The 1,075,377-nt window shown below is 42.1% G+C and overlaps 3 protein-coding genes, 1 long non-coding RNA gene and 1 other non-coding gene across 22 annotated transcripts; 3 read left to right on the top strand and 2 right to left on the bottom strand.

Moving 5' to 3' along the window:
* Window positions 1–11,327: 11,327 nt before the first annotated feature.
* On the top strand, window positions 11,328–64,546 carry INO80D (INO80 complex subunit D). Of its 5 annotated transcripts, XM_073306542.1 has the most exons (13): window positions 11,328–11,666; window positions 13,249–13,375; window positions 21,789–21,979; window positions 24,825–24,919; window positions 25,018–25,264; window positions 31,970–32,718; window positions 36,036–36,144; window positions 45,733–46,005; window positions 48,067–48,176; window positions 50,839–50,972; window positions 52,416–52,633; window positions 53,209–53,366; window positions 54,862–64,546. In XM_073306542.1, exons 5-13 carry the CDS (start codon window positions 25,047–25,049, stop codon window positions 56,028–56,030), a joined length of 3,138 nt encoding a protein of 1,045 aa, XP_073162643.1. In that variant the 5' UTR covers window positions 11,328–11,666; window positions 13,249–13,375; window positions 21,789–21,979; window positions 24,825–24,919; window positions 25,018–25,046; the 3' UTR covers window positions 56,031–64,546. The 5 variants fall into 5 exon arrangements, with proteins under 5 accessions (XP_073162643.1, XP_073162642.1, XP_073162644.1 ...); XM_073306541.1 differs by lacking the exon at window positions 13,249–13,375; XM_073306543.1 differs by lacking the exon at window positions 21,789–21,979.
* On the top strand, window positions 46,819–46,940 carry LOC140896007 (small nucleolar RNA SNORA57). The gene has a single exon (XR_012154421.1). It is a non-coding gene; the product is annotated as a small nucleolar RNA SNORA57 (small nucleolar RNA).
* A 103,867-nt stretch (window positions 64,547–168,413) lies between the features above and the next one.
* NRP2 (neuropilin 2) lies at window positions 168,414–290,826 on the bottom strand. 8 transcript variants are annotated; one of them, XM_073306531.2, is made up of 18 exons: window positions 290,196–290,825; window positions 268,441–268,618; window positions 258,732–258,773; window positions 249,412–249,593; window positions 243,337–243,567; window positions 242,494–242,649; window positions 240,047–240,216; window positions 236,524–236,679; window positions 227,533–227,677; window positions 226,604–226,953; window positions 224,842–224,986; window positions 220,017–220,133; window positions 217,490–217,642; window positions 205,872–206,134; window positions 204,063–204,159; window positions 199,807–199,848; window positions 174,377–174,445; window positions 168,414–171,943 (listed from the first exon to the last, which is right to left on the bottom strand). In XM_073306531.2, the coding sequence occupies exons 1-18, from the start codon at window positions 290,266–290,268 to the stop codon at window positions 171,639–171,641; spliced, it is 2,874 nt and encodes a 957-aa protein (XP_073162632.1). In that variant the 5' UTR covers window positions 290,269–290,825; the 3' UTR covers window positions 168,414–171,638. The 8 variants fall into 8 exon arrangements, with proteins under 8 accessions (XP_073162632.1, XP_073162633.1, XP_073162634.1 ...); XM_073306532.2 differs by having other exon boundaries at window positions 199,828–199,848; XM_073306533.2 differs by lacking the exon at window positions 258,732–258,773.
* Window positions 290,827–334,155: 43,329 nt separating this feature from the next.
* On the bottom strand, window positions 334,156–936,664 carry PARD3B (par-3 family cell polarity regulator beta). 7 transcript variants are annotated; one of them, XM_073306519.2, is made up of 23 exons: window positions 936,012–936,664; window positions 899,267–899,368; window positions 727,525–727,696; window positions 697,305–697,414; window positions 657,972–658,063; window positions 645,318–645,404; window positions 641,103–641,228; window positions 631,474–631,832; window positions 627,033–627,172; window positions 625,813–625,941; window positions 608,927–609,112; window positions 600,150–600,320; window positions 594,041–594,170; window positions 588,503–588,608; window positions 586,908–587,023; window positions 565,561–565,605; window positions 516,639–516,845; window positions 515,342–515,579; window positions 461,979–462,089; window positions 443,918–444,226; window positions 406,188–406,323; window positions 371,735–371,814; window positions 334,156–338,641 (listed from the first exon to the last, which is right to left on the bottom strand). In XM_073306519.2, the coding sequence occupies exons 1-23, from the start codon at window positions 936,129–936,131 to the stop codon at window positions 338,281–338,283; spliced, it is 3,633 nt and encodes a 1,210-aa protein (XP_073162620.1). In that variant the 5' UTR covers window positions 936,132–936,664; the 3' UTR covers window positions 334,156–338,280. The 7 variants fall into 7 exon arrangements, with proteins under 7 accessions (XP_073162620.1, XP_073162631.1, XP_073162623.1 ...); XM_073306522.2 differs by lacking the exons at window positions 334,156–338,641; window positions 371,735–371,814 and adding an exon at window positions 383,228–384,536 and having other exon boundaries at window positions 936,012–936,663; XM_073306529.2 differs by lacking the exons at window positions 334,156–338,641; window positions 371,735–371,814 and adding an exon at window positions 384,547–388,169 and having other exon boundaries at window positions 936,012–936,663.
* Window positions 543,080–569,112, top strand: LOC140895832 (uncharacterized). The gene is made up of 3 exons (XR_012154362.2): window positions 543,080–543,303; window positions 547,006–547,243; window positions 568,321–569,112. It is a non-coding gene; the product is annotated as an uncharacterized LOC140895832 (long non-coding RNA).
* Window positions 936,665–1,075,377: the final 138,713 nt, after the last annotated feature.

The raw sequence follows: 1,075,377 nt of genomic DNA, 5'->3' as shown, positions 1-1,075,377 counted from the left end.
AATTATATCTCACTCTCCTGAGGATAACACAGAGAGATAAAGAACGGATGTTGTTTGAATGCCAGCAAACATACACTGCAATGCTTTGTTGTACAATGATTCCCGAGTACGTGTTACTGGCCTGGAGTGGTAAAGTGTCCTACCATGAAGGACGCAATAAGGCTGCCCTCCCCAGAAACCTTTTGCAAAGGCTTTAGGACTACATCTAGGAGAACCGCAAATGCCAGGGCAAAGTAATCCTTTCACATGCTTGCTTTTAAACCATGTATAGCATTTTAAAAGGTACACTCACCAGAGGTCCCTTCTCCGCCTGCTGGGTCCAGGAGGCAGCCTTGGGTGGGTTCGGGGGGTACTGGCTCCAGGTCTAGGGTGAGAAACAGTTTCTGGCTGTCGGGAAAACCGGTTTCTCCGCTTGCTTGCTGTGAGCTATCTACAACCTCCTCCTCATCATCATCTTCTTCGTCCCCAAAACCTGCTTCCGTATTTCCTCCATCTCCATTGAAGGAGTCAAACAACACGGCTGGGGTAGTGGTGGCTGAACCCCCTAAAATGGCATGCAGCTCATCATAGAAGCGGCATGTTTGGGGCTCTGACCCAGAGCAGCTGTTCGCCTCTCTGGTTTTCTGGTAGGCTTGCCTCAGCTCCTTCAGTTTCATGCGGCACTGCTTTGGGTCCCTATTATGGCCTCTGTCCTTCATGCCCTGGGAGATTTTGACAAAGGTTTTGGCATTTCAAAAACTGGAACGGAGTTCTGATAGCACGGATTCCTCTCCCCAAACAGCGATCAGATCCCGTACCTCCCGTTCGGTCCATGCTGGAGCTCTTTTGCGATTCTGGGATTCCATCATGGTCACCTGTGCTGATGAGCTCTGCATGGTCACCTGCAGCTTGCCACGCTGGCCAAACAGGAAATGAGATTCAAAAGTTTGCGGTTCTTTTCCTGTCTACCTGGCCAGTGCATCTGAGTTGAGAGTGCTGTCCAGAGCGGTCATAATGGAGCACTCTGGGATAGCTCCCGGAGGCCAATACCATCGAATTGTGTCCACAGTACCCCAAATTCGAGCCGGCAACGTCGATTTAAGCGCTAATCCACTTGTCAGGGGTGGAGTAAGGAAATTGATTTTAAGAGCCCTTTAAGTCGAAATAAAGGGCTTCATTGTGTGGACGGGTGCAGGTTTACATCGATTTAACGCTGCTAAATTCGACCTAAAGTCCTAGTGTAGACCAGGGCTAAGAGACACAGTGCAAACTCCCCGTAGGTCAAGGGGGAGAGGCAGCAAAATCCCACCTCAAACCTTGACTCCAGACACATGCCCCACACAATATTTGCAAGAGAGGGCCAAGCTAACCCCCAGCAAAAACATATTCTCCTGAGAGAGAAAACATTTTCTTAACATTAATTCCTAGTGTTGGCTTCTGAATCTATGTAAGCAGATGAAGTCACGTAGGATGGAAAGGAGGGGACTGAAGACTGAGCCCTAAGGGCCACAGATGCAAAGAGGGGGAGGGCAGGAAGAATAACCATCAAAGGATATGCTGAAATAGTGGGCAGATTGATAGGAGAGGAAGCAAGAGAGGCCAGGGGCATAAAAGCCAAAGAAAGACAGTGTCAAGGAGCAGGTAAGGAGTATCAACAGTACATGAGACTCAAGGCCTTCACTTATTAATAGCCTTAAGGTATTAATACACCAGGACACATTTTTAATCCAAGTGTCCTTTGAATGATAATTTCTGAACAAGTTGTCATGTCATTCAGGGCAGTTACTATTGGCATAAAACAATCTTTTACATATGTAGATTACTCTCACCTCCAACAATCTGCACACAACACCAATGAAATGCAGGGGTGGAGGGATATAGGCTGCTATTGCACAGCACTGCAGTGGGGAGGAAGGCAATATTTTGTTCAAGGACAAGCCTCCTGCTCTTTCAAAACGTGTCTTTTTAAGAGCTATGCAGTGCAGAGTGGATGTTCAAAATTTTGTCCAAAGACACTACATGGTATATTACATGGTGCAACAATCTGTGTCCTTTGAAATGATGGAGTTCAGTAAAACTTGTAGTTTCAAGGAATCCAGATATTTAAAAGTAGATGCTTATACTTCCTAAAAATTTAGTGTTAAATATTTTCATGCCTGGATTAGTAGTTTACGAGTCTATGTGGAAAGCTTGATATTTATGTGCGTACTTTGTGCATGCATCCATAACCAGTAATGCTAAATAAATCTGCTACTAAATAATATACTTTCTTCTGGCAGCTCACTCATCCATTCTGCTACAGTGCAACAGTGTCTAAAGCTGAGAAAGCTGTGGAGACTCTGAGGCCTTTCCCTGCTCAAACCTGCTTCCATTAAAACAGTCATTATGAGGCATATAGTAGTTACGTAAACGGAGAACGCTTTGGGGAAGCGTAATCTACATTTAAGATCAAGAGAGATTCCAAATTTTATTTTAGTATTATAATACAGTTTTGAGCATGCTTAAATACAATTTCAAAGGAAATTAATACTCGATTCAAATTACTTTCTTCTTGTCACCCTTCCCTACACCTGTTGGCCTGTCTGAATTAGCATATATATGAAAAACAAGTGCATCCAGGGGACAAATCCAGCTAAGAACAGAAAACTTTGACCCAGATCCTCAAAGGTATTTAAGCTCCTAGCTTCCATTAATTTCATTCCAAGTTAGGAGCCTAAATACCTTTGAGGATCTGGGCCTTTACATTTAACAAATAACCCACAAAAGAGACCATTAAGGCCTTGCCTCCTAGAACCTGGCTACTCCTCATGCTTTAGGACATACGCCAATCTCTTAACAGTTTATGAAGAAACTTCCCCTGTAGGCAGTTTGCTATAAAATGGTCTGTTATGGAGCATTTTATACCGTCCCCTGAAGCATGTGGTACTGGTCTCTGTCAGTGACAGAATATTGGACTAAATGGGCCAGGGGTTTTACCCAATATGGCATTCTGATGTTCCTAATTTGCAGTAATGACAGAGACACCCACTGTGAATGACTGAAATTTATGATTTAATGCATAGTTGAACTAGTAGAATAAAAAAACCACAAAGGATAATAAGGCAAAGAATGTAGTTTATTAATTTCAGTGATTTTAATTTAGGAAATATCAATAAATGTATACAAATGTTCTAGTAAATATATTAGTATATTTGAATTACAAAATGGAAGTTTTACTAACATAAGACCTCATTACAGTGTTCTCTTATGATTTTATTACCTTGTTTACTTTCAATTTACAAAAGTCTCAATAGATGCCCACCCCATGATCTGGAAGACATTAAAACATAGTAGTATTCACACTATTACATCTTTGCTGAGATTTAGGGGGACAGTGCTAATATTTTTTTTAATGTGCATTGATTAATGAAGTGCAGATTAGCGAGGTTCTACTTAATGTTTTTAATAACTATTCAATTATCAACTAATTCAGTTATGTGGAAATTAGAATGTAGGCCTACTCCCAAGCGGTTAAACGGTTAAGTTCTAAGAGCTTGATCCTCCCATTAAAATCAATATCAAAATACACATTGATTTCAATGGAATAGGATCAAGACTTAACAGCCGATGGACATGCAGTTCACCAATTCTTTTCTTTGTGTCAGTTTGCCACTACATATGGGTCCTAATACAAAGCCCAACAAAGTTAATGGAAATAATCCCTTTGTATGGGTCTTGGATCCCGTTCACACACTTGATCAACAAGTCATCAGTCAGAATAGTTATCTAGCATGAAGAATTCTACTGGATTAAAAGGAAGAATATATTTGCAATAAAAATAACTATAAGGCTCTGGATATATTTGATAGCACATAACTACTTATTCATTTACATATTGCAGCTTTTCAAACTGGTTTAACTCAGGTGAGTTGGGGCTCCTCTCTTCTTTGACAGTGTCACAATTCCTAGCAGGCCAGATGGACCAGACTCTAGTGACAGCTATAAACTACTTTGCTGGTCTGCCATGTCTCTTGTCAGGTTCTTGTAAGAGAAAATTACCTTTCAAATGTTGTGTTTGATATCCTTAATAGTCACAAATTTGTCCAGTCCTTTGACAGCCAAGTCTGTTAGAAAAGCATGTATCTTAGAAAAACAGATAGGCCAAAGATACTTGTTATTTGTATGAATGTTTGGTAGGAAGTTAGAAGGCTTTGCTTAAAAATAAAAGGCAATTCCCCAAAACAAAAACACATTCCTGTACAGAGGGCCCACCCAAGACCGTGGACTACAAGTATATAAGCCCTCACACTGAAATTTAACTGATGTCCATAGGGTCAAGGCACATAAAGTCAATGTCTTTGAGGCCCTAAAACCTCAATAATGTAGCTTTGTGCTACAGAGGTGAAATCCATTTATGCCCAAAATCTGGCACCAGGGAAAAGGTTGCAGAACAGCCTCACCACAGCCACTGCTTGAGCCTCTGGGCTGATGTAACAGCTGTAACCTTAGCCTACCATGCTACTTCCATCATGTGAGTACCATGGCTTTTCTCTTGGCTATCCCATGCCTGCCCTGTTTGGGGCCAGTGTGGAATCTCCTTCTGCAAGCTGCAGAAGTTACCCACTCTCTAATTCCTGCTGCACAGCCCCACGCAGGCTTACATCGCTGGCCTTCCATCCCTGACAAACTTTACACTGACTGCAGAGTTTGTCAGTAAAGAGGATAACTACAATGATAATGGCATTCCATAGCTAAACATACTCAAAAGAAACTATATCTCATCTGTTTAAACCATTGAGAGCTGTATCCCAGTGCACAAGTCTGCTATAAGGCACAAATTAGCAATCTCTTCTGAAATCTTTGCAACATCTTCCTGCTTGCTGGGCTTAATTTTCATAACTAGGGAGATCACAGTGTTTGTTTAAAACAAAGCAAAAGAAAAACGCTCTGCTGTTTAATCTGTGCACTGCAATGCAACAATTTCAGTTAAAAGAACAGTTAAAAGTTAATGCCCTTGACCCCAGAAAATATTTACTTTTTGCAATATGTGAACTGTAGTTGTAAAAGTATTTTATTTCAGAAATGAAGATTATAAAAAAAAACGGAAGAAGAATGTGGTTTAGTGTGTCCAAGAGGCCTCTGGATAATCACCTCCCAGGCAAGCTTCCATCACAAAGCGGATACGCTTGGTTCTAGAGATATTCAACAACATTATGCTTGGTGTTCTTTGCTCAGTGTCAGTTCTTGGAATACCATTGTCTAGCCTTGTGGAGGCATCTTTCCTCTGCCACAGGTCAAGTACTACTGCAATGGCAGTTACAGCTAGGTGTGAAGTAGCCCAACCTGACTGAGGCCCACTCAAGGCCTTGCCTATATTTAGGATTGCCAGGTGTGCAGTTTTCGACCGGAACACCCAGTTGAAAAGGGACCCTGGTGGCTCCGCTCTGCACCACCAACCAGGCTCTTAAAAGTCTGGTTGGCGGTGCTGCAGGGTTAAGGCAGGCTAGTCCCTACCTGTCCTGGCACTGTGCTGCGCCCCGGAAGCGGCCAGCACGTCCGGCTCCTAGACAGGGGGGCCATGGGGCTCTGCGCTCAGCACTGGCTCTGCACTCCCACTGGCTGGGAACCGTGGCCAATGGGAGGTGGTGTCTGCGGGTAAGAGCAGCACGCAGAGCCTACTGGCCCTGCCCCCTACCCAGGAGCCAGACCTGCTGGATGCTTCCAGGGCGCATCGCAGAGCTAGAACAGGCAGGGAGCCTGCCTTAGCCCCGCTGACTGGGAGCCACCTGAGGTAAGCCCGCATCCCAAGCACAGCCCTGAGACCCCCCACAACCCAGAGCCCTCCTCCCACAGCCCAACTCCCTGCCTCAATCCACAGCCCCATCCTGCACTCCGAATCCCTCGGCCCCTCCCCAAACCCCTCTCCTGCACCCCAAACCCCTCATCCCTGGCCCCAGCCCAGACCAGACCCTGCCCCCCAACCCAGAGCCCATACCCCCTCCCACAACCCAATCCCCTGCCTCAACCTGCAGCCCCCTCCCATGCTCCAAATCCCTTGGCCCCGTCCCCCAGCCTGGAGCCCCGTCCTGTATCCCAAACCCCTCAGCCCCAGCCCAGAGCCTGCACCCCAACTCCCTGACCCCACACCCCAACTCCCTGACCCAGCCTGGAGTCCCCTCCTTCACCCTGAATTCATTTCTGGCCGCACCCCAGAACCTGCACCCCCAGTTAGAGCCTTCACCCCCTCTCACAGCCCAACCCCCTTGCTCCAGCCCAGTGAAAGTGAGTGAGGGTGGGGGAGAGTGAGCCACCGAGGGAGAGGAAATGTAGTGACTCAGGGGCGGAGCCTCAGGGTAGGGGCAGGGCTAGGATGTTCGGTTTTGTGTGATTAGAACAGTGGTGGGCAAACTGCGGGCTGCATACGGCCTGTCAGGATAAATCCGCTGGCGGGCCACAAGACAGTGTTTACATTGGCTATACACAGGCACGGCCACCTGCAGCTCCCAGTGGTCGCAGTTTGCCATTCCTGGCCAATAGGAGCTGCGGGAAGTGGTGGCCAGCATGTCCCTGCGGCCCATGCCACTTCCCGCAGCTCCCATTGGCCAGGAACGGCGAACTGTGACCACTGGGAGCTGCAGGCGGCCATGCCTGCAGATGGCCAATATAAACATGGTCTTGGGGACAGGCAGCGGATTACCCTGATGGGCCATAGGTTGCCTACCACTGGATTAGAAAGTTGGCAACCCTATATATCCCCAACTGTGCCAGCTGCCTCATTGGATACCACCAGCAACACATGATTGTGGGGGTTTAGTGTCTGCATAAAAAGAGTTAACGTGAACACTTGTGCTATAACTCTAGTGAGTTTGTTACTGAAGACAAGCCCTTAGATGGTAAACTCTCCAGGGCAGGGTTTTTTCAGGTAGATGTTTTTACAGTGACTAGCACAATGGAGCTCTGATCCCTGATTAGGGCCTCAAGATACTAATGCAATATATAAAATAAATAATAATATGCAGAAGTTTCAAGAGCAACCTTTGCAAAACAAATAAAGTCTATGCATTAACTGAGGAAATATTTTAATTAATAATTTTTTTAGCAATAATATATAAAAGTTTGAATTTCTAGTTAAAGTTTTAATAAAAACTTGTACTGCCTTTGAAAATACAAACAAACCACATTATGGAACTCAAAAGCTGAAAGCAGCATCATAAGAGAGTGCAATATCTTATTAGAATTTAGATGTAGAAAAGACCTAAACATTCACCTAGATCACCTCACTGGGGGCCAGTTCATTGAGTCATAGAGTTTTAGGCCAGAAGGGAACACCAGATCATCTAGTCAGATTTCCTTTATATCTCAGGCCACCAACATCACCCGCACCCACACACTGAATCAGTTCAAAATTGTTCCTTACAATATATTCTCCATTGCTCTATCCAGTCTTGTTTCTGGTTTGGGAAACCCTTTTACAATTTACTAAAACTCACCATAAGGAAATATGTTCTGATATTTGACCTAAACTTCTCTCTCTTTTGGCCTAAACTGTTTATTTTTGCCCTGTTACTCCTAGCTGCCCTCTAGAGCATCATAAACAATTCTTCTCTCTCCTCCGGGTTTAATCCTTTCAAAAACATGACCTTTAGTTCAAGTTTGGCTTTGTGCAAGAAGATTTCTGAATTAGAGCTACTGTCTATTTAGGGCTTTTCCCCTAATATTCACCTGGATTTCTAAAGAAGAGAGGCTCTCACCAAGGTTAAAAAGCATTTGAAGACTTTGGAATTGAGGATGTTCATTCAGGTTGAGTGTGTATATAATTTTATGGAACTATATTGGGATACCCACATTTTGTCCAATTGAGGTCACAATAGCTATGTACCAGGTCACCCTTGATAAGCTCCAAGCAGCACGTACAGACCACACCTCCATGACTACAGAGAGAGAAAAGGACTTAGGGTGCACAAGGTGGGTGCACATACATTCCGTGGCACAGAGCCCAGCTCTACAGTAGTCCAAATGGGGCACAATCAAAGTACACCTCTCTCTGCAGCAGCTAGTCCTCTCCACTGCTTGTGCCCACTTGCAGAGGCTATTTCCATAGCTGAAACCAAAAGATTATTTTCTCTTGCCATCCCAGAGAGATGCCCAGGTGTACAGCACACTTCTTTGGGTGGGTCTATGGATTTGGATCTACTCTCATCTTTAATGAGGAGGTAGGCAGAGACTACAAGCTCCAGAATTAAATCTTTATTTTGCATCTTAAACTGGAACATTGCAATATGTTTTCCTTTGGATTTATACTTCTGTTCTTTATCTTCTAGAGGGTCAAGAAACCTGGTACTTATTCTCCAGCAGGAAGAATGGCAGCACTGCAAATCAAACCACCAGAATAACTCGGTCTTACTTCCAGTTTTAGAGTGAAATCCTGCTTATCTTACCCCTATGAATATGGCAATATTCCAATTTACTTTGGTCCCTACAATTTAATATTCTGTTGTGATAAAAAGTGATTTAGTTATAGTAATCACTTGTTTCATGTTATACAAAATATTATTGAAAAATGGACATTTGTCTTAATCTTCTTGACTAGTTAAAACAACTTCCCTGCTATTAGTTTACTCCACTGTTTTACATTTGTCAGCAACAGATTGAAAGATAACTATTTATAGTATGAAAATCTAGTGAAATTTTCTTCATCATCATTTTATTCCTATTCAAAGAAAAGTCAAACTACTCAAACAGCATCCCTTTCAGTTTTATACTTTATCGGATATGAAGTGAGCTGTAGCTCACGAAAGCTCATGCTCAAATAAATTGGTTAGTCTCTAAGGTGCCACAAGTACTCCTTTTCTAATAGCAACAAACAAGATGTGAAATTTACAAAAACTAGAATTGGCCTGGAGAAAAAAAGAGTTAGATGGGACTTGACTGAGTATTCCATAGTGACAGTATAAAGGTATAGTGAAAACTAATCATTCCCTTGTTCTAGTATTATGTTAAAGAGTAAAAACAACAGATCACTTGATAGGGAAATCCTGAATTCTGTACTTAGGCAAACTCCCATTGACCTGAAGGGAGATTTATACAAGTAAGTACTGAGTTGATCTTTCAACATTTATACATTGCTTAACTTTACTCCTGTGAGTAGCCCCATTGATTTTATAGGACAAATTCATATGAATAAAGTTAAATATCTGTATATTTGTAGGATTGGTGACTAAGAATAGAAGAATTTGTCCCTTTATTAATTTAGAATAAAATGAAAGGAAATACTAGTTCATAACTTGTGAATTCTGCCACAGAAGGTCATTGAGTCAAACACGGTCACTGAATTTTTTTAAAAGGTTGTATAATAACATAACAATGATCAATCACATTTGTAACTGTTGTACATTTGTAGGTATAATATTCAAAAATATCTGTTATAAACATACTCTGATAAAGATAATCAGATTTCATACTTCAAGGCATAAGATGATCACTGACACACTGGAAGGGTCAGAAGGAAGCTCTTGATTATCCCATCATCACCCTATATGCAATTTTGCACAAAGAGTTAGGTGCATTATGGTTTTGTTTTTAAACTTCTACTGCCAGAGCAAGATACTGGATTTAATGGATCAATATTTTGAATCAGTAAAGCACTTCTTTTGTAACTACTCCATGCATTCTATCAGGGTGCAACCTTCTAGTCTACCATAATGAGTTAACAGTATTTTTTAAATAGCCAAAACAAAATATTCTTCTTAATGCAAGGGCCAGGAGGTTCTTTATTATGTTTTAACTCTAAAACTCAGACCTCCAAATGGAAGACCCACTGTATATGCACAAAATGAGACTCATCATTACTTATGCTAGCTCAGAAAATCCATATCTAAGTAAGTTTTCAAAAAGCAACTTCTTTTAAATTCAGGAATCAGAATGCTACAAAAATTGGAGATATTGCAACACCTGATTTGAGACAGTCTGAAATATGAAACCACTATAAATGTGGAGGACTCAGAGACCTCTTGATTTATTTCAGAGTTCATTAAAGAGAGAGACAGTGGGCTATGCCAATTTAATTTCAGCATTGATGTTACTTCAAACTGCAGTTTAGCCAACCTAGAACCCACATCATATAAATAACATTTACAAAGCTGCAAAATTTGCAGTTCTTCACTATATATCTCCTTAGTTTTCTATTTACGTCCTCCTCCATGCAGACAAAACAGAACGATGTATTTGCAGTTGTTCATCCCTACATAGGACTCTGATGAATCTCACTGCATGCAATGTTATCACTCATCTGCTGAACTGAGTGAGAATGTTTTCACTTACAGATACCTAGTGGCATCTCACATTACTTTAACAGCATTTCATACATTTTGTTCAGTCTAACCAAAGCACCTTAAAAAAACCCTTTCAATAATAGAGGTATTTTTAAAAGATCTTATAGAATAAATGAATATTGTCTCTCGACTTTGCAAGATTAAGTCAGGGATACCATTACTCATAAATATCAGGAACAAAGCACCCAAATCAAAGCAATCTCTGAAAAAGAATCAAAACAGATTTTAAAAGGCTGCAAAATGCTTTGATTTAAAAAAATAACAAAACTCAACTACTGTATTAAAATTTGTTGCTTTAAGTTTTATTTTTCATTTCCCATCTTTTATGGACAGACAATGCCAAAATTATGATGGACCAACACAAAATTACGATGGACCAACATAGATATGTGACAGGTTCCACTTACTTGTATTAAAACCCTCTCTACATATCTCTTTGCACTGTGAAAAAACTAAATAGCTGCATCTACCTACCTGTACATTCAATCTGCTTTATTTACAGTGTCTTGAGAGAGACAGAGAGGACACCATGATACATAACTGCCAGACTATCCCACATCAGTTTCAGCTTTTACTCTGAATAAAAGAGTACCATAATAACACAAGTCATACCAATGAGTTTCTTTCCAGACATCAATTTTTAAAAAAAACTGCCACCCAGAGACAGAAAAAAAAGTTATCCACTTTGTACTTTATGGACTACAAAATAAAATAATTTAAAAAACCCAACCTCTCACTCTTAATTAAAAATACATCAAACAAATAAACTTACTAAGAAGAGATTTTCTTTTTGACCATCCTTCTTTTTAAATTTTTTTTTCAGACAAATGATCTTCACTGATTATAAAGGAAAATATTTCCTAAGCCACCTGCCTTTTTTTTTAAGTCACACAAATAGATAACGTCCTTTTTTATTATTATTTTTAAACTGACACTTTCTATAAAAACCCTCTGTACTTTTCCCCCCTCTCTACTACCTCCAAGATGGTAGGAAAGTTGTTGTTTTGGAGGGCAGAGGAGCTGCTCTCTGATGTTATGTCCTCTCAGTGCCTGTAGTGGTGCTGTAGGAGGCTGCTGGCTCTCTTCTTGAGCAGCCCCAGCAGCCCTGCCTTCTTTGCTGGAGAATATATTCAGGGATTCCCCTTAATAATCACCTACCCTCTGAGCACTTTGTACTTTTAAAATAATAAAAAGCTCCCCAAAGCTTTCTCCCCCCCAAACGCAGGATCTCCTCAGAGCCAGGGGGGCAGCAGCTGCTCAGCACAGAGCCCGAGCCTGTTCCCGGTCCCTCTGCTGGGGAGGAAACTCTGATCTGTCAGCCCAGCAGAGGGAAAGGGGGGAGAGGCGAGAGAGGAGAAAAAAAAAGCAGCTGGAAAGGTAAGCCAGGCCCGGCCTGCATCCTCGGGCTCGCGTAGCGCGGCAGGCGGCGCGCAGGGGGCAGGGCGGGCGGCCAGGCGGACTACGCGAGCCCGGGGATTCGACGGAGTGCTGTAGGCCGCAGTAGAGGTGAGGGGTGTCGGAGGGGTTGTTAAGACTTTCGGGCGCTAGGGAGGCAGGAAACGGGGGGTGAAGCGGCCGCTGGATCCCGGGGGACGGGAAGCGGGGCCTCAGTGTGTTTGAATGTAAGGTTAAGGGCGGCGAAGGGGGCGGGTAGGCCTCAGCCCGGCGGGGCCTAGCCGCTCCCCGCCCCCGCCGGTCCCCCCGCTGCGGCCCCCCACTCACGAAGGCGGGCGGGCTGCTCCTGCCCTGCATGCTGCACTGGGCTCCACGGGTTTGGGGGGGTCGCCGAGGCCGCAGCAGGGGCTGGAGCCTCCCCCCGCCCGCCGGACGGGGATGTGGGGGCAGCGGAGCGGAGCCCCCCGGGGGCGGAATTTCATGGGATCATATAATTACTGAAGTTTATTTTAATTATAATTACGGCTGGAGAATGACAGCCCCCCCTCCCCCATCGCAGCCTGGGAGGCGGGTCCCGCCGTCGGTCGGTGGGGGGGAGGGGTAGATTTAACAGCAGCCGGCGGCCTTTAAAGTTTAATTTAAGGTTCACTTTCTCTCCCCTCCTCCCAATAACCTGCCCATTTTATACCTGCTGCTTATAAGTAAAATCGTGGGGAGAATATTGTCTTCTTTACTAAATGAGGTGGGGGGTTAAATCCTTCCCTTCCCCGCCCCCCCAACCAACCCCTGTCTCCCTCCTTTCTGTTTCCTTATAGCCTCCTCCACCATGTGCATGTCAATTTTGCTTTGAGTTATTTTGTTTGAATTATAACTTTTTAGGCCCCCCACCCGCCTGTGGTGGGGACTAAAGGTTTGGGGACCTGGGGAGTTGTTAGATGGACATAGGTTGGTCTCATGAGAAGCAGCCTTGCATCATTTGACTCCAACTCCTTCTGTAATTTTGAGTGTGAATAAATCTTCCCCCCTCCTTTAGTGCTCCTCTGAATTATTTACTCTTGCAGTGTCATTATATCTTTCCAGCTAACTTCTGTGTCTTCTTGAGAGTTTTGCAGGTGCTGTCATTGATAGTCCAAGCACACTGACACGTGCAGCATTCTTGGTCTGACTCTAGATTTGTGAATGGGGTGTGTAAACTCCTCCTTATTTGAGGTCTGATCCTGCAGACTATTATCTTGTGTACTGTTTACTACCAGGAGTACTTTAAGTAAGCCCTATGCTTGGTACTGATGTGTTTGCTGGTTGGGGCTGTTGGTCAGTTTTGTATAAGAAGTCTAGGGAAAGATGTTTCCACAGATCACTCTTTGATAACAAGGAAGGAGAAACTTTTGCATCCAAAGGTGTTTTCAAACTTGGATCTTGATCCTATAGTCTAAATCTGATAATCTGTCTGCAGATTATTATGTCTGTATGGAATCTCACCCCCTAATTGCAGGATCAGGGCCTGATTTATCAGTCATTTATAGTGGCAAGTAATTAATTTGATGTGAATATAATTCTTATCCAGGAACCGTCTTTACAATCCTAGTACATAAAACTGAAAATGAAAGCAGTTTTCCTGGGGAAAGTCAAGTGCGTTACCTATAGTTGAGAAGAGGGTCTACTGTTGGAGACATGCATCTTTCACAGCATAGGTAAAATAGCTCTGATTTTTAATAGCTATAGATACCAGTGATTTGTTCCAGTGCATTTTAAAAATATTTATTAATTGCTTTGTACAAATAACATTGAAGCATTTTTAAAAGCAAAAAAAAGCTTGACTTGACACCTGCTATTCCACTTTCTGATTTCAGAATAACCAAGTTATAGTTAGCCCTAATTTTGTTACCTAGCAATCTGCAGTAAATGTCTATGTTCTCCATTGTGAGCACTTCTTGAGAGTTGATTTGCCATTCTTTGTTTGTTTGTAAATTTAGAGCAATATGTCCTGTTCATATATTGCCCTCCACTGTATCAACATTAGCTCATGCTTGGACTTTGCTGGCAAAGTATTACGCTGACTGACAATCCAACCTCCAGAGTGCTATTCTGTTGTAAGAAACTGGCACTTGGAAACCAATGGGACAGCTATAACTTTGTCAGAGCTGACTTATGGACTTCTGAGTGAAAGATCCCAATAATATTTTTATTTATACAAAGTTTCTACTTTTTATTTTTATTCTTGTTTTTGGAAAAATTATAGAAACTAACAATATAAAGAAAACATCCCAAATTATCTATATCTATATTTTCTTTTAATGTGTGTGATTCACGTTTTCATGAAAATTTAGGCTCTGATTCTGCAAATGTTTATGCATGTGCTTACTTTTACACATTGTTTGGTGTAAATTACCAAAGCTTCGTTGTGAAGCTATGACAGTTACAGCAGCTGAGAGTCTGCTCTGTGAGTATCCCCAGTGACTTATTTTACACACTGTGAGTGGTCCTACTGAAATCAGTGGTGCTATTCAGTGTGTAAAGATAAGTTTATGTGCAAGTCTTTGCAGCATTGGGAATAAAAGTGCATATTTGATTTTTGTTAAACCTTATACGCAAGTGCATAATTGGAATTATTTAAAATAAGTACTTCATAATGTCATGGCCCTCTCCCTGCAGCTGTAGAGTAGCTGCTAGATGTATTGCAGAATTTTTCTAAAGACAATTAGTTCACTTTCAAACCATGCAAGTTAAAGTTATAAAGGAGGCTTTCAAGAGAGCATTTCTAGGTTATCAAGGTTTTCACGGTATGTCCTTAGCCTCTAAATTTTCTCACTGGATTCTGGTTTGTTTTGACATTTATAGTGTACCTGTACAATAACTTTGTTTTGTTTTTTAATGTTATGATGGCTAAAAGATCCCATTTATTCCTTTTTCTGAAAACCTGTCTCCTGCAAAGACAGCCTGCTCTGGCAGAGCACCATATGTGCATAGAAGTTGGTGTAGGTCTGGGTGGGCACATGGCTCTGCCTTTGTGGGTCTGACTGCAGGATTGGGGCTTCAGCATTTAAAGATAAATGCTAAAGTCTGTGTTAATGATAATTCAGAAGACCTAGATCCTGATCTTGCAACCCTCACTGACATGAATAATCCCATTGAAGTCAATGGGAATACTTCCTTGAGTAAGGTTTGGAGCATCAGGCTATTTTGCTGTACATATCTCCCCTTCTTTAAATATCCTTTGCAGTTTAACTCCCTGCTTCCCCATCTTAAATGGTAGCGGATATTTAAAGTTTGTGTATCTTTGTACTACTTATTCCATGTGCTGACTATTGGGTAAAATGGTTTGGCTAGAATTAAAACCTCTACTTCTGTGCACTTTCCAAAGGAGAATAAATAGACGAATCAGTTCAGTTTTGTATCTGTACAAGTTAGTTTCTAAGTAGGTTCATTTGCTGCTGCCAGTTGTAATCCAAGCATTGTCTGACCATTATTAATCAGAGTAACACAATTATTGGATTACATTTTAGTATATTTTAAAATGTAATTCTGTTGATTAGTACTGAGCCTAAAGGTACCACATTCTCACGTTGTATATATTGGTTCCATTCAACCGCTTTTTGCAGACTTGGAGCCCTAACCGTTCTGAGAAGACAGAATGAGGACAGTGTTGTCACTTCTGGCTTCCTAGGTAGATTTGAATATATGAAAAAATAGTCAAATATAGAATTACAGATAATTAAAGAAAAATGCTGTTATGATTAAATTAACATGTTTCTAAAATCTGAGCGCCAACATGGAAACCAAGACTATGCAGCTGCCATGTAGAGCCTGAATCACTTTGTTTCCTAAAATGACATTTAGCATCAAATGTTAAATATTTTTTGCTTAAATCATGGCAACATTTTTTAGCCAATACATTTTATATCAGCAGTGATAATTCAGTAACACAAGCTAGGGAGTGTGTGTTTGTGTATATGTACATGTTTGGTCAGTCACTGTTGTATCCCAGTGAGCCTTGATCCTTCAAATGGATCTTGAGTGAACACTGGCACTCATGTGGAGCACCGCTGCTCTTGGTAGGGCTCTTCAAAGGCCTCACAGATGAGGGCCAGGGATGTTCGAATTATGTTTTGTTAACTCTTGTAGCTGACTCTCATTCCCTCCATGCTACTGGAAGTCTCTTCTGTCAGAAGATGGAAGATAGTTCTATCTGGCTAATGGAGTCTTTTAATTTTGTTCTGTGGTTGTTTCCAGAATTATAGCAGATTTGGTTTTGTGACTAACTGTAGTAGTGACCTGAGCTGTTAAATGGAATTAAACTAAAGTAATGATTAGATCATAGTATGGGAATAAAGGGTTGTAGCTTTATGGCACTAATGAAGATCAAAATGAGGTGTGGTGTGACTTTTCTCTGTAGAATAGAAAACTCTTTAAGGAAAGACTAGGTGGTGCAAGATTAGTAATATGAAATGGAACATTTCAGCTCTGTCAGTAACAACTGGAAGTTATTCCTGTATGGTGGGCTGTGTGATGAGTTCGGTGGGGTCAGTCCAGTTCTGAGTAGATCAGAGCCGTGTCACACAAGCCACCAAAATTGCTATGCTTATTGGCAGTCTCAGCAGGGAAGCTAAAGATTTAACAGGTGTGAAAGCCGAACCTCTGGTAACTAGAGGTGGGCTTTCCAGGTCAGGGTTGAGGAGCAGCGTAGGAGCTTACACAACTTCCATGCACGCTGTATTGTTCTGTGAGTAAACAGAGGACTTCGGTCTCTCTGGCCATCAAATTGGCACATTTTAGAAACTCTGATATGGAAAATGCATTTGTCTTATGTCATGCATACACATGGACTAGTATCATAACACTAAATGCACACTACACATTTAAAAATACAAAACAACCAAATTGAAGTGACATCTTTAATGATGGCATGGAAGCTACAATGTGAATCTTTAAACTTAGTCCTCATAATTATACATCTTTTAGCCCCAGACAGATAATTGCAATCCAATTTACAATGCACTTGAGGATTCCATTCCCTAAATGTGCCTCACGCACGTAGAAATGTCTAACTCCAAGCATACATTTTAAAATGTAACTAATCTATGTGCATTAAAGTATTATTATAATATTTGCAGTACAAGTGTCTTCTCAAAATTAAGAGTATCCTTGGTGTGCTAGAATCCCATGGGCTCTCCCTCTGTGACTGGGCCACCAATTTCCATCCTAGAGTAGAGCACATATCACGTTTCTGCATAAGATAATACAGACATTCAGTGTATGATTTTACAAGGGGAAATCTCCGCCAGTTTGCTCATGCCACAGAGAGTGGCTTTGCCTTGTGTTCAGCCCAGTCTCACAACATATTCCCTCATAATGCTGAGTTAGCTCTCACATACACAGACAGAATATTTACCAGAGGAACAGGTTTTCTCTTTTATTCATCCTCTCAGTAGCAAAGCATAGAGAGAATGATATGGTCCTGGATTTGAAATGTTGCTGTATTTTGCTGAGACAAAATGGGTGAGGTAGTACCATTTATTGGACCAACTTCTGTTGGAGAAAGAGACAAGCTTTTGAGCTACACAGAGCTGCTCTTCAGGTCACACTGCAAACAACTAACTGTATTTTGCTATCATCTGTTTTCTGAGTCCTCTTGTGTATTTCTCCTTGTTGCCGCTGACTAATATTAAACGTCACTTCTTTAAAATTGTCTATTAATATATAGCCCATGCTTCTAAAAAAGTGACTTCTGGTTTTTAAGTAGCAGTTTCTGTGCATACATGGGAAACTGCAGGCACAAATTTGGAAAGTGAGTTGAAGCGGTCTGAAGACTCGGTCTCTAGCATAGGCACAAAAGATACAAATCAAGTTTCAGAAGGTTTTATGCTCTGATATTTTTGGTGCAAAGCACTTGGCTTTCCAGAGGAAGTCCACATTTCAGAGTCTTTATCTGTTACTGAGTTTTGTGGGACAAAAAAAATTTCTCGTCCACCCACTATTTAACAAACATGGTTTCAGTTCTTTTCAGATAAGCTACTTGTGCTTATTGCAATGTATTGCTCTACTTGCTTATTTAGTGGCAAGAAATATTCTGTAAAAAAGAGCTATATTTCATTCACTGTAAAATACAAGTTCGGATCAAAATGAAAAAATATAAAGTTCTTACAATATGTGTATGCTATGGTAGTAAAAAGAAAAAGCTTCTTTAGATCCAGGGTTACATTTTATTTATTATAGGCCCTGATCCTGCAATCAGACCCATGTGGGCAGATTCCACAGTTCCTCTTACTTCAGTGGAGTTCTGTATGGGCACTGGGGTCTGCCCCTGAAGATCAAATTGCAAGATTAAGACTATAGGCAACTGCTACAGTTTTATGTAATGGATAGATTTGCTTTTGTTACCGTTGTATATTATTAAATATATTGCTATATGATTACAGTGATGCAGGTGATCGCTTTCTGTCAGACAGAATGTTTCACAAGGTACTGTTCACATGAGTTTGTCTTGGTGCATATGCACAGAATCCAGTAATTCGAACTCAGTGATTGTTATGGACTGGGATGTATGTGATCTGGCTTAGAAGTCAGAGCAGGAGTCAGGTCTAGTGGGCAAGCAGGTATCCAGTTTGGGGAACAAAGCCAAGTGTCAGCACCAGAGTCAACTGTCAATTACCAGAGCCAGGGATCAAGTCAGAGTCAGAACCAGGAATTGAAGCTGAGTGTCAGAGCTGAGGTTAGATGCTAAATGCCAGAGCCAGGGTCAGAAGCTAGGGTCAGACCCAGGACTGGTAACTGATGTTTGGAGGCAAGGTATAAGGGCAGCAACTGGAGGAGAGGCAAGGGTCAAGCACAGAGCAGAAGCACAGTGGGAAGAGGAGCAAAGGCAGGGGTGAAGCAGGAGCCAGGAACAGAGCAGGCAGGTTAGGTGAAAGAGACAGGCACAAGCAGAGTCCAGTGCAGCCATTCCAGGACCAATCGGTGGAGCCAACCAGTCCTCCAATCAGAGCTCCTGTGCGGGGTGCCTTTGCTAACACTGTAGTGCAGTGGTCTCCAAACTGGGGTACGCGAGATGATCCCAGGGGGTGTGCAGCAGCAGGAGCACCGCCGGACGGCACTCCGCCATTTTTTTTCTTCAGCGGCAGCTCTGCACGTCCATGGCTGGTGTTCCCCTCCGGCGGCGCGTCTGCGGCAGGTCTTCCGGTCTTCACCCTGAGGGTGCGCGAGCCAAAAAGTTTGGAGACTGCTGCTGTAGAGCAGTGGTTCTCAAACTTTTGTGCTGGTTACCCTTTTCACATAACAAGCCTCTGAGTGCAACCCACCTTATAAATGAAAAACACTTTTTTTATATATTGAATACCATTATAAATGCTGGAAGCAAAGCGGGGTTTGGGGTAGAGGCTGACAGTTCGCGACCCCCCATGTAATAACCTTGTGACCTCCTGAGGGGTCCTGACCCCCAGTTTGAGAACCCCTGCTGAAGTGCTACTAGCTTGTCAGTCTACCAGATTTCAGCAGACATTGGGTGGAGGGCGAGGATCCAGCAGCTGTCTGGGGACGCCTAGTCCTGGGTTCAAGACCTGGGATTTTACGGTGATTCCCATCCCCCCAAAGATCCATTGCTTTCTGATATTAATTGTTTATACTTTATATGACATCATAGTTCTGCATGGTGCCTTACACGTACATAAAAAGGAAAATACTGTGCCTGTCTTGAGGAGCTTACATTTTAAGTTAATTCTAGAAACACAGCGAGAACGATAACAGACCTCAGTGGAAAAGTGATAGGGAAGTATCTTGATGGAGAAGGGAATTCAATTCATGGAAATTGGCTGTGGGCAAACTACAACAATGAAACTGGCTGTTTAGGGTATTCTTGTTAGTTATGTTGGAATAGTTTTAAATAACTTTGATTTTCTTTGGTGTATCAACTTGGAAAATCTTCACAAAATAAATTTGTGAGGCGAGATTTGAATGAGAAGACGATTATGCCTTGACTAATCTTTCACTGGTCAAAGGGGACAGCTTGAAAAGAAGGCATGAAGAAATGAATAGGAGAAGAAAACAATGGGTGTGGTTAGGTGGGTGACTTCTGTGGCTGAGCAGGAAGGGGATGAGATGGGGCAATAGGTAGTAATGAAGCCAGCAGTGTCGGCAGCAGTGAAATTTCTGTGACAGTCGTATGTATGTGTGTTTCCCTCTCAGGAGGGAAGAAAAAGTTGACCTATTGGGCTGAATTCATCTCTCTGTTATACACCTGAAACCTTATTGACTCCACTGGCTTTGTATGATGTTACTGAGGGCAGAATTTGGCATACAGTTTTCTACTAATGGTTATAGAAGGAATAACTAAAGAACAGAAATCTGGCTTGTTGTGGACACACAAACCTTATTCTGAGCTCACTTACACTCGGGACTTGATCGACTTGAAATCTTGTCAGTAAAATGAGTTAAACTTATGTTGGGAGGGTACTATGCTAATTTTTGTGGTTTTACAGTCACATTTTCCTATTTTAAAAAAAAACTTTTCCATTGTGCATATGAAAGACTGTCACAATTTCCCCCCTCCCCTTGCAGCTCCCAGCTGCTTTCTGTTCTAGTAACCTTGGGTTTTCCTTGTGACAATAGTAGGAATAAGCTTTTTGGACAAAAGTCTGATTTTTTTTTAAGTTGATTGTGTCTATTTGACATCAGTAAGAGTTATCCTGGGGTAAAACAGGTGTATGAACAAGACTTCCTAATCTGTACCAAAACACTCTTGTTCCTACCAAGATGTTTGAGATCTCCATAAAGCTTTACTTTCTTTAAAATGTATTTATTTTTTGAATACATTTAAATCACTTTTATCACCTCTATTTCTGTTCCACAAATGCTTATCAGAGAGAGAGAACATAGCCAGCCAATGAATAAAATACTTTATATGACAAATGCGTTATCTGGATTGCTGATTTTATGATGAAAGATTATTTTTATTTTATAAAAATTGTCTTAAATTAGTTCCTCGAATTGAAGTCTTGAGAATGGCTAACAGGTTTTTGGGTGACACAGAGAATGATTCTCATGTTGATACCATGTCAGTCGTATGTATATGAACACTGTATAGTTAGTGTGATTCAGTCCAAAGCTTTTGAAACAGTTTGAAAATGTGATAACTTTCCAAACCATAGTTTCAAAAGGGAATCCTATTGTCTTAATAGTTGGTAAGGGCTTCCTCATAAGGCTACTTAAGCGTGTTTTATAGAAACGTCTTTCCCTTGATTAATCCACTTTCGTGAGATCATTTTGCTGAAATACTGTTTCTCCCTACAGTGGACTTGATTCTTCACTGCCTTGCTCGGTCACGTATGCCAATGAAAAGCAGGCATAAAATGCTGCTGATTTCATAGCATTTTACACTGATTGTACAAAGGTAAATGACTGTCCAAGATGCAGGGCAGTGGAGAGTAAGTCCCAGTGTCTGCAGTCTTTGCATCTTAGCATCGGCAATGGAACTGTTTCTTTAATAGAACTAATTTTGGGGGGGACAGGAGGTGTAAGTTGATAGTTTTAAAAACTGTTCAAATTTCAAATAGAAATAAATATTTTTCTCTACGTTTTTTGTTACAGGAAATGGTATAAAAATATAGTTTAAATAATTTCTTTGTGAGTCATCCAGTTTTCAGAGGTGGCTGTGGTTGCTACAGGTGCTCTATACCTCTGAAACTCAGGCTACTTATTTAGGTGCCTAAATGTGGATTTATTTGCTTAACATTAGGCATCCCAAGTTTTCAAGGATTTGCCTAAATGGATTACCAAATTTGTGTTAAATAATCTTAATTAACCCACATCCTCCTCTGCAAAAGCCCAGGAGAACAGTTGGAACTTGCAGCTTGTCCTGAATGTCACCAAATCCAAGCTCTGATTAACCAAGGAGGGAAATAAATTCCAGAGCAAAGGACTCCCCCCCCCCCCGTTCTATTTTTACCAGGCAGTTAACTAGAGCACCTCAGATTATCTCAACTGCCGTAGTAATAGATGAAGCAATCTTTCAAATAGCTGGGATCCAAACCATTTATGGTTTTAAAGAGCAAATCCAGTGCCTTAACAGTCTTTGCTTTATTATTATCATTATTGTTATTTGTACTACTGTAGTGCCTAGGAGCTCTATTCATGGACCAGGACGCCATTGTGCTAGGCGCTGTAGAAACACAGAACAGAAAGATGGTCCCTGCCCCAAAAAGCTTACTATCTAACTATGACAAGAGACAACAGATGGATACAGACAGACTGAGAAGTACAAGGAAACAATAGATCTCCAATCCATTCTGATGGGATATATTCTGGTGACTGGTTTTGAATTTCTGTAGTACTCATTCCTCGGTACATTCAGAGAAATTGGTTAAAGTGATTGATGTTGGCTTGAATAGTATAAATAATTATTGGACTTAATTTGGGGTATGATAAGATGTTGATTTATATTTGTGCTTCATTGTTCTGGTGAAAATGAAGTACTAACGTTGCGTGTGTGTGCGCGCAGAGAGTGATCTGGTGTAAAAGTTTTATTGCATGTATTTGGAATGGCCCTCGTTATTCACAAATGAGTTATGTAACTCCCCCCAAACTTATCAGTAAACACTTTACGCCATATTACCCCATTGTGTATTCAGTAGCGTATGTCACATATGTTAGATGTAAAACTATGTCAGAAGTGTTTTGTAGTATTTGTTTAGTTTATTGAAATTGTTTCTTGTATCCCTTTCCTTGTAAATCTAGTTCTTTTGTTACCCTAAGTACCACTGTGCAATGCTTGGTGTGAGAGACATTTTAACTAACACTCTCAAAAATGACTTAAAACAGCTTTTCTAGACCTAAAAATGTCACAACACTAAAGTAGTTTTCTCAGGGAGCTATCAGGCTGGAAGTGATCACTAGACCATAGTGGGAAGCTCCCATTTCCAATATATAAAGCTCCCTTTCTAGTCCTTTTGGGGCCACTGGATAATTAACTTTTAAGTTATGACATTTTCATTTATAGAAAAGCTGTTCTGGCCCGGGACTGAACTGGGCTTCAGATAGGAGTGCAGTTTTTTGGGTGGGGTGGAGGAAACCTTTCTCTGGCAGACTTTGTAGCTCCACGGTGGTTTGCAATATTAAAATGTTTACCAGGAAGAAGGATTATTGGGAGAAGAGGGTAAGTCAGCTGGTCCTGGGTATGTGTTAAATTACACAAGCATATGACAAATCAACTTATCACATGAATAGCACCTCTATGTACATGGTGTACAAAACTTAATTGAAAAAATGGAGCACACCAAGTTCGGGACTGCATTTCAATTCTTCAGAGTTGCCTGTTTAGTTAATATTTGAACGTGATCATTACAAACAGATTTTTCACAATGTAAGTTGGGCATTAGCAAAGCAGCTGCATCATGTATGTAGAGCTGAACCTAATTGAAAACTGCTCTGGAATAGAAGGAAGTGATTGCTAAAAACTCCAGAGTGGTGGGGAATCCAGAATTGAAAGGGGTGGCATGTGAGATCACAAATTTCTTTCCATATACCTTAGTAACTTCTGCATTTAAAAAATGACTCCCTGCTACAGCTAATGGGTGAAATCCTGGCTTTCCTGAAACCAATGGGAGTTTTGCTATTGACTTCAGTAGAGCCAGGCTTTCACCCAATAAGTATGACAAGTAAGAAAAATCTGTTTGGCCTTGGAAAAGGCTGATTACAGATTTATGCAGTCTGTGCGGACTACAAATTCTGAAAACCGTACACCAGATGTGGGCCATGCAGCTACAGCAAAAACTTTCTGAGCTGCATGAGTGCTAAAATTAAATTCTAACATATCAGGGCTACTATCTTCAAAAGGTTGTTCTGAGCAATTTCAGAGTAACAGCCGTGTTAGTCTGTATTCGCAAAAAGAAAAGGAGTACTTGTGGCACTTTAGAGACTAACCAATTTATTTGAGCATAAGCTTTTGTGAGCTACAGCTCACTTCATCGGATGCATACTGTGGAAAGTGTAGAAGATCTTTTTATACGCACAAAGCATGAAAAAATACCTTCCCCCACCCCACTCTCCTGCTGGTAATAGCTTATCTAAAGTGATCACTCTCCTTACAATGTGTATGATAATCAAAGTGGGCCATTTCCAGCACAAATCCAGGGTTTAACAAGAATGTCTGTGGGGTGGGGGGTAGGAAAAAACAAGGGGAAATAGGTTATCTTGCATAATGACTTAGCCACTCCCAGTCTCTATTCAAGCCTAAATTAGTTGTATCCAATTTGCAAATAGAAAACATGGCTGTTATTCTGAAACCTGTCAATTTGCAAATGAATTCCAATTCAACAGTCTCTCACTGGAGTCTGGTTTTGAAGTTTTTTTGTTGTAATATCGCAACTTTCATGTCTGTAATCGCGTGACCAGAGAGATTGAAGTGTTCTCCGACTGGTTTATGAATGTTATAATTCTTGACATCCGATTTGTGTCCATTTATTCTTTTACGTAGAGACTGTCCGGTTTGACCAATGTACATGGCAGAGGGGCATTGCTGGCACATGATAGCATATATCACATTGGTGGATGTGCAGGTGAAAGAGCCTCTGATAGTGTGGCTGATGTTATTAGGCCCTGTGATGGTGTCCCCTGAATAGATATGTTACCAACAGCAGAGTGGGTTTGTGTGTGTGTGGGGCGGGGGGGAGAAAGAGAACCTGGATTTGTGCTGGAAATGGCCCAACTTGATTATCAGACACATTGTAAGGAGAGTGATCACTTTAGATAAGCTATTACCAGCAGGAGAGTGGGGTGGGGGGAGGTATTTTTTTCATGCTTTGTGTGTATAAAAAGATCTTCTACACTTTCCACAGTATGCATCCGATGAAGTGAGCTGTAGCTCACGAAAGCTTATGCTCAAATAAATTGGTTAGTCTCTAAGGTGCCACAAGTACTCCTTGTCATTCTGAGCAATGTATTCCACTGAATACCAGCATGCAAAAATTTGGGTTAGTGATATGTCTACATTCCAGTTAATAATTGAATGTGGATTATCTAATTAATCCAATTTGTTGGGTGTTGGCTGAGCCACATGCTGAGAAGCAACATCCAACACCTTGCTTACTATGCAAAACGGTCCTGTCTGATTTAATCTTGACTGACTTGGACCCTTTTTGATATTTTTCTTAGACAATCTGCTTCATCTGACTCGTCATCATTCCAGGATAGTGGTCTCCTTGGGGCTCTCTCCTAACATTGATATGGTACAGAAGATTTAAAATCAGGTACTGTCATGTGCCCTTCCCCTAAACAAAAACAAAACGCAAAACTTAATGCATCTTTTTTTCCATGTGATTTATCTTAATATTTTTGGTTCTTTCAGCTGATGTTCACAAGGAATAGAGTCACGTGATGTATGAAGGCAAACACATACACTTCTCTGAGGTTGACAATAAGCCCTTGTGCTCATATAGCCCCAAACTGTGCAAGCAGAGGCGACTTAACGGCTACGCCTTCTGTATCAGACACGTTCTGGAGGACAAGACTGCCCCCTTCAAGCAATGTGAATATGTGGCCAAGTATAACAGCCAACGCTGCACCAACCCTATCCCCAAATCTGAGGACCGTAGGTGAGTGATGGTGGCCCCCAATGAATTAGAAATAGTTTCAGTCAGCTTGGCTACAAATTTGGTATTTCTGATTGGGAACTGTCTTCATGGTTAGGGAGAAAGGAGTCAAATAGATTGAATATCAGTATGTTTCTGTAAGCCTTTTTTTTTTTTTATGACCAATATTTTTTTTTGTTATTTGTGGGGAATCAGGGGAAAAGGAAGAATTCCAAGGATATAGACAAGCAAGATTACTGCTTTTCCTCAAATTTCACTTCAAACTCTATTGATCAAACCTTTTACATAATATTTACTTTTTCTACTTCATTTGTTTAGCTACTGAGGATATCTGGGAATTGATGCTCTTAAAAGGTGCTTGAATTGCTTGAGGAAGATTGTGGCTGGACATCTGGGTTGGGGGGTTTGGCAAAACATATAGCAGGGGAGTTGCAACAGTGCATAGGCTCCTGGTGAAAGTTTGGGGAGCTCAGGGCAGAGTCCAAGTTCAGGTACTCACATGGCCCCAATAACCATATTCTTTGAGCACCTCACACTTGTTAATAAGTATATGTTCACAGTATACCTGTGTGGAAGGGAAGTATTATCCATATCTCATAGTAGGAGGATTGAGGCACAGAAATTAAATGACTTGCCCAAGGTTACATAGGAAGTCTGTGGCAGAGCCAGGAATTGGAACCAGACTTCCAAAATCCCAGTCTGGTTCATTAGCCACAAGACCATTCTTGCTCGCCATTTAAGACTGGCTTGAACATTGACATCATTCGAGTTGCATGGGGTGTAAGTAAGGGCAGAATTTGTTTTTAATTTCCTTATGTTGTGTCTGACTTGCATACACGTTGTGGTCAGAAATGTGTCTGACTTCTAATTTTGGCTGCATGGTGCCCACGACATTTTATTTCTGAAGAGCCACTATCACACTTCTCACCACTAGCATGGTATTTCATCCTTTGAAATAAAGTGTTTATTAGCTATCTGAGATTGGGATTTGTTCCATGGACATCATTATTTTTAACCGAAAAAGTAAACAGAATATGACAAAAAAGAAATGGACAGCTATCTGCTGACTTTTCATGTTGTTAGCTGCCATTTGCTAACCTTTCACATTATTAATAGTGTTCCCACTGTACTCTACATATAACTTCCTTTTCGGTTCACAGCTCCCTCTTTTGTCTGAAACAACGGTTGGATTGTGCTCTAAATTAACTTGCATTTCACCTGCCATTTCAGTTGAGGAGACTGATGAAGTGAGAAGAATGTTTGTTAAAAGCTCTAGGGCAAATGCTCAGATGGCACAGTATGAATAATTTCAAGCCATGATTTGATAAACATTGACCATTCCTCTGCTAGTATCCAATAGAGACTGGAGATAAGTTAAAAAAAATCATAACGGAAATTGTCAGATCAAATGATACATTGTCATTTCAGATGCAAGAACTAAATGTGCCAAAATCCCTGTTCACCTTCTAATCAGACTTTCTATAAAACCTCCAAAATTTAGTGAAAGTTCCTAGGTCCCATGTGTCCCCATGTAATTTGATATTAATCTTTCAAGTGTGAAACCAATTCATTGTGTAAAATAAAATGTATCAAAATGTGCACAGTACACTATGATAACTTCTGGAGTGTGTTGTACTAGAATAATTAAACTGCATGACAAGCGTCGCATTACAGCCTTTGAAAGTTGAGGACAGCTGGAGCGTGAAGAAGGGAATAAAACTTTAATCTCAAATGAGAGATGTTGGAATGAATATTTTCAAAGACTGCATCTCAGAATAGAGTTTGCAGTTTAACAATAGGGTTTCATGAGTTTCCAATAATAAGTTTAGAGCACAGGCACAAAATGACAGTTCTTGGCTGATGTTGATATATCTGTATCCTAGGAGATTTACTTTTCACACTCAGTTCAGTATGGAGATATTTGCCATTTCTTCATCCTTTGCTTGCCACCTTTAATTTTCTGTGCCAAGACTTTTTATTTCATCTGACGTCAGACAACTCATTTTCATTACACAGTTTGTTACATAATTGCGTAGGATCAGAAGTGAGCCACAGAACACTTTGATAACTCATCTCCATCCTATATAATTTGGAAGCTTATAAAAAACAAAACAAAAAAACTTACAACAAAGGAGGGCAAAAGCACGCGCAAAAGGCAAAAAAAGCAAAAGCCTCAGATCTGATCAGGAGACAATAAACTAAATTATTTCCCGACCCCCAAGCAGAAAAATAGTTAATATTCCTTTAAATTATTAAATTAATTATTAAGCATTCAAGTTCTTCAAATTAAATCTGTTAGTACACGACTTCATCATCTCAATTAGAAGTCTATTCTGCCTATTCAAGCCTCTCTGTAAAATTACATGTGCCCTCTTAACTTTGAATTTGTCCCCTAATTCTGACCTGTCCAAGTACTGCAAATAGACAATGAAGCTCAATTTTATTATTTTAATTATGTTGCTATTACACTTTACATAGATTAAACACTCATCATTTCATCTCTTAATCATCTTCTTTCAAAATGAAGTAAATCCACATCTGTCAGTCTCTTCTGATCTGTAAGTCCCTCCTTTCCATTTTGTCATCTTTTTTAACATACATGATACTCTTCAACTTAACTAGATCTTTCTTTAAATAAAATAATTGGAACTCAGCACTACTCCAAGGTCTTGAAAACACCAGAAAGCAGAATGTGTTAGACATCAGGTGTAAACATGGCTCCCCTAATCCCTTCACCCTTGAAGTGATTGTTCTGCTGGAAGCCAGTGGAGCTTAATATCCTTTGTATACTCCATGTTTGACTCTTAGTTCTCATAGAGATCAACTGCATTCCCTTACAGTGTGTGTTGATCACCGTTCACCCTGCCTACGCCAGAGTGACAGATGTGTTTATCACTGATTTTGAGGCGGGGAGGGGGAAATGATCATATTTGACATTCAGTATAAAATACTTAGGGCTTCTGATATTCAGTTTTAATTGATAAACATCAATAAAACACTACCCATCAATAGAAATTAGTGTTTATCCAATAAACATAGGAAATGGCCCCTTGTATATAAGGGCTAATCTACAACAAGCAGTAATGTGGACTACAGGGGTATGATTTTAACTGCACTAATGTGTTGTACATTAACTGATCCATGTAGACCCTGCTGGTGTGCACTAAAGATTCCTTAGTGTACTTTAATGTAGTGCTGTGTTTGAAACAGTACTATGTTAAAGCGCACAAGGGAACATTACCGAGATTACTCATTACAATATATTCAAAGAGAGCCCTGAACTACCTCTCCCTCCCCCCAATTTTGGACAAAAAATTTTGGATAAAACTCACAAATTGCTAAAAATAAACCCCCACAAATTAATAAACTTAGAAAAACAGAAGCCCTAACAATACACACAGCTTAAAGAACAGACTCACCCTTTGTTTGTAGCATAGGAATGGCCTGCACGTGGTGGTCTAACCAGTGTTTCATGAAATGATAGCCTGATATCTTTGGATTTGTATCCAGAGAGATTACCTGTATAAGTAAATGTTCTATTAACCTTGAATCCTGAAGCACTATCTGTTTAAAGATTTAAAAGATCCAAAGCCTTTCCCATATTAAAGAGAGAATGTCAGATTAAAAATTATTTATATAAAAACAAATAGCCTGAAACTGATAATTTTTTGCAATCAAACTCCCTGTCCTTTCTTACTTATTTTTTGTATTTCCTTTGATTTGGGCAATAAAAATAGAGTAGTCAGTTTCATCTTCTGGCTCATGCCCAAGTACAGGGCTACCTTGTTTGGGATACAAACACTACAGGGAAATGTTTAAACCAAACAAAACTATTTTCATTGGAATAACAAACAAAACAAAAAAACACCATGGAAACATTTCCATTGTGCTTATTTTGTACTTCTTTCTTTTTTTTCCTTAAATCATTCTGACAGTGTGTCTTGCTAGACTGACACCTATATTAGTTAAAAATACTTAATTTCTTAATATTAAGCATGTGAGTACTCCCATTGACTTTAATGGAAGCAGTATTACGTCCTGAATGACTTTTATCTATTACAGCAGTCAATAAAAAAAAAAAAAATACTTCTCAGTATGCTTCTGCAGGAATCTCCTTCTCGCAGCTTTCCACAAAGATTGCACACATTTAGTATCAGCCCTCTGCTTTCCACCTATTAATTCATTACCTTTTGTAATTATTAACTAACTTACATTTAAACAATAAGCTACAGCAGGGGTTATGAAACTTCATTGCACCATGACCCCCTTCTGACAACAAAAATTACTACACGACCCCAGGAGGGGGGACCAAAACCTGAGTCTGCCTAATTCCCACTATCCCAGGTGGGTGAGCCAAAGCCTGAGCCCCACTGCTCTGGGCGGAGTAGAAGTCAAAGCTGAAGCCAAAGGGTTTCAGCCCCAGCCAGAGAGTCTGTAACCTGAGCCCCGCTGCCCAGGACTGGATCCCTCAGGCTTCAGCTTCAGCCCCGAGCCTCAGCAAGTCTAAGACAGTCCTGGTGACCCTATTAAAATGGTCCTAACCCACAGTTTGAGAACCGCTGATCTATAGTGCTAAATTTTGTCATGAGGTTTTGAAAATATTGAATAAATTGGTTACTTTCCACATAGACCAAAAATAATTTCATTTAAAAACGCATACTGACTCATAGCTGTTAAATAGTACCTCCCCAAACATGTCCGTAAGCTATCAATAAATATCTCCAGGTTTTAATATAGATGTTAAACTTTCAAGCCCATAATTTTCAGCCTCCTTCCTTGAATCTTTCTTTTTAAATATAAGAATTATGGTTCCCAATCCTGCAACTTAAAATAGGCAGACCTCCATTGACATCAGAGACTCTACACAGGTACAGAGAAATCATAGTCGCTATTTCCCAAATACCTGATGGTTCGAGAGTATCTAGGCAGCCTAGAATTAATTGTTTATCTGTTAGATCCCCTAATTTAGTATGTCATCTGTCACTATAGATCATCATTACCCCTAGTCCTTTAGTGTTAATATATCTGAGAGAGACTTTCAGTGGTTTTAAAGTAAAATTAACTAGAAAAGAGTTCATTTCGTAGCAGCTTGAAATACACATTTTCATTATAATGTGTGTGTACATTTTCATTGCATTATATAAGCAATGCACAGTGATGACAGGATAGAAATTTTTTGCCTATATTAATATAGTTTTTGCTTGGATTTACTCGGTTGCTCTTTATGATATGTACTTAACCATGGAAAATAGCATACAGCTAAAACCATTTATTTAGTTGCTTAATCATCAGACACAACTAGTGGCCCTTCTCAGCAAAGATCTCCAATTCAAGACTGTCCATGGAAAAAGTGTCTTGTAATTTGTCTCTCAATTACAGGAGCGAATTAACTCTATCTTTACAACGTACACCACACTAAAACCATGCAAATTCACTCATAGTGAAAGAACAGCCTGATAGCAGGGGTAGTAGTCTCTATTATACTTTTAAATGTGGGATGCCTTAAAATGGTTCCATTTGTCTGACCCTTAATAACTTTCTTCTTATCAGGGCCCTTTAGTTTATATTTTAATGCAGTGGTTCTCAAACTTTTTTTTTTTCCCACGGACCACTTGAAAATTCCTGAGGATCTCGGTAGACCACTTAATGATCTTTCCAAATGTTGCTTGTACCATTAGCTAACTATTGTAAAGCACTCTGAATAAAACCTCTATATTAAAAAACCCAATAATTAATGATTTTTTGTTCTAAAAATAAAAAGCACACAACTCATATTTTAATATCAGTATTCTGATCTTTCTAATGCAATGGATGTGCCCTCTCTCCCCCGCTGTGGCAGTCCCCGAGCTGGGAAGAACTGGGGGGGGTCTCTCCCTGTCTCCCCCACCGCAGCAGCTGCTGAGCAGGGGCTGGGAAGGAGGGGGATCTCTCCCCTGCCGTGGCAGCCTCCAAGCTGGGGCTGGGAAGGAGGGGGGGGTCTCTCCAGCCACAGCCCTGGGGCTGTGGAAAGTTGCCTCTTTCTCTGGCCACCGCAGCCCTGCACGTGCCAAATTCCCCCCACCCCCTCTTCTCACCCCACTGCCCTCTCCCACCTACTCACTATTCCCCCCCAAGGCCACCACCTCACCTTATATGTGCATCTTCTCCAGGATCCAGGCACTTAATTAGTGGAGCCATGCCTACGCGGCTCCACTAATTAGGTGAATGGCTCTTCGTTCTCTTGTATGCGGCCGCCCAGGCGCGCACCTTAGAGGGAACTATCTGCGGACCACCTGAATGGAGCTTGCGGACCACTAGTGGTCCACGGACCACAGTTTGAGAACCTCTATTCTAATGTATCATACAGTCCATTTGTCTTGTTCATCTTGCTATGTGTCCATTAGGGATATGAGGGATAGATATTTTTTTTTTTTTTTTTTTTGAAAGGATAGGTATTTGGCTCTCAGACTTTTTTAAAAATCCAGAAATGATAAATTCCCTCATGTGGAAGTTTTTATTTTATATCATGGGCCTGGAACATGGGATGTGATTGTAGAAACTCATTAATGCACAAACATGAGTTAATAATCTAATTTTTTCAGTGGCAGGTCAGATGGTTTTTGTTGTTGTTGTTGGGGTTTCCTGTCTGTGGTTTCATCTTTTTTGCTTTCTTAAGTGTGTTTGTTTAAAAGAAGAGAAAAAAGGAACTTACTGTTTTCACTTTTGAAGGTACTGCAACAGCCACCTACAGGTACTTGGCTTTATACCTAAAAAGGAGAGGAAGAAAAAGAATGATCCAATAGAGGAAGTGAAGGTCAGGCACCAGATGGATGCTATGGCCTTCAGTCTGACAGTGCCCACACTGGCCTTGAAGATGTCCAATGGACTGGATGGGATGTCCCTGTCTCCACCGGGGGCTAGGCTTCCTCTCCACTACCTGGAAGCAGAGTTAGATGATCCCTTTGCTTTCAACGAAGAGGATGATGACTTAAAGAAAGGGGCAACGGTGAGGAAAAAGTTGCAGAGCAAGTTGGCCCAAAACCGGCAGCGCCAGAGAGAAACAGAGATTTTAAAAGTTCACCAAGAGCACTTTAGCCCCCTTCCTGCACCTTTGCAGCAGCAGCCACTGCAGCAGCAGCACTCCCATCTGCCACCTTTATCAACTTCTTTAAAGCCTATAGGGCTACCGCAGGGCTTCGTCTGCAAGTCACCTCAACCTCAGAACACCAGCCTACCAATGCAGGGAGTGGCACCCACCACACACACTATAGCACAAGCAAGGCAGATGTCTAACAAGAGACCCCTGCCTCTCCTGCCACCCACCAGGGCTCCTGTCGTGGACCCACCAAGGACTGATCGGGTCCTCATGAAAGCCACAGCCTTCTCTCCACACTCATCCTGCATGAGCCGGCTACAGAGACTGGTGAAACTGTGCACTCGAAAACAGCAGCTGGAAACTGATCTGTTTCCACATTTAGGTAGGTAGATAATTACATACATCGCTGTACTGTTTTTTCAGGTTGCTATGAGATTATATGCCTTTAAATTCATCAGGACATGTACTTATACCTTTCTAAAAGGGGGAAATATGTCAATAGATGTATAGGCAGGTCACGTCTGTTTTACAACTTTTTTTTATTCTTTATAACTTTTTAAAAAAAAAAATGCTAGTTAATGATTTTGAGAGGCCAAACTGAGGTATAACTCACTCTCAGGGGTGTGTGTGTGTGTGTGTGTGTTTTTGTTTTTTTAAATCACAGCATTTTCAGGTGAAGCAGTAACAATGGTCCTGTTTGTTCCTAGACTGAGTATATAGACCATGTTAGACCTAGAGCCTGTGTTGTAAAACCCAAATATGAAACTAATGAAAAAAGGAGATTGTCGAATGAAAGCGCAGATACAACTTTGAGGCTTTGATTGTGCATTCTGTGCACACCCAAAACAGCAGTTGACTTCATTGGGAATTTTGAGTGCAAACTGCTAAGATATGGGATCTGATTCAGTAAAAGAAAGTCTAGCGTTGTATTCCACTAGAGAATGAGGATTCAGAAGCTGATTCTGGAGGTGCGGTTTTTCCGCGATTTAGTGCAGAAGTTGTCCATTTTACCCATTACTAATATATACTATTATTAACGTCTTATCCCGACACTACAGTAATAAGTCTTAATCATTGTGTTAACTGCCTATATGTTAAGTTTGTTTTTAATTTAAATTATGTTACGGACTTCTGCGTGTGGAAATAGAGCTTTTTGCAATTTTAAGAGGCACTTGAATATGGATAAGGTGTTGGCTCGTTGCCTCCATTGTAAATGGAGGTTGAGATATATACACCATTAGTGTTACTTTGCTTTTTAATTTAGCTTTAGATTATTGTTTAGTTTTACAGGGGTAAGGAAGTGGGCAGTAAATAGGAGAAACAAGAACCAGAAATGCAAAACAATAGAAACAGAAACAGCAAACCATTTGTGTCTTTTAAAAAAAAAATTACTTCTAGTATGTCTGGGCAATTATTTAACTAGTGGCACACATCACAAACATCTGTAATTTATGCTATTTCAATTAATCTTTTTAAATTTGCTGTTAAGATTTGCCTTTTGGCACCTTTGGGACAATTTGGCTGTTTGTTGGGAAGCTAATGAGTATCCTACAGCATGTCTCTGAAGGAGGATGTTCTGAAAGAACTGTTTCATGATTCTCTGGATAATGCAGTTAATTTGAGGAATGAGGATACCAGGAACATCCCAAGTGTCAAGATTCCCAAATAGGTTAGAAAGTCACCTGTTGTCATGAGCCTGCGTAAGAGTAGCATTCTATGTGTGATGCGTGTCACATTCTACAATAACACTTCCTATAAAAATAACTTTTCCTATTGTACCTGGTTTTAGGAAAATGTTTTATCAGATGTATAAATATAAAATTGTGGAAATGGTATGCTGTAATAAATGTGAAAATGAAGATAAGATTATAGCATTTTATAACTGATAATTAACATAATGAACTTAATTATACATTAGCTGTGTGGGAGTAGATAAGTATGTACTTGAAAGCTCACATTATGGACTATTTTTAGAGACTTTTTTATCCTGGTGGCAAAACTTCTGGGATTTCTATTTAAGAAAATACCTAGTACTAGAGTTCACAGGCACAAGATATGAATCTTACTTTCAGAATCTTTAAAAAGATACCCTTAATTTTTAGTAAAACTATGCAAACTGATGTTTGTATAAACAAAGTAGAAAAAAGATCCAATGCTCCCCATTCCCTTTTCAGGAGTTAAAAGGTTTAACAGCCATATTTATGATTTTTTTTTTAATTTGTGCCAAAAAATTGATTACACTGCATCCATTGTGCATGTGGCTTTATGGAACGTCAGTTTAGCTAGTTTATTTTTGAAGTAAAATAAATTTAAGTGTAAGAAATTTTTCAAGTTTCTTAGTGTTTACACTTGGGCCAAACTTGAATGTCTAAAAACAGGCACAAAGGTAACATTTTCAAAAGTCAAAGTCCTGTGTCCTAAATCACATAGGTGCTTTTGAAATTTTTACCTCAAATCTGTATTTAGGCTCCTAAATTAACACAAAGGAGCCTGAATTCTGATTAGAGTGCCAGCCTCTAGACACCTGGTTTGGAAACGTGGCCCAAAATCTTCTTGGATAAAATACAGTAATAAGCTTTAAAAAAATTAAATGGCCCTTAACACTCTGCCCCCTTCTCCTGCTCTGTATTTAGGGCCATATGTAAAAACACATGAGAGAAGAACAAAAAAAAACAGCTGGTTTGGAAGGGAGACTGCGTTTTCCCATCCTGCTCTAAGGGATTAGCAAGGATAGGGTAGGGCCATGAAAAGATGCAGAAGATGAGAATCTATAGGAACCCTGGCTTGATCTTGCCCAGACATCTGGAGGGACTTTCCTCCATGGTCCTTCCTGGTCGCCCTTTTCAGCAAAGTCCTGCAGTGCTATGTAGGACGCTGTCCTGGGCTCTTTGGTAATGAGGGACACAAAAATCACAGAATGAAGTGGTCCTGCTCCAAAAATCATTAATTAATCTGGTATTCTTATGTGTACTTAAGCTGTATAGGAAGGTGAACATGCTGCTTAAGAGTGACTGACCCCAGCTCTTGTCTCTTCCCCCTGGAGCGGAAGGAGCCCCTTTCTTACTGATATCTGGTGGAGATGGCAGGTGATTTACACAGAAAAGAACAGAGGAACACATACTGTGTAGCTGTGTAGCTCTGTCCCTGTAGCTTTCTCCCATGGTTTTGCTATTCTCCATGCTTTTCAGCTGGGGGAACAGAGGGTCTATACTCTATAATGTACAGAAATAAGAAACTGGGTTATGTAACTTATTTAGACCATAGACTATTAATTATTGGACTGTCAGCTCTTCATGGTAGGGTCTTCCTCTTTATCATTTGTAAAAAATCTAACATTGAGCACAACAGAGAAAATATTTGTCTTTACATAAGACTGATGGTAGTTTTGGTTTTTATTTAATATATTTATGGACAAAGAAGGCCAATAAAGCTATTAAAGGGGTAACAAACCGGTCATTGAAAAATGCTGTTAAATGCTGTTTGTACATTTGTAATGAAGCTGCTGTCATAACTGTCCGTAGGTTATTGAGAAAATTACACGATGAATCTAATATAATGTATCCTCATTACTGTGCTATGTACGACCTAGAATAGGCAGAGGCCGTTGATAGTGGTTATTGCCACAGGTTATTCACAGATATTTGAGGATTACAGTCTCTCTTCATCCAGCCTTCACGTTTCCAATTCTCCCCTATTCAGGGCTGGACTGGTCTGAAGACAGTGGAGAAGAGTTGGAGGATTCAGAGCAAACTTCCCCATACCAGGTTGCATGGTCTATCCGGGAAACTCTCAGATATGAAAGACATGAGTAAGTATCCTTCTTTTATTGTTTGTATTGGCCTCCAATTCAGCAAAGCACTTAAACATGGGCTTTACTTTAAGCAAAGTTAGTGGGGCTTAAGTGCTTTGCTGAATCAAGACCTTTTATTATACAGCAGAAGCAGGTCAACATGTTGTTAGTTGTTGAGCTCTATCCAGAAGCTGTGTCCCAGATATCAGAAATGAGATCGGGAATCACAGTAACAGACTGTGAGTAGACTTCTAAATTCCATTTTACATTTGATAAGGACGTAAACCTGATCTCTTATCTGGAAGAAGAGAATAATTAAAAAAAACTAATGTACCAAGAGAGTAGAGTAACGCTTAGTAGATAAAATGGGAGCATGAATTTTAAACCTTATCATAGCAGCCCTGCATAGTATTTTTCAAAATCTTTTGTTGTTTCTGACTTTTGAAAATTGTACTAATCAATAATTTTGTCACTGAATTGTTCTTTTGCTTCTGGAGACATTGGGTTCACTTTTGGTCTTGAGTTTGGTCTTACCATAATCCTGCTAAAAAGATCAAATGTCATTTTCAGGCGATGCCCAGGACAGAATGGAAGTTATTTTAGCGGGGGCTAAGATTCTGCAAAGGTTTTCACACACACACACACACACGCACCCCTTCTCCATGAGGATTGTTTCGGTTCATTTATTTGTAAGAGCTACAGTTCTGACTCAGTCCCACAGAACCACTGGAGGAGTGCCATTTTTGCAGTCTGCTGCTGAAGCAGGGCAGGGATAAAGGCCTAGATTCAGAAAAGCACCTAAGCACGTGCTTCAATCCCACTTAATGGGATTTAAGCACACACTGAAATGCTTTGTTGAATAAGGATGACTTTGTGTATTGGGGCCAAAATCAGAACTTATCTTTTCTGTTTTTACTACCTTTTAGTAGTATTTTTGTTTGTTTGTGATACAATAGAGAGGAATATGGGATTGATAGTTTGTATAACTGTTCTTTTCATTGGTAATTGAGAAGTGGTATTATGCCTCCATCAACTAACCAGTAACATCATGTTCTAGATTTTGGTTATAAACTGGCAGTACATTCGTATTGCTGGTGCAGAATGGCTTAAAATGTTGTGCAAACATTGTTAATCCATGACTGTGCAGTCTCGCAACAGGATATGGTCATATATGTCTCTGTTAATGTCATTTTAGCACACAGAGAGTAAAGTCAGAGTACTGTAGTTAAATTGAGATAATCTAGAAGAAAGGAGCTTGAGCCATATTAATCACAAAATGAAATCACAGCCTTGATAAGTTTTGTTATAGCTTCTATATTATGATTCAGTTTCAGTACACAACCAGATATTTTTCTTGTGTCTAAAAGCATTGCACCTTCTTCCAAAAGACATGGATGGATGTGGTGGTAATACTTCAGTGCCCCTGCAAATGTGTTATTTAAAACTGCAAAACTGAACGGCTAGGACACCAGCTTGCAGAAAACCATACCAATTTGTAAAGGCATCTTCATGGTGAACGGCAAAGCTGCGATCAAAATTGAGAGAATGGTGAATGCCCTCACCAAGCCAAACTTTGGTGACAATCAGCAGACCAAAAACATCCCTTTAACATTCCTTTTCCCCAAATAAAAAAATACTTTTTTTTAGCTGGCATGAAAGTCGGTTGCCCTTTTGGGATCACTAGGCAGAAAAACAGCGAGCTTTCATAGAAGTTACAAATATTTTTAAAATATAGCTATGGTATAGCTTTTTTTCAGGTGATTATTCCTCACAGCCTGGCTATTAGGGAACATTACATGAGGGATCAAATAGACATACTTCCATTCTGACTATAGTTTTCCAGTTAATCTTTTAAACTGAATATAACTTTCAAAAAAGGTGAAGTGTCCAATCAAAGAACTCTTCCCCCTCCTTGACATTGGATTGGAACGTTACTTACATCTCATTTTCTTTTTCACCTTTTAAGGGGGTTGCGCATTAGCTTCTGAGTCTTGGCTTGTTTTTGGGTTGGTTGGTTGGTTTTCTTTCGCTGAATCCTCCATGTTCTTTTCACATGTTGATCAAAAGTATGAACTTTAATTGACATTTTCTATTTCATTTAACGTTTTGTGCACTTCACCTAAAACGCCCTCTTCATTGACCATAACTGATCAATTCTTTTACAGCACTTGCAACTCTTACTTTTCTATTTAATCTGCCGAGTTCTACTCTTCAGCACCTTTTCTAATTTTGTTTATGAATAAACATTGACACATTTTCTTGTTTACAATCTTTCAAAATTGTATTTCTATTTGTCAAGCTTCAGTAAAGATTGTTATTAAGTAAACATCTATTCCTTGTTCTACTTTGACATTCTGCACTATGTTCTCTGTTTCTGAGTATATATTAATTTAAACTTTTCCATGGATGAGTTTGTTTTGTTAAAGTGACTCTGCCTTACTAATTTAAATAGCTACTCAAATTGATAGCAAGCTAACCAAAGAAATCTGATGGTTCAACAAGGACATGTGCAGAGTCCTGCACTTAGGATGGAAGAATCCCATACACTGCTACAAACTAGGGACTGAGTGACTAGGCAGTAGTTCTGCAGAAAAGGACCTATCGGTTACAGTAGACGAGACGCTGGAAATGAGTCAACAGTGTGCCCTTGTTGCCAAGAAGGGCTAACAGCATTTTGGGCTGTATAAATAGGAGCATTGCCAGCAGATCCAGGGACGTGATCATTCCCCTCTATTCGGCATTGGTGACGTCTCATCTGGAGTACTGTGTCCGGTTTTGGGCCCCACACTACAAGGAGGATTTGGAAAGAGTCCAGCGGAGGGCAACAAAAATTAATAGGGGGCTGGAGCACATGACTTATGAGGAGAGGTGAGGGATTATTTAGTCTGCAGAAGAGAAGAATGAGGGGGGATTTGATAGCTGCTTTCAACTACCTGAAAGGGGGTTCCAAAGAGGATGGATCTAGACTGTTCTCAATGGTGGCTGATGCAGGACAGGAAGCAATGGTCTCAAGTCACAGTGGGGGAGGTTTAGGTTGAATATTAGGAAAAACTATTTCACTAGGAGGGTGGTGAAGTACTGGAATGCGTTACCTAGGGAGTTGGTGGAATCTCCTTCCTTAGGAGTTTTTACGGTCAGGCTTCAAAAAGCCCTGGCTGAGATGATTTAGCTGGGGATTGGTCCTGCTTTGAGCAGGGGGTTGGACTAGATGACCTCCTGAGGTCCCTTCCAACCCTGTGTAGACGTACCCATAGAAGCAAGTGATTAACTTTGAGTGCAATTCTGCATTCACTGGGTTGGCTTGTTTTCAATACTTCTCCTTGAGGGAAAAATTTCCTCTATAATGTTCAATTAGAGTTTTCAGTGATGGTATGGCTCAGCATTCAGAAATCATGATATTGGCTTAAAATTCATGAGATTTTGAAAATAAAACAGTTGGAGTTTGTTTGCCTTCTATTTTTTTAATCTGCAGGGTCACATTCTGAAGCTTGTGTGTAAAACATGGGGGCCATACACTTACTTTATTATTATTAAAGTGAAAATTGAGATTCTGGTGTATTCACAGGACTTCAGGTCTAGGGCCTTGAAGAAAAACACCAAATATTGCAAGACTCTCTGATAAAATTCTGAGTTAGCAACACTAGAGTTAAGATCAAGAGTAACTGACTTGCTGGGAAACCTGTTTCAGCCGGGGAAAATTCTTCATCGGAACACTGGTTCCTGGGGGAGGTGAGACATGAACAGTCTTTATCTTCATCTACAACTACTAACACCAGAGTGGTCCCTGCTTGCAACTCCATTGCCCTCCCTGAAGCTACACCATGGATGATTTGACCTTGGCCCTCATCTGCTTGTAAAGGAAAAACAAGCTTATTTAAAATAAAATCCAGATTTGAACAACTTTGTTGGCAATGTATATATTGAAGTTTGTCTAAAATGGTCAGAATAGACTGTTTTTGCCACTGAAAGCAATGGGAAGTAAATTTTCTCCATCATAGCTATCAGTTCACAAGAAAGATAGTAGCCTTCAAAAGTGAGCCTACAGCCATCAGCGCTGCAGAAGTGTTGAAACTACCAAAGCATGTACAGTTGCAACCACTGCCATAGTGCCCACTAGTGTCAGGATGTGATGCTGCAAGGGACTTTGCCTCTAGAACCCCTATTGACGGCTTCCTCAGCCCTGCAGTGGTCACTCTCTGTTGCTGGATCTTCCATGGCCTGGTCTTCCAGTCAGGACACTTCTTAGGAGAAGCCGCCTTCTGGTGTAACAAAAATCCAACTGTGAATCCAAATAAATCCAAATTAATCATTCTCCCACCCTCTTTGGCTACATTGACGTTCTCTGCTCTTTACCTGTATGTGTGGGCCTTGCAGAGTTTCTCCTATGCTGCTGCTTTCCAGCAAGTTTCCCCCATTGCTTTTCATCCCCAGGGACTCTGGCAGCTTACCTTAGGGATCTTCCTGCTCCTTTTAGGTCCTGACTCAGGCCCCCAAGGGCCTGTCCTGTTCACCAGTGGGTCTTCTCCAGCCTGACTTTATCAGGCCCTTCCCAGAGTGAGGGAACTTCTCTTGCTCCTCTCCTGGGTCTCCTGACTGAGTTCACGGCTCTGTTTCAGTAGTCCTCCCTCTGATCCCACCACAGCAGGGATCAGGAATTATAATTAAGTCTCCATCATACCCATCAGCGGGGTAACTGTCTGGTCACAGGCAAGGCAGAGTCTGCAGAATGGGATTTAATTATATTTTTATATAATTATATGGGATTTAATTATTTAAGGGCCAGCCAGCCTCTGACACCAAGGTACTTCCTTGGAATTTAAAAAACAGAACAAACAAATGAGATGATTAGTGTTCGTCCTCACACCGTCCCTCTGGCATACTGCATGGCAATAACATATAATAAAACCCACCAAATAAATACAGCCTCTACACTTTAAAAGAAGAGGTACTAGAAATGGCAGAAGGAAGAGTGGAAAGATTCTAAAGATTCTTTCCTATAATGTTCAAAAGAATTACACTGGAGTGATTTTATTTATATATTTATTTAACAGCTGTGTTTTGCTAGCCTGTACCATAGTCCAGATCTCCTCTTGAGGGAAGAGCAGGGTTCTTGGTTACTCTGTAGTAAAGAACAACAGTACAAAGGGTGGTTCCTTTGTTTTTTACTTCCGATAGGAGGACGACTTTTTCCAATTAAAAAATACTTGTATATTTTCACCTTCCATTGTAGTGTGGTGCCTTTGCAAATAATTCACAAGAGGTCACTACACTAAGCTAGTTAATGGCAAACCCTGTAGAGAAAGTCACCTTTGTCCTGTCTGTTTCTTCATGCTACTTGGCATGCCCTGTTCTCTCCCCTGCCAGATTTTACCCCCACATAAGAGTCTTCATTAAAACCCTCCTCAGAAGCTGCAATAGCAACCATCATAGAGCTTCAGTTGGCAAAGTATGGCTGCATATGGAGAGAATGCAGTTAGGCCTATGTCGTCTTTTGCAGATTCTACAGTGGTAATGCTGAGATTATTAGTTTTTCCAGCTCATTTTATTCTGAATGCTGCCTCATGAAAGAGAACTATCTTAAGGACTCCTCCCAACTCCACATTTCTTGTTTCTCAGCAATAAAGGGTCCACAGTTTGAGAACCACTGGGTTATGGCATATGCATCAATTTTACTTCTAATCTCAAGTCAGGAACTTTTCATTGGCTTGAAGAGAAGCTGTTTATCACAGTACTTTAAAAACAGAGGACATTCTGTATGTTGGATTACTGAGTATTGGCTCTCCTAAAATCAGATACCTCCCTCTAAACTAGTTTGGATACCTTTTCCAGCAGTCTGACATTTTTTACACTATGGACTCTCCGAGGCTCCCTTTGTTGACTTTAGCAGTACTGGATTGGTGGACACCACCTGTTTGCTCTTCCTTTCTAAAGGGTAGTGCCGTTTTCATTTTTCATGGTAGACAGTCAACATTTATTCCTTCAGAGTTAAACGCTTCTGAGTTGTACGTGCCGTTGAACATGCCTGTAATGGCGTGGCACCCATCTCTGTGAGCACCCCCTTCTGGTCAGGTGTGGCCATGGTCTTTAAATCAGTCTCGGCCCTGGTATCGGGCCATACCCCCAGGGCTTCCTCCCTGGAGGCAATGGTTCCAGCTAGGCCTTCTGACAGTTCGGTCCTCTTCTATGGGTTTACTACTGTCCAATTGTAGGCCCTTCCCCAGTAGCCTATGCGGGGTCCTGGGCCCACCCACTACTCCAAGTCCCAGACCAGGGACCCTAAGAATAGCAGCCACACACCACTGTGTCTCTTTAGCAAAACTGCCTTCAGTTCCTTGGGCCACTTCCCTGCAGCCCCAGCCTTCGCTGACGCCTTACCCTAGCTCAGGGCTCTTCTGTGTTCAGGCCCAGCAGCCAGCCAGGAGCGCTTCCTTGCTCCCCTAGTCCCTACTAGCACTGAGCTGTCCTCTGTGCTACAGTTCCCTCTGGCCAGCCAGGGACACTGTCTTCATTCCTCTAGCTCCAGCAAGGAACTGCCTGTCTCTGGTGGTGCAGCACCTTTTTATAAGGCCCTCCTAGGCCCTGATTGGCTGCTCCCTGCAGCCTCTCTGATTGGCTGCTTCCCTTGCAACCACTCTAACCTACTTGGAGGACCTCTCCACTGCTCCTTTCTTGGGACGAGTATGGCAGGGGCCTCCGGGCCTAGTCTACGCCGTCACAATTTCACTTATTTAAGAAAGACGGCATGTTTGGTTGTTCATTGAAAGACTTCCATGCAGTTTCAGCAATACTGTAAAAGTGAAATGGCAGACTTTAAATCCTGGTTCATAGTACTCTGTTACACATGCTTAATGAGAATAAATCAAATGTAATTTGGTTAAACAGCTCATCATAGAAGGGTGAAAATAAAATGTGTTTTTGAATTTTGACACAAAAAACGGTGGAAGTGACTGCAGTTTTAAAGTCTGTTGGGATGTATAAATATGTTTTGGCTAGTCTTGCTTGAAAGTGAAAGTCCTAAGTAGTATTTAAAACTTGGTTGTCTCCCAGCAAGTACAAGAGCCACTCCTGCAGTGCTTTCTGGGCCTCTGTGTGCCTCTTAACTTGTGATTTTCAGAATCATCTCATCAGTCAAAAGGAGTTATACATATTTTGACCTTTCTACGTTCAGCTGCATGGGAGGTGAGTCAAAGGTTTATTATAATTGTAAAGACGTTCTCTGAAAGAAAGCCACTCACATCAGAAAGCAAAATGTTTCCAAAACCACTTTCACTTTCTAACGTGGACTGTTTCCTTTCTCTAAGGCTAATGGTCGGTTGCGAATAATATTATTTTAAGTAATATAAATATTAGGAGCTTATAAGTATATGTGTGTATTACATACTTTTGTGTTGACTGCCTTATATAAGGAGAAGGTACTCACTTCCACCCATCTTCCTCCCCCATGCTTGTTGTTTAAAATAGAAAGAAAGAAAGAAAATAATTAAAAAGCCATGCAATTCTGCATATAGATCAAATTGATATTTTAACCCATTCATTGAATTCTTATTTTTGTTATAATCATTATCTAAATATTTTAAGGGATACTGTTAAATTGAAAATATTATCAGTTAATACAATTATTAATTAGCAGTGGATATATTTGGTTAAGTTCTTGTAATGGCTGTTTCTTGGGAATAATATGCATTGCATTTAATAGGGAAAGTTATAACCTGGTCAGTTTTTCTCATAAAAATAGATAGGTGGATTTATTTTTCTGTTATGATCGTGCGTCCTCCCTGGAAGTTTTTACGGGCTTTTCTGATGGGTATTAAGTAGGCTTTCCCAAACAGAGAGGAACTTTTACATGTAAACTGAGAATGTTTGGTACAAGTGTTTCCATAAAAGAAATTTAAATTTGAACTCCCTTCTCTAAGGGGGCACCTACCACTCTGACATTTCTGGATCTTATTTTATTTAATAAATATTGCAGTTGATGGTCAGCATCTACGCTGTCCTTAACTAGTTTTGCAATACGCTTTGTTGTTCAGAGATTTGGATTTCAATGTATTTGATCTTGCTGATCAAGCTCTGCACTTTGTACCTCAGTTTTTAACTCCTTTGCTTTAGGTTTGGTAAATTTAGCAAAAATTGCCAAGTTTTATTTGCTCCAGAGAAGACTGAAGAGAGAATATCTTATTTGAAGTAAATTCACTCCAGTGCTCCTTGGTCATAAACCTTGTTTTGCTGAGTGTTATCAGGGTGAAGCTGACTGCTTGGTACCATGAGAGATCCTAGATTTAAAAAAGTCCCAGTGATGATTTTTATTACTTCTACTGAGCATGTTTGGCAGGTTTGGGTATTTTTATGGTGTGTGTCCTTTGCCATTTAGAAAAAAAAACTAAAAAAGAAGCAAAACCTTTCTGAGTAAATGGGGATTGACTGATTGCGTGCTTCCCATTCATGCTTCTACTCAGTTTCTTGCATAGGCCTACCCAGATCACTCTCTCACTACCCTGTATATTAACGCTGTAGTAAACTCTACTTTCTAACTAAATACCTAATGCATAGCTGTGTGTTTTGTGTGTGATTTTTACTGTATCTCATAATTACAGCACATAACAGGGAAGTCATCAATGGTCTTTAATATCAGCTTTGTAGTTTTACTACTTAAAAAATTTCCCAATGTACTAAAGACAAAGGGAAAAAAATCATCTCAGGTACAGGTGGGTGCCTCTACATGGACTTTGGCGTTATTCTCATTCACTGGGGTGAAATGCTGGCCCGACTGAAGTCAATGGGAATTTTGCCCCTGCAGTCAGTGAGGCCAGGATTTCATTCCAGAGCTATATAAGACCATAAGCTCGAAAGATTGTCTCTTTCACCAACAGAAGTTGGTCCAATAAAAGAAAATACCTCATCCCCTTGTCTCTCTAATATTCTGGAACCAACACAACTACAGTAACACTGCTAACAACATATGTGCCTGTCAATTTGGGTAGTAAATATCAGAGGCCAGACTCTAATCATATTTGTAGCAATGTAAAGCTGAAATAACTTCATTAAAGTCACTGGAATTTCATTGATGTAAACCCAGGGCAGGTTAGAGCAGAACTTGGAGCCAGCTTTTTGGGGAAATGGGAGAAAAAAGTTTACCCAGTAAAATCATCCATGAAGAGAGGTCAGCTGTCTGGTACTGTGTTCTTAGAATTCAACCATATTTCTCTGGCATGACCTTTCTTCTATCAATTTCCACTGAGTGTTTTCTCTTTTCCATAATTGCAGCTTAAATCAAGCTGTAACTTCTTTTGCTGAGACATTTACAGTAAATAAAGGTTAACAATATTCTTTTTAACAGCAAGTTCCAGACATTTAGATGTCTCAGACTCAAAGATAAATCGATGTAATCTCTAATATTGACATACCAAGAAGATTAAATACCTTTTAAAATTTAAAAGGATTCCCACAGTTTGAATTGGTTGAGTTTCTCTTAGGGAACATATCCCTGGCTATTTTTAGCTTTTAGCTATGTGTGGAATTAGAAGAAAGATGTTTGTTGAATAATTCTGAGAGAGTTATAAATTTATTTCTCTTTGAAAAAGACCATCTGTTTTTGTGTTTTCTTCACAGGTCAGATGACGATGATGCAGATAGCAGGAGTTCCAGGGTGACCCAACTTTGCACTTACTTTCAGCAGAAATATAAGCACCTCTGCCGCCTGGAGCGGGCAGAATCTCGTCAGAAGAAATGCCGGCATACGCTCCGGAAAGCTTTGCTGCATGCGGCCAGCAGAGAGCCGGAATGTGCTGGGCAGCTGATACAGGAACTCCGAAGAGCTACATGCACTTGGACCAGGTTAGGGCCCATACACGCCAACCTGCCTGCAGTAGTAGGCAAGGCCGGGTGAGAATCAGCAGTGAAACAAGCAGGCTAAGTCGAAATGTTGAACTTTCAACCTAATATCCACATGGACCCTGTATGTGGAAGGCAAAATATGCCTGACATTAAAAGGCCTATCAGTAGAGTACAGTAAATTAAAGCAAGGTTTATTTCTTAAAAGGTTAGGCATTTTTCAGCTGTGCAGTGTAGAAGATGGATCATAGAATCATAGACTATCAGGGTTGGAAGGACCCTCAGGAGGTCATCTAGTCCAACCCCCTGCTCAAAGCAGGACCAATCCCCAATTTTTGCCCCAGATCCCTAAATGGCCCCCTCAAGGATTGAACTCACAACCCTGGGTTTAGCAGGCCAATGCTCAAACCACTGAGCTATCCTTCCCCCCCCATCATTTGTTCAGTAACACACGCCCACGATTTTAATTCCTTAGGACAAAATCATGGTCCCAGTGAAGTCAACAGCAAAATTCTAATTAACTTCATTAGGGTCAGGATTTCACCCGGAGTATTTTAGCTTCTGGTTTTTGTTACTGATTCTGTCATTGTAACTGATCACCCACCCACGTGTCTTGGGTTTTTTTTAGTTAAATGCTTTACAGAAACATACGCTCCTCTCTGCAAATTCCCTCAGTAATTCAGACTTTTTTTTAAAAAAGTCTGTGTTCCCTTTACCTCTTTCTAGCATATCATCAGACACTCTCATAATTTATTAGATTTGACTCAATCTAACATTAAATGAGATTCAACAGTGAAACAAATATCCTCTAACAACTCTGAAGGTTATTTTCTGTGGGATTTCCTTTTCGTTAATGTCAACATCCCTCCAGTTCTTGTAATTCATGGAGTTGCTTTGTATAGAATATTTTTGCAAATCCTGGTGTTATGTCTTGGGCACCAGAAGCTTCCCTCTGCTTGGTTCTATCCTCACTCACCAAGGCATGTGGCTCTGGAGGACTCTCAAGAGAATTATGGGTGCGGGGGCAGGTGGCCGGAGTAGGCTTAAAGCAGCTTCTACCCTCCTCACACAGAGCACTCTGCATGGGGGTGCTCTAAGCTCCTTTGGAGGGGTAATGAAGGACTAAGGGCTCTGCTTTTTGGTGGGGGATACATTGAGGCTGGAAGAAAAGGCTCCCATTTTGTAAGGATACCTCAGAACCTCAGTTTTATTAAATGGTTTCTAATTGAACTTTTAAAAATAAATACACAAATAAATGTCTTCCAACTTAAGCTACGTGATAAACCTTGCCAGAATTATTAGGCTAATTCAGTGCAACTTGGTCAGATTATTTGGTAACCTAAGTAAAATCTAATCTGTAGCAAATAGATTAGTTGTGTAATTAGAAGTGAATGAAAAATCAGGGGTAGTCTAGCAAAATAATAGAGCTCTATAGTCACTGCTCCAATTTCATGAAGTGTAGGAAATGAATTGATTTTGTGACTCCAAATATTGCATGTTGGCCTTAGGGGATGATAATATTTACTAAAATTATTTTGCTTAGTTTTGTGATCTAGCTTAAAACAGCTGATGAAGCCGTAAGGGTAGTAGCTGGAATGTCTGCAAAGAACTTTCAATCAGCGTTGAGAATAATATGCATACAAGGTGAAATTCACCCCATGCAAAGGGCCAATCCTATTTTGAGGTCTTACATAGGACCTTTCTGCATTGCATAGGCCTTGTGCAAGCCTTCTGCATGTGAGGTGGATTTCAGTGAGAATGCAGCTCTGGGTTCTGTCATCTAATATTTGCATTGAATGCCTGGAGTCTCTGATCAGGTTCAGGGCCTGGTTGTGTCAGATGCTATGAACAAACAACAGTTGTGAGGAAGTCTTGCTTGCCTCATTCTGTAATGCTGTTACACCAATGTTACCCTTGCCCCTTGTGTACATTTTCCTGTATCCAGCTCTAGAGAGTAAATAACTACACAAATGTGAACTGTAAACCACACAGATGTATCCAGAGTGTCCTGGTTCACTTTGTCATGTTTAATGTTACAGTTATCCCAGGATATCTGCTGGCAGTGGGTTGTTTTTTTTTAAACTCCATCCTGTGATGTGTTTTTTGTTTCAGCACAAACCAAGCCAAGCAGAGAGATGCAGAACCAACAACGTGTAGTGGAACTGTGAAGGGTGAACAGTGCACTAACAAGGCCCTTCCATTCACCAGGCATTGTTTTCAACGTATCCTCTTACTCCTCTCTATGCTCGTTGAGCAAGGAAACACCCTTGATAAAGTTTCATTCTTTAGCTTGACAGATAATGCTGTATCAGAAATACTTATTTGCGAATGTCTCCAGAACCGTTTTGGCTTTGTGTCTGTCTCCTTACAGGTAGTGGGACGTGATCTATTCACAATAGGCAGAGCAGACCCAGAGTTCAAAGTACTGGTATTTGTCAAAGTTATACTGTTACACACCCCCGGAGCTCAGCGTGGTGCCTGTCAGCAACTTTACCGATGATCTCATTCTTCAATGGGAGGGTGTGCTCTGCACTGCTCTTGTGCAGGGTGGTAGCTTTCCATAGAATGTCTGGATGGTCTTACAGGATTCAGCTGTGTCTGCAGAAACTAGGAATACTGTGGAGTAAAGTGGTAGCCTAGAGTGCATGAATGGTGAAGGTTCTAATGGCCTGCATTGCTAAATGAGACTGTGCAGGGGAAGAATGAGAAGTCTGTAGGACATAGCTCTGGGTGAGGAAGAACCTGTACGTGAATGCGTGGGATTTCAGGAAAACCTTAAAGAAATGTGATCTGCGGAGGCGTAGCATTCTCCTCAAAAAGTGTGTATGTGTGGGGGAACCTAGTAAGAGTCAAAACCAGCTTCCATATCTGAACCTGAAGGTTAGAGAGGCTGATTATTATCATGATTTTTTTTATGATTATTTTAAGTATTCTTTCTTACCGGAAACACCCACTTGCATCTTTTCGAAGCTTTCTTCCCTCTCCTCCTCCCCTCAGAACTATAGGTGTGAATTCACAGCCCCCTTTGGAACTGAAGGAGTGCTGCAAAATGATAAGGGTGTGGGAATGAACACAAAGAGTAGAAAAGATCTAAATGGACAGGACAAAAGCAAAGTCTCTTAAAATGCTGGGTGTAAAACTGAGTTACCATAAAAAGCTTTTAAAACCAGCCCCTCTGAGAGGGGGAAATCACAGACTATTCCTGGTCCATTTAGGCTCTTATTATTATACATTTTTAAGATACATTAATGTCCGTTGAAATCAAAAGCTATCAGTGGCCACTGACAGTCTTATCCAATGTGGGCATCATGGTCCAGTGGAAGGCACACTGGGCAGATCTGGGTTCAGCTTCCAGGTCTCCAAGGGCCCTCAGTCAGGCCTAGGGGGCTGCTGTTTGGCTTTAAGCAGATTGCTTTGCTTCTCTATGCCTTATCTTCTCTGTTTGTAAAATGAGGGTACCAATACATTGTAAAGGGCTTTGAGGCTTGTGCATGATGAGCTAATTGGCTTTTGTAACTTACTATGCTGCGTCTTTGTCTGTATCTGAAAGGAGCTGACAGTTTTGTGTGGCCTTGCGAAGTTCAGGTAATAAGGCAGATGGGGGTGGGTATTAGATGGTGCACTTTGGCCCCGACAGACGTAGTGCAGCTCTGCAGGACATGTTACTTGTCCCTGCAATGGCTGCAAAATACAATGCTGATTTCTAATTTTATATCTTAAAAATACAGATTTCTGTGAACAAGAGCCTAAATGTGGGGCAGTTACAAGGCTTAGATACATGGGGTCAGATTTTCAAAAGAGCTCTGCACCCAAAGGATCTAGGGTGTGTGTGTGTATTATATATGTATACATATATACAAATACAACCACTCCCCCAGTCCCACAAAAATATTATTCTGCAATGTGTCAAGTCCAGTTCAGAGAAATGGAGAATGTTTTGATTTTGCTTTTCTCTCCCCTTCACTCCTCTCCCCCACAATGAAAATAGTCTTTCCATGATTTTCAGATACTTGTTTCCTGCCTTATCCAATCTTAGGTTTTCCCTTTTTCCTTTGTTGTTCTATATTATATTTTTTTATTCTATCGGGGTAGTTAAGTTCTGGAATAAGCTTCCAAGGGAAGTTGTGGAATCTCGATCGTTGGAGGTTTTTAAGAACACCTGTCAGGGTTTATTTGGTCCTCCTTCAGCTCAGGGGGCTGGACTTGATGATTTCTCAAGATCCCTTCCAGCCCTGTGCTTTTATGATGCTAGCAGCAGTTTGACTATGAACTACTGTGGGCAGAAGGAAAGATGCTAACGTTATTTGAAAAAGAAAGAAAAAAACCACTGTGAAATACGTATTTGACTTTCAGTAACGTCTGAAAACACAAGTTTCAGTTTAGATTTAATTGACCTTTTCAGTCTGATTACATATCTGCTTTCAGAGGAGCAGGAAGGATCTTAAAACTTTTTGTGTTCTCGAGAAAGAAAGGTAAATACCAAAATTATGTTAAAGGATGAAATTAAGAAATTCTTTTTTATGTTTTAATAGGGACAGTCAGCAGGAAATAGTCCTGTTGACTACAATGCTCCAAACTGATACTATTGATTGAGTCTCCAAGACAAATACCTTTTTTTTCCCTAAGAACTCATTAGCAAAATAGCTGCATCAATGAACCCTTCATAACAAATGATAAAATCCTTAGCAATGCTGCATTAATGCAATTTTTTACTTGAAAAGTTGGGTTTGAGCCGTACCTAGCTTTCAACTTAAATAACAAAGTTAAGATATTCATTAAAAATAACATCTTGATGGACTGGTAGAATGCAAGGCTTTGATTTTTATCATACTGGCATTTCTCCATCACCATCTGGTGTGTTGTTCCTGACCCAGAAACGCATAGATATCCTATTGAACCGTTCTCAGCAGCTCTTCTCAAGTTGCACAGCCAAGTTTGCAGATGGACAGCAGTGCTCGGTGCCAGTTTTTGACATTACACACCAGACACCTCTGTGTGAAGAACATGCCAAAAAAATGGTAAGTATAAACCACAGCTGTAACTGTTCCAACAAATTGGGGTCACCAGGAGTTCTGTATTTCTGGCCTGGGTTTATCAACTGCTATGCTATTTTACACCCACTCCCTCCCCAGAATTCTATCCCAAAGGGTATAAAATAGCTTTAAATATACATTTTTTTTGCAGGGGAAGGGGATATCCTAAAAAATAGAAATTGACCTGACCTTTCCATAAAATCATAGTATGGTAAAACCTAGTGAGAGAGTGTCAGGCTGCAATATGTAAGGTTGCCTATGACTGTGGTATCGCAGTAGCTATGACCCTGCAGCATGGTGTATTCTGGAGCATAACAACAGACTGGGAACCAGTGGAACGTGAGACAATATCCTTGATTTTTCTGATCTTCACCTACCTCCCCCAAAAGCAGCACTTTTAGGATAATTTATGTGCCCGCTGCCTCTTAGCCCCTGTCATTTCATTTTTTTCAAAAATATTTTTGGGTCACCTTTAACTCTGAGGTTCCCTTTGTGTTTTACTGGTGTAACACAGACCCTTAAAGTTTTAATCCATTTTTTTTTTCTCTCTCTCTCCAGGTAAATCCTCAGTGTCCCTATCAGAGGCCTGAAGATTGTCCCCCCTTTTTTCCTTTGCTTGGCACATCAAAGCCCTGTGTCACAACCATCATAATCAAAATGGAAGACTGAATCCAACTTGCTTCAGAGCCTGTAAAATGGCGCTCATTTTGTAATTGGCCAGTGGGTTGCTCTTCAGGAGTACAAGGCCCTGCAGCTGTGCACCTGCGTCCCCTGCCAATTCTCAGTCCTACAGCACTTACTATGTCTCTTCAGTGCTCTCAGCCATTTACAGCAGTGGGAACGTGACTAGAACTCTGGTTTACACCTAGCTGCACAAATCCTTGCCACCAGGTCACCCCAATATTGTTCATTCTTTTAATACTTACCTGGGGTGTTCCAAATCTTTTACTTTGGAGTTTATGTGCATTAAACTGTGGTTCTACTCTGACACAGTCATTAAAAATGACACTGTGGGCTTCCATATTTGCTGTACCTCGGTGATGCAAATAGTGTGGGATTTTTTTCTGACTGCCAGCTCTGCAAACCCGATCGGAGAATTAAGCTGGGTTCGTTCTTTCTCACTCATTATTACCAGTAATAAACATCTCAGATTGTGCCCTCGATTAAACCTGTGCAACCCCATTTGCCTCCAGAGAGGTTGCATAGGTGTAACTAAGGATGTAACGTACGTGCTCGTTGTTCTCCGTGATGATGCAGGAGGAGGAGAGGAAGCAACTTGGCTTTCATATCCATGCTTGGATTTGCAGGCTGGCGGTTAGAAAGATCCTCTCTTCACTCACCTTATGTCTCAATGTTTGGGAATGGCAAGAAAAGAAAGTTGCATTGGATCCTAATGTGTCCTTTCTTCCTTCATTCTTTCTCCAAAAGGATAATTTCTTGAGAGGGGACAGCTCCCGTAAAGTTCAGCACCAGCAGCAGAGGAAACCCAGGAAAAAAACGAAGCCACCTGCACTTACCAAAAAACACAAGAAGAAGAGAAGGAGGGGACCACGAAGGCCCCAGAAACCTATTCCTCCTGCAGTGCCCCAAGGGAACCTCAGCATGCCCACCAGCATTTCACTGCCAGTGGAGATCTCCCACATACGGTCAGTGCCAGTGACGCCGCATTCTATTTATTTTAACTTTTTAATTAAAAAATGAAATATAGGAAAAGGCAGCAGAGTCAGTGCGCTGTACGGAGTATGGATCAATGAAAGCTGGACACACCTCAGCTCCAATTTTATGGGCTTAATTAGGTCTGCTAAATATAGATGAGGAAGGGCGAACTTTCCTTTTTCTTTTCTCCACCACTTAATATTTTGACCTTCCAGATTTGTTAGGTGTTTGAACTGAAATGAACATCTTCAAGTGTCTTGTATCTCTGTCATTGCTGAAAGGAAAAATTCAAAAATGTTAATTTCAGATCTCAACAAAGGTTTGGTTAAATGGATAAAATGTTTTGTTGCTGATGCACAACTTATAAGTGTCATTAGTAGAACAAATTGAACAGTTTTTTAATGAAACTTGTCTAAAAGGCATTCTTTCCACTTGTTGATTTAAAACATAAAAAGGGTAGGGGGACGAGGAGGGAGAGAGCAGACATTGAAACAGACCCTCCGTAAAGTATGCTGCAGTAGTGAGAAATCAGGATTTAAGAGTGTGACTAACACTGTCTCTCCAGGAGCCCCTCCACACCGGAGCTGAGTACAGATGAGCTGCCCGATGACATCGCCAATGAAATCACAGACATTCCACATGACTTGGAATTGAATCAGGAGGACTTCTCTGATGTCCTACCACGGCTGCCTGATGACTTGCAAGATTTTGATTTCTTTGAAGGTACATTTTTGTTTTAATTTATGTGAAAGTTAATACAAATAGTAAGGTGAGGAAGTGAACAGTCTAAATTGTGCATGTGAGGGTTCACCTGCTTTCTTGCAGGGAAGAGAACTATTTAGACAAAGAGCGCACATTCAACCCACTGCTTATACATGACCTCTAAGAAGAGCATGTTTTAGAAGACATGCATGTGTGATTATTTGTTTGTTTGTATACTTAGTGCTACGGAAGTCCTGATGGATTTAACATTTTAATAATTGATTTTGTGCTCGTCTGCATGTCGCTGACCGTTGCGATTTAATCAACCAAATTCTCAGTAAGAGAACATTCTGTGACTGGGATTACAACCCTATTTTATCAATGTCTGTCTTTTTATCAAAGGAAAACAGAAATTAAAAAAATACCTGTGAAACTTGCTCGTGAGCTGAAATATATCTGAATTTCTGTGTGTTTGACTTCAGCACCCACTAAGGGTGGGAAAAGGCTTGGAAGAGAACAACCAGGAGTCTTGGAAACCTCTTGCTGCACTTTTTGTCACTTTTCTGAGCTGGCGTGATATCAGAATTTGGCATTTTAATCCTGTTAATAAAATTTAGGTTATTCATAGAGTCCAAGGCCAGAAGGGACCATTATGTTCATATAGTCTGGCCTCCTGTATGACAAAGGCCTCAGAACTTCCCTGAATTAATTTGTAGAACATGTCTTTTAGAAAACCATCCACATTTTTAAGTAGTTATTATAACATAATAAGCAAAATGTACTTTGTAGACTGATCGTAGTACTATGTGGCATTACACTTTTTGAAAAGATATTTAAGCTTTTGTAGCAGGGGTGGCCAAACTTACTGATCCTCTGAGCCACATACAGTAATCTTCAGAAGTTTGAGAGCTGAGTGTGCTTGCTTGGGGCTTCTGCCCCACGGCAGGGTAGTGAGACTCATGGCTTCAGCCCTGTGAGAGGCGCCTGCCAGTTCTCGGGGCTTCAGCAAGAGTGGGGCTGAAAGCCTCGAGCCCTGGCAGGTGCCTCCCACAGGCTGAAACCCCTGGATTCCCTCCCCACTGGGCAGAAGCCCCTAGCCCCACCAACCCACCGCATGGCAGAAGCCCCAAGCTCCCCCATTCCAGTCTGGTAGGTGGAGAATGAGAGGGTGCGGGGGGCTCTGCAAGCCACACTTCAACTGCAAAAGAGCCTCATGTGGCTCGCAAGCTGCAGTTTGGCCACCCCTGTTTTATAGGCTAATGTAAATCCAGCAAATGTTTAAGGCTTATTATTTTGCATTTACACTGAAAAAAAATGCAGTTGGAAAAATTTTTCCAACTAAGACAGGAAGCGTGAATTTCTTTTTTTCAGTTATATCATGAACCATTCTGGAAGTTTGTTATAATTTTCCAGTAGAAATCCTATTTGAACTTTTTGGATAGCTGTATTCCTAGGGCCACAGAATGAGTCGTATCTCTGAAAAGCAAACTGACTTCTGTTGTTCTTGTTTCTGTAGGTAAAAATGGAGACCTCCTTCCTACTACAGAAGAGGCAGAGGAACTGGAACGGGCTCTGCAGGCTGTAACTTCTCTTGAGTGCCTGAGTACCATTGGAGTACTTACACAGACAGACGGTGTGCCGGTTCAGGAGCTATCAGATAGAGGGATAGGGGTGTTCACCACAGGTGCTGGAGCTCCAGGAATGCAGTCCTTGAGCAGAGAGGTTAACACGGACCTGGGGGAGCTGTTGAATGGGCGTATAGTACATGATAATTTCTCCAGTCTGGAGCTGGATGAGAACTTGCTCCGTTCTGCTACCTTGTCTAACCCACCTACGCCCCTGGCAGGGCAGATCCAGGGGCAATTCTCTGCCCCAGCCAACGTTGGCCTTACTTCTGCCACTCTGATAAGCCAGAGTGGACTTGGGGAGAGAGCCTTCCCAGGACAGTTTCATGGACTTCATGATGGCAGCCATGCCTCCCAGAGGCCACACTCTGCCCAGCTGCTGAGCAAGGCAGATGACCTAATCACCTCACGACAGCAATACAGCAGTGACCATTCGCACTCCTCACCCCATGGAAGCCATTACGATAGTGAGCATGTGCCGTCTCCCTACAGCGACCATATCACATCCCCCCATGCCACATCCTATTCTGGTGATAACTTGGCAGCTACCTTCTCAGCAGAGATGCCCATGATGGCACAGCACTTGCTCCCACCGCAGCTGGAGGTGCCACTTAGTGGGGTGGCGAACCCCAGAACTCACTGGGGAAATCTCCCTGTCAATCTTGGTGACCCCTCTCCGTTTAGCAACCTTCTTGGTGCCGATGGACACCTTCTTTCCACCTCCCTGTCCACACCACCTACCACCTCGCACTCAGAGACCACACAGCCTGCCTTCGCCACTGTGACCCCCAACAGCTCCAGCGTGCTTCCGGGGTTACCACGGACCAGTTTTAGTGGCATGGGTCCTGCCTCTGCTGAACTAATGGCCTCCACTTCCCCCAAACAGCAACTCCCTCAGTTCAGCGCAGCCTTTGGCCATCAGCTGAGCTCACACAGTGGCATTCCTAAGGACCTGCAGCCTAGCCACAGCTCCATAGCTCCTCCCACAGGCTTCACAGTAACAGGTGCCACGGCTACTAGTACCAATAATGCATCTGCTCCCTTCACCACCTCTAACTGAGCTGATCTGTCTGTATATCTGCAGGCAGATGGGGACCCTGTGTTTTCTATCTTCTTTTTCCTCTTTATTGTCCTCCCCTCCCTTTGAGGAGGATTTTGTTTTTGTTTTTGTTTTTTAAAAAAGAGGGGGTTAAAAATAAACCTCCTGCTTCCGTACAGACCAGGGTGGCCCCTTAGTGAACCTCGCTCTAGTGTTCACATGTGCTAGTTATGCACTGGTGCTCATTTATTACTGGCAGGTTCACCGTACCCCACGAATTTCCTGAAGGATACAGCACAGTTACTGGATGTAATTGACCTTAGCAGTAAGACCTAGAAATGGGACGATACCTCAAATTACCAATGCACATTACTGTTTCCTAGGGTTCAGATCAGTGCTTTCCATCCCATTAGCATGTCATGTAGGAAGTTTTTATAGTGGGGGAAAGTCTCTTGGTTTTAAAAAAATTAAAAAGGTAGCATCTGGGCATGGAAAGTTGGCTCCACACTCGGGTTTGGTAATGGTGCTCCGAAGCACTCAAGACCATGGTTCAATTATTCATCTGACATCTCCTTAAAAATAGTCTTTTGACCTCCTCTGTGGGCGTGTGTGTGTTTGGGAGAGCAGCAGTTCCTTGTCTGCTGCTGAGACAATAGTAGCTGTGTCCCCTTCCGAAATTGGTCAGTGTTCCTACTGAATGTTGATTTATTTTCTTTATTTTACGTTCATTGAGCAGAGAGGGGATTGACTGACTAGGGCAAATAGGTTTTACCTGTTTGCCAGGGCACTGAGCGATCTTGCTGTTTCAAAGGTTAGCCCAGGGAGAAAAGACAAGAAAATGGAAAGACTGGAATAAATAATGGTCTAGTCAAGACTCCTGCAGAAATTCCCACCAGTGCTGAATTATTGTGGCATTGTAGTGTTGATGGTTTGCCTTTTCAAATGTGGCTGTGTCCAGAACTCTGCACAGCAGGAGTTTCCTAGCTGAAACTGGAAGAATTCTATTGGTATGTATCCGTATGCTACCCATTTGAACAAATCTACGTCAGGCCCTTTTGGTAAATTTAAAATAACGGAATTTCTCAAACTATCTGTTGCTGCTGAGACTCTTTCTATAATAGTAGTGATTTTGTACCGGAGCCATACCGTTTTTGAGACACTTGTGAGACTGATGCTCTGTATGTGAAGCTGAATATATGTGGGAACCGGCGGGTACATATTTGTGGTTACCACTAACCAAAACCAAACTTACTGAAGCAAAATAGGGAAATTCCTTCTCTCCACAACACCTTGTTGCTTTTATTGCCTGTTTTCTGAAAATGGTTATAAGTCTCCTTGGTCATAATGTCAGCTCCTTATAAAGGCAGTGGATTCCTCTTATATCTGTTTCTTCCCTAAAGAATAACAACAAAATCACAAGGAGTTTGCTTGAATCATTTAATCTCCCTCTTCTCCCTTCCCTCCTCCCCCCCTAAAAAAAAAAAGGGGGGGGGCGGGGAATGTGCTTGAGAAAATTGTGACTTTATAAGGCTCTAACTAGCCACTATGTGAAAGTAATTCCTACCTGATGACTATAAAAAGTCTCTACTGTTTGGTTTGCTTCTAAGATGCATATGAGAGAAGATGAAAAAGCAAAGCAAATCTTTCTCTCCGCATGTTGAAGGCAGTTTCATTATAGGAGGGTTAATAATTTCTTTGAGCAAGGGATTATTCAACTGAGTTCAGTTATTCCCTACTATGTGGCGAGTAATGTATCTTCCCTCAATTTTTGTTTTCTGTTTATGTGAGTGATGATGGGGCCCAAACCTCTGCTCCCAGATTTCCTGAGGGTAGGGATTGAGATCTGGATCCAAACTTCCCGGGTGCAGCCCATCTTGGGTTTATATCCCACTAGTTATAGCCATTTCCTTCTTTTCAAAAGCTTTGTCCTTTTTTTAATTATAAAGGAATGAGCCCTATGGGTACATTCCTTGCTAAAATTGCAAGCATATGTGCGTGGAGGGAGAAACATTTATTTTCAGGTTTTTGATATTGAGAAATCCTTATTCCCATACTTCGTAAAACAGGGCTTAATATTATAATAAATCCCAGTGTTCTTGAGTGGTCTAGGTTTGTCTGTAACTGATGTAAATGTTTTCAAATCATGTCATAAATTGAAATGAAGCTTAACAATACCCCACTATATTGTCCCGCTGATTGAGGAATGCCCACTGATAATTGTGAAATGAGGAAAAGCTGATAGGACATTTGTTTTTTTATTCTGTCCTCTTCCCTCCCCCCATGCTTGTGAGGAGACAAATGTTTGATTTGCATTATTTTCCATTGTGTTAATATACCTTCTTTAGTGTATTGAGATGATTGATTGAAAAAGAAGGGTGAACCTAGTTTACCAAATGGGTAAATGATCAATTGTTAAATCTGCCAGTATTAAATGTCGTGTGACAGGATGTTCTACTGATTAGTTTAAAGATTTTGATTTATGGAATATTTCTCGTGCTCATCAAAATGTGTAATGGAACAGCAGCCTGTTCTCTTCTTCCCACCCGTTCATCACTTCCCCTTACCTACCAGTAGAGAAAACACTTGGGCCCAATTTCTGTTCTCAGTTACATCTGCGTAAATCATGGAGTAATTCTTTTAGCCAGATGAGTTACTATGGATTTACCCCCATTTAACTCGGAATAGAATCTGGCTCTTAATCTGATCATTTATTTAGGCTGGGATTTTCCAAGATGCCCAAGAGCATGTAGGTGCATAATTCCCATTTGAAATCAGATTCCCAGACTCCGTAAGTCTCACCCTTTAGATCTCAGCTTTATGGATCTGTGGGGGATTTTTCCTAAACATTGTCTGCATAACATTTTTCATGAGCAGATTGAGTTTGCAAAAAAGCTGCACTACTTTAAAAAGTTCGTTCCATTTGACATGTGTTAGAAAAGGAATATCTGTTTTCCAGTACGGAGCTTTGAAATGGTCAAGATTGTTGCCAGTTGCAGCTTCACCACATCTAATTGAAGTGTAACTTCATTAAATTAGTTATATCCTAGTAAGGAAGCAGTTCTGATTTTAGGTCCTAAATCTGCAATGAGCACCACACAGATGGATCCCTATACCCACACAAAGCCCACTGACTTCACCAGGAGTCTGCCTGCATAGCGTTCACTGCAGGATCAGCACCATAGTGTTGTGGGATGAGTAGTGGACCCAAGAACACAGGTTTATGCAGCCAGACACTTCACTTCTCTCCCACCAGGAAATACATTTGCTCCATGTGGGATTTGTCTTGGTTCTTAGGGCTGCCATTGATATGGTTCTCATTCATGCTGTCTTGAACAGGTTGCATCTCCTATAATACAGCAATTAGCAGTAAATACCCTTTCACCAAAGAGTCAGTGTAGCGATTCCAATCCATTTGTTGAAATGATCAGTATCTGTTGTGCCACTAATACGTGAAATGAATAGAATAAACCTAGTTTAGTAACTAAAAATTATGTTCTTTATGTAAATGTGGGGTTTTAAAGAATTAGAAGGCATTTGACAGAGAAGTTTAGAAGCAATAATGTCCTTTTGGGTAGTAATGTAATGTCAGGTGATCTTAGCACAGAGGCATAAGAATTGGTGGAGATTACACTCTTGACAAAGATTAACTTTGCTTGGACAGTTTATGGAGGCCAGTGAGGGACAGCATGATGCTGACCTGGTTTATAAAGCAGCTACGCTTAATGTATATATTCCATATGTGAGAATTTCCCTTGACCATTCAGTTTATTAGTCAAATTTAGAACTGGCGTTAAGTGGACTCCGCTCCCATTGGCTATTTAATGGGAAAGAGGGGGTGAAATTAAAGTCTGGTCCAGTGGCTTTACTAGTTGCTGTATTATGAGAAGCACCTTTGAATATCATCCACCTTTCCTTTGGTCAAGACATTGGTTTGTTTCCTTGCCTCTGTTGATTGCCTTATGCATTTGTACATCTTAACAATGAATATCTGTTCAAAAATAACTTACTGCAGTTCTGCTTACCCTACTGAGTGCCAGACTCTGCCGTAGGAGGACTTTCCAGTTTCATGTCATAGGTTAATGAAACAAAGGCCTGTTTTCTTAAGCAATTTAAGGTTCTCATTTGATAAGCATTTCTAGGTTCCCTCCTTGAGAAGCTTGTAGTCTGCCAGCCAACATTGGAGATGAGAGTGCAAGTGCAAGAGAAATATTTTTGCTGTCAAGAATATGTTTGTTCTTCAGTGGGAGGGGGCATTGGAAGCTAACTTTTTAAAAAATAGTAGCTTCATTGAAAGCTATATTACTGGCTTCATGAATTGCTTTCTTTGGAGATCATGATCCTAATATTTAGACATCGAGAGGTCAGATTCTCGGCTGGTGTAAATAAACATGGCTGTATCAGCTTCATTGAAGCTGTGCTAATTTACCAGAGCTAAGGCTCTGGCTGCAAGAGTCTAACCAGGAACACAGAACAGAATTGAGTTTGTTAAAGCTTTTTCTGACCGCTGAATTACCCAGCTGGAAAACTAAGTTCACCAAGGAAGAGGAAAATTAGTCCTTTGAGAGTATGCCTTCACTTCAAAATTAGCCCAGGCATCCTAGTCTGGGCACCTGTGCTAGTGTAGACTGGGTGTGAGCAACCACCCTGCACTCCCCTGCATGTGTCGCTAGAACGGCTGGGGGCATAGCAGGTGTTGCTGCAGTAAGCTGAGCTGCTCTGATTCTTTCCCAGGGAATTGTGGGAGAGCTTGTCTGTCGTTGTGAGCGAGGTAAGGGGAACATGGGAGTGTTCTGGAGAACTGACAGGCTCTAACCCACATCCCCAGCTGTGCATGAAGGTTTTTGTGTGTGCCCAGGAGGGGAGTTGGGGCAACACCTGAATAAGAACACTGGCTAACTCTGTAGTGAAGACGTACACTGAGATGGGTGGGTGTGTCTTTAGCCTAATTTTCCTCTTCAGCAGTTGCTTTTATCAACGGGCTGGTTTCTTTGCTTGCCAGCGAAGGAGCCTTTAACGCAGCCCCCAGGCAAACTGAAGTAGCCCAGATCAGATGTGAATCCAGAATTCCTAGCCCCATCTTGGTGGCAGCGTATTTAACTGAAAGAATAGATTCAAGCTGCTGTGCCCTCAGAACCTCCTCACAAGGCCCTTTAACTTAGGCTGAGAGCGGACGAGTGTTCTGGGCTGCGCCGCTTGCCTCCTTAAATTTCATCCCTTCTTTCCCACTCTCCTTACCATCTTTTTTCACTCTTCTCTGCCACCACCCCGACACTAAAATTGCCAATCATTTAAAATCCTGTATGATTGATAATGAGCAAATATTCTGATTGTTTAAAAAAAGGATTTGGAGAGGTTCCTGTGAGTCATAATAGAAGTTTAGAAGCCAGAGCTACAGTGCAATAGGATATTGTATAAGAATTCACAGAATATGGAGTAAAATGAAAATACCATGTGATCTCACATGGCATTAGCAGTAAGGTGTGAGCTAGCTGCTGAGAATATCACTGTGGTCGTCACTGAGAGAGAGCTCTGTATGCTCAGGAGCATTACAGGGAATCATTTTCTTCCCATAAATTCCTTTTGTTTTAAAGGTAGTTGCCAGTAGAAAATTACCTGGAAAAACTGGTGGAATTAGCCTGATTTTAAAAAACAGTTGATAAAATACCCTCAAGAAGAACCCCACTAAAGTACGATGATAATGATAATGGGAAAACAAAATTCAGATTCATTAGGATTTAACCCAGGTCTTTCAGAATTGGTTCATGAAGGACTTTGGCTCTATCAAAAGGTAAAAAATACTCTTAAAATATAATGTTTGTGTGAACTAACAGAGGTTGGGGTAGAAAAAGTTACCCATTGACAGAAGAAAGCAAACTGCAACCACATATCAAAAGGCAATTCTGTGATCACTGGTGGCTGGGTCTATATGGGGAAAATGACTGGATTCTCAGGAGTGTTTCGTAAGCAAGTCTATAACATCTGTAACTCTGTTGGCTGTGTCATGATTCAGTTATTTCTCTTGTTCCCCCCACACACACCTTATTGCGGTTTTTCATGCTCTAGTTTTCCAATTCTCATGGAACAAGGATATGTAGTGGAAGCATGAAAGAAGGAAACAGACTTTGAATTGAAGTTTGGAGGTGGCATTTGGAAGTTTTCCTTTTTTTTTCCTAGATATCCTGAAGTCTTGAGTTGGCACAATTTTTTTTTTTTTTTTTTTTTGGTTTTCCCTAGCTCATACAATTCAATTTGAAAACAAATAGGATAAAAAACCAGGCTTTTGATTTTTTTAAGCCTGTATATACTCAGTGTAGAAAAGTGCATTCTTCATTTCCCCCGCCTCTCCCTGGTCCCCAAAACACACACACGACCACACACACACAAATTGTATGTGTATGAATTGGATACAGATGTTGAACTTGGTCTAGTAAAACTAACGTGTTTCCCACCTTCAGTCCCCACTGAAGTAAACTCTGGGTAGGTAATGCTCCCAAATCTCTCCTGGAAAACTTTAACTGTGATGCAGATGGCTCTAATGCAGCTGACTGCTACACCATTGTTTATACTTCGGAGTAGACTGATTTACCCTGAAATGACTCTCTAACCTACGTCTTAAAAAGTACAATTTGGTTCCAGTGGAAATAGATCCATTCTGAAGTGATGGACAGTTTGGTTCTCATACAAAGTATCTACATCTATTTAGAAGGGGTTGAACCAGTTTCTCTGAACAGTGATTATTTTCACTGTACAATTTTGGGTATGTCTCAGGGATTCCTTGTGGAAATAAGGGCAGTTAACATAAAAAGTAAATAGTTTTAAAAGTAAATAATAATTTAAGGTAGAGCTTCATCTAAATGAGAGCGCAAGAAAGAGAAATCTTGTTCAGTTTTGTAGTCCACGGTGTCCGGCTTAGGGACTTCTTCTCTTCTCGGGGTGCTCATCTCAAATTCAACATACAGAATCTTTTTCCATCACGCTCAGCTTTAAACTTTTATTTAAAGATACCCTTCCCCGATGAGCTTTCAGAATACTTATTGTAGATTTTAAGAGAAAAGGTATATTAATTTATGCTATTAACATCACCTCATAAATTATAAGTTTTATACTAAAGCTGTATTGAGTGTAATGAATTATGTTGCATATGTGTTTTTAATAGCTATAAAATTATATACAAGCTTTTTTGGAAAAACAAAAACTAGTAAAGCACCTTTTTACACTGGATCTTTGCCGTGTCAAGGTGTACAGCTATTCTTTGCTACCTTGCAGATATATACAAATAAAATGGTATCCTGTATCAACAAAACATAGATCTCTTGTTAACCCGTATAGTACTGCTCCTATAACTCTCTTTTTTGTTTTTGTTTTTGTTTTTCTTTTTCTTTTTCTTTTTTTTTTGTTTTTTGTTACATTCTGCAATAATTTATCTGTGGTTTGTAATGGTTAGATGTTTAGTTACAGGGTAAATAGATCAAATTAAAAATCCAACTACTGTAGCTGGAAGTTGTGAACCAAGTTTGTAAGAATTTTTTTTTTTTTTTTTGTTAAATGTATTTGTTTCCAGTTATGCAAGTTGGAATTTGACAAGACAGAACATTAAATCTCGGAATCCACAGTGTCTTATTGAGGAACTTTCCCCCCTCCTTTCCTTACAGAGGAATTCCCACTGTGACTTATAAATAGAATTAGACTGGTTGTGTGCATGTATGTATTATATACACACACACAAATATGCATTTTGGGGGGGTTGTCTGTGTGATATGAATGTGTATACTGTACGTAGGTCATAGTTTTTGTAAAGAGAAAAGTAGTTGAGAGGTGATGGAATGTACTTGTAGAAATGTGATTATTTAGTAGGGGGTTACTCTGTCCTCATTGTAAAAATAACCAAACTCTCTCTGCTACATAGTCTTCTGTTATAAGGCTAACTCTGATATCATGTTGATTTTATTCTTTTTAATTGAATTGCATTGAGCCCTGTTAAAATGTCATGAAAATCCCAGGCTCCCAAAACAGCCTTAAAAAGTGTGTGGGGGGGGTTTATTCTTAAAAAGAATTTGAAATGAGAAGATTTATATTTAGGGTGGTGAGATGTAGGAATTAATGTCCATTTTCAAGTTAATACCATAATCTCTCATACTCTGACTTAGAATATGTTGTCAATGAGTCATCCTTGCGTTTTCAGGTTAAAAAGTATTGACATGGGTGATATTTTTTTTAATTTTTTTTTTTTAACTGGTCTCCATTCTCTTTAGAGAGTTTCATTTTTAAAGTTATCTGATTTGTTTTCCTAAAGGGGTCTATGTAACTTACAAATTTATACAAAACAAAAGCCTGAGAGTTTCATTTGTGCTGTGAATTCTAAACTGAATTATGGGCATTTAAATTTATTCATAATTTGAGAGGGAGATGATCTATCTGTATGGGAGTTCTTACCTAAGAGACCTAGGAAACCCAAAACATTCCTACTTATTCTCCTTCTTATCCTGATATTCATCATTACACCATCCAGGCTGGAGAGAATAAAATCCTAAATGATGCATGCTCTGTTGCTGTTAGTTTGAATCATGAAAATTCTGAAACTTTAAAAATCTGTTTATTAGAACAGAGCTTCCAATATTACAGATATTTCTAATTTGTTTTGGCGACTTTTTTCCTTAAAAAATAGTTGCAAATCCAGACCTTTTTTATGCTGTTGAACTAGGGTTTTTTTTCATCCCCAGCCTTTCAAATATGTTTATATGTTTTTTTAAATGATATTTCTTGTACATATGCCTACAAGTGAAGGGCAGGGAGGTGGAAGTTGTCTGAGGCCTTTTCCTCCCATTAGTTGAGCATAATGGGAGTTACCAGCATAAACAATTTTATGCATTTATGGGGAAGAATAGAGCCCTCTTGTGTATACATGTATAGAGAGATGTATATGAGATCTGGGTAGCACTTTGCTGAATGTGGAATTGCCCTTACGATGTACAGTACATACATATGAATGCAGCAGATCTAAATCTATATATAAATACATGAAATGTACATACAATCTCATACACACAATATGTTGTGTGTGTGAGAGAGAGAGAGATGCAGATATGTATAATATCCACAAAATGCGTGTTTAACAATTAAGCAACTGTGACAAATGAAGTTGTTATAGTTCCAGTGAGGAATTTGGATGGCATAAATTGCTATGACTTCAGTGTTGTAACTATTGATCTTGTTACCTGAACCCTCAAAATGGAATTTCCTGGTACAATTTTGCTTATGTTTATACTATATTAATGTTTTGTGAGGCCTCTTCCAATACCCACCTCTTATGCTGCTCTACACCATTACCTTCATCCTAACTAATCTCCACCCCAGCATTTCAAAATCTAACTTCCATCAGCAGTCCGCTTTAGAGCCTGATCCAGCTCTCATTGTACTCAGTAGAAAGATTTTGATTGACTGCAGTGACAGCTGAATCTGGCCCTGTGCACGCACACACTGTTCTCCTGATTTCAGTGTGACTGTGGTCATTTTGTTTTGCAGTGTGAACTGAAATACTTTTTGAAAACGATATTCAAAGCTGTTCAGTGTCCCAGAATGTTGAGTCAGATGCATGTTGAGTTAAAAATTCAGAGTTGTACAACAAAATAGTGAAAAATCAAGGCTTCCTTTTACTTTCCTGACAAAAGGAGAGTTCCATGTTCTGAATCCACAGATGCTTAAAGCAATGCTGAGGATGCAGCTTTGTGCTCTGTTCTAGGTATTGGTGATTTCATCAAATGTCTCGAGAAACGCAGATCTCTAAATTCAACCTTAAAAAGACTTTAAAAAATAAATCAGAGTTACCCTTCAGGATATTTGAATTGAAATCTTCTGTCTACTCTTGTATTAAATGATTTGGCTTTTTCAAAGTTTTTTGTATTTCTTGTTTTAAAACAGTGTTTTAGTTCACCTTTTTAAGCGAAATCTGGATTCAATAACCTTTTAACAGAAAGTGACAGTTAAAACTCTGCTCCTGGCTAACGAGTATTTTAGTTTTTCCAATTCTGTTTTCAAGTCTTATTGCTTTCAATATTTTTAATATTTATGGTGTCACCATTCAGCTATGGAATTTTGTCTTCCAGGCAATTCTGTAGGAAAATGTAACCTTATGGTAATGTTCCATCTGTGCTTTCACATGAAGACTTCTGTAATGCATATGTTGGGTCGTGTGTATGGGTATATCTGTGTGCTGAGTGTGTGTGTGTGTGTGTGTGTGTGTGTGTGTGTATATTTGTATACGTACACATATTACACACCGTATTTCAATTTACATAAACGTGGAGAACACATTCATAGGTTCCTGATATATACTCATGCATATGTGTATTAAACATGTATATAGAGTGTAGATATACTACATATACACATGTGTATATGTGTGAATTTTGGTTGGCAATTTTTTACATTTAGCAAAATGCTGTCCCTTTATGGAATAATTTCACTGAAACTGCATTTATATAAGATGAACGGAAAATAATCATCAAAATTTTATTTGAAAAGGAGACTCTCTTAATTATCCAAAGCCATTTGAATAGTCTTTTAACTAGAAGGAGGTTGTTATAAAAAACTGCCGTTCATCATAAAGGATCAGAAAGAAATTAAGACACTAGTTTCTATGGTTTTTGTTCTTTTTGGTTTTTCTGAAGCTGAGGCATATGGGAATCAGGGTTTTTTCCTTTCTGTTCAACTAAACTGCTAAAGACTCACATTTTCCTTAAACTGTTCCTCCTCCAGACTTTCTCTACACAAATATTTTTGCATTGTTTGCCTCATACATTCAATAATATTGATTTCACTAAGGAGGCTTTAATATTCTCCCACCTTTGCAGGAAAAATGTCAATTCATTATTATATCCAGTGTCATAGCCATATTGGTCCCAGGATATTAGAGAGACGAGATAGGTGAGGTAATATCCTTTATTGGATCAACTTCTGTTGGTGAGAGAAACAACTTTTGAGTTTATGCAGATCTCTTCTTCAGATCTAGGACACTTACTCGGAGTGTCACAGTGTATCCGATGAAGTGAGCTGTAGCTCACGAAAGCTTATGCTCAAATAAATTTGTTTAGTCTCTAAGGTGCCACAAGTACTCCTTTTCTTTTTACAGCTGAATATAAGGTGGAACAGATTGTGAGGCATAAGTAGTTACATATTTCAAGGGACCATTCACGGTGAAGTGGCCTATTTAAACCCCTCCGGTCATGGGGGGAAGGAGTGGGAGGTTAGTGGTTTATATATTGTTGTAATGAGCCACAAATCTAATGCTCTGTTCAGTCCATGATTTTTATTGTCTAGCAAAGTTATGTATTTAAGCTCCCAGGCTCGTCATTTGAAGGTGTTGTACAGGTTTAATTGGAGGTTGAAGACTGAGAGATCAGATATAGAGTGAGTGCTTTGTGAAAAGTGTTCGCCCACAAGTGATACAGTGTTTGTCTTTTATCAGTTTTGTGTGTGAGTTCATTCAAGAGCGGAGTGATTGTCTTGTTTCATTTAATGCCCCAATAACATCTATGTAGGTGAAATGAGACAATCACTATGCTCTTGGATGAACTCACACAGAAAAATAAAGACAAAAACATTGTGTTACCTGTGGGTGAAAACTTTTCACAAAGTGATCACTGCATATCTGACCTCTCAGTACTCATCCTCAAACGAAACCTGCACAAGATGAGCCTGGGAGTTTAAATTCATAACTGTGCTAGACACTAAAAATCATGGACTGAATAGAGACATTGGAGTTATGGCATTTATGGATTTACAATAACCTATAATCAACTAACAGCGCCCCACAGCTTTCTCCCTCTCCATGATTGGAGAGGTGTTAACAGGCGACTTCACCTTGAATGGTCCCTTAGAATATGTGTTATCTACTTATGCTAAACAACCCGTTCCACCTTTTATTTAGCTGTGATACTCTGAGTAAATTTCCCAGACCTGAAGAAGAACTGTATGTAAGCTCAAAAGCTTGTCCTCTCTCACCAACAGAAGTTGGTCACCTCACCCACCTTGTCAGTTCATTATTATTCTGTTACTCTTTTCATTCCATGTAGAGGGTGAATTTCTCATAAAGATGCCTGGAGTCAAGCTTTTAATTTATTTAATATGAAAGGCCTTCAGAAGGAAGGAATTACGTTTTTCAAAGAATTTCTGCAACTGTTCACCATCATGTAATTTTTCCCCCCCATCTCCAAACAGTATGTCTGTGTACAGGTAGGGGAGAAATGAAGGACACAAGTAAAATACTGTTTGTTTGGACAATTATCAGTAAATATCTTTATCTAGATTTACTGGAAAAGAAGACAGCAAATGAACAATACGAAATGTTGAAATGCTTCTGACTGTCCTAAAGAAGTTGGTGTTTGGGTCATTTTAAAAGGTCGCTTGATTGCAGCTTGATATCAGAAACAGCCTTGTGACAAAGAGCCTCATAGCAATTGTTTGGTCACTAAAGTTTAAAATGTAAACAAGTTGCAGTGGGAAGGCAAAGATGAGGCAGTGCATTTTGAAGCCAGTGAATCACAGCTTGTAAACATAACTGATTTTGAAATAACTGCATGGTAGCAAGGACTAGCAGTCTCTACACCCCTCTGATTGTTCATGCCCCCAACACGCAAATGTGTTTAACATGCCATACATTGGGGGGGGGGAAAAATAACCTACAAATAAATACATTAACTGCTTAAAGGGAACATACAAACTTGCACTGCTGTATCCTCTATCGTATTAGCTAGAAGACTAGCTAATATGCAAAAAAAGCCCAGTCCCATTTGCTTCTGCAGATACATTGCTTTTAAAGAATGTGGTGGATGGGGATGCTTGAGAAGAATAGTCATTTCACATACAGTCCCCAGCATCAATAGAAACTTACACTAATGCTTTTAAGTGCTGGAGCACTTGAGGACAGCATTCCAGGGGTGGGTAGCCACATTGGTGTTTGTACTTTCCCTTTAAATAGGAAGAGTTAGCTCACATGTTCCTCATTCTTCTCAATGAATGTACTGTATTACCATTTTAAAAAAAATCAATGAAATGATAATAGATTGGTCTCCTTTTGTTATCTGGTCCTTGTTTAATTTGTTTAAGGGTTTTTGTATACAAAAGTTTACATTTTTATGTATATTTTTCTTGTGTAAAAATGATGTAATATGTGTATAAAACACTGTATGTATTATCTGTATATAGTGTGACAAAATGATTTTCTTTCTTTCTTTTGGATGTATTAATAAATCTTGCTGTGAAGTAGCCTTGTTTACTATAGCAAAATCGCCTCCCAAGGTATTACTGGTGAATTCATGGAGACTATTCATACTATTTTATTTTGCAGAATACAAGGTGTATGAATATTGCCCGGGCCATAAAAATCTTAAGTATAGATCAGTTTCCTATAGATGAATGACTGTATTTCTATGTATCCTGTGTAGGTAGAGATCTGTTGATTGTGCTCTCACTAGTTTTATGCTGATTTGTAATTCCATTGGCTTCAGTGGAGTTACTCTGAGTTCAAAAATGAGAATTGGGACTTTAGGATTTACTCCAGATTCCAGTTTCAGGATTGTCCAACTGAGCAGTGATCCCAGAAAATGGATTTTTTTTTTTTAAGATTCTTCTAAGTGAACCATAATTTGAAGTAGAATCTGAGGATGGATAGAATAGAGCTAGCAAACGACAGGGCCTTCCATTATATATAATTTTAAACTTTGTATTACAGTAGGCTTAACCACACAAACTGGTTACTCATGATCTGAGGTAATTCTTCAGAAGTGCCACTCATGAGAAGGCCACTCATGATAGGGTTACTTTTGATTTCTATGAATAGGCGCTCGACAAGGCCATGCAAAGGGGTTCGTATTGTAATTACTTGAATCACTAATATACACTAATTGTCATTTTCTGCCACACTTGATGTGGAGAGCTCTGCAGTAGGATGAGGGCTACTGGGTCCCACATTGTTTCAGAGAGAGGTTGTTGAGCAGCCATCAGATGGTGTGAAACATAGTGGTGGACTACAAACAGAAGCTGCCCCCTCCTTTGTGACTGCCTGGCCCCCACTAACTCCCTAGAGCAGAATTAGGCCTCCTGTGAGAGCTTTTGTCCCAGCATGCCCTTCTGGGATTGATCCTGAAATTTGGCAGAGCGGAGCTGCTGCAGCTATACAGTGGCTACTTCACTGCTAGTTGCTGTATCTCCCTCTCTGCTATCTGGTAAGTATTTTTATTCCTGTACTGTCTTTTCCTAGTCTTCCCTTTCTTATTCCTGAGCATATAGTACATTCTTCCTGCTGATATCGGTTATTGCTGACTGACTGGACTTGAATTTGTGACTTGCAGGTGAAAAGCACTAATGCCCTAAACACTCTCATCTCCCATCTTCCATAAACTTTTTTATAGTAATATAGCACTGATGATCAGAATAATAACAGTAGAAATTCATGTCAGTGCTTTGACTTTTTTTAGTACACTGTGCCTGAAGCATTCTACAAAGCATAATTACAGCTGCTGTTTTGGGTGTCTGATTGTAATGCAATCCAGGAGTTAGCTTGATAAGTGATGCGTGATACAGCTGGTATGTTACCTCTTGTGCACTGTATTGTCATATTGCATAGCTGAGGAGGATACTGGTTCACACTTCAACATCTTGCCTTCCTGGAAGAAGGAGTAAACTACATATTAGTGTGGTGTGCAAATACCAGTCAAGATAGTGGTACAAAGGGATCTAGAAAGATCAGGCATGAAGGTAAAAAAAGGAGATTTAATTTGAAAAAAATGCTAACTAATACAGCTGGGCAAAATCCAAAACCGCTCATGTTGAGGAACCTGCTCAGATGTAAATTATGAGAGACCTAATGAGGGTGAAGGTGACAGTGGGGAGTTTTGCTATGTGCCAAGGCCAGTGGAGTTCTGGGCTGCACACACAGACATGACCTTTTGGAGCTAGGCGGAATGGCTCTGGAATATCATGTGCCAATGTGGACACCACACTGCTAGAAAGATGAGACTCGCGAGTCCCTTCAGAGAAGAACAACAAAAACGGTGAGGGGTTGAATGGATTGATTTATAAGGAAAGAAATATGGCTAGCTATGCCATAAACAGTGCCAGTATTTGAAGGGTGTAAAAGACCAAGAAAACCAAGGAGATGTTCAATATGGGATTTGGTTAGGAGTGAGAAGGTGGGAAATAAAACAAAGACTTAGACTGCATATCAGGTACATGCTGCTGGTAAGATTGGGCTGGGAAATGGGGGAAGATTTGGATTTCTAAAATGATGACAAAACGCTAGAAAACAGAGGGAACTCTATGTTGACCCAGGGGGGTGGAGTGAATGATCTAGTACAGTGGTTCTCAACCAGGTGTACATGTACCCCCTGCAAGACCTCTGTGTACCCCAGGGGTACATCAGCTCATCTAGATATTTGCTTAGTTTTACAACAGGCTACATAAAAAGCACTAGTGAAGTCAGGACAACCTAAAATTTCATACGACTTGTTTATATTGCTCTACTATACACTGAAATCTAAGTACAATATATTCCAATTGATTTATTTTATAATTGTATGGTAAAAATGAGACAGCCATTTTCCAGTACTAGCGGGCTGTGGCACTTTCATATTTTTTATGTCTGATTTTGTAAGCAAAGAGTTTTTAAGTGAAGTGAAACCTGGGGTACGCAAGACAAATCAGACCCCTGAAAGGGGGAAAGGTTGAGAGCCGCTGATCTAGTAGGCTTCTTCCATCTCTAACTTCTGTGACCATCAAAGCTGTTACACTGCTTTTTAAAATCAATGACACATTTTGAGTCTTCAAAACAACCTGCTTTGAACCTACCGTCTCTCTAGCTCTGTGTTTCAAAGACCAAACAGAGGGATCTTGTTGTAACTTCTTAGCAAGGCAGCAGCCCCAGCAGACTGTGTTGCCTACTTGCATGTATTGTGATGCTCCTCAAGGAGCTTCACATCTTTTTAATAGCTGGCAATGGTTTTTATAGAAAAGCTGATTTAATTCTTTACCTGAAAAGCAGACTCCCCCCTTTATTACTGTAGGGATACAATGACTGATGTGTATATGCCGAAGCATAAGGAAGCAATGGAATGGATGGAGTTTAGCTGTCTTTATAAACCATTGAGTTACCCAGTTGTGCAGGCTCGAGTCAGCTGTTCTTTCAGCTAGATTACCACGTTCCATTAGGAATCCTATACCCCAGCAATAACTCGAAAAGTATGGCCTTGCAGTGAGGAATTTATAATGAAATTATCTTCACTATACAGCAGACCCTGCCACACATGGGGAGACAGCACTTTGCAAATGTCCCATCTGAATTAAATGTTGTGTGATGGTTGTTCCTTTTAGAAAAATATTAACTTGTAACCATCCCATTTCCTGGCATGAGGGCCACCCTGGAGATGTCTGGCTTGTTTTTAATTATTGGTGAGCTTGTGGAAGGTGCCAGCCAGAAAGCCAGGAGGGGGGGTGTGGGGTTTCTGAATTCCTCGGTTTGCTACCCTCCCCTCTGTAGACAATGCAAGCTTCCCACCAGTATGCCTGACATCTCTCTGAGCAGTCAGAGGGCTGTGTGGACTCTGCACCCATTCATTCTTTGCTTCTTGTTTGAGACTGCCAAGGTGCTGGTTGACGTGGCAATGGTTTTCATTGTGCAGACTGGTGCTATTATGCTCACGACTACTGGAGCCCTCTCAATTCATTTATTATTTGCAGGGCTGTCAAGCAATTAAAAAAATTAATCATGATTAATTGTGCTGTTAATAATAGAATACCATTTATTTAAATATTTTGGATGTTTTTTACATTTTCAAATATATTGCTTTCAATTACAACCCAGAACACAAAATGTAGAATACTCACTTTACATTTATTTTTATTACAAATATTTGCACTGTACAAAACAAAAGAAATAGTAGAGTAAAAGGATGGGATTCTGCTGAAGACTCCTCGGATGACCTTGGCTTTGAAGTTCATAGTATTCCTTTATTTTTGGACTTTAATACCCCGGAAGGGGCGGGACTCAGCCGGAGGGCTAAAGCAATGTGGCACCAGACCCTGTGAGAGGCAGTAAGCGATTGTCAGAGACCCCATGGCTGGGTGAGTAGTGCCTGGTTGGGCCACAAGGGGGCACCACCAACCTGGGCCCTATCACCATAGCTCACTGGTGAAGCTGGGTGTAAAACTCACCTCTCCTGGCTCCTACTCCATTTCACATGGTTTTGGCTATTCCTGCTACAGATGTTTTTCTCTCGCATGCTGGAAATATTTGTCCGTGTTTTTGACTTAAAAACTTGAGTGAGTTTGAATAAATCCTGGTTTGCCAACGACGTACGTTTTTCTGTTGGTACTCCCCTCCAATTCTTGTTTGGCCTGCTGGAGCCAGCTCTCAGCTGCTGTCTTAACAAAATGTGGAAAGTTACATTCCCGTGAAATAGTCAGTGCTGTAGGAGTTATCTGACGTGTGTTTTCCTGTTCACTGTCCTTACTTGGTGTTTTTCCTTCTTTACACTTGGACTGCATTGGAGCATTTTCAGGCTGCATATTTCTTCCATGTGTGGCTTTGTCAGCATAGATGTACCTCAGAAAGCGGTGGTATGTATTAATGTATGTTTGGAGACAAATCCCAGCTAATGCAGGGGAAGTGATGTAACCCTCCCAAAGATCTGAACTGCTGTGGCCCCAGCTGGTTTAAATATGTCGATTCCCACCCGCTGAGGATCTGGCTCATACTCTGCAGAGGTTTAGTCTTAGGTCAATGAGTCTGATTCGCCTCTCCTTTATACTGTTGTCACTTCAGTAGACTTAATCCTGATTTACACCAGTGATCAGGGGATCAGAATCGGGCCCAATATGTGCCTCTATTTGGCCTGAAATCAGCCCTGTATGTCCCCTCATGTGTGCCTTCTTACTAAATATTTGAATAATTTGTACAAACATACCATTGGTTGGTCCACACAACTACATATTGACACGCAGACCATGACAATCTTCCAACCTCTGTCACACTGGTCAGCTGGATATGCTAGAATCCAGGTAGCCAGTTTCTCCTGTAGGCTACTGGGCTGTTCTAAGCAATTTTGGGCAGGCCTAATAATAATAATACCAAGTTCTTATATAGCACTTCTCATCAGTAGGTTCTTTATAGAGGTCAGGATCTTTAGCCCCATATGAACATAAGAACGGCCATACTGGGTCAGACCAAAGGTCCATCCAGCCCTGTATCTTGTCTACCAACAGTGGCCAATGCCAGGTGCCCCAGAGGGAATGAACCTAACAGGTAATGATCAAGTGATCTCTCTCCTGCCATCCATCTCCACCCTCTGACAAACAGAGGCTAGGGACACCGTTCCTTACCCATCCTGGCTAATAGCCATTAATGGACTTAGCCTACATGAATGTATCCAGTTCTCTTTTAAACCCTGTTATAGTTCTAGCCTTCACAACCTCCTCAGGCAAGGAGTTCCACAGGTTGACTGTGCTCTGTGTGAAGAACAACTTCCTTTTATTTGTTTTAAACCTGGTGCCCATTAATTTCATTTGGTGGTCCTTAGTTCTTATGTTATGGGAACAAGTAAATAACTTTTTCTTATTCACTTTCTCCATACCACTCATGATTTTATATACCTCTATCATATCCCCCCTTAGTCACCTCTTTTCCAAGATGAAAAGTCCTAGTCTCTTTAATCTCTCCTCATATGGGACCTGTTCCAAACCCCTAATCATTTTAGTTGCCCTTTTCTAATGCCAATATATCTTTTTTGAGATGAGGGGACCACATCTGTATGCAGTATTCAAGGTGTGGGGGTACCATGGATTTATATAAGGGAAATAAGATATTCTCCGTCTTATTCTCTATTCCTTTTTTAATGATTCCTAACATCCCGTTCGCCCTTTTTTTTTTTTAATGGGGAAAGTGAGTCACAGAGAGGTTAAAATGACTTTCCCGAAGTCACCCAGAAAGCCAGTAGCAGAGCTGGGACTAGGCCATCTGGGTTTCTCCCCCTCCAGTCTCTTGCTGCAGAAGTTCAGATCAGCTGTTTGAGTCAATAGAATAACACATATTAACATTAGCCGAGTATCTCTTCCCAAATGCTTAGTCTCCTATAATTTTTCTACTAGCAATTTGCATATATTTGACACGGCTGCTTTAGCAAAGAGCATTTTCTGTCTGGCTGACTGCTTGGAGTCAGGAAAGCCAGTTGACTTAAATCTGTGAGAGCACTTGCTTCTTCCAATTTCTTGTTTCTTGATGTAATTAAACTGCTTAGGTGCAATCGATTTTCCTGTAGAAACCACTAATGACTAAGGCTTTGTCTACACTAACGCTTTGACCAACACAAGTTTTGCTGACAAGGGGTGTGAAAAAAATGCCCCCCTGCCTCAGAGTTTCACCGACCAAAGCGCTGGTGTGGACAGTGCTATGTTGGTGGGAGAAGCTCTCCCGCTGCTCGTTGAGGGTAGTTTAATTAGGCCGGCGGGAGAGCTCTCTCCCATGGGCCTAGAGTGGCTACAGGGGAGAGTTTACAGCGTCGCAGCTGCAGCGGTAGAGCTGGGTCACTGTAAGGTCCGTAGTGTAGATGTGGCCTAACGTTCTCTTAATGGAGTCAACCATTTAGCTTCTTTATTGCTCTTGTGTTCTCCTGCCCTCCCCCTTTAAAATCCCCTCTCTCCCCCCCACCCCCATTGTAGCATTCTTCTTTCTTTTCATGGTTGTCATTAACATCACACGGGGGCTGACAGGCAAAATTAGAAGTGAAGAGACAAAATAGTTTTCCTTCTCCTCTCCTTAAATGTCTTGGGTTTTAACTCCATCAAGCCTGATTCTTCTCTTGCTCACACCAGTATTTACGTGGGCGTGCCATTTACTTCTGAGTGGAGTGACTTCTGAGTTACACAAGTGTGCAAACACACCTAGGCCAGGGCTACACTACACGGTTACTTCAGTATCACTTCGTCACTCGGGGGTGTGAAAAATCCACGCCCCTCAGCGACATAGTTCTACCAACCTTAACCCGCCGTGTAGACAGCACTATGTCAGCGGGAGAGCTTCTCCTGCCAGCAGAGCTACCCCTCTCATGGAGGTGGAGTTATTAAGCCAGTGGGCGAGCTCTCTCCCGTCCGCTCAGAAGGAGCGGTGCAGCTGCACCAGAGCAAATAGATCTGCCGCAAGTCTCGCATGCCAAGTTACATTTTGCCCAGGGATTCTGACAGATTCCTTAGACCAGGGGTGACCAATCTGAGCCTGAGAAGAAGTCAGAATTTACCAATGTACATTGCCAGAGAGCCACAGTAATACGTCAGCAACCCCCCATCAACTCCCACCCGCCCCGCTCCCAGCACCTCCCACCCACCTGCAGCCCCGCCGATCAGTGCCTCCCGCGCCTCTCCCTCCCTCCCCACACCGCCCAATCAGCTGGTTCGTGGCATGCAGGAGGCTGGGGGGCAGGGGAGGAGGGGAGGAGTGAGGGCATGGCAGGCTCGGGGAGGGGGCGGGAAGGGGTGGAGCGGGGGCAGGGCCTGTGGCAGAGCCAGGGGTTGAGCAGTGAGCACCCCCCGGCACGTTGGAAAGTTGGCGCCTGTAGCTCCAGCCCCAGCGTTGATGCCCAGACAAGGCGCGTATTAACTTCTGAAGAGCCGCACGTGGCTCCGGAGCCCCAGGCTGGCCACCCCTGCAATAGAAAGCAAGGGAAATGTTTGTGCACTGCAAGCCGTGAGCCAAATTCTGCTCTCAGATATAAATCCAGCCTTCGCTGGTGGTCAGTGGGATTCCTCCTGATTTACACTGGCGTAACTGAGAGAAGAATTTGTCTTTAGAGCTGCAGAATTATTCCATGAAGCAGCTGTTTTATATATCAAAAAGGGAGAGCCAGAATGTATATTAAAGCAGATCACTTTGGATCAGTTAGAGGGGAAAAAATGTTTATCAACATTATTTTCAATCTCTTCCGGACCTCCAGAGTGAAACCTAAGCAAATCTTCTACAGCATTATGCATGCCTTGCAAATCTGGCTACTAGTAGCAATCATCTATCATATAGTCGTAATCTTTTTAGCACTCTATCAGATACTGCTTCCCATAAGATATTTTAAAAAGACAGCAGTCTTGTTAGTTCCTATTGTTCTGTTGTCTTCTATTATGTTGGTAATTGTCCTTTAGGCCCTGGACTGAGATGAGCAACTTATCTCATGTGGCCCAAGGTTTCACTTTGTTGCTATCAGTGATCCAAACGACTATTCTTAAATGGTACTATCTGGTTCATCCTCCAGCCATTCAGCCAACCCCATCAGCCTTCAATTTGCCCTGCTCTTGCTGTGAAGCTGCTGACCCTCCAGTTATATCTATCCCCCCAGGTCTAGATTTTATGTTCTAAAGGAACACAGTCATGCTCTTTCAATGCCATTTCACATTAATATTACTTTATGGTCCTGCAATTAGAATATGACGTGTGTTGCATAATTCTTAAATCAAGCAAAACCCATAAAAAAAAACCCATCCTCTATTTTTTGCATATGCTTACCTCTGTTTATAAATCCTTCAGTGCCATAAAAATAAATGTATTCTTTCACATCATTCATAATTCAGTCTAGTTTCCCCTCTGCTTCTTGCTTTTCCCATCAGCTATTCATGGCGTGATTTGCAGTGGAATGTATTATTTGATGTAAGGACTATACACACCAAAACAAGCTACATCGATCTTCTGTACTTGGAATATTATGTTTTATGTCTCGTCCAGGTCTAGAAAACCAACACATCCGATTTTATTTTTAGTTTTGGACATTTTTCTTGGATTATTTTTCTTGTCATCTTTATACAGAGAAAAATGTTTTCACAGGCTTCAGTTTACTATGGGGAAATTACTTAAAAGAGATATTATTGTGTGATGCTTGCATTGTAAATTTATGGTTTTATGCCTGCAATTTCTTGTGAAAGGTGTCAGTTTGCCAATAGCGGAGAATGAGGTTCTCTCTTTTATTCCCAGAATGGGTTATCCATAATCTAAGGATCACATGGTCCTCAAGCCCATAGTCTCTGAGAACCTCGCACTCATTAATGGATCTGATCCTCACAACTGCTATGTGAGGTAGGGAAGTATTGTCCCCATTTTACAGATGGGGAACTAAAGTAGATCTGGTGGCTTGTCCAAGGTCACACAGCCAGGCTGTTATAGAGCTGGGAAATGAATCTATGTTCCCTGGGGCTCAGTACAATGCCCTTTCCACTAGACCAGTGGTTCTCAACGAAGGGTACATGTACCCCTGGCGGTACGCAGTGGTCTTCCAGGGGGTACATCAACTCATCTAGATATTTGCCTAGTTTTACAACAGGCTACATAAAAAGCATTAGCAAAGTCAGTACAACTAAAATTTCATACAGACAATGACTTGTTTATACTGCTTTATATACTATACATTGAAATGTAAGTACAATACTTATATTCCAATTGATTTATTTTATAATTATTTGGCAAAAATGAGACAGGCAGCAATTTTTCAGTACTAATGCGCTGTGACACTTTTGTATTTCTGTCTGATTTTGGAAGCAAGTAGTTTTAAATGAGGTGAAACTTGGGGGTACGCAAGACAAATCAGACTCCTGAAAAAGGGTTAGAGTAGTCTAGAAAGGTTGAGAGCCTCTGCACTAGACCAAGTTTCTCCGTAATGGATGTGTAACCTATACACACACTTGAGGGACCACTCTTGGGCATGCCCCTTCAACTGTTGGCCTTTCTGGTGAGTCGGCCAGTGGTGCATTAGGAACTGGACTGCCAACTCATTTCACGGACACTACCAAATGGAAATTATTTTCACCACAGACCTGGCGTGGATTTGAACCAACAATTGAGAGGTGAAATAATCCGTATCCCTTCACTAGTCCCCTGAGCCAACAAGTCCCTCCAGAACATATTTTCACCTTTTAATTGCTTTGTTTGGACTTACGTTTCTCATTTATTCGTTTCCCAATCAACTTCCTTCTTAAAGATGATAAAGGAAATGTCAGTAATAATAGTCATTAATAATCCTACAGGAGACAAATGCATCCCTAAGCCACCTACTCCACACAAGAAATCTGGTGTAAATTGATGTTGTGCTATTGACTTCAATGGAGTTGTGGTGATTTGCATCAGCTGAGGATCTGGCCTCAGCCAATTCATGAAGCGTACTTTCAGGGGCGCAACCTAAAACTAAAAAGGTATGTGCATAGTGTGTGTGATCCTGGTGGCAGGAGACAGCCCTAGATGTAGATTCAAAAGCGGCAAGGGTCTACCAATGTCATACCTTCTTGCCTTAGGCATACGCCATTTGCTGCAAACCTGAACCAGGATCTAAGCAATATTTTTGAATCATTTTAACTTTCCAACTCTTATTTGACTTGAGGATTTCAGAGAGCACCTTGGTGTGACGGCCACCTATCAAACTCTCTATCTGTCAGGGCTGTCTGTCTGGATCTGAAAGCTTCAAATTAAATGACTCAGACTTTTTTTTGACTCCACTGAAGCTTTCTGGAAGAGTAACAAGCCTCTTGTATGCTGCCTTGTTTGTTTGTTCTTGTTTGAATTAAAAATGAGTCCAAGCTCTGAAATTCAGACCCACATCTGAATTCCCCCACAAGTCCATGTGCTGTGGCCCAGGACATATGAAAGAACCTCCGTCAGAAGCACAGTCATCAGCAAGCAAGTGTAAAGTGCTGAATGTGGCATCAGTCCATATATGAAGAACTGACCTTTTGGATGGAAAGAACAAAGGGCACAGAGCCAGGTTGTCATGCAGCTTTCTTGACTACAATGGAGCTGCACCGACTTCTACCTGCAGGATATATAGACAGAGCTGTGAACATCTATCAGCTTTGATTTTACATATCTCCTTGACTTGCCACCCTAGTCCCATTGCAAACACGAGCAGGTGTAACCCTTCTGCCCGACAGAGTTGGCAGCAACAAGGGCCGGGTTCAATATCTAGGGGTTCCATTCCAATAACACAATGCAAACCGGCTCGAGCCCCCACCCAGTGACCTGGGACAAATATATACCACCCCCGCTGGGCGCCTCCAAGAGGCAATACTTCCCCTCTCGCAAGCACATAGTCTGAGTGTAGCAAAAGTCTTTTAATAACAGAGAGAAACAATGTGGCATTATGTTGGGGAAACACCACCAACAGGATTCATAACACCACCCATGAGCAAAAACAACCCCACCCCAGGCAAATTGGGGCATGCCCTTTTCCCTTTGGTTCTTGAGTCCAGCAACCCCAAATCACCCAAAGTCCCAAAAGTCCAATGCCCCAAAAGTCTCTGTCCCTGGTCAGGGCAGCCCCAGAGTTCGAAAGTTTATCGGCGGAGCTTTACCTCCCAACCTGGGTGGAAATGGGACGGGGGTAAGAGGCACCTTACGTGATCTGAAGCTGACCGCCCCATAGCTCCATAGCGGCGCTCCGCTCCGCCAGCCGCCCCACGAACTCCTTCGCTCAGCTCCACGGCCCACAAGCAGCTCCTGCCATCCACACACTGCTCCGCGTCGAACTGCTTCACCAGCCGTCCCGCAAACTGCTCCACAATGTATCTTCAGGCTCCCCCACTACTTAACACAACACTCAGTGATTTCAGCTCTTAGGTGAATTCAGCTTATAGTAGGGGAGCCCCAGTGCTGGTGCACTGTCAGCCCAAAGTGAGCTCAGCAGCCTCTAACTAGACTTCTAATGAAATCAAAATTAGCTCTGATATTCCACAGTGGAGAGAGGAGGAAGTGCAATCAGCATGTAAGGCCCTCACCAAGGGGCCCATGCCACCAAGTATTAATACTTGTCCCCAGCCTCTCTCCATTCACACAGTTTTGGAACCCATGACCCTTGCCTAGCGAGTGCTACTTAGTTGATGGTGAATCCCTCCATCATAACAAAAGGCCACGTACAGTTCCAAGCACAGTTCCCATAATCAGGGTAATAACAATTTATTCTTCCTGCCCCAATAACAGAGACACTGGGGATCCCACAGCAGCCAAAGTGACCATTTGGGCAGCTATGGCCTCATTCTAGGCGTGGTGGGTGTGCCTATGCAAATGAGATTGGCCCCTGAAGTTCTTTTCCACAACTTGCCACACCTCACCACCAGATGTCAGGGTGGAGCTCATCCTGACACTGCTTACACAGGTGTTTTAGAATACAGAGTGATAAAACTCTACCAGTAAAATTTTCTGTTGGCCTGAAATCTCTCACTTGCACCAGCTTTACCCTAGTGTAATTCCACTGCTCCACGGGAGTTACTCCTGATTTACACCTGCATTAACTGGGTCCAGATCCTCAGCTGGTGATTTAAACAGAGCTATGCTGCTTTCCACCAGCAGAGGAGCTGGCCCATACATTTAGTTCTCATGATCCTTTGGCCTTTTCAGAAATAAAAATAACTTTGTGCATATATTCTAATTCATACAGAACTGGTGGTGGCCAGACAGATGAGATAAGGGAAGAGAAGCAGGGAAGTGGGATATCTTTATTACTTTTTAAAGGGAAGATTCTTGTTCACTTCTCATTTCCTTTTGTGTTTCCTTTTCTATATTTGTGTTTTTATGTTGGGTTGATTCTTTCTCGATACTATTCAAGTGAAGGCTTACATATTTCGTCAGAGTTGTCTGTTATGTTTTCTGGGCTGCAAGTCCCAAATAATACTAAGCATTCACATGCACACACCTTTCATCCTCCCTTTCATCATTCCCCTTTATTCTTATTCACCATCATCACTTCATATCCTAAGGAGGATGCAATGCCTGAGTGACGTACGTCAAAATGTCTCAGTAGGACTCCTCGCTATGTGATAATTCCATATATCCTGTTTCCAGAGCTGAGGAAATACATTTCCGTCTCTTTGGCTCATTACTCTTTAGGAAATTGCTTTTCTTCAATTATCCTGACAACTCAGATTTTTGACAGCTCCAGACTCGCTGCGTAAAGCTTCTTCTAGCATCCCTGCAAACGTTTTTCTCAAGACTTCTGCCATCAGTCTTCCATATGTTTGGATCCGTTTCCAAACCTTATGGTTTTGTTTTTACTTACGTCAATGAAGTTTTGCTATCAATGGGGCATAATGTGACACTTGAACTCCAGTTGATCAAAAATGCCATTTGACTGGCCTATCTCAGAACAACATACCATTTATTTTTGAGGCACAAAGATCATTGTGATTATTTTGTCTTAAGGTCTGCTTTTGAGTATAATTTTTATGGACAACTTTTATAGAAGCTGTCACTGGAGTTGTTTAAGACAGGAAACTAGACAGAGTCTTAGAAAGATATACTACAGGGCAGTGTTTCTCAATCTTTCTGATACCAGGGACCGGCTTGCTGCCTTGCTAAACTGTGCCAGGGAGATCTCAAGGACTGGCGCCAGTCCACAGACCAGTTGTTGAGAAGCACTGCTATAGGGAACAAGCCTGCATTGGAAGGGGATGGACTGTATAACTGATGGGTGTATTTTCAGCCAGGCCCTCAACTATATTTACTTGATGGTGCTATGCTGATTTACACTCATTCAGGAATTGGCCCTTCTTCTGTCATTTATACGATGCTCTGGAGTTGTCTTTAGAAGCTTCAAGTTCTGAGGCAGGATGGTCTAGTGGATTGGGAGCAAGCCCTGAGCTTGGGATCAATTCCCTGCTCTGCCAAAGACTCCCTTAGGCCAAGTCACCCAGTATCTTCGTCCCTCGATTCCCCAATTGCACTTCCCTACCTCACAGGGTGTTGCGAGGAGGAAGATTGTGAGGTGCTCAGATTTCATGGTAATGTGGGTGACAGAAGTACCACAGATAAGATCATATAAATCTTTCGCCCTTATTTTATTCTATGTGACTTTCAGCCCCAGAGGACTGAAGTCACCTCTGCACATGTATGCGGTAGCCCCACCTATCTAAAAGGCTGTCTTGTCATTCAAGTCATCTAATCGCTCTAGAAATCTCATGTTTCAAGCATAATGAGCCTTTCTCCGCTCTGCTCTTCTCATTTTTGGTTTTGAGCAACTTTTAAATGGCAGCATGAAACTAAGCCCCATGCTCGCTTTTATAATACAAAGCCTCAGTTCCATTCAGTTTTTCTTTCATCACGCCTCTCTAAAAGTTCTTACATGTTTTGTGGCAAAGTTAAAAAGACCCTTATTAGATACCAGCCCCATCAGGGGAGACTTGGCAATGCCCATTTGTATGCTTGAGCCCTCCAAACATCTGTTGATGGTACTACCTTGCTATCTTGTGTTCTGATCATATATCTCATTTTCAGGTGTAATGAACCTCTCTAAGCTTCCTCTCATCTCATTTTCAGCTTTGAACATTTTTTGGCATTTCAAATGACAGTCTGATGGAAAAGGAAGCATTGTTAGATGAGTGTACTGTTTTCAGGGTTTTTTTTTTCCCTTTTGTCATCAGAAACTCTTATTCTGTATTCAACACCAGAGCTTACATTTGGGGGGGGGGGGAAATTTTGTGGAGGAAAGTGGTAGGATTTTCAGCATAAAAGGTTCTTGCACGAGAGTGTCTGATTCTCCTTTTGCACCATTTTTATACCTGCAACTCTACAATTCCAGTGGAACTGAACCTGATTTAAACAAGCATTTGTGAGCTCAGAATCAAGCCCATTGTGTCTGTCACTTGGAGCTTTTGTATATTTCATTAGTTACCTTATTTTGGTCCTGATTTTTAGCTGGGTCTCAAACCAGCCCCCAGAACTGCAGGTGTTCTTTTATGTCAGCAAATGTTTTGCCTGAAGCTAAATGCAGGCACCAAATTGAGGGAACAATTAATTGCACCTCTGAATTTCGCACATTTCAGTATCTAGCTACTTCATTTGCAAGTTGAGTCAGGTAGTTTGGAATCTAAGGGATTCCAATCCTGCAAACCTTTATGCATGTACATAACTTTAAGCATGTAAATATTCCCAGTGAGTTTAATTGGGTTGCTCATGTGCTTAGGCACATGCGTAAGTATGCCCACCATAAGGGCCAAACAGGGTCCACTTGTGGGCACAAAATTATACCTCCACTATTGGAAGCTATTTTTGAAAATTTTGATCTTTGTATGTTCCTCTCCTGTGAATATGATAGAGATGTTTTATTATCATAGACGTGGGAAGTAGGGGTGAAGAGGGAGCTGCGGCATCCCCAGGTTTTATTTGGGACCACTGGCCCCACTCCTCAGCTGCTGACTCCGAGCAAAAACCTGGGGGTGCTTCTCGCGCCTATGCCCGTGCTCCGCTCCCCAACCCCTCACCTCACCTGAGGCTCAGGTTCCGGCCGCCGGCCCTGCTCCCCAGCTGCTAACCCCGTGCCTGGCCCCACACCCTGCTCCCAGGCCTCCACTCCCAGGGCCTGCCCCACGCCCCGTGCCTCAGACTCTGCTCCTGGGGCCCCAGCTGCTGGCCCTGCTCCCCAGCAGTGCACCCGGGCACCCGCTCCCAGGCTCCACTTCTGGGGTCCCGCACCTGGCCCCAAGGCCGGGGCTCTGCTCTTGGGCCTGCACATGGCATCCTGGCTGCCGCCCCTTGCCTGGGGCTCCGCTTCTGGCCCCATCCATGCGCGCCCGCAGCTGTGGCCTTGGTCCGCTTACCCCTGTCTGGTTCCCCCCATCCTGGAGACACAGCCCTGCTCCCAGCTTCAGGGGTGTGTGTGTGGACAGGCATAAGGGGGCTGGCTTTCAGCACCCTGTGGCGTTATTGACATAATCTGGGGCCGTATAGATCATTGTTGCAACCAAGGTCCTGTAGTGGCACCAAATCTTGTATAAAAGAAGGTGTCTAAGACAAGGTTATGGTCTGCTGGTTATGATTATGCTGTTTATATGTGTGTATCATTTTTGTAGTTAAAGTTATGAATATTAGCTCTATATTGTCTGTATTTCAAACTTATGCTATGCTTCTGGGTGACACCCCAGACAAGCTGGTGTCAGCTCTGCCTAGCCTGCTTGATGGCCCATTAAGGACCATCAGCTATACAACTGACCCACTGAGAGAAGGTAGATACGCCTTGTGACTCAGCAAAGTATGCAGGGACTTGCCCATGTGACTCCAAACTCCATTTTGCTGTAATTTTCCACAGTAAGAACAAAGAGGTGTTCTTACACCTGGAAAAGACTATAAAAGGCTGATGCCTCATCTCCATCTGGTCTTCAATCCTGGTTCATACCTCTGGAGGAACTTTGCCACACTGAAGCTTTGAACCAAGGACTGAAAGACCCATCCTAGCTGTGGATGTACTCTAGAGACTTGATTTGAACCTGTAATTTATTCCATCACTGCTACAAGCCTGAACCAAGAACTTTGTCATTACTGTATACAATTGATTCCATTTAACCAATTCTTGCTCTCATCTATATCTTTTTCCTTTTATGAATAAACCTTTAGATTTTAGATTCTAAAGGACTGGCAACAGTGTGATTTGTGGGTAAGATCTGGTTTGTATATTGACCTGGGTCTGGGGCTTGGTCCTTTGGGATCGAGAGAACCTTTTTTCTTTTACTGGGGTACCGGTTTTCATAATCATCTGTCCCCATAACGAGTGGCACTGGTGGGGATACTGGGAAACTGGCGTGTCTAAGGGAATTGCTTGTCTGACTTGTGGTTAGCCAGTGGGGTAACACCAAAGTCTTCTCGGTCTGGCTGGTTTGGTTTGCCTTGGTGTGCATAGAAACCCTAGCCTTGGGCTGCCCTGCTTTAAGCAATTTGTCCTGAATTGGTGCTCTCAGTTGGGTCCCACCAGAACCAGCCTCGTTACACACCCCTACTACTAAAAATGTTCCAGCACCACTGTTTGCTATATACTCCTTGGACATGCTTTATTATCAATAAATAAGCAGCATGTTTTAGTGCTTGGGGCTTGATTCTGATTTCACTCCAGGTTTATGCTAATATAACTCAGTTGACTTCAGTGGAGTTACACCTGGTGTGAATGAGGTCAGAATCAAATCCTTTAATTTACCGTGGTGCATAGCTGAGCCTAGCACAGCCTCAACTGGCCTCAGTAGGAACTACACCCACTTACACAAGGGCTGTGTTTGGTCCTTCTTGTCTAGAAGAGATCATGACAACAATCTGTGCTACCTAGACTTTCCAAGAGAGAAAAGTTCTTCAATAGAATAATAATCTCATAAAATGTCCTCCATCTGGGAATGGTGAGGATTGTCCTGGAGGCAATAATAGAATTGGAGCAGTCATAATTTAAACTAACAAAGAACATTCAACAACTCAGATTTTCATATCAAGGACCAGCATTCCAAGTGTACATATGAAATCAGCCACCAGTATTTATAGGGCAGGAGACTGGACAGAATACTGCTAATCCAAAAGTCTCAACAGAAATTAGACAGACTGGATCTGACCAATATCCAGTCTCAAAAGAAAGTAGCACCAGCTGCTTCAGAGGAAGGCAGAAATAAAAAGAGGTAAGCAGGTTTGGGGTAATTTGCCCATCGGGAAGTTTTTCTTCATGGCTGACTTATGCCTTCAAGCAGGAGGGTTTGTGCCCCTTCTTAAAAATAAATCAATCCTTACCGTTGTAACTCTGAATGTTCTGGTTCTCCATATAAATGTGTGATTCTTCCTGGAATTCTGCTCAGCCCTTGGCTTCAGTCTCGTATGGCAATGAGTTCCACAGGCTCACTGTGCTTTTTGTGAAAAAGAATTCCCTTTGTTCAATCTTAAATGTGCTTAGTTTAAAAACAAAAACAAAACTGGCCGAGACAAGAAAAACTTGCTACTGGCCTAACTGTAGTCTTTCCCCAGCTGGATTCCATACAGAGAACCAAGAGCTACCTGCTGAGGACTTTTGGCAGAGACTATTTACTCTCCGTCTTAGTCACCACTCAATTTTCCCCCCAAATATTTTATGGAATAGGAAATAAGTCAATTTGCACCATCATCAGAAAACTGATTGTCAGCATAAGGCACCGTGAAAAGTGCTCTTGGGAGTAAGGGGTCATTGCACAGCTAAAAAACAGCTGACTCAAGAAACGCAGGATTGAGCTCGAGCTCTGAGCGTTGGCTAGACTGTGAGGAAGGATGTAAAGCTGGTCTTTCTCTGTACTGCACCTCTCAGCGTGTGTTAAGCCACCTAGAGTGACTCTGGGAGACTCTTCCCCCATTGGTTAGTCCAAGATGGAGGATCTAGAGAGAGACTCTGTTTCCTCTCTGATGTCAGGATTTGATGTTTGTTCTTTGGAGACAAAGAAAGGCCTGATGGTTCAGGATCTGGAATGGGACTTAAGAGGTTGTGGGTTCTACATAAAAGAATAAATGGACACAACTCAGAGGTCAAGAATTATAACATTCAAAAACCAGTCGGAGAACACTTCAATCTTTCTGGTCACGCGATTAGAGACCTAAAAGTGGCAATTCTTCAATTAAAAAAAACTTCAAAAACAGACTCCAACGAGAGACTGCTGAATTGGAATTAATTTGCAAACTGGACATCATTTAAATTAGGCTTGAATAAAGACAGGGAATGGATGTGTCATTCCACAAAGTAAAACTATTTCCCCATGTTTATTTTCCCCCAGTACTGTTCCTCACACGTTCTTGTCAACTGCTGGAAATGGCCCACCTTGATTATCATTACAATAGGGTTTTTTTTCCTCTCCTGCTAGTAATAGCTCACCTTACCTGATCACTCTTGTTATGTATGGCAACACCCCTTGTTTCATGTTCTCTGTATATAAAATCTCCCCACTGTATTTTCCACTGCATGCATCTGATGAAGTGAGCTGTAGCTCTCAAAAACTTATGCTCAAATAAATTTATTAGTCTCTAAGGTGCCACAAGCCCTCCTTTTCTTTTTGCGGCTACAGACTAACAGGGCTGCTACTCTGAAAGCTGTCAAAATTACTCAAGATAGTTAAGTCCAAAGCAGACGGCGAGGAGTCACAAAGGGACCTCACAAAACTGGGTGACTGGGCAACACAATGGCAGAAGAAATTCAGTGCTGATAAATGCAAAGTAATGCACTTAGCTAAATATATTCTCAACTATACATACAAAATGATGGGGTCTAAATTAGCTGAACCCGTCAATAAAGAGATCTTGGAGTCATTTGTGGACAGTCCTCTGAAAACATCTGCTCAATGTGAAGTGGCAATTAAAAAAGCTAACAGAATGTTGGGAATCATTAGAACAGGGATAGATAATAAGAGAAATATCTCATATTGCTTCTATATACATCCACGGTACACCAACATATTGAATACTGCCTGCAGATTTGGTTGCCCCATCTCAAAAAAGATATATTGGATTTGGAAAAGGTACAGAGAAGGGCAACAGAAATCATCAGGGGTATAGAACTCCTGTGTGAGGAGACATTAAAAATTCTGGGACTTTTCAGCTTAGAAAAGAGATGACTAAGGGGGGGATATGTTAGAGGTCTATAAAACCATGAATGGTGTGGAAAAATTGAATAAGGAAATGTTTTTTATTCCTTCACATATAACACAAGAACTAGGGGGTCACCAAATGAAATTAATAGGCAGCAGATTTCAAACAAACAAACAAAAAAGTATTTCTTCACAGTCAACATGCGGAACTCTTTTTGCCAGGGGAGGGTGTGAAGGCCAAAACTGTAACAGGTTCCAATAGATAAGTTCATGGAGGATAGGTCCAGCAATGGCCATTAGCCAGTGTGGGCAGGGATCCAACATCATGTTCTGCATGTCCCTCTCCTCTGTTTGCCAGAAGCTGGGAGTGGGCAACAGGGCAACTTAATGATGACCTGTTCTGTTCATTCCCCCTGGGGCACCTGGCATTGGCCACTGTCGGAAGACAGGATACTGGGCTAGATGGACCATTGGTCTTACCCAGTATGGCCATTCTGATGTCCTTATATAAAACCCAGATGTATCTGCTCCCCACTGTAACCCACTAGACCCCGTTCTCCTCCCAGAGCTGGGATAGAACCAAGGAGTCCTAATGGTCTCTCTTTCTCTCCACAGAGTTAGTAATAAAGTAAGAATATACATTAAACCTAACTAGTGTCCCTTAAGTGACTTGCCACAAAATGTCAGAACATGTTGTTGTTAGAGCTGAATGTGTCTAATATTTATTTAATTTTCTTTCTTTTATAAAGGAATTAGATACAGGGCTCCTGTCAGCTAATTGCTAGGTTATCTGCCAAAGCTCATGAAATTCACCTCTCCCTCAATGTGGAGAGGAATATACACAGCGTTCTGCCCCAAGTTATGACTCCCTCACACGCTGGTTTTAGACAAAGCAAAAACAAGTTTATTAACTACAAAAGATAGATTTTAAATGATTATAAGGGCTAGCAAACAGATCAAATCAGATTACCTCGCCAAAAAAAACCCCACACAAACTAAGCTTAATATACTAAAGAGATTGGATGTGTGTAGGAAGCTCTCACCCTAACTGATGCTTCAAGCAGGCTGCAGAGAATCTTAAGGGGCCAGCTGCACTTGTTTACCATTTAAAAACCCCAGGTATTCCTTTCACAGGCTCAAAATCCCTTCAGCCTGGGTCTAGCACTTCCCTGAAGTTCAGTCTCTGTTCCTCAGGGGTTTCCAGGAATCTCTTTGGTTGGGGGGTCAGTGAAGAGCCATGATGATGTCACTCCCTTGCATTAAATAGCTTTTGCATATGGCAGGAACCCTTTGTCTCAAAGCTGGGTTCCCACGCCCCGGTCAGTGGAAAAACACTGGTATTCCAAGATGGAGTCCAGTACCAGGTGACCTGGTAGTGTCATAGCAGTCATGAGTCGGTGGTTGTTTGTAGTGTCCTCAGGAACCACCCTCTCCCTCCCAGGTCCTCAATAAGCTTCTTCCAAGGCCTTTTGTTCTCCCTAATGGTTCATTAACTTGAATGAGCCCTTCCCAACAAGCCATCTATACTGACAGTCTTTTGCCTAGTGGGCATTCCCCAGGTGTAAACACTTTTGTAATAAAGATCTATAGTCAACATTCCTAACTTCAGATACAAAGATAATACATGTGCACAAATAAGATAATCATATTCAGTAAATCATAACCTTTCCAATGCCATCTCACATGACCTAGCTTGCATAAGCTACATTATGATTGTCCTATTCATATAATAATATCTCTATGAAGAATATGGGGTGCAGTGTCACATGGGTGTCACAAGCACCAATAATAGCTGGCACCCCACTTGGGAGACAAGACTGAATCGGCCTGATTCTGAAGACTCAGATACCCTCACAGCTACAGGTGATCTGTCCAGGTTTGATTGGTGTCCTTAGAGAGCCATGGTGGTCAGTGCTAGAAATGCTTACGATAGATCTGTATTGTGTCCAACCTACTAGCCTGCCTCAGTTTCCCCATATGTAAAATGGAGGCACTGGGCTTGATTTTTGCAGGTGTTGGGTATCCACCACTCCAACTGACTTCACTGGGAGCCCTGCACAGGGGTGTGGTGGGGATTGAGTCACTGTTGTTTGCTCAGTATTTTGAACATGTAAAGCAATATGTGCCCGAGTCCTAAATATCACTAACAACAGTAACAATTACTTTCTTAACAAGTATACGATGGTGCCGTAGGTAGCGCCACTAGCCTTTCATCCCTGGAGACTTGAATTGAAATCGTGCCTGTGGTTTGTAGTGAAACCGGTTGGAGGTCTCATCCTAGCTCCTTTAGAGAGGCAGTATGGCCTAGGAGTTCATGGACTGGGACTCAGGAGACTGGTTACTATGCCTGGCTTTGCTACTGCTTTGCTGGCTGACCATGTGCAAGTCACTTCCCCTGTCTGGGCCTCAGTTGCCCCATCTGTTTAATGGTGATGATACTGACCTCCTTTGTAAAGCTCTTTGAGAGCTACTGAGGAAAATTCTATCCAAGAGGTAGGCATTATTATTAATTTATGTGCACATCACCAAATTATTGCATGGGCAGGCCCACTTGGTAACTATTAGTTGTGAAAGCTCAAGACAGGACTAGCCAGGATATTTGTGTTTGCAAAGCTGTGGAAAGAAACTTGCATGTTGTCCGCCAGTGCTGCTACTCAGATCCTCAGAAATACAAAGTTGGAGCCCTTTGATTGGTTCCACTGGGGACTGAAGAGGGCCCTCCAGATGGGATTCTGATCTGACTTACATTGATTTTAGTCCAATGTAACTTCAGTGGACTTGGTAAATGGGATGATGTGGGACCTAGACTGGTATGTCTGTGTTAGGAATCTGTCCCACTGCACCATTCAGGAGGCTGTTACAGCCGAAGATCAGGGTCGGTGAAAGTAGCAGTTATGGAAACACTCTTAGAAATGACTAGACAGAGAGATACTTGGGATGCACAATTAATTAAGCCTTTCCCAGCTTCTGAATTCATTCTTTTTTCCATTCTCTCCAGTGGCAGAAAGTATCTCTGGCTAAATTGCTGACAGGAGACTAGGCCAGGCATCTGGGAGTCCTTAGTCAAATTGGTGCTGTGAAATCTGGTTGGCTAGCTAAATAAATAGATAATTTGAAATCATTAGACACCTGAGTGAGCCCTGATCAAACAGAGAGGAATTACCTGTAACAGAAAAATCAAAGAGTCTTGGGGAAAGCGGGAACACAAAGGAGATAAAGAGCTCAACATTAGCCTTCTCTGGGGAAGAAGCGCTAAGATATTAATAACTGGCTTGAGCTTTTGATTTTTTTGTGACTGTCTGTGAAATGAATGATTTGTTCACTGCTGGAGGAATATTTTGTTGCTGGTGTGGGGAAGGGGACAAGGGCACCAGTCCTAGTTCATCAGCTCACCCCAGATAAGCAACTGTTTGATATTGTGCCATTTCTGCCGCTAGAACAGGGATCTATTGACAGGGATATTCTGGAGGTACTTTTCATTGATTTAGCTGTGTACAGGTTTTATTTGAGAGGAAAGAGCTACTTCAGACTCTCCAGAGAGACCAGAACCCTAATTCCTGCCAAGTTTAGCTGAATTTCACACAGTGACCAAGCCGGTAAATAGGCACATTTACTCTCAGCCTTTGGATCCCAGGCATCTGGAATGTAAACGTTTTAAAGTATGAAGCAGAAGAAATGAAAGTGAAGATTCCATGCAGTGACAATTTGCACTGAACTAGCAGGCAGCAGGGAATGGCTAATCAAGAAAAACACTTGAGAGCGCATCTGGGACATAGTCAGAATAGCTATGCTTTCCGTGCCTTTCATCCATTCACAGCTTTGGCAGCACGAGTTATGATAACAAAGGGGGTGGGAGGTGTAATTCTATCTGAAAGAGCAATGGCTTCTAATAACTACATGTAATGCCATACCCCTGGGTGGGTCATCTACCAACATGAGCCTCTGTTACCTAAGCTAAAAGACCCAAGTTCATCACCCTCTGTATCCCAGCTACCACTAGAGGGCAACAGAGCACCACAGTGAAGTTGGCGTGGGTTACCTAGACAAGACATACACACACTCAGATGCTCAGTTACATAGTGGTGCCCATGTTGACTTCAGAGGGACTGCTCAAATGTAACTGAGCAAATTGTACTCTAGTGGGCATATGTAATGTTTAAATTTGATAACATAGATGTGAAAGCCGATGGTGTTACACCAGGGATGAATTCGGTTAGGTGTGTGCACAGGCGTGTCGATGTAAATCTGCAGCATCTGGGAAGGTAGTATGACAATACTAGTAATAAACAACTGCCACTTCTCAAAAAGCAGCCTGTCACAGAAATGTTTCCTCCTCCTCCTCTCAAATATGGACTTTCCTTTCTAGATTGCATCTACCCAGGGCCAGAATGGGCAAAATTCAGTCCAAGGACAATGCTAGATTTTTCTTCACATAACAATGGTGTGACTTTAAAGTACAAAATCTTGTGACCCCACAGGGGTAGAAAGGGCAATTTTATGTTCTTGGAAAGGGGAGTTTCAGATTCCCAATAGAACCCACCACTTGCCTCTAACATTGAAAGATCTGAGATAAAGGCATGGCCGGCCCTAGAGCAAATGGTGCCCTAGGCGAGGAGCATCTTCGGCACCCCCACTCCATTTGTTAAGCTTTTGAATACATTATATTTTATTGCATTTGTAGCCCATTTCACAACTTTGATGCATGATTTGCATGCATGATTTATCCCTGTCACATAAGATAATAAATTTGCACGCTAGGATCTGTAAGTCTGTATTTATTCATGCCATATATAAGCAAATAAAATAAATGTGTTTCCTCTAAGCTTATGCCTTCACAAACTGAAGCACAGTGTCAGAGATATCCAAAGCTTTGAGCAGGGGGTTGGACTAGATGACCTCCTGAGGTCCCTTCCAACCCTGATATTCTATGATTCTATGAAAGGCTGGCCAATGGCATTTTCAAAATAGCGATGTCAGTCTCTCATCGGCCATCATTGATTGAAGATACGTTTTAATGAGCCTGAGCTTTGAAAAGCTGCACTCACCACTCGAGGCTGTGACCGGCAGTGTGAGCAGAATCCTCAAAGCTATCCACACATTAGGAAAAGTGTCCTTCAGCTCTGCATCATGAATGAACTCGAGAACTTGAAGTGGAGAATGCTTCCCATGTTGCAAAATGTGATGGATATTGTCCAGTTAAACACAGAAGACTTTATCATTGACATCTGAACATTCCACATGTGTCAGTGTCTGGCGAATTGTTCAAGAGTGTTTTCCTGTCCACCAGCAGCTTACTAAGCTCATGCAATCCCCCCCTAGGTCTTTTTGTGATGCCTCATTTGTCCAAACCTTATTTCAACGGACACTCGAGCAGTGTCAATGAACGAGCAAAAAAGCTCAGTCTTGAATTTTTCTTCTGAACATCCCATCACCTCATCTTTGTCCTCTTGACCAAACTGTCTCTTCTTTCAATGAATACAAGTTTCCTTGAAGACAGACTCAACTCCTAAGTTTTCCGCCATTTCTTTGGCAGCAGTGAAGGCATCTTCAAATCCGTTGTCTCTGTCGGCCACAACAAAATCAAGTCAGCTTCTTATCAAAGTAGGAGTGGTTGTGATGTCCACTGACTGAATTTATAATGCTTTGCTTACAATGTTTACTTAAGAACATAAGAACGACCATACTGGGTCAGACTGAAGGTCCATCTAGCCCAGGATCCTGTCTTCCGACAGTGGCCAATGCCAGGTGCCCCAGAGGGAATGAACAGGAAATCATCAAATCCATTCCCAGCTTCTGGCAAATAGAGGTTAGGGACACCATCCCTGCCCATCCTGGCTAATAGCCATTTATGGATCTATCGTCCATGAATTTATCTAGTTCTTTTTTGAGCCCTGTTATAGTCTTGGCCCTCACAGCATCCTTTAGCAAAGAGTTCCACAGGTTGACTGTGCATTGTGTGAAGAAATACTTCCTTTTGTTTGTTTTAACAACTGCTGTCTATTAATTTCATTTGGTGACCCCTAGTTCTCGTGTTATGAGGAGTAAATAACACTTCCTTATTTACTTTCTCTACGCCAGTCATGATTTTATAGACCTCAAGCATATCCTCCCTTAGTCGTCTCTTTTCCAAGCTGAAAAGAATCAGTCTTACTAATCTCTCTTCATACAGAAGCCGTTCCATACCCCTAATAATTTTTCTTGCCCTTTTAGGAACCTTTTCCAATTCCAATATATCTTTTTTGAGATGGCGTGACCACATCTGCATGCAGTATTCAATATGTGGGCATACCATGGATTTATATAGGGGCAATATGATATTTTCTGTATTATTATCTATCTCTTTCTTAATGATTCCCAACATTCTGTTCGCTTTGTTGAATGTCATTGCACATTGAGTGGATGTTCTCAGAGAACTATCCACAGTGACTCCAAGATCTCTTTCTTGAGTGGTAACAGCTAATTTAGACTCCATCATTTTATATGTGTGGTTGGGATTATGTTTTCCAATGTGCATTACTTTGCATTTATCAACATTGAATTTCATCTGCCATTTTGTTGCCCAGTTTTGAGAGATCCTTTTGTAGCTCTTCGCAGTCTACCTGGGACTTAATTATCTTGAGTAATTTTGTATCATCTGCAAATTTTGCCACCCCACTGTTAACCACTTTTTCCAGATCATTTATGAACATGTTAAATAGGACTGGTCCCAGTACAGACCCTAGGGGACACCACTATTTACCTCTCTCCTTTCTGAAAACTGGCCATTTATTCCTACCCTTTGTTTCCTATCTTTTAACCAGTTACCGATCCATGAGAGGACCTTCCCTCTTATCCCATGAGAGCTTACTTTGCTTAAGAGCCTTTGGTGAGGGACTTTGCCAAAGGATTTCTGAAAATCTAAGTACACTATATCCACTGGCTCCCCCTTGTCCACATGCTTTTTGATCTCAAAGAATTCTAGCAGCTTGGTGAGGTATGATTTCCCTTTACAAAAACCGTGTTGAGTCTTCCCTAATAAATTATGTTCATCTATGTGTCTGACAGTTTTGTTCTTGACTATAGTTTCAACCAGTTTGCCCAGTACTGAAGTCAGGCTTACTGACCTGTAATTGCCGGGATCACCTCTGAGGCCCTTTTTAAAAATTGGTGTCACATTAGCTATCCTCCAGTCATTTGGTACAGAAGCTGATTTAAATGATAGGTTACAGATGACAGTTAGTAGTTCTGCAATTTCACATTTGAGTACCTTCAGAACTCTTGGGTGAATACCATCAGGTCCTGGTGACTTATTACCGTTTAGTATATCAATTTGCTCCAAAACCTCCTCTAATGTCACCTCAATCTGGGACAATTCCTCAGATTCCTTTTTGTCACCTAAAAAAACTGGCTCAGGTTTGGGAATCTCCCTCACATCCTCAGCCGTGAAGACCGATGCAAAGAATTCATTTAGTTTCTCCGCAATGGCCTTATCGTCCTTGAATGCTCCTTGAGCATCTGGATCGTCCAGTGGCCCCATTGGTTGTTTAGCAAGCTTCCTGCTTCTGATGTATTTAAAAATTTTTTTTATATTACTTTTTGAGTCTTTGGCTAGGTGTTCTTCAAATTCTGTTTTGGCCTTCCTAATTATATTTTTGCACTTAATTTGCCAGAGTTTATGCTCCTTTCTATTTTCCTCACTAGGATTTAACTTCCACTTTTTAAAGAATGCCTTTTTGCCTCTCACTGCTTCTTTTACTTTGTTGTTTAGCCACGGTGGCTTTTTTTGGATCTCTTACTATGTTTTTTAATTTGGGGTATACATTTATGTTGGAACTTGATATCGTGCCAAACCACAATTGAGACCAGAAATTTTAAGTCAGTGATCTGGTTTGCCAGGCTTTGTGCCTCATGTTTGAGTCCAGCCTCATGTCTGACTCCGCCGGTTTCATCAGGGCATTGTAAACCTCAGTCACTTGGCACCTCACTGGCCTTATGCTGTCAATGCAGCTCTCCCAGCGAGTGTCACTTAGTGGTTTCATGATCAGATTTATAACATTGTCCATGAGGATCTTCCACCTGATAGCTGATGCCGAAAACAGGATGTGTATCCTTTGCAGTACTCCGAAGAGAGATATTGAATCTAAAGAAGATGACACTGCATCTGACACAACCAGGTTGAGTGAATGGCAGCCACAAGGCACAAAGAAAGCTGTTGGTTTCAGTGCAAGGATCCTTGACCCAGATGCCATTGTTTCTTCCCTTCATGTTCATGCCGTTGTCGGAGCCATGGCCGCAGCACTCCTGACGCTTTATTTTCTTCTCATTCAAAACGTTCATGAACAGTTCTGCTCGGCCTTTTCCAGTAGAGTCCTCCACAGATCGGAAACAGAGAAAGTGTTCCTCTGTTTGGATACAGCCATCCTTGTCGTCAACAAACCTTACTGTAAATGGCATCTTTTCACTGTGACTAATGTTGGGAGTACAGTCCATTATTACAGTGTAGTACTTCGATTTGCCAAGTCGCGTCAATATGTTATCAAGCACCTTCCTTGCCATAAGGTCAATCAATTAGTTTTGAATTGTTTTGCTGCAGTAATGGTCCATAGCTTCTTTCAGAACTACTCGATATAGGTACTCATGCATGACACCGCTGTATTTCCCAAGCAGCTCTACCAAACTGAGGAAATTACCTTTATGTTCAGTGAACAATTTATCCAATGAGCCCTGGAAAACCAAATTATTCTTTGCAAGGAAAAGGGTAATTGAGATCAGACGTTCGATCCCGTTCCTTCAATGCTGGGTTTCTATGTTAATAATGCCCCAATTCTGTTTCTCACCATTATCGAGCACTCATCTGCAGTTTGAGAAGTGTCCCTTCTGCTCGTTTACTGGAAACGTCATATCCTTGATTTTGCCTGGCCCGATCAATATCGGCAGAGTTTAGGATCGCCAGCCATAAAGCAGGATCTGATGTATCAATTTGTGGTGTGCAATTTTTCTCACTGCTCTTTCTGCCATCATGCAAGGCTGATTCTTCTTTACCATTTCTCTCCTTTTCATGTGAGCCCTATTCTTCTTTATCATCACTCTCCTCTATGCCACCAGGAAAACTGGATGATTCTACATCACTTTTCTCACATTTCCATTCCTTATCTTCAGCTAAATCTGCTAATTCCTTGGTGTTAGGACTTTCATCATTTACGCTTTGCTCCTCAATTTCTTCTGCACTGGGACAATCACTACAGCCTGAAGTCCAGGCTGTGTTGTTCTGTTTCAGATATTTTCCCATCAAATTTGCCCTTGCTGCAAATTAGATTGCAACTGCGCTTTTCACTTCCTATATTGAGCACCTGAAGGCTTCTTCGGGGCTATCTTTTATTGTCTACAGGGGAAAACAGACCACATTAGGGAGAGCAAAAGTATGTTCCGCAATCTTAGAAAGTCATCAAACATTATGTATTAAACATGGCAGAAGAAGTCACTATTTCCTTTATATTGTTGCATATTCAGGGGTTTGATAGATATATCTGGCGTCTCACCAAACATGTCCTTTATTGGTCACTGCTTACTCTCTTCAAGTCTTAAAACACAAATATACTTTCACAATTACACAATAAAACAAGGTTCACAGTATCGCAGCTTGGCTCTTACTTCAATTCACTACATTCTTATAACTCACTGACTGACTGGTGACACCCTGTCCCTTATATATCCGTAAGGGCATGGCTGATAACATTCTAGGAGGTTTGAGGAAAATGTAGTTCTCAGAAAGTCTGGAAGGTTCCATGAGGTTCTACAAAGGTCCAGAACATTCTAGGAGGTTAGTGAAAAATGAATCCGCATACGGAACTCCTGAAACATATTACTTCAAACATTGTATTTTCCCTTTTGTTGCTAACAACAAAAACGGCACCCGGAACCCAGCGGCCCCTGGGCCCAGCACCCCAGGTGGTTGCCTGGGTCACCTGCCCCTAAATATGACCCTGGATAAAGGACTTCAAAGTTGTGACATATTTAGGTCTAGAGTAGCTGTTGTAGGTCATTTGGCTTCCTCAGAACCCTACTCAGTTGGATTCAGGAGCTAGGATTTTCAAAGGAGCTTAAAGAAGTTAGGTAGCCAAATCCCACTGAAATTCACTGGGAGTTAGAGACCTGATTCCCTTCAGCCCCTTTAGAAACCCTATCCATGGTAACTAATTTTCGGATCTAGCATCCATGAAAAACAATGGAAAGTTTCCTGTTGACTTCAGCAAAACTGGATCAAGCTCAAAATACCTGGGCACTATAGATGGAAGGATACATAATATAGCACCAATAAAAAACGTACACTCACTAAAATATTATTAAAAGAGTTTGTGGATATACCGAGTGGTAGTGTGGCAAAAGGTTTTACAGATACTCATTGGGATAGCAGCATTACTCCTGGCATATACATATATGCTAGGTAAATATATGTAATCTGTCAGAAATAGCAAGAGGCAATTTAAACTGGTTTCACAAGTGGGAGGAGCAGGTGGGAGTTGGCTAGAATCCTGAAATGCGTGTGTGAAGATGCGGTGTTGGGAAACCGAAATAGCAATTCCCTCCAGTTAGCTGAAATGTCAGCTACATTTGTTTCAGTTTCAGGGACAGACAGTGAGTTAGCCAATCAGCTCTAAAATACAAGTCACGTTGTAGCTGTACAGCCGTCGGGAATTGCTGGACAACGTAGACAACATTTTGAAATCAGTGCTCCCTCCCCGCAGAATCTGCTAACGTTTAGTTCCTTACAAATGGCTTTTTATCAGGCCTATTGGAGAAGAGCCAGTGATGGCAGATTTCATCATTATTTTATTATTTGTAGTATTGTCACACCTAGGAGTCCTAGTCATGGACCGGGACCATTGGTGCTGGACAAACACAGAACAGAAAGACAGGCCCTGCCCCAAAAGCTTAACAATCTAAGCATAAGACAACAGACAACAGGTGGATACAGACAGACGGGGGAGCACAAGGAAACAATGAGACAATATTGGTCAGTATGACAGGTTATGCTCTCAACACACCACAGACTAATCATTGACAAGTTTTTTGTAGACATCAGGGTAAAGGACCCTGGGCTCTTGAATGCAAACCTTGGACTCCAGCCCCTACTCCTGAATTGGGTTTATCTCTCAAAAAAACACAGCAACACTGTGTTCCTCAGGCAATGGACATTCCCCTAGGTAATTATTACCCCGGTTAATCACTCGATTCTGGTGGTAGGGACATGCCTTTGTAATTCCACACAGGGATTCAACTGCAGAACAAGAGCTGTGCACTTTCCAGGGATGAGCACTGTTCAAGGAACTGTACCTGCATGGGCAGCAGATCATAAGTAACCTATAAACACATGAAAAGCAACCACCAAATAGTCCATCCATGTTTTATTGAGAGAAAATGTTGAGGGAGGTGGCATTAGGGGTAGGTGGAGGGGAAGAGGCAAAGTTCAATTTACAAGAGCCATAGTATAAATCCAACAACAATGACACCTGCTAAAAGCATTGGGATTTAGAAAGGAGGGGAAATCCATTCATTTGTCACCCCTTGGTAGCTGCCCCAGCCCCGAGCTCTTACCTCATTCACCTAATGGGACTTACACATCTCTGACTGCACGAACCATCTTGGCTTGAGTGCTTTTCTGCACAATGTTCTTTTCCAGGGTGCATGCATTCTCATTTCAGCACTTGCTTCAGTTCTGTTCTATAAGGCCTCTTTGGGACACTTGGCACGAAAGATGCTGTGGAAGATACTGTTTTGTTTGTTGTCATCTCTGGTACATTTCAGAAGTGATTAAATTTGATGTGTAGGAACATTCCATCATTGCCAACTCAAGTGAATCTCCCCAATCAAGCTTTTTTTCATTTCACTTTGTGCTAGTCCATACTGCGAGATCTATTTTTATGGTGTCTTTTTAAAGAGGAAAACACAAACTCTTGGCCTGATTCTGATCTCATTCTGATTCGCTTCATACCACTCTAACTCATTGACTCCATGCCATTTCTATGATTTACACCTGTGTCAGGAAGATCTGGATCAGGTCCAGTTGCTTCTATTGCCAGAACCTTCTGGCATTACTACATGAGATGCTCATGCACATGCCTGGAGCAGATGGGAATTGTGGAGCTGAACTCCTTTCTAGCTTTGATTGTGTTTTCTGCAGACTGCTGATATACGGTATATCAGGACCCATTTGTCATGGCATCTCCAGCTTTGAGCAGAAATGTTTAGGGGTTGGCATTTGTAATAATCTGCAACACATGCTCTGTCACATCCATTTTCTTGCTAGAAATTCACAAAATATGTCAGTCTCGTTGAACAGGGTAGGAACCATGCCCCTGGAAAGTCACTGAGTTTGGCTGCACATTTTAGGAAGAGTTTTGCCGGGACTCAGAAGCATCTCGCAAAAGAGAACGCATCCGAACGCAGCAACTTTAATCCAGCGCCTAACACTTAAGAATGAAAAAAATTAATATTCTTGTTGTTCTTCAAACACTCCACTAGATGGAGCTCTGAGTTCATGAACATGTGAAGGCTGAGTCCACTGGCCGGCTGCTTCTCTTGTTTCCTTTGCCATTGAACTGAAGGGAAGCACAGCCTCCAAAGAGCAGGTGATGGTGCTTCCATCCCCTGACTGACTACTCCCCCAGTCATGCTCATGCCTTTTGATACACGCCGGGTGAGGGGGAACTGGTCGTCATTGTTTTTCACTATCAGCTAGTCCTGAGAGCCTGGAGTGAATGAGCACTGGCGGAAGCTGGAGTGAAGCGTTGCAGCAGGTGTTGGGGACCTGGAGAAATGCTGTGTGTGACTCGAAAGCTGGTCTCTTCTCTCACCCACAGAAGTTGGTCCAGTAAAAGATATTGCTTCCCCCACCGTGTCTCTTTAACAGGTATTAGTGTTCATTCCAAATCCCAGAGAAGCAGTGATCTCCTGATCACTTCATTAGGCAGGAGGTTTAACAGTGAACAAAGAACATTTCCCAGCAGCTTATTACGGCAGCTAATCTGCATCCAGAGGCCAGATCTCCCAATTGTCCCGCTTTCCACCCCCAAGACTCCTGTCCCACTTGAAGCAAAACATTTCCCACGTTCACGGCTGCCCAGAGGAGGGGAAAGGAAAAAGGGTAATTTCCCAGGGCATATGATAGGGACCCCAAATTGAGGGGCATTGCGACCTGGTGCACAGGGTTGCATAGCCACTCAGGTTTGGCCCATTTGCCCCATCTCCATTTACAGATGGGCAATCAGGCCAAATTTGATTAGCATTTGAGTGTGCGTTAGGTCATGATGCCAGTCAAACTTGGCCTGTCCCAGCTTCTGTCTACCGAGGGGTAGACAAGCCAAACTGGAGTGGGGCTGCTTCCCGCTTAGCCACTTGAAGTGTTGGGAAGTATGCAGAGATGATCATGTACCTAAAAGCCATAGGGCTTGTCTTTCCTGCAGTGTTAGCTCACGCATCAGAAATCTCTAGCTTGAGTTAAATAGTGATTTAAACGAAAGTTAGATGGCCTATCAGAGGTGTGCATGGGGCTGTGTGTGTAACTCGTCTGCTGCTGCTGCTGCTTGAGCTAGCAATGGAGTGGGGATGCAGCAGCTTGAATTACTACAACAACTCATGCACGTGCTCATCCAGTCACGCTGTGCTGCTAATCGCTCTGTGCGGAGCCTTGTCTCGCAGAGAGGTCGCTCTCGCTCCAGCTAGCGGAGTTGGTACTAATTTGAGCCAACTCTTTCAGTGAAGAGAAGCCACAGTAAAGCTGTGACTAGCTGCAAAGGCAGGGCCTAACCGTTCCTCCCAGGTGGTTTGGCCAGGGTGAAAGAACTGTGCCACTGACCTCACTAGGCCTGCCTGCAGCAGGTAGGTTTTCACACAACATTCTCTCCTTCACCTTTTGGAGAAACGTCACGAGTTTAAAGAGAAAAGGTGGGTGAGATAATAGATAATATTTTTTATTGAACCAACTGCATTTGGTGAAAGAGACTCTACCCCACCCCACGGGGTCCCAGAACTCGGGCTCCAGCCCAAACCTGAACGTCTACACTGCAATTTTACAGCTCTGCGAGCCTGCGTTAGCTGACATGGCCAGCCGCAGATGTTTAATTGCTGTGTAGCGTCACAACTAAATACAAGGTGGAACAGATTATTTAGCATAAGTAGTTCAAACATACTCTAAGGGAGTCATTCAAGGTGCAATTGTCCAGAAACTCTCCCTCAAGTTGGCCCATGAAGAGGTTGGTCTATTGAGGAGCCATCCTAGTACCCATGGCTATACCCATGGCTTGGACAAAGTGTTTGTTGTTGAATGTAAAAATGCTATGGGTGAGGATGAAATGGATGAGTTTGGCGCTGTGTTTGGGGTGGATATTTGAGGACTGTCCATTATCTTGTAAATATTTGAGGCAGGCAGCAATGCCGTCATTGTGAGGGATGTTGGTGTACAGGGAAGTGACATCCATGGTGGCAAGGATGGTGTTCCGAGGGAGGTTGTTAATGTTGCGGAGTTTATGGAGGAAGTCAGTTGTGTCCTGGAGGAAACAGGTCCTTTGTGTGGTGAGTGGTTTGAGGATGGTTTCTATGAGTCCTGATATTCCTTCAGTCAGAGTGTTGTGGCCAGATATGATGGGTCTCTGCCTGGGTTCCCTTGTTTGTGTATCTTGGGAAGCATGCAGAAGGTCCCTGGAGTGGGTTTGGTGAGGGATCAGGTTGTAGAGTTTCTCTTGGAGTTTTTTGGGAAAGGATTTGATGATATCCTTAAATTCCTGCATAAATTATTCCTGCGAGGTCTTCTTTGAATTCTTTAAAGCAGGTGGTATAGGAGAATTGTTGGTTGGCCTCATTGACATAGTCATCACAGGGTTGTTTTGGTCATATGATTGCAGAGGTGTTAACAGGCAACTTCACCTTGAATGGTCCCTTAGAATAAGTGTTATCGATGTAAGCAGAGTCAGGATGAGCTCAACCCTGGCATCTGGTGGTGAGTTGTGGCAAGTTGTGGAAAAGAACTTCAGGCGCTGATCTCATTTGCATAGGCACACCCACCCCGCCTAGCATGAGCCCATAGCTGCCCAAATGGTCACTTTGGCTGCTGTGGGATCCCCAGTTTTTCTGTTATTGGGGCAGGAAGAATAAATTGTAATTATCCTGATTATGTGATTCAAGGACAGTGGAACTGTACTTGGTCTTTTGTTATGATGGAGGGACTCGCCATCAACTAAGTAGCACTCGCTAGGCAAGGGACATGGGTTCCAAATCTCAGTGAATTGAGAGAGGCTGGGGATAGGTATTGATACCTGGTGGTGTGGGGCCCCTTGTGTGGGCCTTCCATGCTAAATGCACTTCCTCCTCTTTCTACTGTGGAATATCAGAGCTAATTTTGAGTCTATTAGGAGTCTAGTTACAGTCTGCTGAGATGAATTCATTTTGGGCCCATGGTGTACCAGCACTGAGGCTCCCCTACTACAGGCTGAAATCATAAAAGAGCTAAATGTACTAAGAGTTGAAATCACTGAGTGTTGTGTTAAGTAGTGTGGGAGCCTGAAGATATGTTGTGGAGCAGTTTGCGGGACAGCTGGCAGAGCAGAGTGGCTCATGGGACGGCTGGAGCGGCTCGTGGGATGGCTGGAGCGGCTGGTGGAGCGGAGCAGTTTGTGGGATGGCTGGAGCAGCTCATGGGGCGCGGCTGGCAGAGAGGAGCGATTTGTGGGATGGCTGGTGGAGTGGAGCGGAGCCCCCTGGAGAGGTGGGGCAATCGGCTTTGGACCACGTAAGATTCCCCTTAACCCCCATCTCCACCCAGGTTGGGAGGTAAAACTCTGCAGATAAACTTTCGAGCTCTGGTGCTGCACTGACTAGGGACAGGACTTTTGGGTCGTTGAACTTTTGGGACTTTGGGTGATTTTGGGTTGCTGGACTCAAGAACCAAAGGGAAAGGACACGCCCCAATTTGGCTGGGGTGAGTTTTTTGCTCATGGGTTGTGTTATGAATCCTGTTGGTGGTGTTTCCCCAACATAATGCCACATTGTTTCTCTCTGTTATTAAAAGGCTTTTGGCTACACTCAGACTCTCTGCTTGCGAGAGGGGAAGTATTGCCTCTTGGAGGCACCCAGCGGGGGTGGTATAGATTTGTCCCAGGTCACTGGGTGGGGGCTCGAGCCGGTTTTGCATCATGTATTGGAATGGAACCCCTAGATACTGAACCCGGCCCTTGTTGCTGCCAACTCTGACGGGCAGAAGGGTTACATCTACTCATGCTAAACAATCTGTTCCACTTAGTATTTCACGGTGACGCTCTGTTCCCAGCCCGGAAGAAGAGCTCTGTATAGCTTGAGAGCTTGTCTCTCACCAGCAGAAGCTGGTCCAATAAAAGATGTTACCTCACCCACCTTGTCTCGCTAATATCCCGGGCCTGACATGGCTATGACAACACTACAAATGAGTTTAAAGGCTAAGATTATCTTCCTTGCCACCTTCCCCAGTTTCTGCAGACTGACTTGCCCATGGGGCATATTGACCAGCTTGTGTCAGCAGCCATGGAGCAGGATATGGTGATGCTGATAAAAAAAATGCATTATCTGGTGCAAACTGTTGTCATGATGACATTTTTCCGAGGAGGAGATATAAAAATATAGGAACCTCTGGCTAAATGGGAGAAACTTTATTGTAAGTGACGTTTTCTGTCTACTTCTGCCTTCCTTATTTTGCCTTGTTCACAGTATCTAATATATGTATTACAGTAGGGCCAACAGGCAACACCCATTGTGCTAGGCACTGTACACACAAAAAGACAGTCTCCTTGCCCTGAAGAGCCCACAATCTAATAGACAACAGGTAGCTGCGAGAGATGACGCAGCATAAGGAAACCACGAGATGATATTAGTCAATATGAAAAACAATGCGTCAGCTGCCTGACCAATGCTGCGTGCTTTGTAGTCACCGCAGAGGAGAGTGTGAAGGAGGACGGTGAGGTGCTTTGTGAATATTTATGGGAGCTCCTTCCATGCATAAGCGGAGGCATAGGAGAAAGCACAAAGATTTTTGCTGGAACCTTTTCTTCAAAGCAAGGATAAAGGGACTCTTATCTACTTTCTTTGGCCCCAAAAGTATTATCTAGTTGGCAACAGGAGATTTTTATTGAAATCCATCAGTTGGTTGCCAAGGAAGCAGTGAACAAACAAAACCGACATTCTGAATTTTGGTGAACCACATATAAAAACCGTCCATGAGCTCTCCCTGCTATTAACTAACCGATATTAGTACTTGAGCTGTCAACCTGCTGTCAGGCATCCTTAGGGAGACGAGGGTGCTCAGGCAGAGAATAAGACCAAGATCAGCTGCTCATGCTGGTGCCTCCAGCATTAGAAATGCAATGTTTGTTAAGTAGAGAACGAATGACATTTCCTTTCCATTGCCCCTCTTTCAGATGGATCGCTTAGTACATCCAGGTTGGAAGCCAATATATTCTTGTAAATAGCTTTGGGGAAAGCCTTGGGAACAGGATAAGAACATGTCCTTACTTGCCTACCAGATAATTATAGTCTCAACTTCCTGTTTAATCTCAACATCTTTGATACCATTATTACCACTTTATGGCATTAGTGAGACCATTACTGCAACGCTGGGTCCAGTTCCCAGGCCCACACTGTTCAAAGGATATTGACAAATTGAAAAGGGCTCAGAAAAGAGCTGGGTGAATGTTTTGAGGTTTTGAAAACCTGCCTTATGGCGAGGAAGCTAAAGTTAATTTTAGCAGAAGAAAGAGAAGCTGAAAAAGTGGCTTGATCACCTTCTCTGGGTATGTCTACACTGCAATAAAAAGCCCATGGCACTGAGTCTGAGACCCTGAGCCAGCTGACTTGGGCTTGGGCTACAGGGCTAGATATTGCAGTGTAGATCATAGAATCATAGAATATCAAGGTTGGAAGGGACCTCAGGAGGTCATCTAGTCCAACCCCCTGCTCAAAAGCAGGACCCATCCCCAATTAAATCATCCCAGCCAGGGCTTTGTCAAGCCTGACCTTAAAAACTTCTAAGGAAGGAGATTCCACCACCTCCCTAGGCAACGCATTCCAGTGTTTCACCACCCTCCTAGTGAAAAAGTTTTTCCTAATATCCAACCTAAACCTCCCCCACTGCAACTTGAGACCATTACTCCTTGTCCTGTCCTCTTCCACTACTGAGAATAGTCTAGAACCATCCTCTCTGGAACCACCTCTCAGGTAGTTGAAAGCAGCTATCAAATCCCCCCTCATTCTTCTCTTTCGCAGACTAAACAATCCCAGTTCCCTCAGCCTCTCCTCATAACTCATGTGTTCCAGACCCCTAATCATTTTTGTTGCCCTTCGCTGGACTCTTTCCAATTTATCCACATCCTTCTTGTAGTGTGGGGCCCAAAACTGGACACAGTACTCCAGATGAGGCCTCACCAATGCCGAATAGAGGGGGACGATCACGTCCCTCGATCTGCTCGCTATGCCCCTACTTATACATCCCAAAATGCCATTGGCCTTCTTGGCAACAAGGGCACACTGCTGACTCATATCCAGCTTCTCATCCACTATCACCCCTAGGTCCTTTTCCGCAGAACTGCTGCCTAGCCATTCGGTCCCTAGTCTGTAGCTGTGCAGATGTTTGGGTCCAGGCTCTGAGGCCCTCCCCACTTCACGGGGTCTCGAAGCCTGGGCTCCAGGCAGAGCCTGAACATCTGCACTGCAATTGTATAGTCCCGCAGCCCGACCCCTGTGAACCCAAGTCAGCTGACTCAGGCTGTGCTGTGGGTCTCTTATCTCAGTGTAGCTCGACCAGGGGTGGGCAAACTTTTTGGCCTGAGGCCACATCTCGGTATGGAAATTGTATGGAGGGCCAGCTGGGGGAGGGGATTGGGGCACATGGGGGGGGATGAGGGCTGCAGCTGGGGTGCAGACTCTGGGGTGGGGCTGGGGATGAGGGGTTTGGGGTGCAGGAGGGTGCTTCGGGCTAGGATCAAAGGGTTTGGAGGGCGATCAGGGCTGGGGCAGGGGGTTGAGGCGCGGGGGGTGGGGGGCTTAGGGGTGAAGGATCTGGGAGGCACTTACCTGAAGTGGCTACTGGAAACAGCGGCCTGTCCAGAGGCAGGGCCACTGCAGGCACCGCCCCCGCAGCTCCCATTGGCCATAGTTCCTGGCCAATGGGAGCTGCAGAGATGGCGCTTGGGGCAGGGGCTGCGTGCGGAGCCCCCTGGCTGCTCCTGTTTCCGGGAGCCTTGCAGAGCTGAGCAAGGCAAGCCCCTGACCTTGCTCCCCGGCTAGAGCACCAGAGCAGGGAAAGCTCCCAACCCTGCTCCCCAGCAGAAGCTCAAGGGCCAGATTAAAAGGTCTGAGGGGCTGGATGCGGCCCGCAGGCTGTAGTTTGCCCACCCCTGAGCTAGACCCTAAAAGTAACTACCTGGCATGGGCAGTGGGTATAATAGGCCAGGGGAGGCTAAGCCTCTCTTAAGCCAAGCCTTGGCTCCACCTATTCTCTGCCCTCTCCCTCAGTCCGGTGCCCAAGCTGGCAGGAGCTCAGCTCCACTGCTGGCCAGAGACTAGCGGGCTGGCACTGGGGACCACCTAGTGCTGATACCGGCCGGTGGCCTGGTGCTGGAGGCCGGTGCTGAGGCCAGCCTGGCACTGGAGGCTGGTGCAATGGCAGTCCGCACTGAGGGCCGGTGCTGGGACAGCCCAATGGCCCAGTGCTGGTGCTGGCTGGGGGCACTGGACAGTTTGGCCGGGGCTCCTCTGGCCTTGGATGGGGGTTGCTCAGGGCTTTGGTGAACGGTGGGGGGAGGGCGCTAGGGGCTCCAGCAGACGGGGGGGTAGGGTTGGGGCCTTGGGTGCAAGGAGCGGGGCCACTCTGAAGGTGCAGCTCACACGCCACCCATGATACCTGGGGAAGATATTTCTGATAGCAGAGGGCTCTTTAATCTAGCTGATAAAGGCATAACATGATCCAGTGGTTGGAAGCTGAAGCTAGACAAATTCAGACTAGAACTAAGGTACAAATTTTTAATCGTGAACAATAGAACAATTTATCTAGGAACACAATGGATTCTCCATTCCCTGAAGACTTGAAATCAAGATTGGACGTTTTCTGAAAAGACATGCTCTGGGCTTGAGATGCTGTGGCCTGTTACACAGGCAGTCAGTGTAATAGTCCCTTCTGGACGTGACATCTATGCATCTACTCTTGATTTATTCTTGGTAGTGAACTGTAGCTGCCGAACTGCTCAATTTGGCTGGCAGTTTCTGATGACGATAATCCCAGATTCTGTTTTTTCTCCCACAATTCTTTCTTTCTCTGGAAACCAATCCTGTATGTCATGTCATTTGTTACACTGTACACGGGTAGTTTCCATTCGAACCCTCATTTTTCAGTGGCTCATACTTTCACGGACAGATTCCTTTGTAGAAGAAATTCTCCATGTTTGGTTTTTACCCAGAGATGAATTTTTTGTATGTGAAAAGTTTGAGTCATGGAGCTTGAACAGACCACATAGGTCATGAGGGATGCAGCTGTCATGGGTCAGGACTGTTAATTAAATGTGTGCCAGAAGCTAAACAGGTCCTACAGTATGGCTTGAGTTAATGGTGCATTTAGGGCTGGTCAAAATTTTCCTTTCAAAACTTTTTTGTTAGAAAATTGGGGTTTAGATTAAATGACAATTTTCATGGCAAGTGTCTGCATTCCTAGAAAATGTTCAATCTTTGTGTCAGAAAGACAAAAAGATGCAGTTTTCCACTGAATTTTTTGGGGTGCGGGGGAGGGGGGAGGAATTTGGTTGATGAAGTACAAATTTGACTTTTGTTTCTCAGACTCAAAGTCCAAGTTTACGTGGCAAAATCTCCCCATTTTTGGATCTCCCCTAGGTGCACTGGAAACCCTCAACTTGCTGAGTCCTTGATTTCACAACCTTAATGGTGTATTAACACTCACTTTTGCATTTGAGATGCCTTCCTTGGATAACTCTGCTCAGTTATTTATGCTCGGGGCTAACTCCTCAGCTGCTGTAAATGGGGGTAGCTCATTGACGTTGTTTTCCATACAGACACAAAAGTCACCTTTGGACAGACGCCAAGCATGGACAATGTCTGCCACCAAAGGCATCTGTCTGGGTGAGAGAAATTTGGAAATGGATGTCAACGGAGCGCTGTTGGTTTACTCCAACTGAGATCTTGCCCTGTATGTTTAGCCTTTGCTTTCACTAGCTCTCCGGGGTTCCATTTGTCACATTCTGGAGTCCTAACTCCTGCACATTATAATGAGCTACATCCAGGAAGACAAATTCCCTGCCCCCAACGTGTTTTACGGCCCACAGGCCAGATGGTGATACCCTTACTCATCCTGAATAACGCCTTCCTGTGCAGGTGACCCAACTGACGTCAGTGGGACTGCTCAGGGCGAAAGATGCCATTTGGTGTTAGTAACTGTACCACATTGTGTCCCTAAGAAGACAAGCATAATACATGACCATCCAGCACACAGACTGCCAGCCAAATATAGGGTGAGGGAAGCCATCCATTTTTGTGGCGGGTTTGGGAGCTTTCATACTAAATAAATACACATCAGCTATACCCGCCTGCCCCTCACCCTGTCCACTAGCAGTGATCAAGATGTAGGCATCACACAAGAAAGGAGAGAGAGCTACATAACCCGTCTTAACCGACACACCATATGCCAGATCTACAACTGGGCCTGGCAGGGGAACGTCCTGCTGTGGGAGGTGCAAAATGGTGCAAGCTGCCCCAAGCCTTGCTCCACTGCAACTGGCCCGTGGTACCCATCAAGTGGCTGGTAAGAAGTGTTGATTCAGTCCGTCTCCTGCACACTGTCCAGGGCCCCAGCTCCAGTTTGAGGATAATACTCAGTTCCTGAAGTCGTGATCCAGCTTTCAGTGAAATCACTGAGCGTTGGATCAGGCCCATGTAGCACTCTTTGTCCATAGATCTCAATGTGCTTGACAAAGGAAGATCAATATCAGTGTCCCTGTTTTACGGATGGCAAAACTGGGGAACAGAGGTGAAGTGACTTGCCCGCGGTTGCCCAGCAGGGCAGTGGTAGAGTGGGAACAGAACCCAATTTAAAGTTATCCTCTGTGTACCACCGCCGACCCCCCTCCCTGGAGGTGAATCCTTGCTTGGGTTCACTCACTGTCCCTGGTAGGAGTAGGGAGTGCAAAATTGCACCCCCATCCAGCCTGCAGCCCTGGGGTGAATCAAAATGAACGTATTACGATAGAGCTTTTGCAGTTTTTTAGTGATTTCTACAGCCTGCACCGGTGTTTGTTTTACAAGGGTGACATCAGTTTTTCTATCTAATAGCTTGGCTTTATACCATATTCGGTGACTCTGTCTATTATTAACTCTTAGTACGCTGGCCGTTTTTAGCCTACCAGTGAAATTGGATATACATAGGCCAACAATTTCCAAATGATGAGAAACTTTCTCAAATGATTTTTGACATTCTAAGTTGTAACCACATCCACGGATGCCTTTAGCTCTAAAAGTAAGTGAAATGACCCTGGAGGCCATGGTGCACTTTCTAAATGGAACTCTGCTCCTGTACATCACACAGCTCCTAAAGGCAGAGATCAGTCACTAATGGGACTAGAGCTGAAATTTCTAGCACTAGTGCTCTGCTATTGAGCAAGAAGAGCAGTCTAAAAGCTACCAGACCGTTATCCTAAATCAACTGTGGGTTCTTTTTTACACATCTTCCAGCTGTGCTGATACATTATCAGGCTGACCTGTTAAGTAGATCTATAGTCCTGGTAAGTGTTTTTACTTACACACTACTCTTTTTCTATTAGTGCTTCCTAGGCTGCAATATCAATCCATCACTATTGCCCATCACAGTTTGCAATGAGAGAAGTAAGAAATTTCTACGGAGAAAGAAAACAAAGGGGAAGAACACAGCTGGAACCTTCTTCTGTGCTTCTCTTATGAGATCAAGGGCCAGATTCTCAGCTGTAAATTGGCAGAATGCCATTGACTTAAATGAGGTTACACTAATTTACACCAGCTGAGGATCACACCCCGTCATGTCTAGGAAAACCTGATTAGGTCCAGTGGATTGCTGACTTTCTCTTATGAAGAAGCTGTACAAAGTTCATTTTTTCTGCTAGTGTGTCTCTCCAGGGACTTGTTGGGAGAGAGAGTGGAATCTCTCAGCAATAATACATATGAAAGTTATGATGCCGGAAGAAAAGAAACACAAGGATTTGCACTCAGTAATTTTTTTTATGACAGGCCAGAACACTAAAAATAAAAATAACTGAACTTGTGCAAATCTCAAGGCACAATGAGTTTTCCGAGCCTGCTGAAATTTGGATGGCTGCAAATGGAGTCAACTGCTTGTTTTTTATCATGTGATGAATGATACTCTTTGATATCTAGAGATTAGGCTATAGTAGACAGACAAAAACCCTCTCCTCAATATAGCTATATATTTTACAATTTGCATTGGGAGGCAGTGTGGTCCAGAGCTAGAGACCTGACCTAGACATTCGTTCTAGTCCCATTTGTGCTACAGAGCTGGGCAAATAAATCACTCTCTTGTCGATTTAGACTCTTTGGGACAGGGATTATCTTTCAGTCTTTGCATGGTGCCTAGGCTAATGGGGCCCTGATCTTGGTGTGTGTTACTGTAATAAACATAATAATACTAATAGTCTGATGCTGGAAATGGCTAAATTGCCATTTATACTGGTTTAATCCTCCAAACAAATGATTTGCTGCATTATGGGATATGCAGAGTGCTGCAATATTGGTGGATAATGTGGTCCAAAGCAAAGGCACAGGAAGTGATAAAGATTTACTCAGGCTAACGTGCAAGGGATTGATGCAGTCTTTATCAGGCCAGTAGATTACACTCTGTTGATGGGCAGAAGGGTTTGCCATGGTGTGGCAGCCTCACCTAAGGGAAGAAATATTTACAAACAGTTTTTTAATGAAGGACTCACTGTATTTCCAATTACGGAAGAAAAGATTCTTTACTGGTGCGGCACTTCTTTGAAATCTGTGAGGTTCAAGGGGCTGGTTTTATTGAACACCGCATCAGCCCTTGTTGAGTGCTTAATCAGTGTGGCAAAGCCTGGGACAGGCTGTGGGAATGTTCACTGCTATGAAAAAGCCTGTTAACCCCAAATCACCAGTAAAGGAAAGTTGAGCATATTAGTTTGCGATGCACCCTCAGGAGATGAGTGGAGATAGGTGGGATTAGCTGGCTGTTCTGGCTTAGCAAGACTTTCTTGGTGGCTTTTTGGTTTCGCAAAGGGTAGTCTGGATCCAAAATTGGTGAGGAGCTGGTGATCCATTGGTACTGATTGAGATCCCAACTTAAATGGTAATAGATGCTGGTTCTGTTATTGTATGGTACAACTGAGCTGGTCACAACTAGTTGAGAATGAAGTCACTTATAAATAAAGTGGTCTGGGAGGAAAATGTGGAGGGAGAAATTACATGAGAGAACGCTACATCTGGCTGATTACTGCTTTGCTGCTTGAGATGGGATTTCATTTAGTCACATTGCCAGTGACATTATGTACTGAATTCTGTCCATTGCATCTTCTTTTGCGCTAAGAGAGTTATTTCGATCTAATGAATAAACACAAGACGTTTCAACCACTTCCCATGAAGGTAAGTGCATGCTTATCAATTGTACTGCCAAATGAATTTAAATGAGTGAGATTTCTCTTTGTCTAACAATGACCATGGAATGTAGCTATAATTCTTTGTGTCTTTACATCAGGGTAGTTTTCTTTCCAAATCAGACCCTGTATCTGCTCCAAATTTTGAATTTTTCCTTACGGCAGAGGTCTGTGCCTCGCTCTGATATCTACCTACTTTGCTTTTGACTGCAAACCTTGCTGAAATACCCTAATCTGCCTTATTTCACACGGAATACACTTGCAGACCATTAAAATCAAGTTAAGAGGTTGGTCACTGGCTTAGTCATAGCATTCAACAGTGCCATACAGAAGACCCGGGTTCTCTACTGCTCATTACTCCAGTCCTCAACTGGTGAAACTCCATTGATTTTAATGAAACAACAGCAGCATAGAACTGTCATAATGCAGTAGAGCATCTGACTTCTCCATCTCCAGCATCTTACTCCCCAGACAGAGGATAGGGGTAGGGGGCTCTGTGACTGCAACACTGTGACATTCTGTACCTTGGGAAAATGTGCTGTGACCCTCATATTCCTCATTTTCACATAATCGTGATCTTACATATAAAGCATGCCTTGTAAGGTATCCGGGGAAAGATTATGATCTGCTGAAAGTCAGATTGTGTGTTATGGTTGCCACTAAAACATGCTGTAAGTTGGGGAAATCAGCCAGATATTAGCTCCCCAGAGGCAATGGCAAGAAAAGTAACCAACACCCGGGCAAGGTGTCAAGCAATGCATCAACAGCCATTGTCCAGCAAGGGAGCTACAGTGCAAGGACTCACCTGCATGAGGCCACAGTAGGGGAATTGCTCAACCTTGCTTGGAGAGACTCAGTAGTGCTCACCTGACTCTGAAGTGGGGGGGGGGGGGAAGCCAAGAGGAAGGAAAGGACATGATAAAAGGAAGAGACATTTGCCATGCTCGTCCTCTCTCTTCCACCTACACTTACAGACACCATGCCAAGCGACTGAAGTGCTGATCAAAGGGGAGAGCCTGGACACTGCAAGACGGCGGTTCCTTGGGTTGTGTCTGGAACCGGAGATTTTGGCTAGTGTCATTCGGTTGCAAGTAGCTGGGAGCAGCTTACATGCCAGAGGCTGTGCGTGAACAGCCCAGGAATGGGGGTTCTCACAGCAGAGCAGGGTAAGGCTGGCTCCCAGAGTCAAGATCGGAGTGACCTAGCAGATCGCTGGTCCGGACAACACCAGAGGGGAATGTCACAAACACCTACAGCAGTTAGCAAGCCAGCCACTCCCACAGCTGATTAAGAAGCAGGAGTGATGCCAAGGATATTAAGAAGACACTGTGCAACCATGCAAACACCAGCTTTCATCCAGTCGGAAGTAAACATGCCTGATGAGCCAAAGTCCATAAAACTGCAGACTCCACAAGCCACTGGCAGAAGATCAACACCCACTCCTTCCCACTGCACTCACCCAACTTATAAATCCAGGATAAGGAACACTTGGAAGGGGAGCATTTCAGCAGGTAGTGGGTTTATAGCTCTCCTGGTTTTATGAGCTCTCTGTTCTATGGGCACATGTCCTTTCTGGGCTGCCAGGCAAATGAAAATCGACATTTCCAAATGGCCTAGCACTGCACAGTTGGTCTCCAAAGGGACCCTTGTCCACTTGTCCTCTGTTAGGAGGAAGGAAGCCACAGTGTTGGCTGGGCCTTGGTAGAGAGACTTTTAAAGTGGGGAAAATGGGATGATGAGTGATTTAGAGGGACCCTGGGGCAAACATACAGAAGCAATTAAAGGTCAAATGAACCCCAGTAATGGGTAAGAATGCCACTATGTCTTCCACTTACTCCATTTGCCCATGTACTGCAGATCTTGGAATACATCTTGTATGATCCCATCTCTAGGCACTAGTGCTAATTAAGAAAAAACTAAATTTGAAGAGCCAGATCCTCAGCTGATGTAAATTGGAGTGTCTCCTTTACACCATCTGACACTCTGGCCCCAAGAACAAAGGATCATTTCTTCCTTCTGTTGAAGTCTGTGACCAAAACTTCCCTTGATGTTGTTGGGATCTGGAGTTGGTCCACAGGGATCGATGCCGAAATGGCATTTGCTCTATGTAATATCAGACCATGCTGGGAAGAAGGAGGTGCCAAGGGGCTGGGAATGGATACTGTGTTACTGGAGGGTGATATTCCCAGCTGCTTAGAAAATGTTCCTAAGTGATAAAAGACAATATGAAGGGCCAGATCCTGAGCTGGTGGAAACTGGCATAACTCCATTGAGGTAAATGGAGGTACTCCATTTTACCCTGACAGAAAATCCACTCCACCATACCAAAGTGGCAAAGGTGAGGTGATGGCCGCAGTCCAAAATGGCAGAAGGTAAATGACCAGGAAAGTGCTGACTCCGGAAGAGGGTAGAATTCTCACAGCATATATGGCTTAATTTAGTGTTGTGTGCAAACTGACTCCCTCAACTGCTCGCACGCAGACTGTGCCTCGCCATGACATGCAAATTAGATCAGCATGATACAAAATATTTACTATCATGAGCAAATGTTTTCGGATGGGGAGTTGGTGCTTTGCTTTCTCAGGCTGGAGAGGTTTGTAAGAATGATGGTTTTTGAAAGAAAAGTAGATTATCTTCCAAATAAACTGTGAAACTTCAACTTCAGATGACAGTCACCTTTAAATTAAATTGCTGATGAAGTGTAAGAAGTGCTGCTGAGAAAAAGTGGAAAAGCCTTTAACAGATCTGTTTGCTTAAAGGGATGCTTTTTTGAAAATCAGGGTTTTTTTCCCTAGTTAATTCCTTAGTCAATAGGAAAAGCAGTTAAATTAGCAAAACCAGGCTTCTGCTTTGTTTTCTCTGAGCAGTGTTGTTTTATGAACAGCTATATATAATTGCATGGATATCTATAAATGGGAAAAATTGCAAAGATCAGAAATTACAAGTGTCTTACTCTGAAAATGTAACAAAGTATTAATTAAATAGAACAGAAACTGGGCACATACACTCAGACATCAAAACCTGCGAGGAGAAATCCTGGCCCCATTGAAGGCAATGGCAAATTGAAGTCAATGGCAAAATCCCCATGGACTTTAAAGGGGCCAGGAGTTTGTCCTAGGTCTCTACCATTTGAGCTACAAAGATGTAGCAAGCTGTTACAATGATTTGAACCGGCTACTAGAGGGACACATGACCATACACGCTAAGCCCATGTATTACAGAAACATCTCTGTGAAATAAGAACTGAGGGATTGCCATAGGGGACCTGGCCAGTGATCCATCTTCTCTTCCAAACCAAAATGCTTTATGGTCCCAGTTTGGCGTAGAATTAAGCATGTGCTTAAATTCCACTGCAGTCAGTGGGATGTAAGTGGGTGCTTAACGGGGTGTTGAGTGATCCCACAGTGCTTAAGGGGTTTGCAAGTGACCTCCTTTATTTTGTGTCTGATTCCAGCTGCCTGTGCGGAGCAACAAGAGTTTCACAGTGCCCCACTCAGAGTCTCAGTCTGGGAAGTTTAGCCCTTAAATGCAGAGTCCCCAATACCACACTTACGTGCTTTGATGAATTAGGGCTCAGAGGAGCCATATAACATACCACCTAATGTTAAATGCCCACATCCACTATAACCAAACTGCAATTAGTGTTACTGCACATATTCTGTTATAATCAAACGCATGCGCCAACCGAGGATTCGATAATGAAACAGAAGCCGAAAATCAACCTCTATAACTGTTAACATTAGTACTGATATTATTATGCATAATATGGCCCAAATTCTCCCCAGACTAAGGCTACTTTCTACCAGGATACAGGGATAAAATGCCCCTAAAGCTGGTATAGCTGACCATGGGAGACCTACCCCAGGGAAGGGGCACCGTCTCGTGGTGTAGAGCTGGTGTAATGGCTCCTATGCTATCCTTCCTCCCCGCAGCTACCGTAGGGGGTGTGGCCAGGTCTTCCCTGTACCCCAGTAATTCCTGAATGTCCTTTGAGGCCATTGGCAGCCAGTACAATCTAGGGCAGCCTTCAGGCTGCTCTAAATGACATTGAGGGACTGGTTTGATGCACAGAAGACCCAGGTTTCAGGATAGCATCCCTCCTCCTGAACTTCTGCATCATGGTGCTTGTTATTTATTTATTTACTATTTGCACTGTGGCCGCATCTAGAAGCCCCAAACACGGACCAGGACCCCATTGTTCTGTGTGCTGGACAAACACAGAACAAAAAGACAAGTCCTTGCCCCAAAGAGCTTACAATAGTTTTCCTTCTGAGGTGCTTTGGAGCCTCTTTGGCTGCAGCTCGGGCTCCGGACCAGCAAGTTCCTAGACGTTCACAGCACTACTGTGATTTCTCTCACAGCCCATGTGCAGAATGGGCTAGCCAACTGCTTCAAAACGACCAGTTTGAAAAGTTTGATCTCTTAGCTTGGCCTGCAGGCAGGTTCTCAGTGAGGCTTTGAGCCCATCAGGGTCACTTCAGCTGGTTTTGAGTTATGCGTGAACACCAACAAAAAAATCGTAACCCTTTCCCAGCCCAAAAGAGCCCATATTATTCACTTCCCCACAACTCGGAAATAGATTTTCTCAAACATTAAAAAAACAACCACCATGTTTGGACTTGGAGCCAAGCAGGGAACATTTGTGCCAGAAGCAATTTTCAGCAAGTTACGACCATGTGAAAAGAGGAAGTAATTGAAGTCTCACCGAGCCTTAACTATAGGTTTAGCTGCAAGGGAAAGTCCTAATAAACTTGGTTAACAACTCTGCTGCCCAATTTATTGCTAACACAACATAAAATAGATTGGAATGTGGATGGGATTACCAGGCAAAACGATCTGTACGTGAGCATCTTGCAGGAGAGAATTTCCACACTGTTGCTATGTTCTGTAATTCAGTGCAGAGAAAAGGCTTGTAAGGCCGAGTTAAACTCCTTGGACATCGCAGGCGATGGATATTCAGCATCAGCATGGATGATGAACAATAGTTGTTTCTCTCTGCCGCAAAATAACCTGGTTGTGGTGTGGGTCTAAGGGTACCTAGGTGGTTATGAAGAAAAGGAGTACTTGTGGCACCTTAGAGACTAACCAATTTATTTGAGCATGAGCTTTCGTGAGCTACAGCTCACTTCATCGGATGCATACCGTGGAAACTGCAGCAGACTTTATATATACACAGAGAATATGAAACAATACCTCCTCCCACCCCACTGTCCTGCTGGTAATAGCTTATCTAAAGTGATCATCAGGTTGGGCCATTTCCAGCACAAATCCAGGTTTTCTCACCCTCCACCCCCCACACAAATTCACTCTCCTGCTGGTGATAGCCCATCCAAAGTGACAACTCTTTACACAATGTGCATGATAATCAAGTTGGGCCATTTCCTGCACAAATCCAGGTTTTCTCACATCCCCCCCCACCCCCATACACACACAAACTCACTCTCCTGCTGGTAATAGCTCATCCAAACTGACCACTCTCCAAGTTTAAATCCAAGTTAAACCAGAACATCTGGGGGGAGGGTAGGAAAAAACAAGAGGAAATAGGCTACCTTGCATAATGACTTAGCCACTCCCAGTCTCTATTTAAGCCTAAATTAATAGTATCCAATTTGCAAATGAATTCCAATTCAGCAGTTTCTCGCTGGAGTCTGGATTTGAAGTTTTTTTGTTTTAAGATAGCGACCTTCATGTCTGTGATTGCGTGACCAGAGAGATTGAAGTGTTCTCCGACTGGTTTATGAATGTTATAATTCTTGACATCTGATTTGTGTCCATTTATTCTTTTACGTAGAGACTGTCCAGTTTGACCAATGTACATGGCAGAGGGGCATTGCTGGCACATGATGGCATATATCACATTGGTGGATGTGCAGGTGAACGTGCCTCTGATAGTGTGGCTGATGTTATTAGGCCCTGTGATGGTGTCCCCTGAATAGATATGTGGGCACAATTGGCAACGGGCTTTGTTGCAAGGATAAGTTCCTGGGTTAGTGGTTCTGTTGTGTGGTATGTGGTTGTTGGTGAGTATTTGCTTCAGGTTGGGGGGCTGTCTGTAGGCAAGGACTGGCCTGTCTCCCAAGATTTCTGAGAGTGTTGGGTCATCCTTTAGAATAGGTTGTAGATCCTTAATAATGCATTGGAGGGGTTTTAGTTGGGGGCTGATAACTATTTCACATTTGGGGACAATGTATACCTTCAGATCAGCGGCACTGCTATGGGTACCCGCATGGCCCCACAGTACGCCAACATTTTTATGGCTGACTTAGAACAACGCTTCCTCAGCTCTCGTCCCCTAAAGCCCCTACTCTACTTGCGCTATATTGATGACATCTTCATCATCTGGACCCATGGAAAAGAAGCCCTTGAGGAATTCCACCATGATTTCAACAATTTCCATCCCACCACCAACCTCAGCCTGGTCCAGTCCACACAAGAGATCCACTTCCTGGACACTACAGTGCTAATAAACAATGGTCACATAAACACCACCCTATACCGGAAACCTACTGACCGCTATTCCTACCTGCATGCCTCCAGCTTTCACCCTGACCACACCACACGATCCATCGTCTACAGCCAAGCTCTGCGATACAACCGCATTTGCTCCAACCCCTCAGACAGAGACAAACACCTACAAGATCTCTGTCAAGCTTTCTTACAACTACAGTACCCACCTGCAGAAGTAAAGAAACAGATTGATAGAGCCAGAAGAGTTCCCAGAAGTTACCTACTACAGGACAGGCCTAACAAAGAAAATAACAGAAGTGCTTGGATGCCCTAGTTGGGATCGGAGGCCCATTGTGCTGGGTGCTAAACAAAAGACAGTCCCTGCCTCGGAGAACTTGCGAGACCAGAGACAACAGGTGGGTGTAACAAACAACTGGGGGCAATGGGGGCGGGAAAGTGCGGGAAACAGTAATCAGAACATGTGTGTATGTAGGTCAGCTATGGGCTCACCCTGCTTGCCCACACACGGGAGTAAGGATTCCCTTATCCCCCTGTACGAGCTACTTCCATCCTCCAGCCCCTGCACAAGGAGAGGGTAGCTTCCATTCCCACTGGCTCCGCCCAGACCCTCACCCGCTGGTCCAGTGCAGAGGGGGAAGTAACTTGTGCCAGCAATAGAAATGACTCTGCTTACTCCCCTCAAGGAGCAAGGGGGATGCAGAGGCTGAATCTGGAGTCTGGGGGTATGTCTACATTGCAGTTAGATACCCGCAGTTGGCCTGTGCCAGCTGACTCAGCTCGCAGGGTTTGGACTAAGGGGCTGTTTAACTGGGGCTTGGGGCTGTTTAACTGGGGCTTGGGCGGGAGCCTGAGCTCTGGGTCCCTCCCACCTCACAGGGTCTTAGAGCCCGGGCTCCAGACCAAGCCTGAGCATCTGCACTGCACTGCAATAATCCCTTAGCCCGAGTCCTGCCGACCCAAGTCAGCTGGTCCGGGCCGGCTGCAGGTTTTTAATTGCAGCATAGACATACCCTAGGCAACGTTCCCTCTAATTTTTGACAGGCCGTGTGTGCAAAAAATCTCTTCTGTACAAACTGTTGTGCTTCTGTGCAAATGTTTGTGCACGCGGTGTTTCGCCGTGTGTGCCGGGTTTAGGGTCTGTGTGCACACGCACCCAGCTTAGAGGGAACAGTGACCCTAAGGGTCAGTCTGCGCTGCCGTCAGGGGTACGATGGTGGCACACGTAGACTTACTGGAGCTGGCTTTGATCTAGCAATAGCAATGAAGGTGCAGCAGCTGCTTGAGTGCACACCCAGGGTCCTGGGTAGGCCTGAGCTGCCATCCGTGCGGCCAAGGCTTCACTGAGCTAGCCAGCTCCAAGCTAGCGTGGCGTGGCTACGTGTGTTGCAGCCACCCCTCTGCTTGCAGAGCAGACACCCCCTAAATCACAATCTGGTCCTTGCCAGGCTCCTTCGCCAGGACAGTGCCAGGCAGCCCCGTGCTCAGGCTGGAGTGCAAAGTGCCAAACACACCTCTGGGATTGTCCACATGGGTTTGAAGCCGTTACATTTTACTTTAAAAAAAAAAACAACCCAATTTTTTTTCTTTATCAACGATGAGCTATAAGTAAACACATCCGAGAAACAGCAGAAGTGCTGCCTAGCCGCCTACCTTGTCATTACTTTTAGTTGGTGGCAGGGGTGGGTGCTGCAGAGGGATTTGATAGGGCAGTGAGAGAAATTCAATAGCCATTTAACCATTTGTAAACAAACCATAAAATCATATTGACAAAAGGCCTATGAAGCACTCTTCGGTTTGGAGCAACTGCTGGAAAATATATTTCCCAAGTGGAGGCTTCAGCTTTAAAGAATCTCTTATTGAAGTCATCAAAGAGCATGGCAAACATCCTATCCGTAAACATGATATGTCAGACTGGATCTAGTTAATATGCTTATTTAACCTCTTTTGACACCAGCAGCCAGAAGCTTCTGCAACTAAGCACTCAGGCATTTAACGTCGGGGCTTACTGTCCTGAAATCCCAAATCCCAACAGCAAGGGGGTAAATGGTAGTTCCTCTGAGAACGGTGACCCTCAACTGCTTGGAAAACAATATTTAGAGGCCCGGGAATAGGGTGAGAGACTGTCAGTTCCTGTGCTCTGCAGAAAGTGAATTCCTAGCCGAAGATGTATAGGAGTGTGCTGGAAGCAGCGTGTGGGAAATGTGGCTCCAGTTGAGCTATAAGAAAAGGAGGATTTTTTCCTGTATCTGAAGTGGAGGGTACTAGCCACTGCTAAAGGACAGGCTGGAGCGGTCCGGTGCGATAACTCTGTTCAGGGGACCCAGACCTATTGTACTATGAGTAGAAGCAGACCTGGCTTCATTCAATAGATACCGATTCAGATTCATCACTGATGCAACACCATGAACTTCAGTAAGGGATGACGTTGGCCCTGGCTGGGAGTTTCGACAGAGCCTAAAGTGCATTGAAATTCTGGGGGAGGTGGGCGCCTACCTACCTCTGGCCCTTTGGAAAGCGCCAGTCCCAGTGTTCTGACCTTGGCCTCGTTGCCAGAGAGCATTTTTTCTGGGATATTAAACGTGTTCTCTATGAATGCAACTTTTATACTGAGACGAATTTAAGACCAAATGAAGTTTTAAAAATGTAAATAGCATCAAAGCCCATCTTTTTTTTAAAAAAGCTCACCTTACTAACCCCACCCCCCGCTCCAGATCGTCACAATCATCAAGCTGCTGAGACTGTTATCTGTATATGTAGGAGATGCTGAGAACTTCATTCAATGAGGAATTTCAAAAGGTTAAAAAGGGAAGCAAGCAAAGGCTGCTATATTCAGAAAATCCTAGCACCAGAGGATAAAAGGCAGAAATGTACAACTTGGTAAAGTGCTTGGATCGGGTGAATAGATGTAAGGGCTGAGTGGAAATGACACTGGTATAAGGGCTTTACATGATAAACAATAAGTTGAAACCTATAAGATCCCTATCCATCATGTAGGAAAAATACATTCACAGTGCCCTTCCAGTGCTGTACTGTATCATTCCGGCTTTGCACTGCCAAAGTACATTCCCTGAAATGCATTACGAGACATGCAGCGGGTGCTAATGACAAATGCAAATACCGCCCATCTGCATAGAGCAGCGCAAGTATTACAAGTTATTGTCTTGAGTGGCTAATACTTGAGAAACCCCAACTCTGAATTGAGCATGGTGCAAGGCTACTGTTACTGTCGCCAGAACCAGTAGTAAGAGTTTACAGCCAGGAAAGGGGACTGGGATGGATACATGGGTTGAGGGCAATGTTCCCTCTAATTTTTGGCAGGCCGTGTGTGCAAAAAATTTCTTCTGTGCAAATTTTTGAAGCAGAGTTCAAATTTGTGAACCATGAAGCAAATGCCCCTAAGAGAGTAAAATGCTTATATATTTAAAAAGTTTTAATTTGCAATTTTGTGTCAATTTATATGGGTTTTCATATAGAGACATCATAAGTAAAAAAAGAAAAACAAAAGTTTGTGTTTTAAATTTAAAATTTTCCTAAAAAATATGAATAAATGATTATCCGCCAAGAATAAGATATGTAATTACAAATGCATTTTAATTTCCTTATTGTCGAAATGTCAAAGACTGCTAAACTAACCCTACTGCTTTTCCCTGCGATCTTTTTCATTTGCCCATTCAATATAACCTCTGTCCAGATCTATGAGTCCTCCATCCAGCTGGTAACTCTTAACACACATCAGCATGTCCAAATGATCTACTTGTAAACAATTCAGTAGTCTGTTTTTTAGAGTGTTCATTAAGCTAACGCCATGCTCACAGTCTGCACTTGATGCTAGGAATGTTCCTCCAATATCCATCAACTCTGCAAGATCCTGAAACTGTTCGTTCTGGTGAGCAAATGTCACCATATCCGGGAAACTTAAAAGCAATTGGCTTTTGATTCTTTCGGCTACTGCAAACTTGAAGTCATTGTACTGACTGACTATAACAATCTCTTCAGCAAGAAAGTCTTTGTATTTTGAACATAGGGATTTGACCTGATGAATTCCAAAATTGAAGTCACACTTAACTATTGCTGCACAATCAAAAGCGGACCACTCCTGGACTTCATCCTCTGGAAACCTGTCTGCCAAATGTGCACACAAGATATTTATGAAAGTTATTATGGAAATGGTATCAATTTCATTATTTTCTTGAGAGCTCATATCTAAGAGAGCCTTAACTTTGTCACTCCATAAGACTGAATCGCCAAGGTACTGTCTTCTGATCTTGTTCAGTTTATCTCGGGCAAGGTGAAATGCTTCAAGAGGTGTAAGGCCCCATTTCTGGAGCAGCGTGGATAGTGAAGCCAGCTCCGACAAAACATCATTCAAAACTTCTAATGTTATTCGGTATCCCATGGTATTCAGCTTTTTGTGGCAGTATTTAGAAACTGGATCAGTATCTTTGTCTTGCTCAAAATATTCCAGAAGAGGATTATAGATGCGAATAATTGCTCTAACTGCAAAGTGCCTAGATAACCAGCGCACTTTATTGTGTGGCCTGAAAGCCGCTGACTCACATTCAGAAGCATCCACTATTTCCTGAAATTTGCATTTTCTCCTGGATGACCGAAAGAACACCATGTAGACAGTTCTCATTAAGGTTTTGATGTCTCTTATCAGCTTGACCTCTTTCCATGCATCTGAAATCCCCAAGTCTTCCCAGTGTGCAACGCAATGTTGCTGGACTAAGTGTGGAATATCACATTTTAGCTGAGCCACCGTGCCATTGAGTTTGCCCAACATCATGGAAGCACCATCAGATGTGAACATCACCATTTTCATTAGATCAAGTTGGTGGTTTTTTATAAAACTCTTTGATTGCAGACACTATTGAAACAGCATTACATTCTTGCAATCGTAATAGTCCACCAAATGAAGTTTTATAGTCTGCAGAATTTATGGATCTATATTTAAAGTAGAGTATCAAGTATCTGTTAATGGATATGTCAGTGCTTTCATCAACAGCTAGAGTATGAAACGTTGCTGATGCTATTTCACGCATGAGGTCATTTTGGACAATGCAGTTGATAATTTCAAGAAATTCAAAAGCATAATTTTTATTTCTCCAGCTTGCTGGTATGCGCACATACTTTTCCATATGGCCATTAATATCCTGAACAGAAAGCATTGAGCTGTTCATTTTAATAGCCAACAACACATTGTCAATAAGTACCTTGATTTCTTCTGGGTTTGAGCGCTTGCGTTCAAGATTAATTTGCCTACTCTGCTTTTCAGCTGCAATTTCAAGTATCATGCTAAGCAATCCGCTCCGTAAGGAAGGGTTTTTGTTTCTAAGTCTTCTTACACCATCTATATGAGACTTATTTGACAGATGACGCTTTAAGAAATCCAACTTCCATACATCGTTCCACATTCTTCCTGTTGAAAATTCTCCTGGAACTCTGGCATCTCGACAATATACACAAGCCACTCCTTTGTCTTCATCATATGTGAATATGTGAATATTTCACAAAGTTTAACAGGTATTACACTATCTGACTTGGGTGTAACCTTCTCTATTGTCTCATCCAGCCATCCAGATTTAAATGAAGTCACTGTTCTTTTATGCTTTAGACTTCTAGACAGTGACAGTGGGATTGATTTTTTACCAGATTGGTTTATTTAAAATTAATACTTTTATTATATGGCTACTATTTCAATGTGCTTAGCAGCGTGACTCAACAAAAGGGCAAACAGGAGATCACTCAGATCAGGATACCGGAAGTTTGTGCATAGCTCCAATCATGTCCATGTATCTGAGGCAAAAAAACATGGGAAAATGGTAAAACATCAAGAGTAAATGTATGAAGTCCAAAGCCTTTGAAAGATTTCAATCACGAAAACAACACTTACCTTTGTTCATTTCTGAGAAATCTTTGCAGTTCCTTAGCAACTACGGCCAGGTATTTTGACTTATTCACACGTACTTGAGTTTGTACACAGGCAAATGAACAGACTACAAGGAGATGTGTGGGTCCCCCGCTCCCGACTGTCCCGATGTGATCAATGTTCCACGTTTGAAATGCTGGCGGGGAGGGGTATGATTAATTGCCCTCCTTTCCCTTTCCCCCTCTTTCCAGCTAGTAGAATCTGGCTGTGTTGATAGATGGCGGGTGAACAATGTCAAAAGTCACCCGTAAATAGGGTGACCAGATTGCAAGAGTGAAATATCAGGACACATTGGGCGAGTCGGGGGTGGGGTGGGCGGGAGAAGAGAGCCACAAAGCTCCCCTGGCCTGCAACCCCTGAACCCACTATGCCCAGAGCCCCCCCACGACTCCCTACATTTGAAACAAATGCACAGTGCTGTGCACACCGCCAACCCTGCCCAGCGCCCCCCCACCCACAGCCCCACCACAGCTGCCCAGCACCCCAAACAGAACCCCCGACTCGCTAGTTTCCCAATATGCACAGATTTCTCCTCCCTCCCTCCCAGTGCCCTTCCCCACAGCCCCACCGCCACAACTAAACAATGCCCCACACAGATCCCCACTGCCCAGCACCCCCCCACACCTCCCAGACACTTACTCCACCACACCTTGCCCCATTCTCTGGCTGCACTCACCAGCCCTTCTGGGAGGTCTCTGGCCCCTAGGGTCAGAGCGGCGAGGGGGGGGCACTTTCCATGTGCTGAGCCCACCACAAGCGCGAGCTCCGTGGCTCCCAGTGGCTGGGAAAAGCGCCAATGGGAGCTGCCGGAGCCGCGGAGTGGGGCTTGCAGGCTTGGGTGGCAGGCAGAGACCCTAAGAGCCAGCAGGTCCCTCTGGCTCTTAGGGTAGGATCTGGTTGGGTCAGGGGGAAGGGCGGGGGGCACCTGCAAGCCCCGGCCCTGCAGCTCTGATTGGGCAGGAGGGAGCCGCCCGCACTACAGTCTCCTGCCGGCGGGCGGGCACGCCACCGGGAGCTGCCCCAGGATGGGCTGCCACACCAGCCCCAGGACTTTGGCGGTGATGGTGAGCGGGTATCCTGACAGATGTGCAGTCAGGACGCGAGACAAATGTGTGTGTGGTGTTTCCCCATGTGCGCCGGGTTTAGAATCTGTGTGCGTGCGCACACGTGCACAGCTTAGAGGGAACAGTGGTTGCGGGGACCTAGGAGAGAGGATCAGGAGGTCTGGGCAGGAGCAGGGGCCAGGAACAAGTGCTGGGAGGGGAAGGAGTGCAGGAGAAGGATGACTACACAGTTACAGAGGGAAAGAAATGTGTTGTCCATTGCTGCTGATCCCAAGTGTTCAAACATCAAGAGTCAGGTCTCCAAAAGTCATGAAATTGGCTTAAAAATCATGAGATTTTTAAAAAAATAATAAATTTTGGGTGTTTTTGTTTGTCTTCTAGTTTCTGAGCCCTGGGGGAGGGGGGGGTCCCATCTTTGAAGTTTTCTCTGCAGCCAGGAGGGCTAGAGACTTCCTTTAAAAAAATATATGAAAGCTGAGATTCTTACATAATCACCAGACTCCAGGAGCTGGGGCTTTAAGAAAAAACTCCAAATATCACAAGACTCTCAGTGAGATCGCAAGAGACAGCAACACTGATTGTGTCTCCTCCACTCCCCCATTTCCATTTTCTTGTTGGCTCTCTCTCCCCACAACCTACGGTTACTCTCGTGAATCTCTCTCTCTTTCCATTGGTCCCATTTCTCTCTCACTCATACACACACACACAGTACCCTTGCTCCCTCCTACCCCCCTTTTTCTATCCTGTCTCTCTGCATGGGTAAGAACCACCTCTGCATCCAGGGCACCACTTAAATCCTATTTTAAGGGTTTAAATGGGATTTAATTGGTGGCCCCTTGAGCAGGTTCTTGCAGAGAAGAGAATTTCACCACAGTTTAGCAGCAATGTCAGTGAAATTGAATATAATCTCCTTTTTTCAAGTGTTCTGCTCTACCACTGACATGCTGCTGTTAGGGCCTGGTCCAGAGCCCATTGAAGTCTAGGGAAAGACTCCTCTTGATTTCAGTAGGGTTTGGATCAGGCCTAGCGCACGCAAGGTCGAGAAAGGAAATAGAAGAGAAGGATGATGCAGGGACACACATTTCATACATTTTCTGTCACGGAGCTGTCCCTGGATCACTCTTTACTTATGCGATTCACATGAATCGAAAGCCCAGACTGACTCTCGGGGGGTTGGGAATCTTAACCCAGTACTCCCAACACTAGATGTTTTTCTAAAATGTTGACCCCTGTGTTCTGAGGCCTGAAGTCACTCAAGATGGAGAGATGTAACAGCTTCTTCCAAAAATCTTTAACAGAATTTTAAAGAGCGAAAACAGCCACACTCCCACAATGACGACGTCCAGATCGCCAGCACATTGTGACATGGCCAGACATTCGTGCTGACGTCTCATTTCCAGGAGACTGGTGTAGAAGGGATTTTTCATTAATCACAAAGTCAATGTGGGCCAGCTCCTGTTCCTACTGAAGTCAACGGGAGTACTGCAATACCTCCGAGGCCCATTGAAGTCAGTGGAAAGATTCCCATTGACTTCTTTGTGATTTGTATCAGTCCTTGGTTGGGAACAGGCCCTTAAAAGTGCTTTTTCTGCCAGTAAACACAGGAAGGTCAGAGAAGATTAGCTCGGCATAACCTATCCTTGACCTCAGAAATGATCAAGTCAAAAGGTAAGGAAGGAACACCATTGTGGCTGTCAGCCTGTCAACAGTCCAAGCATTGACAACGATTGCAGGACATGGTAAAACTGTAAAATGTTGCTGGGCCCTGTGATATGGTCTCATGTGGTGATATCATGTAGCAATGAGGTGGCGACAATATATGCCTCATGATGTGGTGATGTATCGCATGATGTCATAGTGCAAACAGCTAGTCATGACAGGAAGGTTTTGTCTCAGAGAAACGGGCTTTAAACGTTCTCTCTCCTAGTTGCAACTGGGAAAAGAAAAAGATATACATATAAAAAAGCTTAGGTGCCTAAAGTAGTCTCTTGTTTGAGGTCATGCAACTACCTCTCCCCATTGCCAAGATGCCAGAAGGAGCCCCGAGGAAGTCCAGAAAAAGTGGGCTGTGGAAGTAGAAAAACCTGATGATATTCATAATCTACGATCGTCCAGGAGCCTGAGCTTCAACATTCTGAAGCTTTGTGACTGCCAGCGAGTGACGCTCGAAAAATATGGCACCAGGGATCTTCGTCACTTTTGTAGCCTTGGAAAATGCATCTGCTTTGGGAATCAAGCCCAAGACAGTTATTCTCCCCTGTGCAGAATGAAACTTATGCTGGGAGCTTTTATGAAGGCAATCATTCTTCACAAATACCGGTCTTTTTATCACCTGGCTATAATGACTGTTCTTGGGAACATACCAAGATATCATAGGAATGAAAATGAGAGCAAGCAACCCGTGTAGGTCTGGCCCCTTTGGAAAAACAGTGTTTATAATTTTCTGCCAAAGTTGTTGTTACCATTGTCAGGATGGTCACTGCCCACATAATAAAAAAAATTGCCAGTGGAATGTGACCTCCGGGAGGTTTCTTTCAATTGTTGCTTAGCAGAACAGCATAGTTCCCAACTGAAATGTTTGCCAAGTGACCATTTATAATGCACCATTTGTCATTTCTGTAATTGATTCTCATGCAGGACAGATACCCAGTGGGTATTCGCAAGGGACTCAACGAACTCTCCCAACAAGAACGACATCATTGCATGTGAAATGGGCCTGCTGCAGCCCAATTCCTGATAGATGGCTGTCTGTAAAAATGCAAAATGCAAAACACAGCTACCCCGCACTGACAATGGGATTACAGTGAGGAAACACAGCCACCGTGTTCCCAGCTCTGCATTTCCCACATGCATTAGAAAGCTGTGCCCATGTGATAATTCAGAATTAAACTATATTGAAATCCATATCACTTGTGCCAGTGGGAAGACTGTTACAGTGCACATATATTAACTTTCAGTTTTGGTCAGCGTCAAGATTTATTGTCTCTCCAGATACATATTGAGCAAGGTGAAACCTCAGTCGATTAAGTTTGTCTCAGTCAATAAATCTAGGTGTTGACTCCAGCAGAATTCAGTGTCTGTTTATTATTCTGTGACCAGCATTCATTGACACTAGAAGTGGGGTGTTTGGATGAGCTGACACCATTTACAACTACAAAGAATATGTCAAGCTGTGTCAAATGGAGATCATACATCCCTACACCACAGAGGTGTTGGGAGGGTAAAGTCACTTCAGGATTTTGAGGTACTTAGATTCTGTGGTGATGGGGGACATAAAAGGACCTAGAGAGATTGTGAACTTCATCTGAAACTGTTCGAAAGCCTGCTGAAAACTGCGGATTTGTATTTGGATCCTCAGGGTCCTAATGCTATGACTACATGGTTTTGGCAAAATGTTGATCATGATTTCAAAAAGGGTGTCTTAAAAATGTCAGGACAAATGGGTCCATTTCAGACATGTAAACAACTAGGACATGCTGAAATGTTCATGAACTTTGTTTTCCGGTTTTATGGGCTGTTCTAGAGGTACATGAGGTGTCCATAGCTATGAAACTGTGATGTCTTGTGGGGGTTTTTCTGTGTGTACTCTAAGTGTCTAAAAACTTTCCTGGTGGTCAGAGTTCAGCAGCCATTTTATCTTCACAGTTAGTGCAGCCTGTCAGAGAGGAGATGCTATGCTGCCTCACTGAGCCTTGACCTCCTTGTTGTTTAATGTAATCAAAACGAAACGTTATTTCGATGGAAAGTACCTATGTCCCCATTCACCTCCTCAGTCACAAGATCGTCTCTGTGTAAATTTTAGTGGGTGGAGTATCTTCCTGATGATCGCTATCTGAACCTAAAGATTAAAGCATATGGGCCAGACCCTCAAAAACCAGCACAACTCCTTCGACTTCCATGGGCCTAGGCCAATTAACACCAGCTGCGGATCTGTCCCAAAGTGAAGGGCAGACGCGATGATAGAAAACCCAGGTGTTCCTGATTATCTGGCAGGAGACTCTCAAGAAGAGGAAACCAGGGAACAGTGGGCAGTTTAAGGACCAAATGTGACGAAGAAGAGCATGTGCAAACTGATCTGCAGTGCTTAGCCGAAGTCCAACACTAAAATGGTTTAGCAGAGGGTTTTCAACACAGCATTTTGAGTGAGATTGATTTAATTAAATGCTTCCCTCACAATCCTGACTCTTGGCTTTCCTGATTAACCAGGCATCACTTCTCTGAAACCCCTCTGTTCTCTGACCCAGGGTTCCGGCCTAAAGCTAAAGACTGACCCTGATGTGAGTAGCAGGGCGGGGTTCTGATAAGTGAGGTGCAGAGAAACAGGGCTATACAACACTGAAGATGGACCATAAGGTTAATCTTGATGCCGGGTATTTTCCTAAGTCGGGTGCAGACTCTTCAGCTCTTGCCAACTCTTGCTTCATAGAATGACCCTGTTCCGTTGCTCAGGGGGCGAGGGTCTGTGCATTGGCTGGGGGTACTGTGGATTGTTTGCACATTTCATCTGGAGCATAGTGCTTGCTGGAGTGCACTCAGGTTACTATGGCGACAGAGGGACGATGCTCCTCAGTATTTGCTACATCATACTTCAGAAGGAGGATTTAGAGAGGCAGAACAAAGCGTCGTAGGGAAGCATCAAACCTAATAAGTCCCTGGACTGAAAGAAAGCCTGACTTCTGTTTAGACACCACGGTGTTCATTCGTTTTGGGTCTGGGAACTGTTCCAGGTCTGAGCTAGGCATGTTCGTTATACCTCCTGTGCGGCGTTCAAAGAGGCCTCTACATTCAAATGACACTGTTTTCTCACCTGGCTGGAAAGGGAACCCACTGAGTGGAGAACAAGGAGAGAAAGCAGAGGATTTTTCTCATTCAAACAACATTCCTTTGTACTTGGTTTATAAAACATGAAGAAAACAGCATGAATATTGAGCAAGTTGCCAAAATGAACCACACACTATCCCGTGGCGTTTCTATGGAGCTGTGTGAATAGCAGCCTTAGATATGGTCTTGTTCAGCAAAGCAACAAGTGTTCAAAGGGCTCTTAGTCAAAAGATGCTGTTCAAGGTGTTTTTCATAATATTTAAATAATGATTTACGCCCTGTCGCTGTCGTTTTAATCCTCCCCCCCGGATGTTGGAAGCTGACATCTGTTTCTTTTCCTTTTTTTAAAGCAGCGTTTTCAAAAAGGAGGTCACGAAACATGTTTGCTGCCCAACAACAAAGAGCAAACCAGCCTCTGACACGGAGCCCAGCAAAACCTGGAACTGATCAATCTCCAAGAAGTGATTTGAACTGCCACCTTGGCAATATGCTCACCTCTCATGGCAAAGAGGTTAGGAAAGGGTGGGGAAATTCAGTAGCATTGCTCTCTGTACTACAGAAGAGCCCCATGGGTTGCTCTGTACCCTGCTACTCTGACACCACCCCGTGTGTGTGTGTGGGGGGACTCTTGCTGTCACCACAGTCATGGCCCTGATGGGGTGGTGCTGGCACTTGTCAGGGTGAGGGTGAGTTTTCCCTCCTTGGGAAAGGAGCCTTGAAGATGGAGAGTAGGGTTGGAGGAGTGTCGAGGCGCCAGCCTGCCCGAAGAGGAGTGCTGATAAATTGCTCTTGTGTGAGTGGCCCCTGCGTTGCCTCCCCAACCAGGGGCAGGGCCATGACACACAGCGGGGGGGCTTCGGGGCCTGCTGGGGTGCATGACCTCGCCCTGCGCGATGGAGCTGATTGCTAAGAATCCCTGGCATGGTTATTCAGGCAGGCGTGCGACAGGCTGTGTGGTAGGCGACGTGGCGATAACACCAGCTGTATTTTTTTCCTTCAGACTGTCTCTATAATTGTTACCTTAGACTCTGCTATCTAAAGGGAATGCCAGACTTTACATTATCCCTGTGAAGTGCTCTGACAGGCTGACAAGGAGCTTTTGGGTTTTTTCCCCTCGCTCTTCTCTGTTAACTCTTTCAGTGCGCTGTGCAATGGCACTTCCAGGAGAGAAGCGCGTTCGGACCAGACGATGGGGAATATTTGATTTTGAATGACAGACTTTGTGCCTGTCTGGAAGCGAATCTACGGGGCCCCCTTGTCCTAGTCAGGGAACATGGCTGTGAGTTGCTTTTTGGCGCCCACGCAGCTTTGGGTGTTCGTCGTGGCTTCTGCGGAGGGGGTAATAGATTGTCGGGGTGGAAAGGTAGAGGTGGGGGGTGGGGTGGGGACATGCCCACGAGGAAGATGATGCTTCTGCCAGAGGGCAATAGTGCTCAGAACTGCTCTCCAGTATAAACATCAAAGACGTGATTACGGAGATTGTAAGCTCTTTGGGACAGGCACCGGCTCCTTGCTCTGCGTGTGCACGGTGCCTGGCACAATGGGCTCCTGGTCCCGCCCTGAGGCTCCTGGACACTATGGTAATCCAGATAATATTATGAGAATGGAAGCTGCCGGGCTACACACAGTGTCTCAGTGTCCCAGTAGCTGGAATGATTAGCTCAGTCCTGAGATGATGCTCCTCACCTCCCTTTCTTAGCATTGTCTCTGCCCTTCCCATCTAGGTATCAACCCACCTCTCGCCGTGGTTTTATTTACACCATGAAAACAGGTGATGTTTGACTGGCTGAACTGGAGTATAACATGGTTTGGTCCAGCTGCGTGGTGTATGGTTGGCTTTGTTCACACTAGATTTTGGGGGGGAATCTCCCACGAGTGCAGCTCCACCAGTAACAACAGTGAAGGTGCTCATGTAGACAAGGCTCAGTAGGCCACTTGTGTTGTGACTATTGTGTCATCTACAGCTGCTCCAAGAAGGGTTAGAGGACAAGGGGGTGAAGGTAGCAGTACCTGTCTCCCCTAGCACTACATTGCCGTCGCTGGTGGGTCTGCACTGATGGGAGACTGCCCAAAAAAGACGAGTGTAGACGCAGCCAAAGTAGCCAAGCCAGGGAGACAGCCTGGTAGGGATTTAGGCTTGCCCCATTCACACTGACTGGGCAAACTGGTTTATAACCCAATTCAGCCACAATCCGGCTAAATAGGCATTGTCGAACTTGGTTGGTTTGGTGTGTGGAGGAGGAGCAGGCAGTGCTGGCTCTCATCTCCAGTTCTCCTAGCTGGAGCCTCTTCATTTTCTCATACCCTCTGCATCACCGGCCCACCTGCAGTCAGCAGGGGTGACAGGCTGCAGAATGCTTTGAGTGCCGTTCCCAGTTGCCCTGTACATGAACGGAAGCAAAGTGTCTGCAGGGTGTTAACACTATGGCTGGTAACCTGCCAGAGGGCGGGACACAACCAGGTTCAGGGCGTGTAGGGACAACAGTGGTACTGCAAGCTGGAAGGTGGCACTCGAAAACAGAGACTGTGGAATTGCAGGAATAATGAGCCAGGTCCTCAGCTGGTCTGAACTGGTGTCACTCCATTGGCTTCAATAGAGATTTGCCAATTCACAAAAGCTAATGGTAACAGCCAGCTCTTATACACTGCCTTTCATCAGTAGATCTTGCAATGCTTTACAAAGGAGATCAGTATCATAATCCCCATGCCACAGATGGGGAAATCAAGGCACAAATTGGGGAAGTGATTAACCTATGGTCAACCAACAGGCCAGCTGTAGTTCCAGGAATAGAACGCAGGTCCCCCAAGTCTGAGTCCAATGTTCTATCTACTAGGCCAGTGGTCACCAACCGGTAGATCGTGATCAGCTGGTCGATTGTGGCACCTCTGCCAGTTGATTGCAGTCTCCAGCCGCTAAAAGTCAGGCGATGCAGTGAGGCTAAGGCAGGCTCCCTACTGCCCTGGCTCTGAGCTGCTCCTGGAAGCGGCCAGCAGCACGTCCCTACGGCCCTTGGGTGGGGAGGGTGGTAGGGGGTTTCCGTACCCTGCTCCTGCCTGCAGGTACCACCCCTGCAGCTCCCATTGGCCGGCAATGGGGAACTGTGGCCAATGGGAGCTGCAGGGGTGGTGCCTGCAGGGAGGGGTAGCACGTGGAACCATAGTTATGTGCTGCTGGCTGCTTCTGGGAGCAGTGTGGGGCTGGGGCAGGCAGGGAACCTGCCTAAGCCCTGCTGTGCTGCTGACCAAGGTAAGTGCTGCCCAGCGGGAGCCTGCACCCCTCACCCCCACCCCACACCCCAACCCCTGCCCCAGCCCTGAGCCCCCCCCCCAGAGCCAGCACCCTGATCCCCCTCCTGCACCCCGATCCCCCTCTTGCACCCCAACCCCCTGCCCCAGCCCATTGCCCCCTCCTGGAGCCAGCACCCCATGCCCCCTTCTGCACCCCAATCCCCCTCCTTCACCCCAACCCCCTGCCCCAGCCCTGAGCCCCTTCCTGGAGCCAGCACCCCGATCCCCCTCCTGCACCCTGAACACCCTCCTGCACCCCAACCCCCTGCTCCACCCCATACCCCCTCCTGGACTCTGAACACTCTCCTGGACCCAAACTCCCTGCCAGAGCTTGCACCCTTAGCCCCCTCCCACACCCCAACCCCCTGCCCCAGCCTGGTGAAAGTGAGTGAGCGTGGGGGAGAGTGAGCGTTGGAGGGAGGGGGGATAGAGGGAGTAGGGTGGGGCCTTAGGGTGGGGGCAGGGCCTCAGGGAAGGAGTGGAGTAGATCCTGGGTTGCACTTAAATTCAAAAAGTTATCTTGTGCTTAAAAAGTTATCACTGTGCTAGGCCATACTGCTGAGGCTCTGGCCCACTGTATTTAAGTGGTGCAATCTAGGCACAACACAAACTCTGAGTAGAGCCATCTGCTCTCTTTGCTACGCTACCAATGATGCCACTGGTGGTGAGGGAGATGTGAGTTGTCTCTCGTAGTCCATTGGAAAGCTGATTGGAGTTGTAGCCGAGCTATTGATTTTAATGGATTGTGGTAGAATTGTGAATGGGTGTTCTTGCTGTGTTTTGTGCTCTCAGTGAAGAGGTAGCCTGGGGAAATACGAACTGGAAAGAAAATAACCCCAGCTGGGTGACATATGCATGATCTTTTCAAGACTGCAGGGCTGTTTTGAGAAGGAACAACAAGGCAACAGTTAAAGGAAAATAGTAGGTAGAGCTGGTTGGAACCCAGAATTCTTGTTCTATAGGAAATTCTGATACTTTAATTTTCCCCCCCATTCTGACTCTAAATGAAAATTCAAAATTTCTTGCAGAATGAAAATTCCAAAATTGTTTCAGAAACATCAAAATGACATTTGGTTTTGACTCTACTTTTACATGATAATATCATTTATGATTTAAAAGTTGAAATATTTTGACTGTTCTACGATAAAATATAATGTGACATAAAAGTCAAAAAGACACTGTGGAAATGCAACGTTTCGATAGTCAAAATGAAATAGCTTTATTTAAACTCATCCTTTGGATCATTTTCTGTTGAAAAGGTTGAGAAAGTCAATACATTTCCATAGCTCTAATGGTAACCAAAGAATGCAAAGTAAAGATAGTAACCTGGTGGGCCCCCAGTGCTCGGTATCTCTTGGTACTAGGAGAGAAATTAATACACCACAGTTATACTATACCCCTATTCCTCCAATCATTGCTACTAGCGGAGAGGCTGGGACCCTACTGTTGCTCCTTCTGACCAGTTGGTCTATGAAATATATCTGCGCCCGCTGCCCCAAAATGGCTGCTGCTACAATTGCCCGTTAATTAATAATTCTGCCACGTTTGCATTGTTACACAGCTCCTGAGAATGAAAGCTCACTTGCTCACGCAGCACGCAACACTCACAAATGCCGTCGTGTGGCCCCTGATACCTCCAGCCATCGAAGGTGGTGGGGATAAATATTCGGGGATGGTTGTTCAGTCTTGCGTGTAAAATTTGTTCCGCTGTATGGGAGCTTTCTCCTGGGTAATCTGAGGCTGGTACAACAGCTGTGTGGAGGCAAATCCAAAATTCAGCAAATAAGCGGAAAAAAGAATATATCAGCGTCTGGCCTCCTGCTCTGTCTTGAAACCCGTCACAGATACCTTGTAACCTCTGCTGCTAAATTTTAATAGCCATCTGTGGTGACTTCCAAATGAGCAGGCCTCGAGGCAGACTCTCTTCCTGACTCATTAACATGCCTGACAGTGTTCATTAGACACAGGAGCCAAAACACAACAAATAAGTCTGTATGGACCTTTTGGGGTCAGAAGCTGCACCCTGTGACTTTCTGAGTAAAATCGATAGATGACATGGTGGCTTGCTTCTGGCTCTGTCCTTAGGGGCTGGGGAAGAAAACAACCATGGCTAGGTGGTGTCACTTACTCTGTAGCTGATAGTTGGACCAGAACCAGTGCAAATCATGAACACACTCTCCTCCTCTGGAAGACTTTTAGCAGCTCAGAGCATGATACTAACAGCTGGGATGGCAGAGTGGCCAAGAGACACCGGCACTCAAAAGCGAGGAAGATGTGGAACATATATTTATGTTATCTCTGGGATGGGATGTGAACCTGCATCCAGCTCATGGAGTGGGGGTGTGGATGAGTGTTTTAGAACAAGGCTATCCCATCAGTAGGGCTGCTGTGCATGACAGTTTGTTACTTGCCATCCAAATAGCCCGGGCCGTGGTTCTCAACTTTTTCCATACCACAGTTCCATAATGCAAAGGAAGAAAGCTTTCGGGCCTGCCTCCCCGCTAACCATAAAGGATCGAGGGTCATTGCCCTCCCATTCCTCAAAACCTGTTTGCAAGCCCCAGATTGAGAATCCCTGCAATGAAGTGAAGCGGGGGTGAGGCGAGTGGGTGCTGCAGAATGATGAAGATGAACTGGCGTCTGAGGAGGACACTGGGTGTACACCCAGCATGCACTGGGAAGCACTGAGCAGTTGGTGGTGAGAAACAAGGCTTTGTGGCCACAGGTCCTGGTATGTCTTGGGACAATGAACCTGGCTGCTGCACCTGCCGTTTGCACTTGTGGCCCTGTGCCCAGGATAGCCCTGTCCACACCTTGTCTCCTACCCCACATTTCTCACCCTCCATCCCAGCAAGCCACCCTCCTCTCTGCTAACTGGTGCATATGGAGCTGGAGCGTTGCGATGCACGCTGCACGTCTCAAAGCCATGTGTTCAGGGCTAGTGCTCTGCCTTACCACCCCGCCTTCATCAGCCCTTGGCATCCCATGGGATCAAGCCCTGGGAGGGGACAGTGTATGATTTTAAACCTTGCCAGCTCAGGTCCCCAGGATCTGAATGTGCATGGGGAAGAGGAAGAGGTTGACACAGCAGTGTAGGCCAGCGTTTGCTGGTTGGCTGGAGGGGTTTGAAAGCGGCTACTCTCTGGAGCTCGGCAAGCTGTCCTGCTGCTTTTGCTATTTAAGGTTAACCCTGGCCATATTGCAAACAGACCAAACAATAGGGCCGAGCCGCCCAGTCCTTTATTCCCCGTCAAGAGAATTACCTTCTACTGGAATCCTGAACTTTCCCAACCACTCGGCACCACATCACATTGTCACATGCTTCCGTATGAAATAAAAGGCATCGTTCCTCCCTCGGCCCTAGAAGAGAAGGCGAACTTGCTGGCGGTTCAGAAGATGCCCTATTGGGCTGCAAATTACCGATGTTGAGACAAAAGGACTGTGATCCTGAAACAAGGACCTGAAGGCGAGGAAAAGGATGGATGACTCGGGGAGGACAGCCCACAGGACGGATCCCCCACAAAAGAACAACAAGAAAGACAGGACAAAATGTGATGCCTATAGTTAAGTTCCTATAACCACATTAAGGGAGGATTTTCAGAAGTGCTCAGTGTTGATCTAACTCTGCTCCCCAGGGACATTTTATCACTGCATTCAGTGGGAACAATTTGTAACGCTTACTAGTCAAAAAGGTCGCTTCTGAGCCCTCTTGAAAATTGGTCAGGGTGCCAAGATGCTATTCCTGGCTCTAACACTGACTTGCAGGGTGACTTCGGTCAAGTCACATCACGTCAACTGTGTCTCAGTTCCCCCATCTATAAAATGGGCATAAGGATACTGACCTTCCTTTGGCACGTGCTTTGAGATCTTTGGATGAAAGTGCTATGTAAGAACAAAATATTACATATTTATTTATTACTATTCATGATTTATTACATAAAATAGCCTGGTTTTCACAAGTATTTGTCACCTATAGCTCTCATTGGCTTCAACAGAATTTGTCTGTGCTCAGCACTTCTAAAAATGAGGCCACCGATATTTAGATACTAAATATGGATACAGGAGCCTAACTCTATGTACACAGGTTTGAAAATGTGGCGTGAGCTTCTGTGATGCAGGATCTGCAGCTCAGGGGAGAGGGTGGAGAAGGTGTCTTTTTAAGTCACCTTTGCACCCTCCCAATCCTGGGCTGCTTCAGAGGCTGGGAAGGCTCTGGGCATAACATAGACATCCCTAGGAGCCTAAATCACTGCAGCATCCCTGGCGCTGCCCTATGTCCACAACACCGTCCGCAATCTTCAGTAGCTATGTGCCATGACCCTGTCCTGACACACCCCCTCCCCCCCCCGCCCCCCATGCCAGGAGATCAGTGGAAGACAGCGTATGGTTGTCTCTGCAGTGTCTGACCCAGGGAATCCTCCCCTGGCTGGAGGATGGGCTTTGACGCCATGCCGGCCCTTTTATGTGACCGTAAAGGGCTGGAGTAATGTTGAGGATCTCACTGTTGGGTCTTGGTTCCCATAATCTAGCTAGAGTCTATATCCTGTATTGGACAGTTCGAGCTCCGGAAATAGGCAATTAACAGTGAGTTTCTCTGTGTAGAGGATAATAGTCAAAACATCTTGAAAATGATTCGTAATGAGAGGTTTGAGAGCCGCCGTTGCTACACACACACAGACAGTGAATACTGTCATTAAGAACTCTTTGAATGACAGTCTCAGCTGTTCATTATCCTGGATCGCTGCTGCTGGCGGAAAAAAAGAGGTGTGTGGGATTTTTTAATAATACTCTTTCAAAAGTCATTTTAATGGTAAAGCGGAACAAAATAAGGGCAAGGTCCTACCTCCCCTAGTGCCAGCCAAGGACTGAGCGTGTGACTCTCCCGTAAAGCAAGCACCCACTCACAGATAAAGGAGCCTAATGTGTCATGACACAGGAACCAGCAATGCAGACCAGACCTAGGCCCCATTCTCGGCCTTGATACCACCAGTTTTGCGGTAAGGTTCCTCTGGGAGCAGAAATTCTCGGATGCTGGAGATCTGACACAGCTGGCCTCTCTGTACTGTGGGGTAAGGGGTGTGCCAGGGATCGGAGCAGCTGGGAAAGAGCACATGGCATTTGACCCATTCCCCAGCTGGTACAGCACTCCACTGCAATAGGTGCAATTTCAAGCAGCCCTCAAATGCTTTAAATCTCCCTGAGGCTATTCTGGTCACCTGTCGGCGTAGGATCAGGGGAGCAGAAAGGTGGTTTAGAGTCACCATCCTCCTTCTCTCACCTCAGCTGCACTGAGTGTAAATTTGGCCCAGCTCAGGTTCTAGTCTATAAAAGCCACCAGTTGGGACCAATGCAATTCCAGAAAAGGTGGGAGTGAGATGCCTACATACCTTGGAAGATCTGGGCTCGCCCGCCAAGTGTTTAAAAGCTGGTCTCCATCTGTGCCAGCAAACTGGTTGCATGGAATTGTCCCAAAACCTGGTTTGCAAGTGCAGTCAAGTCCGCAGAAGTCCAAGGGATGGTAGCTGCCCGCAGAGAATTGTGATGTGAGTGGAAGACTGCACCCACAGTTACTTGTACCTCTCCATTGTGTGGGAGCAGAAAGGAAGGCCTAATTTGGTGCTAAAAGGGTAACGACAGGCTGGGGCAGTGGCAAATGTGTGTGGCTGCAATGCAAACATGGAAGGGCTCTCCAAGGAAGTTGCACAAAAGCCCCTGGCTCCCCCAAAACAAGAACGTGATGGTGGAGTGAGAATGAGTTATATCTTTCGGGACACACTCACACAGCTAGTGTGAGGGGATGTGTAGGGCCACACTGCACTTGCCTTCTGCTTTGGGAATGGTTAGGTCTGTTTTCTGGAGAAATTCTTCTATTTGAATGTTTTGCCTTAAAACAATGTGGCACACAGGCCCTTCCAGTCCACTAGCTCTGCTGCCTGCCAGGCCACAGAGGCTTGTGTGCTCCCGCTGGTCTCGTGGGGGTCACACACTCGGTGTTCTCGTGTGCGTGGTGCGTGGCGCGTGGTAGATACGCAGTGTGTGAGCGGGGGGATGAATATGAAACTGAAATCTGCTCCCTTGCAAACAAAGCACCATGTGCCACATGGGTGGCTGCGTGCCCCTGCGGCTTCCCCGTCCACACACTGTTAGCTGCTGTTAGCAGGTGATCGTTCTTGCTGTAACCGCTGAGCACTGCTCAGGATGCACTTACTTTTTCTCCCTCTTAGCTGAGTGCTTTTAAAGGGCTGCGGTTTCGAACCCTATTGTGGCACATGCCCTGCCCTGCTCCACTCAGGCAGCACAAAGGGAGCGGAGGTGGAGATTCTCCAGGCGCTGGGGAATGCATGCATCGGGGGCTGGAGTGCAATGTGCTCTGACAATCTCCAGCCAGTGGCTGGTCCTTTACAAGTCATTGCCAACTGGTGCAGCTCCCATGGCTGCTCTAAACTGCACTCAGGACCAGGGGCCAGGCAGCAAACGAGGGCTGTAACTGGCCCCGTGACAGCCCCCCCTCTCCACCCAGCATAAATTAGATGCACAGAGAATCTGGTCCTGCTTATCTAATCCAAGGTGTCCTGCTCCACCTATAACCCACAGCCTCCCTCTTTCTCCCGCTTCCTGCCTGCCTCAGACCATCCTCCCAACTTCTCTTCACCATTGCTTACGTCATGCTGGGTCTGCAGTTGCACTCTACGAAGGGATCTATTCTCTCTTCTCATGGGCAATGACCCCCATTAATTACTTTTGTGACATTCTGAGAATGCACCTGAGAAGTAAGGAAGGGGTTAATGCAGGCACTAGGAATTAAGACGTACCCCAGCTGTGCTGCTTATAGCTTCTTTAAAGGCTGGTCCTGTAAAAGAGAGAGTAGACAAATGGGTTTGGGATGATTTTTCAAAGCCACCCAGGGCCAGATTTTTCAAGGTATTGAGGTGCTGAACTCCCATTGAAATCAGTGAGAGTTAGGTTCCTAAATATCTTTAAAAATCTGGCCCTCAACTCCTATTGAAAGTCTGCTTTGTGCCTTCAAAACTCTCCCCTTAGTGCGTCTGAAAATGGGGCCTCTTTAATTTAGGGCCTCTTTAGGTTCCTAGTTTTGGGAACCCAGCTTTGAAAATATCAGCCCAAACCCAACAGACCTTGACTTCAAAGGAAGTTGAGTTGAGGAAGGATTGACGAAACCGTGAGTGTGGACCTCCAGATTTGGCCCCTTATAGCAGCATGGTTTCTGACCATCAGAGGAGTGAAGTTCTGGAACAGTCTTCCAAGGGGAGCAGTGGGGGGCAAACACCTGACTGGCTTGAAGTCTGAGCTTGCTAAGTTTATGGAGGGGATGGTCTGATGAGATTGCCTACCATGGTATATACCTGATCTGCGACTGCTAGCAGCTAATATCTCCAACGGCTGGTGATGGGACACTACATGGGGAGGGCGCTGAGTTACTACAGAGAATTCTTTCCCAGATAGGGTGACCAGACGTCTCGATTTTATAGGGACAGTCCCAATATTTGGAGCTTTTTCTTACATAGATGCCAATTACCTCCCCACCCCCACCCTGATTTTTCACACTTATTATCTGGTCACCCTATTCCCAGATTTCTGGCTGGTGGGTCTTGCTCACATGCTCAGGGTCTAACTGATCAACACATTTGGGGTCAGGAAGATATTTTCCCCTGGGTCAGACTGGCAGAGACCCTGGGGTTTTTCACTTTCCTCTGCAGCATGGGGCCTGGGTCATTCACAGATTTAAATGAGTGTAAATGGTGGATTCTCTGTAACTTGAAGTCTTTAAATCATAATTTGAGGACTTCAGTAACTCAGCCAGAGGTTAGTAGGGTGACCAGATGTCCCAACATTATAGGGACAGTCCCGATTTTTGGGTCTTTTTCTTACATAGGCTCCTATTACCCCCTACCCCCGTCTCAATTTTTCACACTTGCTGTCTGGTCACCCTAGAGGTTAGGGGTCTATTTCAGGAATGGGTGGGCGAGGTTCTGTGGCCTGCAATGTGCAGGAGGTGAGACTAGATGATCATGATGGTCCTTTCTGGCCTTAAAGTCTATGGTGTTAGTGCTGAGATTATTTGGGAAAGGTAACCGATGAGAATAGGACAAGAAGATTGTTGTCCTGTATTGCTGTCCAGCAGCGGGTTTTCAGTTTGGTAGCAGATGGGGTAGCAAAGTGAGCGTGACAAACCAAAAAGCACATTCCATGACAAGTTTAAAAAAAAAGAACAAGAACAAGCAAAACCGCCAAATTCTGGATTGTGAATCCAGGATATTTTAAAAACGTGTCATGGACCGTGCCTCACGATTTGTCATGCCCCTTTGATTGACTGGCACAGCCTGCTGGCAGAGTGCAAGATACTCACCAAATGCAGCCCCTTGATTCATTATTCACTGGCACATCCCAGTTGGCTTGCACGGAACTCTGGCAGAGCTCAGAAATGTCACATCTGCGTCACAATTAGTCATGTTCGCCGTGCCTGGTATGCGTGGGGCACTGGCAGCGTCCAGCCTTTCATACCCCGTCACAGAATGTGTTTCAGGATTTGTCCTGCACGCTGCCACTGGTTGACGTGTTAACATGGTGGAGGGGCCCAGAGGTTTGCTCAGATCACGGGATGTGTTTTCCTGATGGGTTATGCATGTTCTGATTGGCTGGCGCTGCACAACCAGCAGGGTCCCGAATCCTTTTCAACACTTGCTGATGTTTAAAAAAGGGAAGAATCTTTAAATCTTAATCTTAAATCATAATCATTAAATAATCATAATCTTTATAAATCTTTATAAATAAATCATAATCTTTAAATCATAATCTTTAAAAAAGGGAAGAAGGAGGATCCTGGGAACTACAGGCCAGTCAGCCTCACCTCAGTCCCTGGAAAAATCATGGAGCAGGTCCTCAAAGAATCAATCCTGAAGCACTTGCATGAGAGGAAAGTGATCAGGAACAGCCAGCATGGATTCACCAAGGGAAGGTCATGCCTGACTAATCTAATCGCCTTTTATGATGAGATTACTGGTTCTGTGGATGAAGGGAAAGCAGTGGATGTATTGTTTCTTGACTTTAGCAAAGCTTTTGACACGGTCTCCCATAGTATTCTTGTCAGCAAGTTAAGGAAGTATGGGCTGGATGAATGCACTATAAGGTGGGTAGAAAGCTGGCTAGATTGTCGGGCTCAACGGGTAGTGATCAATGGCTCCATGTCTAGTTGGCAGCCGGTATCAAGTGGAGTGCCCCAAGGGTCGGTCCTGGGGCTGGTTTTGTTCAATATCTTCATAAATGATCTGGAGGATGGTGTGGATTGCACTCTCAGCAAATTTGCGGATGATACTAAACTGGGAGGAGTGGTAGATACGCTGGAGGGCAGGGATAGGATACAGAAGGACCTAGACAAATTGGAGGATTGGGCCAAAAGGAATCTGATGAGGTTCAATAAGGATAAGTGCAGGGTCCTGCACTTAGGACGGAAGAACCCAATGCACAGCTACAGACTAGGGACCGAATGGCTAGGCAGCAGTTCTGCGGAAAAGGACCTAGGGGTGACAGTGGACGAGAAGCTGGATATGAGTCAGCAGTGTGCCCTTGTTGCCAAGAAGGCCAATGGCATTTTGGGATGTATAAGTAGGGGCATAGCGAGCAGATCGAGGGACGTGATCGTTCCCCTCTATTCGACATTGGTGAGGCCTCATCTGGAGTACTGTGTCCAGTTTTGGGCCCCACACTTCAAGAAGGATGTGGATAAATTGGAGAGAGTCCAGCGAAGGGCAACAAAAATGATTAGGGGACTGGAACACATGAGTTATGAGGAGAGGCTGAGGGAGCTGGGATTGTTTAGCCTGCAGAAGAGAAGAATGAGGGGGGATTTGATAGCCGCTTTCAACTACCTGAAAGGGGGTTCCAAAGAGGATGGCTCTAGACTGTTCTCAATGGTAGCAGATGACAGAACGAGGAGTAATGGTCTCAAGTTGCAGTGGGGGAGGTTTAGATTGGATATTAGGAAAAACTTTTTCACTAGGAGGGTGGTGAAACACTGGAATGCATTACCTAGGGAGGTGGTAGAATCTCCTTCCTTAGAGGTTTTTAAGGTCAGGCTTGACAAAGCGCTGGCTGGGATGATTTAACTGGGAATTGGTCCTGCTTTGAGCAGGGGGTTGGACTAGATGACCTTCTGGGGTCCCTTCCAACCTTGATATTCTATGATTCTATGTGTTTTCATGATTCCCGAATGCGCATTCCAATTGGTTTGTGCAACAAACTGGCAGAGTCCTGGATTTTGCATAATGTGGCTGCGATGGCTCACACCCACTTTGATCGCTTTGCACAGGGTGCTGGCAGAGTCCTGGATTTTGTACAGTGTCACAGACTGTACATAACCGCTTGACATATGGCACCTGGGAAGAGGCCAGATTTTTTTGTTCAGGTCACAGAATGTGTTTTCATTATTAATTATGCAAAACCTCCCTGGTTAGAAAGAAGGCACAGCTGGCAGAATGCCACATGTTGCTTTACATACTGTACAAAGGGAGAGACTTTGGCATGGGTCTGTGGCTCACAACTCTTCTTGTACGAATGCTTTTCCTCTCAATGTCACCAAAAATGTCATCTCTTGATTATGCTAACAAATCCCTACGCAAAACTCTAGCTTAGTCTCCACTACAGAGTTCGGCTGGCATAGTCGCCAAGGAGTGTGAAGAAACCACGCCCACTAGCAGACATAGCTAGGCTGGCAACACCCCCTCTGTAGCTGGAACTTTTAGCTAGTGTCATTCGAGCAGGTGGTTTTTAACTATGCCATTGGAGCTCTCCCTCCTGTCAGCTCCCGCTGCGTGTCTGCTAGAGGGCTCTGGCAGTGCAGCCATACGAGCAAAGCATTTCTAGCGCAGACAAGCCTTCCCATAGACTTCAATGGCAAGTTTGCCTGTGACGATGGCTCTTGTATAAAGCTTTTCACCTGCAGATCGCAAAGCATTTCGCAAAGGAAGGTAAATATCTCAATCTCCATTATGCTGTCATCAGGATGTGTCCCAATGGTAGTAAAGGCAACTTGTCTCAGAAGAGCATCAGCATCATGACTCATCCAGTTCCTATCCACTCTTGTATTGAATTTCATTAATTAATATATTTGTTTCCATGTATTTTTTATTCGTGGGTGTGTTTTCTTCTTCTAAGAAACATAAACAGGGATTTTGCTTTTAAAAGCTTTTAATAATTCTTATTATTTTGTTAAGCCTCCACATTGACTTCAATGGACATTGGATCAAGGCCCAGAAGCCATCTCCTCCCATTAAGGAAAGCAAGCGGTCAAGCCCTGTGCACGTTGCTCAGAAATAGAGCCGATGACGAATTTTTTGACAAACTGTATTTTTTTTTTTTTGGCTGAAAAATGCCAACTTGTTGAAACGGAACCTGTTTGCAAAGCAGCGTTGGTTTCGATGACTCTCCGAATTCAAAAACACTTTTTTGGGGGTGGGGGGTGGGAGGGGAGTGTTGAAATTTGTTCGAACATTGAGGTTTGACATTTTTCTAAATGAGCGCTTTTGGATTTTCGAGTTGAAATGACTTTTTGTTTTGAAATTTTAGTAAATCTCTAGACCAACCCCCCGCCCCCTCCAAACCCCTGAAAAGGAAAGCTAGAAATGAAATGCTTTGATGGAGTGGGACCACTTTTTTTTTCAGTTGTCACTTCATGAAAATTTTTAGAATTTCAGCTTTCCATCCTGATTTGGGCAGGATTTCTTCCCCCCCCCCAATTTATGAGATTTTTGTGAGATGGGAAAACTGCAGTTTCCTGCCCAGCCCTAGTCACAAAGCCGTGCGGAACAGAGTGCCGGGTGGTGTTGGAAACCCGGCCTATCCACTGGGGACAATGAGCCCGTTCGAGGCGGTTCAGTTCTCGAGACGTACGTAACTAGATTTTGGTGGCCATTGTTTCCACGCTTCCACCCCTACGTTAGTGCCTTCAGGAACATTTTCTTAGTCACTGAAAGCGCAGACAAGAATTGCTTGCTGACTTCGAGCCAGACTGGTCTTGTTCTCTCTCCTGGTGTGTGAGCGGGGAGAGGGTAGAAGGAGACTAACCTTTGGGCTCCCTCCTTCTCCCCAGGAATTGAGTAGCCCTCGTGCCCCGCACCTTGCTGCCCTAGAAGCCTCACTTTTGTGCCTTCACTCTCATCCCCCTGCTCCCCAGCAGCCTAATACTTGTGTGTGCCCTTCCCCACCCGGGAGCACAGCTTCAGTCCTTGAGCTCAGAACTACATCTCTGGCAGCACTAGCTTCTCCGTCACCCCTCCTCCAGTGGCGCGGACTCTCCGTGCGCAGAGGATCTTGTGTCGCACTCCCCTCGAGGGTGGTCCAACAGGAGTGCTCCCCGGGGCCTCCTGCAAACTCTGTGCCTCCTGCCGGGCTGCCTCTTGGGGCTCTGGGGTGGGGCATACAAACCCCACACTGGAGGCTGTGGGGTTAATGAGGCGCTCTGGCCCCACCCAGGTGGTCCCGTCCAGCAGTGTCTGCGTACGCTGGAGCGGGAGCTGACCAAGGGAAGCAGATGCAGCTCAGAGGCAGACAGCCAGTGGAAGGGAGCAGATCTGTGCGCTTGGGAAGGAGGCGCGGTTGTTGCCTGAGACCTGGCAATACTGAAGCAAGCCTGTGAAGGAGGGACTGGTGATGACTTTTGAAGGTCAGAAACTTCATTTCATGTTCCGTGCTCTAATTTTCCCCATGGGAAAAAGGGGACTCTGCTAGGAAGTGATCCAGGAGGGCAGCTGCTTAGTGCCCCAAGGTGCAGGACTTAGTTGCCCACCATAGGGCCCTAGCTTGGCACCCGGTGGAGAAGGTGGGCCCAGGCTCCCCTACCAAACCTGAAAGAGGGGACAATGATAGGAGCCAGTTTCCTAAGCAGGGAACCCAGCTGGGGAAGGCTCTGAATACGCAAAGGTCCAGGCTCCAAGTCCCTGACCTAAGGAAGAAGCCCTTGCAGGCAGCTGAAGACTTTCCCATTATTGGACTTTTGCGTGTGTGTGTGTGTAGGTACCCCAAAAGGGGTGGACTGGAACATTTGACCTGGCCAGAGGGCTGAGTCACAAACAAGAGGACAGACCACCACAGGGCGGAGCTATAGTGAGGGATGCCCAGGAGGAAGGCCATCTGCAGCACCCCTAGGCAGGCTCCCACAAGGATGGTGTCTGGCTACACTCACTCCAGTGCTGGATTGTGGTGCCCTTTGTCTGGTTCCCAATATGCCTGGAAGCAAACCTGTCTGCAAATGGTCAGTATATGCTCCTGCATGGTGGGCCAGATCCTCCCTCAGCTGGTGGACATCAGCTTAGCTCCACTGAAATCAGCCAATTTACACCAGCTGAAGATCTGCTCCAATGTATCTTATTCTAGTTAGGGGTCCAGTTTATTCCTTTTTGGGGTATTGGTTAGTATAGTTTGGTGCTGGCTAGCACATCACTACCGCCGTGTAGAAAACTTCTGATTCACAGCTGTCAAATGAGTCCTTCTCTCTGGCGCTAAATTCAGTTGAAAAGGCTTGAAGAGTTCAGTCTAAACAGCCGAGGGCTATTCTCGACTATGCTTTAAAGAAGCTTAAAATGGAAGCTAAAAAACCCTGCCGCCCTTTTGCACAGAGCTTTCCTCTCACAGATGTTGCTGTTAGTCTCTTTCTTCTGAGCTGGCTCTAGATCTTTTCAAGGATCAAACTCTGTTGCAGGCAACCTCTCCCAGCAGATCAGTCAGCCAGACTTGTGTGGGGCTCACGTTTAGAGACGAGCGAACAATTCACAGTGAATAATTTATCAAATGAATTTAGCATCTTTTCCTGCCCGCAGAATATCCATGACCAGATTGCAGTTCCCTCAGAGGTAGTTTGCATTGGAAATTAAGGCTCAGCCCACTTTAGACAAAGTGGTTGCACTGATGTAACGATAATGGTGCAGTGAAAACCCCTCACATAGATGTGCCCACATCAATGCCCGGCAGGGTTTATTCTGTGTGGTTTACTCCAGAAAGTTACTGGATTAAGCTGCATCAGTATAAACCCCATTTTAGCACCAGTCCAGCACATCAGCATTAGGGGTTTGCACTGGTGAAAGTATGTCAGTGCACTGGTTCCAATATTTCTGATTCGGAAAGGCCCCAATTGTCACATATTTTAAGCTGTCTAGTTTGACCTTGAATTTATTTTGAGCTGTATTGGCTAGTTGTGATTGGCCAGGTCTGTTACATGGTATTGTTACTGTTTCCTGACTAACTGAGTGCACAAGCACTCCTGAGTGTGAATGCTAATTATTATACAAAACAACAAAGACAAAAATAAAGAAGAAGTAAATTAAACAAAGATAAAATATGAAGGTTTAGGTTTAACAATTTTGGCACTGATTCAGCAAAGCACCTACCTAAATGCTATGCTGAATTGGGGAGGGGGTCCTTAATTTCCACTTGCACTAATTAGAATTTACTATCCTTGAAGGGGATACAGACTATTTAAGAATCAGGAAGACAGGGTAAGTATTTATGAAATAATTAACCCATTACATGCCAAGTTCCATACTCACACCTAGTGGGATATTTGAGACTGAGGGCCACATTTTAAAAGATATTTAGGTGCCAAATTCACACTGTGAATTAGTCTACCGTAGCTCTGGAGAGTTTGTCCCAACTTGGGATAGTTTTCATATTCACATGTACAGTAAAGCGTGGGAGAAACCTGGCTCTGAGTACTGATCTAGCCAAAGCTTGCATATTCTGAATAAGTGAAGCATATGCCAGCATATTTGCTGTGTTGCCCTTGTAGATAGTATGTATGCTTAAGATAATTAATTATTTCAGATTTCCAGTTGTCAAACACGGGTTTTGCTTTAGACATCTGCAGTTGAGATCAGCTATCAGTGAAAACGTGTTGATAACATCAGTTTCACACTCACGGACATTGTCCTTGGTGCTGACACCCAACAAGTGCAGAGCTGGAGTACAGTGAAGGTGTCTCCTCTATGTCTGTTGCACGAAATACCAGTAATGAGCTGGATCCGCTTGGTTATACAGTCCCTTAATTGCACAGACATGGGAACTTGTTTGTTTCTATAGTGGGCTGAAGAAGGTCAGAATATATTCTGGCAGGGTGGAGGTGCAGGGAAGTCATTAATTTAGCGTGACAATAGTGCTTGGAATGTTGTTTTCATCTCCAGGCTGATAAGTCTTATAATAAGTGTGGTAGTCATCAAATGGTATTTTATATTTAGGAGCCTCTTCACTTTTTTTTTTTTTTTTTTTTTGGGCCAGGATACAATTCTAATAAGATTGTGTTTTAGCTGTATTAGGTCATTCTGATTTTCGAAAGGAGGCTAAAGAACTCATTCTAACAGAAGAAATCGTATCCTGTTGAATCATTTGATGCTAGATTTGAAGTGTTGCCAGTAGTCATGATGCATAGTTACAGGGGTTTCCAGTTCAGAAGGGTGAGAACCCCCTATTTCCTTGGATAATGGTCACTGACTAATGCTAATCCTTTGCTTCTATTTGATAGCTTGATCCAAGGGTGGTTATTATAACTGGATTTAGAGTACACAAAGTAGAAACTGTAAGGGTTAAAGGAGGCTCAGTGATTATGTTCATTAATTAAATGATCACGGGCCCATAATGGAAGCAGGACGTCACTTTGTCAGGTCAGCCTGTGTTTTGTGAGTCAAAGGTGGAATGTTTGCTTTAAAGAGACTGGGCCAGGTACGCAGCTGATGTAGTCAATGGAGTAACAACACTTTACAGTGGAGTGTTCCCAGTCACAGCAGCTGAAGGTCTGGCCCAATCCCTTGAGTTAATTTAAAAGCAACTGGCTTCCAAAAGTAAGGAGTGTACTTCATACCTGAGGTCCAAGGTGTGGGGAGACGTTAAATAGAGTGGGTCAGATCCTCAGTTGGTGTAAATCAGTGTCACTCCATTGCAGTCATTTATGCTGATTTTGTACCAGCTGAGGATCTAGCTCATTAGTAGGGAAAGCTGGAACACAGAAGTGAGGCCTGCATTGGGATCTGATAGGTCAATGGTCAGATCAGCCTCCCAAGATAGCTTCACGACTGCACGCCAATCTCTGAGAAACCGCTCAGTTTCCAGCTCTCACAAGCCTGGTTCCCGGAGAATGCAGCTGTCATGGAAGGAACTAGGGCCATGCAGGTAACTTGCTTGCAGGCTATGCAGAGTGTTGGTGATTAGTCTGTCCTGCTCAATAATGTTAATTTCAAAGCCTAATTGGAAATGCTAGCACCTACCTGAAGTGAACAGGAAGGGAGAAGTAATTCACAGCTGTGCTGCTCTTTGTCCGGACCTAGTTTCGGGGCAGGCCTGGGTTTGACAGGGGGCAGGAGTGTCGTGGTTTACAGCATGAACTGTGTTGGTTATCTCTGGAAAGTGCTAGAAATGATAGTATTTATTACATGTATTACAGCCGGGCCTAGGGAACTTGGGCCCCACCGAGGCAGGTGTTGTACAGACACATAGTAAGGGATAAGATTATGATTAGCCCTTTCTACAGGGAGGGAACTGAGGCACAGAGATTAAATGACTCGGTGAAAATCGCACAGGGGGACAGTGGCAGAGCGAGCACTGAACCCACGTCTCCTGAGGCCCCATCCAGTGCCTTAACCTCGGATCACCCTCTGTCTCTATGAAAGATTGAATGCTGCAAAAAACTATCAAAGTCCCGAACAGGCCTTACAGTCAGGGAAACCCCAGTTTTCTCTTGTTCCTGTCCAGGTCAGAGCAGCCCTCACAGGGGTATCCTGTAGGCATCAGGAAAACATGGATGGAGGCTCGTTTAAGTGGGTTAAAATATTTTATAGGCTGCCAAGTGGCAGAGGCAGCTGCAGTTGAGTTACTGTTTTCACACTGCTCACTCCACGCCATGCATTTTATCAGCATTATCTCCACTTCGCCCTGAGTATCTGGGGGAATCATCAGAACTTATTCCAGAGTCAGAATACTGAATCTGCTCAATTTCGGCAACATCAGTTTCTCCTTGTCATTATCCAGGAGATGATAACCTGAGGCAGAGTTGTTCATTTCTTAAGTCATTGAGCAATGTCCTGTTTATCGTACTGTGTACCTCCAAAAATACCCCACACACATTCCAAGCTTTTTCTCCCTTAGAACCATCCGCAGAACTCTCTGCCATTTGGGCAGCATTATTATCATATCTGTTGCTTTATATCCTTTCCACCACATGCTCCAGCATATGTAGAAGGCAGCATCCTTCATGCATTAGGGCTCGCTGTTTTAATGTTGTTAACACGGCACCCAAAAGCTTTAAGGCAGATCTTTGCTGGGTATGACATTGGCATGTTTTAATGAGCTTTGTAGATTAGATCAATGATGTGGAATTGGTTTTTTTTAAAGCGGTCAGTGAGGCTAATTAATCTGTTGTGTGTACAGAGTGTGTTGGCTGTTTGGTGCCCCTGCTGGATTATCACTGATAGCACTTTTTGGCTAGAGCCAAGATTTGAAATGATGTTAGAGAAGCGGGACTCTTTCCCTGAAATGTGGCTCCTTCTATAATGGTGCTGCGGCAGCTTGAGATCTCAAAGTCCACACGGCCTAGCTTTTAAAAAGCTTGTTTATGAAACTATGTTAGAGGGGAGGGAACCCATAGCGAGGGTCTGTAAAAATCCATTTTAGAACACAGGTAGCCCTTGGATGCACAGAGATGGGCAACAGTGTTTAAACATGGTTCTTTAGCTATGTGCTAACACAGTTTCAAATCTCAGGGTTTAATGGGCCTAAGATGGCAACTAATGCAACAAATGGTCTTAATTTCATTTTTCTTTCTCCGTATCTCTTGTTCCCTTTTGTATCCATCTAGGTGTTTCTTTCTGCAAAGCACGACAAATTAATACTCGAACTATGCCTGGCTGTGGTATAAATGGCGGAAAGTATGTGGCGTTATTAGCAGCCGTAACATGGTGGGGTCAGATCCTCAAAGGCATTTAGGCACCTAAAATGGGAATTTGGCAAGTCTGAATACCTGTGAAGAAGCTGAGCCGTACTGCCTTTCGGTCTCAGCTGAGATCAGGGCCCCTTGTGCGGCAGCGAGGTCTCGTGTGTGGCTCAGATAGATATTTGTCATGGCTTCTGAGCAAGCAGGAAAGCTGTGGATTCCAGGAGAGGGAAAAACATGGATGAAAGCTTATGCCCGGTCTACACTGGAATTAGATTGCCCTAGCCACGCCGTTCAGGGCTGTGAAAAATTTAGTGCCCCGAGTGCTGTAATTCCATACCCCTGGTGTTAATGCAGCTAGGTCAACAGAAGACTTCGCCTGTCGACCTGGTTACCGCCTCTTGGAGAGATGGATTAACTACGTTGATGGGAAAACCCCTTCCACTAATGTAGGAAGTGTCCACAACGGCATAGCTGCAGCATGGTAGCTGTGTTGCGGACGCAGCTGTGGTGGAGACATACCCTTCGATCTCTATTTGCAGTGGGGACAGCACGAGGAACAGAAAGCTGGCAGCTTGCACCTTGCGTGCTCTGGGTTGCAGGGAGCTCGTTCAGCCTCTGCAACAGACTAGGGCAAGCCCCCCCCCCCGGTTCCTCCACTGTCCTGGCCCAGGACTGGCCCATCTTGCTGTGCAGTGGCCCCTGCTCTGGGGTTCCATAGCCTGATCGATACACAATGTTGTAATCATTTAACAATTGCTGTAGGGTTTTTTTTTGTAATGATTTAGGGCTGGTCTAAACACTAGGGGTTGTTTTTGTGCCAGTTATATTACAACTGTTTAGAAATGGCTATAGCTGACTCATTGTAACTCTTTGTGTGGGGTCAAAGTGATTTACATTTAAACCGGTCGTTTTCTCATCTAGACAAGCCCCTTGTGTCTGTGCCCACTCCGGCTCCTGCAGAAGGTCTCGGGCATCAGGGATATTCCCCCCCGGGTGTCGTAACTGCAGCCCCTTTGAGCTGGACAGCACAGGGCTGGATTCTCCTGAACGGAGTCACTCCAGATTGATATTGGCGTGACTTGTAGGCGGTTCATTCCATTTTTAGTTCTTCAGCAAATCTGTCGCCGTGTCATTCTGCTCTTGCTGTTTTTATCATTCCAGTTCTCTTTACAACCCTGTTCTTGGAGACTCCAGATGAGTGGCTGAATACATCTCCCCTACCTAGGCACTTCTAAATAAAGATCCTGCCACTGCTAAGTGACTTACTCAAAGTCACACAGGCAGCCTGTGGGAGAGCCAGACTTCCCGGGTCCCAGTGCCTTAACCCCAAGACCTTCCCTCCTGTTGGGTAAAGGGTGCATAAAATAGTCTCCTTCTGATGGAGGTAAAAGGAATCACTGGCTGGCCTTCAGTGACAGAATGATCCCCTTTACTGCCTAACAATAATGATATAAAACCACAATATTTATTAAGTTCCTCACCCTCCTATGAAGATCCCAAGGTACATTAACATACAGACTGGTGCCATTTGCAGTTCGAGAAGGGTTAATAGAATAGTAGACCTTTTCCTCTCCTTCTCCTTTCTCTTTGGACTTTTAATCATTTTCTCCTTGGCTTGTTTACTCAGCTCTTTTTAGCATGTGTTGCTATGCAAAGTTGGAAGGAGCTGTTTGGACAGAGGAGGTGTTTGTATATTTGAAGTTCAGAAAAATCAAGGTTTGACTTGCCAGCATTTCCTTTGCAGGAGGCTCAGCTGTCAAGGGTTGGTTTCTTTAAAAGAATGTTTTCACTGTCAATCCCTGCTAGGGAATCAGAAATAAAGGTCGGAAAACCCGTTATGGTATAGAGTGACCTGGACAAGTGGCTTAAAAATGGCTGTGTTATTCTGAAAGTGATGAGCCTGTTGTATTACTTTAGAAGAGGTGTCGAATCCAGTGGTTTATTTCTGTGATAATGATTTTTATTCGTATGATAGTAGCACCTAAGAGATCCCAGTGCAAGGTGCTGTACAGACACATAGTAGGAGACAGTTCCTACCCTAACTTTCTCAGTAGAGAAGACAGAAAAAGGGTGTGGGATGGACAGAGGTGAAGTGATTTGCTCCAAGTCACACTGCAGCTCAGTGGCAGATTAAGGAATGGACCCCTAGGTCCTTGGGTGCCAGCTGATTGCCCTATCCCCCAGACCGTGCTGCTACAGACTCTGTAGCTATCGTGCTTTTTCATCTGGTGGTTTCCAATGATGGGTGAGTTTCATGAAGCACATTTTACAGATGAGGAAACTGAGGCACAGGGCAGTCAGGTGACTTGCTCAACCTCACGCAATGAGTCTGTGGCAGAATCAGGACGAGTCCAGTTCTCCTTGTCTCTTAGTCCCCTACATGTGCTGCTTCCCTGCCTGAATGAAATCCCCGCCAGATGAATGTCTACTGCCATTAGCCATGGACCAGTTTGGCAGAAGCAGTTGCCCTGGAAATGGTGCTTCCTTGGGAGGAGAAAAGCGGGAGAGGAGGCAGAGATTTCAAGGCCAGAAGGGGACCATCATGATCATCTAGTCTGATCTCCTGTATAACACAGGCCATAGGTGAAGATATGCGAACAAGTGATTCCTCATCCCCTCTTCAGAAACTGCTAAGATTGCTGATAGGAAACCGCCCTAAAGTATTTCTGCATGTTGTAGGTCATTTAATCTCCCAACAACAACAAAAGTCACAGGGTGAAATGTCATGGCAAGGAACCAACTTCCACCGAGCAAATTCATTTACAGTTCTCGTTAATTTGGGCTGACCTTTATTCAAATGTCTACCATAAATGTATTCACAACAATTCAGACATTTGACTTTGTTTTGGTCGACGCTACTCTAATGTGGCTTTTTCTGCATAGCTCTCTCTTTTATGGTAATCAGATGTACTGCCAACTCTTCCCTTGCTATGTACACCAGTGAAGGGAACCAGATGCTTCTTGTTTTCCTCTGAAATATATCTGAATGTTGTTTTTGTTTAGTGTTTCAGAGGGTTTGGCTAAAAGACAATGTTTCATAAATCTGGCCTGCCCTGCACCCTGTTTCCCAACTTACTAATAGTTTTGGCTGCAGTTCCCATCTTGATTTGAAATCTCTCCTCATCCTCATGTAAATGAGCCCCCTGCAAAAGCAGGCCCATTTAATTCCGCTCATGTGTTCAACTTTAGTTTTCATTCCGAATCAGTCATTCCATGTGAAAGGGTAAGGGCAGCAAGACAGAGCTGGCTTGACAGCTTCGTTCTCAGGCACTTCGGCCAGGCGTTGGCCAATGAGGAAACTTCCTTGAAAGTCATTAATTTTGTGTCTAGCACTGACAATGAGGGGAGAAAGCCATAAAATTACAGCAGGAGTTGGCGTGCACATTGAGCCTGGACTGCTGCAAAATCCTTGTATCCAGCAGAGCTAATAAGCTGTGCAATTAGCCGAATGGCCTTGTGAAATCTTTTGTAATGTACTAAGGGCCAATTTATTTTCAAAGCCTAATACAAAGATGAGGCAAAAGGCATGCATGCCCCTAGCATCTGAGTACCCACATTAAGTATTGCACTTTTGAGCACCATTTTGCACATTCAGTTACTAGATTTGCACGTGGGTGCTAGTTTGCACAATACAGGTTTTGCCTTAGGCTCAGTGGAAGTTGAGGGTGCTCAGCGTGGTGCAGGATTCAGTTCAATTTTCCCATCAGTCCAATGGGGGTAGTTTTTACCTATCTTTGTGAAGCACTTTGGGCTGGACTCTGACTCTAGGCATAGCCTTGAGCAAGGGGTTGTGTGTTAGTACAGTTACCCCAGGAACAGCCCCAGGAGGCATTCAGCCTACAGACATCCACATCCTTGTCACAATCCCTCCCCTTCTTTTGCCTTGTCCCCAGGAGGTGGTGTTTTACTGCTGGCCATCCCAGTAGATTGTTGTCTTCCTTGCTCTGGCTCACCCTGGCCTGTGAGCAGAAGGAGGGAACCAAGACTCTGGTTTCAGGGAGGGAGTAAGTGGGTAAGCTGCCCCACTTAACCCTATGTGTGCAGAACCAAGAGCCAGGTAGTTCATGGAAGGATATAAAGGGAGTTCTTATCCCTTCTTACTTGGGTGCATAGTCAGAGTCTAGCCCTTGGGATTTATCAATGGAAAGCACTATCTATGAATTATGTATTAGTGTATTTCCATGTGTCGGAATGCTGCTTCCCAAGGTGAAAACCCCAGTAAACTTTGAGTATTCGGTGATTAACAAGGAATACTAGGTAGGTTTATTCTCTCTGTATTCGCTCCCTGCTGATTCTATTTGATTCTGGGTCTCTCTAAGACGTACAGTAGCCTCAGGTTTTGTTTTGTTTTCTCCCATCCCAGTAGCAAATTCAAGTTGTCCTCCTGCCACGTGATGGTCCTGTGGTTAAGCACAAGAGGAAAACGAAGTTCAATTCCCAGATCTGCCACAGTCGCTCTGTGTGACCTTGAACAAGTCACTTAATTTCTCATGCCTCGTTTCCTCATCTGTAAAATGGAGTTAATATTTTAACTGACTGTCTGGTCTATTTAAATTGCAACCTCTTTGTGGCAGGGACTGTGTCTATCCAGTGCCTAATTCATTTGGGGCCTCTAGGCACTAGTGTAACAAAAATAATAAATAAGACATGTTGGGAAAATTTGTGAAAAGTGCCTATGTAATAGGAGCCTAATTCTCATTGATTTCTAATGCGATTTAGGTGCTGAAAACATTTAGGCACTCTTGACAATTTTACACACACGCCTTCCATAGCTGCTCCTATTTTTATCTCATCTCTGCTTTCACCTCTCTAGCTTCTTTTGCTCTCTCTCATTTTCCCTCTTATTTCCCCCCCAATGCCTTAAATTCTTTTTATCACCCCCCTTCTGATTTGGGGTCTGATTGGGCTGTATTTCTTCTCCTGTGCCAGATTTATGAGTTGTCAAGATCTCCTGCCATATGTGTCTGACTGCTGACAGATCCCCCACCCCCCCACAATCAGAGTCATTGCTGTTCTTCGGGTCCTTTAACATTGTCATGCTGAGATTATAGCTTTTATTTCCTTTCAGCTTTGGTCCTTCTGTAGAACTTTCAGGTATTTGATAATATTTCCCCCCAGCCCCAACATACACTGAGGTCTGCAGCTGTTCTCATAAACTGTTTTGCAGTGGATTTGTTCATTGCATATGACTGGGAGAGAAAGAGAGAGTGGGGGCGAGGCGGGGGGAAGCAAAGCATTACTGATGAATTTAGTTTTCCATAGGTTCAGACAATTCTTCAAAACTTGACAGGGATTGACGTTTTCCCCTTCAAAGCCATGATTTGCTGTGGAATTGTTGTGTTTTTTATTAACATACTAGCAGTGAGTGCTTAAAATGGTTGGCTTTGCAGATCCCTAACTTCTTTCTTTAATAAATGCATTTTAGGCTTTCATTTCCACCCCCCCACCCCCGCCCCCTCTGATGTGTTAGCAGCAGGGGAACTCTTTTTCCACCTCCGATATACATCTGCTTAAATCATCCTGATTTCTCTCTGAGGTAGCAAGACTTTGGCTTTTAGAAACTTGCCACACCAGAAGTTAATAAAGCTTCCCCATTGAAAAGGATAGAAGTGACATTGTGCTTGGGATTTCGTGGAACCATGCTGGATTATTGCCAAGGTATAAAGGGCTCCCCAGCTCCGTTAAGACATTGGATGTCTTCCTAAAACATGGTTTTGAAATTCATTTGGCAATTGCTGTCCTTGAAGGGTGCTAAAGGGCTCAACACCTCTGTCCCTTATTGCTCAACGATTGCGGTGGGCCATCTCCTGAATGCTTTCCCGGAGTCTAGGGGAACAAGGAGATGGGACTGAAGTCAGAATAATGAGCCCCAGCATGGGTTGTCAGCCGGAACTGAACCTGGGTCCTGGAGTGCTGGCTGTTACCACTAGAGTTAAAGGAGTATCTCCAGCCATTGGGACAGTGGACAAAAGCACAGGCCACTGGCTCTAAACAAAGACCCCCCACTAACCGATCGTAGTAGTAGTAAGCTCTTATTCTTTATTTGCTAGACTCGAGGTGGGCAGGGGAGATGACAAACATAGCCAGCACGTGACGTATTCCATGTGCTCTTGCAAGAACAGGACAAGTGTAACTTTTCTCAATCATCTATAGGACGGTTCCAAACCACTGTAACATCACTACTGTAATGTAGTAATAAAGTTTCTTCCCTCAGTTACACTATTATAACACCACTGAAGTCTGTAAGCAGAATCTGTAAGTAAGAGTGCATGGTACAATGTACTTAAGTGGCACTCTTCATCTGTAGACACCACAGTGCTGTATAAAGTAGGTCTCTACCGATGGGGGACCTTAGGCACAGAGAAATCACGTGACTTGTTCCAAGTCACCCTTCGGGTAAGTGGTAGCACCAGGAATAGAACGCTTGTGTCCTAACCTATGAACATTTAACTGTTGTTTTCACTGGGAACAGGAGAGTGCTTGGAGGCTGACACGGGATGACCTATCGGCAGAATGTAGTTCTCTGGCCCAAAGCCAACTCTACACTACAAACCTTTGCCAGCCTGCGGTGTGAAGAGATGTGATCTGTGACTGACACAGCTGTGCCCACAAAAGCCCCAAGTATAGATGCAGTTATACTGGCCAACGTGCACTTTTACCAGCCCAGTTTATTTCACTTTGGGGTGGGGGTGGAGAGGCGGAGGAGGCTGGCTGTAATAAGCTATACCAGCAAAAAACACAAGTTTGGGCCAGTATAAGCTGCATCCACACTAGGTGCACTTCGCTGGCAGAGTATCCCAGTAGAGTTATACCAGCAAAGCCTTCCAAGTGTAGGCCTGGCCTGAGTGTCCTTAAGTGACAGCGGGGGAAATTCACCTTGGTGAAGAGGGACACTAGGCCTATGCACCACTTATATCCCACTTACACATCAAAATAGGGCTTAAGATGGACGGACGTGATGCACAGATCTCCTGCTGGCCCTCTGCACAGGGGTGAATTTCATCTCTGTGCCTATGCGGCGTTACCTAATGGGCTCAGTTCACCTCTGGAGGAAATGGTTGAGACCTGACCCCTTTTGCTGGTGGTGAATTTGGCCTGGCCAATTTACTGTCTGCATCATGATACCTACCTACAACCGGGTAAGTTAATAATGAAGCAACAGCTCAGAGTTTTCAGCAAAGCACTGTCAAGGTCAGACGCTCAGTATTTTTTATGATCTAGTTCCTTGGTATTTTTATGACATTATTAAAAATGAAATTGAGCTTCCCATGGAAGACCTACTGCTGTTTGAAATGCCCATACATCTGTGCACGCTACTGAACATTTAGTGAACGGTAGCAGGGGCTGCATGGCCACTTAGTGCGTGGCCGGCTAGCATGCTGCACTCACCCCAGCGCTAAGTCTCTGGGTAGACAAGCCCTGACAAGAGCTTGATGTGAACAGCTTGTGTCTTGCGATGGGTGGTCACCTTTTCCAGGTGCCTTTCACTTGCCGCAGGTTCCGTAGGAAAGAAAACAGAGGACAATATTTGTGTCTCAGCACATTAAGGCCGAAATGATGTAGGTGCCCAAATGTTAAGCACCTATGTAAGTGGCTTGTTTGTTTGGTTTGTTTTTTAAAGGCGAGGCATCACAACCACCAGTGAAATCAATGGGAACGGTTTGTTGCAGCACCCATGACGGGTTATTTAGGGGCTTAAATGTGGCTTTCAGTGGCAGTTTTAGGCAGCTAAATGTGAACCTTTTGGCTAAAATTCATTCTGCAGTGATGTTTAGATTGGGCCTAAGAAAACATATCTCCTGTATATCTCGTCCCCTTTGAATGTCTGCTTCCTTTTTCGTTGCCGCTGCTGCTTGGCTGTACTAATGTAGGGGCTAAAATGGTTATTACAGAGATCAAGGAAAATAGAAACAAAAAACCTGGCAGATCAAGGGATGGCTGCACCCAAATGGGCAGCCTATAAAGAAGCCAGAACATTGTGGGGGAGAGGAGTATCAATTACAGTGAGGAGTGATAGGATGAGAGGCTGCTGGGGGTAAAGGAGGCTGCATTGTTCTTGGATGTTGTACAAGGCTTGTTTTCTTACACAGCCTGTTAAGCAATCAACAAGATCAGAGACTTATCCCAACCAGGCAGCATAAAGAAGAAATCCCACTTCTTGACGCATATGGGAGTGATTAGCCAGGTGGTAAAAGAAAACGCCAAAGATAGACCTGAAAGCTTCAGCAAACCCAGGGATTCATGCCTGCTTAAAAAAAAAGTTAAAAAAAAAAAGTGGTTGAAATTCCTATTAAATATCATAGCTAGTCACTTGGTTTTGCTATGCCCTAAGGCCTGGTCTACAGGGTGGGAACAGTAAAACTTCCCTGGTAGCTACAACTGCTGCAGGGCAACTATGTTGGGTGTGCTAGTGTGAACAGGAGTCCCAGTCATCAACAGTAGTTATTAATCTCGTGGTAGCCGCTAAAGACCTTGCCCTCAGCAGGTCCTACTGGATCCGCTACCTATGGTTCTTCCCCTTGGAAGCTGTAACCAGTAATGAATTCAGAGACCAAAACAGCCTTCTTAAAACAAAGTATTCCTTATTCTTAACAATAGGAACAAGGCAAAGCATAAGTGAAGAGCTTTGTTTAAAAAAAAAAAAAAAAATCTGCATGTCTATCTTACTACCCGACCTTGGGGTCTGGGTGCTGCTAGTCTGCTTCTCAACCGTCTCTGCCTCAGTCTTCCCTCCTGTCCCTCAGGGACGCCCTTTTTAAACCAGCCAATGGTCTTGGTTCTCTCGAGATACACTCCAAAGCTGAGGGCTCTGTATTGTGTCTTATCTCTTGAAAAGTTTGCCAGGAAGGGATGTGACTATCAGGACCCATCCTCACTTTCTGGGCGCAGATCCTGGCACATCAGCTAGTGAATCAACACACACTATGCATACAGAGATCACAATAATCCGTTCAAGATACTGTAGTTCTAAATTGTTACAGACACGGTAACAGCAGAGCCAGGTGAAGGCATAAATTAGCAGTTACAGTGGTCCGAGTCACCATTTTGAGAAGGTTTCAGAGTAACAGCCGTGTTAGTCTGTATTCGCAAAAAGAAAAGGAGTACTAGTGGCACCTTAGAGACTAACCAATTTATTTGAGCATGAGCTTTCGTGAGCTACAGCTCACTTCAAGGAGTCCTTCCCAAACACAGGGATGGCGTGAGAGCACAAGCTGTGAGTGTGTGGGATAGCTGGGAATCGTGGGCAGCAGAGTGAACAGGGTATTACTGTGGCTATAAGACCCGGATCTCAAAGGTAGGCCATGGCTAATTGGTGAAGAGCCTTGGAGGTCTTCCAAGCCCTCTGTGACATTCTAACCCCCTTCTTACAAGAGTCTGTCTACATTTGAGTTTAACTCCAATTAATGGAGTGCCAGTTAACTCAAGCTCCACGTTTGTGGTTTACTAGAGCACAATGTAGGCAGCTAGCGGCTATTATCCGGGGCTTTGTCTAGGGTCAGCCACAGATGTATGTGCCCAAGAATAAACATTTGTGGGCTGTCCAGACTAACCCACATATTAGCTAACTCAGTTCATCAGCAATCACTTAACTGGAGTTAAGGAACTTGATTGCAGACAAACCCTTAGATTATAGTGGGGTAAAAAAAAGCTCCACCCACCTCCTCTGGTGTTCCTGTTGTTGGTCTCATAGGCAGGATTGTGACTTCACCGGTGGTGTTAATGGTAGGTATTTTCTGGCATAAAAGCCAGTATAGCCATAATGTATTTGTTTAATTCATTTGAATATTTGATAGACGAAGTGCCTGGGTGACAAGAAACTAATTAAAAATCAGAAAGACAAGATCTTAGGGGAGAGAAAGTGAATAAGCAGGGGAGAGCCACAGGCTGTGCGACCTGCTCCTGCCAGTAATTAATTAATTCTCCATTCATTCGTTCAGACCTGGAGTTGGGTCCCCGTCTGCTCACTGTCCCCCTCATTCCTTGGAGAACGTCTTTTATTTAACAATTCCTCACTGAAACAAAACTCCATGCGTTTTTGTTTTTTAAAAAAGAAAAATGCTTGTTAGATTGCAATCAGCTCTTGCATACGTTCTGGAGTGGCTGGAGCCCAGTCTCTGAGCAATCTGAAAATGGGGAAATCTATTGCATTAGCTTGTTAGGCCTGTGATAACTCTTGTATCACAATAAAAGCCGCCCCCCCCCCCTGCCCTTTCCTGTTATTTGCAGCTGGTGTCAGGATCAGGCAGTGGCATATCATCTTTGTTCTCCGGAGCGCAAATGCAACAGAAAAGGGGCATCACCCGGTTTCAGATCTCCATGGGAAAAAACAAAACCGTAACAACAACTACAAAAGGCTGAGCCTAGCTCCTGGTGAAAATGAGAGGATTTTGGTTTTATGGAGTTGATGTTTAATGCTCCCTGGAGGTTTGGCAGAGCTGTATCCCCAGCTATTATACTTTACATGCACCTGCTTTGCCTTCCATTTTTCTCTTACCTGTTTTTTGCTCTCCACTTTAGCAGCGGAGCCTCTTGAACAGCAGTGATTTACAGGCTGTGTTATGGCAGGACAGGTCTGACACTGATGGAGTTGCTTATCTCCCGTCTGTGTCCCGCTAGATGACAGCCTCTCCCTCAGGTATCAATCAGCACATCAGTTCTTTATGCCAAGGTGAGGGAAGAGCTGTCAGGGTTGCATTCTGACTGTCATCTTCATCTAAACTGCCAGCTGCCCTTCATTGCTTAAAGAGTGTCTTTTTACACCCAAAGGGCCAATGCTTTGAACATGGCAAAAGTCGAAACTTCTGCAAAATTTCATTTGCTTTGGAGGTGGCTGGGCCTGATTGGCTTTAATTTGTGAGGCCATCCATAAGTAAACAGGAATTTTCCTCCCCCGCTCAGCCCTGCTTTTCCCTGTCATCGTAATAGGGCTTAGATTGCAGCCAACTCGGTCATTGACAGGCTGATGCAGCTGAAACAATTGTAATGTCGTTACTGCCGTGAGATGCTGAAGATAGGCTAGACATGCAAATGTCTTGGAACAAACAGAGCCAGCAAGACGATTTAAAATGCCAGTAGGCAGCGGCCAGGACGTTCTCCCACGGTAAAGGGAGGGGAAGGAAGAATCTGCTCTCTACATGAGCCTGGCTTTCAGCTCAGTCCCAACTGCAATGACATTTTCCTTTCACTGTACTGATAAATGAACAAGCTGACACTAACCCTGGATGGGCTCTAGACAATCTGCATATTGAAGGAGCTTCCATAGCACTGAAAAGGCAGTGCAAGGCTCTGGGGCGTTATCCTTCAAGAGCTACAATCGCCTTCCCACCAAGGAAAATTGCATGATGGAATGCTCAGGTCCAGCACGGGCATTTTGCTAGGTGGTTTGATAGCACATCACTGGACTGTGTGTAAGAGCCAGTCTGGGCTGCAGTGTTTAGTTTTAGGGACCAGTGTAGTGACCAAACAAGAATATGATGTAGTATTATCCACACAGGTTAGACCAAGCCACGTCCTATCACATGCGGGCCCCTCCTGTATTATGTGGGTGTGATTAAAGCCCAAGATTGGGACACAGTCACTTTGGGATTCAATTTCTTGAGCTGCCACAGACTCTGGGGAAGCCAGGATCTCAGGGTCCACTCTAAAATGGGAAAGGAATAATTCCTTTGTCACTCCTGTCTATTTAGACTGTAAGTTCCTTGTGGCATGGGAATGCGTTTTGCCCAGCATCTGGTGAAAAAGGGACCTGGATCCCTCGCTGTTAGTTGGACTTTGGTCATACTATAAGGCAAGTAGTTCTAGTAACCACTTCTGTTCAGCCCCACCTTAGGCTGAAGTCTGGAACAGGAAGACTCTAGGGGCTGCTTTGCAAAGGCGAGAGACAGCATGGCGGTTAGCAGGATCAGCGACAAGTACCAAGAGTCTTGGAGAATGTACCAGTAAAAGTTCATCTGTCTCATGCTCTGACAAAACAAAGGTTGCCTTTGCGTTTGACTTTGACACCAGGTTTAGCTGTCAGCCCATGTACACACGAATGACATTTAGGGAAGCAGAGAAGGGGAGAAATCCCTTTTAAGGAATGACTCTTGCTCTATCCAGCTGCGGATTGTTGACTGACTCTTTGGTGACCTTCCACATAAGGCAAATGAGCCTTTAATATGGGAAGCAATAGTCAGTGGGGAATATTAATGAGTGGAATCTAATATTTGTACTATTAACATAATGGGAGCTTTGACATTAAAAACTATGGCATAAACTTGCCAGATCTAGGCAGGTGCTCTGATAGGGTGTAAGCATGGGAGTAATGTGTTACATTGAGAGCTGGCGTAAACAGGTAACTCAAGATGTTCTGCCAGGTGTCACCAGATGGTGCTGTTGTAGTCTTAGCATGCCAGCAAATTCTTAGTCTTGTAAAGAAGTGTTGTCTTGTTGTGGTGTTAAACAGAAATCCTTGAGAGATGCTGTGGCAGATAGTTTAATCTCCTTCTTAGAATCCTAGAATATCAGGGTTGGAAGGGACCTCAGGAGGTCATCTAGTCCAACCCCCTGCTTAAAGCAGGGCCAATCCCCAATTTTTGCCCCAGATATGTAAATGGCCCCCTCAAGGATTGAACTCACAACCCTGGGTTTAGCAGGCCAATGCTCAAACCACTGAGCTATCCCTTGGCAGCACGTTGGGGACAGGGAATGTCCTCAGAAGAGGTATTGGCGTGTGGGCTGGTATTCCTGGAAGAGGGGACTGCCTGTGTCTGTGACGGCCTCTGCTTCAGAACTGGGGTGCATGTAAGTTGCTTTGAATGTATGCAACGTTTACGTCACTAATTTCTCTGCTGCTGGGAAGCCAACCTGCAAGGGACCTAGTGCTTGCTACCACTTGGCAAAGGTACATGAGTGTCAGAAGAAGGGGCAACAATTGATATTTTTAACCATAGCATGGTTGATTAGGTAGCTAAAAATCCTTCACTGCGCTACATTGACACTCCCCTCACCCCATCTATCCCAGGTGCAAATGTAGTCCAGACATCCATCTGACCAGTTTTTGCTTACACAGCAGTCTGCCCCATTGTGTAAGGAGGAGGGGCAGAAGCCTGGCCAGTCTTGGTCAGTTTGGGGGCAGGGCTGGGGGCTTGGCTGGGCCCCTCCAGGCAAGTGGGTCCTCAGGGAGCCTGGCTGGGACAGGCCCTGGGCTCGCTGATCGCGCCACTCCCGAGGGGCTGGAGCTGTTCCCCACCCCGGGACGAGCCCTGGCTGCATTGCCAGCTCAGCCTGGCAGACACAGTTGCCTCCCAGCAGGGCCGGTGAGTGTGGCTGGACGGCAGGGCATGGGGGCTTGGCAGGGGGTGCTGGGCTGTGAGGGGGCGGGGAAGAACTGTGTGTGTTGGGGTACCAGGGAGCAGCGGTTCTGTGTGGGGTTCTGGGCAGTTGTGGTGGGGCTCTGGGCAGGGGGGCGCTGGGCAGGGCGCTGTGCATTTGTGGCAGGGTCTTGTTGGGGGTGCTGGGCACAGCGGGTCTGGGAGGGCTCTGGCCATAGAGAATTGGGGAGAGGGGTGTTCCAGTATTGAGCAAGGGAGGGCTGTGTGGCGTGGCATGGACCCACCCCCCGAGGGGAAGGGGCATGCTGGTAGCACAGGGCCAGGCGGGCCACTATGCGTCTGGCAACTGCCAGTTTGTAAATAGTGTCCTCGCACTGGGCTGGGCGGAGCAGGGCCTCCCATGCCATGCCATGCCATGCCATGCCCCTGACCGACACCCCCCGTGCCATGATCCATTGCCCCCAGGGGGGCCCACAAATGTTTGGGGCCGGGTCCACAAAAGGTTAATCCGGCCCTGATCCCAATCCAAACCACAAAAAACGGGCTCAGGGAATAATTGCTCTTGAGCAGAGGTGAGCATGGAGGAAGACTTGAGCTTACCCCCTTCAAGAGTGTTCTTCCTTCTGTGCTGATAAACAGAGTTTGTCTACCCTCTTTTGGGAGAGGGGGGAGGGGGGGGGCGGCAGCTGTAAAATGGTCCTACAGTTTTTGTTTTGATCCATCTTTCAGCCACATCAAAGACCCACAGTGTATGTGGTTGGGGGAGGCGGAAGAGGATTTCGAATGAAAGGGGGGAGGGGGATTAGTGTAGGCCTCCCTGGCAAGGGGCTGGTTGTAACAACCTCTGTCAAACACACAGATGGGAACAGCATAGCTGAGCATTCCACCCCAAGAACTAGGCATTATTTCTGGCACCAGCTGAGATAACTGCATGAAATATGTGGGAATGGAAAGGCAAAGTGTCACTTTGATCACTTCATCACCATCCCCGCCACCAGTGCCCAGACTGGCCCCAGAATCCAGCTGGACCATGTTTTGGCCTAATCATGTCTGCACTGGGTCCAGTTTCAGACCTCTGCCATTCCTGAAGCTGGCTCAGCCTTCCACGCTCCGCCTGTGTCAACATCTTCAGCAGGACGCAGATAAGAAGGAAATGTTCTCTGTAAACAATGGAGTGCTGCATGCCAGCAGGCATTCTTAAAATTCAGTGGAAATGTCAAAGATCCTGCCCCAAGGACACCGAGCTGCAAAGAAAAATGCAAGAATTGTAACGTGTTTTCTTCCTCTGAACCTTATTTTTGTCCTCAAGATTAGCAATTAGGCCAACGGTCAAACAGCTTCCAGGCATGTGGAATTGTGTAAAAGGTGACTGCAGGCTCACAGTGGCACAGGGCTTGTGTCTATAACAGGATCGCTAAGGAAATCAGGCTTCGCAGGTCTATCCATGGAATGGGCAGTTATGGCAACTGCATTGGATGCTGTCCTACAATGCCTCCCCACCATCCCTCCTCCCTGAGCTAGAGGGCCGAGAAGGCAGTCAAACCCTCCTGGCCGTTCAGGACTGGGTGTGACAATTAGAGTGGGATTAGTGCCAGCTGTGAAGATCATTGGTGCCATCTACAGCTGTTAACTGAGCTCAACAGCTCACTTCACCAACAACAAATCACACCATACTAGGAAGTTTTGGTTACTACTGACCTGGGGCAAATTAAACTAGCAATATCGAGGCAGAAGAGCCAATTTCCAGTCTCCCTTTAGACAAGCGATTTACCACTCCAGCATGAGTCCTGCAGCTTTGCCTTTGTTTCCCTGCTGCTGACAGTTTGCCCCAGGCATGTAGGTCAATGGGAAACTTTGGACCCTCTGTTGAAGACCCAAGAAGTTCCACTCCCACCCCCCCGCCTCTTTCCAGAGTTTAAAGGAGAGTCCAATGGAAACACAAGCTGGATGTTCAGCCCACCTCAGCCTGAGGAATGCTTCACTCTGGTGAACCGTCTCAGCCTTACAGAGCAGCTTCACCCTCCCCAGAGCACATTAGTAATGATCTGACTTCTGTGAACTCAATCAATAGTTGTTTGTCCTTACCAGGCCTAAAAGATTCCTGCAGGGCTGGATTTGAGAGGGCAGGAAAGCAGGATGTTCTTCCTCCTTGGGAAGCCTCCTGCCTGTAAATGAATGCTAGTTCCATCAGTGGGCCTCTAGCCCAGCTGTACTGTACTGCCTCAGGACTTTTCCTTCGACCCCCTCCTTAAAAGTCTTTCTCCTTCCTGCTCTAAGGACCCTCCCAAGCCCCATGCCTCAGGCCAGCTATCTGGCCCTGATGGAGATCTTGGTCTTACTGCTACCCAGACTTCACTGGAGTGATCCATAGCCTTGCCTTGTATACATTCCTGAAAGCATGTGATTTCCATCTGGGGTTACATCACCCCTCAGCCCTGCCTCAAAACTACATTTCTCTGGGTTCCTTTGCCTTAACAGGCCAAGCCACCAACAACTGGGGCCTCACAACACACCCACATAAAGGCCTCAGCACTCTCCCCACCCCTTACTTTTAAATTTTCCTTTTACAAAACAAAGTGGAACAGCCTCTCTACTGTAATGTTTATTAAATAGGCATTTTTAAAGGGTTTTTATACAAATCATATAAACACAGTTTGATTTGTCTTTTTACACTGAAGAATCACAGTAAAAGAGCTGAAGCTCCTATGTCCTGGCTCAGCCAGTGAATGGTTGACTACCTTGCACTGCAAACCTTGGCAAAGTTCAGCTTCTGCATACAGTTTCTTAAGGTTAATTCCCATGCTCACCTCCCTGCAAAATGAAATCAGCAACATGACAAACACGCCTGTTAGTAATGATTACTTGACACTGGGAGGGTGTGGAGGTAACACACTTCAGCAAAGGTATTATTAACACTGTGTTAGTAGTATAGTTTGGAAAGGGCATTGCTTGAGAACATGGATTAACGAATAGTTCGTATTTGTAGATTAGACTGCACCAATTTTATTTTCCCTGTTAAAGTTACAAGCAAACACAGTTATCTGTATTAGAACAGTAAAGCACACAGCAGCAGTAAGTGAGGTATCAGCTATGCAGCATTATTGGCCTGTTTCTGCTCAGCAAGTGTGCACATTCAGGTCCCTGTACCAACCCACATGGACTAGAAATGCAGGCCTCTTATGGGGGTGTGCTTTTCCATTACGCACAGCTTGGCTAGGGCCAACCCAAATTAGTGCCACAATCAGCAGTACTCTCCTGCCCCAGACCAGAGCTACAGTAACACTATTCAGTCCCACGTAATCATTCACGTACACAATACATACAGAGAATTCATGTGTGCGGAAACACACATCGAGCTGACTCTATGTATCTACGATCTCTCCCCCTCTAGCTGCCTACTAGACACTGTAACATTACCATTACTATATATTAGTGACTATTGTTTCTATAAGTTGACTTTTATAGGTAGGTGGCTATGGTCATTTCCCATTCACTCTTCCCCTTTTGTGTGATTTAGAAGAGGGATAAAGTTGATGAGTAGCAGCAATCCATCTCTGAAATGGTCTGATACATTTTACTATCACTGTGTGAATAGTTGGTTTTTGTTTGTTTTTTTGGTAGAGTAACAGGTAGTTTGTGTGTGGAGAACGACTAAGTTAAGTTAAGTTAAGGTGACCAATTTTTCAAAATCAAAAAACCGGGATGGTTTTGTGCCAATGTATTTTTTTGTTTGTTTGTTTTTTAAGGGACATGAAATAGTCACATACTAGATAAGACTGCACTTTTCAAAGTGTGTGTGTTAAGTGTCACGCCTGCCAGCTTCCAACTCAACAAGGGTCCATGCTTATTTTTCAGGAGGATTTTTCCAAGTGAGCTCTTCATGAAACTCTCAACAAGAGCCATTAACATTCATGCATGCTACTTCTTTTCTCTTCACTCCAAATGCTGCTCATCACACTGAGCACTTGTCCTAGTGGCTGGCTTGTTCCTAGTACACAGAGCAAATGCTACTCAATGTAGCGTTATGCCCAGAAAACTTTGAGATATTATATATATAAAATTTTGATATCTGAAATGAAAAGCGAAGCCATGTCAGGTGTCTCACAGGAAGATCCTGGAAGACTATATGAAAACAACAGGGTATATGGGCACTTTAAAATTGCTGGCGTGGTTATTGGGTTCTTGCTTTCACATGGATAATCCATGTGCAATACTATGGAAACATTCATATAGATATCCCGGCTGTATTAAAACTGAAATAACATCATTGATGTGAAACCAGGGATTTTAAACCTTTTCATTCACTACATTACGGTCATAACACATCTCTTGTGTGGCATGATCACACAGACACAGAGAGAAAATATAGCCAGACCACTTGCAAGTACAAAGTCAAGACTCTTCCACTAGGCTCTACCCAGTAGAGTGCCAATGAAGAATATATTACAGAGAGGAAGAAGAGGGGAAGGATGAATGCCTTATCTGTAGTTTGATACATCACTGATCTCTAGACATAGAAACAATATGTTTTTCTAAGGCACTTGATTAAAACAAAACAAAACACCACATAATTTTGTTGTTGGTGTTGGCAACAGGTGAGAAGCAGAGCAGCTTCGCTCTGAAGGGATGAGAAGATGACCGCATTTTGGTTTAAACTGTTTACTTGATATCCAAACTGGAGTCTTGCAGCTCATACCTGACTCCAGGGAAAGCAGAAGGAATTACCATAACCCCAAGGAGAAAGAATGGTTACTGCCTTAGTAGGGCAGTCAGTTAATCTAAGCGTGTTGGGTCTCACCCCACACTGCATCCCACTCCACGGGATGGTGCATGATAATAGTTAATTTTTTCCTTCTTATTCTGAGTGGCCGTCATAGTAGCAAAGAATTTAAATATATAGCTATATATATAGCAAGCCATTCTCTCAAAAAAGCCATCTCCAGAATCTTGGGAACCTTACAATTGTGTGTCTTTTGTTTGCTGCAATTTTCTATATAGATATACTTTAAAAAAGGATAAAAGAAATAAAAAGAGCCCTTCTGAGGAAGGTCACTGCTGTTTCAATCCAAGTTCTGGATTTAATAAATGGCTCTTATTCATAAATCACTTTAAGGCTCTTCAGCTTCTCTCTGAGGGGTGCGTCTACATGTAAGGTTTCTTTTCTATTTTGCTTCTTAATCTCTTAAGAAAGCACGGCTGTTTCCCTTGGACCCTAAAATTGGTGTAATTCTTTCCACCCCCTACGCCACCTGGATATGGAAAGTTAAAGGCAACAACCTGCTTTCATTTTAGGCGTAGAAACTGTAGCTCGCCAGGTTTGTATAATGTGCACCAAGAACAAATTCCTTAACTCAAAAGAATATCTGAATGGGGAGAGAAGCGGGATGGGCTTTTGTGTGTGTGTTATTTCTAAAGACAGAATGGCTGAGGAATTTTCAGCCACGTATTCGAGAAAGGAAGTGGGAAATAATGATCAACATTTTATTTCTCACATCCAAAAGGTAAACCATCATTTCCTTGGACACGTCTCAATCATTCACATAAAGGGGCAAGGGAGCATCTGAGCTCCTTTCCTTGTTCCAGCACAGTTCTCATAATTACAATAATTATTCAGATACTGTAGTCCTTGCAGATTGTGATCCATTTACTGGAGTCTACAACTGTGGTTTACGACAGAGACCTCATGCCCATGCCCCCTTCTGTATTCCAGATTGGTTTGAGATTATGGCAATCCATTCCCATAGAAAACAAGTAATCTTCACCAGCTACTCTCGCTGGAATGAACTGTCACATGTGATTCCGGTGCAATCAGTCATGCCTCAGAACAGCACTTCTGGTGGTTCATTTTGACTTTGTGCTTGATGCCATCATACAGCTCAAAGTTGTAGTTCTCCAGAGTAGTGGAGCTTCGAGAGGACAGACCAGTATAGGAGCATGTACAGTAGAGCAATAACCCAGCACAAATGGCCCCTAGGAGAACTCCAAGCGAACTCATGGCTATGATGGTAACTAGGATTGGATCCAGAGTGTAGAGCCAGCTCTTGTCTTTGTCCAGCTTTGGGGTTACTGGAGAGTTAGTAGAGAACAGTGTGGTGTTGTTATCCAGACCAAAATAATCTGCAATATAATTGACAGTTATTAGCCGAAGATCTTTATTCACCTTAAACTTATTTGTAAATAACAACATTTGTGATGGTCAGAGTTAGATCCTCAGCTGGCGTAAATCAGCAGAGCTTTAAGTCAATGGAGCTATAACAATTTACACCAGCTGAGAATCTGACTTTTCAAGTGCAGTTGTAGTCAGAAATCAGGTTCTCTGGGAATCACCTCTCAGGGTCTCTGTGGCCTGTCAAAGCTCCCATACCTAATTTGCACCATTTACAAGTCAAGATGCAATGTGAGCACCAATTAATGTTTGAACGTTCAGTTCTGTTGACGCCACCACAAAAACAGTGTGTTGACTTTGCCATGCTGATAGCAGTAAAAAAAAAAAAAAAAAAAAAAATTGTATTTTTTTAGGAACTTAGATGCAACTTGAATGGCACATATACAGTAATAGGACAGCATACATTTAGTTACAAGGGGCCTGTTTTTATATAACCACTTTTTTTTTAACCATACCACATATTAAGTCCTTGAGAAATAAACAGAGACGGCGTTAAGCAGCATCACTATAAACTTTCCCATACTAAGTACACCTGACTTGACTGAAAGGACTCTTCATCTATAGAAAGCACTCTTCCCACAGGGCCTTACCCTGCACTGCTGGGCTCAACAGGAGCTTTATTATGTATGTCAATGGGCACAGGATCAGGCCCATACGTCCTATGCAATGTCACTGTTGGGGTTCACTGGAGGCAAGACTGTCCCTTGTAACGACAATTGCAGAACATTTCTATCAGTGACTGAGACAATAATACCCACAGAGCACTCTGTGTTCAAAACCCTGTATGGACACACATTTGTTAATTCACACAACATTCCCTGTGATGCCGGGGGATAGGTATAATTATCCCAAGGCTGCCCAGTCAGGCCTTCCAGACTTCAAACCCTATGCTCAGGTGAACTTTAGTCATAGGCTCCACAAAGCCATAAGGGGCAGATTCTCAGGGGCCGTGAGCTGGCTTCAGTGGAACTACGCTGATTCACCGGTTGAAGATCTGGCCCGTTATTTTGATAATCTTCCATACATTATAAACTCTGGAAACAGGGGAGGGTGGACTGGTTTGGGGGGAAAATGGCCAAACCTCATCCCAAATCCTGAAATGAATCCCTAATAATTTTTGAAGATTTGTAAAGTTCAATTATATTTAAGACCGAGCTCTCCCTGCCTGAAGGGGCGCCTCCTTCCTTTGCTGAAATCCACCAACAACCTCTCAGCAATTCCGCCAGTGTCTCTTAAACTGGGCTGGCTGCTGTCTTAATTGTAATACTCTGCAGATCTCAAAGTATTTTACTAAGGAGAGAAGAATATTATTACCCCCTACTTTGGAGAGGGGGAAACCGAAACACAGAAAGATTGATGACTGGCCCAAGGCCACACAAAGAGCCAGTAGCAGAGTTGAACTAAAACTCAGCTCTCCTAATGCCCAGTCCTTTGCTGTGACCACTACACCACACCACTTCTTCAAATTTTGTAAGCAATGTACACTGCTCCTAGTTCAGAGCAGAGGTAATGCATTCTAAACAAGCTGTGATCTGGGGGAAGAGCTGGAGCATGTGAGATTTTAACAGACCAGCCATTCAGAACCCACCGATATACCAGTGGCTCTCAATCTTTCCAGATGACTGTATCCCTTTCAGGAGTCTGATTTGTCTTGTGTACCCCCAAGTTTCACAAAAGCACACTATTACTGAAAAATTGCTTACTTTCTCATTTTTAACCGTATAATTATAAAATAAATCAATTGGAATATAAATATTATACTTACATTTCAGTGTATAGTATATAGAGCAGTAAAAACAAATCATTGTAATAAATTTTAGTTTGTACTGACTTCATTAATGCTTTTTATGTAGCCTGTTGTAAAACTAGGCAAATATCTAGATGAGTTGATGTACCCCCTGAAAGACCTCTGTGTACCCCCAGGGGTACATGCACCTTTGGTTGAGAATCACTGTGAGAGACAGTGTCACACCTGACAGTCTATCCTCCCAATGATGGTTTATTACCAAATATAGAGAGTCGGTTTGGGATTGGGGGAAGGGAGTTGAGGGGTAAGATGTTTTCTTAAGGGCTGTTAGGATCAGGAAGGGGGAGCTGAGATGAATGGGTCCCTTGGGGATTGGAAGACATAATAATTAGAGATAGGCATGAACTGGAATCCCAGATTCCAAACATTCCCTATCTCTGGGATCTTTAATTGAGTTTTGCAGCTTGCCCTTATCTCTGTAGAGGTCCAAAGTATTGGATTCAAATATTCGTGTACTTGAGGAAAGTTCAGCTCCACATGCAAAAATTGTGGATTGTACCCTTCTCTAGTAATAGTAAACTGTGATAATACAACATAAGCTTCCCCCTAAATTGTCTGCATGACATTTTATACTCACCGTCTTCATTGTCATCTCCAATGTCTTGCCCGGGGATTGCAAAGCCATCCTCTAACCTTGGGAAGTCCACTAGAATGACAAGACACGGTTTTGGAGTATTGAAAACAGTCACTTTGTTATGAGACCTGCCAGGTTTGAACTATTGCAAAATTTTCCACAGCTATGGCCAAAGCCAGTGAATAATCTTGCGTATACAACAGAACAGGTGCTTCATGGTACATCACATCACATTTTTTCCCCACTAAATGACCAGCTTTTAAGAAAACGAAACAGAGGAAAAAGAAAGAAGCCAGATAATCTGAATACCATTGAAATATTGTCATTACTGTCTTCATAATGGCCATAACTCATTATTAACATGGTCATGGGTATTCTACTTATAATTTTCAATAATATCTTAGTGCCCATCATTAGTTGCCATTAATAGTAGATCCATTTAACACACTCTACATTTCATCATCCCACATACATCTTAGTGGACACAAAGCCCCAATGACCCACTTTCTCTTTGGTTTCAAATAAATTCGCAGTAATTTAAGGAAGTCATGTATCATCATTACAAGTTTTAATGTAAAAGCTGGTTGAGACAGAGTGAGACAGGGAGATTTGTAACTGGGTGTCCATATTCAGGCATTTATGTTAACATATTTCTGATCCAAACGCCTTTTAGTGGTGATATTTCTTTTTATTGTTCAGCATAGATCAAACCCTACTAACCAAATGTGCTTGCCGCAGTCGGAGTAGAGTTAAGTTACTTTGCCGTGCAATCTTTCCAGTATTAGCTCTATTCCAGGATAAATGCCTTTGCATTTAAACTTGCCTACATTTTTCAAAACTAGCTCTGATTTTTGGATGCCCACCTGGAGACACTTAAAGAAGATCAAGCTTGCTGAGGGCCCAGCTTTCTGAAAATCAGACTCCTACAAAGTGTCTCAAGTTGCACACTCCAAAAAGAGACACTTTTGAGAATATAAGCTACTGTTGTGTATCTCACACGAGTTGCAAAAGAAGAACGATATCAATGTAATTTAAAAAAATCACCTAAAATGACAAGGCCAAAGAAGTGTAGTGTGCCTAAAAAGCAATGTCTCACAGTTCTAAGGGCCTTTCCAAAAATTGCAAGCTACTGATTAAACCTAAATTAATGTGTTTGTTATGAGACTGTTACACAGGTGCCTCTGTTCAGAAATTTGTATCGGGGTCTACTGTTTTCAAGAACTCCAGCTTAATACTATTCATTTAGTGAGTTAGGGCAATTTATATCACAGCATGGCTAAGCTTGACAAGAAGGGGAAAAAGACATACACACATCCATTGAGTAGTTTGAACTGTTACCCCATCAACACTTATCAAGAGGGAAAGAACTTCGGTGCCTTAGAAAACACAATCAATAGTCTATCCATCACTGCCTCCATGTGCATTAGCCTAGAAGCCTGGGTGTATATCAGCAGCACTGTCCCCCTCAAGAGCTCCTCCTCTCTGTCCCAAACCGACCCCTAGATTCCCACCACGCCATCAAAGCCCCACCATCGTTCTGGTTAAGGAGAGACTGGGTGCAGTTCTCCTTCCGAACACATCAATGTTGCTCCTACAGGGCCAAATGAGTCAGTGTTGAGATGCTCAAGGTTGGGGTGCCTTAAAGAAGCCAGAATTACTGAGCACTCACCCTATGCAAAACAGGCTTCTTTAAAGGCAATATGAGAAAACGGAGCTCATTGGGCCATTAAACAGCATGAGGCATGCCTTCCTTCAAGGGCCTGGTGGGCCAAATTCACTGGGGGTGTAAGTAGTTTGTTCCACTGTCTCGCCTCATAGTTCCTGGCCTCTTCAGGAGACATGAATCCAGAACTGGGAACTTAACAGTGGGTGTTTACATAGGAAAGCACCACCACCACTAGGCCACGGTGGCAATCCTGCCAAGAATGTTCAGTACTACCATCATTATCGTCAGTGCAATGAGCTCCACATCGAAATGGTATCATTTATTGGGCACCATGGCTTTAAATAGAAAGCTCCTGCCTGGAGAGGTCACAGAATGCAGAGAGAAGGAGGACTTGTGGCACCTTAGAGACTAACCAATTTATTTGAGCATGCCACAAGTACGCCTTCTCTTTTTGCGAATACAGACTAACACGGCTGTTACTCTGAAACCTGTCCGAATGCAGAGAGGCACTTCTAGACGGTAATTCAGCCGCTCTGTTTGAACTGGGCATAAAGGGAGGTTGAGAGACCTGGATGGAACAGAAGTATCTATGTCCCCCAGCCTTTGGGCCTGATCCCAGAACCTACTAAAGTCAATGGGAGTTTTTCATTGACTTCACCGGGCTTTGGATCAGGCACCTTATTAGCAGCAAACAATAACACAGACACTTTGAAAAGCCTGTGCGTTTGGGATTTAAATTTCATAGCATAAGGATGTAGAATGGAATGGTTCACCTATTTACAGGTCTCTCACTCCAGACCTAGAGATAAGCCCAATATAAAACCTCAGGTCCAAATCACCTAAACTTTGGAGGAGATCAGATCTAATGTTTTGCAGCTGGAGTTGATGCAGGTTTGAGCTCTATATGCTCAGACTAGGCTGAACTTAGATCTTTGAGGTGGTGGCTCAGCAGTACTTCAGCTCCCAAGGACAGATTGGAGACTGATTGCAGTGTCATTAATGCTGTTATTTTCCCACATAGTCATTAGCACAGCATTTCCCTTCACCCTCATTATTCAAGTAGTTAAAAATGTTTCTTTTAATTTTCAAGTGAAGATGGGAATACGAACACAGAAGGGACCGCTTGTGTCCCTCATAATGATCAGTGATGAATGTAGAGAGAGAGAGAGACCCAATTAATTGAGCTGAGGCCCTGCTATCAGTAGCTTTTCAAAAAAGAAGGAGCAAGTTCACCTGATTTCTGAGCACTTCTGGGACTTGACCCACCCATATGGAAACCTTTTAGGATCTGAAGAACTGCCTGAGGGCCTCGTGCAAGTATTTGGAATTGTTCATGTACAAAAATCACTCAGAAAGTACTTAAAGGTAATCATCAAGCAGGAGACAAGAGGTCAAATTCTGCTGTCAGTTTCACCCATGCAACCATTTTGAAAACATAGATAGCATGAGCATAAATTAAGCTAGCATTTGGCCCACGGCCTGGAAGGGGAATCGCTGGACTCCGCTGAGGCAGCAGAGTAGATGCCTGTCTCAGGCTCTTCCAAAGGCTATTCATTTTGTCCAAAAACGCATTAGGAACTCAACTCTGTTTTAGTTTCTTCTCAACTAGTTTTGGTGAGCAGGACGGAACTAAAAGTGTATCGGGTAATCAACACTTTTGAAAGAACATCAATTTTCCAAGCCTTAAAGGGAGAACTGAGCACTGGGGAAAACTTGAATAAAGAGAACGTTTATACAAAAAGCTATTTACTCTGCTAGCAATTGTCTCTATTCCCTTTGCTAATATTGCTGATATTTGTGTTTGAAGAGCTTTCTCCCACACAATCCATTTCCTCTTTCAGCATAGTCCTGTAGCAGAGCCAGGATCCTTTATTTATCACACAGCATTCTATTGCCATCAACTTGTTTGTGATGTCATGTATCTGCTCCAATGCACTGTCTATGGACGAAACCAAAAAAACCCTTCTTTTTTCCATACCAAGTAATTAGCAAAATCAGCCTTGGCTGTTTGGTGGCCCGTGGCAGCTGAGACCACTAGACTCACATCCAGTTCCTACTAGCTATGTGCTCCCATCGCAGAAAACAGCCCTGCATTTGGCATTAATTAGCACCTTTGTTGACAAGTCTCAGCACAGATGTGAAGACCTGGGTGGGCCATAAAAACTGACCCCTTGGACATACTCCCTCTGTCAGGTTCAAGGCACGTTGTCAGAACCATGACCTGCCCAAGTGTTGTGCCACGCCCGTCATGTGCATGAACAGGATTTAATTCACCTCTCCTATGCATAAACAGAAGGCTTTCATTCTTCAAGGGCTATCCATCTGCTAGCTTTCACATGTACTCAATTTACTTGAAAATTTTAAATGAAAAAATCATTAAGGAAAGTTATGCAAGAAAGTTAAGTGAAACTCTATTTAAATATGATGCATTTGAAAGCTTTGCCCGGTGTGAAAGGCCCTTTTTAAGAAAAATGTGTTAAATTATGGCTACGAACCTCCAGCTATTCACGCTGAAAAGCAGTAAAGATGAAGCCAACGTAAGTGATGGCTTTCGAAATGGCCGGATGCCTAGCAGAGACGGTTATCTATTGTATCTGAGATCACTGCCAGCAAGCTAAAAGGCTAATTTATGAATCCTGAAAAAGGAAGATGAGGAAGTTTTAATCAATGTGGTTGAAACATCTTAAATAGAATGAACATACCAGCTCAAGACGTGGGGCTAGCAGGACAGAGGTTGGTATTTTCAGAGACATTAGGAGGCTAAATGTACATTGCTTTAAAAAAGTGACTGACCATAATGATTGCAGGGGATGTGACATAGGAGGTAATGTGCTGACCTTTTTTGCTGCTTTTGCTCAGATTGGGCTTACGTTGTAAGTGAAAACAGTATAGAGATGTCAGTGTAGTCTGGAGCCGATATGCATGTGTATGTCTCAGTCAGTGTGCTGGGTAAATGGCTTTAAGCCCACCCAACCAGCCCCGCTTTGGTCTATGAAGTTCGGTTTCAGTGCAGTGGCATTGTTGAGGGAATGACACTTGTTCACAACACCTGACATCTCAAAACCAGCATGCCTACCTACAACATAGGCCACAAGAGAACCACGCTCAGTAAATTTTGCATCACACCCATACATTTCTCTCTAGGGGGCCTGTTTCTATGTTTAGAAGGCCAGTTTTCCAGACCTCAGATCATTCTTGTAGCTATTTTCTGAACTCTTTCCAATTTGTCAACGTCCTTTTTGAAGTGTGGACGCCAGAACTGGACACAGTGTTCCAGTAATGGTCTCACTAATGCCCTATACAGAGTTAATATTACCTATCTCCTCCCATTTGATATCCCTCTGCTCATGGATCCAATGTTTGCATTTGCTTTCTTAGCTACAACATTGCCTTGGGAGCTCACAATCAGTTAGACCTCAACTTGACAGGCTGCTTTCCCTGTGGAACCCTACTGGTGCTCTGAGGATGGGTTCCCAGAACATGGGCTCACAATGTAGCAGTGTCATGATGCAAACACTACTATTTCGCAAGGCAGGAAAGCTTCCAGGTTCACTGACCTTTGCATGTCGTCAGAACCTGAGCTGCTTTGGGTTTGTCTGCTCCCAAATACTACAGCTGCCATGTACATGACACACTTTACTTAGAAGAACCTTGTAGGGATTTTGTAGCCATCAGACTGAGGTGAGCTGCCAGAGCTCTGTGACGGTGATTCATATATAACTCCAGTTTTTCATTGCATTTCACTCATCAGTGATGTATGCAAAGGTCTATTTCTTTTCTTTTTTTTTTTTAGAAAGTATCTGAATTACTCTAGTTTATTTTGCATTCTTGGTGTACTTTGAAATCTGATCGAATCCCAAAGTGATCGCCTAAAATAACAGCACGTGATTTGCTGACAGTGCACTGGGAATTTCCGCAAAGAAAGAAATCCACCTACATACGCATCACGTCCACTTACACACTTATCACTACCCCATCCACTGGAGAGACAACATGTTGAGTGGGCAGCAGAGCATGAGAGCAATTGTAAATGAGTGATTATAATGCAGTGTTGGTGACCTGAGAGACTGAGTACCACCATGTGACCAAACAATAATGCACAGTACAGCTTGATATATTAAACTCGTACATGCATGGACACTCAGGGTTAAAGTTGTCCTGCCCACCTGGGAACTTTTATTGCCTCAGCCATTTAAAACAGAGCCATTTCTTTTAAAAATATTTAGAGGAATGATCTGAAGCCCTACAGTTTACAAGTGTTTTGGGCCAATACTCTCTTGCCTTAGTAGGAGTGTGGATCATGCCAGTATTTTAAAAAAGGGAGAACTGGGCAATATAATGTGGGGACCAGCCTTGTGCTAGCAGAAAAATGGACTATCATAGGCTACTGTAATATTTTCATAAAGGAAAGGCTGGAAATGTACTGCAGAGAATAATTCTTGCATTGGCAGGAAATGCACTAACTGACCTACAACAACTATCTTTGGAATGTCAGTTGCCTTTGTGTTTTTGGTGTTTGCTAGGTCTGCGTTACGTTTACTAAGGAGGTAGTGTTGCCTAGTGTTTAGAGTAGTGGCCTGGAACTCAGGAGACCTCTGTCTTAGTCCCAGCTCTGCCACCATCCTATGAGGGATGCAAGTCACCTCCCTCCCTGGAAATGGAGATAATGATACTGACTTCCTTTGTAAGCACCTTGGGGTCTATGGATGCCCAGTGCTATGTATAAGCTAGGCATTAATAGTAGTGGTATCGATTAAGGGCCTGATTCAGGAAAAGCAGCCCAGGTCAGCAAAGCTTAAAGTTAAATACACCCTTACGTGTTTTGCTGACTAGAGTTGGGGTAGAATGTGTGCTTAAGTATCTTCCTGACTCAGAACCAGCAGGAGGGAAGCTAACATAGAAGCTTTTAAAGGTCATCACTATCAGCACTCTTCTATCTGTCATTTCCATGAACCCATAAGCTCAGCTCCACTGTATCTACGCATTGCAACGCCCTTGGTCCTCTGCTATGAATGTCGCACATTACTGGGTGATATCATATAATCTCTATGGTTCTTTACACATAGAGTGCAATACTAGTACAAGGTACACAAGGAGACCACACTGCAGAAATATGTCCCCCAACGGCCTGTAACATTGTGTAATGTTGGGTGGTCTAGATTCCATATAAAGCAGGGCACCAGTATTTGCATGCCATATCAAAAATGCTGTCGAGAAAACTAGAACTTCTCTGTCCATGAGGAATAAGAGCTCAACTTTTAACATCCTTTTAATGAGCCTTTTACTTCTTTCAGTTGTTTATTTCTAGCTCTTTTTTTTAAATAGCGGAATAACAACTCAAATGTACGTCGTTTTGTTTTGTCGTCGTGAAGCAGCCTACCTTGTCATTACTTCATTTCGCTTCCCCACGGCAGTGTTGTCTCTATAGATGTGATCACCAGATGGTTGTGAGGTGGATAGGTCCCAATGTGAGCGAATGGAAAAACACTTCACAAACACATGCACCGCATGAAGGGTTACTATCTTATATGCTTAGTAGGTGTTTTTCGAAATGATATATCCTCATCATTTCCAAACAATTTTCCCCCCAAACACTAAACACACTTAATTTACACACAGACTAAATCCCTGCCCAATTTTAAAGGAGAGCTGTGTTTTGGATAGAGCTTAACATAAAAGGAAAAAAGCCCCTAGTATCAGCTTGACCATCTTGCTTGGTATTGTAACTCCTGTACTTTGTATTTAAACCACCTCCCAGGAAGCCCTGGTTTGGGACTAAGCTCAGAGCTCAGAAAGGGATCATAGAATCATAGAATAACAGAGTTGGAAGGGACCTCTGGAGGCCATCTGGTCCAACCCCCTGCCCAGAGCAGGACCAATCCCAACTAAATCATCCCAGTCAGGGCTTTGTCAAGCCTGACCTTAAAAACTTCTAAGGAAGCAGATTCTACCACCTCCATAGGTAACGCCTTCCAGTGTTTCACCACCCTCCTAGTGAAAAAGTTTTTCCTAATATCCAACCTAAACCTCCCCCACTGCAACTTGAGACCATTACTCCTTGTCCTGTCATCTGCTATCACTGAGAATAGTCTAGATCCATCCTCTTTGGATCCACCTTTCAGGTAATTAAAAGCAGCTATCAAATCCTCCCTCATTCTTCTCTTCCGTAGACTAAACAATCCCAGTTCCCACGGCCTCTCCTCATAACTCATGTGTTCCAGTCCCCTAATCATTTTTGTTGCCCTTCGCTGGACTCTCTCCAATTTCTCCACATCCTTCTTGTAGTGTGGGGCCCAAAACTGGACACAGTACTCCAGGTGAGGCCTCACCAATGTCGAATAGAGGGGAGCGATCACATTCCTCGGTCTGCTGGCAACGCCCCTACCTCTACAGCCCAAAATGCCATTGGCCTTCTTGGCAACAAGGGCACACTGCTGACTCCTATCCAGCTTCTCGTCCACTGTCACCCCTAGGTCCTTCTCTGCAGAACTGCTGCCGAGCCATTCGGTCCCTAGTCTGTAGCGGTGCATTGGGTTCTTCCGCCCTAAGTGCAGGACTCTGCACTTGTCCTTGTTGGATGGGGTGCATGACAGTGCATGTCACTATGGACACACCTATACAGCAGCTGGAGGAGTATTTCCCGGCTTGGCTAGACATGCATGCACTAGCTCTGCTCCAGTTAGCATGTTAAAAATAGCCATGTGGCCACGGTGGCACAGGGGGGAGCTTGGGCTAGCTGCCCAAGTATGTACATAGGATGTCAGATGGGGTGGTACTTGGCCGGCTAGCCCTCCCCATCACCTGTGCTGCTGCAGCTACGCTGCTGTTGTTTGCACGGTAGCTCAAGCAGAGCTCGCTTCGGTATGTCACCCAAGCTGGGAATTACACCCATCAGCTGCTGTGCAGATGGATCAAGAGGGACATTCTCCTGCTCTTGCTGTGTGCTACATTCTGAATCCGTGTGAACCTCAGGGTCAGTTTGCGTTTTCAGTTAAATGTAGAAAGAGGGATTTTCGCTAAAAAAGAAAAACTAAAGAATGGTGATTCAGAAAGAAAGGTGCAAGGATAAACAGGAGGGGACAAGAGCATGGGGGAAGTAGAGTCATATCCCTCTTTCTTCAGAAAGCTTCCTCCCCTATGGCCTCAGCCTGCTCCCATTGAAGTTAATCTCAAGAGTCCCGACCATTTCAATGGTATGGGATCAGGCCTCTAGACAGGGGGTTGGTCATACATTTTCCCTAACAGATGGGCATGGGAAGCAATAAGAACAAAGTGGATGTGAGAGATTCAGCAATGATGTCATGCCAGGGCTGACTTTAGCAGGTATGTGGCAAACGAAGGGCCCCCCCTCCCCATCATTAGAGTCTTAAGTGGTTCCACATAGGCTCCTGGAAGGCTTCTGATTTTTGCATATCACTAATGAAAGCTGCGGTGAAATGATGCAGATTGCAGATGTGTCTAATGATGAGCAGACGTACCAACATCTGTGCTATGCTACCCAGTGTTGGAATATCGCTTGACTGTCTCCTGCCCTCGTGTGCACACGTACAAATAGTATAATCAGAAACTGTCTGGTCTCCTGAGGCGACACGACCAGATGGCTAACAGATATTTTGCTCTCACTCCTTCTAATGTACAGAGTAAGCAACAGACTATGCTGCTTTTGTGCCCCTGGTTCCGCTTTGCTTAGCTATCTAGGCAGCTGGCTGAGCGAAGTGATTCCTAATGGAGCCCTTCACGTGCAGGTCACTGGTTCAAAGCCATCCCAGGGCGGTGATCGGGAAAATTGTTTCCAATCTGATGTCCGTTGTGCAGTTAGTTGCCCACGTGACAAAACACAACTCTTTAAGTTGGTGCTGCCGGTTGGCATTTCCAACCGAGAGGCCAAATGTGGAATGTGCGTGGAGACTGACCTATCATCTCACACTGACAGGTGCTCCCTGCAGAACAGGGCTGAGCCGCATTGGCAGGCCAGTCTGAAGATAGCTCGGCCACGTTTGGTGGCTAGAGCTGCCAAGCCACCACCTTTCATGAACACTAAAAAGGGTGAGGAGAAAAGAAACGAGCTGCTCTGCTTCCTCTTGATCTTTTTATCTCCCTCCTTGTTGCCGTTGTTTTGGATAATGGGTATTGACGCTATCCCTCAAACTGGCAGTCACTTCTGGGATTGCTATCAGCGTCACCGAAGCCACTGACGGAAATGCTGTGGCCAAGAGCCAGGATGCTGTCTAGCTTCTGGTCCCTGCCTGGAGTCTTTGAGCCTGATTCTGCTGCCACTTACTCTGGTGTAAATCAGGAAAAGCTGTGCTGAAGTCTTGTAAGTCTGGCAGTGCAAAACCAGTGTCAAGGAGAGCTCAGGAAAAGCACATGTATCCTATCACATGAGAAACAAAATCCAATTATTGATGCTATCTGCTATATGCACTCCTGGGGGAGCTGCCCAGAAATCAGTGGTGTTCTCCCAGCAAGACATTTGGCCCAGTGTGTGTCCAGTCATGTTGCTGACTGACTAATTATTGCACCTTCTGGATCTTGTGCAAGTCTTCATCTAAGTCACACCCTCAATGTGAAGGGGTAGCCCAAGAAGGAAGAGCCCAGAACTTTCAACAGCACAGCCCACGATTTTTTTCTTCTTTAATGCTGTGATTTGTTGCTGCTTCTTTTGTCCTGTCCTACAATGAGTGGAATATTCAGGCAGATGCACACTTACTATGCATGGTGTCTGTGCCTATTGTCCTTAGCACAATGGAGCTTCAGCCTACAGGTGCATCCATAATACAAATACAATCCTCAAATGCCTTGGCTTCACTTTGGTGTCCAGAGTCACCCGTAAAGGCTGATTACTGTGAACATACTTTTCTGGCATAAATATGATCCTTCACAATTAATCACAGAGCAATCAAAAGCTATTGTCAGAATTGCCATACAATGGCACTCTCAGCAAAGAGGCCAAGCACAGAAAACACCTGTGCAGTGATTCATTGGTGGCTAAACAGGCCATTTCAGCCTCCAAGATAGTTAATCTGGTCTATTTCACAGGCAACAAATGCACCAAAGAAACTCACCCACCTTGTCCCTACAAATGGAACTATTTTAAATTAGAGGAAAAACTAAGTAAGTACTTACATATTGTATACACAGAAAGAGTCCCACCAGTATACTAGCATTTAAATGAACCTTTCTGGCCATATTTTTGAGTGACGTGTACAGACACTGGTTCTGCTTCTGATCCACTTACACTTGTCAACTCCACTTAGCTTAGATTTAGACCAACATGGAAGCCTAGCACTTCAAAATTCTAATTGTCCTGCAGGGTGAATTCCATTGAATAACCTTGAGTTCCTGTAAAAGCAAGCAAACCAAAAAAACCTCCCTCCTGTCCTGAAGGACCAGAGGGATTTTAAGGACCAGATCTTCAGCTGGTATAAATTGGCTGAGCCAACAACCAATCAGACCCTGGTCCCTAAGTTAACTACCTAGTTGTTTTGTAGATAAGATAGCTTTATGTATTGGAACTTAACCACTTGCCTTAAATCACCTGTGTTCTTCGGTGCTACAGAAGAGTGAGTTGCTTTTCCTCAAGCATATGTATGGTGCCTTGTGTGACCATCTGCTATACGACACATACTCCAGGACTGATACTGACGCTGAGAACTGAACTCCATGAACCTATTGCAGTTATTCTCCTAAGGCCAGGTCTACACTAGAGAACTAGGTTGGTTTAACTATGCTGGTTGGAGTTTAAAAAAATCCACCCCCTTGAGTGGCGTATTTAAGTGGACAGCGCTAGGTTGATGGAAGAATTAGTCTGGTGACCTAGCTACCTCCTCTGGGGGAGGTGGATTATCTGCGCTGATGGGAGTCGCCCCTTGGCATAGGTAGTGTCTACAGTGAAGCACTACTGTAGTGTTTAAAGGGTAGGCAAAGCCCTGCGTCACTAACACAAGCCCCTCAAGTCTTCCTTCAATCATGCAATGACTGATTGTATTTCGTTATCTGTCAGCACGCTCAGGGTATGTCTCCAGGAGTACAGCTCCAGGTTACATCCACAAAGGTGTGGTTATGATGACAAAGATACTCACAATCACTTTGTGTATATAACTGCGGAGGCTGCCTCTGGGCCTTCTGCACAATAGACATGAGCTGCTTCCATTCTTTGCTCTAAAAGAAGGGAATGCTGCATATTGGAACACTGATCCTTCACTGTTCAGCTGGCCCTTCCCAGGAAAGCTCTACCGCAGAGGTAGTCAATTATTTTTTGTCAAGGGCCAAATTTCTTGGTCAAGGTATGGGCAATGTCTAGATTCCAGAGAAAATAATTAAAAAACCCTCCAACAATAACGATAAGTAAATAAAAAGATTGCAGAGTCCATTCAAAAGCGTCTGGTGGTCTGGATTTGGCCCGCAGTTTGCCTATTGACCACCCCTGCACTACTCTTTTGAGATTGCTTTTTAGGGATGAACTCAGTGCTTCATATTTACTGCTGAAGAGAGTTTACTGGAATTGCACGTATGCTTTGTTTTTTGCAATCGTGCTAATTTTGGCTGTTTGTGCATGACACGCTCCCCATCCAGCCTGTATGTGCTCCTGTTTCAAGCTTGGTCAACTTGTGTGTGAAGTATATAAGGCGTAATTAACCCCCAAACTACCCCTCCCTTTTCATTTGCTTACTTAAAGATTTTTGCTCATAGTGAGACCATCAACATTTTCTCTCCCGCTCTCTTTTTTGTGCATGTTTGTTTTGCATTTTGCTTGGATGGTCACTGAAGTGTAAGAAATGCAAATTATGAGTGTTGGCGTGCCAGTGATCTGCACAATTAAAGCAAAAAAAAAAAAAAAAAGGTCTACAGCTCTTCAGCTATGCTTATATTTGTACAGCCACAGCAAGAGGACAAAATTTGAACTCTGAATTCTTTGATTTTGGCCTGAAATCCAAGTAAATCCAGGAAGTGCCATTGCAAAGCTACATGAATGTCAGACTGAAGCTTAATGCCGAAGGAAAATAAATATATACATAAATGTTCTCTTTAGAAAAAAATAGAGCTGGCTTCAAAATAGATTTTAAATCAGAGGCCTAGCTGCTGGCTCTTCTGAGACAGTGTAAGATGCACAGGCCAACATAAAGGCCAGGGAAAGGCGAAATACTACACCAGAGTCATCTGTATTAATCCTCGGGCTTTCTACAGTGCAGCTGGGTCCCTGCTTCCCAACGTGGGTAGACAGACACGCGGTCGCTCTGCTGGAGCCAGAGCGCTAACAACAGCAGAGTGGCTGCAGTGGCTCAGGCTAGTCACCCACATACGTACCAAGGGTCTCCAGGCTTGGGTAGCTAGCCCAAGCTGCCCTGGTCTCGCTGCTATTTTTTAGCTGCTAGCTTAATCAGAGCGAGAGTATCTACGTCTACCTGAGCTGGAAATTCCGCTTCCCAGCTGCGGCATGGATGTACCCTAAACCCAAGGGCTGCTGAGCGCCTCTTCTTTTGTACTGGGGTGGCTCTCCTGAGCCATCACCCTACTACGCCGGCAACATTGCTATTTTTAGCAAGCTAGCTCGAGCAGAGGTACATCTCTGAGAGCTGAGAATCACCCCCCACCTTCCTGGGGCTCCAGTCAGCTGCACTGAAGGCAACTGCGCTGTGTTGACTGACACTAGCTGACGCTCTGGCCCTCACTACCTATTTTAGCTTTGGTTTAAAACCGTTACATGATGGAGTCCTTTAACTACAAAACATTACCCCTCAGGACCAGAGCAATCTCTACCGTAGCCATCGGCCTCTTTGGGTGCTTTTGAGCACAAAATGCAGAGGGGGGTGGGGGGTGGTCAAGGTCCTCGGCTGGTGTAAACCGGCGCAATTCAACGGGTGTTAATGAAGTGGTGCCCACAGACCCCAGCAAGGGTCTGGCCCACGCTGCCTTGACCATTTAATTCTAAACACTGTGCCAGTCCACGTAACAAACTCCTGGCAATGGTGAACAAACCGCTGCCACTTTTCTGTACAGCTGACATTCAGAGGAGCAGAAAGGTTTTTTAAAAACCTGTTGTGATTTTCTTTTAATGGTATAGTGTGTGTATCTTGTGTAGGGACTAAGTGCACAATTTAGCCAGCTTCCCCTGGGGCACTATGAAATTATAGGTCCCAGGCTTATTTAGCACTTAAGTAACTTTAGCAAAATCCCCAAACAATCATGTGTTGGCTCAGCTGCCCCAAACTCCTAACTAGGAATGGTACAAGAGAGTCTAAAAGCCACTGTTAAGGACCTGATCCTGAGCATGGGGGGGGTCATATAATTCTCAGCCGATTATAATCTTGGCACACCTACACTGACTTCATGTACACCAGCTGGGGAGCTTGCCATGAGGTTTTTGTTAGTGACTTGAATGGAAGCATAATCAAGCTTTTAGTTGCTAAAGGAAAGAGCCCTACCACTCGGAAGGGAACGTGTAATGACACGTCAGTTTACCCAATGTCGTTTTCATAAACAAACAAAGAAACCCTCCCCAGATGTTTGTATAAAAATATCATCCTTTTATTACATTCCACACAATACATCTTTAAAGAGTTTCAAATTTCCACAAGATATTTTCACACATAGGCAACTGCGCAATGCTGGGGATGTCACAGTTCTAGGAAGGGGAGAATTGGGAGTAAAAATCTTTAAGTGATTTTTGTCGTCATCATCTTTGGTGATTTTTATTTTTAACACTGGCCCTCAAATGCTCCTCTCAGATACACCAAAGCACCCTCCCTCATGGCAGGCTTGCCTTGGTGTAGCCAAGAGGAGAATTTTACACAGGGATGTCGTACCAACTTCAGAAATATTACTAGAGGCTTCCCTACCCTATTGAAAATTGTAGGTTTGATCTGAAAACGCAGCAACAGTCTTTCAATATTTTATGTCCATTGTTCTCTATGATAACTTAGCGTTGGGGATATCATAGCAGAAGTGATATGTTCGATCCTGCCAGTGCTACATAATGAAGATGCTCACTAATAAATGGCTTCCATGCTGGAAGAAGCTCTCCTAGGGCTCACGTGGTACTGAACGCATCCTGAGAGGTGATGGATGCCCGTGAGTGCCTCCTGACTGCAATGGGAGTTGAAGGCACTTAGTCCCCTGGCCCCCAGGCTTGCAATCCCAGATGTGTGTTAACTCTGCACATCTCTCTCTTTCTAGATGCATCCACTACCACACATGCTCAATGCGGAGAATCAGTTTTAGATGTTGTGCACTTTAAAAACTATCTCCCTACCAAAGCAGCACTGTGTGATGTTACCAACTACGCGGGCATCTCCAAAATCGACAGAGTAAACTGCCGCATGCACTGAAGCATGCTACTGACTAAGGCTGGGAAAGAGAGAACAAGAGTGACAATCCCAAGAACGTGCGCCATTGGGGATTGGCTAAGACTCAAGCAGCCCTGGTCTCTGTCATGATATGTGCCAACCCTGCGTGCGTAGGACACACTTTCATGATCTGACAGAATGAGCAAGACTGCAGACAGTTAGCAGAACTGTTATCTTTGTTTCTGGGGGCAGAGAGCAGAAAGGGTGGCTGGATGTCTTAATGGGGGGAATCTGATCACTTGCCACAACTGAACATGAAAAACCCTGAACTGTGTTCCATGGAGGCGCATTCTGCACAAATAGAGCAGACTTAATGATTCAAACCACCTTTGCGTGTCGTCTCTTGGTAATTTATATAAGGCATTTTCACTGCATTACTTCAGAGCCAATCAATAGGTGGAGGCGTATCTTGGTTTCCATTATTTCTCCTAAGTTAAAGATGCAGCAATATCTGGATTTCACCAGGCCTGTCTGCTAGTGTTTTGTTTGCTAGATGTTACTGATGCTCTAAGAAGCAGAACATTAGCAAATGCAAAACTAATTGACATTCTAGAAAGTCAATTAGCCATTTTATGATCCAGCAGCTACGAACTTGGGCAGAGAAAACAGAAGGTAAAATAGACTCGTCTTTTGTAAATTTCTAGTAAAATGACAAGGAAGAGGATTCCCACTTCCCCTGCAAAAAGATAAACATAAAAATATCAGCATCTGGAGTGAGGTTCCTTAAAAAATAAACAAACCTCAGATTCAAGAAACTACAGTATTTAACATCCACCTTAGATCTGCTTTAAGTCTACACATTACTCCAAGGCTGGGTTTAACAGATATAAACTAAACATTCTTTATGAGCTTCTCTGTTATAAGGCAACTTGAAATAGATTCACTTCTGGACAGGGGTGGGGTGGGAGGTGGTTTCTGCTACCAAACAATGGCTGTGTTATGCTGGCTGAAGAAATAATAAGACAGGTCTTAATTTTGAATGGCGATGAACCTCTCTGGATCCTTCCCACCATCCAAGGGGGTCTTTTGGACTGTCCAGCATGGCCTGTTCTTTTCATTATGCACCCGCTGACGTTATGATATGAAATATAAACCCAGCCAAAGCTAGATAAGGCAACAAAAAGCATTGTTCTCTTCCCCAAGTAAACAAATCAGTATATTTATCGCAAATGGTATCCCAGGCCTTCCACAGGGGATAACACATTCCCTGTGTAAGCAGAAGCAATACAAGCAAGTTAAAAAGGGGCCTCTTTTAAATATACATTCAGTCAGTCAGCCTCACACACTCCCATGCATACTTACATACATATATTTATATAGACACACACATATGCACGCACGCACACCAGCTTCTTGACTTGCCATCAAGTTTCCTTGCAGGTTGCCTACTGGGAGAATCAGTCTTTGAAAATAATAAAGAGGAGCATTCCCTTTCAAAGTGACATGGGCGGGCTCTCTCTTCTGGCGATCCAAGCTGCAGCATTAGTTTAGAGGTTGTAAAAGAACAGGAAAGGCTGGGAAAGGTAGGGGACAGGGACAGAGATGTCTAGAGTTCACAACAGACGCTAGGTGAGGAGAAAAGTGCAAAAATCGAGGCAACGTATATGAAGTCTTAAATTTTGTTTTTGTTTGTTTTGTTCTTGCTCCTGTTCGGCTCTCAGCAGTGCGAGCTGTGGTCTTGCTCTAGTTTAATTGTTAAGGTGGGCTCCACTGCCAAAGGGGCCCCGTTGGTATAGTGGGAGGTTTTGTAGGTGATGGCGTGATCACTCTTCTTGGCCGCATAGCGGAACCGGTGGTAGTGGAGCACAAGGGCCAGCGCGACGGAGACCAGCACCAGAACAGCACCTCCGGCGGCCATAACGTAATACCAGTAGGCTGGGATGGGCTGCACTGACACCGTGTCCACTGTGGGCTCGCTCCCTGGCAGAAGGGTGCCCCCTGGTGGAGAGACATAGAAGAGTGTTGCTAGGTGGGATGCATGCAGACTAATAAAAAGAAACACACATGCTTTCAAGAGTACAGCGCAGCATTAAGTGAGGTTATGCGACCCAGCTCCAGATACGAAACTTCCTCTTCGGGAGAAACACAATTTGGGTGTCTGAGGAGCAGACATATTAAAGCGGCTTATTAATTAGCCAACCTGGATTTAAACACAAATTCCAGCTTTTTTTGATATCCAGGGGGTTTTTTTTGGTTTTTTTGGAGGGCGGCCTTCCCCAAATCAGCTAGGTCTGGTCTCCACATGACAATTTCTGTCAGGCGAAGACAAAACGTTACAGTTTTAACTGGAGGTAGAGTTTCATAGCAAAGCAATAAGGAAGTTGCAATAGAATGCTAGGAAAGAAATCAGAGGGAGAAATATTCTTCATTCTTAAGGGAAAAACAGTGAAAAAGATCTCTCACCCAGGGTGCCCTAGACATCTATACAGAGATGGGACCATTACAATCATCTAGTTCGACTTCCTGCATAGTACAGGCTGTGGACTGTCACCCAGCCATTCCTGCACCAAGACCACGATCTTCAAACTTTTAGCAAGCCAGGGATGCACAATCCATGCTGCTGAAAACTAAACTACTGTCAGCCACCTGTGTTGCTGAATTCAGTCTGGGGCACTCACTGTTCCTCCATATTTAAGCCTTTTGGTGCCTGCACATCTCTCACACAAAAAAAGGAAGGGGTGGGGGAGGCATGTATCGTTTTGCGGCCGAGCTATTTGTTTTAAAGGTCATGTCTGGATAATACAGCATACATATTAATTCTGTTTTATTGCCAGCCCACGCACACATGCACACATACGTCCTCCAAGAGACTCAGAAGATGCTAAGTGGTATGTTTAGGCTAAAACCCACATATCTCACTAAAGCAGGGCGGCACTAATGCTCACGCAACTCTTACTCAGACCGCTCAAATGTTGCTTTTGGAGACAAGTCATATCTAACTGGGGATGCACTTTTGGAATTTATTGATTGTCTGGTCCATGGGCGAGAGTCTCTGAGGAAACTTTCCAGCTCACTTGTTCTGTTGTTGAACAAAGACATTTTAGTATTTCTCTGGAGGCAGCCTGACGCTCGTCTCTTTTTGCTATCGTTTCTGCAATAGAGGGACTCTTCCCACACAGACGGAGCTGCCAGGAGCATCTTAAAGTGGATAGTTTGTGGGCTTCTGTGAATTGGTGTCAACTTATTATTCAGCTCACTGATAATAACTGCTGCTTGGCAACCAACTCTGTGTCTGTTTTCAGTGCATGCGCAGAAGATTCCAAGGGGAAAACGAAATACTGAAGGATGAGTCCTGCTATGCAGCAAGGATGTTTCCCATAACAGTCCCCCCTCCCCCCAGGTGTCCTACGAGACGGAGGTGGTGATCTATGTGGTAGGTCTGCAGAATTTTGTTCTGCTCTAGCCTACATAGGAGATCAGTTGCTGCTTAGTCACAAAAAGTGATGGGAGTGAAAAACAGGGATCAAAACTACATCCAGAGCACTTGGTAAAGACTGATAGGGAACATCCTGCTTCTTTGGTGCAGGAGATTGGAAACTACCCACACGTTTGTAATTCCAGGCAAGAAAGAGTCTCCTTTCTCAGAAGAAATGTACGTTCCCCTCCTGATACACACACACTGTCACAAACATCATTAACTGAGCCTCTGTCTCAGCAGAGAGGCCATTTACTGTATGGTAAAACTCTCCTTTCACCCTCCCCTAGAGGCAGTCGCTCCAGAACAGAGTGGAGGGACATGGGTGGGGCAGCATGGGCGAAGCCTGTACTGTGGCTGCCCGTGGTGCACCTGTTCTGGGCATAAGCAGAGATGCCAAGAAGGTCTGACCTACGTGAAGTTGGGCAAGTCATTGAGTCTCTCTGTGCCTCAGTTCCCCATCTGTACAATGGGGATAACAGCACGGACCTAGCTCCCAGGTGAGAATAAATATATCACAGATTGTGAGGTGCTCAGAGGCTATGGTAGTGGGGCCATGAAAGACAAGGAAAGAAAAGCACAACACGGCTAGGAGCTACAATAATACTCATGCTAAATAATAAACACCATTTGACTATCATCCTCCTGTCCACTCTCCCTGAGCCAGTTCCTGCGGGGCGAGGGGTGGTATTGGTACCAGTCTTGACGCTCCAAGACTCTTGGATGGGGTTGGCCAATCTGCCCCTCCTCCCCACATACCTGGACCTAAGGGGCCCTGGGCACTGTTGTCACCTCACACCACTGCAGTGGCTCCTTGCTCCTCCCCATAGTTGCTACCATGGGGAGCCCGGTTTGCTCCCTATCAAATATTTGGAGGAGGGGTCCTAAAATCCCCCCCCCGTTTTTTTTCTTTAAATAGACCCATATTGGGATATTCCTGACACAAAAAGGTAGGGGCACAGATGCTCTGCACACAACGGTAGTTAGCACAGTTCTGCGCCCCATGCGGGCACATGTGGCTATCCGATGGCAACGGGCTGTCGTTGGTAGGCAGTGTGCGAAGTGTGAGGGGCAGGGTAGGGGGAGATTACTGACTACACGGAGCTAAAAGGAAGTGCACACTCGTGCTTATGGAAAAAAATTCCAAATGAGAATGTTTATTTAATGTTCTTGTGGAAAAACTGCCTCATTTCAAGCTGGCTGGTGCACTGAGAAAGAGAGTTTACAAAGTGGTCATAAAACAATACCCAAGTAATAAACTGCTGATCTCTTTGGGGTGGGTGTAAAAGTACAAACTGTCCTGCAAAATGACAAATGATGCAAATATCTCCACAAGATCTCTGCTTGCCACCCAGGCAGCACAGAAATGGAAACATACAGAAGTTTTAATTATGGCTGTTTAGCGCTAACTGGCACTTTGAGGCCCAGATTCTCAGCTGGTGTATACCAGCATAGCACTATCGAAGTGGGAGGAGTGAGGCCTAAGGATCTGGCCCCAAATACCTTAAATTCATGCTGGAAAAGAGAGTAGTGGTCTCTTCTCCGTTCCCAAAGCCTTGCTGCTTCCTTCTCCTTAAAATCAAGGATTGCACTTTCTTTAGGTGAAGGATGCAGAAGCATGTGAAAGAAACTTGCCTTCCCTCTGGCAAATGGACCCGAGCAGTTGTTTAATTTTAAATGATGGGGGCTTTGCCAGAGCTCTGTGAGGGTGTATAATATACCAGCGAGTCTCACAGATAACCAGTCACTGTTTCCAAAAGCAAATCCACTTAGCTGAGTCCTAACAAATTTACATATGTCTAATCACCATCTTTGCTTGCTCAGAAACACCTACTCTTAATCTGACAGCTAGATGGGTCTTGAGAAGTAGCAACGTAGCAGCTGCCTCTCAGACACTGAAGGCTCAATTCTGGGTGCAAAGGCCAGTAGTACATATCCTGGATAACAATATGGTGTGCTTACATAACATTTTCCATTGAAGAGAGTGTTACAAACAATTAACTTCACCTCACATAGCTACTCTGAGCTATGACCCTAGATAATGGAATTTAACACCGAATTTGCTCCTGGCCTCAGAAATCATGCCCAGAATCTCAACGTTCATTCAAAAAAAGGTTTTGTCCCTTTATGCTTGCAGACATAATCTTAAAATGCGAATAGTGTAAACCAAGACGGCAATGCCTGCCTGAGTCTGCAGAGAGTCTGAAACAACAGTGTTGAGAGGTGTGAACTGAACCATTCACCTCAGTCAGGGCCCAGTGGACTCTGCAATTCAGTATCTGTGGAATCTGGCATTTTCCTAAGATCCCTTGAAGTTCAGCATTTTTGCTGGAGAATTTGTCATTTTGTTGCAGCCAAGCACCTGATTTTGAGTCTCTCTCCCCACCCTTCTGGAACCTGCCTCTTTCTCTCCAGATTTCTCCACAAGAGGGCATTGATTGGAATTCATGCTCTGCACTGTACCATGTAACTGGGCAGCAGGTGGGAAGCCAGAGCTGGAGGCCAGCTTACAGCCAGGCAAAGGGGAACCAGAGGTGTAGGCTGGCAAGCCAGGCGGCCTGGAGAACAAACAGTACAGCCACCAGGACCTTGGGAGCCAGGGTAATGAGCTGCTGAAGATAGGTATAAGCTCCCCCTTCCCTGGCACGCATGAGGGGAAAAGGAGGTTCTGAGCCCGGCTGCCTGAAGAACACCGTGGGAGCTAAACCTCTCAGGAAAGTACAGAGAAAGAACCTATCCTTGAAAACTACTGCCCATGAATTTCACATCCTTGAGCACCTTCAGGTCTGGGCCATCGCACGTGTGGGGATTGAGGAGAGGGGAACAGAAGGGTGATCAGTTAATGTCACAGTGGATTTTAGGGGTTGTGGCTACAGAGTTTGGTCTCTTTGTGCCATGGAGTCCAGGAGGCCCTGACCACCAGACATGAATTCATTAGAGAAGCACACTGAGGCAGAGAGGTTAACACCCAGGGCTGTACATCAGGTGGGGCCAGAAATGTGAAGAGAAACTAGAAGTCCTAACCCCAGAAGATGGTATAGGGCCTGTGCAGTCAACTCTATACCACCCCTTCCCAGCCCCACTGGTGCAGTTGGCATGGCTGGGGGGAGAGAGAGTGGGACTAGAGCACTGTTGGACTCCAAAGATACCCAGCTCCTTTGAGGCTAAGCCCCAGTGCAACTTAGACCAACCCTTACGCTACTCTAACTTGCTCCAGAAACTGAGCCAGGCCATGGCCAGCTCAGAACTGGGAGGGCATAAAGATGGCTTCAAGCCACCTCTGCTCCATCCCACTCAGGTCCAGTACTGAGTGCAGCTCAGCCCAGAACCAAGGATCTAGACCCAGATCTCTTGCTTTAATTACTACATCACACTGGCCCAAAGTAGACTGAGGAGATAGCAAAGGCCTGGGAAGTCAATTTAGGAACCCAACTAGTTAAGGAATCCCACTCATTTGTCTCCAAGCGTTAACAAAACCAACTTGTAGCATTAACAGTAGTTCTTCCTTATGCTGTCGACTGCTAAAAATAGCTGCAAGTCATTCAGTACATGCATAGAGTACACTGATGTTATCAGCTCTGTTTTTATTGGCCCTTTGTTTTCTGAATGTTTATTTTATATATAGATAAATGCTCTGCTAAGATGAAAAAAAACCATCCTCTTAACAACATCATTTTTCTGGTCTCCCTTATGTTCTCCCACACATCCCACGCTCTCTCCTTTCTTTCATTCATTAGAGCCCTAGATCTAAAAAACCCCTGCATTTCTGTTTCCGTCAGGTTTGTGTGCACTTTCTTTTATGCATGACTTGGGATGCATATCATTGTAAGTCTGATTCAGACCACAGGCTCTGGGACGTTTTGTGTGTGTGCAGCATGTGCTGATGTTCACCCTTGTGCTGTCTACCCACTACCACCCCACCCTCCCAGCCACACAGCAATTACAGCATTTAACATTAAACCAAAGATTTAGTTAGGTAAGAATAAAAATCATAAAGGACAAAAGTAGAAAATAATATGCCTAGAACCCCTAAAATGTGGTCTGTGGCCCTGTGCCACAACCATGTCACAGATACACGGTCCACTTAGAAATCTCTGAAAAATATGCCAATATGGACTATTAACATGGCAGGGTTTTTTGTAGATTCCAAGGCCAGAAAGGGCCATTATGACTCTCTAGTCTGAATTCCTGTATAACACAGGCCATAGTATTTCAACCAAATGACTCCTGCACCAAGCCCATACCTGCTGGTTGAACTAGAACTAGACAGACATCCATTTTTAATGATGTAGAATAACTACACCATCTAACACCATCAGGTGACGGAGAATCTACCACGTCCCCAGGAAAGTTGTGGTAATGGTTAAAAACTTGCTCCTGAATTTCTCTAGCTTCATTCAGCTTCTAGACACTGGATCTTGTAATGCCTTTTTTGTCAGGGTCAGATGTTCCATACCTCAAATGGGGTCATAGTTTATGCACACTTGACTGGTCTTATCAAAGCCTGACCCACTTGCTGAGTTGTACATTAGACCTACCACAGCCCACGCACACACACCAGGTCATTGTTAAAGCATCTGGGTTTTTTAATCTGCCCCTTGAGCAAGCAATTTTGCTGGATATTAAAAGGACATTAATCTAGGGGAGCATGAACTTTGTCCTGCCAGGAGCCAAAGGGATGCACCTAATTAGCATAAGGACAGGTTGATTCCAGCCATCCTCCTCCTTGAAATAGAGATGAGAGCCGTGGAGACCACAGGTCCTACCATGTAACACTCCATCTTGATCGGTGTGCCCAGTCTCTGCATTGAGATGGAGCAGTGCATGATGGGACCTGTAGCAGTACCTCAGCAGTAAAGGAGATGGTGGCCCAGAGCACGTATGGAGTAATAACAATCGTAGCAATAGAACTCTCTTGGCAGCCTTCAGATTAGAAAGTGCTCTTTAGACACCTCTGCTTTAGCCTGAGACTCAGCCTTCCTTGACCACTTTCGCCATCTAGAAACCAAACACTGGGATTTGCTGTTAAGTCACAGTGAACAAACCAGTGCACGTGAACACAGGGTGGTGGGAGGGGAGAACTGCTGGTATTTCTATCACCTCTGGGACACAACAATCAGCCAGAAAACAGCTACTCTCCTCCCTGCAACACAGAAAGCTCTTGTTCCCACTCCCTCCTACTGCCGGCCTGGCCCATCTGCCTCTCCTTTCCCCCTCACCAGCCAGGCCCTGGGAGAGCTCACAGGTGGGAGGTATTTAGCTGGTGATAACCTCCTCCCTGAGTTTCGGCTACTGGGAAGGCTGTTCGTGGATGAGGATCTCCAGCCAGTGCCACCCGCCTCCTACTTGTGCCTGCACATGGGCTGGGGGTTGTGTGTGTTGAATGAAATCGCAGCACTATTGAAGTCAATGGAAGTTTGGCCACTGATTTCAACAGGGCCAGGATTTCACTCATTATTTTTAGTTCATGTCCCAGTCTCTCTCTGAATGCTCTGCAGAGGTTCTCCGCAAAGGCAACAGAGAGCCCAGTGGTGCCTGGGTGCCCTGAGACGCTATGCCAGTATGACACAGTCTCAAAGGCAGTTTGTAATAGGAAAGAGCCCAAGAGCACAGGCTGGTTAGCGCCTTTAGGAAAAGAAAGTACATTATATAGCAGCATATAGGAATGGTCTGTGTAATGGTTACAAGGCTTTAGATCATCGGGCTAAAAGACTGTACCAGCTTCTCACCAAGGCTGTGGGTCTCAGTGGAAGGATATATAAACAAGCCAAATACCTAGAACGCTTACATTAAGAATATTACCATAACTATAACATTAGCTCACTGTTAACTCTGAGTGTGCCTCTTCTAATGCTAATAACTTACAGGCTGGTCCAAACCCCACTGAAGTCAATGGGAGATTCTCTGGCAACGTCAGTGGGCTTTGGATAATTTTCATCTGGAACCATAGATCCCAAAGCACTTTGCAAACTATTGACAAAGGAACGGCTTCACCAATCACTGAAAAGCAGCTACTTCTGGAGTGAAACCCAACACTTTTTAACAGTTCAACGCAACAGTTTAGGAGAGATGGTCAGGAGGGATATTATAACCTGCTGAAAATAAAGGGGCCATTTCTAAATAGGCAGAACTTTTTAAAACTAAGGATTCCTGCTTTTCCTTTCTTGGAGTTTGACAACCTACGCATTCGTTCCCGGAGAGGTAGCCAGCATCAGACACTGGGAAAGAGATGAAAAACCTTCCCGAGAAGAGGACAGCTCACATTTTTTCAGGGTAGAAAACAGCATCCCCGCTGAACCAGAAACGTGTTTAATGAGCAGGCACTCTCTCTGAATTCCTCTTCCGTTTGTTTTACTCTGTAGGTTTTATCAAAGAGAAGAATCCCATTTGCTATTCTTTAGACTAGCATTACGCTATTAAATGCACCATTTCACCTTGTTTCCCTTTTATTGAATGTCAACTTCCAAACTCCTGGTGGCAGTTGTTCTTCCAATTCTACCTCCTAATTTCCTTCTCCTTGCAGGCAGGTCCGCAGCCTCTGTACCTCACTAATAGTTTTGGCATCTGTCCGCTGGAAAGCACCCATCTTCATGCTTCAAATAAATCTCTGCCACCCCTTTTACTCTTAACTCACTACCAATCTTTCTGGTTAAATCTGTCGGTGGTTTCTCTTTGCTCCTGGGTCCTACATTTAAGCTTTATTGCGCCTCACTGGGCATTGCAAAGCAGAGCATTTTATCTGGTCTTATTTGTCTCCATTATGGGTTTCCGAACTTTAATTCGACATGAGGTAGCAAAGCCTGCTCTGCTACCCCCGCCCCTGCTTCCAGGAAGAGTGCATAGGCTAGTGCCATGTGCTGTTGGGAAGGCATATTGCACATTTACCGTTTCTCTTGTCTCGTAACAGTGCACATTATTTTCATATGCACGCACACTGATTAAAAAAATAAAAACCAAAAATGAAATCATGCCATCAGAGAAGTTATTCTAATAAGTGCCGTTTTACCTGGAATGTAGAAGTTCTCACCTGGGAAAGCTGTGATGGGTTCTGCAAAGGGAAAAAAATGTTCTGGTTTTAGAGAGGAGAATATTTAAAACAAACAGAAGATCACGTCGGATGTGTCCCTAGTTACTTATCAGTGACATCTCCTCAGGCCCGACATCAGCATCAGTGACCCCTAGGACTAAATGGGGAGCCTTAATCCAGTGGTTCCCAAACTTTTTAGTAAGGCGACCCACCTATTGTATATAAGTTTCTGGGTGGGGCCCAAAATCATACACCAGCGTCCTTCTCCTCCTCCACTGCATTCTCCTGGCCTTGTGAGGAGGCACTCACCACCTGCAACAACACCTTCTGCCCTGGCACTGCAATCCTAATCCTGGCCTGGGGTCGAGGAGAGGTTCAGGGTGGGGTGGAGGAGGAAGGTTTGGAGAGCAAGCCCGCCCTGCACCCACTGGCAGTAGCAGCTCTTGTCTCCCAGGGTCGGGCCCAGCTCCCCATACTGGATGTTGTGACCTGGCCTGTTGGGCCGCAGTGCCACTCAGTTTTGGCCTGGCTGCTGGAGCAGGACAGGAGCTGATGCTGTGGGGTGAGTGCGGGGTGGGCTTGTTCTCCAAACCTGCTCACCGAGGCCCCCTCCACACTGGGCCCACAAGCCACTGTCTGGGAACAGGGTTACCACCTGGCCAGAATTTAATCGGACTGGACAGTTTTTTTTATGGATTTGCCAGTTGCCAGAAAAATAATGTAATCTGCCGGGGTTTCTTTAGTGTGGGTCTAAAGATTTGCATGATATCACAATACACTGCGATAGCTGATGTTAAAAGTTTCTGTGTCCAGCTAAAGATGCTGCAGTGTTCCCACTTCTGCAGTTTAAGCGATAACAGATCAAACTTGTTGAAAATACAGCAACTGTCTGCCCGTGTATACGAGTGGGGGTTTGAGTCACGCGAAAGTCAGGACATGTGCGAGGCATGAAATAATAGATGATCAGGGAAATGGTGCGAGTGATCGTACTACATGCCCGGAAAAAAAAAAGTTTGAATCAGAAACTGCACATTCAGTGACAATGGGCTAAACGAAACAGACTACAAAGACTGGCTTGCAAAATATGCTGATAAAACAAATGCCCATTTGTTATCAATGAAGTTATTAATCATTACCTCTCTAGATACTATAAGTGGCTGTTGAAGGGGCTGTTGTGGAGTTACCTTGTTGATGGGGTTGTGGTAGGCTTGCCTGGGGGGCCCGGGAGGGTGCTGTTTTTTTTGTTTGTTTTTTTAATTTAAAAGGTGGTAACCATATCTAGAAAACACTGCTCACAGGAGCCCCTCAGTGGAAGCAGGGGTGTGGATTTCACAATATTGCAGAAGCCCCTCTTTCATAGACTTACAGACTTTAAGGTCAGAAGGGACTATCGTGATCATCTAGTCTGACCTCCTTCATGTTGCTGGCCACAGAACCTCAGCCACTCACTCCTGTAATGACCCCTCCCTTCTGGCTGAGTTACTGAAGTCCTCAAATCATGGTTTAAAGACTTCAAGTTACAGAGAATTCACCATTTACACTAGTTTAAACCAGCAAATGTCTCGTGCCTCATGCTGCAGAGGAAAGCAAAAAAACCCCCCAGGGTCTCTGACAATCTGACTTCGAGGAAAATTCCTTCCCAACCCCAAATATGGTGATCAATTAGACCCTGAGCATGTGGGCAAGACCTACAAGGCTGATACCTGGGAGAGAATTATCTGTAGTAACTCTCCATCTAGTGCCCCATCTCCAGCCGTTGGTAATATTTGCTACTGGCAGTTACCAATGGGCCACATGCCATCATAGGCAGTCTGAGATTGGTCAGAACTAAAAAGTTGGATTTAGATCCAGACTTCAGGGTACAATATGCCCCAAGTTCAGAAGTGTTTGAATTCAGGGATTCAGTCATCATAGAAATAGGAGCCTGCTACCAAATTCCAATCTGAATCAGTGTTCAGATTCCAAAACACCGTAAAAGGTGGTGTTTGGATCTGGGGTCTGGGTTCCAGCCCATCTCTAGTTTCAATTTTCACAGGTCATGTCACTTCTGGCTAGCCATGCACCCCTCTGTCTTACAGTTCCAATAAACAAAGGAGCGTGATTTTTCAAGTTACTTTGAAGAAGTGATCTGTTACAAATTACTGGATCTGAAAAGCAATAATCAGTGCTTATTAGTGATTATTTGTTCTCAAAAGTAATAGACTTCTGAGTATTTTTAGATTACTTCTGCAGTTCGCCTGTGAATCATACAACCAGGCTGTGGCTGTAATGAGCATTGTGAAATCATCGCTCAAGTTCAGAACACGAGTGACAGGTTTTCCAAAGGAAAAAATTATTGAGAGTTATTAGAGTTCTTTTCAGGCTGAAAAGGAATCAGATTATTTCCCAGGATTACATTTTAAAAACAGTAGCCTGTTACCCTTGTCAGTTACTTTTATGGTGCTGACAAAGAGGGAATGTGGTATGCGCATATTGTTTCATATTGCTATGGTGGCTTTGGAAGTGACCTTACAGCCGAGATAGCATTACATTTTTCAGTTAAAACCATTTAAAAATCCCTTTGTCAGGCATGATCAAAACCAAAATATCACCATTTACTATGAGGTTCATAGGTCCAGATTTAAGTTCCTGAAAAGATACAAGTAAATCTATGTAGCAGTTTGAAGCAATTTTTAGAGGTAGTCTAACATTTTTTGGACCTTTATGACTTACAGAGGGCTTTGTTTTAACACTTAAAGTTTTACTTACATGTATATAAAAACAAAATATTGGCTAATCAAGCAAGTTTGAGTATTTTATAAAAGATAGAAAAGAAAAAAGTTACTAACATTATTCATCATTCGTGTTTCTTTTTTATGCTATGGACGCCATGCCATGTTTGTCAAATGCCAACACAGAATTTTTCACATGCAAAATTAGCTCTTTGGGCACAAGGGCAAACGGTCAGTAGAGTTAAAAGCTTCAAAGAAACTGGGACTCAAGGAGCTCAGAACCACTCCAGGACAAGCCGTTGACCTCTATTCTATTCTATTCTATTCAGGTTCTTGTACTGCCCTTATTACCGCAGTATCTGAGCCTTCCTGTGGTGCATTAAGCAAGGTGACTAACAACTGTCATGTGTGGTTCATTTTCTCGCTCACCCTAGTGACCTATCTTGCTGAATTTAGGAGGCCCCTGGCAACCTGTGCAGAGACGTCTTGCTGATGTGAACCTTTTTAAGTCCACCTTGGGCCATGGCCAGCTCCAATGGAAAGACTCTGATTTCAGGCCGGTTGGGTATGGCCCCTTAGGAGGTGTGTAACAGCCACGCACTTCTCCTGCCGCTGTACAGAATGGGAGGCCCATGGACATCTACTAATTAGATATTTTACGTAGTCCAACTCCACCCACCACTCCTCTAGGGCCAGACCCTGCGTGACATTGAAATCAATGGAAATGAACATCATGTCAGACTCTATCCCATGTTCATTATCTGGGGACTGCCATTATCTAAATACAAAAGAGGGATGGGTAGGCTAGATGGATGAACGGTTAAATTACCATTCCAGTGGTAAACCCCTAATAAACATTTTTAAAGCTTATGTAGCTTTCATGTTTAATGAACCTGTCTACCTGACTTTTGCCCTGGATTGGGAAATGATGAATTCTAGCACAACCTTCTCTTTCGTTATTGTGTTAACACTGCTGTAAAACCCCTCTGCTATTTATCTCTCATTAGAAAAGGCTCCTATTGAACCCATCAGCCCCTCCAAGCATGTAATGCTGACTGGCAGCTGGTTTCCTGTGTCTAGCACTTTCCTTTTAAATTTTGTGCATGTCCTTTTTATACAGCGTATTCTTTAATAACCCCACCTATTGTTTCAGCCTTCCTCTGTAGACATATATATTCCCCTTGATGCCTTTGACACCAGTACCTATGTTCCCTAGGGACTTATTTTTCCTGATTTCCTTCAGACGCAGAGTAGCTTTATTGAAATCCAGAAAATCACTATAGCTCAGGCAGGAGAAGAGTTACGGTCCCTTGGCAGAATCCTAGAAACAAAGGCCCTCATGAACTGGACTACTTTTGCTGCATGCAACAGTGATTCCTTGTCTAATTTTGTGCAGCCGAGAGGATACCAGAATCACCGGGTGTAATTCCATGAGCTGCGTTATGCTGGAGGTCAGACTAAATGTCACGAAGATCCATTCTAGCCCTAAAAATCTATAAGTCCGCGAGACAGATGTTTACGTACCCATGCAATTCTCTAGGGAGATATCGGAGCCAATCCGGATGTCATCGATGGCAATTTCTCCCGAATGTCCTTTGCGTATAACACCCTCAAACACAATCTACAAGCAAATCAGAACAGAAATGTCACCGTTAGGCTTCCACTCACAAGCAGTGCAAGCAGTCCTTGTTCCCCTGGGGGAAAAAGCCGAAAATGTGCTCCCCACTTTTCAGTCACACTTGAGAAGCTAATGGCAAGGGGCCAAATGCTGGTGTCCTTACCCAGTTTTACCAGTCCTCACTGTGGAAAAACTTCCACTGGCAGTGAGAGTTCTGTCTGAGTAGGGACTCAGTAAAAACTCAGGGAGTTCATCATTTGGCCCATCAATTGACAGCTGGATTCCCAACTCGCAGTTTGTTTGAATAAAATGCATTTTTCAGGGACTACAAATCAGGACAACTGACGTGGGGTTTCACTGGTTATCATGGGCTCAGCAGGAGTTAATCGGCATAGTTCCAGTGAAGTCAACGGAGCAACATGGATTTATACCAGCTGAGGAGCTGCCCCATTGAGTGAATACTGGACACAGGACATGATAAAAAAGAGGTTTACTACCTGGAGTAAGTTTAAAGTGATAATAGTTAGCTGTGAAAAATGCTGAGTGAAAATACCTGCATTATTTAAGTAATATTCAGTTAGTTAGTTAATGGCTGTACATCACTTTTAACATGCAAAGTACTACCTAAACGCCAAGTACCCTTATCTGTAAGCACATTGTGTGCACTGGTATTTTATTAAAAAGCCAAACGAACGCACACATACCAGCAATACCTCTCCAGGAATACTGGTACAAAGACCTTTGCTTCATGTTTGTAGCCATCGCTTCCTTTCCACTGATAACTTGAAGCCCAATCCCGCAGTCCTCACACAAGGAAACCTCTCCCTGACCTCAACTGGGAGTTTTGCAGTAGTCGAGACTGCAGGGTCAGACCCTAAGTTCCACGGGGTGGGAACCATGTTTTCCATTCTGTTTTGGACAGTGCTGAGCACAGTGACTCACTAATAAGTAAGAATAGGCAGCACATGTTCCCTGGCTAGCTGGCTGAGTTTTGGCTTGCCTTACCAGCCAGCCGTAGCTGCTCTTTGGTTGGAGAAGAGATTGATACACTGTTCTGCAAACCCTTTCATTAACTTCACAATGGGGTGCTGGCGGCGTTGGAAAGTTTTGCAGGACTGGGCACGTGGGTCGTGTCTATGTGGGCCCAATCCTCTTCCCACTGACACAATGGAGGCAGGATCGGGCCCTTAAGTCCATATTATCTGCTTGCCTTGAATGCCTTCTGGTCTCAAGGTGTCACACAGACCTGATTTCACCCTCCCACATCCCCAACATCCAGACTTGGAGCCAAGGTAAGGAAAGTGGTGTTTGCTTTTTTTTCATTCTCTCCTTCAAAGTGGGCTCCCTCTCTCCTACCTCCCCACCTTTCTGCTGGCAGGATTTGTTTGTGTTTGCTCCTTAGGGCTTTGTGTCTCTTAGATTACCTGATAATCATCCAAAAGAAAAGGGAGGAAAATATTTGTAAAAGGGGAGATTTCAGAAATATAAAAGGCAACAGGATGAACAAAGACCTAAGTCTGTTTATAAAGACAGCCACATTCTGAATAACAAATAGAGTGTTATTTAGTTACTATAGCAACATAAGAAATACATTGAAAACAGCTCTGCTCGAGGAGGTTCCCTAATGATGAATGGGCACAGCCCTTTGAAATATTGACATATGTATCACTAAAATCCACTCGAAGCTCAGAACAAATGGCCCTTTATCATCTTACTTGATAGTCCATATCGTAGCTTGGCAGAATGATCCGTCCCTCTTTCCACTCATCCCCTTGGTCTTCCGAGATGATCCACAACAGCTTATTCTCCTGGCTTGCTTCCCGCCACACCTGCAGCATTATCCCATTCCTGCCAGATGCGTGGTACTGGAACACCATGCAGACAGCACTCCTGGGCAAGTAGATCACAGGGCTGATGAGCCGGGTGCGCTGGTCCGCTCTCCTCCCACTGCTCTGCAGCCGCAAGTAGCTTTTACTCTCTGTTCAAGGAGAAAAGAAGTAGAACCTGATCCAGTCACCTGTTAGCATTTGTAATGAATGTTACACCTTCCAGTTCTCAGCAGGAGATGCTAGCAAGCACAGCTGATAACACTTCATAGTTCTCATCCAAAGGAGAAGTTCTCCCATAGGAACCCAAAGTTGTCCCACAGGGTTGATTACATTTCCACCTGTTAATTGGACCAATTTTCAAACCCAGGTAGTTAAGTTAGAGCACTTGGATCTATACCTGGATGCTCAAATGGGAACAAGAGCCCTAAATGGGCCTTTGGGTGCCCATGTTGATTTGAGTACCCACGGGCAAAGTTGGGTGCTCTAACTTAGGTTTGAAAATGAAGCCCACAATATATTCTGTGTGTGATGCTTCATCTCTTGGTTCTTCTAAAGGACGTCAGCTCATATTTTGCTTCATGGGGTATGCTGGTCCTTAGAACTTACACTGTGGACATTAAGGGGCACCCTTTTTGAGTATCATAAGTGGTTGAAACTTACACACAATTGTTTAGTGAGTCGTTTGCTGTATACAGCCAGGTGAACTTCATGTTCAGCTTCGAATAGATCCCCAAACTGGGATTTCCTTTCTATTCGGAACATGAATACTGGGCTTAATTTCTACTGATACTGAATCAAAAAATGGGAAGAAAGAATGAGTGAGTCAGTTCTTGCTGTACATCCAGCATGAACGAGCCCAGAACATAGTCTCAGAGGATTCACAACGCGGATTCCACCAAAATACCACGAGTAGCGCAATCCTGAGGTGTTTCTCATTTTAAAAACAAACAAAAACACTACTGCACATTCATTCAGCACCATCTGATGGCGGGGAGATACACAGGGTGGTAGCTGTTGGGAGGGAGAGATTGGAATAACAAATAAACTGAAAACTTTGTTCCTGCTGTTGGGAAAACTGAGACATATGTCTGTGAAGTGAAAACCAATAGTGACAGAAAAATTCTAGAGAAAAGAATTCTGTGAAAAGATCAGGATTTTACAGGGACTGATACAAAACTAGCCCTGCCAAGAATGTCCACATCGCAAACAATGCAGATAAATCAAGAGCTACTACTGGGAGTTAGAAACGCTGTGCTGTATCAAGCGTAAACTCTGTACTTCTGTGGAGTTTAGTGTCTGGAAGAGAAATACCCACTGTATAAATACAAAGCCTGAGCAGTAAGGGAGATGTCTTTTTCACCAGCAGCCATAGTGTGGTAGGATACCTATAATGTCACTGGAAAGCATAAGCCAAAGATTGACATAATTAGGACACGTTTCAGTGCAGTTATAGTCCGAAAAAATGACTCTACAAGAATGACATTGTGGGGAGGGGAAGGGGGGTTATATTTATTCTGCCTGAAATTTGCTTAGTTTACAAGCTTGAAGTTGATTTTTCTAACCGCCAGCATTGCAAACACATCCTACTATCTGGATATCAAGCTTATCAAGCTGTGTTCTTTGTGATTCTTTTCATCACCAGTGGTAAGTACTTTGCTATCAAAACTGAGCTGACAATTTTGTTGATGATACATGAGGCAGAATAAACCCAGCTCTCAGTTTTTCCATGCTGTAGCTGGATTGGCCCTGAAGTGCAAATAAGGGATCAAACTTGTTTTTGTAAGAAAATAAGCAAATATGACTCAGACAGTATTAAACTCCAGGAGCAGGTGTGTTGAATACAGTAATGCTTTTTTAAAACGCACAAGTCACTTTTCAGACTATAACCATATATCAGTCCCTAGGGAGGGGGAACAGATAGCGGAACGTATAAAGGCCAACCACATCTGATCACACAGGCGAAGTCCACAGATGTAACTGGACTCGGAAATGCATGTAGCAGCAAAAGGCCTTCAGCACAGCACTTGGCTGGGTTTATCTAGACTACTCGATATCTTTATCTAACCCATGGCATTAAAATAAATTCCACTCTAAGCGCTTCTCCTGTAATAGAATATGTGGAAGCCCTGGAATTCTGAAATACATTGAATTTAGAAGGAAAGTGCTACTGCTGATATTTACTGTACTTTACGTGCCAGTTCTTCTGCCTGTCCAATACAAAAATGAACACAGCTACTCTATGGCTGGTATGTGTCATTAGCATACCATGTGACAGCCCTTTTCTCTTTTCCTTCACTCTGACACAGATACCACGACTTAGAGATGTGTAGTTTCCTCTCCCTACTGCACTCCTGCTGTCTTAGCTCCTTTGACCTTGAGGGGTGGGATTTTGAAAAGCTCTTAATTGGCCTAAGTCTGCTCCCATTGAAGTTTTACCACCAACATCAACAAAAGAATTAGCTCAACACTGAGCAATTTGAAAATCACGCCAAATGCATCTCCAGAACTTCAAACAGAGACCTGTAGATTGACTGACTCAGGTTTCAAAACACCAGAAGGCAGATCCCTTCCCTCCTCCCCTGCAAAAAAAAAACAACCCATACAATCAATTTTGTGCTGCTGCTGCATCAGCTAAATGAAGTTAAAGTCAAATTTTGTCTGAACAAAATACTAAACTTTTGTGTACTCCCTGTACATATGATCAAAAAGTAACAGAGACACGTTCATTCCTTGAGAAATTCCACTGACTTCACATGAATTTGTCCACTTTGTCCACTTTAATGCAAACATCAGCAGAGAAAAGTTCAAAGAGTGTTTGCCAAATCCCAGCTGAATGAATATCATTTGAAAAAGTACCATGCTGTTTTCTAGTGGAGGAGGGGTCTAGTGATTCACTACAGAGTGGTAGTGGAGGAGGAGAAGATGCAAGAGATAAACAAGTGGAGGAAGCAAAAAGAACAAGCTGTACTTCACGCATAAGCAGTGATAAGATATAATCAGTGGCCAAGGTCTCCTGAATTCAAATTCTCTTTCTATAATTCACCACCAGCCTTTTCAAAGGAAAAACAAAAACAATCAACCCCAAAAAAAAATACCCTCAAAAGAAAAAAACAAACAGCAAAGTATAATTATCTTGAAGCTAAAACTGCTTCCAAGGCAAGTCACCCAGTCATGAATAAAAACACCACTTGGATTTATGAGTTTTTAGCACTTTCTGAAAATGGAGTATATTTGACTGTATCCTCATCCTCCATGTGTTGCTTGTCTTCTTAGATTTTGTCCTGCCATGAGATCCTTGTGTCCCTGGAGAGACCCATTCAAGTCAACGGGGCTCTGTCTGGTACCAGGGGGCTGTCTGAGTGGATCCAATTGCAGAACTGGTGCCTTGAACTGTAAGCTGTTCGGGGTAGGGATGTCTTCCAGTGTGTTTGTACAGCATCTAGCACAATGGGGCCTTAATCCTAAATGTGGCCTCTGCATACCAAGCTTCCCAAAGCTAGAGTCAACCCTCATTTAGACATCTAAATAAAAGTGGCCTCATCGAGTGAGGTGCTGAGCAACCCTAGCTCCCACTGAAGGTCTTGAAGATGGTCAAAGGCTCTGAAAAACCAGGAGGTTGCACAAATTACATAGTTGCACCTTGATTTGTGCACATGCACACATTGATCTGGCTCTGCATCACGCCACCGCTGGGCCAGGAAAACAGCCTGAGCTAAACAGCCTGGTGAGAATATGTTGACTTCAGTGGAGTTGTGTCTACTTATATAGCAGGGCTGATTTGACCTGTTAAGTCTTCCCATTTCCATCAGTTTGTGTAATCAAAGAATCTTCTGAAATGCTGCCAAAAACAATCCAATATCACTTCAACACAACCTCTTTCAGAGGCGTAGTAGCTTGCTGAAACTCTATGTTCCCTGTGTTTATAAGGACTTTCAGCTGGTCTCTTTTTGGAGTGATAAAGTGCTGTCTTGACCTATTTGAACAATACCAAGTAGTATGAGCCACAGGTGTGCTCATTCTTTGGGCAATTCCACCAACTGCTTCCCTGCAGCTGACAGCGGGTTTTGTTGGGATGTGGTTTTGTGCTTTATAAGGCAGTTTAGAGAGAGACTAGTTGAGCAAAGGCAGACATTACTTGCTATGCCATTTGAACATGAAGCTAGTGGGTCATTCTAATGGCTGGAGGGACCTTAATGAAAAGCCTTGTGAACATGCTGAGACCAACTAAACAAGGCCACCGCCGAGCTAATTGCTGACTCAGCATGTCTGAGCCTCGCTGTTCCAGTCGTTGATATTTCTGACAGTTAATGGAAGTCTTGCAGCGCAGAGAAGACACCTGAAAGAAAATCTCTTGTGTGGCTAAAACATGTGAAGAAAGACTGTACAGGAGATCTGATCAATCCTTTCAGGATCAAAAAATGCATTTCAGCCACTTCCCTAGATCTTTGCTTCAAAGCATCTGTTCTTGCTAATGACACAGTCGATAAGGCTCCCACAGAACTGGCATCGGAGGTTCAAGAGGCCAGCTCACAGGACAAATACGTTCAGGCATCTTAGCCTGCTGCTGTTTCTGCAAATGGTGCTTCTGTCATTTTCCATGGAGATTTATGGATGCATCTGGATTTAGTAGAGCAAGAGCAGCGTGAACATGCAACCATCACCGACCAGACCACAGCATAATCAATTATATGTGTACCTTAGTGAGCCCCAGATCAATCACAAGACTGATCCTCCAAACAAACCATCTGGAAATCCAAACAAACCATCTGCCCAACACGCACTTCTTTTGGTTAGCACCTTTCCCTCCTACTAGCCAGCCATCTGAGAGAGTATTAGGTGCAGCAGGGGATGAAGTCTCACAGTCCAGGTCATGCTTAAATCATGAGTTGGTACAGCAGCTTATCTCACAAGGTCAATCTATCTGTACTTGGTTCCTGAATACACAACAATTGGCTCCCAAGAAAAACAGATACAATGACAGGTCACAGCAGCACATCTGGAGGTGTTCCAACAGAACACGTTGGGTCAGATATAGACAGTCAATTACCACAATTCTCAGTCAAAGGCCATAGAGTTTCCTCTTCACTGGACATTGTTGACTTACAGTTGCTACTCTTATGCAGGTTTCAGAGGAACAGCCGTGTTAGTCTGTATTCGCAAAAAGAAAAGGAGTACTTGTGGCACCTTAGAGACTAACCAATTTATTTGAGCATGAGCTTTCGTGAGCTACAGCTCACTTAAGTGAGCTGTAGCTCACGAAAGCTCATGCTCAAATAAATTGGTTAGTCTCTAAGGTGCCACAAGTACTCCTTTTCTTTTTACTCTTATGCAGGATCTTTGCATTCACCTAGACCTCTTTCACAAGTCACTGCACTGACCATTATTGCAAAGCCAATTCCTCTGGGACTTTCAGTGAAAGCACAACACCACACCACACCAACACCTGCCTCCTATTGGCTAAAGTGAATACATTCTCCCGCTCTTTCAGGTCATCATGTCCTGCTGCTACCTGCACAGCTTTGCTGTCTGTGATTTCCATCACTACGTCATATTCACAACTACCACTTCCATCTGTATCTACGCATCTATATCTAGCTCCTGCTCTTCCAAGCTTGCGGTAAATGGTCCAGTGGAGGGGGCACTGATCTGAGGTTTAATTCCCAGCTAGGCTACTGACCTGCTGCGTGACCCTGTACCTACCTCTTAATTCTGCAGGGGTGTTGGTAAGCTAAAAATACATACTGACTGTGGGGTTCTCCAATATGGTGATGAGGGCCATACGAATTCTGGTTGTGGATGCTCAGTGCTTCAGATGCTCAAGTAGTAGTTAGAGCCAGATGTTTATGATAAATGTTCTGCTCAATATTTGCATGAGGACCACTTACAAACCAATGGAAATGGCGCACTTTTGTATGAATCGGATGTGTGTGTACCCAGGCTCCCACACACTGATCTGTGTGTCTCCACACTTTTATGCATGCACAACGAAAGACATCAGCCCACAAATAAAGGTGTTACATGCACAATCTGGGCATCAGTTTTTGTTTACACATGTTGGGCACACACACTTTTCAAAACCTGCCCCTGGGAGTCACCAGCCAGTGAGCCATTTTCATGAATCCATGGGACGAGCCAGTCCACTACCTAACATTTTAAAAAATCCGCTTTGCTTTCCAAAGAATACTCCCGCCCAGTTTTACAGGCAACATGTGGGCGTTTGTACGTGGCGCCAATCACCAGCAAAGGAATGCAAACATCCATGTATAAGCCACGAAAGGAAGACTGGCCTCTGTGTATAAGGCTAGGGCCAAGTACTGCTTTCACTGAAGTTAATGGGAGTTTTGCCAGTCCTTCAGGGTCAAATTGTGACCCTGGCTGTGCTGCAGTGCAGGAGGGTAAGAGACATAAGAACTCCCTTTCTCCCCAGCTCAGGCTACCGGCATTGCAGAGGGAAGGGAGGGGACGAAGAACACCCACTGCAAGGCTGCTGCTCTCCCTCTTGTGTATGGGCATGGGGAGTGGCTTGAGCAGCTTAGCTGGTGCACCAGGTGAAGGGATCAGCACCAGGCATAGCGCTGGGAGCAAGGGAAGAATCAGCAATCACACTGTAATTCACTATGTGGTTCAGGGTCTGTTCTTGGGGCGGTGCAGCTACTCGCCTCCCCCTTAGTTGGGGTGTTGGCAAAGCTCGCAAGGATCAGGGTCTATTCACGCAAGTTAGGACTGGACGACTAACTTGGCTCCAACTCAATCAATGGCAAAACTGCCACTGACTTCAAAATGATTGGGCTTGGCCTCAAAGGGTCAAACTGTGTCACCCTTACGAACACTGAGCAGGACATAACACTGCAAATACTCCCCCAAACCTCATTGGGACGCGTCAAGGTATCAGGCTCTATTCAGCACAAATAAGGGTATTACAGTCTGGCCCTATTTGCAGGATTGGCCCAATCCTACTCCATGGAAATTAACAGCAAAGCTTTCATTGATTCAGTGGAGCAGGACTGAGGTCAGAGTGCCTAAATTCTCATGGACTGCAATAAAAATTTAGCCCTTAAAAACCCCAGGGAAATAACACAAGGAGGGTAAAAGGATCACTGGCAGCTTAACTATAGCCCAGTATTTGTGGGGTTTTTTTTTACAAAATGAGCTCTTGCAAAACCTCAGAGCAATGCAAACGTTTCCCCATTGGAAACATTTTTAAACAAATAAACCTTCCCCTGCTGGGTCTGCAACCAAAATATGGCAGCACTTCTGCCCCCCCAAAGTGAAGCAGGCTACAGACCAAAAACCACAGTGAAATTCTCTCCATTGATTTTCATGGCTCAATCTCAGAGAAAGTACAACAATGGGGAAAAGATACATAATAAAAATCCTACCCATTAGTTTTGTAGAGTCACAGGTGTGGTTAGCAATGGTTGATTCATACAGGTGCTTATTTCCCATACATAGGTCTGAACAGCCTTTGCTCACTTGGATAGATAGGAGTGCACATATAAGGGAGGGACGATGGAGCCCTAGGATTTCTAAACTGACAGTGTTCTTGTAATATCTTCTAATCATTTCCTTAACAACCGTAAAAATGTCCAAACATCCGTGGTCCAGATTCTCAGCTGGTGTATTCCGCTGATGGCAATTGAACAAGACCGATTTATACGAGCTGGAAATATGATGCCGGTATCTTTTAGACTCCTGGCAGTCAATGATGATGATGACTTTGGCAGGGCTCGTCAGCACCTACCCGTCTCAAGACACCCAGCTTAACAACTGGAATAAGTGGGTTTATCTTCAGGTCCCTCAAGGCCTGGATCCTACCCCACTGACAACAATGGGAGTTTTGCCATTGACTTCCGGGGGAGCAGGATCAGAACCTCATTGAAACCTGATCATGTTGCAAATTGTGGTAAATTCCATCAAGGCAGCTAACAGGGGAAATCTGGGAAGCATGTGAAAATCCATAGAGAAAAAACTGCAATCCCTTTTCGGGGCACGACAGTGGAAGAAACTGGGTTCCTTTGCCCCACAAAAGGGCAAATAGCAGCTGGAGTAAGAACGGGCTTCTGCTGAGTTGAGCAGCTTGGCTCCACTTTCGCCAATAGGGGTAGCTGAATTTGTCACGGGAGGTTTTAAGGGATGACACGGAGACCATCCATGTCGCTAAAAGCACTAGGAACATGGTGCTGATAAAAGAAACGCCAAGGTGCCTGCGAGAGTATCTTGGAAATAAAACTAGTGGAATGAAAGCAGAGGGTGTCTTGGCAGTCTCAAGGAGCCATTACCCATGCCAAAGAAGAGAAATAATTGTGAGCACACACACAAAATGCAATGGGAAGATATCTAAGGAATCTGAGCTCGTCTTTCGACAGACTTTTCTAATCAAATGCCTTTCAGATGATATTTCGGCACAGCCACTTCCTCCTTCCCATGCTCACTCAGCCAAGGCCCCTCCTTTTAATTTAATTTTTTTGTTTTGCCATCTGATGAAGAAATAGAAACACATTCCACATACCTCTTAAAGGCACAGTGCATTTCTTTCTCTCAAGAGTTCTAGGTTAGCACGTTAAAAATTTAAGGATCTCCAACAACTTTGAACCCCCCATTAGCATGTGCCCTGCTCCTAAACTAAGCACAGCTGCTCTCCTTCACCCAACTGCTCACCCTTTGTAGGAGCAGGGGTTCATAAGGAAAGACCACCCTGAACAGAAAGGACTTTTTATCCTTTCTTGCCTGGTGTCTGACGATGAGTTTTATAAGTAGAAGCAAAATGCCGGAGGGGGTGACTAGAAAACCATCAGAGGAATGAAGGAGTGTGAATTAACAATATAGGTATTCTGCTCCCAGTCAGCAGGCTACAAGAGGCTCTTTTTAACATTACAGGTCTCTTTTTAAAGCTGGAAAAAGCAAATAGTTGTTTCCCTTTGTGTTGTGTTTTCCTTCCTAATTTTTTAAAGCGGGAACAAAGTTAGACCCAATGGTCCTTTTTTGTATAAATCCCTTTATATTTCTTCAATGCAGTGAAAAGCCAGACATGCTCACAGCCAGGTGGCTCATATATGATCGTGTCTGACATTCTTCTCAAAACAACAGGGTGTAACTGATCAACGTGGCAGGGCCAGCTGTGATTCTAAAGCCACTAGCTCTTCTCACGGTCTCAGCGCTTCAGGTGAGAGTGTGGGCAGAGGGAGAAGAAGGGGCCAGCACCACTTTAGGGAGCCAGCTCGCCTTTCAGTAGCCTTTGTTGTCATGAAGCATTCCAGGCTCAAAAAGAGACCTAGGCTCTATTCACAGTTCTGCCACTGATCTTCTGTGTGATCTTGGGCAAATCACTTCCTCCCTCGATGCCTCTGTTTCCTCTCTGTCTGTCCTGTCTGTTCAGACTGTAAGCTCTTCAGGACACGGACTCTCGTCCTATGTGTCTGTATAGGATCTAGTACAATGGGGCTCCAAACTCCATGGGGGACTCTAGGCACTACTAAAGAGACATCGTCCACCTTGTCTCTCTAATATCCTGGGACCAACAGGGCTACAGCTACACTCTAGCTGCCATTGTAATGCAAACAACAACTACTTAGAGAAATCGGTCTGTGGTGGCCAGCTGCAAAGCTCACTAAATCAAGGGAAAGACTCCCACCGGCTCCAATGGGCTGGGGAACAGGCGCTAAGGGCTAAAGGGACCTGCAATTCAGAAGTAGCAGAGAGAAAGAGAGGCAGGGTAAGAAACTGAAGGACAGAGGAAGAAAACTCCACTAATGTTGCAGACACACAGGGAAGGCCGTATCCTCTGCAGGAGCATCACTCATCCCAGATTGTCCCTGAACAAACACACACGAGTCTTTTAAGAAAAAAAGGTCAATTAATTGTAGGAAGACTCGTGGGAGAGGAAATGAAATGAAAAATTGAGTCTGAGTTATAAAAATAAGTAATTTTTTTTCCTACTTGCAGGAGGCTTATTACATTAATTAAACATTATTACAGCGAATGAGATGGGGAGGGTTATTAAGCTTGGGACTGGCAGTAAGTGTTCTCTCCTGTTGCCTGAGGCCCCAGTGATCTTCAGATATTAATCTTCTCAAGCACTCAAAAGCTGAAGAGATAAACACTCAAAATATGAAAATATGTTTCTCCGTTTTTCACACTGTGACCTGTGTCAAGCCAAAGAATCTGTCAGATGTCCAGAGAGCCTATGCTTAATACAGCACTGACGGGGGTTGCAAGAGATCTGGATGCCTCATCGGTCAATGGGAAAAAGTGTGTGTGTGTATAAGTAAGAGTGTGTGTGTACGCATATGTGTGTTTAAGAGGGAGGTGTGTGTAGAGATGTAGAGGACTCTCATCATTCAATGTATTTCATATATATATGCATTCCTCTTTGGCTTTGCCTGCCAGGTGCTCCCTATGCTGCCTTCCAATTGGCTGTTAGAACTGTCAGTCTGGCCAGTGCCTCTGTTATGTGGCTGACAGGTTGAATGCTTTGGTTTCAACACTCAAATCTATTGGTAAGAGCCAATGGGAGAGGTCAACCTGATCCATCAAATCCTCATGCTCTTTAAATACAGGCATTAAAGTCCTTGTGCCTCCATGTGGCATCTGGAACGGAGATAATGCTGGGTGAAATATTCATCTGTACCTCAAGTTGACTCAATGGGACCCTTGATTTTCCTGCACAAAACTCAGTCCATGTTCATCAAAATTAAGTGAACATAGGTTGAAGTTATTTGGAAGCTGGTGAACCTGCTTTGTACCCCCAACAACACTCCTCCAACGTCATCTCAGGTAAGAAGATGGCACAGGGCCCAGGGCTGGTTCCAAGGTACAGGGATAAGGAACTTCTGCCTCCAAGAAAACTTGCAGGGGTTGTCTCACTTCCTATCTCTGCAAACAAATCTTAGCAAAACCCTTCTTCAGCTAAGCCCTGCAAGGCGCACTCAGCCCTAGTTAGAACACCAAATCCTCTGTTCCCACAACACAGGCCTATGCTGGAACAGATAAAGAGTAAAACTTAAGCAGAATTTTTTGTATCCTTAGGTCCTGGTGAGTTCTATTCCAACAAATGATTTAAGTCTAACCCATGCAACCACAGGGTGCAGAATAGCTGAAGTCAAGCTCTGTCCAGCCATGGAATTATTACGATGTGTGTGCACATAGCAAGAGGGGATGCACACTGTGGGGAGTATTGATGGGCCCACGCGAGGAAATCTGGATCAGGATTTTGATGCAAGTCCAAACATCCCTATATTGGGCGGGCAGGGGGGGCGAGATTCAGCACCAGGCTGCTTGGTTCAAGCCCATCTCTAGTGGAGAGTTAGTGCAATTCAGTGACATGGTTATCGGACCTGTAAATAAGAAAAGAGCCAACAAAGCAGAATATCCAAAGAATTAACAAAGGAAAACATCCACTTCTGCAGAATCTCTGCCACTGTTAAGTAGCGTTGCAATAACCTTTTCCATGGAGAAAATGCCATAGCCGTTCCCCCCTTCCCCTTATAATGTATGAATTGGCTTACCAGGTAAGGACCCAGTGCTTGGTCCTGAATTGCTGAACCAGGTGCTTCTAGAATGGAAAGACCACATATAATCTGTTGCAGGGTCATTAGACCAACCACATAGGTCTTCAGGGAGGTCAAAGTTGCAATTGAATCCTACAGGAAGCTGGGCATCTTATAAAAGGAACATAACAAAATAAAACTTGATTAGAGAACAACCTGCAATAGAGGGATGCTATTTAAAAACTAAAATAGCTGGCAAGTCATAAATACTGAAGAAAGCATGAAATCTCTCTCTCACGGATGCTTTCAACCTATCTCATGTTTCGTCAGCTCTGAGGATCAGCCTTAAGTTCTGCATCATCAAAATGCTCACATCAAGTCCTTCAGCTAATCCACCAAACTAAGCAAATATAAATGCAGGCACCAAATGCTTCCAGGCTCTAATCAGCACCTTCTCTTCATCCCCTGGAGTGGCCAAATATTAAATTCCTTCTTAAATGTCAGAGACGAATGTTTCCCAAGTGCCCTTGTGGTGCAGTGTAGTTCCACCCTGGCTCCAAAAAAAGAAGAATCTCAAGTGCCTCAAAAGCCCAGCTATCGAGTGACAGATCTAAGCATTTGTGCCAGAAGAGAACAGGATGTCTGGAATTATGAATGGTCACCCCTGGGTCAGCATCCACTAATGAAAATGTTACTTATGCAGCTATGGGGCAGCAGTGGTCTAGTGGAATAATCCAAGGGATGAGAGTCAAGAGAGCTAGGTTCTATTCCCAGCTCCACCACTGACTCACTCTGTGACCTTGAGCAAGTCACTTAACCTCTCTGTATCTCAGTTTTCCCATCTATAAAATGAGGACAATGCTTGCCTACCTTTGCACAGTGCTTTGAAATCTCTGGACAGATTTCATTCTCAGCTCAAAGCATCATTATATGAAGTGAACAGAGCCTCGGTAGCAGAACTTTGGACAGGGATAGTTCTTGGGCCACAGGAGGCTTGAAGCTCAGGCCATGTCTACGCTGTGAGTTACTGCGCGGCAAGCTAGTGTGTGAGTCTACCGCATGCCAGCTTGCTGTGCAGTAACATCCGTATGGACACTGCTACAGGGCAAATAAAGTCCCGGAGGAGGCTTAGTCTCAGCAAGAGGAGGCTGCAATGCCATCTGAGCAGGGAAGTCACTGCATGAAGGCTAGAGAAGGGACCTACTCTGAGGGTCTGGTTCTAAAGCAGCACTCTGAGAATGTCAGAGGATACACTCCTGACTGGGAAGCACTGGGGGAGGGGCCAAATATAACAAAGGCTTGTTTGTAGCTTTCCTGAACAAAGAGAAAGTTTTACATCACCACACCCCCAAAGTTAATGACAGTCAGCAAGAGCTCCATGACCCACGCAATAGCCATCAGGTGAGCACTACTGTACAGTGGAAAGAGCCCTTCCCTACCGAGTCCCAGCTCGGAATAAAGCAGTGTGGACATGGCTCCTTTTATTACAACCTAATCTAGCTCCCCAGGAAGAAGGACTCTTTCTGTTAAAGCTCCTGAATCTGATGGTCCAGAGAAATATGCCTCATTGCTTGTGAAGTCGAAGAATGAAAATCACAGCTAAATATGAAGGGAACATCCTGGATACTGGCTCTACACATTAAAATGTATCACCAGGTAGAAAGTACGTCTCACGCTGCACTGCACGGCACTCCTGATTTCTGTGCCTTTAATGAAAAATGGCATCCTGAATTCCAAAGTTACTCCACTGACGTCAGGGGAGTTCAACAGGTGTAACACAGGTGCACCAAGGATCAGGCCCTTTGTGCTGTGTCTGTGACTCACATTTCTAGAACTGAAACATTATGAACGGTGTGAAAGAGTTAACTTGTTTTCAAGATCTCATTAGGTTCCCCTTTTATGTTTCCATCCAGGCCTTAAAGCTGATGGGCCAAAACACTGACAGAAATCTCACCTGGAAGCCTCTTCTAATGCAATTTCTAGTCAAAGTTTACTAATTCATGAGGTCTGAATAAATGTCCATGCTGTTGGGTACTTATCCAAACCCTCAACTCTGAGGGTCAAACTCTGCTTCCAATTACAATGGAGTAAACCCACTGAATTCAGAGGAGTCAGTCCCCTACATATTTATGGTACTTATGTGGTCCCTTTAACGTAGTATATGAGCATCCCACAACCTTTAATGCTTTTATCCTCTCAACACGTGTTTGAGGTAGGACAGGGCTACTATCTCCATGTTACAGATGGGAAACTGAGACATGGAGAGACCACAGGGAATCTGTGGTAGAGCAGGGAATTGAACCCAGGTCTCCCAAGTCCCAGGCTAGTTTTCTTACCACTGTATTGTCCTTCCTTTCTCCCTCACTGTACTATCCTTTCCTGGTATAACAGATCAGACTTTGACCCTGATTCTTACTAATACTATCATTCTACAGGTTTCCAGGACTCAGTCCCACTGAGTAGGAGCCAATGGAAAGACAAGAGTGTTCACTTAACTGTTAACCTATCATTTACTGTGCTAAGGGTGCCTGCGTCTGGTACGTACCATCACCTTCTCCACAGCCATCACCACACTCTGTCGTCTCCTCATCAGTAGGGTATGGAGAGGTGGTCTCCTCACTCTTCAAGGTGGGCTTCAGTGTCTCTGAAGTGGGCTTTACAGCTGCATAAAGAAAATGAAGGAGAACAGGTGATAATGAGCCTCATTCTCAGAGAGCCCAGCAGAGGAAACCACACAGAACTCTTTCTTTCTGAATCTTATAACGAGAGGGCAAGAAAGCAGTAATAATTTTCAGCATGCAACGAATGTCAGCATGGCTTGAATCACTTGTGAGCCTTCTTTTCCTCCAAAAGTGGAAATAGGGAGTTCTCTGAGCTGTGGACCCTGCAGGATAAGGATCTCCTTTAAATCGACAGGCTGTTTTTTATGTATGCATATACTAGCTAGCAGGTTTGTTTTTACGCTGGATAACAGAGATCCCAGACAGCACATTATTTTCTTTCATAAAAACATAAAAACATATTCCCACCAGTTGTGCCAGTCTTATAAAAACAAGTCACTCAACACCACAAATGATGTAACCACAAACGGACCCAGAGAATCCCTAGCACGCTCTGGCTCAAAGCAGAAAGTGTCTGGTTTCATGCTCCACCTTCCTGACAATTTAAAGTGGCTCTGTACCATTTCCTTCTCTTCCATATAGGCTCTGGGAACCTAGCTAAAAGCAGGTGGCAAGGAAATTTAAGCAAGAAGATATTAAGATCAACAGTACATGACATTAAGCTCCATCTTCCTCTCCATTTACATGGGGAACAGAGCAGTCAGCAGAGTCCACTGTTCTTCCCAGTTTTAAAAAGGTTTCTTTGCTCTATTACCTGTGATTAGGATTCTTTATCAGCACCCTTCAGGATATTACTTAATAAAGCCAGAAGCTGAAGGAAATGGCTAAATACATTGAATATTTTCCATACACTGCTTCCCAGCTTCTGTGATTGAACATATTGCATATAAACTCTTGGGTTCCTTTTTTGCTTTCAGCTGCCTTTTATTCACAGTAAAATACTGAACAACCTCAAAGCCTCCTAATATTAAAGTCCAAATTTGTTACTACCCCATAAAACTCCAAATGTTACCGAGAAGCAAATTGCAAGCAGCAAGGCCCAAAAACAGTCATTAAAAAAAACCCTTAAAAAACATCAGCTGAAGGCAACACGTCAAAAGCCGCAAGTTACTTCCACTCGGTATGTGTTTTTGTTGTTGCTGTTCCTGGGCTTTGAGATTTATAGTAGAAATGTGACAACGGGAAAGGACCTTGAAAGGCAAAGTACCATATGCAGTCCAGATGCTCGGCTGGTGTAAATTCGTATCGTTCCACTGCCCAGCACAGCACGTAGCAATGACTATGCAAGCATGACAAGATGGTGAGATGAGATAACGAAAATCGCAGGGCCAAAGTGGGGTGTGACTGGAAAGTGAGAAGGAGAAGGTCTCTCTTCCACCCGGCAGTGTCCGTGCAGCGAGAGGTACCTGCTGATCATGCTGCAGAGTTGTTGGGCAATTGAAACCAGATGTGTGGAACTTCAAAGGAGAGAAGAAAAGTCACAAGCTAATGTTCATCAATCTTCAATCTTCAGAGGAAAAATGTTAGCAGGTCTTTGATATGAGCCAGCTGTTGACCGGTCACTTCAACTTTTTTCTAGCTACCTGCCAACAACCCGTTTTTGAGCCTAGTTGCTATTAGTTACCTGTTTGAATTGATAGTCACTGGCCATTGATAGAAACAGTGGCAGTTGGGCAGGGTCCACGCTACAACTTGTAACCCTATTTGAAAACATTTTAAATCGTCGTGTTTTAACCACGCTCCTGACCTTGTTCCCAAGTAAGTGCTACAGCCTTGGGCTTCACAGACAGCCTTAAGCACAGTTTGGTAATATGTTTGGGTCTCGCCTACAGAACAGAGCCATGTCTTAAGCCTTGGCTACACAAATGAGTAGATTGCAGCACGCTGGGGGGTGAATCTACCCCACGCTACCTTGTTGCAGACTAACTATGTGCACCCTGCTGACAGCTGTTAGAGCCCTTTGATCTAGTCCTCTTTGAAACAGGACTAGCTCCAAGGATCAGCGGCATGCACATGGATAGCCAGACCGAGGCAGGGTAGCACAGGGTGGAGTCACACCCCAGCTTCTCACACTGTAATTGTTTGTGTAGATAAGCCTTTATTTACACCAAGGGATTGCTACATTGTAACCCATTGGGTTTTGTAGTTTACATGAAACCACAGGTACTGTCCGCTCCCCAGATTGCTTGTTAACACAGTTGTAACAAGATTTGCCCCCACACTTCCAGAATTACAAACCATGCTACCATTACAGGGATGAATTCTTGTAAATAAATTAAGTTAAGCTCATTTATGGCCAGCAGGTTTTCCTTTTAAAAGTTGCAAACTACAAATGACTAGACAGTCATGTTGGGAAATGATGGTCAAGGACACTACTTGGAAAAACTGTGCTTGACGATCCCTTTTTAACATGGTTGTTGCTAGCACAAGTTCAAAGCTCGCTGTGGACAGAGCCATACAGGTGAACTTACACAAAAAGCATAAAGGATTGAGACAGCTGCACTGTAGAGTATGGCCTGGATTCTTTGCTGCAACAGAGTAAGCTGTGGTGGGAGGCGGGAGAGACATCATGGAGTCAATTCTCTGCCTGGCTTAGCACAAGTAAGAGTAGCCTGGGGGCTGCTCTAAGCTACACCAGCTGGCAATGGTCCCCAAGGGACTGTCTGTCATCTGGGGATAGCAGATAGCTGCAGAGGGAAGGAGGCATAGGAGCTTGCTCTACTGACTCTACACCCGTTGGTGACTCCTCCATGCCAGAGAAGGTCTCAAGGGGGATAGCACCAGTTCCTGTTCCCTTGGCATGGTCAGAGCAGCATACAAGTGATGGAGCAGAGGAGAAAATCTGGCCCAGAATGAGTAAATCTTCAGCTAGTCTAAGGCCTGTTCTCTCTTTTCTAGGTGTAAATTGTGGCTGTCTGAGCCTGCTATCTTGGCAGACACACTAGGGATTGTAGCAGGGATCTCCCTAGTTAAAAGCAAGAGTCTCTACAGCTTGCCTCAAAGAGCCAGGCTCTAGCTGGGTGCTATAACAGACTCACATCTACTGTGGATCAGGCAAAGAGGGGGACATGCAACACATGCTGACCTGGGGGGTACACCTAAAAAATTTGCACACACAAAATGCATCACCAGAGCACATCTGAGTATGTGGATGTCTAACTACATAACAGACAAAGACAAAAGTACTCAGATCTGCCTCCAAAATTCAACTGAGGGTGCAATTTACACCTGCCAAAAGGGAGGGCACTCTGCTGAAAACCTGCCCCAGGCTGTGAATCAATGTTTTCAAAATATCATAGTTCTTAAGGCCAGAAGAGACCATTATGATCATGTGGTTTGACCACTGCATATCACAGGCCATAAAACTTCAGCATGAGGTGTCTGCATCAAGCCTGGAATTTCAGTTTGTCATAATGTAGGGTGAGATCCTGGTCCCGCTGAACTCAATGGGAACTTTTGCCACTGATTTCTATGGAGGCAAGATTTCACCCTTACTATTTTTTGTTTTATAATTTGCTGGTAAATGATTGTAACATATTTTGCATACATAATAGAAGAAAGGAGTAGTAAAAACCCAGTGAAAGGCTAGCAGTGGGCTATACATAATTTAAGCTTCTTGGAGCAGGAATTCTTACAAGAAAATGCCTTATACAGATGTTGTTTTACATAGAAACCATACCTCTTTATCACTGACATCTGGAGACCAGATCCAGATTTAAATAGATCATTGTACTATTTAGAAAAACCCAAAAAACACAGGAATATTCCTCTAGGCCAAAGGGACAGCATCAAGCTGAATTCGTTTTTGTTTGTTTGTTTTGGGTTTTTTGCTTTGTTTTTTGTATATTCAGATACAAACCAAGATGGACCATTTCACACTGCGACTCAGAGGACCAAATTTAGCTCTGGTGTAAATGGGCACAACTCCCCATGACCTCAGTGAATTTGTTCTGCAGTTTTCATGGGTCATACCTCTGTATTCAAGGCAAGAGCAGCTGTTCCAGTTATGAAAACAAGGTGGACAAACTTTTGGTTCCCTGGTCCTAGAAGTTCTAGTACTGTCTCAAGACACATCAGCATCAGGATTTCTGTGGTACTCCACGGCAGAGAAAATATTCCTTAGCAGAGATCTAGCAGACAGGACGCTGGGCTGGGAATCAAGTCACCATGGTTCTATTCCTGCCTCTGGCAATGATCTGCTCTGTGACTTGTATAGTCACTTCTGCACCTTGCTGTGCCTCTAATTCCCCCTCCTACCCTTTATCTTGTCTCTTCAGGAGAGAGACTGTTTCTTTCTACATGTTTGTACAATGACTAGCACAAAGTCTTGATCTTGGTTAGGGCCTTTAAACACCTGTGAAGTATAATTAGTAACATTAAAAATGGGAAATGGTCCCCCTTTAGATAGTAAATGAGAATCAGAGATGGACCTGCCCCTAAACCCCACATTCGAATCCTGCAGAACTTTGGGAAAGCTTGGATCTGAGTCCAAACTTTGCAGCGAGATCTGGTCTCAAGCAGAGCACCAAATCTGACCACATTTTAGTATGGAAAAGTTTGGATTTGGCTCATGCTCTAAACTGTAGCTTCATAGCTCAGGTTTACCTCTGCTGAGGTTGCAGAATTAGAACACCACCTCCTGTGGGAATGTAGGGAGAGAGAAATAACTATATCCCACCTACTTTACCATTTCAAGAAATATCACCATGTCTTACTGACCAAGTATAGAAATGAAAGCAAGGTTCATACCTGTCCAATCACAGCCCAACACCTCCAAACGCATCCCAATCCCTGCTGGAGACCACCGTTCTGGGTGAACCCGGATGTACTGTGCAGGAACAGGGTCAAACCTTCGGACTTCAGGGATGTCATAATGCATGTTGCCTTCAAAAAGCTGCAAAGAGAGAGAGGCTAATCTATGCATCATGTATATTATCCATCAACAAACCTGGAACATGAAGCATTCTGACAAACCAATTACTCGTTCATGTTCATTAGAACCTTGTGTTCCACAGTCCAAAATCACTGTCTATTGTCATAAAGCAAAAGAACTTGAAGTACAGTAGATACAACAACGTATCTTTAGCAGTAAGATACAGAAGCATGAGGAGGATTTCCAGACTTGGCACCATCCTACAGTCCATGCATGTACAACAGATAAGGGACAAAAGTGTGAAAATGGGGAAGGAAGTGCAGGAAAACAAGAGGCTACGCTGAAGCAAACTCGTATTGGAAGGCAGCTCAGGTGCAGCCTAGATAGCGCAGATCTGGCAATCTCCTGTAGTACCTGAAACAGACAGTTTTGCTGTACTACACTTGGTCTTATTTCTGATTTGCAGCTCTGTGAGTGAACATATGCTGTCCCCAACTCGGTCTCATGAGCACCACAGAGTCTGTTTCTAACGAAACCATACAACATGCCTCGGCCCAAACTTTATATTGCCCATGCCAGATTCCCATCCAAGCTACACACTGGTGCAAGGCTGGCGTTACTCCACTGGCTTCCAGCACGTATGACATCACATTTTGTCCCTGGCTTTATAGAGAGGCTATTGTCTGGGATCATTTGAATTCTCATTTTTCCCCAGTGTCTAAGCAGTGGTTACTGGCCAAGCATTGCAGACATCTCCCCTTTCGGTTGTCTGTGTACTGGGAACAAATTTAAGTCTATTGTCGTAGCTAGTCCCTCAAAACTCATTTGTGGGATTGGGATTGTTACCATGTTGCAAAAAGTTCAACTCTTTCAAGCCTTCAGGAGGAGAAACATCCACACACATGTGCACAAAGTTCATTAGAATCCAATGACTTAATTCCTTAGAGCGGGGGGGGAGGGGGTCACAATCATCCTGCCTGTCCTGTATGTGCTACATATGGGGGCAGTGGGTGTCCCACATAGATGGGAAAGGGAGGTTCCAGGATTGTCCCCATAGGCAAAAAGAGGTTTGTGGTACAGAAAAGGTGGAGAACATCATGTGTCCTACATCACCCTCTTGTCTCAGGGAGTAAGTAACACTTAGAAGGCATCTTTCTTTAAAAGGTGTATTTAGCCTCTCTGCAGGGATACCATGCCCTTTCCGATGGGTTCCTTCATCCTCCAACTTGTAGGAGCTGGGAGGATTGCTGGGGTAATGGTCACGCCTCCTGGAGGGGAAGGTTCCTCCTGATGTACCAGCAACTCTGCCTGCTTCTACCAGGCACTGGATGGGAGCTCCAGTAAGAGCTCTCCAGTCTCAGGGGCTGGTGCAGGAAATGAAGGGAATCAGACCTCCCCCAGGCAGGGCAGGTATGGCGTGGAACAAGATGGGGATAAAGTCATGAAAGCCTGGGGCTGATGGCCCAATCCGCACACCACCACAGCCCCTACATGCTGTGCTCTCTCTGAGGACTAACCAACCCCACTGTGAAGAAAGACAGGCAAGCGGGGACAGTGAGTGGGGCACAGGCTGGATGTGGAGCTATCCAACCCAATATCATTGTCCTCAAAGGTCCTATTCCGATAGACAGGCCCTACCTTGGGTTGCATAGTTTTGGTGTCCTGTATATACTCCCAGTCCTTTCCATTCATGCTGTAGGCCACTTTAAACTTCTTCACAAAGGATCGAGCCTCTACCATGGTGATGCTGTCTCCTCCTCGGGCCCCTTGGATGACCACTCCTTTCACATTCTTAGGGACTCCTAGGTCCACCTGCAGCCACTCTTCCCCTGGCTGGGCTTGGGGGATTCGTGGGAACCATCCAGAGCGGCTGCTGACCAGGCGGGCCATGCTAGGGGACCAGTCGTACCCTCTGATTGAGGAGGCAGAGATCTGGGAGTCTAAGATAAGGCCGGAAAGCATCCCCAGCATGTTGGAGCAGGGTGAATCTGCATGGAGAGAAAAGGAGCAGGGGAGAGAGGGAAACCATACAATAACATGTTGAAGCGTGTCAGCGTTATGCTAACAGGGCAATGTCGCACTGCACTTAACTGCTAGGTACTGAAATGTCAAAACACTTACACCAGCTGTAATTCCCTTTATTGCAGCCCTCAAAGGCTGCAGGAACCTCTCAACCCGACGTTCAGAACATCTTCGTTCTGTGCAAATCATCCCCTAACTCCAGTGCTGGTTTCTCACCCACATCCACTTCTGAGTCTGTTAAAAACATCTCTTTCATAGCAGAGTCCTGGCTGCTGATCATACGGTCACACCTTCCTTTACAAAAAGTATGTCCTGTCAAAAAGCCTGGATGTGTCCTCCCTCTGCAGGGTCACGCCATCTGCACTGCCAGCTGCTGAGGAGGCTAAGGCAGGCAGAATTAGGGGCAGGGTGTGTATGTGTGACCTGATCTTAAGGAGGACTTCAGAATTAATGTCCTTTGCTCCGCTGTACATAGGAAAGGCTCACACAGACCAAGAGGAACAGGAGTGGGGAGGAAGAAGGGAAAGAACTGGAAATCTCCTAACCTGTGATGCGGCAGCCATAGAGCTCAAGTCTGAGAGCAATCCCATTGTGCCAGACTTGGGGACGGATCCGGACAAACCGAGTCAGCACTGGGGTGTGGATCTTGTTCAGGACCACTTCGGTGACATCAGTGTTAGCTTGAAATACCTGCAATGGGGAGAAAATATCAGGATGTCCTTGGCTAAGCAAAATAATCACCCAAAGCAAAAGGACAGGCAGGGGCTTTCTAAGATGGGCTAGTGCCCTAGCAGCAGGAAGCACTGAGGAGCAGTGCACAGGGAGTTGGACTGGCTAGAGTGGGCAGGGTGCGTGGCCACTGATTCATTGTGTGACCGTGGGGAAGTCGCTTAGGCCAAAAATGGCCTCTGATTTTGGGTGCCCAGTTGAGCCTCATTTCCCACTGGCTTCATCTGGAACAGTGGATGTTTGGCCCTAAAAATCTGAATCAATAAAATAAAAGGCCAATTTTGACCTTAACTTTTCTGTGCCTGAGTTTCCTCATTTATAAAGTGGGGATAATAGCCCTTTCCCATCTTTGTGACGTGTATGGAGATCTACAGAGAACATCGGTGTGCAAGTTTGAAGCATCATTATTTAGGACCACCTTGTGGCTGCCTCTTTATAATCAATGACCGCCCATGCCTCTCACATAAAAGAAAGCTTTCAGGGGCAGTTTGTGATCCAGCATGGTACAAACAAGCATCTGTCTTACCAGATGGCCATAATCAATAACTACCATGTGGAGTTTTTTCTCTTTTGCTTGCTCTTCTATTATACGGTATACTTGTGGTTCTTATCTTAGTTTTCAGTGCCATCAGGGGGGAACAAGTGAAAAAGGAAACATCCAACTTGAGTGGAGTTTTAAATGGTTCTCTGTGCCGTACAACTGCCCACCCTGGGGCGCTGAAGTCATTACTGGATGCTCTCTCTCTCCTCTCAGGCTTTCAGGGTTAGTGCATCACCTGTTGCAAGCCAGGAACTGCATAGACACTGCAACGTTGGCTATGCTTTATGCTCTCTCCTACCCTGCATATGCTTTGCTAAGCACAAGAGCTTCCATGAAGTTTATCTGAGAGTAAAACAGGAGGGTAGAGAAAGAAAATGCCTGGCACTGGCTCACCTCTGTCAGAGGCAAGAGTTAAATAATTCAACCATAGATTCCTGAGATTTGGAGAAAAGCAAGTGAGGCTGTAACCTGGCCCATTGCCTTGAACAGGAGCAAGGCTCCCACTGAGATTTTTTTTTAAAGCCTGCAGACAGGACACATTAATGCAGCTCTCCTGGAACCCAGCACATTGGGGCATGGAGATTGTTACAGCAGGGTGAGAGTAATTCAGCACCAAACCCGTGACGGCTGCTGTCAGTGTTCACAGCGCCACAACCTGAACTGTGCTCTCCAGGCAAAGTGCTGGGATTCTGCCCCTCGGACATTACGGGATTAGTTATGGGGTGGTGAGGAGAGGGGGGGCTGTGCAAGGCTCTGTCTGCAAATCTGGTTGATAATTGGGATTTGGAGTAGATTTAATCAGAAATGCTAATCCAGAGACTATAGATCATGCTGGTACTGTTTAGCAACACAGCATGGTTTATGGGTTTTTAATATCCTATTTTATTCCTGTCTGACCCCCACTTCCCATCCTTGCCTTGCTCAGCAGTCACCAAACACCCTTTTTCCAGCGGGAGGGCTAGACAAATGGTGGCTGCTGTGAGTGAGTGTGTGACAGAGGGAGAGAGGGAGAAGGCCCACACTCTGGGTGAGAGGATATATTTCCACCCTAGACCAAAGGCTCCAGCTTTATGTCACCTGAAAAGCTGATGTGCAGCAAATCACCTAAGAACATAAGATAGGAGAACAGGAAATGTTTATCTGGTTCTAATGTAACCACCTTTTATTTGGTTTAATATAATCCCAGTTTCCTGCTTTTTCACCCTGTGCATCAATCCCTTCCTTCTCCAAACACATGTCTACATCTCTCTTTTAGATGTATATATCCTCCTCGTTTCAAGCACCTTTCCTGATAATTTATTCCATATGAGGATTACCCCCATTCTGACCCGTTTGCTGATTACTCCCATTCTGGCTTGTTTCCTAGTTTATGTTACCTAATTTTTGAACTCCCTTTGCAGTATGAAAAATGTGGGCCTAATTCTGAATTGACTTCGGTATAGGGTGCCATTGACTTCAGCCGAGTGACTCTGGATTTACACCCGTGAAATAAATTCCAGGGTTGGGCCTTACAACTTTATCCATCTCTTTTGTATGGAATCTCTTTTGTAATGCTGAAAACATTTCTTAGGTTGCCTGAAATCCTCCTCCTGTTTCTAAGGAGATGAGTCCTTTGACCTTACATTTTGCTTCAGAACTTAGGACCACGTTCCTTCCCCAGACAGAACCTGATTCAGTAAAGCACTTCAGAATGTGCTTCCAGTTAGGCACGCACGTCAGAACTGTGCTGGATCTGGGCCTTGGTTATGAGTTATGTGCAACTCCCATCAATAGGCGCGGCTGGTAAGGATGCATAGGCCTGAAATGACCCCAATTTTTTAAGGCCAGCTGGCATCTTTGTTGCCTTTGCTGCATCCTCCCTTTGGTACTGCTCAGAGATTAATACTAAACAGAGCAGACAGGAGGAATCACTTGTGGTATGTCTTTTAAGTGCTTTAATCAATAACAATACCACCTCTGATACACTATAGGACCGAGGCCTGGTCTACACTTAACATCGAGGTCAACATAGCTATGGCTCTCGGGGGTGACCTACCCCTGGGTGTAGAGGCAGCTTGGTTAACCTCCCTCTCATTGCTTAGGGAGGTGGTGTCTCTACAATGATGGAAAAATCCCTTCTATCGGTGTAGGCTGAGTCTGTGTTAAGGGGTTATGCCGGCACAGCGACCGCACCAGAGCTATGCTGCTATAGTCTCTGTAGTGTAGACCTGGCCCAAGCAATTCCTGCGCCTTTATTCCTGCACCTCTGCTCTGCGTTGACAGGTTTAATGGTTTTTCTACAATAAGTCCCAAATCCTTGCCCTGATCAGATCCTTTAACTTTGGCTACTTGCTCCAAGATTACTTACTTTGCATTACTCCAGTAGATGTTTTTTGCCAGTCCCCTAAACACTCAACCCCTTTTGAAGCTCGTTGTATTGCTGCACATTACTTCTAATCTTCCTGTCATTGGCATTGACAGGATCAGCCTCAGACCTGCGCATGGCCTGCGCATGAAAAGCAATGACTGATTTGGGGTGGTTTGGCGTCCAGCATGGCACACCTTTAAGGGGCCAGATTTTCTGAGCACTTTAAGAAAATCAGGCCCCTTAAGTTGTCTCAGGTTGAATGCCTCCCTCCCCAAAGTGAGACACCCACCATCCCTGATCACTTCTGGAAACCTTGGCCCCCTTCCTTCTTTAGAGATGCTGGACGCTGACCTGTTGGTGAGAGAAACCTATTGTTGGTCGAATTTGTTTTAACTAAAAGTCTGATCCAAAGCCCCTTGAGATCCAGGGAAAGATTCTCATTGATTTCGGGAGGCTTGGAATCATGCCCTGAGTTTCATAGCACAGCAAGAACCAGCAGGAGCACTTGTGAAACCCAGAGCCCCAACGAAGCAGTAATGTTTTGTTACACAATGAGAACATCACATTGTCTCCCTACCTCTGTACATTGCAAGCCACTCAACACACATGATGCACCAGATCCATAGCTGGTGTATATCAAGGTAGATCCATTGACTTATATGGATCTGCAATGATTTACACAATCTGAGGATCTGGCTGTGATAGATGAAAATACACACACAAGGGTGGCAGAGTTGGAAGACAAATGTAAAAACCATTAACAAATTAAAAGCATCTTCTAAGCAGCGGCCAAGGCAACCCACTTTCACTGCAGCATCAAAGACCTGTCTGTCCCCTCCCTACACTTTTATTTTTACTTCCATTTTAGTCCAGCCAACAGGTCCACACATAAAATTAAATTGATAATCAATGAGAGTTGACTCGCTTAATTAATTTGCTGCAGAAACACAGGGAAGGGGGAGGATGCCGGGGCTGGAGGATGCCAGGGTGGGTTTTTCCACCTCCTGCCTCCACTTGTAAATCATACCCAGGACACTCTTCACTTTAAAACTTCCCCTTGTCGGCTAGGGGATTTTTTAAAGCTGCATTAGTTCCACCGGGTGTGGGAATCCTATCAGCTGCCAAGTCAGAAGTGAAGCAAAGGCGAGAAAAGCACCATTAAATCCAAAAAGCAGTTTATGGTTGGGGACAGTCTCTTGCCTTATTTATTTTTAGTGCTGTTTTTGTCATCATGCAATTTCTTGGGACATTCCAGGGAGAGGTTTTGTGTTTTCTAGGGTGGGGGCGGGGATAGCAGCCGCTCCTCCCCCAGCTGTGTGTGTGTCTGTCTTTGCATGGACTAGATTTACTGCAGGATTAGGTTACCCCATGGAGACAGAGGCCTGGAACAGAGCGCGTTAACAGGATTAGGGTTTCAGGATTTGAGACAGAGAAGCATGAAGGAGAAAAGTCAGGGAGATTATTTTTCTTGCCAGACTTGAAATGGGGAGCAGGGCAGCTTGGTGGCGTGAGGATCCTGGAGAAGAGGAGATGGATAGTTCTGCATTTATTAAATCCAGGAATAGCAGACTGGGGGTGTAAAAGAGAAATGATCCTGCAGCCAGACAGAAAGCAGTGCACCTCAGCCTCTACCCCTCACTCCCATTGCCTGCCCTGGGAGTATTTCCTGAGGAATGCATGCAAGACTGGGCCCTGTGTACACTGGGCAGAGAACCATCACTGGAGCGGAATCTCTGCATCTGAGAGTGCCCTTTACCGGATCAAAAGTTATTCCCATTAAAGATATAATATAGGATCCTATATACCTAGACAAATCCTAGATCAGGGAGTCAGCTGGTATCCAAGAGCAATGGGATCTACTGGTATGCTACAAGGGATGAATTGGGCCCCATAAACATAGGATTGCAACTATGCTAGGAAAACTGGGACCTGTAGTTCTCCACAGGTGCAGCTCCAGGGGTGAATTTTAGGAACTAATTTTCCAAATATGGACAAATCTGAAGTGATCCTCGTTTCATCTACACAAACAGTGAAAGCAAGTCAGAATTTGGGAGATGGGTTAAACATCTGCAGTGCGGTACCTTAGTGCAGAGGAGAGTGTGGGCTGAGGGCTAGATCTTCCCTGCAGCTCTTTAGATAAAGAAGCCACAGGACTGAGCTTTCACCCAGAGCATTGAACATAGATGTCCAAAGCGAGAGTTCAAGTACTTTTTGTTACAGCTTACAAAAATGCCTGACAAGGGACTGATATAAATGGGCACTATACTGTGCTTGGAAATATGACCCATTGGGTCCACTGATTCTCTGGTTTGTGGTGTAGTTATAAACAGTGTGTGTGCATGGCAGAGAGGAAGTCCCCAACTCTGCTCCTTATCTCTGTTACAGAGATAAACCATGTATTTGGGAGCGTTGGAAATTTGCATCCATATTTTGCCCATGTCTCATACGTGTGTTTGTGTACGAGAGAGAGAGACTAATGGACTAATGTATAACAGGCACGTCTGTTCAACATTCATGTAAATGAATGTGGATGTATTGCCTATGTGTACAATTTTCTAGGCTAAATCTGGAGAGAAGCATGCCTGCAATGCTCCAGACGAAGCTATAATCACTTTCCTCAGCACAGCATAGCCTCCCTCACCTGTTGACTGGGAGCAGCTGGGCTGAGGAGGCAGGTTGGTGGACAGGAGTGGAAACAGAAAGACTCTGATTAGTCCTGATCTCATTCAGGCAGCATGTTTGCAATTTGGCTACCCTCCCTTCCCTCTCCCCCAAATATATTAGCACTCTGCAAGACAACAACAGTCGTCCTCCACTGCCTTGAGCTCTCATTAATCTTGTTTTCCTCCACTTTATTCTCCTTTTTCCTGTTCCCTTGCCTTTGGTACACTGTATCAACGCTGAGAGCAGCCAGGGAACTGAAGTCTAGCCTTCAAATTCTGCAGTAAACACCACATCTACCCACCCTTTCCTCTTCCTTGGCACCATAAGCACTGGAGGGGAGGTCATACCTGCCCTCCACTTTCTGGAGAGAATATTATCTGCCATCCACCCCTCCTATGCTCAGTCCTTCTCCTCTTTTGTATCTCTCTCTCTCTCTCTGATGAAGATGTAGATGTTAGCCGACTCGCGGGAAGCGCCAGTTAAGCTTGGCTCCCTGCCCACCTTACACAGGCAAGAGGGAGATGGGCTGATCCATCTATACGTGTATACGCAGGAATACGGAGTCCTCCGCCCCTCCCCACTCCTCGTGGCATCAAATCAAACTGCGGCAGACTTGACAAATCTGTTTGGCACGGTTCACTCAACTATTTCACTGTGAACCGTGCGGAGAGCTGCACTGACGCACCAGGAATAGTGTGGAATCTGCACATTAAATACAGACATCTGGGAGGTTTCCTAATGAAAGAACAGCAGTGATTAACGTTAAACGGGAAGCGCGGCCAGCTCGCTGGTGCTCCATGCGCTGAGCCGCGCTCCGGGGCTGAGGGATGTACAGTCGAATCAGAAGGTTCTGCACTCATTCTGCTGCTGCTCAGCTGCTGAAGGCTGAACATTTAAAGGGGAGGGGAACAAACCAGTCACCCTGATTTCAGGCTAGGCAGGTCACCAAAAAGCAATTACTTCTCCACCAGCCTCAGGAGGTGTCTGCTAAATTGAGTCCAGCAAAAGGGAGAGGGAGAGAGACTGGGATGAACATAAAGGAGTAAAGAGGGAGAGATTTATATTGAAGGAGGTTGTGTAGCTGAGCTGTCTTTCTACATACAAAGGGGCCAGATCCTCAGCTGGTGTCAAGGAGCACAGCTCCACTGACTGCTGAGCAGCTACGCTGAGTGACACCAGCTGAGGATCTGGGCCGAAGGGTCTCATGCTTTGTGGACTAGATCTCCAGCTGGTGTAGAACAACTTATCTCCATTGAAGTCAACCCAGCTGCCCTGACTAATACCAGCCAAGGATCTGGTTTCATGTCTACAGAGTCCCCTGGCAGGTAAGGATAAAGTCAGAGGTGACAAAAATCTGCATCACACTGAAACTGACACTGACTTGCAAATTTCCTGCAAAGGGCAATTTAAACACCAGCCTGACCAACTTGGTTTTTCAGAGCACATCTTTCTAACCCCAGTTTTGCCCATTCCCTGTATGCTTTGCAAAAATGGTCCTAATGAAACTTCAAACTCCCCTGATTATATGTTTTGTTGCAGCCTAGAAACTCAGCCAATGTTCATCAAGAGGTCTGCTAAGGCCTAGGAGCTTTCTGAGACAACCTGGGCCCAGCTGGGAGGCAGCCACAGACTCCAGATAGTTTTGTACTGGAATGATGTGACATTTTAGAGATGGGCCCTACCTGCCACATGCAGCTCCAGATCCAATCTGCCCAAAGGTGTTTGGATTTGGGAGTTTGGGTCAGGCCAATCTTCAGGAAATGTGGAGTTTCATGATTTGAGTGTGAATCCAAGGGGTGCTAGTTGATTTGCAGTAAGCTTTGATATGAAGCGTGGGTCAATGGTTAGGGCATTATCATAGGACTCAGGAGCCCTGCATTCAGTTGCCTGCTCTGCCACAGACTTTGTGTGTGACCTGGGCAAGTCACTTAGCCTCTCTCTGCCTCAGTTCCCCCTCCGTACCTCACCAGGGGTGTTCTGGGGATAAATAGGTCAGTGTGAGATGCTCTAATACAATGGTAATGGGGACCAAATAGGCACCTTAGTTAGTCTGAACCTGAGACACACGCTGAAAGACACTTGTGGGGTAGGTGAAACCATGCGGACACAGAGGAAAGAAAACGTTTGGATGAATGGCTGTGAAGTTGAGCCAGAGGGTTTCATGCCCTTTGCCAGTGGAGGGCTGAGAGCCTCACTCAGGAAAATGACAAATAAATAAATAAAGTCATAGCAAAATCACTTCACCTTCATCTCCGTTTTGTGCCCCAACCCTCAGCAGTTAATGTACAGAACAGATTGTGCGGATGAAATTCTTGTTTGGGGGACAGCTGCTGCTGTTCCCCACACTGTACAGTGCCTATGTACACGATCCACTAGGGGACGTCAACACCGCAGCCAACCACAACAGAGCTCTCAGGGGCATTTCAGAAGATCCTTTAATTAAAGGGCACCTGTACAGCCCAGGCGAATTACAGTGCCGCACCTACCTGAAACCACTTCTGTTTTATATACATCGGCACTCTGTGCAGCCAGCTGTTCCCCTACCCACCCTCAAAACCACAGCGCCTCATGAGCGTTCCCTTCATTGTGCATTTAGGGTGCATCGGAGGCTCAAAGATCTCCAAGGGTCAAACATCCATATTACACACAACCCACCTCCCCACCCCACTACACACCTCCAGGAGCTGCGGCTACAGCAGACACAAGCAGCACTGCCAACTGTGATTGCTACTGCAGATCCCGTATGCCTGACAAACTGAATTGCTCCTCATTATTTATTGTTTGTTTTATTCTCCGGGACACAGCGATCCCCTCTTAGGATTTGTGCCCTTTCATTTCCAGGCCTCAATAACTCCTGAATTGCAGTTTCATGTGGTTTTGTGATTGTTAACCCAGCATGGGGATGGGGCTCCAGCCATAAATGCTCAATGAATCTTGTATGGCAAAATACGGGCTGTGAAAAGCATTTTCTCCTTCATTTGCAGTCAAAGAACATACTGCAGGCTCTCTCCACTGAGCAAGACGCAACAGCAGCCAGGTTTTCTAAGGAACAGTGATCGCTCTATCGATGAGAAAGATCATTTCTGGGGAAGGCCTCCCCACGCAGCCTGTCAGCCCTGAGCAGCAGCGTCAGCAAAACAGGCCTTACAAAATAAATCCCTAAATCCATAAAATGTATTCTCGCCTTTCCCCTCCCACTCCTCCACCGCTGGCAAGGCTCCCACGGGTGCAGCTGTTAAGGGACAATGCATTTACCTTATGGTTTTTACCATGCCGGTACATCATCCAGTCCTCACCGTTGGTGCTGACTTCCAGCTTGTAGGAGCGGACATAGTAGCCATTCTGCGTTTCTTTGGAGATGGCACCCTGGGTAGCAATGGCGGTCAACATGGTCAGGAAACGAAGGTCCACCTGATCGGGGGGTGGGGGGCAGTGAGGAGAGAAGGGAAAGGAGGATGAGGAAGAAAATGGTGATTACCATCAGTCCCACTGTGGACTGGACCATCCCCTCATTTTTAAAAACTAAAAGTCAACTGCTCACAGGGTGCAAACCAGCATGGCTCCAGCTGATGCAGTGCGACTGGAGCTTTGTGGATTTATACCAGCGGAGGATCTAATATCCCATTTGCTTTCATCAGAGCATGTAGACACAGCTGTGGCTTTTACCACTGCCATTGCTTGAGTGTTCTGTGCAACAAGGGTCACACTGGTTTGGAAACTCAGCAGTACTGTTCCAGGGCTGATTTTCAGACCACTTAACTGAACATGCCACAGAGAACAAATGTTTTATGCTCTGCCGTTTTCATGCAATTTTATACTTTCAGGGGAAAGAGAGGGGAAAGTACGTTGCAGGTGTCTCTGTCTCTGTTTAAGTATGAAGCAGGCTAAGTGACTGTGTACGAAAGTGTGATTGATCACAAGGGGCAAAATCTTGATGCCCTTTCTCAGTTTGTACTCAGTCTTTAAGGAAACTCCCATTGATTTCAATGGGAAAAAAGCAGGGTTTGACCTCAGCAGGAATTCAGCTAGTGTGAGGACTGGGTGAAACTGATTAAGGACTTTGAAGTTTGGCTGTAAATGAAAGTACAAAGTCTCCCCTCAGACCAAACAGGATTGTCACTAAAATTAAACACTTGCTTCCTTTTAAATGGGACAGAAGCCACGGGACAGAGCTTTTCCATGTAAAATAAAGTCATGATGGCCAATTAGCAAGAGCAGCAGTTTTCAATGTTTTTAATGTTTATTTTAGTTATGTGGGTTAAAAAAGGTCACACGATCTGGCTTGGTAGCACTGCCACGAATGAAGATTTAGGGCTTGTCTACACTACCCACCGGATCGACAGGCAGTGATCGATCCAGCGGGGGTCGATTTATCGCGTCTAGATAGATGTTGTGAGCACTCTCCCGTCAACTCCGGTACTCCACCAGAACGAGGAGCGCAAGTGGAGTCGACAGGAGAACGTCAGCTGCCAACTTACTGCAGTGAAGACACTGCAGTAAGTAGATCTCAGTACGTCGACTTCAGCTATGCTATTCCCGTAGCTGAAGTTGCGTATCTTAGATCGACCCCACGCGGTAGTGTAGACAAGCCCTTGGACATCTGCTTCAGGCAATGACATTTCAGTACCTTCAGTTCTTAATGCCCATTAGCACGCACCATCTCACAGCAATAGAGCCACTCAGAAACACTTTGTGGAGAAAGAAAAGGAGTACTTGTGGCACCTTAGAGACTAACCAATTTATTTGAGCATGAGCTTTCGTGAGCTACAGCTCACTTCATCAGATGTTTACCGTTAGATAATGTGTTTCTAACGAAGGGCTTAAAGAAAGACTTTGCTCTGAAATCCCGACCTGAATTTCACACTGACCATGCTCACTACATCTCCAGCACAGTCAGTATTATTCTAGCTGCACATTCCCAACATTTAGTTAAGACTCTGGCCATCAGGGTGGCTGCAGAGTCAATGGTCCTTGTAAGTAGCCAGAGACTGCTCTCTCTCTCTCAGCTCTCTAGAAAGTCCATGGAGGTTCAGGGGGCATAAGGTCAAGTCAGGACTTGTGCAGGAATGTTAATGGGCCAGCAGCAGGGCTGGCTCCTTTCACAAAGGCAGAGTCGTCCTGACTTCCCTAAACGGTAGCTCACCCACCGTGGACTCTCTGCATGTCACAAAGGCAATAAAATATTCCACAAGCCTTATTATGTTCAAGGGTCAGTTTAACAGCAGGACAGTCAATGTGGCTCAAAGCGGGGGAGGGAGGAAAGCTGAAGTTTTGGAGTGCAATGGTGAGGCTTTGCCAACGCTGGCTTTGCGTCCAGCAGAGATGCTTTCTCACAGTGTTGCTCTGCCAGTGCTGGCTACCAGGCCTGCACAGCAGTGCCTGCCAATGCCAGCGTGCCCTTTCAGCACTTGCTCAGAGGCCAATGCTGGTTTGGCCTCTAGTGGACCATGCTTTTGACAAAAGTGATCTAGAGGTCAGTTCAATATTGCACACTGCAGCAGCTGCCTGGCAACACAAAACTGTTGCTAAGCCCAGTATTATAGCCACAATTCCCCATCTCTACAGCACATTAATCATAGAATCATAGACATGTAGGGCTGAAAGGGACCTTGAGAAGTCATCTAGTCCAGCCCCAACCATGACGCAGCAGGACCAGGTAAAACCAAGTAAACCTAGACCATCCCAGCAAGATGTTTGTCTAACCTGTTCTTAAAAACCTCCAAGGGTGGAGATTTTACAACCTCGTTTGGTAACCTATTCTGGTTCTTAATGATCCTTAGAGGTAAAATGTTTTTCCTAATATCTAACCTAAATCTCACTTACTGCAGATTAAGCTGATTACTTCTTGTCCTACCTTCTGCAGACATGGAAAACTATTGATGACAATCCTCTTTATAGCAGCCTTTAACATATTTGAAGACTCTTATCAGGGTCTCCTCTCAGTCTTCTTTTCTGAAGACTAAACAAATCCATTTTTTTAAACCTTTCCTCATAGGTCGGGTTTTCTAAACCTTTTATCGTTTTTGTTGCTCTCCTCTGGACTCTCTCCAGTTTGTTCACATCTTTCTTAAAGTGTGGAGCCCAAAACTGGACACAGTACTGCAGCTGAGTCCTCACCAGTGCTGAGTGGAGCAGGACTATTACCTCCCATATCCTCCATACAACACTCCAGTTAATATGCCACAGAAAGATGATAGACTTTTTCACAGCCGTATCACATTGTTGGCTCATATTCAATTTATGATCCACTATAAACCCCAGATCCTTTTAAGCAATACCACTGCCTATCTAGTTATTCCCCATTTTGTAGTTGTGCATTTGATTTTGCCTTCCTAAGTGTAGTACTTTGCACTTGTCTTTATCGAGTTTCAGATTTCAGACCAATTCTCCAATTTATCAGGTAGTTTTAAATTCTAATCCTGTCCTCCAAAACACTTGCTATCCCTCCCAGAAAATTTTATAAGCATACTCTCCACTCCATGATCCAAGCCATTAATGAAAATGTTGACTAGTTCCGGACGCAGGACAGACCCTTGTGCATCCCCAGTAGATACATCCTCCCAGTTGGAGAGCAAACCATTGATAATTACTCTTTGAATACAATTCTTCAAGCACTTGTGCCCACCTTATGGTATTTTCATTTAGTCCACATTTCCCTAGTTTGCTTAGTTTGTCATGTGGGACTGTGTCAAATGCCTTAATAAAATCAAGATTTAATATTCATCCTCGATAATTTAGCACTCTATTTCCTCTTCCTGTCACGGGGACCTGTACGAACCTGGAGGAACTCCTTGTTGGAATCCAGGTTGGGGGTCCATCCGTTGTCATCACTGTTGAGCCGGCTCTGCTGTGGGGTCCACCTTCTGTCCGAGTAGGTGGAGGAGGCACTGATCTGTTCATTGGAGATTCTGCCAGATTCCATCCCCAAAGGAATGTTGCACTGGAAGTCTGGAGCAGACATGCGCGCGCAGACACACACAGAGACAAGTTTACAAATTCTGTATCTTCCACTCCCAACTGGAAGTAAGCCATGAACTACTCCCCAGCATCCTAGATCAAACCCATATGTCTGTCACAATGATCGGATTTACACAGAAATATCTGCATACACATGCAATGCAAAAAACTATTCAGCATTAAGCACAGGACTGGCCTTAGGTTTGCAAGACCCTCTGTAAATTAACACATGTGGGGGGCTCAGTCCAGATCCTTTCCCCTCTATAATAAGGTTCTTCCACCTTTGCGCACCCACAACCCTCCCCCTGGCCATACCCTGTTTACAACTCCCCCAATCCCTTTTCAAGATGTGCCAAGCCCTCACACCTGATTGTGAAGCTCCTTGGCAACTTATAACCTCTTGAAGCCAAGAGGTGAATTCTAGCCAAAGCTGGGAAAGGCAGGAAAGGAATCACTGAGGAATGCACTCTCTGCCATATCCCACAGTTGCCAGAAACAGATGGGAACATACATGAGTGATCAAGAATGGCACTCAGATTTGAAAGATGTCTATGTGTGGGTATGCATTGCCCTTTGGAAAAGTGTGGGTCCATAGGTGGCTGCATGGGGTAGACTGGCTTAAAAGGTCACTACCATTAACACTGAGAAATCTAGAACTCAACTTTTTGAATTTCCTCACTTTTAAGGCTTTTAAATCCACATTAACTCAGCCATGTGTCACATCATGTATATTTTACGGCATATGTTTCCTAACAAACAGTGAGATACATTTCACAAAGAAAACATCAGTAGCAAATACTACATGGGCCAGACCCTAAGCTGGTGTAAACTGATATAGCTCTACTAACGTCCCATATGTTGAACACGGCTGAGTTAACACTGCACTAGAAACTGGGCCAAATTATGCTCTAAGCGGTGCCATTAAAGTCTCAGTTTACACCAGTGTGAGTGAGAGCAGGATTTGATGCAAACATTTTTCATTTTCTGACTTTAGTCCCCTTGATTTTTCAAACTTGACCATTAGTGTGTACATTTAATGTCCTTGTTTTTTAAAGAAGAGAATAAAAAGGGGACAAAAATGGGGGGGGGGATAAATTTGAAAAACTGAAGTGCCTTTAACTGAGGCATCCTTAACTCATGCAACCCTAGCTGAGGCATTCCCAACTGAGACATAGCGAATGCAAGACTACTGCACAGAGGCAGCCATAATGCAAATATCCTTAGTACAGCAGCCCCTGACTATGCATGTCCAATATTCTAAACTGCTCTAGGCCATGCGTTTTCAACTTGGGGACAATAGCCACCCTCCCTTTCTTTCTTTCTTGGGAGGGGAAGGGGGGAAAGCTTGAAACTTCTGAGAGAGGTGTCCTAAAACTATCTTCTGTTGTAACATGGCATCACAGTACAGAAAGGTTTTGACCATCATCTTAGGTGAAGGATGTCACAAAGAAAAATAAAATAAAAATTTCTAACATGTATGTGTTAACTTGCTGAGTTTAAATGTTCATAATTTTGAAAGAACAGAACTTATTTTTATCAAACCAAATACTTTCGCCTTCCTTAGCAGGGGCTATCAAAACAAGATTAAGTTTGAACTTTCTAGCTTCAGGCATTTTTGAATTAGACAAGTGCAAAATTCCAATTGGCAATTTGGGAAAGTATATTTTGGGAAAACTGTAGTTTTTCCCACTCTATCAATAATATGGCTGCACCAATTTTGCCCAAATTTTCCAAAAATCCTTTGGATCAAGACCAGACATGGAGAGTTTCAGTACAGAAGGAATATGAGAACATTAGGAACAAGTGAAAAGGTGAGACTAAGATGGAAACTGCAATTCATGTGACGTTTCACTCCATATTCTTTATGAAAATATGCAGAGCTGACTTCAGTCTGTGTCTACAGTGTGGTGTGGCCCTACCTTTGTGTGTGTGCTGCAAGAGGCCGGAGAACCTAATTCAGCAAAGCAGGGAGAGGGAACTGATTGAGCAGGGAAGGCTCAGTGAAATCCCAGTACATCAGGTGGCATCCCAGAAGGAAGGGTCCAACTCATCACAATCAGTAACTATAGTTTCCACGCAGAAGCTAAAATATACATAGTTTCATTTCTCTCTGTACAGTTGTCTGAAACACTCATCCTGGCTCACTCACCCAAATGCTTGCATATACAGACATACTGAATGACGGAAACACTCCCAGAAATTCAATAAAAAGCCCATATGACTGCATGAGTCCCACAAACAGGCCTGATGGTAAAATTTCCAACTTACTTTCCGGGATCTCCTGCTCGACCAAGTAGTAGCGGGCAGAGAAGCCATCTTTAGCCACTGCCAGATCAGTATGGAAGGTAAGCGAGAGAATACCAGTAGCTGAGCGGATCTCAGAAGGTGTCTTAGTGCCGCAGTACCTGCCTATCAAAGGGCCAACTGCAAAAGAAAGAGCAGCAAAGTAGCTCCAGCCTTTTGGTTGGACTCTTTAGTCTTTATCTAACCTGACAAGTCAGCACTACTTTGCAAGAATACACTGGTAGTGGATAGCGAGTAATAATCCACCCTACAGAACCAATCAGGATGAAATGAAGGCATTTTTGATTGTTTCGTTTCTATCACTTATATTTTTTACAAGAACAGAGGTAGATCAAGTGTAGTATCAGTTTGTCCACCTCTCCGCATTTCTAGTGCACATCTGTGTGTCCATCTACCTGCATTTCTGATGCATGTACTATAGAACACATCTGATACAGCCTCTGTGGGACAGACATTATTCTGTACTTGCAAGGAGATGGACTCAGTGATCAATAGATCTTTTTCATCTCTAACGCAAATGATCCAGTGATACAATTAGAAAATTAAAGGTGTAGGTTCATCAGTAATATGAAGTCTACGCTGACACTCCATGCGGACAAACCCAGTATTGGGAACAGATAGAATTTGCAACATCACCATATTTAACAGCTGAGAAAAGGCCAACAATATTTTGCATTTGTTAGTGCTGCAGAATACCAACGAGTCATGCCCTCTATGGAATTTTTCAGACTCCCTATTACTGCTGGTTAATGGGAGAATAGCCAGGCATAGAGAAAAGCCTTGATGATACGTCACCCCGGTGCTTACCTTGAGGAATGCCATCCCAGATGTCCAGCCAATCATACTTGCAATCTCCCTCTCCACCCTGCAAGGGGTCATGCTCTAGGTCAAAGGTCAGAAACTGAAGGATGATTTCCATCTTTGGCTTGGCCATGATGGTGAAAGTGCAGTCCAAGTTGTGGGGGTACTTATCAGGGAATCCGGGGGACTCAATAGTGCCATTGGGGCTGGTGAAGTTTCTAGAACAGTCTTCAGAGCCTGCAGGGGTAGAACAAGCGGACGTAACTAACAACAACAACAACATGGCTGACATTGACAGCTCTCGCCTCCTTGCGTGCTTGGCAGTGTTCGCTCCGTATCCAGAGCGTTGTCAGGATTTTTGCTGGAAACTTCTTGGGGCACAAGAGCTTTGCAAATTTCATAAAGACAGAGGGTGAGATTGTGAAATAATTCTGACAGGCTTTGGACTGAACATCTCACGGTCACTGTAGACGTGTGTCTAGACTGCTTTGAAAACCTCACCGAGAATCGATAGCTAATCCCGCTGCAAATACTCTGAAAATGGTATTAAGGGAATGGGAAAGCCCAAAAGGTTAGAAGCCCAAGCTGCACTGCAAAGCAACGTGCCAGCACCTATCACAACACAATGTCATAATGTCAGCATGCCAGCAGTACAGAGGTTATGCTCTGGAGCATGGCCAGCAGTAGTGAGTCAGGCATGAGGAAGAGTTTGCTGTTCTTTTTCACCCCATTCCTACAGTCTACAGATGGGCTCTTGGCACACAGGGTCTTCTTAGCTGGCATTGTGACATGAAGAGTCCAAGATGCACCCATTCTTGTGACATACCATCACCAACAACGGACCTGGACTCACCATGTTCAGGGTCAGCTCAGCAGACTGCAACTGGGCTAATGTAAATAATATACCGGTTCCCCCAACATATTGTGGGGAGGCGGGGGGAGAAATGGGCCTAAGGGGTAAAACACATATATGGCCAGACTAAAGACCTAGCTCTCTTGGGCTACATTTGGGGAACTAATTGAGGGAATCATGACCCACAGTCAGGGAGGGTGACTGACCTAGGTGGGGCAGAAAAAGGTATGGAATCTGGCAGGGTCAAGGAATTGTCTAATTTTTAAAAGAGATCTCCCTGACCTACTGATTTTGTGTCTGTCTGCCTGTCTATCTTAGAACTTAACACTAACACCCATCACTGCAGTATCTGAACTAAAATTTCTTCTTGAGAGTCATGAGATCTGGGTTATTTTCCCAGCTGTGGCACAGACTTCCTGCAAGGTCTTGGGCAAGTCACATAACCTTTCTGTGCCTCAGTTTCCCCATCAGCAAAATAGGGATACTAATGCTTACCTAGAAACAATGCTGTTGTGAGGCTTACTTCAGTCCTGCATGTAAAGCATTTCAAAACCCTCCCATGGGCAATTGCTAGCAAAGTGTAAATTATCAATGATTCATTATTGCTATTATGTATTTTATTTTCCATCGGAGCGGCAATTAGTAGAGCAACCTCTCTGCAGCATCATCCAAAGCCTAACACCTTAGCTGTAGAGTGTGCAAATGGCTGGTCCAGCCTACGTCTCCAGACTGTGGCTGTTGAAAGATTTCGAGGACAGGGAGGACTGGTGTGTGTGTGAGAGATTCTGTTGACAGGAGGAACAGAGTGCTCTTTCTCTCTTATTCAGCTGTCTGCACCAGAAATGTTAGTTATTTCTATTCTCGAGGAAGATTTTCTGATTGCCAACAGGGCAGACAATGTTGCCACTTATTTATTCCTGACCTTGACGCTGGCCTCCCTTGTACCACAGCCAGCTCAAGGTGCCTCAGGGTGGTGGGGGAGAAGAGGAGGTTGTGTCCTATTCATACCATGGCTGCTTTAAAATCACTGCTTTTTAGAGGCTGGACAATTGACAATAGAAATCTCCAGCCTGTGGGCCATCGGAGGGGCAAAGAGGGTGTTACAGAGGCCTTTATCACCATGACTGTAACACAGGATTAACATTCACTAAGGGTTTGACTTTTGTTTTCTAGGGATGTTGCGCTTCTCCTCTATAAACTCACTGCTCTCACTCACCCAGTTCATGCAAGTCTTCTTGGGACTAATTGGAGCCTTGTTATTAAGATCTGCACTAGCCTACGCAAGTTAGGAGAGCAACTTGAGACAACAGCTGGACCACTGTTACTGTAGTACCCCTAGGTGGAGGAACATTGAGAGGAACTTCTTAACGGACTATAGGAGAGCGGCCAGCTTCTCTGGTGTGATAATACAGAGGGAAATACAAGAGGCCAAGCACAAATTGCAAGACAACACAAAGAACAAGAATAAGAATGTATTTACTCCTGATCAAATAAAAAGGCAGCCAGATTTATGAAGAGACTAATACACACTCCAAGCCAAGGAGGAAAGCACAGAAATATTCAATAAACCAGATGTTGACTGTCAGGAAATGTCCTCTAGGGACTGTACAGAAATGTAACTGTGATACTGTTAGATAGCAACGATTTCCTCATTTAGGTTGCTTGCAGCGGTTAGTATCTTTGTCAATAGCTTGACTATAACCAGCAAACAATGACTGGCTTTAAAGATAACCTGCAAATAATAAATGGAAATCATGTTTACTTCAGCAATATGTGCTAAATGCTCCCACTCACCAGGCTGAGAGAACAATTCAGCACATAAACAACAAAAAGGCAACCACTTAGGGCTTGTCTACACTGGCACTTTGCAGCGCTGCAACTTTCTCGGTCTGGGGTGTGAAAAAACACATCCTGGAGCGACAAAAGTTTTAGTGCTGAAAAGCATCAGTATAGACAGCGCTTTATCGGCAGGAGCCGCGCTCCCGGTAATAAAGCTACCACCCCTCCTTTGGGGTGGTTGTTTTTTCAGAGCAGTGTGGACATACCCTTAAAAACAGTTTGAGTCAAACTGCTCTCACTGTCACGCCCCAGAGGCAGGGATGGCCGGGGCCATAAAGTTCAGATCTCTCTCTCCCAAAGTATTTGGTGAGAGGGTGTTGGTTTGGACCCATCTCTCCTGGAAGGCATCAATATCATGGCTATACATGAACTCCTGCATAAAGGGGAGTGGGTCGTTTTTTTTTTCTTGGAATGGTTTTCAAAGTGTGCTTAATTTATTCTTCTTCCATTTTTAATAATAAAAAGGAGCTTTGAAAACTCTACCAGGTAGTAAACATGAGATGTACCTGGCAGCAGAGTTTCCTTGGTATGAGGGGGTGTCATGGGGCCAAACTTTTCAAAAGCGTAATGATTCTGGGGGCCAACCTTGAGACACCCTTAATGAGGCCTGATTTTCACAGGACAGGTCTGCTCAGTATTTTCTGAAATGCAGGCCCTGTTAAGCTGCATCGCTTGCGTTGCGTGCTCAAACTCATTAGGCATGTTTGAAAATTGTGACCTGGATGTCATCTTTTGGGGTGCCGCAGCAAAACTGACCAATACAACACCAGGGGACTTAACCATTAGGAAGCAGCTGTTTATATGCCCAGTGCGTCTCTTAATTGTGTGTGTGTGTGTGTGTGTGTGTGTGTGTGACTGACATGGAGTATCTCAATTGGATGCCCTTTAAAGCCAGTGACACTTCACCAGATAAGCACCAGTTCTGACTGAACCGTAGCTCTGATCCATGCCCTATCTGTTTGTCTACAAACAAAAGGCAGGATTTGTTTACCCCGCAGATCTGAGGCCAGAGACCCTCCTACCCCTGAAGATGGTTTCAGGGGACACTGTTCTCTCTAGGTGGGCTGTGTGCACTCTGAGATTGTGTAAACAACTGGCTTCAGTGCCTCCCACTCTCCAGGAACTGAAACCTTGCTTATGTTTTGAATTTCGTCTAGAGTGGTTTCAAGCCAAGAGCCCTCTTCAGGGAGGACAGTGAGCATTTTAACAGCACTCAGTACCAACAAGGAGGCCTGTACTTGATGAAGTCCCAGCCCGAGGCCTTCTACCTGAAGGGAAGTATATTTGTCTAGGGAATCCAAGCTGAGGGACAGGAATGAGAAGACTCAGCTCCTGCCTTCCTCTTGCTCCTTCTGCCTCTCTGACGCAGCCCCTACTTCCTCTCCCTCGAATGGTCTTTTCCCATGATGTTAGCCCTTTCCTGGTTCGTACTCAATGGACAGAGCGCTTCTCACTCCCTGCCAGCAGCCTCTCGGCACAGCACCACTGCCTGGTTCCGTCAGCTCAGCCTCATCCTGGCCACTGCTGCATACTGGACTACTCCCGGTCCTACTGCTTCATGACATAAAAGTCAGGGCATGGGACTGACAGCAAGGGCAAGTGGGACAAGGCACACAGGAAGGACTGGGATAGGACCAAGGGTTACGAGTAGGAAGAGGCAAGACAGCCCCGTTTGAGTCAACTATCTTCCCTCCTGAACAAAGACTCATCCTGATCCCTGCCTCAGCGTCCACTATTCCCTCAGCAAATCCCACGAAAACAGCCAGTCCTGATGGGTTAACTAACCCCTTCAGGATTAGTCAATGTTCTAACCATTACGTGAAACAATAATGTCATGACCTGGCTGGTGTGTATGTGCACCACTGCCCTCCACTGGATGGAAAAAGAACTGCTCAACTGTGTGCCAGAGGCTTTACATGGCCACCACCTCATAACGATTCTCCATTTTAACAAGTCACCCCAGGAACAGATAGATACACTGACGGGTTTTTTTAATCCACCCCCCCCTTCTAAATTAAAGTTAGGAAGTCCTGTTTCATTTGTATTCCCATCCCCAGTCAGCCAGTCATCAGCACCCGAGTCTGTATGTCTCTGTGTATTTACAAGCATCTGTCTCTAAATAATATATAACTGTGCTCAAAACCACTAAATACTTATGTGGTGGTATGAAGATTCTGGAAAAGACACAAACAAAGCTGCGCCTATTTTTGATTCTCCAGTATATTCATGTATTTGTTTCATATTCTGCCGATGACGTGACAGTTGTGTGTTTTCTTCCAGTACTCTAGCAATGGAATGTGGGCACAGGGCCTGGTCCTATGACAGATAGCTTCGGGTACCCTTGTGCAAAACATACTTATGCCCCTCATGTGCACACAAGCTCTCTCGCTCTCTCTCAAGGCTACTGTACACTAGAAGCGCTACAGCGGTGCAGCTGCACCAACGCTTTACGCCGATGGGAGAGCGCTCTCCCGTCGACGTAATAAAGCCATCTCCGTGAGAGGCGGTAGCTATGTCCATGGGAGAAGCTCTCCCACCGACTTAGTGCTGTCCACACAGGCGCTTAGGTCAGTGTAACTTACGTCGCTCAGGGGAAGGTGGGGGGGAGATGTTATTCACACTCCTGAGCGACATATGTTATACCGACAGAAGAGGAAGTATGTACAACCCCTCAATCTCTCCTCTCTCTCACACACACACGCGTGCACACACACAAACACAGAGTTTCATATTTTCTTGAGACAACGTGTTCTCATGCATACAGTTCTGACAAATATTTAGACAGAGATGATATAAAAAGGCCTTTTGAGTAGCTTTTACTTTCTTCCAGAATAGTTTTGTATAAAGCAGAATTATGAATAGTTCCTGTTATACTGAACTCAACAGCCGCCTGTCTGACTCCCTTGCTGACACTGCAGGCAGCAGCCCCTTTAAACGAGCAGTCCACCCGTTACAAAAACCCTTGCCTTCCAGAAAGAGAAAACAGAGCCATTGATCAGTGCTTAAGTTGTATATCCACAGGAACTTTAGAGAGTTCTAAAGGAGGGACAATCTTCACCTTAGCCTTGACTTAACAAGCGCTTACATGCCATGAAGAAAAGATAGAGTGTTTGTAGTTCTGGAATGCAAGAGAATTTAATGAGGAAACCTGCTTTTCATGCCAAGATACGAATCAAAAAGCACTATAACGCACCACTAAAATCTTTACCTTCTTGGAAATATGATGAAACAGACTTGCCAAAAAAATAAAACCCTTTGTACTGAGCACATGCTAAAAACCCTACTGAAAATGTGGCCCACAGGATTTGCTCTGTGATGATCCCAATGTCAACTGCTGGGAAGATAGGTGCTGTAAGACTGCCAGTCCAAAGTCTGCCTTTGACACTGACCTGTCTTGTAGATCTCATAGCGCAAAGAAAAGCCAGCGCCTTGCCGTGCATAATCAGAGGTGAACTTAATGTAGAGAGAGGAGCCTGAGGAGATGATGGTTGGAGGAGCGATGTTCCCACAGTGTTTGCCCAGCAGGTCTGCCGACTCGCTGTCGCCGTCCCGTATCTCGATAAAGTCATATCTGTCCGAGGGAGTGGGAAGGGAGACAGAAGAGACACATGACAAACAGGTTGATGTTACAGAATGTATGGCACAAACACAATGAGTCCTTCTTCCCACCTTATACGTGCCTACATTCTTCACAGAAGCATCTGCCTGGCTGTTTGCTTTGACCATGTCACACCTTGTTTGCATCTCTCCATTTCCACTGCAGTAAGCTCAAGCTACTTGTCTTCACCTTTCAGACCCTTTATGGCTTACACCTGTCCTACCTAGGATCTCTAATCCACTAGACAGATGTAAACTCTCACCTCCACTCTGCCTACGTCACCCTTGATTGCCCATTTGCCAAATTTTCAGACAAGCGATCATCATGCAGTCTCCCATGCTACCACCTATGCAAAGGAGAAGCTCCCTATAAAAATCTTCCAGGACACTATCCTCCTTTACATCTCTTCTTAAAAGGCACTGTCCCACGATGCCTAAAAAACATTTGACAGTTCTTAGACAGCTGGTGTGCTGTGATCACTGCTTATTCCACTGTTCATAATGGCCTCACTGCTTCCTTGTGCTCTCCCATCAGTTTGTGGTATCCACCTGTTGTCTTTCATCTTAAATGTTGGGGCATGGGTCATCTCTTTGTTATAGTCTGTACAGCCCCTGGCACAATGGGGCTGGGGCCTCTAGGTGCTACACACAATACAAATATTAAACAATATTAATTGTAACAAACACCTCCCTCTACTGAAACTTTGCTCCTAGACCTATCTCCCATTCCATAACTAGCTTGTGTGTTTCCTTTCCCTCAGTTCCTTCCCTTGATCTCTCTGGTAAGTTGTATTATTTGTTATTTATATTCAGCTCTCAGATATTGCTCTCTGTCCAAAGGATCATTCACTCTCCAAGCACTCCTGCACAATAGGTACGATACTATCATTATCCCCATTTCACACTTGCCAAAGAGGTAAAGATTGGATTTTCAAATGCACCTAAGTGATTTAGAAGCACAAATCCCGAGGGATTTAACAATCCCTCCCTAGATGACTTGCCCAAGGGCACACAGGAGGGCAGTGGCAGAGACGGGAATAAAACACTCTTAACCCCCCAGACCCATGCTCATTCCTCTAGACTACTTGGTAAGAGTTTCCATTCTAACACTCTCTATACACAGTTTTCCATACCTCTCACTTCGATTGACTTAAGTGGATTATCTCATTATCCATATGATCATCAAGTAGGGGTGGAGGTATCATATCTTGTGCCTAACCCTGAAGTCTTAACACACATCCCCTATTGGCTTCCAAGGAAGTTCATGTAACAATTTAAGGATTAGTTAACACACACACACCCCACCAGCTCAGTCCATGGAAGGCAGAGATGGACCCAAGACAAAACTCCAGATCCAAACACCCTCAGAACTTGGGCAATTCGGGTCCATATCCGGAAGCAGATCCTCAACTGAAGTCAACAGATCTATGTCCGTTTACACCAGCTTAGGATCTGACCCCCTAAATTTAGTAGTCGAAGGCCATCTATAACAACATAGATAACAATGGCTGAACAACACATCTTGTCATTGTGTTCATCTTGTATCATCAGAAGGGACTTCCTGGTGCTCTCTCTTTGATTTCATTCAGAATGTTTACCTCCCTGTATTAATTAAACAGAATGTCCCAAGGCCACTGATTGAATAATATGCTACCTCTTTAAATTGATCCAAATAAAGGGTGGAATTTGGGTTATTTTTACCACAGATTATTTCTTTCTTTAGGTTTTGATCAAATTAAATAGAAGCTCTAATTAACCAGTGATTGATTGAAGTAACTGGAAGGAAATATATTATATATATATATATATATATGTTGATTTATTACACACCCATCAAATAGCATGTGGCTGTGCATGTAGAAAAGGTAGACAAGCAGTAAATGCTCAAACAACATGGCCGTGTAACCAGTTAGTTCAACATATATTTCATACCAAATGTGACATTATAACAAATAGAGGCAGGGTGGCCTAGTGAACAGAGCTCTGCCCTAGAACTCGGGTTCTATTCATGGCTCTGCCTCTGGCCTGCCAGGTGATGTCACTGCCCTTTGCCTCAGTTTCCCCATCTGTAAATCCAGGATAATTATCTATCTTTGTAAAGCGCTTTGAGAACTATGGATGAAAAGTGCTAGATAAGGGCTGGGTATTTTTATTATTACTCTACCAACTCCTCCTAAAGCACTGGGTGAAACCCAAAATGCAAATACTGGGGAACCAATTGCAATTTTATGCCTAAATTAAGCACCTGCAGCCTATATTTTGGTGCTGTTTGGCTACAGATGCCCAAATTCCATTTGACATGCCTAACTGGACATTTGTAATCCCAGATGAGGCATTTGGACGCTCACTGTGGGTGCCAAAGTTTGGAAACCGCACTCTGTAATTCACATAATCATTATCAGGAGCACACACTGCTGAGAGAAGTGACATAAAAGTGACTGCTGATAACAAGGTCTAATTAATCACATACAGAACCTTGCTGTGATCAGCACTTGGGCAGACACCATGCAAAGTATCTCTCTCTATATATATATATAGAGAGAGAGAAATGAAACCCCCAAAGCTATTAGAGATGGGCCCAAGTCACAGAATTCAGATCTACCGACACATTTCAAATCATCCGAAGCTTAATGGTGTTGGATCCTTACCAGTGTGCCAAGACCACTCTGTCTATTATGCTGACCAATATAATCTTATTGTTTCTTTGCATTCCCCTATCTGTATCCACCTGTCTTTCCTGTCTTACACTTACACTGTAAGCTTTTGGGGGCAAGGACTGTATCTCTGTTCAGTGTTTGTACAGAGCCTGGCACAATGGAGTCCTAGTCCATGACTAGGGCTCTTAGGCACTACAAATAAATAATAATTCTGGTTTTAGTTTGGCCCATTAGAGAGATAAAAGCCCACTGTGAAATTCCGATCTGAATCTAAAACTCCCAGTGAACCCTTTGGCGTGTTCATCTTGCCGCATGTCTAGTGGCAGGATAGTACTGGTATCTCTGTGTGGCAGATAAATAGTTTTTACACGAACATCGTGCAATCTTTACACACTTTCTCTCTCCTTTCTGTGTTAAGTCTCTGACCAGCCTACCATTATTTACAGAAAACTACCCATCTTTCTTTCTCTGTTTATTTGCTTAGCATCAACCTGTTAAAACAACATGCTAGGCATCTCCTCCTCCAAGGGGACAGGAAAGTGCAGAAATGTTACACACTGCCACGCTTCTTACTTTCCACTTCATCACAAGATCCTCTATTTGGAAACTGAGAGTTGAAAGAAGAAGTAGCTTGTTGGACACAGAAGGATTCTCATGTGACTCATTCCTGTCCTGCAAGACACACATACATCATTAAGCCACAACCCCAGAACTAAATGTGCTGCTCAGAAAGGAAGGCAGTCCGAATAGGCCAGGTCTCACTCCTTTCAAGGAGTTAATCAGGCTGGACTCCAACTGAAAAATGCCTGAAGCTAAAGTGCTATCTATACTGGGCCAGGCACTGAGTTAGCAGTAACTAGCCAGCCTATAATTTGGTGACAAACACAATTTGGCTGCCCAGCATGAAAGAAACCAAATCACATTTAAAGCCTCCTTTTAAAAGAGTGATCTACCAAAGGAAGAGCATTCATGGGGCTAGATCCTCAGCTGGTGTATGGAGCTACGCTAATTTACACCAGCTGAGTATCTGGCCTCACATGGGATATCTAAAGCAGCCTCCATTAGTGCATTAAGCAACATGATTAAAATCTGTCACATGCGGTTTGTTCTCTCTCTCATCCTCTCCTCAGGGGAAAAATTGTGTGGGCAGAGCAGTGCTTTGTTTTGGTAGGGTTTTGTTTCTCTGTTTGTTTCACCCAGAGTTCAGCAAACAGAGGAGACCTTTTTTTTTTCTAGTGAATATCTACTCGAATTCAAAAGACTTTTTTTTCTCTAAAAAGAAAAGGAGTACTTGTGGCTCCTTAGAGACTAACCAATTTATTTGAGCATAAGCTTTCGTGAGCTACAGCTCACTTCATCGTCTTAAGGTGCCACAAGTACTCCTTTTCTTTTTGCGAATACAGACTAACACGGCTGTTACTCTGAAACCTTTTTTTTCTAACCACCTTTGCAGCCCTTTCACATTCAGTGAACATCCGTGTGCTCCCGAGTTAACGAGCATGAATTCTTGAATATTCATAAAAAGTGGATTTCAAATTGTACATTTGATTGTAAAATTTGCCATTGGTGCTGAATAGTTTAGTTTACATACCCAAAAGTCAAATCGCATTGTTTCCGTTCTCTTGTTTACATAACTCAACAGCACAGCAGGGATTTTGAGTTCATGCTGTCTCCATGACATAAATCAACCAATCAGTATCCAGAAGAAAAGATACATGACTTACAAAATCAACCAACACATTATGAAATGACAAGATCTATAACATCCTGTAGCCCAAGAATTAGTGAATAATTTCAAAAAACAAATAAAACTTGTGAATTTTGCAATCTGCTCAAAGACAATTTGCAAATAGGAAAAAAAGGCTAAATTCATCTAATGTGTTATTCATTGGTAAATAATTGCTCCTCTCTACATTAAAACATTTGGCCTCATCCAAGCACCTAAAGAGGAGTTTTCTCCTCATGAAACTAATCCTTAATAAATCAAATCTTACAACCAACTAAATAAGTCTGCAGGAGGTCGAGAGATCGTTTTTGCCAAATGTGGAATTAATATAAACACATAAGGGATTTTTGTTGTTGTTGTTAAAAATCTTGGCCCAAACCCTGCAGTCCTTACTCAGGCAAAATTCTCATTATGTTTTTACAGTACTGATAAACAGATCTGCAAAGTGGGACAGTATTCACACCAGGATATTACTTCTGCCAGAATGCACTATAAGAGCATTTGCTTTCTTTACTAGTTAAACTTCATGCTTGATTCCTTAAAAGTAAAAGAGCAAATATGTTCATTCCAAGAATTCACATCCGAAACTGAGACTCCAGGCTAACTTCCGCAGTGGAGACTGCTCATTTTCTTTCACACTTAGGTTCTGCCCACTCACTCGCCCAAGCTCAAGCTTGTTGTTAAATGTAGTTCTGTTATGGTGGGGTCACTGGCCAAACCATGTTAAAATCTGGTTTTGCTAGAACTTTGTTTATGTTGAGTTTAAACACAATTTCCAGACTTGGTTCCTTTTCCAGTGTGTTGGGGGCGGGGGGAACCCTTTGGATGTTTTCTGCACTTACAGTTTCATTTCCAGACGGTTATGGAACAGCTCATTGTTGGGTGGAGCAGCGAAATGGCATGATGGCATCTGAACTATCTCAGCCAATCACAAGTCAGCTGGTTTTCATTCATAGGCAATACTATAATTCCATTGGTTAAGTAAGCATAGCCCAACACAAGGCACAGTTTTACTGGTTAGCTGAACTCCTAAGTCATATCTGAACAGAGGACACTACTGTCAAATACCATAGCCAATTCCTATTCCAAGCCCCAACAAGACAGCGATGCAAACGGTTGGCCCAGCAGTCAACACCCATTACAATAAAACGTGGTCAAGGGATTACATATGTTTTCTTACATGGATGCAGACCACAGTCTACACCAATGGAACAAATACTGGCAACAGCAGTTTCAGGAGGAAGGGGGGTTATTGGACTTGAAACAGTTTCAAACACAGGGTTGTGTTTATTCTCAGCATTGTACACACATCACTGGGTGTTTTGTGAAGCAGGGAGTGAAAGTCGAAGTGCTTCTGCCTACGTAGGCAATGGTGGGAGAGAGCAGAGAGAGGGGGGAATACACGCTTAGCTACTCTTCTTGAAATTGTTTAACAAAGTGAGCCAGAAAACATCTATCACTTATGGTGCTGCAATTTATTAAAGATTCTTTCTTAACAGAAAGTGACCTTGCTTTACCAGTGTTAAGAGAGTTTTTATAATTCAGTATAAGGCCTTTTAATGTCTCTACTACTCACTCTCCTTCTTTCTTTTTTCCTATTGCCAGCCCTGTCTATTGCTCAGTATCTTGCTACTCTGTGTTTTCTCCAGTTTGCAAGCAGCTTTGGTGTTAGCCCTTAGAATGCTGAAGGCCAGGTTTGGTTTTGCAGGCATTAGTATTGTAGTATTGTAAGGTTACACTGGCAACCTTATACATCATACGTTGGAGTGAATCCAGCTTGCCTCGCTCACAAGAGTAGTCTCAGTGGAATCAGTGTGTGACTATCACAAACCAACCAAAGTCCTGCTGCCGCAGTTTGCACCTCAGTTCTTTCTTGCAGCTTGGCCCCCAAATGGCAGCCAGACAGGCGAAGAGCTATGCTTCTCCTCGGGACGTAGCTACACCAGTGCTTCCTCCTCACAGTCGATCTGAGCCAACATATACCTCCACCCTTGCCTGGTCCCAGGAAGATACAAAGTCCAGAAACATCAATATACACCTAGCAAGAATGTAACTGGATACCTCTGGGCTCTCCAGCAGACTCACTCTGCAGCTACCCTGCTGAGCAACACACCCAAAAGTGCAGAGCCCAAATTCATGTTGCTCAGTGCAAGATCAGGGATCAACAAACCTACTGTTAACCACATCCTCCTAGCTGCGGAGGCCAGCCGTCATCCAAACCGTGATAAAATAACACTGCAGGGACATGTAAGCAAGTGGTAGCAGGAGGAGGAGGAGGGGATGCAGTCGGTGGGAATGGAAGGCAAAGCTTAAAGCAGGACAGAGAAAAACCTTCACGACTTTCCAGCATAACCCCAGTGCCTACCATGAAAACCTGAAAATTAGCTAGTTTCCCAACTGCAATGGTCACATGCAAAACTTTAGCTTGGATGGTATTTTCCCTACATTTTTTCCTTTCACCTTTTTAAAAAGGAGAGATATTAGATAAAACCGACCCTATTTGCAGTTTATCTCATGAAGCCACGTTTGTGATCTAGAGATGGGAACTAGCTGTGCAGTTATAATCTCAACTTTCCTCACATTTTATTATTAGTTTTATTTATAGTAGAAGCATTTCCATGGTGCTCGTGACTGCAATATCTCAACACCTGGCAAACATTAATGAATGTATCCTCAGAAGACCCTGGGAGGTAGGAAAGTTGAGAGGATTGGTGACTTGCCCAAGGTCACACAGGAAGTTTGCAGTGGAGCCAGGAATAGGATCCAGACTTGATTAAACAGATTATATTATATTAGACTAGTCTAGGATACACAGACAGACCAACAGAAAGACAGACAAATAGATACTTAGATTAAATCCAAACATTCCCAAATTTGGGAATGGTCAATGCTGATTTGGGCCTCCCAACCCAGCACTCACTCCTTTGTCCTGTTTAGCACAGCATGTCCTACTGTAACTGCTCATAATAGGAAGAAATTGGAGGGTGTGTGTGTGTGAATCACTATTATATTGCAAATTCTCACCTGAAAGGGCTAATATACTGCCAGCTAGTGCAGGTATATTGGAAGACTGTTTAGCCAGAACTTTTGCCAACCAATCTAATTGGCTCTTTCACAATATCCCTTTTATAAAATCCTCCGAAAGTTGTGGGCGGTTTTTAAAGGTGCTTTAAGAATATCCTATTTCATGGTGATAATGTCACAGCTGAGAATCAATAGTTTTATTAAAGATGATTACGGAACAGCTCAGCATTAGGTGGGGAAAGAGGTAAGTGAACCACCAACTCAGTCTAACACTGATGTTTTGTGGCAGACACAATTAATGTCAACTGCATGCTCTGTCAGTTGCTCTGATTGTACTTTTCCATAAACCTCCTTCAAATCAAACAGAGCATTTTGGAAGCGTGAGCAAAGTCCCCAGTGACTTTTATAGAATCTTAAGCAATAGTAGCATACAAATAACACAAGTCAAACTGTTGCAAAAGGTGCAGGAGATTTTTAAATGGCATATTTTATGGTCATAATGTCAGAGGCATGAAAGCAATCTTTCTGATGGCATCATAGCAAAGAACTTATATTTGCTGCCGGTGGGATTTTATCTGTAGCCATTAATTATAAATAGGGCAGATGGATTTGGCTTACATTGGTTTTACACAGGTGTAATTCATCAATTTATGTGGAGTCACTCCTAATTTACATGGGTCTGAGAGCAGAACCAGGCCTGATGTGTATTGGTATTTGTATCTATAAATGGGTGTGTAGACATAAAAGGTGTAATTCTAGTCTGCGGCTTGTATACTCATTCATGCAGTGCAAAATGGGCACAGAATGCTACTAATTCAGAATGGTAGTGTTTTGTGCCCACTTTGCTCTCATTGCAGGGCAGCAGAGTAGCAAAGCCCAAAGGGCCAGATCCTCATCTCATGTGCAAATCAGAAGTGACTTCACTGGAGTCAGTGAAGTTACAGTGGTTTAACACTGGTGTAAGTAAGAGGAGAATCAGGCCTCGCGTTGTGTGGCATGTATGTGGTCTTATGGGGCTTTATGAACAAACAATTCTTCCACTCTGTTTTGGGTTATTCTTTCAGCTCTTCCTAACCTACATGACCAGAACTTCTGAGAAGAGAGAAAAACTAGCCATCCAGTTCAGGCAGTAGGAAGAGAAAGAATAACCCAAAACAGATTGGAAGACTGCTTCCAAAATCCCTCAAAGACATAAATAAATAAATAAATAAATAAATAAATAAATGGAAGCCACAAATAACATCTATTTATCATCTTTGTCTTTTTCGCTGCCATGATAGCAGTGCCAATGTAGAGATTCTTCCAGCAGTTACTGTACATTACGTGAAAAACCACCAAATATATCTTGCAGAAAGGAGAATCAAAGATTTTTAAAACTGCTTCTTTGGCAAGTTTAGCCTCAGATGAGAATTTAGTTCCTGCCTCCCATTCACTGCCCCTCGCCAAAATGAACTCTGACTACTTCCCCCACATTTGTTACCATCCCTTCTTCAGGCTACATTCCTGTGGCAGATCTCAGCCGAGAGAAGTATTGGAGGAGAGAAGAGCTCGCATCTGGGACATATCTGGAAAACTGTTCATTATAGAAGAAAATAAGATGTGCTAATGTGCACGTTAGGGGTTTTCTGCAGGCTGTTATTCAGGAGTTACACGTGGTTGTTTAATTTTATTTCTGTCTCTAAAGCCATCTCTATAAATTCCTCACCTTGCTATCTTTAGCTTCGGGGCTCTTTTTGTTGCAAGAAGTCTTTAGTATTCCAAAAAAAAAAAAGAAAATCAGAATGAAAACAGGAATAAAACAGATTAAATACTTCAAGGATCACCCCCAGCTTCCACACTGTTCTACTTTGTTAATACTGTAATAGAATTGAAACAACTCAAAGCCCATCCTGTCACACAGACACTTGAGAAACTCCATTTGCACCTCCCTGCTTCTGCTATAATCCATTTGTGGAGAAAATTGGACTTTGTTTTCTATTTCATTTTACTGTCACCACTCACTGGCGCTTGCTCACTAGCAGAAGAAATATAATAAATAAGAGATAATAATAAGTAGCAGAAGGTTCACCGAAGAAAAGTACAAGGCAGAAACTCAGTGACAGACCAAGTTGGCGTCATATCACATCCACAGACCTGGGCCGGATTCCTCACCTAGGACCGATGGAATCGTTCACAGTCAGAGTCAGGTGGGAAGTTTGTAGCTCAGGCCCACTACTACCTAGAACCCATTCACACTTTGCTGCTTACTCTGCATGGGCTTTTGTTTGTTTCACTCTTGGAATAAATATAGCACCAGCCACATTAACCTAAAACTATGGGAACCCAAAAATGATCAGCCCACCCTAATCCTCCTAGCAGTTTGTTTCCCACCTTCCCCGTAATAGTCCTGTCCTTAATGATGGTATGGGAAGGTCTTCCAAAGGCTGATCTGCTAACCCAACTTCTTTTGCTTAGCAGTTTCTCACTCTTCTCTAGTTTACATTCTGGCTCCTTTTCTGTCAGATGAATTATGAAGACATTGCTCAGTTTAAAGGCAACCCTGTCACAGTAAGATCTATTCTTTCTTCCTCCTTCTTAGGGGCTGGACCGGTTGTGCAATTGACCATGTCTATACATTAGGAAAGCCACTTACTGTATTCCACCATACCCTAAAGCACCATCATGTATTTGATAATTTGCATATAAACCTGAACATCCCAGCCACTTAGGTACAGTGCAATGCAGGGACGGATCAAGCCAGGGTGACTCGGATGCTAAAAGCATCCTGACTTGTCTGGTAAATAGCCTGCAGTTTGGCCTGGCTAGAATACAATTTTCAAATGTTAATTCTGCACCCCAGCTAGAAATACAGGCCATTCACCCGAAAGCAGGTAAGAACACTGGGGATCTGTATCACTAGAGAAGAGGTTGGATGTGGATAGGATCTGCAGTGGGGAGAAAGCGTGTCCCTTCTCAAAAGTCCTACAGTAGAAAGTACATCTCCTGTGCCTGTTGAAATCCATCCTTAGCCGAGTGGCCGAAACTGCAGCTTCCTCAAAGGTTGTGTCTGCACTGGAAATGTTCTTGCCCATTCTTCCCAATGGTTAGTGCTCCACAGACACTAGCACCAGGCCAAGAATGATGCAGACTAGAGAAAAGCATTTTTACTGCCGGGTCACATACCACATGAGTACAGCATCTGCGGCTAGCATCGTGAAGCACGATGAGTGATAAAACAGTCTAATGGAAGCAAGGCCCGAGACTTGGGGAAAAGCAGAAGGAGCAGTGGGCGAGAATGTGAAGTGGATCGATATATTTCCTCTTACTGAGGGATGATTTGGAGGTAGGGTGATTATAATCTATCAATCCAGGCAACCGAAATCTCCCTGTTCCCCACACAAACAATGCCCTGCTACTTCTTTGTTCAGAGATATTTATTTCCTTTACTATTAAAACAATCCTTTGTTTCACTCTCTCACTCAGTCTCCCCCAGCATGTCTGTTTTGCCCTGACAACTCAGCCAGGGAGAGTTACACGCCTTTCTCACCCTCCAAGGCTTTCGTTCAGCTCCATTGACACTAAAGGCAAGAGAATTCTCTCTGTGTGTGTGAGGAATCAATTACTTCCTCTGACACTCTATTATGATAGCGCTCACATCTACAGATTCCAGATGAAAAGGGAGAAGAAGGAGGGGGCATAGGAGGTCCCGGGTATCCCAAGCTGCCATACTTAAGAGACAGAAAGATGTCTCACTCCTTGACTACCTGCCCGAAACCAGAAGGCGCATGGCAGGAAAATCAGAGAAAACAATGTTCACAAAGGAAATCTTAAGAAATCAAATGGAGCAAAATAACTTAAAGCAAGCTACAGCAAACACAGGATACTGGTGGGTTCTTGTCCCTGTAATAATCATGTGACACAGAGGCGTGCTGATAAGGGACCAGTATTTATTTCCTGCTGATAGCCACCTGCCACAGGTCAAGATTACCAAAGATTAACACCCTTGTCAAATCTCAGGGCCAGTATCCCAACTCCTGGGGCTACTGTTATATCTTCCCCTTTTATTTTACTAAAAATGGAAATAAAACATTGCATTAGCATGCACAAATCAAACAGCAGTCTTAGGAAAGAAGTCAGGGCAGATGCCCTGAACTCCCTGACATTTTAGCTCTCATTGGATGTCTGTCAATAACTACTTGCTCTGAATCCCACTGAATTTCTGGTGCATTGGCCACTTCTTGTTCTCATGGAAGTTCCTTCTACAATGTCCTGTGTGAGCACTAAGGACGGTCTGTGAACGATCATCTGTGTTTGCTGCGGGTGGTGTTTCTCACTATCAATGCCTGTGCTCCTTGTGTTAGCAAAGGAGAATTCTGAATGTCCTCAAGAAAGAGTCACTCTCTTCCTTGGTTTTATTTTGGGATCTTCTGTTCCTCCTGTAGGACTGACCCTCAGTGGCAACTGTAGCATGTAATCCTGTCCCACTTGCAAGAGGGGTCACTCTCTGACATCCTTGATACAGGATCTTGTTCTGACACTACTTCAGGATTAATTGGCTTTGGCTCAAGAAGCTTATTAGATACTGGCAACCTTCATCTCTGAATTGTTTTTTCTATTAAAAAATAAAAGACCCGAGTTGCAATAGTCTAACAAAGCTCTGTGTGGATCCCATGAACCTCCCAGGGCTTCTCTCTTTAAAGAAAAAAAAGTCAAGTTCTTTGCTATTTGTAATAATTTTTCTCCTAACCAGCATAGTGAGGGTCTGACACAGTGTGCTCGCACTGATATGTCAGTGTGGCTAAAATGAGCTAGTCATGAACTGTAGGCCATACCTGTTATTAGCCCATCTGAAATTGCATAGCAAACAAGCTGATTTACACTCAATGTGTTATTACATTGCTACTTGATGTGTTGTGCAACAGCTGCATTTCAAATAAATTTTGAGTGCTAGTCTCCTAGTAAAAGATAATCTCTCTCATTTAATTCAAATAGATCAGTGCCAACCTTGGAGAATAAAAAAATCTCCTGTGGTTCCAGTGACGCTTTTGCATTCTGCTGCCTCTGTTTATTGCAGATTTCACACTTGATGGTGAAACTCCTGTCTGGTCAGAAGAGGACTTCTTGTCCTCTGTTCTTAGATGAGCAGTGTGCCTGGTGCTTAGCATTCTGACCTGATGCTGTGTGTTATTATGACATGGTATCCTTTGTACAGAATTCCCTCATCTGCAGGAATTCCACCTCTCCTTATGCTTGGAGCAGGCTATGAGTTAAATATTGTCTCCTATTTTACAGGTGAGGAAACTGAAGCACCCTACATAATTTGCCCCAGGTCACACAGTAAGCCAAAGATGGAGGCAGCAGGCAGGAATAGAATCCAGATCTCCTAACTCCCAGTTCTGGATGTTAACTGCAGGCCCCTCCTTTCTCCCATACATAAATAAATGTCTGAATAACATGAATTAAGAAACTACATGCAGCAAAGGTAGTTGGAATCTCATTAAAGGACAGATCCAATGCCCCTAAAAGTCAGTGGAAAGGCTTATACTGATAGCTGGAGGCTTTGTATCAGGCCCTTAAAGAATAAATTTTTAAACAAATGGTACCTTTCATACAGCCTCAAAGTTCTCTACAAGTAATAATTCACTAATCCTCATAACAATCCTCTGACACGTGTAAGCATTATTATCCCCATTTTGTAAAAGGAGAAACTGATACAAAAAGAAGAGACAAGTGATATTCTCAAGGCTACACGGCAAGTCTGGAGCATTGCCATCAACAGAACCCAGGCACGCTGACTCACAGTCACTAGTATTTCACTTCTTGTGGTTATTGTCCATTTGTTTTAATGAGATTGCTTCATTACTTTTACATTGGATTTTCATTAAGTGTGGTCAATACAGGATACAAGAGGAAATACAGAAGAAATACCGTCGGGCTAGAGCTAGTGTGACTTGAAGCACATGCCTGGGTCGGGCAGCAGGAATCCCCCTTATCGCTCCATTGGGCTGTCTGGATCTTGGGTCCAGGTGCACAGGAGTAAGCAGGGCTATTCATTTGCCTACTCCCTCTCTGCAATAAGTGAACAGGGCCTTGGCTCTGTCCCCTTCCTCTGAGCCAGTGCAGGGTGAGTAGTAATTTATTGAGGAGATAGGCTAGCAGTAAATCACTACCCCCAGGTGCCAGGATGACACAGGAGAAGAGTGGTGACTCAGAAGTTTGGCTGTGAGGCCCATAGGGGCAGTGTCCAAAGCCACAATCTGGCCCTTAATTTCTAACAATTCCAACAGGGATACAACATACAGAACCAAATCCTGACCTTTCTGTGCCCAGCAGGCTGGGTAAAACAGTGTGGTGGGATAAACCATAGCAACACTTCTTCTGCCTCATCAGTGTCTGAAGAATTCAAACTACCCTTTAAGAACACAAGCACAAACAGATTCAGAGCTGGCTGCATGCTTCTGTAGACAGTCAACAGGCCACAATAACTCAAAGGTCAGGTTCCATTCAATTCAGTGGGTGTTAACTCTGAAGACTAATGGAATGTTTAGATGTCAACATGGTTGACTCATTTGCTGTTGATTGTTCTGGCAAATGCACCCACCTATCCAAGGATTATGACTGGGGATTGGGATGGTGACAGAGTTAGGTTACAGTATGCCCCAGTTTAACCACAGATTCCATTGCAGACAGTGCTGATGTCTGAACAGCTCCAGCTCAAAACACTGTTTCTGCCTGTCCAGCCCATAAACCTACAAGCAACCAAATGCCTTCACGAATGTTTCCTCTATGATTTCCCTTCCCTTCATGGTTAAAGTTGAACCCTTCTCATTGTTTCATTCACAGAAGATCCAGTGTGGTCGCTTACTACGTCCCTCAAAACACATCTCTCTCTAACATTATTCATATATTTCTATTTTCTAGGATTTTCCCAATTCAGAAAGAAATGGCATTGTTTCTAAAATGTTTACTAATGAGATAATTTTGCTTATTTTTCAAAACATTTACTAATTAGTCACCTATAATTGCTGTCTTGTCTGCTCTTTAACCCCTGCTGATGGAAGGAAGCCTTCCTGCAGTGTTATGTTCTTGTGTGAAGGGATCTGGTCAAGGGTGCTGAGCCTAAAATTATAGTTGCCAGCTGTGGTTTGGTATGTGGGCACTTACACCCACTTTGCACTGACTCTCTGCCCTGCTCTCTTCTTGTTAGTGTGCAGGATATTAAAATCTACAGGACTCAGACTACTTGCTAAGAAAGCAGAATATTTGTGTTTGCTTATTTCAGTGCCCAGCTTGAGAGAGGCTCATGCAACCACAACAAGACCTTGCAGGCTAACTAGACTCTGGCTTGATGTGTCTAATGGGATCCCATCCCACATCATAACACCCATGGCTTCCATGGAACACACGGCAGCATGGTTGTTATCCCTAGTGTCTAGTAGCAAGGGAGATGTGTTTTGGTTGATCTAGGAGTCGTGAGCCCTGGGTTGTACTCTTGGCTCCCTGACTGACGAACTATATGACCCTGGGCAAGACACTTCACCCCTCTTTCCCCTCCCACCCTTTGTGTGTCTTGTCTATTTACAGCATCCACTCTTTGGGGGTGGGACTGTTTCCCCTTCTGTGTTGGCACAGTCTAGCACAATCGTGTCCCGATCTTGGTTGGGAACACTAGGTGCTACTGTAACACAAATAATTAATCAGCAGCAGAGAATTTGGCAATCAGTCAATGCTGCTTACCCTCCTTTGGGGAAACTGATATTTTCCAAGACCAGCAGAGCCGCTTTAAAACAAAATATGAGACGTGTAAGGTGACTTAAATTATGGGCAGGTCAGCTCCAGACTGGGAGCACTGTCCCTTTAAGTTCTGTTCTCATATCAGGGTAAATGTGCATGAATTCCCCATAGTACTTTCTACCGTACCCTTCTTCTAAAACCAGTTTTCATTTGAGATGAGGCCACTCCTTTGGATCCAAATTCTGGGGAAGGTCCAAACTCGGTGGCTCAGGCTCATCTTTGCTTTTCATTCTGCCAGCTCTCTGAACAGCCACCTCTCTCACAAGGACCAAACTCTCTTGTCTTGTTTGTCATGATACCACCAGAGGGGGCTACAAGTACTCTTGTTGAAGCCAATACTGTATGTGAAATCATCACAGTCAGAGACAGCATGTCCACTGGGTTATTCATAATTCAACTGCATTTCATGTTCAGAAAAAGTCGACAGAAAAAACACGCCGGGCTATTTTTTATGTATGTATATTTTTAGATAATGCTTTCCTGGTTAAGCCATCATGACTCAAATGAGAGGTTCTTTTGTCTGTCTTGGGAGCAAGACTGTTCCACTAGGATGTGAAATGAGTCTGCTTCCACCCTGTTTATACAGAAAAGACTTGGAATTCAAAGGCAGCTCTGCCCAGTCTAATCCTTCAGCACCATTAGTTCAGCAGAGCAGCTGATGGTAGATTTCAGGAGAGAATCTCTGGAAGGGGCTTTTAACAGTCCAGAGAGAAACGTAGCTGGGGAAGGGACTCGTGACTGGAAAAGGTGGCTATAGAATGCAGTGATTCACGCAACACTGAAGCTTCTGAGTTGGATTTTCCAAGCAAACAGCACAGACTGAACAGAGAAATGGCAATTACGAAGGATTGGGTAGAACAGCCATGTGACTGGGAATAATCTTCATTTCTCATCTACAGGAGGCTGGTTCAAGTCTCTCCTGAGATCAAAAATAAAACTTGGCATGTGCACGCAATGCAATGTGACAGAATGGCAACCTTTCACCAAAGCAGCCTGCTCTTTTCAAACTGGACACCGCTTCCCGGTTCAGATAGCAGATACCCAATCCCACTGCATGGGACTGAAACAGGAGGAAAACGGCAGCTGCACTCGCAGTGCTGAGAGGAAGAAATGGGGAGCAGACGGGCTATTACAATTATTTCCGAATAGTTTGGCCGGTCTTAACCAGAGCTTCTCTCTTTCTCTTTCTCCTTTTGCTCCCGGCTTTACTGCTGCATTATTGCGTCGGAAGGGCAGCACAGACAATGGCCTGTTTTTCCCAGGCTTTATTTTAGAAAGCGCCCACCCCACAAGCATTAAGATCCTGGCTGTGACTAACACACAGGAGAAGAAAATAACAGAAGACGGCCAATTTTCCTTGTTTTGAAGTGCTTTCCAAACTAAGGAGCTTCTTTGGAGCAGGGATGAAGCAGAGAAAGAGAAAGGCCTTCGAGGGCTTCAATTACACCAAATTATTCCTTTCATGATGGGGGAGGGAGAAGGCCCAGTTACTTCCTAATGTGGCTGGACACAGCTTAAAAAAAGAAAAAGAAATATGGGACTGAACAGATGTTGCCTCCAAAAAAAAAAAAGGGGGCAAAAGAGAAAACAATTAAAATAATCAGCACTGTGGGAGAAACTTCTTTGCAGTGATCTCAGAAAGCTCACTGACTGAGCCTTACCCAGGAATTAACATGTATTTAGTGCCCATTCTGACACCAGCCTTGCACTCCTGTGGAGCAGGAGCAGGCATCCAGGCCCTTGCAGCTCAGAGAAGGAGGAGGAGGAATCAGTGGCGTGGATATATTCCAAAAGTGTAATTTACATTATTTACACGCATGCACCAGTCCTAAAACAGAGATGCAGGCAATCCCCAACTTCAGCACTCTCAGCCCAGCACTGATACCTAGTTCCTAGGGAGCAACTCTGCCTCAAGAATTGTTTCTAACTAGAGACCACTGCAGACAGCGAATTCTCGTGCTGCTCACAGAGCTCCCTCCACCTAGAGCCTTATGCAACCAAAAGTACCAACACCAACCTTTCTTCTAAGACTACAAAATTGCTCACACACTAAGAAAAAGAACTTGGAAAACTAGCTGTAATAGTGACAGCTGGTGGCGCTTGCCACAACTGCATTCTTATCCCCATTTTATAGATGGGAAAACAGGCAAAATGTGGGGCAACGGTTTCGGGGTCAGATTTTCAAGTGCTTAACACCTGCAGCTGGGGACAGCTTTTCAAAAAGAACTCAGCTCCCACATATACTGCTAAAGGGTCAGATCTCCAAAAGCATTCAGCTTCCAACATGCTCAGTTCTTCTGAAAGCTGGGGCTGCCTGTGGGTGTTAAGCACTTTAGAAATGCTGACCCTGACTTGGCTAAGGCAACAGAACGAGTCAGTGTCAGGACCAGGACTCTTAACTCCTACTGCCATATCACACTCCCCTCTATATATTAAAAGCTAATATTACCAAGCTCTTAATAGGGTTTTCATCAGTAGATCTCAAAGTGCTTTGCAAGGGAGATCAGTACCCATTTTACAAAAGGGCAAACTGTCACCCAGAGAGGGGAAATGACTTGCCCAAGGTCACCCAATAGGCCAGTTGCTGAGGCAGAAATAGAATCCGAGTCTCCTGGGTCACAGTCCAGTGGAACTGTAACATTTTTATTACCATGGGTTTTGAGTGACTGCATTTAGCCACTAGTAAGTTATGCAGCTCTGCCGAAACGCACAACAATAAAACCATGATCACGTCCCTCACTATTTTGCTTAGATCACCTGTGTTCATTTATGTCCATGGTCAGAGTTCCTGCTCCCCCCTGCCTGCTACGGTACATGGCACTGATCCTGCAAACTACTGAACTCCTTCAACACTCACCGACTTCAGCACTGGTTGGATCAGGGCCTATGTGATTAGAATGGGCCACATCCTCAACTGTGTAAAGCAATGTGCTTCCATTGAAACCAATGAAGCTATGCTGATTTACACCTGCTGAGGATCTGGCACCATAATTTTCAATCTTCAAAAAATTCACCTAAGATTGTGCTGATTGTTTTGTGTCAGTGGGCCTGATCCTAGAGTCTGATATGTGGATGCTATCATAAATCAAAGGGAACACTGTGTGTGGAAAGACTGCAGAATCAGCCCCATTTTAGGAGACTCTAAACTTTTCCACATTTCAGACATCCCAATAGTTGGTCACAGACTCCGGAGGGTACATACTGGATTATAAATCCACAGAGACCACATCATTAATTCAGCCTTTAATGGTGCCTATTGATGCTGTTAATTATTTACTAGCTGCTAATTGATTTTCCTGGGTAACCCGCTTCCTGGTCTCCCCTTCAAAATCAGAATTCACCAAGTGTAGCAGAATCAGCACCAGTGCAGGGAACAGAACCAACACCTCCTACGTGCCAAGGATCACTACCCAAGGCTGGGATTCAGACCCTTTCCCTTTGAGTGCGATGGAGTCACACGACAGCCTGCTACAAGGTAAGCCAGACTCTGAAGGAGGGTGACATAGCGAGGGATGCTCTGGAGACTGGGGCCACCACCCAGTTTCCTGTTTCTGGGAGTGCTTGGTCCTCGCCTTTCTAGTTAAGAGTGGAAGAGGAGGAGGAGCAGATTATCTCGTAAAGAAGAAGAGGAAGGCTCTTACTTGCAGTCATGTTTCTCAATTTCAAAATGAGGGTTGAAGTTGAGGATAATCTTCTGATTTGCTTCCGGGGCGTAAATGAGCCACTCGCAGTTCTGGTGGGAAGGGTAGTCCTGTGGGTATCCAGGTGAAGTGATGTAACCAGCATCCTTTGAATTCAAACGACCCCCGCATGACTGAACTGCAAAAATAACCAAGAGAACAAGTGGCTGAAACTGGCTTATGAACTTCAAAACATTAACATTTATGCCTTTGGTTGTCTGATAAAGAATGTTTAACGGGCCTTTATGGCAGCGCGGTCTACAACTATCAAGCTAATCACTGGATGCTTACAGTGAAGGTGATTATTATATACCGCAATCCCCCGCTCCCTTCTACACACACACATATCACATTTTAGGCAGACCAGAAAAGGCCATAAACGCTCCTGCCTATGCAATTACAGATGTATTAAAGAAGAGGCAGTGAGATATCAGATCATTTGGAGCTGCCTTTATTTTCTCTCCTGTACTGGCTCTTTTACAAGCTTTCTATGGCACTCTTCCATAGAAACCACAAAGGTCCTGTACAAACATTCCTGGATGAAAATGCACAATATATCCCTGCAACTTAGGGAAGTAGCATCATCCTCATGTTGCAGGTAAGGAAACTGAGGCACAGAGGGTTAAGTGACTTGTCCAAGTTCATACAGAAAGTATGTGACAGAGCCAGGAACAGATCCCCACTTGCCTGGTTCCCTGTCCCGTGCTTTAAACCACAAGACAGTCTTTCCACTCCCTTCTTCCTGACCCTCTTCTAAGTACCTCTCCTCTCAGTTTTGTCTCTCTCCTCTTGAAACACTTCAAGCCAGCAGAGCAGTTAGAATTACAGACTCTGAGAATCAACAGTGGTGGTTTTGTGGCCCAGAAATGGCCTGGTAACAATTACACGTTGAGCAAAGGAAGCACTTTCAGCTTTGGGTTATAACAGGCCCTAGAGGGCGATTTCATCTTCAAAAAAACATTTAATCTTATGAACACCACAAATCTGATTTATTATTTCATTACTCGCTGGGAGGAAAATCTGCATCATAGAGTCAATTGATAACATACTAAGATTCCGAACAAGGTCTCTTTCTCCAATAGGCATCTATATTTTACGTTCCTTGATTCCCCCAATCCCAACAGAGCAGCCATCCCTGCCACCACTGCGTGTCACAGCTGGCTCCATTCAGGCAATGGTGCTGCTCCACAGCAATCCAATGGGGGCTGCCAACCAGATGATGCTAAGCCAACAGGTCTCCCATGTTTAAGAAGGATGAATTCAAATTGGAACAGGTACAGAGAAGGGCTACTAGGATGATCCGAGGAATGGAAAACTTGTCTTATGAAAGGAGACTCAAGGAGCTTGGCTTGTTTAGCCTAACTAAAAGACGGTTGAGGAGAGATATGATTGCTCTCTCTAAATATATCAGAGGGATAAATACCGGAGAGGGAGAGGAATTATTTAAGCTCAGTACTAATGTGGACACAAGAACAAATGGATATAAACTGGTCATTGGGAAGTTTAGACTTGAAATTAGACGAAGGTTTCTAACCATCAGAGGAGTGAAGTTTTGGAATAGCCTTCCAAGGGAAGCAGTGGGGGCAAAAGATCTATCTGGCTTTAAGATTAAACTCGGTAAGTTTATGGAGGAGATGGTATGATGGGATAACATGATTTTGGCAATTAATTGATCTTTAAATATTCATGGTAAATAGGCCCAATGGCCTGTGATGGGATGTTAAATGGGGTGGGATCTGAGTTACTACAGAGAATTGTTTCCTGGGTATCTGGCTGATGAATCTTGCCCATATGCTCAGGGTTTAGCTGATCGCCATATTTGGGGTCGGGAAGGAATTTTCCTCCAGGGCAGATTGGAAGAGGCCCTGGAGGTTTTTCGCCTTCCTCTGTAGCATGGGGCACGGGTCACTTGCTGGAGGATTCTCTGCTCCTTGAAGTCTTTAAACCACGATTTGAGGACTTCAATAGAGCAGACATAGGTGAGAAGTTTTTCGCAGGAGTGGTGGGTGAAATTCTGTGGCCTGCGTTGTGCAGGAGGTCAGACTAGATGATCATAATGGTCCCTTCTGACCTAAATAGCTATAAGCTATGAAACAGCATCAAGTGGCTACGGAAAGTGCTTGTGTCACCTTCCCAGATGCGGACACTATTCAGACAACAAAGAGTTAAGTCACTCCTGTAGCCTGACCCCTGGTTCAAAGACAGGCTTCCTCCTCCCTACCACACCCAGCCCAGACTAGAACAATGAAATAGACACAGTGGAAGCAAGTGCATGTGTGTATCCACTCATTCCCAAGCTATAAACCAGCCCAAGTCCACTCTTGTTAAGGGACTGAGTGACCTCAATTGTCACTGAAGCCATATTTGGGAAGTGTACCACCCGCCACTGAAAATGTGGGATGTTTGTGAGTAAAGGCTGAAATTCCTCAGCACCAGGAGCACTTAGCCTTGGGAAGGTTTTAATTTAAGAGCCACAGCAAACCAGGAGGAAAGAATAAGACGGGGGGGCGGGAGGGGGGAGGAAATGCCTCTGAGATTTTGCACTGCTGGCATCAGTCATGCTTCAATATCACCATCTGCATGAAGCAGCAAGGCCTTGTGAATTATAGATTACCTCTCAGCAGCCACCCAACAGGACTGGATCTTCTTCACTACAGGTGCAGTTCAGCCATTCCCCAGCCTGGCAATATTATTGTCTGCGCCATTTCCACCTTAGACAAACGAACAGCTTGTCAAGAGTGCAAATGCAGAGGGGAAAGAAAGGGCACGCGTGTAGCACTGCAATAAAGCCGGACAGTGAGGCTTTAAAGCCAGGCTGCCTCCACTTGTTCCAGCTCTGATGTGCTAATCTGCATTAGATCACAAAACAGAGCCAGGCCGTTTCCTTTAAGGGGGATGCACAATCTTGTACTCACTGACAAAGCACAGGAGGGAGCGTGATCTCTAGCACAGATGAACAATTACACCAGGTCTGACACAAAGGCAGAGATAATTAGCCCATCACAAATGAGCCCACTTCTGAAAGTTACTCCTGTGCCTTTTTAAGCACACTAAATGACATTCCCTCCGGGTGCTCTGTGTACTGCATACACCACAGGACAGCACTCAGACAGGGTTTGTAACAGCTTGCGACTGGAAATTTAGGCTTATCCTCTGGGAAGATTTAAGGCCAAGATCCTTAGCTGGTGCCAACCAGCCTAACTCCACTGATGCCAGGGAGTTAGATTGAGGGAGGGATAGCTTAGTGGGTTGAGCATTGGCCTGCTAAACCCAGGGTTTTGAGTTCAATCCTTGAGGGGGCCATTCTGTGTGACAGTTGTTTTTGGGGGGAGGGATAGCTCAGTGGTTTGAGCTTTGGCCTGCTAAACCCAGGGTTGTGAGTTCAATCCTTGAGGGGGCCATTTAGGGATATGGGGCAAAAATTGGATATTGGTCCTGCTTTGAGCAGGGGGTTGGACTAGATGACCTCCTGAGGTCCCTTCCAACCCTGAGATTCTATGATTCTATGAACTACTCTGACATCGCTGAGGATCTGGCCTTAAAGGTGTCTGAATGTAGAGCAGCAGCTGCCCTATAGGCTGCAAAGGGTGTAATTTTCCAGTTTTTTTCCAGCTCTTGGCAGGAAAACCACAGCCCGGCAATCAACTTGCCCCGTGCCAGTCTTTCTGCAATGAGAACCGTGCACCCAGGTGGGACGGTTCTTAAGACATCACTTCAACTTAACCTGCTGCTTCCTCCCTGCAAATTCTCTGGAAAAAGAAAGGGCACGTGCTGCGTACGGACCCAGCGGTGAACAATAGCGAGAGGAAGTCTCCTCAAAGGAGGAGGGGTGCTCTGTCCTCCCCACAAGGGAGTAATCTCTTCCTTTGCCACAAAACAGGACTATTTTTATCCCCTCCTACTTGTTGATGTTCTAAACCATATTCCTCCTTAAAAATAGCTTTCTCCTCGCACCTCCAAGGGCATTGCTGCGACTTTCCCTTTCCCCAAATAAAATAAAATCCTAAAAAAAGCACGAGAAAACAGATAAGAGCTGAGGACTCATAAAAACATCTGGTTTTGTTCCACTGAGAGCTTGCTCAACACAAAAATATTTACAAACGCACATTCTTGCGCAGATCTCTTTCCCTCTCTTCTGAAGCACATGCACCTACATGTGGCTATGTGGATTTTAGACAGATAGGCAGACACATCGGCGCGCGTGCACATGACTGAGAGAATTCACCTATCTGTTGACACCGAGATATTTATGTGTGATTCACACTTCACTCATGTACACACTTCCACACCCTCCCATAAAAATCCGCACATCATTTGCACACACGTACACCCTTCTAACAAAGATAAATATTCAAGCTGCAGACTGTTTTTCTTGGAAAGGGTGAAGTCTTGAAGCAATGACAACAAATTCAATCCTTCCACTCCTCATCATCCTCTCTCCAGCTTTTTCAACATGCTTAGCCACTAGACTGGTGCCACCAACTAGTCACAGGATTCTAGCACCCTTACTCACGCTGAATAACAGAATGAATATTCCAGAGGAAGTCCCAATAAAGTCAATAAGACGACTCATGCATTAAGGAGATCCACCATGTGAACATGGGTATCAGAATCTGACCTTTCGTCTTTCATTCTTGGCTGATAAAATGAGGTGCAGAAATCTCCTACTTTCACCCCAAATCTTGGGTTCACACATTGCTGTGTAAACCCATACCACGTAGACAGGGCAGGACTGACCGATCCCATGGGCTTGCTTCTTATCTTCCACAAGTTTAAACCCTGAGTATTTTCACTGACTTCAGTGGAGATACTCCTGATTTATACCGGGTAGGTGAGATCAGAATCAGGCCCGACTGTTTTACACCCAAATTCCATTTATGAATACAGTCTAAAAGACAAAATGTAATTGAACTGAATGAAACAAACAAACAGATGGGTGGGGGGGGGCTGCATTTCTCACCTACATAGATACTAGGGAGATCGACAACTGTGTTTCTCTTTGTTCCTGTTAGAACACCACACCTGCAGGAACATGGCACCTGCTACTCTAACAGGGCCAGAGGCTGCTGTGGCATTCCTCCCTTAGCAGCCCCGTTGAAATAAACAGGGTTGCAAAGGGTATCCACCACAGCAGCAGCTGGTCCGTAATCAGCACTTAGATACTATGACGGTGGATATTACATCAGCTAGATGAGGCCTCATAAAGCAACCCTGCCTGACCAAATGATCTAATGGCTCCTTGGGGGCGGCTAGACAACTTGGCACTGGTGCCAGTCCAGTTTCCAGTGGACAAATGCCCTCACTACAAAAATGCACCATCAGAATGGTCACCCCTTGTTGGCAGCCCCAGCGGAGAGGCCAAGCATGGATGTGTGTGAAAACTGAAGGCTAGTTTACATACTGCATTGAAACAATGGTGTCATTTTAAGCCAGTTCAGCTTAACTGGTGCAAAAGGCTGTGTGGGTGTTCGCATTTCAGCAAAAATCAAGCTTGTTTCAATTTAGCTTAAGTCAGTTAAGTTGCCTGATCTTTAGATTATGTATTAATTATATTGATTACTTAAGAATCCCCAGCTATCACTTTGAGGGTTGACAGGTTCTTGCCCCAAGATCAGGCCCAGTATTATTCAAATGATTTTATAGTTGGGAACCCTGATGTGCACAGTTGCAACACTCACAGTATAGGAACTCTTTTATATTTACAAATATAGTTTATTAATACATTTAGCACAGTCACAAACACCCCAGCTCAGTAAGGTAGATAGAGATACTACACAATGTACATCTGCACACCCATATACTCACATCATCCCTTGTAGAACAACCTGAAGTGTTAGCCATCATCTTCCTCATCACCATCACCTTCCCCCTCATCACCAACGGCCATCATTCTGGCACCTCCCAAGGACTACATCTCCTTCTTCTACTGCCCCTAGGCTGCGATGCCACTTTTATAGTATGTTACACTGCCGTTATGTTTGATGCATATTCAGTAGGGGATTTTTCCCCTTTTCCTTATTTGTGTTTCCTCACCTCACTAATGGTGCAGTGTCTTTTTCCTAGAAGTTAGCATAGCAATGATCTCAACTTATTACCATACATGTCAATTCATTACCATGGCCCTTTTGTGAGTAGGTATCACATTTGTTATTTCTGTCCTAACTGTTTTTTTCGGTTCTTTCCAAGCTCCAAGCTGTGATGCACCATGAACTTAGGAAGCCCCCTATGCATAGGCACCAACTCCATGGGTGCTCCAGGGCTGGGGCACCCACAGAGAAAAATTAGCCGGTGCATAGCACCCATTGGCAGCCAGCTCCCCTCTCTCCCTCCCACTCTCACCCACCAGTGGCCCCTGCCGATCAACTCCTCTCCCTCTCTCCCAGCGCCTCCTGAACGCTGCAGATCAGCCGTTTTGCAGCATGCAAGAGGCACTGGGAGGGAAGGGGAGGAGCAGGGATGGGGTGCGCTCTGGGGAGGATACAGAAAGAGGCGGTGAAGAGGTGGGGCGGGGCTGGAGCGGGGGTGGGAAGAAGCAGAATATAATATAAACCTATAATAAAACAAACAATCAAACCCATAAGAAAATAAGAAACTTATAAGAAAAGATATATAGGCAAGCAAGCAGGCTAACCTTAGATGTATCTCTCTCATGTACCTGTTATATACATCAGTTCATTGCCAGGAAACTTCTGTGGTTGACCTGGGGTCAGAACTTCCCCTTAAACCCTATTTTCAGCTCCCCAAATATTTTGGGTTTTCTGTTGGGCCGTTTATGTGTGCAAAATTTATCTGTTCAATGTTCAGAGGCCTCAAGACTTATGCTAACTTGCTGAAGCTAATGTCTTACAGGATACAGGCTTGTAGGTTTCTTATATTACTGCTGAATATAATGCAAAGCAATGAATATAATAAAGGCAAGCTAGCCCACTGGGCTAGACAGGCTTAAGCTAAACAGAAATAAGACACGCTTAAACCGAAATCACAGAATCCACTCAAGCTGGTTTAACTAAACGGGTGCAAGTTTGTGTGTGGACAAGACCTGAGCCACCCTTCCAGCCCAGGTCAGGACTTGAGGCACGTAGGCTGGGCAGGGTGAAGGAAGCGGGCACTGCTGCCATGCAAGCTGTGTGTGTTGTGTGGATTAAACAGAAGACGTCAGTCTTCAGCGTGCCCTGGCAGCTTTCACCAGCCTTAAATTCACTTAATAAAATTAAAATGAAATGTTAAATATTAGCCAGGTCTGCTAAGGGCCCAGTATGTTCCGCCACTCAATAGCTAAATGCGCTGTTTGGAAACCGCTCTCCCCTGCTCCCTCCCAGGCTTGCTGGAGGAGGGGAGCTAGATCTAGGGTTGTGGGTAAGCAGTGGAAGCAGCAGATCTCTGGCTTGCTCCTCCCCTGCCCTCAATCACAGGAAAACTTCTCTAAACCAACTCTACAGTGCTGCCATGGCTCTGGTAGGGGCAGGGACAGCTGCTCTCTTGGGCATCATCCTCCCTCAGATCATTCCCCATGACCTTACACTGCTTCCCCTGCCACACTGGGAATGACCCCGTTGATGGGAAGGCCATGGTAATACAGCTCCCTGAGTACTGTGCAATGTAATGGTGGGGAACCAAAGGCCTGAGCCATCACATAAAGACATTGGAGACAGCACAAAGGCTCCAGCCCTCCAAAGGTGTCCTGAGAACTGCAAGGTTTCCCCAGACAGCTGGGTTTGGAGAGCTGAGATCCTTGCCCACTCCATGGTGCAGAACATATTTCCCCTCATCTACCCATGGGAAAATTAGGAGAAGCCTCTCCTTGCTGAAATTCACTGGCCAAAATCAGCCCCTCACATGGACATGCACACCACTCCCTTTGAAGTTGGCATGGCAAGCATTACACATGTGGATCAAAGCAGATGGTTGGGCCCAGGGATCTGCCTAAGAGATTATATGAGAGTGCCCTGACGCCTTCGAATGCTATGAAATCTTGAGCGAGAGGGTGTTCTCCCACTGAGTGAGTTTTCTGCCAATTAATTCCCACCAGAGTTTGCTGACATCAGAAGAGCAGGGTTCAGTGCATCCTCTGATCTTGGATGCAAAAAGCAAAGGCCAACTCCATGTGTAACTTAAACTTACCCTAGCCAAAGAGGTGCATTTCAAAATAAACACATATGCTGCAGCCACTCAGAGTTGGTGGCTTCCAACAAGAAACCACCAATAAATCTTTTTGATTCACTAGGGTCATATTTGGTTACGATGCTGTTATAAATATAAAGGGAAGGGGTTAAGAAGCTTTGATACAGTACTATACAATCATAAAAGCTGTTTAGGGCAAATTATGGCTTCTAACATCACTCTTGTTAAAGCAGATCTAGTCAAAGAGGAAGATTACTTCCCAAATCAGAGTGTGAATGTTGTAGTCCTCTATGAGTTTACTGTAAGAGTGCCTTTAGCCAGAATTCACCTCGAATGGAATGGTACTGAGCATGAAGTTATAGCTGGTATAAGGAAGTTATTGCCTGAGGGTCTAAGGATTGGGGAAGATGTTAAAGCTTTGTTCAGTCCAGGTAACCAGTCACAGGAAAGAAATGATCTTAAACCTGTGTCTATTATGGGCAATGATTTGCCTGTGGAGGGTTTCTCCAAATGTTTGTCTGTGCAAAAAAGCAGTTTGTCTGTGAATCAAGTTTCTGAATGTCTGTCTAATGTCTCAGAAGTGAATCTGGAATTAGATAAAGAGCAAAAAGAACTCATTGGTCAGGACAATGTTTCTCAGGAGCAGATCAAAGTGGCTGATGCACTCTCCTGTGAAAGTTTCCCAAAATCAACTGGTTAAAATTGTCCTTGAAATATAAAAAATATTGTTAGTCTTTATACAGTTAGTAGTATATCTACAGATGCATGTGTCTTAGTAATTCTGTTTTTTCCTAGAGCTCCAGGAAGAAATCAAGCCAGTGTTTCACACTATCTGTGATTTGGGGGGCATGTCATAAATATAAAGGGAAGAGGTTAAGAAGCTCTGATACAGTACTATTAAATCCTCTTACCTGTAAAGGGTTAAGAAGCTCAAGTAACCTGGCTGGCACCTGACCAAAATGACCAATAAGGGGACAAGATACTTTAAAATCTGGGGTGGGGGGAAGGCTTTGTCTGTCTGATGCCTCTGCCCAGGGACAGATCAAGAAAGCAAGCAATCTAATTCCTATAGAGTTAGTAAGTAGTCTAGCAAGAAAATGCTTAAGATTTTCTTTCGTTTCTGGCTTGTGAAATTCGTTGTGCTGGAATGTGTATTCCTGTTTTTGTGTTTTTTTGTAACTTAAGGTTTTGCCTAGAGGGATTCTCTATGTTTTGAATCTGACTGCCTGTGAGATTATCTTCCATTCTAATTTCACAGAGGTGCTTTTTTTTACCTTTTTTCTTTCTAATAAAGTTCTGTTTCTTTTAAAAGCCTGACTGATTTCTCTATGATGCTAAGACCCAGGGGTTTGGGTCTGTGATCACTTTGTAACCAATTGGTTAGGATATTATTCTCAAGCCTCCCCAGGAAAGGGGGTGTAAGGCTTGGGGGAATAGGAACTCCAAGTGGTCCTTTCCCTGATTCCTTGTTAAATCACTTGGTGGTGGTAGCATACCCTCCAAGGGCAAAAAGTTTGTGCCTTGGGGAAGTTTTACCCTAAACTGGTAGAAATAAGCTTAGGGGGTCTTTCATGCGGGTCCCCACATCTGTACCCTAGAGTTCAGAGTGGGGAAGGAAGCCTGACAGATGCATTCATACAAAAATAGCACATGACATAGGAGCAGCTCCTGCTCTTATACCCATTCAAGGAAGGTGACAGAGCTGAGACATTCCAGCACCAGGTAGTCAGGGGAGTTCTGCCTGCACGAAGAGTGAGGATCAGGCTAGGTAACATTTTGTGGAGAGTCACAACCAGGACTTTAGAACCACCAAAGAGGAGGCTTCTGCCCAGAGAAGCCTTTGGCTGAGCCCAGTGCATGCTGGGACAGGACTTTGGGGGCATAACCAGAGCCATGTGAACACACACACTGAGCAGACATGAATGATCTATGAAGTTTATGTACTTCCCTACCAAGTCCCAGTGCCTTGATTTAAGGAGCTCCCAATAGCTGGGCGACATGCAGGCCCTTTGAGTCTGTTTGTTGTATGCCAGAGTCCTAGGAGAGTGAGAGTCAAAGCTCCTTGCTGCCAAACTGGGAGCATCTGCAAAACAGCAGGGTTACCCAGGCACGGAGCCGTAGGCTCAGTTTCCATGCTGCCCGCCCCTACAAACTGTGCCTGTCATCTGGCCCACAGAAAACAAATAAGCTTTATCTGGGTCAGGACTATCGCTCAAGTACATCAGAGTTAGGAATAAATGAGACCAAAGAGCCAGTGTTCCCCGAAACCACAGCCAGGGAGAAAGAAGGATGCAAGAAGTGAGCTGTGAGATCTCTGTCTGAGGGCAAAGAAACAGGAGGGGAGGACGAGCGGTTGTTGCTTATTGGCGGTCAGGGCTCCATCCCCTCAAGCTGCATTCTTTATGTACTTTTTTTTAAATGCCATAAACACTGCCCGTGCTCCACTCCCTCCTCCCTCACAGGCCCAAAGATCTCTGCTCCTCGGAATTCAGCACAAAGGAGAGATGCCCTAAAGCAGTGTTTCTCAAATGCGTCCACCCTACAGCCATGACAGCCTCCTGGGTGGTGACCGGGGACCCGTCCCTCCCTTCCTATTGCTCCTGGATGCACTGCCCTGCACCACCTCTGGAGACATGTGGGGCACAACGCTGCTGGAGCAAGGTAAATTCTCGACCCACCTTGGTGGTGCTCAGTGGTTAAGCGGCAGGCTCCAGCTGTGGGACTTTGGGAGCCTGGCTGCAGGGCTTTTCTGGCCATGTGGCCTCAGCTTTGGGCTCCAGCCCCTGGCTCTGGACGCTGGCCCCTGGCTCAGGTCCCAGGCTCCAGCCGTGTGGCAGCAGGAGTCAGCCCTGGGTGCTGACCCCTCTCTCCAGCCACGAGGCAGCAGGCTCCAACCCCCTGCTTCAACTGTGTGGACCCTGGCTCTGACCATGCAGCGGCAAGTGCTGACCCCAGCTCCAGCTATGCAGGCTCCCCACTATTGCCCCAGGCCCTCGCTGCCTCCCCAGCCCCCCCATCCATCCCCCATTACCGTGGACCTCCGCTGCCTTCCTGGCCCCACAGCCATTCCCCCATCGCCCCTGGTCCCTGCTGCCTCCCCCTCAAACCCCCAATTTAGGGCTTAATTTGTCCTGGGGCTTGTTGAGAAAAAGTGTGCTGTGAAAAGTGACATTAATGAACATACAAATAACACTTCACAGAATTATTTTTATTATTGAGCCTACAACAAACCCCATATAAATAAATTACAATGATTTAGATGTGTGTCCGTGTATATTTATTTGTTTTTCCTAAAGTTAATTATGTATTTTAGGAAAAAATGTCAGTGTGGCAACAAAAAACTTTGTTGTGAGAACCCCTGCCCTAAAGACTCCTTTTCATGCCAGCACGTATCCACTTATAGCTCAGTAACAAAGGGATCCTGCAACTGAGCGCCCTCAGCTCCCAGTGACGTGAATGAGAGTTGAGGGTGCTCAGTGCCTCCCAGGATCAGACTCTGAGCACCAATTCAGCAAACCACCCCCATTCAGTAAAGCACTTAAGCACGTGCTTAAGTCCTTTGCCTAGGTAGGAAAAACTAGTGTTCTAACACCTTGGTGGATTCGTTATTATTAACACCATCCACAGTGCTTTAGAAGTATCTGTACAGGTTTGTATGGGGTTCCACATCACAGTGCTATCAGAGCCCCTACCATATGATAAGATCCTTGTCCCAGGGAGCTTCCAATCTAGGAACACGAACAGGGATCAAACACCACAAATGTGATATCTCTGATTTAAACATTGCTTAATGATCTGTCAAGGAAAGACACGCAGCACAGGGGAAAGCTAATAAGGTTAGCTATTTTAGCCCAAAAGTGGAGGTCATATTTAACTGAGGTGTCACATTGGTTGATTTCTGTTGTGGGATAAAGTTTCAAAGGCTTCCTGAACAACTTAATAGATACAGATATACACACACATGGAAATGCACTTATTTAGCTATACAGCGCCTTCTGTAAGATGATCACAAAGTAATTAAGCACACACACAAACTGTTCAGGACTTTATAAAATGGGAAGTTCCCCAGATGCCACCCCATCTCATCTGGGTCCCTACAAGCTGCACTCAGAGTTTAACTAAATTTCATGCTAGAGCCATAGCTAAGCCGATTGTAAGGGCACATCCGTGATCTGAACTAGGATTTTGTTTTATTCAGAGTGACTTCAGCCTGTCACGAGACAGTCTCATAAAAACTCTGTCTGGGCTTAAGCAAAAAAGAAACGAGCCAATCCATCAGGCTAGGAATGCAGCCGTTTGACCACTTCCTAAGGCAACTGGGAAGGGATACAAAATATTTACTTCCCAGCACTGGATAGCAGTGAACGGTGACCATCTGGTAACGGATCAAATGGAACTGTTCCCTGTGAACTTTTACAAGGAAAAATCATAGTAATTTTTTTAAAAAGTGACAAATTAAAAGATTTCCAATCTTTGTACCCTTCTTTGCTACCTTAATCCAGGGAGGAACTTGAAGTAGAAACCTAATGCTGGGACAACTAGAAACTCTTCCCTGAAAATCACAGGGCCAGAACCTCAGCTGGTGTAAATCAATGCAGCTAGATTGATTTACAGTAGCTGAGGATCTGACCCCTAGCCTTTAAAAACTCTCATTTCATTTTAAAAAAATGTTACTTTGATGAGATTTCACATCATAGCCATTTCACATAATGCCACCTGCACTAACCTCATTATTTGTCATCTGATATCATAAACAAATGCAATTCCAATAGGGCAACTGATCTAATAGTGTTAGTTTATATTTATGTCCACTCTTCTGCAGGCCTTACTGCAAATGCAATTCTGGAACCATTGGTGATAGGTCTGGAATTACAATTCATGGCTACTCCAATAGTCATTGGAGTGGAGGAACAAACAACATTAAAACTTTCAGGTCAACAAGGAACAGCATCTGTTTCCACTTGCTTTTGTATTATAATTCCGAGCAACTGAAATTGCATAAAAAACTACTACTGTTTCATAGCGATATCTAGGGCCTGCAGAGTGCTTTTCATCTGTAGATCTCAAAGCACTTTGCACACGAGGTATCATAACCTCTGTTTTACAGATGGGGAAACTGAGGCACAGAGTAGTGAAATGACTTGCCCATGGTCACACCGCAGCACTGGGAGTAGAACTGGGCCACAGAACATAATAAGCAAAATACTGTGATCATCTTCCCCCTGCAAAAAGGCTGGTGTGGGTATGGTGGAAGAAGATTAAGAGGCAATTGACTTCCATGAATTAAAGAAGGGACCATGCATTCACCTAGGATACACGTGTAAAGAGCTTTGATCTCTTCTGATGACAGGTGTTATATAAAGCTGAAATTAATATTACTGTTATTACTACAATGCCAAGAAGGAGATTCTGCACCTTATCCCTCCACCACCACCCCCACCTCCATAACACCTTCCAGGATCATGTCTTATTTCTTTCTGTATCCAACGCCTATTGTTGCAATCCCCATCCAGTCAACTACCATTCCCTTCCTCCCCTTCACGGGGCCAGGCTCTCCAAGGAGAAGGATCCTTATCAGAGGTCCTGTTGAAACTACTGAGCAAGTTAAATGGCTTTACACTGAGCATTCGGCACTATGCTGTCCAACATGTGTGTCAGTGGCATGCTAATATGCACTGGACACAATCCCCCCGCTGTCACCTTCCCCCATTCTTCTGGATTAGATAATAGTTCTTTTATGGAGACACAGGAGGAGATGGTATTATTTAAGAGCCTTGCTGGGCAAAAGCTATTTTGTCTTTTTGATGGCTCTCTCAAATGCAGCTACTGCTAAACCTTAATACCAGAGCAGAAGTTATTACACATTCTGGGAAATGCCTTAAATACATTGTTTCCTGCTGAGCAAACATTCAGTGGTCACGGAGGAAAGGAAGGGTGGGTGTGGCTTGCAAATGAACATGTTTCTTTACAGCTCTCTCTCCCTCTCCCCACTCTGGAAGAGAGAATTCCAGGGCAGGGCTAGGTTCTGAGGGATCCCTCTAAGAAACACAAGCGAAGTGAAAATGAATGTTATTGGCATGGAAGCCTATTGGCTTATTAGCCCTATCATTTGGAGGTGCCCAGAGAAGGCCAGGTTTTCAAAACCCAAACCAAGTGTGGTTCAGAGCCAGGTTCTGAATCACCAGAGCTCAGAGTGTCTGTATACAAGCTAAAAGAAAAGGAGGACTTGTGGCACCTTAGAGACTAACCAATTTATTTGAGCATAAGCTTTCGTGAGCTACAGCTCACTTCATCAGAGCTGTAGCTCACAAAAGCTTATGCTCAAATAAATTGGTTAGTCTCTAAGGTGCCACAAGTCCTCCTTTTCTTTCTGCGGATACAGACTAACACGGCTGCTACTCTGAAACCTGTATACAAGCTATCACTTTTGTCTTACCTACATAATGGGCAAATCAGAAAAGACCCAAAACAGGGGTGGTTCAAGCTTTGGGTCCTATTTTTCTTGAATCATCAAGTCCGGAGGGAAAAGGGGTAATTCAGATAAAAGGTTCCAGTGCTGTCCACCCTCTTCTATTAATATGTGAGTTCACTTTGCATGCCAGCTAATGCAATCTTCATCATGATCCCTCCTCACAACACTTGGATCACTTCCTCTACATTCCTCTAAGGAAAAGGAACCACTCTAAGAGACCTTTTAAAAAAAACCTAAAGGCACAAAAGAAAATCCTTTCCCCCAAACAAAATTTGTAGATGAAGTCAAAATGACAGCAGGTCACCTGCAAATTTTTTTTTAAACACCAAGTCTTTGTTTAACAACCAGGATTGGGGCTCAGTCCTACAAGCCCTTAAGTAAGCAGTCCCATTGAATTCAGCTGGACTACTTGTGTGAATAAAGGCTTACTGGGATGAGTCCTTGTTCTGAGGGGAGACGAACAGGCTGAACAATCTGGACCAATTCCTGAAGTCCTCCTTCAGACAAATCTCCCACTGAAGTCAGTTCTTGTGTCTATCACTGCACAGGCATAAAGTATGGAGAACAACTTGGCCCTTTGAGACTTTGATGTGACCTTGACTTCTGGGAGATGACCCTTTGATTCTGACTGTGATTAAAACCATGCCACTGTAGCCCAAACCACTGCAAAACTGTGCTAGCAACAACCCTGATCTGTGTGGATGCCGCTACCACAGTTTCAGCAGAGTGTGTGAAGAAGGATTTTGAAAATAACCTAGTTATCCCTTTGTTACAATTAGAAATGGGTCAAAGGGCTCTTGTATGATGAGAGTAAAACTAGAGCTGTTCACACCTCCCTCTCACTCCCCAGTGTGTACATTCTGTCATCTTTCCCTGCTTTCTGGATTAGAGACCCCAAGCGGGAGATCCCAAGATGTGAGACTTGCCTCTGCGACTTCACATCACAATGGAAGAGAGTTTAGCAGCTTGCAGTTTTCTCTCACGCTGCTGCAAATGGCCCCCACCATCCCTGCTAAATGCTTGCTCCAATATTTCAACTTCAGATTGGATCACGGTGTTCAGATATATACGATGTATTTATACAGCACAGCTGGTCTGTCAGAGGTCACATAATTTGGCAGCCATCCCAGCGCTTAAAAATTAATTTTTCCTTATTAATACAACTGGGGGTCCCACAGGATAGGATCCCAGCCTTATCTGAACCTGACAGCTTCCTAAACCCTGTGAAGGATGCTTTCTCCTCTAAGGCTATCCGTGATACAAGGCCACTGTGTCCTGGAACCCAACTGCACTAGATCCGGTTAGGAAGCCAATCCAATGGCCCGTGCAAAGTGACATATTGTTGAAGTGGGGGAAAGCCACCTTCTTCAGCACAGCTTCCCAGAACGGAACTAGTTTGCTTTCTGATCTCAGCCCCTTTAGCCTGGCACAATGTACCTAAAGCATAGAGTAAATAATCGGAGGAGGGAAAGCCGGGAGATGGAGATGGAAAGTGTCTTCTAGAGCCCTCTGGGGAAAAGCATGTCTGCCTGCTACAGCAGACGCCACCAGCAATGATAATTCTGTGCCAGAAAAAAGTTAGAAAAACAAATACTCCCTTGACATGGGTTATAGTCTCTCACTGAGCACATACTCATATGTTTTAATGAAGCTCCTGGCAATTGCCGGATTCCTAGTCTAAAAATCCTTTCTCTCCCAGTAAGTTTTCTGTTAACAGCATAACAGGATTTTAAAAGGCAAAGCAATGAGTGTTTGTGTGCCGCCCACGTATGTGTGCATGCAAGTGGGTTGTTGGTTCTGCTAGATTACAGAAGTCATTTCTAAAAATACCAGCTTTTAGGAAAATATTTGAAAGTCTTTACAAGTAAGCATTGCTCAGAGTTGCATAAACATCATCTGAATCACTCTGTTCTTGGGTCACTCAAAACCTTTACTTTCTTATTAGATTGCTTTTGTAACTAGCTGAGGGGAGATGAAAAACACACAGACATCCAACCATTAGATTTATCTTTCCAGGGTCTCCAACCCACTCCCTACATAGTTATCTTAGTCTTTGCTTTACTACAAACAAATTGGCAGCTGCACTGTTTATCTCTTACAGTAAAAATGACTGCAAGAGGTTTTTTTCTGTGTGGATTATCATATTATTGTCTATTAAAAAATCTCTCCCCTCTCTATTTACATCCCTTGGGGGAGCTTAAAGAGGGACTTTCATAATGGGGGTAAGCTTTCAAATACACCAGACTTCCAATATAAATCCATCCACCTCTGACATGTTTTTCTTACCATGTTTGCTAATTACTAAAACTACTTGTATATAATTCAGCGTGTGTGCCCTGTCACAGTTTATTTTCTCTTATTGGATTACACAATGATGTCATATTCCAGTATTTGTGATATCACAACCATTTCCTTGACAACAAAAAGTCTGATGTCAAACAGGATGAAAACTTCATTGCAAATGCAAACAGCACCGGAGGCTGGATTGCGGGGAGGAGGAAGGCACTCACCCAAATATTTTTATTGAACTGCATGGCACTAGGGAATGGTAATGGGATACAGAGCCCTTCACCTCTCGGAACCTGATTCTGTATCTACTCAAGGACATGAGGGCACACAGCACCTAACAGAATCAGAGTTGTGTGTGTTGCCAATTCAGCTGTTTTCCAACGTCCCTGTAAATTCAAACACCCCTCTGATTTCAATTGTTTCATCGAACAAAGGCGTCCCCCACAACGTCCCCTTTCAGACTTTGACAAAACTCTTTCCCACAGGTGCCTGCGCTGGCATGGGAGAGTAAAGTAGGTGTAGTTCCAGTAACATCGACTGAATCTCCCAGAGAGCAAAGCCTTCCCATTTTGTAATTTGAAGTGCAAGGCTTGTGGGGCAGAGAGTGGGGTGAAGCAGGAGAACTTACAGGCTTGTATCTATGTGTCTCTGTGGCACAATGGGTCAGGGCGTTCAACTGATAAGCTCCCAGGGTGGGAGGGATAGCTCAGTGGTTTGAGTATTGGCCTGCTAAATCCAGGATTGTGAGTTCAATACTTGAGGGGGGCCCTTTAGGGATCTGGGGCAAAAATTGGGGATTGGTCCTGCTTTGAGCAGGGGGTTGGACTAGATGACCTCCTGAGGTCCCTTCCAACTCTGGTATTCTATGATCCTAACTTGCAGGAGAGGCCTGTGGATTTCTTCACAAGACCTTTTTTAAGAAAAACAACTGTCTTTTAGTGCCATCTGGTCCATAACAAAGGCAATAAATGTCTTCTTTAGGAGCATTGTTATGAAACTCCAGGGATAAATCTGCTCTGACAGAGATGTCCAGGAAAGGGATGAACTCAGTCAGGGGCAGACCTCTAAAATCCCCACCAGGGCATCATTTGAGCTTCTTTGTGGCATATATGGTATGAGATAAATTGAGATTCTCAAACTGTGGGCTGGGACCCAAAAGTAGGTTGTGACCCTATTTTAATGGGGTCACCAGGGTTGCCTTAGACTTGCTGGGGCCAGGAGCTAAAGCCCAAGCCCAAACACCTGGGACCGAAGCCCAAGTCCTGGGCCGTGGGGCTCAGGCTGCAGGCCCTCTGCTTGAGGCTGAAGCCTTCTGGCTTTGGCTTTGACCCCACCACCACCACCAGGGAAAGTGGGGCTCAAGCTTTGGCTTTGGACCCCCCTCCCCACCTGGGGTGGTGGGTTTGGGTGGGCTCAGGCTTCAGTCCCCTCCCCTGCACCCCCCTCGCCCCCGGGGTCATGTAGTAATTTTTGTTGTCAGAAGGGGGTCGCGATGCAATGAAGTTTGAGAACCCCGAGTGAGTTAGATGGTCCTATAGTTGGAGGAAGGGGGGCCCTCTAATAGGGAGGGTGTAAGTGTACATTTGCCCTCTAGTAGAGGCTGGGTGTGGTTTTTCCCTCTAACGGCTTGTCCTGAGACGGGGGGAAAAGAACCCACTACTTATAATCAGCTACGGCTTCCTTTCAGCGGACAAGCCTGTCGTTTTGGAGCTGAAGGGCAGTTTTCCGGCGCCACCGCTGCAAGTGTGCGTGTCAGTACTTGTGCCCGCTCCCTGCGCCACATACACTCCTGACACTCAGCCTAGTTCCTCAGTGAACAGCTGCCCACATCATCGCCCCGGCTAAGGGGCAGGCCCTTCAGAAAGGCTGAGGGCTGTGAACTCCCACACACCAGTGTTCCATCTGGCTCAGGCCAGGGCTGTGAAGGCCCGTGCCTACCTTTCAGGAGCACTAAATTCAGGGGGAAAAAAAAAGATTCTTAAATAATAGCAAAACAAACCCCAACGGGACTGTTCCCGTCCAATCCCTTGGGGATAAATGATCTGGTTTCCTCTACCACGGGGCACTTCCCCTTAAGGGAGCAAGGCCTAGTGCACCCGCAGACCAGCCACGGCTCTGCTGCCCCCAAACCAGGCTCTGGCTCTTTGGTGCCGATGCAGAACCGCAGTTCAGCCCAGCTCCGGCCAACGGGGGCTTTACTCACAGCTCTGATGTCCCCTATTACCTGACGCTGGTTTTAGGGAGGAATCCGGCCTGTGAAATGAAGCATTAGCCAGAATTTCCTCCTCACCTGGGAAAAGCAACAACCTCCCCAGGCTCATTTGCAACTAAAATCACCTGTGGCGGAGCGAATACTCACTCTCTGACACCGGGAGGGGGGGAGACATATGCAACCCCCCCCCCCCCGGTGCAGGCAGCCCCTCCAGAGAGCCCGGACCAGAACCGGCCGGTGGCAGGGCGCGGCGGCAGCCGGCAGAGGCTCCCTCCAGTCAATGGGCGTCTCTGGCTGCGCGGTCTCGCCTCCGGCTTGGGCAGGGGAACGGCTCCGCGGCCAGGACTGGCACGGCCGGCCCCGCCTTTCTCTCTGCTCCCCTGGCCCAGGCAGATCGGTGCCGAGGCTGCCCGTGCACACGAGAGCAGCGGCGGCAGCGGCAGGGGGAGGGAGACGCTAGCACCGGGGACCAGAAAGTCCTGCCCCGCTGGAGGAATGGGGACGGGGGGTGCTGCTCCATTGCTAAGCCGTCCCCCCTCCACTCCAACACTTGTCAGTCCCTATAGCCCCCCCCCCGCGCTCTGCACAACCGAGGCGGCATTGGAGAGGCTGGGGGGGGGGACACGCTTTAGCCGGATCCCCCACCCCTCGGAGCTGGTTTGAGTGTAAACCCCATTACAAGGGTTTCACGTGAAAGTTTCTCCCCTGCTGCCGAGCGCGCTGGGTCTGTTCCTGCCACGCCGCTGGGCCCGGAGCCGGCAGGGAGGGGTGAAGGAGGAACATGGCAGCAGGCGGACCCTGGGCGCAGGAGGTGTCACCACCAACAGGTCGACAGGAGGCAGGCGCCCTCCGCTGCGGCCCCGATCCTGCTTCGCGGTGGATTGGCTGGCAGCAGGATCCGGCCCCAGCCGAGGGAGAGGCCCCCGGGCCCGCCCGGCTTTCGGTGCGCGGCCCCCCGGCCGGGGGAAGGCGCAGAAGGGTCTCCGAGCTGCCCTCGGTGCGTTTGTGTGACGTGCACCGCCCAGGGCACATTGCACGCTGCATTTCTGCCCGGCTGAGCTCCGTGCCAGCCCAGGGGCAGGGCGGAGCGCTTCGGGGCACCCCGCCGCCCCGCAGCATGCAGCCCGAGCCCGGCTGCAATTCCACATCCAAAACCCTGGCACCATTTTTACCTTAGCCGGACTTTGGCACCCCCACAGAAGGTGCCAGGGTGTTTCCGGGCTTCCCAACGCCAGGCACTTGTTCTGAATGACAATCCCCCGGGGGGATCCGCAGTGACAGGACCCGCAGACTGGGGTGGCACGAATGAAATAATGATGTTCACTGACATATAGCGGGGAGGGGGGGGTGATGCTAGCTGAGCCTCGGCTCACCCCGCCTCCCGGCTGTTAGCTAGTGGCTTCCAGGAGTTGCACATATTTTAATAACCACGATAAACAGTAGGCCATGTGAGGTTTGTATATTTATTTTTGCGGTGCTCCCTCCCCGCCTGATCTGTCTTATCAGGGTTTCACTCCCAGCCCAGCGGTTAATGAGCTGGAAAGGGCTCTGTCAGATCTCCGGCGGAGTCATGAAGCCGAGCGGGTTTCGTGTGCCCTTCACCAGGGAGGAGGGATTTCGCCAGCCACACTCCAGTCTCTCCAAGGCTGTTTTGCGCAACCCAAAATGTATTTACCGATTGTCAGAATTAAACAGTGGCTTGGAATTTGATCGGAGTCTCTTCGTTTCCCTTATCTCAACACAGTTTGTCCTCATCCCTCCACTCCTCTTCACCCCACCCCACCCCGCAATTGTTTTTCTCTTTTGGCAACTGCTTAGGACCGAATTCCATCAAGAAAAGTTTCTGACCACTTCAGAGGGCTCCTTAGACCCCTGAGGTCTGCACTGTTGGTTTTCTTAATAAAAATGTATATGGACTAGCTCCTCTTTCCCTGGAAACACAGACACTGAAAGGGGGTGGGGGGAGAGAAACATCCCCAGTTGCTCCAGAGCGGGACATTTTATTAGACAGTAGGCACCAAATGACCTGCTAACAGCCATGTGGGTGGGGTGGTGGGTTGTTGTTGTTTTTTTGAAACCGCCACCCCGGCTTAAGAACACACAAACTTGGCTTTCCTGCCTTGCCCATTCAAACCTTATTTAATTAGACTTGGTAAATGTATCTCCAACCGAGTGGCTATAAATTATTTATGCCTTTCTAGCCGGGCTGGGGCGGGGGGGGGGGGGGAGAGGGAACAAAAACCACCAGGGAGATATGTTCTGCTTCAAACCATTTTTTTTTTTAAAAAAAATATCTCTCCCGAAAACTGTAATGCAACGGCTTTGCCGTGTGTGTTTTTTTTTTTAAAAAAAAACCTTTTGATTTATTCCATATGTGACATCTGAACACAGCCAAAGCCTGTCTCCGTGTGAGTGTGTTTCAAAACATAGACACCCAGACCTCACCACACTGCACCCCGGGAGGGGAAAGTTGGGTTTCCCGCAAGGGGGGGAGAGTCCTGGCTCTCGCGAAGCAAACCTGCCGTTGAATCGTGAACCAACGGGAAGACCTCGCCGGCAGAGGCTTTCCAAGGCAAATGAGACACGCGCGCAGCTGAGGAAATGAACTTTCGCGTGTCTTACCTGCTTCGCCCAGCACTCCGGATCCAGCCACGCACAGAGCTAAAAATCCCCAAACGAGAGGCAAGGTATCCATTTTTAGCGGGGTGGGGGGTGTTTCTCCCCCGCTGGCTTTGCTAGGGGGCTTTCCTCGGGAACTGGAAGTCCCGCTGGTCTTCACCCCGCACCTTAGAATTCCCCCGGCAAATGTCTCGGGTTGTCTTTCGCTTCTCCTCCTCCTCCTCCTCCTCCGCGCCTTGGCGTCCCGCCTTGCCCCCGCTCCGCTGCCGTGCACGGCCCCACTCGCAGGAGCAGAAGCCCGGGAACTCCTTCAGGGCCGGCGCGAGGGAAGCCGGCCGCTGCTTCCCCCCCAAAATCCAGTCTGCAAACCGCGCGTGCGGGTGGGCGCGCGTGTTTGCTCTCCCCAGCCCCTCAGCGTGTCACTCCCGTGAAGGCACCATCACCCCCCCCCCACGCCTCCCGAGAGCCGGCGGCAGGAACGACTCGCCCGGGGCATCGCACCGCCCCGGGGCTGGCGGCTCCCCGCCGCGGCGTGGCGGTGGCCGGGCGGGGGCAGAGGCTGGCGGGCACGCCGGACCGGATGGTTCACGCGCGGGCTGGCCGGGCCGCCGCGAGTCGTGGGCGCGCGTGTCCCCCCCGTGCACACACACGCGCGCGCGGACACACACACGCGCGCGCCCCCCCCCCCCTTCCCCTCCGCGTCTCTCCCTGGCGAGGTTCCGGCGCGCGGCGCGGGGAGCCCGCCTGTGCCTCCCGCCCGGCTCCTCGCAGCCTTTTCAGGCCGCCGCGCCCGCATGTCAGAGCGGGGAGGCAGAGCTACCCGATCACACGCTCGCCCAGGGCCCGCCCCTTCTGGGTGCCCCCCCCCCCCGCCCCCGGGAAAGCGGCCACCCGGCTGGCACCCAGCTCCCAGCCCGGCTCCAGCCGCCCCGCCCCAGGGCCACACCAGCCGGCTCCCCCTCTCGGCCCCCACGCCCCACTCAAGCAGGGGGCGCGCGTGTGTTGCCGACAGCTAACCAGGACCTGGCCCCTAGTGGGCACCACAGCTTCCTCCAAACACCTAATCCAAGCCCCTGGGCTCCCCGGGCGCCCCTCCCGCCCACTGGCAGCACCGGGCTGGGGCCATACTCGCTAGAAGATAGGAGCCCTGGGTCAGACCAAAGGTCCATCCAGCCCAGCATCCTGGCTCCCGCCAGTGGCCAGTGCCAGGTGCTTCAGAGGGAAGGACTCCAACAGGGCAGTTATCAAGCGATCCACCCCTGCCCTCCGGTCCCAGCCCCTGGCCCGCAGAGGCTTCGGGACAGCCAGAGCATGGGGTTGCATCCCTGACCATCAGGGCTAATAGCCATGGATGGACCTGTCCGCCACTCTTCAACCTTGCCAGCAAAATCAATACCTACAGAACCTCCAGGCTGAGACCGAGCTTGGCACATTTTAGCCCCCCCAAAGGAGAATTCTTCACAAAGATGTGGGCAGATGTAGAGGCTGCTTTGATGTAACCTCAGCTATACCCAAGGTTAACAGGCACCAATACATCCTGCCGCAGATGACCAGGTCAACGTCCAAAGAAAGGAACTGTCAGCAGCCTTGAATTCATCGGACATTCTGATTCAAATCAAGCCAAAACCCTCAGAAGTTCATTATACTTTTCCTTATGCCATGAAAGAAAGAAAAAAACGTTGCGTTGGCTGCTAAATAATCACAAAATTAAAATACTTATTTTTCATAATGATCAGGAAAGCATTAATTGAGGGTTAGATTTTTTTTAATAACTATGCATGCTGATGTGCAAATGTTATTTTGGAATTAAACATTTTTGTGGGAGTTTAGCTAGGTATAAAATGGTACTGTTCCTGCAAGGGGAAACAAAAACAAAAAACCAGAAAGAAGCCAGTTGGAAAAGAGGACAAACGAAGACCTGAAGAAACTTTTATCCTGATGATAGCAGAGTCACACATGTTCTAAGAAGCAGACAATTTATGCCAACTAACTATTTTTAAAGCAAGATGCAAAAAAAAAAAAAAAGTGTTTAAACAGAGCCCCCAGCTAACGGTTTTTGAAACACTTCAGCTGCACCTTTGTATTTTAGGATGAGCTTGTGGGTTCCAAGTTGTCTTACTTCAATAAACATTCATTATTGCATTATCACAAAGGCTGTAAATAGCCAAAATGAATAAAATAATGACACAACACCGGGGATAGCCTTGCTTTTGGTGTGACTCCATGCAAAAGTAGGACACAGAAAAAATGTCAGATGGGGAAGCATCAGGACAAGAATTTCTTATGCCCCTGGGCAATTCTGAGGGCAAATTGCTTCCTCTCTACATCTGCTGCTGGAGGGGGAAATCCAGTGCTTCCATAACATAAGAAACCAAGTGACTGCTTCCTTTGCCTATGCTTAAGGCCAGCCATACATAATACAAATTAAATAACACTGAGAAAATACAAACTCTCTTCCTCATCCCATAAACATTATATCACATAGGTGGCAATGATAGCTACATGAAGAATCCCATTCATTCTACAGGTTTCAGAGCAGCAGCCACGATAGTCTGTATTCTACAGTCGTTCAATTGCTGTTATTTCACACCTTTGAGTGCTTCACCTGCATTCTGCTCCCTGATCTCCAGCAGGACCTTAATATTCCAAACTTCAGAGCAACTTTTAAAGTCATCTTTAGAAAAGAAAAGAAAAAAAAAGGATGCCACAAAAGTCAATTTCACTACTGCCTCTTGAGGAGGTGGGGTACCTCTGCCTACAGAAGCAGCTCTGCTGTTGGCATAGGTAGTGTCTTCATTAAGTGCTACAGTGGCGCAGCTGTACGGGTGCCCTTGCAGTGCTGAAAGTGTAGACAAGCCCTGAGAGCTGGAATTTCAGGCTAAGAGTACAAAGTTAGAGTGAACCCAAAAGTCATGACCCCCTGATATGCAGAAAAGCTATTTGTAGAGTCGTTTAAACAGTCTAGGCTATATTTGCTAACACTCAGAGGTTTGTATATGGTAATTTAAGGTAACCTCAGTTTACCTGAGGCAGATGGACTGAAAAATAGCAAAACGCTCCAATTATAAAAAAAGTTGGTCACTAAAAGGCAATAGAAACAAATACACAATGGAGGGGGCGGGGGTATAAAAGTTTCATCGGAATTTGTTTGGGGTGATGGGCATAATTTACTTGAATTCCACCACTTAAAATTTATGTGTAATTTTATCAATTCATGCCAATAGAATCTTTACAACACAATGTGCACGCACATACACAAATAGGGACTGGTTCCATTATCATGGAAATCAATGAGGCCCTGATCCTTAACGCCAGGTGCATAACTCTCAGGTTTAGGCACCAAAATCCCACTTATAGGCTCCATTGCCATGCACAAGACTCCTGCCAAACCCTATACATACCTAAACTGACCCAGTGCCTATGTTCCTGCAGTGAAAGTTCTCTCAGAGCCCAAGTTTCTGTTTCTGGGTTTGTGCACTACTGCCTCTCGCTAGATGTTTGGACACCTATCTGCCACCTAAGCCCCAGAGCGATTCACAAACCCAGGGAAGACAGGTGTTCACTCACCTATCTTGTGGGGCCCAATCTGGGAGACATGCTCAAAGACCACCCACTCAGGGCTGGTCTACACTACTGCTTAAGTTGATGCAACTTTTGGCGCTCAGGGGTGTGAAAAAGACCCCCTGAGCGACGTAAGTTACGTTGGCTTAAGTGCTGTCCACACCGGCACTATGTTGGCAGGAGATGCTCTCCCACAGCGGTGCAGTTGCACCAATGTAGCACTGTAGTGTAGACTTGCCCTCCGTCGGGTCCTCTTGGAAATCCAGCCAGAGGAGGAGCTGCTGTCACCACCCAGTGGGATGTAGGAGACTCACGTTCAATGCCCCCCCTCTGCCTGTTCGGGAGAAGCAATTTGAATAGGGGCTCTCCCACCTCTCAGGAGGCTGCTCTAACCAATGAGCTAGAGGATAGTCTGATATGGGGCTCCCTCAATTGCTGCTGTTGAAGCTGTTCCACTGTGGATAAATAATGGAAGAGTGATTGAAGCAGGGGGACTAGACTCACAGTCTCCTACCTCCTGGGGGGTGCCCTAACCACAGGCCTATATTGCCATTCTCTTGCTTTCTCTCTGGCCCAATGACTGCTCCTCTTTGGATAAATACTTAAATAGTTATTGGGCCTGAGAGAGATACCTAAGTCCCTTTGTGGGTCTAGGCATGAGAGTCTTTCCATTGACACCAATGGGCGCTGGACTGGGTCCACTTGGTACAGCATCTCTAATGAGTGTTATTCAGTGCTTGTTTCTTCTGTGTGTTTTGATGCCTCATTTTGAGTCTTCATCTGAGGCCTGATCAAATTCCCATTGAAGCCAATGAAAAGATTCCCATTTACTTTAGCGGGAGCAGAACTAGTTCCCATCCTTTTTGTATTTCCAGTTTGAAAATATGTGACTATTATTTACTACTTGCTAATGGTTAGATGACTAGCAAACTAGCAAAGTGTGATTTTAGTATATAAATAGTTCTCACAAACCACAACAAAGATATCAGAGTGTTACAAATATCCACAGAATGAATCATTCCTCTCTTGAGATGTGTATCAAAAGAGCATAGAAAAAGGAAAGGTTACCAAGCCTTCATCAGAGAGAAAGCTGACTTTGCTTTGGCCCTGATCTTGCAGAGTTACAGTATGTGAGCAAAATTCCCATTGATTTCATTGGGTGTTTTATCTGGCTAGGGTTTGTTGTCTGATTGGGTTCTTTACAGTCTAAGGGAAAGCTACATTTGTAAATGAGTTTTCGCTGTAGTAGCACTCTTCTGCCACTGAGTAAGAGAAGATGATAAACGTAAGTAAGAAAACATCAATCATCAAATCTGAAGTTACCTGCTGCTCCTTAGAGATTTCTCCCAACCACTTTTCAGTACCTCTACATGGACACTACACACCAGTGAGGGCTGTCAAGGGTTTAATATCATCCCTGGAAGTATCCTCTCCAGAATGTGCTATTTCCACTAAAGGCAGAATTAGAATACCAATCAGCATTGTCCAATGTAGTAATTCCTTTAAACTCCACTTTCCGCTATGTGGCATACTGCGTGCAGATGTGGTTGCCCCATCTCAAAAAATTGGAATTGGAAAAGGTTCAGAAAAAGACAACAAAAATTATTAGGGGTAAGGAACGGCTTCCAGATGAGGAGAGATGAATAAGATGGGGGCTTTTCAGCTTGGAAAAAAGATGACTATGCTAAAGGTCTATAAAATCATGACTGGTGTGGAGAAAGTAAATAAGGAAGTGTTGTTTACTCCTTCTCATAACACAAGAACTAGGGGGTCACCAAATGAAATTAATAGGTAGCAGGTTTAAAACAAACAAAAGGAAGTATTTTTTCACTCAATGCACAGTCAACCTGTGGAACTCCTTGCCAGAGGATGTTGTGAAGGCCAAGACTATAACAAGGTTCAAAAAAGAACTAGATAAATTCATGGAGGATAGGTCTATCAATGGCTATTAGCCAGGTTGGGCAGGGATGGTGTCCCCAGCCTCTGTTTGCCAGAAGCTGGGAATGGGCAACAGGGGATGGATCACTTGATGATTACCTGTTCTGTTCATTCCCTCTGAGGCACCTGGCATTGGCCACTGTCTGAAGACAGGATACTGGGCTGGATGGACCTTTTGTCTGACCCAGTGTGGCCATTCTTATGTTCTTATGTGACTTCAGGAGATGAAGACAACCAAGTTGGTGGCATCTACCAGTTTGGAGTTAGGGCAGGGGTGGGTCAAATATTAGCTTTGGATCAAAATCACTGGGAGCTTTGCCATTGATTCCTGCACAATACGGGACCAGGCCCTTTGAAGGTACCTACTTTGAGATGAAGCTGTATAGTCCTAACATGGATTTAAAGATTAGAAGGGACCACAGACCATCTAGTCTGCCCTCCTGTGTATCACTTGCCAATAGTTATTCACAACAATGAGCATGACTCCGTGGAAGATTTAGGGCTGGATTTTGCAAGCTCTCCAACATGTAGAACCCCCTTTACTTCAACGGCAGCTCTGCTCATAGAAGGCTCTTAGCATCAGGCTCATTATGCCATTTCCCTGGAGTTTTAAGGCTCAGCAAGTATTCACCAGACGAGTGGGCATAGCAACATTTTTCCCATATTTGTCTATAAGAAACATCCACAAAACCTCACTGAAAATGAGACAATATGTAATTTAATTGAACTTTAATATATCATTTATTGTACCATCTGCATTAGATTTGGTTGAAAGAATTTCACAGATGAAGTGTTGGTTACAGTTTAGATGTAATGGAATTCTCTCCCTCCCACTCCTCTGCAGCTGAGAACATTGGCTTCCTCAAATATTCACTCTTCCTCATTTTTTCTGCTCCTGGCCTACGGGCTAATATAGGCAGGATTTCCCTGGCACTCGTTAGCTTTGCCCTTTCCCCTAATTAGCCCATCTTTTCAAAGCAGCCATCCAATCACTTTTTTCTTTTTTTTTGATTGGTGCCGCAGCTTTCTCCTTGACTGATGCCATGTCACTCCATGAACCGGCCAACAGGAGGTGCTAGTAAGATAGGAAATCTTCAGCCTTACCTTAACACTTCTCTTCACATTTATTAAAAAAATTAGTCAAAGGTGTGTCATGTATTTTTATACCACTCTCAGGGCCTCAGAGCAGTGGGACAAAACAGATTCTTTCCACTGTTCTACCAGGACGTATTTCCATCAGACACTTGACAATATTGCAACGCAAACAAACAAAATGGCAGGGCTGAAACACTGTTAGAATTGAGAATAAAGACTGATACCAGGGCCTGCATGAGAATATAAACAGAGATTGCGCCAATAGCAAGGGAGAGACGATTCAAAGGTTCTGGGGCCACATAGCCTAGCAGTTAGAGCACATGACGAGGTCAGGAGGCCTGCGTTCTCTTGCTGACTCACTGTGACGTTAGGCCTGGAACTTAAGCTGTCTGTGCCTCAATTCTCTCTCTCGAAAATAACGCTTCCCTACCTTTGTAAAGCACTTTGAGGTCCACAGATGAAAAGCGCTATACAAGTGCAAAATATTAAGTACTACTGTTAGTCTATCCGATCTATGACTATGTCTCAATTTATGGCCACAAATAATAATTAACCAAGTGACCTATGAGTATGAACTTAAATAGGGTCAAAATCTCATTTGGGACGTTGTACTCCTAGATATATAGAGACCAACTCCAATACAATTTGGGAACTAGTTTTTCTAAGTTAGCAATCTGGTTATTGTTTCATTGCCAGCGCAATTCGCTGCTAATTTGAGTCTGAAAATAGTGATTGAAAGGGTAGGGCTGGGGACATTGACCTTTTGCTACTGAAGATGCTTCAGGGGGGGTCAACTCGCATGCACTTTAGTCATTAGTTCTCAGTCTTCCTTCCAATATTTACTCCTACACAGTTTACTAAGATGCCAGTCAAACTTCAGACTGTGTGGCTGGGGTTGAGTCTCCTCCTCCCCTGCTTACTTTGTAATTAACAAAGTTACTTGTCTGGAGAGGATAGTCTTACTTTTTGCTTCCCTGCCTTTATTGTGTTTAAACTAAAATCGAATGCATGCATTTCCCACCCCTATTCACATTCATCATCATTACCCATATTAGGCATTGCTCTGTTTTTCCTTCTAGCATTGAGCTGTAACGTACCTGGGAACCATCAGGGGGCAGCTGTGACCAAAAAAGAACACAGCCAGAGAAAACAAAGGGGAAAGGAAAAGAAGAGACTAAGGAGGAAATTAAGGAAATACTGAGGCAAATCAGGAAAGACATGAAAGAGGAAAATAAGGAAAGAAAATATAAGGAGAGCAAAAAATGAAGAAAGCAGAAAAGGGAGCTGAAAAAAAAGAGAAACCCCAACAAGGGAATGGGAAAATGAACCAATAAAAAGAAATATGAAAGAGAATAAAGAAAACGCACTAATAGAGTTAAAATACATAATCAGATTAGCAGAGGAAATGATTCATCCTTGCTCTAGGAGATGTATCTCTCTCTCTGAGAGAACTTTAAACCCCGAGGTTCTACTCTGAGCCCGGCTGTTCAAAGCCTGCTCTGAACTGGTGTGCATGGCAAGGGTTTGTGATACTAGAGGAAAAAAGCTGCATCTTCAGAGTTAATAAAAAAGCTTTCAGACTTCGGCAAGCTGACTACATTAGGCTGTGAATAGAAAGGTGCCATATTATTTCTCAATACGGCAGCACTGTGAAAGGAGGGAATGGATTTCTTTTGAAGCAGCTGCAGTATAATCCAGGGCTTTCGGGTGTACTTCAGCCAAATGCACTCTCCTGGTTTCAGCAGGTTAACTTCATTAAAGGCTCCATCCACTGCTTTCTTGTTTGATGGGGTCCCCACTGGGTGGGTGCATTAGGCAGCAACAACCCCCAGTGGGATGATTGTAAGTTGATGGTTTGCAGGGGAAGTGGAATGAAGAGGGAACGCAGATGTAGGGGCTGGCTCCTCCGCTACCGTAATAGCGAGCAAGGACCTGGCGCTACACTGATGGTTAGAGCGGTCACGGAACCAAAACCCCAAAGGGAAGTTTGGGGCTGGATCTGAACTTTCCTGCTGCCCCCAATCTCTTTGTGATGAACAGTCAAAGTGGTTACAGCCTTTCTTTAGTTCCCCTTTCTCTGTATAGCAGCTGGTGCCAGGAAGCGATGTTTATCCCCCGGTGACTTTTTTCTGCAGATAATGGGACTGGGGTTTCCCTTCTGGATTCTGAATTCCCCAATTCCCTTAAAGAGGGGACATCTGAGTTTGCCCAACCAAGGGCTGCAGAGGCATCTTGCCAGGAGCCCAAGGACCACATTAAGGGCCTAATCCAAAGCCTACTGAGGTCAATGGCAAGGCTCCCAATAATGTCACCAGACTTTGGATTGGGCCCTTATTTGCAGGAAATGATGTATGTAGCAGAGATTTTCCTCAGTAATGGGGAAGGGTGACTTGCAGAGACTCGACTACTGATTCGACTCTGACTCACACCCAATTAGTTCCATTGCCCAGTGTTGGTGGCCTTGACTTTCTTCCACCACTGTAACTCAGGTGTAGCTAACTAACTCCCTTGAAATCAGAATTACCCCAGCATGACAGAGGAGAATTGGGACCCACATATCCAGCCTTTAAGTGGATCCAAGATGGCGCATTGCCTGCATCTCCACAGACAGCACCTCTGTTTTAACAATGAGTAAGGTCACGACATACAACCTGCCTCAGAAAAATCCACCGTATGTTTTGGCCCAGAACAATCTCAAACCAAGATCTATTGACAGTGCATCCAAGAGGATCTGAACACCGTCATTACCAGGAGGTGCTGGAGATGGATCGGTCATGTGCTTTGGATGGAAATTGATTCCATCACCAGAATAGCAATAAGATGGACACCTGAAGGCAAGGGAAAATGAGGCCGCCCGAAAACAACCTGGCGAAGAGATGTGGAAGCCGAGCTGAAAAACCTGGAGCACAGCAGGGGAAAATACTGAAAGACTTGCCAGAAACAGACAGGAGTGGAGGAGCTTTGTCACTGCCCTAAACACCAGAGGCGTCATGGGAACATGATGATGAAGTTCACTAGCCATGTTGCAGTGTTTGATGGGCCTCACCTTATCCCCTCCTGCCTCTGAACAACCAGAGACTGACTCTGCTCCTAGTAGTGTCAATGGCAAAACTTCCACGTAGTGAATTGAACAGGAGCCAGATTGGGCACTCAGTCAGCTACAGTCACAAACTAAGGGCCTGATCCAAAGCCCATTGAAGTCAAGGGGGGTGGGGGTGCCATCCATTGATGTCATTGAGATTTGGGTCAGACTCAAAGGGGTCAGACCTGCAAACACTACGAAGCATAGAGCTGATCACTGTAAGCAAAGCTACCTCTTTAATCACCTCCAAATCCCTCCTCAAAACTCTCCCTTGCTCTGATGCCTACTCAAAACTTGATAATAGTTCAGCTGCTGGTGTGCCGAGCCCAGTGCTATCATGCTGACCAATATTGTCTCATTGTTCCTTGTGTTCCCTCATCTGCCTGGCTCCATCTGTCATCTCTTGTCTTGTACTTAGACTGTAAATCCCTTGGGGCTGGGACTGTCTTTTTGTTCCTTGTTTGTATAGAGCCTAGCACAATGGGGTCTGGGTCCATGACTGGGGCCTCTAGGTGCTACAATAATAGAAATAATAAATAAATCCTAATTATAAGCCACGCCATTGCCTTCAGCGGGGCTGTTCACGGGTATAAGCACCATACATGGATAGTAAGTACTGGTGCAGAACTGGTCCCTAACTGCACAGTGTTACAGGGGGGCTTGCTAGCAATCCCATTCTCACACCTCTTTAAAACACATGCATTCCTAAACCACATTATCACAGGGTCACTTCAACTCCCTCCTGCCTGAAACTTGGCAAACAAATTCTCAGCCAGAAGCAATTTCTTCTTTCTTATAAACAAAATGTCATTACCATTATTTTGGCACTTGGTTTGATAGATCCTGGCAAGAAAATGCATGTGTATATTTAAAGATGTTTTTTTCTTCTTATCATGTTTTAGCTTTTGACCTCTCCTCTCCTCTAATATTCATGCCCATTCTGCAGTGTATTCTCTTTGAGATGCAGTCACATAGCTCTCACAGCCACAAATGGGATTATATACACCCCTCTAGAAGATAATGCCCTCTTCTGGACCATTAGGATAAGGGATCTTTTAGCTTTGGGTTTCTTTATATGATTTTTGAAAAAATATTTCATTTGCTCCCTATATTATTATTTGTATGACAGTAGCGCCTCAATAAAGGTTGGGATTGTGCTAGGCACTGTACCAACACCAAATAAAAGACAATCCCAAAGAGTTTACCATCTAAATAGACCAGATAGAAACTAATAGCCAGCCAAAACATACGTGACACGTGCATCAATTATACTTGCAACGTTTACGTAGATTGCAAACTCCTGGGGCAGGGGCTGTCTTTCTGTTATGTGTGTGCAGTGCCGAGCACATATGGGGCCTTAATCTCAGTTGAGGCCACAATACAAACAACAAGAACAACAGGGGAAATGTATAGAATTTTATTTATTTATTGTGTCACAGGGTACGGCTACACAGGGATAAAAAACCTGGGGCTGGCCTGGGTCAGCTGACTCGGGCTCGCAGAGGTCAGGCTCCAGGGCTGAAAAAAATTGCTGTGTAGAGAAATCTGAGCCTGAACCTCTACACAGAAATTTTTCCACGCCGGAACCTGAGCCCTGCAGGGCGAGTCAGCTGATCCGGGCCCAATGCATCTATGCTGTGGGTCTTTTATCCCTGTGTAGACGTACTAGGCACTTTCCAGCTACTCAAGGAGGGATGGCCCATGCCCTGAGAACCTCACAATCTAAGAACCGGTTAGTTTAGAGTCACAGGATGATCAGATTACCTAATCTGACCTCCTGTATATTCCAGGCCACTAAACACTCCCCAGCCACCCCCAGAGCAAACCCAACAACCAGAGTCAGAGCCAAGCATTACTGCCCTCAGTAGAGTCAGCTACTGTGTGCCACAGGCAGAGAACAGGAGGCCCCAAGGTGCAAACGGATTTGCTTTCCTTCCAGCCATGTTTTTTAATTTCTCTAAACTAACCCTTTCCCCTCTGTCTACATGCCGCATCCAGCCTGCAAATATCAGATTTAAGAGCTTTCCATCCACTGGACTGAATGCTGTGCTGTTTGGAGACAAGTTTTCATCCTTAGTGCTGCCACAGGTGGAAAAGGTACAAGGAAAGCAGTGACTCCCAAAGGAAGCTGTCCATATGCCAGCTGACATAAACCAGCAAACCAAAGCCCTGGTCTACACTAGGACTTTAGGTCGAATTTAGCAGCATTAAATCGATGTAAACCTGCACCCGTCCACACGATGAAGCCCTTTATTTCGACTTAAAGGGCTCTTAAAATCGATTTCCTTACTCCACCCCTGACAAGTGGATTAGCGCTTAAATCGGCCTTGCCGGCTCGAATTTGGGGTACTGTGGACACAATTCGATGGTATTGGCCTCCGGGAGCTATCCCAGAGTGCTCCATTGTGACCGCTCTGGACAGCACTCTCAACTCAGATGCACGATTGTTTGCCGTTGCTCTGACGCAGGGAGGGGCGACTGAGGACACGGCTTACAGGGTTGGCTTCAGGGAGCTAAAATCAACAAAGGGGGTGGCTTTACATCAAGGAGTATTTCAGGCAGGACTTCATGGAGGGTTCCAATAAGAAATGGTGCACCTAAGTTATTGTTCTTATTGGAACAAGCAGGTTGGTCTGGCCTCTGATTGATACATGGCTAGATTTACCTCGCTGCACCTTCTCTGTGAGTGACTGCAGTGTGACCTAGAGGAATGAGTCCCCTAGACAGGGGAGGGGGGAAAGCAAATGAGTACAAAACAAGTCTGGTCTATTTCTTGTTTTGATCCACTCCATCTATCTTTTACATCTTTGGCTGGCAGCAGACGGTGCAGAAGGACTGCATGCCATCCACATCTCATGGCTGCTCGGCAGAAGATGGTACAGTACGACTGCTAGCAATCCGTATCACCTGCCTGCTCACCATAAGACGGTTCAATAGGACTGACTGCAGGACTAAAGAGAATGACCTGGTCAAGTCACTCCAAATTTAGTCCCTGCGCCCATGTCTGCCCAGGCGCTCCCAGCCGACGTGGCCAGGAGCACCTCGGACACGACGAGGATGGCTACCAGTCGTACTGCATCGTCTGCTGCCAGAAGGCAATGGGTTGCTGCTACTGTGTAGCAATGCCGTACCGCGTCTGCCAGCTCCCAGGAGACATACGGTGACGGTTACCTGAGCAGGCTCCATGCTTGCCGTGGTATGGCGTCTGCACAGGTAATTCAGGAAAAAAGGCACAAAATGATTGTCTGCCCTTGCTTTCACGGAGAGATGGAGGGAGGGAAGGGGGGCCTGACGATATGTACCCAGAACCACCCGCGACAATGTTTTAGCCCCATCAGGCATTGGGATCTCAACCCAGAATTCCAATGGGCAGCGGAGACTGCGGGAACTGTGGGATAGCTACCCACAGTGCAACACTCCAGAAGTCGACTCTAGCCTCGGTACTGTGGAAGCGCTCCGCCGAGTTAATGCACTTAATGCACTTAGAGCATTTTCTGTGGGGACACACACACTCGAATATATAAAACCGATTTCTAAAAAAACGACTTCTATAAATTCGACCTTATTCCGTAGTGTAGACATACCCAAAGAAAGGCCCTTCACACCATTGGTAAAGGAGGGGTGGTGATGGGGAAGAGGGCAAATCAGCCAGGTTTCAAGTTATAGCTAGCATGGGCCTGAGCCAAAACCTGAGCTCCAACCTTCTTCCTTCCCCCCAGCAGGTGTTGGGAAAGTTTGGTCCTACATTTGGGGCTGACCTCAGCAGCCTGAACCTGCATATTACACCGGTAATTGCATGTTACATCAACTCCATGCTGTGGTCTGACATGAGACAGCTCTGATGTATCAGAGTAAAGGTTGCCCTCGTAAGAGTTTCTCTGACAAGTGCAAGCCCCTTCAATCAGGCCCCAAATATTATGCCCCACCCACACAAAGAGACTTCATCCCTGACCAGCCCCACATTTTGCCTGCTTTCCTGCTCCCCATCTCGGAGGCCCTGAGACCTCACCCCCCTTTGGTCAAGGTGGACGTTATGTGGCTCCCAGTCACTGCTGCTCTTTAATCACTGCTGAGTGGTTCCTTCACCCCCAGAAGTGAATGTGCACCGTCTCTTAACATGCCGAACCCTGGCCCGTGTTATGCCATTGATTTTTCAGCAGAACTTCTCATTGAGGTTAATGGTGAAGCCTGCTTAACTCTCAATGGTGTGATATGGCTCCCAGGCACCAAGAGCTATGTCATATTGGACTTAATGCACAGTTCCCTGGGGCACTGGGATTGGGAACCACACCTGTCTATCTTTATAGCACAGAACAAGCAGGCTGCCCCTTGAATGTTATTTTATCATAGGTCCAATATTTTCCAACCCAAGTGCCTAAAGCTGACTCCAATGGGAACTGCAGGCATTCGGCCCATCTGAAATTCAGGCCACTTAAATAAGTGTCTTAATGTGGATTTAGGGGCCCAGTTTTTGGTACCTATGCTTTAAAATGTTGCCCGTAAGTGCTTGGAACTTGTAAACAAAAATAAAATAAAATTACAACTAAGGGAGAAAGGGCACATTGAGAGGAAGGAAGCTAAAGCACTGGGCTGGGAACCAGGAGAGCTGTGTTTAATGGCCAAGACTCCATGAGTGACTTGGGCATGTCACCGGGGGCCCAGCCCAATTGAAATCAATCAGCTTTGGATTGGTCTCTTAGTCTCTCAGTTCCCCATCTGTACACTAGGGGTAATAATACTTCCTCTCTCACCTGTTGTCTGTCTTTATTAGACGGGCAGCTCCTAATGTCAGGGACTGTCTCTTATTCTATTGCCTGTACAGCGCCTAGCTCGGGTGCTACCATAAGACAGATAATAGCAATTGTAGTGTCTTCTTCGTGCCTCATCTCTCCCTCTGAGATGTTCCATGCGTCAGCCACAGCTGTAATGCATTCAGAACTCGGTCGCTCTGACCGCATCTGGAGGGGGCGGTTCTGTGAACCTCGCTATCAAGGAGATACCGAGCAAAGTTAGTATGAAACTCAGTGTCTTGTGAGTGTGTGCAAGTTTGATGGTAACCGTGGGGATCATTATCATTAGAGAGACTGAGGAATGGCAGCTTTTAGTTAAACAAATGAAAAGCGGTATTTGGTCTCTTTTGCCACATTGCAATAGCAGTGAATAAAGGCTTTTAAATGTTTTTTACAACGGCCATTTCATAGGTTTTCTGCCTCACAATAGTCTCTGCAGTTCTGACTGGGAAGTTGTTGCAAAAGCTCTTTGTTTTTAACTCTCCTATTGAAATAATGCACTTTAATTGCCTCATTCCTGAGGTTTTTGTTGTGGTGGAAAATTTAGGAAGTGTGTTGAGGGGTGGATTGTAAAGCAGCAGCAGCTGGGAGGGACACCAGGGAGGGGGGTGTAGCGAGAGAAGAGCAGGGTGTCGTGGGTGAATAATGAAAGAGGGGACTTAGATGACACATTAGTTAGCCAGCCAGGCGCAAGGGGAAGGAGGTATAGCAGGGAGCTGCAGCACAAGGGTTACGGCCGGAGTGGGCAGCCTGAGTAGCAGGGCAGAGGTTGGGAGGCCGGAGCAGGAAGAGCAAGGAGAGGAAGGCGGGGAGGGGGCGGGACGAAGGAGCTCCAGTGGAAAGGAGCTGACTGGGAGTACTGGCTCTGAGGAGGAAAAGTGGCTAAGGGTGGGGGAGGGGGACCTTCACCCTGGGGCAAACAAAAACCAATAACAGTACAAGGACATTAATTAATGATAGTGAGAAGGTCCATTGCACCTTTCATCTGCAGGGCTCAGAGTGGTTTAGGAGGGTGGGCCAGTCATAGTAATACTGCCATTTTAGAGATGGGGAAACTGAGGCACGGAATCCTTATATGCACCACGCAGACAGTTATTAGCACTGTCTGGTCAGAACATAGGTCTCCTGACCTCCCTTTAGTAGACCACACTAATCCCTTTTCAAGTTAAAAGCATTTTTTTTCATGTGGTCCCTTTGAGTTTGAACGAGGGGCTTTCTCCCTTCAGAGGTCTTTGGCATTCTCAGGAGGAAGGCATCGCGTAAAGATGCCACGTTCTTATTTATTCTCCTCTGCTTGGTTCCACTATGCAGCCCCCGTTCCTCATCTGTGATACAATGGTGCCGTCACACCTATAGCCCGATAGCTGCACTGTGGAGTTAAACAGGAGGGGAGCGGTGAGAAGCCCCATATTGTAAGCACATGAAAGGTGAACAGACTGGAGTTCAAGCCTAGGACTGAAATATATCTGTAGACTGAATGTTTCCCACAGCAACAAAGTTCCAGTTTAAAATAAGTCCAAAAAATGACTTAAAACCCCAGCCTGCTTCCACTGAAGTCAATGGCAAAATCCCCAATGGCTTCAGCGGGAGCAGAACCAGCCCCTTGTGGATTGATTTATGACTAGCACATGCTGTACCACTTGAAAGCGTATGTGTTTCTTTTTATTTCCATGGATGTTTTAACAATAAAGCAAATGCCTATAGATTTGTGCCTATGAATTATTGTGCTCCTAATGAGAGGAAGAATTACCTGAGCAATGTTTAGATGGTCCTCTGTTGCCAGCACAAATGCAATTGCTTGGTCATTGACTGGCTGAATATTACTGTTTACCCCATTGGTATTTCCATTAAAAATATTGCTAAATGTAACTCAGCTTCTTTGGGGAAGGGGAACACAATCTGTTTCTGCAATTACAGTTGCTAAGGAATGGGAATTGAAGTCATCGTCATATTACTGTAACTCATTACAGCTACTAATTGGACACTCATCTGACAAGCACCTTATTGCTTAACTGGGGGAAAAAAGACAATTAGGGACAAAGGAAAATTAAACAACTCTTTATGGCTACAGGTACCAGTGCATAATGTTTTGCATTGTTACCTACTTGGATATTATGAGGCATCAGCTAAGCCTAGCCTTGGGCATTAGCATCTACAGCTCGACTGTATGAGGGAGCTTGCAGAACAAACCCAGGATGAATTTTCAGAGGTCCTGTGGATTCCCAGCAATCACTGACTTCGTTGGGAGCCACTGGATCTCAGCCCCTCTGCAAGACAGGTCCCAGATTGTTTGTGGCTATTGAAAATGCTGTTACCCCTGCCCTCCCTGCCCCCGTAGGGGAAAAACAAACAATCTGCTGTTTTTCTGTAATTGATCAAGCACGAATATCCAACTCTACAGTTTTACAACTAATCACTCTACTTCTAGGGCACGTGTTCTGAGCTGTGCGAGGCACAAGCAGCTGTCATTCCAATGGATATTAATTTATATTGTCTCTCATTCTAGTTCTCTGTACACCGATACACAAAGGGAATGGAATGCCAGCGGGAGCTTTGCATGAAGACATCTGGTTGAAAGGCAGACAGTATCCACACTGGAGAGATTGCACCTGGACTTTCACTTTAAAATCAGTGTAACCAGTTGCTTCCTGTATCTCTGCTTTGTTACATGTATATTTTAGATGCCTCCTCTATCAGTCATTTTGAAATGAGATTCCAGGAAGGAGGAACTTCTGTGCAACATGTAAATAGAAGTCAGAATTTCAGGGTATTGTGTATTTGATCCAAATCGGGGTACAGGGAGTGAGAGGGGGAAGGTGGGGGGAGTGGAGCTAGGAGAGGAGACAGAGGAGTCTGTTATTTGGAATCCAGTAGGGTCCAGAAAAGAAAAATGGCTCCTCAAAGGCATAGAAATGCTTCAGTATGCCTAGCTGCTGACTCATGACTCCAGAGAACTTCTGAGATAATAGAATCTTTTAAATGTAGGGCTGGAAGAGACTGCAAAAGATCATCTACAGAAAGGATGTGGACAAGTTGGCGAGAGTCCAGCGGAGGGCAATGAAAATGATCAGGGGGTTGGGGCACGTGACTTATGAGGGGAGGCTGAGGGAACTGGGCTTGTTTAGTCTGCAGAAGAGAAGAGTGAGGGGGGATTTGATAGCAGCCTTCAATTACCTGAAGGGGGGTTCCAAAGAGGATGGAGCTCGGCTGTTCTCAGTGGTGGCAGATGACAGAACAAGGAGCAATGGTCTCAAGTTGCAGTGGGAGAGGTCTATGTTGGATATTAGGAAACACTTTCACCAGGAGTGTGGCGAAGCACTGGAATGGGTTACCTAGGAAGGTGGTGGAATGTCCATTCTTATAGGTTTTTAACGCCTGGCTTGACAAAGCCCTGGCTGGGATGATTTAGTTGGTGTTGGTCCTGCTTTGAGCAGGGGGTTGGACTAGATGACCTTATGAGGTCTCTTCAAATCCTAATCATCTATGAGTCTATGATTCTATGATCTAGTCCAGTGGTTCTCAGACTTTTTTTTCCGTGGACCCTTTGAAAATTGCTAAGGGTCTTGGCGGACCACTTAATGACCTTTCCAAATGTTTTTTGTACTGTTAGCTAACTATTGTAAAGCACTTTGGATAAAAGGGCTATATAAAAAAAACTAAATAATAATCAATATGTTTTTGCTCTACAAATAAAAGCACACAACTCATATTTTAATATCAGTAGTCTCTCCCCCACCATGGCAGCCACCGAGCTGGGCTGGGAAGGAGTGGGTTCTCTCCCCAGCAGCCACAGCCCTGGAGAAAGTCGCCTCTTTCTCTGGCCGCCGCAGCCCTGGAGGAAGTTGCCTCTTTCTCTGGCCGCCGCAGCCCTGGAGAAAGTTGCCTCTTTCTCTGGCCGCCGCAGCCCTGGAGAAAGTTGCCTCTTTCTCTGGCCGCCGCAGCCCTGGAGAAAGTTGCCTCTTTCTCTGGCTGCCACAGCCCTGGAGAAAGTTGCCTCTTTCTCTGGCTGCCGCAGCCCTGGAGAAAGTTGCCTCTTTCTCTGGCTGCCGCAGCCCTGGAGAAAGTTGCCTCTTTCTCTGGCTGCCGCAGCCCTGAATGTCCCAAATTCCCCCTACCCCCTCTTATCACCCCACTGCCCCCCCACCTACTTCCTATTTCCCCCACCTCACTGCCCCCTCCCACCTTTCCCCTATTCCCCATAGACCACCACCTCACCTTACATGTGCATCTTCTCCAGGGTCCAGGCACCTAATTAGTGGAGCCATGCCTGTGCAGCGTAAAAGGAACTATCTACGGACCACCTGAATGGAGCTCGTGGACCACTGGTGGTCTGCGGACCACAGTTTGAGAACCTCTGATCTAGTCCATCCGCCCATGCTGAGGCAGGACCAAATAAACCTAGGCCATCCCTATTTGTCTAACTTGTATGTAAACACCTCCAAGGATGGAGTTTCTACAACCTCCCTTGGTAACCTCTTCTGGTACTTAACTATCCTTAGACATAAAATGTTTTTCCTAATATCTAACCTAAATCTCACTTACTGCAGATTAAGCTGATTACTTCTTGTCCTACCTTCTGCAGACATGGAAAACTATTGATGACGATCCTCTTTATAGCAGCCCTTAACATATTTGAAGACTCCGATCAGGTCCCCCCTCAGTCTTCTTTTCTCAAAACTAAACATGCCCAGTTTTTTAACCTCTTCTCGTAGGTCGGGTTTTCTAAACCTTTTATCATTCTTGTTGCTCTCCTCTGGACTCTCTGCAGTTTGTCATCTGTTGTAAAGTAGGGCACCCAGAACTGACACAATACTTCAGCTGAGGCCTCCCCAGTGTTTAGTAGCTCAGGTCAATTACCTTCTGCAATTTAGGTACCACACCCCTGTTAAACACATCCTAGGATGATATTAGCCTTTTTAGCAACTACAGCACATCATTGACTCATGTTCAATTTGTGATCCACTATAACCTTCAGCTCCTTTTCGACAATACTAGAACCTAGCCAGTTATTTCCCATTTTATAGTTGTATTTGATTTTTCTTCCTAAGTGTAGTATTTTGCACTTGTCTTTATTGAATTTCATCTTGTTGATTTCAGACCAACTCTCCAGTTTGTCCAGGTTGTTTTGAATTCTAGTCCTCCTAAATGCTTGTCACCCCTCACAGCAAATTTTATAAACATGTTCTCCACTCCATGACCCAAGTCATTAACGAAAATGGTGGTTAGTATTGGACTCGGGACTGCTGCTGACTGACTGCTGAGGGACCCCACTAGGTATACCCTCACATTTTGACAGCAAACCATTGATAACTACTCTTTGAGTATGGTCTTTTAACCAGTTGTGCATCCACCTTTTAGTAATTTCATCTAGACTCCATTTCCCTAGTTTGCTCATGAGAATGCCATGTGGAACTCTGTCAAAAGTCTTAATAAAATCAAGATATATCACGTCTATTGCTTCCCCCCATCCACTAGGCCAGTAACCCTGCTAAAGAAAGAAATTAGGTTGGTCTGGTATGATTTGTTCTTGACAAATCCATATTGGCTATTACTTATCACCCTATTATCCTCTAGGTGCTTTCAGATTGATTATTATTATTTGTGTCTTTCCAGGTATTGAAGTTAGGCTGACAGGTCTATAATTCCACAGGTACTCTTTGTTCCCCTTTTTAAAGGCAAAGTACTACATATGCCCTTCTCCAGTCCTCTGGGACCTCACCCATCCTCCATGAGTTCTCAAAGATAATCACTAATGGTTCTGAGATTGCTTCAGCTAGTTCCTTAAGTACCCTAGGGTGAGTTTTGTCAGGCCCTGCCAACTTGAATACATCAACTTATCTAAATATTATTTAACCTGTTCCTTCCCTACTCTAGCTTGTGTTCCTTTCCCCTTGTTGTTTATATTAATTGTGTTAAGCATTTAGTCACAGTTTCTCTTTTCAGTGAAGACTGAAGCAAAATTTGCATTAAAAACCACTTCTGTTATTATCATAGAATCATAGAATATCAGGGTTGGAAGGGACCTCAGGAGGTCATCTAGTCCAACCCCCTGCTCAAAGCAGGACCAATCCCCAATTAAATCATCCCAGCCAGGGCTTTGTCAAGCCTGACCTTAAAAACTTCTAAGGAAGGAGATTCCACCACCTCCCTAGGTAACGCATTCCAGTGTTTCACCACCCTCCTAGTGAAAAAGTTTCTCCTAATATCCAACCTAAACCTCCCGCACTGCAACTTGAGACCATTACTCCTTGTCCTGTCCTCTTCTACCACTGAGAATAGTCTAGAACCATCCTCTCTGGAACCACCTCTCAGGTAGTTGAAAGCAGCTATCAAATCCCCTCTCATTCTTCTCTTCTGCAGACTAAACAATCCCAGTTCCCTCAGCCTCTCCTCATAAGTCATGTGTTCCAGACCCCTAATCATTTTTGTTGCCCTTCGCTGGACTCTCTCCAATTTATCCACATCCCTCTTGTAGTGTGGGGCCCAAAACTGGACACAGTACTCCAGATGAGGCCTCACCAATGTCGAATAGAGGGGGACAATCACGTCCCTCAATCTGCTAGCTATGCCCCTACTTATACATCCCAAAATGCCATTGGCCGCCTTGGCAACAAGGGTACACTGCTGACTCATATCCAGCTTCTCGTCCACTGTCACCCCTAGGTCCTTTTCCGCAGAACTGCTGCCTAGCCATTCGGTCCCTAGTCTGTAGCTATGCATTGGGTTCTTCCGTCCTGAGTGCAGGATCCTGCACTTATCTTTATTGAACCTCATCAGATTTCTTTTGGCCCAATCCTCCAATTTGTCTAGGTCCCTCTGTATCCTATCCCTGCCCTCCAGCGTATCTACCACTCCTCCTAGTTTAGTATCATCCGCAAATTTGCTGAGAGTGCAATCCACACCATCCTCCAGATCATTTATGAAGATATTGAACAAAACCAGCCCCAGGACCGACCCCTGGGGCACTCCACTTGACACCGGCTGCCAACTAGACATGGAGCCATTGATCACTACCCGTTGAGCCCGACAATCTAGCCAACTTCTACCCACCTTATAGTGCATTCATCCAGCCCATACTTCTTTAACTTGCTGACAAGAATACTGTGGGAGACCGTGTCAAAAGCTTTGCTAAAGTCAAGAAACAATACATCCACTGCTTTCCCTTCATCCACAGAACCAGTAATCTCATCATAGAAGGCGATTAGATTAGTCTCTTCTTCCCCACCAAGTAGTTAACAGACACACTTTCCATCATCTTTCTTTAGCTCCTAATGTATTTATACAACCCCTTCTTACTGCCTTTTAACTAATTCGGTGCCTTATTCTTTCTTATTTTGTCCTATATGCTTGTGCTTGTCTTTTGTACTCCTCCATATTTCCCCTTTTTGTAGGATTCTTTTTTGGTTTTCAGATCATTAAAGAACTCCTGATACATCCATACTGGCCTTTACTATTCTTCCTCTCTTTCCTTCACATCTGAATAATTTACAGATGTGCCTTAAATATTGTCTCCGTGAGAAACTGCCAGCTCTCCTGAGCTCCATTATCCCTTAGATGTTCTTCCCATGGGATCCTACCTACCACTTTTCTGAGTTGGTTCAAGTCTTTGCTTTTTTTTGAAGTCCTTATTCTGCTCCTCTCATGCCTTCCTCTCTATAGAATCGTGAGTCCTGGAACTAACTGCATACAAATCCATCCATTGCAATTTCCAGAGAGAAAAAGGAGAAGGAAAGACTCGTCCGTTGTCACTCTGTGAATTCCATGTCCACATCCCCCTACTCTGAGGAAAGGAACAGCCAAAGGCACAAGCTTGTGAGTCACTGATGTCTTTTGCTTGTTATTCAACAAAAACAACATGAAGACCCAACACAGAAACAGCAGGTTCCCAAATAACCATGTTTACAAAATATGTACAAACATACAAGGCCTACCTACATACAGCTGGGACCAGTTTCTGGTGGCTTCTAAAACCTAGAACACAATGAGTGCCACTAGATGGCTCACAAATTATTTAAAGAGACGTTAACTTTGTCCCATACTCTGTGGCCAGATTGCCTCTGTGTGACTTTAAGCAAGCCTCTCAGCTTTCCTTAGCTGGAAAAAAGGGGATAATGCTTATGCCCCTCACGGGGTGTTGTACTGAATGAATGCATTATGTTAGGGAGCTCTTGCTACTGAAAGTGTCATCTGTCCAATGAGACACACAATTAAGCTCCTGACTATCTGTGGTTCTAGTGTGTTCCCAGGGCACTTTTCATAAGAGCAGAGATGTTAGTTCCAGTGTGCTAGCCATATTCCAGCTTGGGTCATGTTACGTTCTGTCTACCAGTTTTAAGTGGACTCTTTGCTTTTTCACTTCTTGTCATGAACTGTTGTATTGCGTTGCTGTGCACTGTTAAATATCTGCCATGTTTCATCCCAGAGGCCGCTGCACCTTATTATCATTTATTATCTGTACTGTGGAAGTACCTGGGTGTTCCGATCCAGGCTCAGAGCCCTAGTGTGCTAGGCACTGTATAAACATCTAACAAAGAGACAGTCCATGCCCCCGAAGATCTTACAATTTAAGTAAAGCAATGGAGTAAGCAATCCTTCGGTAGAGTTTTGTTAGTGTTGTTAAGTACTTTGAGATGAAATGCACTGACTGTATAAATGTAAGATGCTGCTATTCTGATTTTGCTGCCACAATTTTTCAGGACTCAAATTGGGGATACATTTTGCTGCTTTGAGGCACAAACTTCTTACAATATCTGAGCTATCAGAGTTTCCTTTGCCAAATCTAAATCCCCTTCCTGCTTCCACATTATTTGCCTGGCTCCCCACTGCCTTGTATCGAGCAAAATCAGTTGGACTGTGCCAAGTGGATGTAAAGTGCTACTGCTGGGGGGAGTGGAGAATTTGGATGTGGTGGGTGTTTTTTTTGCCTGCTTTGCACTCATAGAAATGATAGCAGAGATGCAGGGCAGATGGGAGTTGGGCCCTCTACTCCTGGGGATCAACAACCATTCATTCTGTATTTCCTCTTTTCAGAGCTTACAGTTGCTTAGGAGGTGACACAACACTCTCGTTCTTTTTAACTCCCTCTTCAATTTTTTTCTGGTTCTTGGAGAATTCAGAGTGCAGATTTCCCAGGGCTGGTTGTTGGAGTTACACTATTATAAACAGTAAACAACCAAAACAGGCCGCACAAGGGCCACGTGAAGTGGAAGCAATTCCCCCCCGATCTATTAGAAATATTGTAATTGGGGCAGAAACCATGGTCTTAGTGCCTGGTCTGCCTCTGTGCAGCAGTCACTGCTGAGAATGGTTAAGGATTAACGGCTTCTGATGTTGCTGTTGCTAGACAATTCTGACTGACTAACCCTACTGAAAGTATATAATTCCTTGCATGTAACCTAGGAAAGCAATGCAGTGGGCTGGTCTAGGCCAAATGGGCATTGCTCTAGGCTTCCCCCACCACTTTTTTATGTACAGAGATGACGTTGAGCAGGGACAGGCTGTACCTAGAAGTCTTCTCTCTCTTTTTCCTTTTTGTGGCTAGACGCAGCTCCCCAGCTGGGAGTTCCTCCGGGATTGTCCAAGGTTCAGAGTATCCTCTAACTAGGATCAGGCTAGAGAAATGATTTTCAGTCACACTATTAACCACAGACCTTTAGATCTCTGTCTGATTTAACAGCTCAAAGCCTAGACAGGAGAGCACCAAATCCCTCTGTTCCCCTATCATTAGGACCCTACCAGATTCACAGCCATGAAGAATGCATCACGGACCGTGAAATCTGGTGTCCCACCATGAAATCTGGTCTTTTGTGTGCTTTTACCCTATACTATAATAAATTTCATGGGGGAGACCAGTGTTTCTCAAATTGGGGGTCCTGACCCAAAAGAGAGTTGCAGGGGGGTCACAAGGTTACTTTAGGGGGGTTACAGTATTGACACCCTTACTTTTGCTCTGCCTTCAGAGCTGTGTGGCTGGAGAGTGGTGGCTGTTGGCCGGCAGCACCCTGCCAGCAGCAGCGCAGACGTAAAGGATGGCAATACCGTACCATGCTGTCCTTGCTTCTGCATTGCTGCTGGCGACGGCTCTGCCTTCAGAGCTGGGCTCCCGGCCAGCAGCCGCCGCTCTCCAGCTGCCCAGCTCTGAAGGCAGAGCCGCCGCCCAGCAGCAGTGCAGATGTAAGGGAGCAGCACCGCAACCCCCCCTACAATATCCTTGTGAACTCCCTTCAACTCCTTTTTTGGGGTCAGGACCCCTACGATTACCCCACTGTGACATTTCAGATTTAAATAGATGAAATCATGAAATTTGCAATTTTTCAAATCCTATGACCGTGAAATTGACCAAAATGGACCATGAATTTGGTAGGGCCCTACCTATCATTCAATCTTTACCCAGGAAACCTGTTTTCACCAGATCCCCTGTTCCATCCTGGGGTACCCTCTCCCTCGGTTAAGAAATATCTTGAAAAGTCACGAGACCAAAGAGAATTTTAGGGTGTGAAGTCCTTGGGGCAGGGACACTCTTTATGCACTGCACAGTGCCAAGTACCATATGAGTTATGAGCACCAGAGTTACAAACTGAGCAGTAAACCACAGACCACATCTGGAACCGGCAGTACGTAACCAGACAGCAGCAAACACAACAACAACAAACAAATACAGCACAGGACTGTGTTAAACGTAAACTACTAGAAAAATAAAGGGAAAGCAGCATTTTTCTTCTGCACAGTAAAGTTTCAAAGCTGCATTACGTCAATGCTCAGTTGTAAACATTTGAAAGAACCACCATAATGTCTTGTTCAGAGTTACGAACATTTCAGAGTTATGAACAATCTCCATTCCTGAGGTGCGCGTAATTGAGGGTCTGCTGTACTCTGAAAACGGCCGCTAGGGCTTGGTCTACACTAGAAAATTAGGTCAGCTTAACTATGTCACTCAGGGGCATGAAAAATTCACCTCCCTGAATGACATAGTTAAGCCAACCTAAGTCTCTGTGTAGACAGTGCTAGGTTGATGGAAGTTTTCTTCCACTGACCTTGCTACCACCTCTTGGGGAGGTGGATTACCTACCTACCTGATGTGAGGCTCTGTTGTCCATTTGTCAGCACATGCAGCATCATCATTCCCCAGCACCTGAACGGTTCAGATTATTTCTGGCAGCCGGACAGGAGACCGAATACATCTACCTGTTCTCTTCCCTGCATGTGCGTCAGCAGGATAGCGCAAGTAGCAATGGCTGCAAATATTTACCGGCTCCTGTGCTCCTACCAGAGACCGGGAAATGAAACTGACAAAAAAACAATTGCAAACAAAAATGACATTGTAATGACTTATTCTGCATCTCATCCAAGCCAAGAGCAAAAAGCTGCATTTTGGTTAACTTGTAGCTACTGCATCTGTTCTGCAATTTATCCTAGCTGAGAAAGCAAACACCCAGAATAAGAAGTGAAGACTGGAGTTGATTTTTAATGTATGTTTTCAGATTTAGTTATCTGAACTGTTAGACATAACCTAGACAAGACCTTCAGGTTTGTCTACATGGGAAAATTTACTGGCATTCCTAGCTCAGTATAATTATACCACTATAACGCCCCATGTGAACCCTCTTATTCAGAAGAACAGTGACTTTTTTTTGGTTTAGCTGACTTTGCCTTGGAGTGTCAGTGCATTTTTCCATGTCGTTTGCCCACTTGTATTCCACTTGCACTAATGTTTACTTCTCGTACAAGACTGTGAGAGGTTTAATTCATTAATTTACATTTGTAAAGTGCTTTGAGATCCTCAGATGAGCAGCACTTTAAGTGTCAAGCATTGTTATTACCTTCATATACTATGATGCCATGGGCCAAATACAGTTACATGAAGGGTCGCCTTTGCAGTTTATTGTAGTGCAGTCCAATGGAATAGATATGTGAGCCCTAATCCTGCAAACCTTGACGCACACGAGTAATCCCTTGGCACAAGATGGGACTACTCCCATGTGTAAAGTTACTCATGCATAGGTGTTTACAGCAGGAAGGCTTTGGTTGTTAGCTGCTGCAGACCATTGAAAGATGCAAAATGCTATCAACAACAGCCAAATGATATCCTTTCCCAGTGAAGTGCTCACGCATGATAATTATTACCCTTCTATAAATGGAGAGGAGGGTGATACTAATCCATCAAAATGCAGACACTGCAGCAGAGGCCTCTCCATAACTATTGGCAAGTCCGCCATGTGAGGTGAAGGAGCCGTTCAAAATGTCCCACTAAATAAACGATTCTCACCAGACTGAGCCGATATTATAGCACCGCGGGGACCCCTTCTCTGGGACTCTTGTTTTTCTAATAGACACAATAACAGAGAGATCCAAAAAAGAAGGAAAACACCAGACTGCCTGTCACTGTGAACAGACGACTGAAGCGCCACAAGAGGTGGAATTGGAAGATGCTCTCATTACTTGCCCTTTGCCGCCTTTGCTCATCCGCAATCTGTTACCAAATTAGAATCAAACTTCGCCAGGCACTATGAAGTCTCTCTGTTTGACGGTCTGGTCTAAGGATAATGAGCGGATGAAAGGGCCTCTTTTGCTCGGGCTTGTTTGCAGGGAGACCCAGATGAGTACACTTCAGAAAAACAAGGCACTCTGTGATGCCTTGTGCGTGCGGGGGGTGGGGGGGGGAGAGGCAAAGAACAGAGTCCCACCCTGATGGCGTTTGCCTGCAGCAGCAGATTAGAAGGGAGACTGGCAAGGGGGCTGGAAGGAAGGAACTTCGCAGGGAAGCTGAATGGCCAGCTGCTGGAACCCCATGCCGGTGGCAGTGAGGGATTTCAAAGAAGCAGAGCGGAGAGGCTGGTAGGTGGGAGAGAGACACATTCCAACTCTCCCCAGTGGGACTCTTGTTGTTGCCATCAGTTTTCGGAGCCTGCATAATTAAGAGTGGCTGATCAAAGTTTCTAAGAGACAGTGCACTTCTCTTTCCTGCTCCGTCACAGCGGCCACTTCCCATTCAGAGGGCGCAGGAGCGAGTCTCCCTTTGTGTGCAAGGCCCTGCTCAAAGACCATGTTTTCCTGGTAATCAGATGTGTTTATTGTTGTGGAAATCTTGCTCTCCCTGAACTGGCTGAGTGGAATCAGCTTCCTGGCTTTGTCTGGGTTCAGCTGACTGGAACCCACCACTCCTTCAGCTGTACCTCCCATACATACCGGACCTCCCCACCACCACACTGGCTTTTTGTACCTCTAGACAAGATCGGGGAACCTGGCATCAGTCATTCTTGATCAGCAGACATGCTTTGCTTTAGCACATGCAGGGAGGATTTCACTGGGGATCAAGACTGGTTGAAAGAAGGCTCATCAGTAGCAAGGTCCATATATCACCATCTTCCATGAGAAGGACAAACTGCAGAGTCCAAGCAGTGTTTAGTATTAGGTGGAGGTGATGTGCCTCTGGAATTGATACCAGATGAAGGAAAAGGACAAACTCACTCAAAAGAGTCCCTAGCATTGTCAGTTCTCCAGCAACTCCCATTCAACAGAAGCCCGACTGATGATCCACAAACCTGTCCAGCGACAGACTGGTGGTGGCTGCAGCTCAGGTGTTTGGTAATAAGCCAAGGGTTTGGGGGCATGATTCCCCAAAGTGCCACACTGGTGAGACTCCAATGCAACCCAGCAGGGAGGAATCAGACACTTGTGGTTTATCCAGAGCTCACTCATACTACCTTAGCCTCTTTGCAAAATCAATACTGGGCTGGAACCTCCCTGGGAACTGAGTCCCAGGGCTCCTTCCTTCCAACCAGGACAGAAATACCATGAGTTTGGCTTCTCTCCCCCTCTGCCAGCACGGCCTCTCTGTAGGTCCATTCAGTATTCATAACCCAGTGGCAGGGTGCGAGGCTCTTCCTGCCACCACTTGCTCATCTCCCTCTGGAGGGCAGGATGTTTGTTGAGTTCCAGTCCTCAGAACCCACCACTCCTTCAGCTGTGTCTCCCATACATACCTGGACCTCCCCCACTACACTGGCTTTTTGTACCTCTTGTACCTTGCCAGAACAAGGAAGGCATGGTTTCCCATTGCCAGCTACTGGCTCTGATTTTAATAAACACCCTTTCTGCAAACCCTTCCTTGTTTTCCCTAATCCTACCTGCTGGGATTTAACAGGTCACTGGAGTGAGGGATGGGATAGTTTTTTCTTTTGGGCTGGGACAATCTGAGATTACGGACAAGGACCCACTCTACACTGGCAAACTTGCAGAAGTCTCCCACCATCACCTGGTGCAGCTCTGCGAGGGATAGCAATGGTGAGAGCGCTGGCCAGGCTGTTGACATACTCACTGTGTCAGCTAACATGGTGCGGTAAGAACCCATCACCACAAATAGCTGTGCACAATCAGTGCTGCCCCATAGTGGCTCTGAGTGCCAACAGCCTGGGCGAGGATGGGAGATTGTCAGAAACCTTAGACATGCATCGCTGTTTAGCCCCAGAAATGTTTACTTATCTGGGTTGGGTCAGCCACAGACCTACAGCTGCAAGGATCTGATGCCTCATGGTCTAGTTTCATTTCTCGGAACTCCAGTTTTCTGGAGTTTTATTTTCCAGCTAACCTTTCAAAAAAAAAAAAAAATCACAGAACAAGCACATATATTTTCTTGAGATCCCGTATCCTGCTTGGAAGAGAAATATCCTGGCTGCACAACACCAGCCTGAAATTTTGTGGGTGTCTTTTTGTCTTGTTCTTTTCCTGTGTTTACACTCTCGCCGTGCAACATTAGTAATCCGATGATGAGGACAAGCTGAAACATCTTCCTTGGCGAGCGCTCCCTGAAGGGGTAGATGTGAACAGAGCTCACACCCGGCATGGCCATCAGATAGCACCATCCTCTCAAATCCAGTCACAAACGTGCATGACACAAAACATGTGCAAGACTCACGTGCACTGAGACAAAGGCACACCCACTTTACATATGCTTGACTCACTCCATACGTACCCCCCCAGGATCAGAATCGCCAGCCAGGAAAATGCAGGAGGGCCTTAGCGCACAGACGGTTTTACACTCAGTAGAGGATTTAACATTTGGTAGCCTGTAGCTTAATTAACGTGTCAGGAATCTGTCTGCCTCCAAACGGATCCTAAAAATGTGACCGTCTGTGCTTGGCTTGTACTGGGGCTATGTCACGTTTTCACCCGGCAATGCTTTCCATTTTGTGAGCCCAGACCTTGTAGCACTTGGCAACGGGAGATGCAGGGGAAGGGTGAGCTATAGGTCAAGCAAAGCACTGCTCGTGCGTGAGGTTGCTTTGGATGTATTTTTAAACAAAAGGGTTAAGAAATTAACGTGGCCAAGTAGGTTCCTTGGCAGCGAGAGGATTAACCTGAATGTCCTGGTTACACAAAGTGTTTCCAACTGTGGAATAATATCCAGCAGGACTTGGAGAGTCCCCTACTCACATCCTCAGCCCCTGCCTCCCTCCCCCATCTCTCTGCAAAGCCCACATCCGTCCCTGTCAAAGCAGTGTCATTACAAGTCAGGGATAAACACCCCAGCCAAATACAGCAGGATTTCCCATTCTCTCCCTGCCGCCGTCTCAGCGCAGGGCACATTGTTGGCACGAAATGAATACTAACAATTAAAGGTCCGCAACGCTGCTGCATGACATAGGTTGGTCTCCTTTAAATAGACGTGCTTGATTTTTAATAGACGTGGCTCTGTTCTGAGGCAGAAGCCGGGATCCTCGTGGCCTCACACCAAAGGGATCCTCAGCTCTATTGTTGGCTTTGCCACTGACCAGGCTTGGTGCCGACGGGCAAGTCCCTCCAGCTTTCAAAGGGAGTCTCTGATGCTGAGTGCTCAGCCTGAGACACTCCAGGCCTGGTTTTGCAGCAGTGCTGAGTACCCACAACTCTGGCTGAAGTCTGCAGGGGCTCAGCACCTCTGATAAAACAGGCCCAAGTTGTTTCAGAGTAGGGCCCCCAGAACGGAGGCACTCCATATCAGAGTCCACTTTGGGAAATCTTGGTATTAATCTCTCAGCACCATCAATTTCCCTGTCTGTAAACTGGACACGGCATTTCCCTTCTCAAAGGGGTGTTCTGAGGCTTAAAAGCTTGATCCCCATTGAGGTGATGGCTGTCATTTTGGCGGACACCAGGAATTTCTAGAGCTAAACACGAGTTTCTACGGAAGCTGGGGCATCCCTGGGGACCGGGCACAGAGTGGGGCCATCGTGTAACACACTGGCCAGCGAGTCACACAAAGCCCACTGGAGTCAGTGGAAAGACTCCTATTGTCTTCCATGGGCTTTGGATCAGGGCCTAATTCATCAGCGCTGTAAAGCCACTCAGATCCCAGAACTAAAGGTGCAGTGAAAACGCAAATCCTTCATTTTCTATTTGGACTTAGCAGGTCTGATTTACAAACAACAACAGAGAAGTACAGGAGCACTGTGAACAAAAGGCAGGTTTATTAACCAAGGAGCTTGGCACCTTGCAATCATTCCTCCTTGGAAGGCATAGGGCTGGATACTCCATTGCCCTGCACCTTGCATTGTCATTTATTCCAGTGCCGCTGGGTGTAAAATGGTACCAAATCAGAGTGGTGGAATTTCACACCCACTGCGCATGGACGTCAGTGACAGCATGAGATGCACAGCAAGGGGGATTGTGGCCCATGAGTTACGGTTATAGACAGGAGTCAACCTGAAAAGCACACAGGTTAACTGGCCTGTAGGATCTGGCTCCATGTCAAGCTGTCCATTATTCAGAGGCCTTCCTAATTATACTAATTAAAAATACAGCATGTCTATCAAGCCGGCCAGCTCAAAGCAGTAACAGTTTGGGGGCCCTATTACCCAGCCAAATGCCAGGTCTTCATTGAACAAGAAAATTGCGGCATCACTAGGCTACCATGGGTTAATTAAAAAAAAATCACGTCACCACAGAAATTTACACAAATCCTTTAGCAAAGCCTACTCTATGAGTCTGGGATAGAACTAGAGATAAAATCAGTTCTTTTCCCTTGCCAATGTCACCCATTGCAAATACTCCAGCTCTTACTCCAAACTGCAAACCAGAGAGCTTCAAAAATTGGGAGAGCCATGCAATACACACAGTTGGCCAGCTATTCTCAAAAGAAACTTTTCTAGCTGACTTTAACTGGCCCACTCTCCCCTGGTACAAGTACATTCAAGTTAGACATTATGTTTCTCGACTTTCTAGAAAACCTGTTTTATACAGAAACCTAACTGAATAGAAGCAACAGCGTTTGGTCAATTAGAAAAAAAAAACAATTATAACTAATTTCTATCAATCTTTGCAGACAGCTTTTCTACCAAAAAAATGACCATCTATGACACGCTGGATAAACAATTTACCTCAGAGGAATGGGATTTGATCTGGAAAAGAGGACCAGCAACCTCAGTTTGTAGCACAATAAAAAAAAAATTTCTTTTAGATACTGTTTAATGGTACCTCACAACTGTCAGGTTGAAAAATATAGAGCGATTGAATGGGTATAAACGTTGCAAAAATCGTGTGAAAGAAACGTGCACGTATGGTGGACATGTCCAGTCATTCAAGAGTTTAGGGATAGAATTTGTAACCAAATATCACAAATTGTTGGATCTTTATTACCAAATGAGCCTTTAGTAATCGTCCTGGCACTTCCTAGTGGAAATGATCACACAAAAGGGAATGAAGAATTCATCTCTCATCTGCTAGTAGCCACTTGACTTTTGGTAGCCTCCCAGTGGAAAAAAGAAAAATAGCCCAACCATTGAGGAATGGTTCACAGAAATAGGGGAGGTTGTGGTTATGGAAAAATTAACACACCCATTATATACCCAGCAAAACTGATAGAGGACAGATAAATACTTAGATATTTGGTTACCTTTTATTCAGTACTCACACAAAGTATATTCACCTGCAAGAAAGCCAGCCCACCTGTCCAATTGTTTTGAATATTAATATTTGATAGACATACCTGGTCTGTTAAGCATGTGCCTACAGAGATTTCAGTCAATTTAATAAAATCACTAGAAACGACATATTATAGGTGTTGTAATGATGCTCACTCTGTAATATGGTGACACCCTGTTAAGCAGGAAGATCCGCTGACTGTATTCTTATGTAATGTCTCTTTAAACAAAAGCTCACTGTTGTAATGATTGTTTTGTTTCTGATATTTACGTGGGAAGGATTTGTAAACTTGCTAAAACTTCCTAAATAACTAGTTTAAAAAAATGCAGCAGGTGACTGACTTCCCCCTCATCATCTTGTGTAATCAAATCGGCTGTGATCTCAGCGATTACGGCTTCATCTTCAGATCTAGCAGTGACCGCAGAGCGAGAGCGCACAAGCGCACAGCAACCGACAGAACGAGAGGGCGCAAGCTCACAGCGACCCATTCTCTAATATTCTGCACCTTAGATACAAAACGGCAGCTGGATTAGCACGGAGTGAGGTCATGGTGATCTGTGCTTCCATTTAAAGGCCTGACACAGGTATAAAGCACCTTTATATGTCCTATCCAGGGCAGGCAGGGAACTGTTTAGCCCCCCCTGCTGTATAGTAGAGCAGCCTCAGGGCTGCACTGACTATAATAGCCCCACAGGGGCTATCTGCCAGGTGAGACTAGCTGGAGTGCACTGCCGTCCAGCCTTGCTCTCCTCCTCCTCATCCACGCTGCGCCTGGCAAGAGAGGCAAGCACAGAGCCATACTGGCAGTTGCCCTATGCTACCTGGGCAAGGTCCCCGAGCAGGGATGGTGATGAGATCTGTTGCCTGTGAGGCCCATTGACGTGACTCAAGCAGTGTACACAAGCCACCCCACAAGAGAGAATCAGGCCCTTCTTATGGGACGTGCGTGTCCCTTACCTCCATTTGGTGCTCAGTGGAAGTGCAGGGGACCGCACAGCACGGGAAAAGTCTGCTTCACCTTTACATCTTCCGGTTGGCTTTTGCTGCTAACCCCCCCCCCACCATGCACTGGGTGTGTAATCACACTCATTTGCACACCGCTCGATACCAAATCTGTGCACCGTGCACCATTTTGCCAGATCCCCAGACATGCATCTTACATCCCTGAACTGGGGTCATTGTGTCTTGGAGAAAATCGCTGGGACAAGAAACTAGATTTGCGGGCAAATATGCAGAAAAACATATTTCCCCTTTTATTTTCAAGCCACCTTTTCAAACCTGCTGTTCTTTTGTCTGCACAGAAAAACACGGGCATACCCAGTCTCTTAAAACATGACCTTGCTGGTTTTAAAATATAGGCTGCAATTTAGAGCAGTGTTTTGAGGGGTATTTTGTGTGTTTTGTTTTACCCTGGATGCAAGGATGTGATGCATGAAAACCTTCAATTTAGCAGAGCCTCTCTTAGATTAAATCACACAACGTAGGTAAGGTTTGGCAGACTAGAAGACAGCTCATACTAATAGGACCAAGACTTCAGAGAAGAATGGGGTAGATTTTAATGTAAGTTTACGTTTCTTCTAATGAATTTTAATGGCAGCTTTCACTACTGCTTCTATTATTCATAAGAGAAAATTAAAATCCTACCTTGAAACTTATATGACAATGCAGTTAACATCTTGCAGTTTCTGGCATTATCTCTGAGAACCTTTCAGTCCCATTTCTATGGCGCATTGTTTTCCTCACAAAACATATTTTAAATATAAAACATTGACTGTTCATTGCTTCTTTAGAGCATTTTTATTCATTACCTGCTGGAGGCAAAGGGCATGGGTTTTATATAGAATTCTCAATTGAATGTCTTATTTTGCAGTTTTACTCCACTGTACATGGTTCCCAAGATATTATTTTATTTTCCCAAGACGCAGATGTTCTTCTGGAAAAGTGATGCAAGGCAGTTTCCACTTAGAGCCCCTCTGGGCTAGGTTTTCTGCTGTGAGCACTGCCAGCATTAGCTTTTTGGGTGAATGGCTTGTCAAGCACCTTTTCAGGCCCATTCAAAAGTTGTTTCCCTCTTAAACACTGTGATCACATCATTGTTCCCAGGAGCTGCTTGGGGATATTTAGACAGGTGGGAGATGATGAAGCTTTGTCTCACCTTAAATCATACGGACTCATCTGTAAGAGAGAAGGATCAGCCGCTTGGTTCCAATTTGACCCACAACCAGCTGATACAAGTTATAATCAGCATTGTCTCTGTCTACAGTGACTACTAAAAAGAAAAGAAGGACTTGTGGCACCTTAGAGATGAACAAATTTATTTGAGCATAAGCTTTCGTGAGCTACAGCCCACTTCACAAAAGCTTAAGCTCAAATAAATTTGTTCGTCTCTAAGGTGCCACAAATCCTCCTTTTCTTTTTGCGGATACAGACTAACACGGCTCCTACTCTGAAAAGTGACTACTAAGAGACTGTCCAGGTTGTGTGTGTTAATACCATTCCTCGAGCGTATCCTGACTCAGCATAATTATGTGGTGAAGAGAAGCACTTAGTTTTGGTAGGAGGAACTATCCCTCCCAGCCAAATTCCTTTATGACCAATTGCTTAGCGCTAACTGGTAGTTAGCTTGGCTCTGCCACTCCATTTTATTCCCCCCTCCACCTTTTAAAGTGCCAATGGTTATTTTCAAAAAGAAAAGGAGGACTTGTGGCACCATAGAGACTAACAAATTTATCTGAGTATAAGCTTTCGTGAGCTACAGCTCACTTCATCGGATGCATTCAGTGGAAAATACAGTGGGGGGATTTTTTATATACAGAGAACATGAAACAATGGGTGTTACCATACACACTGTAACGAGAGTGATCAGGTAAGGTGAGCAATTACCAGCAGGAGAGGAAAAAAAACCCCTTTTGTAGTGATAATCAAGGTGGGCCATTTCCAGCAGTTGACAAGAACGTGTGAGGAACAGTAGGGGGGAAAAATAAACATGCGGAAATAGTTTTACTTCGTGTAATGACACATCCACTCCCAATCTTTATTCAAGCCTAATTTAATGGTGTCCAGTTTGCAAATTAATTCCAATTCAGCAATCTCTCGTTGGAGTCTGTTTTTGAAGTTTTTTTGTTGTAATATTGCCACTTTTAGGTCTGTAATCAAGTGACCAGAGAGATTGACATGTTCTCCAAGTGGTTTTTGAATGTTATAATTCTTGACGTCTGATTTCGTCCATTTATTCTTTTACTAGAGACTGTCCGGTTTGGCCAATGTACATGGCAGAGGGGCATTGCTGGCACATGATGGCATATATCACATTGGTAGATGTGCAGGTGAACGAGCCTCTGATAGTGTGGCTGATGTGATGAGGCCCTATGATGGTGTCCCCTGAATAGATATGTGGACACAGTTGGCGACGGGCTTTGTTGCAAGTGTTATTTTGTACTTTAAAAAGGTACCTAACCTGAATGGCTCCAGGGGGCACTAGGCAACTTCTGAGGCAAAAGCAACAATTACCTGGGCAGCGCCATCAGATTACCCAGGAGCCCCCACCTTACTTCTTGTCTTTCCACAAGCAATTTGTGTTCAGATAAATCCATTCCACCACATTTGCCCTCTCTAGCAACTTTCCCCTCCCCCCAGCACTGTCCAATACATTCTTCCTGCCGCAGAATTCTCTCTTCTGTTATATCACAGCATTGCAAAGGAGCGTAAAGCACGTGCAACCTCAGTGCGAGGGCTCTGGAGCTGCTGCCTGTTGGATGAGACAGAAAGGAGAACTCCTGGCCATTTGTAATCATTCATGGTATCAACCCCAGGGTCTCTCGGTAAATTCCAGCTTAGCCCTGATCTACACTAGGACTTTAGGTTGAATTTAGCAGCGTTAAATCGATGTAAACCTGCACCCGTCCACATGATGAAGCCCTTTATTTCGACTTAAAGGGCTCTTAAAATCGATTTCCTTACTCCACCCCTGACAAGTGGATTAGCGCTTAAATCGGCCTTGCCGGCTCGAATTTGGGGTACTGTGGACACAGTTCGATGGTATTGGCCTCCGGGAGCTATCCCAGAGTGCTCCATTATGACTGCTCTGGACAGCACTCTCAACTCAGATGCACTGGCCAGGTAGACAGGAAAAGAACCGCAAACTTTTGAATCTCATTTCCTGTTTGGCCAGCGTGGCAAGCTGCAGGTGACCATGCAGAGCTCATCAGCACAGGTGACCAGGATGGAGCCCCAGAATCGCAAAAGAGCTCCAGCATGGACCGAACGGGAGGTACGGGATCTGATCGCTGTTTGGGGAGAGGAATCCGTGCTATCAGAACTCCGTTCCAGTTTTCGAAATGCCAAAACCTTTGTGAAAATCTCCCAGGGCATGAAGGACAGAGGCCATAACAGGGACCCAAAGCAGTGCCGCGTGAAACTGAAGGAGCTGAGGCAAGCCTACCAGAAAACCAGAGAGGCGAACAGCCGCTCTGGGTCAGAGCCCCAAACATGCAGCTTCTATGATGAGCTGCATGCCATTTTAGGGGGTTCAGCCACCACTACCCCAGCCGTGTTGTTTGACTCCTTCAATGGAGATGGAGGCAATACGGAAGCAGGTTTTGGGGACGAAGAAGATGATGATGAGGAGGAGGTTGTAGATAGCTCACAGCAAGCAAGCGGAGAAACCGGTTTTCCCGACAGCCAGGAACTGTTTCTCACCCTAGACCTGGAGCCAGTACCCCCCGAACCCACCCAAGGCTGCCTCCTGGACCCAGCAGGCGGAGAAGGGACCTCTGGTGAGTGTACCTTTTAAAATACTATACATGGTTTAAAAGCAAGCATGTGAAAGGATTACTTTGCCCTGGCATTTGCGGTTCTCCTAGATGTAGTCCTAAAGCCTTTGCAAAAGGTTTCTGGGGAGGGCAGCCTTATTGCGTCCTTCATGGTAGGACACTTTACCACTCCAGGCCAGTAACACGTACTCGGGAATCATTGTAGAACAAAGCATTGCAGTGCATGTTTGCTGGCATTCAAACAACATCCATTCTTTATCTCTCTGTGTTATCCTCAGGAGAGTGAGATATAATTCATGGTCACCTGGTTGAAATAGAGTGCTTTTCTTCAGGGGACACTCAGAGGAGCCCATTCCTGCTGGGCTGTTTGCCTGTGGCTAAACAGAAATGTTCCCCGCTGTTAGCCACAGGGAGGGGGGAAGGTTGAGGGGGTAGTCACGCGGTGGGAGGAGGCAAAATGCGACCTTGTAACGAAAGCACATGTGCTATGTATGTAATGTTAACAGCAAGGTTTACCCTGAAAGAGAGTGTAGCCACTGTTTTATAAAATGTGTCTTTTTAAATACCGCTGTCCCTTTTTTTTTCCTCCACCAGCTGCATGTGTTTCAATGATCACAGGATCTTCTACTTCCCAGAGGCTAGTGAAGCTTAGAAAGAAAAAAAAACGCACTCGCGATGAAATGTTCTCTGAGCTCATGCTGTCCTCCCACACTGACAGAGCACAGACGAATGCGTGGAGGCAAATAATGTCAGAGTGCAGGAAAGCACAAAATGACCGGGAGGAGAGGTGGCAGGCTGAAGAGAGTAATTGGCAGGCTGAAGACAGGGCTGAAGCTCAAATGTGGCGGCAGCATGATGAGAGGAGGCAGGATTCAATGCTGAGGCTGCTGCAGGACCAAACCAGTATGCTCCAGTGTATGGTTGAGCTGCAGCAAAGGCAGCTGGAGCACAGACTGCCACTGCAGCCCCTCTGTAACCAACCTCCTTCCTCCCCAAGTTCCATAGCCTCCACACCCAGACGCCCAAGAACGCGGTGGGGGGGCCTCCGGCCAACCAGCCGCTCCACCACAGAGGAGTGCCCAAAAAAAAGAAGGCTGTCATTCAATAAATTTTAAAGTTGTAAACTTTTAAAGTGCTGTGCTTAAAGTGCTGTGTGGCATTTTCCTTCCCTCCTCCACCACCCCTCCTGGGCTACCTTGGTAGTCATCCCCCTATTTGTGTGATGAATGAATAAAGAATGCATGAATGTGAAGCAACAATGACTTTATTGCCTCTGCAAGCGGTGATTGAAGGGAGGAGGGGCGGGTGGTTAGCTTACAGGGAAGTAGAGTGAACCAAGGGGCGGGGGGTTTCATCAAGGAGAAACAAACAGAACTTTCACACCGTAGCCTGGCCAGTCATGAAACTGGTTTTCAAAGCTTCTCTGATGCGTACCGCGCCCTCCTGTGCTCTTCTAACCACCCTGGTGTCTGGCTGTGCGTAACCAGCAGCCAGGCGATTTGCCTCAACCTCCCACCCCGCCATAAACATCTCCCCCTTACTCTCACAGATATTGTGGAGCATACAGCAAGCAGTAATAACAGTGGGAATATTGGTTTCGCTGAGGTCTAAGCGAGTCAGTAAACTGCGCTAGCGCGCCTTTAAACGTCCAAATGCACATTCTACCACCAGTCTGCACTTGCTCAGCCTGTAGTTGAACAGCTCCTGACTACTGTCCAGGCTGCCTGTGTACGGCTTCATGAGCCATGGCATTAAGGGGTAGGCTGGGTCCCCAAGGATACATATAGGCATTTCAACATCCCCAACAGTTATTTTCTGGTCTGGGAATAAAGTCCCTTCCTGCAGCTTTTGAAACAGACCAGAGTTCCTGAAGATGCGAGCATCATGCACCTTTCCCGGCCATCCCACGTTGATGTTGGTGAAACGTCCCTTGTGATCCACCAGAGCTTGCAGCACTATCGAAAAGTACCCCTTGCGGTTTATGTACTCGGCGGCTTGGTGCTCCGGTGCCAAGATAGGGATATGGGTTCCGTCTATAGCCCCACCACAGTTAGGGAATCCCATTGCAGCAAAGCCATCCACTATGACCTGCACATTTCCCAGGGTCACTCCCCTTGATATCAGCAGATCTTTGATTGCGTGGGCTACTTGCATCACAGCAGCCCCCACAGTAGATTTGCCCACTCCAAATTGATTCCCAACTGACCGGTAGCTGTCTGGCGTTGCAAGCTTCCACAGGGCTATCGCCACTCGCTTCTCAACTGCGAGGGCTGCTCTCATCTTGGTATTCATGCGCCTCAGGGCAGGGGAAAGCAAGTCACAAAGTTTCATGAAAGTGCCCTTATGCATGCGAAAGTTTCGCAGCCACTGGGAATCGTCCCAGACCTGCAACACTATGCGGTCCCACCAGTCTGTGCTTGTTTCCCGAGCCCAGAATCGGTGTTCCACAGCATGAACCTGCCCCATTAGCACCATGATGCATGCATTGGCAGGGCCCATGCTTTCAGAGAAATCTGTGTCCATGTCCTGATTACTCACGTGACCGCGCTGACGTCGCCTCCTCGCCCGGTATCGCTTTGCCAGGTTCTGGTGCTGCATATACTGCTGGATAATGCGTGTGGTGTTTAATGTGCTCCTAATTGCCAAAGTGAGCTGAGCGGCCTCCATGCTTGCCTTGGTATGGCGTCCGCACAGAAAAAAGGCGCGGAACGATTGTCTGCCGTTGTTCTGACGGAGGGAGGGGCGACTGACGACACGGCTTACAGGGTTGGCTTCAGGGAGCTAAAATCAACAAAGGGGGTGGCTTTACATCAAGGAGTATTTCAGGCAGGACTTCACGGAGGGTTCCAATAAGAAATGGTGCACCTAAGTTATCGTTCTTATTGGAACAAGGAGGTTAGCCTGGCCTCTGATTGATACATGGCTAGATTTACCTCGCTGCACCTTCTCTGTGAGTGACTGCAGTGTGACCTAGAGGAATGAGTCCCCTAGACAGGGGAGGAGGCAAATGAGTACAAAACAAATCTGGTCTATTTCTTGTTTTGACCCACTCCATCTATCTTTTACATCTTTGGCTGGCAGCAGACGGTGCAGAAGGACTGCATGCCATCCACATCTCATGGCTGCTCGGCAGAAGATGGTACAACACGACTGCTAGCAGTCCATATCGCCTGCCCGCTCACCATAAGACGGTTCAATAGGACTGACTGCAGGACTAAAGAGAATGACCTGGTCAAGTCACTCCAAATTTAGTCCCTGCGCCCATGTCTGCCCAGGCGCTCCCAGCCGACGTGGCCAGGAGCACCTCGGACATGACGATGACGGCTACCAGTTGTACTGTACCGTCTGCTGCCACAAGGCAAGGGGTTGCTGCTACTGTGTAGCAATGCCGTACCGCGTCTGCCAGCACCCAGGAGACATAGGGTGACGGTTACCTGAGCGGGCTCCATGCTTGCAGTGGTATGGCGTCTGCACAGGTAACTCAGGAAAAAAGGCGCGAAATGATTGTCTGCCCTTGCTTTCACGGAGGGAGGGAGGGAACGGGGGCCTGACAATATGTACCCAGAACCACCCGCGACAATGTTTTAGCCCCATCAGGCATTGGGATCTCAACCCAGAATTCCAATGGGCAGCGGAGACTGCGGGAACTGTGGGATAGCTACCCACAGTGCAACGCTCTGGAAGTCGACGCTAGCCTCGGTACTGTGGAAGCACTCTGCCGAGTTAATGCACTTAGAGCATTTTCTGTGGGGACACACACACTCGAATATATAAAACCGATTTCTGAAAAACCGACTTCTATAAATTCGACCTTATTCCGTAGTGTAGACATACCCTTAGCCAATTACACTTTTCTTCCTGAAAGTCTCCCAAGTTTCAGCTGAAATTGTCCTTCCTATGCTGAACTATGTAATGCAGTGTTGCACCACACTGTTAGCCTGTTGTCACATTCCACCCTGGAGGTGACTGCATTTCAGTGCTGTGTGAGTAGTCCCCATGTCATTTTACACACACACACACACACACACACCACCTTGAGATCCTCTACACTGAAAGGCATGACAGAAAATAATGTTATTAGGATTAGAATAAAGATCTGTGCTAGGTTCTAGCTGCATGGCTTATTAAAATGGATGGGACTCACCTGGCTAAAACACCACCTAGCTCTTAATGCAAAGGGCAGCAGTGACTGGAAGACAGACACTCGGCTTGACACACCCTGGGAGCACAGTTCCCAGGTGATGAGAGTGCTGCAGTTGGGAAGCCTTGGAAAACAATTAGCCAGGGAAGCCAGATAACTATTTTGAAATCATGATTCCTGAGTTTTCGGCTCTTACTATGCCTTCTAACTATCTCTAGCTAGCTCTCTGGTTATCATCAGCAAAGGAGGAATTAAGACATCAAAACTTTATCTCCCCGTCCAGCTTTAGTGAAAGGTCCTGCTTCTTTGGCCGGATCCCTTTCAAAACTGGTGTCTGCATGGATTAGAATTGAACATGTGCTAAAACTGACTCAGTGTGACTTGACGACTATGCTGGTGTAAAGGGGTTCAGTCACCACAGGAACGTCTCCTTGTGCCCAGGTGAGGCATAACAGCTCTCTCCCCCTGCTGATGGTCACTCTGGTGCTGTGGTGGTCTGTGTCTCTTCCTGAAACTCGGCCCTCTCGCCAGCTCACAATTTAGTCAGTCACTTCCAGGATAACAGAAAGTCCAATATAAAACAGTCCAATGTCTTTACAAGAGGGTCTTTGGCTCCAAATCCAGGCCCCTGGTCCTCAAATTCCGGCCTCAGGGCTTTCCAATGTCCTTGTTCCCTTATCCGGACTCACGCCATCTTGCCACAGAGGAAGAGGAACCCAGGCCCTCCCACTATACTGGGTTCAAACCCAGGGATCCTATAACCAGCAGCCAAGGTCTGTGTACTCCCATTCCTTGCTGCTGTTTCCCTGGGCTCCTTCCTACTCAGCCTTGTCAGATCCCCTTATTCTGTCCCTCCACAGAACACCTCCCAGGACTCTCTCTCCCAAGCAGTCCAAATTCTGCCCTTCTTTCAGGGCTCACCACCAGAGCCTGCTCCATCCCAGGGGCTTCTTTACACCTTCTCAGCTGTTTGTGAGTTAGGCTAGGATCCCAGGGCTTATTCTCCCCCTGCGCTTCCCTCTCACCACATCTATATCACCAGAGGGTGACTGCAGACACTGTCCTTGCAGCACCCGTCCTGCTACAAGCCTCCTCACTTTTCACTAGCCTGCTCCTGCCCAGCTGGGCTTCAGGATGGCTAAGCCTGACGCTCTCTCCAGGTGCAGCCAGATGACATAACTGGCCCCTCTGGCCTGTATTAACCCATTCAGGGCCTGAGTAGGGTGTTTACTCCATCCACTTGGATATACATGACAACATCTGCATTTATTTGTACTGAATTTTTCTTGAGCTTAGCACGTTTTTAATAAACAGTCACGACTTTTGATATACCCCATTTTGTAAGCCCTTCATTTCCCTTCTGTCTCATTGTCCTCTTTCTCTATTTACTATGCTTCTTAGAAGCAACACAGAGAACATTATTCATAGAAGTGCTACATCTTTAGTGGCTCCATGGCCTAGTGACTTTCTTCCAAACACTGAACAGCTTTATATTCGGTTTTGAGAATTTCATCATTACATCTGAACAGGTGCCAATGTACTATACGAATTATGGCCCTGATGCTGCCACGTTTGCGTAAGTCTGAGCATGTAAGTAGTTTGCCATTGACTTTAATCGGACGACTCTCATACTTCAAGTTAAGTACCTGCATCAGAGTTTCAAGGATTCTGAAATGCACGTAAAGGAAGCACTGCACCCATCTCATTGAAATGCAACCTCAGCTGGGGTGGAATGGGGTGGCTGTTACATAACACACAGCAACACTACGCTTCAGGTGAGAACAGGAAATGATGAATTCTGCTTTGAATTGAAATTGGGGAGGGAATTTAGGTTGGCCAAATTTTGCTGCTGGAATTTGGTCACAGCTATTACAGAGTTGACCATCTCTTATGAGCCCCCTTGTGGCCAGGGGACCCTGTAGACCCCTGCCTCAGTTTTCCTTCTTCAGGGCCCTTAAGAACTCCACACAGACTTTTTTATGGCTGACATCATCCCTGCTTGGAGCTGGCTGCCTAACAGGAACAGTTCAAAAACAAGACTCAAGGTTCCAAAACACAGTCTGTCTCCACATCTGTAAAGTTCATTCTCTGCTCTGGAGTCTTCTACCACATCCAGAGCTCTTGTCCTGTCCCAGCCATGTTCATGAAGCCACTCCTAGCCTTTCCTAGCTGGAGCTCAGCTTTCTAGGTCTGGCTTCCAGCCTCAAAACCCTTCCTCCAGTCAAGGGTCTCCTGCAGGCACCTCCTGGTTGCTGCAATTCTTCCACAGCCTCTGCTACAGCTTCCTTTACAAGGCTCAGGTGCCTTCTCTTAAGCCCAACCAGGCAGCAGGTAATCAGTCACGGGTGCACTGGACGCTGTTCCCTCTGAAAGGGGTCAGTCAGCAGGTGACAGAAGCTAACATCTCTCTGAAAAGTGCCATGGTTTTACAACTCATCTGGAACATGGAACGCCCAATAGCAGAGCATCCCCTACCACAATGCTGGGGCACTGATTCAAAGCTGGCTCTGAGGGACTCAAAGTTAAGTGTAATGAGTTATTATCACCATTTTCTGCAGCAATGCCGGGTTTCCCTTGAAGTTCTCCCACTAATTCTGACCACGCCAGATCACAACCCAAGAAGATGATGCCTTCAGAAGTGCAAAGAAGTGATAGAATCAATATACAAATAGATGGTAGTCTGTAGTCTTAAAGCCTTTATTTTAATGCAAAATAAAACAGGTAAAATGTATATAGTTATATATAACAAAAAAATGCAAAATCATTTGTGGTACCAAAATTTTTTCTCAAATTTGGTGTTGAATCCTCCCCCCATGATGATTTCACTGTATTTTTTATTCAACACACACAACCATAGTCAGGTATCATAAAAAAGCCAAGAAATAATAGAAAAGTGACTTATAAACAAAACATCCTGGTTTATTATATATTGATAGCAACCGGCACTCTCCAGGGTGTGCACGTAAGGTTAGAATACTCTCGCAAACAACGGCAATCAAGACTGCCGGGTAGCGCCTCATCCTGGGAGGAGGCGAACAACTTCAATTCAGTGGGCAGCCTCAGGATCAGGCCCCAGAAGAGTAATGAGATGGGATTCGCTCAGAACTCTCTCTCTGAAAATCAAATCTTTGATGATGCTTAGGAGGAGGAGGAAGAGGAGGAGGAGGTAGCACTTTCACTCTGTACAAAAATTAGGCAGCATATGAAGCTATTTCTAGTTTAGGACATTTGTGTGAGCTGGTGTCCACGGCTACAGGCATTATTTAGGGATGGGTTTGCTTTTATTCTTGGGTCCCCTCCCTTTGTCACAAAAACATCTTTGCAGGAGTGCCCACAGAGCCTCCTTAGAATAGTAGTTATCACAGTGGTAATGTTTCCTCACAGGACAATGTCAGTGGATCACGAGTGCTTGGTCACTCAGCAAGTCACCGGTTTCTATTTGTGTCTCTAAATCCTTCACAGTCCAACTGCCCCTTTACATGAAACAGAAACCAGTGCTGCAACTCAGTGGCTTGGGGAGTCACAGCAGCCCTCCTGGCATGCAAGCAGGTTGCTCTTGTTTAATCTTGACTCATGCCACTGTGCAAACGTACAGTGTTCTGGCTCCTGCAGCAACCTGGGCTATCGTTGCAAACCCAGATCACGGCAGGAAGGTTTTTGCTGGATTGGCACATTTTTGATGAAGGAGTGTGAGGCAACTATGTGTCAAGAGCATTTCAGACACGTAACACTCCAAAACATATGGACATATGGGGAAAAGAGCAACCTGTTACTGAACGGCTCTTTTGGATTTTGCAAGTGGTGTATTTTCAACTGTCAGTTGTAGCACCTCGTGAAATTTGCACGGTACATATTTTCCACAATATGGTGCTAAAATCATACATTGCACAGAAGCAGACTATATATACAGTAGTTATATACCATGCTTTGCAAATACCGTACCTCTACAAGATATTCAACCAGCAAAATGCTGTTTTCTCCTGGACCAGCACCACAGATTACCGAGATGGTCTGTGATACCTTTTGCTCCTGTCCCCCAGCAAGGTCAGAAGTTTTCTCCTTCATAGCTTCCAGTCGTGTACGATGTGTCCATAGATTATACTAGTATTGCCTACGTTTTTTTTTTTTAAAGTCTCCTCTGTGTAACCTGTTGGGTAAGATTAACAACTCCGAAGGTGCTCGTTTGATCTGTCTGCCCTAACCAAGAGGTGCCATTGCAGTCAATGTGAGCTTTCACAGGAGGTTTCAGGTTATAGAGAGACAATTGAGCAAGCCCTTCAAAAGCCATAAATAACCCAGAAGCTGTTTCCATCCTGTTTTTATTTGGCCCTGGCTCATGAAACACTGGAAATGAGTTCTGTAAGCTGTGCTGCAGAGCATTTGAAGGGTTAGTAGGTAATGAATGATAAGGCAGTAGCTTATATTCAGAGCTGTTCTTAATTGTGGTCTGGCTTGATCAAGCCACTGTCACAAACATATTAGTTTCTTTACAGCTGGATCAAATGTATCTGGGGCTGTATTTCAAAAAAGGAAAGGAAAGTATTTTAATTTGTTTTCACTTCGCTTTAGGTGGATGTTCACGTCACTAGCAGCTACCCTGTGGCTACCAAATCTTTATTAACCGAGTATACCACCCAGTACAGAAAGCTCGTTCAAAGAAGTACAGGCTGTGTGTGGCATGTACCCTACACAGTGTTTACAGTGGAATGGGAATGCATCTAATGGTTGGAAGAGCCCCTTGGAATGCAGCTGTGCAAACCTGTGTGAGACTCAGATACACCGTGCCCCAGTCTCTAGAGATTGAATGAATCCTTACCAGTCCTGATAAAGGGATACGCACCAGATGAATGGACCCTTCGTGTGATCTATAACTGGGAGGTGACCTGTGCAATGAATCCTGATGCATTTGTTGAGGAAAGGGGCCCAAACTCCTTACAGGAGAGGGGCCCAAACTAGCTTCTGTTACTTCCAAAGGCAGAGCTTGAAGAATTACGGACACTCAGAAGCTACTTAAAATGTGTTCCTAGTTACAGGCTCTGTGGTTCCCTAAGCAATGCTTAGCATGACAAATCATTGAGCAAAGCATCCAAGCATCTGAAGCCTGGTTAGATTGCGTAGCAAATGTCTGTGGAGTTGAGAAGTCGCATGGCTGGGAGGCACATTTCAAACTGCCGCAGAGCATCTTTTACCTCCTTAAGGCCACCCCCCAGTCCTGGAGACTGCAGAGCAGCCCTGAGCTAATGTCTGCAGCGAGCTCGGGGAATGAAGCTAGGTCCTTCTCCTACCTTCTCTCCCTCCCTCCCCACGTCCTTCCCCTCGTCTTCTCTTTCTCCATCAACCTCAGCTTCTCTCCTCTCCTCACCTAATTGTTTTAAAAAGCCTTAATCGTTTAAGCCATTCTCCTGGTTCTTTTTCTCTTTGCCCCCAACGTTTCTAAAGCAATCTCTCCTCTGTTATCCTCATTCTCTTCCCCATCCCCTGTTGCTTTTAAAAGCCTCAAGCCTCCTTCCCCCTCCCCTTTTCCAGTTGCCTTGTGGAGCACTGCTGGGCGAATTGGCATTGTTTGGCACTTCACACAGAACTGGCACTGCCAGAGCCTGACCTTCCTTGCAATGATCAGCAGCGGGCCCTGCATTAACAGGTGACAATTTGAACGGCAGGAGCCATGCACAGTGACAGCAGAAGGATAGGATAGAAGCTTACAACTGCAGGCTCAGAATTCATTAACTGATATGCCAGCAGATGCCTTTATGCAAACCTGACTAGCGTGGGGGCAAGTACGGGTTCTGCCCTCCCTGATCCATCTGAATACCTGATGAAGTAACAACTTTAATAGCACTTACTGTACTTCACGCCTAGGGCCAGATCCTCAGCAGGTATAAATAGGATTAGCTCCACTGAAGTCAAGGAAGCTACACTCATTGACAGCTGATGAGCATCTGACCCCCATGCGTTACATTTAAGAGCTGTGCTCTGCATAATATACATACACATGGGGATAGACAGACAGACATTCTTCAGATGGTTGCCTTGTCCCCTAATGATCCTGTAGGACAGTTCTGTGAATACTGTCCAAACTGCCCAAGTATGGCTGAGGAAGTTTAGTTCATTTTAGTCCAACTGTATTATTTGCAATATGAAAAGAGGATAAACTTGATGCAGAACTACAAAAAAAGGGGGGCTACCGGATGCATGCTCCAGCAAAGAAGCAGAAAGAGGAAGATATAGGCAAGATTAAAAATCAATGACTACGGCATTCTCAAAATATAAAACTGCTGGTTCGAGTGGGAGTGGAACAGGACGGAAGTCATTTGTGAACTCACCAGTGCACGTGCCACTAGATTACACAAGACTCTCTGCTCCCACGAAGAGCCTTGTAGCAAGGGAGCACTGCACTGAATACATGTGTCAGGTCACTAGAAGGCTTCTGTGATATAATACTCCTGTGGTGTGGATCCAAAATGGACTCTTGTGATGCACTGTGTGTCTGTGTGTGTGTGTAACCAGATGTGGTAAATAGCCCTGAGCTGTACTAACAGTTACACTTACTTTTCAGCCATCACTTTCTATTTTTAACTAGCGTTAAAAACATTTGAATGCCTGGTAACGCACGTACCTAAAAGACACTATCTTAATTTGATATGGCCCAAGATTCCTAGGAAAACGAACCAATCCTGAGGCAGGCTCAGTAAGAATGATTCCAGTTAAGGTGCCATTCCTACATGCAGTTAAGCTTGTTAGGACCAACTGTAAAAAAGGGAATGTCAGGAATCCTTCATCCCAGCCCATGTTGACAAAGTCCAGTTTCAGGCTATACAGCTGCAGTCATGGGATTCTTCTGCCTGGAATCCTGATGTCTATATTGGTATTGATCCGGGCTGCTCCCACGCTGTCCTGTTCGGCTCATTTCATTATAAGCTGGCACTCTGTGTGGTTGGGGAGGTGAAGGCGGGACATCCTGGCGGAGGGGTCCCTTGTGCTGGGTGGTTAGCTGTTGGGCTGGGTAATACTGGGGGTACTGCAATTCTGCTGCCCTCACGTCTTGTGCACGAGAGTAGTTTCCTTTAGAGGAGTGGACAGCAGGCTGCCCTCCTTGGTAGTATGGAAGATCTCTCTCTTTGTATAGTACTCGTGGCCCTGTTAAATACTCCATTGGTTCTGCTGGTCCACACCTGGGAAGGAAGAAAATACATCTAGATAAATAAAGCAGTATTCCAAGCCAGCAACACACTGTAGTTAAAGTTCTACATGTAATGTGGGACAGGAAATGCCATCTCAGCAGTAACTCGACCTGGTGAGTCATAACAGAACTTGGTGCAATATTTCTAATACGCAGGACACTGGGCACAAGGGTCCTGCGCACGTCACAGCCCACTGACAAAGGAAGAAGAGCTCTGCAGCACACAAAGCCAGCCTCCCTTGATCCATTTGCCATAATGGAAACAAAGATCCTTCAAACAATGGGTGTTTGACTGTGTCTTATCTAGCCTGAGGATAAACAGATGAGTTTGGGCTACAGCTTTGCAAATCCCATAAGCCTTATGTGCACAAATAATCACACCTCCCAGCCTTGGCCCACTTTTTTCTTCTAACATGTCAGACTGTAAAACTCCCAAAACACCATAGTTGGAAATCTTGGAACTCCTGGAAGAAACAAAAGGGATGTTAGGATACAGTGTCTGTGATTAATGGGCTAGCCGCCAGCGAGGTTTCCATCCACCCCCCACCCCCCTGGTGAGCTGGAGAGCCTGATGTTAGGTCTGTTCTGTAACTTGTTTGTATCCATAAGGGCTTGGCAAGCTCTGGTGCATGTGAAAAGCAACATGTGAACATGTAATCCCAGAGGATGGGCTATAAAGTCCCCTCTGTACCTTTCTGTGTCTTAAATTCCACGATTTACACTAATGAGGGATTGATATTTCTCCCTAGAATAGTTTAACATGTGATACTTCTAAATGGCAAAAATAATTGCTCTGCATAGATCCGCCACTGCAGCACCCACAACAGTTCAGCACGTTTCAGAGTTTTCTACTTCACTCGGGCAAAACCTCCCCTTGACTTCAGAGGAGTTTTTTGCCTGAAGACAAGCTGAAGGAACTGCAGGATTTTGACCCAAAGACGACGGAAAATGTAAATTAGATATACCTGCCCTAGGGGCACAGGACTAAACTCATCAGTTGTTGAAATAAATGTTTGTGGATTTATTAAAAAAATCTCTATTGTAAAAGGTATCAGGTGTCAAATTTGCTGATGACTTTCACTTCCTCCACCAAACTCTCTCTTTTGTTCACACAGGGATTTTATAAGCATGCTTCTCATTTCTTAACCCGGGCTCCCCTCCCAGATGCCATCGAAAATTGTTTTGCATGAAGTGAAACACAACATGTGGTTTTCTGCTGCACTCGTTTAAGCCCATGGGGTAAATCACAGACATAGGCAATGAACAAACATTATCTGCCTTGAAATGAACCTACAACACTCCCCCTGGAATCGCTTAGTGCAAATGTTTCCTGTTTAAAATGGAAAGAGAGAAAGGAAGAATTCCAGGCCTTGGACTTTTAGGACCCTACGGTCCCCAGAGACGTTTTGCTTTAAAAACAGAACATTATAAAAGACAGGCCCTCCTGTTTTTTTCATGAGACAGTCCAGGCAAAGTGCTGAAGGGGTTGAAGCCACCCTCTGAGACACTAAAAGGACTCTTAACCCCCCATGTGTTCAGACAACTGGTATCTCTACCCTCACACGTAGGCCTTGCAACAAAGTCTAACTTCCGCAGCAAACCAAAGGGTTGCTCCGTGTGTTTCTACCAGAGGTGGTAGGAATGATGACAAGACTGGTTGATGAGCCATCCACACCATATCTTGCAACTGGAAGCTTGTGTTTATGTGCAAGAGAAATTAAAAGCGGAAGAAGTTGTGTGTCAAGGAATAAAAAAAAGGGAACAAATGTTAGTGTGTCATACTTGGCATTAGTTTCCTTTTTCAAGACTCAAGAGACAGACGAGCAATGCTTAAAAAGATCTTTGTCAAGATAATGGTCATATGTTTTCATGTAATTTTTCTTAGCTGTTATCATTAGACAGAACTTTTGCTAATCGTGTTTTTAAAAAAATCAAAATAATGCAAACATGCTTAGGACAGATGCAAAGCCCAGTGGGAGTCTGGGCAGCTTTGAATTGGGCCCTTAATGCAAAGCTGAACTTATGGTTTTAAAGTATTTCAAATGTAATTGGTGGAAAACAGATTCTGTTAAAGCTGCAATTAGAGTTGCTGTTGGAACAAGCTGCCATGCATCACCAGTTGCACTCTCAACACACCTTCACTCTTCAAGGGTCTGGGTATGGCAAAGAAGGAGCATTATGTGTCCACACAGCTTGGAGGAGGGGCAGCTGTAGAGCATGGGTGCTGACTTCCTCTGTTTCCAGGGGGTGCTCTGCCCCCACTCCACCCCTTCCCCCAAGCCCCTGCCTCTGCTCAACCCCGGCCTCGTTCCACCCTTGCCCCTACTCCTCCTCCCCCCGCCCAGTGCCTCCTGCACCCCGCTGAATAGCTGATCAAGGCGGGCAGGAGGCACTGGGAGGGAGGGGTAGCAGCTGATTAGCAGGGCTGCTGGTGGGTGCTCCAGTTCCGGAGCACCCACGGAGTCGGCGCCTATGCTGTAGCGTACAGGGAATGGCTTCTTTTCAGGAGAGTTGAGTGTGCCGGGGGCGTAGAACCCTCCAGAGCAGAGGTGGGCAAACTACAGCCTGCGGGACCGTCCTGCCCAGCCCCTGAGCTCCCAGCCGGGGAGGCTCACCCCCGGCCCCTCCTCGGCAGCCATGCTGCCACACAAGCAGCGTGGCTTGCACCTGCCCACCTCCCAGGCTTTCCAACAAGCCTGTCCTGCCGCTCAGAGCAGCATGATAAGGGGGTGGGGGGAGGGAGGGGCAGGAGGTCCCAGGGGGCAGTCAGGGGACAGGGGGAGGTCGGATGGGGCGGAGGTTTGGGGAGGGGGGTGGTCAGGAGACAGGGAGCAGGGGGGTGGGAAGGTGGACAGGGGTCAGGGCAGCCAGAGGACGGGGGAGTAGGATAGGGGGTTGGGTCCCGGGGGAGCGGTTAAGGGTGCAGGGTCTATGGAGGGGGCAGTCAGGGGACAAGGCGCAGGGGGGCTTAGATAGGGGGTGGAGTCCCTGGGTGGTCGGGAACAAGGAGCAGGGGGGGTTGGATGGGTCGTGGGGGCAGTCAGGGGACAGGAGGGTTGGATAGGCATGGGAGTCCTGGGGGACCTGTTGGGGGTCGGGGAGGTGGATAGGGGTTGGGGTAGTCAAGGGACGGGGGGGGAGGGGGAGGATGGGGGTGGGGTCCCGGGGGAGTGGTTAAGGGTGCGGGGTCCAGGGATGGGGCAGTCAGGGGACAAGGAGTGGGTGTGTTGGATGGGGGGGAGTTCTGAGGGGGGCAGTCAGGGGGTGGGAAGTGGGAGGGGGTGGCTAGGGGGTAGGGGCCAGGCTGTTTGGGGAGGCACAGCCTTTTCTACCCGGCCCTCAATACTATTTCGCAACCCCGATGTGGCCCTCGGGCCAAAAAGCTTGCTCACCCCCGGTCCAGAGTAACATTGGGAAAGGAAGAAACCAGATTCCACAGTCAGAGTATTGGAATTAGGTTTGATGGCCAATTTTACCCATGCAGGGTGTTCCCTCTCCAGGCCCCTCTTCTGGGGGTGGAATACAAATGGCTCAGCTATGCCTGTGGGGTCAGGCTTGGCAGCTGGAGGATGGTCAGGCTGGGGAAGGCGTGGGTAGAGCCAGGCACATGGGTCCACTTCACACAGACGCTTCGGAAAAGCCAGTGTGTTAATACTTCTGCACCCTTCGGATAAAAAGCCATGATCCGAACACTTCAAGGGAGTCTCTGTGGGCAGGGAAGGCTGGGGGAGCCCTGGCAATTCTGCTCCGGCGACCCCAGGAGGGGAACGATCTGAGGACAACTCAACAAAGGGTCCTTGTGTATGTGTCAACCCCCTTTACCCAGCTCACTTCCCCAGGGTATTTCTGAAAGGAGGGAAGGGAATGACCCAGGCCATTGTTCCTATTTATAATAAGCCCTGAATGTTGAAACTGAACTATTCCCTGGTGATTCATTCTAGATCATCTCATGATCCCTTCTGGCCTTAAGCTCTGTGTTTCTATTACTCGCTCCCCTCCCCTCCCCCGCCTTTATGCTTGTTGGTTTAGTATGGGTGATTTCCTCCCAGCTCCAGGCCTGCTGGCATTAGTGACTTTAAAAGGGAGTCAGAGAGCGGCTCGAAGCACTTTTTGGAGCCCCCACTCCCTACATCACATTAACCAGCAGCTAAGAATTTGTAAGACTAAGAAAAGGAGAGAGAGCTGGCGCCTGACCAACCCTGAACGTCCATTTTATTATTTTTTAAAGTGGACAGAAAGTCAGTATTTTTAAGGCATTCCCCCCCCCCCACAGATGCCAACCTGCAGCAGCAGAAATGTCGTCCCCAGGAAAAGCTGCACTCACACGAATAAAGGGAGATTCGGGGGCAATTTCTAATAATGGTGATTCCAGAGAGCTACTTTGAAGCACCTTCATTTTCATCTGACCTCATGCAGCCTGCTTGTGTATGTTATTACTTTCCTTTAAAAAACAAACTAACCCATAAGCCAAACCAAACACCTTTTCAATTGCAGCCCCTTGGACACAGTGTTCACTTCTGAGTAGAAGAAAACAACTCTGCATTTTCTCTCGGCAGAGGCCCTAATGAAATTCTCTCCCCCCTCCCGCTCTGTTTTTGTTAGCTCCTGGTGGGTTCAGAGTTCAGAAGGCTGGTTCACACCTCCCCAGTGACCCACAGTTTGTGGGTCAGACCAACAACTAGAAGTGGAAAATCACTGACCCCTGGGACCCATCCAAACCCCACAAATTGGGTCAAACAGGTCCAGCCACTCCAAAGGGCTTGATAGGAGTGTGCCCTTTAAGAGGACTTGCTGAGCATGAGCTGCTCTGACCCTCAGCTGTTTGCTTTCTGGTCAGTTGTTTGACCTAGAGGGCCAGTGGGCTTAATGGCTGGCTGCAGATGGGGAACTTACACACAGGGATGTGCTGATCTTGTAGCTCAGCCTTTTACTGACTGGCTCACTTGGGCCTTTTCCCAGTGAAGGAGTTGGGAGCAGAAGATGCAGGACCAGCTACGTTAATACACTTCTTGTTAAGGAAGGTCTGGGAAGAGAGAAGGCAGGAGCACTGACTTCAGGGAAGGAATCAAAGCCATTAGAGCCGCATGAAAACTCTCTCCCCTAACAGTGACATGATGTAGGCAAAGTGCCTTTCAAAAGCCTGTTTATTGAATTGTGATGATGGGATATACGATTCCCCACCCCCACAGAGAAGGTATGGCACAGACAGAAGTAATGCAAACTTCCCCACGCTTCCTGCCAACTTGTTTCAACCTTAACCTACTGGTTCAGAGCTGTGCTGGTTGATCTTCAAACCACTGATCAGTTAGGAACTCTGATCCATTTCTGTAATTAGGAGCCCAATATAACCCTTGTTTTAAAGGTGACCTGCAAAGGAGGATTAAAATATTGTGCTTGTGCCCTTTTTTAGTTCTTGCTGATGGATAAAGAAGGCTTGAAAATTTTTTCTTTTCCTGCTTGTTTTTACCTTAGAAATATCAAGAATGTCAAGTCTGATATTCCCTGGTTTTGCTATGAATCTCAGAGAGCTTTCAGGGTTGTTTACAACCTAACTGAAAGGAGCAGATTCTTTAAGGAAGATCTTCCTCTTTCCAAAATGTTAATTAGTGATTGACGTTAAATGGCTGTCAATAAAAAAAGTTTCAAATGGACTACAAATCATTTCCCCTCCCGCTTGCTCAACTTCTGCTCTCTTGGGTCTTGTGATGTCCCCATTTCAGTAATTCTCATTTCAGTAATGAGAATTACTGAAAAAAAATTCTCCTACTCTGGCGGGAAGTACTAATTGAGATATACCTCAAGAAGTCACGTACTTTGTACCCAACGGAAACCCATACTTGGCTGCAGCCTCTTTTGCATCTTCTTCCATGACTGTTTAGTCCGTGCAAGACTTAGAGAGATCCTGGGTGATGGCATGAGGCACCAAAGGTGGTGATTAGAGTGCCAAAGAGAACAGAGTCCTGTCTGTGTCCCAGGATGTCAGCAAAGCACTCTCTATATATGCATCACAATGGAATGCTGCCTGTTCTCTGTGATAAGGGCCCCAACTACATATAAAGGCTTAAAGAAGAAGACAAAAACCAAGAACAGATCTAGGAACTAAATGAGGCAAACAAACAATCTTACAACAAACATATGAAGTGTTTCTTCTGAGAGCGGACCTTATAAAACTGTTTCTGACTTATATTTTTAAAAATCCTGGCTCAGTGGCTATGTAGTTTCGCTCTCTGATATTTAAAGTCATGGCACATAACAGAGAAAGCAGTGCTGGTTCAATCTGAGCACCAAGAACTTCAGTAGCTTAATAGTCAGTGTGCAATACCTAAAAAGTCAATGCAGGTTTTAAAAAAAGTCACTGAAGTCTCTCATTTGCAGGCTGGTTACTCCTAAAACAAATTTTCTGTGTCATTTCAAACCAACATTTATCAATTAAGATCTTGTTTTTTGCATTTAAATGAATGAAACCAAATTTTGTATCCTAGCACGAGGAGGAAATTGCAGCACAAGGCATTGCTCTGTTGCTGCTGACAGTGAGATGGCTGTACCTCTCAGCAGAAGGCAGATGTCTAGCAATGTCATACCAACCTCAAACACACCACACACAGATTATTTATGGGCTGAGCTCGTGGAGGTGCTTACTCCTCCTGTCCTTTTATCAACAGTGCACGACTAAAAAACCAGATAATGTAAACGAATACAATCCTAGCGTCTCATGTAGCACATGCCATGCAGAGAGAGCTGTTTTTAGTTGGAGGACTGTTGTTTGGAATTCCTTCAGTGTCAGGTTTCCAGTTACCAGACCCCTCATCGCTGGTGAAGGCACGAATGCGGTTGGACAGGATTAGCAGAACACTTTGCAATGCATAGCTTTGATTGATGCATATTACATAGCTTTGATTTCTATAGGCTTTGCAGACCCATAAAAGTAATGATCATTTCATGACCTATATTAATGGGGGGGGGGATGGAAAAACATCGACTTTTGCTACTTGCGTTTGCTTTGGATTGCAAGGAGGAGAGGTCCCTCACAGTTTGCTGGGAATTCAGGCAGGGATAAATTGCAGACACAAAGCAGATACCTAGGGCCTGATCCTCCGTTCACAGCAGTTTTACACTGTTGAAACTCCTCTAACTTCAACAGGTACCCCGACTGACCCTAGTGTAAGAGCTTGTCTGCACCGGTTTTGTGCTGCTGTAACAACAGAGCTAAAGTTTTGAATATAGTTTAGAAACCAGTATAAAGTAGTAAATTCCCACATATGTGTGCAGTTAGACCATATAAGGGTGCTTATATTGGTATAGTTATAGCAGGACAAAAACTGTGTGTAGACCAGCCTTAAGTGATTGGAAAATCAGGCCTTTTTCTATTTGAAAGCATATCATGGATAGCCTCTAACCAATAAAAAGTATTGGAGATGACTGGAACTCCAACAAATGCTAGTCAGAGATCTTATGAAAATATAGCTTATGTTTGCAGGGCACATTTTAAGGGGTTCAGCGGGTGATGCTTGTTTATGGGAACTGGAAAGGAAACTTGATGGCAGAAGAACATAAGGCAGAAAAATAAGGTCTTGGATGGACAATGTGGTATCCTGGGTGGATTAAAAGGAGTATTCGTCCATAAAGAGATGAGCAGAGGACCATAGGGAATGCACTGCCCTGGTTGCAAACTTTCTGTAATGGTGACGCCACAGAAGCAGCAGCATCGGGACTCATTTCGAGAGGTGCTGGGCACCCAGAGCTCCCACTGAACTTATTAGGGGTTGAAGATATTTATCAGGTTCTCAGTGCCTCTCAAAAGTGGGACCAAAACAGAGAATTTAGCTACTGATGACAATTCTCCACATAGGCCAAAAGAGGTACAGGAATAATAATTAAAAAAAAAAAAAAGCAATTTAGTAACCTGAAAGAATGTTTTAAACTTCTACCACGAGATTACAACAACACATGATCTGAGGCTTTCCCTAGGGAGCTTTATGATTCCTTTTGTACCTATGAGCACCACCGTAACGGCAACTTACCGAGCCTCTTCTAGAAAATAGAAATAAACTGTGCTCTACTCTGGCCAGCATCAGAATTTAGGGAGGGATTTTCACCAAACACTCAGCACTGACTAAACTCTGCTCCTACTGAAAGTAAGTGTGAAACTCCAATTTATTTCAGTGGAAGGAATTGGGCCAACTTTTGAAAATCCCACCCTCTGTGCAAAATCCCACCCATAAAACCCAGCCTACAAATACCAGGAGCCATGATAATTAAGTAATTAGGTTAAAAACTAAAAAAAACCTCCAAGCACAGTGGTTGGTATTTTATAAGTACCTGATACGGATACAAGACAACTGCTCTGGTAATCTTCCCTAGCTCACTCCCTCTCATTTTGTTCATCTGCTCTCAAGCGTGGTACATCTCCTCTGGTGGGGTATATGGAATAAACAATTGGCTATTGAGCAAGACATTTCTGTTCTGTGATCTTTTCAAGCTCACAGGGGTCTTAAAGAGATCGGTAACTTAAGTGGTGAGCCGTTACCACATATGTCATTTCGAATGTTACTCATTATTAGACACTGCATAATGCCTTGTGAGTCATTAACCTCTTGGCATCAGCAACCCAGACTCAATACTAGGCAGTCATGTCTCTTGCACTAAGAACCTCCATGTGCTATCATGTGAAAGGCCTGGATTAGATTTTCACGTCCCCTTGGCCTTTTGTTTCCTAGATCAGCAAGCACTGAAAGCTCACTATAGAGACAAAAGTTCTCAGCCTTTTGCAAGACTGTCTTGCATCATACTGCAATAACTTCTCTGACCAATCAAGGGAGTTATACACTAATGGGAATCCTATCCCACTTGTCTTGACTATTGTAACTCGGGGGTCTTACGACCTGTGGGCAGGTGTGAACCAAGGGAGATTTTGTGCCTGGCGTGGGGGTGAGGGGGAATCAAGTTACATTCTGAGTGTAGAAAAATCTATTAAATCAATGTTTACATGGGGAATCTTGTATTTTCAAACCTTAAACAAATGAAGCCTATGTAAGAGGGTTATTTTCAGTATTATCAGCTCAATTCACTAAAAGTCACTCAGTATTTAGAAGAAAAAATATCAAGCTCACACATCTGAAGCTGGCAAAAGAAAAGAAAGCTCAGGACCCCACTGAATACTCCATTTAGATTTAGACTCATACCCAAGGATGACAAATACTGAAGAGGTGCAACAGTGCCACTACTGTGAGCCAGGTTACACTGAAGTCTCTCTGGATGTTATTTGTATTACATGAGCCCCTAAAGGCTTCCAGTTAATATTGGGACCCCATTGTACTAGACACTGTAAGAGAGAGTCCCTGCCCCCAAAAGATTACAGTCTAACTAGACAAATCAGGCAAAGAGTAACAGGGAAAGAGAAGCACTGAGGGGGTAAGGTGACTTGACCAAGGTCACCCAGCAAGTCAGTGGAAGAACGAAGAGTAGAACGCAGGTTAGTCCAGTGTCCTACCTAGTACTGCTGCTTTTCTGGGTGCTGCCAAGGTGGAAATTAAAGGTCCCATGGAGTTTTTAAAAAGGTAATCCCAGTGCCCCATCCAAAATTTCTTCTCTTAAAAAAAGCACAGGTTGTATGTAATGTCCAGGGCCGCATGAGAGCTATTGCTGAACATATAATAGTTCCTCCTTTTGCCTGTACACTCGCTGAACTACCAGTATCCAACTCATTTCGCACAGCGCTTTGAAAGACACTAAAACCAAATCCAATTCCATTCGTCACATGAAATGAATTTAAAGCACAGTGATTATTTAGCTGTGTTGTTAAAATGATTTTCAACAAATAATCAAAGTCATTAAAAGAGTCTTTTGAAGTAACAACCCCCCAAGCTGAGGTCTTCACTATTCAGCCATTGGGATCTGAACAAACTGTCTGATCTTCAGCAGGCTAGTAAAAACCTGTACGAATGGGTTATTAATGTTATTACCAAGCTTTTTTTATTTTTTTAAATCATCCTTCATCTAAATTAAAGCATTTCTAGCAGTTTTCCCCCCACTGCCATGATGGAGCACGGCTGTCAGCTATACCTCCTATGGTACAAACTGGGTGGTAAAATCATGCTTCAATACATAAAGGAGATATACAGCTAGAATTAATGGTAGCTGGTTATTTTCCCCTTCATTTCTTTTTGTTTCTGGATTCAGTTAAACTCACTGAGACGTCCTGTTTTGTTTTTTCTTCCTCGCAGTAAAACCAAAGCTAAAAGTCCTAAGGAAGCTGACAGTTGCTTTTGCATAAAAGCTTTTGTTGTCTTTCTTTAGATGCTATTTCAACCCACATTGTTGATTTATTGATTTGTTCCTAAACAACTCAAAGAAACTGTAAATTCATCCTTTATTCCCTATTTGTATTTTGTTTGAATCTAGACATTTACTTCTACCAGCATATGTAAATGTGTATAGATAAGCGGTTCTCAATCTTCCTTGCGTCATGACCCTCTTCTGATAACAAAAATTTCTACACGACCCCAGAAGGGAGGACCAAAGCCTGCGCCCACTTGAGCCCGACTGCCCTGGGTGGCATGGCCAAAGCCGAAGCCCAAGGGCTTCAGCTCCAGGCAGGGATCCTGTAGCCTGAGCCCCGCCATCCGGGCTGAAGCCCTTGGGTTTCGGACCCGGGCAGTGGAGCTCAGGCTTTAGCCTTGGACCCCAGCAAGTGTAACGCCAGCCCTGGTGACCCCAATATAACAAGGTAGCCACCCACTTTGGGGTCCTGACCCACAGTTTGAGAACTGCTGGTGTAGACTATAGATTTCTCAACATACTGCGCTCCATTAACACTTGACTAACTACCCCCTCTTCAGCCAGTCAGGAAACATCAGCTGCAATAATTTAAATCTAAAGGTTTATAACAGGATAAGTGACTGAACATATAATTTTACAGCTGCAGTTAAGGAACTTACAAGGTGTGTAAATCTCCATATTTTTGAAGGCAAATCAGGTAATTATACCTGACAACTACTCAATTTGCAGCCACAAGCAAGGTTACAAACTTTGTGAGGCTCCTCAAGTTTGGCCCTAAATAACAGGGGCCAAATCCTGGAACCAGTGCACACCTGTGAACTGGGAATCTCCCAGGCAAAGAGGACAGGAATCCTCCGCACAATGCATACAGTAGCTGTAGTGTTTATGCCGGCTTTATTCTTAAGATCTCCCACTGTTACACTAGCATAAGTGCAGCTGAATCTGGGGAACAACTGTAGATTAGACACACTATTTAAAGGTTTTACACTGCCTACAGAATTACCATTTTTTATATTGCTGCCCAACACTGTAGTATCTGAGCATCTTCCACGTAAAGTCAATAGCAAAGTCCCCAGCGGACCTCAGGGAGTCTCTGCCATTTGTTCCTTTTCTGGCTCAAAACTGAGGCATGGGGGTTTTACCACCATTTTGCCTAATACAGATCAGACCAGGTGTAGCCCACTTTTTACACTAGAGACAGTGCAGTATGCAGATGAGTTAAAGAAAAATTACAGTGTAAACACCACCACATTCTGTGGAAGGGAAATGGTCAGTGGATCTGCCTCGTCATGGATCAATCCAAGCTCTTCCACATCTCAACCCTTCCCCATGCCTTTAGGGAAACAGGAAGCCTCCACAGAGCAGAGCTAGGAAGATCACTGAGGATGTAGACTACTTGAGCAGTCTCCCCAGTCCTGCCCCATTCCTTTCCACAGCACGACTGCAGTTGAAAGAACAGGAGTACTTGTGGCACCTTAGAGACTAACAAATTTAGTAGAGCATAACCTTTTGTGGGCTACAGCCCACTTCATCGGATGCATAGAATGGAACATATAGCAAGAAGATATATATCTACATACAGAGAAGCTGGAAGTTGCCATACAAACTCTAAGAGGCTAATTAATTAAGATGAGCTATTATCAGCAGGGGAAAAAAAATCTTTTGTAGTGATAATCAAGATGGCCCATTTAGACAGTTGACAAGAATGTGTGAGGATACTTAACATTGGGAAACAGATTCAATATGTGTAATGGCTGACTGAGAACAACTCTTCCTTAGCTCTCATCCCCTAACGCCCCTACTCTACTTGCGCTACATTGATGACACCATCATCTGGACCTATGGAAAAGAAGCCCTTGAGGAATTCCACCATGATTTCAACAATTTCCATCCCACCATCAACCTCAGTCTAGACCAATCCACACAAGCGGTCCATTTCCTGGACACTACTGTGCTAATAAGCGATGGTCACATAAACACCACCCTATACCGGAAACCTATGGACAGCTATACTCACCTACATGCCTCCAGCTTCCATCCAGGACACACCACATGATCCATTGTCTACAGCCAAGCTCTAAGATACAACCGCATTTGCTCCAATCCCTCAGACAGAGACAAACACCTACAAGATCTCTATCAAGCATTCCTAAAACTACAATACCCACCTGCTGAAGTGAAAAAACAGATTGACAGAGCCAGAAGAGAAGTCACTACTTCAGGACAGGCCCAACAATGAAAATAACAGAACGCCACTAGCTGTCACCTTCAGCCCCCAACTAAAACCTCTCCAGTGCATCATCAAAGATTTACAACCTATCCTGAAAAATGATCCCTCACTCTCACAGATCTTGGGAGATAGACCAGTCCTCACTTACAGACAGCCCCCCAACCTGAAGCAAATACTCTCCAGCAACCACACACCACGCAACAAAAACACTAACCCAGGAACCTATCCTTGCAACAAAGCCCAATGCCAACTCTGTCCACATATTTATTCAAGTGACACCATCATAGGACCTAATCACATTAGCCACTCCATCAGGGGCTTGTTCACCTGCACATCTACCAATGTGATATGCCATCATGTGCCAGCAATGCCCCTCTGCCATGTACATTGGCCAAACCGGACCGTCTCTATGCAAAAGAATAAATGGACACAAATCTGACATCAAGGAATCATAACATTCAAAAACCGGTAGGAGAACACTTCGACCTCTCTGGCCACTCAGTAAAAGATTTAAGGGTGGCAATTTTGCAACAGAAAAGCTTCAAAAACAGACTCCAACGAGAAACTGCTGAGCTTGAATTAATATGTAAACTAGATACCATTAACTTGGGTTTGAATAGAGACTGGGAGTGGCTGGGTCATTACACATATTGAATCTATTTCCACATGTTAAGTAGCCTCACACCTTCTTGTCAACTGTCTAAATGGGCCATCTTGATTATCACTACAAACGTTTTTTTCTCCTGCTAATAGCAGCTCATCTTAATTAATTAGCCTCTTACAGTTTGTATGGCAACTTCCAGCTTCTCTGTATGTATATCTATCTTCTTACTATATGTTCCATTCTATGCATCCGATGAAGTGGGCTGTAGCCCACGAAAGCTTTTGCTCTAATAAATTTGTTAGTCTCTAAGGTGCCACAAGTATTCCTGTTCTTTTCGCGGATACAGACTAACATGGCTGCTACTCTGAAAACTGCAGTTTTCAGATATGGCCGCAGGCATTGTAAAATGTTAGCTAAGAGTAAATGTGTAATATGGACAGGATTCAGAACGAGAAGGCTGTAATCCTGTTTTAGTGATTATATGGCTACTAAGAGGTTAACCCGTGGATCTGTGCAATGAGTGTTTGTGTCCCATCTCTGACTGAATTCTGGTCTTTTGCATGCATTTTATAGATACTGTATGTAATTAACTGTTATCAGGTTGTTATGCAGTGTGATGAAGTGTGAACTTACCATTCAATTGTTTTCCTTGTTTTCATTGTTTACAAAGTCCTTGCTATTCTCCAAAATGGCAGCCTGGGATGGTCTGCTTATTTGATTAGATTAAGAACGTTTAATGAACCTAATTCTAGTACCAGAAAGCATACTGTAGTGAAAAGTGAGAAATAGCTGTGAATCCATTTAATTCTTCAAATGCCACTTCAACACATACAATGTAATAGGGTGTGTGGGTGTGTGTGTGTGAGAGAGAGAAAGAGAGAGAGAAACATCAATGCAATGTTAGAGACTTTAACTGCACAAAATTCAGAAAATGCAAGATATAGTTCCCACAAGCAACTGTAACTCAGCCCTTTGTGCATATGTAGCATTTTTATTACTATACATGGCATTAACTTTAATACTTTTAGATATATATGAGCAATGTGGCCTGTTCACAGATGTGGAAACCATAATTGCTGACTTTTATGTGCTTAAAAATCTCCACATTAATGTTCTGGAAGTATTTTTTTTCATTTTGTTGCATTTAATTTCCTTGTTTAAAAGAGTCAGATGCACACAAACAATTTAGTGCATGTTCCTAGGTATTAGGCTGCGTGCGGGGGATTTTCACAGGGTGGGTGTGTATGTGTGTGTGTCGGGGAATCTTCCCCTACAGAATGCAGAGCACCATGTCCACATAGTGCAATAGCCAGTGAATATGTGTAGAAGTGAATGCCCTGGTCCCAGACACATCCTCCAGTCCTTGCCCACCTTGGATAGCCTCACAGATCTATATTTCATGTATAAGATGTGCACCCCCTGAACCACTGCATAAGGGAACCTCCATGCCAAGAGGAGTGGTAGGATTTGCCCAGAAGTGAGGGAAATAGGAGAAACAGCACCTCCTTAGTGCAGCCTGTTAAGAATCTGGAAGATATTTCAGAGTGGTTTAAAGAAGGAATCTCTCAATTTGGCCAACTGCTATGTAAAGAATTAAATTCTAACACTGAAACAAATATTTTACATAATGAATCAATCAAAGAATTATCCTTTCTCCAGTGTATTTAAATCAAGGAAATCATCACTGACAATAAAGACCTATTAAAATAGCTCATTGAAAGCCACAGTTCCCCAGGCTGCTGATTCACTAATGAATAACAAAGGTCACTTCAATACAACACAGTGCAATGTATTTTTAGACCATATAGTGCAATGTATCTTTGTGCAGGATGTTCGTAAAAAGCATCAGGATGCTTCCCAGAGGGAGGTAGAGTAGAAAGAATGCTTTGCCATGGCTGAATACAACAGAGGCCGGAAGGAGAATAATGCAATGAAATGTGGAACATGGTGGCATAAAGTAATTGCGGTTTGATCCAAAGACTTCAATACATTTTGGATTAGGGCTTTATAAAGGGAAATTATATTAAGAATAGAAGAACCAAATAAATCCATGAAATAGCTGTATCCAGGAAGTCCCCAGCAAGTACTGTAGTTAAGGTTCAAAATCAACGACCTAATGGAGAAAGTGAATCCCCTGAAGTACTAGATTTGGATTGCTAAGAAAACCCCTTCTACACATTGAGAAGTTCTGTTACATTATTTTCTTTTAAGAAAAGAAAGACTGGAGTAAAATGATTTTCATACTTTCAAATAAATGTTCATTGTCCAGAGAGAACTCTGAATTCTGCATGGACTCATGAAGGAACAGGATATTGTACTGAATGGATCTTAACAATTACATTTTGTGGATGTTATCATCAGACCAGTGGGCTATCTATTTCAATATGTTATCTCTGACAGTGGCCAGAATCAAATCTTTCTGAGAAAGTTTCACAAAATTCCATTGTGGACAATTATGGCATAACCCACCAAATAAGGAAGCTTCTTCCCAGCCTCATCAGTTAGTTGTTGGCTTATGCCCCAAAGCATAAAGGAAATATTTTTAAAAACCCAAACAATTGTAAAAAATGAAACCACAGGTTCCAGGACACAATTCTGCAGTAAGAAGTAGCTCCAAAGCTGCAGAACAACAGAACACTTGGTGCCACGCCTCAACGGCAGAGTTTGTGCTATTGGAAGTTATCAAAACCCAGATTTTAAAGATTTTAAATGTAAGATCTTGAGATGAGCCAACAAGATAAAATTCAGATCTCGAATTGAGCATCCATCCCCGAAGTTCAAAGGTCTGAGTTTTGGGAACTGGCAAAGCTCATCACAGAAGTAAGTGCCAGCTGTGATGTTTACACCCAGGTCTGTACTTTTCCAAAGTTCAGGACTTTCTGATCTGCGGTTTTGGCTCACACCCATCTATAGTACAAACATAGTAAGTGCTATTTCCAGTAGAAAAGTTTAAATGTTTGATGGTCCCTCTTTTTTTTTTTTTTGAATTAAGCAAAGGATGAACACGTGGAGCATTCATCATAATATGAAACACTTGATAAACGCTTAAAAAGGATCTTCTTGCTGTTTTCTACATGGGAATGGTACAAGACAGCATTCCTTTTCTAAGGATGCAAAATGGCTCTCTGCGTACCGAAGTAGTCGTCCTTTTAAACTTTTAACACTTCTGGTGCAAGCTGATGCAACTCAAAATGAAATGTCTAAGAAGAAAAGATCAGGGTTAAGGACTTTTTATTGATTCTCCCCCTCCTACCTCCACTTTGGGATTAAAGTGATTTCCATTGTGACCCAACACTAGATGTAATTATAATTTCCATTTATATTTGTAGACTGTGTACAAAGAAGTGTAATAACGGACAGTCGAACATTTTCCATTGTCCATTAAAAAAGAAGAAACATTTCTGATGAAATCTCTGTAAGACCAAGGAACCACTGGAGTAATCTCTCACTAACAGAGCTTTCCTTAGATGTTCGATAACAAAAGAGAAGGGAGAGCAGCCAGCTCGTCACACAAAAGAATTACGTTAAAATGACATTAGGGTTGATACTCACTCCAATAATATCAAAGAAATTCTGCATTAAGAGTGCTAACAAGTGGCTGCAAAAAACAGTCATAGAATTCAGCAAATAATTTGTTTCATTAGTATTTACAATGTTAAGTGGAAAATACTGCATTCATGCAATGTTAAGGACGCACAGTTCAAATTGTAAAAAAAACTAGGAGATGCAAAAAATTAAGTTTCTGCAAGTAACATTGATTCAGCCACTTTGCACCTCCTGTGTGTTTTATAGTATGGACACAGGCCCTCCTTTTTTCAGTTTTTATTTTAACATTTCCTGGGAATGTATCAGTGTTTCTTACAAAAATTAAAAAATGGGCCAAAAAAAAAGGCAAAAAATTAACATCACAGTTTACTGTGTTAATATTGGGGGGGCGGGGTAGAAAAAAAAGCAACAAATAAAAAAAATAAGAGTATTGAAAGTAAAAGAAGTTCGGTACTGTGGTTTATTTCATAAACAGTACATTAACAAAACATACAAATATGCATGTGTACACGTGTCTTCCTCTACATTGCCTTACTTTAACAGATAGCCTCACATTTGCACTTAGACTAACTTATTATTAACATGAACACATCTACCTAATGTAATGTCTTGGATTTTCTTAACAAAATTAATATTTTCATGTATTTGAGTGTTCCAAATTTTGGGTGAAAATCAGTAAAAAGCAAATAATAGCGTTACAGAACCCAGGAATTTTTCAGTAAAAATTGAAAACGAAGGGCCTTAAGCGTGCATTTAGGCTGGGATTTTCAAAGGAGCCTAAGAGAGGTACGCACTCAGTTCCTACCAAATATCAAAGTTAAGCACATGCTTAATTACTTTGCTGGGCCTAAAAATCCTGGTTATTAGCCCTTGCTTAATTCCAATTGTAATTACATTCTACCTACTCAAAATTCCCTGTAGTTTCAATTGGATAAGCTCCACTGTTCTTCAGTTTCTGCCACAAACTGTTGGGTAGAATTAGTATGTACTGTTAAACTTTCACATTCCACTCCATAGGTGACTGCATTATAGCCACAGGTAAAGTGATCTCTGGATACAATTTTCAGAAATGCCTTAGTAATACAAGTGATGATGAAGAGGGAAGGTGCGTTAAGTAATATCTTCTATTGGACCAACTTCTGTTGATGAAAGAGACAAGCTTTCGAGCTTACACAGAGCTCTTCTTCAGGTCTTGTCTCGCTAATATCTCGGACCAACACGGCTACCACAATACCACAAAGAAGCCATGCTGAACATTTTATTCTCTTTACATGCAGTTGTAAAGCGTGTTGACTGTTTTGGGATCGTTAGGTGAAAGGCACTGTGTAAATGTCAATTTTTCTTACATTAGAACGTTCTGGTGTTACTTTTGTACAGTTTTATTTTGGTTTTGCTGTATCTGCAGTATGAATTATTACTTGCTGTTGGTTGTACAGCGTAACAGTACATTCGCTCCTGTGGGTTTTGTTTTTTTAACTGAGCCTCAGACCTGTAAAAGTGAGTGCACACACACCATTCTTTTTGTATATATTGCTTCTCTGTTTTTCAATACATGGAGTCAAAATTCATAATGAAAATGCCAAATCCATCTCAACAAAAGGGGTGAAATACTGTCATATGAACACAGTCTGCTGGTACCTTGATCCATGCAAAAAGTCATTCTCATGCATTTTTAGATGTGAAATCCCGCTGAGATTGTTTTTGCTTGCCAGATTTTGTTGCGTCCTACAGTAGATTGCACTGCAAAGTACCTTTTTTGACCTCAAAACAAAGGCTATTTTTTTTCTTTAAATGAAAAAAAGCTTCTACTATTAAATATGTGAGGACCTCCCACTTTTTCACGGGGGCTTTTTACTCAGGCTTGCGACTGCTAGTTCTTCTCTCTTCCACCAGGCATGGCTGCCAATTTCCAGAGCTCAGTTTGACAGAATCTAACACACAGTTCACATTCTCTTTGTCGAATTACTTCTGAAGTGGAACCAAAATGGTTGGTAATTCACTTTCTATTAAAGTGTAACACCCGCCTTTCTCACTCCCTATGGCTGTTATGTAGTGGACATGTTTCCATGTTCTGCTTTGTTTTTTCAGCTGTTGCAAGAGTATGGGATATCAATTACTTTGTGCTCAGAGGATGCTGACCAGAGGAACAGCTCCTAGCTCACGTTACTTCTCACCTCTCTATCAATTGCTGTAACATCTAAATGAATGCCTATTGGAGTCTTCTTGAAGCAGAGCTCTCTCTCCCTTTTTCCATTAAATGGCTCATCAGAGTGGATCAACCCTTTAAAAAGTAATATTTACTAAAATGGGATACTTCCTGCTCAGCTTTTAAAAAACCAAAAAGGAGCACTAAGCTAGCAAAGTGAGGCCCACATTAATATAGATTAAAATCAGCAGCAAGTATGAATTTTGTTAACACCTACTTAATCAGATACAGTTGTATTTTAAACCTTGCTCTGTGGCACATAAAGATGTTAAGTGCAACAAGATACTAACGCTGCTTAAAGACTCAGTTAAGCTTTTAATATCTTTACTGTTTCCAAAATGCAAAGTTATTTAAAATTCCAGTCTAATGGTATACGTATTATATATGCTCATATATATGCTCACATGGACACATGAATAAAGTTTTTATTGGCCTGGCCACATAACTTATTAATATTACTTGTGGTGCAGCCAGAAATGAGTTATGCAAATCCTCCCAAATTAGGGTCAATAAAACCTTTATGCCATTTTACACCATCTTGAATTTTATTTATCCCACATTTTGAAGAAAACCTACAGTAGAACATTTTGTACAGGCATCAAATGATAGAAGAATTAATCTGAATATATATATTGTTTCTTGAGTTTTTAAAATATATATATATTTTAAAAACTAAAGAAACAAACAAATTTTTTCCAGGGCTAGAAATGAATGTTGCATGTTATAGGTAATCAGGGATGTCAATTTTTCTAATGGTATAATGGGACACAACAGGTGTTACTAGCCCCTAGCTGCCAGGAGAGACGGGACCTTAATGTTAACCTTAACCAATACTGTTACTGCTCTGAACATTACCAATCCTGGATAGGAGCTTGGACCACAATAATTTTCCAGTCCAGGTTTTACTTGATTCATATTTGGGGAGAAGATAGATAGAATGCTATGGAAGGTTCTTTTGTTTAAAAAAACAAAACAAAACAGTTGCTATCTGAAAGGTTGGAATACTAGCAGTAATCCTGGGTTGGTGGGCAGAGAACAGATGACAAAACCAAATGTGTAAATCCTGTGTGTTACATGGCTCCAGAGTTTATCACATTGTTCTGGAATTTACCAGGTGGTTGAAGAAATGAAGGAATTTATTCCATGAGTTCCATGATTGCATTTAGGTCTGACCCAACACCTCCTGAAGTCAATGAGAATATTTCCAGTGATTCCAGCTGCCATTGGTTCATGCCCACGTTGACTTGAATGTCACTTCTTGCTATTACTCAATGTGTGACAGAATCAGGTCCTTAGAAAATACCACACTTGGATACTACATTGATGGGTGCAATAAAAGACCCTTGGGTGGATAAATGGAAGAAGAGAAAGATGGATGAAAAATTAAATTTAGAAAACTGTCTTGACATGTTTTTAGTAGGCCGATATCTAAACTGTTCAGAGAAATACACCCCTCACTCACGCAATGGAAGCAGTCTGGCTGCCACCTTTGCATGAGGTGTGTGGTAACAGCTGCACTACCAACTGCTTTTACTATTAACTTCTTTAGTGATCTCTCTCAATCCCAAATTAGGTACCTTTTAATCACTAATATTGTTAAACTCTCGCCCCACAAGGTGGCCAGGGCTTCACTGAGAACACTAGTGACCACTGACTTCAGTTTTGTTAAGAAGTCTGGCCCTTCTGCTTCTGTTTGGCTCAGTCTATCCCTCCTGGCATCCATTTTATTTTGCTTTCTTAGTGCATGGTATCATTTGTGCTTGTGGTATGCGTGCTGCATATTTGCTCATGAACCAGAACGATACTTCAGTTGCTGAGGTTCACATGGCCTGTAATTTTCGTAAGATGTCCAGTTAAGATGGCCCACAAAAAAAGTACCTTTCTATTTTCTCATCATATTTTCTTCTTTCCTGTTCCATAATAGCATAGTTCCTAAGGGCGCTTTCTATGTTTGTTATGAGAGGCAGCATCTTGCTACTATGACAGCACAACTCTCTGATAACACCTTCTTTGCTGTAATTAAACCACCACATCTGTCCTGTAAAGATTGGATAAAGGGTAGGTGACGGGCTGAGGTTATAAAAACCAACAGCAGCCAGCCTTACTAGTGGACACCAATAGTACAATGGTTGAACAGCTATTCGTTTATTGGAGTCTAGCTGAATCTTGATAGACTGGGTGAGACTTTAATGGATTATGCTGTTAGAAGCTTGCTGAAGAATATTGATGGAGCAAGCTACGAAGTTGGACCTACTACGTTCTGTGTGTCCAAGGTATGTATTGATGGACTCTTTCCTTCCTCCTTTGCTGGTGGGATCTATCGGGTATTACTGTCACTTTTAATTGGCAAAGGCCTGTCTCTCAACCTCACCTCCAGGTCTATTTATCTAGAGAAAGTGAATCTCAAGAGCTTGGGCTGGAAGAGTTGTCTTTTCCTCAACTTATTTTAAGTGAACCTCAAGACAAAATAAAGTGCCATTTCCTCACTTTAAAAATCCAAGGTCTACACTTTTTCAGATTTAATTTATAATACATCTTAAGCAGCTATGTTTTCACCCTATATATAAAGATCTTCTATTTAGAAACCAGCCAGTTGAGTTTCCCGATCTGTTGGTCTCCTGGGCGATTTCAACATCAATGTTGATAATGCAGAGGATACATTTGCATTTCGTAGCACATCTCATTCCCCAGGTTTCACTCAGTATGTCACTCTGTTGATGTATTCTGTGGGACATACTCTTTGTTTTTTAATTTGAGCTCACTCTTTTTAATTTGCATTCACTTATCTTTTTTCCACAGATCCTTCATCTCAACCTAAAACGTTTTTACTGACACTTGTTTCTTTCATTAATGTTTTGTTGATGAAAATTTGTTTTGTTCTTGTACTCATTGGAGGGCTGGCTAATACTGCTTCTTTTTCTGTTAATGAGGCCACGTCTCCATAATTTCACAATGTGTAATGTAATATTAACTCAAATGCTTCTCTTTGGAGACAGCCTTTTCCTAGATCTCTAGTTTTATTTTTAAGCAGAATTTAGTACCTTTATATTTAGTGGCTTATGCCTTGACATACACTAAATTCTCTACAAGACTCATGCTTTTTGTACATGTGACACTTTCAAGAATATTTATTTATCCCAACTAATATCTACTTACAACCTAGGCCAGCTGTTTAGTTTCAAAAAATTAATTGACTTTTAAACCATTCCATATTGCATCAACTGGCTCTTCGCTGTGAGGAGTTGAGAGGCTTTATTAGAAAAACTGACAAAATCCACCTCTGTCAGCCCCCCTGTCCACTTCCAAAGTATTCTTCTGGGAGATCTGTTTTTTAGTTTTTGTTTTTTTGTAAGAAATATCCCTGCTGCTGTAGATATTTTCTTTGCTAAATTTTCTTTAGTTACTCCCATGGAAATTGCAGAGGTGGCCTGACAGCTGCACTTCGTGACTTGATGTCTTGACCCTTGACCTTCTTGACTTCTTAAAGAATGCCTTTCAGCATTAAAGACCTAATTTGGTTTAGATAGGAAGCATCTTGTTAATTTCAACTCATGTTCCACTCTATTTTTAAGGAAGCTGAAATTACTCCTAAAAACAAACCCTCTTCACTTTCAAATTCTACGATAAGATTTTTGTAACTATGATCCTGTTTGCAATCTTTAAAGCCTCCTTTTACACAAGAGTTTTGGAGAAGTCATGTTTGCTTAGCTGCAAGCCCATTTTGTGAGATATGTTTAAAATAAACACCAACCTTCCCACTTTGCTGCCTGCTTTTCTATGCCTGATTTGAAGACACTCATTATTTAAGACAATAAATACACTTGTTTATGATCTCTATGCACTTTTTGGGGATTGGAGTTTGACTCTGTGTTTCAAAATAAGACTGAAGCCATCAGTGTGATACTGGGTCACGATTTCACCATAAAATGCTGCATGTACCAATATGCAGAAATAAGAGAATCTCTTCTTTTCTGCTTTGTATGGTTGGCCTGTATGGAACTATCACTGGTATGAAAAATTCCATTCAAGATTTAGACTCTGTCCTCCTTGAAGCATAATGACCTTCTTGATAGCTTGGCTTTTAGGCAGTTTTTGTAATAATCAGTTTTATTACTGGCAGTGGTAAGTACAGTAAGTTAGATAGTTAGACTCCACTGTGATTTTGGATTTAAGCTAATCTTTAAATGAGCACATCAGCTCAGTTCCTAAGCTAGTGCTCTATCAGGGAGGACCAATCTCTTTTTTCTCTGCATGTATTCCCTCTTGGCTGTTTTATTGCAACTTTTTTCCTGGAGGTCCTTGAGTAGTCCAATATTCCCATTAAAACTGATTCAGAACGCACCTGTCAGGACTTTAAAACCAACCAAAACCCTACACATATTTCACTTATAATGAGATCATTGCATGGGAAGATATCAGATTTTAGGATTTTGCTGTATTTTCAATAGAAGGGCCACTGTTGAGATAAAAATCATATTTAAAATTATTACTCAAGTTACTAACATTACTTTAGATTATTAAAACTGAAAATAAACAAAATCAAATGGTCCATTATAAATGCTCCTTGTTTATTTCTGATATTTGATTTTGGTTGATTGATATTGGACAATTAAGTTAGGCTATTCACTTTTGTTTTTAGTCACCGTTACATTCAATTTCCGATGTTACACACTCTTGTGCTTGGGTTTGCAACACTGAAATTAAAACACGTAAAATAAAATTTCTATTCATAAGAAGTTTTGGAATCTCCTCCTCTCCATTCACCCCTTTTACACTTTATTTTTTTTAACAAGATCTAAATTCTGGGCCTAAATTAAGTTAACAGCGGGTCAGCATTGCACCTTACAGTCCTTGTTGCAGCCTTTGTTCTGCGGATGCTGGTTTGTTTTCTTTTCCTGGCTTTTCAAGACAATGGGTGGCTAAGTTTTGTAATTACCATGAACCACTAATCATTGGGCACTTTTTTTTTACTAAAGGCAGATTGACATTTTAAAATCTAAAATTAAGTGTTATTTTTGTAAACTCACATTTAATTAGCACAGTTAAGTATCCTTTCCTTGACTTGGAAAGCTTTTTAATTCTTACAAGAAGTTCCATCATCATCAGAATCTTTTTTTCCCTTTTGTATTGTAAAACAGCTATTTGATGCAGCAGAAAAGAAAAGTAACAGAGAAGGAGGTAGGCAGAATGGAGATCAGATAAGTATCACATTAGGATGACTTCATGAGCCCACCAAATAGAATACAAGCTCCCTGATTGAGAAACAATGGTGCCAAGATGAGGACAGAAGAGAGAAGTATGCAGAATGAGAGTGGCACATTGAGCAAAACATTTCAGCACAGTCAAGAAACTTAGCAGAACAATGATTCCCCCATCAAAAAGCAATAGGAGGCAGATGGAAGAGTGACAATAAAAAAGAAAAACATTGAGAGCTTGGAGAATAATATAAGAAATAAGAGAGATCTGCGGGACCAGTATAGGTTAATGTGGAGAGGGGACCAAGAAAGGGGACAGAAGATCAAGGTTTACATGGTTTCAGTAGCTAGATTGCACACGTGGCATGGAGGAGCTGCAGCCCCACATCCTGGCCCCAACTGAGAATATTGGACTTGACCTTCTCAGACTGATTTCTCTGCATGATTGTAGCATATACATCCCACACCTTTGCCCAGTTATACCATTATTAGATCCCAGTGCACACTACAAACTTTAACCAAGTGTTGGACAATCATGTTGTAACCAGTCCTCTGACATTTCATAGAATATCAGGATTGGAAGGGACTCAGGAGGTCATCTAGTCCAACCCCCTGCTCAAAGCAGGACCAATTGCCAATTTTTGCCCCATATACCTAAATGGCCCCCTCACAGATTGAATTCACAACCCTGGGTTTAGTGGGCCAATGCTCAAACCACTGAGCTATCCCTTCCCCCAAAAGTCAGTGATATTCTCCCACACTGTTCTTTAGTAGATGGGAGTTACCCTATTGTAGAACAGGCTATGGGATTGTCCCACCATCTTAGAATCATAGCACATCAGAGTTGGAAGGGACCTCAGGAGGTCAGCTAGTCCAACCCCCTGCTCAAAGCAGGACCAATCCCCAATTATTTGGCTCAGATCCCTAAATGGCCCCCTCAAGGATTGAACTCACAGCCCTGGGTTTAGCAGGCCAATGCACAAACCACTGAGCTATAGATGTTTCTGTAATGTAGGTAGTCCTTAGGAGTGAGGTGGAGTCAGCGATGTCATTCAGATAGGCAGGAGACACAATAGGGAGAGGCGCTTGGGACTATATTTTCTATCTGGGAAAACTGATTTAAAGGATGAGGGAGTTTAATCCTCCACTGTTCATGAACTTCATTGATTTTTCAAGATTTGTCATGTGTGGAAGAAGAAGTTAAGATCTGAGGCAAGTTAACTAGTTTAGATACGTGTGTGACCACATAATCTGTGTGACAGTCAACAGTTTACAGTGCAGTGACTTAAGGACAAGAATGGACATCAAAATACATTAGTACTATATCACTAAGCTAGATAAAGGATAGAGTGGTCAGTAATGGAAGAGGGAGTGGAAGAGGGAGGGATACAGATTAATTGTTGCTTATCCCAAGATGAGAAAGTTGCCTACCTCTCTACAGAATTTTGAGGGAAAAAATAAATGCAGCTAAAAAGGAGCTGTTTCAGCCTCCAGGTGAACATTTCAAATTCTATGATGACTGCAACAGGCAAGTATATTCTACTGAACATCAGAAGTTGACAGATTAGCTTTGTACAAATGCATAAGATATACTCAGTAACACAGCCTCCATGACGGAACAGACCTTTGATAATTCTCAAGATCTGTCTGGACTTGGATTAATAAATTATTTCATTGCTAGTAAAAGTTTGGCGAGAGTGACACATTTATAAACATACAACATGTGGGTTATTCTGTGCACTCTCCTTTGTCCCAGGTTATTGCTACTAAAGTTGCAGTGGGGCCCATGATCAGTACTGGCATTACTGGGAATACACATCTGTTGAATGTAATATCATTGCCATCCTCTTGCACGTGCTAAAAACAATGCTGCAGTAAGCAAATGGAAATTCCAAGGCAGTGCATAATGCAGATATTAATTGAAGAGACAAACAAAGGAAAACAGAAGAGCAGATAAGTTTTAAGTGCTAGGAAAGGTGTCAGAAGATAACTAGGTAGAACATCACAGGAATGATATCATAGGAGACAGTGATGTTTTTTTGGTTAGCTGTATACCAAAGGAGAGCAGTTTACAGTTTAAATGGGACATACAAATCAAACAAACAATGCACTGGATGAGCCACATGGCCGTTCTAACCAAGAAGATAGCCATTTTTAATTAGCAGGTGACCTTTTTACTGAAGCAGCTTAATACTGATGCAAGTTTCAAAAAAGGAATTTTAAGGAATTATTCGCATGGAAAGAGGGTCGTTGCCTTGTACAATGGGAGTGAGAGGCAATTCCAGAAGACGAAGGCAGCCCGGAAGTGCAGATGAGATGAGAGTTGAAGGTTATGAAGGGAAAAGCGAGGTGGGGAGTTATTTGCAGTACCCAAGAGAAAAGCAATGGAGCTGTAAAATGAGAGCAGACTTGTCAGCAAAAACAGACTTCACCATCTTGAAATAATGGCAACTAGTGTGAACTTGATGAGGAAGCCAGTAGAGCTTGGTGAGGAACCTACGCTTCTTGTCTGTCTCTATGAGGGCCTCCTTTATGAGGGCAGCTGTTACGGAAATTCTTCTTTTGCCCAGAATGGTGGGAAATGACTTTTGCCTACATGACTGTCAATGCTGCCTCACAAACTGTCCTGCAGGGAAGGCTCCAACCCCTTTGGCGATGCTGTCTTCATGCCTTTAGTGAGAAACGGAAGCTGCTCAGCCTCTTTAACTTATCCACGAGAAGGTTAAAAGATGAGGTGATCACAGTGTACAAGCACCTACCTGAGCAGAGATTTCTGACAATAGGCAGCTCTTTAATCTAACCAAAAAAGGCACAAGATCCAATGACTGGAAGCTGAAGCTAGATAAATTTGGACTAGAAACAAGGTACAATTTTTTAATCCTGAGGGTGAATAACCTGTGTAACAACTTACCTAGAGAAGCGGTGGATTCTCCATCTTAAAATCAAGACTAAATATCTTTGTATAAGACATTCCATAGCTCAGAGGTGGCCAAACTTACTGACCCTCTGAGCTGCATACGACAATCTTCAGAAGTTCCAGAGCTGGGGCACACCTGCCGGAGCTTGGGGGTTTAGCACCACTCCTGCTGAAGCCCCAAGGCCTGGCTGGTGCGCTGTGGGGCTCAAGCCCCAAGGCCCCCCTCCCCACTGGACAGAAGTGCCTACCCTACCACCCCACTGCAAGGCTGAGGTTCTGAGCTCCCCCCACCCCAAGTCTGGTGGGTGGACAATGGGGTGGCTCAGCGAGCCGTACCATAACGGTAAAGAGCCGCACATGACTCATGATCCACAGTTTGGCCACCCATGCACAGCTCAAACAGAAGTTATGAGCTTGATGCAGAAACTACTGGGTAAGGCTCTAGGGGCCTGTGTTATTAAGCAGCTCAGACTAGATGATCACAATGGTCCTGTTTGCCCTTGGAATCTATGATACCCTTTTTATTTACTGACCTAGGAAATGCGAGTTGCATAGCGGATCCTGAACATGAGTCTCCTGGCAAAGGCAATGCATTGTGCTGCCACTTCTTTAATTAATACATCAATAGATTTCCCATCTTTGGGGTACATATTATATTGAACATAAACACACTTGTGAAAGTGCCGTTCTGCTCAGCCCTCTTCTCCTTGGCCACGGAAATGATCGATACAATCTGAATTTATTTTTTAGTCTTTACGGTTATTTTTTAATGTTCTTTTTGCCTCAGATGCTTGTTCTTGAATCATATGAAGAACCTTGAGGAACTGAAACATTGACTTTTTGTGACATCAGCATTTCTTACTAGCAAGGGGGCTGAGATTTGTGGTATATATCACAGCATCACCAATCCCTGGGTCTGTTTTAGTGACTGACAGCTTAGTTACTAGTCAGAGCCTACTTCCGAATCCATTAGGAGAAAGGAATAACTCTTCATGCTTAGGACATAATATTTCGCCAATTGGGGCTGCCATGAGCAAAATTATAGCTTACGTTATGACAGACCGCAATGAAATTGAAGTGCAAAAAAAACCCTGTGAGCAATTAAACCAGCTTCAAGTGCATATTTGTCCACTGGTTTAACCAAACAAATACTTCAAATGTGAAAGAGAGAGAGGTGGGTTACTGAAGACAAACAAACAAAAATATTTTTCTAGCTCCTCATACTATAACCATGCTCCTATTTCCCAAATAGTCCCCCGCGGAGCCGAAGAATCAAGTCCTTGAAGATTTAACATTGCTTAATAATACCATTCAGCACTACTCAGCCTTAGCCCTGGGGCATCGCATAGCTGCTGAGTGCCAAGAACTGTATCTTTCTTGCAAAGCTTTATGTTCTGCCTTTACCATTTTGCTTCCATCCGGAGATGATATAGCACAGTGCAGTATGAGATGGGGACCTGCCACTAGCCTGCCATAGTAACACACCAATAACTCAGTAGATAACATTTGCGTCTCTCTAGATGTTTTCAAATAAAGCCTATAATCTGATACTAGCTTCGATAAAAACTTGACCACATAACTCAGTTGGCTACTGATTAAGCTAGCCACATATTAAAGCTTCTTTTAAGGCTGTTGCCTACTTTTCTTAACAGACAGAAGTATTTCAACTTTTAATTAAAAAATAACCTTACATACAACAGATCCTGCTCCCATCAAAGTCAGCAGGGTTTTTGTCACTGAGCTCAACAGGAAGAGGATTACCTCCATATATTTTAAATTCTTTGCTTCTTTTGTTGATAAGGCAAACACACTTACAGAACCGCATTTTCTCTAATTCTGCTCTAAAATAGAGGTCATGAGCCAGTGAAGCTACATTGATTTACACCAGCTAAGAATCTGATCCATTGTGCTTTGGTTAAACTTCTCAGCACCCAGAGGGAAGGGAGATGAAAACATAAGGCCACAGGGCAAAGTGCCACGGGTGTTTTAAAACTGGGATTTGAACTTTAATGAAAGATATAGCAGGAGAGCTTGGGTATGCTACCAATGACAATCATGCCTTCTTTGTAGGTAGCCTCGCACACCTTCAGAGTTGAATGGGTGCCCTGGGAACATACGGCATATTTTTCAAAATAATGTGATGGTAACCCTAGTTCTCTCGTGTCCATTTCAGAGGGATGCCAAAGCTCTCTATTCATTCGTTCATTCCAATCTCTCATGCCCTCCAACATGGCTCCTGCTTGTTGCCAGGTAGCAGTAACAGTTTTATTGCAAGGGCATCTAATTATTCCAGCTATTGTGCTGATTTTTTTCCCAAGAGAAATCAGCCACAGCCCAAGCCCGGATACTTTCCTTCCTCTTGCAGAAGTGTTCTCCCCTCTTCCCTGGAACTTTTGAAGCTTTACTTGTCTGCTTGGTGAATTTAGGTAAGTCCCACATGCTGGTGACAGAGACTTACTTTTATAAAACGATGTAAGATTAGAAATGTGCTTAATTTGTTAGGAAATGGTCTCTGCAACCCCATTCCGCCACCCCTTTCTAGCCCTAAAAGCCAGCTGTTTACACGCAATTACACCTTTTTTACACTGATTGGCTGATAAAAGGAAGGTGAGAAGGATTTTGATAATTTACCGTTAGATCAGACTGCCCACATTTTTTACAAATTTCCCAGAATGTTCAAGATGCCCAGTTTGATCACACTGCCCATGACAGGTTTCAAAGTAGCAGCCATGTTAGTCTATATCCACAAAAGAAAAGGAGGACTTGTGGCACCTTAGAGACTAACCAATTTATTTGAGCATAAGCTTTCGTGAGCTACAGCTCACTTCATCGGATGCATTTTCCCATGACGAGCTTTGGGAAAACTCAAGACGATTGCATAATGCTAGGGACAGGCCAATCAGGCTGCAGTCAGTGATGGGCAGCTGAGCGAGAGCTCTAATAGAGAATAAGAACAGCACAGAATAAAATGCCAGCAGTGTGCAGATGACATTCAGCTATACATCACATCCAGATCAGACGGAAACAGCACCCTCCCACAGGTGTCCAATGGCTTGACTGAATTCAACACCTGGATGAGCAGCAGGTGAATAAAGCTGAGCCCTGGAAAAAAGGAGGGGATACTGGTGGGGAGAGGGAAATACATTGAAGAACATGCCACCTCGATAAGGACATCGATCTATCTTAAGGTTTTGTACTGCTGCCCATTCCTCCTCGTAGCTGAGTGCTTTCCATGTAAAATAGGTTATTAACGATCTGAAGGCAGATTTCCAGAGTTCTCGGCCCTGGTTTTCACCTGGACTCCTCTGTACTTCCGGATATTCAAACGGCCAGCTCTGCAAAATAATCCTCATTTCCATTAGTGGCTGCCAGGAAGAGTGCAGCCTCTTCTGCTGGATTCAGACTTTGCCCAGTGACCCACTCATTTATGATCTCTGGCCTTGATTACTATGGTGCTTTCAGAGAAGTAAACTTACAAGAGCTCTTTGCAATTGGTTCAGAACACAGCAGCCCGTCTGTTGAACAACACATGCAGTCGAGAGCACATCACTCCAATGCTCTGCTCTCTCCATGATGGAAGCATTATGGAGGCAAACTACTGATATTGCATGAACCCTGGCAGTGTGGGTGCTAAGACCATGAGGTACTGACACCCCTACTAAAGTACAGTGTGACTCATGGTATAGCCTAATCTTCTTAGACAGGCACTGAGCAGAAGTGACCCCCTCTTTACACTGATCCCCAAAGGCCATAGAAAGTCTTGATAACTTCCTAAATTCCCCGTCCTATCCAGCTAAACCCTCAAACCCCTGTCGAGATTTAGGGTATGGAGTCCAGTTTCCACTAGCTAAAATTGAGGTTTTGAGAAGAACATGGGGAGATTAATGGGTTGAGTCAGATGGAAGTACTCAGGAAAAAACAATTGGGTGTCATTGTGAATAGCTCACAGGAATTGCCTACTAAGGATGTTGCTGCCCTCACAAAAGCAAACAAGACACAGGATGCAAAAAGAACAGGATGGAAAATAGCAGTGAAAACAGTTAATGTCATATAAAAGAATGGTTTGCTCATATCTGGAACACTGTGATCAGTTCTGGTCATTCTAGCTCAAAAAAAGATAGAGCTGAAATAAGAGGGAATTCAGAGACAGGTAATTAAAGTGATTAGAGGCATAGGAAGACTACCATATTTACAGAGATTGAAAAGAATAGGATTGTTTAGTTTGGAGAGCAGATGAATAAGAGAGGACATGAAAGAGGAAGGCAAAACAATGAATGGGGCAGAGAAGGTATATTGGGCATTGCTGTTCAAGTTTTTCTTGTGATTCAAGAACAAGTGGCTGATCAATAAAATGAAAGGCAGTAAGATTTAAAACTGATAAAAAGGTTAATTTTTTTTAATACTCTACATATACTTAACCTGTGGAACTTGCTGCTAAAAGGTATAACTGAGGACAAGAACTTAGTAGGATTCAGAAAAAAGGGTTGGACATATATATGGATGAGAACAGAAAAAATTATAAAAACCATTGCTAAGAATCAAACAGCAGGCTATTAAGCAGTGTTGCTGCCACGGTGTTGGTCCCAGTATATGAGAGATAAGTGGGTGAGACTTCTAATAGAGCAGCTTCTGTTGACGAAAGAGAGACACTTTCAAGCTTCAGAGAACTTTTCTTCAGGTCCTTTGAGGCTTTGTGGAACTTGAAAGCATGTTCCTCCACCAACAGAAGTTGGTCCAATAAAAGATATTACCTCACCCACCTTATCTCACTAATATCCCGGGACCAATGTCACTAGACCACCACTGCAAACAACCACCAACACAAATCAATAATAGACAGTCATTGAACCACAGGTCCATTCTGTGGTTTAAACAACACAACACACATTAAAAAGTACTTACTTAAGTCCAACAATGCTGAAGTTTGTGAAACAGCTTTTCGAAAAGAGATCTAATTATTTTCAAGCATTGAGATATTCTCTATATTCTAGAGACTAACAAATTTACTTGAGCAAAAGCTTTCGTGAGCTACAGCTCACTTCATCGGATGCATTCGACGAAGTGAGCTGTAGCTCACAAAAGCTCATGCTCAAATAAATTGGTTAGTCTCTAAGGTGCCACAAGCACTCCTCTTCTTTTTGCGAATACAGACTAACACGGCTGCTACTCTGAAACCTCTATATTCTAGTTCATAGTGGTATGTCATATTACATTAAGCCTTTGCAACAACAGATTTAGAAACAAACAGTCAAATGGAAAAAATAGAAGAAAAGATGTAGCTACAATGCACGCTCATTTATTTCCCACAGATACCAGCACTGATGTGCCATGCCCTTTGGGGTCCTCAGGAAACGTGGCACCAGTTGATTGTCTCACCCTCATTTAGGAAAACTTGCTCCTCCACATCTCCACCTAAGATCCACTTTCTTGCTTAGCATGCTTGGAGGGTAAATATTCTCTATTTTCATTTTCTCCCCACTGCTCTAACCTTTCTTCATTTCTTTTTCTAGCTTGCTAATTCTCACACTCTGCTATTAGAACTCTCACAGAACCTGGATTGTAATCTTTGAAAGGTTTCCTCTTTGCCACGCCCTGCTGATTCCAGACTAAAGTTATTCATAAAAAAAACCCCAAAACCTCCAAGAATTCTCTCTCATTTCCAGTGGAGTTGAGTTACAGTATATAGTTACCATATTGGAACAGGATTGTTAGTCAAATTTTCCTTCCAGCAATGGTGGTGCTGTAGGAGCTGTCACGGCTGCAGTGCAGATGCCTCACAGCAATGCTCTGTCATTGCCAGTTATGATTTTAGCACTATAAACTTTGTCACAGTTATGCCCTGCTAAGACCTGCTATAACTCTAGCACACTAAGCTTCCTCATTGTCATGTTCTTTCCCTGTGGATCATGACTCTTGCTGACATGTTCAATGAGAACGACTTTATTTTTTTAAAAATCAACTGTCTAAATTATTAATACAGTTATAAAGATGGCACTAAATCATCAGCAGAAGGCAGCGAGACAAAACTGCAACATAATCTCTCATTTCAGAGCCAGACGGCTGTTCTATGCAGATAGAATCAGTGCTCGAGGAAGCCTCAGTGATGTACCTGGGTAAGGATGCATATTGCCTTTCCATCCCTTCAAAGCGGAGATTGTGTGAACTCCCATCTGGACCTTTTCCAGACACCTGTGGAGAGAAGAGTAATTAGAGATGAAGATCAATTATACACACCAGTTACTGACAATGAATCTCAAAATGATAATCAGAGAACAAATGATGCTGCAGGGTGCCAAAATCAACAAAAGAAAGGCAAGGGCTCAGAGAATCCACAAATCCCATACTTAATCTTATCACTACTAACAAGAAAGGGTTCCATATCAAAGGACTGTTTAGAACAGGTCCTCAGTGCAGTTCCCTTGGCAGTAGGCCAGCAGGGATACTGTAAACTTTTTAGGTTAGTCTCCCACCTGTAATTCAGCAAAATCAGGAGATAAACCTGATTAAATAAAAGCATTTTAATATTGCCGAGTAATGCACACATTATTCAAAGGAAAGAATGAGTTTACATACTAGTTCCAGATCTGTTTATCATCTGTTGTCAATTTTTCTACAGTAAAAAATGTCATATAAACAACCTTTGCTTTCATTCATAACACAAATCCAGAAGCTTTCCCTAACACTGTTGTAAAGCTGAATATCCAACAGGAAGGTCAGTGCATTTATCATGTTCTAGTGTCGTTTCAGAAGTGAAGCATTAATGTGCTCAGGGAAAACATCAGCTCGCTACTTGGTTTGTTTTCAAGATGGCAGCTGTGGTTGGCTGGATGTGAAATCCTATCAGGAAGACTCAAACTGAGGTAAGAATGCTGAACTTAGACGCTTTTAGCTTATAGGAGTTGTCTCAATTTCTCTCTCTCAATGCCTGCTGATGGCCCAAGTGTTAAGAGCCTTGTTAAAATGGAGCTATTAGTCTTTTCCTCCATAAATGCAGAAGGCTCACTGACTGCACTCAGTGTTTCCTACATTAGTATGTAGTCCTATTCTGGCACTGCTAGAATCAGCAGTTTTATAAAGCAATATACCGTGAGGCCATTAAAAATCCCCTTCCCCCTTTACAGATTAATGGCAGAAGGGAAGATTTAATGCCTTTTCAAACGCTTCTTAACAATTCATTAAGAAGAAAAGAATAAATCACACTCGGCTTTCTGTAAATGTCTGATTATAAAAAGAGGAAACACAAACTAAAAGTAACATGTTTTTCACATTCTACAGGTTAAAGAGCACCCTTCTGTCAATCTTATCATTTATGCACAATACGTCAGTTTCACTAAAGAGATTTAAAACCTGTCGTGATGGAAAGTTTGTGCAGTGAGTTGTAATTAGGCTTATTCCCCTGTATATAATGTTTTCATGTACAATATCTCTTAGAGAGATCCATAACAAAAAACAAGTCCAGTGTAAACAGATGTATTATCAGATTAAGTTGCTAGGCAGAGAGAGTTTCAGGAATTATTCTAGACTAGTAGCATTATGCCAAGTCTGCCTCCTAATATTCTGGAGCTAATATTAGTAATAATCCAGTATTTTGCTAAGTGAACAACCTATTCTGGAGGGGCCCGTGGCTAATGCCTCTTGCTTTGAATCAAAATGGTAAGGGGACCTTAAGGGGTTGATGAGTACCAGAAAATAATCATCTCTGATTTGAAATAAACCTACTTTAATAGTGCCTCACTTAGGGAAAAAAATATCACTGTCCTAGATTTCATAAGGAGAGTAGAAGGCCAAACAGATTATTTTGTTCATTTTTCCACCAGTAAAAGTGACACACGCTTTACACAGAAAGTAAGTACAAAAATTCACAGTCACTTCAGCTGTTCTCACACTTCTAATTTGAGCGGTTTGGTAATTTTCCTTAAATAGATGGGTACTCAGGTGATAGACAATCCCAGAACTTTTTGCTATTTTTTGCGGAAAAGCAAAGAAAAGAAAACAGATTTAAGCTTTTGTTTACTGAGCACAAAAATCATGTAAAACACGGTCTACCTGCGTGATGCATGATAGAGGATACAGGATAAATGATACACACAGGTAGTTAATTGCAAATTCTAAGCCAGAATGCAAATTTCCTGGTGATTACTTTTAAGCCTACTAAGGCCTGATCTACACTACGAGTTTATGTCAGATTTAGCAGTGTTAAATCGAATTAACCCTGCACCCGTCTACACAACGGAGCCATTTTTTCCGACATAAAGGGCTCTAAAAACTGATTTCTGTACTCCTCCGCAACGAGGGGATTAGCGCTGATATCAACATCGCCGTTTCGAATTAGGGTTAATGTGGACACAATTCGAAGGTATTGGCCTCCGGGAGCTATCCCACAGTGCACCACTGTGACCGCTCTGGACAGCGCTCTGAACTCGGATGCACTGGCCAGGTATACAGGAAAAGCCCTGGGAACTTTTGAATCACATTGCCTGTTTGGCCAGCCGAGCTCATCAGCAGGTGACCATGGAGTCCCAGAATCGAAAAAGAGCTCCAACATGGACCGAACTGGAGGTACAGGATCTGACTGTTGTATGGGGAGAGGAATCCATGCTATCGGAACTACGTTCCAAAAGATGAAATGCCAAAACATTTCAAAAAATCTCCAAAGCCATGAGGGACAGAGGCTACATCAGGGACGCAACACAGTGCCGCATGAAACTTAAGGAGCTCAGACAAGCATACCAGAAAACCAAAGAATCAAACCGACGCTCCGGGACAGATCCCCAGACATGCTGCTTCTACGCTGAGCTGCATGCAATTCTAGGGGGGGCTGCCACCACTACCACACTCCTGTCCGTGGACTCCGAAGATGGGGTACTCTCCGCCGTGCCTGAGGATTTTGCGGACGGGGAAGATGAGGAGGAAGAGGACGAGCTTGAGAGCACACAGCACACCATTCTCCCCGACAGCCAGGATCGTTTTATCACCCTGACTGAAATACCCTCCCAATCCAATGAAGCCGCAGAAAGGACCCTTGGTGAGTGTACCTTTTTAAATACAATACATGTTATAAAAGCAAGCGTATTTTAATGATTAAGTAGCCCTGAGCACTTGGGATGCATTCATGGCCAGTACAGCTACTGGAAAAGTCTGTAGCGGAAATCCTCCAGGGACATCTCCATGAAGCTCTCCTGGAGGTACTCAAAAAGCCTTTGCAGAAGGTTTCTGGGGAGAAAGCCTTATTCCGTCCTCCATGGTAGGACACTTTACCATGTCATGCTAGCAGCAAGTAATCTGGTATCATTGCATGACAAAACCTGGCAGCGTATGGTTCTGGTGTTTGCTGGCATTCAAGCAACATTCGTTCTTTATCTCTCTGTGTTATCCTCAGGAGAGTGATATCGTTCGTGGTAACCTGGTTGAAATAGGGGAATTTAATTAAGGGGACATTCAGAGGTGGCCGTTCCTACTGGGCTGTTTGCCTGTGGCTGAAAAGAAATTCTCCCCGCAGTTAGCCACGCGGTGGGGTGTAGGGCGGGCAATGGCGCTGAGCTGTTCACATTTGGCTAGCAGGGATCTTCCCTGATACCAGCCATGTGGTGGGGGGAGGGGTAAAGTGATCATCCCAGAGAATTGAATGCGGGGGTGGTTAGTTTGGTTTCTGCTGCGGCACGTTAACAGGAAAACTGCAGCACTAAATGGCCAACTCAACGTGCTTTGCTTGGTATGGAAGAGAACAGCGCTGCTGTTATGAAGGTTGCAGAAGCTGAAAGACTATGGCAGAAGTGTCACACAGTACCCTGGCCAGTCATGAAACTGGTTTTCAAAGCTTCTCTAATGTGCAGTGCTTCCTGCTGTGCTCTTCTAACAGCCCTGGTGTCTGGCTGCACGTATTCAGCGGCCAGGCAATTTGCTTCATCCTCCCACCCCGCCATAAACATCCCCTCACAGAGACTGTGGAGCAAACAGCAAGCAGCAATAACAATGGGAATATTGGTTTCGCTGATGTCTGAGCGAGTCAGTAAAGTGCACCAGCGACCCTTTAAAGGTCCAAATACACACTCTACCACCATTCTGCACTTGCTCAGCCTATAGTTGAACAGCTCCTTACTACTGTCCAGGGTGCTTGTGTAGGGCTTCATGAGCCAGGGCATTAAGGGGCAGGCTGGGTCCCCAAGGATAACTATAGGCATTTCAACATCCCCAAGTTATTTTCTGATCTGGGAAGTAAATCCCTTCCTGCAGCCGTTTAAACACACCAGAGTTCCTGAAGACGTGAGCATCATGAACCTTTCCCAGCCATCCCACGTTGTTGTTGGTGAAACGTCCCTTGTGATCCACCAGTGCTTGCACCACCATTGAAAAGTACCCCTTGCAGTTTTAGAGAAATCTGTGTTCATGTCCTCATCACCGCACTTCCGTCGCCTCCTTGCCTGGTTTTTCAGGTGCTGGTTCTGCATAAACTGCATGATAATGCGCGAGGGGTTTACAATGGTCATAACTGCTGCGGTGAGCTGAATGGGCTCCAAGCTTGCTGTGCTATGGCGTCTGCTCAGGCAATCCAGGGAAAAGGGTGCAAAATGATTGTCTGCCATTGCTCTGATGGAGGGAGGGGCGACTGACAACACGGCTTACAGGGATTTTAAATCAACAAAGGGGGTGGCTTTGCATCAAGGAGAAAGAGAATGGCCCCCTCAAGGATAGAACTCAGAACCCTGGGTTTAGCATGCTGTTGATTTCACACAGGGAGGGAAGAAGGGAGGAGAAAATGAATACAAAACTAATGTGGTCTACTTCTTGTTTTGATCCACTTCATCTATCTTTATACATCTTGCTGGCCGCAGACGATGCAGTATGACTGCTGGCCATCATCATCTCCTGGGTGCTCGGCAGAAGACGGTGCAGTTGGATTGCCGGCAGGACTGAATCGCCATGAGACGAAACTTAAAAGGGAAATAACCTGGCTGAGTCACTCCCATGTTTGCTCAGGTGCCCCTGACCGACGTCACCGAGGTCGGCTAAAAGAGCACCCTGGAGTACGGCGACGACGGCTACCAGTCATACTGCACTGTCTGCTGCCAAAAGGCAATGAGCTGATGCTGTGTAGCAATGCAGTACCGCGTCTGCCAGCAACCACGAGACATACAGTGACGGTGAACTGAGCGGGCTCCATGCTCGCCATGGTATGGCATCTGCACGAGTAACCCAGGAAAAAAGGAATGAAACGATTGTCTGCCGTTGCTTTCATGGAGCGAGGGAGAGAAGGGGGGGGCCTGATGATATGTACCCAGAACCACCCACGACAATGTTTTTGCCCCATCAGGCATTGGGATTTCTACCCAGAATTCAAATGGGCGGGCGGAGACTGCGGGAACTGTGGGATAGCTACCCACAGTGCAATGCTCCAGAAGTTGACGGTTGCACTGTGAGCATTTGTGTGGCGACACACAATCGACTGTATAAAAACGCTTTCTACAAAACCGACTTCTATAAATTCGATCTAATTTCGTAGTGTCGACATGGCCTTAGAGTGTAACAGCAGTCAATGTACAGCAAGAAGAAATGATGAAATTTACTGGGTGTTTACCAAGAACTTATGAAGTCACTATCTAAGTAAGAAGTACTTACATAAGATGTGTGCATTGGAACAGCCTGAAACATCAATCTTCTGATTGTTTCTGAACAGAGAAAATGAAATCAGGTGCCTCCTGCCAGTTCTGTTTGTGTTTGTGCTCTGAGATACAGTTACCATAGAAACTAATTGTGGATATAATTTCACAAATTTGGCCCCACGTAGCGTATGAGTAGACCCCTGTGAAACCCTTTTTCATTTTATAGTTTTTCATTTCATTTGGGGGGAATTTTGTTTGACTTCGTTTTATCATGGGAGGCCCAGGTGGGGTGATCGGGAGGCCCTGCAGTTGCAGAATGAGCCTGCCTGACACTCACTGTGCAGTGGTGGCTCCTGTGCAGTGGTGCTGGGCCTGCCTCCCCGCTCTGGACGGTGTGACCTGGTGCATGGGATCACTGTATTGTGCTCAGGTTTGGCCTGGCAACGCTTCCATCCTGGTGGGTGGCTGGCGCAACCCAGAGTGGCAGTGTGACCCCGTGTACCAGGTCACAACACCTGGAGCAGAGCCCAGCCCCACCACACAGGAGCTGCTGCTGTGAGGTTAGTTTTTTGTTTTATTTCATGTTCTTTCACATTTGTGAAAAACCTGGGGGGTCTATGATGATTCTCTGCACCCCATGTAGAACTGTCCAATAAGCTCAAAGAGCAAACTCCGTGTCTTTAATTAAAGACTCAACCATCCCTTCTCATTTCCTTTTTCCCATTTGTCTACACATCAGTAAAGATGATATATTACTGAATCAAAAGTAAAATGGTTTCTGAAAGAAGATATTGACGTGATGAAAAGACAAAGGAAAAAGTTATTGCACTGGAAATGTCTGCCTCTTTAAATTGTTAGCTATGTTCTGGGAACAGTAACCATGGTTCTGTATCAGTCTCTATGCTCTTTGGGATTAGTTAGGCTAAAAATTTGTTTTAGAAGGACTAATTTATCAGATCAAGCACCAACTAGTAAGAACAAAGTTGATCTTCAAGTCCAAGCATTGGTACACTATAAGTTTTAAACACAGTATTTGTTTGCCTTAGTATTAACTATAAATAATTAACTGTATTAACTCAGAAAAAAGACCTAGCCATCACTGTGGAGAATTCACTATAGACCTCTGCTCAATTTATAGAAATGGTCAAAAAAAGCAACCAAAATATTAGAATGCAAAAGGAATAGGATAGAGAATTATGCAGAAACTTTTATAGTACAATTAAATAAATCAACGCTTGGCTTTAGCTGGAATACTGTGCTCACTTTCAATTATCCTATAGAATATAGTAGAAATGGTGAAAAATTACTGGAAGCATAGAATCATAGAAGATTAGGGTTGGAAGAGACCTCAGGAGGTCATCTAGTCCAACCCCCTGCTCAAAGCAGGACCAACACCAACTAAATCTTCCCAGTCAGGGCTTTGTCAAGCTGGGTCTTAAAAACCTCTAAGGATGGAGATTCCACCACATCCCTAGGTAACCCGTTCCAGTGCTTCACCACCCTCCTAGTGAAATAGTGTTTTCTAATATCCAACCTAGACCTCCCCCACTGCAACTTGAGACCATTGCTTCTTGTTCTGTCATCTGCCACCACGGAGAACAGCTGAGCTCCATCCTCTTTGGAACCCCCCTTCAGGTAGTTGAAGGTTGCTATCAAATCCCCCCTCACTCTTCTCTTCTGCAGACTAAACAAGCCCAGTTCCCTCAGCCTCTCCTCGTAAGTCATTTGCCCCAGCCGCCTAATCATTTTCGTTGCCCTCCACTGGACTCTCTCCAATTTGTCCACATCCCTCCTGTATTGGGGGGACCAAAACTGGACACAGTACTCCAGGTGTGGCCTCGCCAGTGCTGAACAGAGGGGAATAATCGCTTTCCCTCAATCTGCTGGCAATGCTCCTATTAATACAGCCCAATATGTTGTTGGCCTTCTTGGCAACAAGGGAACACTGTTGACTCATATCCAGCTTCTTGGCCACTGTAATCCCCAGGTCCCTTTCTGCAGAACTGCTGCTTAGCCAGTCGGTCCCCAGCCTGTAGCAGTGCATGGGATTCTTCTGTCCTAAGTCCAGGACTCTGCACTTGTCCTTGTTGATCCTCATCAGATTTCTTTTGGCCCAATCCTCCAATTTGTCTAGGTCACTCGGGACTCTATCCCTACCCTCCAGTGTATCTACTCCTCCCTGCAGTTTAGTGTCACCTGCGAACTTGCTGAGGGTGCAATCCATCCCATCATCCAGATCATTAATGAAGATGTTGGAAAAAAAAGGCCCCAGGACCAACCCCTGATTGCCACGAGTTTTCACAGATAATGGCCAGTGGCTCTGCAATCACATCAGCCAATTCCCTCAGCACCCTCGGATGCATTAGATCTGGACCTATGGATTTGTGCATGTCCAGCTTTTTTAAATAGTCCTTAACCTGTTCTTTCACCACTGAGGGCTGCTCACCTCCTCCCCATACTGTGCTGCCCAGGACAGCAGCGTGGGAGCTGACCTTGTCTGTGAAGACTGAGGCAAAAAAAAGCATTGAGTACTTTAGCTTTTTACACATCATCTGTCACTAGGTTGCCTCCCCCATTCATTCAGGGTCCCACACTTTCCCTGACCACCTTCTTGTTGCTAACATACCTGTAGAAACCCTTCTTGTTACCCTTCACATCCCTTGCTAGCTGCAACTCCAATTGTGCTTTGGCCTTCCTGATTACACCCCTGCATGCTCGAGCAATATTTTTATACTCCTCCCTAGTCATCTGACCAAATTTCCACTGCTTGGAAGCTTCCTTTCTGTGTTTAAGCTCACTGAAGATTTCACTGTTAAGCCAAGCTGGTTGCCTGCCATATTTGCTATTCTTTCTGCACATTGGGATGGTCTGTTCCTGCGCCCTCAATAAGGCTTCTTTAAAATACAGCCTATGAAGAAGCCTATGAAGAAGAATTGAAAAGATCAAGACTGTTTAAATTTAGAGAGAAGATGAACATTTGAGAGGACAGGATAAACAATTAATTGTATATAGGGCTGTCAAGTGATTAAAAAATTAATCATGATTAATCACACTGTTAATAATAGAATACCATTTATTTAAATATTTTTGGATGTTTTCTACATTTTCAAATATATTGATTTCAATTACAACACAGAATACAAAGTGTACAGTGCTCACTTTATATTTATTTTTTATTACAAGTATTTGCATTGTAAAAAAAACCAAAAGAAATTGTATTTTTCAATTCACCTAATACAAGTACTGTAGTGCAATCTCTTTATCATGAAAGTTGAACTTACAAATGTAGAATTATGTACAAAAAACTACATTAAAAATAAAACAATGTAAAATTTTAGCGCCTGCATGTCCACTCAGTCCTATTTCTTATTCAGCCAATCACTCAGACAAACAAGTTTGTTTACATTTGAAGGCGATAATGCTGCCCGCTTCTTGTTTACAATGTCATCTGAAAGTGAGATCAGGCATTTGCATGGCATTGTTGTAGCTGGTGTTGCAAGATATTCACATGCCAGATGCACTAAAGATTCATATGTCCCTTCATGCTTCAGCCACTATTCCAGGGGACGGGTGTCCATGCTGATGACGGGTTCTGCTCGATAACAATCCAAAGCAGTGTGGACCAACACACGTTCATTTTCATTATCTGAGTCAGATGCCACCAGCAGAAGGTTGATTTTCTTTTTTGGTGGTTCGGGTTCTGTAGTTTCTGCATCTGAGTGTCGCTCTTTTAAGACTTCTGAAAGCATGCTCCACACCTCGTCCCTCTCAGATTTTGGAAGGCACTTCAGATTCTTAAATCTTGGGTCAAGTGCTGTAGCTATCTTTAGAAATCTCACATTGGTACCTTCTTTGCGTTTGTCAAATCTGCGGTGAAAGTGTTGTTAAAATGAACAACATGTGCTGGGTCATCATCAAGACTGCTATAACATGAACTATATGGCAGAATGAGGGTAAAACAGAGCAGGGGCATACAATTCTCCTCCAAAGGAGTTCAGTCACAAATTTAATGAATGCATTTTTTTTTTTTTTAACACGAGCATCATCAGCATGGAAGCATATCCTCTGGAATGGTGGCTGAAGCATGAAGGGGCATATGAATGTTTAGCATATCTGGCACGTAAATACCTTGCAATGCCTGCTACAAAAGTGCCATGCAAATGCCCGTTCTCACTTTCTGGTGACATTCTAAATAAGAAGAGGGCAGCGTTATCTCCTGTAAATGTAAACAAACTTGTTTGTCTTAGTGATTGGCTGAACAAAAAGTAGGACTGAGTGGACTTGTAGGCTCTGAAGTTTTACATTGTTTTGTTTTTGACCACAGTTATGTAACAAAAACATTTCTACATTTGTAAGTTATACTTTCACTACAAAGAGGTTGCACTACAGTACTTGTATGAAGTGAACTGAAAAAAACTACTTATTTTATCATTGTTACTGTGCAAATATTTATAATGAAAAATAATATACACTTTGATTTCAATTACAACACAGAATACAATATATATGAAAATGTAGAAAAACATCCAAAATATTTAATACATTTCAATTGGTATTCTATTGTTTAACAGTGTAATTAAAACTGTGATTAATCGCTATTAATGTTTTTAATCACGATTAATATTTGAGTTAATTGCATAAGTTAACTGCGATTAATCGACAGCCCTAATTGTATACAATAGACAGATTAAGCATTTATTTATTCTCTCAAAATCCAAGAAGGGGCACTCAAGCACACTGACAGAGTAGCACATTTAAAACTGATATAAGGAAATACTTTTTTAAAACAATGAGCAATTAACTGGAGGTACTCATTGCCACAAAGATTTAATTGAGGCCAATAATTTAGTAGATTTTTTTAAAAAAAGGATTGGAATTTGTATGGATAATGAAAACATCTAGAGTTACAACAGTAAAGATAATAAAATCTCTAAAAGTCGGGAAAGGATATAAACCTTCATGCTTCCGGGCATCAGTCAATCTCTGAAGGGATTAGGAAGAAACCTCCCATATTAGTAGATTATACCATAATTTCTCACTTCAGAATTTCTTATACTTGTTTTTCTTAAGCATATGATAATTGCCACTGTTGGAGACAAGAAAACAGATTATATAGACCACTCCTCCGATCCTGTATAGCATCTCTATGTGTCTCTGCCATGTGCCAGGTAGACTTCTTTGCTGCATAATTAGTATTAATCTTGCTGTTCAAGCATTATTTCCCTCCATTAATAATTTCCAGTAGCAAACAGGGGTTTTGCTGTAAAAACAACTCAATTGCAGAAAAGGCATAGTGATTCCTCTGTACCTTTTAATATAAAAAAAAAATGCCAACATACTAGAGGAAAAGATTAAAACACAAGATGGAGATACTTAGACTTTTCACGGTTTTAAATTCACAAACTTTAGCATGAGATGAATACAGATAGAATAAGATACTGCTTTAGTAGAGCACAGAATTTTCCTAATTTCCATGGGCAGGTGGAATCTGAATTTGATCTGATGAAGAAAACTGAAGAGATCCATATTACATGTGCTATAATTCAATCCACAATGAGGAAGTAAGTGTAATGAAAGAAAAAGATGTGTAAATGTAAGTGTGACCGAGGTCCTAGTGGGCAGCCAGCTGTGGTCACTCAATTAGGGTAAACTGTAAACAATGGGGCAGCCAAACCCCAAAAAGCTGGTGGCTATTCCAACACTTAGATTCACCAAGCCAGCATAAAACAGCTTCTTTATTACCTTGCTGGTTACTCAGAAGTCCAAACAACACAGTTCCCTTAAAGTGATCCTGCCTCAGGCCTCAATCCAGGTACCCACATCGAATATGATGAAAATTTCTGTAAATCTTATTTCATCATATAAAAGAAAAGGTTCTACCAATCCCAAAGGATCAGACACATTAACTCCCAGGTTAACGAATGGTTCAGATCTTACCCAAATACACGCAACAGCCAATTCTTATTAACTAAAATCTAAAGGTTTATTTATAGAAAGAAAAAGAAAAGTTAAAATTGGTTAAAGGAATCAATTACATATAGTAATGGCAAAGTTCTTGGCTCAGGCTTGTAGCAGTGATGGAATACTCTGGAGTACATCCACAGCTTGGATGGGTCATTCAGTCCATTGTTCACAGCTTCAGTATGTAGTAAAATTCCTCCAGAGGTAAGAAGCAGGACTGAAGACAAAATGGAAAAGATGCAGCTGCCTTTTATAGTCTCTTGCCATGCGGCCTGTGCTTCCTTTGTTTCAAACACAAACTGCCCAGCACATGGCTTGGAAGCCTTAGAGTTCTCTTCAGAGGCATTTCCCTGCATGCCTTGCTGAGTCATAAGGTGTATCTGCCTTCTCTCAATGGGTCAGTTGTGTAGCTGATGGTCCTTAATAGGCCATCAAACAGGTTAGGCTGTGCTGATGCCAAACTGTCTAGAGGTGTCACCCAGAAGCATGGCACAAGTTTGAAATATGGACATACATACATATCTATAACTCATAACACAAGGGTGATACAAACATATAAACAGATTATCATATCTGGCAAATTATGACATCTTTGCAGATATCTTACATGACATATCTGGTTCATTACTTCATGGGCGTTACCCCAGAAGCAAACATTTGAAATCCAGATATAAAGCCAATACGTATAACTTTAAATACAAAAATGATACATGCATACAGATAGCATAATCATAACCAGCAAATCATAATCTTTTCATAGACATCTTACTCTACAACCTTTGAACAATGTTTGCTGCAAATATATAACAGTGGTTGCAACAATGATCTATATGGTCATATTTTAATCAGATAAGTCACACCCCCAACGCAAAATTGGTGCAGGAAGTGGTGGTTCAGACACTGCTGAATGCATCACAGGAATTTCCCACTCTTGGTTCTGTATTGCTACAGCTTCTAACCCAATATTAGAAGTATCAGTATATAACCAAAATGGTGTATTAAAATCATGTTTAACTATATTGTTGAATCCCTTTACAAACCCAAGGTAAAACTTGGTTAGACCGATAGTGGATTGGATCTACTCATGAAGCATAATTCTTGTATGTTTCATGTGATCTTGCCAAGAGCTAAAGAAAACAGCTAATTTTTTTATACAAGCTTTGGCAAATGTTTGGAACCCAATTAGCAACAACTCAATGGAGGTATTAACATTCTTCATAGTGCAGGAATCTTGGTATTTAGCCATGAAAGCAATATGGTAGTGTGCCTCAGTTTCCCTTCTCATACAGCACATTAGGTTTGCAACATCTTTTCTTCTGCGTACAATTCCAGATTAGTTACAGGCACTAACTGTAAAATATTAGTATCACAAGGTCTTTTAACATAAAGTGTGCTTTTATGTATTACTCTCAACATGTTCAAGGGTTTTTCCAAAAGATTAGGCACATTGTACATTTTTACAGTTCTTGGTATTAGCAACATATTAGTCAAAAAAGTTAATATTAGCATTAATATTAACATTAAATTAATTGCAGGGGTACATTTACATTTATTTTTGTCACGCCATGCCTTTGGCTCAATACCATTGTGGTTCTGGCATTTTAGGGTTAACCTGTGGCTTTCATTAGCGTGATAAACTTTTTCCCTTTCTTCCTGTTCTGCAGCATCAAAATCTGAGCTCTTTTGCTTAACAGAATTCATTGGCCAGCTGGGTGTGTCCTTTTTGCTAACAGCTACAGGCAGGTCTTTCTCCCCTCAGTCAGTCAGGTCATTTGCATCAACACAGACACTAGTTTGGTTACTAGTTTTCAGATCCTTATCTGTTACCAATTCCAAGGCTGGACTCTGTCTTAAAGAGATACCATCCATTTTCACTAGCATGTTAGGCTCAAGGCTCTTTTGTCCTTCTATGACCAACCTCTGCTTCCACATGGAATCAGATGTCAAGTTCACAAAGAGACTACAAGACATATCCCAAGTGTCTAGAGATGAGAGTTTACTTGCTATCCTCTGTATTCTTGAGAGATTAACTGCACAACTGTCCTCCTGCTCTGCAGAGTCAGCTGTCCAGTCTTCCCTCTGAACCTGAGATACAGACTGTTTACTCAAGAATCAACATGGAGACAGTCCTGTTCCAACACCACTGTCTTCCCAACAAGCTGGTTAAGCTTACAGGGCTGTTTAAACTCCCTAACAATTTTTATTCCATCTGAAATCTCCTCAAAGCTATCCACACTGGGGGCTAGTCTACACTGGCAACGCTAAAGCGCTGCCGGGGCTTGTGTGGTCGCCGCGCAACAGAAGGAGAGAACTCTCCCAGCACTCTAAAAAAACCCACCGCCACAAGGGGCGTAGCTACCAGCGCTGGGACACTGTCTACATTGGCGCTTTACAGCGCTGAAACTTGCTGCGCTCAGGGGTGTGTTTTTTCACACCCCTGAGTGAGAAAGTTGTAGTGCTGTAAATTGCCAGTGTAGACAAGCCCTGGGTCTTTCCAAAGCAAAGTCAGTGGATCTATACACCTCAGAAAGAGTCTGGCAGTTAGGAACTGAAACAAGCCTCTCAAACAAACTGTTGCTTTCTAAAACAAGAAAAGGAGGACTTGTGGCACCTTAGAGACTAACAAATTTGTTTGAGCATAAGCTTTCGTGAGCCACAGCCCACTTCACTGGATGCATTCTAGTTTCTTTATACAGTACAGTGATTCACCCTGAGTTAATCAAATCACTTCCACACCCATCAGTTGCAGCAAACTGCTTGCAAAAACTACCCTGAAGATTTTTCTTTTCAGGAATCTTTCTAAGCAACAACCCATTTTTCACAGAAATTCAGCCCTTACCCTTTTCACCTAGGGCCTGCTCGAAAGGAACATTTTCCTGAGCAACAACAGACACTTTCTGGGTTTTGCTTAAATCCAGAATCACCTCTGGCCCATCATGAGGCAAGCTGATAGACTCACTGCACAAAAAGTCAGAAGCACTTTCTTTCCCTCTGCCACACACAAGCATAGGAATCGTTCCCTCCTTGTTACAAGTCTACACCGTTAGTAAATCACCTTCATGCTCTCCTTGTGCCCTGGCTATGATATCAACCTGGTTAAACACAGTTGTCATACCTTTACCCAGCAACACACTAGCAACAGGCAAAATAGAAGCACCAGAATTGCTTGGTCTCTGGGAGCTATTTATGACCTTAACTGGACGCAACCTAGTTACAATGTCACCATCCCTAGCAGACACAAATTTAGGAACACTTCCTTTCTGGGCTTAAGTTGTATCCAGGACTAGCTTTGGGTCAGCTGATAAATTTTCAACCATCATAGGCTGACAGGCTTCTTCTGTCTGCTCTGCAAACAGAAAAGAGCTGGAGAAACATTCCCCTTTAACAGACAAACAGCTTGGGATATCCTTTCCTTTTTCTCAGGACACAGGGCTGTTCACGGACAATTGCTTGGAGATTGGGTAGCTCCCCCCCTCCTTTTGTTTTTAAAGACTAAATAACTTTATTGCCTGGTCAAGCCTCCCTCACCTTACAGTCATTGTTAAACAGGGACAACGTGGGACCCGGGGGGCACACCCCAGCCAGAGCCACCCCTGGGAACAGGGGCTGCAGAGCCCCCTAGCTCTTCCCTCTCTCTTGTCCCTGATCCAGTATTAATAATAACTTAAAATAAATTACAGTGAGCAGCAGATGCATGCAAGTCATTACCCCTAACAGACATAGGAACATTTCCTTCACTGTCACAATTCTCCACACTGGTAACAGGTAAGGTATAGGGATACTCATGTTCCACTAACCTTGCCTTCCCAAACTGCTGATTAGACAAAGCCATCAGCTCAGAAGGCAGCCTAGGCTCATCTAAATGTTCTTTGCCTTCCCCTCCCTTACCAGATAAACTGCTGTTTTCCACAAATACTGTCTTATTACAAAAAGAAAAGGAGTACTTGTGGCACCTTAGAGACTAACCAATTTATTTGAGCATAAGCTTTCGTGAGCTACAGCTCACTTCATCGGATGCATCCCAGGTTAACGAATGGTTCAGATTTTACTCAAATACACGCTACAGCCAATTCTTATTAACTAAAATCTAAAGGTTTATTTATAAAAAGAAAAGAAAAGAAAAGAAAAGAAAAGAAGGAAAGGTGAGAGTTAAAATTGGCTAAAGGACTCCATTACATACAGAAATGGCAAAGTTCTTGGATTAGTGATGGAATAAACTGCTGGCTTAGGTCAAGTCTCTAGAGTACATCCACAGCTTGGATGGGTCATTCAATCCATTGTTCACAGCTTCAGTTTGTAGCAAAGTTCCTCCAGAGGTAAGAAGCAGGATTGAATACAAAATGGAGAAGATGCAGCTGCCGTTTATAGTCTCTTGCCATGTGGCCTGTGCTTCCTTTGTTTCAAACACAAACTGCCCAGCATATGGCTTGGAAGCCTTAGAGTTCTCTTCAGAGGCATTTCCCTGCATGCCTTGCTGAGTCATAAGGTGCATCTGCCTTCTCTCAATGGGTCAGTTGTATAGCTGATGGTCCTTAATGGGCCAGCAAACAGGGTAGGCAGTGCTGATGCCAAACTGTCTAGAGGTGTCACCCAGAAGCATGGCACAAGTTTGAAATACAGACATACATACATATCTATAACTCATAATACAAGGGTGATACAAACATATAAACAGATTATCATATCTGGAAATTATGACATCTTTGCAGATATCTTACATGGCATATCTTGTTCATTATAAGGTGGATAGAAAGCTGGCTAGATTGTCGGGCTCAACGGGTAGTGATCAATGGCTCCATGTCCAGTTGGCAGCCAGTATCCAGTGGAGTGCCCCAAGGGTCGGTCCTGGGGCCGATTTTGTTCAATATCTTCATAAATGATCTGGAGGATGGTGTGGATTGCACCCTCAGCAAGTTTGCAGATGACACTAAACTGGGAGGAGAGGTAGATACGCTGGAGGGTAGGGATAGGCTACAGAGGGCCCTAGACAAATTGGAGGATTGGGTCAAAAGAAATCTGATGAGGTTCAACAAGGACAAGTGCAGAGTCCTGCACTTAGGATGGAAGAATCCAATGCACCGCTAGAGACTAGGGACCGAATGGCTCGGCAGCAGTTCTGCAGAAAAGGACCTAGGGGTTACAGTGGACGAGAAACTGGATATGAGTCAACAGTGTGCCCTTGTTGCCAAGGCGGCCAATGGCATTTTGGGATGTATATGTAGGGGCATAGCGAGCAGATCGAGGGACGTGATTGTTCCCCTCTATTCGACACTGGTGAGGCCTCATCTGGAGTACTGTGTCCAGTTTTGGGTCCCACACTACAAGGAGGATGTAGAAAAATTGGAAAGGGCAACAAAAATGATTAGGGGACTGGAACACATGAGTTATGAGGAGAGGCTGAGGGAACTGGGGATGTTTAGTCTGTGGAAGAGAAGAATGAGGGGGGATTTGATAGCTGCTTTCAACTACCTGAAAGGGGGTTCCAAAGAGGATGGCTCTAGACTGTTCTCAGTGGTAGCAGATGACAGAACAAGGAGTAATGGTCTCAAGTTGCAGTGGGGGAGATTTAGGTTGGATATTAGGAAAAACTTTTTCACTAGGAGGGTGGTGAAACACTGGAATGCGTTACCTAGAGAGGTGGTGGAATCTCCTTCCTTAGAAGTTTTTAAGGTCAGGCTTGACAAAGCCCTGGCTGGGATGATTTAATTGGGGATTGGTCCTGCTTTGAGCAGGGGGTTGGACTAGATGACTTCCAACCCTGGTATTCTAGGATTCTATGATTACTTCATGGGCGTTACCCCAGGAGCCAACATTTGAAATGCAGGTATAGAGCCAATACGTATAACTTTAAATACAAAGGTTTCAGAGTAGCAGCTGTGTTAGTCTGTATTCGCAGAAAGAAAAGGAGTACTTGTGGCACCTTAGAGACTAACCAATTTATTTGAGCATAAGCTTTCGTGAGCTACATGCATCCGATGAAGTGAGCTGTAGCTCACGAAAGCTTATGTTCAAATAAATTGGTTAGTCTCTAAGGTGCCACTAGTACTCCTTTTCTTTTTACATACAAAAATGATACATGCATACAGATAGCATAATCATAACTAGCAAAGCATAATCTTTTCATAGACATCTTACTCTACACCTTTGTACAATATTTGCTGCAAATATATAACAGTGGTTGCAACAATGATCTACATGGTCATATTTTAATCAGATAAAATCACAGTAAGCTATGGCTCTGTCAACTATGATAGCTGTATGGTACTTTACTGGAGACGTCTAAGAAGAAAAAATGATAGGCTGGTTGCAAATAAATTTCCCAAACCTGCCAATTCTTCTGAAGAAAACTGCCCCCAAACCAAAAATTATGTGAATATGCACACATAGATTAAACCTGGTGAACAAATATCTTAGAACAGCAGAGGGTCTTGTGCTGGAATGACAAGGCCTGAGCTGTCATGTGCCAGCGAGTGTTGTCATGAACTGACTGTTAATTGGGTATTTGGAAATACTTTCTCGGATTTACCTACAAATAAGTGGTGGTACTAAAAAAGAGTATGGCCACAAGTAGACAAGTGGTTTCTTTCATGCTGAGAATGAGACTACTTTGCAAACGGTAGTCTCACTTCTTTTGCTCAGGAAGGGTTTCGTTTCATTCCTCCTTGTCCGCACTTGACTTGACTTACGGTCTGTTCTCTGAATCCAACATAAGTTTAGGGCTAAGAAATCTACTTAACCAGGAACTATTTGGGCTATGCCGTTCAATGTGGGGGGCAGCGAGCACTTCTGGCATTGGTTGGGTATTTTTTGTACACAAACAAACCTCTAAAAATCTATATATTGACATAGGGAATCCATTAAACTTCTCGGTGCAGGGACTGTCTATGTGTTTGTACGTGGCCAAACGTGAAGGGGTCCTGGGCTATGATTGGGGTCCCAAGGCCCTACCACAATATAAATAATAATAATTCTCTTCCCATAACTCCCATGCTCCTTTTTTGGGGAGATCGTACTCTGGATGGCATTCTACTTCTCTGTTGGGTTCTACCTTGCCTATTTGATAGGTCATGAATTCCCTGGTGAGCTACTGGAGCTCCCTGCTATGTCCTTTCAGCTTGTGGTTTGTTAGAATGGAGGTATAATCTAGCGTAACATAGCTTTGATGACGGAAAACTGCAGCTTCCACTGAACTACACCAGGGAGGGCAATGATACAAAGCCACTACCTGGGGTGGGGTAGGACAGGCACATGTAGGACACACAGGACAATAATAATAATTATACTCACCTCGCTCACAAGGGTGATGTGAGACTTAATGGGTGGGACCCAGTGCATGAGTCCTTAGACTTTCAATGAGACTTGTGATCCTAAGTCAGCTGGTGTTTTTTTGAAAAGCCCACCCAATATCTACTCAGCACCCTGAGATCTTTGGACAGAAGGCTGAAAATAAGCATAGTGTGCTATATGCTTTGCTGCTTAGTACATTTCTTGTGATTATCTATTTAAGAGCTTGCTCCAGATGCTTGTCTGAGCTCCCTTCTCAAAGCTCTGCTTTTGTTTGTGAGCACTTCTAATCACATAGGGTTGCCATTCAGCATGCCAAAAGGAGCCAGGGTAAGAGGAATTTGCTCTTTGACCTGCAGGTCTCCCCTCTGCTGAGACACACTTGGTTTTTGTTTTCTATTAGATGAAAATTGAGAAAAACTGAAGGAGGTAAAAATGAATTTGTCCCCATCTCTCTCTTGATGTTTTGTGCACAGGTCAAAATTCAAAACTCACCACTTTTACCACTTCAGCATTTTAACCATTCACACAGCTCTAGTGACTGGACATTTTGAAAAACAGCCATTTGACTTGATACATTTTTCTTTTCTAGTCAAAGTGGAAGAAAGGGTGTTATACAGGGAGATGGCCTGGATGGTCTAACAGGTCTTTTCCACCCCTGAATTCAATGATACCCTCATTACTATGTCTTTCAAGACCTTCATCCAGCTCTGTTTAATTTTTAAATCAAAAGGCAAACATTTAAATTTAAAAATTCTAACTGTGTCCCTAGTTCAAAAGAATATTTCTGATGTTTTCCTTACATACAGAAAAAGGGATGTATTTTGGTTTCCTGGTTTTGCAATGAAAGTTGAAACAGTGATTTTGCGTTATTATAACACTCATCATTTCTCCCTCTAATTTGGATGGTTTTTAATAAAGCTCCATTGATTTCACTGAAAGAAATCCCTCCTGGCAAAAGCAGAACACACACGCTGATTGCTAAATATGCGGCAATTATCATATTCAGCAGCACACTTTAATATCTTATTTATAGATGTATCTATCTATAATTTGCTTTAATTAAGTTGCATTGATTTTAATGACAGAAGCAGTCCTCAAAGAAGGGGTGAATGTTATATGATCCTATCAATACGGCTCTGCCATTGTTTGGACATAGGATAGCACCTTCAACACTTCTCCGTTGTATACTCTTTTCTTTTTCAAGTGGCTGTGATGACAAACCCAAATGACGTTCAATGGAAGACCTCAGAATTGCCTCGGAATTGTTTGACTGAGATCACTTTGACTTCCCTAGTATGTGCTAAACCTACATACAGGATCGATATGGAGAATGAAAAAGGAATCAATGTTTTCCATGTGCTCATGGAACCACACTATGGTTTCTGAAGAATTTCTTGCATTTGTTTCTATTTTAGATTAAATTTGGGGGGTGTAATTTTATATTTGTGTCTTAAATTATTATATGATGCCCTGAATATCTTATGTTGCGTGGGGAGGCAACTAATTCTTACCCTTAGCATCTCCTTGAGAGCTCAGAATAATGAGCAAATATTTTAGGGACCTGATCCAACAAATGGCCGCGTGTGCGCTGACCTCTGTGTCTGCACAGAGCCCCAGGTGCAGGGTCAAGGCCTCACTTATTTTTAAATTAATGCTCTGTGGATTCATGCTTATAAGGTGCTGAACATTCTGGACCTGATCCAGCAAAGTACTTAAGCACATGCTTAACTTTAAGCACATTTGTAGTCCCATTGATTTCAAGGGGACTACTCACATTCTTAAAGAATTAGGTGTGTGTTTACATGCCGAATCCAGGCCAGAGTACTTAGCACTTTGCAGGATCAAAGACTACGAGCGCCTACTAAAAGCACAGTAATACCTTCTTTGCCTATTATTTTTTGACAATGTTTGTCATAATTTTAATAGCATCAAATTCCCCTTGGCATAATCCTGAGAACTGAGATACACCTGCAGCTCTCCTCAGGCTCACTTCCTTTTTTCAGTGAAAATATATAATTAAAGCAGGAACCATAGATGTTTTCGCACACACTTAACCACCGTTCTAACAGTGGAGAACCCTGTGTCCCTATGTCCAAATTAATCCACAGGGGCTATGCGGATTACCCCTGTTGATGATCTGTCTCAGACATTTTTAGGACAGCCAGTAATATACTGGAATGTCTTTAAAACATTACCTCTCATGATCTTAATCTATCACCCACTCTTAGCGTGCATACATTTTTCACACAGAGTGAAAAATAAGCGCTAGTTTTCTAAATCACTGCATTTCAGAATACATCAACATTAAGTTTGTGAGCATGATCCATGGTAAAGAATTATCCATGTTAAAACGCAAGGGCATGATCTCAAAGGAAGAACTTCAAGGCAGCAACGCTAGCGCATTTTCAGTTTCTGGTCATCGTTTTTCATTCACTGATTACCGCTATAAGCGTTGATTAATAGTTGTGTTCATGCTGCTAGAATGCATTTCCCTTGGGTGAAGAAAACATTCTTGTATAAAGAAGAAAAGATAATAATCACACCATCCTTCCTCTTTCCCACAAAAAAAAAAATGCACAGAGACAGGCACATCAGAGTTACTGATGATCTTGGTTTCCCTGGTTAGTGGTTTCGAACAGTTTTGCTTAAAAGATCAGCCAAAGTAGTCAGAATATTAATTTGACAATCAGCTTGCTAGACAATTAAGTGTTTCTTAATCTCATGAGCCTTCTTCTTTTGTAAAAACAAACAAACAAAAAGAGATAGAAACAAAAGGGCTTAGATAGTAGTGTTGCTGATATACTATAATTTTGTTTGTCACTATCCCTCTTCCTTATCCCAAAACCATCAATGACAACTGTGCATCAAACTTGAAACTAGTAGGGCTGATTAACTTAGTATTTGTTTTTTCTCCTCAATAAGGCCCTAGCTCTTACTCATTGAGGTGAACTTGTGATTTAGATACAGAGAAAAATTCTTTATAAAGACAATAGACTGAGGGACTACAAATGCAGAGTGAACTTTAAAAGGGAAACAGGCTGATCCTATACGGTGGTTGTGTTTAAAAACATGGCAACTGCCGTAGCTAACTAGAAAACCTGATCTCATCATTTGCCATATCCCCTATAACTAAGTACAGAGAATTCAGCAAAAGGGGAGATGAAGTTATCTAAGGCAAAACTAAAAAAGGTTTTGAGCGTAGCCACTCTGAGTGGATATTCTGTTTTCCAAACCTCTGCTCAACGATCACCTGGTCCCAGATCCTTAAGAGCTATCAGTTTCCTCTGCCCATGCTAAATTAGATCATTTCCTGGCCCGTGACTTTCTCCCTGGGTGGCTTTTCTTTCCATTAATCCTATAATGTGTTTTTGATAATTCCACCTCTTAATTGTCTTTAATGAACACCAGATTGGTGGCATCCTCACTCACAATACTTACTACTCACGGTTAAAACAGAGAAGCAGAGACCCTTCAACTAGTAACAGAAGAACTTTAACCCTTCCCTCCCCACCCCCAACCTCAGTAGAGAGGCGGATATCATATTCACATTGTTTCATCCCAAACCTCTGAGAAGGAGCAGCGATTTAACTTATGATTAACTTTTTTGTAGGGAGGATTGGGGGGAAGCAGCACAGGCCATCTCCCTTTTAAGTATGTTACAAAATGCTGTGAGCCAGTTCTTCCCATCTTTTCAAAAATCTACCTTAAATCCAACTCTTTGTGTTAGCCTAGGATTGAGTGGAAGCCCCTTTTGGCTCCTCCCCAGTCTCGCATTCTTTGCTTTTCCCCTCACTGTAATTAGTTTACAAGACTACTTATCCACATGATTACCGCTTTTAAATTACAGTCTTCTTTTCTTTTACTCCAGTTCATCATCTTACATCATTTTGACTGGCTATCTGTGTACCCAGTTCTATCAGGCATTTTCTCATTATGTTATCTCTTCATATAAAGCATTTTGAAATACAGTACTTTATATGAGACACACTGTATGGAGTAAATTGAATTGAATTTTTTTTTCTCAAAGTCAGGGGCTTGCAGCATCTTTCTTCAGCTAAGTCAGCAGAGTTCTCAGCACCCAATACCCGTATGCAACGGCTACTCTTTGCAGCACATGCTTTATGAGGGAAAATGGTACTGTAATGTCAGAACCTGGGGAGCAAACAGGAGAGCATCTCAAGATTTATATTCATTATGGTGATGGCAGGCTAAAGTCTCCAGTCCAGCTTTTGTAGTATTTAACGATCAGAATCTGACTCTGATATACTGCCATATCTGCCTGCGTCTGGTGTTGATGCTGGATGCGGGGGAGGTTTATGTGTGTTGGAGAGGGAGGGAAATAGCAGGGCATGGAACGAAATTGCAGAGCAAGTGGTGGAAATAGACAGCGAAAAGCTTCCTACAGTTAGGCAGACTCACAGGGGAGAGAAAGCCTTTCATTGTCTATAAAATCTTGCCTTGCTGGAGGTCCTCAAGAGTAGAAGGCGTAGCCTAGAGGCAGTAAATCTCTCACTTGCATTATTACATTCTAAACACTTAGCTACTACACCAACCAGTGCACTACCTCAGGGAAGAAAAAGGAGGTAGAGGGGGAAAAACAGAACAAAGAAAAAAAGCAAGCAAGCTAGCAGATAAAAGTGGAAAACAAACCCCCTCCACAATCCCGCCCCCCAAACAGCTCATGTTAAAGAAAACAGCAAACAGTTATCATCAAGTTGTTAAAATTTAACCCCAATTCCTTCTATTGTGATTTAACAGCACACTGGAACAACCTTCTTAGAATTTCAATGGTTAGTCTGCATCACCGGGTATTAAATCCACCTTAATCCTGTTAAACACCGATATGACTAAAGAGTCTCTCTCTCTTGCAATGGCATTATGACAAAAGCTCTCCACACTGCCAGTTCAATCTGTCTAAAAAAAAAAATCCCTGGATTAATACTGAGCAAACTGCATCAGCATGAGCAGGTTTCAAGAGCAGTTGCTTTCCATATGCTCTGGCATCAGGTTCTTTTGGATCCTGTGGTACCAGTCTGCAAATGCTACAGACATTGTTTCTCATGCTTGCAACTGCTGTTGGGTGGCGACCTTCCTTGCGTGCTGATACCAGTTGAGCAGTTGGTATAGTTTCTCTGTGATCTGGTACTGTCTGTTGTTTGCTGGTACCAGATGGATACCAGATGGGGTATTGTGGGCAATGCCTTCCCTGTGTTCCAGTCCCAAAATCACTGCCGAGAGGGTCAGTCTTGTCAGTTAGTGGACTCCTAAATGCCACTTCAAAGCAGAACTCTGAAAAATCTCAACATCTGTTCCTTACTCCTAATGACCTTAAAAAAATGTTATAGTCATACTTCCCTTTACCCAAGCAGTTACAATACATCTGCAGGAAAATACAACCTTCCAGCAGCTTGCAGACATCAAACTCGCTCCTGGCTAATGGCAGCTCCAGAAGCTACCACCTCAAGTGCTACGGTGAGGACTGAATGTGAAGTATAATCAACATATTCTTTTCCTGTGACAGTGCCACAACACAGAAGTTCAGAGATACAGCAGGGCAGCTTTCAAACAGTATTTTTAGTGGCAAAATGGAACAACAAGAAAACAACAACTTTTAAGTGCCTCTGAACAGTATCAGGGATACCTTAATACTGAGCACAAAGCACGGAGAGAGAAGAAAAAAAGAGAGAAAGCAGTGGAGGAGATCTGTTATAAGTATTAATTTTTGATTTGGGTCTTTCAAGATGTTGACCTGATTATCAAACTGGAGACAGAAGTAAAAAGGTCAGCTAGTGGTTCTGAATGCTGCATACCACAGTTACTTCCAATGCCATTTTGTAAGATTTTTTTCTAAGTTTACTTAAGAAAACACAGGCGCGCTTAGTTAAATTATCTATACACTCAGCACTAGAATGATGTCTGATGGAAAATATAGCATATCAGAAAATATAGAAAATCAGCACATCAAAGCATATTCCCCACCCCCCAATTTGCTTCATAGAGAAGTTATGATAAACAGGTTATGTGTTCCCTAAGGTTACCATGGAAACTCTTTCTTTTCAGGCCATCATTTACAAAGGTAAAATTTGCATTAAAATATGATGGAATTTGATTTTTTTTTTTGTTAGACTCAAGTGGGGTCATGCTCCCATACAGTATAGCTATTATTTCAAACTTGGGAACATATGTTGAAGGGAGAGATCTATTAATCCCTGCAAGCACCTGGGTGACCAATTACAGTTTAATTGCTAACTTGACAGGTATCTCCCTGGCAAATTAACGGAAAATACTTTGAAAATTAGCTTCTAATGCAAATAGAAATGTTAATATGGAGCTGCTAGTTGGTAGCCACCAAAAAGTACTTTATTAATTCCTGTGAAATCATTCCTCAGGAAAGGCGGAATTTAGATTGTCAAAATTTCTGTTTTGCTGACAGCAGGACAGAGACGTAGGGCACGGTCATGTACTTTGGATGATACATGTGTACGACTTTTTTTGGAAAATATGTTGTAAAATTACTGTGCATTAGTCTCTAAGGTGCCACAAGTCCTCCTTTTCTTTTTGCGAATACAGACTAACACGGCTGTTACTCTGAAACCTGTGCATTAAATGTAATTCAAGTAGAGGTATCCACATTGAATAGAAGCAATAGTGTCTGCAGGGGTCAGGCTCTGCTTAGCTTGTTTTGAATGACCTTGGGTGACATGGGACTTCTGACATTGACTTCACTGGGGTCAAGATTTCATCCTGATCTTCATCCGCTGCTGCTGTGATTTGTTCCTGGGAATAGCTTAATGTGTAAAACTTACTCACTCTGTTCTCAGATACCAAAGGCCTCCATGTCCCAAAGTAACTACGCTCACATTGATTACAGATACTTTCAATAACTTACAAGGGGGCACATCTAATAGCCTGCTGAATATATGATTATATTGTTCACAATAATACGATGTATAATAATTATGACAATCACTACTTTTGGCACAGCAAATATAATGCTGAAACGTTTAAGAGTAGAACAACATTCTCATGATCAAAACTGAACTAAACAGAATGTCAGCAGAAATCCTGGAATATCCTCTCTTTTACACAGTCACACACACAACTAGCAGATACTGGTGGTATTAATACAGAATTTAATATGCTATTGGTAACACATTTGTGGTGACCTAGCACTTCAGGGTTAACAGATTCTACACCACGATCACCTGGGCCTTAATGGAGGAGGTTATAGAACCCATAACCTTCTGCCCCAAAAAGCATTCAATCCTCTACCACTTGAGTTAAAGGAGAATTTCATTAGCTATTGCCAGTGTGGGACATAGAACATGAAATTCAGCAGCAATGTAGTGGCTGTGACACATATACACATTAGTTAGACCATTATTTACATCACAACAATAGAAAAAGGTAACAAAACATAAACTGCGGCATTTGCCACACTAATTGCCCAATAAATAAATGGCTGATCAGCAAGTACCATAAACACACAAAAACCAGCTTAACATCAAAGTTGATCCCTCAGATCAGGTTACTTTGAACAAGTGTCTGTTATCATGACTCAGACAGAGTCCTTCTTTGTACTGGTAAATTCCTAAGCACAGAGACTTTACAAAAAAAAATCCAATTTACTAAAGTATACATGCACATAAAAAAAAAGATTTTAAAATTAGAAATGCAAACACAAAAAGAATTAACTAAGACTCTTTGCAGAACTCCTTAACGCAGCACATTCACTAGATGAGGGAATGATTTTTAATTAGATGTTTGCAGTGTTGTGGTTGTTATGCTGGACTCAGGCTAGGAGAGACAAAGTGGGTCAGGTAATACCTTTTATTGGACTAACTTCTGCTGGTGAAAGAGACAAACTTTTCAGCTTCACAGAGCTCTGTGGAGCTTGAAAGTTTGTCCCTTTCATCAACAGAAGCTGGTCCAATAAAAGATCTTACTTCACCCACCTTCTCACTCTTTTCATTACATCACATTTTTAGCATTAAGGGGTCAGTGCTCCTTTTTCCAAGCTCCCATTGACAACTAGAGTTGGTCACAAACATGTGGACTGAAAATTGAAAAAGAGAATAGGTCTTGGACAAAAGAACCAAAGTCATGAAATGCATCAGCCTGACCTGGTAAATGGAGTTTTCTTCTCCAATTTTTTGTACTGTATTTCAATGCTGTCTTGTTATTAGATTAGCATCTGCACTTCAGACCTTACACTAGGAACTAATAAAGTTATCCACCCAATCTCTCGGTGTCTGAGTCACTGACTTTATTTTTCATTCTAAATAATTATAACAATGTCGCCTGTTTGTTGAGAAAAATCAAGCCTCTATATATTCATAGATAATTGCTTTTACACAACATCCAGCGATACATTCTAATTACTTTTCACATCTTTGCTGTGAAGAAATCTTGAACTGTCTAGTGTTCTCAACTGCCTGACAACAACATACCCACGCTACTTTCAAAGCTCAGTGCTACTGGACTTGTGGCCATGATGTAATTTAACAAGCAGTTCTGCTAATGCATTTTGCAGTGAGCATTTCCTTCAGAGAAACTTTAAGGAAATACATCTTATAGCTTACACTGTAACATAACCCCCCCCCCCAAATCCCAAACCACACCACAAAAAACAAAACAAAAAAACCCCACAACCTCCCAACTATATAGATATATCATAAAAAGGTCAGTCCAAAAAATTAATGTTTTGAAAATATATTTTAAAATATCTTCAGTAGTCACATATTTAACTATAGCTATGTTATTTTACAAATGAGAGAGCTGTACTTTGGCACACTCTCAATGAAACTGTTGCTTTGCATGACCCATCTCATTTTTGGCCTCTGCTTTATTCCATGAGCTAGGCATAAACCACTGTGGGCTGCTGCACTTAAGTTATTCTGAAAACTGCCTTCAATTACCTTAAATGGACAAAGTTTTGAAAGTCCTTACTCAAAACGCCTATTGATTTCAGGAAGTTTTCCTACGTAAGGACTGCAGGGATATGGAACAACATTTACCCTCTCATTCAAAGTAGCTAGGTAATTTTCTGGACCTTCTGTAAGATATTTTAGGGAACTTGACAGATCAGTATCACATAAAAATGAAGACATACAATATAGAGAGATTTGTATACAACACTGCAAGAGTTAGAAGCCAAAAATGTCAATTTATTTTTAAAATATAATAGATATTTAATATTAAAAGTGAAACCTTTTGCAACTCCCGACCATATGGGGATCTGACTGAGCCTTGATTTAGGTCTTTCAGACCCCAACCCAACAAAGTACCTGCACAGTCCCACTGATTTCAGGTGCTTAAAGTTAAGTGCTCTGCTGACCAAGTCCCCATTCCAGAAGTAAGAAAAAGTCCCTTAATAGTGGCCTGAGGAAGAGGGAGATCAGTTTTAAAAGGAAGTCTACTTTTTGTCCCCACTGTAGTCAGAGTTGTGAGCAGCTATATTTGATCCTATGGTATATGGGGCATTGACTTGCTGGAGGTCAGGAATTGAGCTGTCATCCAGGAATACATTTCTGCAAGGGAAAGGGAAGGTTCAAAGAGAGAAATACTAGCTCTGACAACTTCTCATGAATGCTCAGTGTTAAAACCCTAATCCTCGTTCACTTTCCCTATGATTCACGCTCTCTCACATATGAGGCCAGCCTGAGAGCTGGCATATTTATGAGTGTGTGCACACACGTTCATGTGTGGAGTGATTCTTAGAAAAGCCAGCAGGTGGCTAGAAAATTGGAAAAACTGGACTAGAGATGGTTTGCCAAAATAAAGGAAATAATTCTCAAAGAGCCAGCTACCTTACCACTCAGGTAAACCACATTGCCCCACTAGCAAATACAAACCCACAAATAAATACACGTAGGTTCAAGCTTTTAAAGGGCCTTTTTTGTATGCAGAAAACTATGCACCAAATTACATGCAAATGCCTGTTTGAGCACACAACTGGCAGTAATTGCTCACACATCCCATGGCATAATCACTTATTCAGTAACTCCACTGATCATCTAAATCACCAATTAGATGTTTGTTTCTGATGTCCCTTAAACATTTCAGCTAAGTGGGTTAGTTTGTACTTAAAAATTATAAAATAAAACCTCTGGGTTTCTTTATAATACATCAACACATGCGGCAGCAGCTGTCATGTTTTTTGTGATACTGTGCTCAAATTCTCAGTTTGAGAGAGACGAGATGATCATTCACTAACTGCAAGAGACGTGACCACTGCAGCATGTGTTAATATATAAAGTTCTCCTGAGTGTGCTGGGAGCTCTTTAAAGATGACTTCATCCATATATACGAGAGGCACTGCTGATGTATCAAAGTAATAGTCTTTTACAGCAGTAAGCAGAGGAAAGAAACAGGATATTATTTGCTTCTATTTAAATCATTTACTTGGCGACGTAACAGAGAAGCTTTAATATTTGCTCCCCTCAGACGCCAACTTCTACATTTAAATACTGTGAAAAGCAACATCTTGATTTTCAGAATAAGCGACACTACATATTATTGGAACTCAACATAATTTTTAAGGCATGTCGGCTACCCAGTGGAGTTGATTAAGATGCTATGTAAAAGTATTGCTTCCCTTGGTAAAGAGAACTTTGACAACGTTAGCTCAGAGACATCAGTATTTCAGATTCAGCTCTGGTTTAGATATTTTATGCCTAATTCAACCTTGGCATAACTAGGAGTGACTCCAAAGAAGTTTATGGAATCACTCATGCTTACCACTAATAACGGGTAGATTTGGGTCTCTTTGTGTGTCCTTTCAGGGGAACAGTTTATTTTTCACATGAGGTTTGGTTAAGATTTCACCACAACAATCCTCCCGCGTCCCCAAAAAATCAGAATCTCATTGCTTAGTCAGAGCAGATGACATTGTTTCAGAATTATCCCAATCCAAACTCTTCACAGGTCCGACAGAATAGAAGCATTGGCCAAAGGAGAGTTCTTGATTGGTAAAAACACATTTTAATAGGAGGTTTTAATCTTCATTAGTCATATGATGCTTTCGTAACAGCACAAATGTTTCTGAATGTTAGTTTTCAAAGTTGCTCTAGTCTAAATGAGTTTTCTTTTCCCTAAAAAGAATTAAATGTATTCAACTGAGTAGTAGTCAGCAACCTTTCAGAAAATCTGGAATTCATAGGAGATCTCCTATGGTTTCCCATAGTACATAAAATTGTCATTTCTCCCATTGCACTAGAAGACAAGAATGTTATTATTCTAGAAGCTGGAATTTTGGTTTTTAACCATGATCCAACACAAACGTTTGTGGTTTTTGGGAACCTAACCTGCTCTAAACTCAACATCCTGAAGCTGGAATTAATTGCTCATTAAAACACAAAGAGCTCCCTTTTCATTCCAAAGTAAGTATAGAACCTTTTGACACATTATGGAAAAATAATGCAGTTCTCAACCTTCCTTCTCTGTTTGGTTTTTAGGTTTGGACCTTTGCCAGATGCACAATAAACTGCTTGGCCTTTAACACAAAAGGGTATGATTCTTCTTTTTGTTACCTTAATTGGGAACTGACAAAACTCACTACATTACAAATTTGCTTCAATCAAAACCTGTTGACAGATAATATATTAAGGCCTAGTGCACAGATCTGAGTGGAGATCAGATAGCTGAAGAAAGGATTTTTTTCCTTTCATTTTTGTCAACGTACAAATCTAATTTGCAAATGAGGAATAAAAAATTGTAAGATCTGCTGTATATAAGGTATCGTATAGGATATTGTCAGGCTGCTGCAGTTACCTACAGATGAAGAACCACGCTCAATTTGTAATGAATTATACGCAGTCCCTGGAAGAACATGAACAAAATAAGGCTGCAGGAAGAATTTAATGTCACAGTGAAGACAGGACTGAGGTTTTAAATAACAGGATTGGTATGAAATCTGTGAAACAATCCAAGTAAATCCACAAATAGGTTTTTTATTCTGAGTTTTTTAAACTCTCTCTCTCTCTCTCTCTCCCCCCCCCACACACTTCATTGCTTTGATTGAACATTCATTTCCCCCTCTCACATTTTTGTTTTTGTTTTCTTGTTTCAGTGAAGCAATGGGAAGGACAGCACCCATAAAACCTGCCTGCTGTAACTCCCTCCAATTCCTAAAGTGACTGTCATAAGTTCCTATGGCCCATCTCTATCAAAGTTTTCTTAGGATTTGATCAATAGCTCACTTTAAGTTAATGGGACTCTCTAATGGGCTTTGATCAGGCTCTTAAAGCAATATTTTCATGAAAACGTGCATTATTTAACTGGTGGGCTATTAAGACTTATACATACGTGCATGCACGCACTCACTGACAGGAGAGCCAGTACATTCCAATTGTACATCCACACTGTTTCCAGTGGATTTCAGTTCTTTCAATGAAAATAAAACAGCCTCCATTTTTTTCTTGGAAAATATTTATACTTTATAGTCAACATCTCTCTTTCTTTAACTGGGCCTAGAGAAGCAAAGATGTTTCACTTTAAGCCATCTACCCCTTGTGAATCTGGCTTATCATTTTCCCCCAGAATTATGAAGCTGGAGAGAGAGAGAGACACTAAAGAGTGCAAAACCAAACAACAACCCCAAAAAACAGAGTAACTGGAAATAATTTTGAAGTTTTATGCTAGATAGAACAAACCGTGCCATCCAAATGTATCTCTTAGACATACTAAACTGAATTATTCAGCTGTTCCTTAGAAAAAGAAAAACCAGTCTGAGAAAGAGGGAGAGCAGAAAAAAGAGCGAGGGAGCGACAGAGCAAAAATATATACAACAACAAATGAGAAGAACAGAGGAGAATTGAAAAAAACCTGGAGGTTGGGGGAGGAATGAAGAGAGACTAGCAAGCTTATTTAAAATGAATTTTTGACCTTATTTTTAAAACATTTATGGATCCCAATTGCCTGTCATGAGATTATGTTCCCTTACAATGCTGGCTTTTCAGCTGGCTCTGCACTTTAACTTGATTTATCCCATTTTTTAAAAAGTAGATTGTTAGAAATACCCTTTCCACCAGAAATTCTGTCCCATTATAGTGTCAGCTAAAGGCCACTTGTCAATGTCAGCTTTATAAGATAGAAATGTGTGGCGTGAGCTCTCAGACTTATTTTTTGGAGAACAAGCCCTGACGTCCATCTCTGAACCTCCTGCTTGGCTGTGGATAGTGTCTTCTTAAATTATCTTATGTTATTTTTCAATTTATCTGAATGTTTCATTAGATGGTGTACAGTGATTACAGCAGCTGCTGTACATTAGCAAGACATCTTAAAGGAAAGCTAGCTTAGGTATCATGCTGACTGACAAAAGCATAGTATTAAACTTATCTAGTATTAAAAATACATCAGGAGGCCTCTCCTCTTCTCCAGCTGTGAGAAGAAAAGCCCATAAAACCCATAACAGCAGGATTTCCTCCTGCTCAGCTGCTTGCTACCTCTTTAGGGGAGAGATCTGACAAAGTGGAGACTAAAGTAAGTTTTTATTTATTTAAAGTGATGGAATTAGTCATCAGATTTCCTCAACCTCTGTTCACCAGTAAAGAGACAATCAGTTGTTGCTCAATCTGTGTTACCATAATGCTGCCAGGGGTCAGTGTTAAAACCAGCAGTGTAAGGGCCCTAAATCAGAGGGCTGCTCTTGAACTACCAACAAGTGTGAGGAGAAATGGCCACCATTTTTCCTGGACCAGAATATGGTGCAATACCAAACTGGGGATGGAGAGATTGTAGCAGGCAGGAGATTTCGCTCTCGTATCCTCCCAGTTGTTGGTACCTTTTAGAGAAGGTCAGGCACTCAAGGCCTTTGAAACTTTACAAGCGACTTCAACTGGTGGAACTATTTAGGTATTGCAACAAACTTCAGCCATGAAGGTAAAGTTAGAGTTTAGAGCAGACACTATATAGCAGGTCTTCCTCGCAACAAAAACAGTTAAAAATTCATGACTTAGAGAGAGGAACAGAAACTATCTTGATGCCTCTAATATTAATCAATCTAAGACCGAGAGCTTTAAAGCTCTCTCGGGTGCTTTGATTAAGGACATCTTGCCTCACAGGAAAAACGAAGCTTTGGAAAATCGGTAATCTTTGGGCATTACATTTAATAGAAAAGGCTTAAAAGGGATTACCTACAAGGGACCTTCGTGAATCTTTGGAAATTATATTGAACCATAAATCTGAACCTCTTCCGAGGGGTAATAAAGCCTTATCAGTTTCAGATAAGAAGTGGAAATCCTCAGTCTGCTTTAGGCGCATCATTGGCCAGGTCTGGAGTATCTGCCAAGACGCTGATTATTTCTTTAGCCTCTGTCTTGGATAGATAGATATATTTTATTTAGATTATAAATTTGTAAAAAGATTTTTTTAAAACCAAGAATGGAAATTTAACAGATTCCCAAATTTGGTTCACAACCTTCAAGCCCACAGAATAAAGTTCATTGCTCTAAGGGATCTTGCTGGGGATGATATTTCTGAAATTAACTTAGAAAAATGATGGCTCTGTATAATTTCACGCATGCGTAATACACAATTGTGATTGCGATACAGCCATGTTTTGTTTTTTAGGAACACAAAGCACAGTAACTGAAGATTTCAATTTTTCATTCAAACTGATAGTCTGGCAAGTCTGGGGAATACTGGAGACATTGATGATGCTAGTACTTATAAAAATTCAGTTATACTTGGGTTTTAACAATTTTTAAATTGTTACGTTTGTTTTTTAAAATTAAGTTTGAGTTTAGTTTAAATTGCACCACGTAGTGCAGCATGCCAGAGATCTGCATGCCTGAACATTGATTGGCCTTATTTATTTTTAGAGACCGAGTGCAACCCTAAAATTCTTCTCCAGGCAGAACTCGGAGAGCTGCAGGACCCCATAACGGTCTCCTATGATATTAAGACATTCTATATATTTAAGGCATCAGAGGAGTCAGGAGCACTGGAGTCTATTGCTGTCTCTGTCCCACACTGGCACGGTATGCCCTTGGGACAGTCACAGCACTTTGTTTCCCAGCATCCCTAGCTGTAATATGGGGACAACGGAATTTTCCTACTAGACAGTTGTGTTATAGACTGAATTCAATCCTATTGGTAAAGCACTTAGAGATCCGCTGAGTGAAGGCTCTATAAAAGGGCAAGATATTAATTTTTTCACTTAAAACATGAAACTAGGGGCGGCAGGGGAAGCGTTTGGCCCGGATTGTTAATGGCCCTGGCACGGGTGTGCAAGTGGAGGGTGTATGTAACCTTGCCCCCCCACACTTGCGTGTCCTCATTCCCATGCAGCAACCAGGCACAATTTGAGTCTGTGTTCTCCTAATCCCCTCGTCACCCCCAAAGAGAAACAGCAGGATGAGCAGAGGGACCATACTACATCCTGCTAAGAGACCTAGTGACACCTTGTGTGCCTGAATGTTTTGGGAGGAATCATGCTGGCTGGGACCACGTGCAGCGAGTTGCCCCGGGGATGGTGCAAATCTGGGCCGGTGCTTACGTCTAACAGTGGGTGGACATGACAGCATTGGAAATGACTCACTTTAGTAGAGTTTAAATTATATAAATGATTTGTTTGATGGGCTGGAAGTTACCCAAATATTCATGTTAAACTGATACAGAGACAAAGTATCTGGAAAACGAAAACAAAAACAAACCAGCCGGTGTCTTCTGCAAGCTTTTCCTTTGCTGGCTAGTATTTTGCTATGAACCTACCCAGTGCTGATCATAATCAGATGGCCATGTTCTCATCTCATCATCCTCGTAGAAAGGTAAACTGTCTCGCCTGGCTTGATGGTATTCCTTTCGTAACTTCTGGATACGGTCTGCATTCCCACCAGCTGGACAGCCACTGGAAAATAAAATTATAAATTACATATGTACAATCCCCACCCTCCGCATAATGCTGATACCAATGTGATAAACGTACCATACAACTCTGACCCTCTGCACATTCACTCCTGTGAACAATGACAAATGGCTCCCATATTTAAACAAACAATAATAATAATAATAATAATAATCTGCCACAGAAATATTTACTTTTTACTCTAAATATGGAATTTCCCCTGAAATAGCATTTGGCTGAGGTAAGTAGCATTCAGACCTGGAGCAGTATAAGCTTTCTGGTCTGATATTTCATGAGCTATCAGGGCTAGGAACAAAAAAGTTCTATATCATAAAAAAGACAGGAATCCCACTCTCAATTACAAAAAGAACTAAGGTTCCAGCCTTGAGAAATGGGGGGTACGGGGGGAAACGAGAGAGAGTCCAACTATAAAATGGTGATATTATTACATACAGAAGAGTAGCATCTGGTACTTTTAAATGTTTGTCAAATGTATTCGACCCTAATCCTGCAAAGACTTATACATGTGCTGAACTTTATGTACTGAGAGTAGTCGCAATCAAGTCAATGGAGCGCCTGACAACGCGTGAGTTCAGCACATGCACAAGTATTTGTAGGATTAGGGCTGAATACATTTGACAAACATTTAAAATGATCCGCTACTACTTTCCCATATATAATAATGTCACTATTTTATAGCTTGACTCCCCCCCCCCCCTCTACTTCCCAGGGTTGGTACACGAGAAGCACTGTCTACATACCTATTTTTAGAGCACTAGCACGAGCCCCACTAGTCCGAGTCTATTGAACTCTTCTAAAATAGTTTTTCTGTAACATTTTGTATATGGAAAATGCAGAATAAAGGGTTTATTGGCATTTATTTGAGACATATGCCTAATGGCTCTGCAGTATGGTGGACACCCCAAACTCCAGCTCATAGGAACAAAACCTTAATATTGAGGCACATAATCATACATTCTCTTATCCTGCAACCTTAACTCTTCCATTTTGTGTGTATGCAAAACAATACAGATGCTAATCACATAAGCACATGAACCAGGCATAGGTGTGCCAGGGCACAGTGCAGGGAATCTTCACCCCGATATATGTTAAGGACTGTATTTGGCCCCTTCTCTTTAGCAAACCAAAGAGTCAACCCAAATTCACCTGCAGTTTGCAGCGATAAGATTCAACAGGCAAATATAAGCTAAAGATGCTTTAGAAAGAAAAGTTTCAGAGTAACAGCCGTGTTAGTCTGTATTCGCAAAAAGAAAAGGAGTACTTGTGGCACCTTAGAGACTAACCAATTTATCTGAGCATAAGGCTCATGCTCAAATAAATTGGTTAGTCTCTAAGGTGCCACAAGTCCTCCTTTTTTAGAAAGAAAAGTTACTCATTTAATAAAGGCAGACCTCAGCAATGTGCCCTATTTTATCCATAACATATGAACAATAAGCACAGCTTTTGAGGGGAAAAAAATCCTGATTTTTCTATCAATACATTTAAAAAGATTCTTGCTTTTTAAGGCCCAAGTCCCCCCCTTTATATTGGGAGCGAACTTAGAGCTGTGCTAGTGTAACATAAAACAGTCTCACTGACTCTGGAGTAATGTGAGATGAATATGATGCCTTCTCCAGTGCTCATGCAACAGTTCCGAATTTCAACTTGGCTCCTGACAATTATGTGAATATATGAACCACATTCAAACTCACCAGATGAATTCAATCAGTGCTGTGCAAATATCGCATACATAATCTATTAGTTTACCCCAAAGAAACTGAAGCATTGAATTCAGACAGAATGAAGTCATCAGTAATAAAAAAAAGAAACTGATAAGGCAATATTAAAAAAAATCCACAATTTTCCGACATTTGCGGGGAAGATCATATGTTGCCTGTAAACTATTCTCCCATCTGCCTATAAATACATAATTAAAAAATATGGGTTTGATCAGATAGCAGTTCTCAAGTAGGAGAACAGTGGAAGAATACCAATTCAAATGCTTAGGATGCATGTCTGCTTATGCTGAAAAGAAGCCTGACCTTACAGAAAAAATATAAAAACAATATCCCCATCAAAGTCAATTTATATTAAATAAACCCACTGGAACTGCTCATTTAGGTTTGTGAGTGAAGGAGACTGAACTATTGCAGGAGCCCAATCTACATTTTGATGGTCACCTCCTGAAAGAGCTAGAAATGACCACAGACTTCACCGCTTACATAATTTAGTGCATAGTTAATTTCATGACTTAGCTTCTCACCGAATAAGCTCTTCACACTTAGAGTTATACAACACACCTGATCACACACATTCACACAAAAAATTTAAGAAGGCTGTGGAGTTGTCACCTGTCAAGAAAAGATTTCAAGTGAACTGCCTACTCCATACAAAGCCAGAAGACTTTGTAGCAGATTTCAGAATGATTTTCATTAATTTAGTGCAACTGAATCAGAAGTGGCTGAGGTTGGCGTGAATCACAGAATCACTGAAATGTAGGTCTAGAAGGAGTCCCCTACACTGAGGCAGAACCAACTAAGCTTAGGCCACCCCTGACAGGTGTTTGTCCAGCCTCTTCTTAAATACCTCCATTGATGGGGTTTCCACAACCTCTCTTGGAAGCTTATTCCAGACTTAACTGGTCCCATAGTTTGAAAGTTTTTCCTAATATCTAACCTAGATCTCCCTTGCCACAGATTAAGCCCATTACTTCTTGTCCTACTTTCAGTGGAAATGGAGAACAATTGATCTCCGTCCTCTTTATAACAGTTCTTAAAATTTTGAAGACTCCTATTAGCTCCCCCCCATAGTCTTCTGTTCTTAAGACTAAACATTCCCAGTTTAAACCTTTCCTCGTAGGTTAGGTTTTCTAAATCTTTGAACATTTGTACTGGTCTCCTCTGGACTCTCTCCAATTTGCCCACATCTTTTGTAAAGTATGATGCCCAAAATTGAACACGGTACTCCAGATGAAGCCTTCCCAGTGTTGAGGAGAGCAGGACAATCACCTCCAGTGTCTTACACACACATCCCAGGATGATATTAGCCTTTTTCACAACTGCATCACATTGCTGCCTCTCATTCAATTTCTGATCCACTCTAACCCCCAGATCCTTGTCCGCAGTACTACCACCTAGCCCGTTATTCCCCATGTTGTAGTTGTGCATTTGACTTTCCTCTCCTAGTACTTGGGTAACTTGGACTTTTGTTCCCCTGGAAGAGGACTGTGACAGTCACACAGCTGGAGGGTTGAGCCACATGACCCCCTGGGAGAGTCAGTAAACCCTGGCTGAAGCTCTTAAGGGAGGGTGCTAGACAGAGAATCTGCACCTCAAGAGTGTGTCTAGGGCACTTAAGAGATGGACAGTGCATGGACTCTGTTCAGATTCCAGAGGCCTAAGACACCTGGGGATTTAGTGGCTGGATCCCCTCACAGACGTCTGAGCGGCCAAGAGGGGGTGCTCCACTAGATTTGTGTCTCTGCACTTCTTTAAACACACTGCAAAATTACAAACAAATGTAGCATGTAAGGACTCCGCTGAATCATTTAAAGACATATCCATATATTTCTGAAAGGCAATGAACATTTTGTTTCCAGTGGGTTTCCTAAATGCATTAATATTGCAAAGCTTTTCTTTTCAGCCACTTACCTCAGGATGTAATTTTACCCAGTTGACTGGCAGCTTATAAGCAACTTGTGGTTACATTTAAATTTTTTTTCAACAATTATGAAAAATGAATACTTGCTGAAGCTTTCATTCACAAATGAATAAAATACAAAACTAATCTCATGTTGATTCAAAAGAATGGGCTGAATCTTCCATTCACTACCTATTATAACACAAAACTAATTATATCATAGCTACTGAAAAGAATTTACTGCCTTGAGCATACATATAGAATACAAAGAAACACAATACACCACACTGTAGATTAGTACTGTTCATCTATGGTACCTCTCATTTAAGAAGTCAAGATGAAAACATTTCAAAGGATACAATATGGTGCCAGCATTTATTTCCCTACGCTGAAATGTTAAGTTGTTTATCAAGGTGTTTTAGCAACCTCAATAAGAGGAGGGAAGAGAAAAAATGGTTAAAAAATGACAAAAAGAAAATCCATAGTCAGAACATAATTCTACAATATTTCAATATGTCCATCTTTGTCAGCCAAGAGAAAGAGAGTTTAGGAAGCAACGAGCTTTTGTTATCAACATCTGCACTTGAGTAAATGAATGATATTCCAATAAAAAGCTTGTCAGAAAAATTCTCATTGACAATTCCAGAACCTGCAAGATAATAGAATATCTTCAAGGTTCATAGGGAGACAACTCAAGTTTTAGGAATATACGTCAGGCACTGACAACCAAATCAGGGAAATATAAATCTTTATGGAAATTCCATGAGCTTGATGGACTCGGCAGCACTTACTTTTCTGGTCTGAGCAGGAAGGTACCTTGTGTGTATGTACTTACAGACTTCACCAGTGGAAAAGCGGCCACGCAGGATGCTTCATTTGGCAACTGTGAAATGCTTGTCAGATCCTGGGAACAAAGTCTGTGATTCTGCCTAACCATTTGAATGGGGATATGTTAAGAGGTCTGTGTATAGACAGGTTGATAGACAAATAGCAGATAGATACAGGGAAGTACATATATCTCTCTATACCTAGAAACGTCCACAAATACATCTCAAGCTGCATGCATACACAGATAATTAGAGAAAAACCAAATTAGAGAGAACTTCATTTATAAAAAGAAAAGGAGGACTTGTAGCATCTTAGAGACTAACCAATTTATTTGAGCATAAGCTTTCGTGAGCTCACTGGAGTGAGCTGTAGCTCACGAAAGCTTATGCTCAAATAAATTGGTTAGTCTCTAAGGTGCCACAAGTCCTCCTTTTCTTTTTGCGAATACAGACTAACACGGCTGCTACTCTGAAACCTTCATTTATAAGTTTAAGTCTACATACTAAAATTTCTGACTAGCATCCTTGAGTCATAATTTGCTCTACAATACCGAAAGAAAAAGTCATAAAAGTTCCTCAGCTGCACATACGTGGTCACCTTTCAACTCGGCAGGGTAACATAAAAGCACTACAACCACTTCTGTCCAAAAGGTCAAAGACTCCTCAAGCAGCACATGACCATCATTTGTCAGGATGTAAATTGAGCCCTGCCGACCTTATAACATTATTGCTGACCCTTTGACATTAGAAGCTTAGTGGATAGAAGGCAGATAATATTCTTAGGCTCCTGTGGATTAAAGTTCTCTTTCTCTCCTATTCTTACCAGGGCAATTAGCTGTAGAATTAAGCTTTTCCTGCTCAAACCAGCTGACAATGTGTTCACAGGAACCTCGCAGAATTATTTGAAGACTAAGACTGATAGATAAGTTCTATCAAAACTGTTTATAAAATCTCTCTCTGTGACTGGACATGAAGCATCTATTTATTGTCCCCTCCTTTCTCGTGACATTCAGCACCTCTTCCTATTTGTGGTGGCTGATGGCCCAGCCACTCAGGCGAGGACCATCTCTTCATTCAGGGCCACATTTTGTCTCCATTCCTGTTCCTTTTACAACCTGTAGCTGGCTCTCACCGTGTCACATGAGAATGGGAAGTCAGCCTCCTTTTGCCTTAGAAAAACAAAGCTGGCATACCGTAGGGTTAACCTCATCATGGGCAGGTATAAATGAGAGAGACATATGTAATTCCAATTAAAACAGGTTATTTGTGATCAAATGGGAGGGAAAGACAATTTTTCAACATTTCTTGTGCATAACAAGCATGTATTCTTTGTGATGGAAAGTGATTGTTTTGTTCTGCTCAGCTGAATATGCCTGTTAGGGGAAAGCAATCACCAGATTTTAATTAATTAAAAAAAAAAAGGTGGCTTATAGCTCAGTCTAGCTAACGGTAATGCCTGAGTTTCTGGCATGTGAACAGTTTACTTCTGTCTTGTTGGTCTGAGATGTGAATGCGTCTCAGAAGGGTTAGGAAGAGCAGAAAGATTAGGGACTCGGGTGCTGACAACAACTGAACTCTCCATAAACAATACACAATGAAAATAATGAAAACCAGACTTTCCTGGTATTGTCAGTAGCCTCTAGACAATGCAAAAGTTTCTGGTTTCTTCAGTAAAGATGATATCAATTATGCGTTTTATCCATCATGATAAAGTCATGTGCTAGGCATAATTGAGGGCCTTCTCTCTGAGGTAATTTCTTTTGGATTTATAAGGCAAAGAACTTAAATTGCCTTTTTTGGCACTTTGTATTACAAGCTGGTTTTATTCTTTTATTTTACTGAAGAAAAGCAGCTGGCATATTTGCAATGTATAGGTCACACCAACACAGAGTGCACATTTTCAACCCTCCCACCCCATTTACAGCAGCTTTAACAATTCAACAAAGCAAATGCTGAATATTAAATCATTGCAAGGAAATACAGTTACATTTCTTAATGGTTATCACACCTGTATGGAACTGGAAACTAGTTTTTTTTGTTTGTTTGCACACTACTGCTTTTCTGCACTCGAGTTTATTAACCTTTTTTTAAAAAGGCAGAAAAATTCAATAAAACACCTTGAAGACTTCTAGGAAGAGGCCCCCTCGGAGGCCACTTACTACAAAAAACAAAAGCAGGAGGGACACTGGGTGACAATACACTGAAGCATTAATTTCTGAGCTCCCATGTGAAGTAAGAGATTGAGGATCAGAGAGCTCAAGCATAGTGAGCAATGCAATCCACACCCTAAAATATATTTTGATGAAAACAGCAAACTCAGGGCTGACTTTATCTATTATGTCAAAGAAAGCACCTCTCCAAGTTATTCACAAGGGACTACATTCTGCTCTGTTACACACATGCAAACCCATACTACTTGCAGAGTAGCAGGAACTGAGTCACTGTGTGGATTCTTTCTACAATACCTGGCCTAAGTAGAAAATATTGTACATTTAAAACGTCACCAGTGAAGTTCCCTAAATTTAAAATTACAATTCACTGAGTTTGTAACCCCGTCAAAGAAATAAGGTACTCCTCTCTTCTTTAAAAAAAAAAAAAGTATTTATACCCTGCCCAAAATGTCGGGGGGCGGGGAGGGCGGAAGATAGATCATATGGTCAAAATGCATCATTATTATAAAGTGGGTTTTTTAATGGATGATCACTACTGGGATAACATTAATCTAGTATTAGGACTTTTACGGGAAAAAAAAATAGAAATGTAATTCATCTCTTTAACTGTCAGCTGCATTTCTAGAGCTTTAAAGTCTGTAGCTTCCAGGGGCCTTTTGTCTTTCTGCCATAGCAGGAATATCTTGGACAGCTGTAAGAGCTTCGTAAGCTATCTTTCTCAAAATCCATTAGCTAATTCAAGGAACCTAATTAGAGCTGCCATTTTGATGGAGCATACTGAATGCTTAGTACAAACTAGTAACACCATCAATGTTTATTAAAAATCACAAGACCCAAAGCTCTCAGTTCCATATAAATATTATTAATGGACAAATACACAGTACTTATTAAAACACATATGGTGTTAAATATCTATACAAATATACCTACACTAAGACTACACACATGACCAGATGGAAAAAATATATTTATAAACACTGAAAAATGGAAGTAAAACCCAAGGACTATTTTATATAAAAACTGTTGAAAACTAAAGTTGCCTCCTTTGGTGACATCTGTATGTGCATTAAAGAAAGCAAAGCAGGCTAAGAATTATCTAGTTCTCATGTTTTTACTGAGCGGCATGCTGACAATTTGGAAGGAATTTTATGCTTCCCTCAAGAATGTTCCCCAGCTGGAGCCATTTTCTAGCTTCTCTTACATCAGCCACTCCAATTGCCATACTGTGCAGACATTTACACATATTCCAACACTGAACTGGTTAGGGCATCCAAAGATTTACAGGGAATTTGCACTGTTGAGCTGTAACTGAATTTTGCTGCTGACAGCAACAAAAATGGTCAAGGGAGCCAACAAATAAAGACATCTGCAGTAATGCTCTCCTACGCTTCACTGTATAACAAGCCCAATATAATGAAAGAACAAATCTGGACTATTGAGACAGTAGTGGATATACAGCCCATTCCTAAGAACTTCAGAGATCTAACTAGGTTACGATGTACTCGAATGTGTAAATAAAGATGTTATTTGGAGAATTCATGGCCTTTGTTTTCAATTCAGAACCCTGACAATCTGAAATACAGAAGAGCTGATATTACTTGTTACTCTTTCCAATTTGATGTGCATCTTCACATACATCTAATTTTGTCTAGATTCTACTTTTCTGTACAACCAAACACATGTGAAAAGAGAAAATCACATTTTCTATAGAAAGACAATAAGCCACCAGCATGTGTAAGATGAAAAGTGTAAACCTTACAAGGAAGAATATAATATTCTAAGTACAAAACAAAGAGGAATAGTGTAAATAGCAAATGAAATAGCTTTTAATGTATTTCATTAGCTGTCAGTGCAATGTGTGGCAAGATAAAACCATACTATGTAGTATCCAAGCATGCTAGAACAGCCCTTACGAAACATGGGGCTTCTTATTGGAGATGCATATCATTTACGGGAAATTTATGGAACATCCCAGGTCTAATATAATGATCCAAAATTCACTCATATTAAATAAATCACTGAAATGATACAAGAGGGTTTTAATATAGATGCAACATGGATGTTCAAAATTACACTTAATACATAAGGTGGGCTTAAAAGAGTTACTTCCCTGGGGAAGCAGCAGTTCAAGGGACTAAAATCTCTATCGCACTACATTAGCTCTGCCATGGATGGTGCAGCAAGACAAATTCATTTTAGCTGTCAAAATGATACGGTCACATTTTCAAGCTATGGATCACATGTATGCATTTTCACAGGTGTGCACATGATAGACAAAGGGCTATGTCTGCAACTGAGGCACAAATAGATTTAAAACATGTAAGATCTAAACATTGTCTCTTGTGTGCCCAAAAGCTAGTGTGTAAAGTTGCACATGCATGTTTTCTAGAAGCATCTTAGTTCACATCAACAAGACTGACATATCTCAAGGTATAAAATGCACTTTATGGTAAATTTTGAAATTTAAAAAAAAGTTTGACTGGAACTGCATTTTGGCCAAATATTTCAAACCTGGAGGCCCTAATGTTTGACGTGCAAATCCATTATTAGGCAGCAAAATAAACAGCCTGACCTTCATGGGCACTGAAGGTTTGCAAATTTGGCTTCTACCCTTCCCCCTCATTTATGTAGAGGGCATGAACAAGGCTCTGCCATTCCTGGGCATTCCTGTCTGGGCTACTCTTTCCATTTCCTTTATGTTGTTAAGTCCCAAAAGTTTTCCCTCTCTAAGTACTGTTTGATGGAAGGAATCTTCCGGTTGGCCCCTTTTATGTGTTCCTCTACCTGCCCAATGGCACATCTGCCCTGGCATATGTTCTGGCTTCATTCTTATATATAGTTATTATGACAATGTTAAATTAAACCAGGCAGTCAAAAATGTGTAAACTACAACTGGACCCAAACACAGAGTTTGGCTCTGGATTCAGACCCCATTCCAAATTTCCCCAAAGTTAAAGGTGTTTGCATTGGTATAACCCACTGTAGAGAAAGGAACAAGCCAAACCTTTTGGCTTTGAGTTGGAACTTACTCCAAAGCAGTGGTGGGCAATCTGCGGCCCATTGGCTGCATGTGGCCCATCAGGGTAATCTGAATGCAGGCTGCGAGAAATTTTGTTTACATTGACCATCCGCAGGCATGGCCCCCTGCAGCTCCCAGTGGCTGTGGTTCGCCTTTTCCAGCCAATGGGAGCTGTGGGAAGCGGCAGCCAGCACGTCCCTGTGGCCCGCTGCTTCCCGCAGCTCCCACTGGCTGAGAACGGCAAACCGCGGCCACGCCTGTAGTCAGTCAACATCAGTAAAATGTCTTGCAGCCCGCAATCAGATTACCCTGATAGGCTGCATGCGGCCTGTGGGCTGCAGGTTGCCCACCACTGCTCCAAAGGGTTGGATCCAGTGTTCTGCTTCAGGGCTATCTCTAATGAGTATCTTTCAATGGGTCTTCTTCCCCGCACCCACAGAGCTTTGTCCTTAACCCTCTCTCTTCTCCAGTTACATCTGATCACACTGTTTCAGCGACCATCCTTAGGGATATGACTTACAAATCTATCTTACCATACCTGACTTGTCTTTCTCCACTCCTTCTTGCACCTCTGCCTGTCTTTCTGACATCTCCTCCTGGATGCCTTGCAGGCTACGATGCCAGCCTCATCCACCCATTTTTTAGCTTCTCCCACCAACTCTTCCCCTTCCCCTAGGCTGGCCTTACGCATAAAGCCTTTTCTAGTGTGTGAAGTGACTACCTCTCTGCCTTCAAATCCACCCAGGAGACCCATCTCTCCAGAGATACTCATAAAGCAGTCAGTTGGTTAATAATGGCTAGATTGTGGGGCAGATGGGGATAGTAGACACATCCTTTATCTTTCTCAACAATTTTAAAATGCTAATGGCTATAGTGCATAGTTCAGTAACAACAACTTCATTAAAATATTAATACTGTCAAGTCAAACACTTAAAAGTTAGAAAAAGTTCTTCAAGATCTGAAGACGAGCTCTGTGTAAAGTTTCTCTCTTTCACCAACAAAAATTGGTCCAATAAAAGAGAAATTCTCCCCCTTCACCCTTGTCTCTCTATCGAGTATGAGAGAACTGCAAACTTTCTAAGGTTTATAATTTGCCAAACTGGGGTGGATTTTCCTGGGCAAAAGGCACATTACTGAGACTAGACTGACTTCTCTTCCAAATTCCAAGCCCCTATTCCAAAGCACAGAGGCACTACAGTTTACTCAATGAAACAAGATTTTTTTTTTTTTAATATGGGAAAAACAATATATTTTCCCCTAATCTCCTTGTCAAAATAGCGACAAAAAGCTCAATCTGTTTAGTTTAACAAAGAGAAGGTTAAGGGGTGACTTGATTATAGTCTATAAGTATCTACATGGGAAACAAATATTTAATAATGGACTCTTCAATCTGGCAGATTCAATAGCTGGAAGTTGAAGCTAGACAAATTTAAACCGGAAATGAAATAGAAATTTTTGGTAGTAAGGGTGATTAACCATTGGAACAATTTACCAAGGATCGTGGTGGATTCTCCATCACTGACCATTTTTAAATCAAGATTGGATGCTTTTCTAAAAAGATACATTTTAGGAATTATTTTGGGGAACTTCTACGGCCTGTGTTATAGAGGAGGTCAGATTATATTATGATCACGATGATTCCTTTTGGCCTTGGAATCAGCGAAAACAGATAAACTATTTTAGCTTTCCAAAAACATTCAGCCTGAGGCAGACACCCAACAGGGGAAAGTTTAATCTGAATGGTTCAAGTTCAGCGAAGTCATAAGCAAGTGAGAATAGGGTCTGATAATGGAAAGGGCCACTACCAGCACTGCTTATAATAATAATAGTGGTGGTATATATTTGACTGATACTTCTTCCACTCTTCACATGTGAGCGGTCTTTGGAGACTGTAAGGTTCTTGGACCAGAAACAGCACCATCATACGTTTTTGTACAACATCTGGCACCGTGGAGACCCGATTCTGACCTGTGAGCACAACCACAATTTAAATATTACACAACAACAACAAACTGGAGGGCTGGCTAGGTGAGTAGACAGCACTGCTGCATGTGTTCCATTTGAAGCTGCAGTCAGCTTAATGAGATAGCTAATTGACGAGTGCTACTTCCTTCACGTGTCCATTAGGATAAGTACAGCACATGGATATCTCACCCATCAAAGACAAGAAAATGCATTAATTTTGGACTTCTTAGAGCTGCTAATAAATCTGACACTGTCTGGCAGTTTTCTTCATTTCCTACCATTTGACAGATACTGTGATCACAAGTTACAGAGAATGTATTTTCCTCAGTGAAATTATCGTTCCAGTAAAACTAGCCAGAAGGAAACATTATCAAGGTACAGAAGCAGGGTATCATTTTATTTTATTTTTAACTTTAGGAAGCTACTCTGCAAATGTCTGTTGGTGGGAGCACAATATAAATTCATAACCCTGCACTATGCTGTATATATGAATTTATTAGAACAAACAAACATACCAGGTGCTTGTTTCTGCAGCAAAGTTAGTATTCCTCTCACAAAGAGTCAGCCTGGGTTTAGACAGACCCCTTACTGTAAATCCCTGTGACTTTTTTTCTCTCTCTCTTAAACTGACATTTGTGTGGAATCAAGCAAAATCTTCCTCATAATTTTTCATTACTAATGGCTTCTTTTTGGTATGTGCATTTGAGAGGAGGGAAGGCAAAGGGCAGGAAAATCAGTTTTAAGTGCTCTGCAAATGATCTTCCTGAATCTGGGCCTCATAAATCCTATCAAATGTTATATTTCATCAATAGGCTGGAAAAGCTTTTTTCTCTGCAATGATGAAGCCCAGCTTTAAAATTTATGGTTTCATTTTAGAAATGGACTATAAAAAGAGGCTGAGTTAGCTGTCTATCAACTGAACGTGAGACTAGCAAGTAAGGTGTGGGCTTTCAAAGTGTTTATATATATAATTGTGTGTATATCTACTTATGTGTGTGTATGCATATATACACACCTTTTTAACAGAAACAGTTCTTAAAAATGCAAAAAGGTTTGATGGTGATGATGACAGATTGATGTTGTGTTGTCATAAGAATATCCATACTTGAGTTTAACATTCCTTTTTTCATTAACTGATAAGAGTATTATTCCTCCTAAAATCCTTCCATTCATAATACCGATAATACTGCTAAAGGAAATATCACATTAACAGTTTAACAAGCGATGGGTCACTGTGATTTGCTTTATGAATTTACATTTGGAGGGGTTCTCGCTATCTACATCCCAGCGTTGCTTGGTCAATCAGATACCACGATGATGGGGATGATATAAGAATCCAAGTGGAATAGAGAAAAAAAAAAGTCTAGATTAATTCTTATGCAGGATTATCATCACACATTACCATGATCTTTGATGCTCAGCTCAACCTGAAATGTAAGTGTTGGTGGCAACACAAAGCCTATGAGTCTCATTGTTTATTATACCATGATGGAAATGTTAGCCTTTGGGAGCATAGCTGAAGCTGAATAGTGAATGTTAAAGAGGAGTTACACAGTGTTGAAGTAACATTTATTCCAGGCAAAGAATCGGAAAACAAAGAAATCTCTTCTTCTCTTGTTGCTGAGCTGACATACATAAAATTAAATACTGATAACTAAATTTGGATAATGTTAAAGGTTATTGGGGACACGCACTCCAAGGTAATTTCTGAAATAAGCACTTAAAACAAAGCTGATATTATTCATTTATGAAAAAGCGGCAGAGAGTCCTATGGCACCTTATAGACTAACAGGCATATTGGCGCATAAGCTTTCGTGGGTGAATACCCTCTTCGTCGGAGGCATGTAGAGGAAATTTCCAGAAGCAGGTATAGTTATGCAAGCATTTATGGTCAGTAATGGGATATGCCACCAATGGCGCTGGGCAATCACTTCTCCAGTGTTAGCAGGCAATGTAGCCTATACAGAGCCATATCATCCCCCAGCATTGTGAAGTCCCCTTATAGAGCCCTACCAAGTTCATGGTCCATTTTAGTCAATTTAACAGTCACAGGATTTTTAAAATTGTAAATTTCATGATTTCAGCTATTTAAATCTGAAATTTCACAGTGTTGTAATTGTAAGGGGTCCTGACCCCAAAAAAGAGTTGTGTGTGGGGGGAAAGGGGGTGGTTATTGTAGGAGGGTTTGTGGTGCTGCTGGGCGGTGGTGCTGCCTTCAGAGCTGAGCATCTGGAGAGCGGTGGCTGCTGCCCCGGAGCCCAGCTCTGAAGGCAGCGCCGCCGTCAGCAGCAGCGCAGGTAAGGACGGCCTGGTACGGTATCGCCACCCTTCCTTCTGCGCTGCTGCCGGCAGAGCTGGGCCCTCAGTCAGCAGCCACCATTCTCTGACCACCCAGCTCTGAAGGCAGTGCAGAAGTAAGGGCGGCAATTCCACGACCTTCCTAAAATAACCTTGCAACTCCCCCAGCAACTCCCTTTTGGGTCAGGACCCCCAGTTTGAGAAATGCTGGTCTCCCCCATGAAATCGGTATAGTATAGGGTAAAAGCACACCCGGGGGCAGAGTGGGGAAGACCAGATTTCACGGTCCGTGACATGTTTTTCATGGCCGTGAATTTGGTAGAGTCCTACTTATAGAGCTTAATAAAGGGTTAAGGGCCAAATTGTGCCTCCATTTTATTGTGATGCAATTGACTGCAGTGGGGTTGCACGGAGTGTAGATCAGGGCAGAATGTAGTCCTTATACATTTAGACACACTTTGGGTTGGGTTAAGGATGCCATGCTGCCTTATTGTTGGGAATGTCCTTTATTTTATCATCGTATATGGACCTCAGCATGAAGTTTTGTATTTACATTTATATTTGTTTCAGTACTAAGTTTCTAGTGAAAGTAACTTGATATTGGGGAAAGGACTGTCTTTTCATTCTGTTTGTACAGCATCCAGCACAATGGGGTTCAGGTCTATGACTAGGGCTCCTGGGGTTACAGTGATACAAACAATAAATAATAATAATATGAAACACAGTATATTGAAATGCAATAGATGACACCATAACACAGGGGCAGGCAAACTTTTTGGCCTGAGGGCCGCATCAGGTTTCGGAAATTGTGTGGAGGGCCTGTTAGGGGAGACTGTGCCTCCCTAAACAGCCAGGCATGGCCCAGCTCCCGCCCCCTCCCCCGCTTCTCGCCTCCTGACGCCGCCCCTCCCCGACTCCTGCCCCATCCAACCTGTTCCCTGATGGCCCTCCCGGGAACCCTGCCCCGTCCATCCCCCCTCGCTCCCTGTCCCCCGACTGCCCCCCGCTGCCCCATCCAACCCCTCTGCTCATTCCTGACTGCTCCCCCGGGACCCCTGCCCCATGCAACTACCCCTTCTCCCTGACCGCCCCTGGAACCCCTGCCCCTGACTGCCCCCCAGCGTACCATCCAGCCCCCCCTGCTTCCTGACTGCCCCCCCCGGGATCCCTGCCTCATCCAACCACCCCTTCTACCTGTCCTTCCCCAGAACCCCTGCTCCATTCAAACCCCCTGCCGCCCCATCCAACCCCCCCTCCTTCCCGACTGCCCTCACTGGGCCCCTACCCCCATTCAACCCCCCTGTTCCCCGCCTTGTGACCATCCCGACCCCTGTCCACTCCCCGCCCCACCACGAACTTCCCTGCTCTCTAGCCAACCCCCTCCCCCGCTCCCTGCCTCCTTACCGCGCTGCCTGGAGCACCAGTGGCTGGAGCCCAGCTGGAGCCAGCCACGCACCGCGCAGCACAGAGCACTGGGCCAGGCCGGGCTCTGCAGCTGCCCCAGGAGCTCGCAGCCCAGCCGCCGAGAGCGTTGCACTGGCGGTGCAGTGAGCTGAGGCTGCGGGGAAGGGGGGACAGCAGGGGAGGGGCTGGGGGCTAGCCTCCCCGGTCGGGAGCTCAAGGGCCGGGCAGGAGGGTCCTGTGGGCCAGATGTGGCCCACGGGCCATAGTTTGCCCACCTCTGCCCTAACATGTAGAAATGAATGATGCTGCAGCCGCTTCCATTTGAATGGGAGTTCTTGTTACTGGAAGACACCTTTAACAGGTGTTAACCAGAGGATTCTCACGGCATGTCTACTGAATGGTACATTTCTTACTGCAGTGATGGATGTTGGCACTGTTCGATAAGCACAGAAGTTGCTGTGAAAATGCAGAGGCTGAAATATAATTATAACTTAAAAAATATTTTCAGATGCCAACAGAGTGATCCAATTTAACATTAATATCCATGAACGTTTAAAAAACAATATTTAACCGTGTCTGAGGTAGCTACAATGTTATTAAAGGGCTCTGACAGGGAGGAGTAATAATTTTGGAAGTGCACGAGATATACACCCACTTTTTCCCCTCTTTCTCTCATAGTATTTTACCTTTGTTTCTGTTCCAAGATTTCACTTTAATCATGTAATTCAGGTCTCCCAGACTGCTCCTGCAATTTTCAATACCTGAATTAACTTTTCTTTAGGCTAAACTCCCTGTCTGTCAATGACAAGAAGTGCACCACACATATTTTCTCAATCATTTCATTCCTCTTTCTTCTCAATTTTTCTCCTGTTTTCTATCTTTGCTCCTGTTTTTCTACAATTTCTCTCAAACTTCACTGCCCCCTTCCATTCTCTTCCTCCCTTCCTTCACACCCATTCTCTCCAGCCCTAGCTTCTCTTTTCTCGTCCGGTTCTATTTGGTTTGATCAACTAAAACTAGCCCTTGTTTATGTTGGGAAATGTATAGTTCAAGGATAATAAGATATACATAACCTTTCCCCTCTTGGACACAAATCTGAATCTGGCTTTGATCAATTGTGACCAAAATTCATTACCATCAGATGGTTTTTCAGTGTCATTTATGTGAAATGCATTGCTGGTCTTACTCCAGTTTCTAATGGATAGCATACTTGCCTAACCACAGGCTTTTGGAAATTTCTCCGGCCCATGAAGCCGCTTACAAAATCTTAGGATTTTCAGTAGTACAAAACATAAAAGAGACTATTATTATTTGTATTGCAGTTGCGCCTAAGAGCACGAGTCATGGACAAAGCCCCATTGCGGCATGTGCCGTACAAACACAGAACAAAAAAGGCCATCCCTGCCCCAAAGAGTTTACAATCTAAGTATGACACAAGAAGCCTACAACAGCAGATGCGGTTGCAGACGGATACAACAGGCAGATGGGCGGGGTTGGGGCACAAGGTAGCAATGAATACTGGTGAGCAATGTGTGTGACAGTGATGCTGAATATATTAGAAGAGAAAGAGAGATGAGTCTTGCCTAGGCAGGGCGTAAAGAAGACAGTTCATGAGCCTGAGACCCACTGTTGTCTGGATTCTCTTTAAAGTCTACCATATATTATTTTCCTGATTTTTTTTTTTAAAAATAACTTGATATATTTTCTTGGCAAACTGGAAAAATCAACTTGGTGGAAGGGAAGTGTGTAAGGGTCAGCCAACAGTAAAGTCTCAGGCATTTCAGTTTCCCAGGGTAGGTAGTAATGATGGACAGATGCCCATATCACAATTGGCAATTGCAGCAGAAAAATCAAGGACCAAATAAGCATACAAATAGATCAGAGCTTCCAACGCCAGAGAATCACCTATCAAGGATGTTCCTGCAGGATGCACTTTGGCAGATTGGATTGAGGGAATTTGCACTGCTGACCGGACTCTATCTATTCAGTGGACAGAGAATGTCATTATTTAGTACTGTCTATCCAGCATCCTTCACAAGCACTAATTGTAGGGAAGAAATAAAGCTGGGTCATAAAAAACTGTACATCCAGACTGAAAAAAAAACCTGGATATCAAGTTTCCATCTGATGCATTTTGTAATGACCAGTGGTTTTAAGACCCAAAGGAGGTAGATTATTACTGTCTAAAGCACAATCACCTTAAAATTTCTCTTTTCCCTTGAAACCCATTTTTCGATAATCAAATGGATTTCTGATCTTATTAATATGCAAAATTACCCTTCCTTCTCTTTCCATCTGATACACTGCTCCCTATGGAATAGTCATTAAGGCTGTTCCATGAATTAGCTCCATTTACAGGCAAAAGCAAGAACAGAGATACATCCTTACCATCTTACCCCTCTCCAATGGAGAGCCTGTGACATATTGAATATATGCTTCTTGAATATGCCCTGAATCTTCAGGCACTCAGTTTGGAAATCAATCTGATTTTGGTCCTGGATTTCCTGTTTAGCTGCAAAATGTGCTCTCCCTAATCCCTCAGGCTGCTTTGCACTGTCATTTTTGTTTTCTATTTCCAGATTTCTGCTGTATCTTTTTTATGGATATAGGAAACAAAACAAAACAACTGACATGAAGGAGACAGCCACAGAATTCACACCCATGAAGAAAACACAGGACCATATGTCCACATTTGCATTGCAATATTGTGACCACCTGTAAAATATTGACCTGATCCTGTGCCCACTAAAGACAATGGCAAAGGTTCCATTGACATCAGGCCCTATGAGAATTGTGCCAATTACAAGTTTACCACTCTGAACAGAACATTATGAATAGTACTGCCTATGGTAGTCATGGAGACAATGATGAAGTGCCTATGGCTCACTCATCATGCTAACTAAATCCTCATCCCTAAATCCTAGGGCAGAATCAGCCAATTCTTTGTCCTGCAGAGAAAAATAAAGTAAAAGGTGCTATATTACTGCAGTTCAGCTGAGCATTCCAACAGCATATACTCATGTGGGTGCAATCTGGACCCGTGGGCAAATTTCCTTTAAGAAAACAGATCATATTCCAGTGCTTTGCAAGTGGTATAAAAATAGAATCCTCGCAGAATGGTATTTCAACTTTTCATTTAATTAAAAGGGAAATAATATCCCAAAGAATGTATTAGCTTACTCAGGTATTTCATAGCTGTGATGTTCCAGAGGATGGTGGTCTGCATCAGAATAGCAGTTTTGAAACTAGCTTCCTCGAGTTCTTATCTGCATCTCTTCATTGCTTCTTGGCTGGAATATATGCTTGGATGGTAGATTTTATAATTCAGATATGCGCTCAATGTGCTTTCTTAGGAATTCTTAAAAATCTGTAACAAGATTACTGGTCCTGTGGAAGTCAATGACAATGACAGAGTAGCTGAGCTCTAACAGCATTTCTAGCTTGAGCATCAGCAGCCCTTGAGCTTCAACCCCGACTCCCTGAAGGGTCAGCTAGCTCGAGTTTAAAGCAACACTTGTGCGAGAGATTTTCATGCGTGTACAGGAGTCAGGTTAGGGGCAACACTTGAGATATACTTCAAGCTAACACTGCAGTGAAGACAAGCCCTAAGATTCACAATGAACTGTGTGTCTGGAATAGAACAAACCCAGTTCAACTCTTCCCTTGTTTCTTATGCTGTAGGTCATTTTCCAAAAGATCAGCAACAAGTTCTTGACTTGCAGGGAAGCTTACATAAAGAGATGAATTTCATAGCATGCTTAATATGCAGACTCATCCTGATCTCCAGTTGTGGGTACTTCCATAGCCAAGGAGGGCCTTTCGTCTAGAATGTTCTACTACCTGATTGGATAACTTGCTTGGAGACTGTCAGCTGCATAGTCTTGTTTAACCATAGCTGCCATGATGGGGCACACAGAGGGACAGAGGCAGACGGAAAGAGACACGCACACAGGTGGTCTCTGAGCAACATGGACCTAGCCCCTCAAAAGATTTAAAGATCAGGACTGACACTTTGAAAAAGATCCAGAAATGTATGGATAGCCAGTGTACGATACAGTGCATCAGTCAGATGTGCTTCCTTCACTTGGCTGTTGTCTAAAGCCCGTGATACACCATCACAATCCCTCAAATTCAGATTAATGCTGTGCACAGAATACACTCTTACTCCTATGAAACTGAGCATTTTCACCTAGAATATGAATTGCCTCAGAGATCAGTTTAGAGAAGGCAAAGCCCATGAATGATGGATTGGACCAGAAATCAGGAGACAGAAACATTATATTTACCTACCTCAAAAGCGAGTTGAGAGACTACTGTAACATTTGTTAATTGTGTTCAGATCCTAAAATGGCAGACTCTCTTTACAGAAGCACAAAGCACTATTCATTATTATTACATCTAATGAAAAGAAAACAATTGACAAAGAGGGATGCATACGAAATCAAACATACTCTGCTCAAGGAGGGTTTTGTTTGACTTTCTTATTTTTGATTAGTGCATTCCTCAAGCTGACATCCTCCAATGCATACGATACAATGTTCATACTGTAAATCACTGCCAAGGAAAAATATTTTAATGAATAAAGACCTACTAATCTATTCACACTTAACTAGATTTTCCTACTCTCCATCACTTTTGTAAAACACTTTGAAAAGCATTTGTCCCTAAAGAGTCGATGCGTGCGAGACTGGAGGAAACTAGCATCTACAACAGTGAAGGAGAATCCAATACACACAGGTTTTTGTTTCACAGGACTGTGCAATCATTTCCCCTCTTACATGTAACTGTGCATATCAGTGTGTTAGTGATGCTTTTGCAAAGAGGGTTTGACAACAATAGAGAGTCCCCTGCCTGCTAAACAAGAAGTGACAACTCCATTTGAAAGCTGTCCCTGGATGTGTTTTATGTGCAGAAATTATCTGTGACAGTTCAGATCAAAATAGAGTTTTCATTTCACATAGGAGGTAAATGGACGATAGAACAGGTTACTTTAAATTCTGTAGTCTAGTCCAATTAATGTTGCAGACAATTTCTTATGAATTTTCTCTGCATTACTAGTTCTAAACTTTGAAAACAATGTAAAACTCATTTTCCCCCAATAGCATGACTTTAAAAGAACAGGTCAAAAGGTAAAAAAATACAGTTAACAAAAAACAGCCCTGCAGGAATATGGCAAAAAATGCTCAGGTTACAGTAATCTGGCTGTGAAACTAATGAGTATAAAATGGAAAAGAAAACATCACTTCATCATTCTTTACAGGGAGATCCCAGGGACTAGGGGTGAAAGCCTGATTCTTCCATCGTAATCAACAGGAGTTTTGTCATTTACTTCAATGAGGTCAGGATTATATTTTAGGATTCAGCCTTCATAACAGACAATATGAGTCCATAGGCAACAATTATTTTCATTTCAGGTTGCACAAAGGAAACCTACAACATCTGGACTAGATAAAAGTAACAAGGACATAATTTGCAATTTTTTCAAATGTCAGATCTAATGGATCATTTTTGCCTCTGATATTGGATACACATTTCTGTGTATTCTGGAAAATCATACCTGCTGATTTTCAAAGATACATATCCTTAAGCACCAGCATGCTATATTAGCCGAAATAAGAGAACAGAGAATGAAATCAATAATGATTTCACATGTTAGTGTATGCGGTTATGTAGTGTGGTAATTCCTTTTACCATACCTTATACCGCTTGTGATTACATGTTTACTGTCTACAGTATTTATTAACTAAATTTATAAAGATGCCTACCTGCATTTTGACACTGGATTATCACTTTTCTTCCCAGTACACATGTATTCATACATATTAAATTTAAATCAACAGGTTGATTTTCTGTCCATTTAAAAAAACTATTCTATTAAAGCAAATTATACCAGTCCAGATTCACAACTGCATTACTCCAGTTTTACACCACTGCATATTGCTGAATCAGGCTCAATATTGTATTCTCACTTACCAGGCAGAGTTGGTGTGGGAATTAATGTTTTGTACATTGCTTTCAAGATGTGAAGTGCTACATAAACACTAAGTATTATTATCAAACAAGTGGTAAAACAATAAGTGAGTTAGGTCATCCCAAACAAGTGCCAAGAACCCTTATGTTATGTATTTTATGTCATGTCACACTTTACCGAAAATGTATTTGGAAATATTTTGAATAGAAGCATTTTTTCTTGGCATTATTTACATAATTTTGTATGTATAGCTGGGATTTTGTTTTCCAGTATTCTTTAGTTTGCATTTATCAATACTGAATTTCATCTGCCATTTTGTTGCCCACTCACCCAGTTTTGTGAGACCTCTGCAATTTTTTGCAGTCTGCTTTGGACTTAACTATCTTGACTAATTTTGTATTGTCTTCAAATTTTGCCACCTCACTGTTGATCCCTTTTTCGAGATCATTTATGAACATTATGAATGGCACTGGTCCCAGGACGGACCCCTAGGGGACACCACTATTTACCTCTTTCCACTCTGAAAACTGACCATTTATTCCTACCCTTTGTTTCCTATCTTTTAACCAGTCATTGATTCATGACCGCACCTTCCCTCTTATTTTGCTTAAGAGCCTTCCGTGAGGGATCTTGTCAAGAGCTCTCTGAAAGTCTAACACTATATCCTCTGGATCACCCTTATATACATGTTTGTTGACCTCCTCAAAGAATTCTAATAAATTGGTGAGGCATGGTTTCCCTTTACAAAAACCATGTTGACTGTTCCCCAACAAATCATGTTCATCTATGTGGGCACACCACAGATTTGTATAGTGCCATTATGATATTTTCTGTCTTATTTTCTATCCCTTTCCTAATAGCTGCTAATATTCGGTTAACCTTTTTGACTGCTGCTGTGCGCTGAGCAGAATTTTTCAGAGAACTTAGTGATTCCCAGATCTCTTTCTTGGGTACTAACAAGCTTATTTAGAACCTATCATTGTATCTGGATAGTCAGGATTATTTTTTCCAGCGTGCATTACTTTGCACGTATCAATGTCGCATTTCATCTGCCATTTTGCTGCCTACTCACCCAAAAGCTAATTCAGTGATAGGTTATATACTACAGGTTGCAGCTTTGCAATTTCATATTTGAGTTTCATCTGAACTCTTGGGTGAATACCATCTGCTTCTGGTGACTGATAACTGTTTAATTTATCAATTTGTTCGAAAACTTCTTCTACTGACACATCAATTTGGGACAGAACTTCAGATTTGTCACCCAAAAAGAATAGCTCTGATGGGGATATCTTCCCCACATCCTCTGCAGCGAAGACTAATGCAAAACAATTCATTTAGCTTCTCTACAATGACCATGTCTTCCTTGAGTGCTCCTTTAACACCTTTGTCGTCTAGTGGCCCCACTGTCTGATTGGCAGACTTCCTGCTTCTGATGTACTTAAAAAAAGTTATTGTTAGTTTTTGAGGCTTTGGCAAGTTGCTTCTCTGGGGGCTAATCTACACTGGCAACGCGGCAGTGCTTTAATGTGCCTTGTGTGGTCGCGGCTCTAAAAAACCCACCTCCACGAGGGGAACGGCTCCCAGCGCTGGGAGCTACAGCGCTGAAACTTGCTTGCGCAGAGGGGGGTGTTTTTTCACATCCCTGAGCCAGAAAGTTGCAGCGCTGTGAATTGCCAGTGTAGACAAGCCCTAACTCTTTCTTTTCAATTTACTTGCCAGGTTTGCGCTCCTTCCTATTTTCCTCAGTATTATCTGATTTCCAAATTTTAAAGGCTGCTTTTTTGCTTCTAATGACCTCCATTACTGTGCTGTTTAGCCACGGTGGTATTCGTTTGCTCCTCCTACTGTCTTTTTGATTTGGGGTATATATTTACTCTGAGCCTCTATATTATAACTGAGACAATTTGTAGCAAGCAGCATGACATAATAAATCTTTAGTACACAGGTGTGCAGAGGTTCAGAGTAGAAACATCAGTGGCAGGGTGTTCACCGGGGTAATGGCATCAGCATGGAATGGCATCATTCCCTTGAACTACCCAGGCACGCATAAAGGGGCTGCCTAGAAACCCTCTCTGTTTTCTCTTTATTGGTGCATGCACACTGGAATCCTTCCAGATTACACATCTATGTAAGCGCAGTAGTGAACATCTTCTTAAATGCCGTTCTCAATTTGGGTGCCCCAAAGATTTAGTAGGTGACATGCACTATGTAGGGGAAAACTCAACAGACTGAGACAATTTTTTCCTGCATAACATCAATAATTTGATCCCTAGCTCTGAGAAAAAAAACCCCAAAAACCCAACTCCAAATATTCTGAAAAATGGCTGTTTTTTCCATGGCATATATCTTTGCAACCTATACCTCAAATGACCCAAAATTTGGGTCACAAATCCTACTCTGCACTCTCCTGAGGTACACCAAATTTCAGAGTAATCCAACTAAGCATGTTGATTTGAGAGGACTTAGAAAGGTCAACCTTTAAACAGAACTTGACACAACTTTAACTACAGTGGTATTGCCATGTGCTATAATACATTATGGGAAAAAACAGGACTAGATTAAAATGCGTTGTCACTGCAAACACTCTCAAGTGGGAGAAAGAATTCAGAAGATATCCTCAATCCTTTCACTAGCCAAGAATTGAATACTGTTAGTCTGGATCCATGGGAGGGGATAGATTTTCACATCTAGGGAGAAAGGAAAATACATGTTTGTGAGAAGTTATTTTTTACAAAAATACAGCTGTTAGAAGCTGTACAGAGGTTTGCCATATAAGAAGTAGTCCTAGCAGAGATGAATTAGTGGGCGGAGTGCAGGTTAGATGATCAAAGACACAAAATAAATATTGCTTGTCACATGGACATGTGGGATAAATGGGAATATTTAGTCTCGATGAACTGGGTTTGGTGGCGATAGGTTGAGATACTGGGCGTCACTGGTAAAGAGCGGGCAAGGTGGCAGTGGGGCTCCGGAATGATCATTAGATGTCTGCCTGTTTAGCGGTGGAGTCAGAATGTGCCGGTAAGGCGCACAAGCCTTTTCAAGCTATGCAGCAAGGAGGTCAGAGCATCAGCATGGATATAGACAGTGGCATTTACAGAGAAAAGAAGGAAAAGATCAACCCACCCCCTTTATTCTCCCTTTTCTGAAGCAGCTGCATAAACACTGTATATAACATAAAGCAACTGTCTCTTGTATTTTTTCAAACCAGGGATAGCAGTAACTGAAAATTTCAAAGAAAGAAAACAACACTTTCTTCAGGTGAGGGACTGCAGACCATCTGCCTGTAATTTGTGTACTTAACAATCAATAACAATTAGGAACAGGCGCTTTGCTGATTTAATGCTGTTCCCCAAGCCTTCCTACACTAACCCATACCCCTGTCGTATTATTAAGGAAGTAGCTGCTGATTTGTAAAGCAAGGACTTGCATTGCAACAAGCTTCCTCTATCATTACCTGAGAACAGAGCAGAAGCACTTCAGGTTCCCTGGTTAGCAGCACACTTACTGCATACAAGTGCTCAATTAAAGCAGCCCTTTCAGACCATTATTGAGCATTACAGCAACTCAGACATAGAAAATAGCCCTCAAAAATAGAATGTGCTTTCACCCCTCCATCAAAGCAGTACATTTTCTAGCTGGGCAATAACAAAGCTGCACGAGAATCACCAGGTTATTCTGTTTTCAAAATTTTCTTTAAACCCCTAAAGTTTATTTACACACTCACACTATACTTGTGTTCTAGACTAGTAAATTTCTAGACTGTCCTCAGACTCATTATTTGTTTTCCATGGATTTTATGTAGATACCATAATGATTATCCAAGGCTGATTCCCATTTATGAGGCAATAATGGGCTGAATACAACTCTAAGGCCCAAGGCAGACGTGTTTACGGTAGATAAACTCTGAGGCTGAAGGATGTACTTTAGTTAATACCACATTGATAGGAAACACCCTCAAGTTATGACGACACTGAACTTTTTAATTTAAAATTGAAATTTTAAATGAATAAAGAACATCAACCATAAAAATGGGCTGTCAAATGAGTGTTTAAAAAGTTAAAACATTTGTTTGGCCCTTCCTTGCTTCCTTAGTCCTCCTCTCCTCATTATTCTCTTGCTCCCACTCCACACCTTCCCTACAAGTCAAGAAGAGACGTGCACCCTCCACACTGAACTGGGAGGGAAGAGCATGGATTCTTCCAGTGCAAACAAACAAACATGAACACAACGTCTGACTGCTATTCTGTGGAGAAGAGCCTTGCCGGCCTGCGAGAAAAAGAAGAGATGATCAGGGAAGAGATGGGAGGTAAGAAGGAAATGAGCCAAAGACTGGATAAGCTTGTTTTTTCACAGTTGCATTCAAACCACTCTAGAAGTTTCTAAAGTTGGTTCGCTTTGCTTTTTTAAAAAAAAATATTTTTTTTCATATTAATTTGAGAGTTTTTCTCCTTTAGCTTGAAGGAGTGACAAACAGAGGCAGCCACCTGTTTTGTAGGTAACTGGACAGCACAAAATGTTTCATGTAAGTGTTCTCTGTTGGTCTCTAAAAATGGACTCCAGACATCTAGGATGTGTAGTGATACAAAGATACTTGCCACTGGGTAGCTGAAGGAATAGGACTTTCCCGTGTCCCTGGGTCCTCACAAGGGACCTTGCTTTCTTTGGGATACAATACAGAATATGGTTACAAACAAGTTATTTTTCTTTCTGTAGGAGTCCCAGTGTCAGTTTCTGTACAATGGTCAACATTCTATTGGACTACCAATGTCAACAACAAATCTGCTGCAGAATGTCACACCTGGTAGAGAATCTGTTAGTGAGTCGAGCCCCTCAGCAGCACTTACATTGGTTGCCATATGGTGCCAGGCTTCCCTTTGTAGATGTAAGCAGTCAAACAGTTCAGTCTTTACCAGAGTAGCTGCTCATTTATCACTTCTAACAACAGTAGTGTGCCTAAGCTGATGAAGAAATAAGAGAATGATACCACACTGCCTCTCAAAGTTTGCTGTGACCCTTTGGACCACTGGCTGTATAAATGACATCATGATCACTGGTAGAAAAATAACGTTTCTGAGTCGATCGTCAACTGCATGCACTGCACAACTGCCAGGCAGTATCACAGTTTCTCTCTTTTTATAGTGAATCTTTCCTCTAACCAGTTCTTCCATATCTCTCCACTCATCCAAATATTTTTCTTAGTAACATATAGTAATGACTCCATTTTTAAATCAAGATAGATTCTTGTTTTTTGTAATGACTACAGGATCCAATTTTTTGTTGCTGTCTGTATTTGCCATCAATACTACTGCAGTGTTACTCCGTCTTTGCTTGTCTTTCCATCAATGACATCTTGACACTATCAGGGTCCTGGACTCTGCTTAGGAATAATAAGGCTTTTCCATTGATCTCTCCTAATGTCACACACTTGACCCTGCATAAAGATGCAGTGTTATTTTTGTTGACTCACTCTGAGTTCTGATCAAGTGGATCCTATTAGTTCTAGCCCAGGATATAAAAGTATTTGACTGATTCTCTGAGACAGAGGAAACTCATGGGTCCTGCAGGGAAAATCCTAGAGAACAGCCAAGCTGGGGAAAAAACTTAGGCTGAAGTTTATGTTTTGCTATTATTTAAGTTAACAATAAATGCAAGCCCCAAGAAGGGGATAAGTTTGTACTACTGTAAATCCAGTATCTGTCTATTCTGCTCAGAATAGAGCAAGAACTCTACCTACTTATAGACACCTAGGGATATGCCTCCACTTCAGAGTTAACTCAGGTGATTGGCATCCAGGTCTGCGCACCCAGGTTAGCGGCCACACTGATGCTTTGCTCACTTGAATGTAGATTCCTTGGTTCTTCGTGCTGCAGTAAGGTGAGCTGCTCAATAATTCTTTCCCAATGAATCGTGGGAGAACTTGTCTGTTATTCTGGGCACATAGGGGGGAACTGTGGGAAAACATTGGAGCACTATCAACACTCGAGTTATTTAGCATGTGTCCTCACTACAAAGTTGGTGTCCTCACTCAAGCTTAAGCCTATACCCCCAGTCAAGCTAGCTAGCTCAGAATGAAAGCACCACTAAACATGGGTCAGAGATTTTGTGTGTGGACAGGAGAAGAGTTAGGAGTGAGACCCAAGTAAGAGTCTGAGTCAACTCTGAAAGTGAAAATATTATTGGCAGTCAATGTCCCATCCAGAACTGCATGGAGGTAAAACTTTTTTTTGTTTTGCTTTCAAGATGTAGTTTGATTATTGTATTCTCTTTTCCTGGTACCTCAACTTTCTCTCATTCAAATCCATTCAATCCATGTCCACTGATGTCACTCTTCCTTGCCAAGTCTAGGAACCAGTTCTTCCTATTTATTGGCCTTGATCTTTGTGCTGTCTTAAACACAGCTAGAATTTTGGGGTGGGCCAGCAAAACAATTTTGTGTCTACTTCCCTTCTCCTCCACACCACCGAAAAAACGCATCAGGTAGCGAGAGTAACAATTGTGGGCCCAGCCTTTAGAGGGAGCAGAGAGCCAGAGCTGCTTAGGCACATAACTGACTGGAGGGACAGATGTGGAAATTTTGAGTAAGGCATTCTCTACTGTGGTCAGGGAAACAGGACTTTGTGAGCAGTCTTTGTAAACAAACAGGATTGTACCAAAGAATATACATAACTTGTATCATCCATTTCTCTCCCTATTGGAAACAATCCTGTAAGTCCTGCAAATTGGCTAGCCCGCTGGGCCAATGAGGCAACAATTCCCATTGACTCCAAGAGGAGAAAAGGGGTGAGAATCCTTCCCAGTATTAGTTGAGAATAGAGATGACTGTGAATTTTCAGTTCACTAAAATCAACATTTTTGCAGGAGTGCCTAAGTTTTGATTAAACTTTCATCAGAAAAGGTTTCTTAGGTTAAGGATGCAATTTCTGGACAAAACAAGAGTGAGAGAAAGAGGGGGACACACCCCTCCTCCCCAGAACAGCTAACAGTCCAGTGGTTCAGGAACTCATATAATGTGGAAGAGCCAGGCTCAGCTCCCGACTCTGCCTGATTCAGACCAAGGATTTGAATCTTGATCTCCCACATCCCAAGAGAGCACCCTACCCATCAGACTACTGGCTGTTCTGGGTGGATAACGTTCCTGTTGGAGGTTTTTAAAAAATAAATAATTAAATATACATTGGAACAGGGACTTAAATCTCAGTCTCCAACATCCCAGGTGAGTACGCAGACCACTGGGCTATAGAATCAGCCCCACTCTCTTTCTCTGGCCCAATGAATATTCAATTTTTTATACAAAGTGGAACAGCTCCAGCAAGAGAGAAACTGAAAGAGACCCATACTAGACAAGCCAATAGCCTGGTGGATAAGGCACTCCCCTGGGCTGTAGGAAACCCCATTAAAGTTCTTGCTCCAAATCAGCCTGGAGCTGAACCTTGGTCTTAAACATCCCAAGTGAGTGCCTGAACTACCGAGCTTGTATGGGGTGTATCTCATTTTCTCTTATTTTTCACAAAAAACTTCAAAAGGTCTCGATTTTGTCCTGATGTGGAACAGGAACATTTCTGAAATCTCAAACTGTCTTGTGGGACAGGAAAACCATTTTCCGCCCAGCTCTAGCTGAGAGCTACAGACCACTGGAAACTAGCGGGAAAATAAAATTACATGAGAGTTTTAATCATTTTCTCCACTTTTTAATTAGAATTAGATTTGGTATTTTTATTTAGGTTTACCAATATCCCAGAGATTATGCAGTTCTCTGTTCATGTTCCCATTGTGCAGCTATTAATTATGAAAAAAAATGTAGAAAAAAACCTGTACTTCCTTGCTGCACATCTACTAAGGTAGATTTTCCTGTTCAAGAAGAACTGTTTAGTTAAATAGCTAGCCTGCTAAATGGAAATACCACAGGCTATTAGAGGCTTGCACTTTCAATATGCAAGTGACTGGCCTATAAACAAGATTTTAACAGCTTCTCTTTTGAACAGCTCTGACTGTTTAATTAATCTTCAGCCATTAACCATTCATTTAAAATGCCACTTACGAAATCTTAATTTTGCACATTATCAGCTGGTTCACAAATAGCTATCCATAAGCAGTAGCGTAATGATCTCCCTCTCTCTTTCTTAGAGCTTACCAACCTTATAGTCAATTTTGGCTTCTTAATTAACCACATACATATTAGCATTTAAAATTAAATGGCAGTTTTTTTAAAGAGACTTAATGTGCAGAGAAAAGTTAATACTCAGATTATTCTGCTGCTTGTTAAAGGTACAAAAAACAGCTTTTGGTCAAACAACCTCCTGTACAACACAGAAATTGGGGCCTTTTGCCCACAGCCAGAAAAATCAGCAATGGAAGAGAGACATGCAGGGCCATATAATACCATTCAAGCTGTATGGAAGTTCTCAAGTTTTGTTTTTATTTATACATTTAAGAAGCTGGAAACACCATCCTCCAATATAAGCGAGGGCAGATGCTCAGACACATATATGTGTTTTGCATGCGTGTCCAATGACTGCAACAAAAGGGCGTGGGGTTAACCGTAAATAGGCAGAGTTATCACAGAATGATACCAGGCAGTATTATCACATAAGAAAGGGTAGATCTGGAGGAAAAAAATCTGATATACATGAATGCTCATCACATCTGCAATAATTGAGGCTCATCAGCATCTACAGCAGGGCAGTTCCTAGGGAGTTGCTGGATTACAGTATATAAGATTTTAAACATCTGTCAATAAGTAAGATGATCCAAATGCAAACCTAGCACTCAGGATATCCCTGGCCGGATTTGTGACCAGTCCCAGGAGATATTAGGTCTGCTAACCAGTAGGATAGCTTACAGTAAGAATTTATGTATTATTGTAAGCTCTTCCAGGCAGTGACCATCTTAGTACCTACCACAGAGGAACACTGGTTCTGACTATGGCTTTAGACTTTACTGCTATATAAATAAAATAGTTAATTTTAATCTGCAGCAGATGCAGCTTCAAAGTTATTCATGTTATGTAAAGGAAAACTGTACTCATTTTCCTCAGACTAGCACTTTGAAATTTCCAAAGATAAGTAGCATAAATAAAGAACTATATTTGGCAATGAATTTGGCATACTTTAAAATGCATACTGCTGGGCTGAGCAAACACACTGAGCGATTTGTTCTTCTTTAGCACCACTCCTGAGATACATCAAGTGTTTCATAAATCTTTTACATCACTATGTTTTAAAGGAAAAAGAGGAAATTGCTTTTTTAAAGTGTGAAATGGGGTTGCAGCATGCACCATGCATGTCATGTAAGGGATAGGAATGTCGTATATATCACTTTTTGACTATGGTGTGACACCTGATTAAAGTATGACCATGTATATCATTGTTGCTACCACTGTTATACAGTTGGAACAAAACTTATACAAAGCGTGTTGTAAGGTGTCAATGGAAAAGTTATGGTTTGATGACTATTGTATGTGTATATCATTTTTGTATTTAAAGTTATGAATATTGATGATATACCTGTGTCTCAAATGTGTTTGTGCCTGTGGTAACACCTACAAGGTAGTTAGTTTACATCTAGTCTAGCCAGCACATTGTGATGGCCCATCAACAAACACAATGGGCCAAGGAAGAAGCTTATTCCCACTCGATGAGCCTTCCTGAATATGGGAATACTTCAGACAGAACATGGGTAATGGCTGCTCCCGACTCCTTGAAGCATGCAAGGACAGGTGACTTGCTCATGTGACCGTGAACTCCATCTTGTGCATGTACTTTTCCACAAACTAAGACTGAGAGTTTTCCCTCCACATGGGAGAAAGTACAGAAGGCCCTAGAAGCAACTCCATTTTGCCTCTTTCCAGCTCAGATCTCTGGATTATGGATTTACACTAACAGGAGTATTACAACCAATGGACTGAGGACCCGTCTAATCTTTTGGATGTTACCTGAGACATTATAAGCCAGCAGTTTATTCCATCACTGCTACAAACCTGATCCAAGAACTTTGCCATGATTGTACGTATTTGATTCCTTTGACCATTTTAACTCTCTCCTCCTCCTTTTCTCTTTGGATATTAGATACTAAAGGATTGGCAACAGCGTGATTATTGAGTAAAATCTAAATTATATATTGACCTGGGTATGTGGATGATCCTTTGGGATCAGAAGAACCCTTTGGTTGATGAAATTGGTTTTAAATAACCACTCATCATTAAGTGTAGTGTCTGGACAGTGAAACAAAGGCTAGGATACCTAAGGATACTGCATATCTGACTTCTTGTTACCCAGTGTGGTGAGACAGAAGTTTACTTTTGTTACTGGTTTGGTATATCTTATGGAAGAATAACCACCAATTTACGGTGAGTCTACCCTATTTCTCAGCAGTTTGTCCTGAATCTGGAATCCTCACTGAGGCACAGTGACACCTAGGTTGTGCTGTGGCAGAAGTTAGCAATATTATGACATAGCCTAGATGACTAAGCACTGTAAAGAGATGTGTGACCCACTATTCCTTTCAGTAACATATGTACCACAAAATACTACAGCCACTATTGTATAGTGAGACAATACGCATTTCTCTCAGGCACAGCCCCTCCTGAGTTCCCCAGCTGCACACGGTGGTGGAACAGGCTGCATCACCCTTTGCTATGATATAGCTTTCTCTTGGTAGGCTGAGGGTATTCCACAGGCTGGTAGGGTGATATGAGTGGCATGTGGACACAGTAAATGAGAAGACCTTGTGCTCCTCCCAATGCAATAAACATAACTGTGGCTGGTCCTTATATAGGGCATACCAGAGGGACTGAGGGAAGTTCTCTGCTCACTCTCCATGCCAACCTATACATGGTCCATACAAGCTATCCTATGGTATTGACAGGAAAGAGGCTTCCTTTCATTTTTGTATATACTGTTGACCCACATCTGTGATAAGTGGCATTTTTATCAGTACTGTCAGGGATAATCTATTGTTGACCTCTCTCTCTCAGAGTAGGTGTTGGGAACTTGGTCTATCAGAAGAAACATTTTGTTTTGTTATGGTGAAGACATGGATTTGAAGCGAAGAGAGTTTCTTCCTTTTCTTCATAGAACTGCAGATCAGCTACATCACACATCATCAAACTTGGTTTAGGAGGAGGGGAACATGCGATGCTAGTTGCCTAGCTGTAGTGTACTTCTAAAAGTACAATGGGCAAAATTTTCTAAAATGCTTAAGTGACTTGGTCTTGACAGCCTAAGTCTCACTGAAAATCAGTGAGCGAGAGTGACCTGAGGCATCTCTGTACTCACACCCTATACACTACTGCAATGATATTTGTACAAAATATGCCTTGTGAGGTACATCTGAAAACTACCACCACAATGGTCAATAATATCATTGTGAAATGTGTGTGACAATGTTGTGTGTGGATTTACGGATACTCACTGATATTATGCTTCACAGTCTGTGACTAAAAATGTTTAAATTCCCCCTACTAGGTCAAGGGGTGTTGATAAACAGGCTCTCTCCAGACAAAGGAAAGAGGCTAACTCCTCTGAATTTAGCCATACCTGGTTAATGGGCTATTCATTTGTATCAGAAGTTGCAGGAAGAGATAATTTGTATTGTAAAAATTACCAACAGCAGAAAAGACAGCATGGAGTCTGTACCAGTGTGATGGGGTGTTCACCCCACACTTGCCTGGAAAGGGTTGATGTAAGCTAAGAAGGAGGCAATTAACCAGACAGGCCACAGCTGATAGGAATCAGGTGGCTTGAGTAATCCCTTGACTGAAGGAGGGAGCCCAGCTTAGGAGGAATGAGCTGTGCTGGATTTATAAAGCCAGGAAATTGGTTGCTGAAAGGGGCAGTAGGGAAGTATGCTGCAGTCACTCCCTGGCAGAAGAGAGGAGTGTTTGGAGGCTGCAGAGACATATAGCCTACAGCTACTCCCTGGGAGGAGGGAGTGGTGAATCCAGCAAACCCAGAGATGGCAGAGTGCCAGACGGTAAGGAAAGGGGCTCAGGGAAAGGACTAAAAGGAAATAGACCTTGACTTCTGTCTAGAGGCTGCCTGAGCTGGAACCCAGAGTAGAAGGTAGGCCTGGGTTCCCCTGCCAGCCACTGAGGGAATGGCACTGAGGCACTGAATGGGACAACTTCCTAGGACTGCTGAAGGGAGATTTTGATATCCCAGAAGAGGAAAACATGTATAGGGACCTGGCCGGAGGGCTGAGTCATGAAGAGGGAGCAGCCGTTCTCGCTCCATGAGCGGCTGCTCCCTCTTCATGACTCAGCCCTCCGGCCAGGTCCCTATACATGTTTTCCTCTTCTGGGATATCAAAATCTCCTTTCAGCAGTGCGTGCCACTTCAGCGAGACAGCATGCCACTGCGGAAAGGAGCATCGACCTCATGAGCTATTTTCCAGAGTGACCAGGAGGAGGTGCCAGCCTAGTGGTGAGTTGAGCACCCCATCACAACCAGACAGCATGGCATCCACACCCAGCAGGGAAAAGGAGCTTTATGTGGGGATACATTTCAGAAGAGTACATTGCAAAGGTTTACTGGACTATAAGGAGGAGTGAACTTTCTAATGGCTAAAACATTTTCTCATCACGTAAAGGATAACTTAAGGGTTTGCCTCCTGGTCTCTGGTGATTTTTCCTATGGAGACAAACCCTTCAACACTTCTGAAAATTTTACACTACATGGTTGTGAATGGACTGTGTCCTCTGAAGAGACAACTATATGGCTTTTTGATACTGAGGTCCTACCCTCCTCTACCTTCTCAAAGAAAGTTTGCACTATTAAAAGGCATAGCCCCGGATACATACAAGAGGTTGCATTACCGAAAATTGAGGGTGATTAGAAATAAACAGAAAAATGTTGATTGACAAAGAAATAAGTGTGATTTTTTTCAAGTTAATGTGTTCCTATTTTTAACTTATATCAGTTCTTAGGATTCACACAGTACACTGATCATACTAATGCTTTGGCTACATTCATGAAGAAGAACCACTTAAATTTCTATAGCACCTCGTGTCCCAAAGATCTTGGCAAGATATGCATAGGATTACTTCACCTTCACTGCAATGCAGCCATCACTGAGAAGAAATGCACCAACTGTTTAACAGTGCACAGGAATGCTACCTCGCAGTTTAAAACAAGAAGAAAAGAAAACGATGCAAAACTGAAGTTACAGATGGAGTTTGAGGTAGAAGGGATGTAAGTATGCATGCTGGAATTTGGCCAGGACACGAGTGTTAACTTTTCAGTAAGTACAAGAGGAACCTGCCCTGGATGTGTGCATTTACATAGCAGGGGTTAATCATGTACTTCCTAATCACCGGAGTAATAATTTCAGCACATGTGTAGGGCACTGCTGGCTGCACTGTGCACTTTAGAGCAGTGGTTCCCAAACTTGGGAGGCTGCTTCTTCAGGGAAAGCCCCTGGCGGGCCGGGCCGGTTTGTTTACCTGCTGTGTCCGCAGGTTTGTCCCTTGGCCTACGCCGCTTCCCGCAGCCCCCATTGGCCTGCAGCAGCGAACCGAGGCCAGTGGGAGCCGCGATCGGCCGAACCTGCGGACGTGCCAGGTAAACAAACTGGCCCAGCCCGGCCCACCAGGGGCTTTCCCTGCACAAGCGGCGTCTCAAGTTTGGGAAACACTGCTGTAGAGGGTTCCCAGGTTGGTATGGGACAACCCATGAGTGGGCCACTACAGTAAAAGAATAAATTGAGATCATTATGTGTTTTTTAGTGAGTGAAGGGAAAGGCGGTTAATTATATATCAGCTATTAGTAGCACTTATCTGGCCACAGAGATTCTCTCATTATAAGTGGCCTTATAATTTTATAAAAGTCATAAAAATGATAACACTTTTTTTTAAAAATCTGATTGCTTGATTCAACTGATGAGTTTTAATTCTCTCTGGCAATGACACATAACTGGAATTCCCAGACTAAAATGAGATCATCTATGCTCTGTTGAAACCAAAAAAGAAAGATTTTTTTTTAAACTCATTTACTTTAGTCACTACTCAAGCCCCCCCACACTATATCATTAGCTGTGATTCAGAGGTGGGAGGGAAAAAAACCCACAGTATTCTGGAGAAAAATTAACAGCAAAAAATCATGACACACACACAGAGGGAAACCTAGCAAAACATGAACTATTCCATGACCAACCTGCTGATAAATGTTCACCCTCATAAAAGCAAAATAACTTTTGTTTGGCTAATAAGCATCCATTTTCCACTTCCCTATTGTTCTGAGGCAGACAAGGTTGTTTTCACACCTGACCTAAGATAGATTTGTTTGGTAATTAATGGAGATGTAGAAAGAAAAACTACATCTACTCTCAATAGCCCACACTGGCAGGATTTCCTTGCCTGCAGTTGTCAGAATTTTCAATAACTGTTGGTTTAGATGTCATAAGCCATTCTACAAATTCATATCCGTTTATTCACGTTTGGCACAACTCTAATGGTGAATACAAACTTTTGTCTTTGAGAGAGAGGAAAGATAGATTTAATACTGGCAAAGGCAGCCTAACAGGAATTCCAATTTCTCCAATATAGTCAAGCAGGCTCTACAAACCCCAGAAATTCAACTAAGATTTTCCTGCTAGTAGGTTGGTAATGGACCAGCCCAGGGAGAACAGGCTCACCCAGAGCTACCTCTGCCTCATGCCTCATCTTATCATCAACTTCTTTTTTTTTTATGTTGGGGTTTTCCTGTTTAAGTTTTGGTTTTAGTTTTCCAGTAAATGTTGCTTGCGTGGCTCAGAATTAGACATGAGTTCATGCTAAAATCCCAGCTCCAAACACTGCAACCAGACCTGGATTTGGATCAGAGTTTGCAGCTCAATCTTATCACAATAGCAAACAAAGTCTCATTTAGTGGCAAGACACTCTCTCTCCAGCCAAATCCTAGATGTTCATGGGAGAGACCTGTACATTCCTTTTCACCTTCACAAAAAAGCAATACATACCACAATGTTCGTTTCAATGTGAATGGTACAAAATGGTCCTGTTAAAATGGAACTCTGTAACAGAACCTAAGAATCTAAGTATGTTTCAATGTGAGAAATTTCAGATTTGGATCTGGATTTCGAATCCTCTACATTTAGCACAGAGTTGAAATAACTGGCTCCTATGCATGGGGTGTTGATGGTATGGAAGGGAAGATGTCAATTAGCTCTCTCTCCTTTGTATGGCAGCTATCTTCTTCTTGACTATCTGATTGAGAGCTTTCTCCAATACTGTATTCAGATGAATGAGAAAGAGAATTTGGCATATTCCCTGCTAAACACTTACATTTCTGTTCATGTCACAAGCTTCTGATGAGCTGTATCTCAATGACCTAAGACATATCCAAAGTATTGTATCTCTACAAACTCAAAACTCTCCCATGTCTGCGCTCACACAGCCTCTCACACACATCCAGCATAGAATGAGGCAATGAGGAACCACATTACAAGCCCCAGTACAAGATTCATTCACTAATATTTAAACTGCTTCCCCACCTCATATTCCCAATTCCTCTAATGGCCATTCACCCATCTTCCTTGCACAGTCACATACTGGACAGAAAAATCCCATGTACATTTATTAACACCATGACCACTAATGAAATCATATAGTTCTTATACCCCTGAACTCCAGAAGTAACCAGCTTTAGAAACCTCACAGTGGTGGCTGCATCACAGGGTTTTCTTTTTAATTCAAAGAAAAACTTCACCATCTTTCTTTAATGCTATCAACCCGTAAGCTTGACAGTAAGGATTAAAGATTGCTCCTTCTTTCTCACTTGGTTATTGGAAAGGCTGTGAAAGGTAATCAGTCTTGTGAAGCTACACTTTACAGTCTGCATAAAATGCCACGATTCCCAGTTCTCTCCCCAACCTAATTGAAAGTGCATAATATTGCACAGCTGGGGAAATGTAAACTGTAAACATATGCAATATATCACACTATCACACAAAACCCTGTTACGAATGGGCACTGGGTGATCATCAGGACCAAAAGGGATCGAAAAACAGAGTTTTGCTGAAAAATAAGAACTTTTCCCATCTAAAAGAGAAAAACACACTTTCTCAGCAGCATAGGAATTGGATTGGAGGCGGTTCATTCATTCTGTTTGTGAAATATGGACCTTTCTATAATGATTTCTATTTGACTGCTGCTTTATCTAGACCCTTCAGGGGTACTGTTGGGGCAAAGGCTGTTCTTGGTTAAAATGATGGAAATCAAGAGTAAAACCATTTTTTTCTACTCAGTAAATACAAGTGCATGTGAAATTGAAAAATCAGGTGATCTGCAGCCATTGGGTAGTATTACCTGTCACCAGAAGTCTGTGGATGGTGCTGCTTGTTTATCTTTGCATACAGTCCTTCCAAACGCTCCCTCTCTCCTGGTATTGAAGGGATATCCCGTGGGTATCCAAAGGTTTCTGCTACAGGTGGAGACGATGGCCTGTAGACATTTGCTGCTGGGTAAGCCTCTCTGAAGTGATTCACTCTGGCATAATTTGGGTCCATCTCATCGTCATCATCATCATCATCAGGTGGTGGACCTACAGGGCTAGTGGAGTAATCAGCAAGCCCTCTTGCCTGCTTTTGCCGTAACTCCTGATGTTTTGCACCGATCCTAATCGTTAGGAAGAAACAAAGAAACAAACAACATGTTTGGATTTACTCCGGCAATGACAGCAAACCAGTGATGCATCAAGCAAAATTTTAAAAACATCTCTCAGCTGTTATAAATGTAAACTAGCTGTATAATTCAGGACAGTAGAACTCCAATGCAAGCAGAAATCTCTAGGTTCTATTCCTTTGGCATGCAGCTTTGTAAACAAGGCACGTTGTCATTCTGCACTCTGACAGCAGATTATTGCAGAGTAGGGTGCAATTTTTCACAAGTATTCCTGATAAGTGTTGTTTGTGTATGCGTGCACAAACACCGCTTTAATCATACACAGATCTAATATTTTAGAAATACATCTCTACCAAAGGTCTGTGTTAAACCACAACGCAGGCTTAAATATCTAACCTAATCTTCAAACTTTTCATCTAAATTAGCCAAGAAAAATATTATTGCCTCTTTGGCCTCTTGACCCACACATATTCTTCTAAATAAATTAACTTGCGAAAAGCGGATTAAATGTGAAATAAATGTGAAGATGGCACAGTTGTTTGAAAAGCAGTAGCAAAAGTAATTTGCTTGAGATTTAAATAAATATATATGTATATATTTGTTCCATAAATGGAAAACCTCATGCCTCATTATATAGGGGCTAGGGACAGAGTAAAACAGGGAAGAAATTAATAGAAACCTGACAGAGATGAATTGGTACATATAAGTGAATTAAAGACTATTACTGGCAGTGCTCCACTGTGATAAAGCCTTAAGTGGTATTACAAAACGCTTCTGCTAATCAGTGCCATTATGTAATCTGTGGGGAATCAGAATGGTAAAACAGATTCAGGTAAATTTCAAACCCAAACTTCAATGATTCAACATTTACTCCTGAATCAAAAAATACAATAAAATTCCATGAATGTGCAACTTCTGTTAAATGTTCAGTTCCTCTTTAAGATGGCATAATTAAACACAAAGAGAAGAATGATAGCAGCATGCTGACCACAGTATGAAGAATACCATGGAGTAAATGGTACTGTACTTATGGAAGTGTGTGATGTAGGAAAAGATGCAAGGCAAAAGCATGCATCACACCTGCACTGGCTGCCATTAAAAAGTCAACATTTGCCCACTGTCACTGTATCTGAAGTATAGTAGCATTTCCCCCTACTTGATAAATACAGTGACTCAGTCTATAGAAAGAACAGGAGGTAGGAAAATACTCAATGTGGTTAAACATTGGTGATGACTGTGGCCAAAAACACACAAACAGCGTGTGCAGGACAAATAGTCTAAAGCCTGGAGATGAGAAAAGAAGAGGTTTTGGAGAAAATTTGGAAAGGCCCTGAAAGATACGGAGCCCCGGAAATAAGTCGACTAAACCAAATTGGGATATTAATGCATTGCTGTACATCCAGGTGATCCATTCTTTCCAGATATGTGCCACCAACTGGAATATGTACCTGAGGATTTTTATTTCGAGTCATTAGAAAATATATCTCAATAGGAAAAACCAAGATGCATCTTGTCATGGGGTGGGATGATGCAGCAGACAGCTCTGATGGGTGTCAATGAGATACTGCGGTTTTGGCAGCTGGCAGGAGGGAGGGATGGAAAAGAGGAAAGTGTGTTCAATTTTTTCTCTCCCCCTTCCTTAGTCATGTAACACTCCTCTCCTAGGTCACCCTCCCTCTTTCAGAGTAAAACCTAACATGTACAGTCAGCAACAGGTGGATGAAAGAACAGTAGTTTTCTGTGTCCTCTCTACTGTTTTCTCCAAGTCCTCTAGCCCTGATCCATTTACTGCATTTTCTGTAATTTATCTGCAGATAAGTCTACATTTATTTATTTATTTTTTCTGACTCTTACCATATTTCATGTTTCCTTTTTTATTTCTTTGATCCTACTATGTTCCTCAAACCACTTGGGCTTTCTGTTCTGATACCTTCTATGGTTTGTTTTCTCTTTTGGCCTTCTCCTGTTTCTCTCCTCTATCCAGTCCTGTTCTCTCTGTACCCTTCAGCCTTCTCTGCTTTTCTACCCCCCTCATTCTCTCATTACACCACACACATTCTTTGCCTCTCATTCACATGGTGGCCCAGCCAGGTCAGTAGCCTTGTGTAGATGGTGGAGGTTGACCAGCCTGTAGGCTCACCACTCATAGCACTGCCAGGATTCAGAGTGAGTCTTTGATTCCCCACGGATCTGCTACTATGTGAATGGGAGATTTCACTGGGGGGGTCTCATGGAGGGTATATCATGGTGTTGACATATAACAGAGCTGGTCAGTGAGGCACACATGCTCCCACCTAGTCTGTTGTCCATTTCATTGGCTCAGCTGGCTTATGGCTCCTTCAGAGGGTCAGAGTTTGATGGAGTTTACATAAAGTGGGGGAGAAGACTGTTTTTGTAAAACAGACAGGGACACTGGGACAGATATTGAGGAAAAGGAACATTGCTTTATTCAGGGACACATGGGTACTCTGGGGTGGAGAAAAAGGCAAGCATGGATATACAACTAAAGTCTGAAATTACTACAGATGAAAACAAACAATAATAAGCAGTGATTGGTGTTCCTTTCTATACTGTAGCGTCAAACCTCAGAACAGCCCTAGCACGAAGAATTAGTGAGTAGATGAAAATATGCAAAAGGCTTCATCCTCTGCGGGTTCCCGAATAACGATAAAAGAAAGACTGCACAGCAGGAGGGACCCAGCTTGCCCATGTCAGTGTCGCCAGAACAAACTCACCAAATTTTATGTTAAGTAATTTTGGAAAAAGTTCTACCCTGATCAATTCTTGCAACAAAACAATCTTTGCAGGGTGAGTGCAGTATGCATCCTATTGTCAGGGAGTGCTTACTGTACTATGATGACAGGGATGGATTTCCATTTGCAATACAGCTATGGACATCAATACAGCAGGGAGTTTGTATCACTGGTTTCTGTCTTTTATCCATAAAGTGCCTTCACAAGAAATCATCTTGTAGAAAGATTAATATTTTACATGCCCCACATGGCGTTACGTTTAGAAATGTAAAGGTGAAAGGACTCTATTTGTTTACCCCCCGCCCCCAAAATACCTTATAGCTATTGGACCCAATACATTTATCAGTTCTATAGTCCCTGTCTCTGAAAGTTCTGCCTTTTGACCATTAAATGCTTTTATAGCAATTTAAGACTATTTCTGCTATTGGGCCAAACCTGAGAGATGCTGAGCATTTGCAAATATATCCAGGAAACTGAAGACAGTAGACCAGATCCTCAACTGGTCGAAAATGACATAACTCCATTGACTTCAGTGGGGGTGCGCCTATTGACACCAGCTGAACATCTAGCCCAATACCTTTATGTTGCACATCAGGGAATTTCTACAGGTGGGATAACATACAGGTTTTCTACTAGCCTTAAGGATGGGATGTTGTATCTCCTTGGATGAGGGAGGGAGGGCAAAAGCAGCAGCACATAACATTCTCCAGAGGAGAAGACTTGGAGCAACTCATCGGAATTGAAATGGTGAACTGAAATGGACTCTGAACTGATACACACCATACCCCTTAGAGATCGCAGACTTGAAGGTAACAGAGTAGCATGACACAGTGGCATCATGTGTAACTTGCTTTCATGTTGGACAGTGAAAGTAATTTGTTCTGCCATCAATACTGGTACCTTCTGCACAACAAAAGCTGGAATTAGGTTAGCACAATTTTCTTTTGTTACTGTGAATAAGCCCAGCTTCTTCAAATTTTCCTTATGAATGCAGCCTACAATCACTTTCACTGCTATGATCTGTACCTGCTCAAGAACAATTACTCCCTTTCTATATTATGCTGACCAGTCAATGCCAGTTTATGTGAATTTCTTGCTGATCAATGTCTCATCTTTTCAAGAGGGCTATTATAATTGTATTAATATTTCTTGTTTCTTTCTCACTCTTCCATGGAAATCTATAACTTCTGCTCAACGATCTCTCTTTTACTCTTTCTGTTTTTCATTTCAATCCAAGCTCTACCCGATGTGAGCACTGAACTACACGGCTGTACAATTTCAGTTTTGTATCTACCTATTTTATTAAACCTTCCTTTATTCCTCTTACCCTTGTCTTTTCTATTTTCTAAAGTTTTTCCATTTTCCATTTTCTAAAGTTTTAAATATCCTGATTGCATAACATCACCATGTTCTGACCCAATCCTTAAGAACATTTGTTTTCTACAAAACATACCAAATGAGTGCCTAATAATCTTTTATCCTGCTTCACCCTATTACCTTCCTCTCCCATATCACATTCTGTCTTGCCTTCCAAACCTGCTGGCTGTTGCACATTTGTAGTGTTTCACCCTGTTCCCTTTCTCTTTGTTGCTTTTTCTTATAATTTAGACCAGTTCCATCTCTTACCCTCATCAAAAAAATCTGCCCGATCAACAGAATTGTCACAGCAAACAGCCTTGAAACTACAATGAGAGTACTACAATTACAGAAGAGCCCAACATGTAACACAGGATGGGTCTGGTTAAACAAGTGGAAGCAAGAGATTACATGTCACTCACCACCCTGACACCAGCAGTGAAACTAAAGAGGAGAGGCACAGGTCACAATCTGAACAGTTTAGCCTAATACTAAGTTTATATAAACTTCCTGATGAGGGAATGGGAAATAAACCACATAGGATGGAAGGAAGCCAGTGACATTTCCCTTCTGTATCCCATATCAATTCTGCTCACTCTGTTCTGCCACCTGAAACCAAGCATCCAGTTAAATCACTGCCTGACAAATACATCAACTTCCGTTAGCTGTGCATCTGTGCAAACACAGCCCTCTCACCTAGGTAGCTAGAGCACAGGCATCTTAGAAATGCTGTAGCATGTCCTGCCCTCTTAACTTCCTGTGATCCCTCTCTCTTTTAATTGTCATCCAAAGCCAAACATGTAGTTCCTGCCTAAAGATTTTCCGTAGCGTCCCATGGCCCAGAATCTATCATGCGTAACTTTTCCTAGCCACAAATAAGCCAATAATTTTGGGCTGCAAAGGCCAAACGCTCACATTGCAGACCAAGGAAAAGAGAGTCCTTTTTTATATAACCCTGACAAGAATATGGGTAAAGTTTTCAAAATAACTTAAGTACCATTTTCAAAAGTTGCTTAAGACACTGAAGGAGTCTAAATCTCATTGAAAGTCAATGGGCCTTAGGCTTCTAAATGCCTAGGTCAGTTCTGAAAAATGGAACCTACGTGCTTTTGAAACTTTTACCCCATATCTAAAGTACCGTGGGGCTGCTCAGCACAAGAATAATAATTTATGGTATACAAGTTCATTTATTCCTCAGACCTCCTTCCAACATGAGGAGGGCCCTACCACATTCATGGTCCATTTTGGTCAATTTCATGGTCATAGGATTTTAAGAATCATAAATGTCAGTGATTTCAACTATTTAAATCTGAAATTTCAAAGCGTTGTAATTGTAGGGGTCCTGATCCAAAAGGGAGTTGCCAGAGGGGGCAAGGCTACCGTAGGGGGGTTGCAATACTGCTACCCTTACTTCTGCGCTGCCTTCAGAGCTGGGCAGCCGGAGAGCGGCAGCTGCTAGCTGGGCATACAGCTCTGAAGGTAGCACCCTGCCAGGAGCAGCAGCGCAGAAGTAAGGGTGGCAATATCATACCATGACATCCTTACTTCTGTGCTGCTGCCTTCAGATCTGGGCAGCTGGAGAGCGGCGGCTGCTGGCCAGGAGCCCACTTCTGAAGGCAGAGCCGCCGCCAGCAGCAGCGCATAAGTGAGGATGGCCTGGTATGGTATTGCCACTCTTACTTCTAGGCTGCTGCCTGCAGAGCTGGGCCCTCAGTCAGCAGCCACTACTCTCTAGCCACCCAGCTCTGAAGGCAGCGCAGAAGTAAGGGTGGCAATATCGCGACACCCCTAAAATAACCTTGCAACCCCTCCACCAACTCCCTTTTGGATCAGGACCCCCAATTTGAGAAATGCTGGTCTCCCCCATGTAATCGGTTATAGTAGAGGGTAAAGGCACACAAAAGACTAGATTTCTCAGTGGGAGACCAGATTTCACTGTCTGTGACATGTTTTTAATGGCTGTGAATTTGGTAGGGCCCTAAATATGATCCATTAACACAAATTCCATAGCTGGCCCCTTTTTTGTGTACCACCAGTATGAACTCTCTAAGGAACCTCTATTCAATAACCACATCTTTTCTTAGTGGGAAGGAACAGAACATTCCAGCCTTCAAGATTTTCTCTGCTCAAGGGAGATGAAGAACTGGTTAGCACAATGTGCAGCATGCAAACCAAATGTTGCCCGTTACCATCTGTAATGAAAACACGAACTAAAATTGCTAGCTACTGCAGAAAGGCTACAGTTAAAATTGTGGTTATGTAAACACAGCTCAAAGGCTCCTACTGACAGCACAGAAATTGCTTGAGGGATCCCAAAAGGCAGATAATGTACTATTTTCTTCTAGCCAGCATGAACAAACTCTCTGCTGAAAACGTACCACAAGTAGTACGACAATCTGGTTTATTATATGTCAAGTACAGATTGTGTGCCCAATGCTGTGTAAGGCACATGGAATGCCATGATCTACGCTCCAACGTGCCACGCTAAGGAGACAATACAGTCAAACAGAAAATACAGCCGGTGACCAAACAATGGTGGTGGGGAGGGGCTGTTTCATCTTTAATAGAGTACAGCAAAACATTTTGATACAAAGGATTAAAAATTGATAGGCTTTGCAGAAAATGTGTGTTTTAAGCAGCGATTTGACCAAGCATCAGTGCATAAGTGAAGGAAATTCCCAAAGGCAGAATAGGAGAAGGAACAATAACTAGCAAAGGTGAAGTATACAATAGGAATAGATAGGCAGGAGGCATAGGTCATTTACGATAATTAGTATTCGATTTGCAATTAATATAGTGAAAAGGGAGTGGCTGTGAAAGCGGCTTGAGATGTAGCTCCAATTTCACAAAAAGGCCCAATCCTGTGAGTCTTTTAATCAGGTTAATTGGTGTAAAACACATTCTTCCATTCATTCGGTCTTTCCTTGTGTGCAGCCGAATAAAAGCCACTGCATTTTTTCACTCACGTGATGCTGCCTGAGATCTCCAAACTGCAATGATTACTTAATTTACATCTGATTTAGAGTCTTAATATCTCAGCTGTGATTTTACATAACATTTCTGCCTTTGTCTCTCATTTCCCTAATTCACACATAGATTGAGAAAAGTGTTGTCTAGGAGAAAGTACCCTATTGCCCCAGGAGGTCAATCGGATTTCAGTTGGGTTTAAGATTTTAATACTTTTTTCTATCTGGTAGCACAATATATTTCAGTGGTTAAAACATCATATTTTCATTCATCTACATAAAAGCGGACCAAAGAAATTCTGCCTTTAGACCTTCATATGCAACACTCACTAAAGTGAATTGAGTATTTCATGTGACTATCTGAGGGCAGCATCTGGCGAAATGCTTTAAACTTTTTATTTTATCATTATTAACATGCATGAACTTTTCATACAAGTATTAACAAATCTTATTCATAACTTGAATGTGTTACCCTTAAAAGTCTCATCTGCGTTTTGCCAATCTTTAATTCTCTGGTCAGGCCCAATATTTTAAAGTGGAAAGTTAAGTATTTCTCATAATTCAGTACTTTAGTCTTCAACCCACCAAAAAGATGGGTAACTGAAGGTAACATCTGAAGGCAACTGGGTTGGACCAGTGTAAGTGTTCCTGCAGTATTGTTATTACTAGATATCAAGCATAAAAAGGAAAGAAACCAGCTTGATTACTAGGGCTTCTTTTCAATTGCCTTGCACAAGTGTAAAAGTCTACTATTCTAAGCTGGTAGAGTATAGTGCACCCAGGAGAAATTTAGGTAGGCAAAACATACTTACTAGAACATTTGCTACTTTTTGAACAGCAGTGTGAAGGCTATATAAGGTTTTCCATTAACGTAATTTCAGTTTTTTTCAGTGAATTTGTTTTGATCATGGTTTTATCCCATGCGTGTTTGTGTGTTTCTGTCAATTTAAAAGTGATCAACTTTTACTGGAGCAAACAGCCATAGAAAGAGAATTGCAAAAGGCAAGTATTTGCAGATGCAAATATTCTCTCCAAAGTCCTTGCAATTTAACCAATCAAGAAAAAGAAACAGAACAATCACAGCTCTACAACACAGCTCAAGGTTTGAATATCTATGATCTTTCCATAAAGTAAACATTTCATAAGTAAACAACCAGATAAGTTGAATGATGACTCAATGTGAGGAAACTGTAATATACTTGCACATTATTTGCTCAGCTCTAGTGAGTATCAGAGTTAGAATCTGGCAAAAACACTGAGGTTAATACCACTGTTCTAAAGAAAAATACTACGTGATCAGTACTGATCCCAGGATACAAAGATTTTGATTTTACACTGCATTCAAAAGACAGAGCCTGAAAATTCATGCTGCAACATTGGTTCAGGACCAACTCAGAGGGAAGACTGACATTTACTCAATCACCAATACCATTTCCTGTAGCGCTAGGTGTTCTGGGAAAGTCTCCTGCCCAAACACTAACCTGTCGCAACTTTTCTTAGGCTAGTGAGATCTTATGAGCTCACAGCACAAAGTACTGGAGTGCATATATTAGGTTATTTTTCTCCATCTGAAAGAAATTCTAAGAGTGGAAGATTCAAAACGATATTCCTGTGATATGATTTTCCCCTAAAAATGTCTTCATTATACATTATATTCAATTCATGTTTACAGACACATCTACAGAGTCTACCTACAAGAAAAAGAGACAAATTCACCTGAGTTTGGCAATGGAAGGTTGACTTTTTAATTAATAGTCCCTAATTTAAAACTAAGCTGAACACAGGACTTTTTAGTTTTCCAGTACTAAATCTGTTGTGGAGAACTAAATGTGTGCACTGCACACACAAACAAAAATTGCAACCATCTAGAAGATAATAAGGTGATAAGTAACAGTCAGCATGGATTTGTCAGGAACAAATCATGTTAAACCAACCTAATAGCTTCCTCTGACAGAGTAACATGCCTTGTGGATGGGGAGGAAGTGGCAGATGTGGTACAGCTTGACTTTAGTAAAGCTTTTGATACTGTCTCGCATGAACTTCTCAGAAATAAACTTGGGAAATACAACCTAGATGGAGCTACTGTAAGGTGGGTGCAAAACTGGTTGAAAAGCCGTTCCCAGAGAGTAGTTATCACTGGTTAACAGTCAAGCTGGAAAAGCATATCAACTAGAGTCTCGCAGGTATCATTTCTGGATCTGGTTTTGTTCAGTATCTTCATCAATGATTTAGATAATGGCATAGAGGGTAAACTTATAAAGTTTGTGGATGATAACCAAGCTAGGAGAAGTCGCAAATGCTTTGGAAGATAGGATTAAAATTCAAAATGATCTGGACAAACCGGAGAAATGGTCTGAAGTAAATAGTTGAAATTTAACAAGGACAAATGCAAAGTACTCCACTTAGGAAGGAACTATCAGCTAGACACATACTCCCTAGGAAGGAGTACTGCAGAAAGGGATCTGGGAATCATAGTGGATCACAAGACTCAACAGTGTAACACTGTTGCAAAAAAAGCAAACATCATTCTGCGATGTATTAGCAGAAGCATTGTAAGCAAGACACAAGAAGTAATTCTTCCACTCTACTCTGTGCTAATTCAGCCTCAGCTGGAGTATTGTGTCTAGTTCTGGGTGCCACATTTCAGGAAAGATGTGGACATACTGGAGAAAGTCCAGAGAACAACAACAAAAATGATGAAAGGTCTAGAAAACATGACCTATGAGGGAAGATTGAAAAAATTGGGTTTGTTTAGTCTGGAGAAGAGAAGACTGAGAGGGGACATAACAGTTTTCAAATACATAAAAGGTTGTTACAAGGAGGAGGGAGAAAAATTGTTCTCTTTATTCTCTGAGGATAGGACAAGAAGCAATGGGCTTAAATTGCAGCAAGGGCAGTTTAGGTTGGACATTACGAAAAACTTCCTGTCACGTTAAGCACTGGAATAAATTGCCCAGGGTGGTTGTGGAATCTGCTTCATTGGAGCTTTTTAAGAGCAGGTTAGACAGATACCTGTCAGGGATGGTCTAGAGAATACTGAGTCCTGCCGTGAATGCAGGGGACTGGACCAGACGACCACTCGAGTTCAACGATCCTATGAAAAACTCCCTTGCTAACTGCCCATGCCTACAAACATGTGCCTTAGACTCTCTGGCAGAGAGGGGGAGAGAGACGAGGCAGTCTGTAGTTATGCCCCAAGCACATGCTCACGCAAAGTGCTGATGTCATACAGATTTCTATCTACTGAAGGGGAAAGCAAGAGTGGGCTTTCCGAGCCATTTTTCTGCCTCCTCTGATCCTGGCATTGGCAAGAAGCCGAACGAGCTCTAATGGTAAATTAGAGCAGCCAGCAGACTCCTCTAGCTTATGCCAGATGAAACAGTCTCCTAGGAACCATTCTGTGAGTCCAGAATCACTAGAAGAGTGAATGTGTGAGACCCATCTTTGAATGTCCCCTGTGTGCAGCAGAATGTGTAGATCCAGCTTTACAGCACTTTACAGCTCTACATCAAGACAGCTTGAAGTGCCCTTTGCATTGCTTGAGCAGTACCAAAGAGAATTACCCTTAGTGAAGGATCTCTCCCAATCTCTGTCTCTGCAACTAAGCTTTCCAGCAGCAATAACAAAACAACTTGATAGCTCTTAATAAATGTTACTTTTCCAAGTTCCATTTTAATTCCATGTTTCCTATGAAGTATTCCTTTGGCTTGTAAACAGTCAGTAATGCAATCAGTTATAATTCTCTTTTACAGCACCACTTTAAAGATGTATCTTCAATAAAAAAAAAAAAAAGTGTCACAGCTTGGCATATTACTCCAGAGAGAGCCAGGCCATTACCAACAAAATGTTCTGACTCTTTAGGTGGCCAGAGAGCATAGTCCTTGAAGAAGAGCATCCGGATCATAGTGAAATTATTGTCTCAATGAAGGGGAAGCCAGTGAGACTATGCTACGGGAATGAAACACTGGGGTTCTTTAGAGGGCCAGGCTATGACATATTGGAAAGTACCGACTGGACTGCGACATCTGGGAAAGAAACCAGGTGATTGGACAAAAGGATCATCTGTCAAATAATCCACACCATGCATTAGTCTGGCTCCCACGTCCAGTACAGTACTCAGCTCTAAGCCAGAACATTCTGGGTTCAAGCCACAGACCAGTACTGTACTGGAGGTGTCCTTCTTTGTGGACTAGCAGTATGTAGCTTGCTGAGTCTGTCAGAGCAAATTCTGTTTTAGCAACAACATAAATTGTAAACAGAAGCTTAAAAACCACCACTTGGTTTAAATGCAATGTCATGCCCTACGAAAGGTGGGAGAGGATTCCTGACATCAATCAGTCATAGTCACATATCAGACCCTCACTGCTCAATGGTAGGCTTTTATTACACTTTCTGGTATGTATAGCAGCAGCAGATCTAAAATGAGAATCACTTAGAATCAATGGGATGGGATTCGTCTGTCCTCCTGTCCAGTGCAAGTGCTGCCACTGTAATAAACAGAAATCTGATAACTTCATACTGTCAGCACAAAATGAAGCGCTGACCTTGACCTGTGTAACTTCATCCAGTAATTTTTTCATAACTCCTACATACCATGCTACACTGCTATGATCTAATAAGAATCTACAAGTAATTAACTGGAATTTTTTTAAAACCGAAGCCTTAATCAAATATATATTCTTATCAGGGTTCCAAGGCAGCAATAAATTGGGACATTTAAAAAACTGGGATCTAATCCAATCTGTGATCTGATCAGGGTTCAATGGTTATAATAAATTGGGACTATTAAAACTGGGATCCCATCCAACACCTTATTTTGTCTAAACCACAGGACCTAGCTGTGCTGCAAAGTCAGGAATATTCAATGAACAGTAATGCAGGTTGGATTAACCCTTAATAAATAGTGATGCAAAAAACACAGGAGTCCCAAACAGGTATGGTCTTCCCAGAATTGAGCTGTGATGGAAATAAAGTACCAAGATTTTATCAGAGAATCAATATGACCATCTCCAGGTTTTTATTTTTATAATAATAATAATAATACTCCAAGACTTAGCAGACTACAGCACAAAAGCCACATGGGTTTGTTAGCTATCTGTGTGTGTAGGTTTTAAAATATACTGGTTTTGAACACCACAAGCATGCACTTCTCATTCCAAACAATAGCTGGCCGTTTTATCAGATTGCAGCTCATGCGGCTATTCCGGTTTTCATTTTCATTTCCAGTAACACACAAATCCTCTGTAATTAAATAAAATGAAATAAATGCTGATAGAACAGGAATAGATTTTCACTCACTAGTATTCTCTCAAAATGTTTTCTCTCTGAATGTTTTTATTTCTGTAAGATGCATTTAGTTTCTAAAGGGATCGCGCAGCTGCAAAATTAAATTTCAGTTTGCCAAATATCAAAAACACATGTATTGATTTAAACTATGAGAATGGGCAACAAATGCAGCAGCCGATAAGACAAGGGAGAAGGTTGCACAGCTTTTGGAAGGAAAATTTAGAATCCTGAATGTAGAGATTGAATCCAATTAACTTTCTCCAAATTTGAGATTTGCTCTTACCTACCTTCAGTTCAGGCCAGTTTTTGAAAATAAGGGCCATTCCCTTTGCTTTTCTTCCTTTCTGCACAAAAACTTAAATGATACTTTTTTAAATCTCCTCAATTAATTCCAGTGAGAAACACAAAACTAAGGTTTAATTAACAAAATAAAGTAGTGCCTCCCATAAGGAACCCAGTGCAGAGCATTGGTCTGTACCCAGTGTGTCTTTATACTCACTAAGTCATATGTTATTTATTAAAATCACCCCAGTGTCAATGAGGAGCTTCATTTAGGGAAATTTTATTCTAACTTCTGTAAGATGTTCGACTGCTGGAAAGGAGACTTTGGTCTCAGCAGGGATGCTCCAGTAAAATCATCCTAAACAAACAGGGAAAAATAGCTCTCTTTCAACTGATACTCACTTTATTTGCATTTGAAAAGAGAATAAATTACTACACGTAAAACTCAAGTACCTAATATATTTTTCTCGTTTGTTTTACAATAGTTTTCAAATGTTAAAAAATTAAAAGGCATCCAAACATGAGTTAGACAGGAAGGGAAGGGGAAAAGCTTGGGTTGAAAAAATTAAATAAATAAAATGACCACCTCTTCTGGTACTTGATAATTTACTAAAACAACAGCTTGTTTTTAAAATGTAAAAAATGACAATTTGGTAGTAACTGACTCTGAACACACTAAAAATATAAATTTGACTCAGATTAAAAAATAAATAAATCAGCCTTAGACATAGTATTTGCTTTTATTCCTTTTATGGACAAAGCCTCCGAAGCACGAACAAAATGAGGAGTTTATTTAAAATAGGGCCTCAGTCCAATAAACCATTGACTTGCATTAGAAAGGCCAAACTACCAGTTCAGAGAATCAAATAGCGGGGCAAGGAAAACCTCCTAATACAATACAGCCATGAAGTTCTGACATTCTTCGGTGAGGCTTTAGTCATATGTGCTACTATGAGCAATGAAAGACTGAAGGAGAGTGGAAAAAAGGAATAAACTGTGAAATTTACAGGAGGTGCTGACTTCATATGCAATTAGATACAGATATGGCTATTACTGAGAAAGTAAGACTCACATCCTAAATTCCCATGAACCATTTCAAGCCCATAGTAGCATCAATCATTGAATGTAATCCAGGTTTCAGAAAGAAAGGGTAGTAGTGGTTTTGGTTGGCGATAGATGGTGAATCAGGAAATGTGGGCGCAGATCCCAGCTCTGATAGAAACTTCCTTTTGTGAACCGGGACAAATTACTGAACTGGCGTCTGTAAAATGAGAATAATGATGCTATTTTCTTTCTCGCACCCTTTGTCTTTTATATCTACCCTGTAAGCTCTTGGGGCAAGGTCTGAGACTTGGTATGTGTTTTTACAGCATCTAACACAACGAAGACCTGATCTTGGCTGGAACCTCTAATGACTACTTCTAATATAAACAATAAATAATTAGAGCGGGTCGAGTTTTTTTTCAACGGAACATGCCAATTTATCGAAACAAACTTCTTGCAGAAATTTATCATCTTCGTTGGGAAGGTTTTTCAGGTCCAGGAAGCAATTTCTAGCCAAAGCACAGAGAAACCCATCCCAAAATAGCCAATAGCCTGGTGGTTAGGGCTGGGCTACGGAAGATCCAGGTTTTAAGTCCCCGCTCAGCCTGAATTGGAGCAGGGACTTGAACCTGGTTCCCCTACATTGCTGGTAAATGCCCCAAGGACTAGGCTATGGAGTCAGCCTCTCTCTAGCCCAGTGAACATTTCATTAGTTCTCTCTCATGTTTTTTCATGAACAATTTTGAAAGCTCTTATTTTTGTTCTGATGTGGAATGAAAACAAATTTCAAAACCTCAGATTCTTTTTGCGGAATGGAATTCTTCCTTTCCAGCCAGCACTATAAATAATAACTATGTTTTACCTTCACATTTTAGCGTAGGTTGTGTTGGTGGTACAAAACTGGTACAGAGAAGCAAGGAAAGGAAACACAGAAAAGAAAGGACTAAAAAAGAAAGATGTGGAATGGAAATAAGATCTACATGAGTACAGCAACAACATTTCACCTTGTAAGTAAGGGTCATATGTGCAGCCTGATGCCCACTGGGTTTTATGAAATACCATGTTATTGGGTGGGGGGGAATATTTGCACTTTGCAAAACTCCAAAAGAAATCCTACTCTTCCAAGTTGCAAATGCACTTCCTACTGGAAAACACACCCCACAGAGATCTTGTGCCTTTGGAGGCATGCCAAACGTGCAGTGCATGCAAAACCAACCTCCCAACATCATGCAAGGTCCACACAGCTGCTAGGATGCTGAAATGCCCTTGATCATTAATCCTACCCCACCCACCCCAAAAATCAACAACTCGGACGTCTGCCACTAACACCTGATATAGATAGCTCAGGGTCTTAAAAAAATGTGTCAGATCGATGTATACACACATGTGGTGAAGGGGTATTGGTTAGTGTGGCAGACCTTTGAAAAACCCAGGCAGTCAGCATTTAACTGACATACAACCTCAAGCAGCCAAACTAAGTTTGTTATTCTAGGGGATAGAATTGAGACTTCAGAATAAAAATTACTATGTAACTATTCATGGAAAGGTAAAATTAGATAGGTAATTAATATCACTTATGAAAGTCAAAATTAGAAAAGTAATTAATACTTTGCTCAAGGTTAGTTAGGAGATTGTTTTGTTTACAGTTCTGTAGTCTATCACGCTACAGTCAAGTACTTGTTAGTTTTGTCATAAATACATTTCACTCCAAACAAGAGTGCAGTTGAAAAGATGATGCCTACATTCTAGTAAATCTTTAGTGAAGCTTGGTTTGTTAAAGATGAGACAACGTATGCAGAATTGCAGTTAGTGAAGTCATAGTAGCAGTGAGATCTATGGTGTAGGCTCTCCGCATGGTTTTCTTTGCCAATATGTGCATTAAAATCTTAGGCTTGAATTACATTATACATTATAGGATTACTGAATCTTGGGACACAGTTATAAAACTCATCTATACTGTCTTCATAAGCATCATCATTCGGTGAATAGTCAACAATATAAAGTACTCAATTTCATTTAAACTGGGTTACTTATCTTGAGGCTGATCTTAATCAACCCCTCATATCATTCTTGCACAGAAATGTGTTGTGAGAAAACCAGCTACAGTATGCACTTTTCCTTTATCATTGCTAAAATCTTTGCCACCCTGTGACTAGCAATACAAGACAGGGGTCAAGTCAACTAGTAGATAGTCTTGAACTACCAAACATAGAGAACTATGTTCTTGTTTTAGTTAGAGAAGCGTCATGACCTGCTTGTATATACAATATATGTTATACCATTTTTGGGATAATACGAGGAATTTTTTTATGTAAGCAGAATTACCTGAAGGAGAGAGGGTGATATTTCTATTCATTTGCAATGTGGAAGAAGAATCAAATAAGTGAGTTAAAAATATCAGCTAAGTTCATCAACTTCTCAACACACCTGCTGTTCTCCATTTCAGTCAAACACTTCCAGGGCAGAAAGTTAAATCATTATTAGAGAAGAGAAAACAGAATGATGAAGACATTAGGCTGCTTGTTTCTAATACATCCTTACCAATTTACCATCAGTCAGTGACTATGGATTTTTAAAAAGCAGTTAACACTTAAGAAATGTTAAGAACAATTATCTCATGTCCAATTGGAACATTAGCCCTTTAGACAGAAGGGCTCATTCCTTTCAGTCTGCCAACATTTTAGTAAATGACACTGGCCCTTTAACAGATGGGATACATACTTCTTTGCTTGCCAGTATCCTAATAAAAGACACTGGCTTCTTTAAAATGAAGGACAAATACCTCTCAAATTGCCAGCATCCAAATTGGGAATCAGCAGTTTAAAATAAAGGCGGCACTCCACTGCCTGGCAAAACCAGGGACATGCTACAGAAATTTTAAAGCAAATGGTATAAATCCTACTCTGATATTATTTAATTTAGATAAACTACCTATTAAAACATTGGGTAACTATATCCAATATCAGTACTGCAGTAACTGGATAACCTTAGCAGACTCATTAACCTCTTACATGCACCATCTACTGGAGGGGAACAAAGACCCACCATGTGGGACTATGGTTGCACCCAGAAAGCTAGTCTTTACTGGGGAGGAGGAGGAGAAGAATTTGCTCACCTTCAGGGCAGCACTGCAAGGATTACCTATTTTTCCAGGCTTTTTAGGAGGGTGGGAGGCAGGAGAAGTAAAAGCTATTAGTCCTATTGGGCTGGAAAGGCAGCGAGGTTGTTGAGATTATGGATGGGACAGGCATATTTTATGAGAGAGGAAAAAAACCAACAGAAGTAAAATAAAACCCCCTTGGTTTACAATGGTTCTTCAGTCTCTCAGGACATTCCCTAACCTTTGGGTACTACTTTATTCCCATTGTCCTTAGGCATATTCAGCATTTGTGTACTTTATATTATTACAACATGAATCTAAGAGGTTAATTTCTTCTATAACCTTGAGTGAACAAAACACAAAAAAGGAGGAAACAACATAAAGTTTAATATACCAAAGCTGCACTTAAAGCAGAAAACCTGTGGATTGGCACCATAGTCAGCAGAGGCCTGGAGTGCTGGAAACCACTATGAGGGTTGCAGGAAGAAAGGGAGCCTGGAGACCCATAAGAAGCTGCTCCTACTGCCTTATGGAGGAGAGGGGAAGCCCAGTGCACAGAGCTCCAGAAGTAGCAGCTGACGTAGCATTGGGAGGGAGGGAGGGGAGGAGAAATGAGGCGAGGCCTCAGGAGAAGGTCCTCTTACTGACATTGGGTAGTGTGGGCCCTGAAGAGGAGCTGCTGCACCAGGCTGTGCAGAGAATGCATTAAGCACTATCGTAGAAGTAAAGGAAGCAGAGTAGATGTTGTTATGCAGTAGCCCAGCATGGCAGCAGCCTCATGAAGGGAAAGCCAGAAGACTGGCCTAACAATGTTGCAGTGCAGAGACCGATAGGCGGAGGGCTGGGATGGCATATCACCGGTCCAGGCCTGGAACAACTGTCCTGGCTTTCCTTCCTACATAGGAGGTCCTTGCCTTCTGTTCTTCTAATCAACATAGATGTTTACATGATTTACTCACCTTTCACGCTCATCTTTCATCTTTTCTAGTTCTTCTTCTCTCAGTGTGCCGTGTTTTGGATCTCCCTTCTGGTCAGCTTTCCCACCTTTCTCCTCTTTCCTCTTTCCAAATCTGATTAAGACATTAGGGAAGAGTCAGGGGAAGGGGAGAGAATTAGTAGAGGAAAAATGCAATATTTACTGAGTACACAACAAAGCTGGAGATTTACACAATCACAACGTAATGAGCGATTGCCTAGAGTAAGTGACCTATTGCAATAATAAAATAAATTACCAATAATTCTGACTAAGAACCATTTACACAGTATTTGATCACAATTGTATTTGAACCTTGAGTGCATTGTAGAAATTACCACCTCGCAAGACCTGAAACAAAAGCAGCTGCGATGCTAAGCTATTATTAGCATACATTTCGAAGTAGCTGAAGGTTCTTCTTACCAGAGAATAGGCTCTCTGAAAACAATCTTCAGAACAATCTTATGTGCCAACATACAGAGTTGGCCATATGTTCTACTCCTATTGGTAAAAATTGTCACTTGTTTGCATATGGCTTTAATTTAAAGGTATAGAGTTGATTTTTGTTTAAAATCACAGGAAGGTGCAATCAGGATGAAAAATAAATCTTGCCTTATTGCAAGATGAGAGAGAGAGCTACTTCACAAAAGTTCCCTCTTAAATGCTTTACTTTCTATCTAATAATATATTATTATTTAATATTTATATTATGAGAATGCTCCAGAGATCCATTGTATTAGGCACTGTACAAAGACATGCAAAATTATATTCCTTTCTTCACAGCACTTGCAAGAGGTTATTAAGTGGCAGAGCTAGATTTCATTTCTCATTGAGTTAGATCTTGAGGTTGGATACACAAAGCATTATGGGCTAACCCCTCCCCCCACCCCCCAAATTTGAAATCCTGAATTTTATAGGTCACAAATGATCAGTCATTTTTATCATATTGCAACCTTTCAAGTGCCTTTACATGCAAATTAATTAGAAAAATTATTTCTTCACGGAGCTTGCTGTATTTTAACTTCATTAATATGCCTCACAACTTTTTGAATAGTTCTATGGAAGTCAGTAACATTTCCTTGGAGCTCTTTCCTTTTTTATTCTTTTTTATTTTTCATTTCAGTCCAAACTGCCTTCAGTACGATAGCTGAAGTACACTACACAGACTTCAGTTGTAAATCACATAACTCCTTTGATCAAAGCGGAATTATTGTGTCTGTTCAGTCGGACGACGTCCACACTTGGAGCTAGAGGTGTGAGGCCCAGCTCAAGCAGACATGCTCACACTAGCTCTCATCGAGCTAGTGGACTAAAAACAGTAGCGTAGCCCTGGTGTCAGAGGCAGTGGGGAGTGGCGGCACAGACTAGCTACCCACAAGGTCCAGGGGGTTTGTACTTGGAGTGACTAGGATGTGCTGCTGCAGCTACATTGCTATTTTTGCCGCGCTCACTTGATGAGAGTTAGTGAGAGTATGTCCGTGTGAGCTGGGAATCACACCCCTGGCTCCAAGTGTAAACGTACCTTCTGACTCCCAAAGTAATGATCCAGATTGCTCGTGAATTTAATCAATGGGCCTGAGCCTACAGAAAAATGAAGTCACTAGAAACTAAAGGACAAATCTTGCAGATAAAGACGGCATTTCCGTTATGACAGCAGCCATATTTACACAGGCTCGGGAAGTACGGGTGTGGGGGGTGATGCAGCACCCCCAGGTTTTATGTGGGACTGCTGGCCCTGTGCCCAGGACTCAACTCCCCAGGCTCAGGTCTTGGGGGCCGGCCCTGTGCCCCACTCCCCATCTGTTGGCTCCATGGCCAGGACTCTGCTCCCTGGCCTTATGCCTGGATTTCCACGCCGAGCCGAGCCCCGCCCCCCCCCCCGCTCCCAGGCCTCCATGCCTGGCCCCTTGCTCCCAGGGCTCCACTCCTGGCCCCATGGCTGGGGCTCTGCTCCTGGCCCCTCACGTGGGGTTCTGGCTGCCGGACCCTGCCTGGGGTTCCGCTCCTGGCCCTACGCCTGCTCCCAGCTATGGCCACAGCCTCAGCCCCCTCTCCAGGTCCCCCCTCACAGCGACACAGCCCTGCTCCCAGCCTCAGCTCGGGGGAGGGGCATGGACAGGGGTCAGGGGGCTGGCTTTCAGCACCCCCCACTACTAAAAATGCTCCAGCACCACTGCATGTTGGTGGGTGAGTGAATGAGAGAAAAAGACACGGTGAGGGTGGAGGAGGAGGGGGGAAGAAGCAGAGGTGCCAGGCAAGAGGACTGGATCCTCCCTTGCACAGGGTACAGAAGAGCTCCAGGGTGGCTCTTTGCAATGGAATGAGGAGGGAGACTGGACATACTGGTGGTATGGTGGGTGTGTCTGTACAAACCTCATCTTACTCTTCCCCACATCTCTGCAGTAGCAGCCACAGCCCCAAGTCCTATTTAAAACAGTAATAGCCTGCTACTCCAGAAAATACATACCAGCCATACTTGGTTCTCCTTCTGGAGTCCTATCTCACTACGGGGCAGCGGAATCGTTACATTTCATAACTGCGCTCTTCAGGAGTGGAAAGTCTACACTCTGGCTCCATTATCAACTGTGGTCTCCAGAGACTGTGGAGCCGCACACATGTGATGGGGAGTTTTCCGCAATCTGAGGGGAGAACGTAGCAGCTAGGAAGAGACGGTTAAGGGTAGGCATGTGGGTGTGTATATGTACAGGTGAGAGAGTGACTGAGAGAGCATGCGTGTGAGAAAGAGAAAGAGGGATGGACACAGAGACTGGTGAAAAGAAGAGCTAGATGGGACCTTGCAGATGTTTTTTCATATAGTAATGCAAGGAAAAACCAAACTAAACCCACGCACACACCTTAGTCCAACACCTGCAGGATGGATGGGAAAATAATCTGTTTTCCAGCACCTGCATATTCACTGAAGATCTCGCTTGGCAGTATCCTCAAGAGAGAATGTATTAGCTCTTGAGTCCTGGCCCTGATCTGACTCTGGCAGTTTGTTTATATTCTTCCTGCCTACAGTTCCCCCATAGTATCAATTACGGCTTTGTGGAGTCTAGTATTTGTCTTGAGTATTTATAGATGTTGAAAACATTATTCTTGGGCATTTTGTGTTGCTGTAGGGAGGTAAAGTTAGATATGTAGCATACAAAAAATGTTTTTTTAAAAAAATTGAACCCCTTTGAGTTTCAAGTCTGGGTATTATTTGTTGCTTACAAAAGGAAGTATTTTTTAAATAAAATGACAATTTTGTTTGTAATAAGTGCCAGTTTTAAATCTCTGCACAAACAGTGCTGTTTGCTAGTATAGCGGCTGTTGCCACAAATTGGTAAGGTCAAATATAATTATAAACTAGCAATGGTGGATTGGTCTTGATGAAAACAAGTTTTTCTGCTATTTTTGACTTCACCCTAGAGCTGTGTGGGCTTACAATATTTACCTTCACACTAAATACACAGTATGTTGCCTAAGGCTGGGAAAATGTTCTGATTTTGGCCTCTTCCGTTCATTACTAAACTCTTAAAAATCTATTCCTTATTACTGTTTATTATTATCATGATGTTTTGCAGAACAGCAAAAATCCAGCATGGACATTAAGGGACAGAGAGAGAGAGACAGAGTGTGTGTGTGTGTGTAAAATATATATTTGCAAAAATCCAACACCAATTAAAAAAAACATATGTACTACATAAAACCACAAAATATCCAGCATCTTCTCTGACAGCATGAATACACCATGCCCTGAAATTTATGGTATTTGCAAAGGTCTGCGTTCTCTGATGTGTTCTAAATTACCACAGACATATGCTGATGAAATTAACTTCTACTTATTGTAATTTTGCATAATTTTGTGCATTCCAGGCTTAATATTTCTCTAACGTTTAGGGGACAAAATTCTTTCCTTGCTAACCTCACATTGGGCCTGATTCTAAGCTCCCACTGAGCTTAAATGTATGGGAACAAGGCTGTTGGAACAACTGAGTTATGGTATTAATCAAGTTAAGATGAAAATTTTGTGAAAAGTGAATGGCTTTTGGCCTCAAGGCTTACAAAATCTGCAGACAACAAATAACTGGATTACAGTAAAACCTGCCTTTTATATTAAAATGATTGATATAAGACTAAAACCATTAGTGAATAAATTTATTGCACACCAATCTTTAAAAGCTCTTTCTACTACACTGTATGTAGGGAAATTCTCTTAAGGTACTATCTGACACAATTGTTATTTATTCAAAAACTTACATAGCAAAGGGAGGAATATAATTAGAAGACCTGAAAAATGAACAGAGTGTGTGCATCTGCTTAGATTGTTTTGTGTGGAATGAAACCACTTAAAATAATAATAGAGGGGAAAAAAACATGTAGCAAAGTTATGCGTTTATGTGTCCTATGCAATATAGTGATTACCTGGTGTAATGCCTGTGAAGGAAGTTGTAGCCATAGAATCATTAGTATGCTTTTCACTATACAAGGACAATATTCCAAATGCTCTGAGCACACTACTCCTGCATGCAGAAGTAGAGAGGGATTTTCTTTATGTGATCTGCCCTCAGAACGATGAAAATGAGTGAGTCATCCTCATGTGAAAACCCATGTACTATTCTTGAAAACACGTTGTACTACTCAGATGGATTTCCCTTTGCTAGTATTAGCTTTACCCATTGAAAGAAATCACCACGTCCTGAGAATAATTAAGGTATTTTCCATTAGAAACACTGAGTGAATCAACTCCTTGAATACCAAATGTGTGATTTCTTACTGGAATATTTATGACTATATTATTGGTTCTGGTATATAAAGAGGGAATGTTTATATTTCTACAGTGAATGTCAAGAGATAGAGAAAAAAGGCTCCCGGACTGTTCATTCTGTCAATGTCTTCATCCCTTTTTACATTTCAAGATTTCAAGGACAAAAGCAAACCTCCTGTTCTACGGTCCTGCTCTGTTGTTCCGGGAAAAATGTCTTAAATGCAAGACCTAAAACTGTGGTCATGGCAACATTTCATTTCTGTGTTAAACAGTGAATTTCCAGATCTCAAATGTGTTGATATTTGCTTCATGGATTAACAAGCAGGGAAGTCTATAAAGTCCCCACACTTCTAAGCAGGAGAAACATCTGCTGGGTAGAGTCCCAAGCAGCTTGCTAGCTAAATTCAGCAATTGGGAATTCTTTAGTTAATTAGGTTCCCCCTATCGGTAGGTGTCACTGCAGCTAATAAAGAATGGAATTGCAAACATCTGTGGTGAAAGAAAAATAATTCAACTAGTCCAAGACATGAAAAAAACAAACATGCACATATCCCAATAATGCCATGGTATCTCCAGAAACGATTTGGGAAAAAACCTAGAGTGATTTGTAAAGTGTATATAACAGAAACACCCATTTCACAGCCAAAAACCCATGCTGAGATTATTAAAGCAGCTCCACTGTGAAAGACTAGAAATATAAAAATAACCCTCAAAATTAAATCTGAATGCAAGTAAGATGGGTGAGCAAGAAAGATAAAGATACTAATAAGGTATGATTTTCAGGTCCACAGAGGGACTATAAAAGCTTATTAACTGCCGCTACTGCCATGAGTTTTAAGTTATTTTATCACTCAGCTTTACAGCAGAAGAAATACTCTCTAGAAGCAATGCTGTGCTTTGATTAATTACTTTCATACATACACTTTTACAGGATATTAGACATTGCTGTAAAGATCTTTAGTGAGTCAGATTAACTGCTTGTGATTACTGCTCCAGACTCATTTTATGTTTATATTTTTTTTAACAGCAATGTTAATTAAATATTTGTTTTATATTTTTAGTGTTTTTCTAAATATTTAAAAGCAAGCCGTATAGTATTATTGGGAGAAAAGGTTTTACGGAAGCTCCTGTACTACAGAGAATATGTAGCAGGTCTCAGTAGAAGCAGCCCATGATTGGAGAACAAGTGCACACGACAACTATACAGTGCAAGTCAGTCACAGTTTATAATAAAGCACTATAGAGAATAATTTCCCCTGTTCAGCAAACGCAGGTACCCGCCTTCCTTTTCTTTCATGACTGGCACCACCATTTCCACAAACTAAGAAAAGGTTGCTATGAGGGAGCAATAGGATCTGTAAGAAGATTTGGTTTCTTTTGCCAGAAGGGAGTGGTTACATAGACATCTTGGGATTCTCACACCCATTTAACCTGCTTTGGATCACTTCAAAAGCTGCACTGAGCATAGAATTATTTGCAGATGGAAGTACTGTACTGTAGTTCTAAGCAATAAACACAATCGAACTCTGCATTCATAGGGCTGCTGAGACTATCTGTGGAAAGAGAAAACTGATCTGGCCACAGGCTAATGAATTTAGTCATGTGCGGTCCAGGTCAATTTATTAGATTTTCTGTAACTATAAATCTGAGGTGAATTTTTTAAATTAAGCTCTAAATTCAGCTACATTTTGGTACATCAAAGTATGCTCATGCTAACCATCTTCAAATCCATTTTGGAGAGAGTTCAATTGCAGCAATAAAACAATGGGGTTTAGCTGATAACAGGCAACAGGAAAAGGAAAGGTTTAGCAGAAAAAGTTGATATTCAGAAGATTTCTTTCTTTATTAAGGATGAAGCAGTCTCATTAAAGAAGCCTACATTATTAACACGAATATTGGTTGCTGCTTGTTTTTTATGCCAATTTTGAGAGAAACAAGGACATATTTTTTATTATATTCAACTGTTGGGAACAAGACTAAAATGACTTTCAGCTTTCAGATTCAGTCTAATGGGAGTAAAACTTATCGTTTTAACAACTCTAATTAAAAACAAAAAACAAAAAAAACCCCACCCTCTACTTCTTTGATGCCCAAATTAGCATCTTTTCTCCAGCATGCTGAATTAATTAGTAGAGTGACAAAGGAATTAGTCCTGATAGGATCAAAGCTGAAACCACATTTACTGGAATTTAAAATTAAGAACATAGAGCATTAACCCTCCATATTCCATGTAACTTTCTACATCCCACATGACCCGCCTTCTGAATTCCCTGACAAAATAAACCGATAGTGAAATATTTTTCCTACTGAAGTTCTTCTAGAAAGAAAAAGACTCTTGCCTCAAAAGTTGCCACAGCAGAGAACTTTTCCATTAGAACATGCAAACCTTGAAGTGTTTATTTTTACATACTGCTCATTACGTAAATTCAGAGGCATCAACAGAATGAAGCAAACAGAGTTCAAAGAGGATATTTAATAGCATTTATATAAATGCTTGGCTCCCAAAATTGTTACTACCTTTAAGGGTCAGTCAAGAAACTCCTAGTATCAAATCTTCTAAGAAGTCTCTTTGCTGTTGTACTTGACAAATAAATATCTATATTAAACGCAGAGGATCAAATTCAGAAGCTAAATGCCAAATGCAAGACCTACATTACACAGTGAAGCTTAATACTGTAGCATCCATGTGAAAAACAATAAAAAATGGTCTTCTAGGATTAAATGTCTCCTGATTTTGGTGTTTTGGACACAATACAAGCTCCAATATCAGATAAACAAATATACCCCATCTAGTCTTCTGAGAGTCAGCTCTTTTCCATGGATGTTGCAGACTAAAGGTGGTCTAGACAGGTCCCTACAATTTTCTCTCCAGAATCATCATTATCCTTACCTCTATATGCCTCAAATCCCTCCTTTTAAATTTGAATTTGCCCTCAACTTAGACAGCAGCGAGCCCCATACCACATTCTGTGAATTGGCTGTAGGAAATGCGCATCTAGTAGGGCAGCTCTATCCCCCATCACCGAAAGCCGAGCAACACCTCTGCAATACAGTAGTTCCACCAGAGCCAGAAAGGAAGAGACATCTGAAAGCGCTCTCATACTCAGGTCTTCTGTGTTAGAAGAGGCCATCTGCAAAAGCACTGTGCCAATCTACTGAATCAGTTGCATGGACTAACTCTCATTAGCATCTCTAGCTATGTAATACTAGGGACAAAGGTTTCAGAGTAACAGCCGTGTTAGTCTGTATTCGCAAAAAGAAAAGGAGTACTTGTGGCACCTTAGAGACTAACCAATTTATTTGAGCATCTTTGCTTATGCTCAAATAAATTGGTTAGTCTCTAAGGTGCCACAAGTACTCCTTTTCTTTTTAGGGACAAAGGGTGGTTATTAAGGATAACAACAGTTTAAGATATTTATTTTTCGAGCAACTGGCAAGTGATAATGAATTCACATTGTAGGGGGGGGGGGCGGAGAGTGGGAATTGTGCCTTTACTAAGTGGTGTTTTCCTGTGATATTAACTAACTATAGGAAATCTGTGACATCAAATGGTGGCCTTGCTTCTATTTCCATGTTCAGAATACGCTAGTGCTCAGATCTCCGAATTCAAGTTTTTTTCTCTTTCTTGCAAGGGGCACCTATTCCAAGCAGTGTATACCCCCACATCAAGCATATCAACAAGTAAAAGCCTACAGTACTGTGGCACAGCTATGATTTACAGCTTGACCAGAGGAATCAGAAATTGATTTATAGTCTGTCCAATCCACCAAGTTCTATTTGCTTGTCCACTAGACTGTGTAACTACCATTCTCCCATATATTCTTATATTTTCTTCCTTTTCCATACCAGTGCCTGATTTTTTCCCCCTTGGTTCAATAACACAGGCAAGTAAATACATCGAAAGTGAAAGCAAATACTGTTCTAGATATTAGCCTACATGGAGTTCGCAAATGTAATCCCTGTGGTAGCCCAGGAATACCATTTTCAAAGGCACCTAAGTCCCATAGTAAAAAATGACTTAGGCACTTAGAAGCCTAAGTTCCACTGACTTTCAATAACTCTTGGGCTCTTAAATGCCTAAAAGTCATTTTTGAAAAGGGATTTAGGCTCCTCAGTCACTTATATTACTTTGAAAATGCTCCTTATTGTTTTTAAACTGTTTTGGTATTAAATTTAAGTGTCAATTCCTAATAAGCATCATATAAAGAATCTGAAATCTGTGGTCAGAAAAACATCAGCTGTGATACCTAGTACATTTTAACAAGACTGTGGGCATGTTCATGGGCGTAGGCAGAGTCAGAATAGATACAGCTGACAACTAGGTTGCATAACAGGCATCATTAAAGCCCTCTACTTATTCGCATCAGAAGGCCAATAGCAAGAGCTTCCTGAGAGATTTTGGTGCCAGGCCACTACAAAGCTAGGCAGATTTCACAGGAAGCCCTCCCTAATATTTTGGCACTCTAGGAGCGCTTACCTTGCTGATGCCTAATATTGGGTCAGTGGCTGAGTGACAAAGTGAGTTAATATGCTGTTGCGTTTATTCCCCCCAGTCCCCCTTTTTGGACACCTAGGGTAAATTTGGATTAAGTCACAAACAGGAATGACGTTGGAGGTTTTAAATCTCACTGAACATTTACTTATACATCAACATTAACATAATCTGATACATTTAAACGCCACTGGTGACCTCTCCTCAGAACACTCAGAGATGGAATCACAAACTTCTTGTGGGTCAAGACTGAAACATGCCAGCAGAGTAAGGGGCATAAGGCTTGCAAAGCATCTGCTCATATGTACTTGGCCTCATTCAGTGCTGTCATTCCCTTATTTTTATGTGCACTAACATCCATCCCCCATAACAACTGTATTTATTTCTACTAAAATATTTATATCTAATTTTGTAGTAAAGTAATAGAACTTGAATTAATTTATTCTTAGTCAGTGGGATGGTCCAGTAAATGATGCTGCATATCAGTGGTGGGCATCGAAGACCGGTGGAGGCTGTGCCTCCTCAAACAGCCCTGTGTGATCCTGCCCACACTCCACCCTCGAGGGCCTCTCCTGCTTCCCACTGGTGCTCTGCTGCTCTTCCGCCGTGGCCGGAGCCCAGGCTGGGGATGGGGTGGGCCTGTGGCCAGGGATTACAGGTGGCAGGAACCGGTGCTTGCTAGGGTGACCAGCTGTCCAGTTTTCGACCGGAACACCCATTCGAAAAGGGACCCTGGTGGCTCCAGTCAGCACTGCCCACTGGGCTGTTAGAAGTCCAGTTGGGGGTGCTGCAGGGCTAAAGCAGGCTAGTCCCTACCTGTCCTGGCACCTAACAGATCTAGCTTCTGGGGCTGGGAGAGGGGGTGAAAAGGGGCCATGGGGCTCTGCGTGCTGCCCCTGCCCCGAGCACCAGCTCTGCACTCCCATTGGCCGGGAACCCCACCCCAGAGCCCTCATCCCCTCCTGCACCCCAACCCCCTGCCTCAACCCACAGACCCTCTCCCACATTCCAAATCCCTCAGCCCCACCCCCCCACCTGGAGTCCCCTTCTGTACCCCAAACCCCTCATCCCCAGCCCCACCCCAGAGCCCAGACCCTAACCCAACTTCCTGCCCCAGCCTGGAGCCCCCTTCTATACCCTGAACCCCTCATTTCTGGCCCCACCCTGGAGCCTGCACCCCCAGTTAGGGCCCTCACCCCTTCCTGCATTCAACCTCCTGCCCAGTGAAAGTGAGTGAGGGTGGGGGAGAGAAAGCCACAGAGGAAGGGGGAAGGCTCTTTCAAAGTACAGATGGTTAAGTTAGTTCTGATCAAAACAGAATAATAGCATTATAGAAATGTAGGGCTGGAAAGGACCTTGAGAGGTCATAAGTCCAGCTCCCTGCACTGGGGCAGGACAAAGTAAACCTAACCATCCCTGACAGGTGTTTGTCCAACCTCTTCTTAAAAATTCTAATAATGGGGATTCCACAACCTCCACTGGAAGACAATTGCAGAACTTAACTATCCTTCTAGTTGGAAAGTTTTTCCTAAAATCTAAGCAAAATCTCCCCTGCTGCAGATTAAGTCCATTACTTCTTGTCCTATCTTCGTTGGACAAGGAAAATAACTGATCACCGTCCTCTTTATAAGAGCCCTTCACATATGTGAAGACTGTTATCAGGTCCCATAAAGAAAACGGTCTTTGGGTGAGCTCGAACCACTAATCTTTCAGTTAACAGCTAAATACACTAATGCACTGTGTCATAGAGGCAACTGCAAAACAGTAATAGCTCAGTTCACAAATTAAACAAGTTTTGGATTGAGTCCAATTTTAAACAGATCTTAGGAGTGGGGCCCAGCCCTTCCATTCTATTTGTACTGCACCCAGCACAATGGATTCCCAATCCTGACAGGACGAGCTGATAGCCATGATGGCCTCCTACATTTCTCCCTTCTGTGGAGTCTGGGGCCCTGTTTCATGAGCGGGCGGGGGAAAAAAATGAAGGTTCTGACTGGAGCCTGTCCTTCCTAGTGTTAGCTTTTGAGGGAGGCAAGGCTGAACCTAGAGGGTGAAGAGAGAGACTCACAGAGCAACCAATTGGTGCTTCAAGTTGAGGTGTCTCTCTGTCACTCCCCGCTAAATCTGCTGCTCCCTCTGGGTGGGGCTGGGGATTCTGCTGAGTTGGCGTAACGCTTTGTAATCTTTATGTTGAAATGTTCCCAGTTAATATTAAGTTGTTAAAGATAAGGGTGCAATAAAACCCAACTTATTTTTCAGGTTCAAGCGTCTGGGTCAGTTACAGAAAATGTATTTAGTAGACGACCACTGGGTGACACTTTGAATGATAATACCAAACTTTACTCAGAAGAAAAATGATTAGTTAAGCAAACAGGTATGCAATCACCACTTACACAATAGTCCAATTACACTTACACTCAAAGATGAAATAGCTTATCAGTGGGAGATCAGTCCACTGACAACGGAGTGAAGCACAGCCTCAGAGCCCTGGAACCTAACAGTACCATTCTGAGGTTAATGGGCACTCTCCCCAAATTAACAAAAACTACCCCTTTTATAATCCATTATAACACTAATTAACACTAAACCTCCCCATTACCATATTCACATTTCTGCTACCTCCTTACTGGCTCTTTAAATAACACGTTCTTTAAATTAACACCTGCACCAATGCCCTTCCAATACTATCAATATAGATACCATTTCAATACATTTCACAATTCTCCAAAGCACGCATTAAAAACCTTGCTCAAACCAGTTGTAACTGAAACTTTGCAGCAACATAACCTTGCTAACTTCCATTTTCCCCATTTTACTGTCTCCAACTTATCTCTAACTTCTACTCACACTAGAACTCAATTTCCCATACTTCTCTACTCTTAGGTTAATTTAGGACAAAGCCTAATTTCTACTTTACATAGGCTACACCAGGACACTGTTCCTTGATGTGCTCTGCTTCACGCCTCCACCCCCTAACAGTACAGGTCAGAGAAGTTTGGAGGGTGTGGAAAGGAAAAGAATCAGTTGTCATATGAAGGCTGCAATAAGACAGCCATTAGAGATCCAAACTATAAAACAATTAAAAAATCTACCACGTCTCCCTTGTTCCCCCCCCCTTCATTCCACTTCACTTTCTTTCTACTATTAGTAATGCTGCTCCTACTTAACATATGGGCTGACCAGAATTTCTAAGTAGAAAGCAGGGATACAGGTCACAGCAGGTACACTGTGGATAGTTTTGGTGGGAATCAGCGAGATGTACACAGGAGGGGATTTGCAGCTAAGGGAGACATTTCCTCTCTCAGTGTTGACAAGTCTCATGGTATTTCTTAAAGCTCCAGCTGCTAGAATCAAGAGACTGCACAAGAATCGCCACTCTGATTTGAAAGGAAAGTTAGTTTCTAGCCTTCATGATTGTGGAGAACAGCCTGAAAATGTGAAGTGGGTGTACCTTAAAGGTTCAGAAACCAGAAGACAAATTAAAAGACCTCAACATTTATTTTAAAAAATCTTAGTTTTAAAGCTAATCTCATCATTTTTTGAGGTTCCAGATTCACGATTTTTCCAATTCTTGGGGTTGGCAATACTGCCCTCCTCAGCCAAGCCATACGCTTCTCTCTCCTTCTCTGCCACCTTGTGGATTTGACTCGGGATGAGCCGGCTTGCGGGATTCTGTAGAATGGGGCTGCTCACTGGAAGCCCCCAGGGCCTGCTCACTGGAAGCCCCCAGGGCCTGCAGGGTTATAACAAAAACAGGACAAAACGGTGATTTTTTTTTTGTAAAACTGACACGGACACTAAGGACATTCCCCTGTGTTCTCAGGGAGACACGTTCACCCTAATGTCCATAGCACTTCAAACCTTTCATAAAGCTTCAGAAACAATCAATCCTCACAACATCCATTAGGGAGATTTTATTATACCCATTTTACAAATGAAGAAATTGAGATGGAGAGGTTAAGTGTCTTGGCTAAGGTCACACAGAGATTTAATTGTATAGCCAGGAAAAGAATTGAAGAGATACTGGCCTCCCACTCCATGTTCCATCCAATAGATACGGCTATGTTTAGTTTGCATCGCTGCCTTCCTCATTTCTATCAGTTTAAGTGCCTCTTTCCCCTACTATTATTTTTTCCATTTTCTAAATCTCTTCTGCCTTTCATTTCCCCTTTCCCTCCTCTCTCTCTCTCCCCATGTTCCACTTCCTCCATTCCCCTTTCATGGTTAATTCTACAGTGCCCTGAAATGTGGCTGTGAAGGATGCTATTGAAATACAAGTTCTTGACATTTGGAAATTTCTGCTGGAGACACCACATAAAGGGATCATTCTTGGAAAGCAGGAAAAACAGAGCTCCTGGGTCTCCTTCCAGTGATTGGTCTGTAAGAGAGGGAAAGATAGATAGGAAGAGCAGGAAAGGGAGGGAGTATAGGCAAAGAGAAGACGTTAAAAGATTCACAGTAGGATCCACAGTGAACTTTTATGGTTTAGCCATTACGAATTCCAACCCCACAGTCTCTTGTATATGTGACTTTTTAGTTGTAATGCAGAACAAAGCAAAAAACAACAACAAAAAAAGATTTGTTGTGTTATCATTTGAAAGATGTGTTTCAGTATAATAAATAATAGATGTTTTTGCATTTTTAACTGTCAAAATCAGGCTGCATGGTAAAAAAAAAATACCTTCCCTCCGTGGCCATAACCATGGAGCTATTGTACGTTTCTAATTAGACATAGCAGAATGTGGTTAACATCATTTCCTAGAGATTTATTGTTCGTTTGTAGACTCTCTTCAGGAGAATTCTGTTAATGTTAAGGTCCACTGGAGGCCAATCACAAGAAGCCACTTGGAGGAGAAATCTATCTGCCTGTCAAAACAGTGCTATCAATTATAACTATAAATACAATTCCTTTAAATATCTTGGTGGTAGTAGAGATTTCAAGTGATGCATGGGTCTGAGTGATTTTCTATTGAGCTAGAGGGGCCGTGGGAGAAACATCTGCCCACATGACACAAATGCACTATGATTTTTCAACCTAGAGTCCAGGAGAATCAGCGTCTAGCCTTCTCAAACTCCCTTTGAGATATTTTCCCCAGAAAGCCTTACACACAGCTTCCTGTTTTAAGGAGTTTAAATGGGACAACTTGACAAATATGGCTCTGGCTCATTTCTGTAGCTGACTTCTTAGCAAAACATTTAGACAGTTACAGTGTTACTAAATAGGAGAGGAAATAATGGAATGGTTGAAAAATATAATACATAAAAAACAGCTAGCTGAAGGCTGCAATTACACTGTTCACTAGAAGAACCTAATTTAGGACAGAACTCTGGAGCAGAGTTAGCTATTTGCCCTTTGATCCAAGCATGTACATCTCATTAGTATTACTAAGAGTTATACAAACATATTGAGGAGAACATGCTCCCATGTACTGTATATTGCAGGAGATTAACTGCACCTCATTTTGGGGACTGAGGGAGGTACAGTCTGTCATTCTCAGGCAGCATCTCTGCTAGTTAATTAAACAAGAACCTCTATTGTCAATCTCAAGAGGGAGCTCTTGCCATGGTTGACACAAAGCCAATTGTCAAATGTCAAAAATGGTGAGAGCTCCCTGTTGAGAGGATGACATTAAGGGAAAAGCACAGCAGATAAATTTCAACGTCTCTTTGCCCTAACCCTTTGCTACTGAATTTATGTGGACTTTGAAAATAGTTATTAGAAATCAAATTAGTTAGTTACAGCTGTTTAAGTTTTGGAAAGAATGACAAGGTGCCTTCAACGGAGCGACTCAGTTCATGGTAGCTTTGGATACTAGTTATTTCCTCTTGTGGATAATCTAAAACTGTGTGTATAAAAACAAGTCAGTACAACTTATAACCCTTTGGTCACTCTGCTGCTAATTTCATGACAGTAGAGTGACCAATCAATAAAGGTAAAAGCTGAGGACTATACCATAATCACAAGACGTCTCTGGCATCTAAGTGATAGAGCTCAAGACACAGGAGGACTTGTCCATCTGTGATACACAATACATTCTCTCATCAAACTCTGAAGAAAGTAGGCCACACATACTAAACACTTTTCTTAGTGCCTGCTTTATGTACAAAAATAAATCTCAGAACAATGGGAAGCTGCAGTCACAGCTGAAAAGTTTATGACCACTATTATATGAACTACCCAGTACTGCTATACAGTAGACACAATAATTTCACTATTATATTTCAGGTATTGCTTACCAAATACATATGGTTTCAATAAAAACTTGATCATTTCTATTGCTTTAATATCAAAGAAGCCCTGCTTTTTGAGCTAACAGTCAGATACATTCATTTTGATAGACAAGGGCATGGAGAATTTGTAGAACAGATCTTAAAAACATTAAGTACTTATGTATTGCCAACTACATACTAACAAGGTAGCTTAAAACAATATGAACATTCTAATTTTGGGTAGGCTTTGCTGGCTCCCAGAATCTCTTCTCTCCCTGCACTATCTTGTCCATCATGCTTTGGTTACTTGACACAGATCTGTTTTAACTCACTTTATTGCATTTATTAGCAAGTTTACAGTGACATCCTGCCATTATTTTCCATGAAACAATATACTAAAAACTCTAATTTCTCTCTGCTACTTTCTTATTTACGTATAGTGACATCATGCTTGCTACCAGGGTTTCCTTTTCATTTCTGTTCACAACTTTCCCCCTTGCATTATCTGAGATTTTATTCATTCATTCCATTTTACTTTCTGTGATACTCAAACAGCGGTCGTGTTTGAGTATCACGTGAAGTGAGCTGTAGCTCACGAAAGCTTATGCTCTAATAAATTTGTTAGTCTCTAAGGTGCCACAAGTACTCCTTTTCTTCATACAGTGGTGTTAATCTTTATTTAGAGACCAGCCAGTATGAGCACATAAAAACCTCCCAATTATGCACACAATTACCCTCCACAAAAAAGTGGTGAGACCTCTAAAAACAGAGATTGCAACACACAGGACAGAGGAGTTCAGACAAATTTTTTACTGAGTTACATGGTATGTCAAAAACCATTATTACTGTAAGAATGACAAGGAAATTGTATTGATAACTACCAAAGCTGTGCAAACTATTTGTAAATAATGTAGTCAATTCATTTAACAATTTTTTTTGTCCCAAACTGTCCCAAATCAATCATGGTTCTCCTAAATTTGTTAGTTATCAGTGTTTGTTCATCAAATCATTTGTGTGAACACATTTTAGTTAACGGATTATCCATGAATTGCACATTAAGATTATTCTTCATACTGAACATTTTGGATGTTTGTTGTCTGTGATTGGTCACATAGTATTCTGCTCCCTGATTGGGTGATCTAATATTTAGAAACTATTTCCCTAAACACTTCATTTCTTGATTGAATATATTTTGGTTATAGGCCCAAAATTTGCTGCATGAGAACAACTGTACGAACAAAGGTTCAACCATGCAAATGTTTGTGAACAGGCTTTTACACTATTTGACCAGCTGTAATGCATCCATTCACAGTTGATTAATTATATCTCACTGAAACTATCTGGGCTGGAGAATAAACTAGAGCCCTGATCCTGAAAAGACTTAAACACTTGCTTTCATTTTCGCTGGATGTCTCCTTGATTTTGTACTATGAAAAGGGTAAAAGCAGTTCCTGATTAACCTTCTCTATATCATTCATTCATTATTTGATCTCTCTCTATAATGTCCCCTCCTCTTTTTCTACTCTAAACTTAACAGTTCAGCCTTTTCAAACTTTCCTCATCTGGAAGTTTTCCCATTACTAATAATTTCCTTCATCCTATTGACCCCCTATATTTTTGCTATATCCTTTGAGTTAGTCTGTCCAGACATGAATTCCAGATGAGGGGGTACTATTGATTTATACAATGGCATTATATAACTAAAGCGCTCTGGTCTCAATCTCCCCCTCCCTCCACCCCCCTTGATTGGGTCCAGGGGTTGGGAATGAAGTCACTGCTATTCTTTTCTCTCCAGTCACACAATTTCCTGTCACTTTCTGCTCCACTCTTTCAAAAGTAGCTGCTGAAGTGTACCACTGTGTCTCTTTCCCAGCTGCTTCTGGATGGGAGATTATCCTTAGAAACACATAGCCTAACAGTCTTTGGAGGAGAAGAGTAACAGCACACAGGAGTGTGAAGCAAAAAATCATGGTCAAATCCAAGGCCCTGAACTACAGTATCCGGAAAGTTGTATACCTGGAAAATAAAATCTGCTGAGTTCAGTTACAACAGCTGAATTCAACAAATGCCTCTTTTGTGCTGCCAGATATTCTTACAATAACAGATATCTTGCCTATTTCTCTAAAATAAAGATAATATTAAAATTGAATAACTTCTCCATCATTATTAGGGTTATTTCCAATCTTCAGCCCATTTCTAGAAATCTTTAGCCAAAGCCAATAACGAACACTTTATTTACCAGGTCAGTTGGAGCCTCTGTGAATTTTATGGAAAGACAGACTCACAGACTTTATGGCCAGAAGAGACCATCATAATCATCTAGTCTGACCTTTGGCTCATTGCAGGCCACAGAACCTTGCCCACCTACTAATAGACTCCAAAGCTCTGGCTGAGTTACTGAAGTCCTCAAATCTTGATTTAAAGACTTCAAGTTACAGAGAATCCACCATTTATTCTCGTTCAAAGTAGCAAGTGGCCCATGCTCCATGCTGCAGAGGAATGCAAAAAACCTCAGGATCTCTGCCAATCTGACCTGGGTGGAAATTCCTACCAGACCCCAAATATGGAGATCAGTTAGACCCTGAGCATGTGGGTGAGACCCACCAGTCAGGCACTTGGGAAAGAATTCTCTAGTAACTCAGAGTCCTACTCATCTAGTGTCCCATTTCTGGTCATTGGAGATATTTGCTAATAGCAGCTGTAGATGAACTATGTCCCAATGTAGGCAACCTCATCATACCATCCCCTCCATAAACTTATCAAGCCCAGTCTTGAAACAAGTTCGGTTTTTTGCCCCCACTGTTCTCCTGGGAAGGCTGTTCCACAACTCCACTCTTCTGATCATTAGAAACTTTAATCTAATTTCAAGCCTAAACCTGCTGATGACCACTTTATATCCATTTGTTCTTGTCCCAACATTGGCCCTTATCTTAAATAACTCCTCTCCTCCTTTGTTGTTTATCTCTGTGATCTATCTATCAATCTATCTACAGAGCAGTCATGTCTCCCCTCACAGCCTTCATTTTGGTAGGCTAAAACAGTCCAACTCCTTAAGTTTCCTCCTTTAAGGTAGGTTCTCCATTTCTCTGATCATCCTAGTAGTCCTCCTCTGCACCTGTTCCAGTTTGAGTTTATCTTTCTTAAACAAAATTGCACACAGTATTCCAGAAGAGGTCTCACCAGTGTACAATGGTAATCACACTTCACTCTCTCTACTGGCAATACCTCACCTGATGCATTTTAGGATTGCATTAGCCTTTTTCACAGCCGCATCACATTGGTGACTCATAGTCATCCCGTCATCAATCAATACACCCCGGTCTTTCTCTTCATCTGTCATTTTCAACTGGTAAGTCCTCAGCTTATATCAAAAATTCTTGCTGTTAGTCCCTAAGTGCATGACCTTTCACTCTTCATTATTAAATTTTATCCCATTTCTATTACTCCAGTTCTCAAGGTTGTACAAATACTCTTGTATGGTATTCCAGTCCTCCTTCATGTGTGTCATCCACAAATCCACCCACTTTTGGTGCCAAGGTCACTAATGAAAATGTTAAATAAGATCGGTCCCAAGACCCTGAGGAACTCCACTAGTAACCGCCCTCCCGCTGGACAGTTCACCTTTCAGCACGACCTGTTGTAGCCTCTTCTTTAACCGGTTCTTTATCCACCTTTCAATTCTTGTATTAATCCCCATCTTCTCCATTTGCTAATAATTTCCCACGTGGAACTGTATCAAATGCTTTTCTGAAATCCAGGTAGACTAGATCTACTGCATTTCTTTTGTCTCAAAGAAAGAAATCAGGTTGGTATGGCAAGATCTACCTTTTGTAAAACCAGATTTTACTTTATCCCCATTATTGTTTACCTCTATATGTCCTTAACTACTCTCTCTTTCAAAATTTGTTCTAAGAACTTGCATACAACTGAGGTCAAACTAACGGGTCTGTACTTTCCCGGATCACTTCTTTCCCCTTTCTTAAATATAGGTACTGATTTTGCAATTCTCTAGTCAGAGGGTACCATCCCTGAGTTTAGGATTCATAAAAAATCCTTGCTATTGGGCTTGCAATTTCATGTACCAGTTCCTTTAATATTCTTGGGTGGAAATTATCTGGGCCGCCTGGTTTGGTCCCATTAAGCTGTTTGAGTTTGGCTTCCATCTTGGATGTGGTAATTTCTACTTCCATATCTTTGTTCCCAGTACCCACCCTGCCACTGTCTCCAAGCTCCTCATTACTCTCATTAAAAATTTAGGCAAAATATTCATTTAGCTGTTGGGCCATACCTAGATTATCTTTAAACACCACCCCATCCTTGGTGCTTCAGTGGTCCCACTTATTCTTTCCTTACTTTCTTTTTATTTATATGGCTAAAGAACCTTCCACAATTAGTTTAATTTCCTATGAAAAATCAGCTCTGCTTGACTTCTGGCAGATAACACCTCACTTTAAGCATTGTACCTTCATATGAAATACATGACAATGAAAAATCATCCTTCGTGTAATATGATCAGTATTATTTAGAAACAGATTGACACTCAGAAGCCTCTGCAGTGGAGATAGTTGAATGCTCTTCTCTTCCTCAGAAATACCAAGGAGGCAGAATGGAAAGTTTGAGAGTTTAAATGCCTGGACAATTTAAGAAAGGAAGTAACCTAAGGATTTAACTGCATTGAAATGCAAAATATGCTTTTTGTCACCTGAACACAAAAGGACTCAGATGTAATTTCTAGGCTTAAACAATAACGGACAAAGAAAATAGTACACCACGGAGGAGCAAGTCTCTTATTTATGTCACTTCAATTTAAACAAAATACAAGAGGAGAAAATACTTAAATTGAACTATTCTCAAGGAAGCTGACACAGGAATCACCAACCCCTGACCCCCAGAATAGTGACTCTCAGAGTGAAGTCAGATTTATTTATATCTCACCATCAACTTTAAATTTTGTTATTTTCTAGGTAGTCTACATTAATTTATTTTTATCAATACAATTAAACAGAAAGAAATGAGTAATGAAGTCTGAACAATAAATTTGCTGGGAATTCCCTTCCCCATCCTCTAGTTCTAGTAGCTGCATTGTTTTGTGTGTGTCTGTGTTAGAGAGTAGGCATTTAAGCCTTTTCCTGTCTATTTGGCTCCAGCCATGGTGTGTTCAGAGGAATTCCATTTCCCCGAGGCAGAGACAAATGACACAAAAAAGTCTCTCACTCTAGTGCACCTTTTTTCCCTAGTACAGCTAGAATTTACCATTTTACAAAACAGCTGCTCAGAACTAATTCAAATATTATGCTTGTCCTGCAGTTATCAAGTGATCATATCAGCAATACTCATTCTGTCTCTCCTGTCATCGAACTTAGATTTACCACACAGCCACATTACTTTCCCAGTATCTGACCAAGATAGGGATCTGGTTGAAAGAAACTGGCTGCAATTTAATCTCGACAAGTCAAAAGTGATGATTGTCTGCCAAGGAAAGTGTTGAGATGAATGGGGAAAGGCAGTGTTTGTTTCTCTGCAGTGGGGGGTTGTCTGCATTTTGTCAAGATGGTTCACAGCCTTATAGCACTAATGTATCCATTACTACTCTCTGATCGCCAAGGCACATTGGTGGCCCACAATGCCATTGTACATAGATGACTAGCCAAGAGACTGAAATCTCTCCTCTCTAAGGCTATGTCTACACCATACACCTTTTAGCGACACAGCTCTGCTGCTACAGCTGTGCCGCTAAAAGGCGCGCAGTGTAGCCACTCTTTGTCGGAAGGAGAGAGCTCTCCCGCCAACAAAACTAACCCACCCACAACAAGAGGCGGTAGCTTTGTCGGTGGGAGAACTGTCCTGCCAACAAAGTGCTGCTCGCACTAGTGCTTTTTGTTGGTAAAACCTTTGCTGTTCGGGTGTGTGCACGTTTTTTCAAGCCCCTGGACTACAAAAGTTTTACCGACAAAAGAGCAGCGTAGACAAAGCCTAATACAGGCCTCATAACTCATTCACACCTTTGTCATCTCCAGGCTAGTCTGCTTTAGGATCCTTGAAGAGGATAAGTTACGTCTACACTGCAATAAAAGACCCATGGCATGGCCGCACCTGACCTGAATCAGCTGACTCGGGCTTGCAGGGCTATAAAATTCCAGTATAGACATTCAGGCTCCAGCTGACCCAGGCTTTGATGCTCTGTGCCACAGATTTTTTCATTTCAGTGTAGACATACCCTAAGAAAGCAGCTGGCATAGACTGCAGGGGTTTGGGTGGGGCCTGCTATGAGCACATAGCAAATCTGCTCCAGGCCCTGCAATGACTCACTGTTCGCTTCTGGGTGCCATTCAAGTGGTGTTAACAGTACTAGACAGATCAGGGCCATGGCACCCAAGAAACTACTTTTCACCTTAGATCTCACCACAGCAATTAAAACCAGCTGGGCTGCTCTACTTTCGGTGCAGGGCTGGCTCCAGGCCCCAGCGTTCCAAGCAGGCGCTTGGGGCGGCAGTTCCTCCAGCCGCAGCGACAATTCGGCGGCAGCTTCTCCCCTTTGCATCCGCGGTGGCAAATCGGCCACAGCTTCTCCTCTTTTGCCATCCTTGGCTGCACTTTTTTTCACTGCTTGGAGTGGCCAAAACTGTAGAGCCGGCCCTGTTTCTGAGACTGACTTTCTCGCTTGAGGACCCACATCTCTGGAATCTGCTGCTCTTTGCCAGGTCAAGAGTTAAGTGACCTTCAGAGCACAATATAAGGATGTCGTTCTTTTTTTAAAGGGAGGAGAGGGAAAAGCAAGAGAATGTGCCTTATCATTACAGTAGCAGTGCTTATGCTAATGATTATGGGCAGTTTTATATTTTATAGGTTTCTAATCTTTTATAAAAGCAAGTACATACCATAGTAAATGCTTTTAAGCATTACTAAATAAATAAGTGCAAGCAGCCTCCTCAGCTGCAGAGCCAGTCATCAAAGACTGACAGAGCGTGATGCAGACTGAACTTTTACTACAATGCCACCACTTTGAAAGTATTGCACCTATAGCTGCATCCCATCCTGGGAAAGAGCATGATCCCTCCACACACCATCTTGGGACTCTCATTTTCAATTCCTCTGAGTAAGACACTGTTTTTACTTTTCTTTACCTTTTACAGCTTTAAAGACTAAGTTAAACAAATTAAAAAATGAAACTTAAAAACTTTTTGCACATAGGCATGGAACATGCTCCACCCACCCTGCCCAATGCTAAATTTGGCTTTAATCATGTGATATTCAAAGGCCCAAAAAGGAGTTTGGTCTCCCTGAATTGGTGGAAGTTGAGGGTTCATTTCCTCTTTTTGCCTTTGGAATTCATCCTCTTTAAGCTTTACAAACTGATGAGAGAATTTGCCCGTCCCGGGCAAAGGGTGACAAAATTTCATAGATCTCTTAGCATCCTAAAAAAGCCTGCACTTTGCCTCCTAAGGCAATGACACTTTTGATTTGTTAGCATATATTAACCAATTCAGCTGCACTGAAGTGAAATTCACTAGTAAAGCCAAAGAGGAAAAGGAAGATGGAACCTAGATCCCCAAGGCACTTGCAAAATCTTTGCAATATCCTGTCCTAAACCTGGCAAACATGAACACATACTTGGCGTAATTTGAGTTGGTGAACTTCACTGCAAGCCTTTCACTTATTTACAAAATTTTACATACGATTTCAAGACACTATATACAGTTATTTAACAAGCTATCAGCTGTGCTGAATAACGTATTGAACAAGAAGCTGTACCAACAAGAATAAATATCAACTGGAACAATGGAAAACAAAATCAGAATAAAACTAGGCTATTTTGTTCTGCCTTTAATTGTATAGTAGGGCTTCTGTTTCATACTGTGAGCAAATTGTGCATGCCAAGGTTGAAACCATGAAAATATTTAAATCTCCAACTACTGCTTTTACATTGCCAGCTACCTGTACGGTCATAAATCCTGGGGACTTTTCAGCTGAACTTTTCTATAAAATAATGCACACCGGACCCAGTCTATAGTTTAGCTGATTCCTGCAGATAGCAAGAGAGCTACCTGCAGATTTACTTAGATGCAACAGCACCACCTGTTGACTTCTACTGTCTCTCTCTTTGGTTTCCATGTTACCATGGTAGGTGCAATCAGGCATTGCTTAATGCTAGAATGACTGTCCTTGCACAAGAGCCTGACAGTCAGCCATGACAGTATGCTTGGACAATGGAGCTGGGCAAACATATCCAGTACACCCTCACATGCTTCCCTACTAATGGAACTATCACAGTGCTCTTCCTGCCCCTCCATGTTAAGTCTGTTGGAGGGGCAGAATTATCAGGTGCTCCATAGAATGAGCAGCAATCAGACAAATGTGAAGTAACAGTGGCCATTATTGGGAGTCCTTGCCCAAGCCCTGCCCTCAGGACTCAGTCATCTTTGTTGCCTTGGTTTCACAGAGCTTCCCAAGAACCATAATTCACAGGAGGGTCCCAGCGCTCAGATTCTCCTTTGCCACAATCCCCAACATCTCACATTTCATATCCTGGCAGTGGGACAACATCAACAGCTGGTTAAGTAACAGCAAGTGTGTGAAGTTTGCCTTAAGCAGAAACTGACATCCCAAATGACCTAGGCCGGCATGATGGAACGATTTTTATACAGGGGGTGCTGAGAGCCACTGAACCAAATTGTAAACCCTGTATATAATGGAAACCACTTCAAGCCAGGGGGTGCTGCAGCAGCCCTAGTTCCAGAACCTATGGATCTAGGTAAACCAGTTGAATGACAAATATTTAAATCTATTCCTGCAGAACTCCTGCTAATACAGAGCTAATGGAGGAGCAAGAGGAATACTGAAAGCACCAGTGCTTGTATTAAGATGGATACATTTGGGTAGGAAAAAAGGATTTTTTTTATTATTTAAATTAAATAAATTTAAAAAAAACTATTTGAAGTAGACAAGCAGGGCTAAGTACTAAACTTATTATAATATATTCAAATAATTTAAATTAAATACAAAAATACTATTAAGCAGTAAACATTTGCTGCCAAGTTTTAAAGAACTGGCTAAGCATCTGCAAGCAGAATTTGCTGAAGTGCCACATTGGCTTTTGACAGCAGTAGCCTCTTCTGCAGATGCAGAGGGAATATTTTCTTTATTTCAGTTTATTCAATTAGTTCAGTTCAATGACGAGTTCATTCAAAGTAAACAATTGGGAGTTGGAAAAGCAGGAAAGCTTGTTTTCCTCTTCCAATCCATAAATAAAAAACAGGTTGAGAGGATGAGATCTACTAGTTTTAAATTTCTGAAGGATAGAGTGACCAAATAAATCGGTTCAATTCACTATTCAGATAATACTTCCTTTGTTTAATAAAGCAGTTAGTTTTAAATGCAAAACATGTTTTGATGTTTTTCTAATGTATCCAGCACATGTAAGGAACTTTTAGTTCATAAAAAAATGCTCTTTCAGTGCATTTTTAATTGATTTTGAATTTCCATCCAAGTAGAGCTTGACACAAATCATAAGTAAAAATTTAATCATCAAGTAAGAAATGCGTCACCGTTTTCTAAGATAGTAAAAAATGGAAAAGTTAAGAATCTGAACAAACATAAATAAAGCTACATAATTGCTTAAATAAATGTGTATAGATATAGCGTGTCCTCCTGGTTAGCAAAAAGAAGCACCAAATTAGCAAGTAGCATAGTACAAATGGAAAACACAATTCAAATTGGTGATTTAAATCAATCCACCCTCCATGTGAGCTTATCGGAGGGCAAGTAAGCATGTGTGCAGACTTGGTGAACTATTACCGCTAGTATTAGCGGTAGGTAGGGGATCAACCATGGAGCTTATGTAGGCATCCTAAGGCCAGTGATGAGCCTACAGTAGCTGTTGTGAATATAGTCACTTAAAAATAAATCTCCTTTCAGTTTTTTTTTTAAAGTGTAAAAATGTGGTTTTCGGAAAATGTACAGAAAGTTGTAGAGTATATTATACAAAGAAGCAAACATAATGGGTACCTTTTAACTCATCTGCTTTATATCTCACTACTTAGCCCTCCATACATTCAAGTACACAGTGGAAGAGGCTGGATTTATATATTAAAGAGTTATTCACTTCTGAATTCTTAACTGCCAGGTTCTGAGTCAGTTAGTGCCAACAGAAATTACAACCTCCAATGACAGTAGCAGATGCAGAAAACAACAGGCAGAAGGAGCAGGTACTTGGAGATGAATAATGGCACTCTCCATGAGTGCAACTCACCCACTGGCTCTGAAAAGGCACAGAACACTTCTCTCCACCCACTTCAGCCAAGATTCCATTGCAGTGGTGGAGACAAGATACCACTTAGGACCATATCCCCCAGGCAGGGATGGAGGTGGCACGCTGCTTGGGTATGTATGTAAATATTTGTTGTCTTCGCTATGAACATATTTGAATATACACATAATTATACTCATATGTACATAGCCACATTTTGCAATCCTCCCTTATTTAAATATGTGCATATTTAAATAGGAATCCCAAGCAGGAGACTAATTTCCCTCTCTCTAGCCTCAATACAGGCTTGATCCAGTTCTCACTGAAATGAGTAGAAAGTTGCCCATTGACTTCAAAGGGTGTTAGATTGGGCCCTCTAAACCCACAATGCCACTCCCCGCCACTGCCAAAATCCTCCCAAAACTCAACTCTTCCTTCCTGGGTCACACATTACAAGACACAGTTTATGACACTTGGATTAGGATCGTAGGGACATTGAGGCCTTGTACAGCTATGAAAAGGGAGATCTGGGGCTTAAAATGTGCATGTGTCTGTGGGGATCTCCCCCCCCCCCCCCTCTGTAAGCACACACATATTTCTAGATTAGATAAATACAAAAAACCATAACAATTCATTATGCAGTTGGTTAGTCTAGGTTACAGATGTATTTCTCCAGTGGTCCTAATTGTCAGCAATGGCTTCTAATTTTAGAGAGACAATTGGTAGCACTAATTAACTGTTTGGGCTGCTTATCAGCAGTTAGATGTTTAAGTGTTACCAATTAAGCCTACAAATTGCATGTATATTCTCAACCTATATATTCATCACCCAGTTCGCCATCTTAACATGATCAGAGATACCAATCACAGAATCATAGAAATGTATACCTGGAAGGGACCTTGCACTGAGGCAGGACAAAGTTAACCTAGACCATTTCCGACACGTGTTTTTCCAACCTGTTCTTAAAACCCTGCAAGGATGGAGATTCCACAACAGTCCTTGGAAGTCTATTCCAGAACTTACTACCCTTATAGTTAGAAAATGTTTCCTAACATATAACCTGAATTCCCTTGCTGCAGATTTAGCCTATTACTTCTTGTCCTACCTTTACTGGACATGGAGAACAATTGATCACCATCTTCTTTAAAACAGCCCTAAACATATTTGAAGGCTCTTATCAGGTCCCCACTCAGTTTTCTTTGGTCAAGATTAAACATGCCTGTTTTTGTTAACCTTTCCTCAGAGGCCAGGTTTTCTAAACCTTTTATCATAGTTGTTGCTCTCTTCTGGACTCTCTCCAATTTATCCACATATTTCCCAAAGCGTGGTGTCCAGAATTGGACACAATATTTCAGCTGAAGCCTCACCAGTGCCAAGTAGAGTGGGACAATTACCTCTCATGTCTCACATACAACACTCCTGTTAATCCACCCCAGGATTATATTAGCCTTTTTCATAACTGCATCACACTGTTGACTGGTATTCAATTTGTAATCCACTATAACTCCCAGATCCTTTTCAGCAGTACTACTACCTAGCCAGTTATTCCCCATTTTGTTGTGCATTTGACTTTTCCCTCCTAATTGTAGTACTTTACATTTATCTTTATTGAATTTCATTTTGTTGATTTCAGACCAATTCTCTAATTTGTCAAGGTCATTTTGAATTCTAATCCTGTCCTCAAATGTACTTGAAACCCCTCCCAGTTTTGAGTCATAAACGAAAATATTGACTAGTACTGGAGCCAGGAAAGACCCCCGCGTGACTGCACTAAATGTGTGCTCCCAGTTTGATACCAAACCACCCATCTTATAGTAATTTTATCTAGACCACATTTCCCCAGTTTGCTTACAAGAATGTATTGTGGGACTGTGTCAAAAGTCTTACTAAAATCAGGATATATCACATCTACTGCTTCCCCCATCCACTAGGTCTGTCAAAGAAGGAAATTAGGTTGGTTTGGCATGAGTTGTTCTTGACAAATCCATGGATGCTGTACCTTATAATCCAATTGCCCTCTCGGTGCTTGCAAATTGATTGTTTAACAATTTCTTCCAGTATCTTTACAGGAATCCAAGGTAGACTGACAGGTCTACAATTCTCTGGGTCCTCTCTGCTCCCCTTTTTAAAAATAGGTACTATGTTTGCCCATCTCCAATCCTTGGGGACCTCACTTATCCTTCATGTTTTCTTGATGATAACTTAACGATTCTGAGATTGCATCAGCAAGTCTCTTAAGTATTCTAGGATAAATTTCATCAAGCCTTGAATTCATCTAACTTATCTAAATATTCTTTAACCTATTCTTTCCCAATTTTGGCTTGCATTCCTTCTCCTTTGTTGTTAATATTAATTGCTTTGAATATCTGGTCACCATTAAACTTTTTAGTGAAGACCTGAAGCAAAACAGGCATTTAACACCTCAGCCTTCTTGATGTCATCAGTTACTAGCTCTCCATCCCCACTAGATACAGGTCCTACACTTTACTCTGTCTTTCTCTTGCTCCTAATGTATTTAATGAACCTCTTCTATGCCTTTTATGTACCTTGCTAGGTGTAACTCATTTTGTGCCTTAGCTTTTCTGATTTTGTCCCGACATACTCGTGTTATTCTTTTGTACATCTCCTTAGAAATTCACCTGTTTCCACCTTTTGTAGGGTCCCTTTTTGGGTTTCAGGGCATTAAAGAAACTCCGGATGGAGCCATATTGGCCTCTTACTATTTTTCTGATCTTTCCTTTGCCTTGGGATAGTTGGCAGTTGTGCCTTAAATACTGTCTCCTTGAGACACTACTAGCGCTCCTGAACTCCTTTATCCTTTCTTCTCATGAGACCTTGCCTACCAGTTCTCTGCATTTGTTAAAGTCTGGGGTGTTTTTTTTAAATCCACTATCCTTATTCTGCTGTTCTCACTCCTTCCTGTCCTTAAAATCATAAACATTATTGCTTCATGATCACTTTCACCCAGATTGCCTTCATCCTTCATATTAACCACCATTTCCTTCTTGTTAGTCAGTATCAAGTCTAAAATGGCTGTCCCCCTGGTTACTTGCTCCACTTCCTAAAACAAAAAGTTATCTCCAATTTATTCCAAGATGTCACTACTTTCCAACGCTCTCTGAACCAGGGGAAATGAGCTAGAGTAATATCAAAAGCTCATTTCAGAAAAGTATTGTAATACCTATGCATAAGGGCACAAAACTGTGTTTGGAGTATCAAGGGTTAGAAGGGTTTGTAGTCCATTTCTCGACAATTGATATGGATACGGAGTCTTATTGGTATCCAGCACATACAGGCACTTTCTTTATTCATTTGCTGATATTTTCATATTAAAAGTTAAAGTTTAGGATTTAAACTTTTTTTCTTAAGTACATAAATGTAACTTCTTATTATTACTACCAATTTTGCCCACTCATCCAAACATCTTTTCCCTTCTAATGTAATAACCTCTCTACACTGAATATTTTTTTAACCTAAGTGACACTGTTTAACTTCAAGTTCTTTTTTTCATCAGAGAAGGAGAAAAGAAATTAAGAATCTTCATCCAAGAAAGAAGGATTGTTGCAAGTTCAGTGGCCCATGGAGATGCGAAAGGAGTTTCTAACTTCATGGAAGAGATTCAAGTTTCAAAGTGCATCCTTTTTAAAAAGCAGTAAGGGAGCACTACTCACTTTCTTATGTAAGAATAACATCCATGTATCATATATCATTAGGGCTAAAATGGGTCTAACAACAATTGATGATTCATAGATTATAAACCAGAAGGGACCATTGTGATCATCTAATTCGAAGTCCTGTATAATACAGATCATCAGATTTTCCTGAATTACTTCCCATTTGAACTAGAGCATATTTTTTAGAAAAATATCTAATTTTAATTTAGAAAGTTTCATTGATGGAGAAAAAATTGTTCCAATAGTGAATTATCCTCACTGCTAAAAGTTTGTGCCTTATTTCCAGTCTGAATTTGTCTAGCTTCAACTTCCAGCCATTGGATCTTGGTGTACCTTTGCCTACTAAGCTGAAGAGCCCTTTATTATCAAATGTATGTTTCCCAAGTAGGTACTTATAGACTGATCAAGTCTCTCCTTACCCTTTTTTTTATGGAACTAAACAGACTGAGCTCCTTGGATCTCTTACTGTAAGGCAGATTTTCCATTCCTTGAATCATTCTTGTAGCTCTTCTCTGAACTCTCTTCAATTTATCAACATCCTACTTGAACTGTGAACACCAATGTGGACACAGCATTCCAATAGTGGTTGCATCAGTGCCAAATACAAAAGTAATATAACATCCCTACTCCTACTGAATATTCCCGTTTTTACACTCCAGGCTAGCTTTAGCCCATTTGGTCACAACATTACACTATCCTTTACAGATTCACTGCTTCCCAGGATAGAGTCTCACAACCGGAGAGTATGGCCTATATCCTTTATTCCTAGAAGTATGGCTTTATATCTGACCATGTTAAAACACACATCTTTTGCCAGCATTCAGCTTACCAAACAATTCAGCTCACTCTGTATCAGTGGAGTATAATCATTATTTCCCACTCCCCCATTTTTGTATAATCTGCAAAATTTATTAGTAATAAATGTATGTTTTCTTCCAGATCATTGCTAAAATGTTAAAATAGCTTAGGGCCAAGAACCAATCCCTTCAGGACGCCACTAAAAAACACACCCCATCAATGACAACTCCCCAATTACAATTACGTTTTGAGACCCATCAGTTAATTTTTAATCCATTTAATGTGTGCCATGTTGATTTTGTGTCCTTCTAATTTCTCAATCAAAATGTTGTGTGGTATCAAGTCAAATGTCTTACCAGAAGTATATTATATCAATGCTAATACCTTTAGTCAATATCTATATACACACACACATGCATAGCTTACTGCAATGGTGTTCCAAACTGCAAAAGCTGGACTTTGCTCTTGCAAACTCAATCGAAAGAGAAATAAGGGCCATTTCACTCACACTATTTTCAGCTTCTGGATTGCCCTTCTAATAGTCAAATAATTTACACCAAAACCAGGGGAAAAGTATTCAAAAGAATCTATTTTATTTTAAGTTAAACTTTTAGGCCACTAACAAATGCTCAGATAAGTCATTCTCTGGGTAGAAAGGATCAAACTAAAACTATGAAAATAATTACCTTTAAAGAGAAACTTCTAGAGTCATGCATTAACCATATGAAACCTATTTACAGAACTCCCTGTAATCCAGGACACAAGAAACCACAAAGGTCTGCAATGAATTTCCAGCACAAAAGATAATCCATAACTGTACAATGCAAAGAAAAACTTTGCTGTGATTTTCTGTTACACACACAAAGTTTAAATATTCAGTCCTTGGTTTGTGCTTGCTGTTGCATTCTGCTATCATTATAAGGGAATCTATGATTTGCAGCCACTACAAAGTAGAGCTGGTCAGAAAATTTTTGATGAAACACAGTTTCGTCTGAATTTGCTGATTTGGCAGCATGAAAACCTTTCCTGGAGATAGCCTGATTTTGCCAGTGTTCCAATGGAACTCAGACAGATGAAACACTGCCTGGTTTCTGGCCAGCTCACCCCCTCAGCAGCCTGCCTGGTCTGCAGTAGTCCACATGGGCTTTCAGGGGCAGCTCACCACGTGGACTGCCCTGGAGCTGTAGCTCTATTTCCTTTTGCCAACGATTTAAAACTGTGGAGGTTTGTTCCTAATCAGAACAAAACCAAATTCTGAAATATCAAAATCCTCTGCAAAATGGAATTATTTTTTTCCACCCAGCTCCACTACACAGAACACCGAGTTTAATTACAAATACCATCTTTTTATAACACACACACCAATCCAAGGATCTTAGGGATAACTTGGTAATGATAAACAGTGTTGCATGCAGCAGCTTTAAGACTTTTCACTGTAAATCTTTCTTCAGCTATTTCAGTGTTGTAGAAAGATATCTGCTGTACAAAAAGTCTGTTTTCTCTCAGTTAACTACAGTTGTGCCTCCTGAACAACCACATACACATCTGGAATGCAGGCAGACTGACACAAAGCATTTGGAAATCTTTCCTACCTAGCTATGTATGCACAGTGGAAGCTATCACGAAATTCCCGAAACGAAGAACAAATTTAGAGCATGAGTAGGTTATTTTTTAGAAAGGGAAAAAAACAGGTTTCAGAATGAAAAATATCTTGCAAGTTTAAATGTAAGGATGTGATCAGTGGCTCCATAGTAGACACTAGTAAAATATCCGAGGAACATGTCTGAGAATAGAATCGTTATCTTCAGTTTCCAAGGCGAATGCCGGCACCTTTGACTAAAGGAGTAACAACTAACTTGGGTTAGCAGAAGCCTTGATTGAAACCATTATGTATCACTCACTCACTGTGGCTGATCATGCCTATGAGGACTTCCTTCGTTATACAGGAGTGTAGGAGATAAAAGGAATACAAATCTCCAGGACAGCCAGGTCAGAATACATGCACAGTAGTGACACATTTTCCTCTATGAAGACAGAAATTTCCAGACATGATAGCTGTGTTAAGTTCTCTTTTCAGGGGAAAAAAGTTAGAGCTCTAGCTAACCTTTGTAGCAATTCTAAATTCACAGTACAAGTGTGGAATCTTGCCTGGGAAAAAGTTGATCTCTTGCTTCTTGCCTTGAAGTTACTAGGTGCTTTAAGTATCATGATAAAACTTCTAAGAGGACAGAATGGATGAAACAACACAGAAGGAACTAAAGAAAATCAAATCAGAACAAAATATGGCAACACTTGTTTTGTTTTTTAAATCCAAACAAGTTTATAACACAGAACTACGTTGCTTCAGTGTAATCAAGTGCTTTAATAATGTGAAAAATCTTTCTTATGAGCAACAGAATACAGGAGAAGATTGCTTCTGAATGGCTATTCCAAAAAGTCTAATCAAAGACATTTGTCAGCCTTATCAAATGCAGATGCATAGACTTAGGGGCTGGAGAACATCTCTTGTAAAGAAAAAGATTGGCAATAAAATTAGGGTGGATTCAAGTACCTTAAAACCTAATTCAGCTTCTCATCATACAAAATCCTAAATATACCTGAGTGCTCTTAAAGTCCAGACACAGAATAATGTTCAACACATGTCTGTCTCTGATGTACTTTTAACTTAAACCCAAGTTTTTAATAAACCAAACCAGACCACTGCTCTCTACTACAACAGCAATGAGTACACAGTATTGAGAAGAGAAAAAACATTCAGAACCTGAAGAGGATCCAGCTGTATTCCACCTACACAGAAACAACCAACTTTCAGAGTTGACTGCTGGTACCTTGAGAATACTAGTTTTGTGTAATTACTCAGTATGTTTTAAAGGACTCAAAAGGCACCGTGTTTAACTCTTTATGAAGAAAAGCAGTCCTTTTACCTTTTCTTTTAAAAAGAAAAAAAACCACGTTTTTTCCTGACTAAACCATATCGTAAGCAGCATTTAATTTGGAATTATTTGCAAAATGTCAGGCACAGCAATTTGGTGTACTTAATTTATCCAGAATTCTCATTGGGTAATTTAATCACATTTCTCCTTTTGTTTCCCTGAAAAAAAAAAAAAGATCCTAAATTAAAATCAAAATATTAATTTATCACACTGTAATGCACTCCCCATCAGTTGAAGGTATTTTGCAGCTGTTTTATATATATAATTTAAACGACACTGTCCCAAAGTAAAGGTTTTATTTAGAGCATTTTCTCAAAACTTATGAGAAACATATTTCTGAATGTTAAAATAAAATAAAAACTGTTTTTATAATTAGATCTAAACTGCCTTGCAGAGGCTTAGATATTGTGGCATTGTCCTAAAGCATAAGGAATAGGAAGTGAAATTGACTCATCTATTCTCAATGTCCCAGATGAGCGAAATGGAAAAAACGAAACACACATCATAAAAGGTAAACAGCGGACAGGATTTTTAAAGTTCTTTCAGTGTTAATCTAAGGTATGTTTAGAAACCAAGATACATATATTTATTTTTTAAAACCTATTTTTTTAAACATCAGTGCTACTTTTAAGAGATATGACAATAAAAAACTGTTTAACATTCTCCATCTAATTTCTGAAATTTGCTTATTATAACAGCACCATGACCATTGGATTAATATAATCTATGACTCAGCATATAGCCAGGAACTTTATGAGTTCTTAAATTGGTTGTGCTCTTAAGCCACTGCCTGAACTTTTGACAACTCACTTGACCTCTACTGGCCCTGCCTAACTTATTTATCAAACGGTGATAATAATTATTTACTGGTTGGGATCTTGTAATGATTAATTAATGCTTATAAAACGCTATACAGTTGTAGTTTATTAATTATTATTATTATTATAACAAGACCAAGATGGACAGGGTAAATCTTAGATCTGATTGAGAATTGACTTGAGAATTATTTGTTTTCTAGCCTGCTTTCAAATATCCACTAAGAGATCCATCTGCCCGATCCATAACACCCAAGTTCCCTAAATGAACACTTGGAGAAGCAAATGAAACAATGTAAAACAGCAGAGCTAAAGAGATTACCAATTTCTCTCTTATTTCCTGCAGATCATTTCTCTGCTGAAAAGTGCAGACTTCATTATTAAAGATGGACAGAATACAAGTACATTCAGTAGAGGCCAGTTGTTCTGGAAATAACAATCATTTGGTAAATGGCATAATAAACACTTTAGGATCCTTGATGCAATGGGTAATGAGCCAGTGCAGTCACAAGAGTACAATGTCAATGTTAAGATTATACTATGTGTCACATTTTATATCTTTACATATATAGAGATATCCATAGTCATATAATATTTCTGCTATTATACTTATGTTCCTCTCGATAGCAATTTTTACTCATTCCATGTATTCAACAAGTCCCTTTAAAAAATAACATCAACTAACATTTTAATTTTATTTTCCCCTAGTCCTCTTTCATTTTACCTCATCTACCTATATAAATTACATATCTTTGTTCATCAGTACAACTGACTGTACTATATTCTGAAGCATCAGAGATCCCAAAACTAAATGCAATTTCACAGCAAGTCATCAGAATGTATCTGGCTCATGTAGTGGAAGGCAATTTAAATCCCCAGCCTATTCTCCATGCCACCATGGAGAATAATGACAACCCATAACATATCCCATTCATACTACAGTTCAGGGGTAATGAATTACATAGACAATTCAGCTACTGAAGATTAAAAGATTACCCCAGTAAAAATGAAGGTTTTTGGAGGTAAATGATCATGTGTTGACATAATGTGAGCAATAAAGCTCATGGTATTACTGATATCCTGCTACATTATATGGGCTAGTTTGTGGCTAAATTCTCAGATTAACATTTAAAGTTAGCTTGAATCACAATCCTATGTTATATTGTCTACTTCAAAAGCCACAAACATCCAGTTTTTACATGACTCACCAGACTTTCTTGCTCTTTTCTTTCTGAAAGCATAAGGCATTTATATCAGTATCCTAAACGACAAAGATAGGTTCTGCTTCAGAACCTATGATTTTAAGCATCATTTCCCAGAAAAGCTATCTTCTGTTAAACCAGCAACAAACTTCCCCCTCATCAAAAGGATTAGGTTATGTAAAGAGAAACCTACACCATATTCTTTTAAGAATGAATGGGACTGAGCCTGTTCCTTATGCATTGTATGTAAATACACATTTCCACAAAAGACTACTCCATCACCAGGCTCGGAGCACATCATCATCTAATATAAACAGACTTGTTAACATGGACCATCTGCAAACTCAGCTCCATCTAAGTGTCTACCTAAGGTCAGTTAAAGAATACTTAAAAGTTGAATTCATATCCTTTCCCCTGCCCCACATATATTTCTGCTGTTCAGTGACAGGGATAGCAAGAAGGCCTGTAGGAAGAAATTAGACTGTCAAAAACCATCAATAGTCATAGCAATTCTTCTGTAAATGATTTTTCAAAGTCTGCTTCGCTTTGTGTCTAACTGAACAACAACAAGCATAATGCCCACTTTCATTTTAGAAACAAGCTGAGGAGGAGATCTGGACACAAATCCATGAGTGAGTAACACAAAGGAAAATCCCATATCGAGGATTCTGGGAGGTACAGAATAAAGAGAGTACTTTCCTGGACTAAGAGAAAAACATGCCAGAAAGTTAAAATTAAGAAAAAAATGAGTGTTAAGTAATGAAGGGCAATCACATTTTTAATGACTATTCTGTCCTTAATTTACTTAGAATTTTGTTTTCAATTATATTTATTTCACTTATTCATATGTATTATATTGGTGTTTTCTTCTAGACTTTTGTATTGACTAGCCATGGTTATGTTAAGAGGACTTTGCCATCCCCGCCCCTCCACCCCACAATGTATTATCTTGCCGTCCCTTATGTAAAGTGAAAAAGGCAGTGAAGATGACTTACACCTTTTCTCTAGCTAAACGTTTAAATATTTTTTAGAAGACTAACATGGGCACTTTACATTGGCTAATACAGCCAACTCTAAGCTTGTTTTCCCTTCATACAGTGAGGGATCAGTTATGCAAGTCCAATCTTGGGACTTGTGTCCATAACTGCATGGGAAGGAGGCAGCAAAAAGAAAGCAGATGCAAGGAGCTTTAATTCCCTTACACATGTGTGCAGGAACCAAGCCCACTGTGTTTGGTGCCATAGAGAAGGGGAATGGCAGAGCTCTGTGTCCTCCCTGCAGCAAAGCTCGCCCTATGCAGGGGGTTTGCTCATTGGACCTTCTCTAAGTGACAGAAAGACGAGACGTGTTACTGGGAAGCCCTCAAATCATTATTTTATTTTCCTTTTCGGGAGGAAGGGGAAAAATAAGATCAAGATTACGCTCTTCCTGAATCAATCTTTTAATAAAGTGAGAGGAAGCAAAGAAGAAAAATAGATGAATCTGAGTTTCAAGCTTAGTAGTCTCTCCATACTCCGAGAACAGCTGTTATTCACCTTCCTTCACATTCCCCCTGTATACTTTGTCTGCTCCCCCCACATCTTGCACACATTTTATTATTTTAAATCTTGGGTTCAACATTAAAACAGCTATTTTCCTAACATATTAATAATCCTCTGCTTTCCCAGCTAGTAAATTTTACTCTGAAAAGTAACACAAGAGTAGAGCTGGGTGGGCATTTTCAAATGAAATGTTTTTGATGGGAAATGTCAAGTCGTCAAAACAGAAACTGTTTGAGGGAAAAGTGTGGTTTCTAAGATGCTCCCAATTTGATTATTTTTTTATTCCCCTCTCCCCCCCCCCCAAAAAAAAAATTATTGAAATGCCTTGTTTGGACATTTTAAAAAAAAAGTTTCATTTTCAATTCAAAATGCCTTTTTGTTTTGAAATGTTACTTAACTTACCCTAAAAAAAGGGTAAAAAATTTTTAAAAGGTCAAAATGGAAAAAAAACATTCTGAATTATCAAAAACAAAATATTTAAATTTACCCAATCTGGAACCTTCCCGAGTACTGGTTTGTGAAAATTTTCGAGACTGACTTTTTGTCCCATTTCAAGATGGGAAAATTTTTGAAATCAATCTCAAACTCTTGTGGGGAGTGAAAACTGTTTCTTGCCCAGCTCTACAAAAGAGAAACGTTACCTTCTTACATAACCGACTGCTTCCCCCAAATTCAGTTATATCAGTTTACTTTAGAAATAAAACAAGTTTTTACTACTTTTTATTCGGTTAACCTAGCAGATCCAACACAGCTAAAAGAGGGAGAGCAGGATTTTATTCCCATATGTGAATTATCAACAGAATTGCAAACTCCATTCCAATTAACAGGCTAAATTCTGCTCTGAATTACACCTGTGAAATGCCACTAAAGAAAATGAGATTGCACAGATTTAACAAAGTGAATAACCATCTGGCCTCAAAAACCTTTGTATTTGGGTGATGATGACTGTGCAGGAAGAAATGTCTGGACTTTCACGTCCTAGGGAGAGTTTGCAGGGCTAGCAGTTAAAACTTACTTGTGAACTGAGAAAATCTGATATGGAGTTAATGAGAGAAACACAGAACTTGACTGTGCCACTTTTAGAGTCACTCTTCAGGGAAGAAGTGCACGTAGAGAGTCCTCTATCTCAAGCTAAGCTCTTTCTAAGAAGTTTGAGAAAAGTTTCACTCTGAAGTCTTGGTAGAACTCCAAGTAAATTCCACTGTAACCTTGTAACCCAAAAGAAAATGCATTAGTCCTAAACAACAGTTTTATATTGGTTCATTTGAATCACAAAGGCATAACCAATGGCAATGTTGGGGGCCTGATCCAATGCCCACTGAAGTGAACTGAGATACCCATTGACTTCAATGAGCTTTGAACCTGGCCCTTAATAATTTTGACACTATTTAAGGCAATGTCTTCTTGGTTTTATGGTTTCACACCAATACATATTAGCTTGACAAGTTTGCTAATTTCTTCTCTAACAACATCAGGATGCCCTCTGCTAGATTAGGGGTATTATTTAGCATCCAGCTTCCCAATGGCTTCCTTTAGCACCTTTTGCTTCATTCTGACCATTTTTCTCAGCTGCAGTTGACACTGCTGTTTTGGAGTTCTGTAGTCAAGCTGAATATGGGTATTTGTTCAGCTTAGCCCTGTTCTTTCTATTTTTTCCCCCGACGCAATTAACTTATTTTATTGTCAGCCCCATCACTGGTGATATTAATTTGTTCCTTGTTTCTGGGATTTTTCCATCAGCATCTAACTGTGTATTGTTAGCCTCGGTTCTAAAGAAATCTAATATAAAACTGAATGTTGTCAGTAATTTTTGCCCAACTTCTTTGTTCTGTATCTCAAAATTGCACAAGTGTATTGACCAGAATCAAATTTTGCTGTTTCTTCAAAAGACCAACATGATTATTTAAAAACTGGATTTTAAGACTGAATAGATACTGAACTGACACTGCCTTATTAAAGGTCTATAATGATCTTACTATTGCTCAGTTATGTGGATTGTCATCTGTGTTGATTCTATGTAACTTGTCTGCACCATTCAATACAATTGATCATAAGAGGTTTATACATTGTCATCTAAATTTGATTTCCACTGGTTTTACACTCTTATGGTTTGAGTCCCTCCTCATGTAATGTCTTTTTCTGTGTAGTTTGTGGTAAATTTATTATTTTTCTTATCTTGCAGTTTTAAATTTCCTGTGGATATTCAGTGGGATTCTTTTCTGGGCCCACTGCTTTATTTGTAATAGCAATAGTCACTTGGTGCGGTTAATTAAATCTCATTGCTTCATTTATCTGTATGTAGATGATGTGTCAATTGACATTTCTTTCTAGGTGTTGGGTGTTTGTTTGTTTCATCCTGGGGGTCTTTTTCTGAAGGCTTCTACCTTAGAATGTTTCTCTCTTTGGCTGATCTTTGCAACTGAGTGCATGAGCTTCTTATTTGAGCAAGAATAAGAGGTAACGGAGGCTATACAAGTTTTCCAGTTTTCTACTTTTAGTCTTTTTGTTTTGAGAAAAACACTTCCTTCTGTTTAACTGGTTTGCAGACTGTGACATTTGGGAGTATTTTTTAAACTCTGACTTTTTAAACTCAAATTTCAAATAAATAATTGGAAACTTCAGATTGCATTTGCTAAATATTTCCAAAACTGGAGACTGACTGATAGATTCTGTTACTAAGCTCTTGAGTGTATCTCTGCTTTATCACAAGCATGATCTTCTTGCTAATCTTCACGAACATTCTTCTTTTGGTTTATAAATTGATATAACATTACACAGCCCATTGCATTTTCATTGTTCCCTTTTTCTTTTAAACTACTCATTTCAGGCACTGGTCGCTTCTAGATTTTAAAGATTAAGGTTTAGAATTCTCTCTGATATTTAAGGCACAGATCCTCTGCTACACCTTTATATTTGCAAGGCTTGTTTTCTGCCTATATTCTGCCTCCCTACTTCATTAAGTTTAAACCTTTGAACTGTTTAAGTTATTTTCCCATTTAGTTTTACGGAAACTTATGAATGAAACTGATCTCGGCTCAACCAGAGATGATGGAATGTTTGCCCCTTCTAGGCATGGACCCACCTTTATAGAAGTGAGTGATCCAGTCTAAATCTGATCTGCAAAAAGAAGACAGAAAACTCCTCACAATGAATTTTTTTGACTGTTTCCAAATGATGAGAGCCCAAATTCACCAAGCTGCACACCACCTGGAACAGCTGCGCTGTATTTTAATTCCTGTATGCTTGGATACAACTATGGTAAGTGCTCTGCATATGTCAAAAAACCCAAAACACTGCTGCCACAAAGAGCCTCACAGTGAGAGGACCATCATGAGTGATCTAATCTCTTCCTAATAAATTCTGACAGGTCGTGCAGTCACCAAGGTGACTGATGAGATGACAATTTACAATAAATAAATATCTGAGAAGGACAATTAAGAATCACTGTAATAACAGCTACAATATCCCCCAAGGCCACTAATATAAAGATCTGCTAGCCATACAGCGTCTTCCCTTAGAGATGTCTCACAAGATTTGGGTCCATCAATTCCTGTGGGCAGACCAATGAAACACTTCACAATGAGTCTTCTCCACAAGATTATTCTTGGTTTCTTTATTCCTTAATTTTCTCTCTCTGTGATAGGCATTCTTCCCACACCAAAAAAACCCCACAAAAAATACTGACATCCCACAACTCAAATGTGCTATACTTGCTAACAAACGCTGATATGAAGTACGGCTGATAGTTAGGGCACTACCTAGGACTTGGGAGATCCTGGTTCAATTCCCTGCTCTTCCAAAGACTTTGTGTGGGATCTTGGGCAAGTCACTTAGCTTCTCTGTGCCTCAGTTACATATCTGTAAAATGGAGATAACAACATTTCCCTTTCTCACAAGGGTATGGTGAGAATAGACACATGAATGGTTGTTAGGCATTTTGAGATCAATTGATGCAAAGCATTATATAAGAGTTAAGAGACAGAATAATAATACCTAATTTTTCAGAAAAAGATGTGTAGTGTTCTTCTGAAAACTAAATTAATGACATTTCAGGTGACTCATATTGATCCACAAGGTCTCTGTGTGAATATAGCTAGGAATTTAAAACAATGTTATGGACCTTCACTATAAATTATACATTATATACTTATGCACATCTCAGAAGAGGTGGCTAAATGCTCCAATTTTAGCTTTTACTATGTGTGTATGTACAGTGTTTTAATAAAAATCTAGACAAAAAAAGATAATGTATTGATAGTACAGTTGTATTTATTGCATATTCCTTTGCTCAGTGTTGGCCTGAGATATCTGTAAGTTAATAAACTGCAGAGGTAAGTCCTGAACTATTTAACTATCCAAACCTCACCCCACTGAGATTTTATTTTTTACTTTTGGTAGTTTAAAAAAAAAAATCTTCCTCCAGTGAAAGATTAACTTGTCTGTGTACCCAACTGAAAATGGAGCAAGTGTGTGGACAGCAGTTTATGGTATGACATAAATTTTCCACAGTAGGCCCTAGTCTATAGTGATTTTTTCACTAACACAGATCATCCACTTACAATTTTTTTTTTAACTCTGCGCTAAACCCAGAGAAGATTAAAACCCATTCCCTCCAGTTTGAGTACTTTCACAAGGTAAGAGGAAGCCAGTATTTCAACTAAAATAAATGTTAAGGATTATACAAACACACACACACACACAGATCCATTGGAATATTTTTAGTGTATTTCAGACTATCTAAAATGTTATGCACATCTAGCTGGGATGATAGATCACAAATTACATCATAGCACGGCTTCCTCTCTCTCCCTGCCAAAAATCCAGAAAGGTCCTTCTAGAACACTGAAGTATGGGACTTTAGCAGGGACTAAAGCCAGTTATCCATTCAGAATTAAGAAGCGGCATGCCAAATCAGTTTTCACCAGTCACTGGGTACAACATACGTCACATGCAAATCAACAAATTAGGCAGTTTCACACAGAACCAGTCTGCAAGCATTACAATATTCGTAATGGGGAGATTTCACAAAACACCACAGGTGTTCATATTAAGGATGCCACAGATACAATTTCATCTATGGTTTGAAGGATTTTAAATGAATTCAGCCAATATTTACTATACAAGATGAAAGTGGTTAACAATACTGGCTATAAACAGACACAGAGTACCATGCTTGAAAATTTCTCTTGTAACTTTTCAAACCATTTCCGTCCCAACCCTTTCTTAAGAAGCCTCAAGTGTTCCAGGTGAAGGGTGGCTTTATGAAGAGACAAATATCCACTAGGAAGCAGGAAAAGACTAAACAGGTAGACACTCAGAAAAATTGTGTCCAGGGGAGAAAGGCTAGTGAATTAATCTCTTGCTCTTAACTTTTTACGGGAAAGAAATAATTACTAATTTATTTTAGAGTAATTTAGGTCAAGCAGGTTACTTCCCGCCTCAAGGAAATATCACATTTCCTGGTTCTAGTAAAAATGATCTCCTTTTATGGAGCATGAATTATTGCTTTACATAAATGCAATGGGAAATACTGTACTGCAAAATCTCCACCTTTTGTCACAAAGCGCTCACATTTGGATGGTTATTTTATAGTGTCATCACATTAAAAAAAATGAGTAGTGTTAACATGTATCACTAACAAGACTAAATACATTTTAACATAGTGAACTCTCACAGTCACCTTTTGTTGGTTGTCTGGGAGGCTGAGCGGCACTTTAAGGGACACACCCCTCCACAACAAGAGACTAAAGGAAAGTGGATTTCTTTGAATAGTTTACTTCATCAACCTAGTATTTAATTCAGTGCAGAACATTAGTATGTCAAACAAGTCAAACAGCAAAAGCATCCAGGTTTCGAGACAAGGAAAAACAAAACAAAAAAACAACAAAACGTGGTTGTGGAGATGAAAGAATACAAAGTACAGCTTGCCTTTTACCTTGTTATTTTCTTACCAGAAAAAATACATCTCTATACAACTCTACCATCCACCTGTCACTGGAAAATAATTTTTACAACTCTATTTTCAATTTATTACCTATAAATCTGGTAATCCGGGGTTAGTGCAAGGCCAGGTGTCCACTACCTTCAAATACAGAACAATAAAGGGCACAAAACTACAGTATATTACTCAAACCTAACACTGAAGTTAAACAGTGAAGAGCTAGAGTACAGCCTCAGAACTTTGTATAGCAGATACTGTAGATAGACAGGCTACTATTCAACTTGTGAGTCAACTTTCAAGACTCAAAACACATTTTTTAAAGTTCCTACACAACTGCCAGTAGGCAGCAATATATATCTCACCACAAATTATACAGCAAACTCATCATTTACCTAGAGTTCCACATAGCGATGGCTGCCAGATGTCTTATGTGACCTCGCCTTAATTTCTCTGTGCCTCAGTTTCCTCATTATAAATGCCTACTTACCTTCCTTACATTATCATGGCTAAATGAACATTTGTAAAGTGCTTCGGAGTGATGAGATTGAATGTGCTACCAAAGTGGAGGGCATTCCTATTACTTGTATGTTGTAGCAGATTAGTAAATGTTTATATTCGGAGAGTGCCCAGTATTGCAATCAATATTGCACTCCCATCGTGGTAGGTGCTCTACAATCATACATAGAGACAATCCCTGCCCAGTTTGCAATCTAAAAAGATACGAAAGAGATGAACAGGAGAGGGTGGGGATATAACAAATGAACACGGTGATTAACTGCACAGCTTTGTTAGTTACATATGCCAATTAAACATGTTGTTATTAATGAGGAGTAGAGACAGGAAGAAGGAATGGGGAAGTTGGGAGTGAAGGAATAACAGCTCGCAATCTGCCTAGCTATGATCAGCAGGCATAAGGGCTTTGGAAGAATAACAGCAGAGGTGAAGCTGAAGAAAAGGTGAGACTGAGGATAAAGGTAATAATGTGGTATCAAGCTGTTTTCCCCATGCATGCTGGGTTAGAAAGTGCGAAGCTGTTTAACAGACAAGACGATTGTTGGGTGGTAAAGACTGGGAATGCTGGTGGAGAAGAAAGTTAGTAGATTAGAATGGTGGGGTGGGGCTAAATGGAGAAGGGCCTTAAAAGGTGAATGCAAGAAACTTGTGTTTGAGGTGGAGGAAATTTATGAGGGGAAAGGGGCAGCAGAGGGATTCTTTGTAGTCAGAATGATGAGCCAAGACAATGATTTTAACAACAGATATTCAAATGGTCTTGAGGGGTGCTAGGCTGCAGAAGTCAAGGCCAGAAAGGAAAAGGTTGCAGTAGTCAATATGTGAAATGATAAGATCTTGGACAAGAGTTTTAGCAGTGTGGTCAGAGAGGAAAGGCCAGGTCTTAGAGATGTTGTGTAGGAAGAATTGGCAAGATTTAAGCCACTACCTGAATGTGTCTGTCTATAAGAAGGGCTGAGTCAAAGATGATGCTCAGGTTATGGGCCTGAGTGAGTGAGAGGATGGTGCTGCTGTTCACAATGACAAACAAAGAGAGAGGGAGCTGGGAAGGCTTGTTGTTGGGGCAGATGAACAGCTAAATTTTGGCCATGTTGAGTTCTAGATGACAATTGAATGTCCATGAAAAGAAGTCAGAAAGCCAGGCTGCAACGTTGGATTGGTATAGAGGGAGCACTCATCAGCAGAGAGAGAGACTTGTGGGTACCACTGGCATAACAGTAATCAAATACATGCTTTTGCAGATCAGAGCATGTACAGATAGGGTGTAGAGGGAGAGGAAGGGACCACAAATGGAGCCTTGCTAGATACCCAGAGAAAGGGGAAAAAGTGAAGAGGACAATTAAGAAACAAGACTCTGCTGGAGCAATCAGAGCAATAGGAAAACCTGAGGGAAGAGAGAGTAGAAGCTAATGAAGGACAGAACTTAACAGTGCCAAAAGCTTCTGTCATGTCAAGGAGGATAAAAGAACACAGGCCCAGAGACTGGCTAAGAAGAAGTCATTAGAGACTCTGGCAAGAACATTTTCAGTGGACCGTAGAGGGTTGAAGCCAGATTAGGTAGGGTCAAGAAACTGCAAGAAAGGAGATTCAGACGATGGTTGTAGACAGTATGTTCAAGGAGGTGGAGACAAAGAGGAGGAGAAAGATAGGGTAATGGCTTGAGGGTGGGTCATTTTTTAAAATAGGGGAGTTGAAAGCATGCTAATACCTGGAGAGAAAAGAACCTACTGAGAATGAGAAGTTGAGGAGAGAATTGAGAGGGGAGGTGAGAGTAGAGACGATGGAGGTAAAGAGATGAAAGTCTGGAAGAAAGCAGGCAGAAAGTCTCAGTGACAGGAGAAGAGGAGGAGAGTATACTAGGGAGCTAAAGGAAAAAGGGCTGGGAGCAGTCATGCCAGATCATTTTATATTTTTAAGAAAGAAAACGATCTTAAGTACTTATATGACATCTATTAATGTTATATCTGAGCACCTCACAATCTTTAATGTATTTATCCTCACAGCTACCTTGTGAGGTAGGGAAGTGATATTATCCCCACTGTACAAGTGGAGAACTGAGGCATCAAAATCAATGGGAGTTAGGTGTCTAAATACCTTTAAAAAACTGGTCCTACGTGACTTTCCCAAGGTGCCACAGATAGTCAGGGAACTGAATCTAGGGTTCTCAAGTCCCATGCTAATATTGTATCCACTGGATTATTCTTCCTCTCTGGACTATCCTGTTCTAAAATCCTGCACTGAGAAAAAGGAGCAGGAGTGTGGGGAAGAGTGGCTCAAAGTGGTCTGGTATTCTTAAGCCACTGTAACTCCACATGCTCTAAAATTATGATTACCCAAAAGTCAGCTTTGCTCCCTTTTACATGTCAGCAAAACATAAGGTCAGCCTACTAAAATACTGGCAAGGCCTGACTTTCTTCTATTAACAGTGAGACATATCTTTTAAAGCAATAGTTAAATAAATGGCTGCATGTCTGTAATCATTGCGACTTAAAATGTCAATTGAATTTGAGATGCCATGTGCATTTAATCAAGGTCTCTGTATTATAAAATAAATATTAATTTAGTTTGACTGCTTTGTCTGGCATAAATCATAATTCCATGAGATAAGTACATTTCACTTTCTGTACAGATGGCTGTTAATGGCAATACCTGTTAAACTGGCACCTGCCAGAACTTTGTATTTAAGGAGTCTTATAGCATTCTCATTATATGTCCTTATTTCTATAAATTTGCTGTTAAGCATTTTTTCTTTATTTATGTAGCAAGAATGATTGAAGTACATGAGCCAAAGAAAAAATACTTGAATTTGTTCTTTAAAAGTAGAATTAATGTCTGGTACTTGTACCGTATTTATTTCTTGTTGATAAAGGTTGTTAAAATGAGTAATGGAAAAGTATATTGAATGAAGAATAAATACAACACTAAAGTGTACCCAATGAGGAAACACTTTCAAGGACTCATCTTGCAGTTTGTATTAGGCCACTTCCACAGAGGAGTACTCTGGGAAACAAAGAGATTGGAACCTGAGGTCTGGTCTATATGGTGGGTTTATACGCTTCAAACCAGGGTGTAATGTGCAGCATACTAGCCTGCCATGCATTAACACAGTGGTCCCCAAACTGTGGGGCATGCCCAACAAGGGAAGCGTGGAGGATGGGGGGGAATGTGGTGGCACCTGGCCTAGCCCCCACGGGGAGTGGGGAGGGAGTGCCACCCAGCCCGGCTCTGTCCTCAGCCGCAACTCCACTACGCACCCTGCTCCGCCTCCCGTCCAGCTCCATCCCTAGCCCCAGCTCCACTCTGCCCCCTGCTCCGCCCCCAGCCTAGCTCTGCCCTCATTCCCTCTTCACCCACAGGCCAGCTCCGTCTCTAGCCTCAGCTCCTCCCATCACCAGTTCAGCCCAAGCTTCTCTGCTGAGCCAACTGTGCAGTAATGGAGGGGGAACGCAGACAGATGCATTACTGTGAAGGGGACGGGCTTGACAGGAAGGTTTGGGCACCACTGCATTAACACATTGTGTGGACCTTGCTACTGCACACTAGTTCCATAACGAATGCAGCAGCAGGAGCAAGACGGCGAGTTAGTGCACAGCAAGCTAGTGCCCTGTAGACTCAGTCATGCACTAACTCGAACATACAAGCCCAGAGAAGCCTGTGAGAAGCTTATCATCCCCAGGAAAGTCTTGCTTGTTAAATTAGAGCACATATTTTAAGCAGCACTGGTGTTTCCATTTGTTTTAACAAACACTACATACACAGACATGAAAATTAAGCGTGTGTGTGTGTGTACATTTAAGTAGATATCTCATGGAAATGAGCATGCAAATTGACCTTTAAAGATACAGCTCTCAATTGTATTCATTTAATTACAGCTTACATAATGGTATTTTAACTTGAAGTAGAGATGCAGCTATTATATAGAAGTATACTTTGCTTCTCAAAATATAAGTTTATGATTTCTAGTCTTTAAAAGTAATCAAGCCGGACTTTGTGCTCTGATCTGTTAAGCAAATATCTCATTATCCAAGTGAAGTAATGAGAATAAGGGGTCTATTCTTCTTCAGTGCACTTGTATAAGTCTCATTAACATTAATGAGATTTATGCATGCATATTAAGAGGAGAACAGACCCCTAATTAAACAAATAAGTCTTTAGTAGGCAGTCTGCATGATCATTTTTAGTACAGAAAAATCCACTTGTCTCTGCTTTGGACAAACTATAAACATAACTAAGTAGTCATCAATAATATGGAGGAGGAGGAAGTACATGTCATACATCATTCAAGTTTTTTTTAAAAAATGATTTGACAAACCACAAATACATTTTTAAATTCATTAGCTGTAGCCACCCCCTCCTCCTTCTATACACACTAAAACAAACAGTTTTATTTTACTGACATATTTGTTCAGTAGATGTGCTTAACAGACGAAAGGAAATTAAGGTCTCAGAATAGCTTAACAGCTTCCCAGAACACTGGCCACCTCAGCTGGTCCTCTCCACCTAATGCAAAAGGACACAATCTGTCTCCGATTTCTCTGTTAGTTGAGATACAAATGACTCTAAAATCACCTTAAATTAATCTGATTGTAATTTAATCTAGTTGTCTCTTTTTTGTTTACCCATGTCTACTTATTTATTTCCATCACTGTCTCCATACATATTAAATCTCTCTCTATGCAGCATATAGCTATTATTTGCCCTATCTGTCTACATTATATTGCTAACTTTTCTCACAAATGCTTAACTTTGCAGAGCAACACAGGCTAGAAAAAAATTATAATATAAGATATCACACCACTACACTTAATGAAAGTCCATATCTGAATATTATGCTATCTACTCTGCAATACCATTACAGGATCAACACCACTGGTCATAAAAAGTATCATTCTGAGCACAAGGCCTTTTAATGGTAATAACGGGGGGAGGGAATAGAGGGAAGGAGGGTCATTTCTCTCCCAACTAAAATGAAAATTTAAAATCACCAGGGCACTTAGCTCAAAGGAAAATTGGCAAATTAAGAGTACAAAAAATAAAATATTCATGGCTCATATTGTGAAAAGGAAAGTAAATAATTTAAGATGAATTGTTGTGTGAGGAAAAGTAGCATTTCCAAAGAGGAAAAAAGTGACCGTAACTAATATTCTCTTTTCTATTTCTTGTTCTCAGCACTCAGAGATGGGCATGCACACAGAACCACTTATGTGAACGGCAGTGGCCGCTGACATGCAAATCTAGTGTTTTTTACTGATACCAATCCAGTAAAGCTAATCGTACAAATGGAGCTGTGTTACATTAAGACAAGAGTTCTTCTTTTCAGTGGGCTTCTGAACCCAGACTGAAAAGAGAATGAGAAGCTTCTTCCCCGTGCGTGCCAGTTTGGCTGTCTTTTTGCTTCTGAATCATCAACAAGTACATAGTTGGTCTGGTACTACAGCAAAACATCATGACTGCAGCCTGTTGGCCTCTGCCTATAAGGCACTAGCTATTAAAATTTCACTGGCACGGCTGCAGTCCATTAGCTAACTTACCTTCTTACACATAAAGCTGAATGGCTACCCAGAAATTTTACAACCACTATGTGGAAAAGGTAATAACAGGGCCATAGACATGTTACATTTATTATATACTAGGCCCGTAGCAGCTGAGGTGGGATCAGGGTCAGAGTAGGACAGATGTCACATTCTCTTGGTGATTTAAAGGTTCAGTCTTTAACTTAATTTAAAAAATGAGTTAAAGCCCAGCTTTGTGGGGAAAGTATATAATGACAGGCAGGACAATTAAATAACTATAGACCAAAACCTAAGAATCTAGAGTCCATCACCTAGCAAACTCTGGAAAAAGATATTTTCCTCAGATTAACTTCTCGGTTAGATCTGTCCAGAGCTCCCAATGCTAAGTGTTAACGCATTTTACATTAATGTTCAACATCAGGAAATTCCAATGCCCTGCACCAAGTGGTTAATTAACCCTTCAAAATAGCCAAAAGAGTAATTTAGAAAGGGCTCAGATGCAATTCTGAAACAATGAATGACACAATGGCCTTATTTAAAGCATAAAGTATGTCATTACAGCACACAGTTTCTCATGCAAACGAAGAATCCTTCAAGATGAAGAGAGTTGACTTGAGGAAGAGCACGCCTCCCAAACCTTGCCTTGGCCTGAAACAATGATTAGTGCCGGAAGAAAGGGCTGAACTGAGCACTTAATGGGATACTGTCTAGTCTCGCTGCTGTTACGGGTCTCTATGGAATATATAAACGTTTAGAGTGTAACCGAACGAGAATATTTTGGTATAGTCAAAAAGAGTAACTGCTTAGTGCTAGACATTGGCTTTTCCTGATGTTATGGCATAAATTCAATCACAGCTCCATTAATGACAATATTTAATATACAGTAATTATTACCTGATATATAACATCGAATGACTTTCATTACGTTGTCCTATGTTGGGTTACTTTATAAGTCATTATGAGGCAATGTAACAGAGTATGGTAAAATACAAAATGATGCTATGTGAGCTAATGCTAAATGCAAACATTGTACTCAAATAGATTTCTGTTGTTCTTTGGATAGTGCATATATGGACTAATACCGAGGGAGGTCATAAATACATCACTACCCACAATACCTAGCCCTTACTACCAAGAGGTAGAACACCAAACATCGTACAATAAAGTGTCCTGCAACTAAACACTGTCAAACGCTATTACGGATTTTAAAAAACAGATAAACTGACAACCCGCTTCACCTATGTTTAAAAATCTCACACCTGGCCAAAAGGGGTAATCACAGAAAACGTGGAAGCTGACAATTCTTGTTTAACTGTGTAAAACACAACACTGAATTTTTAAACAGTGATTAGAACAATAAAAACATGCTTGCTTGATGGTCTCCCTGAATCATATCCACCTAAATAAAACTTCAATCCATGAGAAATTTAACAGGAAAGCAATTTTTTTTTTAATTAAAAAAAACTCTCACAATCCACAAGTAAATAGCAGCTGAGCAACAGATGAGGAACCAAATGAAATCTGTTAGCAACTGGTAACAGCTTTGATATTTTCTGTTGTTAAAGGGGGGGGGGGGGGAGTGTTCAGCAGCGATTTCAGTATGTTCAGAAATCTCAGCTGAGAAAGGCTATAGCAGCAGTTACTTTTTTCGTACTAAAGACAAAGGTTAGGGGTGGTTTTAATACATTAAACTGCATTGCTGGTGACAAGAGAAACAAGCAAGCTCACATGGACATATTACAGATATGAAAAATATGCAATCGCTATATACAGCATAGTAAGTATACCTGTAGTGCATACAAATATCCTCCACAGTCTAGTGTAACTTTCCTAGTAGGTAGTGGATTAATTTGCGCTTTGAACAACTCTTCATTAACTCTCTCTTTACAGTCTAGCTTCCTCCCATTCCACTGAAACTACCTGTGTTGTGGTTAACAATGATCTCTTCCTGACCAAATCTCAAGGCTGCTTCTCCATTGTTATTTTCCTAGATCTGGGACCTTCAATATGGCAGAACCTTCCTTCTTAAAGCCTATTCCTTCCTTGGTTTCAACAACTCTGCTTTGCCAGTTCTCTTATTACCTCTTCCAGTTGCTCCTTCAGTGTCTCCTCTGTTGGCGCTTCCTCCCTTCCTCTGTCAGTCTACCACAGGGTTATGTCCTTTGCCCTCACCCTCCTCTCACTCTACATTTTTTCTGGGCAACCTTGTAACTAGAACTAGAACAGATTCTCAGGTTTCCTTCTCCATCCAAACTTTCTCTCTTTCTTGTTTGCATTCATATTTCCGATAGCTCCTATGACATGTCCTGCTGCCAGCTGGAATTCAACATGTCAAAAACTGACTTCAACTTTCTTTATAAAAAACAAACAAACTTCCCACCACTTCTTTCGCTATAAATATTAACTATTATTAGCCATCCTCCATGTAGCAGAGACTCACAACCTTTGTGTCATCTTCAGCTTCTCTCTCTCCCCCACAATATTTTACCACTAAATCATGCCAGCTTCACCTCTGTAACGTCTTAAAAATCTGCCTCTTTCTTTACACTCCTGCTGCTAAAATCCTTGATCTTGTACCTTTATTACTTCAATCCCCTTCTTCTGACCCTCCTGATACTCTCCTCACTCTAATCAATCCAAAACTTTGCTGTGAATATCACCTCTGATACCTAATGCGATCACAATACTCAATCTCTTTCTAAAATTCCTTCACTTGTGCCGCAAAGCTCCTTGTTCATGCTTCTAAGGCCATCCAAATTGGCTACCGTCCCCCCCGATACTAGTCTGCATTTGGCCTCCCCCATTTAGGTTTGATTTGAGAGTCAGTAAGACGTGTTCTGAGTCACTTAGGTTCTTTGCTAAGTCCTACTCTTATTTCCTCAAATGCCCTCTTTGCTCAGTCCAAATTGCTCATCTCCATTCCTTGTTTCATGCTCCCCTCTATGGCTGGGACACCCTTTCTGACCCCACCCATCATGCATCTACCTGCTCCTCCTCCAATTCCCTTCTCAAAATCCGCTCTTCAAGAAAGCTTTAAGTGATAGTCCCCTAACATTAAAACAGATATAAATTATAATCATGTTTTAAAAAACACAAAACAAAAGAAAAACAAAAAGAAAACCCTTAGTTACTCTTTAGAAGCATCTACAAACTTCCCAAGTGAGTACACAATTATACTGTCCTTGCCTGCAAACTTCCCTTCTTTTCCACCTAATCTTGTCTCCTCCATTTTCCATGTGTCTTAATTTAGACTGTAAACAATTTGGGGCAGGAATTCCATCTTTGTCCTGTCCTTTTGTGGTGCTTGATGGATAAATAATAATAACAGTAATAATGAAAAATATCAGTAAATAAGACTCCCTATCAAAATTCAATCTAACTGTGGGAAAAGTTCAGATGAATAATATATGCATGTAGTCAAAATATGAAACATGCAGATTTCATGTTGTTTTCTCTCTCTAGAAAAACAGTATTTCTTTTGCTTGAAGTGAAGTTATACTCTAAAAAGTGAATCAGTAGTACTAGAGTCCTGTGGTTCCACGTTTCTTGTTAATCAATAACACTGCCAACTGAACAAACTCGATCTTGGATCTGAAATCAAGCATACATCTTCACCAGTAATAAAGATTTGGAATGTAGATCTTAGTCAATAGATCTGTTGGTGATGCACGAGCCAGAATAATTACAGTTTTGCCAAATTAGCGTGCAATCCAATTTCCATTCTTACAGCTTTATTAGCTCTATAGGGTTAACAAAAGCAGATATGAGACTAAAGATACACAAAGAGAAGAGCTATTGAAGAACTCACCATTCTAATTAATTTTTAAAAAAATGACAGCTTCATTATTTTAAGCCAGGTTTCTTTAAACTCGATGAACACAAATGTGTGTGCAAATTGCACACTTAGCATGTATAATTATACAAATAGTATGTATATCTGTGCATTTATGGACAGCTATCTTGTTCTCATTAACCATTGTGGTAATTGTATGTGCAAATTAAGCATACACTTGTGCACGTATAATTTGGACAATCATGCCCTGGCAGTCCGTAAACACCTGGAAAATGTCTAAATGGTGTGCACAGATTTAGTAGGTTTGTATTGACATTATGGGGAAGAAAAAGAGCTAAGTCCTTGCACATAACACTTCGGAAACAAACTCCTTATGCTATGTGTCTAGGACATCAAGAGGAAACAAAAGCTCTAGTTTGAATGTCCAAATCTCTATATTTTGAAAAGCATGATCTGTAGGGCATTTTTGTAGTAGAATTTCTGAGGCTACAGCAAAACACTTCTTCCATTTAAACTCTGCACCAAGGTTTTCTTCCATACTAGGTTGGCCTACAGGCCAGAATATACCAGTAGCCTCCAAAAGTTTAATGTAATACCGGGAAATAGCAAACATTGCCCCCAAATGCATTTTCCCTTGCATTTTCTTTATCCTCAAACCTCATACAGTTTTCCTGCCAAATGCACATGAATTTCAGGGGCACAAATTTTTTTTGCCTGCTAAAGTTCTTTTGCCTTAGCTGATGGTTTGGCATAAAAACAGATAGTGCTTTCTTTTTAACTGAAAAACATTTTTGGCTGACAAACATTTTTGGCTGCTTCATGAGATCATCAGTGATTTCACAGAATATTTTCATGAGCTTCTTCAGGAAAATCTGTGTGTGTTTCTGTATGCGCGTATGCGCATATGTTTTAAGCACAAGAACCATACCTCAACATGGCACCAAAACCCTTCTTCTTAGTTTTCTTCTCTGGATCTTCATTTTCTTCCTTCCTCTTCTTCTCTTTGACTTTAGCTTTGCTCTTTCCTTTTTTCTTCTCCTTCTCTTTATTTTTTTTGTCTTTCTTTGCCTTGGTTTCTACATCTTCTAGTTCAGGATTCCCTTGGGGGACTAATTCAAAGTTCTGAGTTTCTTGAGCAGAGAGAGAGCTCTTATCAGACAGACCATCTGCAGAGACAGAAAGAGAATCAGTAAAAAGAGATAGGGGCCATTTATGATCAGGAAAATGCAAACGTGCAATATGGAATCAATGTAGAATAAAGTGCTGCAATAGTTCACAATGCACGTTCATTTAATCATATCATTTAAAAAGCAGACTAAACATACCTAGTTAATTCAAGCAGGGCTCTATTGTAAATTAAGCACAGAATTATTATCGCTACTTATTTTCTAGTTATTATTTCTGGAATGAAAATCTTGACATGTAGTAAAACATTCTTCTTTTTGAAGTCTGGCTTGTTAACCTCCATTAAGTCAAGAAAGCCCACAAGCTGGGACACAAACAGCGAGAGCTTATTTCAACAAGAGGTTCTAAGAACCTGCATATCCTAACTACTATACAAAACTAATGCAGTCACTCCTTGCTCTCAGGCTATTTCTGGTGTCTCTAAAAGGAACAGCAAGACAATTACTCTGACTGCTTAGGGGAGAGCGAGTGCAGTTTCACTTTAGGAACTCAAGAACTGAACGTAAAGATGCAGTTCATGCTGTAAAGCAGGGGGCTCTCTGTCTGGGAATTGTGACCCCCATAGGTGTCATGAACAAGCGGGGTCAAGGCGTTGTGGCCACTCTGTCCTTCCTGTATTGCTAAACAGGGCTCCTGCTAGATGGAAGGGGGTTCCGATGTGGTCTCAGTATGGAAAAGGGAGCTGCAAAGGAAAAAGATGAGACTCACTGCCATAAAACAAACAAAACAGCAGCAGAAGTTATTAAGTCCGATGCTACTTAAAACAAACTGAAAACAAAATAGTTCCACAAAACTTTGTGGATTCAAGGCGTGATCCACCCCACCACTGAAGTCAATCCAAGACTTCAGTGGAAGTTGGCTCAGGCCCTAGGACAGCATACAGAGTAATTTGGCCCTAATTCAGCAGAACATTTATGAACATGCTTAAATTCTAATGCCTTCAACTGGATTTCAGCACCTCCTTTAATGTTTTGCTTAATGGAGCCTTAGTCTGTACTAAGAGGTGGAAGTTTCACAAATAAGTACATGAAACAGCATACCCTGTTCTGCATCTTCAGGTCCATCATAAGATTTGTCAATGGCAGCTCTGAAGCTCTCGTTACAGCCCCGACCACGGACCATGTGAGGCCTGGGTCTGTGGAAAGGAAGCTCATTCTTCCTGACTTCAGCCACAGCCGTCTGTAAGCTCTCCAGGGAGCTGGACTTTTTTAAGCCTAGAGTGGGACCAAAATCTTTGCCAGGAGATTCTGGGGAAGGAAAAGTTAATGTTTACATTTAAAGTACATAGAGATAAAAATAATACAATTAGGGCTGTAAAGTTTTACACTGTTCTGCTTTTGAGTGCAGGTATGTAACAGAAAAAAATCTACATTTGTAAGTTACACTTTCATTATAAAGAGATTGCACTACGGTATTTGTATGAGATGAATTGAAAAATACTATTTCTTTTGTCTATCATTTTTACAGTGCAAATATTTGTAATAAAAATAATAATATAAAGTGAGCACTGAACACTTTGTATTCTGTGCTGTAATTGAAGTCCATATATTTGAAAATGTAGAAAAACATCCAAAATATTTAATAAATTTCAATTGGGATTCTATTGTCTAATAGTGTGATTAAAACTACGATTAATCGTGATTAATTTTTTTGAGTGAATCACGTGAGTTAACTGCAATTAATCGACAGCCCCAACAATGATATATGTTTAACTGTACATATCCATTACACTCAGTGGCTTTAAAATACAATGTAACCAATGTAATTAATTTTAACAACATCAAGAGAAACAAAAACAGAGGGAGAACTTGTGGCACCTTAGAGACTAACAAATTTATTTGAGCATAAGCTTTCGTGAGCTACAGCTCACTTCATCAGATGCATTCAGTGGAAAATACAGTGGGGAGATTTATATACAAAGAGAACATGAAACAATGGGTGTTACCATACACACTGTAACCAGAGTGATCACTTAAGGTGAGATATTACCAGCAGGAGAGCGGGGGGGGGGGGGGGAAGGGAACCTTTTGTAGTGATAATCTAAGTGGGCCATTTCCAGCAGTTGACAAGAACGTCTGAGGAACAGTGGGGGGTGGAATAAACATGGGGAAATAGTTTTACTTTGTGTAATGACCCATCCACTCCCAGTCTCTATTCAAGCCTAAGTTAATTGTATCCAGTTTGCAAATTAATTCCAGTTCAGCAGTCTCTTGTTGGAGTCTGTTTTTGAAGGTTTTTTGTTGAAGAATTGCAACTTTTAGGTCTGTAATCGAGTGACCAGAGAGATTGACGTGTTCTCTGACTGGTTTTTGAATGTTATAATTCTTGATGTCTGATTTGTGTCCATTTATTCTTTTACGTAGAGACTGTCCAGTTTGACCAATGTACATGGCAGAGGGGCATTGCTGGCACATGATGGCATATATCACATATCACATTGGTGATCATCATCATCTGGACACATGGAAAAGAAGCCCTTGAGGAATTCCACCATGATTTCAACAATTTCCATCCCACCATCAACCTCAGCCTGGACCAGTCCACACAAGAGACCCACACCCTGGACACTACGGTGCTAATAAGCGATGGTCACATAAACACCACCCTATACCGGAAACCTACTGACCGCAATTCCTATCTACATGCCTCCAGCTTTCATCCAGACCACACCACACGATCCATTGTCTACAGCCAAGCTCTACGATACAACCGCATTTGCTCCAACCCCTCAGACAGAGACAAACACCTACAAGATCTCTATCAAGCATTCTTACAACTACAATACCCACCTGCTGAAGTGAAGAAACGGATTGACAGAGCCAGAAGAGTACACAGCAGTCACCTACTACAGGACAGGCCCAACAAAGAAAATAACAGAACGCCACTAGCCGTCACCTTCAGCCCCCAACTAAAACCTCTCCAACGCATCATCAAGGATCTACAACCTATCCTGAAGGACAACCCATCACTCTCACAGATCTTGGGAGACAGGCCAGTCCTTGCTTACAGACACCCCTCAACCTGAAGCAAATACTCACCAGCAACCACACACCACACAACAGAACCACTAACCCAGGAACCTATCCTTGCAACAAAGCTCATTGCTAAATGTGTCCACATATCTATTCAGGGGACACCATCATAGGGCCTAATCACATCAGCCACACTATCAGAGGCTCGTTCATCTGCACATCTACCAATGTGATATATGCCATCATGTGCCAGCAATGCCCCTCTGCCATGTACATTGGTCAAACTGGACAGTCTCTACGTAAAAGAATAAATGGACACAAATCAGACATCAAGAATTATAACATTCAAAAACCAGCCAGAGAACACTTCAATCTCTTTGGTCACTCGATTACAGACCTAAAAGTTGCAATTCTTCAACAAAAAACCTTCAAAAACAGACTCCAACAAGAGACTGTTGAATTGGAATTCATTTGCAAACTGGATACAATTAACTTAGGCTTGAATAGAGACTGGGAGTGGATGGATCATTACACAAAGTAAAACTATTTCCCCATGTTTATTCCACCCCCCCACTGTTCCTCAGACGTTCTTGTCAACTGTTGGCAATGGCCCACCTTGATTATCACTACAAAAGGTTCCCCCCCCCCCGCTGGTAATAGCTCACCTTAAGTGATCACTCTGCTTGCAGTGTGTATGGTAACACCCATTGTTTTATGTTCTCTATGTATATAAATCTCCCCACTGTATTTTCCACTGAATGCATCCGATGAAGTGAGCTGTAGCTCATGAAAGCTTATGCTCAAATAAATTTATTAGTCTCTAAGGTGCCACGAGTACTCCTTTTCTTTTTGCAAATACAGACTAACACGGCTGCTACTCTGAAACCTATCAAGATAAACAAAGTTCTATAGAGATTCCAGCTAAAATTTGGGGAAGAGACATTTTACCAGTGGTTTTCTGGAGCTCCCCTCTGACCAAACATAAGGTGAGGCTTGCAATGATTCCTGTACCTTTGACAGCAATCACCCCAACTCAGGACACTGCTGAAAGATCCCTGTTAGAGATGATGTATCCTTAGAGCTCACAAAAATACTTATGAAAAATAAATTTTTGGCTTTTGGAATGGCTCAGATTGCATGAACGGTAGATATTTGCAAACAAATTTCTTGTGAGAATATATCCCCAGATCTCCTACAAGGTCTTTATCCAAAGCCTTCACTTCAAGTCATGTAAGCTGAAGGCTATGCTATGCTATCAATTCACTCGGCATGTTTTTCAGGACCAAAGCATAAAAATTTCTAGCAAAACAAACAAAATACAAACTTATTTGCTCAGTGATGTGGCCTCTTTCCTTCTCAGGAGAAATCAACTAGATTCCTGGGAGACGTCTTCTGTCTATGAACACATCCAGCTCATGGCTGACGGAATTTTTTGGGGAGGTTACTGCTAATATAATAGCTGTGCCGCACTGCAATTTACCAAGATTTTTCACTTACAAAAAAGGATTTCAAGAGGCGGGAAAGCTAAAAGGAAAGTGAGAGTTCCAAGATACACAAATCAGGAGGGAAATGTAGGAAATGCATAGATCTGACTCAATTTGAAATAGTATTTTGGTTTTCACTTAATTTGTATAGGACAAGCCAGGAAATGGAAGCAATAAAGGTAGAAAATAAAAGCAGCTTATGTGCTCTAAGCCATACTAAAAAGCACAACAGATAAAACAGTGTCGATAGGTGTTACCAGCACAAGTAGCTGGATGACATCAGAACAAGAGACTTTCACCTACAATTTCATTGTCACTACTGAAGAGAGTCTAGGGTCACAAGAAAAGCAGAAATATTGATATTATGCTGTTATTTCAGCAATTCTGGAATGAGTCTCAGTCATTTTAAATATCCATTTTTCTGTGTGAAAAGTAAGGGCTGAGAAATAAAAAAATAAATTAGTGAAATCTTAAAAGAAACGGGAAAAGCTAAGCATTGGCACCAAATGTCGAATCATCATAAGAGTCTACACAAAGCAATTTACACTGCCATTCCCTAGGGACTTTGACATGAGGTTAAAAAAAATGAAAAGACAGAAACCCAGTTTAAGGGAAACCTGGTTGCTAGGTCACGAAATGCAACCTTCTTTTGTTCATTAATTGCCATTCTGGAGACTGCCATTATTGCCAAATTAGTGAGTGCTAAAATGGATTTAGAGCATTGACTTGCATACATCATAAAGGTGCTTAAAATCACTCAAAACGTGTGCAACAGTAAAAGGCACTGTGGTGTCTGTCTCAGGCGGAGAGTGAGGAACAAGAGACAAGGGAAGCATAATCACTGCAAAAGAAAGGGCAAAGTGAAAACCTCTCTGATCAGCACAGAAAGAGCTTTTCAGTCAGAAAACAGCTCTGATTGCTAGGTTTGGACAGGAAGCCACTACACAGCTCTCAGTAACTTAGAGCATGGTACGCTGCATCAGCTAAACTAAATACAACTCTGGAACTGGACAAGGCCATGAAGCAGACCTAGGGTTAGGACTTCTGTCTGGACAAATGTAGGCAAGATTATTACAGAGGTGATGCCTTTGATTTCCATGGGGAGCAGCTACTGCCTGCATCACTGGCAAATAATTCATAGAACATCATTAACAGCGGGTTTGGAGAATGTTATGCACAGAGTTCCCACCTCCACAAGAAAGAAGTAATACATAAAAAACTAGGTTTAAATACTCTTAAGAGGTTGTCTTAAATAGAAATAAGCAAGCAATTCAGGCTGGAAGACTTAACTGATCAGTGAAGTCCATATCAATCTCCAAATAAACAGGAAATTTTACACAGCATTTGCACTTATACTGAGGCACTGTGAGAGAGGTCACAGAAAATGGAGAATTTAAAACTATATCACACTAAATATAACCATTCAGGGTGAATTTTCCTACTTTGTGTGTCTGCCTCATGCTGGTTTTATTTTTGGAAAGTTTCAGCTAAAATGGTTCAGCTTTTTTTTGAGAACAAGGTTAGGGAACCGTGGTTTTTTTTGTCCATGTTAAAAATATTCTTACAGCTGTTTAGCTGAGATGCTCTAGTGCCTCCATGCTTTGGAGCAGGGACTTGAAATTTGGCAGGGGAATAGCTCTGCTGTCAGACTTGTGTTTTACCAAAATTTGATCTGATTTGGTCAAGTTACAAGCCTCTGAAAAATCTTGGTTAGCCCATGCTCAACGAAGACTTGTTAAAGTCTGGCAGCTAAATTCTCTGAAGATTCCAATTGTATTGGGCATGTTCTAGCCTCTCACAACTCCTACATACTGAGTGGACGACACATATGCCATCTCCACAGAGCACGATACATCTCAGATCTTCAGAGATGAATCAGGACTTTTTCTGCAGTTGGTCCTCCCGTTACACAGGGCTGTCAGTGCTGGAACTGAGAGCAGAGTAACCATGTATCCTATGCTGTGAATGACCCCTATTTCTAGTGTCTGTTCTATTTCACTGATGGGCAGTCCCGTTTCAAGGTAAACTTTTTATTATGAATAGAACTATGTACACAAAGAGGCAAGAAACTTCCTAATATTCTGTGTAGTTGCAGCCTTGTGCTGGTGTTCTTTGTTTCTGCCCCCAGCCATGCAGTATGTCTAAGAAAACAAACACTGTATCTAGAGTGTACAGGAAGTGTGGCATCTGTACACTTTCTGGAAGATTTACTTCAAAACACTATCAAATTATTACAAATACAGTAACTCTGACTCAACTGTTCAGGTCACTTAAACACAACGCTAATATGTCTCATTCAATCTCTTAGGGCATTTCAGCAGTCTTCCCAATCTGCTGTATTGCAAACCCCCTTTTGTCAAATCCTTGTTTGTAACAGACTGGTCAGTCTCATGGTCAATAACAGGGTCAGTTTATGAATTGCTTTAATCTTAAGTGAAGTGAGAGCAGACACACATCTGTGCCAAGTTGTCGGTATCTTTGAGCAGATACTTATGATTCCTTAGTAAGATTTTGCCTTCATCCGTGATCACTGAGTGATGGAAGAGTCACCTCACCCATACTTTAACTTTGACTGGCCAGTGCCCTTCTTGCCCATTTCTCACTGACTCTTTGTTTTCTTAACTGTGGAAGGTCTTGTTCTTTTATTGTAAAATTCTGTCTGATTGTGCTTTCCCAGTCCTTTCCTCACTATCGACAGACTTCTTCAGCTATGGCTACACTAGAGAGCTCTCTAGTGGAGCTGCTCTAAGCCAATGGGAGAGACCTCTGACGCTGACTTAATCCACCCCCAACGAGTGGCGAAATCAAGCTTTCCCGCTGACATCATCTGTCAACACTGGTGCTTAAATTGGCATAAGTTATATTGCTCGGGGCGGGGGGTGGGGTTGTGGCTAATTCATGCCCTGAGTGACATAACTTATGTCGACTTATGCTGTAACGTAGCCATAGCCTTGGTCATCCTTTGTTTTTATCTGGCAACTGAGTATTTATACATCGGTTGTAGAGGAGTTCTGTACTTCTGACATGTTCCACAGCTGCTTGCCATCAATGTCACTATTCATCTGCGGCCAGAAAACAACTTCTCCAGCTCTCCTTTTTGATTTGGTTATTCCCAGGTATGCTTCCATGTATTCATTCCAATATTTTCCTTCTCATCCCTTGGAGAACCACGATCTGTGTTCCCTTCAAGAGCACTCCAGAGATCACTGAAACCTCCTTTTTACAGTAGGGGTATGCAGGAGGGAAGGGTTGATTTTTGACTCCTTTGGTTATTGCTTGTATCACTCCTTGCAGCATTTCATCTTTAACTGTTTCTGTATACAGTTCATCCCATATACCTGCCACTTGTCACGTTCACGTGCGTGTTTACTGTCTATTCCAGGCTATGTATTGTCAGATGGAGCTTGTGCTCTTGGGAGAGTGTCTGGCTTTACTAATGTGGCATCCATAGGCGCCAACTCCGTGGGTGCTCCAGGGTTCCAGCACACATGGAAAATAATTAGTCGGTGCTTAGCACTCACTGGCAGCCAGCCCCTCCCCGCCCCCTCCTCAGCGCCTCCTGCCCACTGGTGGCCCCACTGATCAACTCCTTCCTCTCCCCACCCAGTGCCTCTCGCTCGCCACGATCAGCTGTTCCGCGGCATGCAGGAGGCACTAGCAGGGAAGGGGAGGAATGGGGGAGGGGGCGGAATTGGGCAGGAAAGGAAGAGTCAGGGCAGCATCTTGGGGGAAGGGGTGGAGCGCGGGTGGGGCCTGGGTCGGGGTCTAGGGGGAAGGGGTGGAGCGCGGGTGGGGCCTGGGGCTGAGTGGGGTCGGGCACCCGCAGGGAAAGGAAAAAGCTGACACCTGTGTTGGCAAACAACTGGCACTCCAGAGTTACGTCATACTTTTTCTTTTTCAAAAGCAGTTACTGTACTTCTCCAAGCACCTTTCTGTGTAGTGCAGTCAGTGGCTTGTGAGAGCTTTTGCTTTGACACTCCGACTATAGGGAAAGTCATAAAAGTCATGTTCAGGTTTACTTGAATCTTTGATTGATCGGAAAGCTGCCCTCGGAAGTCAATCTCTCCCAAGTATATAATTTCTGTTGTCTGAAATTGACATTTGGTCTTATTCAATTGGTTATTAGCTCTGACAATTTACTGTACTCTCCTCATTCCTGATGCTCAGTGACAGAACTGGCCCAAATTATTACATCATCACTGTACATTTTTATGCCTGCCAGACCCTCTAGCAAATGGCTCATTGTAGGGTGAAATACTTCTTGAGCCAAACATACGCCAACAAGCAGTCTTAGGAAGCAGTATCTGCCAAGTTCTGTTTTGAAAGTGCAGATCTTGGAGCTCTCAGTGTTCAAAAGATGATTTGCCAAAATCCCCTCGATACATCTAACTTGCTGAAGAATTTGGCTCCTACTGTTTCAGACAACAGTTCACATCCTTGTGGGCAACTGGGAGTATTCTCTTTTTATGTTTCTGTTCAGCTCCTTAGGGTCTCAACACAGCCATTTTTTCTCTACAATTATTAAAGAGCGAATCCAACCTGTTGACTCTTCTTTTCTCCAAATGATAGTATTTGATGTCATGTTTTGCAACTCCTCTTCTAGCCTCCCTTTTAAGGTTGGTGAGCTTTTCATGTAGCATGAACCACAGGTCCTGCATCTTGTCTTAACCGTATCTTGTATATTACTGGGAGACGTCCATTTCCTGGGAATACAGCTTTATAGAGCAATACTTGAATATCCAGTTCTATGTTTTCTTTCTGATTCTCTATAGTATACATCCTCTTAACAAGACCAAATATCTCTTGTGTGTAGGCAAAAGTCTGGTTGCTTGTCTCTGTGCATTATCACAAACTCTTGTTTTATGTTTTCCCTTGTATTGAAGCATCAGTCTGTATTAGCTCACGAAAGCTTATGCTCAAACAAATTTGGTAGTCTCTAAGGTGCCACAAGTACTCCTTTTCTCCCAGCACTGGAATTGTTCCTCCATTGTAGTCTTTCATGGACACTTTTCAAAATCCCATGTTCTTGTGCTCCTTGCATCTCAATTTCATTTTCTGTTATCACATTTACTTGTGCCCCAGTGAAGTGAGCTGTAGCTCATGAAAGCTTATGCTCAAATAAGTTTGTTAGTCTCTAAGGTGCCACAAGTACTCCTTTTCTTTTTGCAAATACAGACTAACACGGCTGCTACTCTGAAAAGCGTCTATCTTGTATCTCAGATTGGCTAATTAAAATGTGCACAAATGGTGCTAATCTTTTGAGTTTTCAGCCTCCTCCAATATTGGGCTTAAGAACAGCTTTCTCTCTTCACTTAAGGAATTCCTTTCTGCACCCAATACATGCACTTTCTCTGCACATTTTAGCACAATGGTTGGGTTTATTACAGTTTCTATATATTAGCCTGAATGCTGGGCATTTCCTATACATATGCTGGTTGCCTCATCGCTGGCATTGCTTCTTGGTTTCCATGTGCCCGTCCTTGGCCAATTTAGTTTTTGTGAATTTTCCCTTGCTGGTTAAGTTCTGATACTCTCAGTTATGTGGTGTGTGTCTTTCTCTAGGCTTTGTTGTTGTTTGTTAAAATGCTTGGCATACACATATTGCTCTTTCTAGTGTCAAATCCATCTCCCTTAGTAACTGTTCATAGCCTTTGTTTTTGTTACACCCCAGAACAATGTGGTCTTTAAAGAGAGTCTTTTAATATTCCATATTCACAGGACTGACTTTTTAGTTTTAAGTTAGACAAACTCCTCTGTTGTCTCCCCTTCATTCTGTGGTCTCATCCTGGACATCTCTTTCATCAGTACATTTTTTCTACGAACAAAATGATCCTTAAACATTTTCATTTTTTCTGCCAAGCTTTTCTCTCCTTCCCCACCACCATCTGTATGGAACACAGTGTATACAGCTAAGGCTTCTGTGCCTGCCACTGTTAAGAGCAGATCAATCTTTTGCTCATCCTCCAGTTTATTTGCCCCAGTGGCTTTCATACACAGCTCATACTGCTGTTTGAATTGTTTCGAGGTATATTCAGCTTTTCTCATGGCTGGTGGAGGAGTCACTTGCAGCTGCACATGCTCTGTAATAGCCAGTTCATTGTTACCTCTCACTAGGTCTTCCAGCATGCTGTGCCCCATTCCTGGCACCACATTGTATCTCACTGCTGAGCAGAGTGGCATCAAGATACACTCTTTATTATGAACAGGAACTATGAATAGCGGAGAGGTAACAAACTCCTTACTGGTCTGTGTAGCTGCAACCTGCAACTGCTCCAACTTGGGCTGCCTAGTTTCTGCACCAGCAGGAAGTGTGCCAAGGAATCAAAGACTGCATGAAGAAGGTACAAGTGTGACATCTCTACACTCCCTGGAGGACTTACCCTACAGCACAGTGCCTAGGCACTAATGACGATGATAAGGAAACAGTCTGACTCAAATGCAGAGGGGTAGGGAATGGGATCTGGGAGGGGGAAAAGTAGAGGGTGGGATAACTGGCAGGAACTCAGTAGGGCAGTGTGTTAAAAAACAGGAGCAGATGGGGGACAGGAACAAGAGAAATGATAGAGGCAGAAGCTGGAGAAAGATAGGGTAGGAACCTGGAAGGAAGATCGGAACAAGAATAGGGCAAAGGGGATGCACAACAGAGGAGGGGAAAGAGGTAGGAAGGGCTGGGATGGAAGCAGAAGGGGACACAAGAAGATGACTCTGTAACCCCTTGAGAGCAATCCGTTACAGAATTTGGAATTGAACCCACTATTCTGGAGTCTCTACACTCCTTTACTGTGTAGCAAACAGCTGTGAAGCCAACCGGCAAAGTGTATGTCTCCACCCCTGTCCACACAGAAGGTAACAGCCTTCTACTGCTACCAGTTGCTCCATTAGCTCAAGTGATAGAAGACTGTTCTATGGATATAACATTGCAGCTCTACAGATGACCCATGGGGGGGGTCAATATAATTCCATATAAAGAAACTATGGTTATTTTTTAAATTTTAAGTTTTTTTTTTAAATGCAGTCACTTATGTAGAGAGAGAGCATTGTTCATGTTGCAAAGTCAAGCACTCAGAAGTTAGGAAATGCCAGAATTAAAGTTACTTGTACAACCTTAATTTGTCCCGTCCCCAAACTTTTAACCCTGTCCCCTCATTTGCTCATGTTTCTATACCCCACCTTATGGAACTCCTGCCCATCACTCTACCCAACACCTCTTCCCCATCCCATCACCCCCCTCAGACAGTTTGTGTGTACATATTAAGATGCAGTCTTTCTTACACGATTCCATATTATCCAGTACAATCTGGGTTGTGAGAGAAGACTCTTTAATCTTCAACAATTGCATGGGAAACACAAAGTTATTGGCAAAGTATGCAACTTTTTGTATAAGCATTCTATATTTTGCCAGCTTGTCCTACCGTGAAAGTCCCTCTGAGGAATTAATTTTAGCAATAACTAGGAACTTCCTGTTTTTTTTCCCAAGGAGAACACTTAGTCACTTTCATGTAATGATTTAGGTTTGCTGTTCAAAAAGAAAAAAAAGCCAGAACACTATTTATTTATCTAGTAAAGTCAGTCAAATGCTTCATTAAATAATTGAAATCGCTGCTAATATCCCTAAAATTAAAGCAAAAGTTCAATAGCTTTTGATCATTTCATGGCCTAATATTATAAAATATTGTGTTACCTTCAAAAGATGGGGTGAAATACTAAAGATTAACTACACTTCCCACTCACTAGAAATGAAAGTGAAATTTCATCTGTGAGCTCCCCATATTCTGTCATTTTAAAAGGTATCTTCATTTATTCAAAAGCTTATCAAGGTCCTTCTCGAACAGATTAACAGTTGAGCATTTAGTTGCCCTTTTCCTCAGGCTATAATCATTTTGTCTGAGATTTCAATGGCAACATTGGAACTTCCCACTCTAGCACTAAAATCTGCCAATGAAAGAATATCTGAATCCAGACGAACATTGATTAAATTTTTCATTATTGATGATGGTGCTATCAATTATTAAATTATTCCCTTATTAAAATGGGAATATTTAGTGAAGGTGTTTACTTTAAGAGAAGAGTTAGGTCTAACTCTCAGACAGTTTTACAGTTAACACCTTTTCCATTTCAGTTTTTATTTCCTTCATCTTTCTTCGTGAGGCTGTGACAATCATGCTAGTCAATCTACTTGTTAAGAGTTGTAGGAACTGCCACAAACAGGCAGACCAATGACCCCTCTACTTAGTATCCTTTCACAGAGAGTGGCCATTACCAGATGCTTTAAGATGCACAAAAACCCATAATGAACAATTATGGAATAGACTGCTCTTTGTGGAAGTTTTCCCTTTACCCGCTCCCCCCCAGCAATTTATGATTGGCTTATATGCTGCAGCATGAGAATTTATATCCCTTGTACAAAATCCATCCTATGCAATAACTGTAGATATTCTTATTGTTCATGTAAATACCTATTTCTTTTCTGAGTAGCAGCCGTGTTAGTCTGTATTCGCAACAAGAAAAGGAGTACTTGTGGCACCTTAGAGACTAACAAGTTTATTTGAGCATAAGCTTTTGTGAGCTACAGCTCACTTCATCGGATGCAGCATCTGATGAAGTGAGCTGTAGCTCACAAAAGCTTATGCTCAAATAAATTTGTTAGTCTCTAAGGTGCCACAAGTACGCCTTTTCTTATTTCTTTTCTGATTCCTATTAAGATTTGGGTCACAAATAGTGAAGCAATGAGTTTCACAGGTTAATTCACTGTGTACTAAATATTACCTATCATCAGTTTTAAATTTGTTGTGTTTTTATTTTATTGGATGTTCCCCTGTTCTGGTTGTATGATAAAGGGTAAATAGGAGCACCTGATTTACTTTCTGTAAACTGTTCATTATTTTATAATCCTTTACTTCTAAGATACATACATACATACATATTCCTAATTTTTAAAATCTCCTCTCCTATGGACATATTTCCTTTCTTCTGACAATTTTTGACCTTTCTCGGGTCCCCTTCTGTTGATGCCACAACCCTTTTGTGATAGACTGACCTGAACTTAACTGCAGTGTCCAAAAAGTGGGTGAACCCTTCTCTATTATCCTTTGTAGATCATCTTTACTCAGCTTGTCATAGTCTAGTATTAGATTTCTCTTACTGATGAATCGGTTCTCTTATATCCCTTGATAAATCTGTTTTGCTCCTAATACACTAAGTTTAAAAAAGTCTGTTAGTAGAGCTGTTTGAATATGGCATAAGCAGCATATGTGAAAAATCCTCTGAGTTATGAATGGCTGTTTGGTTTGACAATGTCCATGCTATTTATACAGTATTCATAAGCAGTTTTTTTTCCACAATGTTCTTTGAGTACTGGTTGTTCTTCTTATGAATACCTGAACTCACATGTAGGCCAGGATATTTGTGTTCAAACAAGTGGGTTCTTCATTCATTATTCTTCCAGAAACAATACCCTGGGACTTAGGTGACCAATTAAACATCACAAACAGCAAATAATGAATGGTGTAGGTGAATCATTTGTGTAAAGTCATAGGTTGAAAACTGCTAGTCTAGATGATGCAGTGAATACGTATGAACAAAATATATTAATAAAATCAGGAATAGCTTATAAACAGGACCAATTCAAAATGAATAATTCTGACAGTGTTTATGTGCAATATTCCAAGATCTAAATTTAGCTTAGGCTATACAGATCTTTCTTTCTTTCCATGATGGCTCGAATAATTACCTCCTAGGCTAACTTCCAAAGTATTGGAGGTCATGTCTTTCTGATCTCAGTGATTTCTTTCCTTGGAGACCAACATTTATTCTGGACCATATGTTAGATGGGCAATTTCCCTCTTACTGACCCTGGTCAAAGTGATTATCTTTAACAGGGAAATGGTGTCAGGTGTAGCTTTACTGTTTGCCTGATTCATTCTTTGACACCAATACCATTACTGACTCTGTTCTTCTTTGATATACAAGTAGATGACAAGTTTTCTTCCTGTTACTACCTTTCCATCTTTGTATGGGTCACACATTTCCATTCACATCCCATCTCTCTCTCTCCAACATGCAAACAAACCTACCCCTTCATCTCTTATGCTGGATGGGAACAGACCAGGTTCAAGCATGCTGCCCCTTGTCCAGCCACCTAAAAGACTGGTAAATAGGTAAATAATGCAACTATTATTGGGAGAAGTGACCATCCAGAAAAGTGGGGGGAAGAGGGTTCAAGAAAGAGGGGGAATAGGAAGAGGTATCAACCTGTATTGGCCATGTTAATAAAAAAAGCCCCTAAAACAGCCTGAACTTGTGTTTATCATTAATTTTATATAGTGATTCCTCATAATAACAAAAATGATAACAACATGCTTAAGAGAGAGTATTTAGAGCTATAATGTGGTTATGACCATTTTTGAGGAAAAACGGAAGGGAAAAGGGAATGGAGTAATTATTAAATACAATATTGTATTAGATTATGAATGGTCAGGAATTCGATTTACTGAAACCCTGAATATGTATTACTACTTTCTGCTGCATGGTGTATGGTGAGGATGTTTTTTTTTATAGCTGAACAGGCAAAAAAGAATTTTTACCAAAGGAGAGTGGATATCCTACCATTTACGCCTCTGGAAGCTGGGACAATGTGAAGATTGTTAACAAAACCACTCCCAGCAGCTAGACTACTCAACTACAGAGTCATTGGGCAGAGAATAACCTGAACCAGACTTGACTTGCCATGACCTGACTTGGGCATATGACCTCGATCTTTTGCTTACATGCAAAGGAACTGATGGAATAGGTTGAATTTTGTATGTCTGTGCTGCTGATACCCATGTGTGTGCTGATGTTAAACTAAAAATGTGTTTGGTCAACTGATTAATTTACACTAGTCAATAAGCAGACAATGCATTGCTATTCTTAACTTGACACAGCAGAGTTGAAGCTGGCAAACAGAAAGGAAAACAGAATTACAGAAGCACCGTAGCTCTCAGTCAAGGAGAGTAAGGCAGGCTTACAACTGTACAGAATCTTAAGGTATTGGTATCAAGCTCATAAAACAGTGCCTTCAGACTTCCCAAAAATCACACAGAGAAGTATTCAAACTATAGTAAAGTATACAAGAACAACAGACTTGGTCAACTTAAGGTCAGGGGGAGGATTTCCAAAGGCAAAAGCGGAGGTAGGCAACCAGTGAAAATCCTCCTCTAAATAAATTGATGTATAAAAGAAAAAAAGTGTATGTTTCCCTCTTAACAAGCACTAGGTCACAAGAAAAAGTAGTTGTCATTAACAACAACCTGGTGCGCTAGGCACCTCAGAAAGCAGAAAGATAGTCATGGTCCCTGCCCACAAGGGTCACATAAGATTATACAGTGACTCAGTTAATTCATGTTCACTTTTTTGCGACCAGTCTTAGTTTAATATGATTACATATATTTCTGGTAGGCGTCACAATGTATACAGTTGAAAAGGACTTCTCTCTCTCTCTCTCTCTCAAACTTCCTGAAACATCAACTGCTCAGACACTCAGAATGATTTGGAAAGGAGGGATTTCAAAGTCATTGCACTGTTTAGTTTGTGCTTTTCAAGCGAGTAGCTATCAGAGGCTATTTCTGTAGAGAGACCTTAATGATGCTATGGCCCTTTCAACACTGGTTCATTTAGTAAGCATGGAAGACATTATGAAAGACTTGATAAAAGCAAGGAAAATGTGCTAAATTTCCTGCACTCACAAATAAGAGATAACATGCATCTTCTAGTTGGTTTATACTTCAAGCCAAGTATCCTAAATTAGAAGCAGAAATACCAAGTGCTGAATAATGTTACACCTGACAGATACATCTAAGAAAGAAAAATCAACACATCAGGGAATTTAACAAGTTCTCTGATCGAAAAAGTTTGCTACAGACTTAGATTTACTGACATTTCAATCTACTTTACTGTATATGATGATTGCAAATTAGTTCATACTTGTAAGATCTACAATTTCAACTATGAATAATGGTGGTTTACATCTTGAAGGCCAGGAAAGGATGCTGTTCATTGGCTGAGGAGGAAATGCACGGACTAATGAAGTCACTAGATATAAGTCAGAAATGCAGGACGATGCTGTGTTGGGAACGAACCCTGGTGTAACCATTTTTGACAGTCTACCACTAACAGATACTGCAGTTGTGAGGCAATGTGTTAATATTTCAAGAAGAAAAACTGCCAGTCACTAAACATGAGTTTTTCTATACATCTCTGCAAAACGTTAATGAGCTTCACACAGTCACAGAAATAAGAGTATGAATTAAGAAGAAATTTAGTTTAAAGCAAAGACATGTTTAGCTTTGTGATGAACATTTTAGACAAAATACAAACTAAGTTAGTCTCGTCACAAAATTTGATGCCACCTATTAGAATAAGTAGCTTTCTTTATTTGATTGCACAGTTTAACCTCTGACACAACCTTTTACTTTATACCATAGCACTACAAGCGGCAAAATGTTTTCATAGGAATTTGAGTCCCTACCCCAAGATAACTTGTGTTTTTTTCCCATTTGGTGCAAATTGAGGGGCCTGCGGTCAGTGTGACTCTAGGAATAAATTAAGCTACTTTACCGTCTTCAAAACAGGAGATTTCTCCTAAGGATGATTTATGTCTATTAAATACATTCTAGGATTTAGCTGTTACAACCTACGAGGGGAGAATGCATATGGGAAAGGCCGAACAGACTGGAAAATCTTCAGGTTTCAGAAAATATGATTCCGAGTTCAGGCTCTTTGTAAATTGATCAGTCCAAAACGGAAGAGAAGTAAGAATTCCAGTGTCCTGTTTACTTCAATTCTCCCCTCTCTCTGATAAAATCACAGATCTGTTCCATGCTACAGATGAGCAGGGAACGTGATGCTTTCGATAAATCGATCTAGATTACAAAGGCACAGACATTTTAAAACAACCTTTTTGATCCCAAACCAAAGTTGCACAACAAATGAGGGGCCCAATGCTAATATCCACAAAACTTCACTTCTGTAAGTATGTGAGAACATGGGGCTATCTAGAATGTTAAATTTTACTTCTGAGCACAGCAGGATGCTTCTTCATAGACTGTAGGAGGAAGGATGCTACGGGGGAAAATAAGGCAAATCAGTTAGATGACACATTTCTTTGAGAGAGACTTTTTTTTACTGAGAAATATGAAAAAAGTGGACATTTATACAAAATGCCATTTACTTTGCTAGTTTCGGTTTCCCTGTCTTTAGGTGCAAATATTTTCATTTGAGCCTTTTCACTCAGCTTCTGTTCTTGCTTGATACTGCAGTGAAGTAATAACCTTGTTTTTATTATATCAGTCTGTTGCTAAGGAAATGACAGATATCTCAAATCCACAATAATGACTTGTCTCAGAAACAAATTCAGACCCTGATTCTGCAATGCATTATGCACAGGAGGACCCCTGCATCTGCTTCAACATGGCTCCATGTGGGCACAGGGAACTACCCATGTGAAACACAATAAGGGCTGATAGGCTAAGGAAGAAATCGCATGTTCAAACAATCATAGCTCTGATAATCAGCAAAATAGGCAGTTTTTCTTAAGAAAAGAAAAGAAAAAAAAAAAGAAAAATACAAGGTACATGGATTTGTTTTAAGACAGGCATATTTTCCCCAGTGTGACATTTCCTTGTTCCTTTAAATTTAGGCTATCTATACATTGGGGAAAACTGCCCCTTTTGCAATGACTTCAATGTAAAAAGCTTGCCTAATTTTCTGTATTAGATGTGGATTAATGCCAAAGAAAGAAAGAAAGAAAGAAAGTGGAACATCTTTTCAAAATGTTAATCATGGTAGAGCACAGTAGGTCCACAAATGGGGATATTTCAGTGTAGAACAAGACAGAGATCTGGTGAGTGACACAAAGCATGGTTGCCCCAGGGACTGGAAATATGGAGCCTGATATTATTTCATTAGAATCAAAGGTAAAAATCCCATTGACTTCAAGTCCATGGAAATTATACTTATAGCTTTGATTTGGTAAAGCACTCCAGCAAATGCTTAACTTTAGACACATATTTAAATCCATCTATATTTAGCCAAGTAATTAAGCATATGCTTTAAGATAAGCCTATTCTTAAATTTCACTGACTTCAGTGGGATTTAAGCATGTATTTAAACTGTTTGTTGAATCAGGGCCAGAGTAACCACTTAACCATCTTAGGCTCCGATCTTGCAATCAGATTTTTTTAAAACATACCTTATAAAATATCTATATTGAAATTAAAAACAGAAAATAAAAAAAAATCCTATTATGAACTTCTAGCTTTTCAGTGTTTTCTAATTGAAGCTGTTTCTGAGTTATTTGCATGTGAATGCAAAAAAATCCTTTTAAATCAGTCATCTTATTTACAATTGATTAAATTAAGAAGTGCCAAGCCAATTTTGTACAGTAAGTTTTAGTCTGGATGCATTTTTAAAAACACACATTCCGATATGGGGCTCTGCAGCTAAAAATTTTCAAGAATCGTTTTGGGGATTAATCAAGGGTATTATAGCAACATGGGAAGATTATTATTATTATAAAAGAAAAGCCAGGGTTAGGAGAGCGAAGAAAAACTTTACAATGTTACTGATGATTTAACCTGCAATTAAAAAAAAATCATTGCATAAAATAATCCCTTTTCCCCCCCTTCTTCTGCAGAAATTAGAAGACTAGCAGAAAACGAAATCTCTAACAAAATAAATGGGGGAAAGCCTTTACTTATAAACTATTTCTTATGTACACCTGCCCGCTCCCTGATCAGTGAATCCCACACACTGAAGATGTTTATGAGTTCATTTTATTGCAGCTCCCCCCTTCTCCTGTAACTGCCCAACAGCCACTCTCATTTAAGAAGCTCTAAATATTGTTGCCATGGGTGACACAGGAACACGGAGCAAGGGAAAGCTCGGCTAATAAAATGGCTTTCACAGCATTTCAGCCTTTGCTCAGAAGTAAAGTTAAAATTTATGGCTTTTAAAATACTGGATCTGGGAGAGGTCAGGTTAAATGGCTGCTAGTAATAAAAGAAATCAATATGCCACAGCATCTGAAGCAGCCAGCAAACTGAATAAACACTTAATCCAAATCCACTTGGACCTGAATTAAAAGAACATAAAATACTGTATTTCCTTTGTTTGTCCTCCATCAGTCAATAGTTTGCATTGCTGGGTCCCCTCGAATTCCACACAGGACAAAAAACAAACATTTGTTGGCCAAGTGGCAATTAAACCCTATGTCAAGACCCTGAGGAATTATGTGGGCATTAACCTTATCAGAAAACCACTTTTAGATTAGCAGACTACAAACACAAATGCACCTCCGTCTGTGAAGACCCTGCAACACTTATGCACAAAAGCTCCAGTGGACATTGAGATTTTCAGACTTAAGCGCTTACTCACAGTTGAACCTAGTACATTTCAGCCACCTACCCCCTTAACTGTAATCCCGGAGTGCAAACAAAATCACCGATAGCAATAATTAGTATGTCCAGTAGTACAGAAACCTCGACAGATTAACCTTCATTGCACTTTAAAACAAAACAGAATCAAAGAACAGAACTGATTTCAACTCCCTTAATCCTAAACTTAAATTTGGCTCAATTTGTGGCTAGATTTTCAAGAGTAATCATGCAAACCCATTTTTCTGTACTTATCTACATGTGTTTATGAGGAAATGTGCTGGTTAAGTTTCAGCCTGGGAAATTATCACACTTTTTGCCAGAAGATGCCTTTAAATTCCCGACATAAAAGATGCAGCCACATTTGAGGCCCATATACACAGGTTACGTCACAAAAACATTGATGCATTTGAAATTACAGTTTATAAGATTAAATAATTTTTTTCTTGGAAAAGTGTTAAAAAAGCCAGTGTACCTAAACTAAAGCAAAAATACAGCTCTCAAACTGGCAAATACAGAATTTTATCAGACCTATCATTAATCAAGAAAAGGGGCTCTCTGGTACTTCTCTCTCTCAAAAAGTCCAAAAGATTTGGGAAAGGATTATGTAGGTTTTCAACAAAAGTGCCCTCATCAAAAGAAGGTCCTTTTTATCCCCTTCTGTGTTCTAAAAAGATTATCTGAATTTTTAAAAAGTTTGATAAAAGCATTTTTATTATAGCTTTCTTAATACCTGGAGCTACAGCTGAAGTTACATTAGGACTTTCTTTATAATTCCTTTTTTTTCTTTCTTTTTTTAAATGCTCAACAATTTCTTGAAATTATCCTGAAACTTTCCATGCATGGTCCCAGCCCAGAGATGAAGTCTTGTTGGTTTTTTTGCTTGGTTTTTGGTGGGGTTTTTTTTGGGGGGGGAAATGGGAGGAAAATAAATAAAACTCCCTTCAACGATGTTTGAGTTACTGAGGAGTGGAAAAAAAACATTTTTCCAGAAGCATAATACTCTTTCCCCGTTCACCAATAACCAGAAATGACTGAAGAAAGTCTTCCAAACTTTGCATGTAAATAGCCTGAGAACTAGATTCCTTTCTAGGATTTGGGGAGAAGGGAAGTTTAATTTCCATGTCTGGTTTATTTCCTCTAACTTTATTTGGATCTGTGTAATTTTGGCAATAATCTTGTACCTATACAACATTTTCCACAGGCAAGAGAATATGCAGACATATTTCAGATTCATTGTTAGCAATACTTAGATGAGCAATTAACAAGCAATTATCTGTCCATCCGCCCACCCGCAGCTATAAAGGGATACTCTCGAATGCTCCTCAACCGACAAATTTGATAAGATACAAGGGGTAAACTCTGGAAGGCAAAAGAGGTGTGGGGGAAAAATAAGTCAATTAAGAAAAACTTTAGTACTGAGCAGATTGATCTAATATGTCCTTAAAATATGAAAAACATTTTGTGGCTTTTTCTATGAAAGTGAATTGTTATAAAAACATGTCCAAATCAGGCAGAAAGTGGCCAAAAAAAAAAAAAAAGTTCTTCTAAGCAGCTACAACAGAAGGTCTTAAAGTATTATACAATATGCAAAGAAATGGACTAATATGACATTTGGCAGCCTTATTGGGATTAGCTGGCATCCACAACTGGCTTACAAACCAAGCCTCAGCTAAAAATAAAACAAAAATACCTCCTTAGCTACCTTATGTTGATTAAGGTTGAGGCTTAATGCTATGATGTATTACTTTGTGTTTTACAGCTGTTTGGGTACATGGTACTATCCTTCTTAAAAGAGTTTTGTAGCTCCCCCATGGCATGTATTATGTCATGATGTGTTCCTTCAATAAAAAAGTTATTTTTAAAAAGAAATTGGCAAGAGAGAATGAGAGACCAAATAAAGCTAATTTCCTCAAATCTGTATTTTTGTAAAACCCACTCCACTCTGACACATTTACAAAATATGCTCTAACCCTAAATAATCATCTTGAAAGGCTAAGCCTTCCTAAATCTCTTCTTGTTAGTCTCCTCTGTCTCCATTACCATTACAGCCTTTTCCCAATATTATTATTCAGAGGATTTTTACGTTTGCCTTTTAAAACCATTAAATAAGCCTTACCATACTAGTAATTACTTGTGTGTTTAAACAGTTGACAAATACATACACAGTTCTGTACTGCTAAGACTTGTTTTAACTGCAAATTATAACTATGTGGGTAGGACTGTTGCTGCAAAAGAGTGAATCTCCTTTTCCATCCCCTCCCTTTTTGAATAGTTCACACCTATGTACACGGTGTAAATACAGCGGGCAAGACTACTACTTCAAGCAAATGAATGTCTTCATGTAATATATGTAGTCACTCACCATGATTTTCCACTGCACTTCACCTGTGCAAAGTTTAGAACATTTAGTTCTGTGTGTGTATGAGAGTGCTATGTTTCCATCCATCTGCCCAGTTAAAGGCCCCAAACTTAGGAAAGCATCCTCATTTGGTAAAACATGTGCTTAAATACTGAAAAGGAATGGACTGAACCAGGCACTTAAAGTGTTTTCCTGACTTAGGGAAAAAGTTTGCAGGTGACACTAATATTGGTGGGATGATTGATAACCTTGAGGACAGGTCACAGTTACAACTAATCCAGGGATGTGATAAATTCTCCTTCAGTTGAAATTGTTAATTAAGGTTGGATATCTTTCTGAAAGGTATGCTATAGTTTAGCCACAAGTTGTTGGGATGCAAAGATGGGGGAATCACTGGATGCAATTTTAAGGTCAGTGCAATACAGAAAGCAAATCTAAATGATCATAATGATCCCTTCTGGTCTTAAAAAAAAAAATCAGTTCACAGAAATGTTTGTTGCTCCCATTAAAGTGAGCTGATTCTTATGAAAGATAAATAGCAGAGAACACTGAAATGGTTGTTTAGTTCATGTACCTAAGGGTGGATGATGGCCGTTCTGCAAATATTATCCTAATAGACCTTCACCCAGACCATCAGGGACCATATTTAGGGCTGGAGACCAAAGGCCAGATCCTCAGTTGGTGTAAATCATCAGATATCCACATCCTGCAATGAAGTGACACCAATTTACACCAGCTGAGAATCTTACCCTAGTCTCTCTGCTTACATTTGGAATACAGGCACCAAATTTTGGTGTTACTTTTTGTCAAGAGACACCTGCCCACGAGAAGTCAGACAGAGTATAAAGCATTTCCCATTTCATATACATTAGAGCACAAAGGTCAGATGTTAACAACTATAGCCTGCGTTGAATTCATATGAGTGACTTATGGTAGAACCTGAGAGTTACGAACACCTCGGGAATGGCGATTGTTCATAACTCTGAAATGTTCATAACTCTGAACAAATGTTATGGTTGTTCTTTCAAAAGTTTACAAATGAACATTGACTTAATACAGCTTTGAAACTTTACTATGCAGAAGAAAAATGCTGCTTTTAACTGTCTGAATTTAAATGAAACAAGCACAGAAACAGTTTCCTTACCTTGCCAAATCTTTTTTTTTAACCTTTCCATTTATATTTTTAGTAGTTTATGTTTAACAGTACTGTACTGTATTTGCTCCCCGGCCCCGCTGCTGCCTGATTGCGTATCTCCAGTACCAAATCAGGTGTATGGTTGACTGTCAGTTAGTAAGTCTGGTATTCGTAACTCTGAGGTTCTACTGTATATGTGAAAAGCTTTTCATTGCTTTAACAATCCACTAAGCCATCTATATTAGGTCCCCAGAAAAAATATTTTTAGTCAAGCTATGGTAATCCCCATAACCATGAAATCAAGGCTTTTCTTTTTCCAGTACCACAAAAATATTTTTACTGTTCTGTAAATTCTGTTTTCATTTATTCAAGAAATTCACACCATGAGGAAAGAAATAAGAACATAAAGATTTTTAAAAACTGTATAAAATTACCCCTTCTCAGATTATCAGTGGTTCATGAAATATTATTATCCTATACCTCAAAGTACATAACCATGTGCAACCATCATCTGTGAGAGCACTCCTGCAAACTACACTCCATGAGAGTAAACTTGATTACTGCTTCCTCTATTCTCGTGAGGTCTAGCTATCTGACTTTGCCAAACTACTCATTTCTTTGAGTCTATTTGCAGCAAGTTCTTCTCTGCATATTCATTACTTCTTCTAGTTTTCATTTTCTTTTAGCTATAAAGATATTTCCAATATGTATAAAAACAACAGTCATTTTGAATTTTTTTTAAAATGACTATTTTGGGGAAATATGTTTTTGATAAGAGCACCTTTTAAACAGCATATATGGGGTTCCCTACTCTTCAGCTGATGTCCAGATGGCTTTTTTTGGCCTGATAACATCTTCCAACGTATTTTGGGTCACCCATTCTCAGTGCAAATGCCTATTTGTAGCCTCTTCAGTTTCCCTGCTGCTTTTCCCAGTGACCACCCTCTTGCTGAGCCTGAGGAAAAGTTGTGGACATGATCTCTCACCACAACACTTTTATGGGAGCAAAGTTATTGTTCTAATACTGATGGCAGGAATTAAGAGAGGAAAAAAAAATTTCTCCTATCTCTTTCTGTTCTGGTAATTTTCGGTGTTAGTAAATATAAAATTTTGAGATACAAGTGTGATATTTTAGTTTACAATGTCCTTTATAAGATCCTCAAGCATTCTGAGAAATAAATGCTCCCCCTTCCAGTAATCTCTCTTTGTTACATTCTGATTACTTAGTGCTCGCATGACAGCACAACATTCTCTATCAGTTAGCTTCCAGGTCTGACTCTAACTGCTGCCCTCCCACTCACCCACCCTCTCTACACACATGCACACACAATGTGTGAGAAGGTGGTCAGTATTTTGTTTTTTCTTCGTTCAATTTGTGACCCACGGCCTTATTTAGTGCACACTGTTCAAACCCTGTTTTCAAGACAGAATAATTTCCTCCTGAGCTTTTCTATGGTGCTCATCACTATAGTATCCCAGTGGATTACAAACAATTAATTTATCTTCATAACACCCTTGAAATGAGAAGGTGATATTATCACTATTTTACAGGTGGGGAGCTGAGGCAGAGAGAGATAGATTAAGGCAGGGACTGGCAACCTTTGATACGTGGCCCGCCAGCATAAGCCCCTGGCAGGTCGGGCTGGTTTGTTTACCTGCCGCATCTGCAGCTTTGGCCGATCGCAGCTCCATTGGCCGCAGGGGGAAGTGGCGTGGCTTGGGCTAAGGATGGAGATTCCACCACCTCCCTAGGTAACCCATTCCAGTGCTTCACCACCCACCTAGTGAAATAGTGTTTCCTAATATCCAACCTAGACCTCCCCCACTGCAACTTGAGACCATTGCTTCTTGTTCTGTCATTTATCACCACTGAGAACAGTCTAGCTTCAACCTCTTTGGAACCCCCCTTCAGATAGTTGAAGGCTGCTATCAAATCCCCCATCTCTCTTCTCTTCTGCAGACTAAATAACCCCAATTCCCTCAGCTTCTCCTTGTAAGTCATGTGCCCCAGCCCCCTAATCATTTTTGTTGCTCTCCGCTGGATTCTCTGTAGTGGGGGGGACCGAAACTGGACGCAATACTCCAGGTGTGGCCTCACCAGTGCTGAATAGAGGGGAATAATCACTTCCCTTGATCTGCTGGCAATGCTCCTATGAATACAGCCCAATATGCCATTGCCATTCTTGGCAACAAGGGCACACTGCAGACTCATATCCAGCTTCTTGTCCACTGTCCTTTTCTGCAGAAATGCTGCTTAGCCAGCCGGTCCCCAGCCTGTAGCAGTACATGGGATTCTTCCTTCCTAAGTGCAGGACTCTGCGTTTGTCCTTGTTGAACCTCATCAGATTTCTTTTGGCCCAATCCTTCAATTTGTGCAGGTCACTCTGGACCCTGTTCCAATCCTCCAGTGTATCTACCTCTTCCCCAAGTTTAGTGTCATCTGCAAACTTGCTGAGGGTGCAACCCCATCATCCAGATCATTGATAAAGATGTTGAACAAAACCAGCCCCAGGACCGATCCCCTGTGGCACTCCGCTTGATACTGGCTGACAACTAGACATTGAGATGTTGATCACTACCCGTTGAGCTCGACAACCTAGCCAGCTTTCTATCCACCTTATAGTCCATTCATCCACTCCATACTTCTTTAACTTGCTGGCAAGACTACTGTGGGAGACTATATCAAAAGCTTTGCTAAAGTCAAGATATATCACATCCACTGCTTTCCCCATATCTTCAAGCTCCTCAACATGTTCCTTTCCCCTGATAAAGCCTTTCCTTTCCAAACTCTTAACAGGCCTTTGCTAAAATATTTTCTGTTTTGTTTATCTGAATTATCTCCATCGTCACTTTTATTTACAACCTAAAAGTCAAACTTTCACTTCTTGTGGTAATATACTGCCTCTTGGATGCATCAGTTTTATTTCTAAATGTTAGAAGAGTCTGAAATACACATTAGATATCATTACTTGTGTTACTAGCTCTTTAATAGAGTCTTAAGACTAAATAATGACAATATCACTAACATACCAGAGATTATAGCTTCTGCTTCCACTAAAGTTAACACCTCCCTCATAACCATTAAGAACAACGTACATTAGCATTTTGAACAATTGCAAAGATATTAAACAGCTCTGCTACACTTCTTTTCCAATGTCAGAACATCTTATTGTACCTTTTGTTACTGTGACTACTGCTACAATTTAAATTGCACTTTAAGTTGACCAAATGTGGAGGAAAATAGCTTCTCTAGAGCGTTCCCATGATCAGCTTAATCAAACCTTTTTGTAACCCATACAATTATATCAACTCTTTTCTTTTATGCCTTTGTTTCTTCTGTAAGTATCTGAAGACTGAATACCTGAACCTGTATTCCATTATTTGGCGTGCATCCTATTTTTCTTTCTTTACCTGCAATCTCTCTCTATAGACCAATAAAATATATCATTTGCACTAGAAATAAGAGGATTCTCTTTTGCTAATCTATAGAAGTCATTCTATTCTAATTCTTTGGAAAGGTAATGAATAGCAACCTGGACTATGATTGGGGACTAACTCATGATCAATTACTTCAATATTTACAAAGTTTCCAAAACTTTATGATGGCATGGCTAACTACTATTAATCAATAGCTTTTTCTCCTTATGCTTAACAAATTATTATTATGAACTACTGTGATTGTTTTGAATGAATGTGGTGAACACGAATTTCGTATGGCTTGGTATGTCTCCATTTGCTAGAGGATTCTGGGAGCAGGATTCTCTTAGCATCAGACAGGTGGTGTGGAAATTTACTGAGAGTGCTGAATTGTACTTAATGGTTAATTGAGGCTCTATCTGTGCATGTTTCAACATGAGACTTTGAAACATGTCAGCTGATTGACCAGCTCACAAAGAAAAGAAAACGCAAAAACACGTGATCAGTGGGCTTGGTACAGGTTGACCAAGGCCAAAATAACCACTTTTGGGTGACACTGCACGAGGAGCTCAAGTGAATGATTGATGAGAGGGTAAACGTCAACTGATCTTTGGTCTCTGTTTTGCAGTCTCTTTTAAAATATTAGAAAAACCAGTAATGAAATGCCCACAGGGCACATTTCTGGGACATGTGACTCCTTTGAGAACAAGAGGTATAAATGCTAAGCAGAGTAAGTTAGTTAGTAGTTCCCCAATTAACATCTGAAGAGGTCTGTGATGCTGTAAGACAGAGAGCCTCAGGGTAACCAAGACCCTGCTTCGGGGGACACTTGACAGACCAAGTACTTGAGAGGGGAAGAGAAGAGAAGAAGTCCTCATCTAGGACTGGTAGCTATACCTGCTTTGTTTGCCCATCAGGATGCTGTGTAAGGCCAACATAGTTACTGAGGGTCTATGCTTGGGGAACTGAAGCTTATTAGGGAGACGTCTTATATAACCTTTTACTGCTTGTGTGATTCTCTCTCAAATAAATTGCTTTGCACTAAGCTAATTGAATCCAAATTTAATTGGCACCGGTAACAATCTGCCCCACTGTGGGCCGTTAAAGATCCGTTTCAACAAGTATTCCGGTAACTCACAACTGATATGTATGCATATTAAGGAGTTTACCTCAGACCAGGAAGCTAAACTCAAATATTTGGAACATAAAGATTAATTGTGTGCGACACCACTAATAGAACAACTGTACTATAGCACGTGGAATCATATCCCTGTCAAGAAAGCATGTGTGCATGCATGGTGGACATGGGATAAGAGGCAGGGCATGTCTCTCTAAAATAAAATAAAAGAACTTAACAGGCAAGACAAAAGTAGTCTCTCTTCCAAGTTACATGCCCATTGATCCATCACAAATGGGATGTGAAACATAACTGAGGCAAGTTAAAAATACTGGCACAAGAAGATTACAGAGATACCAAAGCATAAAGAAGCCAAATGATGCATTGGCTGAAGTTTGGAGATCCGATATATAATTGTATATGAATGTGTGTAAGACGGACCAGGTTCACAGATTTCTTCGAATGATGAACAGGACTTCTCTGTCCAATAAGTCCCAAAGGATTTGGTTGAGTAAGCTCTAAGCCCCTTCAAAGCTACCATCCCATTAGCTCTCTAGGCTTATTTAATGTAGTTATAGATCAGGGTAGAGCTGAAGTCTTTATGCACATGGACCTTGACAGGGAAGCACCAGGCCACTCCTAGACTCACTTTCTTCAAATTGAGGAGTTCCAGGTCAGCCTCAGGTGCCTGTGAGCAAGTGGAGACAGTTGAAACTATGTCTGGATAGTTTTCCACGCTGGGAAAAACAGAAAATCTCTTGGAAATCTACCGTCTTTAACATGCTGGCTGCCCAAGTTCCCCAAAGTCTGTGCTGTAGGGGAGAGCAAGTGAAAAAAAAATATGAAGCAATAGTTCAGACAATAAAGCAGCAGAAAGTCAGTCACTGAGGTCTTCCTGCAGGTTGGTAAGATGAGCGAATTGGAGCCACTACAGTTGGCTGCAGCTTCGCAGAGACAAAGACTTTTGACTGGAAGTTGGTTGTAGGGAACCCTTAATTCACTCACTTTGAGAGCTCTAGTTTCCTGCATCTCTAAAGTAAGGAGATGCAACCCAAATATGATGGAACAGTGGACATTCCACTCAGTAGTAACACTGAATATTTTTGCTCCAATTGTAGGGCCTGATATTTTCCCCTAGAAGTGCTGGCACAGTAAATCCAGTATTGCCTGGATAATTCCCGCTTGAAATAGAAATTTCAGTGAATAACACAATTTCCCAGTGGGAGAGATTCTATAGAACAGACTGATTTCTCAATAAGGGGGTAAACCAGCAATCAAGGAAATTCGTAAAAATAACCAATTATTCATTAATTTTTTCTCAATCTCATTGCCTTCTATTATGATTTTATTGCATCTTGGCTTGATGGAATAGTTTCTTGCTTTAACGTCTTCTGTGAAATTTCTGACTAAAATCAACCAACAAAGGGGGCTGCTGTTTCTAACATCCCTTCACACTTTTCATTCGATTATATTATTATTATTTGTATTGCAGTAACGCCTTGGGCTAGGTGCTGTGAAAACACAGAACAAAAAAGTCGGTACTTCCCCAAAGCATTTACAGCCTAGAGTGTTTCATTGCCCTTTTGCAGCCCTGGCTAATTTCAATGCACAGTATTCCTTTTGAGTGGCTAGGCTGTAGACTCCTTGTCTTTGCAGTGTTATACTTTCCTTGCAGATGCTTGTTCAGCATTGTATGAGCTGCAAAAGTGTAGTATACAGTACCTTCCTCCTCTTTATGAGCATGTCACCTCTACATGCCCCTGTGTCTCTCTCTCTCCAGCCCACTCAGATATTTTCCACTTTAAGGTGAAAATAAGCAACTATTTTGATGTAAAATTAATTCTCTCAGATTTATGTTGAGATTGAACCTGAATTGTTGTTAAGTATAGTATTTCAGATGAATGTTGTGAGTGTCAGCCTGTAATTGAGTCAGTGTCAACTTCACAAGTGGTTCATCTCTTCTGAAAAATAATACAATCAACTTGGCTCCTGAAGTCAAGCACAGAATTTTCTGCTGTTGGTATGTAAACTGTTTTGGAGGTTTATATATTTAATATAATTTTGGAGAATCAATTATTCTGAGTCAGTGTTAATAGCTCTGCCCTTCCACTTTTACAAAAATGGGTAAATTTCCTAATACTGTACATTCTAATCAAAAGCCTGTAATCTACTTTAGCACTGACAGCCTAGTCATCAGTAGCTCACATTTTGGCACAGCATTAATACATTCATATAGTTAACTATATAACTCTTCAATGTCAGCATTCTTGCCTGCTGTAGTAGGTTTGAATGATGTTCAAATTCAGTGGAGCGCACTGAAGAAATTGGAAGGATAGTATTTCGGCAGTTTAATCGAAAACAGCTAGTTTGATTAATAACCAACATTGATGTTGCTATATAATGTATGACTGCTGCATTTCAATCACTAGATTTTCTTATTCTGGTTTAGAAATTAAACTGGTTATCTTGAAAACTTCAGGTTATTCATTTATATAAAGACACTGAGAAATTCTATTTGAAATTAAAAATAATTCCCTATCAAAGAGAACACACACTTGGGACACACATTCAAAATTGTTAAAGGACATCTCAACATTATTGATTCTAGTAATGTTCTTAATTTCAGTGTTTACTGATTCTATCTACTCAAGAATCCACTCATGGTTTCCATTTTCTAAAAAACTCACAAAATGGGAGTCTTTCCTACTTATGTGAATTAGAGTGTAAGTGGAGTCACTCTGTATATTGTAAGTGTAAAAGGAAATCCTGCTTCTACATATCTGGCAATTTTACCACTGATGTTAGATCCTAGGAGTTCCTTATTCCCCTAGTGAAAATAAGATACTAAACGTGTGAAAGGATGTCAGAATCTGGCTTTATCTTGAAATTCCAGTCAGAAGAAGGTATTAATCTTTTGGGAGTCTGCATACATGCTACTAGGAAGGTTGTTTCATAACTCTGAAGAATAGGAGTCACTTAAGAGTTCTTTTATTATTTTGTTTGGGCACTGAGCTCTGAAATGTGTGGGTAAATGCACTGGGCCTATCTAAATTTCCTCCGTTCCACAGGTGCCTTTGGAAAAATAGAGGCATAAAACAAAGCAGTATTTTCCTCTGGTGTGTTTAACTTCTTCAGTAGATAAATGCCCTGGTCAGGATTTTTAAAAGTGGCTCATGATTTTGGGTGCTTTAATTTGTTGGGTGCCCAACTTTAAACCCCTTAAATGGACAGGATTTTCAGAGTGCTCAATAGATGTGTGAAGAGGATGGAAGTTCTGTTTCACAGAGGACTTGAAATTTTGAAATTGCTTCATTCTGAACTGGAATAAAACTGAAAAATACTCTGACTGAAAATCCCCATTTTTGTTTTGTTTGGGTTGATCAATAAGTTTAATTTAGATTTTGACTACTTTGTATTACATTACACATTAAAATTTTAACAAATTCTAAAAAAAAAAAAGTCATTTCAAAATAAAAATCAAAATGTTTTATTCCAAAAATGTCATAACAGGATTCTTCGACATTGGCAGAACTTTTTTCTCCAGTTTTCTTCCAAAACAAAATTCTGTGAAAATCAACCCAATTTCGATGGAACCACATATACCAATGGAATATGGTTCTGTCAAAATTTCTCCAACCTTGGTTGGAGAAACTGACATGAGATTGTAACCAAGAAAGTAAACCCAGCTGGAATTGTTTGAAGGATGGGAAACCTACTAGGGTCTCCATGTGGAAGACGGGTTGCTTAGGTAAGCTTAGCATGCATGTTTCTTTATAGCATTTTTATCCTAAAATCAATGTATGGCACTTTGTGAGAGGGTCACTGGTAACCCTGTCATCATACCTGAGAAAAAGCAGAACCACAGGTACTGGACTAAGGTCAGACCTGCTGGGATAGTCACAGTGAATTGCAGGGAGACTGCAAACCTAAATCCCCGGTCTGAAGGGAGAGGAACATGGGTCCCCATCATAGAGAGGTGACAGCTGGAGGTCTGAGACCTAAAGGAGAACCCTTGAGGAGATCACAGAGAGAGCATAGGTGCAGTTAACTGTGATACTGCCCTTTCAAAAACATGCACTTTAATGTGTCAAGTTGTACATCAAAAATCACTAGTCATGTCTGAAAACCATGGCCCTTGATTTTGTAATGATCTCACAAATTTATTTCAATGGCAAGAGGTACTCTACAATTATCTTCTGTTGCTCTACACTGTTCAAAAGCTGATGCATTTACCCTCATTGTTAGCTACCGTTCATTTCAGGAACAGTGAATATTTTTTTAAACTAGATATTGTTTATAGACTGCACTAGGATCTTTCCACATTCTAATTTGTTTACCAACCTTATAATACAGTATCTACCATATAAAAAATAAAATGTATAATGTATTTGTATTTTCTCACTCATTTGCTAAAAGGGCTCATGAAATTTTAATGAGTAGTTAAAAAGAATTCACTAATATGTATATTAGACACCCTGTACTAATACTTTTTTTTAGTTATGATAGGTTTGAGAACAGCGATTAACTAATATTTAATAAATTTAGTAGTTTGTCTTTATTGTCTAAAGGGTAGACAGAAAGACAAGAAATACTCTAATAAATAGCCTTATGCGTGATCTATTATTGGTGTAGTCAATATTTAATGTAATTTGAAGGATTAGGATGATATTTTGACTACTATTTGCATTTATTTTTATTGTGTTGTAGGTTTCAAAAATAAGCAGCAAGTAATTTTTTTTACTATTTTCTGTATTTGTACAACAAATAGGAAGTGTTTTGTTTTAAAATAATGTATCAGTTCCAGAGGGCTTCAGTCAAACAATTTTGCTATTTTGTTTTCAGAATTTAAACATTTGAGCAGATAATAAAGCAATGAAAATAGAGGCATCTGAATAGCCATATTTTACTTAATTTCTCTTTTATCTAAAACTAAAAAATAAGCCTTTTGTGAAATAGGAATCATGCCAACTGCACACAGGGAACAAATACTAAATTTTTTCTTTATCCTCCTGCACCATATATTCAGCATCCACCAGTTTCCACCATTTATTTCAGTTATGTCTGTTCAGGCTTCTGAGTGTCACATTAGAATCATAGAATCACAGAACTGGAAGGGACCTCGAGAGGTCACCTAGTCCAGTCCCCTGCACTCAAAGCAGGACTAAGTATTATCTAGACCATCCTTGACCGGTGTTTATCCAACCTGCTCTTAAAAATCGCCAATGATGAAAATTCCACAGCCTCCTTAGGCAATTTATTCCAGTGCTTAATCACTCTGACAGTTAGGAAGTTTTTCCTAATGTCCAGCCTAAACTGTCCTGGTTGTAATTTAAGTTAATTGCTTCTTGTCCTATCCTCAGAGGTGAAGAACAACAATTTTTCTCCCTCCTCCTTGTAACAACCTTTTATGTACCTGAAAACTGGTATCATGTACCCTCTCAAGTCATCTCTCCTCCAGACTAAACAAACCCAATTTTTTCAATCTTCCCTCATAGGTCATATTTTCTACACCTTTAATAATTTTTGTTGCTTTTCTCTGGACTTTCTCCAATTTGTCCACATCTTTCCTGAAATGTGGTTCCCAGAACTGGACACAATACTCCAGTTGAGTCCTAATCAGCTCGGAGTAGAGCGGAAGAATTACTTCTTGTGTCTTGCTTACAATACTCCTGCTAATACATCCCACAATGATTTTTGCTCTTTTTGCAACAGGGTTACACTGTTGACTCATATTTAGCTTGAGATGCATGATGACCCCCAGATCCCTTTCCGCAGTACTCCTTCCTAGGCAGTCATTTCCCATTTTGTGTGTGCAGCTGACGGTTCCTTCTTAAGTGGAGTACACTGCATTTGTCTGTATTGAATTTCATCCTATTTACGTCAGACCATTTCTCCAGTTTGTCCAGATCATTTTGAATTTTAATCCTATCCTCCAAAGCATTTGCAACCCCTCCCAGCTTGATATCATCTGCAAACTTTATAAATGTACTCTCTCTGTCATTATCTAAATCATTGATGAAGATATTGAACAGAACCGGACCCAGAACAGATCCCTGCGGGACCCCACTTGTTATGCTCTTCCAGCATGACTGTGAACCACTGACAACTACTCTCTGCGAACGATTTTCCAACCAGTTATGCACCCACCTTATTAGTAGCTCCATCTAGTATGTCCATCATAAACTAGTCTGTTTATGAGAAGATTATGTGAGACAGTATCAGAAGTCTTACTAAAGTCAAGATATACCACATCTACCACTTCCCCCCATGTATAAGGCTTGTTAGCCTGTTAAAGAAAGTTATCAGGTTGGTTTGACATGATTTGTTCTTGACAAATCCATGCTGACTGTTATTTATCACCTTATTATCTTCTAGGTGTTTGCAAATTGATTGCTTAATTATTTGCTCCATTATCTTTCTGGGTACAGAAGTTAAGCTGACTGGTCTGTAATTCCCTGGCATGTCCTTATTTTCCTTTTTATAGATGGGCACTATATTTGTCCTTTTCCAGTCTTCTGGAATGTCTCCCATCTTCCAGGACTTTTCAAAGATAATTGCTAATGGATCAGTCAGGTCCTTGAGTATTCTAGGATGCATTTGATCAGGCCCTGGTGAAGACATCTAACTTGTCTAAGTAATTTTTGACTTGTTCTTTCCCTATTTTAGACTCTGATCCTACCTCATTCTCACTGGCATTCACTATGTTAGAGGTCCAATCGCCACCAACCTTCTTGTTGAAAACCGAAACAAAGAAGTCCTTAAGCACCTCTGCCATTTTCACGTTTTCTGTTATTGTCTCCCCCCCCACATTGAGTAATGGGCCTACTCTGTCCTTAGTCTTCCTCTTGCTTCTAATGTATTTGTAGAATGTTTTCTTGTTTCCTTTTATGTCCCTAGCTAGTTTGATCTCATTTTGTGCCTTGGCTTTTTTAATTTTGTCCCGACATATTTGTGTTATTTGTTTATATTCATCCTTTGTAATTTGACCAAGTTTCCATTTTTTGTAAGACTTTTTTTTTGAGTTTTAGGTCACTGAAGATCTCCTGGTTAAGCCAGGGTGGTCCTTGGCCATACTTCCTATCTTTCCTACGCAGTGGCATAGTTTGCTCTTCTGCCCTTAATAATGTCTCTCTGAAAAAACTGCCAACTGTCTTCAATTATTTTTCCACTTAGACTTGCTTCCCATGGGATTTTACCTATCAACTCCCTGAGTTTGCTAAAGTCTGCCTTTTTGAAATCCACTGTCTTTATTGTGCTGTTCGCCCTCCTACCATTCCTTAGAATCATGAGCTCTACCATTTCATGATCACATTGATGGATTCTTTCTCTATTGTTCTGTACATTGCATCTCTAGGACATCCTCTTTTTCTCTTTCCAGGTGGGGTCTATATACTTGCCGTAGAACTTGTGTTGGTGGCTCCTTAAAGTATGTCCTAAACATGTCCATCATTGTATTCTTATCCCTATTTGACACTTTAGATTGGTTTGCTTTACTTAGAATTTCTGAAGTTGCAAGAAACTCTTTCCAATGGACTCAGAAGATCTGCAGGCATTTATTTTGGAATGAATTGATCTTATCAATTTCTTGTGTAGGTTTCCTTGACTCTGCTCCAGAAAGGAGGACAGACATGATGACGGTATTAAAGATTCATGTTTTTTGTCAGTGCCAAACGTGCCACCTTTTCCAAATCTTTTTTATCTTCTTTTGATATTTGTTGCTTGATATCTAGCATATAATCACATATAATTACAAATACTGTAATTACATCAAAATCCGAAACAAATCCATGCTAGATGTTCAGTTCCTTTTCTGGCCCCTATGCACTACTCCCACAGTGCAAAGGAGCAGGAAAACTGCCCTAGCAGGTTACCTGGGGGTTTCCTTTTGCAATCCTCACTTGTGTAATGGCCCCTAAAGGGTTGCTATAAGAGTGTAGCCTGGCTGAAATGAAGGAACTGGCCCTCATGAAGGAAACCTTCATTGTGGCATCACAATTTTGGCCTTGTGCCTACAAGACACTGAGCAACCTCAACCCCCATTAAGTCAGTGGGTGATGAGGAAATTCAGTACTTTGCAGGATTAGGTTCTATGTCTCTGTAATAACTTCTCCTCTCAAGGTGCTTTGTCCCTAATGAACCCTTCAAAAATGAACACAATATATCTCCCTCATATTCTCTGTCGAGTTTTCAAACTTAAAGTAACACACTTTATGCCTTTCGTACGAACGAGAACGCATGAGATCATGCACAGGAAGTCACTACAGTATTAATAGTGTCAATGAGAATTCTCTGCAAGCATCAGACCATAGTCAATAATCCCTGGGCCTAGCTGATGGCCCCTTGGGGCTGTGGGCAGCCTATACAGGAGCTGCATTGAAGTAGCATCAGGGAGTGGACTAGTACTAGAATGGCTACAGGGTGGCTAAATTCAAAGCAAAGGTGGCTTAAAGCTGCCTTTTCACCCCTTATCCTTTAGGCCCAACCAAAGAATCTGTCTCCAATGATCTATTTTACAATTATGCATGCATTACCGTATGATGTTTTTATCTGTATACATACAGACATATGCACACAGACTCATTGTAACAGGGCACTGGGCCTGTTACATCCTAATACACCTTTTATAGCCCTTTAAAACTGAGCGCTGTCATTGTAGGTCACTTGCTTGTGCTTAGTAAGGTGTTGTAAGGAAGGCTTCCTGCTCTGAGACATAAGAGCAGGTAGGGGGATATCCAGGTCAGGGAAAGACTAGAGAGAGGTTGATTCCACATCTGTAAGACAAAGGCCATAAAAAGGAGATACTTGCAGGGAATGGGCACTGGCTATTGGGTAGGGCTGGGAAGCCCTGTAGATGTGAGCAAAGGTAAGACCCTGCAGGGCTGTGAGGCTGCTTTGGGATGCATGGGTTTGTTTTGAACCTTTTGTTAATCATGAAAAACCCTGAAAAGAGAATTGGAGCTGTGCCTTCAGAGTGTGATTTCACCTTCCCTGGCTGGTGTTTTCTAATTTGTTTCTAGCCTATTTCTTGGTCTCTAACAGAATCAGATATCATCAAAACAACCTACAACTGGCTTTCTCCTTAACAGCATATTGCATGCACACACAGATTGTTCACTATTATAGTGAAACGAGAATTGATTGTTAACTGCAGTAACTGCTATTGGCTTCATCTTCAATTCTTCTGGTTAACTAACAACTGAACTGCTGGTGATAACTAAATTTAAGGGATTACTGCTTAATCCAGTCAGTGCCACTCTTCATAATTAACGGTAAAGATCAAACAAATGCAAAGCAGAAACAGGAATACAGTTAAGACTGACTGTCCTTTGCATGCTGTCTATAGACAGTAAAAAGTATTTTAGTAACCTTTTGGAAGCGATTTGTATGAAAAATGCTAGGTATTATTATTATTATTGCAAGAACTGCTAAAAATGATTGATGCTGTTCCATGAGCAACTACACAATTCTTTCTTCAAAGTTTTTTTCCCCTGCATAACATTACTGTGTACAGTTTTTACTATGCAAAGACACATATTAATAGTACTGGCAACCTATTTCTTACAATAAAACCTTATTTAAAATGTTATGAAAAGTAAATACTACATAAGACAACGTTTGAGAAATGAGCTGGAGTTGGAATATCAATTACCCGCTGCTACCCTTAAAAACCTCCATCTTAGCAAAGAAAGATGAGAGGATTTAAATAATAATAATAAAACATTCTCAACTCTGCTGGGGATTATAGATCCCTCCTCGCCCACAGACCCAAACCCCAGAAAGTAGAGCAAGATGCATACGGTAAGCAATGGAGTTAGAGCAGAAAAAACCAGGTAAATCTATGAGTTATTTCATTTTGTATTTTCCAGCGAGTCACCAATAACCCATTCTTGCTTCCCCCCAAGTTTGTTGCATAGCTAGAAAAAGGGGGTATACAGTTGTTCACTAATCCTCCTTCACTGCCTCATCCGCTGAACTGTAAATTAGAGGGGCAGATGTATCATCTGGGAAGTTTTCCAAATTCATTAACTCCTTGGCGCCAGTGATTTCAGTATGCCCATTGCCAGTACTGGCGGTTATGCCCATAAAAACCTAACTCCTGGAGGGAAAGGATTAAGAAATGAGGCACTCAACAGCGGCTGCAGGTTTCTTCAGTCACAATGAACGACTAAAAGAACGAAAGTAAATACCAATGCTTTTCAGTCCCTAATACACTCAAGAGTTTTCCCAAACATCTGCAGACCGTTGTCATGAACAGAGCTTGAGAAATGTACACACGCTAGCTGGGGGACTAAACATAGCAGTGAGAGGCAGGTAAGAAAGACTGGTGATGAGGGTACACAGTAAGATCTGATAGGTTTCAGAGAAGTGAGCTGTAGCTCACGAAAGCTCATGCTCAAATAAATTGGTTAGTCTCTAAGGTGTCACAAGTCCTCCTTTTCTTTTTGTAAGATCTGAATTTGTACATTTGTAAATATATAGCCCAATGGTTTTTAGAATCCCGTGAACAGTTTCTTCTCACTAATGGCTGGCACAGGCTCTCAAGCCACTCCCTGTGCTTTCCGCAATGGATTCCGTCTGCCTGCACCAATCAATCACCACATCTGATCAACATCACTTCTTGAAGAGCCCTTTGCTTAGAAGGCCCTATAAATGCATGGAAACTGCCTGACCCATTTGCAGGATTCAACAGTTTTCTTTAGATCAGAGGATTTCCATGTAGAAACTGAAGTTTTATCAGCCAAATACAGGTCCTTGGAGCATTTTGCTTATGCTCAGATGAAACGATGCAACGAGCAGTTAAGCAATCCTTGATTTAGAGATTAACATAACGTCAAAATCCCCAAGATTCTAAATGTTAAATTCGCCTTATTGACTGCTCCCAAGGTGACGCTTAACTTTAAAGGGTCCCAAGCATCCACAGTTCCAACAGAAGTGAATGGGAGCTGGAAGACCTCAATACTTCTAAATATCAGGCCTTTTCTTCTGGCTACAGCTAATACAGACTCAGTTATATTTAAGATTTTACCATCACTGCTCATTCAGAAAAACTCTAGGTACTATTTTTTAATCTTATTGTGACAGGTTGCCCCCCTTAGGATGCCACCCGATGTGCTGAGATATCACTGAGCCTGACTGTTATGCCAGTTTGGGCAACCTTTTTACCTGTCTTGCTGAGCTAGGCTATTAAGCCTCTTCCAACACACACACAGGCAGGGCCACACCCAACTGCAGAACGAAACAGACACTGAGATCAGTTCTGGGAAGGCTCAGCTTAAGGGATTTGCCCCAGCACACAGGTGTCCACCTCCCTTGGAGTGCAGACCCACAGATATGTTATGAAATCTGCCTCCTCCCTCAACGTGAAGGGGTAGCAAACAGAACAAAGCAGATTACTAAGCAAATGAAACCAAACATGGAAACTAAGCTAGTTTCACTAAAGAAATTGGTTACAAATAGTATTTGTCACCCTAGATATTGTTGCAAGCAGATTACAGAAAGTCTTGAAAGGCAGTTAGCTGCACTGGTCTCCCTCTTGAGGCCTCAGGTATTATTACTCACAAGCTAGACGCCCTTCCAGCTTGGGCTCAACCCTTCTCCCCTCAGTTCAGTTTTTTGCTTCCAGATGTTTTTCAGTGTCTCTTTGGATGGGGAGGCAGAGGAGAACCATGATGATGTCACTCCCCTGCCTTATATAGGTCTTGTGTAAGGCGGGAACTCTTTGTCTTCTCCTGGAAGATTACTGGCATTCCGAAAGAGGATAAAGGGTATCCAGTACCAGGTGACTCGGATTCATGTCTCTGCATGGCTGTGGCAGCCATTGCTCGTAAGCTGTCTCCAGTGTTCACAGGAAGACTAAACCCTTTCACAGTCCATTTGTCTCTGCTAATGGCCCATTAGTCCTGTCTGACTTTTCCATTGTTTTACCTGAAGGGCTGGTTGTGGGTGACACCCAAAGTAACACATTTGAAATACAGATATATAGTTAATATTCCTAACTTCAGATACAGAAATGATACAGGCATACAAATTGGATAATCACATTCATTAAATCATAACCTTTCCAATGGTATCTCACATGAGCCATCTTGCATAAAGTATATGTCAGTTATGTCATATTCACATCATATATTTTCAGAAAGAATATGGAGTAAACGTCACACATTCACTCACAGCATTGCTGCTAGGAGTAGAGATTGAGTGGTTTGGAGTATCATAAAGAGCTGTATTAAGTACTTATGTATTCTATGCTGACTTAGATCCCATTATATCCCCTTTCTAGTGTGATTGCACCAGGCGTAAATCATTTTAGAATTTGGTTGCGTGTGTGTATGTGTGTATTCCTGTAACTGTGCGTGCAATGTCAGCAATCTAATCTATATTTATTTTCATTTCATGTAGTTCCAACCAATGCCTTAGTTGCACGTACTATGCACATGAAAACATATCAGTTTATGACTTATATTCAACAAACTGAGTCCTGAGGGTGCCCAAAACCTAATTCACAGCATGTGGGACACTGTCTCTGGCAGGCTACGGGGGCCATAAAGTATTAATTTCTGCAGAAGTTAAAAGTTTAATTTAAAAATAATTGTTTCTAGTCGTAATGGTTGCTACTCAGAACCTCTAGGGCAGAGGTGAAACTGACAAGAATCAAGCAGCAGCTTGATAAAGCTAGGGGTAGCAGCAAGTGGTGGGCCTGGAGATATTCACGGAGAAGGAAGATCCCAAAATTGAGGTGTTCTCTCTCTCCTCTCCCCCAATCAACCAGTAGGCTCTAGTGAGGTGTGTATGGGTGGCATAGTAGTGCAGACCTCCCCACAGCCTTCACAGCATTCAGGAAGCTTTGAAGGCAGATCAGAAAATTCCTTGTCCCTTTCACTTTGCAGAGGTAGGTGGAATACTACACCCCCAAGACAGTTTCGATGAACAGCTCTCTCTGAGAAATCTCTGACCTCTTCACATTGCCAGCAGACTGGGTGGCAGGCAGGTCAGACTCGGTTCTCATATATGTCAGTGCAAAGTGGGTATAAATGCTACCAAATCAGAATGGCAGCATTTTGCATCCACATGGCACAAGTATAAATTGCAACAACAAGGTCAAGACAAATAAGGGAGAATCAGAGACACAGTGTTTAAGAGTTGTCCTGCCCTCAAGCCTGAACATGATAGACGAGCACTTGCAGCAGAAAGCTCGGACTCAAAGCAGAACTCTGCAGCGGGGACATGAAATGTGGCAGGCTAGGAACAAGTGCAGGTAGGCAATAAGAAAAAGGGCTGTGATTTTCAGCGGGAACATGCAAGCGGTGAGCACCCTACAATCACTCATACTGACATTGCACCATTCCCAGGATGAGTATTTCAGCCTGCAACAGATTGAGACCTTTATGTGTGTGCCTCCTTTTAGTCCACTGTAATCTGACAGCCAACACATTCAGTCTCAAAAGAGGGGGGTGTTCATTTTATACACTAACAGACCATATGTGAAACAGAAATATTAATTACAGCTCTTAAAAATCTGAATGGTTTTATTGAATGTTACACTAATAAAACATTTTTCAGTTTTAATGCTCCTGTGGTATTTTGCCACTCCCCAATTGGATTGGCTTCACTGAATTACATACAGAACAACATCTAGTAATGCCTGGGAACAGGAAGAAATTCCAGCAACATAAAATATGGTTAGCAAAGTTTATGTAATGGGAAGATAAAAGAAAAACACTGCGATGAACCGGGGCTACGTCTGTACAACTTATGAATTGTGATTGATATTGTGAAATTGTATTATGAAACACTGCTGTATTATCAGAGCTTACACACGCGTGGATCCTCCACCGCTGACAAGCCCTGTAGAAAGTGCACATCAGACAGATACAACCGAAAATGCAAACATCTGGAAAAGTGGGTGAGCTGCCTCCTTAGAAAACCACTTTAGCTGATTCCTCAACCAGGGAAAATAGGAACAATGGAAAGTTACCAGGAGTAGAACAAGAGACACCAGGTGAGCAGAAGGGGTTTAAATAAAGAAAAACACAGGAATAGAGGGGGCCAAACAGGAAGAGAAAGCATGGGGCAGGAGACAGCAAGGTCTTCAGCTGCTTTTTCTGCTCCAGGAACACATGGAAGCTATAAAGTTGGATTAACAGACTGGTGGAGGATTCCCTGAGTAGTGTAATACTGCTCTAGTGGCTCCAACACCTCTTACAAGCCCCCAGAATAGGGATGTATCTGGAGAAAGGGGACATTGCCCCAGTAATCCTTGGATGCCAGAACAACCCCTTTGCAGATCTATATAAATTGGAGCAGACCTGAAGCTTCTCCAATCTACATCAGAGACTAATCTGTAGAAGGAAGAAAGGTAAATAAAGGTGTTGTAAAGCTCCCTTTGTCTCCATTCTCTAGTTATGCTGAGCACAGTTCAAACACAGCCCAAGATCAGGGTTTATTCTGCTGAGGCTGGACTATCCTTATTGTCCTGCAATGCTCCCTATACCAGTTGATTCATAGGGGCAGGAGAAGAGCACTGTTAGTGGGACTCTTGACACACGAAAATCTTTTCAGGCACCTTGCTCTAGCAAACCAAAAAATGAGGAAACATATCTTTCTTGCTGAGGCTTGTCCATCATTTTGTCACCCCCTTTCCCTTCCTCTGGGAAGGTTGCTTACAGAGGGTGAAATACTGGCCCGTTGCGCTATTGACCTCAATGGGCAAACATTTCACCAAGAGTTCTCTCTCCATCTAAATGCCAAAACGTAAAAGGGGCTAAACTGATTACCATCTGGCAAGAAACAACTCTGCACTCTTGACAAGAAAAGCTAGAGGTGGGAAGGTGTTTTTAGGTTAAAAAAAAATGTCCTTCTAAGGATTGAAGTGACTGCCTGTTCTCTTCCACGGTTGAAGATCACCCCACCAAGCAACCCAGGAGTGCTGTGAACAGGGCAGGTCAATGGATCTCCTAGTAGCCCGAGTCCAGTCTCTGGCAGTGAGGCTCATCAGTGAAGCCATGCATTCAGAAAAGATTCTAAAGAAGAAGTTACTATTTACTCAAATTAAATGATACAGCAGATTTTGTTAACTCGAAGTTCTTGTCTAACAATTTGAGGCACAAGAACTAGTAAGTGTCTAGCCTGTCACCTCTTGAGTCAGTGAAAAATTTAAGTCAGCATGTAAGAGAATACACAGTTTAGTAGGGGGGAAATATTGCTGTATCAGTCCGAATTTTTGTATAGCATTATAATAATCAACATCTGGAATACCCAGTTCTGAGTTTCCCTTGCTAAATCAGGAAACATTAGAACTCGATAAGTTTAGTCCTTTTGTTTCCTAGCATCCTTCTATACACTTTCCTGGTCTCTAACAGAGCCAAACACCGTCCAAACAACATACAATCTGCTTACTCATTAACAGCTTATTGCATCAGTAAAATTTGAGTAGGAAGACATGTTTTTTCTATAACAAAAGTTTCAAACTTGATAGTCAGTACCTGTAGTACTAGGGCAAGTAAAGGATCATCTCATCCATATTCTTTCTTATTCTTTCTTAAGACCTAATGAAAGTTAGAGGCCTCTCGAGCCTCCAATCTCTGATGAAATGTAACATTAGCCTGTATTAAGATACCATAAAGATTCTTATAGTTCAGCAGTTCAGTATTGCTCTGTTCCTGTCCCTTAGGCCTTGGTGTACACACAGTTTTTATACTAGTGTAACTATGTGGGTTAGGGGTGTGATTTTTTTTTTTTTTTGGTATCAGTGTAGTTATACTGTGAGGCAAGCAGAACAAGTCCCAGCTCATGCCAAGGCCCATAGGTCTCACTGAACCCTGACAAATGCATAGATGGAAACCAGTCCGGCTCACCTGTGTGTTCGCATTGTTAACACAGGTATTAGATTTATAAACATGTGTTGAGTGTTCAGATTTTATGCATTAATCTCACTTATAATGTCTGTATGCCATGCTATAGGGTAATATTTAAGTGTTTTCTTCGTGACTATAAAAGTGTTTTCTCCACTACTGTAAACCCTCACAGTCAGGAGAGAAGCATTACTAAGTGTGAAATACTAGTTTACCACAAGAGGTGTCATCTCCTCTCCAACAAAAGAAGGCCCATAGAGACCAGATAAGTCAATATGGAACATCAATGGACAAAAGACTTTGTTGATTGCTTCCCCCATAACCATGAAAAGGAGACTTGCACAAAGATTCATCCCAGGACAGCTCAAGCTCTGGGGGAAGGGACTCAAAATACCTGTCAAGAAGAAATTATCCCTAACCTCCAGATGTTAATTATCCTTCTAGTTAGAAAATTTTCCTAATATCTAAACTAAATCTCCCTTACTGCAGATTGAGCAGATTATTTCTCAACCTACCTATTGATTCTAATCCTACAGGAGACACAATCTACATGACTGGGAGGTAGAAAACCATAAAGCAAACTTCTGAAAGAGAGGCCTCACTCATGCCCTGCTACCCTTATTTCAGGTTTCCCAGTTGCATGTGATGGGGTGAATTTTCAGGTGACAACTTCTTCTTTGTGCCAATATGCCTAGAGAAGCCAACTTTAACAGAACTTAAAAAATGGATCAAAGAGGCAAATCTATCATGAGTAAAGCAAAAAATATCAAGATTATCTGCCAAAATCTGCACAATAATAAGTCATCCAACATTACCCCACAGTCCAAAGATTCAAACCTTGAGAAAGCCAATCACACAAACAAGAATGAGACCCCCATCTGGGCAACATTGAACGAAAGAAAGAAAGCCCCCACAATTAAAAGAAAATGGCAGGACTTTATATACTGCCCCCCTCCAGCCACATGGTGGTGAGGTCCTCTTTAGAGCAGGGCTTCCAATTGCAAGTGTCAAGTGGGTCAGCAGTGATTTAAACTATTTTCTTTAGCTGGCATTTTGGTATCTATCTCCCATTGAAATTCCATGGTAGCTGAGTGCCTAGTGCCCATAGGCCCCTTTGAAAATTCCAGCCACAATGATAACTGTGTCACAGATATCCCTTGCTTTGTAAAACAGCAAGACCCTTTATGAGAAGACGACACTGCAGCTTCCCCATCCACCCATTCAACCTGATCTTTTGAGCTAGACTATTGAAAGTAAAACATAGATCATAAACTTGCTAACAAGTAGCTTTACCCTTTCACTCACTGGTGCTTTTATGGTGCCTTTCTGTTTTACATCTATACAGATGGGTGTTTTGGAAAATGAGACATTAAAACAGAAATAGGAAAGCTTTTTTAGCCCATTTTACTAATTAATATGTCAAAGCTCATAAAGAAGAACTCATCAGCTTTTCTCCAGTACTGCATCATCTTAAAGAGCTGTGTCAGCAAGGACTTCAGTAGACAGTCAATACATATTAAAAGAATTTCAAGCAGTAAATCAAAATAGAAAAAGAAAGTGGGGAAAAAAGGAAAATAAAACACAAATAGCTGTAAGCTACCAGTACATAATTTGGGTCTTTTTATAAAATCAAGGAAGGGCAGTATTTTTTCTACATCAACAGGATCTTGTAAATAATATCTTCCTCCTCCTCCTGTTATTGTTCTTCTAGTGAAAGAAAATGAAAAAGACAAGTTTAAGGAAGAGCTCATACAAAACTGAATTAATATTCTCTGGATTTTGACCTTTTGGATATTTTTGGGTCTTTCACATTTTTAAAGAGGCACTGCTTGTGTCGCTCTCCCTCTCAACTTTGTTATCACTGAGATTTAGAGAAGGAAAAAGTTTACTATGCTAAGCACAAGGGGAGGTGGAGATAAGGAAACACTCCTGCCTTCCTGAAGGAACTTTGAGGACACCCCAATGCACACACTTTGCAGATCCAGGTTCTTTCCAGGGCAAACTAAATGGGACATGTCAACACACTAGTTCAGGGATTCTTCTCTTTCCACTGCAACGAGCAGAAGTTTCTGCAGAAAACATCTGCAATTCTAAGAACTTAGATAGGTTTTGGAGTAGCTTCATTCTCAGACAGGCCAACGCGCACAGCGGAGGTGCACAATGCCACAATAACCAGAATGTATAGTCATACTCTTCTTGTTTGTGGAGCATGTGAGTGAAATAGAGGCACCTGCAGGGACATATCTTCCGATAGGAATGCTTCAGTCCTGGGGAAATCCAGGGATGTATCTAAAAGTACGTATTTTCATGAGAGAATGAAAAAAAGACTATTCTTTGTGGGTGAAATATACCAGGAAATAGAAATAGGAGGCTATAGCCACACATGCTTCTAATGCCTTGCCTTGGGACGTAGCTCTGAGAAACCAGTTGCCTAGACTGAGGTAGACCTAGGAAACCAAAATGTGCTATCACTTCTACCCAGTAATGAGTAAATACCGTCCATATTGTAACTAGACCAAAGGGCAAGACTAAAGGATGGAAACGTTTTCCATACACTAGATACCAGAAGGCTTTTTCCTTCGAGAGAGTTATTGAACCACACATCTCATAGAACTAGTCATGCTGAAAAAGAGAAGGGATAATTGCATTGATTGTCAGTATGTGATAATTAATTCACTAGAGAAATATGTTTAATTTCCTGAAGTCTAGGATGACGTGGAATCTCTGCTATTCACAACGAGAAAATAACAGGCTGTTTGCTCCCTGCAGCAGAAATGGCTACAATTTCTTAACAGTTCCTCATAAAAGGGAAACCTAGGAAGTGTATGTGACGGAAGATGAAACAGGAAAGTATAGCCCTGGTCTTTCAACCTTTAAGACCCAATAGTCTGAAGTGACAGAATGTGTCAGGCAAACAGAAACAGTATGAAAATAACTCCATGATCTTGAGCAAATTTCAAATATGACTATTTGCATGGGACAATGCAGGAAGGTGCTTAAGAATCTGAAAGGAGGAGTTTGGTGCTTTTTGATTGGTTGGTTTTTTGAAGAGTGGTTTAGGCAATACTAGATGCTGGTATCCATGGGAAAAAGTGCTTTTCAATCCTCTGCTGACAGAGTTGCTTTCCATGTTGAGGTCAGATAAATCCAAAGGATAGCAGTTGCTCTTGTCTCCCTAAAATTGGCCGAAATGTCTAAGACCCCCTCCCCCCCGCAAACAATAAAAGATTTGGGACTGCTGCATCTTTCATTAGGTCATCTATAGAGAATCTGGAGAAGGGTGTGTAAAAGAAAATTGGAAGTGCTGCTTAGGAACCTGATATTCTAGGTTATTAGCACCTTTTAGCAACTGATTGCCAACAAGTTATGATCTCAACAGGCTCTGTTCCAGTGTTCGGTGATAGGAAGACCCTCTGTTTATCCTTGGCAAACTGACTGATGTTGCAATATTTGTGAACCTTCTCCTGACTGGAGAAAAGGTTCACACCCAAAGACCTTTCAATCCGATGAGTCATTTTTAGAAGCTTTTTCATACCCAAAGAAGAAGCAGCTGAAAGAAAATGTTCCCCCCTCAGCTGTAGGAACATGACATATGAGCTGATCCTCCAGTTTCAGAAAGAATATTTGAGGTACACAGACGAGAGGAAGAAGCCAAAGAATTTAAAGGGAGCTTACCCTAAATTAAGGAAATGGTCTTTAAGTATGGAATGCCTAAATCAGAGAGCTGTATAATAACAAAACTACAGCAGACATGTAAGACTGTATAGGCCAGGTACACCATAAACATGCAGAAATCTCATTATTAACTGGCCTTTAAATCCATTTTTTGGAGACAAACGTGGCTGTAAGGAAAGCTGCACAGTAACTCTGAGCACTGAATCAGGACATCAGTGGATGTTCCAGACAGAGAAAAGCATCTCATGAGAAAACCAGAAGACCTAAACAGAGAGAACAACTATCAGAAAGCAAAGCTGGAGCTCTCCACACATGTGAGAAGATACAGAACACGGGCACAGACATTTCTTGTGCCAGACCAGAGAGAGACAATCAGTGATAAACCAGGCTCATGACTCCATAGGGATTGTCACTGTACCTAATAAGTAGAGCAAATGCTGGTCTGTGATGGACATTTCATAAAAACATTCCCCCCCACCCCACCAAGCCTTGAATTTTCATTTGCTACTTTTCTCAGAGTTAGACGTTGAAAGAATTTTATTGACACTGAAGAAATTCTGATTAAAAAAAAATTTATTTTTTTTTAAACTAGAACCACTGCTCTAATGGTCAAAAAATGATTAGATATACACTTGCACTAGGAAAACAACAGTCTTATGAAAAATTAAACTTCGTCAAATTAAGTAAAAAGGTGAACTTGTTTCAGATCTGACAAACTGATGTAAAAATATAGCATCAAAACATGTAATAAGGAACAGCACTGAATTTCTTGAGAGGTCTTCTAGCGCAGTCCCCTGCACTCATGGAAGGACTAAGTATTATCCTTTCTATACCATCCCTGACAGGTGTTTGTCCAACCTGCTCTTAAAAATCCCCAATGATGGAAATTCCACAGCCTCCTTAGGCAATTTATTCCAGTGCTAAATCACTCTGACAGTTAGGAAGTTTTTCCTAATGTCCAACCTAAGCTGCCCTTGCTGCAATTTAAGCCCATTGCTTCTTGTCCTACCCGCAAAGGTGAAAAACAATTTTTCTCCCTCTTCTTTGTAACAACATTTTATGTACTTGAAAACTGTTATCATGTCTCCACTCAGTCTTCTCTTCTCCAGACTAAACAAACCCAATTTTTTCAATCTTTCCTCACAGATCATGTTTTCTAGGCCTTTACTCATTTTTGTTGTTCTTCTCTGGACTTTCTCCAATTTGTTCACATCTTTTCTGAAATGTGGCACCCAGAACGAGACACAATACTCCAGTTGAGGCCTAATCAGCACAGAGTAGAGCAGAAGATTTACTTCTTGTGTCTTGCTTACTACGTTCCTGTTAATACACCCCAGAATGTTTGCTTTTTTTGCAACAGAGTTACACTGTTGACTCATATTTAGCTTGTGATTCACTATGACCCCCCAGATCCCTTTCCGCAGTACTCCTTACAAGGCAGTCATTTCCCATTTTGTGTGTGCAGCTGACGGTTCCTTCTTAAGCGGAGTACACTGCATTTGTCCGTATTGAATGTCATCTATTTACTTCAGACTGTTTTTCCAGTTTGTCCAGATCATTTTGAATTTTAATCCTATACTCCAAAGCACTTGCAACCCCTCCCAGCTTGGTATCATCCGCAAACTTTATAAGTGTACTCTCTATGCCATTATCTAAATCACTGATGAAGATACTGAAGAGAACTGGACCCAGAACTGATCCCTGCGGGGCCTCACTTGATATGCCCTTTCAGCTTGACTATGAACCACTGATAACTACTCTCTGGGAATGGTTTTCCAACCAGTGTTGCACCCACCGTATAATAGTTCCATCTAGGTTGCATTTCCCTAGTTTGTTTATGAGAAGGTCATGCGAGACAGTACTGAAGTCAAGATATACCACGTCTATTGCTTCCCCCCATCCACAAGGCTTGTTACTGTAATAAAGCAACTGCATCTTGTACAGTATTGCAACTTGTTTCACAGAATTGTTATTACAAGACTTTGTGGTAACACTGCTGGATATAAACCTTCATTGCTAACGAATATAGATCTTAAGCAGTTTAAGAAAAAGTGGATCCTTTCATTAGTATAGTCATACTGAAAGAACAACTTCTGTAGATGAATAAATGGGAACGAAAAAACAATAGTCAAAGCTTCAGTAGGGCTGTCTATCTTCAATATTTCAGACTGTGAGAGTGGAAAACTGAAATTCTTCCAGGAGGACAAAGAGAATGAGACATTTATATTGTTCACAATTTACACTGTTTAAGTGCCTACATTGGCACGTGAAAAGACTACAGGTTTTGTCCTTTACTTATTTTAACTTACACTCTACTCAGTGTTCAATAGATATATTTTTAAAGAAACCGTTATTACTTTTCCTGCAAGTGATCGCAGCCTATGTATGCAACTACATATACTGCCAAGCAATAAGTAAGCCTTAATTTATCACTGTGGAAGTGAAGTTATGCATTAATTTGCAAACCTTTCAGCCACCACAGTTGCTATAAGCAAGATCAAGATCAAGTAAGATAAGTAAGGTGCAAGAAAGTTCTTACCTTGTTTGTGTCCAGCCAATGAACTAACCTGGCTTTCATCTGCCACTGGAGGAGACAAAGAGAGAGACAGAGATCAGAAATTCCTTTAAAACCAGTAGCCTTTGAAATAATTTCAAATAATTTCACACACATGATATACTAATTTTTGAGTTTGTAATGGTTTGCATAAAGGCTTTTTTTCTCTGATCCACCTGGGATACCTCAGAGACCTAGCACCTGATCCAAAGCCTGTTGAATTCAATGGAATGACTGCTTCGGGGTTTAGTGAGCCATGGATCAGGCCCACAGCATTTCTACATTCGAAGTTCAGTTGTGGGCAGGGCAACTGATTTTGTAAATACCATATTTTGCCAGAAAAATCAAAGGACTTTAGAGAATTGTAACATTTTCAGGTCAGAGGCCAAAATCCTGGAAAAGAATCCACAAGTGGGGATTCTCATATCTGCAGGAAGTCCCACTGAAGTCAATGGACTCTGTGCAGGCATCAGGTCTCCTGGAAGCAGATCCCTTTGTAGGATCTGTGCTTTTTTATGTTATGAAAAAAAAACTGGTTTATAACTCATATCTTTACAGTCTACATCATCTTGCAAAGAATGGATCTATATAGTCATGTCAGTCTGCATACAGAATAAATAGTGGAGAACTATTTCTAAACTTAACAAAAACTGTAATTTTGCATAGTAAGTATACTTCAGTTTATTATCCTATATCTCATGAAACTAATTAAAACATTCTCCCAGAAGCTTGTGTGGAAAAACCAATCACCTTTTCTTAAAAATAATTTTATGAAAAAGAACAAGTGCTAATGTAATGTTAAGGCTCTTGAATCAAGCAGAGAAATGAGCATTAAGGCTGACAGCTTATCCTTAATTCTACCTGCCTATCCACCTCTTTGGACTTATGCCTGGTCTCCCTTTACAGCATAAAAGATTGTCAAGTCATACAAAATATAATACAAACTGGTAGTTATTATACAACCTTCCCTGTTGCGACCACCATTAAAAACTCAGTGTTTAGCCACAGTTGCAGGAAAGACCACAGTAAGACCTGTAATACAAAAGCAACTTCCTATTCTCTCTATGAAGAACAACTGTAGCATCTTAGACACCACTGTGTGGTAAATGACTAAACTGAATAGCAACTACTGTACAATAAGTTGTAGTATCGTATGTAGCCGTCAGACCCGGCTTGACGTTTAAGTCTCAATGGAGATCTAAAAGGAAGGTAAATATCATCCCAGTTTTATAAATGGGAAACAGAGGAACAGACTGATAAAGTGTCTTGCCCAAAGTCAACCTGAAAGTCAGCGTTAGATTCAGCATTAGAATCCAGGTCGCCTGATGCACAGGGCCATGATCAAGTCACTAGACCACTATGTCCCCCACTCTCTCAACACACACCGCCCGCATTCCTCATCAGTAAAACAACAATTTAATCTGAATTACTTTATGGGGAGAGACTCTAGTGTAGATATACTCCCAATCGTTTTTCACAACAGAGCTTACAGCGGCACATCTGTACCAATGCAGCTGTAAGATCGCTCATGATGTAACCCCTTTATGTGGACAGGCGAGAGCTCTCCCGTCGACATAATTTAACCACCCCAATGAGCAGCACTAGCCATGTCAGCGGGACAAGCTCTCCCACCAACAAAATGCTGTACGCACCAGCGCTTTTGTCGGTATAACTTAGGTTGCTCAAGGATGTGTTTTTTCACACCCCTGAGTGAGCAACATAAGTTTTGCTGAAATAAGTGGTAGTGTAGCCAGGGCCAAGTAATCTTTGTAAATTTCTGTGTAAGTGCAAAGTATTGTTGAGGCCAGGCCGAAGTGGGAATGGAACACAAAAAGAGGTCTGGGTTCCAGGGCCTATGCTCATTCTTTTAGGGCACATGGTCTCTGGAGGAGATGAGAGTCAGACACACATTTCATTACCCAGTTAAACAGCCCTCAGAACTCAAAAAGACTGGAAATGAGTTTCCTGCATGATATTTCAAACTTTGCCCCCCAAAATATCTACCTTCAAGCTGAAAGTAAGCATGGAAAACTTCAGTCCCAAAGGTTAATGTTTTGACAAGTTATGATTGTGTGAAAACAAGGGATTATAATGGAAACTGATTTGCAACCTTAATTATAGCAGTCACTAATGGCAACCGCTATAATATATGCTAATTACCTGAAGCAGGCTGTATTACAGTACATGGTAACTATAAAAAAAACCCAAGATACCAAGATTCATAGATTTTTTTAAAACTCTGTTGATGATTGGATTTGCTGGAGACAGGTTTATATTATTAAAAGGCACAAACCCATATAACTGAAGCATACCTTACGTACTGGCTTCACACATAAAAATTAGATTTTAATATTGGAGGGGAAAAGGAAGAGTGAAATGATTATCTTACAAAAATATACAATCAGCTTGCCCTTTGTCTCTGAGAAACTGGTTTAAACATTCTCCAGACTTAACTGGGAAACACACTTCAGTCATAATTTCAGCTTTTGTTCAGACCTTTACATATAATGTTGTAAACAAGCACTTTACCATGATATTACTAATCAGCAAGTTATGACTTTTCAAATGATGTCTCACAAGGCACAGATTGTACAAAGATTATTACAATAGTGTGCAGGGTGTGAATAAAGGGGTGTATTCCATCATAATGCCCCACACCTAAGTAATATAAAAAAAACATTAATCCACTGAGTATTGCACAATAATGGCAACATTCATTTTTCACTTTTGTTCTTTTTTCCTCAGCCAGACCTAGCCACATGGAAAGTTTTATTTCTAAGCTTCAGCCACTGTTGGAATATCTCCGCAGAAAGGCATCCGATTTTTTTTTTAAAAGTTGGGGGAGGGAAACCCCTTTCTCCACATCACTACTAACTTAATAACGGCTGGATTATTTTTGAAGAAACATTTAGAGAAGAAATTACCTCTGAAATCATAACAAAGGCTAACCATGGAAAGTTTCAGCCCAAGAGGAAAATGCTTGAGAACGTTCTGAGCATCTCAAGATAGCAGTGAATACAGAAAACGTCACACAGTACAAAAATTCAACTATAACGTTCCCTAATGAGAATGCTATATAGACATATGTATGTTTTTAATGTAAGAAAGTTAAATGTGATGAACTACAAAAAATCTATTTATCTCTGGGACCAGGAAGTAAGGAATGGGGAGCAAACAAACAAATGGAAATGAGCAGTATAAAGATGTATTACTTCTGGGGGAATTCTGCACCACTGCGCAATGCAGAATTTTGCAGAAATTAACGTTGTGTGTGTGCAGAATTTCCTTTTCCCTACCAAAATGGGCTGCAGTTCTGATGGCAGCCACTAGGGGCCTCTGGACCTGGGAGAGCCCAGCTCGCACTTAGAAGACACTGCCAGAGGGAGGGAGAGGGAAGTAGAGGGTTCCTGGCAGCTGCAGTTCCAAGTATTGCCCTGAGGGAAGGAGATGGGAGCGCACTGGAAACTCCACACAAGCCGGGGACCCAGAATCAGGCTTTTTCTCCCTCTAGATCCGTAGGCTCTGGGTGGGGAAGTGGGGGCAGGTGTCTGGGCTGGGGGGGGGCGGGGATGTGGGTATCTGGGCAAGGGGGGTGCCGTGTCTGGGCTCTGAGGGGTAGGGGGTTTGGGTGTATTGACTGGGGCTGGGAGGGACCACAGCTGGACTCTTTGGGGGGAGGGATTGTGGGTGTCTGCCCCACCCCCCCAGCTGGGCTCTGGGGGGCAGGGAAGGGAGCAGAGAAACAGGGACCGGGTTGTCATAGGGTTTTTTTTTTGTGTGTGTCTGTATTGTTACAGACATATTTGCTGACACATATTTTGAAATAAATTATCAAAATAATTGAAACTGGTGTGATTATGCAGTGTTATTTTGACCTTTAAAATTTGCAGAATTTTAAAATATTGTGAGCAGAGTTTTTATTTTTTGGTGCAGAATCCAGGAGTAAATGTATGAACATTAAAGATGATATTTTCTGTTGCTGAATTAAAAAAAAAAAGAGACATACATTTGGATCACTGTAGGATACATCTATATAATGTAATGATTATTTTCATAATATGCTTTATTTGTTTGACAGTTATTTGCACAGCTCAAGAAATACATTATAACTAAGGCTAAGATTTTGTCACACATATTTTTAGTAAAAGTCACAGACAGGTCACGGGCAATAAAGAAAAATTTACAGAAGCCCATGATGCATGACGACCTGGGAAGCTACGGGGTCCCCACACCATTCCAGGGCCCCAGCTTGGAGCTGCAGGATCTCCCCACTGCCTGTGATTTCAAGCTCTGGGGCACTCCTGCCGCCTGGAGCTGCTGGGAGCTGCCAGGGTCCCTTCTGCCGATGGGGGCTGGGAGCTCCCAGGGAACCCCCACCACCCGGGAACTGCAGGGCACCCTGGCCACCTGCAGCTGCTCCAAGCTCCAGGGCACCCGTGCCGCCTGTGGTGGCTGGGAGCTCGGGGCCCCCACAGTTCCCTGCCACCATGGGCGGTGGGGGAACCCTGCAGCTTCCAGGCACTATGGGCTCAAGCCACAGAGGTCTCTGGAAGTCACGGATTCTGTGAAAAAATCGTAGCCCTAATTATAGTTGGTGAAACCAGCCACTTGTTTGCAGCCAGCACCTGCAATGCTCATTGAAATGTAAGTGACGAGTAAGGACTACAACCACTTAATAAAAATGTACAGATTTGGGGAGTTAGCAAGACCCACATGATCATCCTCTGATGACAGAAGATGGCATATTGCTAATAAGCAGAAATCTCTCCAGTTAAACACTCACAGCTCGCATTACTCTTTTTACAATGCCAACACTGTGTCAAGAGGTGGAAAAACTCTATAACATGAATATGCAATTATGGTATGATTTCCAATATTTCATGTTGAAATGCTTGAAGTAAAGCAGCACTCTAGAATATGATGTAATGCTTAGTATCAGTAGAAGTAGCCATGATGGTAAAAATGTTTGTGTACTGCCTTCTACTCAGCCTTTGACTGGCATCTCCATGCCATGCTCAAGGCAACCAAGTTATGTGTTTTACATCAATTTCTTTCTTTTCAATGGTGTAGCATGCAGTGCATATTCTAAATAGGGTCATAAGAGTTTTGCTCCTCTGGATACAATAACACTTTCCTTAATGGTCAGTAAATTAATTTCAAACAGTTATTTAGAAAATCAAAATCAATGCATCTGCCAATAGTGATAATCAATGTTCCTCCTTTTTTGCAGATCAGTTTCAGCACCATACCTTTCTTTTCTCAAACTAATATAAATCTGTTCTGTACAAAAAAATCAAGTTGCTCTTCTTTACCAAAGGCAGGGTATTACTATTTTAACTTACAGTGCCTCTTTAATTTACATCATGGTTTTTGCATACTGACCGATATCTATTTAAAAAAAACTTTCAAAATGTGTGAAGGCTATGCTACCATACTTCTTGTGAACAAAATTACACGTGCTTTTGAAGACCAGTTCTGCATTTCTGATTACAAAAATAAAAAAAGCAAACCTAAACCAATAAAACATCAAGGAATTTCCTGGAAAACTAATTCCTCAAACAACGTTCTCTGTTTGAGAAAGCCTAACATAAAACTTTTTATAATAAGCAAATTCATTAGCATGGACCTTACTCCCTAGCTACATACACTAACACTGCTTACAAGCTTTTTAGAATCTAAATAAATCACTTTTTCTGATCTAAACGTATTACAGTAAAACAAGGCAACAAATCGGTCACTGACTTTCCAGATGGATGTTATCCTTACACAGCCCTTTCAGCATAATAAAGACATAGCACTATCAATTAATTTTAGTCAATGATAGTGCCAATGACATGACTCTCTTGCAGCTTTTATTTTTTTGGTGCAGTGGCTCCCAATCTAGACGTGAGGGTAAATTACTCACAGGGATTGTGTCAAATTTTGGCTCCCAACCATACCTTTGAATGTTTTGCTAGCTGTTCCATTTATTTGGAATCTCCCTACTACATTTTAGAAGTGCTGTGGACTTTCATCCCCTCTGTACTGGGGAGGATGGTTTACTGTTACATGGTAGGATACAAGCTGAAAACTCAGATAAGTTCCCTAATTGGTCGTATTTCATACCTCTTTTCCTCTAGAATTTACAGTTTCTAGTGATGCTCTAAAGCAGGCAAGGGCCATATTACATTTTAATTGTGATCATGGGCCAGGTCTACAAAGTGAGAGACATAAATTATCCACAGTTCATAACCTCTTTCCCCTACCGATAACAGTGGCCTGATCCTGAGAGATGCTGAGCACTGGCTAGCTCTGCTCACTTTAATGGGAGTTACAGATACCCAATACCCCTCAGCATGAAGAATAATGAAAGGTTTGCCCAAAGACTCAGGATAAAGTACGGCCTTTAAGTAATAACAAAGGGCAACATTTGCCAAAGTGCCTTAATTTTTGGGTGCCCAACCTGAGCTACTTAGAGCCTGAAGCATCAAGGATCTGAAAGACTTCTCAGATTCTTTTTCACAGCTGTACTGCTTTGCTCTAAACTGTTCTTTTAAGAAAGACTGTAATTAACTTGACAGCTTAATTCAGTTATGTTCCAAGAGCTTCCCTTACATTGTAGATTCAATACATCCTATACTTTGGCACAAGCCTCTGCTTGCACCAACCATTACTACTAAAGAACCAACTATATACACTCAAGTGCTGAACAGTACACAAGGATCACATTTCTATTTTTAAATGAAAGCTTTTTATTTGGCAACATCATTGTACCATCACAGTCGCCAAATTCTTCCCTTTCTTTTAGTGGCACATCAACCCTTCATTTTTCAGTGTTACACTGCCAGTTGAACACTTCAATCTCTCTGGTCACTCAATTTCTGATCTCAAAGTGATTATCCTTCAACAAAAAAACTTCGAAAACAGACTCCAACGAGAGACTGCTGAATTGGAATTAATTTGCAAATTGGATACGATTAACTTAGGCTTGAATAGAGACTGGGAATGGTTGATTTATTATAAAAAGTAACCTATTTTCCCCTTGTTTATTCCTTCCCCTCCTCCCACTGTTCCTCAGACGTTCTTGTTAAACCCTGGATTTGTGCTGGAAATGGCCCACCTTGATTATCATACATATTGTAAGGAGAGTGATCACTTTAGATAAGCTACTACCAGCAGGAGAGTAGGGGGGGGAGAGAAAACCTTTTGTAGTGCTAAACACCCATTTTTTCATGGTTTGTGTGTATAAAAACATCTTCTGTATTTTCCACAGTATGCACCCGATGAAGTGAGCTGTAGCTCACGAAAGCTTATGCTTAAATAAATTGGTTAGTCTCTAAGGTGCCACAAGTACTCCTTTTCTTTTTGTGAATACAGACTAAGGGTATGTCTACACTACGAAATTATGTCGAATTTATAGAAGTCGTTTTTTTAGAAATCGGTTTTATATATTCGAGTGTGTGTGTCCCCACAGAAAATGCTCTAAATGCATTAAGTGCATTAACTTGGTGGAGTGCTTCCACAGTACCGAGGCAAGCGTCGACTTCCGGAGCGTTGCACTGTGGGTAGCTATCCCACAGTTCCCGCAGTCTCCGCTGCCCATTGGAATTCTGGGTTGAGATCCCAATGCCTGATGGGGCTAAAACATTGTCGCGGGTGGTTCTGGGTACATATTGTCAGGCCCCCATTCCCTCCCTCCCTCCGTGAAAGCAAGGGCAGACAATCGTTTCGCACCTTTTTTCCTGAGTTACCTGTGCAGACGCCATACCATGGCAAGCATGTAGCCCGCTCAGCTCACTGTCACCATATGTCTCCTGGGTGCTGGCAGACGCGGCACTGCATTGCTACACAGCAGCAGCAACCCACTGCCTTGTGGCAGCAGACGGTGCAATAGGACTGGTACCCGTCATCATCATGTTCGAGGTGCTCCTGGTCGCCTCTGTGAGGTCAATCAGGAGCACCTGGGCAGACATCGGCGCAGGGACTAAATTTGGAGTGACTTGATCAGGTCATTCTCTTTAGTCCTGCAGTCAGTCCTATTGAACCATCTTATGGTGAGCAGGCAGGTGATACGGATTGCTAGCAGTCCTATTGCATCATCTTCTGTCGGGCAGGCAAGAGATGAGGATGGCTAGCAGTCCTATTGTACCATCTTCTGCCGAGCAGCCCTGAGATGTGGATGGCATGCAGTCCTTCTGTACCGTCTGCTGCCAGCCAAAGATGTAAAATATAGATGGAGTGGGTCAAAACAAGAAATAGACCAGATTTGTTTTGTACTCATTTGCAACCCCCCCACCCCCGCCCCAGGGCACTCATTCCTCTAGGTCACACTACAGTCACTCACAGAGAAGGTGCAGTGAGGTAAATCTAGCCATGTATCAATCAGAGGCCAGACTAACCTCCTTGTTCCAATAAGAACAATAACTTAGGTGCACCATTTCTTATTGGAACCCTCCGTGAAGTCCTGCCTGAAATAATCCTTGATGTAAAGCCACCCCCTTTGTTGATTTTAACTCCCTGTAAGCCGTGTCGTCAGTCGCCCCTCCCTGCATCAGAGCAACGGCAAACAATCGTGCATCTGAGTTAAGAGTGCTGTCCAGAGCGGTCACAATGGAGCACTCTGGGATAGCTCCCGGAGGCCAATACCATCGAATTGTGTCCACAGTACCCCAAATTTGTCCTGGCAAGGTCGATTTAAGCACTAATCCACTTGTCAGGGGTGGAGTAAGGAAATCGATTTTAAGAGCCCTTTAAGTCAAAATAAAGGGCTTCATCGTGTGGACGGGTGCAGGTTTACATCGATTTAACGCTGCTAAATTCGACCTAAAGTCCTAGTGTAGACCAGGGCTAACATGGCTGTTACTCTGAAAACTGCCAGTTGAGGCCATCCCTCTTATTTCACACCTTTGTTATGCAGCTAAATACCTTATATAATCATTTAATTGTTTTCTATTGTTGGGGTTAATTCATATGTAATCAATGTGAGAGGAACAGATTTATGTTGTAGGTAATAGTGTAGGAATATGTAGGATAATATTATAGGGATATAGGATTGATAAGCATATATTATTGGTAAGAGTGTGTTAGGTATACAAGTACGGTAAGACTGTAAAGTGAGATATGTCAAATTTCAGCTTAGCCATATCAGGCCTTAGGCCTGAAAGAAGTTGACATGATTAGCTGACCCAAGGTAACCCTGTACCAGTAAAGTTGCAAGATTATCATAAAAGATGTGTTAATGGGTGATGTTCAGGAAAATATGCGACCACGTGCTGGTCATTACTACAAGCTGCGCGATAGTAACATCATGGAAAATTCTGCAGTGACTGCAAGTTACCATGGGAACTTATTGATGTAAATGTTAATGATGATACAGAGAACTCAGAATATAGGCTATGGAAAGTGGGGGCTCCCCAACATTTATGGGGTGTCAAAGTCCTGATAAGGGAAAGGGGGTTATAACTATCTTGCATCTGCATAATGATTATGGGTGTGAGTGTAACACAGAATAAAAGGGTTCCCTCAGCATCAATAGGGAGGAAAAATCCATCAGGAGACCTGCCACAGATGACCATCTGATGAGAGATCTACCCATCTCAGTGGTACCATTGGGGATGTGAGTCTGAAAACAATGATGCTGGACATTTTATGGTAATCCTCCATCTTCATTTATGTATATAAAACATTGATTATCTGTGTATTAGGGTTTTTAATAAAGGGAAGATTGATAACTTGTGAATGTTTTTGTGGTCACTGCTATTGCTCCCCGTGTGCTCCTACAGTCTCCAATCCTAATGATATTTCTATTAACGGTTGTCACCCGCAAATTCAGATATCGCAGCTCTTAGGGAGCTTAAACCTTTGGCACAGGCTACTACAGTTTGACATACCATTGGCAATATCAAAGCATCAACATTATAAAGGCTACAGTTGCCTTTTCAAATTCTCTCTAACCTCTACCAAAGCAGATGAATCTCTTTCTCATGAAACACAGTACAACATTAATACTGATCTAGCTTGACGATAAACCTACACTATGTCATTATCACTTCTCCTAGGCTCCCAGAGTTAATCCAAAAGTTCATAATCAAATCTGTCATTTATAAGTTAGAGCCACTGGGTGGGGAATAAGGTTTATAATGCAATTATCTTGAAACTGATCTAAAATTTAAACTTGATTACCACCAGTCCCTTCATGTTCACAACATCAATACATACTGTGATAGGGTTGGGCCAGATGGCTACAGGAGAGTAATAGAAGGCAAATATATTAGCCCCAGGTTAAGTAGGTCCCTTTTCCCTGGGTAAGGTAACAGGGAAGGTTCCAGAACAATGCTAAATTAGGTAAATGTTTGCCTCCTTGCAGAACATGCCAGACCCTGTGTTTTAGCACATCATTTAATAATTGCCCCTAAATACATAAATGGAGTTGGCTGGTGTCTCTACTAATCGTGCCACAAGGTTAAGAAAAAGACAGTTACCTTTTCTGTAATTAGTGTTCTTCGAGATGCGTTACTCATGTCTGTTCAACAACAGGTGTGTGAGCCACGTGCATCGGTGCTGGAAGTTTTTCCCCTAGCAGTACCTGTAGGAGGGAGTGCCCTCCCGCGACCCCTGGAGTGGCGCCTGCCTGGTGCGGTATAAGGGGAGCTGCGTGCTCCCCCCACCCTTGGTTCCTTCTTGCAAGACAACTCTGACAGAGGGGAAGGAGGGCGGGATGTGGAATAGACATGAGCAACAGATCTCGAAGAATACCACTTATGGAAAAGGTAACTATCTTTTCTTCTTCGAGTAATTGCTCATGCGTATTCCACAATAGGTAATTCCAAGCTATATCTGTTGGAGATGGGTAGGAGTTCACAAGTTCCCAGGACGGAATACGGCCCTGCCGAACCCGGCATCCCTGGTTTGGGGGATGATCACATAGTGCGAGGTGAACGTGTGAACTGAAGACCATGTGGCGGCCCTACAAATGTCCTGGATGGGGACGTGGGCCACTAAGACAGCCGACGAGGCCTGAGCCCAAGTCGAGTGTGCCCTCACAATGGGCGGTGGGGGGACACCCGCCAGCTCATAACAGGAACTGATGCACAAAGTGATCCAATTGGAAAGTTGCTGAGTGGAAATCGGCTGGCCCCTCACGCACTCAGCCAAGGCGATGAACTGTTGCGAGGACTTTCTGAATGGCTAGGTCCGCTCAAGGTAGAAAGCCAGAGCCCACCTCACATTGAGTGTGCGGAGACGGTGCTCCTCACTGGATGCGTGAGGTTTGGGGCAGAAGACCGTAGAAAAATGTCCTGACTCATGTGGTAGACATGCAGGGTGTGGGCTGAACTGGACCTTGTCTTTATGAAAGACCGTGTACGGCGGCTCGGAGGTCAGGACCCTGAGCTCTGAGACTCGCCTGGCCGACGCGATTGCAACCAGGAAGGCCACCTTCCACGAGAGGTGAGACCAGGAGTACGTGGCCAGTGGTTCAAATGGGTGCCCCGTGAGATGAGCCAAAACCAGGTTTAGCTCCCACTGCAGGACCAGGGGTCCAGAATACGGAAAAAGACGGTCCAAACCCTTAAGGAACCGGCCAGTCATAGCATGGGAAAATACCATGTGCCCTTGCACCGGCGGATGGAAGGCCAATATGGCTGCCAGGTGCACCTTGACTGACGAGGGCGCCAGGCCCTGGGCCCTCAGGTGGAGAAAGTAACCAAGGATAAGCTGGATCAGGACTGTCACTGGGGAGACACCCTGGTCCACCGCCCACCTAGAAAACCGGGAACACTTCGCCAAATAAGTGGAGTGAATGGAGGACCGTCTACTTTCGAGGAGGATGTGCTGAACCTGCTCTGAGCACATCCTTTCCTCTCCACCTAACCACTGAGCAGCCATGCCACGAGGTGAAGAGCCACCAGTCTGGGATGGAGGAGGAGGCGGCCCTGGTCCTGAGAGAGCAGGTCTGGGCAGAGCAGCAACGGCCATGCCCGTGAGGGACCTGTACCAATGCTGCCTGCTCCACGCCAGAGCAATCAGGAGGGCCCGGGCCTTGTCTGTCTTTCTCTTCTCCAGGACCCTGCTGATTAGAGGGAACGGGGGAAAAGCATAGAGAAGCCGGCCTGACCAGGACAGGAGAAAGGCATCGGAGATAGCACCCATCCCCAGGCCCCCCTGGAGCAGAACTGGGGGCATCACCGGTTCTGCCGAGTCGTGAACAGGTCCACCTGGGGAGTTCCCAACCTTCAGAAGAGCCAGTGGGCCACTTCCGGATGGAGGGACCACTCATGTTGCGAGGAAAAGTCCTTGCTCAAGTGATCCACCCTCTCGTTCCGGGCGCCCAGTACGTGTAAGGCCTTCAGGTGGATGTCATGGGCTATACAGAAGTCCCACAGCCTGAGGGCTTTGCGGCAGAGGATCGGGCCCCTCCCTGCCTATTGATATAGAACATTGAGGTCGTGTTGTCTGTGAGGACCCTGACCACCTTGCCCTCCAGATGCGAGCGGAAGGCCATACAGGCCAGCCACACTGCTCTGAGCTCCTTGACGTTTATATGTAAGGTCAGGTCTTGAGCCTCCTTGGAGCATGTTGTTTGGGGCGGACCACCATCGTAGGGAGGTGATCACAGAGTCTGGCACGATGAGGACCTTGTCCATCCTGTCCATGGCCTTGGAGAACTTTGAGGCCAACCAGAGCTGGAGGGGCCTCATCTTGAGTCTGGCATAACAGACCATGTACATGCACACCGACATGTGACCCAAGAGTTGTAGGCAAACCTTGGCTGTTGTCACCGGGAACCTTGTGACCGAGTTGATGAGACCTTTTAGGGTCTCGAATCTGTTTGGTGGGAGAGAGGCCCTGGCCGACACTGCGTCCAGGAGCGCCCCGATAAACTCTATGTGTTGGACCAGGACTAATGTAGACTTGGCGTTGTTTACCAACAGACCCAAGATGGTGCACCTGGACAGGAGGAGCACCATGTGATCCCTCACCTGCGACCAAAAGGTGCCCTTGACAAGCCAATCGTCCAGATAGGGAAATATCTGGACCCCTTGCTTTCTGAGGTAGGCCGCTACCACTAACATGCATTTTGTAAACATCCTGGGGGCAGTGGACAGACCAAACAGGAGGACCATGAATTGGTAATGATTCTGTCCCACCACGAAACGGAGGAAGAGCCTGTGCCCCTCAAATATGTGGATGTGGAAGTACGCTTCCTGTAGATCAAGGGTAGCGTACCAGTCCCCAGGATCCAGGGAGAGGATGATGGATGCCAGGGAGACCATGAGGAACTTGAGCTTCACCATGTACTGGTTCAGACCTCGGAGTCCAGGATGGGCCTGAGCCCCCCTTTGGCCTTCAGGATAAGGCAATGACTGGAGTAATACCCCTTGCCCATGAACTCCTCGGGCACCGCCGCTATCGCTCCTAGACCTAGGAGCCGCCCCACCTCCTGCTCGAGCAGAACTTCGTGCGAGGGGTCCCCCAAGAGGGGCGGGGGCATGGTTGGGTGGGGAAGAAGTAAACTGGAGGGTGTAACCCTAGGAGATGGTGTTGAGGACCATAGGTCCGAGGTTAGCCGTGACCATTCCGGGAGAAAAGCACACAACCAGTTGGAGAAGGGAAGCTTCATTGGGGGTGGATCCCTGATGAGGACTGGCGGGGTGCCCCCGAGCGTCCTGTCAAAAACGCCTTTTCCCCACCTGCTTGCCCTTGGAGGACCCAGGCTGGGGGGCAGGCTGAGACTGCCTCCAAGGGCGTCTCTTATAGTCCCGCTACTTCTTATGGGCAGCCTCGTACTTCATGAGGGCGGCCTGGGCAGGAGTCTGCTGTGGCTTGAACTTAGGTCTTGCTGGAGCCGGGACATAGAGGCCCAGAGTCTGTAGGGTCGTGCGGGAGTCTTTCATGCCATGCAGCCTTGTATCTGTTTCCTCCCCAAACAGAGCTTTCCCGTCAAACGGGAGATCCTGCATGGAAGACTGTGCCTCACTGGACGCCTGTCTCATGGACACTGCGGAGGCCACTGATCATACAGCCGTGTCCACAGCATCCGAGGCTGCCTGCAGGGACGCCCTAGCGGCTGCTGCCCCTTCCTCCACTCACGCCTTGAACACCTTCCTATCGCGCTCCTAGAGGGAGTCCTCAGACTTGGGCAGGGAGCCCCATAGATTGAATTTGTACCAGCCCAGGAGAGCCTGATGGTTTGCCACTTGTAACTGGAAGCTCAAAGATGAATAAACTTTTCTCCCGAAAGAGTCCAGTCTCCGAGAGTTTTTGTTCTCTGGGGTCAGGGCTGGTTGACCCTGCTGTTTCCTGTGGTTGACTGACTTGACCACCAGGGAGTTGGGCACCGGGTGGGTATACAAGTACTCCTGTCCCTTAGCGGGTACAAAGTACTTGCATTCCACCTTTTTAGAGATGGGGGCCAACGAGGCCAGTGTTTGCCACAGGGCATTTGAAATCTTAGCCACCCCTTCATGGAGAGGCAAGGCTACCCTACCAATGGGGACAACACATTAAACAGGGAGTCTGAGGGCTCCTCCATCTCCTCTGCCTGGAGGTGGAGGCTTACTGCCACCCTCTAACAGTTCTTGGTGGGCCCTGAAGTCTTCCTGCAGGACGGAGGGGGGCGGGGCCGCAAGTCCCTCCTCCGGGTGGGGTGAAGAGGCCAGTGCGGTGCTCTGGGTGTTGGCCAGCACCAGAGGGTCCACCACCTGGTCGGACTCCAGGCACGATGCCGAGGACGCATGTCCCACCGCCTCCTTTTTCGGGGGTCTGGAGAGGGAGGCCAACAGTGCCTCCAATGCTCCGGCCACCGCGCAAGCTCCCACTGGGGGCTGCACCGGAGGCCATGATGCCCACTGGTACCATTCGGCTGGCCACGACGCTTGGTGCTACTGCACCTGCTGTGGCACCGGCAGGGCTGGCTGTTTGGTTGGCTGGCATGGCCCACCGAAGGACGGCTACGAATGGAGACCTTTCGTGTTTTGCATACAGTTCCCATGGACGTAGTTTTTACAGTAGTTTTTACAGTATATTTATGCAAAGCCTAAGTTATTCCTATGTGTAACAATTTATGGAAATCAAAGGGGTTTATAAGCAAATAATAAACCACTCCTTTTTCTTTTAAAGCACACTAATTTTCACCCTCCAGGTCAACAACAGCAACAAAAAACTCCATGTTGCCATATATTATTACTTTTGGAAAAAAATACAGTTGAGGGGGGGAAAAGCTAGTGTAAATGGATGTTGTTGAGTTATTATGGTAGTTATTTTCTATACAACTGTGTGTGGGGAAAATGTGCATGAATAGGAGGTGGTTAAAGGAGAGGGAAAAATCATTCTTTCAATGACTTGCAAAGAAATTATTGATTGCCTCCTCTCCTTTCTCATCTGCCATTATCTTTTGAGATAAGTGTCTGACTTATTTGTGAAGTGGTAGATCCAACACATTTTCATTTCTACAGTTCCGAATTTGTTGTGCTAGGGTTTATAAAGGTACATAATGCACAGGTCTAAATTTGGCCAGTAATCTAAATCTAATTGTGCAAGCTTCCTGATCGGATTTTGGCTGGCTTTGCAGCGGTGTCTGCAAGCAAGGTGTAAGGCACAACAGAGCAAGGGGCATCACTCATACCGAATGTGTGTATACCTGCAGCACAAGGAGTGGCAGACTCCACAAAGGGGGAAAGGTCACGCTGTTACCCTCCTCCTGTACCAGCTGTTGGACTCAAATCAGAGTGGGGAGGGAAGGAAACATATATCACACCTTTCAAATGGTAGTGCTGCTCTCGTGTGAGGTATTCTGGCTCCTTCACCACAGAATCAGGCAAAATGTCACTAGGACCTGCTGGTGGATTAGAACCATTCTGCATCCTGCTGCTATAGTGGTGGCAATAAAAGATTTGAGAGATCCCTTGACTTTTACCCGACAATAATGGAGGCTAGGGCCGTGAGCCAGACAAACAGCAGAACGATCTACAAGTATCCTGACACATGGATGTTGTGTACAACACAGAAAAGGTACGCTTTCACTCACCTCCCTGAAAAACAGGGTCAGCTCACTTGTTATGTAGATTTTTCTCAGACTTCCAAGGATGTAAAATTTAGTTAGTATTTCCAACAATAAACACTTCAATCACTGCTAGTGTATTCCAGTGAAAACTAGGTATCCTACAAGTAACTGGGGACTTCTCCAAATATAAAGTCTCCATAGACCCTCATTTTTGAAGTCAAATGCTATACCATATGCACCTCAGTGTCAGACTACATGATTCATCACATGTGCATTACAAAGACTGCATCTACAAAAACAGGTACCAGGGCTCAACCCCCTTAGTTCCTGCTCGTGTGTATAATCAGAAATTAGGAGACAGCACTACAGTAAAAGATGAGTAGCTACTGGTAAGTAATCTCTAGCTTTACCTTCATATCTGCAGCTCCCTCAACTGTACAGAGTAGATTGAAAATGACAAAGTGATGCTGTATATTAAGTCCCCTACATTATTTGATCACTCCCTCTTATTTCCCGCTATTAAGTGTCAGTCACTAAAGGTATTAGTAATGATTTAACTTAATTTGTATGGCCACAATTGGAAAACAGACTGGTCTTCCACAAAGATTTTCAGACCTACAAAAAGAAAGTAGAAGTGAAGGGAAAATAACAATTTTAAGCATGATTCTTCTTGGAAAAGTGAGTATATAACAGCAGCATATTCTTACTCAACAGAATTGCTCCTGGTGTATGTATCGGTTCATTTTAGAGACAAAAAGGTTTTTACTATTTCATAAACTTGTTAGCTCCACAGTGCAAACCAGATAAGAGGTAGTGAGCTAGGCTCTGCTCTTTCATGTGTCACCAATAGAACTGTTTACTAATTTCCAATTACAGGTCTAATCAGTGACACCTGGGCAACCACAGTGAAGACTGTGTAGCTGGAATGGGCGAGTGAACAAACAACAAAAAACAGCTGACGTAGACTATTGTTGATATCTGGAAGATGTCTCCCTTGAGCAACTGAGATGCAGGTTTTTACATATAGCCTATCTTCCAGAGATACTTCTGTGTATAGAATAAAAGCTAACGGTGGGTACACAACATACTTTAATACAATGACTGCACAGAAATCCAAACTATTATTACTGATTTTCACATTTTAGTAAGTGTATGTAACTTTCTGTGGATGACTAATGTCAGTGTCCCAGTTTCTTTGGTATTTCAATTAAGCAGTATCTGGCTTTTGCTGTAAGTAAACTGCACAAAGAGAGCACTGGTACATAACAAGGATAAGATAAAGCATCATTTAAAAGCATATTCTAGTAAACTTTTGAAAGCATCAGAACATTTGCATCTAAGATGTCCAGCCTTGATGACTAGCGAGGTGTAAACTCTCAAAGGGAGACAGAGAAATAAACTTAATGATATTCCACAAGCAAGCATTTGACCTAACTTCTGCAGCTAAACAGCAATGATGTGTAGAACTGCACAAAACTCCCAGTAGCTGTGCTATCGTAACATTGGCAAAATGAGTCCTGAGAGCTTTTGTTGCTGTAACATGAGTCTCTTCACAGGAGGTGTCAGTTTACACAGCCTTAGGACAGAAACAGATTTCACTTTGGACTATGCCCCATATCCAAGAGAGAGAGTGTGATTTACCAAGGTCTGATTTTCTTGGGACATAAAAACTGAGTACCCACTTCAACTTCAACTTGTGTAAAAGGCCGCCCTGGGAGGGTCATGATTTAATAAATGGTAAGACTCCTCTTCTATCATGGTGACAAACCTGAGGGTCTGTCCTACTAGACTGATGGAGCATATCATATTCCAGTTGGCTTTGAAGAATGCTATTTTGCCGACAGACCACACTAGCCACTACTAAAATTTTATAATAACCATATGTCCTTGACTTTTGATATTGTGGATCCTAAATGACCATTTGTTGGATCCGTAGCCATAGGCCGCTATGATTTATTAATGATCTGCAACAAATGAAATGAGTGAGAAGATGGCTAGAATACCAATGGTGGAAATCCCATGATGAGCCTGACTGATAGTGACAAAGCATTTTTGAAGTCTTTGTCACTGCTGTACAGGAGGCAAAGAAGATTGTCTTTGTCTCTACCCCCATAGCGTCTGCAGACTCTCAGATAACAGAACTTTTTGAGTGGTGATTAGCCTGCACAATATTCACTATCAGAGCTGAATATTTTTCACTGAAAAATTTTCATTATACTTTGTAAATAAAATTAGTCAGATCACAACTGAGCTGCCTGCCTCTATGGAGATGAGGCAGGTTTTTTGAGATTACAAATAGTGTTTCCCCTGCAGTTTCAGTCAGGGTTGCTCACCTTGATTCTGGGAGGTGTTCCAGATTACAACCTGTAATTTGGACCCTCATCCATCTTGGTGGCAAAGGAAGGCAAGTAGGAAAGTACTGCGCTCAGTACTGGCTAAGATTGTTCCCTATGGGATGAGGAAACATGGAAGAGGCAGTAGGGTGTGACTTATTTTTAACGTAGTTCTTGTAAGACAGGGAATTCAGAAAACCAATTATTGACAGGGACAGTCTTGACAGCTATTCATCTGGATCTAATCTCCCTTTTTGGTGGGAAACTATGATCCTTTTTCAATCAGGTTTCCTTGACTTCAAGTCACACAAGTTTCAGGCCTGGGTACAAGACTGAACATGGCCTGGCTGATGATCTGCTAACAATGGATAAAGATGAAGTATTCATGACAATTCTTTTGTTTGTCAGCAGTTTTTGATACCTCTGATCATCAGATATGGGCTCATCTGTGGTCCCCAACAGGACAAGCAGAACTGTTATTGTCTTTGTGAGATATCCCAATGGATAGTTTTGGACAACTGGTCTTGTGCTCTAAGGCAGGAGTGGACAAACTTTTTGGCCCGAGGGCCACATCTACATATGGAAATTGTATGGCGGGCCATGAATGCTCACAAAATTGGGGGTTGGGGTGTGTGAGGGGGTGAGGGCTTCGGCTGGGGGTGCAGGTTCTGGGGTGGGGCTGGGGATGAGAGGTTGGGGGTGCAGGAGGGTGCTCCAGGGGCGGGAGGGGGATCAGGGCTGGGGCAGGGGGGTTGGGGCACAGGAGGGGGGCAGGGGTGCAGGCTCCAGGCAGCGTTTACCTCAAGCAGCTCCCAGAAGCAGCAACAAGTTCCCCCCTCTGGCTCCTATGTGGAGGCTCAGCCAGGCAGCTCTGCATGCTGCCCCGTCCACAGGAGCTGCCCCTGCAGCTCCCATTGGCCGCAGTTGCCAGCCAATGGGAGCTGCAGAAGCAGTGTGTGGAGCCCCCTGGCTGCCCCTACGCGTAGGAGCCAGAAGAGGGACATGCTGCTGCTTTTGCGAGCCGCGCAGAGCCCCGGCATGCATGGAGTGGGGCAAGCCCCCAACCCCGCTCCCTAGCTGGAGCTTGAGGGCCTGATTAAAGCATCTGAAGGGCCAGATGCAGCCCCAGGCCGTAGTTTGCCCATCCCTGCTCTAAGGGCTCTGTCATGCAGGATACCTCAGAAATATATTTTGTCACCCTCCCCATCAACACGTATGCAAGTTAGTTGAGAGGGACAGTGAAGGGACATGGGCAGTGGTGTGTCTGAACGATGGCAACATCCAACTCACTGTTCTCCATGCTTGACCTGGCTTGTGCAATGAAGCAAATAACCCAGTCTCTTCAGATATACAATGTTGGTGGGAAGGGAGAAGCAACTAGAAGAAGTGTTGAGGATAGTATTGGGACCCCGGATTTTGGGAGTGTGTCAGACAAGTTCACAGTTTGGGGTTGCTCCTGGATGCCAGATGGCAGGCAGGATGTGCCCAACATAGTTATGTCCTCTGTGCTGGGTGATCTTTCTGATGCAGACCTTGCTGCAGTTGTGTGCGCCTTTGACATCTTGAGATTAGGCTATTGTAACGTATTGTACATTTGGCTACACCTAGCGACTTTTCAAACTGTTTCACCAGTACTCCATGTTCTGTACTGGTTGTATATGGAATTTAAATGTTGACAGTGAAAGCCTTAAATAGTTTTGGACCTTGCAATTTAAGAGACTGGTTATCTCTACCATGTGATACTGCAGCAATTGTATCCGTGTAGGGACTCAAATTGGAGTCCCCTGGTTTAAAAGGGAAAAAGCTGCATACAAGGCATGTTTGTAAAGGTTCCTCACAGACTTCAGTATGTCTAATCTTACTCCACAGTTCTATAGGGGATGCCACCTTTCTAAATGCTGGTAACCAGACCCCCGAGGCTCTGCCCTGTGCCCCATCTCTTCTCCCAAAGGCCCCACCCCCGCTCTTCTTCTTCCCCTCAGGGCCCCCCCGCTCCACTATGAAAATGCACATATTTTCTGGATAAAAAAAATCAGAACACAAAATACTAAGACAAATCTGCACTGTTAGAAGGAAATACAGTGCGACCACCATTTAAGAAGTTTTAATATGTTGGGTGTGCGTTTCTGTGTGTGTATAAATAAACCATTCATGATATATTTAAGGCCCTCATCCAGAAGAGCACCTAAGCACATGCTTAGCCAGTGGAACTACTCAAAGTTACTGGATCAGGACCTAAATATGAAATACCCAGAAAAAGAGTGAGGGGTGCCACACTGAAGAAATATAAAAGGTTTTACTTGGCTCCTGATTCTTTGAGTTTTAAAAGGCTTGGAGACTTTTCTTCTTGCTACTGCTAAAATACAACTCAGTTTTCCCCATAGAAAAGTATTTGAGTAAAAACAAAAACAAAAAAACAACAAAACCCCTTGCACAAATGGTTTGCTAATATTGTGAAAACAATTTTCTCTCAGTTTCAACCACATTGCAAAGTTTTCTGCACAGCTCTGATGGGTAGTGGACCATAACCTTACTCCTTTTCAAGTATCTCTGAAAACCTACTGTGATGTTTTGATTGTTCAACTTTGTTATTGTCAATGATCTTGTCGTAAGAAAGTCAACTGTTGTCTAATGCAGTTTTGCAATCTTCTAAATTCTATCAGAAAATAATATGTTTGTTGTTTTGCTATAGACTTAGACATGCATGCATTTTTTAAAGACATAACTCTGGCAATTCTTCTAACTTATTTTCACAAAAGCTCTCTTTCCTTCAGCTGAGATTTCAAGACAATGCAGGACCACAAAATGCTATTTTGGGAGAAAATATCCTTAATTCAACTTCAGTAAAAATGGTAATTGTGATTAGATGTGATAGGAGTCCCTACCACAGTAGCTCTGCTGAAGAATATGCTCGCTGATGTATTTGTTTAAATAACAAAAGCAGAAAATAAGGAGATACTGCAGATGTGCTATGGCTAAAACAATGACCTGATGACCCCTTCCTCCCTCCATCTTACCAAGATCCATGCTTTTGGAGGCTTTCAGATTAATTGATTCAGGCTGCTTGGCTGGTGTCAAAGATCTGAAGTTGATGTTCTGATCTGTTAAATATGCTGCTGAATCCACTACAGAGCTATGGAAAAAGCCATGCAAAACATTTAGGCACTAATGCAAAACCAAGTGAAGTAATTAAAACTTTCACAATATAAATGTATTTTCCCCTCCAGTTGTTTGCAATCATGCATCTAAAATCAATCTCTGATTGTCACGTTTCTTTTGTGAGATTTCGCACCTCTACTCACATGTATTTAATTATATATATTTAAATACAGATTCTTTGTGAAGATAACTGCTGTTTTTACACGCTTAATATTTAAATATGATTTTATTTAACAGAACAGAAGGGGAAATATCCAGTGCCAACAGTCTTGTTTTCTCTTCTGCTGAGCTCTATTTAACTACCTCCTGTCTGAATTGTTTACCAAATAGGTTGCACAAAATGCAGCCCCTGCACCTGGTTCACTCTCCCTGACATGTCAACAATCTATGTGAATGATGGCATTTAAAAAGACCACCACTACCCATCACCATTTCACAGAAGCTCCCCATAAATAAACCTGCATGGAGGAGCAAAGTTCTGTTTCACAAAGGACTGAGATTTGAAATTTGGTTCAGTTTAGAATTGGAATGAAACCTGAAAATTTCAAAATTCTCTATGAAGGGAAAATCTCTCTCCCCATGCCCTCCACCCCCAAAGTAATTTTGGCTCAATGAAAACTTTTTGTTTTCATTTTGGTTTTTGATTTTATATTAAAACATATCATTCAAAATTTAAGATTATTTTAAACAAAAGTCATTTCAAAATGAAAGATTGGAAAATTTCATTCAAAAAGTGTTAAAAAAGGATGTTTCAAGAATTTGATTTCCCCCCCGGCCCATTTTTTCCCCAAAGGGAATTTCAGCAAGACAGACACAGTTTTGCAAAGCATTTCAATTCAGTTACAACTGCATTTTCTGACAGAAAATGGTTCCAAGTTTTTCTGACCAGCTCTACTCATAGCTTCAATCATTATGGCAGATAAGCATATCTCAAGTATTTAAGAAGAGAATGGCAAACCGCGGCCACTGGGAGCTGCGGGCAGCCATGCCTGTGGACAGTCACTGTAAAGAAACGGTCTCACGGCCTGCCAGCATATTACCCTGACGGTCCAAGTGCGGCCCGCAGGATGTCTACCACTGGTTTAAGGTTATAGAAAAAATTGTATGATATACCATTTTCTTAGAAAACTAGTACATGATTATGAAAATAATTTATTTTTTAAAAATCTGTGTACCAATGAGGACAGCTCACATATCACCAGTGACAAATGTGCCATCATTTGAAAACTACTGAAATAGACAAGATATTAAATTGCAAAAATAACCAACCATGATTTATATTGCAGAAATGTCAACTTGACCATAGCTATTGTGGTGCAGATTTCACTTCTATTTACATACACAACAACAGTGCTTTTAATCAATGAGAAAATAACATCACAATGATCAGTGAGAACTGAGCCATTCTAGCCATAAATAACAAAAATAACTGCAATAAAAAGTACATCCGAACCTATAATTATAATCTTCAGAAAGCAGCTCCTCACTGGGGTGTGGGGGCAGAGGAGGTGGAACTTCAGTCTCAGCACGACCACGATCAGACATAGTCAGCTCTGAACCTAAAAAGGGTTAAACAAAGTAGTAGCAGCAATTACATGACACCAGTTCACTGATCCATACCTGGACAGGGAGGCCTGACGTGATCCACAAATTATACAAATACCTAAACTAAACAAGAATTAAAATCATAACAAGCAGAAAGTACATGCCTTGGGAATTCCAAAAGAGTTGATTTGCTGTTTTAAAGATGCATAATTAGTGAAACTCTGCTGATAGTGAAGTGCAGTGCAAGTCCTGAATGCATATGAATGGATATTGACTTCCCTCATATAGTTTTAACGTAACTAATAGTAAGTTCAACTGGTTTAATTTTTTTGGTTTGCAACATTTATTACCTCCCAGATAGGGAGTAAGGCACCTTAACCTGCAGACATCGCCTCCTTTCCCATTCTTAATAGGAGAAAAGAAAAGTTGCTGCTGTCCCATGACAGGAGGGATAACCAAGAAGCCCTGGATCACAGTCTAAATTCCTCCTATCATGCCATTCAAGGCAATCAATTTACACCAGGATGAGTTTGGCCCGAAACATGTGTCAAAGTAGTCATCATGCTTGAATGAACCATTATTACAACAAATACATATTTAATAGAATTGTTGTGGATGTTAGAGTACATGATAATTGAGGCTGAGTCAATGTCTCCTTCATTTAGGAATAAGTACTGCACAGTATACTCAACAGCAGCAAAGAGTGGAAGCCAGAGTGGTACCTTCAGAGTCTAAGGTCAAATCGCGGTTTTTCTTCTCCCCTTTCTACTCTTCAGTGGGACATCACCTCTCTCAAACATACTGCCTTCTCTCAGTTGCTAGCAACTTCATTTCATTGTGTCAATGGAAATGGTACACCTCCACTTCACCCCTGCCATCTCAACATTCACACTTTCACAATTACTCACAAGTTTTGTTCTGGTTCTTTTCCTCTTTTCTATCACCACTTCCTCTCCATCTCACACACTCTTTGCTACTAACAAATATCCTCTTCTCATCTTCACCTCAGTGTCTTTATCTCTTCCTTCCATTCTTCACACTTTTCCTCCTATACGTTCTCCCTCACTCATCAAGCTCTAACCCTGCCAGCCAAAAACTCTCTCCATCTAAGTCCCCATCTTCTCTCCTTCTACTTCCTTCTAGTCTCCCCTCCATGTTTCATGCTTGCCGAGATCTGTGACTATCCCCCAGGCCCTTGCACCTCCTCACACACACTGAAACCTAGCTTTCTCCCTGCAGCTCACCATGTATTGCTGCATCTCCTCCTATTGCAGCCCCGATCTCATGACTGCAGTATGCTCCAACCTTTCACCCTCCACCTCTCAATTCCATCCCTTCAACTTTCTACCCCTTTGCCTCTTCTGAGGTCCTTTTCATCTCCCTCAGAGAGGCTCACTTTCTTCATCTGATATCAGCCTCCAACTACTCTCAGCTCTTCACTCTATATTCATACCATGTTTCTTCAGTTTCTGCACTGCCAGCACCTCTAATTCTACTGTTTCTGGATTATCTCATTAACTTCCTCATTCTTTCCAAGCTTCAATTTGACCCAATATGACAGAGGAGGAAGATGCTCATAATATTTTATTAATACTTCATGTATATCTATGTGTTTGATTGTTATTGTGTTTTTTGCTATGTGGGTTAATTTGCATCTAGATAGAAAAGTGGGCAAACTTCTGATAATGACCTGTTTACTGATAATTATAGGACAACGAATTGCTTGGAAGTCTATCCCTGACCCACCCAAGTGCGCTGCATAAACTAGTTTGACCAGCTTCAAGAGATACAGGCAACACAGACGAGGGGACTGATAAAATGTCTGCTCCTGAAGATGGAGGGAGAGACACAGGGATTGCTGGGGTGCTGACCAATTCTGCCCTTCTTCCCTGAGCTCCCCAAGGCTGGGGTCTTTGGCATAAGCCAGGCCTGTCTAGCTTTCAGGTTAGACAGATCAGATACATGTGCAGACTGTTTGCTGTGTTACAACCTCTCTGCTCTTTGTTCCTTGAGATTAAACAATACTTTATTTGGAAAGGCTGTTCTATGCCAATTCACACTCCAGTCAACTAACAAAGGCAAGTCTTGCAGGTAGCCAAATTCAGTTCGATCTGTTGAGTAATCATGGTTGGTATACATGGTGCTACACCCTGGGGACCTGGTCTAAGAGTGGGATAATTCAGAGGGTTCCAACACAAAATTGTTGAAGGCAAGAGGACGGTCACCTGAAGGGGTGCACTCAGAGATTTGAGAGGCTGAAAGGTGCAGCTTGTCCTGAACCATGAAACCCAACTCATAACTTCAGTCACCATCCTAACTTGTCAAAAAAAACACTGTTCTTCCCTCTCTCCTAAAGTCCCTGTCTACGACCATGAAGATGGACAAGCTCCTCTTCACCATCATTTCTTCCTTGTGCTCTGTACTTTCCTATCACTTACTCCCTTTGTGATCACCAGTCTATGAACATCTCTGACTTTTCTTTCTCCTGGCCTTCACCTTTTCTCCTTGTCATCACTAACTGCCATCAGCATCATGATTGCCACTTTCAACTCTGTCCCTCCCCCCGTAATTCCTCATTCCCTCTCACGCCATTCTGAATGCTCCCATAAACCCCATCCGTGACCTTCCCATTCTGTGCTCCCTCCATTCCGGTCTCACACGACTGAGCATCTCTGGAGAAAAACTAGTGACTATACTGACTTCTTCTACTGCATGTTCTCACTCCCTCATCCTTCCAACCTGTCCTTTTTCCTTCCTAGCTAATCCACAACTTTGGTTCCCTCCCTAAAGGCCCTGATCCTGTGAGTTACCAAGTGCATTTTGCAATATAGTGAGTGCCCTTCAATTCCCACTGACTTTACTCCACTGAAATTCAATGGGAATGGTGCGTACTCAGTACATCTAAGGGTTGGTGTGGCTGATGCTGAGCTGCCATGTAATAATCTATTAATACTGATATAATATTCATAAAATTATGATACATTTGAACTGGTCAATGAGGTGAAGTTACAGTATATTGGGCTATTAGACTTTCCTGAATTAATGTATTCATCTATAGTCATTTTCTATATCAATTAATCTTTTCATGAGCACATGCTACACTTCTAAATGTAGATACTTGTACATCCATGGAGATTCAGCATGCCACGCTATTGTAGAGTAGATACTTTATCTTTACAATATTTCCTAACCAGAGAGATGACAGCAATTCCCTTACAGCCCTGATCATTTTTTGGATGTAAAAGAGCTTCTGATGAGGCAGATTCCAGTAATCTTTCAGCACCAGAAATGTGAAGTTGCTGGCACTGAAGTATTGCTTCTCGAAGAGGTTGTTCTAAAACTGCTATTTCTGCACAACAGCTTGGCAAGAAAAAAAAGCAGGAACCTGTGGGTGGCAAGCATTATTCATGCAAAAAATAGACTGAACATTGGCATTTCAATATTGGCTTAAAAACCCTCCTTTATTGAAATATCCACAGGCAAGACAAAATGTAATGTTTTGGCTATAACAGCTTTTCCCCAGACATTACATTTGGTCTTGCTCATGTATAATAAAAAAGATCCTTTTTAAAAAAATATAGTATTAATAAGCCAATTATTTTTTTCAATCTATTTTTGTTGGGCTTCTAGAACAGTCTTACGTGTAGAGCAGTGACTAGCATTAGGAGTAACTTATTGGAAAACACTAACTGAGAGTATGACATTTTATTAAACATAATTCAACTTCTGCCACTAATTTTTTGTATTGGGCACAGTATTGTACTGACATCTCTGCTGTCTTTTATTACTGTTTACATTATGGTAGCACCCAAAGCTTCAGATCAGGACTGGAACCCCAATGGGCAAGGCACCATGAAAACATATATCAAGAGACAATCCCTGTATCTGATATAAGACTGTAATCCTGCAACTTGTTCATTGTGGGAAGACACATAAGCACTTTTGGGTTCACTCGGGCCCTGTGCGGGTGCATGGTTTCACGTGTGCAGATACCATTGTAGGATCGGAGCCTATTATAAAAGAAAATGCAAAAAGTATAACAAATGATATGGGGGTGGGGGTGGAGAAAAGGGTAACGCTGATAGGAATGTGGGTTAAAATAGGTTAAATGTTCAGAACTAAACAAATATTTTTACAGCAAAATACATGCTACATGTATATGCACTGTATTATTTTAGGGACATATTCTTTGCTCACATGTACCTGAACGATTTCAGCTTTGCTATACAGAGCCCTCTACTAGGTCTTTTGCTGGGCAAATACATGTCTCATTCTTCCGCCTGCCCCACACAGCTAGCATTCTATTTGATTTCACTAAATAAGTTTTTTAAAACATAAGTCACAATACGAAGATACTTCACTTAGTTTCTCAGTAAAATTTAAAAATCTCTTTCCTTAGCCCTTTGACTGACACCACCCATATCTTCCCAGGCCTTGGTTTTTGTCTCTCTTTTTTCCCTCATAAAGGGGTCTCTCTCTCTCTCTGCCCTATGTCTGTGGTGTCTTCTCAACATCTAACATCCATTCACCCCTCACACTGCGGTGGGTTGTCTCCTTCCTTTTGCCCCTCAAAAATGTAAAACAAAGAACGAGCAAAACAAAAAGACATACACTAGCAGCCTCTGCTGCTAGGATCCCTCAGAAAGTATAGCTCTTCCAAACAGGCCTTATTCTGATTCTTATCTAAGTACTTTAAAAAGTGCCTGATTAGGAACATGAGCAGTCCCACTGAATGGGTGACAACACTTAATGAGACTTCTCAAATGCTTAAAATTAGGCATATGCTTAAATACCTGGTGGAATCAGGGCCATACATAGCAGCCAGTGGGATTTTTCTGCTGGTAAGGGGAGGAGGTAGGAAGATAAAGTGTCAGTGTTAAAGCTGGGTGTTTAGTCAGCTATTTACAGACTAAGAATATTATAGTTACTAAAAAAGTTTCAAAGTCTGGAATGGGGAATGTAAATATGATGTCCTAATTCTATTTACACTAAGGGTCTGTTTCTAACCTTAAAACATTTCAAGTCTCAGTAAACTAAAATAGCAAATCTTATGAATATTAGGGTATAGTGTAAATTCCTACTGGATTATAAAACAGGACACAAACTAGACAATTTGCTTTTTAAAATAATTACTGTACCCATCAAGGATGTATAGAAAATAAACATTTTGACAATATATATTTTGCAACCATCATTTGTTTTTTATCCAAACTTACGTGTTGGCCAGTGAGCTAGAAACTGTTACTTAAACTGGAACCTGTGCCAGGAATTTAATTCACAACTTCTGAGTCAGCTCTCCCACCCTCCCTGGATCTTCAAGCTTCAAAGTAACAGAGCCTGCACTTACTCTAATTAACTGTTTTTCTAGTTGATGTGGATTTCTGAAAACAAAAAGAGCACTTTTTTGGGGGAGGCGGGGGCATGAAGAAGGATGTACAGTACATACCTTTTAGTCTTTCCTGAGGACTGTAAGTTACAAATTGCTGCAGGATAGCATCATTGTGCCTGGAGATAGTGGTAAAGGTCTGACTGCCCTCAAGTGCTGATTTTTGAAAAAACCCTTGATCTGAGCGTTCCTAAGAAGAAACAGAATCATGTTTTAATTGAAAAAATAAATGTCCAACAAAGGCAAGGAACAGTAATCGCTAAATCACACTGGGGTTTGTGCATTATTTGTCAGGCTTTTATTGCACATTATTAACTCTGCAATGAGAAACATGAAAGATGTCCTCAGACCACTGCTGACCATGAAACAAGAGAGTACCCTTACATTAGAAATGATCATTAAGGATGATAAACAGAGAAAAGGACTTCTTTTTTCTGACCCACAACTGGCTTCATGTTATTCCTCCATCTGTGAGGGCAGCTTGTGGCATTGTCAACATAAGGGCACAGGCAATGCCAGTGATATTTCTTTGCCAGCCAGCTGGTTCCCTTCGCTCAGAGACTGAGTGCGTATGCTCTGATGATCATACACTAAAGCAGACTTGTAACCTCTAAACCCAGGTCTTCTGGCTGGCAGCTGAACAAACTTTTGCCACACCTCTAGTCTGTTTTTCTTTTGAGATATTTTCCCCTCCCCCCATATCCATATTGCAGCTCCTAATTTATTCTCCTGACAGTTGCTGTTAAAAAATGCACAATTTATCAAACTGAGACAAACCCCAAAAGGCACGTCTGTCGTCGTTGTACAGGGGAAATTATTAATATAGACAGTAAAATGCTTTGGCTAATTATTAAAAGGTAGAATGATATTCTTAACATTGTAGTTTCTTTGAAAAGCCAATACATAACAAGAAAGAAGCCTTCACTTGGCCTCCATTTTACAAAGCTGCCTTCACCAGGGCCAGTGGATTTCATATTACAGGTGTAGCACTTATAAATTTTAGGACATGTATGTTAGAATCTTTTAGTGTCACTGTAAGTTTTTGTAAGAAGTGGATGGAATGCCAAGGCTATATTTCCCTATACCCTGTCCCTTTAAGGCAAGGAACTGTGCTGAAAAGGTCAAAGGGAGTAGGGTGTGGTGACAGAAGAGTCTAGCACTCCTGGAAGACTATTGCAGTGGACTTTTGCAAGCTCTGTGTTTGCCTGATTCTGATTACAGTTTTAATAAAATGTTTCCGTTTTAAACAGCATGTCTACTCCTGAGTGTGTAACACAGGCACCAACACTTATGCATCCCTTTTTAGGTACTATCACTTGTGCACACAGATGATGTGTTTATAACTTATCTTCCATGCACACAACTGATAATACTGAAAATTGCATGCATGTGAGCATGCCTGCAAAGTTATGCTCAAAGCAATAGAGACTATTGCCTTTGAAACGTTTCATCATCATCATCATGTTCCTATTACACCTCTGGTGTTTAGGGCAGTGATGAAGCTCTTCTACTCCTGTCTGTTGTTTTTGGGTGGCCTCGTTTTTGCTTGCCTTCAGGTGTCCATCTTATTGCTACTCTGGTGACGGAATCAGTTTCCACCCGAAGCACATGACCGATCCATTTCCAACGCCTCCTGGCAATGATGGTGCTCAGATCCTCTTCGCTGCACTGCGCCAATAGATCTTGGTTTGAGATTGTTCTGGACCAAAAGATATGGAGGATTTTTCTGAGACAGGTTGTATGGAATGAAGACAGTTTGGACATGTCAGACTTCCTCATTCCCCAGCATTCTGCACTATAAAGCAGTGTTGAAAGTACACAGCTCTGATAAATCTTGAGTTTGGTTTTGGTGTTGTATTTTGATGATTTCCAGACTGTATTTAAGCTGCTGAAGATGTTCCTGACTTTATTGATTTTGTTCCAGATGTCCTGGCTTGTTCCATCTTCCTGGCTGATGGTGCTGCCCAAGTATGTGAATGTTTCGACGTTGGTGAGAACATAATCCTCTATCCATACTGGTGATGGTGAGGCAACATTAAAGGTCATGATATCTGTCTTATCGCAGTTGATTTTCAGTCCAATTTGCTGGCTGAAAGTATTGAGTCGAGTTGTTTTTTTCTTGCATATGGTGTTGGGTATGTGATAGGAGAGCAACATCATCTGTGAAGTCCAGGTCTTCAAGGGATGAGAAGAGTGTCCATTTAATGCCTCTTGGCATATCTTCTGTTGTATGCCGCATTACCCAGTCGATAGGTAATGTTGAAGAGGATTGCAGACATGACACACCCCTGACATAGTCCTGTTTTGACTTCAAAACTGAGCTCACTGTGATTAACACTGCATGTAAAGTTGAAACAGAAGCTTTTGATAACATTCATTATACAGAAAGGAATTCCATATGCCTGCAGAATGTGCCATAGGCTGGTCCTGTGAATGCTATCAAAAGCCTTCACAAAGTCTATGAAATTTATGTAGAGTTGCCGTTCTAAGCACCGTTCTATTATGTTTCATATATTGAAGATCTGGTCTGTGCATCCACGCCCTTTCCGAAAACCAGCTTGCCCTTTTCTCAGAATGCAATCAATTGCCTCTGATATACGATGGACTAAGATCTTACACAATACTTTGCTTGGCACAGATAATACTAGTGTGATACTACACCAGTTATTACAATTACTGAGAGTTTCTTTCTTTGGTATCTTCACTATAACCCCATTCATCTGGGGCTTTTTCCCTTTCCCAGACTGATGTAAACAGAGGGGTCAGGATAGATGTCGCTAATTTAGGATTTACCTTGAACAATTCTGCATTCAAGTTATCCTTGCCAGGAGATTTCCCATTTTTTAAGGATTTGACAGCTTGAATGATTTCTTCTTTAGTTGGGGTGTCTGTGTTGATCTCAAGATCTTCTTTTGCCTCCTGGATCTTTGCTTCCTCTTTAGGTGGCTCCCTGTTCAACAATTATTTGAAGTGCTCTGTCCAGCACATTTCTTGTTCTTTTTCGGTTGTTAGTAAGTGTCCTTGTTTGTTCTTGATGAGAGTGTTTGTTGGTGTCTGCCTTTTACCACTGATAAGCTGCATCATTTTGTAGACAGTTCCTTGTTCACCACAAGCAGCTGCATCCTCTGCTTGTGTTGCCAGATTATCAATATAATGCCATTTGTCCGCTCTCACAAGGTATTTGACCTCCCGGTGTGCCTTGCATTATGCTTGTGGTATTTGTCCTTTAGTTTCTGGGATTTTGTGTCTAAAACTTTCTTCTTCAGGACTGGTCTGGTTTCTATGGCATTCCATGTGCTGGGTGTAATCCACTCCCTTTCTTCTCTTCTGCCTGTGGCCTAGACAGGCTTTACTGCTCTGTTTATAAATTGCTGTTCCTTTGTCTGACTCCTTGTTGATCTCATCATCTGCATTCCCCTCCTCTTCATCAAGGTCTGCAAGCGCTTGAAACCTGTTCTTTAACTGCAGAATGAAGGTGTTCTGTATTTCAAGGGACTTTAGCTTGTCAATATCATAATGTCTATGTCCCTTGTTTGGTGGACCCACACATCTCAGTTTTAGCTTGATTGAGGCTGTCACAAGGATGTGGTCGCTGCCAACATCTGCATCCCTTCTCACTTTCACATCTGTAAGTGAGCTTCGCCATTTGCCACTGATCATTATATGGTTCTTCTTTTGCCTTATAAGACTAGTGATTTCCCAGAGAAAGACAGGCTGGCCATAAGGCCAGATTAACTAAGACCACTTCATCAATGGTGAGAGCCTACTGGTGACAACACAGAGACAGCTACAGACCTAGTCTCATAAGCTTCTTCTTTTCTTTCAGTAGCCACTGGCCAAATAACATGTTGACTGTTTTCCCTTCCTCCTCATTTCAATGCTCTATTCACAGCCAGTTAAATAGTACATTCAGAGGCTCTTTATTATGGGGAAGACCCATTGTTAACAATTATATGTGCCTCTGGTGTACCAGAATTCTTCAAGTTACATTGGGAAGATTTACCACTTATTCCTTATGCCAAGTGATCCACATCTATTACCTTTTGGAAGTATATAGAATCATAGAATCATAGAATATCAGGGTTGGAAGGGACCCCAGAAGGTCATCTAGTCCAACCCCCTGCTCAAAGCAGGACCAATTCCCAGTTAAATCATCCCAACCAGGGCTTTGTCAAGCCTGACCTTAAAAACCTCTAAGGAAGGAGATTCTACCACCTCCCTAGGTAACGCATTCCAGTGTTTCACCACCCTCTTAGTGAAAAAGTTTTTCCTAATATCCAATCTAAACTTCCCCCACTGCAACTTGATATTATTATAATATTGTCGGCTAAATCAAGCCCTGCACTGATACAAACTACTACTACTAAATTAAAGATGGGGACCCACTGGGAGAGGCAGCCTTAAATTAACAACAACCACCAAAAAAAATCTGCTTTTCCAGCTCTTTGATAAATGACACAATCAATATCCCAACAACTGATCAGTAACCAGCTTAATTAGAGTATTCAGCTTGTAAAACAGAGCTGTCATGGAAGGCCTCCATTAGTGTCCTGGCCAATAAAACAAATAATGGATTTTAAAACATTCTGCTTATACCAAGCTGGAACGTAGCAGGTAGGAAACGGTTTTGGGGAAGGGAAAGAATGGGTCATGGCCCATTTTCCTATAGTCTCCAGCCTCAAATGGAATTACAATTGAACCTTGAGCACATTCTATAAAAATTAATTTCTGTTTAAAATGAATTTGATTCAATCAAGAGCTCATTATGTATTCTTCACAGGGCATGTGTCAGAATTGTTTGTGTGTTTCATACATCTGGATAATGTATAAAACTATATACTTTGACGATGAAAAGCAGCTTCTTGTATTTTTATTACATCAATAATTCAGTTGTAGTATTTTTGCCAAAGTTGACTTTTTAAAAATAGAAGCTAGCAATGATAAGCTTTCTTTCTAGTTTTCGCTGTGGGTGGGTTATCATTCATACCTCATCAGAACACAGAATAAATATAAATGTAATACTAGTTTTACATAAGGTACAGACCATGAAAGATAACAGCAGTTGAATCAATTTGCTTTCTTAAATTTAAGAATAATAACCCTAGAACATGCTTTCAACCTGTCTAGAGTGGTATCACCATTGATTGTCTAATTGTGGTAATAAGACTATAAAGGGTCTGTCTCCTACAGGAAAAGATTTGAAAATGTTAGCCAATAATCTTAGAAAATGCCCCAGGGAAACTACACACTTGCTTTCCATGTCTCCCTCTCTGCTATGTCACAGTGTAAAGCCTTTGTGAAAAGCAACTTCCCAGTGCAGTTACAGTATAAAATTTAGCAAGTTTGGGTTTTTTGGGGTTTTTTTTTTTTATGTCAGTCCAGGTGGGAGGTAAAGCAAGTTTAAATATAACTAGTGAAGTGGAATCTACCATATAGAGTTAACTATCCACAGCTTAAGGGAAGACAGCTTCCCTTCCCCAGCACAACCGTTCTCTCTCATCTTTTACGTATAAATACACACAAAAAATATTATTCTCAAACATTCACTCAGAGTACTATCATGTGATTTCTAAAGGCCCTTTTTTCTTTTTATTCTTAATCACAGTTGTAGCTGTTTCTTGTGAACAGTATATATATTGAAAATCCAGTAAAAAATAGTTATTTAAAAGTGAAAGTAAAAATTAGTGTGATGGGTGGATACGCACCTCCAGAAGCCAAGGGCAGACAGCACATTTCTTTACAAGCAAGTAGAGTCACACAGACAGATCGCTTAATTCATTTCCTAGAGCAGAGTTCAAAAAATTCAAGAACTCAAAACTAGTAAATTTTTTAAAAAGTGGCTTTGCTTAATGCAATACTGAATCAGTGCAGGGATGTGCTATATTTATGGAGTCAGAACTATAATTTTAATGAGTTTTTTTTTAAGTGTTAGTTAAAGCCATATGGTGAGTGAAATTGTAACCCCATTGAAATCAATTAAGGGTTTTGCCACTGACTGCAATGAGGCCAGGATTTCACCCAGTATCTTTAACACACACTTAGAAATAGGAAGATATTTTCAAAATGGTGGTTGGAGAATTGCCCCAATAACTATTCTTAATGGAACTGTGAATACAATTCTTTGCTTACCACAAGGAGGTCTAACTCATGAACAAGTTTTTTGCATTACCTGCATTTGTCTATCTAGTCTCCTGAGAACCACTAACTGAATCATCCCGCGAATGTTCCCTTCCATAGACATGGAACGCCTCAGTGTCTCCATGGCTTCATGGTTGGATTTCGCCAGAAGAGACTCTCCATTCACTGCAATCAGCTGGTCATTTATTCGCAGGCGGCCATCCTAGAAGGCAACCAAAAATATTAAAGTAATACCATGTAGGGGCAACATATATAGGAGAGCAAGATACAGTCATGTGTTTCTTTCTTAGAAGCTACATACAATCCAGTTGTAAATATCACCAAGTCTACATAAAAAGTCTAGATCGCTCAAGCTGGCCAATTCCCAGTATTTGAGAAATATGGTTCACAAGACGTTTACAAAAACAGGCACCTCTTCGTCCACACTGTACTTTGTACGAGTCCTAAAGAGGAGAAAATGGGAATATGGACTCTGGGTTAGAGAACATCCACCACACCTGTCAAGATCTGTTGTACAACCAAGAATGAACATTGCAGCACATTTTAAAATTCTGTGCTTCTGTTGTCAGAATCTGCTAAGAAACGATACAGCTCCACAAATGACTCTGTCCTACAGTGCTCATCATGCCATAGTGAATATGCCACCATATAAGGAAGTGTTCTCATACAGAAAGGTCACTAAGACGAAAGCATCCATATCATAACGAAAAGCTCTTCATGTATTTTAACAGCTAACCCTGCTGCCAATAACAAAATTGAAGTTGTGCCATCTAGAGCGGTTTGTGGTTTTGAAGAAATCCATTCACTTTCATTGCCAGGGTTTGCTGACAGCTGTAGGCATAATAAACGTATGGACACTTATTTTCTGCCTTTAGTAGGCATATTGTTGTTTTTATTAATATCTGTGAATGATTTTTTCGTTTCTGTACGCAGAGAACACAGAGAAATAAACACACAGAGAAATTCCTCTGATCAAGAATTGAAGGTTTCTCTTAGGCCTTGTCTACACTGTCACTTTAGAGCGCTGACATTTTCTCGCTCAGGGGGGTGAAAAAACACCAGCGCTGGTAGCTGTGCTCCCAGTGCTGGTGGCCGTGCTCCCCGTGCTGGTGGCCGTGCTCCCCGTGCTGGTGGCCGTGCTCCCCTCGCGGAGGTGGGTTTTTTACAGCGCTGGGAGAGCTCTCTCCCAGCACTGGTCCCGCGACTACACAGCCACATTAAAGAGCTGCCACAGCAGCGCTTTAACATTGGTAGTGAAGACATACCCATAGAGTTCACAACTATCAAGTTGGTGTCAGAACTCTGAAAGAAGGAAGAGAAAGGGGCTGAGACTGAAGAAATCTAGCATGAATGGGAAGAAGGGCTGAAAGAATAGCAGGAAAGGACTTGGGATCAAAAAACATTAGCTGGCTTTACATGAATTCAGTTCATTCATGAGCTCATGTGTCCTTCATAATGTCCTCGTCAGAACTGTTTATACATCTCATAGCTGTGTAATCCAAAATGTATATACTTTTCTCTTTTTATTTTTCTATCACACTGTTGTTCAATTAACTCTTGTAGCATTGCTGCCAAGTCTAACTAAATGATTTTTGTGTGAGTGACAGTAGCCATGTTAAACCCAGTTTTCTTAAGTATTATTTTTGCTGGAACAGGGAATCAATCCCTGTTATCAGAGCAGGGTACAATTAGAAAGCAGTGACATAGTACTAAAAGGAACAACAGAGGCCAGAAAAGGAAAATAAACAGGGAGGGAAAAGGAGGAAGGAGAGGACTGGAAGATGAGTGAAACAATGAGGGAGGGTGAAAGGACAGAAGAAAATAAGGAGGATTATGACCTTCGTAGAGAGGGGCCAGGAAAGGAGCACAGGAAGCAGTAGTGTCATTTGGGAGGAATATAGTGGAAAACACTCCATTGTTTGTGTTTTATGCCAACATAAATTTACATATAGCCCCACCCTTCCACCACATACAAAAAATGGTGCCCGAGAATATGTGAAGGTGAAGGGAGAGAAAAGAGTTAACACCTTGGGACAGGGCCATTTTGTTACTTGCACATCAGTTTTAATTCCTTTGTGCCCTAATAAAATTCACTAAAATGAATGATTCCATTGATTTCAATGGGAGCATGAGGGAAAAAAGTCTTCTATTTGTAAGTCTCTAATGATTTTGATTTTTAAAAAAAAAAATAGATTCATATTCTTCTCATACAATCCCATAGTCTCTTTCCTGTTCTGTGGATATATCTCTGAATAAACCCTTTTGCTTAAAAATCTGTCGAAGATGCTTGTACAAATACGTACAAGTATACAACAGACAATTTCAAATTTTAGCCTACATACAGGAATATACCAATAAATTATTTTAAATTAATCAGTATAGTCTTAGAAACGCCAGTACTTTCTTGGTTTTGCTTTGAAATCCTTTCATGTGAGATTTAGTATTGCTGTAAATGTTGGCTGTCTTTTATAAACTCAGTTCTTAAAAGCTTTTTTGACCTCTTTAAATGAGGCTTAAATGCAAAGCTCATGACATATCTGATGAACTGAACAAAAGCAAAGTAGTCCTACATGCTTTACAACGCAGTACATTTATAAATACAGAACCATCCCACCAAAAACAAACAGTTGGAAGGCAGATGAATACTGTTTTTGCAGGGGATCAGGAGAAAGTTATTTAGCACAGAGACTTTCTGTGATTTTGAAGAGTGGGGAAAATGTTTGAACCACCCTCAAACTCAGATTTTCACATTACTGGTGTTATGGTCTACTGTTAGTACACTGTACCGCAAGATAATCCGCTTGGCTCAAGACAGGCTACATATCTGTACTTTTCCTTTTATCTCTAAAAGGTTTCTTTCTGCCTTTTGATTAGGAAAACAACTTTTAGAGTATGAACAAATTCGGTATTTTTTCATTCTATCTTTGAACCTGCAAGTGGGCCACAATCATTAAGAATGAAATTATTGTCCCCTGGCATAGTCTGACTAAATGTGATTTACGTGGGGAATCAAAGTAAAAGGTAAATTTATGGCCACCTCTATTTGTAGGCAGGCCACAGGACACTTAGCATTTTGACTGTAACAGTGGCTATGGCACTGTATTCTCCTACACGGAGTTTGCCCTCTCAAAATCACACTCTGGCGACTACCTGGGACCCCCTTTGACCTCCTTCCCTCTGAGGAAACTGCTTCCTGGCATTCAGTGCAGCCATTCTGTTCCCTGACCCACCCCATACAATTAACTACTAATATTTACATTACGATTGTACCTAGAGCCTCCAAAGAGGCTTGGACTCCATTGTGCTGGGTGTGGTACAAACATATAGGAAGAAACAATCTCTGCCCTGAAAAAGCTTACAGTAGTCGTTCTACTGCATTTTAGCTACAGAGGAGGAGTGGGATTTCATCCCAAGTGCACTGCCAACATGCTACAAGACATGTGAAATTGAAAACAATACAATTAAAGAGTAAGAGGATGCATCTAAACACATTCATCCCAATGGGCACTTTAGCATCTTGTCCTCAGATGAAAGGTGCTATATAACTGCAAATGTCATGAATATTAGTAATACCTCACTTATAGCTATTGAAGCCAAAGAGTACATTCTTTGCAAAAATCACAAAAGGATGTTGATGTGGGTCTTCAAGGAGCAATCATCAAGTATAATAGTGGTTTAATCTTGTACAGTTCTTTAAATTCATTAGTATTCTTATTAGGATTCTTAAAAAATAAATAAATAGTGCAATGGAAAAATGTAAGCTATTAACTGCTGAAGGAGTTAAGTTATCCAATGATCACTAGGTATTCTGCTGGTTTTTGTGGGTAAACTGGATGAGTTGCGATTCTCTAAAATCTACAACATACACTTCAATTTTCTACATAAAAATTAGCCTAAAGATTTCAATTTCCCCCTACATTTTTCACAACTTCTTTACTGGGTTTCTTCACTGCCTGCTAAAACAAGTGAGTTAAATCACTGTGTTAAAATTTCAAAAGTCACTGAAAAATGTTGGCCTGTCTTCAGACCTTCTGTCCAGACTGATAAGAGATAATACTAACTAACCAAAATTGTTTGCATTTTGTACATAACCTAATACATTCTTTTCATTCTGGAAAAGAGACATCGGTGAAAGAAGTCTTTCAAACTCTGACACATTAAAGACATTTGGACAGCATAAAAAGGCACTTTCCGTGAATAAATATCCAATTTGTAGCACTACATCTATTGCAATGCTGAGACAAATTCGTTGGTCTCTTGCTGGTATATGTGATCTGTAAAAGGGTAAGAAATAATCTGATGACTTCAAGCTGATCTGCAAATCTTGTATTCATGCTCTTCTGAAGACAAATTGTGATTTTGTGGGAGGAGGTTGTTTTTCAAAACTGTAACATCTAACAATATAACAAAGACCAGATTCATTTTTCCATTCCAGCCACAAAAGTGAGATACTGTGAGATCATCCTCATGCCTAAAGGGTTATGAACTTCTTGATTTTTCAGTAGTCACGATATCACAAAAGAACCTAGGTTCACTGAAAAGCAATACATGTGCTTAAATCCAAGTGTTTTTGGTTCCAGAATCTAGTACAATAAACTGCAGGGGCAAATGCTCAGAATAAGTGCAAATAAAAGCTTTGAATTTAAAATTCCCAATACACAAGGCTTTTAACATAAATGTTAGAAGTCCTGATTTACACACACACACACACACACACTTTAAATTGATGCAAGGAATTTTATAGTTGTTCACAGTTGGGTGACAACTGTGCTGTGCAAGATAGCCAACCACAGGAATACAGAGAACTGGAAACCCAGAAAGAGTAGGCTTTATTTACATAACACAATTCAGATTGGTGTGGTGACTTGGCTGTATTGTACTGAACTACTTCGAAGACGATCCAGACTTGGGAATGACTGTGGGACTTGCTATCTGTGCCAGTAGAAGGCTGTTTTCATAGTACCTAGAAAGTTCCCACAGTCTTTGCTTTACACAGGAAAGAGGAGCTGTCCCCTTGGTAGTCAGAGAGCTTGGGTTGTATGTCCAGCAGCAGCGTCTGTATGTGTCTGAGGAAGTCCCTAGGCTTTATAGGAAAACCTGGCTTCTTTGTTCCTCCAACAGTTATGTTCCTTATATTAACAGCTCTATAAGTTCTGATATCCTTTACATTATCTTACCACGTTTGCTTTGTCAAACTCATCTATCATTCCATTCCAAGCAGGTGTGGACAATGAGCAACCTCTTTTTGGACTGCCCCTTTCCATTGCGGCATGTTATTCCTCCTTGTGAAAGGACATTTTGTATCTGGTCTGTTTTTAAGGGCTGTACTGGCCCTAACGTAGCAACTTGTGAAATGGAACTTTTGTTAACAAGTCATTTGGATGATTCATTCCTAGAGCAATGTAAGCAGATTTTTCTCAGTAGTTAATAGTGCACGCATATATAAGTACAGTGAGAGGAAGGATGGTCCAGTGATTGGCCTAGGACTTGGGAAACCTGGATTCCCTACCCTTTGTGATCGTGGCCAAGTTACTGTGTCTCTCAGTGACCCATTTATAAAATGAGGAAAATAGCACCATAGTCAGGCTGCACTATCATAGATTAAAATCTATGAAAAATTTTTAACATACAATTTAGTACCACCTCCATAGATACATTTCTGATATAGCTATCTATCCCAAAGTATTGCACTCGCAACTATACAGATGGAAAAAGAAAGAAACAGTGACCCTAGAAATTATATGTATTCTTTCCCTTATGTTCTTTATAATTTCACCCTCTACAAAGGGAAATGTACTGTGATAAACAACAGCAATGGAAAGAGTTGGGGAGATGGTTGGAGGAATTTGGCAGACATGTTAATTCTTAATATTTGAGTTTAAATCTGTTATGTATGTTTCTAACTATACATGGATTCTCAGTACTACAATAAACAGTTTAAAACCCTCACACAATTCTAGAACTGGAGAATAGGGGAAAATGCTCATCCTATTGTTGGTAAAATGGGAGTAGGTCATGTGGGTAAAATTCTGATGCTTAAAACCCCAGCAAAGAATAAAACAACAGTAAAATAAACTTTGTTTCTTGGTTAACCAACTTTCTTGCTGTCACAAAAACAACTCCCTTCCTTTTTTAGAAAGGTAAATAAAGACAACTAAGTATTAAACAGTCATATAAAGGCTAAAGCCTTGATTGATGCCATCTGGCATTTAACACCATCTGTAAATATGTGGTTGTGTAGTTTTTAATGTTGTGAATTGTCTTACTCAGTACGTTAGTGTCAGTAGAGGAAATTACACAGACTGAATTAAAGGTGTTTCTACAGAAAACAGAATTGTTAGGATCTGCTGAGATAACACAAAAGAAAATATTACATTATAGATCCAAAACAGCTAAATGTATTACATGACAAGATGATTAAGACTCTTGTTTTTAATTTCACTAAAGCTATCTCTATTCAAATTTTATTTGGTGAACTTGCTGCCAATAAATTTCGTAAACATTAGCAAGTTATTCAAGTGCTTTTTAATCAAAAAAGTGAACAAGAGTCCTTACTTCCATGAGAGAGATGAACAAGTCATAATGTTGTGATTTATCAGTTTGTGTTCAGCTCAGACATCAGTTCTGTGCAACTGTTGTTAACCTCAACTAAGGCACGCTTTGTCCATAATACTAACAATATTTTGATTGGCAAGTAAAAAGAATATGACAAACTAGGTTTCCATTGACAGTTCAGATTGAATACATTATTCTCCATCTCACAGGCTTGCTGAATTTTTATTCTTGTAAACGCTAAATGACTTTGTAATTTCATTGTCTTTACACTACTTTATGGGTCCAGCTGCGTCACCCTTGGAACTCTGGACAGACTAAAAGCAGCCCAGAGAGAATGCTACATGCAATAAGCTGGGGGCTGAACTGGAAATGGGGGAGGAGCTGGGGCTCGAGGCGGAGATGGCCTGGCAGTGGACAGGGGCAGAGCGGGGCTTGGGGGCAGCGATCCCCACTTCCCATAGGGGCTGGCCTAGGCCTCACCACTCCCCTGCCCCCCCCAAAAAACGTTCCTCCATGCCCCCCTAGTGGGTCATGCACCACAGTTTGGGCATCATTGCCCTAATGGTTCAGTAGTTAAGGCTATTTTGAGTTCTCCACTTAAAGCAAGGTATGAATCCTTTAATTAAAACCGGAACATTCACAGAAATCATTCTCAAAAATGGGCTTTTGCAAGAACTGTAATCTTCTATGGCACTTCACACTTTTAAGTGCCTTTGTGGTACAGTTCAAGGTGGTTTAAAAAACGCTTTTTTCAGGTTTCACCGATTTTTTTTTCCAGGGTTACATAACATCACAAACTCAAGTTACAAATGTACAATTTCACAAGGGTTTCAACTTACATTAAAGCCCAGCATGGAGCTATTTGTGAGGAAAAATAAAAATGTGATTTGGCTTTTCTGTTATAACTTTTGTTTTGGTTTGTTTTCTTGCACCATGGAGGCTTGCAGAGCACTGAATGTTCACAGCCAGCTTTGGTTGCTTCCCAGGTCACGAGGAAGGCCACCTCCCCATCTGACAACGCTATCCAGGTTCTTACACTGCACTGTGGAGTCTCAACACCTTCCAGAGTGGCATTCATTCTGACAGACCTTGCTAGGTATGAGAGTTCAGGGCTTTCTGTCACAAACTCTAGCAAGTCTACAGAAAACTAAGGGGAATGGGTGATTTAGAGGATGACAGATAACAAGGAAGCCTCAGCTTCAGAGGGTACAGAGGCCACCTGTAGGGGTCAGGGACAGACATGGAATGAAAAGAAGGCATAGGAGGCACAGAAACAGAGAAACACCTTTCTCCATGTTAGACATTTTAAGCATGTAAAGTTTAGCACTTTCAGCTTGGAAAAAAGGCTTGCCCTTATTATCGTCCTTCCTTCACATTCCACAAAACTATAAATCCTGCCCCAATACACACACTCCGTACATAAAAATCTACAAGCAGAAGAGTCCCACTGCAGTAACCACCATTGCTATGGTGTACCTCATGGCATCTACCAGAGCTTAGTTTTCCTCCTTCAGTCCTTACACACCAAGCCTACTTAAAACTTTTGTTGTTAAAAAAAACCCCACCACCACACCAAGGAAATTCTCACACCAAAGATGCCATTAACGTACAGTTAAAGTTGCTCAAGTGTATTTCCTATCAGCACAAATTAAAAATCAAGGAAATCACCAGTTTAGGCAAACATTAACATCCAAACCAACCTCAATTCACATCTCTTACCCCCCACCAAATATAATCACAGACTCCTCAACTCTAAGACATAGGGTAGACTTTTAAAAAATGCCTATGTGATGAAGGAGGCCTAAGTCCCCTTCACTTAGGCGTTTTTGGAAATTCTACCCAAAGCCTTTTTCACTCCAAAATACTCTAAACCACAAAGCTCACAGTCAATTCTGCAAAAGTTCACTCAAATGCACAGCCTTAACTCTGACATCACTTTAAAAAAAAGGAAAAAAGTATACTTTTTTTCAGTACAAGTATGCATCTTTGTAAGATCTCTTTATAGAATAAAGAAACACTTGAGCAATCTTAACTATGAGGTAAATATTGGTGTGTGAGCTAAATATATATATTTATATATGTTAATGTACATAGGATATTATTATGTGATGTGCTGGAATTAGCACAGTTTAGAAGAGCATTCCAGTAATTTTCTGGAAGTGAGAAGACAAGAACTCTCTCACGAAAAACTCCTAGAAGAGCATGTAAACATCTGAATACTACCAGACAAGAGCTAATACAGTTCTTCCATACCTTAAAAGCTGCACCTCCATGGATAATGGATTTGATGAAAATCCCAAGGTCAGCCCCGGTCTCCCGAGATTTGTTGCCTTTCAAGCTGACACCAAGTCCAGCAGAACCTGAATCATTCAGAGGTATCTCAAAGGTCAGCTGTTCTGTGGTCTCCGGTGAAAGAATACTGCAGTTGGGCTCTCCTTTCTGTTGGAGAAATTGAAAGATGAAAACAGTGGAGGAAAAAAAGAGAATATTACACACACAGTACATTCTAGGTTTCCCAGATCTAATTCTTTGGACAGGTTCATGTAACTAAAAATAGTTTTGACCATATCTTTCCTTTATCTAGTCAACAGCTTTTAGGCTATTGCCTATGATTTGGTCACATGATTCTGTGACAGAATATATATTATTAAAATATTTATAAATATGATTACATGGAATATGGAAACACTTTAGCACAAGGTACTACAAGTCTGATACTACAGGACATTTAAGGTGAAGGACTCTGCATTTCAAACTTATACAAACAGCTACATTAAAAACGTACTCTCATAATTCATACTGCCTTTACATGTACGCTCACTGATTTTAATAGAGTTGTGCGGTTCAATTCCATACCATTCTAAGCTAAATCCTTAAAAAATTATTGCACCCTTAGTGGATGAATTGGTGCATGCTTTGGATCTCTTTTAAAGTTTGGAGCAGCAGTGTAAGAAACAAAATTAATAGAAAAATGGTATATGCAGAAAAATACCATTTTAAAAAGCAGAACGTGAAGTTAGCATTTCTCAAAGGTGCTGGACTGAAGTCCTCTGTTAATCCACAGAATGGGCACCACACAGGAAGTGGCAGTGGAAACTTCTCAACACTGTCCTGCCAACATTCCTCAAACCTAACTTAGAGGTACAGTGGAACCTCAGAGTTACAAACACCAAAATTAGGAACTGACCAATCAACCATTTGGAACCGGAAGTACACTATCGGGCAGCAGCAGAGACCAAAAAAACAAATACAGCACAGTACTAAAAAAATAAAGGGAAAGTTTAAAAAATATATTTGGCAAAGTAAGGAAACTGTTTCCATGCTTGTTTCATTTAAATTAAGATGGCATCAAAGCAGCATTTTTCTTCTGCACAGTACAGTTTCAAAGTTGTATTAAGTCAATGTTCAACTGTAAACTTTTGAATGAACAACCATAATGTTTTGTTCAGAGTTACGAACCATTCCCGAGGGGTTTGTAACTCTGAGGTTCTCCTGTACCACCTCCATGGGTACAAGGAAGTTCACGCCCCACATCCTTGCCGTCTCTGCTGAGATTGTCCACACAGCATCAAAGTGTGCCAGTTGTGGGGCTGGCTTCTGGATAATCATAATGGTTCCTTAATGACCTTAAAGTTTATTATTCTGTCCAACTGGCAGTGGACTGAGACCACTATACAATACATTTAACACCCTACATGGGCAGCAAGAGGTGTGATCAAAACCAATAAGGGTAAAAACTAAATGTAAGTGAATGTCAATCATTGAAATAGTGTCAATTGAATACATGATTCACTTACATTTATCTAAGACGCCACTATTGCTGATGGAAAGTAACTACTGTCTGAGGGAGGGGTCACACTATTCAGTGAGCTAGAAGTATAAACCTTGATTCTAATATGTACCAAATACAAATATTTATTAAAAATTAATTGCATGGAAGTCAATTCATTTCATTTAATTGGAAAATACAAAAATGGCACGGTGTTGACACTGATAATTACTGTCTTGATGTCATTAGCTTATCTCCACTACTTTTGCTCCATTTCTGTGCGCTTGCTTTTTTTCACCTGAAGTACACAACTTTCTGTGACATTTTTTCCTTACATAAGTAATTAACAAAATTATAACATGGAGGCAACAGTCCTGTAAAAGTTCCCAAAGCCAATGAATTAAAATAAATAAGGGAAACAGAGCTAGAGTGGTTAGAGAATACGGTTGGATGTCTGGATTTGTATTGTCGCCTGTGACAATGACTCATCATAGGAGTTCGGTCAAGTCACTTAATCACATGGCCCACGAGCAGCACCACAGCCTCCCCTCTAGCTGAAGTTCATTAGACTCGATCTTACTGATTAATGATTTGTAGTTATGAAATATATTACCACAATGGGGCTGCTAGGAATCTACTGCTAAGGTATGTATCCCACAACGTGGCTCAAAAGAGGGAATCCTTCATCTAAGATGTATCTTACCTAGCCATAAGAAATCGTAGATATGGAATGAACTGCAGCCCAAATCTGACAATCACAGGATCAGTGTGAGGGAGGATGAGTTTTAGCATAAATTCTCAGATATTATGGGGATAGGGGCACTAAATAAATAAATGAGGGAGGGGGAGGGGGAGAAGACAGAGATTACCAGATCTTCTATTGATAGCATTTGAAATGGGGGGTGGGAAGGAGGGAAGGGAGGAGTGGCAATAAATTTTGGACCCAAAGTAAAATACCAACCAAAAAATATGACTTCTCACTGAAATATATACCCCAACCACAGCAAACTTCTTAACTATCTCCTAATGCAATGATAGCACCCCAAACGCCTTATATAAATGGGATCACCTACATTTCTGCCTGCTACTTGCTTGCTGCACCAAATAGGATCTTTATTTTCAACTAACAGCATAGGAAATGGACAGGTAATATCCATACCACCTCATATAATCACATCATTTCACATCATGAATATTGGGGCACTTGCTGACATCATTCACTTATATATTCTCTGGGATTTTCTGTCAGTATCCTTTTGGATCACAAAATAAATGGTTGCTGAAATACCACAAAACATAAAACAACTCCCTATAATCATACCAAGCCAGTACAACTGAAACCTTTTTGCCCCCTCAGCACAGTGCAAGAAAGTCTGGCTGTAAGACAGATCTTTATAGTGAAGAAGTTGGAAAATTGCTCATGTCCTCAAATGATGACAGGAGAGACAGCATGGATAAAACAGACTGTTCATTCCTGAACTGCTCTGTCAAGTGTTTTTTCTTTTTTTGCCATGTCCCTACAAATGATAGAATATTTTATAACAGAAGCTACAAAATGATGTTAATTCTAGTGGACAACAATAACTAGACAATTATTGTACATTTATATACTATAAATAATAACTACAAACACGTGCTTTATATCATTGTTTCTAAATATAAGTGAGTTCAGTTTTACACTAGATTCCCATACAAGTAGACTGCTAAAAACATGTGAAAAGCTAACCAAACTCTTCAAGTTTTGTGTAACATTTTTACTTTTATTTAATAAACGTATTCTTTGCATTAGTGCTTTTCACCAATCCATTGGGTTATCATCTGAGTGCCTAGACATGCTATCTGTATCAAATGAGATCTTAAAAATATGTTCAGTGAGATATAAATACTAATTTTTTTCAGTATTAGGTTTCTTTCAGCTCTCCTTCAATACCCAGTTTGGAATCCTTATAGTTTCACAACCCTTTCACTGCAGCACTCTAAGAATTGAGTAATTTTATTATAAGAAAACCTCAGTAAATTAAAGTTCAATGAAAACAACAGCTGCTTGTACCTATTACTCAAGGAACTCTCCAGACAATCCCCCCTAATACCTTTCACAACTGCTCCGTAGAACTAAATTGGTTGAAAAACTGCCCCTTCTTGCGTGCATATTTACATTCAGCTTTACCCTAAGATCCAGCCAATGAATGTTGACAATCTGGCCCTTTTGGCTGATAGCTAAAAGGAAGTGTTAAATATGGTATCAGAGTGGGCATCTGTGTTTGAAGGTAGATGCAAAGCCAACTGAAGTTATGCAAGTAACGAAGGTGGACAAAGAGCTGTTGATAGGAGTTTCAGGAGAGAAGCTGAATCAGAAGAAAGAATTTTGTATTGGGAAATACACTTACTGCCATCGGAGAGAAATCTGGAGAATTGAAAAGAAGAACCCAGCATGCATGGGCAGCAGTGAAAAAGGTGGCAGGAGTACTGTGGGACCAGCTATTAAGTAACAAATTGAAAGGAAAAATGTACAATGCATGTGTTTGTCCCTGCCTGCTCTACGGTTTGGAAAGGGTGGATCTGATAGAAAGGGAAGAAAAAAAAATTACATACAGGTAGTGGAAAACAACATACTGAGGAGAATGGAAGACAAGCAGAGGTTAGAGGGCACATGGAAGAAATCAGTGGGGAGATTAACTTGGAACTCTTCGGGTATGTCTACACTGCAAATAAAAAACCCACAGCTGGCCCATGTCAGCTGACTTGTGCTACGTGGCTGTTTAACTGCGGTGTAGATGTTTGGGCTTGGGCTGGAGAGTGAGCTCTGGGACCTCACGAAGGGGGAAGGTCTAGAGCCCAAGTCCAAATGTCTACACCACAATCAAACAGCTCCTTAGCCCAAGTCCCACGAGTCCGAGTCAGTTGACACAGGCCAGCCAGCCAGCCAGGGTATGTCTAATTGCAGTGTAGACATACCCTTAGTGATGGAAAGCCTGGGGAGCACATGTCTGAGGTGCGCGGCACATGTGATAATGACCAGGAAAGAAAGCATGAGAGGAAGAAGACAGCAAAAAAGGACATGGAAGTCCAAGGATACGGTGGAAAGACTCTGTTAAGAGAAGTTTGAAGAGAAAAGGAATTGAACTCCAAGACCTACGAACCCATGCCATGGACTGGAAGGAGTGGCAAAAGAATTTTGGGTACCTCTGATCCACTGTAAATTGGAAAAGAAGTCAAAAAATGAAGTGATGTTTACACTAAGATCCAGCTAAATGTGACTTAAAACCAAACTAAGTCTGGTTTGTTTTAACTGTAATGTCACACACTAGCTAGCCATGAAGTGAAACCCCACTGACCAGAACTCTTTACAGGATAGGTGAAAGGAAAGCTGCTTCAGATGTAAAAGTCAATTCCACAGCTCAGCATGAAACTACGGTAGCCCTGTCCTTATCTCTTAACTTAAGACATATAATTCCTTACCTAGTCCACGGAATCTAACCACAAATGCTTGGATGCTCAACATAGCAAGTAGCAATTAATTCATCACAGACAACTACAGCAATGAAAAACCTACTGAAAATTTCTGCTGGCAGAGGAAGAAATACAAATACATTTCCTAAAAGTTTGGTTTCCTTCAATATACCAAAAAGAAAAGGAGTACTAGTGGCACCTTAGAGACTAACCGATTTATTTGAGCATAAGCTTTCGTGAGCTACAGCTCACTTCATCGGATGCATCCAATGAAGTGAGCTGTAGCTCACGAAAGCTTATGCTCAAATAAATTGGTTAGTCTCTAAGGTGCCACAAGTACTCCTTTTCTTTTTGCGAATACAGACTAATACGGCTGCTACTCTGAACCTTTCAATATACCAGTAACTTTAAATTCTCATCCTCATACTCCTTCTGTTCTTCATAATAGATGTCCCTTCACTGGTGACCATAAACAGCTGCAACCTTCCTAAAAGTAAGGGAATTTGTCCAGCTAACTGCCTTTTTTGGGAAACCAGTCTCATACATCATGACTATTCATTGTTACTAACAACTTTCCCAAATCCTAAATTTCCCGTAATTGCTAGAATGCTATCCCAGTGCATCAATATTTTACAGCAGAGCAGTAATCCTTGACTGAAAGACTTATGGTCTGGTAAAGCAACTCCACTCTGATGCACTAAGTCTTCAATTCTATTAGAAATACCTTTGCTCTCAGTTCTTTACTTCAAAATTGGTATCATCCTATAATCCTAGTTCACTTGAGGATGGTGTGAATGAAATGAGCTGCCACACTAACAAGTTTCTGTTCCAGAAAGAGTACAGTGAGTGTCCAAAATGATACAAATGTGAGTTTCTGCTGGATCACCTTAGGGTTTCTCTAAACACAACCAATATTTTAGAATTACTCCAGGCAGTAATTAAGGTGACATTTCCTCCACAATATATATAATATACATCCACATCTCTTAAAGTGTAGTGTTGTGTTGAAGTTGCATTCCACCACAGAGCCACGTAAGCAATTCAGTTGCACGGGGGGTGTCAGTTCTGTGTTTAACTGCACCTCTGCTCCCTCCACAGTATCCTCAAGGGTGCCCTTTAGGTCTTAGGCCTCACCTCTCTATGGGAAAGGACCTGCGTGTCTCCCTCCAGATCTGGAATTTAGGTGCAGTCCCCTGCGATTCACTGCGACTATCCCAGCAGGTTTGACATCAGTCCAACATCTGCAGATTGTTCTCTCAGAAACAATGCCTGAGTTACCAGTGGCCAGCCAGCTTTCTCAAAATACAGTCTATTTTAGGACAAAAGTATTACAAAGAAAAAACAGTCCATATGAATGCTAAGCTTACTAAGGGTCACTCATCTTCCACATGGAGACGCTGGTAGGTTTCCAGTCCCTCAAACCCTTCCAGCAGGGTTTTTCCTTCTTGGTTACAATCCCATGTCATTTTTGGATCAAAATGAGGGCCCTTCTCAGCCAGTTCAGTCTGGCCCTTTATATCACAAGCTCTTTGTCTGTGGACCTCTTGAACACAGTCTGAACCAGTAAATGTAAGTCACCTCAAGAGGTGGTACTTCTCTGGAGTTGTTTCGCAGTCCTAGGGTCTGCAGTAATTATCCCCCACTGATTTTACTTCTTGGGGGAACTCAGTAACCCTCCCCAATAGAGTTAGTATACAATCCTTAGTTCACAAGGATATATATAACATTTATAGATACAAAAATGTATTACTACTCCCAAGGCCTACGGTATTTGGCACATTTCAAATAATAATCTTTTGAAGTTTTCATGCTCCCGACATCATGCATCTGTCACAAGATGATCCCTAGTAACCCTTTATATATATATTAAATTACAAGTATGGGGAATCAAAAGGTGTTGAATTTTCATTCTGCCTAGATATATTCATGAACCTAAAGGAAACAAACTTACTTCAGGGATGTGCTTGAGTAAAGAATGGTTACTTAGGCTACAGTAATTGTGGTTCTTCGAGATGTGTTGTCCAGAGATTTTCCTCTTCTGGTGCACATGTGCTCCATGATTATGAAACTGGAATCTTTTCAATAGTAGTATCTGTGGGGCCCTCTAGCACCCTGTAGCTGAGGGTACAAAGGAAAGGGCAACCACAACCGCTCTCCAGTTTCTTAACTAAAACAGAATCCAGATTGTCAATGACTCCATAGTAGCAGAGAAGGAACGGAGATTATGGAATACACTCTGACATCTTGAAGACAAAGATACTGTACTATAAATTAACCAGCCTTTCTTTGAATGATTGTCCCCATGTATTCCACTTCTGGTGGCTGAAGCAGTAACTCACGTCCTGGAGATGGGTACTTAGAACCTACTGAAAAAATGACTGTAGGGCAGCTTTGCCAGAGCAGGCACTGGATATGGAGCCCTTTACCAAGGAGTAATGCTGAGTAAAGGTATGAGTTGAACTACAGGTAGATGCTATATAAATCTCTGAGATTGGGATAATTTATAGAGGCAAACTGAGCCCTGATGAAACAGGTCCTAAGCTACTGAGGTGGGTCCACCGCGCTACTGTATAACATGTTCTGATACAGTCCATTTCAACACTCTTTGGGTGAAGACTGGTTGACCCTTCATTTTGTTGGTGAACACTAGAAATGGTATGGCAGAATTACTGAGACAGATCTGATAACATTTAAGGTGTGAAGTTTGGCCTCCCCACCTCCGAGTGGTATGAGATTTGGGGGGGAAAACTGGTAGGTCAATCAACTCAATAGAGGTGAGAGCGGACTCTGCTATCTTGACTTTGAGGCCAAGAGCAGCAAAAAGATCCAGGACTGCCTGGCTGAGCTGCTCATGTGATGATTGACCCTCTGTGAGCCAGTCATCACTATGGTACTTGATTCCATTGCCTTCTTGGATGTGCAGCCAAGACTGCTAGCACTTGGTGAAGTCTCTTAGGGCTGTGGAGATGCCAAAGGGAACCACTGTGAATTAGTAATGAGACTTTCCCACAAGAAACTAGAAGTAGTTCCTGTGAGTGATATGCATTACAATATGGAACTAGGCATCTTGCAAGTCAGGAGCTGTGAACAGTCTTCAGGATCTCAGGTAGGAATTTGAATTTATCATCCATGAATTTGAAACAATGGATGAATTTGTTGAGTTGTCAGAGATCCAAAATGTGATTTCAATCTCTTTTCCTATTTAGGGCTAGGAAATAATGAGAACAACCCCCCTGCCCAGGACTTTCATGGGCATTCCTTCCACGGCTCTGAGTTGCGGAAGGGAGTCCACTTTGTTTCTGAGCAATATCTTGTGAGGCAGTCCCAGAAGAGGAAAGAAAAAGAGTAGGGAGGGGTTGGAATTGGATAAACAACTTTTGTTCACTATTTCCAGGACTCACTGGTCTGAGCTCATCTGGTTAAAGACTTCCCAATAAGAAAAAAATTGGGGGTGTGGGGACATAAGCATCTGAAAAGAGGGCCGTATCATGGAAAATGACAGACATCCTTAATGCATGTCTCTCCATCTATAAATTCATCAATTTTTAATTTTTGGGCCATGTAAACGAAGAACTGAGAAGTGTCCCTGGGATCTCCAGTAAGATCTGATTGCAGCATCCTTTTCAAAAGTTTTCCAGTGGGGGTAGGCATTCACTGATATTCATACATAGATTGTTACGACAGCTGGTATTACTTGGCAACTACAGGATTTGAAATAAGTAAAAACAGTAATTTTCCAAAAATTAAACACTTGCTGTAATCAAATCTCTTAAATCTTATCGCAGACCTCTGAAAATTCAATATATATTGGATATGGGCAATCTGCAGCAATTTTATAATTTGTCTGATATGACTGAACAATAGAATCAATAGTCTCAAAATACAAATGACTTCACTGTTATATCAATAAAACCAAGGCTCTTGTTTGAGAAGTTTTGCTCCCAAACCTGGGACTGAAGACTGGAATTTGATAACCCAGCAAAACAAAAACACCCCAAAGCCCTCTCTCCTGCAAACTCTTACTTGTCAGTCAAATTAATCAGAAAATGGCCAGCAAAGTTCATAAAGGACTGCACTTCAAAAACAGATGAGAGGACTGTGTAAACTTGTTAGACATAATAGCAGAAAAACTTATAACTATAGCAAACCAATGGTCAATGCAGTAGATGGAAAATCTTCAATTGAGAGTTTCAGGAGACTTAGTTAGCTAGCAGTGTTCTCAAGTAAGTGTTACCATTGGTTTTTACTTAGCTTTAAAGAGTGCATCTGTGTTACAGATCTCTGCATTGTTAATTAAAAAGCTATATGTAATCCTTCAAACAGTGTAATATCTATTTATATACGTCTAATATCTTTCCACACCTACAGGACACAGTCAAAATGCATCTTCAGTCTTCTCCACTGTCTACACTAGAAACCGTCTTTTATCTACAACAGAAACAGAACAGGAAGGTTTTAAAAATAAGCACTGTTCATTCTGTTATTTCTTCTCAATATGGTCCATGGTATCTACTAAACATTATGCTCAATCCCCCATCTCCCAAGATACCACTTTCAATTAAACCTCTTATTTAATCTAAGAACGCCTGTTCTCATTGACCACTGCACTTTTTATCTGTGGATTCATGATAATCTAATGCACATCTCCCTGACTGGAAGGGCTGCCTTATTTATCTCTATTGTTCTTTTGCCAAGAGAAGCTTACAAAAAAAACCAAACCCTAGTTCTCACTGAAGCCAGGAAGGAAACAGCATTTGTTTAACACAACAAGAGGCCTTTCACTACCTGACTGATGCCCTTGACCAGCACACTATCATGGCCTCTCAATGTGCTGGCTGCCCCTTGCCTGGCTGCTCAGTTCTGATAAGAGATGCCAACTCCCTTGAGTGCCATTCAGAGCTCACAGTGAGAGGCAATGTACCCATGAGGATTATTTTAAAAGGCTTATGAAGGAAATAAGACATTTACATGCTTTCACTACTATTTTCTGCAAGAAACCTTATAGGTTAAAGAGCACTCTCTGAACACTGACTATTATTTGACAGAAAGGTTTGAAAAAAACATGCCGTATTGTTTACACCATTCTTTACCTTCCTTCCAATAAGAACTTAGATACAATTTAAAAACACATACACACACTTTTGGTGGCTGATTATTTAGTGAGTTACCATAAAAACCAACACTATATGTTGTGGCAGATATACTGTAATGTTTCTGAAAACAATGCTGCAAGGTAATGGTCTGATGTAATGTCACAATGTGGTAAATAACTGAAGTCACTGTTGCATGTATCCCTTACCACACTTTTACAGAAGCTTTATTATCTGCATTTATCTACCTACCATATTGTGATAAAAATAGTCACTAATGGTACCTCCTGTTAAAAGGCCAGAGGTGAATGTTATATTGTGCTTGGATATTTTGCACATTAATGTAGTGCACTGCAAGTTCATGTCATGTTGGATAGAAAGGCTTTAGTTTGAAATACCTAGACGCCTTGGAACCACAGCTTTGAATACTGACCAAATCAGATTCAGCACTTCAATCCTCCAAGGATGATGAATTGCATTTCACATTTTACCATGTGAGACTCCGTCAGAGGATACTTCAAAAACAAGATTCTTCAACCTCTTTTGTGTACTTATTCAAAACCTCACGGTAATTGTTATGAGAGAAAATGGTCTCCCTTTGTGAAAGAGTTTTGTCATAAGTAATAACTCAGTACCTAACTGCACTCTTAACACCTAACTATCCAGCCTCACTTCCTTTTGATGAGACTCTGGGAAGTAGACTGGGAGGCACATTAACTAGTTAAGACTAAAGCCCCATTTCAGCCAGGCATTTGATCATGCAAGTAATCCCACTAACATCTAACATACTTGAAGGCAAGCATGTGGTTGAAGACCTTGTTGAATCAGGGCCTAAATTTGCACACTACCTTCAAGAAGAGTTTAGCAAAGTGCTGAGATATTATCCAGGCTCTATGGGAATACTGTTATTAGATGGTCAGCCACATACGAATCTTATTAGTTTTTCTAACGGACTTAATAGCTATAGTTTTAAAGTAGGGATGGTAAAGAGAGAGTTTTGTCTACCCACTTCAAATCCCAGAGAGGTTCACAATAAGAAGTCATATCCTCTGTGTGTATATAAAGTCTGCTGCAGTTTCCACGGTACGCATCCGATGAAGTGAGCTGTAGCTCACGAAAGCTCATGCTCAAATAAATGTGTTAGTCTCTAAGGTGCCACAAGTACTCCTTTTCTTTTTGCGAATACAGACTAACACGGCTGTTACTCTGAATCCTAGAACAGTGATTTTCAAACTGTTGGTCACAAGCCCATACTGGGTCATGGAATGTAAGGCAGTGGGCCGCAGCGGCTCTGGTCAGCACTGCGGACCGGGCCATTAAAAGTCCCGTTGGCAGTGCTGCCCGGCTAAGGCAGGCTAGTTCCTACCTGTTCTGACACCGTGCTGCGCCCCGGAAGCGGCCAGCAGTAGGTCTGGCTCCTAGGCGGGGGAGCCACAGGACTCCACGTGCTGCCCCCACCCCGAGGCCCGGCTCCACACTCCCATTTGCCAGGAACCGACCAATGGGAGCTCGTGGGGGCAGGGCATTGCCTGTGGGCGAGAGCTGCGCAGAGCCGCAACCCTGTGCTTCAACCCCCTGCCCCAGCCCTGAGCCCCGCCCCACACCTCAACCCCCTGCCCCAGCCCAAAGACCCCCCTCCCATACTCTGAACCCCTCATTCCTGGCCCCACACCCCAAATCCCTCATCCCCAGCTCCATTGGGTCACAGGCATCAATAAAATTCTTCACCTGGATCGCCAGAAAAAACGTTGGAAAACCGCTGTGCTAGAAGAACTTTTTCATAGTTACCTATAGTAAGGATAGCTAATACTGCAAATACTGAGGTAAGTGTATAAATTTAGTTCATGTAAACTCTAGAGTTTAAAGGTTGACTACTATACCCTTGTGCAAAACGTTCTAATGTACAAAGATGCATGTGCATGGTCCCCTCTGTCAATACTTTTTAGATTGTTCCAGCCTAGGGGAGACTCTCTGCACAAGAAATTCTTGAGGGAGATGTGATTTTGGTATGTATATAGTTTATAAAGCACCTTGGAATGAAAAGTTCTATATACATTTAAGATTTTTCTTCCCTGTATTTATATAAGGTCCAAAAATGTTTGTAAAGAAATTGTATTATATATTCTTTAAAAGCATTAAAATTTGATGTGTATCATGGGCCAGATTTTCAAAAACTAGATTTCATTTTTGAGAGAGAACAGTTAATTGCTGAGGTGACTAATTTATTTGAACCATAATTTAGGATACTTGTATATGAGAGGAGTTCCTAATTTAATCTACTAATCAGGGATTTTAAACATAAATTATTGAAATTGTGAGTACAACCAATTGGAGATACAATAAAGGTTAAATTTCAGAGTAGCAGCCGTGTTAGTCTGTATTCGCACTCCTTTTCTTTTTGCGAATAATGGTTAAGTCTGCATTGAAATTTGGTGCTGTCGTTCCTGCAGATTAACAGGTAAGAAACAATAAAGAAATCAAACTTAGAATACCTAAATTAAAAAGGACAACATTTCAGACAAGCAAGAAATCTTCCTTTATGTGAAGAATTCCAGGGTAGTGCAAAGAATTAATTAGGAAAAAGCTAAAACGTAAAAGTTAATCACAACAGAGCAAGAGGAAGAAAAGGCATAACTGAACTTGCCTCTAACAGTGTTTCCTTCCACACTGTGTAGTAAATATGTAAAAAGAGAGAATTCTAGATTTAAAGATCAACAGTTAAATTACACAGGTTCTTCTCCGATAGGATTTGTTATAAAAACACCAGTGCGACTGTTTTTGTTGTGCTTTGTTTTTCCCCCCAAGGGATGAAGTAATGTGTGCAGTAACAAGACAAATAATGATCACAACTAGACCTGATTGTTCAAAACCATCTTTAAAATGACAGAGATGCAAAGCTTACAGTAATGTGCCTGCCAAGGCTTAAAATACATAAAAATACATATTAACCTTTTCAATGCTTTATTATTTGTGACAAGTTTGGTGGAAGGGCACTTCTCTGCCTCTGTGCATACACATCCTGTAGCTTGAACACTCATTAAAAATAACAAGAACATTTGTAAAAGCCACTGCCCCGGGAATGAACAGCACCATGCCATAGAAGGGTTAAGTTTTAGCTGATTCTAATTTAAGTGGCTTTGTATTTTACCAACTTGGAGAAAAAGGAAAATGATCTTTAAATCATTTAAAAAAAGAGTGCCACCTTAAGATCACACATTTTTTCCTGGGGAAAATGAGAGAAGAGAGAGACACAGATAAATACATGATCAAAACTGTGTGTATATTTTCAGAATAGGATGGAACAGTAGCCTTCATTTGATGTATGTTTTATTTATTTTGATAATAGCTGGAAAATCCAACCCTGATCAGTGAGTCATTTTTTCTCTAATCTTTAAACATGCTTTAGAAAATGTACACACTACTGCATAGCTTAAATCCAAACTGCACCCGTAGTATGCACTAATCACCGGCTAGTCTGTAGTCGGGGGTAATTAAGCAATTCAAGTTCATCCTGAGTTTGTAACCAGCTCCTTACTCAGCTATTACATTGTTAACAACTGGCAGGAATTCCTAGTACCTTTTGGCTAACTGGACAGTCTGTGGTTGGTCCAAATTCTACTCTCCTCATCTGCTTCAATAAGAAAATCTCATAAAAGCCCCTTATTCTCTTTTTGAGTAATGACAATAACTCAAAGAGCTTGCTTTCGGTTTTATTTAACGTTTCCAACGTACAAACAGTGTAACCATGCAGCTCTCAGATGTTAACTTTGACAGGGTTAGTATAACTAAATTCCAATCCTCTGCAATCCAATAATATCCCCTTTTCACAACATCCCCTTACGTATACAAGCAGCAAGAGACACTCAGGATAAAGGTTTACTACTCTCAATATCTAACTTTTATATTTGATAGCAAATTATCAGCATAAGATCAGAATGGCAAAACCCTCGAACAGTGCTCCTGTGCAATCTGATTCAGTTGAAATGTTACTGAAGGCAAGCTTTCATAAAAAGAGGCTTTGTTTTACCCTCCCTATTACTTACCTTACCTTATAACAAACTCTCCTACTGTTAGGGTGCAGGCACTTAACAGAATGTCACCCTGTGTTATTTTACTCACTTCTATTGGGATTAGTGCTGAAGCAGCCGATATGTTTATTTAAACAATGGAATGATAAACAAAATAAAGGTGTTTTGCACCATGCCTTGGAGACTGTGAAAGACAGTCTGCCACGAGGACACAGAGTGTTTGAATTGGACCTTTCAACAGCAAGGTTGCCAAACCCTTCAGATCTTTTGAGATCACCAACATCATCTTGAACTGAACTCATATATTCAGAGCCCTGCTCAAACGAAGAACAGGTTTGCTGTAGCAGCATTTACCCTACCCTACTGTTAAAATCACAACCACAACAAACTTTTGGGTCATATTCTACATGCAGTACATAGGGCCTCAGCCTGTAGCTAACATCATCCTTAGAAAATATTGGATTAACCATCTACTTTCCTCCTAAAAACAAACATTCTAAGCTATGTTGATTTGTGTTTTCTTCTCCTTTATCAAATATGTATTGTTGGTGGCAGAGGATTACTCTAATTCAATCTTAAAATTAAAAACAACAACAAAGGCACATCAGCTAGTTTTTGATTCCTTTCAAATCTCTGCTGAGACTATTTTCAGATGCCACATGACTTCCATCAAACATCACATTAATCTGAACATCTGGTAGCCTGGCAGTATTGTAAGCCATATTTCTATAGCAAGCTACCAAGTAGATATTACTGAAAGGCTTCTAAATTAGAAGGACATGTTCCTTAAAAGCATCCAACACAAATTTCAGCTACTAAAATATGTTATATGGTAGGTCAATGGGTTTACAAGGCCTACGCTACTGTATTAGAATTCACATGTCATCGCTATTGCTCTGAGGGCCATATGAGCATCACTCTTTCACAGAGAAAGCAATTTAAGTGAAGGCCAAACCAGAAGGATAAATGTGGCTACCTTCTAGGTCTCAATCTTGCCAGTCAGGAGTAACTCGTGAAATATAGCTAATCCTTGCTATAGGGTCTAGAATTGAATAGCAAGCAAGCTCGGCAGATAAAAATTATAAATACATTAAAAATTTCGACAGCTTCTTTTACCCACAAAGGGTTGCTGTAATTTCCAGGATAATCTGGCATAAAATAGCAAAGCAGGAAACATAACGCTAGGTGGGAAAGACATTGACACAGAAATGGTTTAAAAAAAAAAAAAGTATGGCACACTTAAAAAAAACATACACTTCTCAAGCAATGGTACTTTCTAACTTACATAACAAAACTGTTTGCTTTTTTCCCCTTTATTGTTTAAAAAAATTGGGAAGAGGAAGGAGAACTACGTTTGAGTTCCGATCCTAAATATGATGGACAGGTTTGTACATTTATGTAGAAACTCTCCCCTTCATACCCATACATACAGTGAATTTAGAGCTCAGGATCTTTCTAAATAGGGCCTCACCAAGGTCAGCATGGTTGGCAGCTCTGGGAACCACTAATTAGCAATGTTATTATATCTTTAATAAACCTGGGATGGGTTTGATAGCATTCCATCACTAATTTTTCCCCTTACATAATTGCTCAAGCAAAAAGGAAAATTAAAACAAAAATAGATTAGCTCAGCACACTTCATTTTGGCTCTGGATCAGTAGTACATGTACAGGAAGCAGTGGCAGAAAGACAGAGGGTCATATCACAGCAACTAACCTATTCCAGGGCTTCCGATAGGAGTGCAGGCAACACACACACTTTGCTGAACAAGGACTAAGTGATAACAAGGAAACAAGAGGAAAAGTATGAGAAAACATACCAAAGTGGATTGCAGAAGGAGATGGTGCTAACAGGGGGTAAAGCAAAAGGAAAAGCGAAGTCCTGACAAAAGGGAGAAGGCTCATTCTTCAAGTAAGAAAACAAGAAAGGCCATTTGTTTTCTTTAAAGAAAATAGAATGAGACAAAGGGAGGAAGTGCTGTCCTTCCTTTATCGTGCAGAGCTCTCACTGAAAAGACAAATATATGCATCAGTCAAGATAAGAGAAAAGAGATGGTCTTCTTTGAGAGGAAACAAGTATGTATCTCTACATTAATGGACTCCTCCTATGTATATTTAGGGTGGGAAGGAATATGATTTCACATTCAAGGTTTCCCAAAGCACTGCTTTATTATTAAATGAATGTGAAATCTGTTAAACAGTTTAAGAACAGTTCACACATATTAGAACTTTTTCTGTTAAAATCAAAGAATGTTTGCCAAGAAAGCAAGGTTCTCCCCTATTAGCCCTGAGAACTACTATGGAATTTTCCCTTCAGCTCATATAACCTCCACATAATTTGCCAGAATTGGTATTCCCAGTTTAGGAGATGCCCAGTACTGAACAATGCCTGTTTTAGAGGCATTGTCAGAATTGTGTAGGGAAGCTTCAGAGCCTGTCAGCAACCAGTGTCATTAGTCCATTACTTTCACAAGCAATGAAATTCACCATGTACACATAAAACAAAACCCTAAGCCTAAAAAAAGAGTACTTTATTTTCACGCATTCTCAATCTCATCATTACATAACTAATTTACAGTATTCCCTTGCAAATTATGCCTATGATGTCACTTCTGGGATGAAAATCAAATGTCAAAGAATTGTATTAAATAATGGGTAAAATGAAATATAAATACTTCTCCAAGACCAGCTTTAAATAATTGCCCTTCACTGGTTTCTCATCCAGCAACAGTTTACTTGTATTTCTTAGGTCAATTTTTAAACAGAGAACTAGTCTGATTCGGCATAGCAGAAAAAACATTACCAGCTCTCGAGGCAGAAAGGCTTCCTCTTGCCGAGCCACGATCAAAGAGACAGTCTCCCCTTGCTTAGTGCTTCTCAACATAGCCACTAGTTCTTCTTGGGTCCTGCCAGTGACATCTCTGCCATTCACCTAATCGATGTAATTAGGAAACAAACAAAATAACTCTGACTAACAAGTGCTGTCTTTGATTTTCTAAACTGGGAGAGGTGTGGTTCAGAGGTCTGAGAACCAAGAAAGGTTGAGTTTTAAGGGCGGACTACATGGTCCTGTAGCACAGACCACGGGACCGTGAGTTACAGCACACACTGAAGTGTTAAGCTGTGACTGCCCGTGTAGACCCTACTAGCTGGAACCACAAAGTATCTAGCTTGCATTGACGTAGTCTTCTGGGACTACGTTACTACAAATTAGATACCTGCTAGTTCATGTTAGCAAGGTTTACATGGGGCAGTTACAGAGCAACACCTCAGTGTGTGCTGGAATTCACACCCCCATAATCTGCGCTGCAGAGCCATGTACCCAAGCCCTTAATTTGGTTGCTACAGTGAGTTTTCTCTCAGGCTTGCACAAATCACTTATCCTCTTTGCTACTTTTCACCATCTGTTAATGGGGGTTTATAACACCTACCTGGCAGGGGTTTTGTGAAGATTAATCAGTTTGTAAAGCACTTTGAAAGTGAAAACCACTAAACAAGAGTTAAGCATTAATATTGTTTACATTAGAGCTCTTTGAAGTTAGCAAGTAAAAATAGCCCCATAGATAATGAGTTCATAAGTCAGACAAATATGAACATTTAAAACCGAGAAAATACAATGCAACTGATTTAAAATGTGCATTAGAAAAACATTCACAGTGAAAACACAGATCCTTGGATATTATTTCAGAGACTGTTTTTTTCAATTGATGTATCTACTTTCAAAATCGGGCAGCCATTTTATCAGCTCTCCCTTGTTTGAATGCCTTGCAAGACTGTTTTCACAAGCACCTGATTCTGAACTGTGTATTTAAGTCAACAAGCAGTATGAAAGCACTGTGTTTAAAAAAAACAAAACCCCAACAACCTACAATATGGGGTTTAAATTAGAAACATGCTATGCTATTTTGGTCACTAGTAGTTTCAGAAAATACAAATAAATATAAAATATAAATTTGAAAAGTCAATAAACAATATTTAGTGGTGAGAAAGGACAGGATGTTTGATATTCCCAGTTCTGCTAACCTCCAGTATTCGGTCGCCTGATTGCAAACGACCATCTTTGACTGCTGCCCCCTTTGGCAAAATATTCTTCACAAAAATAGGACCAGGGCCATGAACCGAAGAGTCTCTGGTAACCACAGTGAAACCAAGTCCTTCAGGACCTAGAGTGCAGACAGAGAAGGTTTATTGTAAATTTCAACAAGAAAATGATATTAATTAAAATAATGGAACAGTAAAATTTAAAAACATAAGTATCAAGAGCAAGCATTTAGATTAGCTCTCAATGAGAGCTGCTTCAGCCATTGAGCATGATTTCATGGAGGACCAGAAGAGTAAGTATTATGACACTGTCAGAAGAGACAGGTTCAGACCCTGCTGTTAATATGCATGAACTAAAATAGTTTTGAATTACCCATGCTCCAATCAGAAACTAAATGGAGGGCTCACTCTAAATATAATGCCTCTTTCCCAGGTAGTTTTGGGACTTCTTTAGATATTAATCCTTTAGAGTCAAATCATCTCATAAAATATTTGCATATAGTGGTGTAAAGCAAAGAAAATTATGGTAAAAAAATTAGGCAAAGCAGCACAGATACAGGAAGGGGGACTGACTGACACCATATTGTGTGCCTATAATCAATGGTATGATTGTTACCCAAAATATGCTCAAAATTAAGTTAAAGGAAGAAATATGGTGACAGTGATGAAGAGCACAGAAACTTTATACCATTCAAAGCATACGGAAAATGCTACTTAAGTCTTAGTAATGTGGAATGACTCAATATTATCTTAAGCAGAAATCTATGCACACACAGGTTTTCATCTGTCTGGCAAGGGTCTGGGAGATTGAGGTTATCAAAGCCAGCCGTGCACATTGGCATTAAAGACATTGCTTCACATGATATCTCACAAGTTACAGACAACTTCAGAGAACTTAGAAGAGTGCTGAAGGAGCTATGTTCAAGTGACTTTTCTTGAGATCCTTTCTGCCCCAAAAGTGAAGGAAGACGGAAAGAAGGAGATTCTGGTAGAGAACTGCTGACTAAGTAGCGTAAGGTAGCAGGTTTTTATTGTGAGGAACATTAACCTACCTCTTATGGGGAGAATGGTTGTATAGATTGGATAACCTCCATTTTAGCAGAAGGGGAACCAAGCTTTTAGGGGACAGCAGGATGTTTAACAACAAAAGGAACGAGTGAAGCGAGGGGAGGATGTACAAGTGAGCATTTATTTAGCGCAAAATCAAGGTGCCATGAACCAAATTAATCAAGGCACCAAGAGAAGAAGATTTTTAATGGCCTGTACACCAGTCCTAAGAGTGTGGGTAATAAACGAGCGATTAGAATTGCTCATTTATGAGCATAAATTCAACCTTGTTGACATTACTGAAACATGGTGGAAAAATGTGCATGATTGGAATGTCAACATCACTGGTTATAACCTATTTAAGGAAGGATCAAGTGGGCAAAAGGGGATGAGGAGTAGCACTGTGTGTCATGATGGCATTGCCTATTTCCAAGTAACTGACAACGTTGGAAGCAAACAATCTTGAATGCTTATGGATCAATGTTTTAACAGCTAAAGCACAAGATAGCTGCTAATGCATGTCTGCTCTAGACCACCAAATCAAGAGAGAAGACGACGACTGTCTCCTTAAGCACCCATCTGTAATGTATAGCGAAAACTCACGAGCGATTTCAATTTGGGTGACATATACTAGAGTTCTCATGCTGCCAGTACAACAACATCCTTGTAATTTCTAAAAGCCATATATGACTATTTCCTAACACAAAAAGTGTGACAGCTATAACAGGGGAATTCTATATTGAACCTCAGCTTGACAGCTAAAGAAGAATATATCACAGAACTAAAAATTAGCAGTTGTTTAGTACAAGTGATCATGACTTTCTTACATTTGTTATGTGTAAACAGAATTTAAAAGAGTCAATATTTCAAAGCTGAAAACAATTATGAACCAAATCAGCTTGGAGAAAAAAATTAAATAAAAATATAAATGATAATTGGGAACTGTTTAAGAACATTTTACTCAATGCCCACAAAGCCACAAATTGAGAAAGCAGGCTATGATAGTTTAAAAACAAACAAAAAATAAACCTCAGCCTGGTTCAAAAGAGAAGCAAAAAAGCAGCAACATAAACAGAACAAAAACAACCCCATATATAATAAATGGAAAAAAGGGACACTAATAACAATAAATAGAAGTCAGATGCTAGGAATTGTGGAAAATTGATAAGGGACGCAAAAGAACACAAGCAGAAATATATGGCCAGCAGAGACCGCACAATAAAAAAAGGGTTTTGTGTTTTTTTGAAAACGTCCCAAATAAAAGAAACCTTAACAATGATGTCAAGTATCAGGGTCCTTTACTCGATGGAAATGGTAGAATTGTCAGTAATAATAACAAAAAGACAGAAGTGTTCAACAGATATTTCTGTTCTGTATTTAGGGAAAAGTCAGATGATGTATTCCCATCACACAATGATGGAATTCTTTCCATTCCAACAATAACTACACAGAATGTTAAATAGCAGCTAAAGTCACACATCTTTAAATCAGCAGAGTTTTAAAAAAGCTGACTGAGGAACTCTCTTGAGCATTAACTGCTTCTGTTCAGTAAGACTTGGAACACTGGGGATGTTCTAGAGGACCAGAAAAAGATAACTTTTTACCAATATTTAAAAAGAGTAAATAGGATGACCTGAGTAACTATAGGCCTGCCAGCCTGACAGTAATCCCAGGTAAAATAATAGAATTGCTGATGCGGGACTTAATTAATAAAGAATTAATGTTTTATAATGCCAATTAACACGGGTTTATGGAAAATAAATCTTGTCAAACTAAGTTAGTATCATTTTTTGATGAGATAATAGGTTTGGTTCATAAATACACTTAGACTTCTGGAAGGCATTTGGCTTGGTATCACATGACATTTTGATTAAAAAACTAGAATACTACAAAAAATAACATGGCACATATTAAATGGATTAAAAACTAGAGTACTGATAGCAAAATATAATTGTAAATAGGGAACCATCATCAAAAGGGTGTGTTTCCAGCAAGGTCCTGCAGGATTGGTTCTTGTCTCTAAGCTATTTACTATTTTTGTCAATGCTCTGGAAGAAAACATAAAATCACTACTGATGAAGTTTGCAGAGGATACAGAGATTGTGGGAGTGGTAAATAATGAAGGTGATAGACGTGGATTGCTTAGCAAGGAGAGTGCAGGCAGATTTCAATATAGCCGAATATAAGGTCATACCATCTAGGAACAAAGAACGGAGGCCATACTTACAGGATGTGGGACACTATCCTGTGAAGCAGTGACTCTGAAAAGGACTTAGGGGGTCATGATATATAAACCGAGGAATATCAAGCAGGAATAGGGAAGTAATATTATCTCTATATTGGGCATTAGTGCAACCACGACTGGAACACTCTGTCCAGTTCCGGTATTCACATTTCAAGAAGGATGTTACATTGGAGGAAATGCAGAGAAAAGTCAAAAGAATGATTAAGGGACTCGAAAACATGCCTTAAAGTGAGAGACGCAAGCTTATCAAAGAGAAAGTTAAGAGGTAACCTGATCACAGCCCATAAGTATCTACACGGGGAGAATAAAGAATTATTCGGTTAAACAAAGGTATAACAAGAGCCAATGGTTGGGAGATGGAGCTAGACAAATTCAGACTAGAAATAAGGGGCTGACTGTAACAGTGAGAGTAATTAAACATTGAAACAATTTATCAAGGGTTGTGGGAGATTCTCGATCACCAGAAATTTTAAAATCTAGACCGGATGTTTTTATAAAAGATGTGCTCTTGATCCATGCATTCATAACAGGAACTCCTCTGGCCTGTGTTACATATCATGAATCACTTCTCAGGTCAGACCAAATGATCATAATGGTCCTTTCTGGCTTCAAAATCCATGAATTACAGGGAAGTTCCTGAAAGCTCCACTCCAATTAATTTGTGGGGCTGCACTGCGCATTCTCAAATTTAATTGCTGCATCCCATGTACTTGCTCTACTTTATCACTCTTTTAAACTATCCCCTTTGCACACTCTACACAGCTTCTTCTTCAGTTCAGATTAGGTTGCCTCTGGATCTTCTAACGACAAAGCCATGGAAATTTTGGATTTGTTTTTCCTGTTCTGCTCATTTTTCCTTAAGTGCAGAATGCAACAGCATCACTTCATATGAACTTCCTCCCACAATGATGTCACACCAACATGTAAAAACAAAACAGGGCAGGAAAAACTTGGCAATAGTCCTCAGGGACATATTCAGAACATTTTGTTTATCTTTTAGTAAAGTATCAATAACTAAGCTGTTTAAACACTCAGCTGGCCCCATGTCACCAGTTCAGTTAAAAGTTAAGGTACCAATACAGAGAACATGTAGTTGTTACAGTGCATCACTGCTGATTGTTGAACCTTTACCTTTCTTAAGGTCTATCTTTATTCTCTTTGCATTTTTCTTGTTGCTGAAGCCCATCAGAGGAGACAGGGATGGTGAAGATGGCTTCTTACACAACCTTGGGAGATTGGGGCTCTTAGCATGTTGTAGCGTTGCCTGCAGATCTGTCTCCAGGCTGTTCATTCCAGAGAGATCTACCGTTTTCACAGCTGGTTTCATAAGAACAGGAGGTGGAACCTTTGTTTTTGGAACTCCATCATCATTATCGAGCAAACAAAGGGGAGCAATGGCAGACTTTTCATATTGTTCACGATTATATGGAGGAACCACTTCCAAGAAGACAGTTGGAGATTTCATTGCCTGACGGAAGATATCCTGAGCCCTTTGAAGAAAAAGCATGAAAACAAATACATAAAAACCAGAAAATCTATGTGTTATGGGTTTCAGAGTGCAATGCAGACCAGTAAGGGGTTGAGTCACAGCCTGCCTGCAAGCCTGAGTGCCTTACCATGCTTTGCTGCTGCAGCTTCCAGCCTGGGCCGCTCACAGCTAGCCTACCAGCATGCAAGTCACACCTAGTTCTGCAGCTCTGACCTTAGCTGCTTGTCTGCAGCCCCACATCGACTTCTACCGGAATCGGTTACTACTTGCAGGGTGACCCCAACACACTCCCAGTACTGAATTTTCCCAAAACCATGTGTTCTGCAATGTCCAGCCCTCTCCAGGACAGTTCAGAGAAACAATAGGTTTGTTGTTCCTCTAAAGACAAAAGCACATTGCAGCTTATTAACTTAACTAGGGTAAATACACTCTTCTCTACAAACACAGAACTGAGCTGGTTTATAGTGAAAATGAAACAAATTTATTAACAATTGGACATAGGTTAAGTGATACCAATTTAAAGGAATAAAGCTAGACAGGGCTACATACAAACAAAACACAAAACTAAAAGTCTAAAACTTAATATAGCAAGGTATACATTTTGTTCTAGATGGTTTCCCTCATCAGTCTTCCTTCTTTCCAACCATGGTTGACTTTCTCTCAGTCAGGAACAGCCACAGAAGACAAGGCACTGGCTTCCCTTTTCTTCCTAAGTGTCTCAACTATATTCAGTTTCCAGAGACTTCAATCCTTCCATAGTTGAAGGACTCATATTTCTCAGCTTGCAAGAGCTCTGGCCTCCAATGTCCATCCAGTGAGGGATGACAAAGATGGCTTCTATTTTTGCTTACATCTTCCAAAGTTCAGTGCCTTTATTTCAAGAGGCATGATGACCTCATTCTGTTTTCCCCTTCCTTTGGATTCCCCATCCCCCTGTACATTAATGGGGCTTCCACTGTTTTCATTTCACCATGCTTAATATATATAGGAGACAGGTAAATAGCTGCCTTCTCTCCTGTCTGAGCGGGAACCAGTTTCTCCCTGTTTGGCCAGACTTTAAAGCGTAATATCATTAATTATCCATATTTCCTCATATAGTGTTAATCCATACATTTCACAATAATATTAACCCCCAGTGTGTTATTTCAGAAAAGACCTCACTCTGTACACTTTTATAATACAATAGTATTGTATAAATCAGTTGATTCAGTTGCTTGTCACCTTATGTTCAGTCCCTCCTCCCCAGTCCTCACAGACCAATAAAACTTTAAAATGGGTTCTTCTAAATGTTACCTACAATGTAAAGTTTATTCAAGCTGTGAGTAAGGTGACATGGAGTCTGGTGGTGTCTTTAATGGAGTCTGGTGGTGAAGGAAGCTCTATACTCTCTTCCCCCTATTTGTTATCTTAACTCGATTTACCTAATGTGTAAAAATTGATATTCATTGTCTTTGCCTGAAACACAGGCTGGTCAGAGAATCAAATATACATTCCTTTGTCTAAAGCAGACCTGTTTACCCAGTCCCACTGAAACAGATCATAGAATTGCAGGACTAGAAGAGGCCTCAAGAGGTCATCTAGTTCAGTCCCCTGCACTCAAGGCAGGGCTAAGCATTATCTAGACCATCCCTGACAGGTGTTTGTCTAACCTGCTCTTAAAAATCTCCAATGATGCAGATTCCACAACCTCCCAAGGCAATTTATTCCAGTGCTTAACCACCCTGACAGTTAGGAAGTTTTTGCTAATGTCCAAACTCAATCACCCTTGCTGCAATTTAAGACCATTGCTTCTTGTCCTATCCTCAGAGGTTAAAGAGAATAATTTCTCTCCTGCCTCCTTGTAGCAACCTTTTATGTACGAGGAAAGTTATGTCCCCTCTTAGTCTTCTCTTCTCCAGACTTAACAAACCCAAATTTTCCATCTTCCCTCATAGGTCATGTTTTCTAGACCTTTCATAATTTTTGTTGCTCATTGGTGGACTTTCTCCAATTTGTCCACATCTTTCCTGAAATGTGGCACCCAGAACAGGACACAGTACTCCAGTTGAGGCCTAATCAGCGCAGAGTAGAGCAGAAGAATTAATTCTTGTGTCTTGCTTACAACACTGCTAATACATCCCAGAATGATGTTTGCTTTTTTTGCAACAATGTTACACTGTTAACTCGTGTTTAGCTTATGAACCATTATGACGTTCAGATCCCTTTCTGCAGTACTCCTTCCTACACACAGTCATTTCCCATTTTGTGTGTGCAACTGACTGTTCTTTCCTAAGTGGAATATATTGCATTTGTCTTTATTGAATTTCATCCTATTTACTTCAAACTATTTCTCCAGTTTGTCCAGGTCTTTTTGAATTTTAATTTTATCCTCCAAAGCATTTGCAACTCCTCCCAGCTTGGTATTATCCTCTATGCCATTATCTAAATCATTGATGAAGACATTGAACAGAACCGGAACCAGAACTGATCCCTGTGGGACCCCACTTGATATGCCCTTCCAGCTCAATTGTGAACCACTGATAACTACCCTCTAGGAAAGGTTTTCCAATCAGTTATGCATCCACCTTACAGTAGTTCCATCTAGGTTGTATTTCCCTAATTTGTTTATCAGACGGTCATATAAGAGAGTATCAAAAGTCTTACTAAAGTCAAGATATACCATGTCTACTGCTTCCCCCCATCCATGAGGTTTGTTACTCTGTCAAAGAAAGCTATTAGGGTGGTTTGACACAATTTGTTACTTATCACCTTATTATCTTCTACATTTCTGCAAACTGATTGCTTAATTATTTGCTCCATTATCTTTCCTGGTACTGACTGGTCTGTAACTTCCCTGGTTGTCCTTATTCCCCTTTTTATAGATTGGCACTATATTTGCCCTTTTCCAGTCCTCTGGAATCTCACCCATCTTCCATGACTTTTAGAAGATAATCACTAATGGTTCAGATATCTCCTCAGTCAGCTCCTTGAATATTCTAGAATATATTTCATCAGGCACCGGTGACTTGAAAACATCTAACTTGTCTAAGTAATTTTTAACTTGTTCTTTCTTTATTTTAGTTTAGGATACTACCTCCTTTTCACTGGCATTCATTAAGGTAGATGTCCAATTGCTAATAAACCTTTTGGTGAAAACTGACACAAAAATATCATTTAGCACTTCTGCCATTTCCACATTTTCTGTTATTGTTTCCACGCCTCCTCCCACCCCTTTCACTGAGTAATGGGCGTACCCTGTCCTTGGTCTTCCCTCTTGCTGCTAATGTATTTGTAGAATGTTTTCTTTTTACCTTTTATGTCTCTAGCTAGTTTAATCTTGTTTTGTGCCCTGGGCTTTCTAATTCTGTCCCTACATACTTGCGTTGCCCAGTTTAAACACACTTTAATTGCAGTGTATATTCAAAACTCTTAATACACACTACGTGCATACACCACACAAGAATATTAATGATCAGAGAGTTATTAGTTTTCAAATGGTACCTCATAAGTCATATTTTGTACAAAGATTACTACAATAGTGTTTAAGGTCTGAATACAGGGGTGCTTAGGGTCACACTTTGCAATATTTCTACACGTCTTGCTGCATACTTAGAAATTGTTTACAGCTATGAATTTATTCTACCTACAGAAATAACTATACATTTCAAAATAAAGTGACGCTCTTTCAAAAGTCAACAGTAAACGTGCAATAAGATTTGCTACATCACAATATTTTCCTATGCTTTGAATAGGAACTGGGATTTGTGAAGCTGGCAAGATCTCTGGGCTGCTATGAATGATGCCCACTTGCAAACTCCTAAGTTTGAGTCAATGCAGGGAAGACAGTTAACATAGACATGGGTGAGGAGGAGTAGGAAGCAAGGCTCTAAAGGAGAACACTGACTAAAACAGTTATCTCACAACCGGAGAGGAACTGTAGTGGGAAAGATGGTGGGGCTTAGCATTTTTACTGCAGGGTTCTCCAGAGGACTGGAAGAGGAAAGTGCATAGCTGCTTCCAAAACAAATATTGAAGAGCAGAACCCTGTAGCAGCAGCACAAATCAGGGCATGGGCATGCAAGAAAAACTCAAATGGGCCCTGAGTAGAAGAAATGTCCTACTCTTGCTAAATGTAAAAGCAATAAAAGAAGAGCAGACTATCTCATTAACAAAAACCTACTACTCCAAGCCAATGCTTGCAATTAGATAACAATCCTAGTATGAGGAAAAACTAATGATAGACAGTTGCCGATTTTAAACAGCATGGCCACAATTAGAAACTTGTCAATTTCCTTAGATCATCTTATTTCAGTATTGATAATATATCCTATAATAAGAAGAAAATAAAAAAAAACACTAAAGTCAAGTTTCAGAGGGGTAGCCGTGTTAGTCTTGATCTGTAAAAGAGGCAGAGTCCTGTGGCACCTTATAGACTGTGAAAGGCTCGCCAACTACAAAAGCAGTTTTTCCTCCCATTGTGTTCACACCTCAACTGCTAGAAGAGGGCCTCGCCCTCTCTGATTGAACTAACCCCGTTATCCCTAGCCTGATTCTTGCTTGCATATTTATACCTGCCTCTGGAAAATTCCACTTCATGCATCTGAAGAAGTGAGTATTCACCCACGAAAGCTTATGCTCCACTATGTCTGTTAGTCTATAAGGTGCTATAGGACTCTTTGCTGCTTTTAAAGTCAAGTTATTTAAGGAAAATTTGGAAAGTTTTTTAAGCACAACCACTGTATACTTTACATATTCACTAAGAAAAATCCCTTCACAATTTTTCAAAGACATGTTGAATTGGATCTCTGAACCAAATTCTCTCTAGATTAATCTGGGCAGAAGAGTTTAAAAGTGCCCCAAGTCTATTATACACACAAGATAAAGCTCAAAAATGCTTTAAGTACAGTAGGGAAAGAACTATGCCCCTCAGTCCATATTCTCCACAGACATCAGCGTTGTAGGTTATGTCTGCTTCTGTATCGTACATTGTTTATTTCAAAACACACTTCTTTCTCATCCCTAAACCACCAGCTAATAGATATTTAAGAATGTAAAATCCTCACTTAATTTATCTCAGATCACTCCCCATTCTCATATAATTGCAAGCAGCCACTTGACAATACACTATATGGCGGCTTAAAAGCTCATTTTTAGGAGATGCATATTTTAAACATATCAGAGAGATAGAAATAGGAGATCTCTCACAAACTAAAAATAACAGTGAGAACACCAGTAAATCTGTAGGAAACCTAAAAGCAGTACCTGAGGGGGAAATAACTGCCAGGACAATTTTTTTAATAAAAGAAAAATGTAACGGGCAGTGAAAGTCAAACTCTTTGAGCCCCCAAATGTACACTTAAAGAAATAAAAGACAAAGACTCAACCAAAAGAAGTGCTCCAATCTCCAAAACACAGCAGAATATAACTGAATTTATTAACACTAAATGAAAAAGGAAACTCACAGTAGAGATGTATAAAAGCATTATGAACATGAAACAACAACAAATTGCCTTCTAGTGTTCCAGCTGAGGAAAAGCAACCTTTCAGAGCAGTATTCAAAAACTTCCATCTAAAACAGACAAACTGAAAAAACATGTAATCACTACAGTCTTGCTAACTATTAAAGGACCCTTTGCAATCAGCAGGAGGAACCATGACCTTACCACTAATACAGTCAAACTGATTACTCTTTCTGTATCAGTAGCCATTGGAACACGTGGCTATAAACCCCTGTCATTTGACAGAGGCATCAAAATTTGTACCCCCGATTCATTTCAGGTGATGGGGCCAGGAAGTAAAGACTATTATCTTACTCTTGTAGGTTACACAGTGTCAGAAGAAAATTAAATCGTTGGCAAAAACTGAGCAAGTGAACTCTCCTGAATCTCTCAGTTTAAAAGGGAAACTGACAGAGAACTGGCAGTTACTGCAGTGCTTCCAAGTATTCCAGAAAGCAAGCAGTATTGCAGAGAAATCAGAGGGTGAAATTCTCCACATTGCTACAGGCCCAGAGGCATTCAAAATCTACAGTATGTTCCAGAGGAGACAGGAAGGGGACTACAAACTTCTACACAGTCATTCAAAATTTCAAAAAATAATTTGATAATCACTTGAGAAAGATGTATTTTATTTTCTTAACAAAACACTAGCTGCTAGGTGAAACCATTGGCCTTTATGTTACAACCCCATAACTTAAAATTCATTTGACAAGGGATCAAATTATTTTGTGGTATAATTGATAACTAAATAAGTAAAAGGGATTGATTTTGCAAAAACTAATCTGCAACAAATACCTACGTTATTTATATATAAAAGCTTTACATCAATTACTTATTGACTTATTACTAGCGTATAACAATACTGCACCAAATCCCAATATGTTTACCTGTGTACAACAATGCTGGACCACATTTACATTCATACTGCTACACATCTGTATACTTGCATTCTTACCTGTTTAATACCACACCAAACATATCTACCTATGCAGTAGGCTAAAAATATCCATATGAAAATACAAACAATATAGGTTGATGGGGTTTTATGTTTAAACTTACACATCACATTTAAATCTATTGTTTTTCTTGCCTAAATTTCATGTTTCTCAAAATTTCACTTTTCTGGCATGGATTAGAAATGCAGAAGGCATTCAAATGTAGCATTAAAACCTTTTTCGGCATTTCAGTTTTATGGGACAATGCCTTGATTTAGCAGTCCATAGCCATTCAGCAAAGTGCTTAAGAAGGTCCTTAAAATTAAGCACATGCCAAATCCCACTAACTACAGTAGCACGTGAGTACATATTTCTAGCTAAGCATGTGCTTAAACATGTTGAATAAGGATTTTTCTTAAGCATACACTTTGCTGATGTGAAGCTGAAGTGACCAGGTTTTCCTAGCGTCATCTGTGAACATTTGGCAGGTGGGAGCGAGAGAACTCCCTAGTGATCTCTGTTATGATGTGGAAACTATTTTCCACTGCAGGGGAGAAAAGATTGATAAGTGTCAGAACCTAAACAATCACCAAAATGAAAATGAACCTTTTTACCATGGAATAGGTTTATCTTCAGATATTTTGAACATGTTCGAAGTACAACCAGGGAAAAAGGGGGACCCCCCCCCAAACACCTTAACCACTAAAGCATAAGATCAGCACTATTTTCATCAAACTACAGTAACTCCTCACTTAAAGTCGTACCACTTAAAGTTTTTTCATTGTTACACTGCTGATCAATTAGGAAACATGCTCGTTTAAAGTTACGCAATGCTCCCTTATAACGTTGTTTGGCAGCTGCCTGCTTTGTCCACTGCTTGCAGGAAGAGCAGCCCGTTGAAGCTAGCTGGTGGGGCCTTGGAACCAGGGTGGACTGGCAGCCGCCCTATCAGCTCCCTGTGCGGCAGCAGCCCAGCAGGCTATCAATTGCCAGCAGTTCAGCTGTCCCTCCCCCCACTGCCATGTGCAGCTCCTGCCCTCTGCCTTGGAGCTGCTCCCATGAGCCTCCTGCTTGCTGTGCAAGGAGTGGGGGGGAGGGGGAAGAGGAATGTTAATGTCAGGGTGTCCCCGTCCCCCCCACGCTACTTTACCCCATTTCTCTAGAGCTGGGGGAGGACACAACAGGGCTCAGGATGGAGCTTGCTGGCAGCAGCTGCTGTCCCAGCTTACTGATCTACTTAAAAAGGCAATGTACTTGGAGTGCGGTCAGTGTACTTGAAGGGGCAATGTGCATCTCTCTCCACAGTATGTGTCTCTGTCTCTCTCTGTTTTGCTGTCTCCCCTCCCTCCATTCATGCTGTCTTGTAGAGTGTGAGGCTACATTAACAACATGTTAACCCCTGAGGGCTCAGCTGAGTGCTAGTTCATCATTTAGCAGTAAGGCATTCCCTGGGAAATATCCCACCCTCTGACTTCACCACCTCAACCAAACTTCACAATCATCATTGCTGTGTACAGTATTAAATTGTTTAAAACTGTGTGCGCGTGTGTGTGTATAGTCTTTTGACTCACAAAAAAAAATAATTCCCTGGAACCTAACCCCCCCTATTTACATTAATACTTATGGGGAAATTGGATTCACTTAACATCGTTTTGCTTAAAGAAGCATTTTTCAGAAACATAACTACAACGTTAAGTGCAGAGTTACTGTACTGTAGATCTGCACATATTCATATGTAACACTGAAATTTTGCATTGAGCATAAACACTGAGCATTTGGCTTCTGGTTTAAAATGTTAAGCATCAACTCCCCTGAGCCCTCAATAGATTTTACTGTCTGATGAATATCACTCATGTCTTTTAATATAGGGATTAAAAATAAAAGTAAATTACTGTTTAATTTTTAAGCAAGTATTTGTGACTATTCATTCCAGCAACAAAGTCTTCTTGAATGCACAGATTAGCCAAAGTATTCTCTGTTACATAAGCCAATTAGGGACGAATAATAACTTCAACAGATTTTAAGTCAAAACTACAAAATCTATTACCTTATGCTTTTAACCCAAAGTTAGCCTTGCAACTTAGTTCAACTGCTTTACACTTTGTGTTAGAAAACATTAATTGTTAACCATTTTTAGACACCTGAAAAGTTGTAGCACAAGAGATTCTCTCTTTCTTCTTAACTATTTACAGAAACATCACACTCAGAAGTTGTGGGCACCACCAAAACTACTATATGTTCAGTTTTGGATACCTTAATACTAGAAATATCTCAAAAAATTGGAAGGAAATAAAGATGAGAAAAAAAGTAAGTGGGAGTAAAGGGACTGACTTATTTTTAAAAGTTAGGCAAACTAAATCTGCACAGTATTGTTTGGCTAAACAATTACTAGTAGGTAATAATGTAAAGCCAATAACTTTATGAAGTGTAAACGCAAAGGAGGGAGAGGATTTATTTAGGATGTTCCAAAGGCATGCAATAAGGAGTAATGAAATACAATAGCACTGATGCAAGGAAAAATTTCCTAACACTGAATAGTATCTCATAGGAAGTAGTGTTCCATTGTTGGAATTCTTTAAAACTGGAGTGGACAAAACAATTTAGAATATATTGTAGGAAGTTCTACTTCACTGGCAGGTGAAGGTTTTTCCAATATTATAATTTCTATGATTTGTGTCTATGGTGGGAACTATATTACTGCATTTGGAAGTTTCAGAAAGAGAATTATGATTCTTTAGTTATATACATATTTTATGGTATTTTACTCGCAACATGCTACATTAATCACCTCAATAAGTACAACATTATATAAAATTCTGGTGGTTAACAGAATCAATTAAGTAATTAAGTAGCACTCACTGTGCAAAAGTTTTATCTACGAGGTCCACATTGTTAATTTTCACAATACACTCATTTTCATGGAGAAGACCATCACGCCTAGATCTGCTGTTCTCCTCAATACCACGGATAAAGAGTCCTAGAATCCTGAAAAGCAATAAAGCTGATGATTATTCTGTATTAGATTTGCACACAAGACATTTATAATAATTACAAATAGATATTGGTCTCTACTGAGGAAGGAACAAAGTTCTTCTTATTGTCTACTAATCACACCATATTAAGTCATTAGTCTAAAGGAGAGATTTCCAAAATCTATTTTCCATTAATGAACAAGGACTCCAAAAAGAGTATGAAACCAGCCAGTATAATTTTAGTCTGCTGACACTGTTGGTAACCCTTCCTAACACTTCAGAAAGTGCTAACCATATTAATCAGGGGTTGGAGAAAGGGAGGGGGAAACCAGCCCCATCCTTTCAGACAAAATGTTAGGATAGAATTTATGCAGGATTGGTACATGTTAACAAATAAGATGGAATCAATTACAAGGAAAAGGTTAAAGTTAAGTGCAAAACAGTGGTTCTATTTATACTAAATCAAAATACAGAGGCATTGCTACAAGAAATTGGAAGCCCATTTCTGCTGAGGAAAGGATGACGTGCGCAAGGAACAATCTCTTTGTAGTCAAGTCCAAAGAAACCAAGAAATTAGGCTAATCTTGCTTCTATTGCGGCCTAGGGTTCCTTGAACCTCTGCAAACCACAGTGATCCAGGTGGAGGGGCAGTGTGCATTTTTGAAATTTTGAAAAGCCCTAGTCAGGATCTGGGTTATATTCCTGTGGACTTCCTATATATCGTTTCTTGAGTTAATTAAATCCCCACTGACCCACAGTTTCCTCATTTCCCTGACAAATGAGATCAATATTAATTTCCTACCTCACAGGGGTATTGTGAGGTTTACTACATTAATATCTGTAAAGTGCTTTCAGAAGCTCAAACAGAAAGTGTTGTAGAAGTGCAAAGTAAATTATATAAAGAAGAGTCAGACTTCTGCCTTAGAGAAGCTGATGTCCTTCTCATAGCATGCTAAGCATTAAATCAGCAAATAGGAAGGATTTCAGATAGAAAACTGTAGTTGCAAGAGACTGGATTAAAAACCTGGGGTGTCACCAAGACTAGTCAAACATTCCATATAACTGAAGACTTTGTGTATACACAAACCCCTTATAATCCTGTTTTTATGCATTAACCTACACCTGCCATATAAGCATAAAACATAGATGACATTTAGGATATGTCTTCACTGCAATGTAAGATCAGGGTTCGAACCAGGCTCAAGCCTACCTTTGTCCTCCACCTACACACAAAACTGTGCTAATCCAGGGCCTGGACTCAGGTCATAGGACCCCACAGGGGTGGTGGGTCCAAACCCGAGTCAAGCCAGACCCAGGGTCCAAGCCCTATTGCTCTGTAGTATATACGCAGCCTTAGTAGACTTGTGCACTGGAGATCACTAAATGGATCCCACAATCCCATGGAACAACTTTCGCTTCCTTTCGACAATCAAGTTTGGTTTCACTCAGTAAAGCACCAATATGTAATTTTCAACTTCACAGTTCGGCAAAAAGATGTGAGTTTTGTTTATCTATAAACCTATTTTTTTTAAAGGGTGCATTTTCCATTAATGAGCATTACTAGATTGGAATTTTGCATTGTAATAAATTTGTCATGTAGAAGATCCCCTTATAACATTGTATTGTGATAAAGAAAGCTTTTTATTTGGGAACAGGCAAAAATTGACAATTTCCATGAATACCAATAGAAACAGCCAATTAGCTGCAGCCAAGGAGTTAAATGTTACAACTTAATTTCAAATAATTACATTAAGATTCAATCTAGTAAAAATAATGAAATTAAAGAAATTGAAAATTAAGTCTGTTGCTGTGATCTTAACTAATCCCACTGTGCCCAGACTCTGCAGCCGCATCGAACTATATGATCACCGACTGGCCTGATATTCCCCATATGTGCTGCATTATCTGGACACGTGGGTTGAGTTAAATATGGTGTGACAACCTAACCTCATTACTTTTATTAAATATAGCTCACGAAAGCTTATGCTCAAATAAATTTGTTAGTCTCTAAGGTGCCACAAGTACTCCTTTTCTTTTTGCAAATACAGACTAACACGGCTGCTACTCTGAAACCTATCATTACTTTTATTGTATGCAGTCTCAACTTTAACATTACGTTAATGTGATTTTTAAATTTAATTTCCTTTCTTTTATGGTAAGTCTAAAGTGCAAAGAAAATGAAAGAAATTATTTCTACTAGTTATTGTTGTTCACTTGTATACTAAAGCCTAAGCACCAAGCATTTTGCTTAAACTGTTTCTGAAAAAAAACAGAACAGGATTACAGTGAAAATGCCTAAACGTTATTCACTCAAGATGGATACCTGTATTAGTGTAATATTAATACTATTCTTATTAGAAAATACCAGTTTTCTACAAACTTACAACAAAAATACCAGTCATGGTGGATGGCCAATATACTTGATAAAACCTGCCCTGTCATCAACAGAAACGGAAAACGCTTCTTCTGTTCTTTCTTGTGTTTTGATGAATTATAAAATGTATGCACTAGTCTCTGTTTGATTAAATAACAGGAACAAGTGGTTAAAACATTCTGATATTTTATAAAGACACCAGTATAATTCTGCCAAGTGTCATTAGAATTTCTCGAGACAACTGGGTAAACACTCAGCCTGTCTGTCAAAAAATAGCTTGCTGTAAGCCATGCTCCACAGCATTTGTAAACAAGAATATTAACATGCACAGAAAGTAGGCCAAAGAGCTCTGCTGGTTATTCAGTGAATTCTTTTAAAAATGAACCCAAAGCCGTTAGAATCCAGCATCACATGTATTGCAGCAATATTAAATTACTGATAACATTTTGCAATTTTATGGTGCCTTCCACCTCAGGGTCTCAAAGTACTTAAGAAGAATTAGCACATTAAGACTCAAGATGCCCCTATAACATAAGGAAGTATTGCCTATATTTTAGAGATGGGGGAACAGAGTGGCTTGCCCAAGGTAAAACAGGAAGTCTGAGACAGAGCCAATGATGGAACTCAGAACTCCTGACTGCCAACCCTTGCTCCTGAAATAAGGTGATGGCATTTTTTCAAGCAGTAGCAGATGGTCAACCTGCTTTTTGATCTGGCAACTAAAATACCCCAGTTTAATCTGAGTCCATCTGAAGTCTCAGATCCCGCTGAGAAAACATTTGCAAACAATATACTACCTGAAAAGAAAAAGAAAAAAGAAAAAAACACAAAACACTTTTCCTCCTCACTTCAACAGTCTGAAAATTGGTAAGTTAAGAAACATTTCTCTTCATGATTAGACTGTGACCTTTTTTAAAGTTTGTAATTATAATTGGCCTTATACTAGAAGCAGCCATTTTACTATAAAGTGATGCCATTTATGACACTAGCAATTTTCCATCCCTGTCACAGGGCTCTTATACTGCCAGCACTACAAATTAGTTCTTTGGCAGAGACCTCATCTGTTAAATTTCAGTCTATGAGAAAATTTTTACATCCGAGTTACATAACTTGGAAAATAGGGAGTTATAACGAAAATGCTGACATATACTCGACTACAGTACATCAATATGAAATTTCCACTATGGTAGTCTTTTGTGATCTCAATAAACTATGTTAAATAATTTACAATTAAAATAATCTTACCATGCAAAAGAAAAGTCCACGGTATAGTGCACATTTTATAAATGCTAAAGAACCTAATTTGAAAGGTGACTTGAAAAAAAAATTAAGCAAGCAAGTCATTTTGACTTTTCTATGTCTACTCTGCTATTTGGCAATAAGGGGTAGGGGAGAAAAATCCATCTGGACAAAAAAAAACACCTTTCAAGAAGTACAATAATCTTAACTAAAGACCATGTTACCATGTTTTCATTCAGAAAAAAATTCAGAGAGCCTTGAAAGTACAAACATTATGAAGATATAACAGAAATGGGTTTTGTTCTCTGAATATACACACACAACAACATAGATGTCAGTGAAGGGATACGGTATACTGAGTTTGGTTATCCGCTGTTAAAAAAACAGTTTTAGTTCCCCCTCATGTTTTCACAGTAGAGATATTTTAAGATAAACACATCGATGCCTTTTTCATTAACATGCTTCTCTAAAATATGGAGAACATCTTACCTTCCACTCAGAGATGAAAAGAAGGGTACTACATGTATCCCCAGAGGGCCACCTTCCCCAGAAATCTCCACTGTTCTTGTCATATCACTAAGAAAGAGGGAGCAAAAACACACATGAACCTGTACTAAGGAATACATGAGGAATATCTATAAAAAGCACATTAAGACAGACAAGAAAGGCAGTCAAAGGAATTTAAGTGGAGAACTCAATAATGTACATAAGAGATGTTGCAACTGGAAATGGCTGACATATCTTTGGATGAGAATTTATATGTTTTGAATGAGAAAGGAAGACATTACATTAGATTTACCCAAGAGCTTGTCTACATGGGGAAACTGACTGGAGCAGCTATTGTAGAATGAGCTATGCCTCCCCGTGTGAACACTCTATTCTGGAATAAAAGTTGTTTTATTGCAGAATAATTGTTGTTTCAAAATAAAGTGACTTATTTCAGAACAGGATATCCACACAGGGAACTAGTGCGGAATAGCTTTGACTGCAATAGCTATTTCAATCAATTTCCCTATGCACGCCATATTTTAAGGATATCAAACCAATATGAAAAACAGTCAACATATAATTACAACAAAGTGGTCCATACACTGTGCCACCAATTAGATGCATGCAACCCTACTGAGTTAGAAAGGCACAATGAGCACCTCTGAAGACACAATTTGGCCCACTTAAATGGGAAATATTTCCTTCCTGAAAATTTTTGAGATCCTCTATGATGGTTCAGATGTGGAATATAGTACCTCCCTGCTAGCTGCTGGAGATGATGCTAATATTTTTTTGCTGCTTGCTGGCTCAATGAGGGTCACATGAAACCTGCTTACAGAATATCTTGAAACACATGGCTTCTCTGTAGGCATTAAAATGTAAACTATACATCAGCAGTTGCTAATCTGAAAAAAGAAGGCATCTGGATTGACGTAAAAATCTCAAGAAAAATAATCAGGTAGAAAAAAAATCCCACTCTGTTTGCCAGTCTGATTTCCATTTCCTTATGTCATTTAGGGTGTTGGAACCTCCAGAAACAGTGTTGAAAAGAGCAGAAGGGAAGGCTCGCCATCTAACAAAAGTCTGCTGGATGTTTCTTCAACCGTAAGCAGATCCAAATTTAATCACACTACAAGAAGTTACATAAACCAATGGATGTTAATCCACTGTTTAGAGAAAGTGTGAAGCTAAAACAAGGGGGCCACTTCACATATTGCCAAGAGTTAGTCATCCACCCTCTTTGACCAGGAAGAGGACAATGATTGCAAGTGAGTGTTGACAGATTTAGGCATTTCTTTTCCCTTAATGAAGTAAATTTCCTGGTTAAGATTCTTTATTCAATTGCATAATGATGACTTGGAAGCAACTTGATTTAGAAATTAGGCTGGTTTGCTAAAGATAATGCGGAAATGAAAAGCTAATTAATGTAGCCTTGTAACAATCTTTTGCAACTTTGTTTTTCAATATAGCTACTGCTAAAATATTTCTGTTTTAAAAAATGTATACTCTCTAAAAATAGAATGGAGAGCACTTAAAACAATCAGTCCCAAAAATAAATGTCTTCTATGAACTACTTTTATCTTATGCGAAATTTTATTCCTATAGCAGTCACAAGCAATACACTTTCAAAATGTCTGCTTTATTTTGCTACATATTTTCTCTCTTTTTCTTTACCTCACCTTCAAGATTTAGAGGGGGAGGGGTGGACTGGTAAAGTATTAGTATAAATTCATGTAGATTTCTAGGTAATTAATAGACTGAATTTAACTGATTAAATTGTTCAGAAAAATTAAGGTCTGATCAGAACTATTGTCAAAAACTCAGATAAAAATCTTGCGTGTGAAAAAGTTTGGTTAATTTTTTTCAGTTCCATTCAGACTTTCCTCCAATTCCTGCTTTCACATAGAAGTGGAATCACCAGAATACAAGACGACTACTTTTTCTGATATTCTAGACTTGTTCAGAACCAAAGAATACCAAGAAATTAAGCTGCTGACTCCTACAGACCCAAAAAAGACAACCACAAGAAGTGACTTTGGTGTTTGATTTGTAGAGGGAAAATTAGCAAGAATTACAGCTTTCTCCAAGTAACTCCTATTTTGTTTAAGTTCTGTGGGCTAGGAGTTGTCTTCCCGTTCCTTCTATGTATTATAGAGGAACGCTGTGAGGGTAATCATGATAAATAGGTTCTCTGTCACCTTAAATTAATATATTTACCGTTAAAAACTTAGGCTCAAGGCCAATGAAAACATACAAGTTTATTTTTAAGTCGAACATAAAAACAAATTAACAGAAATACAAGGTTTTTAAAACAGGAGATGGACAATTAATATATTAATGTCACCATTCTGCAAACACTTAAGCATGTGCTTAACAGTTACCCATGTGCTGAGTATTTGCAATATTGAGGCCTAAACCAGGAAGAGCACATTTCATATATGCACTAGGAAAAAATACTTTAAACCTATTTTAATCCAAAAAATGATCACTAGTCCTTATCTAAATCAATTTTTACTCCCAGATACACAGTTTCGTTAAGAGAAAGTTAAAGAGGAGAAGATATTACCCTTTAGAACAACATTAATAGACTATTAGTACCAAATTCTACTTTTCATTCAACCTATGAAAATGCTACAGTGCAAGAACAGAAAATAGTTCTTTATAGGTTTAAAAATCCTGAAGAGCAGACACTCAAGAAATTTGTAGTTAAACTTCCAACATCTTCCCTATATAAGTGTGCATCCTGTACGCACAGTCTGGAGTAGCTAGCTGTCACTTTAGTCTGTCCCTTAGAGCAGTGTTTTTTAAACTAGGCATGTAAGGCACTGGGTCGCCTTGCTCTGGTCAGCACCGCCGACCGGGACATTAGAAGTCCCATGGGCAGTGCTACCCAGCTAATGCAGGCTAGTGCCTACCCGTTCTGATACTGTGCTGCACCCTGGAAGCGGCCAGCAATGGATCAGACTTCTAGACAGAGGGGCCACGGGGCTCCGTGCACTGCCCCTGCCCTAAGCACCGGCCAGTGGGAGCTGTGGGAGGGGGGAGGGGGGGCGGTGCCTGCGGGCGAGTGTCACGCGAAACCGCTTACACTTCTCTGCCTAGGAGCCGGCCCTGTTGCTGGCCGTTTCCGGGGCACAGCGCGGGCCATTTTGCCAGGAGAGGCAGGAAGCCTGGCTCTGCACCCCGTTGTGCCGCTGTCTGGGAGCCACCAGACGTAAGTCTGCACCCCAATCCCACACTCCAATCCCCTGTCCCAGCCCTGAGCCCCACCCCCCAAACCTGGAACCCCTTCCTGCACACCAAACCCCTCATCCCTGGCCCCACCCAGAGCCTGCACCCCCACCCCAGAGCCCTGACCCCCTCCCACAGCCCAGAGCCCCCTCCAACACCCTGAACCCCTCATTCCAGTCCCACCCTGCAGCCTTCACCCCAACACTCTGCCCCAGCCCTGAGCCCCTCCCATACCACAAACCCCTCATCTCCAGCTCTGCTGGGTTGTGGGATCAACAATTTTCTTCAACAGGGTCCCCAGAAAAAAGATTTGAAAACCACTGCCTTAGAGTATATGAATTACAACAGTTTACTCTTCCACACGTCCAGTCAGCCCACATTGGATAGAAGGGATCTTTGGGTACTTTAAAGACGGGTGCTTACAGCCTTCACATTCAGGCCCTTGATTGAAAAGGGATCACAGTTTTGTCAACAAGCAGTACACAAGCTGATACTGAGGAGGGAAAAAAAAGATGAAATAGGTATATCTCTGCCCCTGCAGATTATGTCATATCACTGGTGAATAACCTGAGGGAAGGTAGAAAGCAATAGTTAGAAATTTTGCTGAAATAGCTTTTGGAGCTTATGATCACATGAATAAGCCCCAAATTTCAGGCCTCAGAAATTAATGAATTCCACAGGCACAGTTACATATAGTAGACTGTGGGGCTCACAGCAATTACAAGCTCTGCTGACAATGTGCTCACAGGCCTTATAAATTCTTGACAGCTGAAGTTTAAAAATTCAGAGAGAAAAAGTTTTCCCACAAAACAAGAACCCAGGAGTGGGACCTACAGGAGAGGCTCTTTATAGACTCTGTGCCACCCAGTGTATACAGAAGGGTGAAGGCTCGGAAAACAGGTAAGCAAGCACTTCCATCTCAGTGGAGCCACGGGGAACACACCCTCACAAAATGTTTGTGATGTTTGATTGTTTTGCCTTAACCATGTTTTAAACCCATCCTACATATCTTGAGCATTTTAATATATTTGTAATTGAAAGAGCAGGTCTGGCCCAGTAAGTCAGAACAGCAAGACACGGAGTCTGCCTTCCAGCTACAGATGGGAACTTTGAAGCATTTAGTCCCTACACAAATGATGCATGGAAGGTTCTTTCTAGGTTCCATAGCACCAGTTAGGCCTATTACAGTCCTTATCAGACTTTCAAAATAATTTCTACATAAAAAAGGACAGATTATTTTGCATCGTATGAGAATTTAACAAGCACTTTTTTAGATGTTTATTTGAATCAAAGTTGCCAGCCTTCCAAGGTTCGCCCCTGACTATTAAAATCATATTTAGGATAATTTAAGAATGTGCTTGTGTGTCTCTAAGTCTATTGTGCTAAATCTACTACAGTGGTCTATATTAAAAAGAGAATATCTCCCTGATGCTACCATATTGTGGTAGCTGAGACCACAGTCTGACATACCATGGACCAAAGGTGCTATTATCATTTACTATTTAAATTCTTCATTGCTCTATATTTATTGATCTCTGCCAGATCCTTTACAGTCTATCACAAGGATGGGCTTCCAGGCACATTGTTAAAAGTGCTGATGAGTATTGTTTAAAAAAAATGTAGTAGCATGCATGCCCAATAGTTCATTTGAAACACCGAGGGCAAAATTTTCAAAGTTAAGGCCTAATGTTAGGTGCCTAAGTACATAGCCTGATCTTCAAAGTTGCTGTGCACCTTCAGTGCCTTTGTAGCCAGATACCTGAACCTTTCCGTCCGCCCACCCCCACCCCCCAAAATACTATATTAGGAATTAATGTTTTGTGAAATTTAAAATGGGAAAATTAATTTGATGCGTTCTTAAGCTAAGGCATTCTACACAAACTTTTCAGAAGAACACAGAGAACTGATCTGGAATGCTGTATGGGATTTGTTCGGAGACAACTAATGAAGCCTGTTCTTTTTGACTTTCATAAAGTTAATGTGAGGAACCGTGCCGTGATAGAATTCCATTTCTCCTGGGGAGTATGATGGATTGGACCCATATTGGACTGTTTGCCTCAGGACATGCTGGGGAAGTATCCCCAATCTCAGCTGGAAGAAGCTCCCCTCCAGACTGAGGACAGTAGAAAACCTCTCATTCAACCGTATCTGAGATTGCGTGTAACCCAACAAGCAGCAACAAACCAAATAAATAAGGTAAAAGTCAAATACCCACCATGCTATTTACTTATTCCTTCAGTTTGAGTACTGTTACAGCCTTGTCCAGGCTGTGTGCCAAGTAATCCTTAGCACAGGCCGAACTTGGTGAGGCAGCATTTCTTGAGCTGATAACTGTAAATTCCATGAAAATTTGTAAGAGGAAAAAATGCAGATTATGAAATTGCTGCCTCTGGAATGGAATGCTCCAGAACAAGTAGGAATGCAGAGCTGCAATCCTGAGCATACCCGGTGGGGTCTACAGTGACCATAGACAAATGAGAAGCAAAGGAAATGTTTACTCCTAAAGACAGGGAGGTTAAATGTACTTACGGAACTGTGCTTTTCATCCCTTGTTTGCATTACACAAGCATATCCAGCCATATCAGCTGCTGTAAGCATTCGATAAGGGAAAACATCCACAAGGTAAAGCACCCACAAACACTGGCTGTGCTGTTTGTTTGGCATGTGCTGGATTGTGCTTTTTCACGGGCAAAAAAAAAAAAGCTCTGTGCCCAATTACTAATGGGAATTTCAGAGGAAGCATAAATATTTTATCCATATAGGGAATGTACATGGTTCTGACCCAATATTTTATTTACATATTATACTAATGTATTTGCATATGCTAATTCAATTTCTACACCAATCCTGGAATTTTTAAAAGCTGCCAGCTGAGACTCACTGGGTGAGAGAGTAAACTGCCCCCAGGATGGTCAGCATCTGCTTCTAGTAGTGGTTCCAACAGACTCAGTCGGAAGACAAATTGATTTTTTTTTAAAAGCAAGGATGGTCAGAATCAAACCAAAATGACGTAGGACCCAAAAGGAGAGACTGTAGATGGCGATGCTAGATGGGATGAATGCTGTGGAAGGTAAAGGGAAAGATCTTAACAACAGTAGAAGGTAGTGGAGAATACACTGTCGTGAGATGAAGAAGGCAGCTGAACATTCAGAGGATGTTGTGGGAGTTGCAGCCAGAGAGAGGACCACAGACTCTCCCTACAAAAGAGGAGAGAAGTGCTCCAATCTCCCCACCCTACAAATTAATTGCCTCCAAAAAAAGGAAAAATAAATAGATTAAATGTGAAAGAATTTAAGAAACCTCCAAAATCAGTTTTAAAAAGAACCCTCACCTTCCCCACCTCATTTATGTAACTTAAATGTATTTATCTAGGAGACACTCAAAATACTGAGCACCAAAATCAAGAATCTGTCCACTAAAAACCTGTTTTTGCTTAATTCACATTAGATCAACTACCTAAAAATGCAGAAATATATCATACAGCTTGAAGGCACCAGGTTTTAACAATGCTCCACCTCTGCTTTCCAGGCTGTCAGGATACAGCAAGACAAAGAAGAACATAAGGAAAGTGAACAGAGGAGGAGAAGGAAGGTGCTACAGATATGCTTTATTTATATATTCACTGCGTTTAAATCAAGTGGGTCAAGGAACTGTGACCCTCGCCTCTGCTGAAAAGAAGTGGAAGGCCAGAGGGAACAAGTGTAATTAAACACTTAATGAATTATCCATGTATGAAATATTCTCTGAATTCCAAGTAATCCAATGTTAATAAACTAAATATCTACTTTCAAATAGATTAGGTTTATTTTTTGTTAACAGGGTTATTTTTACTGTGGAAAAACTTTTTTAAATGAGGTCTGCAAAAGCAACACTTCTGTTTCCACATGGTGTGCCAAGCGGGTGGAATTTCAGGGCTGGCGATAAATTCCTGCTGAACTACTGTAGAGTCCAGAGATCCTACTGTTAGCTGTAAACCGCTTCACTCAAGTAGATCCAGCCAGGAAAGAGGAATGGTAGTGAGGAAAAATACCATATTTCTTCTGCACAAATGTATTATTGTTCTTGTATAACAATCCATAAAATGGTGATCTGCATTCTAAGTAGAAAAATATGGATTTGATTTTAATAAGTGTTTCTTTTATTTTATACATGTTTATATGAGCATTTATTACTGAACAATGCAATTTGTTCCTTCCCCTTTGACCATTATTTTCCCCACCTTGTATACAAACAAAACACCCCCTTCTTTCCCTGGTAGCAGATCCAAAATAAAAATGACACCTTCAAAAATTGCAAAAAAATAGACCTACAGTGAATTGTAACAAACTCTACCTTTCATAGTGTAAGTTAAAAAAAACCAAACATCCCACTGCCACCCAAACAAACAGAAAAACTAGCAAGTGTTAGTGATAGAATACAGGTTCTCCTCCTGCAAGGTGCTGAACACTTTCAATTCTCAAAAGTTTCAGAACCCTACAGGATAAGGTCCACAGGGTATCAAAGCACCTTTACAGGGCAAGTGCTTGGACAGTCTAGGCAGATAATGCCTCATCCTATATGGTTCTTAGCACCACCTGAACGTGCTCAGCACCTTCTATTTCTGTTTCCATGAGATGCCACATAAATGTTCATAGCTTTCAGTAAACGAACAGCTTTTCCTCAAATGGAATAGTTTTTCCTACCTCAATGAAGAGTATAAAACAAGTTGTCTGAAGCTTTTAACCTGATTGAGTTACAAAGTCATAAAATTTCAATCATAACATATGCATAAAGACTTTTATTTATTTATTTTTACATTTGCATGACTCAAAAGCACAAACAATTTTGCCACAGTTGGAAAAAAAAAAAAAGCCGTTTGCGAATATGGTGAACAGCATTCAACAAGGTTTGGGTTCTAGTGGCTTTGGCAACTGTTTGTGGGGTCTATTTTGAACATGTTATTTCCATATACATCATTCTCATCTGACAGGAACAATTTAGAGTCTTGAACATTTAGAAAGTCCTCAAGAAAAACATGAGATACATTTAGACAAAGAGAAAAAAAGAGAAGACAGCAAAACATAAAAAGAAATAATACTTGCATATACAGGAAAATAATTGTTCCAGAAATAACATAGTAAAATGATCTAATTTGAAACTTAATAAAAGACAAAACTATTTTGCTAATTTCTGCAAGAACTGTTATTATTACAAATATTGCTAATATTTTTAATATATTCAGCCAGTCAATTTGAGGTGGACAGTTTATCTTCAGTACTCTTCTCACTATGTTCTTTAGAAGTCAGTTGTTTAGAGAGCAAAGACTTAATTTTTTTCAGGTAGTCTTCCCCTTCTTTACTAAGGTAAAGCATGTATGAAAACAAAGGAAAGCCCTTGAAATTTAAGAACTGAAATTTTGCTCGGAGTTTTTAATAGATTATAACCCACATCTGGCTGAATTCCACAGAAATTGCAGGGCACTTTTGTTTTTTCAGAATTAAATCTTTGTCTTGAATTTACTTTAAATCCACTAAAACTCAGGAAATTACCCCAGGACATATTTCCAAACTATGGGGAGAAGAGTTTGAGACTCCTCATTTTAATATTTTGGGGAAGGGGGAAAGTATTGTTTTTAAATACATGAAATCTCTTGCATTTAAACAAGTTTAAAATTGTGATATGCACGAACAAGGTATTTTCTGCCAGAAGATTAATTTACTGCAGCATTTTATCTGATTAGGATCCCTTTCCTACTCCCCGCTTTCAAATCTGGCCACCATGATCCTTGAATTCGTCAGTCCCAGACTGGATATGGTAGCTCACTGTATGTGTGACTGTAGGAAGAAGCAACACAGAAAGAGTTTGTTACAAACAGATCATCCCTTTGTTCTGGCCCCTCCATTGGCTCCTAATCTGCTTCCCCTGCCTGTTCAAGCTTTGATTTCAATGTTCAAAGCCCTCAATGGATCAAGACCCAACTACATCTCATATTGCATCTCTCCATCCATGAACTGCCAGAGAGTTTACAAAACTCAAGATGCATCATATAAGATCTGGAGATCAGCTATTCTCATTCAATGGCTGTGAAATGAGCTTCCAGACAAAGTCAGACTAATTCAGAGTTTGACCAGTTTATGGGCATGCTATAAGACCCTGCTATGTGTGAAAGTCTTCACACCACAGCCAGAATGGGGTGCAGGATACAGAGATTAAATGAAAACAAACAATATAGCCTCCGTTACTAGGGGGAAAGAGAAGTGGAGAAGACTCCATGAACTAGAGACCTCACCTTGTAAGTCTAATTTACTTGGGAAGCACCTCAATAATACAAAAAGAAAAGTGATGGATAGCTGGAGATGCAGACAATTATGAAGAACCCTGAGTAGAGGCAGGGTCTTGGTTATCTTGATAAACAACATGTTGTCAAATAAGAACAATATGACTCAGGGAAGAAGTGACATTATCAAAAACACACTGGGTACAAGCATAAGGACAAGAATAATCATGAATATATCGTGAGCAGGGCTTGATTAATCCCAATTACAAATCAATGGGATCAAGAGACATTAAAGAACCAAATGAATGCACAGATTTGGCGATGCATAATAATTACAGCAGGTGAAACAGGCTGTAGCAGCCTTTCATTAAATTTTATAAAAAACATTGGCAACCAAGCTGACTAGGTTCAATACATGTCTGATGAACGCAAAACAGCAAGCATACAGCTTGGAGACCTGGCAGGTGCATAGCAAGCTGGGAAAAAACTTTGATACCGCTTCACAACAACGTTACCATTCTACAAATAGACTGATGTCAGAAAGGATTTAAAAAGAAACTGGAAATTGCCATACCATCCAGGTGATGACCAGGGCCCCAAAGTGGGTGGCTAAACAAACAAACAAACCAAATCAGACAGGTGGGTTAAAGACCATGGCCTTCCCCAATGTTCCTTGAAAGAGGAAAAAGCCAGACAACATGAAATGACAAAGACAGAGAAGCATCTGTATTGATAGGGAAAAAGAAATTGGTGATGTTCCCTAAAAGGAAAGATGACCTGGTAGCCTGGCGCTTGTGAGACCTGGGTTCAATTCCCTGCCAGGCAACAGACTCCCTGTGTGATCTGGGCAAGTCCTTACTGTGTGATCTGTCTCAGTTCCCCACCTGTAAAATGGGGATAATAGTGCTTCCCTACTTCACATGGGAGTTGTAAGAACAACACCTTAAACCCTGCAATAGGCTCAGGTACTAGAGTGATGGGGACCATCTAAGCATGACAGATAAATTAGATAAGAAATCTTCATGACAATGCTGATTACAGTAAGGCAAATTTCAAGAGCTCAGAAATCATGAGTCAGACTCTCAGAAATCATGAGAGATTGGTGGCTATCTTACTAGCTTCAGCCCCATTGACAGTCAGTCATAGAAGATGGTGACCATTCTGAATAAGAGAAAATTTGTGAATTGGCAGCCTTTCATCACGTTTTCATGAGACAGGTTAAACAATACCCCGAAATTGCTAGACATGGTAAAAATCAGAGAAGTTGGCAATACTGTGATTAGAAAACAGATTTCAAAACAAAGACTACTCAATAAGGAGGAAAAAGTATTCCATAAACAGGCTGTCATATGTCCAGAAGAGTCCTAAAAAGAGTGTGAAACAGTGGTTAAATATCCCTGTGGCATCCTGTGTCATTTACATGAATATACATCTACTCAGTAAGGAGGATAGGGATGGGGAAATCTTTATTTAGATTTAGAGCACCAGAAGATGGTACAAAACAAACGTGGAGAAAAACAAGTTTACTGCTTCTAATAGCTTATTATCCAACTCTGCTAAAGTGTGAAACACAGGACAACAATTTAGTCACAAGAAGTTGGAGACAATTTCAGAGTGAATCAGTGTAATAAGCTTACATGAAAGAAGTAGATTTTAAGGAGGTATTTAAAAGTAGAAAATGGAAGGTGCTTAGTACACAGAAATAGTAGGTGATTCCAAGCATAGGTGCAGACTGAAGGAAGGCAAAGATGAATGAGATGGCACGGAGTGGAATGAGCAAGAGAGAGAAGAACAAAATGAAAGCAAAAATGTATGTGGGGATAGAGTTTTACACATACTGCTCAGGGCTTTTAGTTCATACAGTTTTGACAACTGACTAGAAAATGCAAAATTATAGTAAAGGATTATTTGCCTTCACCAAAATTGAGTTGTTAGTTTGATTATGATATCTTAGCAGTCATGTTTAGTTTTCCAAAGTACATCTTTTAGTTCACAGTTAGGCAATGTACTGTCATAACTAGTTTTCTACAACAAAGAATATTAATGGACACCAGATTATTTCACATTCTAAAAAGTGACTTCACAGTACTGTGATTTATACAAATAACTTCTCAACTTCTCATTAAGATTTAACCTGTCATAAGGACAGGTGAACACTAGCCTGGAATCATTTTGCTCTGAACTCACTAGGCTAAGTCCTTAATGAAATTCAGCCTGCCATCAGTTATATTAGTGGATGATCTGACCCACCTTGAAACTTGATGACTTTGGTTCAGTGGGTTTACACAAAGGTTATTTTTTGTTTTGGTTCACATTCTGAGTTTGCTTAGAATTTCAGATTGGAAGAAACCCAGAAACTCAAAGTGAAACACCACCTACTTTCCCCAAGTTTCATACCAAATCTTGCATGGTTTCCAACCCAAATTGTAAATCATCTTTATTTCACTCAAATCTTGGCCTAAGTTCACCCTTTCAGCAGTCTTTTCCAAGCAGTCAGAAAAACTAACAGACAACTTAGATCACAACAACCGTGTTAGACTTCAGCACCAGCTATCTCCTGCCTAGTATAACTGAAGGAAAGAGGAGTTACTCATCTGATTGTCCTAGAAGGACAGGTCTCACAAAAGGTGCCTATGCAAATTTGCCTATCCTGCACAATGGATGATCTAGATATAGCATTTTACCGGTTATAAAAGTGCATCTACAAATATAATAAAAGTCTAAAAAGCAACTGAAGAAATAACCTTAATAATAAAAACAGAGATGACAGTTTAACCAAGAAAATTATTTACTTTTTGTGGGACATTAAGGATCAGAGGAGTGCTTATTTGTTTAGACACATACACTCCACTTATCTTAGTCTTTAAGCTGCTTGTGAAATTGATTAAAAAAGCAAAACACAAACATATAAAAGAGCAGCATATGTCTTCCTTCCCCCATAACCCATCATCAGTCAGAACATACAATACAGGTCAAAGTCACTAACATTCATCATCCAAGGTAAAAGATACAGTGGAGTGAATTTTCAGGGTGGAAAGGAAAAAAGGAGGAAGTCACTATGACGATGGGCACATGTACTTAAAATAAAAATGACATAGTCTTCTTGTCCTGTATGCTGGGAAACATATTCATGAATCAATATTAAACAGAAGGTTTAATACTCATACCTGAAAGTGAACTTGGCCTTCTGAGATGTCAGCTGTTCAGTGTGCCCAGTGAGATCCATTTCTCCATCTTCAAAAGATAACTGTGTTGCACCCTATTGAGAGAGTCACATTTTGAAATAAAATATATTTTGATGGGTTTGAAACAATAGTTGTATGATATTTGAATCTCCGCTTGAAATGGAAAACAAGAACAAGCAGAAATATCTCAGCATTCCAGTTGGCAGTGGAAATGAGAGGTTCTGTTCTATATATAGAACGTAAGGCACTCTGCTGTTTCTCTAAGCACTTTGTATCTGAGGTGCTTTCCTTATTGAACAGAGTCCTACGCGCTTACAATGACTTTCTGGTTTAATACTCTGGGAAGTCCATCATTATTTGCTTTCAGAACTCAAATGCTAACATACTGTACAGTAATCAAGGCCACATGTATTCTACAGTACATTAGGTCTCTATTATATAGCAGCAATCTCCCCTGCCCAAACTTATTTGGCTTGTTGAGGGATTTGGTGAGGTGCCTCCCCTTTCATCTTGTGGTTGTGCCCTAATTCTTCATTTTCTTCCCCTTCCTTGAGTGGCTCATTTCCTCCCCAAATTTACATGGTCCATTGGTGACTCAGATTTGCTCAGTGCCTGCCAAGTCAGAATGGAAGGGGATCAGAGAGGAGGAAAACTGATTCTGTTGGTGCCCAACTCACTTGGCCATCTTGCCCCACAAGTCTAGATCTCCTCTACCCTCATTAGTCGGACAGAGGCATAACATACTCATGTGGGCCCCACAGCGCTCTCCAAGTTAAAGAGATAGTGCAGAAGCTGCAGAGTAGAGCTTGCATACCCAAAAAGCTCCTTGGGAACAGAAAAAGCCTTCTGGCTTCCCCAATGCTATTTGCCAGATAATGAGTGGGAATGGCTGGAGGGAAAGGGTTGTGAAGAATCACCGAAACTCTGCAAGAAAGAAAGTACTTGAAGCTGAATTTTTCTGGTGCTTCTGAGCTCCATAGAGGTACAGATCTGGCCTGAAACTCTCACTTTTTCTGATCCAGAGCCACCTCCTCAGCCAATGATCAGCTGGCTGGCTTTGAAGAAACCCAATAGCTTTGGCTCTTCAGTATCTGCTTTTGCAATAGTGCTACAGCAGGGAGAATATGTATGTGGTAAAAGCAGTTTTTTGCAACAACCTCACAGAAAAGAATGTTACGCAGCCATTTGACCAGATACAAAATATGTTGCACACAGGGACCTGGCATTAACGCCAAAGCACTTTGGAAACTATCATTTAACTTTCTGTTCCAGAACCTCATCTTCTTTGTGTTTGCTTTCTTCTTTATTGGGAAGGGGAAGAGGTACCAAAGAGATAAGACCACTGTCAGCTTGTGATGTATTAGCTTTAATGTACTGTACTTCACTGTGACCCTCATGGCAATAATGTAAACAGAGCAAAATCCATAACAAAGACCTTCCTTGGAGAGGTCACTTCTGCCAGCTCTTGTAACAGGAATATAGCTGGAAGATATAAATCTTCAGATGTCAGCACACAAAGAGAATTCAATTCATTGTTTGATCTTAACCAGATAAAAACTAAAGTTAATTTTTTTCACCAATGGAACACATTCGTCCAGTGTATATTCTTACTGTTACCAAGTTGTCTTCAGATAATCAGAGTGGCAAGGTTGTATGCCAAATCTAAAAACAATAGCAGCTGGACTGGTTATTCTATTTCCTCAATAATAAGAGCTTACGGCCTAAGAAGAAACTATGTTATAACTTTCCATTTCTCTCAGAAATATGATTTTGTAAGACTGGTATTGTTGAGGTCTATATATATATATATTATAGTGTCTTGATGATTTATATGACAAGTTGTTCAGTTTATAAGTAACAAGGGAAAAAAAGATGGATTTTTCTTGCAAGCTAAGCTTGGAATTGGTAGATCAAACTGGGTTTTATCTTGTTCACGAACTATTCTTTAAGTGGAATCTAACATAGTGACAGAATAATTGCCTAATCTGAATAGAAGTCAGCTCACTCCAATGTAGAATAGCAAAACCAATACAGCTAATAAGAATAAAAGCTATTTTTTGTAATTAAAGTAAGTAAATAAGACTGAGTACACAGAGGAGGCAGATATTTTGCAGTCATTTTCATAGTGGAACCACTCTTCAAGGGACAATTCTCTGATAAACTCTGAGAATTCCCTACTCTGTATTATCTCATAAATCAACAAAGCAATCTCAAACAAAGGGTAAGTGATGCAAATCTGACGCACAGTCTCCAAGCGATGACTTCTACTTCCTAGCAAATCCAGCCTTGACGGCAATAAGATCCACAAGCACACAAACTTAATTAACAGGAATGTATGAGATCTAGCAACTCACTAGTAAAGCAAACCCTGTAACAACATGGTAATACTGGTGCTGAAGACGCTCTTGCCTTTGTATAGGGTTGGCAATAGTAACACAAATAGAAATATCAGAATTTGATCTCATACTGCACCTTTTACTCACAAGTATTCCTAGATTTGAAGACATAAAGGATCTTTTGGATCACCTGATCTCCAGCATAACAAAGACCTTAGAACCTCACCCTGTAATTTCTGCATCAAACCCAGTACTTCTGTTTAAGCTGTACTCTCAACTCAAAGACATAAGGCACTCAATCACAACAGTCATCATTAGGAGCTGAAAAATAGTACAAACGCAGCCTTACATATTAAAACCTCTTATTGACAGAGGGAAGGTGGACCAGAACACTGAGTTTACAATCTGAGAAGTGGCATGGAATCTCTTGTTTCAGGGCGATAATCATCAGAAATGGGCAGAAGGGAATTCCACATAATACCTCAGCTAACCTGTAGAACTGTACTAGGTTTAATCCCATCACCTTCTGGCCCAAATGAGAGAATGCTAGCGCATGAGCTTATGGCAACATGAGAACCATTAAAAAATAATAAATAATCCCACAATAATGCTTCCAGAGCTGACTTTAGATTTTTCAACAGCAGCAGAAGTAATAACTGTGTCACCATATAATTTACTCAGAGTCAACTGACAGCATAATACAAAAGCACTACAGGTTTTATTTTGCAAATAAGGAGTATAACATGCTAAATCACGTGGTGAAAGGAAAGTCACGAAATTGCACATATCTAAAACCAGGGAAAATATTTTTACTTTCAATTTAAGAAATTTAAAGAAAGTGCTGTTAAAAACCATGTCTTTCAAATTAGAACCAGAAGGGAGAAAACAAGACTTTTGTAATATAGTCAACTTTGAAACCTATCCTCTTGGCCAGTCCTGTACAAACACATATAACCCAAGTGCTTGAAAATTTCTTGTATTCCTTTTGCTACAGCTCTCAAATTGTGCATGACTGCATGTGCCTGAGAGAGAGAGAGTGTGCGTTTAAACCATTGACTGAGATATATCAGAAACCCTTATCTTTCCTTCTCAACAAAAAATACCATGTTTAGATTTGTTGTACATTACACACAATACTGAAAAGATGTTAGAGATAACCAGGCAAACAAGTGTAAAAATGTTCCATTACAGCGTTAGCATGATAAAATGGCTACTTACCTTTTATTGTGATTCTTCAACAGCATTGTGTTTGCATAGTCACACCAGAGAGGAATGTGTCCCCAACCCAGCAATGCTCAACTTCAGAAATATTCAGAGCTCAGGTTATAAAAGGACCCCCAACTATCTCAATTCCTCCTGGTAAACCAATAATGCTGTAAGATTAGTAGTTACAGGCAATGGGGAAGATGGGCAGACAGTGTGAAAATGCTCATACATCACTCTTGAAAAGCTACAGTTATGACAAGTAACCATAATTTTCTTCTTGTGTTCCAGCAATGGCAGAGACACAGCGTGGTTTCCTACCTCCACAGGAGTTCTGCCACCATTGTTTTCAATATTAGCATTGAGTGGGTGATGGATAAGCTTGAGGAGGCAGCTGTCGATGCTGCTGAGCTGAGCACTATTCTGTTTTGAGATCTTGAATAAGCCAATGACATTTCTTGTTGGCTCAGTTTGGTGAATTGCTGCACAGACAGGTCAATCTTGACGGGCAAGAAGCAGTACGCTAGGTCTGGTTATTTATCAGGATAAAACAAAGACCCTGACCATCACTATCATGCAGCCTCCAGCTCCAGATTATAACCAGCTCAGTATTAACCTGTCCGGACAGGACATCGGGAAAGTGGTAACTGTTGAGGACTTGGGCAGCATCATAGACAGTACTGGAGGATGCTCAAGAGACGTAGACATCTGTATAGCAGCAGCTGCCACCATATTTTTGGCCTTTCGGCAACCTCTGTGGCAATGACACAACATCAAAGCTTGCTACAAAGTTGCAGATCAATAGAACGTTGGTTATACCAACTTTGTTGCATAGCAGCAAAAAATGGCACTGACGAAGTCTGAAGAGCATTGGATTGACATTTTCAATTCTTGTTGTGTTTGCCAACTGCTCCACATTAAGTGTCAGGACGAGATCAGAAATGAGGATATTCTAAGCCAAAACACAGCAATTGCCTCCATCATCATCACTGGGTCGGCTTAGGCAGCTTTCTTGGTATGGATATGTTATTAGAATGGAAGTCCAACTAATTCTGAAGCGTCTTTACCAAAGAATGCCGCTACACAGCTGGAGATCAGGTGGTCACCAAAAGCTTCAGAGGTGCGATAAGATTTCCAGGGATGGACAAACTGAATATCCAGCCAGACTACCGTAAGAAGCTATCTAGAGATCAATCTGGGAGCTGCTCAGTCTGCTAGGCAGCCACATTCTGTTGGGATTTGCCATGATGATGATGGTTCCAAAACAAGTCTCAGAATCAGATGCTGAGTTGAGAGAGTAGTGCTGTATAAATGTCTGAAGAAAACCCCAGGTGGCAGCCCTGCAGCAGGAACACCTTGCACCTAAAGCATAAGGTGTGCATTTAACATTATCTTTTATCAATCTGAAGAATGCAAATGAATATATGCATCAACTAGGGAAGTTTATGTACATATAGACAAAGCCCAAAGTAAAAGATCTTGATTTGGAACGTAATTTTAATTGAAAGAGTTAAAAATGAAAATAGTTATTTGAAGTTCAAGCTTACAGTGCTGCATCCCTTGAGGACACAGGCTTTTTAAAACGCAGTACCAGAAAATCCTAATCCTAAAAGTAAAAGGTCACAAAGCAGCAGCAGCAGGTTATAGCTCTTTATTTCCTTATTTGGCCAATAACAGCCCTCCTTTCAAGAAAGTTCAGCAGGAGTTCAGATCTTACCAACCTAACAAACAGAAACATGCAAGGAAATTTGTGGGCTTAAAGGGATACTTAGTTTACAAATGCAGGAAATGTATCATCTGTTGCTCTCACAGACAAGTTTAATTACCACATTTAAAAAGTGAACATTTTTAGCAACACTTTCAGGATCAGGAGAGCATTTCTGACAGCCAGAATGAGTTTAAACACCGCAGCACTATTTTTAGCTTTAAAAATAAACACTTTCATAAATATTCCCAAACCAATTAGCAGCAGCTAGAAAGTAAAGGTGTTTACATTTAGTTAGGACTAGACCCAACAATTTACAGACTGCACATAAGAAACACAAGAGCACAAACCCAATCTACTATCAAGGGGTGAATACAAATTTACCCTGTTTAATTTTAAAATATTTTAACTTAACCTTAATGTAAATCAGTTGAACCACAGAGACACACATGCCACTGAGAACTGTTCAAAGACACCTGTTGTACAGCTTTTAAGATTTTGATAGTATGATTCCACGTCTTAATGCATTTCCTCAGAAAAATGTAACATTTTTTCACCGTGTGTGTGTGTGTGTGTATAAAAATCAAAGGAAGCACTCCTTGTTGAATTACAATAACCAGTGTCTTTTATTATTACATTACTACTACAGGTATCAGATCCAAAAACCCTAGAAATATTGGAAAGGCTTCAGAATCCAAACCTTATCTGTGTTGTCCTGCTGCACATTTAGTGTCCCTAATTCTACAATGGGCCTAATCTAAACCTTGGATGCCAACACTTCTCAGTTTTAGGGTGGGAAAGATAATTGGGAGGAGGTATTCAAACTCAGGACTCCAATCTAAATAACTGATCTCAGGCTCATTTCTAACTACTGCAGCATTATTACTACAAAACTTCTACTGGTATTTTAGGTTTATAGGTCCAGCCCTAATCCAGTAGCATTTAGGCAAATAGTTTAACAACATAAAAGTCTGTATGAAGTAGCTTACAGTTAAATATTACCAGTTGCCTAACTCCGAGTAAATTTTAACTGGTTATCAAGAAAGCACTACAGGTAAAGCTAATATCTATGAACATTAAACAGACATTTACTTTAAATTAAATTAACCATTAGCTATTTCTTCTTCTACAGAGTAAGGATATTTTAAAGCTAGACAATATATTGACTGATGATGTATTTTACAAAATAAGCAGTCAGTTATCAGCAATCTGTTCTTTGCCATCTCTGTAGAAGAAAGGATGGATCAACTAAAAAAAGAAGACTTTTTAAACAGCAAAGAAAAAAACACAAGCCTGCTGTGTATTAAATACTTTTGGTGGACTACACAAAAGATTAAACTCATTTAGGTACCAGAAACAAAAACTATTGAAGTCAAGATCAGCATTTCATCTGTTCAGCAAATCTTTCAACATTAGGCTATCACAACCCTGTCTGTCTCTACCCACACAGTAACAAATAAAAGGAGAAAAAAGCGGTCTGAAATAGATGTTTGCAAGCAGAATGTTTAGTACTGCATATGTAGAGCTAAAAGAGGCTTCAAGAGAACTCTGGCTTCATTTTAACACCTTGCTATTTATTTCTTCCACTAAATTCAAACATGAAACTAGACTCTTGAAAAACAGACAGTCAGAGAAAAATGTATTTCTGAGCATGCTCTTAATTGCAAAGTCCATCTTAAAGAGGAAGATGTTGACTGATGGACATCTAATCTGCCATATTTTAAACTAATATTTTTAGAACTGTAAATATATATTTTTAAAAGAATGAAACATTCCTAATTGTACAACATCCATTCGTCTAGGAGCTCCATATCATAATTACCATCAAAACATCAACCAGACTCTTTTTTAAATTAGTCAAACTAATGTACATGCCAGTCAATAAAATACTGCTAAACCGAAGGAAAAGATGGCAATATTTTCTACTGGACTCTTCCAATCTTTCCAGAAGTGTGCTTAATGTAGATGATTCTGCCACCATAAAACGTGATATGTATTTTTAAACAGCCCGCAATACTTCCATTTCACTTACTGATTAAACTATATCATCCTCTTAACCATTCAGAATAAAATTAATTTGAAATGGATAACTGATGGAATTGTGCAGTGTCTACAAATGCAATTAATCACTTGATGAAGATGATTTTAGGGCAGGCATAGGCAACAAATATGAAAACATGAATCTTAAAGCTTCTTTCACTTTTGTCAATTGAAATGTATTCCACTGGACTACTTGATATGATTTGGGAATGAGGCCAGTTGGTAGATTGATTAAACAAAGGCTCATTTTAAAAAAGAAGAAAAAATGTACTTCTTCAGATGTTCTTAACAGAAGTGATCTGATGTTTAGTAACTATGTTTAGGCCATATATATTTTGACTTCCAGCAACATGTGGTAAGTCAAGAAATGGTGACAGCAACATTTCCCCCCCACGACTACACAGGGATTTCCTGAATGTCTGCATGTGCCACTAGAGGCTCCAATTCAGTAAGATAGTTCCTAAGCATCTGCTTAGGTAATCAGTGGGACTACTCATGTGCTTAAAGTTAAGCATGTCCTTAAGTACCTTGTTGAATTGGTGCCAGGATAAGAACTGGGAAAGGGAAGGAAAGAGGTAATGGTTAGGAACACCTGTTATGGTACCATCATCAAAATAACACTGGAAAACTTGACAAAAGGGGGCAAGGGGAGAGGAAACAAAAATTCAAATGAAAAAAAACTTATTGGATGCAAAAAAACTGAAAAAAATCCTGCCCTTATTTATTTTAAAATATCTTAATCTGGGTTTAGTTATCAGTTATTAGTTTGGGTTTGCACATGTTCTTTGTGAGTTTTCTCTATTATGAGTATTAATCACTATGGTCAGTAATTTTTAAATTCTAAACTAATAAAATTACACATATTGTGACAGGACAAGGCCAGATGGCTATAGAAAAGTAGCAGGAGATAGATATATTATCTCCAGGCTAAACAAATCCCTGGTACCAGGATAAATTAAATGGCAGCTGCTCCAAGTCAATTAAGACACCTGGGGCCAATTAAGAACTTTCCAGAAGGCAGGGAGAAGGCTAGGTTGATTGGGACACCTGAAGCCAATCAGGGGCTGACTGAAACTAGTTAAAAGCCTCCCAGTTAGTAAGGTGGGTGTGGATGTCAGGAGCTGTGGGAGGAAGTTGTGCTGTTGGAGAGACTGAGCAGTACACGCTATATCAGGCACAAGGAAGGAAGCCCTGAGGTAAGGGTGAAGTGGAGCCTGAGGAAGGGGGGGCTGCTGTGGGGAAGTAGCCCAGGGAATTGTACATGTCATGTTTCTAAAAGGTCAGCTACCATAGCTGATACTATTGTAGGGTCCCTGGACTGGGGCCCAGAGTAGAGGGTAGGCCTGGGCTCCCCTGTTCCCCCCGCCCCCCCCCCCCCACACAATTAGTCATGGAGACTGGGAGACAACAGAGACTGTGCAAGGAAGGATAGCTTCTCTCACCTCCCTTGCTGGTTTATGATGAAAATGGCTCAGTAGACTGTGACCCTTGTCTCTAGACAGAGAAGAGTTACATGGGGAGGGTCACAGCGAGCCTCTGAGGCTAGTGAAATCTGCCAGGAAATGTGGGACCCATGGACACAAGGACAGAGCTTTGTCACACTATACAGTATGTTAGATATCTTTTAAAATTAAACCATGCTGTCATTGGAAAGTTTCTGCTACAGTAAAATATGTACACAGCTACACTGCACAAGGGCCAATGTAAATATTTGAAAATTCAGGCATTGCATCATGACACTTGCAGAAATAATCATAACATGAAAAGCTGGATAGAGGCTGCCTTATATCTCACCCTAAAATACTGAAGGCCAGAGAAATACTGTTCTGTGTACATTTGAATGTAGTATAACAATGTGTATCTTAAAGACCTTTGTACAGAACTATACAAAATCTGAGATGGTGTAGAAATAATAATATTTGAGCTCCTTCAAAGGAAAGGGATTATGATGCAAGTGAAGAGTAAATTATGCATTTAAACAGATTTAAGTAGAGCAGGGATCATTTCAGGTCTGGAGAATTGTAACTAGTACACACAGCATTGGTCTGCCATCAAACTGTATAAAAGCTGCCAGGGCAATGAAACACAAGGCCTCAGCACCAAAATCAAAGGCCTCTTAACACTTAAGGTAAAGGAAATTCTCCATTAGCTGTAATAGTATTAGGGTTCACACCTTTTTTAGTCAGTTGCTTTCTGAGGGAGGCTAGGAAGAACAGACAGAGCAAATCCTAGTGTAATTAAGCGCAGGGCTCAAAGGAAGAGAAAAATCAATACTAATATTCTTGAACATCTTCAGAAATGTCGTCACATCACTCCTCTGTACATAAAACATGTCATGACTTAAGTACAGGGCTTAAGACTTGAGAGTTTACAGGGCTACACATGAGCAGTCTCCAGGGTGGTATAAAAGCTGCCTTTTATAAGCCTTGCAAAGGATACAAGATATTGGGATTTGAAGCCATTACTGGTTTAAGGCCAGGTCTACACTAGAAAATTAGGTCAGCATAATTTAGGATTGCCAGGCTTCTGGTTTTTGACCAGAACGCCTGGTCGAAAAGAAACCCTGGTGGCTCCGGCTGGCACTGCCAACCGAACCATTAAATGTCCGGTTAGCAGCACAGCGGGGGCCTGGCGCTAAGACAGGCTCCCTGCCTGCCCTATCTCCGCATGGTGGCCGGGAGCGGCCGCCAGGTCCCTGCAGCCCCTAGATGCAGGCGTGAGGGCAGCTCGTGGCACCTCCCTGGCGGCCCATGCATCTAGGGGCTGCAGGGACCTGGCGGCCGCTTCCGGGTACTACAGTAAGCGCCTCCGGGACCCCACACCTGCTCCCAGCTTCAAGTCCCCCCCGCATCCAAACATCCTCCCAGAGCCCACACTCCCACCCCAATACCCTGTCCTCTCCTGCACCCCAAATCCCTCATCCCCCGCCCCAGAGCCCTGACCCCCCCCTGCACCCGAACCCCCTGCCCCATCCCGAAGCCCTCTCCCACACCCTGAACCTCTCATTTCTGGCCCCACCTGGAATCTGCACCCCCAGCCCAGAGCCCATACCTCCCCCCCACACACCCCAACCCCCCCCCACCCCAGCCTGGGATGAAGAAAAGGAAACATTGGAAAGAAAAGGAAACATGGAAAGAAAGGGTGAAGAAAAGGAAACATGGAAAGAAAAAAACATAGCGGCTGTTTGAAGTTGCTCAGGGATTTGGAAGATTAAAATAAATCCCAGGAAGATAGAATGGGCCAGTCATGTGATTATATGAATCTAAGGGTATGTCTACACTATGAAATTAGGTCGAATTTATAGAAGTCGGTTTTTCAGAAATCGTTTTTATATATTCGAGTGTGTGTGTCCCTACAGAAAATGCTCTAAGTGCATTAAATGCATTAACTTGGCAGAGCGCTTCCACAGTACCGAGGCAAGCGTCGACTTCCAGAGTGTTGCACTGTGGGTAGCTATCCCACAGTTCCCACAATCTCCAGAAATGAGATTCAAAAGTTTGCGGTTCTTTTCCTGTCTACCTGGTGCATCTGAGTTGAGAGTGCTGTCCAGAGCAGTCACAATGGAGCACTCTGGGATAGCTCCCGGAGGCCAATACCGTCGAATTGTGTCCACAGTACCCCAAATTCGACCCGGCAAGGCCGATTTAAGCGCTAATCCACTTGTCAGGGGTGGTGTAAGGAAATAGATTTTAAAGCCCTTTAAGTCGAAAAAAGGGCTTCATCGTGTGGATTGGTGCAGGTTTACATCGATTTAACGCTGCTAAATTCGACCTAAAGTCCTAGTGTAGACAAGGGCTAATAAGCAGAGATGTGTAATTAGACCTACAGAATTTTTTTAAATAAGACTATCTTTCCACAGTTAGAAGCCTGCACTATATCATATACTAGATCAGCAAACTAACTGCAGAAAGAATTGTTTTGTTTTTTTTTTAAATGGGATGCATGCTATCAGAGAAAGTAGAAGAAAAATTAAGTAATTATTCAAAATGTATAAATCTATAATCAATCACTTACCCTAAGTGCTTCAAGAAAGAATAAAAATAAGACCTAAGGCAGAAGTCTTATGGATAATAAAAACTGCTCTATCTTTGAGCAAAATAGATTTTACTTTGTAGATTTTCGAGCTTGTGTAAATAAAGCACTGAAAACACTGCTAAGAGCCAGATATCACATGGGCAGGCACTGTGGATGGTTCCAGCTGTGCAAATGTACTTTTTTAATTTTAATACCTTATTTACCTTTTGGTCTTTTAATTAATTTGAAGTGGATTTAGTAGAAATGTGCTAGATTAACAGCCCTGCAAATCCATGACTTAATTTATTTATGGAAAATATGTACCAACACTAAACAGTGCAAGACAGTGAAGAACCAGGTATGATGAGTTTAAATTTACCGTTCCCACTGCTTCCCGCTTTTGGACATGAGAGGTTTGTATTCAAATATGGTGCATAACCCTTGGACATTTGAGTTCCCACCAGAGTCGTTTTGGAGCATTCACATGGGAACAAAGATCACTCCGAAACTACGTTGGCTCCATAAACACTTACCTCTTTCCCAGCTGGATGGGAATTCCCTTGGGGCAATAAATAAGTGCAAAAATTAGCATTAAAACTCACATATATTTCTGCCAGGAAATCCACCAATTGGTCTCAGAGCAAATGAACAAAACTTAATGTCATCGCCTTCCAGCCTGACATGCCACCTCCAGCCCCTCAAAATCCAGAGCCCCAAACACTGTTTACATGAAGGACTTTCCCGCTGAGTGCATGGGGGGAGGAGAAACAGGAAATTATTCTGTCATGTTGCCCACTCTGCGCATGTATTAGTTTTGGGTACTTTGTGCTCATTTTCCTTTGCTCCCCACTGTAATATAAAGCAGTGTCTTTGAATTTAAAGGCATAGAATGGAGCATGTTATTTGAGAAAAAACATATGTATAATACATCTAGAGACATATCAGTTAGAGAGGGTGGATAGTCTATTTCCAGTTTATGACATCTGTCCATTAAACAACAGAACTAAACTTGGTAGTTTTTATCCTCCACTTTTCTTTATTATTATTTGCATCTTGGCACTAAGACAACCTTAGTTCATTTTCAGCATTTGCACAAACTGCAAATAAATTTGCTTGTAAGACTTTAGCAATGAAAATTAGTGGAAGGGTGTTCAGAATATTCACACTAGAAATCTGTATTTTATCTATCTTGTATATTTACAACTAGTATATTTGCAATTGAATGGTTTACATTAACAATATGTATGCATACAACATGACTTACCAAAAAGTTTATTTTATTTCCTGCACTTCAGATATACAGTAACTCCTTGTGGTATTTATGTTCCTGAAAAATGCAACTTTAAGCAAAACGATGTTAAGCGAATCCAATTTCCCCATAAGAATTAAATGTAAATAAGGAGGGGCGGGGGAAAGGTTCCAGGGAAACTTTTTTCACTGGACAAGAGACTGTGTGTGTGTGTGTGTGTGTGTGTGTATACATACTAAGTTTTAAACAAACAATTTAATACTGGTACACAGTGATGATGATTGTGAAGCTTGGTTGAGGTGGTGGAGTCAGAGGGTGGGATATTTCCCAGGGGATGCCTTACTGCTAAATGATGAACTAGCACTGGGGTGAGCCCTCAAGGGTTAACCCATTGTTGTTAATGTAGCCTCACACTCTACAAGGCAGCACGAATGGAGGAAGGGGAGCCAGCATGGCAGACAGAGACCCACTCCATGTGTGAGAGAGAGAGATGTGCATTGCCCCTTTAAGTACACTAACCCCACTCTAAGTACATTGCCTTTTTAAGTAAATCAGCAAGTTGAGACAGAAGCTGCTGCCAGGAAGCTTCCTCTGTCCTGAGCCCTGTCCTGTCCCCATCTGCTCTATGGAAATGGGGTAAGTGGGGTGCAGAAGCAGGGGGGAGAGGGACACCCTGACATTAGCCCCCCTCTTCCTCCTCCTCTCCCCCCTGTCCTGCACAGCAAACAGAAGGCTCCAGGGAGCAGCTCCAAGGCAGAGGGTAGGAGCAGCACATGGCAGTGGGAGGAGGGACAGCTGAATTGCCAGCAATTGATAGCCTGCTGGGCGGCTGCCACACAGGGAACTTAGGGAAATGGGGAGCTGACAGGGGGGCTGCCAGTCCACCCTGGTTCCAAGCCCCCACCAGCTAGCTGCAATGGGCTGCTCTTCCTGCAAGCAGTGGACAAAGCAGGCGGCTGCCAAACGACATTATAAGGGAGCAATCCACAACTTTAAACGAGCATGTTCCTTAATTGATCAGCAATGTAATAACAAAACAACATTAACCAGGACGGCTTTACGTGAGGAGTTATTGTACTTTTTTCTTTGTATTTCTGCCACAAGCAGCAGAAAACACCACTAAATGGCACTATTTGGGAATGGTACTTTTCTTTGGCTCTATAGTATTTGGAGGGTGGGGGAAAGTTGATTCCTGGGTTATGTCTACACTACTGCTTATGTCAGTATAATTTATGTCACTCAGGGATATGAGTTACGCCAATATAAGCACCGGTGTAGACAATGTTATGTTGGCAGGAGAAGCTACAGCCACTCACAGAGGTGGTTTTATTATGTTAACAGGAGAGCTCTCTCCTGTCGGCATGGAACATCTTTACCATACACCGTGCAGCTGCACCATTATGTATAGACAAGATTTGAAAACAAGTCTACAGTTTGGTTTCTTTGTCAGTTGTGCAAAGAGTAATAGATCACATCCCTTTTAAAAATAAAAGGAGTACTTGTGGCACCTTAGAGATTAACCAATTTATTTGAGCATGAGCTTTCGTGAGCTACAGCTCACTTCATCGGATGCATACCGTGGAAACTGCAGCAGACTTTATATACACACAGAGATCATAAAACAATACCTCCTCCCACCCTTGATTATCATGCACATTGTGTAGAGAGTTGTCACTTTGGATGGGCACAATGTGCATGATAATCAAGGGTGGGAGGAGGTATTGTTTTATGATCTGTGTGTGTATATAAAGTCTGCTACAGTTTCCACGGTATGCATCCGATGAAGTGAGCTGTAGCTCACGAAAGCTCATGCTCAAATAAATTGGTTAATCTCTAAGGTGCCACAAGTACCCCTTTTCTTTTTGCAAATACAGACTAACACGGCTGTTACTCTGAAACCTTTTAAAAATAATCACTAAAAGCACTATACAAATCAAATCAGGATTATTTCTTTATGAAAATTTTATTTAATCTAGTTAATGTTCTAAATTGCATCTGTGCAATCATGCATGCTATTGCACATCTCCAATCACTGAAAAATTGAGTCCAAATTTTAGTACCACCATATGAGACTAAAGAAGGAATATTTTCAAAATTACATACAGTTACATGGAAAAATATTTACAAATTTAGTTAGTAGTAACAAATTAAAATCTAAACCCTTTAACAGCAACCAATGTGCATTCAGTGCAATCTGAAATGCCTGAAAGTACACTTATATTCTGAAAACTGTTTGTACAAATGACAGCTTAGCGTTATATCTTTCTTCCCTTCCGTTAACCTATTATCAAATTTAGCTGAATTTCACAGTCAAACAAACAAATTCCTTTTTTCCCTTTTTTTTTTTAAAATGACACTCACAAGCTTATTCTGGTATCTGAAAATCAATAGTGATGGTGCTAAAAGCATTTATCTGAAACCACCCCCTCACCATAAACTGCAGTGAGCTTGGTTTTCAAATGTCAAAATCCAAACCAGCAACAGTTTTGCCCATTATTAAAATTTCAAGGTATGTATTTTTTTTGTTTGCACTTCACACCAAAGATTTCAATTCTAAAATCAGACACAGCTTAACGCTTGTGACGCACAAAATAGCATGGACTGCTTTTCTACTGTTCTGTTAGTTCTGCATTGCTGAGAAGAAGAATATCTCGTCTTTCAGGCACATCATGTCTTCAACACCTAATATCCTATAGTGAAGGAGGGCAAAAGTTAGGCCCTGACTACATGAGAAAATTGTGCTGATTTAGCTAAATTGGTTTAGAAGCTAAGTTAGGCCAGGGCTACACAGGGGGTGGGGGTTGGGTCCCAAGCTAAGATATGCAACTTCAGCTATGCTATTCGCGTAGCTGAAGTTGAAGTATCTTAGCTAGACTTACCTGGCCATCCGCACGGCGGAGAGTCAACTGTGGCGGCTTCCCCGTTGACTCTGCTTACGCCTCCTGCCAAGGTGGAGTACCGGCATCGATTCGGGATTGATTTATCGCGTCTAGATGAGATGCGATAAATCGATCCCCGATCCAGCAGGTAGTGAAGACGTATCCTTAGTTAAATCAGCACAATCCCCTGGTTGGGGATGCCTTTACTTTGTTTTAAAAGTCCCTTATATAGATTTAGGTTCAGTTGGTAAGGAAGTGACGTGGCCAACTGTCAAACTCAGCAGATAAAACTTGGAAATGATAAGAAGCAGACAGCATGGCCCTGACCTTCCAGTATAGAGAGGTTATTTTACGTTATATCGCCAGCAGATTATGGTCCTATACCTGGCCATGGAAGGATAAACTCAGTGTATAGGTTTATCTAACTCTGATGCCATAGCTCCTATACCATCTGTTCTTCCCCGTCACTAATGTAGGAATTGTGGCCTAGGGAACAAGGCACAGCCAATGTGTCCCTGTACACCACTGACCCCTGGCTGCAATATCAGCCTCTCAGGTTAAGGTTGAGAATGGCTTTCTATTTAAAGGTCAGGTTTTCTAAGTCTCTAAAATTTGCATGCTTACTTGGATTGTCTTGAAATTTCCTGTGCCTCCTGGGGGTACTTCGTAGTGTTAGTGAGGAAAATTTTGAGTCATTGGAGCAACGAAAATCAACAGGTTTTCATAACTTCTTTTCAGAACACTTGAGGCTCAAACCATCGGTCTGACTGTCCCCCAATTAATGTCAGTCACTCAACATTTCTCTGAGCTAGTGTATGGCACCCACTCTCACTTTAGGGAAGCAATATTGAAAACATTACTAAAGGAAGAGTTTTGTGGACCCGAGCCTAAGTGAATTGCTCAGTGCCACACAGGAAGTCTGTCATGGAGCAGGGAATTGAATCCAAGGTCCCAACCACTGGATCATCCTTCCTCTCATGCCTACCTCATAAGTATTCACTTGGGGGGCGGGGCGGTAAGACTGCAAACTTATTTGCTCTTCAGTAGATTCAGGCACTGAGTTAATGAAAGATTTATCAACTCACTTCAACTCAAGTAGCTTATTTGTAACACATTAAACATGATCCCCATAGACATTTACAGTTTAGCCCTTACCTCCCAATTATAGAAGAGGCTTCAGTCTCACAAGAAATTAAAAAACTAGAGCTAAAAAAGCCCCCCAAAGTTATATCTGGACATAAGGACAATAAAAAGCTTCACAACATTTCCCAGTACAGTACACAAATCCCCAGGGTCCCAAGCTTTTCTTTATTCTGCACCAGGATATGGGAAATGTAAAGCCAGCCAATACCTCCGTTAACTTTGTGGATGTACATTGCTTGTTAAAAAAAGTATTTCCTGTTAAACGCTAATATATTGAACACGTTCATATTTGCAGAATCTATCCTCAAAGACACGTGAATTCCTCAAAAAAGAAATTCACCAAATGTGATCTTCCTGGCCTAGTGTGCACCCGGGTAACTGGGTATTGAGCAAAACTTGCAGGAGAACAGGACATAAATATAGGGATAAATTTTTGAAGTGGAAGGACACAATTCACTTTTAGCCTTACTGGGGCTAAATAAAGAAAACCAATAAAACATTTATTTAAGTCCAGAGCAGTGTTAAATAGCCTCCATATCAAATCACAAATTCAAGGTTAGCCCTCGTCAACCTAACCCATAGCATTCTGCCCATTTTATGAGGTGGAATGTGGGTACATCAGTCTGCAAAAACTTATGCTCTTCCTCCAGTCTAATAGTGTCCACCAGTTGATCTCCTGGGTCTCACATTTAGCGCTGGGAGGTTTGAGCCTCTCACCCACATAGGACCCCAGCTATAAGCCGTGTTTTAATTATTAACTCACTTACAAACTTACAACATTTAAATCCTGTTCTTACTCTTTATTAACCTAAATCTGGGCCTCCAAAATGTGGCGAGGAAGGCAAAAAAGTCCACTGGACGGACATCTTGCCAATCCTGCACTGAGAGAAAACTTCCTTCCTGATCCCAAAAGCTGGCAGTCAGATCCGCAGCACCAGTTCAAGCTACTCCTCCACCATAAAAGTGTGAGGGTGGGGCAGCAACAAGCAACCGCAGCAGAATGCATGCTGCACGCCTTATGGACTTCATGTACAGGAAAGGGAAAGGTATGGGAGACAATCAGCTAACCCCAGCCTAAACAATGGCAGCGGAGAGAGGTAGAGAATACTCACCGCTTACCACCACTTAGGCAAGATATCCATCTATAGCTACTCAGGGAGAGAGAGAAGCCCTAGAGTAGACAGTCATGCCCCTCTTTTCAAGACTCCTGTGGGTCTCTCCCCCATGCAAGTCCAATCAAACATTCTCCTTGGTTAGAGTGGAGGAAGGAGGGGAGTTTAAGACAGCCAACACAATACAGGTATAATAAACGTTAAATGAAAGCCTGAATCCCTTTGAAGAATTAAGGATTGCCATTTATACGTAAGAAAACATACTGCCCTAGACAGAGCTCTTGATCTTGATCCTAATCCTCAATGGGAACGAAGGCAACTCTGTATCATTTTAATTCTGTACAATTCAATTTTAGCATTTTAATTTTCTACAATTCTGTGTACAAACGTGCAATATTCTAAACCTCATTTTAAGATCTGAAATTGCAGCTGTGGTGTTACACTACATTTAGGAGTGGATATTTATAATAAATCCATAGGAGTTGACTCACATGACAAAGACATTAATACCACTGGCTTATCTTAAATCCACAAGGTAATTTAAAACACAAAGAGTAATCATCTGAGAGAAAATTTCTAACAAATCCTTTTGACTCCATGAAGGTATTTTCAACCTGTCTCAGGATTTAAAAATACACTAGAAAATAAAACCAAAGGTATTTTACAAAAGGTTATGTTAATTATTAACTGCTTTTTGAAGTAACAACCTGGGTGAGTAAATAATTTGACAGCATGGTGGTATAAATTGCAATGGAAAAAGCAAAATAATTATTTTATGAAAAAAAATGATTGAGAGAAGCTAAGGTGCACTGAAATTTTTTAAGCAAAGACAGATCATCAGATGGAAATTCACTGGGAACAAACCAGCACAGCAATAATAAAGCCACATAGATTAATTAGGGTTGAAATACTATAACAAGCAGAGTCTTGCATAATATCTCCTACTGGTAAACATTATAAATACAAAGGGACCAATCACAAGTACTGCAAGACCTGGTACTAATGCGCCTGATATCTAATTAATTTTGGGAAAATAACAACATGATCCCCATCGCTAACTTCATTTTTATATCATACAGGTATGTTTATTGACTGAAATCACTTCTTTGGGATTATAGAAGGGTTTAATTGCACTATAGCTCTAAACTAATAGAGCTGCATCCTTAATTGCAAGAGCAAGGGTCAGGGAGTAGATAGTTGCTGCTTAGGTAAGCATGACAAGTGACATGAGCAAATGAGTACTATTCGATATGAGAGACAATAGAACCGGTTATTAGATCTCCTATTTCTTATGTACCTCCCTACACAAACATGCAAAGTTCTATGGCGCACTGGTCTCCCATTGGTCAGACAGGGAAATAAGAGAGCTGTCAGGATAGTTAGTAATAAAATGGGCTTCCAGCAGCAGTATCTGTTTTTTAAGTAAATGTTACCACTTATAGTGGTGGTTTCCTGTAAAGAAGATATCCCCAGAAGCATGTTTAGTACAGACGTCTGTGATACAAAGTGAAAGGCAACATCTAATCTATCTCCGCTAGTGCCATTAACTCGTTCCATCATCTCCCCACGCCTCTGTAGGAGATCTTCAAGCTGGTTTCAATTTCAATGGAAACACATCCACTGTGACAGAGTAACCCTCTTTTCTTTGCTTCCTTCAAATAAGGGATAGTCATATCTCAGAGACGCAATAAACTTCATAGTACAGCCTCCATTACCAACATTCTGGCTCCATATAACATCATCAAACCAAATTCCTAATATGAGGTTAGTAGGTGTTGACTAAATTGTCATTCTATCAACTTGGTCTTTCCACACTTAAATCTCAGTCGAAACAAATCACTTCATGAGTCAGTCAGTCAAATTCCATGTTAGGATCACCTTAACTAATGCACTGAATGTATAATAAAAAAAATCCTTATATCCGAGTAGCATATAAGACTGCTGCTCGTGTTAACATGTTTGTGATTTTCTGTTCAGGTTTCCATGAAGTGCTATGACATTTTTTTAAACTAGATGCAGGTAGCTATATTTTGGTCAGCTTCTTAGGCCACATCTGAGAAATTCCACTGACTGCCCACTAAATGTACCTAAGACGTTGGGCTGTGTTCAGCATAACAAATGCTGTAGTCCAGTGTAGGGTTGCCAGGCATCTGGTTTTCGACCGGAACACACAGTCGAAAAGGGACCCTGGCGGCTCTGGTCACCACTGCTGACCGGGTTGTTAAAAGTCCAGTCAGTGGCACAGCGGGGCTAAGGCAAGCTCCCTGCCTGCCCTGGCTCTGCGCAGCTCCTGGAAGCAGCCAGCATGTCTGGCCCCTAGGCACAGGGGCAATCAGGTAAGCTCTGCACACTGCCCCCACCCCGAACACCACCTTCGCAGCTCCCATTGCATGGGAACAGTGACCAATGGAAGCTACGGGCGCGGGCAGCATGCATCACACAGAGCTACCTGGTCCCTCCGCCTAGGGGCCAGCAATGCCGGCCGCTTTTGGGAGCAGCGCGGAGTCAGGACAGGCAGGAAGCCTGCCTCAGCCCGCTGCGCCACCGACTGGGAGACGCCTGAGGTAAGCACCACCCAACTGGAGCCTGCACCCCAAACACTCCCTGCCCCGGGTCAGAACCCGCCTCCTACACCCTGAACCCCTCATTTCTGGCCCCACCCCAGAGCCCACACCCCCAGTTGGAGCCTACACCCCCACTGCCTGCCCCAGCAAGTAAAAATGAGTGGAGGTGAGGGAGAACTAGTGACAGTGGGAGGGAGGCGGGCTGGAGTGAGCAGGGGCGAGGCCTCAGAGAAGGGGCGAAGCAGTGGGCAGGTCAAGGGTGTTCGGTTTTGTGCAATTAGAAAGTTGGCAACCCTAGTCCAGTGACAATTCCATTTCCCTGCTGCAGACGAAAATCGAAGTGTTACTGAAGTGAATGGAAGAAGAGTATGCAAACTAGTGGATATTAATGGCAAACTACCTTGGTCTGAGGTGTTTTTTTTTATACTGTTTGTCTGCTTGTTTATATTTTTAAAATCAGTTCATTCCTGGCAATAGCAGAAGAGAGAAGAAAGCATGGCAGCTTAAAGTTCAAAGTAGCTCCTAGAACCTAAGTATGGTCTCTTAGTGCAGGTGTGCCAGGGAAACCAGGGAAAGGTAGGGTTGATTGAAAGATTTGTTTTGCACAGAGGAAGTAATTACATGATATAACGAGCACATCTTCATACAGAAGTTAAAATCCATCCAAAAAACCCCCACACTCCTCACTTTCAACATGCAACCCAAATGTAGTGCACACCCTTCCAGTTCCTCAAAATCTTACTGCTAAACTTTTACTTCAGAAGCCTGTAATCTAGTACCACCTTAAAAAGTTTCACAGTCAGAGTTTAAGTTTTGCCTGTGACTGAGTTGGAGGAATACGATGGGTGGATGTTGGAAGTGACAAGGAGTCTGAGACTGGGTACTTATGATGCTTAGAATGTGGATTGAAGTTCATCTTAACTATTAAAGTTGCCATAACTGGTGATTTCCTTGATTTGTAATGACTATTTTGATAGGAAATTAACTTATATTTAAGGTTGCTTAAGTTAAAGTTTGTGTGTGTGTGTGTGAATTATTTAGGTTTTAAAACTTCAGATTAATAAGCTTATACACAGCACACAGTGCAGTTTTGTTTATCACTTGATTATTTCAAATATTATTACTTACAGATAAACCAAACATGAATTATCCAGGTCTGATTATAATTAGAAATACTTCACAGGCAGAACTGCTGAAAGAACAACATGTCTATGCACCTATTGGAAAACAAGAATATCTATGCTAAACTAATTGAAACAAACACCTGGTAAAAATAAATTAGCTAGTAGAATGTTTTGTGCACTGAGGTTCACACATTAAAGCTTCCCCACTTTGCCTCATGGAATTGTAAGGCATTTCCCACAGATCTTTTTAATAGTATGAACAATTGATTTCGGGCTATTGTACTTTGCTTGCAGTTTTGCTTATAGTGAACACTATAGTTTCTATTTATCTGCATAAATAATAGCCTACAAAAGTCACTGTAGTACGTGAATGCCTTCCATGTATTTAAAAACTGTAAGTAAAAATATTATCTCTCATGCTTTCTTCCCAGTGTGTAGGAGAAACAACTTAAATACTTCGTGTGTATTTAACACACACACCCCTTATTTAACAAAAGCCAAGACAAAGGATTTAGTTTTGCATTTTTACTTCTGAATGGGGCAAGGGATAGTAGTCACTCACTCCACAGTCCAGGTCCCTAGTCTAAGATCCTATCAAAGTTCTCTCTCTCTCAATCAAGGTTCGAGAGTGCAGGAGTTTCATATTTCTAGGGCAATGTAACATCCAGTGGAAGTCACAGTCACGGAGGGAAAGGCACTAATCTCAAGTAGTTGGGTATAATCCCACTGAATGCTTTGAAATTCAGCACAGAAACCTAGTATGGGACTCTGTATTCAATAGGGAATAGCTAATACAGAGAATTAAGGCAATGTGATCATGCTGACCTGTGTGGCTAAAGTGGACAGACTGCTGCATTTTGTACCAACTGGATCTTTCTGAGAGTATGTGGTTTCACTCCTAGATATAAATTGCAATAAACAAGCCTGGAGGTCATGAACGCATGGCTATGTCTGAGCCCCATATCAAGGGGCACAATCTTCTAGCAAATCAGACTTAAGTGGATCTTTGTGTTATCATGGCTATTCACACATCAACAGCAACAAGCAGTCCAATAAGACACCAATACAGCGGACCAACTTAAAAGTCTGAACACAGATGCTGTTGAAAGTGAGGGATAATAAAGAGGCAGCCAAATTCTTTAAGTTCTTCTCTCTGCTTGTAGCAACACCTCAATCTTGCCTGATTTTGTCTGGATAATGAGATAGTTGGGAGATAATGTTGCTTACATTGGACATAAAGATGTTGACCTCTGTCTCACCTGCAACTTCAGCCCAATAACCCAAAGTGGCAGAGGTCCTTCCCATCAAACTGAACCTAGAGATGCATTATGGACAACTGTTCCTCCACTTCCAAAGGCCTCACCAGCCCTTCCATTGGCTTCATACAGATGATGAATAATATAAAGGAGGAAAGAACAGAGCCTTATGGGACTCTGCAGGTGAGGGCTTTAGAGGTGGAGGAACAGTTGCCCATAATACACCTCTAGGTTCAGTCTGATGGGAAAGACCTGAGCCACTGCAAGTTATTTCCTGTTCACCTTCCCAATCACTTGAAGGCAGGGCAGGAGTATTTGATGATCAATGGTACCACATGCCAGAGAACACAATGAGCATGAATGTCCCTCCCTCCTCTGTAGACAGGAGGTGGTCATCCACAAGAACAACACGGACTGTATCTGTACCATAGTCTTGTTGGAAGCCTGATTAAACAGGAGTCTGTATATTGACTGCTGGTGTTGAGAAGCTAGCAAAAACCAGTCTGCAATTAGCTTGCTCCTAAAATGGAGGCTGGTAGCAAGTAGTAGTTTGGGAAGTAATTAGTGCCAAGCAATTAATACTTTTCAGTCTATTGCACATTTTAGGGTGGTGATAGATCACCTTTGCCAAAGAAAGCATTGATTCCCTCAGCTAGTAAGATTATTTGCTTTTGCTATCTAAGATAAAGAGGTGTCAAAGTCATCAGTAGAGAACCCAAATGCCATCAATGCTTCAAGACTACTATTTGTGAGAGTGAGCTGAATTCTTGAAAGAAGGACATGGTGCTTCTTGTCCTATGTTCAGCTTGTTGTTCTTGGGTGGCCCATGAAGCCATCCTCGATCTGACAGATCTAATCTGTGCAGAATAAAATAATTCTTCACTCTAAGAAATGTGGAGTTCAGGGGCTGAGTGGAGGCAGTCCAGAAATTCTACTGCTTGCTCATTCCTCTGCCTCTAGAATGGGCAAAGTTTTGTAATTTAGGAGTCCTAGAGCTTGTCTACACTACACCACAGTGTAGACTACATGGGTGCGAATTGCAGAGCGCATTAAATTGCTGTGCTCAAACTGCCCTGCGTGAACACCACTGATGCGAAATAAAACAGGACTACATTAATGCAAGTTAGGTATCTTTTAGTTTGTGCCAGCAGTGCCAACATGGGGCAGTCAGAGCAACTCTGGTGCACTCTGCAATTCATACTCGCATAGTCTGTAGACATAGCCCAAGACGTTTTAGGGGAAGAACACGGTGGTGATTTCTTCTAGTCTTGCAATGGGAGGAATTCCTATTTCCACCTGAAGGAGGAATTGGTCTAATCCGAAAGGGTAGGGAGGGGGAGAAGGAGACACAATTCTTGAGTTTCTTATGAACACATACAGGCCGGGGTATAGATGGCAATGCATGAAGTCTGAAGTTTACCTATGAGCAACCTAAGGTGGATAGTTTGGAGATTTTAGGTGGATAGCTCTCCCGGTGACAAAAAATAACCACCTCGAATGATAAACCTCTCCCGGCAATAAAGCATGGTCTCTAGTGGCTCTTTTCAGCGCCAAAACTTTTGTCGCTCTGGGGGTGTTTTTTCACACCTTAGGTTCAGAGTAGCAGGAGACTTAGCCTATGTCCCATGGTGGTGCTGATTCTCGCCTGAGCAGGAGAAGGTGCTCTGCTGCCTGCTGTGAAGGAGAAGTGCGAATTACTAATTTTAATGACACTATCAGACCCAGGAAGTGAAATTAGTTCCTGGTAGCATGGAGGTGACCCACTCCACTGTTTCTGGGAGGTCTGTGATGCTCAGTCTGGTGAGTACTTCTCATTGCTGGAGAGAGGTTATATATGGATAGCTAAGATTTTCTAAGATGTCTAAGGGATTTGGATCCCTAAATCCCATTAAGCTGAAAAATTTGTGTTATACATACAAATATACATAAGAGTTGATGCTCAAACACCATTTGCTTATGCTAAACATGTTCTTTCCTGTGTTGGTTGCTGTGGAGGATGGAGGAGAAAAGCAAACCTGCAGAACTGGCATAGGTGATTTTTACCTTTTTCCAGGCTACAGTTGCTTAATGTTTCCAGATCCCAGGGGTGGAGGGGTGGGGGTGTTCTCTTCCCCTTGTTAGTATACCATGAAGGAAGGAGCAGAGAAATCCAGTTGTTTATAAAAATGAGACTTGGGAAGACCAGGGTCATGGCTTCATTTCAAACTTAGCTATAGAAAGACCTTCCTCTTATCTACAGATGTCGCACTTGCAGCTATGACTTTATAATGGTTTCCTGTCCTAATAGCTAGTATAGATCTAGCACATGCTCTGCCTCCACCCATCTCTGAAAATAAACAAAACTAATCAGGTCTAAAAACTAGTTTATGTTGCACTGTTCAAAGTAAATAGAAAGAGTCTGGCACAGATAAACTAATTTCCACCTGTTTCTGCTTACTGCATATACACTAACTCAATTTAGATTGATCCGATAACGTCTGCAGACTTACTACAGTGGCACAAGGCTACTACATCCATTCAGATTAATTCAAAAAGCACTAAGATGAAAAGTTGTTTGTGTTCCTTTTAATTTTATTTTAGCTCTTTGTTTATCTCCCCACTTCAAAGCACTTCCAGTAGGAGGAACAGTTTCAGTATCTGACATCTTTGTAAAATTAAAACAGAAAAAATGTGCCAGCTTCTATCTGCTTTAAATTGCAAGGCACAACAGCCTTGAGTAAGAAAAGACTATTTACGAGAGTACACACTATAATGAACCCAGGAGTGCCATTTGCAGTGGGAAAAACATATTAGAGTAGAAGCTAAACACTTTCAGTACCATTTGTCTTATTTTGCAGGAGTCTTCTGTTCTCCTATGCCAGTTATATGTAGAATACAGCAAGCTTTTCACACTCTCATTCTGGTTAGAATTACCAACAAGGAGAGCTCAAAAAAGTTTAGTCCCAAATTTTAGTCCCCCTTGTTTACTGGAATTAACTGAAAACCCCCCACAAAAAATGATTAAGGTCTCAATTCAGCAAGGTATTTAAGCATGTGCCAGTTAGACCACTAACATGCTCAAAGTTAGGCATATGCAAAAATACCTCGCTGCATCAGGGCCAAAGTGATTCCACATCACAAAAAGCCTTTACAGTTTTTAAATGGACTTTGATGGTGTCTGGGTGGAGTTCAAAGTGTTGACTAGAACATAAAAAGTCCTATATGGCCTGGGACAGGTCTGCCTGAGGGATTGCCTCTCGCACCATGACACACCTGCAGGTCAGCAGGGACACCTGAGCTGGATCCTCCTCACTATAAGAGAGAGGGCGGCTGTTCAATTGATCTCTGTGAGGGCTCTGGGACCCTGGAATTTGTCCCCCCCACCCTTGTCCCCAAATAGCCCATGTTTGGTGATCTTCAGGCACACTGCAAATGGCCCCAGTTTGAAACAGTGTTTGGAGAGGGCTGAGGGAATGCTTCCTAGATGAAGAAGGGGTGGGAAAGAGTTTTGGTTAGTGTCTGGCTGTCTGATTTCCTGCTGGAATGATCATTTCAATGCTGCTAGAAAACAATTATATTTTATAACTAATGAAGGCACTGGGATGCCTACAGCGTTGGTTACCATCTTCTATTATTTTTAAATCTAAATATATACATTTAGTCCACTCTTGTCAAACAAAATATGAGATAAGAAAATAACTGAATTTACAATATATCTCGGTAATACAATGTATTAGGTGAATGCACACTTGATAGATACAAGTCACAGGACAGCACCGCTTAGAATTGTTTTCCAATGATGTAGCATGTCTTCACCAATAAACAGAGCTCTTAGTGTCTTCTTTTAATTTTTATTAGACTCTGATTTGTTTCCAGAATCCAATAAGTGCTAGGACTTGTATTCCTGGTTAATCTATATCATGCCACTTAAAAATGTTCCTCTTGCAAACAATGTTTGAGATAGTTAATACACACCAGCCAAAAGCCAAAACTATTTAATCTTATTCAAAATGCAAAATAAATCAACAGTAAACTGTACATATCAAAACAACAAATATAGTTTCTGAGGTTTAATTTTCACTTACTAACCATGTGTCTTTGGGTATTATCCCTACACTTCCTCCAAGTTGCAAACTAGCCCCAAATATGGAGCCTTCTGGCTGAGCTCATAGCAAGAACAATCAGATTCAAACTCAGTATGAATAATTAATACATTAAAGAAATAATCAAAAAGTGTTTCCATGGTCGGGGTATAATGATGCCACCAACAAGGTATTAATAAAACAAACCATTTACATATAAAACCCTGTGTGTGAAACTTATATTTGGGAAACTCATAAAAATAGGTAAATGAGACCACTTGCGGCAGTAAGCGCTATATAGAGTAATAAGTGTTAGCAGGCCAGAGACCTATAATTTGATATTTTGTATATTTACCATCTTATTTTTAAGTACATATTATAGTCAGAGTAAAAGCTCAAAAATTGGAGTAATCTATGTACATGGCACCTCAGTAAAAACCAAAGGGAGCATTAAGCAAGAGCACAATGGTTTTTGCTTGCAAAGGTTTATTAGTATTAGAAATGTCTCTTACTTTACTTGTCAGTAACAAATGCCTGTTTGGTTTATCTTGTGGAATACTGCAGTAATTTGTCTTTCAAACTATTGGTTTTTTAAATGGCGATTCTTGAGAAAGGACTATTCTCAATAAGCACCCAATCAAGAAACACTTAATTGACAATGGACTTTGGGAGATGCCAATCCACATCTGAGCTTTCCTGGGAACGTTCAAACTAACATGTAAACAACGGTGTTGACCTGCAAAAAGCTGAATCATTCATAGATATGTGACTTGCCCAGGTGGCTACAAACTCCGTCTTATTGCTGTGACTTTGTACAGAAGAACAAAGGGGTTTCCACCCACAAGAGAGAAAATATAAAAGGCCCTGGAAGCCTCTCCATTTTGTCTTCAGCTGGCTTAAGAGGTCTCTGGGGGTGAGATTTCATCTGTAATCAGTTTCTTAATGTATTATGCTTAGACTTGCGTGTTTTTGTTTTATTTTGCTTGGTAACTAACTTTGTTCTGTCTTATTACTTGGAACCACTTAAATCCTACTTTTTATATTTAATAAAATCACTTTTACTTACTATTGAACCCAGAGTTAGTGACTAATACCTGGAGGAGCAAACAGCTGTCTCTCTCTCTGTATCAGTGTTATAGAGGATGGACAATTTACGAGTTTACCCTGTGTAAGCTTTATACAGAGTAAAACAGATTTATTTGGGGTTTGGATCCCATTGGGAGCTGGGTGTCTGGGTGCTGGAGACAGGAGTACTTCTTAAGCTGTTTTCAGTTAAGTCTGAAGCTTGTGGGGAATGTGGTTCAGACCTGGGTCTGTGTTGCAGCAGGCTAGCATGTCTGGCTCAACAAGACAGGGTACTGAAGTCCCAAGCTGGCAGGAAAATGGGCTCAGAGGTAGTCTCAGCACATCAGGTGGCAGTCCCAAGGGAGCCTCTGTGACCCAATCCGCCACAAAGGGGAATATGAATTTTTGACAGACCACTATAATTACATTTGTTACTAAGAATACTGGCTGTTTGGCATCTTTCTTGCTGGCACATTCAAGTTTTGGGTCGACTTTCAGACCAAGTAGAAGAGAATAACATCATTTCTTTTACTGGTAAATGGAAATATTTCTCCTTCATGATTTTAGAAACTACTTAATCTTTGTCTTGTTCTTTGACCTTCCTCTTCCCCCAATGTCCTTGCAACTTTTCTAAAAAAAATGTTTCATAAAATCCCCCTTGGAATACGCCTCTCCTGGGTCAGAAGCAAATAATTAAATGTTGGCTCCTGTGGAAAATGTCAAAAGATGAGGAAGATGGAGAACAGCTGGCCCTTGCTCAGCATTGCTGATCACAGAACCGCACTCACCCAAAGGCAGCATTTTCCATTTGATGTCTGTTCTGTCTGAAGAACAGCAGATCTTGCAGTCTTCCCCTCCAACCCCCAACTCCAAACTGGAAGAGAAGTCATCGTATTTCCTAGATTTACATTAGGCCAGCAGAAATGGAGGACCTACCTTTCTTTCAGAAAAGCTAACATGTATGCTATTTTCATGCCATTTTTATTTAATTTTTTTAGTAATATACTAAAAAGCAGAAGAAGAGGAAAGAAAAGAGCCCAATTTACCTCTAAGAGTATTAAATGTAGAACTAGGGTGATTGTGTCAAATATGGGGTTATTTAGCCTTTGATGAGCTGTAGCAGACCTACCTTGTGCAGAGGCTCTTTTATTGTAGGTTACAGGGTCATGTTACCCTGTCTCAGCCAATTGCTTAATAGACAACAGTTTGGATGCCAACAATTATTGACTAGCCAGAAGAGTAATATGGAACTATTTTAGGTCTCCCGAAACTCCTTCAAATTCCCTTATGTTTTGCAATTTATGCATTTAAAATATTACTCACAAATGATTGTATGATCAATGACTAATTCAAGTAGGAAAAAGATCCTACATATCTGTATGTTTTACTAATAAAAATCAGAGATGGGGATCGAGATGTTTGGATTCAGATCTAGATTAACAGATTAAGTTGAGGTTTATGGGCTGAGTCAACACGATGTTTGGTACCACCAACATCTCATAGTTATTCCCAGTTGATTTTTCAACCAAAGTTGCAGAAATCTCCTGATTATATCAGCTGTTATGGCAAGATTCTCCTATTTTGGGCCAAAATTTGTATTCTCCTGTGACATTTTAACTGCAGTTAAACTGGAATTGGAAAATAGGCCCCTCCTTGTTTTGGATCTGACATGCAAGCAAAGCCATACATTTGGCTTTAAATCCTGATTGTTGATTCTTTCTCACCACCTGCCTTCCAAATTTAAAGGTGTCTAAGATTATTAATTCCAGCTTTGGTATGTCACTAGTATAAATACAAATGCAAGTGACATCAAAAGTATAAACGGTATGTAAAAACTGGAATCTTCAGAGGACTATTCCAATTTCAGTTTTTACTAAATTGCTCTATGAACTTACAGTAAGTTATGACTGCCAAGAATCAGGATTTTTCCAGTGCTCATGTATGTGCTGAACAGTGGCAGGCCAACACGATAATTTCAAGAGATGTAACTACAGGTTAGGGGAGACATTGGGTACCCATGATGACTGAACCTCAGACTTGAAAAATCTCTAAGGACAGGTCATTATGAATCCATTCTCACTCTCCCAAACACACACAGCTAATTGAGCCAAATTAAACACTGAGTATCTGTACACTTGTCAATTAGAGACTGAAAAAAGCCACTGAAACCATTTGCAGTGGCATACAGAAATGACATAGAATCTGAGAGATAAGCATCATATTTCAGTAAACTAAGTTATGTTATATTAAAACGTTTGAGCCGTTTTTCTTAAATTCCATTCATTTCTTAGAGGTTACCAATGCATCACTCAGTAAGACCTCTGCCACTACTCTCAGAGTGGACTAGCAGATGGACAAGTATACATTTTATTAGGTCAGACTCATGTAAGATTCCACTTTATTTTAACAAAATGTTTCTAGAGCTTGTAGGCGAGAGTACTGCATGAGACATGTTGACTGTTCTCCACTTCAGTTTTTAAATTTTACTGTCAAGCTTGTCAATGAAGTAACTTACTAAAGTTTTACTTTAACATCTGTGCAATAAGCCAGTGATGGTGCAGTTTATGAAACTCACTATTAACTAAGCTGCCTATGAAAACCTTTCCTAGATGGAATAATATCTGGTAGGACCGCTAAGATGTGGGGAGAGATGGAATGTGTAAACAGCATCGAAAGCCAGTCATGCTTTTGGTCAGCCAGGTCTCACCTCCCTCACCTGCTTTTTTATTCTTTTCTCTCCAAAACATGCTCTCCTTTTTTGCATGGAGCCTGATTCTCCACTGTCTTCTATTTGTACAATCAAACAACTGCACAAGGTAGAAGGTGGTAATAAATCAGGTCCTAGGACTCGGAAGGAAGAGTGAAGATCCAATGAGTATTTTACAACAGGAAAAAAAAAACAAAAAAAAACTAACAATAAGTACAGCTCCAGCACCAAGCAAACATCTATCTTTAAAAGCTTTTATGTATTACATATTTTTGTTTATACATGTTCTTAAAAACCAACTACGTTTCTCGCATTGGGAACTCTCAAACTATGGAAAGTAGCATGTTCGTGATGGATAATGCCCGTTGCTTCTACTGGATGTATACATTTAAAGTGTGAGTAAACATACACATTGCTTTTTTAGTAAAATTATTAAAGTAACTGTTAATTACTAGCTTTTATTAAATATCACAAAAAGGTCTAGCTGCCCATTCCAAATAGGAAACATATGTAAATATATTTATTTTTGCCTTTTTATCTCCACTAATCCCTAGTTGGTACTCAAAAGCATAGAAAAAACAGTAAAAATCTGATGTTCAAATAGTGCAAGCAATCACAAAGAACTAAAAGCATCGCTCTGCCTACCCCCCGTCCCTAGCACAGGACACTTTCACCTCCTTTTTCAATTAATCAATTTGTTGTACTGAAATCTTGTTGAATATTTGAATATAATTTTTAAAATCTCCTAGCCTTTCTTCTGAAGTACATATGGTTTCCTTTTAGTACATATAGCATAGCACACTGCACAATAAAGCTAGAAGGAAAACTAGTACAGGATTGAGAAACAAGAGAAAAATCAGGAAGAAAGAGCAGCTTTTGTTAACTTGACAGTCCTCAGCTAGTTGCATGCTATGCTTTATCAAAGATTCTTTTAAAAGTAGCATTTTTTGTGGTTTAAAACTGCCAGACAGCTTTGGCTTCTGCAGTGCCTCACGCCAACAACTTCAAAACTAACTCACTCCAGATGTCCCTATGATCATCTAATCAGACATCAAACACAGTACACTGACAAGCTCTCACACTGATTATAAGTATTCTATATATGTTTCCACAGCATAAACACACACACATGCACACACAGTGTTGCTACTTTAAAAATGGAATTCATCTAAATCAGAATTCTATTTTAAAACACATGAGCAGTTTAGAGAAGAAATTCTCTACCTTCTGAGTAACAGAAAAATCTTTTAAACCTCCCCAAAATATTCTGTACACTGCAATGGCAAATGTTTCAAGAGTAGCAGTTAAATAGGAGAACTTGATACTGAAATTTTTTCATGTCTTATAAACTTCTAATAACCTTGCCATTCTCTGTGGAGAGGACTGGGTGCTGCAGTACTTCAGTGTACCAGAATCTTGCCTCCTCTATACTCATACCAACCTTACTGTCCTGCCTAAGAAAGAGTTCTACCATGCTTCTTGGGTACCTCGGAGGGTTTCTCTTGGAGGATTACAATACAGCAGGGGTTCTCAAACTATGAGGCACGGGAATGCACCGGGAAGTTTCAGTAGCCTGTCTTTTGGCCAGGGACATAGTGATGCTGGAGCATAACCAGAGCTCCACTCAGCATGGGGTAGGGGCAGAGGGAATCAGAGCTCCTCCTGGGGCAAGGAGCTGGGCCTCACGTGGCTCCTGCCCAAGTGATGTGCTGCTTCCCCCATAGCATAATGTACAGCTGGAGTCTAAGTAAAGCAGCTGGTCCCAGCTGGGAGTGACCTTGCCTCGACCTGGCCTCCCCCAACCCTGGAGGAGGTTGCACAACATTGTCATCAACTTCCTGCTGCACCAGACTGACACAGACCTCCAAGTGCTGGTGGACTCATGAGTGCCTCACTCTGAACCCCCTGGTCTGCTGCCTGCCTGGGGGCTCCGCCTGCACTTGAGAGGCCCTGCTCCCTTCCTGTGAACCCAGCACCCATGAGCCCTGTTCTCTTCATCCTGGAGCCCATGAGAATTGGGAAGAGCAGGAGGTGTCGCACAATCAGTGGGTATTAGGATATCCTAAAATGTTTGTGCAGTGTTATTTTAGCTGCTACAATTGGTACTTTTTTTAATAGACCTGTACGATAACGTGAAAGGGTGCTTTATGAAATTAAATGAGTATTTATGACACTAATGGATGCTCAAGCATGGGGTTGGAAACACCAGCTTGCAGACCCAGGTCACACAGATCCAGCAGGCTTTGTGTGTCAGATTGTCCCAATTCAATTGTTCCACTTAGTTTTTTGTTTGTTGTTGTACCAGGGAGGTGGGATCTAAGAAATAAGAAATGTTCCTGTCTGCATTTCTTTCATACGTAAGTATAAGCACCCCACTAGATTTCCTGGCAGAAAACAGACTGGCATTCAAAACACAGTTTACACAAAAAAGATATCCCCCACTTTTGCTTACTTTCCATCTATGTCTCTAATACTGTCATATCTGATCGGAAGGCAGATTGCAGGTGAAAAAACTTAGTGATATGCTTTCAAACTCGGTCCATGCAATAGGCTCAGCCTACAGGAGATGCCACTTAAAGTAGAATTTGCAGCAGTTGAAATACAATTACACATGGTCTCTGAACTCCTTGGGTTTGGCACTCAGTGGGGTCTCCTGGGCTGCCTGTGCTTGGCTTTCCCCCACTGAGGCTCATATGCCCCACTGTCCTTTTTAACCTTAGTTTCCCTATTGGGGGTGCAAGGCAAAGGGAACCTCAGATACCCCATTGGGCCCTTCTAGGCTCCTTCTTGACCCAGGGAAGAACAGGGAAGTGGAAGGCATTATGTCCTTGTCCCGTTTGTAATCGTAAAGTGAGGTGTCACTCATAGTTAATTGCACAAATCCTCAAAATATGATCCTCCCTCTCCCTTCTTTCATGAAATAAATCAAGTGGACGACCCTGCCAGTGTTGCCAACTCTTGCAATTTTATTACAAGACTCATGATATTTAGTGTCTTTCCTAAAGCCACAGCTCCTGGAGTCGTGGAAGAATTTCAGCTTTAAATTCTATCATGTATAAAGACACCAGAAATTAAAACTGCCTGAACGGACCAGCATGAGTAAATGTTTGGCCCCGCTAAACATATTGGACAGACGTTTCATCTTTTAAAAACAAAGCTATATGAAAAAGCCTCATTGCAATGCAGGCTCCTAGCTCTAGTCTTATCAGAATCCAGCTTGAACTGCTGCATTTACAAAGTCTACAGCTATTATTAAAATCATTGCATCAAAAAGACCTTTCCTGTCCTGCAGTGCTTTTAAATAATGAGATTAAACAACATAGTATTTGCCCATTTTTTCTTACAATATTTATGTCTTTTTATTTTGGAAAAAACTATTGATAAATCTTTACCTCAAATAAAAGCTTTGAATTGCAGCATTAATTTACATCTGTGTTTGCACATCTATATAGAAGTATATGTAAAGGGAACAAACAATTGAGTTGGGCTGGTGCACACACACACACACACAGGCTTTATGCTAATCTTCAGACACTTGATCACAAGGGCTGATAAAATCACAGTTAACAGTGGAAGAACTGGAGGAGGTTTTGACCCTTTTTAACAAGGGCTTGAAACATGAAAAGGTTCCGATTAAATATGAACCTTATCCAAAATGGCAAATTACATGTCCACAATATATAAAATGAAACCAGTTTTGACATGTTTAGCAAAAAATTGAGACTAGGTTGAGCCACGGGAGCAGCTCTTAAATTGATCTGACTCCTTAATCTTTAAAATATGGATTAAATGCAATTTAAGCAGCCCATTGATTAACTCAGAGGTCAGCTAAACGTCTTCTCAGGGACCAAGACAACATAAAGGAAGTCATAATGTGCCCCCAGATCAGGCCAGAGTTCACTGTTGGTGGAATCCTGGTGTCACTGAAGTCAATGGAAAAACTCCCATTAATTTCATTGGGGCCAGGATTTCTCAAAGTGAACCTTGTTTGTGGGTTTATCAAACTATGATATTTTATGCCAGATACCATGGGGTTATGATTTTGGATTCAAACTTTGGTTGGAACAGTTCATCCATCAATATTTTTAGAATGATTTCAGATTCAGATTAGCCAGAACAGCAAACCCTAGCCACTGGGAGCTGTGGGCAATTATGCAAATGTAAACAAACTGTCTGGCAGCCTGCCAGCAGATTACCCTGCCAGCAGATTATCCTGACAGGCTGTGTGTGGACAGGTTGGGCCGCAGGTTGGCCACCACTGCTGTAAAGCCTACTGGCTACACCAAATGTAATCATACCCACATTGAGGCATTCTATTGCAAACTCACACGTATTCAGTATTCCTTTACTACCACTTCCAACAATTTATATTAACATATCTGTTGGCATCTCTTTGAAAGTTATGACACTTAACATCATTATAGCAGTGATATTTATGTGATATCACATAGAAGCTTCTGACCTGTAGCTTGTGAATTTCAAGAAAAATATATTTTAGATTAAGTTGTTGTAACCTATGTGATTACTTCTTGCTTAAACATTAGTTGTAATATTCTTTCAGTTATCACATATTGTGATTTACTCATTTCTATATATGTGTTACAGACAAACAACCATGTAATACAAATACTTCCATTTAGGTCCTGTGGGCAATATAAACAGCAAACATGGAGCTTGTCATGTGATTTGTCACCAGAACTCCAAGATAGAACTTCCTTTTATTAAATTACGGAATGTGTGTTAGTTTTAGGGCTGTCTAGCGATTAAAAAAATTAATCGCGATTAATCACAATGTTCAACAATAATACTGTAGAATACCTGTAAACATTTTTGAATGATTTCTACATTTTCACATATATTGTTTTCAATTACAAAACACTATACAAAGTGTACAGTGCTCACTTTATATTTATTTTTATTACAAATATTTGCACTACAAAAAACAAAAGAAATAGTATTTTTCAATTCACCTAATACAAGTCCTCTGGAATGGTGGCTGAAGCACAAAGGGGCATATGAATGTTTAGCATATCGGCAGGTATATACCTTGCAATGCCTGCTATAAAAGTGCCATGCAAATGCCTGTTCTCACTTTCTGATGACATTGTAAATAAGAAGCAGACAGCATTATCTCCTGTAAATGTAAACAAACTTGTTTGTCTTAGGGATTGGCTGAACAAGAAGTAGGACTGAGTGGACTAGTAGGCTCTAAAGTTTTACATTATTTTGTTTTTGAGTGCAGTACGTAACAAAAAAAACCCTACATTTGTAAGTTGCACGTTCACAATAGATTGCACTACAGTACTTGTATGAGGTGAATGGAAAAATACTAATTTTGTTTATCATTTTTACACTGCAAATATTTGTAATAAAAATAATATAAAGTGAGCACTGTAGACTTTGTATTCTGTATTGTAATTTAAATCAATATATTTGAAAGAGTACAAAAACATCCAAAATATTTAATAAATTCCAATTAGTATTCCATTGTTTAACTGTGATTAAAACTGCAATCACAAAACTGTGATTGTGATTAAAACTGCAATTAATCACAATTAATTTTTTTGAGTTAATCTTGTGAGTTAACTGCGATTAATTGACAACCTTAGTTATTTTATTTTCTTTAATATCCTCTCATATCTGTTTGTATCCTTTGTAAGCCAAATCAGTGTTCACTTCCATTGGGACTCAGATGATAATACACCTCTCAAGTTCTGGAAATATATTTGTATGCCAATATAACAGTACTAACAGACAGAATGTTGTGTTAGGAAATACATATCCATATAACAAATGAATACAACTTTTTGAACTATATATTCTACACTAACTTTTATTTCTCTCTACTCTTAGTCCAAATGTCAGCATAAACCAAGCTAATTATAAAAGTCAACCACAATTATAAATGTAAAGCTTTAAGGAAAGTCAACTGCGCCATGAACATGTATACTTATTTGCATTACACACAGGTGTTCCAATTTGGCATCATCTGTTAGGGATGACCAGATGTAACTTACCTTTGACTCTGCATTCATGAAGGTAATTTAAATTAAATTAATGTTACATGGGGGGAGAGATTATTTGGATTTCCAACAGCAGAAGACAGAACAATGTAATTTTTGTTAAAATAATTTTAAGCATACATTTGAAAGATCTTATAGATGTTCAAAGTAAGTTTTTGACACTGCATTTTTTAGTTTGCCATAGATTGTTTTTTTTCTCCCTGTGTTCTAAAACAATCTTTAGCTAATAACGATTTTTAATTCAATAACTTTTTTGACAAAGCATCTTCCTGTGCATCAGCACTATTAACTATGCAAGTTCTAGGAATGGGGTTTGTTCGTGCTGCTGCAACAAAAAGAGGCTGCACTAAGTACTATACCAGAACATTTTTTATATCACAAAACAGTTACCTTTATCCTCTCTGTCTTCTTGACACCAGAAGAGATTTTAAGCAATAATTAGATGATATTCAAAAATCTGATGCCCTTCCCCACTATTCTTAGGTGTTTGGTTTTTCTCATTGCACAACGGGAGTGATTGTCCTGTGTTTGGGGCACAGAGGCATCTTGTGTGACCTGATTCAAGTCACTTTACCATTCTGCCTCTCCCATCCATAGAAAGTGGGGAAGTAGGAGTCCCATGTATTATCATAGAATCATAGAATATCAGGGTTGGAAGGGACCCCTGAAGGTCATCTAGTCCAACCCCCTGCTCGAAGCAGGACCAATTCCCAGTTAAATCATCCCAGCCAGGGCTTTGTCAAGCCTGACCTTAAAAACCTCTAAGGAAGGAGATTCTACCACCTCCCTAGGTATTCTTTAATGCCATGAAATTCACATTTGCTGCAAAGCTTTACCCCAGAATCTCACCTTTAAGTTTTTAAAAAATTAACTTTCTAGCCCTCATGGTTGCAAAGAAAACCCTGACAATATGAACGGACAGAGGTATGGCTACATTACAAGCGCCACAGCAGCACAGCTCCAACTATACCACGGGGGGCTCTGTCACTCCAGTAAATTCACCAAGAAGCAGTAGCTAAGTCAACAGAAGAATACTTCCACTGACCTAGCTACATCTACAGTGGGAGTTAGATCAACCTAAGTACGTACCAGAGATTTTTCACAGCCCTGAGCGATATAGCGAGGTATGGTAGAGTTAAACCCTTTCTGAGTCTACAGAATAGTTGAGGGGTGTGAGCTGCTCCATTCACCTCAACTGGGTGTTGAATCTTCAACCCAAAAGATGATAATTTGAATCCTAACATTTTCAAATATTTCATTGATGGTCATTTTAACAGAAATATTCAAAAATGTGCTTACCTCACAATCTAAAATGGTCTCCCACGGCTCCGCATGTGCCAAAAGCGATGACTGCCCCTACTCAGCTGCCAGAACTACCAGCTTGCCCCTGACAACTATCTATAGTGCGGATTGTACTATGTATCACTGTACCTATTTTGCAGGCCACTCAAGGACTCAAACAAAACCAGGTGTTTTAAAGCACTGAGAATTCTTGTGTCACCTAAAGTTGACCCTTTTTAGTTCATTGTTGTTGGCAATGGGCATCTGACAAGGAAAATCTAACTCTCAGCTTAAAAAGAACTGACAACTGAATTAGGACATGGACCTTGTAGAATGTTGAATGAGATGTTATACACATGAGGCTCTCTGGCACACACTAACCATACTACTTTGCAAATAATCAGCACAACAATTCTATAAACTAGGATGCATATGAGAAAATAGGATGTAAAAAGAGTGAGCCATGAACAGGATCGATGGACAGCTAAATAATATCCAGGAAAAGAGATAATACAGTGTTATTCTGCAGCATTTGCCAAATTAAGACTAGTATACATAGCATTACTACGTCTGTATTCTGACTCTCTACTCCGTCATTTCAGTTATATAATGCTGTAACTCATTAGTTACACCAGCTTATAAAGAAAGTAAAGGAGTGCCGAATCAGGCGCATTGAGCTTTTTGAGCAAAAACCAAGCCCACACTCTCTCTCTCTCCTGCATGATGTTTATATGACCCATCTGACATTCAAATTCTGCAGAATCTAGTCTTAGTTTTTTACCTTACATTTGCAAATAAAACCTTCCAAAGGTGACCCAACTGTAACTGAACTGTGGTGCTTTCATGAAACTGCACACAGCCTGAAACAATGGTCCTGTGAGGTATAAACTCCCTCGCCATCTTATTTGTATGTTAGCACTAATGCCTAATGAGAACAGCCATATCAACATTAAAATGATCAGCAATTAAATAGTCTGTAAAATCAGGAAGTGGGTGGAAGTGAAGGCCTCAGAGAATGGTGACTGGATGCTGCAGGAGGAAAGAAAGCGCAGAAAGAAAGGAGGATGAAGAAAAATAAACAAAGGATACAAACAGCGGTGGTCCTAAAAAAGAGAATTTTGCCACTGAGTGACGCTGAATTGGACTATATGGTATTGAACAAATAATGAATGAGGATAATTACTAAAAGTTCAGGTACTGCACAAAAGTTATAGTCTAGTCACACTCTTTACTTAAATCTCCCACTAATAAGAGAAGAGATTCACTGTGAATTAAGGATATTATATAATCCAAAAATTATACTCTATCTAACAGAGCGTAAATAGAATTCAGCCCTCTCCACAGAATGAGCTGGACACCCCTTTTTCAAGGACAAATTAATTTAGTTCACAAAGCAAAGCTATATATATATATATATATATATATATATATATATATATATATATATATATATATATATATATATGTGTGTGTGTGTGTGTGTGTGTGTGTGTGTGTGTACCAGTTAAAACAATTTCACGCTTCTTAAAAAATATAAATGACATGATACTTACAGCCACAACAGATTTCAGACTATTGTCGGTGGGGTGTGCAGCACCTGGGTGGAAGCCAGCAGGTGGGCCCAGCGCTGGGTCACTGCTCCTCCTCACTAGCAGCGGTGTGCCTAAAAGACAAAATAAAAGGTCAAGAGTCAAAAGAGCTTCAGGGTAAAGCTCTGTGCAATCTAATTCAGAAGACGTACAGCTTACTTTTTCACACAATCTAATTTTTTCAATAGGTGCCTGTAAATTATTAGATCTGATAGCATTCTGTCATTTATTATCCACTGACATGTAGACATGACAAAAGCTGTAGACCCAACTGCACAATCCTCCACAATGGCAATGCTAAATTGACCAAACATACGCTAAAATAAAAAAAATGCTGGAAAGCAGGGGTAAGTGACATTCTTTCAAAACCAATAAAATAACCACTGCAGGGCTTTATGGCCATATGTATAACCACATTCCAATATGCAAACCATATGCCCACTTTAAGGAATAATCCCGTAGGGTACAAAGACTCTGCTAGTTTTGTTAGTTTCTAGTGATAAATAGTGGTTAGGTGTCCAGGCTGACATTTTCAGATGTACCAACAGCCTTTCATGTCTCAGGCCAGCTTTTATTTTATTGTTTTACTACAGTCACTAGCTTAGTAAAATGGGATCTCAGGATCATATTCCAGTAGTTCTCTCCTCTCATCAAAGGTATCCCAAAGCAGTATGGGCAATTACTCATCTGTCTCAAGTCTTTTATGCAATGCTCTGAAAGATTATAGTCCCCTATTCAACATGCACGTGAGGCCATTTGGGCTGCAATGCCACAAGCAGAGAAATAATTTACTTTTCTAAGTCTCTTTTCCACAAGACTTAAATGGCACATCTTTCTGCTTTCCCAGTGCCTGACTCAGGAGGGGCCTGAGGCTCACACAGTCCAGACAAAACAGAGGTGGTGGTGTTAGGCAGAAGCAAGCATCTACATCTATTGTAGTAGTAGCAGTATCTGTTCCACATTACTGAGCATGCCTAGTCCCTCTGTCAACAAGTTTCACAGCCTTGGCAGTTCTTCTTGATCCCTGTCTTGTGCCTGGATTCTAAGGTAGCATCTGTGGCCAAATGCAGTTTATCTATCTATCTATGCACGCACTTGGCTCACCTATCGCAGCCACTTCTCTCTGATTTGGATCTCACCAAAGTTATTCACGCCTTTATGACTGCCAGTGCACTCTATCTGGGGTTACCCTGGAAGACCGAGATGATATCAGTACACATATTTTTGTGACATTAAATTCCATCCGAACTGATGTTTATTCCAAACATTCTGTTCACATCTGTCCTGTAACTTTACCACTTTTCTTTAACCTGTCATATCTCAAATATATTCATAGATACTAAGGTTAGAAGGGAACATTATGATCATCTAGTCCGACCTCCTGCACAATGCAGGCCACAGAATCTCACCCGCCCACTCCTGCGAAAAACCTCTCACCTATGTCTGAAGTCCTCAAATCGTGGTTTAAAGACTTCAAGGAGCAGAGAATCCTCCAGCAAGTGACCCATGCCCCATGCTACAGAGGAAGGTGAAAAACGTCCAGGGCCTCTTCCAATCTGGAGGAAAATTCCCTGGAGGAAAATTCCTTCCCGACCCCAAATATGGCGATCAGCTAAACCCTGAGCATATGGGCAAGATTCACCAGCCAGATACCTAGTGCTTGAGACAGTAGGCTTTCCTCCTCTCTCTAGACACCTTTGACAGTAACATTCTGGACCAATTTCAGGTCTAACAATAGCACAGAATCTGCTTGATTCCACAAAATTAGTCACACACCTTTCTGCTTATAAAAGTTACTTTTCCTTCCTCATCTAACCTTGACCTAAACATAGTTACTGCAATTGGCCAATTCAGTCCTTTTGGACAGACTCCATGTTTGTTTCTTTCCTGTGAAGGTTTAATTCCTACCTACCTTCAATGACAAGTCCACGTATGTTTCAAGACCCCTCTTCTATTGCACTGCATAAATTTCAGAACACTGCTCTATTTTATCCATAGGCACATTTACCTTTTTGGTCATCCTGTCTTTATTTTTCCCCTTAACTCATATTTTAATACCAATTATATTACGTTTACAAATTTTGACCCCCAACTCTAATCCATCCACTTTCTCTGCCTGCCTTCAAACTACAAACTACATCTTCTACAAACTAAATCAAACTACATTTTCATCTCAACTTCCTTTAGCTAGATATCTCAAAATAAAAGAGCTTGTAGTGGGCATAAGAAACATCCTCAATCTTACATAAAAACTCTCATCTCCCTTGATTTTAACCTTCCATTTAACTGCACGGTCCGTAACCCTGGCATCATCCTGGACTCTGATAGTCTCTCTATCTCCCACATCTCTCATGTCTTAATTTCCTCTCACTTCAACTACTGCAGTACCTTTTCTGTGGCCTCTCCAAATGACAGCTAACCTGTATCATGTGCCAAATGCAATTGCCTGCGTCCTCCCATGTGCAGAGAAGTATGTATGTCCACATCCCTCCCATCCTCAAACAACTTCACTGCCAAGTCAAACTGGCCCTCTTTTTTTAAAAAGCCCTCCATAGATATACTTCAGCTTCTCTCATTGACCCAGTCTCTCTTCATACCCTTTCTTGGTGACCCAGCATTAACCTCTTTGTCCCTTCATTCAGTCTCACCATCGTGAGCATACCGCACTCTCCTCAAAAGCTTTGGATGTCGGGACTAGCCTTACTATGTCACTTTGCCCCACTGACTCAATTTATTTCAAATCTCAGCTGAAATTATCTTCCTCCTTTGCCTAGGTCTCATTTTCTCTCTTACTCTCTCTACAAGTATTATTTGGCTGTGTAGCGGTAACTTTGTTGTCAGGCTATTCAAAGTGAAACTATTGTTAGCAAGCCCTGCCAGTCAACATTCTGGAATCCTGCAGGACATAAGGTCACTTATCTAGTCACTCATTGGGGCATTAACTCTCACTCAGTAAAATAGCGGATCTGGATTCAAAAATATATTAAACCTCAAGAACCACAACAATAGTTAACTAGATAATTATCTGAATGATAAAAATATGGTGGTTGATCATTTGTATATTGATAGTTTGTTAGATGACAGTGAAATATTAAACCTGAAACTTGGGATTCATAATGGAAATGCCAGCTGAAACCTAACTGTAGGTTAACTAACGGTCTTGATAAAATTATGTGTGAAACATTTATTTTATAGACAAGCCAACAGCTTCAAAGCACTCAGACTTGAACAAACAAGCCACTTCTTGATTGCTCAGATATGCTACCTATTCTTTAAAAGAAAATTTTGCCTTGTAGGAACAGGCAGTTTCGAAAGAGCTGTCCTCAATTTCCTTTTTCTCTTCTCTTCCGTAATGATTTCAAAACAACTCTTGAGACACTAAAATTGAATCAGTTGGTGTCTTATAATTGCCCATTCCCTTTTCATGTAATGCAAACACCATAGAAGAAAGATCTATATCTCTAAACTACCAAGGCTAGTGTCAGATTGGTATTTTTGTTAGTATCTTCCAAAACTCAGTGATTCTTACTCTAACTCCACCCAAAACACTTTTTAAAAGGAAAGCTAAAAACAATTATACTTTATAGGCCACTATCCCAACCTCATGACTCCCTCCTCTCAGGGTCACAAATCAAGATTTGCAGGGAGGGAAGAATTTACCCAACACCTATTAGTAGGGGAGAAAAACATCAGCCCCAGCCCCCTAGGTCACGCCCCCTTCCAAAACCACACCTCCTGCAATTTAAAAACATTTCCCTTTTTTGTATTGGTTTCTGTGACTGCTTCGTCTTTTCCTTGTCATCCCATCATCTTCTCATATCTTTTCCTATATTGTATGCGCTTTCCTACCCCCATATTTTAACTGGCTGTTTTCTGTTATTACTTCTGTCTCTCGCTTTTCTGTTGGATTTCAGCCATCCCCTCCCACTTATCTAATCACATACAAGCCTTAGAAAGTTTATCTGAAAATTAATAGCTAGATGACCTATCAGCCAAAAGACATGCACAAAAGATGGGCTGGCCTACTGTCCAAAAACAATGCACACATAAAGGAGCCAACACCACCCCCTTTAAACCTAAGTGCTCCAAAAGTAGAAGGTGCTAGTGTCCCTACCAAGTTGCTATAGCTGGACCCCTGCTCAGGGGCTCCATCTTCCATATCAGTCTCTGGATAGTAACTTACATATTTGAAGTTTCTACTCTCCCAAGACTGCTGGGAGAAGGGGCATTCTCTCTTTCATCCAAGAGCTTCTTGGCTAATAGGATGAATCAATGTGTGTTTGTTATTCTACCTTTCCCTTAACTTTTCGGCTGCTGCCAGGTGGTCTCCCCTGCTCTACTCAAGTCACAGCTTCTGTTTTTGAGACCTCTTCCCATTAAAATACTTCAGAAATCTCAGCTCAGTCACCAGTGCTAGGTTCTCCAGGAACAGCTCTGCCCCCAAGAATTGGTGATATTAAGGCAGAAGGCAAACTTTCCTGCTGCTTGCAACAGCTACCCCCAAAAAGAAACCCCATCAACAAAACTAACAATACAAAGGATTCCTTCAAAAGGTTGAGTGGTGCTCTCACATGTGCTCCCATCTTAAATGAATATACTTTGTAACAGTGCCATCTGGCGCATGACTCATGTCATAACAGTCTAATAGGCCCATTGCTCAAGAACTGGGAGGGAAATGGTTTTCCCATTCTGCAAAAATTTTCAAGATTTCAAACATTTTTCCAGTCCTGAATTGGGACAAAGTCAAAAAAAATCTCAAAATTTTTCACAAACCGAGAATCCAAAAAAAATTTGGATTGTGTGAATTAAAACATTTTTGTTTTGATAATTCTGAAACGTTTCATTTAATTTTGATCTTTTAAAAACGTTTACCTTCCTTGGCATGAAATTCCAAAACAAAAAAAAGTCATTTTGAACCAAAAAACAACACTTGGCTTCAAAAACATCACAACGGGACATTTAAATGATTATTTTTTTTATGTCAAATTGGGAGATTTGTTAAAGCCAACCATTTCCTGCAAATAGTTTCAGTTTGACGAATCAGCATTTTCCAACTCTAGAGTTTTTTGGCAGAACATTCCCACCCAGCTCTACGACTATTCCATTACTATTGCAGTTACTACTTTGTTTTCTTCCTTTCATACACTAAGCATATCACCAATTTGCATCAACTCAACATTTAGCTTATATTTCTACTTACTTGGGCAAATTTCCCACTGAACTCTCATCAACCAGTCCCAACATTATAAAGGTTGGTGAACATCATCAACCTCAAACTGAATCCAACAAAATGAGAAAGGAAACTTGCAACAGAGAAATAAACCCAGTCAATTCTGTGGTTCCCACTCTCTCAAACTGCATTTTCTCATGGCTCACAAACCATACTTAAACTAGAGGAAGATACATCATTTATACTTTTGCTGCCTTTATGGCCTGGATCATTTGGTCCAGTAATAAGAATAGCTCCCATAAAAGTTTACAGTTTTAACCTTGATTATGAACCTAAGAAAAAACAGTCAAAAACTGATTGCTGTACTGGCTGTGTTCCATTTTCTTCTTCATTTCACGGAATAAAAGGTTAAAGATCAAGCAAAGCTACAGTACACGTAAGTGGTAAAGAATCTGAAGCGTGTGTGTGTGTGTGTGTGTGTGTGTGTGTGTGTGTGTGTGTGAGAGAGAGAGAGAGAGATAACTATAGTCCTAACAGTTCAGTGCCACACACTGTCCGTGCATCATATGCCAGTGGTCCCCAATCTTTTGAGGGTTGCACCTCTCCTTACCCTGTCCATGCCCCCGCACCCCTCTGGAGCAGGGGCTGGGAGGGGCTGCAGCTGCGGGTGGGGCTGGAAGCTGGGCCCGGGGCTGGAAGCTGGGCCCGGGGCCAGGTGTGGTCTGCTCCCAGCCCCACCCCCAGCCTTGGCCCTGGGCCAGGAACAAGCTGGGGGCAGGAACGAGCTGCACCGAGGCTGGGGATGGGGACAGAGGCAGGGCTGGTGACGTGGCTGGGGGCAGGGCCAGGCCAGAGCAGAGGTGGGGAGGGGCTGGGTGGTGCTCCCATCCCACCTCCCGTGGGGGCTGGCCCAGGCCCCACCGCACCCCCTGGACATTCCTCTGCACCTCCCGAGGGGAGTGCGCCCCACAGTTTGGGGACCTCGGTCATATGCTAGGATCAGTTGTATCTGAAAAACTATTTCCCAGCTAAGTAGCATGCAAACAAAGCCACAGAAAGTAATCAGAACCCAGTGAGTGGCATTTATTTAAGCTTATCTTATTGCAATAAACAAAGCCAAGGCCATTTGTTTTCTGCAATTAAATGGCCAGCCATGGGAAAACCAGATACTATTTTGGTATGTCATTTACTGTTTCAGGTATTTCATAAAAATACTTTCCTACTAAGTCACTAGCTACTACCCTGTGAAAGAGACAAATAGTGTGGAAATCAAGGGTCTACTGTCACTTTACATGATACACCTAAAAAATCCATTTGAGAAAGCTAACAAGAATTAAAAAACTGTAATAAGGACGTACATAGGCTTGGAAGAATTCAATGTTTTTTTATAATTTTGATGGATAAGATCCATGTTTATTTTAAAGCTATTTTTAGATTTTCATCCATTTAAATTTTCACAGTTCCCCAAACTTATGGGGGAAAGGTTAGACAATTATTTAATGACGGTAAATGCTGAGATTCAAAAAGTTAAAGCTTTATTACTGTTACAACAAATTTTTAACATATACAAAGTAAATATCTTTACATAAAATTTTTATAAATTCTCAAGCAGCATTTTTCTTACTTTGCCTATCTGTAAATTTTGATTATTACTGATGGAAATATGTTTTCATAGGTAGGTGTGTGTGTGTGTGTGGTGAAATCGATGTTTACCAACAGTTACCAATAAAAACTGAATCCTTCCAAACCTAGCTGTACAGTACACATAGATAATGGTACCTTGATAATACATTCAGTAAAAGCATGGCATGTGCCCATTACACATACCTATCTTGAATGTATTCACTACTATCCCCCCTGAGAACACGGATAATACATACTGAGCACCATCATTCTTTTTCCATACAGTGCAGAACTAGTTTAGATAATTGGACACCTTTTTTTTTTTTTTTTTTAAATAAAGACAGGCAGTTCTATCATCTTTTTCCTTACCTCAATTAGGGAACAAAGTGATCTTGTTGGTTTATTGAGTCTTATTTAAGGGGGTGGAGAGTTCCTCCTCCTTACTCTCCTTTTATACCTTATGTTTCTATATTATTCTACTTATGCTGTGGCATTGGCTTTGAATATTTATTATAATAATCCATGTAAGATCAGATACACAATGCAGTTCTTTCTTTGAATGCCAAAACACAACATCCTTTTCTGGGCAGGTCAAGTAATCAGATTATCTTGATACACTATTGTTTGCAGGTAAAGTATTTGGTGGTATTGTAAACCCCCCAAACTTATGTTCAAGAACTGAAAGTATTATCTCATCTTCTGTGAGATTCACGAATTCCAGATGACAAATTCAAATGTACCTCTAAAATTGCAAATGCCCCCCTGTGACCATATTTTATAACCTCAATTAATGCAGGGATTTTCCGCCTACTCTATAGTTTTAATGTAGAACCAAAAATTCAGCATCCTATTGGACATTAAATGCTGTAATGTACACTTGGCTGTGTCAACATTATTATTATATATTTAAACTTTGACAAAGCTGATAAGAAAACACCCTGCAATCTTTCTCCCTTAAAGTAAACTGTGTATTATCTAGTTTCAACTAATGTAGATCCACCATATTCAATTTATCTAGCACCACATTGCCAAAGGATTAGTATCTACAGAGATTCACTGTTAACAATACATTTTCCACTAACCCTTATGTTTTGGAAAGAATATTTTTTTAAACTGAAATAATAGTTGAAACAAGCATATGTTATAAACCACAGCCCTTTTTACACGTAGATTTTAAATTAATTACATTATGGAAAATAGAGGAGAGTAGTTCTGCTATTTGAGCCCAATTAATAACTGAAACATTTGGATAAATACAATGTCAGAGGAAACATCTCCATACAGAATACACTGAAACACTACTTTATTTTTATTTCAGAAAAAAGTTCATAAATGTTTTTATGAGATATGAATGCATACACTAAACAGGTTACTTTCCCCTCTGCTCTAAGACACAATTCACTTGCTCTGTGTAGGCTCAAACTCAACACTTTTCTTAGTGTCTGACTTTAGAGAACATAAGTGAGCAATAACACAACAGTCTATTCCAAGCCTTCTCCTTCAACATTGTTATACACAGGTGAGCCACATAAGGGCCAGGGCGGAAGCCACAGACTTGGAGAAGACCCTCCCTTGATTCTCTGCTCACCCTCAGCAGCAAGATATCTTCCATAATGAACACAGCCTGTGGAAGATGTGGGGACAGTAATGATTATAAAGCACCCCCTACAATGCTGGCTTTCCCCAAGAGCCACGTGCCCAGTGTACAGCATAGTCCTAGAACACTGATTTCCCCTGCCCCTGCGGTTACTCACCATTTTGGGGGTCTTGTGGCTCATGTGTGTTTGCCTGGGATCAGCCAGTTAGTGACATGTATGTGAATAGTGGCTGTGTTTCAAATCACTGAATCAGTGGTCTGTGTGTTACAAACAATACTGCTTCCGTAAAATGTTGCATTTTGACTTCCCAGATATGACCATGGGAGCCCAGCCTCCTGCTTTGTTATTGCTGGCTGAACAGCTGCACAGAATTAGAAAGCAGCCACGAAGAACTAGAGAGGGCTTTCTGCGTGAGATCATGATGCATTCCGTGACCGAAAAACAAGAATTGAAGGAGTGGCGGGACAGCGAGAAGAGGGACCGAAAGGACAACATGGCACCCCAGAACAAAGCCCTGGAGGGCCTTTAAATGGCCAAAAGCACAAACAGTCATTCTGCACTTGCTCAGCCTGTTGTTGAGCTGCTTCTTGCTGCTGTCAAGTTGCCCCATGTATGGCTTCATAAGCCACGGCATTAACGGGTTGGCAGGGTCTTCCAGGATCACAATGCATTTTGAATTCCCCTACGGTGATCTTCTGGTCCAGGAAGAAAGTCCCTGCTTGAAGCTTCCTGACCAGGCCAGTGTTCAGAAAGATGCATGCGTCATGCACCTTTCCAGACCAACCTGGGTTAATGTCCGTGAAACACCCATGGTGATCCACAAGCGCCTGGAGAACCATTGAGAAATGCCCTTCTGATTAATGTACTCAGTGGCTAGGTGGTCTGGTGCCAGAATTGGAATATGCGTGCCATCTATCACCCTCTGCAGTTAGGGAAGCCCATTTGTGCAAAGCAATCCACAATGTCACGTACGTTGCCCAGAGTCTCAGTCTTTCAGAGCAGGATGCAATTAAGGCCCTGCACACTTCTGTCAACACAAGTCCAGTGGTTGACTTTCCCACTCCAAACTGGTTAGCGACCAATTGGTAGCAGTCTGGAGTGGCCAGCTTCCACTGTGAAATCACCATGCGCTTCTCCAGTGGCAGGGCGGCTATCATTCTCGTGTCCTTGAGCTGCAGGGCTGGGGCGAGCTCATCGCACAGTCCCAGGAATGTGGCTTTCCTTATCCAAAAGTTCTGCAGCCACTGCTTGTCATCCCAGACGTGCATCACGATGTGATCCCACCACTCAGTGCTTGTTTCCTGAGCCCAAAAGTGGCATTCCATTGTGGTCAGCTCCTCCGTGAATGCCACAAGCAATCTTGTGTTGTAGCTACTACGCGTGGAGAGATTAATGTCGAACTCCTCTTGCCTTCGTAGTTTAAGGAATAACCCCTCTGCCACTCGTGGCGTGCTAGTGAGAGCGAGCAGCATACTGGTCACCAGTGCAGGATCCATTCCTGCAGCTCAAAGAGGCAGAGCGCGCAGTACACAAACCGTTGAAAGATGGTGCCAAATGTGGACGAAAGTACAGGGATTGCTGGGATACAAAGCAATGCATCATGGGGCATTGGGACAGGACCCAGGATGCCCCATGACCCCCTCCGTCTTCCCACAACTCTTAGCAGCAGAAGAGGAAGAGGTGCTCAGTGGGATAGCTGCCCAGAGTGCACCGCTCCGAACACCGCTGCAAGTGCCGCAAGTGTGAACATGATATTGCGCAGGCAGCTGTCAGTGTGAACACACAACAGCGGTTTCCCTTCAGCGCACTCTGAGCAGCACGGTAACTCTGCCAGTGTAGACATACCCTTAGAGTTCTTTGCTCTCGACTACTCAGCAGAATGTCCAGTTTCTCTCTGCATCAACTCTGAAATCCGATTCCTCCCTTTTTATTTCCTCTAGGCTTGGTGTTGCAGGTAGGTGTTGTGGGGCCTTGTCCCCAGAAGAGATCATTAGCCAGTTCCTGTATTGGTCCACTGTGGCATTTGTCCACCTCCACCACATAAACACAGGTTTCAGAGTAACAGCCGTGTTAGTCTGTATTCGCAAAAAGAAAAGGAGTACTTGTGGCACCTTAGAGACTAACCAATTTATTTGAGCATGAGCTTTCGTGATGGATGCATCCGATGAAGTGAGCTGTAGCTCACGAAAGCTCATGCTCAAATAAATTGGTTAGTCTCTAAGGTGCCACAAGTACTCCTTTTCTTTTCACACAAACACAGTGCTGGATAGGTGAATATCAAATCACATATGGTGAATTTGAAAGTGAGTTTTGTCGTTGTTGGTTATTGTGAATACAACCAAGTGGCTACACCACTAGTTTGGGATGAAACAGCCCAGAGAAGTAATGTTAAATGTACAAAATACTAATACTATGGTTAAATCATGTTAGCAGGTCTTAACTCTCTAATACATTGTGTCTTGGTTCATAGGCACAGACTTATTTTTCCCAGTGGGTGCTCCACCCCCACTGCTCCCTTTCCCCCAGATCCGTCCTCCCCCCACCTCTTCCCCCCCGCCCAATATCCCTGCCCTTGTTCCGCCTCTTCCCATCCCGCTCTGCCTCCTGCCCCAAAGCGCACCCCTTCTTAGCCCCCCGCCCCCGCACAGCTCTCCGCCCTCCCACAAGCAGCTGATCAGCAGCCCTGCCAAACAGCTGTGGCTGGTGAGTGCTGAGCACCCCCTACTTGTTTTTGGTGCTGGCTTGAGCCCCAGAGCACCCATGGAGTCGGCGCCTATGCCTTGGTTTGTTCAAATAAAAAGGAAAAATGTCTATAGAAGTAAGCATACATGCTTGGATTGAGTACCATAAACTGGATGAAAGGAGATTTGTAATAAACCATCTACAAAATTAAAGTCATAATTTCAAATTTTGTTCCTGCACACTAAAACGCTGACTGTGATGGGAAAAAGCTGCCCATCAAGTGTGTATACAATTGTCAATTGGAGAGGTCATTCCAATGACAACTACTCTTTTGACTGGCTCTGCATTACATATTCTCCAGCAGGCAACAAAAATTCTCTCTCACACACACCCCTAGAAATTTTACAACTGCCTTTGCTCAAATCTCAAAACTTTTATCCAGTGTTGAAAGTACACAAAAATACAAAACACCGTATAAGTCTGAAATTGCAGTCTCAGTGTAGTTGGATAATTATTGGCTGAAAAATATCTGGCATACTAAACAGACAATAACAACCATTCAAACCGGGGCTGACACTGGCTTTTTAAACTGGTTTTATAATGAATCAACCTAGCCACTAAACGAAGCAAGCATTACAAAATAACATTTTCTTTTAATCCAGGAAAGCACATTACTACAACTTATATAATATCCTAAGAACCCGAGATACAATTAGAACTCCAGTTTGATTGTCTGTGACATATTATACTGTTAGTAGCCAGTAAATAGGTCTATTTTCCTTAGTTTTCTACAGAAATTTCATGTTACAATCAAAGAGATACTCCAGCCAGTCAGTGCATTTTAAGACAGCACATATTAACTAGGATGGTTAAATTCACTTAGCCTTCAGTCTCATTACTTAATATCACCTGAGGCAATGTGCATTTGTCCTAACAGGTACTTAAAATGTAACTCTCAGTAGGCAGTCCATGCTAGCCTCATTACAAAGCTATGCCACTTTCTCTTATGTAATGCGCCTCTTCTTTTTTAGGTTAAAGCCAATTTTAATTACTCATAATAGCAGCTATCTATATAATTTAAGATGTTTGACTATCTGTCCTAGGTATTTTTAGAGTGCCTATCACCGTGATGTTTAAATTCTCATGGGTACAAGAATTAGATTAACAGACTGGAACTAGGCAAACAAACAATCAGGCAATTGACTCAATCCAATCCTCCAAATGGAAGTAGATCCTTTTCTGTAGTATGAACCCTTTTGTATGCTCCAGTTTGGATTAATTCATAAAGCAACCCTACCCCCATCAAGTGAAATAGTGGGGGGGGGAGGGGTTTCATATTAGGAAAAAGCAAGTGCAAGTAAAATCTTAAAGAGGCTTTAACAAATGCTGCCTTTTATTTATATATTGTTTTAAGGATGCCCAAAGAAGCTTCAACAGCATGATCTTTTCCTGTCGCATACATTATAAAACACCTACTTATTTTCATTTATTACATTTTTAAAAACACAGTAATTGCACCTATGCTTTATATGTCCACAGCCAAACTGCTTTGGGGTTCTCACTGTTTAGAGTGACACATCATAGAACTATTAAGGGATTGAAAGTTTTAAAATATATCATCTTGGGTTCACACATTTACCTACTAGTACAAGAATCTTGGATGTTAAATTTTCAGTAGTACAGTTAATCCAGACCCTTAAACTTCAGAACTGAAATATCAGCATGTAAAGAAGTTAATGCCTCCTTATCTTACGGCATTACACATTTACAGAAGAATTACCAATAACTGTGCTGCTTGTAGACATTTTTTTTCTCCCTAATGTATCATGCTTAAAAGAGATCTTATCTTCAGGACCAAAATTTGGAGTTTGAATAGACCCTGGTTTAAATCACTACATTTGCCAGATGCAGATTGATATCAAGGCCTATGATCACCTCTGTCATCGTGGAGCAGCTGTTTTTAATGCTCCTCCGAGGAAGTGTATAGATTGAATTGAATTCCAGGTGCCTCTGAGGGACAATTCTTCTTCATTGAATCACTGCTGATCATAGGCAGTTGTCTAAACTTGAAACTTCTTGTTTGGTGTATCCATGTTATGTCATGTGATCTGCAACACCTGTTGCACAAGCAATACATACACATCACATTTCGCAAGTAAAATATATTTGTCTCATATGATTGCAGCCACAAAGCACAGCAATGGTTCAAAATCAACACTTAGCATTCTGGTCAGACATCCCATAGTGCATTGCTCTGTCATTGTGCTTCATAAATGCTGGGACTTTTCTCTCTGCGCATTGTGGTATTCCTCCCAGAAGGCAATGGAACTCAGTGGCTTCAGCTCAAACTAAATAATTCCCCTGATTACTCTCCTTTCCTCCCATCATCCATCTGGAGTTTGCGAGCCAGCACCATTTTTAAAGCACTGTCAGGCAGCCTGGAGGAAACACTGGCAAGAGCTGCAAGCCTCATGGTGATCAAATATCAACAGGCTGTTGCAAGCATATCTGAAGTTGTGCAATGACATCAGAACCAGGGCAATGAGGGCACCTGAGGAAGAGGCCGAAGTTGAGCAGATGACACTTTTCCTACATCTTTTCCTGAAGCGGTTTCACTTGATGGACTGCTGTTTTGGGGCTTGACTAGTGGGATGGGATAATGATGAAAGCCTGGGATGACCAGCAGTGATGGCAGTTCTGCAAGGTATCAAAAGACACTTTCCCGGAAATCTATGCAGCGTTTGTCCGGGAGCTGCGGCAGCAGAACACCTATGAGAGAGCTCTCCTCAACACGGAGAAGCAAATGTCCATCGTCATCTGGAAGCTTGCCACAGCTGAACACTACCAGTCAGTAGCTAACCAGTTCGGTGTTAGCAGATCAACCATCAAGGCTGTTGTCCAGGAAGAGTGCACTCTTGTCTACAAGGTGCTGTCCCATAAAGGTCATAAGGCTGGACAATGCACAGGAGTTTGTTAATGGTTTGGCATTGTTGGGGTCCCCAAGTTGCATTGGGGTCATTGAGGGGGGACACATGGCTATTCTTTGCCTGCCCCGCCCCCCCACACCACGCCTCAGAGTTCAGAATCAGAAACAGCTATTTCTCCATGATGCAGCAAGACCTGGTTGATCACTGCAGAAGGTTCAGCACTATTAATGCACGGTGGTCTGGAAAGATACAGGATACCAGGACCTTTAGAAACTCTGGACTGTTTGCTGTCATTACAAGTCGGACTTCTTCTCCCATGGTCTCTATAGACATTCATGGCATTGCCATTCCCCTAGTCATTCTAAGAGCACTACAAAAATATTATTACACATACATAATGTGCAAATTGAAAAAAACAAAACCTTAAGAAGTCGTAAAGAGTAGCGTGAAAACAATTTTGCACTTCTGAGGTCACAAATGTGTGCACACAGGGCACTTAAAACTGTTGTACCAATAAAATAAAAACCAGCAGGATCTTATTAAAGGGAAAAAGGCAAAATACCACATTTATTGTGAATACAGAAAGAATCATAGTAAGCAGTTAGTTATAGCTATAACATTCCATTCAATCTCATATTTATTCACACATTCATTCATACAAACACACACACACACACACATACACACCCACACACACACGTTCTGCAAGGTTGTTATCATAGTTACCAGCCTTAGAGTTGCTCATGCCAAGCCACTGGCCAGGTGGCCTGGACATGAGGAGGGAGCAGGGCCTTGTCAGATGCTCATCTGATGCTCCTGGAAGTTGGTTTGCAGAATCAGACCCCAAAGTTCTCACTTTTTAGAGTCTATTTTTATAGGAATTTCTTCCTATGCCAGTCTATGGGAATTGCTTCATCATGCTGTTGCTGAATCAATCAGCAGATAGCACATTCCTGACGGCTCCAAGATGTTATCTTGTTCTTTGGTTCTCCCATTCTTGAGGCTGTTGGGTGGATTCCAGTCTGCCCTCCGGGGGGGTCCTCTGGTTATTTCCAATTGACGCCTTCTTCAGCCGATGGACACTGGATTCTTAGGCTGGCACCTCCCTGATCATTCAGTTATTATCCACACCAAGCATCCATCCACATACATCCTCTATCTCTATTTTAATCACAATTGTTAATACAACAAAAGGGTGGGGAGTCTCTGGGTGCTGTTTCTATTGTTAGAGTATTGCTTTGAGTCTCTCTCTCTTGTGAATTGCTTTGAGAATAGACTCTGTCTTAGAATGTACTAACACAATTAGCAGCTTGCAAGTTTCACACATAGAGGGAGAGAAACAGTACCAAAAACCAAGAGACCTCTTAATTAATAATACCCTGGAATTTAAACTATGGGGAATCAAACTCATTTGTGATTTTAATACAGAACTTCTTTAATATGATCCAACAAAACTACTCTCTGCATCCTGGAATGGCAATAGAAGAGCTTCTCTCTTGTAGGTGAGAACGTCCATTGTCTCCTGTTTTCCTTTGTTGTTCTGTGGTGTAGAATGCCTCCAAAAGGCCCTTTTCCTGGGCACTGTTGCAGTGAATGGTGTGTCCTAGAATAAGGAGATTTCAGAAGTAGAAGGCTACATGGAATGCCTCAGCTGCGGTGCAGCCCTTGATCAGAAAACAGCCCAGAGGAGCGTCTGCCTCAATACCATCCTCAGCAGATGCACCTGTGAGGATCTAGCCATTTTCCTGTCCTTTCCTCTTTGTCTTGTTCCAGGAACCCCTGCCTCCACTCCTCTGTCTTTCTATACCTCCCCTGGGATGCACACAAGAGTTCATAAAAATCTCAACCCTTGAACTTCTTTTTTATATATATAAAATATATATAATTTACAGATCTCCCTATCATTATCCTTCACATTCTTATAACCCAGACTGAGCTTCTTTCCCTTACTGAGTGACACATTACCCAGGGTACAATCTGGACTGTGAAACAGCTGTCCCCCCTCAATTCTCCAGCAGGGGCTGACTTTTTACACTGCTTCGCTGTGAGAGCAACCACTCCTGGTCTGCCCACACACAGCCTCCAGCATGTAAATTACTCACAGCTATACTGCATGAGTGCTATAACCACCCACTCATTAATTACACTGCAGGGCAACACCAGAAAACTCCCAGCCCCAGACTTTTCCCCAGAAATGTACATCTTGTACTCGCCAGCACCCTCCTGGACAATACAAGGTCATATGAAGTCTGCCATTTTATATTTGGGAAATGATATGCACAAATCTTGTTATCACAAATGAAGTTTCCCAAACGCTTTAATCCAAGCACACTGGTTTTGATAAAACAATAAAACAAGTTTATTATCTACAGAAAGATAGATTTTAAGTGACTACAGAAAATGATGCATAAAAGTCAGAATTGGTTACAAGAAAATCAAAGGTAAACACAATTAATATCTAATGTAACAAGCTAAATGAATTCAAAGCAAAAGGTCTCTCACCTCATATTCTAGCAGTGTTACTAGCTGAATCTTTCAGACAGGAGCCAGTCCCATGATGCTTCCTTTGTCCTTCAAGTGTTGTCGATGCCAAGAGTAGAGATGAAGGGAGAGCTATTTTGGGGTGTCTGTTCCTCATTCTTATAGTTCGCTTTCTTTGAAAATCACCTCCACCTGAGGTCACTTGACCAGGTGATAATCTATTTGATCTTGTTGACACTTGGCTGAGGTGTCGGTTTGCCTTTTGTTTCTGGTTTGTTGCTATTTTTGCAGACTTATATCATCTCTCACTAATGTCATACAGTAGAATCTTATAACTTTACATACAATGTTGCCACACATATTGTACCAGGACAATAATGATCAGCGAATTAGGAGTTTTCAAATAATACCTCACAAGGCATATTTTGTTTCAAAATACACTACCATTTTGTTAAAAATGGTGATGATAGGAATACAGGCTGTCACACTGAGCCACTGGTTTGGGTCCCAGTTATACCCCCTTTCCCTCATTTACTCAGACAGCTGCTTTATAGTTGTGCATTCCAGTGGCTATAATTTAGATGGGCCTGTTCATGCTCCTCTTGCAAAGGGCAATGAAGTCCAGGACCTCTGCATCAGACCATGATGAAGCATGAGGCATGCCTGATCAATAAATAGGAGTATAACACAGGTATCTAAACTCTCCACTTTCTGGAATTGCAAAGGGCAACACCTGGCTACACATAAGCATTTGAACGGAGAGGTGACATCTGGTCAGGATGACCCTGGAACAGTATAGCCCACATAGGTAAACAGACAGGCCAACCCAGGTAGCCAGAAACACTCTGTGGAACAACAGTGGGAGGTCTTGGCAGATGTGCAACAGTTGTTCCGGGGTAGGGGTACATCCACCTCTACTCTGCTGCAGATAAACTCATCCCACATCTCATAACCCCACTTTAATAACCCATATTAAAAAGCCAGATGATTTGTAACAAAAAAATGTGGTTGTGGAAATAAGGCACTTAAACATTACATAATTCAAGTTATCCTGCAACAAATTTCATGTGTACGCAAGCAGTTATAGAACACCGATGGTTAATGAAGTGGCCAGGAAAGAGGCTAGAGTGCTAGTTGTGAAAAACCTCACTCCAAGTGCTATCAGTTGGGTATAGAAAATTTACACATTTCTGTGTGAGAGAAATGTTGAGAGAACGGAAATAATTTTTTGTCTGCATTTATGTCACCAACAAGTTGCCTTAACTTTATTAGAATATCAAGCTTCTTACGATAAGAAATTTTCCATGGATTTTTCTGAAAACACAGATTGCATCCAAGATTATTTGGATGAAACCATGAATGTCAGATCAAACAAACTGTTGTCTCCAGATGGGTTTCATCCTGTTTTGCTCCACATAGCTTGAATGAGACCCTTGCCTCCTTGTGGCTAAGGAGGTTCTGGGCCCATTATTGACAAGAATAACCACTTCCCTTTGTGAAGGCAGGGTACCAGTTATCCTTAATCAGGTCAAACACCTGCCTGAACCAATCTCATTTTTAACCTCACCTGTTGCTACACTTTGTCTAATCTCCCATTTCTCAGGGAAGGTTAAACTGGTATTGGAGCTGCTCTAATCAATTCACAATCTCATAGGCATACTTGAACCTTATGGACTGGCTTTAGGCATGGATGTAGTATGGCAATGATAATAGACCCAATAGCTTCAGAACTCCTCCTGGCAATACCAGTGGGCTTTGTGAAGGAGTGTGTGGGAAGGGATTCATTACTCCCTTTCAAACAAGTCTCAAAGGGTAATAAGAGCACTTATGCTTTCCATCCAAATATTCTGTGTGGTTTCATCTTGTCACCGATCTTATTAAGCATATGCAGAGAGCTCCTTGGCATGAAAGAGAGACATCTTTGCCTGCAGTTGCATTCTTCATTTGCTTAATGTCTACTGAAAACAGAGTTCTCGGTACTAGGGTAACAGAGTTATGAAGAAAACAAAATAAAGGTCAGCTCACAGTGCATCTAGGGGAAACCGTGGACTGAATCAAGGAAAAGGAAAACCAAGTACTCCAAAATAGAATAAATTAATGATTCTTTCTCCAGTTCTGGGTAAGCCACTAAATGTCTGCCCTGAAAACCAACAAGATACGAAGGGATGCTTCTCCCAAAGACAATGGCTAACAAAAATTAAACACGTGAGGGTCTGAAAGTGCTAAAGTTACAGTGGGTGATAGAAAGTGAGTAAGGATTATATGGCAGTGGGCAAACTGTCTGAATTCCTTAATTGTATTTTATTTTGGTCAAACTGTACAATGGGTATGTTGATGTCTATAGCAAACAGACATAAGTTAATACAAATTAAATATATACATGAAAATTTATGAATCTGGACTCGGATTTAAAAAAGAAAAAAAGGCGGTTGCTTCCATGAGGCCAGGATTATATTTTTTTGGCCTTATTTAGGGGTTTTTATTTTGCTAAGACAGTCTTAATTTGACTAGAACAGCAGAAAAATTATTAATCAATATTAAAATTAAAATTATTAATCTAAAATATAGCTTTTCTTCATATTTAAAAAAAAAGTTGTCAATTTTCATAGCAAGAGATGCAATAATACTCATTAAAAGAGAGAATCAAGAAACACAATCTGTGTGAGGTTAAAATCCGCACAGAAAACGTATGTTTAAAAGGAGCCTAATACCCAGAAAATGCATTGTAGTTTCCACAGAAAAATAATCATATCTTTTAAAAAAACCCTATAAGCTCTGAAAGCCTGGACATTTCAGATATGGCACCACTTTTGGATAGGAGATAGAAGTCAGGACAGAAAGTCATATACTCCTTACTTAATGTTCCAGAAGACATACACATTACTTGTTCCTATGTCTCTTTATAAAAGCACTGCAATACTATTCCAGTTCTATCGAGAGGGTAAACTTCACCTGTGCTAGTACAAACTTTAACTCCATGATTCAAGCTCAACTTTAAGTCACAAACTCAAAGTACATCATGCCTACACAATGACTGAAAAGAGAACTTATCGTCAAATCTTCAGAGCTCCAGAAACAGGCACCATTTGTTTTAAAAAGCACTAGTAGGCTTTAATTGATCATCACAATTATTTAAAACCAAATTAAACAATGCTGCAGAGCAGAAGAGCTATCAAGCATGCTGTCATCCACATAAATCCTCTAAACAAACAATGCACAGGAATGATACCACTACTAAGAAGCTTCCAGAGGCAGAGAAAGTGATCGAAGTAATATTTTCTTAAAGAAAGAGTAAACAATGTTTCATGCTTTTGTAATACATTTGTATTAAAACCAACTAGCTTCTAAGAAAAGATTTGCATGTGCACATTTCCTTGAATCAGAAGAGGAGTCATTACTACGTGCATATAAGAGACAGTACTCAGGCAGCAAGTAAAAATTGCAGAAAAAGATTGTTCCAAAGTAAAAGGTGAATACAACAGTTTTCCCTACATGCAAGATATTTCTTAGTCTATCTGAAACAATGTTCAAGCTGTACAGTAAACTGGGCAATGTGAGGGGCTGAGAGCCAGATGAACCCTGGGCTCTCGGCTCCCCACTCCCAGCCGGGCTTTCCACCTCCCTGAGCGGGGAGTGAGGAGCCTGGTGGGTGAAGCCTGGCTGGGAGCGGGGAACCAGGGGCAGCTGGGCTCTAGCTGCTTGGCTTTCTTCTCAATTTTAGGGCTCCAGCATGAAGGCCTGAAATTGACAAGACAACCAATAGCCAATGTAAGTAACACAGTGTCTACAGGGACACAGCATCACCCTAACTACACTGACATAATGACTCCACCTCCACAAGAGGTGTAGGACTTATGTCAGTATAGGAGGGCACTTGCATTGGTGGGACAAGGCTGTAGTGTGTCTACTGACATAATTAGGTCGACGTAAAATGCCTTACATCAATCTAGCTGTGTAGTGTAGAACAGGCCTAAGAGTAAAAGAGTGCAATCAGCAGTCTCACTATTTCCCCCATCTATCTCACATACAGAATTAGTTGACAAAACAAATCTCTGTAGGACCTCGCAGGAGAATGCACACTGATACAAATAAGTCAACAAAACTTCATGGGATCAAGAGCTGCTGATGCCTCATAAAAGATTAGTGTGGCTGCTTCATAGTCTAGATAATACTTAGTCCTGCCATGAGTGCAGGGGACTGGACAAGATTACCTCTCGAGGTGCCTTCCTGTCCTATGATTCATCTTTGTCTGGACTCTGTTTTGCCAAATACTAATATTACTTATAAATGCGTACATTTAACAATATACTAAGAACTTATTGTAAGAGAAAACCCAACTTTATTTGTTTTCCAGCAAATCAGATAGCATGCGATTAATTGATTGTGGTACCTGTTTGGGTTTGATTAGAAAAAAAAAATGGGAAAGGCCCATTTGTAGAAATCTCATGATGGCACCTAAGCACACATTACTTTATCTTCCCACCTCAGAATGCAGGCATGTCAAGTATTAGCTAGTTCTCTCTCAGTTCTTAATGCAAAGGAGAAGCAAAGTAGAAAGGAAACAACTACATTCGTGCACAGTGGACCATCATCTATTAGATAAAGCAAATGAGAAAACTCTGAGCAAATCACGAAGGCATGTCTGACTCAAAGTGACATATCCATAAGATGGATCTTCCATAAATAATTATATTAGCACTCTCTTTTCTGCCCAACTGGACTGAAAGGGAAAATAACCAATTGACATCAGAAAAAAACAAAAAGCTAAACTTTTTAACTCACCTTTTCAGCTCCAATATTCACGCTGCAGAAGAAAATACTAGCTGAGAATACTTAAATAAAAACTACAAGAGGAAACTGTGAGGGTGCTCATGATGACTTCATTTGTGGGTACATGTCTAATTACAAGGCAAGGTTATGGGATCAGAATAAATTACAAATGTTAGATTCTCAGACATATATGATATTCCTCTGTTTAAGAGTGGCTACATTGAGAAATAGAAATGCTAAACCTTACTATACTCTAAGTAATACGTAACCATATTTAGAAAGCAGAGGACAATTGCAAATATAGTGAAATGTTAGGTGCTGAGGGTTTCTGGTAACGCTATCAGTTTCCTGTGAACAGCAGGAAGCTTCACCTGGTGGATGAAGCTGATGATCACACTGAAAGTATTCCCCATACTTATAGCTGAGTGTTTAGCAAGCATATTTTCACTAGATATTAGATTAGCAGCAACATGCAATAGAGATTTAAAAAATTCATGAACACTCTGTACTATTATGAGCACAGTATTGTATGTGATTGGCCTTTCTTTTGGAAGAGATTTGTAGAGAGTGACTCAATATGGGTCCAATACTGGTAAGCAGCTCAAAGAAAAAAAGAGTTGACAATATTTTTGTGGTACTGGAATCAATTGATATACAAGACATTAGACCCCTCTTTACTAATGAAAGCACATCTTCCCCCTCCTGTGTCAGTGGTTCATTTTTTTAATAGTCCTGAGATTAAGTGCTTATCTACTTTAACATCTCAATCTATTAGCATAAAAATACTCCAATAGTACTGTAGATTATTTATTTTTAGTATCTATTACATTTATACAACCCCTTTCATCTTGAGCTATAGAAAAGCATTTAAGTAATGGATGAAATGCATGTATATAGTTTGCTAAGGGAACCTACCTCTAAGGTGAAACATGACAATACTAAGTGTCTAATACCACTACAACAATAGCTTAGAACAAGGATTGAAGAGTACCAGTCAATTAAATCTACAAAAGGAATTTAGTTCCTTTTCTATAAAGTCTTTGGAAAACCACCACTAGCCAAAAAGAAGCATCACTAAATGGAAAACTGAAAAATCAAACACTAACTCAATAATAGAAAAAAAATTATGTAAAAATTCAGAGAGCTGATAAAACTCATAACTAATTCCACAGCTCATTTACAATGCTTTGTACAGGTTGTTTCTGATTCCCGCTGTGTTTATCAATTCTGAATGTTTGTTAGTATGTTGGATACCTGGGAAGGAAACACACACACACACACACACCATTATACCTAACTACTGTTATTTTTAATCAGCCAAATAGAAATTTGGCCAGGACACCAAAATGAATACCTGTTGCGGAAAATGAGGGTAATATCTGTATTATGTTTTGTAAATATAACGTGTACCTCAGTTTACCTTTTAACATTAAAGGAGGCTGTGAGAGGGAAACCAACAGCAATGGCAAAGATGAGGTACTATTTTAGGGGCCGTGGGGAAACAACAGGGTAGCTACAACTTGGCTCCAATTAATCTGGCAAGGTTTATTCTTCCCATGCAGAATTTAGGATCCAAGGGGATACAAAAAAAAGATCCTAGACTAAGCAGGAAGGAGGATGATCAGCCATCAACTTGAGGTTAGTCTCTGAGAGAAACAGCATTCTACAGCAGCAGTCTGCTTCTCTAAATCCAGAGATGGAGGTAACTGAGCTGAATGGAACTTACCAAATTTGCAAGGAAAGATCAGGGATCAAGTACGGGAAATATGGTTTTTATTGTTTTAACCATTCCCTCTGAATGCTATATACCTGTGAGTGGAAAAATAAAGAATGTTTTGAAGAAGTTGCTTTTGAGTCACTTTAATCAGCTTGCTGGTCCCTGGAGTGAAAGGGCTTACAGTTGCCAGACACAGTTAGGCCTGTTGTGTTAACATGGTTAAGAAACCAGATCTAGTCCAACAGTAATTGGTTCATGGGGTTTTACCCTTTGAGAGAGGTTAAAGAAGCTAAGCCTGTTACCCGATGGATGCACTTGAGGGGGACTAAAAGGGGTCAAAGCACAGCTCGCCCTGTAACTGACACCCACACTACTGAAAAATGTGTCATTTCGTCTAAAAGTTGGAGACATATTGTGCACAAGTGCATACATTTATTATAAATATATTCTAGCTTCAGAACCAATCAACACATTTTTTCCCCTGTGACTGACTGGCAAAAAAAAAAAAAAAAAAAACTTGGCTGAAGTATAAAATAATAATGTCACAGGTTTCAAACAATCTTTTTTTCTTTTAAATCTTTGTTGCCTTTGTATGAGATTTTTCAAATTGTGCTTCTCCTGCACCTGGCTACATAGAGCTGTTATATGGTAGTAACTTCATTTTAAAAGGACTTCTTTAGACAAGCATTTTGAGAGTGCTTTACAAACTTTCAGCAGTCTTTAGTAAAGATCTGTGAGAAAATGTTCATCTCTGGGAAAAGTGGGGGGGGGGGGGAGCTTCACAGACATTTTGTAGTTCTGCATCAATATTTTTTCTTAGTTTTGAAGAGAAAAATAGTTTCTACAGGAAATGAAGTGCCCTTTCAAAATGAAAATGGTACTAATTTTAGTGGAATAAATTTGTTAAACCTGTTGAATTTGTCCAGGGTTTTACCAGTATTATTTTGTTAAAGACATTCTGCATTCAATGAATGAAATAGCATAACCTTCTTATGAAATATGGTATATGGAAGGCAACCATGAATGCTCCCAATTTGCTCACCTTTCTGGCTGACATGATGGCAACTAGGAAGGCAACCTTCATGGATAGGTGGGAAATTGGCCAGTGGTTCAAAGCGTGGGCTGGTAAATAGAGTACAAGAATGAGGTCCAATTGCAATGTTCATTTCATCATGGTGGAAAGGTCCAAAGACGACCTTTCAGGAATGTGACTGTTGTGGGGTATTTAAAAATAAAATAGTCTTCAACCAGAGGATGGAAGGCACTGATTGCGGCTAGATAGGCATACAGGAAGCAAATGGAAAGCCCTGATACCTTGAGGTTGACGAAGTAATCTAAAATAGCAGGAGTACCCACTGTTTCTGGGGATAACTGGTTCTATTGCGTCCAGGTAGACAAATGCCTCCATTTAATGAGACAGCATTTTCCAGCGGAGTATTCTCTGCTTTGATTGAAAATAGATTGAATGGTGTCTGACTCAATGTTCTAGGTCTCATGCCCCTCCAAATACTAGACTGTGAGGTGGTGAGGGTCTGGGTTGAGATGCTTGATCTTGTCAATCTCTGAAATTAATAGATACAGGAAGGGACGAATTTTGATTGGAGAACAGGTTGACATTCATAAAACGTGAGAAAACCAAAACTGTCTGGGCCAGCTGGTGCAATGAGAATGGCCTAAGCTTTGTTGTGATGAATAATTTTCAGGATCTGTGGTAGCAGTGTCATTGGAGAAAAGGTGTATCTCAAGTGCTCTGTCCAGGGTAACAGAAGGGCATTGCCCCTGCAGCCCCAACCAAGTGCTGCTCTGTGGGCAGTATAAGCTGAACTTCTTGTTCATCTGGGAATTGAAAAGGTCCCAGGTGGTGTTTCCCACTGTGTGTGGGGAGGGGAGGGAGGAAGGGGCTGATTTTTGTTTACAGTGGATTTGTGCATCTCCCACTGGCCTGTGGGGAAGTGACTGCTGAGACTGTCTGCTAGAGAGCTCTGAATACCTGGTAGCTATGCTTCCAAAAGTGTGTTGTGGTTTCTGATGCACCAGTTCCATAAATTGACTGCCTCTATATAGAGAGAGAGGAAGAAATTTTGCCCCACCATGTTTGTTTATATAGAAGACGGTTGCCATGTTGTCTGACATTATCTGGATGCGACAGGACTCTAAGTGGGAGGAATGCATTGCAGACTATGCAGACTGCCCTTAACTCTAGGAGATTGACAAGAGAACGTGTGTCTTGCACAGCATGACTACCCATGTGTGCTCCCCAGACTACAAGGGATACACCTCTGATTATGGTTGTGTCAGGTGTGGGTGGAAAGAAAGGGACTCCTGCACGCACTTGTTCTGGGTTCATCCACCATACAAGAGAAGCCATGACCTTGGCAGGAGTTGTTACCTTGGTATTCATGTTGTCTCTACCTCTAGAGTAAACAGACTAGAGCCAGGCCTGTAAGCAATGGAGGTGAAGCCTGCTGAACAGTGTTATGCAGGTACACGAGGACACGTGACCTAAAATGGGAGAAGTAGATCTTGACTGTGGTTGGAGGTCAGAGGATTACTTGTTTTATTAGGCTGCTCATGGCCTGGAATCTGTTCATGGGGAGGTAGACTTTTGCTGAGGTTGAGTCTAGGGCTGCTTCTATACAGTCTACAGTATTTGTGGGAAATGAGGGTCAAAGGAGGCTTTTTTTTTTTCTGTTTACACAGATTCCCAATGATGCCGGAAGATGGATAAAGGATAATGTTGCTGACTGAACTTCTTGGTTGGATCTGCCCATTGGGAGACAATCATCCAAGTTATAGGAAGACAGTCTAGCCTTTTTGTCTCATCTGGGCCACCGTCATGGAGAGAACCTTCTAGAAGACCCCAGGTGCTGTTGCCAGCTTGAACAAGAAGTACACTAGAAGTATACTAGTAGTGGTCTTGTCCCACTATGAATCTGATGAACATTCTGCAGGATGGATGAATATGCACATGAAAGTAAGTATCTTTCATGTCAAGAGTCACGAACCATCTGTCCTTCTCCAGGGAAGAAATTATTGATGCCCATGTTAGCAAGTGAAATTTAGATTTGCAAATAAAGATTCAACTGGTGTAGATGAAGAATGGGTCTCCATCCTCCTCTTCTCTTTGAAACTATGAAATATGGGGAGAAAAAACCCTTTTCCCTTGATGCTGAGGTTGCACTTGCTCTAGAGCAGTAGTCCCCAAATGTTTTGGGGTCACACCCCCCCTTTACTCCTGTCCGCCACCCCCCCTCAGCTGGAGCCGGGAGACATGGACAGGAGTAAGGGAGGCTGAGGCTGGGGCCACACCTGGGATGAAGGGCAGGGTGGACAGCTGGGGTCAGGTCCAGGAGTGGAGCTGGATGGCGCATCTTCCTCACCCCCATGTGGGGCTGGACTGGGCAACAACTTCCCTCCCTCAAAATGTTCCTCTGTGCCCAACAGTTTGGGGACCTCTGCTCTATAGCCCTCACTAGAGGGAAGGGTCCACCTCCTGATAGAGAATTTCCTCATGACAGCGGTCCCTGAAGAGGGGTCAGGAAGTGGGTTTGTGGGGGGAGGGAGGAGGAAGAGGAGGAGATAAAATTCTTCACTCTCCCACTCCCACCTCCTGAATAATAACTGGAAAATGGGTATGAAACTTATTTCTGAAAGTCTGATTTAAATTTACTTAACTTTTGACATTACCTTTGCAATTAATATTTTCAATATGAGTTTTAAAAGGCAGGTTTTGTTTTAGGGCAACTCAGTGTCGCCAGTGATTCTCAGCAGTCCTGATATTCTTATGAAGTATATTTGAGTTATGAATTGAAGGGGCAAGCGCCCTGCAGTATACTGGAGTGCTTTCCATTTCACAAAACAAAGAGAGGCAAGAAACAGGGAGAATGAATTCAGTCCCACCACAATTTTCCTGTTACAGTCCTATCCCCGCCCAACAGAATGGAAATAACATTGCTACTCTTCTTGAAGAAACAAGGAAATTGGTCACATGAAAGTATGTCAGATCTTCATACATCTATATACAGATATAGATATATATGTATCTGTACCTGAATGAAAGAAAAGTACAAAGTTGCCATAGCTAATTACTAGATCATTCCTCTATTGCATGGATAAGACATTAGACTAAGAAAAAGGCCTCGTCCTCAGTGTTAATTGTTTGGTAATCAGGCCTAAAAAGAAACCAATAAGATTAAAGCCCAGGACCAAATTATGACTTACGGATCTAACTGAAGCAAATGACTCCAGTTCCCTCAGTAAATTTCAGTCCTGAATTCCAAAGACTTCAGCAAAGCCCTTCTAGCAATAAGAAACCATTACAAACTTACTTGCTTTGTAGTCTGAATTCAGACACTGTCAGCAGCAATACCAGATACCCTGCTTCAGTTCTGCTGTGCGTGTGGTGCAAGTATGTTTGTCTAGGATCAGATGCCAATAGTTAACCTCATATTTTGGGCATGTCAGATACTTAGACACTGTGGCCTAATTAAAGGCATCACATTCCCCTTCATTTTCTTAAAGGCAACACCAGAAGAGAGGTTTAGCTTTTTATAACAGTGCATGCAAATACTTCCATGTGTTTCTCTATGCAATAATTTTGATTTAACAGAAAAAGTTATTAAATTTGACAATAATCAAGTTATATAATTATCTGTAAACTGCTGAAAAGAGATAAGTGCTTAAATATTATGAAAACAATTAGATAAAAACCAAGGTCCAAATACTATTTTAAATTTTTTTGTTAAGGCACATATGGAAAGAATATAGGGGTTGAGGTACTTTTAGCTTTAAAGTTAAATATAGGGTTGTTTTTGAAATAAGTATTGGATCATTTTCAAAAGTTCAAGTGACTTGCTAACAGAAAACCAAGAATAACTAACTTGGTAACGGGAAAACTAAAATCGTAGTATTAGTAGGACTGGTTAATATCTGGAATGCATCAACCACAAAGGATATGAAATAAATAATTCTAAGATAAAGAGGAAAAATAACAAAAGAGATATCTTGTAACATATCTAGTATAAATAAAGACTGATCAGCCAACACTTACGATATAGTTTCTTAAATTTTATATGGATTCCCTTATGTTTGTAAAAGAAATAATTTAGTATCTTCTGTTTATTCAGCCCCATATGCTAGGTATTCTTCTGGGGACATCATTAAAAACACATCCATCATATGGACAATATGGTGGACCCAGACTTCTAAAGTATAGATTCTTCAATGAATTTTTAAAGCACACAATAACTATATATTTTGTCCATTTGAACCACATAGATATAACCCCTATTTAAGTAAATTCAGAGATCTTTTGTACATTCAGAGACTCTTTCAAAGTCTGAGAACTCTGGCACATGCTTAAAGTACACTCCTACCCTGAAAAGTGACTTACTCCAGGAATTTGCTCACTATGTATATTCAGAGTCATATCTTTCTTCAGTGAAAACACTTTACTACTTTTTGCTGCTGGTAGCCAATGCAGAATCAAGAGGATGCACCATATTCTAACCTGGCTCATACATCAATAGTATCGATAACTATGTTTTGTTTGCATTTTTAATTCAATTTGTCTTTGGATTTGGATCTAGTGTAACGGAGGACAGAAAACAATAGACTAGCAGAGATGATAATAAGGGCAAAATTAGCTTTGCAGAATTTTTGTCATTAATGAGATACAATAGCCAGAAAGAAAATGGGTGGACTTTCAGAACTCATATTGAGTTTTTAGAGTAGACAGTTAGAAAACCCTTCATTTAAATGAAACCAATTTGAAATGCAATCATTGAGACAAACATGGAATCCCAACATCCTCATTTTTACATATTCCATTTTTAGAGGAGATATTCACTTTTATTTCCAGAGAAACATGTGTATAGATTGGAAATTAACTGGGACCATAATTGGATGATCTTTTTACACTATCTTCATTCTCCTTAATACTCCAGAACATCCTAGCATCATTTCCGTTATGAAAATGAAACTGTCTGGTAAATGACATAGTGGTGACCTCCAGCACTGCTAAAATTAAAGGTCTACTGGCATTGCCATTATGAACAAAAATTCAATTTAGTTGTTTTACATAAGTTTGCATAAGGCTAAAATATGAAATATAATTCCGTCCTTCTCCCAAGATGTGAATACAATATTGAGCTAAGATGAGGCATGTTTACTAGTCCATTAAAATATGCATCAGGGTGATTATCTAAATCGCATTTATTTTTCAAAACATGTTAAGATATCTTTTACATTTCATGCTAGATCTTGTGTGTGTAACATAGAATATTAACTCATTCAATTAGAGGTCCTTCAGACAGATGAATCCTTTCCATACATATCAAGAATACAGTTCATAACATTCTTAAATATATGGAAGTTATAGCAAGAACACATCATTTCCCAAGACTACAGGCCGGAAGAAATCCTGCAGGTTGAAATTACAAACACTCTAAATGACCTATTATAACGTAAACCTTAGTCTGGAAGGTTTCATTGACTTCAGTAAAATTGAATGCTTTCCCTGACAGGCACAAACTAGAACTCTAAGAGTTCTGTTCACAGCATTAACTTTCTTTTCACTAAAATGTTGGTGGAATGTTTATTTATCAGTCTTTTCCTTTTTTAAAAGCGAAATTAAACCAAAGCAAACAGAATGCAAAACATGCAATTTCAAAAGTCATAAGTGGTCTAACTTTAAACCAACAAAGGCACAAACATTTCAGATCCAAGACTTAAATTCCATCCTTAACCCACCCACTTGTGCTCAGGAATTTTAATCACACACTGTTCTGAGACCCCTACAATACATAGTCACATTAGGGTAAAGTAAGGCAGGGTAGTAGCCTTACTTCTTACGTTTTGTGTTCTAAGCTTCATACTTGGTTTATTAAGGAGACCTCTCTATTCAGAATGTTACTAGTGATCTCTAGTAGAAAACAAGAAAACATCCCTTACTGTCATTAATTTTCTGGATACCTGTCAGGCAGTGCTGCTGCTTTGAGGGCTCACCGAAATGGGAGTCACCTGTTTCTGAAAGATTCTGTGTGGCCTCACCACAGCATTATCACCAGTGCAGACATGCAACACACACACACACACCAACAGGAAGGATGAAAATAAAGAGGCAAGACACCAGCAATGTAGAGAGGCTATGGCACATATCCCCTCCTAGATGATGATCAGTAATCATTTTAAAAATTGGAAGATAATGCGCACATACCCAATTTCAGTGCAGTAGGAGTCACCTCAATCTCACCACCAATTGGCTGAAAGGCAGCCAGCTGGGCAGCCACCTCCATCTCAAAAGGGTCTGGGCTGTGTGTGTCTGTCAAACTGCCACTGATGCTGTCAATCTTATTGTGCAATTCTTGTTCATCGTACACAGCAATCAGCTGTAAAACAAAAGATATTACAGTTTATACTTAAAATATGGCTGACACTGATTTCCAGTACAAATATTGCCTTGACGGTAGGATAAAAGTATCGAACAGATTTGAAAATGACAGATGATAGAGGCACAGATTCAGGAAACTACTTAAACATGTGCTTAAATAAACTGACTTCAATGGGACTTAAGCGGCGACCTGAAAAGAGATGCTTTTCTGAATCAGGACCACAATGTGGTGTCATCATTAGCTAGCACCTTAGTGTAGCGGAAAATTTCTCTTAGGATTTTCATTACAAACCTCCACTTAGAGAAATCCCTATTTCAGCCATAAAAAATAACTCTCAACTGAAGCACTGCTTCCATGCTCTTCTAGGCTAACTTTCAGAGACTAAAATTAGGGGAAAAAATCCAGTTGGCCAAAATTAAACACTGAAAAAAAAAAAAAAAAAAAAAAAGGATCCCAGAGTACAACACAAGTACATATAAATGAGGTATACATGACTTTTTATTGTTTTCGGTTTATCTTCTGGTAAATAAAAAAGGACAATAGATGAATATTGTGTTCTTACAATAACATAAGGTATTTATAAGACAGCATGTTCAAGAATACAAAATATCATTGAATAATCTCTTTTGTTTTTCCAGTTTTAAAATCCCAGTGTCATTTACATCAGAGAACTTTTGGGGATTAAATTTAAGGCACATGTGTCTTTTGATCCATTCTCAGAGTATCCACTGGCATCAAGGGTAGAGGATGAGACTGCAACAGTATTAACAACTTCATAATCAGTGTATTTCATTGAGGCAATTATTTCATCCTATGCTTTAAACTGACATGTTATCCACTGAATATCATCTGAAATGGTTTCTGCAGTTTAGGGTATACGAATTTTTCCATTAATACTTAGGATTTATTAAGAGATTCATTTAGTCTATGAATAAATTTGAAAAGGGCACAAATCACTTTCTAGATCATTCCAAAAACCAAGCATTAAGGTTGGGGTTATTTTTTAATTTTTATAATTAATACATATATAGTGCATGTGTGTGCGCGTGTACATAGATATACCTTGAAGATTTGTGTCAAAAAGATACACAGAGATAAGTAAAATATTGAAGCAAAGAGAAACGTTTAAAGACACTCATTTGCCTAAGGGAATAAAGAAGTATACAAGATAAAGGAATGAGACACAAAATAAAGGAGGGAATAAGAGGAGAAAAAGCTGAAGTGCTTCTAAGGAAGAAACTGACATTTTTAGGTCTCCCACTCATTTATAATTTGGTTGCTAGAAATGTGTCAGTTCATGTTTACCAATACGTATTCCAGCAACACACAAAAACCCCTGAATAATTATGAAGAAAACTTGCTTTCTTTTTTAGACAAAGACTGTTTTCTTTCCATAACTACGCATATATTCTTACTACACAATTTGTTTTGTATTTAACCTACACTTATTAGAAAATATTATTCTAGTAACAGATGACTTTTTTTGCAATGTAAATCATAGTAAAGTACAAGGAAACTCACCATCATAGTATCTATGCACTTACCAAATAGATAAATCCAAATGGGGGAACTAAAGCGAAACATGCACATCAAGACCAAGAGTATGGTTGCTTTTCTTGTTTGTTAAATAACTATTAACATTAATGTCATGGGAAAGCTCTGACAAAAATGTGTCACATTTTTTCATGAATGTTGTAAAGACTGTATCATCCAAGTTCAAGAAAATTCACGGTTGTGAATTAGCTTCCCAGAAGGAAAAGGAGTACTTGTGGCACCTTAGAGACTAACCAATTTGAAGTGAGCTGTAGCTCACGAAAGCTCATACTCAAATAAATTGGTTAGTCTCTAAGGTGCCACAAGTACTCCTTTTCTTTTTGCGAATACAGACTAACACGGCTGTTACTCTGAAACTTCCCAGAAGGCTTTGTCTTCAGCTCTTACAAGTCTCACCTTTCCCATGATAACTTTCCTTCATTCCTGAGGATTGCAGCTGTTACTGAGGGAGAAGGAGAGCAAGACAGCACAGGTCCAACTCACTGAAAGCTTTGAAGATCAACACCAGGATTTGAAACTCATTTTGGTATTTGATAGGTAAATAGTGAAGTGAATGGAGCATGAGTGTGATGTGATGATCAACAGACACACTGTTCTGTGTTGCATCAGGTGGAGTTTCTCTGTGGTTTCATTCCCTGGTGCATGACAATAGTATAATATATTTCAATACAACAGCACACATATTACCATAGATTTTTATAATACTACTACTATGTAATGGTATAGCACTTTTCATCTGTAGATTTTGAAGCATTTTACAGGAGGTGAGTAAAGCATTATCATCCCCAGTTTACACTTCCGTAAAGTGAGAGACAAATTAAATGAAACATTAGCTGTAATCATAATAGTATATTATTGCAATGTACTGAGAAATAAAACCACAGGTAGTGAAGAAATTCCACATGTATAACATGCAATACGTCACCCGCTGACCAACACAGGGTGACAAAACACATCACTCCCATGCTCCATTCACCTCACTGGCTACCCAACAATTATCAAATCATTTAAAGATACTAATCTTGATTGTTGAAGTTATCTACAAGCCAGGCCCTGGATGTCTTTAAAATGGCCTCTTCCCAGATACAGTCACACAGTTAGGCCTGGTCTACACTACGAGTTTGTGTCGGATTTAGCAGCGTTAAATCAAATTAACCCTGCACCCGTCCACACAACGAAGCCATTTTTTCGACATAAAGGGCTCTTAAAACCAATTTCTGTACTCCTCCCCAACGAGGGGATTAGTGCTGAAATCGACATAGCTGTTTCGAATTAGGGTTACTGTGGTTGCAGAAGCTGAAAGACTATAGCTTACCATGGCCGCCTGCAAGCTGAATTCTGTTGCCCGGCACTGCATGTGTGATCTCTCACACCAAAGCCGCAGGCACTCAATATACGATTCAAAATGTGACCTGGTACCAAAAATCACATGTGCTATGTAAGGTGAATAGTGTTGTTCACCATGAAAGAGTATAGCCATTGTTCTGTAAAATGTATCTCTTAAAATACTTCACTCCCTTTTATTTCCTCCAGCAGCTGCAAACATTTCAAGCCTCCCTCCTCCGTCCCAAAGGCTCTCTCAGATAAGGTGGCGAAAAAAAATGCACGAGCAATGAAATGTTCTCTGAGCTCATGCAGTCATCCGGCACTGACAGAGCTCAGCAGAATGTGTGGAGGGACACAACAGCAGAGTACAGGACAGTGGCCAATGAACGTGAGGAGAGGTGGCGGCAGGAAGATCAGAGGAGGCATGAGGCAACACTGAGGCTACTGCGGGATCAAACGGACATGCTCCGGCGTCTGGTGGAGGTTCACGAACGGCAGAGGATCACAGACTGCCACGGCGGCCCCTGTTTAACTGTCCTCCCTCCTCCCCAAGTTCCACAGCCTCCTCACCCAGATGCCCAAGAACGCCGGGGGGCTCCAGGCACCCAACCACTCCACCCCAGTGGACAGCCCAAGCAACAGAAGGCTGTCATTCAACAAGTTTTGAAGTGGCCTTTTCCTTCCCTCCTACCCTCCTCCCACCCGTCATCAGGGCTACCTTGTGAGTTATCTCCCTATTTTTATAATCAACTAATAAAGAATACATGTTTTTTAAACGATAGTGACTATTTCCTTTGCAAGCAAGCTGTGATCAAAGGAGGGAGGGCTTACAGGGAATTTAGAGGCTACCGAGGGGGCAGGTTTTCATCAAGGAGAAACAAACAGAAGTGTCACACAGTACCCTGGCCAATCATGACACTGGTTTTCAAAGCTTCTCTGATGCGCAGCGCTTCCTGCTGTGCTCTTCTAACAGCCCTGGTGTCTGGCTACGCGTATCCAGTGGCCAGGCCATTTGCCTCAACCTCCCACCCCGCCATAAACGTCTCCCCCTTACTCTCACAGAGATTGTGGAGCACACAGCAAGCAGCAATAACAATGGCAATATTGGTTTCGCTGAGGTCTGAGCGAGTCAGTAAACTTCGCCAGCAACCCTTTAAACATCCAAATGCACACTCTACAACCATTCTGCACTTGCTCAGCCTATAGTTGAACAGCTCCTTACTACTGTCCAGGGTGCCTGTGTACGGCTTCATGAGCCAGGGCATTAAGGGGTAGGCTGGGTCCCCAAGGATAACTATAGGCATTTCAACATACGCAACAGTTATTTTCTGGTCTGGGAAGTAAATCCCTTCCTGCAGCTGCTCAAACAGACCAGAGTTCCTGAAGATGCAAGCGTCATGAACCTTTCCCGGCCATCCCACGTTGATGCTGGTGAAACATCCCTTGTGATCCACCAGTGCTTGTAGCACCACTGAAAAGTACCCCTTGCAGTTTATGTACTGGCTGCCCTGGTGGTCCGGTCCCAAGATAGGGATATGCATTCCATCTATAGCCCCACCGCAGTTAGGGAATCCCATTGCAGCAAAGCCATCTAGTCTGACATTTCCCAGAGTCACTACCTTTGATAGCAGCAGCTCAACGATTGCGCTGGCTACTTGCATCACAGTAACCCCCACAGTAGATTTGCCCACTCCAAATTGATCACCGACTGACTGGTAGCTGTCTGGCGTTGCAGACTTCCACAGGGCTATTGCCACTTGCTTGTGAACTGTGAGGGCTGCTCTCATCTTGGTATTCTTGCACTTCAGGGCAGGGGAAAGCAAGTCACGAAGTTCCATGGAAGTAACCTTACGCATGCGAAAGTTTCGGAGCTACTGGGAATCATCCCAAACCTGCAACACTATGCGGTCCCACCACTCTGTGCTTGTTTCCCGGGCCCAGAATCAGCGTTCCACAGCAGGAGCCTGCCCCAATAACACCATGATCTCCAAATTGCCAGGGATCGCAGTTTTAGAAGAATCTGTGTTCATGACCTCATCACCGCGCTGCCGTCACCTCCTCGCCTGGTTTTTCAGGTGCTGGTTCTGCATAAACTGCACGATAATGCGCGAGGTGTTTACAATGGTCATAACTGCTGCGGTGAGCTGAACGGGCTCCGTGCTTGCCGTGCTATGGCATCTGCTCGGGCAATCCAAAGAAAAGGGCATGAAATGATTTTCTGCTGTTGCTTTCATGGAGGGAGGGAGGGTTGACTGACAATATTTACCCATAACCACCAGTGACAAATTTTCGGCCCCAACAGGCATTGGGAGCTAAGCCCAGAATTCCAATGGGCAGCAGGGACTGCGGGAACTGTGGGATAGCTACCCACACTGCACCACTCGGAACGTCGACGCTTGCCACGATACCGTGGACGCACACCGCCACCGAATTAATGTGCTTCGTATGGACGCATGCACTCGACTTTATACAATCTGTTCCCAAAAATTGACTTCTGTAAAATCGGAGTACTTTCCTAGTATAGACATGGCCTTAGTCAATGGAAAAGCTGTAAGGGGGAGCCAGGTTTTAAACTCACTAATCAGATGTGGAGATTACAGATGAGCGGATAATTTTGACCAAATTTATATGCAAAAGTGGACTGTAGTCCCCTACCCAGCCCAAATTAGTAAAAGTATTTTCTACTGCTGTCATTATTTGAGAAACCAGTAACATGAAGAGTCTAGAAGTCCTCTTAGCTGCGCATCTTTTTGTCAGATTCTTGTTATATTACAGTAATTATTTATAGGCATTTGTATAACAGTCACCACCAATAAAGTTATTTGATCTAGACTTAAACTCCCACCTTTTACACCATGTAAAAGAGGTGATATTTCATGTACTGAGGATACTAATAGGTAAAAAATTTAAGATCTTCCTTCACCAATGAAATAAAAACTGATTTATTTATTAAAAACATTTATTCAGAAGAGCTACTCAGGACTCCATTTACAACAGCACCTAGCTCGTAATCATATTAACATTACAAATGCATTACTAATCAATCAAAACATTATAAATATCAACTTCAGCCTTTCAAAAAGGAATGAATACAATTAAGGATATGCAAATTAGCTATTCAAAAATAATTTTAGTAATTGACTGCTCATTTCCAGTATGGAAAATTCTTTAATTGGAGAAGACTACTATCCTCTCACATCAGGAAAGAAATGATGGCCTCCAAGCAAGATTAAAAAAAAATCCTACATTAACATATATTACCAAATATCCTCATGTTTTCAATTGGTCACTCTGTGTCAAGTTGCTCTTTAAATAGTTCAGTATATTAAAAAAATAAGCCATTATGTGGATCAACATACTAATTCTTTTAAATACATCAGTGTATCAAAAGATTATTCCATCAATATGTACAAATAATCTGCGAAATGTGATCCCATTATTCTATTGATAAAAATTGTCCACTTGGTATATTCGTTAAAAATATTCCATTTTTAAAAAGTGACTTGAGGAAAAAATATAAAAGTATTTGTCATCACTGAGTAGCTTTAAAAGGCATTTTTGTATAATTAGGACTTCAACTCCACACATCATTGTAATCTGTTTAAATCTAGCACCTTTTAATAATCTATCAGTCACCAAGACAAATAATAAATTTTCAAACCTGTGGCACTTACTTGTTATTTTATACATAAAGGATTTTAAGTAGGCAAAAACCCACCATAAGGTAGCAACACTGAACAGTGATACTTTATTACCACTACAGTTGCCAGGAAGTGTGGCAAGCTTACTGTAAAGCAAATTAGTAAACTCAAATTTTGAATTTGTAAGTGTGTCCTATGATAAAGGCGTAAGATAGAGGTACTAAAACTATCAACATTTTATAATTATTCCAAATACATGATTTACAGAAAAATACAAAATTTGTGTACAAGTTTAGAGAATATATACCAAAACACAGAGCTACAAACATGCAGTCAACAAATACAGATATAATCTCATATACAAGAAGAAGGGTAAACAACAATAGAAGGAAAATAATGCTATTGAATGAGGAGGACTGAATACAAAGCCGCAAAGTGTTGCGCCTAAGGGAATCAGTGGCCCACTAGGATGCAGAAAATTGATGGACTGTTTCATTTAAGAGTCATCCAAAGATAAAATGTTCCCTCATCCCTGCTCCCCATAAGAAATGGCATGTTTCCCAAGGGCTATCAGTCTTTCCAAAACTGGTTACGTTCTACCCTAATAACCTTCAGCAACTGCATGTTCCCCCCACTTCCAGAGTGTGCTTGCGTATATAAACATATACATACATATACTGCTACACCTACAGTATGCAAATTCTTTAATCATATACACTGTATTTATTAGCATGCAACAATATAAAAAGTAGTAAACTACATAATATGTTCCAAAGAAAAATCTGATTAGTTACAAGTTTTAACCAAGCACAATTAAATCTAAATAATGCTGTGAAGTTTCACAATTTCACAAGGAGAGAAAAACAAATTATCACCTTTGAATGAATGGTGGAACATTGCAGACTTATTTGAAAACATTTGTCTATCTGTACCTCAACAGCAACTGGCTCTTTTGTATACTCTTTTAAACAAAGACTTCATCATGATTTCTCTTTTTAAAAAAATGCTTTTGACAACTTGATTAGTGTTGTTAATCTTTTTTTTTTTTTTTTTTTTAATAAGAGTCTTCATGGTACAAGAACAGGCATAAACATATGACTTCACTAATTTCAACCAACATAAGTGGAACTAAAGAGATACTTCTATTTCCTCTCCAACCCAAAACATTCTTCATATACATAGTGCCACTTTGGTGTAAACCTCAAAGGAAAATAACAAAACTTGCATGCAATTAAATTCATCAGCTTTCAAGTACTGACAGGTTAAAAATCATTTAAAAAGTAAATGTTTTTACCTATGTTAATAGCACATTAGAAGAAGGAAGGATTTTTTAAGAAGCAGGGGAATACTTTTCAAAGACACAAATAGGAGTTAGGTGCCCAACTTCCACTAACTTTCAGTCGGAGATCGGTGACTAACTGTCCTTTGTGCCTTTGATGATAACCTGATCTCCCCCCATTTAGTTTTCACCAGTCATAGTTTGGTTGGGGTTTTTTAAATGCCCTTCACTCAGTCTGGACTATGAATGCATACTAGAGAGGGTCCTGCTTTGTTTACGATCAGTTTTGTTTCAGTTCTGATGATACATGCTTGTGACTGCAAACACTGCAGGGAAAAAAGTTTTAAAAAAACCTTCATTTTTAAACAAACTATAAACGTTCAAGTCCTGAAGGAGCACTGTCAAGCAGGAACACTATTTCTCAACATCTTAAGCCTGATAATAAACACATTTCCTAATTCACCAAAGAATTTTCAATCAAGAATCACTCATGTTTCAACAAAAAATTGTGGGTACATAGTAAATGAATGGTTCAATGGGCTTGCCATGGAACTCTGTGACCTACACAGAAATGATGGAAGTAAAAGCTGAGGTTCAGTACACTCTCATACAACTTTGTCACTTTCCTACTTCACAAAAATAAATGAAGGTTACTTAACTGTAACCAGACTTCTTCAAGATGATGCTCTGCATATTACTACTTCTGAGATCAGGGCGCCTGCACTGTGAGCTTCCGAACATTCTGAAAAGCAGTGTCCATTGGAGCCACTTGCCCCTCCCTCCCACTTACATCCCGAAGTATTCCAAGGATATAATGGGCGGGGGGGCTAGGGGGAATGGGGGAAAGGGTCTGAAGCCCAAGCCCTGCAGCGGGAGGGTGGGCATCCAGTGGCTCAGTGGCTGACTGCTCTGTGGCCCTCACTGCCCATGGTGCCTCGGAGCTCCAGGACCCACCACTGCCCGCAGCAGCTGAGAGCTCCAGACCTCCCCCACCACCCTTGGCAGCTGACGGCTGTGGGGTCCCCCCGCCGCGGCTCAGAGCTCCTGGTTCCCCCTGCCGCCCACAGCAGCTTGGAGCTCTGGGGCCCTCCACCGACTGATAGTTTTTTCCCTGTGCTGAAGCAGAAAATGTCATGGAGGTCTCTGAAAGTCACAGATTCTGTGATCTCCGTGACACAATCTTATCCTTAGACATCATTAAAGATTGGTGATTCTGTCATTCAATATCCTGGGTAAGAGATTAACTTCCATAAATTTTTGCTTTCCAAACTGCTGGGTCTCCTGCCTTTGAAATGATCACGGAGGCCTATTTCAGGGGCAGGAGACCCAACAGACTACATTTGGCATCTCAATTCCAGATTTCTGGGATTCTTGATTCTGAGTGTTATTCTGAGGTCTAAAAGAGCTTATTAAAAAGGAGGTATCTTTGATCAGTCAAACTTATTCTGTGAATTGAAACAGATTTTTCATCTATGCAGCATCTGAGTGAGTGGATCTGATAAGGTCCTCCTTGACTGTTCTAGATTATTATACTTCGGATAGTTTAAAAAAAAACAAACAAACCAACCCACCCAAAAGAGACCAAAAACCTACTTTTTTGGATTTCTGCCAAGAGACATTTAGTTATTTTTCTGTTACAACCACTGGTGCAGATAGACAATCTTTTCTCATTTTGAAATAACCTTATCTATGACAGAATTTCTCAGTATATACCTAAAGCTGCTTGGGGTAGTACTTCGCTGTGAGAACTGCAGAAATGTGGACTAAACTTGGCATTGTCATTCTTGGGATGTATTGCAAATATTGACAGGTTTCAGAGTAACAGCCGTGTTAGTCTGTATTCGCAAAAAGAAAAGGAGTACTTGTGGCACCTTAGAGACTAACCAATTTATTTGAGCATGAGCTTGCGTGAGCTGTAGCTCACTTCATCCGATACTCCTTTTCTTATTGCAAATATTGAAGAATAGGTTCATTTGTCTCATCCTCAGGGTGTCGTCCCCTTCTAGCATAAACTCTGGTATTGTAATTTTATTGCTTATACAACTAATAGTCTTCCATTTAAACAGTAGGCAGATTGTTCTCTGTACTATATTTCTATAAAGCCACTCTTGACTTTTTAGAGCGAAATTGCAATACAAGTTGCATTCTTACTAAACAGGTGATCCTGCCTGCATCTCCTTCCTAACTATGTAAGATACCTGGTATCTCCATCTCTTTCAGACCACTACAACGTCTGTTTGTCCCTTAGCCTCATTTACATTTAAGAAGGCAGGTGTCATATTTTTCATAGTCAGAGAACTTTGTTATAATTAAGGATACGATTATGTCATTGAGGTCATGGATTCTGTGACATGTGTGATATTTTCTGCTTCAGCCCTGGTGCAGCAGGGGGACCTGGAGCTGTCAGCCACCACAGATAGTAGTAGGCCTCAGAGCTCCAAGGCAGCGCAGGTGGCAGAGGCCATGGAGCCATCAGCCACTGCGGTCGGCAGGGATGCTGGAGGTCTGAGGCACCGCAAGGACCCTGGAGCAGTCAGCCGCTGCAGATCGTGGAGGCCTGACTTCTGAGAGACCCTGGAGCTGTGGCAGGGGTGCCAGAGCTCTGAGCTGCTGGGGCTGCAACGGGTGCTAGATGCCTCCCCCCCCCACAACAAGGCTCAGGCTCTTTCTCCTCACCACTCCACCCTCCCCCCATCCCCGGCAGGCCTCCGGCTTCATCAGCCCCCCCGTCAAACCCGTCCCCCCATTATTTTTAGTAAAATTTACAGACAGATCACGGGCTTCCATGAATTTTTGTTTATTGTCCGTGACCTGTCCACGACTTTTACTGAAAATAACGATGGCAAAATCTTACCTTGATCAGTGAGGATACTGAATTTATTAATAAGAAATTTCTCGACTCAGCTGGCTAGAATGAACCCCTTTGGTGGTCTGTGTAATGCATTCCTTCACAATTTACACAGATTTGGATTTTATGAAGAGGAGAAAGCCTTGCTGGTTAGATAAATAGCTCTTAGCTCCAGTACTTTTACAGGGCAGCCACATCTCCTACCAAGATCACACAACTGGGAATGGATGGAGAAGAACCCTTTCTACCTTCTAGAACTACTAGTGCAGATGGCAGGAAGATGAAAAGGAAACTCCCTAGAGGACATGTTCTTCCCCATCTTATGAAATAATGCATCTGGGAAGTACTGAGACATTGTGGCTCAGATGTGCCTAATGTCAAGAAAAGGTGATAGAGTCATAAATGGCTCTGCTGAGACCTTAGACACAGCCTGAAAGTCAAGCTAACATGTAACTGCACCAGTAAGAAATCTGTCCACTGCAAGAAAGTTTGCAGATCTAGAATATATCATGGCTTCAGTGACCACACATCATTTTTATTTAATTTTAAAGTTTCCTGGATTTTTAATGTCTTTCTTCAGAGTGAAGGTATTGACATGTATTTGAATGTTAAATCTTATTTAATGATGTTTTGTTTTGGAATTTCTTTAGCTTTTTGTGAAAGCCGCCTAGGAAAAATACAAAAATGCATGCCATATGGAAGCACTCAGTCACATCCAAATATGTAAGCAGATTTACACCCTCCTTTAGGTGAAAGCCATGTTAATCATCATAATTTCTTTGCCTTCTTGTTACAGCTGCACCAAAGTATTTTCCAAGGGGCACCTCAAAATTTCTTAAATTCTGAATTCCATGCAGAACGTCTGTATCAAACTCTAAAGGCCTCAAGAGTTCTGTAGTGATTAGGATGCTCCATGTAGTGAATTTATGGTTTCCAATGCCTGCTATACCTTTGTGAGGTATAGCAGTTCTGCTGAAGTCTGATATGCATTTGTTTGGCCAAGTTGCCAATCCATCAGATCCTTTGCAAATTTGAACATAACGTAAGAATGGCCACACAGGGTCAGACAAATGGTCTATCTAATACAGCATCCTGTCTTTCAACAGTGGCCAATACCAGATACTTCAGAGGAAGTGAAGAGAACAGGGAGATTTACTGAGTGATCCATCACCTGTCATCCAGTTCCAGCTTCTGGCACTCAGAAGTTCAGGAACACAGGACTGCATCCCTGACCATTTTGACAAATAGATAAGTTAATGGAGGATAGCTCCATCAATGGCTAATTCTATTTTTAACCCAGTTATACTTTTGGCCTTCATTACATCCTCCGGCAACAAGTTCCGCAGGTTGACTGTGCATTGTGTGAAGGACTTCTTTATGTTTATTTTAAACCTATTAATTTCATTTAGCGAGTCCTGATTCAGGTGTTATTTAAAGGGGTAAATAATATTTCCTTATTCATTTTTTCCATACCATTCATGATATTCAAGATTTCTCCCGTATCCTTCTTTTGTCGTCTCTTGTCCAAGCTGGACAGTCCCAGTTTTTTTAAATCTCTCCTCACGTGGAAGCTGTTCCATACCTCTAATTATTTTTGTTCGCCTTCTCTGTACTTTTTCCAGTTCTAATATATCTTTTTTGAGATGGGGCAACCAGAACTGCAACGCGGTATTCAAGATTTAAACTCAGTACCAATGTGGACACAAGAACAAATGGATATAAACTGGCCATCAGGAAGTTTAGACTTGAAATTAGACGAAGGTTTCTAACCATCAGAGGAGTGAAGGTTCAGCTGATCGCCATATTTGGGGTCAGGAAGGAATTTTCCTCCAGGGTAGATTGGCAGAGACCCTGGGGGTTTTTCCGCCTTCCTCTGCAGCGTGGGGCACGGGTCACTTGCTGGAGGATTCTCTGCACCTTGAAGTCTTTAAAACATGATTTGAGGACTTCAATAGCTCAGACATAGGTGAGAGGTTTATTACAGGAGTGGGTGGGTGAGATTCTGTGGCCTGCTTTGTGCAGGAGGTCAGACTAGATGATCATAATGGTCCCTTCTGACCTTAAAGTCTATGAGGGCGTACCATGGATGTATACAGTGGCATTATGATATTTTCTGTCTTATCACTTTCCTAATGGTTCCCAACATTCTACTAGCTTTTTTGACTGTCGCTTCACATTGAGCAGATGTTTTCAGAGAACTATCCACAATGACTTAAAGATCCCTTTCTCGAATAGTAACAGCTAATTTAGACCCCATCATTTTGTATATATAGTGTGGATTATTTTTTCCCACTTTGCATTCACCAAAACTGAATTTCATCTGTCATTTTGTTGCCCAGTCACCCAGTTTTGTGAAATTCCTTTACGACTCTTTGCTGTCTGCTTTGGATTTAAATATCTTGACTAATTTTGTATCATCAGCAAACTTTGCCACCTCACTGTTTACCCCTCTTTCCAGATCATTTATGAATATGTCGAACAGCACCGGTCCCAGTACAAATCCTTGGGAGGACACCCCCCCCCCACACACACACACACAATTTACCTCTACACTGTGAAAACCGATCTTTTGTGGCTACACTTTGTTTCCTATATTTCAGTCAGTCACTGATCCATGAAAGGACCTTCTCTCTTATCCCACAACTGCCTATTTTGCTTAAGAGCCTTTGGTGAGGAATCTTGTCAATGGCTTTCTGAAAGTCAAATTACAGTATATCCACTGGGTCACCATTGTCCTCATGTTTGTTGACATTCTGGTTACATACAGATCTGTGAATCTTTGGTGGGCTTCATGTATTGACAGTGAACTCGGACATTTATAATTCACCCCATTAACTTCCTAAATACATTCCACCATTTTTTTGAAAATGGCAAAGACAGTGTGTTGCGGAATCTTCAAATCTTCTCAACAAACCAAATTAAAAAATGCGTCACAATGTGATAAAGTGTTAATTTGCAAAACAGACAAAATACTCAATGTTTCTAATTCTCATCTCTCAAATCATCTGAGACACTGCCTTTCAAAACTGGCCAAAGTTGGCATCTTCTGACCCACTGTATTTATGTGCCAGGTGTGCATATCTAACTGATTGATGAGACTGCATTTATTCATTTCAGTCCAATTTTGGCTTTGGTTGGCATGGTTGACAGTAGATTGAGTAGTTAAAACTGAGATTTGGGGCAAAATTTAGCTGATGAACTCTTCAGCTGTGACTGAGTTATAATTTTCTTAAACCACTTCGCAAGTATTTTAATACAGTTACGCAGATCTGTAGTCACAATACAGCCATTCCTTTAAGGCTGACTGTAGGCTGCTTTCCTGACATACATAAATGCTCATGCTAAAATCTCAAGGATTTATAATTATGATGGCAGATGCATAGAATACATAAAGCAAGACTTATTAGTGTTGATTGAAGTAAATATCCTAAAGAACCTTTCTCCTTTTTTGTGTAAGAAAATTCACATTCAGTATTATTTGTAGGCTGTCATACTCATTATGTTTTCATGTGATACTGCTTCTGAGTTTTGCTCGATAAGAAATGCCCTTTGTTTTCATTTTTCATCTGTCCCAGTAAAAACAAACAGAGGGGAAACTATTAAATTCAAGATGGATTGTTTGCTTTCTGATTTACCTTCAAACTGATTACTGTCACCTACAAGGACTTTATAGAAGACTGGCTGGTTTTGGAGAACACCTTTGAAAGTCACACTGAGATACACCATAAAAATCAGACTGTAAGGACTATATTAGCTATAATACGTATGATTGTCAAATGGTTGCCATAAACATGCAATTTTTATTGCATTATGATGTCTGAGATACATCACTATATCTTTATTAGGATTGCCAACTCTCCAGGATTGTCCTGGAGTCTTCAAGATTTAAAGATTAGTCTTTAATTAAAAATTTTGTCATGTGATTAAACCTTCAGGAATACGTCCAACCAAAACTGGTAACCATGAAAACACAGAAAAGTACAGAGATAACCCAGACCACAGCATTTGAGGATAACTGTTGGCAAACATTAACTTCTTAAAAGTAGGTCACCGTAGAGCCTTATCAATCTCACAGGATTGTTCTGATGCTAAATTAAATGCGAGTCCAGTGTGAGGAGATCCTCCAAAGGAATGCAGTAAAGAATTTCAAAAGTATTAGAAACACAAAAGTGCACATTCTAAAGGAAGTGGACTGAATGGTATTTGGAGAGAGCATAATTCCATGTAATACGTATGAGAGAGAGAGAATATGAACTGTATGTACCTTTTACAGTATGTGTTCTGATTTTTCAAACCACAGCAAGCTAAGTGTAAGCACCTGGTTGCTCTCACTTATAGTAAATCTGCATAACAAATCCAAATTTGGCCTTATGTACAGTGCTAATTATTTTTCTGTAACTGAAATACCTGTTTGTTCTGTTTTTCATTTACATATGACCCTCTCTCCGTTATGGACACAAAATTAAAGAAAGCAAAGCCTTGGAAATAAGGATTGTTCCAACTAAGACACGTGAGAATTTTTCATTAGTATACATTAAGCAAGAGCTATAATAAAAGGACACTATATAATTTTTCAGTTAGTATAAACTTCAGTTATTTGCCTCCTCCAAGCCTCTGCAGGTTTTGCACAGCTATTTACTTGGCCTTCCTAGTTAATAAAATATTTATTACATAAAACAGCAAAAAATTGCCATGCTTCTCTGTAAACTAATCTTAATTGATTATATAATTTATAATTTTATAAATTTTATAATTTTACTGTTTTGTTTTCTTTATAGATTTCAATACCATTTTTGTAAAAATCATCAAATGATTTTGTTGGTTATCTTCATAAAACCAGAGCAAAAATCTCTTTAAATAGAAGCTAGATGCTATTAAAATAAAGAGGGACGGATGTGGCCTGGGGGAACTTCTAGCAGTCTATTCTCCCCCCACACACATATGAATCTTCAAGTATACACCAGGTGTGACAATATGGTCTGTCCTTAAGCCACATTTGTCATCCTTGGTATGTAAGATAGATGTTATTTCAATCAACCCTGAAAATAAAATTAAGATTTTGGTGGCGGTGTTTTTTTGTCAGCTGATGCCAGGGTTTAGTGGGGAGGGGGGAGGAGGGGAAATGGAGATAAGGAAGCTTGAGGGACAGAAGGAAAAGGAAAAGAAATGCAAATAATACTTAAACTGGCCAAGCCTAGGAGAAAATATAAAATCATCTGTAAAGCACAACACGCATGACAACTTTCATTAGTACATGCAGACTTGATAAATCTTGGGATGCTGCCAACACATCACAGAGCTCCAACACTATCCCTGTCCATGCAGAAAAACATTTGTTATTTACAGCGGCCATGACTATTAGTCTTACTGATGTTTGGTTTAGCAAGTCATAGAATCATAGAATATCAGGGTTGGAAGGGACCTCAGGAGGTCATCTAGTCAACCCCCTACTCAAAGCAGGACCAATCCCCAATTTTTGCCACAGATCCCTAAATGGCCCCCTCAAGGATTGAACTCACAACCCTGGATTTAGCAGGCCAGTGCTCAAACTCTTGAGCTATCCTTCCCCCCCCTCCAAAGTCTGTACCATTTGCCCAGCCTCTGACAGTTTATACAGAACTGAGACTCATTATGATGTGGACAAGGCTGTATCCAATAGTAAGATGATGATCGAAATCTTTGAGGGCCCTCCAACACCAGAAGATATTCTGGGGGGCTCCTGGTCTATTCTAAAAACTCTGAACACTTTTGAAACAAGAAAAACACTTCCTCTTGTCTTATGTGCACTGTGAGTGACCTAGTCTCACACCAGGAATAACCCTAAAGTCTTATCCCTTATGAGTGCACTAAAAGTGACCTTGTCTCAGGCAGGTATGACTCTAAAGAAACCATCTAATAATTCCTTGAATACATTCTTCATGAAAGATAACAGTCATAAGAGGAAAAAAGTGAACAGGAATTGCACAGAAATCTTCAGAACTGGTTTAAATAATTGGCCTGTTCATAAGGTTCATATTACCACATAAATTAGTAATTGACTGCATATTCAATTACAGACCCACATAGCTGACTTGTGTTTATATATAATCTATTTTCTTTCTAAATGCAAAGATTTAAAAAAAAAAAAGATATCCATATGTCTAGAATGGGCAAAAAAGAAAACTTCTGTCAAGCTATGCTCCTCTTAGGAGAAGATCAATAAAATGCAAAATCATGTGACATTTAGAAACTTTATTTAGAAGAATTGTGATCCTAAACACTATATTTTTAGAAATATTAATTCTCAAACAAACTATCAAAAGGAGGGACTTGAAAAACTATTCTGACTCAACATCTTAATGCAGCGTTACTGTGAAAACAATGAAACTAAAAGTAACATTTCCAGAGATAAAGTCACAGCTCTAGCAATAACCAAAAGAAAAAACCCAAAACAAAACAAAAAATACCCACCACAACCCTTCAGTGACAATTACTCACTTCAGCAATCAATTCGTAGCAGACATCCTACTGCTGCTTTGCTTATTATTGTCCTTAAAAGGATGGTCTACATGCTGCAAATTTCAGTCAGTTTTCTTCCCTGGCATTAGCTTCCTACAGTATAATTTCATAGTTAAATTTCACAATTTCTTAGTAAACAACTAGAAAGTCGACATCACATCCAAAACTCATAACAATATTAAATACGATATTTTAAACTGATGTAATTCACTGTGAATTCAGAATACTATTGCTGATGGAGTACTCTATGTAAAGTTAGAGAGGTGTGTGCGTGTGCATACATATTGTATGTGCATATGCATACATACATGCTGTTAGATATTTGTGAATGAGCAGGGCTTCGAGAATGCACCACTTTCTCTGTTTACTGCAAGTGATATAGCACTTGCATTTCATATTCAGAGCATGCACATCTCCTTTCCAAACAGAATACGTATGATGAATAATGAATATTCAGAAGATGGCGGTATTAGGAATACTTTTATCCCAAATGAAATGCAGGATTCAAAACATAACACTATAGAATTTCTTTCTTAAATTGTGCTGTAATTGCCCTTCTCCCCTAGATTCTTAATTGCTCCTAAATACAAGGCTGTTTCACATTACCTTTACTTCAGGTGTTTTGTTGAATTCTTCAGACTTGTACCCATTTTTTGTTTGACTTAGTTATAAAAAGTAGGGCATTGTAATACTGTATATCTCCAGTATGAACAATGGTTTAAACTATTCTTACTGTAAATCTACATAAAAAAGTTAGAGAACATCTTCCTCAGTTAAAACTAGGAAGGCAACAAAACAAAGGGAAACAATCCTGTTGGATGCACACTTTTACCAATGAACTCAACATACGGAACATCTGCTAATTAAATCAAGCTAAAATGCCTAATATTTAGGCAAGAACATTGTTCAAAAGTACACTTGGCAAAAAAACTGTAATCCAAATTCCAGATTATTATTTGATAAAATATCAGTCTCACTGATCAGTAAGACCTCATATCATTGTAACACTTTTGCATGTTTAGGAAATAGTTTACTTTTCATCAAATTAGCTCAAGTTCTCTGCAAAACAAGGACACACCTTGGGAACAATCGCATTTGGCTGGTCAGTGCACACATAATAAATTTAAAATGGAGTTTTCTTCAAAGGATAATTGCTGGCCATTTGTTTTAAGAACTTATTCATAAAACATGGACAGAACTTTTAGCACTCTCATGCACAGAAATGAATTATGAACTAGACTCCAATATTCTATGGTTCCAAAGTTAAGCAAACTCTACCATGTTCCTCAAGGGCGATAAACATTTTTGGCCAAAGAAGAATTTTCCGGTTCCTGAAATTATATGTATTTGATAATATTTTAAATTGTCACTATAACTTAAAAGTAGTGCTCCCACTTTCTAGTCTGTCTATATTCTTCATGTTGAGAAGCATTTACGCATGTAAATAGCTCTACTGTAAACCATTCAAGTCAATGGGTCTTCTCACGTAAGTGCCACTCAAGGTGAGTAGTGGTTGCACAATCAGATCCCTAGTTACTTCAACATATTACAAAATCTATTTCATTTAAGACAACAGATATCATATTCCCAAAAATAAATATTAATAATAGACAAGACAGGAGATTTCAGTGGTTGCAGATGTATTCATTATAGTTAAGCTTGCGAGTGTTTCATGGAGGTCATGGAAGTCACAGATTCCGTGACTTTCCGAGACCTCTGTGACTTCCACAGCTGCAGCAGCTGACCCCAGGGCTGCCTGAGCAGCTGGGGGTGGCCCTGGGGCCAGCTACTGCTCGGGATGCCCCAGGCAACTGATCCTGGGCGCTGCCCCGGGCCACTCCCCACCGCCCAGAGCAGCAGTGTCTGCCTCCCCCAGCACCTAAGATTTAGTTAGGGGTATTTTTAGTAAAAGTCATGGACAGGTCACTGGCCATGACTTTTTGTTTATTGCCTGTGACCTCTCCATGACTTTTACTAAAAATACTTGTGACTAAATCGTAGCCTTAATTATAGTACAAGAGGGCACCAATAAAAACCGATCTGCTACTTCACAGTGCATGGTACTAAATTTCCTCCTATTCTAAGCATAGGAAGTTACTGGAGATACCTAGAGTGGTACGTTCACCTACTATAGTTCTGTCGGCAATACAGCACTTCTAGTGGATCGAAATATTACAGTGGTAGAGATTCAGCAATAAAACTAATGACGTTTTTAAAGGATAAAAGAACATATCTTAAAAATGATATTCAAGCACTTTATGTAGAAAGGCTTCAAATTATGAAATATAGTCTATGGTTAACAAAATAGTGTATTAAGGGCACGTCTACGATACAAACTTTGGACGACACAAGTTACATCAGCATGAAGTCACCACAGTTAGGCTCATGCATATGCATACTTGGTGTCTTGCATCAGCAACGTGCATATTCATCAGGAGCGCTTGTTCCCATGCACAGTATGATACACCATGGTAGGTATCCCAGTGTGCAACTCATCACCATCCAGGCACAGTGTCTTTTTTGGAAATTTTGGCAAGGCATGGTGGGGCAGAAAAAGTCACACAGAGGTGACTGGGAACAAGGGCTCAAATTCCCATCATGCAACTTTCTCCGCCCCACAATGCCATCTCTATAATTTGTGTACCTATTTGGAAAATCCCATGAACCTGCACAGAACTTATCACTATTTGCCATCTGTGACAGAAGCATGGACCCTGCACAATTCTGCACTGTCGTCAAAAGCATTGAAAGCACAGGACATATGATACTCCAGCATTTGCAGAGCCACAAGAAGAGCTGGGGGGAAAATCACGATTTTGTAGAGGACAGAATGCCATGGGACACAGTGAAAACCAATTCAAAGTTGTTGTTGTCATTTATGAAGCAGCTGCAACTGATGAAGCACCTCTCCTGGGACTGAGAAATGAGCACTGACTGTTAAGATAGAATCATAATGTAGGTTTGGGATGATTAGCAGTACCTGCAGAACTTTCAGATGTGCTAGGTCACATTCCTGGATCAGTGTGACGAGTTCACACCAGCCCTCCAGTGCGTGGACACCAAAACGAGGACTGCTCTGATGGCAGAGAAGCGAGTGGTGATCATATTGTAGAAACTTGCAAAGCCAGATTGTTACCGGTCAGAAGAAAATCATTCTGGAGCTTGAAATTCCACAGTGAGAGCCACTGTCGTGCAAGTGTGCAGGGCCTTCAATCGTCTCCTGAACCACAAGACTGTGGGTCTGTCTACACTATGAAATTAGGTCGAATTTATAGAAGTCGGTTTTTTAGAAATCGGTTTTATATATTAGATTGTGTGTGTCCCCACAGAAGATGCTCTAAGTGCATTAACTCAGCGGAGTGCTTCCACAGTACTGAGGCTAGAGTCGACTTCCGGAGCGTTGCACTGTGGATAGCTATCCCACAGTTCCCGCAGTCTCCGCTGCCCATTGGAATTCTGGGTTGAGATCCCAATGCCTGATGGGGCTAAAACATTGCCGCGGGTGGTTCTGGGTACATATCGTCAGGCCCCCCTTCCCTCCCTCCCTCCGTGAAAGCAAGGGCAGACAATCGTTTCGCACCTTTTTTCCTGAGTTACCTGTGCAGACACCATACCACGGCAAGCATGGAGCCCGCTCAGCTCACTGTCACTGTATGTCTCCTGGGTGCTGGCAAACACAGTACTGCATTGCTACACAGTAGCAGCAACCCATTGCCTTGTGGCAGCAGATGGTGCAAGAGGACTGGTAGCCGTCATCGTCATGTTCGAGGTGCTCCTGGTCGCCTGTGTGAGGTCGATCAGGAGCACCTGGGCAGACATCGGCGCAGGGACTAAATTTGGAGTGACTTGATCAAGTCAGTCACTCTCTTTAGTCCTGCAGTCAGTCCTATTGAACCATCTTATGGTGAGCAGGCAGGCGATACGGATTGCTAGCAGTCGTACTGTACCATCTTCTGCCAGGCAGGCGAGAGATGAGGATGGCTAGCAGTCCTACTGCACTGTCTGCTGCCAGCCAAAGATGTAAAAGATAGATGGAGTGGGTCAAAACAAGAAATAGACCAGATTTGTTTTGTACTCACTTGCTTCCCCCCCCACCCTGTCTAGGGGACTCATTCCTCTAGGTCACACTGCAGTCACTCACAGAGAAGGTGCAGCGAGGTAAATCTAGCCATGTATCAATCAGAGGCCAGACCAACCTGCTTGTTCCAATAAGAACAATTACTTAGGTGCACCATTTCTTATTGGAACCCTCCGTGAAGTCCTGCCTGATATACTCCTTGATGTACAGGCACCCCCTTTGTTGATTTTAATTTCGTAACATGTGGTGTACTGCGCTCTACCTGGTCCTGCACTTTGAGCGGGGGGGGGGGGGAAGGAAAGAAGTTAGGAGTTGGGTGGTGCACATCTACGAATAAAAGTGACAATGCACCTATTCCTATTGTGGTGCTTCTTGTACACTCACAATTATTACACTGTGTGTGTCTCTGATCCTATGAGTTGTGTTAAAGTGTCACAATTAAGAGGATGCTCTCAATAACACCTGCCATTCTGCAGCATATGTTGGGAACTATTAAAAGGAATTATTTTCCAAACAACAGAGTATTACTGAGTAACAAAAACACTCCAAACATTCTGTCAAGTTAAAAGCAAATACTTTAAAACCTTAATAAATATATGGAACAGAGCTTAAAGAAGGGGAAGGAACATTCATGTGCATTTTAGCTACACCTACAGCAGCTATGGCTCTCACAGGTCAGTGTATGTGAAGCTGCGGTGGAGCGTAGGGACACAGTCCCTGATGCCACTTGTCGGTGGGAGGGGCGTAGGGACGTGCTATACTGTAATTCTGCAGGGACTGCATAGGGAGGTGAGTGATTTTTGAACCTGTAGGTACACAAGTCTGCAGCATCTGTTTTTGCTGCCGCAGAAACCCCATTATGTCCTGGTACATCTTCTCCAACTCCTTGGCCTCTCTCCTGTCTGCCCTTTCCTTCTCCATAAAATCTGTAATTTTCATCCTCCAGGCCCTCTATTCACGTTCTGATGCCGCACAGGCTTGCAGGATCTCACTGAACATGTCATTCTGAGTCATCTCCATGCTCATTCTTATCTGGCTCAGGTGTTCCATTGGTGGGGGTGGGGGGGGGAGAAGGAAATGGGAGGGGAGGAGAAACCCCTCAAGGCCACAACAGCAGCAGCTACAGATAACGCACATACAGAGGTACCATTGTCAGGACAGTCACAACAGAAAGCGAAAGTTAAGACTCAGAACTCCCTTCTCTTGCTTCCCTGAAGTTTCACAGGTGACATGTTGACACTTCTGCTCCAGAGTGCTTGTGCACAAAGCTACTCATGGCTCCAGCCATGGTGAATATAGCCCACCAGGATGAGGAGGGAATTGCTCAGTTGTAATAAACTATGAGTAGAGGGCAATGGCAGTGAATGCTGGCACCATTTTCAACAGGTGGTGGTGATTTTAGATGATATCTCAATCCTGAGGGTAACAAAGGCAGAGAGAGCACAGCTGCTGCAGGAGTCCCTAAGGCATCCCAGGCCCGTACGCTGCTGTTACTGCAATGGTACCTGCCCAAGTTTTCACAAACTGGTGTAGGAAAGCATCCTCCCATGGAGGAAGAAATAAGGCTGCCATTCCTAGAAACCTTCAGGAGAGGATTGCGGAGTACCTCCATGAAAGTTTCACTGAGATCTCTCAGGAGGATTCAAGAGATATCCCTGTGTACATAAACTACTCTGCATGCCCTCCCCGCCTCACTGAACACAGGAATGAAAAACAGATAACTCTGCCTCTCTTTGTTGTACTGCTCTCTCTTCTACTAGGAGTAAATCAATGAAAAGTCGATAGCTGTGTCCTGCTACATTGTGGGTGCCACCACTGGAATGAGAAATTTACACACTCACCCGAGGTTCCTGTTCCTGAATCAAGTTTGCCTATGCTCGCCTGCCAAGACTGACTGGACTGCAGCGGAGTCTCAAATGGGTCCTGGCTCATCGCACTGCTGCACCCCCCTTCTCCCCGGTCACATGTTCCTCATGCTTCCTCGCTGTTCACATCAGGGGTCAGTGACTTGGGCTTCTCCGAGGTATCCACGGTGGTGTATGGGGTGGTGGTGGCGACGTCCCCACCAAGTATGGCATACATCTCTTTGTAAAAGCAGAGGTCTGTGGCTCGGCACTGGATAGACTACTGGACTCCCTGGCCTTCTGGTATGCCTGCCGCAGTTCCTTTGCTTTCACGCGGCAGTGCTGCTGATCCCTCTCATCTTCTCCTGCATCCTCCATGCAATCTGCTTGGAGACGTCCATGTTTCTACAGTCGGTCCACAGCTATGCTTGCACAGCCTCTTCTCCCTACAGGCCCAGGAGATACAATATCTCCTGTCTACTCCAAGCCGGAGCACGGAGGGAGTGTGTAGACAGAATGGCCAGCTGGGCAGTTGTGCACAACATTGGAGACCTCGTAGGTGTGCTTGCCAAGCGGGACAATTAGAATAAAGGCACTTCAAAAATTCTCAGGATATTAAAGGGTGGGGAGGCCTTCCAGTCGCCATAATTCCTGGGCAGTGGAGTTCACAACTGTGACCAGAGCAGTCAGTGTTGGGAATCGTGGGACAGCTGCTGGAAGGGCTGACATAGGCAACAGTGTCTACATTCCCACTGCATCAACCATGGCTCATTGTTGCTTATGGAGGTGGTATGACTATGTCGGCATACTGGAGTGCTTACATCAGTGGGAGACAAATTTAAGTGTAGACACATGCACAACTCAGTTGATGCAAAACTGCTTACATTGATCTAACTTTGTAGAGTAGACCAGGCCTAAGAACCTGACTGTGACGCATAGCCAGAAAGGGTTAAGCATCCTGCAGGATAAATGACTCATATTCAACCCTTAAAGATGTGGTAGATAATGTTTGTGTTTTTGTGTATTTACATATCTATTGGTAGAGGTCAACAATGTAATCAAACAGTCCCAGTCTATGCTGTATTCTGTTAATTCCGAGATCAAAGGGACATCTTAACATTTAAATGAACTGTAAACATAGGATATGGACATTAGCAGAGGCAGACACAGGTGTTACTCAGTGAGGAGGGCACAGAAATAAAGGCTACAGGAATGGTGGAGAAACAGATCACTTTTCTCTCCCCTCCTTACAGACGAGGGAAATGCTAGAATGGGAACTCATCCGTTCCTGGAGCAGCAAAGAGGCAGAGGAAAGTGTAAGTTCAAATTTATCACACATCCTACTAGCCATTTACAAAAGCTGCTGTCACAAACCATGGTCCTAGGACAGAATCCTAACAAATCTTAGCACCTTCCATCTTTGCAGTAAATAAGAGCATCAGGTGTGTGTGTGTGTGTGTGCATGCAAGGTGAGAACGGAGGGGACCTGGGCTTCTCACAAAACTGTGGATCACTGACGGGATACCCACACATTTAATCTAGACAGAACTTCTCAAATGCCATTAAAACTAAAAAAATTCTTGCCAACCCTTTTAGAATGCAAGCAGAAAGGGGTGAATAAAGCATGCATAATAGCATTAACATTCAAAGCCATTCTTCAGGCCCATCATCAGACATTAATTCTAATATTAACTCGTGTTTGCAAAAAAATGAAGAAGATATTGCAGACACTATGGCTAAGCAAACAGGTGACCTTTGCCATTTTGATTATGCAGCTAACTGTCTCAGAAAGTTTTCCCTTACAAAAGCACCAGGAAAAACAGGATGAACTCATTGTCATGAATGTGATACCCAAGAATTTGCTAATGAAGGCACCAACACATTTGTACAAATAGTTTCTTCAACATCCCTGTTTGTATTTTCCCTCCAAAGAGGCTTTCGTGACCATACCTCTAGAAAGTTTTCTTTAAGTTCTTTTTAAACCTGATCATGATATTCTTCCAAAACATTGGGTTGTTATACCAAATATCCTTCAGCACAAAATGGACTTTAGTTTTCCTTTAAAAGACTAAGCATGACATTCTAAAGACTTATCTTCCGTTGAAAAAAAGAGGCTAAATCAACCAGTTACCATCAAACAATTTCACCAGTACTCACAACATGGAAGATTCCATCTAAAATTCCACTCTTTAGAATGGACAAATAGGAAATTGTGGGGGAGAACTAAACTTTACTTTTAGAGGAAGGTTGAACTTTTAGTAGATGAGAGGCTCTTTTCTGGTATCTGAACCCCTTTCAGTATTCATTACTTGTTCTCTCTCATACACAATCCTGCAAGTCCAAGATTCCCTAATCAGCACCGCATACACTGAATTCACCTACCTTCACAGTTCATATATGTATGCCAGTCTCATATTCTCTCTGCAGGGTTCTAGAGAAACATCATTGCATCTTTGTTCTGTAGAGATCATCTTGCTTAGTCTACAACATTCCTTAAAACTGGATTCCCTCAGATATTATTAAATGAAACTAAATATAAATTAGCATTTCCTGAAATGTATGCATATATATCTGAACAACAGTTTGTAGCACAGTACCCTGCTAATCACCCTTCTACTAATAATTTTCTGACATTAAATAACACAAATATACATTATCTTTGAGCAGCAGGACCACGAGTAGGGCCAGGGGTATAACTGGCTCATGAATTTGTTAGTAGCTAAGGAGCCTTACCTAAGTCACTTGTCCAAACCTGGTTCACATTAGCAAGGATGCGAAATCTCTTTGACTGGTGATCGCCAAAATGAAAAATTTGGGAGTCTTAGTCCAATTTCTCATGGACAAGTATCCACATTACAAAATGTACCACTACTACTGGGAGTCTCAGCAGAAAGAACAAGTACTGAATGGATACTGAAGCATATTTTTATCTCTAAAAAGGGTTCCCAAACAGAAGACTGGTCTACAGGGATGTCAATCTTACACTTTCAGGATTATTAAATTTACTCCAAATATATAAAATAAAAAATACCACATAGATATCAGGATTATGGTTACCTTAAACAATGAAGGGGACAGAGTGTTAGCACTCAAATTTTGTAGCTCTATGTATTGTCCTATAAATCTGAGCTCACCGTATTAAACTCTACAAAAAGTATTTTTGGTTCTAATAATGCAATTCACAATTAAGCTTAAGTCTTTCTACTACTGAAATATGAGTGTGTTTGTACCTAAGTATCTACACTACTGATAATAGTCTAAAAAAAAAGTAAATATAAATCACAAATAAATAACTATTAAATTAACAAACAAAAATATTCCCGATTTTCCACTGAATGTAGGTGTCTAGTAGAACAAATAGTGTACATTTGTATACAAACTATAACAAAAATAGTCTACCCGCAAAGTCATCTATATACTTTACTTTTTTAAGCCTGCAAAGAGAAGACAATCTACAGAAATTCCTCAATTTTTTCCCTTAATGGATCAAATGTTTAATAAACCCACACTTCATTAGTTAAACCTCCTCTATTTCCATTTACCAATATTTCAAAACACCTACATTCTAGTTCCTTTAATTTAAAACCGCTCCGATAACACAGGGTCCCATCAATTAAAATCCACTGTACATTAATTGCGGCTCATGTAACTATGCAATCCAGTACTTCACTCATCTGCACTAGTTTCTTTGTAGGTTTTATTTATCTACAGCTAGGGATAATTTTACCCAAAGCAGATATGTGCACAGAGCCCTGTGTTTTTTATTAATTCTAATGATGAGAACAGTTATTGTTAGAAAATGATTGCAAGTACATTACTTACTGAAATTTCAAAGAAAGCGTGTCTTCACACCAGAAATGTAAGATTTGAGATGGAGAACTCTTAAAAAGCTCTTACTGCCTGGAGTGCTTTGACCTTCCTCCCACTGGAATTGGGGCTTCAGCTAATCTAATGATCCATGACATTTTGCAACTAATTTGTATTAGCAAAAAAGCAGGACTTAAGTGTTGCAAAGGGCAAATACGAAACAACACAATGACAATACTGCACATGAATGTGAACATTTTATCTTCCTGAAGCTGGACCGAGCTTTTCAACTGACCCACACTTCACCAATACACTTAACATTATGGGCACCAATTAGTCTTTCCACACCTCAGCTTTTGTCTACCTTATTCACCTAGATACCAACACTCCCTTTCAGATTTTACAGTCTCAGTTTGGAACACACTCCCATGCCAAAAACAAACAAAGGATTATACTAAGAAATACATAGTTTTAAAAGGGGTCTCTTACAAGTAGGCAGAAACAGACTTAGGCAGAAGTCACACGGGAGTGATATCCAGACACAAGTGCCCACTACAGAAAAGGCTTGCTCACCTGCCAATCTGAGACACAATAGTGTGCTTCCTAAAACTCGTGAGCTGCTGGGAATAGATATGCAGGTCTTAGACTTGTAGTAGATTAAAAACATACAGCAGCTCATATTAAATATGTTAGCAACAAACTGCAATGGTCACGCACCCTCAGTGGCTAGACATCAGCAAAGTGGATATAAACACTACTGCTACAGATCACGATCAGACATTTTAATCCACATTCTTTAATTGTAACTTTACTGGTCTAGGATCCAAGCATTTTTGTTCCAGGTTTTGAAGGACAATTTCTGCACAAACTGAAGAAACATCAAATTGGATTAATTGAATATTTTCAACTGGTGAACCACCAGTTTTCATGAATATTGCTCCTGAGTTGCTATGAGACTTTCAGGGAATTTTTGCATGGGACTGAACTGTTGTGGAACTTCTAGCTGTGTAATCCCCTTACCACTTCATTAAAATACTTGGAACTTGAAATTTAGTTCATATTACTCTTCATGGATGACTGGGTTGTTCTCCATCAGGCACTATTTCAGCCTGGAATTTCTGAGCAAGGAGTCAACATGCACAGGAGATTTAAATGTGATGAACTATACTGTTGTCTAGTGAAGTACTCACTTTGGCATCAGTATAGATCCTCAAAGAAATAAATCCTCTCACTGAAGCTCGTCATAGGATGGAAGACGGAAACAGACCAAATGTTAGAGGAAAACTTCTTAAATAAGCAACTAACTGCACAGATGACAAGTGCAAAACATTCTAAAAATATATGTATCTTTAAAAAGTCAATTTAGGTGACAGAGACACAAGCACACCAAAAAAATCCTCTTTCTCCAATTTTACCATTAAGAATATATTTTTAGAAAGAAGAGAATATCTTCAGTAACCACACAAAGCAGCTATAACCTTATTGAGTTGCCCCATCATTTGGGGTCATTGCTGTTAAAAGGAAATATCATATTAGGCACAGTATTTCAGGGCAGATGTAAATTATGCTGAAACTAAAGAAATTGCATAATTAAAATAATTTTACACTTTCATTTAGTAGTTACCTAAATTTTTATATACCCCACAGGGAACCAAGTTTCAAAGGATTCTATTGCTTCACATCCCATAGGAATGTCCATTTCCTTTTGAAGTGTTAAAGACATTAAAAAATTACCCATAAAGCAAAAATGTAAATAGTATGCTGGAGAAAATATATAAAACATAGCTTTGGCTACGTGCTGCAAACTAACTTCGACAGGAATTCAACAGACTAAGAGCACCCACAGTACCTACCTCCGCCACCGGCTATTGCATGCTACTAATATTTATAAAACTTAAATATTTAAAGTATAGCAGTCACTTAAATACAACAGCTGTGAAGAGAAAACTGTAAAAAATGCAAGAACTAAGCTTAAAACTTGAAAGAAATAATTTTAAATGCAGGATACTGAATTTTAAAGTCAAAATTCATTTTCAACCCCAAAAAGCAAATAGCTAGTAGTGACCAGTTAGCAATCTAAAACATTTTGCCCTACATTTTAAAAATTCTATAGCCTGCTTAAAGGGGGAGGAATAAAAATTAATTATTTCAGACATTGACCACACAGAAGAAAATCTGTTATAAATTTTGTGGCTCTATTGAACCAGTACTGATTAGAGTCTCCATTTTGCAGAAAGGTATTCAAAACTGATAAATAAAATGCAACAGAGCTTGGTGAAGATCACCAGTTTAGCCTCACTTATCTATTGCACATCTGCCATTCCACATTATCTTACTACTCAAGCATCATTTTGCATTTCAATGTAGCAGCTCTATCAGATTAATGCCCAAGACATTTCAGCTTTGTGGCAAGTAAGTAAGTGGACATACAGGAATATTATGCATGGCCTGTAGCATTGACACTAAGCAAAGGAAATGTGATTAGCGCCAAATTGCATCTGACAGGGGAATCAGAAAGCTGTCAAACACAATGACATGGATTCAGTATTTAGAAGGTAAAAGGGGGAATAAAGGAGCTTGCCAGCCTGGCATGGAGACAGCAATAAAACACAACAGCTATGATAAATTAATTCATTTACTTATGAAAAATTAGAGGCTTCCACACACAACTCTCATTTATAATCTTGTCAATCTGGCTGTGTAAATATAAAGCCTATACAATACGCACACTGGAAAAAAGCAAGCAAGCTCATAAGAGGAGAAAAAAAGATTTTTGCATTTAATCAAATCAAATAATGTCTTGCTTTAAACCACACTGGATTGAGCCTTTAGTAGGAGTGGCTAATGTAAGGATGCATTATAACTGTTCTTGTGATCACTAGACACACTCTGTTGTAGTATTCGAGCAACATTAAGGTTGTGAGATGAAGAACTCAAAAGCCAAATAAAGAAAACAGTAGATGCTATCAAAATGTCTATCTAAGGGGTGCCAAAGGGAGTTATTGGAGAGGACAAGAATGGAACTGTGTCCATAGGATTAAATCCTGACACAAGAGCAGGATCTGCATCAAGGACATGTGATGAAGTGGCTGTCCTAAGTGTGCCTGATAATGGACTTGAGCATGGAAATCCCCTTCTGGGAGGGGAAAGTTTTCCTGCATCCTCTGCCCAGAGATGTCAGTTTTTGAAGCTTCCAAAGAACTCTATTCTTGGCCACTAGGAGACCATGGCCTGGAACATCAGGATTTATGTGGCAACTGCACTGTTTGCTTCTCTACGTGATTTTGCCCAAATGACAGTGTTGTTTGAGCATGGGATCACACAGACTCTGTTCTTTTAGAGGGATTCTGCAATGACTAACAAGTCTGGTAACTGTGTATGGGGGGCAAGGGATGAGGCCAAATCAAAGAAGAAGAACCTGTACTTGCTGAAAGATAAAATATAACCTGACACATACCTAAGGAATCTGATGGGACTACACAATCAGGATGCAGAGACACACAATGGAAGCAAAGAAGTTCTTTTGTGAAAGGCTGTAAAGATCAGAAAGACTTGGTTTTCAGGCTTTGGTATTTCATGTGGTTCAGTGACATCAAATCCACCATGGTCCTCCCTTCCTAGATATCTTGTGGGCCATAAACATTTGGAGTTCACTTCTTTCACATATGATTCAGAGACACTGGAAGAATGGTTCCCATACTTAAAATCTGGCAGAATATTGTGTCATTATTACTATTATTATTAGATATTTGTATTAGAGTAAGCCCTAGAAGCGCCAGCCAAGATTCGGGACCAACCGTGCTAGGTACTTTATAAACACAAACACATACTAAGAGACAGATGCTGACCCAAAGACCTTCCATAAAAACATAAGAACAGCCGTACTGGGTCAGACCTCAGCTCCATCTAGCCCAGTATCCTGTCTTCCAACAGTGACCAATACCAGGTGCTGCAGAAGGAATGAACAGAACACGTAATCATCAAGTGATCCATCCCCTGTTGCTCATTCCCAGCTTCTGGAAAACAGAGGTTAGGGACACCATCCCTGCCCATTCCATTTAAGTCTCACAGGACAGACAAAGGATGGAGAAAGGATTATTATTATTATCCCCATTATATAGAAAAGGAACTGAGGTCCAAGCAGATTAAGTGACGTGCTCAAAGCTGTACAGGAAGTCTTTTGCAAAGCCAGTCACTAAACCAGAGGTCCTGAGTCTCAGCCAGTGCATTAACTACAAAACCATTCTTCTCCAGATCTAGACAGCTAGCAATGGTGAGTCTGCCAGCACTTTGAGCTAATTTAACAGTTGATACATCTGTGCACATGAAACCACTGTTCTTCACAAACAGACAACCATGAAAAAAGGCCAAAGTAGAAAAAATTGTTGTTAAAAAGTTGCCTAAAAAGTATTACTGCGATCATCTTTACTCAGGATTCTTGATAATTACAATACCTTCTGCCTCCTCTAAAAGGAGAAAAGACAGTGAAACATTTGTTAGTATTTCACCTGACATATACAGTTCTGTACTTCTGTTGCAGGGCTACATTGTTTCAAGTCACCAACATTATCTAACATTAAAATATTGTATACGATAGTGAACTTTAATATTCTATTAAATTAAATATTAAAATTTTCATTATCCTCCAATCCTAAAAAGATCAGCTTTCGTCTGAGAAAATCTTGAGAAACACCTACACTTTTAAAGAAAAAAAGTAAAAAGATAACCATAGTGGAAAAAACTAATTGGCTGTTATCTCTTTACACCTTAATTTCTAGCAGAACTGGACTACAAGAATGTCACCGTCAATTTAAAGCACCCTAAATACATTTAAAAATAAAAAAATAATGTGAAATGAATCTTCTTGATACAGATTAACTAAAAAAAGTAATTTATGCATGATGCTAAACATTTCACAAATAAAAACATACTAAGTTAAAATATAATATCTTTACATGGCTATATCTATATGCACACTTATAGGTGTGCAAAAATAATAAATGTTGGCCAAGTTAGTTAAACAACTATGGATAACTTGGTCCAGTCTTACCAATTCACTGCTCCTAAATTAAAGTTCTGTGCAACTCCAGAAACAAAGTACCTTGGATTGTAACATTTATAGATGCTATTTATGCTACAATTCTGCAACTGATAGCATGCAGGTGCGCTGCAGTACGTATATTGAGACCCACTGAATATATCATGATTTGGGAGATGGACTTTACTAGGTTTCCATGTGGGCATGGTAAGGTGACTGCTTGTGTCACAATGCAGGATTGAGGCCATAAACCATGAACTCTCTTTTAATTCAGCCATTTTTATCCTGTCACATAGTTTAATTATTCATTATCTAACCAGGCTATCAAATATATTGACAAGTAAAAATAGGGCTTGACAAATCCACTTGCCCATGGAGAAAGGCTAGCAGGGGTTTTACCCAGGAGTTTCTGTAGAACCTAAATTTTCCATCTCCCCAGGTTAATCTTCTAGCCCTTACCGTTATGAAGATAATCTTCCTAATATGAAAGAATAGATCCTGCAAACAGCTAGCTAGAAACCAAGGGAAGGGAACTGCCCAAGGTCCAAATCCTAGCCCAAGTACAGCACCAGCAGCCAGATATGTACTGTTTCCCTTTGAGGGAAACAGTAGGAATACTGGATGACCTCCTTCTCCCTTGCTTCCCAGTGGCAGTGTAGCGCCTAGGGACCAACTGGATGATTAGGATATGTTACAACTTGCCAAAATATACTGCACAGGTGACTTACTTTTCACGAATAACTGTGTATTTTGCTTCTTCTAAATACATACATTAATAAGCAAAAATCCTGAAATATTTCTATATAGAGGAGAATCCTTCTCCGACGGCATATGCTATACAGTCTGTATTAAATGTCTTCTTAATCTCTTTTGTTGGAGTGTAACAGGTCTGTCCAAAATTACAAAGAATAAAGTGTTAGTGGTAGATATTACCTGGGCTGTACCCAGGATTGGCAATCAAGTCTGGACCGGTTTTCGTTTTTTGAACTCCATCTCACTGAATGTATCTCAATATTTTGTTTAACTTTTTTGGATAACGAGAAAAGGGCACATCTTCATATGACACTTTAATATCAACAGTGAATGACCAACAGAGGGAAGAAGTGATATCCTTGGAAAGCAACAATTCAGTCTACTGAAGAACATTTATGAACTGATTCTCAACCTTTAATCAGTCAAAATAACAACCATAAACTTAAAATGATTTTTTAATTGTTTCATATTGGATTTTTACAATGCTTTGAAATGGGCAATTATGAAAGGCACTTCATTTGTCTGATTATGTTAATATGCATCAGTGACAACAAATCACAGAATATATCAGAATCTTTAAAAGATGACATCTACCAAAAATCTTAACAGTTAGTACCAAATTTTATCTGACCACTCCCTTGCATGAATGCAATATTTGTGCACACAATCATTTATATGCACCAAATGGTATTTGTTCGTATGGAAACATACCACAAGCACAAAATAGAACTCACTGAAAATGTGGCCAGTAAGAGTTAGAGGCAAATTCTTAATGTCTTGGTACAGAGATTTAGCTATACAGCTCCTATTAATGATACCCTACCTCAAATAGCTAAAGTCATTTAAAAACACATTAAGAGTATATACTGTGGTATAAGAGTTTATTTTGATACTACCAGCAATGTTAAAGTTAAAATGATATTATTCCTCACAACTGTACCATCAAAATTTGCTCTAGGATCAAACATGCTGTACAATATATTAACAGCACAATTTTGGTTATATTTTTTTAACTACACGTATTATTATGGTATTAAAGAAAACAGAACATTGATCTGATAACTGCTATTGCAACTCATAAGTTTTATATATTGTGAATAAAATATATATTTACGAGGGTTGTGGTTACACTTTTGAAAAGGTTAATTATTATTATACAGATAGCCCAATTAGCATTTCACTATTGGTCTGGATACAAAAACATGACCAGTTGGTACTGGCTTATTTGAAGACGTGATACTCATCTAAAAATTCTATATTTTAAAACATTTTCATAATACCTTTTCATCTCCACTACTGCATGAGAGAAAGTCCTGTAACGTTACAGCACAGGGCTGAGCTGAGGAGTAGATCATAGGCAATGTGGTAATGCTGGAGCAAGCACTTAACAGATAAGACAAGACTTGAATTAACCATTCTTTATTCCTTTAATCTTCTATTTAATTCTGGTAGGTTTCTTGTTAAAAAAAAAAAAACTTTTTATTCTCTTAAATTTTCAAGAGTGGCACTGGTATACAGATCTGCTGCAAAACAAGTGTTGAAGCTCTGTTTGGGGAAGAGCCTGCTCATTTTCAGCATTGATTTCTACACTAAAACAGTTGCTACAGTAAGTGAGTCCAAACATTTAAAAATCAAAACACACTTCACTACAGGTGAAGTGTCAGCGTAACAAGAAAAGGGTCAGCAAAAGTAGATTAAGGCATAGGCACTGCATGTCTGTGCTTTGGGCCACAGCTCCTGGAATCATGTGGTTAGACCAGAATCTCAACTTTCATTTAAAAGAAAAATTAGGTTCTAGGCATCATGGTTGTGAACAAAAGGTTGAAAACAGCGTGGGAGATGTCGGGATATCTGAAACAGCAAAGAGCATGAAAGAAAAATAGCGTGTGCATGTGTTTTCATTTTCCCCAACACCACCCCAGGAAGAGAGTCTGTGCATGGTAGCAAGCCTGGCCCATTCATCCAAACAGCTACACCACGTAACCTGCTAAAGCAAATACCAGGGGCCCCTTCTGCAATCACACATCTCTGTCTAGAAAGGAGACCAGAACCCTTTTGCTACTCCAGGAAGGAAAGGGGGGAGCATATGCCAATGCTCTTGCACCTCTGCCACCAACACTCCCAAGTGGGGTCAGGGATATGGCACAGAGATGGAGTTAAGAGAGGAGCCACAGGTAGCCCCATTAATGCTCCTAAGGCTCTGGATTTCCTCAATATGGGCCTGCCTAACGAAAGATTTCCTTACTACCCTTCACTCAGGAAACAGTGGCAAGGTCACTTAATTCCCTACAGCTACAGGGACCTGTGGCAGCAACAGATGCGAGGATGCTATGGAAGCCCTTATCGTTAACTCACCCAAACAAACACACCCACTGCAAGACCAGATCAGCCTGTCTTCACCAATGGCTGAGAATAGCAGGATCAAGACCAGGAGTCAGGAATTCATGTGATAAATGCAACTTCTTTTCTATCTCTCTCCTCTTCTACTATAGCTGAAGATAAACAGAAGGTGACAATCACCTTCAAATGCAGCATTTAATGTAGGAACACCTTAAAAATGTGACAGTCTAAAAGAAAATAGTGCTATAGTGTTCTATATAGATGAGTGGTTCTCAACCTATTTACCATTGTGAGCCGCATAGGCAGCTCTCTCTGTGTTATGTGGCCTGCATCCATACAATATATATATATATATATATATATACACATATACACACACACACACACACACACTACCTGTATGGCCCTGAGGATGTGATATGGGCTGCGGCTATGTGCTGATTGGGCCGCAAGTGGCCCCGCGGGCCGTAGGTTGAAAAACACTGATACACAGTAGATGGTATCTCACTGATTTTATATTAAAATTATGAAGTTTGCAAGAAATTATACTGACACGTATAGAAATTTGCAAACTCTGCAATTTCAATATTATATCAGTGATATATATTTTGAAAGACCTGCAAATTCATCCTGGGTTTTTTCCAACCTCATGCACCACAAGTACAGCCTTAGGAAGCCATGGCAAAATAGGCCCTCATCTACACCTTAAACAACCCTGTTGTCTTCTGATCCTTCCTTCAATGATTCAAGGCCCAATGAAATTGAAAAGCTGTCAATGAGGGCCCAATTTTGTCTGCAGAACCTGCATTACTGGGGATGATGACTAGAGATTAAAAGAATCCAGCTTCAGTGTCAGAGCATAAGGCAAGTTTGCAGGATAGTAACCACTTATTTATTTTAAACCTGAGCCAATTTCACGTGGAATCAGTTGAATACAATGACTATGGAGCTGAATATAATTTTTACAAAGAGACTTTTCAGAGTAGAATCACTCTGACACCTATCTGGCATGTGATCGTCGCTGAATTCCATGGAAATTAGTACAGTGGGACCTGCTGCTTCTAATAAGAATAGCAAATGGAAACTTCATGAATCTGAAGGAGTGGCTCCTCCATAGTATAGCTCTCAGAGAAGGCAGTCTGCCTATGCTCCACATAGACAAAACTGAATTATGTGTAGAGAACAATCGCACAAGCATGGTCATCAATCCATCCTCCCTCCCCAGAAACACAGTCCATGACAGCTGAGGATCAAAGTAGACAGCACATCCACAGTACCATTGGGGTAAGGAGGCTGTTTTTCCTCAGCAGAGTGAGAGCAGAGAAGAATGACCAGATCCAATAATTTACAGAATGTCCCTAGAATCCAAGACAGAGCTGTAATTTACGGATGAAAGATGGGGTTTAATGGGCTGAAGGCAAAGCTGCCCCATCCCAAATCACCTGAGCTTTTCCAAAGCTGTATTATACATATTTTTTCCACACAGCAGGCCCTATTCCTTCTACCTTCCCTCAAAACTACACCAGGATGACTGCAGTAAATCCTTTACAAGAAGAGAGGGACAGATAGGTTGTGCAGAAAGTTGGTCACTGAGGAGACAGAAAGCTGTTTTAAAATGAGCCCCTTGTCTCACCACCACCAATTACTTTTTTCCTGTTTGTTAACTTTGTGCATCCGCCACCACTGGGCTCGTTTTTAGGGTTTCCCCAGTATAAACAGTCAGTCAATTTGTCCCTTATTGAAAAGGCCCTTAACAACATCTACAGGGGAACAGAAAGCCCTTACTATTATGATGGGTTCCCCCCAGGTGCCATCTGGAACTGGGATACCACTGAGATGTCTGACTCACCAGCCTGGGCTCCCTCTCAGCACTGTGCTGCTTTGAAAAGCTGTAAACCACTCCCAGTTCTGCACTTCCTCCAGCATTCACACAGGCAGGGACATGCCCAGCTGCAGTTACAAGCAGGCAGACCTGCCACTGCATGAAACAATAGAGAGGCTACAGCCAAAATAACCCCCAGTCCGATAGCCTAGGACCCCAGAGCTGTACCGTCCTGCCCTGATCGAAACCCCAACCAGTATGAATTTATTACCCAGTTTGCCTCTCCCTCAATGTGGAGAAGAATTTGCGCAATACGCTTGTGTTAAACCAAGCTGAGATTTTCCTCAGACACTTCAGTCAAGGGCACGCTGGTTTAGATTAAAACAAAAAGTTTATAAACTACAAAAAGATAGATTAAGTGATAATAAACAGATCCAAGCAGATTACCTAGTTAATAAACAAAATCCCAAACTAAGCCTAAGGTACTAGAACGACTGGATATTAATTAGCAATTTCTCACCCTCACTGATGATACAAGCAGGCTTGCAGATTCTCAAGGCACAAGCTGCACTTGCTTTGCAGCTTGGGATCCCCACCCCCGTTCCAAGTCCTTCTCTTTCAGAGAAGTTTCAGAGTAGCAGCCGTTTTAGTCTGTATTCGCAAAAAAAAAAGGCATACTTGTGGCACCTTAGAGACTAACCAATTTATTTGAGCATAAGCTTTCATGAGCTACAGCTCACTTCATCGGATGCATGAGAAGCTGCTCAGTTGTGGGGAAATGAAGAACAGATAATGTCATTCCCTGCCTTATATAGCTTTAGCATACGGAGGGATGGAGTTTGTGGAAAAATACAGGTACCCAAAATGGAGTCCAGAGACATGTGGTCCGGTCACATGCCCTTGCAGAGTCATAGCAGCCGTTACTTACAGGTTGTAAGGAGCTTTCTCAGCAAGGCTAAGCTATTCCACACCCCATGGTCTTTGTTGATGAGCCATTAGCACTATCTGGCTTCTTCATTGTTGTACCCAAAAGGCTGGTGATGGGTGTTTTCCAGATCAGCCGGCAGCGATCGATCCAACAGGGATCAATTTATCACATCTAATCTAGATGCAATAAATCGATCCCTGAGTGCTCTCCCATCGGCTCCTGTACTCCAGCACCACGAGAGGCGCAGGCAGAGTCGACGGGGGAGCATCAGCAGTCGACTCACCAGGGTGAAGATACCACTGTAAGTCGGTATAAGTACGTCAACTTCAGCTATGTTACTCACGTAGCTGAAGTTGTGTAACTTAGATCAATCCCTCCCCCCCCTACCCAGTATAGACCAGGGCCCAGAGTAAACCCATTTGAAATACAGATCCATAGTCAATAGTCATAATTTAAGATACAAAAATGATACATGCATATAAATAGGATAATCATACTCAGCAAATCATAACTTTTCCAATGACACCTTACATGACTCATCTTATACAAAATGCATCATAATTATGCCATTAATATTACTATGATGACTATGGGGTGCAGTGTCAACTATTTAAATGGAAACTGGATTTTTTTGAAATTAGTTAAATAAGTCAATTTAACAGTTTCTCTTTTACTGGAGCTTCATTGTAACAGAATTCAGTACAAGTAGCTTCCTCCATCTTTATCTAGTTTGTAAACATTTTCTTAAATTCTAATCTTCTTAGACAATAAATGGTATTAAGTTGATCTGGTTTAATACAAAGACTCTCATAATTTTAGGAGTTTTTTTTTCATTGAAAGCTTTACAAACAAAAATTTTACTCAGGAATATTTAATGAAGATATGATGTAAACAGACAAAAGCAAGGAAATTCCAAGTTAAGGCTAACTGTCCCATTATGGGCACCATTCATGAGGTACTGCATGGAACTTCAAGCAATAAATGATGTTGCTGTGTATCATATATACTAGGAGTCTAGACAAAATGTCAGGTTTCAGAGTAACAGCCGTGTTAGTCTGTATTCGCAAAAAGAAAAGGAGTACTTGTGGCACCTTAGAGACTAACCAATTTATTAGAGCATAAGCTTTCGTGAGCTACAGCTCACTTGAGGAAGTGAGCTGTAGCTCACGAAAGCTTATGCTCTAATAAATTGGTTAGTCTCTAAGGTGCCACAAGTACTCCTTTTCTTTTTTCTTTAGACAAAATGTGTTGAATTAAGAACCAAGTGTCAGCCATACCTTTTAATTTCCTTGCATCTGTCATGTTGTGTCAAAACCTCAATGTTACTTAAACATATTTTGTGTGTGTTAATTGGCTACGTTTGTGCTTTCCAATCTCATTATATCATGGGAGAGCACCTTCCCTTGGTTTCTTCATGAGTCAAGAAGAAAATTTCTGTCTCCTGAGAAGCAATTAAAAGGACTGAAAATAACATTCTTCAATAGAGGGGTGAAGGGAGCAATGTTAGTTAAACCATCCCCATTATTAAAAAGCTATACATTTTTAGTACTCCAAAATCAGCATTAAACAAACAATATTACCGTATTTTCCAGAAAACAAAAAACCAAAAAATAAACAATCCCAAACTTTTAGAGAAAGCAGAACTAATCATTGTTTCAACATCTGCTTGGAGGAATTGAGCACATAGGAAGAGAGGAAAAAAGTGGACAAAGTGTGTATGCCTTCCCATAAATCATATCAATCTAATCTCAAGTATTTATTTACCAACAATTTCATCAGCATAAATAAAAAATATATTAATATTTTCCACAAAATATTCAGTTGATAAAACTCAACTTTTAAAAATGGCCACAGCACTGAACAGTACATATTTTTAAAAAGCACTTTATATAGATATCACATAACGTAGCATGAAACACTTACCACCACATAATAGTAAATTCACAAGCAGGGGCAGTTGCACTAAAAATGCCTCTTTCCTTAATGCACAGAACCCACTCCCACCCCAAAAAAAATACCATTACTCAACAAAGAAGAAGAGGAATCAACAGTTACCTTGGCCAGTAGTAACCAGAGATATATTAATGAATGAGCTGGTTATGTGAATTCACTGATTATGTGAATTCCTCCGGGGAATTTTTTGCAGTACAAGGTCCCAGATACGTAGATGTGGCTTTAATCTGCAATTGGTTGTACCCAGTTCTACAAAGACTTCCCTGTAGCCATGAGAGGAGGAGCGGATGGTGGTTCAAACAGGGATCATAAGACATGAAGAAGACCCAAGCTTATCTTTTTCTTATTTTGTTCTCTCTGTCCTCTGCAGCTGCTGGTCTCTTCTCCAGGTTTGAAAAATACAAAAACCTCCAACACCTTCTAATGCAGCGGTCCCCACACCTCTATGGGGGGAACAGAGGAACATTTGGAGGGGTGCAGCAGGAAATGGGCCAGCCCTCACAAGGGGGAGGAAGGAAGCACCACCCAGTCTTGCTCTTCCCCTAGCCCAGCAATGGCCCCAACCACAGCTCCACTCCACCCCAAGCCCAGCTCCAGCACCAGACACAGCTCCACTCCGCCTCCTGCTCCATCCTCAACCCAGCTCTGTTCTCATTCCCTCTCCACCCGCAGGCCAGTTCCAGCTCTAGTCCCAGCTCCTCCCCCAGTATAACTTCCTAGTCAGCTAATTAACCATCCCTCGAGTCAGTTCTCTTTCTTTTTGTAAAGTTCAAATCCGCATTCTTTAGCAGTCTACTGGATCTTAACGTTTGAAGGTGGATGTCTGAAATATAGTACTCTCAGAGTTCATTGGGGAACCCCAGAGGAAATGTGGAAGAGTTTTAACAATTCTGGATGCCGACTGCTGTTTTCACAGAAACAAATGTGGGATCTGCAAAAATGAGGCAAGAGTCCTTAAAACATTTACCCTTTCAGGTGATTATTTTAAGTTATTCATTCTGGTTCTGCCAATCTGAGGTCAGTTGCCATGGAATCACGACCAGAAAGAATGTGGCCACCAATAGCAAAACTGTTACAAGTTCTTGTAGGGTGCCACTTGAGTTTCCTAAGTAAAAAAGCAGGCTCCAAAAGACTATAGTGTTTCAAATGTTAAACTGATGATAAAATAGTATATATTTTCATTTTATTTTATGTCTCCTTACACTGAAGCATTTTTTTTTAAATCAACAATTTTAAAATATAACAAATTTTATTTAAGTAAGAATATCTTGGTGAACTATTATACTAGATACACATCTGTCCTAGATTTGTCAAAAAGAGCAATAACTGCAGCCCAATTTCCAGGTGTGATCCAATGAAGTGTTAATTGTTCTTAATTCCCAGTAACAGCAATGGGAGTTAACTGTGATCTGCACTTCACAGGAGGCTTCTTGGAAGATCACAATAGAACATGAATCACTTCTGATTACAAAGCAAAATTATAATGAATAAAATGAATAAAATCCATCACAGCCTTATATTCCAAAATGTAAACTACAACAAGTCCGAGAAGGAAATTATGGAAAACAATCCACCCTCACACTTTCCCTGGTTAAGAGCTTATGTTTGTACAGCTCTTCATGAATCAGCATATGACCGAACACTAGAACTGTTAGCCCTAGTCTACACTAGGACTTTAGGTTGAATTTAGGAGCGTTAAATCTATGTAAACCTGCACCCGTCCACACGATGAAGCCCTTTATTTCGACTTAAAAGGCTCTTAAAATCGATTTCCTTACTTCACTCCTGACAAGTGGATTAGCGCTTAAATCAGACTTGGCGGGTCGAATTTGGGGTACTGTGGACACAATTAGACGGTACTGGCCTCCGGGAGCTATCCCAGAGTGCTCCATTGTGACTGCTCTGGACAGCACTCTCAACTCAGATGCACTGGCCAGGTAGACAGGAAAAGAACCGCGAACTTTTGAGTCTCATTTCCTGTTTGGCCAGCGTGGCAAGCTGCAGGTGACCATGCAGAGCTCATCAGCAGAGGTGACCATGATGGAGTCCCAGAATCGCAAAAGAGCTCCAGCATGGACCGAACGGGAGGTACGGGATCTGATCGCTGTATGGGGAGAGGAATCCGTACTATCAGAACTCCGTTCCAGTTTTCAAAATGCCAAAACCTTTGTCAAAATCTCCCAGGGCATGAAGGACAGAGGCCATAACAGGGACCCGAAGCAGTGCCGCGTGAAACTGAAGGAGCTGAGGCAAGCCTACCAGAAAACCAGAGAGGCAAACGGCTACTCCGGGTCAGAGCCCCAAACATGCAGCTTCTATGATGAGCTGCATGCCATTTTAGGGGGTTCAGCCACCACTACCCCAGCCGTGTTGTTTGACTCCTTCAATGGAGATGGAGGCAACACGGAAGCAGGTTTTGGGGACGAAGAAGATGATGCTGAGGTTGTAGATAGCTCACAGCAAGCAAGCGGAGAAACCGGTTTTCCCGACAGCCAGGAACTGTTTCTCACCCTGGACCTGCAGCCAATACCCCCTGAACCCACCCAAGGCTGCCTCCTGGACCCGGCAGGCAGAGAAGGGACCTCCGGTGAGTGTACCTTTTAAAATACTATACATGGTTTAAAAGCAAGCATGTGAAAGGATTAATTTGCCCTGGCATTCGCAGCTCTCCTGGATGTACTCCCAAAGCCTTTGCAAAAGGTTTCTGGGGAGGGCAGCCTTATTGCGTCCTCCATGGTAGGACACTTTACCACTCCAGGCCAGTAATATGTACTCGGGAATCATTGTACAACAAAGCATTACAGTGTATGTTTGCTGGCGTTCAAACAACATCTGTTCTTTATCTCTCTGTGTTATCCTCAAGAGAGTGAGGAATCATTCATGGTCACCTGGTTGAAATAGGGTACTTTTCTTCAGGGGACACTCAGAGGAGCCCAATCCTGCTGGGCTGTTTGCCTGTGGCTAAACAGAATGTTCCCCGCTGTTAGCCACGCGGTGGGGGGAGGGTTGAGGGGGTAGCCACGCGGTGGGAGGAGGCAAAATGTGACCTTGTAACGAAAGCACATGTGCTATGTATGTAATGTTAACAGCAAGGTTTACCCTGAAAGAGAGTGTAGCCACTGTTTTATAAAAAGTGTCTTTTTAAATACCGCTGTCCCTTTTTTTTTCTCCACCAGCTGCATGTGTTTCAATGATCACAGGATCTTCTCTTTCCCAGTGGCTAGTGAAGATTAGAAAGAAAAAAAAAATGCACTCGCGATGAAATGTTCTCTGAGCTCATGCTGTCCTCTCACACTGACAGAGCACAGACAAATGCATGCAGGGAAATAATGTCAGAGTTCAGGAAAGCACAAAATGACCGGGAGGAGAGGTGGCGGGCTGAAGAGAGTAAGTGGCAGGCTGAAGACAGGGCTGAAGCTCAAATGTGGTGGCAGCGTGATGAGAGGAGGCAGGATTCAATGCCGAGGCTGCTGGAGGATCAAACCAGTATACTCCAGTGTATGGTTGAGCTGCAGCAAAGGCAGCTGGAGCACAGACTGCCACTGCAGCCCCTCTGTAACCAACCGCCCTCCTCCCCAAGTTCCATAGCCTCCACACCCAGACACCCAAGAACGCGGTGGGGGGGCCTCCAGCCAACCAGCCACTCCACCACAGAGGATTGACCAAAAACAGAAGGCTGGCATTCAATAAATTTTAAAGTTGTAAACTTTTAAAGTGATGTGTGGCATTTTCCTTCCCTCCTCCACCACCCCTCCTGGGCTACCTTGGTAGTCATCCCCCTATTTGTGTGATGAATGAATAAAGAATGCATGAATGTGAAGCAACAATGACTTTATTGCCTCTGCAAGCGGTGATCGAAGGGAGAAGGGGAGGATGGTTAGCTTACAGGGAAGTAAGTGAACCAACGGCGGGGGGTTTCATCAAGGAAAAACAAAGAACTTTCACACCGTAGCCTGGCCAGTCATGAAACTGGTTTTCAAAGCTTCTCTGATGCATACCGCGCTCTCCTGTGCTCTTCTAACCACCCTGGTGTCTGGCTGCGCATAACCAGCAGCCAGGCGATTTGCCTCAACCTCCCACCCCGCCATAAACGTCTCCCCCTTACTCTCACAGAGATTGTGGAGCGCACAGCAAGCAGTAATAACAGTGGGAATATTGGATTCGCTGAGGTCTAAGTGAGTCAGTAAACTGCGCCAGTGCGCCTTTAAACATCCAAATGCACATTCTACCACCATTCTGCACTTGCTCAGCCTGTAGTTGGGCAGCCTGGACAGTAGTCAGGAGCTGTTGTGTACGGCTTCATGAGCCATGGCATTAAGGGGTAGGTCCCCAAGGATAACTATAGGCATTTCAACATCCCCAACAGTTATTTTGTGGTCTGGGAATAAAGTCCCTTCCTGCAGCTTTTGAAACAGACCAGAGTTCCTGAAGATGCGAGCGTCATGTACCTTTCCCGGCCATCCCACGTTGATGTTGGTGAAACGTCCCTTGTGATCCACCAGAGCTTGCAGCACTATCGAAAAGTACCCCTTGCGGTTTATGTACTCGGCGGCTTGGTGCTCCGGTGCCAAGATAGGGATATGGGTTCCGTCTATGGCCCCACCACAGTTAGGGAATCCCATTGCAGCAAAGCCATCCACTATGACCTGCACATTTCCCAGGGTCACTACCCTTGATATCAGCAGATCTTTGATTGCGTGGGCTACTTGCATCACAGCAGCCCCCACAGTAGATTTGCCCAATCCAAATTGATTCCCAACTGACCGGTAGCTGTCTGGCATTGCAAACTTCCATAGGGCTATCGCCACTCGCTTCTCAACTGTGAGGGCTGCTCTCCTCTTGGTATTCATGCGCCTCAGGGCAGGGGAAAGCAAGTCACAAAGTTCCATCTAAGTGCACTTACGCATACGAAAGTTTCAAAGCCACTGGGAATCGTCCCAGATCTGCAACGCTATGCGGTCCCACCAGTCTGTGCTTGTTTCCCGAGCCCAGAATCGGCGTTCCACAGCATGAACCTGCCCTATTAGCACCGTGATGCATGCATTGGCAGGGCCCATGCTTTCAGAGAAATCTGTGTCCGTGTCCTGATCACTCACGTGACCGCGCTGACCTTGCCTCCTCGCCCGGTATCGCTCTGCCAGGTTCTGGTGCTGCATATACTGCTGGATAATGCGTGTGGTGTTTAATGTGCTCCTAATTGCCAAAGTGAGCTGAGCGGCCTCCATGCTTGCCTTGGTATGGCGTCCGCACAGAAAAAAGGCGCGGAATGATTGTCTGCCGTTGCTCTGACGGAGGGAGGGGCGACTGACCACACGGCTTACAGGGTTGGCTTCAGGGAGCTAAAATCAACAAAGGGGGTGGCTTTACATCAAGGAGTATATCAGGCAGGACTTCACGGAGGGTTCCAATAAGAAATGGTGCACCTAAGTAATTGTTCTTATTGGAACAAGCAGGTTGGTCTGGCCTCTGATTGATACATGGCTAGATTTACCTCGCTGCACCTTCTCTGTGAGTGACTGCAGTGTGACCTAGAGGAATGAGTCCCCTAGATGGGGGGGGGGCGCGTTAGGGGGGGAGGAAGCAAATGAGCACAAAACAAATCTGGTCTATTTCTTGTTTTGACCCACTCCATCTATCTTTTACATCTTTGGCTGTCAGCAGACGGTGCAGAAGGACTGCATGCCATCCACATCTGAGGGCTGCTCGGCAGAAGATGGTACAATACGACTGCTAGCCATCCTCATCTCTTGCCTGCCTGGCAGAAGATGATGCAATCGGACTGCTAGCAATCCATATTGCCTGCCTGCTCACCATAAGATGGTTCAATAGGACTGACTGCAGGACTAAAGAGAATGACTTGATCAAGTCACTTCAAATTTAGTCCCTGCGCCGATGTCTGCCCAGGCGCTCCTGATCGACCTCACACAGTCAACCTGTAGCACCTCGGACATGACGATGACGGCTACCAGTCCTATTGCACCGTCTGCTGCCACAAGGCAATGGGTTGATGCTGCTGTGTAATAATGCAGTACCGTGTTTGCCAGCACCCAGGAGACATACGGTAACAGTGAGCTGAGCGGGCTCCATGCTTGCCATGGTATGGCGTCTGCACAGGTAACTCAGGAAAAAAGGCGTGAAACGATTGTTTGCCCTTGCTTTCACGGAGGGAGGGAGGGTAGGGGGGCCTGACGATATGTACCCAGAACCACCCGCGACAATGTTTTAGCCCCATCAGGCATTGGGATCTCAACCCAGAATTCCAATGGGCAGCGGAGACTGCGGGAACTGTGGGATAGCTACCCACAGTGCAATGCTCAGGAAGTCGACTCTAGCCTCGGTACTGTGGAAGCACTCCACCGAGTTAATGCACTTAATGTACTTAGAGCATTTTCTGTGGGGGGACACACACTTGAATATATAAAACCGATTTCTAAAAAACCGACTTCTATAAATTCGACCTAATTTCGTAGCGTAGACATACCCTTAGGAGAGAATTCATTAAACAACATTCCATCACACACCAAACATGCTTGAATCATAACCACCTCTATTTAAGGCAACCCATAAAATTTTAAAACAATTCATCTACTTTGAAATTTAATGTAATTTAATAACTTCTGCTTAATAGCCTAACCAGGCTAAAGTGGAGTCCCACTGTTGTTTCAGAACCATACAATGTGTTGTACCCATTCTCCCAAGTGAGCATAGCATACAGACAGCATTTTAAATTTTTAATCAGGAAGTCTTTGCCACAGGTATATGCTTCAGTAAGAGACAAGAAGGAGATATGCAGAAAGCTGGTAATTACAGTTACGGAAGGGGAAGGGAAAATTATCCAGGTTTCCACTTTTGAAATCTGATATATCAGACACTGTTCTCCAACAGGCTGGGTCTAAATCACCCAATCAGTCAAGTATCAAGACAGACTGGAAGGGACATGGTCTCCATTTTGAGATTTGTAATCTGCACCAAATAATGAACTGTATTTAAACTTTGGTGTTTCTGACTATTTCTCTGAACAGGGTTAAAACTGATGTGGTGCAAAGATTTGCCTTAATCTCTATCACTGAAACACTGCACTGCAGGGGGACAAAGAGATGTGTCACCAAAATGCTCTTCTTCATTTAGAGGGAAATTTCACATACAAATATTTAATTAAAATTCAACCACATATAGCCAATTATTTCACCTTAAATAAACTTCCAGCCCCATGCAACATTATTAAAAATGATTAAAAATAAACCAAGAAATAGGGGACTCCGTCCTCCACAGTGCTGAGCACTCTGCCCCCATTCCAACATAGCACTTACATGCATGCTCAATTTTAAACACATGAACAATCCCACTGAAGTCAGTGGGTCTATGCATATTCTTGAAGTTAAGCACTTGCTTAAGTACTTTACTGTTCTGAGGACAGAATAGCAGCCCCATTGCAGGATGCAGCTTATAATGGGCCTGTTCTATGGACTTCAGTTGTTGTAGACAGTCTTAAGAACTATTTCATTATACCGGTCATGGGCACATTTAAAAACTTAAATTTAAGATCGCTGACAATTTTATGAAAAGATCATGCCTCACTAATATTGGAATTATTTGAGGACACTACTGCCAGAATAAATCAGAAAAATTCTAGATATAGATTTGCAACAAAATGGTTGACAGAATTCCACATTGGGGAGGGAATCTTGAAACAAGCCGATACCAAACATTACTGAGGTAAGGAAACAAAGGTTTAAACATATATGGAACCATCCCAACTTAGAAAATGATTACTAATAAAAAGAATTAATGATGGATCTCCACATTCAATTACTATGTATGAGAATTAGAGAAAGATATTGAGACTTTTGCTCTAATATGAACTTATGGAACACGCAGTGAAGACAATGAGGATTGTGTACATGCATCTCAGGGCAGAAGAGGGACTTTTCATGTTTGCGCCGTTCTCACAAATCCTTTCAGTTGCTTAATTTGCAGTCAATAGGTATTTTCACTCTGAAAAGATGCAGCTAAATTTAGAAAAAGTTTTAAAAGAAAGAATAAACATGGAGAATACTGTTAAATGAAAAGAAGCAGCATGCTGAGAATGAAGTAGCTTTGGGAGTTACTGACCTGAAGTCATGAGCTGAATGGCAGGCAGTTATTTTTGATTCATAGAATTACCTTTTATTCACACTTCAGCCTTCCAACAATATATCTCCACAGTATATTTGCTTTCTTTACTGCAACTGCATTTTGAAATGAACTCTTTGGGAAAATGTTACCATAATGGGATTGATTTATGAAAAAACTGAAGATAGGTACTCTTCAATTGCATAATATTAATAACAATGACATTCCCAATCATTTTTCTACAGCTACATTTTAAACAAGAAGTTCCAATGTCAACTTTTAATTTTCTATACTTTGAGTAAAATGTAACACCATAAATACCAAATTGTGACATGATCCACTAAAGCACTTGTTTTCTATAAATATCTATTTCTATACAAAATAATTTTTGATAAATTTACTCATTAACAGTATCATCATTTAGCACATGATAAAAGTTCCTAGCAATGTTACTCAAGATGGGTGACCAGAGACATTTGAAGATAGGCGTGAAACACTGAGTTATAGCATATGATGCTGACCATTACTGTGCAGCCAATTTAGATCTGGCTAATTCATGTTCCGGATTGCATCAGCTATCTGCACCTGCCTGGGAATTGGAGGGATAAACTGTACTTCTGAAGTTGCTCCTGAATATATTAATCCTTCTGAAGACATGAAAGGCTGAAATGTGAGTCAGGAAGGTCTTTGTATCTATAACATTTTATCCTTGTTTAAAATAACTACTTAAAGTTATTGAAAGTATGTACACCAGGAACAACCCACCATACTTAGCAGCAATGAGAGCCGAAGAGAACCTCTGTGAAGGAATTTGCATCATCACTCACTTCCCAGAACATACTGCCGACTCTCATGCACGTCTGGAAATGGGACAAGAGTGACTGCAGCAACAGAGCATATATACAGGTACTCCAGCAGCAGCTCTCCTTATTCTACTTCCTCTCCTTCTGGGTCCACCATCTTTACCAGTGTGAAATGCATCTCTAAAGCTTTCAAATCTGCCAGTACATGACTAGCATTCTAAGTGTGTGAGAAGGGAGCAAAATGTGTGTATTAAAACATTTTCCCACTTGACTGTTTGCGGATTAAACGGCATTTATCCGTGAGACTTAAAACACATGCAAGCATGCACAAACACATCGCGCGCACAGTGAAGACATTTCAGTTTGAGCCTAAATAAGGCTGGTCAATCTGCCAGAGCAGCAAGAATCATGGAGAAAGTCAAAAATCAGGGTTTGAGGGTCAGCAGGCCACAGATGCATATGGATGAGGGACTCCTGTGCATGAGACCAACAGCCAAGTAAGCACCTGAGTCACAGTGAGTTTCCAACATTCCTTGTTTTTCAGAATATGGGAGCAGAGGGGTTCCTTGGTGCATCCCTACCCCCATTAAGGGACACTAATACCTGAAATCCTTGAGATCAGGTGGTGGAGAGAAATCATCTCCGATACGTAAATTTTAAGTAAATGACTGCCATAGTATCGTCTAATGTTAACTTAAAATCGATGCTGAAAACACTTTGTTGTAGGAACTGCTGAAAATATCACCATCACTCTAATAAGGTGAAATCAAGATATTTAACAGTAATTTTTAACATTAAAAAATATTACTTCTAATTGTTCTTGTTCTAGCTAGCACTCGTGTTCTTTCTCTCTCTCTCTCTAATATTCTACATAAACAGAAAGAATATAATGTGAAAGTGAGTCCTATAGATGTTTTGCAGGAAGGATACAAAGATGGTGAGGCACCCCACTAAAAAATTTGTAAAGTGACAATTTCTGAAGTCTTGTTATTCTTTGTGTATGAACCTGAACCACATGGGGGGGAGGGATAGCTCAGTGGTTTGAGCATTGGCCTGCTAAACCCAGGGTTGTGAGTTCAATCCTTGAGGGGGCCATTTAGGGATCTGGGGCAAAAATTGGGGATTGGTCCTGCTTTGAGCAGGGGGTTGGACTAGATGATCTCCTGAGGTCCCTTCCAACCCTGATATTCTATGATTCTATGAAAGCAACACAGAAAATTCAAATATAATGTACATTCTAATTTCTATGTTTTATTTATCACCTCTTTTAAAAAAGATTTAAAAATGAAGGCTTAAACTATCCCATTAAAATGAACACTGCCAAATGAATACTACCATGTCCTTAACTATAGCATTGCTACCCCTCCACCAAAATTAGTATTTAAAAGATTTACTGTGCACAATTTCTACAAGTTGAAGAAGGGACCCAAAAATGTCATGCCAAGGATGGCTATAAGAACCTGAAGGGTACTCTTTTCCCCTCAAATACAGTGATATGTTTATCTTCCTTAAATGGCAAAGGTACAATATTGGAAGCTGAATCCAGTATTAGGAATTGTATCCAATAATTTTTTTTTAAAAATGTAACCACTCAGACCCCAAAATGTCTTGGATTATATTATTCCTTTCATCTAGGAAAAAAGCCACTGGAAAACAGCTATTTAAAAGAATCGTTTTCCTAAACAAGTCTCTCCTACATTTTATAGGAACTGACAATTTTTTGGGTAGAGCTTTCGTGAATTCCTTAGCAAAAGGAATTTAAGGATAGATGGAATACAAATACTTGTGTGGCTAAGAAGGGAGTAAATCCATGTATGTTAATGTAAAGTTTTGGTCTATAAAATGTCAATGGCTGAAAACCTCAGTCACTATTTTTGTTTGTAATTATACAAATAGAAAACATACACTGATCTGCAGCTGTTTCCAAACAATTTTGTAGCTGAATACGGATTATGACATATATTCAATGATATTAAGGCAATTGGGTAAATCAACCTTCTTTTCCCCCCTCAACTGAATTTGTAACCAGACGGCTGGTTCAGATTAGGTATTATCTGATCCAAAAAATTTCATTTTTTTTTAAAGCAAAGTTAGCAAGAGAACAGTTCAGTTATATAAATAAGAAACAGCTATTAAAAATAGACAGGTAAGAAAAATGCTTTCCATTTAAAATGGTCAAGCTAAACATGGTAATATAGGATCTGCAAGCAACACCTTTGAAATGTAAGCATTTTTTCTTCCACTATTTGCACATTCTTTGTTTATTAAAAATAAGAGATTTTACAGGGGTTGAAGTAACTACCAGGCAGCACTGGCTATGGCCCTTGAATGTAAAAGGAACAATACTGATCATTAGTAAGAAAAAATATTAAACGTCAAACAATTTTACATAGATGTAGACCTTAATAAAAGTTGGACCTGAAGTGCTGTTTTCATTTCCACTTCCACCTCCCACACAACTTCCCATTTTACAAACCAATCCTTTTTCTGGAGTCTGCAGCTTGGGACCTGCTCCCTTCTCCCCTGCTAGCAGGAAGATTTGAACTGCAGTAACATTTTAAGAATAATATTTTCATCTGGATTTTCTAGTTTAGAGTTTTCAGGAACCATGCCAAGACACTGTCAGAACTAAGGGGAAAATCACCCCTTGCAATTCTTCTCAAAGACCCAGCTTGATAGAAAAAAAATTAGAAATTTTCAAGTGCAGAAAATACAAATGGCAGCATGGATACGTTATTTGTGTATCTTTCTGTCATATAATGGGGGTGGGGGAGGGCTGAACTACAAGAGGAAGATGGCTTTTTGGAGTATGTCAGTTGCAGCATGCTCACGGCTCAAATTGAGCCAGCTTGTGGCAGCTCTGTGGATTTTTTCTTTTTTCTTTTTTTTAAGGATGCCACTTTGAACTTCAGAATTTCATCTTTCATTTAAAACAGTTTGCAAGTCTCTAGTCCTAATGGTTACAAAGAAACCCAGCCCACACGCACTTTCCCCACTCTGACTCATGAAGGAGACAAGCCAGAAGGGATTGGCACATCACAGAAGGGCATCTGAGCCCACCAAAGCAGAGCCAAGATCAAGCATCCCAACAGAGACCAGCAGGGCACCTCCACTGAGCCAAGTCCAAGGACAGCATCTGAGTGATTCTCCACTAACGCAGAATGAAGCCTGAGTAGCCCAGCTGGGCATATTAGCTCTCCTAAAAAGTGCAAACTTTGAGGAGCCCAGCGGGACATATATTAACATAATCTTTGAACCTGCATTGTGAGAGGCATCTCATACTGTGTCTCAGGTGGTTAGAGATTGGTGTGTGAGAGAAGCTTGGAAGAGTACCACTGATTTCCCCACCCCCTCACTTTGAACCATAAGAATTATAATGCGCTATTAGCGGATGCCAGTACACAATAGTTAAGGATGCTGTTTCTGTAATGCATTTGGACTACTCTACATTACTTACATTGTATCTCAGGTTTCTTTTTTAAAATAAGAAAAGGAGTACTTGGGGCATCTTAGAGACTAATGAATTTATTTGAGCATAAGCTGTCATGAGCTACAGGAAGTGAGCTGTAGCTCACAAAAGCTTATGCTCAAATAAATTCGTTAGTCTCTAAGGTGCCACAAGTACTCCTTTTCTTTTTGCGAATACAGACTAACACAGCGGCTACTCTGAAACCTATCTTTTAAAATAATTATTCCAATGAAGTACTCGTAACTAAACAGAATATTGAATTAATCCTCCTCCTCTTCAAAGTAAATAAATATATCTGCTTCATTCCATAATTTTACCATATAGTTCTATTTCCACACCTCGTTAATTTCTATTTATTCATTGAGATCATTGTAAAATAGGCTACCATATATATTTTGTACTATTATTGGACCTCATCCTATTTATCTACATCTTCAATATTTCATTTTCTTACTAGTTTTTTTCCCCCGGGGTGGGGGCAGGGAGAGGAACAGAATAAGAAGGTGGGGCGGGAGGGAGGCAAGAATGTTTCCCCTCATGTGAAAAATGTTCTACAGATCAAGATTTAGAAGTGGAAATAGGAAATGGAAATATAATATGAAGATAACAAATAATGAAAAAGGGTATTTGTTTTCATGTAAATCTGTGTGCAATATTGAATACGGTGTTGCGATAAACTGTTAATAATATAAATAAATTTAAGTAGTGAAGATTACTATCTGCATTGTGAAAGTGTGTGCATATTTTGAGAACCAATTAAAAACATTTAGTGCAAGCTCATCTGGCCACCATATCCAACATAGCTGAGTCACATACTATTCAAGACCTACTGCAGAGTTTGGCAGAAAAACATCTGGCTCAAAAATCTGCTGTGGTTGCTTCTTCATTATAGAGCCCTTTCGTGCAGCATATAAAACGTCTATAATATTGACAGCACCTGGGTGCCTGTGCTATTAAACATCCATACAATCTGTGTTTATATCATCTCCATACTAATCAGATCGATTACTTCTGATACATTGCCTTGTCAGGCCATCGTAATACTAATCAAACAAATGGAGCTGCAGGAAGATGAATCGGATATATAGGTATTTAATAGCATACTGTTCCCAAAAAAAAAAAAAAAGCCACGGTGCAGCTGTATCACAGGAATTAACATGAGCTGCCAGCGAGTCATGGATGTTACAAGTGGTGCAGCAGCAATTTTGTCAGCAGCCACCAAGTAGGAATATAATCCCATTTGGTGTGATAAGACAGACATGAAAAGGAAATGTGGTTATTCATTCTGCTTCACTTGCAAGAGGCAGTTAGAATATAGCACCTGAGAATATCCCAACGCAATTACAGGGGGACGGCTTGACCCTGAATAATACTTCCTGCAGTGACCCATTATTTTTTAAACTATGCATCAAAAGGATAAACAACATTGATAATTGCAAAGTTTTATGTAAACACTGAATATTCAAATTTGTATAGACCAGAGTTCCCCCACACACACTCTTAATTATCTATTGTACCACTTCATTGTTAAGAAATTTAACATTAAGTAGTCACTATCTTTGCGTTTCCTCTGAGCTATAGCAGCAACTAAACCATTTCAGGAGCTCTCAATCTCATATCTGCTGGTATATAATGAAAACAACAACACATTTTAGTGTATGCATACAAAATAAAGCTTTTAAAATAATTCCCATGCATTTATAGCACCATTTAAAAAATAATAGAAAGTAAGCAAAAATGTATCTTGTCTTAATATAAGCTAACAAAACTATTAGGGCAATTTATTTTCAATAGTTCCAAAATGGCCTATTACAACACAGGAAAATGTAAAAATTAACAGATAGAATTGTTTTAAAACTACTTTTAGACAATTCATTTAGGTTCATGAAAAATCATGTGGTACATTTGTTAAAAGAATTAAGATTTTACGTTAATTATAGGATGAATTTATACTAACACTTTATTCTTATACAGCACATTTCATCTCAACATCGCAGAGTACTTCACAAAATATTACAGTGAAACCTTTTAATGGCCAAAAAGAACTGCTCTTTGCAAATCGTTCTCCCTGTTTATTTTTAAATGAAAGGGAAAAGCTAGAAAATGTTAATATTTATTAAAATTAGCATTTATGTCAGGGGTCTCAAACTCAATTTACCTTAGGGCCAGTGCCAGTCCTCAAATCCTCCCAGTGGGCCAATAATGTCACTGAAGATGGTGTTCAGAAAAGGAAACATTTATATTGTATTTTTTATTTCTAATTTCTTAGAAATAATAAAACTGTCATACAACTTTATACAATTCTTCGCCTGCCAGAGGGTTTTTAGTGTCAGCTTGTTGATGTTTGGCCTCAGTGACTGAGCAGTTGAAACCTTCAGGATCGCAGCAAGGTGTGCATGAGATGGTTGTGTTTGGTATTTTATATTCATTTGTGGAAAAAAATGACACTGACTCTGCCCAGCAACTAGTGATGGTAGCTCTGTCCCTCTCCCCCAGCCAATGGGAGCTGCGAGGGGGTAGCACCTGCAGCAGACAGAGCCGGCAGGGTGGCTGCATGTGTCTCTCCTCCACGGGCCGCAGTGGGGATGTTCCCAGGCCGCAGATGGCCTGGGGGCTGGGACTTTGACCCAACATAAATCAGGGATCTCAATTACATTTAGAAGAAATTTACACTTCATTAAGATAAAAGAGATGACAAGGGGTTAGAGTTTACATTTTTGCTACTGTCATAGGGTCCAATCCTGCAAACCATTACTCACATGAGTAAGAGTCGAGAGGATCAAGTCCATAACTTGACTAAAGACAATTTACTGCAAGGCAATGTAACAAGGCAGCAGATCTGTTTACAGTCAGATAGCTGTTCCTTGAAATGAAAAAAATGTAGAAAAAAATGGAAGCACACTGGTAGAACATTCTAGAACACAGCAAAAAATATGACACTACTCTACAATTTCAAAAATAGACATAGGAAGTGATAAGTACTGAAAGTGTTTTGCCATCTTTTAACTATACTGTTCACTTCTGAAAAAATGGAAGAACATGAGCTTCTAAAAATATATATTGCTGCCATTCCAATACTATAACTGTAGCCTTCAGAGTATGTACCTTCTCCCCCATCCAAAAATCTACTTTCCAGAAAGCTCTCTAAGCAGAGCGCCATTAAACCCACCACCTCCACCTTTGCTATTTTCTGCTACTGCACACCTTAAAAATAATCATGGGAAAAGATTACGAAACTACAGTAACTAATCTATGTTTCTTTTTAAAAGTTACCTGGAAGAAATAACAGATGGTACTCCAAACAATAATAAAAAATAAACAACATAAAAATAAAAAACCCTCCAAACTGTGGAAGCAGTAGAACACAGCAGGTATTAATCTGAACCAAAGGACTGCAAAAATCTGCACTGAACACTCCAGTCCTCAGAAAGTATTAACACCAGATACAGTTGAGAAAAGGGGAAGGATAGGAAAATATGCATGTGTGAATTAATAAACAAATAGTTTTAGTAAAGAGCAATGAAGAAACATTTGCACACTATCAAACATCTTTGTCATGGGTGGACTGGACAATTCCTAAAAAAATTCACCATAAAATACAGAACCCTGCTTATCTATGCTTCTGTGTTCTGCACAAACAACTAGGGATTTTTGTGTTAAGGGGAGGCAGAGGCAACAGATTTAGGCACTGTCAAGGCAGCTGTTTTGTTCACTATTGAAGACCCACTTTTTACATGGAAATTCTATTTACAGACAATTTTGTTTACCTTGATCACATTTTGTGTAAATCCTTCCCTGACTTTTCACATCCAGCCCACCACCTTTTTTAAAACTATATGAGTTACATCTGCATAACAGGCTAGTTGCTGCTCTGGAGTTCATCTGCTTCTGCTGCTTATTCCTCACCTAAAATCCCAGCCTACAAAGACATCACAGTTAGTTGCTGTGGAGATGGATCACACTGATCAGAAATGGAATTATAGCAAGGGGTTTTCCTGTGAACCCCTCAAGTTTCTTTTTTATTTTTGCCTGGTTTCCACTTTGAACTATGACTTGAACCATACTTGCTTCAAACTCCTTGAATTGGGCCTGAGTTTCAGGTTAGTGAGAAAAATCAGGGGAGTTTCATCTAGTTCCATTATGAAAGTTGAACACTGATCTGATTATGTTGTCAAACTGAGGACTGTGAACTCTCAATAAACAGAGACCCTGTTTTCATGCAAATGCTACTTGTAATGAAAAGATAGGAAAGAAAATGTCAGTAGAATTGTTCCTGTAAGCAAAATGTTTTTCAAATGCTTTCATAAGGTGTCAGCAGCTCTAATTAGAACTGGATTGTAGAGTGAAGCAATACAGTAGCAGGAAGTCTTCAGTCAGAGCTGTTATGCTTGAGATTTATACAGAGGTGAACAGAAGACTGCGGACAATAGCCAGGCACATATGTACAAAGGACTTCATGCCATGATTTATATAATTCAGGACTCTGAGATGTCACTTGTGTGTGGCTGGATTTTTACCACCAAAAGTATATTGTTCAATATTGTTTTATTAGCAGAATTCTAGCAGCCTGTTTCTCAATTACAGTGGCCAGAAAGGGACACTCCACTGTATACCTCAAGAGTTCCAGGACTCAATGAGGAGCAATATACTTATAAATATAGGCAAGAGCATCACGAAAACCAATAAAAGAGCATGAAAACAGGAAACAAAAATTTGAGTACATCAGAAGCAGGAAGCCTGCTAAACAATCAGTGGGGCCAGGCCACTGCACGGTTGAGGTGCTAAAGGAATATTCCGCCATTGCGGAGAAACTACATAAATTCTTTACATCAGTCTTCACTGCAGATTCCCACACCTGACCCATTCTTTTTAAGTGACAAATCTGAGGAATTCCCCTAGATTGAGGCGTCATTAGAGAAGTTTTTGGAACAAATTGATACATTAAACAGTAAAAAGTCACCAGGACCAGATGGTATTCACCCAAGTGTTCTGAAGGAGCGCAAATATGAAATTGCGGAACTACTGACTACTAACTGTAACCTATCATTTAAATCAGCTTCTGTACCAAATGACTAGAGGATAGCTAACGTGATGCCAATTTTTTTAAAAGAAGCTTCCCAGCCCCCAGAAGCGATCCCAGCAATTACAAGCCTAACTTCAGTACCAGGCAAATTGGTTGAACCTATAGTAAAGAACAGAATTATCAAACACATAGATGAACACGATTTGTTGGGAAACAGTCAACATGGCTTTTGTAAACGGAAATACCTCAACCATCTATTAGAATACTGGGGAGGGGGAGGGGTATCAACAAACATGTGGACATGGGTGATCCCATGGATAGAGTATATTTAGATTTTCAGAAAGCCTTTGAAGAGGTCCCTCACCAAAGGCTCTTAAACCAAGCAAACAGTCATGGGATAAGAGAGAAGGTCCTCTGATGGATCAGTAAGTGATTAAAAGATAGGAAACAAAGGGTAGGAATTTATGGTCTGTTTTCAGAATGGAGTGAGGTAAATAGTGGTGTCCCCCAGGGGTCTGAACTAGGACCAGTGCTGTTCAACATATTCACAAATGATCTGGAAAAATGGATAAACAGTGAGGTGGCAAAATTTGCACACGATACAAAATTACTCAAGATAGTTAAATCCAAAGCAAACTGCAAAGAGTTTCAAAGGGATCTCACAAAACGGGCTGACTGGGCAACAAAATGACTGATAGGTTTAGAGTAGCAGCCGAGTTAGTCTGTACCGCAAAAAGAACAGGAGTACAACTGATTAATTTCAGTGTTGATAATTGCAAAGTAATGCACATTGGAAAACATAATCCCAACTATAGACCCCATCGTCTTGTATGTAAATTAGCTGTTGCCACTCAAGAAAAAGATCTTCGAGTCATTGTGGATAGTTCTTTGGAAACACCCACTCAATGTGCAGCAGCAGTCAAGAAAGCTAACAGAATGTTGTGAACCATTAGGACAGGGAAATATAATAAGACAGAAAATACCATAATGGCTCTATATAAATCCACAGTACGCCCACATCTTAAATAGTGTGTGCACATCTGGTCACCCCATCTCAAAAAAGATATTGGAACTGGAAAAGGTACAGAGAAGGGCAATACAAATGATTAGTGGTATGGAACTGCTTCCATATGAGGAGACATTAAAAAGACTGCGACTTTTCAGCTTGGAAAAGAGACGACTAAGAGGGGATATGATAAAAGTCTATAAAATCTTGACTGATGCGGAGAATATGAATAAGGAAATGTTATTGACCCCTTCACAGAATACAAGTAGTCGGGGTCACCCAATGAAATTAATAGGCAACAGGTTAAACGAAACAAAAGACGCATTTGCATTCTCACAGAATGCACAGTCAACATATGGAACTCCTTGCCAGGGGATTTTGTGAAGGCCAAAACTATAACAAGGTTCAAAAAAGTAGTAGATAACCTCCTGGAGGGTAGGTCCATCAATGGCTATTAACCAGGATGGGTAGGGATGCAAAACCATGCTCTGAGTGTCCCTACCCTCTGTTTGCCAGAAGCTGGCAGCGGACAACAGGGGATGCATCAGTTGATGACTGCCTGTTCTGTTCATTCCCTCTGGGGCACCTGGCACTGGCCACTGTCGGAAGACACAATACTGGGCTAGATGGACCATTAGTCTGACCTGGTATAGCTGTTCTATGTTCTTAAAAGAGATAAGGAATACTTTTGGGATACCCACACGCAAGGGTATAAATGCCACTGAAAATCATAATAAAGATATCGGTTTCAGCAGTGTTCAGTTGATATTTTTCAAATAAACAAAGAAAAGCTCAGGAAGGGGTGACTCGGCATCCACAAGACATCTAAACACAAACAAAACAATCATGATCTTTAAAACATTTTGCTTTCTTTTGGTAATCTGTTGGCTCTAACACAGAAAGACAACACTACAGAATCTGATGCTATGATAATACAATCACTTTGATTTTACCCAGTGTCAATAAAAAATTATCCTAATTTAACAGAAGAATTTTTCTTAAAAAAAATCTCCAAAAAAGCAGCTCATTAAGTCAAACCCAGCAAATCTGTAAATCTCAGGGCTGCTGTCCTACTGTATAAAATGGCAGGAAGAGAGGCATTTACCAACTGCACAGGGGTGTTGTGACTATTAATTAACGTTTGTGAAGTGCACTGAAGCTGAAAATTACCATATACCACACTAAATATTAATTACTACTACTACACAGTACTGAAGTTGTCAGCATACTCTCATTATAGACTCCTCTTTGTCTAACAAGTCAAAAAAGTTCTAAACAAATAATGAACACTTACTACATATAGACACACACACCATGACCTAACAAGCATCATCATCATGGGTTATCTGTAGTTGTATATATTCTCAGTGCATCTCTCTTGTATAGATATAGATAGATTACATAGATATAAACACACACACACGGACAGAGATAGAGAGTTCTAGATTCCCTGCTGGGTACGGGCACAGGTAAGGTTTTTGCATCCGAAGGAGCTAGCTGTGGCTCCTGAGATCATTTCTACACTGACACTAGCCATGCCCTCTAGCTATAGACCTGAAGGGCCAGTATACCACCTAAAAATAGTTGGAACAGTAGTATTCCAGTCACACCCCACCCACAGAATTGTGGGCTGCAAGAGGAGCTGGAGATGCTGGCCCCACACCAGCTGGGGACTCCCCAGAATCAGGGGGAATCCCCACTTTGGAAAATGTAGTGGCCTTTCCAGCCACTTCATGAGAAAGTTGTGCAAAGGGACAAGAACACAGAGGAGAAACTAATTCTTTTATATATATATTATATTAATACAGCATACAGTAAATTAGACAATATTATATACAGATGCAATACATCAGACAATAAATCCCACTCTTCGAAAAATGTAAATGGTGAATAAAAAACTTGTGCATTATCCTGCAAGGTTCAGAGCATCTTCAACTCACAATGACTTCAAAAGGCATCCATAGGAATTTCTACCATATTAGTGGAAACTGGGGAAAACCCAGCATGGCAGAGTAAATGCTCAAGAGTTTGTAGGGTCAGACCCTAACCTTGAAACAGTCATGTGACACTACACCCCATATTCTTCATAGAGATATTGTTAGGGCATGAATATGGCATAACCAAAACGGGTTTTATGCAAGATGGGTCTTGTGAGATATCATGGAAAGGTTGTGATTTGCTGAGTGTGATTATCTTATTTGTATGCATGTATCATTTCTGTATCTGAAGTTAGGAATATTGACTATGTATCAATTACAAGTGGGTTTATACCTGGGAAATGCCCAGCAGACAGAATGTAGTCAGTCTGGATGGGTCATTAGGGAGAACAATAGGTCTTTGAAGATGTTAATCTCCCACCTTCCTGGGATTCAACGAATGGCCCTTGACTTATGGCTGTTTTGACACTGCAGGGTCATGTGATCATGTCACCTGGTACTGGACTCCATGATAAAATACCAGTATTTTTCCAGTGGGGGTCAGGGAGCGGAGGAGAACCACACTAGAAAACAAAGGGTTCCCACCGTATGTAAAACCTATTCAAGGCCCAGCAGTGACTTAATCAAGGTTCACTCTTCACTGAATCGCCACCCAGGATGGCTGCGGAAACATCTAAGAAACAAAAACAAAAGTGGGGGAGAAGAGCTGAACCCCAGCTGAAACGGGGTCTGGCCTATGAAAGAAATACCTAAAACATTGAGGGTAAGAAATTCCTACTTGTAACCAGTTTCTTCAGTATATTAAGCTTAGTTTGTGTGTGTTTTATTTGTTCAGTAATCTCTGCTTTGATCTGTTTGCTATCCCTTATAATCACTTAAAATCTAACTCAGTTTTGTTTTCTATAAAACTAGTTTGTGAAATTGACAACTGGGGCAAAAAGCTGAGCATATGTTCTGCCACATTGAGGTAGGGGGAGAATTTCATGAGCTTACGCTGTACAGTTCTCTGTGCAACGCAAGACAATGCAATTTTGGGTTTGCACCCCAGAGGGGGTGTGCACTTGAGTCCTGGGCAATTCTCTAGCTGAGTCTTCCCATGCAGAGCTGATTTCAGTGTGTGTCTTTCTGCAGCTGGGTGTGTCCCTACCTGTGTACGTGCTGGAAGAGGCTTGAAAGGCCTGGCTCAGTAGGACAGTGTAAGGGAGTCCAGGCTGGTGGAATAGGTGGGCTTAGTGGTACCCCAGTACATCATGTGGCACGCCAGAGTGGGGTGTAACCCATCACAATTCTAAGCAAAATTTCCATCCAATTCTATTCTGTCCTCATTCACAGACCTGATAGAACCTGTTTGGTCTCAGCTCAGCACACAAATGTATGTATCAAGTGTTTTAAATGATATATGGAGTAAAATTCATTTATGCAAAGATGTCTCAGATTTGGCTCAAAGAATCATTTCCCATCCTTGCTACATATGGTAACTGCCCACTTCACTCCCCAGTCTCTATCACTGGATATTTTCCTTAGGAAAGATTATAAAACATTGATTCAAGAAGTCAAGAGAAGTACATCAATAAACAGAAACACTGTAGCATATTTTCTCTAAAATAATTGCAGGATGCTGGCTCTGCTCCTAAGTAATTATTGCATTAGTTAGCCCCTGTTCCCTATAGGGTTAGGCAAATTTAAAAAAAAAAAAAAAACTAGTTATCCTGTCCCTGGGAAAGTAATTTGTGTACAGCTACACATCAGCTATAAGTTTCTGTGAGATAACGAGGCTTTTTACACACTCCCCAGTATTTTCAAAATGCTGCGTGGAACATTCAGGCAACTAGCCAAAGGAGATGGAGATATAGAGGAACTGATGACTTTGAAGGCATACAGTTACATTAAATCTTTAGCTCCTCCTCTAGGCTCTTTCCTTCGGGATGTCACCACCAGCTTTCATTTACATGCTTTCAGTCTCCCATACCCTGTATTAAATAGCAAGAAATATTAAAACCAGGCAAACTCTTGTCTATAAATGAGTGATTCAGAGCAGAAAAAGCCAGTTAGCAGCTAGCGGTTTGGTAAAGAGAGGTAATGGTCCACACCCTCTCTCTTTCCAGGAATACAATTTATCTCCAGCTGGGAATTTCTGTTGTACATAAGAAATGAAACTCATCCAACAGCAATACGATCACAATATTTTTTCCTTTTAAGGCTAAGAAAACATTCCACAATCTCACCAATTATTTCAAACACATAGGCACGATGTCTCTCTTCTCCAAACTAACATTCCTGAAAGACATCAGTACATGTCCAGTTAAGCCTCTATAGTGTCTGGCCCCTGGATATATAGTTGGCAAACTCCCATCCAAAATTAATCTGGTATTAGCAACAAGAGTTCCAGCAAGATGATCAGCAGTCTGAGTTCCAAAATCACAACATGCATAGCACTCTACTGGCAGAATCACCAGATACAAATTTCTATTTAATCTTTTTAAAACTGTACAGGTTAAACCTCAGATTGCTTGGAACTTCTTAGGCATACAAAGGTTAAAACATGTGAAGTCTACCTAAACCTTAAATAAATCTGGCACCAACACAGCACTGGCATTCGCATTCCCCATACAGATTCTCTCCTTCCTGTTCACAGATCCAGAATCCCCTTCCCTCCCACCTTTCTTCCCCCCACCCCATCTTTCTCTGCCCTTCCCCATGCCCATCTGCATTCTCTAACAAGACCTCTTGGAGGACAACCCACATCCTCACTCAAGCAGAAGGCATTTTCTGGAAATATTCTGGAAGAGACACCTCCCCAAAAACACACAGTACAATTAAAATATATTTAAATAAATCTAAAAGCTAGAGACAATAGTTAAATGTTCAAATAATTTGAATAAGCAGGTTATGACGGATTGAGGTGGAAAAAGTTTAGTCACATGCCAATTTAGAGAATAACCACAAATCTATTAAAAGGCATGTGGTGTCAAAGCACAGATACCTAAAGGGCTCACTGGATTCAGAAGACTATAGCAGAAGAAGCCATAGTATACTGAAGAGCTGTTGCCACCAAAGAATCCTTCTAGTGTGCATGCGCACACAGGCAACAGCCCAAGATGCAGTTCATTCTGACAATTCTCAACATTTTAACACAAATCTCATGATATTTGATGCTTTTCTTAAAGTCCTAGATACTGGAGGCCACAGGTGCCGACTTTCTAAAGTGCTGGGGTGTGCTCGACCCCTGGCTCTGCCCCAGGCCCCGCGCACACTCCACCCTTTCCCCCAAGGCCCCACCCGCACCCCACCTCTTCTTGCCCTGTTCCGCCCCCTCCCCCGTGCACACTGCGTCCTCGCTCCTTCCCCCTCCCTCCCGAGCCTCCTGCCTGCATGCCGCAAAACAGCTGATTGTAGCGAGCAGGAGGGGAGGGGAGGAAGGGGGAGGTACTGATCCACAGGGCCCGCTGGTGGGAGGGAGAGGGTGGAGGGGGTGGAGGCGGTGATGGGGGGCTGCCGGTGGGTGCTCAGCACCAACCATTTTTTCCCTGGGGGTACTCCAGCCCAGAAGCATCCATGGAAGCCGTGCCTATGCTGGAATTGTATGAGGTGATGAAAAAAGTAAGATTCACAAGGGGGACTTAGTTGCCAAAGTTCAACATTTAGGTGCCACTAGCATTCAAAAACCTCTCCTGAGCCGCCACTATCCCTGTAGGTGCCTAAAGTCCCTACGCACTTAAGTTTCCACACTTAAAGTCCCTGAGGTGCCCAAATTCCAGGGGCAGGGCATGCACACAGCCACTTAAGTAGCAGCCCAGCAGCTCAGCTCTGAACACATCTACGCTCCAGCAGGACCCACAAACTAGGCATTTCCCTGCCTATAATGCCTTTGGGGTCTGATCCACAGGCATGCTGAGAGTACAGCTAAATCCACACACAGACCAGGGTTCAAATCTCCCTTCTGCCCGAGTTGGAACAGCAATTTTAATTTCAGAACATAAGAATGGCCATAGTGGGTCAGACCAATGGTCCATCTAGCTCAGTATCCTGTCTCTGACAGTGGCATTGCCAGATGCTTCTGGCAGTTGGAGGTTTAGGGACACACAGAGCATGTGGTTGAGTCCCTGAGAGCCACTGAAGGACCTATCCTCCATGAATCTTGTGGGTGCTCCATGAATCCCCCATGAATCTTGTGGGTCCCGCTTCCTGCTCAGAGCAGGAACTGAAGAAAAGTAATGGAGGAAAGAAGATCAGGGGAGAGAATGGCAAATTGCATCAATTTTATCAAACTGCCATTTTCCTTCCCCTGTCCTTTATATAAAAACCTTTAAACAATAAAAAGATTACAATTGTGATTCTAAGAAAAAAATTTTAAATGAGCAGACACCCACTACCCACTGAGCAATAAGCGTGTCACAACTTCTACACAGTAGTTTCATTGCTGCCAACTCTAATGAAAAACTCTAAAACTGAAGTATCCGTACTATACCTTACTTTCTTTTAATAACATAATGATCAAGCCATACAGAAATGTGCTAATTTTGCAGTTTTTTAAATTGAAAGGCCATCATTTTATTAGGCTACCATATACCATTTGCTTACCGCTTTTCCTGGCAACTAACTGAAAATGAAATGTTCTGCAGCAATGAAAATTATAGGAGTAGAACATTTATAGCAGCACTCTTGTAGGCTGATGTAGATGTGGCACAAATAACAGAGGGCAGCTACAGCACCCAACAATTACAACCTCCAGGTTAGCTTAGAATGCAGAATCTTCTTTTAAAAGAGTTATTCTTGTAATCCTAAACAAGTACTGCAGATGTACCGTGCGTGTATTATTGGTATTGCTATAATTTTCACTTTTTTTTTTTTAAAGCAAAAGACTAATTAGTTCAGTTTGTCAAGGTCCCCCCCTCCTCCCCTGCAACAATCCTACAAACAGAACACCATTACATCATGTTATAGCACTCCACCCAAGAAGAAAGAAAACACGATGCAAGCTATTAATCAGTTGCCCTATTTAAGGGCAACAGTCAACATTTTCAAACCTGAGTGGCTAACGGTAGCTACTTAAGTGTGCATGTAAACACCTGTGCGAGAGACCTGATTTATCCCATGGAGATGGAGATGCCCGAAAATGGGACCTGTGGGTGCTTATCATCTTTGAAAAGTCAGGCTACTTATTTAGCTGCTTAAATATAGATTCAGGTGCCCAAATTCTAGGAAACCAGGTTTGAAAGTTTTGGCAAAGTACCTACTTTTGTAAAGTGGAGCCACTTTTCTGAGTACTTCAAAACCAAAAACCATTTAAAACATTGTGAGCTAAACTACACAGAAGCTAGATATTAACATGCCTTCAGTTATAAATAAAATGGGGTAACAAAACCAGAATTTTCCTGATAAATCATAGAATCACAGGACTGTAACGGACCTCAGGAGGTCATCTAGTCCAGTCCCCTGCACGCATGGCAGGATGAAGCATTATCTAGACCACCCCTGACAGGTGTTTGTCTAACCTACTCTTAAAAATCTCCAGTGATGGAGATTCCACAACCTCCCACAGCAATTTATTCCCTGCTTAATCACTTAATCAATTTTTCCTAATGTCCAACCTAAACCGCCCTTGCTGCAATTTAAGCCCATTGCTTCTTGTCCTATCCTCTAAGGTTTAGGAGAACAATTTTTCTCCCTTCTTCTTGTAACAGCCTTTTATGTAATTGAAAGCTGTTACAATGTCCCCTCTCAGTCTTCTCTTCTCCAGATCAAACAAACCCAATTTTGAAAAAAATCTTTCGTCATAGGTCATGTTTTCCAGACCTTTAATCATTGTTGTTGTTCTTCTCTAGACTTGCTCCAATTTGTCCACATCTTTCCTGAAATGTGGCACCCAGAACAGGACACAGTACTCCAGCTGAGGCCTAATCAGTGTGGAGTAGAGCGGAAGAATTATCTCTCATATCTTGCCTACAACTCTCCTGCTAAAATGTGTGTTCAATCTTTTGTTCCTGTGAGAACCATTGTAAACGTATTCTGACAAATGTATAGTCTATAAATAAGAGAAAGCGGAATCAGTTCAAGGTAGGCATCACAGTAGTTTTGTCCAGCAACAGAATTATGACAAATACTTAAATGGAGATGCTTCAGCCAATTTTAGCTATGCCTGCATATTTAGTTATCACATAAATAGGATATTCCAAAACAAACACACTGTGTCACATTCAAATATTTTACAGCCAAATAGCCTTTATCATATATTAACATACTATCAAAAACCCAAAAAGGTTTTACATATGTTTGTTGAAAATTTAGTGTATTTATTAATTTGTAGTTGGGTGGTGGACCAGTAACAAGTATTTATGAACTAATAAGCAAGAGGAGACTTAAGTTTACGAAAATGTTACAGGATTACTGTGAGAAACAAGATGTGTGAGATAATCTCTTTTACTAGACCAATTTCTGCTGGTGAAAGAGACAAGCTTTCAAGCTACACAATGCTCTTCTTCACATCTATGTAGCTCAAAAGCTTTATAGAACTGAAGAAGAGCATTGTGTAGCTTGAAAGCTTGTCTCTTTCACCAATAGATACTGGTCCAATAGAAGATATTACCTCACCCACCTTGTCTGTCTCATATCCTAGAACCAAGAGGGCTACACCACCACTTAAAATACTGCAGTATTCTACATAAATATAAAGGGAAGGGAAAACACCTTTAAAATCCCTCCTGACCAGAGGAAAAACCCTTTCACCTGTGAAGGGTTAAAAAGCTAGCATAATCTCGCTGGCACCTGACCAAAATGACCAATGAGGAGACAAGATACTTTCAAAAGCTGGCGGGAGGGAGAAACAAAGCTCTCTCTTTCTGTCTGTATGATGCTTTTGCCGGGGACAGAACAGGAATGGAGTCTTAGAACTTAGTAAGTAATCTAGCTAGATATGCGTTAGATTCTGATTCCTTTAAATGGCTGAGAAAATATGCTGTGCTGAATGTAATGGATATTCCTGGTTTTGTGTCTTTTTGTAACTTAAGGTTTTGCCTAGAGGGATTCTCTATGTTTTGAATCTAATTACTCTGTATGGTATTTACCATCCTGATTTTACAGAAGTGATTCTTTTTACTTTTTCTTCTATTAAAATTCTTCTTTTAAGAACCTGATTGCTTTTTCATTGTTCTTAAGATCCAAGGGTTCGGGTCTGTGTTCACCTATGCAAATTGGTGAGGATTTTTTATCAAGCCTTTCCTAGGAAAGGGGGTGTAAGGGTTGGGAGGATTTTTGGGGGGAAGACGTTTCCAAACAGGCTCTTTCCCAATTATATACTTGTTAGACGTTTGGTGGTGACAGCGATAAAGTCCAAGGCCAAAAGGTAAAATAGTTTGTACCTTGGGGAAATTTTAACCTCAGCTGGTAAAAGTAAGCTTAAGAGGTTTTCATGCAGGTCCCCACATCTGTACCCTAGAGTTCAGAGTGGGGAAGAAACCTTGACAACTGCAATTAAAACAAAGTGAAGCAACAGTAACGTTCTGAGCACTATTCTGTTCCTATACTATGTAATACAGTAATATTTGGATAACAGTTACGCAAACAAGGGAATTAGATGGATCAGGAGATGGGTAATGGGATTTGAAATCTTTTTCTAGGTTATCAGTTCAAATACAGCCCGAAATCAGAGTGACCAAAACTTGTCACCATCTAATGGTCAGCTGATGGCCTATGCTATGAAAAATTATGAGTAGCACAGAAAGGTTCATTTAGGACCATAAAGCAAAAAAGGACAATCAATGAAATTAAACTGTTAAAATAAAAATGATCAAATAAAACATTTTTTAAAACAATACATAATGACCCTATGAAATTCACTACCATAAAATACCGAAATCAACAGCTTAACAGAATTTTAAAAAAGGATTAGCTGTCTATATGGATAATGAGAACATCCACAGTAACATTAGAAAGGATCAAAATGGATAAAGATATAAACCCATATACTTCAAGGCACAAGCCAGTCACTAACTGCAGGGGATTAGAAAGAAATTTTAACCATGGGCAAGCTATTTCATATTTGTTATTATATGGATTTTATACCTTTCATAGTAGCCATAGTCAGAGACAGGCTATCAGACTAGTTGGACCACTGACCCATTGCTGAAAAAGGAGAATGCTCTTATGGTTAAGGCACGAGGCTGGAATTCAGGAAAGTTATGTTTTGTTCCAGTGTCTGTTACAGACTGTGTGTGTAACATTAAGCAAGTGCCCAAGTACCCCATCTGTAAAACATAAATAATACTTCCCTAGCTCATGGGGAGACTTGTGGGAACAAATCCACTTGAAACACATACGGTAATCACATACTAAGATTGTAAGTGCCATCAAAAACCCTATAAGCAAATTAAAAATACAAAAATAAAAAGGATCTGATCCACAGTGGCAATTATGTTCCTACATAAAGAGAAGCCTCAGTCAAATACCCAGTGGACATGTGTGCACATCAGAAAACAAACACCAATATTGAAACACTTGTTGGCAATCCAGAAGAGGATTGGAGACTGGACTACACACTTACACTCAGAAGTGGCCCTTCCAGGGTTGAGGCACAACGGCATCTCTTTTATCTAGGGAACTTTGCACAGTCACTGTATGTTCTGTACATAGAGGACTTTAGTCACCATGGCTATCAGCATAGCAACATCAGAATCAAGTACATTACAACATCCAAACCACCACAATAATATTTCTGTAAAAATTCTATGCCCTTTTCCCTGCTACCTTGCAAATAATCTATAGTGGGGTGGGCAAACTTTTTGGCCCAAGGGCCACATCTGGGTATGGAAATTGTATGGCGGGCCATGAATGCTCACAAAATTGGGGTTGGGATGTAAGACGGGTGAAGGAGCTGGCTGGGGGTGTGGACTCCAGGGTGGGGCCAGAAATGAGGTGTTCAGGATGCGGGACGAGGCTCCGGGCTAGGGCAGGGGGTTGGGATGCCAGAGGGGGTGAGTGCTCCAGCTGGGGGTGCAGGCTCTGGGGTGCGGCTGGGGATGAGGGGTTTGGAGTGCAGGAGAGTGCTCCAAGCTGGGACCGAGGCGTTTGGACAGTGGGAGGGGATCAGGGCTGGGGCAGGGGCACAGAACGGGATCAGGGGTGCAGGCTACAGGCAGCACTTAACTCAAGCAGCTCCCGGAAGCAGCGGCACATCCCCCCTCTGGTTCCTACGTGGAGGCCTCACCAGGTGGCTCTACTGTGCACTGCCCCACCTGCAGGCGCCACCCCTGCAGCTCCTATTGGCCACCGTTCTCGACCAACGGGAGCTCTGGGGGTAGCACTTGGGGAGGGGCAGCTGAGCCCCCTGGCTGCCCCTAGATGTAGAAGCCAGGTTGGGGACATGTTGCTACTTCCAGGAGCCACATGGAGCAGCCTCTGACCTTGCTGCCCAGCTGGAGCGAGGCAAGCCCCAGACCCTGCTCCCTAGCGGGTGCTCAAGGACTGGATTAAAACAGCTGGCGGGGCGGATGCGGCCCATGGGCCTTTGTTTGCCCACCCCTGATCTATAGCCTGGTATTGTTCACCTGTATCAACATTTAAAAAGCTAAAGCACACAATAAGAGATAATTTATTCCAATAGTGCTTGAAAAATTAACAAATTGCAGTAACTCACTAGCATGACTATCCAAATACATAAATAGTGTAAGGACATAACTAATCCAGTTACAGCATCCACCACAGTAATTTGTTACAATTTATCAGAGGAAGAAGGTGACCTTTAATAAACTACCATCTTAACAAATACACAGAAATCCTATTTAAGTAATAAGACAAAGTCGGTGCATCATGCTAAATGCTCACATGCCTCAGGTACTTTCCGAGGCACAAGGCAAAATTATGGCTCTCTCAATGTAGGGAAGAGGATGAGCCTGAAAGCACTTGTTTACTAGAACAGTTCTGACAAATGACATTCTGCTACTACTCATCATGCCCCTACACTTATGAAGAATGGAGCAGTTAATTATCTATACCAACCAAATGCTTTTAGAAAAGAAAAAGCTGTTTATCAGCTTCTCCAAGTTGTCTGCACTTCCAGCATCCTCCACTCTCATACTTTTCAGACAGGCCCTATATATGCTACCATCACATTCACTCTCCTGTCAGTTTCAATAATGTCTGCATTCCTCAATGGAGCACATTTTTCAGATTAAAAAAATGCGAGTTAGACAATCTCTCTTCAGTTAGAGAACCTTTATTGGCTAGTGCATGTTTTTACTTTTCAGAAGCTTCTCACAGACAAATGATCCATAATGAAATTCAGAATCATATTCCTACTTGAACGATGCACCTGCAACTCTCATGAATCACTTTCTGACACCCTTTTTAGGAGAAAGGTGGCATGAAACCTCTTAAAATGGGAATTTTGGTAGGTGATACAAAAGAACTTGAAGAAAAGTCCCTGGCCTTGTATCTATCCACAAAAGATCTTATAGCTCCATCTAGCTCTGTACAATGGAACTCAGTGCAATAACTAAATACAGAAGCAGGAAATTTCAGCATCATTTGCACATAATAATGTAATATAAATACTGACTGTATAACTGGCATAGGTGTGAATTTACTTTTTTTAAATGAAACAATTGGTTCTAACCATTTCTTTTATGTATATGACTATTCTCCATTCTGATCTTTTTCCATTTAGGTAGCAGTCTTGATATACAAAAATTCATCCTTCATTTGCCAAAACAAAGGGAGCGAATTAGGACTCTCCTGCTTTTAACCTATAAATGCTCTGCAATACCACACTTGGTTTCACATGCATTGTACCTACAAGAAAACAAAGCATCAAACCCTTTCCAAAGTTAATGCTCAGTGACCTAGCAGCATTAGATGCACTGAGCTACAGGATGAGCACTGCTCAACCTGTTAATTGAGGCCTCAGAGAAATATACAGCCTGCAAAACACTATGAAAAGACTCCAAGTTCTCTTAAATACATGAGTTAGTTTCCAGTTAAACATGTTATTTCAAGGACACATTTTCCAATATTTAGCACGCAAGTTTATCGTAAGGGTTAAACATCATCAGCTAAGATATAGACTCTGTCATTAGTTATTAATTTTTAAAATGAAACATCTATCTTACTAGATTAGCCATTTTGCTGCCAGACTCATCCACTACTTCTATGTTGTATCTGAAAGTGGAAGTGTCAGTAAAAATGTATGCAAAACTTAAGCAGTTAAAGAGAACATTTAAAAAATATTCTTTATCAGTATTTTCCTCAATTTCTATTTTTGATGATACTCATTTAATTAGAAGTGTAAGCTGGACTCGAGAGAGTTTTATCCGATAGATTCTCCAGTTAGTCAAAATCATGCGTTTTTACATCATATTTTCTTACAAAAGAAATGCTTGAACTGTTATAGATTCAGATTCCTAATATAATTTCAGATAAAATAGTGAGACAGGATGAGCTCACTATGAACAGAGTAGTATTTCACTGATTTGTATATACAACTAGGAGATGCTTTGTCCGTTACAGACTTTTGCAAACTATCCAATAAGCAAACAAACAATATTAAAAACCCTAGGGTTTTGCACTGTAGTACAAAATTTACTCCGTTACTTTATTTTGACACTTGTCATTTACAGTATTTTTAAATCATAGCATGCTGTATATATTTTGCATAAGTCAGTTTTAGTAACATAAGATCTGACTGCACCAGTTAGAGGATAGAAACTATGCTCTTTGTGATAATTACTGTGGTTATTTAGAGATTAGCAAAGTGAGAATTTGGGAGGCTCTGTGGTATATCTTTACAAACACAAATTCATGTATCTAACCACAAGAAATGCCAAAAGAAAACCAAATCCACTGCAGTTTATATAAAGTTTTCTTCAGCATGATAAAAAAAATTAAGTAAATACATAAAAAACTCCATTCTCACTCCAGTGGAAATCCCTACAGTCAGTCAGTTGCAGGGGATCTAGAAAGTCAAGAGGGTGACTTATTCCAAGTTGAATTTACCAATCCCTATCAGGAATGGTATAGGTTGTCTATATGGAAATAGGTTTTTATTACTATGGATCACTCAGGTCAGGTAGTAGATACCTACCTGTCCAACTGGTCTAGTCTATGCCTTTATTGGCTAAAAAGAGAATCTAATCTTTGGTTTACATCCTTTAATTCCTATTTGGACACTTTCAGACTGCCACCCTCCAACTAAATTATGATCTAATTACAAAGATCCACCAACAAAAGGTAAATTTGTCTAGCCAAACATATTCTTTATACATTTCTGGTGCCTATTTTTTTCTCTTAATAATCGTTCCATTTTTTCCACTTGTAATAGGAGATAAAAGATAGAACAATCCTGCCAGTTACTCTCTCACATTAGGAATCTGTGTATCTGCCTTTCTTCTAAACTTCCACTAATTCTTCAGTTAGTTGAGGGTTTTTCAAAATTGTCCACAAGTTCATGTTTTAATTTCCCTTAACTTTAGCTAGCATAAATTCAGTGTTTTTTGCCCTCACTTTTAACTTGCAAGCCTGAACTAACTTGATATTCCTGTTTTGTTGTTTAACCCCTTTTTCAAATTTTAGTACACTAAAACACACACACACACACACACACCAACAACCACTGATACATATTAAAAAGCAATCCATTGAAGCCAGACTGGCCAGACTGCCCACCCCATCTCCCGCAACAAAGAATTGTTGTCTACTGGGCCCAAGGTCAAAGGTCTTTTGGGATTCTCCAGTCTTCTTCAGCACTGATTATTTGAATACTTTCTCCCTATTACTCCACCTTATTCAATAGCTTTCTTAATTCCCCAAAATTTGTTTCCTTGAACTATAATAGCAAAGTACTATGAACTCATTCTTTAATATGCAAAAAGAAAAGGAGTACTTGTGGCACCTTAGAGACTAACCAATTTATTTGAGCATGAGCTTTCGTGAAGTGAGCTGTAGCTCACGAAAGCTCATGCTCAAATAAATTGGTTAGTCTCTAAGGTGCCACAAGTACTCCTTTTCTTTTTGCGAATACAGACTAACACGGCTGTTACTCTGAAACCATTCTTTAATATGCTGAATTCAAATAACTCATGGTCACTGAGTCCTAAACTCCCTATCAGTAAGTAGATGATACAGAATGACTTCTTCCCTAGCTGGAATCTTTATTTTTCCAAATCAAACTTCCCTTCGTTGTAACTTAGAAACTTCTTTGATGAAAACCATCAGACTGTTTGCTCTCTACGACATGTCCAATTGTTGAAATTCCCAATAAAATGGTGCTCTGTAACTTAGAGTACATTGACTGTAGGTCTGAGAATTCTTCCCTTTTTTTTTTTCCTTTCTGTCCTGGTAGTCTGTAGCAGATGCTCAGTCACTTCCTTATTTTCATTCTTTAAATTTTTCCTGAAATAATTTACTCACTGGCAGATTGCAGCTCAATAGCACTGTACATAATTTTGATATCCTTCCTTTTCATCACTTAATCTCTTCTTTATAGCTCATATTACTTACTCTATAGTGACATACTTGTTATGAGAATCCTCCCAACCAAATTTCTATTATGTTCTCTAGATCCTTCATCATTTTGTGTCGCTTCACTTCCAATTCTTCTTGCTTGACCCCAATGCTCCTCGTGTTTGAGTAGCGAAATTGTGCTCTAATTCTTCCTGTTTTGTTTCAACAAACCTTCTATCTTGTCTTGCTTTATATACTAGAAGTACAGAATAGATCAATTGATAGGCATAAAAAAGACCTTCCCCTAGTTCCTTTTGTTAAATTAGATCCACCCAGCAAAGCATTCAGTTGATACAAAACAGTTTTGAATTTGAATACTCATACAGATGTGTAGACATCACAATTACTCAAATTAGTACTTAATGAAATCTTTAAGTCACCATATACTTTCAGTAAGTAAAAAGAATGTGATGTAAAGTATGTGCAGATGCACTCCTTACTGAAAAAGATTAAGGCTTTAGAAGGGTTAGAAGCAAATTTTTAAGTAACTAGTTATGACTACATATTAGCCACCCACTATGAGGGAGAACAAAAAAACAAAGAACTAATGACGTGTGGAAAGATTTAAACCACAATAGCATGATTTACTGGTACTAGTATTTTTCTTATTCTTTATTTCACCAATACAAATAAAATATGCATTTCTGGATTTGGACTAGGATTTTCAAAGAAGCCTAAAGGAGTTAGGCACTCAACTGCCATTGACTTGTAATGGTACTGAACACCTAACTGGACTCCTTTGAAAATCCCAGTGAAAGAGAGTGCTTGTGAACTATCCCACTTGTATGTTTAACGGTTTTAATATAGTATCCCCAAGAAATTAGCTGCCCAATTCGTAGGTATCAAAGAAATGTTTGATGCACTTCCTGGTAAATTTTAAACAGTACTTTGAAACGTTCTGTGTAAATTATTAATTTACTATTAGAATCAAATACATTATGTTTTTAGAGTAAGTTACAAATATTTTGATCTCCCTCTTTCATACTTAAAATCATTAAAGTGAAAATGCCAAACAATTTATCATAAATACATACTGCTTTATTTTTCTTTAAGAAACATCCTTTAAGTGAAGGTCAAATATTTCCCTTAAACCAAAAAGAATAAAACTTCAGGAACTGATCTGCATGATTTTAAAGGAGCAAGTATGCTTATAATTAATAAGACAGCTGGACATTAACAACATTGTTATGCTAACTTTATGCTGTACCATGTTGTTTGTCATGTTAATCTATTTAAAATACCTCACTTTAAAGCATGAACAGCAAGGGCTGCATAATAGTCTTAAAACAAGGTTAAACCTTAGGAGTTCCATTAATATCTTCCCTAAGGCTACTAGGAAATTCCTTAAATCAAGAGAGTTTTAGGTTTTGCTGTGGATTATACCCCGGGGTATTTCTTTCTAGGTCTGTTACTACAATGAGTTTATCTAATGTCTACATCAGTGGGGATTGTTTCAGGGATTGTTTTCTGAGATGCTCATCAGAAGTCCCAGAACAACACAGCAACAGTAAAATCTGGAAAATTGCAAAGTTGGCTCTCCCTGTCACAAAAATAAAGTTTCAACTCATTATCAGGCTCATTTGTGAGAAATGATGCAGATCTATATCTACCTTTCAGATACTGTATTTAGAAGCAGAACTCAAGCCTTTAAAACAAGCTATAGTCTATCATAATGATCCATAGTTTAGGATCCACAATTAAGATAATGACTCAGTTTCCCAATTGTCGGAAAGGGGGCAAAAGGTGGTTTTGTGGGGGTTTTGTTTTGTTTTTTAAAAAACCACAGCCTTTCTCCTTTGTACCCATAATAACTGAACTTTCTTTCCTTATTTCCCAAAATTTCTTTTATAGGGTCAAAGCTCTTTAAAGTTTGAGGTTAATCAAAAAAACAAGGAACTTGATTTGCAAAAAAAGTTTGTTTTTTAGAAAATGTTTTAAAAGCATAAATCCAAAGTGACTTGATCTAGAATCAAACCTGCTTCACAAACTAGTCCAAAGGGCTATTTTTATTAAGGCTAAGTAGATTTCATTGAATTGTTAGAGGTCACATTTTGAACTTCTGAAATTTACTGTAGAAGGTCACCATGGAAAATTACATCTTCATTAGAGTTACTGGCGATGTTAGGAATAACTCGAGAAATGCCTGCGTAGCTTGAAAATAAGACAAATAGCTACAAATCTTTGTTTAAGGTGTCATCTCAGCCAGCACTGGACTGTAGAGACATTGTAGTGGGCATTTTGATAGCTATTGCAAGTTTCAACTAATGGAGCAAAAGAGGAATGGTGATAAAGAATGCCCTGGCCTGGTGCTGCTCTCCAAAGAGAAAGTCTGTCTGGAAGCAGCTCAAATTAAAGAATGGCCATGGAAAATTCTAGAACAGTATGATGGAGGACATAAATTGGATGTTTAAAATTAAATTTCTTCACTACTACAGAATGATAGTCCTTAAAAAATCCGATGGAATGTTTTCTCTGCATCTAATGATGGCAGAAGACCATTTTAATCTACTCATTTAATGTGATGAACGGTTCAGTGCTTGTTGAATATTAGGATTTGTGGCTTCCCATGGAATAAAACAAGATGGGTCTGTGTGAATTATAACAGTAGGGCAAGTGACAGCACATTTATTAAGACTTCTGATACATTTTATTGTCTAAATTAATTATATGGATTAATCTGATGTGTCTTTTTATAAAGGCATTTTCAGCCTTTTTTTAGAAGTACAGTTACACTGGCACTCTAAACTGGATTTGGGGCAATTTTCCTTGTTCAAAAGAAGTAATAAAATCTTTAAAATATTTGAAGTATTAAATTTCTGTAAGGATTTATAAACCTTCCTGCTAATGACCTACAGCCCTGCACATTAACTTTTTGGAAGGTCCTATGCCGAATTGAGAACTTCCTCTACATCTACTACATCTGGTTCAAAACTGTACTTTTTGTTTTTCAGTAATTAATAGTATTTTGCTATTTGGTAACCTGTTATTTTTAGGTTCAACTCTCCCCCGCCACACACATCACACAAATACACAGACAACCCACACCCATCTTGGTGTTGCAGTAAGAGGTTCCAAGAATGAATGAAAAAATTTGTAGTGCTTAATTTTTTTAAATCATTTTTTGTTTTCTTCCATTACAACTGTGGGTTAGACATTTGGGTCATTAACATAATATTAAACCATACAGTATTTCCAATCTCTTATGGGCCATGCAAGAGAGTTTAAAATTGTAACTGAATTTCTTTGCCTTGAGTTTTTCTTAGGAAGCAGCAATGTTAAGTTACAATTTCCTTTCCAAGATCAACTGCTCTAGTAAAAGGGGTGTTCTGATTCGCATCATATATAATTATTATTCCTATAACGTATTTCCTTAAATCTCTCCACAAAACCTACAGAATGACCGTAATTTAGTAGATAGCCCAGCACACGGTAGTTCCAATTTTTGACTGAAGACCAGAAGAGGGTGATCAGGAAAGATTTATTTCAAAATGGGGTCCCATCAAGTGTGGGTTGTAGTTGTTTAATAATACCCCATATGGGTTCCAGTGTGGAGTGGTAGGTAACAACTAGGAGTGTGCAGTCGCAGGGGTTTTCATTTCTAAATTGAAGCAGGTTCTTTCACAATATTCAGGTGGCCCGTTCCATGATGTGATCTACTTATCTGGTGGAGTGTCCTTGTTTGGTGAAAATGGTTTTAAGTGGGTTAACAAGTGTATCCTGTACTTTCTACTCAGAGCATATTCTGTGGTACTGAGTGCCTGGCTGTAGATAACAGATTTCCTGGTGCATTTGGGGTGGTTACTGGATTGATGAAGGTAGGTGTGGTGATCCATGGATTTCCTGTATATAGCTGTCTCTAGGGTTCTATTGGTGAAACTGATCATGGTGCCCAGAAAGTTGATGCTAGCGTGGGAGTGTTCCAGAGAGAGTTTAATGGTGGTTGTTGAACTTGTGGCCAAAATCTATGAGGGAGTTTAACCCTCTCTTCAGAGGATAAAAATATCATTGATGTATCTCAAGTATATAATTGGTTTCATGGTGTGTTTGTCCCATTGGCCAGGAACGGGGAACAGCGGCCAATGGGAGTTCGGGGGAGGTACCCACAGGCAAGAGCAGCATGCGGAGCTCTCTTCCTAGTTTTGTTTCACATTGGATCTAGTTTTGTTTCAATTTAGACTTTGTATACATTAGTTGTATATTTTTATTATATTATTGTTTTTATAGTATTTTATTTCATGAATATACAATGCAATGTCAGTTTGTAAACAAAAAGTCATTTTGAAATGAAAAAATGGAAGTGTTCTGTTCCAATAAAGTGCCTACCAAAATGCATTGTTTTGATTTCCCCCCCCAAAAAGATTTAATATAGAACAAAGGTCTAGTCATTATAGCTCTACCAAATTCATGGTTTATTTTGGTAAATTTCACAGTCATAGCATTTTTAAAAAGCTTGAAATTCATGGTTTCAGATATTTAACCCTTAAATTTCACGATGCTGTAACCCCAACCCAAATGACGATACAGTGGTAAAGGGGTCACAAAGTTATTGCGGGGGGGGGGGCCTTGCCAGCAGCCACTGCTCTCCATCCACCCAACTCTGAAAGCAGTGCAGAAGTAAGGGTGGCAATACCACAGCCGCCCTACAATAGCCAGATTTCACGGGGGAGACCAGATTTCACAATCTGGGAGGAGTGAGGATGCAACACGCTTGGGGGGAGGAGACGGAACTGGGTGGGAAGAGCCTGGGTTGAGCAACCCCAGCACTTTGGAAAGTCGGCGCCTGTGGTGCAGAGATATTTTGATTTCTGAAAACTTACGATCATAGCCACAGACAGAGCTAGAGGCACTGAGAAAGTGAGCAGACAAGAATATGCACCGATACTACCTTTCTTAAGATCAAAAAAGCATTCCATAGAGCAAGGGAAAGCTAGTTCTGTGATTGAAATGTCCATGAATGCACACACTGCCTTGATGCTATGTTGCATTACACAATCTCAGGACATTGTTCTGAAGAATGAAAAACAATGGATACTTTCCAAGTGAGAAATCCTAGACCAGCATTGCAGAAACAATTAACTTGCATAGCAACAACAAAGCTTAATAAATTATTATTATTCTCTCTACCAGACAGACAGTTTTTTTTTTCATGGAACTGCACCCTCATGCAATAGAACATGATGGCCCAAAATCTCTGCCCTTATTATTTTTAATTGCCTTTCTGTTCATTGAGTTACTTAAGGGTAGATGGAGTAAACAAAATACCACGAGATCATCAGAAACGGTGGCTTATTTCTTAAAAAATATAGCAATAAAATAATACAAAGTATATTATAAATGGAACCTTTTATTGGAGGATTTCAAACCGTTTTACAAACATTAGTTAATTAAGTATCCTGCCATCCTTTCTAAGGTTCTGTAGGTAAAGCATTGTAATTAAGTGGAATTCATACCCTGCTCCACAAAGAGTATGTACACACTAAAAATGTGCTGAATGTAGCACCTTTCCCGGGATTTGAATTTATTGTTAACAAAAACCCATCCTCGGCAGAGGTTTTCTCCTCAGGTTGGCTGTTCCTAGGGTTTGCCTCATGGGATCCCTCTCTGTCTGTGCCCCTAGTTTCCCTCTACCTCGGAGAGGCTCTGTCATAAATATAAAGGGAAGGGTAAACACCTTTAAAATCCCTCCTGGCCAGAGGAAATATCCTTTCACCTGTAAAGGGTTAAGGAGCTAGGATAACCTTGCTGGCACCTGACCAAAATGACCAATGAGGAGACAAGATACTTTCAAAAGCTGTGAGGAGGGAGAAAAACAAAGGGTCTGTGTCTGTCTGTGTGATGCTTTTGCCAAGGACAGAACAGGAATGGAGTCTTAGAACTCAGTAAGTAATCTAGCTAGATATGCGTTAGATTATGATTTCTTTAAATGGCTGAGAAAATAAGCTGTGCTGAATAGAATGGATATTCCTGTCTGTGTGTCTTTTTTGTAACTTAAGGTTTTGCCTATAGGGATTCTCTATGTTTTGAATCTGATTACCCTGTAAGGTATTTACCATCCTGATTTTACAGAGGTGATTCTTTTTACTGTTTCTTCTATTAAAATGTTTCTTTTCAAGAACTGAATGCTTTTTTCATTGTTCTAAGATCCAAGGGTTTGGGTCTGTGTTCACCTACGCAAATTGGTGAGGATTTTTACCAAACCTTCCCCAGGAAGTGGGGTTCAAGGGATGGGAGGATTTTGGGGGGAAAGATGTTTCCAAACAACGTTTTCCCAATAAACCCAGACAAACGTTTGGTGGTGGCAGTGGAAGTCCAAGGGCAAAGGGTAAAATAGTTTGTACCTTGGGAAAGTTTTAATCTAAGCTGGTAAAAGTAAGCTTAGGAGGTTTTCATGCAGGTCCCCACATCTGTACCCTAGAGTTTAGAGTGGGGGAGAAACCTTGACAGGCTCCAACTCCTCTTCTACTTCTTGGATTTGAGATAACAAATCTCACCATCTGACCTGACATTTAAAAGTGAGTCCTGGACCCTATGTAATTTCCTGGCAACCTGTTAGTGGCATAATCAGGTTCACTTCACCTGCCACCATAAACACAGCTACCACTAGAACAGAACACAAAGTAGCTTTAACTGCACACAGCAATACTACAGAAGAAGAAATGAAGATAACATGTACAGTAACTCCTTGCTTAATATTGTAGTTATGTTCCTGAAAAATGCGACTTTAAGCAAAATGATGTTAAGCGAATCCAATCTACCCATAAGAATTAATGTAAATAGAGGGGGTTAGGTTCCAGGGAAATTATTTTCACCAGACAAAAGACTACACACACACACAACGTTTTAAACTCACAATTTAATACTGGTACACAACGATGATTGTGAAGCTTGGTTGAGGTGGTGAAGTCAGAGGGTGGGATATTCCCCAGGGAATGCCTTACTGCTAAATGATGAAGTAGCAATCAGCTGAGCCCTCAAGGGTTAACCCATTGTTGTTAATGTAGCCTCATATGCTATAAGACAGCACAAATGGAGGGAGGAGAGACAGCATGAGAGAGAGAGAGAGAGAGAGAGAGAGAGAGAGAGAGAGAGAGAGAGAGAGAGAGAGAGAGAGAGAGAGAGAATGTGCATTGCCCCTTTAAGTATGCTGATACCACTCTATGTACATTGCCTTTTTAAGTAGATCAGCAAGTTGAGACAGAAACTGCTGCCAGGAAGCTCCCTCCATTCTGAGCCCTGTCATGTCCCCCCATTACCCCCCCTGGGGTAAGCGGGGGCCAGGAGCAGCAGGGAGGGGGACACCCTGACATTAGCCCCATTCTTTCCTCCTCCCCCCAACCCCTGCACGGCAAGCAGGAGGCTCCGGGGAGCAGCTCCAAGGCAGAGGGCAGGAGCAGCACAAGGTAGTGGGGAGAGGGACAGCTGAACTGCCGGCAACTGATAGCCTGCTGGGCGGCTGCCAAGCCCCCACCAGCTAGCTCCAACGGGCTGCTCTTCCTGCAAGCAGTGGACAAAATAGGCGGCTGCCAAACAACATTATAAGAGACTTTAAACAAGAATGTTCTAATTGATCAGCAATGTAACAACGTTAACCAGGATGAATTTAAGTGAGGAGTTACTGTACCCACCTGACACTGCAACGAGAAGCTACTGAAGTTGATCATCAAAGTAGCAACCCTATTACAAAAACAGGCCTTTGACTCTTCAATCATCACAATCAGTAAAAATGATTATAGGTTTCATCTAAACTATGTCAACTCCAGCAGTGAAATGTCCCCAAACACCATGCTAGAGCATTGTTTTCAAAGGAAAAGTGCCTTCAATGGTCCCTTACAGTACATGCTAACTACTTATTCTAAGCAATCTGTTCCACCTTGCATTTTACTGTGACCCTGGGAATACCTTTCCCAGACCTGAAGAAGAGCTCTGTGTGAATCAAAAGCTTCTCTCTCTCTCTAGATATTACCTCATCTACCTTTCAAAGTGGTAGCCGTGTTAGTTTGTATCAGCAAAAACAAACAACAAGGAGCCCTTGTGGCACCTTTCCACATATCTATTCAAGGGACACCATCATGGGACCTAACCACATCATCCACACCATCAGGGGCTCGTTCACCTGCACATCCACCAATGTGATATATGCCATCATGTGCCAGTAAAGCCCTTCTGCCGTGTACATTGGCCAAACTGGGCAATCTCTATACAAAAGAATAAATGGACACAAATCTGACATCAGGAATTATAACATTCAAAAACCAGTAGGAGAACACTTCAGTCTCCCTGGTCACTCAATAACAGACCTAAAAGTGGCAATTCTTCAATAAAAAAAACTTCAAAAACGGACTCCAACGAGAAATTGCAGTATTGGAATTAATCTGCAAACTGGACACCATCAAATTAGGCCTGAATAAAGACTGGGAGTGGTTGGGTCACTACAAAACCTAAACCTAATTTCCTCCATACTAATTTCCCCCTACTGTTACTCACATCTTCTTGTGAACTGTTTGAAATGGGCCACTCATTACCATTACAAAAGTGATTTTTCCTCCCTTGGTATCCTACCGTTAATTGAATTGTCTCGTTAGACCGACCTCCCACTTGGTAAGGCAACTCCCATCCTTTCATGTGCTGTGTATTTATACCTGCTACTGTATTTTCCACTCCATGCATCTGATGAAGTGGGTTCTAGCCCATGAAAGCTTATACCCAAATAAAATAGTTAGTCTCTAAGGTGCCACAAGGACTTCTCGTTGTTTTGCTCATCTACCTTGTCTCTCCTGGAACTATCACAGATACAGCTATGCTGCATGCTTACTGATTCAACGTAACTGCTTCCTAATGCATGCATCTAGCTCTAGCAGTTCCTTGCAATTTTCCAGTCCTAAATAGAAGTTTGGTCAGACTCTGCTTAACTAGGGAGAGTTGGTGGCATAATAGAAACAAGTGGTACAGATTTTGATAATTTAAAAGTCTTAGATTCTCTAAATAATATCCTTAATACAATCAATGAGAGTTCCTTTCATTACATAAAGTACGACTACTACTTTCTAAAATACCTTTAAGTCTATTTTCTAGAATCATCTTTTGTGAGCCTCGTTTGATTTACCTGGACTCATACAGGATGTTCACATTCCAATTAAGTTACATGCAGAAATTTAAATAAGTCAGCACTTAGAGTGGAATAATTAGAACTCTTATACAATTAAAACATAAGACACTCTAGGGCACTGCATTTCTGCAGATTTACTACTTGTCTAGTCTGGTATATTAAGGCACAAGCCAAAGGCAAATTTACTTAGCCTCTTGGGAAATACAATAATCCATAGAAATGCTCTGCTTAGGTCAAGTCAACTGCCCTTATTCTTGAATCTCTTATGCTTGAAAAGTACTTTTTTGTTTAATTACACCTGCACATATGCTTCTGCCATCCTTGTATTAAAGCATCAGGGCACAGGGGGGAATGACAAGCTAATTCTCTCATATATTTATACACACACACACACAAAAATGAACATGAAGCAAGTACTACAGAAATTTGCTACAGTACCAGCAATTTTATATTAAAAATGGTTAGTAGTATTTTCCATGGTATAGCAGGTGAACTGCTTGGAACCAAGAAATCAAATAATAAAATGTAATCACCCAATTTTAGTGAAATTTAAGAAGAGAGCAACTGTAGATACAAAACTTTAGCTGCAATGATGTTAACTGAAAGAAGCCATTTCAATTAAACACAGTTGAGTTCAAAAATCTGTAAAAGAGTTTTGCTGTTTTCTACTCTCTGGCCTTATTTACCATTAGGTATATTAGCTTTCATAACCAGACTGCCCCATGAACGGACATCAAAGGGACCACATCTCAGGATAAGGAAAAATAATTCAGGCTTCATGTCTAAATTCGGTACGTCTCTCTGCCAGGGCTGTCCAATATAATAGAAGAGGAGAATCAACATGTAAATATTTGTATAAGTGCAAGTGAACTGAAATTACTAAACACATTTCATAAATACACACTGAATTCAAGATTAATTGATTCAAATTGTGCTTTAATTAAATTGTGCATTTTACTGTTTGGTCTTTTAGAAACACCATGACTTCAAATGACTTATTGGGTAATTGTGCTGTTTATAGGAACCATTTGTATTTGATCAGTGATTGACCTTAACTGGTATTAGTAAATATGTGGAGATTTTTTCTTCATGACCTGAAGCTTTTGCATAAATAAGGTTTTTCCATCCTCAAGGTAATAAATGGTTTTAACTGGCAGAAGAAACTTTTGAGTTGAAACAGCAGACATGTTTCATGTTTTGAGTTGAAACAGCAGACATGTATATTTTATGTTAAGATAAATAAAGAGACTAAAATTTACTATTTAATATATTTGAGGGGGCGATTTGGTCACAGCTTTTCCTTTTGTAATTAAAAGAATTTTGAACAAATTAAAAGGAACACCGTGAATCTTAAAATAAAGGGCTTTTATAACTTCTTTAAAGTATTTTAACACCATTTACAAACAAAAATTTGACAAACGTTTTCAAATTTAAGGTTTCTTTCCTGTTTTCTAGTTATGTAGGTGTGAATTTACCTCATGTTAAAAACATATTTTAGTCTTGCATGGTGAATATACCATCTCTAAAAGACTAAAAGTACTTAAAGCTGATAGGAAAAATTCTAACAAAACACTTCTTCATTAAAAATGGCTGGATTTCTCAAAATCAAAGTCTCACGGAGATGGTTCAATTTTCTCCTTGAAACAGGATACCTTTCTCTGCCCAACTCTATAATTAATATTTAACAGATACCATTTCAGAAGGTGCCTAGGAATACAAGACTCTCCTTGTATTCCAAATTATTTATTTATTTTATATATATTTATATACATATATAAATAAATAAAATGTTAAGGAGACCAGTTAAATCTTAAAATACTAAGCAGATTCTGACTTGATTTTAAAATTCCATCAGAAGCAGGTTATTCCTACTTGTTGTCTTTGAGATTTGTCTGTCAAATTAAGTATGTTAACACTGACTTAACTTCCTGGGTATATGAGCATCAATTATATTGGTCTACGATCTGTTATAAAAAGACTTCTAGATAACCAGGCTTCATTTGATCATAAATTTAATCTGAAGTATGAGTTTTACATGTATCAAATATATGCATTTCTTCACACTTACAGTATAAAGGCATCAGTATATTTATACTGTTCTAAAAAGCAAGCCAAAATAGAAAGACAGCATTGTCTAGCAGCCTAAATACAGCAATGGAAGCCAGGAACAAATGGGCTCTAACTGCACTTCACCCTCTGTCTCCATTGTTTGGCCTTAGGCACGTCATTCAACCTCCCGGCCTCATTTTCCCCACCTGTAAAACAACAGGCATAATATTTATTCACCACTATGAAGTGCTTTGAAAGCTTCAGATGAAAGGTGCTCTGTGTTTTAATTATTTTATTTTCTGACATTATGGTTGTCGGGATGTGTTTTTTCCTGACTCCAGAACTACTTAGGCTACGTTTAGTAGCTTATATTCTTTTTATAATTCTAAAATTGAACGACATACCTACTAAATTCAATACTAAACCAAGAGGGATTTATTTATTATACTCATAAATAACCTTTATAAATTCCACCATCATATGTTCACATCATCATCCAATACACAACAATAAAAACAGTTAAATACAGAAAATAATGATTTTAGGAACCTGATGAACAGAAGACAATTTAACATATTCCACTCCCCTACTCATCATAAGTATTTATTTTCCAAAACTTCTTTGGGTGTTTTTTTTGTTCGCTGGGTTTTGGGTTTGCTTTTAAATTTTCCTCTATTGTTAATCCATAGTATGATTTACCACTCTCCACACAAAATGTGAGTAAACTACTCACATCTCTTATTTCATTCTGTACATTTGAGAGAAGATTTACTTTCTTTTTTTACAAACAAGTTAACAACCTGGTCTACTTTTAATTCCACAGCACATAAACCCAATATGATCCTTCAGTCATCTTTTATCTTCTGACATTGCTAACAGATTTAAAATTTAGTACCCGCCTGGGTGTTCTATGCCTCCTACTTTATGACACCAGAGACTGGCTTGATTAAAAAGAACATGAGAAAAATAAATGCAATATTTACATTTCTGAATTTTCATGATGCCAAAGAATCCTTTAGAAACCATGAAAACATAATATTTCAAGTTATTTTCAGTCTTCAACACTAAATTATTCTGATAGTAAATTGTCTATGAAGTTAACAAGACCACTGAAAAAATACCAATTTAAGTTTTATTACCTCGCTTATTTGAATTCCACATACACCATTATGCTTCATACATTATCCCTACAACTTTTTACAATGTTAGGAAATTAATTTCTAAGATTATCCAGTTGTATTATTAACAGTTCTCCACTGAAACCAAACACATTTAAGTGAAAAGAAGTTTCTTTCTGCAACATCCCAACTCAGTATTTTTAGGGTCACATTAAGTTTGGTCCTTTTAATACAAATAACATCATTGTAACTACTTGAAAGTAAGAATCAGTATCCGAGTGCTACTGGGCATGAGTTTGAGAGGCGAGTGCAGATAACATCTCTGCATGATTGCAATACAGCAGTCAGGGACTATTCTCCAAAGCAGTGGTTCTCAAACTATGGGTCAGGACCCCAAAGTGGGTCACAACCAGTGTTCCCTCTAATTTTTTACATCCATGTGCAGAATGAATTTTGTTATGTGCCGTGTGGTGGGGCCGAGGGGTTTGGGAGGCAGGCTCAAGGCTGGGGCAGAGGGTTGGGTGCAAGGAGTGAGGGCTCTGGCTAAGGGTAAAGGCTCCGGGGTGGGGTCAGGGTTGAGGGGATAGGGTGGAGGAGGGGGCTCAGGGCTGGGGTGCAGCGAGTGTGGGCTCTGGGGCCAGTGGGCACCTTTCCTGGCCGCTGCAGCAGGTCCACTGGGGGGTTGGCGGGGAGGGGCACCTCTCCCGGCCACTGCAGCAGGTCTGCACTGGGGGAAAGGCATCTCTCCCCACTGCAGTCCTGAGACCCTGCGCAGAACTTACTGGGAGCTGCGCAGCTGCATGGCCGTGCAGCTTAGAGGAAAGTTAGGTTGCAACCCTGTTTTAATGGGGTCACCAGGGCTGGCATTAGACTTGCTGGGGTGTTGGGCCGAAGCTGAAATCCGAGATCCATCGCCCATGGCCGAAGCTGAAATCCGAGATCCATCGCCCATGGCCGAAGCCTCACTGCCTGGGACCAAAGCTCAAGGGCTTCAGCCCCTGGCAGCGGCGCTCAGGCTTCTACTTCAGCCCTGGGCAGCAGGGTTCAAGTTACAGGCCCCCTACTTGGCGCTGAAGCCCTTGGGCTTTGACTTTGCGCCCTCCCCCTGGTGGAAAGGCGAAGGTGGGCTCAAGCTTCAGTCCCCACTCCTGGGGTCATGTAGTAATTTTTGTTGTCAGAAGGGGGTCACGGTGCAATCAAGTTTGAGAAACCCCTCTACAGACACTAGCAGTAGTGCTAGTGTAACACCAACGGACCCAGTCGTCAGCAGGTGGGATTGAACCTGGGACCTATGAAGCTTAATGCAGGAGCTTCTACTGCAGGAGCTAAAAGCCACATGGCCCTTAGCGAAGGCTGTAGCAGACTCATTAATTTCTAAGTGGTCTCAGTGCCAGTACACAGGACAGTGCACCACACCCAGGAGGTGTGTGGGTTACATACTTCCCCTAGCTGAAGAAATGCATCCCGAGCTTCAGAGACTTTCCAGTTAATATCCCAGATGAGCCCTCACTTGTAACCCCGACAGACCCTGGCCGTCGGCGGGAGAGATCAAACCTGGGACCTCAGAAGCTTAATGCATGAGCCTCTACTGCATTAACTAAAAGCCACATGGCTCTTAGCTACAGCTGTGGCAGACTCATTAATCTCTAAAGTGCTCTCAGTGCCACTAGAAGGGGACAGAGCACCACACCGAGGTGCTGCGTGGGTTACACTAGTTTCCCAGCCTCTTTGTCCACATTAGCTACAATGAAACAGCACAGTAATTAAGAGCCTGGTTTTCTGAAGTGCAGAACACTTGCAGATCTCATAAATATCAGCTAACATTGTGAGGGCTCAGTATCTCTGAACAGCAGACCTTAAATGCCCTGCAAGTATTCCATACATGTGAATATCACAGTTGGCCTCCTGTGATTAGAGGAAGAGCAAGAAATTCACACCCCTTGTGCACAAAGTTAGTTGGACATATGAGGTGCCTTGATGCATGATTTGAGCTGTAATCTTGGTATCTACAGCACTCTGGCTCTGCGTTACCAAAACTCAGAGCTGATACTGTGGTTGAGCGTTCAGGCACATGTGCAGTTGAACCATGATAGTACTTCTAAATATTGTACTACCATAAGGGGTATAGCAATATGTAATCTTCTTCATTTTCTGGAAAATAGTAGTGACACCAACTTTCAGGGTTATCAATACTAAAAATATTTATTTTCTTCTCTAATACTACTTTTTCCAAGTAACAAAGGGCGAAGCGCTGTCAGCGACTGAGGTGTCAAAGGAGGAAATGTTGGAAGAAGGTTATCAGATAAAGAGCCATCAGAATTTTGTCCTCAGTAGTCTCAATGAAGTCAGTGTGGCTACTCACATGCTTAGTTGATTTCACTTATGCAAGTGCTTTCCTGGTTCAGGCCTTAACAATGAAGTGTTTGGAGTTGCTAACTTAGTTATAATCAATACAGGTTTCTTGCTCTTACCCTTAAAGAGGTTCACAATTTAGCTTTGCTCTGTTTTTTTTTTAATAAGTATTTGATCTCTAGCTGCAGCATTCTGAATTAACCTAAAAAAGAACAATACTGCTGCAGTCAAGACTGAGAGGAGCAGGTTGCAGTACTCAAGGCACATTCTGAAAGGCTCCTACCATCAGGCAGCTCGTATTGATTGAGAGAAATGGCTTTCTGCCTTTGTAATTCTTGTTTAATACACAATCACAACATTTTCAGTCTGGTTTTCTTTTCTTTTTTTTCCCCCCTCCCTAAACTTAACAGATGTGAAATGAGTTCTAACCAAATGATACCAAATACAATCGTCTGTTCTTTTTTATATTGCAAGAAAACTCAGTACTCTGTTCAGCCGATGAGCACAGCACAGACCTAAAGCAGGAATCAAACCAGTTTGTCTGTGATTAAATTTTATTTACTCCCTTCACATAACACTAAAGGACTTACCCCTAGCACTCCAATCCAATTGCCTTAGTTATCTGCAGCACCACTGTACTGCTTTCTAAATCAATTTCATCACTGATTGAGTCTTAGACTCATGCTTTTGCACTGAGGCAGTTAATTCAATGCAAGTGCTAACTCTGATCTAAAAGGAAAAAAGAAATAGTATCAGTGGTGAAATGTCAAAATTATTTATTATTAAAAATAACACATAGAGAAGCCATTTGTTTACAGTACCAGAGAATGTTTACTAATATTCTGCAAAGGTGTTTTCATCAACGTGCTGTTACACACACACCCACACCCACACCATGAACACTACAAACCAGACAGGTTTGTAGATAGATCTAGTTGAACTGCATAGCTTCCTTCAATACCAAATTGACTGTTACTTTACAATTTTTTTCCTTGTCAGGTTCATTTTTCAGTTAATCTTATAAAACCTATTTTTGAGTCAATGTCATCACGGGGAACTTCATCCGAGATGACAATATACAAAATATGCACAGTAGAGAAACTGTACTCAACAATTAATATCCAGGAAAATTTTAATGCAGCACTGACTTAAAATCAAATATAAAATATGCTATCTGGAATTCTTGAAGAATTAGTTGTAGGATTTCTTGAGAGGAGCCTTTTAAAAAGACACTAATTCTTCATTTATTGAATAAATTTGTCAGACACACAAAATCTGGCAACTGTGTACACAGATACTGACATTAGAAAAGAATGAGCTTTGACTGCTGAACCATACTGTTGGCAATAGATAACTCACTATCGGGTCTTCAAGTTTCGGAAAGTTGTTAGTGGAAAGTGTTAGTTTACTTTGGATGCTACCAGACACACATGACATTAAAGGTCAGGAGACAAGACATTCATAAATATAAAATGTTATCATTATTAATCAAACATTTCTTGTTAACTTTCTTTTAATGACTTGTCAGTTTTAGGAAAGAAAAAACAATGCTTAACAGCTAATAAGCTAAAAATGATAATCCATTTGGAAGCAGGTGGACGGGTTGTTAGATGCATTTTCCAGCTATTGTTCTGGCAAATCTTGGCTAAATAAAAGAGCTCATACTCTTGCTAAATCATAAATATCCATGTGATATCAACAAGCAAGGATCTTTAATGTTTCGATCTTCAGAAAACATAAATAAATCAACAGTAGTTGGAAATAGGGCAAATCCAGTTGCCTCAAACTTTATGAATTTTGAAATAAAAACCTATTAAAATATTTAAAATCTATAAATTTAAAAAAAGTGTCATCAACCCAGTGATACCTGAATTTGTGATTTCTTCGTTTGTGTCCTATTTCCAACAATGGCTAGCACAGCAAATGTTATGGCTGTACAGGTGATGCATATAGCTGTGATTGTGATATATTACCATTAAAATAATGAACAATTTAGTTCTGTAGCATATTCTCAACACGCAGCTATATATAAATCTAATATTGTTAAGTAGCCATCAACTGCATAAACCACAGGAGCTGTCAATCAGCTCTGAACTGACTACATTCTATTTTTAATACCAATGAGGAAAATATTCCGGGGTCAAGTGGTTGAGAACTCTTATGCCTGTAAGTCACTGTGTTTCAGGGAGGCTTGTCTCCTCGAGTTTCCAGGTGCTGAGGGGAATCATGGATAAATGGGCAAATCTGTTCACTAGTCAAAGGCAGAATGGGCGGTGATACCCTATGAGGATCATTACTGCCAACAGTAGGTCTAGTCCTGTGCAGTTCTTTCCTCCAGGTGGCCCCTGCATGAGGAGTACAAAGAGTGTAGACTTGTGACAATCAGGGTGCAGACAATGAAAGTATATTTACATATAACAAACAAATCAAGCAAGCTAACAAATGGCAGCTTTGTGAGCACACCGAGAGATAGAGTTTGCACCCCAGAAATCATTCCTGGCTGTTGAGGCAGAGAAAATGAATTTTGGGTAAAGTAAGGGGCGCAAACAGACATTATAGTTATCTATCACTGAGGGGACAATAGAGTACAGCACTCTTTGCACCTATGAAAGCCAGAATTGTAGGTCTGATTGCCAAGTGCTTCTGGAAACGTGATGTGAGAGACCTACTTAGATAAAGACTAAGTTGCTGAAATAAAGTTTTAGTCGTTAGAGGGCATATTTTGTTTTGCTTGTAATCATACCCACCTCTTTTATTCTTACTTAGCATCACGAATCTTTAGTCTTTGTTAATAAACTGATTCTCGTTTTATTACAAAGCCATCTCAGTGCTGTGCATTAAAAAGAAAGGTGAATTTTCAGCTAACCTAGCAGGCTGACGTGTGCTATGTCTCTTTGGAGGCAGCAAACTTAATTTCTGAGTGGGCAACGATAGGGCCTGGACACTGCACGTAGACACCTCTGGGGAACTCAAGAACTTGGATTCAGTGATTGTTATCTGCAAGGCAAGATTTAGACTGGCAGAGCCTTGGCAAGGCCGGTAGACTGGTACATCAGGGAACTGACAACTTGGCAGCAGCAAAGCTCTCATTCTTGCTAAGGCAGAGTGATAACACAATGGCTCACAGTTCTGGGTGTGCAAGCACCACATCACAGGGCTCCTTGCACCCTCCTCCACTTTTCCCAAAGCCATAAGTGGTTCTGATTGTCCTTAAGTGGCAGTGTTATGCACTGTCCTATGGAAGATGCAGGTTGATGAGAAGTTTGAGGACTCTTCTGAAGCTGGTACAAATCTTAGTAATGCTCCTAGCTGCCAAAACAGCACCATCTTACAGTGTCCTTTCCCAAACAATCAGTTACATTTGCAGCCACATAGCAACACTCAGTGAAGATACCAAATCCTCCAGTCTCAAGGTGAATGCAAATTTGCATTGAATAGCTGGAGCTGAAATTGTACCCATATGTAAAAATATTATAGAATTTAACAGGGATAAAGTCAGAAAATCTGTGGAAATGACTCTACAAACTAATACTATTGTTTGTATTACGTGACAGACTAGGAGCCTCATACAAGGATCAGGATCATGCTAGGCCAACCTGAGCCTGAGAAGGAGCCATAATTTACCGATGTACATTGCCAAAGAGCCACAGTAATATGTCAGCAGCCCCCACATCAGTTCCCCCTGCACCCCGCTCCCAGCACCTCCCACCCACCGGCAGACCCACCAATCAACACCGCCCCATCAGCTGTTTTGCGGCATGCAAGAGGCTCGGGGGGGGGGGGGAGTGAGGGCATAGCAGGCTCAGGGGAGGGGGCGGGAAGAGGTGGAGTAGGGGGCAGAGCTAGGGGTTGAGTGAGCACCCCCCAGCACACTGGAAAATTGGCACCCGTAGCTCCAGCCCTGGAGTCTGTCTCTATACAAGGAGCCACATATTCACTTCTGAAGAGCCGCATGTGGCTCCAGAGCCCCAGGTTGGCCACCCCTATGCTAAGCAGTGCACAGGCATGTAAAGAAGATGGTCCCTGCCCAGAGAGCTTAAAGTCAATACTATTTAATAGCTAATGTTAATTACTACATTAAATAAATGGTAAAAATATCTTACCGAAAAGCTATGTGAAAAGTTCTATAAGACTTGTCCATAAGGATTGTTTATGTTAATGAAGGCTGAAATGAATAGTTACCACACCTTTGTATCTGAGAAACTAAGAGTTGGAAACTAAGGATTGGAAATAACTTATTTCAGATGTGGGGTAACTTGATTTTTTTAATGGTGACCTCAGTAAAAAAAGAAAGCTGCACAAGAACAAACCATTTCTGTGAACTAAGATACTGTAAACGGTGTCTGTAAACCCAACTACCGACTGAGCCTATTATCAAGCATGCCTGCATTAGAGAGCCTATAGCATTTTCGACATGAGCCAGGTGAGCCTGATGACTGATAACACACAAAAGAAAATATTTTGAAAAGAGAGCCGCAAACAAAAGATTTTTAAAAACTGACTTGATATACTAATTCCCCAGAGAACAGAAGGGTCCCTTCATCCACAAAAGACAAGATATCTCTCAGATCTATCTTAATAGCTGTGCATGTTAAAATAATGAATCCAGTGTAGTGAGAAGCCATGGTAATGTAGACTTACGTACAAATTGGCAATCAACACAGTTCTTTAAAGTTCCCCTCTAAAGATGAGTGAAAACATAATTTAACAAACAAATCTCTGATGAACAGGAGCTTCAAGTATTCTTCTTCTTGCAATCCTATACCATTTTGGATTTTCCAGTTAAGTTGTAAGCTGGTTATCATTTCATTATCTCAAACGTAATGCACTTTTAAAATATTTATGTGCATTTAATTATTGCTCCGAGTTAATTAAAAAGGGCAACTGAGAATGTTTTCAATGATATATATAACTATATGTTATGTATGGTGTATATTAACATACTGATGTGAAGCTATACTGCTTCAAGAATTAAAAATATATACATATTTGTCTTAATCTCTGCCTGTTTGAAGTATCCCATTAACAACTTCAGATGTCAATTTAGTAAATTCAAGCAAAGCAAGAATAAATACACTTTTAAAATGTCAACGAATAGCTGAACAACAGTGTTGCTCAACTCCTCTAAATTGTGTTTTTAGCTCTTTTATAGTAGTGTGGTATTTTACTTCCTTCCTCTCAGAAAGAAATATTGGTTTTAAACAGACTTTACCTGCAGTGCTAGGTGGGAGCAAGATAGCAAGGTGGAGGAAGCAAAGGGGGAATCAGTTGCCTTTGAATTTGCCAGCATCAGAACTCTGTGATGTCCCCACAGACAATTTTTTTGGAACCTTCTTAAAAATGGCTGAAACAAACTGACAATGTAAGTATTTGATTAAAAAGGAAATTTTTTAAAGACTTTACTGGAAATCCCAAGTTTTCAAAATATAGTGAGGAGGACCACCATGGAACATTTAGCAATTAAGTTTTATAAAACTTTTCATAAAAAAGGAAGTTCCTCCCCTTTAGGAAGGCACATTTTTCCCCCTATATACCAAGTGTTACAGCACATGGAAATAGCTGCCAAGGAAGAACCTGAGAAATCATTAACGAGGACTCAAATTAGGAGGTTCCAACAAATCTTATAAGAAACCTTGAATTTTCTTTTTCTCTTATCCTGAATGCTTGTTAATTAGGGTTAGTTTTACAAAGTGACAAGTTGTTTTGTGGTTTAAAAAAATGTTAACACTCCCAGATTTCAGAATCAACTCAAACTAAGAAAGAAGTCCCCTTTGTTTAGCAAAGGTTCTCTAGATCTTGAGGACATCCACCCATCTCCTTGTAAATATTTAAAACTATATATGAACACATTATACAGAGTAACTGGCAACTTTAATAGAAAGGGAAACAGTATAATAGAAACAGTGTTCATCCACTCCTAGTAGAGTTGATTGACAAAAATATTACCAAAACTAGACTCAAGATGCTAGTTTTCAATCTCTCCTTGCATACCTGTTGTGATACAGCATGGCCAGAGAGCAGCAGGAGAGTGTTAGAAGGGAGCCTTATTCCCTGTAGAGGGAAGAAGGTTTGCTATACATTAATTAAAGCACCTGAAGCCAATTAAAGCACCTGAAGCCAGTCACATGATAAAAACCCCCTGCTTCCATCAGACAAGACGAGGAGTTGAAGCAGAGTGGATTGGTGTTGGAGCAGAGAGCAGTTTGGAGGAGTTGAAGCAGAGTGGATTGGCACCGGAGCAAAGAGCAGTTTGGAGGAGTTGAAACAGAGTGGATTGGTGTTGGAGCAGAGAGCAGTTTGGAGGGAAGCGAAGGAGAGTTTGGAGAAATGCTGCGGTGGGCTAAGACGACCAAGACCCTAGGTGAAGGGACACCTGGTTTGTGCAGAGGGAGGGCAGGAAGCCCCACAAGCTGAAGGGCAGGAGAGGGAAGTAGCCCAGGGGAAGGAACCGCTAGTTCTAGTGGTTTACTGCTATCCCTAGGACCCCTGGGCTGGGACCCGGCGTAGAGGGCGGGCTCGGGTCCCTCCCTCTCCACTCCCCTCCTCTAGGACACTAGTGAGGCAGTTAATACCCCAGTTCAGGGGCAAGAAACAGTGCCCTGAACCCCCACCCAAGAAGAGAAAGCACAAGACCCATCACAGTAGTGCTGGCAATTTGCCACACTCTGTACAAAAATTTAAAAAAAAAATATTCAGAACAATATTCTAAATAGTCCTATTAACTGAACAGTTAAATGTATTGTAATTAAACTGACAAGTTCTTATCAAAGCACTGTTTCTTATACTTTAATAATACAATATTGGACGATTCATTACATGAATGATTATGGACTTAGCTCTTCAGTGGTTACAATGTTTTAGGGATTTTGGAATTTTTTTTAAAAATAGTGACTCTTGTCTCTCGATATTGTGGAAGTAGTATAATCAATAGTTCTGAATATGCAGTTATATGAAACCTTATAAGCATTTCCAGTTTTCTTATTCCTCTTCACATTGGAGGTGTTGGCAAGCCATATGCAGGAGGTCCAGCACAAGCTCCATCACTTATGGGGAGATTTTGTTAGGCACCACTACCCACTGATTTTTTATTAGAGTTGGGCACCAACTGCCCCTTCTTACTTTTACAAACTTCCACTTTTAACCCTAAATAAACCCTGTTTTGGGTGTTTTAGTGGGACATAAATGCAAAGGTATTGTGCCAGCCATCTACATCAGTATGAATTTCACTCTGAAAGTTTACATTGAGAAAGTGGATTTTCTTACATGGTATAATGAGCATGACCCTGAACGTGTCTCATCTCAAGCAAAACTGTCACTGAAGTTGTATTATTAATGTATTATATTTATAGTCTTTATAACAAATGCTGGTTATTGCTATTTTACTTGCAAAATGTATAAAATTTAAGAGTTAAGGTCTATTTAATGCTTAGGAGAAACCTGAAATAAATTTAATATATACACTATTTAATATATACATCCATAAGTGATGGAGCTTGTGCTGGACCTACTGCATATGGCTTGCCAACACCTCCAATGTGAAGAGGAATAAGAAAACTGGAAATGCTTATAAGGTTTCATATAACTGCATATTCAGAACTATTGATTATACTACTTCCACAATATCGAGAGACAAGAGTCACTATTTTTAAAAAAAATTCCAAAATCCCTAAAACATTGTAACCACTGAAGAGCTAAGTCCATAATCATTCATGTAATGAATCGTCCAATATTGTATAATTAAAGTATAAGAAACAGTGCTTTGATAAGAACTTGTCAGTTTAATTACAATACATTTAACTGTTCAGTTAATAGGACTATATACACTTTGGATTGTATTTTTGGCTAGCTCCTCATTTTTTAGCCCTGTACTCAAAAAGCTCTGTCAATCTCAAAAACTCATCCCTTCCAACAAGAGAAGTTAATTCAACAACAGATATTGTCTCACTCACACACACACTCTCTCTCTCATATTATGGGTAGAAATCTACCAGAATTATGAAATGTGAGACCATTTTTTAAAAATAGCCCAGAAACAAATCACATATTCTCTCCATGTCAGAAGCAGAGGCTCAGATGAAAGGAACCCAGCTATATTTATGGCTCATCCTGAAATCCTTACTTAGGAAACTCCCCAACGATCAGAGTTTTGTCTAAGAAAATCTCAGTAAGAACTTCAGAAAAGCCCTAATTATGAACAGTCCAAGAGCTTGTCTACGCAGTGCTGCAATGTGCACTAGAGGGGTGTGATTTCTGAAGCGCACCAATGTGTTGCACACTAACTGGCCCATAGGGTCCCTGCTGGCATGCACTAAAAATTCCCTAGTGTTGTTTACAGGATTATGTTAACATGGCCGAGGGAACTTTTAGTGCCCACCAGCAGGGTCCCCAAAGGCCAGTTAGTGCACAATATACTGGTGCACTTTAGAAATCACACCTCTGTAGCGTGCACTGCTGAACCACATAGACAAGCCTTGATGCTGAAATTATTACATAAACAATAATGCAATATCTTTAAAATGTTGCAGGGTTTACATTCCTCTTAATAGGCTGACTAACACTTTCTGGGGTACCCAGAGTTTTGAGGGAGCACCTGATAACCACCTGCCCCTGATGCGAAGAAGTCTTGTCTGCACCTGCTGTGGATCAAAACAGCCCAGATATATACTAATCAAGAGATTGGCATTACAGGTTTTGGTTACTTTGCAGTTAACAACTGTATTATTTTCTTTCAAATTCACTGAAGTGTGGTAGGGACGAATGTCAACATTGCATTTTTCTTACCCCTACTTTTAGATAATGGGTGAATAGACTTACAAGTGTTGTAAGAGATGAAGTCTCAGTGGTATATTAAGTGAGATTCAGTGAACAGTTACAACACAACCATAAAAATCAAGCCAGGCAATTAGAACATTGTATTAACAGTCAGGACCAAATCTGTTCACATACACTAGAGTTAATCTAGAATATTCCAGTTTATTCTTCATCTGCATCACAACAAATACCAAAGGGACATAGCACCCTTGTAGACAGAATGCAACCTGGACTGAGCTCTAGTTAGGTTCTTGTATATCCAGTCCACCTTATTCAGTCTATATGTCATCACTGGCCATTTTATTGAACCATCAAAGCTTTTGACAACCATATGATCACCAGCGATGTAGCAGCATTCCTTAATAAATGTGCTTCATAATTCATTGGTCTTCAGTCCTAATCATAGTAGTATAATTCAGAGTAGCAGCCATGTTAATCCTAATCATATGTCTGTACCAAGAAAGCCACTGAAACCAAACAAGAGCTGATGGAGGCAGCTGCTGGTTTCGACTATGAATGTCCTCATTTCTGATCTTGTCCTTCATAGGGAGAGCTGACAAAGAAAATGATAACTGAAACTGTCAATCTGCTGCTCTTCAGACTTCCTCAGTGCCCTCGTTTCACTAAGATACAATACAGTTGATAAAACCCTGATTCTATAGATCCACCACTTCGTAGCAAGCTTCAAATCACGACATCTCTAAAGAGACCACTAAAAGGCCTGAAACATGATAGCAGCTCTGCCTTACAAGCACCCAAATCTTTCAAGACTCCTCCAGTACTGTCTATGACCTGCCCAGGTATTTGACAGTTGCCACCAGCTTTATGTCCCAACCAGACAGGTTAACATTGAGCTGGTTTCAATCTGGAGCTGGAGGCTACTTGACGGTAATGGCCCGGGACTTAGTTTTATCCGAATTCATAATTGGACCAGTGTGTGCTGTTTCTTGTCTAAACGGATCAGCAATCAGCTACAGTGTTTCATCAAACAAGGAAATGTCATCAGTGTATTTGAGATCTCAAAGCAGAACAGTATTCATATCAACACCCTCCAGGGTCAGTACATTCACACAGTGTGGGAATTTATGCTGAAGATGACCACCTGTAACAATCTGATCAATTGTGCTTGTAGCTGAAACAGCCAAGAGTTTCTCAGCTGCTAAGGCTCAAATGATCAATGGAACAGCCGTTCCAGTATCCTGCATGTTGGCAGCAAATGTAAATACTCCAGAATCACACTTTTATAATGGAAAGCAGAATTTGGCTCTCAGTGTCCAAACTCATTTTATAATTTGAATTAAAGCATTAGACCTTACTTCTGAATCTTACTGCAATAATCTCAAAGATTTTTTTTCAAGGGGGGGGGGAAGCTATACATTCTCAAATCAATGGCGCATTAACAGTTGCCAGAAATTCCAAGAAAACAAGTTCATAGTTCACTACTTATTGAATAAAACTGAAATCTATTTTGAACAAATGTCAAATTGTCTTGGGGTTTAATATTAACTCACCTTCCATTCTGATTAAACTTTGAGTTTCATTCTTCAGTTCCGAGAGGTATGACTGTATAATTAAGGTGTTTACCATTACAGTATGTAACTGCTATTAAGAAGAGCTCAGGGATACATATGGACTTCACAAGAGAGACATTAGTTGTAAAGCTTTACATTACGTAGGTAGGGTTGCCAACTTTCTAATCACACAAAACCGAACACCCTTGCCCCGCCCCCTTCCTTGGCCCTTCCACAACACTCTGCCCCGAAGCCCTATCCCACCCACTCCATCCCCTGTTCTTCTGTCGCTCGATCTCCCCCACCCTCACTCGTTCATTTTCACTGGGCTGGGGTTGGAGTGTAGGAGGGGGTGAGGGCTCTGGCTGGCAGGGTAGGCTCCGGAAATGAGAAGTTATGGGTGCAGGAGGGGGCCTCCAGGCTGAGCTAAAGGGCGAGGTGCGGGCACTCGGGTGGGGCCAGGGATGAGGGCCTTGGTGCAGGAGGGGGCTCCGGGTTGGGGGGTGGAGCCGAGGAGTATGGAGTGTGGGAGAGAGTACAGGAACTGGGCTGGGTGTACGAGCTCTCAGGTGGTGCCAGAAATGAGGGGTTCAGGGTGAAGGAGGGGGCTCCAGGAGAGAGTGTTTGGGTGTGGGAGAGGACTCAGGAGGGGGTGCAGGTTGTGGGATGGAGTTTGGGTGCGGGAGGGGGTGAGGGGCTGGGGCAGGGGGTAAGGGGTACAGGCTCCGAGTGGCACTTACCTCGAGGGGCTCACCAGAAGCAGCAACGTGTTCCTAGGCGGAGGCGCAGCCAGGTGGCTCTGTGCTGTGCATGCTGCCTCTGCCCACAGGCGCCGCCCTGGCAGCTCCCATTGGCTGCAGTTCCCGGCCAATGGGAGCTGTGGAGCCAGCGCTAGGGCAGGGGCACTACATGGAGCTCTCTTAGCCGCACCTCTGCCTAGGAGCTGAGGGACATGTCACTGCTTCTGGGGAGCTACATGGAGCTAGATAGGGAGCCCCACCAACAAGACTTTTAACGGCCCCGTCAGCAGTGCTGACTGGAGTCGCCGGGGTCCCTTTTCGACCTGGCATTCCAGTCGAAAACTGGACACCTGGCAACCCTATAACGTAGGGAATGGTTTGTTTCCCAAAAATTACAACTCAATAGCCAATTCTCCCCAGCTTGTTTATTCTATATGGAACTCTGTATACATTTTTGAACGGATTCTGAAAGCACTGGAATTAGAATTTCATTACCACAAATGAACAGGTCTTCACTACCATTCCTGTTTCCTGTGCAACAGAGGATACATTTAGTAAATTTCCTTAGAGTACTCTGGGGTTTTCTGCCTATTCAATCAATGTGACAAAATCTGAAAAAAATGCAGCAAGACACAGCTAATGTTGGATTGCTTACATTAGTTCTACACACAATAATATTTCAACAACAGTGAGTATGGATCATTGCTTTATTCAAATTTCTATACAAAGTACCACAGATTTTTTTTGCTTGTGTTTATTCCTAGGAAACAAACAAACACTTATTTCCAGTTACTAGAAAAGTTAATGATCCACACAAATACAACAGGAAAAACTGAAAAGTATGGGAATTGAAGTTTCATCCAAGCAAAGTGAAAATGAAATTAATTCTGTTAATTTTTACAGAAGTATTTACATATTTTCCAAGTAGCACTTGAAAGACAAGGTTATTCTTTCCATTATTCCTGAAACTTTTTTTTCCATTTGAGTGATAGATGACAGTCTCCTTACTAATGTCTCACTCAGTGCATCTTCCATTTATGTAAGATTTTAAATCGTTTGGTGTTAGAAATTATATGTTAAGTTCATAAACTTATTCTTCACATCTGTATGCTTGTGTTACACTCAAGTCAAATCAAATGAGTTTGAAGTTCTCAAATCTAGTCCCCAGTGAACACCTGTCTACATTATAAAGCTTCCATAAAACATGGCACAGTCTGACATCTGACAGTCCAGGGGTTCTCAAACTGGGGGTCGTGACCCCTCAAGTGGTCACGAGGTCATGAACTGTTAGCCTCTGCCCCCAAACCCCTCTTTGCCTCCAACATTTATAGTAGAGTTAAATATAAAAAAAATGTTTTTAATTTATAAGGGGCTTGCTGTCTGAAAGGGGTCACTAATACAAAAGTTTGAGAACCACTGGTCTATGATGAGGAGGTGAAAGACTGCATTAGCAGTATATCAGAAGTCAGAACTGAGGTCCACGTACACCAACTCTTGGATCAATACTAGCAAACTGACAAAAATAAACAAACAAACCAACAGCAAATGCAAAATGTATAAAATTCAATGTACCTTACTTCCGAGAGTCAAGGTCTGTTTAATGTTTCAGAGGAACTTGAAATAAATTTCACACAGCTATCTATGGTAGTTTACAAGCAATGGTTGTACAATTTGGTTGTAATGAAGGCGAGGCCTATAACTCAGTTCTGCCTAACCTGTTTCAAGCCATAGTGTTTTCCCCCTCAATATGGATCAGGAAGCCAACGTATTGCAGCTGCACTGGCTTAGTCCCATCGTCCAAACTCCACTACATAATGCAGTGCAATTGTATTTAGCAATTGCCAAAAGCCAGCACTCCTAATAATAATGGTAGGAATTATGGACTGTGTGTATCAGGAATGCAGGGATACAACCTCAGTTGCAACAGATGATGCACGAGGATTCACCAATTCTGTCAAAAGCACATCTGCTGTGCAAATGTACTAAACTGTTACTCAGATAAGGAAGACTTTTAACCATTTTGCAAAAGTATTGTCCCTGGAATAGTTTTCTTGCATAGCATAGAAACACTTAAATTAACTTGCCATGATGCCAGCTTCAAAACAAATAAAAGCAAGAACTCCTCATAAAAGCAGCAGTCTAAATCACACAATAGCAGTAATGGTAGGAGACAGTGAATCGCTTTCCTTACACAATATGGCTACTATCCATTCAGTCTGACTTTGAACAAGCAGGGGTGCCAAACTAAGGTTGTAATATTCAACCTTCACTTGATATTTATCTCCAGGGCAGAAAATAATTGGATGTCGCACCTATTAACTCAATGTCATTCTGCTAATTATTCTTCAGTAATATTCTCATTTTTTCCCCTCAGCACTGTATTTTAAACAGGATTAACGTATGCACTGGTAAAATTATTTTCAAGAATATCACATAATACAGTAATTACTCTCGAACTTCTCTTTAAATAGTATGTAAAAACAAATCTCAAGAGACTGATTTTTATTGAACTTAAACACCCCCGCCATTTTCTACCTTTTTACTTTAAAATAAAATTAAATTTTTTTTTTTTAAAATCACCACCTCCTTTACTTTTTAGGAGATAAATTCTGCCATCACTGCCAAAACCTAATCAATGATAAATTTCAAATACTAGCAGTAACCAGAAACATGAGCCCACTTCAACTACACAACTACCTCCCATTTCTGTATTGCATCCACACAAAAGCTACAGAAACCCCCAAATATACTATATATAAATATAAATTTATACTTAAATTTGGCTCTCCAAGATACTTTAACTTTAAACACCTTAATCAGTGGAATCTGCCTTATTTTGTACTCCTTTTGTTTCTATTTTGATTGAGGGGAAAATCAATTTGCAATTAAACGTTTTCATGTTCTACATTAAATATACCTTTGTTTCAATTTTGTTAGAAAGAGCAAGGACATTACCACTTCATATCAGTAAACTAGATGACTTACAGTGATATTTGAGCCTAGGATCTGGTCATATAATAAAAACATTACCCACATCTTAGAAAATATGTTTCTATGCAAGACATTTGAGTCTATGCAATATATAGACTTGCTAAAATTATTTTTTTCTAATTTTGATGGATAATATTGAAATAACTTCAAAGAAAAACTAACTTGTGAATGTGAAATGAAGCAAGCTTTACCAGACACACAGTCACTGAAAAAATAGGTGATCAGACAGCCAAAATTGCTCAATTTATAAAATATTTGGAAAGAGTGCTACAGAAAATTAGACACTAGGGTTAGAGCAATGACCAAATTTGACATACACAAAGAATCAGGAAAACAAATACCATTGTGAACTCCAGTGCAACCCTCAGCCACAAAAATGGTAAAGGGAATAGTAACAACAAGAAACAAATTATTAGACGCTGCAAAATACAAGTCGGAAAACCTAAAGGAACTGAATATTTTCTGCCAAATTACCAAAAGGAATCATTTGTAAAAGAACAACAAAGTAGTTCTGAGTATAAATGAGAAATAGGATCCATCTCCCACAACTCTACCTGATCTGGAAGAAATCATCACGAATCTCTCCAATAAGAAAATCCCCTCCCCCCCGTCCAAAAAACCTCCTAGAACACTGTCCAAACATACTAAAGAATCTGTAAAATACAACATGAGGAAACTAAGAAATTACCAGTTACAGATCTTTAGTATTTCTACATACCATTATTTGATTGCTGGCTAGCTGATTTTTTAGACTTGACAGGATTAGCTTTTTTATTGGTATATGCACAAACCGATGAAAAAATATTTCCATTGAGAATAATCAAAATTTACACAAAAGCAAAATTAAAAAAAAATGCTGCTTGAACACTTAAGAGTTTGATTTAAGGATATTTACTTTGTGTATTTTGACATGTGATGTTGACAGCTTGTGTTTTAATGTTCTAAAGCTTTAACTTTTTGCATCTGAACGTCTACTGTCATTAAATAATTGTCTGATTTCCTCACCATCACCACCCCATTTCTCATAACTGTGGACATTTAAATAGATAAAAAATGAAAAGATGCTTAAAAACAAACATCCATATTATCTATCAAAATAAAATAAAAATTGAATGCTGCCAAGTCTATTTATTTTATTACAGGTGTCCAGGCTGGGCCTCAGCTTTAGAAAACCTATGCAGTTTTAATAAGTGTTAAATTACCCACATCTTAGAAAATATATTCCTATGCAAGACATTTGAGTTTATGCAATATATAGACTTGCTAAAATTAATTTTTTCTAATTTTGATGGATAATATTGATTTTTTTCCCTTTAATTTTTTACGGTTGCAGGAAATTATGAAGGGTCACACAATTATGTAATGACTCAACATTGAGATTATAATCACAAAATTGTCAACATCACATCAAAATACATAACGTAAATATCCTTAAACCAAACTCTAATAAGTTATCAAAATGATTTTTGGGGTCAGTTTGTGTATGTACAGTGAAATTGTTTATCTAGGTTTACTGATAAAAATCTAATCCTTCCAAGCTAAATCACACAAACATATAAGGTCAGAGAATCTTAAATTTTATGTATGTCTGTGTGTAAGCACACATGCTAAATACACATTGTATATAAAGGTTTTATCTGCATGCACTTGTCATGGTCTCATTCTTCATAAGCAGCAAAGCCATAAGTGATGAACATCATGCCAATAATATATTTTTGAATATTGCACATGTTGCACAGAAATTTTGTAATCTGTATACCTCAACCTAAAAAGCCAACTGCATAGGGATAGCCATAAAAGCCTCTTAAGAATTACCTAATATGGCTTTTATGTATATAAACATCCTTTTTCATTTTCAAACCTAAAAATCAAAATACTAGTGGTACTAAAGGCAGGGGCTCGTTTTCATTTTTTTTAAAAAGGGAAGATCTACTCCGTTCCAAAGGCATAAAATCCAACATAAGGGTCACAAAATATCAGACCTTGAATTGTAATTAACTTGGACCGCAGGCAGGTATATTTATGAGGGGGAAAGTAAGAAATGCTTCTCTGAAACGGTGCTTACAAAAAACTGGTGGCTATTTGACAATTCTCAGTTGTTTGGAATGCTGAAATAAATTCCAGGGAAGAAGGTGGATAGATTATTCTGGGGAAGACAAGTGATGCATTCAAAGGTGCATCAGAAATACACACCCACCCACCTGGATAACACCTGCAAATACAGAATATGCACACACACAGGTTATATATTTTAAATACATAATTATATTACATGCATGCATACATACACACATTATTTTTGATTGGACACACAAGAATGAAGTTAGGTTCTCTCACCACTAGTGACAGAGGGCAAAAGAGTCATTATTAAACTAGCTGTTGGTTATGAACTGATCCTACCCTAGAGAAGTATTGTATGTTATTCAGAGAGACTTTTTCACCTAGAGAGATGTAATTTTTTATGTTAGAGGGCAGCTCCTCTTCTGTGAGCCAATGGCATTCTGCCAGAAAAGCTCCTGTTAACATAAGAACAGCCACACTGGGTCAGATCAAAGGTCAATCTAGCCCAGTATCCTGTCTTCCAACAGCGGCCATTGCCAGGGGCCCCAGAGGGAATGAACAGAGAAGGTAATCATCAAGCAATCCATTTCCCTGTGCATAGAACAGCCCATGCTATAATAATAAACTATATTGTTAGGAAAAATAGAAACAAACAAAACAGAACGAAAAGAAACAAAAGAAAACCAGCCCTCCCCTGCACAATAGTATAGACAACTGTTTCTCTCTGATGAACATGTAATGCAGTATAGTGCACTCCTACTTATGATCTACTTAATCAGTGCTTCTCCCACGGCCAGACTGAGAACCCTTACTCACACAAACAGTACCACTGACTTCAATGGAACTACATGCATAACAGGTCTCCAGTGTGGCGAAAGGAGTCACAATCTGGCCCGAACTGATTGAGTCAAAGGGCTCAGAGTGATAATTAACTAGAAGAAGATATAAGCAGTTTTACTGGAACTTAAATATTTGGATGCATCTCAAACACATGCTGGTTCTATGAATTTGATCCTCTAACAGCATCTTTTAATCTCCATATTCCCCACCGCAGTGATAGATGCTGACTGTCTATGAAACGTTGCACTCATGTCTGCTAGCTTGTTCCTTCCATGCCAATTATTCATGCTCGGCATCTTGCAACCAACCCTCAGACTCAGTAGGCAGCCAATTCAGTCCTATCCCACTGCAGATAATGTTCTCTCTCAACTCCACAGGTCTGTCCTGTAACAGGATTTCCCTTCAGAATAATGGTTTCTGTTAAATTAGATTCCATATATTGGTGCAAAAAGTCATCTCCTGGGGCACATCAATAAATAACAATATCTTGTTCTTACACAGCATTTTTCATCAGTAGATCTCAAAGTGCTTTACAAAGGAGGTCAACTATCATTATCTACTCCTGGGGGAGTTCTGCGCTTGCATTTTTCTGCTCCCTGAGCAGAAAAATGCATTAAAAAAAATCTGCCGGGGTGACACGTGCCTTTTCCCCAGCAGCTTAGGCAGCGTGTCTGTTCCAGCATGCCTGGAACAACCTCAGAGACAGGGGCTGGACATGCATGCCTTCATGATCACCATAGGGGGGAACCTATCAAATCCTCACCCTGACAAGCCCTGCCCCCCTAAACCTGGACCCCTCCAACGAGTCTCCCACACACAGACCCCACCCCACTGAGCCCCAAGCAGCTGCACCTGGACCCTCACCCAATAAAGCCCCACTCCCCCAGCACCTGGACCCCTTAAGCCCCCACACTCCCCACCAAGCCCCATCTCCCCACACCCAGACCCCCCCACTGAGCCCATCCACCATCACCTGGATCCCCTGCAGAGTCTCATTGCCCCTGCACCTGGAACCCCCCCGAGCCTCATCTCAGGAATTAAACCTGATCTCAAAATATCCACAGTGACCAGATTAAAACTACTTAAAGAGCCAATATTCAAAATAATGTGTAATTCTTGTTCTCTGAAGAAAGCAGCTACAATATATTCCCATTTCCTAACCCACACCACTGTACACAAATCTGGGTTAGAATAACCCTAGTTTAAAGCTTTTAACTGCAATAGCATCATTCAGGAATTACCATACTGTATCAGAACTGTGATCCATCTAGTCCAGTATCTTGTCTCCAACAGTGGTCAGTACCACATGCAACAGAGGGATAATGTTTGTCCCCCCACATTAAGGTTCCTCCTAATCCCTAAACAATTAGAGATTCATGTAAAACATGAAGTATGATGTTTAATATTTCTTCCAAAATCATTAATTATTGTAACTTGCTTTCCATATCAACATCCAATCCCCCTTTTTCCCCCCAATCATGTTCAATTTTACCAACATCCTGTGGCAACGAGTTCCAACGTTTAATTATATATTTATAGGCCATGTCCAAATCCTGAAATGTCTCCCTCTTTCCTCTATAAGAAAACCATTTTTAGGTAAAAGCTACTCCATAACCTGCATTACAGGTATGACAGTCATCATGTAGAGAAAAAAATGCTTTGATTATCCATCAATTCATCCATTAATTAAACTCATAAGTAATTTAGTGATCAAATAAAATGTTCTCAAGTTCATAAGCAATGTGTAAATTCACTGCTGCACTCACTTTAAAAGGGGGAATTTCATTGACCTCAATGGTGTTATATTAGGTTTATAACAACGTAAATGAAATTCAGAATAAGGCACAAAGAAAGTTACAGCTACAGCATGCTACACAACAAGATTGTCAGATAATTAGGCTGATCACCATTCCAGCATCACATTGCATTCTACAAATTAAAATTTAAACACAAGCACTGTGTATTTGTAATATTTGTGATTTAAGTGAATTTTAAAAAGTTACCATACATCTAGTTATCTTAAATATCACTTATTACTGAAGAATTAAAAGAATTACAAAGCAAGTTACTGTATACTGTAATGAAAATAGAGTTATTGCATGTAAGTAACAAAAAGCCCCCCAAAAAACTTTTATTGCATAGTGTATAGATATTCCTAAAAATACCAGTTTCTGATGTCCACAATCACAAAAATTTTGACTTGTTAAACAAAAGCTTGATTTTAGAAAACAAATATACTCAGTGTTTTTAGCATGGTGACTAGTGAGTTTCAGTTCACAGACATTCCTCTTACCTAAGCAAATTACTTTTTTTTTGTAAATGTACATTTACACACAGGAAATAACTTCATATGGAAACCTACTAAACATATTTGCATTGCTAATTAGTACTGCAGAACTAGATTATTTATTATTATTATTATTATTATTATTATTAAAGGGAGCAAATTTCCATTCTGCCTCAATCGAATTGTCAGTGGGATTCTGATTCCAGAATCTTTATGACTAGTGATGATGCAATAGGCAGAAAGAACATGGCTTAATATCAAAGCCTGGCATTGGCAGTTGGGAAAAAAAAAGTTTTGGTTACCATCTGAACAAAAAATTTATATATCAAGATCACTGGAAAAGAATAACTGTAATTTACAGACAATTCCACATTGTTATTTCCAATCATTTTGACTATAACAATACCTTAAAATAAAAATTACATCAGTTCTCTTTTCTTTATGTTACTATGGTTTCATTACAAGCAATTGGAATTAAAAGCCATGGGACTAGAATTAACAGCCATCCATAATCTAATATTATGCTATTGCACCTAGAACATAGAAGAATGCTCCACTTCTCCTCACTTCATGTTTCACCTGAATGTAAACGGACTTGCAAAAGGAAAGAAAAAGTAAAGAAAATATTTGGCTTAAGTTGCACATCAAATATAACAGTTTCTGGCGTATAAAGAACTAGTGAGACTCAATTACTGCAAAAATAAATTCCTGAAACCCAACGCCACCACTCACTGCTGAGGGAACACCAATACTGTAAGCACCTATTTTCAGAAACATTTATGCTCTATGTAAACTAAGGTTACTCTATAGCTCCTTTCTTCTTGCCCCTCACCTGTCGTGGACTAGGTTCTTCCTTAGAGCTTTTGTTGGCAAGCAGGCCTGCTAGTAAAGAAACTCTTCTCCAGAGAATCTGATGACAGTGCTTCATAGGGAGAAAACTGACAATTAGGCCCCCCCAGTTCCTGTTCTCCTCTTCGGACAGATGCAGTTTCAAGAGGCCAGGCCAGCTTCTCCCACAGCTTCCAATTTATTCTGGCGAGACACCTTTATATTCACTAGGAGAAGACAGTTGCTTGCAGCTTTTTACAAGGTTCCAGCCACCGTATTTACTACATTTTTTATACATTTTTTTAAAAGGTATTCTTCCTCCTATCCTATAAGTTTTAGAAACTTATAAAAGACTTACAGTTACTATTTGGGTAATTCCAGAAACTGTGAATCTGCTGCTGAGCCTGAAGCTTGTGCTGTTTGGTACCCCGCAACAGTTCACTCAAGTACTTTGTAACTCCTCAGAAAGACAAGAAGGGGAGACCTTATAAAGCTAAATCTATAAACTACAACAGAAATGTATCTCTTGGTAACTTCACTGTTTAAAAAAGAAATGAGTCAGAATTATATAGATTTTAGAAAGCTTTTCTTTGTTATTTCAGACTTGCAAATTTTTAGCCACAGACACTCACAGGCTGAAATGCTTTTAAATTCCATAATTTTAGCTAATAACTACTGTTGCTTAGGTTTCTATAGTTACTTATGAAAGGGTCATGACTATCTGAAATGCATACAGTCTCGCTCATAATTAACCACATCATGGTAGACTGACAACATTTAATGATTAATTGGGCAAAGACCTCAAATTCTTAGCAGGAGGTAAAGCACTGAATCCCCCACTGCACAGAACACTTGTTGGAGTGGCAGAGAACACAAATAGAGCTAAATTTTTAAGCACAAGTCCTCAAATAAGCTAGTCAAATACAAATATAAAAGTGTATTTTTGGGTTCTGGCAACACAGGGAATTGAAAGTCTCTGCTTATGCAGAAGCCAACTAGAGTACGCAGCCGGCAGCCCCAGTACATCCTTTTCCCCCCCAACACAGCCCAACTAATTACCATAATCCTGTTCTGGAAAGGCATCTCAGTCCTGTCCTCTGTCCCTTTGCACCACTCCCCCACCCTCAAAACATCGCGTACAAGGATGTTTTCATCTCTGTGCCAAGCCATCTCTTCAAGGAACTTCCAAACAGCAAATAGCAAATGTGCTGAACACACAGCACTTTCTAACCAAAACCACCTGACTAATGGAAAATATAAAATGTAAGATCAGCTATACCCCCGATGTGAACATGAATCAAAGATTTTGGGGGTAAATGATAGTGTTTTATCCACATAGGATATATTAATTTTTAGCACTGATTGTTTTCTTTACTGAGACTTTAAGAATGTTGCATTTTATACCACATGCTATTTAATTCAATGTCTTATTTTTATAGTCTACATTCAATATTTTCAACAAAATACACTCCATTTTGCACACATGCATATAATGTCACAGAAGGAAGCACAACACTTGAAAATGATTAATATTACTACATTCCTACATCAGCTGTGCGAGATAGTCGCCAAGGAGGGGGAAAAAAACAGCAACACGTGAAGTGAAAAGTAAGCAATGAAGCACTGGCAAAAAGGAAAAAAAAATGGGTTGGGATTCTTAAGAGTTGTGGAACACATTTCAGAAATATCTGACTGCCTTGATCTGCCCAAACACGTCTTACATAGGCACACGATCTGCACCTTCCTAGGGCCCCCCCAAATGCCTTAAATTACTCATAACCTTCCTACCCTAATGCTACAATCAAAGGTTCTGGGTTCAGCCAGCGGTTCTTACCAGCAAAGAGAGCTCTTTTCTGAGGCTATCAATGCACCTCTAGGTGGATGCTCAAAAGGGACAGAAGAGACATCTCTTTCTCAGGGAGTTCTAAAAGTGCTTCAGAATGCACACAGCCTCTGGAAGAAACTCTTCCAAGTCCATGACAAGTATGGGGGCGGGGAGAGGCAAACGGAAGGGGAAAATAAGACTTTCAGTGAAAAAATGTTTGGTTGAAAATGTATCATTTTCATTATATTTAAATTACTTTGATTTCAGCACTTTTTTTCCACTTTTAAAAGTGAAACCCCCTACCCTGCCATTTACCCATAAGACAGGTGTAGCAAAGCAATCCACCCTTTGGCTTCCAGTCAGACACCCAAGTCAAGTATGATGGCTTCTGTGCAACCAGTAACTGTAGAAGCTGTTTTGTTGCTAGTTTGGCGATCTAAGTATTAGAATAACCACCAACTTTGGGGATTGTCTGCCCAATTCTTCTCAGTTTTTCATAATTGAGCAACCCCAGTGTGCCCTCCCCTCTTCCCCCGAAGCTTACCCAGCTGCTCACTAATGTGCCTCACCCTTAAGTGGGACAGTGGATTGGCCTGGATGCATGTCAGTCCACCCTTGCCTCCTCTACAAATTTACCAAAACCAAAAAAAACTTTACAAGAAAAAAATATGCCAAATATTTGTTGTATGGAACCCTGTCTACAAGGAATCTATTTCACACAATGGCACCAACAGACGTCAAATGGCCACTACAGACCAGGTTTGGATTTGAACTGACGACTTAGAGATGAAAGGTTTCACAGTAGTAGCCATGTTAGTCTGTATCCGCAAAAAGAAAAGGAGTACTTGTGGCACCTTAGAGACTAACCAATTTATTTGAGCATAAGCTTTCGTGAGCTCACGAAATTATATTAACAGAAATCTGCCTTAACACCATTTTATATATTAGAAAGTTATATTTAAGTTATATTAAAAGCAAGAAAGACAGACAGACAGACCACTTAAAAACCTCGCACATTAAGTAATGCTGCTCTGATATCCATACAACATTAAATGATAAAAAGCAATAAAGGATAATAGCAAAATCCATCTCTGTGAACAAGTTTGGATTTTTTTTTAAAAGGCATCTTAAAATAGGTCTTAAAATCAAAACAGCAATTTTAAATGGTCCCATGACAAACTATAATTAACCATTAAACCACAGTACTGTACATTAGAATTATTACCAAGTCTTCTTGACAGTAAAGCTGACAAAACTACCTCTCCAATCGTCACAAAACATTATAGTTCTTTACATACCACACCTAATTCACAATGGGTATAGATAATTCAAAGGCTACCCAACTGCTACCACAAAAACAGGAAATCAAGACAAAGAATGAGAAAAAATGGAACTCATTTTAAATTGGGGGGAAAAAAATCTATAAATTACTGTAATTATTTTAATAGCCATTTCAGAAAGGACACTAACAAAGGCTTGGTTTTCTCATGCATGCACATACGTCTCTGGTGATCCTTAACAGGGCTAAGGGCTATTCTTATCTACAATTCCTACCTAACTCTTGCAATTTGCTGAACAATAAAGCTAATTTATATCATTTCAATTCTTTTTTTGATTGCACTTTTTTCTTCCCCCAACAAAAACATTACAATCTGTGACTTTTGTTATCAAATGCAGGGCTCATGCTGTTTGCCAAAATTGTACAGCCGATTTTTTTTTTTAAAGGAACTGTTTTTAAAAATAGCCTTGTGCAGAAAGTGGAAAATCATTACTGATGCTTTTCAATAGCAGATTAAGTGTGTTAATAGGAGACAAAACCATCATACAGATTCATGTAATAAAGAGATACAAAAGCCACACCACACCTCAGCAGGAGCGCTGCTCAGCAGGAGCGCTGTAAAATTTTTTATTTTTTTTTTAAATACTGTGCTTTGCCACCACAAATTTACCTACCATTTTCTAAAATGCTGGGGCATCTTACTAGAAGTTACATTAATATTTTATGGATATTAAAACAAACTTCCCAACAGAAAAATGAAGAGTTGAATTTAAACTAGGTTTCAGAGAATTCATATTTTAAATTTAGCCACTAGTTTTTCTTTATATATAAGCTGTTCTTCCATGTATACATAAAGAGAGGCAGCCAACTGGGACATAGCTGTTGCAACCCCTCTCTGGATTTCCCCACTGTTTGCCTCTTTGGTCTTCTGTGGCTAGATCTGCAGAGTGCATTCTGGGCACAGCAGAGGGGCAGCTTTAGTTCAAACCCGAAACCAATCTCTCCCCCAGATTTCTTCCTGCCCTTTATAAAAATAATCTGCACATGGAACAAATGTATGCCCACTGTGCAAAGCAATCACTCTGTATCTGACCTATCTGTCCTTATCCTCAAAGAAACTTGCACAACATTTTCAAAAGATGAGCATAGGAGCTTAAATTCATTACTCTGCTAGACACCAAAAATCATGGATTGAAGTAGTGATACTGGATTTACGGTTTATTATAAACTACCTGTAATGCACTAACCCGCTCTCTCTCTCTTCTGACAGCAGAGGTGTTAATGGGCCACTCTGTCCCTTCCAGTACGTACTAACAACTTGGGCTAAACAATCTGTTCCACCTTGCATTTTGCTGTGACACAGCTGAGAGTTCCTTTCCCAGACCTGAAAACAAGCTCTGTGTGGTTCGAAAACTTCTCTCTCTCACCAAGAGCTGTTACCTCACCCACCTTGCCCATATCAATGTTGGGTTTGTATCATTAACATATACCTAACAGCATCTCAAAGCCTGCGAAGGCTGGAATTTGGCCACAGAAATGTATCAGTATCATTAGTCTTTGTTAGTTTGCAAAGCAAAATAAGGCAATGACAATGAAGTATAAATTATGAAACATGAAACAGAGGCTCTGAATCCTAGACACTGAGACGACATTTTATTGTCTGATTATATTAAGAACACATTACACACACAGATCTAGATAGTACTCTGTTTCTAATGTTAAGTTGCTCATTTTGTAGATAAGCCTGCCTGTTCCTTTATTATTGTCTACAGAAATATATAAAGAAAATATTAAGTATTCAAATGCTGTTCAATATAGTATTTCTATTTTGCGAGTCTAGAAGAAGATATAAAATCTACAATTACTACCTAAAGTGATATGGAAAAAATTCTAAGATTCCAGAAATGTTTATTCTCACCATCTTTGTCTCCAATCTTATATCTGAACTGTTGGTCTTTTAAATTTGTCCGGGCTATACTAAAAATCCTTCTGAACAGACACTTTAAATCCTGAAGCGTTCTACAAAGCTCTAGGTATATCTACAATACAGTATTCTATACATTATGTACCTTTCTATTTTTTGTATTTTAGATACAAGTTCACAGGTATGCAAATAATCACATCTTCCTAATTCATCATTTGTTGCCAACACAAACTATAACTATAGTAGCACCGTTCAGTCATCTCTAAATTGTTTAAATTACCACTGATTTCATCGGTCTTGCAAAACAGATACCACAATGGCCTGGTGAAACATAGTCTAACTAAAATGCCTATAGTGCAGCCACAGAGAGGTATTCATCCTTGACCAGGTTTTATAGAGACAGAGCTATGTCTTCCATTATTAGTTCACTGCCCAAGAATGACTGCCAACACTGTTCCTTCCACTTCCCACTCCCTCTTGGACAAGTAAATACTACACATTGTTTCTTCAGGGCTATTTCTTTTATTTTCAACAGCAATGGGAGGCAAAAAGGAAAAGATCAATTGTCACTGCTGTAATTTTGAAATTACCAGTGTTTTGCAGCCCAACAGCTCAGAGGAAGTGGGGAGAAGAGAAAAGATTGCTTGCAGCTTGGCCTCCTGACTTCTCACTGATAGAAAAGATTCACTTGAGATGGGGAACCAGGAGGAGGCAGATATAAAGTCTCCCCCTCCCCTATTTTTCCTTTGTACAGATATTGTACTCCAACACCCTACTAAATATACAACACTAGCACAAGTTTTCCAAGTGAAAGTTGAAATATCACTGGACAAAAAAATACATCTATTTTCACTTTCCATATAACTGGGGAATAATTATATATTAATTATTCCCCAGTTATATGTAAAGTTTTAGGAGAGTGAGAGCAAGAGAGAGAGCGAGTACATATATATACACCCACCCACACAAATCAGCCCACTGCACAGACTGCCAATGAACTCAGTCTAAATACATCACAGGGTTTGATGATATTTAGCTACAAGGCAAGCCTTTTTCCTGGTTTAAGAAGTCCTAAAATTGGTGCAAATATGGAAAATATTTCCAGGCTTCAGAGCCAGGAAGCTTTGCTTCTTTGAGCAAGCTCAATGGATTTTTAAACCAAAAACAAAGCAATCTCATTAGAAGATGGAAGACATATACAATATTATGAATAGTGCTATAAAACTAAACAAATGAACCTATTGAAATAAAATATTTATAAACGCTGGTTATGGAAATTCATTCTAGTTAACAACACTGCAAGAGGACTGGTACGGAACAAGTTCATACTCTGTTTTCCTTTAGAAGTAGATGTGACAGATGAGAATATCCTGCAATATACTGGACAAATCTTACAGAATTTAGTGACACCTTACTAAATTAAGTATTTTAGAAGTGGACTGTGTTAAAAATACAAATGGTTATGTACTCTTGTAGAATTGTATCTTTTTTTCAGGTGGAAGACAGGATTAATGCAATCTCTGTATTAGTATTAGGAACTTCAGCAGACCTTTGGGGACAATACATGTGAAGTGGATTTCCCTAGGAAATCACTGGTGAGGGAATGCAAATGACACCTCCAAATCCATCCTTTTGAAGATGCCCCTTGAGCAGAAAACCATTGTCTGGATGATTACCTATTCAAGGTCTCTTCAACAGACCAAATAGGACAAATGACTTTCAGGCCATGTCTACACTACCAATTTGTGTCAACAACAGTGATGTGGACCCAAAAATCAACAGAATAAAAATTGCAATTTTGTGTTCACACTTGCTCCCTCTGTCAACAGATCACATCCACAGTGGGGGCACCATCAACAACAGTATGAGCAATGCACTGTGAGAACCTATCCCAGTCAGTCATTCAGTCACTAGGTATTGTGGTTTCAGAGTAGCAGCCATGTTAGTCTGTATTTGCAAAAAGAAAAGGAGTACTAGTGGCACCTTAGAGACTAACCAATTTATTTGAGCATAAGCTTTCGTGAGCTACAGCTCACTTCATCGGATGCATTCAGTGGAAAATACAGTGAGGAGATTTATATACACACAGAACATGAACAAATGGGTGTTCTCACACACTGTAAGGAGAGTGATCACTTAAGATGAGCTATTACCAGCAGGAGAGCGGGGGGGGGGGGGGTAGAAAACCACGCACACTGCATAGGAGCATTGCTGGCACATGATGGCATATATCACATTGGTAGATGTGCAGGTGAACGAGCCTCTGATAGTGTGGCTGATGTGATGTGCAATGCCCCTCTGCCGTGTACATTGGTCAAACTGGACAGTCTCTACGTAAAAGAATAAATGGACACAAAATCAGATGTCAAGAATTATAACATTCATAAACCAGTCGGAGAACACTTCAGTCTCTCTGGTCACTAGATCTCAGACCTAAAGGTCGCAATATTAAAACAAAGACTTCAAAAACAGACTCCAAAGAGAGACTGCTGAATTGGAATTAATTTGCAAACTGGATACAATTAACTTAGGCTTGAATAGAGACTGGGAATGGATGTGTCATTACACAAAGCAAAACTATTTCCCCCCCCCAACCCGCCTTATCAGATGTTCCTGTTAATTGCTGGAAATGGCCCACCTTGATCATCACTACAAAAGGTTTTCTCCCCCTCTTCCTCCCCCCCCCCCCGCTCTCCTGCTGGTAATAGCTCATCTTAAGTGATCACTCTCCTTACAGTGTGTATAACACCCATTTTTTCATGTTCTGTGTGTATATAAATCTCCTCACTGTATTTTCCATTGAATGCATCCGATGAAGTGAGCTGTAGCTCACGAAAGCTCATGCTCAAATAAATTGGTTAGTCTCTAAGGTGCCACTAGTACTCTTTTTTTTTTTTTTTTAGGTATTGTGGGACGACGGAACGGATGGCAGCGCATCTTGGAAAAGTGCTAAATGTCCGTGATGCATTGCTTTCTGTCCCAGCACTCCATAGGCTTCTGGCTTTCATTCACAGCATTTTTTCAATAGCCCTTCTTTGCTGTGCACCCCGGCATCTTTGTGAAAAGGGATGGGTCCCACACTCCTCTCCTGTGCTCTGTTAACGGTCATGAAGACATTGCAGCTGGCAGTGCAGTTAATCGTGAAATTCTTAACTGAGGAAGACTTGCAGGTGCCCAACATTCTGAGTGATATGGATAGGAGCAACTTTAGATTGCTTTTGGCATTCACAGAGCAGGTGCATAGGGTAGACTGTTGTTTTGGGGCTCGTGAAACAAGCACTGAATGGTGGGATCGTATCGTCATACAGGTGTGGGATGACAAGCAGTGGCTACAGAACTTTTGGAAAGCCACCTTCCTGGAATCGTGCGCAGATCACGCCCCAGACCTGCGGCTCAAGGACACCAGAATGAGAGCTGCCCTCTTGGTAAAGAAGTGTGTGGAAATTGCTGTATGGAAGTTGGCAACTCCAGACTGCTACCAGTTGGTCACGAATCAATTGGGAGTGGGGAAGTCGACCGTTGAGGCTGCATTAATTCAAGTGTGCAGGGCAATAAATTACATCCTGCTACAAAGGACAGTGACTCTGGGAAATGTGCATGAATTAGTGGACGGCTTTAAAGAAATGGGTTTCCCTAACTGTAGAGGGGCAATAGATGGCACACATATTCCAATTTTGGAACCAGAACACCTTGCGACAGAGTACATCAATAGGAAGGGGTACTTCTCCATGGTGTTGCAGGTACTTGTGGATCGCCATGGGTGTTGCACCTTCCCAGACCACCCCGCGTTGATATCCATGAATGACCCACACATCTTCAGGAACCCCAGCCTGTTACAGAAAGCTGCAAGCAGGGACTTTCTTTCCTAACCAGAAGATAACAGTGGGGGGTGTTGAAATGCCCATAGTGATCCTGAGGGACCCTGCGTACCCCTTACAGCCACGGCTCATGAAACCTTACACAGAACACCTGGACAGCAGTAAGGAGCAGTTCAACCACAGGCTCAGTAGGTGCCAGATGACAGTTGACTGTGCCTTTGGCAGATTAAAGGTGCACTGGTGATGCCTTTAGGGCAGGTTGGACTTCACTGGGGATAATATTGCTATGGTCATAGTCACGTATTGTACATTACTTAATTTCTGTGAAGCTGTCAGAGAGCCCAGAGGGGAACTATTCGAATCAGGGAGGCTTTGAGGCAGCACTTTGACAGTGACCACCAGTAACACACATCTCTGTCTGTCTGCTTTAATTTTACATTACATGTACTTTTCCTAGGAGACAATGGTGACACTTGTGGCCTTCTATTCCTGTAATAAAGTGATAAAAATGCCTCTGCATGTATTGGCAGTGCCTGAAATCTCACCCTGTAGAAAAAAATAAAGATGATTTACCATTACAAAAGTTTGCTTTTATTGCACAAGAAACAGCACACACGAACACACACATGCTTGGCGGGAAAGGAGGAACCAGGGAAGGGCAGACTTTCACAGCTGTGTGTAGGTCCAGCTATCATTGTGAAAGCTGTCCAAGGGGGTGGAGTGAAGGGGAAGCCAAGAAGTCCTGAAAAGTGGAAAGGAATGTACAGGTGGAGTTGTGGAGGAGGGGCATGGAAAAGAAATTCTGAATGTGCTGCAGTGGAGGTCAAGCACTGATCTGCTCAGTCTGCAGCATTATTAAAGACGTCAGCATCTACGTTCGCTCCTCCATTACTTTAATCATGCACTGAGTAACATCCTTAAACATGAGATTCTCTTTTCTGTACTGCCATTCGGCTTCCCAGCACTCCTTTACTTCCTTTTTTTCTGCACTGGAGCACTGCAGGACCTCCCGGAATGTGTCTTCTTCGCTGCATCTTGGGCACCTTTTTATCTGATGGAGACACTTGGCGGGGTGCATGGGGTGTTCCTGAAGGCCACATCTGGTGAAGTACAGGGGACAATCCACAGAAACAGGATTGCTAAATTCACCCACAGCATTGAAACATTTCAGTTAAATACACCTTTCGCAACATTGCCATCACTTTCTCACTGACCCTAGCCAGGCACACATCTCTGCGAACATCCAAAGCATGGTGAGTGTTTGTGTGGGGGAGGGGAGAGGGAAAAGAGTACACTCTTTGCAAGGGTAGTGGGGCAGCATTCTAGGGAACAAATTCTAAAATTCTCCCACACTTGTCCACAGGCAGGGGTAATTCTAGCAGACATCTCACTGCTAAGGGTAAGCAGGGAAACAAGGGTACATCTACTCCATGCTTGTGGCTTCCCCCCTCCTCCCTATGCAGCTCGCCTGTGTGCCACTTTGGTCCCAGCACAAGTGATTGCAGAATGGCGCAGGAAAGTTTCTTACAATGGGGGGAGGAACAAAGCAGCTCTGCCACAGAGCCTTCTCCAGAGGATTGCTGAGAAGCTTTCCTGGAGATCTCTCTGAAGGATTCCCCTGAGATCTCAGCGAGCATCAACACCCTGTTCCGCCATATTGATTAGCTGCACAAGGAAACGTCCAGCTCACAGAAACATAGCCAGCCTCCCACATTTCTTTGCCCTGAACCCACCTCCGCACTACACAAGCCACAGTCACTTACCAGGAATCTCAGATCTCTTGCTTTTTGCTCATCGGAGAGCAACTGCTGAGACTGGCTAGACACCTCTGGAGTGGAGAAAAGTTCCTGGCTGCCTGCCCCACCAGGTGACCTCACTGGGAGCTGCACATCCTCATCTAACTCCATCTCTTCATCAATAACTTTGTCCTCCGGGTTAGGTCCTCTTTCCACTGCCTCCATGCCCTCTGAAGTATCCACGGGGCTCCTGGCGATGGAGTCGCCACCAAGGATAGCATCCAGCTCCTTATAGAACCAGCAGATCTTAGGTGAAGCACCTGAGCGACGGTTTGCCTCCCTTCCCTTATGGTACGCCTGCCTCAGCTCCTTAATCTACACTCTGCACAGCAGTATGTCCCGATCATAGCCCTTTTTGCACAAGCCTCGAGAAATCTGCCCATAAGTATCCCAATTCCTATAGCTCAAGCACAGTTGGGACTGCACAGCTTCCTCTCCCCTTATACTGAGCAGATCCAACAACTCTGCAGTGGTCCAAGCGGGAGAGTGTTTGCTGCAATAACCCACCATGGTCACCTGGAAAGATGCGATGAGACCTCTCTGCACCCAGCAAATAGGAAATGGAATTTCAAAAATTCCCGAGGCTTTTAAAGGGGAGGAGTGGATGGTTGTTTAGCTGGCTGCAGGACAGTGGAGGTCATACTGCTGAACAGAGCGGTCAGGATGGGCATTGTGGGAAACCGCCTGGAAGCCAATTAAAGCGACGAAATGAAGCATGGTTTCTACACTTGCCACTTTGTCAACAAAAACGTAGAGGAAAAAGACATAAATCTCTCATGGTGGATGTATTTTGTCACCAAATCTGGGGATTTTCCCCAACAAAAGTCACCTCGCAGTGTGTATGCACTCATTATTTGGGTCAACAAACAGCAGTTTTGGCGACAAAACCTGGTAGTGTAGACAAGTCCTCAGTCACTGGCGTTGTTCTTCTGAGCAAAGGGTGTTATGAACTTGAAACTATAGGAAAACCCTGGGAGGGGTTTTGAAGGACTGCTCTTCACCTGCCAGTGCCCATCTTGGAGTTGGAGAAATCTCTGGAAAACTTATTAGCATGTGTTTATGTTCTTGTATTGATTTTAATATTTTTTCTGCAATGCTTTTTCCTTGAGAATAAAATAGTCTCTCTTAGAATGATCCGTGTGGTAACTTACACTTGGGGCAATTACACAGTGTGTTGTCTCTGAAGAGAAGGCAAAGAAGCCTGCATTTGCAGCCTGTCTTTTGCCGAGGATGCCACAGTATAGTCAAGGTACTGTGCAGCCTGGGAAGGGATAGAAACATATGGGGCACACACAAAGAGCAATTCATAGGCCAACTACTTTAGGGAGAGAAGGAAAAAAAAGAGGACTTTCCTAAAGATATATGAAAGAGACACTTCAAAGACAGCTAAAACACCAAAATAATTTTGCACAAAGTGCTAAGACACAGACTTGAGACCAGAAGAAGGTTTAATGAGAAAACAACAAAACAAGATTTTTCCAAATTCTTTCTGCTTTGCTATTTAAAACAGTACTCTCCTGAACTATTTGATATTCATTGTGGATTTTCTTAAGGTCACAAAAGTAAATACAGAATACTTACAAACTGCTTCTGTGAACTGTAAATCATTATAGTACAAACTGGTGATTTATAAACTTACTGTTCTTTATATTTTACTATTGACACATGAATCAAATTAAACTGTAAAAATAAAAAAGCAAAATGAAATAGGATCTCATCGAGCTTTTATCCATCATTGGGCAAAAATTGCTTTTGAGGTTGAAAGCTAATTTGTTTATAATATAATTCAATATATGCTAAATAAGCTAAAGTTTGTTCTTTTTTGACTTATGAGTGTCTCAGAAAGCATGTGTGTGGATACCATGTCTAGTACACCAGAGAACTTCTTGCCTCATGGGGAGACCTGTGCGGAAGAGAGAGGAGCACAGCAATTCATTCAATAAAAGTAATAGTGAGGCATAGTAGGTAGACAATACCACGCAAGACTAAGAACTCATAATTCCTTTAAAGAGCTACCCAGCTGTTTGATCCAAAGTATCTGAAGATGTGGTATTGACCTCTATCACAAATCTACAGATAAAATCAAATCTCTATTAGGAGCAGTAATTCACAGACCTTCTCTTTTCAATTGGTAACTTCTAAAGATTAGATGAATTGGCTGGAAGGATGAAATTAGTTATGTGCAGATCAAATGTTATCAGTTGGCATTTGCACAGTTGGAATTATCTGGCTTTAGGTTTTTATGAAATACCTTTGGCTCCACTGCAGAGGATGGGGAAATAAATTTCAAGCAGCTTCCAGCATTTCAGCATAATTACATTTTGGGCCAAAATACCAACCAGGGTCAGGAATTTTCTCTGAGACTTGAGACTAGAAAAGTCACTTCTAGTTAGTCCCATATTACAAAAGTTAACCAGGAAAACTGTGCAAACTGTTTGTGGAAACACAATGAAGCTTCCTATTCTGTGCAACCCAGAATTTAAAAATGCAAGAAGTCTCTTACATTTACTGTTAGAGAAAAGTTGTTCCTATTGACTTACATAGGGAAATGCTTAGGGTTTCTGCCATAAACAAACGTGTGCACCACTTAAAGAACATGTTTCAGAGGGGTAGCCATGTTATCCTGTATCAGTAAAAACAACGAGGACTCCTTGTGGAACCTTAGAGGCTAACAATTTTATTTTGGCATAAGCTTTCGTGGGATATAACCCACTTCATCAGATGCATGTAGTGGGAAATACAGTAAGCAGGTATATATACAGGACATGAAAAGATAGGAGTTGCCTTACCAAGTGCGGGGGGGTCAGTGCTAACAAGGACAATCCAATCAAAGTGGATGTGGTTCATTCCCAGCAGCTGACAAGAAGGCGTGAGTATCGGAGGGTTGGTTCCTGGGTAAGCAGGTTTCTGGTATAGGGTGGTGTTTATGTGACCATCGCTTACTTGAACTGTATTGTCCAGGAAGTTGATCTCTTCTGTGGACTGATCCAGGTTCATGTTGATGGTGGGATGGAAATTGTTGAAATCCAGGTGGAATTCCTCAAGGGCTTCTTTTCCATGGGTCCAGATAACGAAGATATCATCAATGTAGCGCAAGCAGAGTAGGTGCACTAGGGGACGAGAGCTGAGGAAGCGTTGTTCTAAGTCAGCCATAAAAATGTTCGTATACTGTGGGGCCATCACAGAAACCTACTGACCGCTCTACTTACCTACATGCCTCCAGCTTTCATCCAGACCACATCACACGATCCATTGTCTACAGCCAAGCTCTACGATACAACCACATTTGCTCCAATCCCTCAGACAGAGACAAACACTTACAGGATCTCTATCAAGCATTCTTAAAACTACAGTACCCACCTGCTGAAGTGAAGAAACAGATTGACAGAGCCAGAAGAGTACCCAGAAGTCACCTACTACAGGACAGGCCCAACAAAGAAAGTAACAGAACGCCACTAACCATCATCTACAGCCCCCAACTAAAACCTCTCCAGCCCATCATCAAGGATCTACAACCTATCCTGAAGGATGATCCCTCACTCTCACAGACCTTGGGAGACAGGCGAGTCCTCACTTACAGACAGCCCCACAACCTGAAGCAGATATTCACCAGCAACTACACACCACACAATAGAAACACTGACCCAGGAACCAACCCCTGCAACAAACCCCGTTGCAAACTCTGTCCGCATAGTGACACCATCAAAGGACCTAACCACATCAGCCACACCATCAAGGGCTCGTCCACCTGCACATCTACAATGTGATATATGCCATCGTACCCCAGCAATGCCCTCTGCCATGTACATTGGCCAAACCGGACAGTCTCTACGCAAAAGAATAAATGGACACAGATCAGGCATCAAGAATTGTAACATTCAAAAACCAGTAGGATAGCACTTCAATCTCCCTGGACACTCAACAACAGACTTAGACGTCGTCATTCTTCAACCAAAAAAACTTCAAAAACAGACTTCAACGAGAAACTGCAGAACTGGAATTAATTTGCAAACTGGACACCATCAAATTAGGCCTGAATAACGACTGGGAGTGGATGGGTCTCTACAAAAATAATTTTCACTCTGCTGATACTCACACCTTCTTGTCAACTGCTGGGAATGGGCCACATCCACTTTGAATTGGCGTAGTTAGCACCACGAAAAGTAATTTTCCCTCTGTTTCAGAGTGGTAGCCATGTGAGTCTGTATCAGCAAAAACAACGAGGAGTCCTTGTGGCACCTTAGAGACTAACAAATTTGTTAGTCTCTAAGGTGCCACAAGGACTCCTCGTTGTTATTCCTTCTGTTGATATTCACCCCTTCCTGTCAACTGTTGGGAATGGGCCACTTCTACCCTAACTGAATTGGCCTCGTTAGCACTGACCCCGCACTTGGTAAGGCAACTCCCATCTTTTCATGTGCTGTATATTTATACTTGCTACTGTATTTTCCACTCCATGCATCTGATGAAGTGGGTTATATAGCACGAAAGCTTATGCCCAAATAAATTTGTTAATTTTTAACAAATTTAACAAGGACTCCTCGTTGTTCTTAAATAACATGGTAATCAGAAGAACTGATGATATAGTCTAAAGCAGGGCTTTTTTCTTTTTAACCTGCCCCCCCCTCCCCCGCCACCAACATGTTATAAAAATTCCATAACAGCTGTTTTTCTGTATATAAAAGCCAGGGCCGGCATGCTTGATGGACTCCTTGAAACCTGCTCTGGGCCCCTCAGGGAGCGCCAGACCCATGGCTGAGACTCACTGGTCTAAAGATTTCAACCACTGGTTTCATTATACTGCAATAACTCAACTACAACAATATTGTGATACACTGATTATTTTGTATCTATTCCTAACATTAGACATGTTATAGTATGGTTTATCATGTAAGTGGGGCATTCGTTGGTTATATTTGTTAGAGACAGGTTAAAGGACTGAAAAGGCTGGGGTAATACTGCTATAGACTGCTCTTTGCTATGCAATCAAAAAAATACCAAAAACTAACCAAATCCAATATAAATGTATCTAACAATGTGATGTAACTTTCTGAAGATATGGGAAGGAAAATCTACTGTGATTGACATGCTGATTACAGAACCTGAATTTTTCCCTTCATTCCTGAAATGATGCAGTATTTGATCCTCAAATGAGACATGTCTAAGTTTTTCACATGAATGAAAGCTACAGCAATCTGGAAATAACAGGTTTTTACTCAAACGTATGCAACAGTTATTAATACAAAAGCTACTGTTCCTGTTAACAGAGAAGTTTTTTCAAACCATAGCTAATAACACCTGTATGTATACAGTAGTTAAGCTACTCTTTGAAAAATAGTTCCCTATCAAAGTTTTTTTTCCCTTTCACACATTTCAACCCAATTAGAGACAAGAAAGATTAGTGTGAAAAAGACAGTTAATTTTAGAAAATTTATGCATAAAACCCAAATGTGTTTAATTACTTCAATATTTCCCACGTGTAAAAGAATTATTTTTAACTTGGCTGTAAAACGGTGTTTAAAAAAGTGAAATCAGAGACAGCAGCAGTCCAGTGTAGAGCTATCAACTGGAAATCAAATTAAAAGTTCACTTCTAATCCACTTTTATTCTAATTTTCATCAGTTTGTAAAGGCAACTACAAAAATCACAGGATTCTCAAAATTGTTAGTTCATGTGGTTTTATTTCACAAACATAGTTAAGTCCTGAAGGGTCTCTTACTTATTTTTAGCCAAAAGAGTGTGTTGGGCACTGTATAAGAAACAAAATAAAGAGTTTCCCCACCGCACAAAAAATTCAAAATGGAATAGATAGAGAAAATACAAGGTACGGGGAAAGAACATTAAGAACCACCAACAAAAAGAAAAAACTTCAAGTTATCAGCAGTTCACAGCTTGCTTGGAGTGGATAGAAGCTTCACATACCAGAATGGGGAAGGATGTTCCACTCCATTTCCATTCAGTTCTTTAGGCATGGAAGAAGGTGACAGAAGGAGCATGAAGGCAGGTGTGAAGGGTGGGGATAAGCCATAAAAAGGTGAAAGGGGGGCGGGGGGGGGAGAAGAGATTTTTAGGACTGGTCCCTCCTCCCACTCCAGCATATAAATCTAAGTAGGCATAAAACAAGCCAAGAAGTATCACACTGTTAAAATGTTCAGACTTTTTGTTTTAGTCTGCTTTTCTCTCTATAATCTTTTGACAGCATCCGACTTTAGGATGTACAGCTAATTCACATTTACAAAATATATGACAAAGTAGGTAAGGGACACTTACAGCAACCAATATAAGATACAAATAATCAATAATAAATGTATTACCACAGCACCTAGAAGCCCTCATCATGTACTGTGATCAGGTACAAAGCTCAATTTTTTTTTTTTTTTAAGAAAGAAAAGTTAATGCAGAACAAAAAGCCTGAAAAAAAATTAACGCTTTAAAAAAAGGTACAACCCTCCAGGCTATTAGGTTACTGTTTTAGAACAGAAGTCCAAATTTCTCAGAGGAGCCAAATTTGTGCATACAGTTACGGGCACTATCTGCACAATTAACCCTTTTTCATAAGCAACCAGATACATGAACAATGTTTGTAGGCACAGTTTGGAAGGCTCTTTGAAATTGGTCCAATAGAACGGTACTTATTTTCCAATTAAATAAAACAAAACTGTGAAACATTTGTTTCAAACTCCTAAATTTGATATATTAGCAGTACCACTAGTAAACACATTTTTGGATTTCTGCTAGTCAGCCATTCAAGGTCAAGATAGTTGAAAGCACATCATTCTTGTACCAACACCTCCCAGACCCTACCCCCCCCCCACAAAAAAAACCCACCACACTGTTCAGTTATAAAACAAAAAGATATCTATCATATACTTTAAAAACAGATTTTGTACTATTTCTTTCAACAGCATTTTGGACATCAGAGTACAATATCCATTTCTGATGGTTATACTAGTAGGTCTTAAGACTGAAAATGGTCTTTCAAAAATAGCTGTAACCAAAAAAAGTGTATACAATGCACACTGCACAGCAGAACTAATTCTTCAAAACTAAATAATCCAGAGATTGGTCAAGACTAGGTCTGGTAACGATGTCCTATATCAGGCAGTGTTTATGATGCAATGTTTTACACTGTTTAAACGGTATCATGTCTAGGGACCAGAAGTTTTAATCCTTCTAAACACCCTCTTTTAAAAAGAAAGACAAATTAGAGTAAAGAGTATTTGAAGGAAAGTTTTTATTTCCATTTAAAATACTTTCAATGATCCATTTATTTGAAAATTTAAAACATCCCTTGCTGTTGTTTATTATTAGTTCCATTCATAGTTGTTGTAGAAAATATTTAAACTGGATACATTATTTTGGAAGATACAGTATGTGAACAGAATTGAATAAGAACTCTATTGTAATCCACCAGGAATTAAAGGTCTACTTTTAAAATGCTATCAAACTTTTCCAGGTAGATAAGCAACGAAATAGAGTATCATTTATTACAGAATATTTTTCCAGAGCTGTACTACATTTAAAACAAAAAACAAAACCAAAAACACAGATCATACAAGCACGCTCTATGTTATTTATTTGGACACTTATCTAAATTCTGTCTCTTTGAAACTGAGCAAGTGTAGCAATAAAAAGAAGCCAAAATAAGTACAAATTAAGAATTTGGAAGAGCAGATTAAAATCTAATTGTATAAAAACTGCTTTTTCTACTAAATTAAATGAAGGTGTCTCACAGACCAGTTGCAAATGCCTTGTTCTTCCCAAATTTCTCCTCTACACAAAAAGGTCTCAGCATAGGCAGAGACTCACTAACATGGGTTTATCAACACCAGTGTACATCAAATAAAAGCAGCCCTCACACATGCAAAAATTATGTTGTAAACTAACAAAATTTATATTTGCAACATGAGAAAATAAATTTAGTGTATCCATTGCTTTATTGCTTCCCTTACTAATGCAAAATTCAAATTCCAGGTCTCTTTTGTCTGGAATGTTTTCCTTCAGCATGCCACTGAAAAATATAGTGCACTATTTCTTCTGATTATTACTAAGAGGCATTCATAAAGCAGGCTCCTTGGTACAGTGTACTAACTTCTGAAGTTAAAATTTGCTGTTGGTTATTTTCTGGTCAAACTGATACATTTTAAAGATAATTAATTGTCGGCCTTCTAAGATTAGAAACATAAAAGAACACTAACCAAGAAATCTAACAATAATTTTGGGGAACAGGAGCTGGCGAAGTCCACAACAAATGAGTGTTCTGCAGCAGCTGTCAGACACTCTAGGATCATGTTGACAAAATCAGCAGTATCAGTGCACACTGAAGTGGTCACTATTTGTAGCAGTAAAACGTTCACTTAATAGACAGCCACAGCACTATTGCCACATGTGTGTAAGCACAGAGTTGAGGAGCCAACAAATCTGGTTCTAAACTCTCTGTGATGATGGAGCAGGGAAGGAGCAACACTAGAAATCAAGATCAGATTGAGAAGTGTGGAGTGAAGTTGGAGCAGAAGGTGACACAACCATGGCTCAGCCTCTGTTCTTAAAGACAAGGAAACTGTTGGCCACAATTATACAGTCATGGGGCTGAAAAAGCTGAACCTCAGGAATGCTGCAAAACTGGGAGCTGAAGGCAAGGGAGGGCACTGAAGGGAAGAGGGAAGGCTGTGTCTACACTGCCACTTTCAACATTAAAACTTTTTTTCACATCCCTGAGTGACAAAAGTTTTAGCGCTGAAAAGCACCAGTATAGACCGTGCAAAGCTACCATTTTATTTTTTTTAAATCGCTGGGAGACCTCTCCCCGGCGATAAAGCGTGACGACAGCAGCCACGCTGCAACGTGGGCAGTGTAGACATACCCGAAGAGAGGAGAGATTTTATGATAAAGAACTCAAGATGGACAAAAGGAGAATAGAGAGTGTGAGCAACACTGAAAAAGACATAGAACATTGAAGAAAACTGGAATAAGGAAAAGAAAGAAAAGTGAGGAAAAAAAGAAAAGAAGCCACCTTCCAAATATATTCTCCTTGCTCTAAGCATTGGACATTTTACCATTTTCAATCCTCAACTGCCTATGCTAGTTTGGTTGTGACATTTTCAAACATTGTCTACTCCTTGCAATTCACCACATATAGTCTACTGCATAAACAGCAATTGATGTGGTTTAGTAAATCCACAGTTGTATGTGAAGTGCCAAAACATCCAACATTTAAGATGCCCCAAGGCACCTTAGTAACTGGCTAAACTATCAGGATACATATGTCACCCTTAAAAATTTGTCAGTGTTTTGCATTAGATAAGTAGTTTGTTCATAGCATTTCCTTGAACATAGGTTCTCACACCTCTTAGTTTGGACTATATTTTAGCAGAGAAGTAGTTTGGGATTTACTGCCCTGTAATTTCCTATACTTACTATAGAAAACACAAAAGGAATTTTGCTTTATTAATATGCAGCAAATACTGAGATAACATTATGTATTTTTCTCAAGCCCTGAGTTTAATGTGAAATCACTATACATGGACTTAGCATGTCAACTAGCTGTGATACTGGTTAGCCATGCATCAAACTCTGTAAGGAGGGTGCACAGTGATGACAGGCAAAAACTGAAATAAAATTTGCCCCTAACATCTCTAGCCCCTGGGTCCTAGATCTCAGTCTTTTGAAGACAGCAGAACCAGGATACACAAGCGAAAGGTTTGCTCTTTTGGATGTGGTGCTGTTCTCACGTTTTTCAACATATACAGAATATTTCAAACAAACAACATTTATGTACACATTTTCAAATTTCTACAGAAACAAACTCCTATTGTGTGTGCGTATTACGTATGCATGTTGAAGACGGAGAAAGAGGCCCCAGAGTGTTAAGTGACATGCGTGAAAACAGTGCATTTCTTCACAGTTAGTTACATACAGGACTAAGTGACCTGGGTGCTAACCCCAGATCTGATGCTCACGTGTTGCACGGCCTTGGACAAGTCAACCTCGTTGAGACTCACTTCCCCACCCCATATGCAAATCAGGAGTGATAAAATTTGCTACCTCACAGAAAGGCTGGAAGTCAGTTACAACTTGGTAAAGCATTTTGTGATTATTTGATGAAAGTTAATACAGAAGTACAAAATACAATGGCCACCCAAGAAAGGCAAAGCCACGTACATAATTCAGTCCCTTTCTCTCTCTCCCACCAAGCTTTAAAAAAAAAAAAAAAAAAAATGATTTATACCATTCCTCACTAAGACCAACTAAATAAACAAATTACTAGTTACATGAGCCATGACTGACAGTTTCTCATCTTTGTGGCAGATTAAGACATACAGCTCTCTGTGAAAGGACAGGTTTCAGAGTAGCAGCCGTGTTAGTCTGTATTCGCAAAAAGAAAAGGAGTACTTATGGCACCTTAGAGACTAACCAATTTATTTGAGCATAAGCTTTCGTGAGCTAAAGTGAGCTGTAGCTCACGAAACCTTATGCTTAAATAAACTGGTTGGTCTCTAAGGTGCCACAAGTACTCCTTTTCTTTTTGTAAAAGGATAGTTTCTTTGTACTGTGGGGGCAAACATATGAAGAGTTTAATTTTACAGAACTTCATTTAGTCTTCCACTTATTTTCTCTCTCTCACACACACACACACCTCGATCACCTAAAACATACTTTCCACTTCTTATTTCAAACAGCTGTTAGTCAGTTAATTAGCAGAGCAACACTGCTAACGCGAAAACTGCCATGTTTAAATTATGCTGTAATTTTCTTAAAGTTTAAAAAACTGAGTTATTCAAATTGATGTCTATTTTAAAATGCAGCAAAATCACTAGTGTAACAGTTTGAAAAGTGTTCCAGTCTTTGTTTTCTTGTCATTTCCCAGGTTTTACAAATAGATTATAATTCCCTGTATATATTTGCACACTAAGTACTTGTTAACTTAAAATCAAAAATAGTTATTGTCTCAGTACATGAACGGCACATTCACCTTCCTTAATTACACGCTTAAATTGCCAAGTTATAAAGGAGAAGAGTTAAATGTACCTCAGGCTTCGTATTAACTGTTGGTCAGTCATTACTGACTTGTTTATTAACAGATGTGAAAGATATTTTGTTTTCAGTGAGTCCACAGAAGTGGTGCTCCTGGACTAGGGTGGACAGACTCGTATATGTGGGCTGTGACATAATACATTACACATGTAAACAGTTTAATTACAATGTACTGTAATTAAACTGGCGATGGAAAGAGTTAGGTTAAGTGATAACTGTTTTAAAATGTATTGGATTGATGGAATCCTTAAAGTAAATATCATCAAACCGGACAAGTGTTAGGCCTTAAAATTAATACATTTAACATTCATTGAAATAAATACTAACAAGTGCTCATACTACACTAGCTTGAGACATTCCCATAAGCCTCGATGTGACTAGACTTAGTTTATCAGAACTCCTAAAGAAAAGTTTACTGTTTTAAATATGACAGGTTTCAGAGTAACAGCCGTGTTAGTCTGTATTCGCAAAAAGAAAAGGAGGACTTGTGGCACCTTAGAGACTAACCAATTTATTAGAGCATAAGCTTTCGTGAGCTACAGCTCAGTGAGCTTTTCTTTTTGTTTTAAATATGTGCGTATAACCAGCGATGTGCTAGGCACTTAACTTAGTCCGTATCTCTGGCTATAAACATGGAAACTAACCAAAAAGGGAACAATAAATTCCATAAAAAAAACACATTTTTATAGGCACTATATTTTAATGTGCCAGTGGGAATGGATGACGACTTTGGGATTGAGGCGACACCGATTAGCTAATAAAGTTTTAAATATTCTTTTCAATTACTAAAACGGAATTCAGACATAGTTGTACACTGAAATAGGGTTTTTTACATTCACTTTCTTTTTATTTTTCAAAGTTCTTAATCACCAGATACAATAACCAGTACAGATGCAGCCACAAACACCAAGCATTTATATGACTTTTTGTGCATAATACAAATGCACACAATTATACTTTAACAATAATAAACTATTTGGGGGACTAATGTAATTTCAAAGATAACGTATCAGGCAACCAAAAAATTTTGAGTTTAGTAATTTAGTTGTTAAAAAGTTCTTCATTAGCACACCAGTATCTTGTAACTTTGTTTAAAGTGCTGCATTCACTCACCCTGAGGGAATGTTTAGGTTTTTTATATATTAAGAACCTACTGTTAACAACCGTAGTAAGGTGAAAAGATACTTTGGAATATTCTACAGCAAAGTCCAAAAAACCTGACTGCATCCATATTGTAATCTGTACATTGAGGATTAGTTAATGTTAATAGTGCTCTGAAGGTGTAAAAAGATATAAAAACTGCTAAGTATTATAATTGTGTGGGAAAGATCTTCTCTTGGGAAGATGGTTAGTGTTGGGGAAAAAATGGGCACATACCAAGAATATCTTAGTTAAAGTTAATGCACAAAAGAAAAGGCTTTGAAAGAATAATAAATGATGGTTAGGTTACATGGAATAGCGTGACACAAAAACCATGCCCTTCTGAAAATTAGTGGACCACTACAAGGAGGCATGCCTATGTCCCAAAGGCAAAGGACTATTAGAGGCATTTGTTAGTTTTCCATAGTGAAATATTTTTATTTTACCCTCCTTCTCCTGAACATTCAAAACAGACTGGAAATCAATAGTTCATTATCTTTAATAAATATTTTCATTTTCTCTATAGTAGAATGTAGTAAACAATTTCTACATTCCAGAGAATGGATACTTATTTTACACTATTTGAAACTGTACTGTATAAAAGGTTTACCAAGTGACTATGACTTGGTAACTTTAACATAGCATTCTGCTAATACAATCAAGTCAATGTTCAGAATTTCTTTACGGTTGTTTTTTTTTAAAAACTTGAAGCAAGGAGCACACTGGGGAAAATTCCAAGTATTATAATTCACAGTAACACCTACTGTTTAAATTCCTAAGATTTGACTGTACTGCAAATAAAATTTCATATTCTATTTTTGTGATATTTTCAATAACGTTACCTTTTATAACTAGAACAGATGTAAAGTTTGTTTATATTCTCAGCCATCCTCCACTGAGTGGCCACTGTTACTAATCAAATGGCTTGTAAACCGGGAACAGTGGGAAGTGTTTATTCACGTGTTATACGGACAGTTGGGACAGTTAAAAAAAAAACAAACAACAAAAACTGAATTCCATTTGGGGAAAAAAAGTAGAAGAAAATAGAAGAAGGATTTGTTGAAATTTTCAAGAGATCTTTATCACAGCAGACATCTAGAGCCATAATATTGCACAAATATGGGAGCGGATGGGGGAAAGATACTGGTTTCAAACGCACATGAACTTTCCTCATTCTGGGATTCTCTTGCTTTTTAGATGCTCAGATATTAGTTATGACCAAGCAGGCAAGATGATTTTCAGACTCTGATTGTTTTCTTTCCATCCAGATCCTATAGTCTCTACCCCCAGGTATCTCTTATATTTTTAATAGGTTTTACTTTGTAATATTGTGGAATCATTTCTACTCCCATCAGTTGTTTTCAAGTAAGAATGCCAGGGTTCTAGATGGTTTGACTTTAGGCGCAAATTTTCTGTACATGGCCAACTGTTCAATGTCCTAAACTCTGCACTGGAATGGCTCATTAGTTTTCGGTGAGTCCTTTTATGCTATGCCAGACAAGAGTATAAAACTTTCTTCTTTCCAGCCGTAGAGACATGAACTTTTTTTGCAATATCACTGCCCCATGTAGAGAAGGGTTTGCTAGCTAACAGCTTCCACTTAGGGTTTTTATTGCTGCTTCACCTATCAGAAAATCTCATAGAGACTGTAACAAACCTGACTAGAAAGTAGGCTGGTGGAATCTGGAAGTGGGGGGAGGTGTGGGGGGAGGGAGGGGATTAAGCCAACAATTGGTGCTCGGATACTATGGTGAGAGTCAGCAGTATAAAACCTTTAGGTAGATATCCGGTGTGGTGCAGAATGACTCACAGAAACCTCATTTACAAATAATAACTACTCTTCTCTACCATTTTCCTTGCCAGCTCTGACAGTGGGACTCCTAAAGCAATACAAAGAAAGAATTACAGGTGAGGTCACCACAAAGTGGCATCCTGGGATACCTGCCATCCAAACTGCAGCCAAGGACGCTGCCACATCCAATCTAACATCACACAAAGTTATTGATCAAGGCATACATTTCTACTTAGCAGTACCCTGACAGAATCTGCCCTAATCTCTAAAGGGGAATTCTGACCTCATTTAGCCACATTATCTTATTATTGTCTGATTCAATTATACTCTTGCTTGGGTCCCATGGGGAAAATGAGGAGGTGACCTAACTTCTTAGCAACTAAACTGAATCAGAGATAGACATATCATGTCCACTTCCAAGACCACCTTTGAATCAGAACATAATAGGTTTAAGTGAAGGCCCCTCCTTTAGAGATTAAGGCAGATTCTATCAGCATATTTCTGTGTAGATATTTGTGTTTCTAACCCCTAGTCAAGGTAATCTCCTCTCCTTGTCATTGTTCAAATACAGACATCCATAGATGTTAAGGGATAGGAGGAAAGGGGAGTGGTTAAGTAAAGCAATGAGCAGGGCATATATGACCAGCATTTGATGTCTCAGACAAGCTCCCTCAAGAGCAGAATTAAAAAAAAAAAAAAAAAAAACAGTAGGGCAGGAGCGGAACAATACACTTAATCTTGTTGTTTTCCATTCTACATCATATAATATGTGCAAGCTCAATTCCCCATTCCCACCCCTTTCAGGTCACCTTTTCAATAATAAAATATGTCTACTAAAACTGACATTAAAATATTTGAAATTAAGCTTTTACTCCTCTCGTCAGCAGTACTATAAAGAGAGGGCATTAATCTTGAAATAGAGGAAATGTCTACACTTAAAATGCCACAGCAGCTGTGAGGGGTCCCAAGGTGTAACCTAGACCGTGGGACCACAGAGCCCTCCAAAATCTACAAGCCTGGGGTATCCTCCACACTGATGTCAGACTAGAAGCCTCTGATAGGCACTGCACTTACACAGACATCCACAGGCAGGGACATGCCCAATTGTTACATGAATGATCTCCCAGCCACTCATGAACCATCAATGGGGAGGCTCCAGCGAATTCCTTGCACCCCAGAACTGTACCATCTTGCACTGGTCAGAAGCCTGGCCAGTGTAAGTTCATTAGCTAGCTCGCCACTCTGACAAAAATGTATTGGACAGGCAACAGCTCTTGTTAACCTTAGCTGACTTTTTCCAAGCACTTCAACCAAAACACACTGGTTTATTAACTACAGAAAGATAGATTTTAAGAGATTATAAGTAGCAAGCACAAAATATAAAAGTTGGTTAGTTAACAAATAAACATAAATTTAAACTGAGCAGGATTTGAATCAAGCAGTGTCTCACCCTGACAGATGGTACAAGTAGGTTACAGTTCCTCAATACACAGACTGGGACTACTTTCCAGCTTGGTACCACCATTCCCTAGTTCAAAGTCTTTGTCCTCCAGATGTTCTTCCAGGTGCTGAGTTGGGGGATGATAGAGGCCAAGTGATGATGTCTCTCTCTCTCTCCAATATTTTCTTTCAGCTTGCTGAAAAGATATTTACTGTGATGTACGTTAGTCCACCCGCATGGTGAACATGCCTCTTCCGAGAAGTTTCAAGGATAGTGGACTGTGTGTTGATGAGCCATTAACACCATATGTCTATTGATGGCTACTTCTTTGTCAGAACTGAAAGGCTGGTTGTGGGTGTAAACAAACTATTTCAGTAACACATATAGCAATACTTCATAATTTAAAATACGATAGTACATACAATCCAATAGATTATTACTGTTCAACAGATCAAGACTTAAAAAGATCTCACAAGATGCATATCATAATAATATAACCAGGGTGGATATGGGGGTTCCAGGGTGCTACTTTGAGGTATATAATGTCACAGCAGAACAGCTGAAGTGATCCTGGTATGCTGTTGTAATGCTTCAATGTAGACAGTACCTACACTGACAGGACGGGTTATCCTTCTGTCTTATTTCAGTGTATCCCAAGTAAAGGTTTCACTAGATAGAGAGAGGATGGAAGTGATCTAGAAATTTTTAAAAAAATAAAAAAAAACATCAATCCATGCTGCTACTGAACCAAAAATCGAAGGGCCAAATTCGGTCCTTAAACGCGAGCAACTAATAGATTCCAGTGGAAATGGCATGTGGATAATTGAAGACCAAAGTCTTCCCTTCTGTAATTATTGGCCAATATATTAGCAATATAGCAGACCAGATCCTCATTTGGTACACATTTGCACAGTTCTGCTAATGTCCACAGAGCAAGGCCGAACTACACCAGACAAGGACCTGGCCTAACTGGTAACAGACTCAAGGCCACCAGATATCATAGAAACAACTCCGATGTAGACTTTTGGCACAAAATATCTTGCTGCATCAGGATCAAGTATGTGCCGAATTTCAGGCATATGAGTAATCCCATTTAAATCAATCAGTCTGCTTAAACTCCTTGCTGAATAGGGACTAAAAGTTCCCATTTGCAACAGGACTGTTTGCTTAAAAATTCTTTGGCCAACGTGTAATAGTGACACCTTCTTACATTATAAAAACTGGTCAAGTATTTGAAATTATCCACAAGTTATATTGCATGCTTCAGTGCTAACTCATTAAGAAAAAGTGAGATTGTTCCTGCAATTGTTAAGTAACATGGTACAAAGCTAACACATCAGATTTAAAATATTCCAAGTGGTACCTTTTAAGAACACAAAATATAAAGGAGAGAGAGGGCACCCATTTTAAGTCACTGTCTGAAGTGATAAATAATCCCTTTATAATGCTCACCTTTCTACTAGGGAAACCATGAGATTAATGGTGTTACCTTCAACCATAAGAAACCACCGTGAATACGACTATGTCAACTACAAGATATATTACTGGAGTAAAGCTCTCATTATGAAAGTATTGGTTTAAAAACATAAGAACGGCCATACTGGGTCAGACCAAAGGTCCATCTAACCCAGTATCCCATCTTCTGACAGTGGCCAATGCCAGGAGCCCCAGAAGGAATGAACAGAACAGATAATCGAGTGACCCATCACATGTCACCCATTCTCAACTTCTGGCAAACAGAGCTTAGGGGCACCATCCCTGCCCATCCTGGCTAATAGCCATTGATGGATATATCCTCCAGGAATTTATCTAGTTCTTTTTTGAACCCTGCTATAACCTTGGCCTTCACAACATCCTCCGTCAAGGACTTCCACAGGTTGACTGTGCGTTGTGTGAAAAAATACTTCCTTTTGTTTTAAACCTGCTGCCTGTTAATTTCATTTGGTGGCCCCTAGTTCTGGTGTTTATGAGGAGTAACTAATACTTCCTTATTTACTTTCTCTACACCAGTCATGATTTATAAACCTCTATCATACCCCAGCTTAGTCATCTCTTTTCCAAGCTGAAAAGCCCCAGTCTTATAAACCGCTTCTCATACAGAAACCATTCCATACCCCTAATCATTTTTGTTGCCCTTTTCTGAACCTTTTCCAATTCCAGTACATCTTTTTTGAGATGGTATGACCACATCTGCAGGCAGTATTCTAGATGTGGGCGTACTGTGGATTTATATAGAAACAATATGATATTTTCTGTCTTATTATCTATTCCTTTTTTAAGGATTCCCAACATTGTTAGCTTTTTTGACTGCTGCTGCACATTGAGTGGATGTTTTCAGAGAACTATCCACAATGACTCCAAGATCTCTTTCTGAGTGGTAACAGCTAATTTAGACCCCCATCATTTTATATGTGTAGTTGGGATTATGTTTTCCCATGTGCACTACTTTTCATTTATCAACACTGAATTTCATCTGCCACTTTGTTGACCAGTCACCCAGTTTTGTGAGATCCTTTTGTAGCTTTTTGCAGTCTGCTTGGGACTTAACTATCTTGAGTAGTTTTGTATTATCTACAAATTTTGCTATCTCACTGTTTACCCATCTTTCCAGATCATTTATGAATATGTTGAATAGGACTGGGCCCAGCACATATCCTGGGGGACACCACAATTAACCACTCTCCATTCTGAAAACTGACCATTTATTCCTACCCTTTGTTTTCTATCTTTTAACCAGTTACCAATCCACGAGAGGACCTTCCCTCTTATCCCATGACAGCTTTCTTTGCTTAAGAGCCTTTGGTGAGGGACTTTGCCAAAGGCTTTCTGAAAATTTAAGTACACTGTATCCACTGGATCCCCCTTGTCCACATGCTTGTTGACCACCTCAAAGAATTCTAGCAGATTGGTGAGGCATGATTTCCCTTTACAAAAGCCATGTTGACTCTTCCCCTACAAGTTATGTTCATCTATGTGTCTGACAATTTTGTTCTTTACTATAGTTTCAACCAGTTTGCCCAGTATGATCATCTTATATTACAAGAAAGACTTAAGTGTTAAGATTTTTCAAACAACGCAGGTTTGATATGTAAAGGCACTGGCTAATCTACTATACCATATGAAGAGAGACTCAACTGCTCTTGAGCACAATTTTTTAAAAGTACCAAAGATAAATACTTATGAAAATCAAAAGGAAATGTTTTATGTTTTCCTCTGCTTACTGATAAAACACAGTGGCATAAATGTGCTATACCAATAGGATAATCTACATGATGTATGGCAGTTTGTCACTAGCATTGCTCACAATATGCTGCATTCAGTGATAAAACCAGTTTGAGTAAATCATACTGCAGAGATCAGGACCAGGACCAGGACCAGGACCAAACAATTTGATATTTTTGGACTGGAAAGCTCCCCTTGTTATCCCCCCCATAACATTCGTCAAGTCTTCAATAGTATAAGTTCTTCAACTAATAAATATCTGTTTAAAGAAAAACAAAAAAAAATTTGGTCACAAGATAGCTCAACTTTGTACCATTGGTAAATACATAATGCTACACAGCTGAGAAAAATAGTATTAAAGCTACAGTACATTCCTGGGGCAGAGGTACGGGTAATGGTGGCAAAAGGTCTATACACTGTCTCCAAATAATTATCACTCTTACCAAAATAAAAATTATACCAAGATAGGTTTTCATCTTAGATCCCTTTAGCCGAGAAAGGTACCTTCTATATTACTTGTGTCAATCAAAACAAAACAGACTTTGAGAAATAAGTTGTAGGGTCTCTAGAACAAGAAAGGTAAAACAGAAGCATGGCACTCATCTAAAAAAAAAAAGGATTGCTTAGATCTAGTCACTACTATCGCAATGACTGTAGTCAGTTTTGAAAGACTGAACTACATACATTTACATAAGGGTTACGAGTAAAATCAAAAGGCCATTTTAATTTCATATAGATCTAATATCTTGAAACTCAGTGCCCTATACATGGTGATCAAAACTGTTCACATACTGTATTTTCTACCTATTCCAACAGGTTAATTTAAATTTCATAAAAGGCACAGCAATATATCTTAAGACACCTGGTCCCTGCTGCCTCACTGTTTGTTGATCCAATCATCATAATGCTATATTAGGCTACAGGGACTTCCTGGCCATACAAGCCTTTCCATACTTACAGTGGTTGCCATGGAATAATATTTGATATAAATGGAAATTCTGGAAACGTTCTTTAAAGGCTGAATGTAAATTCAAAAAAAAAGAAACACATACCAATCTAAAGAACACTTTCAAAAAGTTTAATACTAATACATTTGCATCAAACAAAAGACTCCATAGATTTTAACATGTAAAACACTGAGATCAGGAAAATCTCAGGACTGTGAAATACTGTTTTTTGATTCCTTGACAATCACTAATCACTGTGTAGTCCCAGGAGGCCAAGCATTCATAACTTTAAAGAAGGACTGCCCATGACCTACTAATCCCAGCAGTTTCTTAAGTTTTTTCAGCATTGTACACTGTTTCTGTAACATTCAACTTTTATCAAGTTTATGCATCAAAATAAAAAGTTCCACTACTACTTACTTTTTAATAAAGATCAATGTGTAAAATAAACCACTTTTCATTCCTTTAAAAAAAAAAAAAAGTGCCGGGGACCTCAAATCAGTAGCAAATGAGGACAATTGCTTCTGCAAAAGATGATCAAGTCTTCACCTTCTGTAATGAAGTGTCTTCCAAGAAAGGGAGTATCAACTGGATTGCACCAATGGTCTACCTGAAAGAGCTTTATTATCCACTTGCAAGTTATAACTTAGTGATGCAAGGTATAAATAATGTACTAGAAAAAAGTAGTAATTAGTGTGTTAAAAGAAAAATAAGTAATGTAACCTATTGAAATAGTTTTATGTAGAGAAGAGCTTTAGTTCAGCAGGTAATTTCCTCTTTCATGTCCCTTTTTAAGAGGGCCATCTCCTTTTAGAATACTGGTTCTTTTATCTTATCAACACAAGCAAAAACAAACTATTTTCTAACAAAGCAGCATGAAGTCAAGTAAGCAACAATAGGAAAAATTATTTGTGTTTGCAAAGTAATGCATGGAAGTTAGCTGGCTTTACTTCAGTACTCTATTGGAGAAGAAGAGATTGTATAAAAATGACATCTTCCTTCTCAACTGAATCCATCTGTGCATTTACAAATCATATCTCTTGACTCTGACTAAAATAAACTTTGCTATTTTGTCTTAAGTTCGACTATAAACTCTTTGGGGCAGTAACAGCACCAGCACAATGAAGCTTCAAAACCTAGTTGGGGCTTTTAGGCCCTACAATAATAAATGAAATATGTAATTTTAGTTTAGAAACTACTCTTTATTATAAATTCTCTAAAGCAGCATTTTTCTGTTCTTTGTTTTACCAACTTTGGGTTCCCTTAAACTAAAGGTAGACACCGTTTGCTATGTACATCTTTACAATACAGACTTAAGCATGGATATGAAACAAATGTAAATTCCAATTGTATGAAGAAAAACTATATTCTACAAAACACCCATAAATGACAACTTCTAATAAAATGCTAGAAGATTTGACAATAAAACTTAGAATAACAGGAACTTGTAAAACTAGAACTTTAAAATTTAGTGAAAATTAATGCAGAGAAGTGTTATCAACAGCAACAACTTTACCATATACTTGAACTACTCTGTACTGCTTACAAGTTAAAGTCTTGTGAATGACTGTAAGAGGTTCGTAGATTCACTGATTTTAGGATTACGGTGGTCCCTTCTGGCCTTAGCACAGCCATAGGACCATCCTGTATTAATTTCTGCTTCAAGTCCAACAAGCTGTGCCTGAACTCGCACATGTTGTGTGCAATGTAGTTGTAGCTATGTCAGCCCCAGGTTATTAGAGAGACATGGTGCGGGAGGTACTCTCTTTTACTCTCTGGAGACCCCAGACCTGAGGAAGAGCTCTGTGGGGCTCGAAAGCGTGTCTCACCCACATAAGCTGGTCCAATAAAAGACAGTACCTCCCGCACCTTGTCTCTCTGAACTAGCATGTCTTTTAGAAAAATATCCACTCTTGATTAAAAACTTTCCAGTAATGGAGAATCCACCCCAGTCCTTGGTAGGTTGTTCCAATGATTAATTACCTTCATAGTTAAGTTTCAGAGTAGCAGCCGTGTTAGTCTGTATTCGCAAAAAGAAAAGGAGTACTAGTGGCACCTTGGAGACTAACCAATTTATTTCATAGTTAAAAATGTGTACCTTGTTTCTATTCTGAATTTGTCTAGCTTCAATTTTCAGACACTGGATCTTGTTGTCTTTGTCTGATAGCTTGAATAGCCCTCTCTCAAATTTCTGTTCCCCACGTAGATACTTTAATTGTTCATGTTGAATATGGTATATTTGTTACAAACAAGTATACATATATATAGTGATGTTATGTATTAGCTACCCAACTGCTGTAACAGAAGTTGATTGGCACACCGTGTTGCATCTTCCTCTCTTTAGTCCACCACACACACGATAACCAGAAAAGGCAGCCTACCCCACTGCCAAACTGCTAATACATGTGATGGAACAAATTTAGCAGTAACACGTTTAAAAAACATGCTTCTTGTCTGACACATGGAGCATGCTCCAATGAAGTCTCTTTTCCTCTCTCTGATCTTCCTAGAATGTCACTGTCTCCTACCTACACCCGTTATAAGAGACTTTTCATACTTTTTGCCCTAACTTTTCCCTTGGGACAGAAAATCAAAATTATGGGTGGTGAGGAAGGCATCCAGGTGTCTTCCAACTTGGGGCTGGTCTATCCTTACAACACTGCAGTGGTACAGCTGCCCCAGTTGTACTGCACCGCTGTAGCACTTAGTGAAGATGCTACCTATGCCGACAGAAGTCCTCCTATCGACGTAGTGCTGTCTACACGGGAAGTTGGGTTGATATAACTGCATCGCCCAACGGTGAGGATTTTCCACATTCGAGTGATGTAGTTATACTGACATAAGTTTGTAGTTTAGACAAAGGTTCAACTGAACAACCTGGAGATAGTCTCCAAGCCTAGCACTCCTCCATATCGGATGGCAGCAACAGGATAGCAGCTCAGAAATAGCGGTCATTTCCTTGCTCCAGCAACGGCCTACTACACAGCACCTGTGTGCAATCTGCCAGCTCACCTTTATCCACATTCCCTGCAGACTTTACTCAGACAGCAGTTCCATTTAGAATTCTGCTTTCAATGTACATTCCAATACCACCACCTCCCAAACCAAACAAGTAATTGAAAGGCTTCTGCTACCAGGAAAAAGTGCCCAGACCATCAATCCACCCAGACAGCTACTGTGGCAGGTTGTTTCTGTCCCTAGTACAGACCCCCACACCTTCCATTCAGGCCAAGGATTTTCCCCTCACCTAGCCCATGGCCTCTTCAGACCCTTCAACATTTCCCCTTCCTCTCTTCCCATGTGGCCTCAGGCCCTGTAGTCTCAACATTTAATCTCCCTCCTCCCATCCACTCCTCCTTTTAAATTTGAGATAATTATATTTATCTATCTTTTCATCCGAGATGCAGAAAATAACTGCAGTCAGGCTTCCCCGAGCCCTATTTGCCAGACACAGGCCCCATCCCAATCAAGGAAAAACCCTCTACCTCCCCTCTTATGAATCAGCCTTCCCATCCCAACCCCCGCACCTTAGAGAACAGCACTCAGTGCCACCCATTCTGGCTGCCTGCTGAAAAGGGGCTCTAAAACATTCCTGGGAGGGTCACAAGCCATTGAGAACTACTTTGAAACAGTCCTCGGCCAAGTGAGGGAGGCTCCACATGAGTAGAGGGGCGTCTGCAGTGCCCCAGGTGCAGTTCAGCCCTGGTCCAATGGGAGCACAGGAAAAGAGGCTAGAGCATGCTTGTGCTTTAGCTCCTGCCAGTGTTGCTTCCAGGCTGATCAAGGTGAGAGTTCTGGCCTGGAATCAACCTTTCTGACATACGGCAACACTCAGGGGAAGTGAAACTTTGTACAGAGACATAGACATAAGTGTTGGTATTAGATTCCACAGAGAAAGACACAGGTGTGTGGTAACATGAAGCCATGTTAATGAGTAAATGAGAACATCCATAGTTACACAGTAGATCAGTTAAAAAAACCTGATGGATTAAAAAAATGTGATAAAATAGATTTTTTTTTAAATAAACAAACAAACCAACCACACACCTTCCTCTCAAGGATCAGGGACTGGCTGTTGTCAGAGACTGGATAACAGACTAAATCCATCAACCAGTGGTCTGATGCAACAATTCCTATGTTCCTATCACAGCTGTTCCACTCATCATCTTGTTTACGTGGTCTATTATTTTGCCTTGGCTGCAACCCCTACCTTTTTGGATAGCCTCTTGATTATCTGAATTTCATCTGAGAGGGGAATAATAGCTTCCTCTAAACCAGATTCTAATTCAACTGTCTGAAGGGGATATCTTTTTTATTTAAAAAAAAAAATGAATCTGAGAGTGCTAGCTATATTACATTGAGATTACACCCCAAGTACAGAGCTACATCAGAGAAACAAAACAGAAAAGATAGGAACAGGCCTAATCAAGGTTTCTTGAATTGTAATGCATGTGTTATGCTATTATGATGCCATGAAGTTATGAATGTTTTAACCTTTCTGATTTTGTTTTGCAGCTGAAGTGTTTTACTCTTGGATAGCAGATTACTTGTATGAAGAGAGATAACATTTTAAACGTAATAGAGATTTTTACTTCACTTTTTATAGATAATTAGTTGAACTTTGACAAGAGAAAAGAAGCATTAAACACTGGTCCTCAAAACAGCAATTATGTTCATTTGTTTGTTAATGGGAAACTCTAGCCATATTGTGGAGCTACTGTTGCAGTTGTACAGCAAGTGGGGGGAGCAAAAGGGAATCAAAATGGAGAAAGACCTGAATTTTCAAGTTATCTCAAGTTAATTTTTTTTCCTAATGCCTTTTTAGCAGAAAGTTAAAAATTAAAACACCAAATAAAGTGTTTATACTGCGAAGAAGTCACGTGATGAAAGTATAAGCTACACAACAAGAAAGTTTAGGGTACAAGCTTAGTCACTTAATTGATCAAGTGCTGTCAACAGTGGCAATACCAATATTTTTTGTTCCTCAACAGTGGCAAGGGTAAGAAAACAGCATCTGCTTCAGAAAACATGTGACGTGAAACACAGGTAAAATCAAGACTTCAGTACAACTTTCTAGAAATGGAGGATTGAAAGGAAAACCAGTCCAGCAACCTAAAACTTGTTTCAGTTCAAGAAAAAAAAAAGTAATTTCCTTTTTAATATGCAGCAGAATTCGCACAAAGTTAACCACTTCAACCAAGGCAAAAGATTTATATTAAAATTAAGGCCCCGTCTTTTACGACAGAAAAGCAAGGAAAAAAGGCTGAGGCTTTCTAGCCATTTTTGACCCATCCACTGTGCCTGGATACTATAACTCAGTGTCTGGCACAAAGATCATACGACACAAAAACAATTTAAAAGTATAGGTTAACTATGAATTACCTTATTTTTGTGTAAACCAAGCCCTTCAGCTTATTCTCATTCAGGCTACACTGTATATAAATCTTCTGCAATATACCATTATGGATTGTTAAGAATCTAATTTTCAGCACATTTCAGCCCTTAAAAGCAACACAATTTATGTTGTCTTGCATATTTTGAAAAAAAACAAAAAAAACAAACAAACAAGGCTCATAATTCAATTTAGGATTTGAAGAGTGAAACCAATGCAAAACTATGGTCTCAACAAGCTATAGCTGTTCAATCTCATAGTACACTGCAGGCCAAAAAAAATTATTTTTTTGCCATAGCGCAAGTTAATCAATCATTTAACAAATTTAATGGTATCAGAGAGCGACATGGTGCGAGGGGACAGCCATGGTGGGAGGAGAGAGCAAGAGCTATAGACAACCACTTGCTTTCTTCTGTACATTTTGAATATGTAGACAGCATAAAATACTAGTAATATTCTAGTTAATAAACTATTTTGCTTCAATCAATAAGTTTAATATTGAATTTCTAATTTTATATTTCCATTTGCAACTCAAACTACTATGTGAAATAAATAAGACACTTTGAGGAATATCCCAGGCTTTACCTACATTGGTCTCTTAACCATTAGTGAATACTAACATTGAAAGAGTTTGTTACAAGAGGGAACAAGAAAAAAACCTATTGCAGGAGACTGAAGTTAGAGGATGAGGAGAAATTACATCTCCCCTGCAGGAGAAAGGGTTTCTAACCTCACAATGGATAAGCATGGCTAGCATCCCCTGCCTTTCCACAGCTCAAGAGGCAATAGTGTCCTCAGCTGTCCCTTCTGCACAGTGGCCAAGCCTTCTGCCTTGTCAGGAACCACACTGTCAACAGGTCTCTTGCCATGTCTCCACAACTTCCTATCTCTATCCCGTTCCCAAGAGGGCTATGGAACTTTCCTTATGGAATTCCACCAGGTTGGTAGGAATGTACATGGTGAGAGAACTGCTCACTCTGCTCCAAATGCTTTTCACTGGGCCTCTGTGGGACAATCGTCAGCTATTTAAGAGTAGAAATACTGCCCCCTCATTTGTATTCACCAATTTAAGTTGAAGGGAGCGATCTGTAAGAATCAGTGTCACATAAGATATGGGAGTTACTATGAAAAAGATTATGCAAATATTATGAGAGAAGCAGCGATGCTGCCTTAATCTACTTCACAACTTGACACAGTTTAAGTCCATTATTCTTTAAGTTTAAGTAGTCTCAGCCTGTACTCAAGCACTGATGTTCTTTGCTTTCTCTCATGAAGCATCTGCCTTGTAATAATGCTTACACATGAGCCCATTCGTAGTATACTTCCATTAAAAGGAGGAAAATCACAAAGCAAATGTCCTTAACTCTTCATGCCTGCCGCAGTGTAAAAGTGATTTGTATTCCCACTTCAAATGCCACATAAGATTCATTAGCACCATATTTGCTTACTACAAAAAGGCCCGTGGAAATTAATAGAGCAAATGTTCTATACATTTTTAGCCATATGAATGTCAAAACTAATACAAAATAGTGTAGGCAGTGAAACAGCTGCCCAAATCACATAATTATGTTTTAATTGCTTAAAACACAGAATACCTCCTTATATCTAACTAATTATACTGCAGCAGTTGCTATGCCAAAGTATATTAGTCTTGTTATATTAAGTACCATTGCAAACACTTAAGCACAGACATAACTTAACACACGAGTATTCCCACTTGATCACCACTGAAATCCACTCCCCAAAAGAAATATACTGTAGTAGTACACATTATAAATATTCAAAATGCATATAAGAAAGAATTTATTATATATTTGCAAAAATGTGTGTTTTACTATTGAATTTATTTAAAAAGTGAGAATTTGAAATCTAATCTTTCAAAAGTCTTTTCCCTCAGAATGAATGTATATATTTTCACACACCACACCCCTATTTAAATGTTTGGAAAATACTATCAAATGTGTATATTGTTTGACTTTAAGCATAATGTTTACAAATGAAGTGTTACATACCCCACAAGCAAAATTTTAGGTTCTGTTTCTATGGTACATTACTTTTCAATTGATCCCACTACTGGGGCTCAACACTGTTGTGCTCATGATGCATTTTTCTCCTCCCTTCCCCTCCCCCCCTTTCCTCACCCACTTTAATACATAAATAGTTGAAAAAACATTAAACTGGGAAATGCTAATAAACACTAATACATGAAGACTTTCTCAAGCTCTCTGCAGTTCTTGGTGTTCCTGTCTTTTAGGCTGAGGATTTTATCATGTTTTGACATTTAGAATTTTTCCAAGAATGAAATGACTTGGCCCCACAACCTTCTCCCTACTAAAAAAATTAAAAAATAAAATAAATTAAAAAAAAATCTTTGAGTCATCTATCAGTACTTTTGTTTATTTGTTTTAAAAATAAACTTAGTAAAGCATTATTTGAGGAAAATATTTTTATCTTCTCAGAGTCCATTATGGTTTGTGTGTAATTTTAAATGGAAAGGATGCTAGATGTAAAATCCTATTCTTCACATTTAAAACAGGCAATGAAACTCCAATTATGTTAACTAATAAAACAGGCTGATATTAGATGGTTAGTGACAGTCAAAGATCCATGGTAGTCACATTTTTACCAGACATATTTACTGATCAAAGTTTTTAATTGTATGAATTGCTATTTATGAGCTTTGAAATATTTGCTACTATTTATTCAAGATACATGTTTGATCCTTCCCAGTCTGAACTGATCCTTTAAAAAAAAAATTCACAGAAAATTTGGGATAAAAGATGTTTATGGTACAAAAATATTACATTAACTTTAGAAAAAAATTAAAATGTTGGCATTCATAAGTGTCCTTTCTATCACACTTGCTTCTGATAGTTTAGTTGAAATAACCAATTGTTCTTTGCACCATGGGCCAAGAATATCTATTTTAACAAAATACCATGTCACCTGAACTTACAGCATTAAACCTAAAGACGTTTAAAGCTTCAATGGATGAAGAAGAGGTTAATTTACTCAAACAGTAATTGTAATATGGCTTTAAAATTTATAAAAGTGATTTTTCTTTAACATGCTAAGCAGTAATATATGACCAGTTGTATAGTTAAGTGGCCACAAACACTATGAAGCACATTATGAAACATGAAGTTGATCACAAGAGTGCCCCCAGTATCCAAGAAGTATATGATACTGTAATTGCATACCTTGGAATTTAATACTACACTTATTTTAATGATTAGGCTAATGAGTTCTGAACTTCCAGCCTATGTGGATACAGTTTCATAATTACACAGCTTGAAATCCTCATCAGCAAATCCAACTGCTCCTGAAATCCAAATCATTTTATAACCTTGAATAATGCATGGCACCTCTGCAGCAAGAAATTAAAACAAATTTCATAAAAATGCAGAAATTCATAATCTATATTCTGCATCAAACAATGAGCCACTGAGCAACATTTAGTCCAGTAAGTACTCAATGTCGCTGAATTTTTCCCCTCTAGCACCCATCGGTCAGATCCCATCTCAGGCGAACTGACTAACTACATTTGAAATATAGCTATGTTCATGGCACAACCCTTTCACAGAGAGGCTAAACTAGACATTCTGTTCTCTAAATGTGCAGAATTGACCCCATAGCATCACCTCTTCCCTCCTGCCCACTTAAAAATGGTGTGGTTTGGTGGTGGGGGGGTTAAATATAAAACAGGAACTAGAAGAGTTTTTCAAGGCATAGTGTTATATAATTTTAAAAAACAACAACCTTCTGTCTTAGTTCAACAAAAAGGTAACAAACCAGGACCTAATGATTTTTTCACAAAATCCATGCAGAATTCAGTTTTTACATGAAAAAAGAAAAGGAGGACTTGTGGCACCTTAGAGACTAACAAATTTATTTGAGCATGAGCTACAGCTCACTTCATCGGATGCATTCAGTGGTTTCAATATAAAATCCAGTGGAAAAAAATCACTAGTTTTAGCAGAGTTTTACTTTGTGTTTTTAAAACAAATCCAAAAACGTAGAGACAAACTCAGAACGTCTAATCCAACACAAATCAAGATGAGAGAAAAAAGATCCTCAGAGTCCCCGCAAGCCAAGAGTGCGGAGATTCACACCGCTCTATTCCCCCCCCCCAAGAAGTCAGAATCTTTTTCCAGATCAAATTTAAAGTCACTGATGAAATATTGGAAAGAGCTATTAGAACAGCTCCTGCAAATGTATTTCTGCTTTAAAACAAGAGTAGTGAGGGTTAATTTTTTTATTTTAAAATTATTTTCTTCCTTCCAATTCTCATCCTTCTAAGTGAAAGATATCCCCAAGTGGCAGCTACATAGTTAGTAACTACATACTGTATAATATTTATTCCTACTGAAGGATATTTTGAACATAACTGCTACTTTTTAAAATATGCAAATGATTCTGAAAAACATTTTTATTTTTACATTTTGATTGCTGAGAATTAGTTAAGAACATGTAAATACAATTTATCAACACTTTCCTAATATGGGTAAAAGATTTTCAACCCAAGAAATCTAAATACATGGCAAAACATGAGGGGAGTATTTAAACTCATGGGCAAACAACATTACAATGTCATCTTACATATGTTACATTATTAATACATCTTACATTATTGGTGTTAACTTAAGTATATCCTCACATACATTATATAGATACAAAATGGAGAACCACAGACAAATATACTGAATGATAGCTTTTAGAAGCTACACTCATATTACTAGGAATAATCACATAGTTTTTTATGTAGACTTTTGATTTTAAAGAAAAGCTGAAAAAAATGACATTTTTAGTTACCAATCTCTGCTACACGTATGTAGGGGGAAAAGTACATCCTAACATTCATAAGATCGTTACTGAAGTAACACAAAATAGGAGTGCAAACTCCGAAGAACTGAGCAGCAGGGTGTCATTTTGGCTGATATCTAAGCATATTTTGGCAGGGATATTAACTGTTGCCTCAAAATGACACTTAAAACTGGTTTGAGAACTTTTATGGGTTCTTTTTATATATCTATTACATTCCCCCTTTTCCATCCTGAAAATCCCTGACTTTAGAACTGGCAATCCCTGCATCATCTCTTTAGCAACAAGAAACTTAAAATAGAAGAGCTGACTGCCCTTGGAAGAATAGTTTTCTGAAACAAGGCATTCAAACTTTCAAGACTACAACTAGGATACTGGCAGAAGCCCAAAGTAAACTGAAAAAATTTGACGCACATATCAGTTTTCTATGCATGCCTGCAGCAACAGATTTAATGTCCAGGGAAAGCAGATATGTTAAAACAATGTTTTTGCTATGGTATTAATTAATTGTAAGTCATAATAAGAGATTGTGTGTCAAAAATTCAGTCCAGAACAGGATTCCACACCTTATAAGGAAAAGCACTCATTTTCTTTATAAAAAATTAAAAACAATTTTTTAAAAAGTCTTGTTTGGTGTAAGTTTCATTAAAGTCAAAAGTTTGTTTTACAATACACTGGCCTGTATTATCATACATAAATTTCACCGTAAAAGATTTAGACCCACTTTATCAGTTACTATAACGTTTTTTAAAAATTATTATTAATAATAATAGTAATAAAATTATTTTATCTGTGTTGTGATGCTGGCAGACCTGATGCCAGCTCAGGCCAACGCCCCTACATGTCAACTAAACACTGACCGATGAACAGCTGGAAACCAGTGTGGCTCAACCATGTGTTAGCAGTGTTAAAATAGAGGTTATAAACGTAAAAATGTGTTTAGACTTTATCAAATCCTTGTAGGATGCTGCATGCATTAATCTCACTTATAACATCTATAACTCAATGTTACAAAAAGAAAAGGAGTACTTGTGGCACCTTAGAGACTAACAAATTTATTTGAGCATAAGCTTTTGTGAGCTACAGCTCACTAGGTGCCACAAGTACTCCTTTTCTTTTTGCAAATACAGACTAACAGGGCTGCTACTCTGAAACCTGTCAATGTTACAAAGTTATGAATGTTTGCATTGTAAACCTCTGTAACTCAGTAACAGGACAGAAGAATTAACCAATGTAAAATGCTGGCTTCCTACAGAAAGTGGTAGGTCTTGCCCACCAAGAAGGCCCACTGAAAACAAATGAGCCATTGTGAAACATCAAAGAACAAAGACTTTGTTAACTGCATTTGTACCCACCCCCCATGAAGAGGAGACCTGTGTGTGAACTCATCCCATCAGCCTGAACTCTGGGAAGACTGGAATAGAAATCTCCAACAGGAAGAAACTGGAGGCTGCTTGGACTTTGAGAGAGCACGATTTCCAAGAGTAAGCAACAGAGCCCTCCAGCTGCTTAGCCCTAAAGGGCACACAGAGCTTGCATATTACAGAAGCTTCTACCACCTTTTGGAACCTAAGGCTAACTCATTTCTGAGAGAGCATGCGTACACCTGCTTTAACCTTGTAAATTAACTAATTTCTTTTTCTCAGCTAATAAATCTTTAGTTAGTTTACTGTAGCATTGGCTAGAAGCATTGACTTTGGTGTAAGATCTGAAGTGCAATTGACCTGAGGTGAGACTTACTAGTTCTTTGGGTAACATTAAAAGAAAAGGAGTACTTGTCGCACCTTACAGACTAACAAATTTACTTAAGCATAAGCTGCTCCAGGCCAATGGGGGCTGCGGGAAGGGCAGCCAGCATGTCCCTTGGCCCTCACTCCTTCCCGCAGCCCCCATGGGCCTAGAGTGGCGAACCACGGACAGTGGGAGCCACGATCGGCTTAACCTGCGGACACAGCAGGTAAACAAACGGGTCCGGCCTGCCAGGGGCTTTCCCTGAACAAGTGGTGGACCGGCTTTGAGAACCACTGCTTTACACCATCCCATCAGCGCCTTTCAGAGAGAGAAAGAAAAATGTTGTACCTTCCAAAGGAAAGATTTGGGTAACTTGAAAAAAATCTGATAAAACAGAATAAATAGAAAGTCTAGTTTACACCTCCATTGTTGAAAAAAAATTCATAGAATCACAAAAAATCCCTAAATATCTAATTTTAATATACCTTTCAAAATGCATATGATTAGCACAATATAACTAAATAAATAAATAAATTTCTACCTGACTTAGTTATTAGAAGGGTTTACAAGGAACCCAGCCCACACCCACAAAAAACTAGACTTTAAATCCCAAGTGGAAAGGTTTTACACACTTGTATGTATTCTATATGAGCATAAGGTTCATTTCAGGCAAAAATTTCTGCCAAGTATAAACTGTAACATCATTATGTTCAGTGAATGTCATTAAACGCTTACCTTCTTTAAATGGAAGTTTCCGTTTGAGAAAGAGAGAAAGCCTGAACAGTCTAAATGTCTATGTCTCCCCAAGTGAATCATTTGAGTAAAATTGTTCTAAAATAGCAAAGTTAACATTTCATTTCATATTAAGAAAAAAGTTTCCTAATTTCATCATACCTGTCCCACATCATTTTTATTGTTCAGATTACTCTTCTCTATTTGTCTTGTTATACTGATAGTATTAAAGTAGATCCTTGCCACACTTCAACTAGTCCAACACTAACATGCAGATTATCTATTTCTTCACCATCCATGGCCTCAGAAAGCCTTTAGCTACGTTCCCCCTCTCACAAGAAATATTTTGAGGTCAGGGGAACATAAGAACATATGAATGGCCATACTGGGTCAGACCAAAGGTCCATCCAGCCCAGTATCCTGTCTATCGATAGCAGCCAATGCCAGGTTCACTCCCTTTGGGGCACCTAACTGGTAATGACCAAGTAAACTCTCCCCTGCCATCCATCTGCACCTTCTGACAAACAGAGGCTAGGGACACCATCCTTACCCATCCTGGTTAATATCCATTAACGGACTTAACCTCCATGAATTTATCCAGTTCTCTTTTAAACCCTGTTATAGTCCTAGCCTTTCACAACCTGCTCAGGCAAGGAGTTCCACAGGCTGACTGTGCGCTGAGTGAAGAACTTCCTTTTCTTTGTTTTAAACCTGTTACCCATTAATTTCATTTGGTGGCCCTTAGTTCTTATATTATGGGAACAAGTAAATAACTTTTCCTTATTCACTTTCTCCACACAACTCACGATTTTATATACATCTATCATATCCCCCCTTAGTCTCCTCTTTTCCAAGATGAAAAGTCCTAGCCTCTTTAATCTCTCCTCAAATGGGACCCGTTCTAAACCCCGAGTCATTTTAGTTGTCCTTTTCAGAACCTTTTCTTATGCCAGTATATCTTTTTTGAGATGAGGGGACCACATCTGTATGCAGTATTCAAGATGTGGGTGTACCATGGATTTATATAAGGGCAATAAGAGAGTCTCTGTCTTATTCTCTATTCCATTTTTAATGATTCCTAACATCCCGTTTGCTTTTTTGACTGCCGCTGCACACTGGGTGGATGTCTTCAGAGAAGTATCCACGAGGACTCCAAGATATTTCTCCTGATTAGTTGTAGCTAAATTAGCCCCATCGTACTGTATGTATAGATGGGGTTATTTTTTCCAATGTGCGTTACTTTACATTTATCCACATTAAATTTCATTTGCCATTTTGTTGCCCAATCACTTAGTTTTGAGAGATCTTTTTGGAGCTCTTCACAGTCTGCTTTGGTCTTAACTATCTTGAGCAGTTTGGTATCATCTGCAAACTTTGCCACCTCACTGTTTACCCCTTTCTCCAGATCATTTATGAATAAGTTGAATAGGATTGGTCCGAGGACTGACCCTTAGGAAACACCACCAGTTACCCCTCTCCATTCTGTAAATGTATCATTTATTCCTACCCTTTGTTCCCTGTCTTTTAACCAGTTCTCAATCCATGAAAGGATCTTCCCTCTTATCCCACGGCAACTTAATTTATGTAAGAGCCTTTGGTGAGGGACCTTGTCAAAGGCTTTTTGGAAATCTAAGTACACTATGTCCTCTGGATCCCCCTTATCCACGTTTGTTGACCCTTTCACAGAACTCTAACAGATTAGTAAGACAAAATCTCCCTTTACAGAAACCATGTTGATCTTTGCACAACAATTTATGTTCTTTTATGTGCCTGACAATTTTATTCTTTACTATTGTTTCAACTAATTTGCCTGGTACTGACAATAGACTTACCAGTCTGTAATTGCCAGGATCACCTCTAGAGCCCTTCTTAAATATTGGCGTTACATTAGCTATCTTCCACTCATTGGGTACAGTAGCTGATTTAAAAGGACAGGTTACAAAACCCACAGTTAATGGTTCCGTAATTTCACATTTGAGTTTTCAGAACTCTTGGGTGAATGCCATCTGGTCCCGGTGTTACTGTTAAGTTTCTCAATTAATTCCAAAACCTCCTCTCATGACACATCAAATCTGTGACAATTCCTCAGATTTGTCACCTACAAAAGACAGCTCAGGTTTGGGAATCTCCCTAACATCCTCAGCTGTGAAGACTGAAGGAAAGAATTCATTTAGTTTCTCTGCAATGACTTTATCATCTTTAAGTGCTCCTTTTGTATCTCGATCATCCAGGGGCCCCACCAGTTGTTTAGCAGCTTCCTGCTTCTGATGTACTTAAACAACCTTTTGTTATTACCGTTTGAGTTTTTGGCTAGCTGTTCTTCAAACTCCTTTTTGGCTTTTCTGATTACATTTTTATATTTAATTTGGCAGTGTTTATACTCCTTACTATTTACCTCACTGGGATTTGACTTCCACTGTTTAAAAGATGCCTTTTTATCTCTCACTGCTTCTTTTACATCGTTGTTAAGCAACAGTGGCTCTTTTTTAGTTCTTTTACTGTGTTTTTTAATTTGGGGTATACATTTAAGTTGAGCCTCTATTATGGTGTCTTTGAAAAGTGTCCATGCAGCTTGCAGGGATTTCACTCTAGTCACTGTACCTTTTAATTTCTGTTTAACTAATCTCATTTTTACATAGTTCCCCTTTCTGAAATTAAATGCCAGAGTATTGGGCTGTTGAGGTGTTCTTCCCACCACAGGAATGTTAAATATTATATTATGGTCACTATTTCCAAGCGATCCTGTTATAGCTACCTCTTGGACCAGATCCTGCGCTCCACTCAGGACTAGATCGAGACCTGCCTCTCCCCTTGTGGGTTCCTGTACCAGCTGCTCCAAGAAGCAGTCATTTAAAGTATCGAGAAATGTTGTCTCTGCATTTCGTCCTGAGGTGACATGTACCCAGTCAATATGGGGATAATTGAAATCCCCCACTATTATTTGTTTTTTTTTATTTTGATAGCCTCTCTAATCTCCCTAATGCACAACTGAATACAAGGAAGAACAATGGGGGAAAACTGGGTATTATTAGACCGTCTATATTAATAAATGTGGCACTACAATGCACAGACAATTGTGCTTGTCACTTTTATCTATGGCAGGGGTGCTCAACTCAGAAGAGAAAAAAGCAAATAGAGCTGTAGAGAACCACTGTACAATACCAGCACAACATCTTCCCAATCATTCCCAATGACTACTCCTAACTGTGAGTAATGGAAAGATTAGGGCATCTGCTAAAATAATAGCCATGCCTCAAGGCTATTTGAAGAGAAATGTCCCTGTGATGAGTAAAGAGTCTAATCAGCTAAGCAGAATACACAGTTTTCAGCCTGAGCCATACTGGGCTAAGGGGCTATTCAAAGACAATGTATACTGGATAGCAAAGACCTTTTTTTAATAAAGAGCCAGACAACAGAGCTTCTTTTACTATTGGCCTGGTCCTCATAGTTCTCTAACTATTCAGAACTTCAGCTTTCTCTGCATCAGGAGTTGCAGACGGGACTAAAGAGAACCCTAGTCCGATTACCATACCCGGATTATGGTCCATCAACCTGAGTTTCTCAGAGGGCACCACGTCTTTGTTTATATTCCATGTCAGGGAGCCCGTGAAGCTATGTAGTTAATAGCTTTATCCTTCAAAGTGAGCAGTAAGTGAAAACTGCTGCTGACCTTGTCTGCCTGTCAAACTGCATGTTTGACATGGACACAGGGGCTCAGCATCAGGTCAGATGCACTCAGTCTTTTATGGTAGGCTTTTCTCATTGCTGAGTTGGGCTGAATAGTGCTCTGGAACCTCTTAAAAAGACCCTTTTTCATTTGGGTTGAGAGAGATCTGAGCAATCTCATGAGAATAAGCTGCACAGCAGTAGTTGTGTGTTCTCCAGGTATAAGCCCATAGTACACTTAAAGGTTGATAAGAATGCAACACCTCAGATGGCACATACGGTTATTAAGGTTTTTATGTCACAGAGATCTCTTACGGCTTATCTTCACTTGAATGTAGACAACTTGAGTTAACACTGAACTTACTTTCTCTCACATTACCCTAGCTCAAGTTCAAGAGGTAATACCGTAAAACAAACGTGCACTCCAACTACGCAAGCGAATGGATCAGCAGCCCAAAGTAGTTGCACCCCTAACCACGTTACTAGTTCAAAACTCAAGCTTCAACCCATACCCCTTGATGGGCCAGCTAACTTGAATTTTGAGCACCACTTAGGTGAGCTAGAGTTTTGTGTGGACAGGAATTGGATTAGGAGCAATACTGTGGTGTAGACAAGCCCTAAGAGTCGAAGGCTGCTTTAAGAATACAAGAACCTTACATCACCTTAATAGAGGTTTTGGGTTTTGCTGTTTCGTATATTTAATGATTAATATATAAGCAGTTAAAACATTCATCTATTTGACATCCTTTGTACCACGCCCTGTTTATTGCATTCATCTGATCTACTCAGAGTAACCATCTTAATAGCTACTGCTCTTATGAGATTCTTTAAGGGTAACTCTATAAATTGTATGCTGTCTCTTTTCTGTGACTCAATTTGAAAACATGTTGCTATTAAAATTAGAACTTAAAAGTGAAATTTTAAGTCAAATGTCAACTTAAATGTAAACAAAATAAAAAGCTAAGACAGTATTAAGATCTTGGTTCTTGTGAATCAGTATGGTGACAATTATAATCATGCACCCTTTTCTTTCTACTTCTTAAAGAACTACATGTAATGCAGTTGCACTGTTGGTATATCTTCAGCAAAGTGAATGTACAATCAAGTAATGTTATTAAATAGACATGAATATTGCTAAGATATTGCAAGTCTGTACGTTTACACTCTTTTCATTTCAACTCAACATGCTTAACTTCTTCCCCAACATTCTTCTTCTCATTCACAGGGGAAGACTGCACCCCTTCTGCAACTGCTTTCTCCCACGCCCCATCCTAGCAGCTATCAAAAATCCTTTGCCATCTATGGACAAATCCCAGTCGCCACCTTCCATGCCACTTCCTAAGGAGATCCTGTGAAAATCCAAATACTGTCTTGTCAAACTCACATACACTAACACTCCTTCACACCCCATAATATGGGAGCTTGCCCATGGCAGTTCTGCCTGGAGAGCTCATCAGCTAGTCATACTCCTTTTCTCACCTCCATAAAAACTGGGAGACTGTTACACCACCTTCTTTCTCCAGTGCAAATATTACATGTGGCTAACAGGTATGTACATAATCTTTTATGAAGGCTTTGGCTCACACTCACCCAAGACAATTTAAAAAAATTATTATACCTCTCTCACATGCAGAGATATGAGGACTACAATAAAAGGTAGGTGGATGAGGAGAGAGAAAAAAAAACACACATACATATTAGGAGGCAAGTGGGAGTGAGAAACAAGCTCCATGATGACAGAAAAGTGTGGGGCAAAGTAAGTTATAGATATTGGCACTTTTTTAAAATGTTGGTCAAGTTCGATGCAAAAATGTACATCATTACTGTATAAGAAGGGATGGGTATAATGCTTATAGAAAAATATTCTTAGGTGCTCAACACAATTATATTTAATTTAAAAAGCAGTTTCTGTTACAGTTTGACAAGAATTTACACTAATGTTTGTTAATGTTAAATCATTAATACTATAAGCTTTTTCTCAAAGTGCAATTCTGCTCTGAAACAGACAAAAAATAGTACTGGGGATCTATATTAATTACGTTAAAACTTTAAGTTGAAATATGCTTAGTTTACAAGATAATTTTTCTAACTACCAGCCTGCAAGCCCACCTTGGAATCTTCAAGTCAAGCCAGGATCTTTCTGACTTGTGCATTATCAGTAGTAATAACTACAACCCAAATTCTGTCCACCAGTTTCACCTGTGCACTCTTAACCATTCTAATTTGGTCATACCTGAAAATTAAAAACCAATTCTGCTCGTATACAAGACAGACCGTGATTTTGCTCACTCTCTCAATTGTATGAGACTGCAATGAAAACGGGAGATGACGGGGAGGATTAAAAAACCTCTCTGAAGCATGACAACATGGTTTTAAACAAACACAGAAACCAGATCTACTGAATAAGGAGATGCCAATTTTAAATTTTCAGTGACTGCAAAATCATCACTTGTAAGTGTATAAATTGAGATTATATTTATATTTTCTTATCAGGAAACCCTAATGTAATTTTTCATTTTAAATTACACACTCTACCCGCACAGAGGAAAACCAAGCCATGTATACAACAGAAACACTGTAAATAACATTCAGACACCAGGGGAAGGGGGGATATCTTCATAAGATTAAACAGGTTTAACAGGAAGTTAAAAACATTTAAAAGGTGGAAACTGCAACTAAAAAAAAAAAAATAAAAAATAAATTTGTGCATGACAGTCATTTGCATTTTAAAAACTCGTCACTGCATCTTGAGTGCCAGTTGCTCATGGAAATGATCACTTTGTGGAGCCATCAGATGAATGCTCATTTTTCTGGTGCAGCCCTTTGTTCCAGCTTTGGAACTTTAGACTTCTAAATAAAGTGAATAATTAAATGTTCAAGTATTCAACAAAAAATAACCCTCAAAGAAAAACCCTATTAAATCGGAGACAGTTCATAGGGGGAATTAAATGTTTGTTCCTAGATTTAAGTGTGTGCGCGGGGCCATTTTTAAAATCTGCAAGCATTTAGGCAATTCTAAATTTACAAAACAGAACATCATGAAGATAGGCTCTTGTGTTCCTTATTCTTATTCCTGCAATGTTAACAAATAACGTAACTTCAAAATTCCAAATAGAATGACATATTATGGACATTAAATACCCATTCCTATTTCCATTTAAGTTAATATGAGTTTTGCAATTGAGATAAATGGGAGCAGGATTGTATCTTCAGTATTTACACAGATTTACATTTTTTTAAAACGTGATGCAAATCTGGACAGTACATGCAAATGTCTACACAGTCAAAATATACACAGCCCTATGGGGAAAAAACGCATTTTCCCCCATGTTTTTACTGCAGACAAATTTTCTACCCTTGAATGTGGCCCTCAATAAAGAAACTAAGTTATTTTTAAGCTATTTCCCCACAAGTAAAAGGAGAAAACCAGTGACTTAAGTGAGATTTTGCAAAATTAGCATGTGATAGAGGTATCAGAATATTTCCAAAGACAAAATAAAAATCTTTGTTATGGTCTATTAAAGTTATGTACAATTCAAAACCAGAAAGACCTTACCATTAAAACAGTCACACAAAACCCCATCAGATACTATATAAACTAGCTTGAGATTCCAATAGCTTTTAAACAATTGACTCCGGTCTTGACAACTGTCATAAATATAAAGGGAAGGGTAAACCTCTTTGAAATCCCTCCTGGCCAGGGGAAAGCTCCTCTCACCTGTAAAGAGTTAAGAAGCTAAAGGTAACCTCGCTGGCACCTGACCAAAATGACTAATGAGGAGACAAGATACTTTCAAAAGTTGGGAGGAGGGAGAGAAACAAAGGGTCTGTGTGTCTGTCTATATGCTGGTTTTTCTGCCGGGGATAGACCAGGAATGGAGTCTTAGAACTTTTAGTAAGTAATCTAGCTAGGCATGTGTTAGATTATGATTTCTTTAAATGACTGAGAAAAGAATTGTGCTGAACAGAATAACTATTTCTGTCTGTGTATCTTTTTGTAACTTAAGGTTTTGCCTAGAGGGGTTCTCTATGTTTTTGAATCTAATTACCCTGTAAGATATCTACCATCCTGATTTTACAGGGGGGATTTCTTTATTTCTGTTTACTTCTATTTTTATTAAAAGTCTTCTTGTAAGAAAACTGAATGCTTTTTCATTGTTCTCAGATCCAAGGGTTTGGGTCTGTGGTCACCTATGCAAATTGGTGAGGCTTTTTATCCAACATTTCCCAGGAAAGGGGGGTGCAAGTGTTGGGAGGATTGTTCATTGTTCTTAAGATCCAAAGGTCTGGGTCTGTCGTCACCTAGGCAAATTGGTGAGGCTTTTTACCAAACCTTGTCCAGGAAGTGGGGTGCAAGGTTTTGGGAAGTATTTTGGGGGGAAAGATGCGTCCAAACAGCTCTTCCCCAGTAACCAGTATGAGTTTGGTGGTGGTAGCGGCCAATCCAAGGACAACGGGTGGAATATTTTGTACCTTGGGGAAGTTTTGACCTAAGCTGGTAAAGATAAGCTTAGGAGGTTTTTCATGCAGGTCCCCACATCTGTACCCTAGAGTTCAGAGTGGGGGAGGAACCTTGACAACAACAAATTCATCGCTACAGACACTGAGAACAGAAAAATTCACATTGAGAAAATGTTTCATTGAGCCATCCACATATGCATCTGGTTAATTTAGGGTCTTGTAATGTATCTGAGTAGTTCAAGTTATCGCCTCCAATGTGAATAACCTAATAGTTGTCAAAAATTAATTTCCATCTTACATTGTGCTGCTCATTCATTCAGCTAGCTTTTTTACGTACCTCAACATCCCTATAGCATTCTACAATCTTAACACAACCCAAATAATTTTGTGTCACTTCATTACTCAAAGCATTCTTAAATATACTACCACCACCATTATACGCATTAGGAGTCCCACAGTCAACAGTCTGCAATTCTGAAAATTGATCATTTAATCCCATCTCTAAACAAATTTCGTTTTGTTTTCTGTCTCTAAACCAATTTCTGATCTATGACAGTACTTCGCCTCTCACCTCCAAGAGTACTTTGTCTCCTTAATAATCTATTGTGGAGGACTTTGATAAAGGATATTTGAAAGTCCAAATAAGTTATATCTGCTGATTCTCTTATTTGCTATTTTGTTCACACACTACAAGACTTAATAGGTCAGTGATTATGTTTTCTTTTTCAGAAACTGTGCTCATTTATTGTTATCATACGATGATCTAGGGGCATTTATTTTTTTTAAAATCATCACTTCAACTAGGCTACCTGTACTGAAGCAAAATTTACTGGTTGGTAATTCCAAGAATAACCATAATGTCTTTTCTAAAAGACAATCTCTGATACTCTATAAAAGGACTGGAGTGTAACGATTTTAATGAAACTGCATTATTTTGCTAGGAGCTAAGGGCCAGATTTTAAAAAGGTATTTACATACCTAACTGCCATTGATTTAAAAATCTGTTCCCCAGCCACCGCATTCTTAAATTCTTCAGAACACCTAAATGAATACCATAAAGCTCTGGTGGTCCACCTGTTCTTTAAATCTGGCAATTTGTTCCAGCATCTCCTCATATTTATAACCAGAAAAGATTAGATCTGGTGTAACTCCTGAGTCATGAAAGACCCCTGCATCATGACTCTCTGTTGTGGGAATCTTCCTCAGACAAATCATGACCTTTGGACACTGCCTCCACAAAGTATTTGAGGCCTTCAGTTGCCAGTGTTCTGGCTAAGATGACCAGGTGCCCTGCCCCAAGCAGCAGCTCCGCACTCCTACTGGCTAGGAACCACGGCCAATAGGAGCTGCAGGGGAGGTGTCTGCTGGTGAGAGCAGGGCACAGAGCCGCCTGCCACGCCTCTGCCTTGAAGCTGGACCTGCTGGCTGCTTCCGGGGTGCAGCACGGTGCACAGTGCCAGGACAGACAGGAAGCCTGCCTTGCGCCCTCCCCCGCCCACGCCACTGACCAGGAGCCGCAAGAGATAAGCCTGTGCCCCAACCCCGAGCCCCAAACCCCTGCCCCAGCTTGAGCCCCCCCAACCTGGAGCCCCCTCCTGCACCCCAAACCCATCATCCCCGGCCCCACCCCAGAGCCTGCACACCTCACCCCTCTGCCCCAACCCATAGCTCCCTCCCACACCCTGAACCCCTCTGCCCCACCCTCCAGCCTAGAGCTCCCACCTGAACCCCAAACCCCTCATACTTGGCCCCACCCTAGAGCCCTCACTCTCTCCCACACCCCAACCCCTTGCCCCAACCTGCAGCCCCTCCCACATCCTGAACCCCTTATTTCTGGCCCAACCCCAGAGCCCTCACCCCCTCCTGCACCCCAATCCCCAGACCCAGCCCAGTGAAAGTGAGTGAGGGTGGGGGAGAGCGAGTCACCAAGGAAGGGGGCAGGACCCCAGGGAAGGGGCGGGTTTTGTGGGATTAGAAAGTTGGCAACCCTACCTCTGGCTTGCTCTCCCACTGGGCGCGTGGGAGGAGAGATTTCCCTCTTGGAAGACACAGGAGGGAAGATAGAAATCAAGGAACCGAGACGAGACCACAATACCCTTTCCCTTGTGGGAAGGTCCCATCCTGACTGGGACTCATGCACAAGGCCAGAGTGAAAGAATGGGGCCTATTCTACTTGTAGAATACCTTCTGGAGGAAATATAATTGCACCTTGTAATTCTTACAGCTCAACCCCTCAGTCCTGTAAGAAGCAGACCTTCCCCTCCGCCTGTAAGGGCTCTACAAGTGTAGACTTAAAAGATCAACCTAAGTAAATATTGGGGTCTTCCTGTCATCCTCATTGACTGTGCCTTTCTTAAGGTCTCTGTCTCAGTATCTTCCTCACCGGAACAACCACCTGCCCAACACCTAATCAGGGAAAGGGAATGTGCATGTCTATTCTAGTCTCTCCTGCATCACAGCGAATGGTGATGGTCCCAAACAGCAGGCTGAAAAGGTCCTCCAAAAAAAGACTGGGGAGGCCAGCTCCTGAAGCACCCACTAGGAAAGCAATGCTACCACCATTAAGTGATCCATTTCACCAGGAGCTCCTTAGACAGCCACTAGGTAGCTGGAGAGGGACTGAGCTGTGTAAAGCAAAGGCTGCATTAGGAGTAAATTACTTGGCAACAGGTGGGGACAGAGATACCTGAACCCAAACCAAGAGGAACAGCATCCCAGCTCCCATAAAAGGATGCTCCCCACAGAAAGTTTGAGAAGAGTATTAAAGCTCTCTTTACTGGGACAGCAATTTTTCAAGGAGCAGCTAGGATAGGCTCCTGACTTGATGGGTCTACTCACAGGCCAGAGCCCAGCTCCAGACTTCACTTAGCCCCCACTCTATGTTCCTATTTTCCCAAATCCATACCCCTCCCTCTACCTTTCTCTGTTAGCTGCCAAAGGCAGCTGAGTCTACTCAATCTCTGGGCCCTATCCCAGATCCCTTGGTAGTTCATGGAGGAGGAGGGGACACTGAACCCAAACTCCTGGCAGTTCCAGAAGGCTGTCAAGCACTTAACATTTGAAAGAAAGTGCTATCGCTTAGTAAGTAAAATTTCCAACCTTGGGAAATAAGAGCTTGTATTTGAGGATTCAGTCCATTTTGGTATAGATTGTTAGCAACTTCTAGCTTAAAAAAAAAATGAAACAAGAATTATAATGTACGAGCATGCCCCCCAAAAAGCCCTGTCTGAATCTTGAAGTTCAGCAATATCTTCTACTTTCACATTAGAAGTGGCTGAAATTTGTTTTCCAAGTTTTAAAAAGGGTTAATTTTTAGTGCTTGCTTTTTTAAAACTTTTATTCTACACTTTTAAAAACCCACAATAATTCTCCCTTATATTAAGTTTGAAAAATGTGAAATATGACTTGTTAACCAAATGATTGTTGTACGTTGAAGAGCTCCTGTATCGGGACTTTTAGGCATCTTTTAAATTGGTTAAAAGCCGATTTTCCTTTTTTTCAGGGGATACTATGAAAAAAGAGCTTCCTTTGCTTTGATTATTTAACATACCACAGTAGAACTTGCTCACAAAAAAAAAATCTGTCTACATGCTTAATACATGTAAACATTCATTTTCGGATTCCAGTGCTATGTCTCCCTAGATTCTAATTAAATGAGTTTTAAACAGCCTAAAAATATCCTGCAGTAAGTAAAGAAACGTGTCAGAAAGCAAATGAATCCATGCTAAGCACAGTCTCCTTGTCTGTAAGCACGTCCATATGAATCCCATTAGAGGTACACAGAGTACGCTTTTTTGGTAAACATTCATTGTTCGTGCACTGGGATAGAGAAGCCTTTTCTTTGCAACTAGAGTTTTAACTTTGTAAACCACTTTCCATTTAATAGCTATATTAAAATCACTCTGTGCTCTTCAGCATGGAAAACCCTGGCATTACTCCATGCAATATAGCAAATTTTCCTTTTTATAAAATTATTACCTGAATACATGATTTTGCTTGTAGACAGAAATTATTTGATCTGAATTTACATGTATAACCTACATTTAGGCCTTCGTTTTTGAACTAAAATACATTTTCTCTCCTATACAAGCACTTAATTATCAAGCTCAGTAAAGTAGTAACTGGGTGAAATTTTTTGGCCTCTGTTATACAGGAGGTCAGACTAGATCTAATGGTCCCTTCTGACCCTAAAGACCTATGAATCTTAGGAAGAGAGGTGAACAAATAAAAAACTAATACCACATAGCGCAAGACAGACTTCAAGAACATTTTAGAACTATGTTTCTTATCCAATTAAAAAAAGTGATTTATCCTCTCAGAAACACATTAGATAGCCAGCTATGACACTAGTAATTGCCAGACACTAAAACTGAATTAGACAAACCAGAAGTTCTGGGACATGCCTGCATACATTACTGCCTATTACTGCAAATCACAATTATGGCTGGGAACCTGGGATCCAAAGGCAGCAGTTCTACCAGTGAGTTGATACTAAGAGAAGGGCTATGTTAAGTATATCACAAAAGGATGTTGCTCCTACCATTCCTCACAGCTCAAATAAGTCAAACACCATTTGTTAGTTGATTAAGCTCATCCAGACAAATATTTTCTCATTCCCTACCTCAAAATAAATACATAAATAAAAAAGACAAGTGTAGTGGGTGAAGAATGACTACACAATTATAAAGAGGAAACTTTTTTTGGTCATTAACAGATCCCATAAACTGGTCTCTAGTATCCGTCTTTTTTTTTATTCACACCTCTCACCAGAGAGTTGTCAGCAAAAATCACATGCATCAATCCTTGGGTTTTTTTTGTTTTGTTTTGTTTTTATCCTAAAGAGCCCTGAAGTTGTTCTCTGCTTATTTATTGTACTACTGTAGCTCCAAGGAGCTCCACTCATAGGCCAGGACCCCATTGTGCTACTGTCTAGCCTAATTTACCAGTAGTGTCCCCACCCCCACCCTGCCCATCATTCTGCTGCACAACCAGCACCCTGATCACCTTTTGTGGCAGCATCCAGGAGGGAGGGGCAGAAACACATGCCAGCCGTTTTCCTTTGTCACAGGTCACATTCCTCTACACAGCGTCACCAATTAGGACAGTTTTCCCTTTCTTTCTGATGGTTGCCTTTTATTGCATTTTTGATCATTGGTTGGGCTACTGAACTCACTTGGACTCTCTGCCAAGCCACAATTCTGTTAAAGTCAGCACTCCTACTATAGATATGAAGATTAATTAGCTGCACACACATTTTCCCCCTGCTCTTCCAACATGTAACATGCTGGTTTTCTTGATTGTTTTCTTGATTCAACATGCCTTCATTTTTTCCCCCACATATTCTCCCTTTTGAAGGTCTCAATCTGCTTTGTCTCTCGTGATAATTGTTCCCTTTGGTCTCTCTCTGGTTTGTTTGCAAGACTTCAATTACCATTCAAGCCCTCCATATTCTCCTCCAGCATAGAAGCCACCTTATATTTTGTATACATTTCACCACCATGGTTGTCTTACATACACAGGAACACTGTACTTAATTCACACCAGCTTTCCCTCTACTGATTATTATTTCATCCTTTAGTACAGATATTGCATCTTGTATTAGGAAATCTCTGTGGTGGTGGCTATATCTGAACTTCTCATTGGAGAGAGAGTTTCCTTGCATACTTTTCTCAGATAAATATTTCTGATTTTCTATCATTGAGGACATTCCCTGCCCTAGATATTACTCAAGAAGGAGACTTGCTCATGCAACCACAAATCAGTGCCACTTGCTCCATATTCCTTCACTCTTCCTGCCACCGTTCAGATCTTCACTTGCTGAACTTCTGAAGCACTGCACCCTGATCCCAAAACATGACTTCCAAAGTTGAAATTACATCAACTACTAGAAAACTTAATAAACTAACAATTCATAGAATCATAGAATATCAGAGTTGGAAGGGACCTCAGGAGGTCATCTAGTCCAACCCCCTGCTCAAAGCAGGACCAATCCCCAATTAAATCATCCCAGCCAGGGCTTTGTCAAGCCGGACCTTAAAAACTTCTAAGGAAGGAGATTCCACCACCTCCCTAGGTAACACATTCCAGTGTTTCACCACCCTCCTAGTGAAAAAGTTTTTCCTAATATCCAACCTAAACCTCCCCCACTGCAACTTGAGATCATTACTCCTTGTTCTGTCATCTACCACCACTGAGAACAGTCCAGATCCATCTTCTTTGGAACCCCCTTTCAGGTAGTTGAAAGCAGCTATCAAATCTCCCCTCATTCAAGTCTCTACCCAGGCCTTTTCCTACCACGGGAAGGCCACTTGCGCCTCAAACTCCTTTATCCTTCTTCCCAGAGCCTCGTAGTCCACAGTGATCCGCTCAAGGTCATTCTTGGCAGCATCATTGGTGCCCACGTGGAGAAGCAGGAAGGGGTAGCGATCCGAGGGCTTGATGAGTCTCGGCAGTCTCTCCGTCACATCGTGACTCCTAGCTCCTGGCAAGCAGCAGACTTCTCCGTTTTCCCGGTTGGGGTGGCAGATAGATGACTCAGTCCCCCTGAGGAGAGAGTCCCCGACCACCACCACCCGCCTCCTTCTCTTGGGAGCGGTGGTCGTGGAACCCCCAACCCTAGGACAGTGCATCTCATGCCTTCCAATCGGCAGAGTCTCCTTCTGTTCCCTTCCCTCAGATGGATCATCTAGTCCACTCTCCGCATTAGTACCTGTGGAGAGAACATGAAAACAGTTACTTACCCGTATCTACATTGCTGGTATATGGACGCTCCCCTTTGTTCTTCTGGAGGTCACATGCTGCCAAATTTCTTCACCATCCTCCTGTCCCCGCTGCACAGCCTGCTCTGCATCTTCAGAACATTGTGCCCATAGAAGCATATCCTGACATCTGTCCAGGAAATCTTCAGTTTCTCTTATGCAACGCAGGGTCGATACCTGTTGCTCCAGACCTTGAACCTTCTCTTCCAATATGGAGACTAGCTTGCACTTTGTACAGACAGACAAAGTCGCTTCTGTCCTCTGGAAGAAAGACAAACCTGGCAAATCCAGAGCAGGTCACAACAGCTGAACACCACCCATTCCATATTACCTTCCTTCTACAAGCTCACTCAGGAGTTGTAGTAACTACTCAGAGAAGCTGGCCAGGCTCTCCCCAGGCGAGCTCCCAGGCAAACTCCCTCTGTTAGCCGCTCTGCTGGTTCGCAGCTTTTACTTTACAGAGAGAGTCTTCCCAGATCAATGAATGCCCTTCATTTTGAGAAAGTACAGTCCAGGGAACTAGTTTTCTCCCTCTTGTGCATTTGTCTGGATATTACAGATAGGAAGTAGCTTCCAAACAATTCCTAGAAAGGGAAAAAACTTCACAACCTAAGCCACAAAACCCCATAGGAAATATAAAAATGGAAATTAGAATTAATGCTAATTTCCTTCCTTCCTTAATTTAAATTGAGGGAAGATGGACTGGCCAAACGCTGCATAACCCAAGGATAGAATGTCATTACTGTACTATTTGGTGAGGTAATTGCAAACTTCCAGTTGTCAAATGGCAAGTCTCCTTGTACGAAGCTCTAGATTTCACAGCCCAAGCCTTTGAGGAGCACCTTCTGAAATGCACTTTGATGTATCCATAAGCCTTACTAGATGTTCTACATGCTTGATATATATGAATTAGTCCATTCAGAGAGACCGAGCCCTTCAAGCATTTAAGATCCCCAGGAACAAACAAGAAGATATCCAATTCTCTCCACTCAAGTGTAGAAAGACATCACAAGCTGATTCCAAATCCAAAGTGTGAAACTGTATGTTGGTTGTGTACCAGTTAGAACCTGGAACAAACTTCCCAAGGAAAAACTCAATATACGCTTCCTTAACAGACAGAACTCCCAACACTCTCCCCTTGTGACATCATTTCTATAAGGAAGGGAAGGGAACAAAAATATGACTAAGCACCCTCTTGAAGATTACAGAGGTATTTTGAAGATCTGCAGAATCAGGATGAAGTGCAGGAGTCCCACTGGAAGTCTTAACTATGTAATAGCTCTGAAAAAAAGATGTGGGAAGAGTACAAAAAAATCTTGAATAATAAACCAGAGGGTAGAAAAATTGAACCTTTAGATAAGAGGAAGTTACTGATCTGCAACTGATGATTCTTCGAGATGTGTAGTCCCTATTTGTATTCCACTGTGGGCTACATGCAAGCGCACTATACACCCAGAGTTGGAAAATTTGGAAGTAGGATCAATTGGTCCCCTTTAGGGTATGAGGGACTCATCCATCTTTTGGCTGAATTGTTGCAATTCACCAGAGGAGAGGACCTCAATGGTATTCTGGGTCTCCCTAGGGAACCCTGATGCATGGAGCCATGACTCCGTGCACATAACAGCAGTAACCATAGCTCTAGAGGAGGTAACAGAGTTGTCAATTGCAGACTGGAGCATGGTCTTGGTTATCCCTCTGCCTTGATCTATCAGAGCTTAGAAAGGAGCTGTGTCCTGTTGCAGATGCCGGTCAGTAATCTTAGCAAACTTGGCATAGTTCAGGAAGTTGTATTTAGCTATAGTGCCTGGTAATTGGCTACCCTGAACTGGAGGCTAAATGACAAAACTTTCTCCCCAACAGGTCCAGACATTTGCCCTCCTTATCCATAGGAGTAGACTGGGGATGTTGCTGTCCAGCCCTTTCAAAAGTGGCCTGAACCAGTAGTAGAGTTGGGAGCAGGTGAGAAAACAAAAATTCTACTGGTGGGCCTGTGAGAGTAGACACTCCCACACCAGAGTTCAACTTCGCAGCAAGAAGCATTCTCCTTGCTGAATCAGGCAGATGTAGAGGGAGGGTTCCCTGACCTGGGTCTGATTGAGGCTTCATGGCCTTTTCCATGAGGTGTTTCCAGAGATAAAGTTCCCACTCTTTTCAGGTACAGCTGGAGAATGATCAGCAGATACTGCACCTCATCGCCATGTGGGCTTCCCCAAGCCAGTACAGGCAGCATGGTGGTCATCGCTGACTAAGGATTGTGGGCAAGAAACACAGAGAGTTTGAAGCCTGGAGTCCTGGGCATAGTCAGGTACCTGAACGTGATACAAGGGGATGGGTGGAGGGTGTCTCCCAAAGAGACAATCCAAACGCTAAACCAGGGGTCAGCAACCTTTCAGAAGTGGTGTGCCGAGTCTTCATTTATTCACTCTAATTTAAGGTTTCGTGTGCCAGTAATACATTAACATTTTTAGAAGGTCTCTTTCTACAAGTCTATAATATATAACTAAACTATTGTTGTATGTAAAAGTAAATAAGGTTTTTAAAATGTTTAAGCAGCTTCATTTAAAATTAAATTAAAATATAGAGCCCCCCAGACCAGTGGCCAGGACTCGGGCAGAGTGAGTGCCACTGAAAATCGGCTCGTATGCCGCCTTTGGCACGCGTGCCATAGGTTGCCTATCCCTGCACTGAACTACATAAGCTGTTAAAACTATTTACAAAGCAAAATCTAAAGCTTATCTTGTAGGATGAAGACAAAGCTACCGACACTGTAGGTTCCAACCTAGAACATGCAGCAGTGAGAAGTAACTGGAGAAATTGTCAGTTCACCCTGCCCTTTATCCCTCCAGCCAAAAGTATGAGGAGAGCCAGGGCAAAGGCGCAGACCAACAAACTCTACTTTCAAATTCTCTTGCTCTGGGCACATGCATAAACCCACAGTGGGATACAAAACGAACCATTACTCAATGAAGAACTGAGGTTTAATCCCTTAGGCCTCACATAAGAAACTGAATCTATGACAGGCCTCAGTCTACGTACTAGGTGACAAAGACCCCCACCCCGCAAATCCTTGTATGCTACAACTGTAGGAAATCTCTGAGATTTTGAAATAGGATAGTTAGTTAACAGGAGCATCCATGTAACACGCAAATGTTATGACATTTAAGGTGAATAAGGGGGTACTGATAAAAAGCTAGCTTTTGAAAAACTGGATGCTTCCTGGTTTTGCAGTTTCCATCTTTAAGAGCCTAGTGAATATTAGTCTGTGAAGTCAATATGCTGTAATTAGAATTACACATACTTTAGTCTTTTTTTCCAAGTCATTTCAGAGAATGTATATACCAGCACACATATAAAAAAAGTGAAGATGGACATCTTCTATGTTCATGTATTCCATTAATTGAGAGCAAAATACTAGCCTGCTGTTTTAAGTTACAAATGAGTCTAGATGAGCAAGAAAGCCACAAAGAGACAAACGATCAAACATGTCCTATTTTAGCTTGCCACTTCCCTGCTGGTAGCATTTGAAAATTAAGCCATTTGACCTTGACTCTTGTTTTGCCTGGCATCCATATAAGCTGTGGTAGAGAGGTTCTGTTTCTCTAAGTATAAAAGGATTCCAGTGGCCCTGTGCTTCAGATTATTGCTGTGTCCTTCCTTGGCAATTTATGTATGCCACCATCATCCAGTTGTTGTTCCTGTTTTGATACAAAAATGTTCCTGGGAATTTTGTGAAGCAGGGCTCAATAGCACTGCTGGTTGCTTCTGAGCAATATCAGATGTAAAAATAAGTTTCCAATGATTATTCACAAAGACAAACTGAAGGATTTAGATGCTGCATTATTCTTTGGATTTGTGCGAGTATAAAACCAGGACAAGTATGATACGCAAATGCTTGGAAACAATTATTTGAGCATAAAATACAATAATTCTCCTGTCATTCTTTGAAGTGTCTTAAAAAATCCTGAAACATTTTCTGTTCTGAATCTTATTTCTACCACAGATACAGAAAGAACAAAGTGACAAAGGCGAAGGGTCTAAATTCAAAAGCCATTTCTTGAGTTATCCAAACTCCCACCATTATATCAAAATGAAACGCTTTTGAATGTGAGCTATTGTTTTTTTGTTTTGTTTTAAAACAAGGTTTCATGGTAAGATGGCCCATCATGATCTCAGTGGCAACCTCATTAGATCTCACAACAAGCACAATTCAAGGGAGACCACTGCTAAATTATCTAATGTATTACAAATGTCAACTTTATAACAAAATGTCAACAGGGGAACTGTTTTCTTGCATTTGTTAATTTAGTGAAATACAGCTAATGTGACATGAAATACTTGAAAGACCTTGCTACTGCCACTCTGTATACACTGAGCTTTAAAATTATGTAGTTCTAGTCTTCCTATGTTAAAGTATGTTTTGTAGTGTTACAAAGCAACCTACTGTTTTGAAGTCAGAATTATTCCAAGCAGCAAGTCATCTGTAACTGTCAAGCAGTTTTCTTTCAATAAGCACTACTCTCTCTCTCACACACACACGATATAAATTATCTTAGCAATCTATGAATCAATCTGTCATTATTATTGGTGCTTCTGATGTCAGGGAAAAGATGACCCTATGAGAACACGAGTCCTATTATTGAAAAGGTTTTTTCTGCAGGATAGGAAAACAAAATTTCACATTTTCAAAAGTATGTAAACAGAAAAGAGTTTTTTGCTTTAATATTTTTTTCTTGGCATCAATATTCTTATGGTTTAGATTTTAATTCAAATACAATAACGAAATGTTAATCGGATCTGAACTACACTCTTCAGACTATATACGGCAAGTAATTTATTGATGAATTCACTTAAACTACACTAGTCTGCCAGGGTAATTAAGCAGCAATACTAGGTATTTTTAGGTGAGCTATTTCTATGTACATATAGGATACCTTGGGTCAGGAATTCCCAAGCTGGACACCCATGGTCTCTGGGAATACATATAAAAACACACACTAGAGTGAACTGGAGTGGGTGTGGCCTGCCCAGACTTTCAGTTCTGTTCTGAAGCAAATTGATTCTATGTGATTTACAAGACAGAATTGCTGCAGTTCTTCACATTAATCCATGACCTATCATGAGTGGTTCTCAAACTTTCCTCTAGAAAGATTTTTAAAAAGTTAGAAATATTACTGGCATAAAATTCAATATCCCATCCAACTCCACATCCTCTCCTCATCAAAAACCACCCTCGTTTCATAAAGCTACAAGAGACCCATAAAACGTCCTGAATTAAAGGATTAAATTGTAAATCAAATACTAATCTTATGTGAATATATCAGCTGTTTTGATCATACATTTTCCTTTTGCAGTAGCGCTGAATGAAGAACATAGCTGCAACATGTCTAGGCAGATGTGTTTGATTTAAGGTTACTGAATACTGCACCACACTCTTGGTACCCAAGTACCAGGCAAATGGTTATTGAAGGGACACAGGAAACGCAAGTACAATATTGTAATTCAAACTCTGCAATCACCACCACCACCTCTCCCTTTTTAATCTACCTTATCTTTGTCCTCAACAACATCTGCCAGCACATCATCTGGGTCCAGGATCCCCCCATCTGTGTACTCGAGGTGGTGAATGTTCACCCAGTAAGCAGGGTCCTGCGGAACAACAATAAAAAAACAAGGTATTTTGTCAAACCAAACTTCAGCTTTTTAGCTCTATCAAGTCAATAAGATTTTTGTATTCCATTTTTACGTCTCTCTCCTTTAGTAAACATCTTTACTAAATATTCCATTTTACACAGACTAGTTCTGGTTGAAGAGTTCAAAGAAACATCTACTGATAAAAATTCACACTATTTGTATGTCAGATTACTACCAGTGGAATAACGTCCAATATGTATATCTGCATTAATTTACTGTACATTTTAATTCTTTACCAAATGTAAATGAGGTTAGATAGATTTTATACATTACAAGAAAGAAATGTAAAGAAACCATGATATATCACTGTAAACCACTGTAATTTAAAGAAAATGTGCTGACAACTTGGGGAAAAATTTATATAGTTTTGCAAAACACACACTCGTACCGTACCCCATCTCACCTACACCATCCACCAAGAATTTTCTGCTTACAAAAGACTCTCCCTCAGAGACAACTAATAATGGGATTCACTGAGGCAAAATTCAGAAGACAAGGTCTGTGAATGAGCAAGCTTACTCATGTAATTTGACATGGTGCAACAGGAACCAAGTTTCAGCCCTCTGAAGACAGCACCTTCCCCTCCACATCTTTAACAGAACACTACACAATGCTTCCCCTGAAGCCAATGGCACAATTATCAACTTGGGGGGAGGGATAGCTTAGTGGTTTGAGCATTGGCCTGCTAAACCCAGGGTTGTGAGCTCAATCCTTGAGGGTGCCATTTAGGGATCTGGGGCAAAAATTGGTGATTGGTCCTGCTTTGAGCAGGGGGTTGGACTAGATGACCTCCTGAGGTCCCTTCCAACCCCGATATTCTATGAACTTCAATGGAAGAAGGTTTGGAATTGCTTACTAAAGAATTTCAAGTGTCATTTCTGAGGTTAAGCACTGATCCAGAATTAATCATCAATAATGTTGGCAGACGTAGTGCGGGCCTGGAACTCCTCTCTGTAACAAGCTAAAAAAAGGACAGACCTGCTTAGTTAAATTATGCCATTCTACCCTTAAGTTACCCCACTGAATTTGAATAAAGTAGTTCATAATTAAATCCACATCTTAGAAGACTGGGCAATTTTAAATCCATGGGGAAGTTAAAAGCAAAAGCAGCTCCTTTAAGGATGGAACCAGCACTGAGAGCTACCGTCTATCAATAAGGTGCTAAACAGCAAAAATCACAGGCTGAGAAAGAAGCAGTCCAGCCAGGGCTTCCCTTGTACCTCTATAACCTCTTGGATGTTGGTAACATCAGACTGAGGCCTGATCTACAGTGAAAATTTTGAAATATTGTGGGGGGAAATGCAAGCATGTGCAAGTGTCGTAGCAATACCAACCTAACTCCCAGTATAGCTGCAGACAGGTGGACAGAAGAATGCTTCTGTTGTCATGGTTACCATAGCTCAGGGAGGTAGTATCCCTACACTGAAGTAAAACCCCCTTCTGGCTTATGCCAGCATAGCTACAGTGCTCTAACTATTGTGGTTTAGTTCCTATAGTGTAGACATGGCCTGACTTCCCAACTCTGGTCATCAGCTGATTGCTCCAACTTCCTCCCACCCCCTCAGGACTTATGTGCCCAACCTGACTCTTCTTGCCTTCCACATGCATCACCATTCTTCCTACCTTCTCTACTCCTTTCATTTTCCCCTCCTTTTTTGCTTCTATTAATTCTTCCCCTCCAGCCTTCCCTCTCCATCCCATTTCCTATACTCTTTAAATCTACCCCACCCCCACCCCCCCCCGGCACGCGCGCGCACACACACACACACAAATCACAAAACTGAAAAGCTACAGGAGGGAAAAAAGAACCGCGCTGAACCAACCAGAGGTTTGTCACCCACCATCCTGATTCTTCTGCAATGTAACCATTTCTCCCACCCTCTTGTCTCTATTATGTCTATTTAGATTTTAAGTTCTTTGAAGCAGGGAACATCTCTATAAGTTTGTATAATATCTAGCACAATGAAAACTCAATTTTGGTTGGGGTGCTCTTATGATACTAGCAACAAAATAACACCCTGAAAATTAAGACTGTCCCTCACCATATTTATATAAAGTGATATTTTGTCACAGTTTTCATAAAAACCTGCATATTCTGGCCACCTGAAGAAACCCTACAGCAGATGAGCAAGACACCTTAACGACAGGTTGGTTGACTATATATGGACATTATGGACCAATTTTGACTAGGCCTGTTTTTATCATCTGTACCAAAGCCAAGAAGTGCTAAGTGCCTCAAAAAAAATCAGAAGGGGGGGTGGGGCATCCGTCCATTACATACTACCACCTTGTCTGCACTGCGAAGTTTCCAAGTGAGTCCGTGTTCTCTCACGCAGCAAGCATCTCAATTCCCAAAACCCATCCTGCACACAGGATGTCACACCAAAATTATCACTGCAATATAATTTGCACATGGGGACCCAATTTAGTCTGAAATTTGCATGCCAAAAAATAAACTGGGTACAACATGACCCAATGCCCAAAAGGGGAGAAGAGTTAAAATAAACCCGTAAGTTTCAAACAGTCATAAAAGTGAAAAGAGGTCCCAACCCTGACTCTCTCTCTCTCTCACACACACACACTTACTTCAGAGCTTTAGCAAATAATCCTCCACAGAAACTCTCTGATAAAACCCAAACATCTACTGGGAAGCCAGCCAATTCCACCCTGCCATAGGTAACGTTTAAACAAGTCATTTTTCCCTAGCAACCTTGTCTATCTTCTCTTTACCTACAAGTTGTACACTGAGCTAATTTTATACTAATAAAAGGAAGTTTACAAACCAGTAAAAAGGGTTTCCATAAGAACACTTAATAGGCAAGTTTACTTCCCATTATATAGTCTCAATAGCTAATTATCTTTACTACCACATGCCATTTTAAATGAAACTGAGTATTTGGTACAGCTCTCAAAGAGAATTTTCACATATGTTAATATCCAATTGCCTGAGCAAAAATTCATTTCACCTTTTTTCTGTACTTAAACCTCAATCTATATCTTTTTAATTATAAAACATTACAATTTTCACGTATATTTGGCCCAATCTTAGTTCCAGGTTAGTGCAGTCAGTCAATCTCCCATCTTCAGTTGCAGGGTAATATGATACAATACATTAGCATGCTCACTATGGTCAAGGTATCCTCTCTCTCAGTCCAGTGACTCCCACATGTTGACCACTAGCCATATACTCAATATTATGTTTTCTTCTTCCTTGATTAGGTGTTTGTAAGGTGCAGTGTGGCTTAACAAGCTGATAATTCAGTAAACATATCTTTATTTGCAAAACTCCTATATATTATGGGAATTTGGCAGAGTTTTCATCCTTCAGTGTTGCATTGAAACCACCCTCCAAAATTGTTCATCTTAAATATCAAAACGCTTGAATGACAAAAATCTACTAAAAAATATAAATACTGGTTTTGTCTTTGCATAATGATGAAATTCAGTCTATTAATTACCTTAGTCTGAATTTCAGACCACTATTACACCTCAAAATATTACTTTTTAAAGCCAAGAATTCAACTGTTTTGAGCATTTTCAATGTGCCTACCAGATTCTGAGATAAAAAAAAAGGTCAAAGCAGAAACATATCCATCACAAACAAATATGTGATCTCATGGACAAAACAATTTGTTTAATGCAGAAACCTTGTAAAAAGAATAACTTGACCCTTATGATAAACATATAAAATACGACTCAATCTGCATCATTAGCAGGTTATCCCCTACCTTCTGAAGGTCACATAAATGTATTCATAGCTAGTAAAACTGGGACTTTTGATATAAATATTACACTTTTCAAATTACACAAATTTCTGGGGGTAGTGTGTTTATATCAAATTATATTAAAACAAGTTATAAATGTTATGCTATTTCGTAAGTCTGCTGTACATGGTTTTAAGATGCTTTTAAAGAAAAAACAGCTGGTGAAAATATTTGTGTTTTTCACTGTTTGTGTCTACTTGACATTTTATAGCTTCTATAATCCAAGATGCCAATGTTTTAGGAAGAAAAGCTGTGTGGTCCTAAAGAATGCAACATGCTGCCCAAAATACAAGACCAAAAAGCTCAACAACTAAAAGCCACCCCCACATGCCACAATAAAATCTTAACTTTTCTGTAACCTGAGACCACAAAAAGAACCCAGTAACAGAACGCTTGTGTGGGTGGCCATAAGTAAGAGAAAGCAAAATCCTGCACGAGTTTGATGCAGCAGAGTTTAATTTTCCCCACAAGCATCCTAAGACAAAACACTGCCAATATAAAATTGAGCTTCTCATTCTCATAAACAAGATATACAAAAAAAAAAAAAATAAAGACATTCAAGAGTAACTTTAACAGACTCTTCCGTATTCACATGTGTGAGCATAAGGAATTGTTAAGATTTACACAAAAATAAAAAGATGAGCAACTAAACAACATTAGCAGAAAAAATAATAACTTTTTGATTATTGGGCCCACAAGCCGAAAGCCAGTTCCCCGAAGGTTCACAACTAGGTCTCAGTGGTAAGGTCATTCTGAGTTGGCATGGAAGAAGAGGCACATGCTATGGAACCGGCAGATGCCCCTCCTCAGCAGCCATTAAGCAGCTATCTGAAATTATTGTACACCTGCATGAAAACAGTTTTGGATTTTGTAAAGGGGTTCAGTAATGGCTCGTCTACACTGCCCTCCAGTCTGGACCAAGAGGTTTGTACTAAACTGCTGCACTGTAACCCCCGTGTGAACACTGCAAGCACGAACTAAAAGATTCCTTGTTTGCATTAACATCATAGGTGCTGGAACTAACGGTGTGGAGGGTGCTGCAGCACCACCTGTCTTGAAGTGGTTTCCATTATATACAGGGTTTACAGTTTGATTCCATAAGCAATGAGTTATATGAGCCCGTGGTGCCCGTGCTCCACCAATATTTAGGAACGTGGGCCCAGCTCCACCACTGTTCAGGCTTACTACGCTTCGGGGAGCCCCACGCTTCAGGGGGACACGGGGTCCTGGATGTCCTGGGAGGTTAGCAGGGGGCCTGGTGCCAGCAGTAGCAACCCCAGCCCTCTCCTGCTCCACCCCCTCCCCAACCCTATTCCATCCCTTCCCCCAAGCCTCCACCCCACCTCTTTCCAGTTTCCGGTCGCCGAGCAACACTGCTGCCAGCGCCAGGCCCCCTGCTAACCTCCCAGGCCACCTTGGACCACATGTTGTTGGATCCTATTAAAGTAGTTCTGTATTAAAATCACAAATGAGTTTGATTCCCCATAATTAGTAATACCCTGGAATTTAAACTAAGAGGTCTCTTGCTTTTTGGTACTGTTTCTCCCCCTCTGTGTGTGAAACTTGCAAGCTGCTAATTGTGTTAGTACATTCTAAGACAGAGTCTGTTCTCAAAGCAATTCTTTGTAACAACAACTACTCACAGAGAGAGAGACTCAAAGCAATACTCTGTAACAACAGAAACAGCACCCAGAGACTCCCCGCCCTTTTGTTGTATTCATCTCGCTTTGTTAACAATTGTGATTAAAATAGAGATAGAGGATGTATGTGGATGGATGCTTGGTGCGAACAACAACTGAATGATAAGGGAGGCGCCAGCCTAAGAATCCAGTGTCCATTGGCTGAAGAAGGCGTCAAGTGGAAATAACCAGAGGACCCCCGGAGGGCAGACTGGAATCCACCCAACAGCCTCAAGAATGGGAGAACCATAGCCTTAATCATTAGAGCAAAGAGATTTAGGGTAGGTGTAAATACGAGACCTTTTCCCAGAGGTAATTGTAAACAGGAGTGAAATGCTGTAGCAGATATGTGAGGGACCTGGCAGGCCTTTACAAGTTGAACAAGCCATAGTATGTGTGAATTCAGAGGTGACTACTTTCATACGCAAGCAGGGAGGTTTGGTGATTACCCACCAAAAAATATATTTGGTGCCCAAGTTTGCAGAGAAGATGGGGAACACTTCTTTGATCAGGGAGTGGATATATATGTTGGCTGATATCAGAAATGGAGTTAACTATTTGCAAACTCAGAAGGAGGTGAAGGGCAGGCAGACAAGCTAATTGCTGACACCTTCTGTTGTCAGGTGTACAAGGCAGTGGGGCTCCAATTCCTTGGTAAACCAGAATTAGAAGCTGTCAGGGTTCCTTCCCCACTCTGAACTCTAGGGTACAGATGTGAAGACCTGCATGAAAGACCCCCTAAGCTTATTCTTACCAGCTTAGGTTAGAAACTGCCCCAAGGTACAAACTTTGCCTGGTCCTTGAAGAGTATGCTGCCAGCACCAAGCATTTTAAACAAAGAACAGGGAAAGAGACCACTTGGAGACATCTTCCCCCAAAATATCCCCCCAAGTCCTACACACCCCCTTTCCTGGAGATGCTTGAGAATAATATCCTAACCAACTGGTTACAAAAATCATCAAAGACCCAAACCCCTGGATCTTGGAACAATGGAAAAATCAGTCAGGTTCTTAAAAGAAGGATTTTATTTAAAAAAAAAAAAAAAAAAAAGGTAAAAATCATCTCTGTAAAATCAGGATGGAAACTACTTTACAGGGTATTCATATTCAAACACAGAGGATCCCCCTCTGGGCAAAACCTTAAAGTTACAGAAAACAGGAATAAACCTCCCTCTTAACACAGGGAAAATTCACATAAAACAAAAAACTAATCCGCCTTGCCTGGCTTACCTATACTGGTTGCAATATTGGAGACTTGGATTAGGATGGGTTGGAGAAGAGTGATTTCTGTCAGGCCTCTCTCAGTCCCAAGAGAGAACAACCATGTAAACAGAGCACAAAACAAAAGCCTTCACCACTTCCCAGCAAGATTTGAAAGTATCTTCTCCCCTTATTGGTCCTTTGGGTCAGATGCTAGCCAGTTTAGCTGAGCTTCTTAACCCTTTACAGGTAAGAGGATGTTGCCTCTGGCCAGGAAGGATTTTATAGCACTGTATACAGAAAGGTGGTTACCCTTCCCTTTATATTTATGACAGAAGCTGAATTAGGTGAAGCCATTCCCTAAAGAAGCTGGTGGATGGGGCTCAGGCTACAGCAAGGACACAGCCCCCTTTTCCCCAACCCTTTCACCCACACCACAATGGGCTGCTAAGCAGCCCTTCTAGAAGGTTGAACAGGTCAGTAAATGAAACAGGACCTTTTCATTGTTTGAGTTACTGACAGATCGTTCCAAACAAGTCGATGCAGTTGTGGCCTAGTTAATCCACATCCCTTGCCTCTTGTATTTCTGGCTGCATGTCCAGCACAATTGCCTTGTTTGGTTTTTTGGTTTTTTTTGGTTTTTTTTTTTTAAATGTACTAAATTGGAGTTTACAGAAGAGGTTGTTGTTGTTTGAAAGTGAAACTTCACGTGGGGATCCAAAGGTTCTGAATATTACCATTTTTATATGCAGTGTTGTAGCTGCGTCGGTCTGAGGAGATGAGAGACCAGGTGGGTGAGGTAATATGTAAACAGACCTCTCAGAGTAGAGTTATCGTGTTATAATTCGAAATACAGCCGCAGGTCACCCCATTCCAAAACCACTTACTAAGATTTAGTAATGGTCTGTCCCAGTGGTGATATAATTTACTTGGCGGGGGGAGGGGTGGTAGAACAGAAGTTTCACCACAATAAAAGGTCATTTAATGGTAGCCAAGATACAACAACTGGTGTCCAAAAAAACCCACAAAAACAAAAAAAGATTTCATTTAAATTGGAACAAATGGAACTGGATTCCACCTGGATTCATTAAATTGATGAATAATTCAAATACACACACACAATAACTTACTGAAGGGTACTTAAATATAACCCTCTAAATAAAGAAATATCTATACCTCTGTATGCACAGGCCATTATATTATAGATCATGATAATTGTATTCTCTTTTCCCCAGATATCTTGCTGGGTACTATCAAATGCTCAAGGCAGTCTTTGAGCTTTACTTGCCTCTTGTGACTTCCTGAAGTCACGGACTCAGGGCTGGCTCTAGGCACCAGCAAACCAAGCATGTGCTTGGGGCGGCACTATGGCCCCCCCTCCTTTTTTTTTTTTTTTTTTTTTTTGGTGTTTGGGGCAGCAAAAAAAACCCTAGAGCCGGCCCTGCACGGACTCTACTCCAGTGGTCCTCGCCTGAGGGGGAGGACATTAGACCAGACCCACAGGATCTAAAGTACCTTTGGTTCTCCTGTTCCGCATCTCCAGGACCACATGGATCAATTACAGCAGACGACCAGAACCAATGATCAAGAACAAAGAACGGATTTCCCCCGTATCTGTTTACTCACAGACTATTTCTCTCTCTCACACCACACCCACACTTCGAGCAGGTCTACACTTAAAATGGTGCACTGGTGCAGCTACGCTGCTGTAGCACGTCACCTCTGTGAAGGGCAGTAGCTAAATGAAAAGAATAGCTCTCCTCTCAACATAGTGCTGTTTACACTGGGGGTTAGGTCAGTGTAGTTATGTCACTTAGGGGTGTGGATTTTTCACACCCCTAAGCAACACAATTATAATGATGTGAGTTTACATTGTAGACCTGGCCTTGGGCTCCCTCCTGGCTGCCTCAGTCCCTCAACCATCTTCCCCTTCTCCAACTGTCGCTTCCCCTCCATTTGGGTGGAAGGACCACCTCCTCTCCATAGGAAAATGATAGTGCATTCCCCCTGAACACACCGTAAATAATATATCCCCATGCCAGATCAAGTCCCTTTACCATATTTACAAATATCTTTTCTTGGACCAACTTTTGTTGGTGAGAGACAAGCTTTTGAACTTACACAGAGCTCTTCTTCAGGTCTGGGAAATGTACCAATCAGAGTGCCACAGCTAAACACAAGGTGGAACAGACTGTTTAGCGTAAGTAGCTAAACGTATTTTAAGGGACCATTCAAGGTGAAGTGGCCCGTTAACACCCCTCCTGTCAGTCCTGGGGAGGGGGATATTGATTGTTGTAATTATCCATAAATCCAGTGTCTGTTCAGTCCATGATTTTTAGTGTCTAGCAAAATTATGAATTTAAGCTTTGAGGCTCATCTTCTGAAGGGGTTGTACAGGTTTCCTTTGAGGATGAGGACAGAAAGCATATAGAGAGAGTGATTGTTTGTGAAAAGGTTATAGGAACAAGCCAGGACATCCGGAACAAAATCAATAAAGCCAGGAACACCTTCAGGAGCTTAAATACAGTCTGGAAATCATCAAAACACCACACCAAAGCCAAACTCAAGATTTATCAGAGCTGCATACTTTCAATCACGTACAGGTTGTAATTGTTAAATGGTATGATTTCCAGTATTCAGTGCACGTTCCAGTATTCAGTGCACATACCAGCATCACTTCAATGAGTTTAGTTGAAAACAAGTCAAATGAGGTCAACTTGTTTATTGGATACTGAATCAACTATAATAATTATAAATTTGTTATGAATTTATCTAGATTGATAGAGCTAGTTGGAAAATTTCAACTGTTCTAACAATGACAAAAGGATAAAAGTTTTTCCACTAAGTTAAAATGGAGGAAAAAGTTACTTGACCACTGCTAAGGCTACTCAGAAACATAAGCCATGATGGGGGAGGGGGGGAAATGTGGAGGGTTTTTTGTTGTTGTTTACTTCTCACAGCTATCTAACTATCTAAGGAAGATCTACTGCTAGAATGATTCCTTCTAAGCCCTCCTGACAAGAAGTCTGCAAGTCCAAATATAGTTTCCTTTTTAAGTGGAGCAAGAAAACGAGTATCCTGAAAACATAAAAAACATTAATAGCTACAGAGAAACTGTTTCCAAGGGCTGAAGAATGCATACAGTATGCTTGTGTCACTCAGTGCACTCTTGTGTTAATGGGGTCATTTAAGAAAAACATTTGTAGCCGCCTCTTCTGAATAGCTCCTGAAATCCTAATTACGTGAACGGGGGTGTATATCCCCTGGAACACTACATGTGTTATACAGTCTATCTATACCTTTACTCAAGGCATTATCCTAAATTTAAAGAAAAAAATATTGAGACATTACCTGGTCTAATTCACCTCAGCATTTCTCAAATACACATGCACATTAATACAACTGTTCAATATTCATTCTGCCTTAGGGCTGCAAGCCATGTTTATGTTTAACATCAAACAGCTGTTTATTGTCTATTCCTTTATGCGAGGGAGAGCATTTTAGGAATTACTATGCAAATATTTACCAAATGATAAATTAGAGCCAGGTCACATGAATGCACAAACAACAAGGAGGCACAGAAATATCCTTGGCTTGAGTATAAGACCTTGCTTCACTCAGCCAATAAATTTAGGCTTTTGCTAAAATTAAAATACTCCTATACGGCAACAGCCAACTTCAACAGCAAAGATGTTGCACATAATCTTGTACTAGATTGTTACATTTCATTTATTTTGGTCAAAAGCAAATGTTTAAAGTGCCTGGATGTAGCGTAAGAGTACATGGTTTGTCTTTTTAATTAAAGTTGCACTGTGCGTACCAAGTTAGTTTACTCATTCATTGTAGGAGTTCTACAGCTTGAAATGCCTGGGACCTATTCATATACACTGTTTTGAACCAAATAAAAAAAGAGAAAAATCATGCCACACCCCCCGATCCTCATTTCTTCCAAACTTGCATAATATATTCAGACAGAAGTAGCTTATCACGTTTTTTAAATACTTGGCTACACTGCCACCTATAACATCACCCAAAAGTGAGCTATGTAGTAAGGACTATTAAGTTTAACATTATGAGCAAGGAGAACCTTACTAAATGTTAAATAGGTTTCAGAAACCAGTCCTCTTATACAATATCATGACCCCTGGATCTTGCATTATGTGAAGGAGTAAATAATATTTCCTTATTCACCTTCTCCATGCCCTTCATGATTTTGTGGGCCTCTACCATATCCCGCCCCCCTCCCCTTAATTGTCTCTTTTCCAAGCTAAACAGTCCCAGCCTTCTTACTCTCTCCTCATACAGAAGCTATTCCATGCCCCTAATCATTTTTGTTGTCCTTTTAGAATTGGAGAAAGTACAGAATAGATCTTTGACATGAGGTGACCAGAACTGCTTGCAGTATTCAAGATATGGGCATACCATGAATTTATATAGTGGAATTATGATATTTTCTATCTATCCCTGTCCTAACGGTTCCTAACATTGTTAGCTTTTTTGACTGTCACTGCACACTGAGCAGATGTTTCCAGCGAACTATCCATGATAACTCCAAGATCTCTTTCTTGAGTAGTAACAGCTAATTTAGACCCCATAATTTTGTATGCATAGTTGAGATTATGTTTTCCAGTGTGAATTACGGATTCCATGACTTCCTGCAACCTCAGTGCCCAGTGTGGCTGACCCTAGATACACAGGTGGCCCTGGGGACAGCGACACATCGCTGCTTGAGCGGCTCTGCAGCCAGCCACGTCAGCCGCTGCTCTGGCTCCCCTGCAGCTGATGCCGCAGGCTCCCCTTGTGCCCCTCTCTTTCCCCCCCCCCCCCCCCCAACCACACACACAGCTAGGCCTGCAGGCTTCCCCCCACAGCTCAAGATTCAATCAGGGATATTTATGGTAAGTCATGAACAGGTCATGGGCCATGATTTTTTGTTTCTTGCCCATGACTTTTACTAAATATACCTAAATCGTAGCCTTAATAATCACTATTCCATCAAGTTTCTGTGATGCTTATTATATCAATATCCTCATTCAACACCAGACACTCAAGTTCACCCATCACCTATTGTTCTATTCACAGTGGTTAGTTTAACGGCATTAAAGAGAATTTGAATGAAAGTCATACCTGGTCATATAATATCAAGTGAAAAAGGAAGTACATTTTAGAAGTAACATGCATACAGGCGATGTTCAAAGGATACATATATAGACAGCCTAAAGTAATGTGGAAGAAACCCTACACTCAAATAGTTGGAGAGAAAAAAAAAACAGGGAGGTGAACTGTGAATAGAAGTAACAAAACAACTGCATTTTTTACACACACACAAGAGATAGCATTTTGATTCAACCATTACATCGTCCACAAACTACAAGCCCATTGATCTCCAAAACAGAGGGAAGGAAAAATCCACCTGTGACATGAACCAGAAAGGGTTAAGCAACTTGCAAGCTAAATGACCCAAATTCTATCTTTAAAGACATATTAGAAAAGTATGTAAATGTAATTAGGGCTATATATAGCAAAGCCATGTTAAATAGACTAGACCATTGAAATGTAGACTTGTATTGTTACAGAATTGGAAGAAGATACTGATTGTAGTCCTCTGTGTTTACTTTTACCTTCTTAGATGTTAATCAGATAAACAAACGGAGGGTTTCTATCTGTTACTATATGTATTGATTCAGAGATCAAAAGGGAATACTAACATTTAGATGAAAATTGGGTGTAAAAATTTCACTGTCTATATTTCTCTTTGAAGTTTGTAGTAAACCATCTATGAATTGCTTAATGGATAATTTACCTTATGCTGATGAATTAAACTAGTTACCTGTGTATAAATAGGAAATAGGTGATTCTACTTCAAAGCCACAATGCTTCCGTCATAAATATAAAGGGAAGGGTAACAACCTTCCTGTATGCAGTACTATAAAATCCCTCCTGGCCAGAGGCACAATATCCTTTTACCTGTAAAGGGTTAAGAAGCTCAGGTAACCTGGCTGACACCTGACCAAAAGGACCAATAAGGGGACAAGATACTTTCAAAATGGGGGGGGGATGCACTAGAATTAGTAAGTACTAACAAGGAAATGCGTTAGTTTACTTTTGTTTTAGCTTGCGATTTTCTCTGTGCTGAGAGGAAGGTATGGTCCTGGTTTTCTTCTTGTAACTTTAAAGTTTTGCCTCGAGGGAAATCTTCTGTGTTTTAAATCCGATTGCCCTGTGAGATTAGCTTCCCTTCTAATTTTACAGAAGTGCTTCTTTTACCTTTTCTTTCTTTCTAATAAAGTTCTGTTTCTTTTAAGAGCCTGACTGATTTCTCTATGGTCCTAAGACCCAGGGGTTTGGGTCTGTGATCACTTTGTAACCAATTGGTTAGGACATTATTCTCAAGCCTCTCCAGGAAAGGGGGTATAGGAACTCCAAGTGGTCCTTTCCCTGATTCTTTGTTAAAATCAGTTGGTGGTGGCAGCGTACACTCCAAGGGCAAAGAGTTTGTGCCTTGGGGAAGTTTTACCCTAAGCTAGTAAAAATAAGCTTAGGGGGTCTTTCATGCAGGTCCCCACATCTGTACCCTAGAGTTCAGAGTGGGGAGGGAACCTTAACAGCTTCACCCAAGGAGTGCATGCTATCAACAGACTGCCAGAGAACTATACAAAGAACTCTTGGGCCCTATTCTCAGATCTACTTATACTTTGTCAGGGGAGGTTTGAGTGGCAAGACTGAGATCTCCAGCACCAGTCTGGATCCTCCTGATATTGGACACTGGACTATAACCTACGGAACCTATTCTGAAAGAACTTTTTGCAACTCTAAAACTCACCATCTCTACTATGAAACTAACCTAAAACCTTTATTCATATCTCTATGTATAATGATCTTTTAACCAATGCTCTTTTTTCTTTTTTAATAAATCTTAGTTTAGTTAACAAGAATTTGCTGTAAGCATGTATTTGGGTAAGATCTGAGCTGGTGGGTAATGTGTCCGATCCTTTTGGATTGGTAGACCTTTTATATGATTAACAAGATTTTCAGTAATCCTCATTTTATATGACTTGGCTGTCTGGGTGGGAGCCCAAGGCTGGATTGTTTTAAAGAAACTGTTTTTGGCTTCTGGGTAACCAGTAAGGTGTTGTAAAAGCTGTTATGTTGCTGGACTGGTGAATCCAATTATTAGAAAGAACCTCCAATTTCGGGGATCGTCTTCCCCATTTTTGGGGGTTTGCCCTCATTGGGCAATTTCAGTGTGGCCCTGGAAACCCCGTCACACAGCCATTTTTGCTGGGGTGTTTGTAGCTACAAAGATTACACTGGAAAACGTGATCTGCTCATGCCTACAATACATAAGCTAGGTCTGGAATCAAATCTAGGAAATACGCAAAGTCATGGGATAGAAGACCTCTCAAGATAATGTGTGTGTGCTACTTGGTTTGCTGCCGAAATATGGCTACTGATTGTTAGAGAAACAATTAAATGGCTTCATTCATTCAGCAAGATGACAATCAGAAGATAGAAATCCCCACAATATCTAGTAGAGAAACTACATAAACAAATATGATTTGAAGCGAAAGTAAAATGGTACAATGCAATAGAAGGACAAGCATCTGTTTTTTTCTACCATTTTAGAAGATTAGTTTTCATAATATACTCGAGACATTTGAAGCAAGCAAAATATGTCTGAAACCCAGTTTTTCTACACCATGTACTTCATATAAGCCAAACTTTTATAGAATCACAGGCTTTACCATGACTACAAAATTGTCATGAAAAATCATCACCCCAAAACATTCTACCCACCTGATTTTTACCATGATAAAAAGACACAGAGGAGAGGGAATGGAGGGAAAAAAATCTCTCATTTATCAAAAATAAATAAAGCAGGCCTGGGAGAGTAGAATTTTTACAAGGCCACTTTAACATAGCCATTGAGTTAATGCAGCAGAACTCATTCTCAAGCTCAACAGAACACAAACTAGCAATGGGCGCTCTAGGAATTCATACAAGATTGACTGCATCCATCTCTTAAGAATACCAGTGAGTCACACATTTTTATTGTTTTTTAAATACAAAAAGGCCTTTACACTACAGTTGTCAGCAAACTCAAAAGTCAAAATGAAGGAGTAAAAGGAATAGCAGTCCTCTTGAAAGTTCCAACCATAGAACACTCTTCCTAATGGATATGCCAAAATGAGTCTTCAAAGAAGACCAAGATGAATGAGCAGATTTTTAAAATATTATCAGTTTGCTGTGATTTAGGGTTGACAAACTTGGTTCCAACACACTGGGGCTCTAAAGCGCCTGAGCTCTGCACCTCCCTTTTGTCTTGTTAGCTGCAGGGGTCAAATCGGAAAGAGCAAAAGATGTCTGCAGAATCATAACCTACAGTTTGTCCAAGGTCACACAGGAAAATCATGGCTGACTATACTCACATCTCCTGAGTCCCAGTTTAGTGACTTGTGCCAGTGTAGACAAGCCCTTTTACAGCGCTGCAACTTTCTCACTCAGGAGTGCGAAAAAACCCTCCCCTGAGTACTGCAAGTTTCAGCGCTGTAAAAATGCCAATGTAGACACCGTAGCTCCCAGCCCTGGTAGCTATTCCCCTTCTGGAGGTGGTGGTGGGCCGTTTTTGGTTTTTGTTTTGGGGTTTGTTTTTTTTGGAGGGGGGGTTGTTTGTCTCTTTGTTTTAAAAATAGCGCTGGGACAGCTCTTCCCCAGCTCTATGCTGCGACTACACAGCGGCTTTAACGTTGCTAGTCAAGACATGCCCTTAACCGCAAGACCATATTTCTTCCCTAATGCTTCCAGGTTTTCCCTCTGAAATCAATGGGATTACTTCGGTGAATAAAGTCAAGTACACACCTAAATGTTTGCTGGACCAGAGTCTTGTCTACACTAGAAACTTACACTGATGCAGCTGCGCTGCTGTAACCCTTATGGTGAAGATGCTCTAAACCCATCAGATTAATAACTCCACCTCTGCAGGAGGCAGTAGCTATGTTGGCAGGAGAAGCTCTCTCGCCGAGATAGCACTCTGTCGGTATAACTATGTCACTCTAGGGCATGAATTATTCATGCCCTGAGCAACATAGTTATACTGAAGTAATTCTGTAGTGTAGACCAGGGCTGTATCTCCAGTTGCATTGGCTTATGTGTGAAAATGGGGATAGCACTATGTCCCAACTTCAAATAGATGTTCGAGGAAAAATTCATTCAATGATTGAGAGACAGATGATGAAGATGAAGAGCATATAAGTACCTAGACAGAAAGGCAGAATTGGCTACTGATGCACAGCAGGAGGAAAGTGAAATAAGTAATACACTATGCAGAGCATTGCTTAAAATTTCCTTACTTCTGTCAGGAGCATTAAAGATGGACTCAGTCAGTGAAAGGAGCTATGTCTGTGGTGCTTTCCAAGGGGTGTCAGAATGCTCCTATTTATGTAACTCATCCAGAGATTAAAGGGAAAAGTTTAATACTTTTACAATGTCAATCCAATTCAAATGATTAATTTTTAACCGGTTTAAAAGGAAGTGGAAGGACAGTCCTATCTTCTCATGCTCTAGAAGAGATCAAGGAAATTGTACCTCTTGAGAAATCAGAGCAATTCTACAGTTGGTCAGCAGAGGAGGGACTAAGCAACACTCACCAATTAACAGGTCTGACCTGCTCTCAATGCCTGCAAAGAGAAGGGATAACCCAACACCTTGCTAGATACTCTAAATGTATAAGGAAGTCGCTAGACACAAACCTGGAACAATTATCAGAGGGGTAGCCATGTTAGTCTGGATCTGTAAAAGCGGCAAAGAGTCCTGTGGCACCTTATAGACTAACAGACGTATTGGAACATAAGCTTTCGTGAATACCCAATTCACCCAGGAAAGCTTATTCTCCAATAAGTCTGTTAGTCTATAAGGTGCCACAGGACTCTTAGCCACTTTTACAAACCTGGAACACTACATCTCAATGTTCTCTTTGATAATCTTTGCACTTCAATAAACACAGCATAATATGGTTCATTCTAATCAGGCCTCATATCTAATGATTTCTTGACCATTTAACATACTTTGTATTTATACGTGGTCAGGCAGATCCGGCCAAGTTTTCCGCCCAGTGCCAAAAGCCATAACTCCATTACCTTTAAAAGGAGATAGAGACAAAAAGGAAAAGACAGAAGCAGGACACATAGTAGCAGCATCAGAAGGAAATAAACAACAGGGCAAAACAACAGGGATTAATAATTATTCCTGCCTTTCCCCACACCATTGTATGATATCCACACCTTTGCTTAAAAGATCCCAAACAAACAAAACAAAAACAAAATAAGACTACCTACACAGTATTTCAGCTGAGAACAATTATTTTTTTCCTCCCCTTTCTCCTTTGCTGTTCCTTACCTCTCACTATAAAGCCTTCCTTATGTGTCTCCACTCAATACATGGGGAGCTCTTTGGAAAAGAGACAGTGTACTCCTTTGGCAAGCCCCATGTAAAAAGATTGAGAGTCACCGCAGACTGTGCTTGCCCAAGGAACTGACCACTTGGTTGGGGTTAAAAGAATTAGGTCGCGCGGTAACTCCCCAACACAGGGTTTTTAAAAAGAGGTAAGTGGCCAAACTATGGATTTGTGGATCAATACGAGCCGCTTGCAAGTTGCTATTCAATCTGCAGCTTTGAGATCTTTCAGAAAGAAAGACAGATGCTCTACTAAATCATACAATAAATAAGCATATATCTTGACATTGAGGAATAAAATGTAATCCTCTGTAGAGGATAAGCAATGGATAAACACACTTTCCTGAGAGTAACTGACAAACAGTATCCTACTCCAAGTAATCATATAGCCAGTCTTTCTGCTCTTTTCCAAACACATGAGGTTTTAAAATAAAATCAAATATTTGAGAGAGATTGACTATTCAAACACAGGTTCAGATAGACGTGGGCATGCAATTCTCACCATGGGAACACCAACTCCCTTTTAACAGGTTTTTTAAAAGATTGAGCTGCATACCAGTTTTTGGTATTCATTTTACAGAAAGATATTTACAAGATGCTAACAACAAAAAACCCCCACCTTGCCGTATTTCAGAAAAAAAAAAATCAGACCAGATGACCAAAATACATATCTAGTATTTAAGCTGAACTACATTACTGTATCATTAACATAAAGGAAAATATTCCAAAGATACACACATCTTACGTAACTGGAAAAATAAACGTTAACGTAGTCACAACTCCAAGAAAACTCCTTCTGCACGTTTCCAAAACATTTCAAATATTTTGTTGCTTTTGCATTCTAAGATTTGTATGCCAAATGAGTTTGGGTTTTGTTTTTGTTTTTTATGTTCACTAATGGTACTGTGAACACTAAATTGGCCAACTTGTGAAGCAGCTAAAAATACCTTGGAAAAAATGGTTATTTATTAGTGTTTACAAGAATAAAAAAAATTTAAATCAGGCAATTCTACTGAAAGAGAGTTAGGACATAGTTCCAAAATTCCAAGTTAATATAATGACAATATCATATGGGACTGTAAACTTGATCTGTTCCTTAAATCTGCCAATACTTCATCACTTCACAGTATAGTAATTAAGAAAGTTACCACTTCCCAAACTCTATTGGGAAGGTTTTGAGTCAGCTGAAATTAAATATGATCAGCAAGTGTACAGTAATATCACCAGCCAATTTTAAAAATACTGTGCACCCAGACCGTCTAATCCCACTACACTTAATCAGAATGGAGGGCTAGTATTATCTCAGCTGGAGTGAATCTGTACAGCTCTACTCAAGTTAATAAAGCCATGCTGATTTACAACAACTGAGATACTGAAAAAGAAGAAGGACACAGGGCTTCAAGTTTACAGTTCTGAAACAAAGAAAAGTCATGTTCTCAACGCCTCACTCCTGTATTCAGAAGCAGTTTGAGGTTATCTAATTTACAACTCTTTGGGCTTGCCTTCAGTCAATCAGCACAACTGGATTTTCAAATATGCAACTGCAGTAGCTGATTCCATCCTCCTTTAAGATACAATTCAGATGCCACTGGGCCAATTAAAAAAAAAAAAAAAATCAAAACTGGGACGATCTAAAGCTCTTTGGGATAATGATACTTACCTTCATTTGAAAAGTGACTCAGTATGTATGGATAAAAAGCTTATATGGAATATTAGCTTCACTATTTTCCTTAATACAGCTATTGCGTGCAGAGAACTTCTTTCCAGTCCACTGTTGTCCATCAGGGCCCAACATGGTCAAGGTTCTCCACATATTTCTACTCTCTAATTATATGTTCCCTACCCCATGTACAACGCACCTACTAAAGCTCTTCGTTTTATGCCGCAGATTGTCATATCCTCTTCCTACACCTGTTCTGAACATGTCAACAATCAAAAACAATGATGCACCATTTTTCCCCTCACTGAGAACAAACATTTGTTCCAGTCTCCCAGCAGGTTCTCAGCAGAATGAGGAGTCCCAAAGCATTTTATTTATAATACTCAAAGTTATTGCCTTCACTTTGGCCAGATAAACTTGGAGGGGGTGAGGAGAGAGCAGGCTGCACTGCGTTCATTAAATGACATGCTGCTTTCAGCAAGACAAAAATATTGGGAACTCCCATTCACATGCACAGGATCTATTGTCTGATCTAGTTCTAGCAATTGTGGAATCCAGATCTCAACTGGATTCACAAAAGCCATGTGCAGGTCTTCCAACACTCAAGCAAGCCTTACATCATGTTTGCTTCACTGAGTCCTCTCAACATTCTGTTCTTTATCTGATGTACGATAATGCCAGCAGTCATTTCTTGAGCAGCATAAATCAGTCTCTCGTGAATCCCTCAAGAAATCCTGGGCATTTTTTTTTTTTAATATTTTAACCCTGAACCACAGTAATAATTTAGTCATCACTTTTGGAATTAATATTTTACACCGCCAATACCCACATTCTCCATTGCTGTCAAGGGGAAATCAAAAGAGAACAACATCTACAGTCTGGACAAAGCCCTCTTTAGGCTTTTGGGGTTCTCCCCACCCTCTTTTATACATAACATAAAAATAAAGTTACAAAGTCAAGCACTCAAAGCTTAGGAAGGTCCAGAATTAAGGTCGACTATACCATAATCAGGTTTGGCAGAATTAGATCTTTTAATTTGATCATTTCAACAGATATCAATGCTTTTTAAGCATTTTTCATTTAAAAATGGATTTTTACTTTATAAATTTTCAGAGTTGTGCAAAATTATGGGGTTTTACAAGTTTTTCAATTTTTATCAAGTTAAATTTTCACAGTTGCAGGAAGTTACAAGAAGGGCAAACAATTATTTAATAACAGTAGACACAGATTCAAAAAGTTAAAGCTTTATAATTGTTAAAACACAAATTGTCAATAGCACGCCAAAATGTACAACAAATATTAAAATAAATTAATTTCTCAAACAGCATTTTTCTTACTTTAAGTTTAGATCATCATCTATGGAAATATTTTTTATCACTTTGTGCATGTGCATATGCATATTTTATTGGAGAGGTCAGTGAACTTTGACTTCACCACTTGCATGCCTATATACACATACACACACCTGACATCGACCAATAAAAATCTAATCTTTCCAAACTTAACCATAAGACATACATACGAAGGGAATATTTTTATAAAATCAAGATGACACTTGTTTTTTTCATATGGAATTATATCAGCTCTCACATGATTAATGAGCAGGACTGGAACCTTCAGATCCAGAGTACATAACTCCATGACTTCAGCTATCAGAGTGACTGATAGCAGTAGTAGATGGGCCCATACACAATGGCAGTCAGTCACAAGAAGGAGGTGAGGACACCGTTTACAAGTGGGATTGACAGCAGAGACTCAGGAATTTTTTGATTTATTCCAGATTCTGAGGTGAGTGTATTCAGCACACACTGCAAATACCCGTGACTTGATGTAGCAAATGTAAAATTAGTGTCCCATTGGTACGCGTACTTTGCTGGCGCCCTTGATGACCTATAACCACAAAATTCTTCTCTGCAGTGGTTTAGCAGTGTGGCTGACTGGGTTCAGTACAGCCCAAAGGACTCACAAGTGCGAGAAGGTAGTAAATCCCGCCACAGAGGGAGGGCCTCTCAATCCCTATTGGTTGCTGGGTGGACTCTGAGTCTGCCTTGGCTCCCCCTCCCTACCAGGGACAGTGTGCCTCTCCCTGAGCTGCCAGCAGACAGAGTCCCAGGAACTTCTGTAATCTCCTTGGAGGTTACAGAAGTATTCCCCTATATGCTCAAGCCTATCCTAAACTATAGTAGTGAGACACATGTAACGTGAATGTCAAAGAAGATAAATACCTTTCATCTCCATGCTGGACCTTTCCCCACTCACATTTGTAGAAGTCATCTCCAGTCTTCTACGTGTGATATTTTAATAAAAAACTTTAATTTTAACTTTAACTTATGCATTGCCTTTTATACCCCTCATCTGTATAAAGTAGTCTGACAGAAAAATAAGTCTGAAAATAAGTTAATATTTAATGTTTTACATTCCCAAAGAGAAGAACAAAAATCCATGTCAACCAAGAGCTGGATTTTTGCATTTAAATCTCTGGAGGTGGGGGTAAGGGGAGAGGTAGAGTATGGGTATATGGAGTAAAAAAGTTGTATGAAAACTGACAGCCTCCTAGTGACATTAAAAGTTTTGAAGAAGCCACCACTGAACCAGAGAACATTTATGAACTGGTTCATGAAATAAAGTGAAGCGTATTCCGACATGGATGTTTGTGTAAGCAGAGTCAGGGTAGAGCTCATCCTGACATCTGATGGCGAGTCATGGTGGGTTGTGGAAAAGAACTTCAGGGGCTGATCTCATTTGCATTGGCACACCCACCCTGCCTAGATGGTCACTTTGGCTGCTGTAAGGAGACCCAGTTTCTCTGTTATTGGGGCAAGAATAAGCTGTTATTAACCTGATTATATGAATCAAGGACAGTGGAACTGTACTTGGCCTTTTGTTATGATGGAGGGACTCACCATCAACTAAGCAGCACTAGCTAGGCAAGGATCATGGGTTCCAAAACCCAGTGAATGGAGAGAGGCTGGGGACAGGTATTAATACTTGGTGGCATAGGCCCCCTGGTGAGGGCCTTACATGCTAGTTGCACTTCCTCCTCTCTCCACTGTGGAATATCAGAGCTAATTTTGATTCCTTTAGGAGTCTAATTACCGGCTGCTGAGCTGAATTCACTTTGGGCTAATGGTGCACCAGCACTGAGGCTCCCCTACTACAGGCTGAAATCACAAAAGAGCTAAGCTTCCTAAGAGCTGAAATCACTGAGTGTTGTGTTAAGTAGTGGGGGAGCCTGAAGATATATGGTGGAGCAGTTTGTGGGACGGCTGGCAGAGCGGAGCAGAGTGGCTCTTGGAGCACAGCAGTTTGCAGGATGGCTGGAGCAGCTCATTGGGGCGGCTGGCAGAGCGGAGCCCCATGGAGAGGTGGGGCAATCAGCTCTGGACCACATAAGGTGCCCCTTAACCACCCCCACCCGCCCCATCTCCACCCAGGTTGGATAAACTCTGCAGATAAACTTTCAAACTCTGGGGCTGCCCTGACCAGGGACAGACTTTTGGGTCGTTGGACTTTTGGGGCTTTGGGTGATTTTGGGTTGCTGGACTCAAGAACCCAAGGGAAAGGACACGCCCCAATTTGCTTGGGGTGGGTTTTTTGCTCATGGGTTGTGTTATGAATCCTGTTGGTGGTGTTTCCCCAACATAATGCCACCGTGTTTCTCTCTGTTATTAAAAGGCTTTTTGCTACATTCCAACTCTGTGCTTGCGAGCGGGGAAGTATTGCCTCTTGGAGGCGCCCAGCAGGGGTGGTATATATTTGTCCCAGGTCACTGGGTGGGGGCTCGAGCCGGTTTTGCATTGTGTATTGGAATGGAACTAGATACTGAACCCGGCCCTTGTTGCTGCCAACTCTCACAGGCAGAAGGGTTATATTTGCATGGCAGGATATAAAGATTCCTACTTCAGGAAAAACTGTGGACAACAACTTTAGGGACCTTTTAATACAGACATGCGGCTATTTTCATGTACTTTTTAAAAAACAAAACAAAACCAAACAGGAAATCAGGATTTCAAGATGACCCTCTGACAAAAGCTGCTATATGCTCAAAACACAAAATTCTACTTTCTGATCCTATGACGACGTTTGAAGGTCAAGATCTGGCCCTGAAAGTTTAATAAGAAAAATGAGAAGCAATTATGGAAGAGGTAAGTGAAATATTTGCATTCACTGGCTTTTTCCATGGATAACCCTGTAATCATGTACATATAAAAGCCGAGCCAGAAGGGATCTCTCAACAGTAAGGTTATTGTTGAGCAATATTATACTAATAGCAAACAGAATCATCACTAACCTTTGGAAACACAATATTAACATCAGATACCAAGTATTTCAAATTAACCAAAAAGTTAACACTACTTTGGAGAACTAGGTTTTTAATTATTTTTTTAAGTACAAGATGGAGCAATAATAATCTAATTCACAAGTTGGGTTTCTATATTTGAACAAAATTTCCACCTAGGTTGCTGCTTCACTTCTTTAAGTCTACTTGGATAGGTTATAATTGGGACAGTCATTAAGACAACAAGTTTTTGACCACATAAACCTTTCCAAAACATACATACATATAAAAATACTAAGAACTCGTTACTACAGACAGAATACAAGATGAGAGGCAATCAATATTGTGATGACATTTATAGTGATGTAAAAAACGTCATCTGCATGAACACCCATACATATCAAATAATTTGTGCAAAAATGCATGTAAAGTAAGTCTTAAGAAGCTTGTCTTTTAAGGTGACTGCTGCATCAGATGAAATTCAGTTTCCTGGCAGAGCACTTCCCCTACGGCCCCAGTCATTCTCCCCCTGACAGGTAAACTCCACAAACAGCTTTTCTTGTTTAAGCTAGTGGTTTGCACTGGTACAGCTACACTGATGACTGAAACAGAGGCCAACAAGTGTAGAGAAGGCCTTAGTTTGTCACCCCGTTTCACGTGGCTATACATGTTCCTTTGCTTTAATCTCCTTGCACTGATTTTACCAAGAGCACCACACTTGCTAGAGTAGTGGTTCTCATCCAAGGGTACAAGTGCCCCTGGTAGTACACAGTGGTCTTCCAGGGATTACATCAACTCATCTAAAATATATGCCTAGTTTTACAACAGACTATATAAAAAGCACTAGTGAAGTCAGTATAAACCTAAAGTTTCACACACATGCATAAAAGAATCTCAAGCTTCATTCTAACATCAAACTTTCTATACTCTCTTTTCCCACGCACTGTTAACTAGAATCAATCACATTTTCACCCAGACAGGGCACTAGTATAATTTGTTGTTAAGCATGAGTTAACAACATCATGACTGAATATGGCAAAATTTTACAGGATGGCAGTGACGCACTACAACAGACAGTTTAAGAAAAACAATGATACAAACCAATCTCATGTCTCCAATAGAACTAACTTCCCAAACCTGAGAAGAGAGCTCCTAAGTTTCCTCACGAACCCCAACCTCTCAGCTAGCAGAAGAATATTCTGCTACAAACAACATCTAGTTGCTTCCTATTGTTCTAGTTTCCCTATTGATCAGCCAAACAGTTAATCTCTTAATACACAATGCATAAAAGGTTTCATTTCAACCCAGAAAAATGGAAGACACTTATAATCACCACAGCATTCACATCTGAATGACAGCTAAACATAAAGGAGCATCAAGCATGCAGCCATCTGGAAACAAATGTATTCTTTCGCATTATCTGTTCTCAAACCTTTAAGACAAAGGGACAGAGGCTGGCCCAAGACTCGCATTTAGTAAGATGCTCATTTCAAATCCATTGTCATTAATAAACATTGTCAAACCTGCAATAAAAAGGATAATAAGCTATCAGATTCTTCTACCTTCTTTGAATTCTAAGGGACTTGCTTGTTTTAACGGAGAAAAATCAGTAAATGAGAGATCCCTGAAGTTGAAGGATGTTGTCCCAAAAATTACATAGGAGAAAAACTTTGAAGTGGATTGCAATCAAATAAGCCTTTTGCCAGCTTTGTGTACCTATTATGGAATAATTTCCCCTGTCTATCAATAGGATATTTCCAGCAGAGTTCAAATTCTTCTAGCGCTTACAAGCACAGGTTCTGCTCTCATCTCTTGTTGCCTATTTAGCAAAGTTAATGTTGGACAGAGTGGACAGTCCTGATAAGAAAAGCCAATTTTAAGTCAAAACTGGGGATAAAATTTTCAAAATGTGACTGATTTTATTTCTGGGATATTTATGCAAAGGTTGGTTTCTGTCTGTGTCTAACACAACTATTAGCCTGCGGACCACAGGTTGAAAACCACTGCTCTATGTCTAAGATTTCTAAAGGGGTCTGGCACCTCCATTTTAAATTTTTTTTTTTTTTTAAAGGAGTCCACAAATGAAAAAAGGTTGAAAACCATTGATGCAGATGAACATTCTGTACCTCAAAGTAGCACCCTGAAACCCCCATATTCACCACTGTCATATGATATGCTTTTTACAATCCATGCCTTGTGAGTTATTTCAAAAGTCTGTCAGTTGAACCTTAATAGCCTCTTGAAATCTATGCACTCTCTTTGTATGTGAAGTTATGAATTCTTTTGCTATATGTGTTACTAAAATATGTTGCGAGACTGGGAGACGCCCACAGCCGGCCTTTCAATAGCGACAAAGGAGCAACTATCACTGGCCAGACAGGCTTTGATGGCCCATCAAGAAGAATCCAATATCTCAGAGACTCCTTGGAGAGGGCACGTACGCAATGAGAGCTGCTTAGGACCCCATGTCACAGCAAGAATCTTTCTAGCAGTTGGTAGAAAGTATAAAAGAGGGGCAGTGACATCGTCACTTGGCCTCTCTCCTCCTCCATCTCAATACCTGGAAGATCTGGAAGACAAAGACTTTGAACTAGGGAGTTCAGTCCCAGGCTGGGAAGGGAATTCAGCTTGTGTACTGAAAACCGTGAGCTGTCTGTCACGTGTATTGATGGCTTGCGACTTTTCTATTCTAGTTTCATAAAGCCTGCAACTCTTAGGAAATTTTCCTTTTGTATGTCAGAGATTTGAGCACATTCTGAGCAACTTCTCCAGAAACTTATTAGGACCAAGAAAAAAAAAATTAAATTGGCAGCAACTTGGACTTCTCAAAAGGCCATAATTAAATGGGAGTTGCACATCTCTCTCCTTTAGGCTACTTCAAGAAATCCCAGCCATTCTTTCTACCTTCACACGAGATACAAGGAGACCAATGGAAAGTAACCTTTCAGAAAGGGACCATTTCCTGAAAGTAGCTTATCTGGTTTCCGATTTTCTGTGTTTTGGGTAGGACAGTAGGGGTAAAAAATTATTTAGCCTGATATTTAAGAAAGTCGCCGAATGTTTTACAATAGTCAGTGATAAGGTCCTCTTGCTTTCAAGAGACAATTATTGAGGGGGAAAAACATGCTGATGAGCATATCAACCAGATATCAGAATATTGCTATATCTATCCCAAAAAACTACCAAAATTACCACCACTTTTGTGGTCATGCTCAGTTGGGTGACTAACCTAAAAGAAAAGGTTACCACAGGTCATGAGTCCTCAAGGCAAAATGTAAAGTGTTATTTGGTGGGTCGAATTTAAAAAAAAAAAAAAAAAAAACATTTTTATTTAAAATACTTTTTTTAAAAATAAATGTTTGTCATAAATTTGAGAAGCACTGAGCTAGAGGAATTAAAATTTGAAATGAACACCTAAACTTACTGTAATATTTAAAACTGTTTAGGTAAATAAAAAAAAACTGGCTTCATCAGTGAGTCCCCCTCAAATTTCAGTAAGTTAAAGGGTCCTAATTTTTTTTTTTTTAATTACAAACAGAATCAGGGAGAAAAACATCTAACTTCTGAGGTCAACTCAACCTTTACAAATATGTCACACTGGCACGTACTTCATTAAGTCATTATTTTCACTTTACAAATAGTAGACATTCTGAATTGGTCAGTACACCCACCACTCTGAAGAGTTCCATTAGTCAACACCTCACATAGAAAAACAAATGATTTATTTCCCTCCATAAACAGCAGTGGCATAGCTACTCAAAAACAAACAAAGTCCTTTAGGCTGCAATCCAACAGACTTGGAGCAAGTATTCCACCACTGAAGTTCTGACTCACCTGCAGACAACCACAATCAGCCATTTAAAATCATAATAACCTGCAAAGACAACCTTTCATAAAGGGGCAAAGGAAGGAGAAACCTAGATGCGAGTCTGTTGTTGCTTGTAAATATCATTTGCAGTCAAGCAGATCGCATTTTTTGGTCTTAAAAATTTGATGACATTTTACTTTATTAATTAAAAATAAAGGTCTATTCAGCAACAGCTGCTACCATTATCCTTGGGAAGCCAAAGAACAACTGGTTTAGACTTCAAAGCACAGGAGTATCACAGGGTGCAATATTAAGTGAGGTTTTGTATGGTAGTGCCACCACATGAACAGACATCACTTCTAATGCAAGTACTGATGATGGTGCAGAAATGATAGTTTTATCTTAGATAAGAGCAAAGACGGATCATAAGATCAGACTTTGCAGTAGTTTACCTGTGTAAGGCACAATCACCAGAGGTATCTAAGGAAAAATTATATACATTTATGGAAAAAAAAAAGTCTTACTTTTTGGGGGAAGGGGGGGCCCTAAAGAAGGATGCATGATGCAGAAGTCCCTTCGAATCCAATCACTGGTTTTTACTATTGTAAATTCTCCTTTCCTCACAGTTAAAGTAACTTTGTATGAAAAGTTAGCCACCGGCCTAGGTGCTGGAACTAGGGGTGCTCCTGCACCCCCTGGCTTGACGTTGTTTCCATCATATAGAGGGTTTACAGTTCAGTTCAATGGCTCTCAGCACACACCCCACATACAAACTGTGCCAGCACCAGTGGCAAAAGGTTCCACAGAGAGCAACCAGAAAAGTGTGCATGCCCAAGAAGAGGAAAGAATGATACACGGACATGATACCTGGATAAGTAGTACTGTACAGACTGACTTTCAAAGACTCGCTCCCTGAAGGAATTTCCTTTCTTTAGTGAATTTATGGATCTGAGTGTTCACTAGCATTCAAAAATTTGTTTCTCATCATCAAGATGTTCAAGTCTAACCGTACTTGATTTTAAAAAGCTGTCTTGAAATAGGAAAAGGTTATTGAGCCTTTCTATTTATAAGGGCAGGAGTGTAAGTATGAAAACAGCTGAAAACAGCTTTTGCATTGTATCGATTGCTATAGCCCTTTGGCACCATTATTTTAAGGGTAAAAGACAGACAGACATTTTAATTGATACTGGAGGATATTTTAGATAAGACAGGTGTTTATACCAAAACCTGCAGTTCTTATGGCATCAGACTGATTAGGAAAGCCTGAAGAATGCTGTGCTCCATGTGGAAGGACGTCTGTTGGTTTAACAGCAGGATGCAAGGCCCAGCACAGTATGGTGCAATTCAATTGCTGCACCATACAGAACAAATATGGGGGAAAGCATATTTCATAGAAAGTACAAACTATTATTGGCAAGTAACTTTAGCCACTTTTTCCAAGAGTTGTTTGGCATTTTATGCAATATCAATAGGACACATACTGCCTGTCACTGTCAACTGCTTGTTAGAAATCATGTTAAACTGATATTCTATACAAGCAAAAACATTCCCCCTTTGTGGGAAATAAGTGTTTCGATCAATTTATTTCAATTCCATTCTTTGCCAGAAGCTTTTTTGAAGATGATAAAGCAAGTAATCAGTGGAGAGTGTGTGCACATTGATTTGGAAGAAGTGAATGGATAATAGAAATTTTGCCCGCTAATTGTCTCTCTGTATCTTCTGTAAATCAATTGAGACTAGATTGGTTTCTACTGCTGTTTACCCAAATGAAGGGTGAATTGCAACCTATCAGCATGTACTACTTTATGAAGCCCTCTAATAGATATTGAAAATGGAGTTCTAGAAGGAAGCTTAGTATTCTAGTCGAGCTCTCAAACACTTCAGACAACTCTTAACACTTTGAATTTGATAAACAAGATTTAATGTATAGATCCTAGAATTATCATGTATGTAGCATACACATTTATAGTATTTCCAGGGTGGGTCACTCTGAATGGACATACTGCATTTTAATCAATTTCATCCATCTCTACTTCTTTGATAGATTACCTGATGCCTGTATGTTTTAAGCAAGGCACTCAATATTAACTTAAGCCAATAACCTGTTCTCTCTGTTTACTAATCAAACCTGAAAAGTGCAAGATCTTTTATTTTTTAAGTTAAAGTAAAGAAAACCCTACAGAACAACATCTTGTATGTTGTATGACAAGTTTGATTTTCAGCACAAAGGCAGTTTTTCTAGCCAACTTATAAACACCTATGATAGGCAGGTAAGGAACAGGAAAAAAGCCTTAACCGTATATCAGCATTAATGGGAGTGACGAAGGGCATCAGGAACCATTATTGCTATTCCATAAACTGTTGCACAGAAAAAATGTTTAAGTTTTAGCTATAACTTTGCAAATTGACAGTTATCAGACTAATCAAAATGCAGACTTTATGCAAAATTGAGGACGGAATACCTCTGACATTAAATGGCTAAAATGTCTCCTCTGCCTCCCCCCAGCCCCCAAAAAATTATGCATTGGAATGATGTCCTAGAGCAATTAGAAACAATAGTTCTGGTAACATCTTATCAAAGAGATAAATTAAATTATGAGGAAATTAAAGGAATACACTAGGATATGGAAGCAATTTTAAAATTGTATAAAAAAAATATACTGTTAGCCCTAGATCAAAAGCATCTTTGTTCCTATGAAACCATCATCTAAAGAAATTCCCACACAAATGTGTTGTTTAAATACCAAAGCCAGTGTTTTTAAACAGTCAAGAAAGATTTACTATCTTAACTATGATGCTAGTCTAAATACAAAGCATTGAAGAAGTTCCAGCAATTGTGCTTATCAATGGGTTCGTCTTTACTAGCACTCAAACAAAAAAAATGAAGAACAAAACCATTGGTCACAGAAAAAGCTAATGTCAACATGAAATAATCTTCCAAATGGCTAATTTGTGCCTCAGTTCAACCAATCCTACATGCGTGTTAAAAAGATTCAAAAAAGGAGGCCACAGAAGGTTATATTCCCCACTATTACTGGCAATAGCAATACCATTGTCAAGTTACCCCTGTATGAACTCCTGTTTAATACTGAGGTTAGTGAAATAATATGGTTTTTTCTCCCCTTAATTATCTGGAAGAGGACTTCTCATCCTATACTTGTCAAGCAGTCACCCATAATAACATGAGAAATCTAATATATCAAATTATACTCCAGTTTATTAGTGCGCTATCATAATGAGCAAACTTGAATGCTGAACAGCTTAATTATGATTTTCACATACAAAAATATATATCAAAGTCCCAAAGACAAATTAGAAACTTGATAATGAACTGCAGTTAATAAGAGGACAAGAGAACGTTAATATAGATATGGCGATGAAAAATTTAAAAACAAAATCTGAGTGTTTAAAACCAGAGCTTGGAAATATGTAAATTATTCCTGATGTAGAAAGCAGATTGTGGATAAGTACAAATGGCATTAAAATGTAAAAAGAATGAACAATTTTAGGGCACATAATCTACCTGGTCATGGAAGAGCCCACAAAAGCTAAAACCTACTTCTGGAAGTGGAAACAAGCAGTACAAATACTATCATTAATATTCTGTCTCTATTATACATGTCACATAACCGCCTTCTACTTTGCTCATAAATTAAAAACAACACTTGAACAAACAGAAGAGTGGGCAAAACACCGTTTATTTTCTACGTTTTGACATCTTCCTCAGTATCTGTGGAAACCTGGACTGTTTTTGCAAGTCAGATACTGACTTTTGGTTCAAAATATTTTTTTTAAAGCTTCTGTTTTTAAAGAAACTGCAAAAGAACATTTAGTACTCCTTCTGCTGGCTGCTTAGCAGCAGCCACATACTGTTCCAAAAGCTGTGATTGTCATGTTATGGGGCAGGCATGAGAACATAGGTTTATGAAGTTACAACAGAGAGAAATATTTTATTAGCAAAAAATTGAAGGTGACTTAGATAGTCAGCCTATAACATTAACCCTCTAAATACCTTTGAGCACAATGCTGACAATACACAAATAATTTAATAAACACTATTTCCTGTCCAATCAGAGATGTATGACCATTGTATTGCCTTCATATAGTGTCACTGATATCCAGTTTGGTAGTCAAGGAGTTTACCACTACTACTGTTGAACAAATTAGTGTTTTCGGTATAGTTTCTAATCAGTGGGGACCTATATCACAAAACCATAACTGACACTCTAGTAGGCTTTCCAAGGACGGAAGCCACGTATTCAGTTGGCACAGCAATTTAGTTACCCTCTGAAGTGGTCCCGCCAAGTGAACCATCCAATGGTTAAAAACTGATCCCAGATTTGAGAAGCGGATTATGGACACAGTCCATCTTTGTTTTGATGACAGAACATAAATGTTTCTATCTTGGAGGACTGATATGCATTCAAACAGAATATGATCATATCTACATGCAAGGCTCTTCCCTTTTGCATACTTGCCTGTTCTTTTATGAAAGTGAGAAAGTTTAAAGGAATGCTGTAAATTTTGTTTCAAAGGGAGATAAAGTAAATGTCACTTTATCTAGAAGAAGGGCTGTTGTACATTGCATTCTCCAGGCTCACTGCTGTTCCTTGCTGCTGAACATCCATGAGAACAAAAACTCATCATTTTTTAAGTTTTTAAAATACCATTGAAAGTCTGACTTAAAGTTAACAAGACAAAAAAAATTTATAGTTCAAGTTTCAATGTCCAGCCTTAACTAACGGATTGCCTTCACCGCAAAATTAACTCAAGTCATAATTCAAGCATTGCCCCTAACTTCAATTCCTTCCTTCCCTCTAATTCAAGTGCACTGGGTTTTTAACTCAAGTAGGCTGGCACCAAAGTGGGAATTGGCTAAAACTCAAGTGAGCATAGCGCATCAGCTGCTAACGCCAACACTCTGCAGTCCAGACACAGGCTAACAGAACTCAAATGTTTGGAGTGCTTACGGTACCTTCCTAGAATTCCCCCTGTGCCCTGAAAAGATAGACAAATTCTCCCCCAACTCGTTGGGAAAGAATTCAGAAACTGACTTGGGTTACTGTTAGAGGTAGGCAAATAACAGATTTTCCATTTGCTGGCAATTCGGGGGCGGCGGGGAAGAGATAATTATTTAGGGTCAAACTAAACATTTCATTTAGATTTTGACCATTTTAAGTGTTAGAGTAATTTTATCTGAAACGTGAATATCCTGAAACAAAAAATTCACTTTGCATCAGAATTAAAAACATTTGAATTTTAAAAAAGTGCCAAAACACATTTAGATTTTTTTTAAGGTGCTGTTTTTTGTCTGGGGTTTTTTTTGTTTGTTTGTTTTTTGTTATAAAGTAAAACACTTCAGCAAATTTGTCACAAATTTGCAAAATGTTTCAGTCAGATACATGCTTTGGTATGAAAAAAAAGTCCAAAAGAATTTCACTCAGTTTTACTTACCATGATGATATTTACCCTTAGAAGTCTTAGCACTGCAAACAAGCGCAAACAGCACCAGCATGGACACAGCAACTCAAGCGTTATTTTGCAGTGTGGCCTCTCTCACTGGAGCTTGACTAACTCAAGAGAGGTAACTCAAGTTAGCTGTGCAATGAATACATATCCTAAGATCGTAGAAATATCTAAACAAAGAGTAGCTAAGTAAGAGATGGTATGAACGCAGCAAGAAAGATTATGTGGAGCTATTAGTCCTACTGCGTATAACTACACATAGGAAACCTTAATTTACACACTACAAAACAATAACAAAAGCAGATAATGACTTTTACTGAAGATTTGTTTACTTGAGAGGTAAATATTGAGTGAGATGAAGCAAAAATAGACGTCTTCTCAGAACAATAAATCTTGATTCTCAAGAAAACGAGTACTAGAATTCTTATTCTCTCCCCTGCTCCCACCACCCCCCCAATCTCTCACACACACTTTTTTTTTTTTCCAAAAATATCTGGAATTCTCTCCTTCATGAACATAACATTCCTAAGTAGAATAGCCTTTTTTAACTGATATTTTCATGGAGAGAATTTACCTCTATGTTTTATGCAGAATTTAATGTCCAGAAAAGTTCTTTTTAACCTCTGATGAGTCAATCGGGATGTAGAGCAAGAGGTTTGACCATTTAAAATTGCACCGATTTATTGGGAATTCGGTCCCAATAGTTGACCTTCATGCACAACAATGAAAAATTGTCTTATTGCATGACTTTTCAGCTGATAAATAAAATAATTCTGACTTAACAGTAACTGTTAATGAGCCTTTATGGTCAAATCTTGCCATGAGTCTGCCATGTGATTAGTCCAAGTTTGTTATAAAATGCAGCAAGCTATAGCAAGTAAAGTGCCTCCAAGATTTTCAGCTATTTTATTTGTAAAATCATTTTGAAGTGGAATAGCTATCCATTTACTGTATAATTTTGGCCCTATCACAAATATTATAAAACCATAGTTTAACAAGGAGCTGAATTCTTGAGACCATTATGAAATTGACTAATATTATACAAAATAAAAAGAATACTACTCCCACACCCTCAGCTTTATCAAAGGCTAGAATTCCATCAACTGAATATGGCAAGATAAGAAACAAATGCAAAGTTCAAGTTCTCTGTTTAGATCAGTAGAACCCCCAAGATGGAATTAAAACCTTATGTACATATTATGAGTATTGTAACTATGGCATCACAGTACATTTATATAAATAAAATAGAAATAAAAATTCTTCTCTAAGTCTGTCCTATCCAACTCTCTTCCTTCCCAAACTTCTCATTCTGAAACTTTGGTACATTCCCTTCCTGGGTCCACTTTCCTCCTCCCCTATCCCATCACTACATCCGGCCCTTTTCTCATCCCAATTTCCCAACTTGACATTATACATTTTAAACTATTTACACCCAGTAATCATATAAAAAGCAGTTTTCAAGTATTATCACTATTATTCTATACTCTAACTTCAGTCCAAATAAAGTGATCTAAACATTCTAAATACATATTTTTTAAACTTAAGTCAGTAAACATCTTTAATAACAAACCTATTAGAAATTCATATGTATAATATACCCATACTTTACAGCAGATTTCAGGTAGTGACTAGTGGTACAGAGTCCCAGTATATATCCAGTTTTTACTAATGTTAATATCTGTAAGTGTATTAATTACTTTTTTTAAATTGGGAACAAAGTGATAACAGGCCTAATCCACCCATGTTAGACAATGAACAAACAAAAGCACAGGGCCACTAGAATTGTTAGTGAATTCAAGATACTGTATAATTAAACAAGCCAAAATACAACAGTAATGATTCTTTAGAATTCTTCTAATAGTACAACCTCCAATGACAGTTAGCTAAATAAACTGAAGTTACCTAATATTTTGCATTAAGGTGTAAGATAGCCAATAAGATTTGCCAGAAACCAGCTATTCAAAGAAGTGCATAGAAATTTTACTGTGCAACTCAAGGTGAACTAGAAAAGGCACACACCAAAATCTCAGCCACTGAATTAGAGATTTAAATCCAAATCTGCTCAGTATTTACTGTTTGAGCCTCTTATGTTGTTTTCTTTTGATTTTTCCATTATGTGTATTAACTGTAGTTTCAAATTACCAACATTAAAACTCACCAGAGTTTTAAAATAAACTGGGCTTGTGCCCTTTTTGGTTTCCTTATGATGTATAAAGAGAGCCTGAAAAGTTTAAGAGATGAGAAGTGTGAGAACAGATTCTGCTTCGTTTTCTCTTAGAAATATCAAGAATGCAATGTCTGGTTTTCCCCAAGACTGGCTGAAGAACCTACTGGATGTTTCAGAGGTATATAGTGTCAGTTCTCACACCTTAATATAAGGGGGTAGAGGTGTTGAATCGTTAACAAAAAAATTCCTTTTCTTGAAACATTACTTAACTATATACAGTGTTGTTATAGCCATGCTGGTCCCAGGATACTAGAGAGATAGAGTTCTGTGTAAGCTCGAAAGCTTGTCTCTCTCACCCCAACAGAAGTTGGTCCAATACAAGATATCACCTCATCCACCTTGTCTCACTTGATTAACTAGTTAGGTATTAACAAACAAAACAATGTGACAGTCTGGCTAAAAATTCCTTTCCACTCAGTTGTTCAGCCTTCATTCTGAACACTTGTTCCACTCAGTTGTTCAGCCTTCATTAATTCTCCAGCCACGACAGCAAGACTTCTAGACTAGCCAGGATATGCAGTTCTAGAATAAGGTTTTTTCCCCGCTTGTTTCTTTTGGTCCTTCTTTACACACCTGCAAAATTTGGCTTGTGCTCTCTCTGCGGTCACCTTAAAGCTTTCCTCATTAGTTGTTCAGATGGCTCAGCACTTTAGTCCAAACTTCACTGCCATAAGGAGAGAGCTGAATTCAATATTTTTTTTTTAAAAAGTTTACCAAGGCCAAAAGTCATTTTGCTTCTTATAAAACCTCAGCAAAGTGTATGCATATTTGGACAGTTTGAAGCATCCTGATGGCCCACAGCCTAAATAATATTTGCTAATTTCCATAACACTATTATGACAATATTTAATCCTCAGCTGATTCAGTTTACAGTAGTGATATACACACACAGAGACAGTGTACCAGTATGGAGAGAAAGAATATAGTACTGTTTTATACAGTATCTCACTTAGGAAAGTATTTTACATGATAGGCAAAGCACTACAGGCGCTTGTGTAGGGAAACATGGAAGTCACTGTAACTACCACAGTTAATACAGATTTGTACAGTAAGAAAGTTAGCACTTCAGCAGACGTTTTCATACATTAATATTCAAAACACTCTTGTGAAGGGATGGTAAATATTATAATCCCATTTTTACACGAGAAAAACAAAGGCAGAGAAGTCATATGATTTGCCCAAAGTCACAGAATGAGTCAGCAACAGAGATAATCAAGTCTCATGGGTTGCCCTTTAGCACTCAGATCTCCTTCACTCTCTGAAGATCCAATCCTGCAAGCCCTTACTCATGTGAGCAGTCTCAATGAAGTAACAAACTATTCATCTGAATAAGTGTTTGCAAAATCAGGTCTTTGAACAGAAACTATTAATCAGTACCATACTGAACTGATTCACTGGCCAGTCCTACTATTTTTAATTGCAACCAGACCCAGGTAAAAGAAGCCTTGATCAACATTCATCTGAAAAGTGGCACCTCTATTCATGCGGTGTCCCTAGGATCATAAGGTCTGAACCAAAGTCCAACCATACTATGTCGACTTTATTGTAGATATATAAGTTATGTTTGTGGCACAGCATCCGTAGCACAGCATACAACCTAAAATACAAGAAACTTTACACATTTCAAGGAAGCCACTGTAACAAAAGGGAACACATTTTTAGCTTGTCTATATCAACTGTTCATGCAACTTTTTGGCAGAGTTGTTCACAACACTAGTCCACCAAGCTCTGACTTCTAGTCCTTATTTATTACAATAACTACTGAACCCCAACTTCTATTTCAAAATAGAGTAGTTCTGTTCTTCAGCGACTGTGCTGCATCTCATTCTGGACCTGCAGATTCAGCATCCCACTGGTATCCACCTACTATTTCAGCTGTGAAGTCACCAACTGCAAAATTTACACCTTAAAAAAAACAACAGCCTTATACTTGGGGTACTAATAAGATATATACATTACAGGTACATAGAGGCGCCTCTATAAACAGACCGTCTGGTTTAAAGGTGCCCTGTTCTTAAGTGATCTTGGTGTGAAGTGGATATGGTGAGTTTTTATCTTCCTTACCTTTTCTTTGGTTTTGAGGAATCTCTGAAGAGCCTGCTGGGTCAAGTCTCTGACACGGAGCCGCCCATCCTTACAGGGGACCACAATCCCCGTCTTCCCAAACGAAACAGTCACTTTCATCTCAGCCACTCACCCCAACCGCTCATTAAAACAAGGGTGACAAAGAGCAGGCCGAGGAGCAGGAGGTGGGAAGCGCGTCCCTGAAACCGTGGGGCAGGAAGTCACAACACACCTCCAGACAAGCCCAGCCCCCCCGGGCAAGGGCGCGAGTCCCGCTGTCAGGAGCAGGTGCCTGGCCCAGGCTCTGGGGGGTGAGGGCCCCACGGCGGCCCCGGGGGCAGGGCGAGGAGAGGGCCACTAACCACACCCCCGGCCTCCCTGGGGCGCTCAGGACAAGGGCACAGCGGGCACCGGGGAACCCAGCCGGAGGCCCCAGGCGCGAACGGGGGCCGGCCCCAGGCGCGGAGTCTCTCGCCGGGGGCTGGGAAGGGCCCTGGCAGGCGGCTCTCTCCGGCGCGGCCCCCGCTTGGCTCTCAAGGGAAGCCCGGGCCGAGCTCGGGGATGCGGCGGCCGCGGCTCTTCCGCATGCCGGGGCGGCTCCTACCGGCGGCCCCCGGCCCCCCGCGCGCGCTCGGTGCCGCCGCCGCCGCCGCCCGGGCCGCCGCCGCGCCCCGGAGCCGTGAGGGGAAAACTTTGTGCCGGCTCCTGCGCTCGCAGCTGGGCCTGGCCCGCGCGCCCGGCTCCGGCTCTTAAAGGGGCCGCAGCGACTGGCTGCAGGGCCTGCGGCACCACGGCAACCGGGTCCCCGGCGCGGGTCAGACACAGTACACCTCACACACACACACACACACACACCCCGCATAGCTACACCTCACATACCCACACCTCACATACCCCCCCCCGCACAGATCACACACAGCTACACCTCACATACCCCCCCGCACAGATCACACACAGCTACACCTCACATACCCCCCCCCGCACAGATCACACACAGCTACACCTCACACACACCCACCCCCGCACAGCTACACCTCACACCCCCCGCCGCCCCCCGCACAGCTATACCTCACACCCCCCGCACAGATCACACACAGCTACACCTCACATACCCCCCCGCACAGATCACACACAGCTACACCTCACACACACCCACCCCCGCACAGCTACACCTCACACCCCCCGCCGCCCCCCGCACAGCTATACCTCACACCCCCCGCACAGATCACACACAGCTACACCTCACATACCCCCCCGCACAGATCACACACAGCTACACCTCACATACCCCCCCGCACAGATCACACACAGCTACACCTCACATACCCCCCCCGCACAGATCACACACAGCTACACCTCACATACCCCCCCCCGCACAGATCACACACAGCTACACCTCACATACCCCCCCCGCACAGATCACACACAGCTACACCTCACATACCCCCCCCGCACAGATCACACACAGCTACACCTCACATACCCCCCCCGCACAGCTATACCTCACACCCCCCGCACAGATCACACACAGCTACACCTCACATACCCCCCCCGCACAGATCACACACAGCTACACCTCACACACACCCACCCCCGCACAGCTACACCTCACACCCCCCGCACAGATCACACACAGCTACACCTCACATACCCCCCCCGCACAGATCACACACAGCTACACCTCACATACCCCCCCCGCACAGATCACACACAGCTACACCTCACATACCCCCCCCCCCGCACAGATCACACACAGCTACACCTCACATACCCCCCCCCGCACAGATCACACACAGCTACACCTCACATACCCCCCCCGCACAGATCACACACAGCTACACCTCACATACCCCCCCCCGCACAGCTATACCTCACACCCCCCGCACAGATCACACACAGCTACACCTCACATACCCCCCTCCGCACAGATCACACACAGCTACACCTCACATACCCCCCCCGCACAGATCACACACAGCTACACCTCACATACCCCCCTCCGCACAGATCACACACAGCTACACCTCACATACCCCCCCACACACACAGATCACACACAGCTACACCTCACATACCCCCCCCGCACAGATCACACACAGCTACACCTCACATACCCCCCTCCGCACAGATCACACACAGCTACACCTCACATACCCCCCCCCCGCACAGATCACACACAGCTACACCTCACATACCCCCCCCCGCACAGATCACACACAGCTACACCTCACATACCCCCCCCGCACAGATCACACACAGCTACACCTCACATACCCCCCCCGCACAGATCACACACAGCTACACCTCACATACCCCCCCCCCGCACAGATCACACACAGCTACACCTCACATACCCCCCCCGCACAGCTATACCTCACACCCCCCGCACAGATCACACACAGCTACACCTCACATACCCCCCTCCGCACAGATCACACACAGCTACACCTCACATACCCCCCCCCCGCACAGATCACACACAGCTACACCTCACATACCCCCCTCCGCACAGATCACACACAGCTACACCTCACATACCCCCCCCCGCACAGATCACACACAGCTACACCTCACATACCCCCCCCCCGCACAGATCACACACAGCTACACCTCACATACCCCCCCCCGCACAGCTATACCTCACACCTCCCGCACAGATCACACACAGCTACACCTCACATACCCCCCTCCGCACAGATCACACACAGCTACACCTCACATACCCCCCCCGCACAGATCACACACAGCTACACCTCACATACCCCCCCCCGCACAGATCACACACAGCTACACCTCACATACCCCCCCCGCACAGCTATACCTCACACCCCCCGCACAGATCACACACAGCTACACCTCACATACCCCCCTCCGCACAGATCACACACAGCTACACCTCACATACCCCCCCCCGCACAGATCACACACAGCTACACCTCACATACCCCCCCCCGCACAGATCACACACAGCTACACCTCACATACCCCCCCGCACAGCTATACCTCACACCCCCCGCACAGATCACACACAGCTACACCTCACATACCCCCCTCCGCACAGATCACACACAGCTACACCTCACATACCCCCCCCGCACAGATCACACACAGCTACACCTCACATACCCCCCTCCGCACAGATCACACACAGCTACACCTCACATACCCCCCCCGCACAGATCACACACAGCTACACCTCACATACCGCCCCCCGCACAGATCACACACAGCTACACCTCACATACCCCCCCGCACAGATCACACACAGCTACACCTCACATACCCCCCTCCGCACAGCTATACCTCACACCCCCCGCACAGATCACACACAGCTACACCTCACATACCCCCCTCCGCACAGATCACACACAGCTACACCTCACATACCCCCCCCCGCACAGATCACACACAGCTACACCTCACATACCCCCCCCCGCACAGATCACACACAGCTACACCTCACATACCCCCCTCCGCACAGATCACACACAGCTACACCTCACATACCCCCCCCGCACAGATCACACACAGCTACACCTCACATACCCCCCCCCGCACAGATCACACACAGCTACACCTCACATACCCCCCCCCGCACAGATCACACACAGCTACACCTCACATACCCCCCCCGCACAGATCACACACAGCTACACCTCACATACCCCCCCCGCACAGATCACACACAGCTACACCTCACATACCCCCCCCGCACAGATCACGCACAGCTACACCTCACATACCCCCCTCCGCACAGATCACGCACAGCTACACCTCACATACCCCCCCCCGCACAGATCACACACAGCTACACCTCACATACCCCCCCCCGCACAGATCACACACAGCTACACCTCACATACCCCCCCCGCACAGATCACACACAGCTACACCTCACATACCCCCCCCGCACAGATCACACACAGCTACACCTCACATACCCCCCTCCGCACAGATCACACACAGCTACACCTCACATACCCCCCCCCGCACAGATCACACACAGCTACACCTCACATACCCCCCCCGCACAGATCACACACAGCTACACCTCACATACCCCCCCCACACAGATCACACACAGCTACACCTCACATACCCCCCCCCGCACAGATCACACACAGCTACACCTCACATACCCCCCCGCACAGATCACACACAGCTACACCTCACATACCCCCCTCCGCACAGATCACACACAGCTACACCTCACATACCCCCCCCGCACAGATCACACACAGCTACACCTCACATACCCCCCCCCGCACAGATCACACACAGCTACACCTCACACACACCCCCCGCACAGATCACACACAGCTACACCTCACACACACACCCCGCACAGATCACACACAGCTACACCTCACATACCCCCCTCCGCACAGATCACACACAGCTACACCTCACATACCCCCCCCGCACAGATCACACACAGCTACACCTCACATACCCCCCCCGCACAGATCACACACAGCTACATCTCACATACCCCCCCCGCACAGATCACACACAGCTACACTCTGCACAGATCACACACAGCTACACCTCACACCCCCCGCACAGATCACACACAGCTACACCTCACACACACACCCCGCACAGATCACACACAGCTACACCTCACACACACACCCCGCACAGATCACACACAGCTACACCTCACATACCCCCCCCGCACAGATCACACACAGCTACACCTCACATACCCCCACACACAGATCACACACAGCTACACCTCACACACCCCCGCACAGATCACACACAGCTACACCTCACACACCCACACACAGATCACACACAGTACACCTCACACAGCCCCTCACAGCTACACCTCACCGCCTCCCCGCACAGATCACACACAGCTACACCTCACACACCCTGCACAGCTATACCTCACCCACCGCCCCCCCGCACAGATCACACACAGGTTTCAGAGTAGCAGTGGTGTTAGTCTGTATTCACAAAAAGAAAAGGAGTACTTGTGGCACCGTAGAGACTAACCAATTTATTTGAACATAAGCTTTCGAGAGCTACAGCTCACTTCATCGGATGCATGCAGTTTAAAATACAGTGGGGAGATTTATATACATAGAGAACATGAAACAATGGGTGTTACCATACACATTGTAACCAGAGTGATCACTTAAGGTGAGCTATTAACAGCAGGAGCGGGGGGGGGGGGGGGGGAATAAACATGGGGAAATAATTTTGTGTAATGACCCATCCAGTCCCAGTCTCTATTCAAGCCTAAGTTAATTGTATCCAGTTTGCAAATTAATTCCAATTCAGCAGTCTCTCGTTGGCATCTGGTTTTGAAGTTTTTTTTGTTGAAGAATTGCCACTTTTAGGTCTGTAATCGAGTGACCAGAGAGATTGAAGTGTTCTACAACTGGTTTTTGAATGTTATGATTCTTGACATCTGATTTGTGTCCATTTATTCTTTTACGTAGAGACTGTCCAGTTTGACCGATGTACATGGCAGAGGGGCATTGCTGGCACATGGTGGCATATATCACATTGGTGGATGTGCAGGTGAACGAGCCTCTGATAGTGTGGCTGATGTGATGAGGCCCTATGATGGTGTCCCCTGAATAGATATGTGGACACAGTTGGCAACGGGCTTTGTTGCAAGGATAGGTTCCTGGGTTAGTGATTTTGTTGTGTGGTATGTGGTTGCTGGTAAGTATTTGCTTCAGGTTGGGGGGCTGCCTGTAAGCAAGGACTGGCTTGTCTCCCAAGATTTGTGAGAGTGATGGATCGTTCTTCAGGATAGGTTGTAGATCCTTGATGATGCGTTGGAGAGGTTTTAGTTGGGGGCTGAAGGTGATGACTAGTGGCGTTCTGTTATTTTCTTTGTTGGGCCTGTCCTGTAGTAGGTAACTTCTGGGTACTCTTCTGGGTCTGTCAATCACACACAGTACATCTCACACACACCCCCGCACAGCTACACCTCACACCCTGCACAGATCACACACAGCTATACCTCACACAGATCACACACAGCTACACCCCGCACAGATCACACACAGTACAACTCACACTCCGCTGCACAGCTACACCTCACACCCCGCACAGAGCACACACAGCTACACCTCACACCCCGCCACACAGATCATACACAGTACACCTCACACACCCCCGCACAGCTACACCTCACACACACCCCTGCACAGATCACACACAGCTACACCTCACACCCCACCACACAGATCACACACAGGTACACCTCACACCCCGCCACACAGCTACACCTCACACACCCCTGCACAGATCACACACAGTACACCTCACACACCCCTGCACAGCTACACACCCCACCGCACAGATCACACACAGCTACACCTCACACCCCACCGCACAGATCACACACAGCACACCTCACACACCCCCTCACAGCTACACCTCACACACCTCTGCAGAGATCATGCACAGCTACACCCCACACAGATCACACACAGCTACACCCTGTACAGATCACACACAGTACACCTCACACCCCGCCACACAGCTACACCTCACACACACCCCGCACAGATCACACACAGCTACACCCTGCACAGATCACACACAGCTACACCTCATACATCCCTGCACAGATCACACACAGTACACCTCACACACCCCTGCATAGCTACACCTCACACACACTCCACACAGATCACACACAGCTACACCCTGTACAGATCACACACAGTACACCTCACACACCCCTGCACAGCTACACCTCACCGCCCCGCACAGATAACACACAGCTACACCTCACACCCCACCACACAGCTACACCTCACACACCCCTGCACAGATCACACACAGTACACCTCACACACACCCTCACAGCTACACCTCGCATACAGCTACACCCCGCACAGATCACACACAGCTACCCCTCACTCCCCGCACAGCTACACTTCAGACCGCACACAGATCACACACAGCTCCACCTCACACCCCACACAGCTCCACCCTGCTGCACAGATCACACACAACTACACCTCACACCCCATCGCACAGCTATACCCCGCCAAACAGTTCACACACAGCTCCACCTCACACCCCGCCAAACAGATCACACAGCTACACCTCACACCTTGCACAGCTACACCTTGCTGCACAGATCACACACAGCTACACCTCACACCCCACATAGATCACACACAGCTACACCTCACCACACAGCTACATCCTACCAAACAGATCACGCACAACTACACCTCACACCCCGCACAGCTACACCCCACCACACAGATCACACACAGCTACACCTCACACCCCGCACAGCTACACCCCACCGCACAGATCACACACGGCTACACATCAAACCTACACTTCACACCCCGCACAGCTGCACCCCACCACAAAGATCACACACAGCTATACTCCACACAGCTACACTGCACAGATCGCACACAGCTACAACCCACAGCACAGATCACACACAGCTACACCCCACAAGGCTACACCTCACAGCACAGATCCCACACACAGCACCACTGTACCCACCACACACCACACTGCTACACACCACACACCACAGTACTACACCCTACAGCATAGGTCACACATCCCACACAGCTACACATCACAGCATAGACCACATACACCGCAACATCTCACACAACACATGCCACAGTATACAAAACACACAAATCAGCATCTCACGCTTTAGCGCACACACCATAGCATACTCCATACAGCATCTCACACCACATGTGCCACAGCATACACCACACGGCATCTCACCACACAACATAGTATACACCACACACAGAGTTCACCACAGCACAGAAGACACCATGCTATTCACCATAGCATATTGCACACACTACACTCCATTCCACACACACTGTTCAGCAAAGAATGTATATACATACCATACCACAGTGTAACAAACCATATGGCGCATCTTACACACCATCACACATCATCCAGCAGCATATCACACACCATAATACACCACAAGCCACATACAACACATTTCGTCTCTGGCTGTCAGCCCTGCATGGTGCTCACAGCTGGAGCCCCCCTCCCCAGGGATGACAGCCAGAGATGAAATGTGAAATAATAGCAGCCATAAAACTGACAAGAATGTCAATTTCACTGCTGGTAGGCTCCCTGCTGTAAAACTGAGCCCCAGACCAGGGTCACAGTTCAGGCTGTCAGCCCCAGGGCAGGGGGGTGCTCCCACCGTGAGCCACGCGCCAGGATAACAGCTTGGGCTGTTGGTGCCAGGGGTGGCGGGGGGCCTCCAGCTGTGAGCCCAGTGCCCATCTGGCAGCCAGAGGTGATATAAAGTATCAGAGGGGTAGTCGCGTTAGTCTGGATCTGTAAAAGTGGCAAAGAGTCCTGTGGCACCTTATAGGCTAACAGACATATTGGAGCATAAGCTTTCGTGGGTGAATACGCACTTCTGCAAGGACACTGCATCGCACTAACTACATCGACCTAAACACTATGCCTCTCATAGAGGTGGAGTTATTCAGGATATGTCTACACTACGTAGCTTTTAGCAACAGGGCTGTGTTCCTACAGATCGCTAAAAGGCATGCAGTGTAGCTGCTGTTTTTCTGCTCTCCTACGGAGAAAAAACTTCCACCCCCGACAAGCGTTAGCATTGTTGGCAGGGAAGCACTCCTGCCAACAAAGAGCTGTTCACACTGGCGCTTGCCCTTGGCAAAACTTTTGTCTTTCCAGGGGTGTGTTTTTGTAACACCTCTGAAAGACAAAAGTTTTGTCGTTCAGTTGTAGACATAGCTTAAGTCAAGAGAGTGGGTGACTTACATCGGTGGGAGCACCATTGCAGTGGAGAAACTGACAGAGTTAGGTTGACTTAAGGCAGCTTATGTTGACCTGACTGGGTAGTGTAGACCAGGCATTATTGTTTTAATGGTTATAAATATTTAACTTTTTGAATCTTAGTGTCTACTGTCAAAAAATAATGATCCAACCGCCCCCCCTCCAACATTTTCATAACTATGAAAATTTAGCTCTCTAAAAAAATTAAAATGTTTAAAACCCATAATGTTGCATAACTGTGAAAATGTAAAACAATAAATCCTTAAAAATAAACAGATATTCTCCACTGACATTCTTTGCAAAAATGAATTCTGCCCGTCTAACTACACAGCATACACCAGAAACATCATACTAATTACAGCATACCATAACACACCACATAGCTTAGCAAACCATAACAAAGATACCAGAAAACACCACAACACATATACCGTAACACATAAAACATTGTACATACCACAGCACCAAAATATGAATCATACACATTAAACACACAATACAACACAAGGGAACTATAAGCACAGCTATGCAAAATGAAACCCCAATCAACTCAAATTACAGTCTCAAAATGCAGTCTATGTTCTCAGATTGCTCAAAATTTGTTTCATCTATCCTGAACCAAATTACAGTATCAGATGGAAATCACAATGAAACCAGGCCAAAACTATTTGATTTTGAGGTTCAAAGAAACTCAAAGTGAAACTTGGGGATGAGGTGATGGTGGTAAAGCCACATGAACTCAGGCAACGGACACAGAGCAAGGAGAGACAAAGTGGGTGAGGTAATATCTTTTATTGGACCAGCTTTTGTCTCTTTTCACCAACAGAAGTTGGTCCAATAAAATAAAGTACCTCACTCACCTTGTCCCTCTAATATCCTGGGACCAACACGACTACAACACTGCATATAACAAAGAAAAGAGTCACACAAATTCCTTGTGAACTGAAACTACCAGGTTTTGCACAACTGTCTATTAAATCTGGAGTGTCTACCACAAGACAGGGGCATTTTAGAACTTGAAAACAAAGACAAATCATTTAAAACCACCACTGAAAAAATAGAAGTACTGCAAGCTTTGTAAATGTGTGCGTATGATCAATCAGGCCCAATATTTACAGGAATGATAATTGTTATAGGAATGATCAAAGTCCTCTCACTGGGGAAATTGATTCCCTGGAAAAAGTTATTCATCCAAGCTGCACTTAAGGATTCCAAAGCATCCAGCACCTATGGATGAGATACACATTTGACACCCACAGCTTAAAAATCTGTAGAAGGGGAGTGGGTGGTAATTATGGGACAGGGAGTCAGTGTTAACCTTTTGCCGTTTGTTTAGGTTTTTTAAAAAGCTGAACTAGATGAAGTTTTCATTTAGGGTATGTTTACACTGGCAGAGTTACCGCGCCGCTCAGAGAGCACTGAAGGGAAACCACTGTTGTGTGTTCACACTGTCAGCTGCCTGCGCAATAGCATGTTCACACTTGTGACACTTGCAGCAGTATTCAGAGTGGTGCACTCTGGGCAGCTAGCCCACCGAGCACCTCTTCCTCTTTTGCTGCTATGAGTTGTGGGAAGGCGGAGGGGGTCGTGGAGCATTCTGAGTCCTGTCCCAATGCCCCATGAGGCATTGCTTCGCATCCCAGCAATCCCTGTACTTCCGTCCACATTTGACGCCATCTTTCAACGTTTGTGTACTGCGCGCTCTGCCTCTTCGGGCTGCAGGAATGGATCCCGCACCGTTGACCATATTCTGCTCACTCTCACCAACACGTCACAAGTGGCAGTGGAGTTATTCCTTAAACTACAAAGGCAAGAGCAGTTGGACATTAATCTCACCACGTGTAGTAGCTATGACACGAGATTGCTTGTGGCATTCACGGAGGTGCTGACCACAATGGAACGCTGCTTTTGGGCTCAGGAAACACGTACTGAGTGGTGGGATCACATCGTCTATGCACAACTGAGGACGAGCAGTGGCTGCAGAACTTTTGGATGAGGAAAGCCACATTCATGAGACTGTGTCATGAGCTCGCCCCAGCCCTGCGGCTCAGGGACATGAGAATGAGAGCTGCCCTGTCGCTGGAGAAGTGCGTGGTGATTGCACTGTGGAAGCTGGCCACTCCAGACTGCTACCAATCTGTCGCTATCCAGTTCGGAGTGGGAAAGTCGACCATTGGACTCGTGTTGACGGAAGTGTGCAGGTACATTATTTGCATCCTGGTCTGAAAGACCATGACTCTGGGCAATGTGTGTGGTACTGTGGATGGCTTTGCACACATGGGCTTGTTTAACTGTGGAGGGGCAAAAGATGGCATACATATTCCAGTGCTGGCACCAGACCACCTAGCCACAGAGTACGTTAATCGGAAGGGGTATTTCTCAATGGTTCTCCAGGCACTTGTGGATCACCGTGGACATTTCACGGACATTAACACAGGCCAGTCCGGAAAGGTGCATGATGCACGCATCTTTCAAAACACTGGCCTGAACAGGAAGCTGCAAACAGGGACCTTCTTCCTGGACCAGAAGATCACCGTAGGGGAAGTCAAAATGCCCATTGTGATCCTGGGAGACCATGCTTACCCTTTAATGCCATGGCTGAAGAAGCCATACACAGGGAACCTTTTCCACTGACTGTGTTCGTTATGGAAGATATCTTGCTGCTGAGGGTGACCAGGGAATCAAGGGAGGGTCTTCTCCAAGACTGTGGTTTCCGCCCTGGCCTGTACGCGACTCACCTGTGTCAGCAATGGCTCCGCCCCACTCACCCGCATGACAGCAGAGTGGCACGGGAAAGTTACCCTTAATGGGGCAAGAAACAAAGATCTGCCAAAGAACCTGCGGCAGCGGATTGCCCAGTATCTCCATGAGCGTTTCACTGAGATCTTTGAGGCAGATTCTCGTGAAGTGAGGGAGTTCATCAACACCCTGTTCTGGCGCTCAGACTAGGCATGTGGTGGTACGCGCATCATACAGACACAAACCTGCTTTCTGCAACCCTCCTGCCCACAACAACTCGCTTCAGCAATTCCCAAAATCAAAGCCACTTACCAGGGGCCTCCTCTCCTGTTTGTGCTTCACCAAGCTACGACTGCTGTGACTGGCAAGCCTCCTCTGGGGTAGAGACGAGCTCCTGGCAGCATGCATTTCTGACCTCCGTGTCGTCCTCTGCCTCTGGGTCCCCCTCCATAGCCTCATCCAAGATTTCCTTTTCCTGGCTCGGTCAACCCTTGACTGGCACACGAGCCATTGAAGTATCCACAGTGGCCTTTGCAGTGGAGGTGGGGTCACCACTGAGTATCGCGTCCAGCTCTTTGTAGAACTGGCAGCTCGTGGGCGCAGCACCGGAGTAGCAGTTAGCCTCCCGTGCCTTGTGGTAGGCGTTCTGCAGCTCCTTCACTTTGACCTTGCACTGCAATGTGTCCCAGTCATGGCCCTTTTCTGTCATACATTGTGAAATCTGTCCGTAGGTATCATAATTCCTATGGCTGGAGCGCAGCTGGGACTGGACAGTCTCCTCTCCCCAAATGCTGATGAGGTCCAGCAGCTCGGCATTGCTCCAAGCGGGGGATCACCTGGTGCGTGGAGCAGGCATGGCCACCTGGAAAGATGTGCTGAGACCACTGCATGCATCGCCGAGCAAACAGGACGAGGACTTTCAAAACTCCCAAGGAATTTAAGGGGTGGGGCTCACGGTTGGTCACCTGAGGGCAGGGCAGTAGAGTTCAAACCGATGACCAGAGAGGCGAGACCAGGCATTGTGGGACACCTCCCGGAGACCAATCCCAGCGCTGTAATCGACCAGGGTGTCCACACTGGCACCGTGGTGCTGTAGCCCCAGCGGAGAAAGCTGTACGCCTCTCCTCAGTGTGGTTTTTTTACAGCGCTGCAACTGAGCAGTTTCTGCATACTAAGTGGCTTGGCAGTGTGTGCACCTCGGGAGTTACACCGCAGAAAGCTGCTTTCCTGTGCAGAAACTTGCCAGTGTAGACAAGGCCTAAGTCATTAGACTGGAATGGTTTCTCTTAGCTTGGACGACAAAAGTCAATGAAGTCAGTTTCACTTGCAGGTTCCCAGTGCCGCAATGTTTGCATTTCAACAAATAAACATTCTTCTGTGGTGTTTTTTGTTTTTGCAAAAGTGTTTCAGAGGAATTCAAAAATAATTGGGGAAACATTTCTGTTGTTGCTACATTTTATAAGGCTAATGTTTTACAAAATTTAAACTTGGAACAAAGTGGACTGGGTCCCTTTAAAATAATAATTTGCTATGTACTGGCAAAAAGCAAGTTAATAGTTGTGATACAATCCTTATAACAGTCGGGACCAAATTCTCTGCTGATCTAATTCCACTGATGTCAAGGGAATTAGGCCAGTAGAGAATCTAGCCTTTTATATCTAGATAGTTCAAGAACCTGAAAAATGTCTGTAATTGAAACATATAGTACTATATGTGGCAATAGCAAAGTAGAATAGTCTGAGCCAGACTAAGGTAATTCAGGACCCCAGGCTCTATGTAACACAGGGCTCCTCCATGGCCCTACCTCCTGCTCCAGGATGGTAGTGGAAGGGGGCCCCTGTCCCACTTCAGTGAGACAAAAGCAAAGGAACAGAGTTCCCTTCTTTTGCCTTCCCTCATCTATCAGAAGCAGCAACCCTTTCCCTCAAGGTGGCAGCCAGGTGGCCCCCAATATTTTCGCCAGCATCCAAGGTTTGTCTGCTTAGGTGAGTGGGCTAAGCTCACATCGCTCTTCTCCTGCCACACATGCTGGAGTTGTGTTGGTAGAGCATCCCAAAGCAGTGAGTATTTGAGTTAACACCCAGTGAGGTGCATGAGGCAGTTCAGACTTCTCAGAGCTGTTATTTCAGACTCTCTGCAGACTCAGGCAGATATCACTGCATCAGTTATATCCAAGTCCTTGAGTCACATTTGGAAGTTTTTCTCCCCCAGCCATTGGGCGGGGGGGGGGGTTGTTTTGTTTTTGTTTCTCAAATAAACACTGAGATTCTATTATAATCACATGACCTCAGAACCTGGGCCCTTGGGCACAGGCGTATGTCTTAATTCAGCCCTTGTTATAGATTAAAATTTGCCCCATTTTTGTCTTTTTTTGTCAGTGTTTTAATATTATTCAACACAGACATTCAAATGATAAGGAATAAAATATAAATTTCCAACATTTTGTAATAATGGCAACTATGTGTCATCCCAGGGGATTTGATATAAGCAGTCCCTCGGGGATCTCTCTCATCTCCATGTAGTTCAAGTGGAGTGCCCCAAGGGTTGGTCCTCGGGCCGGTTTTGTTCATGCATGCATGGATTGCACCCTCACCAAGTTTGCAGATGACACTAAACTGGGAGGAAAGGTAGATAGGCTGGAGGGTAGGGTTAGGATACAGAGGACCCTAGACAAATTAGAGGATTGGGCCAAAGAAATCTGATGAGGTTCAACAAGGACAAATGCAGAGTCCTGCACTTAGGATGGAAGAATCCCATGCACCGCTACAGACTAGGGACTGAATGGCTTGGCAGCAGTTCTGCAGAAAAGGACTTAGGGGTTACAGTGGATGAGAAGCTGGATATGAGTCCACAGTGTGCTGTTGTTGCCAAGAAGGCCAATGGCATTTTGGGATGTATAAGCAGGGGCATTGCCAGCAGATCGAGGGATGTGATCGTTCCCCTCTATACGACATTGGTGAGGCCTCATCTGGAGTACTGTGTCCAGTTTTGGGCCCCACACTACAAGAAGGAAGTGGAAGGCAACAAAAATTATTAGGGGACTGGAACACATGACTTATGAGGAGAGGCTGAGGGAACTGGGATTGTTTCGTCTGCGGAAGAGAAGAATGAGGGGGGATTTGATAGCTGCTTTCAACTACCTGAAAGGGGGTTCCAAAGAGGATGGATCTAGACTGTTCTCAGTGGTAGCAGATGACAGAACGAGGAGTAATGGTCTCAAGTTGCAGTGGGGGAGGTTTAGGTGGATATTAGGAAAAACTTTTTCACTAGGAGGTTGGTGAAACACTGGAATGCGTTACCTAGGGAGGTGGTGGAATCTCCTTCCTTAGAAGTTTTTAAGGTCAGGCTTGACAAAGCCCTGGCTGGGATGATTTAGTTGGGGATTGGTCCTGCTTTGAGCAGGGGATTGGACTAGATGACCTCCTGAGGTCCCTTCCAACCCTGATATTCTATGATTCAGTGTAACAGAGGCCAGCAGGAGGGATTATTTCCAAACAAGGTACAGAGTAAACTGATGATATACACCAGTATATATGCTGTACTGCCAACAGCACAAATTCTATCTGTGCCCTGTTGGAACGTTTGGCCAAAAATGTCAGCAGGTTATGTTGAAAGTATCCTATTCTGAGCCCAGAAACCTTGTTTCAGAATAGGGATTGCCAGTGCTGCTCTTTTCCATTCCCATTTAGCGAGGAGCTTAATGAAGAGGTAGGGAGTCAGGTTAGGATCTATCTTGGTGTGTCTCTCATTTCCGTGCTTGATATTGAAAGGAATCTGTTGAATGTAGAGTTAAAAAGTCCATGCATGGAGGAGAAGGGTTTCAGCTGCAAAATTTCCACAGGGATGCCTCTATGTCACATGACAGCTTTGCAACAGTCATGAGGCTGGACAAATGTAATTCTCCCTCAGTAGGGCTCTCAGCAGAGCTTGCAGCTGGTGCAGAATAGAGCGGTATATTTGTTCACTGATGTGAGCAACTGCAATATCACACCCACCCTCTGCTCTTTACAGCCTGGGGCTATTGCTGTGGTGGTGCGATTTATGCATCTCCCTAACCCCCTTGCTCAAAGCTGTGCCTAAAAGCACACTCTGTCCTTTTAAATGAAGGAAAGTGCTAGTTTTTAAAAGGCCACCCCTGTATTGTGCCTACTGGCTATATGTCATTTCCAGATTATATTTACTCACTAACAGTTTTCTAACACTGTTTTCCTTTGTTATTTTATACATTACATGTTTCATTAATTGTTCAGTTTACAGACATATTTTTGGCTGGTACCATCAACACTTATATTTGCTGTAACTTGGCCAGTGTATATCTGTGTACTTGTTTAAATCAATAATATTTATTTTTAAAGTGAAAGAGATGCCAAACACCATCATTGAAGGTGCACTTTTTGAATAGGCTGTTTTTATTTAGTCTTATTTCTTTACAAATAATTGTTTATTTGCCTTTGTCCCTTTTTCTCGTGGCTATATGATACCGTCCGATGATAAAATCTAGAGATGATAAAACAGAGTTTCATGCAGATGCATTTCTCAAGGGGGAAGGATTTGTACGGAGTGTGGAAGAAACGTAGGCTCCAAAACTAATGTTAGTGCAGGGGCTAAAGAGAGAGGAGATTCTAGTACTGAAGACACAGGCCCACCCCTCATCTATCAGCATCCCCTGAATGCAAACTACTTCAGTCTCTGCAGGGAGTGGAAAGTGCACAGTAGAAATGAAAGTTGCTCCTGCTTTTTCAGATGGGAATACCATCAGTGTCTCAAAGGAGCAACGTGGAATATAGCAATGATTCCCATTCCCTGACCCACAGAATCCTGGCTATAAAGGGTTGGTTAAAGGGGGCTTCTGAAAGGAAAAGAGTTAGCATGCTGCATTGCCTCCACTCCCCTCTTTTTTATAGTGGTTTGCTCACCCCCATGCCTCCCAATGGAAAAGAGCAAAAGGCCCCTGATTATTTGTTCATTTCGCTTGCTCTACCCTGTTGCTCAGCCATTCCCAAAGGTTGTCTAGCTCAGCTCTCTTTTGCCTTCCCTTAAAATGTTTTCTTGTGTTTCATTTGTATTGATTTTTCCCTCTAGAATTTCAGACAAACATTACACCGTCCTTTGCAGTTTAAGACAGAATCTGCTACAACTCTTACCCTGATAAATCTGGCCCAATCCAACTCCAGCCGTTTAAGAAACCAAACCCAATCAACTACACCTTTAAAAAATATAGTTAAATGGGGGGTTTAAATGCAGCCCCCAGGAAGGGAAGTTTTGTAACATCACACAAGCTCAGCTCATTCCAGAATTCATACATACACTAAAAATGAAATTGGGATTTAAAGCATTCTGAGGAGCAGCACTGCCTATTAACAAAGCCATCTGGGACAGGCCAGCTAAACATTCTGCCTTTCCTTCATCCTTTTACCAGGTACACTCCCAAGCATTATCCTTTTCCCATATGGTCTCCATTTCTTGTACATATCCAAAATATTCCAGCTATAATCTCTTGACCACCTGTGACAAACAATCTAGACCTGTCCTGTAACCTGGGTTCCTTGCAATGCCTATTGTTGTAGCTCCCAACATGGACCTCTTACAAACAGTTTGCCAGCATGCAGGTCACTCCCAGATGTGTCTGTGTGTAACTGCAGCCTGCCAGTCACACCTGGCTCTCACCAACCTGGATTGCACTGCAGGGAGATCCCAACATACTCCCAGTCCCGGATTTCCCCCCAGAAATATATGTCTGGTACTGCCCAGCCCTCTCCTGGACAGTACAAATATATTAAGTCAGTTATTCTTTTAAGGGAATAATATATACTACAGTTTATTACCTTAAATAGAGCTATCCAGGCACTGTAATTTAAACACACTGGATTAAATCAAACAAGTTTATTAACTATAAAGAGACAGATTTTAAGTGACTACAAATAATGAGGCATAAAAATCAGAAATGGTTACAAGAAAAATAAAGATAAAATGCTCTCCAGTGCCTAACTTAATCTATATTAGATTCAAGCAAAGTTTCCCACCACATGCTTCCAGCAGCATTACTGACCAAACTCTTCAGGTCAGGACCTCTTCCTCAGAGTCCAATGGGTGTTGGTTTGTTTGTTTGTTTTTTGTCTTCTCAGGTGCAGAGAATGAGATGGGCAGAGAGAGAGAAGGGTTTTCTTGGGGTGTTTGCCCCTCCTTTTTATAGGTTTTTAGTCCTTTAAAAAACATTTACAGCTGAGAACCAGGAGACATGCAGTCTGTTGGGGGAAGCACTATGCTGTTTCTTGCTAAAATGCTGATCCCTTTGTCCCTGTCCCCCTTCCTTGCCAAAGACTCCCCACTTGATAGGTGATGGTCTGTTAGCTTTGTTGATAACTGGCTGGGGCATCAGCTTGCCATTTGTTGTTGAGAAACTGGTTTAATCACTCCCCAGACTTATCTGGGAAAAGTCAGTCATGCTTTCAGATTATTTTCATAACTTTACATATAATGTTGCTATATGCACTTTATCATGATATTACCATTCAGCAATTTACAAGTTTTCAAAAGATACCTCACAAGTCATACCTTGCACAAAAATTATTACAATAGTATGCAGTGGCAGATTAGCCACTGGGCCACTGGGGCCTGTGTTCAGGGGGGTCCTGGAAGAATGGGCACTCCTGTGCCCCAACCTGCTCTACCCACCCACCCACCGTTCCTGCCGGGAAGGGGGATCAGGGCACAGGGGCTTGCCCCCCCTCCACCCGCCCGGTGCTCCTACCAGGGAGTGGGGCAAGCCCCCATGCCCAGACCTCACTCCCTGGCAAGAGTGCTGTGGGGGGACTGCAGGTGGAAGGAGTGCGGAGGGGCCCCAATTGCTCTGGTCCAGGGACCCACAAAACCATAATCCACCGCCGATAGTGTGCATAATATAGTGCAGTGATTTTCAACCTTTTTTCATTTGCGGACCCCTACAAAATTTCAAATGGAGGTGCAGACCCCTTTGGAAATCTTAGAAGACACAGTCTGTGGACCCCAAGGTTGAAAACCACTGACATAGTATATACAGTACATATTGTTCTGTTTCCATGACATTCTCAGTATTTCCTAATAACATTTCAAAAGCTTCCTTCTTTTCCATATACTGCCATCAGAATCCAGGTTTGACACCTGTGCAGTACGCTGTACCTTGATAGCCAATGGTGTATCAGTCTGACTTTTAGAGTAACCAATGCACGCTTTTCCTTTGAAGAGATAGTCATTCGCACAAACACTGAACATTTTTCTGGAATAATCCACAAATTCATATAGTGTGGAACCTGAACAACAGAAATACATTGTCTCAGCAGTTTCATAGCCAGTTTGTATTGGTGAAATCTATGACTTCTCATGAGCTCTGCACCTTTGCCTTTTTTATGTCCATATTGTTACTCCTTTTAACCAGAGTGATTAGACAATTTTGGGGGGTCTTTCAGGTTGTTAGGAGAAACTGATTATAACGGTCAGGTATTTTTTCAATGCAAACCTGTTTATTTACAAAGAATGTACACAATATTCTGGTTCACTGAACATGGTAGGAATCAAACAGGGAAGTTTCTGTACTCAGAGTGTCAAGCCTCTTTCCAACCAGCACTCTACCCAAAAAGCTTTCTCTCTCTGAGCTTTTTCCTCAGGGTTACACTACAAGTCCTCCTTTAAATGCTGCTGGGCTTTCCCCCTGCCTTCACTGATTCTGTGGTATTTCTGCTGCTTCTCTCTATCACACACACACAAACAGCTGCAATCAAATCAGTCCTCCACCCTTGTGTTTATTGTCAGACCCCCTGGTGTTGGATCATATTAAAGAAGTTCTGTATTAAAATCACAAATGAGTTTGATTCCCCATAGTTTAAATTCCAGGGTATTACTAATTAAGAGGTCTCTTGGTTTTTGGTACTGTTTCTCTCCCTCTATGTGTGCAACTTGCAAGCTGCTAATTGCGTTAGTACACTCTAAGACAGAGTCTGTTCTCAAAGCAATTCACACAGAGAGAGACTCAAAGCAATACTCTGTAACAACAGAAACAGTACCCAGAGACTCCCAGCCCTTTTGTTGTATTAACAATTGTGATTAAAATAGAGATAGAGGATGTATGTGGATGGATGCTTGGTGTGGATAATAACTGAATGATCAGGGAGGTGCCAGCCTAAGAATCCAGTGTCCATCGGCTGAAGAAGGCATCAAGTGGAAATAACCAGAGGACCCCCGGAGGGCAGACTGGAATCCACCCAACAGCCTCAAGAATGGGAGAACCAAAGAACAAGATAACATCTGGCAGCACAGAGCCATCAGGAATGTGCTATCTGCTGATTGATTCAGCAACAGCATGATGAAGCAATTCCCATAGACTGGCATAGGAAGAAATTCCTATAAAAATGGACTCTAGAAAGTGAGAACTTTGGGGGGCGGTCTGATTCTACAAACCAACTTCCAGGAGCATCAGATGGGCATCTGACAAGGCCCTGCTCCCTCCTCATGTCCAGGCCACCTGGCCAGTGGCTTGGCATGAGCAACTCTAAGGCTGGTAACTATGATAACAACCTTGCAGAACCTCTGTGTGTGTGTGTGAATAAATATGAGATTGAATAGAATGTTATAACTATAACTAACTGCTTACTGTGATTCTTTCTGTATTCACAATAAATGTGGTATTTTGCCTTTTCCTCTTTAATAAGATCCTGCTGGTTTTTATTTTATTGGTATAACACTGGAAACTCCTTGGACTGCATGACCAAGCCATTGCTCGGACTTGCAGGAGGTCTAGTCCTCAAGCAGTGGTTTTCCATTTTTTCTGAGACACTAAACATCCGATCATTGAATTGTCCCTTCAGTCAGCCTGAATGGAAGGTGACGACAGCCTCAGTGAAGTGGTGTGATTGCCCCACCCTCAGCATAACAACATGAAACTCATATTCCACACCCCACTTCAGATCCTGTCATTACTGCATATTGAAAATCTTGCTCAGATTCAATAACAAGGATATTAGTATAATGGATTCATGGAATTTGCTCTTGCCAATTCAAACATCACCACTGTCACCAGCAGTGGCATGCATTACTGTTTCAGTACAGATTGAATTTCTTGATGACGTACCAGTCTTTGAGCACAGTGAGAACACAACAGGGCCTCTTGGTATCACTGTGAAAAATACAATCATAGCGTGGAAATATTTGGTATTCTGAGTGCTGTTTCTAGACACAGTTGAAACAGTACAGTCATTTAACAAATATGCAGGAAAGCCCATTTCCAACAGAGATGTCCAGGGCTTTGAATGACAAATTAAGTCTTAGAAGGCAAAATCCTCATCCCATTAAAGACAATGATAAAGTTCCATTATCCTTCCTGTGGCCATTATTTGGTCTAGGTCACATAAACATGAATTCTGGTTGCTGAATGATTGTCTTGCCATTTCTGTAATGACTGTGAGAAAAGGTATTTGACTTTGTTTTTACCTTGTGGCACCACATCTAATTCTCCTTTTTTCTTAATTCACTCAAAGGTGGCCAGTAGCAATACTTTACTAATAAGTGTGTAATTGTTTAGTTATTGCACTCTCTTGTGATTGGATTGTTAGTAATCTCACATTATTGCACGTGAGTTGCTAGTAATTGCACAGGCTTTCAGATCTTTTCTCTTTGGTAACTGAATGAATAGCATCTTGCATCAACAGACATCAAAACGTACAAGAGTTTTCTTTGTTTTAAGTGTCTTTTCTATTGCAGCCCTCAGGGATGGAGGTTCTTTTTTAACAATAGCTAAACGCTTCACATTTGCCCTGCAGTGAAAAAATACATCAGACCTTAATAGAGTTTTACTCCCTTTACCACCTTGGTTTATTTTCATGTACTTCTATCAGGATTTTACTCTGATTTTATATCTGATGATATTTATTCATGCCGGGTATCCCATCACGCACCCTGAAATCTTTTGGAAGCTTTCTGACAACAATTAACAAGCTACAAGAGTTTTGCAGATATTGCTGTCACTCAGGCTCTCCCTTTCTTTACTTCAATGGGGTTTCACAGGTGCAAGTGAGAGGAGAATTTGGCTTGTTTCTCATTCACATATGCTTTCTGGTCACACCTAACCAGCCTTTGGGCTATATATGTCTGCTCAGTCATTTTATCACATCCTTGCAACTTCGGCATCTCTCCGTGTTCACTGTTAATGTGGGAGGAGAGCTCACAGGATGGGAGAATAAAGGTGCAGAAGTGATGGGAAAGAGAGGGCTGAGGGTGGGAGTGAGGTTTCGAGTGTTTGCAATAATAAAAGGGAGAAACGGCAGCAATAACTGGAGGACGAGGAAGCTTATGGCCCTTTGCATGAGGCAGCCGGTGCTGCAGGGGCACAGCTGTACTGTTACAGCTGTATCTGGTGAAGACTGACAGGAGAGAGCTCGCCGATCAGCCTCAAAACCACCCTCACGACGGGCAGAAGCTATGTTGGTGGGAAAAGCTCTCCTGCCAACGGAGCACTGTGCTCGCTAGCGCTTTGGTCGGTGTGACTTGTCACTCCCACCCTCTGCCCTCTCTTTCCCATTACTTCTGCCCCTTTATTCTCCCATCCTGGGAGCTCTCCTCCCACATTCATACAATGCTAACAGCTGGTATGGGCTTTCTTCACCGCAGATCGCTGTGCAGATGAGAGGCAGACTCTCTCTTCATTTATGTCGTCTCCCGACTCTTCCTGTCTCACAGTGAGACAGTCTCAAAAGCTGGTCTAACATGCGAAGAAATACAAATAGCCAGGCTGCTCAGCAGCACCAAAAACAATCACGGAATTCTTGAAGTGAGGTACATGAGAGATTGCAACGAAAATCAGGGATCTCCCCTTCTCAGTGGGATATTTAACAGGCCGTGTGCAACACTGGGCTCGATCCCGACATGCAGCCTGGATGCAGGGAAACTATTGACTGGTTTACAAAATATTGCATGTAAAAATGCAAAGTAAAAAGTTCTGACCTGCACAGGGGAACTCACTCCTTCAGCAATACACTGCTGCTGTTCAGCCACCAACTTGCTCCTGCTTAGTAATAGGAGTTTGGCTTAAAACCCTGCTTCAAAAAACCATCCGTATTTAGCGACTCAGCACAGCGCTTAGACATGTGCTTCAGTTCCATTGACTAAAATTAAAGCACGTGCTTAACTGCTTTGCTGAAAAAGGTGTGGACTGAATCATGTTCTTTTCTGAACTGAGGCCTCAGAGGAGACTGCATAGCTAAACACCCCAGCCAAAACATTTTGAAAAATCAGAGAGTAAAATTAGGTTTCTGAAGCCGTATTTAGGCACCTAAATAAGGGGCCTGATTTTCAAAAGTTTCAGAGTAACAGCTGTGTTAGTCTGTATTCGCAAAAAGAAAAGGAGTACTTGTACATTGTGTAGAGAGTTGTCACTTTGGATGGGCTATTACCAGCAGGAGAGTGAGTTTGTGTGTGGGGGGGTGGAGGGTGAGAAAACCTGGATTTGTGCTGGAAATGGCCCAACTTGATGATCACTTTAGATAAGCTATTACCAGCAGGACAGTGGGGTGGGAGAAGGTATTGTTTCATGATCTCTGTGTGTATATAAAGTCTGCTGCAGTTTCCACGGTATGCATCCGATGAAGTGAGCTGTAGCTCACGAAAGCTCATGCTCAAATAAATTGGTTAGTCTCTAAGGTGCCACAAGTACTCCTTTTCTATTTTCAAAAGTGTTGAGCCAGCTCCCTAGGACCTCGGAGACTGACATTCGCCCCTGAACACTCCAGGGCCTCCTTGGGCAATGAGAGCACCAGAACTAGCAAAGTACATCCTACGCAAACTACATACCCCACAGCTGTAAGTAATTCTGTCCAAAACACTGAGGGCCCTAAGCCTAGCGAGGGCTGAGTTTGGAGGCTCCCATGATGGGAAAGGGCAAAAAGGACAGGACAGGTCAGGCCCCATGAGAATTTCAACCCCCATGGGATTTTCAGGGTGGGCTGGGGGTCTTGTGGGACTTGGCATGAGATTTGGAGCTGTGATAAGAGCCCTGTGCTCATGGCCATTTCCTGTTTGCTGGTTTCCAATGAAGACCAGAGCCCATGTATCATAGGCAGCAGTCTGGCAATGACCAAAGCCTACTTGATTATGTAGGGTAAGCGGTTGGCTGGCTGCAGGGGTGGGCCCAAGATCTGGTGGGGCAGCAGGTTGTGGTAACAGATCTGTTGCAGCCACTTGATGAAAGAGGCCATGTATTACCTATTCCAGACCAGAAGGCAACCAGAAAGGTAAGGAAGGAGAGAAAAGAGCAAGCAGCGAGGAAGGGAACTGTGTCCTAAGTCGCCAGGGATAGGGAACTTATAGAGATGTTGCGGTCCATTTCAGATTGGCCTGGAGCCCTAGAAAACATGTGTCAAGTGCAACAGGAGTCACCTCAGTCCCTACAGGGTGAGTTCAGAAACAGTCAGGGCCCAGGGCAAGACCCGGTAGTCCAGACTCCTCGGTAGGTGTGGCTGCGGTTCAGCACACTCCCGCTAGTGGGCTGCATGGTCTCAGGTGGGCAGCGATGGGTGGGGCTCTGGTCAGGGTCAGGCCTGCGGGGGAGCACAAGGACAACATGAATAAGGGGGTCACAGAACACACCAAGTGTCTGCAGGTATGGGATAGGGGGGACGTCATTGTTATACGTCTAGGAGGGGAATGACCTTGGAATGTGTTTTGGGCTCCAGCTGATTTGGAAGGCTGATTGGACTGCTGGTGAGCACATTTCCTGGCATGGGGATAGTATGGTTGGAGATACTAACCTGCAGGCTTTGATGGACTGCAGTCCACCCACAAAAGGTGGATAGGACCGAGAGGAAGACCAATCAGCAAGTATTGAAATGGCTGGAGTCCCACGGTGACTTGGTTGTCCAACATGGCCACATAGCCAAGGGCGACTGAGCTTTATTAAGAGGATGGATTGCACTACTCTGAAACAGGTGCTGATTTGTTCCTGAATGAGCTCATTGTTGGGTTGGTGTAATGTTTTTCGCTCGTGGGGAGCATTGCCTAGTGGTCAGGGGCTTAGGCCCTTCAACATGTAGAGAAGGGGTTTGGTAGGGCAACCCAGGCCTTCCCATTCCAGCGGCTTCCAGCCAGGGTCCTGTGAGGGTGACAAAAGGGCCTGATGCTCAGGAGCGCCTTAAAGCTGCCATCCCTGGGCCACTGCCTATCACTCCGCTATTGTCCACAGTTCTCAGTCTGTAACAGGAAAGTGTGAAGGGGGGTAGCTCACTGCTTGGCAGCCCTTCACAGCTAGGCCTGGCATAGCAGCTCTCTCCCTCCTGGGGCGGCAGCTGCCTCCTCTTGTGCCTTGGCCCTCTGGCCAAGTCAGTCCCAAGTCTCTCTCTCCTTCAGGGATAGTCCATAAACAAAACACAGAAAATCAACACAAATAAACTGGGTTAGTATGTGAGAGGGGGAAATGCCTCCCACTCAGGGTCTATCAGAAGCAGGTCCTCCCTTCCATCAGGGAGGGACCTTCAGGCAGCTGTTGATGGGAGAGATCCTGCCTTTCCAAGATCCTGGTCCTGGCCACAAGTGAGCTGTTCTGCTCTCTTTTAACTCCTCCTCCAGTTGGTGCATCTCTTGCAGGTGTCGCAGGGAAGGGCTGGATGAACCCAGAGCAGCTCCTAAATCCCTTCTTGCCCAGTGTGGGGTTTGTATACCCCATCACAGTTGGCCAAACTCCTCGGTAGCCCGGCAGGGGTGGGTTGGAGGCAGCTGATGCTGACACCTCCTTGTGGTGGATGCCCAGTGCAGGAACTCACTGATTTAGGCTCCAGATCCAAAAAGATAACAATTGTGGGCATACAGAGGGCATCGCCTTATAAGACGGACAAAACACATCTAACCCCCGGGAGCAAATGCAAACCATGGGTCAGGATGCTACTCTGGCCAGACCATCCCGCCAATAAACTTAATGGTGATCCCTTCTCATGTCAACCCCTGAAAGGGCAGGTGGAGGTGCTGGGATAATTGGTTCCGCCTGTGGTGGGAGCAACCCCAAAATTGGCAGAGTATCAGTGCAAGTGACTGCACTGGGCTGTCCCCTGATGGGAACCTGGGGTGTAAATTGACCAATAAAGTTGTAGGCTGGTTAAAGGACATCCCTCATGTCCTTGCTTTCTTCCGTGTGCAGTGAACACACCAAAGAGTTTCTGACAATAGCTTCCCTCACGTCTCAATCTGCTCCAATGGCCAGTTCCTTTTGCCTTCACTAGGGGCCTGAACCCTTTCCCAGTGAAGTCATTGACAACACTAGGTGTTGAACAGGGCCCTAAGGGATGTCACAGACTCTTCCAAAATCTTCTCTTCAGACCGTTGTGACATTGCTGACTCACTGTCAGTCCCTCCTAGAGCAATTTAGCATCAGTGCCCTTAGCTTCTAAAACTTATGGCCTTAGAACACTAGACAATTTAAGGGTCCTTCACACGATATTGAGAGGAGGGACAACTGGGAAAAAAACAAAAACAAAACACCCCTTCACCTTCACCCTCCGCAAAAAAACACTGGCTATTTTACTGGACATTAGGGTCAAGGCAAAGGTGAATGTAACATCTGATATCATTGAAACAGACAGGATGAGAAGGTGAAATCTAGAATTGGGGGTGGGGGGGAAGTATAGGTCATGCTTCTCTAAAAGAAAAACTAAAGGGATTTGCATAAAATAAGTCAAGACTATCTGTATAAACAGAAATGTTAAGCAGTTGCTAGAGTACCAAGTGCAGTCTATTAAGAGCAAAAAGTGCACATGGTCGTAATCTTTAGTTTGTAAGTAAGACCAAACGTGAATTCCACAATATACAATAGTAATATTTTGTAATTGTAGTTCAGAGTATCTTATCCCAAGATGCTAAAACATACTGCAGCAATTAACAGAGTTAGTCTTACAACACCCCAAGGTGGTAAATCAGTATTATTCCCATTTTAGAAATTGGTAAATTAAGGCACACACAGGTTAAAGCCAACATTTTTAGAAGTTATCCACCAATATCAAGTGCCTTAATTTCTGGATGCTCAATGTCAGACATTAAGGGCCTGATTTTCAGAAGTGCTGAGCCCTAGCAACTCTAAATGAAGTTTTGGTGCTCAACACCTCTGAAAACCAGCCTACAGGTATCTAAAGTTAGCCTCTCCCTAAAGGGAAGCACCCCAAATTGTTGTAGACTCTTGGAAATGTGGCCCAAAGTGATTTGTCCACAGTCATACAGCACATCAGAAATAAAGCCATGAACAGAACCCAGAAGTCCACATTTCCTGTCCTCTGCTCGAATCACTAGACTTCTTTTGTATCACAAAAAGGAAGTTTTCATGTTGGTTGCAAGAACAGATTGCCAACCTGTCCAGAACCTGCATTAAATGGATTTTAGAATGCTCCTTTCTCTCTCCATCAGCCTTACAGAGTGAAAAGCACCTGCTGACTACATGAGAAAAAACATTTTTTTGACTTGTTTTGCGGTTGTTTCATGTCACTTTCCTTATTTTAAAATACAGAATTTGAGTCTGTCATGCTAATTTTGTTTTTATTTGGATTCATTATTAAATAACTTTGAGCATTAAATAACTATTTTTTAAAAATATTATGAAGTAATTGTATTGGTGTTTTAGATGCTTTTCAATTAATTTGATGAAGTGTGAAATTTGCCCTTTTTATGATAACTAACCCATGAAATCTCTCTCTCTTTCCCCATGATTTACACAGTATGGATTTTCCATTGTAAGGTTAATAATTAGTTTTTCATCTGTTTCCACACAAATTATTGTGGTGTTATGGAGTGCAGAAGGTATAATTTATAGACTGAACTGAAGTTAATCTTATGGTCACTTAAGGGTGCATTGCTGCATGGCACGGAATGCTTTCTACAAGGTGCTGAGCACCATCAATGCCTACTGACTCAGTACTTTGCAGGAGGACCAGGCCTTCATGGGTGTTTAAAGTTTTTGTACAATATGTGTGGACGTGTTTATATCTATTTTATTCTAACCCTAAATAGAAGCAAAGTAGTGTCAACAGGAGACTACAGGGTTGGTTTTCATTAGAAACTGACATGCTTTTTGCACTCCTCTTCCCTACACCTCCACACTTTCTACAAACTTCTCTTGTTGTGGGAGTGCTTCTGACAAAAGGATGTACTTTGGAATTACATCTGCTTATTTTAGGGGCCAAAAGGCATTTTTGCTGCCATCTATTCCTGTTAGCCTGGCAGCTCCAACATAGCTACAATGAAGTGAGCTGGATTCTGTTTCTTCTTGTTTATCATTACGCGAATTGTGTGCTAAGTCAAATCAGGTGCATCTGTGCAAATCTCATTCATGGCTCTAAGATTGCGCAGGTGTCCCTGAAGGCATAATTTGATGATAATGGGGCTACACTGTTGCATGCATGGCTTCCCCTCTTCCCACCTCCCAAGGCCCAGTGATAATAAGTGAGATGGAAAGAGCTCAACTTGACTGTCAGCTCCTAGGCAGAGTCTGCAGGGCTGGCAGCTGGAAACAACATCTTTTTGGCTTCAAAACTGATCACCTTAGGGTGTAAATCACTGAGAGAGAATAAACATGAAATTCCTATGTTGCCATTTTCACAGACACTTGAAGCACCATTCAGTCAATCCACCACCTTCCAACAAGATGCTGTACAATAAATACAGTTTATCTGGGGGGCGGAGGGGAGGGGGGGTTTGCAGTCATGTTAATGCAACATTAAGAATGCAGTGTTAAGATTTTAAGAAGCCATATTGGGCAAAAGTGTGTTTTTTTCTTTATTCATCCCTGAAGAACTTTAAAAAGGATGCTTGTACTTTCTGTATTAAATAACTAACTAAATAAAAATCACCTTTGGACAGAGCTGAAATATAGAAAACTTCAACTCAGTTGGTGATTTTATTTTTAAAGTTATGCCTGTTTGAAAACGGAAACAGTTTTGCAACTTTGATTATAGCAGTTGCTACCAGGCAACCAACATAAACACAAACAGATTGAGCCAATGAAGTGAGCTGTAGCTCACGAAAGCTCATGCTCAAATAAATTGGTTAGTCTCTAAGGTGCCACAAGTACTCCTTTTCTTTGAGCCAAGAATGTAGATAGTTTTTTAAGTAGTTTTGTGCTCCAATACCATAGTCTTGAGCATAGTATAAAAAGACAGATAGTAAAGAAGAGGCCAGAAATAGGAGGGAGTTGAAAAGACAGAGCAGAGTGAAAATGACAGTTAATGGTACCAGTGAAAAAGTGAATATAAAAGTGGGAGGGGCTAAGATGGGAGACAGAGAAGGCAGGAGCCAGGAAAGAATAGGGTAGCTGCTCAGATTTTCTCAGAATGTGCTACTGCAAACATGGTTCTAGCAGAGCGGGGTTACATTTAACGTTCAGAGAGAATACTGGAATGCTGGAATACTGTGTTCACTTCTGGTGTCAAGATTTCAAAAAGGATGTTGAAAGATTGTAAAGGGTTTAGAAACGAGCTACAAGAATTATGCCTAAAACATGCCTTATAGCAAGAGACTAAAGAAGTCTGATCTCTTTAGTTTATCCAAGAGAACGTTAACAGGTGACTTGATCGTGACCTATTAGTACCTACATGGGGACAAGATTTCTGAAGTAGACAGTTCCTTAGCAAAAAAAGGCATAACAAGATCTGTGGCTGGAAGCATTATGCAACATTACCCAGTATAATAAAATAATGATTTCTCTATTAAACTTCAGCTCTGCTAATGGAGTACATTACAGTTAAGTCAGTTTTGTGTGAGAGACCCCGAGGTGTTGTAATGGGAGGTGTCTCAGGCAGTGCACCACAGTAGGGAGTATACTTCAGAGCCTGATGACATTATTTAATTATGCTGATGTATCACAGTGTTCTCTGTATTACCTGAATAGGGTATTAATACTCTGCATAGGTAGTTATGCATGAGAAACTGAACAGTACAGAACAGGAGGGTCTATTGCAAACAGACATATTTAGCAAGATTATAAAGAAGAGTGTTGATGAGCAGTGATTAAACACACAAGTGGGGAAAATGTAGTGATTAGAGATTTAGAAATGCTATAAAAAAACAAGTGATATTTTACATTTAGGGAGTTGGAAAATGCCAGAGATGAAAGTTCCTCTGTGGTATTTATTTTAGTTTTGAATGCTTGCTACAGAAAATGAAACACCTAGGGGCTTTTTTTCCTTTCATGTTTATTTTTTTTCCACTTTGAGATCATTTAATCTAGATTCCCCCCTCCCCCGCCTTTTTTTGCCATTAAGGTTCTTGCAGTAATTATGATGCCTACAAAATATATCCAGTGGGATTCATTTTTGTTACATATCAATCCTCAGTTAACCAGTCCTTACGTTCCCATTGTCTGTTTGAGAGCATAATGCCAACTTTTGAAATATTTATTAAAACAAACTATTTATAGATTGTGAATTGGATTGGTCTTGTTTGTATAGTATTCCCAGTATGACAGCTGGAACACTTTAAGAGGGAAGAGCCTATTAACAAAGCCCCAAACTTTTCCCCTTGGAGAGCTCAGCGTCCAGGGAAAATGGTTGCAACTAAGAAGCTGCCTTGGAATACATGGGCTGAGATCAATTTGAAGCATGCAAAGCGGTCACTTGCACTTGGATAAGCTTTTGAAAATCAGGCATAAGTGCTCAGAGAGCCTCAGATGAAAACCACTGGAATACACATGCAAAATTATTATTATATTTTATTTCTTAAGGAGAACCATACCAGGATTCTAGTATCTATTAACATTAAACCACATCAAGAACAGTAACCTCATTTCAAACTTTGAGGAAAATTTCCATTCTGACACATCAATTTCCATATCTGGGAATTCAGTGCTGTAATCTTCTGCCATATCTCTGCTCCCATTAGGTCTATTACAGCATTAGAGTCTTGTCTTCTTTTATTACTTCTTGCATTTCTGGTAAAGTTAAAGCTTATAAAACTGCAGGGGTAGCTATGAAGATGAAGTATTGTTCTGCTACCAACAGCGTATATAGTGTTATTGCACTAATGGGTACCTTGAAATATAGTCTGTTGGGTTATTTTCTTTCCCTGGACCATACAATTTTATAATAATAACTTATAGCTATTGCAAATCCTACATTTCAGTATGCACCGCGCAGACTTGCCAGCGCTCACAATTTTATTGACAGTCTCGTGTATTTGGTGTGTTTTACTTAAAATTCCAGGTCTTGGAGCCAAGAGATTACAAGAAAATCGCAGCTTTCATTTTTTTAAAAAAAAGCAGTTTCTGGCCCTTAGACTTGCTGAGAAAAGCTTGAAATTGTGACACAAATGCATAAATGCTCAAAACCCAGAAGGCAATTTTAAGAAATATTACGATCTCTGTGGGCCTGACTCATGATTTTTAACATTTGGAGCTGGCAGTACATAAAATTGTCAGAGATGCCTGGCGATCTATACGATTGTAAATGGAGGTTCATAAATAGACGTGATATCATTTTCATGCCTAGATGGCTGCTAGGTTGCAAAGTACTTTGTTAGATCTGCTTCCAGAGTATACATCCCACCAATGTACTTTCACCTGGCTTTGCTACATCAATATTTGGGATCAGCATGCACCTTTGTTAGGTCTGATATGTCATAATTCTTTTCTGGCTCTTCAATTGGGGTCACTACATAGAAGTTGGTGTGAAGCTCATCAGTGAAATTCGATATTTCCTCCCCGTGGTGCACTCCCAGTTTGAAGAAGCTGATATGCAACATGCCTTTCCTACGTAATGCCAACAGACACCAGTTGTTGTCATCGGGGATCAAACCAGGAACTTCTTGAGCTAAATACGTTAGCCTCAACCGCCTGAGCTAAAAGACACCTTCCTCTTAGCCATGGCGGTAGCAGGCTCACCAATCTCTAGCTGGCCTAGCCACCACTAGAGGGGGACAGAGTACCACACTGAGCAGGCATGGGTTACACCTACAAAGAAACATACTATGTCTACACTGTCCCGCATTTTGGATGACAGGAGCATGAACAGCAGTGCCCACCCATGTGCTGCACTGTAACTCCTCCTTGTGGATGCTGGGGGCACAAACTAAAAGGTTCCTAGTTTCCAAACTAGGAACCTTTTAGTTTTCACCCACAGTATCCACTCACAGGAGTTACAGCGCAGTATTTTGGTGAGTACTTGCTATTCACATCCCTGTTGTCCAAACTGCAGGGCAGTGTAAACGAGTCCTTTAAGTAGTGTTGTCTGTTTGCTTGATTCTCTTTTTTCAGTCCATTATTATTTGTTTTACAGCAGTGCCTAGAGGCCCCAGCTGAGATTAGGGCCCCATTGTACTAGATACTGTACACACATGCACGGTAAGAGATTGCCCTGAAGAGGTTACAGTCTAAATACCCACGACATACAAAGGAAATATCAATATTAAGTCTGTGGCAGAGCCAGAAACAAACCCCAGCCTTAAAAATCACAGTCTAGTGCCTTAACCACAAGGCCAGACTTCCTCAGCGCACAGCCTAGTTTCCCTCTTCTGCGTGCAAAACATGGCCACAGAACGTAGGTGATGCTTTCCTGGGTTCCCATTCTAAGCTGCTAGATGCTCAGATTACTCTGAGAGGGTGACAATTGTACTTCCTGAATTTTGCCAGAGATTAGAATTTTGTCACTGTGGTTAAGTGTGTTGGGAACATGTCGAATTACTTTTTTGATATTATCTTGAAAATTTTCAACAGCTGAGAATATTCCATAAATTCATTTTTTGTGCTGTCTCGAGACAATGCGGGCAGAAAATGCTTTTTCAAATAAAATGTTGGTACAAATTCAGACGGTCACTTTAAAAAATAAAAATAAAATCTAGCTTGTCAGAGACAGTTAGTTTACCCACTGTTTCAATGGCACCCTTTACAATAGTGAGATGCATTTTACAGTCCTTTGTCTATACCCTATTAAAACTCCTGTTGCAGGCAATAGAATTTTTAACTGAGGACTCAGTCGTGGTATTGCCATGAGTTCTGAGCAATGTGCTTCCCGTGGAGCAGACAGGAAGGCAGATGATGATTTTGAGAGTCACAGGCTAGCCTCCACGTTCCCCTTACTCCAAGGGGGACATACCCTGGGCTATGCGTACAGAGTACCCGGCTATGTTAGCTGGCTTGGTCCCTGCCCACTCTCCCAGGGGGAAGGGAACACAGCAGTTCCACTGAGGCTGCTCTCCCTAAGTGCTGCTACCCATGATCCAGGGAGCTGGTGCAAAAGAGTAAGGGAGTGTTTTTCACAGATTCATAGATACTAAGCTCAGAAGGGACCATTATGATAATCTAATCTGACCTCCTGCACAACGCAGGCCACAGAATCTCACCCACCCACTCCTGCGAAAAACCTCTCACCTATGTCTGAGCTATTGAAGTCCTCAAATCATGGTTTAAAGACTTCAAGGAGCAGAGAATCCTCCAGCAAGTGACCCGTGCCCCATGCTACAGAGGAAGGCGAAAAATCTCCAGGGCCTCTTCCAATCTGCCTGGAGGATAATTCCTTCCCGACCCCAAATATGGAGATCAGCTAAACACTGAGCATATGGGCAAGATTCACCAGCCAGATACTACAGAAAATTCTTTCCTGGGTAACTCAGATCCCACCCCATCTAACATCCCATCACAGGCCATTCGGCCTATTTACCACGAATATTTAAAGATCAATTAATTACCAAAACCATGTTATCCCATCATACCATCTCCTCCGTAAACTTATCGAGTTTAATCTTAAAGCCAGATAGATCTTTTGCCCTCACTGCTTTCCTTGGAAGGCTATTCCAAAACTTCACTCCTCTGATGGTTAGAAACCTTCATCTAATTTCAAGTCTAAACTTCCTGGTGGCCAGTTTATATCCATTTGTTCTTGTGTCCACATAGGTACTGAGCTTAAATAATTCCTCTCCCTCTCCAGTATTTATCCCTCTGATATATTTATAGAGAGCAATCATATCTCCCCTCAACCTTCTTTTAGTTAGGCTAAACAAGCCAAGCTCCTTGAGTCTCCTTTCATAAGACAAGTTTTCCAATCCTCGGATCATCTTAGTAGCCCTTCTCTGTACCTCTTCCAGTTTGAATTCATCCTTCTTAAACATGGGAGACCAGAACTGCACACAGTATTCCAGGTGAGGTCTCACCAGTGCCTTGTATAACGGTACTAAAACCTCCTTATCCTTACTGGAAATACCTCTCCTGATGCATCCCAAGACCGCATTAGCTTTTTTCACAGCCATATCGCATTGGCGGCTCATAGTCATCCTGCGATCAAGCAATACTCCAAGGTCCTTCTCCTCCTCCATTACTTCTAATTGATGTGTCCCCAGCTTATAACTAAAATTCTTGTTATTAATCCTTAAATGCATGACCTTACACTTCTCACTATTCAATTTCATCCTATTACTATTACTCCAGTTTACAAGGTCATCCAGATCCTCCTGTATGATATCCCGGTCCTTCTCTAAATAGGCAATAACTCCCAGTTGTCACGGCGTCCCCGGGCAATGCTCTGGAACTACTCCATATGAGGCCAGGCAGGACTCTAGGGGAGCCTCCTCTCTCTGAGCAGACTGTTGCCAGGGCAAGAAGCTTACAGAGCTTTGACCTTCCTAGGCCTGACCTCGGAGTATTCAGCATCCCCTTCCACACATCCGATGAAGTGAGCTGAAGCTCACGAAAGCTTATGCTCAAATAAATTTGTTAGTCTCTAAGGTGCCACAAGTACTCCCTTTCTTTTTGCGAATACAGACTAACATGGCTGCTACTCTGAAACCCTTCCACACCGTGCGCTTCCCGCAGTGAGTCTGCCCAGAGGGCCCTGTGCCCCAGCTCCGCAGTCAGACGTGACTCTCAGCCAGCCGGTAAAACAGAAGGTTTATTATTCGACAGGAACACAGCATAGAACAGAATTTGATAGCACAGAAATCAGTGACTTTCTGCCAAGTCCATTTTGGGGAGCCCTGGGCCAGATGCCCTGGATTCTCCCTCTTCCAGTGCCCCCAAGCAGACTGCCAGCTCCCAGAGATTCAACCTCAGACACCCTGTTGCTCCTCCTCCTTGTCTTTGTCTCACTTCCTGGGCAAAGAGTCATCTGGTCATCACCTGGTTGCCTCCCCATCCTGGGTCTCAGGTTACGAAGATCACCAGTCATAGCATATGTGCAGGCAGCTGGAGCAGCCTCACCTGCCCCAGAGGTCTCACCCAAAGTCACACACTCCTATTCCCACCACTGTGCAGCACACAGGGAAACTGAGGCACACACTGTATTCATGCAAAACAGTAAAACTCACATAGACTCAACAGTAAGACTCACATACAACATAACAAGGGAAAATCCCCACTTCGTCACATCAGAGTGTCATAGAGCTTCTTCCACAACCATGCGAAGTGGAGCACAACTTGAATACAGGATTTTGGCCATCCTTATTCTTCAGAGTTCAGTGTTCGTCATCCCCTTGTTTTCTTAGGTGAAATTTCTCTTGTATGGCTGTGCAATGGGATACTCTAATTAGGCTACATGTTAACACATTTGAAGGTTCCAAACTACAGCACCTTTTTACATAGCAACTTTCACATGAACGATCATAAAAATGCTTGACCGAGAAAGGCAGAAAAGAGGAATAACTCTTTACAAAAAGCACCTGATAGGTAAGAGCAACAGGGATAGAAGCAGGGCGTGTAGGGGCATAGATGCAATCACTGAGGAATAGAATGTTAAAGCACTTTCATAGAATCACAAAATAATCAGGGTTGGAAGGAACCTCAGGAGGTCATCTAGTCCAACCCCCTGTTCAAAGCAGGACCAGTCCCCACTAAATCTAAATCTTTCCATTTTTTTTAAATTTGGGTGGGGCCAGGGGCACAAACTAGAACCTCATATCCAAACTCCTTCACATTTCTCCTGTCAGTTTCGTATCCCTGGATCCAAATTCTTCTAGACTGTTACAATTCAGGATCCAAATGGGTTGACTTGAGACTTTGGCACAAAAATCTATTGAGAGCAGTTGGCCTATGAAGAACTCTTGTGAAAGCAGCACTGTGGTGGCACTGGTGGGATAAAATCTCATGAGAATCTGTCTCATAAGATTTTGACAGCATCGGATTCATACCCTAGTGCAGTTTCATCCACTTATCCAAACTCTGAACCTAATCTTTATCCAGACATTGCCTCCTTGGTAATTCTCTAATACCAGGTAATGTTTAGAATCAATCTTAGGCTAAAGTGAACAGGTAGCTTTCAAGATGATATTTGAAGCGAGGAGGGTGAACTAAGGGGAGAAGGGGCATGTCAGATAAATGGATAGCACTCGTGAAAGAATGACCCCCACCTGTGGAGCATCTATCTACTGCCTCTCACATGCCAGATTTCAGAGTAGCAGCCGTGTTAGTCTGTATCCACAAAAAGAAAAGGAGGACTTGTGGCACCTTAGAGATTAACAAATTTATTTGAGCATAAGCTTTCGTGAGCTACAGCTCACTTCGTGCATGCATCCGATGAAGTGAGCTGTAGCTCACGAAAGTTTATGCTCAAATAAATTTTCTAGTCTCACATGCCAGAGTGAGCATTGCTGTAGGAGGTTTTCATTTCTCACATCCAATGTTTGTGTGTGTTAACGTTTTAGCAGCTGAGTGACCCAGCCTGCATCCTCCATTGCCTTCAATTACAAAGAAAGTTGCAGAGTGGTTTTTTTGTGTCTCCCTATTAAGGAGTCAGACTGTCCTGGACACCTGGCACTTTCAAGGGTGATGTGGAATCATTTGGGTAAATTCCACTTTTGATGTAACTTTGATTTCATGTTTTCTTTAATGTGACTAACATTCAGCGTGGGCTTTGCATCACCAGTATAATAAGAACATTGGTATTCAGCATACGTGTTTCAGTGGCTGAACTTTTGATCTCTGAAGCCTTGGTTTAACTGATGATAGCTCTCTTTACATGATGATTTTTTTCTAAATGCTTTAGCGCATCACATTCTTTTTCATCCGGCTTATTCAAGGAGAAAACATCTGAGTGAAATGAGTTAGCACAAAGAGCAGCACAAAGTGACTGGGTTGGACCACTTATATGATGGTTGCCCTATAAAAGGTCACCTATCTGTGTGAGGAAGACATGCCTAGCCATACTTGTATTAGCGCATTTCTCACAGTGGGCTTTTTCTCTTTCCTTGAAGGCTTCACAACGGAATACTTGGGCCAAGGTTTGTTTTTGTTTTTAAATGGGAACCTAAAGTTAGTAGCCTAAGTATGGATGTAGGTACCTACATAATTGGCCAGATTTTCAAAAGGACAGAACACTCAGCATCTTGGCTCATTATTTCGCATTCTAAATTTGGGCTCCTATATTTTAAAATGTTGCCTTCTGTGCCATATTCGATAGCTCCAGTTCAACCCATTCCTGGAATGGACCGAGAATCAGTAAAACATCCCTAATCAGGATGCTGAAGTTTAAGCAGATGCTTAAGGCCCACTGAAGTCAAAGGGCCTTAAGCTCATACTTAAAGTTAAGTCTGGGCTTAAGTGCTTTCTAGAGTTATGGCCACATTTAAGAGCTACTTTTCTGAATGAGGACAAATGACATCATGAAAATCTAGGTTTTATTTTCTTTGCATTTATTAGTTATTTGTGCATGCCACATATTTTTGGTCAGCAAGTTGTGAGTGCATCTATGGATTTTTTTTGGTGGCTGTTTAGTCATCTGAAATTTACATATTCAATGTTTTCTTTCAGATTAAAACTCTCAGCAAGAGCAGGCTGTCATCCTTCAGAATCTTCAGTCACATTCTCAGAGAATGTCACACGATTATCATGCACCTCAACACCTGCATAATGGAGTGACAGCATGTTTTCTCCTTTCATGCCTATGTACTCCTTACAGTCATGAAGTTCTCAGATCCATATATCCCTTTTCTGCAATCACAGCATAGTAAAGCGTTGTCTAAACTAAGCATCAGATACAAACAAGTGGAAAACCCAATATTAACCATGTCACTTACGATAAATGCAAAATCAAGTCTGTACATTTTGCATTCTATTTACTCTTTCAGCTAAATTGCTCTGATTCTTATTTTCTGCCTCTTATTTCTGACAGCCTTCAACTTTAGAAGGGTGCATTATATTATTCGTGATATCACTGGATTCTAATTCTTCCCCGTCTGATTACATCTCACTTACACTTCCTTTATGGCCCTGTGCCAATTGTCATGTTAGTATTTAAAGGCTTGATGCTGATCTTCAATAGATGTCCAAAAGTGAAACAACGTGTGTGTGTGTGATGCGAGCTATTAAGAGCAGCCTCAGTATCACAATGTTGCTGCAGTTGTTGCTCATCTTCCAAAAGGTGCTTCAAGAGAAATAATTGTATGTAAATCCAAATGATAGTTGAGAAAACGGGTGTATTTTGATTAAAAAGCAACATGTATTAGCCATGGGCAGGTTGGGACGAAAGAATTACATGTTGAACACATTTTCTGAGCACAGTGTAATCCACAGGCTGTCTCCAAAGGCTAAAATTTTCAAACAAGGATGTGCAAATTTAGGCACCTAAATAAGTGCCCTGATTTTCACTTTGGCTACAGAGTCACCGAGCACCGACAACATCTTCTAAAATTTTGGGTCACACATTTTGGTGCCTGAATATGGATTTAAGTGCCTAACTTCAGGAACTCACGTTTGAAAATGTTGACCTGTAGGAATAAGCCATGCACATACACAGCCTCTTTGGATACATATTCAACAGGAAGCCATTTTCCTATATGCTATTCAGCAAACAGAGATGCAAATGCAATATCCAGAACGTTGGAACTAATGTGAAGCCACAATCAGGCCTCGGGAAATTTTGAATCCATAATCCAATGAGTTCCTTTTATCCATATATGCAGGGCTATTAAAATCCTTACTGATGCTTCGTTTAATTAATTGTTACAAAACATTTTCCCCCGGCCCCCATTAGCTAACTGGAGAAAATGGTGTATACAAAGACTGAGAGGGGTCTGTAGAATGTTGTGAAGGGTGATATTACAACTCTTACTGTATAAGAGGCTCTGAAACAATGTTATATTGTCAGGGCCAGGTGTAGTGCTTCGAGCAGGAGTCAAGCCAAGGGATGGACCTGGAGTCAGAGTCAGGAGTTGAGCCAAGGGTTGGAACTGGAGTTAGAGACCAGAGGCAAGGAACAGAAACAAGGCAGGAACCAGGAACAGCCAGGAAAGCAGGAGCAAGGCAGGGAAACAGAGTCCAAAGTAGCATAGAAGCAGAGCCCAGTTGTGCAGACTACTTCTTGTGCCTCTCTTTGGGTTTAAAAAGAAAGCCCTGACCAGAGTTCCAGGTGTCCCTCAGATCAGGACCCAGGGAAGCCCTCCCTGATGTAGCTTCAGGTTTCACGGTCTCGCCATTCCGTTGGTTAGCTGTTGGTTGCGAGGTGGGTGGTGCTGTCAGTGGGGAACTCTGTGGACCCAGGTTCAGGACACACCGGGTTATTACATACAGAGTTCTTGACTGCAGCAAGCATCAGTGTAGCTGACACAGTTCGAAACAGAAACTTGCGAACTTAACAATCGAGTTGCTCCTGAGCAGCTGTGCCTCTGAAATCAGACTAGTTACACCAGCAGGACACTAACGTAAGCATGTGGAGAATGAATCCACTGCATCATTGGTGTAGGATTAGAGGAAGATATACAGACTCCACTCTCCTAGGATTTGGAAAGAATGATTAATTTATGGGTTGGGAATATTTTAATAATATTACTGATATTATTCACTTTCAAAGAGAGTGTAGGTAAAATAAAGCAGTAGGATTTTTTAAAAAGCCTAGCCATTTTTCTATAACATACACGTATTTTCTCATTTTATCAAGGAAATTTGCGTTAATATCATTCCCAAATTGTAACACATAAATCAGGCTCCATTCCTGAAATTAAAGATCTAACAGACTTATTAGTCTCCTTCCACCTGGAGGCATTCTTCCTAGAGTTAATAACATAAAAGCGAATGACTGTGTGGCCACGAAGAAAGGAGTGAAACTTTATAGTACATAAAAAATAGAAGGAAACCCTTAAAGGTGGGGGTGGCTGAAAAGGGGAATGGTCCAAATGAAAAGCTAACACAGTGTTGTGACACTTCACAGCTGGACTAAGGAGTAACGAAACAGAAAATCGTATTTTGTATTTTTATAGCAGCTTTCATCTGAGGAAATCAAAGTGCTTTGGAGACAGTTAATTGGTCGCACTGTGAGATTGGGAAGTGTTACTATCCACAGGAGGCACAGAGAGATGAGGAGACTTGGCCAAAGTCATACAGGGAGCCTGGGGCAGGGCCGGCAATAAAATGCAGCTCCCATCCTCTCAATCGAGTGCCTCAACTGCAAATGAACCTTCTTCTCTCCTGGTCAGCGGTTCTGTGAAATTTGTGAAATCCACATGTTCAATGAAAATTAAAAAGTTGGGGTTGGATATATTTGTGTCAATGGTTGGGCTTTTGGTGCCACAATTTTGGTTATTAATAATAACAGTACCTAGCGCTAACATGAAGAAAAGGAAATTTATTTGAGCATGAGCTTTCGTGAGCTACAGCTCACCTCGTCGGATGCTGACATAATGATTTTTACCAGTAGATCTCAAAGCACAGAGGTGAAATAATTTGCCCCAGGTCACCCAACAGGCTAGTAGCAGAACTGGGAATAGAACCTAGGTCTTCTGAGTCCCAGTACATTTCTCAATACACTAAGATGACAAAATTCCATTTAAGTTCTGCTTTTTCTCCATGCCTAAGCAGGTCTGTTCCACCCAAGACCTATCCTTTCTTTTCAGCCCATGACTTACATGACAAGCCAAAAGAAGCCACCAAAGCAACTATTACTGGCCTCTGAGTTCTAGAACGATACATTCATTCTACTTCATGCTTCAAACATAGGATTAACAAAAATCCATGATAGGAACCAGTTTTTAAATAGAATATAATAATACCATAAAGAATCTCTACTGCATTAAAAGTGTGATGGCATTGGAGAGGAGATGAAATGACTTGTACAACTATCAATTAACCAATCCATCAACTATTGATTTTCATTTGGGAGGGGAGGTGGAACAACTGGAGAGATCTCCTTTACTCCTCTTCCCTCACCTTTGAGGTATGGTTTGTGGCAACCCTTCCTCGAGCCAAGGCGGGCTGGTTGTATCTCTCTCCGAAGCCCAGCAACACAGCTCTTCGTTAGAGCTGCCCGAGAAATTGTCAACAAAATGTTTTTTCATAAAACTTTATATGGGAAAAGTTTGGTTTCAAGGAAACTTTCATCAGGAAGATTCATCAGGTCCAGGATGGAATGTCTGTTCAAAACCAGCAGGGATTTGGGTGAAGTAGGAGTGTAGAAACATATCCCCTCCCCCTGACTGTGTGTGTGTGAGGGAGAGAGAGAGGGAGAGAGAAACACACACAAACACTCTCTTAAACCTGGGTCTTTAATATACAGGTGAATGCTCTAATCACTGGGCTATTGGCTATTCTGGGGTGGGGTCTCTCTCCACAAAAAAATTCTAAAGGCCCCAGTTTCATTCCACTGTGACATGAGAAAATGCTTGAAATCTTGAAAAATTTAATGGGCTGGGAAAATCATTTCCCCGCATGCCCTACTCTCAGTGCCAGCCAGAGAGGGTTTTTCTAGAGCAAGATAAGGCAGACCCAGCCTCTGCCTAGTATACAGCCTGCCTTCATGGTTCTCCGAGATGCCCCTTCCCACACTTTTCACAGAGAGTTTTCCTTTGGTGAGAACTAACAGAAGGTAGCATTTGCCCCTTTGTTTACAAATGCCATACTTTACCCCTGCCTCCATTTCATTGTTATTGCTTTTCCATTTACAAGTAATTATAGACTGCGCTGAATTGCTCCCTTTTCAACCCTATCTCTAGCCGAAGCATGCTCTGCAAAGTTGAAGGGGCCGGTATCCCTGGGTCCAGTACTGTCCTTCAACCCCTCCAGGCCCAATGTGGAGTTTGTGCACCCCATCACACTCCTCTAGTCCTTAATGGGAGCGTTGCCTGACTAGGTGTGGACTAACAAGGACTGGAAGATTTGAGGGACCATTATTTTGATTATTCCAGGTTAATATTACAGTGTAAGATTTAATATCCAGTGCATTGTGCTGATAGCGCTAAAATGATTTACCACATATAATGTTTTAACTAGCAGTTATAATATAGTAACAGTCATCCCCTCACTTGGGAAGTCGATGGGAGCTGCGATTGAAGGTCAGGTCACACGTTTAGGGCCATTTTTTAAAACCTTGGCCTCAGTTCTTTCAGAACATGGGGTTTGTTTCTGCCCTGAAACAATCCAGGAAGAGCTGTAAAAATAATGAAGGTAAAAGATGTAGGCATATTTTATAATTCATTGAGCCATGAATGAGCAGTTTAAATTAGAGCAAAATAAGGGAATATAGAATGTTTATTCAGCCAAACCAATGTTTTCTCTGGGATCTAAAAAATACTTAATAATAAATGACAACTCCCATCCCACAGCAAAGCAATAATTTAAAAACTAAATTTACATTGTAATTAGCCTTTCAGAAATGTGAAGAACTTCAATATAGACGTCCACTAATAACCTCACGGCTGCTGGAAAGCCTGTTCCACCCACACGTGCTATTTAATTAAACTCCGCGTTCCTCATTCATACACACAGACAGTTATGAAGAGCAGGTGGTTCCTACTTTGAAGCTAATGGATAGATGGATCTTGATATAACGCAGTGAGATTATCTTGCTTGTACCCTTGACTTTTTTTTTTTTTGTAAAGCTAGCTTTGCTTTTCTCATAAGGGCTACAAAATTTAGCATTTCTACCCCAGACTCTACTGGACATTAGTTTTACTTAATGTTGCAGATTATTTTCCACAATGAAAAACTATTAAAAACCACTAATTTAGAGCGCCTCATTGGCAAAGGTGGAAAGTATCACATTGCTGGAGTGGCCTTGGGACTACTACTTACTCGCAGAGCTGGTAGCGAGAAAGTTTACAGTGAAGCATGGGGGAATCCTGCCATTCAGGCTGTGGGGGCCAGAACCATTCAGGTTCAAGTTCCCCTACAGCTGTCCTTTCATACCGCAACTTCCTTCTCCGCCTTACCCATTTTCCCGGGGACCTCAGGAGAGAAGGAGATGTTGGAGGGAGGGAAAGAGAGGCTGGGCAGCAGGAAGGGAGATTTTCCAGCTCTCCTGTGGTGTGAATAACCTCCTTCCATGTAGACTGGGCTTTTATAGGTTCTTAAACTCCTCAAATCTAAGGTGAGTATGTGGGGACTTGATGTTCTGTGGGTATTGCACGCAGCTCTGGTGATGGGTGAGTGGCACTCAGAGAATCACCTGCTGGCCTGTTCACAGCTTGACAGTAGCCTCAAAGGAGACTGTATTGGATTATGAGAGCTGCAGTGGTGGGCTGCAGGGAACAGGATGAAGGAATCATGAAAGAACGGTGATGACCACAGAACTAAACATTACATATTACCTCTGCTTGCTTGTCCAATATATATTTTTGCTACATCCGGCATATGTAGTGTATTGCACTACTCTCTGAAAGCAGGAAGTATTCTTATTATATACCATCAATATGTGGGTACTCATTAGTGAATATAGTGAGCCTACTGTATGCTCGTATAACAGTGTTCACTAGAGATTTCAAAACACTTCACAGGGCATCATTATCCTCAAAGTACTGACAGGGAAACAGGCAGTGAGAAGTGCTGTGCCCACTGCCACATACTGGGCAAGGGCGAGAGTTGGGTTCAGAACTCATCTCCTTACTCTCGGTCCCTTGCTCGAATTGCTAGATCATGTTGTTTCAGCAGTAGCATTTTGTATTATTTGAGAATTTGGGGCCAGCTTTGGATGCACTTGGAAGCTCAATCAGCATATCTGGGGAATAAAAAAAAGGAGGTATCATAAACACGTTGGGTGGGGTTCCCCCGTCATCTGCTAGAGAAGTTGGGGGGGGGGAAATCAACTCAAAAACCTCCATTTGAGACATGCTTCACACCTGCAGGGTGACAAAGGGCCTCCAGGGCAGAGGTAGGTGGTGCTCCATTAGACACTAGGTCCTTATAACCAGGCTGAGGGAACTCAGTAAGAAAAAGACTATAAAGGAGGTAGGACTATCCTGCAGTGCAGAAGAAGCAGCCAAAGGGGATGATAGAGGTGCAGTGCTGCCTCTTGAGGCAAACAGGTGCTATGTCTAGAGACAGTTATGCCTGTTTAGCGAATGTGGAAACTCAGTTATAGGCTGTAAAAAGGAGGACGAGAAAGGCTGATGGATATAACACCAGGGCTTCACCAAGAAAGATGTCCCACTTTGCATTGCCGCTGCACTAACCAATTCAAACGATGAAGTATTTAAAGTCTTAGAGACTACTTAATCTAGAATAAAATGGGTCTTTTATACCCAATTCTAACAGTCATTTAAAGAGAAAATATAATCATAGGATAATCAATGGAGTGAGTAATATTACTTGTTGAATGATGAATGGCTCCTGGAAGAAAGGATATTTTTATGTATGACTTCTGACAGCTAAGGTAGCTCTAAGCTTCAGCCTGAAATAAATAGACATCTTATCCATAGCAAGCTGAATGCTTCAAACAGTGCAGGCAAAGACATGATAACTCCCAACTCTAACGTTTTGGATTTTTCTTTTTGTTGCATTGTGTTTTGCCTCCCACTGTTGCTGGGTCAACTTCCATTTTTCAGGAGAAATTCTTTAAAAGGTGTTCTTGTGTAAAGAAAAATTTCCCAGAGAGTTAAACTTGATTTTTAGACTACATCCCCTTGAGCAGGGCACTTACATCACACTAGTGTTTTCCTACACTAACACCTCAAGCATAAGAAAAAATAAGGTCAAAATATAATAGCTTATCCTGGTACAACAGATGTTGACGATTCAATAAAACCAGTTGAACTGTTATACTGAAGGAGAGAAACTGCTCTTAACTCCTTTTTCTGAAACTGGCTGTATGCAAATCAGATGATCTCTTCTGTCCTTGACCCCTTTGCTCCTACTCTCAGGGCCCTTTCCACCTGAACACCCCGTCTTGGTTCTCCCCTCCATCCCCCAAGTCTTTCCTTCTGTTTCTGCAGCTGCTGAGTGGAGTACTTTGGAGAAAGTTCCATGCTGAATTCCTCCTCTTTTATAGGTTATTCTCTCTTCTCTGCCCTCTGTTCTTGGTAACAGTGTGTCACAATAGCCTGTATTCCTCTATCATATGAAGGCTAACTGTGCACCAGCCCACAACCCTGTTCAGCTGTTTGTGGATCTGCGATAGGTAGAAACTACTACTGATCTTCCTTTTTATGATCTTGTGAGCCATTTCACCCCCCAAAAATACGGACTCCAGGGAAAGTTAGTCAGCATTGTTCCCCTGAATACCAACAGTCAAATCCAAATCACAGATGAAATTAAACGAGACACCCCCTCCTTATTTAAGAGAGAAAAAAATAGATAAATACAAGAATTAAAGAAAAGCATTTCTTGTTTCTCATCTAGGCAAGGACTCCAAGTGTCACTAAATAATCTTCCTTTCATGAAGAAAAGGAGTACTTGTGGCACCTTAGAGACTAACAAATTTATTTGAGCATAAGCTTTCATGAGCTACAGCTCACTTCATCTACTTATGCTCAAATAAATTAGTCTCTAAGGTGCCACAAGTACTCCTTTTCTTTTTGCGGATACAGACTAACATGGCTGCTACTCTGAAACCTTCCTCTCATGGAGTTTTAGTCCAACCATGTTTAACCCCATCCTTGTATCACTTCATTGGGATACGTCTCTGATTCCAAGTTTAAAGTCTGGTCCCTTTCCTCTTGTTCTTTCCCTGTATGCCTACCAATCCTCTCCTCACTTTTTTTCTTCTTTACCCATACTCATCTTCACATCTTTTTCTATGCTTCTCCCTACAATCTATGACCCTGATTCACCAAGTCCCATTGACTTCCATGGGTCTTAAACACATGCTTAATTGCTAATCTTAACAGGGATGCTTTCTCGAATCAGGACCCATGTTTGGAACAGTCTCCCAGCTCCAACAGGCATCTTCTCTCCACTTCAGCTCCCTTTTTCATAGGATGCTTGTTTCATAAAGCCTTCTGACATCAAAGAGCAGACTGCTGTCCTTTCTGCACCCAGTCCTACATTTCAAGTACTGCCCTCTTTTTACTTTTGTATGAGTTAGAGCGTAAGCTCTTCTGGGTAAGCTTGCTGCCTAATTCTGCATTCCTTTATGGCACTACATGATTATGTATACAAATACAACGACCGGGGAAGGTGCAAGAGGCAGGTTAAGGATGAACCAGCACCTCTGAAGATGCCCAGAGCTTGCCACACAATAGAGACAATCTGAGAACTATTTATTTTCGGATGGTCTTTAAGCTATTTGGGAACTGGGGGGCAGGGAATGAATCTGGAGTTTCCAGAGGAATGGAATTGGATAGTCAGATTTCCCATGGGGATATGACATCCAGGGGAGAATCTGTGTTCACGAGAAGCAAAGAAAGATATTTTCCTGCGCCCCAAATTCCTGCAGGACCAGTTGGAGAGACAGATATGCAGCTCTCACCTTGTATTGTCAGGCTTTTCAATTTATAACTTTTAGAAAGCACAATTAGATTTACTATTTCCATATCATTTTGAAAAATGCCCTATTATTCGTTGGATTTTTTTCTTTTTATAGACTGTCCAGAAAAGGGAATATAGAAATTAATGGCAGGCTGACATATTAGTTTGTTCACAAAACCTCTTTGTAGCTGTTATTGTATGGACCCCCTGGCTGTAGAATAGAGTGTCAGTTTCTTAGAAAGATGGAAGAATGTGCCAATACATTCTTCTATCAAATGTTTCATTTGTTATTGAGTCTGTATGGAGGCTAACATCTCTCTTCTCTGCCAGCACCACACTGATGTAATCTCTTCTTCTGTATTTTGTTTCCTAGCTAGCCTTGCACTATTTTTATTCTAGGAAGCGGGATAGGTACTTAGAGAATGAGTGTAATTAGCTTGAAGATGTGGTGGCAGTATACTTAATTGTTACGTAGGATTTGCTGTCAAAGGACTCCCACACCTGGGGCTGGTGATAAATAAGCCTGAAGCAAGGTGATTGTTGGTCTCTCAGAACATTTTTGTTTGAACTTCACCTTGGTGATGACAGGTTTCAGAGTAGCAGACATGTTAGTCTGTATCCATAAAAAGAAAAGGAGGACTTGTGGCACCTTAGAGACTAACAAATTTATTAGAGCATGAGCTTTCGTGAGCTACAGCTCACTTCATCGGACGCATAAAAGTGGAAAATATAGTGGGGAGATTTTATATACACAGAGAACATGAAACAATGGGTGTTACCATACACACTGTAACAAGAGTGATCAGGTAAGGTGAGCTATTACGAGCAGGAGAGCAGGGGGTGGGGGGACCTTTATAGTTGATAGGAAAAAAACCCAGAAAGCGACCCTATAATCATGTAAAGCTATGCTGCTGTCTTTTTTCTATGCTTATCTGTCCTTTCTACTTTGTTTATGGATAGAAAGAATGCGAACTGTGTGTAACCTGCACTCCCTGCTTTTGGGGAGAGAATTCCTTATACAGATAAGCCTCCATGCTCTTACCTACCCCAGAACTTCAAACAGACTGGGTTAACCGGTTCGAACTGGAAGAGATATCACAATGTATGTTGAACCAAGCTATAAAAGCTCATCCCTGTTCTTTGTTCGGGGCTTCACCATTTTCCTCTGAAAAGGAATTGGTGAGCCCTTCAGCTGTCGTATTCGCTAGCAATAAAGTGCCTCACTTTATCAAAGAGCCAAGACTCTGTGTTTTGTTTGGCTAATACAGAAGTCCAGGGAAGGCTACCCTCCTAACCCTAGACGGGAGGGGAACCCTTTTTCCCTAACAATTTGGGGGCTCGTCCGGGATCGCCTCTTCTCCGGACCGGTGGACGGTCGGGACTCTGAATCCTTCTTGCCGGCACCCGGGTTGCTTTAACCCTGAAGGGTTCCCGTCTCGCTTCCACCCGCCGCTTCGGCGAAATAAGGCATCCCGAAGGCACTAGGGTCCGGACCTATTGGTGAACACCGGCCGGTGGGAACTTGGTGAGTTCTGAATTTTTCCTTTGTGATTGTCTAGACAACAGCCGGGGGTCCCGTCTTTGGGAAAAGATGGGGGGGGGGGGTCCAGTAGAACTGTTGATCCTTCTACGCCTCTGGGCTATATGTTAAAACATTATGATAGGGATATCAAGGCCTTACAATCGGATGGCAACAAAGCTTTGTATAAGTTTATATTTTTGTGTCAAGGTCCCTGGGTGGGAATGACGCAAGACGACCCGGAACCAGGAAATCGCTGGCCGGGGGAAGGAACATTTGAGTTACATAACATTGTTCAATTACGAAAAGTATTGTATGATTTACAACCGCGGCAACTTAAGTATTCTGATGTATGGATAAGGGAGGCCGAACGGCGCAAAAGTGCCAGTGTAACTACTAGTTTACGTGCTGAGGTAGAAAAACTTAAAGCCATGCGGCCCCCACCATACAATCCAGAATCTAGTCATGCTGACCAGAAGCTAAAAACGTCAAAGTCTATTTATCCCCAACTCCCATTGAAAGAAGCGGGGGATCCTATACCATTGGAAGAATGTAGCTGGCTATGGGGTGGGGTACCGCAGCCTGACCCTGATGCACCCACTCCCCCAACCGGGGAAAGGAGCGGTCCCACTCTCCCACTAGCTACCGATACCCCCACAATTAACGCAGAGCGGGGGGACGATCCGGAGGCTGGCACCTCTACCAGGGGGTTGACACGTCCTGATCCGCGACACCCCAGTGATGCAACCCCTGCAAAGACCCGGTCTCACGGTTCTCTAGGCACCCCTAAGGCAAAAGTTCTTGGAGCTGCAATAGCTAGTGCAGTCCAAATGCCTATGCGACAACTGCCGAGCGGTAGGGGGGGGACACAGATGGTGTATGTCCCTTTTACCAGCACGGATCTAATGAATTGGTCATCTACTTTTCCCTCATTTCGACAGTGTCCGGAAGAATTTATTAAAAAGTTAAAGGGTATTTTCACAATGTATAATTGTAATTATGACGATGTGAAAATGATTTTAAATCAAGTGCTAAGCGAGGGTGAGAAGGAAACGGTGTATAAGAAAGCTAGAGAGACGGTGCAAGGCAGGGCGGCTTATCCGCAAGAGAAACCTGAAATGGATTGGGATGTTCCAGAGACCGTTCAAGAGTGGAATAAAATGAGAAAGCAAATCTTAGAAGCATTAGAGGATATGTCTAAGCCTGTGTATGATTGGGGAAAAGTAGATGCATGTGTTCAAAAGCACGATGAGCACCCAGGGGAATTCTTCCACCGCCTTTGTAAGGTTTTGAAAAACCACGGCGGCTTAGATCCAACCTCCCCTGTAGCGAAAACACAAGTGATCGGCCAGTATGTAAAAAATTTATTACCATTCGCTCGGAAGTATGTGTGTAGTCAACCAGCTTATGAAAACAAAACGCTGGAGGAGGTGGTGGGGTTAGCAGCCCATGCCTGGAGGAATAGGAAGGAATTAGACACTAGGAGGTCCGAAAAGCTCCTTAATCTGCAGTTGCAAGGTTTCCAAGACGGCTCTCGGGGACGGGATGCAAGCCGCAGGAGGGGAGGCTTTCGGGGACGAGGCGGAAGAGGAGGCAGCTCTACCCAGGGATGGGGATCACAAGGTCAGAGCTTCCAGCCACGGCCCGGGAGGGCAGGGCCAGATGAGTGCCAGCGGTGCCGACAAAAAGGACACTGGGCTGCCCAGTGCCCAAATTACCTCCTCCAGCCAGCTGACCCTCTTATGCAAGCCTACCAGAGGGTACAGGAAAGGGGGGGAGAAAAAGGAAGTACTGATTGAAAGCTAGCCACCCACAATGCTTCGTCCCCCTCGCCAGGAACCCCCTCCGCTTCTTGGACAGTGCAGTTGGATGCAAACCACCCGGAGCTTCCAGTTGTGGTGGGAGGAAAAACTTATTCAATGTTAATCGACACCGGGGCAGATAGAAGTACTCTACAGGACCCCACCCTTCCTACCACTTCTGCAACCGTAAAAGCTATAGGCGTTGGTGGCACCGTGTGCGCCCTTCCTCTAACTGCGGAGCAAACGGTCCAGCTTGGCCCGTTATCAGAGGATCATAGCTTTTTAATTGCAACTTCCTGTCCTGCAAATTTATTAGGTAGAGATCTGTTATGTAAACTACGAGCAACTATAACTTGCAGCCCGGAGGGGCTATATCTCTCAGTCCCTACTTCGGTCCCTGAAGCTACGGTAATGGCATTGTTAGCCACTACACCCACCGCCCCCTTTGTCCCTGCTGAGTTATCTGATATTCCTGAAGCATTGTGGGCCTCGGCGTCCACTGAAACTGGACTTTTAAAGTCAGCAGAACCGGTGTATATCAATTACCGTACAGATGTCCCTCTGCCCCGAAAAATGCAATATCCATTGCCTAAAGAGGCCATAAAGGGCATTCGGCCAGTCCTACAACAGCTTTTAACTCAAGGAATCATTAAGGAGGCTACCAGCCCTTGCAATACCCCTATTCTTCCTGTTAAGAAACCCAAGCCTGGCCCCGATGGCAAACCGGTTTACCGTTTCGTGCATGACCTCCGACTGATTAATGCTATTGTGATCCCGAGAGCTCCGGTTGTTCCCAATCCAGCAACTATTTTAACTGCTATTCCCCCAGGGGCTACTTATTTTACTGTGATTGATCTGTCTTCAGCATTTTTCAGCATCCCTGTGCACCCAGACTCACAGTTCCTATTTGCCTTTACCTTTGACGGATGTCAATACGTATGGACCCGCCTCCCTCAGGGCTACAGGGAGAGCCCTACCATCTTCAGCCAGTATTTAAAGCGAGATCTGGACTCTATTTCGTTGACTATGGGTTCTTCTTTGATTCAATACGTTGATGATCTGTTATTGTGCTCTACAGCCAAGGCTGCCTGTGTACAGGACACTCGAATCCTTCTTTTTGCATTGGCCGAAAAAGGTCACAAGGTGGCACTCTCCAAGCTACAGTTTGCCCAACCCGAGGTGGAATATTTGGGGCATCGTATTTCATATGCTTCTACTGCACTTACTCAGGACAGGATTGAAAGCGTTCTGAGTATGCCAAGGCCTACCACTAAAAAGCAACTCCGCCAGTTACTGGGAGCAAGTGGCTATTGTAGAGCCTGGATTCCGGCTTATGCGGAGTTAGTGCACCCCCTCACCGATTTGCTGCTGGATTCCGTTCCCGAACCCTTACCATGGACGACTCTACACAATAACGCCCTTACCGCCCTCAAACAAGCATTAACTTCTGCACCAGCCCTGGGCAGACCGGATTACGCAAAGCCTTTCACCTTATTTTGCCATAAACAATCTGGCATGGCGTCTGGTGTGCTAACTCAGCCCTTTGGGCCTGGCCAGCGACCGGTGGCTTATTTTTCGGTCCTTCTTGACCCAGTGGCTCAGGGTCTTCCGCCCTGTCTCCGCGCTGTTGCGGCTGCCGCCGTGTTGGTCGAGAAAGCTTCGGGGCTTACCTTGGGCCACCCTCTTCTAGTTCAAGTGCCTCATGCCGTTGCAGCACTTCTTAATCGTGGATCCACGCAGCACCTCACAGCAGCCAGACTGACCAGGTACGAATTGGCCTTGCTCGCCAATCAGGCTGTTACCCTACGCCGCTGCGAAGTCCTGAATCCTGCAACCCTTTTGCCTCTGCCTGAGGATGGGGAACCCCATAATTGCCTCCACGTGGTGGATTTGATCTCCACGCCTCGTCCTGACCTCTCTGATATTCCATTGCAGAATCCTGACCTCCAATTATTTTGTGATGGTTCCGCCTGTCGGGACGAGTTTGGGGCCTTGCGAGTTGGCTATGCAATTGTTACCCTGATGGCAACGCTTGAAGCGCATGCCTTACCTACACAAAAGTCAGCGCAAGCAGCAGAACTTGTGGCGCTTGTTAGGGCCTGTCAATTAGCTGAAAACAAAACTGTGGCCATCTATACTGACTCCAAATATGCCTTTTCGGTATGCCACTCTACTGGACAACTTTGGAAGCATCGTGGGTTCCTTACCTCCAGCGGCTCTCAGATCTCCCATGTTGCCTTGATTTCTGCCTTGTTAGAGGCTATTCAACTTCCTGCAGCTGTTTCGGTTACACACTGTAAGGGCCACTCCCGCGCCTCGGACGAGGTTTCCAAGGGAAATGCTGCAGCCGATTCGGCGGCCCGTCATGCTGCCCTCTGTGGGGCTCCAGCCCCTTTTCCTTTTTTGGCACCCCTGCTACTGCAACCAGTGACGCCAGCCGTTTTGCTCTCTGCCCAGCAGACGACGCCCCCGGCCGAAGTTAGCCGTTGGAAATCCATTGGATGCCACCTAAATGAGGACAACCTCTACGTCAGCCCGGACGGTCGTCCGGTTCTCCCAAGACAACTCCTCCCTCAGGTTTCCCAGGCACTCCACCTGGCCTCGCACCTGGGAAAGGGGGGATTAGTGGCTCAAATGGAGAAGTTGTTTTTTGCTCCGGGGGTCCATGCAGCTGCGAAGACCGTCACTGCACAGTGTGAATTGTGTCAACGGTACAATCACCAAGGAGCAGTCAAACCACAAGCTATGGGACATTGCAAACTGCCTGAGTACCCATTTGCTGTGGTCCAGATGGACTTCATGGACTTACCACCAGTGACAGGACTAAAACACTTGCTTGTCCTGGTTGATCTTTTTTCAGGGTGGGTTGAGGCTTTCCCCACTCGAAGGGCAGATGCAGTATCCGTAGCGAAGTGTCTCCTCAAGGAGATAGTGCCCCGCTTCGGGATAATGACTCGTTTGGAAAGTGACCAAGGCCCCCATTTCACTTCCCAAATTATTCAACACTTAGCAAAGGCCCTCGGCATAAAACAAGCCTTGCATACCCCCTATCATCCACAAAGTTCAGGAAAAGTAGAAAGGGTGAATGGGCTGATAAAAACCCAATTGGCAAAGCTATGCGAGCAGACTGGATTAAAGTGGCCTGAAGTGTTACCCATAGTGTTAACCAATCTTCGTAATACACCCCATAGGAAGCATTCGTTGACACCGTTCGAAATTCTATTTGGCCGACCCTTGCCGATTCCTCTAACCAGTGTAGACGGGTTTGCCCCAGCAAAAACTTCATTAATGGCTGGGCAAGATAAGTTGGCGGGTTATTGTCGCATGTTGCAAGATGCCTTGAGTGATGCATGGGCCAGAGTAAAAGATGCCCAACCTTTACCGCTTGATACTTGTGCGCACTCTCTTTTTCCAGGAGACTTTGTCTGTGTTAAAATCCATCGAAGGAAGCATTGCCTGGAACCAAGGTGGTCGGCCCCGGCCCAAGTCCTTCTGACTACTCCAACTGCAGTGAAGGTCGAGGGCATCGATAGATGGGTGCACTGCAGCCACTGTAAAAAGGTTCCTGCTCCAACATCCCCAACGACTCCCATCACGACCGCCGCTTCTACATGAACTGGGTACCGGTCAATCAGCGGAATCAGAAGCAGTTACAGAACTCTGGAGTATTAGTATACTGTTACAAATATTGTATTAATATTATTTTTTTTTAGAGTTGTTAGTAGCTGGTAGTGTTTATAATGTATGTATGGCTATGGGCGTTAACCTGGACCTCTGCCCTGGGGGGTTGGGATAAAAATACGTTTCTACAATTAGCCCAAAATTTAACCAACGCATGGAATGTTAGTGACTGTTGGGTGTGTTCCCACTTCTCTTCCCATTCACTGCAAGGGTTCCCCATTTTGCCGGTTCCAGCGCTCCTCAATTCTTGGCAAAATGGTTTGGCGTGGTACGGCCAAAAGGGAAAAAGGGGAAGGGGACCCATAGATTTTAGGACCTGGATCCCGAACCATCGCCCAGACTTGCTCGTTAAGGCCTCCTTGTGCGTAGAAAAGAGGTCGCTACGCACCCGAGGCAAAACTACTCTGGGAAAATACCCGAAAACCCACTGTGAGAAAATTCTAATTTTGGGAAACAATGCAAGTACTACTCTTTTGCTGTATCCCAATGGTACTGAGGTAGCCAACCATGCCCGTGCTGGAGGCTATGTGGGGTACATTCTCAGAGAAAATGCGACTCAATTTGCCGGCCTTACATTATGGAAATGGGGGGGAATAGGACCCAATCCTGATGATGCTGCATCCCTGGTGGGACGATTGCAGGAAGTATCTCAGAACTCAGAGGGCAATAAAGGCAACTATAGCATAGTATTAGGAGATCATCACTTATGGTGGGTATGTGGCACTTGGGCAGGAAAGACCTTGCCCCCAAGGTGGTTGGGAAGATGCACGGTGGCCTTTGCCTGGCCAGGAGGGATGCATCGTAGAGACTTAATAGAAATCAGAGACACAACCCGACGAACCCGTCAAGATACCAGTTATAATCCTATTGTCGAGGAAGGCAGTACAGGTATGCGCGCCTTCCGTATTCTGTTTCCGTGGGTGGGGGTGGGCCAACTTGAATACGCGCTAAAAAATATGTCAGCCGAAATGGAAATATTTACTAACGCCACTCGAGATGCAATCCAAGCTTTGCAAGAAGAAATAAGCTCACTAGCTCGCTACAGTATGCAAAACAGGTTGGCCCTGGATCAGCTTTTAAGTGCACAGGGAGGGGTGTGCACATTTCTCAATGCCACATGCTGCCTTTATGTAAATCAAAGCGGACGCATAGTCACAGATACTAACATAATTGCAAACGTGTCAGCCTTCTTTCATAAGCAGGCCTCTATTTCTCCCAGTGTGGGCTTTGACTTGTGGGGCTGGCTCACCAGCTGGTTGCCTAACTTTGGATGGCTAAAAACCTTGTTTGTGTATGGAGTGGGATTCCTTATGATTGTGGGTCTGCTGTTTTGCTGTGCGTCCAGTTGTTGTGCTCTCTTCCACCGGGTATGTACCAAAACCATGAGCCCAGCAAAGATACTATATGTAAAGAAGGGTGGTGTTAACCAAGATGAGAAACACATGAACATGTTAAACAATGAATAATGAGCCATGTAAGATAATTATCTTCAGGCTCAAAGGGGGGAACTGATAGGAAAAAAACCCAGAAAGCGACCCTATAATCATGTAAAGCTACGCTGCTGTCTTTTTTCTATGCTTATCTGTCCTTTCTACTTTGTTTATGGATAGAAAGAATGCGAACTGTGTGTAACCTGCACTCCCTGCTTTTGGGGAGAGAATTCCTTATACAGATAAGCCTCCATGCTCTTACCTACCCCAGAACTTCAAACAGACTGGGTTAACCGGTTCGAACTGGAAGAGATATCACAATGTATGTTGAACCAAGCTATAAAAGCTCATCCCTGTTCTTTGTTCGGGGCTTCACCATTTTCCTCTGAAAAGGAATTGGTGAGCCCTTCAGCTGTCGTATTCGCTAGCAATAAAGTGCCTCACTTTATCAAAGAGCCAAGACTCTGTGTTTTGTTTGGCTAATACAGAAGTCCAGGGAAGGCTACCCTCCTAACCCTAGACGGGAGGGGAACCCTTTTTCCCTAACATAGTGATAATCAAGGTGGGCCATTTCCAGCAGTTTACAAAAACAGTAGGAGGGGAAATAAATATGGGGAAATAGTTTTACTTTGTGTAATGACACATCTACTCCCAGTCTTTATTCAAGCCTAAACTAATGGTGTCCAGTTTGCAAATTAATTCCAATTCAGCAGTCTCTCATTGGAGTCTGTTTTTGAAGTCTTTTTGTTGTAATATTGTGACCTTTAGGTCTGTAATTGAGTGACCAGAGAGATTGAAGTGTTCTCCAACTGGTTTTTGAATGTTATAATTCTTGACGTCTGATTTGTGTCTATTTATTCTTTTACGTAGAGACTGTCCAGTTTGGCCAATGTACATGGCAGAGGGGCATTGCTGGCACATGATGACATATATCACATTGGTAGATGCGCAGGTGAACGAGCCTCTGATAGTGTGGCTGATGTGATTAGGCCCTATGATGGTGTCCCCGAATAGATATGTGGACACATTTAGCAATGGGCTTTGTTGCAAGGATAGGTTCCTGGGTTAGTGGTTCTGTTGTGTGGTGTGTGGTTGCTGGTGAGTATTTGCTTCAGGTTGGGGGGCTTTCTGTAAGCAAAGACTGGCCTCTCTCCCAAGATCTGTGAGAGTGATGGGTCATCCTTCACGATAGGTTGTAGATCCTTGATGATGTGTTGGAGAGGTGTTCGTTGGGGGCTGAAGGTGATGGCTAGTGGCGTTCTGTTATTTTCTTTGTTGGGCCTGTCCTGTAGTAGGTAACTTCTGGGTACTCTTCTGGCTCTGTCAATCTGTTTCTTCACTTCAGCAGGTGGGTATTGTAGTTGTAAGAACACTTGATAGAGATCTTGTAGGTGTTTGTCTCCGTCTGAGGGGTTGGAGCAAATGTGGTTGTATCGTAGAGCTTGGCTGTAGACAATGGATTGTGTGATGTAGTCTGGATGAAAGCTGGAGGCATGTAGGTAAGTATAGCGGTCAGTAGGTTTCCGGTATAGGGTGATGTTTATGTGACCATTGCTTATTAGCACTGTAGTGTCCAGGAAGTGGATCTCTTGTGTTGACTGGTCCAGGCTGAGGTTGATGGTGGGGTGGAAATTGTTGAAATCATGGTGGAATTCCTCAAGGGCTTCTTTTCCATGGGTCCAGATGATGAAGATGTCATCATCTGGGAGTGGATGTGTCATTACTCAAAGTACAACTATTTCCCCTTGTTTATTTCCCCTCCTACTGTTCTTGTAAACTGCTGTAAATGGCCCACCTTGATTATCACTGTAAAAGGTCCCGTCCCCCCCATCCCCCTGTTCTCCTGATGGTATGCTTATGCTCTAATAAATTTGTTAGTCTCTAAGGTGCCACAAGTACTCCTTTTCTTTTTTTGGTGATGACAGTATTTCCAGAAAAAAACATTGGCTAACCACCCCCTAGCTGCAGAGTGAGCATCAGACTTAAAGACAGCTTAAAGGGATTTCCTCTAAAAGAGATGTATGCATAAAAATAAGCATTAGACATTTAAAACATAGGAATAGTCACTTTTTTGATGTATGTAAAGGTTAGAGATGGATTCAAATGAAGGATATGGACCTGAACACGCCCAGTTTCTGAGGAGTTGGCTCCAGATCTTATATTTAGTAGGTCAAGCTTTTCTCTGTTAAAACACAAATCAACATATTTGCTGCATACGTGTCTGGGTCGTTATGGCTTATTTTCGTAATAAAACAAGTTTTGGTACTGAAGAATCAGAGATTTCTAACACAGAGAAACTGAGTGACAATAACTATTCCACTATACCTATTCTAATATAACTCCCCAGTGTGGATTTCCTATTCTGGAATAAAAGTGACATTCTGCTTACAGCTATGTTGGTCAATGTCTCCATGTAGATAAGCCCTCAGTAAAGGTATGGAAAAATGAGCTGGATTCTTTTCCGAATCATGCATAGTCAACTAAGTTATGATTGCTAGATCTTTGTTACAAGTGATATTGTAATAAACATAAAGAATACAGCTTAGAGTCTGAGATCCCAGTATGAATTTGCAGTGTTGACAGTAGAAAAATTTACTCTTGATTTATCATCTTAGCAAATTTGATACAGAAGTCACTGAGAGACGATAAATGTGTCATTTTTAGAGCCACTTAGACTATAACCCTACTTTAATTGCAGAAAATACAAAATAAGTGCCAAATGGAAGTATGAACAGCAATTTTTTCTCTTTATTACTGACACAAAGAAGCCATGAGCTTAGTCTTTCTTTCAAACTCTATAAATTCATACTACTAGAAATGTTCAGAGTATTATTTCCCCAGAAAAAGAAGTAAAGTCTATCTACGGATTGTTACAGTTCTGAAGCAACAGACGGGAAAGACAGTATTGATTTAAGTAAGCCTGATAGTTTTACACTAAACAATTTGAAATGAGAAAATAAGACTTACAGTTTAAAGATTTCCCTTCCAGTAGTAGCTTGAATATTCTTAATCAGTATGGCCATAGTCCAGATTTTTATCAGGACATTCCTCACATATTATGGTCCTTCTTTTGCCCTGGAATAGTCCTGCCACTATATTCAGGTGGCCAAATACTCTATGCAGAATTCAAGTAACCACGGCAGTCCAATCGTTTTCTTATCCCTTAGGATCAAATGCACTGAAAACAACCAGAGTTAAAGAATTGTCTTTGGGGAAAAAAAAGTCAACTCAAGAAATATCCCCCTTCAGTCGAGCTTAGCAAAAGCTACAGCTTCCTCCTTCTGTGAAAAGTTAAGCCTTAGATACTGTATCTCTGCCAATAAGCTTTACAAGCAGAGACTTCTCCAGTTTTAGACTCTTTTTGGATTTAGAAAATTGGAAGGACAGGCTCTATTAAGAACCAATTAAAGTGACATTCCAGCATGAGAGGAGCGCTCAGAACACTGCTATAATCAGTTAAAATGTAATGGAATTTCTAACTCTCCCTCCCCACTGCATGGAAGTCTCAAGGGGGAAAATCCTGGCCCAACTGGAGTTTTGCCCTTGACTTCAATAAGGCCAGGATTCCACCCAAGTGTTTTGAAACAATACCACACCAACCTATATCATCATCATATCTCACAAGCTAAGCAGGGGAGGGTCAGGCTTGTCCAGGACTTTATTAGCAGACCTCCAAGGAGAAAACCTCAGGCTGCATTAGCTATTCAGTGTAATACGCTGGAGGTGCTGCCTTTAAAATGAAATGGAAAACCGAGTTATGAATGAATCAAATCAAAGCTATTCTTGGCGGTTGTGGACAGCTGCTATATATGTATTCATTTATTTATAAAAGGAGAACACTTTTTCAAATGACTAGGAACCATGAAGTTGCACAGTACCAAATCTATATAACTACCTATATCTATTTATCTAACTACACTTACCTTTGTCCGCCTCCCACCCCTTCTCTTCTACTGCTGGTCTCACATGATTTGTCGAGTCTTTTCTTAAACTAAGCCCTGATCCTGCAAAAACTTATGCACAGGCTTAACTTTGTGCACTGTGGGTAGGTCTCATTGAATGGGATAACGCCTGGTACTTTAAAAATGAAGTGTTTGCAGCACTGGGGACTCAGATTGTAGACCGTGCGGGACAGGGATCATAGCTTCTTGTGTGTGGGTATAGTGCCAAGCACAATGTACAGTAATAATGGGACCACTCATGCTCACTAATGATCCCATGACACTATTTTTGCAGGAGGGCGTTGGCAGAGGTGCTCTGATCAAGTTCCACTTTAGGTGCTCATCTCATTCTTATTTACCTAAATTCCCCCTGGAGTTACAACCCCCTAGAGTACAATAGTGTAATTCACTTCCTAGCCTAATATGGCATGTAGAATAACTGTGTGCTCTCAAACATCTGCTGTAGTCCTTCCCAGAGCTGCACTTCGGCGTTGGATGATATGACTTTGGTATCTGTAGCTGGTAATGTCACAGGGGGAGGAGTTTGAAAGGTACTCTATTCATATAAAGGGTTTTAAAAAGAAATGAAGTAAGACGATAGCTTTTAAAGTGTGCTCCATGCAGCACTTTGGGGTGGCTCACTGAGAGCTGGCAGGTCACATGGTGCAGGCTCTGCTCCTTGTCTCCAGCTGCTAAATTGTATTATGACACTGTTAAATATACATTAAATAACTTCCTAATATTACTTTCCTAAGTAAATGGCTTTCATTGCCTCAGGGATGTTCTGCAATTGCAAGCAGGAGCGGGCTGATCAACAAGACTCTCTCTCTCCTAAGATGTGGTCCATTCTCTGAAAAAGCTTGAGAATCCTTGAAATAAGATGCTAAAGAGACAGAAAGACATTACACTTTCAGAACACTTCTAAATCTTGTCCAGCATTCCTGGTTAGATGAAGTGTCTCAAATAATAAGCCCTAATAAAGACGCCAATCGCACTAGCTGAGCCAAGATTTTCAAAAGTAACCTTTTTTGGGGGTGGGGGAGTACCTCAGCATTTGGATGCCCAAATCATCAGTCACTTTTGAAAATCTTAGAAATGTCTGTGGGACTTCATGCAGGTTAAAGGTTCATTTGTGAGGACTGCCTTGCTAGACTGGAGCCAAAAGGTACAACAATGCACAGTGGAGAAGCGGAGGTCTTAGAACATTGTTAACTTTACATTCTCTGTTTATTGCACAAATCCCAGAATTTCCAGGTGCCACTTCTTGGAAGCATCACTGCACATCCCCTAGAATGTGCAGTGACTCTCACAAAAACAAATATTTGACTCTGCAATGCATCCTTGAGTAGCATTGCCAGGGGATTAATGATAAAGTAGGTAAAAAAGCCTTATCTACAATATCTGACCAATACAAACGCACACATCATTTGCATTAAGAGTAAATGTGCCCAGAAAATAAAGGATGCCTGAAAGACCTACTGCTAATGCCTAGGATATCTGCAAACCAGTTATTTCCCTTGCATACTGTACTCCAAACAAACAAAACAACCCAACTCAAACCGGTACTGGTACTGACTTCCCAAGTGAAAGCATCACAGATAGAAGACTAATTCAAATTGTCCACTAGTCAATTCCACAACCACATGCACACACAGCTAAAATGAAAGTGCCATGCATACAATCCAGTGGTCATGATTATACATTCCTCCCAGGTTTTTTTAAAATAGCCATGTCACTACCCATTTGTCTATTTTAGAATGTGAACATATGATAACATGGCTGACCAGGCTGGTTTGGGATTGGTACCTTTCCGAATGACAGAGGATTGTGTCCCCATTACAGTAGAAGGAGCACAGATCACAATCTAAAATCTGTAACAAGGATGTGAGAAGCCTGTACACTTCCATTCTCATTACAGTGTTTGTCAAAAAGACAAATTAACGTTGTGCCATTTTCGACTCTCATTACAATCTTTGTCATCAGATTAAATATTAGACTTTTAATGTCTCTGTGAATTATAGCAACATGCTCTACTATGCTGACCTTTTCGATATTCAGTATTTTGATTGGCTGGCATTTCCACTCCTCCCCTACCTGGAACCACCACACTGAACCTGTTGGAAGGGCTGGATGGGCAGCCAAAGAGAATGCAGAATAGTGAAAAGGTCACTATGGTACAGTCCTTCCCATCTTTCACAGAATTTATTGCATCATTAAAATTCTTATGGCAAGGTATGAGAAGACTGAGAATAGGTACCATCTAAAACCCCTCTCATTACTATGCTACAGGTGAATTGCAAGGTTTTACTAAAACAGCAAAAATGAAGAGCCAAAAATCCAAACTATGTTCAAACTACAAAATATCTGCCTACACTTAATGCCTCCCCCACCTCCACCCCAGGTTTGTTAAATAAATTTTGAAGGCAGCTCTGCTTGCACTCCCCTTCCTAAGCTGGGTTTGTCTACATGGTGGGGCAAGGTACAGAGACATGATTTCTGAAGGACACTAATGTGTTGTCACAAGGACACTAATGAGTTGCACACTAACGTGTAGCCCCTGCTGGTAGCCCCTCATTGTGAGGGAACAAGGGTCTACATTACCTGTACTTAACAGGCACAATCTGGCCCTGTATATGCATTGGGTTACATTTTGAGGATCCTGAACAGCTGATTTATAGTAAGCCTTGTAGTGTATCTTTAAGTAAACATCCTGGTTGCACTAGTGTAGTCAAACTTGTTATACAGTGTCCTGGTATCCCAAGAACTTCTGGGATGCCAGAAACATTCCCCCTCACTTTTTTTTTTTTTTTAGTTTAATCAAAATCAGTCTAGACAGGGCAAAACTGCTCTGGCCATTGAAGTGGTGTGATAGAGGGAGTGGGTGCTGCTACCTTTGACCCTCACTTCCTTTTTCCGTAGGGGTACCAGAGCCATGTGGACTTTGTGTGTAAACTGTGCATGGTTCCATGGTGAGATTTCATAAAGATCTGAAACCATATGCAATAATGAATGAAAAAAAAAATCACACTGCATCTCAAATCTTGAATTACACAGCCCTAAAAATGTTGCCACAAAAACATCCTGGCTTTTGATACTGGAAAATAGTCACCTTACCTTGAAGACTTCTGTCATGGTTTCTCAGCAGCCGCAATTGAGCTCCAGGACCAGGCTACTCACTCCCTGAATGAGTGGACACACAATACTGCGTGCCTGTTTTTTGTTCACTGGTTTTCTTTCTCTTCCCCAGGGAATGCGATAGTAAAAGCATCAGCCCAGTTCACATTGTCACAGGCCCAGCTCTGCTTTGAGAATTTTGGCAAAAGCTGCTGTACGTGAGCCACTTCAGCCAGCCATGGTCTGTACTTCTCTGAAGAACCTGTACTGTCTCCCCCAGACTATATGACTGAGTCTTTCTTTCAAATCTTCCGGAAAGCACAGGAAGAATCCTTTGTGTTTACAATTCGAATCACCTTGATCATGTGGCCTAGCACCACCCAAAACCAACTCAGTTAAGGAATCCCTGGATCTGGCAAGAAAGAAAGCACCCGTTCTTAATGACAATAGCTTTCAAGGGCTGCTTGGGAACACCCTGAGGATCACTTGCTAATGATGCTGGGATAGGTGTGGCTGCAGTTGCTATCCCTTTCATGTCCCAACTCCATTTACTTAACGTCCCTATAACTGTGGGAATTTCTTCCTGACCTTTGCCACAACACTACAATCCTCTAGCCCTCCAAATGTTGTGTACAGAGATGCATTTAAAGGTGATATGATATATATAGATGATATATGCATATATATATAAAGATGATATATGCTGTTGATCCCTTATGAAACAGTCTATTGTTAAGGGCTCACAGCCTGGAACATATGCAGTGTTGTTGTCACTGTGTTGGTCCCAGAGAGCCAAGATGGGTGAGAATATATCTTTTATTGGACCATCTTCTGTTGGTGAGAGAGAGAGAAGCTTTTGAGCTTATACAGTGATCTTCTTTGGGTCATGGAATGTAGGCATTTTAATGGCTACTGTGGGGGAATGGGATCACAGCAGTAGAATCTCAGAACAATGCATACCTCTAACTACAAGGGTTAGATACATACAGGGAAAGTTCCTCAGGCAACCAGAGAAGGCCCATCCAGACTGGCAGCAACTCGAGCATTGTGTGTGAAGTCACTCCTGCCTGTGGAGAGAAGGAGAGGGGAATGTGTGACTTTTCTTTTGTTCTGGGAGAGGAGTAGGGGGAGAGAGGTGACTGAGGAAAACTAGCTCAGTTAACTAAAGGTGCAAATTTAAAGGGTATTAGCTAAAGTACATTAAATCCCTGTGTAGATGGTCTTTTCAAAAGTAAAATGGCCTCAGTTTGGTTATCTTAATTAGCATTAGTGAATTCACTAAGTGACTCAATTAACTGGGGGCTTGTCTACTTAAGCAATTAGACCACAGCAAGGTGAAGGGTGAATCTACCACACGCTAGCCTGCCTTGGTCTAACTGCCTATGAGGACCCTGCTGACGTGTGTTAATAGTTTGTTACTGCACTTTGAGATAGTCCAGTTTCAAAAGGGACTAGACCAAGAGTGTTTTAACAAATGTAATACACATCAGCAAGGTCTATGCAGACAGTTAGACCAGGGCAGGCTAGTGTGGGTAGATTCACCCCTCACCTTGGGGTGGTCTAATTGTTTATGTAGACAAACCTTAAGGCTCCTTTACTTCTCCATTGGAACTTCCAAACAGGGGTTTAATGAATTTAAATTAACACAACTTAATTTGGCTTAATTTCCAATTATAGACAAGCCCTTAATCTCATTTCCCATGTTTGTCTCCAGAAGTAGGCCTAAGAAACCTGAACTCTCACCTATCAAGAAGGAGGCAAGGGAGAGGAGACAAGGTAGTCAGATCAGAAAGGTAAGTGTCTCTTTGAACCAGCCATAGATTGGAACAGCCTAAGCCAGAGAAGGGACTAAAAGTTAGCAGGGAAAAAATAAAAAGCTAGCAGGCTAATGGGCATAGATGGACCTTCTGGACAAGTATCATATTTGGGGCCAGAACTAGCCTCCTATCATATCCTGGGTGCTGGGTACATTTACAGTACTCTGGAATTATCTCTAATAATATCTTAATGGGCGAAGGTGTAGGAAGAAGTGGGGACTAGACCACATTCCAGTCTGCTGAGTAATTAAGTGTCAATTTAAGCAGGGAGAAGACTAGTGCAGTTAGGTTGCAAAGAGAATGGAGTTAAGTAGTGAAGAGAAATGAAAGAGAAAATAGGATTTTTAAACCAAGGATGAAAAGGGGCTGTCAAAGATTAAAGATGAGATGGCAGCGAGGTATGCACAGAAGTAGTTGTCTACCCCCTTGTGGGAGGCCACAGTTACAGAATTTGCATGTCTCTAAGTGTGAAGTCTGTGTAGGGCTTGTGCCCCACTCGTGCTAAACTCTTCAAAAATGAAGGGGAGGAAGTGAGACCATAACCCACCCATCCAGTGGAGCTGGCCAGCTGGACTGATCATTCATACTGGACCCTCTTAAAGGGATGTGGTTTAAGTACATGGGGCTGTGGTTTAAGTACACAAAGTGGTTTAAATTGAGAAGAGAGGTATCCAGGATTCTGTGCCTCAAGGCTAGCAAAAAGAAACTATGGCATGTTTATAGAAGACACCATAATATAGATTTATATATGGAATATAAATATAATCTTGTCATCCTGAAAGTTTTCACGTTTTATGGACTCTCCTTACTCTTCTACACTTAAATGTAGCCACCTTTGGTGCAGAATTCAATAGCTATTCTGTACCACCATTGCTGTAAATCAGGGAGGAGGAGACTAACTTATACCCAGATTTTCCCACAATGCACTAGCACATCTCTTTGACCTGAGATAAGGAAACCTTGGCTCTTAGTTTTGCTTTAAAACCCTGTTTATTATTCTGTAGTGAATGCCATGCCCATGCAGGGTTTTGTGCCCGTTTGTATTACCTGGTTCTAGCCTGTTCATCAGCCTCTGTTCAGGGTGACCAAAAAGCATTTTAAAAAAAGAAAAATATATATTTGTGTTTGAAACTTGTGAGGCTCATACAAACATAGAAAAATTCAATCAAGCAGGAAAGTTAAATGGGTTGGAAAATGTATCTCTTAATTCCTGGCTAAGAGTCGCAACACCAAGAAGGAGGTGGGAATGTCATAACTTGAAAATATCATGAGGACAGTCACATGCCAAAGGGGTGTGGATTGGACAGCTGTAGGAGGCACAGGTCACTTTGGTACCGGGTAGCCCATCAAGTGATTCTGGACAGCACCAGCAAAGAGGTGGGATGAACTGAATTCCAAGAACAAGTTCAGGACAACGATGACTTGTGGCCCAACCAAAATTAGACCTCTCCAGATCTGGGTCCCTGCAATCAGCTTCGCAGCCCTCTCCAGTAGTAAGGGTACCTCCAGGAGCATGAGCAGCATCAATCGGACAGAAGAGAATGGGTTCCTCTTTAGATAAACTGAATCCAAAGTTTGATACCTTCCCTGAAAGCCATGTCTCTGATATGGAGGCTGAGACATCCCCAGGGGTTGGGTCAATGACCATTTCATACTTAAAACTAAAACCCTGGAGGTAGATATTTTAAATATAGTCTCTTAAGGTGAAAGCTCATGCGGCCTCTTACTGCCAGCGAGGGTGGGTAACTCTTCTAGACAGCAAACAGGTGATGCTGCCATGACACTAGATTATCATTTGAACATCTCTGGAGTGCAATTCACCCACCTCTGAGGTTAAGTAAATAGGATTTATGCAGGGGAACTATGCAAGGACTGACAGTAAGAGGTTCCTCTGCCTTCCCCCAGCTTTCAGAAAGAGCTCAGGGTAGGAGCTTAGCACCTTCACACCAGCAACTCCAGCCACAGGGCTGCAGTAGGGCCTGTTGCCCCCAGTATAGAGATTGGGAAGGCCACTGAGCCCTTGTAAGCCCCTCTGTTCATGGGGGAAGGTGAAACGTGCAGAGTACCTGTCTTGTCAGCCCCCTTGGTGGGCACCCTACATTCAGCAGCCCCATGCACTGGGGTCTATTCTCCACCAGGCCTCAGTCGCCTGCTCAAATTGGAAAGAGACAATAGTTGCTCCCTACTGCAAGGCTCTAACCATTCCTTTGGGATGCATTTGGTAAACAGTAATTTTTGTGTTTGGCACTATGTGGACAGGAGGAGACTTTCACTGTATCCTAAACCCCAAGAATATTCTCTTGATTTACAACCCTTCTCCAGGCTAACTTCTTCCAATCACTCCTTTCCACTGTAACTTCCTTTCCTCTCCTCTCTCCTAACATGGCCCCCTCAAACTAATCCCAGAATACCGGAACTGATTAATCCTTTTAAAAAGTATTAATCAGTTATTTAAAGCAGCACTGTATAAAACAATGGACACACTTCATGCGGGATTTGAACTGTGTTCTGAACCTCAGACCTGCTCTACAAACAGGATTTGAGGGGATGATTTATTTTAAATACAATAGTTACACCAGTACAACCCCAAGCATGAACACAGGTTGTGTCCCTTTTCAGGTGCCTGATACTGGTGTAGCTTATTTCCCCATCCCACAACTTGGATGTATGGACAAGGCTTCAGAAGACTTAAATGTTTTTTAACAAGCGGAGCTGGCCTTTTTGAGACATCCTGTGTAGCAATTTCTCCTTCCCTCCCCCCGCCCCAGCATGTCACTGGCTCCTGTCCACTGTAATGGCACTGATATGTATAGGGCCAGACTGAGGATTTGACTCCTGCTACCTCAAAATTGTGTCTAGGGGATCGTCCAGGCCTCCCCTGAAGGAGTGGAGCCCTATGCTTATTCCTTTGAGCCCTAGCAATCAGTTTGCATCTATTTCCCAGGCTAAAGAAAAGGGCTAGAGACTTCCATGTGTGTGTGTGTGTTTTTTTATCTGAAAGCTGAGATCCTCCCCCACCGGGCCCCAGGTTTCTCAGTGCTAACAAGGAGCTCTCTCACATGAGCCCTGCAAGGCCCCTCCAGCTCAACAGTGACAATTGTGTGTTTAGATTTTAAATACATCTTTGTTCAGCACTAGCTGTGAAATAATTCTTCCCCCTAAAGGAAGCTCCTTCAGTGTTTTCCCTGTTTTTGTAGTAACAGACCCTGAGCATATAAACAACTTCACTGCGCGCTCCAGTTGAGTAAGAGCCTCCCCTCAGAGAAGACACTACAGAAAGGAATACATCTAATTCCAAATACTTGTAAGTGCTAGAGATATTTAAAGCATTAATCAGCAATTAATACAAATAAGAAACTCAATCTCTCTCATCATTAATACTAATTATGCTTTACCGTTGTATTTTCCAAGTAAAATGACAAGCAACATGCATATGGAGGAGGCTGGCTGGCAGAGGTGCAGAAATGGGGAAGCAGCTAAAATGAAGGAGAAAGAAAAGTGATAAGGGAACTTGAAAAATAAGTAGGATCACTCAAGCAGTAAGGTGCAATGATAAGGGTATCAAAGCTGGTCCGTAGATATTTCAGGCATTTAGGTCAGTGTTTTATAAAGCTGGCTTCTGATTCAGGGTGGCTGAATTGTTGTGAGTCCAACTTGACTATACCTTCGTCCTAAGTTTCGTACCTTCGTCTAAGTACCCACAGCTTCCAATAATTTGGTTCTGGGAACTCGGCACCTACGAAAATCAGGTCCCTGGTGTCTCAAGTTGGGTAATATTGGTGACTTAGAGGAGTGTTTATACAGATATTGTCCCAGAGCCTTAATATGCCTCCTTTTCTGTGAGGAATTTCCTGCCCTGCAAGGTGAATTCCTTTGACTAACACGGAATGCCTCCCTGTGATGTTCTGGGGACTACCCAAACCAGTCAGGAGCTCAGTCGCTGCCTGCCCTGTAACCTGGGGTTAATCTTATGCTACTATCGGATCCCTGACACCAGTAGCCACCCCACAAGCATAAAAGGCTCATCCTGGCTTCCACCAATGTGCATCCTAAGCTAGTGGCGAAATCTACAAGATGAAACTAAAAGCAGGGAGTGTCCTGATCATGAATAATGACAAAGGATGGGACTGGTATATCTTGGGGAAGGTGTGGGGGCAAGAAACATACTGAGTCTTTCACCTGAGGGGCAAGATGGCACTGCGTACTTGTCATGAAAGGAGGCTGTAAAGCGCTGCAAGGATTTAGGTGAGCCATGGTCTACAAGACCCAAGTGTCTTCTGAATGAAGTCTAAGCTCTAGAATGTATGTTATGATGAAGTTTTATATCTGACCATTTGTTTCCACGACTTCTATTTGCTACTACTTGAATCCCCACGCTTTTTAAAATAAATGTATACTGAATTTCACTATAACCAGTGCTGCGTGAGGTGGAGTGGTGTCCTGAGGTGGAACTGGTAAGCTGGGATGTACCGTTTTCTGTGGAAGCAGCAAATCTGTGACTACTACAAGTGTCCAGTGTACCAGGGGTTGGCAGCTCCAGGGAGATTCTCATAGGGCTTGCAGGTTGGGGTGAGGCTATTGCTAACCTGTAGAGTGACAGGGGATCTGTGAGGTCTTGGGCAACACAAGCATCCCCATGGCCAGAGCAGCTTGGGAGCAGACCCACAGCAGGCACAGAAAAGGCTTCTTACTGCAAAGGGCAGATGGTCGTGAGGTGCCTCTCAACCCTGGGTACCACTGGGAAGCATCACAACATGAAGAACAGTGGATTGGACAGAGTACAGTGCAATTCAGTGTTGCATTAACACATTGCGGTTTGGCTCACAAGTTCCTCCTGAGTAATAGCAAGAGAGGTCCAAGAAGGGAATTCCTAGCTAAGCACCTCATTGGCATATTGGAAATTGCATTTATACCCATGTCCCTTCAGACATGACTCTTCTTCACCTACGTTCTGCCCCCATTAACTCTGCCCTGCTGAGAGCAAGGGGAGTGAGTGTGCAGGAGGTTTAAGATTTAGTTCTGCTCAGTGTGGAGGCTTAGGCTTGGTCTACACTCTAAAATTAGATTGGCCTTTCTATGTTGCTTTGGGCTGTGAAAAATTTTGCACCCTGAGTGCTGTAGTTAAGTCAGCCTAATCCCAGCTGTAGATGCAGTGAGGGAGGTGGAAGAATACTTCTGTCACCCGGCTCCCACCTCTCGGAGAGATGGATTAACAGCACTGATGGGGAAATACTCCTCCTGTCCATCGTTGGAAGCAGCTACACTATAGTGCTACAACAGCACACCCTTACACCTAGTGCTTAAACTTACTGGTAGCTTCCACCCACTTTTGCTCTAAACTGGAGCACCGTACCCTTGGGCTACCTGTATGTAAGGACTCATGGGACTGGGCCCTAAATCAATTCGTTCTCTCACTCCCACACATGCACACTCGCACCCCTGAATATTAGCCAAGCACTTGAAAGGCATAGGGACCCTCTTTTTATAACAAGTGCTTTGTATCTGGACTTCCTCTTGCTTCACTTGGCCCAGCCACAAAAGTGCGGGTTGGCTTGCTATATATGGGCCTTAGCTGAAAAGCAAACGGAAGGTGGAAAGTTCGTAAGAATAGTTGTCTCTGCCTTTGTATGATCTTCCAGGGCTGCAGAAGCGTCAGTTTGTATTCAGTTGGAAGCCAGCTTAGAGCTGAATTAGTGACGGCATAACACCTTACAAAGGTGCTGGAAATATTGCTCTAAGCAAGCATATTTCATGCTCATATGTGGTCTCTAGCCTACCTACGCTTAAAGGAGCTACAGCCTGTGCATAATGAATAAGTATACAGTCATTAGACCAATGTTTACCAACCAACAACACTCAGGGACTACGGCTATTCTACCGTCCTTGGAGTCTAGAGCAAAAGGTATCTCTGTGTAGCAACTGGTGGCAAAGGCTGAGTGTTTAATTTAGATGACTCTAATGCTTCAAATAAGATCTGTTCTGTAGCAAGGCCCCCTTCTGTGTGAAGGCCAGTGTTGTTTACCTGTCTACACATCCTGCTCAATACTGGAACAAGAATATCTGAACAGCAAAAGGCCAAAGCCGGGGCATTCATAGAGGCTCTCACTGATTATACTGACAAATTTATTTGAGCATAAGCTTTCGTGAGCTACAGCTCACTTCATTGGATGCATTCCACTGAATGCATCCAATGAAGTGAGCTGTAGCTCACGAAAGCTTATGCTCAAATAAATTGGTTAGTCTCTAAGGTGCCACAAGTCCTCCTTTTCTTTTTGCGGATACAGACTAACACGGCTGCTACTCTGAAAACTGATTATACTGCAGCTCATACCTTCAAACTCCATGATGACCACTCCTGTGTGGTGTGTGTAACAGGAGTAGCTCATGCAGGCATTCTATGTTAAAGCAACATCTCTGCAGCTAGTGGCTCTGAAAACATGTAAGATTTAAAAATAAAGCTTGTGCACTGGCTTTAGGCAGAGGACGCTAGATTGGAGAGACGTTAATTGTATGAGAGCATGTACAGCCTAGTTGAAAGGATACTATATTGGAACTCAGAAAACCTGGGCTCTGCTCCTGGCTCTGACACTGACCTGCTGTGTGACTTAGGGCAAGTCACTTTCCCTCTCTGTGCTTCAGTTTCCCGCCCCCACCTGTCCTGTCTACTTAGCCGCTTTAGGATTGGGACTGTCTCTCACTGTGTGTATGTACAGTGCCCAGCACAATGGAGCCCTGCTCTCAGCTGGGACTTCCAGGCACCCCTGTAATACAATTAATAGTGATCGCTTATGTGGACTACAATGCCGCTTTACATGGGGCTATGCCCAAAAGGATACATGGGGGACCACTTTGCTCAGTCCTTGAATATATCTGCATTGCACAGTAAACATGTGGCATTATAAGAAGGCTCACTTTCATAGGAATAACCATGGCATGAAGAAAAGAGAACAACCTGTGATGATTGCACCCTCACAAAGGCCTGCTGGTGGACGTTATTATTTATACTGTGACAGTGCCCAAAATGTGCAAGGTGATGTACAGACACATAGGATGATCTAGGTCCAGATCCTCCTCTGGTGTAACGAGGCTTAGAACCATTGACATCGCTGGATTTCACAATGATTTACAGTTCTCAAGTTCTGACCTTATATAGTCCCTGTGCTAAAGAGCTCACTGTCCTAAAAGAGAAGCTGATGGGGAAGAGATTCAACAACTAAAGTCATAGAATCATAGAATATTAGGGTTGGAAGAGACCTCAGGAGGTCATCTAGTCCGACCCCCTGCTCAAAGCAGGACCAACGCCAACTAAATTATCCCAGCCAAGGCTTTGTGAAGCTGGGCCTTAAAAACTTCTAAGGATGGAGATTCCACCACCTCCCTAGGTAACCCATGTGATGGGTTGGATCACTGAAACCCCCTTGGGAGCTGTCACCTGATGTACCAAGAAACTTCTGCTCCTACTTTCCTGCCTTGTCAGCTTAGGACTTCAGTGCCCTGCCTGGTTTGAGCCAGACCCGCTAGCCTGCTGCAAACCCAGATCCAGGTCTGAACCACATCCCTAACAGCTGTAGGCTTAACTGAAAGCAGCTTACAGAAGTGTTCCAGTCTTCAACACTCAGATGCCCAACTGCCAGTGGGGTCCAAACCCTAAATAAATCCGTTTTACCCTGTATAAAGCTTATACAGGGTAAACTCATAAATTGTGCGCCCCCTATAACACTGATAGAGAGAGATGCTCAGCTGTTTGCCCCCTTCCCCTCCCCCAGTATTAATACATACTCTGGGTTAATTAATAAGTAAAAAGTGATTTTATTAAATACAGAAAGTAGGATTTAAGTAGTTCTAAGTAGTAACAGACAGAACAAAGTGAATTACCAAGCAAAGTAAAATAAAACCTGCAAGTCTATGTCTAATAAAACTGAATACAGACAAAATCTCACCAGTTCCAATAATGACAGGTTTCAGAGTAACAGCCGTGTTAGTCTGTATTCACAAAAAGAAAAGGAGTACTTGTGGCACCTTAGAGACTAACCAACAAATAAATTTTCAGTTCCAATAAGCTTCCTTTTACAGACTAATCTCCTTTTAGTCCAGGTCCAGGTCTCCCTCTGTAGTTACTGTCTTTTGTTCCAGTTTCTTTCAAGTATTCTTGGGGGTGGAGAGGCTATCTCCTTAGCCAGCTGAAGACCAAATGGAGGGGTCTCCCATGGGCTTAAATAGACTTTCTCTTGTGGGTGGAGACCCCCTCTTCTCTCCCATGCGAAGTCCAGCTCCAAGATGAAGTTCTGGAGTCACCTGGGCAAGTCACATGTCCATGCATGACTCACAGTTTCTTACCAGGTAGCAGCCATGGGTCACATGCTGCCTTGAATGTCCTCAAGTAGACTTAAAAATCAAGCCAGTACACAGCCAATATTCATAACTTTAAATACAAAAATGATGCATACAAATAGGATTAATAGATTCAGTAGATCATAACCTTTACAGAGAGATGTTACATGGCATATGTAGCATAAAATATATTCTAGTTAAGTCATTTATACATTCATAAGCATATCTCCCTAAAGCCTTATGGGGGGCACCGTCACAACCCATTCCAGTGCTTCATCACCCTCCTAGTGAAATAGTGTTTCCTAATATCCAACCTAGACCTCCCCCACTGCAACTTGAGACCATAGCTCCTTGTTCTGTCATCTGCCACCACTGAGAACAGCCTAGCTCCAGCCTTTTTGGAACCCCCCTTCAGGTAGTTGAAGGCTGCTATCAAATCCCCCCTCACTCTTCTCTTCTGCAGATTAAATAACTCCAGTTCCCTCAGCCTCTCCCCGTAATTCATGTGCCCCAGCCCCCTAATAATTTTCATTGTCCTCCACTGGACTCTCTCCCATTTGTCCACATCCCTTCTGTAGTGGGGGGGACCAAAACTGGATATGTTACTCCAGATGCGGCCTCACCAGTGCCGAATAGAGGGGAATAATCACTTCCCTCGATCTGCTGGCAATGCTCCTACTAATGCAGCCCAATATGCTGTTAGCCTGCTTGGCAACAAGGGCACACTGCTGACTCATATCCAGCTTCTCATCCCCTGTAATCCCCAGGTCCTTTTCTGCAGAACTGCTGCTTAGCCAGTTGGTCCCCAGCCTGTAGCAGTGCATGGGATTCTTCCGTCCTAAGTGCAGGACTCTGCATTTTAACTTGTTGAACCTCATCAGATTTCTTTTGGCCCAATCCTCCAATTTGTCTAGGTCACTCTGGACCCTATCCCTACCCTCCAGGGTATCTACCTCTCCCTGCAGCTTAGTGTCATCCGCAAACTTGCTGAGGGTGCAATTCATCCCATCATCCAGATCATTGATAAAGATGTTGAACAAAACTGGTCATCTTGTTGACCAATGCCATTGGTCTTGTTGGTTCCATATTGCTTTTTTAAAAATTTTTTCTAGACACACCATGTCCGCATGCCTCTTCCCAGTCATTATTAAAACCAACATCACTTACATGTTTGTCTGTAATGTTAATTAGCCTCTCCCTGTCCTTCTCCACATGGCAGTATCCTATGTCCCCTGCCTAAACTGCTCATTTAGGGCCTGATCAAAGGTCCATTGAAGGATCTCACTGACTTAAATGGGGTTTGGACCAGGGAGGTCTATGATATCTGTATGGGATTATTCCCGGTCAGCAGTCCCCTGGGAAAGCAAAACTTCCTTCTCTATTGCTTTATGCCCTCATGCAGGCTGTCAATAAACTTGGTGTTTTGCTACAACTCATTTTAAAAAAAAGAGTCAACAGAAACCTTGTGCTATCATATAGCAAGATATTCTGTGATGTTACCATTTAGCAAGACATGCTGCTTCCTGTTGTTCGATTGGTGAAGTGGCTTTCTCTTTCTGCTCTGACAGCCTGTGTCTTTGCACCACTAGTGCAAGACTAAGGAAGAGATCTCTGAATAAGGGAATAGTTTTATTTTCCTGTAACAGAAAGATATGCAAGGCTTTTCAACAGGAGCATAAAATACTGCCCTGCTTTGAATTCCCCTTTGTTTTTTTCCTCTAAGTTTTACAACCTTACTTATCTGTAAATAAAAGAGTTATATGCATTTTTTTTCATACCGTGCTGCATAAATACATCCTCATGCATCCAGGAACCTGACAGCTGCCCTCAGAGATACAGTGTGACAGCTTAAAATCCAAGAATCAATCACTGAGATATAGTGACTATACACAGTTTCCAGTAGGATGTATCACAGAATCCAGGAGCTAGCTATTTGAGATATGCCATCATCCTTCTGATAGATTAAAGCACCACAGCCAGGAAACAATTGTGTAAGGAAAAAAATGGTATCATAGATCTGCCAGGTTACAGCGCATATTCCAGGAGCCAACCAGGGGCCGGCAGTGCTGTATCTCTGTTTCCAGAAACCTACAGAGAAGCCTTATGACAGTTCTGTTCTCAGACAGCCCCATTATGACCTAATTAGCATACATGAATTGCAGATTTAAGGCATTAAAGTGATGTACAAATCATTAATTTTTTGTCAAATCCGTGTCAGCCTTGTGTATGCCTTCCTATTTTAATGTTGCATGACAGTGAAAAGAAGCCTAATCCTCCATATATAAAGAGGAGAGATTTGGGGTAGCTGATATAATGAGATCTATTTAAGCACTGTGTATTTTCCAGCTTTGAGTATATCTGCTTGGAAAAATGCTACATTTGTTTCATTAGGGTTAATTGTGAAAGTATGTAAATGTATTCAAAACCCTAGAGGATATTCTGCATGTTATCTGTATGAAATAGATGTAAAGCTGACTTCATACGAAAACCTCTTTTTAATTTTGAGGTAAATAAAAAAGATATATTTATTACACATGCAGGATGGGCCTGATTTTAGAAGGGCTGAGTGCCTATATTGCCACTTGAAGTCAGTGAGAGTTCTTGGTTTGTAACATCTCTGGAAAAAAATCAAGCCATATATATGTAAGCACACGCTCTGTGCAAAAAATTGACCCCGTTAGTGTGATACCAAAATAAACATAGAAAGTCCATGTCTGTTCTACTAACTTCCAAATCAAATTTAGCACATCTAGGTACACCAGAGGAAATGAGGACAGCTTTAAAGAAGAAGTTTATGCTGTAGCGTATGCAAGAGTCTTCAATATTATACACCGCCTAGGGTTAGTTGCTCTTCCAGTTGCCCCACATGTGATTGTGTTTGATGTTCTTTCTGCTATATGTCCTGGGAATGCAAACCCACCCATTTTGGCAGCCTTTGGGTCAGAGATTGACGGCTTGCTGTCGCCTTTCAGATTTCCCTTGTGCTTGCCCTCCTTGGAGTGGGCTTTGAAAGAGCTCTCATGTCTTACGTTAAAAACAAAATGATAAAAGCATTATACCATGCGAAGAAAGAAAGTTTCTATTACAGCCCTCCGACCACCCCATTAGAGTGTCATCCTGGTCCCATTTCATTCAACTGATTATTCCTACAGAATACTTTACTTTAAACCTGCAGAATGAAGCCAAACCCTTCCACAAAGCAAGATGTTTATTTTTTACCTAGTGATGTCCAGATGCAGGAAGCATAGGGTGTATTACTTATTGACTGTCGGGTGCTGTCTTTCACCCATCTTGATCCATGTGTTCATTGGCTTCAGTGGGGCTGGATGGAGTTTAGATGATGGGAGATTTAGCCTACAGGCTACACCTAAGCCTGTCAAGAACAGCAACAAATAAACTATTCAATTCTGACAAGTCACATAAGCACAGACGCCGGCTGGGCTTTACAAAGGGTCTAACAAAGTTAGGCACCCATTTCCCAGTCCAGTGGGTGTTGGACTCCTAACTTCCTTAACATCCTTTGAAATTCCCAGCCTCCCTTCCCCCAAGGTCATAATCCCATCAAACAGCAGTGTCTTTGAAAAGCCTCAGACTTCCCCATGATCCCGAAGCAGTAGTTTTGAGCAAGGGGTCTTTGTTTCAGTTCTACCAGTTTCAACAGTCAACAGCACTTTTGGGTGGATTATTTCTCCTCCAGTTCCTTAGAATGACTTGCTGGGCAATGAATAATCCGCAGTATGACAAATCTTTTCTGACAGCAGATGAGTGCAGAGATGACTCTCCTCTGGCCAGTGAAATAGGATACAGAGGAATGGAAGTGCCTTTCAGAAATGTGTTTGGAAAGAGACAGCCCAAGCTGTTTTTATGGCTCGAGAGATCCCTGGCTTATACCCCAAAGTGCCCTCATCATGCCAACCCAGTGGATTTTCCAATAACCATGTATATTTTGGGTAGTAGGCATCAGAGCGTTTTCATTGTCCTATAGCACACCCTATCATCTGGAGCAATAAGGAACCAAGGCTGTGAATTAAATCCCTCTGCAGCTTTATTGGTTAAAATTTTGATCATTCTTTTGAGAGAATGCCATTGCAAGAGTAACACACCAGTATCTGCATGTTAATAATAGTCACCTTGGGATAGCCCAATTCAACTCAGTGTAGGGTGAGTATCCTTTTTGATCAGCATGGCGGAGGTAAGGAGCTAATGACTTGTGTCTATGTGAGAAAGAAGCTGGCAGAGAGGAAGGATGGTCTTGTGGTTGAGGTGTTGGACTTGGACTCAGGATATCTTCATTACACTAGGACTGGGTCTTACTATTTCCACCCCTTTCACTCCTGCTGTTGTGGGACTCTACCCAGCTAGGATGGAAATGCTGTTGACTGTGGGAGCCAACGAGAAGTACGGGTGACAATTATAGCAGTGCCTCTGGTGGGGAAGTTTGTCTGCTATTTGTAGCTAAGGTATGCACCTTGTGCATCTTGCTATGTCCCCAGCTGCTTGTGGGTACCCAGGTAGCAACAGCAGCCAAGAGTGCTTCTAACCATTTACGCCGGGCAAAAAAGTTGGGTCTTTTCCTGTTGAATGTAGCCTTTCACCACATTTGTCTGTGTCTTTGTCACCTTCAGAGAGAATTACTGCAAGGCACTCTACATAGGGCTATGCTTTCAGACCACTTTACGCAGGACACAATGAGGCAGCCTGTTTATTAAATAAAGTTTTATGTAGAGAGCATGTTACACCTGTGCTCTGCACTGGCTACTCGTTTTAAACACAAGAACGGCCATATGTGGTCAGACCAAAGATCCATCTAGCTCTGTATGCTGTCATCCAGCAGTGGCTGGTCCCAGATGCTTTAGAGGGAATGAACAGAACAGGGCAATTTATTGGGTGATCTGTCCCCTGTCATCCAGTCCCAGCTTCTGGCAGTCAGGGGTTTAGGGACACCCAGTGCATGGGGTTGTGTCCCTGACCATCCTGACTAATAGCCATTGAAGGAGCTATCCTCCATGAACTCATCTAATTCTTTTTTAAATCTAATTGTACTTTTGGCCTTCACAACTTCCCCTGGCGACCAGGGGGATTTATATAGTGGCATTATGATACTTTTTTGTCTTATTAGCTATCTAGTTCCTAATGTTTCCTAACATTCTGTTAGGTTTATTTTTTTGACAGCTGCTGCTGCTGCTGCACATTGAAAAGATGTTTTCAGAGAACTATCCACAGTGACTCCAATATCTCTTTCTTGATGGGTAACAGCTAATTTAGAACCCATCATTTTTATGTGGTAGGGAGCCTGCCAACCCTCTCTCCCCCCACAGGAGCAGCAGGGGTCCTGGGCTGAACCCCCCCACCCCGGCACCCCCTCCCCAAGATTTAGTCTGGGGTATATAGTACAAGTCATGGACAGATCATGGGCCATGAATTTTTGTTTACTGTCCATGATCTGTCCATGACTTTTACTAAAAATATCTGTGACTAAAACATAGCCTTAATTATGTTTCCCAATGTGTATTACTTTGCATTTATCAGCATTGAATTTCATCCATCATTTTGTTGCCCAGTTTTGTGAGATCCCTTTGTATCTTTTTGCAGTCAGCTTTGGCCTTTACTATCTTGACTAATTTTGTGTCTGCAAATGTTGGTACCTCACTGTTTACCCCTCTTTCCAGATCATTTATGAATATGTTGAACAGCACTGGTCCTACTACAGATCCTTGGGGGATGCTCTATTTACCCCTCTCTGCTGTGAAAACTGACCATTTATTCCTACCCTTTGTTTCCTGTCTTTTTACCAGTTATTGATCCATGAGAGAACCTTTCCTCTTACCCCATGACAGCTTACTTTGCTTAAGAGCCTTTGGTGAGGGACCTTGTCAAAGGCTTTCTGAAAGTCCAAGTACCCCATATCCGCTGGATCACTCTTGTCCACATTTCACTGATTATTGTTAATATTATGGTAACACCTGGAGGACTGAACTGAGATCAGGGCCACATTGTTCTAGACCAGTGGTCTCCAACCTTTTTACACACAAAATCACTTTTTGAATTTAAGTGCAACCCAGGATCTACCCTGCCCCTTCCCCAAGGCCCTACCCCTACCCCTACCCCAAAGCCCCACATTGCTTGCTTCATCCCCCCCGCCCTCCGTCACTCGCTGTCCCCCGCCCTCACTCACTCTCACCATGCTGGGGTTGGGGTTTGAGAGGGGATGTGGGCTCTGGGCTGGGGCCGAGGGGTTTGGAGTGTGGGAGGGGGCTCTGGGCTGAGCCTGGGGCAGGGAGTTGGGGTGCAGGAGGGGGTGAGGGGTGCTGGCTCTGGGAGGGGGCTCAGGGCTGGTGGTTGGGATGCAGGCTCTTCCAAGTGGCATATACCTCAGGCAGCACAGCAAGGCTAAGGCAGGCCTGCCTTTGCCCCATGCTGCTCCCAGAAGGGACCAATGTGCAGCGGCCCCTGGGGGGGTGGCATATGGCTCTGCGCGCTGCCCCTCTCCACAGGCACCGCCCCCGCAGCTCCCATTGGCCACAGTTCCCCATTCCTGGCCAATGGGAGCTGCAGGGGTGGTGTTGCAGGCAGGAGCAGCGCACAGAGACCTCTGCTCCCCCTCTCCCCTGGGGCCGCGAGGCTGCACTGGACGCTTCCGGGAGTGGCGTGGGACCGGGGCAGGCAGGGAAGGGAGCCTGCCTTCATGGCAGTCCCGCTGCACTGCCAGACCTTTAGCGGCCCAAGATCGCCATCAACTGGGAGAGTCTCCAGGATCGACCGGTCGGTGACCACTGCTCTAGACACAGTGCACACACCTAGCAAGAGAGAGTCCTTGTCCTAAGAACCTTGCAATGTAAATAGACAATATAAAGCAAAGGTGGGAAGGGCAAAAAGGCATAAAGAGTGGCAGTGATGTCCCACAGCAGGTGACTGCTAATCCAGGGCCCTATCCACCTGGCAATATTGACTCTAAATTGACTCCAAGATGAAGTTTAAGGGATTGGTTTTTGTCCTGTAAAGTCCTAAATGGCTTGGCTCCTGACTGTTGGAGCGATGCCTCTGTCTCCATGCGTTACCATGGCGGTTTTGATGTGTCATTGGATGCGTTGGAGCTATGCTTGCCGGTTAAATGGGAGGAGGCTGGTGGCAGGGTGTTCTTGGTAGTCCTTGACTTTGGAATTCATGCCTCCCGCCCCCTGTTGTGTTCCATTACTGCCTGGACTTGGTGACCTACATACATACCTGAATACAGAGACAACAGTGTGAACAGAACCCAGCTATGGGTGCAGGTATCGTTACGCAATAGGCATAGCCAAACACTGAAATGCAGTAAGTCTCCACATCCCTGTGCGCCCAGGGTGAAATACATCTCTTTACAGAGGGCCTGCACAACAAGGTGTGTTAAAATCACTGAAGTCCTGTGTCAGCCCTCAGGGACTCCAGTGGCAAGCAGACCTCTTGCTGGCCCTCTGCACAGGGTAAATTTCATTCCCCTCCTTTACATGCAGGAACACCTGCTAATAAAGTAGGGTGTGAGTCAAAAATGCACACGTCTGAAGAGACACCAGTTCCTTAGCTGTGTATTTTCATCTCTGGCTTTCCTCCCGCTGCTAAGGAAGAGTTACTTGACATCTGCACAGCAGTGGTTTCCTTAGCACAGGAGCTTGGTTCCCTGCATTCCCTGCCCTGCTCATCACCTTATAATTTGGATTTATATACACAACACTGTGCAGGATCAAGTCTAGTATCCTGACTGATCAGCTGCAGTGGATTTTGGTCATAGAATTCTTGGCCTGACCCCTTCAGTACTTTTGCCAAAATGTTAATGTCCAGACCACTTCTTGGGACCCCCTTAGCTTTCTTATGGACTAAAAAATATGGAAACAAGATTCATGGCGCACAGCTCCTCTCTTGAGTTCAGAATCCCAGGGAACCACTGAAGCAGGATCAGAACAAAGCCCACTAATTAAGCAGCAAAATCCTGGAGTATGCCAGCTGGCTCTGGGGATAAGTTTAATTTCATTAATTTGATAGCTGCTGCATCATCTCCTGCAGTAATTGGTGTATTGAGCCTGTCCCTGCGCTCTGATATGAGCGAGGAGAGCACGAAAACTCCATTTCATCCAAAAGTTCAGACAGTCTAGACCCAAATTGCACTTTATTAGCTATCTTCAAACGGCATTATTTATCAAGTAGTTTTCTGGGAAATTGTTCAATCCACGCCCATTACCCATGCAATTTCCCCATGTTGTGTTGGTTAAGCTAGTTGTTGCTATCATAACTGGACGGACAGCAACCTGTGGGCTTGTCTTCACATTCCAGATCTGTCTTTCTTTTTATTTAGCATGACAGGGCTAGGATTAGTCAATCCAAGGGATTTTGCACAACTATGGATAAAAGTTAGCCTGGACATTTGGCCTTTATATAAGAACCTATGTCAGCTTTGCCATTAAAATTCAACTGAAAACACCGATGAGAACCCAGTATTTATATCCGAACGCCAAGAATATCTCTGTGTTTTTCCACAATACAACTAATCCAAATACATCTTAAAACGCGAGTTCAAATAAAATGAAACCACAAGAGGTATGATTATCAAAAGAAGTAAAAGCCTAAAATACTTGGTTATGTTCATAACCCGGTTCATTTGAGTCCATCAAATCCCAGGCCTGTTCCAGGATTCATCCCATTGTTCCCTCTGCCTTCTGTTGTCACAGTCATCAAGTTTGGCAAGGAGGAGCTTCAGTTTGAGTTGAGGAGTCAAGATCATTGGTCGGATTGGGCATATTGTTGATAAAGATACTGCATATGCTAGTCATCGGAAGTAGGATTTGCCATGCCAGCCCAGCCCATCTTGACTGGTAACCTGACTTCATCAGTGGTCAGTATTTGATGATTCTGGCTTCCTGGTCCAGTTATCTGATAAGTTTTTTGGCACTTCCTTCATTGAATACATCAACCCATTTGAGGTGTTCCTCACTGTGTGTAGTCCAACCCCAGTTATTTTAACTATGCTGCCATACTTGCCCACTCTGAGGTTAGGTTTGGGAAAGACTGCATTTACATTCTTCATCTTCTATCCATCAAAGTCTGTTGAGCCAGAAAGATTCCAGCTCCTGTTGTATTTTCTTAATTATACCAGCCAATCCTGGGATGACAACAGGGAGAGGGATTTTATAACTAATGGCTGCTACCTTTCCTGTAGGGATTATTGCCTTAAATTCTTGTAACAAAACCTTCTGAGTGCTACCCCGCTAAATAAGTCAATTTCTTAAAATGTTGGTAAATATCAATGACTCCTCAGAGAACATAGTACTAACTTTTCTTTTGATTTGGAACACTGTACAAATGCAGCTACCCTGTAATGCACTAAAAGAAGGGAGATGGACAAATAGCATTGGCTTGATCAAAACATCGGACAATGGTTCCCAAACTGTGGGTCAGGCCCCCAAATGGGGTCATGCCATCAGCAGATGGGGTCACGGTGATCTCTCTTGTGTGGAGGACACCATTTTGCTCCTCACAGCCTGACCTCCTGTGCAGCATGACCTCACCTGTGTGGAGGATGCCATTTTGCTCTTCAATATGGTGTCTTCCAGGCTGTCTGGGGTCCCAGCAGGAAATACTTCATTAAAATGGGGTCATGCTGGCAAAAAAATTTGGGAGCCCCTGCCATAGGATAAGAAAGCACTGAGTTAAGCTTTGTTACAGAGCTCTACTTATTCATTGTAATATTCCTGATAGTTCACACATGGGTGTTTCCTGGAGAGGCAGCTGTGGAGAAGATTTGTTTTGTCGTTTGTGGAAAAATGCCCCCTAGAATCTAAGATGAGTTCTCCTTTGTTATCTACCCAGAGTTCCATCTCAGGTCACCCAGGGTGAAAGTCTGGGGTAGGAACGCTCTATAGCACTCTGCCCTTATAAGAATGTTTTTATTCAACTGCAGTGGGGTTGCAGTGTTTAGAAGACATGGTAGTGACGAACCCGATAGAAAACCTTAGATAAAAAGTGTGACAGACCCAGGCCAGTGGGGTACAGGAGTCTGGCTGAAGGCAAATATACTGGCCACTAGATGAATAGTTTTCTGTTCCCTGCATGACCAGAGCAGGGGCTGCCCTAGAGCAATCAAGAACCTGCTAGAATCAATTATGGCAGGCAGACTAATCAAGACACCTGGTTTAAAAAGGACCTCCCATCAGTTAGTGGGGGGTGTGCAAGGAGCAGAGAGTGAGAGGGTGTGCTGCTGGAGGACTGAGGAGTGCAAGCGTGATCAGGCTTCAGGAGGAAGATCCTGTGGTGAGGATAAAGAAGGTGCTGGGAAGGCCATGGGGAAGTAGCCCAGGGAATAGTAGCTGTAGCTGTCATGCAGCTGATACAGAAGACGTAGACAGCTGCTATCCACAGGGCCCTGGGCTGGAACCTGGTGAAGAGGGCTGGCCCAGGTTCCCCCCATCCCTCCAACTCCTGATCGGACACAGGAGGAGTTGACTTGGTCTGTGAGCAACACCAGAAGGAAAGGTCTAATTTGGAAAGGGATCTGGCTTGTCCCTGACCCACTAGGTGGGACAACAGAGACTGTGGAGATTGTTCTCCATTTCTCCCATGTTGGCCAGTGATGAGGTTAGCTGACTGAACGGCAGGTTTGAGCTTCTAGCAGAAGCAGACAAACTGAAGGCTGCCGTAAACCTCTGAGGAGAGCAAATCCACCAAAAAGCGCAGGACCAACCAAGGCAAAGGAGGAACTTTGTCACCAAAGATACCTCTGTACGTGGGAATTGAAAGGATTTCAGGCCACAGCTGAGTGCTTAAAGTTAGCATCCTATTTGTATAGCTAGAAACCTAAATAACAATGGTCTGATTTTTCAGAAGCGCTGTGCATCTGCAAAATCCACTGAAGTCACTCAGCACCTTTGAAATCAGGCCATTCTATTTAAGGTGCCCAAGTATGAATTTAAGAGTCTGATTTTAGGCACTCAGGTTTGAAAATTTTGGCCTTAAGGTGCAAACCTTTTGCTTGAATGTGCAATCCACATTCTGAAGGTTATTTCTGCTCTGAATCCTTCACTGAGATTATATTTGTAGCTAAAGTCCCAGAAAATTCTTCATATCATCTGTAAGCTCAACAGAAACATGTTCTTACCATAAAATATTTAAATTTGGGCTCTCAGTTAATCGCAGTTAACTCACGGGATTAACTCAAAAAAATTAATCGTGATTAAAAAATTAATCGCTATTAATCACAGTTTTAATTGCAATAGAATACTAATTGAAATTTATTATATATTTTTGGATGTTAAACAATAATAGAATACCATTTATTTAAATATTTTTGGATGTTTTATACATTTTCAAATATATTGATTTCAATTACAACACGGAATACAAAGTGTATACTGCTCACTTTATATTGTTATTTTTATTACAAATATCTGCACTGCAAAAATGATAAACAAAAGATAGTATTTTTCAGTTCATTTCATACAAGTACTGTAGGGCAATCTCTTTATTGTGAAAATGCAATTTACAAATGTAGATTTTGTTTTTGTTTGTTACATTAGTGCACTCAAAAACAAAACAATGCAAAACTTTAGAGCCTACAAGTCCACTCCATCCTACTTCTTGTTCAGCCAATCGCTAAGAAAAATAAGTTTGTTTACATTTACAGAAGATACCGCTGCCCGCTTCTTATTTACAATGTCACCAGAAAGTGAGAACAGGCGTTCGCATGGCACTTTTGTAGCCAGCATTGCAAGGTATTTACGTGCCAGATATGCTAAACATTCATATGCCCCTTCATGCTTCAACCGCCATTCCAGAGGACATGCTTCCATGTTGATGACACTCATTAAAAAAAAGAATGTGTTAAATAAGTTTGTGAGAGAACTCTTGGGGGGAGAATTGTATGTCTCCTGCTCTGTTTTACCTGCATTCTGCCATATCTTTCATGTTATAGCAGTCTTGGATGATGACTCTGCACATCTTGTTCATTTTAAGACCACTTCCACAGCAGATTTGACAAAACGCAAAGAAGGTACCAGTGTGAGATTTCTAAAAATATCTACAGCACTCGACCCAAGGCTTAAGTATCTGAAGTGCCTTCCAAAATCTGAGAGGGATGAGATGTAGAGCATGCTTTCAGAAGTCTTAAAAGAGCAACACTCTGATGCAGAAACTACAGAACCTGAACCACCAATAAAGAAAACCAACCTTCTGCCGGTGGCATCTGACTCAGATAATGAAAATGAACATGCGTCGGTCTGCACTGCTTTGGATTGTTATCGAGCAGAACCTGTCATCAGCCTGGACACATGTCCTCTGGAACGGTGGATGAAGCATGAAGAGACATATGAATCTTTAGCGCATCTGGCATGTAAATATCTTGCGATGACAGCTGCAACAGTGCCATGTGAACACCTGTTCTCAGTTTCAGGTAACATTGTGAACAAGAAGCAGCATTATCGCTTTCAAATGTAAACAAACTTGTTTGTCTGAGTGATTGGTTGAACAAGAAATAAGACTGAGTGGACTTGTAGGCACTAAAATTTTACATTGTTTTATTTTTGAATGCAGGTTTCAGAGTAACAGCCGTGTTAGTCTGTATTTACAAAAAGAAAAGGAGGACTTGTGGCACCTTAGAGACTAACCAATTTATTTGAGCATAAGCTTTCGTGAGCTACAGCTCACTTCATCGGATACAGCTCACTTCATGCATCCGATGAAGTGAGCTGTAGCTCACGAAAGCTTATGCTCAAATAAATTGGTTAGTCTCTAAGGTGCCACAAGTCCTCCTTTTCTTTTTTTTGAATGCAGTTATTTTTTGTACATAATTCTACATTTGTAACTTCAACTTTCATGATAAAGAGATTGCACTACAGTACTTGTAATGGGGGAATTGAAAAATACTATTTGTTTTGTTTTTTACTGTGCAAATATTTGTAATAAAAATAATAATATAAAGTGAGCACTGTGCACTTTGTATTCTGTGTTGTAATGGAAATAAATATATTTGAAAATGTAGAAAACACCCAAAAAATGTAAATAAATGGTATTCTATTATTGTTTAACAGTGCGATTAATCACACGATTAATCGCGATTAATTTTTTTAATCATTTGACATCCGTAATTTAAACCCACTCTGCTGGGGTGGACATGAAGGAAATAAGATATTGTTAAAAAAATGGGCAAATCTTTATCTTACAGGTATTTTCATCAATAACTAAAATTATGCAGCTGTCTTCAAATAGCTCAAACTCAATAACAGTGCAGCTGTCAGAAGACTTGATGAAAATATATTCATTTGAAAATATAATTTCTGTGTAGTTGCTGGATTTTTTTCACCCCCAGACTGTCTGAACCACTGGGAGAGGTTACTGAGCTCTGAATGATTTTTTTTTTTGTTTCAAATTACATGGGAAGTAGTTGGGGAGCAAATATGTTATGTATTCAAATGAAAGGCTTTTCAAAAACAGAGTTGAAGTGAACAACAAATTCAAAACACAAGCGCCTTGTTCTGCCCTTTGGCCTACCTGTCTGTGTCCTTATGAACACAGAGTGAAGGACTTCCAGCGGAGATATGTCCGTGAAAATAATCTTACCATTACTCACCCTACTGCCATGAACACACTGTGCTGAATTGCAGCAGTCCCTGTGTGGATGAATTGGGTTCTGGCGCCCCTTCCCTACTGCCTTAGCACAACCCCATAGGAGGCAACTGGAATGCTGCTGATCCTGAATGCAATGCAAAGGTGGTTGTCCCATGGGGTGCTAGTGTAAACATTATTAAGGGTTGTGGGTATGTTGGAGGCCACACTTGAGATGAGGGGGAAGCCAGAAGATAAACATGAAAGTAAGGAATGTGGGAAGCTAGAGAAAGAAGTGGGGAAGCCCTGGGCTGCTAACTTCAACCATCCAAAAATCATGAGTGAGGCCCCCCAAAATCTTGGCTTAAAAAACAGGAGACATAACAATAATAAACGTGGGGTTATTTTTATTCAGCTTCTGGTTTTTGAGCCTTTAAGTCTTGTGTTTTCAAGCTTTTTCTCCACCGCCCATGGTGGCTGGAAGGCTGGAAACACATATAATGAAAGCTGAGATCCTCATCAAATTGCTCCACTCCCGGAGCTTGGGTTTAAGAAAAACACCAAATATCGCAAGGCTCGCAATAAAATCACAAGAGTTGGCAGCTCGGAGAACAAGGCCAGGTAGGATGGAGGGCAAATTCAAGTAAGGAGCCAAGTAACTGGGTTGGAAAGAGAAGGAAAACCTGAGGGGGGAAATGAAAAGTGTGACAGGGAGAGGGAGCAAAGAATTCAAGGACTGGGTTACATTAATGAGTTCATGTATATGTACTGAACATGCAGATTAGGGCACTATTTCATTTGCATGAGTTCTCTAATTTTCTAAACCTTGAAAAGTATGATGTGGTAACTTTTTAATAAAATGTTGTGTGTCTGGCCCAGATAAGATAGTGCTCACAGACCTCCAGAAATAAGTCATTTTTATGGGACCCCTGGAAATTTGACATTGGAGAAGGAGTAATGCTTTTGTGTGTTGAAAAGGAATTTGGAATTACAAGTATGACCTTAATTTGATGTGTCTACAGAACATCCTTAGTAGTTTTTTAAGGAGTAAAATATAGTCTATTTTAAAGGCCATCACAAATTCTGCACCTACCATAAGTCAGTGTGTGAAACAGGGTGAACTTCACTGGTCGATTTATTTGAGCTGCTTCGCGCCACTCTGGTGACACAAACAGACTCAAGGTTTATGGCTGCTTTGCATTACCGGAGCCGTTTGAACAGCCGGAGCACGTGAGTCTGGCCCACAGTGCATACAAAATAATTCTTGGAAAGATAGTTTTATGAATGATAAACTATGTAAAACGATCTTCTTCCTGGCATGATTCGTATCGGTATAGTTATCAGACTGCAAATAAGTCTGAACCAAATGCAGCAGCAACTTTACGGAAATAGAGAGCATATATCCGTGTACATTTTGTATAATTGGTGCCATTTGAAATGATGAAGTACTACGAGCCGATCTTTATTAAATAATACTTTGCATCTATATAATGCCTTCCATCTGAGGTCTCAGGACACTTTGCAAACATTACCGAATTAACCTTCTCAATGCCCCTACAAGGTAGTGAACTATTACTTTACCTATTATACAGATGTGAAAGTTGAGACACAGAACGATTAAAGCCAAATGCCAAAATTTTCCAAGTTGTGTACCTTAATGTTAAGCACCTAAATCCACATTTAAATACCAAACTTTTTTTAATTTTATGGGAGCTGTGGGTTCTCGACATCTTTGAAAATCATGCACATTATTTTCATGCTATTATGGATGCAGACACCTAACTGGGCTTAAATGACTTGCCCAAAGTCACGTAGGCAGAGTGTAACAGAGTTGGCAAAACTCTGAATCTTGTGCTTTAACCAAAAGACCACTCTACTGAGGCCCCAGTTTGTTAACTTGTTTGCATTTTTGTGATGATTTTTTCCTCCCGTAACAAATAAGAGCCTCCAATTTATCAAAAAAAGGGCTGAATGCACTTTAGCAGATTAATTTGAAAGAAGTACCTATTTCAGCCAGAAATGGGCAGGGATCCAGATGTCACCTGAGTGTGAGGAAATTCTGATCTAAAATTAGGACCCAGCTTTGGGCCATCTCTAGTTTTAACTATATTGAAAAAGTACTGATTTTTAGAAATAAACGTGTTTGAAATAAAGAAAAGAAAAGAAAAAAAAAGCCGAGATAAACTGTGGGTCTCATCACATCCTATTGATTTGCTGTTGTTTTAATGATGGTGCCTATCATAAATGTAAAGGTTGGGCCATGACGGAGATCCAGACTAGACTGAACATTTTGTCACTTCCATGTCCCTCCTTAGGCCTTGATCGTGCAAAGAGTTCAGCATGGACTGATCCTTGTACTCGCATGGAACTCCACTGACTTTAGTAAAACACAGGGTCAGCCTGCGCTGAGCTCCTTGCAGGATCAGAATCTAAGAGAGGAACAGGGATGGGGATGGAGGTACCATCTGGTAACAGAGGAGGGAGCAGAGAAGCCTTGGGAGCAGAATCTCTTCTCATTTGCACCCATTTTACAGTGGTGGTATTCCGCTGACTTAAGTAGAATGATTGCTGGCTTATACCCGGCGGAAGAGAATGCAGCCCTTAGACCGTTCATGTTCTCTGGACAGGTCTTGGAGGCTGGCAGAGGGGGATGAAGGTGGAATAAATACTGATAAGGTCTGAGAGGGAAAGTGTCAGATGGATCACTTGGAGAACAACAGGTGCCACTAATTCACATTGTGGCATTGGTGTCAGCCTCTGAAAAGAACGATCACCTCCCCGCCAGGGTAAAGATAAATGGTGCCATTCAAGAGAGAGCGTGTGTATTTATGTAGGGAATCGAGGAATCAAAACAATGAGAGAAAGTGGATTATAAAAAATTGTAGAAGAGTAATAGTACTTGGCAAATTCATTTCCACCATGAAATAAATACACAGTTAGCTACTACGTTTTTCACAGGGCCTAATGTCATCTGCATTGATCTGTGTTTAGTGTCTGATCAGTAAGCTAAGTCTGTGATTTCTCTCCCTCTTTTTTTTTTTTCCTCCCTCGCTCTCTTTCAAGACAATGCATTCTTTCCCTGGTATCTCAATTAATGGTTTGAAAGAAATATTTACCGAGCAAATGTGGAATGCGTCAGAGTGCTTTGCAGAGCTGCCAAGAGGTCAAAGGTCGAGAATAAAAATGATGTTGAAACAATAATTAATTAGCTGACATTCCCAAAGCAAATTTTCTAAGAGAGCACCATTGTAAATCATTGAGCACCCTGCCAAACTGACAGGAAAATAAGTAATGAGGGAAAGGGGTAGAGGAAGAAAGGAGAAAAGAAAATGCTAAAGAGCAGAGTTGTTTTATTTACACTTGGAAAATTATTTTTCAGCAAATGTTCTTGCCCCCAAACAACATTCTTCTTCAGTAAATAATTTCAAGCTGCTTTCAATGACTAAGCCACAAAATCTTCCATCCTGAGTAAATGTTACTGACTGCATGGGAAACTGATCAAAGTACTTACAATACATTTATAGGACTTCTGGTCTGGAGAGGCCAGCTGTTTTGGGGAACTCCCAGAACATGCAGTATCACATACACAGCAGAATTTCTTTGTGTAGGAACAGCTTTGAGAGCTCCACCAGACCCTTTATGCAGCTGTAGTGATAGTTTTAAGAGTTGCTTGGGTGAAAAGGATGAAGGGAGTCAGTGAGCAAATCAGCTGCCTCTGTCTAAGGGCCCTTCTTTCCTTTTTCATTCAACAATGTTGGAATGATGATAAGATGAAGACAGAGGATATTATAACTGGTTGTGGCCTCATCAGTGTTATGGCTAATCCTTCATAAAAGTGATTGTTTCTTTAGGTGCTTTGCACCGCTTTGCTTGTTTAAGGACCATGTGCTCCTGTCAACTTCTGTGGCACAGAAGGAAGGAGCTGTGAGTAACTTAGGTAGTAACCCTCCGGTGTTAGGCAAATCAGGTTGGTCCATGCCGCACAGCTGAATTAGCCAGGCTGGGTTCATTACCCTATGAGTAAGCAGTTCTCACTTCTTTTTTTCCCCAAAGGGGGTGTTGGAATTAAAACAAAATAAATGAAAAAATCAATTCAGCTTTTATAGGTATGAAGGATGAGATTTTCAAAACTGCTGCAGGAACGGGGACACCAAGCTACTCTTCAAATTTATAATAGAAGAATTCAACCAAAGTCTCCATTTATTTCGATTAAGAGGGTGATCCTGCATGTTTTACTCAAACAAAAAACTCCGACTGAAGGCAATGGGAATTTTCCACAAGTGAGGAGTGCAGAGCAGGGCTGTAGCTAAGCTAGTTTTAGCCATATGCTTGTAAGTTTCACCATCCTCTTCATGGAAATCATAGCTGCCTACTCATTGTTATTCCCACTAAAAGCCTGTTTTCGCACTAATAAATATTCTACTCCTGTACTCATTTTGACACATGAATGTTCCATTTTGTGTTATAGGGAAGCTGTGGTAGCAGTTCTCTGGGGATGCTGCTGTAATAGATGCACAAGGTTGACTTGTTTAAGTGGGATTTCACTGTATTACACAGAGGATTTTTTCCTAAGGATGTGATTATTCCAGGGCTGATCCTACTGCTGTGTTATGACCACTCTTGGCATTGTGTGTGTGTGGCATGGGATTAGTCTGCTGGTATTGTATAAAGTGACTTAGACATGTTGTCTTATTATCATGTGGTATTGTAGATCACTTTACAGGGGCAACAGCTGCAGCCATCGCTTCTCCAGATATATCATAATTTGGTATATCAGACACATCTATAGGATGCAGGCTGCAGAGCACTGATTCTTCTCACTTGTCAATACATTTATTTCTCTCTCCTCCTTTTTTTAGTAGTAAAACCATCCTACCTTCCAAGCAAGTGGCTACCCCGGTGACTGGCTATAAAACATATGGGACCTCTGTAACATCATCAGTACTGTAGCTTTCTTCCAGCGATTATGATAAATAATTAGATATTTAGCATTCATTGAGTACATTTAGAGTCTGATTTTCAGAGGCTTTGAGCCTTTGAAAATCCCACTGGCTTGATCCAGCATTGTGGTTGCTCTGCATATTTGAAAATCAGGCCCCATGTATCCGCTGCATGGGAGCATTGCTGCAGCTGCATGTCCAGTGCTTAGGAGAGAATGCCGGGGGTTGCTCAGTATTGACCGTCCTTGACTGATTAACCAAGGAGTGTCCCGGCCAGACACACCTATCCAACACATAGGCAAAGCATATTCTAATTGCCACCAGATGTGTGCACTGGCTTTGCTGGGGAGGGGGGCACTTCAGACAAAGGCTGCTGCATTCGGAGACTCCTGCAGAACATAACAGAAAAGTGGTGAAAGAGAGATGTTGCTGGGTCTCAAAAGGAGTCTTATCTCAGCGTGAGGGAAGGCGTGTAGTTAAGAATCTGGAACACAGACAAACTTTATCCGCTGGCCTGCCCATGGTAAATCTATTCTGCCCCAAGGTAGCTGATCAGCAACACCCACAATCCTGGCACACCCAGGCGAGGCAAGGTCTCGTCTTGGGGCTGGGGTGGGGTGGGGAAGGAGAATATTATTTCATCAGCACTAATTCCTAGATCAGATTCAAGACAGCCTATTTGTCCGTCCCTGGGAGGAGAATAAGGCTGTCGGGGGGAGGGGAATGTCTGACACATCCGATCCTGCCTTTTAGCGACATTTGCAACAGCAGAACAACCAGCACTGACTTTCTGGTGGGGAAAGGGGGTGTTTGGCTTCAGAGATCTACCAGAAAGCACAGGAGGAAGCTATGCAAGCTGGCATTTTACAACAGCTTCCTCCCCTTCCCTCCCCTCGCTTGTATTTGTTTGCTTTCAAGGAAGAACCAAGGAAGGGAGGGGGGAATCCAGCTTAACTGGCAGCAGCTGACATTTTTATTGTGTTTTTTAATTAAATAACCCCCAGCCACTCGAGCACACACAACCCCCCTTCCCCCCCCCCCAGCCACCGCCTCCTCTTCCTCATGAAGAGAGGGGATCCCCATTAAACCGGAAATCCAGGGTTGGCCCTTCTACTTTCAGGCTGTTGCCTGCATTTCTTTGTATGGACCAAGGACAGCACAGCGTACTGCAATCTGGATCACGCCGTCTTCTCATTCTGTGGTCAAAGGGCAGTAACAGAGAAATCTAATATGGATCTTCCTTTTTGCTGCATTCGCTAGGCAGGAGTGAAAGCTGCTGTTTGTTCTTTCCTTAGGATCGACACGTGCATCTCATAGCAGTTTATCCATTCAGACACCCAGCCTGATTTGCTTTTAGATTTGACGGCAGCCCTTGATACCATCAACCACAAGGATTTGTTGACACTACTGGGAACCATAACAGAGACGAATGGGATCACATTTATGTAACTTTATTCCTTCCTTTCTAAGAGGTCCCTACATTGGACAATGGCTCATCCACCCAGAATACTCTCTCCTGTGATGGGCTCCATCCACTCCACTGTTCTGTGCAGTCCAGTCTAGTGAGGCAGTGTTGGCTGTCGTGCCCTGGGCAAGTGAAGGACGTTTAGATCAGTGTGTCTCTTCTTCACCCTAGGGCATTGTGATGACCCCCTATTCCTAGGCATCTGGCTGTGATAAGGACTTGTCTGAGAATGACCTTTCTGAGGCTCAGTCCCAATAGGAGGCAAGCGATGCTGGAGGTAACACTGAGAGAATGGGGCAAGGAGGGTATTGGCTCCCACAACTTGCCCATCCTTTGTGAGCCAGGTATGGAATTCAGGTAGGGCCTTGGGCCTTCAATGCCAGGTGGTACCAGTAGCGATCAGTGCCTTTCTGTATGTGGTTGGTGCACTGACTGTGTTTTTCTCTCATTTGTGGCTCTTGCCTTGATCACCCAAGCCACCGTGATGTTTGGATTGGGTTATTTTAATGCACCTACACCCTAGCTTCCTCCAAGGAGTATCTGGAAGCTTCAGCTGATGTGACCTGCTTGCTCAGCAGGGCTGGCTGCCAGGACTGTATTCCTAGACCAGGGATCAGAATGATCTGGGCTGGGGAACATCATGAGGGGCTCCTTTCAGAGTTTCCCTTCTGCTGCAGGGAACTGCTGTAGGAGGGGCCGATCCCGGTCATTGTCTCACTGCTGGGATTCACTCTCCCCTTTCAGAGTAGCAGCCGTGTTAGTCTGTATTCACAAAAAGAAAAGGAGGACTTGTGGCGCCTTAGAGACTAACCAATTTATTTGAGCATGAATGCATCTGATGAAGTGAGTTGTAGCTCACGAAAGCTTATGCTCAAATAAATTGGTTAGTCTCTAAGGTGCCACAAGTCCTCCTTTTCTTTTTACTCTCACCTTTGATAGTGCTAGAGACCTAGCGTGAACAGATTGGTCATTTGCGTCGTTCCTCCTTGCAGTTCTGATAGTCCATGATACCCCTGGTGTCTGACGGCCCCACTCCTTCCCAACTGATAAATAACCTCCTTTTTTATTTCAGCCACCAAGAAATCTCTCAAGTCTCTTATTCCACACGTGAGGAGTTTGAAAAATGTGTTCATGCAGCCATTTTGGGGTGTTCATTCCTGGCATCCCACTTATCATATTTTGATTGTCTCTCAAAGAACAACAACATATTTTAACTCTTTGCAAATGAGCTGGCATCCTGTTGTTATGGTAACTAAAGTTCTAAAAATAATGCAAAGAAAAGACCACTTTTAATTGATATCATGAGAAGTTGTTATGGTAACCAGAATTTTAAAAGTAACTAAGTTAAACTATACTTTTTATCCAGAGCTTTGCATAAACAAATTCTGATTAAAATATCAGGTTTAATTTAATCAGTTAATTAATGTCACTAAATGTCATTTATCTTATAACTCTCATTTATATTCAGTGCAATATTACCTAACTTACTGAGTTCCAACTATTTTGCCATCAATCTGGTATTTTGGAAAGGAATGACTACATTTATTTTTGGGCATGGAGTAGCGGAAATGTAATGTGTTGCATTGTTACCTTGGGGGCCCGGTTCTAATCTTGCTGACACTAGTGTAAACCACAGGTAGCTCCACTGAAGATAACTTAGTTACATCGGTGTAGCTCAGAATCAGATCTCATGTTGCTATGGTTCTACTGTCGCTTGAACGCAAATTACACTCGGATCACTCTGCAGGCCTGATCCATCCCTCTGTCTCTGGGTGTGCCGACACTTTGAGCTGCGGGTGTGATTCCCAGCTTGAGAGGAAATACCTGTACTAGCTCTGATCAAGGTGAGCAGTGGGAGGGGCTAGCTGCCTCAGATATGTTCCTAGGGTATCAGACATGTTCATGCAGGTAGCTAGCTCATGCTGCCAATGGATCCCATCTTCCATGCCAGGCTCTGCATGCTAGTTTGATCAGGGCTAGCAGGAGTATATCTCCCCGAGCTGGAAATCACACTGCCACCTTGAAGTGTAGACGTACCCTCTGTGCCATCTCTTCCTGGATATCCCAGCCCCAGGTCAAAATTAACATGGCAAGAACTTCCACTCTTCCTCCCTTCTTTGTCATCAGTGGCAATCCCGCTATCCTCACTGTCCCTTATACAGGTGGTGATGTGTCCTCATAATGGGGATGTATTTTTCTCTTCCAAGATCTGTACATTTCTCTCTGCTCCTACTGCAAAGAGCACTTGTACAGGCCTTGGTTATTCCTTTGCCTCAACCACAGCCTCCTCCTTCTTTCTGGACCTCCTCGACTCTCACCTTGTCCCCTTCAATCTGTCCCACATGCTGCAACAAAACCAGTGTCCCTTGCTCCATCCAGCTCCTCTTCAAATCCCTTTCACTAGCTTCCTCTCACCTTCCGCATCTAATTTCAGCATCTTGTCCTTGCTTTCCAGGCCCTGCTCTATCCAGCTTCTCTTTGTCTCACTTCTCTCTTCAGTTTTCACAGATTCGTAGAGTTTAAGGCCAGAAGGGACCACTTGGATCGTCTAGTCTGACCTCCGCATAAAACAGACCATAGAATTTCTCCCAGGAATTTCTGCATAAAGCCCATAACTTCTGTTTGAGCGGTAACATTTTTTTTACAAAGACATCCAGTCCTGATTTAAAGACGTCAAGTGACAGAGAATCTACCTTGACCCAACGGTTAATTACCTTCACTCTTAAAAAAAAAATTGCGTCTTATTTCTATTCTCAATTTGCTTAGCTCCAGCTTCCAGCCTTTGGCCCTCACTATGCTTTTCTTTGCTAGATTAACAAGCTCCCTATCGTCAGAAATCTTCTCCCCACATCAGTACTTACATATCATGATCAACTCAACTTTCTTTTCGATAAGCTAAATGGACTGAGCTTTTTAAGTCTCTCACTGCAAGGCAGGTTTTCCAGAACCTGAATCATTCTTCGAGATTTTTTCTGAGTCCCTCAAAGTTTTCAGCGTCCCTTTTGAAGTCTGGATGCAGTATTCCAGTAAGAGTCTCACTAATACAGTATACAGAGGTAATATGCCCTCACTATTCCTACTATATTCCTCTTATACATCCAAGGATTTCATTAGCTTTGTTAGTCACAGCATCATGCTGGGAGCTCATGTTCAGTTGGTTATCCACCATGACCCTCCAAGTCCTTTTCATAATCATTGCCTTCTAGAATTCAGGCTCTGCCTGGAAAGGGTGACCATTCTTGGTTTGTAGATGTATTAAAAGCACATGCTTTTCAGAAGAACCCAGCTTCCCCAGCAATCCAGATCACTCCGCAGAATTGATCGGTCATTATTATTTACCACTCCATCAATTTGAGTCATCTGCAAACTTTATCAGCAATGTTCCCTCCTTCACCTGGTCATGATTTTCCTTTCTCTTTTGCCTCCAAATCTTCTTCCGTGACTTCCCCCACTTTCTCCTGGCCCCCTTCCTAGTTCATGCTTCAACTCTTTTGTCCTCAAGGTCAAACATTCATTTCTTTCCTAAGGCAGCTAGTTTGTCCTGCCGAGAAGCGGTAAGTCCCATGACTGAAAATCCGTGTTTTTTAAAAAAATTCTTGCTAGCAAGGTGCATGCAAAACTTCCCCATTCAGGCATACTGCTTCTCAATTTATGCCATTCCCCAGCCCTCATTTGTGCCTGGCTCTGTTAGACTGGAAGTTCTTTGGGGGAAGGTACCTTATCTGTAAAGCGTACAGCAAACTGTTCATACAATAAACAAATTGATAATCATCCTTACAATGACAAATGCACATAGAGTGTGTGTGTGTGAATATATAAGCACAGTCATTCACAGATATAGATCAACGAATCTATTTTCCTCTCTAGAGATATTGTACTCGATCCATAAACCAATTGTGGAAGAGAGTGTTTTTTTGTTGTAATGAAATGGAGTCTTCTCTGAGCACAAGTGGTTCCACTTCAAGCGCTGCTTCACAAATTAAGCTTTTAATTCAATCTCTGGCTTTTTTTTAAAAAAACGGAGTTGCCAGCCAGAGAGCAGCAGCTTTTCATTTAGTTTATATGTTTTTTTTAAAACTTCCCTTTAGATGCTTGTTTGTGTTTCACGATTTGAATTGTTGTAATTGTCCATTTTAGCTCTTCCACTCAAACCGATATTTCATTCGCTGCAGCACAGGAACAGATTTCCCAACTTTTGGCAACATTCTCCTCTCCCTGTGGCAGAACTTAGCTCCGGTATTTTACTTTTCCTACTTGTGCAATACTCGGTTGAAGTTAGTGGGAGGTTCCCTGCCTGTATGGAGAGCAGAATATTACAGTCAACTTGATGAGATCAGCTGTGTGGCTCTCAGAGGAGAATTTTGCCTTCCGTGCTGAACATTTATTTGCCAACCTATTATTTACTGTGGTCACGGAGCTTATGTAATAGCCACATCTCCCGTGCCGCTCTTTCAAAAATATCAACAGCAAAATCTTTCGTTATTGGAGTTGTGGGGAAAAACATGTATCAAACTAGGGAAAACAGCCACAGACCATTATTATACAGAACTGAAATCCATGTATAGCCGCCCGGGAAAATACACAGCACCAGATACATACCCCCACTTGCTGTTGTTGGAGGATGTTTGTTTGGAAATCTGCTGCCATGTTTTCACATTTCACCGTCGGGGGCAAACAGTACAGCAACTGAGGAGAACTTGCAAGCCATTGTCTGTAGTCACTGTCTTTAGTTGATAGGGTATCCTACTCGGGGCTTTGGTCATTCAATATAGTCATTAAAACTGGTTGTAAAATGGGGTGCCAAAACCCATTGTGCCAAAACCAACAACCACCTTCCTGTTTTTATCCGGATGTTTGAGTAAAACAAAATATTTCAATTCTGAAATGCTCCACAGGGCCTCATGGGACATACAGTTCAGGTTCCTCATGCTCCCATTCTTCTTTCTACCCTGGACTCCTTGGTTGGACTGCAGAGCCTCTGATGCACCACAGTCTCCCTCCTTTGGAGAGGAGAGGCGATATGTCGTGATAGTCCCCTGGCCACAGTGCACCATGGAAGATGCCGTTTGGCTGGGAATCCTGGGCCTCAGAAGAGGACGGCGGTCTGAAACTCATAGACTCCAACACCTATATGTTTTGTTTTTTCATTCATTTTTTGATGAAGAATTAAAATTTGCCATGGAAAGCAGATGTGTTTCAAAAAGAAATATTGTTTAATGAAAACCCTGATTTCTGACAAAAACCAGCGTGCATGGAAAAATTTTGACCAGCCCTACCAATTATCATATCAGGCAGGAGATCTTGACCAATTCTTTTAGACTCTGAGTTCTTCGAGCAGGGACCCTCCGCTGCACACTATATGTTTGTGCAATGCCTACCACAATGGGGTCCTGGCCCGGTTGAGACCCTTATGTGCTACCACAATATAAATCATCATAATAAACCAGAATTCTTGAGCTTTAGAGATTGGACTGGTAGTAAATTGATCTATTTTCTTCCCTCTGTGGAGCACTATCCATGGAAGCATATGATCCTGTACGTAGGGAATGGACATGCTCTCATCTAGTGTGGGACTTCAGTGCTTAAGGGCTTTGCTGAATTGGGGCCTATTTCTTTCCCAGCATATCATTTCTTTTTCTGTGTTTCCTTGCTAAGGGATCTTCTAATTACAGATTAGTAAGTGATTGATCACGGGTGGATGGACAGATCATTATCAGCCAGTCTGTCCAATCCATGTGAGTAGAAGTGCGAATTCCTGGACTAGCCAGAGATTATTACACCGGACAAGTGCTTAGAAGTATTGATCTGATCTGACTAAATAGCAGCTAGGCTGAGACCGTGCACAGCTGCCAAATTACAGTGGGACACAACAGCTGGAGACAGTCATAGGAAGCCAGGAATTACTCAGCTGCCACCCCTCCAAACCATGTCTGACATGCTATTTATCTTGTGCCTCTGAAAGTCTCTCTTTCCAAGTAAGTGAGGGCTGGTATGAGATAGCTCTGGGGGGTATTTTATTTTCTGTTGAATAAACAAATTTTGAATGAGCAGAATCAGAGAGTCTAAAATGGTACAAAAGCAACCCCTGCACTAGTTAGAAAATGTGAGAAATTAAATTAGGTCTAGGAAGATGCCCTTAGCACCAGGAGCAGTATCAGGGATTAACTTAAGTTGTCTCAGAGAGAAAGAACTCCCTTCCCATTCAGCCCCAGCACACACTTTCACTACAGGTTGGCACTTCCCTCACCAGAAGCAAAACGGAGCTTTCATATTATACATCTGGGGGCCCACTGCCTGCCACCTTCCTCTCTGGAGTGACTCTCTGCGGCTGCCACACGCAGTGGTAGTGCTCTGGAATATCCTGCCCCATGGAGCCTCATGAATGCGTGTTGCTGAATGCTCCTTACGCCAACCTTAGAGTGGAGCCATGTGCTCTTTTTCCAGAGCCAGCTGCTCAACAGGATTGCAGGGGGAGGGCTGGTCATGCTCTCCCCGCAGCTGGCTACGCTACATTTCCTCTTGCGCCTTGTGGTGCACTCCCTCTATGGCACAATAGCCGGTCACCTGAGGTGATGTGAGGTGTGAATTGTACCTATCTCCTGAGCACGTGTGCTGGGAGAAGACATTTGAAGTTACACTGAGGCGGGAGGTAGCTCGGGGGAACTAAGAATTACATCCTATGTCTGGACAGTGCATAGCACCAAAAGGGCCTGGTTTCTAGAAGCGTCTGTAATACAGAATGATGATTCTTTGATTCCACCTTTTTTGCAGTTCACATTATTCTAGGCAGCCTTTGAGTATTAGAAATGTAGGCTGGGATATCGACAACGGGCCTTACTCAGCTTCCAAGTTTCAGCGGGAGCAGTTAGGCCACTGATGAGGGCTTCTGGGCAGCCCAGCTAGCGCTGGGTGGAGCAGCTAATTCTGTTTCATGGAGGGTTTTAATATGGTGAAACTTGGTTTTGTTCTGCTTAGGAATGAAAACCAAACAGCTCAAAACTCTCCAGAAAAGGGAATGGTGTTCTGGAGCCACCAGCTTCAGAAGCCCTGGGCTCCCCAATTCTGAGGCAGTCCCACCTGGTGGACTACCTCGGGGCCACGGCTCCTGGAATTCTTGGGTTCCCATCTCCAGGGAAGTCCACATGGCTGGCTGCCCCAGAGTCACAGACCCCAGAAGCTGTGGACCCTGGATTCTGTTGCAACCTCAGCAACATTGAATTGTCTCCATGGAACACTTCAATTTTGCCAAATCAGCAAATGTTGACAAAACAATATTTTTGTCTGAATTTTTCTGACCGTCTCGAATCCCAGCATTACTGTCTATGATGCCCTAATGAAAAATCTCTCTGTACTTACAGGGTGTGTCCAGAAAGCATGCATGAGAGAACCATGAAGCATTTTCATTTCTTATGATGAACTATGAACAAGACAAGCTACCCAACAAAAAAGGTGCCCTTGTCTTAATTTGTTATAAAGCATGAAGTAAGGCAATTTAAGGGAACTTAGAATTAATATAAAACATTTGTCTCCAACCTATTAAACAATAACATGGAACAGTACAACAGTCAATAAATACAGTGCTGTGAGATGAATTTAAATTAGGCTTCATGTAATACCATGCAATCGCCCTTTTAAAAGAAGAGATTTGATATCAGATATTTACATATTTTCTTATCACAGCACAGTTGCTAGATACCTAGCTGATAAGGGGCCTTATAAAATTATAAGCTGAAAGGTAGGCCATCCAATACAATCACTTGCTTTCATTTGTTATGATGATTCATTATTTGTATTACTGTAGTGCCTAGGAGCTCTAGTCATGGACCAGGACCCCGTTGTGCTGGGCGCTGTACAAACAGAACAAAAAGACAGTTCCCGCCCCCAAAGATCTTATAATCCAAGCTCTCTGTTTTTTCTTTTCCCATGTATTGTTACACGTTCTAAGGAACGAGATCTGGATGGGAAGTAATTTTCTCCTGTGAAAAAGTGTCATTAAATTTTTTTATTTTTGTCAGCATTTTTGCTTATTCACCCAAAACTCTCTGGGCAGTCAACAGAAGCTGGATTCTGACTCTAAGCACGGCCCACAAGCTGGAACAACTCCTAGTGTGTAAGTGTCACTGAGAGGCCTTGTGACTCACAGACACACCCCTCTGAGTTACAATTCTTTCCCCCTTGCTTTGGTTTGTGATTTTCTGCTGTCCTACAAAATGACAATCAACGCACAGTGGTTCAGATGCATTGGATGGAGAGTGGAAGATGATGGAGCTAAGACTCTGATAATTTCTCACCCTTCCCGGCCCACATGCTCTAGGAGGGGTGAGTAAGCCAACACACAGCATGTACCTGGACCCAAGGTCTGAATGCAGACGTGTGATGGGGCTTTTATTCCCATGCACCAGTGTTTTGTCCAAATCCCAATCAGTCCTGGCAGTATTGGGTGCAAGATTGGGTCCAGCACCATTGAATCGCAGTCCATAATGTCTTGACTCTCATATTTGGTTGTCGTTGCCCCCCTTCGTCTCCCCTTCTGCCATCCTTGCTCGGATTGAGGAGACTCCTCAAATAGTCAGTCAGCACTGAGTCAGTGCTAATGAGAGTGGCAATATCTGTTGCAGGGTTAGCAGGACAGTCAGGAGATGAATTACCTTGGGTGGGCTTTAATCCATTGTCTACGTTGTCAGAGAAATAGCTGGCTGCCTAGATAGTGATTGTCACGGACAGCATGCCAACAATATTTATGTATGAAAGGACAGCTCTCTCCATAAATATTATTGTTCATGGTTAAGTGGGTAAACGTTGGAAATAAAAAGGACTCTTGAAAGGACGAGTCAACATCATGACGTTCCAGATGTTCCTGACTGAGCATCAGGAACCAAACTTCACTGAGTGCTGGCGGCAACACAGATGTGCCTCTCCTGGGCATAGCGAGACAACAGAAGATCGGTAAATTAACATATAGATTTCATTTGAGACTCATAAACAGATGCCATCAACAATTGGAAATGACAAGTGGGACGTGAGATGGAGGATATGCTAAACCATGTCACCGTTCCAGCAAGTCCCTTGTTTCCTCTAGCAGAGCCAATACCTGATGCTTCAGAAGGTGCAGCTCCCTTATAGTGCATTAGGCAAGGCCCCTGATTCAGCATGCCCTAAAACAGGGCCCGCATAAATAAATAAAGATGCAAGGGCCTAATCCAACTCCCAGGTCCACAGGTGACTTTTCATCAACTTCAGTGAGAGTTGGAATAGGGCTTAAGTGGGAAGCATCCCTGCAACTATCACCCCATATTCCCACTCTGTGAAAATATTCCCATGGCTCCAGGTGAGGTAGCATGTGGCTCCTTGTCAGCATTCCCTGTCTTTCTTCACGAGGGCCTGGCTGTGAAAGCCGCTCACCCGTAGGGAGTCTCAGGCAAAGCCGTTTCTGTTCCCACTGCAGTCAGCTCTGTCACTGGAGCACCTGCAGCCTGCCCCATGGAGCTGCCAGCAGAGGTGCCCCCCACCGAAGTAGCCAGAACAACAGGCAAGCTTCAGTGAGCGGCAGGTTGGAGAGGGAGTGTGGAGCTGGGTCAATAATTGATTTTTCAGGTTGGTGGCCAAACCTGTAATCTGAAGGAAAAAAATTGGTTTGTTTCAAACCCAAACTGATTTTTTTGCCTATTTTTCTTGCTGAAACAACGGAGACAATTTCATGTGGGGTCCAATTACATGTTTTGAGTGTCATTTTGAAGTGGTATTTCAAAATGAAACTGATCCGCTCGAAGCAAAATGTCAAAGCAGTTCACTTTTAATTGATGTTGAAATGAACTGTTTTGACTCTTTTCAATTCTCCCCTCCTTGTTTTTATTCATTCCAAACTATTCACCGAATTGCACTCAAAGTGGCAAAATTTCAGTCATCCCAAAACTGCACTTTTTGCCAGCATTTGCCCAGCTCCAAAGGAGAGCCCCTAGGGGAGGAGCAGCAATGAAACACGGGAAGAAACTAAAGGAGAGTGTTAAAGGATTGGGGTGTACCTTCTACCTCGTGCTGAGCCACCTCCCAGACAGGGCAATTCTGCCTGGAGCCCTCTCACAGACCCCGGGGAATGCAGTTTCCAGCAGGATTAGTCACTGTGGGTTGTTCTCTTTTATTTCAAGCCTCCTTAACAAAGCCAGATCAAAAGTTTCACAGATTCTGCCCTCCGAGTTTGTACAAGTGACGTAGTCCCTTCCCCTAAATCCATCAACCGAGGCTTTTCCGGCTCTTACCTCAGAGCCTTAGTGATAACAGGACTTCCCACAGACTCCCTTCTGGCCATTTGTGGCTTGGGAGCAGGACCCCTCTGCAACTGCTCCAGCTGCAGTCCATCAGGCACAGAGCCACTGGCCCCTCAGCTCTCTGGCTGCCATTGCGGGCCTCCCCACCATTTCCAACTACCTTCTTTAACGAGGATCAGCCAATTAAGTTGCAGGTCCTTTTGCCAGGTGCAGCAAGTGGGGCCACAGGTGCTGACTTTTATTTTTCCCTGTGGGGGCTCCACCCCTGCTGTGCCCTGAGGCCCCTCCCTTACTCCGCCCTTCGCCCGAGGCCCCGCCATGACTCTGCCTCTTCCCACCCCTGCTCCGCCCCCTCCCTCTGAGGCCCCCCACTGCTCACCGCTCTACACCCTCCACCCAAACAGCTGAGCGGCAGCTCCGCCAAACAACTCCAAACACCCCCTATTTTCTTCCTGTGGGTGCTTGAGCCCTGGAGCACCCACGGAGTCGGCACCTATGGGTGGGGCTAATCACCAGCCAGCTAGCGGCTGGCCTCTCACCTCAGGGGAATAAACAGGGTCGAGGCAAGGGGGGAAATGGATGGCGATGCAGGGCACAGCACGGAAGACAGAGTGCAGGGGATGGTGTCCAAGGGCTAAATGTTCCCTAGGGTTGTGTGGCCAGCAATGGTTGGGAATGACTGGTTTACAGCCCGCTGCATGAGAGCTAGTTACCCTTTGCACAATAACGCTACCAAATCAGATAATGCCCAAGAATAAAAACAACAGGGAAAGGTAGGAGAGGGCCAGTGCACTTGAAAAATGATGGGCTAGTAACCAGCTCCTCAAAAGCAGGGGCTGTTCCTGAAAACCCTCGCTCCTGTGATTAATACTCATGCAAGTAGCCCCGATGACACAGGTACTCCCACAGATGGAAGCAACCCCGTTACAGTCAATGGGCTACTCGCATGAGTAAGGGTCAACAGGATCAGGTTCCCAGCCAATAGCTACTGAGTCAATGCTTCTCCTTTACGCTGCGCTGGTAAATGACCCTTTGAGGCTCCTTTACACTGCCAGAATTGTGCAAAAGGGCTTTCGTGTCAATGAGAATAAGGCCAGGTGTACACTACAAAGCTATGTTGGCACAGCTATGTCGGTCGGAGTGTGAAAAAAACCTCCCCCCCGCCCCCGCCCCATGGCTGACATAGCAACGCAGGCAAAAGCCCCAGTGTAGATGCAGCTGTGGCGACAGAAGAAGCCTTTTGCAAGCCTAGCGAACCTCATTGGGAGACATGGTGTTCCTGCACCAGCAGGACGTCTTGTGTCGGAGTACGCCGCGCCCACACCAGGGGGCTGTGCTGGGCTAGGTCTACTGGCAAAGGGTTCATAGCGTAGAAAGACAAAACCTAAGTGCTTGTCTACACATGGAGTTGAGTTAATCCGCTTTAAAGTCACACCCTACGGCCACATCTACACTTCGCGCCGGATCGGTGGGGAGTGATCGATCTATCGGGGATCGATTTATCTCGTCGAGTGTAGACGCGATAAATCGATCCCTGGTCACTCTGCCGTTGACTCCGGTACTCCACCAGCGAGAGGCGGAAGCGGAGTCGACGGGGAAACGGCGGCTGTCGATCCCGCGCCGCAAGGACACGAAGTAGGTGATTCTAAGTTGATCTAAGATACGTTGACTTCAGCTACGCTATTCTCATAGCTGAAGTTGTGTATCTTAGATCAATTCCCGCCCCCCCGCCCCGCCCAACCAGTGTAGACCAGGCCTACGTTGTTCTGGAAGAACTTCCAGGTAGCAGGTCTAGGCCAGGCCTAAGGCCCTGAGGGCAGCAGTTTTAAAAAAGAAATCTGTACATTTTTTACATCTCTGACCTTCCTTCCGGACATGTGCATTAGTGACCATCTGTGTTTTCCTTTCAGTCCCCATCATGTACCCTTCGATCAATGGCAGTTCAGGACAACAAGGCAATATAGGAGATTTGGTTTCAGCAAGACTACTTGCCCCTATAACTGCCATTTATAGTGAGTAAGTCCTGGAGAATCAGGCCCTCCATTTATATGGAAAGAGCAACTACATGCAGTATAGGACCACAGTACATGGTACACTGAGACTATTCACTGACCTAGACCAAGTACTGGTTATGCTTCGGGCTAACATCTGAGTGGAGGGGGTCAGCAAAGTAAGAGCACTTTTTATAAGCTCCATTTTCTCTCTGTGCACAAGTGTCTGTCTCCCGCTGTTACTCCAGGGACCTACACCCCAGTTACCTCCCATGCTCACAGCAAGTACAGAACAATTCTACTTATTGTTTTGTATAGTGTCCCCGATAAATCCTTGAGAGTGATAGTGTGTGTGTGTGTGAGAGTACACATGAGTGTGTGTCATCTATTGTTCATGAAACACAACATAGTCTGACTCCCAGTTCCCAGCTGGAAACCACTATGTATGTTTTCAGTGTTCACCATGTGGATGAAGGGAATGTCTTTGTCACTGTATGCAATTGTAAGAGAATAAAAAAGGGCCGCATTGCTAGACTTGTGACAGGGTGTACAAACCACTCACTGGAGAGAAAAGGGTTAAAGAGCAGGTCTGGATTGAGGAGGCCCACCTCTCTGCCCTTGCTGAGCATGCTCCAATTGGAGGTGTGGTTTAAAAGGGAGCCAGCTGGTTCAGCTGGGGGTGGACAGGACAAGGAGAAGGACTTAGCTGGATCTAGAGTGGGAGAAGGAAAGTCAGTGAGCAGCAGTCCTTGTGGGCCAGAGCCCGGTAGGCAGCCCACGAGATAGCACTTACAGGGACAAACTGCAGCATGCTGTAGGAAAGGGGGGATAGGAAGTGACCAGGAAGGCTTACTTGAGATGCCTGGGTGGAAGATGCAGGATGGGCCCTGGGTTTGGAACTTGGTGGACCGGATGAGCCCTGGTTCCCCAACCCCTCCTACTGCACCCACTTGGCCCAGTGACCACCAAGAACTGCATAGAGATCATCCCCACAATTACTAAGTGGTGGACCGTGGACCCATTCCGCTGGGGTACCTGCCTAAAGGTCTACAGGCTCCTCGGAGGTTTTCTGTGCTACTGTCAGGTGTAGGAGATGAGAGAGGTCATTGATTACTCATGGGAGCGTACCCTCCAATATCCCTGCAGTCTAGAGCTGTGATGTTGCCACACGGGCAAAGCTATCCCCCAGAGCCTTTATCAGGTGCTGCTTCTCCAGCCCTCAGCCCCTTGTGCACTAGGTGGATGGTTCCTTCCCAGCTGCTATGGCCCAGGTTTACAGACAAACCAAGTAGGAACAAAAAGAATGAGGAGTACTTGTGGCACCTTAGAGACTAACCAATTTATTTGAGCATAAGTTTTCATGGGCTAAAACCCACTTCATTGGATGCATGCAGTGGAAAATACAGTAGGAAGATATATACACACAGAGAACATGAAAAAATGGGTGTTGCCATACACACTATAACGAGAGTGATCAATTAAGGTGAGTTATTAAGGTGAGCAGTAGGGACAGTCCATTTTGTGATGGAGTACCCGTGCTTTCTTACCACTCACTCACCAATCTGCAAGGTTCCGTAATTCTCACTCTTTAGTATGAAATAGCTGGGTTCTACTCGAACAGCTTTCTAGTACCCTTCAATTTCCCTTCCCGTGACTTATAATTGTGAAGTGAATAATACTCACACAGTCAGCGGACGGTGGTAGCAGAGAATTGGGTCTAATCAGCATCCCGACACACGTCTAGTTAGCCTAGTCTAATTGTACATTAGGTAATATTTCTGTTTTGAGCCATCTAATTTCAGGCATCTATTCAGAGGCTGGCGTGTACAGCCAAAGTGGTTGGAAAAATCGAGCATAATGTACTGGCTTTTCCCCTCTGCCAAATTGACAGTGAAGACCTTTTAAAGGATGCTTCATTTAGGCACTTGTATTATCAGAAATATTCCACAAGCTAGAATCAGGTCCTCAGTGCAGTTGCACTGCTGAGAGGACTCCCACGGTTGGATCAATGACTGGCAGGGTTCCACTGCAAAGACGCTTATAGCAGCATTGCAGGCCACTACTGTTAGCTAGGCCACTGCTCGTCCTCACTAGTTCACTGTGTGAGCTCAACCGAAGGAACCACAGAGGGAGGGGAAGAAGGGGTAAGATGAAGGAGCATTTTTCCTGGCCTCCCCTCTTATAACACTACTTGCATTAAAAGACATTTCAAAATGTCGGGGAAGAGAAAAAGGAAATGAACTGGAATTATGATACTGCCTGTCTCCTTTTATTTTCCTGCGTATGTAAGTGGTGGGGGAAGGAGAAACTCTGGTTTGGGACATCATTCTGGATGTGATTTGTAATACATTTTTTTTAAAGAGAGAGGTTTTAAAAGGAGAACGCTAAGCAGACGGAGAAGTGACATGCCATTTATCCAGGTTTTGTAAAGTAATGAGCTAGATCCCTCGGTGATCAATCTCTCCCCTTCAATTAACTGCAATACATTTCTCATAAAATATTCTAAACAGTGCTGGACTTTCCTCATGCCTTACATTATTTATGGGCCATGTTTATTATACTTGTCCTTAAAGCAACTTTATATATTGTGTCTTATTTCTCAGCCAGGAAAACAAGTTGCAGAGTTATCTCAACTGAACGTTAGCTCTGCTACCTTTCTTGTAATACACACGCATACTGCCCCTTAGAGGTGACATCCTGCCATGACCACTGGAAAAATCAAAGCTATTAAGATATACTTTGATTACAATGTGTTCATGCCATTTTGACCATCTGGGTGGTTTATTAAAATAGGGTCTATTCTGTACTTCAGAGGGTCCATATTCTGATCTCAGAAACACCAGTGTAAATATGAGGTAACACTATTGATTTCAACAGAGGTACACCATGTTTACAGTGATGTAGCTGATGTGAGAATCTTGCCTTAGGTTTGTGTCCTGAAAACGCTGTCATGTAAAGATTTAAGAATCACAGCTAGAACTGCAACAGATTTCCAGGTGCCGCTGGACATCACCACGGTTGGAATACAAGAACTCCCATGACGACTTGAGTCGAATTGACATGTTGCCATCCTCTGTAACAAATGAGTATGGAAATGATGAGAAAGGAAACAGCAGGCTAACGCTATTACTTCATCAACTGCTATAACAACCAACAAGCCCATTACGACTCTGCTTTGCTGCTCACTGGGGACTCTGCCTCTGCAAAACGATGGGCATCCTCACAGAATGTAAGACAATGACAGCCCAGCCAGACCTCGGTCACCCCAAGGGAGGTGATCTCATGTCAAGCTAGTCTCTGTCTCTTGCCCTGATGGAATATAACCCCTCCTTCCCCGTCTCATTGTCTTCATCAGCCAGCTGTCTCAGACCTCACCAGTTAGAAGCAGTAACAGACAGACAGAGGGAGAGAGTAATCGAGGACAAGAAAAAACTTTCTCCTATATGTCTGTCTTATTTGACAATTTCCCTGGCTAAGGCTTTACATTAAACATGTGCACATTTCCAAGTGGGGAGTGAGCAGGAAGTGGTATGAGAGGCAAAGCCATCATGTAAACACATAGGGAACTGAGTCATTTAATTTAGAGAGAGAAGAGCTAGGAGCACAGAGGAGCGCCTGGATTTGAATGAATTGTGAGCTGCTCACCTGTCTAGAACTAGTGTAACATTAAGTCACATGATAGACTCTGAGATCCCAGGTTGGCCTTTTGCTCTCATGCCAGCAGAGACTGGGAGTGCTGTAGAATAAGTGGATCTGAGGCCATAATTTGCAGTGCTTAAATTATTCAACCCCCCCCCCCTCTTTTCTGGCCCCAGTTCTCTTGAATCTATTAGTCATCCCAAATTATTGGCCAAATAATTTCTGTGAATAATGTGAAAATGTGAATTAATAGTGCAGAAACATTTCCATGCATATCTGCCCAGCTCTGCTCTGGGGTAAGTGTAGACAGAGGGGAAGGAGGGGGCTGTTCCCATTGCAGCCTCCCTCTTGCCAATTCAGGAGCAGTGCTGCAAACTCCTCATGCCAGAAGGTGGCATAGGGTGAAGCCAATGGGCAGAAGTAGCATGAAGAAAAATGGGAGATCTCGCTGCTGGGAAAGCAACGATACCAGCAAATCATAGCCTGAAAGATAGGATCTAACAGCTTAGGGGCTACTAAATAATGTTGGCCCAGATCCCCAGCTCTGGCTGAGGAGAGTACAGTGCAACTTGGGGAGGGGTGCTGAATTCGCAGCCAAGGAACAGCTAGGTGCCGAGAAGTCCTAGCCATCTAATCTGCCAGCTACTGGCCAGTGTCAGGGTCTGGGGGTAACAGGCCCTGGGAGAAGTTAATGAAACATGAGGGGTGTTTGTAAAAGAAAGAGGGAGACTTAGTTGTAAAATGCTACGTATCCCTCAGGGATCCCATTATTTATTAGTTATTAGCTAAGATTCTAATTAGCAATAGGTTGTGGGAGACTGTAGCTCTTCTTGCCATTAACCCTTGAGAGCCACCGAGGTCAGCCTAGAGATCATCTCCACAAGGGGCCTGCTCCACTGAGGAAGGAATTTATACCGTGCAGGGAGCAGACTGCGGCATCCAGTTTTGCTCAGGATTTCCTGAGGCTGGAGCACTGCAGGTCAGCTTTTTCCAGAACGACGCCCTCTGGATTGGTAGTGAAAGTCTCTGACAGCTATTTTTTCCCACTTCCTCTGCCTTTTTTTTTTACTTGCTTTCTTCCTGTGAAGGGATTAATTGATAGCATTAGGAACTGTCGTCCCCACCCCCAATCTCACACACACACTTGCACATCTTTGCAGCCAGGATTTGAGTCATCCGATGGAGGTAAGTAGACTGATGTCATGTGAAACACCCCAGGCTTCCGCATTTTGAGTCTGAGAAATCGTTCCTCAAACTGGGCAGAGCGGTGGGGATGCTTCCTGTTTTATGCCCCTAGCTGCGCCTATGAACAGCACAGATCTTTTGGCTGGAGAACAGGTTATTTGCATCCAAGTGACCTCTCATCAGAGAGAACACCAGGCTCTCATTTGACATTATGGTTTGTGCCTGCGTGTGTGAGCCCTCCAATAAATAGATTGTAAGGTCTTCTAACAGTACTTTTACCTCAAAGGAAAGAGTCCCAGAGTGTTTCCCCCTGGGCACAGTGTGTGTACAGATGCATTAACCACATTCAGCCTCCACTAGCTAGAGCATGATCAAAGTATTTTAATTGTGGATATCTTTTCAGTTGCCCAGTTGCTGTGTATGATGTCCCAGTTATCTCACAGGGCCGTGTCTTGATCCAATGCCCTTTCATAGTGTTTGGCTAGTATCTGACTATCGCACCCTGGTCTGGAAGTGCTCTATACTGGTTCCTTCCAGTGAAGTCAAGGGGAGTTTCCTCAACAGGAGAAGAATCAAGTGCTATCCTGATTCAATAGCGTCTTTCTCCCATCTTCAAGGCTGTCATGATTGGGAAGAGAGACACATTAGTGCTGTAATAAAGAGGAATATCAATCTTAGAAATGGGCTTGACTCAGCTCCCATATCCAACCACCAGAAAACTATGGAGGGATCTAAATCTGAACATGGATCCCAAACTGTGCCGTCTGAACTCATCTCTTAATCTAGGTGTCTGTAATTTTTGAGATCCTTAAATTGGGCTGGTGGCTTTGCCTGTATTTTACTCTCAGGGGGGTGATCCAGAGTTTTCCCTTTGGATGTACTTTCAGACAAAAGATGTGGCTGCCCATCACATTCAGGACATCAGAGAGGCTACTGGATGCACTGGTTCGCTAATCTCCTGTGAACATGCTAATCTTTGCTTTGTGAAGACCGTTTAGCTGGGGAAGAGTTAACACGTTCACCACTCAGTGAACATATTGCTTCATTCAGGAGTGAAAAAAAAAAACCCTCCCAGAAAATTGGATGTCAGTGGATTATCCCTTCTGAGACCCATAGATTAGTGGGCTTGGAGAGAGCATCCAAGTGGAAAAAAATGTAATATCACCGTATGTGAGGGGAGAGACTGCTTCTTCACTCCAGCTCAATTACAGGGCTCTCTTATCATAGGCATCAGATGATGCCTATCCCACTGCCTTCTTCACTTAAGCCTATTGCTGTATTTTTATTAAATATTTGAGGGCCTTCTGGAATTGTGACGCTTCTTGCCATGGATGGAGTGTTGGCTAAATCACGTTATCTCCTTAATTCTCTCCCCCACCTCACCTCTCTTTATTCACCTGAATACTGCAGTAATACTGTATCTGAACCCTAATTTTGCAGAATGTGTATGATCTCAGTGGGAATGAGAAGTCTACCCTCCCTTTCCTCCCCCTCCTCCCCTTACAATTTAAGACCAGAATCTCTTCTCAGATCCCCCAGTGTAAGTCTAGAGTAACTGCAATTGAGTTAAATACCAGAACATCCAAGGAAGTAACTCTGGATTTCCTCTGGTATGATGGAGAGCTTGGAGTGCAGACTGGGAAGGAGATATACTAGGCCCCAAGGTATTTGGGATGCAGCTTCCCAGAAATCTCAGTAAGGTCTCCATGGAAGACTTAATGCAACCTAAGGCCATGTCAGCGGTGAAAACGCTCATGATGTTATCACAAGTCTTGTGATATTCTGTTTTTTCTCAGATCCCCAGCCCTGGAGATGACGAGATCTCTGCTCACTTAAAAAGGCCGGGGGGAGCAAGAGTACATGTCTATCTAGGCCTCATGGCTGCAGACAAAAGCTCGAAAATATGAATGGAGAAAACCCTAAAAATTAAAAGAACCTCCAAATTATTATTTTCTTAGAAAATCTTATTTATTTTAGCAATTTGTGATTTTTCTGGGACCTGATTCAGACTTTTAAAGGGTTGGGGTTGCCAGTACTGTGATGGGTTCTCTGGACCTACAGAATCTCCACCCCTCCCTCCTGATTGGGCACTGAGGCGCACCGAGAGTCCTCTGCAGGGCCTGGAGGGGTATCTGAGACAGAACTGTTCCCTTCCTTCTGTACAGAGTGGAGGAAAGCCATGTGTGAGGCTGGAGGGGGCATGATCTGAGCTGAAGTTTAGCAAATTCAGGGTGAGGTTAATATATATACTACAATACACAAAGTGTGAATATTTCTCTTTCTCTGTTGTTGTTTTTTTTGACCATTTAAAGAGCCACTGATGTGTTTCCGAAAAATTAAGCTGGAGATAGACCAGAACTGCAGAGTGTTTTGGTTCTAGAACTGTGTGACGGGGCGCTGGGACTGAGAGGGTTAACCCTTCCCTTCTAGCAGAGAAAGCCACGCCCCTGAGGCTCTGCTGGGCATGCTCCAACCAGAAGTCAGGTATAAATGCCTGCAGAGCTGCTTAGTCAGGGCTGGTGGCCGAGGAGGAAAGATGCTCAGTGGAGGCTCCAGCCCAGGATCAGTTACAACCCTTACCAGGGAGAGTTGAGGAACCAGGAACTGGGGCCACTGGCTCGCAACTATTGGAAGCCCAGGGACTGTTGGGTGCTGAGGAACCTGGAGGCCCTGATGCCACAGGTATTACTGCTGTTGGAAAACTGGTGGGAAGTGACCCAGGGAAAGTAAGGGAGTGGTACCTCACACCACTGTGAGGTCAGTGTGTTTTGGTAGGTTTCCCCACTGACCCTGTGGCAGATCACCTCCTCACTGGCAGGGCCCTGGGTCGGAGCCTGGTGAAAGCGGGTGGGCCCCAGGCTCCCTCACCGAGGGTCACTACCCCCCTGCTTTTTCGACGGCATAGTCACTCGACCCCTCTCTTATCCCAAAGGAGACTGAGGGACTCTGGCCATTGGGCCACACTGCTGTAGGTGCAGAGTATATGGACTCTGGCTGCTAGGCTGTGCTATCCCACTAGGGGAAGAGGAGGTATATGGACTCTGGCCATTAGGCCACACAGTACTGACTATCGGAGGGGTAGTAGAACCAGCGTAGATGCAGAGGGGTGGGGTTACCCCTCGCTCCCCTCAAATCAAAGGGGTTGATGAGGTACAAAACCCGCCACAAACTGGATCTGAATTTGTGAAAAGTTCGATGGACATTTGAATCGAGGCGTTTGGCTGAGGCTCATCTCTGTTTTAAACACTTTCCATTTGGAAAAAAAAAGTCTGCTGATAGAAATCAGTCTTTATATTTTCTCTTCCTTTATTCTCTACTTCTAGTGAGGTTTGCAGCAAACAGAGCTTGTATAAGAATGTCCATAGCATACATATTAATCAATATCATAATAAATGCAAACGTTGCACAAAAACTAAAGCTGTCTTCCCCTGGCTTCTTGACAAACATGTCAGAGGACAAAAACAAACTAGACAAAGACACCATCCATCTCCCATTGCATATTCCAAACAAGTTTTGTTGAGAAGTGCGTAAACAGGGTGGTCTTATGGTTAAACTACAAGACTGAGAATCAGGAGATCTGGGTGCAAATTATTTCATCCTTCTGGGAGGAACTCATGCCCCCCTGCACCATTCAAGTCCCAAGGGGTATAGGCGGTACAAAAAGCATTGCACACTACACTGAATTTCTGCCTTTGTATCAGTGTCCTTAGCTGTGAAATGGGGTTAATAGTATTTTCCTGCCATACAGGATGTTGTAAGACTATATTCATTAAGGTTTGTAAAACTCTTTGAGATCCCTGAGTGGAAGTCCATCTATAAGTGCAATGTATTATTCTTATATTCAGAAAAGGGAGTAAGAAGAAATATTATCTCTTGTTATAGAAAACCCAGGTTCACATAAAATGTCTTAGAATTGTTAAATCCCACGTAATTGTATTTGATCATTTTCCCCCCCACAGTATTGCCAGTCCCACATGTCCAAAAATCATGAGATTTAAAAAATAATGTTGGGGTTCTATTTATTTGCCATCCAGTTTTTGAGCCATTAGGATTCATGTTTTCAAACTTTTCTGCACAACCGTGAAGTCTTGAAATTACCTTTTTTGAAAAACAAACTGAAAGTGGAGAATCTCACCTCATCGCATGACTCGAGAAATGGGAGTCTTCAGAACAAAACCATCAGCCATTGCAAGACTCGTGACAAAATCATGAGCATTGGTAATGCTGTTAATTCAAAAAGAAGGGAATTCGCTCTATTGTGCAGATATATGGGCTTACATTTTCAAATGTCACTACTGATTCTGAGTGCTTCAATACTAGAGTACTCAATTTGAAACACTTTTAAAGGGTTTGATTTTCAGGAAGTGCTGAGCACTTGCTCTCTGAAAATCAGGCCGGTTTAGGACTTCTCAAATTGGGTACCCCAAATCACTAGTCACTTTTGAAAATGTAGGGCCTGCTACATTAGAAGATCTGATCTAGAGCGTGGGATATTGTTCCTTCAGGGAACATGGTTGATGTAATGCAAGAGTGAGGACCAGATTAATTCTTCATACTCAGATTGTTGTCCATAGAAAAACAAGCCAATGCCGTTGGGATTATTTCTTAAATCTTCTCTCCACCATACTAGGAAAGGAGAACATTTGTCCTTCCAAACTAGTGCTATATTGCACTTTGCTCATAGCAGAGTTGTGCACTCAATCATACAAGCAAGCTGGTCCTGCCCTATGAAACTCACCATCTTCCTCACCATAAATCCTACTCCTGTTTGAGACATTGCAGTTGGCTATTGTAGAAATGATTAGGCTGTCACATACAGAAAACTATGGCTTCAGATGGAGACAGATGAACTCTTAAGAAACAAAGATCAGGTAATGAGTCACCTTCTATCCATGTGGTTATATTTAGTTACATTGCAAGCTCCTCGGGGAAGGGACTGTTTCTTAGTGTGTGCATTGTGCCAAGGACACCTTTGTTGATCACTAAATAAATGCACAATTAGAATAATAAGCAGAATTGTTTCTTAATAAAATATTTTGCAAAGCTTTCCAAGACATACCGTCTGATCTCTAAGGTACAGTGCCTGATTCCACAAAGACTTGCACATGTGTTTAATTTTGCACCCCTAGGGGATGACTCAAGTGCACAAAGTTAAGTGTGTGTACGTATTTGCAGGACTGGGGCTCCTAAATTTGTAATTTCTCAGCTGCAATATTTATTGTTCAAGGAAGTGCAAGCATGCTCTTTCGTAACATGTGCCAAGCACAGGCCCTCAGGGATCAGCAGCAAAGCATTGTGGGCAGCTCATGACAACTCTTATTTTAATGCCCAGTTTTAATGAGGCTGTTTTCTTAATCTCAGTTCGCTGTAGAAGATTGGCATACTACCAGCACCCTGGCAGCTGAGAGACAGCAGAACAAATCTCACTCCTGTTCAGAGCTGAAAGTGAAAATAAGGTGCGAGGAATCTAAGGGAAGTTGTAGCATGCATGGCAGATGTTGTTACATTTTGTCTAGTAATCCCCTCCTGTGTCAGTCACATGGCTGATGACATTCCCAAGGGAGGTTAATGGGCACGGACGTTACTTGTTGGGATTTTTTTTTGTCAAGCGAGTATGAAAATAATGTTACAAGTGTACCAATAACAGCAGGATGGAAAAAAATAAATACATCCATAAAAATGAAGGGAGGGCAATATGAGAGTTAGTGACACATAACACATTAACAGCTGAGCTGAAGAGATGTAAAGCCCAAAGCACCGTTTTATGCGGCGGGGAGTCAAAACTGGTGTCCTAAGACAACCCATGCACTTCGTCTCCATTTCCTTTTGTGGGAATGAGCTTTGACTGGCACACAAGCTTGCTCTGATGAGCTTTGCATGAGGAAGTGATACACGTTGGTATGAATCATGGATTTCTAGGGTTTCATTTCTAATGTGAGTTATGACTGAGCATGTGACTGGATACGGAAGATGATTTGTGTGGTTTTCATGTTACTATTGGACTTTAATTTTTCACCTGATTATCAATAAAAAAGAAGTGAAGAGCAGCATAGAACATTAACATATCTGCAAGGCACACACAGCTGCTTGCATAAAACAAATTTAGACGTAGGGAAAAACATTCCCATTCTCTCTGTGACAATTTTATAAGAACAAATTCACAAACAGAATTTGCACATTCCTTTTCTTCCCCTCACCCCTTTCACAAACAAAAACTGCCAACCTGTTAATCAACTCCCTGATGGCAGACAAATGTTTCAGGGAAACATGTGCCAACTATCCATTGGTATTGGCTGAAATTCAATAGGACGGAATGAATTGATGCTGGCATTCCATTTGGTGCAATGCAATATCTGATCAATAGCAAGTAATTGGACATCACTCTGTGAAAGAGAGTATACTGAAGCTGTTACATCACTATGAGTTATGGATGATATTAGTCACTGCCAGACCGTTTCATCAGTATAATTTCTTTTCATCAACATGCTGTGGCATTTGAAATGTTGGACATAAAAACCTCTATACTTTATTAACTTGAAATTAAAAGCTGTGCATCCCAATGAATTGTAACATTTGTTACCATGTGTGAACGGTGCTATCACATCATTGTGCAAAGTTACAGAATTCGCACTTTTAATGAACAGAAAAAAATACAGAAAAGAGTCAAATAGCAAGAGCTCATCTTGGTGGGGGGATATGCACTCAAATACGCTTTCCTTTCAGTTCCTCCTTTTTAATTGTAATCAACGCGGAACCAGCAGGGAGAGAAATACATGTTTCCCTCCAGCTTATGCTAGTTCCCAGGTGTTTGCAACTTATGAAAGTACTGAATACATATTAGGAGGGTGGCTTTTGAAAAGAGAGAGGTTTTGTTCACCTCACTCTTTGTTTGCAGAGGAGGGAATTGAACTCATGTCCACCCTGGCCAGCACCCTCACCACTTCCTGGAGCTGTGAGAATCTCAGCTTTTCATTTAACAAAAAAAAAATTTCTGTCCCTAGAGATTGTGGAGAGAAGCTTGAAAACCTGAACCCAAAAGGCTCAAGAAACCCAGAAAGAAAATAAAAGGAACCTTAAATTTGTATTTTTGGCTTAAAAATCAAGATTTTTTTTTTTTGAAATCTCATGATTTGTTGTGGCCTGACTAATGATTTTTGAACGTTTGGGGTTGGTAATGCTGGTGATGTTTGTAGTTTGGGTTGAGCTAAGCTCTCAAAAAAACTTTTCAGTCTTCTTGTGTCTGAAGAATTAGATTGCAGCTGATATAAGAGTAAGCTTTCTTGTGAGACTTCCTAATGTTTCCTGCTTCCAGCTGGGCTAACGTACCAAGGACACAATTCAGGAAAGCACTTAAGAACAGGCTTTTAAGTCCATTCCTGTTCAGGGAAATACTTAAGCCCATGCCTAAAATACTTAAGCACATACTTTAATGTAAGCATGTTTGTAAGGACAATTGTGACATACGTACATGCTTGAAGTTAAGCACATGTTCTAGCAGTTTCCTGAATAGGGATGCTTTACTGGCTTATGGGCAACAAAAATGGTATAACTACCCTTCTGCTTTCTGCTTTTCTGGGAACAAAGAACGCAGGCCATGCTTACTGGATGGGGGACTCTGTACTGGGAAGCAGTGACTCTGAAAAAGATTTGGAGGTCATGGAAGATAATCATTTGAACATGAGTTCTCAGTGCAATGCTGTGGCCAAAATGGCTAATTTGCTCTTGAGATGCATAAACAGGGGACTCTCAAGTAGAAGTAGAGAGGTTATTTCATCTTTGTATTTGGCTCTGGTGCAACCGCTGCTGGAATACTGTGTCCAGTTCTGGGGTCCACGATTCAATAAGGATGTGGATAAATTGGAGAGGGTTCAGAGAAGAGCCCTGAGAATAATTAAAGGATTAGAAAACCTGCCTTGCAGCGATAGACTCCAGGAGCTTAACAAAGAGAAGGTTAAGGGGTAACTTGATTACAGTCTATAAGTCCCTGTCTGGGGAACAAATATTTAATAATGGGCTCTTCAATCTAGCAGAGAAAGGTACAACACAATTCAATGGCTGGAAGTTGAAGTGAGACAAATACAGACTGACAATAAAGCATACATTTTTATTGGTGATAGTAATTAACTATTGGAACAATTTACTGAGAGTCATGGTAGATTCTCCATCACTGGCAAATCTTGAGTCAAGGTTGGATGTTTTACTGAAAGATTTGCTCTAGGAATTATTTTGGGAAGGTTTGTGGCCTGTGCTATGCAGGAGGTCAGACTAGATTACAATGATCCCTTCTGGCCTTAGACTCTATGAATCCGTGAATGCTGGATGGACTGTGAAAGGAGTCCAGAAATGAAAAGTATCAACCAGATTTTTTTAAACCCCAAAGAGGTTGCAGTATTTACCAGCGGTTCAGAGAATTTATTGTACTTGATTTTTTTTTTCTGAGCTGGTTTGCTGATCTGTAGAAAATATATAGAATGTTAATTTGTTTTTTTGCTGAGGCTGCTAGGAATTGGTCACCAAATAAAACTACATAATCAAATCTGATAATGTGCTTACACATTAAATAAAATGAGAAGCTAAAAATAAATCAAGGAGATTGGTCAACCACCAGTGGGCTTGGGGCTGAACAGGGGTGGGGATTGAGGAGCAAGATCTTCGTACTGTTTGACTATAACTTCTTTGATGGTTTATAGCCCAGTGAGTCCCCCTCTTCTAAAAGGAAGGAAGCCATGATTACTGGCACAAGAAAATAGTTTCTCATGGCATATGCATGGGGTCTGTTCTGGGGCTGGCTTTGTTCAACATCTTTATTAATGATCTGGATGATGGGATGAATTGGACCCTCAGCAAGTTCGCAGATGACACTAAGCTGGGGGGAGAGGTAGATATGCTGGAGGGTAGGGAGAGGGCTCAGAGTGACCTAGACAAATTGGAGGATTGGGTCAAAAGAAATCTGATGAGGTTCAACAAAGACAAGTGCAGAGTCCTGCGCTTAGGACGGAAGAATCCAATGCACTGCTACAGGCTGGGGACCAACTGGCTAAGCAGCAGTTCTGCAGAAAAGGACAGTGGATGAGAAGCTGGATATGAGTCAGCAGTGTGCCCTTGTCGCCAAGAAGGCCACTGGCATATTGGGCTGTATTAGTATGAGCATTGCCAGCAGATCGAGGAAAGTGATTATTCCCCTTTATTCAGCACTGGTGAGGCCACATCTGGAATATTGCGTCCAGTTTTGGTCCCCCCACTACAGAAAATTGGAGAGAGTCCAGCGGAGGGCAACAAAAATGATTAGGGACTAGGGCACATGACTTATGAGGAGAGGCTGAGGGAACTGGGCTTGTTTAGTCTGCAGAAGAGAAGAGTGAGGGGGGAGTTGATAGCAGCCTTCAACTACCTGAAGCGGGGTTCCAAAGAGGATGGAGCTCGGCTGTTCTCAGTGGTGGCAGATGATAGAACAAGAAGCAATGGTCTTAAGTTGCAGTGGGGGAGGTCTAGGTTGGATATTAGAAAACACTATTTCACTAGGAGGGTGGTGAAGCACTGGAATGGGTTACCTAGAGAGGTGGTGGAATCTCCATCCTTAGAGGTTTTTAAGGCCCAGCTTGAGAAACCCTGGCTAGGATGTTTTAGTTGGTGTTGGTCCTGCTTTGAGCAGGGGGTTGGACTGGATGACCACCTGAGGTCTCTTCCAACTCTAATATTCTCTGATTCTATGCAGCTATGTGACTGTAAGGTTATTTTCCTCTGTACTGTACCTTTAAGGCTGAGGTGATCCCTGTAGCCTGTCTACAGGGGGTGCTCCCTGTGAGCTGAGTCCCAAGGTTGGTGCTGTCACAGAACAAGTAATACACATGACTCCAGTTTTATGCTGGTATATTTCCATTGACAAATCTTGCTCTTCATGTCCCCAAACAGACAACACAATCCACATGCGAGGACCCCTGCCTGTAGCCCCAATGAAGTCAGTGGGGCTCTCTATGCATGTGCACCTTCTGAGATCTGGTTGTAAGATTAAAGCCTTTTTATAGTTAAGTTTTTCTCTGTTTCATTTAGTCTAAACTAAGCAACCTAGGCGGAGTGTACATTTGGTCTTTTACTATGGACCACCCCCCCGCCAGCCCCAATAACATCTGTATGCAAGCATCGCTCAAATCATCAGCCAAATACTGCCCTAAATGACAGTTCCATAAAATGCACCTATTTTGTAGAGCTGTGTTTTGCTCCTGCATATATATTAAATACTTATTTTAGCAACTAATTATCTAACAGCCATGCAGAGAGTGGGCCAAAAATTTAAAGCAGCTTTCACAAGGGGAACCAAGGCACAAGCTCTGTGTGAGCAGGAGAGTTTCAGCTAAATGCATTGGTGATCAGCCACCGGGGTAACTTGCCTGAGAAGATCAAAATGCAATTATCAGGGGTGTAATGATTCTACTGTATCCCTTATGTGTTCATGTCAGGGGGCCTCCGGATCACTTATATCGAAGGTACTCTAGTAGTGGCTTAGACATATAAAAACAGATGAGCTAGCAGCACTGTGAAGACCATAACAATGGAAGCGAATATGTGGCTCTATATAACATAAGAATGATGCTCAGTTATTCAGAGGAAGGAGCAAAGTGTTCTGGTCATGGCCGAGTTATATTCCTGACTCTGTAGCAGAGTTACTGAGCGGCCATGAGCTTGTCACGTCTCTGTGCCTCGGTTTCCCCATTTGTAAAAGCAATTGATTCTATTTTTCCACCTTTGTAAAGTGCGTTAAGCTCAATGGTGGCGGGGGTGCATGGGCGGGTGGGTGGAACCTCTATATAACTGCAGGGTGTTGTTGGTACTGTGTTTTAGTATTGTCTTTCACTTTGAGGAGTGTCTGGGATGAAGAATTACAGGTGAATAAATGGACTACATCTGTTTGTCTAGGTATGTATATTGCATTCATTACCACGGTATCTGAGCATCTTACAAAATTAAATATTAAATATTCCAGACAATCTTACGTTTTCCCCTCTCCTAGGACAAAGGCATGTTTTTTTAACCTGTACAGGCTTTAGAGAGCTCATAAACTCCAGTAATTATCACCACATGGCCTCTGTCACCTATTGGTCACATTCATGAGCACAATTTACTCCTCCCCCCCTTGTATATAATAGTATTAATGATTAAAAAATAATTCATACAAAAATAAAAAACATCTAACAAAAGAGACAATGACATACTTCATGTGGAGCCTGCTTTACATGCTCTGTGATGTTGTCTCCTATTATAAAGCTCCAGAGGATTTAATAGGAAATAATAACCTTTCTATATATTTTTTGAAACAACCTATAGAAATGAGAGAATTAAAATCTTCGCTGTAGAACAGAATCCTGTGGGATGGTTCAGAAAGACGATAGAAAGGATACTATTCTCTATTTAAATTCAAGTGTGATTTCTATAGAACTCGGTTACTTTGTATAGAACCTACCAGTTCCATCCCTATTAAATGCCATTAGACTTTCCCCATAAGAAGGGGCTGGATATGTGAAGAGAAAAGGGGCGGGGGGGGGGGGATGAGGAAAAAATCACATTAAAGAGGGAAAATCATTTCTGACCTGAATTTAGCCCCAACTGCAGTCCCCTTTTCTGAGAACCCTGAGTATAGTGAGACCACTGCAGCTCCATTATACAGGGGTGCAAGTGAGTGGGGGGGGAGGTGCATCTATCAACATCAGTGCAGAAGAAGGTTGGCAGGGGGCAAAGACAGGGGTGGAGCAGGAGAGTGGCCAGGATATGCACCCTTACATGGTGCTCACTTAACAATACTCCTGAGGGCATTCTGTGCCAAAAAAAAAAATTCTGCACCAAAAAATTAAAAATTCTGCAAATTTTATTTGTCAAATAAATGTAGAGGCTCCAGCATGGCATTGGGGAGCACAGGCCACTGGCTGCACAGAGGTGGGAAATCACTGGGCAGCTCCCACCCGGGACACAGACTCAGCAGTGAGGCTGCACCCAACCCTGACATAGAGCAAGAACCGGGCCTGCCCCAGAAACACCCCAGGGCCCTTCCCCTCCATGCCAGGTGCACCAGGTGTGGGCAGGCAGGTTCAGCAAGGCAGGATCCAAGAGTGGAGGGGCTTAGTGTGGGGGGATCCAGGTGTAGGTTGAGAGGATTCTGTGTGGAGCAATCTGAGTGTGGGTGGCTCAGTGGAAGATCCAGGTGTGGGGGATCTGGGTGCACAGGGGCTTGTTGGGGGTTCTGGGTGTAACTGTGATGGGACTCTGCAGGGAGTTCCAGATGAAGGAGGTTGGGGCTCAGCGGGGGAGAGGGAGGGTCTCAGTGTAGGGGGGATAGAGATTGAGGCTCGGTGTGGGGGGCTCAGTGGGGAGAGGTCCAGGTGCAGCTGGTTGGAGCTTAGTGAGGTGGGGATTCGGATGCGAGTGGCTTGATGGGGTGGTCCAGGTGCGGGGGCTGGGGAGTGGAAATCATCAGGGGGGATTCTGAGTGCAGGGGGTGAGGCTCAGCGGGAGAGTCTGGGTAAGAGGGGGTCTGGATGCATGGGGACTGGGAAGATGGGGGAGCAGCTCCCTGCACAGGGATCCCTCCCCCTGCTGCTGAGGAACGATGGTTGCAGGAAGTGTGTATGTGGGAGTTTGCAGAGTTTCCTGCAGCTGGGGAAGAAATCTGGAGGATGATGTGCAGGGGAAGAGGAAGTCCTGTCCACCCCAGCCTAGCTGGGACTAGCAGCTGAGCCCGGTGCAGGATAGGAGCAACCAGCCAAGTCTTACCCAGTCCTGCCCCCTGCCCCACAATGATTTACCTCTCTGCCGGCTCCCCATGGCACTCGAAACAGACTGCTGGAGAGGGTTGCATGACCACACTTTTGGCTTCCCTTTGCTTCCATATCAGAAAGTTATTTTTCTGCAGGGAAGCAAAGAAATATGCAGGGACATAAATTCTGCGCATGCGCAGTGGTGCAGAATTCCCCCAGCACTATAACAAGCTGTTTTCTCCTCACTGTTCAGTGTGTAGCTCCATGGCTTATTCACTGCATGCTATTCAAACTCTGCTCTGAAGACAGAATTATTAATTTCCTCATAGGCTTCCCTCTGGTGCTCATCACTATAGTATCTGAGTGGTTCACAAACATTAATTTATTTTCAGCCAGTGAGGTGAGGTGATGGTATTATCCCCATTTTACAGAGAGCACAGAGAGATTAAGGTAAGAAGAAATTCACTAATTTTGAGTGCCCAATTTGAAGCATCTGGGATCTGATTTTTCAGAATGTGTAGCACCTCATATGATCAAAGCAGAGCTCCACTGACTTCAGTTGCAGCTGAGAGTGCTCAGTGTTTCGGCAAATCTGACCCCAAGGCCTCAAGTCAGGCACCCAGAAAATGAGGAACACACAATCAGTGACCTCTGGTTTGGTATAAACGACTTGCCACAGAAATGCTGTGACAGTGGCAGCGATAGAATCTAGTTCTCCAGGGCAGCATTCAACTGCCTGAACCAGAAGACTGTCCTTTCCCTTCCTGCAATCTCTAGCCTCATTCATTACCCACCTTCCAACTTTTGCAACAAATGAAAGAGGGGGTCCTAGAGACCACCACCTCTTTCACTACACAATCCTGGGTCATCCCAAAGAAATCCATCCTGTGCACTGAATGAGGCAGGGGCCCTGTGGAAAACAATATGTCATCAAGAAATTAAAGACTGTAGCATAATGCATATGTGTAATGTAATGCAATCTAGTTTTTGTGTGTACGTAATTTCCTAATTTTTAAAAAACTAAAATGAAAAATTGACCAAAAATCCCAAGAGGTGGCATCATATTGGCATCCGCATGGCTCATCTGCAGGGTTGGAATCTTTAGCTCCACCTCAGAGACCTCTGTCACTTGAGATAACAGAGTAAACGATGGCAGGAGGAGGTTGTACTCCTCTGCGGACCAGCCCCAGAGGGGGATTGGACACTTTGTCAGAACGTTTCACAGATATTTGCTGATACCTTGGCATGGTGAGACTAAGGAATTTTAGATTGCATCCAGGCTCTGGAGAGGAGTCCACTGTAGTGGACACAGGCCCTTCTGCCTGTTGTCCCTCAAGCTTGAGCCTTTCTGCTCCATCCCCTCCATTCTGTCCCCGTCCCAGTCCTGTCTGTTCCACCCATCTCTTCATCTCCACCTCATTCTTACCTTGCCAGTCCCTGTGTCCACTCTTCCAGTTTCTCATCTCAGTTCTAGTCCTTGCCCAGCAGCCATTCCCAGTCCCCTGGTCCTGGCTCCTCATCTGATCTGCCCCCCCGCCACCAGCCTCCACTCCTCGTCTTCCCCGCAGAGGCTCTGTAATGCCTTGTAACCCAGACCAGTAAGGGGTTGTGTCACCACCTGCACTGTAACCGCAGGTACTTCTGTGATGGGCAGCTTTGTCTCAGAGCCCTGCCACCAGCAGCCTGCTCACAGCACAATGGCCTGACCCTGGCTTCCACCAGCTTGGTTACTCCTTGCAGGGTGACGCCAACAGCTCTGAGTCTCCCCAAAACCATCTCCACTGCAGCATCCACTCCCTCTCACTAGACCCTCACAGAAGTTATCAGGTTTGCTGCCCCCAAAGAGAGAGAACACACACCAGCCTGTTAGTTTGGCTGAAGATTTTACTGTCCTAACATGTAGTACTGAGATGGTTTGTAATCAAACAAGAGTAAGTTTATTAACAAAGATCAGAGAGTGAAGTGATAATAAGTAAGAACAAAAGACACAGATATGGTTATGTGGAAAACAAAACACACTTTCTAATGAATAAAACGTAACCTCAGCAAGTTACAATCTTTGTCTAAGCAAGTTTCTGACCTACGGTCAATTCCCAGACACTTTAACCCACTTTGTTGAAGGATCCAACTTTCTCTGAACACAAGAGCTCTAGCCTCTTGTATCCATTAAGTGATGGATGACAAAAATGGCTTTTTGCCTCTGTTTATATCTTCCCAAACTTCATTGACTCTGTTTCCAGAGGCAGAAAGTTTGCAGCCTCCCTCCCCTATTGAGATAGTTAAGTGGTCATTGTCCCCTGCTTGCTCACCTGATGGCTTTGACGACCTTATTTGTATACGTGCTTTTCATTGTCTTTGGTCTCACCTTGCTTTATTTACACTGGAGACACAAGTCAAGCCACGAAAACTACATTCCTTTGTCTACGACTGGCTGGGCTCAGATACTGCCTGCCAAACACATTCTAGGAATATATTTCCAGCACACACCTACAGTTTTACATACATCACCCATACATACACCATGCAATAATAGTAACAACCAGCGTGTTCCCGGTTTGCCTAGGACACTTAACACAACACCTTTTAGATACAGACTAGGACAACAAGAAGAAAAGGAGTACTTGTGGCACCTTAGAGACTAACCAATTTATTTGAGCATGAGCTTTCATGAGCTACAGCTCACTTCATCAGATGTTTACCGTGGAAACTGCAGCAGACTTTATATACACACAGAAATCATGAAACAATACCTCCTCCCACCCCACTGTCCTGCTGGTAATAGCTTATCTAAAGTGATCAACAGGTGGGCCATTTCCAGCACAAATCCAGGTTTTCTCACCCTCCACCCCCCCCCCACAAATTCACTCTCCTGCTGGTGCTAGCCCATCCAAAGTGACCAAAGTGTGGGGGGGTGGAGGGTGAGAAAACCTGGATTTGTGCTGGAAATGGCCCACCTGTTGATCACTTTAGATAAGCTATTACCAGCAGGACAGTGGGGTGGGAGGAGGTATTGTTTCATGATTTCTGTGTGTATATAAAGACTGCTGCAGTTTCCACGGTAAACATCTGATGAAGTGAGCTGTAGCTCACGAAAGCTCATGCTCAAATAAATTGGTTAGTCTCTAAGGTGCCACAAGTACTCCTTTTCTTTTTGCGAATACAGACTAACACGGCTGTTCCTCTGAAACCAGACTAGGACAACAGTGAGTTGGGGCAATGAGTGTGCAAGGCCTGATGAGCATTATGGTCTGGGGTACCCTCTGCCAGTTGGGTCACAGGCTTCTTTTCCCAGTCTACTATTCCTGGCACGCCAGGTCCAGCTCTTGTCCCCTCTGTATTTGATTCCAGTGGCTTCCTCCCCCATGGATCAAGCCAGGGGATGGGAAATTGAGAGCACAGGAGAGACACCCCCCTGCTTTCAGCACCGGTGCCAGGATTTGGACCCAGCATGGTATGCAATTGCAGGGAAGTCCTGCTCAACCCCTGGGCTGGAGAATGTCAACGTGGCTGGAATCTCTGGTGAATTAAGCTGCGTTCAACCAAGTCTCTACTAAGCATGTGCAAACTGCAATTTTTCAGAGGCTTATAACGTGGAAAAATATCAGCAGATTTTCACAGGGACAGAGAAAGGTGCATCCCACATACAGAAACTTTCCCGCCAAATTTCAAGTCCCTGCTTCAAAGCATGGGAGCACTAGGGCAGTTCAAAGCAAAGGTCAACATATTATTGTAACTCACACAATACAACCTATTTTTCTCTATCCTTGTTCTTGGAAACAGCTGAAACATATTGGCTGAAATAATAATTAATAATAATAATCAGCCCGAGGCAGACACCTAGCATGAAAAATTTAAGCCCAAATAGTTAACGGCTGGCAAAGTAATAAGCAACTGAAAACAGAGTCTTCGAATGAGAAGTGTCAGGTGACCTTAATGATAGGTTGTGCTACTAGACCCTCCAATAATATGCTTTTGTGCCAAAATGCTCAAAAATATAGACACCTATGTTATTCATGTCTAACTCTTCTTAAAATCCCACTATCTTCCTTGACTCAATAGTATCTTGTGGCAGTGGATTCTACCAGTTAATAATGCCTTGTGTTGTTACACTAGGAACGTGTGGAGTGTTCGATCAGTCGTGGGCTGCATTATCCTATACATTTAAATCTGAAACCTCTCCATTTTATTGTGTGACCCTCTCGTTCCAGCATTATCAGTAGCATAATGAGTAGCAGCACCTCATGGACTTTCTCTATAGCAATTATTATTCCCGTATACTTCCATCATGTCCCTTGCCATTCAGCTCCTTGCTTTGCTAAATAGTCCTGTTTTTGCTTTAATCTCTTCTGATATCATTTGCTTTGCCCTTCTGGGGGACCTTTTCTGTTTCAGAAATATCCTTTGAGAGAGGAAAAAAAAGTTGTTTGTTAATTTTAAAACCCAACAGGTTTTAGCAACACCTGTCACTGCTTCCATCTCTCCAATCAGGGAGCGGTGCTTGGGTCTGTCTCAGTGGGAGCTGACAGTTTGATGATACTTCATCAGCATGGCTCTCCTGCTGAGAAGTAGATTGAGACAAAGGAAATGGCTCTCGCTAGTGGAAAGGATGGGAAATCAGATTTTCTTAGTTATTGTTAGGTAAGTTCTATTATGTTATCTTTTAATAAAAGATTGGGGGGGCAGGTCGGGTAATTTAACAGTAGACTCTTGCTTGACACTGTCCAATTCCCTTGACTGCTCTTGTTTGACACTGTCCAGTTCCCTTCATTTTCTGCAGGCTTTTCTCACGATGACTACTTTAGACTACTTTAGTCTGCACCGCTTCTCACAGCTCCCACTGGCTGGGAACGGTGAACCGCGGCCACTGGGAGCTGTGGGCGGCCGTGCCTGTGGACGGTCAATGTAAACAAACTGTCTTGTGGCCCGCAGGTGGATTACCCTGATGGGCTGCGTGCGGCCCGCGAGCCGCAGGTTGCCCACCATTGCTTTAAAGTGAACGGGGAAGTTTATAATGTTCTTGACACTGTTGCTTCACTCTTGCCTGGCTGGAGACTTAACAAGAGAGGCATACAGTGGTTTGGGTTTTCAGTGCTGGCTTCGCTTACAGCTGTTAGACACTATTTTTTTAAAATAAAAACTCTAGATTATGCAAAATGCAGGCTCTATCTCTGTAGTGCCCAATGGACTTTTGCAGAATACAAGCCCAAAGAGCTGGATCAAGGGTGAAATCCTGGTCCCATTGAAATCAATGGGAGTTTTCCCATGGACTTCAATGGGGCCAGGATTTCACCCCAGATTAAGTCAATGGGAATTGTTCCACTGTTGTTAGATGGGGCTGGATTGGGTCCTAAGGCTGGAATGTCTTCTGGATTTCTGTTAGTGCAGAGGATTATAATCCCTGTATTCAGGAGTCCTGGGACAGAGTGCATTAGTAGTTTGGAACTAGGCATCTAAATTCAGACCATTTAAAACATCAGACAGAACAGCTTGGATTTGTCAGTGGAAAAACAGGAGAGTAACATCAGTATAGCTTACCCACATGTGGTCAGACTGCACCTGGCCCCTCTGGGGGTATGTGTTCGAGATGGCATTGGAGGGAAAGTACAAGAAACTTTCCCTGCCTGTGTGCTTCCCTCTCCCTCTGTGCAGTCCCTTCATTCACCTGCTTGCAGGGACTGCTCTCTGCTAGCATCCCCTGTGGTGCAAACAACACCCCAATGAGCGTGGGGAGGAGATGCCGTGTGCGCTGGCCAGATTGTCGGCGAAGAACTTGCTGCGTGCAGGGGATCACCTAGAGACATTGTGTCTCCCGCAGTTCCCTGCCGGGTGGTGCCTCTCTGGACCGCCGCAAATGCAGGCAGTAGCCCAATCAGTGGGACAATCTGACTTCGGGTGTCCAACACACTGTTACTCCGGGAAACAGGCTGATTATTTGTTTAATTTAGTGAAAGCCATGCCTCCCCTAGCTGTTTGAAAAGCAAATCCTTCGGCAGGCTCCAGCTTGTGCTTGCTGAGCTCCAGGGATCCCAGTGAAATGCTTTTGCAGTTGTGCAGAACCAACACAACTTTCTTAATGTCTGTTAGTGCAACTTGCTGGCTTCAGGAAACCCATTCACTGAGCCGTTAAACAACTGCTTCCTTTGATGGCGCTCTCCGGGGCACCCTTATAACAGTGTGAACAGTAGATCTCGAAATGGGGACGGGGAGGGAACAATATATCAGCAGCAGTACCTAGGAACACTGGACTTAATAATGGAGTGAGGAAGCCTGCAGTGGTTCCCTGCCAGAGTCGCACCACACTTCTTCTTCATTACCAAAAGTGAAATAGCAAGAGGGCTGGCTGTGGTGCAATTGTTTGCGTCGTGCCACTGTGTGAGAAACCCGTCAGTTCCCAGGCCCAATCTCTTGTTCTCCAGGCGAACAGGGGCTAGAAATCCCTTGCAGCAACCCCTGTGCCTGACCTACAGACTATGGGCCTGATCCTCAGCTGGTATGAATCGGCACGGCTCTATTGATGTCTATGCAGACTGAGACCAGCTGAGGATCCGGCCCAGTGCAGATAGGCTTTGTATGGCCTGATTGTGTAAGAAATTAAGTCAGTGTTCCCATTGACTTAAGTGGAAGCAGAAGAAGGCCTTTAATGACCAAGGAAGGTTTCAGAGATGCAGGGCCACCATGGCTGACTGAGGGTAGAGTCTTCCAGTGAGGACCAAGATGAAAGTCTGCCATGTAAGACCCCTCCTATTTACCCCCCCTAAAAAAGTTAGATAATGTTACCGGAAATGTATATATCTAATTACAGAATCCACATTTCCTTCTTCCAATTTTTCATACTTCTCTTAATTCTTCCTCTTCTGCAATACCAGGAGACACCCTGGCTGTTGGCTGGTACTGTATATCAATTGTGCATATGTACTACCTCTACTTTGAGGTTTACTGGGCTTTCAATCTAGTTTCCCCTAGCTGGGCCACGCACATTTGAAATGACAGGATTTATGGCTATATGGTCGCATGAGTAACTGAGCATATACAGACTATAGTCAAACGGGGGCTTTTATTCTCAGGATCCAGGCTACCGGTTCATATCAGAGGCGGGCTGTGCATAAAATAATGTTAGTTGGAATACGATGACCTGTAGCCAAGGTCTTAAAAAGCTAAAGTAATAAGATTTGCATGTTGGATCAACACCAAACAGCTTGGTATCCTGCTTCCAGGAATGTCCAATATCCAAGACAACTGAGAACCAGGTGGAGAAGATGCTGGTAATGCATCAACCTGGCCAGTTGTCTAGTGCTGTACATGAAGGAAAAATATTTCCTCTCACCCTTGTATGTAGTCATTTCATACCATGAACCATGGGCTGTGAAGACCTTTAACACTGTATTATCCTTTTACAATGTTGATACAATGATCCGTCCCTTTCCTTTTTTTGGAACTGTTTATTTCGGAAGTATAAGCAAGCCACATATGCATCAAAAATGCAACACTAATAGTTGCACAAAGAAACGTTGCTTTTTTTGGGCAGTGAACTATTACACAGCGATAAACAGAGACAAGTTGCAATGGGGGAGGTTTAGGCTGGATATTAGGAAAAACTTTTTCACTAGGAGGGTGGTGAAACACTGGAATGCATTACCTAGGGAGGTGGTAGAATCTCCTTCCTTGGAAGTTTTTAAGGTCAGGCTTGACAAAGCCCTGTCTGGGATGATTTAATTGGGGATTGGTCCTGCTTTGAGCCGGGGGCTGGACTAGATGACCTCCTGAGGTCCCTTCCAACCCTGATATTCTATGATTCTATGACAACCCTCTGTCAGTCAAGGCTATTTCCACAAAAGGGGCCTTGAAATAGGGCTTACAAACCTCTTACCGAGCCCAGGCAGAAGGGAGAAGAAAGCTGCTCTGGCTTAAAGGCAAACTGCTTGATCACACCCCCACACAGCTGCTAGAACTGCCAATTGTGGGGTATGTCTACACGGAGATGAAAGCCTGCAGCAGGGCCGCAGCTGGCTCAGGCTGTGGGGCTAAGCTGGAGCCCGAGCCCGAATGTCCACACAGCAACTTTTTAGCCCCAGAGCCTGAGCCCCAGTCAGCTGACCCAAGCCAGCGGCTGGGTTTTATGCCCAGGGGCAGTGGGTTGTATGGGCCTGTGGTGCCCGGGCTCCAGCAAATTCAGGGCCCGGGGGACCTGGCTCCACCAATGTTAGGGGCTGGGTCTCTCCCTCAGCCCCATCCGCCATCCCGTGCGCCTCCTGCGGAGCATCCCCGGCCCCGCTGCTGCCCCCGCGCGCCTCCCCTGAGCGTCCCTGCCTGCCCTGGGCAGTGGATGGCTGCCCCTGCAGCTCTGTGCGGCGCTCCCTCGCCGGCTGCTGCTGGCTACAAGGGAGCAGCGTTGGGGGCAGGCTGAGGCAGCTGCTGCGCTTGAGGAGGCACATGGCGGCCCCCCGACCCCGTCAGGCAACTCCGAGTCGACTCCAAGAGGGGTGGTGGCGGGGGCGGGATTCTGGCTGGACATCCTGAGCAGCAGCCTCGGGGGGGTGGGCTTGGGCCCCTCCTCACCTGGAGCTCGCTGCTGCCGATGGGGAGAGGGCTTGGGGGAGTCCTCTTCTCTGGCCCCCTGTCCCAGCCCCGAGGCAGCCTGCCTGTTGCACCCCAAACTCCTCATCCCCGGCCCAGCCCCACACCCCTCCTGCACCCCAACCCTCTGTCCCAGCCCAGAGCCTGCATCCAGCACCCAAATTCAGCGTGGACCCAGAGTCCGCACCCAGCACCCAAATTCTCTCCCAGAGCCTGCATCCCAAACCCCCTCCTGCACCCAAACTCCTTCCCTGAGCCCGCACCCCCCCGCGCACCCCAACCCTCTGTCGCAGCCCAGAGCCTGCGCCCAGCACCCAAACCCTCTCCTGCATCCAGTACCCCAAACCCCCTCCTGCACCCGAACCCCCTGTCCCAGCCCAGAGCCTGCACCCAGCACCCAAACTCAATCCCAGAGCCCGCCCCCCTTCCACACCCAAACTTCCTCCCAGAGCCTGCATCCCAAATCCCCTCCCGCACCCAAACTCCCTCCCAGAGCCTTAGGCAGGTGTGGGGGGTGGGGGTGGGACTTTGACCCACTCTGGGCACCACCACAAATTATACAAACCTGCCAACCCTGTTTATTCCCATGTAGACATGCCCATGGAGACAGCTGCCCACAGCTGTGACCAACAGAGAAAACAAGACCCCTTACAGAGGGGAGAGAACAGTGTGGGAGAGGAAAACAGAAAGGCCAAAGATGGTAAAGGGGCTACAGCCCCGTATGAGGCTGCCTCTGAGAAAGCAACCAAGAGACAGAAGGGGATTGCAAGCCCTACAGTTGAAGGGCTGACCGACTCAAAATTAAAGTGAGAAGCTATGATCTGATCTAACTGGCCCTCCTCCGTCCGTTTGCAATCAGGAGAAGCTGAGACCCCAGAAAGACCACACCAAAAGGTGATCACAGGACCTCCTTCCAGAGGTGGCCACAAGCTGCAAGATATTCCTTCTGTGTGGGTGCCAGGTAAGAAATCAGGAACCACTGTAGTTTCAGTACAGGAGAGCGCTACAGTTTTGGTCATTATTTGATGACTTGCTATGCCCCCAGGACATAAAGCCCATGACTATACTATATGGAGGGTCTGAGAGTAAACCTTTCCCAAACTGGTTTCTCTTATAGCCAACTGCTGTACAGGGAAAATACTTTGTCTGCAGCTGCTATAGGAACCTGCAGAAACCTGGTGTCTGCTTGGAATCCTGGACCAGGATCACTGAAAGCCCCACACAAGAACAAAAGGCTACAAATTATCTCTATAGTATAGTAAAGTTAAGAAATGAGGCTCTTAAAAAATCTTTTCTCAATTAAAAAGAGCTGTCCTGGAGTTACTCCTTCCTTTGAAAATCATGATCTACCTAGTTCCATAAATCGATGAAGGAATTTTGACCGTTAAACTTAATTGATACTGAATTAAAAGAAATGAACTTAAATCATTTTGCCATTTTCTTTGAAAATTAGTTTTTGGCATTGCATTTCTCTCCATCACTGTGCAAGGCAAAGTCACATATACTTAGGAAGCAAGATTAATGTGTACAAAAGATAAAGCACTCTGAGAAGGCGACATCTGTGGCAATGCAAAAGATGTTTCAAGGAAGCGTAAACAGGCAAGAGTAAAAAAGAAAATAAAAACTGACTTTTAAGTAAAATCAGCAACAACTTGGATTTATATAGCACTCCATATGTTCTACATGAATAATACCCCCAGGCACTTTAGAGTGAAATAAGGTAAGAAGAACGCCCAAAGCAATAAACTAAAAAAAAAATAATTAAATTTCTTCAAGATGTTTCCAGCTCTGACTAGGTGCAACTCTTCCCTTGACGAGACTGTTGGTAATGATGTTGAGGTGCTGCTGTTTTACATAATTGACTCTGGCTTGACGCCATGATGCAGCGATAGAACAAAGACCGCCTGTAGTTGCCTTGCTTGTTGGTTTGGCTTTTTAAATGTAATGTTGTGGCACAAGTTTGAGTGCTTAGAACAATTTAAGTAGTCAAGGTGATAATATTCATCGGTTGGGCACTACCATTGAGGTGATTATAGGAGAAAGTGGGCCTTGGGTGAGGGGCAATGCAAAACATTGGGGGATTTGGTAGTTTGTTTCATTTTAAGGAGGAAGAAATCAAGAAAGCTGTTCTTCAGAGGGCTGTCTGGGTGGATTTGCCCAGCTCTTGTGCTAGTGAGAAATAAAAAAAACAAAAACTCAGCATAAGATTTACAGTAACAAGTGCAAATAATTCTAACATGAAACCTCCCAGTTGTCTAACACTGTAAACATGAATCATGCCTAGTCTAAGGCACTCTTCAGCCTCATTATAGAACAAAGAAGGTGTGACAGGATCCCCGGGGTGCAACCTGGGACTATTGGACTGCTGTGTCCCCTTTACTCACTATTTTGGGTGGTTTCTCACAATGCCTTACCAGTGGCAAGCAGCAAACCCCTCCAGGTGCTGTTACCACTCTGTACAACCACATGTGGAGCCCCACACCCAGCTAGAGTGCATGAATGCTCCCAGAGCCACTCACGAATCACAGAGAATCACCAACCAAATCTCCCCCAGCTCCCAGCCTTGTACCCTAGGAATATACCGTCTTGCACTGCTCAAGACCCTTTCTTGAGCAATGCAAGTTTATTAATTGGTTCACCACTTTTTCAATGGAAAGTGGATATACACCAGCCATTGTAAACCTTAGCAGATTTACCAAGCACTTCAGGGAAACTCACTGGTAAAGATAAACAATTAAAACAAGTTTATTGATTATAAAAGTTTGTTTTAAGTGATTGGCAAAAGGTCAGAGACAGTTACCAAAGAAAACAAAATAAGAGCACAATCTAAATCTTAAATCTGTAAAATACTAGGCACAATTTTCTCACCCCACTGGATGCTGCAGTTCATAATACACAGGTTTCACCCTTGAAACCTGGGCAACTCTCCTCTGTTGGAGTCTTCTGAGCATCCTTGTTGCTTGCAGTGTAGGTGGGGGAGGAGAAAAGGCAAAGCATGGGGCCATGATGTTCTGTTTTATACCCATAATCCATGTGGTTGGAGAACATAAATCCAGGCATGTCTTGTGGGCATTGTTGAGTCACCAGGCAAGATTGAACAATTCCCCTGGTGTGGCTTTGTGCAAGTGAGTCATTGAATTGTAACTCCCTTGCTGGACAATGGCTGTTGATTGTTGTTTGACACCCATCCAGGCATTGGTTAGCTCCCTTGTCCTTGTGTAACCCACACACCGCCTGGGTGTGGTGCTCTGTACCACGTAGTGGCACCGAAACCACTTAGAGATTAATGAGTCTGTTATAACCTTAGCTAAGAGGCATGTGGCTTTTAGCTCATGGAGTAGAGGCTCATGTATTTAGCTCTAGAGGTCCCAGGTTTGATCCTGCCCACCAATGACTGGGGTCTGCTGGAGTTACACTTGTCTCTGGGGATCTAATATCTGGGCGATTCCCTAACTGACAGCATATTTTAGTGACAACCATACAACACAATCTCATAACTTCATATGCATTAATGCTATACATATTTAGATGGAACAGTGGGTTTCAGCAGGTCATAGCCAGCAACTTGTCAGCAAGTTAAAGAAGTATGGCCTGGATGAATGCACTATAAGGTGGGTAGAAAGTTGGCTAGATTGTCGGGCTCAACGGGTAGTGATCAATGGCTCCATGTCTAGTTGGCAGCCGGTGTCAAGTGGAGTGCCCCAGGGGTCGGTCCTGGGGCCGGTTTTGTTCAATATCTTCATAAATGATCTGGAGGATGGTGTGGATTGCACTCTCAGCAAATTTGCAGATGATACTAAACTGGGAGGAGAGGTAGATACGCTGGAGGGCAGGGATAGGATACAGAGGGACCTAGACAAATTGGAGGATTGGGCCAAAAGAAATCTGATGAGGTTCAATAAGGATAAGTGCAGGGTCCTGCACTTAGGACGGAAGAACCCAATGCACAGCTACAGACTAGGGACCGAATGGCTAGGCAGCAGTTCTGCGGAAAAGGACCTAGGGGTGGCAGTGGACGAGAAGCTGGATATGAGTCAGCAGTGTGCCCTTGTTGCCAAGAAGGCCAATGGCATTTTGGGATGTATAAGTAGGGGCATAGCGAGCAGATCGAGGGACGTGATCGTCCCCCTCTATTCGACATTGGTGAGGCCTCATCTGGAGTACTGTGTCCAGTTTTGGGCCCCACACTACAAGAAGGATGTGGATAAATTGGAGAGAGTCCAGCGAAGGGCAACAAAAATGATTAGGGGTCTGGAACACATGACTTATGAGGAGAGGCTGAGGGAACTGGGATTGTTTAGTCTGCGGAAGAGAAGAATGAGGGGGGATTTGATAGCTGCTTTCAACTACCTGAAAGGGGGTTCCAGAGAGGATGGTTCTAGACTATTCTCAGTGGTAGCAGATGACAGAACGAGGAGTAATGGTCTCAAGTTGCAGTGGGGGAGGTTTAGGTTGGATATTAGGAAAAACTTTTTCACTAGGAGGGTGGTGAAACACTGGAATGCGTTACCTAGGGAGGTGGTAGAATCTCCTTCCTTAGAAGTTTTTAAGGTCAGGCTTGACAAAGCCCTGGCTGGGATGATTTAATTGGGGATTGGTCCTGCTTTGAGCAGGGGGTTGGACTAGATGACCTCCTGAGGTCCCTTCCAACCCTGATATTCTATGATTCTATGATAGCCTTTCCCAGGATACCTCACTGGCCCACTTTATATGAATTATCAGAACTATATACAAATGATGACTATGGGGGTTACAGGTAGCTCCTCCAGGGTGTAGAGTATCACAGAGGCATATTCCAGTTACAGTACACAATGGAGTCTTTCCATTCTCTCCCTTCCATTCATCAAGCCCACATCAGGTTAAGGTTCAATGAACAGTGACCTGCACATCCTTTCCCCAAATCCAGTTCTCCTGATGATAAAAACCGTGAGTGGTTGAGTCGTTCTCTCTCTTCCACCCTCATTTTACAGCTGTCATATGACAGCAGCTCAGCAAGTCAGGTGTCTGTTTGCTGAAAAATTGCAGGTGCTGGCTGAACAATTTTTTTTCAGGCCATTCCTAGTCAAAAGCGGTCAGTCCCTGCCATTGGTGTGAGAGCTCTCCATGCTTTAGGACCTAAAATCCACATTCATCAGATGCTGAACCTCTCAGCTAGATGCCAGTAGGGGCTGAATTTTCAAACCTAGGCCTCTTATCAGGAGATCTAAATGCTCTGTTTGGGTGATCAGATCACGTATTTATACACATGGTACATGCCGTTGTATGTATTTAGCTGCCAACATGAATGTCCAAGTGGAAGAGTTGTACTTCTTATTAAGGCAATCACAACAATTAATCATCTTAATTGATTCATTATTGATATTTTTCAGAGTAACAGCCGTGTTAGTCTGTATTCGCAAAAAGAAAAGGAGTACTTGTGGCACCTTCGTCCGATGAAGTGAGCTGTAGCTCACGAAAGCTCATGCTCAAATAAATTGGTTAGTCTCTAAGGTGCCACAAGTACTCCTTTTATTATTGATATTGTTGTGGTGCCCACAGACCCCAGTTAGGATTCCCACTGTACTAAGCATTGTAGAAATAGAGAGAAGAGACAGACCAGGCCTCAAAGCGCTAACAATTTATGCTTGAAAACAGAGACCAGACGATCAAGCACCCTCTCCGTCCCAGGTCGGTGATCACTGATGCATTCAGCTTTGGCGAGTCAGAGCGATGAAAATCCAGCTGATTCAAAAACACTTCCTTCCAAACCCAAACAGAGGAAGAAATATTGCCAATGGTTAAGAAAAGGATCCTCTTACTTTTTAATTCTTCACAGTTTAGATGACACAAGGATTAGCCTCAAAAAGGGAACTTACAGCATACGTACACACTGACGAAAGTGTGCTACTAAAATGATCTAGGCAGGGATTTTCAAAGCTGCCTAAGGGCATTAGTGACTCAGTTCCCACTGGTTTGACTCCCTCAGACCTCTGAAAAATCTCAGCCCAAATGTCCACCGGTTTCCTGTAGCAGGACTGAAGAGATGATGCGGGTGAATGTTGACACTGACTTAATTTTTCATGAAAGCTGGTTCACCCCTAGGGCTAGAGCCTCATTTTGACTGGCTACCTGAAGGACCCCCTCTCCCCCCCCACCATGTAGGATACCAGAGAGCCTTGGTGTAAAGGGCATAGTCAGGGAAATGGGACATGACCAAAGAATGCTGCAGTCCAATGTGTCCCCAATGCTGCAACAACCCCCTAGGCTGCTATGATTTGCACCAGATGCTGAATTGACTCAGGATTGGGGACTCACTAATGTGACTCAGCTACTTTTTGTCTTTGCCTCATCCCTGGTCTTGAGCCACAGTGTAGCTTGGCTAAATGAGAGGATCCAGCTTGTAATGTCCATGAAGAATCTTTTCACCACCAATGGCTATTGGTCACAGAGGCTGAGGACAGGGATGGGCCATTAGACTTCTTGAATTTTTATTTCTCTCACACAACTATCAACAGAAGAAGAGCCTCTCTTTCAAAATAGGACTAGTTTTAGGCCAAGGAGGCAGTGTTTTATATGGATTAAGTTAATCCCAAATTTGGGGTTTAGGTTCAAGGCTGATCAGGGCTAAGGTTTGGGTGCAGATTTGATGGTATTGAAATCTCACACTGTTTGCCCCAGGGTGGCAGACTCTTAATACTTGGCACAGGTAATGGGACATGGCCAAAGAATGCTGCATTCTAGTTCTTCTCCTAAGACTACTTAGTTTTAGGTGTGAAAATCCTCCATTAAGATTTAGAGAAATTGCTGCTGGATCATTAGTTCCAATCAGGATGTAAATAAAGGGGATGGGATTGTTTCTTTGGGCCAGAGAAAATTAGGACACATGTGGTTCTGGAGAGAAAGCCTAACATCACCCAAACTCAGCCAGGAAGCTAAGGCGGTGGTTCATGCTGTGTTATTGATTCTGCATCACCAACAAAACCATGTCTCAAGATGGAGCTGAGTTTTGGATGCTGAGGTCCTGATCCAGCTCCTAATTACTTGAACTGGAGCAGGTCCTAAATCAGGACCCGTTTTGCTCTGTAAAGGATACAGTAGGGATTCAGCTTCCCACTCCTTATTGCCACAAGATTCCTCTCTGAAAATCAAAGTTAGGAAAATGGAAACCTCACCAGATTAGCTGTTGCTCTGATATTTTCATTCTCTTGGGCCAAGAGAACAGCTGGTCCCAGGCAATTTAAGCCCCACTCAAATTCACAAACAAAAAATACGCCCCTTCTGGTTTTAGAGTTAACCTGGATGCTTTAAATTGAATGGTATGGCAGTTTTATTTTTTAAGGCTATGGAGCATTTTAAACATCCCTTATACCCATATATGTCCTCCCCCACAACACAGTGGTCACACTTTTTAAAATCTTCTAGTTTTGCCTTAGATCAGGTTACCTACATGCCTGCAACACTTTCTCTATTTGGTATCTCTGTATACAAAGAGCACCGTTAAAAGGTTTCCTTCTCTTTGACAGTTTGCACTAGTTCAGAGGAAAGCTCTCTCCCCCACATACTGCCTCTCAAAATGGAAGCTCTGAAGGTCCACTCATGATTACATTGGTTAACCCTCATCAATAACTTCCACTGCTTCAGGTCTCCACTCCCCTCCCGCACCTCACCCCCAGCAGGTTTGGCTCCCTTCTTGGGTCCTCTCCTCCTGTCACCGGGGCTGGCAGTAAGCTAGGGTTTCTGGGTGAGCAGCAGAGGAGGGTTTCCTTACCCTGGAGCTGCTGCAGCCCTTCCCTCTTGCCAGGATCCTGCAGGCTGGGTGACTGGCGGCTCTTGCATCTCCCCTCTTATTATTCAGAATTTATGTGACCAAAAGACTTGGGAGAGGAGAGAGGTGGGAAGACCCTGGCAAACAACCTTCTCCCGGCTCTGCCCCTGCCAGACACACATGAGCAGCAAAGCAGTTCTCTCCTCTTCCCAAAGAGATGGGGAGAGGTGTTCTGTTGAGAGCGCACCCTGCTAGCAGATGGGGGATGAGGGGAGAGTTTTGGCAAGTTTCTGAAATTAGTCACTGAAATTTTCTTTAACGTGGGGCTTGGTGATGGGTGACTTATTCTTTGAGTAAATACATTTTTTAGTCTCTAAGGTGCCACAAGGACTCTTCGTTGTTTTTGCTGATACAGACTAACATGGCTACCACACTGAAACCTGTTGAATGCTTGTGTGTGTTACATCCAGGGGCAGGGAGCTGATGTCTCTGGTCCCTGCTGAAGGAACAAACACTGCATGGTGCTGAGGGCAGGAGTGAAGGTTAGGACTCCCTGGTGGTCTCAAATTTCCTCCCAGTCACCAAGAGGTGAGATAATGGACATTTTAAAAAATCCTTCATGATTTGCATAAAAAGCTAAAATGGTGAACAAAGGAAAACACACATGGTCAGATTTCGCACCGCCAGTAACTGCTTGGCATTTGCCAGTACTTAAAGGTCATGTCTGAATGTGGCATTAAAGTCCTTTCCCAAGTTATTGGACATCATACTGATAGGTAAAATTGAATGTGTTCTGAACAGCTCTTTTATTGACTTACAGGGTTTATTGACTGCCCGTATTTAGAGCGGCCTACTTTTATGCGCACACGTGTCATGCTGGAATAATTATAACGGCTGTTTGCATTCCTGAAGCAAGGTGTGGTACATTGGGAAAACCCCTGGTTCTTGGGGTTCTTTCTTTTTTGTTTTTGCACAAACATAACAGCTGTGGAAATAAGTGTCTGAGGATTTAATAACTGTGGTACTGCCCTACAGAGATCACCCACAACAGTGATCTGAACATGTTTTGGGACAAGTCCCTTTGAAGTGAAAGTTAGACTGCACCAATGTTAGCCCTAAGTCTGCGGCTGTTTATCATGTTGATAGCCTGTGTCACGAGGAAGATCTCAATGGGAAAAGGTGAGACTCTACGATATGCAGATGACATGTAATAAGGGATTCTCAAAAGAAGACTCAGCGGTATGACCAGCCAAACTGGTCCACTATTAGTAATAACTTGACCATCTCAATATTTATGTAAGAGATTCCTCTTGGTGAGAGCAAGGTAGGTAAATAACTATCCCCCCGACTTTACAATATATTTGGAAGCCTCGCCAGCATTTTTCATTTTTTTTCCATTGCTTTCTCTATTTGCATTTACTTAGGAGCTACTAGAGCTTATCCACTTTTGAAGTAAGCTTAAATAAACGCTGTTAGTTGATTATCAATCCTACACAAGTGCTTGC

This window comes from Lepidochelys kempii, chromosome 11 (genome assembly GCF_965140285.1).
Source record: "Lepidochelys kempii isolate rLepKem1 chromosome 11, rLepKem1.hap1, whole genome shotgun sequence".
NCBI classification, from domain to species: domain Eukaryota; kingdom Metazoa; phylum Chordata; order Testudines; family Cheloniidae; genus Lepidochelys; species Lepidochelys kempii.
Note: the sequence above shows the minus strand (reverse complement) of the source record. Positions and strands in the feature narration are given on the sequence as shown.

Bases quoted from the DNA above. Each gene is read 5' to 3' on its own strand.
- INO80D (XM_073306540.1), top strand. From the start codon at position 25,047: ATGTATGAAGGCAAACACATACACTTCTCTGAGGTTGACAATAAGCCC. The intron at 36,145-45,732 runs GTAAGTATCCTT...TTTTCTTCACAG, and splicing joins CTCAGATATGAAAGACATGA to GTCAGATGACGATGATGCAG. The intron at 48,177-50,838 runs GTATCCTCTTAC...AGAAACGCATAG, and splicing joins CACCAGGCATTGTTTTCAAC to ATATCCTATTGAACCGTTCT.
- NRP2 (XM_073306531.2), bottom strand. From the start codon at position 290,268: ATGGATACCTTGCCTCTCGTTTGGGGATTTTTAGCTCTGTGCGTGGCT. The intron at 258,774-268,440 runs GTAAGAGCCTTC...GGAATACTAAAG, and splicing joins ATTGAGAAACATGACTGCAA to ACTTCTTGCAACAAAAAGAG. The intron at 217,643-220,016 runs GTACGTACCAGA...TCCTTTTATAAG, and splicing joins TGGCTGTGGAGAAGGTGATG to ATGCCCAGCTTCCTGTAGGA.
- PARD3B (XM_073306519.2), bottom strand. From the start codon at position 936,131: ATGAAAGTGACTGTTTCGTTTGGGAAGACGGGGATTGTGGTCCCCTGT. The intron at 899,369-936,011 runs GTAAGGAAGATA...GTTGTTCCGCAG, and splicing joins TCCTCAAAACCAAAGAAAAG to GACCCTGCTTACTGGGTGAA. The intron at 625,942-627,032 runs GTTAGCAGAACT...TACATCGATTAG, and splicing joins CAGGCGACCGAATACTGGAG to GTGAATGGCAGAGATGTCAC.